Source organism: Ambystoma mexicanum, chromosome 12 (assembly GCF_040938575.1).
Source record: "Ambystoma mexicanum isolate Mex_15411 chromosome 12, UKY_AmexF1_1, whole genome shotgun sequence".
Taxonomy (NCBI): Eukaryota; Metazoa; Chordata; class Amphibia; order Caudata; family Ambystomatidae; genus Ambystoma; species Ambystoma mexicanum.
This window is the reverse complement of record NC_090936.1, coordinates 526342552-527495984: the sequence shown is the minus strand read 5'-3', so window position 1 is coordinate 527495984 and position 1153433 is coordinate 526342552. Positions and strand designations below refer to the sequence as shown.

At 44.4% G+C, this 1153433-nt stretch overlaps 6 protein-coding genes across 8 annotated transcripts; 2 read left to right on the top strand and 4 right to left on the bottom strand.

The window, feature by feature from the left end:
- Positions 1 to 161864: 161864 nt before the first annotated feature.
- On the top strand, positions 161865 to 162875 carry LOC138514509 (olfactory receptor 5J3-like). The gene has a single exon (XM_069629982.1). It carries the CDS (start codon positions 161865 to 161867, stop codon positions 162873 to 162875), a length of 1011 nt encoding a protein of 336 aa, XP_069486083.1.
- Positions 162876 to 200899: 38024 nt separating this feature from the next.
- LOC138512986 (olfactory receptor 5I1-like) lies at positions 200900 to 201820 on the bottom strand. Its single transcript, XM_069627702.1, has one exon. It carries the CDS (start codon positions 201818 to 201820, stop codon positions 200900 to 200902), a length of 921 nt encoding a protein of 306 aa, XP_069483803.1.
- Positions 201821 to 429322: 227502 nt separating this feature from the next.
- On the top strand, positions 429323 to 919782 carry LOC138513745 (scavenger receptor cysteine-rich type 1 protein M130-like). Of its 3 annotated transcripts, XR_011281805.1 has the most exons (9): positions 429323 to 429439; positions 430042 to 430245; positions 512615 to 512779; positions 565928 to 566251; positions 570601 to 570915; positions 571611 to 571748; positions 625229 to 625330; positions 907655 to 907697; positions 919452 to 919782. XR_011281805.1 is itself a non-coding variant. In XM_069628827.1 (8 exons), exons 2-7 carry the CDS (start codon positions 430044 to 430046, stop codon positions 625312 to 625314), a joined length of 1230 nt encoding a protein of 409 aa, XP_069484928.1. In that variant the 5' UTR covers positions 429323 to 429439; positions 430042 to 430043; the 3' UTR covers positions 625315 to 625330; positions 919452 to 919782. The 3 variants fall into 3 exon arrangements, 2 of the variants coding, with proteins under 2 accessions (XP_069484928.1, XP_069484929.1); XM_069628827.1 differs by lacking the exon at positions 907655 to 907697; XM_069628828.1 differs by lacking the exons at positions 907655 to 907697; positions 919452 to 919782 and adding an exon at positions 625673 to 625859.
- Positions 778184 to 779119, bottom strand: LOC138514508 (olfactory receptor 5AR1-like). The gene has a single exon (XM_069629981.1). The coding sequence runs from the start codon at positions 779117 to 779119 to the stop codon at positions 778184 to 778186; it is 936 nt and encodes a 311-aa protein (XP_069486082.1).
- On the bottom strand, positions 896715 to 897674 carry LOC138514507 (olfactory receptor 5AR1-like). Its single transcript, XM_069629980.1, has one exon. It carries the CDS (start codon positions 897672 to 897674, stop codon positions 896715 to 896717), a length of 960 nt encoding a protein of 319 aa, XP_069486081.1.
- Positions 919783 to 1037511: 117729 nt separating the features above from the next.
- LOC138514506 (olfactory receptor 5AR1-like) lies at positions 1037512 to 1107289 on the bottom strand. The gene is made up of 3 exons (XM_069629979.1): positions 1107083 to 1107289; positions 1078448 to 1078498; positions 1037512 to 1038706 (listed from the first exon to the last, which is right to left on the bottom strand). Exons 1-3 carry the CDS (start codon positions 1107287 to 1107289, stop codon positions 1037777 to 1037779), a joined length of 1188 nt encoding a protein of 395 aa, XP_069486080.1. The 3' UTR covers positions 1037512 to 1037776.
- Between the last annotated feature and the right edge of the window lie 46144 nt (positions 1107290 to 1153433).

Below are 1153433 nucleotides of genomic sequence, written 5' to 3'. Positions count from 1 at the left end.
CCAGATGTATTCTGGCCATTATTACCTCCCTCCCCATTCCCATTGTGCCCTATCGGGTCTGAAATGGGAATGGGGATGGGTTCCTGCAAGGAGGAATTACCGGGTCCTCCTATGTCAGAGTAACCCGGTAAGTCCCCATTGCAGGAACCCGGTAATGGAGCCCGGAACGGAGGCAGCCATGGAGCTAATAGCTCCATGGCTACCTCAATTCTCGTAATGAGGTCCATAGATTAATTAATACAGATGGACATTTTAGGGACAATAACACAATTTCTGGAGCCTTAACTATAATGATGTGAGGACATTTGTTGGGCTTTGAGGAAAGTGTTCATACAGCTTCACAATGATTCACAAGTAGTAGCAGGCAAATGTGGCATTGGTTGGGTGTAGGGTGAGAACTGATGAATCATCCCTGCATGAATGATAAACTAATGCACATGATAGCAGTGGCCATCCATGACTTTAGCTACCTCCCTCCATGAAATAGCCAAAATGCATAATAATATAACTTTGGGAAAATCATTGCCTCACTTCTTGTAACATTAATTTTCACATATTGTCCTGTCTTCCCAAAATACAAACAACATCGCTACATGATTCACACATTGCATTCTTGTCAACCATCAGTTATGGGATCAATGGTTGCAGTTAAGTAATCGTGCCATATAAAGCAACAGCAGCTTTAAATAATTTTGAAATGCCATTGTCACAAAATGGAAACTGTTGGCTTCTTGTTTTGTGAATGAATTGGTATACTGTAGGTCATGGGGTATTTGTGTATATATTATATTCACTGAAAACACTTTGTTAAAGGGACGTTGTGGTTACAAGTAAAAGCGAAAAACCCCAGAAATTCGCCAGTTATGGTAAGCTAAGCCGCCATAACTCTCACCACCACTGTGCACTGTTAAGACTAACACCCAGGACATCAAAGATGACCTCGTAAAATCCATTCAGACTTTGCACAAACATTCAAGGATGGGTCTATAATCTTTCTGAAAGTTTTTGTGCAGAATCGTCAAATGGCAACAAAGTTGTAAGACATCTAAAAATGTTGACCCCTCTCTAATTTTGCCCCCTGTTGACAAAATCCCACCAAACTTTGCAAATACATTAAAAGTTGTCCAGGGGAGGAGAGAGTTATAAGCTGCCTAAAAAGTGCTAATTCTATGAGTTGAGCAATGTAACCATAACTACAGGGCCACTATCACAGGCCCTGTAATGTATATGGTTAATGTTGGTGCAAAGGTGTATGTGTTCTTATTCTCTGTGGTCCCAGCATCACAGCGAATATGAAATCTTGCATGAATCCATTATAATACATGTAGGATGTTCATTTTGTATATGCGTAGATCCAGTGGCATGCATGGAAAGAGAGGAGCAAGTGTACCCTGTATACAATGGGCCTCATTAGGAATTGACATTATGGGTAAAAACTACAGTAAAATATTGGTAACAGAATTACTCAAACTTCACCGCGCTGCCATAATACGAGTGTAGTGTTGAAGCTGAGGATTTACATCCAACAAAGTGCGGGTGGTAAACCATCCACCTTACCAGTAAAATTTGTGAGAATTAACACTGGTGGATTTACTGCTCATGATAACTCCCCAAAACTCCCCATTTAGTCCTATTGAGCCCAAGAATGGAGATTAACACTGCCTTACTACCACTTGTAATCCTGTGGTCCCAAATCCAATAAAAGAAACATAACTATCACCAAAACCCCTGCTATAGCCACTACCTCGACCCTCCACCTCAAAGGAGCCTTAATAAATGCCAGGTCACTGGTTGCTCACGCCACAGACGTGTCTGACTTGATACTGGCTGACAACCTGGATTTTCTGCCGATTACTGAATCATGGTTACATGAAGTGGCAGGACCCATTCTTGCGTTAGTTGTCCCTGACGGCTACACTATCCTTAGACAGGACAGAGATAAAGCTCGAGGGGGAGGCATCGCCATCATTGCCAAATCCAGCCTTTCCATGAGACTAGCTCCAACCCAACTCACCCACTCTTACGAAGTCCTCACTGTCAAACTCCCTTTGGTTAACTCCCAAACCCTGACTATTCACCTTATTTATAGACCCCCTGGCCATACTGGAGTATTTGAGGAAGACATCTATAACATACTGTCCAACAACCTTAAAACATCTTCCCAACTTCTTCTCTTAGGTGACCTTAACCTGGGCTTCAACGACCCACTAGATAAGCATGCCACAGCCACTGCCAACATCCTGTCTGAACTTGGCCTCTCCCAAAAAATCTGTGCACCTACCCACAACAAAGGGAGAACCCTCGACTGGGTGGCTGACCATAATGGCACTGCCAATATCACCTCTATCATACCTTAATCTAGGACTGACCCCTTCCTCCTGTCATTTACCCTCTTAATCGCAAGACCACTTCCTTTAGCCACACCGGTTGCCCCACCTTGTTTAACAAGGAATAAAAAGAACATTACTGCCGACAAGGTGATCCCTGCCATCCTCACTAGCCTTAATGCGCTTGCAGTCAACTTACACCCAGAAACTCTTGTTAATGAATACAACAAAATCATGTTAACCTCAATAGACTCCATTGCTCCACTTAAACTTAGACGCGGGTAGCCCAAATCGCATCTAAACAAGTGGTTTACCCCACAGCTAAAGAAGCTACGACAAGTAAAGAGGTGTTGTGAACCCGCCTAGAGATTATCCCCATCTGAAACCAACAAAACCAAACTAACCGAAGTCTCATCCCAATACAAAAAAGAAATTTGCCTAGCTAAATGCAACTCTTACAACAAACGCATCTCTAATGCCAATTCCAGTATGAAATAATTATTTACCATCCTCAAGGAACTAGAAACTCCCATCCCCATTCCTGATACCTGCATCAAGGATAAATCTTGGTGCTCAGACATACAACAAGCACTCTCTAACAAAGTATCCAACCTTCAAAACAAAATAGCATTAAAAAAGGCCTCAATAAACTCTCTATCTCACGTGCTTAAAACCTCTCTGGACCAACGCCCCAAGGAACCATCAGCCGACACTCTGGCCCGATTTAATTTTACCAAAACTTCCATTTTGGCGGTAGAAAAAATTATACTCTCCCTTAAACCGTCCAACTGCCAGGGTGACCTCGGCCCAGCCAAGTCGATAAAGGATGACAAAACAGAGCTTATCATCCTGGGCACCCACGCCAATCTCAAGAAATTATACCAGATCTACTCCGCCTTCTCAATTGATGGCAACCACATCAAGGTTGCCAAAGAGGTTAAGAACCTTGGCTTCTACATCGATTCTACCCTCTCTTTTACCAAACAAATGAACACCATGGCATCTGCCACAGTTTACACTTGCAAGCTCATTAGAACTGGCAAACCATTTCTCTCCAACGAAAACTGCATTATCCTGGCCAGAGCCCTTATACTCTCGAGGTTCAATTATTGCAATGCCCTCTATATCGGAGCTAACAAATCGATGATCCAGAGGATACAAAATAACTGGCTATCGACCTTTAACAAAATTCAACTCAAAACCGCATCCCTCACTCACAAAACGCTGAATAACGCAGCCCTCATCTATCTCATGGACAGATTCCACAGGAGAACTTCTACCAGACCCACAAGACTGCCAATTCCAATTGTCTTATTATCCCCAGATACAAGCCCTCAAAGGTTGGCGGCTGTAGCTTCCCTGTCAAAGCTGCCCAACTATGGAACTCCTTGCCACATAACATCAGGGAAGATCAATCTTACCTGAATTTCCGACTCAACTACTTAAATTCGCTCAAGTCCTCTGATCTTTAGCCCCTTCGATGCGAGCACCACGCATGGTAATGTTGTTTTCATCTATTGTATATATTTGATTTTTCCTATTGTAATATCTCCACTTGCAACTATGTATATATTCGACTTGTCTATATCCTGTAATTACTTCATTGTGTAACTGGTGAAACTGAGCTTTGCATATCCTGTAACTGCTGCGCCCTGATACCCTTCGGTCTGGTGTGCATTAGAAATGAATAAACAAACAAACAAACAAACAAACAAACAATTCCACAGGACTGAGTGGTGGTAACAGCAATAATTTTGGCAGTAATTATGCATATTTACTCCCGAATTACCACCAAAATGGTAATGATCCCCAATGCCTGGACCTCACACACAACATTAATTTGATGCTCCATGGAGGAAATGTAGCATGGTTTCTGGGTTGAGTGCGTATGAGACCAACTGATATTTATACTTTCTCATTTTACAAAGGTAACCCTCTGGATTACTTCAATATGTGTGTGCTTTTGAATGAGTGTTACAGCTGCATTAACCAAGAGCCACATTTTCAGTGATGCTTCTTGCAAATGTGAAAGCGTCTTATTCATTATTCGTTATTTATATTGGTTAATCAATGTTGTAAACAGTAATTAATCCCCAAAATTACTGTCAATATGCAAGCATTAATTGACAACATAGTGCAAAAAATGAGACACCTGAAGATCAAGATAAATGGTTAATATGCACTTCTCTTTAAAGAAAACTACACAGTATTACAGACAGAGAATATGTTGCACAATTTGTGTGATAAATGACATAGATACTTCATGGGTCGATTTGCTCAAAATGATGGATTCTACCATAATTTGTATTTATATTTCAAGATCTCTGTATAGAAAAACCTAATCATGTTTGAAAGATAACATGGAACAAAATTTGAAAACGAAAAGGAAATGGTGGAGGGCAGACCCAGATGTTATGATATAATTGTGTTCCTGTATTGTAAAAAGAATGATATTATATGTGTTGACTCAAACTTCGAAGTAAATATAGACTTTTGCTTCATCAGGAGAAGAGCCTCCTGGCATTTCAATGATTTAGTGTAGAGCTCTGACATATGCACATCCATATTAAGTCGAAAAGTGAGATTTAAGAGCACACATGTTTATCTTCAATTATGGAATAACATTTCAAAATGTTTTAAAGTAATCTCATTTGGACATTATACTCCTATCTAGGATAACCTCAATATGCCTAATATTTTCGAAGAACTTAGCAGAGGAACCAGAAGTAGTTTTAGCACTCATGTTGGGAGGGGCATAATGACAAAGTGGGGAACACTATCACTTGATCAAATTAGAGTGAGGTGTTCATCCCTAAAAATAATTACCTACATTTTCATAGAATTATAAAATAAATTTAAGGAATCGCAGGCCATCAGAAACTTATAAACTCAACGTTTTACCAGCAAGAGGAAAGGGGGAAAGCTTTCAAGTGGTGAGAGGGAAGGACTAAGGTAAAACTCTGGTTAGTGGAGGATATCAATGGTGAATATGTGTCTGGACATAGGAAAGAATGAACCGGTAAGAGCTAGCAATCCTCTCTTTTGGCATCCATAGACATTATATGACCTGAAAAGGGGAAGGGGCAAAAGGGTATTCAACCTCCACCCAATTGTTATAAATATTGTATTCGATTAGGAGTAATTGTGCAGCTACAAGGTCAGTTAAGAAAGGGTAAGTGTAAAAAATGATTTCAGTATTTCTTTTGTTGAGCACATTGAGGAAGAAATGGTTATTACATATCCATCAATTTAAAAAAAAATTATTAAAAAAAAAACATTTTAGTTAAAGGCCAATACGTGAGGTCCACATAAAATGAGCAGTGAATGGCCAGGGTGTACTTCCCATTCCCTTCTCTGCAAGTGTATAAGTGATGTCCTGTCATGGGAAAATCATACTAGTACAAGAAAAAAGTACATCGAGGGAAGAGTAGATAGGGAATAACTTTCCAAAGGCGTGTAAGGCCTGTTGTGAAGTGTCCTTCCTATCAATGTCACAAGGACCTTGCAGTGCCATCACTATGCCTTTCAGGGCAGGTACGACCTAATAACCATCCCAAAAGCATGTATTACAGTCCATTTGAAGGACCAAGCAAATAAGGAGTGCATCCCCAGAATCCTCCTCCTTGACAGAGGGAAAGCCCAGAGCAGAGGTGGAAAAATGAACTTCAAAATGTAAGGAAAGGAAGAATATGGCAAAACCATAAACAGCCGACATGAGTAACTTGCCAACCCCGAATAGAATAGATGTGTGACACTCTGACAAATTGGATTCTGTCTCGCAGGAGTACAAGCAGGGATGTCATTTCACCAAACTGCCAGGGGTAGCAGAAGTGACATCAGACTACCCTTGACAACTGATGACATCACAGGAAGTGATGCCATTTGACCCTTCCCCCAAGTGACACCACAGAAAGTGATGGCATACAACCTTCAGATCTGTCTAACACCAGTGTTTTCAGATGCGTTTCAGGTCAGCCAAATATAAGAACCTAGGCGCAGAGCGAGGTGAGATTAGTTCACGATCACACATTTGGGGAATGTCATTTTCTAGATTCAACATGGAGCTATATGCAAACCATACATAATGTAGTACTTTTAACAGGGTTACCAAAATCTCGAACGCAGGCTACAGCTAGCGTATGAAACAGATATAGATCAATGGACACAGAAGTACTCGTTATCTATGGCATTAATGTGTTAAACCGGCCAGAAAAACACTGACCTGGGGAGGCGAGATCTGTCTGTTTACCCAGGAGCAAAATGCTGAACGAGCAAGCACTGAAAATTAAATAATTGACCAGGATTTAGTATCAACAAAATTCCCTGGTTATAAATGTATCTATGAGTTGATACATGACTCTTCTTCAATTTTTTTTTTAACATGGCGAGGTGTGGGGATCAGAGGGGCTTCACTTCCCTCAAGAGTGGGGCTTAATGCATCCATATTTTCAGACCTCTATGTGCGATGTGTGCGAGATGTGTTATTCAATAACCCCCAGCCCCACAGGATCGGTCCATGAATGAAGCTTCCACAAAGCCCTTTCCTAGAAGGAGTTTGAGTGGGGAGGGGTGGGGTGGGTCACTCCATGGCTCTCTCACTTCTGAGACTCCGGGTCCAACACTTATTTTCTTAAACAGTGATGCACCACAGCAGGGTCCCAGACGAGTTTGCGGCCCCTCTCAACCATTCACATCACACTTGAATGCGTTCAAAGGGAGCAGAGCCCAATCAGTGGCATAGCACAACATTTGGGGGCTCCCCTGAGAGCCATGCTGGGCCCCTCCGCCCCCACAAGCTCCTTAACAAAGCACAGGGCACACCACACCCCAGGCCGGCCCGAGCACTGCGTGTGCACAATGTCCATGATGATAATGCCGCTCCAGGGGCATGCACTAGTCCAAGTAAAAGATGTAAATATGTTTTTTAATCAAAGCTTAAATGTTTCACCTAGCGTAGAAAGAAGGGGGTGGTGCATGGACCCAAAATATACCAGCCACCAGTGGTGGCTGGTGAGTTGTTTTATTGAAGGGTGTAAATATTTTCCACAAATATGCGATTGCGACCAAGCATAGCAATGGGGCACAAAATAACGAAAACTGGTTCGGCGGGGCATGAGGGGGATTCTTCCACCTCCCATGAGACAATGTTTTGAATAGTGGGTTAAAATGGTGCATTACACAGCACACTTTCTGAAAAAATATGGGTAGACGGCCAGGCAGTTTGCAATCAGTTTTGTAAGGTGTTTGTTAACTTAAGGTAAAAAAGTACAATAGATGCAAGTCACCAAAAGTGCACAAGCACATTTCCCAATGCATTGTCATGCCGGTTCCTTCAATATATGCCAGTATAAAAAAGATTTGATTTTCAAGCTGGCTGTGCCCATAAATTTCCACGCTGGCTCCACCAACATATGCTAGTGTTCCCATATAAGAACGTACTCATGGTTGCTTCGAGATTTTTTTAATAGTATCAGTACTGGCAATAGGCACAAAGCTGGTTCTTCCAAAATATGCCAGTATTCCTATGTAAGAAAATACTCATGTTGGTTTGACCATTAAAAGTGGCATGTCAAAATGAGAAAACATGTCCAAACTGGTTCCAATGTAAGCCAGTCTAGACCTATCACAACACTTAACATACTTGCTTCATCTTAGATGCTCAGTTTATAAAAAGTAATGCTACATCAAGACATTTTTAAGGCGCTACACCAAAACGTCAGTCTATCGGGGTAGTACTACATATCATGCTTGCTTTCTCAAAGATGTAACGAATGTCATGCCACAGTAAGCAATGGCTAGACTGGCTGTACCAGAATGCCAGTCTAGCCAGGTAATGACACATATGAATTTGACTTTTCCTGAAAATACTAATGAAACATGCAATGTCAATAAAGGATGCGTAAAAAATGCTCTAGTGATCCCCAGTCCCCCAGGGCCTTACACACACTCTCTCACATTCCTACTCAGCCACCCACCTTTCACTCTCACCCATAAACCTCTTGTGTCTACTTGCACTGCATTCTCGAACACAGAAACGCACCCACCCACCCAGAACATTCAAACACACACTATCAAATTCTTACTCATTCACCCACCACTCACTGACCCATACACCTTATCTTACATCCACTCTGACTGCATTCTCTGCACAGGCACCCACCCACACAGAACATTCAAACAAACACTACCACATTCATACTCATTCATCCATCAGTCACTCACTAATAAACCTTCTCTTACATCCACTCTCACTACATTATCTACACAAGCATACACACTATCACATTTCACCTCATTCACCCACCACTCTCTGACCCCCATAGCACATACATACAGGTGACATGCACTTTACACATGCAAAATACACATCACATTTTTTTAAAGCCTTCTTACCTGTTATTCCAGCTTCAGTCCATCACTCAAGGCCACCCTCCGCTCCTGCATGCTGCTCAGAAACTGGAACCGGGAAGCTGCAAGTGCTTCCTGGTTCCTGTATATGAGCCGTGAGGAAGCCGTAGAAGGAGTTAGAGCTGAACATGGCATGTGACATGTGCTACTTGTCACAGTCAGCTCCAACCCCTGCTAAGGCGCTTCCTTCTCGTGCTGCAAGCCCCAGCCCAGCCTTTACCCTGATGGGTGAAGACTGTGCTAGGACACCCTCAAACCTGGTGTGGTGGAGGCATGCACTAAAGTGGCTGCGGGGACTCCCACTACTCCAGGAGCTTCAGTTTAAAAAAAAGAATGTTTTGTTTTTTATGTTTTTTACAGGGGTAGCAAAGGAGATTGCAGAGGTAGCAAGGGAGAACCCAGGAGTTGCTGCTGCGACCCCAGTGATCCCCAAATGACGTCCCTATGTACAAGGATGACTAGGGGTAAAATGGCCCACTCAGCCCCCACACTTCTACAAACCAAAACACAATGCAATCATAAAGGTAAAACAGGGACAATCAAGAGATAAACCTCCTTTGTCTTTTGTGGTAATTGTGGTAATTGGGCCATGGGAAGATTATGCTCTCAAGAGGGGTGTGATGGTGAACCAGTAGTGATCCAAACAAAACAGTATCACAGTCCAAAATAAAGGGAATGTCCAATCATGTTTTCTATAAAAATATAAACACTTTAATAAAACATACCATCTGTAAGTAGAACGGAAATATATTATTATACAAAAACCCACCCCAAAGGAACAAATCTAGCTCCTGGGGTGATAGGTAAGGTACTACCATAAAAAGGATATTGGGTTGAACACAGGAGCGATCATGACCTAACTAGTCTCTAGGGCCCAAGTGGACCATGGGGGCAGTTCTGTGTCAAAGTAGCTGGATTCAGTTCTTGGTGGGCTGATGTATCAGACCCGGGTTTGAACGATGGTGCAAGCTGATCAGGCTCAGTCGGGCATCTAGTATTGTGGAGGTCTTGGCAGCAAGTGGGTGTCGAGTAGGGTTTAATGCTGGTGCTCTGTGCAGTCATATGGCAGCAGTTCAAAGATGCAGGTCGGGTGGGTCCCAAGAACACTTCACATTGGCCAGGATGAGTCAGGCTTTGGCTACTCAGAGAGGTCAACGAGTGACACTCCAGCAGTTTGAGTCGGTGGTGAGTGGTTAGTGAAGTGGTGATGGAGGGTGCGTTAATGTGCTATCAATGAGGTGGTCTGTTCTCAGGCTAACTGGGCTGAGCTGTGGTTTTAACTCCCAGTTAGAGTCTTCCTAATTGTTCACAATGCTGGAAATACAGAGCCACTGGTTCAGTGTGAGGCCCTGTGGTTGCTGTGAGACCTTTGAAAGGAAAAGAGGACATGATACTCCACTTCAGGGTCTGCTCTTCTGGCACAGAAGATCAGTTGCAGAATGGTTGGTCCTGGTTCACATCACTGGGCATCCCAGGTATTCCCTGGGAGTGGTTAGGAAACAGATCTTCATTCTGTCTTGAATGGCTCCTTCTTCACCTCTGGCTGAGAGCTTTAAACAGTGCAACTGCCCCAAAAGAAGTCAAGGTGAGAATGTTCAGAACGTCTCTTCGGCCTTAAACGATCCTTGAGGAACTGAGGGAATTCTACTGAAGGGGTGTGAGACTCATTCCTTTAAAGACACTTGTCCTCAGGTGATTGGTCTAAGGGAACCCATCCCTGCTGTTGGCTGTAGTAGAATTTGCTGTGTTGATCTTGCACCAAAATGCTTTGCTCCAGAGAAAGTGGAAGGTAAGGGAAAGAGAAACAGTAAGAAACAAAATGGTGAAAGGCTTCTTTCAGTGTCCCGAGCACTCTGGCCTCTCCTATTCCCACCCCCTTCCCTCCCACTGACAACAAAGACCCTTGGATATGCAGCAGCCTGGTGTGAAGCTATGCTTCTGAATTGGTGTGTTCCTTTGATACCTGGGCCCAGGACAGCTGCCTGCTGTGCGGCTGTCTCTGGGGAAGGGGATTATCAGCCCTCCTAAAGAGAATTGAAGAGAGGCTGGTTCTTCTGGATGTCTATCCTGCCGTGTAGTAGTATTGGCCCGTCTGACCCGAATAAACATTCTCTTCCACAGCAGAACTGATGCAGAGGAGCTGACACGTGCAATATCAATTGGGATGTGGTGGCCCTGATTATAAGTATCGCAATGAACTTTGTTTGGGTACAGGGGGCAAATCTTAAATGTCGCCCCTGTACTGCAGTGACTTTGCTGTCGCTGTGGCGGTCGTGTGGGCATCTTGGGACCTTTGGACCTGCTCTGCGCCATGTGCAAAGTGGGTGCTGCAGAACAGGATACTGATGCAACAGTCAGAAGTGCAATAAGCTTTTGCCATGGAGTTGTGACAAAGAGTGATCCGGTTAGCAGATTACCCCTATGGAAAAGGAATCACCTGCATCATTTTATGCATCAAATATCAAAAAAGTCACGGCTTTGCGCCCTTGCCAGATGTAAATTCCTCACCTACACCACCCCCTCTCCTCCCGGTTTTCTCCCATTTAACACACAGGGTGACAATAAGAAGCATAGCTGTTCCCTATGCAACAAACTGGACATTCTTCCCAATACTACAGTAACTCTAGCAGAGACGAAATCTCAGGGTGTCCACAAAGCTACAAAACCAGCAGGCCGTCAAAGAGTCTCCTGCAGCCAACACTCCCATTCAAATTGATGGGAGACACAGCCACACCATACAAAATACAGCAGAAATGTTTTTTTCCAAAACCCAAATCCATTAACGGACAATATAATGCACAAAGTAATCTGAGTACAAAGAACAGCCTGATTGTACTTTAAGAATGGGATGTTCTGCAGCCAAAAGGGTAGAGTATTGCCAGTCACTCCATTTGAACAGCTTGCTGGACCATAATCCAAAATAGCATCTGAATTATTGTAAGGCTTCTTTTTCTGACTAAGGACTATAAAACAACTTGGCCACTGAAAATGGCCAGACAGCAAACCTCGCATTTTCAGCCACTCAGGGAGAAGCTTTTTAGTTCAAGCTCTATATATTGGCCTGCTCCCTAGATAAAAAGGAATGGGAAAGGGAGCATTTTAAAAATGCATACGGGACAGGCACAGATTACTTGCCTTTTAGACAACTCGGGTTGGTTGCCTTTACACCTAAAAATGAAAATATGTCAACAACACATGACCAAGGACTAATTCAAATGGACACATACTACTCGGGGAAAATGTGTTCTTTTCTACGAACAATAGCCCTCGTATGGGGATACAGACCTTCCTGTTATATCTACATTGACATATCACACAAAACAAGGACAGGTGCACGGTCATTGATTCTCAAGTCGTTTTTCAAAAAAACTATTATTGTGTTCCCTAATCCTCACCCTCGCCAGAAGAGCACCCTATCCTTCCAGGATGCACTCACCTTAGGTTAGGGTGGTGTGCCGCCTATCTAACAGGATCGAAAGGAGGGTAAACTAGACCTATCACTAGAATGGAAAACACGTTCTCACTAAAAAGCACAATCTGGGAACCAGTCCCATGACTAAAACAGTGGTAGAGCTGTTGACGCAGGAATATTCACTAAATGGTACACTGCCATAAGATTTATTCACCCTCTGCGAAGTGTGCTCTACTTAACCATAAAAATTGCTTAAAAAGGAGAAAGAAACTGAAAACTCTCTTTTGTCAAGGTTTTTCTTTCGATTTTAATAAATTAACTGCTTACTTTACTTTGCCAAAATATTTCTCACAATAACCATTATTGCATTTTTAAGAAGCAATTGGGAAAATTGAACAGATATAACAAAAAACAATCTTGTGTCATCTAGGCACTGGTCGTTCATGAATATTATTTTCAGGCATGTTCTTGCATGATTTAGAGAAATCTGCATAGTTTCTGGTCGACCGGTTTCGATTACATATTTTTGAAGTCATCTTCTTCATGACCGATTTCTTTATCACTTATGCGATCAGTCATCCACCCGTCAGATACGACGGGGCACCCAGCCCAACCTAGGAAATAAAGTCAAAAGATGACCTATTTTTAGCCGGGTTTTGATAAAGGGAACACATTTCTAATATAGGCACGATATGCTAATATCAATATTTTGGTCAAAGACATTTTCTTTTATGCCACTCCCCCACATCTACTAGGTACACACCACAACCCAATATTACATCATTGCGCCAGGGGCATCTCAAAATGGAGAACCCAGTCTCACTTTTGTCAGCAAAAAACGCTTCTTACACATCCTTACTGGCAAGCCCATTAAATATGTATTATACCCATTAGCCAATTACCTTGTTGGCGCCTTGTCCATGTCTATTATGAGCGTCATTTTATAGAAAAGACAAACCACAAATGTACGTCCGTCTGGTTGGCTAAAAGCAGGTGCTCAGTTCTATCCACCGGGGGAACTGAAAGGAACAAAAGGTCATATACCTCTCAGTACACAAACCCCATCTGAGTCAGTTTGCACAAGACCCCGCCTGAATCAGTTTACATATCACATATCCCAGGGTAACTTTGGCGATATACCTCTCAGTACACATGAGTGAGGGAGCGGCTGGCCAACAGCTTCTTCACAAAAACTAACAGGGGGTTAGGGGGGGGAGCCCTGAAATAAAAATAAATCACTATTTTTCATTATTTTGTCATTATAATGTCATTAGTTATTTATTCATTAGTTATAAAGACATGGAACCAACTCAAACAACCATGTGCCCCTCAGCAAAACTGCATAGTGTTCACACATACACATACGCCAATACACATTCGGGATACATGACATGTAACACATGATCAATTCTCTGCATGTCACACCCAAACCAATTACCAAATTAGCACGACACATCATGAGACAACAACATTACAGTCAAACACTCCACAGCGCCGTAACAAAGATAGCACACTGGAAGACTAATGAAACAACATTACCTGAACTGACATGCCATGAGCAATGTGGAGATTAAGCCATCCTCTGGCAGAACATCCGCCACCCTCCTGTCGTCAGGAAGCAAGCAATGGCAAGAAAGTACAATACAACCCTCACTCACAATGCACTTACGTGGAAGGACTAGAGGGACACAGGGACACATTAGAGAACGCAAATGTGGAAATACGCATACCCATTTGGCAAGGATGTGTTGGAAGTATGCACAGCCTGAGCTTCAACTACTATTACATCACAGGTACGCATGGCACACTATTGCTGCACACTACATTAGGCCTGAACTGACAGGACACTACATCCAGTTGGAGCAGGAGTCACAAAGTGCATCCACTGTTGGACTCCCACTCCACCAATCAGTTGAGGTAGGCTGCATAAACAGTGTGTTCTTCAATGTTTCAGATGAGCCTTTCAACCCAAAAGGGAACAAGGCCCCATTCACCTTATCGTCATAGCTGGAAAGTCCAAGGTCAGTGTGTTGTTCCAGGATGTAGTCAGGCAATGACATATGCATACAGGAGTGCATCGTACCGAGCAGCACCCTCACCCATACCATGCACATTGGCCACCCACGTGGGAACGTGCCGGTGCAGAGCGTAGTGTCTCGCCCATGATTGGATGAGATGCAAGAAGATGTGGAATCGATGTATGCACCTATTCAAGGGCAAATGACCTCCAGGCCTGCAAATGTATATCACAGCAGCTGTATAACCAGATGTGCACATTACCAATGGAATGGACAGACAGCCTCCATCACAAGACTACTCCCCTGATATACATGTGGGGAACATGACATGATCCCACTGTTAAGCCATGCGACTTTGCATACATTGTCAAATGAGTATACATGGTACATATGAAAATACCTCAGAATGCCATGCCAAAGTACACACCTGCAGTGAACATGTTCTGGCTCAAGGCCAACATCGTCCTACACACCAAAACCTACAATGACAAAAAGTACACACACACAACAAAATGTACATGAGTCATGTATGGCACAAGTAAAAAGTATATTGTGCAGTGCATGACAGTGTTGCAAACAATGGGGCAAAAGGTGCACAATAACATGATCAATGGTGAGTGCAGGAAAATGAAACATACACGAGGAAGGTGGCATCCTCTGAGGGAGTCAGAGGCACAAGTGGCCAACAGGAAGGTTACAGGAAATAACAATATAGAAAGCACACTGTGCAGGGAGAGTGAAATCAGATGGACACAACAGGGTAAACAACATGCAATTACAGGTCGGCCTCTGACCCCTCAGGATCACTGTCCCCCACCATTATCACCTCAACCTCCTCTTCCTTCACCTTGCCATGCAGGGGCCAGGGGCCTGGCGTGATGGAGGAGAAGGGGAAGGATGGGTCTGCTCAGTGTCCCCGCTGGCCAGTACTTGGCGAAGGAGGAGTGGCAGAGAGCGCAGGGGACCTGTGAGGCAAAAGGGCTGGCTCTATTAGCAACAATGTATTTAGTATCATATGGACAATAATTAATTAACTTTTAATAACACACCAAAGCTTTCTTTCCAAACCCATCCGAATCACATAAAATGATTGCAATAATCCAAATCACATATGCCTACAATCATAAAACCAAGAAAGCCAGGCATTCCGCCCATATATTTCACAAGTTGCTCCTGCTTAGCATCCTCAGATAAAAAAAAATTAACATTTTTAAAATGTTCTTCCGCATTTTGATACCCATGCTTCGTGATACCCATGCATCCAGATCGACCAAAGGCTTTCCTGGGAAATAGAGGCAGGAAGTCCTGCTGCTTGAATGGCGGTGCGACGTGACTCACTCAAGAGAGGACATTAACATACGAGATGGAACACTGTCTCTGTGCCAGATTCTCCACATGACCTACATCTTCTGTCACTTCTCTGTATCTTTTTCCAAGCCCCAGTAATTTTAAAGTGTTTTGGCACAATTAAACTAATCCCAGACGAGTGAGTTCCCAACAAAATAACAGATATACATTGGCAAACTATCTTGCTCCATTACGTATGACATGTATCTACATACATTGTTTTTTGTGGCTAGATTAACCAACATTTGCTCCGCAGTCACATGGCTAATCAGTGCTTTCATTAAACATTTGTACGATGACAAGGACATACCACTTGGGTTTACTGTTGCTCTGCCATTCCATTTATCTGCCACTTCCTTAATTTGCCCTATAAACTAGATGGCATGGATGGAAATCCTCTGCATGATACCTCAGAGAGCCAGCCCATGAGCGAATCCCTGGAAGCTTTAGCCATTTTCCAGTAGAACTTTGAGCAATTCAGTTCCATTCTCTCTTTAATCGGAAGTACATTCAATTCCAACTACGGAATTTTTGTTGATGTATATATAGGCAACCTTAACAATTTCTTCACAATAACCAATTCCAATCTGGTAATTTCGTTTACTAGACCCAAAGCACACATCTCACCAGCATAAAGAACTGGCAGTAATATTCTGCTAAGGTCCAGCTGAATCAGAACACCCATGGAGTATCCTCTCCCTTTGTGAGCCAAGGAACCAATAGCACCAGTTAATTGAGCAGTTCTTATCCTCAGTTTGTCTAAATGTGCCCCACATTTAAAATGACAATCCAAATTCACTCGCAGATAGCTGTAATGTGTAACCTCTTCTACTATGTTTCCATCCATCTCCCATTTGAAGTAACTAGACCTTCTTCCAGGTTTATTAAAAACATGATTTTACTCTTAGTGTTGTTTACTTTCAGTGAATTGGTGGTGGAGTACATGAAGAGGTTACTTAAGGCGCCTGTAAACCTCTGGGGTTCAAATTCAATAAAACAAGTTTGGGTGAGATACATTCCGGACTTGTGAGGGCTCACCCACAGGGACGCCATTTCACCAAAATGCCTGGGGTAGCGGAAGTGACATCCCATGACTCTTGCCCTCTGATGACATCACAGGAAGTTATGTCACCTGACCCCACCCTGAAATGACATCACAGGAAGTGATGCAACACGACCTTTCACCCCTTGACAAAACAACCCCTTGACAAAATAAGAAGTGGCATCACATAGCATTGTTTCTAAGTACACTATGAAAATTATGGTTACAGTATCACTGTAAAGTGATATACATTTCATACAAGAATGGATCACCATATGTATCGTTAATATCAGTCCGTGTAGGTCCATATTACTAAATTACTGTGAATGCAAGTAGACGTCCAATGCCAAATGATAATGATGTGTTAATATATAGCACTTACGCTTAAGCGCTTCTTATAGAACAAGAATACATACAATATCACCCAACTTGTGTTGGTACTCATTTGTCAAACTCAGCAGAAAGAAAGACTGAGTTAACCTTGCCGGGAGTCGACTGGTGATCTCTAAATGACACCCCTGCTTACTCATATCAGATAAGTGTAAATTAAACAACATGGGGGACAAAATACACCCCTTTTTGACCCCCTTGTGTGTCCCAAGTCGCACCTTCACTCTTGTTTTCTCATGCAACATTACCAACATCTTGCTCAGGCCTGGTGGAATGCCCCAGTTGGCTAACTTCCCCCATAATCTGGTTCTCACAACAGTATCAAAAGCTATGCTGTAATCAACGAACGCAATGTACACTGGCCTTTCGCTGATGAACCAGGCTTGTTGGACTGTTGTTACCAGTGCAAGTCCACTAATAATGGTAGAGCAAACTTTATAGTACCCAGTTTGATTCAATGGAATTATACTGCTAATATCAGCCCAGGACCCCAACTTCTCCAGCAGTACCCTCGCAAAGATCGTCGCATGAGCATCTAACATTGCCAATAATCGATAGTTGCGAGGGTCGGCTGGAGGACCTTTTTTTAGCACGGGAACTAGGATATTGTTGCGGCAGGAAGCGGGAATCTCTTGCATAATAGAAATGCAAGTAAACAAAGTAAACAATCCATGAAGTACATCCGCACAGAGACGTGCATTATTTTTAAACAAATGATTGCACATCCCATCAGGGCCTGGTGCCCTTGAGATCTTACTCAGATTGATCAAATTATGGATACAACTTCATCTGAGCAGGCACAAATCCCCCCAAAGTGTGCTTAATGTATTCAAGCCAGGCCTGCTTCGAGACCCGTTTAATGTCCCTATATCGTGGACAGTTGCCATTTATGATGCGCCAAAACTGGTGAATCATTATTTATCGTGGTTTCAGCAAGGCTTCTCCACTGCATGCATTCCAATTTAAAGTTAAATTTAGGCAGTTTCAGCCACTTTGAGTAGGTTTTCCTAATGGCTTTTCGGCCAAGTGCATACTGCCCTGGGTCAGAAACGGATCTTGTCAGGGCACGCAAATCCCTATGAATTCCACTTTTCTTGTCTTTGATTTCCTTATTGTGCTGATGTCGATGGGGTTTATTGACCCCATTAGTCACCCTGTTAGTACCCACACATCTTGGCAGAATGCTTTACATCATTTCCAGATCCCTGAACACTATCCGTGCAACTTATGATTCTACTTGGATTTAGTAGGCTTCCAGTTGAGCCTGTTTAATGCAGGATTAACCTGAAGATTCCCTAGATAAGGTGTAACAAAGGACATATTCTCCATATCCAGAGTAAGGACAATAGGAGAGCGATAACTATTAAGCGTGCTTAAAAGACACATGTCTGTGACCAGGGAATGTGCCATGGTCCCAAATACATAGTCGATGAGGCTTGTGCTATTCACAGAGGTCCTAGTGAATTGTGGAGGATGATCAGAAGGGCGGTCTCCATTGATCATTGAAAAACCTGCGTTATAAAGCAAAGTGGCCCAACCCATTCCCTTCACACAGCCATAGTCCAGAAGTGACTCATGAACCAGTGCAGAGCGGGTGATTCCTGAGTCAACCCCACCAACATTGGTGTCCTTAGGGATCTTAGAATTGAAATCACTGCAAACCAGGATCGGTACATTTCGAGATACAGTCCTTAAAATAGCTTCCATGTCTTCATAAACAGCAGAATATGATTCTCGACAAGCCAGAACATAAACATTAATCACAATAACCCCACTACCTCATCTATATCCAAGTTAGTTCCAGCCCAAACTCTACCAATAGCAATGTTAGGTGAATTACAAGGTATTTCAGTCACGTTCAAGGGTTTCTTTACCCCAACACTAGCCTGCCCTTGGGTTGGCACATGGTCCCCTTGACTGCGAGCCTGTTAACAGTAGTCCACCCATCCACGACTAAAGGTTCTCCTGGAGTGCTAAGATGCTAAAAAAAACAATGCAAACCAGGAGACCATCTTGCTCGGACAGATGTCTGTGCCCTCTTATATTCTGACACATCAAAAAAAATGGGAGGCTAGGAGCTCTGTTGTCTACGCCTCCATACCATTTGTGCTAGCCATTCACAATGGGACTCATCTTCCACTGTACCCGGCACTGTTTTTGTTGGACGTTTTAGTTCAAAACTCCTCTCCATATCAACATTGTCCAGTGCAAGTACCTGTTGCTGTGAGTAAAGGGGATCCCAATTCAGCAAACCAGCAGTAGGATTAGTGTTTCCTGCATTCTCAATGCTGCTGGAATTCTCGGTTTTATCCAACCGAGCCATATAGCAAAACCTCCCTAAACTCAAGGGTGTATGAAACACTGTTCCCTGTCTCAATGGCTTCGACAACGGTGCACTCGTGACCAATTCTTAATAGCTGCATGCTGTGTTGTATTACATAGTCAATCATATTCTCTGCATGAAAAAAAAACACAGATTTAACATGTACCTGCTTCTCGCATATGTAAGCAATCTTGACATCACTACTTCGTACAAATAGCAATGGCACGATCATTTGAAATAGCTCCGTAGGATTTGAGCGATTCAAGTGATCGTACTTCCTTAGGCAGAAAAGACTTTTGACTTTCAGCACCTTCGCTTTGTGCTCGTTTCCCACTAAACTCATTGTTCGTGTAGCATCATTACTAGTGGGACCACCATAATGGCCCTCATCTATCGGCATGCCACCATTTACACAAACATTTCGGGTGTGCAGGGGACGCGAGTGCTCCACTGCCTGTGCATACCGGTTCCTTTCTCCTTGTGAATACACAGCCCAGTTCCAGGGTTGTTTTATCTCTCCCCTGCACCGTCTAACACCCCCAAATTAACTTTTTCACCATATTCCATATACAGCTTAGGAGTGCACCCATAAACTTCTCTTTCTACCATCAGTCTATCTCAGCGTCAACAGACGAGAAGGTGTCTAGAATAGTAGATAACCCTTCTAGATCATATACTTCAGTACAGTATTCATTAGGTGCCTTCTTAGGTGCTTTCTTCCAGGCCACTGGGTTGCTCTGCTACGGCATATTAAGCCCTTTACGTTGAATGTTGTTACTTATTTGGGGCCTGTCCACCTCAGTTCTCAGACACTCTTTTCTCCTCAACTAAGAAAAATGTCTGAACAGCACACTGGTTCCGTAATTTCGCTTCTTTGTTGGAGACGATGATTAAGCCACGTGGCATTGGGTTATTTGTTTATTTAGCACTGGGCCCAGTGGCAACCGGGTGTTTTCTCTGGGGAGCAGGCACAACTGTGGACATCTTTGCGCAGTCTCCCTTGTCAGCATACATAAAAGCCTGCCGAACAAGTTTACCTTTTTTTCGTGAATATCAAGCTACAGGATTATCAGCTTCCAATTCTTTGGGTACTGTCGAAATGTACTGGGGGTCCCCCAGAGAAAAAATGAGCGAGGACCTGCATGACACAATATCTGTCCAGTCGATTTCATGTTGGTTTAGTGTTCCATTAGAATAGTCTGCATTGGGCTAATAATACCCATATTTTGTGTGTGACTTTTGTCTTGTTTAAGATTATTTCAAATATAATCAGTTCTTTTAGACAGTTGGAGCAGTACGTTTTCTAGTACTGTGAACATAGAGGAGGAACACCACTGACCATACTGTCATGTAAGGCATCGTGAAGAGTGAGATGGGAAGAGTCTGAAATGGTGCTCTCAAACAGAGGGCTCCTGATCACTCCAGAAGCAACTGTGTCCGGGCATTGTGGTGTTCTAAGTTTACTGTGTGGAGAAGGTGAATGAATTACCACAGGAACCTCAATGGTATTGGTAGTTCCGAGAGTGTTGTAATGGCTGCGCTGCATAGGAACATCGCCCACCACCCTCTGGGTTTCTTTTAACAGCCCATCTGTCTCCACCCACTGAGCCTGTATGTCCGCCCCCTGACCATAGCTTGTGTATTTTCCACGGGTTCCTCCCTCAGTATGCCACAGACTCAATCAACTTGGTACCTGAACAAGGGACTGAAACTGATAGTTCCTCGTGAAATGCAAGCATGAGTCGGTTTCACATGGAGTGGGCCTGGTTGCAGAGTAGAAATCAGTAATTTTTAGGGTGATTTGACCTTACACATATTTGCTCCAAATCTAAATGTTTTGCTGGGGCATGGTCTAAGATTTCCCCGCTTTGGGGCAGTAATAATGCCGGAGGCAATAGCAGATGGGGAAGTAGTGATTTCAGATCCTTCACTCTGTACGTCCATTTTGTTTTGTCCGTGACTGCTGATTTCTCTGTTTTCTAATAAGACAGTTCCCCGTCTTCTACACCCACAACAACATTCACCTCAGTGTCGTTAGCCTCAGTGACTACTGTAACACTGGTGGAGTTCCCCTCCCCCTCCTCCTCCTCCTCTTCGGTAAGCGGAACCCTGGCGACTCTTTCCGTGTGTCTGTATGAAGCATGGGGCGCCGTGCGTGAGGCCATGTGATTTTCCAAGCAGGCCAATGCAGTTCCTGTGCACTCTTTTTGCACGCTTTGCAACTAGGGCCACTATGGGGTCTGCTGCCCTTCGCTTCAGCGATTTCTAGTCAAATAGATTATGTATGTTCTGCAGAGAAGCTTAATAATTAATTAAAGAATAGATAAAGAATTACCTTTTCTTCCACATTTAGCTTTTAAGCAGGTTAGCCAAACTCGTCAAAGGTACGCTTAATGTACAAATCTTCACCAGACGTGCCTTCACGTGTTTAACTGCTGCCCTGAACTCTTGTGCCTTTGAAATGTCCTGCTCCCTGAACCACGGAAACAGTAGAACACGGATGACATACACACCATCCTTAATTGCGCTCAGTTCCCCTCTGCCTGCCCTCCACTCGGCTCTCATCCCTGCCAAAGTCCTCTGTTCCTGTGACTGTCTCTCCACTGCTTCCCTCACCTCCCTTGCCACCTTATGTACTGCCCACGGCAACAGTCATTGGAAGTACACATTGGCACCTTCAGGTGTGTGGACCTGAGACATACCGACATCTGGCTGGTACCCTTAAGGAGCAGTGGAATCGGTTCCTAGGGCAGTCACAATTGCCTCCATAGGTGGCCAAGCTGCAGCATAGATGGTCTATGTAGCGCAATGGGCAGTGTGGTTCCCTCTCCTGCAGGTGTCACAGGACATGGACATGCCCCAGAAAGGGCAGAAGGAGGGGTTCACTCCCTGCTTCCTCATTCTGGCCCAGGCTCCGGAAGGGGTACAGGTGTCACAGGGGAACAATTGCATGAGACAGTGCAGGTAGGAGAGCTGGCCTCGTGCAGCTGGGCGATACAAGTGCAAGTGCTCGTGGGACAGGTGGATCAGGGGGAGACACATGAGCCATAGCAGACAGGACTACAGTAGTCCCTTGGGGGGCTACATGGCCCTGCATACCCTCCCTGCCGCCGCTCTTGTGCCTCCCCATGCCTCACCTGTGCCTCCACCTCTGATGACTCCACCTCCGCCATTCCCCTCCTTGTGTCCGTCCAGTGGGCGGGACACAGTTCTGACACACAGGTATCATCCTGGGCCATGTGGTCACTGTGGTCACTGACAACGGATGCTGGAAGAGAGGAGAAAGGGACACATGAGACAATGCACACAGCAAGGGATGTACAGCACAAACACGTGTGTTAAACATTATGTCTACACGGGCAACAGACACAAAACAGATTTTCTCAAGCGGACACCAAGCCACCGCTACCCTGCATTGGGTGTTGGGAGAACATGCATATGGCACACACACCCGGGGAAGGATAGGGGCTGGACAATGCACTCAACCCTGTGTTAGTCCTCAGTTCAAATCTGCCATACAACCCAGAGTTGTAGGTGGCTGATGTGGGCCAGAAGCATGGGCCAGGATGGATCCTCTGGCCTCGCCTCCAGCAACTTCCATGCCGTCAATTCAGTGACCCACTTGAGGGCGTACTAGCACCTCTTGACCTCCATCGCATTGTGCTGGTAAACCCCAAGCACGCTGATGTGGCATGTGATCTTAGTCCAAGATTTGGCCCTTGCTGCCACACGGTGGGCAGCGAGCTGCAACTAAGGAGGTTTCCATGTTCTATTTATTTATTAATAGTACAATTTTGCTTATATGGCTTTTTATACAGACTTAACAAGCACACTTTAAAATCAGGCAAAACAAATAAAATAGTTTTTCATTAGAATATCTCTTTGCTTCTTACTAAAATGTCAAGATGTTCAAAATCAAATTTACAATGCACCAAAACCTGGTCATGTGATACATTACTGCCAGATCATTCCCATCAAAATATCTTCCCCACCATCCTTCATTACAACTTTCATTCAAGCCTGCGCAACCACAGGCCTAGTTCATCCTATAGCGCAGTAAAATTAAACTCCCACAATTTATTAAGAGATGTTGAGCAGTCTCAACCGGATGAGACCCCATAGTATTCATGGCAAAAAATGCTGAGGCCGGTAATTCTGAATGTTTAAATGTGCATTTCTATGCAATTATATGTGGACGGGGTGGATTAGGGTAATAAATAATGTATGGAGAGTACGGGGGGCTATGGAAATGTCGATTTGTATGAGAATGCAAAAAGAAAGAATGCATCTGTATTTTCGGGTTCAGTCATTTCTTTTCGAGATAATCACATAGATCCATCTCAAGCAATTTATGGCCACAGAATCTGAATAGCTGTGGGATGTTTTAACCCACTTTCCTCTGCCATGCAGCATCACTGTGTTCTGATGGTGCCAGAAATATCCAAATGGCCGCAAAACCCTTGTGCGCGCCAAAACCTCTGAAAATCGCGCTTTGCAACACCCAAAAAGATGGCTGCCCAATCCGCCACGCATGTTGTCAGTGGTGGAACAGAGATCTCACTCCTGTAATATGTCACGGGGCTCCACAATATGTGAAGATGGAGTACAGAAGGAAAAGCAGTGCTTTGCTAGATGAAACCCAAAATCTTGCTGAAACTGCAGGATGTCGGTACAAAACACCCTCAAACATCCAAAATTCTTGCTGTGTGCTACAATTCACTTAGGGCAAGAAACCATTGTGAACCTACAATGCCCTGAAAAGCTGAAAGCATCAAGGAATTTCCACAGCAAAAGTGGCTCTGTGGATCTCTGGATCTGTCAAAATTTGGGCGCAGTACCCTAGGCCGCCTGAATGACAGCTGTCAGGGGCCTGCAGGATTAAAACTTTAAACATGTATAAACTAAAATCAAATGTTTGCAAGCTAAGAGGCCTGTTTTTGAGAGTTACCCATCTTGTAATTGTTTTGATTCCATGGTTTAAAATCTTGAAGAAGTATTTTGCTGTGATTTGATCCCACAAGTTTGTTGTATGCTAAGGGAAAATTCAACAGAATTAACAGTTAAAATAAGTTGGCTAAAGCTACAAAACTGGAATTACAGCTTTCCTCACAGAGGTAAGGCCTCCCCCTCCAGGTCCCGCCACCAGGAAATCACACCTAAGTGATAATTATAGGGTGGGAAAGAACCTGGGGAAGGAAACAATGAACAGCTGCAAAGCAGGAAAGGTGTGAAGACCGTTGTAAAATGGCCTCTGCCAAGAGAACAGGGAGTAGACTGCTCCTGAACTGAAGGGAGACAAAAAGAGGCGGAGACAAACAGCCATCTGTGGCTGGACACCCACAAAGAACATTTTGTTTAAATACATATAACTTGCCACTTAAAATGGTCAAAAACACAAAAATAGCAGAATTGTAAATCTAATTTTTGGCTGCACATTTCAAGAGGCAGCAAAATCGTGTGACATAATTTGGAGGGAAACGGCAGAAAATGTGATTTTACACCTAATGTATTTCTGCTAGAAGTATGAAACTGTATACACTTATGCCCACGTTATACACGCACACTTGTAGAAATTTGCAGATAAAGGGGACATTGTGTTTCTGATGAAAAGGGCAAAATTCTGGGAAAAGCAGACACAAGATCCCACAGCTACGGGGTTTGGAGGAGTAGCTGCTGTACAAATATGTAATCTATATATGTGGTTGTTATAGAGGTTGCATATGTGCAAATATGTATTGTGTCAAAAGTAGATTTTGTGTTCAAGAGGCTAGGGGTGGACTCTAAGCCTCATAAACCCACACCATAAAGGTGACACCCTGTTTTCTCCTCCTATCAAGGCAGAGAGGTTATTCTGACCAATCCCTGTCAAAGGGGCGAGCTTAGGCTAAACCATCACACACAAACCCTTCTTCATAGCATAAATAGTGACAGCAGAGGGCAGAAAAAGACAGACAGATTCACCCACTATCCCGATGCTGGCGGAGCACCCTGCTGCAGAACTTTCCATCTTCCTTGCTGCAGACTCCAGAAACTTGGCAAAGCAGAATCCATTGCATAGCTGAACCACTTTCAGCTAGGATTCAATTTCCAGAACCAGAACCATCCCCACAAACCTAAGGGGAACTAAAATACAGTCGGGCTGCGCTGGACTGCTTGCCTGCTGAAATAATGATCATCAGAACCAAAAAGGGCAGATCCAATCAGTCCTGTGCTGTGACCAGAGTGCATTCCAGATCTGATCCAGTCCTGTGCCGTGCGGTGTCCAGAGCGCCTTGACACTGCCCAGAGCGCCTTGACACTGCCCAAATCCGATGTGCCCAGCAGTCTGTCCTGACCAGAATCTCAAAAAAACGACCTCCACTAAAACTTCCATAACTTCGCCGGTTTTCGCGCTAGAAACAAAATTTCAACTTCTGCTTGTAGCTAACATCTACAGCATTTAAAACCACATCCCACATCCTTACAGTTATCCCGTTATCCCGATTATCGCGCAGTGAAAAGTTTGCCATGAATTTCATTTGAGGGAAATTCCTACACGTGTAAAACAGCTTATGATTGCTCCCGACCTTAATTTTAAGATTTCAAATTGTTTCTTGGTATTGAATCATAGCTCGTGTTTGTTTGCAACTATCAAAAAGCAGCTCCCATAAGAATTATAACAATTTCAGCAATTTAAACCATATTTAGTGTTTTTTGCCCAATCCATTTTCAAGATAACTTTAAAAGCCATTCAGACAGCTTGACAGTCGATTCTGTTTTCTCTTGTGTTTGCTGGGGGAAAGTGGGATTGTTATTTTGTTTGAATTCTGCCATTCCTGAATACCTGCTCTCACCTCCTATCTCTTTACATTGCCTATTGGGGGGTTGAGGGGCCTGCACACAAACGCAAAAGTATTATTTCTGTGCTGAATTGCTTTTCTCATTATTACTCCTTGTGTATTAAGAGATTATTCTGTGTTACATCACCCCATTGGTGATTATTGTATACCCATTAAAACATAGTGTGATTAAATTGTAAATACGTAAATAAATATTTTAACTTTGCAAACCAGCCTGATTCCTGGTTCAGTGTGACCGGGGGAGTTCCAGGAGAGGGGCATGATATGAGTGGTACATCTTTCAGAATAAAGAACTTTTAGACAAAAATAAATAAGGATTTCAGTTGCGCATTACACGTTAGGCGTTCACTTGGGTGTGTGCCGGATTGAAATCACTTACATAGCTTACTGTTTTTAAGATTTTCTTTTCTCATATTTAAAACCTGAAATGTGTTCATCAAGTTGCATTTTAGGCGATATTATTCCTGAAGTATAAATTGTTAGGAACATTTACAAAATAGCATGGAGTGGTTTTCCTATTTAAATATTGTTTGACATACTGCTAAGCGATTTGCATGCCAAGTCTGTGAGAGTTTGACCTTGGTCAATTACAAAAGCATTTTTTTCTACAGTCATGAATCGATGCAGTGTAGTGCAGGTAGGTACAAGTCTGTTACAAAAGGTGCCAGCACAGCATATTAGCCTAATTAAGCTAGTCAGCCTGATTCCACTAGGATGAAGGACTGCCTGTATGTAGTACAGGAGGGTGCCCGTTAAACCTTTTACCACACAGTACTTTTGAGGCCCAACTCCACGTAGATGTTCTCTAACGGAAGGTGGTGAGGCTGTTTCAGAAGTGACTTAAGGAACCACCCTTCCAACTTCTTTATTTTGTCCACATGGTCATGCCCCCATTCCATCACACCATAGAAAATAATTGGAGGAATTTTTGCTTTATAGACATCCAAGATAGAGGCGATGGAATGGCCACTATGCTCATTGGCAAATCTCTCTATTACCCCAATGTGCTGAAGTAATTTCAGTTCCAGCCTTTGCAATTGGGGATGCCAGTTTATTTTGTCATCTATATTTACTCCTAAATAGTTGAATGTAGGGACAATTTCAAAATCCTGTCTGCCAATTGTCCAGGCAAACGTCTTCACCTTTTTTTTCTTCCATCCATTGAAAATCATGATTTTTCTTTTGTGTGTGTTTATAGTAAGCAGTTGGCAGAGTAGTAACTTAGATTATCTGGTTGTTGCGGTAGAGCTTTTGCAGTGTAGGCCAATAGCACAAGATAATCGGCATTGCCAAGCCATTGTACACGCGTAGGGCCTAGTCTGCTAGGGAAGATGTTTCCAATGTTGAGCGTGTGTTAAATCAGCAAGGTACAGGTTTAATAGATCTGGGGCCAATATACAGTCTTGCTTTAGGCCCACCAATGTTTAGAGGCAATAGTGACACCCAAAGCAGTTAGTCTAACTTTGCCACTAGTATCACTGTAGAGTGATATTATCATTTTTAATAATTCCCATTGAATTGCCCACAGTGTTCATTCATGCCATACAAACTCCACACAGTGTTAGTTTATGCGAAATAACCTACCACTGAAGGGTGTCAAATGCCACACTAAAATCAATGTAAGCTGCATTCACAGTTTGTTCCAATAACTGCCATGCAAATTCAATAATGAACGTTAAAGCCAGCAAGTTAACGTGGGTTCCCATGCCCTTCCTGAAGCTCATCTGGTTAAATGTGGTGATATTATTAGAAGCGATCCAGCTATTTAATTCAGCTAGCAAGACTCTAGCAAATATCTTAGGGGAAATATCTAGCATAGATAGAATCCAGTAGTTTTAGGGATCACATACATCCCCCTTTTTAAACACTGGTATAACAATGCTTTTATGTCATGATGCTGGGATAATGTCACACCTGCGTATTTCATGAAATAGCACATGCAACACCTGTGCCCACTAAGGAGTGTTCATTTTTAGCAAATTGTTACAGAATGCATCTGGGCTCGAGAGTTTTTTTAGAGATGTTATGATGTGGATGAACTGACTAGTATCTCTTGTATAGAACCACCATTCTGAGTTTTCCAATGGCTCATGCTTCATGATAGCTGGGGAGCCAATAGTTTTCCCTATACATTTCTCATGTGCATCTTGGGAAGCACCCCCACATTAATGGAGAAGTGATGGAGGCAGACTTAACCAACATCCAGAAACCCTTTGGGTCTTTAGTTCTAGACAGCATAACCAGATCTCACCATTGATGACATTTTTCTTCCTTGCTATAGGGTCATAGCCATTTTATGTAAGTGGCCTTTTATATGTTTAATCCCATTGCATAGGCTAGCCCCTTGCTTTGGTTTGTATATGAGCAGTCGAAAGTCAATTCTAAGGGTTCTTTTTGGCATTACAAATAACTGTTCCATAGATTTACCATCAATCAGGGAGGTTTTACCATTTGGGGTACACAACAACTGTATATGCAAGTTCTGTCCCCGATGATAACCTATGGTTTGGAAGCTCTCCTTAACAAAGATCTGAAATGGTTACCGGTGATAGAAGGGAAATTCTAGCATTCCTTTCTGGGCCTACCACCTGGCATACTCATGGCGATAATAAGACTGGAACTCTGGCTGATTTCATTAAAAGTGATAGTATTAAAAAAGCGTGGTACACTATATCTGAAAATGATCAGTAAAACAAGTTATGGGTTATTGATAGCAGCCCATCAAAAGATGTCAAAGGCAAATTCTCTGTGTACAACCAAGAAACAAATGACTACATTATTTGCCGATATTGGGTGGCAAATAAGGGTAGGAAGTGACCCACATGAGGCACAGAGGGCATTGGGAAAATGTATAACGCTCTGGGACTGGCTGGAGAACTACGATCATCTTCGAGAGCTAAAAAGCTACCAGTTTGTCCAGTATGACTATACAACTTAGAAAAAAAACAGAGCTATCTGAACCTGTGCCCAGCAGTAAGACTCAGACGTTTTATACTAATACTAAGGCTTGAAAAATTACCTTCACTAATGGTCACTGGCAGACGGGATAAGATTGCAACAGAATTACGGCTATGTCGTCTATGTTAAGAGCAAGAACAGTTGGAGACAGCTAAACATTTGTTGACAGAATGCCATAAAATGACGAGTGTTATTAACCTCCTTCTGGGTAAACATGTACATAGTTACGAATTTATAAAGGAGGAACAATTCTGGCTCCATTGTATTAACTTCAATAGTATGAGCCTATTGATGGCATTGTATACCATCTGGCTGAAGGTTGAAGTCTGCCTAGGCATAACAATATAAGGACTTAATAAAGACAATAAGCTGAAAGAAAACTGCTGGAATCAAAGTGAACCCTCTATACGATTTGGGAACACTCTCATATAAGGTGAATTAGACCCTATTGCAAGCTATTAATGTTCCGTCGTTTAAAGAGCTGGATGTGTACCCCGAGTGGTAGCCCATATACATAGTCTATATGTGGTAGGCTGTATAGCTCTGAAGGTGGGAGCACTGAAGTGCTTAACTGTAAGCTGATAGTATTATTGTTTGTTTATGAAATATTAGTTTTACTGGAGATTCTGATCTAAATATGTATTATATGTTTTTACATGTTAATAACCCTTTTTTATTATAACTGTTTGTGTAAAGTTTCAATGTAACTAAATCACAATAAATATTATTATTATTAAAAATAGCTACATCATAAGCATACTTATGATGGTTATCCCTATGAAGCAGAGTCAGGCTTTTATTTGTTTATCGCTTGGTAACCTAAATAAACTCAGAGATGTATTGGATTTCCTCTTCATAACAGGCAATAACAGGATTGACACAAGCTCTGCATGATAGATATTCCTAAATCTCAGCAGCTACAGAGGCACCTAGACTAATGGTGTCTGAGTCGTTAGTTCGCCCACAGGCTCAATTTTAATTACAATAGGCAATTTGAACATTGTAGGAAGTGTAGACCAATAATTAGTAAGCATGTATTAGCTTTATAAACATCCCTTTCAGTCCAACCAATCTAAAGCAAGACTGTATATTGGCCCCAGATCTATTAAACCTCTACCTTGCCGATTTAACCCACGCATGCAACATTGGAAACATCTTCCCTACCAGACTAGGCCAGTTGTTTCTGTTAGATTTGGGCATCATCACGAGTTGGGCGGTAGCCCTGAAATGCGGCGATAACGCTATTACCGCTGCATTTAAGAGCTAGCGCTATTATGGGTTGGGGCGGAAAGTGTGGAGTTTTATCTCCAGCTTTTTGCTGGAGATAAAAATCCTGCTTTCCACTTGTTTTCAGCGCTATTAGCTCCAGCGTTAAATGCTCCAGCACTAATAGCGCCATGAAGCCCCCATTGTGTCCATCAGTGATTCTGTATTCTATTCCACCTAGGAATCAAATGAGCTTCTCAATGATTTGTTGTCATCCTCTATCCAAAAATTGCATATATCTCTCATTGATATTTGTGTTCTCTTGCACCTAAAAAAAAAATCACATTTGTCTCATTGTGATTCATTGGTCTCCTTCATCTGAAAGTGACTTATGTCTCTCAGTGGTTTGGTGTTTTCCTCCAAGTAAAAACCACACGTGTCACTTTCAGTAGTGTGGTGTTCATGCTACACCTAAAACATTGATGTGTCTTTCAATGCTATTTTTTTTATCTCCAGCTACAATTAAATTGCCTCCCTGTGATTTGGTATTTTCCTTCACCTAAAAATGTGTGTGTGTTTGTGATTTTTTTTTTCCTCCAACTTAAAATCAGCTGTGACTCTTAGTGTCTCCCCCTATAAATCATGTGTGTTTCTCAGTGATGTATTGCTCTTCTTCACCCAACAATCACAAGTCCCTCTGTGATTTGGTCTTCACCACCACAATTCATAAATCACATGCCCCAGCCTAAATTCTACCCTAGTTTCGTAACACTACCTAGACCCTAATGTCTACTCTAAACTAATATATTTCTAATCCTAAAAAATCCCTATGACAAATACATTTCCTTTCCTTACGAGCCCGATACCTGTCACTCATGCCTCTCCAAAAGCCTTCCAAACTTTGATCTGAAGTTTGAAATTACTGCCTTTATATATTGGCACTGTCAAACTCAGTTGAAACTTGACATGAATTAAAAATGTTTGACCCAGTCGAAATTCAAGATATTTGAGGCTTACATAAATCAATTCACCCTTGCTTACTGGGTAAGACTGGCAGACATGCCCCGAGCAGAATGATCCGACCTACAAGAAAGGCCAGAGCAATCCCTCTGATTGGTGCATGGTGTTCAACCTCTGAGCACAGTGACCCTGCCTGCATTGCCTTGAACACAACCTTCAGACATCCCTCAGGAACAATGTCCCTACTTGAAAACTTCTCATCCAAGCTAAATGGCAGTCCATCTTGATGTACCTTCAGAAAGCTTCAAACGTTAATTTAACTTAGAACAAACATTTATTTGTTTTCATTCTTGAATGTGGGCATAGCCTTGCCTTCCCCAGATTCAAGCTATGCACCAATTGCAAACGTTTGGTGCAGTGAGGATCCAAATCCAAGATGGAGGTTGAGAACTGAATTTTCTGCCTTAGTTTAGCGTATTGCCTTGCTGGACTTTTTTACATTTGGGTCTTCAGTTTGTCTTAGGACCAGATAGATTAAAAATCCTTATTCTAAAGGTCGCCATTTTAGATTGTTTGAATTAAAAAAATTACTGAACGAATTTTCACTAAATCAATCGAAGTATGTAAATGTGGCAAATACAGCAGCTCCGCAGGCAGGTTTGATACGTTCAGTGGGTTTTGCTGCAGAGCAGGTGAGAACACGATATCCCTGTATGAATTGCAATGGGAAAAGGAATCTTTGCAACCCCACCTTACAACTTTGGCTCCACATGGGCAGTACTTCACAAACTGATCTAAACATGTCAGAGTAGGCTTTCTATTATTATTTCAACGTATTGTGAAGTTCAGTTTAATCAAAGTGCACCAAAGTTATTAAGGTTTCAAAACGTGCTCTTACTATGTGAGGTCTCAGCTTAACCATTCTTTCAGTGCAGTAGAGTGCTATCTCTGCCCAGGTAATTAACCCCTGTTTGTTTAGAGGACCAGTTTAGGTGTTGCACTGGGTATACCATGATCCTTAAAATTAATATTGATCCTTTTGTTTTTCCACTGTTGAGTCTCGTGACATCAGGTGTGCTGTAACTGCATCTAATTGTGGTCCCCCTGAGATGTCGGGGTATGTCCCAGAAGGTGAAGAGAACAAAAATGAAAGCCTGGCATGGCTCAAGCACAGAAGGCAGCGTAGGAGGTCAGCATCCATCTCGGTAAGAGCTGCATGCCAGGGCATCCTCACCCACATATTCGATTTCACTAGGCATGGTTTATTGCAGTTATACTAACAGTTGATTGGCGCAGCTAGGCCTTTGCCAGATTTGGCAATATGTAGCTTTTTCACTTCTATGTGTCTGTGCGTGCTGAGTGAGGATTCAGACTGTAACTAAGCCTGTTTACTGGTGATTAGCGGGAGCTGATGGAAAAAGATGGCTTGTGTATTTGCAGAACAATATGTATGCTAAAGCAACTTAATGCACGAGGCAGCAATTAAAGAAAGGGACCAAAGGATGAGCTGTATGATTCCTTCCAATAATGCTTGTGGCGGATTATTGATCAGTGTGAGGCAGGACTGAGCTTCTGAATCAAAATCCCTGGAGTGCATGGAAGCATATGAGTCCAATTCATCGCATGTGGGCCTTTCATACCTCGGTTGCTTATAGTAAGGCTGCCATCGTTCACGTGCTTCTTTTTACCAGAGCTAAACGCTACCGCGCCCTGCCATACACATGCTTACACGCTAGATGCACAGGGAGTCCATATGATGCTGTAGGAAGCCCGTATGGCGGGCCCACTAACGGAAAGGTGTGCCTTCTAAGATTAAAGTGAAGATCCATTCCCAGAACAAATCTGCAGGTTTATAAAAATGAGGGGTTTAGAAGGCATCCAACTCATTATGAAGACTGTGAAAAATTGCAATTTTACTGCACGCGCACCTGTATTTAATGACTTGCAGAGGTTACAGCTGGTAAAAAATAAATTAAAAAAAAAACACATGAATAAGCACTACCTAACAAAAAACTGCCTGCATATGAAAGGCTCACATGGTATGTTGGACTCTCTGCAACGCACGCTTGTCTTTTCATATGTAATGAATTCAAAAAGATTGGTCCAATCATAACACGAGTTTACATACTTTGTAATAAACTGATTGATCAATAAATCAGTTTATGGTTTACAATTTAAATCTGCTGCTTAGGAAATTAGCTGCTGCTGCCTGGCTTTTAACACCGAAACCTGCTGATCAATACAGACTAAATGATTATGGTGAATACTCATATTTCTGATGTCTTTGGCAAACGGTTTCCATGTGTAGGCGTTTGATTTTAAGAAGAAGAGCATTTAAATTAAAAAACAGGACTATTAGGAAAAGTGCAGCCACCACTTACAAGCTGCTCATTGTGCCATTTGACCTTCACATGCCCCTCTTGGTATTAAGTGAAAAAGTAGTTTTAGGATAATCGAAGATACAAAGACTGCCCTGTGACCGCACAGACTCTAAATCGAACTGTCATGCCCCTGCCGCACACGAGTGCACGCAGGGGCCGACAAGAGGGGGCAGAAGAAGAAATGAGTCTCGAATAAGGTAAGTGTGTTTAATGTGTTGTGTGTGTGTGTGTATGTGTGTTTAGGGAGAAAGTACGTTTTGGGCCGGGAAGGGGGTGGTGGGTGGCAAAATAAGGGTTTGGAGGGTTAAACCCCCCAATTAACAGGAAAAAAACCAGGAGAGAGTGGGGGTGAGGACAGATCGACGTTCCAAAGGGGGGCGGGAGGGATATGTGACATTTCAGCCATTTAAAAACCACACAAAAAGCCCAAAACATTTTCTTTTGTGTTCTGTGTTCGGCCTTTAAAATGCGGAAATATCACATAGAACTGTCGGCCCGCCCCTCTTTGCAATGACTGAACACACCAAAATGTTCTTCTACCATGGTAAATACTCTCCCTATATCTTTGCAGGTGCACAATACCATATGGGAGCTACCAAAATTGTATGGGGTGTGCCCCATGAAAACGAGGGAATCCCTGTGAAAATGAGGGAATCCCTATTGCTGGCAATAAGCGCATGATGTATGCAGTCTGCATGTGCACTTCCTGGGAGTAAAAATAGCAAGAGTGTGGATTTATTGTAATTGCAGAGGCACTAGAACAGACTTTGCAGCACAAACAACTGATGCTTGGTGACCAAACCTATCCTGCACCTCCAGCAACAGTGGTTGGTTATAGTTTTTGACACTTTCATTAATAATTCAAAGGTGATCTGATTTTTGGTGGTAATTGTGATGAAGTTACATCCGCCCTGCAGTAGTGCAAATATGAGTAGAGGGTAAATCACCTGCTCAGCCCTCACATTTCTACAAAACAAGAGTTATCCCAATCATAAAGGTAAAACAGGCACATTTAAGAGATACACCTCCTCCACCTTTTGTGGTAATGTGGGAGAAGAGCAGGCTATACTCTTAGGAGGCATTTGAATGTGATCCAGAAGCAACCCAATACGCAAAGTATTACAGTCCAAGATAAAGGGAATGCTGAATCAAAGTTCTATGAAAATATATATTTTAATCAAAAACCCACTATATACTATAAGAACTAAATAGAAAAACACAACACAAAACCCACCCTCTGTGGAAATAACACAGAGTATGCAAATATAGAAAGATGCAGAACTCTGGGTACTGGAACAGGGGTGAAAGGCAAGCAAAATCCACAATGTAAAGGAAACAATCTGTTGCGAAAAGGGATTAAAGGTGACCTAGCCAGTCATTAAGACCCAAATATGGACCAAGGGGGCAGTTACTGGTCAATAATACCTTTCGCTTTTCTTAGCAACTCAACAGCTTCGAACCATGCTCTTTAGTACTGTTTGTGAGGTTTGAATCAGTCTCAGATGTGGTGGTCACATTTTTTTACAATGGGAACTGTGTCAAGTCGGGGTCGAGTTGAAGTTCACTGTGGTTTAAAGTGATGCTTTAAGAAGGGCAGATCATGATGGCCAACAGGGTTGGTTCAGAAGTCTGTTTGACGGTGAAGATGCTGGTGACTGGATGTACAGTTCTAGGTAGTCGGTTCTATAAGGAGCTTGAAGAAATGTCAATCGGGAGAACCACAAGGTTTGGTTCGGCAGTAGGTTTGATGGCGAAGATTCTGGTGACTGGATGCACTGTTCTAGGTGATCAATTTCAGAAGGTACTCGAATAAGTGTGGATCATGACGGTCAGCAGCTTCGGTCCGCTAGTAGGTTTGATAGCGAAGATGCTGGTGATTGGATGCTAGTAGAGGCCCCTACAAAGGGCTGTTTGGAGCAAAGCCCACCAAGTATAGTGCGAAATAAATGAACCAGGACTCATAGCCTGAGGGAGACTCCCACATAAGCTGGGAGATTCCATTGTTGAGGGACATAATGTAAATGTGGTTATTACCGATTGATTACACACACACAAGGCAGAGGGTTAGCCCAGCCATGTGTATGCCATCAGAATTGAGAACAGCAGTGTCCGATAATCTGATAATGTTGTACAGTGCTGCAGCAGGGCCTCACTCCAGGCTACCAGGCAGAAAATAATAAATAAATTAGTCAAACTGCCACCGGCACAGCACTGCGTTACCTAGAGCACAATGCTCTTTCTTTCACCTCGGCCAGGGCCTATGGTTGGGGAATTACCTCTGTCTTATCAGTCTATCTGAGGGATTGACACCTCAAAGACAAGACAGTCCAGCCCCACACTGCGGCACACTGTGGAAAAGAACACACTTGCTTAGCCAATCAGAGCTATGCCAGTGTAAAGAATCATAGAGTTATTGTCTGATGACATCCTCATGGTGTGCACCTAACCAGGGCTCCTTTCACAGCACCCCTCTTAAAGAGGCTTGAGCATTGTGGGTGATTCCAGTAAGGAGACTTGAAGTCCCCCCCGCCATCTGGGCTGTGTAGCTCGCATTTCGAACAAGCTTTTTCACTCACGTTGCCTAGTCAATGGACAAAGATAGGATTGATTCATATATTTGACCAAACTGTGCCACTGAGAGCAGCTGAAGGAACGACGGGACACAGAGAGAATTCTAGCAAGGTTAATGATTTTAATATACTGTTGAGTGTCTAAATATATTTATTTGGGCAGTTAATAATAAATCCATGTTCATAGTTTGATTGTGCTAGTGAGTTTTCATGAATTTGTAAAGAAAAGATGAAGGCCTTCTTATTGCAGTTAACGCTAACATTCATTTAGGCTAATCAAGTGATGAATATTAATTGTATCAATATAAAAGGCTTTTATCTTGTCTTTACGGAGTCACAAAAACAGAGACACTGTAAAAACAGATGAACATTCTCCTATAGTCCTTAACAGCCTCTGCCAGCTGACTGCAAACAGCCCCATGACTAAAAGCACTACATCCCTTCTCTATGTGTCTCTCTCTCTTCTCTCACCCCTTCTCCTCCAACTACATCCTTTGCACCCCCTATAGTTCTCTCTGTCTCTCCATCTTCTCTACTACACTATCTCTTACCCTATCCCTCTCACTAAGTCTAGAAGGAGGAAGTTCAAGAGGGACATCATGGTCTCCAATCCAGGCCTCCCAATCGCTGATACCTACACCAGTGCTTCCTCCAGACATACTCTCACTAACATCCTCTTTGCCGTCCCCTCTCGAGATCTATGGACCCATCATTTGGTCTCTGATTTCTCCTCCTTTCCCATTAATGGTGGCACTAGGTAGGAGGTCCTCTTGGCCCCCTTCCACTCCTCTAAGACCATCATTAATGTATATCTGAACGGCACTGTCTTGGTTCAGGGCCCTCAGCCTAATCTCCTCCTTTTTGAGTGGCGTTTCCCGCATCTTATCAACTTCCTCCCTTCTTCTGCTACTCTTCCTACCACCTCTATGGCACCCTCATATTCCTCCTATGCCCACCCTTGGGCCCCTCTACCCTCTACCACCTCCCCAGGGTGTCCATGAAGCCTGCACCCTTCCACAGAAGTCTTTCAAATTTGGAAACCTGCTCCACGTTGCTACTCTAAACTCTTGTTCTGCTGTCAAACACTCCTCTTACAGCTGTAACCTCCTTGAAGAACTCAATCTAGATGTCCTTGCTCTCACCGAGACATGGTTTAAGGCCAGTTCTGTCACGAGTTGTGATACTCTCCTCCCTGTTGGCTACAAGATCCTTGCCGAACCCAGAACCAACCCCCCGGAGGTGAAGGAGCCCTGATATTTCTGAAGTGGGTCTCAGGCCTCTGTCATACCTACGCAGGCCAACTCCTCCTTTAAATCTATCTCTCATGGCCTATCTCTAACTGTGGCCACCACCTATAGGCCACATGGCCAGGTCACCCTCTTCCGCTCTGAATGGGCCGACTTCTCTTCTTCTCTCCTTGCCTCTATGACTGACCACTTTCTACTCTCCTCTCATCTAAAACTCTCTATCCCTCAGGCAAAGCCCCCCCCAAAACTGCCACCTACCATTGCGGTCATTCGGGTCATGAAGGGTGGTTCAGTTGATGCCTTTGTCACTACTTTCTCTGCTCCTCCTACCCCACGGCTGACTCACACCGTGACACAGCCCTTTATAATCTGCATCTTTCTATTTCCAATACCCTGGACATCCTTGCCCCTATCATGAGAATCCGGGTGAAGTCTACCTCCAAGTGCAACTCTTTGGGTGCATCCTCTGACTATCTGGCCTGCCGCCTGCTCCAAAGGCAATGCAGACTCTCTGTCCTGTCCAAGAATAGAGCACACATTCAAACCTGCGTCTCTGCAGCCTCACACAGCATAGCCAAATGCATTAAGATCTGCAAAGAACTGGCCATTGCTGCTGCAATCTCTACCTCTCCTGCTCCCCCCAAGCCCTCTGTACCACTCTGGCCTCTCTGCTAAAACCCAGGACATCCTGTCCTATATCTCCTCTTCCTCCCCTCTTCCTCTCTCGCCCCCCTTTAGCCATCTCTCACTCTCCTCCTCCTTTCTCCTCTTTCTCTCTGACAACACCTGACAAGTTTTTTAGACCAGTTTGATCTATGAAAATGTTGTCCAAACAGGTGCTCCCCTGCTCCTCCAGGACCATCAAGGACCATATTGACACCCTCACTCTAGCCTTGGCCGATTTCTGTAATCACTCTTTCACCATCACTCTTTCACCACTGGAACATTCCCCTCTCCCCTTAAGCACTCCCTTGTACACCCTCTCCTCAAGAAGTCATCTGCTGGTCCTACCTGCCTGGCAAACTATCGCCTAATCTCCATCAACTCTTTCCTGGGCAAACTCTTGGAAAAGCTGGCCATCTCCCAGCTTACTCTCCGCAGTGAATCTGTTGGTTGTCTCCATGACCATCAGTCTGGCTTCAGAGCTGCCAGAGGTACAGAAACCGCTCTCCCGAATACCTGTGAAGATCTGCTCTCTAACCTTGATTCCAGCGTTCCTTCTATCCTCATCCTCTTTGATCTTTCTTCTGCTTTCGAGGCCATCCTGATCAATCGACTCTGTGAGAGCCTGAGCATCATGGATCAGGCCCTGGAGTAGCTGACCTCCTTCCTCTTAGACCGCCCCTCTGATGTCCAACTTGGTCCCTTTCTTTTTTTTTGTATTTTTTTTTATCGGTTTATATAAACCTTTAAAAACAAGACAAGACAAAACAACATATACATATATCCATAATTCCATTTCTTCATCATCTAATCAGTTCGTTCTCAGTTTAATACACAGATTTCAGGTCTGACGTGCATGGATTAGTCCGCGTTGAACTTTAACTATAAATGGGCTTTGGATTTATGGGGGCAGCATCTAACCCGTCCTTTAGCACATGAATAAACGCCACTAAAGCATATAGGGCAGGCCGTTTAGAGCCGTCAAATAGTACTGTCCAGTCATCCGCCATCAGGGCTTGATATTTGCAGATTAATGGGCCAAAAATGTTTGCTCTTTGGTGAACGAACCCAGAGCATGACATCGTCAAATGTTTTAGAGTCTCGATTTCAGTGTGACAAAAGCGGCACTTTACGTCCAGGTCGGCATGTTGTGACCACAAACTTAGACGTTCCTTAGTTGCCAGTGTGTTGAGCCTAAAGTGCATATACAAGGCTCTGGTATGTTGGTCTGGGAAGCACTTTAAATAATTTTGCATCTGCCCATATGCTCTGTTTTCTACAGGGACGTCCTTCATTGTTTTCGATTCGAATCTAGCAGTGCATGTGTTGATCCAGTCCAATCTCCACATCTTTTTTTAGCCTGGTCTGGGTTGTCCATCAGGGTCTGTAACGCAATGTTGTACATTTCTAATACCTCGAGACATAGTTTGTTCCATTGGAATAAAATTGTTTCAGAATTTTCTTTCCCCAATGGCTGTAATATGCGAACTTGAGGAAGAGGATCTTTTTCCCTTGTTTTCCTGAACAGACTTACTAGATTCCAGGCAACGCGTGCTTGGATCGAGATGTAGCCAAGTTCGAATCTTATACAGGCCGTGGAGGTCCCCTTTGGTAGGCGTAACACTTTGCACCAGAAAATATTTCCCAATGAGTTCCACAACTCGTGTCCACATCCAAAGGCATTTTCTCCGCCATATATGAGTGCAGGCACTACTTTTTGTTGAAAAAAGGTGACAGTTGGTTTCAGAGAAAATTTGCCAAATTTTCTATTAATCATGGAAGCCTGACAAGCCAACTGGCGACATTTGTTTTTAGTCACCTCGAACCAAGGTGAGTCATTTCTGTTGGCGTTAATTGTCAGACCTAGATATAAGGTGTTCTTCACAATCTTGATCGGTTCTTTATCAAGGTACCAGTTGAATTTTTTCACTTTCCCATTGTTGCCCATTAGTTTTTCAAGGACCAAGATCTCACATTTGTGTTTATTTATTAGTAAACCATTTGCTAATAAATATTTTTCGAGAATGGTAAGTTTACGCTGGAGACCTATTGGTGTAGAATCCATAAGGATCAGATCATCCGCGTAAGCAAGCTAGTCAATATGCGTACCATTGATTTTCGGTGGGAAGGTGGTTAGATCATTGAAGATCTCCTTAATGTCCGATATGAACAAGTTAAAGATGATGGCTGCTAAAGGGCACCCTTGTTTAACCCCTCTATGTGTGTTTATAGAGGCTGATAGTGAACCTTTTAGATCCAATCTGATTTTAATAGTGGTGTCTGTGTGTAGCTCACAAATAGCCACCAGCAGGCTAGGTGGACAGTTCCACTCGCTCAATTTTTTCCAAAGCAAGTCTCTGTTTATGCTGTCAAAAGCTTGGGATAGATCTATTAGGGCCAGATATACTTTTGCGGTGGATCGATGTGCTTCCATCTTCAACAAGTTTATCAGCAGAAGGTTCACTCCACAACCCACTCCCTTGACAAACTCTGTGTGGTTCTCTCCACCACCTCTCTCTCTACCTGTGGCTTTACAGGGACTCTATCCTCTCACCCTGGTTTTTCAACCTCTACTTGGCCCCTTTGGCATACCTGATCTCTACTTTTTCCTCTAACTTTCAGTGGTATGCCGATGACACTCAGATTTCCTCCAGGCTCCCATCAGTCTCCTCTCCTCTCTCACTCATTCCTTACTGTCTATCTGCGATTCAGGATTGGTGCGCCTCCAACGATCTCTGCCCTAATGCCAGTAAGACGGAGATTCTTCTCATTGGGATCCCTGCCCCTGCTTTCGCTGTCTCACTCTGGCCGCCCGCCTTTGGTCATCTTCCTTCGCCTTCCTGCGAGTGAAAAAACCTTGGTGTCAACTTTGACTCTCTCTTTCTCTCCTCACATCTCGGACATCGCCAAAAAGTCCCACTACTAGCTGCACCTCCTCAAACAAACTCTTCCCTTTTGCACTTGCCCCACAAGCTCACTGTCTCCAGCGCCCTGGTTCTCTCTAGGCTGGACTACTGCAACAGCCTCTTCCTCAATCTGCCTTCCTCTACTCGCCGTCCTCTGCAACTAAGCGAGAACAGGACTGCAAGACTTATCCTTGGCCTCAAGCCCAGGGACCGTATTTCTCCAGACCTGAAATCTCTCCATTGACTCCCAGTAGCTGCAAGTAGCAAGCTCCAGACTCTTTGCATTGTCCACAGGGCATTCTGGGGTTGAGGCTTGGGGACCGCACTACATCCAATGCTCTCTTCCAAAATAACTTCCTTCTCGAGCACTCAGCTACCTCCAACTCTCTAAGGGTTAGAAGCTTCTCCAGGCAGAGAGTGGGGGGGTAGATCTTTCCCCTCTGCAGGTGCTTCCCTCTGGTATGGCCTCCCTGCCCATCTCAAACTTGAGCCGGACCACCTGAAGTGCCGGAAGCAGCTCAAAACCTTCCTCTTCTCTGCTTTCTCTCTTTCCCTCCCTTGCTGAGCTACCTGACCTACCTGTCTGCTGTACCGAGTGGTTGCTTGTCTACCCTCAGGGTCTTACTGAGTACCAGGCTCTTCCTTGATCAGTCACCCTTGCACTGCCTCCGGGCCTACCACTCACTTAGAGGCTGTAACTATAACCCTACAGTCCCTTATTCTCCTTGCACTACCCAAAGCCGCGCTGAACTGGCTGCACTTACTCTGAGCATTGCTGCTCTGTTTTCCCCTTCCCTCTCCTTGCACTCCCCCCTCCCTTTCCCCTTGCACTTCTCATTCTCGCACTTAAACGATCTGAATGACGCAAGGCGTAGTAAGATCGTTTGTCTTGCCCTCTCTCTGTCTTCCCTCCCTTCCCTTGTCATGCCTCGAAACACTTGTGTACAGGCGCATTATAAATGATTTATCATATCACATATTTGTTTGAAGTTGTGTTTAAAATAACACTTTTTCACAGTTGTAAGCAATGCTGGCATAGTGTCTGCATGTAGCAAGAACAAACGACCACCTGTTAGATGCAGGCATAATCCCACCACTTCCCCTCTGAGCACAAGCTGCCCCCACAAATTACACAGCACGTTCTGTGGCCTGCTGCTTCCTACAAGGTTCACCACCATGCCAGTGATCTTGAAATCCTGCAGCTGAACTGTCTCTTTTTGCACTTCTTCCTCTATCTGTGCTTACATGGGGTTCTGTTCAACAGGCCATGTTACAATTGTGTAATGCACAACAAGTTTTCATAAGATCTCCCTTGACAAGCAGCAAATCACCATGCCCTGAAATGCCCTGAAAATGATGATTAGTGCTGTCTCTTTATGCTGTGTTTATCTCTGTGCAGCACTCCTTTATCACTGTTTTTTTGGGAGCCATCTATCCTCTCCTTTTCCTATTAGCGGTCTAACATAATGTAAAAGGGCTCAAGCATGGAGACAGATTAGAAGAAATGAGAAAGGTGCAAATACTACTGCATAGATAGCTCAGCAAGCTTAATGTTTGTTGCTGCGTTTTGTGATCTGCAGGTTGCAGGTTTGAGTCAATAAATGAGTACCAACTTGGGTTGGGTGATATTGTATGTAATATGTTCTATGTACAGTGCCTTGGTGAAAGCACTATCCAAATGGCACATCATTATCATAGGCATATAGAGTAGAAGCTAAATTCCTGCACTTACCTTTTATTGTTTACCATATTGAATACCAGGACATCTCCAAGAAGAAGGTGAGTACCAGTACTCAGGTATGAGTCTAGGTGACAAAAACAGCATCTAATTTAACTGTACCATGATGAAGGAATAACCCCCTGCAGCCTTAGTTATGGAAACCAGAGCCTGCCCCCCCCCCTCCTCTGTCCTCCACCCACTCTACAGAACCAGAAGGAGAACCTAATACACAGCACCGGGACTGCTAGTTTGTTCACTGGGCATGTAACACCATTTGGCTAATTCAACTGTACTTGTTTCTCACCAGACGCTCCAGAGATTTCATATGGATAATGATGATAGAGATAGCGTCTGGGACAGCCCTGTTGCAGGTTGCATCTTAAGAAGAGCCTGGCATTTACTTTTTACATGTTTAATTTTATTAGCAGTGCCTTTTCTAATGTGAACATGTTTAGGTGATTAGAAATGTGGTAGGATGTGTTGGACTAAAAGACCACATGCTACTCCAGTTATGTACCAAATATGGCCCTTCTTTTTAGACCGTGAAAGTGAGAAAAAATGATACTCCTGCTTTTTAATCTTAGTTTATATCTATAATGCTTGCTAGTTTGACATGCAAAAATAAAGGGTTTGCTTTTATGTGGATATTCTAAATTTTAACACCATACATAACAGTGAGCTGCAATTTTGCCTCATACAATTGCTTTGGACAGGTGACCTTATCACAAAATGTATTTTATTGTGTGTCATTGAATGCTGAAAATAAAGTGGTACAAAACAAAGGAGAATGTTTCTGCTCATTTATTTTGCATGCTGTGACTTGTAGCTTTCCCATTAGAATGATTAGAATTAAGCTGCAATGATACTTTTGGCTTGACAAGTTTCTTTACGGATGTATACATTGCTTTACAGGTTGCTTTACTATGTGATTTGTGGACTTTACAAGTAAACTTTATAAGATTATGTTCTTAAAAGCTGAAACCTAAATATTTATCCCAACTAGAGCTCAGAAGTTATGTGGTCTGGTACCAAAATTGCACAGTGTGTTAAAAACTCAGCTTCAATGATTAACAAATGGTGTGATCCTGGACAAAATTATTAATCTCAATGTGCTTTAACTGCAAAATGTGGGTGTTCCCTAAACCTCCAAACATTTGCCAACACAGGGAACAATCAGTCTGTGATTGATCATTAGACTGACAATGAAATTTAAAGTTAATGACTTAGGAGTAAACCATTATACTCAGATTTTGTGTGAAATCACTGAATGAAATGTTTAATCTCATCATGCCCCCCAAAGTCCAGGCTCAGAAAAAACCCAGACAGGACCCTACCGTGAGGGGACATTTTTTAACCCTGCTGAGTCTGTGTCCCAGCCCAGTTAAGGCTTAGATTGATGAGTACCTGCACTTTTTGTTCTCCATTTAAAGCAATGAAGCTATCAGAAAGGTGCATGTGCATAGACTGAGATTAGAAGACAGCTGTGGTTTCTAAGTGGTATTGCTATTAGCAAAAACACAAATAACTTTGTGGTTTGCAAGATATCAATGGGGACTATTATTACATATGAAGCATCAATTTAGATAGTGAATGAGACATTTTTGAGGAGCCATGAGAACTAAATCACTCTTGAGGGTGGACAATTATGAAATGTTTATAGAATCGCAATTTTGACAGATTTGTCACTATAAGATTACATGAGTTGCCCAGGATCAGACTAGTTAAGAGCTGAAGCTGGACTTAAGACCAATCTGCAATTTCTGTTGACCACATTGTTTCCCTGTTCTATCATAGACCAAGGTACAATTATTTTTGGATGTTTAGCTTTCAGGTACTAACATAATATAGTTTTGTGGAACTGACTTGGAAAATAGTCAAATCAAATACATTGAATTGCATATTGATAAGTTTGAGTTCCACCGTGGTGAAGAAGATCGCTCAGTGAATTAAGCACTTGTTGCGGAGATCTGTGTTTGTGTGCAGGGGTTCATATTTGTGTATATACATGCTGTTGATAGGAGCACTTACTGTGCTACTAAACAACATACCTACAATAAAAATAACTATTTATGTAAGCTAAAATAACATCATTATGGTGCTGGTCTAGTAGGTGGTGGTTCATGTCTTTCCTCACACCAATGTTTTGTATACAAGAATAGCATTGCAAGATAAATGATTGCTGCGACATTTTCCAGTGTCACCAATTGCAAAATGTGCAATGGGTAGTGGTGCTAGTGTTTGTCAATTCCCCTTATATTTGCTCTCTTCATCTGTTCTTTAATGTACTTTAATGTGTGCTTGCTTTGAGACGTGTTTTTATGTTTTATGGGCCCCCTTTCATCAATGTCCTGTTTTTTTAATCATTTTCTGAGCATGACATATGTCACATTTTAGAATGTACACAGTGTGAAGAATTGCCATCTGGCAAGGTTGTAAAAGCCATGACTTTTTTTTATTGTTGTTAATACATAAAATGATGCAGGTAATACATCTCCAAAAGGGCAATCTGTCAGCCAGATGTAATTTTCTGGAAGCTTGTAAGCCATTCTGAAAATAGAGAGTAAAATAGAGGGGAGTCATGCTCAATTAAGACATACATTTCACAGAAGGGGCCACTTTTGCTTGCACACATGTGCAAAGGGTCTCCTCTGTGCAGGTGTTTTACTTTTCTACCAGATAGTGCAAAGAATAAGAGTAGAACATAGGCGAAAATGCTTTTTCTCTTCATTTTTCCACTACATTGGTGGAAAAGTGGAAAATCCTCTCACATATAACGATTGTAGTATGCATTTATAATGGATTCCTATGAAATCCACCTCCATTTACCAGGTGGAGATTTCAGCCAGATTCCATAGGAATCAATAGCATCACCATCAGAATAAACATCCCTGATGATTAGAAGGTAGCTGCATTTCTCTGACAGAGCAGAAAATGGAGGCAGACATAGTGTGTTCGCTCCCAAACTCCACCTCACTCCAGCAATGGCTACTAGGTGGCATTGTGGAATGTGTGACTCGGCTCAAATGGGCTATCCTACTTTCACACTTCAAGTGAAAGGTTTATTTCAAGCATTTTACAACCTTCCATATCTTAATTGGTGTTTTGTAAACATGCCCCAATGTCCAACCACAAGGCCGCCAAGACCATACTTCACTGATGATCACTAATAAGGGTGACACCAGGTATTTTGTTGTCTTGCAGTCTTGCAAAATGCCTGTCTTGGGTTGAATAAGCTATGTATAAAGTTTTTATACTTTTTTTACCTTAACGGATAATTAACTAATTCATTGAATAATATATATATATATATAAGTGATCGAGAGAGTGGGCCTCATTACACGGATGGCTGTAAGGATTTACCGGTACCGGTAAAATGCTGGTACCGGTAAATCCTTACCGCCTTACTACGAGGTCCCTTTGCGGGTTGGGGGATTTTAACGCCTGCTTTTTGCAGGCGTTAAAATCCAACCCGCAAAGGGACCTCGGAGCCAATTACGGCACCGCAAAATTGCGGTGCCGTAATTAGCGCCTTCCCCATTCCCATAGAGCCCTATGGGGCAGAAATGGGAATGGGGAAGAGCAATGGTGGAAGGGGGATTTGCCGCCCCTCCAACCTTGGAATGGGGCGGTAAATCCCCTTTCCACCAAGGCGGTGCCGGTATTTTACCCGCATGAGCCATGGCGCTAATAGCGCCATGGCTCACCGCCTACCGTGTAATGAGGCCCAGTGTATCTCAAAGCCAGGTCGAAAGAACAACTACGTCTCATAGCAGGATCTGAGAGGAAGGACTCTACAAAGACTGAAAAGGACAGTACTCGCTTGATTCTAACTTTTAATATTCAGGCACCTGCGATTAGGTGAATTCTCAATAAACACTGTAAAATCCTCATGGTGGACCAAGATCTTCGCAGTAACTTAAAAACCAGCCCTCAGCTAACTTTCAGAAGGAATCGATCTATAAAAGACTCTTTGGTTCAAAGTTACATGATTAAAGAAGAAGACACCAACAAGAAAAGCTGGTTATCAAATCAAAAGAAGGGTTTCTTCAAATGCACTCCATGTAGCATCTGCAAATATGCTAAGAACTGTGGTTCCTTCAAACATCCTATAACAGGCCAAACTGTTTCGATATTGGACAAAATCACATGTGAAACTGAATATGTTGTTTATGTTCTCACATGTTCCTGTCAAAAATGGTATATAGGCAGTACGAAATGCAAATTGAAGATTTGCATTCAACAACACGTACGAGCCATCATCAACAGTGATGTTAACTACCCAATGGCCAAGCATTTTGCAGATTGCAACAATAAAAACATGGAGAGCTTTGGTTTCTTTGGGATTCACAAAATTGACACAGGTCCCAGAGGTGGAAACAAAGAAAAACTCCTACGACAAAAAGAGACTAGGTGCATTTTGGATTTTTAAAGCAAATTTCCGAATGGGCACAATATAGATGAAGAACTGTACACATTTCTGAGACAATAAAGTCTATACTGCCTGGATCTTCTTCCCTCTTTTCAGTCAACAAACATATGAATTAAGATAGAATGTTATAACTTCTGCTATAATATGTCACTTTGTAATATTACTAACCAAGTTAATTTGGACATTACTATTTTAATATTTTTATGTTTTTTTCCTGATTCTTTGGTGATTGTTTTTTAGTTCTATATTTACACATGTGATAGTTGATATTTTTAATGTTGTGGTGCAGAGATTTTGGGAACTGGTGGATTTTACGGATCCCAAAGGAATGTAGTGGACAAAAATTGGTAAAGGTGCAATTTGGCACAAAATTGTATGATTAGGTTCCTGTCATGTAAAACAGACTGGATGTAGTAGTCTAATGCACTCTGCAATGGGCAAATGCGGAAATGATTTGATGGAATAAGTATGCAACTGATAACAATTGCGGCTATTGCACTATGCACTTTATGGACACGTATGCACTTTATGAGTTTAATGCAATTTTGCACAAACCAACTATGCTGCTATCTGAAAGCTTCAGTTGTGATACATTTTAAATGCTGAACGATACTGCTGCTATTGCATTATGCACTTTATACATTTCAGAGCATCAGGGACAGGAACACGATCACAATTGTTGCTACTGTATGATGTGGTTGATGATATGTTTGCACTTAAGGAAGGATTGTAAGGTATCTTTAAGAATAATACCATGCTGCTAAATCAGAAAAGGCTTGGCGCTTGTCGCTATTCGCACTATGTACTTCATGGAAGCGTTATATAATATCATGCTGCAGAATTAGAAAAGGTTTGGCGCTTGTCACAAGTTGCACTATGCACCTTATGAATTTCGGAGTACTGAAGACAGCCACAATACCCAAGTGACTGCCACTGCAGTACGCAGCATTATTATGTTGCTACCTACATACCATAGGATTCCAATGTATTGTGTACAATAAGAATTGTACTGTCGATTGTGAGCCAATGATGGGATAACTGTGCCTCTAACCAACATAGCCATTGGTTTAGTATGCATTTAATCAAATATAAAGGTCTTTGAGAAAGGTAATGCCATGTTGATAAATTAAGCTATTAGGCGTCAATCGTACTTTGGGTTTGTGTGGCCCATAATCCTGTTAGTGCACTGCGCACCTGTTTGGCAGAACACTGTGTCAAAAACTTGAAAATGTCTATGTGGCTGTTTACGATATTGCTGCAAGTCGGGCATCCAACATGACATTAGATTCCAAAAGTCAGACACTGCGTGTTGGCAATGCACGGAGCCCCCTTAACAGATGATATTTGAGTACAATACAAAACGTTCAATGCATGAGGGGTACTGTTTATATGTCATATGTCCTGTGGATAAAAGCAGCATGCAAGAGTTAAAAGTACTACCGTTGTCACACTATAAGATGGCCACCATGCTTCTGCTAGACAAGATGTGCATTTGAAAAGAGAGTCCTTTCTCCATTTCGGCTAAAATAGTCTCCAGTGTTTCCCCTATGCTCTGCACTAATGTATCAAAACTCACTGGTGGTTGGGGACTCGCAGTTGTGAACAAGCGGTGAGATTTACTGCCAAACGCAATAACACCCTGAACGCACATTTTTTTTTGCACTATGGGAGTGCCATATTTTGATGGCCCGCAATTTTAATTTGTACATTTTGCTTGATGAGTTGTAAGGACCTAAATAAAGAAAACTTTTTTTCTACAAATTGACATTTTGGTATCCAAATGTTTCATTGACCAAAATGACTGCGAAGAGTGCCTCTCATTTTGCCTGATGTTAATCAGTGCCCCAAAGAGAGATATATATATATGTATATATATATGTATATCAGTAAAAAAACTTTATTAAAGGGACGTTATGGTTAAGTTGCGCTACTAAAAAACCTATGAAATTTTGTGAAAAAACTTTGTTAAAGGGACCTTATGGTTCCAAGTAAAACCGAAAAAACCCTGAAATTCGCCATTCATGGTAAACTAAGCAACCATAACTCGCACCACCACTGTGCACTGCTAAGACTAACACCCAGGACATCAAAGATGACATCACAAATGTCATTGATGACATCTTACTAGGAGACTCTAACCTAGGATTTAGCGACCCCACAGACGCCAATGCCAGTACAATCAATAACACCCTAGAGGAACTGGGCTTCACCCAGAAGATCACTGAGCCCACCCATATCAAAGGGAGAACTCTGGACTGGCTAGCTGTGCACAACTGCCCAGTCATAGTCTCTGCCATACTCCCCATTACTTGATCTCGTTCACCCGAGAGGTAACCCCAGCACAAGCTAACAGCACAGCTCCAGCTGTCCAATCCCGAAATAAAAAAACATCACCCCCGAAAACTTGATCCCGCTAATCACACCAACCTTGAATGCCATCCCGGATCATACAGATCCATTCACGATGGTGGACATCTATAATAAAATCATGCTCTCATCCCTTGATGCCATAGCCCCTTTGAAGCTAAAAAAGAGCAAGCCCCGGAAACACATCAACTCCTGGTTTTCGCCTCATCTTAAAGCCCTCAGACAGGAAAAGCAACGCTGTGAAAAATCTGGTGAGCTTACCCCTCAGAAAATAACAAAAAAAAACTGAGCAGTCTAGCTTCCCAATATAAAAAAGAAATTATATTGGCCAAACAAACGTCTTATAGTACGCGAATCTCACAAGCTAAATCTAACACTAGAGAGCTTTTGACAATACTTAAAGAGATTGAATCCCCGATCCAAGTGCCCGACTCGTGTATCAAAGATAAAAACTGGTGCACGGGCATACAAAATGCCCTAGCAAACAAAATCTCCTCCCTTAAGACTAAGATAAGCATTAAAAAATAATCTCTGCTCTCCTCTACTAAGTCGAGTACCGCCTCCCATAAAAAGGCTCACCTGACTCAATCATCCCCCCAGCGCACAACCCCCCCTTTAATTTCCATAAAGTATCCACCAAAGAGGTAGAAAATACTATTCTCACCCTCAAACCTTCAAATTGCCACGGAGACCTATGCCCCGCTCAACTGATTAAGGATGCAGCCCGTGATCTCGCACCATTTATTACCAAACTAATAAATGCGTCTTTCACATCAGGCACCGTACCCAATAATTTAAAACAATCCTGGGTCCTCCCTCTGCTTAAAAAAACGAATTTAGACCCATCCACTCCAACTAACTACCGCCCCATTACCACAGTACCGTTCCTTCTTAAAATCATCGACAAAATAGCATACCACCAGATCCAACACTACCTTGAGCACTTCCATCTCCTAGGCGTCCGACAATCGGGCTTCAGGCCACAGCATGGAACCGAAACTGCACTTATAGATCTCAAGGCACAGATAGATGAGCTGAGAGACCAGGGTAAGACAGCACTACTGCTACTCCTTGATCTCTCTGCGGCCTTCGATCTTGTCGACCATGAGATCTTGTGCAACCACCTACAAAAAGCTGCCCACTTCTCTCAAGAAGCAACCAATTGGATCCACTCCTTCCTCAATAACCGCACGATGAGAGTCTTCTCATTGTCAGCAGCAGCCGACCCTACACCTATCACTTGCGCCGTGCCTCAAGGATCTTGCGTCTCCCCTACACTTTATAACATTTTCACAAAGCCCCTTTTCGATGATCTAGACGATCTGGGTATCACCTACACTAATTACGCCGATGATACCCAGATTCTCATCCCGTTGTCGGGGGATTACGACAAGGATTTGGCCTTCGTTAATAAAGTGTACCTCATCATCCAGGCATGGATGGCCTCACACGGTCTATGCCTGAATGATGACAAGATGGAACTCCTTATTCTAGGCTCTACACACTACCTCAACAAGCTGGGCCACAAATACTCATCGCTCATAATTGATGATAACAAGATCAAGGTAGCTAAGGAGGTTAAAACCCTCGGCTTCTATCTAGATTCCGCCCTTACATTCAACAAACAAGTGAATGCAACGGCCTCCGCCACCTCCTACACTTGCAAACACATTAGGGCAGCCAAACCCTTTCTCTCCCCCACCAACTGTACCACCTTGGCCAGGGCGCTGATCCTGTCCAAGTTGGACTACTGCAACGCTCTATAATTAGGTTGTAACAAATATATCTCAAATAAAATCCAAATCCTCCAAAATAACGCCCTTAGAGCGGCCCTCAGTATCCCGAAGAAAGCCCATATCTCAGATTCCAGAAGATCTGTCAACTGGCTATCCACCAAGGATAAGATATTCCTTAAATCGGTATCTCTGATTCATAAATGCCTCCACCAAGCGGCCCCTCAATACCTCATCGCCAGAGTTACTAGACCCACCCTGTCTCGCCCCTCGAGAACGGCCAATTCCAACCTTCTTCTGGTGCCCAGGTTCAAACGTACAATGGCCCTCATTACGACCCTGGCGGAAATCGAAAAACGATGGCGGAAATGCAATACCGCCATCGAATAGCGCTCGGTGCGACTATGACCCGTCACCGCAAAGTACGATGCCATTAGCGACACCGTAGTGAACGCCAACGCTAACTGCACCAAGTACGCGCGCGCGCGTCATGCCAAACCGTAAATACCACCATGGCGCAAGGGTACGCGAATTCCGACCCTAGCGGACATGTACCTAACGCCATCAAGCACGGCGGAAAGTACCATTCTGCCATGGTGAGAAGTACGGCATCGCGAATCAACCGTAAACGGCCCCACTGAGTGCCTGTACACCGCTCCCTGCCCACAAAGTACAACTCCCCGTAGGTGCAATGAAGTCACAATGCAACCAGTGAAATGTACAAGTCACCCATGCATGCCAACGAACAAAAGAATCACAAGAGGGGCCAATGGGAGCTGCAGGGCACAGATGGCACGAATACAGAAGCCATTCCAATGGACATGACCACAGTCCCCCACCAAGAAACGCACGCAAACACAGGCACCTGTGACCAGCAATATTCCGAAAATCACATCATTCCACCAGTCCACCTGGCTGACCGGCATCTGTTACACAAAACCTAATCCCCCGCCCCTGAGCATGACATCATTCAAACAGTCATATTGGCAGCCCTCATCCCTGACCTCACTGGGCTTCGTAGGCAAACGCGCCCAGCACAGTACCACGCAACTAAACTCCGAAGCTGGAACCCAATGCAGATCTCCTCACAATACATCGCTCCCCAAATAGGAATATGCCACATCACTTGCAAAGAAGAACGCTACACGGCCCATATCAGAATAGAAATTTAATGCACAACAAAATCACCAAGCCCATACAGCCATTAGGCCATGAACTCCAAATCACATTTCGCCATTGTGGGCTGCATCCGCAAGAAATGACCAGCTACTACTTGTGTGACGCCCTGTTCCATCATGGTACACAGAGCCACATTCACGTACGAAAAGGCAACATGGAAGCGCACAGAACCGCAGGGCCGTCCCAATGGGGAGGCACTAGTCCAGCTGAAAGGCCGAAATGTTGCTCCGAGCCACTAGTACTGCGTAAGGGCATGTGGCCCATTGGCGATCGTCCCATAAGATCGTAATGCTGCTCCACTGATTAACACGAAGCAGCAGGTGTCGGGAGTAAAAGCCATATGCAGGAGTGGCATACAGATGGCAGTGGCAAAAGGGGAGGAGATACCTGTAAACCAAAAGAAAAGAAAAAGAACAGAATGGCCATCAGAACTACATTCGAACAACTCACTTCAATGATCATACTAAATCCACAGCCATATGCATGCTAGCCCACTCCAAAGGATCATCACCACCCCAAAACCACTTGTGACTCATAACTATCTATATCGAGGTGTAAACACCATCACAAACGAGTGTACCTGTGCATGCGTCTGTGAAAACAGAATCCATCAGATGGGATTGTTAACGTGCATGGACACAAGTGTCTGAAGGCGCGTCGAGACAGGGAGGGCTCAACAAGGCCAGATAGACGATGGTCCCACTATGGCAGCCCTGCATCACATAGCGCAGGGGAGGCGGACAGATTCCAAGAAGCCCTGTACATGGCAAACTCTGTATCAAATCATCTGCCCATGCATCCATTCATCATTCCCTCATCCCGGTATAAAAACGCCTGAATATTTACTCACATAACATTAGAAATATCCATTGAGTCTGTGCGTTATGCAGCCTGCAAAATCCACAGTGCCCCAGCCCGTAATTCCAGTGTTGTGAAGTAACATGTATTTGGGAACGTCCGGCCTCATCGCCCACGTCGCTATTGCGCATCCCAAACTATTCATATCAATCATTGCATCCTCGCCATGGCCCCTGTCTCAAGGACATTGAACAATAGAACGTTATATTTGCAGTCAGACCTGTGGGCATCTCCTCGCCGCTAGCTGATAACCGAAAGCGCCGCCCTTCGAATTCCTCATTTGCAACATCACGTCGAAAAGGCATCTGTGGCCGCTTGAAATCACAAATTAATCCATCTAGTGCGGCTGTGTGTGAAAATGGCAACTGCCTTCACTCACAAATGGGACGCCCCGCCCGTCGGTGCAACTCGGTACAGTGATGCATGAGGGCCCACCGTTACTCGAGTACTACGTTCCACTGACCCTTCACAAGTCTGTTCGCGACAGCAAAGATTGTATGTGAAACAATGGGACCATAGCCGAATGAACATATCAACCAATGTTACACGGCCATCGGGTACAAATACATGATTGCAATAGCAAGATGCCATTCCTCGAATTGCAGCGTTGTGTGCGGGACGTGCACGCCCAAAGGGGATTGCAGCTTGCACAGGTGGAATGAATCACCACAGGTGGAGGCCATACAGCCTGAAAACACATAAATTGCACACCCAGTCTCCTCCCACAACCACACCCACTCCGAAATGCTACCGGCAGGACTCGCGATGTTGGCCCTGGGGGACCTGATAGCACTGCAAGTACTCCAACTCCAAGAAGAAGACGAACACCAACTACAACCGGCCGCACGGAGGAGACGCAGGAGGAGGAGGAGGCCAAGGCAGGGCCAGCAAGGGCCGCCAGCACAGCCACTACCACCACGCAGGCAGCCCGCAATCCCACGCCTCCGAGCACATCCGTTCAACCTCACTGATGAGCAGATCCACACCCTCTACCGTTTGGACCGGGACACCATAGCCGCCATTGTGGACATGACACAGGCTGACCTTGTCAGCATGATAGATAGCCCAACCGCCATCCCACCCCTACTGAAGGTGGTGTCTGTACTCCACTTCCTGGCCACAGGCACCTACCAGCACACAGTCGGACAGTTGCATGGCATTTCTCAGCCACTGTTCTCACGGACACTATTGCAAGTGCTCGATGCCCTCCTGCAGCACGCAGACGACTACATCTCTCTACCACGCTCGGAGCAGGAAATTACCAACACAAAAGTGGGATTCCATGCACTTGCCGGCATACCGGGTTGCCTTGGTGCCATCGACTGCACCCATGTGGAATTGGTCGTCCCACATGCCATGGAGGCCCAGTACCGCAACCGAAAACAATTTCATTCCCTGAATGTACAAATGGTGTGTGACTCCAACAGGATCATTACACATTGTTGTGCCTGATTCCCTGGATCAACCCATGATTCTATGGTCTTGAGGAACTCTACAATACCACGCTACATGGAGCGACACGCAGGGAACAGATCCTGGCTACTCGGTGAGTCTCATTTCATGCATGATGATGTGGGGTATGTGATTCGGCAATGACCTGGCAGGAAGGGGGGGGGGTGTGTGCGTACGTAGCAATGGCATTCCACATCATACATTTATCGTCCACATACAGGTGATGCTGGATATCCACTGAAGAGATGGCTCCTCACACCAGTCCGGAACCCACGGGACCAGCATGAGGAGGACTACAACCATGCCCACTCACGTACCCGTGTAGTCATTGAACAGGCATTCGGCCTACTGAAGACTCGTTTCCGCTGCCTCAGCAGGTCTGGCGGGGCACTCCTGTACCGCCATGAGAAGGTTGCAAAGATGGTCATGGCATGTGTCATGCTCCACAACATGTGCGTACGTAGAAATGTGCCCATGCCCCCTGACGCAGAACTGCAAGCACCTGAAGATGGTCATGATGAGGGTGGGGATGTGGCAGCACCTCAAGGAGTCTGCGAGGCACAGGAGGGCCGTGACATTCGTCAGCATCTCATTGATGCATGCTTCTTGCACTCACGCCTGGTGGCTGATACATGGACACGGTACTTGTGTCACTGTGTGTGTCTGGGTCATGCACAATATGGACTGTACGCCTATGATGGCCTAGTACACAAAGATCATTGTCCACACATCTCATTGGTTGATCGTGCATTGTTTATGGCATATGTGATATCATGTTGAACACCCTATCGACCCGCCACCCAAGTGAGCCCAACACACCCCTTACACCCTCCTACCTCCCCCCCGAACACCAGTGTCCAAAGATGCTCATTGTCAGTGGGCAGTCGCTATTGCAAGCCCCCTCTGCGGGTATCAGGGGCACCCCTGCCTGTGGAGCGCAGGTTCCTCCCAGATCTACGTTGGGGGCTGCCCTGGACGGAACTTGCAACGGATGATGTCTCTGCCTGCTCACGTCCATGCATGTCCCTAAGGGTTTGTGAGAGCTCAGTGAGCACACCGCGCACTGCGGCAAGTTCGGCACATACGTCTTTGGACGTCGCATGCAGTTCCCCCCTCAGGCTCTCGGTGCTTCTCTCCATTTGGACTCTCAGGCTCTCGGTGCTACTCTCCATTTGGACTCTCAGGCTCTCGGTGCTACTCTCCATTTGGACTCTCAGGCACTCGGTGCTACTCTCCATTTGTGCCCTTAGTGTCTCTGTACTTCTCTCCATTTCTGCCCTAAGTGTCTCAGTTGATGTTTCTATGTCTGCCTTAGTGCCCCCACATTCATCGGCATGGTCCTTGAGGAGCGTGGCCAGTTGCTGCTGTTGCACGATTAACTGGTCGAGGGACTGTTGCCTCTGCTGGGCCATGGCCATTTGCGGTGGTGTCACAGAGGGGCTGGTGACCTCATGTTGCCTTGCCACAGGGCTTGTGGGGGATGGCCAGTCGTCGTCTTGTGGGTGCCCCTGCGTGGTATCCTCATGTTGTACGGGATGGGACAGACAGGGGGATTGGGACAGGTCATGGATGGATCTGACTTCGACATCCCCGTCTTCTGTGTCGGAGCATGCTGCCATCAATGGGGTGTCACCTATGGTGCTGCTGCCACCAGAGGCAGTGCCTTCTGTGGCATCCATTGGAGGGACCTGTGGTGCTGCTGTTGTGGGCATGCTGGCTGCTGGGGTGCCTGTTGATGTTCCCTCCTCTGTGCTGCCACCTGATTTGTGCTGCTGCCGTGTCTTGATGCGTGCAGCTGAGGTGGAGGGTCTTTGGCCGTTGTTCTTGGCCCTCTTTGCAGGTGTGCTGGTAGGGGTGTCCTGAAGCTCGTCGTTTGGATCGGACCCTGTGGTGGAGTAAAGGAGGGCGAGGGTTATTAATGGGTCTGTGGGAATTGGAATGGCATTGTATCACATGCATTGGGGTGGTACCTGAGGGTGATTTGGGTCGGGGCCTTGGAGGTGCTTTCATTTGTGTGTGGAGTGAGGGTGCAGTTGTTTGGCAGCCTGCAGTTAGGGTGTGCCTGCTGCACGTGTAGTGGGTGTTTTTGGTGTTTTTAATTATTTATGTATTTATTGTGAGTTTTAAAGTGCGCTATCAGGCCAATGTGTGTGGACGTTCTCCTGGACATGTGTTTCTGTTGCACTATGTGGACACATGGTACTTCACATGATTGGACATTGTGGATTTAGCTTTGTTTCATTTGGGCCACCTACCTGATTCTTCGGATGTCTGCACTCCTTTCTCCATCCCTCCGACTCCCTCTATGCTCTCCATTCCAATGGTGGAGGCACAGATTTCTTCCCAGGGGGTCAACTTGATGGGTGATTCCGATCCTCCCCCGGTGGCTGTGGCATTGTTGCGGTTGGCAGAAAGTATGCTACGGACGCGTATCCGCAGGTCGTCCCATCGCTTTCTGCATTGCTGTGGGTTGCGGGGTGCGGTCCCCACCGCACTTACCCGCTGTGCCACCAGAGCCCATATGGCCTTCTTGTTCGCAAGTGCCGTCCTGGTCATTTGCGTGGAGAAGACGGCGGCAGCATTCTCCTGGAGGGTCTCTGTTAGCACGGTGAGTTCCTCACGGGAGAAGTGGACCTGCCGCTTGCGGTCGCACGCTTTCTTCGCTACTTTTCCCATTTTTCTTGGTTTCGCTAGGGTGGATGACGGGTTGGGGTGTGTCTCAGGGTAGTGTTTTTAGTGGTTGTGTGGATTTTGTGGTTTTATAGGTGTACGGCGGGATGTTTCCCGTTCCGGGCCCATGTTTTTACTTCCGTTTCCGTATATTTACGGTCACCGTACTTTCCGGTTGGCGCTCACTGCGGTGTCCGCTAAGATGGGTGGCGGTATTGCACCTAGGGCGCCGTACGGCGGCGGTGTGGGCCGTTTTGGGGTCATTTCCGCCATCGCGGACTTTGCACTTCCGCCATGCCGTGGTGCTCGTGCCCGATGGGTCGGAATGGGCCGCACTTTGCTCCATCGTGCAATGGCGGAAACGCTATTTACGCTGTGGCGGTCCGGTCAGTCACTTTCCGCCAGGGTCGTAATGAGGGCCAATGTCTGGGGGCGATAGCTTCCCAGTAAAAGCAGCGCAATTCTGGAACTCCCTTCCTCCTACCTGCAGGGAGGACCTACCCTACCACCAGTTCAGAGCCAGGACTATCCACTGGCTCAAATCTCTCGACTCATAATGACCTTCCGATGCCCAGATGCGCCACTACCATGTGGCTCCTTACCTCATTGAATGTAAATATGTATATAGTACTGCCTATAGTGTTTATGTTCTACCCTTCCTATTTGGTGTGATACGTCCGGCACTGTAACCGCAGCCGGACCTCACCCTACTGTATGTAACTAAGTTTTGCAACCCTCTTGCTGCCTTTGCGCCTGGCTACCCCTGGGTTTGGTGTACATTATAAATAAATACAAATACAAATAATACAAATATGTACTAAAATGGAATATACCAAAAGAAGAAAGATAGGCTTCCAACATAATTACCTCACAGAAACTGCACAACTAGGAGCAACAGCAGATCTACAGACCAGTAAGAACACAACTTACCAGACGCTAGTAAGTGTACTGTATTTTTCTTATATATTTCTAATATTTCTGTATTAGATACAATAAAAGTAATATATTTTTTTTCCACAGAAATGACCAGTACTTTGGAGTGGCTTGAGGAGAATTTCCCACGTGAGGAAATGTCTGAAGATAGTGATACTAATGGTAGACACTTCTCTATATAACCAAATTAATAAGCATTACTTTACGTACACTTAACATATATATATATATATATATATATATATATATATATATATATATATATATATATATATATATATATATTTTTTTTTTTTTTTTTTTTTTTTTTTTAACATACCATACAAACATTGAAAATAGTACACCAAAAGATACATTGGAAACGACTCTCCAGCGCATGGAAGAAAAAATGGACATGCTCATGGCAAATTTCAACCATTTGAAAAACTTTGTGGAAAATTAAATACCATTTCCCACATGTACCTGTCCCCTCTCTCGATATCCCAGTCAATTATCCCCAATCCCTCTCCATTAAGAAAAACGAAGAAAAACATTTTGATGAGACTTCCATCCCTTCATCTCCTCCTTTCCATCCTCTTGAAACCCCCAATTGCCCTGTGTTTGTGTCAGTTTCTGCATCCCCTATTCTTTCATAAATTGTACATCTATATATGGTAAAACAAAAATATTATATGTGTTTGAATTCAGTTCTTTTCTGTGTTTTTAAAAAAAAAAGGCAGTTGGGGTGTCCGCGGACAGCGCGGGTGTCTGGGATTTCTGTAATTAACCAAAATGGGGGTGTCCTAAAGACACTATACCTGTCAGTACTGTCCGCAAGCAAAATGGAACAGTTCTTAGAAAACACTAGGTGTCCGGGATGTCCACAATTAACCAAAATGGAGGTGTCCTAAGGACACTATACCTGTCCGTACTGTTTGCAGGCAAGTTGAAACTGTTCTAAGAACACACTAGGTGTCCGGGATGTCCGCAATTAACCAAAATGGAGGTGTCCTAAGGACACTATACCTGTCCGCACTGTATGCAGGCAAGTTGAAACTGTTCTAAGAACACACTCGGTGTCCAGAATGTCCATAATAAGCCAAAATGGAGGTGTCCTAAGGACACTACAACTGTCCGTACTGTTCGCAAACAAAATGGAACCGTTCTTAGAACACACTCGGTGTCCGGGATGTCCGCAATTAACCAATGAAGGTGTCCTAAGGACACTATACCTGTCTGTACTGTTCGCAGGCAAATTGAAACTGTTCTAAGAACACACACAATGTCTGGGATGTCCGTAATAAACCAAAATGGAGGTGTCCTAAGGACACTATAACTGTCTGTACTGTTCGCAGGCAAGTTGAAACTGTTCTAAGAACACACACGGTGTCTGGGATGTCCGTAATAAACCCAAATGGAGGTGTCCTAAGGACACTACAACTGTCTGTACTGTCCGCAAGCAATATGGACCCGTTCTTAGAACACACTTGGTGTCCGGAATGTCCGCAATTAACCAAAATGGAGGTGTCCTAAGGAAACTATACCTGTCCCTACTGTTCACAGGCAAGTTGAAACTGTTCTAAGAACACACTCGGTGTCCAGGATGTCCGTAATAAACCAAAATGGAGGTGTCCTAAGGACACTATACCTGTCCGCTCTGTATGCAGGCAAGTTGAAACCGTTCTTAGAACAAACTCGGTGTCCGGGATGTCCACAATTAACCAAAATGGAGGTGTCCTAAGGACACTATACCTCTCCGTACTGTTTGCAGGCAAGTTGAAACTGTTCTAAGAACAGTCTCGGTGTCCAGGATGTCCGTAATAAACCAAAATGGAGGTGTCCTAAGGACACTATGCCTGTCCATACTGTTTGCAGGCAAGTTGAAGCTGTTCTAAGAACACACTCGGTGTCCAGAATGTCCGTAATAAACCAAAATGGAGGTGTCCTAAGGACACTACACCTGTCCATACTGTCCGCAAGCAAAATGGACCCATTCTTAGAACACACTAGGTGTCCGGAATGTCCACAATTAACCAAAATGGAGGTGTCCTAAGGACACTATACCTGTCAGTACTGTTCGCAGGCAAGTTAAAACTTTTCTAAGAACACACTTGGTGTCCGGGATGTCCGTAATAAACCAAAATGGAGGTGTCCTAAGGACACTATACCTGTCCGTACTGTTTTCAGGCAAGTTGAAACTGTTCTAAGAACACACGCGGTGTCTGGGATGTCCGTAATCAAACGAAAATGGAGGTGTCCTAAGAACACAATACCTGTCCGTACTGTTTTCAGGCAAGTTGCAACTGTTCTAAGAACAAACACGGTGTCTGGGATGTCCGCATATGCAAAATGTGGGTGTTCTAAGGACACTATACCTGTCCGTACTGCCTGAAGAACATCTACGCACATGCACACCACACCCATAAATTCTCCGAACATCGCGCCTGTCCGTAACTGTTCGTCTCACTTGTGTCGCACTTTTAATTAGTTTCAGGACCCGAGCACTGTACGTAGAACACCCGCACACATTTGCACAACCGTTCCCGTGTATTTGGTGTCCTGCAGACACCCTTTCCCTTCGTGGGCATGTTTGAGGCGCCATCATGTGACCGCACCCATGCTGAACGTGTGTTCTGAATTGCGGACCCTGTCCGGGTCCCCAAACATTTTAAAAGTACCTTTTCAGGCAATCCACAGTATTTTATAGTAAAAATCCACCATAGCACATGTCCCAGACAATGACCCTGACTTTCTACATACTTTTTGGAACTTTTAAAGCCTTTTTGGGGTGTTCGATCTGTCCGCGGACAGCGTGTGTGTCCGCGAAGCGTACACCCGCACCCCTATAAAAGGCCACACCCCAGAGGTCATCCTCATTGTGTTTCTGGCTATCTGACAGAACACTGTTTACTTTGATGCCAATCTTCCAGATTTTGCTGAAACCTGATGGCATCCATGGCTCCTCTACTTCCACCTGGTGCAACATCTGCCTCAGCACCACCCTCACCCCCTCCACCACCAGCACCTCCCCAAGGGCCTGAAGAGGGGAACAGGCGTGAAGATGCAGAGGAGGATGAAGAGGATGATGAGGATGAGGTAGTGGAAGTCCCTACTACCAGCACTCACCGTGAGTCTTGGGTGTGGCGGTTATTTACCATTCATGGTAACGTACCCAAGGCGAGTGCAAACAAAGCCACCTGCAACTAGTGCAAAATGGTGCTGTGTCGCGGGAGGCTTGGTTCGTACAGCTTTTGTACGACAACTATGAAGTGACACCTAAGGTCGTTCCACGGTGGGGCCGTTCGCAAGGTTGTACCTTGTGAGGAGCCTAGTAGGTTGAGTTCCTCTACTTCATCCTCCATTTCCACTCCTCTCACCACAAGAGACACTCCTGTGGGAGAGCGCATCCCACCAGCTGCCTCACAGGCCATTCACAATGCTGATGACCCTTACCTTTCGAGGCTCACAGTTTTGTGTATGTACTGCGAAGCAGTACTCTGCAGGGGGGAGAGACTTCGAAGTGCTTTCGAGACTACAGTCTCGGAGCACGAGAAGACCTGCCCACTACCTAAGTAAGGCCCACCCTACATCTTCCTCTCTCCACCTGCCCTTTCTTATCCCCGTGGTTGGTTGGTTGGTGTCCCCCTTACCCTTCTTTCCCCTCCCTCCTAGTGTGTCGTGTGTAAAAAAAAAAAGAAAGAAAATAAAACAACAAAAATAAAAAAAGGCTTTTTCAGAGCCGCCTTTCACAGTCTAAAAATAGAAGTGACAAATAAATGGAACAGGGCCCTGTGCATTTTTTTTTAGAAGTCCGAGGACAGTTCGCGAACATCTAAATGTTGGGGTGCTGCCCTATCAAAATCATTGCACTTTTCTCTGGGAGGAAGTGCTGGCTCTGAAAAGAGCCTTTTGGTTGTGTTTTTTTGTGTTTGAAAAACTTGAAATAGTCAACACCTACTGCAAAATGGATGGCTGTAATTCCACAAAAGGACGCAATGCATTTTGTACATTTCTCAGAAAAATCTGATTACCAGCATAAGTGAGATGGACTCCATCTCTGCGAAAAATGTATGTGCTACGAAACATAATATTTTCCTTGTGAAAAGCGGACATGCCAACATCTCCTAGAAAGGCACAAACAGCCTTATTAACATTCTGCCTTGCTTTCTCCATTTGTGGACCAAATGAAGAAGAAGGCAGCCACATTTGTCTCTGCACAATACGAGAAAATATTACTTGGGAATTCGGAAACATGTCCATGACTTTCCCAAGTCCTTCTTTCATTGCAAATTGCAAAGAAATTCCTGACACATGTCCTAAATTGTTCCCTCCACAATGAATTATAATTATGTCTGGATGAAGCTCTGTCTCCAAACTAGCACAGAGAGGTACCAAGTCCAGCCACTTCATTCCACGCTCTCTATGCCAGTGCACTTCCACATGAGGGAATCCAAGATCTGCAGCTACTTCACAGCGTGTGCATGCACCTCCAACCAATGTATCCATGAGTCTCCCAAAATCCAGACAATCTGTTTCTGAAACACACAGCCATAGCTAACTGTTCTTCTCTCAGAAAAAAGACTTTCTGACAAACTCTCTCCTTACACAACACACCCACTAAACTTTACTGACCAATCAATTGCTCTGCTCATTCTCATTTACATGCCTCTCCACCCCAAAATCCCTGTATGTAATACGCAATGTCCACGGACAACCACCATGTCCGCGGACATATCGTAACTTGGACAGCCCTTCTACCATTTCTACTTTACTCTCAGTGCCATTCCCTCATTGGATACAGCTAACCAGTCACACAACCATCCACCAATCACATCCAAGACCTCTACATCTAACTCCGTCATCGGAGTTTAGCACTTCAAATGTACTGTAGATCACTCCGAGTACAAGTCTCATATCATTGGAAAGCACCTACTACAAAAACTACTGTACTAGTCTTGAAGATTTCTACTTGCAGCTGCATGCCTATCCACATGCATGAATACAAACTACAGGTATGCATATTTTCTGCACAGTACATGTACAACTCTTATAAATTAATATAAACAGACTAACTGCCACTTAACCTGTATAGCCTATAAAATGAACGTATTGTCATTTTTCCATCTGCTAAAATCAACTATCACTTCCAAACCTGTCTGCTATCTAATTTATTTTTGTACACACACACCTATCGAAAAAATTATAATATTAGAAGATGGAAGAAATAACAATATAATTGTGGAAAAACACTTAGTAGTGTATCATAAAATTACACACAGCCAGTAAAATGTCATGCATCTTCATACACTCACACACACAGACACTATCATTGAAATGCTCCCAGCTGTAATAACACCACTACCTGTAAATCACATCCTTCTACTTTATTACCCACAGCTTCAAAAATACATATATTCCATACTTTTCTATACAGTTTCTACCATTTACCTAATAAAAATTGCAAAATAAATATAACATTATTTCTTCTTTCTCCTAACATTCTATAACACAGCTTTAAAAAACCAAGTGAATTTCATACACTTAATATTCTACTCATTTACAAAGCATGTTGAACTAACATAATATAAATAAAATATAAAGGCTGCACATAGTCAAATGAAACTGCATGCATACACTATGTTCAGAAATCAAACAAGAATACTACTACAAAGACATAAAAATGAATCTCTCAATTAACATCACTGCTATAAACACACACAATTACTGACTTCTTTCTTTTACAATTGCAGTGAAGACCACTCTCCTGGAAAACCGCAACATCTGAACTACAATCACAAACTACAAAGAAACCTGCTCATTCCACAAAATAAAGAGTAAGTACAATACTACCTTACTTACTCTGCCTAGTCTTTAAACCTCTCCACAATCTTGCTGCTCCCCCTTATCTCTCCTCTCTCCTCTCTTTCTACACTCCCTCCCACTCCCTACACTTTGCTGACCACGTTCTTCTCACTATTCCTCCTTCCCCTTGTACCACATTCTGTTTCCGCTCCTTCCATCTGCTAGCCCCCCTGCACTGGAACTCCATACCTCGCTCACTCCGTTCTATTTCTACCTTTTCCTCATTCTACACTTTCCTCAAATCTCTCCTTCTCCATTCCCCAACATGAAACACCTCCTACCTTCTTGCCCCCTCCCCCCTTGCCTTATCTCCTTAATCACCTCCCTCCCCTTCCCACTCCCCCCATTCTCACGTTAAACCCCATCCGTTTCCCTCCTCCTCCTCTTCCCCACCCTTCCCTCTCTCTCAATTCTACTGCACTACTCTCTTTCTCCCCTTCAGTTTAATTGGTTTACTTACTGTTTTCTTGGTATTAATTTTAAATTCTTTCCACTGTTACAATGTTAATTGTTTTATGTATCATCTTGTTATTAAAATATATTACTCAAACACACTGTGCGGGTGATTCATGTAATTTGTGTACTATTCTACCCATTTGATTTACTATTAGTGCTTATCCTCACCACTAGCTCACTTTCTACTGTCATCTGAACCGCAGTATAGTAACACACAAATAGAAGAATTGCCTTTCCAACTAATTGTAGCTGCCCAATGGACAATCACACACCACCAGATACATCTTTACCATCATACTCAAACACTCATGCATACAGCACACATACATTGCACAACAGCCCAACCCATACCTTCTATTTTTTTGTTTCAACAGACCCCACAGAATGTCTACCAGAAAGCGAGTCCATAGAAAGCAACGCAGAAATACAGCAAATGAAAATAAAAATTTCCAAAATAAGCATCCATCTCTAGCAGTTTGTACAAAAAGTTCAAACAAAACAACTAATACAGTCATTTAGCAAAACTAAACAATCTTCCTGTACAGAAACTGTACCTCCTCTATCAAAATGTAAAAGAAAACAGAAAATGATTAACAGGAATGCAGCTACCACTACTGCTAAAACTGCTCCTATAAATCTTGATATAGTAGGAAGTAACCATACCAAAAAAAGTATATTAGCAAAAATGTTCCACCACAGAGTCCTTCAGAATCTTATACAAACAGGAGATAAATCATGCACAACCTTAAAAACTACCGTAGAAATGTAATCTTAGAAGCTTTGATAGACAGTGCAATCCTACTCAAAAGAAAGTTATTTATATTAGTGTTAAACAGAATGAAACCACTAACAAAACTAAGTACTAAATTACAAAAAAGGCTTCTCAATAAACGGAATGTCAATAAAAATAACTTCTTAAATACCTTTGGAGGTGAATGGAGTCACACCACAAGCACAGAACCATATTTCAATGAAGAAGCATGCAAACAAAATCAAACAAACACAATTGCCATCCATAGCAGTGGACGAGGTTATGAAAAACTTAATAATACCATATGGAACAAGAAATACTGCTTACAAAAATATCCCCAGAAACCTCAGAATCAATTCTCCATTCGACTGAAGCAGAACGTCCAGTATACAAATGGTCATGCACGTCAATGTGTAACATTGCCAAAAAATGTTTCAAATCTTTACGCCAGTTCCTCAATCAATATGTGAAAGGCAAAGACAAAATCAAAATAAAACTGCTGCAAAATATGGATACCTGTCCAGTGTGCAAATACACAGGACTGCAAGGACATTCATTGGCCAGCATTTCAGGACCTATTTGCAAAAGCTCCTTCCATCATATCAAAATGATATCAACACATCATTCAACTATAAGAAATCTACTCTATAAACAGTACTATGCTAAGAGTCCTGCTTTAGCACTAGCCAATTTAAATAACACTCTTCTACATGGTACAGCCAAAGACCTACTCGAAGAAATCAACCATATCCAGAGTAAATATTTTGGAAGTGAAAACCACTTACAAAATGCAATAGCTTTACAACAGACTAGCAACAATTCTGCACATGCCAACCTTCTACTACACACATACAAAAAATAAATACTAAAATTCAAAAGTCCATCCGCTGAAGTACTAAACCATGTGTGTGTGTGTTGCCGCAGAACTTTTTATAAAAGTAACACAAAAACTATAGACATAACATACAAAATAGAAGACAATGAAGATTCCAAATGGTTTGAATTAGCTCTCTACCTTATATCAGAAAACAAATATGAAATAACTGACCCCTTAACACTTTGCAGTTACTGCACTACAAAACTTGGCAACAATCAAACTCCTTCACGTGCTATCACGTGCTATCACAAATAATTTGGAATTATTCCCTCTACCAAAACCCCTGCAACAACTCAATTTATATGAGAGCATCATAATTCAAACAGTGCACCGATTTCAAGCAATAATACACCTTCAACCAAAAACAGCAAAATTACCTCCCTCTGAATTGGTGAAAGGCATTCACGGCAAAGTAGTAAATTTACCATTAGATGTAAAAGAAAATGTACACACTCTGGGAGTGCAACGTCCAATAGAACAATCTTTAATTGTCTTAGTAAATGGTGTACCTACAAAAGACAATAAAATTTGGTAAAACAACTGGTAGACTTACATAAAGTTAGAAAAGCCTTGCAATATCTAAAAGACAATAATGAATACTATAAAGAAATAAATATTGAAAAAAACTTAAGGGAAACAACTGAAATAATTCAAGAGTCACCAGAAACTGATCAATTCTGCTACAGTATCCAATATTTTAGACCATTATACAATTCATCTATTACACTCTAATGACACCATAGAAGATGCACTAGAAACGTACCAAATGCAACAAATGAAAGGATCCCCAATCAGCATATGGGAAAAAAGTATAGAAGCACATGCTTTTCCTCTACTCTTTCCTACTGGCAAAGGAGAAAGGTACGATGATAGACCCACTCAGATAACAGCATCAGAATACCGCTCATTCCAAATGTATTCTGAAGATCCCAGATTTAGACAAAATTTGGAATACATATTCCACCTACTCTTTGAAAGTGAACTAGCAACCCTATGTTACGGAGTTTCACACACATTAAAATCAGGAACCCACTTTCAAAATATGTCAGCTACGCAATTACTACAAAAAGTGCAAGAAAAAGATGAAGTTTTACAATCAAGCACTACAAATCTGTTAGCAAACATGCGTGGTATGAAAGAGCACTGGTTCCAACATCACGGAGATGTACGTTGTATGACAAGAAACTTTGGCCCACCCACTTGGTTTGTTACATTAAGTTGTGCAGAATATGCATGGGAAGATCTACATGATTTCCTACGCATATCAAACAAAAACAAAACAAACATAGATATACTAACACCTGGAGAAATGTGCTCTCTAGATCCTGTTAATGTATCAAGATATTTCCATCATCCCTTCATTGCTATGCTACACTTTATTTGTAATAAAACTGTTCCTCCCCTCGGAGAAGTGCAACACTTCTTTTGGACAAAAGAATACCAAGCCAGAGGAGCACCACATTTCCACATGCTTTTATGGATTAAAGATGCTCCTAAATTTGGTCAAGACAGTGATGCCACTGTGTTACAGTTTATCAAAAAATATGTCACTTGTGAAATTCCATCAGAAGCAACAAAAAAGTGATCTTCATGCACAAATTATACAATTTCAAAGACACAAATGTGGCAAATATTGTCGTCGCAAATACAAAAAGAATGGGAAATACTACACCAAATGCCGTTTTGGTTTCCCTAGACCGGTTACAGAAACAGGTGAAGTGAACAACTTCATGTCTTCAGTTAGACATAGGGCCTCATTACATGGTAGGCAGAGCACCAAACTGCTATTAGCACCTTGGTCCATGCCAGTAAAATACCGGCACCGCCTTGGTGGAAAGGGGAATTACTGCCCTATTCCAAGGTTGGCGGGGCGGTAATTCCCCCTTCCCCCATTGCCCTTCCCCATTCCCATTTTTGCTCCATAGGGCATAATGGGAATGGGGAAGGTGCTAATTACGGTGCCGCAAATTGCGGTACCATAATTACCACCCTGGTCCCTTTGCGGGTTGGTTTTTAACGCCTGCTAAACAGCAGGCATTAAAGTACCTACCCGCAAAGGGACCTCATAGTAAGGCACCGGTAAACCCTTACTGCCGTCCGTGTAATGAGGCCTATAGTGTTAAAGGTAAATCACCTAAAAACACATATTACATCAAATGAACAGAAGAAGCAAAATATATCAATGATTACAATGCAATCATTGCCCTATTGTGGAATGCAAACATAGATGGGCAGTACATTGCAGACAATTCCACTGCAGTTGCACAATATGTTACAGTCTACTTAACCAAAGCAGAAAAAACAGAGCTTCAAGACCTCTGGAATGACCTGTCATCAGACAAAACACTGTCTCAGAAATTGTACAACTTGGGCAGAAAAAAAAATGCTCTCCCATAGAGAATGTGGCTGCTATGAAGCTGCAGATCGTTTAACCGGTACTGCTTTGTATGGAAAATATGAAAATATAATATGGCTAAGTCTCGGTCCTGCTAAATCTAGAAAAAGAGTTCTCAAATAATACGACGACATAGAAACAATAGCCAAAAATGATCCCAACAGCCAAGACATTTTGAAAAACAATTTACATGACACATACTACCCAAACATAAGTACCACTTTGGAAACCATGTGTCTATACCACATAGCCCAAAACGTCACATACAAAAATAATATAAAACCTGACGAAAAAAAAGGTAGATACAGAGTGACAAATTGTGAAGGCAGCTTAGCAAACCAAGTTTAATTAATCATATCAAATTGTAATTAAAACCTCCTCAACATAAATAACTATATTACATGTCCCTGCTACAACTCTTTAAACCATGGAGAAAAGAAGACGAAATACTAGATAACTATGACTCACATGAAGACGCTTTCAAAGCAAATGAAAGCACGATCACTGATATAAACTTTACACAGTACAAAACAATGGTGCACAATGAACAGCAACACGAAGAAGAACTCCAGCCCAACTAGATAAGGACACTCCTGACAGTAGTCAACCTTCTGTAACAGGAAGCCAAGAACCACTGGGACAGCCACTAATAGCAAATGAGGCAGAATTAGCTATGACAGAAGTAGAAAACACAATGTGTCAGTATGGAGATACAGAAGACTTAAGTACACTACAATCAAAACTAAACAATGAGCAGCATAGCATTTTTCAAGAAGTAACAAAAGAAATTGCACATGGTGTACAACATGAAAATAAAGAATGTAGCTGCTAAAATTACAAACCTATACTATTATACTCAGTGGTGAAGCTGGTCAGGCAAAACATTCTTAATCAAAATCATCAGCAAGTTCCTTCAACAATTGACAAACAACAAACTGTCAGCTGTTGTAACTGCCCCCACTGGTTGTAGTTGCCTACAACATAGGCGGTGTCACTTTACACCGATTACTACTCCTGCCTGTAGAACACCAAAACAAATTAGAATATTACAAACTTTCTACAGAAACTGCAATGAAACTACGCAGAGTGTTAAAACAAACGAAAATGCTACTAATAGATGAAGTGAGAATGGTCTCCAACCTAATGTTGGCTTTGATTCATCTCAGATTACAAGAAGTACTTAAAACAAACTATGAAGAGATCTTTGGAGGAAAACACATTATTGTTTTCGGAGATCTTCTTCAATTGACACCAGTGAAAGGTGAACCAATTTTTAAAACCTTAGGTAACAAACTCTGCCCGAAAACTGTTGGCAGCATAGGAAATGTCGACCTTTGGCAACATTTCCAATACAAAGAATTAACAGAAAACATGCGACAGTCTGCAGACGTCACCTATGCCAACATTTTAAAAAGTATTAGAGTTGGTGTACTATCTCAAGAAGCACAAGCAATATTAAAAACCCAGCACATCCTTGCACTTTATGGCCATAACTCATGTGCTACTGATGTTATGGAACAATTAACACACAAAAATGTCAATTATATGTCCTTAATACCAACTCTTGCAAGCTGTTCCAAATTCAATGAAACAATGTTGAAAAAAGAAATGCAACCAATAATTGAAATATCTGGAACAGACAAACTGGAGGTACATGGTATGACACTACCCATGTGTCAACAACACTAAATACCATAGAAAATTCTATCTCCAACACAGCTGGTTTAGAAAAAATATTAAAATGATCCTTAAACTGTACAGTAATGCTTAAACGTAACCTTGACGTGGAGCAAGTACTAGTTAATGGAGCACTGGGTACAGTTGTTGGCTTTCAAATATACCCACGTGACAACAACATTCAGTTTGTCAATATTCTCTTTGACAAACTTTCAGAAGTAAAAAGGATAGGGTGCTCAACAGCTCGATTCCTTCTCTTCAAAGACATGTATGTACGCAGAGAACAATTTTCTCTAACTCTAGCATACACAGTCACCATTCATAAATCACAAGGTCTTACCCTATACAAAGCGTTGATAGATATTGGTAGCACAGTCTTTAAAGAAGGCATGAGCTACGTAGCACTATCATGCTTACGTACACTTGACAGTCTATTTCTAATAAACTTTGATGCAAGTAAAGTAAACGCTGATATTCCTTGCATTTTAGAATACAATAGACTACGTTAGAACAGTTTCAACTTGCATGCGAACAGTACGGAGAGGTATAGTGTCCTTAGGACACCCCCATTTTGGTTGATTGCGGACGTCGAGGACAGCGCGTCTGTCCGCGGACACAACAAACACAACAGGGGTACCTGCCACCTAAATAGATACAATATTTGACCCATCTCTTACTCCCCCACCCTCCCAAAACAGTCTTATACGCCAACACACTTGCCAAAATTGTATTTCTCCACCATTTGTAACCGTGCTGTCCGCGGACACAAGATGGCGTGCGTTCCCACAAATCTGATGCACTCCATGCTCTTCACCATCCAATCAGCAGACACATCATATGTTCATGACGCAAGCCGATTAGCCAATCAGGACACTGTCTGCGGAGCGAACAGGGAAGTATGTCCGCGGACCGGACATAGATATCACACATTTTTTGTGACCTACTTTTTGGTTGTTTTTTTAAAAAACTACTGGACGGATATTCACCAAATTTACAAAAGCACGCTTTCGGGACCAAGCCGCTGCTCCTGACGCAAATTTGGCGAAAATCCGTACAGTGATTTGGGCTGTAGGCGTCAGCAAAGTTTTTTCCCCATTCAGTCTATGGGAAAAAAATAAATTTTGGAACCCCCCCCATAACTTTGCCCCCCCTGGACCAAACCTCACAAAACTTTGCAAAAAAATTCAGAGTGGGCCATATTTTTTTTTGTGCGAAGTTTTGTGCGGATTCGTCCAGGTAGAGTGAAGTTATAAGCCGCCCATAAAGTGCTCTTCCTATGGGATTAGCAACTTAACCATAACTACACTGACATATATATATATATATATATATATATATATATATATATATATATATATATATATATATATGTATATATATATATTTCCAAACGAAAAGCTCAGCCCGTAGCAGGGCAAAACCAATGGATTGCACTCCACAAAGCAGCTGAATCAGGAAAATCCAGTCGTCAGCAAAATGAAGGGCTCAGACGGCAAAGACAGTTAGCACCAAATGTCCTTTATTTAATCAAAAGTGCATCAGAGAGGAGGACCTGAAGAGCACAACGACGCGTTTCGCGGTCCTCCGACCGCTTGATCACGTAAGTAGGGAGAACATAGAAGGAGGACTCATTTAAGCATCGCTCGAACTCTATGGTAACAATGCATAGAGAGGACCTAGACACACGTTGATACAATGAATAATTCACTAGGCGGCCATATTGGAATGTGCAAATAACAGCATGTGCATTAATGTACCATCAAATAAATAGAATAAAGTACACTGTTTATTAACAGTCAGCAGTCACCAATTTCAAACTGGCAAGTAGCCTGCACAGCCGCAATATTCAATTAAAGTGGGAACTAAAAAAAGAGACGGAAAACTTAACGTATACAGTGCGTGTAAAATACGAACATACAGAGGATAAAACCTCAGCCGGTAGCAAATGCCGCTATCAAATGAAAACCCCTTATGATGGGCCATTAAAGAAAACCTATGCCGTTAAAGTTGGAATACTCGGCAGAGTCATTCCGTCTCAAAAATTAGTCCCACGAATTGAAAAAAAGGAGCGCTAGGTTCAAACATTTGCTAAAATGCAAAAAATCTCATGGTCAATAGTCTCACAATATATATATACACTCAGGTAGTTCATCATACATAAATGGAATTTTAAAAAACGGGAAAATGCAAATCAATAATGGCTGTATGCATGGACAGAATAAAGTGCTTAGTGCAAGAGTTACCAATAAAGTGCAAAGTGCATAGCAGCATGAATACATGGCATGGGAAAGAAGAAAAGAAAAATAAGGGAGAGTAAAAAGTAAAAGGTACTAAAAAGGGAAAGGGGAAAAAAATTATGAAAAAATGTGGAATAAGACTGAAAATCTCAACAGCAAAAATCCTATGCACAGTGCTCTGTGTCCATGATGGCTATAGTTATGAAACTCAATAGACCAGGAGTGTATAGTATGAAACAAAACATCTATTTAAAATATATATTTAGAAAAATTACTAAATATCTAAAATAACATAAAGTTCCAATGATTAAAAACTATCATACTTCCTCAAGTAAAGCAACAGACTTATAGGCCCTAAGAAACAAGCCACCATGGATGGCCGGAGAAAATTCAACAAATATATCCACAAGAAAAGTGCAAAGTGCAATATCCCTTAAAAAACCTTAAAAAACCTCAATTATTGAGGCCAACCTCCCGTCCCCTAGGTAGTACTACAGCCATAGTAAGATAATACATTAAAAAAAGACCCATTAAAATCCATAATAAAAAACCCGAATGCAAGAAATGTATATTCCAAACCCCTATATAAAAATATTAGAGGCGAGACAAGGTTATAAGACCTAGAAAAAGCATAGAGTCCCTCCTTCATAGTGTGACACAATATAATCATCTAAAATACCCAAATAATGAAGTGTAAATCAGCCCTACAAAGATACATGTTAAAAATAATGTGCAAAACGAGCGAACACTAGTACATGAAATCGCAACCTGTAAAAAACCTATCATAAAAACTGTGAAAAAACTGTAAGACAATAGAAAAGCATTGCTAATATTCTCAGGTAGGAGAAAACCTTATGAAACCTTAATAGATGTTAGAGAGGTCATACGGAATACATATTTTAACACCTAGCCTTCAACCATTGTTGAGCCTGGGTAAACAGAAAATTGCATACCTATTAGATCCCTAAAAAAGTATACAACTCTTCGTCAAGGTTATGACCTCTAGGTTTCTTGGTCTCAAGGTCCAAAATGGAATTTGTCTCCAATTGCCTCAGCAGTAACTCTCTGTTACCATCTCTGGGTGACTTGAGCACTGTATGAATCCCAAAGAAGGAAAAACTTTCCATTTTACTGTCATGATGGGACCGAAAATGTAAAGCCATAGGATAATTAGAATCGGTGTTTTTGATGGCTCGAATATGCTGAAGAATTCTCAACTTAAACTTAAGTTTACCTTTTGTACTGCCGACATACCACATATTACAAGGGCAACTCAAGACATAGACCACATAATCTGTGTCGCAAGTAATTCTAGATGCGATCTTGATGTTGTTACCCAAGATAGGATGAATATAATGGGTCTTGTTGACCGCATATGTACATGCTTTACATTTGGAACACTTACTGAAGCCATTAGATTTAGTATTCAGCCAGCCATTGGTCACTGCATTGGTAATTGGCCTCATAATGCTCGGAACCAATGTGTCCTTAAATGAGGTAGACTTCCTAAACGTGATGTTAATATGGTCACCTAGAATTGTTTTCAAATGTTCATCAGATTTAAGGATGTGCCAATGATGCTGCATCACTTTTCGAATGTGATGTGCTTTAGCTCCAAATGTCAAAATGAGTCGTGTTTCATTAGTGTTAGCCCTGGTATGGTCGACAGAATCAGCCAACAATAGCTGAGAACGGTCCATGCTTCTCGCTTTCAAAAAGGCCCTCTCGAGAATTTTCTTGGGGTATCCCCGTTGTTTGAATTTGTTAGCCATATAGGCACATTCATATTCGAAGGTTTCGATCTTTGAACAGTTTCTACGTATTCTAACAAACTCACCATAGGGGATGCTCCATTTAAGGGCGGTGGGATGATTGCTCATGGCATGCAGTGGGATATTAGAGCTTGTGGGATTTCTATAAAGACTGGTGGTGAGTGCACCTTGAGCCACAGTAACAAGAATGTCCAAGTATGTAATAGTAGTCTTGCTGTGGCTCTCGGTGAACTGTAAATTCAAATCATTGGTATTCAGAATGTTAACAAAATCCAACCAATCTGCACTGGTCCCATCCCAAATAACAAACAAATCATCAATATACCTCAACCAAAGGGCAATTTTGGATGTGTGATGAATGTTCTCGGGATGCCACACTACAAACCTTTCCCACCAACCCATAAACAAATTTGCATAGGGTGGGGCAAAGGTGGAACCCATAGCAGTCCCCTGGAGCTGCATGTAGTACTGTTTGTCAAAAAGAAAACAATTATTAGTAAGACAAAGTGAAATCATCTCTAGAATCATCTGCGAGTGTTGAAGATAATTCAAGGAACGTGTATGCAAAAAGTATTCACAAGCTTTCAGACCATCGCTATGTCTTATTGATGTGTACAGTGAAACAACATCAAGTGTTGTAAGTAAGAAAGTAGGTTCCCATGGAATACCATCTATGCAGCTCAAAAAATCTTTGGTGTCCCTTAAATAAGAAGGCAGAGTGGTAACAAACGACACCAAAGTCTCATCTATAAACCTAGAAGTATGTCCTAATAAAGCACAGCATAGGGTTACAATTGGTCTGCCAGGAGGTCTAACAAGACTCTTATGTATTTTTGGCAGGAAATAGATGGTCGGAGTCACAGGGAACCTGGGATGAAGGTAAGAACAGATGTCCTCATCTAGCAAATCTTTTTCCTTCCAGGTCAGCAAAAGATGGTATAATTTATCACTCATCATACCTGATGGATCACCAGGCAATTTAGCATAACAGTCCTTATTCAACAATTGTCTATGTGCCTCTTTAATATAATCTCCACGATTCATGAGGACGATTTTCATGCCTTTATCTGATGGTTTGATAATGTAGTCACTCATAGTGCTCAAACGTTCAATTATGTCAATTTGTGAATTTGTGAGATTCGATTTGTAGGGCACCCGTTGTTTCCTAATTTTCTTTAGGTCATGAACAACCAGATCCTGAAAAGCCTCTATATGGCCACCCGGATTGAAAGCAGGGTTAAAGCCTTTGCCTTGAGTTGAGTTTTCCCCGGCCAGGCGGTGTCTACATACAAAGACACAGATTCTTGATCCAAAGCATCAGTGTCCAGTTCACCTTCAGTGTACAAAAATTCCAAGTCTCTAAGAGTTAATGTGTCTTGTATAGAGACTTCTGTACCACCTTGGAGATTCAATTTAGGTTTGGGTTTTGGAGGATACATGGCAAAGAATTTTTTCAGTCTGACTTTGCGCATGTATTTGTCAAAGTCTATCCTGGTTTCAGCATAATCATATTTGGAAGAGGGGCAGAAGTTAAGGCCCTTTTGTAAGACATTGGTTTCCTCATCGGTAAGGGGGTGCGAGGACAGGTTAATGATGGACATGTCCTGTATATTCTTATCTACTTGCGTTATTTCTTGGCACCAGAGCGTGTTAATCTCTCCGGTTTGTCCACGCTTGGTGTAGATGCTACGCCTCCCCCTCCTTGTTTTTTTTTACCTCTTTGGCCCGAGGTTTTTCCTCTTCCTAGGCCTCTGGTTTTCTTTCCACTGTTCAGCTGACCCTCCATGCCCAATAGTCTCATCTCCTCTAAAAAATTCAACTTTCTAGAGGGCTATTTTTCACCCTCACTCTCTGTGGTGTCCACATCAGAGGAGGATACATCAGTAGGGATATCATCAGTAGTTCCAGTTGCAGGTGCGGTAGGTTTTTGTGAAGGTTATCAAAACGTTTTGCAAAAGTCAATACTCTTCCCTGTTCATAATCCTGCTTATCTTTAATGAACTTCCTTTGTTTCCTTCATTTAATTTCCTCCTCATATGTTTTGTATCCACTCTCAATGCTAGTGCAAAGGCTCTTTCCTTCTTCGCTCTGGTCGAGTTTCTCCAGTTCCTCCTCAATATCCTGGATTTTAGCCAAAATCTTATGGCGATCCATACGAGCATATTTAATGAGAATATTAAGAAATGTGACTGAGCAGGTATTACTGGATTCACCCCATTCCTGTAGCATTCCTGTAGCATGGCTGGATCCTGTTCCTCAAAGGAGGGTGTAGTCAATATTCACAGACCTCTTGGGATGCGTCCAACGTCAATATAATTTTAGAGGGAGTGTTCCTCCCACCATTTGCTGATCTCACGACGCCTTAATTTCTCCAATTCCCTAAGCAATCTTATTTCAATATTTAATTGTGGGTCCAAGGTAGGCACTTGAGATGTATATATATATATATATATATATATAAAACAAAGGGTTACTCTAGTTTGCCTGGCACGTGCCCGCTGGATTTGCAATTTTGCTTGTATTAGCAGCTCATTACCCAGCGATAGCTGCTCTTTTGATGTGGGCCTCATAGCAACGTCACCTTTAGAGTGAAATACTTTCAAGGAGTGACAGTAGCATGGTTGAAAGAAAAAGTAATGTGGATGCCATGTGTTTTATTAGTGAGTTATGAGATATTTTAAACTATTAAAACACACTGCATCCTCGACTGTGGAATGTCTCCCATATGTGCAGTAACCGGGACCAGCCCTGCTTAGCTTCAAAGTGTGGAAGGGGCTGGTCTCCTCAGGCCATGTTGCTCTAAGTGGTCTTGTAACTTGTGCTCATTAATTATACAACATGGCCTGAGAGGGTGGCCCCTTCCTCGCTTTATGATATGATATGATATGGCATTTATAACGTGCCTATACACAAGTGTTTCAAGGCATGACAAGGCAAAGGAGGGGGTACAGAGGGAAGACAAAGACAACGATCTTACTAGGCTAAGTGATATTGAGATCGCACAAGTGCAGGGGAGGGGGAAAGGGAGAGTGTTGGGGGAGCAGGCAGGGGGAGTGCAAAACAGGATCAACAGTAAAGAATAAATAAAAAATAAAAACAATAGGTAACAGGGCAGCCAGCTAGTGGCAAGTGCAGGGGTAAGTGCAGACATCAAGTGTCAAGAGCTGGGGGAACTGTAGGGATACAGAAACAGCTCCCAAGTACAGTGGTTGCCCGGGAGTCAGTGCAGGTGCGCAGTTTGCTGGGGAGGGGACCTGGGCCCAAGATCAGATCAGAGGGTAGCCAGATGACCAGCGCAGTTTCAGTCAGGAGTTCAACAGGGGAGAGGAGGAGAGAAAGCAGAAGCAAAGAGGAAGGTCTTGAGGTGCTTCCGGATCCAGAGATGGTTCTCCTCAAGTTTCAGGGAGGCACAGAGGCTATTCCAGAGGGAGGCCCAGCCGAAGAAAGAGATCTACCACCAACTCGTTGCTTGGAGAAGTGACTGACCCTGGGGGAGTTGGAGGTGGATGAGCGAAGAGCTTGAGAAGAAAGATATTTAGGAAGAGAGAGTTGGAGGTATTGGGGCTCCAGGCCCCAGAAGGCCTTGTGGACAATGCAGAGGGTTTTTTAACTTAATTCTTGCAGCCACTGGGAGCCAGTGCAGAGATTTCATTCCTGGAGAGATACGATCCCTGGGCTTGAGGCCAAAGACAAGACCTACAGTCCTGTTCTAGATGAGTTGCAGAGGTCGGAGAGTAGAAGCAGGCAGATTTAGAAAGAGGATGTTGCAGTAGTCCAGCCTAGAGAGAACCAGAGCTCTGGAGACATTGAGATTCTGGGGGAAGGAGCAAAAAGGAAGAATACCTCTGAGGCGGTGCAGCTGTTAGTGGTACTTCTTAGAAATGTCAGAGATATGAGGAGAGAAGGAGAGAGTGGAGTTGAAGATGACCCCGAGGTTTTAGCCTCACGGTTGGGAGAAGGAAGAGGGCCAAGAGAGGCCAGCCAGAGAGCAACAGGAAAGGAGGGAGGAGGTGTGCTGATGAGGAGAATCCCAGTTTTACTGGCATTAAAGCACAGATCATTGGCGGCACACCACTCCTGGATTGCAGACAGACAGTCAGAGATGAGAGAAGATGAAGAGGTGGCGGAAGGGAGCCTGAAAATGAGCTGAGTATCATCCGCATAGCAGTGAAAGTTGGGGCAGTGTGCGGCAATGCGGTGGGCAAGAAGTCCCAGGTATTGATTGAACAGCCAGGGAAAGAGGGTAGACCCCTGGGGAACACCAAAGGTAGAGATAGAGATAGAGGAGAGGGAGGACCCAAGTTGGACCTGGGAGGGTCGATCGGAGAGGAAAGAGGTCAGCACAGCCAGGGCCTGATCAGTGATACCCAGGTTATCACGGAGACGGTCGAGCAGGATGGCATAGTTGAATGTGTCAAAGGCAGAAGAGAGATCAAGTAAGATGAGAACACAGGGGGTATTGGAGTCAAGGTTGGAAAGTAGGTCTTCATGGATGTTCAGGAGAGCAGTTATTGTGCTTCTGGCAGCTCTAAAGCCAAACTGATGGTCATGGAGACAACCAACAGATTCAGTGTGAAGATTAAGCTTGTAAATGACCAGCTTTTCCAGGAGTTTGCCCAGGAAAGGAGTGATGGAGATTGGGCGGTAGTTACCAGGGCGGGGGGGGGTCAGCTGAGGGTTTCTGAAGAAGAGAGTGCACAAGGGAGTGCTTCAGGGGGGAAGGGGAGACTCTGGTGGCAAAGAAGTGGTGGCAAAAGTCAACCAAATTAGGAGCAAGTGTGTCAATGTGGTCCTTGATGGTTTTAGATGATTCGGGAGAACCTGTTTTCATGAGACTTTCTTAGATCGGACTTGTCTAGCAACCTCACCAGGGGAGAACAGGGGAAAGGCAGAGAAGGAGGGAGGAAAGGTGGCCACAGAGTGGCCAGAGGAAGAAAGGGGAGTAGAGGGAGTAGGAGGAGAGGCAGAGTGAGAGGACATGATGTCCTGAGTTTTAGAGATGAAATGAGAAGCCAGGGCTGTGCAGACGGCCTGAGAGGGTACAGGAGAGGTTGAGACTGCAGCAGAATTGGCCAGCTCCTTGCAGATTTTAAAGAGTTTGGCCGAGTTTTTGGATGCTGCAGAGACACCGGCTTGGATGTGGGCTCTCTTCTTGGTGGGGCCGGTATTGCCTTTGGAGCAGGCGGCAGGCCAGTTGTCAGAGGATGTACAGGAAGCATGTCATTTCCTCTCAGCCACTCTGCACTTGTGTTTAAGGGTGATGAGGTCTGGGTCATACCAGAAGTTGCACTTAGCGTTGGGCTTCAAGCGTGTCCTCATGACAGGGGCAAGAACATCAAGAGTATCAGATATAGCAGAGTGGAGCATAGAAAGGGCTGTGTCAGGGTGTGAGTCAGCCAAAGGAGGAGGGGGTGAGAAAGTGGTGGCAAAAGCCTCAAACTGATGCACGATGCATGGGTCGGATAACCGAGAAGGTAGGTAGCAGTGCTGGAGTTGGCATGGCCTGAGGGGTGGAGGGAACGAGCTGGGGGAAAGGAGAAAGTGATCACTCCAGGAGAGAGGAGTGGTGAGAGGAATATTAAGGGGAAAGTCTGTAGAGATCAGAAAATCCAGAGTGTGCCCCCTTAAGAGTGAGTGCGGACATAGGGGAGGAGAGAGAGTGTAAGAGAGTCACAGAGGTCACGAAAGAGTCCAGAGGAAGGACAGGAAGCATCCAAGAGGATGTTAAAGTCTCCAAGAAGGAGGAGTTGAGTGGTCAAGATGAGGAAGAGGAGAGGTCCGCTCACTCAGAGAGGAAGGAGGAGACCAGACCAGGTGGCCAATAGATGGTAGCCACAGTGCGGGAATGGCTAGGAGAGAGAGAGCCTGCATTGAAAAGTGGAGTAGGCCATGACAGAGGCAGGAATCCACTTAGGGAATATCAGGGCTACACCCCCTCGAGAACAATTGGACATGGGCGCGGAGAGGATCTTGTAGCTGTCAGGGAGGAGAATCTCAAGTCTCTTGACAGCGCTAGCTATGAACCAAGTCTCTGTGAGACCGAGGACATTGAGGTCAAGTTCTTCAAAGAGGCAGCAGATGTCAGAGGAGTCTGTGACAGCTGAGCAAGAGTTGAAAGTGGCAATATGGAGAAGGTTGCCGTCATTGAAAGACTTCCGGGGAGGGGTACAGATCAGAGATACGCCCTGCAGAGGTGTTGAAGAAGCCTGAGAGGGGGTCGGGGGCAGAAGAGGACGGAGGAAGCTGAGAAGGGTTGGTCCCAGTTACTGCATGGATGGGATGGGAGTCCTGGATGCTATGGTCAGTGGTTTTTCACCCTGACGTCACTATAGCTGTAAAAAAATATATATATATAGTTTCTATAACAACAGCTATGAACTACAAATACCCTTGGTTATTATTTTATAGTCCTTATACCCAAGGTTATCGGGAAAAACGGTGACACACATAAATGCTTCCCTGCCCTCACTGACCATAGTCAAGTGCCACCCTTATGTGTGCCTCCTCCCCCCACTCCGATGATATCGTCCTTGCCTCCCCTGCACTCACCTATTCCCCTCACAGCAGTCGCTGTTTCTGTGACACATTTTGCTCTGAAATGTCAGCTATTCACGGCTATTCAGGTTGCAAACTCAGTCCCTATGCCTCTTTCAATTCACAAATGTAACTTTGAGCTTTATTACCTCCTCCCCACCTCTGCCCTTGAAGCATTTCCTTTATTTTTCACCTGGCATTTTACTGCTTTTTAATTTTGGCTAACTGAGGGTATGGCTGCGGCTACCTCTCACACTGAGAAAAAACAAATATGGTGATTGTTTCATTTATATTATATTCTTGGCAATATACCACAGATATAGCTATCTATTTTGGAGAAGGTGGCAAAAAAAGTACTGGATGGATTAACATCAAACCACAAAAGGATTGCAAGTCAACGCTTCATTCCCAAATTGTTTTGGACCTGATCCGAATTTGCCCAGTGGTTTAGGCTGTGCAGTCTGGTAACAATTGGCTTTTTTGTCTATTGGAAAAATAATGAGGACTAGTCTGAAACTGCATTTTTTATATTTTCTTAATAACTTTTTTATTTTCAGAGAATCTTTCTAAAGCTTTCCAGTCTGGAGGTGCCCTTGACAAACTTTCTTTTTGCAAAATTCCAGCCAGATCCACCACACGAGTAAAATGTTATTAGCAATCGTTTTTTTAAGATTATCTATGTAACTCCGTTTTACCTTAACTAAAGGGCATTGACCGCCGCCCTATAAAGATTTTTAAAAAATAAATAAATAAACTCCATGCTAACAGCTGTCATCCGACTCCTTGCAAAAAATCCATCCCTTATGGCGAATTTATTCGATATCGCCGTAACTGTTCCAATATTGCTTGCTTTGATCACTATTGTGCACAGGCAGCCATTGACTTTTTGAAACAAGGTTACCAAAAAAGAACGATTGAAGCGGCATATCTTCGGGCCCGAGGCATGTCTAGGGATGCCTTACTTTATGATACCGGTCCCAAATCTGTGTCCAATGAGGATCCAAGACTCATCATCACGTTTGATACCTCGTCTAATGATATTCGAAAAATTGTGGCAAGACATTGGCATGTTATTACTCTTGATAATGATTTGAAGCCCATTTTGGGCAATCGTCCCACTGTGACTTATAAACGTGTCCCCTCCTTGAGGGATAAACTTGTATCCAGTTTCTTATCCCCTGTGGGTAAGACACAGTGTCCTAATACATGGCTTCCAGCTTCTCATACGGGATTCACCAAGTGCATGAAATGTAAAGCATGTGCCCATGCTACTGCTAAGAAATCTTTTTTGCATCCCATCAACCAAACGCAGCAGCTGATTTGCCATTCAATTAATTGTGACACCACTTTCGTTGTTTATGTACTCTCGTGTCCATGTATGCGTTGGTATGTTGGCAGTACTACCTGTAAACTCAAACTCACAATTTTGCAACATCTAAGGGCCATTAAGAATTCTGATCCAGCATACCCCATGGCCAAACATTTTAAATTTGAACATAACAACGATGTGAAAATGTTAACTTTTTTTGCTGTGGTGCATGTACCCCTGCATCCGAGGAGTGGTGATCGCGTTTTGAGGCTGAGACAACTGGAAACCAGATTCATTTTGGATCTTGACACAAAATTTCCTAGGGGGCACAATGTAGATGAGGAGCTGTATACTTTTTTTGGGTACTTAAGCCTGTGCCCAAGCCCATTTATTTGTATATATTCTCCCTGTCCTTCCTGCCATTTATGCTCTGTTTTTCGCTGCCTGTAGTTATCTTACTTTCCTGATAGGATGCTTTCTCTATTTGGTTTTCTTGCCTCACATTTGTTGGTTTGGTGCAGGTAATTTTTGATTCTAATTTGTTTTTTCCAAAAAAATTGAATTTTTCCCTTTTTTTTCTTCTTCTTTTTTTACCTGCTTGTTTTAGCTGATTATTCTGCAATATAGGGGGAGTGTGGTCCAATCTATGTCTTGCTGACTTTGGTTACTTACATGTGGCCTCTTGTTGTACACATCAGTGTTGTTTCCTTTATAATTGTGATATTGTTCTTAATTATTTTTCCCATATTTGGATCTTACTGGTCTGAGCCGATTTTGTGTTCTGGATTTGTCATATTGCCTTTTAGCTTCTGGCCTTATGTACCTTTTCATTATGGTCTGCTATTATTGCTTTAGCACTTGCACTTTGACGACTAGGCAGCTATTTTTTACTAACTTTGCACAGTCATATTGATGCACTTGCACTTTAAACTATCCTCTTATTCTGAGGTTAGTCCACGCACATCGATGCCTTGCTGCTTCCCCCCCCCTTTTTTCTGCCTATTTGCACTGTACTATTAACATCTTACGATCTAGCTGCTATCCTTGCATTTTGCACATATGACCATGTTGGCTGTATTTTTATGCAGTATTTTTTAACATTTTAATCCAGTTCATTGGCTTTAACCTCTTTTTTTCATCTTATTGTGGCCGACCAGTTTTTATTACCATCTGAGTGTTATTGGGAATAATGTACTTCCTTATGAGGTTCCTTGTTTATTTACATGGGCTGTTCTCCAATGTTGTTTTTCTTTAGTGTGGTCTGTCATTTTTTCTTTTTCTCTATGTTACATGGCCGTTTTACTATAATTGTATGCACTGTGCAAGTATTTCAAGTATGGCCAAGCACATAGAAATGTATTTATTGAAATCAAGTGGTGGGTTTTCATTTGTTCGCCTGACTATTAGCAGAGGTTTTGGTTTTGGCACTGTGCCTCCATTCCTCTGTTATAACATGGACCTACACTCCTTTCCAACATGGCCACTCTTATTCCTACATGTTCTGTATGAAGTGTTGCCATAGACACAGTTAAGGGACTTCATGTTAGTGTGTGTACTTAGCACTGTTTAATCTCCTCCCCCTCACGTGATCAAGCGCTCAGTATAGCGCGAAACGCGTTGTTTGCAGGCTGCCCTGCCTTGGCGTCCTGCTGTTTTGTCCTGTATGTATGTGCTGCTCTATACGTTTTTGTGCCTTGCATTTTGCATTTGGCCTTTTAATAATTTTTTTTGGATCAACATTAAAAGACACCAGTAACTTTCAATGCTGTGTCTCTGGTGTTTTCTTTCGACCCCCCCACAGAACCTGGCACTTGTTTTGCTGTGCCTGCGGCGAGTGCGTTTTCATCTCTTCCTCCTTTTTCCCAAATAAATATATATATACTTATATTCAATGAAAACAACTTTGTTAAAGGGACATTATGGTTAAGTTGCTTACTAAATCCTATGAAATTCAGTGAAAAAAACGTTGTTAAAGGGACGTTATGGTTCCAATTAAAACTGAAAAACTCCAGAAATTTGCAAGTTATGGTAAGATAAGCAACCATAACTTGCGCCACCACCATGCACTGCTAAGACTAACACCCAGGACATCAAAGATGACATCACAAATATCATTGATGACATCAACGTATTTTCATAAAATGAAATTGCATGTTCCTTTCTCCAATATTTGAATGGTGGACATTATCATATTTGAAAGTCTTACATCCCTCCCTTCATGCATTCTGTTCGCAATCCTCCCTTTGTTTCAAGGTCAAAAAACTATTGAACCTTATACTGTGTACCATGCATGGGTCTGCTCAGCTAAAAAACAAAAATTCTACGTTGTTGACCTTCACTCAGAATGGGAGCAGATAGCGCTTCACAGCACAGAGGCATTACAAATATTTTTGAAAAACATATGAATTGTTTGCTACCATTCACCAATGCGGGCGACCCACAGTCACGCCACACCACCTGTCAGCTCAGCCCATCTCCTGTTCACACAGCAACTCAAAACCAACATCATACTAAAGTGAAACAGCCAATAGTGCATTGATTATATCCACGGACAACCACTATGACCGCGGACATGGCGAACACATCAGGGGCACCTGCCACCTAAACAAATACAGTATTTGACCCATCTACTAATTCCCAACCCCCCAAGCACTTCTGCACACCAACACACTCCTCAAAATTGCATTTTGCCTCTGTTCGCCGCCACGCTGTCAGTACACCTTCAACAAAAACACCAAAATTACCTCCCTCTAAATTAATGAAAGGCATTTGTGGCAAAGTAGTTTGTTTGCGATTAGATCTCAAAGAAAATGTACACAATCATACACCACAATCCAAAATATTTACTTCCAAAGGTATCTTTTAACGCAGTCCTATTACAAACTGTACAATCTTAACTACATAGCCTACACAAACTTCACATACAAACTCTACAAATGAAACAGTACACAAACTTTTGCGTTCTGGATATTTGATGGGTGTTTGATTCTATGGGTGTGTTATGCTGCAGTGATTGTGCCCAGGGCGTTGAGTCTTGGGTGCATGGCCTACGGCCTACGGCCTTTGGCCACGCACCCAAGACTCTATGCCCTGCCCACAACCATTGCAGCATAGCACACCTATAATACCAAACATTTTGACTGTGGTATGTGGGCTGCTTATAGGGGATATTGACCGCGGACATGGCAAACACATCAGGGGCATCTGCCACCTAAACAAATACAGTATTTCACCCATCTCTTACTCCCCAAGCACTTCTACACACCAACACACTCCCCAAAATTGCATTTTGCCTCTGTTTGCGGGCACGCTGTCGGCAGATCCAAGATGGCGGGTGCATCGAAACAATGTGACACACCTCACGCCACACCCCAGCCAATCAAAGAACACGTTGCATGTCCGCGGACATGACGCAAGCTGATTAGCCAATCGGTGTCCCATCCGCGGAGCGAACAGGGAAGTGTGTCCGCGGAGCGGACATAGATATCACATATTTTTTTGCCTTACGTTTTGGCCATTTAAAAAAAGAAATACTGCACGGATTTACACCAAATTAACAAAAGCACGCTTTCGGGACTAAGCCGTCACTATGCTGCAAATTTGATGGAAATCCATCCAGCGGTTTGACCTGTAGGCGCGCGCAAAGTTTTTGCCCATTATGCCCATGGGGAAAAAAGAAATTTTGGGACCCCCCTATAACTTTGCCCCCCATGGACCAAACCTCACTAAAATTTGCAAATAAATTCAGAGTGGGCCATATACTTTTTTTTACAGTGTTTGGTGAGGATTCGTCCAGAGGGAGCGAAGTTATAAGCCATCCAAAAAGTTCTCTTCCTATGGGATTAGCAACTTAACCATAACTACACAGCCACTACCGTGACGTCATGGTTAAGTTGCCCTATTAAAAACCTATGCCATTCTGTACAAAAACTTTGTAAAAAGGCCGTTATGATTACAAGTAAAATCTAAAAACCCCTGAAATTCGGGAGTTATGGTAGGCTAATCACCCATTTTTCCAAACAGCACTCTCCACTGCTACCACTACCACCCTGACCATAACAAATGCCACCACTCATGTCATTGATGCCATCACTGACGCCATCACTTCTTTAGCCCTTCTTTTATGTCAGCTAAGCAACCATAACTCGCGCCACCACGATGCACTGCTAAAACTAACACCCAGGATATCAAAGATGACATGACATGGCGACACTTGTGAAGTGTGAAAACACTACCACATGTAAAACACAAAGGTGTTTGTTCGTGCGCAATGACCTTTCCATAAATGTGTTTAACATACAGGGAATATGTTTGGCAAAAATGTGCGTACAGAAGGCAAAGAATTACTGTTCTAATGTGTGGACAAAATCACAACAAACCCTGTAAAGCGAAGTGCACTAATGGTAGAAATATTGCAAACAACACCATTACCACTGACCTGTGCACACATTTTTGTGTAAGTGTCACAAGGTGAGATGGGTGAAGAAAGGTCTACTGAGAAGGTATAAGGAAGCATTGCTTTTGAAACGTTTCTGTACAGCAAACACTTTCACTGCACCTGATCTCATTTTTCCACTTATAGAAAGATACCAAATCTGACAACATAGTGTCTTCATGCAGAACTGATCTCGGTAATTGGGGCATCTAGGTTTCAGAAAGTACCCTAACGGCACAAAAGCATAATAGATGGCCCTGAGCCTAACGTTGCCAAAGCAAGTGGTGTCCAATAGCGCTCTGGATAACGTACCTTGGCAGCGTAAAGAAATGATTCCATAAAGGCTTACATAGCGTGATACGCCACCTATGAAAGAACATACTACGACCCGCAACGTAGCTTGGCAGATTATGAAGGGGAACATGAAATGGTTAAAAAACACACTAACATGTGAGCAGTAGTAAGGGACTTTTATTTCACAATGCACAGTGTTAAATCATCACCCTGTTCTCAGTTGCAAAGAATTTGGAAATGTGTGTCTCTTCTGCACAATTAAAATGTTAGTTTTGACGGTCACCTAGATGTTTTCCCACACAGTCACCATGCGTTGGCGCCACAGTGTTTAACACATACACAGTATGCAGAGGCGACACAGTAGTCGGTTTCCTCTCACATTCATTGTGAAGACGGCGTCAATCGCTGTGATGTAGTCCATCAGAAAGTATAGTATGTTACTTATAATGTTACTGGCAATGGTGACATTGTTGTTTAACCACACTGAATGTATGCGTTGTTGGCACAGAAGGCGTATTCCTGTCACAGTGATTTACAAGGCGACGTGAATGGCTGCGAACTATGACACCAGAAAGGATGGTATGTTGCTTCTTACTGCTACAACCGCATACGGACATAGAGGTCCGATGTGGTCATCCCATTCAATGATGACGCACATACAACCGGTGACGAAAAGCTGCACTTGACGATTAAAGAAACCGTCAGTCGGACGCTGAAGTCCATGACATTCGCAGTATGGAAGGAATTAGCTGAGGATAAAATGACAAAAAAAGGCATAAGTACAAAGCCTTTGCCGAAATGTAAAGGGTAACACATTACATTTCTATGAACAATTATTTTTATATGGCGAAATGTATTGACTCCTTAGAAAAGGCGACAATGTACAATCTGTATAGTAGTTAAAAAAATATGATTGTCACATAAATGTCGTAGGTAATAGTGGAAATTGTAGTGACATTGTACAGACGGCGCTAATGTGCAATATGAAATTTCAACGGCACACAAACTTTCAAAATCATTACTAGTAATAAATATTTTTTTTCAGACTAAGTAAATAATGGCAGGTTGCTGTACAGGGCTCTAAAATAAGCTTACATGATATGCACTGGCTCCATTTCGACCTCCGCAGTCACACAGTAGTTCTTTGCTAGAAGACTTCCACAGGAACTGATATTTCATGTGCCTCACAAACCTTTTTGAAGCATAAGTTATCAAAGCGAATGTTTCACAAACTGTGACTCCCTACATTCTTTCTGTCTCTGTTCCCTGTATGTCAAGGTAGAAAAACAATTGACCCTCATGAGGTTTGGTGCATGCACGACCATACTGAGCACCTACTGAAAAAATGAAATGAGATGAACTGATCTTCACTCCGAACGCAAATAAATTCTCTTTTTGCTGCTACATATCAGCAGTCACTCATGAGAACCGTTACTCCAGACCACGTGCAGACGCGCTCTGTTTATGAAACCGTGCAGGTGGCTGCCTCACATCCCAAAATATAGGACGCCAGTCTAACCGCAGTAATGTTGGTGTTGGCTTCTTACAAAGACGCAGTAAAGAATTGTAGTACATTGTCTACTAAGTTGCAGTGCACGGTACGATAGTGGTAACAAGAACAAAGTACTGTTTCACTTTCTACTGCCACTTATAAGTAATGCTTACCTTTCGATACAAGGTTCCATAAGGGTTTGTTTGCGGTGATTTTGGCATACAGCTCAGAAACTAAGTGACCATGGCGGCCGTATCAAAAGAATGTTACGCACTTGACGCTGTGGCAGACCCAATCGGTGAAAGCGCAACATCTTGACATACAGCATGCCATGGATTAGCCAATAGAAATATTCTCCACTGAGCGAACAGGCAAGTGGGACCGCGGAGCGGACATAGATATCACTAATTCTTAGAGAGCTATTTTTTGATCATTTTAAAGGAAACTACAATACGATTTCGCACAAAATTTACAAAAGCCCGCTTTGGGGAACAAGCCCCTGCCCCTGCCACAAAATTGATGACAATCCGTCCAGTGGTTTGGCCTGTAGCCGTGCGCAAAGTTTTTGCCCCATTCAGTCTATGGGAAAAAAAGACGTTTTGGGACCCCCCTATAACTTTGGGCTCCCCTTGACGAATCCTTACCAAACTTTGGAAAAGGATTCAGAGTGGCCCATACACTTTTTTTGCAAACTTTGGTAAGGATTCGTCCAGGAGGAGCCGAGTTATAAACCGCCCAAAAAGTGCTCTTCCAATGAAAACAGCAATTTAACCATAACTACATGGCCACTACCGTGGCCATGTAATATATATATATATATATATATATATATATTAGAAAATCCAAGTTTAGCCAAAATCTCTGCACACTACCTCTATTAAATAGCTGGTGCTAACGGGCTACAGCTTGGCTAAACTGACAACATTTCATAAATGCATGAAACTACTAACTCCAGCCAAAAGTTATTTACAGACCGAGAGTATCATAGCAAGACAATGCCCAAGTACACTAGGCCACCTTGGTGAAAACAAATATATTTTATTTATTCATTTCATAAATGAGCATCAATATTAAAAGTGCTTACTTTAATTCTTAGCAGACCAGGTAAAAAAGCATGATAAGCATCTCACCGGCTGGAGTTCGCCACGCGTTCCGCTCTGTTCAAAGAGCTTTGTCAGGCTGTTTGTAATCCATTTGGTTGCTTTCCCGCTATTGTTTTTGAAAAGAACTAAGTGGGCGTTGACACATTGCGCGACCGCTCTGTCCCGCTCACATTAGTGGATCATGTGACCCGCTACTAACCATTCTATCCATGCACGTCATGGAGTCATGTGACCCACTATGTACCGCTCTCGAGATATCTCTAAAGCTCTATGGTGCTCGCGGAATTAATATCCACCATCTTAGAATGGTCTAGGTGCCTCTGTATTGGTTATCCTATCCTTACATGTAAACAGCTAAATGCCAGAAGTGCATGTACCGCGAGAAAGGACCTTTAGCAGTCGCGCGGTCAACACCCACTTAGTTAATTATTGTACACATAAAATTTGCGGGAATATTTCACCAGTGTGCTATTTGTTATTGTATTAGACTAGGCAGGACAGAATTAAAATTTCTGTCCTGCCACCTATAAAGCTCCCCGGTGATTTCGGTTACTTGCAGAAGCAAAGGAATGCAATCAGAGTTTCCTCCTTACATACTGTCATGCATCTAGTGGCACTAATATGATAATGTTAAGCATTGCCTAGTCCTATTGGACTCATACATTACTTCATAATTGAATGTTATTTGATAATGAAGTGCTTGTGCTTATGCCTAATTTTACGTTTAATTCCAGCTTATACTAGAATACACCTATATATATTACGAAAATTTAAAATAGTTTATTGATACATATTCAAATATCTATGCATCAAACTGTGCAATTTTGCATTTTAATAAAGTGCTATGAATTTGTGCAAATTAGCTGTTTAAAGTGCTAGTGCATTTTTCATAATAATATATTCAATGTGAAAACGTAATATGCTGACTATATGTTAGGAGTACTCATCCCATTCTCCAAAAAGACAGATACAATGCTATATAGATCACTCTTCATTAAAAAAAATATGTCTATGATACAGTTTAGATGTCCACATATTGAATCATACTTTTCTGGTTGTTACATCTAAAAGAGAAGTCAAGTTCATTAATGTTTTCCAAATGGCTCTAAACAGATTTAAAAGACAAGTGATTTATTTCATCAGTTTCATTATTATTGAATGTTTTCTATTCATATAGGAACACATACATCTCAGAATCAATATTTAACCCGTCTGGTTTTAATGAGTCAAGTTTACAGATTAAGGTGGCTTCAAATTGGCGCAATTTGGGCTCTCTGTTCCCCATTCTTTGGTGCTGCAGAACATGTGCCAGTCCCACAAAAGGGGGCCTATCATGGATCCAATATAATGTAGTCCACAGCTGCATGTATAGCATATACTACATACCTGGTAGTACATGTTATCTTATGTTTATATTTCCAGGATACCCCTTTACTGCTCACAAATGGTACCTTGGTCCACATTTGTTAAAGCCCACCTGAGAGCCCACTTGAGAGCTCTTAGTTTGAACTATGTGAGAACAGAAGTTATAGGGGGGCCCCTTAAAACTGCGTATTCTGCAACATTATCGGGCCATAAAAAACAAAAATCAGACATATTCATTGCCAATACATTTTGAAGAAAAACACAATAGTGATGTTAGAGCAATGTCTTTTGTGGGACTGGCACATGTTCTGCAGCACCAAAGAATGGGGAACAGAGAGCTCAAATTACGCCAATTTGAAGCCACCTTAATCTGTAAACTTGACTCATTAAAACCAGACGGGTTAAATATTGATTCTGAGATGTATGTGTTCCTATATGAATAGAAAACATTCAATAATAATGAAACTGATGAAATAAATCACTTGTCTTTTAAATCTGTTTAGAGCCATTTGGAAAACATTAATGAACTTGACTTCTCTTTTAGATGTAACAACCAGAAAAGTATGATTCAATATGTGGACATCTAAACTGTATCATAGACATATTTTTTTTAATGAAGAGTGATCTATATAGCATTGTATCTGTCTTTTTGGAGAATGGGATGAGTACTCCTAACATATAGTCAGCATTTTACGTTTTCACATTGAATATATTATTATGAAAAATGCACTAGCACTTTAAACAGCTAATTTGCACAAATTCATAGCACTTTATTAAAATGCAAAATTGCACAGTTTGATGCATAGATATTTGAATATGCATCAATAAACTATTTTAAATTTTCGTAATATATATATAGGTGTATTCTAGTATATGCTGGAATTAAACGTAAAATTAGGCATAAGCACAAGCACTTCATTATCATATAACATTCAATTATGAAGTAATGTATGAGTCCAATAGGACTAGGCAATGCTTAACATTATCATATTAGTGCCACTAGATGCATGACAGTATGTAAGGAGGAAACTCTGATTGCATTCCTTTGCTTCTGCATGTAACCAAAATCACCGGGGAGCTTTATAGGTGGCAGGACAGAAATTTTAATTCTGTCCTGCCTAGTCTAATACAATAACAAATACCACACTGGTGAAATATTCCCGCAAATTTTATGTGTACAATAATTAACTAAGTGGGTGTTGACCGCGCGACTGCTAAAGGTCCTTTCTCGCGGTACATGCACTTCTGGCATTTAGCTGTTTACATGTAAGGATAGGATAACCAATTCAGAGGCACCTAGACCATTCTAAGATGGTGGATATTAATTCCGCGAGCACCATAGAGCTTTAGAGATATCTCGAGAGCGGTACATAGTGGGTCACATGACTCCATGCAGTGCATGGACAGAATGGTTAGTAGCGGGTCACATTATCCACTGACGTGAGCGGGACAGAGCGGTCACGCAATGTGTCAACGCCCACTTAGTTCTTTTCAAAAACAATAGCGGGAAAGCAACCAAATAGATTACAAACAGCCTGACGAAGCTCTTTGAACAGAGCGGAATGCGTGGCGAACTCCACCCGGTGAAATGTTTATCATGCTTTTTTAACTGGTCTGCTAAGAATTAAAGTAAGAACTTTTAATATTGATGCTCATTTATGAAATGAATAAATAAAATATATTTGTTTTCACCAAGGTGGTCTAGTGTGCTTGGGCATTGTCTTGCTACGATACTCTCGGCCTGTAAATAACTTTTGGCTGGAGTTAGTAGTTTCATGCATTTTTTAAATATATATATATATATGTATATATATATATATAAAAACACATTAGTTAAGACAGTAAAGTTAGACTAATGTATTGCAACAAACCAATTAATCTGGTGGGTGTGGGGGTATTGACAAGACTCTTATCTCGTGGTCTGCCCCCTAGATGTTACCTCTGATGTGATTTTTGATCTCGTTGTTCATCCCTGCTGGGATCTCATGTATGTGCTTATGGGTTGAGCAATGGGGTGAAATCTGAGTTGAGATTATTTTCCCTTCCCACACCCATGACATTGCATGCGCTTCGTGGTGATAAATCAGTCTATATTAACTGTGTCTTAACAAAGATTCTTTACTGAATGTCAAAGATTTTGTTATGCTATATCTTATCCAGGGCCCACTAGCCATGGTATTCGGAAATGGCCAGTGACTAGTGCAGAGTGGCCACGCTTTAGTCCACTCTGCATCAATCATGATAAAAGACCTAGTCCATTGGGCCTTCGCCATTGCCCATATTCCCCTCCGTAATAATCAGATTGTACTGCCCATGGCTTTAGCCATGTCTATTATTCACGTTGCAACAATTAGGATCAAAGACTATCACCCAGTGGCCATATTTGTGTGGGCAATGGCCGATATCCCCCTCACTAGTAAATTACCAGGTCCCACTGGCCATGGCAAAAGTTAGGCTAAAAGACCCCCTGGCCCCCATTGTGTTGCTCCTTCTTTCATTCCTCTGTATTTTTCCCTGAAAGCTTCCTATGGAAGCATGACTGTGATCACTGAAGCATTGCTGCATTTCCATAGAACTTGTTACCTTGGAAATAAAGCATGTTCTTATTACCACGGTAATGCACAAATCCTTGAAAATTAAAGTCTTCTCCTTCCCAACTGCCCCACTACATGTATACTCCTCGTCTTTTTAAGTCGTCCTCACTTTTCTACCACAATGTAATTCCCTTCCAGCCTTCACCAATTTTCCTTTTCCTTATGCTCTTTCATGTGAAACACTTTTTTCAGATTGCATTTTGCCATATTCCAGCAGGAATCCCTTGGCAATCACGCAGATTCCCATGGTAAAATGGAAATGATCTGATTCAAAACAGGGTCTTCATTCCACACCAAAGTGCCCAACTAACCATTTGGTCCTCTTTCACCTTCCGCACCCCAATCCTGATGTGAAACCACCCCTTTCCCTCCTCCAAATATCATTTTGAACAATTTTCTATTTTGCGCCACTTGCCGGATAACAGCAGGAATCGACTGCATCAAACAACATTTTTTTTGTTATGATAGTACAGCCTACAATAAGGCTTTTTATAAAAACCACAATTTACAATATAGACGCACTTTGCATAAATTCCCACCCACCATCTTTCCATCCCAAAATAAACAGCAGTTTATCATTTCTGAAAAGCCACAGTCCTGCAATGCACCATGAGAGATACACTTGTCTTGGATTAGGAATATTTTAGTGCTCAACTTGTTTCTTATTTGGGGCAAATCTAATCTGCGATTTTGGTGGTGCACATGTTCGATGTAAGCACCTTTTTCTATATGGAAAATTAATGAAAGTAGGCCAAAACCCGATTTATTTTTTGCTTATTAACTTTTAAACTGTTTAAACGTTTTTCCCCGAAATGTCCAGTTTGGAGAACCAGAACCTGGGGGTTTTTGTGGAACGTTTTTATACAGATCGATCCAGCAAGTCAAAAGTCATTAGCAATAGAATTTTGTAAAAATCTATGCAGATCTGTTTTAGCTTAACTGTAGGGTGGCAACTGAAACAACTGGGTAAAATGACTTTATTAAGCTTTAGTGACCCAGGAAAGTGCTGGGGATTAGGTGCCCTAATCCATCCTTCATGGCCCATACTTTGCTCAGCGCTGTTAAATCAGGATTCTAATTTCTCCCATCAGGGGAAAAGGCAGAAGAAGTAAAAGGAAAGCGTTTTCCCACTGTTTACTTGAAAAGTAGGGTTGCCAAGGTGAACCACTCCCTCTGAGGCAAGAAACCCAGAGCGAGAGAAAGAGAGCAGTGTTCTGCAGCCACGCCAGAGCCAACCCACATGGAGGGACTGCGGTGGGATGGGGTGCCTCAATGCTGGTTTTAGGGAGTGGCCATATGCCATATTTCACTTGTATAAGCGACATGCCATAACCTATATGGGAGGTCTATAATGAGACTGCGATAAGCCCCTTCTAAAAGGTTGTATTGCTCAGGCAAATTCGTATTTATTCGGTGAATAAATAGAGGAGAGCATGGGAAAGAAGATGGTTTCAGGGGAGAAGTTAGTGCATGGGAAAGAAGATGGGTTCAAGGGAGAAGTTATTACATGGGAAAGGAGATGGGTTCAGGGGAGAAGTAAGTGCATGGGAAAGAAGATGGTTTCAGGGGAGAAGTTAGTGCATGGGAAAGAAGATGGGTTTAGGGGAGAAGTTAGTGCATGAGAAGGAAGATGGGTTCAGAGGAGAAGTTAGTGCATGGGAAAGAAGATGGTTTCAGGGGAGAAGTTAGTACATAGGAAAGAAGACGGGTTCAGGGGAGATGTTAGTGCATGGAAAAGAAGATGGGTTCGGGGGAGAAGTTAGTGCATGGGGAAAAGATGTGTTCAGGGGAGAAGTTAGTGCATGGGAAAGAAGATGGTTTCAGGGGAGAGGTTAGTACATGGGAAAGAAGATGGGTTCAGGGGAGAAGTTAGTGCATGGGAAAGAGGATGGTTTCAGGGGAGAAGTTAGTGCATGGGAAAGAAGATGGGTTTAGGGGAGAAGTTAGTGCATGAGAAAGAAGATGGGTTTAGTGAAGAAGATAGTGCATGGGAAAGAAGATGGTTTCAGGGGAGAAGTTAGTACATAGGAAAGAAGACGGGTTCAGGGGAGATGTTAGTGCATGGAAAAGAAGATGGGTTCGGGGGAGAAGTTAGTGCATGGGGAAAAGATGGGTTCAGGGGAGAAGTTAGTGCATGGGAAAGAAGATGGTTTCAGGGGAGAGGTTAGTACATGGGAAAGAAGATGGGTTCAGGGGAGAAGTTAGTGCATGGGAAAGAGGATGGTTTCAGGGGAGAAGTTAGTGCATGGGAAAGAAGATGGGTTTAGGGGAGAAGTTAGTGCATGAGAAAGAAGATGGGTTCAGAGGAGAAGTTAGGCATGGGAAAGAAGATGGGTTCAGGGGAGAAGTTAGGCATGGGAAAGTAGATGGTTTCAGGGGAGAAGTTAGTGCATGGGAAAGAAGATGGTTTCAGGGGAGAAGTTAGTACATAGGAAAGAAGACGGGTTCAGGGGAGATGTTAGTGCATGGAAAAGAAGATGGTTTCAGGGGAGAAGTTAGTGCATGGGAAAGAAGACGGGTTTAGGGGAGAAGGTAGTGCATGGGAAAGAAGAAGGGTTCAGGGGAGAAGTTAGTAGAGGAAAATGGTGTTGCCTGCATGGGGAAAGTGCACACTGAAAGAACCTGTAATGGGAGTGGTGCAGGGGAGATCTGAGTATGCAAGTAGAGGGAACGGCGAAATGAGAGATGGGTGCAGTAAAGATGGAGTTTTTGGGAAATAATGATGCAGGAAATTGACAGAGAGGAATGTAGCTGGGCTAAAAAGAGTCCACAAAGTGAGATAATGCCATGCATGAAGAAGAGACAGTAAAAGGTGATAAACCCAGGCGCTGGTATAATAGCCAGAACTGAGACTGTGAATTGAGGGAGGAAAGGTGTGGGTAGGAGAACATTTGCTGGGTGCTTGAAAGGAGGATGGTGTTCTGAGCGGGATAAGGGGGTGCAGAGGAGGGACTGATGCAAGTTCAGGGAACATAGACATTCAGGAAGATACAGTTGCAAGAACAGAAGTGTGACGGGTGGAGGAGACAAGTGGTAAAGCGAGAGAGAGAGACTGAGAGGTGCATGTTGAGGGAACTCGAGGGGTACAGTGGGGAGAAAAAAGGCTCATGAATTGTAAGATGGTCCATAATTGTGACACGTCGCTGCTTGCAGTGGGGACATGTATTGCCTTCATGATAGAGGTGAATAGGAAGTAGAGGAAGCAGGGAGAGAGATCACAGGGAGATGGCAGCACAGTGAAGCGGTTGGTTAAGGTATGGGGACAAGATGGGGCTGGGAGATCAGAGCTGTATGAAGAGAGGTGTTCTGGGTGGAAGGAGTGACACATACGTTTAGAGGAGGGCAGCAGGATGAGTACGGAGTGGAACAGAGAGCGAAAAGGTACAGGAATATAGAAAGGTCCATGAAATAGACAAAAGGCCCACGAGCACATGCTTCCAAACTCAGCAGGTCCAGGGTAAGAGTACAAAACAGTGGTGTGACCGACAGAAGGGCAGGTGAGAGTTCTATGGGTTAATAATGAGAAGCAATGTTGAGAGTGAGTAGGTTAGTGAGAGAGGAAAAAGAGTGGTGTACGAGAGAAATATATGGAGAGGGAGAAGGTATGAAAGAAGCAAGAGGTGCATGGGCAGAGAGGAGTGCAGGGGAAACAATGGGAGTATGTAAGAAGTAGAGAGGTGAGCATGAGGGTTATTTTTTAGGTAAGCACAAAATAGTCAAAAGGAAATATTCTCCATTAGTACCTGGCGCGCTGATGCCACGGGATACACTGAACGTGGATTGGCTCCATTCCGAGCCATATCACAGTTTAATCCTGTGTATGCATTTGCGTGCATCGCGCGCTGGGTCTGCCAGCTTCCACACTCACCTCTCCATTCATTACTACAGATCGACTGGGACCAAAATGGCGCACTGTTCATCCATATTAATGAAGCAGTATGCGCGTTCTAGTCTTTCTAGAACAAACGCGTGCTGCAGCACCGCTTTTCTCAGTCAGCAAAACAAAAGCTGAATGAAAAAAGTAACAACGCTATTAGTATCCCGGGGTTAAAAACCCCGGAATACTAATGGCAATAAGCCCCTCGCCGGCAGGCCATTACCACCCAATGGTTTTGCCCCCGAGGACTCAGTTACAACTATGGGCCCGGGGGCATTACCATAGGTAGTGTAAGTGATTTCAATCTGGCACTTCACCTATGTCAATGCCTAGCATGTATTGCACAACTGAAACCTTTATTTAATTGTGTCTAAAAGTTATTTTATTCTGAACGATGTACCACTCATATCACGCCCCTCTGTTGGAACCCCTCCCCACCGCCCTCCTCCCCCCCCTCCGGTCACACTGAACCAGGAATCAGGCTGGTTTGCAAAGTTCAAATATATATATATATATATATATATATATATATATATATATATATATATATATATATATATATATATATATATATATATATATATATTTTTTTTTTTTTTTTTTTTGTTATTGATTTAGTTGAGTTTAACAACTTTTCAATATACAAAGTTAGGATATAAAACAATTTATCTCTGCTAGCAAAGGCATACAGTAAGGCTTTAGCTAGTCATGAATGGGTAACATTCATGTAAAAGCAAATATATACAATAGTATGATAACCTTAAATTGAGTTTCATAAACATTGAACAAAATAAACAACTTAAGAGCAATAGAACCAGAAACAATTTCAATTTGTCTGCTAAATCAATGAAGGAGCATACATTGTAATCGGCTGAAAATGCTAGTGTTTAGGATGATCCAAACGTAATGAGAGTAAGAAATTAACAGTCGCGATCTGGAGCACCAAAAGAGGAGAACCATATATGCGATCCCAACATTCACTAGCTTCACACAGAGAAAATTCAGAGCAGTACTTATGAAAGTGCAATTGTCTTTGACTAATGAGCTCGAAACATTGGGAAATGAGATGTTCTATGATTTCTGGGGAGTCAGCAGATTGGCAAAAGTGACAGACGTTCAGTGCAGGCAAAATGAGTTTTCTCGTACATAAGAGATCTCTGGTTTCCCATATGTGTAAGCGAAAACGAAGAATTCGATTTTTATATTGAGGTGATGGTGCTTTAGATAGATAATTGTGAGTGGTGCCTTTTGCATGAGGGGGAAAACGTTGGCTAGATGCGTATTTGTATGAGAGGCATTTCTGATGGTTAATAATCCATGATGTTTGATAGATTTTTAGTTTTGCCTTATCGGATTTAGAATTAGGAGCTCAATTGTGACTTCTGCTTGAACCAAAACCTTATATGCCGAAAGTAGCCATTTTCGAGCAAATTAATGGTCTGTGCTGAATAAATATGTCGAAAGTACCTTGAGAAGAGTATCTGTCTGGGTTGATATTAGGCACGCTGCTTCCAATTGAGTATGGCTGATAGCGAGGTGAGTCCTAGTTCATATCATAGCCTGGAGGTTGGAATGCAGTGAGGTAAATGTAACACATTTCTCAAAAATGTTGCTTCCCATCTGTCAAGTGTGGTAAAGGCGATAGGTAGCCCCGTTTCCAGACCATTTACTATGGTGGGAATCACTTTCATTTGCTAAAATGTGATGGCCGGTATTATGGAAAATCTGCCATATTTGGCAAGGAGGATGCGTGTCTGAGAGATAGCAGTAAGAAGTTTAGTATCTATCTGATTTATATGTTTTGACGATTTTAATGTGGCTTCAAATATGTATATACCGGGGCCATAGACAAGTGAGTATTGACACCAATGGCCCAATGTTTCAGGGTATGAAGACCACGGTTGGGATTGTACATCAGCACTTGTGTCTTCGCTGTGTTGATTTTCAGTTCATTCTCCGCAATATAGGTATCCAGAGTGGTTATCAACTTTTGTAGGCCACAAGGAGTCTTAGAAATTAGCACAATGTCATCAGCGTAAAGAAGTGCTTTTATGGGAGAACCATTGATTCTAGGCGAATCAGACAGAATTTTTTCAAAATTGAATTTGATGTCTTGTATATAGTAATTAAATATGGCTGATGCCAATAGGCAGCCTTGCTTGAGGCTGCGTGATGTGGAGATGGGACGTTAGAGTAGGCCATTCAGAGTAAGTCTGATTTGAACTGAGGTACTTGAATGAAAGTGATAGATGAGATCACAGATTGTTGGTGGGCATTTGTCAGTGATGAGTTTGGTCATTATTTTGACTCTTGAAATGGAGTCAAAAGCCGAATGCAGATCTACGAATGCAAAGTACATCTGCTGTTTAAGTGCCTGGCATTGTGACTTTATAACATTCAAAAGAAACAAGTTGATCGCTGTGCCCATAGCGGCCACGTAACCTCTTTGACAGGGGTCACGATGATGATGGTTTAGAGTCCATGTGGTGTATTCATGCAGTAAGAATTTGGCAAAGATTTTGCCCAGGACGTCAAGAAGGGCAATGGGTCTGTAATTCTTGGGAGATGACCGATCCCCTTTTTTGAATATTGGCATGAGAATAGAAGAGGGCCATGAGGAAGGTAGTTTCCTTGTATTTAATAATTGTTGGAATAGTGAGAACAGTATTTGGTCCCAATACTTTAGGTTGTTCTTCAGCATTATGTTGCTTAAACCATCAGGTCCAACTGCTCTAGAGTTTTTGGGCTTTTTGATTTAGTGACTGATGGTATCAATATCACAATTTAGTGTCCACTTAGTGGTTGATTGCATTTGATAAACATATTTTTCGAAGGCCGAGTCGGCATATAACTCAGAGAAGTGTAGTACCCATTGGGCTTCTTGTACTCCATTTGCCTGCGCATCCAATTGGTGTAATCAATTTTTGTGTTTGAGCAGTTTCCATATACTTGCAGAATTTTTTGAGGTCAGAGTGTGCAGCATAGCCTCACTATCCTTTTGAAATAGAAATGCTCTATGTGCACATACCCAATTGGTGTAGCGTGTTTTAGCCTTTCTGGCTGAAACAAAACGAAGACCAGAGGAAGAAGATAGCAAAAGTTTACGTTCCTTCCCATAACTTATTCTCCTAGTATTTAGTACAGTGTCAAAAGTGTGTAAGTGGGACAGGGGCTTCAATTTAATGATTAGGACGTTGTTATGAAACTGTTGTAAAACGTGCGTATATTCTGTATTAGGATTGCTGGTAGACAGGGCAGCAAGAGATTGTTCAAGGGCACAGAGCCTGCTAGGCGTCCAAGATAAACGATTTCTGGATTGTTTGATGATCAGCGGTTGAGAGAAACATTTTCTAAATTTTGAAGTTGACGAAATCAATCTTGCAAAATGTAGAGAAAGAAACTTGTGATCACAGTGCAACTGAGGGGTTATAACAAGAGAGGTAATGTCTTGAAATAAATTTGGGTCAGCCTAAACGTAATCAATTGTGCTGACACTGGAATCTCTTTGCCAGGTGGTGACCAGTGGGCAATCGCCAGTCACTGCTCCATTAACCATATTGAAATTGTGGTCGGACATAAAGGAGGTGGACCTCTTGGGCAGCAACTTCATTTTGCGGGTTCAGGCAATCGATGTTGAGATCGCCAACTAAAAGAGTGGCTGTGATATCGGACGATAGATTAACTAATTCGAGCATGTAAGAGAGCTCACTAAGAAAAGTTTGGAGTGTGAGTTTTGCGGGATTTCTGTATATGTTAAAAAGGGCAATATTGCCCCCACAGCCAATCACTTTAACCAATTGAATAAAGATGTCAAAGGCACACCAAGGTTCAATGTGAAATTGAGAGGTTTGTCGCACTGCTACCAAGAGGCCCGACATTGGCCGACACTTATTTCCTCTCAGCACAGGAGTAATTGTCCCACACAGGCAGGGACATGAGCCAAGTTTCTTGAAAAACTAGAATATCATAGGAAAGATAGAGCACATCCAATGATGTCTGGAGATGAGCATGACCGCTGGTATTCCAGCAGCCTAGGGTCATGGATTTTAACTTGTATGTGACTTGTGGTTATAAGTTTGCGCTTGCTTGTTTGGTGGACAGATACAGATGTGATATGGATTTTGATTTTACAGACTCACTGAAACAACCATTTGTAGGAACAAACAAAGATTGGGTGCGATCCGGATCTTGGGAGATGAGAAATCCCACATCAAAGATTGTTAACTTGGCATTCCAAATCATTTTTTCACAGTTGCAGAGGGTATCCAGAGACGCACAATAGTGAAGTCTGTGACAGCAATGAATTCTACTAGATCTATGTCATGCGAGGAGACATGTTCAAGCGTGACAATAAATATTTATTTATGTATTTACAATATAATCACTTATGTTTAATGGGTATACAATAATCACCAATGGGGTGATGTAACACTAAGCAATCTATTTAATCACAAGGAGTAATAGTGAGCAAAACAATTCAGCACAGAAATAATACTTTTCTGTGTGTGTGTTCAAATCAACTAGCAATGTGGTTACTATTTCCCCCTGCACACCCTCAACCCCCCAACAGGCAATGTAAAGAGATAGGAGGAGAGAGTGCAGATATTCAGGAATGCAGAATTCAAACAAAATGTCAATCCCAATTTCCCCCCAGCAAACACAAGAGAGAAACAGAATTGATTGGCAAACTGTCAAATGGTTTTAAATTTATCTTGAGAATGGATTTGGTAAAACACTAAGAGGCTGATTCATGGAATAATTAGCGCGGCGCAAGTGGACAAAAACGTGCGATTCGCAGTGGAATAGCGAAAATCGCAGTGCAAGTGCGAAAATCGCACGAAAAGCAGCGCACATCGATTCATGGAAGGGCGTTCGCGAAAAAACCATCTGATGTGCGCTAAAAAAGTGCGCGGTGCACGTTGGCGCACAGGCCATCTAACGGCGTGCGCCAGGTCACAGCGAAAATCGCACAGGCCTGTTGGGTATTTTGTTGATATTTGGGGCTTTGCGGTATTTTCTTACCGCCAAAATACCTTTAGCAATAATCACTCTCTGTATTCATATTGGGTCACACATAACAATAATACATTGCATTATTTCAGAATTCAGACCTATTTAGATGATGTGCACGGTAATTTGCGTGGTTGGTTTATTTGTGGCCCCAATATCCAACATCCCTTGTTTTTTATCTAGATTGTTCTTGATCGCTAGAGAGACCTCAGGCCTACATTTTAGGGATACCACATTTTCAGTGTGAGTGTTGTGTTCCACCATGGGCTATTGTGGTATTTTTGTGGTAATTTCCACTACCTTATATACGGTATGGAACTATGTACAGAGAGTCTCTCTTCCCATTGGCTCATGTACCTCCAACAAGCTATGCTACAAACAGTCACTCACAACTGTCCATACTGAATATAATCATGCACACATCTGTTTTAAAATGACAATTGCACTGTTTAAAAATCTACCCACGTTTAAACCTTTTCCCATGCAAAATGAAAGAGAGAAATAATACACACTAGCTATCTGTTTTCAGATATTTTTGTATTATAGAAATTTCTTTTAAACACAGTTTAACTTTTTTTTACAGAAATAAATGAAATGGTACAACATTATTTGTGATAAAATGAACAGAGAGCTGCGAGAATATATTCAATTGGTAACATTAAATATGCTGATAAGGGACTGGGACTCCCTCGAATACACTGACTGAACAGTTTCGCACACTTTCGCACAGCTCCCACACTCTTCTGTAATTACCTTATCTGTTCAGCATGAGTTTTCTCCGGTTATTCTCTTTCTGAATTTGGCTCCCTTGAAGATTAACCCCAGTGAAAACAAGCGTCTGCCGTTCTCAAACCGGGGTTATTGCCTGGAATTCTCAGCTTTTGCAGCAGGAATGCCTCAGCCAGGAAACAGGTCCTTCTCCCATCTCTGCAAGATCTCAATTGATCTCCCCCTCTCCTCAAGCTTCCCCAGCAAAACTCTAATCACAGCCTCTAGCATGATACTTGCTATGACGCTGCTCCAATCAGAATCAATCATGTCATCTCCTCCCTCACTACACAATGGCTCGCTTATACAGTGGCAATTGTAACAAACTGATGTCCTGTTCCTTCGAGCTCTTTGCTTCCTGTAGTTATGTGGACAGAGCAGCAGAGAAAAAAAAACTGAATGTGCGTTTAAAAGTTCACTTTCAGAGTAGGCCTAATTCTGCAATGGAGACACATTTTTATTAGTGGGTTATGTTAAATGAAGTTTTATTAGTCAGGTTAGTTATTAATAAGGTTGGTTATTAATTTTCAAATGTGTCTCTTGCAACATAGGCATTTCAGGTGAAAAATAGTGTGCATTTTGAATGTGCACATGTGTGCTTTTAACTGTAAAAATAGATTTGCATCTTATATGTAAAAATCATTTTTGACTGAATAGCCTGTCTTTACTTATATGTCCATGTTACTCTGGCAACACATATAGCAATGCACCACACCCATGTGGTGGTGCTGCATCAAAAAAAAAAATGCTACCTGTGCAGTAGTGCTGTACTCTGTGCTGTAACACGCCAAATATCCTTACAGGCCACAGCGAAAATCGCACATAGCGCGGCGCACACAACAAAAGTAGGCGGAACACGGGGCGTAACACTCGGAAGTGGGAACAACTTGCCAAAATGTGGGCGTCACGGGGGAAGTACAGGGTGCAAGTGCGCGGAACGCCCACACGCTCGCCTACAACACATATTCATGGAATCGAATAGGGCAAAACAGAGCACGGTCAAATCACCGCACAGGCACAAACACGACCGCCACAAGAAAGCAGGCGGTAGCGTCCCTGCGCCTGTAAAAAATGTGCGCCAAAAGGTGCGCCAAATAGCACCTATATACAGCTATGATGAATGTCCTATACTGTGGCCCTCCAGAACAAATGACGTGCAAAGGGGTACCCACAAACACGGACACCCGCTGACTGAAAAATAACATGTGCGTGTATTTCGGGGTGCGCGGGAAGTTTCACACGCGATTTGGCTGGGTACGTGGATTCCAGGGGTGCGCGGGAAGTTTCACACGCGATTTGGCTGGGTACGTGGATTTCAGGGGTGCGCGGGAAGTTCCACACGCGATTAGGCCGGGTACGTGGATTTCAGGGGTGCGCGGGAAGTTCAACACGTGATTTGGCTGGGTACGTGGATTTCAGGGGTGCGCGCAAAGTTTCACACGCGATTTGGCTGGGTACGTGGATTCCAGGGGTGCGCGGGAAGTTTCACACGCGATTTGGCTGGGTACGTGGATTTCAGGGGTGCGCAGGAAGTTCCACACGCGATTAGGCCGGGTACGTGGATTTCAGGGGTGCGCGGAAGTTCAACACGCGATTTGGCTGGGTACATGGATTTCAGGGGTGCGTGCAAAGTTTCACACGCGATTTGGCTGGGTACGTGGATTCCAGGGGTGCGCGGGAAGTTTCATACGCGATTTGGCTGGGTACGTGGATTTCAGGGGTGCGCGGCAAGTTCCACACGCGATTTGGCCGGGTATGTGGATTTCAGGGGTGCGCGGGAAGTTCCACACGCGATTGGCCTGGGTACGTGTACTACGGGGTGCGCAGGAAGTTCCACACGCGATTTCTGCAGGGTACGTGTATTTCGGTGGTGCCGGGGAATGCTACACGTGATTTGCCTATGTGGGTCCCCCCAGGTGTTCCCTCTACACTCTCCACGGCCCCTGCAGGCAGCCCACACCACAGGGTACTACCCTGCACCCCTGCTCATGTCCCACAGGCAACCCATCCACCATGGCCATGCCCACCAGCCAACCCACATGTCACCTTGCACCACTGATCACAAACACATGTCTCCCACCACCCCCAGCCCCCAGCAGTGCAGGGGCAGCCTCCACCAGGCCCCCACTCATGTCTCCCACCACCCCCACCCTCCAGCCACCAGGGGCAGCCTCCACCAGGCCCCCACTCATGTCACCCACCACCCCCAGCACCCAGCAGTGCAGGGGCAGCCTCCACCAGGCCCCCACTCATGTCTCCCACCACCCCCACCCCCCAGCCACCAGGGGCAGCATCCACCAGGCCCCCACTCATGTCTCCCACCACCCCCTACCCCCCAGCAGTCAGGGGCAGCTTCCACCAGGCCCCCACTCATGTCCCCTATTACCCCCACCCCCCAGCACTGTGGGGCATCTGCCAGCAGGCCCCCACTCATGTCTCCCACCACCCCCACCCCCCAGCAGTGCAGGGGCAGCCTCCACCAGGCCCCCATCCATGTCTACCACCACCCCCACCCCCCAGCCACCAGGGGCAGCCTCCACCAGGCCCCCACTCATGTCTCCCACCACCCCCTACCCCCCAGCAGTCAGGGGCAGCTTCCGCCAGGCCCCCACTCATGTCTCCCACCACCCCCTCCCCCCAGCCACCAGGGGCAGCCTCCACCAGGCCCCCACTCATGTCTCCCACCACCCCCTACCCCCCAGCAGTCAGAGGCAGCCTCCACCAGGCCCCCACTCATATCCCCTATTACCCCCACCCCCCGCATGCAGGGGCAGCCTCCACCAGGCCCCCACTGATGTCTACCACCACCCCCACCCCCCAGCAGTCAGGGGCAGCCTCCGCCAGGCCCCCACTCATGTCTCCCACCACCCCCTCCCCCCAGCCACCAGGGGCAGCCTCCACCAGGCCCCCACTCATGTCTCCCATCACCCCCTACCCCCCAGCAGTCAGAGACAGCCTCCACCAGGCCCCCACTCATATCCCCTATTACCCCCACCCCCCCACATGCAGGGGCAGCCTCCACCAGGCCCCCACTGATGTCTACCACCACCCCCACCCCCCAGCGACCAGGGGCAGCCTCCACCAGGCACCCACTCATGTCTCCCACCACCCCCACCCCCCACCCACCAGGGGCAGCCTCCACCAGGCACCCACTCATGTCTCCCACCACCCCCACCCCCCAGCCACCAGGGGCAGCCTCCACCAGGCACCCACTCATGTCTCCCACCACCCCCACCCCCCAGCACTGTGGGGCACCTGCCAGGAGACCCCCACTCATGTCCAACTCATGTTCCCCTGCACCCCCACCCCCAGCCACCAGGGGCAGCCTCCACCAGGCCCCCACTCATGTCTCCCACCACCCCATACCCCCCAGCAGTCAGGGGCAGCCTCCACCAGGCCCCACTCATGTCTCCCACCACCCCCACCCCCCAGCAGTGCAGGGGCAGCCTCCACCAGGCCCCCACTCATGTCTCCCACCACCCCCACCCCCCACCCACCAGGGGCAGCCTCCACCAGGCCCCCACTCATGTCTCCCACCACCCCCACCCCCCAGCAGTGCAGGGGCAGCCTCCACCAGGCCCCCACTCATGTCTTCCACCACCCCCACCCCCCAGCAGTGCAGGGGCAGCCTCCACCAGGCCCCCATTCATGTCCCCTATTACCCCCACCCCCCAGCACTGTGGGGCACCTGCCAGCAGGCCCCCACTCATGTCTCCCACCACCCCCACCCCCCAGCAGTGCAGGGGCAGCTTCCACCAGGCCCCCACTCATGTCTCCCACCACCCCCTACCCCCCAGCAGTCTGGGGCAGCCTCCACCAGGCCCCCACTCATTTCCCCTATTACCCCAACCCCCCAGCACTGTGGGGCACCAGCCAGCAGGCCCCCACTCATGTCTCCCACCACCCCCCCCAGCAGTGCAGGGGCAGCCTCCACCAGGCCCCAACTCATGTCACCCACCACCCCCACCCCCCAGCAGTGCAGGGGCTGCCTCCACCAGGCCCCCACTCATGTCCCCTATTACCCCCACCCCCCAGCACTGTGGGGCACCTTCCAGCAGGCTCCCACTCATGTCTCCCACCACCCCCACCCCCCAGCAGTGCAGGGGGAGCCTCCACCAGGCCCCCACCCATGTCTACCACCACACCCACCCCGCAGCCACCAGGGGCAGCCTCCACCAGGCCCCCACTCATGTCTCCACCACCCCATACCCCCCAGCAGGCATGGGCAGCCTCCACCAGGCCCCCACTCATGTCTCCCACCACCCCCACCCCCAGCCACCAGGGGCAGCCTCCACCAGGCCCCCACTCATGTCTCCCACCACCCCCACCCCCCAGCACTGTGGGGCACCTGCCAGCAGGCCCCCACTCATGTCTAACTCATGTCCCCCTGCACCCCCACACCCCAGCCACCAGGGGCAGCCTCCACCAGGCACCCACTCATGTCTCCCACCACCACCACCCCCCAGCCACCAGGGGCAGCCTCCACCAGGCCCCCACTCATGTCTCCCACCACCCCCTACCCCCCAGCAGTCAGGGGCAGCCTCCACCAGGCCCCCACTCATGTCCCCTATTATCCCCACCCCCCAGCACGGTGGAGCACCTGCCAGCAGGCCCCCACTCATGTCTCCCACCACCCCCACCCCCCAGCAGTGCAGGGGCAGCCTCCACCAGGCCCCAACTCATGTCACCCACCGCCCCCAGCCCCCAGCAGTGCAGGGGCAGCCTCCACCAGGCCTACACTCATGTCCCCTATTACCCCCACCCCCCAGCACTGTGGGGCACCTGCCAGTAGGCCCCCACTCATGTCTCCCACCACCCCCACCCCCCAGCAGTGCAGGGGCAGCCTCCACCAGGCCCCCACCCATGTCTACCACCACCCCCACCCCCCAGCCACCAGGGGTAGCCTCCACCAGGCCCCCACTCATGTCTCCCACCACCCCCTACCCCCCAGCAGTCAGGGGCAGCCTCCACCAGGCCCCCACTCATGTCTCCCACCACCCCCACCCCCCAGCCACCAGGGGCAGCCTCCACCAGGCCCCCACTCATGTCTCCCACCACCCCACCCCCCAGCACTGTGGGGCACCTGCCAGCATGCCCCCACTCATGTCCAACTCATGTCCCCCTGGACCCCCACCCCTCAGCCACCAGGGGCAGCCTCCACCAGGCCCCCACTCATGTCTCCCACCACCCCCTACCCCCCAGCAGTCAGGGGCAGCCTCCACCAGGCCCCCACTCATGTCTCCCACCACCCCCACCCTCCAGCAGTGCAGGGGCAGCCTCCACCAGGCCCCCACTCATGTCTCCCACCACCCCCACCCCCCAGCCACCAGGGGCAGCCTCCACCAGGCCCCCACTCATGTCTCCCACCACCCCCACCCCCCAGCAGTGCAGGGGCAGCCTCCACCAGGCCCCCACTCATGTCTCCCACCACCCCCACCCCCCAGCAGTGCAGGGACAGCCGCCACCAGGCCCCCACTCATGTCCCCTATTACCCAAACCCCCCAGCACTGTGGGGCACCTGCCAGCAGGCCCCCACTCATGTCTCCCACCACCCCCACCCCCCAGCAGTGCAGTGGCAGCCTCCACCAGGCCCCCACCCATGTCTACCACCACCCCCACCCCCAGCCACCAGGGGCGGCCTCCACCAGGCCCCCACTCATGTCTCCCACCACCCCCTACCCCCCAGCAGTCAGGGGCAGCCTCCACCAGGCCCCCACTCATGTCTCCCACCACCCCCACCCCCCAGCCACCAGGGGCAGCCTCCACCAGGCCCCCACTCATGTCTCCCACCACCCCCTACCCCCCAGCAGTCAGGGGCAGCCTCCACCAGGCCCCCACTCATGTCCCCTATTACCCCCACCCCCCCGCAGTGCAGGGGCAGCCTCCACCAGGCCCCCACCCATGTCTACCACCACCCCCACCCCCCAGCCGTGCAATTTGCCTGGGTACGTGTACTTCGGGGTGCACGGGAAGTTCCACACGCGATTGTACGTGTACTTCGGGGTGTGCGTGAACTTCCACACGTGATTTGCCTGGGTACGTGTACTACGGGGTGCGCGGGAAGTTCCACACACGATTGTACGTGTACTTCAGGGTGCGCGGGAAGTCCCACACGCGATTGGCCTGGGTACGTGTACTTCGGGGTGCGCATGAACTGCCACACGCGATTGGGCCTGTGAGAGTGGGTTACATGTATTCCAGGGGTGGGCGGGAATATTTACCAGCGACTGTGCCTGTGAGAGCGTGCTACGTGTATTCCTAGTGTGGGCGGGAAGATTCACACGTTCGCCTACGACGTGCCGAAAAATGGTCCAAACCTGAGACACGTACGCCAGCATGAAGCAGGCGTACGTCGACCCGCGCAGCATAAAAGTGCGCGCAAACAACAAATAAGCTCATACGCCAGGATGAATATACCATTCCTAGCAGCAGTGGCCGTGGGTTACCAAAGGAGGAGGAGGAGGATAGTGAGGGCCCGAATTTTCACTCCCAGAACCAGCCTTTTTGGCATGCCTGATGACCAGGTGTATGGGAGGTACAGGTTTCCCCCACACATAATACTGGACCTGGTCAGTGAGTGGGAGGATGACCTCACATCACCCACCCTGTGCTCCCAAGCACTCGGCCCCCTGGAGAAGGTCCTCAATGTACTGCACTTCTTGGCCACAGGATCATTTCAGCGGACAAGTGCCATAGTGGGTGGGGTGTCACAGGCCACGCAGTCACGCTGCCTACACCAGGTCTTGAACATCATCAATGCACGCCCATCAGTCCGTAGGCACATATACCTGCCCAGGACACCTGCAGAAAGGCAGGCTGCCACCCTCGATTTCTACGGTGTGGCACAATTTCCAAAAGTGCTAGGTGCCATTGACTGCACCCATGTGGCACTACGTCCCCCCAGGGCATCTGAGCACATCTATAGGAACCGCAAGCACTGGCATTCCATCAACGTGCAGGTAGTATGTAATGCTAAGGGAATCATCACCTCAGTATATGCCTTCAATTCATTTACCGAATGTCTACCCTAAGCCGGGACCTAGAAGCTGGCCGGCATGGCGATACATGGCTGCTTGGTGAGTATGAATGCCACTGCACATGCATGCATGTCAGATGCAGAGTTATGTCACTACCCCACTAATGATACCCATCACCTCCTCACCAAGGGACAGTGCCTACCCTCTGAGCACCCACATGATGACGCCAATTCGGAACCCCATCACGCCTCCAGAGGTAAGATACAACACAGCCCATATTGCAACCCGGGGCAACCCGGGGCATAGTGGAGCGCACATTCGGAGTGCTCAAGTCACGCTTTCGCTCCCTTGACCGGTCTGGCGGGCAGCTGTTATATGCGCCCCCAGTAGTGTGGAGGATCATAGTGGCAGCATGTGTCCTGTGGTGGTGCCCCCACATCCCCAACCACATGCACGCCCGCTGCGCATGGGAGGGGAGAGGGCACGGGTGAGGCAGCCCGTACGCAGCTGGTGGCTAATTACTTCACATAGAAATCACACCCCAGTGGAGTGCACACAGGCCTGGCACATACCCTCTGATAAGCAATGATGACTCGACCTGACAATTAAGACGAACTAAGGGACTGTCAACTGTCAGAACCATAGCAGCCTGAGATTGTTCATGTGAAAGTGTCACAATGTGTGCATCCCTACCTACACAAACACCACCAATGCAGTGTCATGAAAAGACACTTCCATGCTGCAGAAATGAATACCCACTTGCAAAATACTACATGAAAACAGTGCCATGTCACCCACCCCCTCCCCGGCACGGCCACACAACACACCATGGTATGTCATGCAATGTGAGAGGAAAGAAATTAATCCCCACAACATGCCCCAAGTGTCAGCAGCTACAGTGTCCCTAATGGAAACCTGTCCACACATGAAATGCTCACAGTAATGCAGGACCTACAACCCACATTACCAAATACTTACCAAGAATACCAATCACCTACACAACCTCCAACCTACCTTAAACATGCCATTACAGACTTAAAAATTAGCTAGCCTCACCACCTGATGACAGCCCTCCGAACACTTGCAAGTATACAGTGTTAGCGCCACGCAAGAGTGTAGGTGCACTGCTTACAACATGGACTCCAGTTCCAAGGTGGACCGCATTGTGAAGACATGAGGAATGTACCTGCAAATATGGAGGATGAGATGGATGCAGAGGCACATATCAATACACCACGCAGTGTACAATACAACAACAATATGCACTATGAATGTATACACAGTATTGACTACAGACTGCCCACACAGCTCATGGGAGTCCAATGTCACCATGTACGTCAATGTCACTTGGGCACACCCTTTGCAAGCCCATGGAAACGGGAAGCAGGAGGGGTGTGTGTGACAAAAACCCAAGCATCTGAACCAAATCCATGACAAGCCTGCATGTGCCCAGCCACAATGCAGCGTATGCCCACAGGAGCCACACAAGGCAACACACTGTCCCAAAAAAAAGAAAAAAATCAAAAATGGCCATTAATGGGCCCGGGGGGGGTTGGGGAGGCCACCCAGGAGGTCCGAGGACAGGGTGCACACCAAAACCCACGTGTGTGGATCTTGCGAAAAAAAAACACCTCCATGGGCTCATGGCCTACACGGCTACCCTATTGTGGGAGTATCACTGCTGTCGCTATTCTCACCCTCTGCAGCTGCATCCGGAGGTGGTGGCACTATGGGAGGCAGCCCATGCAAAGCCCTAGTCTGTTCCTCCATGGCTGCAAGCATGCGGGTGTGGTAGGTCTTGTTCTGGAGGATGAGTGTGCGGAGGTCCCCATGCAACAACTCACGGGATGCCCGGACCTCCGCCTAGTTGCCTGCATCTCAGCTGAGTGCGTACCTGTGAGACGCTCCAGCTGCTGTTCTGTCCTTCGGTTTGTTGAAGCCTCAAGCTGAACAAGAGTCGTCCTGAGGTGAAGGAGTTCCAGCCTCAGGGCTTCCCTGTGGCCCTGGGACTCCATGGAGATGGCTTCCCGCAGAGTCGCCAGTGCCGCCCGCCTGTCCCTGTCGGACGCCAACATGTCCTCCCTGTGTGACTGGCAGATGGAGTCGGTTGTCTGCTGTAGTCGCTCCATCAGCCTTTCGGGGGGGACAATGGAAGTGGCCACCCTATCCATGGCCTGAACCATCATCTCTGATGTTGCTGCCTGTTGAGTTGCCATACCGTAAATGGATTGCTCCCATGCGGTATTGCCAGGTGGCGTACGGCCACCACGTCGGCGGGCACCACGCCTGTCTGGGGCAAGGCGAACTGCGCCTTGCTGTGCCGGCACTGCCTGAGGCTGCAGGACTGCATTCCCCCTCTGATCTGCTGGCCCAGGAACAGGATCAGATGTCGCGGAGTGTGATCCTGCATCCGTAACCACCAAAGGCGTACCTGCCAACATTGACATCCCCATTGAGGGTTCTAACCCTGGTGCAGGTGGGTCGGACAGAACAGAATCCCTCCCAGGAACACTCACCTGCGACGGCACGTAGGTCTCATCATCCGAATCAACACCTGAGTACAGCTCGGGGGAGGTGCAGCCAGAGACACCCCTTGAGAGCACGACCTGCAGCAGTTGTGGGCTCTCACCCACCACCAAACCACGTCCCTCACTGGTGGTCGGGCGGCCCTCAGACCCCTCCTGGGTCTGCACCATCTCCACAACCCCAGCAGTATCAGGTGCATCTTCCCCTGCAAAGACATAAAAGAAAACAAATGGAAACAGACATTAGCACTGTGGCACACAATGAGGGCTGAGAGGCTACAGAAACAGTACTTGATTGACACATGCCCCACATGACTAAAACACTCCCATGCATGCACCGTCACTGCGTGTGATGGGGAGGCAGATGGCACACATTGATGACACCAAGATGGAAGATGAACACATTTGCTGCATGCTGCCTAGCAGTGGCATCACACATTGGCCAGTGATTGGCAGGTCAAATACACGTGCCATCACACAGATGGCATGTACCCTAGCCATGAAGTGAAGAGGGAGAGGAGGTCACCAATTGTTCATTCAGTCCAGTTTGTTCATATGATTGATTATTTTCATTGTAATGGTTCTAATGTTTAACATGCAGCTGCCAGTCAAAAATGGTCCAATAGCACAGGGACATGTCCAAACTAATCATGTCCACGAAACTGAGCCAGTCCACTGTACCATAGCCATGTCAGACATGTGACAATAGGACTGAGAAATCCCGAGTAAAAGTGGCGGTATGCAAACAATCTGCCTGAATAAACAGAGGTAAACAAGCAACAGTGTAGTGGCAAGATGACACTCCAAGGGCAACTGGCGTGGTGTTGGGCTGGATGTCTAATGTTGGCCGAAGGGATGCTGCTATACCCAAATGCTGTTGTCAAGAATGTTTAGGAAGAGGCACATGGGTGAGCCAAACTACTCAGGCACACACACCCTCCCCTGGCACCCAAACAGAAGCCCTCCCACACACAACATGCACATGGATGACACACACATGCATGTGCACTCACTGGACAATGCCTCGTAATCTGCCACTACTCCCACGCCTTGGATCTGTTCCTCCGTGACGTAGGTCCCAGCAACCTGCTCATGTGGAGTGAGTTCTATGTCATCTGCTGGAGACCCACCTCCAGTCACTAGAGTTGCGGCATGACTTGAGGCCAGCTTATTCTTTGCCCTGCGCTTCAGGTCATTCCAGCGCTTGTACCAATCATTAGCTGTGTGCCTCACGATTCCAAGGGCACTTATGATGTCCGCAATGGTCTGCCAGTGTGCCTGACATTGTGCAGGTGTGGTCTTGGATCCTGCAACAATCACCATTTCGCGGTCATGTGCGGACACATACTCTACAAGTGCATTCAGTTCGGCCTCATTGAAGCTGGGCTTCCTTGACGGGCCGGACTACTGTGTAGCCGTGTCTGGGGCATCAGCCTCTACTGGACGAGCACTCTTCCTCTTCCGCTTGGAAGGTGGTGGGGATCCGGAGTGTCCTGCGCCGCTCTGGACACTAGGGGCAGGAGCGTGGGATTGCACACTCAGCATGGGAGTTGGTGCAGGCATTATCTCAAGTGTGATGGTGTCAGGGGGAATGTCAGCATGATGGACTTGGACCGACACTGTCCTGGATGGGTGTGTGAGAGGTGGGGTGGATGGAGCTGCAGCTGCCCCTGCAGCCTCCCCAGCCTGCCTACGCGGGGCAGCAGATGACCTAGCTGCCCCTGATCCGCGTGGCCTGATGACACCAATGTTCACCGGCGCACATGGCCTAGACCTGCTGACCTGGAAGTCAGCCATGGAGTCACCCTGTGCCAGGTCTGGTTCCAAAGTGGGCTGGTCCAACAAGGGCTGAGCATGGATGGTGACAGCCGCGGTAACCACAACCAGGGAGGGGGGTATGGGTGTCCCTGACTGCTCCTCCACACATGGGGGGCTAGGGGCACCCTGCAAGTCACAGCCACGTCCCCTACAGGATCCACCACGGCCACCACTTGGGGCTCGGCCACCTTTGCCACCCTTACGGCTTGTTCGCCTCCCAGCCATGGCACTGATGTTATTGTGCGTATGGGAGTTGATGTGAACTATTGTCCTGGGCAATTGGGGGTCAAAGGGCTTGGGTACCAGATGGTAATCGTACCCTAGTGCTCTAGCAAGGCTGTATGTCACCCCTGCGGAAAGATGACGAGTCACGCAACGCACAGGCACCCCAAAAAAGTGAAATAAGGTGCACGCAACCCCTCCCAGACCACGTGCGTGGAAAAATAAACCTGCACTACGCTGTGGCACCCAGGAACACAAGAATGAACGTATGCGTGTCACACGCAGCCTAGAATGACCTCTGAAGGGGTACGCGACACACGGGGCAAGCACAGATGTTAGATACGTGCGCGACTCACCGTCCGCCAGGAACAAAAGCGTGAAAAATATGTGCGTGTGCGCGTTGGCAACACCCCTGCCAAAAGAAGAATTGTACGCTGTCTGAGGAGACAGGACAACAGTAGAAGGGAACGCTGTTTGAGGAAACAGGGCCAGGAAAAAGAGGAAAAGAGAAAAAACTGTCAGAGGTAACAGTGAGTACGAACTGGAAACGCCGTGAAGTAAATCGCGTGTGAACTGACAAGAAGTACAGATTTCACCCACTCGCTCTCCACGAAAAGCACGTACAAGGAAATGGCGTTCTACACGTACCTTTTATACACACGTCACAGATGCGCATACGCAATGAGGCCATTTCCACCAATTACGCGCTTTGACACTCGGACGTGTATCTCTTCAATTTTTACACGCGGCATTCTCTACGGCCATGCGCGTGACATCACAGCTGCGCATGGTGGCCTTTGGGCCAATGAAATCGCATATGCGAACACACGTGGTAAAACTGCACGTCCGAGTGTCATCGCGTGTAATCGGAGGGAAGTGTGCGTACACGCGATTGGCCTGGGTACGTGTATTACTGGGGGTGCGCAGGAAGTTCCACACGCGATTGGTGGAAATCCACGTGTGCTCTGTCATCACGTGTAATGAGGGAAACACCCGCACGCCTCACGTCACAGACGCGCTCACGCGCTAAGGGCCTTTGGTCCAATGAAATCGCATATGCGTGCTGACGTGCATACGCGCTTAGGGCCTTTCCTCAATTTACACGCAGACGTGCAGGATTTTCATGTGCCAAATCACTCCGTATCAAGCTGGCCACGCGTAAGCACACGGAAGACCACGCTCCTGCGCAGAAGGCCGAACTACTGCCCCCCAGAGCCCCGAGCACGCTCCCACCTGCCATCTGCTGCTGCCTGACTGCCTGCTGCCCACGTGCCCTGCCATTTACTGCCTGCACATCAGCCAGGGGTGCTGTTGCTGTGACCACCCCTGCTGGAACCGAAGACTCCCGACTGGGATTCCATCGCTCCACAGCCCAGCCCCAGGACCCAGTTGCCCACCCACTCCTTTCTCTGGGGTTGTCATGTCGGGGCAAACACCATCTGAGACCACTGACAACCCCCGGCCAGAGAGGCAGAGGGGCACCAGCTTCAGTGCCACCGAAGTTGGTGTCCTGGTGGAGCAAGTCCTGGGGCAGTATGATGCCCTCTTCGGAAGTTCCCGCGCCGACAAGGAAGGACGGACTCGGATCTGGACTGACATTGTGACTGCCATCAACGTGGAGGGGGTGGCAGTCTGCGACTTCCAACATGTCAAGAAGCGCTGGGAGGACTTCAGGTCCAGGACCCTGAACAAGGCCCAGCGCCTCTTGAAGGCAGCGGATGCCAAGGGGCGCCGGGGCCACTTGTCGGAAGAACAGATGAGGGTCCTGGAACACATATCCCCAGCGCTCCACGTCCAGGTCCTTGAGAGGCTGACCCGTCGGGAGTCGAGCGGTAAGTGTACATGCATCCTGATTGTGAGCTGTGCGTGTGGTGATTTTTCAGTAGTGTGCAGGTTGCACATCTGTTTGTATGGGGTCGAGTATAGGTGGGGGTGTACAGGGCCGTGGGGCTAACACATGCGAGGGCTGGAATGTGTGAGACATGGATGGTGCTTGTGTGTGTAGGCTTGCATGCCAAATGCAGTTGTGTGGGCACACATGTTTGGATGAATGTGTATGTAAGTAGACATGTCCGTGATGTCACGCATGTATGTTGTTTTCAGCTGCATGTATCAGCACTGTGTACATGTGCATGTGTGTGTATTTGACAAGGGTGCAACAGTGATGCAACATGGATGCATGTGACAGCGGTATGTGGAAGCCTGATGGGCAGATGTGACATGGATGTCCATCTGAACACTGCGACACTTGGCAGAGGTGTACACATGCATGCAAGTGTGGTGGTGTGTGTACATGTGTGGTGCACTTCCTGTGTTGCATGTGATGTCTGGCTCACCTTTGCCTGCTCATGCTGTTGTATGTATATGGATGGTGCTGGCAGTTGCGATATGGCTGTGGTATGGCTCATGTGTGCGAGTTGAAATGACATGTGTGTTGGGGATTGTGATGACATGTCTGAGGTTTGCCAATGCCACTCATGTACAACTGTCATGTGTGTATGTGTCCATTGTACAGTGCCCTGATGCCTGTGTTTTATTTCTCCCTGTCTGCAGCGTCAACTGATGAAGAGGGCGGAGAAGGTGCTGTGGAGCACAGCGGCGGGGATTCCACCGCCAGCCGGAGACACAACGGACGGCTCCCCTCCCATGTTGTCATCTCGTCGGGGAGTGAGGAGTCCGGTGCCGCGTCCCAGGCCGCAGCTGCCGGGGGGAGGTCCAAGAGGCAGAGGTTGGAGTTGGACTCCTCGGCAGCAGAAGGGGCAGCTGGGACCCCACAGGGCCCAACGGGGGAAGATGGCACGGAGTCATCCAGGTTGGTGGGGGGTTTGGTGGAGGAGGAGGCCGTGCAAGCAACAGAGACGGGGTCTGGAGTTGGGGATCCCACTAGTGCTAGTGGTGCAGTGAAGGACCAGCGACAGGAGGCAGCACAGGCCGCCGAGGAGGTGCCTGTGTGCAATCCTGTCCCTGATCCTGTCCCTGCATCATCTTGCACCAGCAGGGATGCCTACGTCCAGACCCGTTTTCAGGCAGGGGATGAGCTCACGACAACTGGCCTTCCTCTGCCTGCGGAGGTGGCTATCCGGGTCCGGGTTGAGCCTGTTCTGAGTGGTGTGGTGTTGCGTCAACAGGCCATGCGAGTTGACCTGCAGTCTTTTCATGAGGAGACTGCACGTCATCTCGAATGGCTCGTTGACCACGTCAGCCTGCTGGGACAGGTCACCCAGGCCGGATTCCTCCGTATGATGGGGCTTGCTATGACCCCCTCCTCAACTGAACCCCCTACGCGCCAGTCGTCCTCCGTGCCATCTTCCCACCCATCAGTCACCTGGGTGCCCTGTGGAGCTGCCTCTGACGGTGCGGCCAGGCTGGTGGAGGAGGCATCCCTGCCACAGTCAGGAGTCGGACGTCCAGCAGGGGTGGCCACGTCAACGACTGCACCCCAGCCGGCAGAGGATGTGCAGGCAGCAGGAGGCAGTGCACGGGCAGAGGCACAGCAGCAGCAGCAACGTGGTGGGAGCCATGAAGGCTCAGGGCCTTCAACATCGGAGGGGCAGGCATCGGCCGGAGGGCAGGAGGACCCAGGACAGAGAGTGTCTTCCGTGTGGCAGCGGTTGGGCCACGCCATAGATGCGGAGCGGCAGCGGGCGGAAGAGGCATGGCTCACAATGGTCAGGGCGGAGAACTCCATGCGGAGGGCCCTGAGGCGGGCCGAGTGCCTCGAGGCAATCCGCAGGGGTTTGGAGGTGGACACGTCGACGGCCCTGTGGACCCTCGGGGCCATGGAGGAGGACCGCCTCCGGGACATTGAGCAGGAGTTCGATGATGCCCTGGCCCGGGACATCCACAAGTGAGCCGTCAAACTAGCCCGCTGCCCTTGTACATAGTTATGTAGGTAGTGTTAGGTTTCATTTTTTTTGGGATTTATTTTGGACCTTTCGGACATTGGCCACATTTTTGTATATAGTTTATTTTATTAGTCAGTGTAGTTAGATAGGTTTCCTTTCTTTTGTTGGGATAATGGACCCTGGCTTGTTCGTATGTACATAGTTCACTGTTGGATTGTATTTGTCTTTCACATTTTCACCATGGAGCAATGGCTTTCTATTTTATTTCCCATTGGATTTTGTTTTCTGGACAGTGACTTTGGACACCATTACTTTGGATTTTGATTTTTGGTTTTGCTTTTTTCCACGGACATGCTTCTTTTCATTTTTGTACATTCCCATTTCTGTTTCTTTATTTTTGATTCTATTTATGTTTCCTTCAATACATATTTTTTTATCACACTTCAATGTGTAGTATCATCTCATTGGTTTAATGCATATCATGATATGGCTTTTAAGATTCACTGACACCCATTGGGTGTATGTGAGGGAAATGTGTTTGTTTCGGAACTTGCCATTGGTGTTCTGTCATGTAATTGCCAATTATGAGTGGGTGGATGCAATACTCGGGTGGGTGTTTTGCATTTGGAGGCTGACCATAGGGACCAGGGATCTAGATTGTGATGACATGTTGGCTGGGGAACATGAGTTGGACATGAGTGGGGGCCTGCTGGCAGGTGCCCAACAGTGCTGGGGGGTGGGGGTGCAGGGATACATGAGTTGGACATGAGTGGGGGCCTGCTGGCAGGTGCCCCACAGTGCTGCGGGCGGGGGTGCAGGGGTACATGAGTTGGACATGGTGGGGGCCTGCTGGCAGGTGCCCCACAGTGCTGGGGGGTGGGGGTGCAGGGGTACATGAGTTGGACATGAGTGGGGGCCTGCTGGCAGGTGCCCCACAGTGCTGGGGGGGGTGCAGGGGTACATGAGTTGGACATGAGTGGGGGCCTGCTGGCAGGTGCCCCACAGTGCTGGGGGGTGGGGGTGCAGGGGTACATGAGTTGGACATGGTGGGGGCCTGCTGGCAGGTGCCCCACAGTGCTGGGGGGTGGGGGTGCAGGGGTACATGAGTTGGACATGAGTGGGGGCCTGCTGGCAGGTGCCCCACAGTGCTGGGGGGTGGGGGTGCAGGGGTACATGAGTTGGACATGAGTGGGGGCCTGCTGGCAGGTGCCCCACATTGCTGGGGGGTGGGGGTGCAGGGGTTCATGAGTTGGACATGGTGGGGGCCTGCTGGCAGGTGCCCCACAGTGCTGGGGGGTGGGGGTGCAGGGGTACATGAGTTGGACATGAGTGGGGGCCTGCTGGCAGGTGCCCCACAGTGCTGGGGGGTGGGGGTGCAGGGGGGCATGAGTGGGGGCCTAGTGGAGGCTGCTCCTGGTGGCTGGGGGGTGGGGGTGGTGGGAGACATGAGTGGGGGCCTGGTGGAGGCTGCCCCTGGTGGCTGGGGGGTGGGGGTGGTGGGAGACATGGGTGGGGGCCTGGTGGAGGCTGCCCCTGCACTGCGGGGGGGTGGGGGTAATAGGGGACATGAGTGGGGGCTTGGTGGAGGCTGCCCCTGGTGGCTGGGGGGTGGGGGTAGTGGGAGACATGAGTGGGGGCCTGGTGGAGGCTGCCCCTGCACTGCGGGGGGTGGGGGTAATAGGGGACATGAGTGGGGGCCTGGTGGAGGCTGCCCCTGGTGGCTGGGGGGTGGGGGTGGTGGGAGACATGAGTGGGGGCCTGGTGGAGGCTGCCCCTGGTGACTGGGGGGTGGGGGTGGTGGGAGACATGAGTGTGGGCCTGGTGGAGGCTGCCCCTGACTGCTGGGGGTAGGGGGTGGTGGGAGACATGAGTGGGGGCCTGGTGGAGGCTGCCCCTGGTGGCTGGGGGTGGGGGTGGTGGTAGACATGGGTGGGGCCCTGGTGACGGCTGCCCCTGTACTGCTGGGGGGTGGGGGTGCAGGGGGACATGAGTGGGGGCCTGGTGGAGGCTGCCCCTGGTGGCTGGGGGTTGGGGGTGGTGGGAGACATGGGTGGGGGCCTGGTGGAGGCTGCCCCTGCACTGCGGGGGGGTGGGGGTAATAGGGGACATGAGTGGGGGCTTGGTGGAGGCTGCCCCTGGTGGCTGGGGGGTGGGGGTGGTGGGAGATATGAGTGGGGGCCTGGTGGAGGCTGCCCCTGCACTGCTGGGGGGTGGGGGTGCAGGGGGACATGAGTGGGAGCCTGGTGGAGGCTGCCCCTGGTGGCTGGGGGGTGGTGGTGGTGGGAGACATGAGTGGGGGCCTGGTGGAGGCTGCCCCTGCACTGCGGGGGGTGGGGGTAATAGGGGACATGAGTGGGGGTCTGCTGGAGGCTGCCCCTGCACTGCTGGGGGGTGGGGGTGGTGGGAGACATGAGTGGGGGCCTGGTGGAGGCTGCCCCTGCACTGCTGGGGGGTGGGGGTGGTGGGAGACATGAGTGGGGGCCTGGTGGAGGCTGCCCCTGGTAGCTGGGGGGTGGGGGTGGTGGTAGACATGGGTGGGGGCCTGGTGGAGGCTGCCCCTGCACTGCTGGGGGGTGGGGGTGGTGGGAGACATGAGTGGGGGCCTGGTGGAGGCTGCCCCTGGTGGCTGGGGGGTGGGGGTGGTGGTAGACATGATTGGGGGCCTGGTGGAGGCTGCCCCTGGTGACTGGGGGGTGGGGGTGGTGGGAGACATGAGTGGGGGCCTGGTGGAGGCTGCCCCTGGTGGCTGGGGGTGGGGGTGGTGGTAGACATGGGTGGGGCCCTGGTGACGGCTGCCCCTGCACTGCTGGGGGGTGGGGGTGCAGGGGGACATGAGTGGGGGCCTGGTGGAGGCTGCCCCTGGTGGCTGGGGGTTGGGGGTGGTGGGAGACATGGGTGGGGGCCTGGTGGAGGCTGCCCCTGCACTGCGGGGGGTGGGGGTAATAGGGGACATGAGTGGGGGCTTGGTGGAGGCTGCCCCTGGTGGCTGGGGGGTGGGGGTGGTGGGAGATATGAGTGGGGGCCTGGTGGAGGCTGCCCCTGCACTGCTGGGGGGTGGGGGTGCAGGGGGACATGAGTGGGAGCCTGGTGGAGGCTTCCCCTGGTGGCTGGGGGGTGGTGGTGGTGGGAGACATGAGTGGGGGCCTGGTGGAGGCTGCCCCTGCACTGCGGGGGGTGGGGGTAATAGGGGACATGAGTGGGGGTCTGCTGGAGGCTGCCCCTGCACTGCTGGGGGGTGGGGGTGGTGGGAGACATGAGTGGGGGCCTGGTGGAGGCTGCCCCTGGTAGCTGGGGGGTGGGGGTGGTGGTAGACATGGGTGGGGGCCTGGTGGAGGCTGCCCCTGCACTGCTGGGGGGTGGGGGTGGTGGGAGACATGAGTGGGGGCCTGGTGGAGGCTGCCCCTGGTGGCTGGGGGGTGGGGGTGGTGGTAGACATGATTGGGGGCCTGGTGGAGGCTGCCCCTGGTGACTGGGGGGTGGGGGTGGTGGGAGACATGAGTGGGGGCCTGGTGGAGGCTGCCCCTGACTGCTGGGGGGTAGGGGGTGGTGGGAGACATGAGTGGGGGTCTGGTGGAGGCTGCCCCTGGTGGCTGGGGGTGGGGGTGGTGGTAGACATGGGTGGGGCCCTGGTGGAGGCTGCCCCTGCACTGCTGGGGGGTGGGGGTGCAGGGGGACATGAGTGGGGGCCTGGTGGAGGCTGCCCCTGGTGGCTGGGGGTTGGGGGTGGTGGGAGACATGGGTGGGGGCCTGGTGGAGGCTGCCCCTGCACTGTGGGGGGTGGGGGTAATAGGGGACATGAGTGGGGGCTTGGTGGAGGCTGCCCCTGGTGGCTGGGGGGGTGGGGGTGGTGGGAGATATGAGTGGGGGCCTGGTGGAGGCTGCCCCTGCACTGCTGGGGGGTGGGGGTGCAGGGGGACATGAGTGGGAGCCTGGTGGAGGCTGCCCCTGGTGGCTGGGGGGTGGTGGTGGTGGGAGACATGAGTGGGGGCCTGGTGGAGGCTGCCCCTGCACTGCGGGGGGGTGGGGGTAATAGGGGACATGAGTGGGGGTCTGCTGGAGGCTGCCCCTGCACTGCTGGGGGGTGGGGGTGGTGGGAGACATGAGTGGGGGCCTGGTGGAGGCTGCCCCTGCACTGCTGGGGGGTGGGGGTGGTGGGAGACATGAGTGGGGGCCTGGTGGAGGCTGCCCCTGGTGGCTGGGGGGTGGGGGTGGTGGTAGACATGGGTGGGCGCCTGGTGGAGGCTGCCCCTGCACTGCTGGGGGGTGGGGGTGGTGGGAGACATGAGTGGGGGCCTGGTGGAGGCTGCCCCTGGTGGTTGGGGGGTGGGGGTGGTGGTAGACATGGGTGGGGGCCTGGTGGAGGCTGCCCCTGGTGGCTGGGGGGTAGTGGTAGACATGATTGGGGGCCTGGTGGGGGCTGCCCCTGCACTGCTGGGGGGTGGGGGTGGTGGGAGACATGAGTGGGGGCCTGGTGGAGGCTGCCCCTGGTGGCTGGGGGGTGGGGGTGGTGGGAGACATGAGTGGGGGCCTGGTGGAGGCTGCCCCTGACTGCTGGGGGGTAGGGGGTGGTGGGAGACATGAGTGGGGGCCTGGTGGAGGCTGCCCCTGGTGGCTGGGGGGTGGGGGTGGTGGGAGACATGAGTGGGGGCCTGGTGGAGGCTGCCCCTGGTGGCTGGGGGGTGGGGGTGGTGGGAGTCATGAGTGGGGGCCTGGTGGAGGCTGCCCCTGCACTGCTGGGGGGTGGGGGTGGTGGGTGACATGGGTGGGGGCCTGGTGGAGGGTGCCCCTGGTGGCTGGGGGGTGGGGGTGGTGGGAGACATGCATTGTTGGTCAGTGGTGCAAGGTGACATGTGGGTTGGCTGGGGGGCATGCCCATGGTGGATGGGCTGCCTGCGGGACATGAGCAGGGGTGCAGGGTAGTCCCCTGTGGTGTGGGCTGCCTGCAGGGGCCGTGGAGGTTGTAGAGCGAACACCTGGGAGGACCCACATGGCCAATTCACGTGTTGTACTCCCCAGAACCCCTGAAATACACGTACCCTGCTGAAATCGCTTGTGGAACTTCCCGCGCACCCCTGCAATACAGGTACCCTGCTGAAATCGCGTGTGGAACTTCCCGCGCACCCCTAGAATACACGTACCCTGCTCGCACGGGGCCAATCGCGTGTGGAACTTCCCGCGCACCCCTGAAATACACGTACCCTGATGGAATCGAGTGTGATACTTCCCGCGCACCCCTGATGCACACGTACACAGGACAATCGCGTGTGGAACTTCCCGCGAACCACTGAAATACACGGTCCCCGCTTGGCGTTTGCTGTTTGCCAGCCCTGTGAACTGGTCCAGGGTTGGCGCAGCCCTTTGCGATTATTTGGGGATTTTGAGGGCTTTTCCTTGCCCGAGGGCGTTCTTGGGGGCGTAACTGGCGCTGCTGCAGGGTCGCTGCGCCACGCTGCGCCACGGCTGGTTTTGGATGCGGAAATCCATGAGTACGCTGTGCGCGGAAATCGATTTTAGCGCACGCGGCTGGCGCAGACATTTGCACGGGCATGCTGTGCACCAGTCGCGTGTGCCACTTTTGTGCGAATTTCTATGAATTACCCTGAAAATATGGTTTAAATTGCTGAAATTGTTTAAATTCTTATGGGAGCCGCTTTAGATAGTTACAGGCAAACACTGGCAATGATTTAATATTAAGAAGCAATGTTAACTCTTAAAATTGAGGTCGGGTGCAATCAAAAGCTATTTTACACATGTCAGAAATGTCCTAAAACAAAATTTGCGGCAAACTTTTCTATGCACGGTAATTGCGATTGCGAGAGAACTATATGGATGTGCTTTTAGGCTCTGTGGAATGCTGAGGATGTTAGCTACAAGCAGCAGTTGTAATTTTGTTTCGAGCATAAACATTGAGAAAGTTATGGACGTTTTAGAGGAGGTCGTTTTTCTGAGATAGGCTCAAGAATGGGAAAACAGGGATGCACTTTTAAAGGACAAACAGGATTTCTTTACACTAGGGGATGACTATGAAGAAGCAAATACCACACGGAAGCACAGCCACTGGATCAGGGTGACCACTTGCCTAGGAGCTTGCCTTCTTCAGATAAAATGTATCAGCGCAAAGATATTTTTAATAATACTAGTACAGAAGGAAGATGGTAGGGATAAGTTAGAGAGTTGAGGCAATTCAAAAACATTTCTAACAATGCAGGTACTGAAGACAAGATAGGATGGATTTAAATATAGGGATTGGACTAAGCCAGGTACATATGCTAGTGACACTGTTCTATTCTATAGATACTCACTATATATGTTTTGAACGGAACCGTCAGGAATTCTGGTCCGTCAAGATTTCTGGTTAGGGATTCTGCTCAGGGATTCTGCTCAGGGATTCTGCTGGGCACACCGGACTGGACTGGGTCTGTTCACAGCACGGCACAGGACGAGATCGGGTCTGCAATGGCTCTGGTCACAGCAAAGCACAACTGGATTGGATCTTTTGGTTCTGATGATAATTCTTTTGGCAGGAAAGCAGTTACAGCACAGCCCAGCTGTTTATTTTGTTCCCCTTAGGTTTCTGGCGTGGGTTCTGGAATCTTAAGGCCTAGCTGAAAATGGTTCTGCTATGCAATGAGCCTTTCTGCTTGCCAAGTTTCTGGAGTCTGGAGCAAGGAAGATCGAAGGTTCTCAAGCAGGGTGCTCTGCAGCAATCGGTTAGTGGGTGAATCTGTCTGTCTCTTTTTCAGTCTGAGCTGTCTCAATTTATGCTTATGATAAAGGGTGTGCGTGCTGGTTTATCCTAAGTGCACCCCTTAGGCAGGTGATTGGCTGGAGTCTCTTCTCTCCCTTGATTGGAGGAGAAAACAAGGTGTCACCATGATGATGTGGGTTTATGAGTAAGAGAATCCTCCCCTTGTCCCTTGAACATAAAATCTACTTTGAGTACCATACATATTTACATGTGTGCAATCTCTATAACAATAACATATATAGATTACATATTTCGTGTAGCAGATACTCCTCCAAAACTTGTCGCTGTTAGATCTTGTGTCTGCTTTTTACAGAATGTCACCCTTTTTGTCCGGAACACAATATCCAGTTTATCAGAAAATGTGTACAAATGTGCGCATTGAATATGGGCATAAGTGTATGAAGTTTCATGCTTTTGGCATAAATACATTTGGTATAAAACCATATTTTCTGCTGTTACTTCCCAGAACATCTCACAGAGTTCTGGCGCCTCTTAAAACGTGCCTCCAAAAATTAGATTCACAAATCTCTTGGTTACCTATTTTTCACACTTTTACACAGTAATTTATCAGTCTTTTAAAAATGTGCTTTTTGCCTTTGTTAAACAGCAAATGGTGGTTTGTCTACGCCTCCTTCTTCTCCTGGCAGCTCAGAAGCAGTCTCCTCCCAGTTCCTTCTGGGCCCAGGAATTTATAACTCTTCACACTTCGCATTTCCTTTCAGCCAGAGGATGTCCATTGTCCCCTTCCCCGGCAGCCCAAATTCTCCTCCCCTAATCTTATCATCACTGAGGTGTGATTTCCTGGTGGAGTGAAGCAGAAGGGAGATGCCTGGCCTCTGTGGGGAAGCTGTCAGACTGGTTTGATTGCTTTTAGGCAGGCTTAAATTCAATGTCATTCTGTTACATTTTTTTCTTGGTTTTAAACAAACTTGTAATTTCAAAACAAGCAGCTAGAACACGTATTCCAGATTCTAAACCATGGGATTAAATAGTTACAACCTAGGTTACTCTCAATAGCAGGTCACTTAGTTTGCAGACAATGTCACTTAGTTTGCAGACATTAGATTTCAGTTTTACAAGTTTAAATTCTATGCAGGCTTCTGACAGCTGTCATACAGGCGGCCACGGGTACTGCACCCAGATTTTGACAGATTTCACAGGCACGCACATTTTTGCTGTGAATGTTTGGATGACAAATTCAGCTTTTCAGGACATTGTATGCTCATAATGATTTCTTGAACTAACTGAATTGTAACACCCAGCAAGAATATGGGATGTTTGCGAGTGTTATGTACCGGCATTCTGCAGTTTCAGCAACCAAGAAAAAGATTTAAAAGCAAGATTTTGGATTTCTTTCAGCAAAGCACCGCTTCTCTAGCAAGGTGCTCCATTTTTACTTGTTGGGCAGCCCAGTGAAATGTTTCAGGAGTGCGCTCTCTGTTCCACCACTGACAACATGCATGGCAGATTGGGCAGCTGTCTTTTTGTGTTGCAAAGCACGATTTCCACAGGTTTTGGCACGCATAAGGGTTTTGCGGCCATTTTGGTAATTCTGGCACCACCAGAACACAGTGATGACACAGGGCAGAGCATGAGTGGGTTAATACATCCCACAGTAGTAATAACCCGCTGGCTCGGGGCTTATTGCCACAATCCCCATTGCCTTAGAACGCTGTGGAGACTTTCTCTCTCCTTTGTGAGAAAGGTAATCAGCATGTGTGCTAAGAAAGCCACTGGGCCGCCGGTTCCACTTTACAACTGTTACGTACATTCATTCTTTCCTCCTTCTTTTACTGTGCTATCCCATATTAATCAAGAGACTCTCATTGATACTTATACCAAAATTCTGTCTGGCTATATATTGTGTCCACATCCAGTAAATGTCACTAAGCAATACCCTACTGTTACATGTAACACCATTCTTCCAGTCAAAAATGCTTTATTACTAAATTCCTTAGAAAGGGCTGTTGTCTCTCCTTTACACTAACATTCATATTCCATGTCTGGATCTTTCTTTTTTAATTTCCGCCCTATTTATTTTCTCCCTTTTTCTGATTAAATCGTGGAGAGGACCATATCAACACAACTTTAATCTTTTGTTGAAAGTCATGGAACTCTACCAGGCCCTGGCAAGAATCCAGGTCCTGGCCGGGTTATGGAATCTGTCTATTGGCTGAACTTAATGGCATCAGAATGGCCAATGATGGGTAAGGGGGATATTTATGGTCTTGTTAATTTTGATGAATCCACAGTGTTTGAGACCATTGAGCAAAGCATATATTTTTCATCAGGCTCAGAGCTCAGGGTTTTGTAACTCTACTGGATCTTTTGTTTTCATACAGGTTGCACCCAGTCTATCGCTTGGTGCCCTTGTTTTCTTCCCTTTGTCTTATTACTTGTGAAATTCCATAGGGATTGTCTTCATATTGCATGTTTACATTATATGCCCAGCCACTCACTCAAGTCTTATCTCAGCCTTTAAGTTTTCTTTTTACGCTTATGCCAATGATACCCAAATTCTCATCCAGTTGGACGAGGATTCAGTCTCTAAATCTGCATATTTGTAGTCCTGCATGCCAGCTATTTCGGTGTGGATAGGCAGGAATAAAGTAATCCCCTTTGTAAACTTCTACGCCACCTTATAGAGTTCTCAGTTTCAGCCCTCTAATGTAGGACATTGTCCTGTCCATATGACCACAGTGAAGGAACTTAGCATCACATTTGAGAATTTACTTATATCCTTTGCCAGACTGGGCATTAAAGCTCTTCCTGTTGGTTATATCTTTGTCCCCGGTGGCAGTTCGCCCCTTTCTGTCTATTTCTACTCAATCAGTTACTTGTTCTGCCCAGTGGAGGCTGGTGATTTTTTTTTTATTGCAAGTGGTGTACATATTTCCAAAAAATGTGCAACAGCAACAAAACATAGCGATGGCCAAACCAACCAAGGAGCGTTAGGGGGTTCTACCCTGATAACAAAAACATTGAAAAATTGGCCAAATGGTGTATTATAAAGCACAGTATCTGTGAAATATGTGGTAAAAATCCATACAGTTTGCAATCGGTTTTGTCGGTAACTAGTCCAATATTTTCAAGTGACCAACACTGCATAGGAGTATTTCCCAAAACATTTTCATGTGCCATTCTCCCATATATGTCAGTATAAAAACATTTTCACACTAACTGTGTCCACATATTTCCATGCTGGCTGCACTAATATGTGACATGTCCAAGCTGGCTACGGCAATATATGCCAGTATCCCCATGCAAGAACATACTCCTGTTGGCTTTGCTATCAAAAATGCCATTTCACAATAGGAAAACATGTCCAAACTGACTGCACCAATGTAGGTCAATCTAGGCATGTACTCACAGGGGGTGTGTATGGCCCTCTTTTTTAGTCAGAGGGGCCTCTGTCATGAGGGTTTACAGGCCTGTCTAGCATTAGGGGACAACCCTTCCAGTCCTACAGTACCACTGTCGAGCCAATATGATAGATGTCATGCACACGCTTGGCACCATACACTGCAAGACAAACAAGAGTTATTGACCAAAGGTTTTTTGCATGTGCCATGAATGATAGATGTTCCATCTGTTGATGTAAAGCCACCGTGATAATCATGAGATCCTGATGTGTTACTCTCCATGAGATGTGTGTGATGTACAATACCCATGCCCCGCAACACAGCAATGGGAAGCACGAACTTGAAGCATAACACTCAGCTTCGGTGTTTTCCCCACCCTTTTTGAGCACCCAGTTGTTAAAGGTACTCTTCTCACATCAGAGCACTAGACAAATGCGCATGCGCGATATGCTCGGCGGTTGCCTAGCTACGCGCCACGCGTCCATTAATATCAAAGACGCATGCGCGGGCAAGCACCACTGATCCCGAGTACAGCTATGCACTGCAGGAAGCATACGCAGGTAAGCCCACCACTCCTAACAGAGCGGTGCTGCCCCCAGACCTGCCGTTAGAGTCGCTGTCTCAGCAGGAGGCCCACCCCACCTTTTTGGAACCCAGAGGGGTCAAAACAGATACCACGCATTAAGGAACGCACTGTTTAACTGTTATACGCACGGCCCCGCGGCCATTTGTAAACCGAAGTATCTCGTAATGTGCACGTCACCCGTGTAATTACTGACATGCTGGCTATCCATAAGCAAGGATGATAAGCCCAGCTAGATATGACTCTAAATAGCACGCATTAATTAATGCAGCTTCAACAGTACACAACTAGCCATCTGTTGACAATATTCAAAGGTGATTAATAGCCTCTGTTAACTTTACAGTTTAACCACGCGGCCATTGACCAGGCCACCTTGATTAGGATCAAGACCCAGAAGGCGCACAACAGGCTCCTTTATAGAAGAACAGAACATTTCTTCTACGTACCTGTGACACTACCAATAACTGGCTCAGGTAAGATGTTATCGCAGCACAACATGAAGGTGTGTCGAATCCCTACACACAGACACCAATATCTGATTTTAGTTTTCGCTTACTCCCATAGATGTCACACCAAAAGGGTCTGCAAGAGATACCTCCACGCTCCCATGCCAAGTCCTGAAGATGGCACCAGCACAGCCAACCACCTCGCTCGTGCCAGAAACACCAGAAGTGTCGACTAGATAGATGTGTTATGTAGCTCAACCACATCATAAGTCACTTTGGATACTAACCCTCACAAGTTATTAGCACTACAAATTGTTAGTCATATAAAGATACAATATGATGACTTTTGTATGTAATTCTCCTTGAAAAAGGAGCTGAATATTGGTGACATAGATACAACAGCCCGTATAGGCTGGGTTTTAAAAAATCATTCATTGAAAAATAAATTGTCACATATAAGAATGCATATTGGTGTACTCTGTTTTATGCAAAGACCAATGCCATAGTCTTTACTGCAATATTACACTACCAGCAAGTGTCATACAGGTGGGGTAGCCTATGTCCTTGTGTTACAAAATACGGTCAATCTAGGCATGTAATAACACTTATCATATTTGCTTAACCCTTCATTCCCAGTAAAGAATGTTATGCAACAGTAAGAAATTATAGCTAGTCTAGCTGCACTAACATATGCCAATACAGTCATGTAGTTAAACTTATAATTCTTGATTTGTCATAGATGCCCAGTAAAAAAATGCCATGCCACAGTAACAAATCATAGCTGTAATGGCTGCACCAAGATGTGCCAGTCTAGCCACATATACCCTTATCATGTTTACTTTATCATAGATTGGCAGTAATAATTGCCATGGCAAAATAGGAAATCACAGTTAGACTGGTTGCATCTAAATATGCCAGTCTAGCCACGTAAACACATGTATCATGCTTGCTTTATCAAAGATGGGCATTACAAAATGTCATGCCATATTATCCCTCCCTGCAATGACCCCCCTTCCAAAATCAGCCCCCTGGGCCAGGAATAAATGCAAGTGCACACACATTCACTAACATAACATTTACTCACTTATTCACACGCAAATTCACACAGCATTCACTCGCTCATTCACATGCGCACCCAGCCACCCATACATTATACACTCGCTCATTCACACATTCATAAATGTGCATACATACACACAAAACATACATCATGAATACAAAGTTCTTTTCTTACGTTTCGCCCCCGTCATGGATATGCTTCTTGCCATCTCTGACGAAGACCCTATGTCTCCAATGCACAAGAACGGGACCCAGAAAGCACAGAGTGATTCCTGATGCCTGCATATTCTTGGAAGAGCAAGAGCATTCTTTCTGAAATGCACCATACCATTTGAATGTGCAAGGAGGTGCAGGAGCACCTCCTATGCACATTTAGACATGCAGCTCCCCTGCCTGCATCCCCAATCTGGCATTCAAGGCTTGGGAAGCAAAATGCAAAAAGCTTTGCATGGTCTATTGGACATGAGCAATGGGAAACAGAAACTGTCAAACAGAAACTATGATTCCCATTGCCAGTTAAAGCCAGCCAATGTTTTCACTGGGCTGGCTCGCCTCATCCAGAATAGGTGGTGGTACTGGCGGTTGGCACACCAGAGGATTTTCTAAGGGGTGCTGAGAGGGATATAGCACCGGGTCTTTTGGTTGTAACCCCAGATAGAAACTGAGGGGCAGCAACCAGAAAGTTAGCTAGCTGCGAGTCCAGACAGTCCCGACATTAGCATAACCCAGATCTTTTCCAGAGCAAGCAACACCCCTGTGGCACACCATTGCCCATTATGGATGAGCCAACCCGGGTTCTGCTCTCATTCAAGACAATAATGACTATTTCAATTATTTGTATTTGGGTCTCCCTCCTGCCTAGTTCAGGTGCCTGCAGCTCTTACATAATGCCAGAGCCTAACTTGTTTGTCTGCACACATCACCCAAAGCCTGATCAACCTTAACTTAGTGCCCCTTTCTCTGTGGATTCAGTTCAGAATATGCAGTCTTTCTGGTTCTGCTCCCCTCTACCTTCCATGGCAAATCAAACTAAATGTTCTAATTAGAAACCTATGTTTTTACGATTTGAAACTGCTCAAAATTGTCTTGCAAAGTTGGTTGATCTTTCTCTGTGCTGGTTCACACTCTCTGGAACAACCTTCCACCTGATCTACGTCTCTGCACTTCTGTTTCTGCTTTCTGTCACAATCTGAAAACATAGCATTTGGTCGCTAATCTGTCACAAACTCACCCTACAGCTTAGTCTCAGGAAACCGCTGTTGAAGTAGTAGTCTATGCTTTACATATATAAACAAATGAAAATTAAATGGCAATGGTTAAGAAAGGAGAAGAGAGCCGAGAAGCCGGCACAGAAAGGAGGATAAGAGATAGGCAGATGCAGTGAGAAAGGGGGACTGCAATAGGAGGGTGAGGTAGTAGTGCAGGGTGAGTGAAATGGGGCAGGTAAGGAGAAATGGTGCAGTAGGAGAATAAGGGTTGCCTGCTATGTAAGTCATGTTTACTGTGACTGGCACATGCTGTCCTGTCCAATCCAAACATGATCACAAATAGGAGTACTAGGACTGTACTACGGATTTTTGGCATCAGCTAATCAAGCCTGCCTTGTAAAAACTCACACTCCATGTCCTAAATAGGCCAGGCTGTGTCCGAGGAGAGTGTGCCAGGGAAATCAGGGCCAAAGAGCAACTTGGAAGTCAACCACATGGAATCCATAGGTTCGTTGAGTATCAGAGACACAGTAAGGGCACTCTTTGGATGCTTAATGGCAGTGGTGGAGCATGAGCCCCCTGTCCACCACCTGACAAATCACCTGTTTCCCTACAACACGAAAAGATTAAAGATGTCACCAACAAATCAAGTGCAATTAGCCTGACACTCATCATCATCATTCTACATGAATCAACTCCAGGTAAATGGAAATTTGCGAATATCTCTTCTCTCGGTGGGTTTTCAATAGGTTTTAGGATTCCAGGTGGACATTCTATAAACATAAATGTTTAGTTACAATTTTCCGTCAATAGCTGCATTAAGGCCTGTGCCACATTTGCTAGTAGCAGCAGAAATGCCAACATGATCCATTCCAACAGGGAGATGTTAGACCAATATTGTTTTTTTCTTTGCATTCTGGGTCTCATTGTCCTGGAATACGCCATTATAAATCCAGGACGACAAGTCTGAGAATACGAAGAAAAAAACAGGGCTAGGCTAGCAACTCTGGAATGGAATAGGGCATGTTTAGCGTTTACTTCGTGGTCTAGTTGAGACCTCAAAAAACGCCTGGAATAAGAAAATGTCTCCAGTACAGTACAGTCAGTTATGTTTTACAGTTGAGTTGTGTTGTCAAAAGGCATGCTGGCTGAACAAAGCTAGTCAAAAGTGTTAAAAAGCAGGCTCCTGATCAGAATACTAACCGCAACCTGAACCATTTAAGGGTTGGCTAGCTTTTCAGATCCCTGCTTTCAGAAATGCAAAACGCAATAGCATTATTAATATGATATTTATGGACGTGTGTTTATTTAATAAACACCATAGTGTGAGTGCAGGAGAACAGTCATCTTTTGCAATGTTACCTTTTATCATAAAATCAAAGCTAGTTGGACGACTGGCATATATGTGTTTGCAACACAGCACAATCAAACACTGGTGTTTATTTCTACAGAACGACTTTAAAGATGTATTCTGCATATCTGCCACTAGACTATTTCAGGTTTTAATGTGCGAAAGAGCATATGTTTTGACAGGTGTCAGGTGATGTTGTCAAGGGTGCGGAATAAGCACTCTCTACCATCTGCTGCAGATTATGCAATACATGTTCAATGTGAGGGAATCATGCACTACAGCAGCACGTGATGACCTGTTCCTCGCTTGAGGGAAATTTGCATTGTCTTCTGTGGTCCATGCTGTGCCTCTTTATGTGGGGAAATCTTTGCCAAATATGGCTCATTTTGTGTATTTGCTCTATGTAAGGGAACGGTGCATTGCTGAGGCCAATTCTATTCCTATGCAAGGAAACTTTCCACTGCTGCTGCTTATGCTTACCTGTTCTGTGTTTGAGAGCGGGGTGCCGTACTGCTGCCCAGCGGTATTGCTAGGTTTGGAAAAGATCTGGGGCTACACTAATGTCGGGATTGTGGGGACTCGGGGCTAGCTAGCCTTTTGGTTGTAGTCCCTGAGGTTCCATCCATATAGCCCCCTAAATCCCCCCAGCAACGCCTCTACCGCTGCCCATACAGAACCTGTTCTGTGCGAGGGAAGCTTGCACTGCTGACACCAGACATGCTGGCCTATTTTTTTTAAGGGAATCTTGCATTGCTGCAGCATATACTCGCTATTCCATTTGATTAAATATCGCACTGGGTGAATAAGACTGAATTCAACATCTGATGACAATAGCTGACATGTGAGGGAATTATTGGCGTTCATTCGTAGGAAGTCACTGTACTGGATATCAATGTCAGTTTCTCTGTTTTGGTTGCACCCATGGCATATCAAAGCAGCACCCTAGTTAATATATTGCTTCAAACTGATTTTACAATAACTGTAGGTGTATTTTTAGGTTAGTGATATCACTCCTGTTGATGTCAGTGGGGGCAAAGATCGTGTGATGTCACTTTAGGTGATGTCATCAAGTGTGTGATGTCATTTCTGCTACCCCAGGCATTTTGGTGAATCGCTACACCTCATCAAAGCCTCTTCTGGTTTCTGTGCAATTGCACAGTGATGTTTTGGAATGTGTGTCATAGCAAGGCAGATGGTCATCCTGCCCACTTTTCCTGTTATCACCGTTAGAGGGAGCGGTTGCCTTAAGTTTACAACAATAAGACTTCAAGTTCATCTTTTAGGTGAAAAAAATGCATATTTCATTTCATCACCGCTAGACCGAGCTGTTGCCTTATGCATACAACAATACGATTTCAAGTTCATCTTCCAGGCGAACAAAATGTACATTTAAACAATGATAGCATACAATTAGCTTCAGAAAAGGCCTCTCACAGGGATATCACTTTAACAGCATAATTCAAGTTGCATAAACTGAGAAAATGTATACATTAAAAACATATAAACAGAAAATCATTTAATTAAGCACTATTTCTCTAACAATAAATTACTTTCTTTAATGAACTTATATTATGTAATGATTCATTGTAATATTTCTTGGTATGTATTATTATATCATTAATATTCGTAATGTACATTTTAAACTTTATTTGACTTCAAATTACTTTATTTCATGCTCTCATGTCTACTTCGAATCATGCTGCTCATGAATTGTATTACTCTGACATCCCTCAACATTATATATTTGAGTCCAGAACACATAAGTGGAATCCAAGACAATGAGGAGCATATGCAACAATTGGCCGTATGTACTATGTTGAACTTTCAATGGATTCTGTGAGATTTTGTTTAAGCTTACTACTCTTCAATGTAAAAGGAGCAGGATCCTTTACATGTTTTTTTTCTATTAACATAAATTATGTTAAAATACACCACATAATATATTTACACTCTGAAACATCTTCCTTTACGCACATTAGCCCGCGTACACAGGATTTTCGACTAATACCACATAATGTGTCAAATGTGTGAATGCATCTGTAATCTGTCACAGCATTTTTAATGTTATGTTATGGAGTTATGTAAAGCGAGCGGTCACCCGAAGGCATCATGTCGCTAGAGAGGAGGGTGCACATAGAACCAGGCACGGTAAGAGCCAAGAAGGAGAACGCTGAATCAGAACAGGAGAGTCTTTAAGGCTTTCTGGAAGATCACATTGATGACACTTAATGTAGCACAATCCCACATCATTAATAACAATTACATTTTGTACGTTTTTTTAACCTTGCAGTTTTCCTTTGTCTAGACGGCCAGTCCTCCTCAGTCTGACCAATGGGATGAAAATTCAGTTTCAATACATTTTGCCTCTTATTTTGAATTCTTTAAGGTTAAAAAACAATGTATGTTATTTTTCGAGATGAGAGCATTTATAATAATCATTTGGTAAATTATCTCCTATTAACTTTATCATACATATAGATATTCTCAAAATACGTTTTCTATGATGTTTTATGGATTGCAGTAAATGACCAAAATAGGGAACAAGTTCACATTTTTAAGACTAACCTAATAAAGTCGCTATGGAATACTTAATACCTTTCATACTTTGAAAAACTCTTTGTCTTGTTGGTACCCGGGCCATGGGCAAAAGCTATGATCTAGGCAAGGGGGCACCAGGCATAGCCACAGGGCATGTCAAGTATTAACATTGGGAGGTTTGGAGCGACTTTGTGAAAGGACGAAGGACATGCCACAGTCAAAATGCTGATTTGACATGGCCAAATTAAGGCTGTAGGTCTAATATAGGGAATGGATGGATATGATTGTCCAGGCAAAGAGCCGAGAGGCATGGTGCTGCCCATGCATTTTTAGTTGGTGCCTGTTACGGGCCTCTGCAGAGAACTAAGGGCAAGGCCATGGGCCATGCTTCAGGCCCAGTGTCCACTGCCAATTCAACATAATAGGTGACTGGAAGGTACCTGTAGCCAACACATATGCCTCTTCTCACTTTCTGAGGCTGGGTGATCTGCACCTCAGAGTTTCATCCCCTGGTTGCTTGTAGATCGCTTGCTGCCAAAAGTGCCCAACCCCGCCCCCTGTTGTTAGCCCCCTGCTCCCTTGTTTCTCTGCTTCCCTCATTATTTTCTTTTCCATTTGATTGAAAAGTGCTCCAATGCTTCTCCAAGCTTGGTCTGCGCTCATAAAATACCCACTTGCCATTATCTAGGAATCAAGTCCACTTAGACTGACCACTGTGCCAAAGTGAAAACAACAGCTGACTAGAAGGTTATTCATCCGTACCCCGCAAATGGACCACCTGGCAAGGCTGCAGGTCCAGTATAGTGGGCATACTGGGTGTTTAGGGTTTCCTGGTGAATAGCTGAAGGTCATGCCCCAGTTACATTATCTACTGGACATGGTGAAACTGGGGCTCTGTGAGGAATCTGGGACATGTCTAAAGACTATTGCCCATGCATATTGTGCAAGAGGCATGGATTCAGCATTGCCTAATGCACACAGTGTGTAGCTCGGAGGTTTTGGGGGTATGCATAAAGGCCATGTGACGTGCATATGGCCAATGGGCATAACCAGACACCAGGTCCAGAGACAAAGTGGTACTGGGATGTCCCTGTGGCATATTCACCTGTGTCCACATGGGTACCTCAGAGGGTCAAAGACCGTGCTCCAAACACATCCTCTACTGGGTATGGCTCCTGACTATATCCAATGGACAGACAAGTGGCTAGGAACTGCTCCAGCCAGATGCTGACATTTGGGGTTTTGTGCATCTCCTGAACTGCAAAGACGAAAGCTGCAGTGGTGATTTTCCATCTGCCCTGTGCTCTGCACATTTGTGCCAGTCACCTGTCTCCTGGAGGCTCCACATGTTTCCTCCTGCCTATCCCTTCTTTGCCTCACTGCTCAGCTCTCCCTCTTTCCTTGCTCCTTGTCATATATACCCCCGTTATTTGGGCATTGCCATATGCGCATGGCACGACCTGAACATGCAGGGTAACATCGGTCCATATGATGATTGTGACAGATATAGGATGGCATTATTGGGCCATTTGATGCTGCACCTGGCCTGGCAAACCTATTGGCTTCATCAAGGCTTGTTTATTTGGCAAGGACCTCCCTAGTCTGTGCTTGCTTGAAAATGCCTTCCCTGTGTTTTTTAACTGAAAATGTCCTTACATCTTCCACTGAATGCCCCACGACCCTATCAATGTATGCCACCAATATGTAATGCTCCTTTCACAGGCATTGTCTGCGAGGTAAAAGGTGTGATGGGTGAGAGGTATGGGAGCAGCACACCTTTCAGGTTGCCTTGTCTTGTCATTTCTGCAGGGCTAAGGTCCGCCCCAGAGACAAATCTATTTGTAAGCACATGAAATAAATAATGCATGCTAGTACGGTAAAAAATAAAATATCTATATATAGCTGCTGAGACCCAGACAGCACCGTTTCAGGTGAAACGCTGATTGCATGTTTTGCTTTCAAGTTTCGAACTCCCCAGGTATTAACTGCACATTTCCCCTGAGGTGCAAGCATGCTCATAAGAAGGGCTTCTGTAGAGTGCATGCACTGCCTTCCACACATCCAGAATGCAGAGCGACAAGAGCGAGATGCTTCCATCCTCACACAGGTAGATGCCATGCCAAAGAAGTTCTACACATTAGAAATGACCACCTGGCCGTGGTTGTACCGGTGAACGCCTCAATGAATACGTGAAGCAATACAACTTTTTAGTGCTGTAGAGAAGTGTGTGTGAAAAGTAAGATGAATTTCGAGGTACTCCTTTCTAGCACACGATAGGTGCGCCCAGTGAAAGCTGATACTTCATTGTATCCGTCGAACAGGTAACATTCACACAGTCGCAACGTGTGGTTGTCTGACACCGCCATGTGCACAGCGCTGTGACGCACAGACTAGGTGAAACAAGGTGCAAATATGCATTTTTCTGTATTGTATGCAGTGCTCACTGTAGAGTATCCACTTTGTTGGGCCCCAAGGAAGGCGATGAGAATTGTTGGGGGGAAGAACAAAGTGGGGACAATACAGGCAGTCAGTCCTTAAGAACATTCCAGATCAGATCAGAACTTCCGGGTTCTGGAAAGGAGATATCAGAGGTGTCCAAAAAAGCTTGGTCGGTCACACGCTGGGTGGAATTCTTATCAGCAAAACCGATTTTTGTTTTGTTTTAATAACTGCATTGTGAGGGGCTTTTCTCGCTGAGGCAGTTCTCTTCAAAGAGAGATTGGGAGGAAAACTCCAAGTGCACCTCGTCTTGAGATCCCAAAGCTTAAGATGAATGGATGCAGATGTAAAACCAGGTTATGAGGTAAACAGTGATGATACTGAAATGGGTTCACCACAGTAAAACGGATTAGTCTCAGTGGCCTTCAACTCCACATATGCCAATGCATTTCGCAGACATGGCTCAATCCTAGGCTTGAAATGCTGGAACTCGAGTCAGTGCTGGATGATGATCAGAAAAATGAACGTGAATCCCCTCAACAGGAGAACAATGGTCACTCTAACAGAGGCTTATTTAATGTATTTGTAGCCCAGTGATGCCTGTTAGCCCATTAACGCGTTTGTAATGTGAACTGGATGTACTGATACAAACCCATATTCTGAGCTGTCACTTGACTACTCCTTCTTGCACCCCCATTTATTTGCCACATGTTCCGCTTTATTGTATAGAAAGTATACATACCAGCAGGCACTTTCTTTTTTCCTTAGTCTCTGCTGTCCTGCTTTTCATCGAAGAAGTGGGTGCCTTGTCGGATGTGGAGGTGCATCCAATAGAAATAGAATGGGTACTGTTTTTGTTTTGAAAAAGCCGCCATTTTCTTATACATGGCAGCCATTTTGTTTTCACTTCTGAAAAAATATGTATTCACCAACTGCTCACAACGCGAAGAATGTCTTTAAAAATGAAGCACCTCTCCTGCCACTTGCATCCCAGAAGTTATAAAGGTGTCCTAATTGATAACCATCAACATGATTAAGGAGGTTAAAGGCATGTTTTTTAATTCGCCAGAGTGCTTTCTAGAGCATATTCATTACAGCAGGCCCTTTCCAAACATTATGTTCTGTACAAAGAAATGTTGGTGGACTCTGGTTGAATCTGGGTTGTCAAACTATGCTACATTAGGTGTGAGTGAGGACATGTAATTGGCATAATCCTAAATGGCAAGAGGACAAGTTGGGAATGTTTAAATTTGAATCATACATAAAGCCATTTGATCAGAAGCACATATGTTTTTGCTCAGTTTATAAAGTTAACAATAGGACCAAAGGGCGCAGGGCACAAGATGCCCTTGTTTATTGCGTGCACTGTTTTGTTTTATTGGATTTATTATAGGTGAGAGCATGGCACCGAGACACCCTTGTCCACTATTGACAGGGTGCTATGTACAGTAAGTCTCCCGAATTTCTCAGAAACAACGTGTAATTAGGGCAACAAATTTGGAATGAGGACTTGATATGATTGATATAGATTTTTGGTGCGTTGAAAGAGAAGGGAAGGGAGACTCAGGGGTGTGTACATCACACTAAATGGATTCTCACAACTTTATGCATTTTGTACTAGCACAGTCTACCGATGAATACAAGATATAGGGTGTGGCGGGGTATAGCAGTGAAAACACTAAAGATGAAGGGAACCTGCTCTTTGAAGAACGCGTAGTGTGACATGCAGATTCTTTAACATTATTTTTATTCTGAGGAGCGAGTGAAGAGCCTCAAGGCTGGAGCGATCTAGTTGTATGGATTCGCTGTGTGTGACCAGTTTCATGTGGTACCAGGGAGTATTTTTGGCATGTGAGACTACCACCAGATAGCTGTCAGAAATCCAGTATTCGATTATGTGTTGTGTCGAACAGTAAACATTGACTCTCAGATTAGTAATCATCAGATCAAAGTTAAGTAGGGTGTCCTTCAGTTAGTCTGTCTTTTTTCACAGGAACCTGCACACAGGACCCACATTGGGTGTCATTTAGAGTTTGGTGGTGCAGTAAAAAAGTAGTTGTAACGAAATTATCAGCACTTTTACTGCACTGCCAAACTCAGTTTCAAAATTGAAACTGGCCAAACGGACTGGTTTCTTTGGTGCAGATGTCCTCAGCACAAACCAATCACGGCTGCAGTATTAATGCATGTGGTAAATACTGCTTGTGCTAATACCTATGTGGCCAATGGGGGTCAAGATGCAGAAAAACTGAAACCTGAAGGCACTGCATAACTATAAATCATACAAGGTAGTCCCATTACCACATGCTTACTTCATGCTGTGCCTTTAGCTATGTTTTTACTTCATATTTAGTGTGTTTGTGTTGTATCGTTTATCTGTGTGCCTGTTTGCCCTTAGGCCTAAGACGTGTTAGAAATACATTAAACATACACATAAACATAAGGGTGTGAAAGCCCTAACATATTTTGATTTGTATTCACATACAATGACGAGGGTAGCTCTGTTTTTGAATTTGGGGTCTGCTAATAATAAACCCCTTTCATAAATGCTCCATGACAACATTATAGTGCACACATGTGCCTTTGTTGTAACCAGTCTCCTCACAGCTACATCTCAACTTTGCAGTGGCATATATCAGGTTCAAAGGTCACATGTGCATCACTGATACTTTCTGGGCCTCAAAGTCCCTACAGGAAGAGGTGACTTATTAATCTGATCTAAAAGAAATAGTAATTGTATGCGTTCTGCTGACATAAAAACCTCTAAATATAAATCATGTTTAGTTGTGGCATTGTGATGGATAAGAGAACACAATTATACAGCCACAGCAATTTGATATCACAGTAGTGTCTGCCTTTCGAGCAAGGCTCAGCTATGGCTGGATTGCTATGTATTTCTGTTAAGTAGGGTGTCCTTCAGTTAGTCTGTCTTTTTTCACAGGAACCTGCACACAGGACCCACATTGGGTGTCATTTAGAGTTTGGTGGTGCAGTAAAAAAGTAGTTGTAACGAAATTATCAGCACTTTTACTGCACTGCCAAACTCCAAACTGCCAAACTCAGATGCTCTCCAAGCATCTATGAACTGCATTAACACCAGTTTGGGAACCTTTAACACCATCAAAGCAGCTGCGAAAGGAACCAAAAGAGCCCTCTGCGACCTTGATGCCCAACTGCCTATGCATTATCAAGTTTTGCTCAATGTTGACAACAGAGCTCTGTGGTCTCCGAATCTGAGACCCACCAAGTCTTCTTGCATTCACTACTTGACATTTCTATCTGGTCACCAGCTTCCGCAAGCTCCAAACCGATACCGCTGTAGCACACCAAAACCATATTGAGCCAGCCTAGCCCACTCGCCAACGAAGGCCAGTCCTTATATTTCTGCTCCCGAGGCCACTGTGTCTCCCATTGCCACTGACCCAATGTCACCTGCCAATCCCAGTGTCTTCCATCCACAAGCCATCGCTGCTGCTAAACAGCATTGCATCGCTGGACCCAGCCCTGCCACTCCTCGAGTCGACACTGGCCAGATCCAAAAGCACACAGACTCGAAAGCCTAGCTGCCTGCTGTTCAAACCAAAAGACAAGAACGTAAGGTACTATGAAGAGGCCCTCGCGTCCGGTCCACTTTTGGGACCATGGTACATTTCAGCCCCATTTCTCTATCATGTTTGCAAATATAAATCATTTGAACAATAGATATTGTACCTCAACATCATGTTCATCTAGCCAGAGTGCCCTTTCACAAACGTATGCATTCTCTGTGTTTATTTATAAGGGTGGGCATTCTTTTTAATTGATTGCATTTGTATTATTCGGAAAAAAAGTCTATGGGCCTCATTACGGGTTTGCCGGTAGCCATGCCGCTATTGGCAGCATGGCTGCCTCCAAAACCGGGTCCGGGTTCCCTGAATGGGGAATTACCGGGCCATTCCGAGTTCTGAGGGCCCAGTAATTCCTCCCTCAGGGAACCCGGGACCGGACCTTCCCCATTCCCATTCGAGCCCCCATAGGACTCAATGGGAATGGGAGAGAGAGCTAACAACGGGCCGATTACGACTGGCCCGTTTTTAGCTCCTTTGTCCCCTCGCGGGACCCGGTAACGACGCCTGGTTTTACCAAGCGTCCTTCCCGGGTCCTGCGAGGGGACCTCGTAATCAGGCGGAATGGGAATAACAGGTCAGCACCCATTACTGGACCCCATTAACCCATTCCACCTGACTTGTAATGAGGCCCTTTATTTTTATAGAACCGTGATTCGAGAGTCTTTTATTTTGGACTATCATGCTTGTTTTGGTTTGCTACTGTTATCACCTCAAACCCCTCTTGAAGGGTATATAGCCTGCCCTCGGCCTGCACTGCCACAAAAGGCAAGGCAGGTGGCAGGCTAGGTCTATTTCATCTATCTGATTAGGATACCTGTTGGTGTGATAGTAGTGTGGGGCTAAGTAGGAAGTTTAGCCACTTATCATCCCTGTAATCCTGCAGAGGCACAGTCATTTTGTTACACATACGGTAACAGTATTTGAGTTGTATTTCCAAATTAGGCCCAATATCTCTGTAGATGGTCCTGCAGTCGCAGCACTGTGTCTGCCCTATACCCTTTTCAATTTGTTCACAAATCTTGCCTTTAAATACATTCATTATGGTGTTTTTCAGCGTTTTGCTAATATCGTGCCTGCTTCTTTCAAGAGAATAATTGCCACAAATACTATTTTAATTGGTCAAAGTTATATGAAAGTCTCCATTAAAGATCCCCGTCCACCTGTACCCCATTGCACATTTTAATGATCTTTAGCTTTTGAGCATCACACTTTTGGCTTAATCCATGCAGCATGTTGAGAGTCCATCTGTAGGTTTCCTCCAGTCTGTCTTAACCTCTCTGGAATTGAATGGACCTGGGTGGCAAGACACAAGCGGACACATGAGAAAGTACATGGGTAACCCATGTTTTAATTACCGTTTTCGTTGATAAGCAAAGGACTAGCAGAATTGACAGCCATTCCACGCATCTCTTGATTTATTTCACGCATTGTAAAACCTTAAATTATACAGCCCACATTTCTGCCTCCTCCCTAAATAAATCGATCAACAAGTAATCTGGGCCTGGGGATTTATTAGGTTTTTGCTGTTTTAAAGCACGCTCTACTCTTTATGGTAATCATCAATCCAAAATTATAATCAGGTGATTCTTGTAAATAATAAGAGGTATTTAAAATAGCATGTTTTTACCGGTACGATCATACTCATGATGTTGAAAAAGGCCACTGTCAAGAGATGAGTTTATAGAACTTTCAATAACCGTCTGCCTAAAATGTCCTTGGTCTTGGCAGTGTCTACTTCAAGTACATACACAATATTGTAATATCACACAAATGGCTGTACGCCCACATGTTGCAACGCTGTGCCACCTCTGCATGGGATAATCATTCTCAGAAGTAAATCTTTGTTGTTTGGCTAATCACTGAGTTGCAGCTTCATTCCAAACCACAGAGAGCAACAAGACCACAGGAGGAGAACACCACTTTACCAAGGAAGGCTTACACTGCCACTCTGCTACTTTGGAAATAAACATACATGTGTGGCCTTAGAGGAGCATTTTATCATTTTTAGTTTTAGCTACTAGGCGGCGATTCAGCACCACCACCAATAAGCCAAAACTATTGCATTGGAGTACAGCTAGGAGACAGATGGCAACTGAGGAGGGACACACAACTTGTAGGTGTTACTTCGATATTTAGCCACCCATTGATTGCCCATGGCCATGCTAACTCCTAGTGCTATTTTGCCCAGCACCTGCCCACAGAACACATCATCTCCCTTTGAGCTGTAATTACCAAGAAGCAATATGAAACTTTTCCCTATCAGTATTATTTCTGAGTTGTCTGCTGATAGATAATTACTTAATTACAACTGTAAAATGTGCTGCTGATGAAATAAAAATATTTTAATGAAGCGTGCCTTCAACCCCTTGATTCATGTCTGTTACTTGCACTGAGATCCTATTAAAACGAGCATTGATAAAGTGTAAGGGTATCCCTAATTACTTTCACACCGAATAAATACACCCCTCTAGGGTAATAAGGCAAAAAGTCTATCTTGCAAGGCTAACAAGTTTAATCTTACAAAAATCAGGATGGTAGTAAAGGAATCTGCTGCCTTATCAGTCTTCTCCTGTCCCTCTTCCGTTCCTTCCTGCTAAATTGGTGCCAGGCAGGGGTTTATATAGTCCTGTCTTGCTGTGGTGGTGTCAGTAGATATGGACCATAGCTTCATCCCAAACCGTCCTTCTTCCATAATAGGGATGTTCCAAAGCATTCTTTTCTTTATTGTCAGTGGTTTTTGTCAGGGCATGCTGTTATACATTTTGCTAGTTTATGCAAGAATACCCTGTAGCTCATGTTTTCCTTGATGTTGCTACCTATGAACATTTTCATGTATACAAACATTTTCCAGTCATTCTCTCCATATTCCACTCATTCTACTCATGTTTTTATCTGGTACTGTAATCTCCTCCTCCCTTATTTTTTATAATGTATCCCATTCTGCATTTTGTTACACAGAAGATGTAATTCCTATTCTTAGCCTCCATGGACCCTTGACGGACAGTAGACAGCTGGTGAGTCAGTCTGCTGCCAGTGCTTGGCCATAGTGATGAAACACTGCAAGAACACCTGTGGTCATTTTTAGAATCTCACAGCAGGCTGCATGCTTTCTGGGACGGAGGGGGGAGTTTGACAGCATTAAGATTTTACAATGCCTAGGATCTGACATTACAAATATATCCAGCTAATAGTTAATTGCGCCTTATATTTAAACAATAACTACCTTCTTCAGTGCTTGCCCATGTCTGTGTCTGTGATTATATTTGCTTGAGAGAGCCTACTCAGTGCCCCTCCTCCCTCTAGTCCATTATAGCTTTAAACTTTAAAGCGCTTGGGGGTTTGGGAGGACCCTGGTTCCTTCCCAACATTCCTACCAGTTTCGCTGTGTATGTTATGGCAAGGTGTTTTAGAACCCCTAATTGATACCATCATCTTTGCACTACTAGGTACTACATCAGAGACCCAATGGGCATATGCAGAAGAGGACCAAGAAGAATATGATAATAGGCACTGTAAAGACTGCCGGTGGGGGTGTCTGTACTTCCGCTCTCTATATGGTAGAGGAGAGGCACAGAGGACCCCAGCCAAGATTCTCTATTTGGTAGCTATGGTCGAGCAATCAAGGCCTAGCTTCTCAGGAGGTGATGCGGGCTGGTTCTTAAGTACAATTTAGTCCCCAAGCACCCACAAAGGAATGTCCACACACTGTATCGGTTACAACACAGTCTTTATATAATTAATATTCAAAGGTATATACAATATCACGATAACTCACTTTATACTCTGAAAATCAGCAATGGTAAATATATGCAGTTCTAAAGTGGTACCACTAACGTTATCCGATCTCATTAAAGTGCATACGGTAAGAATGACACACAGATCAAAATAAAGAGGAAACCAGCAGTAGATAGAGGAAGGAAAGTAAGATGGTTGAGCAATTGGCAGAATACTGGCCCTGATACTTAGACACAGTTCTGTGTGGAGATCCCCCCACCTGGGCAACGTGTAGAAAAAAGATACAAGCCCTGTACATTTATTGTTCACACTAGACTTCCCAATATTTCTGCAACCCCAAAGTACCTTGGCGTTGTAGCATTCCTTGTCGGGGAATCGACGGCCCTTCTTGAGTGTCCTCCCTTTCAGGCAGGAGTCAAGGGTCGTCGAACGTCCGACGGAGGACAGGTCAAGCTACGACGGTGAAGTGGCCACGTCATGCCTAGCGGTGCTCATTGACAGGGAAGTGTAAACATCCTGCAAGGAAGAGGCGTGCGGGGCACCTCGGTGTCGATAGTTCTGGACGGCAAAGAGTTTGAAGAACTGTGGCCCAGCAAGGGTGTCGACTCGTCGGTGTCTCTGTGGACTTTGGGTGGTGGGAAACCCACCGGCGGATGCTCCTCGACACGTCAACGGTCAGGCCTTCTCCAGCAGGATACAGCGGCGACGATGCAGACGAGAGCGTCCTTGGATCAATGTGGTTCTTAGGCAAACGGGAGCCCGGCGGCTCCAGTTGGCAATGACGGTCGTCGACAGTGGCGGACAACAGTCTGGGTGCTTCTCTTTGGCGTTCCGCAGCAGTCCCCATATCGGGTCGGCAGCCTGTCGAATGTCTGTCTACCAGGGAGCTTTGGCAAAGATCAGCTGGTGCACGATAGTCCCTCATAGCTCGGGAAGAGGGCGACTTACCAGGTCCTCTCTGGGTCAGTCCTTGGAGACACAGCAGCTTTCAGATTGCGAAGGAGAGCGACAGCAATTCTTCTCTTCAAGCAGGGCTTCAATGTCAAGCGTCAGTTTCACTCCAGTTACTCTTTGTAGTTTGGACTTCAGCTCTGAACACTTCTGAACACGATTCCTAGCAGTGAGAGGTCCCCAGATATACTGTTGGTCTCCCATTCATTCCGCTGGGTCACACTCAAGCGTCCAATCACTACGAAGGGCATTCATGCAGGCAGGCAACCAATCAGGCACACAGTGCATTCAGGCCATTCACTTCTCTCCAGACACTCACAACAGGTTTTGTGTATTGGGACAAGTACTGAGCCATTTAACACTTCATACTGCATTCATACCGGTTTCGGGCAGGGCTGTCTCAGTCATTGTGTCAACCACCAGATACTAGACACCCACAACATAGAATGCGTATTCGTCACACACCACATTCACCCAGGTCCCACCCACAGGCGTACCCACAACATACGGTCGTTGGGAAGACTCCAGCCAGTCTGGTCAGCACTTCCCCACACCACCATATATGGAACTTCCACCCAACAGCCAGTCAGGGGGAAGGGACAGAGTCAGGGCTTCCCAGGACTTCGGGAAGATCAAGGTAACAGGCGATGGAAGGCAAGAGGCCATGGGGGCCATTTTTTCTCCATCAGTAATCTACCGATTCCAATGTCAGGGCCTGGGCATCCCAAAATGGAGGACGCTCAGGGCATCAGTCAATTCAGCACGGAGCTGCCACCAGCCCGTACCCTGCTCTGTGGGTCACACACAGGTGACCAAAAGCATACACTAGGGGCACAGGGTTGCACCCCTACCCATGGGTGCCGTAAGGGTATCCCATGGGTCGGTTCACCAAACCAAGAGAGAGAGCTGCAGCGCCAGGAGTCCCACATGAACTCCTGCGTAGAAAACAAGACAGAACACAATAAAAATCAGTAAAGGACAAGGATACAGAGGCCCTGTCCCTCCGATGCATTTCCAGCATCACAGGCACCACCATTTTTACTGCTGCCCCCAGCCATGATGGGACTCAATCAAAGGCAAGCAATAGCCAGTCTGTGTTCTGAACTCCACCTTCTATCTTCATTTGAAAACCTAGATTGTGCACTACCTTGATGATGTGGGATAGTGACCCATTCTCAACATCCTCTCTGGGGGTACAAAGTGCAGCAGCTGCTTCACAACTTTTTACACACTCCTCCTTCTATGACTGTTAACAGATCCATCATGTATCGGTTTTGCGTCATCATGAGTCTCAATGCACGGAGCTCTGCTTTGATGGCTTTGAACCCATTCTCTGTGTCATTGGCCAGTAGGCCTAGCTCCCATCGGATGATGTGCATCCACTTGGTGTTAGCAGCTGCTTGTACCGTAGGAGCCAAAAAAAATTAAAAGAAAGTCTCTGCTCAGCGAAAAAGTCGATGCCCGTCAGGTATTCTTCTGAGGACTGCGGAAGATTCTTTCGAGACATAGTTTGATCTCTTCTTTCTTCTCGGTTGTTGAAATGGTTCTTATTCTGGCAGCATACACAATTCTTGTGTGATCTGCCAGTCTCTTTCTGCTTCTTTAGGTGCTGGAGTGGCTGTTGGCACCTTGACAGGTATTTCTTTTCCCTTCAGGTTTTCTTCCGGGATTATTAGTAGTACTGAGTGCTGGGTGGCCAGTGAACACTTGCCCTTCCAGGATAATGGGAGCTGAAATTAGGCTTGTCGGCCACAAACCCAGTAGTAATCTATCACCCTGCCATATCTTTTGTCATATCAGGGATCACAAGTCCTTTATCCTACACAGTGCAAGATGTACCAGGCACTGTGCCTCTATAATTGGGACTGGTGTGGAACTAAAACTCTAGGAGCCCCTGACATGTGCAGGATGAGTGCACACATGTAACAGCTTTCATTCATCACATTCTTTCCTGCAGTACGCATATCGGAGTACCAGCTATTAGCTGACTCTGAATGCTGAATGTCAGAAATGGTGTCAAAGCCCAACACCTTATATAAATCATACATCATTCGTACTTCCTGTTTTATTCGTCTAAGAAAACCTGTAGTGGTGGCCGGCAAAAAGTGAGACATTCATTATTTTTTATAATAGACATATTCATAATAACATTATCCTTCATATGTAACTGTCCATCCCCTCCTTGCTATGGCCACATCACATAACATACATACCTTCATACACTACAACAACCACAACCAGTGTCATACAGAACAATATAATACCAAAAAAGCATAATACATAATTCCTAGAACCAATTACATTTATTTTAACCTTATCCCTACATAACAGGAAGGTTTGAACACTTCGGTCAGGCATCCTTCCTTATCCCTGCACAGGAGAAAAAGGTTATCAAGAAAGAGAGAAAGAAAGCGAAAAGAAAGAGAGAGAGAGAGAGAGAGAGAGAAAGAGAGAGAGAGAGAGTAAGAGAGAGAGAAAGAGAGAAAGAAAGAGAGAGGGAGGGAGAGAAAGAGACCCTTTTCCCACCAGGGCTGACCGAGTTCCTGACCTTCAAATAAATAAAAAAAGGTAAGAAATCAGGGGTGTGCCACTGCACACCATCCTGGCATGGATGCTTTACTAAATGTCTCCTTCATCAATTATGTCATAAATCTGTCAATTGAGCTTTGCAATGTCCCTTGTCTCAGGTGCTCTTCGGCCATCCGAGATGCACCCAATATCATAACTCCTTCACGCAGTTGGCGAGAGGTGTACAGAACACAACCTCATATGGACCTTGAAACCTGGGACTGTTCCATTGATGTATGACATTTTTCACGTGGATAAGCTCCCCAGGTAATAATGGTCCGGTTGTCGCAGATATGTTTGCAGTTGCTGTCCCTTCTTGTGTGTCCTGTCCTTCGCTTCTGGGTGGCGCAAATACAGCGGATATGGGGGTTTGCATGAACCTGCCTATGACTATTTCATGTGGTGTCAAATGTTGGTCCTTACTATGCTGTGTGTGTGAAATGAAAAGGGCTAAGGGCAAACTGTGTAACCAGTTTTTCTTCAACATGGAACACAATTTTGACAGTTTACTTTTCAAAAGCCCATTGATCCTCTCCACGATGCCGTTAGCTTTAGCGTGGTAAATTGAGCACATTTGACGTTTTATGCCCAATAGCACTGCAACATGCTGAAATAGCGCATTAAAGAAATGTGTGCCATTATATGATCTCAATACTTTGCACATGCCCCATCGTGGAAACACCTCTCTTACCAGAAACCGTGCTGCACACTTCACATCTGGGTGTGAACATGGTCCTGACTCCACCCACCTTGAAAAGGGGCAAACCAACACAATAAGGTACCTATATCCATTGAACCTTTTCCCCATATCTGCATAATATATATGCAGTTCATGGAACGGTCCCATTGGGCAAGACAGTGTAATGTAACCCCTGTGCAGACACTTTGGCATGTCAGACAGTGTATTTTTATTTTTAAATGCTCTCCTGGAGGTTTGGTACAAACCAGTCCTCCTGAATATCTGCCACAATTGTTTGGAGCTGTGGGAGGGGAAATGTAGTTTCCCAAATGCCACAGAGAGTAGTTCTTGGGGCATCACCACCTTCCCAGAACTCTCCTGCCTCCACAATACATCAGTGGGAGACTGTTTGCATCCCCTATGCAAGCATAGTTCCTTTTCCTCCTCAGGCGCTTTCCCTTCCAACTCTGTAATGTGTGATATGGGCAATGCAGTGTATGGAACTGTGGTCTCGCTTTCTACAGGGGTGGTCACTATATACTGTATCTGGGAGATAGGATGCCAACTTGGCCACCTGGTTTGCAGCTGCGTTGTCCTTGGAGATTTCATCCGTGGCATTTGTATGGGCAGCACATTTGACGACTGCCACATCAGAGGTTCATGATAAGGCTTCAACTGCCCTCCAAAACCCTCTCCTCTTCCACCGAGACAGACCCGCATGTAATGTGGTCATGACATATGCCAAGTCTGAGTAGATGGTAACACACAGCCCTTAAGAGACTCTCAATGCCTCAATGAGAGCAACAAGTTCCACTGCCTGAGATGAATAGTGCATAGGTAACCTTTTCATGATCAGAACTTCATGCTCCCCCATTTACTACGCACCACTGCCACCCCTGTATGCCTCCATCCTGTCTCCTGGTCAATTATTGATGACTCATCAACATATAGTATCTCTCCTTCTGTCAATGCACTGTCTCTAGCTTTAGAGTTACCTTCTTCTTTACCCTCGAATGTAGCACAGACATGCGTTTTCAGGTCATCACCAGTGGATGCCTCTGTCAAAAATGGGGCAGGATTTACCATCCTACACCTTACTATATGAATATGAGGTTTGGATGTTATAATCTCATATGCAGAGGATCAATTTAGACCTTTCCAAAATGGCAAATAGTGAATGTTCCACAAACAAGATAACAGAGCACCCCATGACAATCGTGGAACTTTTCTCTATTTCAAATGCAGCCGCTGTGAGTGCTTGTTTGCCTGCAAACTGCCCCTGCATTACTGAGTCAAGTGTCCCACTATAATATGCCAATGGCCTGTGGCCCATTGTGCTCTTTTTGGTCAATACTGTTGTCATGAGCCATCCATCAGAGTGGGAAAATAAATTAAACTCATATGTATAATCCGGAGTTGCTAAAACAGGAGCTGTGCAAATAGCTTCTTTCAAGCCCTCAAATTGTCTATTCATTTCTTCAGTCCATTCCAATTTACTGTTTTTTGTCTTCTGTCTTTCTCAGAGACTATTTAACAGCAGCCTTGTGTAGGATGCGTAGTCTGGATCCATGCCCTACAATAATTACATAAGCCCAAAAACAGCAGCATTTCCTTGACAGTACTGAGCCTAGGGGTGGCGCGTACTGCCGCTGCCCTATCTGGTCCTATTTTTTTCCTGTTTACAGAAATATGCCATCCCAACTATAGTACCTGCTGTTGGCAGTTTTGTAGCTCATTTTTATCTGCCTTGTACCCTTTGTGAGCCAGCAATTGCAATAATGCAATAGAAACTCTCCTGCACTGATGTTCATTTTCATTACATACCAGCAGATCATCCACATACTGGATGATTATGCTGGGCACCTGAATATTTCCCAAGCCAGCATGCAGCACTCTATTGAAAATACTTGGACTTTCACAGTACCCTTGAGGGAATCTCGTGTGCTTGAAGCACTGTTGACCATGCGTAAATGCAGTGAGATACCATGAATCAAGGTGGAGTGCGATTGAGAAGAACACATTATTCAGATCCACCACTGTGAAGTGCGTTGCTGTCTTGGGAATGCTATATAGGATTGTCTCTGGATTTTGAACTACTGGAAACTCGTTCTGCACCACGTCATTAAGAGGGCCCAGATCCTGGATCCAGATCCTGCCCCTGTTGCTTTCTTGACTTGGTATATGGCCGTATTACACAGGGATGTGGATGGCACAATGATCCCTTGCTGTAATAGGGCCCGAATAGTGCTTTTTATCCCTTGCTCTGCTTCTCGTGACAACGGGTACTGCTGCACCATTGGGAGTACTGCTCCTGACTTCAACGTAATCTGTTCTGGCATCACATCTCTCAGTAACCCAACATCATGTGGATTAACAGTCCATAATTGTGCTGGCACATATCGCATGTCCTCCTCAAAAAATATACATGGGTCACCACTGACTTTAGGGGGAACTGTACCTTCCTATACAGCACCATGATATCACAGGGGATGCAAATTTCCAAAATGATCTCCCCATGTTAGTCACTGTCCTCAAATAACTCCTCATCAGATGTTTCCTTCAGTTGTACTGCTGGGTCTACACATAGTACCGTGCACTACTCGCACCCATCCTGGTCTGTACCAATCAGGACTACTCTTTTGTCATGCAACTACTAGTCCTTGCAAAACTAATGACAATATTGGCCCCAACACCATCTCGGGTGGCAGCATTGGTCGGAAAATAAAATCTGTGGGCACTCAGCAACATTTTGTCGGAATTTGAGGCACTGCTTTTGCTAGTACCTTGATGCCATAGACAAATATGTCTGGGACCATAGGAACCCCACCGACTACTTACTCCCTTGACATTGCATTGATTATAACCATTGCTCGAGCTACACACATCCCCGGAGTGGAACACACTACCCCTTGATCTGTGAATGATATAGTTATATTTAGTTTACTGAGCAGATATTTACCCAACAAGTTAACAGGAGAACTCTCTCAATATAACAAGGGGGCTCGTACTACCTTCCTTCTCACTTGTATATCTAGCTCCTCAGTGTATGGAACCATAGAAATAGCCCCAGAGAATCCCTGTGTGTCAAGAGTTTTACCTGATAATGGAAAGTTCCCCTCCATAATGCATGATTTAGTTGCACCTGAATCTATCATAAATATGAATTGCTTGTTTCCTATTTCCACCTCCACCAAGGGCTCCTCTTCAGGGTGTGTGGTTGTCAATAGGATTGGAAACGTGAGTGCTCTCTCTGGGCTGTCCTAATCAGAATATGTATTTGTCCCGGGGAATGAAAAAGAGATGCCCCCTGCCATTGCAACTCCTTACAACGGGACGCTGTTCCCCTTGCCATCCTTTTAAACTGTATTCTCTCACCCTGCTGCGGTTATTGCCCATGTTGCCCTTGGCCGTCAGCCTCATAAAGGAACTCATTTTGACCCTCTCACCCAAATTACGGGTGTCCCATTCCTTGAGGCCCTTGGAATCCCTGCCCTGGGGGTGATGGCCCATAATTAAATCCCAACCCAGGACTGTTCATTCTCTTGGGAAATGCCCCTATCTCCCGCAATACTATCACTGTGATTTTACCAATCCTCCTCCCCGGTGCCCTATCCCCCCAAAGCCTCCTGCTCTTGCTCCTCGAAATCCTCCTCTTCTCCTTGGTGCTCCTTCATACTGCCACTGTGGGTTGGGGTACTGTCCCTCCCCACTCTATTATCCATTTCCTTCTTTGCCCCCATAGAACCGCAATTGTGGCATTCACAATTTGTTGAGTGTCTCCTGTCCTTTCCCCCTGAGCCGGTGCCATCACCGGGCTTGGACAAAACCCTTATTTAGTTTCTTTTCCACTCATCTATTTGCCACTTATGGGCGGTCTCCGTGTCCTGGTCCTTGAATCTCTTAAAATGGCAGACTATTATACTTTGTATCTCCGCCCACCCTCTGACTTCAACTCCCACAATTTTATTAAGTGCCTTCTGGACCTCTTTTGGTAATCCCCTCTTTACGATACAATAGAAAAATGGTACTGAATGGTCCCATTGCCCTCCTGTCTCAACTCTCTACATTTCCTGTAACTTAAGAATAAACCTAACTGGGTCCTCATCATCATCCAATGTGCGCTGCATTAAAGAATATAAGTCAGGGGTATCTGGGTACATCTTTCGTAGGACACCCCATACACTGGTCTTTACTTCATTAAAGGCTGTTCCATCATGTTCGTTATTTGCAAGAATGATCCCAGGGTACCCAGCCCTTGCCCATATGTCCCCAGCCTGGTCCCCAACTATGGCGACCGGTAAACTCTTATGGTATCCTAGTGCTAAAACTACCCCTGCTGTTTGTTTTTCAAATTCATTGATCCATTTACTGGCTCCAGCTGTAAGTTGGGGTAGAGCTTTAATCACATAGTTTTTGTCCATTTGAGGCCATTGCACATACTGCATTATCCCTACTCCTTTATGTGTAAGAGACATCTGTGTGTCTATTTTGTTTTCAACCCCTTTTTTAGTATTTTTCTGATCTTGTACTACCACCATTAAATGTGGTCTATTTCTTGGTCTATCCCTTCTCACTGGCTCTTTTGGCAGGGCGGGTTTCTCGCCACCTCCTCTCCTTAATCTCTTTCTTGCTCCGTCCCTTGATTATTTCTACCAACTTGATCTTCCCGTTCATTTTCCTTTGGTGGTTCAACTTCTTGTCCCAGGACTGTCCATGCCCTCTCACCGTCATCTTTTGCAACACAAACAGTTCTCAAAGCCCCAGGGTTGAATCTAACCAAAATAAAATCTCCTTACTTCCAATCCCCTATTTTCTGCACTGGTAGCCTTATTTCTGGTGGTCTGCTTCAGGTTCCTGTAACCTGAACAACCATTCCCGCAATGCTCTTAACTCGTTGCTTATATCTGCTTGTGAACCCCCTGAGTACACTGATGCTACGGGCATGTCAGGGCTTGTGGATGGGTTATATGGAGGTGGAGGAGCAAAAGCTTTTGAGTTTCCCCCCCAGTTGCTAATCCTGATAATCCTGTTGCTGACACTTTCTCCACCACTGGAGGCTTATAGACTGGATTTGTATACCCTACTGAAGGTTTAGGCTTTACACGGTATATCCCCTTACATTGGATCTCTTTTTTATCCTTCTGATCTTCCATATCCTCGAATAATCACCAGCGATCTAAAATCTCTTTTCTTTTTTTCAATGTTGTCCCCTTATACGTTGCTGCTAAAGAGATGGACATTTTTTCTAGCCTGCTTCTGTTATGGGAGCCCTGCTCTGGCCAGGAGCAGGACATCCCACCTTCCTTTGTTTCCAATACCCATTGTTTATTAAATGTGTCTATACTGTCAATACAGTGGCAGGGCCCTATGCATGTGTCTTAGTAGAGTTTCTTCGCCCCCTCATGTTGCGCACATTCCTAATGCTTCACTTAGACTTTTATTGCTATACTGCACACACTGCTGCTTGTTACACAGAAATACAGATCAACCCACTTTTCCCCCAGGCCCCTTTATTCTTTTCCACTTTGTTTTCACACACACACACACTGCGACTCATCCACCTTTCTTCCTTTTTAACCACAAAAGACATCAAGAGAAAATATATAAAAATAAGTGACTAAAATCCAAGCTCATTCCTTATACCGAGCTAATACTTATTTTTTCCTTGTAGTACCACCTTCTCAGCTTTTTTATAAAGAACTTGGTATGGGTTCAGGAGGACCCTGGTTTCTTCCCAACAAAAGCCAACCATTTAATTTGACTTTCTCAGACTACTAACCCCTGACATTGGAAGTATGAAGCTGTAAAGTCATGCAATTTCATTTGACTATAATGTAAGGCAGATTACCACATTAAAATCTTCTGTTCCAGACATGTTTTCTGGATACAAACACATGTTCTGACAGTGCCCACTGCGCACCATCATTACATTGTATTCTTTACATCTAACCATTTATTAAGTGGACATCATATTGCCTCTCAATAAATAAGCTTACTCCAATGAAAAATCAAAATGTCTTATTTATTCATGACCAGGAATCTCGTTGGTAATTATTGGTTCAAACAGTTTGTCGATGGGTGGGTAAGAAAAACCACAATATTGAATTTCGAAAGAGAATGATTCATTTGTAACTAGGATTGTTACTGCACTAATTAGGACATTTGCATAGTGGAAACTTTCAAAAGGTAAATACTTTCACACCCATTGTTTCATAGTTCAATGCAAATGTGTTGTGTGCACCATTCCTAGTTTGTCTAAGCCTGCCTAGGTAAACCTTTCTCTGTTACTGATTTTTGAGTGTCCACATGCCATATTGTTACATTTCCCATAACCTTTCCTGAAATATTTACAGCAATCCCTTTTATTTACAGCTTACCCTGTTTTAAGAAAGGAGTTGGGGGCGCGAGGGGAAAAGTGGCTAGGGTAAAATCACAATATGCAACCCTAAGCATTGGTTTGCAGACATAGGCAAATCAAAATGTGTTCTTGAAGTACTTTTGATATAAGTGAGAACATTTCAGTCCAAGCTCAAATATTTTGATATGGCAAGGAGGCAGGAATCAAAGAGCACTCAGGTTTCCTGTGGTCATGTATGAGATGGCAAACCAGACCTGTTTTTTGCTTGAATTCTTGGCTTATAGTTTTCCTAAAGTTCAAATGGGAAAGGAAAAGGTGCATGATCTAAAGGGAAACAACAGAGCTGGAGTGCTTTTCATGCATGGCCACTTGAAACTTGAGATAGCTGGTATCACACATTTAAAAAGTAGCACAAAAGGCAGATAAGGGATTTCGGGTAAGAGTCTCCAAACCAGTGTATGTTTTGGCAGTTAGGAGGCCTTGTAAGTGCTACCTATAAGCCACAACTATAGGCATGGGAAGTGAAGATAGCAGAGAGATGGGATGTGAGGCAGGACACACATACTGAGGGTATTGTTTAGATTTGTATCATTGACCACGCATGACCATTCTAGTCTCTATGACAATGTTCAACTACTATCTGTCCCTCCCCATCTAAAGCACCCTTTCCCCAGGATTTCTTTGAGTTATATCTGTGCTTTTAAGGGGAAGCCTATGTTATTTTTAAGCTTTCTTTTGTAAGTTAATGGTGTATTTACAACTATAAACTAGCTCCTGCTGTAATATAAATGTCTAAACAAAGTGTGCCTTCAGGCACTTGATTTATAATCAATATGTGAGTCCTTGCATTGGTTTCCTGCAATTCCTGTTAATATTAAGAATTGGATAAACCAATAGTTTTGGCTATTTATAGGCATAAGATAGCTATTCAGCAGGCTCTGTCATAATATACAGAAGTGCGAACACAATTTTCTAGCTGTTGCCATCTTATTGCCAGATAGAACAATTATAGCGCTGCCTGGAAATGCCTTTCCCATGCCTGAATAAAAGCCAACACTGTTGGCTTTGTCAGTGCTTGTTTGGTGTGTCATAATCTTTAAAAGTAAGGATAAACCACATACCAATCAGTCACACTAGGCCCCATATGAGGCAGTCCAGCTTGAACGCCTAAGCTATTTCCTCCCCTGCATGAGATAACAAGAAATCTCACGCAAGTGTCTGCCTTACAAGACAACATCACTGAGTTTAGGATCAAATTCAATTTAAGGATGCTTCGTAAAAGAGGGCATACAACACAATATAAATGGTTGAACCTTTGACTATCACCTTTATGCATCTTGACTGCAACATTCCAGAATTACTGGCTGCATCAGCAACTCTGTGAAACTCTACCCAACACAGCAGAAGTGAAATAAAACTGCCAGCCCGCATCTATTCTGCATGTCATGGCCACATGTATGTAGCATATCCCCCTTGTGGGGATTTATCATTGAAATATGGATTAAGCCCATATGGATATACCTTAACCATGCACATTAGTAAGACCTAAGAAAGAACTTGCTGGAGTAAAAATTATTCAGTTGACATTTTCGCCAGGGAAAGTTTCATGCAATCTTTTTCTAGATAATTTGTGCCATTATAAAAGGAACAGCCGTAAGTCAAACAGTCACACTGTGTACAAAATCGCATTGCTCCCTACCAACTTGCATAAACCTGCACTGCCGACCTGCCTGTGATAAAAAAGCACCCCTGGAAATCTGTCTGCCTCCTGAGGTCCATCATTCAAGAAAGTGGACCAGCAGAGGGTCGTACATCCTCTCCAAGACAGGAAGCGTGTTCACAAAAATAATATATAGACAATGAAACAAAAACAACTCCCTTTAGTCATGTGCTATGTTTGACAGAGCGAAATTTAATGACGACTCTATCATTGCCCAAGAATTACCAGAGCAATCTATCTAATAGAATAGGCCCACCATTTTCAGTTTATCTTGTTATCATCAGAAAAATCAGATTTCTTTCTATGTTGTAGCAAATCAATTATAGGACCTACACTTGACAAAGTGGCTTGAGAGATTGGTAAAATTGACCTTATATTTATTGGCCATAGAGAGTGGTTTAATCAGACATTCTTTAGAAGAGGAAAGTAACAATAGTTGTTGCAATCCTTTTGTAGGATGCTTTGCAAGGATTAGGGTAGTTCATTAAACAAAATATGATCCAAGTGCTGGACTGATAAGAATGATAGAAACATAATTTGGGGACAGCATGAGCAGACTGCTAAACATTAACATTATGTACACATCACTGGGTATGGCATATTATACACCAATAACTGAGACTAAAAAATAATTACAGTCAGTGAGGTAACATCAGGGGAGGACATAGACCTCACTAGGCAGAGCAAACTATACATCAAGCATGTAGACTGTACAATCATTACTGTTGGTGGGAGTTGGGGTTGAGGGAATACTGGTGTGTTTGGGCAGTGAACTCTCCAAGGGGAAGGAGGTGGAGTTTGAAGCCATTCGTGAATGCAGGTAGAAAGCTTATTTTTTTCTCAATAGAAAAGGGCAGGAATTCTAGTGGCATGTGCAAGCAATGAGAAGGTGCATAAGTGGGAGATAGTATGAGGTTCCAGAGAAAACAAAAAATCACGTCAGGAACCAGGGCAAAGGGTTTGAGGGAGGTAGTTGCAAGTGATGGAGTTAGAGAAATAGTGAGAAGGAGGATTTAGAGTAAAGATAAATGATGCGTGTTGAGGTAGCATGCATTGATTCAGTGAGTGGAGTGGTGTGGAGATGGAGGAGGAATGGGATGTTGTAAAGGGTGAAGGTTGTAAAGTTAAGAATGTTGTGCAAGGGGAACACAAGAGTAAAGAGGGAGGAACAAAGCTAAAGGTTAAAGGATGGTAAAGAAAAGAAGATGAGGGCTTCATCAGCAAACATATGGTAAGGGAAACCTCTGGAGCAGATGAGATTATTAAGAGAAGAGCTATAGACAGTAAAAAGAAGAGACGCCTACTGGGAGCTGGGTTCTTGTTGAACTATCAGAGTCCAATAAATGTAGAATGGTTCATTGATGCTTAGGAGAAATAGGATATAGCAATATAGGATATAGCGGAAACAGGGGTGGTCTACCATATCAAAGACTGATGAAAGTGGGAGAAGGATGAATAAATGAGAATTGTGGGTGGATGGCAGTGATAAAAAAGTTGGAAAGGTGAGGCTGTGCCACTTTGATGGAGTGACGTTTGCAGGAGCCAGATTTAATTGGGCCAGAGAGAAGATTGACTTCAAGGTAGGTTTTGAACATGACTAGCTCAAGGACTTTGGAAAAGTAAGGAAGGAGGGGAACAGTAGATAGCTGAAAGAGTTATTAAGGTGAGCTGTTGTCCTGTTAATATAGCATAAGCCAAACTACAACTGCTCTGCTTTGTACATTTCTAAATCATTTTCTAATGTCTATTTTAAATTGGACAGTTACATTGTAGTGTTTCCATGTGTTCACCCCAGAAAGGGCTGGGAAACCCACATTGTTTGTGTGCACCTGTGTGTGCGCACTGGCAAGACTGAGTGCATACATAAATGTGTCTTTGTGTATAGTGGGGGTCAGGTGGTTTCGGTGTCAGGAAAGCCACCAGCTATGTGATGAGGCATTGGAGCTGGTAAGTGAAGGACTACCAAGAGCTTCCCCATACACCTCTCAAGGGTCCAATCACTTGCTCTGCAGATGACCATGCAAGGAAAGATCCCCCAATTGGAAATATATCTCATGAGGAATGAGGGAGGGTGCCATGCGCTATCATCATAGAAGGGAACTTATATTGGGGGAGAAAAGCAGACTGAGGAAATGTTTGCTATGTTTACAACATATCTGTGAGTTTGGACAGCCACGGCTCCACCAACAGGGGTGGACTCTGTGATGCGCAGACCTTCGGTACAAAAGCCACAGCAAGCATCATGGGTTGGCGCCATACTAGCTCCACACATATGCTGACAGCAGATGAACAAACTTGATCACGGCATTGGCAGATGCACCACTGACTTACTTAGCCACCATGAAAGCAGTGCCTGATCCAAGAATGGCGGACAAGCTATTTGAGATCTAAGGCCACAGAGACTGTGGAAATGGCTTAATTACATTATTGGAATATTTGCAACACCTGCACATAAGTTAAAATGAAGGGCATTCAAGAGGGAATAGGTGGACCTAATAGGCACACACAAATCGGCCTGCCCCAAAACTGATGGGGAAACAGACCCGACAACAGGCACTCACATTGAAATGATTAATACCTAAGCATAGCTGTAAAAAGAGACAGAAGTCATCAGATTACAAGGACGTTAGGATGGCATTCCAGCGAGATGTTGACATTATTGTGAGAAGAGTATGAGATAGAACAGGAGACAGCCAAGAGAATTAGGTCACACATCGGAAAAACGGACACAATGGAGGTGGCTAAGCCAAATAGCCCATTCCGTAAGAGAGCTCCAGTAGGCAGTAGAGAAAAGTGTTATGTGCCTTCCAGGGACTTTGCCACAGAAGCGTTAGGAGCCAAGAGACACTAAAGAGCAAGAGAGAGAAAGAGTGAGTGAAAGCGAGAGAGAGCAAGAGACACTAATGAGCATGAGAGAGTGAAAGAGAGAGAAAGAGAGAGAGAAAGAGAGAGTGTGAGAGAGAGAGAGATGGAGAGGGAGAGAGGGAGAGAGGGAGAACCTCTATGGGTGTGAGTCCAGATCACAGTGGTATCTGCAAAAGGAATCAGAGCTGAAGAGAAGCTTTAGCCACACAACCCGACCAGATCCTATAATAGTCTCCTGCCTTGGAGGGTTGGCCTTGGCGGAGAGGTGGGGGGCTCATAATGACTTCACCCTAACAAGGACCCAGGTAGGGAGGGAGAATATCCTACCTAAAGAAGGCCTAAGCAAAAAAGAGTGAATTTTACAAGGCTTTACAATTGACAAGTGGGACAACATTCTAAGGTGTTTCCAAGTAGGAGCACGTTACATGGGCATAGAGACAAAGATGATTGTTCATCATTGGGTTCATCTGCCAGCCTGAAAATCTGGATGAATTGAAGAACTCTTTCCTGACAGTGGACACTCTTGAATTGTCTGAACTGGAGTAGGGGCTGAACGTTGGAATTATTGGCACTAAGACATTTAGGGTAAGGACCCTTTTGCAGACATTTAAATTACTCCTCCATCCATACACAGTTGTCCCTAGATACTCCCATTTCTATTTTAGGGGACATACCTTACAACCTGAAGGCATCTATCCGACTCAACCCAGAGAACCGTTGACTCATCAAGCTACAGACCAGGCAGAGATAGACAGAGAGGAAACAAGAAAAGGGGGTTCCCTGAATATTGAGGGACATTTTTCCATGCTCCTTGATCCCACCCTTGAGATAGGCTCTCCTTATGAAGCCAGGGGTCCACCTGCTGAATTGATTCCTGCAAAGGAAAGTGTGGTTTAGGTGAGAGGAAATCTAAGTTGCATCTTTTCACACTTTGGGTCTCTTCTCCATTGTTCCTTCTCCCCTTCCGCTGTATATTGACATGGTGTCTGAGCCTTGACTGAGGTATACATGTGTACGTGTGGAGTGTGTGTGAATGTCTGTATTATTGTGTGCAAGTGTGTGTGTGTGTGTGTGTGATTGTGCACTGAATGGGATAAATCATTCTAAATCAGATATTGCATGTAGGATATTCTAATGTTTCTTGCTATCTACTTTATTCCTAGGCCAGTATGGAAGAACGAGAGTGTCGAGAACGAGACATGGAGGACCGAGTTCATACTATTGGGACTTACAGATCGTGAGGAGCTGCAGCTCCCTCTTTTTCTGATTTTCTTGTTGATTTATCTTATGACGGTATTGGTAAATATCGGCATCATCGCTGTGATCTCAATGAGCCCACAACTTCATAACCCCATGTATATTCTGCTAGCTAACCTTTCATTCTTGGACTTTAGCTATTCCTCCTCCATCTGCCCTAGAACATTATTTGACCTCCTTCATGAGAAAAAAGTGATTTCTTTTCACGGCTGTATCCTTCAACAATATTTCTTTGGTGCATTGGCAACGGTTGAGTTTTTTCTTCTAGCGGCAATGGCCTTCGACCGCTATGTCGCTGTCTGTAACCCATTGCACTATATCACAGTAATGAATCGGATGGTTTGTATCCAACTAGTGGTTTGTTCTTATGCCACTGGTTTTCTTGACTCAACACTCTTCACTTGTTACACATTTCAATTGCCCCTATGCAGCAATAAGTTGAACCATTTCTTCTGTGATGCACCACTATTGTTAAGGCTCTCCTGTGTGGACACATATCCTCAAGAGGCTCTCCTGTTTGTATTTTCTTGCTTGAACCTCATTGGCACTTTTCTGGCGATTCTAATCTCTTATGCAAAAATAGTAGCAGCCATTTTGAGGATCCGCTCAGCTGAAGGCAAACAACGTGCCTTCTCCACATGCTCCTCTCACCTCTCTTGTGTTATCATCCTGTATGGAACACTCCTCTTCATGTACTTCAGACCTTCATCCAGATATTCCCTAGAGCATGAAAAAGTGGTGTCTGTCTTCTACACTATCGTTATTCCCTTGGTGAATCCACTTATCTATTGTCTCAGAAACAAGGAGGTGAAAGGTGCCTTAAATACACTCAGAAAAAGGTGTTTTATTGGGGGCGCTGTTGTGCACCCAAGTGCAATGGCTGCTTAGCCTGCGACCTCTGCAGCACAGCAAACATTTCACAGTGGTAAGGCGGCGAAATATACAACTTGTTAGCAGAAACCTTGCAATCTACCTGATGAAACAACGAGGTGTGTCCCATCCAAAGCACTACCTCCTGGATGCTCCGGATCCAGAAGCCTCCGATAGGAGCAGACATGGCTTTGCTGTGCAGTGACGACACGTGGCGCGGCCTCTCCACCAGAAGAGCCGGTGTTGCCACGTGGCCCAGGGGTCCGCAGCTGCACCTGAGCAAGTGACCAGCCACCAGATAACCAGAAATCATCTCCACTGCACCCCCTGCCCTCCCGGCCGGCGAGTGCGGGTTGCCCGGTTGTCGTGAGGTGCCTTGACCCAGAGAGATCTGGGGACTGCGTGAGGCAGGGGATGCCTCCACCTCCCCCTGGCTATCCTGTATTGGTGGAGACCGGACCCACTGTCCCGCAGCAGGATCGTGTGGCCGCCGCAGACCCCTGACGTCATCTACATGGGGGCCTGGGCTGCCGAGCATGTGAGCCCCCAAGCACCTTTCATCCTTTTTCTGCTGCCCCGTTGGTGAGACACTCAACACCAGGCTGGAAGCCGAAGGTAGGAGGCATCTTTCTCCCCATTCTCCCCTCCCTTGCGGTGCAGCCCCGGGCATGGCTTAAAGAAGACTTCCAAGCCCCCATCACATAAGGGGATGTCTCTCGATCGCTTGCCTTGGCCAGGCTGGCCAAATTTATTCAGCGGTATCACCCCAGACACCCACGGCATAATCATCTATGTCGTGGTAGTTGGAACCACCCACTTGACCCGAGTGCACCATTCTCAGCTTGGGCCCCTGGACCCACCCCTGGATGACTGTGCCCACCTCTCCCTCTCCAACGCTGGACCTGTGCTGTCAGTAGCACCCCGCTCCTGACATCGGAGATAAGGGCAGTCCTTGGGCTCCCCTGTGATTGGATGGGGGAAGCCTAGCCCTGCCCCGCTCGGCCTGACCTCTGAAGCATCCACTGAATTAATTTCAGACCCCTCAACAAGTGATTAACATCCCTGACACTCACTGGTCTGGTGCCCCCGTGGCAGGAAGTCTCAGCCTGCTCCTACCTGTTGTTGTGCATACAACCCTACAGCCACCTCTGGTGGCACAACCTGAGGGTCATTGCTAATCTCATATCAGTGTCCTTCCTGCTGCTGGGAGCTGAGGATCTGTGATGGGGATGTGAACTCTGACTGGAGCCCCTACATGTTGCACCATACACCTTACAGTCAGTGTGAAAGAGGGGAGGCAAAATCAACTGACCACAAGAAGAGCATCAACTGCCGGCACTCGCCAAGGGCGCGGGCAATATGTGTGGATCCGCCCCAACTCTGGCGATACAATCCAACAACTCCTGCGGCATCGCTTCCCATACTGCCCACTGAGACCCAGCGGCACGCGCCCAACCTTGTTCTACCCCACAAGCTCGACGCTCCAGCTGCAGACTTTGGCAAGAGGGGCACAGTGGGGCCTATGCACCAACCATGACCGGAGGTGCCGGGGAAGGGAAAAAAATGGAGCAATGGACAAATTCATAAGGTCAATGCCAAGGACCGAACAAGGTCTCTCAGCACAAGCTCAGGGTGAGTCCTCCATGCCAATCTCTGCTCCAACCCCCGATCTTACCAGCATGATGGAGGCTATGGCAAAAGAATTTGCGGTCATTCATGAACAACTTGATATTAATGCAAATGTGGCATCACTGAGGTCCCAGCTGGCCCCCGAAGGAGCCTGAATCCCGGAGGCTGAGACCAAGATTGGGGACAATGAGGATGGTCTGTATGGCCTACAGTACACAGTGGCAAACCTTACCCGAGACAGGAAGTTTGCGAAAAACAAATGTGATGACCTCGAGTCCCGCTCACGAAGAAATAACATCCGGATAGTCGAGGCCCGAAGATGCACTTACAGGAAATTGGAATTGGCCACTGTGAACCTACTTAAGGACCTCTTGGGCAACCCGGATCTCTCCCCCTTCTTCGCCGCTGAGCTTGGTCACCATGCACCGGCCCCGTGCCCCAAACCTGGAGACTTCACCAGGCCGATAATTGCGAAAATACTGAGCTTTTGGGACAGAAATCATCTTCTCAGGCTAGCTCGGGAAAAAAAAGAGTTAAAGCAGGGTGCAGCGAGAATGGCGCCAATTCATCGGGATGAAAAAGATGCTCAGGGAGAGAAATATATGCCATGTTGTTCCGGGCACGCCGAAAGCTCATATTTCGTGGAAAACTCTTCACTGTCCCGAGCAGAGCAGTGAAATTCATAGAAGCACAGATACCTGTGGACAACCCTGCTGTTGACCTGATGGAGGCCAACCAACCAGATTGAGAACGACTGGTTCACATTGGCCGGTTTGAGCTCACTGATCACTTTACTAACATGAGCTGATAGTGGCGCACTAAAGCAACAGCTGCCTTTCCATGCTACAGATATGGGTGTCTCATCCCAGCTCCAATGTTTGTGGCTGTGCGGCAATAGCGTACACGCTTGAAGTTTCAGTGTTTATTTTATGGGATAAGTTGACCCCTGGTCCCGGTTGGACCGCAGGGGAAGAGATGGGGGGTTGGGCAGTGGCACTGCTAGGTTGGGGTTGGCAGTGGGGGAGGGGGAGATGTTGTGGCAATACCAGGTGGCTGCCTGGTGGGGATATGGGCACAGCCGTTGAAAGTTCAAGGGAGAAATGTCTAAAACAGTTGGCGACTAGGTACTTGAGGGAGTGGGCCTTACTAAACAAAACATACAGGGCTAATACATCTCATCTGGCACACGTTGAACTGACACACAGAATATGGCACAGCAACTAAAGATACAGAGCTGCAACGTCCAGGGGCTTGGTAACTTTGTTAAGATACGCAAGGTCATGTCATATGCTCGGCAGCACAAAGCAAACGTGTTGCTCCTACAAGAAACACATGCCAGAGAGGGGGTTTGTCAGAGTATGGCCCCTAGCTGGGAGCCAAATAGATATTCTCTTCTCAATCTCGGGCCGTTATAACCCTGGTGAGTAAAAACCTAAGATTCGTTGAAAAAAGTCACATATAGACCGCAAAGGGAGATATGTGGTGATCCATTGTATACTAGGAGGTATGGAAGTAATCCTAGTCAACATATACTGCCCAAATGTGAACTCCTCAGAATTTCTTGACGCGTTGGAGAGGCTACTATATGCATATGTTGAGGTGCCTGTGATTTGGGGGGAGGCATTAATCTGATATTAAACTGCACACTTGATAGAACTAACCCTACCCCTAGACCCCAACCAAGAGCCACCCGCAAGCTGCACTCTCTCGTACAATCACTGGACCTTTGAGACCCCTGGTGCATCATACACACACATACAAGGACTATACCTTCTACTCCTCCGTGCATGATATGTCTTCCCGAATTGACATGTTCTTGACATCCGGCCCATTGATGGGGAGACTTACAGATACAGATAACAGACCACGCACACTATCTGACCATTCCCCGATATCCCTGATGCTACGGGTGACATGGCGGCTGTTCCTGGAGGTTTAAGTCGGCGGCACTAGATGACATAGTTTTTCGCGTGGACATTGAAGCAGACATCGATAACTTCTTCGCTAGTAACAGGGCAGGCGACACATCCCACGGGATTAGATGGCAGGCCTTTAAGGTGTTTATTAGAGGGATGATGATATGCAGGGAAGCCGGGGTACTCAAATGCATATGTAAAGATCTTGAGAAATACGAAATGTCCCTTAAGAAACTCGAGATAGAATACGCCCTTCCACCCCGCAAATACTGCTACAAATCAGATCGGAACTAGAACCATTTGAATCACAGGCGACGCGTGAGGTCTGCTAATTCGCCTGACCCGTAGCAGCCAGGAAATATGGGTAAGGAGACAGGCCTGGTAGGACTCTGGCTAGACTGGTACAAGCAGAAAGAGGTCAAGCTCATGTAGATTCCATTCTTAATGTGAAAGGGGAACTTATGTGGGCAAATGCTGAGGTGCGAGGGGTGTTCCGGGATGTCTACAGGGACTTATACACTGCATAAGCACCCCAGGACAACCAGGCCTTACATTCTCTACTGGAGGGCATACTGATGTCACGCCTTAACGCCCAAAGTAGGGAGGCACTTGACTGCCCCATCACACTGGAGAAAATCATGGGGGTAATATCCAAGGCCCGGATGGTCTAACTGCAGAATTCTATCAGGAATATGCAGCGGTAATAGCCCCCATCCTACACTACGTATGGGAGGAATCGTTGCAGGTAGAGCTGCTCCCTGCATTGACGTGGGAGGCTGTGATTACAATACCCCTTTAAACAGGATAAGCCCAGTAACCTATGCAGCTCCTACAGACCCCTATCGCTCATGAACTGCGACACCATAATATTCGCCAAAGTGCTGGCCAACCGCCAACTTTCCGTGATGTCACAATTGATTCACCCCGACCAAGCCAGGTTCATCCCTGGGAGGTCCACTTCGCTCGATATCAGGAGACTATTCATTTCATGTCAAGGTAAGACCCCCATGCACGGGCAGTGGCGGTAAGCATTCTTGCGCAAAAAGCCTTCAATATGGTCTCCTGGGAATACTTATGGGTGGTCCTGGGGAAAATGGGGATAGGCCCGAATATGATACGTTATATCCAATTACTATATACACAGCCAGTATCAAGAGTGGTGGTTAGCTCCTGTTTGTCTGAGCAGTTCCAGTTGGGCAGAGGCACCCATCGGGGTTGCTCCTTCTCCCCCAATTTGTTTGTCCTGTCTATCAAGCCCATGGCAGACTTTATTAGAGAGAGCCATGGGCAGCGTGGGATCTGCCTGCTTGGCCGACCGGAGATAGTGTCCCTGGTCGCTGATGACGTGCTGTTATATGTCTGTGAACCTTACATTAATCGAGATCCCATACTGCTGGACGTAGTTCACATTGGGCAGTTTTCCAGGTTTACAATCAACCTCTCCAAATCTGAAGTATTTCCTTTCCCGGATTGCACCCCTGAACACCAGTGACCCTTCCTCTTGCGCTGGGCACCTGACCATATCAAATACCTGGGGGTGTTGATATCTAGGACGCGGCCCACATTGTTAAAGGACAACTATGACACAGCTGCCACAGTAGTTGAGAACAAAATGCACAAGTGCCAAGCTCTCACATTCTCCATGCCAGCCAAGCTCTCACTAATTAAAATGACAGTACTACCTAAATTAACCTATGTTTTTTCCAATGTCCCAGTCTGGCTCGGGAAATCTTACTTCCCCAAACTGCACTCACTCTTCACTCAATTTCTGTGGCACTCCGGGGTAGTTCGAAAGAAATGGGCTGAATTAACGGCCCCTTACGAGAAGGTGGGGTTCTCTGCACCACATACTGCACTATACCGGATGGCCTCCCAGGCACAATTCACCTCATAATGGTATATAGTGGAGCACCCTCCCCCTCATGTAAGCTTAGAGACACTTGTTGCTGGGTGCACTGACCTTAAAACCCTTGTAATAGACCGTTGGTACAAAGACGAATCCCTGCTGGGCCCAGTTGCCTCCACACTGAGGGCATGGCACTCAATCTATTCCCACATAGGGGCCGAAAACCCATTCTATTGATGGTTTACAATCTGGAACTTCCCAGGGCTACAACCACTGCGGGACAAGGCAACCCAAAATCGGTGGGAGGTACTGGGATGCAGAGCACTGGCCGACTTATTCCCAAATGGGAAATTCATTACGCCATAGACCTGGATGCTGGGTCACGAAGGTACCCGAGGCTTCCCTTTCAATAATATCAAATCCGCTCTGCAGTGGCAACTCGATGGTCCGACTATCCTAGCGAACCGCACAAAACATCTATACTTGCTTACATAGCGAATTCAGGCGATAGCAGGCACATTTTATCCACATTATATAGAATGTTATTAGACAAGATGGCCATCCCTCCCCTCCGCCCTCGAAAGCACAAACCCGCTGGTCTGAGGAACTGGTAATGGATCTCTCTTAACTTTCTGTCTAAATTCATGCAATTTAAAATGCTACATCGATTATATTACACCCCCGCCAGACATTCCAAAATGCCCCACCAATGGAGCACTGCTGACCCAGATGCTATAGCGCAGCAGCAGACCACCTACATGTGTTTTTGGGGTGCCCGCAACTGGAGACCTTTTGGAATAGAATCATAGATGGGCTGTCGGACATAACAGGCACCCCACTGGAGAAACACCCGCTTGGGACACTATTTGATTGTCGTCCAATACACTGAGTAGAGGTAATAGGGCCTTTGTAAATGTGGGATGCATGATTGCTAAAAGAGCTATACTCCTTCACTGGAAAAATAAAAATCCCCCCACAGAGAATGAATGGATGAAAGCGCTGACTTGGGCACAAGAAAACGAGGAACAATATGCCCATCCACTCCCAGCTGCAGCCAGACCCTGAGACATTTGGGGCGACTTTTGCTCTTACCTGGCCCAAGAAGCAGTGAGAGAGTGAAAATACTTATGTATGGTCCCCTCTTCTTACAGTTGATTGAATCTGCCATAGCCTCCATGTGTTGTATATTGCAAGGATGCTAATATTATTGTTGTATACAGCCATTGTTGATGCGATGCCGTAAATTGCCAACTTAAATGAAAAGTTTTAAAAAAAGAAAAGGGAATTTTATTAATGACTAAAGTGTATTTTTGTATTTTCTGTATATTATTTGTCATTAATATAGCGCTTTAAACCAAAGCGCTGTACATAGAACCATAATCAGTATAATAATATGAAGTGCAAGTTACAACAAAAGAATAAACATACATCAGATTGGAGAAGGTAAGTCTTACAGGTAAGTACGGAATTGAGAATATGAAGTAAAAGAACAGAGAGAAAGTGGAAGAGCATTCCAATGAAAAGGAGCTAACAAAGTAAAAGCACAAAAACGTGACGGAGCACACGGTGGGCAAGGAACTAAGAGTAGAAATTGAGATTGAGAATAGAGTGAACGAGCTGGACGATAAAATGAAAAAAGAGAAAGGAGATAGGCACGTGCAAGACAATAAAGAGATTTAAAGACTATTCAAAGAACATTTTATTTAAGTCGAGAGTGAAATTAAAGCCAACCAAAAGCAGAAAGAGAGGAAGCAGTAGAATTGGGAGGGGCAAGAAGATACAGAAGTCGAATAGAAGCATTGAAAACAGATTTAAGAGGCACAAGATGAGAGACAGGAAGGCCAAAAAGAGAAGTTGAACAATAAAAAAGTTGTGAAAAAATAAGTGAAGATATCAGATGTTTCGTAGCATCAAAAGTTAAAAAAGGATGAACTTTCTGACTATGGTACAGATGATAAAGACAGGCATGTGAAGAGACAGAAATATGATGGGAAAAAGATAGATCAGAGTCAAGATAGAGCCCCAAGTTACGAGCCAAAGGAGAAATGGAAAGCTGGGAGGGAGGAAATGGAATAAAGTAGGGTGGAGAAGCAGAAGGAATTGTGTTAGCAGGAAAGAAAAGAACCTCAGTTTTAGCAGCATTTAGAAAAAGATAATGATCAGACATCCAAGAGTTAATAGCTAAGAGACAAGCAGAGAGTTTATCATGCTCAACAGATGTAAAAGAGGAAAAAGACAAGAAAAGTTGAGCGTCATCTGCATGGGAGTGATGGATAGACCAAAGGATGAAATGACTTCAGCCGACAGAGAAGTATAAAGAGAAAAAAGGAAAGGGCCCAGAACAGACCATGTAGGGACTCCATGAAGAAGAGGCAGTGTATCAGAAGAAGACCCAGCTCTAGATACCAAATATGTTAGTTGGGATAAGTAAGACTTAAACCACAAAAGATCAGAACTGGACAACCTAAAAGAAGAGAGAGAAGACAGTAAAAGAAGGTGATCTTCTATGTCAAAGTCTGCAGACAAATCCAAAAGAATAAGAAGAGACAAGTGTTTAGAATAACGAGCAGAGAGTAAAGACTCACAGATGTACAGAAGAGCAGTTTTCGTAGAATGAAAAGACTAGTAATCTGACTGAAAGCGAAGAAGAATAGAATGATCGGAGACAAAAGTAGAAACTTGAGAATAGACTAAGCATTCAAGTAAATTAGAAAGATACAGCAGAAGAGAAATAGGATGAAAGTTAGAGGGAAGGGAAGGATCAATGGAAGGTTTCTTTAGAATAGAATGAATAGAGGCATGCTTAAAGGACGAGGGAAAAATAGAAGAAGAAAGACAAATGTTAAAACGTGAGGTAAGATAAGAGACAAGAGAAGGGTTAACTTTAAGAATAAACGAGGAAGGGATCGGATCAGAAGGAGAAGCAGTGCGGTGGGCTTGAATTAGCAACAGAGAAGTCTCACCATTAGAGATAGGAGAAATGGAAGAAATAGTAGTGTTAGAATACAAAGCAGAGGAAATAGTGGGATAGGAAAAGTGGAAGACTCAATGGCCACCCGGAGAGAGGCCACCTTTGAGGAAAAGTATAAAGCAAGATAGGAAGCAGACAAAGTAGAATTATGTGAGAGGTCAGGAGCAGGAGGAGAAAGAAGGTGTGATATAGTTTGAAATAATCGTATAGGGTGGGTTGATTGAGTCTGCAAATGATCAGAGAAATACAAACTTTTGGCTGAAAGCAGAACTCCATCATACAGTGTGTGATAGGAATAATAGGACAGGGGATACCCCTCTGACCTGGACTTGCACCAGCACCTTTTAAGGCGACGCAGGGCACACCACATAGTGCAAAGATGAGAAGTAAACCAAGGTTGAGGGGGTTTACAAGAATGATTGTGGTTGGATAGAGAGAGTCCATAGAAGAGTGGAGGCAGCATCATCAGCTGAAAGAGCAGCAAATGAAGAGTGGGACAGAAGAGCAGTAATACACGAAGAAACACACAGAGGGGTATTTAAAGCTCGCAAATCAAACCTGAGATATGACGATGTGACCCTTAGTGTGACTATTTGAGGGATTATTCTAGGCTTATGCCTCAATTAATAAGAGCAGGGAATGGCTGCTTCCATCAGATAGAATCTTGATAAAGCCAAATGAAAAATATTCTAATGTTCAAGTACTTTGCTTTGGAGATTAGATTTGGCAAGATGAGTGAAATGCGGTGATGTTTGGAAGGCTTACTTGATCACATAGATAGATGACTGGCTCCCCGGAGCAATGTGTAGGTGATGAAATCATTGAACCATTCAAGGGCTCCATAAATCATGGGAGGGATGGAGAATCCATTAAAGCATCTATAGGCTTGCAGCACAGAGTAATTAACACGTGCTAAGGTAGGGATTTTAAAAAAAAAATAAACAGTCCCAGCCACGACATCCTCTGGCCGGGCAGTCTTCCACACTTGGTCAGAAACCCACCACTAAGTATGTATGACAGAAAGCACTGAAACACGGCCCATACTCACCCTCTTGCCCTAGTCCCTGTCAGGCAGGGCAAGCGGCTAAACCCTCCCAAGTACAAAGAATACATTCTGATTAGGTAGGAATCATTTTGAGAGGTACCCTTAGAGTGAAGAGGAACAAAGTCATAATTCTTGCCGTGACACATTTTCAGGCAGGGCAGGCTGCCTGACACCCAAAAGTATAGGAGAGACATTGTGAAAGTCACATTCTTGGCATCTTCGATTAGGGCAGTCATCAAGCATTGTTATTAGGTTGGCACTCTGCATGCAGTTTGTGTAAAAATTAAGTGCTTTGCAAAGTCCATACCTGCAGATCTTAGCCCTTGTGTTTTTAGTTTGGGCTATTAGGTGGCGCTTCAGTGACACATTTAATCCGAAACTATTGTATTCGAGTACAGCAAAGTGGGAGTTGGCAAGTGAGAAAGGACACATAGCGTGCAGCTGTTTGGTTATTTACACAGCCAGGGCCACACCCACTACCTGCACCTAGGCACCCAAAACACATCCCCCTGAGATCTCTTTGAGATCACTCTAGCAATCTGAAATATCACACTTTTGTCTGCCAGAGTTATTTATAAGCAGTCTGCTGAGAGTGTTTTGCAGAAGTAAATGGCTAATGGTGTAATAAACATGTCTTAACCAAGTGTGCTATTAGCCACTTGATTATTATCTGTTCCTTGTACTGAAGTCCTGTTAAAACAAGCATTGACAAAGCCAGTTGGATTATGTATAGGTATTACATAGGAATTTGCCAAGCACTCCTATCAAATGTCTAGGTAATCACATTATTTTCCCGGCACTGTTGCAAACCTATGGCCAGGTAGTACCACCATAATATCAGTGCCTAGCAAATGCCTACCACATACCTAACCAAAAGCTCAAACCGTTGGTTTTGCCCTTGCCTTTTTAACTAAGCAGGCTATCTGTGTTCTTTCAATTTTTTTTCATTTGTAGAATTCAAACTGCATACATATTTATGATTAATTAGGTTAGACTTAAGGTGTACTCCCCAAAAACAAAAATACTTTGAAAAAAACAATAGAGTAAAAAATGAGCAAGACATTAATTTTTTTCTCCAAAAAACAGTATTATCGACAAATGAGAATAGTCCTTTGACAACTGGTTTAAAGTAAAGGGGTAATTTTCTCTTTAACTTTTGAAACTCCCTTACAAAGACATCCATGCAAATAAACTGTATTCTTGACAAATGAGAATAGTCCTTTGACAACTGGTTTAAAGTAAAGGGGTAATTTTCTCTTTATCTTTGAAAACTCTCTTACAAAGTCATCCATGCAAATATTTTCCGTCAGTTCTTTCTCGTGTGCTGATATGGTCAGATTTTTGTTACAATCAATAAGCATTGAGCGTCGAAAGGCTGTGACTACACGGGACATAGAAGAAAATGAGTTCTCACAGGACGCAGTTGAAATGCCTATGACAAGTGCAGAGACATATATTTCATGCAGTCCTGGAAAGGCGTCTGCATAATTGTTTACCACTTCACAAATTGTGGCAATATTTGAACCTGCTGTGTTTTTTTTGCAGCAATGGTTTTGCCACTACCAGTTCTGCCTCCAAAGTGGATTTGCTGACCTGTTTTAGGTCTAAAAAAGGTGAGCATACACTGACATCCAGAAAATCAAGTAATGAGGGAATCAGAGCAGCAATGGCTTCTATTAGCACAGTGTTTTTCTGGGAGAATCTAGTTTCCATTTCAGCAATTGCTCTGTCAAGAATGTGCAGCAGTGGTTTCCTTAGCATTTGCTGGTCTAAATTGATGAATCATTGTCATTTTCAGATTGTCCAACTGTGGTACATACCACAGAATCTGCAAATCAGCAATTTAGGGTTCTTCGTCTTGTTGGTCCATTGTCTAAATGTGTGACATCACCTGAAATAGTTTCAGCAGTAGAAGGAGAGCAATATTTAATATAAAACATTGGATCAGCGCGCATACATTTTAGAGCCTCAAGTGTAGATTGCACAATCTCTACAGCACCTGAAAGATTTGTTTGCGCTGTTTGGAATGCAGAGTTGGCTGGTTTCAGGATTAACAGCAAGTTTAATAAAAATGTACCAACAATATATACATTTTCTCTTTGTATGTGAGATAATATGCCACGTGACTCAGCACACAATTCAGATGAAGCACTGTCATCATTATATATTTCTGATAAAAGATCAGAAATGTTATCTATGTTTTCAACTACACATTTGGTTACCTCATAATGGCTAGTCCATCTGATTTCAAGCAATCTCTTAAGAGCTGGCCCATTATATCGTTGGCTTACGTAATGGCGATGAAAGAAAGTATGCAAAAGATTACATAAATCAAAGAAACGCTTTGCATTTGGTTCACTCTGAATTGCATGTATAACAACAAGATAGAGCTGATGATTATAGCAGTGAATATAGGGTATACATTGATTTAACCGCCTTTGTATGACAGCCTGAACCCCCCCATTACAGCCACTAATCACTGACGCTCCATCATAGCATTGAGCTATAATGTGCTTGTGTCTAAAATTACATTTTGTCAGGTGGCTTAATATCTGTTCGGCAATGTGTTCCACATCCAGCTTTTCTAACTGTAAAAGGCCGATTAAATGCTCTTCTGGCTTGGCTTTACTTAAAAAACGTACTATAAGTGACACATTTTCAATGTTGCATTTGTCACGAGTACCATCACTTTTGATACAAAACTCTTTGAATCACAATTGTCATACCTTTGCTCAATTTTAGAGAGAACCATGCTTTTTAAAGTATCTATTACTTCATTTTGAATATCTTTTGAGGTATAGCTGGCATTTTTGGGAACGGATTTAGCAATATCAGCCAGATTTTTATCTTTTTTCAAAGTGTACCGAAACAGCTTTAAAAACAAGCCACCCGAGAAATCCAGCACATCTTCTGTGTCACCAGGAAGAGGAAGTTCATTAACAACAAGAAACTGAATCACTTCTCCAATGCTCTTTAAGTAATACCTATTGTTTTCAATTACTTTTGTATCTAATAAAAAGGAAATTGTGTCTCCTTTTTGCATTCTTTTTGCACTTTCTGCCAAAGCAAGAGCAGGATAGGTGTGTGTTTGGCTTAAAACATGTTTCGCAAAACCTTTGCCAGATTCCAAGGCATGTTTCCAATTGCAAAAAAAACAGTTACAGTAAAGACAATGTCCTTGTCATTCTGCCCAGTGTCAAACACACAACAAGGAAAACAAAAGCAAGCATCCTTGCTTACAGAATACTCCAGCCATTTTTGGGTTTTGTACCATTCTGAACTGAATACTCTTTCACGGGTACCAAATTTACTTTTTGGATAGGACTGCAGTAAAGGCTGGGATGGTTTTTCCCTATTCAAATCAATAATATTGTCTGTGTTAGCACATGATTGATGCTGTGCTTGGTCAACAGTGCTTAGATGATCAGGCCGTTTCATCTCTTTTGCACAAAAAGAGGGTGGTACGGACAGAGAACTTGATGGAAACTGTGATGCACTGTGGGTGGCTTCTAAAGAACCTCTTCTAATGACGAATTTGTCAATGATGCTCGGCTCGAGCTAGAGTAAAACACTGCGATACATAAAAAAAACAAAAAAGATAATTAGTTATGAAATAAGCACAGTAAAATGGACTCCAGAGTGACCTGATTAGAAATGTCTGCAGGCCACAGCACCTGCCCTTTTATGGCAATCACTTTGTTTTGTTCCTCAAAAGTAAAAAATGCGTTGCTCTCTTGAGATCCTGGAAAGATCATTGAAAACGAAAGAGAAGGTGCAACTAAAATAGAGCCATGTGTTCCATGAACACATTCCTCCTGCTTACCCAACTAAGAGGCCTGTGTTTTGTTATTAAAATTGATCCCCTCGTAGCATGAATGAAGCTTTGCACTGAATGATTAGACAATGAGGTCTGCAACCTGCAGCTCTCCTGATGTTTAGTAATACAACTCCCATGATTAAACTCTCTGAATACAGGGCCTTAAATGGACTGTGCTCCCAGCAGCATCTTTTACATTGTGCATTGATATTGGGCCATACCCTATCGCCCATTCACAGATACCAGAAGATTTCCATCCTTCTCTCTGGCTCTTTGGAGATGCTGGTGTCTTTAACACCTGGGACTTATTGGAACAATACAAAAAAACAATTGGGAGTGAACACGCATTGGCAAAGCGGCAAACAGTTTTAGCATTTTTGCAGGCATGACATGGGCATTTTGCAGACAATGCCATGATGGTACTGCCTGTTCATAATACGGCACCAGCTGGCAGGTAAATCGCCTTAGTACATGAGCATAGTATGACATCGCCTGGAAAATGCTTATCTAATACCTGTGCCAGGTCCAATGTTGTTGGCTTTGCAAATGCTTGTTTTAACAGGAATCTAATGAAAGGAACAGATGCAAGGAACCTGTGGCCACAGTGTATGCCAATATGTTAACCGTCAACCTGCGCCCAGTAGTCGAAGTGTCCGAAAAGAAGTAGTGGAACTATGTTCCCTGCTGACCTGCCACACCCCATCCCATGTGCAGTCCAAACCCCCAAACAAGCATACCTGCTATTTAAGGGAACATTCATTGCAGTGCACTGAAGTTCCAGTTTCAATTTCTCCCCACACTTTTATTTTAAAACTAAACCATGCTGGAACTGTTTCTTTAAAAAATAAAAGTATAGGAACAGTAAAACATAGAAAAAAGTAGAGAAGCACTGCTCCCAAAGGCTAGCCCCCACGTCGACCATTGATAACAGGTACCAATATGGCATAACAACGTATGGCAAGTCTTAACGCGGCATTCAAGCAGGACTGTGCATAGCATGGCGCAGTTTGATAGAGTAATGAGCATGAAACAGGCGGGCAATGCATAGAAAGCACAACAAAGCATTTAAAGGCATAGTCCCTGTCTCTGTACCCCTCTCACACTAGCACTTTCACTGACAGCATATTCCTCTCTTCCCCTAAGCAACCAACACTGGGTTCACCCTATGTACTGTCACACTCTCACTTCTACAGTGCACAGTTCTCTCCTAAACAGCTGAGCTCTCTCATGCAAACCCTGTCTCCAGGTCCTGCAAGCTATATTTCTCATAGACCACGCTCTCTGAACCTACCTCACTATTACTTAAGCTGCTCATTCTCAGTGTACTTCTCCCTCTTTGACTACAATTGTCCCATGCACCCTACTGTCAAGTGAACCACTCTACCACAGCGCCTCCTACCATTAAAGTGCATGCCTTTAAAATATATTTGTGCAATATTTCCTATTCAATTCCTGACCAGGTGTCAACTAAAGCCGAAATGAAACTGTTCTTTCTTGGATTAAACTTGGAAATGTTCCACACAGCTGTTTTTATTGCGATGAGCATGCATCTCGAAGGCGAGATCTGGTGGTGTTAGGTTTATATATACCCTCAACAGTGTGGTGCCAAGTTATGTGGAGCAGACCCTCCCCTCTCCGAGACCTGGTGGTGTTAGGATTATATATACCCTCAGCAGTGTGGTGCCAGGGTCTGTGGGCAGACCCTGCCCTCTCTGAGTCCTGGTGGTGTTAGGATTATATATACCCTGAGAAGTGTAGTGCCAAGTTCTGTGGATCAAACAAGGCCCTCTCCGAGACCTGGTGGTGTTAGGATTACATATATCCTCAGCAGTGTGGTGCCAGCCAGGGCCTGTGGAAGCAGAGAATGACCCCCTCCAGGGTCTGCTGCTGTGAGCCTCAGCCGCAGTCGCATCCGCATCCATCCTCTCCCAGGACACCCCACCCCCTGCGTTCGGGGAGAGCTGACCTTTCCCTCCAGCGCCCCCTCAATGTGGCTGCCATTGGGTCTGCTCCAATACACAATACACTAGGCCCTCATTCAAAGCTTGGGGTGACCATGGCATCCACAGGCTTCGGGCCGGGAGTGCACACAATAGCCCAGGGAGGGAAAATCCCAAAACCGCAAAGGTTTTAAACAAACTCATGAAATGGGCGCACAACGCCCTGTGCGGCGGTGATTCACGGCGCCACAAAAGATACGAGCAGAGGCACGCGTTTCCAGCAACCCGGGAGCCTGCGTGGTTGCCATGACGAATGCTATCAATGACACAGTGGCCCAGAGAAAGAGGGGGGGGGTTATTGGCACCAGCTGCCCCCAGTGCCCTTTCCAATTTAGCACGACATGAGTTAATGACGTGTTGAGAGCAACTTCCAACAGCAGCATAGCAATGGACACGGCCATAATCTGGCGGGCACCCATGCACACCTGGGAGTAAAACCATACCCAGTACCCAAAGGCAATCACAGGGAACGGATATAAGTGAAACTATCTAAAAAAACACCAGGTCTTGACAAAATGTAAATCCTCTGCCAGTGATAATGGGCACGAAAAGGCAGCTAAGCCCAGCACCGCATTGCACATAACCACCCCAGTAGGCACTTACGGACATTAGCTGCAATGACTTCCAATGGACGTGAACTTATCACTGTGCACAGCCCAGTGCTGGACTGGCCCACCAGGACACCGGGACTTTCCCCGGTAGGCCTTGAGGCATAAGGCCTCTTTTCCTGCTTTGGGGAAGGATCCATAATGGGAAGGAACGGTTTGCTCTTCACAGACTGCTGCATTGCTCCCTGGGATTCGCGGGCTGTGGCTCACGTCTGCGCATGTATGAGGGATACTGCCTGGGGCCCGGCCTTTAGCAAACCGCACGTGTCCTATTGTCCGTGTGACTGACTGCTCCTCATGTGCATGTGTGCAGGTGCAGCACAGACCACTCGTGCTGAGTGCTGACCTTCCTCCGACGTCGAGGCGAGCTTAGCTGCCGCCTGAATCCGGATTCCGTTCCATTACATGTCAACCAAACTCAAAAAGGTATTGGCATGTGCTGCTATGGCTGCCAGGGCAGCCAGTAGCTCACCGCAGGTATGGTACAAACTATCTGTCTGCCAAGTGCTAAGGGTTGCCAGGGCCGAGCCAGCTCACTCCTACAGCTGTGTGCGTCGAGATGGAATCTATGGAGTGAAGAGTGCAGGTTACAAAATGACTATTCATTATTTTGTTTGTGAGTGTGAGTTCACTGCCGCATGCTGTTTTCACTCTAAATAGGGGCGCCCCAACCATCATGTTAAAATGGGCTCCCACACATCTTCAGCCGGCTATGCCCTTGTTCTCTTAAGAATCCAGAAATCTCTTTCTAACCTTTGAGCTTACACCCCCTTCACAAGGCCTTCCTGTGACCTCCTGTGCTGCTATCTGGGGGTTTACACCAAAGATAATAAAGCATATTTTCCTATAGCGCTTTTTACATCCATTTCTGTTGTTTTTTTAGCATTGCAAGCAGCACGCTTTTTTAAAGGGAGGGGGTACTTTCTGTATCGACGTTGGCACAGGGAGTATCGGCGCAGACAGTACTCCAATCAGCGTCCTGCGGATGGCAATTCAGTACATCAGCAAGCGCTTAACTCGCTGTGCAATCCGTGCAGCACGTCCTTGCAAGGTCTTTCAGCTGTTTGACTTCTGATCCTCGCCTTTCTGCAACTGCCATGCTCAATATCCCCAGGGAAGGTTGGAAAGATTTCGCCAGCTGTTTTCAACATTCATCGCTACATACATGGCATCAGTGACACGGTCATCCCGTGCTACAGCCAACAACACTTTACATGTCGGGTCTTGTAATCTCATGTTTAGATTGAGAAAGTCAAACTACAAGTCCCAGAATGCAATATCCATTCAATGGCCAGCGCCAAGTGATGGAGTCCACCATGACACTGGCCATTGGAGTCAGGCTACGGTAATCCAACAGTTGAGGCATGCATCGCTGGTTCAATAGTGTGTGCAGGAGCAGCCCTGCAGGGGGCGCACTGAATGTGGGTGCATTCCTTTTGCCACGCCACTTGCTCGCTGTGCCTGCTTGGATTTTAATATCTCCACCAACCACCCTCGTAAACACCACCAGTTCCCCTCCAGAGTGGATGCCCTTTCCCCTCCTCGTGCCCCATGCAACCCTCCTGAGCCTCACGCTATCATTTACCCCTCACATCAGTGGCGCTCCCTCCTCACTCACCAGGGATGGACTGAACTCTGGAGATTCCCTGGTAGGCCACATCACATTGGGCCCTTTTGTGTGGCATTCCCACATTCTCTCAAAGGAAAACGGGAGGGCTTGCTGAAGATGTGTAATTTGGGGCCACTTTGAACATTATTTCGAGGGCCTCTATAGCTTGCCAGTCCACCCCTTGCACAGCCTATATGAAGTGTGTGCCAACCAAGTGCAAGTGGGCATAGCCATGAATCGATGAGGACTTGTGTGTAATGCAGCAGACCCAGGCTCACCCAATCGCAAAGTGAAGCACGGAAAGCATGTAAGATTAATGACAAGCATTTTTTTTCTCTGATGTACCTGTCAGACTTTCAGTCCTGAGTCCTCTGCCAGTGCCCTGTCTGCCAGTTTTTGGTTAGAACAATCGCAGCGTGAGGTGTCCACCCCTGGGCTAGGCCAACTGCACTGTAGTGCGATTTTGTGCCAGCAAGGGAAGGGTGTTTAGGCTTGGCCCACGCCTGCGCATAGAGAGGGCATGTGAAATTAGAAAGTCACTGCTCAATCAATGTGCAGGCGTGGGCCTGGCCAAGGCAGCCTGTGCGCAGATCCAGCAGCAGCAGCCTTGCAAGTTGCTACCGTGTTTTGCTCTGTGTGCGTGTGGCGAGTGCCCTGTGATTTACTGCTCCAGCCTGGATGCATCTAATAATAGCAGCACCAGCATGCCTGTATGGCTTAAACGTCCTGTGCGCACTGTGTGCATCATCATGTACCATTTTCTTTTCATTCACGTAACGTTTAACGTGAATGAAAATAAAACGGTACATGAAAAGAAAACGGTGGTGCAGGCTGAGCAGAGGCCTCCTTTCTAGGGGGGGCCAGAGCAGGTTCTTGGGGGGGCCTGGTCCCCCTGGCCCCCCGCTGGAGCCGGGCCTGTAAGAGGCTGGCAACAGGAGCAAGGCGGCAGCAGCCAGCCCCCATGTGCGTATATGTAAGTGTTGGGCATGTACCTGGCACGTGTTTTATGCGTATCTGCACATGTGCGTGGGTAGGACGGAGGTGTCCACTCAGCCCACATGGTGCGAGGTGCTCCTGTGATGGCACTTATTCAGACCATGGCTGCAAATGCAGCATGTATCTTCCCACTTCAATTCCGGAGTTGGGAAGCAAAACAATTCATATATATTCACAAATTCTTTACATGGCTATTTCCTTGATGGGCTGTGAAATGCAGGGAGATGTCTGTGCAGATCTCTAAGTGAATGTTGCTTTCCCTGCACCTCTGATGTAAGGGAGGCTAGGCACAATGGTAAACAGATACTTGCTCTACCACATGTTCTTTTAAATCGCGGATATGGTTGACAATGCACCAACCATCCCAATAGCGCACACCCTGCTCTTAAATGTTGTAGGTGGGTAGGGTCCCTTCAAGGCCGCCTGAATAGGCTTGAGTCTAGTTTCTGAATCCTTCCTAATCCCAGAATACAGGATATGTCTCCACTTGCATGGGGCATGTACACATTGACTTTGAAGAAATGCTTTGTATAATGCTTTGTAAATTGTCCCCAGTGCATTTACTGCAATGCATGATACGTTGAAATTGTATGTGTGAGTCTCTGAAATGTAATTCGTTTCATAGTTTGGATGTGTGCAGCACACTAACAGTAGCAAGAAATGCGTTTATGTGGAGTTTAGTTTGACATCAGAGACTGATGGAAAGCAAATTGTGGACATGTTCTTCATAACATATAACCCACTAACTCAAAGCTCAAATCTCTGCATACTTAACTCACACGAAAATCCACACAACCATCCTCTCGCTCAGCAAACCGCACGCACTTCACCACACCGCAACAACAAACAACATATAAATCGCACCAACAGCACACGAGGACTCACATCGATCCAATATTCACACCTAACCTCAGCGCACGGTGAAAACAGAACTGAAGCTGCCAACAGTACACCACTTTTCTCACTTTCCTATTCACTCTTCTCCCGACTAACACACCCCCTTCCTGTTTGCAGATCCGCCTGTGCACCCGGGGACCATTTCCATTGGTGACGGTGCGCGGTACAAATATCTTTAACATTAACATTAACATAACAAACAAAACTGATAGACTGCATTGATCCCTTTTGAAGATCGTTTCCTCAAAATCAGGATCTCAACTTCCTATTTTCAACATTGCATGCGTCATCAGTGTTATCCTTTCTCCAATGTCAAATTATTCACGTAATGATTGATCTATTTTGTTTGAATGTAAATAATTCATAAAGCTCGCTATTTATTTATTAGTTTGGTCAATTAGGTGTCACTTGCAACACCTACAATAGCCCAAACTATTGCATTCAAATACTGATTCATGTTTACACAGGGCTAGCTAAGGGCTCCTGACAAGGGACACACATGAATGACATTTGAGGAGGGATACACAGTGTATTAGGTGTTGTTTCATTATGGATGCCTCCCATTCCCTGCCTCTAGGCATGCTAATCCCTATCGCTAATCCCACCCATTCCTGCCCATCTTGGGGACTTTTTGAGCACTGACCTCTTCCATGAAGGCAGCCTTCTTGGATGACTGTCTCTAAGGAAGGTCTCTCGAAACAAGCAGAAACTACCATACCATGGATCTTCCAAATAAAAAATGATACATTGAAGCATGTAAGTGTAATCTTTTTCTAAAATAGCTAATGTAAATGTATTTTGTTTTTCTTGCTATTGGTATATTTCTGTTTTATTACTGGAGAAGATAATAAGAGTTGCAAAATATACATGTGTCTCAGCACAGAAAAGTGAAGCGTTTTAAATCTCTTCCATCCAGGTGCAGACTCTTTAAACAGAATGTTGTATGAGCTAAATTTGACAAAGCTGAAAAGTCCATAAATAAAGTCCTTCCTTTATTCTGTTGACTTCCAAATGTGCAGCATAATAAGATGAAGATGAGACTACTAGGTCTTTAAAATTTTGCCCAGCACAGACTTGCAGTTTCACGGTAAGAAGCCATGTTTGGAGACAGTATCCCGAAACCTCGAACAACATTTCTCTCTATCACTACAATAGAATCACCACCTTTGGGGTACGGGGTGGAGTGCAGGCATTGGCCAAGCGAGGAAGAGGAAATCCCAAGCAGTATTACAGAGAACACAGTGAAGGTGTGTGCATGACAGAGTGGGAGAATTTGCATTTTATTTTTTGTTTTATTTATAAAGAATGAGAGGCTTAGGCAGATGCGGGCAGAAAGGTGAGCCGTGGAGGCTGGATCGCTTCCATTTCCAAAAAGGTGTTAATATGCTTACATTGTTGACCTTTAATTAGGGCACACAACGCTTGTAATACATTTTCTTCCCTAGGTCTCTTACAGCATTGATAGTAAATTTAAACCCAGGTTGCATTTGTTTAGGCTAAATGTATGCTGATAATTGCAGGTTCCCTTTCAGGATGTAGAAATTAAAGCTAGTAGCATACTCGCTTTGCTCAACATGTTTTGTATATTGTTGGGATAATTTATTATGGGATCTGTGCATACAGACACCTCTTGGAAAAGTCAAGATGTCACCCTTTAGCCGCGCCCTAATCACCCCACCCCACCCATACCACTGAGCCACCGCACCAGGTGAGTCACACTATTTTTCCATTTTCAGAACTATATAGGAGTCGGACGGCCCTGGTGGTATTAGGAAGGTCAAGCTAGGCAAAGCATCCCAATGTAATGCCACTCAATGGGATTCTCAAGAACTTGACATGCTAAATTAACACGTCATCTGCATGCACCAATACACATTTCGTGGTCAAAGGGTGGTTGTAACGGAGTCCATGATTGACACCATCGTACATCACAAACTCATTAAGTAAACACTGCAAACAAATAATTGCTTTCTTCAAAAGCATCCAAGGTTAAATGCACGAAAGCTTAGAAATAAATGTATCCCGTCGCCAAAATGGACCCAAAATACCCAACGAAATGTATGTATGATGTGTACAGTTGGGAAAAATGTATGTATGATGTGTACAGTTGTGGAAAAAAACGATATGATCTGCAAAGGTTGATGTTTTAAATACTACAGGCGAGTTGATGAAACTAAAAAGGCCTTTCGCTTAATTTGTGTCTCGAAAAACACACCTTACAGCATGTTCACAACCAAAGTCGGGTGATGGAGCAGCACACCAGTGCACGTTGCATAGTACAGCCTTAATACAGCCTGTGGCCCAGGTGACCTAGATAGCCACAAAGGCACTCACACTTCATGCGACTCTGCACCGTAACACTGTGATGGATTTCAGTCATTGCTTTCATATCATTGCATCAGAGGCTGCTGAGTTCTCACTTTGTCTTGCCTATTACTTGTAATGCTGCTTACCCAGGAGCTGATTTTACTTCCCGCTCAATAGTTCTTTAGTTTGTTGCCCTGCTTCTGTACATTGCATCTACGTGCATCCCTACAGACGCTTGTGGGCACCACATAGTCATCTATTGCCCTTTTTTCACACGTCCTTTTAGATACAAAATGGGCCTCATTATTCACCATGGTGTGGCTTACACACATCTTTTAGGCTTCTGATTGATACATTTGAGACTAGTCTATGGACGGTTCTGCACTGCTTGCATAACCCCTGGCGACGGTATTTATGCACACACCTCTTTTCTCTCTGATCGACACTCCCAGGTATAACTGGGGTCCTTCCTAACTTTTATCTCCCTCTCCTCACTTGGTGTCCCCCAGGGGTCTATCCTCTCGCCCTGGCTTTTCAACCAATACCTGGCAACTCTCGCTTACTGCACCTCAATGTTCTGCTCAACTATCCAGTGGTATGCTGATGACACCCAACTCATTTTCAGGCTTCCTTCAGCCTCCTCCTCTCCTTCCCTCATATCCGATTGTCTAATCGGCATTCAAAATTGGTGTGCTGCCAATGATCTATGTCTAAATGCCAACAAGACTGAGATCCTCCTTATTGGTACACCATCGCCATCCTTTCCTCTCACTCTGTGGACGGCCTCCCTTGGCCCTCCTACCACCCCTAACTGCGCGGCTAAGAACCTTGGGGTTATCTGTGACTCTACACTTTCCTTCTCCGCACACATCTCTGATGTCTCCAAAAATCCAACTTTTTACTTCACCTCCTTAGAGGTACTCTGCCTTTCCTCGCCTTCCCACAAAAGCTCACTATCTCCCAAGCTCTGGTTCTTTCCAGGCTGGATTACTGTAACAGCCTCTTTCTAAATCTTCTGCCTCCACTTTCCGCCCTCTACAACTAATCTAGAACAGGACTGCGAGACTTGTCCTTGGCCTCAAGCCCTTGGACCGCATCTCTCCAGCCTTGAAATCCCTTCATTCGCTCCCATTGGATGCAAGGATTACATTTAAAACCCTCTGCATTGTCCACAAGGCTTTCTGGGGCCTGGGTCCAAAATACCTTCAACTATCCATCTGTAAATACCTCCCCTATTGAGCTCCGCTCCTCTACTTCTAACTCCCTCAGGGTTAGTCGTTTTGCAAAAGAACGAGCTGGGGGTAGATCTCTGTCTTCGGCTGGTGCCTCCTTTTGGAACAGCCTCCCAGCCACCTTGAAACTTGAGGAAAAACATCTTTGGTTCGGGAAACTTCTCAAGACCTTCCTCTTTGCCTCTGCCTTTGCCCCCCTTCTCCCCTGTTGATCTGTTTCTTCTCTTGGCATTGTGCACCTGGCCACCCTCTGTTCTTTCAGGCCCAGGTACCTGCTCACCGTGCCACCCTCCTGCACTGCCTCCAGGCCACCATCTGCACTAGGTTTCTGTATCTGTACCCATACAGTCCCCCTCCCACTTTTCTCCTGCACTTATCAGATATACCTTTCTGACTAACTTTCACCTGCCACTTGCTGGCTGCACTACCATGGTTTATCGCCCTTATTTATTATTTATTCTATTTAATATATATTTTGTTTTCTCTCCTCTACCTCGCACTTTCCACTCCCCCCCTTTCCATGCACTTTTCCCACATTTTCCCTTTGCATGCACTTGTGCTTTCTTAAATGTCACTGGGCCTAGTAAGATCGCTGTTTTTAATTTGTTTCTCCCTTTTTGCCTGGTCACGCTCTGATATACTTGTGTACAAGCGCGATATAAATAAAATATCATTTCATTTCACCCACAGACTAAAAGGCAATGCATTTACAACTACCTGCAATATGCCCTTATGTGTGTGCGAAATCCAAGTAAGTTCCACTACTGAAAAACATAATCCGTATAATCTTAAAATAATGGAAGAATTATAATTCCTGTTTAGAAACATTGGGCCTCATTACACGGAAGGCGGTAATGGTTAACGGCCACCGTTAATGGTAACGGTGACCGTTAACCATTACCGCCTTACTACGAGGTCCCTTAGCGGGTTGGTGCTTTAACGCCTGCTTTTTGCAGGCGTTAAAAACCAACCCGCTAAGGGACTTTGGAGCTAATTACGGCACCGCAAAATTGCGGTGCCGTAATTAGCACCTTCACCATTCCCATAGAGCCCTATGGGGCAGAAATGGGAATGGGGAAGGGCAATGGCGGAAGGGTGATTTACCGCCCCACCAACCTTGGAATGGGGCGGTAAATCCCCTTTCCGCCAAGGCGGTGCCGGTATTTTGCCTTTGCTAATAGCGCCATGGCTCACCACCTTCCGTGTAATGAGGCCCATTGTCTCTTTCTTTAAAATAAGGCATTAGAGTACACATAAGGAGAAATATGACGTGAGGAGGTACACACAGTTATCCCACCATTGACTGTCCATGCTAATCCCAATGGCCATTCCCACCCCGTTCCTACCCTTCCCCACCCAAAACAACTCCTTGTGGAATGTCTTTGAGCTCACTTTAATCCAGTCTTACCATTAAACCTCGTGCTGGAAGTGCCTGCCAGTGTTTTTTCAAAGCAGTCATCAGAGAGTTAATGGCTTAATTTAAGTTGTAAACCCGCTACTGGTGTAATACAATTTTTTTAACCAGTGCTGCTTCAGCCCCTGGATTTATGAGCACTCTGCATGTCCTTCTCTGGAATTCTGTTAAAAACAAACATTGACAAAGCCAATAGGTTTGGCTTGTGTATAAGTATTAGGCATTTACCAGGCAACAATTATAATAATTATAATGTTTTTATAGCATGCTTAATACCAATGAGTGGTTTCTATGCGCTGTTTCGGGATTCATACCTGTGTTGCGCTGTGTTATCTTGCTTCCAAGACAAACACTTTGGTCCTGAGCTATCCTTCCTCCATAGAAAACAAAAGCCCAACTGTTGGTGTTGCCAATGCTTGTTTTTTAACATTGGCGATGAGTTTATCATGTCTGGTGTACTCATTTCATGACTTCTAGGCTCTTCATTTGTGGCTTCCCTCCATATAATGTATACTGTTAGATATATTTTCTAGAAGAGTTCCACCTGCTCTTGTGGTATTTTATTATTGTGGTAAATAGTGCTATTTTATTGTGGTATAATATCTCTTATGATAGTGTATTGGTGGATTTCCTTTATACTCGTAAAACCCTACTCAGAATACAGTCTAACACATGACCTTTTATCCCAGAGTTATTCACAATACCAGATACTGGACTTATTACACTTAATATGAGACGGTACCTCTACCTCTCAGCACCTTATTTACGATGCTCATGTGTGCCCTGGTGGCTGATCTGCACAACTGTAAACAGGCAAAATTGAATATTGCACGCTCATTCACTTTCTAACTATAGAGTTCACATCAGATTCTTCATTTGGAAACATTTATTATTGTGCACTTGTCTATGTGTGCAGATCAAACAGGATCACCCACTGCCACAAAATGCATCAGAACACAAAGTATTTATGATGTGTCTTTATTGTGATAGATAAACTTACCAATTACACATGGCAACAACTATGGATGGAACAGATTGGTTGGTGGGGGTGTTTTAAAAAGAGCAAAAGGCACATTTCAAAAATAGAATGAGCTGTAAGCAGCCCTACCAACCTGACCTTGAAAGTGAAGAACTTGGCAAGAATTAAGCTTTATGAAAATCAAACTGTAAAGCAATCTTGTAAATTCGAAATTGCATGCTCTTATAACATTGAAACATTACACATGAAATTACCTATTCCTGACTGACTATCAGACAGGCAAATGCAATACCCTCACTTCGACCTATATTTATCTAGAAATTGGCGGGCTTCCTGGCACAGCTGAATGTGGAAATCCCTCTCACTTGATTTGCCCACCGATGAGGATTGTCACAACCTCAGGAAGCCTGCCAGCACTGTCTCGGCAAAGTGTCCCAGCACACCAGGATCTCTCCAGAATGTCTCTCCCTGGATGTCACTGGATTTCTGCCTCGCACACCCACTCACAGTTTCTTTTGATAAGATATATGATATGGCATTTGCAACATGCCAATACACAAGTGTTTCAAGTTTTATAATCTCCCCCTGTCAGTCAAAATAAATTCTTCCCCTTGACCAGATCATACCACGTCATCCGTCTTGCTCGGTGCTTTTCCCTTTGAAAATGACTGTCCTGCTAAACTACAAATGTAACATCTTCTTCCTTTTGCTTCCTGCATAAACACAATGGCCTGTTTAGCAGCACATATTTCACATTCACAGCTTCTGCTATGCTGCAGGTTTAAAACTCTAATTGAATGAAGCCACAAAGCTCCTAACTGCCACCTAAACCTCTTTGCAGAAGAGCATTTTCCAAAATCGTTTTCAAGTTATTTCATCTGAACCAATTTGCACTAATTTATATTAAGGACATGTTATAGGTTACTGGGAAGGGTTTAGCATGTTAATTTATATTAGTATTTATATTAGTGCAAGCCAGCAAATGAAATATTATGAAACACTTTTAAACATGTGCTCTCTGTTCCTGGATGTGTGCATTTCCCATCTGGTGCGTGTGCCGACTGCATTTGCCACTGCTTGCATGTATTTCTATTTGCCTGTTTCTACATAAGCCCACTAACACTACATATGCATAATAAGCTAACAGACCCCTGTAACTAATAGCCCCTAGCAATTCAGATCCTCATCTCTTACAATATTGGTTATTTAATAACTGAAACTCTGCCAGCTTAAATTCTGGGGGAATTTCTTCTTCTCTCCCCGAGTGCTTTAGAGAAGTCCTTCAGCAAGTAGCATCATTTCTAAGATCAAGTGGGATTCATGTCTTGATATATCTGGACAAAATTCTAATCATGGCCTGCGCACAGAGGAGGCATCATATTACCTAGTCTTGACCTTTTACCTTCTACAGTGGTTGGTATTCAGTATCTATTGGGAGGAATCAGATGGTATTTGCAGGAATTTCTATGGCACATAAACTGTTTAGAGATTCATGGTGGGTGCTTTGGGGTCCACAGCTTTATGAAAAACCAGTGCCATTGGGTGATAGGCCTTTTACTGGACAGCATATTGTCAGTTAATTGCATATAATAATTAAGGGTGTAGGAGATCAAAAATCCTCTAAGATCTGGTGGTGAGCTTTCAATCATTTCATCTGTATTTTCATATCAAAATCAGGGCAGTTTAAATTCCAGGGACACGCAATCTGTTGGATGATTTGTGCTCCCACTATTAGATTGAGTCTACCAATTGGTATCTACACAGAAGTGTTTTTTTCTGACTACGGCAATTAAGGGGTTTCTTCTATTTGGACCTTTCTGCAAAATGCCTCACCACCTTTCTGCCATCCATTTTCCCCTGGTAGCCAGACCTGTATACCATGGTGACCAACATATTTTCCCAGTATTGGGCAAAGGGTGTACGCTGTGCGTTTTGCTCCCATTCTCAATGGTGCTGATCACCATGTATTACCATCTCAGGAGTGGTTATGTTTTTGCTGGCACTGACCAGAGACTTCCAGATACAGTTGCCGGATTTCAGAGAACTACTCCTGAACCATCTCAGTGAACCTCATACTTTAATCATGATAAGTTTTTTTACACTCATGGCTTGGTTGATTTTGGGAGTAAATAACCCCAGATGTTTGGAGCAACAAAATGAATCTCACAATCATGGGCACCCAGCACCATCAAGACTTACGAATCTGGCAGGAAGACATCAGTGCATTCTGCATTGAAAAGAGTACGGATCCATTTCAAGCAAATGTGAATCAGGTCATAAGCTTTGCAGCAGAATATACATTTCCATCTGCTTATCGCACTGTGAATTTATATTGATATGATATGATATGGCATTTGTAACGCGCCTATACACAAGTGTTTCAAGGCGCGACGAGGCAGGGGGGGAACAAGGGGAGACAGACAACGATCCTACTAGGCCAGGTGTCATTCAGATCGCGCAAGTGCAAAGGGTAGAGGGAAAGGGAAAAGCGCAAGGGGGAAAGTGCAGTACAGGGTTAATAGCATACAGCAAACAGGATAAATAACAAGGGCCAGCTGGTGGCAACGCACAGTCCAGTAGTGCGAAGTGCAGACAAGTGCTGGGAAGGGGGGTTGTAGGGATACAGACACAGTCCCGTAGTGCAGGGGTTGCCATGGCGGCAGTGCAGGGGAGAGTGGCTGGGCCAAGGACCGAGAACGGTGAGTGGCCCAGTTGCAGATTCAGTGCAGTTTCAGTAGTATTAGCGGAGGAGAGTGGGGAGAGAAAGCGGAGGCAAAGAGGAAGGTTTTGAGGTGCTTCCGGAACCGGAGCTGGTTCTCCTCAAGTTTCAGGGAGGCAGGAAGGCTGTTCCAGAGGGAGGCCCCTGCAGCGGAGAGAGATCTGCCCCCAACTCGTTGTTTGGAGAAGCGGCTGACCCTGAGGGAGTTGGAGGCGGATGAGCGAAGAGCTCGAGAAGGAAGATATTTAGGAAGAGAGAGTTGAAGGTATTTTGGCCCAAGGCCCCAGACGGCCTTGTGGACAATGCAGAGGGTTTTGAACTTTATCCTCGCAGTCACTGGGAGCCAGTGCAGTGATTTCAGTCCTGGAGAGATACGGTCCCTGGGCTTGAGGCCAAGGACAAGTCTCGCAGTCCTGTTCTGGATGAGTTGCAAAGGGCGGAGAGTAGAGGCGGGCAGATTTAGATAGAGGCTGTTACAGTAGTCCAGCTTCGAGAGAACCAGGGCTCTAGAGACAGTGAGCTTCTGGGGGAAGGAGAGGAAAGGAAGGATACCTCTGAGGAGGTGTAGCTGGTAGTGTGACTTCTTAGAGACGTCGGATATGTGAGGAGAGAAGGAGAGTGCGGAGTCGAAGATGACCCCAAGGTTTTTTGCCTTGCAGGTAGGAGCAGGAAGAGGGTCAAGAGAGGCCGGCCAGAGAGCTGCAGGGAAGGAGGGAGTGGGTGTGCCGATGAGTAGAATCTCAGTCTTACTGGCATTAAGGCGGAGGTCGTTGGCGGCACACCATTCCTGGATAGCAGAAAGACAGTCAGAGATGAGGGAAGGAGAAAAGGAGGTCAAGGGTAGCCTGAAAATGAGCTGGGTATCATCCGCATAGCACTGAAAGTTGGGGCAGAGAGCAGCGATGCGGTGGGCGAGAAGTGCCAGATACTGGTTGAACAGCCAGGGAGAGAGGTTATATCCCTGGGGGACACCACAGGTAGAGAAAAAGATGTCAGAGAGGAAAGACCCCAGTTGGACCTGGGAGGGTCGATTGGAGAGGAAAGAGGTCAGCCACGCCAGAGCCTGACCAGTGATACCCAGGTTATCACAGAGACGGTTGAGCAGGATGGTATGGTTGACAGCAGGATTGATTAGCACACTCTTAGTTTCATAGGCTCATGGACAGTTGGATAGTAGGTTTTCATTCATTGATTTGTAAGCTGCTTAAGTTGATTCACATTTCAGTTTCCAGTAGGTTGAATTGTTAATGTGGTTCCCTTGCTGTTTAATAATTGGACAGATAATTAGGGTTTATCTTTACAGGAGCTGTCATTTAAGATGTTTCTGTTGATGTGTCTTTTGCCATCCAGGTAGGTGTCTGACATAAGGTGACTTGACCCACAGGGTAGATATTTCAAACCCCTATAGAGACCATAACTGAGAAAATGAAAAGGGTAGGAGGATTCCTGATGTGGGTGACAAATGTGCCATTTTGTGTTATAGTATCATTATTATTTATTTATATTATTATTATTATTATTATTATTATTGTATTTATTGAGCGCAAACCTAGATTCAGGAAGCAACAGAGCACGTTGCAATCACAGGGGGGATGAACACGGTGGGGGAAGCAAAGAAACAAGGGAGTGAGGAGCTAACGACAGGGGAGAGGGGGAGTGGGAACTTTGTCAGCTAGGCTAGGGATCTGGAAGCAAAATTGGGAGGAGATGTTGGGGATCAGATCACTCAGTCTCAGGTAGGGTGGGGGGTTGTAGGGTGTGTGGACCTAGGTGTTAGGGAGGAGCCATTCCTTGAAGAAGAACGTGTTGAGCTCCTTCCTGAACTGTAGAAGCGAAGGGGTGTGTATGATGTTGACGGGGAGGAGGTGGCAGAGTCTTGGGGGTATAGTCAGAGAAGGCCTGTCTTCTGGTTCTTTCCTTCCTACACTGGCAGAGTGCACGTCTGCACATGTACTCACTTCTGGTGGATTGTAGGCCTCCAGAGATGCTGAGTTTCTCAGTGAGGTAGCTTGGGGATGTCAGGGATACAGCCTTATTGGTGATGCAGCAGGATTTAAAGAAGAAACAGGCTTGGAGTGGCAACCCTTGTGGATCGATAATGGTTGGGGTGATGTGGTTGAATTTGGATTGTCCTTTGATGAGTCATGCTGCAACATGCAGGACCTGTCTCAGGGGTGCAAGGGTAGTAGCTGGAAGACCTTCGAAAAGGGCATTGCTACCATCCATTTGGGAGAGGACCATGGCTTACAGCAGATCTGAAGTTGTTTTCTGGGATGAAGCTCTTGAATTTCCACACGAGGGAAAGTTGGTACCAAACTGTTAGTGTCTTGCTTGTCACGGCTGTTTGAATGCGAAAAGCCTGTCGATGTCGAACCCAAGGTGAAGGTGGCCAGCCGGGGTGTGAAGCCCTTTACCAAGAGTGTGAGTCTTAATAGCTGAAATTCATAGAAGGAATCCTGTCCTGAAACTACCTAACTGGTATTTGGACACATGGTTTGGGATGAGACCTGCTTCCCCTGCTACAGCTCAACCTGAATCCACAGTAAGTAAACAGAGGATGTGAACAGTCTTGAAAGGGCATTTGATGGCACAGACTATGACCATAATTCAGTGTGAAAGACTGCCAGCCTACCTTATTCACACTGAACATCTCCACCGTTGGCCCATCTGTGAAAAGGATGGAAACAAAAAACCTGAATGAGTGCCACAACAGACAGATCTTTGGAGATGCTAAATTCTCACAACTCATGCTCTTTGATTTTCAACTAAAAGCAATTAAACATCCCAAGTACACAGCTAAACGTGCTCAAAGGTATGAACTGTTGAAGGGGAGGACATGGAAGGCAGCAGCACCTCTTATCAACCATTACAAGGAAGAAAGGTCCGCTCTGAGACCTCCTGGGTGCATCGTCAATAGCTAAAGGAGCTAAAACAGAAGGTTCATCAGTTACAGAACAAACTGTTGATTCATGAAAAGAAAGACCCCTACACTGAAAGAGAAAAGTACTTTGCACTAACTTCAAGAGTAAAGGACTTCCAGTAGTTTCACTGACTACAAGAGCCCCGAAAGTGCACTCATGATCAAAAACCTCCACTCCACTCACAGAGATTCTGTCTTCATTGTGGATAAGAAGGAAATCACACAGATCAAGTTAATGTGAATCTGATTATAACAAGGTCACTTCCAGCAATGCTGCTTGATGGACTGCCTGTGCCATATCAGAAAAGACAACAGAGGTCCCAGAAATGGAGTAGCTGCAACCTTCCACATGTGGGACATAGTTGCCAGCTACAAAGGAATTGTTAATGGCTCAGACATCCAGCAAAAATATAGAAAATGTCAGCTACCTCTCCACCAGCTTCCTCTAGCCACCATGCAAATATGACACCATCCAAGACTGCTGCAATCATAGGTGGTGTGATTGAATCTTTTCTCACCAACTCTGTTCCATAGAAAGAAAGGTGCACACAAGCTCTTCTAGATAGTGGTTCACAAGTAACCATTGTATATGAATCATACTACTAATATGTATCGAACCCAACTGTCATTGGAACCACTGACAGGACTAAAAATAAACGCATAGGATATGCCAGCTTCAGGTATCTGGGAAATTACTTTGAAGACCAGTCTCACACAAGAAGTGGCCAGGATTAATACCAGTCTTAGTTTTCAGCTGGTTTGTACCATCTGCAAATTCATCCCGGAAGAACCATTGGTGATTCAAACAAACTGTGTAGTGTTTGAGTTCCTGGCAAGACTGTGCAAGCAGATAGCTAGCCAACAGCATGCCTGTGCTTTGATAATGCATCATGACTGTCAGAAGGAATATCTGAAGAAGAGATGGTCCTGAAAGATATTCCAGAGGGGCCAGTAGGACATGTGGTCTTTTTGCACCAGGCCAAAGTTTGTCTTGGTGCTAATACCATATCATTCCATATTAGCATTAGGAGAAATACTGTGCACAGTATCCATTGCATTTGTCTAACGTTTCTGTAATACCCTCCTTGGAAAGCTTTTGGTCTAGAGAACAGGGATATGGCCCTGTAAAGCATTTAGTCATACAGGTTATAACCAAATATATGCCTCCATAACCCTGTCAAACATGCCGACATATGAGGGAGCATGCCCCTGTAATGTATGCTCACGATGCCTCCATACACATTATATGCCAGCATGGGCCTGTCAATCATTTGCTCATACTGACTATGCCTAAATGTATGCCAACATGGCATGCTTAAAATGGTGCAATGTTGGCTATGCCGAAATATATTCCAGCATATAACTGAAAAGTACATGTTCATGATGACTGTGTCCACAGTATATGCTAGAATGGCACTGTGAAACATATGCCCATACTGGCTGTGCTGAAATATCTGCCAACTTCCTCAGTCATTCAGGAAGGGGGGCATTTATATAAAATATTGTGAAGCAAGAGAGGATGCTTGGCTTTTGAAGGTTGGACAACTTGTAACCAGTGTGAATTATCTGGAGAATAGTGGGCTGGAAGGGATAGAGCTTTACTTATCCTGGATCTATAATCTCCAGTGCAGTGGCTCCAGAAATAAGTTCCCCCGAAACCCTCAAAGTCTTCGGCAATGGTGCACCAGTGCAGAAGGGAAGCAGCATTTCACAAGGGTGGTGCATTATTAAAAATTCTAGACCAACTCAGCAATGGGTCCAAGCTAGGGACGCACTAATTAGGTGGCCGGTCTTCGTTACTCACTGGTGATGCTCCATTACTACAGGATCCATGGGCTCAGAGGCAGGATTCCAATGATGGGGTGAGCCCCAGGATAAGAAAAGGCAACAGGATTTGCACTGTTCTTGTAGCAGCACATATTGTAACTTCAGGGCGATTAAACATTGGTTTTAGAGCAATTTCTGTTAAATATTATAAATGTTGCTTGAACTTTTCTTCCCCCTACCAATTGTGGAATGTAACTTAAGCAACCCCTTTGAACAATAAAATGACCATATTGTAGGTATGACACTGTAGACATAGTCGTGAAATAAGACACACCTAAACCTCAACCCCAAGTATGTATTTTGGCTCAAGAACGACACACCTTATGTACAACCATTTAAAAGTAAAATAATGGACACAAATGTCAATTACTGAAATCAAAGAATGACCAAAATGTATTGTAATACGTGCTTCTCTTTGAAAATGTGTGTGCATCAGTGGTGTGCTTGAATTTCAGCCCACTATTTCATAATCACAGTCACACTCGGGGCTCGGGTGTAAACCTGGCACTTAATAGACAAATATACATTAAGTGCATTGGCCGTACTCTTTAACCATTTGACTTTTTCCAGAACATGTTTTTTATGACAGTGGTTTACATCGGTAAGTAGCGAAATTGCATTTCCGCACATATCTGGGGAATATTACATCAGTCTCTGATATCGGCCCTGTTTCAACTTTCTTGTGATTTATATTAACTAATGGAACTGCTCCTGGGCTGTATGTGCCTGTACTGCACAGAAGCTTTGCATCTTGAAAGGGGCAAAGAAGAAATATCTATAAACAGCAGCTACTGAAGGATTGAGTGTTTTTGCCTATGAGTAGTCTTTTTTTTATTTTCTTTGATCTGTAGTTGAGTAACGTACCATACAATAGTCCACCTCAGTGTGCTAGGAATGAAGAACAGGGAGGAAGCAGGGTACATCTCTTAGTCACTCACAGTTCCAACACTGGAGCACATTCATAATTAAGTCTGTAGTCTACATCGTATTCACAAACAATCAAAAGAAAGCAACATACAACCATTGCCATAGTACTTTCATTATGTATAGGCGCCAAGTGCCTGTTTGATCAACCATTCCTCGGTCATTCACTTGACCCTTAATGCTCCAGTTCCAGTCTGATTTCTATCAGGGGGCTATTCCAGTTTTTGAATCTATTACTGCAAGGGTTCATCCTCCATGTCAAATTCTTCTCACGCTCAGAGCGGAGATTAAATTGATGTTGGCGGGTCACACATTGCTCCTGGGTTGACATCTCTCTAGCGAGGTTTCAGGTAGGATGGTCCTGTTTTAAAGTAGGCTTGTTGACATCACATAGTTTCTTGCAGTGACTTCTTGGTTCAAATAGGAGACAACAAATCGCCATCAGGGCAAGTGCTGTTGCATCGCAAAGTTTCAAGACAATTGCCATTCTCATTACCCTATTCAGCAATAGTTGTAATAGTTTTTATGATATGCTTACTGGGGACCATGTAAATAGTATTGGAATACTCAAACCTTGTAAGCACCAAGGCTTACATTTTCTCAATGTTCTGTGGCACTACATGGTAAGGTAACATGCACAGTTGGTCATAGGTTTTCTGTGTGGCAATATTGGATTGAGGAATACATGAGATGTGACTGTGAAAAAGGGAGGGTCTCCACTGATATGACCGTCTGGAAGGTGGGAATGCTGCATTAGGTACTCCAACACAAAGAACTACTATTTTCTGCTTAAGGAAACACATTATTGTTAGTGGACCAATCGAAAAGCAAGCAGGAAGTGATAGGTGCATTGCTTGAGTCCTAGCTGCAATCCCCAGTAAAATCAAAATCTGTTAGTCATCTACATGCAACTGGAAAGTGTGGGTTACATCTGCTAGCTGTTTGATATAGACAATGAATAATTGATAATAGGTCCAGAGAACCACTGTGGACTTCACTAAAGTGGACGGATCTTGAAGGTAACTAGAAATCAAGTGCAGAGATATCCCCTTTATGTTAGTAGTGGTGCCCAAAATGCCCAGGAATAGGGCCTGATTATCAGTGTAATATGTTGCTGAAAAATCAAATAGAATAAGAACCACTTCTCTATTATGACTTAGTGCCTCTCAGTTAGATTCCCTCATATTAAGCAGGCATACATCAGTACTCCTGTGAGGGTGAAAGCCTGATCGTTTGGCATGCGTGAGTTTATTCGTCTCACAGAACATCATTAGTATGGGTGGAGGCAAGTTTTTCCAGAACTTTGTTCAAGAAAGTGCTATTAGAAAGAAGGGGACCATTATTCACTCTGTGGTCGGAGCACTATTTGTTCTCTTGAGCAGTGGAGTAATCAATGCTGCATTAATGGAGATAAGGGCCAGCTGCTGCATTTAAGGAGACATTAGGTTAGGCTAATATCCAGATTGGCAGTTTCTATAGGATAGTTGACAAAGAGTGGCATTATTTAGAGAATGCAATAATTTCATATGAAACTTAAATAACTGGACTGCAGAATAAGCGACAAAGGTGGTGGACACACTGATCTGGTTTTCTGCTTCAGTGACTCTTGGGTATTTCCCACTTTATCACAGAAAACGACAGCCAACTTATTAGCTAAATCCATTAAAGGCATGCAGAGTGCATCATTTTGATGAGTATTACTAAATTCGGAGTACATTCTAAATGCATTGTGAACACATTTGCTGTTTAATCAAGTGTCCTGACGCGGTTTATGAACAATGATGTTTCTCCTGCTCCTTCATCATGTGATGGGCCCTATTCCTGATCTTGCAAATAAATGAATCTACATTATGTTGGTTCTTACACCAGTTACTCTCCAGATTTCTGATTTCTCTTTTCATTATAGTCAGATCAAAGTCAAACCCTTCAGTTCCCTTTCATTTTAGGCTTGTCACTTTTGACTATTGCTGATGCAATGACACCTACGATCCCAACTAGTTCTGCTTCTAGATTGGTGAGGAGCATTTTATGAAACATTCACTACACTTGTTATTGTGCACTCATGCCTAAAATTGTTCTCAAAGTTTTGTCTAGTCAGGTTTTTTTGCCAGCCTAATAGATAATTTGATATTTTAGCTCTGACCCTGGGTAATTTCTAAAGGTGATGGCTATCTCCAAGCATTAGGTAAAAGAGGTTGGACATTACACGATGAAGAAGTATGACTTACGATGAAGAAGTATGACTTACGGTGCACTTGTGTGGGCTTAGACCGCCATGGGGTAATACACAGATTGTTTGAATGACGGCATCAGCAGAGTTTAAATCAAGTCAGTCACGCCATATATTGATATCCCTCATAACTAATATCCTGTGTTGGCATAGTTGTGTGCATGGCAAACATATCTGCATAATCAGATAGAAACCATGTGCATTGTATCCAGAGACTGAGAGACAGGGATTAAGATCAGGGAGGTATTTCCATCAGTTGGAATTTCCCTATTAAATGTCAGGATGGGACATAAAACATGTGTCACTGTTTTCAGGTTTTTGAGGGCGATTCCACCTCGTTTGTCTCCACCTGTTTCACCCATGGGATTTGCAATCAATTGGTACAATAGTGTTAATGACAGTGGTATAAATGTTTGCAATATCAAGACAGCCTCATTAGGCGGTAGGCAATAAGGGATTACCGGCACCGGTAAGGGCACCGGTGCAGTAATCGCTTACCACCCTATTCCGAGGTCCCTTAGCGGGTCCCTTCCTTAATGCCTGGTTTTACCAGGCATTATGGAAGGGACCCCTTACGGGACTTCAGAGCTAATAAAGGTACCGCAAATTGCGGTACTGTTATTAGCTCCATCCCCATTCCCATTGAGCCCTATGGGGGCTCGAATGGGAATGGGGAATGGTTCCCGGAATGGGGATTTACCGGGTCCTCCAAGGTTGGAATGACCCGGTAAGTCCCTATTTCGGGAACCCGGACCCGGAATTCAGTAAGGGGGTAACCATGGCATTAATAGTGCCATGGCTATCGCCTACCACGTAATGAGGCCCATTGTAACTCAGCTCATTGAGTCAATGAATGCAGTTCCAAAATTCAGGCAGGTTTTCCAAATGACAATTTAGAAGTTGTGATTTCCATTGAAAATTAGATATGTGTATTTTTTCACATTGTGAATATTTAAAGAACCTGGGTTGATTTCAGGTTAACAAGCCCAGGTTATACGTGAAATTGGAAGTTCAAGTATTATTCCAACAATTTACGAGTAGCTGAGGCATAATGTCACAAAAGCAAACTGATAGGAGCAGAGAAACCTACATGTTCTCATATGAATCAGCCTCATAAACCATATCTCACTTAAGAGATGAGCACGTTTCCCTCTGCCATCTCAAGCAATCTGGACAGATGCACAATACATTACTAGGTTACAATCACTTGTGCTAGTATAAGAACATGTGTAATTGTAAAGTAGGCATAAAACAATCATTCACAGAGCCAACATGTTTTCAAAGAATCCATTGCCTCCAATGGTATTGAAATATGGAACTAATTAGGTATGCAGACATTGGAATGTAACCCTAAATGTATAGGGTTCCATGGGGTACAGTTTCATCTGCAACATCACCAATGACCAAGCAAAATGTTTATAGTAAATGATGTACCGCAGTTATAGCTCAAAGTGAGAAACTGGTGCAACTAATAGAATAAGTAAATTAAAGACCATGGGCCTCATTCCGAGGTTGGTGCTAGTCATGGCGCTATTAGCTATTAGCGCCATGACTAGCACCATTATCGGTACCGTGTCCGCCCTCGTTCAATGGGGACTTACCGGTCTAGTCCGACCTTTGCGGACCGGTAAGTCCCCATTGAAAATGTCAATCCCCATTCCCATTTGAACCCCGTAGGGCTCAATGGGAATGGGGAGGGTGCTAATAACGGTACCGTAAATTACGGTACCGTTATTAGCTCTGAAGTCCCTTTGCGGATCCCGCCCATAACGCAGGCGTTAAGGACGGGGCCGCAAAGGGATCTCGTAGGGCGCAAAGGGTTTACCGGCACCGATGTCCTTAACGGTGCCGGTATCCCTTTGTGCCCTACTCGGAATGAGGCCCCATGGCTCCCAGAAGTTCAGTATTGGAGGAATGCAAGTAACAGGTTGAGCGGATATAGACATTGCTTAAGGTATACAATGCCTAGAAATTCTATGCCAAAAGCCATTCATCTTCTGCTGACCATCTAAACACATGTCATATATTAAAGCAAAGCATTAGCAGTGATTTGATACTATTTAGTGTGCTGGGTGCTTCAACTGGTTATACAAAGAGAATGGACGTTTCAAACCCACATTAAAAACATTCACTGGGATAAGCACGAGTTAAACCATTCACTGCTGAACTGCTTTTCGCAGCGCCTGCTTGACATCCTTGTTTCTCAGACTGTAGATCAATGGGTTCAACATGGGTATTACCATAGTGTAAATAACAGAGACCGCTCTCTCCTGTGCCTGGGAGTAGCTGGAAGGTCGAAAATAAACGAAGATCACAGTTCCATAGAAGAGGGTGACAACCGTGAAGTGAGAGGCACAAGTGGAGAAAGTCTTCTGCCGACCCTCTAAGGTGGGAATCTTCAAGATGGCGGAGAGGATGCAGACGTAGGAGATGGTTATGACGAAAAGCGAGGTCCCTTCTGCGAATCCTCCTAGTGTGTATATCAGGATCTCGATGAAGGTGGCGTCCGAGCAAGATAAGTTGAGCAAAGGTGGAACATCACAAAAGAAATGATTGATGAAATTAGAGCGACAAAACTCCAATTGAAATATGCACATGGTAACTATGAGAGACTGCAAGAAACTCACAAGATATGAGCATATAACCAACTGAATGCAAAAACTCTTCTTCATGATGGTGGGGTAGAGGAGCGGGAGGCAGATTGCAATGTAGCGGTCAAAGGCCATGACTGCTAGAATGTAGACTTCTGTTGTGCAGAAGACGGCAAATGAGAACAGCTGCATGGCACAGCCCAGGAACGAGATTGTCTTCCTTTCTGCCAGCAAGTTAGACATTGTCTTGGGTGTCACAGAGGAGGAGTAGCAGAGGTCCAGGAAAGACAAGTTGCTGAGCAAGTAGTACATGGGTGTATGGAGATGGCCGTCTGTATGGACCAGGAAGATAATCCCGAGATTACCGAGCAGGGTGGAAAGATAGAGTAAGAAGAACAGCAAGAAAAGTAAAATCTGAAACTCACGTCGATTGGTGAATCCCAATAAAAGAAACTCAGTTATGGTCGTCAGGTTTCCAAATTCCATCTATTATTTGGTTGGGGAAAGAAAGACAGAAAATACTGAACATGGTGCAATACATTGTTAATTGTATACAGGAACAATAATGCATGTGATTGCATGTGTTTAGGACGCAGCACTGTCTGTCAATCTTGTGTGTGCATTGTCTCACTTGAGAAGTCCTAGACCTGACTCATTTTTGTTGCATTGTTTTATTGTTGTAAGGATTCTATATATCATCTTGCAGCAACTTCACTGTGTTTTGTAGGTTTAGCAGCCATATACTGTAGTGGCAATCTCCGTAGAGTGGAACTGGCCCTGGTTGGGGTTGATAGCTTTACAGTCATTTCATCTTCTGTTTCTGCTAAAGGTTGGGTTGCAAACATTTCAATTCCTGTCTCTCAGGTGTATTAGTGTTAGCGGGTATTCTCAGGCGAACGCTGAGATTAATGGACTGTTCGGACAGAAATGCTCACACAAACTTCTAAAGAGCACGGGATAACTCGAGGAAGCAATTAGTTGATTTTAGAGTTGAATGAACCTTTACAAAAAGGGATAATTCTTATGTAAATCAGTGCAGGCACATCCCAAATAGAGTCTGGCTCAGACTGCTAGCCAAACTGTTCTAATAGCTTTCATATTTAGTCACTGTGCACAGTCTCTCTGGCCTGGCCCAATTAATGATACTAGTGTTCAGTACACATGACAGACAGCATAACACAATAAACTACCAGATTAATTTGGACTAATAAACCACCAAGGGTATGGGAAAGGCCTTGGTTGAAATATGGACTAGTGAAACCCAACATGTAAAGATATATTATGGATGAGCAACTGAAGGCTTCGCTGAATTGGTTCTATGGATCCAAAGACAGATTAGCAAAAACTATGCAATGGGAGGATACAGGTAGGCCCTGGCAACTGGGCTCCTGGGTACAATAGGACTCTCTTTGACTGCTTCATCATTGGCTTCAAGATGGACCAGATAAGCACATCCAGTTATATGTGGAATAGGCCCAAATAAATGTTGAAGTCTTGAAAGGAAGTTTGGGTTATGTGACAAGCCCCAGCGAGGAGATCAAGTTCACAGTTATGTGGCACCCTGAAACCAGACCTTGTTAGGGGGTGGGGTTTCCATATGCAGAGATGGGTGGAGTCTTTGGGCATGGAAATTTACAAATTTGGTTGAATTATGAAACGGCATAGGAAGAAGGTGAATAATTTGTTCTTCTGGTGAAATCTGAACCCATATAGGTCCAGTTGGTTTTATACAAATTCAGTACTCGAGTGAATAATTTTCAGTTTTCATTGATCAGCAACAAAAGTGCTGATTTAACTTTATTGTAACATCAATGTTAGAACTTGTCATCCTTCATTCATTTCTATCTAGATACAAATTCATGATAATCCATGATGGATCCTCCTGATGAACCACTATGAACTAAGTGGGGAAACACGTGTCAGGGACTAAAAAATTAAGACACAGCTTCCATTGAAAAATAACGGATTAAAACGTAATGCATTGAACATAACCACAATCTTGCAAGTCTAATTTGTTGGTGCAATTTGGATTATCCAGCTTTCAATATATACCGTCTATACAATTATGCCTGATATTTGCAACCACGGGTGGAATGAAAAAGGAAACATTGTGGTCAAGCATTCAGGCATGGGAGACAACACACAGGGACCACGCTGAGCCGGTAAGTACAGAAGGAAAGATGTACTATAGTACTTCAAGTTACTTCAGAAGGTCAGACAGGAGAATAGGGAGAATACATTCTTCTGTCCAAGCTCCCATGCTGAAGTCCCCAGCAACAGCCAATCTCAGAACACCCAGCCCCTCACGCTCCACATTCCATCAGGCACTCTCAAGCAGCAGCAGCAAGCACGCAAGCACGCAAGATGCCACATGTGGTGCACATGGTGATGTGTACTAAAGCACGCTTATTCTAGCGAGATATATTGGGTCTTATAAAATCAATCACAGGAACAACCATTCCTGTGGACCATCTTGAACCTTTCGCTAATGTTGATGAGAATGATTTGCTTTTTCTGAGCTCCATTCAGAGAACCTGAGAATGTATCTTCTGCTGGTGACAAGGTTAGCTCTAGACCTTTGTTGATAGAAACTGGACAAGCCCTCTGAGGGATTATGGACCAAAATCTCGAATCTTGTGTCAACAGAAAAGATTGCTGCAATGGTGAAAACTGTTGTCCACAACTACATCAAATGCATCAGTTATTTACATGGTACTCAGTGCCCAAAGATACTGCCTAATTTCCTTTTTTTTTTTTACTTTTATTTTTGTCGGCAGAGGTTCACAAGGCACATACTTCAAGGCAACAAACAATTAAATCAAGCATAGCATAAAACATCGTAGTGATTACAGAATATAGTTCCAACAGTGGGTACAGAGCATCGCCAGATACAGAAGTACATAGCAGAGATCACGGTGCATGGATGGAGACTGGAGACAAGCCAGATCCGGGCGTGTTCTCACTTTGGTTGTTGAGATATGTATTAAATTTGCTCCAGATGTTCCTGGGGCCAGACTGGGCGGGCAGCATAGTCAGGTATTCCTCCTCACAGTTCTGTGACCATGTGAGCATACCCAGCCATTTCTGAGAGGCCGGTGGGGAGGAGCGCTTCAAGTTCTGAAGTATACATTTTTTGGCAATCATGCAACTTATATTCAAAAACTTTTTCAGGCGCTTAGTTTCGTCAGTCCTCCAGACCCCAAACAGAACTGCCAAAGGATCGGGATCAATTACAGTTTCAGTTACCGCACTTAGTGTATGAAGGACACCGTCCCAGAAATCGGACAATTTGTTACAGGTCCAGAACATATGTAAGTGATCAGCGTCCACTGCCCTGCACCGCGGGCAGAGGTGCACCTCAGAGCGAGCAAACTCTGTAGTCCTGCGTGGTGTATAGTAAAGCCTATTGAGAAGCTTATATTGCATGGCACGAAAACAGAAATTGAGGGAAACTTTTTGTGTGTGGCAGCACTTGTCCTCCCACAATTCATCAGGTATTTCTAAACCCAGTTTAGCCGACCATCCGTCGCGCGCCCCAAGAGCCGGAGTGGGGATGATGTCTTGTAGGATTTGATACAGTGAAGAGACGATGCCCCGTGTACCGCCCGAGTTGGCGATGTAGGCTATTGCCGGGTTATCTGGGGGCTCATCCGGAAAGGAGGGCCACATGGTGCGGAACATGGCGCGAAGCCTGTAGTATTGAAGAGTCTCTAGGGGGGATCTGGTGTGCCCCGGTCTCCAAGTTTGGGGATCTATGAATTTGCCTTCGGGATAGAAGTCGGACAGCGCCCGATACCCCAGTGCACCCCAGTGTCGGGCCAAAGCGGTATCAAGCGTGGGCTCCAGGCCAGGAAAGGCCCATACGGGAAGCCATTTGTAATATGGGGGGAGCCCACTTGTCGGGTGTAGCAGACGTGACCAGGCATACAGAGTCGCAGGAATGGGGTCGATGGGGGAATCAGGTGCTTAGTGTCGATGTAGTATCAAGGACATCAAGTTAATACCAGCGGAGGCAAGCCGATCCAGTTTGACATGTGGGCGCACTGGGGAGCCCGTGTACCAATGAGTAGCATGCTGGGCCTGGGCTGCGATCCAGTATAGTGCTAGGTCCGGAGCAGCAATACCACCCCGTTTGTATGAAAGTGCCATGTCAGTCCACTTCCTGCGCACCGGAGTGCCAGAGAAATTGTGCACAAAGCATATGCAATTTAGTGAAGTAAGCCCTCCAAGGCCATATGGGAATGTTGCAAAAGGTGTATAAGAGCTTGGAGAGCAAGATCATTTTAATCAGAGATAGTCAGCCAGCGACGGACAACGGAAGAGTGCACCATTGTGAAATTTTGGTCTCAACGGTTCGTGCTACAGCTGAGTAAATATCGGCAAGCAAGGTGGGCTTAGTGAGGGACATCTGCACCCCAAGATGTCTAACACCCTCAAGGGCCCGGCGCAGGGGATACTCGGTGGTGGGCTGTAGGGTAGCTTTAGTGAGTGGTAAGATCTCCGATTTGGAATAATTAATCGTAAATCCAGAGTGGGTGCCGACCCGGGTGATGTCTCTCAGTATGGGATCTAGGTGGGTTGTGGGATCTCTGACGTATAGTAGGACATCGTCAGCATATAGAGATATTATTTCAGGATCGTCAACCAGTCTTATTCCTTTATGCGAGTGACGTGCACGGATAAAGTCCGCCATCGGTTCTATCACCAAAGCAAAAAGGATTGGGGAGAAGGGACAACCCTGTCTGGTGCCTCTGAATAGCGTGAACATCTTGGATGTTAGTGAGTTGACTCGTGCCCGCGCACCGGGGGAAGTGTATAATAGTTTAATGAACCCTATCATGTCAGGTCCAATGCCCATTGTTTCGAGGACCAGCCACATGTATTTCCAAGAGACCATATCGAAGGCCTTCTGAGCGTCCAGCGTAACCGCCATGGCCTGGACGTCTTGATCAATACGGGACATGACATTGAACAATCTCCTGATGTTATGGGAGGTGGACCTGCCGGGGACAAAGCCTGCTTGGTCCTCTTGTACCAAGTGCGTCATAATAGGCAGAAAGCGGTTAGCAATGATCTTAGCAAAGATCTTTGTGTCTAGGTTCATGAGGGAGAGAGGTCTATAGGACCCGCACTCGTCCACAGGTTTACCTGGTTTGAGCAGCACCGTGATGGCCGCTTGCCGCATGGAAGGGGGAAGGATAGCGGCTCGGAGTGCCTCATTCCAGACCTCCAACAGCCGGGGGGCCAGAATAGCTACGTGCTCTCGGTAGAAGTCTGCAGTGAGGCCGTCAGGTCCTGGCGCCTTGCCTTTAGATAAATCTGAGATAGCCGATACTATCTCGTCTAGCGTAAACGGGGCATCCAACTGGTCCCGGGTCTGTGGGGAAATTTCCATGGTGGGGATCTGGTCGAGGAGTTCTCGCATATGTTGTTCAGTATGCTCTACGGGCTGGGAGTAAAGGGAACTATAGAACTCGGTAAATATATCCAGTATTCGTTGGACCGCCCATTCAGCGTCACCATTTCGATCTTTAATGGAAGTGATCTGCGTACGGCCCAATTCCCCCCTCACAAGTGTCGCAACCGTCTTAACGGGCCTGTCCCCCTCCCCATATTTCCTGGCGGCCTGCGGACGGCTGAAATAATGAACTTCGCTGGTAGCTAAAGTGTTAAATACCTGGAGCTCGTCAGAGATTTGGGCCAGAGTGGTGGGGTCAGTCCCGGAGGAGCAACATTGCTCCAACCTTTTCAGTTTGGCCTCAGATCGTCCAAGAGCGGCTCTAATAGCTTTCAACACCCCAGCCTCCCGGGAGATAGACATACCCCTAATGTAAGCCTTAAAGGCCTCCCATCTGACCGCAGCGGACGTGTCCTGAAGCGAGTTAAGCTCAAAGAATGACTCAATGTCAGCTAGTATCTCAGATTTAAACACAATGGCCCTCATTACGACCCTGGTGGAAATCGAAAAACGATGGCGGAAATGCAATACCGCCATCGAATACCGCCCGTTGCGATTATGACCCGTCACCGTAAAGTACGATGCCATTAGCGACACCGTAGTGAACGCCAACGCTAACTGCACCAAGTACGCGCACGCGCGCACTGCGAAACCGTAATTACCACCATGGCGCAATGGTACGGGAATTCTGACCCTAGCGGACATGTACCTAACGCCATCAAGCATGGCGGAAAGTACCATTCCGCCATGGTGAGAAGTACGGCATCGCAAACCAACCGTAAAAGGCCTTACTGAGTGCCTGTACACCACTCCCTGGCCACATTGCACAACTCCTCATAGGTGCAATGAAGTCAAACAATGCAACCAGTGAAATGTACAAGTCACCCATGCATACCAACGAACAAATGAATGTAGGGGCTCCAAGTGCCTTGTGAGTGGCCATCCATATTAGCCATGGCACCATTGCCGTACTGATGCAGCACAGGCATGTGAAGCTCCAAGTACAGCAACATGAACTGAAAACTGAGACAAACAAAAACAGGCCCCCCATCGCTTGACACCAGTGCAAGGCAACATACAAAGCAGTATCCTGAGTGAGACTGCACCAGCCCTGTACCCCTGCCAGTAAACAAACCAACAAGCAGCATAAGCATGTACCACACAAGTTGGCAGAGTGACTGAGCAGCCAGGCACATCTCAAGAGGGGCCAATGGGAGCAGCAGGGCACAGATGGCACGAATACAGAAGCCATTCCAATGGACATGTCCTCAGTCTCCCTCAAAGAAACGCACGCAAACACAGGCACCTGTGACCAGCCATATTCTGAAAATCACATCATTCCACCAATCCACCTGGCTGACCGGCATCTGTTACACAAAAGCCAATCCCCCTCCCATGAGCATGACATCATTAAAACAGTCATAATGGCAGCCCCTATCCCTGACCTTACTGGCCTTCGTAGGCAAACGCGCCCAGTACAGTACCACGCAACTATGCTCAGAAGGCCGAACCCAAAGCAGATCTCCTCACAATACATCGCTCCACAAATAGGAATATGCTACATAACTTGCAAAGAATAACGCTACAAGGTCAATATCATAATCAAATTTTAATGCACAACAAAATCACCCGGGCCATACAGCTATTAGGTCATGAACTCCAAATCATATCTCATAATTGTGGGCTGCATCCGCAATAATTGACCAGCTTCTTCTTGTGTGACGCCCTGTTCCTCCATGGTACACAGGGGCTACATCCACGTTCAAAAAGGCAACATGGAAGCGCCTAGAACCGCAGGGCCCTCCCATTAGGTAGGCACTAGTCCAGCTGAAAGCTCGAAATGTTGCTCCTAGCCACTAGTACTGCGTAAGGGCATGTGGGCCATTGGCGATCGTCCCATAAAATCGTAATGGTGCTCCACTGATTAACACGAAGCAGCAGGTGTCGGGAGTAAAAGCCATCTGCAGGAGTGGCATACAGATGGCAGCGGCAAAAGGGGAGGAGATACCTGTCACCCAAATGAAACGAAAAAGAATAGTATGGGCATCTGAACTCCATTTGAATTACTCACTTCAAAGATCACACTAAATCCACAGCCATGTGCATGCTAGCCCACTCAAAAGGATTATTCGCACCCAATAATCACTTGCGAATCATAACCATATAAATCGAGGTGAAAACACTATTACAAACGAGTGTTTGTGTGCATGCGTCTGTTAAAACAGAATCCATTAGATGGGATTAGTAACGTGCATAGACACAAGTGTTTGAAGGCGCGTCGAGACAGGGAGGGTTCAACAAGGGCAGATAGACGATGGTCCCACTATGGCAGCCCTGCATCACATAGCGCAGAGGAAGTTGATAGATTCCAAAAAGCCATGTACATGGCAGACTCTCTATCAAATCATCTGTCCATGCATCCATACATCATTCCCTCATCCTGGTATACAAACGCCTGATTAGTTACTCACATAACATTAGAAATTTCCATTGAATCTGTGCTAAATGCAGTCTGCAAAATCCACAGTGCTCCAGGCCGGAATTCTAGTGTTGTGAAGTAACATGTATTAGGGAACGTCCTGCCTTATCCTCCACTACGCTATTGCGCATCCCATACTATTCATATCAAGCATTGCATTCTCGGCATGGCCCCTGTCCCAAGGACATCAAACAATAGAACTTTCTATCTGCAGTCAGACCTGTGGGCGTCTCCTCGCCGCTAGCTGGAAACCGAAAGCGCTGTCCTTCGAATTCCTCATTTGCAACATCACGTCGAAAAGGCATCTGTGACCGCTTGAAATCACAAATCCATCCATTTAGTGCGGCAGTGTGTGAAAATGGCAACTGGCTACACTCACAAATGGGACGCCCCGCCCGTCGGTGAACCGCGGTACAGCGCTGCATGAGGGTCCACCGTTAATCGAGTACTACATTCCACGGACCCTTCACAAGTATGTTCCCGACTGCAAAGATAGTATGTGAAAAAATGGGAGCATAGCAGATTTAACATATGAAGCAAGATCTCACTGCCATCGGGATGAAATACAGGATTGTAATAGCAAGATGCCATGCGTCGATTTGCAGCGTTGTGTGCGGGACGTGCTCGCCCAAAGGGGATTGCAGCTTGCACAGGTGGAATGAATCACCACAGGTGGAGGCTATACAGCTTGGAAACACATAAATTGCACACCCAACCCCCTCCCACAACCACACCCACTCCAAAATGCTACCGGCAGGACTTGCGATGTTGGGCCTGGGGGACCTGATAGCACTGCAAGTACTCCAACTTCAAGAAGAAGACGAACACCAACTACTACAACAACCGGCCGCACAGAGGAGACGCAGGAGGAGGAGGAGGGCAAGGCAGGGCCAGCAAGGCCCACCAGCACAGCCACTACCACCACGCAGGCAGCCCGCAATCCCACGCCTCCGAGCACATCCGTTCAACCTCACTGATGAGCAGATCCACACCCTCTACCGTTTGGACCGGGACACCATAACCGCCATTGTGGACATGACACACGCTGGCCTTGTCAGCATGATAGATAGCCCAACCGCCATCCCACCCCTACTGAAGGTGGTGTCTGTACTCCACTTCCTGGCCACAGGCACCTACCAGCACACAGTCGGACAGTTGCATGGCATTTCACAGCCACTGTTGTCACGGACACTATTGCAAGTGCTCGATGCCCTCCTGAAGCACGCAGACGACTACATCTCTCTACCACGCTCGGACCAGGAAATTACGAACACAAAAGTGGGATTCCATGCACTTGCCGGCATACCGGGTTGCATTGGTGCCATCGACTGCACCCATGTGGAATTGGTTGTCCCACATGCCATGGAGGCCCAGTACCGCAACCGAAAACAATATCATTCTCTTAATGTACAGATGGTGTGTGACTCAAACAGGATCATTACACATTGTTGTGCCCGATTTCCTGGATCAACCCATGATTCCATGGTCTTACGGAACTCTACAATGCCACGCTACATGGAGCGACATGCAGGGAACAGATCCTGGCTACTCGGTGAGTCTCATTTCATGCATGATAATGTGGGGTATGTGATGAGGCAATGACCTGCCAGGAAGGGGGGGGGGTGCTTACGTAGCAATGTCATTCCTCAAACATCCTTTATTGTCCACATACAGGTGATGCCGGGTATCCACTGAAGAGATGGCTCCTTACACCACTCCGGAACCCACAGGACCAGCATGAGGAGGACTACAACCATGCCCACTCACGTACCCGTGTAGTCATAGAACAGGCATTCGGCCTACTGAAGGGTCGTTTCCGCTGCCTAAGCAGGTCTGGCGGGGCACTCCTGTACCGCCATGAGAAGGTTGCTAAGATGGTCATGGCATGTGTCATGCTACACAACATGTGCATACGTAGGAATGTGCCCATGCCCCCTGACGCAGAACTGCAAGCACCAGAATATGGTCATGATGTGGGTGGGGATGTGGCAGAACCTGAAGGAGTCCGCGAGGCACAGGAGGGCCGTGAAATTCGTCAGATTATCATAGAATCATGCTTCTAGCACTCACGCCTGGTAGTTGATACATGGACACGGGAGTTGTGGCACTGTGTGTGTCTGGAACATGCACAATATGAACTGTACGCCTATGATGGCCTCGTACACAAAGATCAATGTCCACACATCTCATTGGATGATTGTGAAATGTTTATAGCAAATGTGAAATTGTGTTACACACCCCATCGACCCGCCACCCAAGTAAGCCCAACACACCCCCTCCACCCTCCTACCTCCCCCCCGAACACCAGTGTCCAAGGATGCTCATTGTCAGTGGGCAGACGCTATTGCAAGCCCCCTCTCCGGGTATCAGGGGCACCCCTGCCTGTGGAGCGCAGGTTCCTCCCAGATCTACGTTGGGGGCTGCCCTGGACGGAACTTGCAACGGATGATGTCTCTGCCTGCTCACGTCCATGCATGTCCCTAAGGGTTTGTGAGAGCTCAGTGAGCACACGGCGCACAGCGGCAAGTTCAGCACATACGTCTTTGGACGTCGCATGCAGTTCCCCCCTCAGGCTCTCGGTGCTTCTCTCCATTTGTACTCTCAGGCTCTCGGTGCTTCTCTCCATTTGTTCTCTCAGGCTCTCGGTGCTTCTCTCCATTTCTGCCCTTAGTGTCTCTGTACATGTTTATATGGCTGCCTTGGTACCCCCACATTCATCAGCATGCTCCTTGAGGAGCGTGGCCAGTTGCTGCTGTTGCTCGATCACCTGGTCGAGGGACTGTTGCCTCTGCTGGGCCATGGCCATTTGCGGTGGTGTCACAGAGGGGCTGATCACCTCATGTTGCCTTGACACAGGGCTTGTGGGGGATGGCCAGTCGTCGTCTTGTGAGTGCCCCTGCGTGGTATCCTCATGTTGTACGGGATGAAACAAACAGGGGGATTGAGACAGGTCATGGATGGATCGTACATCGACATCACCGTTTTCTGTGTCGGAGCATGCTGCCATTAATGCAGTGTCACCTATGGTGCTGCTGCCACCAGAAGCAGTGCCTTCTGTGGCATCCATTGGGGGGGCCTGTGGTGGTGGTGGTGTTGTGGCCATGCTGGCTGCTGGGGTGCCTGTTGAAGTCCCCTCCTGTGTGCTGCCACTTGATTTGTGCTGCTGACGTGTCTTGATGCGTGCAGCTGAGGTGGAGAGTCTTTGGCCGTTGGTCTTGGCCCTCTTTGCAGGTGTGCTGGTAGGGGTGTCCTGGAGCTCGTTGTTTGAATCGGACCCTGTGGTGGAGTAAAGGAGGGCGAGCGTTATTAATGGGTCTGTGGAAATTGGAATGGCAATGTATCACATGCATTGGGGTGGTACCTGAGGGTGATTTGGGTCAGGGCCTTGGAGGTGGTTTCATTTTTGTGTGGAATGAGGGTGCAGTTGTGTTGCAGCCTGCAGTTAGGGGGTGCCTGCTGCACGTGTAGAGGGTGTTTTTAGGAATTTTAATTATTTATTTATTTATTTAAATTGACTTTTAATGTCCGCTATCAGGCCAATGTGAGTGGACGTTCTCCTGGACATGTGTTTGTGTTGCACTATGTGGACACATGGTACTTCACATGATTGAACATTGTGGTTTTAGCATAGTTTTATTTGGGCCACCTACCTGATTCTTCGGATGTCTGCACTCCTTTCTCCATCCCTCCGACTCCCTCTATGGTCTCCATTCCAATGGTGGAGGCACAGATTTCTTCCCAGGGGGTCAGCTTGATGGGTGATTCCGATCCTCCCCCGGTAGCTGTGGCAATGTTTCGGTTGGCAGAAAGTATGCTACGGACACGGATCCGCAGGTCGTCCCATCGCTTTCTGCATTGCTGTGGGTTGCGGGGTGCGGTCCCCACCGCACTTACCCGCTGTGCCACCAGGGCCCATATGGCCTTCTCGTTCGCAAGTGCCGTCCTGGTCATTTGCGTCGAGAAGACGACGGCAGCATTCTCCTGGAGGGTCTCTGTGAGCACCGTGAGTTCCTCACGTGAGAAGTGGACCTGCCGCTTGCGGTCGCACGCTTTTTTCGCTACTGTTCCCATTGTTTTGGTTTCACTAGGGTGGATGACGGGTTGGGATGTCTCTCAGGGTAGTGTTTTTAATGGTTGTGTGAATGTTCTGATTTTATAGGTGTACGGCGTGCTGTTTCCCGTTCCGGGACCATGTTTTTGCTTCCATTTCCGTATATTTACGGTCACCGTATTTTCCGATTGCCGCTCTCTACGGTGACCGCTATGTCCGGTGGCGGAATTGCACCTAGGTCGCCGTACGACGGCGGTGAGGGGAGTTTTGGGGACATTTCCGCCATCGCGGACTTTGCACTTCCGCCAAGGCATAGTGCTCGTGCCCGATGGGTCAGAATTAGCCGCACTTTACTCTGTCGTGCAATGGCGGAAACGCTATTTACGCTATGGCGGTCAGGTCAGTTGCTTTCCGCCAGGGTCGTAATGAGGGCCAATGTCTTTTAGAGCTTCGGACTTAAAGCGCCAGGTGCAGAGTGTTGGGATGGGAATTCCCAGTCCTAAGGACAATGTGATTGGAGCGTGATCCGAGAATGTGCGGGGCAAAATGCATGTATCTTCCACCCTGCCCATGACCTCTCTAGAGACCAAGAACAGATCTATCCTGGACGAACTATCGGGTACAGAAGAGTAATAGGTGTAATCCCGCTGCTGGGGGTGAAGTGTTCTCCAGGCATCACAGATGTTGAGCGACTGCATGTGGCCATGCAGCCTGCGTGCCGCACCAGACAGAACTCTGGGTGCCGTGGCAGTTCTGTCCAGGGCAGTGTCCAGTATAAGGTTCAGATCCCCCCCCATATGATCTGCACCCCCACGAAGCCCAGCAGTATGGTAGTTACATTGTCAAAGAATTCCGGAGAATCTACGTTGGGACAGTAAGTGTTAACCAGCAAGTATTCTTTATTGACCAGTGTGCAGTGTAATATAACATAACAACTCTCAGGGTCGACGTAGCTTTTATGCAGCACAAACTTGATTGATTTGTGGATCATTGTGAGAACGCCCCTAGATTGTGTGGAGTAAGAGGTAAAGAACCTGGCAGAACCCACATCGGAATGTGTCTCTTGTAGAAGCAATATCTTGCAATTGTGTCTATTGGCATATGCCACGATCTTACGGGCCTTAGTGTGGTTGCTCAACCCCCGAATATTCCAGGACATTATGACAGTAGCCATTTCAGAGGTAGGCATCTACACATACAGTACCCACATATCAGTGAACATCCCAGCTCCAGCGATGGTATGAGCTCCCAGAGTTGGAACAGCAAGTGGACATGTGGCCCTTCAGCATGCGCGCCGCGAAACCTTGTGTGCCTTTTTTGTAAAACAACCCCTTTCCCACCACCCACCCTCACCACTAACCGTAGATCAGCAGTGTAAACATCACCCACCCTTAACTGCGCGCAGTTGGGCCGTCCCCAACCTGGCCCAATCTGCCCCGAGGCCCAACTGGGGCCAACACATACCAAAGGTTTGGAAAAAAACAGTGCAATCGCAATGGGGTGCGCCGTCGCCGTGCACTACCATGCTTGGAGCCAAATGGCTCTGTTGCAATACGAACAGTGGTGGTGGACACATGACACAGGCCCCGCCCGCGGAGCGAGTAATCAGGGACTGCGCACGAGCCCCTGCGGTTCCAAAACAAACCAAAACAGTTTCGACAGTCAAATATCGTACATCCCTACATCCCGTATACGGGGAGCGGGGCATATCGCTGAGATATTAAAGACCTGCATTTGAACAACAGGAAGACAGGAATTGAGGTAGGACAACAAAACAATGCGAGACTAGCTCTGTGGAGTGCGTCGCAGACACGCCAATAAGGTTGTGCACATTAACGCTGCAGCTCGTAAGGACTGCAGGGGCCTGGGTCAACGCAGGCGCAGAACGTTACAATGAACAGAGCAGCCTTACCAGTAACGCAGTGCAGATTAAGTAAACAAGTTCAATAAATGTCGACAATCCGTGCCATTCAGAATTAATTAGCGTCCACACAGCCGTCTCCAGAACCCTGAACCGGTATTTGCATCTCGATGAATTTCACCGCCTCATCAGTGACGGTGAAAAAGTACAGTTTTGCCATTATGAGTGAGTTTAAGCCGAGCCGGGAATAAGATGGCATATGGTACATTGCGTTCCCTGAGCATTTTCTTGACGCCGAGGAATTGACGTCTCTCTTGCTGCACCGCCACCGAAAAGTCTGGGAAGATTCTGATGGTGTGAAACTCCATTCGCAGCTCCCCTTTCTCCCGTGACAGGCGAAGGATGAGGTCCCTGTCATGATAATTAAGAATCTTAGCTATAATGGGTCGGGGGCTGTCGCCAGGTCTGGGTCGCAGGGCAAGGGCCCAGTGAGCCTGCTCCACCGGGAAATAAGGGGAGAGGTCTGGATCCCAGCAAGTCCTTGATTAGTTGTTCGACTGCGTCTTCCATGTGCCCCTTCAGGGCAGTTTCAGGGACCCCAATGATGCGAAGGTTGTTTCTGCTGGAGCGGGACTCCAAGTCATCGCATTTTGCTTTAACGCTCTTCATGTCGCGCGATAAGGTGGCCACAGTGTCCTGAAGTACGTGTATCGCATCTTCATTAGTGGAGATCCGGTTTTCAGCTTCAGTAATTCTAGATCCAGCATGGTCTGCACGAGTCTTGAGCGAGGCGACATTCGCATTAATATCGTCAAGCTTCTAATGAAAGGAGGCAACGTTTTTAGCCATTGATTCCATCATAGCACTGAGGTCCGGCGCCACCACCCCCGGATTAGGGTCGTTGTCAAGTTCTTCCTGCGGAGGCGAGGTGTGGCCCACCCCCGGCCGAGGGACCGTCTTAGTAAATTTGTCCATGGCACCCCCTTTAGCAGATCCTTTGGAACGACTCGACATTGCCGGAACCAGAGGGGGAGGTAGTAGGATGAAGGGAGCGGGCTCCGGCGGTGTAACGGGCTGCCATAGGCTCGATAAAAGCAGCCCGGCTAGTTGAGAACCCAGCCCTCCTTGGTCAGTCCAGCCAGTGAATCAGGTATTGAAGAATCCCTGTGAGGGCGCGACAGCAGTCCCCGCCGGCTCGCGCCAGGCAGCTCAGCCCAGGCCCCCCGCGGCCGTAGACGGGCCGCCGACGTGCCTTGGATGTCAGCGGCTTAGGCCCCCAGCGGAAAGGATTGTCTGGTGGGGCCGGGACAGGAGCGGACCGGCCCACGCGTGTAGTGTGTGCCCCAAGGTGCCAGGGGCAGAGCAGTCAGCAGGGAATCCGAGGGAGGCACCCGGTCAGGCCACGATGAGAACAGGGCCCAGCGAAGGCCCAATGGTGGCGAGGCAGGGCGCGACGGAGATCTCCGGTTCCGAGGGTCCGATTTCTCCCAAAACTCGACGTGCGGATAGAGCTCGTTGGCCACAGTGCAGGGATCGTATCAGGGACACAGGATCCAAAGCAGAACCGCAGATGTCAACGGATAAAAGGCGGAAAGGCACAGAGCTCTTGCACTAGGCAGCCATCTTGCAGGCTGCTCAACAGCGCCCCCCGACACTGCCTAATTTTCTAATGTGATAGTAGTATGTGAAAGGTCAAGCAATGTAATAAATATGGGTGTTCTGTTCCAAAATCAGTTTACACGCAAAAATAATCTTATATTTTGAGTATGTGTTCAATGCTGTTTTTGATGTTTTTTTCAGATATATTGCAGCAGCATCTAAGCATGGAGGAATAAGATCAGCCGGACACTGAATCACCTGAACTTCCACTGCCTTTTGGATTCAACAAGCTATTCAAACGTTTAAGACATCCAGGTAATCATGTCTGGACACCCAGATTGACCTGTCTGTAGATGGGACTTGCTTGCGGAGCTTCAGCCATCACAGAGAATATGAAGAGGGTGATGTTTGTTGCTGTTTCAGAACTGCAGCATTTTACTTGAGGCAGGGCACTTAAACACTGATTTCAGGGGGTGATTTTGGGCAGTGCTGAACAGAAAATAATTGTAGATTTTATTTTTACAAACATCCTCAAAACTTGCAGCTCACCTCTCTAGTCACCATGCTCACATATGAGGTCTCTTCTCTGCTCACATGAATGTCTCTTAAAGATTCTTTGCCTCTCCCCTGCTTCTCTGGCTCCACCTCACCATATTGTGGTCCTTTAACCAGGCGCTTGGGACGAGAAAGTTTTTCCTTTTCTGTGTGACAGCCACGCATCATCACGAAATGGAATTCTTTGAGAACCCTGGAAAGTGATAGAGCTTCCTCCCCAACCCACCATTCAAAGCTACTAAATCAGTCTACAGAGAGGGTGAGGGCAGAAAGGCACGAAGGAGGCGCTGAGGAGCCACCGGGAGCCAAAAAGAAGAATGGGGACAATATCTTCACCTACTCACTGACTGGTTCACAGCCACCCATTCCTAGGACCACTCCTACCTGGAGGTAGATGTATATTTTCGAAAACAGGAAGAAGCCAATAATATCCATAGAACAGGTTACTTGTCCCCATTAAGGAAAAAAGAAGAAAACACAGCAAGGGGCCTCACCCAAACGGCACAAGGACAATATCTGTTTGAAGATGGTCCCAGAGAGGAAGGTCGGAAAAAGGTAATCCACAAAGGTAGTGCCCCAAAAGTTCCAGACTAAGGCAGTTGCTCCACAAGAGGAGTAGTTGGAGAGCTGTGAGGACCCATAAAAAGTTCAAAAATATAAACAAACAAAATAAACACAAACAAAAATCCAAATGCCATAGCAAAATGCCAGCAGCCAAGAAGGGGAAAGCCAGAGACAGTCCAGTAAACAAACCTTAGTTTGGTATGGTGGAGGAGAGTGAGGCAGAAGAAAAGCAAATGACAGGCAAAGGTCAAAAAACAAGAAGTAAGGTATTCAGAAGCACAACAAGGACACAACATCGTCCTCGGTTAAAGAGACCGTTGAGCAGCATTGATACAATGCTGAACGTGGGTACTTACTTCAGCTTCGGGTCCACGTCGGGTAGGTTGGGTGTGCGCGCATGATGACATTGCATGGCACGTAGTCACAACGATTGCTGGGCCACATAGTTCACACAGCACTGGTTCAACCACCAGGGAAGTTTCCAGGTATGTGTGTGGATCCATTTATTACAGAGCACTGTGATAAAAGCAACACACATCCAGTTGGATGAGGGGGCTGCCTGGCTGAAGATGGTTCCGGCAGAATAATTTGTCTACTCACCAAGGAGTTGATGCTGAGAAGCTGATGGCTGGTAGTGGTGCATGGAAGAGTCTGGTGCAGCATCAGATGGAGCTAAAGGGTTCTTCTCATGGAGGTTTTGGGCATGACCTAGGAACTCTGCAGGAGGGATGGAAATGTGGAGGTAGGTGGAGCACGACACCATGTGCACTGATGCTCTCAGAAGTGCACAGGGATGTCAGCACATACTGGAAGCCCACAAACTGGTTGTGACAGTGACATGGGGAGCAGGTAAGTAGGAACATGTGATCCTCTATGAAGTCTGATTGCTTCCATAAATGTCTGTGGGGAAGCACAGCTCTGTGCAATGAGTAACAGATACTTTAACCTGGAAGCCTCGGATAGCTTAAGATCCCCATCACCTAAGTGCCAAAGGTGATCAACAGAATCTCCCAGAAGGTGCAGAGATGGGGAGTGAGCACACCAAAGGACCTGAACGTGGTCTCAAGACCATAGGTGGCATGCCACTGGATCTGCTTCTCCCAGAACCACCCCAAATGACAGGGGATTGTATGAACGTTGGAAACAACGTAGTTCCTCTCCAGTGCTCCCACAATCTGAGGAGAAGTTAGAAATCCTCATGGAGACTGCTAAAGCAGAAGCTCTTCAAAAAGAAAGGAGTTTAAAAAAAGATGAGAAGGGTGCAGAAGATTCTGACCTGGATGCCAAGGGCTGGATATATCTAAAAGAGTCTCCTGACACTACTTCAGCAGATATGCTTTCCCAGCAAAGGACCTAGCTGAGGAGCAAGAGAAGGATTTACTCAGGATGTATGATATCTTGGAGTATCAAAGGTTTCAGTTAGTAAAACCATCTGGAAAGCAATAAGTAGAGAATGAGCACACATGAAAAAATGTATAGTGCCAAAATGTTTGTCTAAATGAAATCCAGTGAAAGGCAGTAAATCAAAATTTAGAAGAGCAAATGGTAGTGGATTCTTCAACCCCCAACTTGTCAGGAAGACCGTCCATACCCACCGAAAACATGGCGCTTCAGCATTAGCAAGGGATATGCAGTGGTGATAAAGTCAGGTATCCGCCAGGTATATATAACCCATGCCTTTCTGAAAGATCTGCACTCTATGTATAACACAATGGAGGCAAAGGAGTACTGCAGTGAAGAGTTTTATGTTATTGAACAGCAGATACAGCTGATGTCTGACACAGCCATGGGCACCATCTTAGCATCAGCACTCACTGGGAGTGCTATCGTTGATGAAAGAATTTAAATAGAGTGCAGGTGTGCCATGTGTGAAAGAGAGTGATACCACTTGTGTTTGGGTAATGTAGTGTAGTATGTTTGGGGAAGAACCAGGGTCCTCTGGGCGCTGGATAACTGATAATATACGTTGTATAGTTTGTTACAAGTTTTGACGCATTAAATGAGAAGTCTTGTCACTTGTTTGTTTGTAAGAAAACAGTGATTTAAATACACACTTAGAACCGACACGTGTTTTGACCCAAAATGGGTCTTTTCCAAGATGTGTGTGATATGCATAAGGTATTGGTGTAGAGTTTGAAACCAAATGTAGGCAGAATAGCATGGCTGCAAAAGCATGCCTTTGAAGCCTCCCTCAATCGTTCCTTATCCAAAGTCTCAGACAATCCTACGGCTTCTTGTTGTGGAATGTTAGTATATAGTGATTCAATGCCCATGGTTACATGAAAAAGGTCTTGTGTGTCAATTTGTAACCTCTCAAACCCATTGATCATTTGAGTAGTATCTGTTACATATGATGGTAATCTGGGTATGAGTGGTATTAAGAAAAAGGTAACATATGAAGATAGTGGCTCAAATAATGATCCAAAACAGGAAACAATTGTATGGCATGGTACTTATTAAGTGCAATATTTGCCCGAAGGCATCTTGACGCTCCTTGCTGGGCAGAGAAAGGAACTGATCTAAAAGGGCATTGTGAAAAACCTGGGGAGCAGACTTAGCCCTGACGGACAGTGGAAGGGATTTACAAAGAACTGCCGCAGCCACTGAGAAACAGTGGCCACCAATGCGACTGTACCTAGCAGATGGAACGGTCAGTAAACAAGCGTTAGCTGACCGCAGGACTCAACTCAGGATTTAACATTTAAATTTGGCCACAAGGTATTCTTCTCCCTGGCCATGAGAAACCTGATGAACCAGACAGAGTGCCTTAAAATGAATGTGTTTGGTCACTGGCAGCCAATGGAGTTTACGAAGCACAGGGGAATTGTGAAAGCAGCGAGGGGTAGAGATCACCAATTGGGTAGCAGAGGTTTGAAGGACTTGCAGTCAATGGAGAACATAGGCGGTCTGACCTGGTAAAGAGAATTACAGTAGTCCAGCGAGGACGTGACCAGAGCTGAGATAACTGGGGCACGGAGTTGCTCAGGGATATATGGAATAACTCGTCAATGGAGTTTAAGCTGAAAGTGGCCCCGATGGCAGACCATACTCACCTGTGGCCCCATGGATACGGATGAATTGAGTTTTTCCCCTAAGTCCTTAAATGTGGAAACTGGCAGGGGAATAGGACCAAAAGAGGTCGGCCAAAAATCAGTCATCCAAAGGCAAGAAGCCGAGGAGGGGCCCACCACCAACACCTTGGTCTTGTCACCATTCAAGTTGAGCCAGTTGTTATACATCCATTCCCCACCGCCTCCAGACAAGGACAGAATCTGGCCGCTGACTCAGGAGAGGAAAGGGCCAAGCATACCAGGATTTGCATGTAGTCAGCATAAGAATAGCAAAGGAAGCCGTGGGAGGATATCAATTTAGTCTGAGGTTGAATGTAGCTGTTAAATACGGCCCAGCAGGACTCCATGATAAATGATGTCAAAGGCGTCTTAGCGGTCCAGCAAAATCAGAGCACTGATGCCACCCCTGTCATGGGGTCCGTGCCATGTCATCCATGACCGAAACCAAAACACTCTTGGTCCCAGGGTCTGCATGGAATCCAGACTGAGAACAGTGGAAGAAGGAAGATTCCTCAGGAAAAGTAGTGAGTAGAGGACAGACCAAAGATTCAAGGAATTATGTAGGAAAGGGGAGTAGAGAACTATAATAAAAATTGGAGGGGACCTGTGGGTCAAGTGAAGGTTTCTTTATAAGTGGAATAACAGTGGCCAGTTTAAGAGAGGCAGGACTCACTACAGTAGAAAGGGAGGTGCTAACCGCTTCTCTCAGTAAGTGGATGAAGTGTGGAAGAATATCCTCAATAAGGTGGAGAGGGATAGGATCGAGAGGAGATGAGGACACGAGTTTAGTGACTGCTGCGGCCAACTCTGGTGTGGAAAAAGCGGGGAATACAGAACAGGAGGCAACGGGTGAAGGTTAGGATAACACGGCACCAGCTTTAGGGGTTGAGGGATAGCAGCAATGTTAGATCGAATGTTGCTGATTTTGGCCATAGAAAATAAGGATAAAGAGTCACAAAGAGCTTCAGAGGAAAGAACTGGGACTGGTGGTGAGGTAGAAAGATGGCAAACCACTTAAACAGTTCTTTGGAATGGTTAGGAGACGTTTCAATAAGAGAAGCAAAATAGACTCATTTAGCACCAATGATGGTGAGGTGGTACTGAGAGTACTTGTCCCTGGGGGTATAGGAGCACCGCCACTTTGCTCCATCTGTCTGCGTTGCAGACGTAGGATGCGCAGCTCAGACACAAACTATGGTTGGGAACGGAGCGGGTCGACAGCCTGGATTTATAAAGGGGGGCTAAGTTGTCTGCAACTGCGGCCAGAGTTTTAGTTAGTGAACTCAAATCCACAGGAGAGAGCCCCAAGTGGTGGCATGGATGAGGGAGACATGTCAGTTTGGGAAACTGAGCACCATCCACACCGCATAATCGATTTGGCCTGAGGGAAGTATGCAGGGGCTTTAATGTCCCAGATAAAAGGAACAACAAAGTAATCAGACCACAGGACTTGAAAAGTCCGAAAAACTGTGACTTCGGTGTGTAATGAAAAAAACAGGTCCGGGGTATTACCTAAAGTGTGGGTCTGATCAGTGACATGCTGTACTAGAGAGAGCTCTTTCATGGAGGGCAAGAAGGTTTGAACCTTGGAGTTCTCTATATCATTAACTTTAAGATTAAAATTGCCCAAGATAACAAGATACGCATGCCTTAGCTGAATATCCGTGGCAAAATCAAGAAAGGCACCTAAAAATAGTGGATCACGCGCAGTGGGGGGGGGCAGTAAACAACCAGTAAATGCATACAAATAGTGGTGGAGAGAGAGAAGCATAAAAAACATGGCTTCCATTTTAACATTATGACTAATGTCGAGAAAGGAGCAGTCATAACAAGACTTATAAATAATAGCAATGCCACTGCCCCTTTTGTGGGGAGGGCGGTCTAAGGGCAGCATGATGTAGGACATGCATGAGAACAGAGTCTGCTGAATCATCAAGACATGTCTCAGTTATACAGGTGAAATCAGGTGTAAAATCACTTACCAAATCAAAACAATGTAGGTGGTGTGCAACCACTGAGCGGGCGTAGAGAAGTAAGCAGTTTAAAGAGGCTGACTGAGAGCCCCCTGTACTGGGAGCACCATTGTGTGTTGCAAATCCTGCAGGGAGCACCACTGACAGTGGAGCAAGCTCCAACAGCTGGATCCGTGTGTGGTCCAATAGTGTATGCTCCGATGGCATGATCCACGGAAAGGTGCCCATCGTGCCAGCCAGGCACAAACAGGCTTAACTTGTGACTCCGGTGCGCAAGGTGTGAGCCTGCTGAGCCCATCCGCTGCGCCTTCTGCCGAGCCATTGATTATCAATGCACATGCTATCACAGAGGCCAATCCCCCAAGGCCCAGGCTAGCAGCAACTAAAGACAGACTGCTGCTTGGTGCATGCAAGGAAGAAAGGAAAGAAAGGCAGACCGCTGGAACGAGCTCTGGGCTGAAGCGACGGCCAGAGAACCTTCCCCCACAATTGCGTTTACAAAGCACACAACTGAAATGAATAAAAATATGCAAGCAGGGAAAAGTAAAATTGATTAAAAGAATGCGGGTGGAGGAAAAGAGTGCCCAGTCACATGCTGTGGTCATGGACCGTAAAAGGAAATTTAAAAACACAATGAAACAGAAAAAAGCAGATAGCAAACTATCTTAATATCACTATAAAATATGAACACAACAGTGCTTAAAGTGCACCTGCAAGGTGAATCCCCCAGTGTTTGACTAACTAAAGAGTCTACCTTGAGGGGAATCCACATTTATTTGTAGGTATTTTGGGTAGAGTATAGACGACAGGCATACGAGGTGCTGTAGGTATCAGACATTATTTTTCTTATTTACTGATCAGACCTTAATGATATTACTAATCCCATTTTACACATCACTCTCGGCCTCACACTGACACGCACTAGAGGTCAGTACATTGCCATTTTTCATGTTTGATTTTCTAAATTTGACAATAGGACGTTTTAAAACATAGGGCCTCATTATGAGACCGGCGGTAACCCTGCCGGTGCTACCGGTGTGTTTCCACTGGACTCGTACAATTTTACTGATGCCTGACTCCCCAGTGCCACTGGGAAATTCCAAGTCTGGTGACCCGGGAAGTCAGGAGCTGGAAAAATGTAATTCCCCATTCCCATATAGTCCCATAGGACTCTATGGCAGTGGGAACACGAAAGCACCAGCACCGTTGCTAGACTCAGAATTTGCCTATCCATGAGCTTCCCGGCACCCTTGTTTCCAGACTGGCATACTTATAATGAGTCCCATAGTTGTTCTTCTGGTGTCCATAGATGGTGTTCCTCTCATTAAATGAACAAGGTCTCCAAAGATCAACCCCTTACTTCCTGACTAATACAGGACTTTGGATTCACACAAACATAATTGATTCATGACAGGCAGGATGCATTTATAGTCCTATTCAGTACTCTTTTAATCTTTTACATAAACTTTCTGCTACTTTTTATTCTGCAGCCCTGGTCCCTACACACTAGTCATTTGATGAAGTTCCTTCAATGCCTATAAGGAATAAAACATGTTGGTTTGTTGATAATACACACTGAGATGCTCTACAGAAGTAGGAAACAGTATACATCGATAGACTACTACTCTTTCAGAGCAACAATGGAAACCTGAACTACTGCCTCAAGTTTTATGAATTAGGAGACAACACTATCAGTAGGCTAAAAAACATCTGTCTGTGTTTTGGATTTTCGTGCTATGATTACTTTGAAAATGTGTTATGCAACAATAATATTCATGCATTTTTGTACAAACTTTTTTGTTATGTTCTAATCTTGGTTTAATTCATTTGGGAAATATGTTGCTGTAAGCGTTATAGGATTGTGTACTATTAAATATGACTGTAAATTACTTTGTTTACAGGGTTCCTTTATATGTTCTTCTTTGGTAGACTGTGACCTTATGTAGCAGTTTGTTAAGCATGTATTGAGAGTATGTTTTACTGATCTCATACCAGATGGCTCTTTGTGGTTAATGATACAGTGTCCAGTGTCGTCATCTGTTATGCAGTTTCCTTCTAAATTGATAAGGAATTTCTGGACAGATTGTCATTTAGATTACCTCTGTGTTGTAGACAAGTCCCTTCTTGCACCAGAAAAGCATTGGGGACCATCAGAAGTAGCTTACTGCCAATAATCTCTCACCACCAAACATACTTGGCAGTACACGTTTTGGACTTCCATGGCATGATGGAGGCAGTAGCAAAGAGCATATGAAGGTCTGCGGCAGCACTATGCACCGGAGAGACCTGCGTAAAACAAAAACAGGAGGAGTTTTTAATATCAATCTGCGTTGATTTCATTTAATGCAGATGTGTGAACTAATCTTTCCAGAAATTATAGTTACATTGTAGTTCATTTACTTTTTAGGAAATGCATGATTCTTCACAGGAACATGTACATAATGCAGCACAGCACAATCACAACAAAAGAAGACTAACTACCTAATGAACATCTTCCTTCAATCTGAAGTTTTAAGGAAGACTTGTATACTGTACATTGAACAGATATGTTTATGAATAAGGTTGATAGGTGTATTTTCCTCAAACAGTCTCTAAAAATGTGCTCTGCAGCCTCTATTTAGTTCCAGAACATTGCAGTGATTCCAACGCAACTGCTACGAGTTCCTAGCTGGTTTACAATGTGACACTTGAAAATATAGAGGCTGCAGGCCTCATCACGAGTTGGCCAGAGCAGGAAAATGTGGCGATAACGATATTATCGCCTCATTTACCACTCCGATGTTAAGTTCCTCCCTGCCGGTGCAGCCGGCGGAGGGAGAGAGAGGCAGGGCCTGCATGCAGGCCGGGTTGGGGAACTGAATAAAGACACGACACGCTTCATGTAGCTCGTGCCCGGAACTGCCTGCCTTCCGGAAGGGCGGGCCCTTTATTCGGATGCACCTTATGTCACCGCGCTTGCGGGACATAAGGCGTACATAACATTCCTCCTTTTTTTCAACCAAACACACAACACACGTGACTATGTCAACAAACAGATTAACTCTCCTGTGCACTCTAGTCCAGCACAGTACCGCACTCCCCACATTGTCACTTTACCACTCAGTCTGTTAACCTCTCCTGAGCCCTCGGTGCTGCCCTTAGGGCATAACAGCCAGGCCTTGACCAAAGGGCTGTCCCCGGGCCAGTTCCCCCTTCTGGCTCACCTTCATCATCTGGAAATGCCTCATCAGGTCTTTCAGGTTGGTCGTCGGACTCATAACTGGGGGTCGCCTCTATCTCGTTTTGACGGCATGAACCGTCCGGTGGCGACTCTGCCTCCGCTGGCGACTGCCTGTCTCCATCAGTCCACATCTGTCGAGGGAACCCTTTTGAAGCACAACAAGTTGCTGGTGATCGACTGGTGCCCTTGTGCCACTGTCACCATCGATCGTCCCTTCCATTCGGGTCACTGTCTAGGGTACACTGTCGTACCGTGTTTCAAGCTTGGTCTTTATGGGGTTTCGCACCACCAAAACATGGTCTCTGGCCTGGTGTCCTGACTTCCATGCGTGCCTCCTTGGAACTCATGTGTTAATTCGCTGCCACTCTCCTTCGTTGGGTACGATCGCTGCCGTAGGTGTCTATGCCCCTGCTTGGGTGATGTGGTATTGACGAGTTTACCAATGTTCCGTACATGAGGTCTGCCGGTGGTAGACCTGTGGAGCTGCGTGGCGTCACTCAATAATTCTGTAGGAATCTGTTTAGATCCACCCTCCAGGGGCTGGATTTGGCCCTGGATATTCGAAGCACCGTGTTGATGGTCCACATGACCTCTCCACATCGCCGTTTGCCTGTGGCCACCTGGGCATGATGTGGTGATGTTTGATGTGCAGATCATCCAGATATTTCTTGAGCTATGTCCCCTGGAATGGCGGTCCATTTTCACTCTTGATGCGTCTTGGTAGGCCATGTGGCGAACATCTTCCCGGGTGCAGGTATCACCATTTCTGCTGCAGTCGAGGATACAATCTCCACCTCCAGGTAACTTGAGTGGTCGTCAATGGCCACCAGTAGATATGTCCCTTCCTGAACCGTGCAAAAATCGATACTGATCGCGTCCCATCTTGACGACCCATACTCTGCAGACTGTATGGGTTCAGGTTTTGGGGGTGCTCCTGTGACCTGGCAAGGGAGGCAGGATGCAATGATTTGCTCCACCTTGGTGTCAATGTGAGGGAACCACACTCAGTGTCGAATACTGGCTTTTGTCCTGACCATTCCTTGATGGCCTTCGTGTGCCAGCGCCACGATTCTGTCCTGCAGAGTGCTGGGGATCACGATGGGGCTCCACTCAGGATCAACCCTTCGCTGGTGACAGACAGATCCTGTCGTACTGGGAACATACCAGTCAGGAAGTCTCTGGCCGCCGGCGTGCGGTTGTGCACATTGCGGAGGAAAGATTTCCACTCACCCGATATGATAGTGTTCTTGAAGTCGCAACAGGGGTCAGTGTGCGTGGCTTCCACAATGTCATTAATACTGACTGCCTTGGGCTTCATGGTGTGGATGATCTGGCATATGTGCTCTTCTGTCTCCTCTGCCTCACTTACTTCTCCTATGGTGGCAGCCCTATGGTGCATGGATAGGAAGTACACTGGATTGTCCGTGACCGCTTGGTAGGCCCGTTCAAACTCATATTGCTGCAGATGAAGCAGCCACCTCCCAATTCTGGCCGGGGAGTGTGACAATGACCCAGTGAAAATCAGGATGAGAGGCTTGTGATCCGTGTAGGCCCTGAATGCTCATCCATAGAGGTAGATGTTGAAGTGGCAGCATCCCCACAACACTGCTATGGCCTCCTTCTCGATGTGCGAGTATCACTGAATAGTCGGTGTGAGGGCACGGAATGCGATGGGCTTTATCTCCGTTGTCCGAGATATTTGAACGAGGATGGCCATGAGACAACAGGGCTGGCATCGACATACAGTTCAGTTGGTAGTGTTGGGACATAGTATGCCATTGTTGTCTTGGCTGAGAGGGATGTCTTGATCCCCTCGAACGCCTCCTGGCAGTCGGGGCTCCAGTTCCATTTGGTACTCAATCTGGTGAGTTCCCTGAGTGGCGGGGACATCTTTGCCAGGTTGGGGATGAACATCCCGTAGTATGTCACCATTCCCAAAAGACTGCGTGTCTCTGTGGGTATTGTCGGGGGAGGGAGGCCTCCTTTATGTCCGCAACTTTTTGTGGGTCAGCCGACACTCCCGCACTGTTGAACACGTACCCGGAAATTTGTATTTCCTCTTTCAGGAACTCACACTTTTCCCGGTGGATGGTCAAACCTGCGATCTCCAACCTGCTGAGCACCATCTCGAGGCGACGCATGTGTTCCTGCCTGTCGCTGGCCTGGATGAGGATGTCATCACTGACATTTAGCACTCCTGGGATGCCCTGTATTACCCCCTGAATGGCCTGCTGGAAAACCTCTGCCACTGAAGAGATGCCGAAACTCAGTCTCTTGTATCGGCATAGGCCCAGGTGCGTGGAGAAGGTAGTAATGTATCTTGAGTCGCGATGTAGTTTCAACTGGTGGTACCCAGCGTTCAAGTCAATTTTCAAAAACACTTTTGACCCTGTAAGGTTCGTAATGATTTCATCCAGGGTGGGGTTGATGTGCCATTCTCTTTTGATTGCCGCATTTGGAAGGCGCATGTCAATGCAGAATCTTACTTTTCCCGGCTGCTTCAGCTTCTTTGTCACCACCATGGGTGACACCCAAGGCGTCGGCCCTGTGACCTGTTCAATGATTGCGGCCTTTTCGAGTTCTCGTAGTTCCTTTTCGACTAGGTCCCTCATATGGAATGGGGTCCTTCTGTGGCATACTGCACGGGGCTGTACTGTCTGGTCATTGTGAAGCTTTATGAGTTTTCCTTTTAAGCATCTGATGCCCTTTAGGATGCCCGGGTACTTCCCCAGGAGACTGGAGATGTCCGTTGAATCTGTGACGTCGTAGATGAAACTGATCAATCCTAGGTCTTCCGCAGAATCCCCACTGAGTAGGCATTCTATTCCTGCATTAATGACATATATCTTTGATTGGAGATCATCCCTGCTTAGTGTTGTTCTGAAACGTCCTTCCACTGGTAGTGGGGTCTTGCATCCGTAGGCAAATAATGGTGTGTCAGTTGGCCTGAGGCCAGGTCGGGGACGCAGCGTTTGGAACATTGTTGCCGGCATTACGTTTACTGATGCTCCAGTGTCGATCATCATTTGCATCTCCTGGCCTTGTATAGACACAAGGCATTTCAGTCTTCTCTGTCTCTTCGTCGACTCTGCGCCTCTGTGTTCAAGTGCCAAGACCAAGTAGACTTTCCTTCTTCTTCTCGTCCGCCACCTCCCGCATCCGTCACTGGGTTGCCATCGTCATCAACGGATTCGTTGGTTGACGAATTAGCAGTCTCTACGCGGCTAGTGTTTGCTTGCTTCTTCTTCTTGGGGAGGCCTTTGTCTTGTTGCGGTTGGGGTTGAGGTTGTGGGCGTTGCGGCTGCCCTGATGACCTGCAGACTCGCGCGTAGGTGTCCTTCCGGCCACATGCCCCGCACATGGTTCTTTGCGCTGGGTAGTTTCCCAGACTGCATACCGTTGGTGATCTGGCGCTTTATCTAATTCGCGACGTTGTCGAAATCACACGAGAGTGCACATTTCCTGAGTCTTGTGTTTCGTCCTCCAACTGAACTGTGGTGCAGAAGATGAAGCTTTCGTAGTACGGGTTCAACTGTGGCATGAAATGTGCTGTGAGAGCGTCTTTGGCCAGTTGGTAGATGTCTGCACCATCGCCGATGACCAGCGTGTAGAAGATGCATAGGATGTTGTCACCCCCGTTGAGTAGAAGGTGTGACTTCATCTTCCTGTGCGTTGTGATGTCCTTGCAGTCCATTGCCATCTCAAACGTCTGGATCCACAGCATCCAGCGGGGTCCTACTGAGGATGGGTCGGTGTAGGGGTCGAAAGGCCCCAACACAGCTGTGGTCCCACCATGACGTCGAGGGGACGGTGCCATGAATGTCAGCAACGCTGCAATTCTTGACGGTGTACCAGGCCTAGGTGTGGAAAGGCCAGTTGCCATGATGTCCCGGTGCTGGTGTTACCACGGTCGGTGTGTGGGAACGATGGGTCTCCCCTCACCTTTATCACCTTTTCATTGACGATCCAGCCAGCTCCACTTCGCTGTTACAGGTGCTGCAGTGGTGCTTCTTGTGTGACCTGGCTAGATGATTGATGAGCAGGTGAGCCAAAAACAAAATTCTCAGCTATCTCCACTGTCTCTGAGTGTGCTCTGTGGATGGTAGAGCATTGTAGTCCATCACCGTGTCTCCAAAAATATGCCCTTGCCGTGGGCTTATGGGCAGAGTTATGGCTTAGGAAGCTGCTGTGTAAGTCATCCGTCCTTCGTCACCAGTGTTAAGCCCCACCCTGCCGGTGCAGCCGGCGGAGGCAAAGGGAGTCAGGGCCTGCATGCAGCCCGGGCTGGGGAGCTGAATAAAGACATGACACGCTTCGTGTAGCTTGTGCCTGGAACTGCCTGCCTTCCGGCAGAGCGGGCCCTTTATTCGGATGCACCTTACATCACCGCGCTTGCGGGACATAAGGCGTACATAATATCCGTCCAATCTTGAATTTGGCAGAAAGTGGGAGTTTTACCTCCAGCTTTTTGCTGGAGGTAAAAATCTACCCTTCCGCCCATTTTCAGCACTATTAGCACAAGCGCTTATAGCGCCAAGAAACCCCCATTGGGTGCAATGGACCAATGGGAATGGGGATTTATCTCCCCATTACAACTTAGGATCTGGCGCCGGACCGAGTTTCAGTAATGCTAATAGCGTTGGGCGATATCCCAGGGAAATTAGTGCCGGGATACCGCCCTACCCCTAATGAGGCCCTGTGTAAGGAAAATACAATAGTGACCCTGTTTCCTTATTATGTTTTTAAACCTCTCTTATTTCGATATACCTTTTAAAATAACATGAGTGGTTTTTGGAAACCACAGGGCCTACTTTAATACTGCCTGTGCTTTACTCAACAGTTATTTGTTAAAAGGATTTGTTTTTCCTTTTTTGGTTCAATGTAACTTTCAGCATAGAAAGGTGTATGCTTCCAAGCCACTATGTGTTCCGTGATTCCATGTGTTTTTATGGTCTTTTCATATAAGACAGCAGTTTTCAGACCCACATGCTTTTCCTTCAGCCAATGAAGTTTGAAATGTTTTTTATTTCTTAATTTTGTGAATAAACTGCACTGTGGCTTTCTTTTTACAAATTTCACCCTGCACCGTCTGACGAAGAAGTCTGTGGAACTTCGCAAGTTAATGCTTTTTTACATCTCTGCATATTATTTTCAGTTAGCCAAACAAAAGGTATCAAAAACGGCATCTCATGTGATTTTAAAGTAAGTTAAAAAGTAAATGAGCTACAGATTTCTCAATGAACTTGCTCTCACTTACCTCTGCATTCAACTGTTGTTGCAGGTCTATGGTTCACTTTCACAGCTTCCTGTTCTCAATCATGCACACTTTGGACCACAATGCCTTCCTAACTGTAAGAAGGTATGCCCTCCCACTCACTCCATCATAAGTGGCATGTACTGTGCAACTCATCACTGAATTTGGAGTTCCACTGAGAGGCTGTCTCACTAACCAAACTTCCAGGGGATAGTCATAAGGGAGAACTCAGTTCTCTTTCTGAAAGTTGTGTGTTTTCTGGGCGCATACGTGGACTTGATTCCGCCATGTGCACTATGCCTGGATAAGCATTCTCAAACACAGCTGTGCATCTTTATTTACCTCTGAATGTACTTATCCAGAATGTGGTTAAGGATTGCTCATGTTCTACTAACCGTGCTTTTTGTTCAGCACAACTGGATTTTTGATAACTACCTCACTCACATAAAGCAGCCACCAACAGATGCTGCATCCAGCCCTGCCTGGGCACCCCATCATCTTCACGGCACCCCTGGCCCCCAATATTACCCTAAGACTGCACGCGCCGACATTTACCTTCTCCAAAATGTCAGGCGCGATGCGGCACGGAAACCAGGCTGAGACGCCTCCACGTTGCTAGGCAACGCGTGTTCGTATTCATATTAAAATACAAACATCCGCCGGCAGGCGGAAGAGCCGGCGGCCATCCGAAGGCCGCTTAAGGCCAGTCGAGCCTGTTTGCTCCTGTTAGGGAGAATTCTCTGTTTAGGCTGAATTTCCTAACCTAGTGAGTCCCCCAGCAGCTTTGCTGGATTTCTGGAGTTTGTTTTTTCCATCCTGCCAAGAGTCTGACCCTTTTCTCTCACTCTTGGACATGTATGTGTGTAATTCCTTTGATATGTCAATGTGTTCGAAGGGCTATGGGGTCTTTTACTCCATAGGGTCTCATAAGTTTTTCTATGTGTGTCACACTGCACCCTACGTGTCGTGACACGGGGGCGCCCTAGCAGGTCCCCCACCATAGACTCCATACCCGGGGACTGACTACTGTCTCCCCGGGCATGTAGAGTCACCATTGGCTTTACTAGACCCAAATTTGCTAACAGAACTAGTACCAACCATCTTATTGTGGACGTGCTAGTAGGGGTAATTCGATTACTCCTGGATCTGTTACTCGAGGGGGCACTGTCCCGTCCCCCCTCGTCGAGTTTTGGCTGGTGGCAGTGGAAACTACTTGTTATGTTCGACCCCGAGCATAACCCTATGAGATTCGTCCCATTGTTGAAGATTGATACTGTTTTTCGTTAATATACTGTTTTTCGTTAATCTCCAACGTACCACCGATCTACTTATCTTAAATAGGTTTATCGAGTGGTATTTTCTGCCAGAACTCGGTTTGTAAAATGGCGTCTGTGTTTATCTCTGTGACTCCTAAACCAAAGGTTGAGCCCTTTGTTCCACTTTTGGCGGGCCTCTGGACAGAGACCCTCCAAAGTGGCGCCATTCTGTCTGGGTTACCTCAGAGGTGTGGGAGGGGGTTTAGGCACCCTGGACCGAGTTGCCTTGCCAACTCAGGTCGCACTCTGGAGTGATTGGCCCAGGTGGTGAGCCTTCCCGCTCACCACTTAGCATGTGTTGATTGACAGCTAGGCTGAATGAATGGGGGGCGTCTGCATAAAAGCAGGGCTTTTGGGACTGGATCTTCAGAAGTCGCCACAGGACCTAAAGAATCCGACGAGGGTAACGCTGAGCCGACCTGCACGACGACACCTCCGGTGGAGCCCTGCGGAATCGTCTCACAATCTCCCGACGACAGAAGAGATCTCCCTGCCGGAGAGTCTCTTCCCCTGGCTGGTGGGAACAACCAGTCTTCTTCTTTGTGCTTTTTGTTCGCCCAGGACGCAGTGGTCGAATTGCCCGTGCAGAGCACCCGGCAACCGGATAGCCACTACTCCTGTACCATGACCGAAAGGTGGTGCCTTGTGAGGGAACATTCCGCGGCTGGTTTCTTCCCTGGTGGTGCACCGGACATCTTCTCTTCGACGACGAGAGCATCTCTTCTCTTGGCCAAGACCCGTCGTGCATCCACCACCAGGAACAACTGCCCCCGCCGGAGCTGCCCTCCACAACAAGGTACCGTAACCGCCTGGCTTCCCTTTTCGATCGGTTCGTGTGAGGTATCTGATTCCTCTCCGTTCCGTTGGGTTGCCTCCAAGCTTTATTCACTCTTTGTTATGAACTGGTTCAACCTGTCGCTAAACAATTTGCTAACCAAGACTTGAGTGCATCGTCAGTAGAGACTTCCTAGGACATCATGCCTTGCCTCTCACCGAGTGGGCCTGGCCGCTGAACTTTGTGATCTATTGTGATTATTACCTCCTGCCTTGCATTTTTACCCGCTTCAGTACGAACCGTGTTGACTTCATTACCTGCCTATCTCTTCTCTCCCTTCCTCACTAAATATTCGAGTGTCATCTGGGTTGAGGTATACACCTCTGTCTGAAAATAAGTGGTGCCGTTAGAACCTAGAGTAGTCGATATTGTGTTTCGGGGGATTGAGCTTTTATTCCATTCTGCAGAGTAATTGTATTTTGATTTGTTTGCCGTGATTTGCTTTAGTATTTTTCATAGACGTTCTGTTATAAATAAATAACTTACTATCTTTATACTAAGCCTTGTTGCGTGCTTACTTGTTTTGCTGCGAAGAATTGCCCTATCTTGTATACTCCCTATACTGACCAACTTTTCTTGAGAGAAGTCTGACTGCTCAGCCACAGCTACCAATTGAATCTGTGTGGTACAGACTGCTACCAAGTGGGTTCATCGCAACACCTGTAGTCCTAAATCTTTTGCAGTGGTCCCAGAGGGAACTGCACAGGTTTCCGCCTAACACTGGTGTACAGCGGTGGGATTAGTATCGAGTATACAGTTTAGAGTGCTTTTCGACGCTGTAGGACAACTAACCACAAAACTTTACAAAAGCAACTTTCAAAAAACATGTCTACGATGGAAATTTACAGCCAAGAGTCTTTGTCAGATAAAAATACTGAGAGTCTGCGAGCTCTCTGTAGACAAGAGAATCTTTCTGTAAAAGGCAAGAAGTTAGAACTGATAGAGAGATTGCTGGCGAACCAAAGTCTGGGTACTGGTTCAGAGGAACCAAACTCTCCAGCAACTGTAGATAACAGTGATGGTGTTGATCTGAATCGTAATTCTGATTATAGCGATGAAGAGGCTGACGAGGACAGCGAGGCTAACGAAACTGTCTCCCCCGCTCCTCTACCTGCCTTACCAACTGTGCCTACGGGGCCCATACCAGGTCCCACATGTAACCCTGCTTATTTTGAACTTGAAAAAATGAAGCTCGAATTAGAATATAAACGGTTCTTGGCTCAATCTGAACGAAACCAAGAGCTCGAGTTCAGACGAATGAATGCCCAGGCTGAGCAGAAACAAGCTGAGTTAAGACTCAGAGAAATAGAGCTTAATCATGAGTTACAAATGAAAAAGTTGTCTATGGAAAATGCTTCTCTCTCCTCTGGTTCCTCTAGGAGCTCCAGTCCCAAAAGACTCCGGATGCCGAAGGAATTAGTGGGTATGTACGAACCGAGATTGGATTTGTTGGATTGGTTGAAACTGTTTGAATACAATCATGGGCTCCAGGACATCACCTGGAATGCGTTGCTTCCCAGGTTGTTCTCTAGGCTTCCTCCTGTTGCGACTGATGTGGTAATGGAGTTGGGGGAGGTGGATAAGACGGATTACGAAAGTGTGAAACTAGCTTTGATAGCTAGATTCGGGAAGACCCCTTCCCAGTATCTTAAGAGGTTTAGAACCCTCAAAAAGCATGATGGTACCCCTTGGGCTACCTGGGTGAGTGAAGGGTTGAAAAACTTAGAGGGATGGATTAGGGTTACAAAGTTGACACTTACGAGGGTATGCGAAATCTTTTTATGTTGGAGTCGATTTATGATGCCTGTTCTCCTGAGCTCAGACAGCACTTGGCTGATTCGAAGGAATTAGATTCCAGGGCTCTAGCTAAGGCTGCTGACTTGTGGGTTGCCAACAGGGCTACTCACAAGGATTCTGGGGCAACTCAGAAAAAGGACGAGGGAAAACAGCCTAAAAAAGACTCAAAGGAGAATTCAAATAACTCACATTCCAAAGAGGGCCCCAAACAAAACCAGAAGGGTAAGCCACCGGGAAAACCACAGCAGAATAGTGTGTCTTCTGATGCCAAACCAGAAGGAGGTCAGAACAAGCCACCATTCCAGAAAGCATTCGGGAAATGCTTTGTTTGCGGCTCGACTGATCATGTGAAAGGAGATCCCAGATGTAAGGGTAAACCGTTAGGGGTCCAGCTTGTCTCCTTAGCCTTCGCTCCAGAGGAGGAAGTCCAAATGGCAAGTGGAAACTTTCTACTGCTAGCTGACGAACCCATTGGAGTCTCAGCCAGCGTTTCTTTAGTATCTCTGGGGTTGTGGGAACAACAGAATTTAGATGTCTATAATTCTATCCCCGATAATACTAAAGAGTATTATAAGGACAGTGTCCAGGTGAATGGTCAGGAGACGCCTGCCATTAGGGACACTGGGGCCAGCATAACTGTGGTGGATAAATCGTTTTTTCAGGCTGAGGATGTTGCTAAGGCACCCAAATGCCTCACCAAGTTAGCTGGAGGGCCTGTGCAGATGCTTCCCCAATTACCAGTTCTCATCCAGTGTAACGACATGACTGTAAAGATACCTGTCAGCATACAGAGTGAGGTACCAGGACGCGTACTGTTGGGTAACGATTTGAAAACTCTCGGAGTTGTATCGCATACTCCCAGACCTCCTAGTAAACGGTTACAGGAGCTAACCAGACCTGCAAGAGAGAGGACCATGCGCGGTACTCTCGGGGAGATGATGAAGAAAGAAATCACTCCTGCTCCATTGGAAATGGCGGCCGCTGTCTCTAGGAACACAGAAGCAAAAGGGAAACCTAAAACTTCTAAACCGAAACCAACAGCCCACATTCCAATGCAGCCGACACGGACTTCCCCGCGGTTGTCCAACGTCACACCCGTAACTCCACCTCCAGCTGAGGCTGAGAGGGAGGTACAACCCTGTATGGTAGAATTAGACTCTGAAGAAGAGCTAATGGAAGGCCAGGAACTCCTTGGAGATCTGGATCCTGTTGACCATCCTGAGCTGTAGTCGTTACTGGCAGAAGGTGGACCAGCAGGGCAGACTTCAGTAAGGGACAGAGAGAATGTCCAACTCTGGAAGGTCTTCGCCATCAGGCAGAAGCTCAGGCTGAAGGGCAAGAGCCTGGGAAACATAGGTTGCACTGGGAAGATGGCCTCTTCTATAGTGAACCGACCGAGTCTGCACCTGGAGACTACAAACGCCTTGTAGTACCCCAAGAGAACAGACCACAGTTCTTGCAGTTAGCCCACGAGATTCCTTTGGCTGGTCACTTGAGTTTCAAGAAGACTAAGGAAAGGCTCTCGCTCTACTTCTATTGGCCAAAGATGGGGGCCGAAGTAGAAAAACACTGCAGAAGCTGCCATACCTGCCAGATCTCTGGTAAGGTTGGGTCCAAGAATGTGGCACCGTTAGTGCCTCTCCCCGTTGTGGGAGTCCCATTTGAGAGAGTAGGGATTGATATCGTTGGTCCCCTTGATCCTCCAACCTCCTCAGGCAACAGGTTTATACTTGTTGTAGTAGACCATGCTACTAGGTATCCTGAGGCAATTCCTATGAGGACTGTTACAGCTCCGGCTGTGGCTAAGGCCCTCCTTGGTATTTTTACTAGGGTCGGATTTCCTAAGGAAGTAATCTCTGACAGGGGGTCAAACTTTATGTCCCACTACATGGAAGCCATGTGGAAAACCTGCGGGGTAACTTACAAGTTCTCAACGGCTTACCACCCACAAACCAATGGGTTGGTAGAACGGTTCAACCGAACCATGAAGAGCATGATAGGTGCTCTAGAAGAACCCCTTAAGCGTAAGTGGGACCTTCTATTGCCATGCCTTCTCTTTGCTTATAGAGAAGTCCCTCAGGAGGGAGTAGGTTACTCTCTCTTCAAACTGCTCTATGGTCATCCCGTCAGAGGTCCATTGGCCCTGATTAAGGAGGGGTTGGAGAGTGCTCCTTCCCCCAAGCCAGTCCGAGTGACTGACTACGTGATAGGTCTCCGGAGGAGAATGTCGCACCTGATGACAGAAGCAAGCGATAACTTGAAAGCTGGACAAGCATTGGTCAAGCACTGGCACGATCAAAAGGCTAACATGGTTGAGTTCGCTCAAGACCAGCTTGTTCTTGTTATGATCCCCACAAGGCAGAGGGCCTTGCAAGATAAATGGATGGGACCCTACCGAGTAGTGGGTAAGCTCGGTGAGGTTAACTATCTGGTGGACTTGGGCAACCCCAAGGAGGCTCCGACAGTCTTTCACACCAACCGACTTAAAGCGTATGTCTCACGACCTGATGTAGGAGCGTTGCTTCTAGCATCAGCCGAGGAAGAAGAAGAGAGTGAAGCTCTTCCGGATCTCCTCAGAGGCTTACCTTTAGATGAAAAAATTGAAGGAGTAAATCTCTCCTCCAATCTGACACCCGAGCAACAAGAAGAGTGCAAGTCTATGTTGAATCAGTTTGCCTCTCTGTTCTCGCTCTAACCAGGCTTGACCCCTTGGGGCCAGCACGAGATACTCACTGGTGACTGTCTGCCTGTCAAAAGCAGAGGATATCGCATGTCAGAAAACGTAAGAACTCACATCAAAGGTGAGGTCAGCAAGATGCTTGATCTCGGGGTAATAGAGCCCTCTACTAGTCCATGGTCTAGCCCAGTTGTGTTAGTACCAAAGGCCGGATCTAAAGAACTTAGATTCTGCGTGGATTATAGAGCTCTTAACGCAGTCACCATGACTGATGCCCACCCTTTGCCAAGAACAGATGAGTTGGTGGATAAACTTGGCGCCAAGTTCCTCAGCACATTTGACTTGACGTCAGGCTATTGGCAAATAGCCCTGACCGACCATGCCAAGGAGGAAACTGCATTTTCTACCCCCGTTGGTTTATACCAGTTTACGGTAATGCCTTTCGGACTAAAAAATGCACCTGCTACGTTTCAACGGATGGTAAACCAGGTTCTAACCGGGATGGAGGACTTCTGCATGGCATACTTGGATGACATAGCAGTGTTCAGCAATTCCTGGGACGAACATGTAACCCACCTGAGAGATGTTTTGCAGGCTCTTGGACGAGCCAATCTGACCATAAAGGCGAGTAAATGCCAAATTGGACAGAGTAAGGTAGTCTACCTTGGGCATGAGGTAGGCGGTGGAGAAATAAGGCCTTTGCTCAGTAAGATTGAAGCTGTGCAAAATTGGACAACACCGACTACTCAGACTCAGGTGAGAGCCTTCCTAGGCCTCACCGGGTATTACAGGAATTTCATAGAGAACTATGGGACCATAGCTTCTCCACTGAATGTCATTTCCTCGCCCAAATTCCCTAAAAAGGTTAAATGGAACGAGGAGTGCAATCAGGCTTTTGAAAACCTGAAAAAGGCTCTTTGCCAAGCCCCAGTACTCAGAGCTCCTGATTACCGCCAACACTTCATTGTGCAGACAGACGCTTCCAATGTAGGGATAGGTGCCGTACTCAGTCAACTGGATGGGAAAGGTAGGGAGCACCCCATTTGCTACATCAGCCGCAAGCTGAAGGATCCTGAAACAAGGTGGGCAGCAATCGAAAGAGAGTGCTTTGCTATCGTGTGGGCTCTGAAGAAGTTTAGGCCGTACTTGTATGGTTCTACTTTTGTTATTCAGACTGACCACCAACCCTTGAGATGGTTAATGCAAATGAAAGGGGAAAACTCGAAACTACTGAGATGGTCGATCTGCCTGCAAGGGTTCGATTTCACCATTGAGCACAGGTCAGGGTGTCACCACCAAAATGCTGATGGTCTCTCTAGGATGTATGTCATCGACTAGAGGTATGAGATTCATCCAGGAGTGGATTAAATCCTCCTGTCCCTTAGTCTGGGGGGGGCGAGTGTTAGGGAGAATTCTCTGTTTAGGCTGAATTTCCTAACCTAGTGAGTCCCCCAGCAGCTTTGCTGGATTTCTGGAGTTTGTTTTTTCCATCCTGCCAAGAGTGTGACCCTTTTCTCTCACTCTTGGACATGTATGTGTGTAATTCCTTTGATATGTCAATGTGTTCGATGGGCTATGGGGTCTTTTACTCCATAGGGTCTCATAAGTTTTTCTATGTGTGTCACACTGCACCCTACGTGTCGTGACACGGGGGCGCCCTAGCAGGTCCCCCACCATAGACTCCATAACCGGGGACTGACTACTGTCTCCCCGGGCATGTAAAGTCACCATTGGCTTTACTAGACCCAAATTTGCTAACAGAACTAGTACCAACCATCTTATTGTGGACGTGCTAGTAGGGGTAATTTGATTACTCCTGGATCTGTTACTCGAGGGGGCACTGTCCCGTCCCCCCTCGTCGAGTTTTGGCTGGTGGCAGTGGAAACTACTTGTTATGTTCGACCCCGAGCATAACCCTATGGGATTCGTCCCATTGTTGAAGATTGATACTGTTTTTCGTTAATATACTGTTTTTCGTTAATCTCCAACGTACCACCGATCTACTTATCTTAAATAGGTTTATCGAGTGGTATTTTCTGCCAGAACTCGGTTTGTAAAATGGCGTCTGTGTTTATCTCTGTGACTCCTAAACCAAAGGTTGAGCCCTTTGTTCCACTTTTGGCGGGCCTCTGGACAGAGACCCTCCAAAGTGGCGCCATTCTGTCTGGGTTACCTCAGGGGTGTGGGAGGGGGTTTAGGCACCCTGGACCGAGTTGCCTTGCCAACTCAGGTCGCACTCTGGAGTGATTGGCCCAGGTGGTGAGCCTTCCCGCTCACCACTTAGCATGTGTTGATTGACAGCTAGGCTTAATGAATGGGGGGCGTCTGCATAAAAGCAGGGCTTTTGGGACTGGATCTTCGGAAGTCGCCACAGGACCTAAAGAATCCGACGAGGGTAACGCTGAGCCGACCTGCATGACGACACCTCCGGTGGAGCCCTGCGGAATTGTCTCACAATCTCCCGACGACAGAAGAGATCTCCCTGCCGGAGAGTCTCTTCCCCTGGCTGGTGGGAACAACCAGTCTTCTTCTTTGTGCTTTTTGTTCGCCCAGGACGCAGTGGTCGAATTGCCCGTGCAGAGCACCCGGCAACCGGATAGCCACTACTCCTGTACCGTGACCGAAAGGTGGTGCCTTGTGACGGAGCATTCCGTGGCTGATTTCTTTCCTGGTGGTGCACCGGACATCTTCTCTTCGACGACGAGAGCATCTCTTCTCTTGGCCAAGACCTGTCGTGCATCCACCACCAGGAACAACTGCCCCCGCCGGAGCTGCCCTCCACAACAAGGTACCGTAACCGCCTGGCTTCCCTTTTCGATCGGTTCGTGTGAGGTATCTGATTCCTCTCCGTTCCGTTGGGTTGCCTCCAAGCTTTATTCACTCTTTGTTCTGAACTGGTTCAACCTGTCGCTAAACAATTTGCTAACCAAGACTTGAGTGCATCGTCAGTAGAGACTTCCTAGGACATCGTGCCTTGCCTCTCGCCGAGTGGGCCTGGCCGCTGAACTTTGTGATCTATTGTGATTATTACCTCCTGCCTTGCATTTTTACCCGCTTCAGTACGAACCGTGTTGACTTCATTACCTACCTATCTCTTCTCTCCCTTCCTCACTAAATATTCGAGTGTCATCTGGGTTGAGGTATACACCTCTGTCTGAAAATAAGTGGTGCCGTTAGAACCTAGAGTTGTCGATATTGTGTTTCGGGGGATTGAGCTTTTATTCCATTCTGCAGAGTAATTGTATTTTGATTTGTTTGCCGTGATTTGCTTTAGTATTTTTCATAGACGTTCTGTTATAAATAAATAACTTACTATCTTTATACTAAGCCTTGTTGCGTGCTTACTTGTTTTGCTGCGAAGAATTGCCCTATCTTGTATACTCCCTATACTGACCAACTTTTCTTGAGAGAAGTCTGACTGCTCAGCCACAGCTACCAATTGAATCTGTGTGGTACAGACCGCTACCAAGTGGGTTCATCGCAACACCTGTAGTCCTAAATCTTTTGCAGTGGTCCCAGAGGGAACTGCACAGGTTTCCGCCTAACAGCTCCCCATCTACTTCCCCACCAGTGGAGAGGGCAGGAGCCCCCACACCCACCCACCAGGAACGAGGACCCAGCGAGGAGGACCCAGCGAGGAGGTCCCCGCACGGAGCACGCTGCACCCACGCAGCAGCCTGCCCTCCCCGCTTGCAGCCCCCAACAGATGCTGCATCCAGCCCTGCCTGGGCACCCCATCATCTCCACGGCACCCCTGGCCCCCAATATCTCCCTAAGACCGCACGCGCCGACATTTACCTTCTCCAAAATGTCGGGCGCGATGCGGCACGGAAACGAAGCTGAGACGCCTCCACGTTGCTAGGCAACGCATGTTCGTATTCATATTAAAATACAAACATCCGCCGGCAGGCGGAAGAGCCGGCGGCCATCCGAAGGCCTCTTAAGGCCAGCCGAGCCTGTTTGCTCCTGTTTGCGCTCTGTGGCGCTCCTGGAACCAGCCCCACTCCCGACAGTGTGGAAAATCAGCCTTGGATCAGCACAAAAGGAGCATGGGACCCGCACCTCTACCCTCCCCGCTCTAGGTAAGCTACTACTGCTACCGTGCCGCATAATCGACTATTATTTGGAACTCTATACCTCCATGTTCCCACACACAACCCCTCCTCTAGCAAAGCACAATCCCCAGTTTGCTATATAATGCAACTCCTCACTATACTAACTAAATTCGACTCTAGGTTACTCATTCACCCCCTGTGCATTCTGCTAGTGACCCATTGACTGTGTACCTTGCTATGCTAGTACGCCCTGAATTACTAAAATCAAATCTAGGTGACCCACTGCCTGTGCACCCTGCTATGTTTTGTGCCTTGAATCGCCAATATCGAATTTAGGTGACCCACTGCCTGTGCACCCTGCATGTTTTGGGCCTTGAATCGCCAATATCGAATTTAGGTGACCCACTGCCTGTGCACCCTGCTATGTTTTGTGCCTTGAACCGCCAATATCGAATTTAGGTGACCCACTGCCTGTGCACCCTGCTATGTTTTGTGCCTTGAATCGCCAATATCGAATTTAGGTGACCCACTGCCTGTGCACCCTGCTATGTTTTGTGCCTTGAATCGCCAATATCGAATTTAGGTGACCCACTGCCTGTGCACCCTGCTATGTTTTGTGCCTTGAATCGCCAATATCGAATTTAGGTGACCCACTGCCTGTGCACCCAGCCATATTTTGTGCCTTGAATTGCTAAAATCGATTTTAGGCGACCCATTGCCTGTGCACCCTGTGAGTGACCTATGCTCCTCTGTTCTGATTGCCAATATTGAATCTGGGTGACCCATTGCCGGTGCACCCTGCTATGCTTTGTGCCTTGAATTGCTAAAATCGAATTTAGGTGTCCCATTGCCTGTACACCCTGCTAGCTACCTGTACATTGTGCCCTGAATTGCTAAAATCGAACTTAGGCGACCCATTGCCTGTGCATACTGCTGCTAGTGACCTATGCTTCTCTGCCTGATTGCCAATATCAATTTTAGGTGACCCACTGCCTGTCCACCCCGCTAGCGACCTTTACTCTTGCGCCCTGATTACTATAATCAAATTTAGCTGACCCACTGCCCGTGCACCCTACTAGCTACCCAGGCTGATGCTGTGTTTGCATTAGAGCACTGCCTGCCTGCACTGGATTATTCCTCCCAGTCCAGATGCCTAGACAGCTCACTGAACTCTAGCTCTACCCACCCAGCACCCACTAATATAATGCTAGCACTCCTCACCATCATCATGTTCCCTTTTTGTATAGTCCCTAATGTTACACCATGCACCAGAGGACACTTCATCAAGGTTGGCGATGGATTAGTTAGACCAGGTTGTCCACGCCACTTCCCCATCCCCTGCCCCACCCCTTTCCTTCCCACACTCCCCCCTTTCCCCATACCATCTCCTCAGGCCCACACTATGCCCATTACCATCAAGAAGGTAGCAACCTCAGACATCCCGTGCCTTAGTCCCAACCCGCCTACATACAATCACACCATACCCATCTGCATTAATGACACAACCACACCCATCCTGGGCATTGAAGGACTCAAAAGACTCATGTCTAGAACCAAAATGTCCCTACGAGCTACCTCACTCACCACTTCACCCAATACACTGACCAAACTAAACACCACGCCCACTAATTTCCAACACAAAAGATTCCACAACGCACCACTCAAACACCAAACCAATAACAAAACCACTGACTCTTCCCCCATCAAAGGTAACACACCACCCCCTGCCCCTACCTCCACCCTCAAAACTACAATCATCAATGCCCGCTCACTAGGTGCCCATGCTATAGATATCCATGACTTCATTGAAGACCAACACCTTGATATGCTGGTGGTCACTGAAACCTGGCTTCACCCAGCGGCAGGACCACTTCTAGCCCTTGCTATTCCCCCAGGATTCAGCATCCTGAGAACAGACAGGACAAATACCCAAGGAGGCGGAGTTGCCATAATAGCCAAAACCACCCTGGAAATCAGAGCATGCCCAATAGAACAGATACAAGGTTATGAACTCCTACTTGTCAAGTATACCTCCAACCCCAAAAGCACCACCAACCTACTAGTGGTGTACAGATCACCCAACAAAAACACACACCCTGACTTGGACATCCCACTACTCCTAACGCCCCTCATCAAGCCTAAAACCAAATGCATAGTCCTCAGTGACTTTAACCTAGGATACAATGACCCCCTCGACTCAGAAGCATCTACATTTTATACAGCCATGTCAGAGATGAACTTCATACAACTGGTAGATAAACCCACCCACTCAAAAGGAAGAACCTTAGACTGGCTTCTCACTCTTAACTCTCTAGTCACCATTGACTCCATCCTCCCAGTCAATTGGTCAGACCACTATGCAATTAACTTAACCATAGACAATGCCAGTACCGAACACATCACCCCTAAAAAACCAGAAACATTTGAGACTAGAAATATCAAAAAGCTCACTTCCGACAAACTCACTCCAGCCCTGAGTGCCTCCTTTGCCCATATGGTTCTAGGCACCAACAACCCCTCCTATCCAGCAGAACAATACCAACAATGCCTCACCCAAACTATCAACCTACTTGCACCCATCACCACTAAAACCCGTAGACCTGATAAACGCTCCTGCTTTTGGTTTAATGAAGAACTTATAGCCTTAAGACGCACTAAAAGATCACTTGAACACCTCCATAAGAAAAACAACACCCCAGAATCGGCATCAGCCTTCGCTGAAGCCAACAAAACTTACAAATCAGCAATAATCACTCAAAAAGCCAATGCCTTCAACCTCTGCATTGCTAACGCGTCCTCAGACAGCAAAGAACTCTTTATCAGTCTTAGAGAGCTCGAAAACCCCTGTCAAATCTCAGCACCTTCAAACGCTAGCAAAGACTGGTGCACCACCATTCAAAACGCACTCTCATCCAAAATCCTCCTACTACAAAATAAAATCGATAGTAAAAAAACACTCCTTGCTGACAAAACTCCACCCACCATATCAACGACCATCTCAAACGCCACTACTGGTCCCCCATTCCAATTCTCACCAGTGACTAACAAAGAAGTTTTCGACACTATAATGAAACTCAAAGCCTCCAACTGCAAGGAAGACCAATTCCCATCCCATCTAGTGAAACTATGCGCCCCCACTCTCACACCTATCATCACTGAATTCATTAACGCCTCCTTCCTCACAAACACAGTCCCCACCAGTATCAAAAAAGCTTGGGTGACACCACTTCTAAAAAAACCTTCCCTGGACCCCACAATACCCACTAACTACCAACCCATTACAACGGTCCCATTTCTCCTAAAAATAATCGACAAAATAGCCTACTGCCAAATTCAGAACCACTTGGAACAACATCACCTACTAGGAGACCGCCAGTCAGGTTTCCGTCCCAACCATAGCACAGAGACAGCCCTCCTTGATCTGAAGATCCAAATGGATGCCACCAGAGAAGCAGGTAAACTCTGCCTTCTGATGCTCTTGGACCTCTCAGCGGCCTTCGATCTGGTTGACCACGACAAACTCTGTAACACTATAGCAAACAACTTCAACCTAGCTCAGAACGCTACCAACTTGATCAAATCCTTCTTGGCTGACAGGACTTCCAGAGTATCCATCGGCAAAGAATCAGCAGGCCCAGTGTCTGTCCCTGCAGGTGTGCCGCAAGGCTCCTGCCTATCCCCCACTCTGTATAATGCCTACACCAAGCTATTATTTGCAGCCTTGGATGCCCTGGGTGTCATCTATACTAACTTCGCCGATGACACCCAAATCCTCATTCCTCTCTCAGGCAACCATGAACAAGACTCCCTCCTGGTTAACCAAATCTACTCACTCATCCAAAACTGGATGGCTAACAACAGCCTCTGTCTCAACGACGACAAAACCGAGCTCCTCATACTAGGCTCCTCCAGCAAAATCAACACCCTTGAGCCCGCCTTTAAATCATTCACCATCGATGGAACCATAATCCCTGTTCTTAAACAAGTCAAGACCCTCGGCGTGTACTTAGATGCCACACTATCCATGTCTAAACAAGTAAACACATTAGCCTCATCCACTTCCTACACCTCTAAACTCATCTCCCTCAACCGTAAATTCCTCTCTACCAACAACTGTGTTACTCTAGCCAGAGCACTCATACTGTCTAAGCTAGACTATTGTAATATCCTATTCCTTGGCACCTCCAAAGCCAACATAGCTAAACTTCAACTCATGCAAAACAAAGCCCTCAGAGCAGCTCTAGGCATCAAATAATCTGAACATATATCCAACACCAGAAGAGACCACCACTGGCTCCCCATACAAGTCAGAATTCTATTTAAAACCCTGAGCATCACCCACAAATGTAGGGCTAACAAAGCGCCCAAATACCTCAACAACACAGTCATGATGAAGCCCCAGACTAGACTCCTCAGGTCCAACAAAAACGCATTCCTTGAAACCCCCAGATACAAAAGAGAGAAAGCAGGGGGCAGCAGCTTCAAAACACTGGCCCCCAGACATTGGAATGCGCTACCTACCCACATTATGAATGAAACCTCATTCCCCAAATTCAAAAGCCTTTTAAAGACTTGGCTCTTCAACAAGTTCTAACTGAACCAGTGCACTAATCCCCTCCAATCAACTATTTTACCTGACTGCTTTGTATATTAGTGTATATTATTGATTCCTATTATTGTACATTTTTGATTGTTATACCTTTACACCTCTATGTTCATTCTAAGATTGCATTATCCCATTGTCTGTAACTACGCCGTGATACCCCCGGGTCTGGGCGTATAACAAATGTAATAAAATAAAAATAAAAATAAAATAAAGGTTTGATTTTTGGCGTTGAGACAATTTGCTTGGAATTTCTTACGCTAAATGAATGGTGCAGACAGAAAATCTTTCCACCGACATAGGTAAAAATGATGGAAAACCTCACACCTTTAAACTAGAGCAAAATCCTGGAACTTCAGAAATTACAATTGTAAAAAATAATTTTGCATACCTATACTCAGAACCTAACTGCGAGATGCTATGTTTGGAGGGACTCCTTGCAGTCCAGGGAGACTCACAGAGTGGGAACAAGTGTGCTCCTTCTGAACCCCATATGGACACCTGGAGTGGGTGGCTGCTACTTGCTGACACTCAATTATACAAGTGAAGATCAAATGTGAGTAATGCTATAAGGCCTTGCCTGACACCTCTGAGCAGTGCATATGTGCAAGGGACAGTCCTGATTTTGTGAGCTGCTTGCTTAATTCTTTTGGATTTTCTTTTATTATACTAGGCTCGCCTAGCCACACTAATTCAAATTCGAGCTGAATATAAGTACAATTTCCAGTCACATTGGCGTACATCTCCACTACAAACGGATCCATATGTATGTTGATTGACAAACCCCAGGGTATTGTCACTGCTCCCATGGGGTGAGCCCCTTCTCATGAGTCCATAGCGGTGAGGTCGCTACCCAATATTCCCCCTGGAGGTGGTACTCAGCTGGTGAATCTCAGGGGGGGAGCCCTCCATGAGACCAGTGATGATAGCCGTGGGAGACTGCAGTATTCACCCACTTCATTACTGTCCCCATTGTCCTTGTGCCCCACTCATTCCCCTTTGGTCCCCCACACTTGTATGCATTTCATTAGAGTGGAGGACTTCATTAATCCTACTGAGATGAGGAACAGTTAGGCTTACACACTTAGAGTACAGAGCATCACTGGCACGAAGAAGATTAGGCAAGGAAGCCCACCCTGGAACCAACATACACGGTACAGCTTACTAGAGACAACCACAATGATACAATGCAAGGAAGGACTGCATATTTTGTCAAGCCAGTCCTGGAGGAGGAACCAGGCACTAGTTCTCTGGCAAGGGACCAGAACGAAAGAAGTAGAGATGCTGTTGTGGAGTGTGGAGGGACATGTCTCTCCAAGAGGTCCATGCAACAGGGACTTGGGCGGTGACAATGAGAGAGAAAACCTGACTGGCGAAGCCAAAGCGAAAACGAAAAGGCACGCAGCTGTAGACGCCAGATAGAGCCCAATGCTGTGGAGCTACCGAAGACAGGATGCTGTATGCGGAAGCAGCTCAGAGACCCCGCTCTGCTCTTAGCATAGACCAGAGCTGAGAACAACAATTCCCAAAGGTAGGGAAAGGGTTGGGATGGCAACTTGGTCACAGGGGGAGCTAAATAGATCAAAAGGGCATACAATAACATCCTGAGGGGCGTAAAACAATAATGGAAGAATTATACAGTTTGAAACTTGTGAAATATCCTATGTGGAACAGTACCTGGCAGGAGAGTACACCAGGCCTGAACAAATGACAGTGAGTGAAGAAGATGCAGAGGTCTCACAGACCAGGGTCTTTTTGGAACTCAAACTTTTACAAACAAATCTGGTAGAATAGTGAGCCAGACGTTATGCCACATTGGTGATCTGGGAATATTTGGAAATTGTGCTTTATGAAAAGGAGGTCCACAGTCAAGTCTGGCAGGATAGGGAACCAGACTTGATGCTACATTAGTAACCTGGAGATATTTAAACATTGTGCGTTTATGAGCTAAAGAAAGAACAGGGAAAGAGGATTCCCCCCTTGACATTTGGAAATTGTATTTTGCATATATGTGGAAGGACATTTGAAAATAATAACGTTTAAGTTAAAGATTCATTCACAAAGTTTTCCGATCAAAACTTGAACATTTGAGTTTGTATCCAGAACGAGAATCCCCCTCCTTCTGGATCAAGAAAAGATGCAGTTTTTCCTTAGTAAGTTTAGAGTGTGAGAGACAGAAAAGGTTTTGAACACAGGACGGTGTACATTTTACTTAACGGACATCCTGACCGAGTCCTTAGTATTTTTGTTGAGGTAGGGCAACCCCTCATAGTAGTTGGGCAAGCCCTCACATTCATAGGGCAAGATAGGTTTTTCCTTTTCTTTTCTTTTTATAAATAAAGGTTTTTGCCAACAAACATGCCGCCACTGTGTCAGATTCATACTTCTGCACCCTTACAGCTGAAATACACATGAGACGAAGCACCTGTACACCTGTCAATAAAATAAAAACTCTATTCAACAGCAAAAGTGACATGACACATATAAGCAAAGGTGGACCAGCACATAGGTGCAATTTTAGTGTAACATCTAAATCTAATGGGGCACCCAGGAACTGATTACTTATAATCAGATTACTGGTGGGTCTCTATCTGGGCAAATAATATACACAACCTGTGGATATCTACCTGGGAAAATAATATACACAAGAAAGGAAGGATAGGACAACTATGGCACACCCTAGTGACGAAAAATGTTTTAAATATTAATAGTCAGCTTGGATACTAGGTGTTTAGACAAAATGCTTATCAAGTATGAGGTGCAGAGGAGAGAGGGGCAACCATGACACCTTGGTTGCACAATACAATGAAGAGAATTTAAGTTCCCAAACCGGGAACTCACGTCCCCTGCACACTATCTAATATCTGGAATACCAGACCAACAAGTAGATATATTTAACAATTGATTTTTCTTAATAAATTCAGGAAAGTCTGTAAATGATAATGCATAAAAAGCGGTAATATGTTCAAAACAATGACTTTGAATCAGGTAAGGTTACAAGAAACATTCTTGATTGTTTATTCTTGATGTTGAAGCTGTGGAAGGCCCAACGCGTTTCGAGTGCTACAACACTCTTCATCAGGGGCAATAACAAGGGTTTCTAGGAAAAAATATATATATAATATGTACATTAGGAATATATTTACACTAACAACATTTGTTCAACAACATTTCCAAATAACTCATTTTAGATCAGGATATGTATCACAATAACACATGGCATTCAAGGATTACCTATGTAACAGGACGTGTATCACAATAACACATGGCATTCAGGGATTACCTATGTAACAGGACGTATGACATTTTTGAATGTACTGACTATATATTAACCCTCAAGGGGACAACCTATCCTCCATTAATACCTGTAGAAACTAATGGACAATTCACTAGGTAAGTAGTATCTTCACTGCTATGATCGAATGAGGGAATATATAGAAAAAATATATAGAGAATAACTTCTGAAAGTCAATGCATTGAAGTTTAAATAAGATAGAGTGAGCAACTGTGTAATTATATAAAGAGTCTAACCTTGTGTTTTTTATAAAAATGAGAGAGGTACTTCAAGAGAACGGAGGTGGTCTGGGGCGGGAAAACCAGGCCTTCGTCCAAACAAGACAGCGGATCTTAAATGGTAAATCCTTATCTGTAGAGATGAACATCAAAAACGTCTATTTAGACCATTGTATGTGACATAGTTGCAATAGAATAAGTTAAACCAGTAATGAGTCACTTACACCGGTAACGCGGTTGACCAATATCAACGAAAGCTGAGGGGAAGTGGTACGCAATAACCGCAAAAGGTATGGAAGTTGTTCAGGGCCGGAGCGCTGCGAAAAAGTAAGTAGGGTCTCAGTAATGGACACAAGAAGTGAACAGGGTGTTCGAATGCTTTGTTGTGAAAGAAAGGGGTGAGCCAGTATTGGAAGCTTAAAATTCTTACCTAGTGTAAACCAGTGTGGCACACATGGAGACCAGCTGCCGAAGTGTTGCTCGACTCCATGGGAAGTGCCGCCACTGTTTATCAAATAGTTAGTAGTGTGACGTAATCACGTGCTTGCGTGTAATGCGTCATACTGTGCGCTGAGCTCTAGGCTTGGATCGATGAAAGTTAGCCACAATTAAATCTAATTAGTCTCCTCTGGAAGGATGCTTTACAGGGGCAAGTATGGCTCTAAGAGCTTAATCAGTTGAGTGAGAAGAGAAAAAAGAAAAAAACAGACCGCGGCGTGTTTACCATGTGACGTCATTACGCAAAGGCGTCCATGATGCAACATGTAAACAAACCTAGTGACGGGGTGAAGGAAATGATATCATGTGTTCTTAAAGTTAATGACAATGCCCAAAATGTGCATAATCCTTGATGGTTGAAATTAATATAATTTGTGCGAGGATCTGGACTCTAAATGGCTAAGCTTATAAAAATCATATGGATCAACATCCACGCATTTAAAGTATCATGAATAAAATACAATTAGAAAACTGGAGTTGTAGTTGTAATTATAGTAAAAAATAGTTGATACTAATGGTTAGGTACATTATCATAATGCTACCAACCAATGCCATCCTGCCCACCCTTTTGGTTCAAGCACACCCCCGTAACTTATTACTTAACAAACAACTGAAACAAACTCAGTCAAACCTCATTTACACATTGAAGTACTCTGCCCAGAGCTTTCAAGTCAAAAAAATCATCACGAAGAATTGGGATCTTATAAAATCGGATCCTAACCTCAACCGTCTCTTTCCAGTCCCCCCAATGCTAGCATACAAAAGAGGACGGAATTTCAGAGACATGCTAATCAAAGCTGAAAGACCTAAAAAATCTACCCAAAGGACTTTGAAGCCATCAAGTAATGGTACTTTTCCTTGCCTTAATTGTCAACACTGCTCGAACATCATCAAAGGTAATTACATCAGACATCCGAACAATGGTAAAAAGATTTTCCTAAAAAACTTCGCTACCTGTGATTCCAAAAATGTCATCTACACCATTAGATGCCCCTGTGGGAAATACTATGTTGGGAAAACCAGTAGAAAAGCTAAAGAAAGATGGACTGAACATAAGTCTCAGATTCGCACAAAAAATGTGAAGTCACCTGTATTCCGGCATTTCAGAGACAATAAGCATAATATCTCGCAAATGAGATTTGCCATACTAGAGGTATTACACCCCCTCCAACGAGGAGGTGACCTACCCAAACTCTTGGCACAAAAAGAATTGTACTGGATTCATAGACTAGATGCAATGACCCCACTTGGTCTAAATGAAGAGTACTATTTAGGACCATTCATTTAAACTAATGCTCTCTTTCCATGCATCTCCAACAACGTCTCTTTAAAACACTTGCTATGATTGTTGGTTAGAATTTTCATAACCACATTATAAGACTGTGAACCAACCAACTTGGACAGCTAAATAGAAATGTTATAATGTTTTCAAAGTTTATTCATATCCAGACATTTTGTTTACTCCATCCCGGTATTATACAATCTGTACAATTGATATTCCTCTTACTAGACTGTGAACCAAAAGGGTGGGCAGGATGGCATTGGTTGGTAGCATTATGATAATGTACCTAACCATTAGTATCAACTATTTTTTACTATAATTACAACTACAACTCCAGTTTTCTAATTGTATTTTATTCATGATACTTTAAATGCGTGGATGTTGATCCATATGATTTTTATAAGCTTAGCCATTTAGAGTCCAGATCCTCGCACGAATTATATTAATTTCAACCATCAAGGATTATGCACATTTTGGGCATTGTCATTAACTTTAAGAACACATGATATCATTTCCTTCACCCCGTCACTAGGTTTGTTTACATGTTGCATCATGGACGCCTTTGCGTAATGACGTCACATGGTAAACACGCCGCGGTCTGTTTTTTTCTTTTTTCTCTTCTCACTCAACTGATTAAGCTCTTAGAGCCATACTTGCCCCTGTAAAGCATCCTTCCAGAGGAGACTAATTAGATTTAATTGTGGCTAACTTTCATCGATCCAAGCCTAGAGCTCAGCGCACAGTATGACGCATTACACGCAAGCACGTGATTACGTCACACTACTAACTATTTGATAAACAGTGGCGGCACTTCCCATGGAGTCGAGCAACCCTTCGGCAGCTGGTCTCCATGTGTGCCACACTGGTTTACACTAGGTAAGAATTTTAAGCTTCCAATACTGGCTCACCCCTTTCTTTCACAACAAAGCATTCGAACACCCTGTTCACTTCTTGTGTCCATTACTGAGACCCTACTTACTTTTTCGCAGCGCTCCGGCCCTGAACAACTTCCATACCTTTTGCGGTTATTGCGTACCACTTCCCCTCAGCTTTCGTTGATATTGGTCAACCGCGTTACCGGTGTAAGTGACTCATTACTGGCTTAACTTATTCTATTGCAACTATGTCACATACAATGGTCTAAATAGACGTTTTTGATGTTCATCTCTACAGATAAGGATTTACCATTTAAGATCCGCTGTCTTGTTTGGACGAAGGCCTGGTTTTCCCGCCCCAGACCACCTCCGTTCTCTTGAAGTACCTCTCTCATTTTTATAAAAAACACAAGGTTAGACTCTTTATATAATTACACAGTTGCTCACTCTATCTTATTTAAACTTCAATGCATTGACTTTCAGAAGTTATTCTCTATATATTTTTTCTATATATTCCCTCATTCGATCATAGCAGTGAAGATACTACTTACCTAGTGAATTGTCCATTAGTTTCTACAGGTATTAATGGAGGATAGGTTGTCCCCTTGAGGGTTAATATATAGTCAGTATATTCAAAAATGTCATACGTCCTGTTACATAGGTAATCCCTGAATGCCATGTGTTATTGTGATACACGTCCTGTTACATAGGTAATCCTTGAATGCCATGTGTTATTGTGATACATATCCTGATCTAAAATGAGTTATTTGGAAATGTTGTTGAACAAATGTTGTTAGTGTAAATATATTCCTAATGTACATATTATATATATATTTTTTCCTAGAAACCCTTGTTATTGCCCCTGATGAAGAGTGTTGTAGCACTCGAAACGCGTTGGGCCTTCCACAGCTTCAACATCAAGAATAAACAATCAAGAATGTTTCTTGTAACCTTACCTGATTCAAAGTCATTGTTTTGAACATATTACCGCTTTTTATGCATTACCATTTACAGACTTTCCTGAATTTATTAAGAAAAATCAATTGTTAAATATATCTACTTGTTGGTCTGGTATTCCAGATATTAGATAGTGTGCAGGGGACGTGAGTTCCCGGTTTGCGAACTTAAATTCTCTTCAAAATAATATACACAACCACAAACTGATCCTTCACTGCAATGTAATGCCTTCCCATGGTTTATAGGTGAAAGTTTCGAATGCATAGGATCGAATGCCAAAAGGGTCGAATCAAAAGGACCTAAAACCAAAGGGTCGAATTTATTTATTTTTGAATTTTTTTTGTTGGGGGGGTCCCCCCCACAAACTCCCTTTTTTGTGGTAAAAAATATATTAAAAAAAAAAATGTGACCCTTTGATTTTAGGTCAAATTGTGTCGACCCTTTGGCATTCGATCCTTTTGTATTAGGTACTTTAACTGGACACCCTTCCCATGTCGTTCAACTCCCTGGAGGATGGGTTTGGATAAGTAGATTGAAGAGTTGGAAACAAAACAGTCTTCTTTTAGTATTAAAGTACATAAAGATGCATAGTCCATAAACTAACAACATAAAGCCCAAAGTGTGGCAAATATAGTTCAATGGTCTCCATACATTCACTGAGAAGAGCCTTCACATTTTTGAAACAATTTTTTTCAGTAAGCCAATAGGGAACAGAGAAATGCCAGGCATGAGTTGACAGCAACCTTGAGGAACCTTACGCCACAATACAAATGATTAAAGTTCAGAATGTTGGTATGAATTTTAAAATTCCTAACATTTGGAAAGTTCACCTCAGGAGTGGTGCACCTAATGAGGTTGATACAATTGGCTAAGCAAGCAAAAATACTGATCACCAAGACAGGATCAACTTACACTAGTAAAACAAGGAAGGGACTAAGGCACAGTTAACATGTTATGTTTTTGTTTAAAAATTGTCTTGGGATCATTGTAGTCCCATTAATGTCATTGTCCATATTACTCTTTGATTACATCTTTGACCTCATCTTTTGTCCAGTGACACGGTTTTGCTTTATTCATTTCTGCTCCAGAGCCTTATATTTTTCAGAAAGGGTTGACCAGCCACGCCTGGATGCAATCCATTTCACACCTTTTCAGAAAAAGCAGAAACTTGGTATGATGTTTGAACATACCTGACATACGACTGTGACCTTCAAGAAAACTTTGTAAGGAGATAGATACATTCATAGTGTGTGCATTAAATATGTCCTAATTAATACATATTTAAATAACTAAATGAGAAATGTGCATGAGGAACTTCTTGGTGATATCAATTCAAATTACCTCTGCGACCTTGTTCCCATTTGGTTTAAAACTTATCGCATTGGTGTGTGAGCCACACGGAGACCTAGAGTTCCTCTGCTCCGCTGGAAAGCAAAACCAATGATTGTGTTTCTTCCACACCACTTATTGCACCACAAGAAAGTCAAGGAATCCAAAGAGATATTTTACAGTGATCAATGGTTCTTTTAATTTTGGCCCTATGTGATAACACGTGTTTCGGCAACTGGCTGTGCCTTTCTCAAATCAGGGCAAATCTATTCAATGATGTTATAGCCAAAATGCAAATAAAGATGCAAATAAAATTCAGAATTAAGAGATCATGTTATATCCACATGTCCATCAACAAAAACATAAATACCCGTTGATTTGGAAAAATAATAAATGTAAATAAAAGCAAAAAGGACAGAGATTTAGGAGGGTTAAAAGGGAGGTTCATAGGGATTAGAGAAACAAATAAGGCAGAAGCAGGGAAAAGAACACAAAAAAATATCAGTACATCTTATTACTCACTCTGTTACATTGTTACTTCAGTTACAATCTGTATTACTCTCACGATAGTTATGGGTACAATTCAGATTCAAAATGTATTTTACATATTTCAAAGGTCTTGGACAGACTCTTCTGAAAATGGATTCAATTCGAAAAAATAACAATAATAGCTTGTTGGTTTATCCAAAGCAATCCATATGTTTCTGAATGATGTAATATTTCGGTTAGTAACCAGGCAAATTGTACTTCTTACCCTCAGTTTGTGTCCATAAATAATCTGCTGTGATCGCCGTATTGGCAAAGTCATGGGTTTAATCCCTCCTAGATGAAGTAAGAAAGAAGAAAAGAAAGAATAGGTAACTGCCTTGTGTTCTTCTATAGTTTAACTTGTGTACGAAGAACAGTACTATTGACAAATTGTCTGAAAAATTATACTGATTCTCTAGTCTATCCGGTGTATGAAAAACAGTACGGACAACTAGCTGTCATGTGGATACAACATGATCTCTTTATTCTGAATTTTATTTGTATCTTTATTTGTGTTTTGGCTATAACATCATTTAATAGATTTGCCCTGATTTCAGAAAGGCACAGACAGTTGCCGAAACAATTGTTATCACATAGGGCCGAGATTAAAAGAACCATTGATCACTGTAAAAATATCTCTTTAGATTCCTTGACCTTCTTGTGGCACAATAAGTGTTGTGGAAGAAACACAATCATCATATTTAAATAGCATCTTAGACCTATCAATGAAGTACACCTATAAACCTTAAAAAAAGACAATTATTCACAGTAGTTCAAAATGTTTAGTTTGGCAACACAGAATACATACATTGTAACAGTTTCCAAATACAATTTATATTTGATGACCGTGACAAAATGGCTACTGCTCTGCGGGATTGCAAGGATGAGTAGTGTCTAAACCTCCTTTGTAGCCCTCACACTACTAGAAACCAACAGTGATGGCAGTCATAAAGGTGAAAAGGCAAACGCAAGAGATATACCTGATTCACCTTTTGTGGTAAAGTGGGCTAGGTATAGGCTACACTCTTAAGAGGGATCTGAATGTGATAAGTACAAGAGTCATTTACTCTTATACATCATTGAGCTAAAATTACATACACTAATTTGTATTCATGCAATCAGAATCCTCTGTTTCAGTTTCTTCATTTTCTCAAATATCCACACTATATATTCTCAAGGATGTGGGGTTTTTAAGGTTAAGGTCCCTGCTCCAAATAAAGGATCCTTATTTGTTGTGGTCTATAATTGTTCACAGCCTCTTAAAATACTACAAAACATTTCTTATTATCGATTGCTAGCAGAAGAGGCTTTCTTAAATGTATGTCCCAGACACAGGAGACAAGAAAATGTTCTGGAGTTTCTATCATATCTAACTCTTCAATTAACAGCAACAACGCATTTGTACATTTAATTAATAAAACCACTACCCTTCTAATGTTCTGAGTGTGAGTTGTCCAAACCAATTCCTTGGTAGTCGCAGTAGATATTTCTCAGTGGTGACAATATCTAGAGAAGGTGTTCCATAGTCTGTTGTCATTGCACAAAGTTAAAACGATATCTGAACAGGTGATCCAAGTTCAATCTTTCTTGGAGTCTAGGAATTATTCTCTGATGCCTTCTTTTAGAATTATGATCAAATTATCAGACCAGACGTCAAGCTGCCATATTCCCTAGCAACATTAGTAATCTTGTGAGTTTAAGAGCAAAAGTGAAATTAAATAACTCATAGAGTAGCCATTTCGTAAACTGATAGATTTTGTGTTTTGAGTACTCATTACAGTAATACAATGGCCTAGAAGAAAGCTCATTTGCTAAAAAGGGCAACCCCTGTCTCCAGTGAGTAACAATTACAGGGGTAGCTTTTGAATTCCCCAAATATCACCTCAAGCTAAAGAATCTATTTTTGGAATTGTAGAGGCCTTCAGCTTGATTAAAGCCCCTTAATTTAGATTTGCATACAGCGGTGGAAGGGTAATTTGTATGGTGAGCTACCAGCAGGTTTTTATCTTACTCTGAGATAAGAATAATAGTTTACTATCCCTAGTGTGACATTCGTTACAGAAATGTGTTTGTCATGAGACTGCAATATAGATTAAAATACAATATTGTTTGCCTTTGAAAAAGAGAAAATAAAGAGATACATTAGTACCAATGCGAGATTAAATAACATGGCAAAAATGTCAACGAGATATAATTAAGCAATAGTACCCGAGCAGGGGGGATTAACAGGCCAGGTAATGCCCCTGGCCAGTTAATGATAGACTGGGCCATTATGGCCCTGGTAATACACCCCTAGTAGGGTAATATTGCTAGTAGTACCCCGAACGTTGTACCGGGCTACTAAAAGTCTTTTTTTTTTATTGAGAAACTACATGTTCGCCGTTTCTCAACTTAAATAATAATACAAATAAACAAGAGCAGCCAAGCGCAATCTCCTCTGGCTGCGCCAAAGATATTATAGTAAATCCAATAAATCCGACCGGCTTCTGGCCAGATTGCTAAGGAAGGAGATAGGGGACAAAACCATTCTAAAAATTAAGGGGGAGGGAGGGCATTTGTACACCAACAATTCAGACATAGAAAGCGGATTCTGCAAATTTTCCGCGGATCTTTACAGCTCCGATAACCCACCTCTCCCTGAGCAGGAGGCCTATCTAAACATGATTGACCTTCCTCAGAACTCGTCGGAAGATAGGGAGTTCCTGGAAGGTGAGATAATTTCCGATGAAGTCAGAAGGGTAATCAACAACCTACCTTCCAACAAAGCCCCAGGCCCATGGACGAAGCCAAAGTGATTCTAATTCATAGGAAGGGTAAAGATCCGATTGATTGTGGGTCCTACCGCCCTATAGCCTTAATAAATGTGGATGCCAAAATTCATACCAAAGTACTAGCTACCCGCCTCGACACAATCCTCCCCAAATTAATTCACACAGACCAGTCAGGATTTATTAGCGGCAGGCAAATATCAGACAATGTAAGAAGATTAGCCCATCTTGTTGAAAAGACCCAGAAAAGGAAAATACCGGCCCTTCTGCTAGCAATCGATGCTGAGAAGGCATTTGATCGGGTCGAGTGGGGATTCCTTTTCGCCGCTATGGTCAAGGTGGGCTTCGGACCCAACTATATCAATTGGGTCAGGGCTAATTACCAAAACCCACTCATCCGACTAGCAATTAATGGTCAAATCTCAGCCCCGATTCCGGTAGGAAGGGGCACAAAACAGGGCTGTCCAATGTCCCCCCATCTATATACTCTTCACATGGAACCATTTCTGCAAGCAGTAAGGGCAGCCAAGGATATAGAGGGAATGCCATTCAGAGGCCACTTCCACAAGGTAGGTGCCTTTGCGGATGACATGATTCTGTCTTTGACTCAGCCCGACACCTCTTTACGTGCAGTGGCCAGGGAGCTGGACCGGTTTGGCCAAGTGGCGGGGTTAAAAATTAACATCCATAAATCCGAAGTCCTCTCCCTCTCATTGTCAGTCAGCGCAGAGCAAGACCTCCGAAGGGCGTATAAGTATAGATGGGTCGACAAATCTTTAAAGTACCTGGGAATATACCTAACCAAAACAGTGGAGGACCTTTACAAGGCAAATTATCCTCCTCTCCTTTAAGAGCTCAAAACCAAAATGGTTGATTGGGGGCCCCTGGCGATATCCTGGCTGGGACGTATTAACGTCTTAAAGATGGCGATCTTACCTCTGCTGATTTACTACTTTTCGGCCCTCCCTGCACCCGTCCAAGCGTCCTTCTTCAGAGCCATCCAGAAAATAACCAACCGTTTTGTCTGGAACCAGAAACACCCGAGAGTAGCGGCAAAACTAATGAAAGCTTAGTCAGCCCGGGGAGGCATGGGCGAGCCGGACTTCAGGGTATATTACTTGGCGGCTCAGATTCGTGTTATCAGGTATTGGCAAAGGGATGACAGAGGGAATGTTTGGAGGCAGATGGATAGAGCGGGGGTGGGAGGAACCTAGAGGGGATAGTGTGGTTGCTGAGGCCTGACAGACCTAACCAAATGTACTACAGTGCAATAACTGAAACAACGGGAGAGGCATGGGACCGAGCGGTAAAAAGGGCACATATCACCTCCTGCCTCTCGCCCTACACACCCCTGCTCGGCAACCCGCAGTTCACCCCAGCGTATACTCAAGCGTCACCTTTTAACCCCTGGCACCAAGGGGGCTGTCGGATGGTGCGAGACATGTTTGTCGGAGACAAGGTCAAACAATTTGAGCAGTGTAAAAGGGACTTTGGTATAGGGGAGAGGCAGAGGTTTTCCTATCTCCAGATGAGGCACTGGCTCTCTCATCCGTTGGTTAAGCAGGCGGGGTCCCATCCCCTCACCCCTTTCAAAAAGTACCTAGATACAGACACGGAGGACAAGGGGGTTCTGGCTTCCATTTCTAATCATACAAACAGGGAGAAGCCCTGCCGAGCAGAAACTATATGAAGAAATGGGAAGAGGACACGGGGACAGAGATAGGGGAACCGGTCTGGGAAAAGTTGTGGGCACAGATCCCCAAACTTACAAGATCGATTCAGATTCGTGAGATGTGGCTGAAACTGATGCTCCAGTGGCACCTAACCCCGGTCAGGCTAAATAAAATATTCCCCAATATGTCACGTCTATGTTGGAGGGAGTGCAGGGGAGTGGGCTCCTGGGCTCATATCTAGTGGGAATGTCCAAAGATTGACCTGTTCTGGGTCCAGGTACAGCGGGCGGTTACCAAAGTCCTGGGCATCATGGTTGGCCGGAACAGAGGCCTGGACTTAGTAGGTCATAATGGGGTCCTGGAAACCTTCACAACGAGGGCAGACCATAAGCTCTACGTGATGTTGATGATGTCGGCAGCTTTGGTCTTGGCTCGAAAATGGAAAGCGAAAGAACCTCCACAAGAACATGAATGGATAGCTAAAATCTGATCGTTAATAGCCTTGGAATGGCTCACCTACTCTATCCAAGGGGATCACATGCGGTTCATTTCAGATTGGTCCAACTTACTGTCATACCTAAAAGAGGGTGCTCGCCAAGCCTGGTGCCCTAAGGCCATGGAACTCCTTTGAATAATTCAGCCGCAAGACGAATCTGATTTGTGAAGGACTGACACAGTGGGACCTACTGAGCGGTTGACCCAAGGAAGTAGGTCAATGATCACATATAGTAGTTCGGTATGGACTACCAAACGTGGTCACAAGCAAGGTGTGCTCTTGGATCAGGGGAGGGAGGGAAGGGGGTTTACGGGCCGGTCATATTGGGGGGAGGGTTTTGTGTTCATGTAATCTTGCTAAAATTGTTAATAAAAACTTATTTGAAAAAAAAAATAATAACACAAAATAAGATGCGCCCCGTTCTGACCCTCCTCAGTGGCTGGGAAGCCGAAACCACTTCCCACCAGGTACTAATTCATGAGACTGAAAACACAGGAACAGAAAGTAATAATTGCTTATAAAGATTGTATAAAAACATTAATGATAAGTCTCAGCCGGTCTCCTGGGAGAGAAGACCTTTCCAGGAGACCCCTGCCCCCCACTGCACTCACTCACCATCCAGCTCTGTGCAGCGCTGAGGAAGCATACCATGGCTGAGGAAAGGAGCCCCCACCCGGGAGGTGCAGAAGGGCTGCAATCAATGCTGGCATGTAAGGCCACTGTTAGTCTCAGCCGGTCTCCACCAGAATTTCTGACCCCGACACGCTTCGTCGGAGATGCAACATGTGCCACTGTTCAGCACCCTAAGAGAGTCAGATGTCCAAGGTAAGGCCTTGCCCACACCTATTAATACTTCACTTGGTTTGCCGCATGAGCTCACACCTATAATCTGTCTCTGCACAACCCGCCACATCCCACTGCCAGCATCCAGTACCTTCCTTGCTTCGTTCGATACAGCTCGAAAAGGCAGTCAGGCTCAGGCATCACTACGCCCACAGCGCTATTCTCAACTATTCTCAACTTGCTCCCCGTCACCTGCATCACCTCACGTGATACACCCAGGGTCACACAAACATAAGCGCAGGGCAGTCCCAACCCCACGGAGCCCTGCCGGCTCGCAACAACATCTGCGGCTCTAGTGGGAGGAACTGACACTGCAGGGTGTACCGCCGTGAATGTAAGTGGGGTGGGGTGTCGGGTAGCGGTATGACGGGTGGGGGAGGTGGGTAAAGGGATCTATTTGATCACTGTGCAGCACCGTAATTGGCATGAAAATTTTCACCGGCGCAGTTACAGGCAGCTCAGTGATCACATGGATTCTTTCCCACACCACTCCACCAATTTTCACAAGAAACAAGACCTTGCACTATAGAACCCACCATGTCAGCACCAATATTACAATTTGCGCTAGATCTTTAGCACTTTGATGATCCTCTGAAGTCTCATCCCATCGTCCTGCATATTCACTGCCCATACGGCAGCTTACCTTAAGCCATTGTCTCACCCCCAACGGCAGAGACCCACGAGCCACAAGAACTTGGCAAATAGCAGCACCCTCCTGTACCCAACAAAGGGCTCCCTGCTGCAAGGGTACCCACAATTGCCTCTTCTCTCAAAACAAAGGTACCTGCAACTGCCGTTGCTGACTTTGCATATGACATAATTTTACCTGCACCCATGATTGCCCACCTTCCCTCCGTGTGTACTGGGCCTGTACCTATGAATGCCCATGCTGCCTTTATGTGTGTTAGGACTGTACCTATGAATGCCCTTGATGCCTCTTGCTGTGTTAGGACTGTACCCATGAATGCCCTTGATGCCTCTACGTATGTTAAGACTTTACCCATGAATGCCATTGATGCCTCCACATGTGTTAGGACTGTACCCATGAATGCCTTTGATGCCTCTACATGTGTTAGGACTGTACTCATCAATTCCTATGCTGCCACCTCTCGTGTTAGAACTGTACCTGTAAATGCCTACCTAAATGTACAAGTACCTATGAATGCCCATGCTGCCACCACTTGTGTTTGGACTGTACCTGACAATACCCACGTTACCATACCTCATGCTACTGTTCAACAGGATGTCACCACAGTACTCACCAGATCCCCACTAGGCCCAGCATCAATGTGCTCTCTGTCCAACTCCCACACATGACACTCAACCCCTTGCCAGCCCAAACCCTGACTAGCCCGGCTCCCATGGACCTTGCCACCTCGAACATCATAGTAAGCACACCCAAACCAAGTAACCCTCCGCTTAACATAGATCTAGTCAACGGCCACTCACTCTCGGGCCACGCCTTGGATATACACGATCTCCTAACGACCTTGATGCCTTACCCATCACGGAGACCTGGCTCAACGCAGCATCCGGCCCAGCTCTCTCAATAGCCTTCCCTCCAGGCTGCACTATTTTTAGTAGTGACAGACTTATCTCTAGAGGTGGTGGAGTAGCTCTTATCTCCAGAGACCATATTCACATCATGCAACTCAGCCCCCCCCCATTGAAAACTATAATATCCTATCACTCCAAATCACCACCTTCCCAACCAACACTATCACAACCCACCTGATATATCGCCTTCCTAGACCCATGCACTCCTTTGAAGAAAACCTACTTCCATACTAGGAGACAAGTTAAAGCCCACATCCAAAATAGTCCTCCTAGGAGATCTAAATATCGGCCTCAATGACGGCACCGACCTACATGTTACCTCGCAAGCAAAATCCCTGATCGCCCTGGGTTTTAGACAGCACATTATTATTATTATTTATTATTATTTATCTGCAACCCTACACACATCAAAGGGTGCTCTCCGGATTGACTAGCAGACCTTAAATTCCACATAGCCATCAACTCCGACTCTCCCTGTCCTTAGTGAGATCATTACATCATTGCATTCACCACCCCCCTCAACACATCGCCCAAACCCCCCATCAAGCTCATACCGCCCACCCTAGTGTGCAGCACCCACAAGTTAACTAAAGACAGCCTCCTACCATTCCTCGATGCCCTCAAACCTAACGGTTTGGTCAATCCTGACCCTCAGAGCTTAGCCGAGCTATATACTAAAACCTTAACCGACACCATCAACACTATTGCCCCATTAACGATAAAAAAAGCAAAACCTGTATCACACCTCAATTCCTGGGACACTCAAGAGCTCTCAGACCTCAGAACCAAAAAAAGACTTGCTGAAACTCATTGGAAGAAAACTCTCACTGAGGACACCAAAAAGGAATTCACTATCTTATCTAAACAATATAAACAAGCTATCACCCAAGTCAAAGCCTCCACATTCAATTCCAGAATAACCAATGCCCATGCCTCCACCACTTGTGTTAGACCCATACCTGCAAATGCCCATGCTGCCTCCACTTGTGTTAGGACTGTACCTGACAATACCCACGTTACCATACCTCATGCTACCTTTCAACAGGATGCCACCACAGTACTCACCAGATCCCCATTAGGCCCAGCATCAATGTGCTCTCTGTCCAATTCGTACACATGACACTCAACCCCTTGCCAGCCCAAACCCTGATTTGCCCGGCTCCCATTTACCTTGCCACCTCGAACATCATAGTAAGCGCACCCAAACCAAGTAACCCTCCCCTTAACATAGCTCTAGTCAGCAGCCACTCACTTTCGGGCCACGCCTTGGATATACATGATCTCCTAATGACCTTGATGCCTTAGCCATCACGGAGACCTGGCTCAACGCAGCATCCGGCCCAGCTCTCTCCCTAGCCATCCCTTCAGGCTGCACTATTTTTAGTAGTGACAGACTGAGCTCTAGAGGTGATGGAGTAGCTCTTATCGACAGAGACCATATTCACATCATGCAACTCAGCTCCTCCGCCATTGAAAACTGTAATATCCTATCACTCCAAATCACCATCTTCCCAACCAACACTATCACAACCCACCTGTTATACCGCCTTCCTGGACCCATGCTCTCCTCCTTTGAAGACAACCTTCTTCCATACTAGGAGACAAGTTAAAGCCCACATCCAAAATAGTCCTCCTAGGAGATCTAAATATTGGCCTCAATTACGGCACCGACCTACATGTTACCTCGCAAGCAAATTCCCTGACCGCCCTGGGTTTCAGACAGCACATCTGCAATCCTACACACATCAAAGGGTGCTCTCCGGATTGGCTAGCAGACCTTAAATTCCACATAGCCATCAACTCCAACTCTCCCTGTCCTTGGTGAGATCATTACATCATTGCATTCACCACCCCCTCGACACACCGCCCAAACCCCCATCAAGCTCATACTGCCCACCCTAGTGTGCAGCACCCATGAGCTAACTAAAGACAGCCTCCTACCATTCCTCAATGCCCTCAAACCTGACGGTTTGGTCAATCCTGACCCTCAGAGCTTAGCCGAGCTATATACTAAAACCTTAACCGACACCATCAACACTATTGCCCCATTAACGATAAAAAAAGTGAAACCTGTATCGCACCTCAACTCCTGGGACACTCAAGAGCTCTCAGACCTCAGAACCAAAAAAGACTTGCCGAAACTCATTGGAAGAAAATTCTCACTGAGGACACCAAAAAGGAATTCCCTATCTTATCTAAACAATATAAACAAGCTATCACCCAAGTCAAAGCCTCCACATTCAATTCGAGAATAACCAATGCCAAATCCAACACAAGAGAAATATTCTGAATCCTTGGGGAACTAGAAACCCCAGCACCACCGGCCACTACGATCTCCAAAGACACAGCTTGGTGCATGAGCATAAAAAACGCTATGCTGAACAAAATTGACCTGCTCCACAACAAAATCTGTGCTAAACGAGCTAGTATAAAACCCTCCTGCCCATTTACGGAAGCCTCCCCTTCCCAAAATACTCTCGTAGCCGCCTCCATTCAGCTTCAGTCAAATCACTGAACCGGAAACCCTCCACATCCTAAAAGGTTTGAAACCTTCCGAATGTAAAGGAGACATCTGTCCGGCACCGCTTATTAAGGAATGTGCAGAAACTCTAGCCCCATTCATAGATACCTTCATCAACTCCTCCTTCATGACCGGTACAGTGCCTGGTTGCGTCAAGGGTCCTTGCCCTTCCCTTGACCCGGTGATCTAAACAATTACCAGCCTATCACCACAGTGCCTTTCTTATTGAAGATTCTTGACAGAGCTGCATACGTACAAATCCAACATCACCTAGAAAATACCCACATTTTAGGAGCCCGCCAATCAGGCTTTCGACATGACACTGCACTGAGTCAGCACTCCCGCACCTAAAAAACAAATAGATGAGATCAGGAACATGGGAAAACCTGCACTCCTACTCCTCCTGGACCTCTCTGCTGCATTCGACCTGGTTGATCACAATATACTTTGCCAACACCTTATATCAGCAGCTTCCTTCACTCCAGAAGCAGCTTCATGGATTGCCTCTTTCCTATAAGGCAGAACTATGAAAGTCTTCTCAGAAACTGCCAGTGCTGAACCCGCCCCCACCAGCTGTGGGATACATAAAGGATCTTGTGTCTCACTGACGCTCTACAATATTGTAACAAAGCCACTCTTCTACTTTCTGGACTCTCTCGGCATAATATATACCAACTATGCCGACAACACTCAGATCCTCCTCCCTCTCTATGGCACCTACACCATCAATGCAGCTGCCCTCAACACCACTTAAGCCAACATCAACGCTTGGATGGAGACCCACAGTCTTTGTCTTAACGATGAGAAGACAGAACTTCTTCTCGTGGGGTCCGCGTCCATGCTAAAAAAACTAGATCCCAACTTTGCTGCCTGTCAACATTGATGGCTCCATGATCATGATCTCACCTGCGGTCAAGACTCTAGGAGTCTACTTGGATGCAACACTATCACTAACCGGGCAAGTTAACGCCATAGCGTTAACTAAACTGCTAAACGCGGCTATAAACCTTCCTCTTCACAGAAAGCTGCCTAACCATCGCCCGAGCAGTAATCAGTGCAGGACTGGATTGCTGTAATGTTCTCTTCGATGGAACTATGGCTCACAACGTAAAAAAAACTCTAGATTCTCCAAATAATGCCCTACGAGCTGCTATAAACACCCCCAAAACAGAACACATTTCCGCTGCTCGCAAAGCAGTGCACTGGCTCCCGTTCAGAGAAAGAATTGCTTTCAAGACCCTAACCATTACTCACAGCTGTATCTCCAAAATTGCCCCGCCTTACCTATCACAAAAAATCACCATGATCCACCCTTCTTGACCTACGAGGACCCCCTTAAACCCTTAGAGTCTCTCAGCAAAGTACAGTTTCCCAATTGCAATCAAGACATGGAACGCTGTTGATAAGAAGAGCAATCCTATTGGGCATTCCGAAAGGATCACAAAATATGGCTGTTTATCTAATCGAACATTTTTCTACTCCTGCAACCCACCTGTATCTGTGTCACCTATGGACTTCCATTCCTGCATGTCGATCCTCTACAGCGCCCTGATGCCTCAGGGTTTGTGTGCGCTATAGAAATGTAAACAAATAAAAATAAAGATAGTACATTTTTGAAATTGCAAAAAGAAAGTAAGAACACCTCACATACAAAAATGCATTTTTCACTTATTTATTTGAATCAGCCAAGGTGACTTTGCAAAGTAGGATGCACTCAAGCAAACATTGCTAAATTGAAAGAGAATAAAATAGCCCATTAATATAGAGGTTTTTATAGGATATGGGGTATCCACTGGACAAGAGCAAAGAAGAGACTGCATTTGCTTATCACTAGACACTATTTTTTATCAAAAAAACGGCTAATATATAATCCTGAACAGAAAAGCATAATAAAAGATTACCATATTTCAAAAGTCAATAAGGAAATACCGTCATTTATTTGACAGCACATTTATACTATACTTTGCAAGATTTTCCATGTACTGAAAACAATACATTTGGACATTTTCTAACTGCCCACTCCTATCACCTTTGATTTAGTATAGTTGATTTATCATATCTTTAGCTGGGCTGTTTACAGGTAGCTAGTGTCTATACTGAGGTTAGTGCAATGCTTGAAGAGCAATCATGATGCCCTGTTAGCCCAAATCAGCATTCTCTCTGGGATTGGAACTGTGACTGTGTGGTGGTGTGAGTCTGTAAAGAATAACATCCATGTTGGTGTGAACGGCTGTGCCTTAAGTGTAGTATGTTTGACACATAAGCATGTCTAATGTTTGCTGAGGAGGAAGTGGGCCATTACATTTGACATACTTAAAAGAGGGATGAGATCCTGGCAGAGGTTGGGAAGCTAAGGTCCATAGGTGGCTTATCATGCCTTCAGCGGGGACACGTAGCAGATCTCTGTGATACCAGCGTAAAGACATATGAAACAAGCCCCAGTCTGCTCTTTACTTCCATGACCATTACACGCCTGCAGGTGCATGCATTAACTTCCATCCCGCGTCGGTCGGTAAGCAGCATTCAGATGGGTGCGGAAGGAAGCAAAGTCGCTTGGTCCCGTTTAGCCTCGGAAAGAACAGGTGAGTGTAATCGCTTAGCCTTTATATTGTTTCCCTGTCTGTCGTACCTCAACACTGGGCTCTATTATTGGGCCCCCATGTAGACAGAATAAAATTAACTGCCGTTTTGTACATGTTTAAAATGTACAATGCGGTTATATCCATGCGTTAGACTGGCTTAGCCTTGTATACATTGGTACACATAAACGATCCAATGATCCACGTACCGTTTCGGGCCCTATATGAGATGGGCTTTATGATAAAACAGCATTGTAGTACATACATATGTTTTCTGGGCATTGTTCGGTGCCTACCCCTGTGGGACACATCAACCACCCAGCAGAACTCCCCTACTTCACCAAACCACATCTCAGCAGTCACCGGCAAAATGGCTGCGCTGGCGCTGTTGAGCACTATCGCCTTGCCTTAAAAACGCTGTTTTGCTGTCACCAAAATAATGGCTGCGCTGTCTTTGCCAAGCACATATGGGGCAAGATGGAACATGGAACACACAGAAAAAAGGCTGCTAGTGTGTTCCTTATGTGCACCAAATAAAAGAATTGAAAAGCAGCGCTGCTCTGCTGCTAGGTCAAAATTTCCCATTGAAAAAGGAAATATTTAGCATTTAAAATTATGGCGCCCTGATGCCTTTTTCCACCGTTTCAGCAGTACACAGTTGATTCCAGAGAGACTCAGCTATGCCCAACCATATTCAGGTTGTGCTCCAGCAAAAAAAAGCATTTCTCACTGAATGATAGGCCGTGTCAGGCAAGATCTGTGAAATCACAAAGAACTTTAATCCCAGCCATACGGAAAAATGTTTTACCTTGCAACAAAATATATCAGCTGAACTCATCACAAGAAGCCCTATTTTTCTGTGCTTATGTTAGTGTCAGTGGACCTTTGCCTTGAACAGTTTTCTGTGTATGAGAAATTGACTAAGGCTGCAAATAATGTTAGAATCTAAATGTAAGAGAAAACCGCATTTGAAAGTGACATCCCAGCTGAATTAACCCACGTGTAAAATGGTGCTTTTACTAACAAGAAAAAAATCTGTGTAAAAGTGAAATGAGGAGATAGGGCCCTATATGTGTTTAGAAATGTGACGGGGGTTTTGTTTGAAAACATATATAGGATGTTTTATTTCAACAGACTTGCTTCTAATTCAGAAAATATCAATAAGTAAATAAATAAGTGCATTTACTGTGGAGCCACAGAACAGGTTTTCCTCCCCTGGCTTCAAAGGACATTTGCTTTCTGGGAACAGGATTTGCCTTCCCCCAAAGGGCCAGCCCCTTGGAAACTATGAATGGACCAAGAGGAAACTTCTCGCATGCTCGTCAGACTTTGTGACTGGGCTCTAGCCTGGTACAAAAGATTTCTGGGACACCTAGGTGTGACGTGCGGGTAACACCTCTCCTCTGCTGCAACTGCCAGGATCAAAGAAATCATCATGACAACCTCTGTGCTAGTGGGCCAGGGGAAGACATTTGGCTTAGAGGATTGGAAGACTGCCCCTCTTTGGGGGTAGAGCCGGCCCACTTGGTTTTAAAGACATTTCTTTTTAAAACTTGTATTTTTGTAACCTGAGCATGTAGGAATGTGACATTTTTACAGTATGAATGTAGATTGTATGCTTTTAAAATAAGACAATGTAGACCTTTCTGACAGGTTGTAGACTCAAATGCCAGAAAAATGACATTTCTGGGAAAAGTACAAAGGACCAGGTTATGAAAGTTAAATGAAAATATGACACACATTAATGTGCTTCAGTGTACCGAATTGTAGAATTATAGGTGAACTATTTTCCATGGAAATGGCGAAAGATTGCTAGAATGACTAAATAATATTGCAGCGTCTTGGGATTTGGATCAGCATGTGCATTATAAGATATGTAGTATGCCCATATAAGTTTCCTGATGATGACATGTATGAATATGAGTGTTTTGCTCCATAACCGATTTTGGGCAAAACGTAACTTTGATAGAATAAAGCACGTTGTAAAAATACCCCACAAACTGAGTCATCTCCTTCAAGTCCAATCTGCTTCCAGGGAGGAGGCAACATATATTGTCTGACCTATCCGATTCTTGGGGGTAGATCTAGCCAAAGCCTGCCCCCATTGTATAATCTTGTGAGGTCACCCGCCTTGGGGAACTCACAGAGCAAAAAGGACACACTCTTCTGAATTTTCCAGCTCCTGCGTATCCTGATATTCCATATACATCCTGTCAGATTCCATATTCTACTGCCAGGCCAGAGCGTAGCGGATCCTATCCAGGCAGAACCACCGTTCAGAAAAAAACATAACCAAAATCCCACTAACCTAGGGAGAAAGGGAGAAAAGCTGTGGTTACCTTTTTGAGAGTATCCTGTGACCAGACCAGCTTTTTGCCCCACCACCTGCATGCCGCTGTGCCGTAACCAGACAGCCCCAGCTGTTTTCTGCTAGGAGAGCCCCGCTGTGGAGCCGTGACTAGATCCCTTGAGTCCAGAAACCCGGTTGGCTGTCCCAAATCCAAAACTCCAGCGCTGATTGTGAGTATCTCCCCAATCCATAGCAACACATAGGGCCTCATTACACAGTAGGCGGTGAGACATGGCGCTATTAGCGCCCTGGCTCATGCCGGTAAAATACCGGCACCGCCTTGGTGGAAAGGGGATTTACCGCCCCATTCCAAGGTTGGAGGGGCGGTAAATCCCCCTTCCACCATTGCCCTTCCCCATTCCCATTTCTGCCCCATAGGGCTCTATGGGAATTGGGAAGGCGCTAATTACGGCACCGCAATTTTGCGGTGCCGTAATTAGCTCTGAGGTCCCTTTGCAGGTTGGATTTTAACGGCATCCGTGTAATGAGGCCCTATTAGTATACCCCAATTTGATACATTGGGCCTCATTACGACCGTGGCGGTCCGGAAATAGCGGTGGCGGTAAACCCGCCGCCACCGTTGTTTCCGGACCGCCTGATCACGACCCCTGCAGGCGGGAGGTGATGTTCCCGCCAGGTCTGACCTGGCGGGTTTAACACCGCCCGCCTGCAGGCGGACGAGGAAACACCGGCAGCATTACAAGATGCTGCCGGTGTTTCCATGATCCCGATTCCCATTGAGTCCCATAGGACTCAATGGGAATGGGGATTTACACCATTCCGCCTCCGTGATTCCCGGAAAACCGGGGTTGTGATGCCCCGGTAATTCCGGGAATCACGGAGGCGGAATGGTAATACGAGTCCGGCGTTAACCAGGCGGTTTTACCGCCTCGGTTAACGCCGGACTCGTAATGAGGCCCATTGTCTTGGTTCCACCTTCTAAGTAATCCCATCCATATCCTGATAACTTGTTTAAGATAGCCTGAATCCTCTTTGCATTCTGTCCCTTGATTTGCTTGTGTTAGCGCTATTCTTCCACTAATTTCTGTAATTTTTAAGTCCTTAGTCCTATTTTGATTAAATAAATTAATTTTCCCTGAAAAGAGACACACTACATGAAGGGTTAGAACTGCAGCGTAACTTTTCTATTCACGGGTGGCATTTCTCTTTACTAGCCACTAAATCTAGTTTAAGTGAAACTTGTCCTTTCTTTTCCAAACCGATTTTCACTGTTAACTGCTTTTATTTTTAAAACCAAATTTACTTTCCCCTTGAGAATCTCATCCTGTCATTAATATAGAGTCACTCTTTCACATCCGTATTATCCCTGTGATGTGCATCTATCATCCAGCCTAAAAACTGCATTCCGATTCTGTCTATTTCACCTGTTTTTCAAACCGTTTTGACAATTAAACCCGTAAAAGTAAGAAAGTGCAAATTCTGTTCGTGTGATTTTGGCTGCACTGTGTTGTCACTTGAAAGATGATTTTTGAACTGTATGCTTTTGTTGGTATCTTTCCTTGTAGTTGTTAGTGTTATGACATCCCTGATACTGCTATAACTCCTATTTACCTCATTCATTCAACCGCCCGTGTAATTGAATTATTTACTAATTCCGAGTGTTATTTATTCAATTGCAAAGGTTTTGAATCTGATTTTGCCTCGCACTTCATGGGGAAAGGTCGTATTTTACTTCTGTTTGTGGCCTAGTATACCTGACTCCTTGCTGCTCCTTTCTATCCACTCAAAATTCGATAAAAGGGGGTTTGAGGGAGCATTGCAGGGCATAATCTTAACTCGGGTGCTATCTACCCGAACAGTAAAATTGCTCCCATTCATCTGTGCTTTGGATATGTTATAGTAGAAGATCAAACAAGTGTATTTCATCATTTTACATTGTAATGATCACCCCATTGGTGATTGCCGCCCAATATTAAAATTGTGTGATTTTCTTTGAATTAAAAATAAATAAATATTGTATTTCCACCCAACGGCCTGGTTCATTGTCAATTTTGACCCAGGGTATTTGTAAAAGGGGGTGTGAGACGGGCTGGGTGCCAGCTCAATCCGAATTCTAGGAAATAAAGAAAAAGTATTTTAATTGTGCGCTACATCCTAGGCTAAGGGCAAGAGTCCTAGTTTAGTGGGTGACGCCCGATTGGAATCCTTAGCACCCCGGCCCAATTTGGCTGTTGACGCCCCACTCTCTATAGACCACCTAGATGTTTTAGGTGTCTCTTCGCCTTTCCATTACATGATAATACACGGCACTGGAATAGATATCACCAGTGCCCCCTCAACTGTTCTTCCACTCAATGTTTCTTCTCTTTCTCTTGTTCCTTTCTTTTCTTCTTTATGTCTCAATTTATGAGCCCTGACGAGACTGTGTCCATAATAGAACATATGGGCACCATCTATAATTGAAGCTTGCTAGATTTATACTTCTTTACTTGAATCTGATGCATTAAGATTTCACTGATCTGCCTAGATAGGTGAGTCCTACATTTTATATTCTATTTTCACTTGCTCTTTTCAGCCTGACGCTGGAGGGGAGGTCAGCTATTTGGTTTCTAAATTTCTGAACTAGGGGTTGTATTCATCCCAGTTCCCTTTGTCTTTTTTGTCTCCACAGATAAATTCAATGATGTCTGTCGTTGGATTGAACTTGGTACTTAGAAGAAATTGTTTCCAAGTTTCCATTTGGTAGAGACAATGGTATATATTGTTCTCCCTATTTACTTACTATATTAAACTTCAGACTGATTAAGTTGGGCGGTTGGCCCTGTTGGGGGTTTTAGATTCCTAATTCTTTGTTTTTTAATTTTTTTGTAGAATGTGTCGATTATCAACTTGAATGTGATATTGTTTTATGAATGATCTTCAGTGCTTCGTCCTGAGGAAGACGACCATCAGTCTTTAACGACTAGATCCAGCTAATCATCAAAACTACTTATTTGAGGATATTTGGGTGGCATGTTTGAGAGTTCTTTCCTGTCCCCTAATCCCGTAGTTGACACATAGCACTTTAATCTTGATTAACTCTTCTTGCAATTGTCTTGCACTTTACTTTATGCCTTACTCTTCGTGAACCTCTGATCACGTGGAGAGAGTTCTGTCCTTCTCATTATACGTTGGTGTTGATTGATTAGCTTATTTGCACTGCAAGCCCTAGGTAATACATGTTTTTCATGTTGCCTTGTGTTTTTTTTAAATACCTGATTTTTAACAGGAATTGCATAATGAACATTCGGGTATATTTTTATGACAATTGTGTTAATAAAAATTGAATATACAATGGTTCTCTTCTTTTCCTGACCTGGCCTGCCTTCCTATTAACCAGTAGAAGCCAGTTATATAAACCAAAAATGTTTTTGTTTCCATGAGCCATAATCCCCCCTTGCATTTCTTGTCCATAGGAGGCTTGGGCCAGGATGCAGGCAGAGCTTATTCAAGGAGACCTAATCCCAGGATACAAAAGCAGCCCCAAAGTGTTGGGAGAGGTTACTTGTGGAATCTAGGCTGGTTTGTTGGAGACTGCTTGGAAGAGAGGGGGCAACTGGCCAGTGGAGTAACTTTGGTGAAAATGTTAAGGAGGGGACACATGACATTTGAAGGAAAGGGCCGAGGTGGAGAAAGAACAAAGTGTGGCTATGAGAAATAACACTTTGCCACTAGAACTAGACAACACGCAACCCTTGCTGATGCTCTGTTATAATTTTCATAAGACTAGCATAAAAGGGACACCCCAGTCTTATGAAAGTTATAACAATGTCGTACCTTTATAGTTAAATTCTAAAGACACAGCAAAATGCCCTGTTTAGCTGAATGTAAGTTCAAATTCACCTAGACATGACAAACAAGTCCTGTATTGCTGAATTTCTACTTCCATTCAGCTAACAGGACGTGTTTGCAGATAACAGGAGATGGGAGTTGTACTGAATTGTTTAGTCTTTCCATGTGACTCAAAGCTCAGGTCACAAGAATAGGTAATCTAAGAAAAGCAATTTAGAATGCATGTTCTAACAAAATTAACCCCAATGTGGACTAAAATCTGCTGCACACTTTTGTGAAATATGGAAAATGGCAACCATCACTATCTGGTGAAAAAGATCACTGTCTCTGGCGAGCAGTGCAGCACAAGAAAACATAAAATAACTACTCTTTAAACTACTACTTACAAAGAAGAAACTGAACTGGAAGGAACATGCAGTGTGCAGCCAGTCAGTGTACCCCTTGATTATGATCTGAACAGGATTAATTTTCATCAACAAAACATTGCTTAAAGTAATGCTTCCAATTATGAGGATGATATTTTAACAATCCATGAGTGAGCTGCCTTGCTGAGGTATTTTAAGTAGTGACTGATGATGTGCCACCAATCCAGCACTTTAAGGCAGCTCCTAGCCCTCTGGAGTTGGTGACTGATGATGTCCAGTACAAAATGACGTCATGGCAGACAGTGACTGATGTCCAGTACAAAATGTCATTGCAGACAGTGACACAGTACGAGATGGCTAGACTGGGTGCATCAAAATGCCAGTCTAGTCACATAATAACACTTGTTTTGCTTTATGATATATGCCCATTAAAAATGGTCATGCCACAGTAAACATTGCAAGACTGGCTGCACCAAAATGCCAATCTAGACAGATAATAATACGTATCATGATTGCTTTACCATAGATGCACAGTATAAAAGTCATCAAGCCAAAGTAAGAATGGCTAGAGACTGGCTGCACCAAAATGCCAGTATAGCCACATAATTACATGTATCATGCTTGCTTTATCATAGATGGGCAGTATAAAATGATATGATAGGTCACTTATAACGCACCGGTACACAAAAGTTTGTGGGCGTGACAAGAAAAGGGAGGGAAGACAGGGGGAGGACAGGACAATGATCTTACAGGACTTGTGTCATTCAGAACATGCAAGTGCAACAACTCATAGTGCAGTGGAAAGGGAGAGGGGGAAGTGCAAGTGAGAGGGAAGGGGGGAGTGGATTCATGGCAAAAATGCTCTGACTAAGTGCAGCAAGGGCAGCTCAGCTCTGCGTAAGGGCATGGAGGCAGGGGGCTGTAGGGGCTATAGTTACATCCCCTATGTGCACCATAGATCCAGAAGCTCTGTAAGGGGAGACTGATCATGTGGCGCGGTACCCAATGAGACTCTTTGGGTAGCCAAGCAGCCAGTCGGCAAAGAAGGCAGGTAGGTCAACAGGGGAGGGAGAGAGAGAAAGCAGGGGCGAAAGGAAGGTCTTGAGCTGCTTCCGGATCCTCGGGTGGTCCAGCTCAAGTTTGAGATGAGCAGGGAGGCCATTCCAGAGGGAGGCACCTGCAGAGGAGAAAGATCTACGCCCCACTCTCTGCCTGGACAAGCATCTGACCCGCAGAGAGTTGGAGGTGGCTGAGTGAAGTGCTCGAGAAGGAAGGTATTTTGGAAGAGAGAGTTGTATGTTGATCAGACCCTAACCCCAGAAAGCCTTGTGGATGATGCCGAGGGTACTGAATTTGATCCTTGCAGCCACCGGGAGCCAATGGAGAGATGCAGGGCTGGAGAGATGTGGTCCCTGGGCTTGAGGCCAAGGCTAAGTCTCACAGCCCTATTCTGAATTAATTGCAGAGGGCAGAGAGTAGAGGATGGCAGATTGAGAAAGAGGCTGCTGCAGTATTCCAGAATAGAGATAACCAGGGCTCTCGAGACAGTGAGCTTCTGGGGGAAAGTAAGAAAAGGACGAATACCTATGAGGAGGTGCTCATGGTAGTGGGCCTTCTTGGCAAGGTACTTGATGTGAGGAGAGAAGGAGAGAGTGGAGTTGAAGATGACTAGTTTATCTGCCTCACAGGAAGGCAAAGAAAGATGGCCCAAGGAAGGCAGCCAGAGTGAGAGAGGGAAGGCTGGAGCAGGGGTCCCAATGAGAAGGATCTCAGTCTTACTGGCATTAAGGCAGAGATCCTTGGAGGTGCACCAATTGTGAATCGCAGATATGAGCAAGAGAGGGGAGGGGGCTGAGGGGAGCTTGAAAGAGAGCTAAGTGTCATCCACATAACGCTGAATGTTAGAACAGAAGAGGACAAGTAGACATTGATGAGCCAGGGTAAGAGGATAAAGCCCTAAGGAACACCACAAGTATAAATAGAGAGAAAGGACCACCTGGGAAGGTCAGTCCAGGAGGAAGGATGTCAACCACTGAAGGGCCTGATCTATGATGCCCAGGTTCTCACAGAGTCGATTGATCAGAATGGCATGATTGACCATGTCAAAAGCAGCAGAAGGTAGAGATCAGGTGGGGCAAAGGGGCCAAGTAGACATTGAAGAGCCAGGGTTTTAGGATAGAGCCCTTGGGGCTGTCATGCTGTCACAGTAAGACTGGCTAGAGACTGGCTGCACCAAAATGCCAGTCTAGCAATGCAATAACAATGATCATGCTTGCTTTATCATAGATGCCCAGAAGAAATGTCATGCCTTCAGCCTGCCACCTGAGCCACAAGCACTGCTTGCATACGCATACATACACACATACACAAACACACACACATAATTACCATTCATACCCATTCACCCGGTCACACCTGGGTATGACCTTCTCTGACCTTCACATGCGCACTCAGAAGTCACAATATAACATTCACACAGTTAATTTTCCATGCACTGACTGCACACCCAGAAAATACACACACACACACAATGCATTGTCATTCATTCACATAGACACAACACACATATTTGCCACACACTCACACCCATACACACCATTCACATGCAGTGTGAACACAACACATGCATATTTATATACATGCACATGAACATATTACAAAAACACACACACCTTTTCACAAATTTAAATAACAAAAGTACCTGTATTTCCAGTGCCAGCATCTCGATCCTCCGTCTTTCTTCATCTGCTCTCCCCAGTTCCTCCGCATGCGCGCTCCATGCAGACAGAAATCAAAAAGCTCTGCTTAAGAGCTTCCTGGTTTTGATGCACAAGCGCTGCTTCAGCAGAGAACGTCAGGCTACCCGAGCCTGCCAGGCAGGCAGCAGTGCAGCAGCAGTCAGCTGCAGTCGGCCCCACCACCACCAAGTCCAGCACCCTGGTTTCTGTCTTTAGTCAGGTAAGCCAGGGTGAGGACAAGACGCAGAGCCTGAACATGCTCGAGCTGCACTGCAGGCTGGGTATTGAAGCCTGGGCACTGGGCCGGTGCTCGGCCCCCATCCCTGCCTCATAAAATTAGGGGGATAAATTGGTGTGCCAGCAAAGTTGGGGGACAAACACTCTTTTTTTTTTATTTTTTTATTTTTTTTTTTATTAAAAGTTGTTTTTTAAGTTTGATTAACAAACATTTACAACGTCATCAAATTCAGTTAATAAAATCAATTCATAGTAAACAAACACTCTTGTCACCCCTACAATTATGCCCATGCAACTGGCTAGACCAGCGAAGAGAGCTCAAAACATGGGTCTGCAGAGCCCCTCAGACATCAATGTTTAAAGTATAAGCAGTTCACGAAACACAGTAAGTGAGAAGCACAGGTGAACACTTGGGAGATACTCGACAGGGCTAAGGTTTAAATGACATAAAGGCCTCCTGGGCCCTGGTCAACTCGATCTGATGAAGTTTGTCCCAGAAGTCGCTAATAAAATCATGAGTGCTGGTTGGGAAAGGCCATCAGTGTGCTATACAGGTTATCTGAGGTAAAGATTGCCCCTAGAGTCAACCGTACTCAGTTCTGACCACACAATGGGCCTTGCTTTTGTGTCTCTGAGTCCAACCTGGGGGAAGTCGACTTGGTCACTATGAGCTTGAAAGGGAGAAAGGCACCCAGTGTTAATATGGTCCCGGGCAAGTTTTCTTACTATCCTGGAAATATTGGCTGATTGCCTGTTTGCTATTTTAACTTGACTTTGAGACTGAGAGTGATCCTAGTAATGTGGCTTCTTTCGGGACTAGTTCCTATCTTTAAGAAGGAAAGTAGGAAGTACACTAACAGCTGCCGTCACATTTCCCAGTAGTGTCTCAAACTCTTTTTCAAGAGCCTGTTTGGTAGTCTGGATGGCTTTTTGTAAAAAGTAAAGGTGATTCCAGTGATGCAGAGTGCAATTGGGAAAGGTTCTGAAACAGTTGAGCAGTCTCTGAAGTTATTTCTCTTAGGTGTTGTAGGGAATCCTATGGATCCCTCACCAAACCCTGCCTAAAGTCTCCTCCCAGGTGGCCAGGATAGGGCACATGATTCCTGATCCTAATCCTTGGGGTGGTGTGCTGCGGGAGGATCACCTGGGTGAAGACAAGGCACAAGGTGGTGGGGAGATTCCATGGGTGAGGCACAGCACTTCTATTATGATAGGCATACTCTTGCCACTGGGGTAAAGAACGAACTGGCTTACTGTCACTTTGATGTATCCCGAACTCCTAGTGAGGCTGAAAGGGTAAACTCCAAGACTGTAACCCTGCAAAGTATTCTAACAAGAGAATAGGCCTTTTGAATCCCTACAATTAAACATCCCCCTCAATATCGAGGGTACACTACAGGAGATAGTGAAAGGGTTGCTTTCTCTGTAAATTCTATCTCTAATAAGATTAAAGCCCACAACCCCCTGCTAAAAATATTAAGGGAATTAAAACCACCCTTAAAAGGGTAAAATAACTGGAAACCCTAATTTCTTTAAAATGAACTACGTGTCCCAGGATCCCTCAGGGACTGTGACAAAGAAGAGGGCTGAGGAGGCATGCAGAAGTAAAGGACAGGCAAATAGGCCTAACAGCCTTTGCCAGGGTTAGTAAATTAACATTAAGGGCCTGCACCTGAATTAAATTGCCTCACCTGATAGGCATAAATGGCTACAGCAGGAAGGAGCAGTAGGAAGGAGTTGGAGCAGGAGCTGGAGCTGGAAGGTTGGTAGTAGTAGAAGAAGAAGAGCATGAGGATGGTAGTTCATGAGGCAGTGTGACCACTTAAGAGACGCCAGGGTGAGAGAAGAGCAGATTTAACCTGCAGGTTCTGAGTTGGTCCTGTGTTCACAAACCCTATCTGGCTGTGGCTGCACTGAGAGAGACTTGGAGAAGTTAAAGGTTTCCCCAGGGGCACCTAAGAGCTGTAACTGCAGAGCTGAGTTTGTGGCGCTACTCGAGGTCAGTATCAGGTAATAATGTCCCCATACATAATGTCTCCATGCATAATGTCGCCGGGAAAAGCCATTAGCAATATTATATATGGTGACATTATGTATGGGGACAGGTTGCGGGGATGTCCCCTGCTTCCCTTGTAAAACAAAACAATGTGGGGGTTGCGGGGATATCCCCCACATGTTCAATATAATAAAGTAACCGCAAAAAACTGTAACTTTTTAGTCAGGAGACATTTGTTTGGACACATTATTACACGGAACTTCGAGGCTTGTGTGCAGAAGGGAAGTAGGAGAGAAGGAGACTCTCTGAGGTCGAGGGCCCGATCAGAGACACCAGTGCGGCAGATGGGTGGGGGTCCCAAGAGTGCCAGAAGTATTAGTAGCAGAGAGAAAAGTCTGGAAGTGGAAGCTGACTACAACTGCAGTTTTTTTGCAGCCAGTGAGTGAAGCTCCATACTCCAATTCACCGGAAACTCCTTGCTGGTAACTGTAACCAGCTCAATTAGAACCCACAGAGAAGTAGGAGCAATTGACATTTGTTCCTTGCTGTGAGAAGTCTTGACAACAAAGGAAATGTATCATGCACATGTTTAACAAAACTTAAAGTGCTCGCGTATAAGAAAAGCCTTTTATTTTCCAATTGTTGTATTAACTAACTTTACCGGAGTGGTCACGTGTTTATAATTAAGAGGAAGAACGCTGTTTGTAATCACTTGAAAGGTAGCAGCTGACATTCCTGAGTTGTTAGAAGAATACTTACATCAAAGAAAGATTGCGTATGATGATTGTGATTCCCAATCCACATTAAAGCAGCATGCTGTACGAATAAAACGGAACGCACGTCTTGACAGTTATTTGAAGTTAAAATTCTCCATCAAAGAGTGGTCGGTGTACCTAATTATGTTTCCCTTGTGAAACCTAAATCTTGTAACATTCAGAACAAGTACTTTGTAATTGTAGAAGTTGCTGAAGTAATGAGAAGAGCAAGCATTACCCAAGCCAGTAGGTAAATCCTTTCTAAAGAGAAATCAGCCCTATTAATATCTAACCACCTATATTTTGAAGCTGTCAAAGTTGTTACAAATCCAGTGTCCTCTGATACAAGGGTGAAAAGGTTATCAAAGGCTGGGAAAGTGGCAATACTGCTTTGGAGTGACTGCTGGAAACAAGAAGGTGTGCATATGCTGGGGAAGGGGGCTAGCCGCTTGCTAGAAGAACTAATCAACAATCTGTAGAGCTGAGACTGTTGAAGCTGAGAGAGAGAGAAGCAGTCTAGAAGCCAAGCCGGATTCTGGTGGTAGCTGTGAGACATACAGAAGAGGCAAAGAGGCTGCCCCTTTCTTATGGCATAGGAAGGAGCAGTGCCTTGCCTACATGTGGCGGTCGAAGAGTTGTGTCTTTAAGTTACCTAATAGAGTAGGCGTAGTTAGATTTTCTTTCATTAACAAAATGTCAAATATTGATGAAACTACAAGCAGTTGTCTGTCTCTCATTACTGACCCCTCACAGTATGAAATATGTTAACCATAAGAGGGTCTAGCTATTAATGGACTTTTTCGACTATTGGGAAGCTTGTGACACCATTGACAGGGTCCTACTGTGGGATACCCTGAGGAGAGTTGTGGTTGAGCTAGGGTTCATTGCCCTCCTTAGGGCACTTAATGATGGTTCTCAGGGAAAGGTAGGTTTTGGATGGTATGGGAGGTGACAGGCAGTTTCCCAATTGGGAAGGGCTTTAGGCATGCCTTCTTTTCTTAATCTGAACTCTTCAACATCACATTAATGATGTTGAGTAGTGGTTTGTGGCTGCAAGCTGATGCTCATAGTATGGGTTCCCGGGAGGTGGTGGTTTTGCTTTTTCCTGATGATGCCTCTCTGCTAGCATGGACACAGAATAGCATCATGAAGCAGCTGAGAACCTTTGAATGTTAGTGCAAGACTAAAAGGTCATCAGCACTACACAAACCAAATTGATGACTTGGAGAGCAAGGAGCGCACCGACACGTAATATATGTTTAGCTGTGGAGAGGGTCAATGCGGTTTCTGAATTTGGCAAGGTTGCAGTTATGTTTTCCTCTGCTGTGCGCTGGCACCATAGAATACAAATACCAACATGTTGACCAAAAAGGCTGGGTGAATTTGTAGATTTTAAATGCAAATGAGAACTAGACCACCACTTATATCAGGCCATGGTGACCTTTAATGCTTTAAGAATCCCTTCATCTTCGCACCAAACTCTGACATTGTTAGAATTGTAAAATACCACAACACATTCCAACAGACCACATTCTACCATTGCAATCGAGGAGAAGAACTCAGATTTTGGGAAATGAGACACTAACAATATAATTTTGACTATCTGTTTTCTGTGCAGGAATTGCATATATTAAATATGAAAATAGCCCACAGTAAAGTGTTTTTTCATATCTTTTCCTACTATCATACTAGCAAATTAAACTACCACCAGAAAAATTAAATCTGCATACCCAACAAAAACAAGATGACTAACCCCTGGAAGACTAAGACGTTACTAAATGAATCAAGATAAAAATATTTCTTATTATCGATATGTACACATAAATCACAAAATCCTCAGTTAATAATAGTATCATTATTTAATTAATCCAGGAATACAGTAACATATAGAAATGTCCATCCATCTCCTCCTGATGAGCTATTTACATAGTAAAACATGTGTTGAGGACAAATACATTAATTAAGAGTAACTGGATTCATAGAAGATAAATTGAATCATTGAAGATTCACTGGATTCATAATGAGGATAAAATGTATCAATGAAATTTAAGAGGACAAATTGTATTAATGAAGATTCATTCAATTGTTAATGAGTATAATTGAATCAATGAATAATTAATCATTCATAAAAACTAAATGCATATTGAAAAATCAAATTGGATTTATGAGAGAACATATTTGATGTGTGAAGGATGATAACTCATCAAGCAATTGAACTAAATTCATGAAAACTACAGATTTGCGAGAATAAATTGGACATATTGCATATTGGACATATCGCATAAGAGAATAATTTCAATAACATATTTAAATACATCAAAGAAGATTCATGATTTTAAACTGTCTTTTATCATCCACATCATAAGAAATCACATTCCCGACCTACTTCATCGGTAATAGACCACAGCTCATTTCAGTCCGTAGTACCAAAAGTGCTGTAATGGTTGCTACAAATGCGAGATGGGTAGGAGATTGATTGATGAATTTAGATGTTTCTAACATAAAGTATTTATTTATTTATTTCGCATTTGTAAGGCACTTATACATCAAGTAAATTGTGTTTCAAAGTGCCCACAGGGCAATGGAGGGGAACAAGGGAAAACATCAAGATAATAGTAAATGCGAAATACAGAGATGAAAGGTGGTCCTACTAGGCCTTGTGAACATTTGGATTGTGCAGGTGCAGAGAGAGGGAAGGGAGAGGGGAGGAGGGTAAGTGCATGGGATCTACAGAGGGGTGAAGTGCTAGGGAGTCCATAACAAGGCAACTGGTTAGTGCGGAAGTCAGTTGCAAAGTGCCAGGCAGTGACCCGAAGAAGGAAGGTGTCACCAGCACATAGAGCGAGTGCAGTCCCGTGCGGCGTGAGGCAGCACTAGTCATAAGGTGCCCGAGGGCAAAGTACAAGTTGAAGCCCTGGTTAACAGTGCATTATTTTTTCTTGAAAACCCTTTTTACAGGGTAATATAACATGTACGATCCGCTTAATCATGCAGTTATAAATTACCCTGCTCTTCATTTTTTATTAGCATCTATTAACAAGAAAGACATAGAGCATTTTGTGTCTAATTGAGACTTGTTTTATTTAAAAAGGGACCATTATAGCTTATCACTGGGAGAGTTGAAACCTGTGGGTTGCTATTACTGAATTTAATAACGAAAAACTGCTGACGGTCCGAATTTCAACAAATGTTTTAGGTTTACTAGTATCAATCCAGTCCACTCCCCTTATTGCTTTTTTGGGCCAGGGTAGTTCGCCCAAGGCTAGTTCCCCTTGGTTAAATCTGTCATGCCATAGGAGTCCTATTTGTTTCCCCAATTCTTTAACATTTATACCAAGGCCCTCCATGACCTGCTCCTTCACCATGATATAACTATGCCATTAACACCCATATCCTCTTCAGCCTAAACAGGGAGATCACCATTTCTAACCAAGCAAAGGTGAAGGATTTTATACTCATTGAAGCATGAAAGAATAATTTGCTCACTCTGACTCAAATTAAATTGAGCTCCACCTGCTCTATTGCATACAGGCATCATTAAAACCATTCTTTCCCAATAGCAACCACCATCATCTCGCTGTCCAGGTTAAAGCTAATTCCCTTGGTGTTATCTTTGACTCTATTTTGCCATGCTTCTGCAATTCACCTCCCTCATAAGTGATAACAACTACTAGCTGATAATACTGTGTTACATAAGACGACATTTGTCTGAACATCATTACACTAAAATTATAGCAAGAGCTATAATATAGGCCAGTTTATACTGCTGTGATGTCCGGTTCTTGGACTCTCGCTAAGGATTCTAAATTATTTTCAAGCTCTGATGCAGGTTCTGGCCAGGATTATAACTAGTACTCCTAGATGTGATTTTCTCGTGCCAGTCCTCCGCAGAATTCATTGACTCCTGGTGTAAGCCCAATTCCCAATTAAGATGCTCACTTTCACCCATGAGGCCTTTCATGGATTAGTCCCTAAATATCTGAGGGACAAATTCACCTAGTGCACTGCCTCCCACCAGCTCCTTTCCAGTAACCATGGCATTACAGAGCCGAGATCCTTCTAGGTTCAGGCAGCCAGGTCCTGGAACTCTTTTCCAGAAGATATATGCATGACCACTAACTTTATGATTTGGATTTTTAGACATAAATCAAAACAACTGTTGACCTAGCTGCTTGTGGCCTTATCTTTATCTATAACGCCCATATTGCTAATAAATGAAAATAAATTAAAATAGTCTATTTAACCTCTCCTATAAAAAAACAGTGGGATCCTTCAATTATCAAACTGCACTTCTTCATTGTGGCATCCAAAGCAATAATATTAGCCATTCTTGGAGTTCTTCCATGGATTCATAAGGGGTTTATATATATATATATGAGTAGAAAATGGACACTCCAGGCTGTATCATCAATTTGGGCCTACTGCGCCCTACCAGTCCCCTGTATGCTGTTTCTCAAAAGGACATGATGTCCTTGCAATCCATGGCCAAAAGTAATAATTCCCAATGATTGACAATTTAGGCAGATTTCAAACCCATCATTACCAGAGCCATTTCTGCTACATTATGAGACATATGCCAGTGCAGCGGTTACAGAAGCAGATTTTCAGAAATACTGCATGAGGTATTTCCAAATAGATGCATGCATTGTAATTATTTTTTTATCCATTTCCACAGAAATTAATTCATTATGGGAGTGGATCATAACACCACTATACAATTTTTAATAACGCACAGACAGGTCAACATTGACCCTTCTGTGCATTACAGCGAATAAAGGGTGAAAAAGTTGAACACACTTCATCTAGTATTTACAAAAGACCCCTTTCCTCTCAACCATTTGGTTGAGCATGTGCTTTGGTCTGATCACTTCCTAGTATCCTTCTCACTTAAGCTTCCCTGTCCTCTTCTTAGGTCCTGTCTTGCTAAAATTCCTTGCTGGAATTTGGTGCCGAGCGAACCTTGCATCTTTGACGGCCAAAGTGTTGGAAGACTGTCTACAGGCTTCTCATGTTGATCTTGAGTCCCTTATCAAATCCTTCTTGACATCAGTCGGCATTGTTGCTCCTTCCATTCCTACCACCCAGCATAATCGACCATCAGAACCTTGGTTTTCTGACGATCTTAGGGCTGCCTGTCTTCAGCTCCATCAGGCCTAATGAGGCTGGTGTTGCTCTCATGGGACTGAGGAAACCCTTTCCTATAAGAACTGTGCGAACCTTTACCATCCCTTGATTAAGGAGGCAAAATGTTGTTTCTTCACTCAAAAAGTTGATCAGGCTGCCAATCAACCTAGGGAGCTTTTCTCTATCGTGAAGTCACTATCTTCGAGTGCTGAGCGCTCTGCATCAGTAGTACCAACTCAAGAGCTCTATGATTCGCTCTCACTCTTTTTTATCACAAAAATTGAAACTTTTCGTTTAAAGATAAGCTCAGTTGCCTCCTTGTACCCTGCACAGGAGTCTGCTACTACAGAACCCGGACAGGTGTGGTCTTTGTAATAACGGAAGATTCAGGTAGGTGTTCAACTTCCTTTTTATTCTTCAACCTTATGCCGTGACCATCAATCTCCTCCCAGCTCCCTGCTCCTTCAAAACCCAACCGTCTCCACGAGCATAGAACGCGGAGCCGTTCTACGCACACGAGACAACAAGGGCACGCGAAAGCGCGAGCCACTTACAACACTTCTCCCCCCGTAAACCACAAAAACATGTAAGCACAATTTCCACAAGGAAAACAAATTGAAGAAAAAACGGAAAAATAACACAAAAATGATGAAGAAAGAGCCATCAGGAAGGAAAACAAAATAAGGTTAAGTATCAGTAAACTCTAATACAAAGTCCTTGTATTTCGCTGGAAACTGCTTCCTTCTGTTAGGGCGGTTATTCATGTCATTGGAACCCTGCACAGGAGAAAAAGCCTCACATTGTTCAGCCTCGGCTGGAATTGAAACAGAATTGTCCGGAACAGACACTGGACATTCATCAGCATCCTCATGCCCTACCTCATCCGGGATAAGAGCAAAATTATCAGAATCACATTCGGAATACTCATCCGCCTCCCCACCAAATGGCGCAACACCTTCACTCCCCAGGGAAGACACCTCAACACTTTCATGACTTGCCACATTGGCCTGCCCAGATATTACCACATCACTACTGGCATCTGGAGAGCTTGGTATAGGAACCACACACTCAGCCGCACACTCGAGACCGTCCCCACTTGTGCTCTCACTCCCCTCACAACCCTGGTCCTGAGTACCCGCAACGTTTCCCTTAACAGGCACCACCCTCCTCAAACTCCACCTGGTACCATCCTGTAGTTTAACATAACCACGACCGACCTTGGTCACGATACACGGCTGCATAAACTTGGAAAATGCCCTTAGACACGAACCTAGGATTTTTCACGACAACCAAATCACCAACTTGCACACGCAAGGGCTTCCTTTTGCAAAGCTGAGATTCCCACAACCGGGATTGTTTAATACGTACCCTGTCAAGAACCTCCTGCATGTTGACGCAACTTTGTACACCACCCCCAAGAGCAACTATCCTGAGTTTGGACCCCGGTTTCCTACCCCTCATTAACTCAAACGGAGACAAACCAGTAAAAGACGAAGGGGTAAGCCTATAAGCCTTCAATGCCTCAGACACCACACTGCACCACGGCAAACCATTGGCGATGGCCAACTGAACAGCCCCTTTCACGAACCGGTTCATCCGCTCCACTAACCCGTTGGCCTCTGGGTTGTACAAAGCCACTCTATGGTGACGAATCCCTAGTTTAGAGAAGAACTCTTGCATGGCACCCGATACAAACTGGGGACCATTGTCAGTGACGATCCCAGCAGGATCTCCCTCCCTGTCGAACACCGATGACAAGAAATCAATCACCTTTTCCGTGGTCACTGAGGATAAAGTCGTGGCCTCCACCCACCTGGAGGTGTAATCGACCAACACCACAAAATACTTCAAACCTCCACCCAGAGCTTCTATAGGACCCATAATGTCAACGGCCACTTTTGACCACACATCTTGGGCCACTTCCACAGGTTGAATGGGTTGGGGCAAGGTTGTTTTGCTCTTATCGCTGATGGAACAGGCCACACAATCTTTAACTACCCTCTCAACCTCCTCATCCATCTTGGGCCACCAATACCCTTCTCTAAGCCTCCTTTTCACCATGGATCTGCCGATGTGCCCATCATGAGCCAACTCAACCAACTTACTCTTTAGACACTCAGGCGGTATTAATCTGGCACCCCTAGCAATGCCCCACGGACCATCCGACAACTCCGACCACACCTGACCAAACGATTTATTCAAATCGTCCTTGCCCACACCAGTTGCGAGAGCTGTTTTAATGCTCTTTAATACTGGATCTCGACCACACTCTGTACACCACTCCTGTTCACTAACGGCCGGAAACACCTTGGCCACCAACACATACTCGTCACCCGCCACGCACTGTGTTGGATCTCCCACGCATATATCGTGATGGGGGAAACGAGAGAGACAGTCCGCAACAATATTTTTAGTGCCAGCTATATATTCCACTCTAAAATTATACTCCCTCATGTCGGCCATCCAACGCATCACCCTAGAGGATGCCTGGGACAATCCCTTAGTTGTCAAGACATGCACCAGGGGCTTGTGATCAGTGCGTATTGTGTATTCCATCCCCCACAAGAATGTTCTGAAATGTTTGGATGCCCAAACGGCGGCCAAGGCCTCCCTCTCTATGACAGCGTATCTGCACTCAGTCTCACTAAGAACCCTGGAGGCAAATGCAATGGGGCGATACGACCCGTCAAAACACTGCTCAAGAACAGCCCCTACACCATACTCACTAGCATCCACTGTTAAAACTGTCTTCCTTGAAGGAGAAAAGGACGCTAAAGATGGAGCCTGGTCTACCAGAATCTTCAAACCTTCAAACTCAAGCTGGCACAACTCTGACCATTCAAACCGTACACCCTTTTTGAGCAAAGCTCTCATGGCAACTGTCTTGTCGGAGTACGTGGGAATGAACCTGCTGTAATATTCGGCCAACCCCAAAAACGACCTTAACTGGTCCTTACTGGTGGGTGGAGACACCTCACACAATGCCTTCACTAATTCAGCCTTGGGATGTGTCCCTTTGGCATCAAGAGTGTGTCCCAGATACGTTACACTCTCCACCCCTATTTTACACTTACTCAGTTTGACCGTCAGACCAATCCTCTCCAAAATGCCAAAGACTTGTAGAACCCTCTCATCATGTTCCTTACGTGACCTGCCCCACACCAAGATATCGTCCTGAAAATACTCCACCCCATCCACTCCACAAAACAACTTCTACATAACTCGCTGAAAAACAGCAGAAGCAGAGGCCAAGCCAAAAGGCATCCGCCGGAAACGAAAAGCTCCAAATGGTGTAATGAATGAGGTGAGAGAGCGTGATTCGACGTGCAGATCCACCTAGTGGTAGGCAGAGGACAAATCTAGCGTGGAGAAACAAGACGCCCCTTCCACAAGCGAAAGCATTTCGTTTATATTAGGCAAAGGATGTCTGTCGATCCAGATATTGGAATTTAAATCTCTGAGATCGACACACATCCTCATGCCTCCATCGGATTTGCGCGCCAAGACAATAGGCGCTAACCACTCTGAGGACTCTACCTCCTCAATTACACCGGATTCCATGAGTTTGTTAAGCTCCGTCCTCAGTGCATCACGTGCTATGATAGGTACTCGCCTGACCCTGTGCACAACGGGGATGGCACCCCTTTTAAGCACAATTTTGTGTGAAAAACCTTGCAACTTGCCCAGGACAGGAGAGAAAAATGACGGGAATTTCTCTTGAAGACCCTCAGGTGTCAACAAGCTACCATGACCTAAACTATCTTTCCTTCCTTTGCTCACACACAAAACAGGAACATTTTTACCTGGGCGAACCTCTATATCGAGGGCAGCCTGCTCATCCCAACCAATAACCGGATCACCCTTATGAGCTACATAAAGCTTTCCTCTAGTTTTCCGGCCATGAAATTCTATATTAACCCAGTCATATCCAAATACTTTAATTGGAACACGTCCATACGCACATGGATTGATGTCAGGCGGACTCAAGTCAGATACTTCTTTATGGAACTTGGCCTTGTACAGCTCAGGAGAAATCATGGTGTAAGGAGAACCCGTGTGGACTAACACACTAAGGGGAACTCCATTCACACTAAGGGTAGCCCATGCACTCTTTTTGGTTGGTCCCACACTTAACAGCGCACCTTCCTTGGGAAGAACACCCGCCGCAGGGGAGGGGCTGACATATCCTACAACCGTTACATTTCTATCATCCTCATCAGGATCTACCATACGTACAACTTCCTTCTGTGGAGCAGCCTTGCACATGCGGGCAAAATGTCCCCTTCCCTTACATTTTCTGCACACTACTGCAGAAGCAGGACACTCCTTTGCTCCCGCAACATGACCCCTCCACCCACATTTCTTGCAAAGATCTCTGCTACTTGACGTCGCCCTTTGATCCCTGTCCCTGGCACGACTATCCTCAGGCTTGCGTGGCTGAACCATGTGTACGATGTCCGCCTTCTCTGTCACTTCCTTGACGCTCTTCCTTGATTCCTCCAGGGCACGGGCTATTTCAATCACTTTTTCCAATGGAGGGTCCTTTTCTGTCCATAACCTCTCCCTGACCTTTGAGTCACTCGTCCTCATCATGATCTGGTCACGAATGTATTCATCCGTAAGCCCCGTGAACTTACAGGTAGAAATGAGGGCGCGCAGAGCCGTCACATATGAGTCGATGTTCTCGCCAGGACCCTGTGCCCTCGAGAAAAAATGATACCTCTCCAGCACAATGTTGGCTCTCTTGCCGAAGCGTGTCTCTAACTTTTTAAGAGCAGTTTCAAATGTCAAAACCACTGCCTGCCCTCCCTCTTCCTCACCATCGCCAGAAGGTAAAGCCACTACATCCTGGCCTGGAAGATGTCTGAAGATCCTCAAACCCTACGTGCCAAGGCAATTAAGTAGGGTTGCTTCCTTGTCGTCATCAGACATCCTGGAACCCCCTGACGCTCTCAGATATACCTTGAAAGTGTCCACCCAAAGCTCCCATGCAATGGGGGGCTCTCCTGGATTGGGAAGAAAAGCTGGGGGAGGGCGAGCATTACTGTGCTGCATGGCTTATAGAAACAGAGATCCTCACGAACCGCAGATGGGAATAATGGAAAAGTCTGTACGTGACCAGATCAGGTCGATCTCATCCAAATCCCTCTTCAGGAAGCAGATTCGCTGAATGTGAATGCCACAAATAGTGGGCGGTTGCAGAATGCCAGCCAATATAATTTACCTACTAGCAAATCCGCAGGCGCAAGTCACTTCCCTCCTAGCTGAAAAGGAAGTGGCCAACCATGGAACTGCAGTCACAGGACCTTCCACTCTCAAGGGGTTAACCTTCCTCTCCTCGCCGCCGAAGAAACCACTCCCACCGACGCCCAGGAAACCCCTGGTCTATCTTCCTCACGGGAAGAGGGCGGAGCCGAACACACGCGGAAAACCGTGGTCTCTGCAGGAGCCCTCCCGGGCTATTAAGATCCACTGGACCATGCCCCCACCCAGGGTCCACCTCTCACCTGCGGAAGTTCGCTGTCTGCAACGCGCGAGGAGCCAAAACGCGGCAGCTGCACACCGTTTAGAGCCGCGCTCGACCTCGTCCGGGAGTGCGGCTTGGGTCACGACCCCTGATTAAGCCAGGAGCCAGCGGCCGTATACACTGCCGTGAGCCGCGCTCGACCTCGTCCGGGAGCGCGGCACAGAAGACCAGCAGAGAACACCAGACAATGATGGTACACGGCTTCGTGAGGCGCGTGGGTTGAAGGTTGAAGAAATCCTCGTCGCCAGTGTAATAACGGAAGATTCAGGTAGGTGTTCAACTTCCTTTTTATTCTTCAACCTTATGCCGTGACCATCAATCTCCTCCCAGCTCCCTGCTCCTTCAAAACCCAACCGTCTCCACGAGCATAGAACGCGGAGCCGTTCTACGCACACGAGACAACAAGGGCACGCGAAAGCGCGAGCCACTTACAACAGTCTTCCTTCCCGGTGTTTACCACTGACGTGGTTGCCAAGGCCATTGCCCAGCTAAAATCTACAGCTCCATCTGATCCCATTCCCTTATCCATTATTTGTTTTTAAAAACTTGTTTATTTTAAACCAGCACACAGATGACAGTTAAATTAGCAGACATCAAACGACAAATTGCCTCCAGTTCAATACATGAGCATGCACATGGCTTCTCCCTCCTCCCCCCTCAACTGTCGTCGGGGTCTGGAGGGGCATGGGCTGGTGCCAGCCCTTTGCAATCCGGCTAAAGGGCCCTTGCGACCAGGAGCAGTTTATAAGTTAATACGGGGAAGTTCTGGTCATTGTCTAACACATGCGCCTGGATGTCCGAGAAGCGGTGAAGAAGGCCAGGGTTGGCCGCAGTGATTTTCTCTGCTATCAGAATGTCCCAAAGTTTTAGCCACCATAGGGCCATCAGGGGGCCCTCAGCGGACTTCCAAGTACGCGGCACTGTGATCTTTGCAGCAAGCAAAAGTTGTGTTACGAGGGTAGCTCTCCTGCCGGTTCTTGGGTAGATACTTGGAATTGGGACTCGCAGGAGGATTGGTTCGGCTCCAATGGGTTCGCCACCTGAGTGATGTCTGTAATTGTGGCAATGGATTGGGACCAAAACTCTTTTACCACTAGGCATGTCCACCACATATGTATGTAGGACCCTGGACGGCCACAACGGTGCCAGCAAAGTGGGTCTAGGGGCCGGTTGAAGTGGTGCAGGCGGAGCGGGGGGTAGTACCATGGTAGGAGTAACTTATGAATGCACTCCCAGTTGGTGACACACAAGGAGGAAGGGTGGGTCCTTGACCAGATGTCTACCCAGTTCTGGTCCTCTACAGGGTGCCCCAGGTCTGCTTCCCACTGTGACATATAGGAGGCCTTAGCAGTGAGGAAGTCCGCTTGCAATAGCTTATAAAGAGTTGAGATTTTCCCTCGAGCTGGCAGGTCTTTGATGGTGAGTTCAAGAGGGCTAGGGCCGCGTAGTGCGCCGAGGAGGGGCATAGGCCCCTCGGGATGCCTTTATGTTTCAGAGCCCAATCCCATGCTTTCAAGCTATGTTTAGTGGAGGACAAAGTGCCTGGCCGGTGCGGGAGCTGGGGGGGAATGTGTGGAAGGAAGTGTAGGGGGAGGGGCAGGCGAGACTGCTCTATCTCTACCCATTTCGGGCAGCCCGAGGAGATAGCCCAAGCCTGAATATGGGCTAACTCTGCCGCTACCTGATACTTCTAGAGGTCGGGGACCCGCAAGCCTCCAAGACTGGCACTACTCATCATGGTCTTCCTGGGGATTCATGATTTCTTACCCCTCCAAATGAAGCGTAATATTTTTTCCTTTGTAGGCGTTGAAGCGGGGGCCGTGGGACGTGGGATTGTAGTGGGGAGGGATGCGCAAGCATAGAGAAACCGTGGAAGGAGATTCAGGCGGTGAGACGGCCAAGGAGCGAGATCTCCTGTGGGAGCCATCGGTCGAGATCTTTGAAAAGTGAAGGGAATTTTGCCAGATAGACGTCTCCTGGGCGGTCGGGAATCTGGAACCCTAGATAGGGAATAGTCTTTTCACTCAATCGAATTGGGCATAGGGTTCTAAAGTACTCTTGCTCCCCCCGCTCCAACCCAATCCCCACGGCCACCAATTTTCCGAAGTTAATGGTAAAGCCAGATACCCTCCCAAACACCAATCAATCTCAGCCAGGGCTGGCTCCAATGAGGCCGAGATATCTGTTGTAGATAGCAACACATCGTCAGCGTAAAGTGCAATCTTGTGTTGGGAGGGGCCCACTTGGAGGCGCTTGATCTGAGTATTTAGATGGATTTGTTGGGCGAGGGGCTCCATGGCCAGGGCAAAAAGTAGGGGAGAAAGGGGGCACCCCTGTCTGGTTCCACAGGTCAAAGGAATCGGGTCGGATCCCTTATCCATTATTAAGGATATATCCCCGACCGTTATCGCCTGGATTATGCAAGCTGTTAATGTGTCTTGCCAGACGGGCTATATACCTGCTGAATTGAAACATGCAAATGTCATCCCTTGTTGAAAAAGCTGTCCCTTGATCCTGTCTTCTGGCTAATTTTCACCCCATCTCACTCCTCCCTTTCTTTGTGAAATTGTTGGAGGCTCTGATCTCTCCTCTTTTGTCCTCCTTTTTGGAGGCTGCCATTGTTCTCAAACCTTTTTCAGTCCGGCTTCCGTCCTGGGCGGGGGAGTGAGAGTGTGCTGGTCTTGGTTCAGGGTGATATGACCAGGCTGGTTGACAGTGGTGGGATGGGGGGCTGATTATATTGGATCTCTCTGTGGCCTTCGACACTGTGTTCCTAATTTATATGGATCCCTGGCAGAGGCCTTGTGCAGGAGTCAACAACCCACTACCGAGTGGGAGCAGCATTCTGAAAACCACAGCTTTCCAGGACAAGCATTGCTTGAAGAGACTAACTCCTCAAGGCTTACTAGACCCTGTGGTTTTAAAAGGTCTGAAGGCTTCTCTTTACATCACGGCATGGCTCCATCTAAAACTGTCAGCGCGGTTATTACAGCACTCACAACAATGCATTTTTATAAAAAGTACATAAATATGTATAGCAAAAACCCAGAATGTCAGACACCTACCTTCTCTACAGTCAGGAAGCGTTTCTGTAGATCGTTTGATTTCAACAATTTAAATACTCTTTCCTTGGCTCTTGGGATCGAAGCAACAACATAGTATTCAGCTCTTTAACAGGGAAACATTGCAGCAATAATAGAATGCCCATGGGCCCTTGAGGTTTTCTGTGAGCCACAGCTGTATACGTATATTTGTAATTAGTGGTAGGGAGTGACTACTCCCCTATGAATATTAAATGAGACATATAGTGGAAACAAAATATCTAGTCTTTTTTATCCAGTCATAGGCCATCAACAATCACCAATGCTATGAATTCCATTGTCCCTTTACGTGAGGATGTCTGGCTGGGTTTTCAGACATTTTGTGTTATTGTTCGCAAGATGACCCCTGTATGTTGTGTGAGTGGTGGACACAAAGTTGTAATGTTTTCAACATCAGACATCTTTATTAAACAAAAAGGGTTGGATAAAGGCTTTTCTGTCCCTCTCCTTGAGAGAGTTTCCCTACCTAGAAAACGAAAAACTAAAGATCAGTTTGTGTCTCATCGTCAAACATATAAATTATCCTTGCGTCCAAAAGCATACTACTCTGACCCTCACCCTAAAAATGAATGCTGAAAGTGCAAGGAAATGTATCTGGCTAATGTTTGGCAAAATGTATTCACAACTAAGGCAAGAAGACAAATCCAACAGAAAAAGTATTTTCCAAGGAGGAGCACTTGAATCCAGAGGGTGATTTCCCTTCCCCTGGATTATTTAAATATGATACAAAATGTATCTTTCAAATAACAGTTCGTTAAGGATAACAAAAGTGTCTCTTTCAAACAGAAGTGTCTTAAGGATCACAAAGTGTCTCTTTCAAATAATAGTTCCTTTAAGATGGCAAAATATCTCCAATGGACTTCTTTACCATATGCTGCGCAGCCGGAAACAGCATCTCAGCTTAAGGGTTGCTTGGGGCGGTGGGTAGTTGGATAGGCAGCAACTGGCTTAAGTTGAACAGAGACAAGATGGAGGTAAAGGTGGTGGCTCCTTCCCCTGGTTCCCATCTTGCATCCGCCCTCCTTCCTCTTTTTGGTCCCTACTGGCTGCAGAAACGTGGCCCCTGTCCCTCTCCTTCTGTGCAAGTGAGGAACCTTGGATTTATGTTCAACTGCTCCTTGTCTACCTCAGCCCAGGTTTATTCGATCTGCATTTTTTTTTTCAACTAAGGGTCCTGCTACCTTTTCTTCCTGTTCAACTTCGTGCACAGGTGGTCTCCTTCTTGATCCCAAGCCACCTGGATTATTGCAATTCCATCTTTCTGGCTCAACCTCTTTATATCCTGCATCGTCTGCAGTTACTTCAAAATCTAGCAACCTGTGTTGCCACTGCAACCCCCAATGGTGCTCACATTCCCATGGTCCATCAGGCTTTCTGCGGATTGGGAGCAGAGTACTTACAAGAAAAATGTCAACGATATATGCCTAACCGTTCCCTCCATTTCTCTGGTGCATTCATCTTAGTGGTTCTCTGATACCAACTTAGCAGGATGGGCGGTCGCTCTTTTTCTACTGCAGCAGCCAAATTATGGAATGCCCTCCCCCTCTCTTTTCATGCTACTGAAGACCACTTTTCATCTCGAGGTGCACTGATAACCCATCTGTTTTAGACTGCTCCTGGCTGGCTCTCCCTTTGTGCTATGATGCCCCTGGCGACTGCATGCTTTATAAGGATTTGTAATATAACACAGTCTGTGTAACAAACAAGCTTTTCTATACAACTCCAATGGACCTCCTGGTGTACTCCTCTGCCAGAACTCCCTTTCTGGGTCTTACAGATCTCCTGTTATACTCCCCTTTTTCCCATTATTTTGAATCATTACTTATACATCACCTCTATAGTCATGGTCTATAAGACTGGCCAATACGTCTAAGCCATATCGCCAAGCCAAACCTGTCTTAGAGGCAAGTCTAATCTAAGTACCCAGAGGGGGAATAAGGACTAAATCAGTGGGTATCAAAGTTCGATCCCCCGGTTGGAGTAAGCCTCTAGTACTGTATAAGTTGAATCCAATAGAATGTTCAGTGGAAATGGTAAGATCGGAGGCTCTCTGACTAAGTTTTTAAATATAAGGGTCCCCCAATTTGTATCAACTGAGTCCGATCCCACCTCTGACACCATATATGAGGGGTCAGAAATGAGAGGCGGACACAACGTTGTAATGTTTTCAACATAAGACTCTTTTTTAAACAAGAAAGGTTTGGATAAAGGCACTTCTGCCCCTATTCAAAACAGTTTTCCTACCTAGAAAACTAAAACTATTGATCAGTCTGTGTCTCATCGTCAAACATATAAACTCTCCATGTGTCCAAAAACATACTACACTGTCATGGTCGTGTAGTCAGGGGCACAGGCATGCAGGGGTCGCATGCACATGAGACCTGGGTGGACACTGTCCTGGCACCTTTGGCACCAGGCTCATGAACAAAAAGTAAACAAGAACATCCATTTAACACCAACATGTTTTTATTATGGACATAGCACTTCAGATGCATTAACCTTGAACATTCCATCCATTAAGCAGGATGCATTAACCTTGAACATTCCATCCATTAAGCAGCCCCAAGTGTATTCTTGGGTGTGGCTGCTAATGGATTGCATTCGCACATGCTCACTCTCTAGGAGTGGCAGGGTGTGGTTGGTAAGCCGGCCCTGATGGGCATTCCCACGATCTCAGCTATGTAAGCTGCCCCAATCCTCAAGACAGACGCTTCATGTTATTCTGCACTTGCAAGCAGCGTAACACTCACTGTCGCCTGAGGTCAGACTTACCTTTGAACATCCTACTTCCTGGACATCCTGCTTCCTGCCAGCATACTTACCAACTGGGGGAAGCTGTTCTTACCTGTACATCTCTTCGGCGAACCAAGTATGCATCTTTACACTTTCCGGAAGGCCAAAATCTTCATCTTGGCACCGCAGCATGACACGCTCCATCGTCGACAGCAGCACCTGCAAGGAAAAACAGAAGACAAGGTTAGACATAAAAAAAACAGTCAGTTTAAGGTTGCGCTTTGACATACTTTGCGCTTTTCCTTAAACCATCACTTACCTGCTGTCGAACATTGCAGTAGCATCCATCTTCCATCCGGCTGAGTCTCGCATTTCACGGCTGCATTGATGCCGCATTTCCATCTAAGGAAAGAAAACGAAGGGAGACATTATTGCAGGCATACATAGGAGCAACATATAAAGACATTAAACAGAATGAACAGCATCACAAGAGCTCAAGAAAGACTTACCAATCATAAGGAGAAGCATAGTCGCAGCTGGACTGGACAAATCCTTATCAGGGATCAGTGAAGGAACTAGATCGCATTCAACGCCCCCTTGCCATAAGTAGCAGGACGGAGAGTTTATCTTCCATAATTCACAGGTGAGCTATATTGGCCGGTGTATGCTCACAGAAACCGTACTTTGGCATGAAATGGTCGAGAGGTACAACAATCACAGATTGGCACACTCAAACACTCTTATCTCCAAACAGGAGAAGTATCACGACGTACCACCGCTCACAGCTTTTCTACTGAAGAGGGTGATTCAAGTTCAGGGAGGGCTGCAACCATGCCCCAAAACCTCCGCAGAGACCAGGTGAGCGTAACAGAACGCAAAGTCTCTAATAGGCGTTATGGAAACATCAGAAACAGATCAGTTAGCCCTCTTACTAGGGAAATTACGGGCTGAAGTACATGCTTCAAGAGAGGAAACCAATGCATTACAGAGGGATCTTATTGTAACCCGAGAAAGAACTGACGAATTGGCAGTACAAATGCTAAAAGCAGGACAGGTTCCATTGCCTGGAGTGACCCATTCTTCTCATTCTTCCACACCACAATAATCAACACCGGTTCAGGTGGTTCGTCCAGGAGCAGTGCCTTTAGCCCCTCCCAAACGCTTCATCAGCGACCCAAACAAGTTCACTGTATTTATGAACCAATGTCGCCTTGATTTCTTGTGCAGACCAAGAGCCTTTCCAAATGACCAAGCCAAAGAGGCGTTTGTACTCTCATATTTAGGAGGTAGTGTGGCGGACTAGTCTATACCTTTGGTAAATCAAGATGACCCTTTACTCCGGAACTTTGGGAATTTCCAACATGAGATGGAGAAATTGTTTGACCGTCATACTCGAGGACAAGCTCTGGACAACTAGTTGTTGTCACTCAGACAAGGGAGTCAAGATCTATTAACCTACATTGGAACCTTGAATCATCTCGTAGCCCACATCAACTGGCCAGAAGAAAAGAGCACTACACTCTTTTACCAAGGGTTACGTGGAGAATTTAAGGATGTGTTGGCGCAAGTGGTGAATCCCCCTGAGAGGTGTGCGGACTACATGGACCTGACAGTGCAGCTCGATCATAGGTTGCAGAATCGGAAAATGGATTGAGCTAGATCAGAGGGACGGTCAGTTTATGTACAACCTCATGAGAATCAGACTAAACCAAATGAACAGGCTGAGCCAATGCAAATTGGTGATTACAAATTCCCCTTACCAAAGCAGAAAGGGAAAAAAGACAACAACAACAGCTTTGCTTATATTGTGGACAAGCAGGTCACTTCCTCCGTGACTGTCTGGTAAAACCACCCAAGAAAACAGTTGGGACAACAGACAAAACTGATGAAGAAGAAGAACAGAACTCGGGAAACGCCAAGGCCCGGCAAGTGTAGGGTTCCGCTTGTCGAGCAGGAAAAAGGAATCCGTACAAACCTCACATCTAGTCCTTCCAGTGCTTTTGGTGAATCACAAGCAACCATCAAAAATACATGCCTTGGAGGCATATATTGATAGGGGAGCTGTGGGTAACTAAATTGACCAAGATTTGGCTCTCCGAATAGGCCTTCCTCTCCGACAGAAGCAGAAATCAGAAAACATCACTGCTGTGGATGGTTCTCAGTTATCATCCGGCCCGGTGACACAATACACAGAGAAAGTCAAGCTTCTGTGTCAGGACGGGAATCAAGAGGACATTACTTTCGATCTCATCGGTGCTCCTCAGTTCCAGATGATATTGGGAATGCCCTGGCTGGAGACCTACAATCCTAGGATCGACTGTTGAAAATGAGTTCTGACACGTTACAAAAAAGATGACACCAATCTGAAACCGAGGAAAGGAATCATGTTGGGCCTCATCAGCTCCTTACCGCTTGAATACCAAGATTACCAGGATGTCTTCAAAAAAGAGCAAGCCAACGTTCTGCCCCTGCACAGACCCTAAAATTGTCAAATAGATCTTGTACCCAGAGCCCAGATCCCTTGCAACCGAATTTATGCTCTTACAGAACAGGAAAATCAGCATCTTAGAACTTACCTGGATCAGTACCTGGCGAACGGTTTCATTTGCCCGTCCAAGTCACCTGCCTCCTCGCCCTTATTCTTCATGCCTAAAAAGGAGAGGGACTTAAGAACTTGCATCGACTATAGAGCCATCAATCAGATCACAGTAAAAAATCAATATCCTTTACCACTTATACCAGAGCTCCTGGACCAAGTGAATCATGCTCAAATCTACACAAAACTGGATTTAAGAAGAGCATACCATCTTGTAAAAGTAAAAGAGGGAGACGAGTGGAAAACAGCCTTCCGCACGAAGTACGGCCTCTTTGAATACCAGTTCATGCCCTTTGGGCTATTCAATACCCCAGCGGCTTTCCAATTCTTTCTGAATGATGTACTCCGTGAATTACTGGACGTTTGTGCTCTTGTTTACATTGACGACATTCTTATCTCCTCAAATTCCATGGAAGAACATGTAGGCCATGTCCGGGCAGTCTTGGAGAAGCTTTGACAACACCAATTGTATGCCAAGTTGGAAAAATGTTTTCCATGTAACTGAGGTCGAGTCTCTCGGTTTCATGCTCACACCACAAGGCGTACATATGGATACACGAAAGGCAGATGCAATCCTCCAATGGCCCTCACCAACATCCACAAAAGGAGTGCAAAGCGTGCTCGGATTCGCCAACTTTTACCGTTGGTTTATAACTGGGTTTTCACAAATTGTACATCCAATTACCTCCCTGTTAAAGAAAAATCAAAAGTTCCATTGGGCGACAGAAGCTGAAGAAGCCTTCCAGAAGTTGAAACTAGCATTCACTACAGCACCAGTCCTTCGACACCCACGACCAGACCTACCTTACATAGTTGAGACAGATGCTTCAAAAATAGCCATGGGAGCAGTATTGTCACAACGAGACCCTGAAACAGGACAACTACACCCCATTGCATTCTGGTCCCACAAATGTTCAGCCCCCGAGTTGAACTATGCAATCACAGATAACGAATTACTGGCTATTAAAGCAGCCTTTAAGGCCTGGAGACATTACCTTCGTTTGGTGAGACATATGGTCACTGTCATCACGGACCACCGTAACAATACTTGAAAAACGCCAAAGCATAATCCTCGCGTCAACTTCGCTGGGCTCACTTTTTTGCGGAATACGATTTTATTATCACTTATAGACCTGGAGTATGCAATGGGAAAGCAGACACTCTATCACGCATGAGTGAAGAAAAAGAGGCTTTTACAGCATCCAACCCTGTGGCCATAATTCCTGAGGAAAGGATTCAAACCAGAATAGCTGCCACCACGTGTGTGGATGACCAAAGAACCAGTTTGTAATCCCCAATGGATCAATCAGCACAACAGGAATGGCTTTAAAAGGTGACCAGTACACCATCCAAGACTATTTACCATATTTCCAAGGACGATTATATGTCCAAGACCAAGAACTGCAAAAGCAAATCATCACAAATTGCCACGATTCATTAGTGGAAGGACACCCAGGAATAGCCAAAACTCAGGCTAAGGTAAAACAGAACTACTGGTGGTCAACCTGGTGAAAAGACATTGCCCAATTTATTGAAACCTGCGGTGTCTGGGCACTACACAAGTCTCAGAAACAGAACCCCGCTGGCTTACTACATCCCCTAACAGTACCGGCAGAACCTTGGTATACCCTGTCGATGGACTTCATCACGGATCTTACAACCTGCAATGAACAACACAATGTAAGTCGTTGTGGATTTATTCTCCAAAATGGCCCATTTCATCCATCTGAAGGGACTCCCAACTGTGTCAACTCACGCTTCTGTGTTCCTAGAGCAAATTGTTCGATTGCATGGATTTCCATCAATATTAGTATCTGATCGCGGAACGCAATTTGTTTCTGCCTTTTGGAGAAAGTTTTGTACGATTGCCAAAATCTGTGGTTGTCCACAAGCCATCACCCTCAAACTGATGGGCAAACTGAATGAACCAACCAAACTTTAGAGCAATATATCAGGTGTATGTTGCAACAGTCCAAGGATTCTTGGAAAAAATATACTCTGGATAGCTCAGTATGTATACAACAACTCAGTTCACACAAGCACAGAGCAAACTCCATTCTACACTGTGCACAGAAGACATCCGAGGACATTAGTATTTGATCCACCCGATACCCTGGAAATGCCAGCCATAAAAAACTTGCATAAAACCATCACTCAGGTTCTTAAGGAGGCGACAGCGCATCTGACCAAGACTAAAGAAAGACAAAAACAGTTTGCTGATCGACATCGGAAGGAAGCTCCCGCCTACCAGATTGGAGAAAAGGTGTGGTTAGAATCCAAATATATTCCCCTGAAGGGGCCAAGAGCTTTCCGCCCAAGATACCTGGGCCCCTATACTATAAAGTCTATAATCAATCGTGTCGCCATGAAATTGGAGTTACCATCTCACATGAAAATTCACCCCGTACTTCATGTCTCTCTCCTCAAACAAATGCCGTCCAATACACGGCTTAGTTCTCCGCCAGAGCCCGAATTAATAGATGGAGAACCAGAATATGAAGTCTAATCCATCCTGAACTCCAAGGTGGTTCGATCAAAATTGTATAACCTAATTGACTGGAAAGGTTACGGACCTCAAGACCGTACTTGTGAACCCAGTGAACAGGTCCATGCTCCGCGTTTAATCAGACAGTTACATCGCAATAATCCCACCAAACCAGGACCAAGAGGAGAACCACCCTTGAGAGGGTCCTTGAGGGGGAGTGCTGTCATGGTCGTGAAGTCAGGGGCACAGGCATGCAGGGGTTGCATGCACAGGAGACCTGGGTGGACACTGTCCTGGCGCCTTTGGCACCATGCTCATGAACAAAAAGTAAACAAGAACATCCATTTAACACCAAAATGTTTTTATTATGGACATAGCACTTCAGATGCATTAACCTTGAACACTCCATCCATTAATCAGGATGCATTAACCTTGAACATTCCATCCATTAAGCAGCCCCAAGTGTATTCTTCAGTGTGGCTGCTAATGGATTGCATTTGCATGTGTCTGACTCTCTAGGAGTGGCAGGGTGTGGTTGGTAAGCCAGCCCTAATGGGCGTGCCCACGATCTTAGCTATATAAAGTGCCCCGATCTTCAAGACAGACGATTTGCGTTATTCTGCACTTGCAAGCAGCGTAGCGCTCACCATCGCCTAGGGCAGACTTACCTTTGAAGATCCTGCTTCCTGGACATCCTGCTTCCTGCCAGCATACTTACCAACTGGGGGAAGCTGTTCTTACCTGTACATCTCTTCGGCGAACCAAGTATTCATCTTTACACTTTCCGGAACGCCAAAATCTTCATCTTGGCACCGCAGCACGACACGCTCCATCGTCGACAGCAGCCCCTGCAAGGAAAAACAGAAGACAAGGTTAGACATCGAAAAAACAGTCAGTTTAAGGTTGCACTTTGCCATACTTCATGCTTTTCCTTAAACCATCACTTACCTGCTGTCGAAAATTGCGGTAGTATCCATCTTCCATCCGGCCGAGTCTCACGTAGGTATGGGAGGAAGGGTCTCCGGGACCCCCCGCCCCCACATCTCTCCCCCGCCGGCAGCTATCTATGCACCTGGGCCCGGGCTGTGGGATGGCTGCGGGCCGACGCATGAAACTGCACGACTCACCCTGCAGCATGATGTAGACTCAATTTTGTAATACACCTAGATTCCCATATGAACATAACAATCTGGGCCTCAGTGGCACTCGAGGCCTGCAGGGCTGCAGCTCTCCCCCACCCGACCGCACACAGCGAGCCAGCACTCCCTTCACCCTCCTCCCCATGGCGGCTCAGTTAGAAGCCTGTTCTCACGAGAGACTAGGCGCGAACAAGTAACAGTACAAACACTGTATGTTTCACCTTCCGCAGTACATCATTGACCTGACAATGACCAAACCATAAGCTGGGGTCTCAGAAAAACAAAGCTGCCTCTATAAAATGTGTTCTTTCTCCTCACAGACCCCTGTATCTATAAAATATGTTGTGAATAACCCCCAACTCTGATCCCCGTTTGAAGTGTCGAACATGAATGTTAAGCCCGTGTGCCACCGAACCTTATCTGTGCTGCTAAACCCTTCGTATGAAATAGCGTCAAACCCATAAGGCTGCTTGCTCATATTAAAATGGGATAACCTCTGCCCATCCCAGAGCACCCGCGTGGAAAGTTATCAAACATATGTAATTCCAAACTTGCCTTTACTAATCAAAGGTTAGCGTTGCTGCACAATATTCTAAAAGCAATGTGTAAGATCCCTATGCACAACATGATTTCCCATGAATACGCAAGGTTGCAAACGTACAAATAGGTGTTGCAATATGCACAAGTCTTTTTAACGTAATGAGCATCGTCCTTATTAACGAAATGCCAGTTGAAGTAATTGTCTAACCTCTTAGCATGTACACAAGTCTGGTTATAAGCAGAATGTTGCAGATTGCCACTGATGCTGATGTATACACCAACCTGGTTCTACCTCGCATTTTATGCTAGCTTTTTCCATGTGTCCCCGCACCCAGAGACAACACTATAGCCCAGCGAATGATGTGATGTTAATGAAATCTTTGAGTCTGTAAATAACAAAATCCATGAACTACGAAAAAGTGTAATACAAATAGTGTTAATAAGCTCACATGATCGTTGATATATTACATGACCACGCTAGTGGCCATGTAGTTATGGTTAAGTTGCTATTTCCATAGGAAGAGCACTTTTTGGGTGGCTTATAACTTTGCTCCCCCTGGACGAATCATCACCAAAGTTTGCAAAAAAATTATATGGGCCACTCTGAATTGTTTTGCAAAGTTAGGAGATGTGTGGGCCAGGGGGGACAAAGTTATAGGGGGGGTCCCAAAACCTCTTTTTTCCCATAGACTGAATGGGGAAAAACTTTGCGCACGGCTACAGGTGAAACCGCTGGACGGATTTTGACGAAATCTGCGGCAGGTACAGGTGCTTGGTCCAGAAAGCGTGCTTTTGTAAATTTGGTCACCATCCGTGCGGTATGTTTCTTTATAATTAGCAAAAAGTAGGTTGGAAATAATTAGTGATATCTATTTTCGCTCCGCGGTCACACTTCCCTGTTCGGTCGATGAACTAGCTACCGATTGGCTAAGGGGCTAGCGTCATGACGCGGACACGAAATGCCTCTGCCCATTGGCTGCTGCGAGACGTGTTGTGCGTCAGATGGTTTGGATGCGCCCGACATCTTGGATCCGCGGAAAGCAGAGCAACAACCAGCATACACATGCTTTTTTCATGAAACTATTTTGCTGTGTCACAGAGCATTGGGAAAGGTTCAGACAGTAAGACATGGGTGATCAATGCATTTCTTCTTCGGTCGTCATGATGTAATTTTTATGGACACCTTGTACGCACAGTAAATGTGGGGTGTAATAACAATAGCACTTCAGTCCATGTAGTGGGCAGGAAATTTGTAACACTTCAGTCCATATAGTGGACAGGAAATTTGTAACTGTTGAAAGCACACGCGTATTGGTAGGCAACATTGAAATTGACAACATGCCGCAAATGCATTAATTTTTTCCCATGGCTATTATTATATTCATTAGTACGCCGCCATGGGTGACACATGCTACGGTGGTTGTGGCCAGGCCCTAGAGTCTTGGATGCATGGCCGTCGGCCGAAGGCCGAAGGCCTTACTTCCAAGACTGTAGGCCCTGGCCACAACCACCGCGCATGTGCCACCCATGCATACACCCGTAGTGTTGAGTTTTGATTGGCAAGTTGTGGGAAGTGCGTGCAGTCTTGGGTGAATGGCCGAAGGCCATGCAACCAAGAACAAAGTGGTAAGTACTAGACTTGGAAGACACTGCACACCCATCCCATGTTAGATCTAGACATACAGCTAGGAGGGAAGCCTCTGGGCAGAGGTGCTGTAGGATAACACACGTATAGAATAAACCCCACTACCACACATGCCCGATGCGGTTGTGGGGAGACACTACACTCTTGGGTACATGGCTAAAGCCCATGCACACAAGAATTAAGTCATAAGCACTGGAGTCAATATGGGTGTGGTGGAATGTGCTAGTTTTGTTGATGCCCTAGTGTCTTACCTTCATGGCTGTAGACGATGGTCCGAAAAGTAAATTTATAAGCAGCTAATATACAAGGGCCATGGTTTCCATATGCAGCGATTGTTGTGGATAGGAACTGTACTTCTTGTACCTTGGTTGTAAGGCGTAGGTGGTAGGTTACTCACCAAAGATGGAAGGGCAGCCTACAGACACTGCAGCATATTAGTACCATAGATTAGACGTGTAGATTCCCAAGTGTACAAAATGCCTGTCAATATACTTACTCCTTCCTTTGTTCAGATTCCATATACTTTTTTTTAATTGGCTATCGTACTTGGTGGATGTATCACTTTTTCCATTTCTGTGATGAAAGAAAAAGGTGTGTTAGCGTTTGCATTTTTTTTTTAATTTACTACATTGCATAATAGACCGTTAACTTTTTTTTTTGATCCTCATATTTAGTTTACAAACCAGTGTACTGTGCATTGAGCAAAGTTTCTGTGTTTGCTTTTCTAATACTTGGGTCTGGGGAAAAAAATCCTTGTCGGATTAAAAAAAACCTTAATTTCATATGGCACTAACTACTTCATTTTTTCCTTTCAGTGTTTTCTTCATGTTTCTGATCAATGTTATGTTTGTTGCCTTCCCGCCCATTTTTAACAACAGTTAGATACCTGTCGGCGTATTCTAACTGTACATTTGTTCCTACAGATTTGTGATACTCATTCATTTGTGTCGTTGTCATATCATGTTTCCTTTATCTTTCCCATTAATATTTGCTTGGTTGCCTTCCTGCCGATTTTTAACAACAGTTAGATAACAATAGGCGTATTCTACCTGTGCATTGTTTCCAACAGTCTGTGATAATCATTTTTTTGTGTCATTCTTCCATCCTGTTGGTTAGTTAGATACCTGTGGGCGTATTCTAACTGTTTGTAGTCTTTCACATACTTTGTTGACACTTTTGAAGTACACATTCATTCGTAAAGTTTGGCTTCAAGAACATTAAATACGCATGTGTTAGGTTAGCTGGCAACCTCTGCTTTAGAGTAATGGTGCTATCATTACATTCAAACCATCCAGAATTCTTTTTAATGTATGAAGTGTAGTGACCTGCATTGGTTGTAGCTCCTGCATGGTAGATTATTCCTACTGTTGTAAAGGTTTTCTTTCCAAGTGACACTTGACAGTGCGTGAATCCAGTCAATTTGCATTTTTTTTTTGGTGCCATCTGCATTATAACATAGAAGCATAAGTATTATGTAGGCACTATGTGATTGTATCAGTAAGGTAGAGCGATTGTCTGAATTGCAAATACTACATAATCTGCCATGGTTTGCATTTTGTACAAGTTGCTGAAATGGAATGCTCTCACTATTTGGTATGGAAACATAAACAAATCGCTCATTTGTGATTTCTTCCTGTATCACTTTGTTACAGAGAGTGCATGTATGTTTCCACATGTACGAAATTTGGAAGATTTCATTTACAGGTATGCTTTTGTTTTCCAATACTAATAGTATGTACATTAGAAATTCTTGTGGAACTTCTTGTGAGTTCATAGTGAATCTCAACCATTCCAGTGCAGTCGTGCAATTGTTGCCTTACTCCATGAACACTGTATGTGTTGTCAGGATTGCTTGTTGCATTTCTATGCAGCACTAACATTTGCAAACACAATTGGTCTGTGCTGTGCAGGTAAATATTGTTAACAATCGGGGGCAATTGAAATAGAATATTCATTGCTACATTTGCATAGCAACTTACCCCACTTTCATTTGTAAATTTGAATGGGCCAGCAAGTTCTGTATCTGAGTGCATTTTTCAGTTTTTCTGTTGCTTCTTTGCCGACGTTCCTGGTTTACATTCCCTAATAGGTTCTTCTATGTTTGCGGCAATTGATGAAACTTTACCTTCTTCTGTTTTCTTTGCAGAATTTGCTGTTTCATTCTGTTGCATTTCTGTTTCATTTACTTTACTTTTACCACGTTTCACTTTATCTGGAACAGGGTATTGTTTGAGATGAGGGGTGTACAGTGAACGCAATCTATTGTATTCTAGAATGCAAGGAATATCTTGAATCAAAGTTTATTAGCAATAGACTGTCAAGTGTACGTAAGCGTGATAATGCTACGTAGCTCATGCCTTCCTTAAACACTGTCTTTCCTATATCTATCAATGCTTTCTCTAGGGAAAGACCTTGGGATTTCTGAATGGTAACTGCATATGCAAGAGTGAGAGAAAATTGCTCTCTACGTACACACATGTCTATGAAGAGAAGGAATCGAGCAATTGAGCGCCCTATCCTTTTCACTTCTGAAACTTTATCAAAGCGAATATTTACAAACTGAATGTTGCTATCACGTGGGTAGGATTTAAAGCCAACAATTGTGCCCAGTGCTCCATTAACTAGCCCTTGCTCTACGTCAAGGTTACGTTTAAGCATTACTCTACGATGTAATGATAATTTCAATATTTTTTCCAACCCAGCTGTGTTGGAGATTGAATTTTCTAAACTATTTAGTCTTGTGGTGGCTTGCTCACACATGGGTACTGTCATACCATGTACGTCTAGTTTGACTGTGGTGCTAATTTCTATTATTGCTTGCATTTCTTTCTTTAACATTGTATCATTGAATTTGAAACAGCTAGCAAGAGTTGTCATTAAGGCCTACAATTGGCATTTTTCTGCGCTATTTGTTCCATAACATCAGTTGCACATGCATTATCGCCATAAAGTGCATGTACATGCCGCTTTTTCAATACAGCTTGTGCTTCTTGCGATAATACACCAACTCCAAATTTTTTAAGATGTTTTTAAGATAAGTGAGAGCTGCAGATTGCAGCATGTTCTCAGTTAATTCTCTGTATTGGAAATGTTGCCAAAGGTTAACATTACCTATGCTACCAACAGTTTTCCGGCAGAATTTGTGGCTTAAGGTTTTAAAAATCGGTTCACTTTTCACTAGTGTCAATTTTAGAAGATCTCCAAAAACGATAATTTGTTTCCCTGCAAAGAGTTCTTCATTATTACTTTTAAGTACTTCTTGCAATCTGAGATGAATCAAAGCCAACAATAGGTTGGAGACCATGCTCACTTCATCTATTAGTAGCATTTTCATTTGTTTCAATACTCTACGTAATTCCATTGCAGCTTCTGCAGAAAGTTTGTAGTAGTCTAATTTATTTTGATGCTCTACTGGAAGCAGTAGTAATCGGTGTAAAGTCACACCGCCTATGTTGTAGGCAGCTAAACCTGTGGGGGCTGTTACAACAGCTGACAGTTTGTTATTTGTCAATTGTTGAAGGAACTTGCTGATAATTTTAATTAAGAATGTTTTCCCTGATCCAGCTTCACCACTGACGTACAGCAGTATAGGTTTGTAATTTTGGCAGGTACATTCTTTATTTTCGTGTTGTACACCATGTACAATTTGTTTTGTTACGTCTTCAGAAATGGTGTGCTGATTGTTGTTAAGTTTTGCTTGTTGTACAGTTAAGTTTTCTGTATCTTCTTGATACTGATACGTGGTGTTTTCTACTTCTGCCATAGCAGCTTCAGCCTCATTTGCTATTAGTGGTTGTCCTAATGGTTCTTGACTTCCTGTTACAGAAGGTTGACTACTGTCGGATGAGGCTTTATCTAGTTGGGCCTGAATTCCTTCTTCCTGTTGCTGCTCATTGTGTAACATTGTTTTGTACTGCGTAAAGTTCACATCAGTGATAGTGCTTTCATTTGCTTTGAAAGCATCTTCATAGCACTCATAATTATCTAGTATGTCTTCCTCTTTTCTCCATGGTTTGAAAAGTTGTAACAGAGACATGTCATATAGTTCTTTCTGTTGAGGAGTTTTTAATGACAATTTCACATGATTAATTAAGATTTGTTTGTTAGGTTTCACTAAGCTCCCTTCACAATCGGTCACTCTATATCTACGTTTGCTTTCATCGGGTTTTACATTATTTTTGTATGCAAAGTTTTGCGCTATGTGGTATAGACACATGCTTTCCAGAGTGGTACTCCTGTTTGGATAGTATGTGTCCAGTAAATTGTTTTTTAGAATGTCTTGGCTGTTGGGATCATTTCTGGCAATTGTTTCTATGTCCTCATATGATTTTAGCACTCTTTTTCTAGATTTTGCAGGACCAAGACTCAGCCATACTATGTTGTCTGATTTTCCATACAAATCAGTGCCGGTTAAATGATCTGCTGCTTCATATGCCCCAGATTCTCTATGAGAGAGCATTTTTATGCCTAGGCTGTACAATTTCTGTGATAATGTTTTGTCTGATGCTAGGTATCCCAGAGGTCTTGAAGCTCTGTTTTTTCTGCTTTTGATAAGTAGGCTGTAACATATCGTGCAACAGCAGTTGAATTGTCTGCAATGTACTGCACATCTATGTTTGCATTCCATAATAGGGCAATGATTGCATTGTAATCATTGATATATTTTGATTCTTCCCTTCTTTTTATGTAATACGTGTTTTTAGGTGATTTACCTATAACACTATGTCGAACTGAAGACATGAAGTTGTTTACTTCACCTGTTCTTGTAACTGGTCTAGGGAAACTAAAGCGGCATTTGGTGTAGTATTTATCTTTTTTTTTGTATTTATGGCGACAATATTTGCCACATTTGTGTCTTTGAAATTGTAAAATCTGCCCATGCAGCTCACTATGTGTCTGTTGTGAAGGGATTTCACATGCGACATATTTTTAGATAAACTGCAAAACAGTGCTATCACTGTTGTGCCCAAATTTCGGTGCACCTTTGATCCATTGTAAATAAAGTGTAGCGTTGCAATGAAACGATGATGGAAATATCTTGAGACATTAACTGGATCTAGAGAGGAAAGTTCTCCAGGTGTTAATATAGCTATGTTGTTTTTGTTGCTGTTTGCTATGCGTAGGAACTCATGTAAATCTTCCCATGCATATTCTGTGCAACTTAGCGTAACAAACCAAGTTGGTGGTCCAAGGTTTCTGATCATGCAACGCACGTCTCCGTGCCATCTGAACCAGTATCCCTTCGTACCACGCATGTTTGCAAACAAATTTGTATACTTGATTGTAAAACCTCATCTTTTTCTTGTACTTTTTGTATTAACTGCGTAGCTGACATATTTTAAAAGTGTGTTCCAGATTTAAGAATGTGTGCAACTCCATAACATAGTAGGAAATAGCAATGCAAAAGGATGTGCTTCTATACTTTTTTCCCAAATACTCATTGGTGACCCTTTGGTTTGTTGCATTTGGTAAGTTTCTAGTGCATCATCGATGCTTTCATTGGAATGCAATGGATGAATTGTGTAATGGTCCAAAAGAGTGGATACTGTAGCTGGATCCAGAAGTTTCTGATGGCTCTTGAATTATCTCAGTTGTTTGCCTTAAGCTTTCATCAATATTTTCCTTGTAGTACTCATTATTGTCTTTTAGATATTGCAATGCTTGTCTAACTTTGTGTAAGTCCAATAATTGTTGCCAAATTTTTTTGTCCTTTGTTGGTACTCCATTTACCAAGACTATTAAAGAATGCTCTACTGAATGTTCCACTCCTAGAGTGTGTACATTTTTCGTTAGATCTAATAGCAAGTAAACTACTTTGCCACAAATGCCTTTCACCAATTCAGAGGAAGGTAATTTTGCTGTTTTTGGATGAAGGCGTATAATTGCTCGAAATGGGTGAATTGTTTGAATTATTATGCTCTCATACAAATTGAGCTGTTGCAGGATTTTTGGTAATGGAAACGATTCAAAATTATTTGTAATAGCACGTGAAGGAGTGTGGTTGTCTAATTTTGCAGTAGAGTAACTGCAACATATTAGGCGTTCAGCTATTTCATATTTGTTTTCAGCTAAAAGGTACAAAGCTAATTCAAACCATTTAGAGTCTTCATTGTTTTCTATTTTGTATGCTATGTCCACAATTTTTGTGTTCCTTTTGTAAAATGTTCTGCGGCAACACAAACACACATGGTTTGGTACTTCAGCCGATGACCTTTTAACTTTTACTATTTCTTTTCTGTATGTGTGTAGTAGAAGTTTGCTATGCGTAGAATTGTCGCTACTATGTTCTAAAACTGTTGCATTTTCTACGTGGCTCTCACTTCCAAAATTCTTTTTCTGGATACAGGTCCATTTCTTCTTGTAAGTATTTGGGTGTACCATGCAGAAGAGCGGTATTTAAATTGCCTAATTCTGAAGCTGGACTTTTTGCAGAGTATATTTTATACACTAAATTTCTTACATTGGAATGATGTACTGATATTCTTTTGATATCATGGAAGGTACTTTTAAAAATAGGCCCAGAAATGCAGGCTAATGAATGTCCTTTTAGTCCTGTCTCTTTCTGCACTGCACAAATATCCATATTTTGCAGCACTTTCATTTTACTTTTGTCTTTACCTTTTACATATTGATTGAGAAACTGACGTAAAGATTTGAAAGCTTTCTTTGGAATGGCACACATTGATGTGCATGGCAATTTGTATACTGGATGGTGTGGTTCTACTGAATCGAGAGGTAATTCTGAGTTTTCAGGAGATAGTTTTGTAAGCAGTGTTTCTTGTTCCATGATGGTAGTATTGATTTTCTCATACCCTCGCCCACTGCTATGGATGGCAATTATGTTTGTTGGATTTTGTTTGTATGCTTCTTCATTATAAATGGCTCTGTGGTTGTTGTGTGACTCCATTCACCACCACAAACATGCAAGAAATTATTTTTGTTCACATCCCGTTTATTGCTGAGTTTCTTTTGTAGTTTGGTACTTAGTTTTGTTAGTGCTTTCCTCCTATTTAACCCTAATATGAACAACTTCCTTTTGAGAAGGATTGCACTGTCCACGAGAGCCTGTAGGATTAACTTTCTACGGTAGGTTTTAAGGGGTGAGGATGGTTTTGGTCCTCTTCTTAGTAGATTCTGAAGGACTCTGTGACGAAACATTTTTGCTAAAATACTTTTTTACTATGGGTTCTTCTTACACTATCAGGATTATTAGCAACATTGTTAGCTGTACTGGCAGCCGTTTTTTTGACAACATTTCTGTGTTTTGTGACACTTTTTTATGGAGGAGGTACAGTTTTGGTAGTTGAGACTTCCTTTATTATGTTACCCAACTGCATTAGCTGGTTTGTACCAAGATTCTCTACACACTCTACAACAGGTGGATGCTTACATTGGGCACCTTTATTTTTCTTTGCTTTAATTCTGTGTTCCTTTCTACGCAGTTGCTTTCTGGTAGGCATTCTTTGGTGTCTTTGAGAAAAAATATATACTTTGGTCTGTTGTTTAATGTATGTGTGTAGTGTGAATGTGTGCATACGTCTGATGGGGAAGCTCTTTGTCATGGTGTGTCAACGTACAGTTAACTCTAACAATCATTTGGTAAGGCTACTTTACTGTTTGTATACTACTATAATGTGCTTCAGATGAGAGTACAAAGTGGCCTACTTGTGACGAGAACCATTATTAATAACCGAAATACCAAAAACTTGCTACAGCAACTTATTTTTACAATCTACCCTTCTAAGGATTACCTATGTTATTTCAGTACCAAACACACAGAGATTTGTCAGCCATTCTGCCTGTTATTCATTGTTCAATAAATGGATATTTGTAGGTAGAATGGTTTACAAATCAATGCTTGCTTTGGTGCCCAAAATAAACAAATAAACCACGCAGCCTCTCTAACGAGTAGTTACAATATAAAGGTTGTACTGTACTTACTTTTTATTGCAAGATGACCAGGTTTCTTCGGATATGTTGTCTGCAGGGTAGATACTGTTGATTCTCAGGAGAGTAGTCTTCACTGCGAATTAAAAAAACAAAATCAATTACTTTGTGTATTTGCAGCAGTGATGATACTGCAGACATTACTTTCGCTTCTTTCGTCAGACGATTGAACTTTCATATTTAAACCCAGTGCGCGTGCACATTTAACTTCACTCTGTGAAGTTTTGGCATAGTACTTGCAATATGGTACTTGTAATTCCTTCAAAATAACTAAATCTTTTGAGGGTATGGAAATGCCTTGTTCTTTACAAAGTGTACTATGCATAGCAGAGAGGTTTGTAAGCGATAGGGCAAAGTACTAGATGGGGAAACATTTTTTACTTGTTAATGAAAAGCAGAATATCGAAAAAACGGGAGACCCTCAGAAGGAAATGTCAGCACTACAATCGGGAGCGCTTACTATTCTCATACGATCACATTGCAAGTAGCATTACTGTAGGCCGTACAGAGTACAGAACTCGAACATTCTCACATAAAAAATTGTGGTCTGCCCTAAATAGGCATGCTTGCAATGTATGTACAGGTTATGCGGAAGACAGTAAGCAGTCGTGCAATTTGTGAATGACAAATCGGCAAACTTGCACTTTAAAGGGGAGCGTTTAGCGGCATTATTTTGTCTGATTTAAATCATGAGGCTTCCACATGTTCTCTGATTAAAATATACATACCTGTGCTATATACTGATGCATGTGGACATGCATTGAGGTGTACGTAGAAATTCGCAATCCTTGCACAGTAGCTTGTGAAGTAGGTACTTTGCAATGTTATGTGACTTCCATTCAGAATAATCGACAGTAAATTTGAAGTGCGCATTGTTGATGACGGATTTAAAATTAGCGATGTTCTATGTGATTGGTGGATGATTGTGCGACCGATTAGTTGTGTCCAATGAGGGACTCGCTTTGGTAACGCTGTAGAAAGGGTGGAAGGACTGGGTAAGAGTTACGTGCCGCACGAAGGCAACGCCTGTCCGCTGGTAGGGTGTGTCACATACGGGTTTCTACAGCAAATCCTGCATGGAAAGGCAACTGTAGGCATCAGCCAATCAGATGTTCACATTACTCTTTTGTGTGGAAAGACGGTGCGCACACTCAAGATGGCAGAGGTGGAGAGGGTCAGGGTTTTGATACTTGGAGACATTTTTTGCAAGGCTTACAACACTATGCCGAGAGTAGGCATGTGGCACACCATTTCGATGCGCGAGGAGTGGAGGTGGTGTGGAGCGCTGACACTGATGCCAATGCTGAGGCAATTCTGCAAGTTTGTAGAGACATGCGTGGAATGACCACTCCTCATGTGGTAATTTTGCACTACGGCGCTTGCCATTTGGGATACCTGACTTCACGTACTTTGTTGGCAGATTTGGCACAGTTGGTTGAAGCACTCAAGACCATCTTCCCAACAACTAAATAATTTTTTCTTCTTTACTCCCGAGTGTACAATGGAACAACACTTCTGTTTTCTGTCCAGATCAAAGCATCGGGAGGTGTATCATCAATCGTGGCATGCATGCATTCATGCTACGAGTTGGTATGTTTTTTTGCAGCCACGAAAACATTGCTCCAACCAATGCGCATTACTTTGAAGGAAATGGTGTTGCGCTATCTTCTTTAGGAAATGCAATGTTCTTTTGGAACGTAAGGCTTGCTTTAGAGAAGGTTCTGTAATGTTTGCAAGAGTAAAAGCAAGGACAAAAAATACAAAAAAATACATAAAATACCAGATGTCTGTATGGTATCTGGACAAAAGAATAAAAAACGGCTATTTTCAGAGCCTACCTTAAAGGGGAAAAAGGGGAATAGTACTTTACTGTACCGTTGTCACGCTCTGATCCTGTACATGTACGCGAACATCATGGTGGTAGTTTGCAGCCAGCACATATCACCACCCGGGATTCAAGGGTGGGGCCGCATGTAAATGAGAATGAGCGGCGCTAGGGATTGGTCCATAAAGTTCAGTAGGTGTGTTCTGACTGACGTACTTTATTAAGACCGTCTTCTCCCTTACAGAGATCACACAGCCATGGCTTTCCATGCTCGAAAACAGATTTTATGGATTTTGGGAGACTCATGGATACATTGGTTGAAGGTGCATGCAGAAAGCTGCAGTTTATCTACAAATCTCGGATTTCCACATGCGGAAGTGCACTGGCATGGCGTGCGTGGCATGAGATAGCTGGACTTGGTACCTCTTTGTGTTACTTTACTGACAGAGCGTCCTCCAGATATACTGATCATTCATTGTGGAGGAAACAGTTTAGGCCATGTATCTGGAATTTCTTTGCAATTTGCAATGAAGGAAGGACTCGCGAAGCTCATGGACATGTTTCCAAATTGTCAAATACTTTTTTCCCATATTGCCCAAAGAGAAATATGGCTGCGTTCTTCTGCGTTAGGTCCACAAATGGAGAAAGCGAGACGCAATGTGAATAAGGCTGTGTGTGCATTTTTAAGAGATGTTGGCATTTCCTCTTTTCAAAATGAAAACATTTTGTTTCGCAGCACTTTCATTTTCCGCAGAGAGTCCACCTCACATATGCTGGCAATCAGATTTGTCTTCGCAGTGTACAAAATGCATTGCAACCTATTTTGCAATCACACTAACCTATCTGACAATCCGTTTTCCCCAATCCACTGTTTTTGACCCACACAACACACCACCGAAAGGCTCTTTTCAGAGCCGCCACTTACTCTAAATGTACACTTTATTGCGTTTGCTCCGCATGCACCCTCCCTTTTTTCCTGTACCACTGTCTGTGAACTTTTTCAGACCTCCGTAGGGGTCTACGGCCGTCACTTCATAGTTCTATCGTTATACTGAAAAAGGCGGCTCTGAAAAGAGCCTTTTCTGTAATTTTTGTTGTTTTTACGTTCATTTCTTAACAGCACAAGACACACTAGGAGAAGAGGCGAAAGGAGGGTAAGGAAGGGACACCAGCCACGGGGATAAAAAAGGGCAATTAAACAGAGAAAGATTTAGGGTGAGCTTTATTTAGGTAAGGAGCAGATCTTCTGGTGCTCGGTGACTGCAGCCTCAAAAGCACTTTGAAAACTCTCCCCCCTGCAGAGTACTGCGTCACAATACGTGCACACTACTGTCACCTTTGAAAGGTAAGGGTCAACAGCATTGCAAATGGCTTTTGAGGCAGCTGGAGGAAGGCACTCCCCCACAGGAGTGTCTCTTGTGGTGGGAGAATTGGATACCAAGGATGATGTAGAGGAACTCAAACGACTACGCTCTTCACATGGCACCACCTCGCGAATGTCCGCAGTGTGGAACTAAGTGAGGTGTTGCGTCATGGTTGTCGTACCAAAACTGTACACTCCAAATCTCCCGCGACTCAACACCACCTTGCACTGGTTACAGTTCACCAGGTTCGCACGTGCTTTTGGTACATTTCCATAAAAGGACAAAAACCGCACACCCATGACTCCCGCCGAGAGCTCCTAGTGCGGAGTTCCTCCACTTCATTCTCTTCCTTCTCTTCTTCCTCGATCTCTACATCCTCACCTATATATTTCTCAACAGGCCCTTGGTGAGGTGGTGGTGGTGGCGGGTTTGGGGGTGGTACAGAGGCTAATGAGATAGCAGCCATGGAAGCCATACCGATTAGTTTCCTTTTGGTCACTACAGCAGTAAAGGCGCTCGCGGGTGTGGTCTTTTGTAGGGGTGCAGGGGTGTGCCTCGTGACCATCTTCATCCCTACAAAGCAGTACACAAATTTTACGCAGCAAGTCCTGAGGTGGCCTATTGTTTGGAATGTGTGAAATTACATTTTTACACTCTACAATACTTTGCCTTGTGTCTACAAGGTTATTTGTATTGTTGCGGAAGCACACCAACCGCAGAAATGAGTCCCCACGCTCAGCGTAGGTGCGGTCACATGATGCCCCATCCGCCCCAGTAATTCAAGTCTCCTGGACAGCAAATGCAAAGATTCAAAAGTGTGCATACGCACAAGTGTCCTACGGACAGTGTTCGGGTTCTCAAACGACTTTAAAGTGCGACACAAGTGAGACGGACAGTTAGGAACAGGCGCACTGTTTGCAATACTTACGTTTCTCCTGCGCATGTGCACGCATGCTATGTTTACTGTACGACAGTTCCTATGTCCTTAGGACAACTCCATATTGTTTGCCTACGACCTTGCCGGCAACCGTGCCTGTTCTACGGACGGCACCATTTTGGCTGCACCCGATACGGACCGCTATACTGTCCTTCACACACTCCCATTTTCCTCATTTACACCCATTGCGCACATCAGGTGTGTTCTACCAACATGTATTATCTTGTTTACAAGCGGTACGCCGAGGTATTATATCATTTGAACACCCCTTTCTGTTTATGTACGCACAATTTCACCAGATAGTGCAGTCACACTACACATTCGTCTTACTTGACATTACACAGCACCCACATTCCATTCCTTGCGGATAGGTCGAACAGGCGCGCTGTTCGCGAACATTTTACGTCTTTTTAAAAAAAAAATCTACACACAAACACTTTCTCTACAACTACTGTACAAAAACATTTCAGACACATACACACATATCAATCTAAAGAAATAGCGGGGGAAGCAGACACTGAAACAAATATGGGGGAATTATGATTTAACACGGGCTGGTTATGAGGAGAAGATTTGTGAGGGGAAGAAGGGATGGATATTTCATCAAAACGTCTATTTTCCTGTTCAAGGTTTGGGGATGGTTCACTAGGGAATGGAGAAGCAGGGCAGGAGCAGATAGGGCAATGATACCGAACTTTTCCTCTCTCACAGTCCTGCACAAACTCCCGTAACCTTTGAACATTTTATTTTAATATATCAATTTTCTGCCCTATCCTTTTTATCCTGTCTTTTTCTTTGTCGTTTGTTGCGTTTCCTTCTTTTCTTTCCTGGTCTGTTAAAAAAAAATACATAAGTTGAATGCCTCCAAAATACTGGTCACTATTTTGCATATGCAGAGCACTGTGTACCATTATGGTCGCTGTCTTCAGACATTTCCTCATGTGGCAAATACTCCTCCAGCCACTCCAAAGTATAGCCATTTCTGAGTCAAAACAACAGAAAGCAATTATTATTTCTGCACCACATACCACAAAAAAACCTCACCCATATGAAAAAATGACCTGCACTCACTCTTTTGCTGTGATGTCCCTTCGTCCTACTGTGTCCGTCCACTGTCTTTCCAGGCTGCCGAGTTTTTGTGAAGTGATTACACTGGAGGCATCCTTTCTTTTTTATGGTACCATCCACTTCATTCTACATGGTTATTAAATGTGTTGTTTTCTTTTCCAAGCTTCAGGTTTCTATATTTACGTATTACTACTGATAATATCTTTATGTCCTTCTTCTACATTGCACATTTTTTGTGTAAGACAATATTACATTTTCAGCTATCCCCCGCCTCTTTGGGTAATGTTGATCCTGTCCAACCCTGTCCGCAAGCAGGCGCTCAGTCCGTCCCTTTCCAATATCAATAGGGAGGGGGTTCTGTGTGTTCTATGTTAAATGTATTTCAAGTACATAGATTATACTACATATCTCTCAAAATCACAAGATTACAGTGTATATTCTGTTCAACCACTTCATTGCCACAATTTCATACTTAAGTTCCACCTTCCAAAAACCTATACAATTCCAAACAAAAAGAACTTTGTTAAGGGGACGCTATGGTTCAGTTGCCCTCCCAAAAACCTGTGAAATTCACTACAAAATAAACTTTGTTGAGGGGACGTTAGGGTTAAGTTGCCCTAACAAAAACCTGTACACTTCACTAAAAAAAAACTTTCCTCCTCCCCTTTATGCTTCAAATTAAAACCGAAAAACCCCTCCTGAAATTCGACAGTTATGGTAAAGTAAGCCCCCAACCCTGCACCACCCCTGTGCACTGCTAACACTAACACCCAGACCATAAACAATGTCATCTCAAATGTCAATGCTGACATCAATGCCGACACCACTTTTCTAGCCTCTTTCTTTTCCGTCCCTGCCATACATATATATGTGCATTCAGTAAAATAAAATCACTAAAGGAATCTTATACTTCACAGTGCAACCAAACACCACTGCACATTCCCCCATTATAGTAAACTAAGCAACCATAACTCACACCATCTACGTGCATTGCTAAGACTAACACCCAGGACATCAAAGATGACATCACAAATATCATCGAATCCTCACCAAACTTTGCGAAAAAAAAGTATATGGCCCACTCTGAATTTTTCTGTAAGGTTTGTTGAGGTTTGGTCCAGGGGGGGCATAGTATAGGGGGGGGAGTCCCAAAATGCCTTTTTTTCGCATAGACTGAATGGGGAAAAACCTTTGTTCACGCCTACTGCCCAAACCGCTGGATGGATTTTCACCAAATTTGCGGCAGGAGCAGCGGCTTGGTCCCGAAAGCGTGCTTTTGTAAATTTGGTGAACATCCGTCCAGTAGTTTTTCTTTAAAATGACCAAAAAGTAGGTCACAAAAAATGTGTGATATCTATGTCCGCTCTGCGGACACACTTCCCTGTTTGCTCTGCGGCCAGTGTCCTGATTGGCTAATCGGCTTGCGTCATGTCCGCGGACATGCAACGTGTTCACTGATTGGATGGTGAAGAGTGTGAGGTGCGTCAGATTTTTGGAAACGCCCACCATCTTGGATTCGCGGACATCTGCCTGTGTCCGTGAACATCGTGGTAAAGACATGTTAAAAAACACAACATTGCACTTGTCAAATTTATCAAATAATCTCTGGGGAGGTGAGGGGTGATGAGGATGGGATGTGATATGGCTGCAAGAAGCAAAAAAACTGGCGTTTTTTGCCGCCGAAAGTCCGCGAACAGTTTGGATGTTCTCGAACAGTCCTGAGAAGTTCACGAACACCTCAGCATTACATGGTTGGTGAAATTAAGTTCTTGGATGGCTCATAACTTTGGCGCCACTTAATGGAACTGCATGAAATTGTGCATGTATATTTCTGAGCTGATTCTGAGTTTGCAATGTTTGGTGGGATTCTGTCATGCAGGGGCAGAATTAGAGGGGGGTCCCAAAATAATGTAAAGGCTTATAAAGGAGGTGCCATTTGACAAATCTACACTTAATTTTTTGAAGAGGGGGCAAAATTATAGGGGGGTTCCAAAATAATGTAAAGGCTTATAAATGAGGTGCCATTTGACGAATCTACACTTCGTTTGGCAAACTGATAATAGATCAAGATATATATGTTTTTGCGACGTTTGGTGGGATTCTGTCAAGAGGGAGCAAAATTAGAAGGGGGTCCCAAAATATTGTAAAGGGTTATAAATGTGGTGCCATTTGACAAATCTACACAAAGGTTTACAAAAAGATTATCGATCTAGATTTAGATGTTTTCGTAAAGTCTGAATGGATTTTGTCAAGTGGGGGCTAGGTTACATGACGATTGTATGTGCATATATTTCACACTTTTGAAAAAATAAAACATGGGTAGATTTCCAGCAAACTTGCGTAAGGAGAATTGGCAAGAACCCACAAGCATGGTTTTGCAAATGTGCCAGTGTTTTATTATTTGACAAGTGTCATAATGTAGCTACTAAAAAATAGCGGTATGCCTTTAGTGACTGAGCGGTAGCCTGTGGCCATGATATCAAAGATAACATGACAAATGTCATTGATGACATCACATGTCGGGCTTACTTACATTGTATCATTGAAAAATGTAGGCCAGGTGGTTTTCTGCACTAACAATGACAATATCAAAATTGACAAGGTGCTATACTTGAAAAGGTTAACCTTCTCATATGTTCTTAAATTACATGCCTTAGGGTATGCTTGCAGATCATGGTACACATGCATGGGACAATAGGAGGCATCCAACACAGACTTACTTTGCATACAGGAAGATAAACTTTAATGGCATTAACATTTTGTGACGAGACTGTTTATTTCTTCCTTCATTTGACAGGCATGTGTGTGCCGCTAATTTGTATGAATTGTGGGTTCTCGTATGTATTGTTTCTACTACCACAAGTATATATGCAGTTTTGCATTGTTACCTAGTTAATACATGTTTACCATTACATAAACACCCCTCACATCTGGCTACCAACATATGACACACAACCCCATTGCAGGTAGGCATTGTAAAGTGGCATTATTTTCACATGTGATGTCATCAGTGATGTCATCAATGACATTTGTCATGTTATCTCTGATATCGTGGGTGTTAGTCTTAACAGTGCACGGTGGTGGTGCGAGTTATGGTTGCTTACTGACATAAAAGAAAGAGGCTAAAGATGTGATGGTGTCAGTGATGGCATCAATGACGTGTTGTGGCATCGTTTATGTTTGGGGTGGTAGTGGTAGCTGTGGAGAGTGTTGATGGGAAAAATGGGTGATAAGCCTACCATAACTCCCGAATTTCAGGGGTTTTTAGATTTTACTTGTAATCATAACGTCCTTTTGTACAAAGTTTTTGTGCAGAATGGCATAGGCTGTTAATAGGGCAACTTAACCATAACGTCCCTTTAACAAAGTTTTTTTTGTAGTGAATTTTGGACGTTTTTAGTAGGGCAACGTAACCGTAATGTTCCTTTGAGAAATGTTTTTTGAATGATTTGCATAAGGTGTCAGTACTGTAAGCGATCAATAACATTAGTTAATCAAAATTTTTATTGAACATTTAGAAGGGTTCCAATAGTAACACATAAGCATACTGCAAAGCAACATTCAACTTCACTGCCCGTCTGTTCACGAATTGCACAGTAGCATATGCAGTTGCACAGCAGCGCGACATGGTACAGAACTCATACACACTCCACAATGGTACGGGTGAGTCGTTCACAGTGCGAAGGACATAGTATATTGTTGTACAAACTTGTAACTGAAACAATTCCCGTGCACAACTGAACAGAGCAAGTTTACAGGACAATAGAAGCAAGAGTGCATACCAAGGTATTTTATTCAGTTAACCCCACTGCACCCTAAAGAAATGGGGGCTGAATGCCATTGCCAATACAGATTTTGTGACACTAACCCATTGCACCAAAAAAAAGGGATTTTTTATCTTCAACCGGAACGCCTCTGGCATTCCAGAGTGAAGAAAATAAATCCTTTTCCAAGATGGCCACCATTGAAAGGGAAAGCGGCCGTTGCATACAAAGTCTTTTTTTGCTTTCCATTACAACTGTCGGAAAATAAAAAATGGAAACGTGTGACCGTAGTGGGCGAATAACATTTGTATTTGTTCTAAAATGTGTGGTTATGAGCAACACCTGTAACAGCAAGCCAATGCCTGGTGGACATGGCGACTGCAAAGCAATGCTTTATCACAACTAGCAAATGGCAGTATTTACCTCCCCGATATTGTGGTCAGTAAGCATACCTACAGCATACCCTTCAGACACGAAAGGCGTACCGTTCATTTATTTTGTACATGACGACACTTAGGAAATATGAAAACAGTACTACATACATAACACAAAAGGTATTTTTTCGTGCCCAATGACCTTTACATAAATGTGTGCAATATACAGGGATTATGTTTGGCAAACATTCACTAATGGCAGAAATATTGCAAGCAACACCATTAGCACTGACCTGTGCACACATTTTTGTGTAAGTGTCAGAAGGTGAAATGGGTGAACAAAGGTGTACTGAGAAGGTATAAGGAAGAATTGCTTTTGAAGCGTTTCAGTACAGCAAACACTTTCACTGCACCTGATCTCATTTGTCCACTTATGCAAATAGACCAAATCTGACAGCATAGTATCTTCATGCAGAACTGATCTCGGCAATTGAGGCATCTGGGTTTCAAAAAGTACCCTAACGGCACGAACGCATGATAGATGCCCTCAGCCTAACGTTGCAAACGGAAGTGGTGTCCAATACCGCTCTGGATAACATAACTTGGCAGCATAAAGAAATGATTCCATAAAGGCTCATGTAGCGCGATACGCCACCTATGAAAGAACATACTACAACCTCCTACATACCATGGCTGATTATGAAGGGGAACATGAAATGGTCAAAAAACACACTAACATGTGAGCAATAGTAAGGGACTTTTATTTCACAATGCACAGTGTTAAATCATCGCCCTGTTCTCAGTTGCAAAGAAATTGGAAGTTTTTGTCTCTGCTGCACAATTAAAATGTTACTTTTGACGGTCACGTAGATGTTTTCCCACACAGTCACCATGCGTTGGCACCACAGTTTTTAACACACACACAGTATGCAGTGGAAACAGAGTAGTCGGTTTCCTCTCACAGTCATTGTGAAGACGGCGTCAATCGCTGTGATGTAGTCCATCAGAAAGTAAGGTACAGTACTTATGACGTTACTGGCAATGCTGAAGTTGTTTATGGAGACTGAAATTTTGCGTTGTTGACACAGAATGCGTATGCCTGTCACAGTGATTTACAAGGCGACGTGAATGGTTGCAAACTATGACACCAGAAAGGATGGTATGTTGCTTCTTACTGCTACAACCGCGTAAGGACATAGAGGTCCAATGCGGTCATCCCATTCAATGATGATGCTCATACAACCGGTGATGAAAAGCTGCACTTGACGGTTAAAGAAACAGTCAGTCGGACGTTGAAGGCCATGACATTCGCAGAACGGAAGGAAGTAGCTGAGGGTAAAAAGTAAAAAAAAATCTATTAATGGAAAGCCTTTGCGGAAATGTAAAGGGCAACACATTACATTTCTACAAACAATTATTTTTATATGGGGAAATGTATTGACTCCTTAGAAAAGGCGACAATGTACAATTTGCATAGTAGGCAAAAAAAAATTGATTTTCACATAAATGCCGTAGGTAATAATGGAAATGGTAGTGACATTGTACAGACGGCATTAATGTGCGATATGAAATTTGAACGGCATACAAACTCCCAAAAGAGCGCTAAAGTGCAATACGAAATTTCAACGGCACACAAACTTCCAAAAGCATTACTAGTAATAAATTTGTTTTTTTCCATACTCCAAAAGAGGGCTAATGTGCAATACAAAATTTCAACGGCACACAAACTTCCAAAAGCATTAATAGTAATAAATTTGTTTTTTTTCCAGACTAAGTTAATAATGGCAGGTTGGTGTACAGGCCTCTAAAATAAGCTAACATGATATGCACCGCGTCCATTTCGACCTCCTCAGTCACACAGTAGTTTATTGCTAGAAGCCTTCCACGGGAACTGATATTTCATGTGCATCACAAACCTTTTTGAAGCATAACTTATCAAAGGGAATGTTTCATAAACTGTGACTCCCTACATTCTTTCTGTCTCTATTCCCTGTACGTCAAGGTCGAAAAACAATTGACCCTTATGAGGTTTGGTGCGTGTGCGACCATACTGAGTGCCTACTGAAAAAATGCAATGAGATAAACTGACCTTCACTTTGAACGCAAATAAATTCTCTTTTTGCTACTACATATCAGCAGTCACTCACGAGAACCGTTTCTCCCGACCACGTGTAGACGCGCTCTGTTTATGAAACCGTGCAGGTGGCAGCCTCACATTCCAAAATATAGGATGGCAGGCTAACCGCAGTAATGTTGGAGATGGCTTCGTACATAGACGCAGTAAATAAATGTAGTACATTGTGTACCAAGTTCCAGTGCATGGTACGATAGTGGTAACAAGAATAAAGTACTGTTTCACTTTCTACTGCCATTGCACGTAATGCTTACCTTTCGACACAAGGGTCCATAAGGGTTTGTTTGCGGTGATTTTGGCATACAACTCAAAACTAAGTGACCATGGCGGCTGCATCAAAAGAATGCTACGCACTTCACGCTGTGCAAGACCCAATTGGTGAAAGGATAACATCTTGACGTACAGCATGCCATGGATTACCCAATATTCTCCACTGAGCGAACAGGGAAGTGGGTCCGCGGAGCAGACATAGATATCACTAATTTTTAGAGTGCTATTTTTTGATCATTTTAAAGGAAACGACAATAAGATTTATCAAAACATTTACAAAAGCACGCTTTGGGGAACAAGCCCCTGCCCCTGCTGCAAAATTGATGACAATCCGTCCAGTGGTTTGTCCTGTAGCCGTGCACAAAGTTGTTGCCCCATTCAGTCTATAGGAAAAAAAGACATTTTGGGACCCTCCTATAACTTTGGCCCCCCTTGACAAATCCTTACCAAACTTTGGGAAAATTCAGAGTGGCCCATATATACTTTTTTTGCAAGGTAAGGATTTGTCCAGTGGGAGCCGAGTTATAAGCCGCCCAAAAAGTGCTCTTCCTATGGAAACAGCAACTTAACCATAACTACCATAACTACATGGCCGCTACCGCAGGCCATGCAATATAGATCTATATTACCTGGCCTGTGGTAGCAGCCATGTAGTTATGGTTAAGTTGCTAAATTCACAGGAAGAACACTTTTTGAGCGGCTTATAACTTCGCTCTCCCTAGATGAATCGTCACCAGACTTTGCAAAAAAGGTATATGATCCACTCTGAATTATTTTGCAAAGTTTGGTGAGGTTTGGTCTAGGGGGGGCAAAGTTATAGGGAGGGTCCCAAAATGTCTTTTTTCCCATAGAATGGAGAAAAAAATGTCTGTTGCGACCACAGTCCAAACCGCTCGATGGATTTTCACGAAATTTGCAGTAGGAGCAGCGGCATGGTCCCAAAAGTAGGCTTTTGTAAATTTGGTGAAAATCCGTCCAGTGGTCTTTTTTAAAATGACCAAAAAGTAGGTCTCTAAAAATTAGTGATATCTATGTCTGCTCTGCAGACACACTTCCCTGTTCGCTTCGCGGACAGGACACCGATTGGTTAATCGGCTTGCGTCATGTCCGCGGACATGCAACGTGTTCACTGATTGGCTGGGATGAAGCGTGAGGTGCGTCACATTGTTTTGATGCGCCCACCATATTGGACCCGTGGACATCCACTGACATCCGCATACACACAGCGTGGAAGTGAGCATAATTTTGGGGAGTGTGTTGGTGTGTAGGAGTGCTTGGAGAGGGTGGAGGAGTAAGAGATGGGTCAAATGATGTATTTCTTTAGGTAGGAGAAAGCCGTGATGTGTTCACGGTGTCGGCGGTCAGCGCAGTTGTCCGCGGACATACTAAACATTGGGCGCGCTACTGGCTATTTAACTTCACTATGATGTTGCTTTTGCTTCATTAGTAGAGCATTGGGTGAAGAGGGTATGCATTGAAGAGTTTGTGCATCGGTTGTAATTATTATTTAAGAATGTTAATTGAAGTGGATAGGTTTTGAGGTGGATGTGTTATGTTTTTGGGTTGTGGTCAGTCGGTAGGTGTTTGTTTCTATGGATGTATTATGCTGTGGTGGATGTGTCCAGTCCCTAGAGTCTCGGGTTCATGGCCTTAGCTTTTCTCCAAAAGATGTGTTGCACTTCTCTGAGGGGAGGAACAGTTTTATTACAAATGAAGTGTAGCATAGCAATGAAGCGATGATGGAAATGTCTTGATACATTTACAGGATCTAGAGAGCAGAGTTCTCCTGGGGTTTTTCTATCTATGTTTGTTTTGTTTTTGTTCGCAATGTGTAGGAAATCATGTAAATCTTCCCATGCATATTCTGCACAACTTAATGTCACAAACCAAGTGGGTGGGCCAAGGTTTCTTATCATACAGCGTACATCTCCGTGACTTCGGAACCAGTATTCTTTTGTACTACGCATGTTTGCTAAAACATTTGTAATGCTTGACTGTAAAATCTCATCTTTTTCTTGCACTTTTTGTAGTAATTCTGTAGCTGACATATTTTTAAAATGGGTACCTGATTTCAATGTGTGTGCAACTCCGTAGCAAAGAGTTGCTAGTTCAGTTTCAAAGAGAAGGTGGAATATGTATTCCATGTTTTGTCTGAATCTGGGGTCTTCAGAATACATTCATAAAGAGCGGTATTCTGATGCTGTTATTTGTGTGGGCCTATCATCGTACCTTCCTCTTTTCCAATAGGAAAGAGTCGAGGAAAGGCACGTGCTTCTATACTTTTTTCCCATATGCTGATTGGAGATCCTTTGGCTTGTCGCATTTGGTACGTTTCCAGTGCATCATCTATGGTGTCTTTAGAGTGTAATGGGTGAATTGTATAATGGTCTAAAATATTGGATTCTCTAGCAGGATCTAGAAGTTGGTATTGACCAGTTTCTGATGACTCTTGAATTATTTCAGTGGTTTCCGTCAGGTTTTCTTCAATATTAATTTATTTATAGTATTCATTGTCTTTTAGATATTGCAGAGTTGTTGCCAAATTCTTTTGTCTTTTGTAGGTACGCCATTTAGTAAGATAATGAAAGATTGATCTATTGGACGTTGCACTCCCAGAGTGTGAACATTTTCTTTGAGATCTAATGGCAAATAAACTACTTTGCCACAAATGCCTTTCACTAATTCAGAGGGAAGTAATTTTGCTGTTTTTGTTTGAAGGCGTATTATTGCTTCAAATGGGTGCACTGTTTGAATTATGATGCCCTCATATAAGTTGAGTTGTTGCAGGGGTTTTGGTAGTGGGAATAATTCCAAGTTATTTGTGATAGCACGTGAAGGAGTTTGGTTGTTGTCAACTTTTGCAGTGCAGTAACTGCAAAGTATTAAGGGGTGAGTAATTTCGTATTTGTATTCTGCTATAAGATAGAGAGCTAATTGGAGCCATTTGGAATCTTCATTGTCTTTTATTTTGTACGTTATGTCTACAGTGTTTGTGCTATTTTTATAAAAATCCTGCGGCAACACACACACACGGTTTGGTACTACAGCAGATGTACCTTTAAACTTTAGTATTTCTTTTTTGAATGCGTGTAATAGAAGGTTGCCATCTGTACAGTTGTTGCTAGTCTGTTATAACGCTATTGCATTATGTAAGTGGCTTTCACTTCCAAAATATTTTCTCTGGATATGCTCTATTTCTTCAAGTAGTTCTTTGGCTGTACCATGTAGAAGATTGTTATTTAAATTGGCTAGTGCTAAAGCAGGACTTTTGGCATAATAGTTTATGGACCAGATTTCTTATAGTTGAATAATGTGTTGATATCATTTTGATATGATGGAAGGTGCTTTTGCAAATAGGTCCAGAAATGCAGGCTAATGAATGTCCTTGTAGTCCTATGTATTTGCGCACTAGACAGGAGTCTATATTTTGCAGTAGTTTCATTTTTAATTTGTCTTTGCCTTTCACATACTGATTGAGGAACTGGCGTAAAGATTTGAAAGATTTTTTGGCAATCTTACACATTGATGTGCACGGCCATTTGTAGACTGGACGTATTGGTTCCGTGGAATGGAGAGTTGATACTGAGTTTTCTGGGGATATTTTTGTGAGCAGCGTTTCGTGTTCCATAATGGTATTATTACGTTTTTCATACCCTCGTCCACTACTATGTATGGCAATTGGGTTTATTTGCTTTTGTTTGTATGCTTCTTCATTGAAATATGGTTCTGTGCTCGTGGTGTGACTCCATTCACCTCCACAGATGTTTGTGAAGCTATCGTTGTTGATATTCCATTTATTGATAAGTCTTTCTTGTAGTTTAGTACTTAGTTTTGTTATTGGTTTCATTCTGTTTAAAACTAAAATAAATAATTTCCTTTTGAGAAGGATTGCACTGTCTCTGAGAGCTTCTAGTATTCATTTTCTATGCTAGGTTTTAAGGGTTGCACGTGATTTCTCTCCTGTTTTTATAAGGTTCTGAAGGACTGTGTGGCGGAAAAATGTTTGTAAAATATTTTTTTTGGTATGCTTACTTGCCGCTACATCAAGATTTATAGGTGCAGTGTTAGCACTAATGGTAGCTGCAGTCTTGTCAATCACTTTCTGTTTCGTTTTACATTTTGAAAGAGCAGGCAAAGTTTTTGGACTGGAAGCTTGTTTTGTTTCGCTTAATGACTGTATTAGCTGTCTTGTTTGAACGTTTTGTAAAAATTCTGCTAGAGGTGGATGCTTATTTTAGAGAGTTTTATTTTGATTTTGTTTACTTTTGTGTTGCTTTCTACGGAGTTGCTTTTTGGTAGGCATTCTTTTGGCTCTGTTGGAGAAAAAAAGTGTGTGTTGGGATCTTGTTCAGTGTATGTGTGCTTTGTGCATGAGTGTCTGAGTATGACGGTAAGGATGTATGTAGAGGTGTGTGATTGTGGAATGGGCTGCTACATCAGGTTGGGAAGGCTATTCTTCTATTTGTGTGTTACTATACTGGTGTTCAGATGTCAATACAAAGTATGCAGCTGGTGAGGGGAAGCACTAATACTGAATCTAATGTTACAAGGTTAATACAATTGTTTGTTTTACAATACTAGAATTCTACAGTGTTTGAGTAACAGTTAGAACACTATGGCAGTATTGCACTTACTTTTTTGGATGGAAAGAGTAGGTTTCTTCTGAGTTCTCGTTCGTACTTCAGACACTGCTGCTTTTCAGGAGAGTGGTCTTCACTGCAATTGTGAAGGAAAGAAGTTAGTAAATATGTGTGTTAATAGCATTGTTGTTAATGTAGACATGGATTTATTTGTTCTTGCAGTAGTAGTGCTTTCTGATAACTGTGCATAGCATGTACATGCACTTTCCTTTTCCTATGTGCATTCTTTCTTTATATTTTACTTAGAATCTGTTAGTTGAACGTGCTTTAGAAATGAGTACAATAGTAAGCGCACAGAGCACACTTGGCTTCTTAAGGAGGTGTTATTGGATGTTAGGAGATAGAAGAAATAATTGTATGCTTTTCTTTCTATTTTTACAGGGTAAATGGCAGGAACTGTACGGAAAGCATGCAATGTATGCATTTGTGAAGGTGTGGGAAATAAAGCAGAAGGGTTTGATGGGGTAAGCAGCTTATTACTCACTAGGTGATTACCAAACTACTGGGTGATTCTGTGGTGCTTGGAGATGGGAGAGTCTGAAATAAAGTAAAGGTTGCAAGGAAGGATCTGGTGCTTGAGTTGCAGACTGAAGGGAAGGGGGGAAATGTATGTCTTGCTTTACAACACTGTACATAGTTGTAGATGATGTGATAGACATGACTGCACCTGTGCATAGTTGAATGCTGTTGTAAATTCTAGAATGGAATGGGCAACCAGCTGGAATGAGAGAGCTGTCTAGATTGGAAGAACAGTTTTAGAGGCAGTGGTGTTGTTTCAGCTGGGAGCCTTTCAAATGATATTGGCTATCTGTGTGCATGAATAAAGATGCATGTACTCATCCTGGCTGCGTGTCATTTTATAACACACTAGAAAGCCTTCTTCCATAATTATACTGTCATTTCTCCCATCTTTTAACATGAAATAACACTTTGTTAGATAACTGTGTGTGTTGTGTCTGATTACTATTACAATCATTTCTAAAGGAAGTTCAAATGATAGCATGTATGTTAAATATGCAGAATGTATAGAACGGAAATTGTATGTACATACTATGCACTATAATGCATTAAATGCTATTATGGTTCAAATGTGGATATATAGGTGGCAGTGGAAAATAACAGTTTGCACATTGCAGTTAGTAATATGGGTAAATAAAAATGTGGAGAGCAGACAGCTTTGCAAGTGACATTTGATCATAGCAGATGGGAGACATGACAGTAAGCTTGTTTTACAGGTTATACAGGGTAAGGGGCAGTTACTCTGTTTACATGCATTTATACAGGAGATGTACATGTACTGTGCAGAAAATATTCATACCTGTAGTTTGTGTTCATGCATGTGGATGTGCATGAATCTGCAAGTAGAAATGTTGGAGAGTTTACTAGTAGTTGCTGTAGGTGCTTTGCAGTTACAGCCCAATTGTACTCAGAGTGATCAACAGTACATCTAAAGTGTTGAACTGTGATGATGGAGTTAGATGTAGAGTTATTGGATGTGATTGGTGGATGGTTGTGTGACTGCTTAACAGTAGCCAATGAGGAAATGCAGCAGAGAGTGAAGTGGAAAGGGTAGAAGGGCTGCCCCAGTGTTACGCGCTCCGCGGACACCGCGGCTGTTCACGGACAGGGCGTGGCACATCCAGGGTTTCTCAGCAAATCCAGCATGTAAAGGGGACTGTAGGCATTAGCCAATGAGGTGCTGAGGTTCTGCTTTGTATTGAGAGAGGCTGTGTGTAGTGAAGATTGCAAAGGTGGAGAAAGTCAGGGAGGTGGAGAAAGTCAGGGTGTTGGTGCTTGGAGATATGTTTGTGAATGGTTTGGAGCAGTATGCGAAATGTAGGAATGTGGAAAACAATTTTGACGTAAAAGGAGTGAAGGTGGTGTGGAGCACTGTGCCTGGTTACAATTTGCAGGCAATGGTAGAAGTTTGTCAAGATATGGATAGGGTTAACAGTCCACATTTGGATGTCCTGCACTGTGGTGTTTTGCATTTGGGTTATGTCAGTGCCACTACTTTGTTGGAAGATCTGGAAAACGTGGTTCAGGCAGTAATGAAACTACTTCCAAATGCCAAGGTAATTTTTTCTGGTTTGATATCTAGGGCAATATGGGACAATAGTTCTGTTTTTTGTCCTCAACAAAATGTTGCTAAGTATTTAATCAACCGAGGCATGTTTGCTTTTATGACTAGAGCTGCCATGTTCTTTTACAACAATGACAACATTGACTCTGGTAATGTTGATTACTTTAAAGAAGATGGCATGTCTTTATCTTTTATGGGAAATGTCCAGCCCATTTGATGACGGCTGGGCTTCAATTATGCCCTTAGTAATGTTCAATCTGGGTGCATATGGAACAAGACGCACGCATACGCCCAGAGTGAACATTACTAAGGGTATCATTGAAACCCAGCCGTCATCCAATGGACTACCACTCATCACCACCGTACCCCACTTGGGGCATCTATTCTATACCACCTATCTTGATAAAGACCCACGCGGTCAAAAAACATGTCGGCTGACCACAAATGGAACTATGAGTCCACATGAAACAATGGATAAATGAATAAATAATTGCACGAAAGATGGACTTTTCTACTTTTTAACAAAAAAGTGTGGTAAATCCACTGTTTTGAGAAAACAAATAAAACGTAAGGTATCCAGGATAAACCCCCAAACGAATATAGTAACACACATAATATTTTATTATTGTATAAAAATATAAAATTGATGAAAGAGAGTAGGAAGCAGAAACTGATACAAATACAGGGGAATTAGGGGTTTGTACATGATGGATGGTAGGGGGGGAAGGGATTGAAGTCTCATCATAATGTTTTTCTTGCTGGGGAGTTTTGGGGCTGGTTGGCTGAGACATGGAGAAGGGGTACAGGTACATGTGGGAAAGTGATATTTAATTGTTTCTTTTATATGGTCCTCCACAAAGTTTTTTAAAAGAATTAAATTTGACATTAATAGATCCATGTTTTGCTCCACACGCTGAAGATGATTTTGTAGGGTGTCTGTTTCTGTATTATTTTTAATGTCAGTATGGTCTGTTAAAAAAAATATATATGTTAGTACACATATAGTAATGGTTATTCATTTGTTTATTTAGAGAAGGGTAGTGTCTACCATTAGTATCAATGTTTTCACTCATTTCATCCCGAGGAACATTTTCTTCCAGCAATTCCAAACTACTAGACATTTCTGTGTAAAAAACAAAAAAAATTACTTTTAGTGTACCTAATACAGAAAGTTTATAAATATATAAAATACATGTAGTGCACTTAATAGTTTCTTGCTATGTTTTGCTGTTACTTCTGTGTAGGTGTGCTGTTGCTTTTTGCTGTGCTGTTTCTGTAAGGTAATTCTGTTGGAGGCATATTTATTTTGTTTCGGTATATTCCATTATGTTGGTTATGCTATGTATTTGGACGGTTGGTGTCTTAAATATACAATTTCCACTTCTTATTTATTATTGAATGTAATGTATTTATGTGCCACTTTTTGAACATGTTCAGTGTTTTTATTGCATGATACAACAATGTAAGATACCGCCTGAGTTTTTGGATATTGTTGATGTTGACCGCGTCCGTCCACAAACATGCACACAGTCCGCGAACATCGAAATCACTACCGTGGGTAGGAGGTTCAGTATGTTCTATGTTATATGTATATAAACTAAGGTAATCCTAGTAAACATTTATCACATTTATATTATCTATATCTATATTCAGTGAAAAAACTTTGTTAAAGGGGTGTTATTGTTAGTTTGAGCTACTAAAAACCTGTTACTATACTGGTGTTCAGATGTCAATACAAAGTATGCAGCTGGTGAGGGGAAGCACTAATACTGAATCTAATGTTACAAGGTTAATACAATTGTTTGTTTTACAATACTAGAATTCTACAGTGTTTGAGTAACAGTTAGAACACTATGGCAGTATTGCACTTACTTTTTTGGATGGAAAGAGTAGGTTTCTTCTGAGTTCTCGTTCGTACTTCAGACACTGCTGCTTTTCAGGAGAGTGGTCTTCACTGCAATTGTGAAGGAAAGAAGTTAGTAAATATGTGTGTTAATAGCATTGTTGTTAATGTAGACATGGATTTATTTGTTCTTGCAGTAGTAGTGCTTTCTGATAACTGTGCATAGCATGTACATGCACTTTCCTTTTCCTATGTGCATTCTTTCTTTATATTTTACTTAGAATCTGTTAGTTGAACGTGCTTTAGAAATGAGTACAATAGTAAGCGCACAGAGCACACTTGGCTTCTTAAGGAGGTGTTATTGGATGTTAGGAGATAGAAGAAATAATTGTATGCTTTTCTTTCTATTTTTACAGGGTAAATGGCAGGAACTGTACGGAAAGCATGCAATGTATGCATTTGTGAAGGTGTGGGAAATAAAGCAGAAGGGTTTGATGGGGTAAGCAGCTTATTACTCACTAGGTGATTACCAAACTACTGGGTGATTCTGTGGTGCTTGGAGATGGGAGAGTCTGAAATAAAGTAAAGGTTGCAAGGAAGGATCTGGTGCTTGAGTTGCAGACTGAAGGGAAGGGGGGAAATGTATGTCTTGCTTTACAACACTGTACATAGTTGTAGATGATGTGATAGACATGACTGCACCTGTGCATAGTTGAATGCTGTTGTAAATTCTAGAATGGAATGGGCAACCAGCTGGAATGAGAGAGCTGTCTAGATTGGAAGAACAGTTTTAGAGGCAGTGGTGTTGTTTCAGCTGGGAGCCTTTCAAATGATATTGGCTATCTGTGTGCATGAATAAAGATGCATGTACTCATCCTGGCTGCGTGTCATTTTATAACACACTAGAAAGCCTTCTTCCATAATTATACTGTCATTTCTCCCATCTTTTAACATGAAATGACACTTTGTTAGATAGCTGTGTGTGTTGTGTCTGATTACTATTACAATAATTTCTAAAGGAAGTTCAAATGATAGCATGTATGTTAAATATGCAGAATGTATAGAAAGGAAATTGTATGTACATACTATGCACTATAATGCATTAAATGCTATTATGGTTCAAATGTGGATATATAGGTGGCAGTGGAAAATAACAGTTTGCACATTGCAGTTAGTAATATGGGTAAATAAAAATGTGGAGAGCAGACAGCTTTGCAAGTGACATTTGATCATAGCAGATGGGAGACATGACAGTAAGCTTGTTTTACAGGTTATACAGGGTAAGGGGCAGTTATTCTGTTTACATGCATTTATACAGGAGATGTACATGTACTGTGCAGAAAATATTCATACCTGTAGTTTGTGTTCATGCATGTGGATGTGCATGAATCTGCAAGTAGAAATGTTGGAGAGTTTACTAGTAGTTGCTGTAGGTGCTTTGCAGTTACAGCCCAATTGTACTCAGAGTGATCAACAGTACATCTAAAGTGTTGAACTGTGATGATGGAGTTAGATGTAGAGTTATTGGATGTGATTGGTGGATGGTTGTGTGACTGCTTAACAGTAGCCAATGAGGAAATGCAGCAGAGAGTGAAGTGGAAAGGGTAGAAGGGCTGCCCCAGTGTTACGCGCTCCGCGGACACCGCGGCTGTTCACGGACAGGGCGTGGCACATCCAGGGTTTCTCAGCAAATCCAGCATGTAAAGGGGACTGTAGGCATTAGCCAATGAGGTGCTGAGGTTCTGCTTTGTATTGAGAGAGGCTGTGTGTAGTGAAGATTGCAAAGGTGGAGAAAGTCAGGGAGGTGGAGAAAGTCAGGGTGTTGGTGCTTGGAGATATGTTTGTGAATGGTTTGGAGCAGTATGCGAAATGTAGGAATGTGGAAAACAATTTTGACGTAAAAGGAGTGAAGGTGGTGTGGAGCACTGTGCCTGGTTACAATTTGCAGGCAATGGTAGAAGTTTGTCAAGATATGGATAGGGTTAACAGTCCACATGTGGATGTCCTGCACTGTGGTGTTTTGCATTTGGGTTATGTCAGTGCCACTACTTTGTTGGAAGATCTGGAAAACGTGGTTCAGGCAGTAATGAAACTACTTCCAAATGCCAAGGTAATTTTTTCTGGTTTGATATCTAGGGCAATATGGGACAATAGTTCTGTTTTTTGTCCTCAACAAAATGTTGCTAAGTATTTAATCAACCGAGGCATGTCTGCTTTTATGACTAGAGCTGCCATGTTCTTTTACAACAATGACAACATTGACTCTGGTAATGTTGATTACTTTAAAGAAGATGGCATGTCTTTATCTTTTATGGGAAATGTCCAGCCCATTTGATGACGGCTGGGCTTCAATTATGCCCTTAGTAATGTTCAATCTGGGTGCATATGGAACAAGACGCACGCATACGCCCAGACTGAACATTACTAAGGGTATCATTGAAACCCAGCCGTCATCCAATGGACTACCACTCATCACCACCGTACCCCACTTGGGGCATCTATTCTATACCACCTATCTTGATAAAGACCCACGCGGTCAAAAAACATGTCGGCTGACCACAAATGGAACTATGAGTCCACATGAAACAATGGATAAATGAATAAATAATTGCACGAAAGATGGACTTTTCTACTTTTTAACAAAAAAGTGTGGTAAATCCACTGTTTTGAGAAAACAAATAAAACGTAAGGTATCCAGGATAAACCCCCAAACGAATATAGTAACACACATAATATTTTATTATTGTATAAAAATATAAAATTGATGAAAGAGAGTAGGAAGCAGAAACTGATACAAATACAGGGGAATTAGGGGTTTGTACATGATGGATGGTAGGGGGGGAAGGGTTTGAAGTCTCATCATAATGTTTTTCTTGCTGGGGAGTTTTGGGGCTGGTTGGCTGGGACATGGAGAAGGGGTACAGGTACATGTGGGAAAGTGATATTTAATTGTTTCTTTTATATGGTCCTCCACAAAGTTTTTTAAAAGAATTAAATTTGACATTAATAGATCCATGTTTTGCTCCACACGCTGAAGATGATTTTGTAGGGTGTCTGTTTCTGTATTATTTTTAATGTCTGTATGGTCTGTTAAAAAAAATATATATGTTAGTACACATATAGTAATGGTTATTAATTTGTTTATTTAGAGAAGGGTAGTGTCTACCATTAGTATCAATGTTTTCACTCATTTCATCCCGAGGAACATTTTCTTCCAGCAATTCCAAACTACTAGACATTTCTGTGTAAAAAACAAAAAAAATTACTTTTAGTGTACCTAATACAGAAAGTTTATAAATATATAAAATACATGTAGTGCACTTAATAGTTTCTTGCTATGTTTTGCTGTTACTTCTGTGTAGGTGTGCTGTTGCTTTTTGCTGTGCTGTTTCTGTAAGGTAATTCTGTTGGAGGCATATTTATTTTGTTTCGGTATATTCCATTATGTTGGTTATGCTATGTATTTGGACGGTTGGTGTCTTAAATATACAGTTTCCACTTCTTATTTATTATTGAATGTAATGTATTTATGTGCCACTTTTTGAACATGTTCAGTGTTTTTATTGCATGATACAACAATGTAAGATACCGCCTGAGTTTTTGGATATTGTTGATGTTGACCGCGTCCGTCCACAAACATGCACACAGTCCGCGAACATCGAAATCACTACCATGGGTAGGAGGTTCAGTATGTTCTATGTTATATGTATATAAACTAAGGTAATCCTAGTAAACATTTATCACATTTATATTATCTATATCTATATTCAGTGAAAAAACTTTGTTAAAGGGGTGTTATTGTTAGTTTGAGCTACTAAAAACCTATGAAATTCAGTGAAAAAACTTTGTTAAAGGGACGTTATGGTTCCAAGTAAAACCAAAAACCCCCTGAAATTTGCCAATTATGGTAAGCTAAGAAACCATAACTCGCGCCACCACCATGCAGAAATTAAGGCCAAATCGTAAGACTTTAAGATAGTCATCGGAGAGGTGATAGGATGAAAGATTAATAATGGACATATCTTGTTGCTCCATATTAGTCTCTATAATGTTTTTGTTCCAGAGCGCGTCTTCCTTGCCATTTTGTCCTTGTCTCTGATGTCTGAGGCAGTTGCCCCTCCTTGTTTTTTCCCCCTCTCTGGCCCATCGATTTTCCACGTCCTCTGCCTCTTGGTTTTTTGTTGCTATTGTTTCTCACATGCATGCCAAGCAATTGCATCTCTTCTAAAAAATGCAGCTTCCGTGAAGGCTGCTCGCTCTCACTCTCTGTGGTGTCTGCTTCAGAAGATAAGCAGGCACTGGGAAGTTCTGTCACTTGAAGTTGTGGACCAGTAGGGAGTTTCAATCTTAGAGTATCAAAACGTTTGGCAAAGGTGAACACCCTCCCTTTTTCGTAGTCATCTTTGTCACGTACAAATGTACGTTGTTTTCTTAGCTTGATGTCATCCTCAAATGTTTTGTAGCCATTTTCCATACTGATTCTAATGGCTTTCCCTTCTTCACTGGGATTGATCGACTTTAACTCGTATTCCACTTCCTGTATTTTAGACAGGATCTTCTTCCTGTCAATGCCTGCATATTTAATTAGGATCTTCAAAAAGGTAAGAGAACATAAGCCACTTGCTTCTCCCCATTCATGCAGCATTTCAGGATCTTGTTCATCAAATGTGGGTGTGGTAAGGATGCGTAGACTTCTAGTCTAGCCTGAGGTCCTTTCGGTTTACCAATGCTTGTGGTTGTTTGCTTCTCGCAAAATAGGGAGACAGTGTGTTCCCTTCTGGCACTTTCCTTGTCCATCTGTGATGACATCTTCAATGTGATCAGGATGGTATGGCTTGGGTGTATATCTCTCTTGAAGCAGTGTTCGCTTTTGCAACAGTACACCCTGGATTTCACAGATTCACTGAGCAGCCTTTAACGGAGCACCATAGAAAGGTGAAACATCTATTTTAGAATCCGGGACTAACAGGCATGAGGTGAGGCGCGGCAGTCGGATGTCAACCTCACCCACCGATGTGGAAAACAATCCGACTGTGTCTTCAGCTGTTCCCCCGTCCGCTATTTCACTGCTGTTTCACCACACCTCGTGGTCTGGAAAGCTCCAGAGTGCGAAGCACAGCTCACAGAAGGAAAAAAGTGAGCGCTGTGCCGTGCTTCAAATGGTAGGCGGGTGCAAACTCCAACGCCGTTCTACCCTCGGCATGTAAAATGCTTGAAGAAAAGTGAGTCTTTTGTATGCATACAAAAAGAAAAAATTGGGATCTCTCCCAAAAGCAGCACAGAAACGCTGTGATGACTTCCAGCAAAGAGGCAGGGACACCAGAGGCAATCCAGAGAAACAAATTCCTTTATTTGTAGTTTGTCACATAGCAAGAAAAGTGGCAGAAAAACGACACGTTTTGCGGTGCACACACTGCTTGATCACATTAGGAAATATATATAAGGACTCTTTTCTTTTAGTTTCTTTAGATGCAGCTGCTTAGGCATAAGAATTGTTCAAAGAGAATTTAAAAAATATATATAAAACTGCTGGTGTACTGGGACTGATTCAAGACATATATACAACATTTGATAACTAAAAGACTGTACACCAACATTCCATTGTCCTCCTTTCCTTGTGTTGTGTATTTAGCCTAACCTACTGTTTCTTTATAGGAATTTGGATTATTCCTACACCTAATTATTTGTATTTATTTTATTTATTATTTGCATAGCACCAGCACAACAGGCCCACAGGCATAAGGGCGCTTGCACTCAACCTCAAGACAAACAAAACAGAACCATACAGAAACCATATCCACGGGAGACAAAGTTCTTAGGAGAAAAGCAGGACTGTTAATGGAAGAGATTTGTTTTTAACTTATGCTTAAATGCGTCCAAAGATGATATACTCCTCAGATCAAGTCGCAAGATGTTCCATAACACGGGTGCAGCCGCAAACAATTCTCTTTTACTCACCATGAGAAGTTTTGTGCTAGGATCCAGAGTAGATTTGAGTCGTTCGATATTAATGCCCTTCAACTTAGATACTTAACCGGGTTCTCTGAGAGATATGAGGGACTGAAGCCCAGAAGAAATGTTTGTGTGATCATTAAGATCTGATTTACAATCCTGGCTGCTATAGGAAGCCAGTGTAATTCCTTCCTAGCCTGGGATACATGATCCCGCCTGCCTAAACCCTTCATGGCCCTAACTGCACTATTCTGGAATACTTGAATCTTGGCACAATCTTTTGATAATGCCCAGTAGAAGGCCAATACAATAATCCAGTTTAGATCCTACAATAGGATCCATTGGTCAAGGACGAGCCAATTTGAGTCAGCAAATTGATGTAATAAGCAGAGGATGAGACAAGATGTTAAACTGTGCTTTCATGGTCATGGTTTGATCCAGATAAACTCCCAATGTTTTAACTTTGGGTAGAGTAGCAAGCTCACAGCCAGCGATGGAAACATTCGGAAATTCAGGTCCTAGCTTGCAAAGTCGCCCAGCTGTCCCCACGATCATGAGCTCTGTTTTCTCATCGTTCAAAGCCAGCCCATTCTTGACCAGCCAGAGATGAAACAGGGAGTACACAAGATTAAACTCCTCCAGATCTTTATCAAACACCCCAGACAGGGGGATCAGACAAAGGGTAGCATTTGCATAGCTGGTAAAACGATCCCTCTATCCTCTAGAAGTGGAATAGAGGCAAGGTGAAAATGTTATATAGGGTAGGGGATAAACAAGATCCCTGTGGTACTCCTAACTGAATTTCCACTGGATCTGCTGTTGATTCCTCACTACAGATTCTAGCCTGGCAATTTGCCAAAAAAGACCCAACCCACTCTGCTGCAGATGTGGAAAAAGCAGCAACCTTTTTGCAGTCTCTTAATCAAGATGGAATGATGCACTAATTCAAGCACAGCAGAGAGGTCTGGGGGTATCAACAATACAAAATGACCCATTACCATGTATCTCAGAATGTTCGATTTTACATCCAACAGGGCATTTTATGTCCTGTGAACAGGTCTAAATTCTGATTGCTTACTGTTATGATGTTATTGCAATTTAGATGTTCCAACAGTTGGCTCTTCAACTATGAATGAGATGAAAACGAGCTAACAACATTGTCTCACCATGAAATGAACACATGGTGGAGAAAGACTGGAGAGTATGCAGAACCAGGCTAAAGTGCAGGGAAGACTGGAGCATTCCTACTGTTTTGGAGACCTAGGTTCACCCCTCCCTATAGAGGGTCAAATGGGAAATAGGTAACAGAGATGGGTACGACTTAATTGGACCACTGAAAGAAAGCCTGAGTTGAAAAGGGCAGAGACAGGCACCCAGACCTATACTGATGGACCATAGGACACGGGGAATACATCCCGACCTCGATGAACCTGAGGGGGCTGTAATTGTGGACACACTATTCTGCACAAATCATAGGAGGGGCTAGCGTATCACACCGGAATACATGACAGTGGAAGGGATACGTGCAATAGTCAATCAAAACTGACGCTGTAGGATAAGGCACCGCCACTAACCAGCACTACTAAAAAAAACTCATCCTTCTGCATACACCTCTCAAACTCCTAACTAAACACAACCAGGCCTCTACAGTACAACAAACTGCATGCACTTCACTAAACTACAACCATGAAACAAACCACACATAGCCTCGCACAACAGCACATAATGGCTACCAACAGAAAAATGCTTCCATGCTCAGCAAAAGGGAGTCAACCAAACGGAATCTGCCAACAGCACATCACATTCTCTTGCTCCTTTTTCCTGCTGAATCCTGCTTACTTTTCCCCCCTACCCTCTTGCTATACAGAGCCACCAGAGCACCAAGGGACCAGGCAAGTGGCAACAGTGTGCGATATAAGAACCTTTAACATAACATAACACTTGCAGATAGGCAACCGGACAGGGACGTCATTTAAGGGTTGCCAGGGCTCGCACCTGCGACCCCTGGCGTCTCCCTTGCTACCCCTATGGTATCCCTTGCTACCCCTAAAAAAAAGAAAAAAAACGTTTTGTTTAAACAAATTGAGGCTCCTGGGCTGTAACCAGCATCATCTGGCTCTTTCTTTCTGGAGTGGCTGATTTTCTGATAGTTATAGTGGTAAGATATCTCAGTGGGTTGCGCACTTGCTGCTGCAATATGTGTGTGATCTGCAGGTTGCAGGGTTGACTCCCAGCAAGATCAACTCAGCCTTTCATCCTGCTGAGGTTGATAAATGAGTACCAACACAATTATTGGGTGATATTGTGTGCATATTTGGTCTATATGAAGTGCTACGTAATAACACATAATTATCGTTTGGCCTTGGACTTCTGCTTGCATTCACATTAATTTGGTAATATGGGCCTATACGCATTTTTACTAATAAAACATATGGTGATCCATTCTTGTATGAAATGTATATTACTTTACAGTGATATCATAACCATATTTTTCGTAGTGTACCTAGAAACAATGCTATGTGATACCACTTCCTGTTTTGTCAAGGGGTGAAAGGTCATGTTCCATCCTTTCCCGTGATGTCACTTCAGGGTGTGTTCAAATTACATCACTTCCTGTGATATCATTAGATGTCAGGGGTCATGTGATATCACTTCCGCTAACCCAGGCATTTTGTTGAAATTACGTCCCTACAACCTGATCCAGGGTTTTGAGCAAAAATGTGACGTTTGTTATTGGTCTGTAGTTGGCAGGCTTCAGCGGGTCTAAACCAGGCTTCTTCAATAAAGGGGTGATCCATGCATGCTTCACGCAATCCGGAACCTTGCTCTCAGCAAAGGACAGACTAACAAAATTAGTAATAGTAGAGGTAATGGGCGGTGGGCCTTTAGTTATGGCTTCATTAGTATTAAGTCGATTAGACAACTGCAACTCGCTACTGCTGGCACAACCTTTGTATTTGCTGCATCGGCTACAACTCCTCCAAAACTATGCGGCACGTGTCTGTACGGGATCTCCTTACGGTGCCCATATTTCTCCCATTCTCATATCACTACACTGGTTGCCAGTACATCAGCGTGTGCAGTACAAATCACTGGTGATAGTACACCGGGCCTTTTATGGGTTAGATGCGGAGTATCTCCAGGAAAAGTGCTGTCCCTATGTGCTTTCCCATGATCTACGTTCAAAGGATTCCTGTCTTCTTACCGTTCTCGCTATCGGTTTGTGCGAGTTGGTGGCCGTTCATTCTCGTTGGCCAGAGCCAAATTGTGGAATTTTCTGCCCATTCCTTTAAGATCTATTGATAACCATTTGACTTTTCGTCAGTGATTGAAAATGTATCTGTTCTAAGTTTACCTTCTCTTTTCCCTGTTGATGGTTCTTCCTTCCGGTTTCTTTCAATAGCGCCAAGATGATTCAGCGAGCGTGTGTTTTATAAAACAAATTAACATAACATAACAATGTGGGGCAGACATCTCCCTTGCATTTAGTGGGTTTTAAGTGTGAGATGATATTGGCCATTTCAGTCTCAGAAATTGGCTTCACCTGAAATAGTGTTTGGGAAACTGCCGACCTTTTTGTGCAATCAGACTCCATAACCTCCCCTCTAACACATAAGCTTGCAACTTTAATCACCATTTGTTTCACCTTTATGTTCTCCTTGATCCTATTCAACTTATTAAAAAGGGCTTCCTGAATAGATGTGCACCATTCCTGATCCTTTGTTATGCCGATGCTCTCTCTGGAGCCAGAATTGTCTAGCTCTTTACAGATTTTGACCAGCTCTTATACATCTGATCGAGCATTCCCCTTCCTAAAGTTATAATCAGATTTTTTCGTCTCAATGATAGCACATTTATAATCCTTAGCCACTTTAGAATAGGCCTCTCTATCCTCAATGGAACCTGAGTTTGTCCATTTTGAAAGCATCTCATTTTGGATATTTTAAGCTCATGTAGCTCTGTGGTATACCATTATTTTTTTTTTTTTTGCAAGATAGAGAACTTAACTTCAATGGAGCTACTGCTTCCACTGCCTTGGAAAGTGTATCCTGATACATTATAGCTATATTCATTGCAGATGCTATGTTGACTGTATCTTGAACAGAGAGGCGAGAAATGGCTCCATGGATTTGCCTGTGATTTTTGGAACATTTCTACATAACTTAAGGATTCTACTAACTTTAGGATTTTTCTCTAAATTTGATAATGAAGATCAAATACCACCAAACAGTGGTCAGACCTGGGACAGGCTGACATAATGGCCAGAATAATTTGGGTATTAATAATCTCAACCCAGTCCAGTATGCGTCCTTTAATATGAGTTCACTCGTCTCAAAACAGCTAGTCCCACATGGGGGATTGACAGCCCTCCTACTTTGTGGGTACTGAACATGATACATACAAAGGAAGGATACTAAAGTGTTTCAGCCTATAATCTCAAATATTGACCTTTTCCCAATACTCTTTTATTTTTAAAAACATATATTTCAAATTGTATTATACATATTACACACATAAAACACTATAATTCATGTAAAAAACAATGTAAAATACAATATAAAAAAAGCACACTACACAATAATACACATATGTAAACACAGTTCGTCAATCATGGAGAAGATCTCAATATCTCAATGACCAATAGTTTATAATCACTTCAATGTGTACATTTGTGGACAATTCTATTGAAAAACATAGCCCGACTTGCACAAGTTTCTGTCCTAACAGCAAAGTTAATAAATGGACATTCATCAGGGGCATAGATAACTTCTTCTTGTCTGTTTTGTCTGAAGGGCAACGAGTAGAATTGAACTTTCTGGGCCCTGGTCTTCCTAAACATTCTTGATATGCTTGGACTTAATTTTCCAATTGCTAGGAGCCAGCGGAACACCATTCCGAGATGAAAGCTTCACCACAACAATGTGCAATGAGTCGGAGGCACTGCCAGACACTGATAAATCTGCGCAGATATGTTGGGGACCCTGGGGAATACAGCCAGGCATGTGAGCTGTTAAGAACTTATTTTGGATACCAACCAAATAGAGAGCAAAGACAGAATTTACCCAAATCCTCAAAAGCCAATGAATGCTAATGAAAGAGTTAAAATACAAAACATCTCAATATGGGGAAAGTTGGAGCAGGTGTTACCAAAAGCAGATGAATACTACTAAAGAAGTTAAAAGGTCAAACTTGAACAAGTCTCCATACATGAGATGTCAATATAGGAAAAGTTAGAACAACTAATACCTCAAGCCAAGAACGTATATACAGTGAAGGAATACAATTGAGTTATGCTGAAAAACAGTGAGAACATTAAAAAGAAGTCCTGGTGAAAGAAACACATCAGCCAGTGAGCATTTGGGGAGAAGATACCTGACAGACCCCAGAAAGGGATTCCTGGCAGGGGAGTATACCAAGCAGTCCATTTGAAATGCATAGAGGACACATACATTGTGGGCAGACACCTGGCAGGAGAGTATACCAGTGATCTGTAACAATCAGATGAAAAGAAGTCCTGGCGGACCAAGCACCAGGCACGTTGAAGTTAAATTAATTGTATTCATTTATTTATTTCCATTTGTAGAGCATGCTGAACCCAGAGGTATCTGGGCACTTGTTACAGTACATAGGTGAAAGTCACAGTCCATGACATGGATGAGTAAATATTAATAGGTTGATATTGTGGTCGATACCTGACAAGGGAGTATACCAGGGGATCTGATAAACCTACTAAAGGCTTCCTGGCAGGGAAGTATACCAGGAGGTTCGCCAAAAGAAGATTTTGTTTTAAAAGAGACACTTTGACAATCCTTAAGGAAGTGGTTGTTTGAAAGAAACAATTTTGCTATTCTTAGGAAGTGGCTGCTTGAAAAAGACACTTTTGCCATCCTTGAATAGTGGCTCTTTGAAAGAGATAGTTTTGCCATGATTCAGGAGTCCTTATTTGAAAGAGACACTTGTGCCATCCTACTTGAGACATACAGGGGAAGGTAACCACCCTCTGGATCCAATAATTATTTTGTTGGATTTATTTACTTGCTAACATTTTTTGCCAAGCCTGAATCAGAATCAGAGATGTTTTCATTACACTCTTAGTTGTTCAATTTTAGTGTGAGGGTCAGATTCATGTTTTGACACAAGGACAGTGTATATAATTTTGACGACGAAACACAGACTGATCTTTAATTTAAGTTTCCTAGGTAGGGGGACTCTATTTAGGATAGGGACAGATAAGCCTTCATCCAACCGTTTTATCTTAATAAAGAAGCCTGATGTTGAAAATGCTACAACTTTGTGTCCGCCTCTCATTTCTGACCCCTCAGACCTCACAACTAAGCACTGACTACCAGTCACACACACAGCTGTACAAGCCATGTTACACAACAGGCAGTCCAAAATATGTTATGTTATGTTATGTTATTAGGCATTTGTATAGTGCCTTTTTTACCCTTAGTATGATCTCAAAGCGATGTGGGTTGAACGCCTTTGGGGACCAAGGTCCAGGTCAGTGGAGAGAGTAGGGTGGTAATTAGTGCTTGGGTGCACTTAGTATTGTTCATTTATATAGCGCCTACACACACAGGCAAGTGTTTCAATGCACTCAGGGAGGGTGGGAACATGGGGAAAAAACAAACAGTAGCTCAGAGCCCTTGAAATTCTGAGATGATAATAGTTTACACAGGCAGAGTAAGTGCATAAACAAAATACATTTAACAGTTTGGGAGACAGCAAATAGGCCTGACAGCGATGTAGTTTTAACAATACAATTTAGGAGTGAAGACGAGGGAGAACAGACAGACGATCTTGAGGCGTGGTGCGTACAGATCGTGCAAGTGCAAGGATGGTCTCAGGGAGGAGGAGGATCAAGTGTATCCGGTTGGTTGAGACTGGGGTAAGTGCAGAGAGCACCACTCCCTTGGATTCATTTCTCAAGTGCATTGAGTGTGAGTGGGGTGCAGGGCCCTGAGGCAAGTGTGAGAGAGGACTGGATGGGGGGCCCAGGGACCAGTGAGACTCTGAGGTACACCCGGCGGGCAGTCAGCATGCTGTAAGGAAGATGAGGGAGAGAGGGAAAAAACACAGAACTGAGTTAGGAGGGTAGAGGTAGAGAGAAGGAAGAGGAGAAGAGGAAAGTCTTGAGAAGGTTCTAGAATTTAAGGAGCTCCAGCTCAAGACGTAGGGCAGCAGGAAGGCTATTCCAGATGGAGGCACCTGCTGAGGATATGGATCTCCCTCCAAATCTCTGCTTGGAGAACCGGCTCACTCGCAGAAGGTTGGAGGTAGATGAGCGGAGGGCTCGTGAGGGACAGTATTTAGGTAGGCAGAGTTGCAGGTAGGTAGATCCCAGAAAGCCTTGTGAACAATGCAAAGGGTCTTGAATTTGATCCTTGCAGCCATGGTAGCCAGTGAAGGGATTTCAGTGCCAGAGAGATGCGGTCCCAGGGCTTAAGGGCCACTCTGTATCGGTGCAACCAGGCCACATTTCTGTGGTGGTTAGCTGCATTCTAATGATAGGAGTGGTGTGGAGGTTGTGTGAGATCAGTAGTGTGTGTGCAGCAAGGCTGATTTGACTTGGGGGTAGCTGCATTCTGGCAGAGGTGGTGCTTGTATATGAGAGAATGTGTGCAGCTAGCCTGATTTTTCATGCATTCTAAAGATTATTGAGGTGTTCGTGGTGGTGTATAATTATGTGCGCAGATAGGCCAAATTAATTGAGGGGTATAGCTGCAATCTATTGTTTGTTGGTGCAGGGGAGAGAGTGATCATATTGGTATGTGTGAGTATCTGTGTAATTGGAGGTGGTGCCCTGTTCCTGAATTAACTTCCAGTGCCTGTCGAGATAACTATTTCTTCCTATTTTAGATGTTCAGAGGTTTAGTTCTCCCAGCAAAAGATCTTGGTCTAGTGTGAAGTTAGTTCTGTTTACCAAGTTTGGCCGTATCTTTCCTGCTTAACAGCATCCTCAGTGTTGAGTTGGCTGTTTCCAAACCTTTACTGGGCCAAGTGATTGTGGCTCTATGGTCATCCCTGCGTCTAATTGAGTCTGCAATCACTTATTGATTAATACCTTCTTGATTTGTGTTTGTTTACAGTTTTTAAGATTATATCCTAGATACGAGGACTGCTATTCATTGAACCTGAAGGACCAGCATCAAAGCAGGCCATGTTGTTGGTGTTGTGCCCGACTGACATTATTACATGCATTGGAGGTTAGAGTATTCCAACTGTAGTGTATGGTTTGAGTAATGACATGCCACAGCACATTGTTGTCATTTGCAGTTGCTTGTCTTGCCAGATTCCTCACCTGTTTCAAGAGCGTAGTACAATAATGGTGAAACAAAGCTAGTCCATTTCTAATGCTAGAGTATAAGTGCTAATGGGCCCCTTTTTCCAAGTTCTGGGTAGTTTACAGCGAGTGATTGGGTGTACCCGTACTAGTTTATAGTTTGAGTTGTCCCTGGCGAGAGCTGAACGTGTTAGAGACCTCCCCGATCGGAGAGCGCAGTACATACTCGGTAGGGATAGAGAGCATGCCCAGTCATAGCTTCAGGTCATAAGTGCTGCTAGGCCCGGGGTATTGTGGTACTGGTCATTCATTTCCAGAAAAATATGATGTAGACATCACCTGATTAGGGAGCGTAGTGCATACCTGGTGGAAGACAAAAGATCAAGCCCAAGTAGAGCAGGTTTGTAGTTCTGCACATTAATTTCCCGGCCAATAAAGATAAACATCACCTGATCTGGAAGCATAAGCTTGGATGGGTGCATACCTGGTTGAAGACAAAATATTAAGCCCAGTCATAGCATAAGAGCATAAGTGCTACTGGGTCCCGGGCTTGGAGTTTAGGGTAAACACAATCGACTCCTCGGAGCATGACTACAACTAGGTATTTGCTGCCGAACATGAGACGGGCCAGCAGGTTCATGGCTTCAAACATAGTTGTTACTGGAAACCAGGTTCCGAGTGCCGTTCATTCTTACCTGCCCATAATGATGAATTCCAAGCCATTTCTTGCCATGGGTGGCAGGTCAGGAGGGCTGATTTCATGGGGATCGAAGACCAAACAGTGCTCTGCGCCATTTTATGGGAAGAGCCAGGTTTTGAGTGCTCTCCGGAATACCATGTAATCTTGGATGTGTCAGATGAGTGGAGGCACTAAGTTCCATAATGTTGGTGCCAGGACTGAGTAGGCGGATCCACCGCGCTGGGTGGTATGGCATAATCTTTTCTTGTAGTTATTTGGGGCCGGCTTTGTGCACTGCTCGGTGAGTGATGCAAACGATTTTGAAGGTGGCCCTTTGTTTAATTGGGAGCCAGTGTAGGGTGCGGTGGGAAGGTGAGATGCAGTCCCTTTGTCTGAGTGCAAGGAGCAGTCTGACAGCCAGGTTTTGGAATCTTTGGAGTTTGTTTAGTTGGTAGACCGGTGCACCCAGGTAAAGGGAGTTTGCATAGTCGAGCCTAGACATGACAATGGACATAATTGCTGCTAGTTTATTGGGGTAAGTGATGTAAGGGAAGATGTGTTTCAGAAGCCTAAATTGGAAGTGTCAGGGTTTGGATACATTGTTAATGTGGTGAAACAGAGTTAGGTCAGAGTCCATTGTGCAACCACGTTTTTGACAGTGGTGGAGGTTGGGGGGGGCAATTGAGGGTAGCCAAGGAGACGGTTACATGAATAGCGATGTTTTGCCACACAATGATCTCTATTTTCCCTGGGTTCAGAAGGAGATGGTTACTCGTCATCCAAAGGTCAATGTCTGTAAAACAGGCCGCTAGGTCAGGGTGAGGATCGGACGTTGATTTGGGAATCCTCAGGATGATCCCCCCACCCCTTCTTCCCAGTGGTCAAAGTGGGCAGGAGAGGTCGGGAGCGGTGCTCCTATACTTATTTTAATTAAGTTTTACCGTTCCTATACTTTTATTTTAAAAAGAAACCGTTCCGGAACGGTTTTGTTTTAAAATAAAAGTGTAGGAAGAAGTTGAAACTTGCACTTTTAGTTCACTGCACAGGACGTTTCCTTAAAGAGGTGGCCCATGTTTTTTGGGAATTTTATTGTGCATGGGAGGGGGCGCAGAGATGGGGTCTGTGCGGAGCAGTTCAGGCCAGTAGGGAACATAGTTCCACTACTTCTTTTCGTACACTTCGACCACTGCTTCTTCCTTATCCTCGACGCCATGGGCATCTCTTACACTAACTGCGCTGACGACACTCAGATCCTGCTCACATTAACAGGTGACTATGACACTGACTGCACAACTCTCAACAACATATACAACACAATCCAAATATGGATGGCCATCAACGCCCTTTGCCTTAACTCTGACAAAACTGAGCTCCTACTCGTAGGTTCCCCTGACACCCTCAAGAAACTTGACGTCCAGTTTAGCCACTTTACCATTGACTCAATCAGAATTCCAGTACTGGACACGGTAAAGACTCTAGGGGTCTATCTAGACACCAACTTGTCCATGACCAGACAAGTAAACGCAATCGCCTCCTCTGCGGCTTACCATGCAAAACTCCTCAACGCAATCAGGCCTTTTCTGTCAAAAGACACTTGCACCAACATAGCCAGAGCCATAACTGGTTCCCGGCTAGACTACTGTAATATTCTCTTCCTAGGAACTTCTAACAAAAACCTCGAGAAGCTGCAAGTAACCCAGAACAGCGCCAAGAGTGCTGCTCAAGGCATTGCCAAGAGAGAGCACATCACTGCTGCCAGAAAAGCATCCCACTGGCTCCCCATAAAGGAAAGGATCTTATTCAAAGCGTTAAGCATCACCCACAAATGCATCCACCTCTCAGCCCCAGCATACCTATCCCAGAGAATCCACCCTGCCGCCTCCACAAGACCCACCAGGACACCCTATGCCAATATGCTCTCCGTACCCAGGGTAAAAAGAGCTAGAGCAGGTGGCGCCAGCTTCCCCTACCTTGCTGCTTTACACTGAAACACCCTTCCCACCTCTCTGAGAGCTGAACCCTCATTAATTGCTTTCCGCAAAGCCATGAAAACTACCTTGTTCACCTAACCAACCCACACATGTTTAAACTCTCATGACTAACATGTATGATGTACTATGGTGTATGATGTATTATGGTGTATGATACTCCTGATCGCTTAACACAGTATCCTGCCTTACTGTAACCCATGGCACAACCTGTACCTGTACCTGTAACTAAGTTCCCTTACAAATAACAGCGCCACAATGCCCCTGGGCTGCCTGCGCGCTATATAAATGTAATACATAAATAAATAAATAAATGATTTGGGTGTCATCTTCATACTTATAGTAGGTGAGGTTTTGAGAGCAATTGAACCCGGGCAGAGAGGTCATGTAAAGGATGAAGAGAAGGGGTGAATTGCAGGCGCCTTGGGGTACTCCAGTGTTCACTGGGCATGCAGTGGAGAGGAAAGGGGGAAGATAGGTGATTTGTTCTCTGTTAGTGAGATATGAAGCAATCAGAGAGGTCAAGAAGAACAAATGTTGTGCATCCTTCTGACTCTGCAGTGACTTTGAGTTAATCCCAGATAGAGATCAGTGTGGTTTTTGCTCTGTAGGAGGTTATTGATTTCCACGAAACAGTTGAGCTGGGAGAAAGCAGTGCGGTCAATGAGCTTTGCCAAAAATCGGGTGTTGGAGATGGGCATGTAGCTGACTGGTTGGAGAGGGTTGGTTTCTTTAGAAGGGGTTTGACATGTGTGATTTTGAAGGGTTCTGGGAAGTTCCTGCAAGTGATGGAGTCATTAAGGATGGGCCTCGCCAGTTCTCCTGCCCATTTGGAGGTGAGGATTTCTCTGAGCACAGAGGAGGTGCAAGGGTCAAGGTGGAAGCCAGAAGGTCGGCTATCAGATAGTAGTTTGCTGAACTCCTCACTCGAGATGGGGTTGAAAGAGCAGAATGGAGGGTCTCAGTGGGCAAGAGGGTTTATTCATGAGGAGTAGGTATTGGGCGAGTCGGTGAGGTTGGAAAGTGTGGCGTTGAGGGTGGCCATCCTGTCTAGGGCTGTTTTGTGGACATGTTCAGAGAGTGAGTTGCAGAGCATTTGCGAGGAGGTGGTTAGGGCAGAGGTGCAAGAAGTGTTCAGGAATACTGTGATTATCCTTTGGAGCTCTTTGCTGCTGCAGAAGCTCAGGATTCTTTTATTGTAATAGGGTTTTTTGGCCCTTCAGATCTCTGATTTATAGCTTTGGTGATGGTGAGCGCACACTGATTTGCTTTGAGGGGTTCTGGAGGCTCGCCATTTTTGGACGAGGGAGCAGTTTTGACTTTTGAACAACCTCAGGAAGGGTGTGAACCACTTGGGGGGGTTGGTCCTTTATGGGAGGGAGGGTGTGAGGATGGAGTGAGTTGTTTAGCCAGAAGTCAAACAGCTTGATGCGTTGGGATCTGTCTGTGGCCGGGAGTGAGGGGAGGGTGTTTAGCAGGGCTTCTGCCAGGTCAGTTAGTAACTTCAGCTTGCTCCAGCGCTTGAACTTAGATGGAGGAATAGCGCAAGGCTTGAGCGGTGAGGGTGTGTGGAGAAAGGTATGACTGAGTGGTCCATCCAGATGAGGGGTTTTGGAGAGGATGCAGTAATGAGATCAAAAGAGCTGAAAATGGCATCAAGGGTGTGGCCGGCACTGTGGGTAGGTCCTTTGATCATCTGCGTAAGGTTGAGTGCCTCTAGGCTATCAATCAGAGGTTGAGTCACGGGATTGTTGGGCATGTCAAACCAGATATTGAAGTCCCCCAGTAGGCTGCTAGCAAGTAACACAGGGTGTTGACGAAATGTCTGTCGTATCTGGGGGGCCTGTAGATGAGTAGGAAGCTGTGGGGTAGAGTGGGCAGGCGAGAGAGCTTGACTATAAGGTATTTGCAGTTAGGAGTACAAGACTGTTTCGGTGAAGGTGATGGGTATGTGTGGTTTGTGGAGAATGGATACTCTGCCTCCTGTAGAGGGTCTGTTATGGGTGATGAATGAGTAGTCAGTGGGAATGCTTTGTGTGCGATTGGTGTGAAATCATCTGAGAACCATGGTTTAGTGAAGAAAATGATATCACAATTGTTGGCGGTCATAGATGCTGTGTCTGTTTTTGGCCACAGAGCAGGCATTGATAAGGAGACAGATGAGTTTGTGGGAAGTGGCAGTGGTGGTGCTTCCCCGGGTGTCCAGGGCTGGCAGGACTGGGGTGATCACTGTTGCTGAAGGGATGGTGTTGGTCACGAGGAAGGACGGTGCTATTGGTTGGTCTGGGTCGGTCGGTGTGACTAGAAGGATGGTGTTGGTCGTGTGTGGGTTGTGGATCGAGAGTGGGAAGAGGGAGCGGGCGGTGACAGGCCTTCGTGAGGGCACTGGCGTGGGATGGGAGGTTAGGTTGGTTCCCTTTTATCAGGAATTGAATACCCCCAAGTCTTTTTTGGGATATTTTCAATCCCTTCCATAGTGTGCTAGAAAACCATCTCCCAGTTTTTACCACTCTGGTACAGAGATGAGGAAGGGACTACACAAAAACTTACATTCATTCTTTATTGACTCTGACATGCACACACCACACTCTGGCACTGGGACGAGGAAGAGGGATGCCGAGTACCAAGACCATTGTGAACTCAATGCGAATCGCCTGCACCTGGAGCCAAAGAGGCGGGTTTAAATGGCCCGTTCTGGTGAGGCAAATGAAGGAGAAGGAAGCCAGTTGCCTGCAGATGGAAAAGCCAGCGTAAAAAGCAAGGAAGCACGTGTCTGTGACGCTGAGGTGTTGCAGAGTCGCTGCAGCGAAATCCGAGTGTGGCTGGCATTGTCAGAAGGTCTCCTGAGACAGGGTTTGGCTGCCGACCTCCAGGAGTCAAGAGGACTCCCACTCCGGTAACCTGAATTGTCGGATGCCGAGGACAAAGGGCTTGCCAAGCTGGGAACAGCTGCAGCACCAAAGAACCAACTGAAGTGGAGAAAGGCAAAGGAAGACAGCGTACCCGTTGAGTCAAGTGAGGCTGAGTGACTCCGGGACACAGTGGTGCGAGCCACGTGGTGAAAGAAGGTCAGAGCGCTTGTAAGTGACAGAATGACTGCACAGGTAATGTGATTGCCAGTATTGGATTTGTAAAACGCTGATGTTAAACAGCTAGGAGAACGTGATGAAAGAAACAGTTTGTGAAAACCAAACAGAAACAAAATTGAGAAAGCTGCAGAGAAGGCCAGAAAAAGCAGTAAACTTGAAACTTGAAATTGAATAAGAAGCCTGTGAGCAGCAGGAGAGTGAACTGGGAATTTGCTATTATGTTGTTTTGGAAATGAATGAGATGCAATTTGGAATACCGAATCAAAGGAAAGCAAATTATGAGTGAATGCCAAATGAGTGGAAAGTGGAGAAAATCTTTCCCTGATACAAAGGAACTGTGAATTATAGAAACTGAAGAAAACAAGTATTGGTAATGAATTTAAAGAACTGTGAATTGTACGTGAAAAAGCAAGCATTGGCAAGAGCCATAAGGAAAAGAGGAACTATACAAATTGCAAGTTGAAACTGAGGCAACATTATGACAAGTGAATGGTGGCAAAACTGGTGTTGAAAAGAACTGTTAGAGTCAAAAACCAATACCACTGAGTTGAACCAGTGGTAGTGCAACTGTGGAAAAGAAGCCAATCTGGTGTGTTGGTTGGGTGACCTGCGATACCACTTGACTTATCTATACGTTTATGGTTGAAAATCTTAAAAAGCTTGCATATTGTGTAGAGAAGAATTGAACTTTGTGATATTGTTGAACGAGCCAAAGGCTGAAAGCTTGGAAGAATCCTGAGGAATTGTGTTGTTGTGAAAACAGAGAGAGAGACTTGAAAGATTGGGGAAGGGAACCCCTTCATGATTGAATTGAACTATTTGGAATCCTGGGGAAGGGAGAGCCCCTTTCCAACCAAGATCTGGAAGAAGCTCGGAACGTTTGTTGGAACACTTTTTCATTTGATGCTGACATCCCCACACAGTTTGAACAAATAGATGTGAGGGCAAGTAAAGGTTTTGGACAGAGACAGACATTTACTTTGGACTGCCTGTCACAGACTGTAATTAATTTTAGTTAGGTAGGGAAATCCCACCTTAGCATAGGGCAAAGTAGGCACTACCCCAACCTTTTTGTGGTTTCTAATAAAATGTTATAGCCCAAACTGTGCTCTGTTGTTTGTGCCTACTTCCTGATGCCTTCACACGCCGGGATTACTTGGAGGGGGGATGGAGAGGGTGTGGGACAGGTTAGAAGTGAACCGGATAGTGGGTATAAGGTTGGAAGGAGGAGGAGGTGAGGGGGATCTTATGGAATATGACAACTGAATCAAGCACTAACCTGAAAGTGTAATAGGACTGTCAAACAGCAGCTCTTGTGACACTAGCACCCTACAGACCTAGTCGCTAACTAGCACGAATCAGCCCAAGCATGCCAGTGCTAATGTGCTGCCAATCAAAATATAAAGGCGACAGCAGAGCCTAACGGGACATATAGGTCCCAGTTCTAACACTAAAACTTTAAAGGTTGTGTGCAAGTCAATTTAAGAGTAATATAATTTAAAACAAAACAGCAATTCAACACTATCTAAAATAGTAGCAGCAACAGAACTACAACACAATGAAATAAGAATACAAATGAAAATGTTAGACCATAAGCTTGGCTCCTTATGTAGACAGTGTCAACAAGCCCAAACGCACTGGTGGTGTAACGCTCACCTGATTCCCACGGAGGCGCCGACCTGTTCTGGTCTGCTATGACCTCTTCTAAGGTGATGCGCAGGACTCGGAAGACGGACTGGACCAGACCCCCAAACATCGCCTGTCTGGCCCGTAGAAGAATCCTTCTGTAGATGGAAAAGGGGATTAACTGTCTGCTGGATAATGAGCCGGATTACCCCCCTTCCCCTCTCACACTCCTTGAACCCCCTCCGCGATTCCCCGTAGAGTCTCACCTTAGAGTCTGAAAGGACGAGCTCTCCATCCTGCTTCCGATGCAGGGGCGCATTGATTTCCAGTTACTTCACTGGATCTCGGGTTTGGTGAGTATTCAACTCCGCTTGACTTTTCCGATATGAGGCCGTAAGTATTCAGTTGCAAAAGTTCAAGCCTTAATTGTCCGTTGTCCTTTTCTCTATTTCAGATGTAGGATGAAGAATCCGCGTAGAGGAATGGATTCGCCGAAGGTAAACTCTGGTGAGTCTTTTTGATGGATGGTTCCCTTAGTGATCTTGCTTTCACCAACTAATGCGTGTTTCTTTTTCCCCTTAGGGGCAGGGGTACGGAAGTGCCAAAGAAGCGGCGCCGACCCGAGGTGAGGAAAGATTGTCCCAACAATAATCAGGTAAGTCTTAAGGTGGAAGAATCAGGCCTTCCTCGATCTGTTCCTTCGCTCACCATTGTTTTGTCTCTTTTTTTCCCCTTAGGGGCCGGGGTACGGCAGTGCCAAAGAAGCGGCACCGACCCGAGGTGTGGAAAGATTGTCCCAACAAAAATCAGGTAAGTCTTAAGGTGGAAGAATCAGGCCTTCCTCAATCTGTTCCTTCGCTCACCTTTGTTTTGTCTCTTTTTCTCCTTAGGCGCTGAAAGGCGACGGATGGTGCCAATGGTCGCTGAAGAGCCCGAGGGCGCCTCGTGAAGGTGAGTGGAACGCGGCGCTGCAGCGAGCGATGCAATGCGCTTCAAAAATAATGTCTTTTCTCAGGATCGTCGGAGTGATGGTTCCGGACTCCGGATGGAGGTAGTTAAAGTTCAATTATTCACCTTTCTCTCCTTTCCTTCCTTTTCAGGTGTTCCAGGTTGCAGGCGGGCGTGGCTGGAGCTAGGATGCAGGAGCAGACACGGTGAGCGTTCAGCTGCTAGATGCAGAACAACGCGAAGCGTGAGCTGCTGTCTGGGCGTGGTTTAAATAGCCCCCAAAGTAGTTCCAGTTAAGTATTCTTCCTCAGCCACGCCCGAGTGGTAAAATAGTCCCATAGGTAAAATAGTCCCTTTCAGACCTGAAGGAGGTCTGGATCCGGCAGCATGGTCTGCATCAGGTAAGTCCATCCAAGCACTCCCATAATGAGCCTGGCGCCTATGGTGCCAGGACTGATGCCTTCTATGAGCCTGGTGCCAAAGGCGCCAGGACAATGTCCAAAGAGCCCCTATAAGGGGTTGCTGGATCCCTCCCTGGGGACATGATGTCTGCTTTCGGGGACGCTGGGCCTGATCTGGCTTCCCGGGAGTAGGCATCATGACAGCACTCTCCCCCAAGGCCCCTCCCAAGATTGTTCCCTCCGGGGGTTTTGGTTTGTTTGGGAAGATCCGGTGGAATTTCTTAATTAATCGAAGTGCATGTACATGGTCACTGGGTTCCCACGACCTCTCCTGAGGCCCGTATCCCTTCCAATCGATTAGATAGAAAAGTTTTGACCTTAACATCTTTGAATCTAAAATGTTCTTCACCTCGAATTCAGGTTCTCCATCTATTTGGATGGGTTCAGGAGGCTTGATTAGTCTGGTTCCAGGTTGCACTGGTTTCAAAAGTGACACATGAAAAACAGGGTGAATTTGCATGTTAGCTGGTAAATCAAGTTTAACGGCCGCTGGATTGATTATGGCCGTAATGGAGTAAGGCCCCAGATATTTTGGATTAAAAGTTCGAGGTCCCTTGAGCGATAATTGCCTGGTAGCCAGCCATGCTTGGTCCCCAATCTGGTACTGAGGTGCTTCACTCCAATGCAGGTTAGCATTCTTCTTGTATTTTCTCTTGGCTTGTTGTAAATGTGTAGTTGCTTCTTTGAAGGCTTGGGTAATTGTAGAATGCAGATGGTCCACTGCGGGCATTCCGAGGCCTTGAGGCGAGTCGAGGTCTGAGGTTCGAGGGTGATGCCCATATAAATTATAAAAAGGACTTTGCCCAGTTCCAGAGTGTACCGAATTATTATATGCATATTCGGCTATCCAAAGAATGTCTTTCCAGTTACTTTCAGATTGCTGCAACATACACCGTAAATATTGCTCGAGGGTCTGATTCGTCCTCTCTGTTTGACCATCGGTCTGAGGGTGGTGACTAGTCAATAATCTTACTTCGATTTGTGCCAATTGACAACATCTTCGCCAAAAGTGGGAAATGAATTGGCTTCCCCGGTCTGAGATTAGTACAGACGGGAATCCATGTAAACGAACAATATTTTCAAGGAATTCTTTGGCTAGAACTGAAGCTGAAGGTAAACCTTTCAATGGAATGAAGTGGGCCAAGAATAGTGTTATATCCTGAACAAGGAGGTAAGTCCGTAATAAAATCCAATGACAGGGTGTGCCAAGGTGCTGGCGGGAATGTCTAAAGGTTGAAGGAGACCGGCTGGTCTTTTCTTTTGGCCTTTATTTTAGGGCGGCAAACACCACAAGACATCAGAAATGATTTAGCATCTTTTCGCCAAGAAGGCCACCAGAATTGTCGTTTCACCTTTTCTTCCGTCTTGGCAATACCGGGGTGCCCCTCTATTAGTGTATCATGATAACGAGAAATAACAAGCTCTTGTAATTCCTTGTGTGGCAGAAATAAGCGCCCTTGGAAATAAGGTAAATCATTATTTATAGTAAAGTCAGATCCCTTTTGTATCCAATCCTGTAAGTCTGTAGGGTCCAGGAGTTGTTTAACTCTGGCTTGAATGTCTTCAATCGTTTGTAAAGAAGTCATGCCCAAAATTCTCTGTTCGGGAATTATCGGTACAGGTTCTGAGTTAGTATCAGTTTCTCCCATTCCTATTCGGGATAAAGCGTCCGCTTTGCCATTCTTACAGCCAGGACGGTAGGTGATTACAAAATCGAATTCCGCAAAAAACAAAGCCCAACGGAGCTGTCGAGATGACTGAGCCTTGGCGGTTTTTAAATACTGTAAGTTCCGGTGGTCGGTGATCACCGTGATGGTATGTCTAGCGCCAAGTAGATAATGCCGCCAGGCTTTAAAGGCGGATTTAATGGCTAACAGTTCTTTGTCAGTGATTGCGTAGTTAACCTCGGGTGCCGAGAATTTTCTGGACCAAAATGCAACGGGATGCAGTTGGTTAGTTTCGGGATCTCTTTGAGACAGGACAGCTCCCATGGCTAGGCTGGATGCGTCAGTTTCGACGACATAAGTGAGATCTGGGCGCGGGTGCTTCAATACAGGTGCGGAGGTAAATTTAGCTTTTAGTTCCTGAAAGGCCTGCTCGGCTTCTTCAGACCATTCGAAACGTTTATTTTTCCTTAAGAGCGCAGTGATGGGTTGAACCACACAAGAAAATTCCAGGATAAACCTGCGATAAAAATTGGCAAAGCCAAGAATGCTTTGAACACCTTTCACGGAGCTAGGCGATGGCCATTTGAGGATAGCATCCACTTTTCGTGAGTCCATGCGGACTCCTTTTGGTGTCAGGATGAAACCAAGAAACTCGACTTCCGTGGCATGGAAAACACATTTTTCAAGTTTAGCAAATAGTTTGTGTTGGCGCAATTTCTCGAGAACTGCCCTGACATGTTTTCTATGATCAGATTCCGAAGAGGAGTACACAAGAATGTCATCGATATATACGACAACACAAACGTAGATGAGTTCCCGAAAGACATTGTTCATGAAGTATTGGAAGGCAGCCGGTGCATTGCACAATCCGAAAGGCATCACCTGGTACTCGAATAGCCCATTTTTGGTGCAGAAGGCAGTTTTCCATTCATCGCCTTCCTTTATTCGCACCAGATGGTACGCCCCCCGGATATCTAACTTGGTGTATATGCAGGCATCCTTCACCTGGTCAAGGAGTTCAGGGATCAGAGGCAAAGGGTATCGGTTTTTAACAGTTATCTGGTTCAATGCGCGGTAGTCAATACAAGTTCTGAGGTTGCCTTCTTTTTTAGGCACGAAGAATAAAGCCGAGGATGCAGGAGACTTAGACGGGCGAATAAAACCATTGGCTAGGTACTGATCTAGATATTGTCGTAAATGAAGATTCTCGGGTTCGGTAAGGGCATAGATCCTGCTGCAAGGGGGTTGTGCACCGGGCAATAGATCGATCTGGCAATCGTACGACCTGTGAGGTGGTAGAGTGTTGGCCTGTTCCTTTTGGAAGACGTCTTGAAATTCTTGGTATTCTGGCGGTATTTGCAAAATGACAGGGGTTACTGTAGCTAGGCCAATATTTGGATTTCTTGGATAACAGGTTTGTGCACAACCTGGAAAGGTTATCCTCTTTGCTCGCCAGTCAATTCGAGGATTATGTGTTTCCAACCAAGGGATTCCTAGAATTACTTGAAATTGCAGAGCCTTGATTACATCAAACACAATTGCCTCCCGATGTCCGTCTTGACCCAACAATGTCACTTCAGTAGTGGAGTGTGTTACCGGCCCAGAGGCGATTTCGGTTCCATCCACTGTGGTGATGACATCCTTACTGGTTTTAGGGCAAAGAGGGAGGTTGATCCTGGAAGCCAATTCACGATCCACATAGTTTCCTATAGCCCCACTATCGATGTATGCCTTAATGGCATGTAACCGCCCAGGCTGCTTCGGATTTACGAGGACCATTGGCATGATGAAATGCGAGGTCAGAGAGTTAGTTTTTAAGCTCGGCAAGCAGACCCCTACGCTTGTCGGGCGTGGTTGTTTCCCGGCTCAGATTCCATCAGGTTCTTATCAGCGACTCCTACCGCCTTCTTAGATGGTTTTATAGGGCAATCTCGTAAAAAGTGTCCAGAAGCCCCACAATAAAGGCATAATTGCATTTGCCGTCTTCGTTCACGCTCTTTTTGAGTTAAAGGTCCTTTAACCCCTCCAATTTGCATAGGTTCAGTAACATCGGCACCCTTGGGGTTAACATGGGTTTTGACCAAAACCCGGGTCTCAAACTTGGACCAATCTGCCTTTCTGTTTTGAAGCCTGTGATCTAATTGGACCACCAAGTCTATATATTCAGAGCAGTCTTGGGGTGGATTTACGACCTGGGCCAGGACATCCTTAAGTTCTCCACGTCTACCTTGATGGAATAACGTGATTCTTTTATCCTCCGGCCATCCAGTCTCCACAATTAACCTATTGAAGTTCGCAATATAGGCTAAGAGGTCCTGGTTACCCTGTCGTAGGGATAGAAGCTCGTTGTCCAGGGCCTGTCCCTGAGAACGCAGCGCAAAAAGTCTTTCCATGCTTGTCTGGAAGGCTTGAAAGTTCCGAAGAATTGGGTCATCTTGAGTAACCAGTGGAACTGACCAATCCACAGCACAGCCGCTGAGATATGATAGTACAAAAGCGACCTTGGTTTGGTCGTTAGGGAAGGCCCCAGGTCTGCAGAGGAAGTGCAATCGGCATTGATTCATGAATACGGCAAACCTTTTGGGGTCCCCGGCAAAACGTTCCGGTGGGGCCAGTGGCATATTTCCAGGTAGATTAATTTGCACGGGGTTATTTGAAACCACTAGGGCGGAATTACCCCCAGAACCTGGTAAAGGAGTTTGACCAGCCTGACCTTGTAATAGCTGTCTGGCAAGATCATCAGTTCGTTCTTTAGATACAATTAACTCTCTCCTGAGCGCATTCGTCTCCTGGCGAGCGGAAGGAACTTCAGCCCGTAATTCCCCCAATAGCTGGGCCAGCTGGTCTGTCTCGGAAGTCTCCATAGCGCCCGGGTGGGAAATTGTAGGTAGGCTTCGCGTTCTGTAACGCTCACCTGATTCCCATGGAGGCGCCGACCTCGATCTGTTCCTTTGCACACCTTTGTTTTGTCTCTTTTTTTCCCCTTAGGGGCCGGGGTACGGCAGTGTCAAAGAAGCGGCGCAGACCCGAGGTGTGGAAAGATTGTCCCAACAAAAATCAGGTAAGTCTTAAGGTGGAAGAATCAGGCCTTCCTCAATCTGTTCCTTCGCTCACCTTTGTTTTGTCGCCTTTTCTCCTTAGGTGCTGAAAGGCGACGGATGGTGCCAATGGTCGCTGAAGAGCCCAAGGGCGCCTCGTGAAGGTGAGTGGAACGCGGCGCTGCAGCGAGCGATGCGATGCGCTTCTAAAAATAATGTCTTTTCTCAGGATCGTCGGAGTGATGGTTCCGGACTCCGGAGGGAGGTAGGTAAAGTTCAATTAGTCACCTTTCTCTCCTTTCCTTCCTTTTCAGGTGTTCCAGGTTGCAGGCGGGCGTGGCCGGAGCCAGGATGCAGGAGCAGACACGGTGAGCGTCCAGCTGCTAGATGCAGAACAACACGAAGCATGAGCTGCTGTCTGGGCGTGGTTTAAATAGCCCCCAAAGTAGTTCCAGGTAAGTATTCTTCCTCAGCCACGCCCGAGTGGTAAAATAGTCCCATAGGTAAAATAGTCCCTTTCAGACCTCAAGGAGGTCTGGATCCGGCAGCATGGTCTGCATCAGGTAAGTCCATCCAAGCACTCCCATAATGAGCCTGGCGCCTATGGTACCAGGACTGATGCCTTCTATGAGCCTGGCGCCAAAGGCGCCAGGACAATGTCCAAAGAGCCCCTATAAGGGGTTGCTGGGTCCCTCCCTGGGGACATGATGTCTGCTTTCGGGGACGCTGGGCCTGAACTGGCTTCCCGGGAGTAGGCATCATGACAGATGGTAACCCACCGCCAATTAAAATATAAAGGCGACAGTAATGACTAATGGGACATGCAGTTCCCAATGCTGACACTAAAACTTTAAAAGTCGTGTGCAAGTCAATTTAAGAGATATATATATATATTTTTTTAACCAACTTTATTTATTCAAACACCAACATATTCAGGTATTGTGTTGGCCAAAAATGTGAGTAATTTAACACACAGCATTTGCTAAGGCCACATCTTAACCATTGGTGTTACAGTTTTTAGGTGTAAATTTGAACATTAGCTAAACTTTGACTACAATCGTTCAACAACTTTTCCCTTTTCCCCCTCCCATCTCCCGGTTCCCCGATGGCACGGATTGGTCCATCTGAGTTCCGAAGGGATTGTAGTGTTCTAGCTAGTTAGCTTCGGTATGGAAGCAGAGTTTCTGGACTTGGCTGTCAGCATTCAGTTTTCGATCGCTCTTAACAGGTTTGGCCTAAAAAAATATGCTTCTCTGTCTCTGACGTAGTCAAAGAAGGGGTCCCAGATTGCCCGAAATTTGTGATACTTGCCGTCTTTCAGGGCCCCTATCTTTTGCATGGCCATTACGTTCCATGTTTTCACCCACCAGCATGCTGTTATTGGGCCGTCTGGGTTTTTCCATGTTTGTGCCAGGGTCATTTTAGCTGCCATTAGCAGGTGGGTGATAAGTGTTGCGTTGTTTCCTGTTGCCGCGTATACATCTTCGACCGTAGTGCCCAGGAATATGACTTTTGGCTCTGCTGGCAGTTGTTTTCCTGCGATTTCCTTTATGTGGCCCAGAACTTTCCAGGACATGGCCGCCTTGGGGCATGACCACCACATATGGTACAAGTCACCCTTGCCTCCACTTTTCCTCCAGCATGTGGGTGGGTAATTGGCGTTCATCTTATGCAACCTTAGGGGGGTCAGATACCATCTAAAGCATATCTTATGTGCAGTCTCTCTAATGGCTGTGCATCTGGAGGATTTCTGTGCTCTCCTCCAGATTTGGGTCCACTCCACCTCGGTGATGGAGTCGCCTATGTCTTTTTCCCAGTTGTCCATGTATGGGAAGGTGTCACTCTCTTGTGCACTGTCCAACAGCTTGTATATTTTTGAGACAGCTCCTGCTTCATCCCCTTCATGTAGCGTTAGTTCCAAGCCTACCGGTACTCTATTAGCTGCTTTCTTAATTTCTTTGTGTGTTATCCAGTGCCTGATCTGAATGTAGGTATATCTATCTGTCTCCCTTACCCCAAAATCTGTTTGCACTCTTCGAACTGTAAAGGATTTCCCTCCTGAAAGAAGTCCTTCAAGTATAGTGTTTGTTCCTGTCCCCAGTTCTTCCAGAAGCTGGGCCGTTTGCCTGGTGAGAAGTTTTGGTTATGTGCCATTGGGGTAAAGGGACCGAACCCCGGAGTGATATTCCGTTTTATGAGTGCTCAATCCCAGCCTTTCAGTGTGATCTTGGTTGCTTCGAGCAGCCGACCCTCAGCTTCCCCATCGCTCACCCGCAGCCCATGTAAAGTTCCCAGTGCGATTTTGGTTACCCCCTGTTCGATTCCCACCCATCTTTTTGACTTGTCTGTTCCCTCCCAGGCTAGCATTGGTGCTATTTGTGCAGCAAAGATATATCTCTCCACATCTGGGATCCCCAGACACCCCAAGCATGGGGGCCTGGTCAGAATTCTTTGTTGTATTATAGCTTTCCCTTTGTGCCACATGAAGGTAATCAGGTCACCTTGTAGTGCTTTGCTTATTTTTGGGGGAACCTCTATTGGGAGCGAGCTTACGGCATATAGCAGGCGTGGTTGCAGGGTCATTTTGAGTGCCGCAATGCGTGTGAACCAGGATAGTTCCTGGGTGTCCCACCTATGTAGGTCTTCCCTCAGTTGTTTCATCAATGGGGTTGTGTTTGCTCCATAGAGGTTTTTATGATTCTTTGTTAGTTCGATCCCCAGGTATTCTATTGATTCCCTTTCCCATGTTAGCGGATATCTTAATCTCAGTACTTTAGTTACCTCTTCCCTCTCTGTGATATTCAGGGCCTTAGATTTAGTGAAGTTTATGGTGAATCCTGATGTCTGCTCAAATTCTTGTAGGGTGTCGAGTGCTTTTGGAAGTGTGTTCTTGGGGTCCCTGAGGAACAGCATTATGTCATCTGCATATAGTGCTATCTTAAGTGTGGTCCCCTCGCATTTATCCCCTTGTATGGCGGGATCTTGCTGTATTGTTTCCGCTACAGGCTCCATAGCCATGGCGAAGATTAGGGGCGAAAGTGGGCCTCCGTGTATTCTGATTTTTGACGTGGGATTCCCATTGACCATAAATGTCGTGCTTCGGAGGCGGACGTTTGCTAGAACCATTCTACTAAAGTTGGGGTCGCATCCAAATTTCTGCAGCACCAGTTCCAGATATCTCCAGTCCAGGCTGTCAAATGCTCTCCTGGCATCTAAGGCAGCTATGGAGAACCTTTGTCCTGTCCTGCTTCCCAGATCTAATATATCCGCTGCCCGTCTAATATTGTCTTGGGTATGTCTCCCTTTTATGAACCCAGCTTGGTCGGAGTGGATTATTGTGGGCAGGACCTCGGCGAGTCAAGTTGCGAGGACTTTGGCATAGAGCTTGCCGTCTGTGTTGAGTAGGGAAATCGGCCGATAACTAGTGCAGTCCGTGGGATCTTTACCCGGTTTGAGTATGAGAATAGTGGCGGAGTTTCCCATGTCTGATGTGACTAAGCCGCTATCTCTTATATGATTGAACAATTTTGTTAGAGGGCATAGCAGTTGGTTACGGAATGTTTTGTAATAACCGCTCCCGAGGCCATCCGGGCCTGGGGCTTTATTGGGGGGCATTGCTGTAATAGCATCACTAATTTCTTGTACCGATATGGGGGTTTGCAGAGCTTTATTATCTTCCTCTGTAATCTGGGGGAGGGAGATCCTCGTGAGATACTCTCTCTGTGCGTGGTGATTTAAGTGTTCGCTTTCTAGCAGTCCCTGGTGGAATCTTTCCATTATCTCAAGTTTCCTTTTCTCCATTGCGCATAACCCCCCTTTGTCGTCTTTTAGTTGGACTATGTAATTACGGGAGTTTTGTTTGTGCAGTTTGGCTGCTAGGATCCTGTTTGCTTTACTACCCTCGGCATAGTATGACTGTTTAGTTTAATCAGTGCTTGTGCTGTTCGTTCTACCACATGTGCTTCTAACTGGGCTCTTGCTCTCCGGACCGCTCTGAGTGTTTTTTTGGGATTGCCTAGCTTTGTGTTGGGTTTCTGCATCATTTAGTACTGCTTCCAGCTTCTTTTTAATGAGTTCTCTCTCCATCAGGTACGCTGTCGTTTGTGAGATAAGTTCACCCCGGATCACTGCTTTCCCGGCATCCCATATTACCCCCCAGTTTGTCTCCCCATTATCGTTTTCTTGGAAGTAATTCTGGATCGACTCTTCTATATTCGACCTGAGGGCCAGGTCCTTCAAGATCATCTCATTGAGTCTCCAGGGCCAACAGGTTTTGTAGATGGTTCGAGCCATTTCCATTTGAGCCAGTACTGGGGCGTGGTCCGACACATATTGGACCTCTATTTCGACTTTGCTAATACACGGGATCAGGGTGGATGAGACCAGCACCATGTCGATTCTGGAGTACCCCCTATGGACAGCAGAGAAGTGGGTGAATTTTCTCTGTTGACCGTGAAAAAATATCCATGTCTCTATCACCCCACGGTCTCTGAAGAGTTTGCCCAACGCCTGCCTGTTTCTTGCGTCTGCTGCCATGGGTGGGAGAGTTTTGTCCAGTGCGGGGTCCATGACACAGTTAAAGTTGGCTCCGATTATTATCTGGCCCTCACACCAGCCCGCCAGAGTTTTTAGCATGTCTCTCAGAAATAAGTCATGTCTCTCATTCGGGGCATAGATTGCAATTAGTGTGCATAGTTGTTCCTGTATAATCCCCTTTAGTATTACATACCTCCCTTCCGGGTCCCTGTATATTTCCTAGTTTTTAAATATCAGATTGGCTCCAATCAATATGGCTACTCCTTTGGTCTTTCTCCCACCCGAGGCCAGGTATTGTCGGGGGAACGCTCTATGTTTCAGTCTTCCTTTGTCCTCAGGGAGGAGGTGTGTTTCTTGTAAAAAGGCGATTGAGGTTTGCAAGTCTATGAGTATCGTCAGGATGGAGCGTCATTTGGCTGGTGAATTTAGGCCTTGTACATTGAGCAAAACCAGGTTCAGATCAGCCATATATTCTGTGTTTGTTTACCTTTGTCTTCCAGTGTGCTTCCTTTGGTCGTTTCATCCTTTCTTCCGTGCCATCCCCCCAACTTGCTGAACTTCATGAATCTCCTTGTCCCCCTCCCAGTCCATTCTCCCTCCTCCCCAGTACCCTTCAGATCAAAGTTCCATAGAACTTCCTCTGCGCCCCTACTTGGGCCGTGGGTATCACCTTTCCTCCAATGTGTGCGCCGCCAGGACTTGTGTCTGTCCTGCATTGATTCCAAGGTGGTTTGTCCCTTCCCTCCGTCCGAGGATAATGTTGTCCTTTGACATGCGTCGTTTTTGGTCTTTTCTTTGTTCCGTGGTCGTTCTCGGCATTTCTTGGTTGTCCCCTCCAGGGGGCCGAGGTCATTTTGGTTGATGGCATCTCCCTTTGCCCTCCGCGCCATGCCTCTTAGTTGGAGCAGCAGACCATTCCCACTGCCTGCAGTTTCCACTTCTAAGAGTAATATGATTTACAACAAGACAGCAATTGAACACTATCTAAAATAGTAGCAGCAACTGTACTACAACACAATAAAATACGAGTGTGAATGAAAGGGTTGCCTATACTGATGCAGTCTTCATCCCAGTGCAGCACACCCATGGTGTTCTAAGAACTCAGGTAACCATGGGATGCGGGGGCAGGTAAGAGGCGGGATCAAGTACTAATAAACCTGAAAGGTGTGTTACTATGCCCACCTAATCCTGAATCCCTCCAAGTGCAAGGAGAACCACAGACATAGTTTGCCCTCCAAAAGGACAGTATGTTGAGTTATCTATGGCTCTCACTGATATTGTTGTTATTGTTATTTTGCATTTATATAGCGCCTTATATACCATTGGTATGGTCTGAAGGCGCTGGTAGGCTAAACGCCCTTGGGAACCGAAGTTCAGATCATTAGAGAGAGTAGAGAGAGTCAAAAGGTGCATGTGAGCACCGGGTATGTGTGCACCTGGTGGGTATTCGTGTAATAGCTGCTTCTTAGCGGTAGGTGTGGTGGTTGAGAGATCAGGAGTATGTGTTTGTTCTGGCAGGATTTATCCAGACCGGATGTGGCTGCGTTAGGACTGAGGAGAACGCCTGGCTGGGGGGGGGGGTGTAACCAGCAGTGTTTACTTAGAATGATGTGGAGTGTGCAGCGGATGTTGGTATGAGAACAGTTATACCCAATGGTGTCATAGTATCTCTGTGTTCTAGTTGAGTGGTGATGTAAAGGAGAGAGTAAGCATGGTGGTATGATATGATGGGTTATATGATCTTTCAAACGTTCTCTGCATTCCAAACCATACTATATACGTCACGCAATTCTATGCGCTCCAGTCCGTTCTGTACACTCCTATCCTCTCCGTGCACCCCAGTCTGCTCCACACACTCTGGTCCGCTCCACGCACTCATGCATTCCAGCCCGCACCGCACGCTCCAGTCCGTCCCGCATGCTCAAGTCTGCCCTGTGTACTCCAGTCTGCCCCAGGCATGCACTCTTGTCTGCTCCACGCATGCGCTCTTGTCTGCCCCACGCATGCACTCTTGTCTACCCCACGTATGCACTCTTGTCTGCCTCACGCAAGCACTCCTGTTTGCCACATGGTCTATGCATTCAGTAGCTCTACGTACTCATCCATTCTACGCACCCGTCAGTACTGGATGAAATCTGTGCTCGTTCGTTCTATGTACTCGTCCACTCTACGCAACATGTCCATTCACTCTAGGCACTCGTTCGCTCCAGGCACTCGTTCATTCCAGGCACTCCTCCGCTTTTTGCCCTCACACGTACTATGCATTCACCTGTTTTACGCACTCACCCCCTCTACGCACTCACCCCCTCTACGCACTCACTCCATTCACCTGTTTTATGCATTCACCCCCTCTACGCACTCACCCCTTCTACGCACTCATCTCCTCTATGCACTCACCCCCTCTACGCACTCAACCCCTCTACGCACTCATCCCCTCTACGTACTCACCCCCTCTGCGCACTCATCCCCTCTACGCACTCATCCCTTCTACACAGTCATCCCCTCTACGCACTCATCCCCTCTATGCACTCATCCCCTCTATGCACTCATCCCCTCTACGCACCCCTTTTTTCATAAGCACTCATTTGCTCATATGCGCTCGTCTGTTCTATATATTTGCTGGCCCTACCCACTAGTCTGTCCTATGTAGTCCTCCACTCTACACATTCTTCCACTCAGCTCATCCATCCCACTCCACTCGTTCATCCGTTCCCCGCACTCTGCATGCATTCCCCATTCATCCATTCTACATGCTTATCGGTTCTATGCACTCACCCAGTATGTGTAACTCATCCGCTCTAGGTGTTTGTCCGCTTTATCCCCTTGCATGCAATACACCTTCATCTGCTCTACGCAATCACCCACCCTACATAATCACCTGCTCCCCGCACTCACCTGCTCCCTGAACTCAACCGTTCCCTGTGCGCATTCGCTCTCCACACACATCCGCTCTCCACCCTCATCCGCTCTCTGCACTCATCCGCTCCCCGCACTCATCCGCTCCTCGCACTCATCCGCTCCTCACACTCCTCCGCTCCCCGCACTCATCCGCTCCCTGCACTCATCCGCTTTATGCACTTGTGCATAACTCATCCACACTCATCTGTTCTATACCATCATCTGCTCTGTACACTCATCCTCTCTGTACACTCATCCGCTCTATATACTGACCCGCTCTATACACTAATCCACTCTATACGCTCATACGCTCAATACACTCATCCACTCTATACACCCATCCATTCTATTCACTCATCCGCTCTATCCATTCATCCGCTCTATACGCTCATCCGTTCTATACACTCATTGGTTCTATACACTCAACCACTCTATAAATTCGCCCGGTCTGTACATTCATCTGCTCCAGCGGTCTACACACTCTCCGCACTTCCGAACAAATCCGCTATCCACACTCATGCACTCTACATAATCATCCGCTCTACATACTCATCTGTTCTACACACGCAACCGGTTTACGCTCATCCGTTCTGCACATTCATCTGTTTTACGCACTCCTGCGTTCTACTCGCTTCTCTGTAGTTACGCATTCATCTGTTCTACACGCTCGTCCGCTCTACACACCCAGCCGCTCTACACACTCATCCGCTCAACATGTTCATCCATTCTATATACTCATCCCATCTACATACACCTTTGATTTCCACACTCATTCGAACTATATAGTCATCTGTTCTTCCACTCATGCATTCTTCCACTCAGCGCATTCATCTGTTCCGCCTGCTTCATCCATTCTAACTATTTCATCCACGCCATTCACTTCGTTCACTCCTCATGCATTATGTCCATTTCGGAGTTAAAATCGCTTTACTGTATCTGTATGATTTACTCTTATTAACCATTTCACTGCTTTGATCTACTTTATTTGTTTGATTCTGTTTGTCCTTCTAATTTATATCAGTGGTTGTTATCTATCCATTTCTCGCATCAGGCAGTTTGTTGGATTGGTGTCATTGAGATGCTGTTAGTCTGTTTGGGTTGAAAAACAGGGTGAATTTGCATGTTAGCTGGTAAATCAAGTTTAACGGCCGCTGGATTGATTATGGCCGTAATGGAGTAAGGCCCCAGATATTTTGGATTAAAAGTTCGAGGTCCCTTGAGCGATAATTGCCTGGTAGCCAGCCATGCTTGGTCCCCAATCTGGTACTGAGGTGCTTCACTCCGATGCAGGTTAGCATTCTTCTTGTATTTTCTCTTGGCTTGTTGTAAATGTGTAGTTGCTTCTTTGAAGGCTTGGGTAATTGTAGAATGCAGATGGTCCACTGCGGGCATTCCGAGGCCTTGAGGCGAGTCGAGGTCTGAGGTTCGAGGGTGATGCCCATATAAATTATAAAAAGGACTTTGCCCAGTTCCAGAGTGTACCGAATTATTATATGCATATTCGGCTATCCAAAGAATGTCTTTCCAGTTACTTTCAGATTGCTGCAACATACACCGTAAATATTGCTCGAGGGTCTGATTCGTCCTCTCTGTTTAACCATCGGTCTGAGGGTGGTGACTAGTCGATAATCTTACTTCGATTTGTGCCAATTGACAACATCTTCGCCAAAAGTGGGAAATGAATTGGCTTCCCCGGTCTGAGATTAGTACAGACGGGAATCCATGTAAACGAACAATATTTTCAAGGAATTCTTTGGCTAGAACTGAAGCTGAAGGTAAACCTTTCAATGGAATGAAGTGGGCCAAGAATAGTGTTATATCCTGAACAAGGAGGTAAGTCCGTAATAAAATCCAATGACAGGGTGTGCCAAGGTGCTGGCGGCAATGTCTAAAGGTTGAAGGAGACCGGCTGGTCTTTTCTTTTGGCCTTTATTTTAGGGCGGCAAACACCACAAGACATCAGAAATGATTTAGCATCTTTTCGCCAAGAAGGCCACCAGGATTGTCGTTTCACCTTTTCTTCCGTCTTGGCAATACCGGGGTGCCCCTCTATTAGTGTATCATGATAACGAGAAATAACGAGCTCTTGTAATTCCTTGTGTGGCAGAAATAAGCGCCCTTGGAAATAAGGTAAATCATTATTTATAGTAAAGTCAGATCCCTTTTGTATCCAATCCTGTAAGTCTGTAGGGTCCAGGAGTTGTTTAACTCTGGCTTGAATGTCTTCAAGCGTTTGTAAAGAAGTCATGCCCAAAATTCTCTGTTCGGGAATTATCGGTACAGGTTCTGAGTTAGTATCAGTTTCTCCCATTCCTATTCGGGATAAAGCGTCCGCTTTGCCATTCTTACAGCCAGGACGGTAGGTGATTACAAAATCGAATTCCGCAAAAAACAAAGCCCAACGGAGCTGTCGAGATGACTGAGCCTTGGCGGTTTTTAAATACTGTAAGTTCCGGTGGTCGGTGATCACCGTGATGGTATGTCTAGCGCCAAGTAGATAATGCCGCCAGGCTTTAAAGGCGGATTTAATGGCTAACAGTTCTTTGTCAGTGATTGCGTAGTTAACCTCGGGTGCCGAGAATTTTCTGGACCAAAATGCAACGGGATGCAGTTGGTTAGTTTCGGGATCTCTTTGAGACAGGACAGCTCCCATGGCTAGGCTGGATGCGTCAGTTTCGACGACATAAGTGAGATCTGGGCGCGGGTGCTTCAATACAGGTGCGGAGGTAAATTTAGCTTTTAGTTCCTGAAAGGCCTGCTCGGCTTCTTCAGACCATTCGAAATATTTATTTTTCCTTAAGAGCGCAGTGATGGGTTGAACCACACAAGAAAATTCCAGGATAAACCTGCGATAAAAATTGGCAAAGCCAAGAATGCTTTGAACACCTTTCACGGAGCTAGGCGATGGCCATTTGAGGATAGCATCCACTTTTCGTGAGTCCATGCGGACTCCTTTTGGTGTCAGGATGAAACCAAGAAACTCGACTTCCGTGGCATGGAAAACACATTTTTCAAGTTTAGCAAATAGTTTGTGTTGGCGCAATTTCTCGAGAACTGCCCTGACATGTTTTCTATGATCAGATTCCGAAGAGGAGTACACAAGAATGTCATCGATATATACGACAACACAAACGTAGATGAGTTCCTGAAAGACATTGTTCATGAAGTATTGGAAGGCAGCCGGTGCATTGCACAATCCGAAAGGCATCACCTGGTACTCGAATAGCCCATTTTTGGTGCAGAAGGCAGTTTTCCATTCATCGCCTTCCTTTATTCGCACCAGATGGTACGCCCCCCGGATATCTAACTTGGTGTATATGCAGGCATCCTTCACCTGGTCAAGGAGTTCAGGGATCAGAGGCAAAGGGTATCGGTTTTTAACAGTTATCTGGTTCAATGCGCGGTAGTCAATACAAGTTCTGAGGTTGCCTTCTTTTTTAGGCACGAAGAATAAAGCCGAGGATGCAGGAGACTTAGACGGGCGAATAAAACCATTGGCTAGGTACTGATCTAGATATTGTCGTAAATGAAGATTCTCGGGTTCGGTAAGGGCATAGATCCTGCTGCAAGGGGGTTGTGCACCGGGCAATAGATCGATCTGGCAATCGTACGACCTGTGAGGTGGTAGAGTGTTGGCCTGTTCCTTTTGGAAGACGTCTTGAAATTCTTGGTATTCTGGCGGTATTTGCAAAATGACAGGGGTTACTGTAGCTAGGCCAATATTTGGATTTCTTGGATAACAGGTTTGTGCACAATCTGGAAAGGTTATCCTCTTTGCTCGCCAGTCAATTCGAGGATTATGTGTTTCCAACCAAGGGATTCCTAGAATTACTTGAAATTGCGGAGCCTTGATTACATCAAACACAATTGCCTCCCGATGTCCGTCTTGACCCAACAATGTCACTTCAGTAGTGGAGTGTGTTACCGGCCCAGAGGCGATTTCGGTTCCATCCACTGTGGTGATGACATCCTTACTGGTTTTAGGGCAAAGAGGGAGGTTGATCCTGGAAGCCAATTCACGATCCACATAGTTTCCTATAGCCCCACTATCGATGTATGCCTTAATGGCATGTAACCGCCCAGGCTGCTTCGGATTTACGAGGACCATTGGCATGATGAAATGCGAGGTCAGAGAGTTAGTTTTTAAGCTCGGCAAGCAGACCCCTACGCTTGTCGGGCGTGGTTGTTTCCCGGCTCAGATTCCATCAGGTTCTTATCAGCGACTCCTACCGCCTTCTTAGATGGTTTTATAGGGCAATCTCGTAAAAAGTGTCCAGAAGCCCCACAATAAAGGCATAATTGCATTTGCCGTCTTCGTTCACGCTCTTTTTGAGTTAAAGGTCCTTTAACCCCTCCAATTTGCATAGGTTCAGTAACATCGGCACCCTTGGGGTTAACATGGGTTTTGACCAAAACCCGGGTCTCAAACTTGGACCAATCTGCCTTTCTGTTTTGAAGCCTGTGATCTAATTGGACCACCAAGTCTATATATTCAGAGCAGTCTTGGGGTGGATTTACGACCTGGGCCAGGACATCCTTAAGTTCTCCACGTCTACCTTGATGGAATAACGTGATTCTTTTATCCTCCGGCCATCCAGTCTCCACAATTAACCTATTGAAGGTCGCAATATAGGCTAAGAGGTCCTGGTTACCCTGTCGTAGGGATAGAAGCTCGTTGTCCAGGGCCTGTCCCTGAGAACGCAGCGCAAAAAGTCTTTCCATGCTTGTCTGGAAGGCTTGAAAGTTCCGAAGAATTGGGTCATCTTGAGTAACCAGTGGAACTGACCAATCCACAGCACAGCCGCTGAGATATGATAGTACAAAAGCGACCTTGGTTTGGTCGTTAGGGAAGGCCCCAGGTCTGCAGAGGAAGTGCAATCGGCATTGATTCATGAATACGGCAAACCTTTTGGGGTCCCCGGCAAAACGTTCCGGTGGGGCCAGTGGCATATTTCCAGGTAGATTAATTTGCACGGGGTTATTTGAAACCACTGGGGCGGAATTACCCCCAGAACCTGGTAAAGGAGTTTGACCAGCCTGACCTTGTAATAGCTGTCTGGCAAGATCATCAGTTCGTTCTTTAGATACAATTAACTCTCTCCTGAGCGCATTCGTCTCCTGGCGAGCGGAAGGAACTTCAGCCCGTAATTCCCCCAATAGCTGGGCCAGCGGGTCTGTCTCGGAAGTCTCCATAGCGCCCGGGTGGGAAATTGTAGGTAGGCTTCGCTTTCTGTAACGCTCACCTGATTCCCATGGAGGCGCCGACCTGTTCAGGACTGCTATGACCTCTTCTAAGGTGATGCGCAGGACTCTGAAGACGGACTGGACCAGACCCCCAAACCTCGCCTGTCTGGCCCGTAGAAGAATCCTTCTGTAGATGGAAAAGGGGATTAACTGTCCGCTGGATAATGTGTCGGATTCCCCCCCTTCCCCCTCTCACACTCCTCAAACCCCCTCCGCGATTCCCTGTAGAGTCTCACCTTAGAGTCTGAAAGGACGAGCTCTCCATCCTGCTTCCGATGCAGGGGCGCGTTGATTTCCAGTTACTTCACTAGATCTGGGTTTGGTGAGTATTCAACTCCGCTTGACTTTTCCGATATGAGGCCGTAAGTATTCAGTTGCAAAAGTTCAAGCCTTAATTGTCCGTTGACCTTTTCTCTATTTCATATGTAGGATGAGGAATCCGCGTAGAGGAATGGATTCGCCGAAGGTAAACTCTGGTGAGTCTTTTTGATGGATGGTTCCCTTAGTGATCTTGCTTTCACCCACTAATGCGTGTGTCTTTTTCCCCTTAGGGGCCGGGGTACGGAAGTGCCAAAGAAGCGGCGCCGACCCGAGGTGAGGAAAGATTGTCCCAACAATAATCAGGTAAGTCTTAAGGTGGAAGAATCAGGCCTTCCTCGATCTGTTCCTTTGCACACCTTTGTTTTGTCTCTTTTTTTCCCCTTAGGGGCCGGGGTACGGCAGTGCCAAAGAAGCGGCGCCGACCCGAGGTGTGGAAAGATTGTCCCAACAAAAATCAGGTAAGTCTTAAGGTGGAAGAATCAGGCCTTCCTCAATCTGTTCCTTCGCTCACCTTTGTTTTGTCTCCTTTTCTCCTTAGGCGCTGAAAGGCGACGGATGGTGCCAATGGTCGCTGAAGAGCCCAAGGGCGCCTCGTGAAGGTGAGTGGAGCGCGGCGCTGCAGCGAGCGATGCGATGCGCTTCTAAAAATAATGTCTTTTCTCAGGATCGTCGGAGTGATGGTTCCGGACTCCGGAGGGAGGTAGGTAAAGTTCAATTAGTCACCTTTCTCTCCTTTCCTTCCTTTTCAGGTGTTCCAGGTTGCAGGCGGGCGTGGCCGGAGCCAGGATGCAGGAGCAGACACGGTGAGCGTCCAGCTGCTAGATGCAGAACAACACGAAGCGTGAGCTGCTGTCTGGGCGTGGTTTAAATAGCCCCCAAAGTAGTTCCAGGTAAGTATTCTTCCTCAGCCACGCCCGAGTGGTAAAATAGTCCCATAGGTAAAATAGTCCCTTTCAGACCTCAAGGAGGTCTGGATCCGGCAGCATGGTCTGCATCAGGTAAGTCCATCCAAGCACTCCCATAATGAGCCTGGCGCCTATGGTACTAGGACTGATGCCTTCTATGAGCCTGGCGCCAAAGGCGCCAGGACAATGTCCAAAGAGCCCCTATAAGGGGTTGCTGGGTCCCTCCCTGGGGACATGATGTCTGCTTTCGGGGACGCTGGGCCTGAACTGGCTTCCCGGGAGTAGGCATCATGACAGATGGTAACCCACCGCCAATTAAAATATAAAGGCGACAGTAATGACTAATGGGACATGCAGTTCCCAATGCTGACACTAAAACTTTAAAAGTCGTGTGCAAGTCAATTTAAGAGATATATATTTTTTTAACCAACTTTATTTATTCAAACACCAACATATTCAGGTATTGTGTTGGCCAAAAATGTGAGTAATTTAACACACAGCATTTGCTAAGGCCACATCTTAACCATTGGTGTTACAGTTTTTAGGTGTAAATTTGAACATTAGCTAAACTTTGACTACAATCGTTCAACAACTTTTCCCTTTTCCCCCTCCCATCTCCCGGTTCCCCGATGGCACGGATTGGTCCATCTGAGTTCCGAAGGGATTGTAGTGTTCTAGCTAGTTAGCTTCGGTATGGAAGCAGAGTTTCTGGACTTGGCTGTCAGCATTCAGTTTTCGATCGCTCTTAACAGGTTTGGCCTAAAAAAATATGCTTCTCTGTCTCTGACGTAGTCAAAGAAGGGGTCCCAGATTGCCCGAAATTTGTGATACTTGCCGTCTTTCAGGGCCCCTATCTTTTCCATGGCCATTACGTTCCATGTTTTCACCCACCAGCATGCTGTTATTGGGCCGTCTGGGTTTTTCCATGCTTGTGCCAGGGTCATTTTAGCTGCCATTAGCAGGTGGGTGATAAGTGTTGCGTTGTTTCCTGTTGCCGCGTATACATCTTCGACCGTAGCGCCCAGGAATATGACTTTTGGCTCTGCTGGCAGTTGTTTTCCTGCGATTTCCTTTATGTGGCCCAGAACTTTCCAGGACATGGCCGCCTTGGGGCATGACCACCACATATGGTACAAGTCACCCTTGCCTCCACTTTTCCTCCAGCATGTGGGTGGGTAATTGGCGTTCATTTTATGCAACCTTAGGGGGGGTCAGATACCATCTAAAGCATATTTTATGTGCAGTCTCTCTAATGGCTGTGCATCTGGAGGATTTCTGTGCTCTCCTCCAGATTTGGGTCCACTCCTCCTCGGTGATGGAGTCGCCTATGTCTTTTTCCCAGTTGTCCATGTATGGGAAGGGGTCACTCTCTTGTGCACTGTCCAACAGCTTGTATATTTTTGAGACAGCTCCTGCTTCATCCCCTTCATGTAGCGTTAGTTCCAAGCCTACCGGTACTCTATTAGCTGCTTTCTTAATTTCTTTGTGTGTTATCCAGTGCCTGATCTGAATGTAGGTATATCTATCTGTCTCCCTTACCCCAAAATCTGTTTGCACTCTTCGAACTGTAAAGGATTTCCCTCCTGAAAGAAGTCCTTCAAGTATAGTGTTTGTTCCTGTCCCCAGTTCTTCCAGAAGCTGGGCCGTTTGCCCGGTGAGAAGTTTTGGTTATGTGCCATTGGGGTAAAGGGACCGAACCCCGGAGTGATATTCCGTTTACTGAGTGCTCAATCCCAGCCTTTCAGTGTGATCTTGGTTGCTTCGAGCAGCCGACCCTCAGCTTCCCCATCGCTCACCCGCAGCCCATGTAAAGTTCCCAGTGCGATTTTGGTTACCCCCTGTTCGATTCCCACCCATCTTTTTGACTTGTCTGTTCCCTCCCAGGCTAGCATTGGTGCTATTTGTGCAGCAAAGATATATCTCTCCACATCTGGGATCCCCAGACACCCCAAGCATGGGGGCCTGGTCAGAATTCTTTGTTGTATTATAGCTTTCCCTTTGTGCCTTATGAAGGTAATCAGGTCACCTTGTAGTGCTTTGCTTATTTTTGGGGGAACCTCTATTGGGAGCGAGCTTACGGCATATAGCAGGCGCGGTTGCAGGGTCATTTTGAGTGCCGCAATGCGTGTGAACCAGGATAGTTCCTGGGTGTCCCACCTATGTAGGTCTTCCCTCAGTTGTTTCATCAATGGGGTTGTGTTTGCTCCATAGAGGTTTTTATGATTCTTTGTTAGTTCGATCCCCAGGTATTCTATTGATTCCCTTTCCCATGTTAGCGGATATCTTAATCTCAGTACTTTAGTTACCTCTTCCCTCTCTGTGATATTCAGGGCCTTAGATTTAGTGAAGTTTATGGTGAATCCTGATGTCTGCTCAAATTCTTGTAGGGTGTCGAGTGCTTTTGGAAGTGTGTTCTTGGGGTCCCTGAGGAACAGCATTATGTCATCTGCATATAGTGCTATCTTAAGTGTGGTCCCCTCGCATTTATCCCCTTGTATGGCGGGATCTTGCCGTATTGTTTCCGCTACAGGCTCCATAGCCATGGCGAAGATTAGGGGCGAAAGTGGGCCTCCGTGTATTCTGATTTTTGACGTGGGATTCCCATTGACCATAAATGTCGTGCTTCGGAGGCGGACGTTTGCTAGAACCATTCTACTAAAGTTGGGGTCGCATCCAAATTTCTGCAGCACCAGTTCCAGATATCTCCAGTCCAGGCTGTCAAATGCTCTCCTGGCATCTAAGGCAGCTATGGAGAACCTTTGTCCTGTCCTGCTTCCCAGATCTAATATATCCGCTGCCCGTCTAATATTGTCTTGGGTATGTCTCCCTTTTATGAACCCAGCTTGGTCGGAGTGGATTATTTTGGGCAGGACCTCGGCGAGTCAAGTTGCGAGGACTTTGGCATAGAGCTTGCCGTCTGTGTTGAGTAGGGAAATCGGCCGATAACTAGTGCAGTCCGTGGGATCTTTACCCGGTTTGAGTATGAGAATAGTGGTGGAGTTTCCCATGTCTGATGTGACTAAGCCGCTATCTCTTATATGATTGAACAATTTTGTTAGAGGGCATAGCAGTTGGTTACGGAATGTTTTGTAATAACCGCTCCCGAGGCCATCCGGGCCTGGGGCTTTATTGGGGGGCATTGCTGTAATAGCATCACTAATTTCTTGTACCGATATGGGGGTTTGCAGAGCTTTGTTATCTTCCTCTGTAATCTGGGGGAGGGAGATCCTCGTGAGATACTCTCTCTGTGCGTGGTGATTTAAGTGTTCGCTTTCTAGCAGTCCCTGGTGGAATCTTTCCATTATCTCAAGTTTCCTTTTCTCCATTGCGCATAACCCCCCTTTGTCGTCTTTTAGTTGAACTATGTAATTACGGGAGTTTTGTTTGTGCAGTTTGGCTGCTAGGATCCTGTTTGCTTTACTACCCTCGGCATAGTATGACTGTTTAGTTTAATCAGTGCTTGTGCTGTTCGTTCTACCACATGTGCTTCTAACTGGGCTCTTGCTCTCCGGACCGCTCTGAGTGTTTTTTTGGGATTGCCTAGCTTTGTGTTGGGTTTCTGCATCATTTAGTACTGCTTCCAGCTTCTTTTTAATGAGTTCTCTCTCCATCAGGTACGCTGTCGTTTGTGAGATAAGTTCACCCCGGATCACTGCTTTCCCGGCATCCCATATTACCCCCCAGTTTGTCTCCCCATTATCGTTTTCTTGGAAGTAATTCTGGATCGACTCTTCTATATTCGACCTGAGGGCCAGGTCCTTCAAGATCATCTCATTGAGTCTCCAGGGCCAACAGGTTTTGTAGATGGTTCGAGCCATTTCCATTTGAGCCAGTACTGGGGCGTGGTCCGACACATATTGGACCTCTATTTCGACTTTGCTAATACACGGGATCAGGGTGGATGAGACCAGCACCATGTCGATTCTGGAGTACCCCCTATGGACAGCAGAGAAGTGGGTGAATTTTCTCTGTTGACCGTGAAAAAATATCCATGTCTCTATCACCCCACGGTCTCTGAAGAGTTTGCCCAACGCCTGCCTGTTTCTTGCGTCTGCTGCCATGGGTGGGAGAGTTTTGTCCAGTGCGGGGTCCATGACACAGTTAAAGTTGGCTCCGATTATTATCTGGCCCTCACACCAGCCCCCCAGAGTTTTTAGCATGTCTCTCAGAAATAAGTCATGTCTCTCATTCGGGGCATAGATTGCAATTAGTGTGCATAGTTGTTCCTGTATAATCCCCTTTAGTATTACATACCTCCCTTCCGGGTCCCTGTATATTTCCTAGTTTTTAAATATCAGATTGGCTCCAATCAATATGGCTACTCCTTTGGTCTTTCTCCCACCCGAGGCCAGGTATTGTCGGGGGAACGCTCTATGTTTCAGTCTTCCTTTGTCCTCAGGGAGAAGGTGTGTTTCTTGTAAAAAGGCGATTGAGGTTTGCAAGTCTACGAGTATCGTCAGGATGGAGCGTCATTTGGCTGGTGAATTTAGGCCTTGTACATTGAGCAAAACCAGGTTCAGATCAGCCATATATTCTGTGTTTGTTTACCTTTGTCTTCCAGTGTGCTTCCTTTGGTCGTTTCATCCTTTCTTCCGTGCCATCCCCCCAACTTGCTGAACTTCATGAATCTCCTTGTCCCCCTCCCAGTCCATTCTCCCTCCTCCCCAGTACCCTTCAGATCAAAGTTCCATAGAACTTCCTCTGCGCCCCTACTTGGGCCGTGGGTATCACCTTTCCTCCAATGTGTGCGCCGCCAGGACTTGTGTCTGTCCTGCATTGATTCCAAGGTGGTTTGTCCCTTCCCTCCGTCCGAGGATAATGTTGTCCTTTGACATGCGTCGTTTTTGGTCTTTTCTTTGTTCCGTGGTCGTTCTCGGCATTTCTTGGTTGTCCCCTCCAGGGGGCCGAGGTCATTTTGGTTGATGGCATCTCCCTTTGCCCTCCGCGCCATGCCTCTTAGTTGGAGCAGCAGACCATTCCCACTGCCTGGAGTTTCCACTTCTAAGAGTAATATGATTTACAACAAGACAGCAATTGAACACTATCTAAAATAGTAGCAGCAACTGTACTACAACACAATAAAATACGAGTGTGAATGAAAGGGTTGCCTATACTGATGCAGTCTTCATCCCAGTGCAGCACACCCATGGTGTTCTAAGAACTCAGGTAACCATGGGATGCGGGGGCAGGTAAGAGGCGGGATCAAGTACTAATAAACCTGAAAGGTGTGTTACTATGCCCACCTAATCCTGAATCCCTCCAAGTGCAAGGAGAACCACAGACATAGTTTGCCCTCCAAAAGGACAGTATGTTGAGTTATCTATGGATCTCACTGATATTGTTGTTATTGTTATTTTGCATTTATATAGCGCCTTATATACCATTGGTATGGTCTGAGGGCGCTGGTAGGCTAAACGCCCTTGGGAACCGAAGTTCAGATCATTAGAGAGAGTAGAGAGAGTCAAAAGGTGCATGTGAGCACCGGGTATGTGTGCACCTGGTGGGTATTCGTGTAATAGCTGCTTCTTAGCGGTAGGTGTGGTGGTTGAGAGATCAGGAGTATGTGTTTGTTCTGGCAGGATTTATCCAGACCGGATGTGGCTGCGTTAGGACTGAGGAGAACACCTGGCTGGGGGGGGGGGGGGTGTAACGAGCAGTGTTTACTTAGAATGATGTGGAGTGTGCAGCGGATGTTGGTATGAGAACAGTTATACCCAATGGTGTCATAGTATCTCTGTGTTCTAGTTGAGTGGTGATGTAAAGGAGAGAGTAAGCATGGTGGTATGATATGATGGGTTATATGATCTTTCAAACGTTCTCTGCATTCCAAACCATACTATATACGTCACGCAATTCTATGCGCTCCAGTCCGTTCTGTACACTCCTATCCTCTCCGTGCACCCCAGTCTGCTCCACACACTCTGGTCCGCTCCACGCACTCATGCATTCCAGCCCGCACCGCACGCTCCAGTCCGTCCTGCATGCTCAAGTCTGCCCTGTGTACTCCAGTCTGCCCCAGGCATGCACTCTTGTCTGCTCCACGCATGCGCTCTTGTCTGCCCCACGCATGCACTCTTGTCTACCCCACGTATGCACTCTTGTCTGCCTCACGCAAGCACTCCTGTTTGCCACATGGTCTATGCATTCAGTAGCTCTACGTACTCATCCATTCTACGCACCCGTCAGTACTGGATGAAATCTGTGCTCGTTCGTTCTACGTACTCGTCCACTCTACGCAACATGTCCATTCACTCTAGGCACTCGTTCGCTCCAGGCACTCGTTCATTCCAGGCACTCCTCCGCTTTTTGCCCTCACACGTACTATGCATTCACCTGTTTTACGCACTCACCCCCTCTACGCACTCACCCCCTCTACGCACTCACTCCATTCACCTGTTTTACACATTCACCCCCTCTACGCACTCACCCCCTCTATGCACTCACCCCTTCTACGCACTCATCTCCTCTATGCACTCACCCCCTCTACGCACTCAACCCCTCTACGCACTCATCCCCTCTACGTACTCACCCCCTCTGCGCACTCATCCCCTCTACGCACTCCTCCCTTCTACACAGTCATCCCCTCTACGCACTCATCCCCTCTATGCACTCATCCCCTCTATGCACTCATCCCCTCTACGCACCCCTTTTTTCATAAGCACTCATTTGCTCATATGCGCTCGTCTGTTCTATATATTTGCTGGCCCTACCCACTAGTCTGTCCTATGTAGTCCTCCACTCTACACATTCTTCCACTCAGCTCATCCATCCCACTCCACTCGTTCATCCGTTCCCCGCACTCTGCATGCATTCCCCATTCATCCATTCTACATGCTTATCGGTTCTATGCACTCACCCAGTATGTGTAACTCATCCGCTCTAGGTGTTTGTCCGCTTTATCCCCTTGCATGCAATACACCTTCATCTGCTCTACGCAATCACCCACCCTACATAATCACCTGCTCCCTGAACTCAACCGTTCCCCGTGCGCATTCGCTCTCCACACACATCCGCTCTCCACCCTCATCCGCTCTCCGCACTCATCCGCTCCCCGCACTCATCCGCTCCTCGCACTCATCCGCTCCTCGCACTCATCCGCTCCCCGCACTCATCCGCTCCCTGCACTCATCCGCTTTATGCACTTGTGCATAACTCATCCACACTCATCTGTTCTATACCATCATCTGCTCTGTACACTCATCCTCTCTGTACACTCATCCGCTCTATATACTGACCCGCTCTATACACTAATCCACTCTATACGCTCATACGCTCAATACACTCATCCACTCTATACACCCATCCACTCTATTCACTCATCCGCTCTATCCACTCATCCGCTCTATACGCTCATCCGTTCTATACACTCATTGGTTCTATACACTCAACCACTCTATAAATTCGCCCGGTCTGTACATTCATCTGCTCCAGCGGTCTACACACTCTCCGCACTTCCGAACAAATCCGCTATCCACACTCATGCACTCTACATAATCATCCGCTCTACATACTCATCTGTTCTACACACGCAACCGGTTTACGCTCATCCGTTCTGCACATTCATCTGTTTTACGCACTCCTGCGTTCTACTCGCTTCTCTGTAGTTACGCATTCATCTGTGCTACACGCTCGTCCGCTCTACACACCCAGCCGCTCTACACACTCATCCGCTCAACATGTTCATCCATTCTATATACTCATCCCATCTACATACACCTTTGATTTCCACACTCATTCGAACTATATAGTCATCTGTTCTTCCACTCATGCATTCTTCCACTCAGCGCATTCATCTGTTCCGCCTGCTTCATCCATTCTAACTATTTCATCCACGCCATTCACTTCGTTCACTCCTCATGCATTATGTCCATTTCGGAGTTAAAATCGCTTTACTGTATCTGTATGATTTACTCTTATTAACCATTTCACTGCTTTGATCTACTTTATTTGTTTGATTCTGTTTGTCCTTCTAATTTATATCAGTGGTTGTTATCTATCAATTTCTCGCATCAGGTAGTTTGTTGGATTGGTGTCATTGAGATGCTGTTAGTCTGTTTGGGTTAGTTTGGTACGGGTTGGTTTTAGGGGAAGAGCCAGGTTTTCAGTAGTTTGCGGAAAGACGTTAAATCCTCAGTTAGGCGGATGTGGGGTGGGAGTGAGTTCCATAGCATGGGGGCCTAAGCTGAGAATGATGATCTGCCTAACCTGACTGAGTTTGTCTTTGGTATGACTAGGAGGCCGGCTGAGCTTGTACTTAGGGTGCGTGGGGGTGATAGGGTTTTAGCTTGTCTTGAGGATATTGAGGTCTGGTTTTATGCAGTGCTCGATGGGAGATGCATAAGGTTTTGAAAGACACTCTTCGGGCTACTGGAAGCCAGTGCAGCGTCTTAAGGGCTGGGGAGATGTGGTCTCTTGGCTGCTGCGTTTTCTGCCCTTTGGAGTTTATTCAGTTGGTACGCGTGGACTCTGAGATATACGGGGTTTGCATAGTCCAGTCTTGATATAACGATTGATTGGACTGCGGGGAGTCTGTTGGGCAAGGAGAGATATGGAAAAATGCACCTAAGGGTTTTAAGGTGGTAGTGGCAGGACTTAGAGATGTTGCTGACTTGGCGCGAGAGTGTTAGGTCAGAGTCAAGGGTTCATCCAAGATTTTTAACTGAGTTGGAGGGGGTCGGTGAGTTGCCCATGGCGGATGGCCATGGTAGTGGGTGCGGAAGAAGTTTGGAGTTGCAACATACCATGATTTCCGTTTTGGAGGGGTTTAACAAGAGGTGGCTTTGGGTCATCCAGAGTTCTATGTCAAGGAGGCAGGAGGCCAGGTCAGGCCGGGAGTTGGGTTTTGAGTTCAGTTTTAGAATTAGTTGAGTGTTGTCGGCGTAGTTGTAACACAGGATGTTGTGTGAACGAATTATTGGTGGGAGGGTGATCAAGTAGAGATTGAACAGGAGGGCGGATAGGCATGCTCCTTGTGGGACTCCCGTGTCGACTGGTCGGGCTTGGGAGGTATAGGTGGAGAGTATCGTTATTTGGTTGTCACGCTCACCTGATTCCCACGGAGGCGCAGGTCTGGCTTCGAGTGCTGATGCTTCTTCAATGGTGAAGCGCAGGACTCTGAAGATGGACTCTCTGGCGCGTTGAAACCCAGTTACTTCACTGGATTGAGGTTTGATGGGAGTTCAAATAAGCTTGACTATTCAGGTAAGGCGCTGTAAGAGTTCTGTAGCAAGTTCAAAAGTTCAAGCTTAATAATAATGTTCATTGTCTTATTGCAACAAGCGCTAACGCTTATGTCTTTTTCCCCTTAGGGGCCGGGGTTCGGAATGCCGGAGATATGGCGCCGACCCGAAGTGAAACGTGCAGTTCCAGTAAATGACAGGTAAGTTCTGGATGAGCGTTCGGGTAATGTCTTTGCATTCGCTCATTCAATGTCTTTGTCTTTTTTCCCCATAGGGGCCGGGGTCCGGAATGCCAGGAAGCGGCAGGACTCGAAATGAAATGGGAATGACCCAACAGGTAAGTCTTAGAAGGAAACTGAGCTTTTCCTATTCCCTTCCTTCTCTCACCTTGTGTTCTTGTCTTTTTCTCTCTAGGCTCTGCGAAGTGGCTGCGGATCCGGATGATCTCTGCTGAAGATGGAGGTGCCCAGGAAAGGTGAGTGAAATGCAGCGCTGCAGCGATCGAAGCGAAATGCTTTTAAAATGATGTCTTCCCTTTCAGGATTGTCGGTGTGATGTCTCTGTGATGCAGCTTTAGCAGGTAAGGTCTTCTTTCTCTCCAATTCTCTCTTAGCAGGTGACCCAGGATACTGACAGGCATGGCTGAAGTCCAGATGCAGGAGCTGACACGGTGAGCGTCCAGCTGCGAGGAGCAGAACAACACGAAGCGTGAGTTGCTGATCGGGCGTGGTTTAAATAGCTTTGGAAGAAGTTCCAGGTATGTATCCTTCCACCGATCAGGTATGTATCCTTCCCCGACCACACCCAGGGGAAAGTAGTCCCACAGGTAAAGTAGTTCCATTCAGGCCTCAAGAGGGCCTGGATATAGCAGCATGGTCTGCATCAGGTAAGTGCACATTAAAACACTTGAACACTTGTCTAGCTTTATGAGCCAGACGCCTAAGGCGCCAGGACAGGGGTCCAACATGAGCCTGGTGCCTAAGGCGCCAGGACTGTGTCCAAAGGGCCCCAGCTTGGGCCCGCTGGCACTTCCCTGGGGGGAATGATGCCTGCCTCTGGGGTTGCTGGGTCGGACCTGGCTCCTTGGAGGTAGGCATCATGACATTGGTACCTATCTTTGAGGAATGAAGCTATCCATTTAAGAGTGGTTCCACAAATTCCTAGGGAGGCGAGGCGGTCTAGGAGGATTGAGTGGTTGATTGTGTCGAAGGTGGCGGATAGGTCAAGAAGGATTAGTGCGGCGCATCCCGCGGAGTCTGCGGTCATTTTGAGGTCATCCCAGATTGAGGTTAGGGTGGTTTCAGTTCCGTGACGGGCTCTGAAACCTGATTGGGCGGGTTCTAGGAGATTGTTGGTTTCGGCAAAGGCATTTAGTTAGGAGTAGGCAGTTCGGTCGATGAGTTTGGCAAGGAACCTGGTGTTTGACATGGGGCGGTAGTTTTTGGGCTCGAGAGGGTCGAGCAAAGGTTTTTTAATTAGAGGTTTGACATGAACCGTTTAGAATGAGTCAGGAAAGATGCCAGAGGAAAGGGAGGCATTTATGATGGATCTTGCGTGTTCTCCTGCGCAAGTGGAAGCAAACATTTCTTTGAGGGTTGTGGCTGGGCAAGGGTCCAGCGGCGAGCAAGATGGTTTGCAGGCAGATAGAAGTTTGAGAAATTGCTCTGGTGATATTGGACTAAAGGATTCGAACGTTGGTTGCGTAGTGGTCACAGCTGGTGGGCTGGCCGGTATGGGGGAAAAATTGCCTGGTGGATGTGGGAGAGCCAGTTTGGTGGCTAGAGTATTTGTTCTTTCGAGAGCCGTGGTGTAAAAGTGGAGGGAGAATGAGTCGCACAGTGATTGTGAGGGTGTCGGAACGGTCGTGGTGCAAGCCAGATTGGTGAATTCGGAGATGATTTTGTGGAGTTCTTTGCTTGGGTTTTTGCAGTTTACGATTCGGGAGTTGTAGTGGGCTTTTTTTGCTTTCCCGATTTCGGCCTTGTACTGATAAAGGTGTCGGGCCAAGGTGGCCCTGCTCTCCTGGGTTTTGTGTTTCTGCCATTTGCGTTCTAGGAATTTATATAGTTGTTTAGTGATCTTCAACTCAGGAGTGAACCATCTGGGGAAGAGTCCACGGCGGGTTGATGGTTTGCAAGGGGGTCTGAGCCGCATCAGAGATGTGTTGAGCCATGAGTCAAAGGCGTCAGGGGTTAGTTGTTTGTTGAGTTAGCAGGTAGGTGGTGGAGACTGGAGGAGTGCGTCGGCTCAGTATGGGACGATTATTCATTTTTTCCAGCATTTGCATAGATTTGGAGGTTCGGATTCGAGTATGGGAAGGGGGTCGGGTGAGCGAATGGTGAACGAGAGAATGAAGTGATCGGACCAGATGATAGGGGTGGGGGGCTTTAAATTAATCAGGGTGTTGGAAGTAAAGATGGCATCAAGAGTGTGTCCTTTACAGTGAGTCAGGCCATTTATGTGGGGTTGGAGGTTAATTGCGTCTAAACCGTCAACCAGAAAGTGTGTCATAGGGTTGGTGGGGATATGGAGCCATATGTTGAAGTCTCCAAGAAGGGTGAGGTTGGGATGGTTTAGTAGAAGGGTGGCAATAGAGTTGCAGAGGTTGTTTGCGAATTGTCTATCGTAGCCAGGGGGCCTGTAGATTATTAGGAAGCTGTGTGAGAGCGACGGGGAGAGGGATAGTTTAACGAGGAGAGATTCACAGGAAGGAATGGAGGGTTGGTTGTCGATGATTGAGGCGTGGAAGAGAGATTTGAAGACGAATGCTACTCCCCCTCCTCTGGAGGGACGGTTCAGTGGGATGAGGGAGTAGTCAGGGCGGAAGGCTTCATTAGCGATTGGGGCGAAGTCGTCAGAGAACCAAGTTTCGGTGATGAAAGCCAGGTCTGGTTTGTTAGAGGTGAGGAGGTCAAAGATGCAGTGTCTGTTTTTTGCTACGGATCAGGCATTAAATAGGATGCAGTTCACATCGGCAGGCGAGGTTGGTCTCGGAGCTGGAGCGGAAGGGGGTGGTGGTGGAGAGAGTGGAGACTGAGGAGGGAGAGGGGTAGGGTGGGGGACGATAGAAGGGAATAGTGGGCGAGCAGAAAAATTGGTGGGCTTCGGGCGGGATTGGGTGGCTGCATGTGTTAGGATGATCGGGTTTGGTTCGAGGGATTTGAAGGTGGGGTGTGGGCGGTTAGGAGTTTCAGTTGGAGTTGATGAGAAATCGAGGGAGAGGGGTTTCAGGAAGGGTGAGGCCACGGGGGAAGGAGGTGATTGCGGGAATCAGGTGGTGGTTCGAGACAGGGGAGGCGAAGAGTGCTGAGAGATTGAGGGGGACCAGGTACGTTTCCTCTTTAGTTTCATTGTTGCAATTGGAGTGTGAGAGAGGGTAGGGGGTGAGAGGGAGAGAGGGATGTGGCTTTGGTTCTTGCTAGGGCTAGGAGTGCAGTTTTTAGGGAGGGGAACGGTGCGGTCGGGGGGAAGGTGGCGGGGGTTTGTGGGCAAGGTGGGGGGTGGATGATTGCAGGGCGGGGTGTGCCTGGTATGGTAGTGAGGGGAGCGGGCGTGGTTAACATTGGCTGGTCAGTGGTGGGGTTCAGGGGAGGAGTGGTCTTAGGGTGGTTGGCTCACCATCGTGCCCCTCTTGCTGGGTGTTTGGAGAGGGGAATGGTAGGGAATGCGGAGGAGGGTGGGATGATTTGGGCAGGGGGGGACTGGAGGGAAGGGAGATCGTGGATTGGGGGCGGTGCACGGTGATCATTTCCGACAAACTCTGTTGGAGTGGGTGTACTCATGCTTGGTACGAGCTTTTAGGTGGAATTTAGGGGGACTTTCTAATTGTAGTTCTGAATTCAGTGGGGGCACGCTTTTAGGTACAATTCCAAGTTCAATTTGCATAGAGATATTAGACTATTAGGCGCACTTCTAAATTCAGCTGTACACAGGACTACCTCTAGATTCAATTTTGTATAGAGATGATATTAGGTCTATCTCTAGATTCCATTTTTTGCAGAGGGTTTATTAGACTATTAGGCACACTTCTCTCAATTTGACTCTGTATAGAGATGATATTAGGTCTACCTCTAGATTCAATTTTGTAAAGAGATGATATTAGGTCTATCTCTAGATTCAATTTTTGTGTAGAGGGGGTATCAGACTATTAGGCACACTTCTCTCAATTCGACTTTATACAGGGAGGGTATAAGGCATGATTCTAAAAACATCTTTGTACAGAGAGGTTATTAGGGTGATTAGTCGGTTCAACCGGGTACGGTATTAGACTATTAGGATATTGGGCACACTTTTAAATACAACTTCTAAATGCACAGGTATTAGACTATTAGGATATTGGGCACACTTCTAAATTCAACTTCTAAATGGACAGGTGTTAGACTATTAGGATATTGGGCACACTTCTAAATTCAGCTTCTGATGCATTTCTAAATTCAACTTCTAGATGTACTTCTAATTCAACTTTCACATAGAGTCTATTTAGCACACTTCTAAATTCAACTTTCACAGAGAGGCTATTGGGCACACTTCTAGATTCGACTTTCACAGAGATGCTATTGGGTACATTTCTAAATTCGACTTCTAAATGCACTTCGAATCCAACTTTCACCTGGAAGCTATTGGGCACACTTCTAAAATAAACTTCTAAATGCATCTAGATTCAGTGCTTCTGGGAGTACTCTGGGAGTACTCCAGAGAAGGGTAGTGCTTAGCTTACTAAAGCTATTTGTCATGCTGCATCATGAGGAAGAATCCTTTATAGACCTGGAAACAGATTACAAGCATAGCCAATCAAAAGAGCCACAAATAGCAAAACACAATCACATTTCTTTGATTCAAGAACTAAAGGAAATTTAAAGGGCCTAAAGGTTACCAGGCCAAATGAAGGAAAAAAGAACCTCATCATAAGTTGGGTGGTGTGGTTAAAATACAGCGGTAATAGCGTTACTGCCGCATTAACGCACCAGCTAACTAAGAGTTAGGCAGAAAGTTGAAGGATTCACCTGCAGCTTTGGGCTGGAGGTAAACCCACTTACTTTCTGCACATTTCCAGCACAATTACCTTGGAGCAATTACTGCCACAGTAATTGCGCTGAAAATGCTCCATTGAGTCCAATGGACTAAAAATAAATGGGTACTTATACCGCCACTGTCACTTGTGATCTGGCGGTAATACTGCCAGACCAAGTGACTGTAACAGTAATTGCGTTGGGCAGTATTCCAGCAGATTTACCGCTGGGATACCGGCCAACTCCTGATGAGGCCCAAGAGAAATGCATGGCACATTATGTGATGCATTATCAACCTAAAATTTTAGGAGAATATCCATTAAGTTTACACATAGGGCCTCACCAGGGTTTGGGCGGAGCAGTGAAAATGCAGTAGTAACGCTACTACCACTGCATTACCGCTCTGCCCAATCCCAAGTTTGGGTGGAAAGTTTGAGGTTTACCTAAGCTTTTTGCTGGAGGTAAAACTCTCCACTTTCCGCCCATTTGCGGCGCTACTAATGCAGGGCTAATACTGCTGGTGGTAATAGTGCCATTACTGCCCCCTAGAATCCTACAGACTCCACAAAAAATAGGGAGTAACAGCTTTACCACAACTTGGGATCCAGCGCTAATAGCGCGAGACCAATTTACAGTAATGCTATTTGCATTGGTGGTATCCTGGTGGATTTAACGGTGGGATCCTGCCATGGTTGTGATGAGGCCCATACTCTTCCTATTATTGAAATGCGGTGATTCACCCAAGGTTTTAGGTTTTTCTTTTTTTTTATGATCTTTTTTTATTTTCCCATCACAAATACACATAACAAAGAAAAGAAAGCAGAACATCAGTGGTTGGCAGGGAGCACACATCAGGTTACAATAAGAAAAAAAAAAAAGAGCAGCATTTGGCATTCAAAATCATCGAGATTGCAAAATACATCTCCATCCAAAGGCAATGAACAGAACTCAAACCAAAAAAGTGATGGGTGGAAGGTTTTGAATTAATCTGAACCACTGGCATTGCTCTGGGCAACCTTCCACACCACCGTTTTTTAGCCGTCTGCACCATTGCAAAAGGGGTCCAGCCATATGCAAATCAGTCAGGTACTGCCACTCACGGGAGCAGCCCTGCCCGAACTGCTATGCCAGGTCCCCTCTGCACGGAAACACAAGCAACCCCAGAAATGTTTCGGTCTTGTTGGGCCTCCTCAGTGAGGTTCAGCTTGGTTCCCTATGACACAGCGAACAGAACTCAAGCAGTGAAGAATCCTATAAGGGGCCAAATCCTCCATCTCCCATTTGCTCACTATAACCAAACTTGCAAGGGTTCCGAACAACGCTAAATGTTTATGTAATTGGGGCTTTATCGTCCAACCCGGAAACCTATTGCAAAAATCATGAAATGGAAACCACTCTCAAATGTATCTGGAGAGTCGACCCTTTTTAAAAGCAAAAATCCTTTCTGCGGATGCTATGTCGCATAACCTATACCACTACATGTTAATCTGTGAGCCATCTGCCGCCTTCCAGTGTCTGGCTTGGGACAACCTGGCAGCGATGAGCAGGTGAGTGATCAGGGAGAAATGAGTTCCCAGAAGAGTATATACCTCCTCTGAGGCATCCCCCAACAGAACAAACCAAGAGATCCAACTGCAATAGTGCCCCCAATATGTCCCTAATAAGCACCAGGACATCCTTCCAAAATATCTGTAATGTTCCACAGGTAATAGATCTACACAGGATCCACAGTTCCACCAATAGAGGGAGGGTAATTCAGGACCCACCACATAAAGACGGAGCACAGTCATGTATTATCTAAACAACATTTTATAAATTGAGGCGAATAATCTTATTGAAGAAACAGAAATACTCTTGCAGACCTTAGAGCCACACCTTTGTCAGATGGAGTGAAAGTATTTTCTTATCCCTCTTGGTTAAGAAGTGCTGTACTAAGAGATGGGTTACCTGTAGATGGGTTACCTGCATGTAATGATGTGAAGATGGATTCTAAAACCAAAGGAAGGTGTATCGATGTGTGTCCAATGTAAATACATCCAAAGGAACACAGGGAATCCAGAGAATCTTGAACAATATGAGACCCTCAGTTCGCTAACTCTACATAAACCAATTTAATACAAATCAATATAAAGAAATAATACACCTCAAATGTTTATACAAACATATAATATTTACAACATAGACAATGAGTTTACATATATTAAAAACCATAAAAGCATGAAAACAATTATCACAACACAGTGCATTGTTCCTATAAGTGATCTCCTAAACTTGGTGGATATATTTATACTCGTAGCCCAACGTGTACAGGTTTCTTTCCTATCAGCTCCAATATGACAGACATTCATCTGGGGCACTTAGAACATCATTGGTGTGGCATATGGCGAATTCCTTTTCTTAGTTAATTCTCTCTCCCTGGTTTCTTGGAGGGATTCCCTATTAGGGATAAAAAGACACACATGTCTAAAATTAGAGAATTTGCTTCACTTAGTCTTAAAATTAGACCTCTCCTATGAACCCTTTCCCCATGGGTTCCATAGTACAGCTATATTAAGTGTACCTTGGAAGGACTCTTCAGTTTCCTCGCTAGTGTGGCCAAACAACTATATATGTTGTACTCTGCTGTCCTCATTCGTACTGAGGTAATCGTCAGTTATCCCTCTTGTTTCCCTGCAAGAAATGAAAAGAAAACAACTTAGCTGAAGTTGTGTTCATTTTCCTACTACTCTTCTCCGCTGTACCAGAGTCTTACCTCATGAAAAAACACTGTCATGTCCTTTTCTCATAGTATGATTCTGGGTCAGGAAGCTCTTTCTTTCCTGGTGCCGGATCTCACTACAACACATAAAAACTATTCCTAAATCTTGAGATCTAATGTATAGTAGCCATTTACCAATAGGCTAATATCAAGACAATAGTTCTACTCACATTCAAGATTACCAATGCCCACTTTTCTGAAGGGAGGTTCTCTGTTTGTGTGTTTGTTTGTTTGTTTATTTGGTAATGCGCACCAAAACCTCGGGTAGCTGGGCGTAACAGTTACAAGAATACTTTAGACTTAGTTACAGCATACATGTCATTACATAAGAGTAGAACAATTTACAGTGCATAAGAAACAATTTACAATGCATACAAATTGGGTATGGGGTACATAATACACAATGGAACGATGGTGGGGCAGTGGTATGGTACACGCAGGGTCATGCACATAGTTCAAAGATAGATTCACAGGTGGGTAAACAATATCTAGGTGTCTGTAGTTCGGAGGGGTCCTGGTTCTACAGGTGGACTCCTCAAGGCACTCATTCTGATGACCAGCCCCTAACGCTGACATCACTAGATGCTCCGGATGAGCTCTATCTCTAACCAAACATACCTTGTCATCACCAATGTGATTCATATTACGGAAAGGTATTGTGATTTTAATAGAGCTGTTTCACCTCATTAGCTGTTTTATGAAGAGTTGATGGAAACAGTGGACCTCAATACGAGGTTGACAGTAACCCTGTAATACTGAATCCAGTGCCTGCCTTCCAGGTGCACCAGGACATTACAGGTCCCGGCGGCGTGGGAAGTCAGGCACCGGATTTTGTAAGTCCCCATTCCTGTGGAGTCCCATAGGACTCCATGGGAATGACGACATGGAATCACCGGCACCGTTGCTAATGGTGCCAGTGCTTCCGTGACAAGTCTGCCTGCAGGGGCCAGTGCGCTCCTGCAGGGTCAGCCCTGCCAGGCGCTACACCCGCTGCAGGAAGACTTGTAGTGTGGCGGTCGTGAAACAAGGGTGCCAGTAAGCTCACCGGCACCCTTGTTTCCGTACCACCACACTCGTAATGTGGCCCAGTGTATCCATTGTTAACCTTGTCATGAGTAGAGGTAGGCAGGCTAATCAACAAAGGAACTCACGGTTTGACCAAGAAGGACAGAAGCTATTGACCCTTGCCAAAGCATATATCTTTTCAGACCCCAAACAGGTAATGGATGACAATCTTGCTTATGAAAACCCTTAGAAAGACAGAGCACAGAAGAGCAAGAGAAAAAAGGGGAGAGTTTAAAGGAGGCAGTGAGAACATGTAACTCTCAAAGCTACTGGCATGAGGTGAACAAAACATCTGTGTGGTCCATGATATATGGGTAACGGAATGAGGGCCTCCATTTAGTGTACATTTTTAAAATGTAGATGATAAAGTGATATTCCTGGAGGAGGTCAAGAAAGGAATTCTGTCTCAGAACTTAGGCAAAGGCCTGGGCCCAGATAGAATCTCTGTGTCTTCTTTTTGAGATGCAGCTTGCAAGCTGGATTTCAATATAGCACTTTTTAATAGAATTTTGAATTACCATAAGTTGCTGCAAAGCCAACCCAAAGGCTGTAATTACTCGGCTGTATAATGAAGAGGATGAACACACAAACTACAGACATATTTACCTCCTTGGTAATATTGCAAAGATCTTCAGAAAATTATTGCAGATGAGGTTGGAAAGTTGGGTAGAAGAAAATAATTCTGGCTTCGATGTGTGTCTCACTTTTAATTAATACACTAGCTTTACGTTTAATTGAGTTGCAGAAAGATGCGCCACAATTGGGTAATGTATTATATGCGGATGACGCCATCTTCATTGCAAAGACACCATGAGAGCTTAAAAGAAATAATGTAAAATAAAAGAATTAGACATAAAATTAAGGAAAACAAAGAGTATGGCTTGCTTGGTGACTAGGTAGAAGAAGATGAAAATAACGCTTGGACGGGAGTGAATGGAACAAGTGAATGTTTTTGATTATGTTGAAACTTCGCATGAAGTGGGGCCGGCAACCTCAAATTGCACAAAGTGAAACTACATTGTCAAGGAAAGAAGGAGCTGTGATTACTTTTCAAAGCAGTTCAGAGGTTGTGCCATTTCATCCTTGTTGCAGATTTACCGAGCACAGGCCTGCTCCCTGTCTTTGTTTCGAGAAGTTCTAGTTAAAAAAAGAACACTTTTTAAATATATGTCATCTCTACCTAACTGTACACCTATAGCAGATCTGAATTTAGAACTTGAAAAAGTTGAAATAAAATATTAAGCACAAATAAGACCAATATTGTATTGCTGCATGCTATGGTTGTCTCCCTATCTCGCACATTGACGAATAGGCATCTTAGATCTTGTAACATGTAGAGAAGGGTGCTAGAGTCTTAATATAGGCCCCAGGAGAAGTGTATTGCTATTAATACCCCGGCATGGTCTATGGGGTGCTAATAGTGTTTTAAAGAGGGGCAAACGGTGCAGTTTCAGTTTCTCCACTTAAAGGGCTTGTTCGGTCAGAAATGTTATTGGCCTAATGTATCAGGCATGTATTTCAGAGCATACATCGATTGTACTTAAATACATTTCCAATTCAATTACCTGAATTTTTCTCACTTCAACATATGCGAAAACGACGGCTCGGGTACCGCCATCTTGTGCTATTCTTATCCGTTGATCTATCGCCCTAAGTTCAAGTGCCCTCACGGCATCACCAATGTCATAATCTTAGCTAATGCAGAACCAGGAACTTAAACGCACACATCCTCAAAAAACACAAAACTTTTGTTTCTTTTTACAAAACTGATAGAAACATTTTATTTTGAAGAAAACAGCAATAGTCGGGAGTGTAACAAGTATTTTTCATTTCGACACAACAATAAAAATAGTAAAGTCCACAAAACGTTTACTTTTTTTAACACAGTTCATAGCTAGTGAACTTCACATTGTTCTTATTTTTGGTGTAACTGTGAACGGTGATCTTCTAATGCTGAATCCGATCATCGATCGATTAATCCAAGTCTTTCAGTTCTTCACAGAAAGTTATGTTCCATGACTGACGAGTAATCTACGCACAAGGTGCTCCACTACTGAGGAGAAATTAGAGCTTTCAAATTGATATAAATGCAACACTTTCACATCTGCACGTTTCTAGAACCTATAGGGCTGCCATGTTGCTCCTTGTTACTGCAACCGCGAAAGGGCAGATTGTTGGCCGGCGATCGTCCCAGATGATAATTATAACATATTCATAGTTAGTGATTATTGTTCAAATATTAATGAAGAAGCTGTCAGCCGGCAGGCTGTGCCCATGACTGGTACACATGTGGATCAGATAACTATGTAAAATCGAGAATGCAAAAACACATTTCTGTACCCACTTTATAATTGAATATACACATTACATTCTTATGTTGGCTATAAATTTAAGTAACAATTAACATGCACAAAGTCTATTCTTTGCATCAAATTGAACATTCATCTGTCACGATGTTCATCATGTAGCACACAGCACCCTTTCCATCCACACTTGGAAAAATATTGTTTAAAATGTTCCTTATATTGTGTTTTGAGATTCCATTCTTCCGATGTGATGGAGGACCAACCACTTCGAAAGACATTTTTCAGAAATAGAAACTTAATTTTCTGGCATAAGTTTTCAATACGGTGAATATTATCATTTCTTTGTGGATTTTCAACACATTTGGCCCTTCAAATTCTTAGTGTGGTGGATTAAAGGACACATAACAATGGAACCCTTCATCTAGCGTTCACAGCGTGCCCGAGTCAGTTTTGTTTTTGGTAACACATGCCACAAAAATGAACAATACTAGTGGCGATCAGTGTACTGAAAAACAACAAAATATTTAAAGAAAAATACATATGATAATATTAACTTCCATTTTAACTGTATCAACGCGCCTGTTCCCACTACATAGTTTGTCCGGCAGAATGGCTGGTGTATGAAGGGATAATAGTGAAGGAGAGAGAGGTACAGGGATCATGGAAGAGTGTACAGGCACGAACAGTGCATTCCAGGCATATGTTGAATTCAACAAGAAGGATTATTTTGAAGACAGAAGTCACCGGAGAGGGTGGGAAGTCATCCCTTTCAGAAAGGAAGGCAGACACAGGGACAGGGGGTATGCACATAGTAGAAAGGGTGAGAGAGAGAGTCAGAGAGACACCCATCTTGCAGACAAGACTTTCAAAGGAGGAATAGCGCTGGGTGGGTATGAGAGAGGTAGGGAAACAACTCAGGGGAGATCAGGGCTACTCCACCGCCAGATCGGTTGTTCGGAGGCTTGGAGAGGATCTAGTAGACATCATTGAGGAGGGAGCCAAAAGCAGTGACAAAGCTGGCATTGAACCACATCTCGTTGAGAGCGAGGACGTCGGGATAAATGTTTTAAAGAAAGAGGCAGATGGCAGTAGAGGCTTACTATCTTCTCTGTAGATCTATTCCCGCAATCATATTGATTTCTGGATTTCCGCATTGATGCAGCCGTGCCTGGGTGTCATCCACATGTGGGCCTCCACAGTAAGATGTAAATGTTCAAAGGCCACATATTCCTTCAACCTTTATTTAAATGCTGTACACAGGTGTTTCTAGGTGCAACAAGACAAGGCAGGTGAAGACAAAAGGGGACCAGAACAAACAATCTTACTCGATCTTGTGTTATTCAGATGGCGAAAGTGCAAGGTGGATGGAGAGGAGAAATGCCAGGGGGAGGGAAAGGGAGAGTGCAAAATGCTAGCTCGAGTAAGTGCCATTGGGGGGCCATCCTCTAAGTAAGTACAAGTAGGCAGGGGACTGTGGGGATGGCAGATACAGTCCACAGGGCACCGTAGGCCCACAGGCAGTGCATGGGGCTACTGGTCATGAGGGAGCCTGGTCCCCATAAACTGTGGAACCACTAGCCCTATTGGGCATACATTCTATACAGTGATTACATAACACAATATGCAGAAACTTGTTTTGGGTTGGCAATAAAAAGGCTCTGGCTTTTTATTAAACATAATACTACTAAAAACATAACTTAGTATTATGGGTATTCCCCAACAACAGGTGTGCAGTGTTTTCTTAGTTCTGCACTTTTAAGCACTTGGGCCAGGAAATAGTAGCTGCCCTTCTTTGCTCACAGGGTGTACCCAGCGTGAGCTCCCAGATCTGTGTATTTGGCGCCTGTAATTTGTAAATTGGCTGGTGAGCAGTCCTGTGCCTGATGGCAGTTTCCTTCCAGGCCCATGCTGTCTTTCCTGATCTTCTTTTCCATGACTTTCAGACAATGACTGTTGTCCTGTGCTTGCCCAAATGTACCTTTTCCAAGGGTGGGTGGAATCTGGGCAAACGAGAAGCTGATACTTAGGTCAGAGTGTGCTTTCTGCAAGTCTACTCCAGCAGCTCTGCCTATATAGGGAAAATATGCCGTGGGGCCATGCCAGCATATTTTTACTGCCCCCCAATGGCTGGCCTGTGGGGACAGCCACTTTGCACCTGTATGCGTGGCTTCCTGCCTTTCCCCTCTCGTATTGTTAGAGTATTCTCTCCCCCTTCGAAGAGAGGGTGAGACACTCAGGGATTCTGTGTAAGTTCAACCTGACTGATAGCACCTTTTGTTGTTTCCTGAGTCCCCTCCCTATCAGGCTCTTCCTGTGAGTCCTGCATCAGGAGAGAATGGGGGTCAGTGGAGGTGGCGTGCCTTATGGTTGTCTTCCCCCCCGTTCCCTCCCTTGGTACCCCATGGGCTGATCCCCAGCTTAAGGGCCTGTGCCCTTGGCTCCATGGGGGGTGCTCCCTAATTCTGCGGCACTGGAGTAAAGGAAGGTCTTCAGTTGCTTCCAAAACCTGAGGTGGTCCTGCTTAAGTTTGAGAGAGGCAGGGTGGATGTTCCAGAGGGAGGCACCAGCCAAGGAGAGAGATTTACCCCACTCTCTGTCTGGAGAACCGTCTGACCCCCAGAGTTGGAGGTGGATGAGTGGCCTGCTCGAGAGGCAAAGTGTTTAGGAAGAGAGAGCTGGCTGCAGAAAGCACCGTGGACAATACAGAGGGTCTTGAATGTGATACTTGCAACCACTGGGAGCAACTGGAGATATTTCAGGGCTGTAGAGATATGATCCCTTGGCTTGAGGCCAAGGACAATTCTTGCAGTCCTGTTCTGGATAAGTTGCAGAGGGGGAAGAGTAGAGGCAGGAAGATTTATAAAGAGCCTGTTGCAATAGTCCAGCCTTTAGAGAATTAGAGCTCTGGAGACAGTGAGCTTCTGGAGGAAAGTGAGAATATCTATAAATAGGTGAATCTGGTAGGGAGACCTCTTAGCAACGTCTGTGATGTGAGGAGAGAAGGAGCGGTTTGAGTCGAACATGACTCCAAGGTTTCTGGCTTGAGTGGAAGGGGAGCGAGGAGAGCCCAGGGAAGGTGGCCAGAGTTAATTGAGGAAAGGTCGAACAGCAGTCCTAATTGAAAGGATCTCAGTCTTGCTAGAATTGAGACAGAGTACATTCGAGTGAAACACTTTAAATAATCATACCAGCATTTATTGTTGAAAAATAAATAATTTACTTCACAAACAGTAATTCATTAAAAAGCACTGTTTTTTATCAATTACTTCACATACCATTTCATTTTGTGTACATTGAAAAATGCTGGTAGGCACAGTGCAGAAACTTGAAACTGCCTTTGTTAAACATTGTATAGAGAGTCAAACATCATTTAAATCTCGTATTCAACCCCCACAGCCTGGGCCCCAGAAACAAAAGTGTCTTCAATAACATGCGTTTGCATGGCTAGCACATTCAATGTAAGATCTTTCATGAATTCAAAATCCATCTGCTTGTAGATTGGCTTTGCCACCCACTGTTTGCTTCTTTTTGTATACTCCTTGATGTAACAAGGCATACTGAACTTTCCTGCAGGTTTTGCTTGTTCCCTTTCACTGTTCTCTTTGTGTGTAAGTACAGCCAGTCTTGTTCTGGCCTCCATACCGTCTATGCTGAAATGCACATTTTTAGACCAGTAATTTAGGCACATATCGTGGAATACCTCTAAATCTCCAGTGTGGCAGAATTGGGTGAGTCCCCTCATGTATTTTGGAAGTGTTTCGTCGCAAACAATCTTGAGAAGTGCTGTGTGAGGTGGGGAGCCTTGCACCAACCACCTATTCTTACTTTTCTCCTCCTTGCTCAATGATCCATGTGCACATCCATGGAAATGTGTTTTTTCTTGCCAAGAGTGTACGTTAGAACTACAATATTACTGTACACCATTTTTCAAGTAGAATATCAACAGAACCTTGACACGTTTTTGAGTTCCTCCAAAAGTGCTTACTTACAGACTGTGACTAATTTAAAATGTTTTCTAAAGCCTTTTTTTCCAGCAGTTGTATTTTATTAATGGATTTTGCTACGTGCCATACATCATATTGATGCGCTATGTCTGGGAACGGCTCCCACATGGCCTTGGCAATTGAAACATGCCCGTCAGTGGCTAGCAGGTCTATGCGCAGTCCTCTTGATTGTAGAAATTGAATGTATTTGATGAAACCATATGTGGCGTTGTCTGCGTATCTGCCCTCTGAAAATCATAACTAGAGCAACCACAATTTTAAGAGCGTGAAAAATTACTTCATATGTCCCTACAGTAGATGCCTTGGATAAGATTGATGAAGAAAATGCTGCACATGAGATTGTTGCAAACCATAATAGCTTGTTAGGGTGTTTGGACTCCAAGTTAATAGAATGTTTCGTCTCTGGGCCTGTTCAATCTATCCCTGATGTAGAGGAGATGACAGTATCCTTGAATGCTGTTGGGCTCACTCCTGCAATATCTAATAGTTCTAGTATTGTTGATACCCAGTCTGCCGATGCTAATGCCACCGTCATAGAAGCAACCACGACAGAAAAAGTAATTGAAATTGTTTCCCGTTGGTGCCGCTAGCCAAGGAGATAATCACTGTTATGATCCATAATACCGCCCAGGATGGGCATGTGTGCCCTTTTGATACTAATACTGAATTAGACATCCTTACAGATGTCCCTGAGGCGGAAAATGTGGGTGACTTAATGGATATAACATGCACTCCTTGTCCCTCAACCATCGACCCTCAAACCTTCTTTGAAACTAGCACTACCCTAAAACATATGTAGATACTTTACCTGTTGGTCACTTGAGTTCTGAAGACTTTTCAGCAATATATATTGATAGTGCGAGTGTCGAACGAGCAAACCCTACTCATGTAATGATAGAACACAGCCTGAACGATGTTAGTGTAACAAGCATGTCCTCGCTTGACATGTTCATGGCCTTTGAATGTTTGCTGAGAACCCTTATTGAGAAATGCGAGAAAATAGAGAATAAATTTAACATCCAATCTTTACTTCACCATAAGAGCATTAACCGGGCTCAGAAAAATGCAAGAGACCAGAGCGGGAATACTGTGATATCCGGATGTGCTACTAGTGCAATTCCACAAACGATCAGAACATTTATAATAGCACTAGGTCTACTGCTACTTGTCTTGGGGCTGCTATACCTACTAAATGGGAAACAGCCAAATGGAAAGCCAAGACTGCATAACAGGCTTTCATGTATGCAAAAAGAGCAAAAACATGTAAGAACGCATGTATCACACTTGCAAATAGTATGCCTGGATTTACTTCCCTCTCTGTTGACTCCATGAGCAGTAATTACATCAATACCTCTGAAGAAGTTATCCTAGTTGTACCTGGGTCAAACAACAGCGCCCGAGTAGCTACCACTGCTGTGGATGCAGTTCTTCCGTCATCCACCATTGATAATAACCATCCAAATGTTTCCTTTGGAACCTGTACAAGCGATAACCATACTATGCCCCATGCTGTACAGCCTCCAAGTTTTACCCCTTCCTCAGGGCAACTTGGACAACCTAAACTAACTGACCTCTGGGCAATTCCGTCCCAGTTGCTCCCTTCAGCCATAACTACTCCCAATTCTACATTGGACACACATAAGAAAGCTTTTCAACTTCAGCCCGTGTCCACACAGGAATATATCTCCCCCCGCTCAACTGATCAGCTGTTCTTAGTATCTTTCATGCTGTGGCTAGACTACGAGTGATTCAGTTGGATGACATCAAAATAGTTTACCAGATTGAACACATTGCTACTAGCATTTCTAACATATGGTTCAAATCTGACACTACGTTGGATTATATTCTGAAGTATGAGGCCAAGGTCTATAGAATTGGATATATCTGCAACATAGTGTATATCCGCCTGCCAAACGTCGGCCACGTAAATCTAATTCCATCTCTCTGAATAGTAAGAAAGGTACACCATGCTCTTATACTTTTGTAACTTCCGCAATAGGTGTGGGGAACCTGGTGGTGGGTTCATCTGGTAGCAATTCTACCTCCACTTCTATAAATGCAGCTATTAGCGAACGTTTGACTACTCCGGGAACCTGCCTTGAACCCTCTTACGATATCTCGAACAGCAGGAAGTTAGACCGGAGTGAAGGTTATTGGCAATGGCTGCCTGTTACATTTAAATCCCATTTTGCATCGACGTTGCGATGTCAGTAATATTCTATGTTCTTGGAACACACAGGGCTTTTCTCAGCTATTTGGAGTAGATGGCCTATGGTCCGCTATGGACCTGTTCTCAGTTATTGTTTTACAGGAAACGTGTCTTACTGATATCATTCATTTGGATGGCTATATCACCTTGCAGAAATTATCCACGAAAGGCCCACTCGGCCGTCCAAAGGGTGGCGTGTTGATTTCGGTTAGACACCCATGGCGCATATTCCAGATGCCTGGCTCTACAGCCTCGGTCCAAATTGTAAAAATCTATTATGCCCAGATTACCTTTATTTTGATTAACATCTGCGATCCACCCAATTGTATCACCACAAATAGCAATGCACTATCAGTGAAAATTATCCGGGAAGCAAGCAAAATTCACAGATATGGATAATGGGAGATTTTAATGCAGGAATTGATGTTAGTGATATTGATTTCAATGTGAGGCCTGAAACCTCACCTGTGAGACAAACTGCTCTTAAGCATCATGGTTGGGCATAGGCTTCTCTCTTGAAAACCTTTCTGCTGGTGATGCCGAGCGAGTATATACTCAAGTTAGCAGAAAGAGTGCCTCCACAATTGACTATGTTTTAGTAAACCATGATGGTTTGTCACTGGTGGAGGACATGGCAATTTTAGCACGCAAAGAAAGTGATCATCTTCCGTTGTGTGTCCTCTTTCAGCCTCTTCAGATGATTCTTTCATCCAGTCAATATGATCTAAATGGTGATATATTTGTCAATAACAGTGGAAATCGTATCCAATGGAACCCCCACAATTTGGACAAAGGAATGGAGGATCTGATTGTCTCTTACTAATCTTCATTGAGCAATTTTCTGGGCCATCTATTATCCCCCTGATAACCATTACAGAATCCTTCTTGTCATTGATTATCTGTGTAAAAGAGTTCATAAAGAAACAAAGACAGTATAAAAGCCTGTACAAAGTGTTCATTATGACCCTGCGTTCTCAGTCGCCAAAAATCAACTGCAGGACGATATCCAGGCTTTAATATATCCTTCAGCGGGTATTTATTTTGCTTATGAAATTAACCACCAAATCAAAATAGCCAATAAAACTATGGGCGATGGTTGAAAGAACATAACGACAATGTGATAAAGATAGATGGTTACGTATAGCCGCCCTGGCAATGTCCAAAGATAATACTGACATTTGGAAAATAATGAGAGCAAGTTCAAAAAGAGAACTACCAACTGTGTGCCTGAGTCAGTATGGGTGGCCCACATCAAATCCACTTTGGGAGATGTTGAGCATGAGGATAAGGAGATGGGCATTCTGCATGCAACATGGATCTGCAAAGCATTGATTCTTGATATGATTGTTATCATAGAGCATTTAAACCAATCTCATGCTACGATCCCTGATGGCATAGGCAATGGCTTACTAAAAACGTCTCCCAACTTGTGGGCACATGCATTATTCCTTTTATTTATCGATATTGGTAGAACAGGCACACTCCCGGCCTCATGGCACGATATCCACATTGTCCCAATCTATAAGAAAGTTTCTTGTATGTGTCCTTCTAATTATCACCTGCTGGCAATGCTGGATATTCCAGCAAAGATTTTTGAAAGGGTTTTTCAGATTGACTAAAATAGATGAATAAATTATAAAGCTATTCTGAGTCCCAATCAAGCTGGCTTTCATTCCAAATCTTCAACATCTCACAATATTCTCACCTTGGTGTCTGCTGTTGAATATGCGAGGCTGAGAACAGAGACGGCTGTATACTGTGCATTCATAGAGTTTAGTGCCACCTTTGAAACTGTGATGAGGAGCAGATTATGGCGGAAATTGGCTGCCTGGGACATTCCGCTTGGGTTATTAAAAATTATTATGTTGCTTCATAATGACACAAATATTAGGGTGCGCCTCAATGGGTTGGGAAAATTGTCGACAGTTACACCTACTAGTAGAGGTGTGAAGCAGGGTTGTATTGTTGCTGCCACGCTATTTAATTTATATTTAGCTGACTTGAATGTAGCATTAAACAACCTAAACCACTGCTCAGTTAAAGTAAGTACACAATCCATAAGCTGGCTTGCTTATGCCGATGATCTCATACTGCTTGACCACACCCCTAAAGGATGACAATCTATGATTGGGTTCTCGGCTGGTACGCATCTCAAAATGGGCTAAAAGTAAATAAAGCAAAAAGCAACATCATGATATTCTCAGTGAAAAGGAGCTTGAAATCTAGTTCTGTATGGGCATTGGATGGTACCAAATTCTAACATGTAAATACTTACAAATATCTTGGGCTATTTATTGATGATTCCTTAAAGTGGAATACGCACTGCATGAAACTAAAGCTAAATGTATCTTAATGGCAAGCACAATAAGCACATTTATCGGCATGAATGGCGGCTACTCGATCCACACCATCCTGCTGCTGTACACCTCGAGAATTCTACCTATCCTGACATATGGCATTGAAATCTGGGGTCCCGCTTATGGAGCTGAACTAACTAGATTTGAGGCGAAACTGTTCAGAATGCCACAAGCACTGTCTATCAAATTCTTATATCTAGAATTTGATTTAATAGGAATAGTGTCTACATTTATCTCAAGAACATTTATGTGGTTGGTAAATCTACGTGCACTTAGCGGAACGATGACTGTGCAATATTTTCAGGCCTTGTATGTCTTGAGAAATGTAATATGTTGGGGACTTTGGGTAAGATATTAACTCTCTACAACAAATGGCAGGTGGGCCTGGACCTTGTTTCTGCGCCTCGTTTCATCCAGGCGATAAAACGCTGCTTGAAAGAGAATTTAATTATCTACAGTTATGACACTCATACTGTACAGTTATCCACGCAGTCCAACAGTGGTTCATTTATTAGACATAGAAATGACGTAATAGTAGCACATCATGCATAGCTGCATTTCTTAGCAGTAGTATTATCAGACATTATCTTCTCATAAAATGTAACATCTTTGAAGTTTTAGAATTAAAGGTTGGGAAAATTGGAATCCCACGTGCAGAATTTATGTGTAGACTGTGCAGTGATAACATAATAGAATAACTAGTACACTAAGTGTGTGAGTCTCGACCTGTTAAGAGCAAAGTACAGAAAATCATACTATAATCAAGCAGACTGCACTGATCTATGCTTGATATGGCCTAAATGTATGCACGCAAATTACCTTAATTTTATATATTTTATTGCCAAATTTTATTGGAAGTCTAAAGAGAGTTTAGATATATTTTGAAACGTCAGATTTAAGAGTGATTTTATCTGTAATTTATGGAATTGTTGCTTGATGTATTTTTTTTTTATTATTTACTTGATTCAATCAAATTAATGATTTTTACAAGGAAGAAAAGTCATAAAATAATACGATCAAAAGAGTCAGAGATCGGGTTCCAGTCGGGAGCTGAAGTTGTTTACAGGTTGATGGGGGGTCCCAAGGATCTGGTTCAGGGTCTGTGCTGTGGCGATGGTCCAATCAGTCCTTTCGCCACTGATTAGTCTACCCCACCACAGCTCTTCCTCTTGGGTGTAGGATGCCGACAGATGTGGCAGCAGACACTTTCCACTGATTGACTCGGTTCCCGGACAGTTCAGGAGCAGATGCCGAATTGTTTCAATCTCCTCGTTAGTGCAGAAGCGACATTTGTTGGAGCTGGATTGGCGCTTACAGCCAATATTTCGTGGGTTTCAAGAATGTTTAGACAAGCCCTCAAGAAGAGATTTCTTACTGGTTTGCTAGGGAATTTTGCCAAGTAATTCGGAATGGAGTTCAATTTGCTCGGCTGTAGGGGAAGATGACTGGTTGATTTGAACTCGGCTGCACGATCCAGTCTTTATCCAGTCGAGCTCCTGAATTCTCTTTTTTATTTTCATCGGGTTTTGTATTAGCTCCTCTTCCGATACCGAAATTTCGTTCAGCTTTGTCTTGCAGGCCGTTTCCCAGGTTTTCAGCATTGTGCATTGCGTGCCTCGTGTTTCTTCCCTGATTATGTCTAAAATAGTTGGACAGTTAGGCAGCAGGGTTTTTCTGTAGAGCATCATGTTGTTTATTTCAATGATCGCTGCCAGCGAGAGACCTAGTTCTCTTCTAATCAAAAACATGGATGTGCATTTAGGGAGGCCCAGAACAGAGCGCCAGAAATAACCTTCTAACCGGATCCAAAGCTTCGCCGGTGTTTGTAGCAGAGCCTCTGCAGCATATGTCAGAGAGGGTACCACCTTTGCTCGATAGAATCTTATCGTTGGAACCAGGGAGAAACGGCCATATTTGTTGTCTAATGCACGAGCTTGGGCAGATAATTTCCTAACCAAGAGGGATTCTTGTTTGCTGAGTTTGTTTCGGAGCAGTCAAGTGTCATTCCCAGCTATTTAAGGTGTTGCACCTTTTCAAGGGCTACTCCTTCGAGAAACCAGTTCAGTTGTTCCTTGCTTTCTTAGATTTTTCCAGGACTAAGATCTTTGTTTTTGCCACATTGATTTGTATGAATACTGCCAAGTTGTCGAGTTGGCGTTGAACGCTGATTGGAGTAAGATCCATCAGAATCATATCGTCTGCATACAACAGGCGTGTTGTTTTCTTTCAGCCATTGCAGGCTGAAAAGATCGAACGGTGGATTCTGATGCCTTGAAATCGCCCATGGACGCTATGCAAAGGGCCGGGGCTAATGGGCAGCCCTGCTTGACTCCTCTTCCTGACGGAATTTCCTCGGATAGCAGACCAGCTTGGTTTAGTCTGACTCTCAGTTTCGTGTTCTTGTGGAGGGCGCGGATAGGATGTAGAATATCGCATGGACAATTCCACTCTCTAAGTTTCCTCCATAAGGTCTCTCTATTGACCTGGTCAAAGGCTTGAGCCAGGTTAATGAAGGCCACGAAGACTCGGGGTGCCCTGTCGATGATTTTACTTTTCAGCGCAATCAATGATGTATGCAGTGGTCCCAAATTTTTTAGTGAATCCAGTTTGGAAAGGATCTGCGCACTTGGCATTTTTGGCCCATCGCTGGAACTGTTTTAAGAGGAGGGCCACGAAAACCTTGCTGATTATATCGAGGAGTGCAATGGGGCGGTAGTTGCAAGGCTCCTCTTTACTGCCCTTCTTAAATACTGACACCATGATGGAGGAGGTCCAGGAAGATGGAATTGACTTTTTATCCTTACAGCGCTTAAAGATCGCACTGATCAGCTTCGACCATTCCTACAGGTGTTTTTTGAGGTCCACGTTTGTGATACCGTCTGGGCCGGGAGCTCTCGAGGATTTGAGACTCCGTTTCACCTCTATTATGTCCTCTTTATTGCTTAAGTCGATCCATGATTCCGTTTCGATGTTTTCCTCTGTGGCAGGCGGTGCTGGGGGAGGTTTGAAGAGTTGTTTGAAAAAGTTCATCCAGGTCTCCTCGCCAATGTTGTTAAACAGAGGTTCCTCCGCTGGTGCGACAGCAGATCTCACTAACGTCCAGAATTCACAGGGGTTGTGGCCGCACACATGCTTTAACATAAGTTCCGCGTTCTGTTGGTAAAGTGTTAAACAGTGATGCTTGGCCCAAGACTTATAGGCAATTGATGCTTTGCGGAGCAGATCGAGGTTAGCTTGTGAGGGCTGTGTGCGGGCTAGCCGCTTCAGGTTCCTTAAATCTCGGCATTTACCCACTAGAGTCTTGCAGTATGTGTGGTTAGGGGGTCTGAGCGTGGGTCTGATCTTGTTAACCGACAATGTAAATGGGACCAAGAGAGGCTGATAGTCAGGTGCTCCAAGGCCGTCCTTTGCTGGCTGTGGTTCGGATCCCTTTAGATATTGTGATGTTATGGTCACCAGGAATCTGGCAGAGAGTTTCAGGTGGTTTATTTGTTGATCGCACTCGACTTGGTGTAACATGAAGAGCTTTTCAGCCGTGCGTGATTTCCACTTGAAGGCCAGTATGTTATGATCGCTAGCGTTTGATGTAATTACTTCAAAAGAAGCAGCTTGTGCGGCTAGAAGTCTGCTCACAAAGATATGGTCAATATCTGCAAAAGAGCTTCCTCTCGACCAAGAAGGTGCTCGATTTGTCCTCAGCAAGAGGTCGCCTGCATTAAGAAGTGTTCTTGATGACATAAGAGCATTCCGCTTGTTGCCTCTGGCTTCTCTTTGTTGGTACAGGCGTTTGTTGGGGGCCTGTGTCGTTGAGTGGGTGGCATGTGGCATTTAAATCGCCGCATATTATCACATTGGCCGCTGGATACTCCACGAGGGTTGCGTCAATGGCTTGTTGAATCATCAGGAGGAAAGTTTTATCGTCCATAATCAAAGGGTTCCAGTAAGCGTTCATGGCGATCACCAGTGATGTCAGAGGCCTCGTGGTTGGGCCTGTTGGTTGATCCCATCGGAGTAATGTGACGAGGAGGTACGCAGATGTCAACAGCGTTTCCTGAAGTTGCAGCCCTCTGCCTGAGCGAATCGCGGTTAGAAGCTCTGAGAATGGGCGTCCCAGGGCCCCTTTTTAGCAGGGGCGAAGGCTATGATGTATCCATCCATTGTTGGTTTCTCCATCATCCAGAATTCCTGGATACAGAGACTGTCGAGGAATCCTAAGTTTAGGACACCCTCTTTAGTCAGATGGAGAAAGCCCCTTGTATTCCAGGACCCCAGTACCAGCTCCTCTTTCACCATGGTCGATCTAAGTGTTGGAGAATCTAGAGGGAGCCTGGCGCATTGCTATTGCTTCCTGTTGGTTATTAAGGCCTTTGGAATCCAGGAGTTGCACAAGAGGAACCTACTTTGTTTTTGATTGGGACGAGGTTTCATCAAGGTTTGGAGCTTGTGAGATTGTTCGCTGGATAGTGTCAAGGGGGCCCTTCGGAAAGCGACCTATTCCCAGTGGATCTTTGTAGTCGGCTTTGCCCACAGGCTTGCCCTGCACCTCTGGGTGGCTTGGTTGAGTAGGACACAGACTATGGTGATCACTGGGTCTCAGATCGCCAGAAGAGTTGGCTCTTGTTTCTTTCAATTGGTTATCTTTGGATGAGTGTTCCTTGGACGTCCATGAGGAGGACTTTGAGGAAACGAGCTCGTAATGGACCAGACTTTTGGTGTTTGAAGGTCTGGCAGGTTCAACACACATCCTTTTAGGCGGAGATAGACCCTTATCTGCAAGTTCAAAGAGGTCAAATCCCAGTTTCAAAAGGTTATCAGCGGCGTCTGAAATCATATTTTTTACCGAGGTGGAATCGCTTGTTTGCCTTCATTGATCGGTTCAACCAATGCAATGTCGTCGGTCCTCAAGCGCCTCAGAGATGGGATGCATCTGAATAGGTTGAGCACAAAGCCGCGATTGAGAATTATGTATTTCTTATTGTCGAGAAGTTGTTCTAACTTAAATGAGCGTTCCATCTTTGCTCGTAGGGGCGATTTCCAGTTTCCTGACTTTGAATTACGTATTTGTCGGCGCGCAGTTGCTTTTTCTGCGTGATAGTCTTCGGGGTCTTCAGGATCCCCCTTCGATTTATGGTGCGAGCTATCTCTGGTGGCGTGTACCCAACTGATCTTGCTGGGTTTTGGAGTAAGAGACGGGGAGCGCGTTCTCGCTTCCTCACCTCTGTTGCGTATCGCAGCTGGTCGCGAGTTCCCTGCTCTATTTGTTTGAATAGCGCAGCGTGTTTGTTCATACAATGAGCTCCTCATTTCCACTGGGCCCCAGGTGGGTTTCGCAATGAGTTTCTTGCAGCGATTTTCGAGAGTCTGGAATTGTAGTTCATTAGCTTCGGTAATTCTTGGTGAAGAATTATCTTCTTTCACTTCTGAGACCGAGTAGACACTTAGATTTATTAACTCTGCGTCAATGTCGGACTCCGCCGGCCTGCTTGAAGATGAGAGACAAGGAGTAGTTGCTTCTCCTGTGGGCTTATGGTTAGTTGACCAGTCTCTTATTGCACTGGATTTAGCACTCAAAGTTGTGCCTGCGTGCACTGGATTCGGGGGCCAGATAGAAGTTCCCCCCTCGTTGTTTAAAGAAGCCACTACTTGAGGCGGTTGCTGCATGCGTATTGGCAAGTTTTTTGCTTTCTGCCCGACAAGGATAGGAAAATCTTTATTTGAAGAGGCCTTTGCTGGCAAGTCGGTTTTGGTTAGGGCATCCAGGTCGGGCTGAATCAAGATCACCTCGTTGTTAATAGAGCCATTGGAGCTCTGGCTCGAGGGCTTACTCTTGTTGTTTATGGTTGTATTTGCTATTGTAGTTGGTGCCTTCTGTAGTGGGAGAGCCTCCCGTTTACTACCATCCATGACAGAGGCATCTGGGAGCTGATTTCAGCAGTTGTTGTTAGGCTTACGGGCGGAGAGGGTAAAGCAACCACTGGAGTTGAGTAGGAAGGGTCTGCTGCTGAGTCACTTGGGCCCCACGGCCCCTTGTCTGCTCGGTTTTTTAGTGCATTAATATACCCTTCAAGAAAAATCAGTCGGCTGTTCATCATGGCTGAGATTGATGTGTGATCTTTTAGAGTATCATTAATGGACTCGTACAATTTACAAAACGGGGCAAGACATGATTGACATCAGGTCGGGCTTCTTCCCCGGAGAGTCTTTGGGAGTGTTTGCTGGTTGTTCACTTAGTCGTTGATTTCTAGGGGGACTGTGCTGAGTGCGTGGGCCTCTGGGTTGATCCAGGGCAAAAATGGGTTTTGAGCCCAGTATAGCCTCTAACTGTGGAGGAAAGTTTACACCAAATGGCGGGGATGAGCTTGAAGCAGAAGCGGTCAATGGAACTTCGAGAGGAGGGTCCGATCCTAAGCTCACGTCAGGCAGTACCGCGCCACTCTCGCTCGCCGAGCTCGTGGCGGGGCGGTTCTCCTTCTCTGGAAAAAAGGTCTCAGCCTTCAAACTGTGAATAGCGGCGCCAGACTGCGGTAGAGGGGCAGTAATTGCTGGCAGGTCAATGGAGGGCGTTAATGCAAGAGGTGGGGATTTCTGGGGACAAGGGTTGTCTACTTCCACGGGCCAGGGCAGCGTCCCTACATGGGCCACAGGCCCACCCTCCACCACTGTACGCGGAGTTGGTTCAAAGGGCCGCGGCCGGGGGGAGCAGGGGGACCTGGCGACCCAAAGTGCCATCTGACAGAAGGAGAATGAGGGGTCAAGATCTATGTCGACCCATCAAGCCCATCGCAGGGCCCCCCACTGAGCGTTGATGGTCGACCAGCGATTTTGAGGGGAGTGCCTGATAAGTGACCGCTTTCAAAATGTCGGCGTCAGAGAGTTCTTCTGATGCAGTGTCTTTCCGTTTTCAAAGTTTGGCGAAGAAATTCTTTACAGATGATCTCGCTGCCGCAGTTTTTGTCATGCCATTCATAGAGGCCCTCGTGGGGCTAGAGGGCAGATTAGGGGGTCTTGAGCGTACACTTAGCAGCGCTTTTTGCGCCACTCTCGCTCGCCGAGCTCGTGGCTGGGCGGTTCTCCTTCTCTGGAAAAAAGGTCTCAGCGTTCAAACTGTGAATAGCGGCGGCAGGCAGCGGTAGAGGGGCAGTAATTACTAGCAGGTCAATGGAGGGTGTTGATGCAAGAGATGGGACTTTCTGGGGACCAGGGTTGTCTACTTCCACGGGCCGGGGCAGCGTCCCTACATGGGCCACAGGCCCACCCTCCACCACCGTCCACCGAGTTGGTTTAAATGGCCGCGGCCGGGTGGGAGCAGGGGGACCTGGCGACCCAAAGTGCCATCTGACAGAAGGGGAATGCGGGGTCAAGATCTTATGTCCACCCGCCAAGCCCATCGCGGGGCCCCCCACTGAGCGTTGATGGTTGACCAGCGCTTTTGAGGGGAGTGCCTGATCAGTGACCGCTTTCAAAATGTTGGCGTCAGAGAGTTCTTCTGATGCAGTGCCTTTCCGTTTTCGAAATTTGGCAAAGACATTCTTTACAGATGAACTCGCTGCCGCAGTTTTTGTCACGCCATTCATAGAGGCCCTCGTGGGGCTAGAGGGCGGATTAGGGGGTCTTGAGCGTACACTTAGCAGCGCTTTTTTGCCAGATTTTTGGCAAAGATGGGCGCAGCGCTTTCTTCGAGCAGGGACGGTCTTTATTTTCTGTAGGCTCTGGTTCATAGAAATGTAATGGGCTTTCAGTTGGCAACGAAGGCCTGACCCGTTAGATGGACTGTTTGGGGCCGAGGTTGGTGAAGGCAGGCCGGCCGACACGCCCAGAAGCTCCCGCGCCCCAGCTAGAGGCGGGCGGGAGTGCTGCTGAATGTGGACCACAGATTGATTTTGCAGTGGCAGGCAAGACATTCTCCATTGCGTCGGGGCGGCCCCTACCCCCCCGGTGGCCACATAGCCGGGGGACAATGTCACTGGAGGAGCTGCTCCTCCCTGGGGGGCACCCGCAGGTGGATGTAAAGAAGGCGACGCAGGGCCGGCACCACCACTGCCCGCTCCCACCCGACCCCGCCTCCTTACCTGGATCAGCCGGGCGAGCCTCTCCTCCGAGATGCGCTACAGGGTTTTCCACAGGCTGCGGAGGGTTCGCATACGGGGAGAAGGGCAGAAGGATATGGGAGGGGCGCGGAGTCCTGGAGCGCCATCCACTGCAGCCCGCTCTGGGATTGAGACCAAATCGATGTTTTCTTAGGGCCCTGCCTCCCGGCCAGGGCCGTAGGACATAGATTTATCCATTTGCTTTTTTGCGCTCCTCAGTCGACGGCCCTCTGCCTCTGAAGGGGGACTTGCAGGAGGGGAGCGGGGCCGCGGGTTGCTGATACCTCTGCTTCGTGCTGCCCACGCTGCCATAAACTGCAGAGAAAGCTACTATGCAGAGCTCACAGCACCGCATATACCGCAGACTACCGCTGACTGCAATTTTCACCGCCATTCGCATTGCGGTCCGCTACGCGGGCGAAAGAGTCTTTGAGGCTGGAAACAGGAAGTGGGTCCTCCCCCTAGGGTAGCAGTAGACAGAGAAAAGGTTGTGTTGATATATGTCTTATGTATTCTCTTCTTTTTCCTTCCTTCTTGTGTTTTAACGTTGTATATACAAAATGTATCGCTATAATAAATAAATAAATAAATACATTTCATCAACTACCAATTTTGGGGAGATGGCCTTCAGTGCCAGAAAGGATGTTTCAAATTGAAATACTGCAACATAGAGGTCCGTTTAGGACTTCACGTCTTCCTTTTATATGCCGGGTACAAGAAGGCAGATATTTCACTGAAACTATATAGACACAGATTGTAGTTCAATGCACCTGACAGTTTACTTTCTGCTATTTTAATGTACACGCGTTAACTTTGACTGCAGCTTATCTCTTGAATAAAGTCGTGCGCTTAAATGTAAACACATACAAGAAATAAGACGAATAACATAATGAATACAAAAAAGCAAAAATAAAAATAATATGCGTTTTCAGCAAGTAAAACATAAAATAAATACTGTATGTGTTCCAGGAGAATGCGACATTTGCCACTTCATGGTTGGTACACAACGTGGTCAAAATGTTTGCAATCTCGCTTCCGCCATGATGTCCACAAGTGCAGAAATGGACTTGATGGATGAAGTTGCGCTTTCTGACTCAGCAACATCCGTGCTGTTGCCAAAAAGGCATCAGAAGGGGCCACAGTGCAGCAAAAAACAAGCACTGACAACACCAATCGTGTTGTCGTTTGTAGTTGTTTATTGCATTTTACATTTATAGTCAAGAATAAAGTGAATACTTTCTTATTATAAAACATGCTGCTAGTTAGTATTGGCAGGCACATAACAGTTTTCAGATGTTTCCAGAACTTAAGGAAGTGCAGCTCAAAATCTAAAAAGGGCAGGGATACTGTTCCAAGGAAAAGCAACAGCTAACCAGAGATTTGCCTCCAACTCTCTGTTTGGAGAACCGTTTTACAAACAGACAAATGGAGTTGAAAAACGGCGGGCTACAACAGGAGAGTATTTAGGGGCAAAAATTACAAATAGCGAGCTCCCAGGCCCAAGACAGCATTGTGGATGATGCAGAGGGTCTTCAATTTCATTCTTACAGACATGACAAGCCAGTGTAGAAATGTTTAGACTGCAGAGATACAATCCCTAGTCTTCAGGCCAAGCAAAACATTTGCAGCCCTATTTTGGATTAGCTAAAGGGCCCATATGGAACAAAGGGGGAGGTTGACGAAGAGGCTGTTGCAGTAGTGCAGCCTACAGAGGACCACGGCCTTCGAAACATTTAGCTTCTGGCAGAATGTAAGGAACCATAGAATTCTTGTGAAGAGGTGAAGCTCAAAATAGACCTTCTTCAAAAGGTCCAACAAGAGAGGAGTGAAAGATAACCCCAAAGTTTTTTCCCTCACAGCATGGTGAGGATAAAGAGCCCAAGGACGACGGCCAGAAAGTAGGAAGAAAACAGGGCACAAGTGTCCCAATGAAAAAATTCCCTATCTTACTAGCATTCACACAGCGATCTTTAGCCGCACACCATGCCTGGATGGCAGTCAGGTAATCGAGGATCAAAGAGGCAGATAAGAAAGTAGTAGAAGAAAGTTTTAAGCAATGCTGAATATCATCACCATAACACTTGAAATTAGGAGACAAAGAGCAGATAAGGGGAGCCAGAGGCACGAGATACATATTGAACAGCCACAGCGATAGGACAGAACCAGAGGACACGCACCATATAGAAAGTGAGGTAATGGAGGACAAACGGCCCAGTTGCAGCTGGAAAGGGTGGTTAGTGAGGAAAGAGGTCAGCCAGTTCACAGCCCAGTCTGTAATGCCAAAGCTATCACAGCGGCATTTAATAATGATAGAATGGTTCACTGTGTCAAAGGCGGGAGAGACATGAAGGAGTACTATCCCCTATTGTACTACAATCATAAATACCATATACACTTCAATTATATCATTCCACCATATTACAAATACAGTATTCTCATCTTATACTACCTATAATAACCATAAACATATTACTATAGTCTATCTGGCCACAACCACAACAATAGAATTGAACCATATAACAATTATGTGCAATACACCTTCAAATATCAGGACTCACCCAGACCCCACGCACCCCCAAGGCAAATAACGTGCACAGACACAAAAATTCATAGCACACACACATCACCTACACTTCTTTTTTTCACCTCTAAATACAGCTCCATATAATCTTCTTCCACTCCCCCACCCTTTAAAGCCCTCTTTCAGGAACAAAATAACCCCAAATATTGTTCCCAGACTTCTTTTCCTCACCTCGCTATCTGCAGACACCCACTGTGATCCACCCATCCAATATGACTGTTTGAAAAATGATGACAGACCTCATGTTTTCAAACATCCAATCAGCATGCGCCTCTCTGCAAAGTTTAGTGACCATTCATTCAACTGCGCAAATGTTATTAGCTGCCAAAAAGTGCTCTTTCTAAAAGTGATGCAGAGGAGAATGACGGAGAACACAAAGAAAAGGTAGAGGTAGTGCCTACCTCCAGCGCCCGGACACAATCATGGGTGTGGCAGTTCTTTAAGACCGTAGGGGGAGAGTCCCAAAGGCTCAAACTGCCTGTGTTTAATGCATTGAGTGTTGGGTCATACTCCTTCGGGACCACCTCCATACACTGCCACATCAGATCAAACCACCAGTGTGCTCCCAAAAAGGCTGTTGCTTTCTCAGTAAGAATCACCGCTCCTGACATCAAACAGCATACTCCTGTGGGGCAGAGGATCCCGCCAGCTCCCTCGCAGCCCATACAGGAGGCTGGCAATCCTTACCTTTCAAAGGTCACAGTTCTCTACATGTACTGCGACACACCACTTCACAGGGGGAGCACTTTTAAAGAACTTTCGAGGCGAGGAGCATGAGAAAGACTGCCTCCTACCTTACATTTAAACCCCTCTCAACATTTTGCACTGTCCACCTGCACCTCTATATCTCTGTTTGATACCCCTTCGTTCCCTTCCCTCCACCACCTTACCCACTCACCTCTCCCACTTAAAAACAAAATAAAAAATATATAAAAGCAAGAAACACAAACAAAAAGGTTTCTTTAAGAGCCACCTTTTCCAGTAAAAAAATAGAACTATAAAAAAAATCACACCACTGTTTGCAGCCCGTGTGGTCCACAGACAGAACAATAGTCGCGTGGACACCTGCAAAAATTCCAAGAGTGGGGTGGAGGAATTAAAATTAGTTTAACCACTTAAATGCCATGGACGAGCTATCTCGTCCTTCACATTACCTCCGTAGTGCCAGGCATTCTGTTTTGTGCAATCCCTACAAAGCAGGGATTGCACAAAACTGTAATCCAACCACTGGGCTATGTGAGGGGGAGGTCCCCCCTCACAGCCCGGGGGTTGGATTACCTTCAGTTTCACGTCAGCGTGCGTAATGCATGCCGACATGAAACCAAAAGTAGTTTTCACTGCAGCAGCCGAATTTCTGGGCCGATTTGTGCAAGTATGACCTTTGTGGATTCTCACGGGTGTCTTCTTTTCAGAAATACATGGGGTTCCCTGTTTTCCTTGGTAGCTGCGACACCCCAAGACCAAATCTGTAGGTTGTCCACAAGAGCAAACTTCCTCAAAATCTGCTCTGCGAAAGACTTTGGGTTACGAGTGGTTTAGCCTTTTCCCTTTGCGCCCAGGTAGGTGCACCCACACATGTGAGGTACCATTTTTGTTGGGACACCTGTGGGAATGCGGGAAGGTAGGACATGTGGTGTTGGAGGCATGTTTCGGTGGATGGCTAGAGTGAAATGTCTGGATTCCTTGGTGGCGTTACGACCGCCTACATGTGGGAAAATAAGGGGCCAAATGTGGCCACGATATCTCTTGTAACAAAAAAGTTACCAGGGATTGAATGGTGACATATCGAAATCACCAAAAAGGGCCTTGGCACTGGGGGGAAATACCCATGGCAGTTAAGTGGTTAATAGTTTTTGTTTCACAAATGGTGGCTCTTAAAGTAACCTTTTTTGTATATTTTAGGGGGTTTTATATTCTGAACTAACAAATGTTTGACTGATCTTATTTATTGTTTCCAAAAAATGGCTCTAATTTTGTTTCTGTTTTCGTTTCTTATGTACTACAACTACTAAAAAATACTTCAAAACATATTTCACGTATTTCCCAAAAATATTTCAGGAAATTTTCGATATTCAAAAGAAAAATGTGATTTCCGACATCAGTTAAATGCACCCCATCTCCTTGAAAATTATAAAAATGCCATTCCTAAAGCATATAAAAAAGCACATAGACCTTTATTCACAAGCTTTCTACCTTCTACCATCTCAGAACAAAACAAATTTAGACGTCTCCATATTTGTCTTCCATTGATTTTTTAGAAAGAATTATCTTCGCAGTTGGAAACAGTTCCATTAGGCTTCTCAGCTTATCCTTTAGGGCAACATGCACATTTCCTGGAGTCACATAGCCAAAGATGTTGCCTCCACAATGCAAAACAATAATATCTGGACTTTTAAAGTGAGCCATCCTCTCACAGAATGCTAATAAGGTTACCCAGTAAAACCCACAATCTGCATACCACAAAGCTTCCACTTTGTCCAATCCAATAGTACCAGAGATGCCACGAGATTCTCTATAAACCTTCAGTGAATGGATCCAGGAATCTCCCACCAATCACACACTCTGCTTCCTCATAGCCATATCCATCTTCACTACACACAACAAAGAAAGCACTTCCTACCCTGTACTCCTGTACACTTCAACTCCTCCTCCAGACCCACAAAATCTGATTGGCTTGTCCCCGTTAAGAAACCTGAATAGCACGTGCAGATTCTGATACAAAAGCAAAAGAATTTTTCAAGGCAATAGTAGAGCATCAGTCTCAAACCAAAAAGAAAAATTACTTATAGCATCATCATTTGCATGGTAAGGTTCTTTTACCAACAACAACAGGGTAACACTTGTTTTGGTTACAAATAAGGTTTAACAGATTGTTTAACAAATTGTGTTCCCAATTAGGGAGCTCTGTAACACCAAGTAAAGCAGGACAGAGTGGTGAATGTTAGTAAAGTTGTGTATATTTACATTTACATATAGGAGGGCCACAGTTTGCCTCACAGTATTAATGGTGAAACCTATATAGTTGTACACTAGTATGTAGATCTACAAGTGACCAATCCTCAGTCGGTCATTTTCCAGTTCAATCTTAATTTTCAGGTGAATTCGTTGGGCCGTGGTGATTGTTAGCACCATTAGATCCCGGCTATATTTTGTAGCAATTTGGCTAAAGCCCAGCATGTATTCCTGATCATCCAAGAACAGTGCAGGCTCATTCCGAATTGTTAGTCCCAGCGGCACCATGTTGGATTTCAAATATTCCCTCAAAAAGAGACCGTGTACTTCCATCCGGAAGCACTTTTTCTTTAGTTTGAGGAGTTCATCTCCTGACGCTGTGGATGACGTCATCAGTAGGGCTCCCGGCATGTTGAAAAGGGAGGGACCTCTGATGATTTCATTTGTTTCGTCCTCTGAGAAGCTAAGTACCTGTTCCATTGTGCACAGAAAGTAAAGTGTGAGGGTTTTGGGGGGGGAGAAGGGGTGATCCCCAAGGGTTTCAGGTTGGCGTGAAAAACAAGTCAATACTGTATTTTTAAATAATGTTGAGCCCTACGTACAAGCAGCAGACTTCAATGCAAATAATTCAGAGGAACCCCTAGTACAGTAAAAACTGTATCAAAGGTAGGTACACTAGAGGGGCAGCCCATAATGGCGGAACCAAAGGCTGAAGTAAACAGTGTGTCACATAAGGGGGTAGCCGCCTAACAAAGTTACAACATACTCTAACTTGTGTATGTGGTGGGTATTATAAAATAGATGGTCTATGCAGAAGTTAACCTATGATTCATCCTAGTGATGTAATCTAACATCCCCTGGGGGTTGAAAACAAGACAATATACTTTGTGTTGTATAGGCAATTTCTATTACAAGCAACCAGTTTTATACGGTGCAGTTTATTTTACTGCACTCAATATTCTTTAACAAAACAACAAAAGCGAAAATGCAGTGTTCTGATACAAAAGCAAAATAATTTTTCAAGGCAATAGTAGAGCATCAGTCTCAAACCAAAAAGAAAAATTACTTATAGCATCATCATTTGCATGGTAAGGTTCTTTTACCAACAACAACAGGGTAACACTTGTTTTGGTTACAAATAAGGTTTAACAGATTGTTTATCAAATTGTGTTCCCAATTAGGGAGCTCTGTAACACCAAGTTAAGCAGGACAGAGTGGTGAATGTTAGTAAAGTTGTGTACATTTTGTGGTAGAATTAGGCGTGTTCTCCGTCCTGCCTTCTTTGCAGGGGCACGTTGTCTTTCATGGGCGAGTGCGGTCCAGTTACTTCACTGACGCCGGCCCGTTTGATATTGTTCAGGTAGGTCTTATTTCTGTTCTTTAGTTTTGTTGCTATCCTGCATGCCTTTCTTTGTTTAAAATGTCTCTTTTTTCTCCCTTAGGAATGCGGAGCTTCAGCGCAGCGAACTGGCTTGGTTGAGCCCTGCTGGTGAATGATGGGGCATTAAGAGCGCTGTGATGCGGTAAGTAAGCGCTATGCGCAGCGCTGCAAAGTCTTGCCTTTGCTAACCTGTGTTTTCCTTCCTTGTAGGTTGTGGTGTTGTTCAGCGCAAGTGGAATGTCCGGAGTGGTGCCAGCTGAGAGGCGACCAACCAGGTAAGCCTTTTGAGCAGTTCGTAATTTGTAAATGTCTCTACTGCTTTCTTTAATGTTGCCTCTATCTTCCTCTTTCAGGTCGTTCGGTCCAGGAGGCGTGCAGATTCAAGGAAGCTATTCTCAGTAGCTGCGAGTGTTTAAAGATGAAGACTGCAGGTAAAATGCTGCTGCTAATGATGTTCCTTTTGTCTCCTTGCATGTTCTGCTTCTCCGAGGTTCAAGGGAATAGCTGAACACGGTGAGCGTCACGTTGCAAGCTGCAAAGTAACGCGAAGCGTGTTGTCTTGCTCGGGTGTGGTTTAAATAGCCCCGGGTCCAGTAGTCCCTAGGCTACCACACCCAAAACACTAGGCTGCATAGCTTGATTCTTAGGAACCAAGCTATGTGGATGCCTCCATGTTGGCTGAAAATACAATAAAGTAGTTCCCAAGCACATTGTTTTTCATGGTGTATGAGCCTGGCCCCATAGGCACCAGGACTGGCCCCATGAGGGCTTTTGAAGAGGATGCCAGGCTCTAGAGGCCCGAGTCCTGACTCCACCTGGCCAATGGGTTTGCCAGAGGGGGTTTTGGGCGAGGGTTGTGACACAAAGTGTATGCGATGAAGAAGGGACACCCTTCCTTATTGAGCTCAACACATCAAAGGAAGCTCAAAGTAAAATTGCATCCCAATGCTGAGGAGTCAGTACCCACTATAGGAAATCTCAACAGTAAAGCGAAAATAGTCAATGAGCTATTTCAAGATGAAATAGGCTGTCTACATGGATTTGTACACAAAATAAAAATGAAAAAGGCGCAGCATCCCTCTGTCAATGAGAGAAGTCAAATTAGAATTGAAGAAACTGGAGAGTCAAGGCATCATAGAGAGCATAGATGCAGCGGAATGGGTTTCTCCTCTAATAGTCTTGATGAAGAAAACTGGTAAACTCAGAATTTGTATCGACATGAGAGAATTCAATACATGTGTAGTTCCAGCAAGGCACCCACTTCCCAACATACAGGAAATCATATCAACAATAGACCCAGCTAAAAACTCTGGACTATCCACTGCCTCAGTATTCCAAAAAGTCATGCACAAATTATTCAGTAGAGACGAGGGAATACTATGCTTTCAAGATCACATTTTATTTTATGGAGACAGTTTAACATTTCACAATGAAAGATTGGACAGTGTATTCAAGAAATGATATGCTGCAGGAATTACCTTAAGTAAGGAAAAGTGTAAAATCAATAGACAAGAAATTGAATATCTAGGACACATTATATCTTCAGAGGGCATACGTACCAAAAGACAACTTGCAGAAGCAATTGAAAACATGCCTAGACCAGTTTCTTGCAAAAAAGTTCGAACATTTCTGGCTATGACAGAGTACTACTCTTTGCGAAACACACTACATTCATGCATGAACTTACCAAGGGGAAAAGCGTATTTATTTGGAGCAAGATATGTGAAGAAGAATTTGGATTCATCAAAGAGGCCCTGGTGAGACCTCATGCATTACAGAACTTCAGGAGTAGCAGTTAGACAATCATAACAACTGATGCCAGCAACGTTGGTCAGGGGTGGTGGTAACGCAGGAAGAGAACAGTAAAGAATTTCTCATAGCATTTGCCTCTAGACTGCTGAAGGCAGCAGAGAATCCGTATGCCACTATTGAAAAAGAACCATTGGCAATCAAATGGGCTGCAGACAAATTTAGGAATGTCATCTGTGGCATGAACTTTGAATTCCGCACTGAACACAGGCCTCTGGTAGAATTCATTATGTCAAAGGGTCTGGATAAAGTATCAGGCCTTATCAGAAGGTGGGTATCCCAACTGCAAGAATGTTATTTCACAGTAAAATATTTACTTAGAGTCAAGAATGTTGCAGCACACTGTTTGTCTAGACTGACACCCATAGTAGAGTCGAATAATGAAGAGAAAGATCAGGAAGTGGTTTTGTCCATAACATCAGTACCAGTGACACGAGAAGAATGAGATGAAGACATTAACCTGAACAGACTCAAACTAGAATTGGAGGAAAGCAATTCTTGTAGAAAGAAGAAATGTTTTGAGGAATCTGGCCATTTATCTTTCTGGAATGTGATAGACGAACTATGTGTCCAAGGAGATATGATAATGAGTGGTGACAAAATAATTCCACCATTTAAAATTTGTGAATGGTGCATAAGCCTTGCCCACGAAGGTCACCAATGGAGTATTAAAACCAAACAGAGAATATGAAATGACTACTGGTGGCCGGGCTGCGACATACAGATTGAAAGAACTGTCAGAGATTGTATCCTTTGCAGTAATAGTGACAAAGTATGTGTGAGTTCTAACTATCCCATGGTCATCACAGATATTCCAGAACGGCCATGGGACAAAATTGGAATGTATGTTTTGGGTCCTGTGTGGAGTAATGGAGTGCAATCCATTTGCCTAGTAGTTATTGATCTGTTAACTAGGTGTGTTGAAATTGTAATCAAACCTAATATAACAGTGCAATCTGTTATTGAGTTTTTAGAAGAAATTAGTGAAGGGGAGGGATTCCCCAGGGTCATTGTGACTGACAACAGATCACAATTTAGGTCGAAGGAAATGGTAGAATATTGTCAAAAGAATTCCACTGAACATAGGAAAAGCGCCATATACCATCCCCAAACCAATGGAGTTGTAGAACCCTTGAATAAGGTTCTGAAAGAAGCTATCAGATAGGCTTGGGCCAATGGTAGGAAATGGGAGAAGGCAGTGAGAGAAGTGATTGTTGCTCACAGATTCACTCCTCATTGCACAACAGGAGTTTCTCTTTTTGGAATTAGCAGAGGTAGGAAAGCCAATACAAAACGGGTACCAGCCTGCATGGGAAAATAAACCACAATGGGGAGAAAGTTAAAGCATGTGGTTGATAACATCGGGTGGAGTCAGTTAATAAATAAAGAAGTGCATGATCGGACACGGATTAGGAGAGACAGCACTTTCCCCACTATAGGAGATCAAGTAAGAATCAAACTTCCCCCTGCCCCCAGAGATGGAAAATATAGGTGGGGCAAGCCAAATGTGGTGACAGAAGTGTTTAAACATGCTGTCAGATTGGATCATGAGAGAGTATGGAAAATTGAGAGAGTGTCTTTGGTGAGAAGAGGGGAGAGTAGAAATGAGTATGCTGATGTGAGAGAGAATGTTGCTGGAAAATCTCAAGTGATAAAGGATTTGTCAAAGGAGTGACGTGAAAGTATTAGAAAAATGCAAAAGTGAATTTTCCTTGCCTGATCACCAGCTGGGGTTTCTTGCCAGTCAAGGTCGGGGAGAATCTACTGGAGACAAAAAGATTTTACAGAATATGTGTAGGAGCTGAACTGTATATAGTTTTGTAAAATGTCCCTGTGAAGAGAAGGGGATGTGTAGTATGACACTTACAGCAACACCAGCATCGCGTGACAGGGAAGTTTAGCTGTGGAGGCGTGCTGGTGGTTCGAGACGGAGCACATGAGGGGTTGGGCGGTTGGAGTTAGAGAGTGAAGGGCAACACTAGCGGAGCTACACATGGCTATACTTTTCTTAATTCCATTTATGAAATATAATATTATTCTCCCCAATGTCTCCACAATTACCTCCAGCCACCACGCTACAATAAAGCACACAGATTATTTTCCAGACTTCAATGTGTGTGTGTTGCTAAAGGATTATGATACCTGGAATATCAGGCTGTGCACAAGGTACCCCATATTTCTTTGGGAAATCGAACCCTGCACCAGCAGAAAGATGCCCAGTAAACACCAGCAGAAGCTATCCCTATTATCCTTTTGTGGATCTCTATAGGTCTGATCTACACGTGAATGTTTATTTCACAGAATGGTCCCATAAGGAAGGGGTTTAGGCAATACCTCAATATGCACTCTGTGTTAAATGATTTCACACTGATGTCTGATGTGTGACCAGTCATAATTATTCCTGTAATTTAGGTGTACAAGGTTAATAAAGCCTCAAAACATTTTCATCAAAAACACTGAACAAATTTGATACCCTAAACTGAAAATAACAACTAATCAAAAAGGAGCCAATGAGTCCCTGTTGATGCACACCTTTACTTAGTGTTAAAATCTGACATATGTAACCTTCAAGAGATCTGGGTTCTAGAAACTTCATTAAAACAATGACGTACAAATAACCAGCTAAATGCAGCAAAGGGCAAACAAGGGGGGCTTGATAGCATATATTCAGTAACCTAACTATACAAGTTAATATGATAGATTCAAGGCCAAGTCTAATCTACAAATCCTGCAGATAAGATGATGCACAGGGGAACAGATTGTACTTTTTAGATATTTAGAATTGCCCTACAAAAGCAAACCAACTTTGTCATTACTATTTTACTATGAGCTCATATACTTTGACATTGTTGACTGCCCTTAGAGTACAGCAAGATGTGTAGAATTCTAGGAAACTACTGATTGTGATGAACTACTGTTGCCGAGCAACTAAGAAAGCAATGAACCAGCCGATCAGATTACTGTACCTTAATGATATTGATAATTCTCTTAGTATACTAAATGGGTTTTCCCTATTACGACCCACATTACGTAGTGTCCAGGAGATATTTGTGTTATTTTAGCAGATCAATTCCCAAGAAGAAAGATCAAAGCTGGCAAAGGAGGTTCGGTACGACCCAGAGACAAGGAACCTCAGGGCATCCAACCTTTGCCCAGGGAGCAAAGAGGACGGGAAGGTGGTTCCTGTTTGTACCACTACAGGTAAAACACTAAGACACCAGTGATGCTAGAGTAAAGACCACTGTAGATTCACATATTGGCCATTACATGTTCGCTGTACATGACTGCAGGTACAAATTGCTGCACTGGCCTGTCCATTATGGTTAGCCAAAAATGTTCAGACTAGCCACAAATCCTCATTTAGATTGAATATGTTTAGGAAAAAGACAAACCACCTCAATTTAGAAGATTTCAACTGCTTTGCCAAGTGTTGAAATGCATTTGCAAAGTCAACAGTTGTGTCTCTGCTAAAGGTAAGACCTTGAGTGTTGCAGGCCTCTCACAGACAGAGGCAATGGGGAAGTAGCTTGCATAGACGAAGGAGCACCTCCATGAGGCGGGAGTTGCACGTCAACGCACTCCCTCTGCTCCATCCAACTGCCTGGTCTTGGTGATTCTTAGTGCTCACTGTCTGTTGCATGCCATGTCCCACATACCATTAACAACTGGCTCCCTCTGTCTAATGTTAAAGTGTCATCCAGCAGCTAAACCCTATGGTGCCGCTAAAGCTCCACCTATGAGACAAACATTAATGATGGTTCTCTAGCCCCATCAATGAGCAAAACAAAGGGTGTGGTTAAAGCACCACATGTGAACAAAAATGATGTTGCTTCACTAGGAGCTAATAAAGCACTATGGGCCTGATTTGTTTGTTGGTGTGGGAAAAAAGTGACAGTAATTCCGTTACCACCCCTTTTCCCACACTGCCAAATTATAATTTCTAGTGGATTTAACACCAGAAGAATTACTACATGGTAGATCTGCCAATATTTGGAGAAAAGTGGAATATTCACCTCCAGCTTGTTGCTGGAGGAAAATCCTCCACTTTACCGCCAGAAATCGGACAATTTACTGTGCGGAAATTTCATGGGTGGTAAATCCACCAAATATCCCCACAGAGGTTCTATGGACTCCATAAATTGGGAATTACTGTCACTTAGATTCCTGTGGTAACTCCACGTGACCAAGACGCTGAAACAGTAATTGAGTTTGGTGGTATTTTGGTGGATTTACAGCCAGAATACAGCCAAACTCGTAATGAGACCCTGTGTATGTGTCAAAACCAATGGTGGCACTAAAATGTCACATATAAACTGAACATTTTGCTGACATAAAAGTGTTGTCTCTAAATAAAAACCAAGTAACCTAACTAGGTGATGTTATAGCACCACATGAGCCAAAGCGAATGGATCTAAAAGCTCCACAGTGTCAAAACTATGTAATCGCACTAACTGGTGCTAAAATGCTACCTATAAACCAAAACGAACAATGCCATTACTGAGCCCTCTGATCCAAAACTAAGAAGCCAATAGACATATACATATTTTTTTCCAAAATGACACCTCTCTACACATTCCTACCAATACCTTTGCCTCACTATGGGCCTCATAATAAGTATGCCGGTATCCCGCTGGTAATTCCGGCATGATACCGGCAAACTGACCTATCGTTTCCGCCACCTGATAGCCCGGAATTTCTGGGATATTACAGGCAGAGTAAAGGGCGGTAAATCTCTATTCCATAGGAATCCATGAAGGAGATTGCAAATATTACCAGCATCGGTAGTACCAGTGTTGGTATTACCAGTGTTTTTTTCTTTTTCATTGGGGGCCTGGTGTACCTCTAGCTCTTGGCTGGAGGTAAATCAGTGACCCCCACTGGCAAACTTGTAGTTTTGCGGTGTGGTAAAAGTGCCGGTCACAGAATTACCAACACTTTTACCTGCACTTTTCCTGCACCGCAAAACCTATAATGAGGCCCATATGTGTGCTAAAGTACCACTTGTGAGACAAAACTAAATATGGGTATACCTACACTATTGTTACTCTTTTAATTACAGTGCTCAGTTGTTTCGAAGTGTGAACACCCATAAAAACAATGTTTCTATCAGTTTCACCACATCTGCACAATTTTTAATCAGATTCCCACGTAAGTAGTGAGTACCACAGTGGGAACAATTCCTGTGTTCTGTGCAGGACATCGAAAACATTACCACCCGCATCTGTATAGTGCGATTCAGGTGGAATGGCAGGGATCTGCATGGACTTTTAATAAATGTTTTAAGTGTACATGTAAGAAACATAGGGCCTCATTACGAGTCTGGCGGTAGCCGTGCCGGTAAAACTGGCAGGCTGCCGCCAGACTCGTGGGGATTTACTGGCTCCGGACTTGCCGGCATCACCGGGACATTACAGCCCTGGTGGTCCGGTAATTCCAGAGCCGGCATTCCGTTACTCCCCATTCCCACGGAGTCCCATGCAGTAATGGTGCCAGTGTTCCACGACCATGTGCGGCCGGTGCTCTTCCAGCTCCAACTCTCTGCTGATTAAACATTTCTCCAAGCAGAGAGCTGGAGGCAGATCTCTCTCCTCGGCTGGTGCCTCCCTCTGGAACAGCCTCCCTCCCCCTCTCCGTCTGGAACTGGACCACCTCAAGTTCCAGAAACTTCTCAAAATGTTTCTTTTCTCTACCTCCTTCCTTCTCCCCCTCCCCTGCTAACCTACCCACCGCCGCTGAGTCTGGCGGCCTGGTCGTTCATGAGCCTTACAGGTTACCAGGCCCTCTGCCCAGTCACCAGCAGCACCTCCCTCAGCACTGCTGTCAGGGCCCACCCTTTACTGCCCTTAACACGTGGCCTCCTCCACGTGCACCCATTTGGCACTACCACTCTGGGGGCCCGTCAGCACTTACCCTATCCTGCCCTACCCCGTCCCATCTCTCCTGCACACCCCCCACAACCTCCCCCGCCCTCCACTGCACTTGCACATTCCGAAAGTCACATGGCCTAGCAGGACCATTATTGTTTTGTTTTATTATTTATTCATTTGCATTGTTATTGTTATTGATATGATAGTTCATTTATATAGTGCCTATACACAATGTGTTTCAAAGTGCTTCATGACAGGGGAGGGAACAAGGGAGAATACAATGACATTCTTACAAAGTCATGAACAATAGGAATGTGAAATTAACTATCATACTCGGCCTGGCGACATTTCGATTATTCAAGAGCTAAGACACAGATAAGGAGTCGAGGGGGTGATTGGGAAGGAAATGGGAAACAGACAGCCATCTACCATACTAGGCCTGACGACATTTCTGGTAGAGCCGGAGAATGACAAGAGGGTGGGGAGAAGGGGAGCAGAAATGAGGGAGAGGAACAAAAACAAGCGACTATCGTACTAGGGCTGATGACATTTCAGATAGTGCTGGAGTGGGAGGGGTGCAAGAGAACATAAGTAAGGGAAGGGGGATGAGACAAACATGGTAGCTATCATACTAGGTCCAAGCACAACTCTGAAAGCGTCAGTGCATAAGAAAGTAAGGGGAGGGGGAAGGAGTCAGGGAGAAGGGAGAAAGGAGAGGAGGTGAGAGCAGAGAGTAGTAGGGAAAAAGACTGGAGAAGCAAGGGGGAGAGCGAGAACGGTTGCAGAGGTCAATAATAGCGCATGATGTTGCAAGAGAACAGCAATGCAAACCAGGATTCAAGATGACGGTGAGCGTACCATGATCGAGGGCCACCCTGAGTACGAGAAGCAGGGAGAAGTCCATCATGAGAAATCAGAAGGGTAAAGCACTGTGAGTCAATGGGTCCATAAAGTCAATCCAAGCATTACCCACAAGGCGGTGATGGTAACCATATGTATCACAACAAACTCCTGCAATGGTTTGATGTGGGGGAGGAGGGTAGAAGAGAGGGTTGAGACAGGCAACAGGAGGGGGCTGGGGGACACAAAGGAGCATAACGGGCAACAGGAGGGTGTGGGAGACACAACGGAGCATACCGGGCAACAGGAGGGAGGTGAAGGACACAAAGGAGCATAATGGGCAACAGGAGGGGGTGGGGGACACACCGGAGCATAATGGGCAACAGGAGGGGGTGGGGAGACAACGAGGCATACAAGCCAACAGGAGGAGGGTGGGGGACACAACGCGGCATCATGGGCGACAGAAGGGGCGTGGGGGACGGGGACACAATGGGGCATCATGGGCAACAGGAAGGGGTGAAGGACACAACGGAGCATAACGGGCAACAGGAGGGGGTGGGAGACACAACGGAGCATAACGGGCAACAGGAGGGGGGTGAAGGACACAACGGAGCATAATGGGCAACAGGTGTGGGAAACAACGGAGCATAACGGGCAACAGGAAGGGTGTGGGGTGACAAGGGGGCATACAAGCCAACACGAGGGGGGTGGGGGACACAACGGAGCATCATGGGCAACAGAAGGGGTGGGGGGACGGGGACACAATGGGGCATCATGGGCAACAGGAGGAGGTGGGGGACACAACGGTGCATAACAGGCAACAGGAAGGGGGTGGGGAGACAACGGGGCATACAAGCCAACAGGAGGGGGGTGGGGGACACAAGGGGGCATCATGGGCAACAGAAGGGGTGTGGGGGACGGGGACACAATGAGGCATCATGGGCAACAGGAGGGGGTGGGGGACACAACGGAGCATAACAGGCAACAGGAGGGGGGTGAAGGACACAACTGAGCATAATGGGCAACAGGAGGGGGTGGGGGAAACAACGGAGCATAACAGGCAACAGGAGGGGTTGTGGGGGACACAACGGGGCATCATGGGCAACAGGAGGGGGTGACGGACACAACGGAGCATAACGGGCAACAGGAGGGGGTGTGGGGGACACAGCAGGGCATACAAGGCAACAGGAGGGGAGTGGGCATGTGGATTTTTAATGGCTCTGCAACCATCACTGCCACATGTGATCGCCCTCTCCTGTTTTTACTATTACCGCCGACCTCTAATGAGGCCTAATGTTGTGAAATGTGTGCCTTCATTTAAAACCAACATTTTCCAAATATGACAACTGGGGACATTTTATTTACTACACCAGAATACAATCTTAAACACACGTCATGAGCATGCTATTTTCAGGGAATACACTTTTTAGCTTCAGTGAACACAAGCAATGGATTCTTATAACTTAAGTTTTATATTAATATATTGGGATCTTTGGGATTTCGCCAAACCTAGAATTATTTAGTTTTTAGAAATGTTTTTTTAATTGTGTTTTTAATCACAAACAATGTGCAATACACTTATGGGAAGGAAATGACTTCTCGACATGAAAATCTCTAGGCAGGGAACGCAATCATTCACTGTTCAGCAAAGCTATGTTTTGTCTTTTCAATGCTATGCAATAATTTAGAACTCGAGAGGAAGGAGGCTCTGTTGGGGGCGATAAATTAGGGTTGGGCCTTTCTGAATTCCGGCCTTTTCCAGCAGACGGATGGGGTGAGCGTCTGCTGTGCAGATGCAGGAAGAGCGACAGCCTCGGAAGCCAGCACAGCATAAGTGTCAGGGAACGCCAACAGGAGAAAGAGGGGCACAGGGGCAGCGGTTGGAGGCGGTGATCAATAAAAGGTGGGGTAAGCGCGTGGGACGGGGTCAGCTAGATAAAAGGAGCCGATGGAGGGCACGAAAGAACGAAGGGAGCGAGAGAAGGGGGCGCACAAGAAGTGGAGAAGAGATTGTGGCTAAGGAAACACGAACGCGGGGACAAGAGGCAACATAGAGTGTGAAGCAGGATCGAGAACAGATGGGAGGTGGAAACCCTATGGCAACACAGAGGGACGTAGAGAATAGAGGTGAGGGAGAAGGAACATGTATATGGAGGCCGAGAGAAAATTAGGAAGACATTGAGAGCAAAAGGAAGATGGCAATATAGAAGGGGAAACGAGGGGGCGAAGAGTAAGCAAAGCCTATATACAACAGGGAAAGAGAGTGAAAGGGGAGGGAAAAAAAGAAAAATAGAGGTTAACGCTGCAGACAGAGCAGGAAAGGAGAACAATGGACATGGGTAGCGACAGACTAAGAGCAACAGAGACAGAAAGGGAGACGAGGTACAGCAGTATAGAGAGAGAGTAAGACAGAGGAGGGGGCTGCCAGGCAGAGGGGCTATCCAGGTCTATGTACATCTGTGACTGTGTATCCCGCGCGGATTCTCATGATCCCCTCTCTCCTAGGTATGCTCTCGTCCCTTCTCGTCGTCACCCTTTTATGGATGGTGCGGGGCCCCCGGAATGCTGCTGCCTGTGTCTTTCCCTTTGTCTACGAGGGAAAGTCCTTCTCCAACTGCATCGCCAATGGAAGGGGAGACCGAATGTACTGGTGCGCAACCACCGACAACTATGACCGGGACCGCGCCTGGGAGTACTGCCCGGTTGCAGGTAACGCGCCTACTCTTCATCACCCTCCCCCCTCCATGAATGGCCTGATTTGAATGGCGAGGTGTGCTATGGTACGATATCGTGTGGTATGTTCCGGTTTGGTATGGCTTGTAATGCTCCAGGGTTTTGTGAAGGGCGTTGCGACCTCAGGCGAGGTCGCGTGGCAGTGGTCCAGAACTAGATTATTTCATACATGTTAAGCAGCTGAGATGTTATGCAACCCCTTTGCAGCCTGTGAAACCCGAAGCCATTTTAGAGCAGCCACATATAAAGGGACCAAGTTATTCCAGAGCCTGGCGAATTCTTCCAAAAAGGCCCTGTCACGGTCGTTAGCATACCTGGCCCAGGGACTTACTGGGCGCCTCTGATGGCCAAATGCAAGAGCCTGTTCTAAAATGTAGGGTACATGTTTCCAGAAAAGGCAGGCACATATAAACTATAGCCCTGTGCACTACTCATCGAGCCATACATTGTGGCCTTGGGAGCTGCTACCCACCATTCGAGGGCCTGACACTTTAAAGTACAGCATTGGCTGACGTTTTCTGATTAGTTGCTTTCAAATTAGCACGTGACTGGCACGCTTTAATGAGGCGTTTGACGTGATTGTTCACATCAACATAATGACCATAGCCTGTTTAAATCGAACTTGATTTTAGTTTCGTAATTTGTGAAAAAAAACATGTATTGATTGATTAATTTTCTTTATGATCGTCAAAGCGGTTGCCTTTTTTTTGCCTTACACACTTTCCTATTTCTTTACCTCTCTTCCCATCTTCTGTTTGACTGCTCCTCTCATCCCCTCGCTGTTCAGTGCAGTGCCAGGCAATAATGCATTTTGTGTTGTGTCCTATACAAACATTGCATACATGAATACAAACATTTATACATTGGACGGAGGCCTCTGTTACGTTATGGGTTTGGGGTTATAAATAACCACTCAGGAGCCTTGTTAGATTTAGGTATCTTTAGTAAGTCCACAGGAACACAGGTAAGTACATTAGGAATAACACAGGATAAGTTCATAGGATAGAAGCATCCACCGGTCCCCCTGTGCCAAGCTTAAGTTTCCAACTGGCAATCAAGGAACACAGGCACTCACATCCAAACATTCCAACCAGAACACTCCATACCAAACATTCCAGACTCAGGCACACATACATACAGGGAATAGCCACATAGTCAGGATAGGTAAAACACAAAACATCTCCCCCCATACATAACCATGCAATCAAAGGAAGAAACAGAAGGAACAGTGTTACTAACATGTATGTATATAAAAAAACGATCCTTCTAAACAACCATCCGGCAAACTGCTCCGAGCATAAAGCTATCCCCTACCAAGTCCTTAGAGTACCTGCCAATTAGCTAACACACTTCCAAAACAATCACTAGAACCATAACAGGCCTATTATGGAACTCGCTACAAGGGAACCAGCCCGCAATCTCATTCACAACCATTACCACCTACATCACAACAATAACCCTGCATCATCATTCACCAACAACAAGATGTGCTAACACAATCTACAGGGGTAACCCCACTATCTGCCTAAAGCATAATATTTCAAATCCACTATGGGCGTCCTCAAACACCCTCTAGAGAAACAAATGCTCACAACTGAGCACAATACCATTTCCTCCACTCCACCACTCCAGGCACCATGCCTGAGCTAATGAATGCTCACCATTGAGCATCCCATGCTCACCATAGAGCAACCAAAACTCGCACTGCTCCACCACTCCAGGCGCATGCCTGAGCTAATAAATGCTCGCCATTTAGCATCCCATGCTCAACATAGAGCAACCAATAACCTCCACTCCACCACTCCAGGCACCATGCCTGAGCTAATAAATGCTCACCATTGAGCATCCCATGCTCACCATTGAGCAACCAATACTCACACTCACAACCGCCCCGGGCACCATGCCTGAGCTACTACATGCTCACCATTGAGCAACACATTCTCACAACTGTCCTTACATCACTGCCCAGAGACATTCCCTCAAACACACCAGTCAGGAAAATTGAGCATTTAATATGATAAACAAGGGTTAAGCACCACACTTGAGTCCAATAATAAAGCTTACAAAGTCCTTATGGTTGTTTTCCTGTGGAAGAATAATGGGTTAATACAGTGCAAAACATAAACACAACTCACATTAGGTTTTGAATTTCAGTACATAGCTTTTGAATTTCAGTACATAGCTTTTGAATTTCAGTACATAGCCAAGACATCAGAACTTCCCAAAGACGCACCCATTCGCAACCTCTTTAGGCGCCTCAACACCGGGAACTACATCCCCAAACACAATATGCCCTTAGAATGCCATATAGCATAATAACCAACACCACAACTGCCACAATATACATTTGAAGTCAACACATCTTCTCACTGCAAGATCTGTAATGTTGAAATCATTTGTCATTGACCCACCAATATCCAGCATTGCGATAAACTGCCCCTAAAGCACACACTTTTGCCTCACTACTTGTTTTTACACTCACAGCACTATCACTGTGACAGCGTCCACACACATACGTTAAAGCAGAACTGAGCATCACCACCATATGGCAGCCAAAAATAAATATGTGAACCTCCAAACTTTAATTGTAATAGATATCAGTGTTGACTGCCAAAATATGTGAACTGCCAAGACTACCTTGCTCAAGATATCAAGAATGCATATTATGCACTATGGAATGTGAATATTATCACATTTCTCAGAAACATTACAGAAAACGTTGTTACATTGCATTTAAGTCACCGTTAAGTCACATCCACACAAAAAATCTTCCTGTACTTGGTATCAGGTAACAGTTCCTCTTGAATAATACGGCAGACTCTAATTACTTATGACCAAGTCCACCTTGAAAGATCCTATGACACGGCAACATCCTCTTGACTAAACTGTCCAATTGACAACATGACAGTCCACGTAGCGCGCTTCGTGAAATAAAAGCGAATGCGTCACGCTCCGTATCTCTTCACCCAACCATGAACATACGATGAAAAAGCAAGGTGACATCTTTGAAATTAGCCACTTCACCGACAATATGAGAGTGCCGTAAACAACGTTCTTCTTTTTCCTCTGAATACGCCGTCACGTACAGTCATTTGCACAGTAGGTCGCTGGAAGCACGTTCGGACACGTTGGGAAGGTCCTTTTTTCCAATGCAGCACACTTCGTCATGACACGAAGCAGGCTGCTGCTCACTCCAGGAACGTTCGCTCCAACGTTCTAATACAGCGGACCTTCGCCGATACCACCAGTATTCTGATGACATCACCATTAATGTCGGGAACGCCGACCCGTACAGAGCTCCTCGCACCAACCGTCGTCGGTGCAGCCAAAGCAGGCATCCCTCAAGGATGCTGACAGAGTCTAACCCTCACACGCCACTTTAAAGCTGCTCCAAAGGTAAAGTCATCAGCATCACTACCGCTAGTATACGTTGCAGTCTCTGCTCATTGATGCAATGTTATAATGCTGGCCACATTAATCCTCGATATCTCCCCGGCCCCTTTCACGCTGTCTAAATCGGCCGCTGCTAACTTCAAAGGCCAATTTTATACACGCTGACAGCCGTGCAGCGCTGTCCTGCAGTGTCACTGAGCTGAGCCTTCCTCTCACTCATCCATGCAGGCACAGCATGCTTACCTTGGGGGCAGGGGGGGGGGCGGTGGATGCCTCTGTGGTTACTGCTCCTTGCTGATGGGCAACTTCCTTGCCCCTTTTGTGTCCTGGTAACAGTCCTTGTGTGAACTGATTCGTTCCTTGTTCCTTTTCTGTTGCTGCACCCTTCAGTTTCCAACCATCCTCGTCGCCAATGTTACGTTATGGGTTTGGGGTTATAAATAACCACTCAGGAGCCTTGTTAGATTTAGGTATCTTTAGTAAGTCCACAGGAACACAGGTAAGTACATTAGGAATAATACAGGATAAGTTCATAGGATAGAAGCATCCACCGGTCCCCCTGTGCCAAGCTTAAGTTTCCAACTGGCAATCAAGGAACACAGGCACTCACATCCAAACATTCCAACCAGAACACTCCATACCAAACATTCCAGACTCAGGCACACATACATACAGGGAATAGCCACATAGTCAGGATAGGTAAAACACAACAGCGTCACATTTCCTTGCTATCCCAGTCAAACCTGAACAGTCAGAATGCTGGGAATGCGCTCTATCCTGTGATGCACTTCGCAGGAGGATAGCTCAGCGGCAGCGTGCTCGACTTGGAAACAAGATGACACGGAGCAACACAGGTTCGATCCCTGGGTCCGCGCTTAAAAACCTCTGGGTATTAAGCGCGTTATAAATAACCTATCATATAATATCAAAGAAGATGTCAATCACGTAACGGCCCTTAGTGTACCCACCTTAATGGGTAAATGGGTGTGTTGGCCCTGTTGCTGGAATTACACGGATATTGCAGAAGCTTGTGATTAAACGGCCGAGCCCGTTGAGCTACCGTCCAAATGGACACATTATGCAACCAATGAAACGCACAGTGTGACGCACTTAGCATTCTAAGAGGCAATGCTCCATGCTTGTTGAGATGAAGCCCCTCCCCTATATCCTTCAAAAGAGGCACTTGCAAAAGATTTTGAGTTTGATTTTCTCAATTGTTTGGTCTTTACCCCATAATCAGTGGTATTCCAATTTTTGTTATACAGGACCCCCAACCCTCCGCCCCAAGTTGTAACTTTTTCTATTTTCTATTAGATGCAGTAATTGTAAACCATTTTCAAAGTTCCTCGCCCTCTACCCCCAGACATCCGTTTAACCCCCTCCGGGTGGCCGCCCCACTGTGTGAAGACCACTGCTCTAAATCCAGGCAGGTTGAGTTCCCTCCATGTGTCCAACTATCGTTATGTAATGTCTGCATGACTTAGCACATGAAAGTAATGTACAAATAAAACAGGGCTTTTAAATAAAAAAAAAAATCCCTGAGACAGATTCAAATGAACATTTATCCAAATTGGGTGCCTCCCTAGCTCCTCCTCCACATCGCATTCTATAGTGTTTAACTGTCACTTACATGGTGGGCATTCACCCGTTTTTTAAAACGAACATATGTTTCAAACAAGGCAGAAAAAAAACAGGCAACGACGTATTATTAATATTTGTATCGATTTCGGATCCAATTTCAAAAGCAAATTATGAGTGTTCCTTTCATAAAATAGGTTTTAAATGAGTTGGTTTGGGTCCAATGGATCAAAACATGGAAGGGTTTATCACAAGCAAATGAAGAGACTATACGAATATTGCTCCATGTCAGCACACGCATCTTCCAAAATCACCCGTGCAATGATCCCATTTAGGCCCTCATTTCCTTTTGATTCATGGGGCCGGTGAATATAAACATCTGGTGACTGACTACATCTCCACGTGTTTAGCTGCCCACAGCCATTTCAACAGGGTGCCCCAGACAGACTGGGGCACGCGGTGGGAAAATACATGTTTCACCAGCTCATGCAAGGAAACTCACAGTCTCTGCCCTCATGGCATTTTTAATTTCTGTCAAATATTTCTATTTATGAAATTCAACCACCACAGGTGCAGTTTCATGCACTTGAAACAACTACAGTTTCATGATATGGATACCGATTCAACAGATAGCTAGGAACCCAAGAAGACAAAGACAAGGAATGTATTATAACATTGTTGTCTCTCCCATGAACCAACCAGTGCATAACCAGTATTGTGTGGAGCAACGACGTTCATATATTAGCTAACCACCAAAGGGATGGGGGTTTATTTGTTGTTCCTGCGACTCATTCCGCATAATCCAGAAATGGGGTCTATATATTCCTGAATTTATCTATTAATCCAAGACCAGAGCCGTGATTTTCTCGGTCCTAAGTGAAAAGATCTTTTTAAAAAGATCTTTTCACTAAAATACCTATTTAGAAAGACTGCTTCGTGACCGCACAGGGAAGTCTTTCTAAATCAAACTGTTATGCCCTAGCCGCACGGAATGACAGGCAGGTCTGAATCCGGAAGCGCAGGACCAGGAGAACAGATAATTGTCTGGGTGTGTATGTGTTGGTGTGTGTGTGTTGTGTGTAAGTATGTGTTTTGGTTTGGGGGAGTGGAGGTTTGGGGGTGGGGGCTGGGGCTGTGAGATGGGAGTTTGTCGGTGCGTGTGTGTTGGTGCGTGTGTTGTGTGTATGCATGTGTTTTGGTTTGGGGGATTGGTGGGTGGATTATGGAACAATGGGGGTCTCAGGGGGTGAAACCATCCCGAATATTTTTTTAAAAAGAAAACCACATTTTAAAGGTCTCAAGAGGAAAAGACCTTTACAATACTGGTTTTCCGATCAAAATAAAATCGGTCAATGTAAATCGGTCTTTTTCTCTTGAGACATTTTTAAAAAGATCTTTTCACATAGAACCAATTTTCTCAGCTACAACAATCCCCCAACACTTTACCCACCACATCAATATCATTGGCCCTTGAGGAGCTTTGAATTGACGGCCAATCATAATTTTGGTCGCAGTCAAAAGGAGAGTTATCAGTGTTGCTACGGAGCCCGACATCGGGAAGCCTCCGTGCCCAGTATCCCCTAATAGTACAATTCTGGGGTCTATCGGGAGGTGCAACCCTTTAATGTTCTTAACTTGCGCTAGTACCTCCTTCCAGAACATTTGGGCTTTGTCACATGACCATAATAAGTGGAGGAGGGAATCATTGCTGAACAGCCTCTCCAACATAGTTGAGAATCAGAGGGGTTGATTTTGTGCAGCTTCTCTGGAGTCATATACCATCCATAGCATAGTTTTACTGTACGTTCTTTATTTGTCACACATCTGGAGCTACCAGAAGTTTGTGTCCAGATACGGTTCTACACCTCAACAACCATTACTTCCCTAGGTCCTTTTCACATTGTTTCATATAATCCTCTTTAATTGATGGGTCGTGTTTGTCCAACAACTTGTAGAGAGTCGACATTTTACATGAGTGCGTTTTAGACTCTAATGTTAATTCAAGTGCCGTAGGCTCCATACCCCCGTGTTTTCATGTGTCTGGGGGATTTGGCCAATGTTTCAGTTGGACATATTGAAATCGTTCTGCCTCTTGTATGTGAAAATTAGTTTTGCATTCCCCAAAAGTTAAGGGAATCCCATTTACATAGAGATCGCAGAGGAGTAAGAGGCCACCCTCTTTCCATTTCCTAAATGTAGCTGTATTTTTTCCCGGGAAGAAATCCAGATTGGGGAGAAAGGTCCCAAAGTGGATTTAATTCCCCATTCACGTGTCGCCCCTCACCAATAGTAAATGGTGCTTGCTGTGGAGGTTAATAATTTGATATCTGAATTCTGTTGTACAATTCTTAAGTGAGGGACATGTGGGAGGGGTGTTGAGGACTAAGCTTCCTCAATCAGCTTCCATTTGGGAGCCTCCTCAACTGCATTCAGGTAAACATGTGGGATATTTGTGCAGAGATGTTGTATCTGAAAATGACCCATAAGCCCCCATTTTTGACTGCACTAAGCATAACCCTTTTTTGAAATACTGGGTCCTTTCTTTCCTTATATGAATGCCATTAGCTTCCTTTGACTTTTTTCCAGTTCTATGTCAGGGATCTGAACCGGTAAGGCAAGGCACTGATAAATGAGTGTAGGGATTAGGTCCATTTTCATTGAAGTGATCCTTCCAAAACCATTATATTTCCAGCTTATATCAGTGATCTAAGTCATTAAATATCTTTGGGAAGTTAGATTGGTAAGTTTGCAAGGTTCTATTTGGAATCCGGACCCCTAGATAATTTACAGAAGAGCTAACCCGGCCAATTGGACTAATTCTGAAGAACTCTTTTGGTACCAGGACCCCTATGGTGTTAGAATTAGCATAATTTACTGCAAAACCCGACACACAGCCAAATTGTTCAATTTCTGCCATCAGGGCTTTTAGCGAGGTGTCAACCGTCCTTAACATGAGCATCACATCTTCCACATATAACAATATTTTATAGATTTTAGCTTTAACTTGTATGCCATGTATGTCATTATTTGTCTGAATTCTTGAGGCAAAGGGTTCCATGGTTAAGGCAAATATCAGGGAAGAGAGGGGGACACCTTGTCTGGTTCCCCGCAATATCATTATTTTTGGTGCTAATATCCCATTGACTCTTATTACAGTTAATGGCTGTTGGTAGTTGGCGAGAATCTGTTTCCGGAAGGCAGGACCCAGTCCATAATGATTCATCACTCTCTCAATATTTCCCCCAATCAACCATATCAAATGCATTATGAGAATCTAGGGAAATGATACCCAATTCAACATTAGCAATGGTGGCAATTTCAATGAGGTTCAGCACTCTCTGTTATCGTGGGTGCTTCTGTTGGTTATAAAGCCAGTGTGGTCTGGGTCTGTGATTATCCTTAATACTCCCATTAGTCTTTGGGCTAAATTTTGGAGTACATTTTTGCATCATTATTCATGATAGTGATGAATCTGTAAGCACTACAGTCCATGTGGTATTTCCCTGGCTTGTGAATGAGGACTATGAGCGAATCGATCATTGATGGGGTAACGTAGCCTGTGACGAGGAATGAGCTAAACAATTATGTCATGTGGGGAATCATAATGTGTGAATATGTTTTGTTGAATAGGGCAGTGAAATCGTCCGGGCCTGGGGATGTATTCTTTACGGTTTTAATTGCCCCCTTAACCTCTTCCGCAGAGATGGGGTCCTTTAGGGTGTCCATTAGACCTGTGGTCACTCTGGGGTAAGCAATGTTAGCCAAATAATCTAATTGCTGTTCACTATCTCTGGGAGGTCTTGTCATTACACCCCGGAAATGTTCACATATCGTATCTAATTTCCCCTGTTCATCAAAGTGTAGTTTTCCAACTTTCCCTTTGAGTGCTTGGAGGATGTTTTTGGGAGTGGATTTTCTTAAACTTATATACTAGCAATCAATTAGCTTTATTGCAATGTGCATAATAGTATTGTTTAGCCTTGGCTAGGGCATGTGCCGATTTGTTGGCAAGTGTAACTGCAATTGGGACCCGGGTCATTTTAGTTTCTGCCAAATTTTCCATGATTGCTTGGCTTCATGTTCCCTTTCCAGTTCTTTGACTGCATCTTCCAATAGGGTCTGTTATTGTTTATTGGTCATAATAAAGGATGCCATGCAGGCCATGATCTCTCCCCTAATTACCTCTTTCATTGCATCCCAGTTTGTGGCCTGGGAGCAGTCTGGTGTTGCATTTTCATTAAAATAGTTTGTTAGTGCGACTGAGATTTCATGATTGGCAACTGCCTCCCTCAGGATTGGACCATATAATTTCCATGGGTGTTTAGGCAGCTTTGGCCTATTCTATGGTCAGAGATGACCCATGGTGTAATATACACTTCTTCAAGGCATGGGAACAATGGGCCAGACATTAGTTGCAAGTCTATCATCAAGAGGCATCCATGGACATGAGAATAAAAGGTAAAATCATGTACACTTTGTTTGATAGTCTTCAAACATCAACCACCCCCAGTTCCCTTCGAAATCTGTCAAATTCCACTGAATTATTGTAGTCAGCTATATGGCGGGGAGAGTTTTGTCAATATCTGTATCTGGCACCAAATTAAAATCCCCCCAATCATTATCTGGCCTTAGCTAAAGGAGACAATTTGTGCGTTGATTGATTTTAGGAATTGGTCTTGCTCGCTATTGCGATCTTATATAGACATAAGAGTATCTAGCCACCCAAACATCTGCCCCTTTTCCAGTATATACCTTCGCTGTGGATCGTTTCTAACCGAGATCTCAGCAATTGGCACTTCTCTAATCAACAGAGGTGCAACCCTCCTTTTCTTCTCTCCAATGGTGGCAAACAATTTCTTTTGGTATCTTTTGTGCAGAAGCCCCACTTCATCCTTTCCCAGTAAATGATTCTCTTGCAAGCAAACTGTGTCAGCCGACAAATCTAACAGACCGTGCATACCAGATTGCCTCTTTGTTTGTGAGTTCAGGCCCTGCACATTCCAGGTGATCATACACAACTCTTTTGCGCTCTCATCTGCCATCAGGTCACAAATACAATTCACTGTTTTGTTCAGCTCAGTGACCTTAGCTTATCTATAGCATTCAACATAATGCTCTAAAACTCAGCTGTTGCAACTTGATTGCCCTGTAGTGGTGTAAGATTGTGCAACTTCTATGATGTTTCTTTCCCCCAATATTTCCTCCTCCCAACATCCCATAATTATGAGTGAGGATTAGAATCACTCCAGGGACTCCCAGCGAGACTCCAACAACAAAGCCCAAACAATTAGGAATTTAACATAAACCTCTGTTCTCAATTAGCTTTTGCAATTCTTCATGAGTGCACCCCTGATTTCAAATGTCCTTTATAGTGAAACCCATTACCAACGGAAGGAATAGAAAGAAAACTGATCATATAATTGAATCAGCTGGGACAATGCTAAGACAACCGGATCCACCTCATACATCTTTGCGAGCCAACCTCCCTAGGCCTCCTCTGTCTCCGAGCACAAGACCAAGTTGTGGGAGCACCGGAGAGGGAAGCACCAGCAGACCCCCCCCACTCCCACCTCACCATACTCCCCACCCCTCATCTCTGTGTTAAGCAGGTGGTTGCCCTCCTTCATTGAACCAATTACCCAGTTGTAAGAACTGCCAGCGTGAACCTGTTTCTCTCATGACAATGCAAAGTGAATCCCTTTTTATAATCCAACAGCCCCAATGCGGGGGCTTCAGCCAGTAGTCGTTTAAACTTAACAAAAACATGTTTGGCTTCAGATGTCCATTGCAGCAGCTCGACCGTATTTTGTTGTGTATAGTTCTGGAGTGGTTTCATTATTTCTACAAATCAATGTATCCATTGCCAGCAGTAGCCAACAGCACATACAAATGCTTGCACCTGTGTTATAGACGGAGGCTTCTCTATGTCATATACAGCCTCTTTTCATTAACTGGATGTCAGCCGACATCCTTTCATAATTTCATGTCCTAAGTAGTGTACCATATGGGAACAAAACAGTGGCCTCTTCTTTGAAGCTTAGTGCCCTTTCTCTGTCAGCGCAGTCAACACTACTTTAGTGTCTTCCTTGCAAGCCTAATATGAAGGTGAGGCAATCAATAGATCATCAGCATACTGCACCAGTACTGATTTTCCTGGCAATCATCCAAATCTTTCTTTAAGTACTGTGAAAAAAGGGTTGTGGACTCTTTATACCCCTTGGGCAAACATGTCCACCTGTATTGGGCCCCCCTATTTGAAAATGCAAACAAATACTGCCTATTCTTGTGAATAGGTACTGTGAAAAATGCTGAACACAAATCAACTACCGTAAAGTGTTTAGCATCTGGTGGTATGCAGGACAAGATAGTTGCCAGATTTGGTACTACAGGGAAAGAGGGTATCACCACGGCATTGATCGCTCTCTGGTCTTGCACAAAGAGATACATCCTCATCCGGCTTTTCACAGGATAAATTGGGATATTACACACACCACTGTTCGATACCGTTAGGTATTGCCTGACACTTCTCTTTTCCCCACAATTTTGTTATATTACAGGTTCTAAACACCAGCAGGCTTTGTACTGTGCCAGTCACACACTATGTTCTTGTAACACTGGAAATTATGAATTGAACAGGCTGCACAATAAAAACCAGACACAATAACAGCCGCCACACGTGTTCACCCTTCTATGCTTAGACGTTTTTATATTTATTCATCAGAGAGAAAGAGTGCACATGTAGACAATCAAACTATCTCAAAATTGGTACAGTGGCGAGCATGAAAAACATTGGATGTAGCATTGGCAATGAACTCATTACAATAAAAAAAGGAAAGCACATTGTATTGATTAAGCACAACTCTTGGACTCCCTCAGATATTACTTTGGTTATGAAAGCAAATGAATTATAGATATAGCTTCAATTCTCATTTTATTTCCCCTGTCCTTAGCTAACATTGGGTTACTTGCCAAACTAAGAGTTTGCGAGATTATGGATTATGGAGACAGTGACCCTTTCTGCAGGAAAGAAACCAACCCCAGTTACAAAATTTATAAAACAGGCTACTTCATCAGTCACTCTATACCTCAGCGACAAATGAAGATATGCCTTCTGTGTATGTTTGACACTGGGCCAAATTGCATGTTATGCTCACCTGGTATCCACGGGGGCGCCACACGATACTGGATGGAAGGTTGTGCGCTATCCTGGACCCCTCTCTGCCTGGTTTGTATGTCAGCCATTGGGAAGCGCCTAAGACAGGAGAACGGAGGGTTTAGATACTGGGCCCTTGATAGGCAGACTCCCACCTCCCTCTGATCCAAGTCCCTTCCCTTGGGGTTATGTCTCATCTTGGTTTTTTGTGCGTTGAGCTCTCCGTCCTTCGTTTCTGTGCAGGGGCGGATGATGGATGCAGGCGTTTCGAGGACCTAGTTGCTTCACTGGTCCATGTATCCTTGTGTCGGATCCAGACTGGCTGTGTGTGACTCTGACTCGGCTTGTTGTGTTCAGGTGAGTCTTTCAGTCTCTGTTCTGTCTCTTTTCTTCCCTTCGCTCTCTGTGTCTTCTCAGTGTTACTTTTCTCTACTATGCTCTTTGATAATGAATCTTTCTGTCTCCACAGGGATGGTTGTGGTTGAGGAGCTGCAGCGCCGGATGGAGAAAACTATGGTAAGTTGTTGAGCGCGGAGTGCAGCGCTGTTTATTTAGAATCAGTTGCTAACCTGTATTCCTTTCTCTTCTTCATGCAGGTTGCGGTGCGGTGATGTTCCAGAGTGATGGTTGATCGAAGCGCTGCTTTTCCAGATAAGTGTTTTATTGATGTTTGCTTGTTTCTTCCTCTGGAGTTGGGGCGAGGGTAACGAAGCGCATGGTGATGTCAGGATCCGCTGCTTGCCAGGTAAGGGTTATTGTTAATGCTGTCCTTATTTTCTTTACCTTTACAGGTTGCGTGCAACTCGGAGATGGGCGATGCAAAACGAGCACTGGATGGATGCAGGGCCTGCTACTCACAGGTAAGTGTGTCCGCTTGCTAATGATGTTCTTGTTCTTCCAGGTAGCCAGTGAAATTCTGGTCGATGGCTTCAGGTCCAGGTCGCCGGGAGAAGCAGATGAGCTGGAGCTGGACACGATGAGCGTTGCGCTGCAGGAGTGCAGAATAACGCAAAGCGTGGATTCCAGTTTGTTCGTGACTTATATAGCAAGCCACACCTGAAGACCCGGCCACAGCCAAAACACTAGTCTGCAGAGCTTGGTTCTGGGAACAGAGTTGTGTAACAGGCCTCCATGCTGAATTAAGATCCAAAGTGGGTACTTGCCTTACTCCTGATAATGAGCCTGGCACCAAAGGCTCCAGGACTGACTCTATGTATTCCGATGATGGAGTTTTAGGGCTCTTGGAGCCACTGTGGAGGGCTGTAGCCCCACTGTTGTCAGGGGGCTGCTGTACCTGAGGGGGTCAGAAGTATGGATTGTGACAGCGCAATACCATGCAGAAAGGTTTCAAGCTGATTAATTGATTGATTGAATGATTGTTGACATATTTATACTTACAATAGGCTATGTCGTTTGGCTGCTAAGAATGCTCTTCTCTGCCAGCACTGTCCCCGGCTTGATACAGCCGTCCAAACTCCCTTTGGCAGCTATACCAGTCTCCATAGATGCAGGTCTGCAGCGTTCTCCCTCCATTCTCCATGCCCAGGAAACCCGCAGAGGCTCAGAAAGCACCCATCAGCTCCGACTCTCTTTAGGAAAACTCTGAAGAAGCCAAAAACCACCAACAGAGTCCGGCAGCTCTCTATTTCATCAGTTAGCTTGACTGCAGGACCCTGGAAGTCAGCCCAGGAAAGAAACACCAACCGTCTGCTTTTCACTCCCTTTTTAAACTCTTTCAGTGAGCTCTGCCTCTTATACTATATTCCCTTAACCATTTTCCAGCCTCTGTGACATCAGCTGTCACCACCCCTAATGAAGTCACTTATTTTTACATCACATGTTAGAACCTTTGAGATCTTTCCAGTTTGCCTCCCTCTTGTGTCCCAGCCCTGAGAGACCTTTGGACAGTATTCGGCACACACATCCCAATAATATAACGTATTATTCCTTCCTCTTTTCTGCTCGGAACAATGAACTTTAATTTCGAAGGCCCTTTTTTCTACACTATACATACTCTGCCTCACAAAGGACTGGTGTCAGCTCTCAATTTTACATTATTTTTTAAACTCTTGAGGATCAGCCAGCATGTTGTTCGTGCACCTGCTGCTTTGTTAGTACACACAGGGCCTACACCCTACAACTCTAGCCCCCTTGGTTTACCCCAATACCACATGTAAGTAGCAATAGTCACCCCCTTTATTCTCTCTAATGTTACTGTTGTGATCTTGATGGTCGTGTAGATGAAGATACCTCCGTCCCCAAGTACCACACTGGTAAGAATAATATCACTACCAGTGCAATTCTTGAGGCCACAGGTGTGGAGTGCTGTCAAGCTGGAACCAGGAACACCGGAAGGACCCCCTGACCGCTGTAAGGCAATAAATGATTAGGGCAGACAGTCACAATGATCACAATGATCACAATGCAATATGGTGGAAGAAGCTAAAGGGCTTACCCAAATGTGCTGGTCAGGATGCCTCAAAGGGTTAGGGGAACAGAAGGGTCCTTGTGGGCACTCTTGATGGAATACACCTGTAGGTCAGGTAGCCAGTGGATGATCCGTAAACAATCCGTTAACAGTCCAGGGTCGAAAACCAAGAAAAAAATAACCAAGGTCCAATATCCAAAGTTCAAAAGTTTGTGCAAAGCCAAAGGTCGTGAAGTCTGAAGATTAAAGTTCACCTGAGCCTGAGGAAGAGACCAAAAGCAATCCGTGAAACGCTCTGTGGTCAAAGAAATCCGAATTCTAAGCGGGATCCAAAAACGCAGTGCAGCACTCCGAAAAGCAGCTGTGAAGCGTTTGTTCCGCGTTTCCCCTGTCCTTTTGACTGTGTTGAATTGATCACGTGATACAGTCACGAGGGAAACGTGGGTCCACGTCATGTGACCCTCGACGCTGCATGGGGAGTCTGCCGGCAATTGGCCGTCTGTTGCCGGCGTTTGGTCACCTGATCGGAAGCACTTCGTGCGTTGGATCGTAGTCTCCGGGCGCCCGTGGATGGGTGCCGTCCTGGAGAGAAGCGCCATGCAGATTCCAATGTATGAAGCGTGCATGGTTAGGGGTGGTGGACGTGAATCTGGAAGGTTGTCTAGCAATGGTGTGGCAGGGAGGAGGCGTGACAGTTACACAGCACACAGTTTATGCTACACAAATTCTTTAGCACATAGCTCTTCCAACAGTGTAATGATCCCCTGACTCAGTAAGGATCCAATTATAATTATAATTTATTTATTTATTATAATTGGTTATTTATAACACGCTTAGCAATTAGAGGTTTCTAAGCGCAGGCCCGGTGATTGAACCTGTGTTGCTCCATGTCGTCTTGCTTCCAAGATGTACGCATTGCCCGTGTGCTATCCTCCCTGTAATGCAACGACTCGAGTGATACCCCCTTGCCCCTCTGGCTTTGAAGGGATTCTGTGGTGTATGGGGTAATCTCTTGAACATGCATACCTTTATCTTCTCTGGTTCAGCAGTATGAATGCAACCCACCTCATTATCATGGGTGGCCCATAAACATATTAGTATAGAATACATTAATTCCTGTAAATCCTCTGGCCATCGCTCCTCTCTCTCTCCTACCTTCTCTCTCTGATTTCCACCCTTAGTGCAGCCATCACTGCCCCAATGTTATCCGAGGGCACACTCAGGAACACTCCACCCAGCCTACAATAAATAGTGCACCTCATTTTGCACAACAAATCTCTCCCCAGAAGATTCACAGGAGATGTATGCCTCAAGAGGAATGCATGGTCCTCAGTAATGGGTCCCAAGGTAATAGTCAAAGGGTCTGTTACTGGGTGAACGACAGTGGTATTCGAAACACCCACCTTACAATCTGTACTTTTTTTTATCACAATTACTCTTTGTACGCATATATATTATAAATATATGAAGCATATCCAGTACAATTATTATTATTTGCATATTGATAATTGTGCTTTTCTCTTTCACTGTTATAAATGCAAGGCTAGAAGTCTCAGAAAGCATAGGAAAAACAGAAATGTGTGCTAGTGTTTGTGTGTGTGTTATTTCACCATTTGGAATCCACATTGGAGCATCTGCATCCCTTTCTGGTGGCAAAGCACCTTACCCATGCTCTCCTATAGGTGGGCAATGGATGATGAGTGGGTGGTGATGCATTCCAGGACATCTACTGGAGAGCGAAGTGTTGCTCGAGACATTAGTGGTGAATGCCCACTTACTTCATCCCCAAAGCGTCAATGGCATATCTCCTATTGCGCAGCTCACAAGGGGATACTGCGCCAAGCCACGGGGGCCTACCATAAAGCTATCTCCGAGGCTAAACACCCTTTCTTTTCTCATCGTATTGAAATGACATTGCTTCAGCCTAAACCTTTTCAGGTTGTTAAATCATCGCCTTCAAAATCTGTTCCACAAACATCTGTACCTCCATCTCAGATGCTATGTGATTCTCTGGTGAATTTCTTTACCCAGAAAATTGCTGATAATCGGGACAAGATCTCTCAGTCAGGTCTGAAAACCAGCAAGTATGTGACAGCCACCACTACTTCCCTGTCTAACTTCGCTTGGCTATTGTTTTGTTAAGGAGAACATGCCCACTATTGCTTTGGAAGTAGCCCGTGCTGTAAATTTCTCTTGCTCTATGAGTGAGATCCCTCGTAGTTTGAAACACGCCCTTGTTATCGCTCTTCTGAAAAAAACACCTCTCAACCCGCTGTTCTTGCTAACTTTCATCCCATTTCCCTTCTCCCCTTTCTGATGAAGCTCCTAGAGTTATTGTTTTCATCTCTGCTCAGCATATTTCTGGAAGAGGTTCACTGTTTTTGTACCCCTTTCAGTCAGGTTTCTGTCCCAGGCGGGGACTTAGAGTGTGCTCATCTCAGTTGTAGATGACTTGGCCCATCTCTCTGATCAGGGTGGTGTGGGTGCACTGATTTTGTTAGATCTATCACCCGAATTTGATACCATCGGTCATGCCACCCTGGTTGATCATCGCGCAGGAGCTGGCCTTGGGGGGATTGTGTTGACTTGGTTTTGATCTTTTCTTACTGATCGCACCCAATCTCTCTCCGTGATGCCTTTTTGCTCAGGACCTGTTCCCTTGACCTGCGGAGTTCCTCAGGTATCGGCAATGTCCAATGTTCTGTTCAAAATCTACATTCAGCCACTTGTCACGCTCATTCACTGCCACGGCTTCCACTGCTACTTCTATGCTGATGATACGCAAATCATTGTCCAAACTAATCTTGCTAATCAGGATACTGCGTTTAGGGGTTGCTTGGAGGCGGTGGGTGGTTGTATGAGTAACAATTGGCTCAAGGCATAAGACCGAAGTGATAGTTGTCGGCCCTTCATCTGCGCCTGCCCTTTGGTCTTTGGCTTTTTAACCCATGACTTTCAGTCCTCTGCCTGCCCCAGTGTCTGTGGTCAAAGACTTGGATTTAAAGTTATCTTCATCTTTGTGTCTGTCTGGTCATTTTCAACTGATGATCTTGCGGAAGGTAGTTTGTTTTCTTCCCTTGTATCTGTGGGCCCCTGTGGTGGCAGGCTGGTGCTTGGTATTGTGGACTATTGTAATTCTCTGTACCTAGTCCAACCTGTTTTTTTAAATTGGCCGCCTACAAATCCTGCAGCACTCAGCACCCATATTTTTTCTATTTTGTGGTATTTACACTGGCAGCCAGTCACGAAGCAGATCCGTTTAAATTTCTATCTATTGTACACTGAGCCTTTTATGGCATTGGTGCAGAATATCTATGGCTTAACATTTCGTTCTTATGTTCCAGCCCAAGCCCTGCATTCACAAAATGAAGCTCTTATCCAGGTACCTTCCTAAAAGCTCTCTTGGGTAGGAGGACGTGCTTTTTCTGTGACTGCAGTGAAATTATGGAATTCCCTCATCACTCTATGAGCCACTGTTAATCATCTGGTATTTCGAAGGGTACTAAAAACATTTATTTTCTAGATTCATGGTCCTGGCTCTGCCTTCCTGTTGCTCATATTGCCAAGATGCCCTTGGGTGTATGTTGTGCTTTATAAAATGATAGCATAACATAAAGCATCAATAACAACACCATTTAGAGAGCACTGCCACAACCCCAAATGGCCTGAACAGGGCAGGACAGAGAATTGTCTGCACATGATGAGATGAGGCAAGTCATTTGCTATATTCCGAAATATTAATAATGTGTTGAATGTGTCAAGTTGGGTATTCCTCTAGATCACAAGAGTGTCAAGGTAACTTCTTCTCTGAGATGGGATTTGTTTCTTCCCAAGGGTTACATGCAATGCATGATCAGACATTTTTTCCATGGGGCTCTGGTCATCAACGAAAGCAGGTGCTTGCACTACTAAGCACTATTTTGTTTTTGTCACTGGCAGCGCACATCATACAAAAACTCCTCATTCCAGCCAATTTGTCCCACATGTGGAAATAATTGTTGATCTTGATCCTCATAGGGAATTGACTCTGAGCCACCACAGTGCAGCACCTCATAAATGCCACATCACTTTGATGTTTCTGGGCCACAATGGATCCCAATCTTGTAAACGCCCAGTATTATCCTTCTACAACTATAAATGTAGGCTTCCATGGTTTACCTGCATGCGTAGCTCACATGTAAAGTGCTGGTGTGAAACATGAGTGCAGCCTACCCTAAAAAGGTGTGACTACTACAGCAAGGCAGATTTTAGCCTTCCATCATTCTGAGTCCATAAATTGACTAGGATGAAATTGTTCGATAATATCTTTTATTGCATAGTTGGAATTCAGGATTAAGTACCAGATAAGAACACAAACTATGATTATTCTAATAGAATGGTGGCGTGTGAACGCCCAATCACTTTTCTATCAGGAATTTAATATAAACCACATTGAAGCAATCTCTCTTTCATGCTCTTATTCCAGCAGTGAAGCTTGAACCTGAGTCACATGGTACCAATGCCCTGAAAATCCTATATCACGTTTCTGCCCCTTGAACCACTGTTACCTCAGAAAAGCTCTACTAAATGCCCCATCACTTTTATGAAACTTCAGCCCGCCACTTCGGGACAGAATCTTATTAAAGTCCTATTTAATGTGTACCCAGGCAATGGCAAAAGGGCAGCTAGTGTTTCCGCCATTGAATCCAGTTGGAACGGTGTCTTTTAACAAGTGTTATTAGGGACCTCTCAATGGCACTGCCTGTTTGTTGGAAAATGTTAGTGTGTATCTCCATGTATCTTTTTCAGTGCTTGCAGTGAATAGGCCCTGCTACAATTGGTCAAGTGTGGATGGAGATGAAAGCGTGGGGACTGTATCCCAAGAAAACACTTATGGGGTATGGGGTCACTGGGCTCTAACAAGCAATAAACAATTATGTGATGCACCCATAATCCTTCAATGACATAGTGCTATCCTCATTTACAAGCGGCAGGGCGAAAGTCCTAAAATATAAAGTGGGGGAGCTCATTAACATATTCAATTCGAAGTGATGTCACAGCAATTGAACATAAACATTCATAATGAAAAAGTGCACAAGACAAATGAGCATTTGGTATTCAAAAAATGTATCCACACGCATAAAATAACTTGAGTGATATTTCCCTACAATTAGGTTGGACAATTAAGTAAGGTGTCCGCCTCTTTTAAACCTGCAAATCCATGTTGAAAAATGTGCTGCAGAGAAAAACCGCAATATGAGACATTTCACAGTGTTTCAATCGCCCTTCCACCTGGTCTCACTAATCACTTTCTGTCCGGGGACATTGATGAACCGAGTTTGAATCCTGACTTCACAGCTAAACACAAACTGTTGAATACATTTGATAGAAGCAAACTATGTTTTTTACGCCTGGCCTGGAAAAATACCCAAGGGGTCCACAATGTGCTCCCAACTTGTGCCCTGCAGCAGGAATGTTTAGCACAGGTGGAACAGTTTCACTGCAGATATGGGCCGATGCTCAACAACCTCTATAAAGAGAGGAGCAGGAAGCATACAATGTAGGGACAAGTGCAGGAGCCAAGCATAAACATGGCAGAGGGGATATAACTTTGTAGAGCGGTACAGTGACTGAGCAGTGCATTGTGAATAATGGGAGGCAGCAGAGCAACAAACATTTTCTAATGATGCCTTCCATTAGTATTCCACCATGGTAAATTTTGAACACAGGACCAATTTGCACAGAAAATGTGTACTAATATCACAACACAAGTGCAGGAAAAACATGGGCATGGTGGCTCATTGATATGATATGATATGATAGTTTATTTATATAGCGCCTATACACAATGTCCTTCAAAGTGCTTCAAGGCAAGGGAGGGATCAAGGGAAAATACAATGACATTCTTACAGTCCATGAACAACATGCCCAATGGGCAGTGACTCATTGCAATTTAACATATCTAAAGTGGAATATGGACATTTAATCCAATTGCCCTTTCCCACATTAAGAAAGTATACATATTAAATGAGCTATCAATATATGAAAAATAACATCACACAGATAATTTTCCTTTAGCATTGCTGGCAAAGAATAAAAAGTGTGCGCCTTTTAACTCCAAGAGCCTGATTTACAAAGTGTTTTTGAATGGGACTTTCCCGTTGCAAATCAGGTCCTAAGAATCTGTACTACTACTGACATGGTCCCTTCAAACCAAAATCTTAATATGAAATATTTTATGCAGTTTAGTAAGGCTTTCAAGTTGTCTTGTCAGGCTATTACCACGCATGTGAACCAGACAGCTTAGTTTCAAATACCGGCTTTGGAACATGCATTAAGCCATTCATTAAAAGTATCAAAGCACCACCCTTAAGCACCTGCAATAAATACACAGTGTACGTAGACACTCCTACCTGATTGTGCCCTGCGTGGGTATAATTGTTGAAAATCTACTCTTTCCTCCCTCCTTCCATGCCAGAGGTACCATCACAATCACTAACATGCTACTGCACTCCTCCCACACAGATTAGTAAACTACTAAATCTGAACGTTTAGAGGACAAATTTCCACAGGGAGTAGACTTTTTACCTTTTTGTTCTTCTCCCAATTCTCCTGCATGTGTGCGCATGCCCAGCCATCAGCACGAGAGCAGGAAAATAAACAGTAACCATCTAATAGGCTTTGACATTTGAGACGAACATCCCAGGCAACCCACTTCTTGTTACATCCATATCAAGGACCAAAGTGTAATTAATATTGTAAAGTGCATGAAGGGTCAAACCCATTATTAATTGCAAGCTGAACACATTGCACAAAACTGCTTTTGGAGCAATATGCTGCATGCATAGTTGAAAAATAGAAATGGCCCACTCGTTAACTGTAAAACCGACCCATCTTCATGGAGAGACCTTTTGGCCCAGGGCCAAATGCATGCCTGTGCAATCTGACCCTGAATGCAGCACTATTGTCTAGATTAATTGATGCACTGAAATGCCGTAGAAGAGTGGACATTGTAAAATGTACCGCCCATACTCAGGGAATAGACACTATTTCCTGAGGGAACGCAGCTGCAAATGCAGCCGCCAAACAAGCAGCATACTTGCCATTTCAAGAAATACATGATTCGCCAATAATTGCCCTACAACAAGAACAACTGACAGAGCTGTACATTTCATTGTCTTTGGCCCACATAGTAGACGTGCAGGAAGGAGCCCCTCCAGAAGAAAATGCTTTATGGGTCAAGATAGGTTGTGCATTGTCACCCACAGACCTGGTATGGAGACAAAGCATTAGAGGTAAAGAAATGATGCATCTGAAATTATTTGATGATGCCTTGGAACAGCTGCATCATCCCACCCATGCAATGCATTCAACCAGCATATTGCTGCCGACATCAGTAAAGATTGGTTCATTCCCAATCTGCCAGAGCATGTTGATACATTTTATGGGCAATTGCACAACATGTCACCTGTTCCACACAGGGCACACCGGAAGACTCTGTAAATGACTCTGCCCAACCCATTAGGGTCCTTCATGGAGCTCCATATCGACTTTGTCGATATGATTAAAAGGTGTAGTAATTTTCATTATATGATTGTTGTTGTTTGCCCATTTTCTCGATGGCTTGAGGTTGGTCCCTGTGTCAATCCTGATGCCAAATCAGCTGAAAAATTCTTGGTCTGGGAGGTGCTTCCGAGATGGGGAATATGTGACGTCCTGAGGTCAGATAATGGGCCTCATTTTGTAAATGAACTCTTTCAAGAGGTAACCAAATTACTGAGCATTAGACATACGCTCTGCTCAGTGTACCACCCGCAAGCCAATGGAATTGTGGAAAAATGAATGGTCTCCTAAAAAGCTTGCTGTATTGTTTGCCTTTGGCACTGTTCATTTTGCGCAATCAGACCGGCAAGGATCACTCCTCATGAGGTGGTGACAGTTGGGCAGATGCATATGCCAGTCCTTCCAGCACCAATAGTATCAGATGCTCACAAAAGTGCTGAAATTCTGGGTGAAGAGTTTTGGGGGTATCTGAGGGATTCAGCAACATGTGCAAGACTTATATCTCAACAGATAGCTTCACAAGTGCACCAACCAGCTGCAACAAACCCCAGCCATGAAACACACCTTCATCAGCCCCCTTTGTATCAGGGTGGCAGAGTATATATCTGAACATACAACAAGAAATGGAACAAGCCCAAGTTTGCCAGTCCATATGAAGTCACCTATTCAACACAGTCAGCTTCAAAAGTAAAGGGACACCACCCCTGGATCCATCTATCTGAAATTCGCAGGGATATTTGGGCAAACAGGAGGAAGAGCATCACAACAAATCTTTAAGGCACAGATAGGGATTGGAAAAGGACCAAAAATATCTTTTTGTGCATTTGTTGTTAATTCTTTTCTCTCTTTCTCTCTTATCTTTTGATGAGAATGATGTAAATTGAAAATGGAATTAGGGGGCGAAAGGGGACCAATGTTGACAACGTAGTAGAGAAAACATGACAAGACATAAAAGAGATGTTTCAATGCAAGAAATGCAATTTGAGGTATGACACAATGAAGAAAGTAGGAAGAACGCAGTATAACGACTCATGTTATGTGTATGCACTCATTCTGCATGAAGTTGCCCCAGATTATTCTTACCCCAGGAAGTGTCACCCTTAGAGGCAGAGTGCTTGGCACACCTAGTTCTCTGTAAGAGACAAGGGCAGTTCCAGGGACACATGGTAGAGGTAATATTTGAAAAGTAGGATGTGAAGGAAAGAAGGGACAGGAACATATAAAATGTACGGCCAGGTCACAGATGAATATACGAGCAAAGCTCTGGAAAAACAAATGGGTGAAGGAGCAGGCTGTGTTTAAAGTAGAAGGGCTGGTCAGATATACAGAAGAAGTAATAAGGAATGCAAACACATATTGTGGGAACATCTTGAAATCTCATGTGAAAAGTTTGAAGTTTGCAGCATCATGAACAACCTGTTGAGGCACAGAAACTCACTTGATCTTCCATCTGTTTCAGAGGTAAAGTAACAGTAGCATTGGGCTAGAGCATAAACTCAAATAGAACAATTCATGTGCCAGATCTACAAGATCAGACATCAACAATAATGGACCTATTCTGACATTGCTAGCCCTGAAACCCACACCACCTCCTCCCCTGTCTGTGCCGCACCGGCCCTTTTCTCACGGAAGCCAAGGCGTGAATTGTTGCAAACAGATACAGTATTCTTTCTCTTCCTCTGAGCCCATTGCCCTGTGTGTGACCGGGGTGAATCTTGGCTTGTGTACTCATCCATCTCCACAAACCCGCATGTGCCCTCTCAACCCCCACCTTCACACCTACCACTCACCAAATCCAGACCCCTCTGCCCCTTTGATTCTGATACACATCTCATCCCTGCAATGACCAGAGCAAGCAGCCACCAAAGTCTTAAGTCTCCCCTGCACCATATATCCAATGAAGAGACAACACAACATATCAATCTGTGTCTTGAGGCACCAAGTAGATCAAACCCTTTCATGGTGGGCACTGGGATTAAGGCACTATGTTTTATTGTTCCTTGAGGGCAAAGTATAAACTGGATATATAGTTGTTAGCTGAACTTTATAATGTGCTATTTCTGTATTATTGGCAGAGCGCTCTCAGAGCAGTAGAGTCCCCTCAGTCCATATTTTACCTGATGTAAACTTTGTTCAACTTGCAATGTATCTCCTGGGATGTGTCGATTTATACTGAGTTTGGGATCTGCATTTGGGGAATGATCACCTTCAAAGGCGGGGGGATTTGAGAAATATCAGCAAAATATGTGTCCACAAAGATGTATATAATTGGGCAAGAGAGCAAGAATTGAGGGACAAAGAGTTGATGACAGAGGTCGAAAGAGGAGTAACGAAAGGGAGGAAAGATGTGATGCAATTCCAACACACAAACGTGCAATGAAGTACAAATTAAGGAACTCCCTATCAAATGGATTATAGGCCTATTGAAATACCAGTGGTCTTAGTTACAGGTAAACCCTTCCTACTCTATGTGAGTATCTAGGGTGAGATATACGTTTCTGAGAGCATTCAATGAAGACATGTAGGGCAGCAACATATAGTAGAAATGCACATTGAGATGTTGGAACATGTAACATAATGCAGCGGGCAAATATTGTGCAGTAGTGCATTAGGTTTGACGCACAAGTATAAGCAGGGAAAGATGAAAGGGTACCACTAGTAGTGGAAAATCTATCTTTCAGTAATGTCACAGGTAGTCGCTGGAAAGCACTGTACAAATCTGTTTTGCCGCCTTTAATTGCACAAAAAGTTAGACTGCATATACATAAATATAGGCCCCATCATTGAAGTAACTTCCTAGGCCATTTGGAATTATTAGGCCACAGACGTGCATGAATCTTTCCACACAGTAAATTACACTTAATTGATGTACATTTAGACAGTGCACGAACAAGGCCAGTGCCCTTGGCAGACAGTGTGTAAAGCTGCACAGGGATTGGCCAGGAAGGAAGGGCAGAGCTAACTCTCATGCCTCGAGCAAGGAATAATAATACTATTAAATGTTGAAACTTAGAGCAAAAGATTAGGCAAGCGAAGGATGCAGGTTAGTGAGAACAAGCTAATGCTGAATTATGGCCAGTGAGAACAGATCTGATTGGTCACACACTGCCCTATGGTTGAAAATGGTCACTTAGACTGGGGTAGTCGAGAACATAGTTAACCAATAAACAGTGGAACTAGCAAACATGATTGCAGAACGAAATAAATATATGAGCAAGGAAGAGGATGAAATAATGGGGTATGAAGAGGTGGGGAGGGAAACACTCCTGCCCCACCCCAATTAATGCTGTCCAGAAAATCCAAAGCAAACTAAAAGCACATACACACACATCAAATAACCTATTCCCAGAACAAGCAGTGTTGATAAGTGTTAATCATGAAGACATTGATTCCCATGGGAAGGAGGAAGATGGTGCAACATGTGTCCAGTGAGAAGTCGTTAATTAAACTGCTAGTTGTGTAGTTGTACGGTTGAGAACCACCAGGGATGCCAACAATTCTGGTCACGTGGAAAAGGATTAATTAATTTCTTAAATGACACACTGTCAGCACCTCACTGAGATTGGTCAAGAATAAGGGGTGAAGCACACCACGAGAAGCCATAACCAATGGAGAAAGGGTTTGTGAGTAACAAATTGTCTCACCAGATTCAACCAATGAAAAACATGCGACTCCACCTAATTTGGACATTAGGTCATGATTAGAGGGAAGGTACTGGTCTGGTCACAAGGGGAAGGTTTAAGCCAATGGGGCACATTCATGTAAAAATGTATGTAGGGGATTTCAATTGTGAACCAATCAATGTGCAAGGATTTACATGTGGTTGAAACAATGTCAAAAACATGTCCTGTCTTCGTATATATATATTGTATAGGTTACATGTGATTTTACCGACCACAATTACAGAGTGGTACATTTCGTCGTGGTCAAAACACTGGAAAACACTGATTTGTTTATTTATTATTTGGGGACCCCCTAAACCCTCTGATTTTCAACCCTTACAACGCCACCCCAACCCCAGCTCTACCTGTTTTAACACCTTACCCCACTACCCTTTATATATTTATTTAATATTTTCAGTGTTTTTCAGTGTTATAGTCCCCTCTGTTATGTACCACTCTGTAAAGCAACCATGTAGTTATGGTTAAGTTGCTCAACTCATTGGAAGAGCACTTTTTGGGCAGCTTATAACTTTGTCCCTCCCAGACGAATCCACACAAAACTTTGCAAAAACAATATATGGCCCCATCAGATTGATTCTGCAATGTTTGGTGAGGTTTTGTACAGGAGGGGCCAAAGTTATGGGGGTCCCAACATTTTTCTCACACCTACAACGTAAACTGCTGGACGGATTTTCACCCAATGTGCACCAGGAGCGGCGGCTTGGTCCCGAAAGCGTGCTTTTGTACATTTGGTATAAATCCGTCCAGTCGTTTGTTTTAAAACGGCTAAAAAGAAGGTTAAAAAAATGTGTGATATCTGGGTTTGGTCCGCAGACTCATTTCCCTGTTCAGTTCGCGGACAGGCCTCCGATTGGCCCAGATGGCGGCATGAGGTCCGTCGACATCTGACGCCCGCTGATTGGATGGTGAAAATCGTGAGGTGCGTCATATTTATGGGAAACGCCCATCAAGTTGGATTCACGGACAGCGCCCGTTGTCCGCAAACATCGCAGTAAAAACATATTCAAAAACACAACATTGCACTTGTCATGTTAATGGTATTTATATTGCGCACCGTCACCAACGGAGTTGGTGCCCAGGCGCTCTGGCGGATCTGTAAAAAAAGAGCCGGGCGGGTAGGTTAGTCGGGAGGAGGGGGATTAGGAGAGTGGGTGAAGTGGTGTGCTGTTGGCAGCTTCAGTTAAGTATATACTGTCCGCTGAGATTTGGTGTGAGTATCGGACCAGGCAAGACCTTGTGTGCTGTTGGTGCTGTTTATGTGTTGTTTGTTTGTTGTTGATGCGGTGTGGTAAAGTGTGTGTGGTTTGCTGGGAGAGAGATGGTTGTGTGAGTTTTTTCGGGTGGGTTAGGTTTGCAGAGATTTGGATGTTGGGTTAGTGGGATGTGTATCCTGGTTCTGGTACATTTTATTCCATTTAAGTTTTATTCCTATGGGTGGGATTATTGCTGCTGTCCTTTATTGGACATCTAGCTGTTGTGTGTGGTGGCGCGGCATGCTACCAGTTGTATTCTAATGAGCTTTGTATTCTGTGATTGGGTATGTCTATTCTCCCCATATGGTGTAGGAGCTGGGGATAGGATGCTCCTTATTCCCTTGCTATCTATTGTGACATAGGTCTGTTTGGCATAGGTGTGGTTCAGACCAGGGTGCTATTGATGGATCGTCTTGGTCTGCCTATGTATTCAGTTTTTGTGTTCTCCCATCATGGTTGTCTCTCTGTTATTCGTTTTGTGTGTCGTGGAGTGTCTTCCTTCGGTTCTGTTTTTATATGTTTGTTTGTTGCGGATCTGGATCCGTGTCTTTATTCATCATTGTTTTAGCTATGTGGGTGTCCCTGTGGGGGGTCTTCTAGTTATGAAGTGAAGAGCCAGGATTTGAGCAGTTTCCTGAATAGTAGGTGGTTACTTGTGTTGCGTATGTTCTTTGGTAGGTCGTTCCAAGTTTTCGGTGCCTGGTGGCAGAAAGAAGATCCTCTGAGTTTTCTTTTATTGTAGGGTTTCCGTTTCAGCCAGATGTCGTTGCTTGATGTGAGCGTTCTTGTTGGTTGGTGTAGGTGTAATTTTTCTCTCAGGAACTCTGCGCCTTGCTTGTGTATTGCTCTTTGCGCGATGCACATTGTTTTGAATTTTATGTGTTGTTTTATTGGTAGCCAATGTAGTGTTTTTAGCGCAGGTGTGATGTGTTCTCTTCGGGGTAATTTGAGAAGCAAACTGACTCCCGCATTTTGTATGCATTGTAGTTTTTCTAGAAGTCCTTCAGGCATAGCCAGGTATAGGCTATTGTCATGATGCCTACCCCCGGGGAACCAGACCAGGTCCAGCAACCCCAGAAGCAGGCATTAAGTTGTTTTGAGCAAGCCCAAAAGCCCCTGTTTGTATTGTCATATATCAGCGGCAGTGCAGCTGATTGGTCAATTCCACTTGTCACTCAGGATGACCCAATTCTTCGGAATTTTCAGGGCTTTCAAACTAGCATGGAAAGACTATTTGCCCGGCACTCCCAAGGACAGGCCCTGGATAACAAACTTTTGTCCCTACGACAGGGTAACCAGGACCTTCTATCCTACATCGCGACCTTTAATAGGTTGATAGTGGAAACTGGATGGCCTGAGGAAAAAGGAATCACGTTATTTCATTGAGGGCTTCGAGGAGAACTAAAGGATGTCTTGGCTCAAGTCGTGAACCCACCTCAAGACTGCGCTGAATATATAGACTTAGTGGTCCAGTTAGATCACAGACTTCAGAACAGAAAGGCTGATCGAGCCAAGTTTGAGAATCGGGTATTGGTCAAAACTCACACTAACCCCAAAGGAGCAGATGCTTCAGAACCCATGCAAATCGGAGGGGTTAATGGACCCTTAACCCAGAAGGAAAGAGAAAGGAGACGACAAATGTACTCGGTAACTCGGTTTACATCTGTAAACACATTCCTATGCTTGTGTTCATGACTAAGTCTGCTGTAACAGCGCCACGATGCCCCAGGGCAGTTCTGTGCGCTTTATAAATGCAAATAAATAAAAAAATAAAATAAATGCAATTGTGTCTATATTGTGGAACTTCTGGGCATTTTCTACGGGATTGCCCTGTAAAACCACCCAAGAAGGTGGTAGGAGCTGCTGATAAAAGCCATATGGAGTCAGACTTGGGAAACGACCACGCCCGACAAGCGTAGAGGTCCGCTTGCTGAGCTTGAAGAAGGATACTCAGACCTCGCATTTCATCATACCAATGGTCCTCGTAGATCCAGGGCAGCCATCGCATACGCACGCAGTAAGGGCATACATTGATAGCGGGGTCATAGGAAACTATGTGGACTATGAATTGGCTTCCAGGATGAATCTACCTCTCTGCCAAAAAACCACTTCAGATGTCATCACCACAGTCGATGGAACTGAAATTGCCTCTGGGCCTGTAACTCATTCCACCGCAGAGATGACACTATTGGGTCAGGATGAGCATTGAGAGACTATTGTGTTTGATCTAATCGAAGCCCCACAGTTCCAAATAATACAGGGGATACCTTGGTTGGAAACACATAATCCTTGTATTGATTGGCGAGAGAAGAGAATAACCTTCCCGGATTGTGCACAAACCTGTTATCCACAGAAAAATCAAAACGTAGGCCTGACCACAGTAACCACAGCAGTCATGCAACTACCTCCAGATTACCAAGAATTCCAGGATGTCTTCCCAAAGGAACAGGCAAACACCTTACCTCCTCACAGATCGTACGATTGTCAAATCGATCTCATACCCGGTGCACAACCCCCTTGTAGCAGGATCTATGCCCTTACAGAACCTGAAAACCTTCACCTACGACAATATTTAGACCAGTACCTTGCCAATGGCTTTATTCACCCATCCAAGTCCCCTGCATCTTCAGCTTTGTTCTTCGTGCCCAAAAAGGAAGGTGACCTCAGAACGTGCATAGACTACCGCACATTGAACCAGTTAACTGTTAAGAACCGATACCCATTGCCTCTGATCCCTGAACTATTAGACCAAGTGAAGGATGCCTGTATATACACCAAGTTAGATCTCCGTGGGGCATACCATCTGGTACGTGTAAAAGAGCGCGACGAATGGAATACTGCTTTCCGCACTAAGTATGGGTTATTCGAGTACCAGGTGATGCCTTTCGGGTTGTGCAATGCACCAGCATTCTTCCAATACTTCATGAACGATGTCCTTCGTGAACTCATTGACGTTTGTGTTGTCGTGTATATCGATGATATTCTAGTATACTCCTCTTCAGAATCTGACCATGTGAAGCACGTCCGAGCAGTCCTTGAGAAATTACGTCAGCACAAACTATACGCAAAACTAGAAAAATGCGTTTTTCATGCCACAGAAGTTGAATTCCTTGGGTTTATCCTGACCCCAAAGGGAGTCCGAATGGACTCACGAAAGGTGGACGCAATCCGTAAATGGCCATCACCAAGTTCAGTTAAGGGAGTACAAAGCATGCTCGGCTTTGCCAATTTCTACCGCAGGTTCATCCCAGATTTTTCACACGTCGTACATCCCATCACAGCACTCTTGGAAAAAATAAACGCTTTATATGGACTGAAGAAGCTGAAAAGGCCTTCCAAGAGCTGAAAGCGAAATTCACGTCTGCACCTGTGTTAAAGCACCCACGCCCTGAACTTCCATACATAGTGGAAACTGATGCATCCAGTCTAGCCATGGGAGCTGTCCTGTCTCAAAAGGACCCTGAAACTGGCCAGCTTCACCCAGTAGCATTTTGGTCCAGAAAGTTCTCGGCACCCGAGTTAAACTATGTGGTTACCGACAAGGAGTTATTAGCCATTAAATCCGCCTTTAAGACTTGGCGGCATTACCTTCTCGGTGCCAGGCATACCATTACTGTGATCACCGATCACCGGAACTTACAGTATTTAAAAACAGCCAAGGCCCAATCGTCACGTCAACTCCGATGGGCATTGTTCTTTGCCGAGTTTGAATTCGTGATAACCTATCGACCAGTTTGTAAGAATGGTAAAGCAGACGCCTTATCCCGAATTGGGATGGGAGAGGCAGAAGTGAACCCAGAACCAGTACCGATAATTTCCGAACAAAGGATCCTTGCCATGACTACTCTACAGACACTAGAGGACATTCAGGTAAAGATCCAGCAACTCTTTGATCCTACAGCCCTGCAGGCTGGGTAAAGAAAGGCCCGGACTACTCTGTCACCAATGATCTGCATTATTACCAAGGGCGACTGTTTCTGCCACACAAGGAACTACAAGAGCAAGTCATTTCCCGTTATCATGATACCCTGATGCAGGGGCACCCAGGTATTGCAAAAACTGAAGCTAAGATTAAAAGACAATTCTGGTGGCCCACCTGGTGAAAGGATATTAAATCATTTGTGATGTCTTGTGGCATTTACGCCCAAAACAAAAGTCAAAAGAAAAAACCAGCTGGACTCTTACAACCCTTAGACATTCCGCCTACACCATGGCACACCTTATCGTTAGACTTTATTACTGATCTACCTCCTTGTAATGGGTTTAACACCATTCTAGTTATTGTGGATCTTTTTCCAAGATGGCCCACTTTATTCCTTTAAAAGGACTACCTTCAGCCTTAATCCTGGCCAAAGAATTCCCTGAAAACATTGTTCGCTTACATGGATTTCCGTCCGTGTTGGTCTCTGACCGGGGCAGTCAATTTGTTTAACATTTTTGGAAGAAATGTTGTCAATTGGCGCAAGTCGACGTGAGATTATCGACCAGTCACCACCCCCAGACCGATGGTCATACGGAGAGGACCAACCAGACTCTTGAACAATACCTGCGTTGTATGTTACATTAACTGAGAGTAATTGGAAGGACATCCTTTGGATCGCTGAATATGCATACAATAATTCAGTACATTCTGGAACTGGACAAAGTCCCTTTTATACCCTATATGGGCACCACCCTCGAACCTCAGACCTTGACTCACCCCAACACTTAGAAATGCCCGCAGTGGACCATCTACACGCTACGATTACTCAAGCCTTTAAGCAGGCAACTACACATTTGAAACAGGCGAAGGAGAAATATAAGAAAGATGCTGATTGGCATAGAAGTGATACTCCACAATACCAGATAGGGGACCAAGTATGGTTGGCCACAAAACACATACCTCTCAAGGGAACGCGGACCTTTAACCCTAGGTATTTGGGACCTTACTCTATTAAGGCCATTATCAAACCGGTGGCCGTCAAGTTGGATTTACCTGCTAATATGCAAATTCATCCCGTCTTTCATGTGTCACTTTTGAAGCCAGTGCAACCAGGGACAAGACTAACCAAGCCACTAGACCCTGTCCTTATAGACGGGGAACCCAAATTTGAAGTTAAGAATATCCTGGACTCCAAGATGGTGAAGTCAAAACTTTTTTATTTAATCGACTGGAAAGGATACGAACCACAGGAAAGGTCTTGGGAACCCAGTGACCACGTGCATGCACCTCGATTGGTGAAAAGATTCCACCGAAATTTCCCAGGCAAACCGAAACCACGGGGAAGAACGACTTTATGAGGGGCCTTGGGGGGGAGTGCTGTCATGATGCCTACCCCCGGGGAACCAGACCAGGTCCAGCAACCCCGGAAGCAGGTATCAAGTTGTTTTGAGCAAGCCCAAAAGCCCCTGTTAAGGGCTGTTTGGGTGCGGTCCTGGCGCCTATGGCGCCAGGCTCATATGGAAAGTCAGTCCTGGTGCCATAGGCACCAGGCTCATAGAGTAAACTTACCTGATGCAGACCATGCTGCAGAGCTCCAAGCCAAATGAGGCTTGGAAGTGACTATTTTACCTAGGGACTATTTTTTTACTCGAGTGGAGCTGGGGAAGAATACTCACCTGGGACTACTTTGGAGGCTATTTAAACCACGCCCGAAGAGCAGCACACGATTCGCGTTATTCTGCATCCAGCAGCGTAACGCTCACCGTGTCTGCAAGCCTGCATCCAGTCTTCTGCCAGGCCCGCCTCGAGTCTGCAGCTCCTAGAAAAAGGGAGGAACAGAAGGAGAAAGGTTAGAATAAGAGCAAACCTTTGATCCTTACCTGGATTTCGGATCGACCGCATCTTCGAACTGGAAGAAAGAAGCATTTACGCATGCAGCCTCGCCTGCTGCAGCACCGCGCTGAACTCACCGGCCCTTGCAGCATCCTCACGGTCCACCGCATCCTTCTGCACGTTCTGCTGCATTCTGGCACCTAAGGGGAACACAAGAACAGCAAAGGTGAGCCAAGGAAATAAACAGAGGCAATAGTAACTACCCCCATAAACTTACCTGATTACCGCCGAGGGTACTATTCCTCTTCACGGTTCGGCGCAGTCTCCATTGCATCCTCGCCGCACCCCAGCCCCTAAGGGGAACAAAAGGACGACAAGGTGAGACAACGGAACAATAAGGGGAACTCTTCTCACCACAATAGACTTACCTAATTTTACCGCCGGAGGCATAATTCCTCGAACTTCATATTTTCTCGCCACACCTGAATAAGGGAACAGGCAGCTTACATCCTGGCCTTATTTTATTGAACTGTGTAGGATAAGCCAAATCCTTACCTGAACTTCGTCAGCTACCACGAGGAACTCTTCGCTGGGGTCAAGCTGCAAACTGCAAGGAATCGGACAAGAGTGAAAGTCAGACATGTGAACTCTTACGAACTACATATTTTTTGGAGTCATTATTGTTCTGGAACTCACCGATTCCTTCGAGCCAGTGAAGCAACTGGTTATCAATGCGCCCCTGCGCTCAATGCAGGATGGAGAGCTCATCTTTTCAAACCATCAGGTGAGACTATAGGAGGGGACATCAAAGGTGATCTGTGGGGAGAACAGCAGGGGCATGGGGGGAACTTACACTCGACTCCACGGGTGGTTAATTCCCTTTCTCCATTTGCAGAAGGATATTCCTATGGGCCAAGCAAACAAAGCTAGGTGGGCCAGTCCAGTCCGTCATCTCGGCCCTACGCGTCACATTGGTGGAGACCGCAGCTGTCCAGATCAGATCGACGCCTCTGTGGGAGCCAGGTGAGCGTAACAGCTATTGCCGTAATCTACTCCGGACATGATGAGAGCAATGTTGGTGTTTGTCTTGTTGGCAAATGACAAGAACGGAAGGATCCTTTTTGCCGCTCGCATAGAATGAAGCATTTCTTGAGTAGAGCGTTTACTTGTGGCTCTAGAGTCAGATTGTTGTCCATCAGGACCCCCAGGTTTTTTACAATCGACGATGGTGATGGGGTTGTGCCGAGTTTCCCTGGCCAAGGTATGTAGTAGTTGTCTCCTCCGTTTTTTGTGACAATCATTATTCTTGTTTTGCCTCGGTTGATTTTGAGGTAGTTCGAGTTCATCCAGTTGAATACATCACAAAGGCAGTTCTCTAGTGCTGCGTTTTCTTCTTGAGTGTCTTGTATTTTGAAGATTTTTTGTGGGTCATCGGCGTAGTTGTAGCAGGTGAGGCCGTGTCTTTTGATGATTTTGATTAGTAGAGATAGGTAGATGTTGAATAATAGCGGGGAGAAGGATAATCCTTGTGGTACTCCGCATGTAGAAACTGTCAAACTAATTAAACAATCTCTGGGGAGGTGAGGGTGATGTGGATGGGATGGAACATGGGCATAAAAAGCCCCAAAAGAGGCGGTTTTCCACATTCAAAGTAGCAAACAGTTCGGGACATCCCTGAAATGTTCGCAAACATCTCAAATGATCAGGGGCATCGATATGTATTTTTGCATTACAGAGTTGTTGAAAAGCAGTTTTTGGATGGCGTGTAAATTTGGCGCTACTCAATGAAACTGTATGAAATGTGGTGATATTATCCTAGAAGTGGACTTGAATGGTTCTACAAAGTTTGGTGCTGTTGTGCCAAGAGGGAACAAAATTAGAGGGGGTCCCAAGATATTTGAAAGGCTTATACGTTTGGCACCGTTTCACAAATCTTCACAAAGGTTTCCAAAAAGATTTAAGACCTAGATTTGAATGTTTTTGCAAAGGTTGGTGAGATTATGTGAAGAAGGGGCAAAATTACAGGGGTGGAGTTCAAAATTTTAGATGGGTTATAACTTCGTTGCCGTTTGACGAATGTGCACAAAAGATTTTAGAAAGATTATAGACCCAGCCTTGAATCTTTCTGCAAACTCTGCATGGATTTTGTCAACTAGGAGCTAAATTATATGACTATTTTATGTACGCACATTTTGACACTTTAAAAAAATAAAACAGGGGTGGATTTGCAAGGAGCATTGACAAGGACCTGAAGGCATGGTTTTGCAAATGTTGCTGTCTTATTTTTTGACAAGTGTCATAATGTAGGTACAACAAATAGTGATATACAATTGGTGACTGGGTTATAGCCGGTGGCCATGGGCAGTGGCCAGATTGTCAGAGTCATGGCCTGTGGCCATGGTCACTGGCCAGATTGTCCGAGCCATGACTCCGATAATCTTGCTACTGGTCATGACCACAAGAGACTGGCAATGGGGTTAAAGTGGGCAAGGCCACCAGGGATTGGCTATGTGGTGAAGTTTTTGAAAACCGGGATAGTTTTGAAAGGGAAAATAAGTTCTTCCCATAGCTACAGCCTGAAGTACTGTACAGGATTGCATAAACAGATCGCTGTGACTATCGCTGCATAGACTCTGAGACAATGCTAATCAGCAGATAATTACCGAGCGCGCCGAACCAAGGGCCCACATGGTCACCAGGCCACCCCTTGAAATCATTACCCACCCTTATTTGCGACCATACTCGAACAAGATATTGGGATTGGATGCTGGACTCTTTCCACAACCTTGCAGCAACAACTGGCCCACAATCCATATGCCTTAAGAAAGACTGTAGAGAGTCGAATTACATGTTGGCTGAGTTATAACAATAAAAATAGCATTAAGAATGGTTTTGATGACCTTCATTACGACAACAGTTACTTATTGAATAACCAAGTACTGATGTGAACAGGGGTCACTCTCCTATTCGAAAGCTAATACTGGAAGAAGGAAGGGCACCTTCAAAAAAGAATCCCATCACCAGCAGCAGGGTAATCTGTTTAAAGTACTAGATGGAGTGCAGTGATCTACCCATTCTAAGGCCCTACAGTTACTTGATAATTGTGTACTCTGATTTCATTATTGGGACATGCAGCATGGCTGAACCCTAGATTTGAATGGGAAGAAATATTTTGCTTCCGGCTACAACCTGAAGTGCTATACTGAAGGACAACAAACCTGCGCGAGGAGCATCAGCAAGGACCTGAAAGCATGGTTTTGCAAATCCGTTTTGTGTTTTATTTTTCCAAAGTGCCCAAATGTAAGCACAACAAATCTTCTTGTGGCTGCAGCCTAGAGTGCTGGACAGGATTGCAGCAAAGTTGTACAAGGATCATCAGCAAGGACCTGAAAGGAAGCTTTTGGAAATCTGCCCAGTGCTTTACTGAAATTGTCAAAATGTAAGCACAAAGAATAGTGATATAACTTTTCTGCCGTGGGCAGAGGGCCTGGCCTTCAGCAAGTACAAATGTCTACTCTAATTTGCATATTGGGGTATACTCTGCCAATAACGACTCACATAAGTATGAATTGCAAAAAATATATTTGTTAAAGGAGGTTTGTAGTTCTTTCATATATGTTAAAGAGGAACTATTAATAACTTATATACAGTGATGTAACATTATGAAACATTTTCACTTATAAAACTCCATTCAATTGACAGAAAATACACAGGGATGTTACGGTTAGGATGTACCCACCAGTGGGACTCATCTGCCCCAGCAGTTAGCTAGTGGCCTCCCATCTTGGGATCCTTTGGCACTTCCCTCCTGGGCTCCCATGAGCACTTGTCCATCCGTACTGCCCCTTTTTATTTATGCACTTCTGTCACTGCACAATGCATATGTGCATTTATAGGAGCACTATGTATAATTTGTTGGTATATGTATGGAAATATAGTGCAAAAGATGTGTAGAATATTGTTAAGTGACAGTTGGTGGGTGGACATTTAATATGTTGAGAGGCTATATGTGGAGTTTTTTAAAGTTATTGGTGGATATATGTGTGAATGGTTTAAAATAGGTAATGAAGGAGTGTTGCAAACATAACAGTAAAAAGAGTAGAAGGGCTGTTTTGTGTGATGGTGTGCATGTGCAATCCAGGTTTTCTAAAAAGGCATGGGCTAGACAGGGGAATGCGGAGACTGTGGTTAATTATAAATAGCAATGGATTATGGTGTTTATTGTATACTAGAGAGAAGAATTTCAGACAAAAATTTGTTTTTGTGCTTTTTTCTTTTTCTCTAGTATACAATTGTCATTAGCACAGTAGAAATGCTAATGGGAATGTTGGAGAATCTTATTGAATCTAACTACTTTACTGAAAAATATAAAGTAGAGGCAGTCTATATGCTTATTCTTTTTGTTCTATGTTTTCACTTGGAAAGGTGGTCCCTAAATGAACCTTTTTGAATTTTCTTTTGTTTGTTTGTTTGTATTTTTTGCAGGAGAGGCCAGAAAGTAAGGTGGGGAGGGAAATGAGGGAAGGGGAACCAATCACACATATGGAGGGACAGGGGAAGATTTTGCACGTGTGTTAAATCTAAGGTAGAAGGCAGTTTTTCTTATTCCCCTTGATTACAGCTTCAAGAGCACTTCAAAATGTCTCCCTCCTGCAGAGTGGTGTTGCAGTTTATACAGAGTACTGTTGTTTTCGAAAGATACGGATCAACAGCCTCTTTTATCGTTTGCAAGGTAGCTGGTGGTGTTTTGTGCCCCACAGAAGTAGGCTGTGTGGTTACAACATTGGTTGAGGAAGATGAGGTAGAGGAACACAGTTTACTACTTCCTAACAAAGGAACAGCCTTTCTGAGAGCATTGCGGTAGTTGTATATGGTGGGGCGCCGCATGGAGGTGGTCCCATAGGAGTACAATGTTGCACTCAGTGCATTTCACTTTGGTAGCTTTCGCCTTTGGTACATTTCCAACAGTGCTAAAGAACTGACACACCCATGATTCTCTCTGGGTATTGGAGGTAGGTACTTCTTCTACCTCATCTTCCTGGTCCTCTTGACTGTCTTTTGGAGTATTGCTCTTCTTTCGCTGTGTAGGTCCTCCAGCTGGTGATGGTGGTGGCTCTTGGGAGGAGGGATGGCAATAGCTGATGCCATTTTTAAGATAAATAGTTTTCTAATATTCTTCCAATTATGTTCTGTATGCTGGATTGTTAATGGATAATGAGTATGATTAGGTGTAGGAGCTGTGCGAGGGTAGATTTTCAGTTTAAAACTTCCTAGATCAGATGGAAATGCAAAGCAAAGACCGGTTCAAGGAGTGCAGACTCGTTCTTGAACACGTCATCATGTCGCACGTGAGCCCGTTCTTCGGTGACACTGTCCGAAAAGTCAGCGATGATGTCAGATGTTCGCTAACGTCAACAAACACAAAAACGGTGGAAAAAGTTGCAAAAAGCGTATAGGAGTGTTAAAATGATGGTAGAAGGTGGGCAATGGCAGAGTTTTAAGATGAAACTTTCTAAATTGGAGAAAAATGCTGCCATATTGGGGTTAGTATGATATTAGTAAATTGTAGCAAATTAGAGTGCATTGGTAAAAACCCATGAAATACACTGAAAATTACATTTTTCAGTGAATATATATATATATATTACTGATCACACGATTGGGCTGGCAGCGTGCAAATATTTTTTGGACACTCCATCTTTGAATTTTTTGGGACACAGTGTTATGATTTTGGACATGTTATTGTTTTGTCTAACCAACAATGTTTTCTTGTTTGAGGGCTTTTTTCATCATCAAGTTAGAGGTACTGCTATGGGCAGTACCTTTGCTCCGCCCTATTCAAATTTGACCATGGGGTGGTGGGAGGACACTTTTCTATCTGATTTACTTTTATTAAGTTTTCCAACACAGACCATTGGTTGGTGGCGTTATATTGATGATGTTTTTATAATTTGGAAGGGCAGTGACAGTGACTGGTTGTCTTTTGTGGATAGTATCAACAACAATACTGTGAATTTGAGATTTACTGAATGCCACAGTTCCACAGAGATAGTATATATGGATGTTACTGTGAAGCTTGACAGTTTAGGTATTCATACATCTCTATATAAAAAAAACCAAAAATACAGGCCTTCCGTTGCATGCCACAAGTTGCCATCCGCCATCTTGAAAGAAAAGTATCCCATATGGCAAATTTATTCGTTTTCGGCAGAACTGCACAGACCTTTTTGAGTTTGACCGGTGTTGCAGTACAGCCGCTGCCGGCTTTCTACAACAGGGCTATGGTAAAATGACTTTAGAAACGGCCTTCCTCAAAGCACGCGCACTTTCAAGAGAAAAGCTCTTGCATGGACCCACTAACAAGAAAAACAGTAACCATGATGACCCCGCCTGATTGTCACATTTAACAATGCTTCACATGATGTTCGGAAGATTATTATGAGACATTGGCGCATTCTTATGCTTGACAAAGATCTTGGTCCAGTATTGCCTAAATTCCCTTTATTGACTTACAAACAAGCACCGTCTTTAAAGGACACACTGGTCTCTAGCTATTTATCCCGTCGAGAAACATTCTTCTATGACTAATTGGTTACCAGGTTTACTTAAAGGTTTTACTAAGTGCCAAAAATGCAAGGCCTGTCCACCTGCTACTGTATGCAAATCATTTGTACATGCCATTACAGGCCTTGAATTTAAGATCAGGCATGTTATTAATTGTGATACTCCATTTGTTGTGTATGTCCTTGCATAGCCCTGCTCGAAATGCTACGTAGGGTCCACTACATGTAAACTAAAGCTCAGAATTCTGCAGCATCTTAGAGCCATCAAGAACTTTGACCCTACGTACCCGATGGCCAAACATTTCAGGCAGGAGCATGATAGTGACTTTCATTTACTCACGTTTTTTGCTGTGGCCCATGTCCCGACTCACCAGAGAGGAGGAGACCGAAACTTGAAATTGAGACAATTGGAAACTAGGTTAATTTTAGATTTTGATACTAAACATCCTAATGGTCACAACGTGGATGAGGAGCTACACACGTTTATGGGTATCTGATAGTATTGTTTTTTTGCTCCACTCCCTCTTCCTTTTATCTTCTTTTTTTGATTCTGGCTATTTAATACTGTTTCTCCCAGGGACTAATATGGTACACTGCCTTGGCCTGGTAATGCCTCTCTTATTTTAATTTTATTATTTGTGTAATTTCACAATAGACCCTTTTTCCTTTTGGTTCTAGAGCTGCCTTGTTTCCGTAAACATTTGGGGAACGTAACTTTATGATTTATGCAGGACAATTTTTCCTAATCTGTCTTGCATTTAACCTCCCTCCTTTTTTGCCCTCTCTTCATTTTGTTATCACATAGGTCCATTATTACCAACGTAATTTGTCTTTGTTAGGCATTTGCACTTTATTACTCAGCTTTAAGTGCTGTAGACTGAAGGTTATGTATTAATTGAATGCACTTGCATTTTAGTTTTTGACTATATGTATTTTATACTGGTATGTATTATAGATAGGAAGATATCGGTTTACATATGCACTCGCACTTTATGGCTAACGATATTTCTGATTGTATATTGCTGCTATGTGAATATATCTGCACTGAAATACATTTGCACTTTATGCCAAAATTATGGTCTGTAGAATGAATGAGATCTTCAATGAATGCACTTGCACTTCGTGGTTTCTCAGAAAAATGTTTAATACTATTGCATTTGTCTTTGGTATCAATATGTGTTATATACTTACAATGCAACCATATCTATGGATTTGCTCTAGCACTTTATGACTTTTATTATTGGATTTGATGTTTTCCATTTTGGGTACATTTTATCTGTTTTAATTCTAGTCATGTTCCTTAAACTGCTTTTCTTTGCAGTTTAGGAAACCACTGTGCTCAATCCATTCCATCATTGGATTGTACCTGGTTCCACTCCAGCCTAATATGGCCACCCTGGTTTCATGGCATATTGTAGGACCTAATGGAGATGGGCAAAATGGTAAAGGGACTACATTCTAATATCTATGGTAATTGTTTGCCTTGTTCCCCTAACGTGACCAAGTGCTAAGGGAAGCGCGAAACGCGTTGTTCAGGATTCCCCCTTGGCGTCCTTTTTTGTTTATTGTGTGTGTTTGCCCTAATTTTTTTGTTTACAATAAAACTTGTTTCTTTATTTTGATTTGAGTTTTTCTTTCGCATCTTTGGGATTGTGCAGTGCCTCATTTTTGGAGTGCGTTTTTTTTTTCCTCTGCTGTTTTTCAGGATATATATATATTCAGTTAAAAAACTTTGTTAAAGGGGCGTTATGGTTCAAAGTAAAACCAAAAAACCCCTGAAATTCGCTAGTTATGGTAAGCTAAGGAACCATAACTCACGCCACCACCGTGCATTGCTAAGACTAACACTCAGGATATCAAAGATGACATCACAAATGTCATTGATGACATCACTGATGACATCACATGTCTGGCTCTTTCTTTTTTCCTTTACTGATATATCTAGGGCAGTAATAGTCAGGAATTAAAAATTCAAAAAGTACTATATGTCATGAATCGCCACTTTCGCCCCCTATGGATTTCATGGTCCATAAGGCACTGCATCATTGGGACAATCATCCTTTCAACATGTCCGCCTGCACAGGAGCGCTACTCTCTAGCGTTTATGTCGGACGCGCTGCCTTCTAGAAAATAGGCACGCCCTGCGGCTCTGCGTGTCTCAACGCTACTGTCCGTGTTGCTAGCGATTGCTACTGTTCCCTTCGTCAGCTCCTTCCAGCTTCTTCTATCCTTTCCTTCCAGGCTGCCCCCCTGTTTAAAACTGCTCCCGCTATTCTTGGCTCCTTCCTCCTTTATCCCAGACCGCGTATGCGGTCCCGTGCTAGCGGGTCTTCCGCTCGCTTTGAACTCTGAATCTACGCCGCTGCTCCTCTCCTGGAATCCGCTGTAGTGCTTCCATCCTGGATACTGAACCTCAACCAGCTTTCTGAGGCATACAGCAAACCTCACACTGGACCCAGACCCAGAGGACACGTGCCCTTACCTGTACAAGTCCAGAACAACCCAGAAGAAAGAAAAGTCTCCAAAGAAGACTCAACCCCGAGAAAAACAGGTGAGAAAAAGAGCAGGGTGTGACACTATATCTGTAGATTTATACTTCAAATATGTTCTTGCAGTAATTCACTTAGGGTTCACTCACATCATATGAAATATATACAAAGGGGAAAACACAGACTTGGAAGACAGCAATGCTTTCTATGTATGAAGATGAATAGTAAGGTTATCAACACTGTCTTACAGTTCTGTTGTTTTTTTAGTACTGTACTTTCCCTGGATATGGTCATATTTGTGCACATTGCACTTACACTACTTTTCTTAGGGCCTAGTCACAATATGTGATAGTTATACATAGGGAAATAGTTGGTTTGAAGCAGAGCAATCCTTTCTGTGCATGAAGATAATCAGTTAGGTTACTTTACTTTCCCTGTATATGCTCACATTTGTATGTGTTCTTGTCTGTTTGTGTTTTGTGTGTAGTAATGTAATAATGTAGTAAGTGGGTTTTATTAGGTGCTTATTACATTTTTCACAATGTGCAAAACTCTAATAAGAAAGCATTTATAATTTTTGTATTTAACATGGCAAGATTATTAATATTGCATCTCCATCTTGTGTGCTGCACACTATGCCTATGTTACTACATGTGTACTTTAGTATATTGGAAAAAACTTCATAATACAATGCTATTTGGATTAATTAATTGCTTAATGCACTACGTACCTCATGATATTTATTCCAATGATCCTTGACACTTTTTTGTCAATATTATCATAAGAATCCCTTGTACAGACTTTCATGAAAAGTAAATGAACATGTGATGTCATCAGTGATGTCATCAATGACATTTGTGATGTCATCTTTGATGTCCTGGGTGCTAGTCTTAGCAATGCACGGTGGTGGCGCGAGTTATGGTTCCTTGGCTTACCATAACTAGCAAATTTCAGGGGTTTTCCGGTTTTACTTTGAACCATAACGTCCCTTTAACAAAGTTTTTTAACTGAATTTCGTAGATTTTTAGTAGCACAACTTAACCATAATGTCCCTTTAACAAAGTTTTTTAACTGAATTTCGTAGATTTTTAGTAGCGCAACTTAACCATAATGTCCACGAACATCTGACTTCATTGAACACCTTCCGGAAAATACCACATGACCATATCCTGGCGCACAGCATGATGACGTGTCCGAGAACCCATACGCACTTAACAATAGCATCTATGCTTCATGCACAGTTTGGAACTACATTTTCTACTAATGTAGGAACTTGCAACTTCATCATTTCCCTTGCACAGCTCCAACACCTATTCGTACTCATCCATTAACAATCTAGTACATAGTACATACTTTTGGCAAAACGGCTATTTACGTTAAAATGACATCAGCTAACGCCATCCCTCCTCCCCATGAGACACCACCACTGCTGTAATCAAGGAGCATGAGAAACACTGCCCCCTAGGGTGGCCAACTCTTTGATATTCTATCGCGGGACACTTGGCCACAAGGCGGTGATGACGTCACGTCATTCACGTTTGGGCCGCCTCTTTTTAAAAACAATTTTTTGATGGCTCTAAATTCCTGGCTTAATTTAAATACAAATGGTTTGTCCTGGGGAGGTGATGTTCACGTTTTCTAACTGCAAACATGACCATCACGACCCCAGGAGCAAAGCATCAGCAGTTGAATTAAGGCACGTGTCTGAGCGTTACACTTCGACCTGTAGGCTCAAAAGGAGCCTGGGCTGCAGAGCCGCCCAGAGAACGAAAGCAGCATGCGGCAGCGCCGTGCTGAGTAGAGGGCCACTTCAGTTTGCAGAGTGGCTGTGCTGGAGGCAGGTTGTCTGACACAAGTCGGGACAACCTACGTCCCGCACAGCCACTCTGCAAACCGCGGGACGGAGTCCCTAATTGCGGGACAATCCCGTGAAATCCGGGACACTGGACCACCCTAATTTCTCCTTTTTGACAAACATACGAAATGTGGCAACAGGGCGCGTCCATCTTGTACTATTGTTAACCATTGCTGCATCGGCCTACAGGAAACTGGCCTGTCATCACTAAATCATATGCCCCGCCCATGACCCTCACATAACCAACCCTAGTGATAATGAACACCTTTCTCGGTGACGTTCCTCTTCAGCGTAGCAAAATGCGCCCATAATCACCTACGTGATGTGACGCAGAACCCAAAAATCAACACGCATCGACTAACAACATACCACATCACAATTCAAATTATTAAACCGGTCTTTAAAAGAAATGAATAACAGTTTACAATTTTTAAAGTACTTTTATTTACCAATGAACTCTCCGAGAACATCTGACAGTTCCCATATTCAATCAAATTGCAAATTATTTTTTTCTTCGCTCATGATTGAAAATGTTAATCGTGAGGCACACGTTCTTCTTTTTTCATACACAAAGTGTTCGTTTTCGATAAAGGAACCGCTTGGGTCCCACAGTGAATTCCAGGGCGTCTCCATCAACTTGCGCCTACACCACTATAAAAGATGTTATGTTACTCCTAATCGCTAGGGCAGCGTACAGACAAATGGGCCCTGGGCGATCGTCCCACAAAACAGTCACGGTGATGCAGCCGTTCACGACAACGTGCACCTGCTTATTGAAGAACCCATCAGTTGGCATCTGGAATCGATGGCAATCACAGTAAGGCAGCATGTAGCTATTTGGAAAACATTACAGAAAATATGTATCAATACCCTACCTTTATTACAATATATGTATACTTTTCATAATTCGGCATAGAGTTTAAACTAACGATTAGCATACACATCAAACAATCTCAAAAAAGACAAAAAGAACTTAGAAACTGATACACAATTCCATATGGTCATACATGACATTTTAAAGAAATATTAGCGTTGAACCTGGGTGAATATAGTTCTAGTCGACAAACACCTACATTTTGCACTCCCCATAACCACATAAAAAAGACAACCACACACAGAAATAGTACTTGAGTTACATTGCCAAAATTAATCTGCAGATATAACAATAGGTTAAAGCTCGTTCCGGTATACAGTCGTCAAAAACAAACTTACATAATATTCACCGTCTCCATTCTCTTCCCGTAATTCAGTCCGAAATGCTCAATCGGCTCGCATCAAAGAATCTTCATGAACTGAATTTACATGTTCCGTACACACTTTTGGAATGCATAACCTTATCAAATGTTCATTATCACAAACCTTGTCCCACTGACTCTTCACGGAAAAATCCCTTTCTCTCAAGGTCAAAAAACAATTGACCATTCTACTTTCTGTCCTATGCGTGGGCTGCCTTAGCTCGCAACCAAAAAATCAGTTAGTGACCTTCACTCAGAATCTAAATACATTCTCACTTTGCAACAACACGGCTCAATGCACCCATGAGAACTCGTATTGTTATACACGTGCACGGCCGCTGTTTCCATCAAAGACTGCAGGTGGCTGCCTCAGATGCCAAACTCTAGGGGGTGCCAATCTGACTCCAATATTATTTTAAATGCATTGTAACACAGACACATTACTCCTTTGCCGGTACTTTACCCACAATATATGGAGGAATACCTCTAAATATGGTGGGCAACTTTGTCACATCCCTTTGCGGGACAAAAGGTGGTGATGACGTCACAGCGTCATTCACCTGGCACAATCAATGCATTGCACCCGAAGCTACTGACATGACCGGCCTGCAAGCCTTTCACGTCAGTAGCTGCGGTTGCAATGCTATGCAATGGGACTCTTATTTACAGATTAGCTGCCACTTGCCAGCTACTGTTATTCCCATTCGTGGGAAATGTATGTATATGACCCCCTCCCCGCTCGGCCCCATCCCACAGCATGACCAATTGTGACTCCTGACTTACTCTGTTAGATCACAAATTGTGCTTGAACAGAGTAAGTCGGGACAACCCGCGTCCCGCAGAGCCACTCGGCAAACTGCAGGACACAGGCGCCAATTGCGGGACAATCCTGCAAATTAAGGGACAGTTGCCCACCCTACCTCCAAATATACCGCATGACTTTTGTGACAAAAAAACACCACTTTTTTGCTTCTTGCTGCCACATCCCGTCCCATCCTCATCAACCCTCACCTCCCCAGACAGTATTTGATAACTTTAATAAGTGCAATGTTGTATTTTTTTGTATGTTTTTGCAGCGATGTCCGCGGACACCAAAACACGGATCAAAGATGGCAGGCGCAGCGGAACAATCTGACGCACTTCACGCTCCACACCATCCAATGAGCGAATGCATCCCATGTCCGTGGACATGACGCGCCCGATTACCCAATCGGTGTCCTGCCCGCGGAGCGAACAGGGAAGTGTGTCCGCAGAGCAGACATTGCTATCACACATTTTTTTAGACCTACTTTTTGATTGTTTAAAAAAAACTACTGGACAGATTTTCACCAAATTTACAAAATTTACAAGCCCCGCTCCTGCCGCAAATTTGGTGAAAATCCGTCCAGCGGTTTGGGCAGTAGGCATGCGCAAAGTTTTTCCCCCATTCAGTCTATGGGAAAAAAAGAAGTTTTGGGACCCGCCCTATAACTTTTCCCCCCCTGGACCAAACCTCACCAAACTTTGCAAAAAAATCTGTCCAGGAGGAGCATAGTTATAAGCCCAAAAAGTGCTCTTCCTATGGAAACAGCAACTTAACCATATACATATATATGGTTTGTGTTTTATGGCAACTGGATGTGATTTTACTTTGAGACTCATGCATTTGAACTGCAACTACCAGCTTTCCTCAGCGGTGACTGCTGGGGTTGGACTGCCCCTTTGTACCGCTTCCTGCTGGGGAAATACACCTAGTACCTCACTCTGAAGTGGTGCTTGTGTTTTATGGTGTTTTGCAACTGGATGTGATTTTACTTTGAGACCCATGCATTTGAACTGCTACCAATAGCTGTCCTCTGCGGTGACTGCTTCAGCAGTGAGGCAGCAACGCGCACGAGGCACGCAAAGCGATGTGCCATCATGCCGTCAAACGGACTGACTATGATGGTGGAGCCTGACACTGTGCAGTCTGTTTCTCGTGTCGATGGTGCAGCCAAGTTATTAGGTGAGATCGCTGATGATTAATTAATAGACATGATGGCGAAGCAAAAGTTGAAGCTCCAAAAAGGGCATACCATATGAGACATCCTAGGATGAGTACAACTAAGATGATCTGTATGCCCAATCCTCAAAACAACGGAAAGTCTACTGGTAAAATCACTAGATTTTTCACAAGAAGAGAAGGGCAGTCTACACCTGTGGCTGTCCCTAAATATGACTTGATTGTAAACCAACTTACATGCACTCTTATAGGAACCAGTCCTTTAAAATTATGTCTGAGGGGGCGTGGCTTCGAGTCATGGCAGTCGGTTTGACTCTGTGAGAGCTCCCGGCTGGCGCCACGCTACCAGCCATAATGCCCGGTGTATACTGAGTTCTGAACTTCAGAAAGACGAGGCAGTGCAGCGTAGATGAAGGAGCACATTTTGAGAGTCTCCCGACTCAAATCCGTCATGTTTAGCGGCTGATCCTCCTGGTCCGGAGTCACAAGTAGCCCACCCAGAGAGCGAGCACAAAATGGCAGACTTGACTTCATCCCGATGGAGCCGTTGGAGGAGCAGCCTGAGCGGAGCTTGTGATCTGTGTGGGGCGCTGAGGTGTGCCGGGGCTTGGCCACGGCCCAGTGGATAATCCGCTGACCCCAACAGACCGACTGAGGAGCCCCTGCCGAGCTGCGCTCTCCACCTTTCCTGTGCCTTGCTCTCTCCCCCCTTTCCCACTGAACTGTTCGTCTGAGGGCTGTCGGAGGACACAAGGCATCGCACCTCGGATGCAGGCAGCAGAGGATGCCCTCCAGCATTGAGATCCCGGCGAACCCCAGCTGCGCTCTCCACCTTTCCTGCGCCTTGCTCTCTCCCCCCCTTCCCGCTGAACTGTTCGTCTGAGGGCTGTCGGAGGACGTGAGGCATCGCACCTCGGATGCAGGCAACAGAGGATGCCCTCCAGCATTGAGCTCCCCGGCGAACCCCAGCGGTCCCTGGGTGGCAGCCTCAGATGTGGGGCCACCGCTGAATCAGCTCTCCTCCGCCCGTGGTGGGCCTGCTGCCCCCCGCCAGGAACCTACGATACTCCGCCGGAGCACCGCGGAGGGAATCCCGCTTCGGAGAACTCCATCTGGGATACTGCAGGCCCACGAGTCCGCTTGCGGGAGGGGGCCCCTCCGGATCTCAACGTGGGACACAATCCTCCCTCCCTCCGGGACACAGCATCGGAGGGGGGCCGGCGGCCGGAGTCGCTTGGGTCTGAACGGCCCTTTCTAAATTCCGGATCGGGTCCCGGGGGTCGGCTGCTGTGAAGGCTCTGGCGCTCTCTCCGGCAGGCAAGACTTCCTGGGAGAGTGCCAACATCCTTAGTGGGCCGAGCGGGCCCCACCCCGGCAGCGCTCTCCATATTCCCGTGCCTTCCCATCTGGTGGAGGTGGTCCTCTGGTGGGGGCCTAGTGGAGCATGGCCCGCTCACCCAGCAACTCAGCCCTTTGGCAGGCAGTATAATCCGCCCTCCGTAGTCCCTGCGAGCCAAGGCGGACTCTGCGGGGTCCCCCCCGAGCACTTCTCCTAGCAACTGGACACTCCTGCCAGACCAGGACACAGCAAATAGGATAATCTACGGCCTCTAACGTGCCTGCCTCTGGGGCCGCTGCCTTCCTCTCGGCCCCCAGACTGAGACACTGCAGACTTGTGGGACCGTGACTGAAGAGGTCTCAGTCATTGGCGCCCCGGGGCCCTCCACGGCACCCAAACCAGCCACACCTACACTGCAGGTGTGGTGGACCGAGGTGGACTGGGCTTTGGACTGCGCTAGAGGGGAGCCTTCCTGGAGGCTTCCTGCCCAGGGCCGACAACAAACTGAAACTGTGACACCTTACATAACCCTTCCCTGGGGCGGGCTTTGGCTCCCACCACCAACCTAGAATAAGGTAAGGCGGCACCTGCCGCACTGTACTCAATGGGACACCAAACCAGAAGGCTAAGAACTGGAATTCCAGAAGGTCACTGAAGAAGTAAAGAGTCAAATTGCACGACTGGATAAGAGAGTGGAGGAGATCGAATAAAGAACCGAGGAAATTGAAACTACACTGTGTGAACAGAACTTTGAGATCGGAGAAGGAGCGGACAGAATTAGGGCCCTGGAGTGCAGATGCGAGGCACTTGAAGCCAAACAAGAAGACGCAGAAAACCGCTCGAGGCGGAATAATATCAGGATACGGGGAATTCCAATGGCGATCTCGGAGAAAGACCTCCCATCCTACGTATCCGACCTCTTCCGCTTTATTATCACCCTTCCAGATGACGCCCCCCTGGAGCTTGACAGAGTGCATAGAGCGAGACCCAGACAAAGTTCCACTGGTGCAGCAGACGTACTGGTGAGAGTCCACTTCTACAAGCGCAAGGAGGAGATAATGCAAGAAGCCAGGGCCATGGAACACATTCACTTCTGTGATTCAGCGATATCCCTTTTCCAAGACTTAGCAGCATCGACACTAGCAAAACGAAGAGCTATCAAGCCCATGGCTGACTGGCTGCGCGAATGTAAGATAATCTACAGTTGGAGCTTTCCTACAGGCCTCGCCTTCACTTGGGAGGGAAAAACACAGCAAATCCCTTCCCCGAGAGAAGCTGAACTATTCATGAACCCGGACACAGAGAAGGAGGAGGTCCCTGGGAGCTCGAACCACTCTCCCGAGGGGGCTAGCGGGGAGTCCCTCCGTGCCTGGTCCCGGGTGGCGGGCCAACGTAGGGTACGCGGCCCGTCCTCCAGGGGGAAGAACATCAACAACCGCTGAATGCCCCCTCCCCCCACACCCTGGAAACTCCCCCTCGGTGGGTGGTATTCATCGAACTAAGCCGCCCGGGACTCCCTGGGTGAGAGCTCCCGAACGGACGACCAATTTCCTTTGGATCACTGGCATGGAGTCCAGAACTACCCAAACGAACTGGCCCCCCAGGGCCCAGCCGGAATAATCCTAAAGCAATAATCTCATTCGCCAGAGTAACCAACTGCGCTCTACCCGCACTGCAATAATTTCACCGATACAGCACGAGACCCTAGGGTCTCCTACCTAGCTGATAGCTACAGCCCAGCCGACAGCCCCGTTGGTAGAAGGCTGGTCTGGATACCGATATTTGTTTTTTGTTTCAGGTTCTGTTCCATTTGTTTGTTTACCATAGTCAGAGAGAGGGGGAGAGTTGGAGCCAAGGAGTTGGCCCGAAAGAGGGGTGGAACCGGGTAACAGGGTGCACTCCGCAGGGGGGCACGTCCCTCTACATGGAACCGCCACAACAATGGAAGCTCAGCCCACCGTGGAAGGGGAGACTACAGTCTTGCAGTCGGATAAAGGCAGGATTGCCCCTCGGAAAAGGAAGTCCGTAGAGCATAGGTTCTCCCAACTGGCGCCCAATATCATCTGCTTGCAGGAGAACTCCTCCTCGGGACAGACGAGCACCGCATCTCTTTCCAACGCTACCCAAAACGCTACTTTGCCTCTGCGGGCCTCAAGAATAGGCGGGTTGCCATCTTGATAAGCCGAGACTTACCGCTAACGAACATCACTACCAAAAGAGATCCAGAGGGGCGGTACATACTGCTGAAAGGCCTACGAGTGGAGCTCCCCATTACCGTAGCCGCCATATATTGCCCAAATATAGCACAAAGCCTATTCCTTCGTAACCTCCTTCCCATACCCATAACCTTCATTGAAGGTCAGCTGATCATAGGGGGCGATTTCAACTTGACACCAGACCCAAACCTGGATAAAACGCTCCCTCCATCTAAGGAGGACTTTGGCAAGGCTCTCGCCATGGCAGAATTCCTGAGGGAAACCGACACCATAGATGTATGGAGATTGGCCAACATGAGGGCAAGAGATTACACATTTTTCTCCCATGCCCACCTGGGGCACTCGAGGATCGACTTGCTGCTTCTCTCCAGTGCTCTCATTCCCTGTGTTGAAACCATCCAAATAGGACACAGAGCCCTGTCAGACCACGCACCGGTCATAATGAAACTGAGGGTACAAGACTTTCCTGAACCGATTCAGCGACAATGGAAACTACAAGACCATATCTTGACGGACATAGCTATCAGAATGGAAATGGCAGACGCCCTCAAGATCTACTTCAGGGAGAACACCACCAAGGACACATCAATATCTACTATATGGGACGCCATGAAACCTGTCATCAGGGGTACGGCAAACAACTGCACCATCCGGCTCCGACGTCTACACAAGCTACAACAGGATAAACTCGAGGTGGAGGTGACGGAAGCGGAACGCATCCTCAAACAAGGCCAGAACAGGAAAGCGAGCAGCGCGCTTCAAAAAGCGAAAAGATCTCTAGAAATGCACTTAGCAGACAAGGCAGCCAGAGCACTAACATACACTACACAGTTCTACTATGTGCACAGCAACAAAGCAAACCGGCTTCTGGTCCACAAACTTAAAAAGCTGCACTCGAGGAATACTATCCAATGTCTCAGAGACGCACAAGGGACTCTTCGCTACTTTAACACAGAGAAAATAGAATTCATGGCAGCACACCACAAGGGAATCATGTCGGGTTCCCCTACGGCCACACTCGCACACTCTAAATACCTAGCAGGAGAAGAGCCGGACAACCCACGTCCTCAACTGACAGCCCTAGAAGAACCTATCTCGGCAGAAGAAGTGATCGAGGTCATAGCAAAACTGAAAAACTCAACTCCAGGTCCGGACGGGTTCACGGCCCAATTTTACAAGAAGTTCTCATATATACTCGCGCCCCATCTGGCGACCCTCTTCAACTCTTTCCTATCATCCGGAACTACCACCCCCTCGATAGACGAGTCACTAACTGTGTTGCTGCTGAAACCTGGAAGGGAGCGGAGCCACTGTGCCTCTTACAGACCCATCACTCTCATGAAGAATGACGCCAAAATCTTTGCCAAAATCCTAGCGAACAGGTTGGCCCCCTTACTACCAGATATCATACACCTGGACCAAACCGGAATCATTCCTGGCCGTAGTACTCATGACAATATAAGGAGAACCATACACATTATCGAATCGGCCAACAGGAAGGGTTTGGAATTGATGGTGCTATCGCTCGACGCTCATAAAGCTTTTGACATGCTAGATTGGGTCTATATCCAAAAAACATTAAGGCACTATGGATTCGGTCCTAATTTCATAAAATGGACACTAGCCAACTACCAGCACCCATCCACCAGACTTAGAATGCATGCAATCAGGTCGACATAATTAACATTTCAAGAGGCACAAGGCAAGGATGCCCCCTTTCCCCCCTTATCTTTGCCCTCTCCATGGAGCCGTTTGCAAACAGGGTTCGTCAGAATGCAGCGATCCAAGGCCTGGCAATCAAAGACCAAATATATAAAGCCGCCCTGTATGCCGATGATGTCCTCTTAACACTGACCAAGCCCAGGGAATCGATGAAAGCTCTGTGGATGGAACTGAAGGAATTTGGGGAGGCATCGGGGTTCAAGGTTAACCTTTCCAAGTCGACAGCGCTGAGCATCAACCTGCCTCGATCTCTAACTACAGATTTGGAAAACTAATATCTTATACCCTGGGCAAAAAAGCAATTGTCGTACTTAGCGGTCCAGCTGCCAGACACACCCAATAGACTATATAAAGCTAACTTCCCGCCGCTTCTCAAAGAACTCAAGAGTGATCTGCGACGTTGGCAGAAACAGGAAATCTCCTGGTTCGGGAGAATTACGGCCTTGAAAATGAACCTAATTCCTAGACTACTTTACCACTGCTCAGCCTTACCAACTACCAACCCGAAGCAAGCTGTACAGAAACTGCAAAGGAACATTATGAAATATATTTGGGAAGGAAAACAGCCACGAATCCCAAGGAAACTCATGCTCCGAGGACGGGCGGTGGGAGGATTGGGAGCACCTGATGCTGCCAGGTATATCCTGGCTGCGCAGCTCTCGCATGCGTTCCCCTGGCCACCCACCACTCCGAAACCCCGCTGGCTGGAGCTGGAGGAGGCCTGGAGTCCGGTTCCTATAAACTCACAACCACACATGAAATGCCCCAGCGACCGTGCGGGCATGGGGCCTCTGATGGTGACCGAAAACACGGTGGCGAGCTGGAGCAAGGCGGCGCGACTGTGGAAAGTCCGCAGTACAACAGGCCCACTCACCCTGGTCTGGATGAATCCGGAATTTTCACCGGGCAACAACCCCAAGAACTTCATGAGGTGGAAAGAAGGAGGACTGGAGAGGGTACAAGACTTCTTCGAGGATGGAAACCTCCTGGACTTCGAGGCCTGCAAAGCGAAATTCAAAGTTCCGGAAAATGAGAGATTCAGATACACGCAGCTAAGGCACTGGCTCTCAAGCAGGGTCATAAAAAATCTTGGAAGCAGAGACCTTAGAGCCCTGGAGCAAACCCTCACAGCGACTCCCCCAAAGGGCAGAATATCAAACCTCTGCAAGATCCTCGACAGAACTGACCCTACCCGCAAGGAGCCATACATGCTCAAATGGGAGAAAGACATTGGGAGGCCCATTGAACCGGAGGAATGGGACCACATCTGGACGAGAGCACATAGAAGCTCTAAATGCGTATCCAACAAGGAAGGGGCATTCAAGGTATGCTACAGGTGGTACCGAACCCGAGAAACGCTCAATAAATGCAATCCGGCAATTCCACCTTCGTGCTGGAGAGGATGCCCAGACAAAGGCATACTATACCATCTGTTATGGACATGTCCCAAGGCCACCCAATTTTGGAAAACCGTGCTAGATCAAGTCAACGCGATAACGGGCTTGACAATCCCATGGGATCCAGGTATTGTCCTACTAGGAGCGAGCGGTGAGGGCCAATTCCCCCTATCAGGTCACATAGCAGATCTATGTGCCCACTTGCTGACGGCTGCTAAAATCTCAGTGGCAAGGCTTTGGAAAAACCCAGAGAACTGGCAGTCCAAATGTGGTGGACTAAATGTTGGGACATAATAGCGGCTGAAAAAATAACTGCCCTCCGGTTTGGAAACAGGGACAAATTCTTCCAGACTTGGGCCCCTTTCCTAGACTACAAACAGAAATACCCAGGCCTGGCCCGACAACCTCCCTCTCTACGATGGATGGGCAAATATGACTGAAAAGGAGGGTGGAAGAGCAAAACAGGAGGTATGGACCTGGGGAGTTCCTCTCCCGCTCGCAAGAGCAGATACGAAATAACAAAGGCCTAGGACTCTGTAGATCCCCCCCCCCCCAATACGAACTTGAAGCATGAACAGCCTCCCTGAGCTCGTACCCCAACCATGTGTTTCTATCTGCTCACTCCTCCCCCGCCCTGCCTTTCCCATGGACATTTCTCTGACCTATTGTGGTTGTTCATGTTTTTTTAAATTTTGTTTATCACCTGTATTAACAAGCATCGTAACGCTGCTCGCAGCGCTCGCAACTTAAAGCCACAATGTATAATTCGCTTGTATAAAATCAATAAAAAGATGTTTGAAAATAAAATTATGTCTGAACCTTATTAACAAAGTCAGTATACCTATTTACAAAACAAAGTTTAATTGCATATTCACAAATAATAGTTACATGATAGCTCAATCCTCGGGCGATAACAAGTTTTGTGTTCAAAGTACAAATAATATTCAGAAACGAAAACAAGTGTTCAAAGATCATAACATCTTTCAATACCTCATTAGAGATACAACTTAAACAATTGGTACTGCTTAATGGTACAAATCAACTAAATGACGTTCCATAAATGCCAACGCATGTCGGATACATCAGGGTATCCATCTTCAGGGCATCAAACTGTCCTTCTCTGTTGAAGTGTTAACTTACATTTTCTTCTGTCTTCCTACAACAAGTAGTATCCTGTTATTAACGTAGGTCTACTAAAATATTTTTTAGAACACTAATCAGTTAGCTACAGTAGTAAGACTAATCTGTTATTGTCCACAAAATGTTGTGCTGAAGTGTGACCTGTACCAAAATACGAGCTATTACTAAACAAATAACTGACAATGGGCCTCATTACACGGTAGGCGGTAAGTTACAGCCCTTACCTGCATGGCGCTAATAACGTGTCGTGTAGGAAGCAGGCCGCTAATAGCGTGGCATCACGAGTACGCGGGCACGAGTTTAGCGCCATGCCGGTAAGGACCCTACCGCCATGCCGCTAAAGGCCCTGTAAAGGCCCTTAGCGCCACCGAGGAAAGCGCTGATAGCACTTCCACCCTCCCACAACACAGCATTAGCAGTGACCGCTATTAGCGGTCGCCGTAAATAAGCGGAACCGGAAGTAGCGCCATCGCACAGGAACATGAAATAGCACGGCGGCCATCTTAAAAAAAAACACAATCCATTGCCATCCTCTGCCCCCAGGACCTGCAGTCACACCAGAGCCTTCCAAAATCTTCCACAGACCCACTGAGAATGCCCAAGGCAATAAAAGAAGGAGCAGAGCGGCAGCGCAAGGAGCGCTTTTCAAATGAAGAGCTCACAATGCTAACTGACACGCTTGCTGCCAACGCAGAGGTGGTGTTTGCCAATGACATGCAGCGTCCCACCCTAATCAAGAAGAAGGAGATCTGGGCAGAGGTGGCCCGTAAAAACAGTGCAGTCGGCTCGACCCCCCGCACTGTGAAGGATGTCAGGAAGCAGAGGGACGATCTACGCCTCCGTGTACGCAGCATCCTGGCTGCCAACCGGAGCCTGGCCATGGGCACAGGAGGCGGTGGAAGATCCCCAATAAAACTAATGGAGTGGGAGATGACCTCTGCAAGCACCATTGGGGTCGAATCAATCGAGGGAGTAGGCGAAATGGAGCGCAGTGTGCCGACATCGTCAGATGGAGGTGAGTGTCCGCACAAAACACTGCACTGTGAAACATGAGGTAATTCCTCAAATGTGACCCTTAAATCATCTCATTGATGTGGCCATCAAACATACATGCACACAACCCTGCCCATATGCGGTTCACATCCCAACACACACACATGCATGCAGCACCACAGACACGTGTCACCCAGACTCATGCATGAATGACCCACCCAACAGTCTTACGACCTGTATGGCCAAACATGAAGTCCGAAGGCATAGAACAGCATGAGCAACATCTCCATGAAGCACGTTGACGAATCACCAATGCCATCCCTCTCTTTGTCGCCCACAGGCTCACAAACTGACAGCGATGAGCAGGACACTGCGACGCAGGCCCCACCCTCTAAGAAACAACCCAGGGGAAAGGAATCAGGCAACATGGCCAGCACGTCGAGGGGCACAGGAAAGAGTGCACTCCCGCAGAGGGCCAAACCCACAAAGCCACCCACGTCACCAAGACGTGAACGTACGACTGAACCAATTGCAGCACCCACTCCACAAATCCCCCCCACGCACGATCCACTGTCTGCTGCCAATATTTCCATCGGCGAGGCAGCTGCCACGGCACCCATGTCCGATGTGGAGGACACTTGTAACTCGCCCATTCAACAACATACACCAAGCCCCCAGCAGTCAAAAAAACCGAGCCCAGGCCCCACATCACATTCCAGCAGCCGTGGCCAGTCTGGGGATGAAATTGTGGCAGGGTGCTGGAGTCCACCGGTGTCATCACCTGATGCTGGACCAATACAACAAGGTGCGGCAACCACCGCACAACGCAGACACAGAGGCCATGACATGGCCATCATCAGACAGTGGCAGGAGGACATCACTGCGCTGGTTGGCCAGCATGTGGATGAGGCTGCACTTGCGAGAGAGGAGTGCAGGAAGCATGCAAGGGACATCAGACAAGCCATAGAAGCCAGCACCAACAGACTATGTGAGGAAATGTCACTTGTGAGGCAGGTCCTCACACGCATAGCAGACGCGATAGACAGGCAGAAACCCCCACTGGCCCCGGACCAACCGTGCACCTCCTCCTCTGCCAGCTCAAGGCAGACCAGCCCCCAGCGCAGGTCCTTGCGGGCTATGCGGCGCACAACCTCTCAACCCCCCAATGGTGGCAGTGGGGATGGGAACTAGGGCCAGCAAGATGTTGCTGACACATGTACAGCTATGCAGCACTGATGTACAAGCCATTTATGGGAGTGTTGTTGGGGGAGGAGGGAAAGGGTGTTTTGGAAGTGTTGTGGGGGAGAGGGGAAAGGGTGTTTTGGGAGTGTTGTGGGGGGGGGGGAAGTGTGTTTTAGGAGTGTTGTGGGGGGAAGGGGGAAAGGGTGTTTTAGGAGTGTTGTGGGGGGAGGGGGTAAAGGGTGTTTGTGTAGTTGGGTCCATGCACTTCTTTTACTTAAAATACATAATACACACTGGTGACATGAGAAATCACAGGAGTGGACAATTTCATTGTGTATGTGTGCTTTACTGGTGGACAGGGCACAGTGTACATTTCACCACAAAACCCAGCACCCAAATACCCACATCCATTGAACAATGTTCATCCATGTGTATTAGAAATTTTGGTCGATCAGATGCTGGCGCACAGCACGTCCCTCCTGGGCATCGCCACCTGCATGACCTGCAGCCCTGTCTCCTCCCTCCTCCTCCCCATCATCATCCTCAGCAGGTAGTTGCAGTTCAATGTCAGGGGGCATTGGCACATTCCGTCTGATACACGTATTGTGCAACATGACACATGCCATGGTGATCTTGGCCACCTTCTCATGCCCGTACAGGAGTGCCCCACCCGACCTGCTGAGGCACCGGAACCGTGTCTTCAAAAGGCCAAATGTCTGCTCAATTACCACGCGGGTACGGGTATGTGCACGATTGTATTCCTCTTCGTGCCTGTTCTGTGGTTTCCGTACAGGGGTAAGGAGCCACCTCTTCAGGGGATAGCCAGCATCACCTGCATGGGTGCAACAATCGGTATGTGTAAGTGTTTACATCAAGTGGAACCTGTACATATCACACAAATCAACTTTGCATTGTGAATGACATCCATAAATCCCTGCATGCATGGAGGCAATCAAAGTAACTGCAATGTGGGAAGGTGAAGTAGTCCTTGCAAGTGGACATGCACCGTGCATGCCTACGGCAGTTATTGCCATGTACTGGGTGAGGTCAAGTCATTCGTGTCTTTTGGTCCTGGCAGCGTTTGTACCACACTGCTAGTGTACTGGCATTCCGAAGTTGATGTCCCCATGCTGTCATGCAGCACTTCAGTAGTGGTGTACAGGTGTGGATCACTATAATGGCTACAGGAGATCCCTTTGTATGCACTCAAGGGCGCATATCCGTTGTGATGCTGTTCAGCGTACATTTCCAATGTCCATTTTGGCTGCATGTAGCTGTATTGTGTTATAGAGGGTATGGTCTGATGTGCAATGTGCATGTGGATGGATATGGCATGTTTGAGGTAATGGATTCATTTCATTGTTGTGCAGCTCACTACTTGCATGTGGTTTTAATGTGTCATGTCCATTGTGGGCCGCCTCGGTGGACAGTGGTGTAAATCTGTATGTCCATTGTTTATCCTGACAACTATTCACACCCAGTTGGAGTATGCATCTCTCCACCCCCCCAATCACACCCAGTTGGAGTATGCATCCCCCCCCCAAATCACACCCACTTGTGTGCTTCAGGAGGGCATCAAGCACCTGGTTCAGCGTGCGTGAGAATACTGGTTGTGATATGCCATGCATCTGCCCTTCCGTATGCTGGTAGGTGCCTGTGGCCAGGAAGTGGAGCACAATAACCACCTTCAATAGAGGGGGGATGGCAGTACGGATGTCTATGAGGCTGATGATGTCGTTGTGTATCATGTCCACAATGGTGGTGATGGTATCCCGGTCCAGACGGTACAGGGTGTGTATCTGCTCAGGGGTTAGGTTGAATGGACTGGCTCTGATCCTGGGGATTGGTGGGTGCCTCTGTGGTATGACTAGGTGCACTGGTGGGGCTTGCTGGGCCTGTCTCGCCCTCCTCCTCCTCCTGCGTCTCCTCTGTGCTGACTGTTGTTGTTGCTGCTGCAATGCAATCATGTCCTCCAGCCCATGTAATGCTGCTAGTATTGGAATCATTTTGGTGTGTGAATGGGTGTGGGAAGGGGTGTGGTGTGCTCCTTTTGTGCTGGCCCAGTCTCCATTGCCTCCACCTGTGCTGATTGTGGCCACCTGTGGCAGTTGGGAACACTGCACATGACCCTTAACGGGTGGTTCGCGATGCCGGTATTTCCGCCATGACGGTATGGGCTTTTTGGGCCTGCTGCATGCCGCTATTAGCATGTCGGCACATCTTGTGATGGACTTCTATTTCAACCATGCCGCTATTGCCAACATGACGGGTTGTGCGCCCGCGAGCTTGCTGCTATTAGAGGCACCGTTCTTAGCAGTGCCGCTAATAGCGGGTAGGCTGGTCGTAATTAACAGGAGCGGTTAGCGATGCCGGTAATCCTTTACCGGCATCGTTTTTCCCATACCGCCTACCATGTAATGAGGCCCAAGTCTAGCTAATGTGCAAATAATCATCACATCCTTATGTCAAATCATGGTGAGACACTCACCCAGCTCCTAGGTATACAGTCCCACTGGGTACTCATACTTTTTCACTCCTCCACTGGAAGATTGGTTTTGGACACTCTCTGATATTAAGAAAAAAGGGAGATTGTGATCTGTCAATCATGTGGCCTGATGTCGTGTGCCAACATCACCCATATGTAAGAAATAAGACCCAATGGAAAGGAGGTCTACAATGTTCTTATACCAAATACTGCCTCCATTTAAGGGTTACATTGGACATGAGCATTCATTAGGATTGGAACGCTAATCAAAAAGAAAATGTATAATTCTAGCAATCATTGTATGGATGTGCCTACTCAATAGTAATCTCCTTCTTCGGTAACTGAATGACTCACTGTTTGGTATATGTCATGTCCACGGAATGCAGGGCAGAAAACTGGCCAATCTGGTTGGGTGCCCCACGTCCCTGTATATAATTTAGGTTGTCATGGCAATGCTAGCAGAGCCCTCACAGCAGTGAAGCGCCAACATAATCCTCGAAGTAAACATACCTCATTCTTACTAACACTGTAAGGGTATTCCTGTCCTATGTGGACCCCCCCTTCAGTGCTTACTTACTTGAGTTCTGGTGTTTCTATGGGCTGCGGGGCAGCAGACCGGCACCACCGGTGGGTGCCCAACATCCGTATAATTAAAACAGGTCACTATGGCAACACTTCCTGGATGCTCGCAGCCGCGAAGCGCCAACGCGGCGGCCAAATTAATGTATATTACCAATCATTACACTAGTTGTGTTCTGGCACCATTTAATGTCTCTAATGCGGTAAGGCATACAGCAAGGTTTAGGACCATTCCAAATACAACACTCCAAATTCCCATATGACAAGGGCTGCCCAGTGTACATTCATCTTCGCCCTTCAGCATATCTAGGTTACTTTCATCATGGAGGTATGGTTCTCCTATTGGGCTCCGTAATCATATACCATGGTGTAATTATGCAACATGCCTCAATCATAGGGCTGTGCTTTGTGGATATTGTAACATTAATACATTAATCCATAAGGTATACTGCCCTTCTTCATAACTCTCAGGTAAACCCTGCTCACATTCTAGAGGACTCTTTAGGCAGCACTGTACTTCTTCAGTCAATGTGACCACCATATCGGTACTGCCAGGTCAAGTCTCTCAGGACCACTCTGCTCGCAGTCTTTATCCTTCTGTTAAAATGCCTCAATCATCTTAATAATAGTCTACATCAGGCTGGAGAGCCTACCACTCTAATGACCCAACAAGACACATGATATCACTTCTTCCTCTCAGGTTGACCCAGTTCACAATCTAGAAGAAACACATGAGGTCCCATTCACAATTGATTCTCCTAAGTGTCAGTGAGTCCAACAGATTGATCCATGCTATCTCTCTTTGTAGTAGTTTCCTGTGAAGGTCCCCCCCTCTATTGAGCAAAGTGACTTGTTGCAGTATTAAGCATTCCAGTTGTGCAACATGTCTGGCCTCCACAAAGTGGGTTGCTACTGGGGACTTGAGGTTTTTCGTTCTAATATTGGACTTATGCTCGGTCCATCAGATCTTTGCTTTGCCACTTAGTAGTATTCACATGGGCATTTCAGTGCATATACCACATTTATCGAATCACATGTACAGGAGTGTCTCAGTCCGATTTTCTTACCTGAATGTGGATGTGTGATCTTATTCCCTTTAATGATGTTCCCACAATGCTGAAAATTACAACAATGCTGTATTCCTGTTTAACGCATGTCGGATCATTTAGACAGCGCAGAGTCCACTCTCACAAGTGTGCTCTGAAGAGCCTGACTGTTCCTATAAGCGAAGGTCAGTAATTCAGGAAAAAGTCTCTGCAAGGTTGGGTCTATTTGTATCATGGCCCAATGTTGCTTTATCACCTTATTGATTCTACCACTCTTTGTCAAGTGTGTTGTACATAAACCAAGTATGGACTTGTCTTAGGCGGTTTAGATGTCAGTGGAGACTCTCTCGGTGTGCTCTCCACTTTTTCTGATATATCTTTAATCAGAGCTTTATGATTGAAGACTTTACAATCTCATGGGTGTGTTTGGGATCGAAATCAATTGAACAGGTTAGTAATGTAATACAACCGGGGTGAATGTGCTCACGTTCTAAGAGAGTATACACAATGAAAATTGAGGAATTAATGAGGATGTGAGAGTGGATTTTCTACTGGTGAATAGTACAACAGTGCCCGCTTTGGTTTTAAATGAGGGCGATGGTGCTAGAAAACAGTCACAGGTGGTTTTGTAGACTCTATTGCTAGACATCGAGCTCCGGTGCTAAGTAATTACCCCTGCTCCAGTGCAATTTTATTTGTTGAAAACCAGGTGGGTTTAAGTGGGTTTACCTACATTGGGGGGGCGGAGGGGCGAGGCACATTTGAAAATATGAATGAATTTCTGACTAGCGTGGCCAGTTGTTCAGCAACGACGAAGTTCACTGTATTGGGAAACCTACTAACAACATTGGTGAAAAAACTTTCTGGAAAAGAAAGTAGATCCGCAATCTCTGTTGTTAAAGCAACTTATAGGCATTATAGAATTTTAGTAAATGGCTTGGATGAAAGTGACGGGAGGGCAAATAAGGTCGAGGGGGTATGAAAGATCTTTTGGTTGTGCAGGATGAAAAAGACTTTAATACGGACCATCTATGAAACCCTGAAATAATGAATGTCTGTGAAGTGAATAATGGGCCAAGCAAAGAGGTGGAAGTAGTGCCCTCAATGCAGGAAGATGGATTGGAGAGTATGATACAAGGGAGATGAAAGAAAAAAGTATATCGCCAAGCGGTCATATATGGAAGGAGTAAGATACACAAGTCATTGAAGGAAACTCCCACATCAGAAAGTCGTGTAGGGTGATTGTGATAATAAGGGTGCAATTAAAGAAAAGGCAGAGACAATAACATTGTGGATTTTGGCAACGGAGCACCAGGAGTGTGTCATTTTATCCTGAACTTACTCTCTATTCTCAGCCAGCTCCCCCCTCCAAGCAGCATTGCAAGCATTCGGCTCATTCGGAGCCGCTGAGGAACACGTGACGCGGTCACGTGACTACGCCGGCATCTTTAAATTGACCGCACTGACACCCGAGCGGCCTAAGCCCTGGTGGCAGAAGGGCTGGTGCTGTTAGGCTGTTTGGCGGCTTTGGCGGAATATAAAGTGGTTGAACATCAGACACACCCCTAAGTGAAAGAACTTACACCGATCACCATAAAGTGGAGACTGCGGGCCACAGGCCTTTGATCCACCCAGTCAGTGTTGCTGGTGGAGCGGCGGGCGCGGATTTGAACGAAATCTGCTAGCCGAGATAATCTTACCCGCCTGCACTTAATATCCAGAGAGGAGCTGCACGTCGATGGGTCGCCTCAAAAGCGACTCCTCGGAACCGGGGGCGGAAGAAAGAGTGAAAACAAGACACCAGGTAAGGCAGGCACATAGCCTCCTACCCGCCTCCTGCCCGGGGCCTGTCACCGGCCAGGGGAGGTATCAACAAAGGCTTAGTGCCTTTGAAACAAAGCCGCCTTGCCTTCCTCTCCAAAGCCCAGGAGAAGGGCTTGCCATTAACATCTATGCCAGATACGGGAGAAAGCCCATCCACAGACTCACTGGGCAGGGGGGATGAGCCGGAAAAAACAATCATACAGGTCTCACCTGGACCTGTAAAACTTATATATCAGTGGCTGCGATGACTTTGGGGGATACAAGCCAGCACACCCCACAGAACGATATGGGGGACAGGGTACCCCACTCGAAGTTGACAGAGAGGTGCCCGAATCCGGTTGACCCTACCAGTTTGCAGATGCATGGTTGGGACAATCTGGTAGATGAGGCAAGTGAGAGCTGTCCTATGCTGGAGCTACACTTGGAGACCCTGACTTTCGAGTATCCAAGCAAGGAGGTCCCAGCAGGCCAGGTTATGAAAGGAAAGCCACTAGGGTTGGAATCACAAGAACAAGTTCCACTCATGGACCCTGAAGTGCGGAGTGATCCAGTAAGGCTAGAAGAATCACCAATACAAGCAAAGGGAATGATGGACAATCTCGATGTAAATACTAATCTGAAGGGGTTGGTAAAAGAAGCATTAACCGCAGTGAAAGATCTGCCCCAGTTGCAATCTGCTTCCGGAGATAAATCCATCAGCCCGGCAGGACATCTGCATCCCCAAGAGGAGCAGAAGAAGCCGGGGGAAAATCATGCCGGGACTTTTACACCAGTGATGGGTGCACGACTGAGCTACTCAGGCACTCCCGATATCTTCAATACTACGGAGCTAAGTGGGGATTATAGCATGAAGCAGAGGAGCGGATCCCAGTTGGACATTGCCTCCCAATTAGGCCTCAGTGACGAGGCCTATGAAACCCCTAGCAACTCTAGCCTTGCTTCCAAACTAATTCAGGACATCTCTAACCTTACAGGCAAAATAGTAAGGGAAAAAAGGAGAAGCCTCTCTTTTATTAAGGACAAATTGGCTGCGCTTGATGATGTCGAAGACCCAATGAACGAACCTGACTCAACCCCCTCACAATTATGGAGCAAAGTACATCAAACTTTAAGCCTCAGACAGATGGATCATGGAGGCCAACTCCCCCAGGGGGACTTCAACAAGACCAAGACAATGGGGATCAATGACATCCCCCTGGGGAAAATAAGTGTTCTGTGCTACAAGGGGAGGATGGATGATCTCGCCCATACTCAGAATGTGGTGATGGCAGCATTGAATATCACGCTTGCCCCATTTCTGAAACTCTATGAATCTATCAATGAAACTCTGCAGTACACTACATACCTTAACTCTGAAAACTGATGAGGGGGTGGGTAATATAGTTTCTTTTACGAAGCATTTGGAAGCGAGACTGCAGAATGAGTCAGACTTGTCACACCAGTGGGAAAATCGCCTGTGTGATCTGGCGCGTCAGGAATCAAATGACAAGCAACTCTTGATGGAAGCAATCCTAGAAGATCATAAGTGGATAAGAAAGCGCAATCAGCAATCCTCACTGATCATGGATCCAAAACAGAGTCTAACAAGAAAGCAGGATCAGATAGATCCGAGGACGAAACATCCTGAAACAGACAAATCAAAGCAAAAGGTCGTTGGACCCCTAGTTCTAGGGAAGGGCCTAAAAGCACCTAAGCCGATTAACTCAGATTGTCTGTTGATATTGGATGATGAGGCGATTAAATCGAGCTATGAGATTTTCAAGGAACCCACACAGCCACAGGACAAAAAGAACACTGGCTTAGAAGACCCAGCACAAAAAGAACCTGAAGGACTAAACCAAAAGAAAACCAAAAAACAGGCTACCAAACGCAAAGCTAACGGCTCGAGAGCCTTCCTAAGAAACATTAAATTGCCTACAGAGGAGTTTGTAGAGCCTTTACCCAAAAAAGTCTAGGAGAGAAATAAACCTGTTGAGCGGATCGAAGGAGAAAGCTGTAAACAAACACAACATGCCCCAAGCCGGGGAATGGAACACACAGAATGAAAACGATTTGGATACAAGTGACTGTTTGAGTGACCTCATAAAAACAATCGAGGAAATCAAAGAGGACGAACAGTGGGACAATATTAGCTTATCTGAGTGGCAAGCAATAGATAAGCAGCTAGATCGTGTTCCAATAGGAAAAAAACAAAAAACAAAAACAAAGGAACAATTACATTTAAAAAATCTAAGGAAAAAAACAACGAAAAACGAAGGGGCAAAACAGGGTCAGGATCGGTCCGAGCACCTGAAAGAGGAACGTTGGAATGCCAAAAAGAATCCAAGGGACAGGTACCAAGATAAAAGACTCCACTGGAGAGCAAAATCTCGGGACCACCTGCCAAAAGATCTTAAAGAAAAAAAGAAAGATGTCAAAAACCAAGACATAAGAACAACGTCTTTGGATTGCAGAAGAAGCACCCACAAGAGTCTAGATCTATTAAAACAGCTGGAAGCCAGACGGAGATCACGACTCCAGATGAGTGTAGACAGCCAGTCGAGCAAGCAAGGGAGTAAGCACTCAAGACACAGGAACTCGGAAAAGCCTACGACAAAACATCAGAAAGGGGAGAGCTGAGGTGTAATGGGGCTGCCCGTAGGCCTCCACACACTAAAAATGGAACGAATCTGGAGAGACAAAAAAAGAATAGTGCTGAACAGGACTAGACTGATGGCGATACTTAACGATCTACCTCGAACCTTAAGAATCTACAGTGACGATGTGGTAATCGTTGAGTTCATTGATGAACAAAAGCCGGATGTGATCTTGTTACATCTGAGAACAAGCAAGCTCAAAGAAAGATTGTGGGGCGCAAGGAGCAGGCTGGAGGCCTGGGGCTATAGACTTATGGATCCCGAGCGCAAAAGAGATTGGCGCGAGGCCAAGGCCCCCAGACCCATAGAAGAGAGGGTTGAAAAAAATCATGAAAACATTTGAAAGGAAATCTATTAAGGCCCGACAGGACGAGAGGCCAAACGAAAATGTAAGAACCTTACAATACCAAGACGACACAGTAGACCCCAGCGTAGGTCAATCGAACAAAGCAAATGGATATCGAAAATCGGCAGATAACCTGCTAGCAAAGCTGAGATTTACGATTGATAATTCCAGCCAGAAGGCCAAAGGGGCAGGAGATATCGATGTGACACAGAAGAAAGATGAAATGCGACCACGTACCCCAAGTATTAGAATGGAGAAAAAGAGACAATAGGCCATTTACAGTGGAGAGGGGAATAAACCTCTCCTGGCCTCATGGAATACACAGGGATTTGGCCACCTATACTCAGGAGAAAGTAATTTTCTAGGAAAATATGAACTAATCTGCCTAGAAGAGAGCTGGATTAGAACAACTCCTGTGTGCGAAGGTTATCAGGTCTATATAAATCTGGCACAGAAAGGACCCTTAGGGAGACCCTGTGCGGGGCTCATAACCCTAGTGAAAGATGACTGCCAACTCCAAGTCTTAGAACATCTGACACCGAACCCTCTTCTACAGGTTATTAGAATCGTGAAAAATAGAGGATGGCATGAAAAGAGACTACTCCTATTAAATACATACTGGAGTACCCCAGAATCAGAAACAAGTAAATATCTAGCGGATATTTTGGCAGCTATTGATGCATCAATGCTAGAGGATGATGACCAATTCATCATCATATGTGGTGATTTGAACATCAAACTGCTGGATAAACAGGGCCTGCTAAAAAGAAGAAATACTCTGGAATCTAATGAAAAACGCTGACTAGTTGAAATGGACATTAGAGAGCTGTCAATGTTAAATGGCCAAACAACAGGTGATATCCCAGGGTCCGACACTTGGTCTGCAAACTCAACAAGTGCTTGCCTGGATTACTGTTTCGTTGCTAGAAACACCCTGCCATGGACCATTTCCTTTAAAGTAACCCCTCAGAAAGCAAGCAATCATGCTTTTCTAGAAATAGAACTCCTTTGGAAGACAGATGAGTTGAAATGTACTGTCCCCGAAATGGAAGTATCATGTGGAAGAAATAGGCTAAAAATAAAAGCACAGGTAATTCCAGAATTGGCAGAGCGGCTATCTCACAACTTTGAAGAGAATCATGAAACAGCAGAATATGGCTGACTACTGAAGGAGTTCGAAACCAAGCGAGGAACAAACAAAAATAATGTCCTTGTAAGGAAACATTCATATAGCAAAGCCCTGGTGGAAAAGCGAAGGGAATATCGTTTAGCGCTGAGACGCCTTCAGAAAAGCACCCACCCTAATAAAGAGTCATCCATAAAACAGTGCAAGCAGACCTACAAAAACTGGTTAAAATCCTCTAGGGTGTGGAGAATACAAGCAGACGCCGAAAAAATGATGGCAGCAATAAGTACATCAAATTCAAGGTCCCTATGGGAGATAAACAACAAGGGTGATGACTTCCAGACAGCCCTAAAATCTAGTAATGTGTCAAAGACGCAATGGGTAAAATTTTACACTGACCTCTTCCAGGAGAAAGAGGCAATTAAGACCAAGCAAAGACCTGGGAATGAGTGGTGTATTGACATTGATAAGGAAGACATATTATTAAGGATACAAAAGCTGAGCTCATCAAGAGCTGCCGGTCCGGATAGTATTTCGAACTGCATGTTAAAGGTAAATAAGGAGGAATGGGCAGATTTTATTCTAGTATTATTCCATCAGATACTAAAAACCAGAACAATTCCACAGTCCTGGTAAGAGGCGCTAATCGTGACGATATACAAAAAAAGGGGACCGGAATAATCCGAGGAATTATAGGCCAATTGCCCTCCTAGATTCCATAGGAAAACTGTTCTGTTCCATCTTACTGAGATACTTAAAGAGCTGGGCAATAAAGTCTGGAATCCTAGATAAGCGGCAAACATCATTCATGAGTGGTGTCAGAACCTCTTTGAATTTATTCATCCTGAATATGTTAAAACTACGGGCATTAAAGCAGAAAAAGAACATATACCTGGGCTTCATCGACCTCGAACAGGCCTTTGATGGGATCTGTAGGGAACTACTCTGGGCCAAATTAAGAAAATGGAACTGTCCGGGGGATTTGCTTGAGGCTATCCAAGAACTCTATACAAACACCTCAGTTCAAATACTGGTCTCCAAAGGTGGTGACCTGACAGAAAAGATCCAGACGTCCAAAGGCATAAAGCAAGGGTGTGCCATGGCACCGTTTCTGTTTGTTCTGTATTTAGCAGACATGAAGGAATCCCAGAAACAAATCCGAGCATTTCCCCCAGTTTTTCAGGATGAGGAGCTCTCATGGATCTTATATGCGGATGACGTCGTATTTATATACCAAACCCCAATAGGTCTACAAAGACGAATGACGGAATTCAAGACCTATTTAAGTAAAAATCACTTGAAAGTCAACGTAAAAAAATCTATGGTCCTAATAATGCAGTCAGCTCGAAGATCCAAAACTACAACAAAAAAAAAGATTCACCTGGTCACTGGACAAGCAACCTCTTGAAATAGTTGACGCAACAGTTTATCTCAGAGCCCAAATTAACAAAAATATCAATGAGCAGGCTCAACTGAATTGTATCAAAGAAAAACGTACTAAACTATCCAACCAAGCTTGTGCTCTCCATCGACGCTACGGAACCTTTTCAATGATGCCGCTAATTCTATTCTACAAACAAAAGGTTGTGGCAATATTGACTTACGGAGCGGAATCCCTGCTAAATCTACATTGAAAGACGTGGGGGGTCCTCGAGGCACTTTTCTGGAGGAAGGTACTTAGGCTTCCAAACTGCCTCTCTGTATCCATAATAAGGCATGAACTGCGACTGCAATCAATGGAGTCAATAGTGCTGTGGAAAACACTCTCGTTGTTTCGAAAGTGTATCTTAGACAAACCCCCTATTTCATTTGAAGTGTTGGCAAATAAAGAGGTAACAAATGCAGATCCCAATCTCAACACTTGGAAACAGAATTGCCTTGAAATTCTAGAGCACTACAATATCAAAATTGACACGCTTAAAGATAACCCAGATAAAGCAAAGAAAACTCTACGGGAAAAAGACTGGGAAGTAACAGATAATCTAAAGAGGCAAAATACCAACTTTCATAACATCATCTGGGAATGAAAGGCCTTGAATGACCCCCCACCGTACTTGCAAAGGTTTCTCTCATTGAAATACAGGGACCCCCTGATGAGATGTAGGCTAAACATCTTGCCAACTAGGGAGGTTCAATATTTAAGGAAACAAATCCCACTGGAAGAGGCTACTTGTCGATTTTGCAAGGAACCAGAGACGAGGGAATCGATTAAACATTGGTTGTTTTCTTGTCCTGTATTAAACACCCAAAGGAACCTATATTTAGGAGAGTGGGTGGTAAATATAAATACGTCAATGGATGAGAAATACTGGGAAAGAATTTTGACGGTTCAAAAATTGGACCCACCCTGGAAGCTCTAAGATTCATAGAATCGATTCTAAAAGAACTAAAAGAGGACAACAACGAATCCTGAGAGCAGGCCGTGGTCCCGAAGGAAGGGTGGGGAAGGGAACTGGGAAGGTTACTGACGGATTTGTTAAAGGTTGAAAATGTGTATTTAACCAATAAAACAAATAGAAAAAAATTTAAAATTATAGAAAAAGTGTAGTACAGAGAAAAAAGAAGACTCAAGTGGGAAGTGGTTTATTGGATGAGGTACTTGGGGATGTTGAAGTTTTATTTTGAGCAATCAGGACTAAGGCAGGAAACAAACAGAAAGATGTTACAATACAGTTAGATGATAGCATTATGAGGAACAGGAACATATGTAAGGAAGAAACTGATCCCCTTTACAGTGCATTACAAATCCAGGTTGTCCCGGGAGAATAGCTCAGCAGCAACATGCTTGCCTTGGAAGCAAGACGACACGGAGCAACACAGGTTCGATCCCCAGGTCTGCGCTTAGAAACCTCTGGGTTTTAAGCATGTTATAAATAACCTATCATATCATTTCATACCAGGTTGTTTTGGATATGGATAGTCATCCTGTGTTAAATAGATCTACCATTTTGAAAGTATTAAACAGTGTGGTACCCTTACGGGTAATTACAGCTGAAGATATCAAAATTGTGGGCTAAGTTGATGATGAAATATTACCTATATCCAACTTACAGTTTAATACAGAGAGAATATTATAGTTTATTCTGAACTTTGAGGTGGAATTATTTAAGCGTGGTTATCGCTGCACACCTGTAAGGCTACTTGAGGTTAAATTTAGGGTTGCAGATCAGAAGAAGTTCCAAAGTAGGGTGAAAAATACTTGGGGGCTGGAGGTGAAAAGTAAACCGTGCGATCCCAATAGAATACCTCAGGGACCTATGTCCGAGGAAGTCAGGAAATATCCCCTTAAGCATTCAGAAAAAGGTGTGATGGGATTAGAACCGCATAATGGAAATCAGAAGGGAGGCGTATGGGAAAATGTAGAACTATTTGGAATAATGTTGCTTCAAGAAAACCAGGTTGGTCGATCCTTTCAAGTGTTTGCTATGAAGGGCTCTAAAGGAAGACCTAAGAAAGGGTTAATGTTAACTGTGCAACCACCATGGGATATATCAAAGATTGTTAAGAATATGGATACACCACAGGCAGCTATGATTTCTAAATTAAATGCATTCTATCAGGAATTATTCAATGTATATGACCCACTCAATGCAATATACCATATAGTTAACATAAAGTGGGTGACTAGTATATTAGCAGAAGTAGCTAGAAATACTACAGTATTGGTGGCCGGAGATTTTAATGCAAAAATACCAGGAGGGTTAACTTGTTGAACTCATAAGAAGTCATCGGCAACTCTAGACATTGTGGCGGTTAATCAGAAAGGAATAGATTGGGCAAAGGCATTGTACTTAACCTTATAATGTTAAATGGTCATTGTGGCGGGGACGAATATAAATCCTTTAGAAGTTGCCCATAATAGGGCTGAGGTTGCGTTGGAAATTTGTCTTGCTATAAAAGGAATTGGTGGCCCAGGGGCTGAAGGTAAACAAATTGGAGATTATGAATAAATGTTTGAATATATAATGTTGGATGTTTCACCGAATAGGAAGTATAGATCCTGTGATGAAAGATGCAATAGAGATATGAGGAAAAATTGAGGTTCTGATGGAAAAATGTCAACTGCGAAAGAAAAGAGAATTGCGGCACAAGATTAAAAGCATTCTCAATATTTTGTGTCTAGACCCCGATTACCATTTTGTAATGGAAAATATTAAAAAATATAAAAGTGATTTTAGGAAATGGTTGAGGCGGTACAAGAATGAGAAAGCATTTGAGATATGGGAAAAGTGGTGCTGGCAGCAAGGCAAAAGGATACAAGAGAGGGATGGAACTTAATTAATGGGACCAAAAGGAGGAATATTCCAGTAAATAGTGTACCTGACAGGGAATAGATCATTTATATTGAATCGAAATTAGGTGCTCTCTTTAGACATGTGCCTTTTGAATGAGAGCAGTCTACAACTTGGAGTTCCAAGATCGCAATATCGGGGCTCATGAAAATAATATCTAGTTTAAACTCTTCTAGAGCAGCAGGCCTGGACGGGACTTTTAATGCCCTTTTAAAATGTAATAGGCTTAAATGGGTGACCATTTTAGGGGTAATTTTCGATAGTATTGGTAAGGTAGGGGAAATGCCCAAGTCTTGGAGGGATAGTAATAGTCTGCCTGTGTATAAAAAGGGTTGCTGTAATAACGCGGGCAACTATCGTATGTTGGCTATGTTGGATATTCCTGCCAAACTGTTTGCCCAGGTTTTAATAGATGAGTCAAATATATGGATTGAAAACAATAATATCTTAAACCCAAATCTAACTGGATTTCGGAGGCAGACCAGTACTGTACACAACTTAAATACCTAGGTGACATTGGTGGAGCATGCATGGGACAAGGGCCAGCTACCTGTATACTGTGCTTTTATTGATTTTTCTGCCGCCTTCGATACGATTATAAGAACCCAGTTATGGAATAAATTGGTCTCTTGAGGCATTCCCAATGGGTTGCTAGCCATGATTATAAAATTGTATTCAAATACGAGGGTGAGAGTTTTTCTGTATGGGCAGGGGTATGTTATGGAGTGGGTTCCCACTCTAAGGGCCATAAAACAAGGATGCATATTTGCCCCAACCCTTTTAAATCTATATCTGGCAGTCCTTGATAGTTCCTTTAACATTTCTAAGACGTGTCCACCTAAATATGGTGGTTTGAGAGATGGATGGCTGGGAAACACAGACAATCTGGTGTTCCTGGATTATACCCCAAAGGGATTATAAACACAATTAACAGGTCTGAAAATTAATAGTGAGAAGATCAAACATGTGTTTTTTGAAGGTGGGCAAAAAAACCTTGTAAATGTCTAATGAGTATCAAAATGAAACCAACAGAGCAAGTGTCTACCTATAAGTACCTAGGGGTACCTGTTGATGATAAGTTAAAATGGGCTAAACATTAGGAGTATGTGAAAGGGCGAACATTGCAATTGGTGAAAGCAATTAATAGCTTTATAAGCAAACAAGGGGGTATTCCTATGAGCACAATACTCTTCTTGTATAGATTGAAAATTGTCTGAGTTTGCTTTATGGGGCTGAAGTCTGGGCAAGTACGTCTGAAAAGGAACTAAATACACTGGAAGGTAAGATCCTAAGAACATTATTAAGAATGCCCAAAATAGGATTTATTCAATTGGAACATGAGCTGATGGGTGTACCTACCGTAGTGTCACGTAAAAGGATAATGTGCAACGTGAAACTCTCAGAGATGTAAGGCCATATTATTAAAGCACAAGTATTTTCTACATGTTTTGAGAGAGGAGATAGTGATAAGAAAGGGCTCTTAGGCAGGTTATGTTCTTTGTATAATGTTTGGGCTTCACATGTGGATATCAGCTCTTTGGAGACCACAGTGCAAAATCAAGAAAGCTATGAAAAATATGTTGCGAACGGTTGACAAGGAAAACGCAGTGATTACTGTTGCAACTACTGTGAATAGTGGCAGCTTTATCCATTACATGGTTAATAGTGTAAAACTGGCCAAATATATTTAAATATATACCACCATTTAATGATGATGCGTTGAATGAAGCTTGTCTTTTATTCCCGTCCAAAACTGTATGTAATAAACGTTGTTATTCTTGCAACCTTGTGCACTACTTTTTGCTCTTTGGATTAATTTTTACTCATTGCAGGTTTTGGGCCTACCTTACACTACCATTCTCAGCCTTTCTTCAGGGACTCTTAATAGAGTTTGGTGGGTCCTGGTTCTGAGCTTGACTGATATTGGATGATAGTTTGAAGATCTCACCATGCCTTAAAGAACCACAGCTAAAATTACATTTGTTTAGTTAGTCTATACAGGGAGGCACACAGGGTTGAAAGTGTTAAGCCCTATGGCCTAGTCCATGGCAAACTTACTTCTACCAGGATATTACCCTTCCGGGCTATCTGCCTTCTTTGTGTCCCCTCCCCACTAACTCAATGTAAACGTGTGCCTAGCAGAACCTCCTCTACCATCCATTCAGAGATCTGGCTCCCTGAAGGCTCCTCAAACACCACCTTGACAACTCGCCACAAGCTTGTGCCTCTTCCCACCATTCACACACGCTTTGTAGTCTGGGTGGGCATTGTTCTTCCTCCAAACTCCTGGCCACTTCTTGTCCTCTTTACCACCTTCTTCTTCTGCTCCCCTGGTCCTCCATTCACACAACCACCTCGTGTGTGTCATTTTCAGGCTACCCTCTACCTCCTCCTCTCCTTCCCTCATCTCTGACTGTCTGCTATGCAGGAGTGGTGTGCCATCAATGACCTCTGCCTTAATGCCAGTAACACTGATATTCTCCTCATCGGAACACCCGCTCCCTCCTTTTCTGCTGCTCTTAGGCCGGCCTCTCTTGGTCCTCTCCCCGCTCCCACCTGCAAAGTCAAAAACCTCTGGGTCATCTTCGACTCCACACTCTCCTTCTCTCCTCACATCTCTGACGTCTCCACAAAGTCACACTACCAGCTACACCTCCTCAGAGGTATTCTGCCTTTCCTCTCCTTCCCCAGAAGCTCACTGCCTCCAGAGATCTGGTTCTCACTAGGCTGGACTATAGCAACAGCCTCTTTCCTAATCTGCCTGCCTCTACTCTCCGCCCTCTGCAACTCATCCAGAACAGGACTGCGAGACTTGTCCTTGGCCTCAAGCCCAGGGATCGTATCTCTCAAGGACTGAAATCTCTGCATTGGCTCCCAGTGGCTGCGAGGATTAAGTTCAAAACCCTCTGCATCGTCCACAAGGCCTTCTGTGGCCTGGGTCCTCAATACCTCCAACTCGCTCTTCCTAAATATCTTCCTTCTCGAGCTCTTCGCTCATCCGCCTCCAACTCGCTCATGCTCAGTCGCTTCTCCAAGCAACGAGTTGGTGGTAGATCTCTCTCCTCGGCTGGCGCCTCCCTCTGGAACAGCCTCCCTGCCTCCCTTAAACTTGAGGAGAACCATCTCCAGTTCCGGAAGGACCACAAAACCTTTCTCTTTGCTTCTGCCATCTCTCCTCCTCTCCTCTGCTCTGCTGACCTCTTGGCTGAATCTGGTACTTCACTGGCTACCTGGACACCCTTCTGATCCCGGGCTCAGGTCTCTCGCCTGCCAGCGTCACACACCTGCACTGCCCACCTGGCAACCCGCGCACTCTGGGACTGTTCTGTATCCCTTGCACTTGCCGCTTTCTGGCCTCTATTTATTTTATTTATTGTTATTATCTACTCCGATGTACTGCACTTTCCTTTCCTCCCTTCCCATGCACTTCCGCGATCTGAATGACACCTGTCCTAGTAGGATCGTTGTTTGTCCCCTTGTTCCCCTCCCATGCCTTATTGCACCTTGAAACACTTGTGTATAGGCGTGTTATAAATGCCATATCATATCATGTAGGTCTTACTCTCTGTTCCTGCTCATCTGTCACTTGTTTCCCGACCACCTCATCCTTGGATTTTACCTCCTCCTCATGCTCCTGTAATCCTTCTTTCACAATCACCTCATCCTCAGATCTCACTCACACTCCCTCCTTCTCTTTTTATTCTGCCAATTCCTCTCCCTTCCTCCTTCTCTTTTTATTCTGCCAATTCCAGTCTCCTTTGCTCCATCTGCCTCTCCCCTTTTCAAACAATTCCCAAACTCACTCCTTCTCCACCTCCAAACTCCCACACCTCTACTCATGTGTGGCTTCCTTCTGTGTGCGTGTATGCCCTCACCCTGCGGTGGACTCTATCTGAGGGTTGGCACATTTAAATGGTTTACTTTCCTGGTGCAGGTTTGGCTGATTTCAAATATATGGTTAATTCTTGGTGTTTTGCTTATGGAACGCAGGTATTTTGTATTCTCCAAAGCCGGTCTACCATGTTGGAGTCTCATGCATGAGCAGAAACAGTGAGGCATTGCAGTGTTCACGCCAGGTTAGGGCTTCTCCGCCAGTTAAGAACTCGCTGTATTTCAGTGCCGATAAGAGGCTATGCCACCAGGTGTGAACTGCACCTGCTATAGAACAAATATCGTCTGACTACAGGGCTTGAATGAAAGGCCCCACAGAGCTGTTACCATCAGCACCACTCATCATCTCATTCAAAGTATTTTTTTGAATCAGTTGTCTTGATTTAACAAATGTGACAAAATCCTGACCCTTGTCTCAGTTGTTTGGGGCGGGACCAGAGTTTTTAGCTAAACAACCGCTGGGCACTGCATCAGGAGCAATTGGCAGCAGTGTGGCACCCAGCCCCCATGGTCATCCTTCATGACACCCTTTCTGACAGACATGGGACATCATCACATCTTGGTCTGACAACAAATCTGGAAGCATAATTGATCTTGTTTCTTGATTTATTGCTACTCCATTCTTAAGGGTCAAGTTAACTTGAGGGATGCTATTAGCTGATCTGTCTGTTAGCATTTTCATTAATGCTCATATATAGACAATATTGCTTTGGTATCTCTTCTTTATGCCATTCCTGAGTTGAAAACGTGTGCAGAAAACTACAAGGATGTTTAGGGTCTCCTACATCAAAGACAGCTGGTACCTGTTAGTGAGAATTGGCATGTTGCTGTTTTTTTTAGTCACTTGACAAAGTTTGTGCTTTTCCAATAGCTCCTCACCCACTTTTCTATCAGAAAACGCATTCTATATATTTCTACTTAATCCTCTCTATACTCCTCTTCATCCATTACTTAACACAGTTTTCACAACACCAAAGCCACTATATTATATCTTTATGGTTATCCCTGATCACATGACACATTCCCTACAACCACATCTGTACAGGGTGGTACTCAAGTAGTGGGTTCAGGGATGTCATTTCACCAAAATGCCAGTGCTATTTGAATTGACATCACACAGCCCTTAACCCCCTGATGACATCACAGCAAGTGATGTATTTTGACCCCACACAGAACGTGGCATCACAGGAAGTGATGGCAAACGACCTTCAGATTTTTCAGATGTGTCTAGCACCCGTGTTTCCAGGCGCTCTCATTTCAGCCAGTTGTAAGAACCGAGGCACAGGGGGAGGCATGATTTGTCCATGATCATACATTTGGGGAATGTCATTTTCCAGTTCAACGTGAGGTCTTTATGTAAAACATACATAATGCAGTATTTGTAACAGGGTAACCGAAATCTCTAACGCAGGCTACAGCTAGTGTATGAAACATCTATAGATCAATGGATACAGAAGTACACGTTATCTGTGATGTTGCTGTGTTAAACAAGCCAAAAAAAGCACTGACCCGGGAGGCGTGCACTGCTGTTTATCCAGGAGATAAATGCTGCACGAGCAAGGCTTGAAAATTAAATCATTGACCAGGATTTAGTATCAACAAAATTCCCTGGTTATAAATGTATCTATGAGTCAGCTACCACTACGATAGAAGAAACCTATTAGACTGGTCTGCGTGCACACAGAGGAACGGACCAGATAATGTTATCTTTGCTGGAGTATAATACCTCAAAAAGGTTCTTTCAATATACCCAAGACCTCCCATAGTTTTTATTATCTAAGCGTAATACTGGTTGTCAGAGGACTTCAAACACCCCCACCATGTAATGTAATATAATTTCTGCGTACATAAATCCATGTCAGCACACAGTTTTTTTAAAATTGAGAATGAGTTGCTTCTCACCCGGGGACTCACTGGCAGACTTCAAGGTGTGCACTGCACATTACACATTTGTCAGACTCAGTGGTGCACAATGGCTTAGTAAAGAATTCGGCAGCTTGCCTGCAAGCCATGCTTTGGGGGCCCCGTAGGATCCTTAACAAAGCACAGGGCATGCCACACCCCGTGCCGGTCCGGACCACCACGTGTGAGCAATGTCCATGATGATTATGCTGCGCAGGTGCATGCACTACTGCAAGTGAAAGAAGTAAATCTAATGATCAAAGCGTAATATAAAAAGAAGGGGGCGGTGCCGGTCCACAAATATACCAGCCACCAGTGGTGGCTGGTGAGATTTTGTTTTTGGAGGGTGTAAATATTTGCCACAAGTATGTGATCGCGACAAAGCATAGCGAGGGAGCCCGTATTAACAAAAATTGGGTTGGGGGGTTAAGAAGCTTTCTTCTCCCACCCCTGAGAAAATATTTTGAATGATGTGTTAAAATGGTGCATTGCACATCACACTTTCTGTGAAAATGTGGGTAAAAGACCAACAATTTGGGTAAAAGGACAACAATTGGTTTTGTAGGGTGTATGGTTAATCATGAAAAAAGTACAATAGATGCAAGTCACCAAAAGTGCACAGGGCATTACCCAAAGCATTATCATTCCAGTCTGTGCAATATGTGCCAGAATAAAAAACATTTTCATTCTGGCTGTGCCCATACATTTCCAGGCTGGCTCCACCAACATATGCTAGTATTGCTATATAATACCATAATCATGTCCACGTTAAGATTTTCTTTTATAGTATGATTACTGGCACTCGCCACAAAACTGGCTCTACCAATTATGCCAGTACTCCTATGTAAGAATATACTCCTGTTGGTTTGGCCATTAAAAGTGACATGTCACAATATGAATACCATTCCAAACTGGTTCCAATGTAAGCCAGTCTAGATCCATAAGAACACCTAGCATGCTTGATTCATCATAGATGCTCAGTTAATAAAATGTCATGCTATAGTCAAAAATATACAGGCCGCTACACCAAAACATCAGTCTAGTGAGGTAACGCTACTTATCATGCTTGCTTTTTTAAAGATGCTGAGTAATAATTGCCATGCCACAGTAAGCAATGGCTTAACCCACCAATCACTCACCCGTACATCCTCCCTCACATTCACTCACACTGGATTCACCACACAGGCACACACCAAACCCCACCTAGAACATTCAAACCCACACTACCACACTCATACACATTTACCCACCAGTCTCTCACTCACACCTGCTCCTACATCCACTCATTGTATTCTCTACACAGGCACACACCCACCCACCCAGAACATCCTGTGCCCCCCCTAGCCTGCAGGATCTCTACCTTTACCTCTAACATTCCGTGTTATGTGGATGACACACAGCTCTCTTTCAGGCTACACTCCTCCTCGCTCATTCCTGACTGTCTATCCACGATTCAGACTGGGTGTGCTACTAATGATCTATGCCTGAATGCCAGTAAAACAGATCGTCCTCATTGGAACCCCTGCTCGACCTTCCCACTTTTTCACTGGCCTGCCTCCGTTGGCCCTGTGCCCTCACCTAACAATGAGGCAACAAATCTTGGGGTCCTCTTCGACTCTTTCCTTCTCTTTTCTCATCTCAGACATCTCCAAAAAGTCCAACTACCAAATGCACCTCCTCAGAGGTATTCTACCTTTTCTAACTTTCCCCCAGAGGCTCATCACCTCGAGAGCCCTGGTTCTCTCTACGCTGGACTATTGAAACAGCATCTTTCTTTTCTCAATCTTCCTACTTCTACTCTCCGTCCTCTACAACTCGTCCAGAACAGAGCCGCAAGACTTATCCCTGGCCTCAAGCCATGTTACTGTATCTCTCCATCGCTGAAATCCCTGTGCTGGCTACCCGTGGCTGCACGGATCAAGTTCAAGACCCTCTGCATAATACACAAGGCTTTCTGGGGCCAGGGCCCGCACTACAATGCTCTCTTCCTAAATACTCTCCCTCTAGAGCCCTCCGCTTGTCCTCCTCCTACTCTCTGCAGGTTAGCTGCTTCCACAAACAGAGATTTGGGGGTAGATCTTTATCCTCTACAGGTGCTTCCCTCTTGAACAGCCTACCTGCCTCTCTACATATTGAGCCGGTGCACCTTAAGTTTTGCAAACTCCTCAAGACCTTCTTTTTCTCTTCCTCCTTCTTTCTCCCTCTCCCCTGCTAACCTACTTTCTTTTCTCTCCCCCTCCTTCTCCTCCCAAACTCTGTTCAGTTTTTTTTTGCTGACTGGTTGCCTGGTTCTCCTCCAGAGCCTACAGGTACCAGGCTCCCCCACCAGTCTCTTGCACTTGCTTCCGGGCCGCTGCACATTGTTCAATATTACTGCACTTTCAGCTTACGCTGCTTCAGCAGGGCAACCTGTCTGCACTTAACCCAGGGTCCTGCTGGACCGGATCCTCTGATCCTCCCACCCTCCCTCCCGTCTCTGCACCTCCGTCTGTATATATGCATGACCGAAAGGTACTGGGAACAGTTACTTCATTTGCCCTCCCCCACTGGTTTTACACCCCCCCTTCCGAGGTTGGTCTCAACTGTACCATTTCATGCACTTGCACTAAGAGAAATGTCATCAGGCATTGTATGCTAGTTTTTCTGTTTGTATCATTCGGAATCTTCAAGGCCTAGGAATGATTACTGCATTCCCTTGTTCCCTTCCCGCCTTGAATCGCTTTGAAGCACTTCACCTGTGTATAAGCAGTATATAAATAAAAAATAAATAAACATTCAAAACACACCATCAAATTCATACTCATTCACACCTTCTCTTACATCCACTAACTGGTTCTCTACACAGGTACACACCCACCCAGAACATTCATTCAAAAACACAAATCACATCACAGCACTTCTCATTCACCCATCAGTCACTCACACCTTCTCTTACATCCACTGATTGCATTCTCTACACAGGCACACACCCACCCACCCAGAACATTCAAAAACACATCACTTCTCATTCACCCACCAATCACTCACACCTTCTCTTACATCCACGTATTGCATTCTCCACACAGGCACACACCCACCAGAACATTCAAACACACATCACATCACTTCTCATTCACCCACCAATCACTCACGCCTTCTCTTACATCCACTGATTGCATTCTCTACACAGGCACACACCCACCCACCCAGAACATTCAAACACACATCACATCACTTCTCATTCACCCACCAATCACTCACACCTTCTCCTACATCCACGTATTGCATTCTCCACACAGGCACACACCCACCCAGAACATTCAAACACACATCACATCACTTCTCATTCACCCACCAGTCACTCACACCTTCTCTTACATCCTCAAATTGCATTCTCTACACATACATACATCTGACACGCATTTCACACAAGCAAGATACACATCATATTTTTTTAAAAAAAGCTTTATTACCTTTTTATTGCAGCTTCGGTCCATCCTTCTAGGCCACCGTGGGCTCCTCCGTGCTGCTCACAAACAGGAACCAGGAAGCTGTGAGAGGGTCCAGGTTCCTGTATGCGAGCTGCAACAAAGCCGAGGGAGAAGGGGTTGAAGCTGAATGTGACATGTGCCACATGTCACGGTCAGCTCCAGCCCCTTCTGAGTGCCTCCCCGGCCCAGCCTTCACCTTGATAGGTGAGGACCGGGCCGGGAACCCACCACCCCTGGAGTGACGGTGTCCCTGCACTGCGACAGGCCCTGCCAAACCAGGAGCTTCAATTGTTTGTTAAAAAAATGTGGGGTTGCAAGGGGGTTCCCAGGGGTTGCAACTGTGGCCCCCATGGGCCGCAGCTGCGACCCCTGGTGATCCCCAAATTACGTCTCTGGTCAGGAATCAAATAAAAGCATGGGGAATGTAATACAAAAAATATAATGAGTGAGAATGTGAGTGGCAGAGTGTGTGAGATAAGAAGGAATGCGTGTGACTGTCTGATACAGATTATGTGAATTGGATGAGTGAGAGAGTGCAAGTAAAATCATTGATGCAATACAATAATTTAGGTAAATTATATAAGTGAATGATTTTGCTGCTAATACTGGCCCAGATTACATGAACTGCCCACGTGTTAAAGAATTTTGTGCTGGTCCCAAGTTATTTGACGCTGGCATCTGAAAAGACTGACTGGTGCTACATGTTATCTTTGCACTGATCTGTTGAAGCAAGTATAATTTTTGCACAGCTCAGTTTGTGCAAATGCTATTTCAAGACCTCTTTTCGTTGGTGCAGAGTTTTACGATCTGCTGAAAAACTGCCGAGCACTGTGTCACTCGATATAATCTGACACCCAAGGACCTCGCAGTTATTCATAAAGTGCCTTATTTTCGTATTTTCTTCTGCGTTGGGACGACTTGTATACCCAACTGGAAGTTTATTGCTTTTTCTACTTTTGTATCTCTGAGCGGATTGTTTCTGTTCTTGTTCCTTTTCCTTTCTTATATGCTTCTTTGTTTTTCTTTGGGGCTCATTACAAGACCAGTGGTAACCGTGCCGGTAAAACCAGCAGGTTGCTGCCGGACTTGTAAAATCTACCGGCGCCTGCCCTGCCGGAAACACCGAGGGATTACAACCTCAGCGTTCCGGGAAGTCAGGTGCCTGGAATTTTAAGTCCCAATTCCCATCTGAGTCCCATTGGAATCAGTGGGAATGGGTATCACGGTAGCACCGGCACTGTTAATAACGCTGTCAGTGATTCTGTGAAACTCGGAGGGCGGGTGCAGATCCGCATGCCAGGTCAGACCCTGGCGGGTGGAGCGGCACCCGTCCGCAGAGTCTTACTATGCCATTCAGGTAACAACTATGCCGGTAGGTTTACCAGCACCGTTGTTACCGGACCGGCATGGTTGTAATGTGTTTGTGTGTGTAATGCTTAATGATTGTATTTTTATTTATTTGTTTATGTTCATTATTTATTCACGCGACTTGGATTTTATTTAGGTGAGCGCGCTGATGCCTTAAGGGCTTGTTTGCGCTATATAAAAATAAACAATACAATACAATTAAGCGTTTTCTTTCCTTCATTTTTTCTCTAAAGAGTCTTCATGCACTATTGTAATGGTACTCATTACTGGGTACTATTGTGCCTTCCTTACCCAGTAACGCTTGATCGATGTTTCTTCCATACAATAAAGAAGAAGGTATAGAATTAATCAAAATCAAAAAGTGGCTGTATCTTTAAATTAATACATATATATCACTGCCTGTGACAGCAACTACGTGTGCATCTGGACCAGTTTCATGCTTTCCTTGCAACAAAATGCCAACATGCATTCATTTTCTTACAGTGCTCCCAGAGAATTCTGTTGTGGCTTTTTGTGCCTTTCCTTTCACCTTTAACGAGAAGAAGTATTACTCTTGCACCACAGATGGGAGGACTGATGGAAGGTACTGGTGTGCCACAACTAACGATTACGATGCTGATAGCCAGTGGGCTCTATGTACAGGCTCAGGTGAGTTTCATATTCAGTGTTGCCAATCTCACGTAACGTATTAGGTTGTGTCATCATATGTCTACAGGTAGATCTGTGGATCAGTGGATTCATGCATCCAGTACATGGATCTGAGCTTGACTGCATGTTCACAATTTTGAATCCGAGTAGGTCGACTAAGCCCTGTATCCATATAATTAGTGCAATTGAAATGGGTAACGTTTTCTCTGTTTATAGGGTCAAGATACCCAATTAGGGGTAAAAGTATGTTCTTCAAATGCACATTGTGTTATTTCATCTCATTGGACTTTATACCATGCTGCGCTAACATTTGCGTAGCCAGTTAGAGCTATAGGGCCTGACAATGAGGGGCTGGGTCTGGGTAGTGGAGACAAAGGAAGCATGCAAGATAGCTTTGCTGCTGTGCTATTGCATGCTGCTTGGAAATTCCCACTGTGTGGGGTCTATTTCTAGGTGGCTTGTGTTGAGAGAACCTGGAGTATATGTGTCAAGAGATGAGCCATGTACATCTATTGAGTAAGGATGCATTCTTTGGGGCAGTGATTTAGACACTGTTGGGTTACATGTGATGGCTAATGTATTTAGGAGGGGATGGCCAATTGCTGTGAAGCTGTGGTCTAGTTGGTATGCAAATTATGTGGTGGAAACTACCATTTGTACCAAGGGCAGTCAGTGGAGAGCATTTAGAGCATCTTTTAAGGTATAGCAGTGGCAACCTCCTCCTAGAAGTGGACCTTGTGGTAGGGCCACTGTGAGGACAAATCTTGGAGCGCCCTAGAGTGGGCTGGATTCTGTGACAGCAGACAGCTTGTAGCACCTGGTCCTAAACCAATGTTTAGCAAAATAGGTGAATCCAAACAAGGTCAGTCAACAGCGGGAACCAGAGGGAGGGAGATAGTGCCAGGTGAAACCCTGGGGTAGCCAACACTTGGGAAAATCACAGTTTAGCAAACAAATGTTGATATATCCCAGAACCTTCAACAGTGGGGACCCCATGAACGAACGCAGCTTAATCACAGGGGAATACCCCTGAGCAGATCAGTGGGGCACCTAGGAACATAATAGTGTACAATAGACCAAAGAAAGGAGCAAACTATTCTGGGTCATCTGTGAGCTAAGATACGGTGGGGCATGTAGGAGTTAAAGAGCTGTGGAGCACCCAACAATGCAACTGCAGTGTGATGCTTATTGTGCGAATTCAAGCAATACTGGGTCCATAATACGGTGGCTCATCCTCTTACAGAAGGTCAGAGTGTGACACCCACTAATAAAATGCCCTGTGGTCAGGCCATAATGGTGGTAAGCTATCGACAGTTCCCTTGGGGCATGACAGTGCCATGTCTGGTCCTTTGATGATTGTTTGATCGGGTTGGTTGCAGTAAAGCTGTTCGAAGGGCCTTCAAGCTGCAGTTTAGTGTGGGTTCTGAGTCTGAGGTCAATTCTTTTCTGAGCTCTTGGAAGTTGACCTGCCCTAAATTCAATATTTGAGCCATCCCTTAACCTCAGCCTTCTTGGTGGTAATCCATATCAATATGTAGGAGGGTTGCATTGGTTTGGTGCCCATAAGCTGCATTGGATCTCAGTTGCAAGGGACTGTAAGGGCCTATGGCAGTGATTTCAATAAAAGCAGCCAGTAAAATGGGTGTAAATGGCAAAGCAGATTAGTGTTAGTGTAAATGCAGAAAAGAGACAGTAAATTATGTAGTGCAGGTGGAATGCCACATTGAGTCATAATAGCAGTGAATTAGGCCTTCAATGGTTAAGCAAAATGATTGCAAAAAGACTGTGGATTCAAATTGAACTGTGCACACATATAAAGTTATAAGAATTCCATCTGTGTGAGGTTGCACTGAAGGAAATAACCCAGATTAACTAACTAACTACCCTGATTAAGTGATACCCGAGTAACTAATTAGTCCTCCTGATTAACATTGCAATGCAATGTCCGTGAACACGGATGGACATTTTGTCTTATTTTTTTTCTCTCTTGTCGTTCCATGGAAAAGAAATATGCGCTGTAAAATAAATGAATGGACTGTCTTTTTGCATTTTGAGGCTTCTTTGTCAGTGCAGGAAGGAGGAAGAGATACATACTAACTCCCGTAGGTGATTGGATAGTGGGATCAGGAGTCTAGAAGTTGTTAAAATACGTCAGAAACAGAGCAGTTTTAGTTTTGAGTGACAGGCAGGGTAAATAAATAGGGATGAGCTGAAGGGTGTGGGTTCTTCTTCTTTCTGCCGGCTACTGAAAGGGAAGGAGTGCAGAAGCTATGTTGACCTGGTATTGAAGTCTGCTGGCAACCCAAGGCTGCCTTTTGGGAGCTCAAAAGGGCCATGCAGAGTTTGCAACACTTCAGCGCAGATAAGCAGAGCTGAGGGGAGCCACATAGATAAAGCACAGATACTTCAGAATTCCATGTAAGTGACGGTAAAGTTGAGGAGAGCCTTGAATGAAAGTGAATTATCTCTGTGACCAGATAGACAGGAATAGCTCATTAATATCAACTGAGTCATTGTTTTTCTTTCGCAAACTGTGAACCAACGGGAAAAGAAATGTTCTGCAATGCATGTTTATATTTTGCGTCTTAGATAACCGCGGCGGTGTCAATGCTTTGGTAAGCGTCACCAGATGTATTATTATGAAATGTAATATTTTTGTTTCCTTTTTACAAGTGACATGGTCATAAATAATAATTGCAGCCACGAAAACAAAGTTGGTGTCACCATTTTTTTAATGTCTCTGAGGGTTATTCTTTAGGTGGGGGAAGGTAACTAGGAAGCACCGTAGTGCCCACGCCACGGTGGTAAAAAGTATTTACTGCCAGAGGTAAATAAGAAATAAAAGGGGAAGTATAAAAGCAAGCTAGAAAGTTGGTGTGTTGTGTGAGTGTGTTCAGATATGCATGGAAGCTGAACAGGATCTTTCAATAATATACGCTGATGTCGTAGATAAGTCATTGACACAATCTATACACAATTTACAGCAATATTTGTTTCCTTCTAAATGTGCTAAGACTGGGTGTGCATGCCTACAATTAACCCAGGAGTACGACGTAGTTATAAAAAAGGGGAATGTTTGTTTTATCATATAGGGCAGTGTTATGAATATGATCACCACTAATTTACCACCACAATAAGATATTGCCATTTTACTGCCAATTTACCACCATACTAAAATACTGCCAAGTTAGGAAATAGCCCAAAGAAAAAAAAACCTACAGGACTGATTAGTTATAGATTCATGAACAGCCATGTTTTCTGTGTTTTGTGAAAGGTAAGGTGATCCTGCGCTGTTCAAATTCTTCTACAAGTTAGTTCCAGAGTTTGGCTATTAAAATTTGGGGAGCCACCATGCCCCTTTCTGAGTTATCATATGGTTGTTTAGAGTATGTTGCTGCTGAATACAAGAGGCCTTCTCATGTGTTATGGGATGATCTTTCTTCAGATTAATTTGGCTCCAGAAGGGCACTGTGTGCGATGCAGAACACTTTGAAGTATGACATGATATGATATTTTATTTGTATTTCACTCATACACAAATGCATTTTTCTTTGGACTGGTGGTACAGTGGGCATTCGCAGTGATGCTCTGATGTGGTCTAGTCTGTTGTGTCTCAGCTGGGCAGTCTTTCCACTGTGTTCTATATGTGATAAAGGTTACTTAGCAAATAATCCAGAATGCCATGGTTTATGCTGTTTGCAATTAGTTCTTGATAGAACCAGTGATATGACTGTGAGAATTTTGTGTGGGAATGTGAGAAAGGGTCTGATTGATCACAGGTGGAAAAACACTTCCTGAACATGGCATTGATTCATGGTTCTAGAGTTCTCTGTCCATCAGCTCCTCTTTCCATACATTATTGACCGTGTTCAATGTCGCCAGGCAAGTTCTCATCTCTGTAGACTGATTGTTGGGAAAGGTCTGGTGTTGGCAGTGAAATTCATGATATTCATTGTGGTCTGGTTGCGTTTCAAGTTGTCTCTAATAATTCATGAGTTCCCTTGTGCACAGTACCTTGTGAATTTGACATTTGTGTCCATGAATTTGGGCACCATTTGGGTGTTGTCTGCATAGGTGTAGCAAGTGAGTTTGTGTCTCTTGGCGAGCCCACCGAGTAGGGTCACAAATATGTTGAAGAGCAGGGACTTCATCCCTGCGGTGCTCCCCAAGTTGAAGTAGCCAATTTGTTGAATGTTCTACCCTTAAGGAGGGAAGTCATCAATAGTAGTACCAATTTGCCCAGTATTGTTTCCTGCATCATTTTATTAGTGAGGAGTGGTTCACTGTGTCAAACACTTCTGAGACATCTAGGAGCCTAGGGGCCAGTGTGAGTTGTCATCCACATTGGTCTTAAGGTGGTCCCATAAGGATGGGAGGGCTGATTCTGTTACTCCTATGAGTCTGAATCCAACTTGGACATTGTCCAGCATGCTGTCTGGCTCCATATGTTCCAGGATATTATTATATACATAGCTCTCAACTCTTTTTTATTGAGAATTGTATTTTGGCTATCTGTCAGTACTTTGTGTTGATTGGGAACTAGGTGAATTAGGGATGAATCTTACTCTGATACCGTTACACCCCTCAGAGAGTGTACAGAGAGTGACAGATTCATTGACACCAGATCAGAAATGTGCCCAAATTAGCAAAGAGACAAATAAATAATTGCCCATATCTCATATGGATGCCTATTATGATCGGAGGAAGTCTATGACGTCTAATGGAAAGTCACAAACTATAAGTTGAGTAATGCAGCATAGTGTTTCATTTTACATAATTTCATAGATGTGAAATTCACCAATAAGTTGAAACATAAAGTAATCGAATATTCATTCTAGGTTAAATAACTGGGAGTGGCTGTTTATCAGCACATGGGTTTGCAGAAATCCCTGCATTAATATGCATTAATAGAAGAACTGGATAGGACACACCCATTTGGAAATGTGCTTCTCCCCGCAACGCTGATAGAGAGAGTGACTAATAATTCATGGGAATTATATTTATAGTATTTGAAAAATACACAATTAATGCACAGTCGGGAGAGTGCTGTCAGGTGAGTTCTGTCTTCGCTGTCCCTCACTATGTTGACATTCCACCCTGACCTCTATTCTACATCGCAAGAACCTCCAGTTGCCTTAAACTCTGCTGCTGGTAAAAACTACAGCCGTGATAGGCCGATTAACAAAGTTCATTCTTTCACCTGCCGCCTTACCCGGAAGAGTACAAAAAAGGTGGGCCCGTGCAGTCGGCACACGCGCAGTCGGGAGAGTGCTGTCAGGCGAGTGCTGTCTTTGCTGTTCCTCGCTCTGTTGGCATTCCGCCCTGAACACTAATCTACATCACAAGAACCTCTAGTTGCCTTCAACTCTCCTGCTGGTAAAAACTACGACCCATTATAGGCCCAACGAATGAAGTTCATTCATTCTATTGGCTGCCTCAGGAAGGCCGGCCTCCTCACACAGAAGAGTACAAAAAAGGTGGGCTGCATGCAGTTGGTGCATGCACAGTCGGGAGAGTGCTGTCATGCAAGTGCTGTCTTCGCTGTCCCTCGCTGTGTTGGCATTCCACCCCAACCTCTATTCTACATCGCAAGAACCTCCAGTTGCCTTAAAATCTCCTGCCGGTAAAAACTACAGCCCGTTATAGGCCCAACGAACAAAGTTCATTAATTCTATTGGCTGCTTCAGGAAGACCTGCCCCCTTACCCGGAAGAGTAAAAAAAAGGTGGACTGAGCGCAGTCGACGCGCTCGCAGTTGGGAGAGTGCTGACAGGCAAGTGCTGTCTTAGCTGTCTGCACGTCGGCGCGAAGAGTGAAGGAGGTTCGGGACAGGAAGTAAGTTTATTCAGCATACATAGCTGTGACTCTGTTCTGCTGCCAGTCACTTCCCCCGAGCTTGCGTACTGGGGCCGGGGCATGCTGTTACCAACCGTTGCACAGGTACTTCTCACACTGGTGCACAGTAAACTATAACCAGCAACCACATAAACGTGGTATATTGACCACCTGACACTTATCCCATTTACCCTCGAGAAACTTGCGCTAAGTGCATCCTGCGCAATATCATCAACATGAAGACTAAGCCCATATGCAGGGCGGGGCTACCCAGTGAATCAGTTAGAATGGGAAAACGAGCCCGCAGCCCTATAAACACATGAAAAACACAGAAGGATGCACCCAAAACCAAAAAGGGTGAGAAAGATCACAGGGCTAGCGGTGGGGCCCTCTTTAACGCACAGCCTAATATTATGGGATTATTTATAGCTGTGGACCAACCTACTACTCAGCTGACACACAAAAGTGCCTCAACCATTCTTGCTCAACTTGATGAACTAAACAAGCAGTGCAAGCCGAAGTCTTGTTCCACTACAGTAAATAACCATCATGCAGATACGATTGCTGAACCCGGCAAGCAATTGTATTGTTTGCTGCAGTCCTTCGACAACAACGGCTCATTGCTAAACCTATGCAGGACCCTAAGCGTAACTCCCTCAGGTCCACCATCCCTGCTAGTGACAATAACATAGGGGGTGAACTTGTCAAGCAGCCCTAACTAGGAAGCACTGGCCGCTGACCTAAAGGCCTCTGCTGAAGCAAACTATGAGGCAACGTGTAAGTCGCATGGCAATCAACATTGTCCTGAGATGGATTCATTAACCCCCCTGCTGAAAGCTTTGCTATCTAAAATTGAATCTTTGTTTGCCCTTTGCACAGTCATGGCAACAGACCAACACAAATTGAAATTGCCAATGACTAAAATAGCTCATATCATCACTAACAAACTTGCAGTGTCTAAACCCTACCTACTGGGAAATCATACTGGAGATGATCAACGGCGGGTCCGGCACTACACTTGTCTGGAGCTTCGGAAGTCCTACCTGATATACTGGTTGAGGGGGTAATGCCAGGGTGCGAAGTGTAGCCGGAGTGAGAATTTTGGTTTCCTCAGATGAATCAAAAGTATCACTGATGTCTCAAGATTCAGTAAATATTGCAGCAGGGAATGAAGAGGATGCTTTAGAAGCGCTGTGCACCGAGATTTCAATGATGAAAAATGCCCCCTCTGTCTCCAAGTCTAGAAAATGCAGGAGGGAGCAGACCAGGAACAATCTCTAAAGCACAACACTATCTATGCCTTCGAACAAGCCTAGTGGCCCAGCAAGGCCCCCATGGGCAGCCGGAAGTACATCCCTTAAATAATCAAAAATGTTTTCAAAAGTACAGACCGATAACTCAAGGTGCACTGTGGCCTTGCAAGGGCCTATGGATAAATGGACATACCTAAGGTCTGCGCCCAGTTTGCCTACTGACGTGGATGATAATGGGCACAGTAACTTTCAAGTAGGCTGTAATGACCGACCGAGAGTCCAGACACCAAGCCAAGGATGCACCCTGCCCATTAGCCCAACTAACATACGTGGCTATGATTTCACTGAAGGCTACCATGGTCAAAGCTCTTATGGTAGACTTACCACTCGACCGCCAACCAGGAGGCCCCTAGACAGAGGCCCCCAAAAGCCTTTTTTGCTTGTACCCTTGATAGTGCCCAGGGTCAGTGGCCCCTACAGTTCCCTCTCCGGTAACATGGTAAACGGCCCCATAAGGTTGGGTTCACTAGCACAACTATAAGTGATACATATAACTGCACTTAGCCTGTTCTTAAACTGACTGAACCTCCTGTGGATGTGGGCTACGATACCTTGGCTGTCCTCGATTACCTCAGTTGACATGTTGCAATTGGAGATTCCTAAATGGGACAGTCAGACAAACTGGGTCTTGATACGGTTTGCATCACCTATAGTGGTATCACTGCTATGTGCAAATGTGGATGTTTTGCTCAACTTGGGTCTAAAATTATCTGTCTGCCGTGAATCGCAACCGGGAGTTTGGACCAGTGACCCACACAGTGCTGGGCCACCCATTGTGGAGGCCTCTCGTCAAGGTATGCACCATCCAGCTGTAAACTCCAATCAACCCAAAAATAACCTGGATAGCCCACGGATAAACGCAGCCAGGGCACAAAGTGGTGTAGTGGACATTGCCACGCTGTGAGGGGGAGACCTCCAGTGACCGATATACCAGGAGGGAATGAAGACTCAGGATAGCAATTTGGAACACCAGGGGGCACAGTCACCTCTTGCAGGCTGAGGGGTTGATGCACACACTTGCCAATTGTGATGTATTCCTATTACAGGAAACTTGGCTAGACTGCCCACTATATGTTGACGGATACCATCTACACCAAATCATGTCTAACCTGGTCCCCAAGGGAAGACCCTTTGGGGGGCTCATTATTGGAGTGAGTCAAGTCCCCGAAGGCAGACCCTTTGGGGTGCTCATTATTGGAGTGTTTCAAAAAATGACCTTGCGCCAAGTGGTGCTGCACCCTGTTGGAGATAATGTCCATGTGGTTAAACTGTTGCTTGATGCTAAGGCAGATGGTGTAAGGATGCGGATCATAAACGTTTACATCACCCCCCTAATGAAATGCATGGACGAAATACAATCACATATGAAAGAGGTATGTGTAGCATGTGAGGGGAGTTACACTAACCACCTGATCCGCTTGGGTGAGGACTTTAATGCCAGATTCCTGGATCATCAGAATACGCTCAAAATTGTAATGTTGCAAGAAAGTGTGAGATGCTACAGAAAAAAAATAACAGCAAAGGAACACAATAGGTTAATTACCTGAGACATTGGGATCTTACTATGCTGAATGGTAGAGCTGGGGGGCCACACTGGGACAATACATATCGGCCGGGAATAATAGTCGATCCACCCTAGGCTAATTCTTTGGGAATAATGTCTACCTCATGGCCACCGAGGACCTAAGGGTGATACCTAATGATTACCTAAATATTACAGCAACCATGATATCTTGGCCCTCACTATTAACGCCAATTGAGGAACTCTAACCCCTACAGCTGTTCTGGCATCCAGCGAACCATGCTGGTAATCGTATATACTGGACTCTCAGTCACATCCACAACGTGGGAGTACTACTATCTGAGCTCTGAGGCGTTGGGTGGCCTTAACTGTAACGAAGTTGAAGAATGGCTTAAAGATTTCACCACCATTACTGGCTCCAGTACAGAAGAGTGCCTCTCAATTGCTGATAAACATATCAACACATTTGACAGCACCATTTCAGATGCCAAAAGAGCGATGAGACAGAAGCTGAGAATTGTACGTGGGTGAGGATGACCTGAACACGAGGTGACCAGATTTGATAAGAAGCACACATTGGCATAGCATAATTACTGTGCTCAGAAGTGATAATATCAGAAACATTTAGGTGACTTTAACCAAGGCCAAAAGGGAGAGTAGGAAAAACTCCCGAAACCCTATCCAGGAAAAATAAAGTAGATTAGCCATATAAGAAGGAAAGGAGGTACCTTCACAGGGCACTAGTCCCCGTAATTTATAATTGGGGGCTGGACCCTGGAGATCGGTGAGGATATATTGAAACAGTAATTGTGAATCTTAAGAATTCAGGGACCCTAGCCCGTATGGCATTGTCAATGAAGTCCTCAAGCAGGATCCCTCTAAGTGAGCTACAACACTCAAAATCCTGTCTGATACGGTGTGTACTACACAGGAAATCCCAACCTCATGGCAAAAGTCTACACCTATACCGGTTTATAAAATAGGAGATAGGCCCTTGTCTGAAAATTATAGACTGTTGTCATTATTAGATGTTACGGGTAAATTCTTTTCAACATTCATCCTTGGGGCACTACAGAGGTGGCTAGATGATATGCAATTATTACCATTTATGCAGAATTGGTTTCGCACGGGGAGCTCCACAATGCATAATCTGAGGATTATGGACACATTGTTTAGAGGGGCCATGGCGCCGTGGGGGTCTGCTTGTATACTATTTTTGTTGATTTCCGGGCAACCTTTGATGGGGTTAACTGCAATAAGTTATGGTATAAAATGGAAAGTTGGGGCTGCCCTAAATGGCTGATGAGTGTCCTTAAGGGGCTGCACTATAATACACAGCCGCGAGTGAGACTACACGACTATAGGGGGGTAAAGCAGTTTGTACTCTGGCGCCCCTACTTTATAATAGATATATGTCTGACCTTCCCTCGTGCTTTCCCCCGGCTTTGCTGTCTAAGAACAGTAGATTGGCCAATCCCATGTATGCTGTACGCCGACAACCTGGTGATGTTTAACCATACTTACAGTGGCGCGAGGGAAGTTTTTTCTATATTGGTAAAATACGCTACAGAAAATGATTTCAATATCAACATGGGGAAAACAAAGGTTATGCTAGTTGCGCTCAAGATGGTTAAACAACCATGTTTTACCACCAGCCTAGGGACATTGGAATATGTGGTAAAATATCCATACTTGGGACTGGAAATGAGTGCCAATAGAACATACACCCAGATAAAAGAGGATAAGGATACAAATGGGTGAGCTGAATTTGCTGGATAAAATTGAGTGATATTTTTTGGAAAAAGATATTAAAATTTAGCCCCTCGACTGCTGTTGAGTATCTTAGAGTGGTGCTGGGGTTAATATCGCTAAGAGGCCAAATGCTGACAAGGCAGGGACTGCTACACTACTTGCAGTGTTGGGGTCTGGTAACAGACCTAGCTATAATTATGTTGAGGAATTCAACCGATTAAACGCAACCCTCTATCAGAATATGGGTTGGCATCCCGATTTCACACATGGCACAAGGTTTGAGGTATTAAAACACCTATTTAAAAGAGAATTGGCCCAATAATTATGTACATCTCTCGACCCTACGCACTTACAAATACGTCTCAAACATTACACACAGATTCCTGCAAACACAAAGATATTTGAGACAGTGCCCAAGTCCGGCAGCCCAGAACTTATACTGAGATTACGCATAAACCAACTGCCACTCTTAATTTTTCGTGGTGCACAATTTAAGATCCCCCTAATACATAGGGTTTGTCATATATGTAATGTCCCTGGTAACCTTGAAAAGGTAAAACACCTATTCACTGAATGAAAATCATTGGGCCAGCATATATGACCATCATGGGTAGTTACGTGCTCAATCTCGATTCGATAAAACATGACACATTTTGGGACTATTGTCTTAATACAGAGTCGTAAAATAAATGTAATCATAGCTTTGTATCGGCTATGGTGTATCACTGTAAAAGCCTTGCCCAGTGACAACTGACAGATGAAAAGTTAACGAGGTCTTTCACGATGTATTTCAAGACTGAATTGTTTTAAACTCGAATTCTGAGACAACTGAATAATTGTTCTGACATATTCATTTTCGTCTCATTCGTTTCGTTTTAATAGTTGAAATATCAATGAAGAATAAGGATTTATTAATGTTTTAATATTTTATTGCATGAGTAAACTATGGTTTTAAATAGATGGAATTTTTAAAATAGTTACCCGATGAATTTTACCTATGATATATATGATTTGACTGGATTTGTATTAACATTTAGTGAAATTAACTGTGAAACAAATTGTTATATTCTTGTATTTTGTGTTTTAGGAGTTATTATTCTGTTTTTCTTTTGTAAAAAATATTTTAGCACTAAATACAAATACACATAAATAAAATAAAATAAAATAATAATGCACTCAAAAAGTACATTGAAACTGGTTTTCTGGATCGTATGAATGGTAAAGTAACTCATGTACATATTTGAATCAAGGATGCATTATCAATCTAAGGGTCTACATGAAAAATAGATGATTCACAAAGGTGTTGTGAATGTTTGCAACTCTGATGTGCACGTTCACAGGGATGGTATCATAGCAATTTTGTACCAGTGCAAGTACAATTGGCACAAGGGCAAACAATCCCCCACTGCAAAAAAAATCATTCTTTCAATCCATTTTTGCACCAGTGCAATGTTTGCTCTAGTCATAGTGCTTAGTTCTGGTGCAAGAATGCATGTGCTTTTTTTTATTAATTAGTGCTTTTTACTCTTGCAATGCACCAGTGAAAGGTTTTTGCAATAGAACCCTATATTTCTGAATAGATGTACACGTTAGTGCAAATGTAGAGGTAAGTAGCACTGGGCCTGTTAGAAACAGAAACAGGGCAGTGCACAACAAATAAAAAAGTAATTTCTGAGCCAGCTGTTTATTTTCTGGGATACTCAGCAGTACTCAGTAGTTGGGACCATTGTGATCACTGCTGTTTGTGATGGCGATTTCATTTGTTGGCAACCGTGCTTCGAGAGATTCTCTGGTCTTTGTCACAAATCCAGTATTTAATATTTAATATTCCTATACGTTCAGGAGCTTCTCCGTTCCATAAACAAACTTCAGGAAATCTGAGATGTTTCCACTCAGGGACGCCACAGTCTGGAAGGTTGGATTTTCTGACCTGCAATGGCGCCTCAGCACTTTAAGATACCTCTCCAATAAAGTGGACTAATTACTAAGACTAGGTTATGATATGATATGATATGGCATTTGTAACGCGCTTATAAACAAGTCTTTCAAGTGGGGAAGAGTAGAGATATGCAGTAAATCTATTGGACTAAATTTGGGGAAACATCTGAAGCAGTGTGAAAATCAGCGTGTTCGATTTGCATCTGCATTACTGTATGCAAGGAGTCCAATTTCACCATTTCAGTACGCTGGTGAAAATGGGCAGGCTATCCTTGATTGACTCTGATACTTGCTGGTCCAGAAGGAACTACACTGGGTGAATTGTTTTGTAAATGTGCAATGACCAAAGAATTCTGGTGTGTGGTTTTTGATAGTATCTTCTTGGTGAGAACAGCTCCTTTGCTGGAAATGGAAGGGGCTCTATTACTTACCAAATATTATCATTAGTTTGAGCATTGGTCTTCCTCATCCTTACGTATGAGAGGCGTAGGCTCCCAAGTCAAACACTCCAACCTTTCCAAACCAGTGAAGAGCCATCTAGTTCTGTCCTAGTCCTTCCTTCATGTTGTCTGCTCTTTTCTTTTTTACTGTCACTCATCATATGACCTATAAGAACCACAACCTACCTCAACACCAGAGGCGTTGCTAGGGGTGGGGCTTAGGGGGATATAGCCCCGGGTCTTTTTGTGGTAGCCCCGAATAGAAGCTCAGGGGATACAACCAAAAGGCTAGCTAGCCCCGGGTCCCGCAGTCCGGACATTAGCGTAGCCCTGGATCTTTTCCAGACCTAGCAACACTGGTGCTCAACACAATCTGTTTGTATACCAACCTGGCAACACTACAGAGTCGAAGGGCAGGAACGTCAAACTGTGATGAGGAAGGTCAGGACTCCGAGTAATGAAGTTTACTGTTAAGTATTCCAGCTATTACCTTCTAATGTGTCTTCTGCACCAAGTGAGAGAGCAGCCTACATTATGAACTTGTAAGATTTATGCAGAGATACTGGGTTAACTGGCATCACTGTTGCCTTCCCAGATCCAATAAAATAGGGTCTCCCATGTACTGTTGTAACTTTCTGATAGTTGCAGTGGAGACCACACTTCGTATAAATAGACAAAGCTCCTGGATTCACCATAACATGGCCCCAGCAGCCATCCTCCCCTGAGTAAATGTCTACAAAGAAAGTAAGAAAAAAGGGGTGGGGCCACGAAAACCGTTAAGTCAAAAGCAATGACCAACAAAAAAGTGCCACATGCTGCTGCAGGAAATGGTTGTGCCTGTGAAAGGAGTTGCCATCTACCAATAAACAAATCCATGCCTCATAAGGCACAGGATCGCTGTAAACATAATGTGAGGAAGAACAGCATATCCAGTAGTGGAGGAAGAGAATTCCCAGTAGACAGGAGGAGAAGGCTTTGAAATTGAGCAACAGAGGCCATGGTCCTTAAATGTAAAGACGGAGAGGAATTCAAATTCAGATCCATCACATAGGCTTGTTCAAAACCTATTAAGGACACCCAATAAAGGAGCTATTAGCTCTGAAATTCAGTACCACCTAGAACACGAGGTAACTGACAGCCAGTATAAGGAGAAATGCAGCAGTAGCCTCAATCAGGCTCTGTCAAGTCTGGGGTACGATCACAAGAAACCAGCGAATGGGTCTAACGCCTACCTTAACCTATAGCTATGGTGGGGATTGCCCTACCTAAAGAAACTAAAGAAAGTGTATGTCCATATGTCGAAATCAAGGGTCTGTTTGTATCAAAACCTATGATTGCCCTCATGCCTAACACAGAAATGTAGTGTATGGTTATTCTAACTCAAATAGTGTTTAAAAGAAAGTCTGGAGCAGCCTCTAGCTCCCTTCGCAAGTTCAAGATACAGTTCCAACAATGTTAAGTTTCAAATGTTCCTTCAGGACTTAGGGTTCCCTTCACCAAGCTTAAAGTACTGGTTCACACAACAATGTTCCAAAAGAGCTCAGGGGCCTTCCGCAAGCTTCATGCATGGATTCACAAAACAATTTATTTTCCAAAGGGCTCAGGGTTCCCTTCCCCAAACTTCAATCACTGGTTCATAAAACAAGCCCACACTCTTCAGCTTTATCTTGTTTCGGGGTGGCCTTCACACTTCTCTTGGATTTGTTGGAGCTTCCTGGTCTAGGCGCAGTTCTCAGGTCGCACGGCCCACCCATTAAAGGTCACACAAACAGTTGCTCTTGTTCCTCTTTCTGCACCCTTAGCGGTTTACAAAGAGTTGCACGTTCTTAGATAATTGGCTTCTTGCTACTTGTTTAGATCTCTTTTCCAAAATGTACTTTGTTGGCTTTTAGCTTAGTTTTGCCCATTCAGCATTTTGTTCACACTTCACAGGCTCCTCTCAGCTGCTCATCCACAGCTTTCATTCACTTATTCATACTAGTCCACTTTGGGTTACTTTCCAAATGTTCTTGGTTAATCAGCGACTTTTGAACACATACTGCTCTATGGTGATCACTCGAATATAGTGTTTCTATGAAAACCCCTTTCAAACATTTCATTCCCTTTGAGAACGTGCCGATTGTATGCGACCACTCGGATAGAATGTAATTCAGTCTTTCTCATAAGCGCACAAGGTTTCTCGCATTCCATTGAAACACATCAGTTGAGGTGTTCTTTTCCTCTGTTTCCACGTTACAATGATTTCTGGGACTTGATGTCAGGGTCTCACCGCCTGCCCTTCGGACACCTGTGAATTGATACTTCCATTCAGGGGAACAAGCATTTCTTGGCCATAGCGAAGGGACCATGACTTTCCACGGCTCCCTTCTCCCACCTCTCCGGCCTCACCACACAATGACACTCTGTTGGGCTCTGCAGTCCTTCAGCGTTTCAGTGCCCTGTTCTCCTCTGGCTTCTCGCAGGTTGGTCTGGCCTTCCTGCTGCTCCCTCGTCCCCTCTGCTCGCCACCTTTTTATAAACCTGAAACCCATCACGGGTGTTCATGTGTGCTTCTCTTGCCGATTTTGCTTGACTCCAAGTAAGCCAATTACTGGGACATGCCTAACCTTTAGGTCTGTGTTGTTAAGGCTCCCTCGTCTCCGTCCCAGTACTTTACTGGTGTTTCCAATAGGAAGTGTGCATTACTCTTAGTTGTCTCTTCCTCGTCTCAGTACTTGAAGTAAGATTACAGGGAAGAGCTGGAAAGGACTGATACTATCCCATAAAGGCTGAGGAAGGTTTAGATAGGTAGATAGGTCAGTTTTAGGAAGGGGGATACCATGTCTCACCCCAGGTCCTCTCTCCCCACTCCCCAAGGACCCTCCACCCAGGTGGTCCTCCCTCGCTTGTCCACCCCCACGGTCGGGATCCAGTTATCTCAAAACAGACACCAACACACCTTAACAATTGGTGTGCATAAAGTTGCCATAATAATAAACATATGCACACCTACAATTATCAATCATTTCTCTGTCCACTGCAACTGCCACCAGGCATCTATATCTTCATTTGCCAAACTCAGGTCACCCACTGTGAGTTTATGCTTTTTTATATTCAACTTCATTGTATGTGCATCCTGAATTTTCAGGGGATACTCTATATTAGGATCCATATGAAAAGTGGTTCTTTTGAATAACTCTATTGTTTCTACTCTTCCTTCCCATAAATTACCATCTCCATAGAACAATGTTAGTCCTCCAGCTGTTATCACAGCTTCCTTTGCTATAAGCCAAACATGGGGCCCTTGCCATACAATCTTTTAATTTAGCTAAAGCTACCTGCTGTTCCTGTTCCCATTTCCAGGTCACACCTTGTCTCAGTAGCTTAGTCAATGGTTATGTGTTTTCGGCATTAGCATGTTTGTTCAGATATATTTGGCCCCATGGTACACTTGACCGAATTTGGCCTGAATATATTCAAATATATTCAAACAAATTGGCTAATAGATACCAAACATGTGGAGCGGGGGTGTCAGGGGTGTCTCCAGGTCCCCATGATCGTTGTGTTTTAACCTTTGGGGTTGCTGGGGGGTCCCCCACTTCCTCGTTATTGGAGGTGGCAGACCGGGAAAAAAAAAGAAAAAGGGACCCTGCGGCATCGGATCTGACAGCGTTAGAGGGATGGATCTGATGCTGCAGGGTTGAAGTGGACCAGGCGGCGAGCAAGCAGGTAAGTAGGGAGGGGGGGTGGGGGGTGTGGTTGGTGGTGTCTGATCATTTGAGAATTGATTGCATGCGGCCGGCTGTTTTATTTCGAACAGTTTGTCGCAATCAATTCTCATACGATCCAACACTCCTAAACCGCTTTTTCTGCATACTCTGCAATACATTTTCTTTTGGAACATTTCAAACCCTTCAGATTGGTGTGATCCTTCAATCTTTAAATAGCGTTCACTTTTTTCTTCTTTGTGTTCAATCCATGTTCCATGATTTAATGTCCCAAGAAACTGAAACTTTTTCTGCACCACTGTGCCTTCTGGAATGATATTTTTTCCCCAGTGTTTGTAATTGACTGAGTACATTTCCTTTTTCACTGACATGGCCTTTTATGTCCTCATTCTTAATCAGGACATCAATCACATAGACTATGGTTCCTCTCTCCGCTGCATCCAGAATTGCCTTATTCAGACAAATTCCAAACTCACTCCTGCTACTGATATAGTCAAAGGGAATTCTTTGCCATACATATTGGGCCCCATTACGACCCTGCGCTAATGGGTTAACGGTGCCGTAAAAGGCTGCAGCGGCGTTAACCCATTAGCGCCTTACTACGAGGTCCCTTTGCAGGACCCGACCTGAACGGCTGGTCTAGACCAGCCGTTAAAGTAGGGACCCGCAAAGGGACCTTGGTGCTAAGTACGGTACCGCAATTTGCAGTACCGCACTTAGCGCCTTCCCCAGTCCATTTGAGCCCTATGGGGCAGGAATGGGGAAGGGCCAATGTTCCATGGGGAATTACCGCCCGCCAACCTTGGAATGGGGTGGTAATTCCCCATTGAACATTGGCAGACTCGTTACGATACCGGCACCAACCATGGCCCTAATAGCGCCATGGTTTAGCGCCAGTATCATAATGTGGGCCATTGTTTTCCTTGGAAGGTGAAAGAGAATAGATTTTTTATGTACCTTGCTAATGATAGGCACCAATATCCAACTGTGAAATTCAAAGTGGTAAAAACATTTTTGACACCTGTATCTGTGTAAGGCCTTGATCAATGAATGAAAGTGGCCACCTTGACACAGTTACCCTCTGATTAAGTTCTCTCAGCACATAATCACCACTGACCATTGGGCTTCAACAAACTTAATATAGGTGTATTTGTAGTACTGTTTATATTGACTCTTGATTTTGAATGATTCCAGTCAATGACTTCAAAAATATTAAAGGCAGTGTGAGGACCCAGGAATGAGACTCAGACACAAGGAGGTAATGGTTTTGGTCAAATACTTTTATTATAATGAAAGGTGGTAGGGAAATGCCTCTCTGTCACTGCTCTAAGAGGTGTTTCCCTACCTAAAACCAAAACTAATTGTCTGTCAATGTCAGAATGTCCAAAGCAAAACCGTCCTGTGTCCAAAGTACTACTCTAGCCCTCACATTCTAACAAAATTAACTCTAAGGTGCAAAGGGTAATGTCTTTGACCTTGAGTGGTTTATACATGTTCAAAAAGGAAAACTCCAGCACAAAAGTTCTAGAAGTATATAGATCTTTGTTCCAGGGGGTAGTTTCCTTCCCCTGGATTTCACTTAATTCTCTTGTATATTCAAAGATATCAGTTCCTTGAGTTTCTCTTGATCAACAACACAACTGGTACACAAAACAGCTTAGCTCTTTGTCTTTATCTTGTTAGGATACCTAGTGTACTCTCCTGCCAGGTTTTCACTCCTCTTGTCTTGATCAGCAGAGCCTTTTGCTACTCTTGATATATCCTTCTCAGGACCTCTTCAGGTGATTTATTTCGTATACACTGTTCAGCTGGTCCCTGCCTGGTTTGCTTCCCTACCAGGGCTTTCTTACATGAACACACTTGCAACTGCCTGGTATACTCTCCTGCCAGGACATTCTTGTATGCACACACTCGCAACTGTCTGGTATAATCTCCTTTTATAACACATCACAGACAGAATAACATTATTCAAAAGTTATTCCTGCATCTACAGTCCCTACAGATAACTAAATGTCCCTAAAAAGATTCTCACTATCCCTTGTGTAAATTCACCCTAGTCAAGCGCTGATGTGTCACCTATCTAAGTGAGAGGATAAAAAAGAAACTCGCCCTATCCTATCTCACTATTTTCCTAAACCACTAAAACATAGAGCACACTGTTTGGAAGTCAAAAACCTCTAATTTTATTTGTATTGCTCCCATCCTGTGTGACTTATTTAATTACAAGGTTGTAATCAGTATTATATTAAAACTCAGTCATGTGAGCTGATATATATATATATATATATGTTTTTCAAGTTTCTTGTTTCTTATCAAATGATGTAATTATACCAAGCTCACTATTCGTTCTGTGAGTCTTGGGGATCAGGATATCACCCTGAACCTCTCTATATAGCGGTTCAGTGTGTTATAATATGAGTGGGTTGGGACAGAATATGCAAACCCTGTGACTTTAGTTGTGTTTAACTGGTCTGCTCTCCTGCCAGGAATTTCTTATGTGTATTTTTCTTGCAGCTTTCATTTGCCTGGTGCACTCTCCTGCCAGGGCTTTTTTCATGTGTGCTCTGCACACACTTGCAAACTTGATATTCTCTTATGTTTGCTTTATCTGATATTGTATCTGCTAGGTATACAATCTTGCCAGGTCTTTTCAGCTTTTCATATATGTGTATTGTATACAATAAAACTACATACATCACACTACATACACTAACACACTTTTATTATGTTTTCCCTTTTAAAGAAATGCTCGCATGCTCTTTCTCTTTCATGTACTTCATTCGCTTCATTAACAGTTATTTGGGTCTGGCATGGCTACCAACATGCCCCGGTGTACCCGCTGCCCTTGGGTGGACTCACCGGCTCTTGCTGGTGTACTCAGATTCTTCCCCGACAAGCCGGTGGCAGTCGTTCATTGTTTCCTTCCGTCTCACCACCTCTGTTCCTTGGCTTCTCTACCTCTCACAGTTCCTGCTGGGCTCTTCTGCTTAATTTCAGGCTTCGATAAGGCAAACAATGCCACTTAAAACTGGCAAACACCCAGGAGCCCTGTGTCGGCTTTAGGAATTCCTGCAGCGTGTTCTCTCTCATGGTCAACTTTTCTTTTCCTGGATCCTCGTGCCGGTTGGCTCCACAGAACTCTCTGCAGGCCCACGGTCTCTCAGTCCATACTGAGAGGATAAGATTTCTCCCGCCAGCAGTGGACCTCACTCAGGTGTTTCTGATGTTTACATTTACCAGCCACAGGTATGCGCTTGCAACAGCTAGGGTGTAGCTTGGGGTCGTGGCCTTCTTTGCACTGCGCTACTCGGTTCATCTTCCTCATTCCAGTATTCTTGAAGTTGTGGGAATGGAAGTCCATTCTTGAAGATTTGCATGTAAAATCTGGATTAGTGTTTTAAGTGGTATTTAAGGGAAAGTTAGCTCTGGATGACTTGTAGGTAGAGTCTAAGAAGGTGTTTTCATGAGTCTTAAAATGCAAGCCATTTTGACGGCTTGCATACAGATCTTATGTGAAGGTCTTCAGTCCCCTTCCTAGGTGGATGAGGGGAGGTATAACAATATGCAATTAAGGCAATGGGTGTGGATGGGGTATCCTCAAGAGAAGAAGCAGAATACCATGTCTTGTCCATTAGTGCCCTGATTCTCTCTGAGAGGCTGTCTCCCCATGTGCTCCTCCCTCATATAGTCACCCCCAGTGTCAGGATCAGGTAGTGCCTGCCATCCCCATGCCACATGGAGAGAGGTCACTGAGGGGGAAAGGAATGATGCCACCATTGGATTCATCACAGTAGCCTATATTGTCGCACAAAAGCAGATTCCCTTCCATAGCAATCTGGTAATGTAGCGACATGCAGATCACCATGCCCACAATCATATGCATCTCTGGTAAATACATCCTTGAATTCTAAAAATATTTTCCTAAATTGGTCCCTCTCTAAGTCATTTGTACATGCATCTGCAGCCTGAATGTGTTCCTCTATCATTGTAGAAAACTCTTAAAAATCCTCCAGAGGAGACATTTCTGTGCTTTCCTCTAATTGTGTGGCAGTAGTTTTTTGGACTACCACCACTCGCAAATACCTTGGCATGTCAGCCTCCATCTCAAGTCACTGTTTTTCTTCTGGCTCATTGTAATCCAACTGAGACAGAATGCAATCATCGCGGTAATAACAAATCTCATCCTTTCGTTCTTAAGAATATACTGACAACATCCTGAAAACCCCTATGGGTTTGGAGTCTGAAAACTCAGGCAGCTCATCTCGTAAAGGGACATAACTTTCAGGAATATTTCCAATGATTACATTTTTCAAATCTGCAGTGTGGTATGATTTTTGCATTGCCATCGCTAATGGGTACCTTCTTCCAAGTGAATCTCCTGACATCCTTTGTTATCTACAAGTATCCATATGGGACTATCCCCAAATTCTACCAGTGGTGTGTATTCACATTCTATTCCTTGTTGTCTCATGATTTCATTGATACACACAAATGTATTAGACTCCATAATCTTTTCCACCCACTAATACACCCTACCCTTCCCCCACTTACCTTTTACAAGTCTGCTTCCTTCTGACCCTGCAGCATCAGCTCCATACCCAATATGCCTACTGACCCCTGCTTCCCATGTTCGGTAGTGATTAACCAATTTGATCGATTTTAATCAATCAAATGGTACTGGCCGAATTCGGCGAGATGCATCATTCGATCAATTAAAATCAATCAAATTATGTAACACCCTGTGGCTCCTCCCTCATTTCCTGCCTTCCCAGACACACTGGAGCCTGGGGGGGCTTCAGGGCTGAAGCCTGCCAAAGGCAAAACACACAAAGGACTCGAACATGACCTAAACGACAGAGTAAAAGCCCAGAAGGAAAGAACAAATGAGAGATTGTGAAAAAAGAAGACTGGGGCCATTTTGGTAAAATGGTCACACTTGAGTGCTGTACTGCAGCTGATAAATCAGCCTGCAGATACATTGCACAAAGGGTAGTAAAAAGAAACCACTGTCACCAGCCATTCAAGTTAGTTAGTGTAACAAAAGTTACATGAGCAGTGGGATAAGAAGTTTCTAATAAGTCCTCGTGATGCTGATACTGCAGGGTTACCTGACCACCCATCTGATCTCGGGCCCAAGCCCTGCCAGTGCACACCTGCACTGCCTCCCCGGCAACCCCTGCACCTGGAGACTGTTTTCTGTATCCCTACAGTCCCCCCAACCTGCACTTATGTCTGCACTCACCCTGCACTTGCCACCAGCTGGCCGTTCGTTTATTTATCTTGTTATTTTTTATCCCAGGTACTACACTCCCCCCCCGCACCTTCCTTTTCCCCCCTTCCCCTGCACTTGCGTGATCTGAATGACACCTGGCCTAGTAAGATCGTTGCCTGCCTTCCCTCTGTTCCCCCTCCCTTGCCTCGTCTCACCTTGAAACACTTGTGTATAGGTGCGTTATAAATGCCATATCATATCATATCTACAATTCTGTGTCCTTTAATTGTCGAATCTGAATATTTGTTAATTTCTTTATGGTAAAATGTGGTATTTATTTTCTGTCAAGCACTTGTTTAAACACTTTCTCAAAGATAAAAACACATTTCGTGTTCTAGGGCCAGTAGTACCGCAATCATCTCCAGGTGCCCATCCATGCCCACTGGTATATATATGCATGACCTTTATTCATGTGGATCTCAGCAATGACTGAAATATATTTTTCCTGATCTGACACAGAAGCGTCACAGGGTTTTCTGTCTTCCTCATTTAAATAGAATCTCAACGTGTCTTCATCCGCTTGTGTTTGCCAGTTTTTCCTTGAATCTGAATGAGTCTCCAATGATGGTTTTATTTTATCCTGCATTTCATCCAGGCACATGAGAATGACAGTAAAACTAGGGACGCAGCCATTCTGAAAATAGACCTCTATCTCTCTTTCTTATTTGGGAATGGTGTGGAATTATGTTGCATTACTACGCTGGCTTGCTACGTTTAGAGGCTTCAGGTGGCTTTTTAGCCAATGACCAGAGAACAGAGTTTACCCCATCAATTAGCTTTGAGAGATGCTTCAGACAATTTGTTCCTAACAGGAATGGCATCTCTTCAATCCTGTTTTCAACTTTGTGCCTCATGGTTCATGTCAGATTCGAGACAAGGTATGAATGATGGAAGTGAACAGGGAGTTAATTTACTGTAGCAAATTGAAGATCGGTTACTAAGTTAGTGATTTTTTGTAGGTTTTGTTAAATACCTGGATATGTTGGTGCTGCAAACCCTTAAGATAGAAGGGCATGTGAGTGGGGTAAGTGTTACGCCTTTACTGGTTAGGGATTACTTTGTATAAGTATATATGTTGGAGCATTGAGTTGGGGTCTGAACCTCTATATGTGTCTAATCTTACTTTGGATATAAAGGAATTGATGTCAGAGTTCAGTTGAGTTAATTGAAGGTATTTTTTGATTGATTGTAGGGATTCATCATATGGTGTATATTGAGTCCGATAACAACATTTGTGTTCCCTTGAACAAGGATGGCTTGTTCTATCCGAAATGCATTGGGCAAATCAGACAAATGGACATGAGAGGATAATCTGGTCTATTTTTCCACTGAGGTTGATAAGTGGAGTAAAGAGTGCCTGTTCATATTGTTTACATTTTGATGTATGTTAATTCTTGTGAATGTCAAATTCTTTCATGTTCATTGTAATGAAAATTATCAGACTGTAGTCTGATACTTGCCATATATTTAATTTGAAGACTGCTATATAAAAGCCTTTTTTTCAAAACAATCTTTTGGGAATTTCTTTAATATTTGTTTTTTTGATGTGATTTAAATTTACCTTTTCTATGTACCTATTTAAGAAGGGATATTGTCCCATTAGGAGTGCACCTGGGTTGCTCATAACATTGATGAGCCTTGATTTGGTAATTGTTCTTGTACACCTCCGTAGTCGGGGTATTACCCGTCTGTACGTGAAACAATTGTTTCCTAATGATATGTGAGCTGCTGAAATTGAGTTAGATCAGCAGTTCACCCCGGCTTTTAGTTTTTTTGTTTTTGTCACCTCAATTGTGGTCAACACTACTTCTTGTCTTAACTTATGTTTCCCTACCTTAATGATAACCTCAGTAGCACCTTCCATAGGTATCTCCTCACCATTGGAATTATACACATGGTTCTCTATTTGTCTTAACTTTAAAGTGATTTGTTGGTGTTTTCCACCATTTATGCCATCTAGCAGTTTCCTTGACATCACAGTAGCCTTTGCTCCTATGTCAACCATTGCAAACACATTGCATCGTTCTTCTACTATGATAGGGGTATAATATTCGATATTCACATTCTTAAAATATGCATACAAAATGTGAGTTCTTACTGATCTCAGGACTGATTCTCCTTAAGCCCTCTTGACTTCTTGCTAATCAAAGGTGCATGTGGAATGATACCTTACCCCCCTTTCTGACTGTTTAATTTCCAACATTCCCATCTTCATGTTTACTTTTCTGTCCTACGAGTCCATCTAAAGCTTTGCTATGAACTTGCCTCCCTGCCTAATGGGCCCGCTTGTGTTCACACCCAACTTCTTATCTGCTTTCCTCAAATTATTTTCGATATTGTCATTTATCGTCACTATTTTACATGATTTGCCTATATTTTCAGTAGTTTCTTCTTCATGCTGTAAAACAGGATTATTTTGTGTATGGAACTTACCTGGACTTGTACTTTACCTGTTAACTGCACCTCATTGAACATCTGTGGTACCTGTATTTGCACTTTGATGAGTTTCTACTTCTGTGGAAATGTATTTTTTATTTATTTATTTTATTGTTCATTTATAACGTGCTTAATACCAGCAAGTAGTTTCTAAGTGTTTCTAAGTGGTTTCTAACATTAGATTCCTTGGGCAATGGAACCTCATCAATTTTCTTTCCTTGTGCTCTCTACTCACTGGTTACTTAATTTATTTCTGTTTCATTTATTTCTGATGTAATCTGTATTCTCATTTGTATCTTTTGAACTGGATCATCCAAGGCACTACGTGCGCTATGACCCTTGGCCTCATCACCTATTTGTACACTCTTTCTTTCACCATGTGTGCTGTGAGTGTAACATCCTGCACCTTTACCACTGTTTTGTATTTGTTTATTCGTATTCTCATTATCTCCATTTGAAGTATATTTTCCTTTCATTTGTTTTCTTTCTTGCTGTTCTTCGGGCTCAACAATTAAGCTCGTGCAATCATGCTTATTTTTCCTTTGTCTTTCACTGTCCTCCCACTCCTGAATGGAATCAATAGTATGATTTAGATCTAGGTTAAACCACACCAATTTCTTGTGTGTGTTTCCATTTCCAATGTCATTGTATACCTTATTCTCAAAATCTAAGTTACTGTACATCTCTGTATGTTTATCTGATGCTTTGTTATTTTGCATCTGCTCTCCAGGTTGGGGTATTCGTATGACTAGTCACTTTCTAGTCCCTGCTGCAATCTCACTCTTATCCTCCTCAATTCTGATTTGTCTTTTGTTGGGGATTTCTTTGGTTAGCACACAGTCTCCCTCCATGCTCATCAACCATCCTCATGTGTGTCTCTAAACTCTGAAATCTTTCTCACCAAAGTCAATTCTCTGTGCTCTAGGCCTATATTGATTCCATTCAAATAGCTGAAGCCTGTTCTGGTTACCATGGTTACCTTCTGGTGACTGGATTTGGCTGGCATTTCCCCTAAATTCCTGTGATAATAGATGGAGAGAGCGTGCTGTTGTTCCTTGTCCATAACCCCCTTTCCAATGAATCTATCTTTGTGGCTTGGTTCCATTTGATTTCTGTGCCCATGTGTCACTGTCGTAGGATTAAACCTACTTTGGGTTCCCAATGCCTGGTATGATCCATGAGGTGATTGACCTGTGGTGCTATTTGCTTCTGTTAGACTCTGCTGAAAGGCTATCTTGGGAGATTTCCCTCAGTATCTTACAGAAATGCATCTCTTGGATTGGTAGACTGAAACATTGGCAATGGTGATACTGCACCCTCTGCCTGGATCCTTACTTGTGTTGCCAATTCCTTCTGATTTTGAGACATGCCATTCTTTGGCTTTCCTGTCTCCAATGCCATACTCTTGCCTGACTTAATTTCTTTGACTTTAGGGCTACATAAGGCATCTTTCCCTTTGATTTTGTGCTCCTTACTTGTATTCTCTGTGTTGTCTATGACTTCCCATACCTTCATGTCTTGATATAGTACCAAATGAATAGTTATCTCTTTGAAGGTGTGCATGCTAACTGTGCTAATCGACTGATGTAAGCCATAAAAAAATGTTGTCTTGAAGTAATGAAGTTAATATTGCACTCTGTGTCAAATCTTAAGAATGCCCTTCTTAGTGTCTGTAGAAACTGCCTGGGGGACTCGTCTGGGCCTGTGGCAACACATAAGCTGCCCAGTTTTATTCTTATATTGAACTGGATGGCGAGAAGTACTTCTTAACTTCCTCTTGATATTTCTCCCATGACACAACATGCTGTTCAGTTAGACGACACAAAAACCCAGCATGTTTTGTGTCGACTGTCCAATGGAAAAATCATATATACCGCTCTTTTGGAACATTCAGGGTTTGATCAATCTGTATGACCTAGTCAAAAAGTTCCTCAATGTACCCATCAGAATCCTTTGTAAATGGCTTTATAATCTCTTTAAGCTATTTTACAACTTTAACTGGATCTACATGTGATGTGCTTCTTTGTCTATAGCTGTGGGGTTCTTGCGATGGTTCCTCTGTTTCTTTTCCACAGTTTACTTTTTCTGTGCACTCCACAGTTAGATGTGCGTCATTTTTCCTTCCAATTTGCCCTATTATACACCCCTCTTTCCCCCAGGGAAAATCATGCCCTCCTCCTGAGCAGGAGAACCTCTCTCCCTCTCTTTGCGAGTCTGCGGCGCTGTGAATTCCTTCCATGATCATCCTGACTTCCAGCCATTTGTTGGCTGGTCACTGCTGGCTGTCCTGGAAAGACACAGGGCCTCATTACAACTTGTGCAGAATGGGTTTAACGACGCTGATAATGGTGCCAGTGCCGTTAAACCCACTCCAAACTATTATGAGGTCCCCTCACGGGACCCGCTCTCGACGTCTGTTTTTTCCAGACGTCCATAGCGGGTCCCGCGAGGGGACCAGGGAGCTAACAACGGGCCCATTCGTAATGGGCCCGTTGTTAGCTCTCTCCCCATTCCCATTGAGCCCTATGAGGGCTCGAATGGGAATGGGGAAGGAGCGGGCCCGGGTTCCTTGAAGGAGGAAATACCAGGCCCTCCATACTCGGGATGGCCCGGTATTTCCCCATTCAGGGAACCCGGACCCGGACAGGATTTTGGAGGCAGCCATGCCCTTAGTAAGGGCATGGCTACATCCAAAGTCGTAATGAGGCCCACAAACTCACTTATTGCAATATTTTGCAGCTCATTGTAACGCAAATGTAACACTCATCCTTTTAATTAGCTATTTTACCATTTTAATTGCCTTATATGTAATTTCAAAGTGTCTGTTTCATCCTGTTTCATCCTGAATTGCACTCATTCTACTTTGTTCTCGGTTCAACCTCATGATTAATGTATTAATGATTAATGTATTCATTTCTGTGACTTGCTCCTTATAATCGGAAGCTATCTTTCGGCTTGTTTCACTCTCTGCCATAGAATTAGTGATTTTGTCTTCTAAGCACTGAACATCATGTGACAATTGTTTATTCTTTTGATGTAATGATTGCATTTCTGCTAGGACCTAATTTCTATCATCCTGTATCTGACCCAATGACTCTTTCGACTGGTCAGTACGTTCTGAATATTCCTTTATTTGTTATTTTTTTATCTCCAATTCACTTTGTACAGCCGAATTACACTGTCTTTTTGCGACCTTCTATTGCTGCAGTCAAACAGCTTAATAAAACATGAGTGCAAGACAGTACTCTTTTCAAATAAATGATCTGGAGATTCTTTTTCAATCTCTGAAATTAAACGTTCACACCATAAATTCATAGTATCCGATGACCACGTTCCTAAACCAAAAAACATGGCTTCTGCACAATCCTGCAAATCTGACATGCTCACCTGGGACACGTTTCTCCTGATTGCTTATCTAACAATGCATAAAACGACTTTATTGCAACTAAGTTTTCACTTCACTTCAGATACAGCACACTACTGACAACACAATGTTATTCCTTCTAACATAAGCATACTAGCTGAGCATTGCCTGCATTCTACAGCAAATAATATGTTGAAAGAAGTAGTTTATCTCTCCCACTTTGCTAATCTAATTGTTTTATGCTGGATCTTCAACAATGCACCATCAGTACTGTACATTAGATTATTTTAATTGATTCCCTTCCAAAGGCAAATAAAGACTGCTGCACACTTTCATAATTATGCATTTTATGCAAGCAATCTCATCAGCATGAATCAGTCAATTTTGTTACATAACTTGTTGTGTACAGACACAACAAACATGAAACAGCTCTTTTAAGGGACACATGCAAATCAACATTTACTTTGTCATGGCATAATATATGTAATTTGTTAGATTCCTGCATTCATTGGTTACTGTAACAATATATAAACAAAATCTGGTTTATTCTTTTGATGTAATGATTGCATTTCTGCTATGACCTCATTTCTATCAACTTGAATCCGACCCAATGCCTTTTCGACTGGTCAGTACGTTCTGAATATTCCTGTATTTGTTTTTTTTAAATCTCCAATTCACTTTGTATTGTATCACATCGCTGAGAACTCATTTGTAAATGTGACAACTCTTCCATTAAGTCATCACATCTGGCTTGCACCTGTAACAACTGTTCATCATCATTGCCTGTACTGTTTTCAAGTTGGCTCACTTTTTCCTGTATATCTGTCAATTCATTCTGATACATCACAATCGTTTGCAATTCATGACTTTGAATATTCAACACCCTGTTTAGGATGAACTATAATTTGGCACCCAGCCGAATTACACTGTCTTTTTGTGACTTTCTATCGCTGCAGTCAAACAGCTTAATTAGACATGAGTGCCAGACAGTACTATTTTCAAAGAAATGATCTGGAGATTCTTTTGCAATCTCTGAAATTAAATGTTCACGCCATGAATTCATAGTATCCAATGACCAGGTTCCTAAACCAAAAAACTTGGCTTCTGCACAATCCTGCAAATCCTACATGCTTACCTCGGACATGTTTCTCCTGATTGCTTATCTAACAATGCATAAAACTACTTTATTACAACTAAGCTTACACTTTACTTCAGATAAAGCACACTACTGACAACACAATGTTATTCCATCCAACGAAAGCATGCTAGCTTAGCATTGCTTGCATTCTACAGCAGATAATATGTAGGAAGAAGTAGCTTATCTCTTCCACTTTGCTAAGCGTATTGTTTTATTCTGTATCTATAGCTATGCACCATCAGACTTAGTAGTGTAAATTGTATTATTTTAATTGATTCCTTTCCAAAGGCAAATAAAGGCTTCTGCACACTTTCATAATTATCCACTTTATACAAGCAATCTCTTCAGCAGGAATCAGTCAATTGTGTTACATAACTTGTTGTGCACAGACACAACACACCTGAAACAGCTCTTTTAAGGTACACGTGCAAATCAACATTTACTTTGGCATGGCATAATATATGCAATTTGTTAGATTCCTGAATTCATTGGATACTGTAACAACATATAAACAAAATGTTGCTTTCAGCTTCTGTGACTTCCCCTTGATCATCTATCGGTGGAAGGCTTGTTATATTTTAACCCTCTGTGATAAAGGGAATATCTTCAAAACACAAAATATAGATGCAGCTTTTCCTTAACCTTTCGGTATTGTAAAGGCTAACAAAATGCTTTTTTGTATCAAATCTGACACCTTGCCAATTATTCTGCAGGAGGGATTTTATTTATTTATTTATCTATTTATTATACACACCACCCAAATGATTTTGTTACCTCCCTGTATTTGCATGGGTCGTCTCGCCCTTGGGGTTTCTTCTGCCACTCCCACAGTCAGCAAGTTCCTTTCCTGCAACTCGGTAAGCCACAGCTCGCCCTTGTCAGACCAACACCCCTGAGCCGAACATTGAATCCTCCCTAGTCACAGTCTTCAGCAAAATGTCAACTCACAGTCCACAACTAACCCTCCTTCCTCCTTTCTTCCTCTATTTCAACTCCCCCCATTCATCTACGCTCCTCTGAACATTTTCTTTAAATTTCCCCACCTTCTTCTTGTAACATCCCCTCTTACCATATCATGTTCCCACACATGTAATTTTCCAATTTTACATCCCTTTCCTTCCCTTTCCTTCCCTCCTGCTTTAACTTCCACAAACAATGATTGGTTACTTTCAAGGCCAAGCTCACTTCTGCTACATGCTCGGCATGCCACAGATACTTTTCTTCATGAAGCACTGTTGTTCACATTTGATTTTACTGGGGTTTTTCGAAACCCTGATACTATGCTGGCACTCTCTACTCACCTCCCAATTCTAAACGTTAATGCAAAATGATCACGTGCCTACTCTATAAACTCTTCATCTCATAAATTCTCTAGCAGGATTGTCTTGTGATGACACTGACTCTACTGGCAGGTGATACATGCAACGCATGTGAGGTGAGGTTGTATTGTTATTAGTTATGAAAGCAAGCGTCCCCAACCAGCACGATCCTCCCCGCAATGAGAGACAATGAAGGACTCTCCCAAAATGGGAATAAGGCCAAGACAGAGTGCGGGTGAGCGTAAATGGGAGTTTATCAATCAGAATAGGGCATGCAAAGAACTCTGCAAACTCCGAGAGCGCTCTGTCTGACAATAGCAAAGACAGGCATATATATTTACAAAAAACGTCATAAGAACCTATACACTATAGGGGGCACAAGTTCAAGGGGATTGGGTGGCGACGACTAACTATAGGTGCTGCTGCGATGTGGTTGGTTTTGGCTGGAAGACGTCACTGGTCAGCCTCGTGGGTTGGGCTGGGCCTGGCAGGGTGGCAGAGTTCATCCGGGCGGTGTTGTTGTGCCATCGCGGCCAGAGACAGAGATGAATGTCTTTTCCTGACTTATTTGCCCTAGGCGATGCACACCGCAGTCATTCAACAATTTCAATATTATCTTCTTTAGTAAATCTTCCAATAGGTTATACTACGGGTTAATGCAACACAGGAGGAATGCACCTTGTGAGGGGTCTGGAGGTAATACGTCAGGACATGGTTACCAGTGTCCTGTTGACCGGGGCCATAGGTCGAGGGGCTAAGCTTCAGGGCCTGGGACGGGCGGTACATGTCTTTCTGCCTTGTTAGAAGTTGTTATGGATGTTCCGCTGTGTGTTGTCAAAGTGTTGGGTGTCCTGATTGCACAGGGCCATAAGTCTGAGATGGTCCGGTGGGTTGCGAGGTTTACGAGGGGGCGCGTGTGTTCAGGCAGAGGTTTACTGCTGTGCTGTAAATAATGCAGGTGGCGGGTGGCGGCCTTGGGTGCTACAGAGGGGGTTACAAGTCTTTGAAGCGGCTCCAGTCTGGTTGGGGGAGGTAAAGCAGCGCGGCGCGGTCTCTGCTCTCATGCCTTGGCAGCCTTCGCAGGGTGGGAGGGGGAACTGCACGTATTTCACAAAGGTATCTCCCTCGTGTGTTGCCGATTTAGGTAAAAACATCACAAACATTCGAACACTCTATAATACTTATTGTAAGCAATACAAAACATGCATTTAAGCTTTGCTGGATGTGTCTCGATTATACCCAGTCTGAGCACCTTATTCATACATTATATTTTAATAAGTACAGCTTTTAGTTATATGTATATATATATTTGCAATAAGTGAGGTAGAATTAGGATTGGTGGAGAACATAGAAAGTAACCCGCCACTATTCGTGGCGGTGGTGGTACATATGGGGCCTGGACATGCACACATGACATGCGCCTTCTCGTGCATCCTTCACATGGGCCCTCAGTATGGTTACATTCATCTTTCGTGTGTCCTCTAGCAGCATTAGTTCAGTTATGGCGCGAGCCCATGGGGTGTAAGTTTCCCAGTGATACTCGTAACAAATACATTCCTGGTGCATTTCTTTATCATTAGCACCCAACTGAAATGGGGTGGGCTCGCCATTACTTATATCATGGAAGCATACTTTTTCATATTTTATACATTTTACAGGCTTTTGTATTATAAGGCATTTTGTGGAAGGAAGCATATTTTGCGAGTGGTTTTAACATCAATGTATGGAGATTGTCTGCCACCTGATGTGTATTTTACTGTTCTTTTCATTGCCCAGGCCTGCTGGCCGGGTCATGCTGGGAGCGATGATACACTGCGGGAGGTGAACTGTTACAATGTTAGGGTATTACGCTAGCTCATGTCCGTCTTGTTCGTGGGAACGTGCTCGCAGCGGATCTGCCAGGGTGCTGCGGCAACAAGGATGACTGAAACCCTCCAAGGGTGGGGGCCGCACTACAGTGTGCTGAGCTCACACCATTTTTACCAGACAAAATGGTTTCTGGGCCTAGCTGAATTTTAATACATGTGGGCAATTAATACGTGCGGGCAATGTCTCCAGTGGGTGAACCCTCCACCACCTGGGCCCGGGTGGCGTGAGGGGACGCCCAAGAGAGCCACAGTCCTCACCTGGGGAGAAAGCGCAGGCGAGGGGGGTCCTCATGGACCAGTCCTCCCCTACATTTCCCCCCTTTCGTTACTAAAGTAACGAATTCTTCAATTCTTCTATCCTCCTACATTCTGCCTCGTCCATCACCGCCTCATCCCATGCAGGAGTTCCTTTGATGGGCATCCATGCTCTGCATACCCCCCTTAAGCTCTCACCTCTCCTGGCATATTCATCTGGGGTACACATTAGATATATACACCCACCATCTCCTTCTAAATCTACCCAAACTTCCTCGTACCATTCTAGTATACGGGGCTCTTTCATGGTGGTGTGCCACAACTTATCTACAATATCCTTATCGTGGTACATAGGCACCAGTTGGTACCTGGGTGTGTTATCTATCCCTGTTTGTACTTGTGCTTCTTGCATCGTTTTTATTGTACCGTGTGAGTTGCCCATTGTCACCATCATCATTGCACCATTTGGTACTGCGTTAGCACAAACTCGAAGACCCACCTGGCACAGGCAAAAAAGTAAAAGGAGGAACACAACAGCTGGTATCAAAAATTTCACAGTCGTTCCAAGCCATGAGGGAACCCAGGAGAAGATGTTGTCGAACCATGTACTCTCTTCTGCTCCACCTTCCATTTTCATTTTTTCTCCTAGGTTGTGGACTGCTTCGATCACATGGGACAGGGAGCCATTTTCTGCGTCTTCAGAAGGTACGAAAGTGCAGCAGGCACTTCATATTTTTCGGCAAACACCGCAGTCTATCGCCGTCAACAGGTCCAAGACATACCTGTTTTGCATGGTCATTAGTCGTAAAGCTCTTAGTTCCACTTTTATTATATTAAATCCTTCTTCAGTGTCGTTTGCCAGCTGAATCAATTCCCAGCGGGTTATCTGGAGCCATTTTGCGTTTGCCCTAGCTTGGACGCTTGAGACGAGCGAGGCAAAAAATGTTTCTGCTGAGCTGAACAATCGATATTTGTCTGGGATTTGAGCCAATAGTTCAGATGATGCCTTTGATATGTAATTTGATGCTCGTCTGTTACGGGTCAGCACTTCTCCTTTGTTTCCGGAAGACAGGACATATATTTGTGACTCTGCAGTTGGTTGAGCCACACTCTGTTGCACGTATTCTGGTGTTCTTTTGCTTCCATCGATGTGGCTTTCTGGTATCACCATTAAGGCTGAGTGCAGAGTGGCCATTGAGCAACTGCCACTCCATGACTGGGGGAGGTGTAGGTATGCCTGGTTGCCGCATACCCAGTATGTGTCCATTAGGGCCGCTGTCCCTTTTTTCAGATCTGGGATGGTGAGGGTCTTGTTACAGTTCTTATTTGTTCCCATGGGGGTTTTCCCTTCCCCTTTAAAACACAGTCCATAGTTCATTTCGCTCTGCATTTTGAACGGTTTTTCGATGGCAGTTACCCATGTTAGTTTTGAAATGTGTTCTCTCCATACTGGCGTACATGTCTCTTCTATCCACTGCAATTTCTCCGGTGCCACACCTCTCAGTGCTTCCGCTTTGCACAGTACTTCTTCATCCTTCCGCTTGTTGTCGGAAAAAAGTGTCCCTTCTATTACAAAAAATGGTTCTTTTAAACATACCACCCCTGTCGTTTTTGGGTAACACGTTTTCTCGTTCTGCAGCATTTGAAAAGTCACTTCGTGTGCCTGGAAGGTGTTCTTAATCCTGCACAACGTGAGATGAAGGAGACACTGGGCATCTACAATTGGCAACTCTTTGGGTAACAATACTTTGGGTGTACCTGATGCATGAGGGATGAGGGAACAGACATAACAGCTCTCGTTTGTTGTCTGTTTAGCTGTGGCGCTCATGTCTGCATACCACTTATTTGTTTGATGGGGGTGTCGTGGGTCTTCCATCTTATCTAGACCTAGCCCATAATACTCATCATACTTCCTCCTCACCGCTTCCCTCTTCCGTCTGTTGTTCTTGTTCCTCATGTACTTCCCAATCCCCTGGGCAAGGGACAACCTAGACCCCCCTTTCTCATTCCCGCCCCCCTTGGCCCATTCATCATATAATATTTCGTGCATTGTTAGTAGCTTTTCGTCTTCTTTCCTGATGTTATCTGGCAGGTTGTTTTTTAGTATGGGGGCAGGCTGGCTGGTGGGGGTGTTATACAACCATGACATGGCAGATGGGTTTCGGTCATTTAGACTGTGGGCATTGTAATTAGATACTTCTGGTGAAGACACTGTGTTGTTCTGCATTCCACCTTGTGGCTTTTTTCTTTGTAAGGTGACAACACTGGACGGTGTGGTATGATACCCCCATACAAGTCTAGATCCGTCCCATATCAAAAAATCACCTTCCCTGGTATTGACACCTGTAGTTACATTGGGCTCGGTAGTGCTGTTAATCCGCCCAGTAGTGCTGTTACTCCCTCCCCCCTCTTTCATTTCGATAGAGATGAACGCTATAAACCAATATGTAACCAGGCCAAACATTATCATAAAAAACAATGTGATGCATACAGATAATCCACACTCATACGAATATCTGCATCTCTCATATGCTAATTCTCTCATTCTACTAAATCTATCCGTTGCAGGCCGCCCGTTAGATGCCATGGAAGCTCCTGTTCGAGATATAAAAGTGCATTAAGTTCATCCATGTAAACAGTTTGCTAGCACCATTGGTGCCATTATACATTTGACGGGGAATGGAAGCGGGTGGGGATGCGGGGAGGGGTATTCACAGACAAGGGTGTATACACGCTATAATTTTGTTATTTCATTAATTACATACCACTTAATCAAGATAAAAAGAAAACACATTTCTGTTTTTTTTTTTTTTTTTAAATATCCTTATCAGTCATTATCCCACTTCAGTCCAGTGCTGACACACACACACAAGTTTATCTTTAGACATCCTACTAATTTGCATCGTTTGCTGTTGTCTGTGCCTCCTCATCTATCTCCTCTTGTACATTGCTGTATGCTTTCCGTACGTCGGTCAAGTGCACCCAGTACCTCAAGCCCTTCACCTTCACTGCTGTTGGCGTGCAAAATATTACCTCGTATGGGCCATGGAATCATGGTGCATTCCACCGACGCACAAAGCTTCTTACATAAATTGAGTCACCCGGCATCAGCTGTAGCTGTTGCTCTGGCTTCGCGACAAATTCTGTTACGTTTCCCTCTTCTCTAGTGAAGGGTGGGGAGAGTTGCTTTGAAATTGCGCGCGCTGCTCTTGTCAATTTTCGTAAATAGTCTGTAAACTCATCTCCCAATATTGCGGAACTTCTGTGAGCATCTGAGTGTTCGCGCAGTGGTGAGTGTGCTGTATTCATTCGTCTCCCGGTCACGATCTCGTGCAGGGACAAATGGTGGTCTTTGCTTGGCTGATTTCTCAATTCAAATAGCGCCAGGGGTAGACAGTAAATCCAATTTTTCTTCAAGGAGAAACATAGTTTTGATAACCTGCCCTTCAACAGTCCGTTCATCTTTTCCACTACGCCATTACTTTGGGGATGATAAATCGAACACAATTTATGTTTTATACCCAATAATGTGGTAACTTCCTTGAAAAGTTCATTCACAAAATGAGTGCCGTTGTCTGAGCGAATTACGTCACAAATTCCCCAGCGCGGGAACACTTCCCTTACTAGGAACTTGGTGGCGCTTTTGGCATCAGGTCGCGCACAGGGTCCTGCTTCCACCCACCTTGAAAATGGGCACACAACCACGATCATGTACCGCGCGCCATTACACCTTTCCCCCATGTCTGCGTAATCTATATGCAGTTCTCTGAAGGGGCCAATGGGTTTAGGAATTGTTCCCCGGAGTGTGCGTAATGTCATTCCTGAGTTGTATATTTGGCATGTTGTACATTCCATTGCTAATCGAGACACATGCTCCTGGAGACAGGGCACGAACCATTCTTCCTGTATTTCTGCTGCGATGTGCTGTTTAGTATTATGTGCAGGGAAGTGTAGCTGTTGAAATGCAACTTCTAGTAACTGTAGTGGCATTACCACTTTCCCTGAGTTATTTTGCCGCCATAATAGGTCTGTTCCTGATTGGCTGCATCCCCGTTTTGTCCACGTTAATTTTTCTTCTGCACTAGCTCCTTCCTGCAATTCTAGTATTTGTGATACGGACATCATGTTGTACCCTTCTGACAGTTCTTCGGTTGTTGTGTTCTTAATCATGAACTCACCTGTATCGTATTTCTGAAAATAGGAAGCCTCCTTGGCGGCAGCATCTGCTGCCGCGTTCCCTAAAGACACAACGTCTGTGTTGGATGTATGGGCCTGGCACTTCACTATTGCTACAGCAGTAGGGTTTTGTAGGGCCTCAATTAATTCTTTTAACAATTCTGCATGCTGCACTGGTGTTCCGTCTGCCCGTCTGAATCCCCTACGGCCCCATCTTGCTAGACCTCCATGTACTGTCGTCGTCATGTAAGCTGAGTCTGTGTATATTGTCACTGCACAACCCTTTGCTGCATGTAGTGCTTCTATGAGCGCAATCAGTTCTGCTGCCTGTGCAGAGTAATGTGACGGGAGGCGGTACTGTACTAGTGTTTCAAACTCACCTTCTTCTAGTCTCACTACCGCCATGCCAACGTGTTTTTCTCCCGTGTCCACATCAATTGATGCAGACCCATCCACAAAGTACACTTCCCCCTCGCTTAGAGCGTTCTCACACACCGCTGTGTCCTCCCCTCCTTCTCCTGTGTGGGTTGCGCAATCGTGGTTTTGCATATCCTCTAATGTGCACGCTTCTGTGATGAATGTGGCGGGGTTCACTGTTTTACATCTCACTATATGAATGTTGGCGCTGGACAATATAATCTCGTAGGCTGTTGCCCGCTGTGTGGTCAGTGTGCTTTTTGATCTCTCAAGTATTGCAAATAATGAGTGTTCCACAAACAATGTCACAGGGCAACCCATTACTATTGTGGCACTTTTCTCAATCGCGAATGCGGCTGCTGCGAGTGATTGTTCGCACGCAAAATGACCCTGCATCACGGCATCCAAAGTACCACTATAGTAAGCCAATGGCTTGTGTCCTAAGGATGTTTTTTGTGTCAGTACTGCTGTCATAAGTGTTCCTTTGCAATGTGAAAATAGGTAAAATTCGCGTCCATAATCAGGGTTTGCTAGTACTGGAGCGCTTGAAATTAGCTCTTTCAGTGATTGAAATGATATGCTCATTTCTTCTGACCATTTTATTTTTTCATTCTCCTGTTGTGCTTCTTTGAGTGCTTGTAGGAGGGGCCTTGTGTATGCTGCATAATCTAGTATCCATGCTCGGCAATAGTTGAACATCCCCAAAAATGTCTGCATATCTTTCACTGTCACGGGTTCTCCTACTGATCTTATTGCCTCCACCCTGTCAGGAATTATTCTTTTTCCGTCTTTTGATATGAGCTGTCCCAGGTATAGGACCTCAGTCAGGCAGTACTGTAACTTCTCCTTGTCTACCTTGTATCCCTTGTTGGCTAGTAAAGTCAGGAGCGTTGTTGAATCTCTTCTACATGTTGCCTCGTCTTGTGCACACACTAATAAATCGTCTACGTACTGAATAATTGTACTTTCAACTGATAGGTTTCCCAAGTCTTCATGCAATATGCGATTGAATATGCTCGGGCTCTCACAGTACCCCTGTGGCAGTCTGCAGTGTTCATATCTCTTACCCCCCAGTGTGAAGGCTGTAAGGTATCTACTTTCTTCTGCCAGGGGTATTGAGAAAAATGCATTTTTCAAGTCCACTACTGTGAAATGTGATGCCGCTTTTGGGATGCTGCATAGTATTGATGCAGGGTTCGGGACTAGAGGGAACTCTTTCTGAATTACGTCATTGAGGGGGCGTAAGTCCTGTATCATCCTCCAAGATCCCCCTTTCGCTTTTTTGATTGGATAAATGCATGTGTTACATGGGGAGTTTGAAGGCACTATTATCCCTTGTATTAGTAGTGCATTTATCGTTTCTTTTATCCCTTCTTCAGCTTCACGGGACAATGGATACTGTTTGACTCGGGGTAAGATAGCTCCTTGTTTTAGTTTTATTATCACAGGTTGTACTCCGTGCAACAGCCCTACATCATGGGGGCCTGTTGTCCATAAATTGTTTGGTACGAGTCTCATGTCGTCATCAAAAAATGACGGTGGTGTTCCTACCACTGCCATCAATTGGACGGGGATTTCCCTGGCTTGGATCAGAATATCACAGGGCATCGCTATTTCCATTACTATCTCACCATCTGCTTCTGTGTCTGAAAAGAGGTCCTCATCTGTTACTTCGCGTAGGGCGAGGTTGGCGTTTGTACACAGCACTGTGCGCCACTCACATCCTTCCCTGTCCACTCCAATTACAGCGATCCTTTTTGTTGATACCTGCACAGCGTGCAAATCCAACGATACCACTGATCCTGGTGCTGTGTTTGGACACACTATGGGACGGAAGAGGAACTCTGCTGGAATCCTCCAATCCATGCTTCTTAGCTCTGGAATTATGAGGGCCAAAGTCTTTAGCCCTTCAATAAACATTTCTTCATTTTGTGGCAGCCCTCGTATTTCCTGTGTGGTTGTGTAAGCTTGTACTACCAACATTGCACGCAAGGGGCATATCCTGGGTGTAGAGCACACTATTCCTCCTTCAGTAAATTATATGGTCATGTTAAGTTTACTCATAAGATCCCTCCCCAACAAATTTATCGGGGACTGTTCGTAATACAGTAAGGGTGCCTTTACAGTCTTGCCCCCCACTGTTACATCCAAAACGTCTGTGTAAGGAACTTCAATTACAGCCCCAGAGAACCCCTGCGTCTCTAACTTCCTGTTAGATAACGGGAACCGGCCCTCTCTGACACATGATTTCTCCGCTCCCGAATCAACCATGAATATAAACTGCTTGTCTCCTATCTGCGCCCCTACCAATGGTTCCTCTGCTGCACTGTAGGTGGTAGATAGAACTGGACACGCAAGTGTTCTCTGTGGGCTGTCCTATGCGGGGTGTCTCATCGCCCCCCCCCTCATTAAATACGTTTCCTGAGACCACTGACATGCCGTTGTAAGGTGCTGGTGCGGGAGCCCCGTTTGCTGTTGTTGCGAAAGGGTTACCTGGCGTATATTGCATACTGTCATTGTTTTGTGGGTGGTTCTGTGTTCTATACTGGGGTCCCTGTTGCTGGCTAGCATTACCTTGGCCTGAGTTTCTTAGTTGTTGTTGTCCCATTGGGAGGCCATATGGGCTTCCCGGGTGGGGATGGCCATATTGTTCTACCTCTTGGAACCCGTTATTTGGTCTGCTTCTGCACTCTCTAGAATAGTGCCCCCATCGCCCGCAGTTCCAGCAACTTCCTTGTGCACCTCTAGGACCCTGCCATCCATTTCCTCCCGTTCCCCCGTACCCCGTTCCTCCTCCTCTTCGGCCCCTGTACCCACCTCGTCCCCCTCGAGGGGTCCACTCTTGCCACTGCGGACCTCCACCTTGCTCTTGCTCATTCCACTGCCGCTGTCCTGCTCCCGCCCAATTAGCTGCCATTCTTCCCTGTATTGCTATCAGCCCCTCCTCCTCCTCGTCTCCCTCCCTGCTGTGTGGGAGCGCAGCTACTGCTGCTGCGACCTTCACCAATTTTGTCTGTACTAGCTTCGCTTCGTCTGCCAATCTTTTCTGCGCCACCTCCTTCTCCCTTTCCTTTATTCGTTTACAATGGTGTACTATTATGCTCTGAATTTCTGGCCATCCCTTTGCTTCAATACCTGCTATCTTATCGAGCGCTTTCTGCACTTCCTTTGGGAGCCCTCTTTTTATAATGAAGTAAAATAAAGATGTCGATTGATACCAAGGCGTGCCCGTCTCCGCTCTCCACATCTCTTGGACCCGAAAAATGTAATCCATAGCCTCCTCCCCGTCATTCATTGTACACTGCATCACTGACTGTAAGTCAGGTGTGTCTGGAAATGTTTCGCGTAAGGCGTCCCACACCCTAGCCCGCACTGTATTAAAGGAGGCCCCATCATGGCGGTCACAATCTAACGTTACTCCTGGGAAACCGGCTTTAACCCATACTCTTTCAGCCTGATCGCCCACTGCTGATACGAGCAGACTTTTCACATCTCCCACAGCTAGGGGTACCCCAGCAGTATGTTTTTCAAAGGCGTATATCCACTTACTTGCCCCTCCTGATAATGGGGGCAATAGCTTTAATAAATTGGCTTTATCCATCTGTGCCCATGGGATATAGTTGGGCCTCCCTCCTCCTCTGTGTATCAACGGGAGCTGTAGCTTTCCTTTCGTTATGGCATCCGTACCCAATTTGGATGCTGATGTTTCCAGTGATGCCATTTTCCCCACTCTGTTCCTTAGTCGTCCCGTCCACTCATCGTCCAGTGTTCTCACTGAACAGGTGCCATCCCCCCCTTCGCTTCCCCCTCCCATAGCCATGCTCAACCTGTCACTTTCTTCTAACTCGTCCCTTATGTCGCATAGTAATTCCTCTCTATCCCCCATAGGCCTTTCATCATTGTCAATATCTCCTTCGCGCCCCTCTATCTCAATTATTCGTGTCGGTTCTTCTTCAATTCTGAACAGTATCTCACCTTTTTTCCACCCCTCTTCAGGTTTTCTATTCTCACCTGGTGCTCTAGACGTGCGCCCTGATCTAGCCGCATTAAGGGCTGTCTGTCCACACATGTCTTTTATCCTCGAGAGCTCATCTTTTGCTATTGACAGTCTTGACTGTAAATCATCTGTGAGTTTTTCTATGTCCACCCTTTGTGTGTTCGCCTGGCCTCGCTCCCTTGTACTTTCATATGGTGGGGGTGCAGTGGGCCGAAGGGGTGTGGTGGTTGTCGGGGGAGGCACATACGTCGGATCACTGTACCCTTCTGCGGGCACAGGCTTTTTCAATATCGGGTACAAACTTATTACCTCTACTGGTGGCGCTACACTTGACAATTCTTTGATATCTTTTTGTATCATCAGTGGATTGTCTGTGGTGGATGGGAGATCAGGATTTACTGCTGGTGCTTTAGGCGGTGGTATCTCTTCAAACAACCTCCAAAGATCTATTATTTCCCTCCTATTTTGCAACTGCTTTCCTTTGTACTTCAAGAAAATGCATGTGACCACCATATCCAGGACACTTTTATCAAATGACCCTCCCTCTGGCCATATCTGGGGTAGCCCCTCTCCCTTCAACTCAGTTACCCATTGGTCGTGATATTTCTTAATTCGCTCCGCGTACCCTGGAAGACTTTTACAAATATGTGATAAGGGTGTTTCGGCCCCCATCTCTGTGCCCTCCTAGTGCTCGTGTGTCTCTGTGTGTCTGCAATTACACTGTAAATGTGGTGTCAATATTATTTTTCTTATGCTACTTCACGTTCAATGTTGGGCTCGTTTGGGCTCTCCCCCCGTCCCCTTATTACACAATACAAACCTGGCTATACACAGTGTCTACTCTGTTCTCTTGGGGGGGGCACATACAAGAGCAACCCATCATTTATTTCGACAATATTAATCCGGAAATCAAAAAGGTACACACTTCACACTTCACTGTGTCAACTTTGCCTTCGAAAAAGTTTTATCCGGTCACACTTACCATGACCATTCAACTATTATACATTTATAACCGCTATGCACATTCACAACATCAAATTGTCCCCTGACACATACGAGGTGCACACACCTCTTGGTAACACTCAATTCACCATTCAAGCTGCCCTCCCTTTCCTCCCTAGCCGGCTGTCCCTGTCCGTCTTATTTGGATAGACTGATGCGCATAGGCATATATGTATATGTTTTAACCTGCTCTCCCCCTTCTAGTAGGCCCCCTTTTTCTCTTGCTCTCTTCCCAAGTTCGTGCTGATCTTCGCTTTTTATTCTCCCCCTACCCCTAAAGAAAAAAGAAAAGAAAAGAAGTAATAGCGATCACTAATGTATTCTCAGTGCCCCCTTTTGCTGAACACTTTTATCTTGTATTTCACTTCGTCATATATTCCCAGTACTAGTCAATATAGCACTATGCGGCGCCGCCTTCCACCCCCTTTCGGAGCTAGGTTCCCGTCACTTTTATCTCTTATTCACCTCTTGATCCTAATGGCCATATGCAAAGAAAAAGAAAGGAAATTTTAGAATAATCTTTAGTATATCTTCGTGCCCCCTTCTCGTTCCCTGTCCTACACTTCTCTCCCCGCTCCCTTTACAATCGCTCACACTCAGTACTCACGTGCCCGTCTTGAACCGATAGTCTCCGAAACTGGGTCCGTCCAGGCAGTGCCACCGTCAGCTCAACAGTCAGCCCCGGCTCCGGCGAGCGGTACTCAAAGGGGATTTTTCAACCGGATCCCGTACCCTCTCTCTATTTGAGTGTACCGGTCGCCGTTGGCGGGCAGCCTCCCGGAGCCGGCTCACCGTGCGTATCCCTTTTTGACCGGAGATTCTCGTGCCAAAAGGGGACGGCGATAATGAGTTAGGAAGAGAAATAAATCACGCTATCGGGGTCACCACTGAAAGCAAGCGTCCCCAACCAGCACGATCCTCCCCGCAATGAGAGACAATGAAGGACTCTCCCAAAATGGGAATAAGGCCAAGACAGAGTGCGGGTGAGCGTAAATGGGAGTTTATCAATCAGAATAGGGCATGCAAAGAACTCTGCAAACTCCGAGAGCGCTCTGTCTGACAATAGCAAAGACAGGCGTATATATTTACAAAAAACGTCATAAGAACCTATACACTATAGGGGGCACAAGTTCAAGGGGATTGGGTGGCGACGACTAACTATAGGTGCTGCTGCGATGTGGTTGGTTTTGGCTGGAAGACGTCACTGGTCAGCCTCGTGGGTTGGGCTGGGCCTGGCACGGTGGCAGAGTTCATCCGGGCGGTGTTGTTGTGCCATCGCGGCCAGAGACAGAGATGAATGTCTTTTCCTGACTTATTTGCCCTAGGCCATGCACACCGCAGTCATTCAACAATTTCAATATTATCTTCTTTAGTAAATCTTCCAATAGGTTATACTACGGGTTAATGCAACACAGGAGGAATGCACCTTGTGAGGGGTCTGGAGGTAATACGTCAGGACATGGTTACCAGTGTCCTGTTGACCGGGGCCATAGGTCGAGGGGCTAAGCTTCAGGGCCTGGGACGGGCGGTACATGTCTTTCTGCCTTGTTAGAAGTTGTTATGGATGTTCCGCTGTGTGTTGTCAAAGTGTTGGGTGTCCTGATTGCACAGGGCCATAAGTCTGAGATGGTCCGGTGGGTTGCGAGGTTTACGAGGGGGCGCGTGTGTTCAGGCAGAGGTTTACTGCTGTGCTGTAAATAATGCAGGTGGCGGGTGGCAGCATTGGGTGCTACAGAGGGGTTTACAAGTCTTTGAAGCGGCTCCAGTCTGGTTGGGGGAGGTAAAGCAGCGCGGCGCGGTCTCTGCTCTCATGCCTTGGCAGCCTTCGCAGGGTGGGAGTGGGAATGGCCTTGCACGTATTTCACAAAGGTATCTCCCTCGTGTGTTGCCGATTTAGGTAAAAACATCACAAACATTCGAACACTCTATAATACTTATTGTAAGCAATACAAAACATGCATTTAAGCTTTGCTGGATGTGTCTCGATTATACCCAGTCTGAGCACCTTATTCATACATTATATTTTAATAAGTACAGCATTTAGTTATATGTATATATATATTTGCAATAAGTGAGGTAGAATTAGGATTGGTGGAGAACATAGAAAGTAACCCGCCACTATTCGTGGCGGTGGTGGTACATATGGGGCCTGGACATGCACACATGACATGCGCCTTCTCGTGCATCCTTCACATGGGCCCTCAGTATGGTTACATTCATCTTTCGTGTGTCCTCTAGCAGCATTAGTTCAGTTATGGCGCGAGCCCATGGGGTGTAAGTTTCCCAGTGATACTCGTAACAAATACATTCCTGGTGCATTTCTTTATCATTAGCACCCAACTGAAATGGGGTGGGCTCGCCATTACTTATATCATGGAAGCATACTTTTTCATATTTTATACATTTTACAGGCTTTTGTAATATAAGGCATTTTGTGGAAGGAAGCATATTTTGCGAGTGGTTTTAACATCAATGTATGGAGATTGTCTGCCACCTGATGTCTATTTTACTGTTCTTTTCATTGCCCAGGCCTGCTGGCCGGGTCATGCTGGGAGCGATGATACACTGCGGGAGGTGAACTGTTACAATGTTAGGGTATTACGCTAGCTCATGTCCGTCTTGTTCGTGGGAACGTGCTCGCAGCGGATCTGCCAGGGTGCTGCGGCAACAAGGATGACTGAAACCCTCCAAGGGTGGGGGCCGCACTACAGTGTGCTGAGCTCACACCATTTTTACCAGACAAAATGGTTTCTGGGCCTAGCTGAATTTTAATACATGTGGGCAATTAATACGTGCGGGCAATGTCTCCAGTGGGTGAACCCTCCACCACCTGGGCCCGGGTGGCGTGAGGGGACGCCCAAGAGAGCCATAGTCCTCACCTGGGGAGAAAGCGCAGGCGAGGGGGGTCCTCATGGACCAGTCCTCCCCTACAGTTACTAATAAATAGTTTCACTCCCCCACCATACCCAAATCCCCAAATTATGGTTATGCCTGTCTCAGGCAAACACCCATATCCAAATCATACAGGGGACAAAAACCTTGAGGTTAACCTTTGAGTGGAAAAATCCTCTACCTTGCCCGATAGATATGCCACTGCATGGAAATCATTGGTAAGAAGATGTCCCAAAGCACAGCATTGGATTCAAAGCCAGAGCGAAAGGCAAGGAGGGTACGGAAGGGATGCAGGGAACAGAGTATAGTCCTATTACTACAAGAATGTGTTTCCATAATTATGGGTCCCGCCCCAGGAACACTAGCAATAATGTGTTAGCAATGGGGGAGTCAAACGCTCACTTCAGGCTGACCACCACATACTTGGTGCGCATGATCTGAGCGCACATCCTTATGTGCAGAGTGTCAGTGAACAGAACAGAAATGTGGCCGCAGCTGGCCAAGTCTGCTCTGCAACCATGGGGAGGGTGAGGCTGGGCCCAGGCTCTAACAATATTCTCATTGACCTTGCTTTGCTCAGAGATCTCTGTACAAGATCCTAGTCATTCATCCAACTCCCCACAGTAAGTTTAAACATGAGAGAGGGAACGTGGTCTGAGGGGCAAGGAAATACTTTTGCTGCCATACTGGCTAACCTTGCTATGCCTTATTTGTGAAGACAGGCTAGCGTGCTTGCATTCATCCACTAGCCTGTAACAAACCAGCCACGCAACACATTTTAAAGTGTGCAGCCCCCGATACAATAAACCAATCATGGTGAATCGGTTCCCACATCTCCTCAATTTCTGCTGATAACTCTGGTGCACGATATAGCACGGCGAGGAGACATGAGTGCAGCTCATCAGCAGCCATGACTACCACTGCTATGTCTGATTTGATGAACATCAATTACACAGGTATCAGAATACCAACTTCGTCCACCAGCCTGCCCAACAGTGCACTGAGGGAATATTGCTAATCCAGCCTACCATGCAGTACTGGGAAGGAAATACAAATAAAAAATGGGTTATGCCTGCCAACAGAAAACGCAGCAATGTCTTCTGTTCAATTTCCAGTACAAGCAGACACTTGCAATTCAATACTTACCTGAAGTTTGTAAAAGCTGCAACAGGTCCAAGACCCTACTAAGATAGGGAGATAGACACAAAGAAAGATTTTTGTGGTTGTTCCTATAAGTCACATGATGAGTGACAAGAAAACAAGGAAAAGCGTAAACAACATGGAGGAATGGCAGAGTCAGATTCCCCTTCTCTGTTGGTTTGGAAAGGTAGTTTGGAAGGTTTATTTTTGTAGCTGACTCCTCATGTAGGTAGGCACTATGACAAGGGAGACATACAAGGGGGTCATTTGCAACTGGAGGACTGGATCCCTGGCATGGTCCTCCAATCGAGATATGAAAAAACAATGTTCATCTTTAAACTTCATGTGGACAACTTGCACTCAACTGTCTTTATCCAGAATTCACTATGGGTATATGTCTGCATGCCCTTTTTTCTGTTTGTCCTTGTGTTCTTCTCATTGTTCATTTGTTTTTGGGATCATATGCAAGATCACAAGTGATGGGTGGTGTGCCATGTTCTGCTGTTAGTTTCACAATATAGACGTTTTGATTTCTCAGGAAATGTAACTCATTAAAATCTGTACTTGTATTAGTGTTTGTTGCTATTGAGTGTACAGTAGAAACCCCTACAAAAGAAGTTACCAGTCAATGGGGCAATCATGAGTCAGGTGGCATACATTATCAGGAAAGGTAATGAGCAACTGAACAGTAGCAGGTCGGCGAGATAGAAATAGGAGCAGAAAAGACACATGACAGACAGTAATCGGAGGGGCTTGAAAATAGACAAAGTAGTATATAGAATGAAGGGAGAAAGTAGAGAGTACTTCCTCTTGGTTAAGGAGGAGGAGTTTTAGTTTAGGTTAGAAGGAGGAAGAGAGTTGAGTGATGTGGGGCATGGAGTCAGAAGGAGCGGAAGCAAGACGAAGAGCAGAGTGGTCAGGGAATTTAGGGATTAAGGATGCATGGATGAGTGGTGTTAGTGTGGTAGGGGATTACAAGCTCATTCCAGCATTCAAAAACAAGAAATATCAATTGAAAGATGAATCAGATTTTCATGTAATGCCAATTGGCATGGAGGCAGTGTTGGGAGATGGGAGAAGAGTGGGGACAATTGGGGATGATTTTAGAGGCTGCATGTGGTAAAATTGAGCGTGTTATTAAGTGGGGAGAAGTAGTAGAGTGGGAGGTCAAGGAGGAAGCTAACACAGTTGTCAAGGAGGCTTAGTAGCAAGGACAGTATGAAGGTTTTAGCCGAGTTGTATATGAGGAGAAAGAGGATTTTTCAGATTTTAAACAGGTTAATCCTTGCTGCAGTTGAGGTACAAGGGATAGAGTACGAAAGTTAAAGTTGTTAACAAAATGATCTCAAGGTTGTGTGTCTCCGGGCAAGGAGAGAGTAAGTCAGGTGGATTTGAAATGGGTGACGTAAGGAGAGATGGGCATTGGAGACTGGAAGGTAGATTGCTGTGGTCTTGGAGGAGTTAAGCATAAAACAATGGAATTTCATTGAGTGATGGACTGCAGACAGACCAGCAGATATGCAAGAAGATAGCTCAGGGGTGAAGGTAGGAATAGAACAAATATTTTTGTGTCATCCCAGAAGAGGTGCGTAAAGAACCAAAAAGAGAAGATCAGCTGACAGATGGAGGAAGTTTAGATTGTGACGAATTATTTGTCTGGGGCAGAGCCTTGGAGGTTGCCTACGTGGAGGGAGATAGCAACATAGGTACATTGCTAAATGGAGATGGACTGACAGGATGGGTAGAAGACAAGCCAGCCAAGGGCAGTTTCCTGAATTCTAAGGTCAGTGTGGGTTCAGAGAAGAGAGGAATGCCCCCACCTTATTAAAGGTGACAGACGGCCAGTAGGATTAGGAGAGAGGATAGGTTATAATGGTGACGAAGGTCAGAAAGTTAGAAATGTGAGTGAGGGTCAGTTTATAGAATATGGATGCAAAATCCAAACTGGAGAAGACTTTAGTGTTCAGGAAAGAAGCAATACTGTTGGAGGTAAGTCATTCAAGCGTTTTAGAATCGATATAGGCAGTTAGTTGGCAGGATTATCAGCATCAACCAACGGATTCTTAAGCGTTGTTAGAACAGACGCTACCATGAAGCAGGCTGGAAAGATTCCAAGGGAAAGAAAGATGTTGAAAGGGGAGGAGGAGTTGGAGCAGGCTAGAGGCCCAAGCTCTGTGACCATGGGTGGTACAAACGAGTCAGCAGGAGTGCAGTAGGGGTTGTCAGTCCTTAGGATGAATGCACATTTCTCTGGAGCAGTTGGGAGAAAATAGCTAAAGGAGGAGGTGGTAGCAATATATGGTGGAATGAAGAAGCATCAGGAGAGAGGAATAGGAGCATGTAGAGGGTGCTTCAAATCCTTTCAATTTTAAATGAGAAGTAGTGGGCAAAGTCGTTAACGTATAGGGAATAAGTGAAAGAACAAGGGCTAGATGAAGCTTGCATAGCTTGCAGCAAGAGGGTTTGGGGGGTTTTGATTGAATGAGCAGTCATTAGATTGGATGAGGTAGGATGATTTGACAGAGTCAAGAGCTGTGGTGAAGGAGAGGAGGGGATTATTGCAGAAAAGTTAGGCATTCTGGTACCCAAGTGTACATGTAGAGGTGGAGGGACAATTAATAAAGTTGAGGTGAGAGGATAGAAGGAGTTTAGATGAGATTAGAGTGTGTAAATCAGGCTGCAGGCCTTCTGTGGGTTTTCCAAAGGGCATGGACCTGCTAGGAAGAGGCAGAGGCTAGAGTGGAAGAGATGAGGGGAATTGGCAAGGTGGAGAGAGTCTGTAGGGAGTGCAAGAAACCTACGGAAAAAGTGAATGGCATAAGTTGCAGTGGTTAGGGATGCATTATAGGAGGATGGGTATGAGCTTAGAACAATAAGAAAGTGAAGGTGGAGGATTGTGTGAGGCAGGAATAACACGGTACCGTATGGTGGGAAGGAGTGTTGAAGAGAAAGTTCAGTGGAGGGGTTGTGCAGGAGCAAAGTAGCTCTGTGAGGATGTAGTGCAACAGAGAGCCTAAAGCCCTGATTCATGGAATTATTTGTGTGTAAAACAGGGATTTGCATGCCATTGTGCCTGCAAATCCCCATTCATCAAACACGGATTTGCTGGATTCAAATCCCAGTTTTACACATCAATAATTCCATTAAACAGGACTTTAGAGTTTGACAGAAATTTCAGATTGCACATGTAGCACTCAACAACCTGAGCACTTCATCTGTGGCTCACCCATGAACCCAGACTCCCCAGCACTTACGCCCTCTGACCTCTTCCTTGCTGCACTTGCACGTTCTGAATAGTCACAAGGCATAATAGGTTCGTCTTTCCTCCTTTTCCCTCCTCTGCTCTTATTAAATATTGTATTTTGTAATGTATTTCACTCCCTTGTTCCCTCCACTCACCCTGTGGATGCATGAAATTGTATTTTACTTGCTGCATAAGCGCCTAACAAGCAAACAATAAACAAACAAACAACACAGTTGAAAAGGAAACAGCGGCATGGAGAGTTGGAAACATTTGAAAAATCAGACAGAAACATACATACTTAACCCATAACTTGTAGGGAAATTCAAACATAAAGGTGAGTGTCAGTTGTCATTGGGGTGAGTGTAAAGATTTTAGTATTTTGACCAGAAGAAAATGTAATCAAAATAATTGACGATTGCTTCCCTTATTCCCTGACTGAACCCTCATGGAGGCCATCACTGATGTGGTGGTGCTAGTGGGCTAAGTCATGTTGTGGATGTGTAATGGCTATGAGATGTGCTCAAGAGTTCCTGAGAGTGTTAATCAAATTGTATCCACACCTGCTGATGGCAAATCAGGGTCCTGGTAAATCTGAGCCCACCTGACAGAGGTGTCGGAGCCAGGAATTGGATGTGCACAGAATGATTGCTGGGGCATACAGAAGGAGAGTATGACAAAAAGGATCCTCCCCACCATGAGCAATGCCAGACTGGTCTCAGGTGGAGAAGAGAGAACAAGTATTGCCCTAGTATGTTATATCATGTTACCTGATGTGTGCATATTCACCATTGTTATGGCCACAAAGCCCTGTAGGGTAAACGGCCCTTCACCAGACCTTAGTCTGAACAAACATGAAAATAAAAGAACATTAGATTGCATGCAAATAGTATTTTGCAGACCACCAGGTGCTCACAGACACCCTACATCGGTGCATGGGGATCAGCAACCCTGTCCTAAGCTCGTTCAAGTCCTATCTCGCCAACCACCAGCAGTTTGTTCAGATGGACTGCTCTAGATTGCCAATGCTACCCGTCACCTGTGGAGTTCTGCAGGGTTCCATCCTCTCCCCAGTGATCTTCAAACTATACATGGAGCTGCTGGGAGCCTTCCTAGCCACACTCAACATTCACATCAACCAATATGCCGATGACACAAAGCTATACCTCAAGATCGACTCCATCAAGGACATACACAGACTCATCTGCCTCTTACTGATCCATTCTTGGATGTCCAGTGCATACTTGAAGCTCAACCCCCAAAGACTGAATTCTTACTCCTCACTAACAACACTGAACACCCAGACATACAGACCTGGCAATCAACCATGAACCCTGCATACTTCACACCAGAGCTCACCTCTCGCACCAAATCCCTCGGGTTCCACATCGACAAACACCTCTCCTTCAAGACACACATAACTAAGAAAACTCAGACAGCTTGGTATCAGCTCTCCCTTCTGTGGAAAATCAAACCCTTCATCCCTCCAGATAGCTTTAGATCCACTGTTCAAGCACTGGTCCTATCCCACCTGGATGGGGGCAATGCCTTCCTCGAAGGCCTCACGTTGTCCTCCCTTGTGCCCTTGAGAAGTGTCCTACACGTGGCCACACGCCTCATCAATGGTCTATGCATATTCAACCACATCACCCGAGCCCTCATTGACCTTCACCGGCTCCCACTGCACCCACAAATCACCTTCAAGTCTTGCTGCATCACCTATAAGACAGTCGCCCTCAACTCACCCAACTACCTCATGGTGAAAACTCAGCATATCTGGTGGACAGCGCACCACCAGAAGACAGGACATGTGCAGACTTGAAATCCGCCGCGACAAAAAGGAAAGGACCAGTAAACAAGCCTTCTCTGCTTATGGCCCAGGACTATGGAACCTCCTCCCCATCATCATCAGACACTCCCCCATGCTCCTAGAATTCTGAAAAGAACTCAAGACCCACCTCTTCAAGTAGTCTCTGCACCTCAACACCTAGGCCATCAAGTTGCCCCTGCGCCACTTGACTCCCTCAATGCCGTCTGCCCCTCTCCTCCCTGCCACCCTGTATGTCTGTACTCCTCCTCTGTGCCCCTTTGTATTCTACCCCCTGCTGTATATCTGTTCTGTTGTTACCTCTGAAAGGTGCTCCGTTATGCATCTGTACTGTTGTATACCTCTGTAAAATGCTACGTTGTGTATCTGTATTGTTGTATACCTCTGTAAAGTGCTCCGTTGCTTCTCGATGCTAGGTCCGCACTCAATAAATACAACAATAATAATGATAATATTTGGAATTCAAGCAACTGTTCAATTACTTGCAGAGATGAGTAGTTAAAAGGTATTATACTAGACATACAATGTAATGTTTTCTAGCACAGAGAGTATTTCTATGTGTGTGATTGTGATAACTGGACCGAATTTTTCATGTGTCTCAGCTGTATTGTATGGATTGCAGCGCTAAAGGGGGATCAGGCCCTTGTAAATTAGTCTAGCAACCCAAAGGGCAACTGTCTACAGTTGAAGTCTCTGCTATAGTTTACATGCATAACACATGCACAACATGCAGTCACATGCAATTCACATGCACATTTATCAGATATACATTTACTGCATGTCCACTTGACTGTAACATCAAGTTAATGTAGTAGAAATGTTTTATATTGCACATAGTGTTATTGTATATTGAATACAAATATAGTGCTGCACTGTTGAACATTGGGAAAAACATCTTTAGTATTGGTAGTAGTACATAGCCATTTGTAGAGAGAAAATATCGTCTCAACTACCTATGCTGATTGAGTTAATTAGACTGTGAAAGGAGGAGGTAGATGTGGGACAAAATGGGTAGGTAGGGTGAGAATGGCAGTATGTCTGTCTTTTGCATGCAGTGACATCCTGGCTCCCTTCTGTTGGGTTGGGTTGGGTTGGGCCGGGTTTATTGGGTTGGGTTAGGTTAGGTCACTGTGCTTTGTCTGTTGCCTTAATGCAATGACGTGCTTTATTGCTTTATGTTTTATGCCACAACAAGGCCACCTCACAAGACTGGGGGCCGGGAGGGAATCTTTCAGGTAGCGTGCCATCAACGTGAACAACAGAACACCCAGTGATCAGAAGAAGTCAATGTGCTCCAAAATTGAATCACAGGCAACAGAAAGGATGATCTTTGGGATTGGTTGAGCACTGCCCTCTTCCTACTCGCCCACTGCAGAACATGGACTGTGGACTGGCTGATAGCCGCTTATGGAACATGGTTTCCCATCTTCCACATATCACCATTTTAAATCACTTTAGCAAAAGCAACCGTGCTCGGCTCCTGCTTTCCCACCAACCACTCCCCTGCTACCAGTTGCTTATCTTGGAGGACCCAATGTTCAAAGAGGGCCCGCAAATTTCAGAAGTCACACCATATAGGAACCAATCATAGAATGTAACATCTAAGTGGTCTAGAGGGATTTGTTCTTAACTGAATCCTGTTATATTAATGTATTATCTATTTTGTGTACTCCATGTTCTTGTAGCAACCAATGTCAAATGTCAACACTATAACATATTGATTTGTCTTCATTCCATTGATCTGATATACATCATAGCCATGTGACCAAACGTTTGAGGATATTAGAATCCAACACAAGTATACTGATTAGACACAGCCATACACCAATACTTGTAATAGTAGTTTTATTTCGGTTTAATTTCATTGCAATAGGCACATTGATGGTCTTGCAAACATGGTGAGATATTAAAGCACAAGACCTCTAACGAGTGGGTGCAGGAAATAATCAACTGCTATCTCACTGGAGAAATATTGTGTCTGTCACGAGGACAATTGGTCAATTTTCATTGATATTTATTCTTGTATTTGTTTTGTAAATTACAATAATACCTGTCCAAGGATATCTCTTAAGCAGTCATGAAATCTGTCATTATGTGTAATCCCTATATTTTTATAATGTGTTATACTTCTGTATTCTGCGTGTAACAAACACAATAAAGCAAAAAAGCACAAAAGGACATTTCCCTTAATTGAACTAGGAACACCCCATGCAAATGTGTTCAATGTTCCTGAAAGATATAACTTAAATCTACAATTGCTATGGTTTCTAAGAGGAAAACTTGGTCTTGTTAACTAGATTCTGGACTGAGGCTCATAAATGGAAAAGATCCTTGCGCTGGAAGAGTGGAACTACATTATGCCCGCGGAGGATGGGGTACTATCTGCCATAACGGTTGGGATCTGACAGCCGCCACACTGGTGTGCAAGGAACTAACATGCGGTCATGCAGTGTCAGCTTCACTCAACTCCTACTTCGGAAAAAGCTCTGGACCCATCTGGGCCAATCACATCCACTGTACCGACAATGATAGGCGACTTCAGGATTGCCAAGGATCGTGGGCCAAGAAAGGCGACATCATAAACTGCGATCACTCCACGGAGAGTGGAGTCATATGTTCAGGTACCTGTTCACACCTCTTTGTATTCTGTTGTTAGTGTTTGAAATAATCTTCAAATATATTGTATATTCTAGGGTTTCACGTGAATGATATAATTCTTCAGCTGAATATCGATGTCTCTAACCAATATAAGAAAATATATATGTATGGTTTAACTGTTTATTCAGTAGCTTTACACATCTAACAAGAACAGGGAATTGTTACAGTGTCGCAGACTGGCAAGAGCCAATTCACTAAGGTACAAATTACATTGCAGGATTTACACCATGATCATGCAGAAGATATGCATAGGTGTGGTTGTGAATTATGACTGTACATGCTGAAAATTTGGACAAACCTATGCATGCTCCACACACTGTTTATTATTGAATGCATACTTGTAAAAAAAAGTAATTCTTCTAATGTAATGCTTGCATGATTGTTCACATTTCCTGCATACTTGCTGCCATTTTGAGAACAACTGGTTCAGGCTCCTTCACTTATTGCTAGACCAATCCAGTGTATATTAGTTTTGTGGATAAGCTTGGACAAACATTTGGTAATGTTAGTGAATGCTCATGTAAGTTTAAACTTGATTGGTGTTCACAAACACAAAAGTGGGTATTACAAAGGCTGTAACACAAAGGGTCTGTGGTATCATCACACCTCCAACCCCAAGGGCTAGTTGTGACACACACTTGCTAATCCCCTCTTTTTCAAATCTGCTGCTATGTTACATGCGCCCTTTTTGTGCACTTGTAGATCAAGCGCATGCATCATTACACTTATCCATTGGAGAATCACCATTTCTAAATCAGGTGTCATATGTCATTTACGTATAACCTATTCCTACGTAAATTGCTATTTTTCCAGGCATAATTCAAGGGTCCACTGCTAAAATATGTGAATTGCCCACACAACATTTTATTCGCTGGAGATTTCATTTGAAAACATCTTTGTGTTTGAAATCACCAATTGTCATTTATATTGATTGAATATTAACTTTAAGAATTCAAAATAACCACTGCAATGTAACATCACAAAATGAATCTAAAAGAAAAAACAATTAGACCAGGTTTCTATATAGTGGTTTATGCAGGATTTCTCAGAAATTACGCACGATAATAAGAGCTGTTATTCTTACCCAATTTGATGATGCTCAGTTTATCATCGTAGAAGGATGATAGGCTGCTTCGGTCAGGAAGAGATTTGAACTTGCAAAGTCTAGGCGGACTCCCGTCAGAAGCCAGCGCTTAGCGCATAAGCTATCCATCCAGCTAAATAAATAATCTCAGATCAGGCACATTGCTCGCTGATAAACGTGTAATCCAGTATATTTAATTTCAAAAAGCAATAAACACATCGACCTTCAATCTTAAAATGAATTATTTTGAAGTTTATTTCATTAGGACTGCTTTGTTCAATAGTGAAATGTAGAAATCTTTAGCCATTACAAAGTACAATATACCACGATTTTTACTTACCTAAACATATGACATGGTGCTCTTTATCTTAGAGATAAGGTGCTGTACAAAGCTAACAGAAGTGTAAAAACAATGTAAAACAATAAAGAACACTGAGAGAGCGAGATAAAAAAAAATAGGAAATTGTTTCCAAAAGTACTTTGAACAGATACAAGAAAGCAAGTGGTGAGGAAAAAAGAACAGAGATTGAGGACAGCAGGAAAAGAGGAGGAATAAACAAACTTGGGAACTATTAATATGAGGCTGTAAGGGGAGATGAGGGTGAAGAAAAATCCTTTTACGGCTCTCAAACCTTGAAAAGGTGAGAGGATCAGGAATTTGCTGACGGCAGCAGACAGGTGCGGAAAATCAAAAGGTTTGGCAGTGAATTAAATAGTTGTCTTGGCATAGAATGTCCTGACAACTCAAACATCAGTAGTCACTGGAGACCCTCAATTATCAGCAAATGCAGAGGCACCCTGGACAAGTGCTATGGAGACTATGAAGCACAGCTTGTGTTGGATGGGATAGTGAAGGGGAATGCAGTGTGGTTGAAGAACAGTGGGAGTGATATATTTGAACATGCAAGGCCCATAGAACCAGAGAGAGATAGGATACATAGCTGAGTGAATAATAGGCTTAAGTTGTGCAAGCAAGGAACTTGGTCCCCGAAAGAGCAACATTCCCACTGTCTTGCTTCTAAAGAACTAATGCAATTCCAGGACATGAAAAATAAAGTTCCATGTTTGCGGTAAAAATAGAGTGCAATACTCCAGAGTCCATGTTATTAAATGATGCTGAGAGTTCTAGGAGTGCATGCACGCTGGCATTGCTGCCATCCAACATGCACATGATCTTTATTGGTGCTATAGTGAGGGGGGACCCAATTTTACAAGGCTGAGGCCAAGGATGGAGGTAAAGGTGATGTTACTATGCTACATATTTTTAAAAGGAGTTTGCCCAGGAAACAGAAACCAGTGTTGGCACAATAGTCAGAAGGGTCCCTGAGGTTACCATTTGGATTTTACAATATTGGTGTAACAAACTGTCAGGGAAAATTCCATGAGACAAATAAATATTGAATCCAAGTATTTGGGAATCCAAAGGTAGGTGGCAGCTTCAGGAATGGCCTTGATGAGAGAAGCAGGAATAAGATATTTCACGAATCTAGATGGAATTCTTGGGGTTCTGGACATTTGGAGTTTCTATAGGTGAGATCAAATTGAATTTCATGCAGCGGAGTGTGGCCTGGAATAAAACTTTACATGTATCAGAGATGGAAGTGGTTAAACTGACTGCAATAACAGAGCAAATATTGGCCATCGTATAGTAAGGTGGCTAGGGAACTAGTGGATACGTGCAGAGCAGAGACAGATAAACAGTGGGAATACCAGAGAATGATAGAAGAGGATTAGGGAACTTCTGGACCACACTGAATTGCTATTTTAATTTTTGGAAGAGTTGTCTTCTAAATGAAGAAAAGAAGTGTAGACCCTATAGGATGTTTAGACCATAGAGAGTTCTAGGGCTTCAAGTACAACAGGAATGGCAGCCTAATATCCAGAGAGCTGATATTTTCATGAGAAGGTCATTGCATTGCTATGAGTCAGTAGGACTACTATGCTATGTTCTCAGCCAAAGAGTGCCTATTCATCACCAGCAGAAGTTTCAGTGTTGGAGTAGGTATGAGCAAGGTCATTTCCACTGTATGAACGTAGGGAGTAGGAGGTGGAAGCAGAGTCTAGCACCCAAGACCTAGAGTGACACACTGCTGGAGGATCTAATGGGCACTTTGGGACTTGGCAAGTTAGGCGATACCTGAGAGGGAAAGATAAGAAGTTCAAGAGTGTTACCCAGGTTGCAATATTTCAGATGGGGGGGTCAAGGTAGAAAGTCATAAAGGAACAAGAGTGGCATGGTCAGAAGCGTTACCCCAGTTTAGGTTAAAGTCACCAATAAACACATGAATGGTGTATGAAAGCATAAGATTAAGAAATTAGCTCAGATATAAAATCAAAAGCAGCTGGTTTAGCAATTGGAATGATAATATATGAGGTGACAATTCACAGTATCAGTGAGTGAGTGGCCACAATCATCCAGACCTCAGAGGAAGTAGAAAAACCAGAATGGATCATAAGCATTTCCTGTGGGAAGACCCCTTAACTGCCACCAGGTTAATTCAGAGCAAGAAATAGAAAGAACGGACAAGAAAATCAAGATAAGGGTGGAAGCCGCATTTTAACTAGGACTCATTTATGATGAAAAGGTAAATCGAGAGAATTTGAAAGAGGAAGGACCTCAGTGTTGGCCACAACAGAACAGCAGTTGGGAAACATCAATTGATTAGAAGAGGGTACCATGAGGGGGAAATAGCAACCCCTGCAACAATGGGAATCTTCTGAGAGGAGAAGGAAGGCTGAATCGTACCATATAGTGGGCATGTTGGTGAGCTGACTCAACTGTGTGGTGTTGTAAGGACAGGAATGGGATAGCAGCACATTTTACGTAAGAATAAATGCCTAAGAAAAAATAATGCAAAGGAAAGTCGTGGGGACAATGGGCAGCTTAGAATTGTAGTAATGATAAGCATACCTTGGTGAAATGGAGCACCAGAAAAATATGAAAAGCATGAGAGTCCCGAGAGGCCCAGTACCAACAGGTTCAATCACCTAAATGTGGATTCTCCTTACTCAACAGGAAGTTTAACTTGTCTCTGCTAGGATATTCCTCTTTGTGTCTCTACTCCTCTCCATTTATACATCAGACCTAACCTTCCCCCCACATTTTTCCTCTTTTTCTCTTTGTCTGCCTCCACTCATTTGTTTAAATGTGTGTCTCCCCCATCTCTCCGCAACCCTCCCTACATAAACATTCACCACCCTCTTCCTTACACTCCCCTTCTGTCACAGATTATGGCAAGATAAGACTGGTGAATGGCAGCAACTCCTGCTCTGGGCGAGTGGAAATCTACTTCAGTAGCCGGTGGGGGACCGTGTGCGACAGCATTTGGGGGATCCCCATGGCGGAGGTGGTCTGCAGGCAGATGGAATGTGGACATGCAGTGTCAGCGGTGTCCAGTGCCCATTTTGGAGAAGGAACGGGCCCTGTGTGGCTGGACAGCATCATGTGTTCAGGGACAGAGTCTTTCCTCTGGCAGTGTGTAGCAAAGAGATTGGAGGAGCATAACTGTAGTCACCGGCATGATGCAGGGGTTACTTGTTCAGGTAAAGTAAAATAGGTTGTGTTGTACAAGAATAAAATAGTTAGAATATTGTATGAGTCACAGAGTCTTTTCTTTCGTTTGCTTCATTCACTCTGACTTTAGGCAAGTATCTCCATGGCTAGAGCTACAATACCTATGTAAAGAAAACACTTCTCTTGCACCTAAGCGCCCCAGGCTTGCTCACTTTCATTGACAATGTGGCACAGGGAAATTGACGTATGTTCCTCCATGCATGCTTGCTTACTCGCATCAGGGCTTTCACCTGTGTCTTCTTTGTAACTTTCAAGTCTCCATCTATGCTTTACACTCACAATCACACTCTCTGTGACCCAAGAACATGATTAACCACCTGTCATTGGGTGCTTCCCATAATCTGCAGGACTTCTCTCTGTTTCCACGTAAGACACCTGACTGCGTCTCAGTCTAATCCAGAGGGCCTCCATCTTATTTTTTGTCTAGGTCCTTCTTTATAGTCTTGTCTGTGCCTCCGGTGCAGTGTGTGATCACAGAGGAGTTCTGTACATTCTGTTATCCGTCTACTGTAACACCGACACAGAAACGTACACTCTGCTGGACATTGGGCGAATCTATCTTCTAACACTGTTCTGTGTCTATCACAAAGGCTACCTCTGGTAAATAACAAGGTAAACCAGTTGCAAGGATATGCATGTGTTAACATCCAGTGTTTACCTCTAGGGGCAGCAGAGAGGGACACACAGCAGGATACACACATCCTCGCACCTCTTCTTCCTGTGATCTGTGGTCTGTTGGTTGTTCTCACTGTTGTTGTAACTGGATGGATTGTGAAATGGAAAAGAAATTCCCAACGGCCAGGTGAGCAATGGAAGAAGCTAAGGGTTCAATGTGCATCCTAACTTGTGGTTTTTGCTCAATGCTAGGATGGCTGCTTCATGCAGGCCCAAGTCTGTATAAGTGCCGCAGGAGTATGAATCTTACATCCTCGGATGCAGCAGACACAAACTCTTAAACTTAATGTGTGAGGATCCGTACTGCTTTGAAAAAACACCCTTTGGATTGGTGCATCGTTCACCAGTCTAAATGTTGCTGCTTGCAACCGTGGTTCACTGCTTTGCGACACCTTTGATTTATCAAATCTGATTGCTGAGGTAAATAAAAAGAGATCCTTTCTATTTTAATTTCTTTCTCCAATTGTTGGGCTTTCTGTCTGCTTTGAATCACTCTCATGTAACATACTATAACTTTACATGTTGAATAAAGATTAAGAAAAATAAATTGAATAAAGATTAAGAAAAAGGGTACGGCCCCTCAATTCCTAATACAATAACATTGACGTTACCGATGGATCCTGGCCCATCGGATGTCTCCGTCCATGTAGGGTTAACAAGCGTGCATTAATCCACTACTTCGCATCCTTTGTCAAGAGTTCTACACACTTGCAATGTTGCAATGATCATTTTGCAATGCAAGCCGTTTTATCATTGCTACGGCCTGCATACCTGCTGTACTATCGCCATACCATATCTTGCCTTTGCACTAACCAAAACCACATTCCTATTTTCATTATGATATATTGTACTCAAACAATATTATAGTGCTGCTGATTACATGTAATCCCTTGCGTTATTTTGCCAGCTTGACCGCCATAGCCTATCTTTATGAGATGACCCTTGCTACGCAGCTGTCCTCTCCCTATTCATCTACTTACCCAATGTGGCCTTCGGATCCCAGATTGCGCCTTCCTAAACATGTACCACCTTCAATATCACATCCTGCATGCATATCTGCCCCAACTCCCGCAACAAGAGGTGAGCGTCTCCAAAGTAAGTTCTCTAGTACCTGCCATGTCCCCTATATATACTATGATGTAGTTCCCTGCAACAAGAGGTGAGCGTCTCCAAAGTATGTTCTCTAGTACCTGCCATGTCCCCTATATATACTATGATGTAGTTCCCTGCAACAAGAGGTGAGCGTCTCCAAAGTATGTTCTCTAGTACCTGCCATGTCCCCTATATATACTATGATGTAGTTCCCTGCAACAAGAGGTGAGCGTCTCCAAAGTATGTTCTCTAGTACCTGCCATGTCCCCTATATATACTATGATGTAGTTCCCTGCAACAAGAGGTGAGCGTCTCCAAAGTATGTTCTCTAGTACCTGCCATGTCCCCTATATATACTATGATGTAGTTCCCTGCAACAAGAGGTGAGCGTCTCCAAAGTATGTTCTCTAGTACCTGCCATGTCCCCTATATGTACTATGATGTAGTTCCCTGCAACAAGAGGTGAGCTTCTCCAAAGTATGTTCTCTAGTACCTGCCATGTCCGCTATATGTACTATCTCCAAAGTAGGTTCTCTAGTACCTGCCATGTCCCCTATATATACTATGATGTAGTTCCCTGCAACAAGAGGTGAGCGTCTCCAAAGTATGTTCTCTAGAACCTGCCATGTCCCCTATATGTACTATGATGTAGTTCCCTGCAACAAGAGGTGAGCGTCTCCAAAGTATGTTCTCTAGTACCTGCCATGTCCCCTATATATACTATGATGTAGTTCCCTGCAACAAGAGGTGAGCGTCTCCAAAGTAAGTTCTCTAGTACCTGCCATGTCCCCTATATATACTATGATGTAGTTCCCTGCAACAAGAGGTGAGCGTCTCCAAAGTATGTTCTCTAGTACCTGCCATGTCCCCTATATATACTATGATGTAGTTCCCTGCAACAAGAGGTGAGCGTCTCCAAAGTATGTTCTCTAGTACCTGCCATGTCCCCTATATATACTATGATGTAGTTCCCTGCAACAAGAGGTGAGCGTCTCCAAAGTATGTTCTCTAGTACCTGCCATGTCCCCTATATGTACTATGATGTAGTTCCCTGCAACAAGAGGTGAGCTTCTCCAAAGTATGTTCTCTAGTACCTGGCATGTCCCCTATATGTACTATGATGTAGTTCCCTGCAACAAGAGGTGAGCTTCTCCAAAGTATGTTCTCTAGCACCTGCCATGTCCCCTATATGCACTATGATGTAGTTCCCTGCAACAAGAGGTGAGCTTCTCCAAAGTATGTTCTCTAGTACCTGCCATGTCCCCTATATGTACTATCTCCAAAGTATGTTCTCTAGTACCTGCCATGTCCCCTATATTTACTATGATGTACTTCCCTGCAACAAGAGGTGAGCTTCTCCAAAGTATGTTCTCTATGTACCTGCCATGTCCCCTACTTGTACTATGATGTAGTTCCCTGCAACAAGAAGTGAGATTTCCCAAGTATGTATTCTACCTACCTACTATGTCCATCATATGTACTCTGATGTAGTTCCCCGCAACAAAAGGCAAGCGTTTCCAAGTATGTATTCTACCTACCTACTGTGTCCATCATATGTACTATGATGCAGTTCCCCGCAATAAGAGGCGAACTTTCCTAAGTATGTTTTTTATGCACCTGCCATGTCCCCTATGTGTACTCTGATGTAGTTCCCCTCAACAAGAGGTGAGCTCTCCCAGGTATGTATTTTTCTGCACTATTTAGGCCCTATGTTTGCCTGTTCTATAACTATGTAACCTGTCTGATTCCAGCACTTACTGTAAACATATCCTTAAGTTAAAGCGCCTAGATGCCTCTGGGCTTTGTGCGCTATATACATACCAAAATAAAATAAATGATCTTTCATGGTGTAAACTTTCATGTAATTTCACTTCCTCTGTTGCTAGTGATGGACCAAACGTAATGCGATGTTACATCCGAAACCCCTATGATTTATATATTTATTTATTTTTACATTTATAAAGCGCGTAAGCCCAGGGGCATCAGGGCGCTGTTACAAAACAAATTCCATGCAAAGTGGCTTCCCATGGCATAGATATCAATTACAACACAGCAATGTATGCTGAAAACAGTGTTACTTTTGGGGGCGAGCTAGTGAATTGACGCTTCTGTGTATTTGTCATGTTCTTGACTCCTCCAATTGTCCCATTTTAGTTTTGACTCATATAGGCATTTCTATCCACCTGTATGAGACAAGCCCGTATGATACAGATAATATATGTGGTGGCATGTTAATGGCATCTGTGTAGGGAGGCCAATGTGCCAGTAGCTTCAGCAGTGGCTCATTCTCTGTAATATGCAAATTCTTGACACATGAAGGTGATTTATAACAGCCATTGTGCCTGCAAAATCAGCTGCATGAAATGTAATGGGATAATTCCTGCAATTAAGATGCTCCTGATGTAATAAAAACATCTTAACCAAGTATGCCTTTCAACCACTCAATTATAAGTAGGAGTATCCCAGCATATTTTATGATATTATGGATGCACTTAAACTTTGTTTTCACAGAAATATGCATCAAGGTAAAACGAACGTGTTTGCATGTTTATTTCTGTAAAGTATGTTTTTCTCTCATGTCTATTAGGATGACATTGACATATGGCATGGCATACCTTCCCATGCATTGCAGTACAGACATGTTATCACATAATTGCTGATTCAATCCCAGATGATGCCGTTACATACACAAGTAATCGAAATGAACCCTTTGTATTGCAATGTGGTCTAAAGTAATCGGAAATAACCTAAAAGTAGTTAACAGTTATTTGAAGTAAACCTACGCAAGCTGAAATGCCACAAATAAATCAAACATGTTCCAAAGTAATGAACAGTATTGTTAAGGACAATCCAAATAATATGAAAGGAATCCAAATTAACCTGAAGCACTGCAATATTCATTTAAAGTAATCCAAATGTAATGCAGTGTAATCGTATCTATGTTAAGTAAAACGAAGTTTTCTGGGAGTAATTTGAAGTGAAATTAAGTAACCCTAAAGTAATCTGAAGTAATCCAAAAGTGTGATCGGAATTAATCAGAGAAATACAAAAACAATCAGGAGTAATCACAAAGTACCCTGAAGTGATGTGAAGACATCTGTCTGTATTTATATGGAGCAATGCTTTCCACATGCTAGCCATGCAATGGTCTGACTGGCTGCCAATATGGCAAATGGAACTTAAATTCTCTTTGGTATCTACTGCATGTGCCAGAGGAGGATTCCTATGGTATGCTTGAAAATAGGACAAGACTAAAAGCCCTTGAGCAATTCACTGCAATCTTGGAACGACAAACGCCAATCCCCCCCCTTCTCGCCTGCAATGCAGACGTCCCAAAACTGAAACAAGGTCAGTCTGAACTACCCAGGGAGATGGGGAGACAATCATGGAGAGCCAGGTCCCTGCTTCTTGCTGGAGCGCCTGTAACGACAGGCTTCCTTTAATACTAAAATCTCTCTCTCTGTTGGATTGATCAGTTCCTCAAACCCCAGATCTGTCATCTTAAACGGTGTGGAGTCCCTCGAGGCATAGCTCCACCGGGCCCCGCAAGGTCCCATTGTCAGTGTCCTGGGGACAGCTGCCAAAAAAACCTTCAGACAAAGGGGAAAAGATAGGTTGCTATATTAGAGAGAAATGTGACTTGTACAAACCTGAAGGAAGGGCTAACCATGCCACAGAAGTTCCCAGAAAGTACTGGGAAGGACTCTGGTTTACTGAAGGATGGGGTCTGCAGGTATGCACAGTGATGAAGAGCAGGACAGCGTGGGCTAGGCTGTGGATAAAAGTAGTCACAGAGGAAGGTTAAGCAGGCAAGTGGGAAGAGGGAAAGACCAGAATGGGGGCTCATGGGAGAGCTAGGGATCTCGAACGGAGTAAATACGTGAAGAAGGTTCTGAGAATACTTCAAAAGAACTGGTAACACAAAGGTCATTGAAAAGCATGGTCTTACCATTATTGCCAGCTAATGAATGTAAGATGGGCGCCATGACCTGAAAGCACTTCCTGTGTATTTGTAACCACTTGCCATGATTTTCATCATTTCCACAGCTGAGTGCAATACCAATACCTAAATAACTTAAGCAAAAGACCATGGGCCTCATTACGAGTTTGGATAAGGGCATGGCTGCCTCCAAACTCGGGTCCGGATCCTGGTTTCCTGAATGGGGAAATACCGGCCCATTTCGACCTTGGAGGGCCCGGTATTTCCCCATTCAGGGAACCCGGACCATAGGGCTCAATGGGAATGGGGCTCAATGGGAATGGGGCGCAAGCTAACAACGGGCCCGTTAATGACGGGCCCGTTGTTAGCATGCTGGGCCGCTCGCGGGACCCGCAAAGGACGTTTGATAAAACCAGACCTCGTGGACCTTGTAGGGCGGTAAGGGGTTAACGGCTCCGGCACCTTTACCGGCGCTGTTAACCCCTTACTGCCCACCCCGTAATGAGGCCCCATGGCTTCTAAGGGCAGATAACTAAGAGCTACCTAGAAGCAATCTAAACACTATGGACAAATGATTACAGGTAAAGCATTTTAAATCCCCCTTAAAGGATTGCTCTTTGCCATCTTCTGTACTTTGATGGTTCCACTTACCCTGGTCAAAGAACTAGAAGGGGGAGCACAGGCTGATGTTAGTCACTGTGCCAAATCTGTATACCACAGTAGACTCAGTGTGTCACCAAAAATGAGGTAGTTGAAATTGGCTCATTTCACCCCCAAAATAAGCAAACATAAAAATAAGAATTTGAAAAAATTGGCAAACTGTCAATTCTATGCCCTCAGACAGACCTAATCTCATTGCCCGTGCATTAAATTATCTGTTTGCTTTTGTCAGTGGAGGAAGTCCCTGGGCAGTGATAAGATTCTACATGTGTGATGTCACACGGTGTAGGCCGCCTATAAGTACGTGTACATTAATACAATGAGATAGTGAGCATATCTATTATGGATCAATGTCCTGGATATTGGATACATGCACAATCTCTAGTACTCATGAGAGCCCAAGATTTTTTTTACAATGCAGTGGACCTTTGTTAGGCTATCCCCTCATCTGTTAGCTAAAGGCAATGCTTGCTCCACAAAGTCCAAAAAATGGGTCATGCGCTGTACGGATTGCTAAGATCAGCACTTTCAGAGACTATAAACCGCCTTCTTTGAATCTGGCTGGTTTATGCCAGTTACTTCAATGGAGTATTCTCCCCTAGCAGAACTTCATGAGGGGGTGGTGGACCAATGCTGCTTGCCTGAAAAGTTGGAGGCCGGAAGTCGTCAGATGGAGTTAATCGACTCGGAAAGGGGACCAACACATGACCACCTATGAGGGACTGTAAATAAAAAACAGACTAAGAATGGAGTATATATGAGCCCATTGTTCTGAAGGGGGCTGGAAATGTTAACCGGATGTGTTGTGATAACTTTGGGGTCGGACTGCAGGGATGGTACAAGGGCAGGTGAGGTGGAGGACAGGTAGAGTTGGCTTTAGTGGTGGGCTAGGAAGGGATACTGCTAGGTTTTGCCTTGCAAGCACAATAAATGGGGCGCGATTTGTCCATTCGTATTGAGCTCATTAGTCATCTAATTTCTTTACTTTGATACTTACCCAGTCAGTCAAGTCTTGTTGAATCATCTGGGTCCTACAAACTCTTCCCCATCTGGCGTCTTCAGTGACCTGGCCTCCAGGTGCCTCTGTAGTCTGTGTCCCTTGCTGTCTTCTGAAGCTGGTTATAAAGCTAGAAGCCCACCCGTTCAGTGTGCAATGAATCCCTTAAAAAAAACACATTGGGCATCATTTTGTAGTGAGCGGAGTGGAAAATGCAAGTCTAAAATAGCCATTAACGTCTAGTAACTGCCATTAAGAATGATTTTGGTTTGTCAAGTAATCAGTTACTGTCAATTCACCCTGGGAAATTGGCCGTTGCGATAACAATAACGCGGAAGGATGGAGTCTTGATAAAGGACTTCTTGTAAATCAACATTTATTGAAATCACCATATACTATATGCCCAGGATATAATAGAATATGTGGCTGAGCTTTTACAAGATTGCTTTAGTGCGGGCAGGGCTGACTCTGTGGTCATTGTGGGGGACCTTATCTGTTATTGTGGTGGAAACTTTAGGGGGGCAGATCCATAAAGTGATTCTAGCAACAGATGGGCTAAACTGAATGCCATTAGATGGAGGAATCTGACGAAAGTATGGGAATTGCACTGTCTAAATGATCACTAAGCTCTGGGGAAGGAGTTGGAGAGAACCTGGAAAGCCTTCACTTCTTCTACTATTGACTATGTTTTCGCTTCTCAAGCTATGTTAGCTGTCTGTAAAGGCTTTCATATTTTTTAAACTAGAAATAGTTATCACTTCCTCTTAGGTAGTGCCTTCCTCTTGAATTATCCAATTAGAGGCATCACGCCTGCAATTAACCCATGTCTAAGCAATTTGGGTAATTGTTTAATCTGGAGTCCTAGGGCTATTAATAAATTCAATTGGCAATGGCGTCTCAAAGCTAGTGTGACATTAGGGAGCTTGGATCGGCTCCAAAATGTGCTTATTTAATTAAGTTAAAAATTGAGGAGCTAGAAAAGGGGATGACAACATTTGGCTTTACCGGACACGATGGGAGGAAACACATGTTTGATGGATTTATCCATCCAAGAAAAAGAGTTCAGAGAAAACAATTGCCAGCCCTTAAAAGAGGTAGTAGTAGCCTGGATTACTGGACAAATGTTTAAAACCCTGAAGCAAGGTTTTGAAAATTGGTTAAAGGGGCAAAAAGAGAGAATGTTACAGTTAGATGGAGAAAAGATGCTATGAACTTCATGTGGTTGGGATTAAAGTTCCGTTTGGAAAATATTGAATGAGGACCCTGAGGCCAAGAATTATAGACACATATGGGCCTCATTACGAATACGCCAGTCCGGTAAGCGTACCGGTACTGTTGTTACCAGACCGGCACACTCCAAGTTCTGTGAGCACCTGCCATCCCGCCCACCAGGTCTGACCGGGCGGGCGGGACGGGCGCCGCTCACAGACTTTGACGGAAGCACCGGTACTGTTGCACACGGTACCAGTGCTTCCATCCTCCCATTCCCATTGAGTCCTATGGGATTTTTACCAATAAAAATGAGGATAGCTGACATTTGTTCTGCATGCACTTATTTTGGCATTGAGCATGAAGTAATGTTTTCAGAGAATGTTGTATACATGACACAATATATACATGAACCCTTTCATAGTTCGTTATGCTCTGTGCAGTTTGCAGAGTAAAAAGGTTTTGGAACATAACAGAGCTTTTCTGGCTTTATCAGCTTTTTCCATACTACTTGCAGCAATTAATAATGGATTTGTGTATGTTACTTCTGTTTGCTAGGAAGAGATGTCAAAGCCAACAGGCCTGATTGCACAAAGGGTCCAGGAGTATATAGCTTGCATTGGTTTGTAAGCTGCTCAATTGACAGGTACATTTATGCAACATGTGACACACCGGACTCCATCTTGGAATGGAGCAACCATTAACAGCTTCCTATATATAACCAGTATTCACTATTTCTTAGTCTCAATTTCTCAAAGATCCTCTAGCGTTTCCTCAGTATCCTTTGTCTATACCTGGCAGTGGTCCTGGGAAATCAGGCAGTGAAATATGAAAAGAGAGACTCATCTGTGGAAAGGAGGAAGCATCAGGAAGCGGCTATAGAAGATTAGTTTGGCCGCAAATCTGGGACCGTTAACGGTTAGATCAAAGTGAAGCAGCACCAAACCTCCACAGTCAAGAATGCTTAGCCATGCTGCCTATGGAATCCCTCCTCTTAGATTGATGATGTACCCCGGAACAACTCTATCTTGGCAAACTGAAAAGGCTTGTGACATCTCTGAAGTATCACCTGCATGATAATGCTGATAGACCGATACGTCTCATTGAAGGTTTCCCTTCCAAAGCCATGAGGCTGGTGGAAAACATCTATCAACTGTTTACCTGGTGCATCCTAGAGTTGTGCAAAATCTCTACACCCAGTTGTCCAATGAGTTTAAGAGGTTACAGAGAACCTACCGAAGACACATAACTGACTCTGCAAAGCAAAGTGAAGGAGAGAGTGATGTGACCCTCACAATGTCAAGATAAGAGTGATGTGGAAAAGCCTCAACAGAAGTTTCTTCTTCATAAAGTAGTTAACCTGACACATCATTAAAGAAAGAAATAATGTTTTTGTTTAACTGGGGACTGTGTCATGGTAACATTCTGGTCCTCCAATCTCGTTAGTCAGGTTATTTATGATGAAAGTTGATATTTATTTTCGGTTGGTACTGCTTTGAAACCGCTTAAGTTCTTTTATCCCCGTTTTAAATGTGGCACTGACACAACTGTTTATATTTGCAAATATGTTGAGTTGGGAGGCCTGGGATTGGAATGATCCTGAGGCGAATAAATCAACTAGAATAGTGGGAGTCTTTGGAAGAATTGGATTGATAAGGAAAGGACTTTGGACATATTACAGATAAATCCGGACTGATACTGAGCACAGAATTGGTGCAGGACGGGGAGGAGGGAGTAGACCCTTCTCGTGGATCGGCAGGCAGACCAGTCATGAGGGAAGTTGGAGAACTATTAGCAACCATACCGGTAACTGATGTCAAATCTTTATCTGATTCTGGAAGTGATACCGGAGTTATCCATGTGGATCAATTAGAAGAAAAGTCAACTTCTTTAACTATATTCAGCTGGAGTATAGTAGGGTGGCTTTGCACTTGGAAGATTAGGATTGGCAGCAGTATTTGGAGGAGGCTGATGTTGCAACTCTACAGCTCTATCATCTACAATTGATTTTTATGCTGCAGCAACTCCCTCCAAGAATGTAGAGCTGAAATTAGCTTCTTTTATGAGTTTAAATAAGGCTGGCCCCCATCTGCCATCAAGTGGATTCTGAATCCTTAAATGTTTTTTGTGTAATATCTAGGCTGAACGGGCACCCTGGATTGTTCCTGTCCAACATATGCAACAAGGGCAATGGCAATAAGGGGCCACCAGAGACTTGAAATTCCCTGGCCCATCTTATGGGCAAGTTTGTAGGTCTTTTGATGAGTAGTTCTTTTTCAGTGGGGGGTGATTTCAATAGTTGCATGATGGGAGAATGAGGTTGCCATCAAATTCCATTTAAGAAGGGGAGTTTCTCCCATGTGTTGTCCCAAGTCATTTGAAATGTTTGTCAGTTGGGCGCCATATGAGACAATGGGCTGTCTTGCATGAGAGGAAAATTTGGAAGGGTATGACATAGGACAATATTTCAGCTGCATACATGTTTAGGAACCATCAGGGTTACACCATAGTTGATAACTTTGTTTTATAAAGGTAGAGTTCTCGAGCTGGTTGGAGCATTTCACTTTTGAAACAAAGGTGTAAATTGACCATGATCCACTGCATGTTGAGCTGTTGCTTCCCTCTTCAGTCACATTTATTAAGAGGTCTTATGGTAGCTGTGACAGGGCATGGGGCTGGGAACAGCAAAATCTTAAAGTGGGCATTAGTTGACTTATATGTGGTGATAATGACCGTGTATGTGTCTCTCTTGCCATACCTGGAGGGCTTTTTAGTTTTGACTATTAGGTGGCGCTAAAGTGCCATCTATTATGTGAAACTATGGCATTAGAGTACAGCTAAGGAGAAAAGGGATATGAGGAAATGCGCTACTGAAGCAATACAAATGTATTTTCCTGGTCTGCCTTCAGTCACTTGATTTATAAGAACTTTGCTTATCCTTCACTGAAGTCCTGTTAAAAACAAGCAGCTGGTCAAGTGGCACAGCGAGTAGAGTGCTTGCTTTGACATCCGTGCAGAGCCTGCTAGCACAGGTTCGAATCCCAGAAGGGCCAAACTCAGTCTTTCATCCTTCCAAGGTCGATAAATGAGCACCACACACTGTGGGTAATAATAAGCAGCGCTCAGATACCTGAGGGTTTGTAGCGCTATATAAATGCCAAATTATTATTATTTTTGGCAATGGCAACAGTTTGGGTATTTTTAAGCAGGCACTGCTATTGTATACTAAGGTACTAGCACCATTTTACAGCTGCTACCATGGATGGCGAATTAATACCACTACGGCAGTTCCTGGTAAATGCCATTCCCATGCCTACACAAAAGCCAAAACTGTAGGCATTGCCAATGTTTGTTTAACCTAGAGTGTCCTTTCAGGGACAGCGCTGCAATATTCTCTAACATTATTTCAACCACACATCTTCATCTGATCCCTGGGAGTCCCTTTAACGGGAAGTTGAGTCAAATCCGGACCACCTCAAGTATCCTTAATTTGATTTGGAGTGTAAACAGGGGAAGAAATATCTCTACCAGATGATCAGGAAGCCAGAGTCGGGTGTGGTCCTTATTTCAAGAGCCTCAAATCAATTAGATATCAGTATTGTACCCTAATGGGGAGGAGGAAAGCAGAGGCAAAATGTAGGGCATGGAACAATCTGGAGGATGCTATTCAAACAAATGAAACTACAGCATTCTGGTCTTTGGTGACATTAGGGGCAAATTACTATTCAACTTAAACCAGAAGTAATATTCTCCATTGCATTGGGTTGGCCACTTCTCGTTCCTGTATGGAAGATCCTCTGCTGGTAATACGGCTTCAGCCCGGGCCATTTTTGCATTTGAGGAACCCTATGATAGGGGGTTCTGTTTCCTGCCTATACCCATCAAAGTAGATGAGACCTCAATAGGGAGTAATGCAGTTAAATCAGCAAAGCTCCCATTCCGATCAGATTCTGGCTAATCTCTATAAATCAGAAATTAGATTGCGGGTCCTGTTCTCTGTACCTTTTTAATTCAATTATTAACACTGAGGAAATTCCATCCAGATTCTTGGGGCCTTGCTGAATTAGTCCCATCTTTGAAAAAGAAGACAGGGCTAATCCAGGTAACTATAGCTCCTTGATGCTTCAGGTAAGATTTTTGGCAGCATTATTCTTGCAAGGATACAGAGTTGGATAGACAAAAACTCGGACCTCTCCTCAGTGCAGAGTGGCTTTAAAAAAAAAGGGCAGGAGCCACGAAGTAAGAGCTCAGGTTACCTTTATTGAAGTCAAATATGTGGTTGGTACAAATGCAAGATTTTCCTAGATTTTTTCAATCTGAAGGATCTGAAGGCTACTGTTGATTCAGTGGATAGGGAATATCTATTATCCAAGCTCTGCAGAACAGTGCTATGGTACAAGTGTGGTTCAGGAGGGGTGGGGAGACCACAAAGGCATTTTTATTGCTGATGGGTGTGAGGCAGGATTGTGTCCTCACCCCAATTCTCTGTAATGTCAACCAATACAGGCAAGTCCTGCGTGGGAGCATTTTGTGGATTCTCAATGGCAGGCGTGTAAGGAGCTCTTCCAAAATTATATCTGGATCACTGAGCTGCACACTCTTTGTGTGCTTTTTGGGAATATTACCCATTCATTTATGATGGAACAGTTATCACATTCTGAACCACCCAACCGTGTGTATTCATGTGGGTGGGAGCAAAAAACAGGGGTTAGATTATGCAGTCAGTATACCGAGTTCAGACATGTTTGGCTTAGTGAGACAAGCCAAGGTATTCTATTTGCTAGAGGTTCATGTTTAGACATGTTTGATTGCAAGCACAACTGTGGTTTTTGCAGTTACATCTTTTATCTGGAAAGCATGGAGGAAGCATACTATTTTTGTCACTAACATTGAGCGATTTTAATCACAGCTATACCTTCCTATGCCTATTTTGCATTCAAGATTATTATTTTGCTTTTTGGTACTGGATTTTCCTATTTTCTTATTAGAACTGAGACAAGCAATGATATTGATTAAAGTTGGATTTCATTTTTGTAGCTGTTATTTTTGCATGTTTTAATTGATGTTCACAATGGCTTACGCTGATGTAAATTGACTGATTTATTGAATTAGTTAGGGAAAACATATTGAAAGCTTAAGAAAAGCAAAGACAAGAGTTACAATAAAACAAGCAGAACCACAAACATTTAAAGTAACAAATGCAAAAATAGACTGGCAGTCCAGTGGTGAAACCCATACAAAGCAGAGGTTGACAAGACTTGAAATAGTGGCTCAGCCAACTAGATTGTCGGGTAAAGACCCATAGTTACCAAGTTAACTTGTTGAAAGAGTGTCAAGAAGATGGCAGAGGGCAACATATCTCTAACATTAGCAATTCATCAAACCTCAATCAAGGTTTATGGCAACCACAGTGGGAATTTTCCAAATTAATTTCTGAAGAGCTGTCCCTTCAAAAAAATGGACTGAGAAGTTTTTAGAATGGATATCAATAATGTTTGGGGAAAAGCCCAGAACATTTTAAAAGCCTTTCATCAAAAAGAAACTCTGAATAAAAATCAAATTAGATGTAGACCATGTAAGATACCACATGCCCGTTGGGAAGTGATCAACTCTTAAGTAAGGGTTTGGAAGTATAAGTGAAATCATACAGTGAATAGTCTTCACTGGGAGAGTGTTACGGAGAATTCTCATAAATGTGCTAATTCCCTTCAACTTTGCTGGATTTTGAGGACTTGATTTTTTTACCTGGAGAGAGTGTGAGCCTTTTATCCCACTCTCTCATGTATTTTGATGTGTGTTTTACTCTTGTGTTCTTTGATTATGGAGTTTTAAACAACTCCATAGGCATCATCTTTTCATTTGTGTCACACAGCACCCTCAGTGCAGTGACACAGGGAAGCCTTTTAGGCTGTCCCAAGTTTAAATACCTTCTCTGGGATAAACTACTGTTCCCAGAGAAAGTAAAGTGAAATTGACTTTACTAGTCTTTCCAAATTCCTCGACCCAGCACACCCTATTTTACAATAGAGTGCTGGAGGGGTTACCTAGTATGCCCTGTGTCTACAAACTCATGTAGCAGTCAAATGCTACCCTTCCCTCTCAAAATGGCTGGTGGCAGTGGTTTTACAATGAACTACCATGATTTTTCCTGACAACGAACAACGGTAACGTTAATTCGCAGGAGCCATGTTTTTCAAGATGGCGTCTGAGCCCCCTCTGTTTAAACAGGTCCCGGTCTTTTTTTTCACTATTTCTTTTTGGAAAGGTCCTTCTAGAGTTTGTCTCAGTGCGCCAAATCACTTTTGGTCCCTTTGTTCCTATGCTTTTGGCGGGCTTCAGGACTGAAGACTACCTATGGCGCCTGAGTGTCTGGGGTGGGCAGGAAGTGAGGGAGGCAAGGACAGCCACCCTGATGGATGAGTGGCAGCTTGGCTGGAATGAATGGGAGGAAACTGGATAAAAGGTGAGTCTCTTGGCTTGGAAGGCAGAGTCGACCACTGGAACGAAAGAACCGAAGACGAGCTGGAAGAGGACTGCTGCTGCAACTCCTGGACCAGTGGTTTGTCCGATGAAGCCCTGCTGCAGGTCCGAATCGCCAAGTTCATCTCGACAGAGAAGCCCTGCAAGGACGACTTCTCCCTTTGAGTTGGTGGGGCCAATCAACTCGACACTAAGCCACCTGGATACCATTCTCGGTACTGGTTGTATTTTCCTCAGTGCTGCAGGAAACCGAATAACCAGGGAGAGGGACACCAGTTTGTTTGCTTGACTGCAGCTACCGGAATTGAAGATTGCCATTTTCCAGCTTTTCGACCAGTCCCAGTGCAGTGCAGGAGTCCCTGATGTCCTCCCTCTTGTCCCCACGACTGAGGGTCAGTAACAGTGAGATCTGCAGGAACTGCCAGGAACAGAAGTCTTCAGCTCCATCTTTTTCTTCATTGTAAGGTACTGTGAAAACCTGACCGAGAGAACTTACCTCTCTGCGAAAGTGCTTAACACTTGGGCAACTTGCAGGCCTAGTCAGCTTGTGACCCAACATATGAATCTTTCTTTTACAAACTACTTCTGAGAAATTTGGCAAAGACTTTTCCGTTTAACTACCAGAACTACTCTATCCTATACAAGACTTTAGCCCATTGACTTTGGTCTAACCAATTGCATTGAATTGACTCCTCTGGTGAACTCAAACTATTTGCACTGTTTAAGAGTAATTGTAATCTTCTTTTTATTAACATATGCCTTTTTGCTCCTACTTCAAATGCCCTGGATGCCATTTTGCTCCTCCTTCAAAGTAGTTTAGATGCCTCAGAACCTGATAGTGTGAAGTACTGTAGTATATTTCTGTGTGATATAGATTGCCTCCTTCTAGTTAATGTTTTATAACTGACTGTGAAATAAATGAATAAGTGTTTTACCAAGAAAACTTGAGTGTAAGAGTTTGTTTGGATACCTGTAATTCTAGACCTCTGTGTAACACCATTACAGCTCACATTCCCCTCTTGAGATAAGCCTGGCTGCTCAGCAATGCTACCAAAACTGTGTAGTACAGACTTATACCAAAGGTTGGTTTGCTTACATCTGTAGTCCTAGTTGTGTGTAGTGGTCCCAAAGGGTACTGCATACAAACTTTGCCTAACAGATTGTTGGTGTGCAACATGCATATGGCATTTCTGTATTAATTTTGAGAACATGCATTAGATCTTCAAGTTGGATGCATATGCAATGCCACATATTGACAAACTAATTGCAAAACTGTTGAAATCCAAATTCATCATTACCCTGAATTTGACAAAAAGATATTGGCAGAGTTCATTTCATCCAAATGATAAAGAAAAGACTGATTTCTCCATGACACAAGTGTTATGTCATTCATGGTGTTTCCATTCAGTTTGCATTACTTTCCAGACACCTTTCAAAAATGTATGTATGACTTGTTGTCCACACATAAATACTAAGCAATAGCATAACTCAAAAGCTATTTTATTACGTAACTCAAATTGGGATTCACTCATGAATCGTCAAAACTTTAAGATGGCAGACTTACCACTAATCCAGCCAAATGTGCCCTAGCCAGAATAATTGTCCAGTTGCACCTGGGGTAGGGCTCTCAGCTCATCAAGTGGCATAAAAGGTGAATAAGAACTGGTAGTGTTTCTCCAGTGCCCCATGTGCCAACCAAGCTCCTTCTCCAGATGCAGCAATTGTATTGTGGTACCTCTGCCACTCAGCTCCCGGCCCCTCTGCCAGCCCTCCATGCCCCATCCTTCTGATCCACACACCTTCCCCAAAACCCACTCTACCTTAGGGTTACCTTCTGTCCTGGTGCTCCTGGCTCTAGCTCCAGATCCTCTTCACTGTCAGGCTGCCACTATTCAAGTACACACGTAATCCACCCCCATCCCAAAATAAAAAGCGCTAATATTTGCACCACCGATGGGGCTTGTGAATAGCTGTCACCCCTTTGTCAGTGGTTGTACAGGATCGGTAATGACCCTGAGCCTCTGCCATTGACTTCGCTTCACTCGGGCATATGTAGGCTTTGGCTGGCAGCCCCTTTCCTGCTCAGTAATTATTCTGATTATTCTGGATTCTAGGTAGGAAGTGGGTTAATTAGACAACCAGGCTAAGTCGAGTAAGTCCCTGTTTCAAAAACAAGGACCACAGATCCCTTTTTAATTTAGTAGTGTGCTGCTGACAATTTTTTGCAAACTTTTCCAAAGTAAGTTCCCTTACTTTTATGCTCTTTCTGAAAAACCCAGCAAATCCAAAATGAAACAATGAGTTCCTCGATCTGTAAGAAGTGGTATTGTTTTCTCCAGTTATGACTACGCCAGACTTTTCTGATTAGTGGGCTGTTCCAAATGGATTGATTGATTGGATTGATTTGAGATATTTGTACTATGCTGAACTAATACATATAGGGCAGATTAAACTGAATCTGGGGCAGATGATAGTTAACTAAACAAAAAGAAAGTAATGCGAGATAGGTTACTGCAGTAGACATGGTCTCAAGTGTTTTGGAAAAGGAAACAGAGATCCAACCAACCAAAGTTCCAATGGGAGACTGTTCCATAGATGAGCACCCCAAACAGAGAACAATCTCCTCTATTCTTACAAAGAATTGGAGGAATGAATAACAGATGTTGGTGCTGTGCTCAAAAAGGCCTGGATGGCTGATAAAATGTAATCTTACAGGCAAGGTATTAGAGGCCAAACTATGAATGCACTTAAACATTAAGGAAAGTACCTTAAATAAGATAAGTTGATGAATATGGAGTCAATGCAATACATGTCAGAAAGATGGAATCGTAAAAGATTTGAGTGGTCTCAATATAAGCTTATTGCTGCATTTTTAACACTTTGTAGATGGCTCAGGAGATATTTGCAAATTTCTGCATACAATGCATTATGTAATCTACTTTTCAAAGTGCCCTATTGGGCCTGAAACTGAGGACAATATGTCAATATAAACATGGTTATTTTGATTTCCATCACTAACACACCTTAATCTAATGTTTAGCAAGACAAATATAACCTATACAAATATGCATGAAACATGTAATTCTTTGTGAACATTCATTAATGTCACCCCAACAGGTAAAACTATGACTACAAAATCACAATATAAAGTGTGAAGCCATGCAATTACAGAACTCACAATCAAACAATAAATTGTTAACTTATTCAAGGCCTTTTTTCATGCATAAAGTGCAAAAACAGTACAAACTCTAAATACATAAACAAACATTACATGGGTAATTGATACCGACTGATTGGGACCCTGTATGTAACATCTTCATATATGAGTTTTAATGACCATTAGTCCAAGCCCTAATCTCTAAACAGAGAAAGGCAGTATTTAGTCATTTAATTGCTCTAATGTGCTATGTATAATTCGCCCTAAAAGTGCTTGCTGAAGTGTAGCTCATATATGGCAAATCCTATGGGAATGCAAATTGAATTTTGGGAACAGCAAGATCACATTATGAAAATAAGATGTAATACAAGTTATGGTGGTGGACTGGAGATTCTTTTTTATCAGGAAATGTGTATTAAAAAATGTACTGTTTATCACTTTTCTGTTACATTCTAGAGCGACTTATGTAGGATTGCCATTCGGTTAATTATTTCTACAAAAATATGCGAAAGGCCTCAATCTTGAGTTCATCTAATGTTAGGGGACTCAATATTTGATAAAGAAGTGAAAATAAAAAGAATAATTTTGATCTAGATTGTGAATAGTTCTGGTTTAGTTGGTGATTATGTGTAGATATTTCTGTAAATGTGTTTATGTTTTTTAATGTTTAACACAATAAGTGACTTCATATGCACTAATACTTTACTCCTTCTCTGGCACTTTCTGTATGTATAATGTTGATGTTTTTCAAACTTTGCCTATGCCTCATGGCATGTCCTTACATCTGTAGGTTGTTTTTCATGAATGTGTATGAATTAAATAAATGACTAAAACATTGGCAGGAACAGCTAAGTGTGTGTATAGTGTTTAGTCCTCCATTTCTTGCCCATTAAAGCAACGCGACTGAGTATAGACATCACACAGTTTTTTCCATATATACATAAGGTGTTGATAATAATTATATATTCAGATTCACAAAAATATTCTGAATCCGGAGACGTCCTTTAGGCTTTTGTAACTGCATGCCTAACGTAAGTATTAAAACATATACATTTTGTAATAATTCATATTTTTGATAATATAATATGTATGTGCATGTGATTCTCCTTTTCACTCTGAACCTGAATGTGTGTGTTTTCTTTTTCTAATTGGACCAATGGTTCCAAAGATAATGCATTTCCCCTGGTCACATTTGAATGTATTTATGTGCACATTCAAATATACAATTCATCTTGAATTACATGGGTTGGTCATCTATCTACATAGACATATGCTTTGTTTAGGGTGAGTATGTTCATCCTGAATTCCCATAAGGTATCATTATAGGTTATGGCTGCTCCCACACCGAAGATGGACTATTTTGATAGACTACCTTAATGGAAAAGACACACATTCTTCATGGGGCCTTAATGCTCTGCCAGGTTGGAGGTCAGGCAGGTAGACATCTGCTTATTTGATGCTACCATTATTGAAAGAAAATGCTTTCATCAATTTCTTTACAGGGTGAGCTTCCAGATATGCTTAAATATAACAGAATGAAGACCCTGAGTTTGGAATTCATTTTTAGCTTGGGGGCTGTACAGCAGCACAAAAGGTGTGCTGGCGAGCCCCCTTATATACATTAGAGTTGGAAGTACGCTCCCAACACTAATGTATGAGATATTTCTGAAATAAACATACAATGATGATGATAAGGTCAGTGAGAGTTGCTGGCTGCATTGAATCTAATCAAAGCATTTTGGGAGCATAAAAATAACCACAGACCTTTATATTTGAAAAATATGTTGATGATAAAAGGGTTGTATACTTGAAACACAAGGCACATAATGAATAATGGCCTTGAGTTGGCGAAAAATGTTTCAGCCCTTCAGATGTAGATGTTTCAGGGGAGGGGCGCTGGCCACTCTTCAGCCACTGAATCTTTTACATAAGCTACTGGGTGGTTCTGCTCTCCTTGGCAGCCTTGACCTTAAGGACCTATTTTAATTTTGTTTTTACTTTTATTGTTTAAAGCGTGGAGCTAGCTTGCGCGCTGTACAGAGTGTGGGTAGCTGGCAATTGGAGTGGCATTTTTTAAAAGCCTTGCAGTACTGTGAGGTCTGTTCGTCCATTGGAATTAGTCCTTGATCAGGTATTGTTGAAAGATTTGCAAAATTGGAGAATTGTGAGGGCATTCTGAGCTGACACCGGGATTGGGTTCCAGAGGGTGGGTGCATGACAAGAGAAGGCTTGTATGTGGGTCCTCTCTTTGCGGACAAGCAGGTTGGTTGATTTTCCTGCACTTGATGCGTGTGCCACCAGATATGAGGAACTCATCCGCTAGGTACGTTGGTGTGCTACTTGTTCCTGCTTTGTCAGAAGATACATGCAGTCTTGAACATGCAGTCTTGAACAGTGTCGTGGCCAGTGTATTTCGCATAGGATGGAGGTATTGCAGTCAAATTTATGTGCTCCCAGAAGAAGACGTGCTGCAGTGTGGTGGACTGCTTTTAGAGGAGCCAAGTGAGCAGCTGGGGGCCCTATAGGAGAGCATTTCCCCCATCGATGTGCAAGATCAAAAGAGCCTGCACTACGGTCCGGAAGTCCTGTGGCAGGATAAAGGGTTTGAATTTTTTCAAAAGGCAGATGTTCGGAGGCAGGCTATTTGGGCCTTCTTGGCTATGCGTTTCTGGAGTAAGTGTGCCTCGCAGCCCCCTGCACCTAATTCATTTTTAAAATATTTACTTGGCGCACACTCCCGCACTTGTTCCACACTCCCCAGTGCCCCCTGCAGACAACTTCTTGTTCTGAGGACCTGCCCGCCTCCCATCCCACCCACATTACATCTTATTGGGCCCCTGCCCACTCTGACGGCAGGGTGGTCAAAGGCCATTCTCCTCTCACCAGAGCCACTTTTGCAGTGCCTGGCTTTGGGAAAGTGTACCTTGCAGCCCTCTGTACCTGATCCATTTTTAATATATTTTGTTTTCCTTTGTGTGCACTCGCGTGCTTGTTCCCCTCTCCCCCATGCAGGCCGCTTCCTGTTCTGAGGATCTGCCTGCCTCCCATCCCGCCCACACAACATCTGATTGGGCCCCAGCCCTTCTTGAGACACCCATCCAGGACAGCCCCTGCCCAGGCAGCCTCCGGTTAGGGGCCGCAAGGCAAATGGCAGCTCCTGAAGAAGCAGCTCCAGTCCATGTTTGCTTGTGTTCACCTGGGAAGCCTGCTGCAGTCAACCAGCAGAGACTGATAAGGTAAGCATGGTCTGAGTGGGTAGTTCAGTCATTACTATACTACAGTAAAACCCCACCACTCTTATTACCTACTATAACATAGCTCATGTGTGTTTGTCAGTGATATCTCGCATTTAGCCTAATTGCATGAGGTAGCCTCGCCTTGCTTTTAGCCCATTTGTCTTAGTCAGCCATGTCTCGCATTTGTCCATCTGTGTTAGTCTGCCACATCCCATATTTAACCTATTTGTATAAAGTAGCCTCACCTTGCATTTAGCCCATTTGTGTTAGTCAGCTGTGTTAGTCAGCCGTATCTCACATTTTGTCCATCTCTGCAACTCAGCCATAGCTCTAATTTTGCCCATCTGTGTTAGTCAGCGATATCCTGCATTTGAACTAATTGTATAAGGTAGCATTGGCTTGCTTTTAGCCCATTTGTGTTAGTCAGCCACATCGCAGCCATACCTCGCATTTAGCCTTACTGTGTAAGGGAGCCTTACCCTGTGTTTTGTCCTTTTCGGTCATTCACCCATATCGCAAACTTAGCCCAATTGGGTGCACTACCCAAATGGAACCCAGGATGTAGGCATTGTTGCTTGCACAACTAACATTTTTCCTACCACACACCGCTCCTTTATAACTTAGTGGAAGGCACAGGCTCATCCCAATCTTCTTGCACTCACATATAACTCAAACACTACTGCACAACACTTCTGCCATTAAAATGAAGCTACCTTTAATGACATACTCGAATTGTAGCTTCGCACATAATTACTTGTCTCCTTAAACAAAACCCACCCCCAGTTGCGTCCATCCACACACCAATCAGACATGGGTGAAAAGCAGGGTCTTGGCCACCCTCACATACCTTTTAATGTCTCAAATGCAAACACGCATAATAGCACCCCCAAGTTTCCCAAACTTTGACTCTGGTCCTTCCGAGGGCGTTCAACCAACAGGATGGGGGCACCATAATTGTGATGAACGGTGCTACACAAATGACAGATGAATTAATGAATTACCCACAGAAGCTGCTAGGTATCTATAATGCACCACTTCAATGGATACTAGCCGCAGGCAGGCTACCCGCACTCATCAGGATACAGCAAGGACTATGACAAAATGCAGTCGTGCTGGTCACTTAATTGTCTGCCTACCTGCACCAGACTGTGCCTCAACACCTCTGACAGCAGCATGCAGCACAGACCTATGACAGAATATGGGCATGCTGAAAACATAATGAGTCTTTAGCACTCACACCATCCCCTGACTCCTCTCCTCAGCACCCATCCAAAATGGGCATGACTACTGGGGAAATACATGATGAATTAACTTTATCAGCTAGTCTCACCATTTAACAAAACATTGACAAACTTGATATTGATATTGATATTTGATTTCTATCGCGCTCGTACACAAGTGTTTCAGAGCGCGACAAGGCAAGGGAGGGGAACAGGGGAGAACAAAACAGCGATCTTACTAGCCCCAGTGACATTGAGAATGCGCAAGTGCATGAGAGAGGGGAGGGGGGAAGTGCATGGAAGGAGGGAGAAGTGGAAAGTGCGAAGCAGAGGAGAAACAGATAAATAACAATAAATAAATAATAAAGGCAACAAACAGTGGTAGCGTAGCCAGAAATTTGCAAGTGCTAGGTTTAAGGCAGCAGACAGGTTTGGTCTGATAAGTGCAGGAAGAAAAAGGGGGGCTGTATGGGTACAGATACAGACCCCAGTGCAAGGGGTGGCCCAAAGGCAGTGCGGGAGAGTGGTGGGGTGAGCAGGTACCTGGGCCCGGAGGACAGCGGGTGGCCAGGTGCACAGTACCAAGAGAGAACAGATCAGCAGGGGAGAGGAGGAGCGAAGGCAGAAGAAAAGAGGAAGGTCTTGAGGTGCTACCGGAACCGGAGATGGTTCTCCTCAAGTTTTAGAGTGGCAGGGAGGCTGTTCCAGTGGGAGGTCCCAGCCGAAGACAGAGATCTACCCCCAGCTCGTTACTTTCAAAAACGACTGACCCTGAGGGAGTTGGAGTTAGAGGAGCGAAGAGGTCAAGAGGGGAGGAATTTGCGGAGGGATAGCTGAAGGTATTTTGGACCCAGGCCCCAGAAAGCCTTGTGGACAATGTAGAGGGTTTTGAAATTAATCCTTGCATCCACTGGGAGCCAATGGAGAGATTTCAGAGATGGAGAGATACGACTCCAGGGCTTGAAGCCAAGGACAAGTCTCACAGTCCTGTTCTGGATTAGTTGCAGAGGGCGGAAAGTAGAGGCGGGTAGATTTAGAAAGATTCTGTTACAATAGTCCAACCTAGAGAGAACCAAAGCTTGGAATACAATGAGCTTCTGGAGGAAGGAGAGGAAAGGCAGAGTACCTCTGAGGAGGTGCAGTAGGAAATTTGACTTTTTAGAGACCTCAGAGATGTGGGTGGAGAAGGAAAGGGTGGAGTAAAAGATGACCCAGAGGTTCTTAGCCTTGCAGGTGGGGGTAGGGGGAGGGCCAAGGAAGGCTGGCCAGAGAGTGAGGGGAAAGGATGGTGAAGGTGTGCCGATGAGGAGGATCTCTGTCTTGATGGCATTCAGACAAAGATCATTGGCGGCACACCAATCTTGAATGGCAGTTAGGTAATCAGAGATGAGAGAGGGAGAGGAGGTGGCAGGTGGCAGCCTGAAAATGAGTTGAGTGTCGTCAGCGTTTCACTGGAAATTTGAGCAGAAAATGCCAATGCAGTGGGCGAGAGTTGCCAGGTATTGGTTGAAAAACCAGGCCGAGAGGTTAGACCCCTGAGGAACACCACAGGTAGAGAGGAATATAGATGAAAGGAAGGACCTAAGTTGGACCTGGGAGGGTCGGTCTGAGAGGAAAGAGGTCAGCCAGGCCAGAGCCTGTTCAGTGATACCCAGGTTTTCACAGAGACATTTGAGCAGGATGGTATGGTTGACCGTGTTGAAGGCAGAAGAGAGATCGAGGAGGATGAGGACAGAGGGAATGTTAGAGTCAAGGTTAGAGAGCAGATCTTCACGGATGTTCAGGAGAGCAGTTTCCGTGCTTCTGGCAGCTCTCAAGCCAGACTGGTGGTTATGGAGACAGCCAACAGAATTGGAATGAAAGTTAAGCTGAGAGATGACCAACTTTTCCAGGAGTTTGCCCAGAAAGGGATTAATGGAAATTGGGCGATAGTTAGCTGGACAAGAAGGATCAGCTGTGGGTTTCTTGAGAAGAGGATGCACACTGGAGTGCTTCAGAGGGGAGGGGAAGGATCCTGAGGCAAAGGAGTGGTTGCAAAAATCAGCAAGGGCCGGAGCAAGGGTGTCAATGTGGTCCTTGATGGTTTTAGAGGAACAGGGATGAACCTGTTTTGACGAGGCTTTCATAGATTGGACTTGTCTAGCAACCTCGTCAGGGGAGAAAAGAGGAGAGGACAAGAAGCATGGTGGGGTGGTGGCTAAAGGAAGGTCAGCAAGCACAGATGGAGAGGAGGGGTGTGGGTAGAGAGGGTGGACAGGATGTCCTGGGTTTTTTAAATGAAGTGAGAGGCAAGGGCATTGCAAAGAGCCTGGGTGACAACAGGAGGGGTAGTGACTGCAGCAGGGTTGGCCAGCTCCTTGCAGATTTTAAAGTGTCTGGCCGAGTTGTTAGATGCCGCAGAGACATTAGCTTGAATGTGGACTCTCTTCTTGGTGCGAACAGAGTCGGGTTTTGCCTTAGTAGCAGGTGACAGGCCAGTTTGTCAGAGGATTAACAGGAACTCCTCCATTTCCTCTCAGCCGCCCCAAACTTACGTTTAAGTGTAGCTAGGTCAGAGTCATACCAGGAATTGCACTTGGCTTTGGACTTCAAATGGATCCTCATGACAGGGGCAAGAGCATCAAGAGTATCAGAAATTGAAGAGTAGAGCAAAGACAGGGCTGTGTCAGGATGTGAGACAGCCAAAGGTGGCAACAAAAGCCTCAACTGACACACGCTTCATGGGCCAGATGTCCGAGAAGGTAGGTGGCAGTGTTGGGGTAGGCTTGGCTTGGGGGGAGGAGAGAAGGGAGTGATTGCTCCAGGAGAGAGGAGTGGTCAGAGGGATGGAGAGGGGGAGGTCAGAGGAGATGAAGACATTGAGTGTGTGCCTTGCAGAGTGAGTCGGGCCAGAGGGGAGGATGGACAGGGAGTGGGAGTTGCGGAGGTCACGGAAGAGTACAGAGGAGGAACACAGAGAGTCTAAATGTATATTAAGGTCACAGAGGAGGAGGAGTTGAGTGGTACAGGCCAGGAGGAAGGAGGAGAAGTCTGGCCACTCCCAGAGAAATGAGGTGATTTGACCAGGAGGCCGGTAGATGGTAGCCACAGTAAGAGAATGGGTAGGCGAGAGAGAAAGCCTAAAGACAAGGCATTCAAAAGAGGAGTAGGTCAGAGCGGGAATGATAGAGGCAGGAATCCACTCAGGAAAGATCAGGGCTACCCCCCAACCGGACCGGGAGGATCTGGGTGCTGAGAGGATCTTGTAGCCATCAGGGAGGTAAGTGTCAAAGCTCATGACAGAGCTGGCCGTGAACCATGTCTCAGTAAGACCAAGGACATAAAGGTCTAGTTCTTCAAGGAGGTGGCAGATGTCAGAGGAGTGTTTGACAGCAGAGCGAGAGTTGAGAGTGGCAATATGAAGAAGGTTGCCAGCTTTAAAGACCTTCTGGGGAGGGCTACAGATCAGAGGTATGCCCTGCAGAGGAGAAAGAGGAGGGGACAGCAGGAAATGAGAGGAACTTGATGAGGCGGGGGAAGCGCCTATCAAAGAGGAGGAGATTGGCCTGAGGACCTTGAACTATGACAGGGCCATTTAGGTAGACATTAATAAAGACTTTAGAGGAGTCGAAGGAAGCCATAAGAACTTCCCAGCGAGTGCCACCATTAATGGGAAAGGAGGAGATAGGGCAGAGCACAGAGACCATATGAGGAGTCCATAGATCTGGCGAAGGAACGACAAAGAGGATGTCAGTGAGGGTCTGTCTGGAGGAAGCATTGGAGTAGGTGTCGGCAATAGGAAGACCAGGGTTAGAGGCCAAGATATCCTTTTTGAACTTCCTAGCCAGTCCTACTATACTTAATGAGAAAGAAAGGATAGTCAATTGAGAAGCAGTTGGAAAAGATAGGAGAAACAGAAAGCGCCATGGGGGTGGAAGCGAGAAGAGGATGGAGATACTGGGGGGGGCTAAGGCAGGTAGGTTTGGGACAAAAGAGAGTGGTGAGGTCACAAGGCTGACAAGTTACAGAGAACCATCAGTATACAAGCAAAATACAGAGAATGTCACAATGGACAGCAAGATTTGACTTTATTAACAAAGCAAAAACAGCAAGATTTGACTTTTTAGCACACAACAAAAACAGCAAGCTTTGACTTTTTAGAACAAAGCAAAAACAGCAAGATTTATCTTTTTAGCACAAAGCAAAAACAGCAAGATTGGACTTTTCAATCTTGGAATCAGATGTTAGCAAAGGGTTTTAGGAAGCACTGCACATCAGGATGACAACATGGGAGTAAAAAGCAGAAAGAAAAGTGATAGTCAAAGGCGGAAGGAGTGAGTCCATAAGGAGGGAACTAACCCATAGTTCTGGAGGAGGCAAAGTCAAGGCAGTTCAGATTTCTTAAAGGAGTGAGGTGGCAGCATCATTGTGGTTAAGGTGCAGGGAGGACCCCAATTAGCATTTCTGAAGCAGACAGGGGGCAGACAGGGGCCTTAGAAGTGGGCCTTTGCTGGGAGGGTCAGCTAAAGCCTGCCGGTCCCTGATTGGATGGAAGAAAACACTCAGCAACCAATGGGAATGCAGCACAGGGAGAGAAGGTGTAGTAGTGCACAGAAAGTGCACCTACATGAGAGATTACAAAAGAAGAAAACATCTAAATGGTGGGAAGCCATGACGTTATAGACCTAGCTAGATGATCAAATATTTCTGAGGGGATTAAGGATCCTAACTCTACCTACATATGAAGAAATGTACTCTTTATTGATCGAAGAATATACAGATCACACAAAAACTTGTTTCTTTAAGATGATGGAGAGCCCGATTAAATTTGTCAAGTCAGACAGAGCCAAAATAATAGAAGATATCGAGTCCATGGAAGAACAAATCTTCACCTCCATGGAAGGAGATGAGTGTTAAAGGCAAATGGCATGACTCAAAGAAAGATTTGAAGGGGAAATCAGAGTATGAAAACAGTTGAAATTCAAAAGAGATAAGATTGACTATCAACAAGGAATAATTTACATGTTTGCTAAGCGTTTTGATGACCAAATTAAAGAACGTCATTACCAACTGGAAGAGAGTGTCAAACCTGAAGAACAGCTGGTAAAAGATCCTAGTAGCTCTGAAATGGAATCCACTGACTTGGAAATTAGACCAACCTGCCTCCATTTTTTAGAGGAATTCAAGCTACTCCACTTAGCAGAATAGAAAGAAGGCATGTGGCAGACCACCAACAAGAGGAAGAGGAGGCAGCATCGATAGAAGAAGATAAGAAGGGGAAGACGATGCCGGAGAAGGAACATCGACCAATCAGATATCATGCTCTGGGAGAGGACCAGGATCGAGAGATCTGGGAAGAGGATTGAGGAATCAACTATGAGGGTCCTCAATATCTCATCTAGACCTCTAACCATTACAGAAGAATTGGTCCTCAAATTAGGACTTTATTTTGTCCCACAAAAACATTTGATTTTGTCAATACCAGAATAGATGTCTTTATATTTCTGAGAAAATTAAAATTATTAAAATGCCATGCTACTAAAATATCCAGTATACATACAGAGAGAAATACACCCATTATCAGTCAAGGACCTCAGTAGTCTTAACTGTTTAGCACATCTGGAAGACGAAAATGCAGAATTGGGTATGCCAGTTACAGAATTTGATAATCAAGCTCTATTAGATTAATGCAGCATACACACCGATTTAAGTACCAGCAGTGGTCGTAAAATCAAAATCTAAATTGTGTCCAAACATCATGAATAGTCAAATTGACTATCAAAATACTGCAGGAAGATGGAGGAATTGTTATCCCCCCGCGCATAAAGGAGTAGGCATTGTAGTGTGGGACAAACAAATGTATTGAGATGAAGCATACCAACAACTTGCAGATAGAAATTGCTACAGTCAAACTACTAAACACACTTTGAAATACACAAACAATTAATATGATCTACTTTTAAAATCTTGGCAAATTAAAGAGCTGCTGGATGAGAAGGAATATTTCTTTCTTAAGAAAAACCATCCAGTTACTCCTATCCTATACCTCTTGCCTAAAATCCACAAGAGTTTGGAGATGCCTCCTGTGTGGCCCACAGTCTCACCCCTTAATATCCTTCTTGAATCTACCTCTACATTTTTTGACTCCTAGCTACAACCATTTGCTAAAAGCCTTAATTCATACATCAGAGACACCTCTGATTTACTACTCAAATTGGGCAGTATCTGTTGGGAACCCACCTACCTACTTGTGTCTTTAGATGTTGTCGCTTTGTACACATCCATTTACCATACTTTTGGTCTTATGGCCTGTAAATATTTTTGGGACTCCAGATCTGTCAGTTATAGACAACACAATGATATGCTTCTCACTATGTTACAGTTCTGTTTAGAGCCCAACTTTTTAAAGTTTGATCACAAACATTATAAGCAAGCATGCAGGACAGCGATGGGGTCCTGCATGGTGCCAACCCATGGCAATTTGTACATGGGTTGGTGCAAGCAAACCACTGACTGGGCAGATCACTTTGACAATTTTGTTGAGCATATAGTAGTATGGTATTGCTTCATCAATTACCTATTCTTTATTTGGAATGGGTCTTATAGCCAGCTGTTAGAATATGTTACTTGTCTGAACAACCACTCTATGGGCCTCATTACACGGACGGCGGTAACCATGGTGCTGTTAGCGCCATGGTTGCCGCCGGTATTTTACCGATTCCACCTTGGTGAATGGGAGAATTACCGCCCCATTCCAAGGTTGGCGGGGTGGTAATTCCCCATTCACCAAGGCCCTTCCCCATTCCCATTTGAGCCCCCGTAGGGCCCTGAAGTCCTTCAGCGGGTCTCTTCCTTAACGTGTGGTCTGGCCACACGTTAAGGACGGGACCCGCTGAGGGACCTCGTAGTATTATGCTAAGGGATTACCGGCACCGGTGCCCTTACCGGTGCCGGTAATCCTGAAACGCCATCCGTGTAATGAGGCCCTATGAATTTGAAATTCATAGGATGTCCGAGTAAAGGATGGAATGCGCAGCTGTATTTTTCTTCACATGGGTGATTATTTGGTCTATTCGCCATGGCTGATGTATTTTCATACAACTCTATTTGTTTTCACTTTTTTCCTGAATTTTTTAAATACATTAAGCACTTGTTTGCACTGCAGCAACATTACCACTGAGTTCCTGGGTTTTTTCTGTATGTGTTGCTGACCCTTTATTATTTTTAAAGGGGAGGTTGCTTACATTACTTTTCTTTATATAGATGGTTTAGAGCAGGTCTATTACACTGGGAAGATACTCTATTTCTCACAAATAACCATCCTGTTACTGCAATTCCGTACCTAGTTCCTAAAGTTCGTAAGGACCCATTAAGACCTGCAGGTCATCCCATAGGTTCCTCTATGGGATCACTAATGAAGAAACTTCAATATTTGTGGACACATTTTTGCAGCACTTTGTGAAAAGTCTCAACTCTTATATAAGTGATATGTCTGACCTTCTCTTTAAGGTGAACAACATCATGTGGGAGCCTCATTACATCATGGCCTCACCTCACTTGATGTTGTATCACTTTATACTAGCATTTTACACAGATCTGCATGCAAGTACTACTTAGACACAAGATCAGTTATAAACAACAAAATGAAATGCTATTTTTTTTTTTTTTTTTATTTTTATTGTTGTTTTTGATAATAGATCTTTACAACATCCAATTTACTTCAAACATAAAATTCAAGTTTCCAAATACATATGAAAACATGTTTCTTCAATGTATAACACAGTTATTCTTAAAATATAAAATATTTCTACCAGCATAATAAAACAGCATTTATAAGTCTAATTCGAGCACTACAAGTCCAAGCAGTATCGGATGAGGCTGACAATATACTTGGGCGTACTTAAATAAAACATTTACAGATTTCACATCTTTTTCTATTCTTTACTATAATCCTCAACCCAATCGAGTTTTTTTTCAATAATTTGTAGGACTTTTACTAGTGCAAGTATAAGTGAAGTCCTGTATCCCCACATACATTCTACCCATAGCGTTTCTGGGGGAATTCCCATGGTGCCAAATAGGAATTTGCCCAAATATTTTTGTCTATCTTCCTCAAAAGAAATACAGTATAATACTAGATGTTTCAAGGATTCATTTACATCACTCATACAAAATCTACAATTCAAGTTATACCCCTCGTTTTTGTTGTGTTTCCAGCATTTACTTATGCAAGAATGTTGTTTAATGCACATCTGTCTATTTGAAACACAGTACTTCAAACACTTAGTTGGAACAGCCATGGGCTCATGCTGAACTATTCATGGAATGATGGGAGGCCACCAGATCCTGGTCTGAAAAATATGACTTATTTTCTTTAACATGTAATGCATTGGTAGCATTTCATAGATGACTTATTCATCATATGGGATGATCCAATGCACAAACTAGTTGAGTATGTTAATTGTTTGAACATCAATGAACATAATATTTGTCTAACCATGACAGTGAGTAGCAAGGAATTGGTCTTCCTTGATGTCAAATTCAAAGTAATCAATAACACATTGGTGTCAGAACTTTACAGGAAGTCAACAGCATCGAGCTCCTTATTACATGCACACAGGCATCATCCCAATCCGTTCATTCTGAGTATCCCATTTGGGGAACTTCTTAGGGTGAAAATCTGCTAAAAGTACACAAATATTTTTTTTAAAAACTGGTCCATACTAAAAAGTGACAAAGATCTTTCTAAAGTTCTGGCCACTAGTCCCCACATGAAATACTCTAGGGCACCACCCCTCAAAGACAACTTAGCACCTAGTATGCTCAAAGAAGAAGTTGAAAAAAACATCTATTATGGTCCAATAATTCCAAGCAAAACAATGGCTTCCAACCATGCTAAAAATGGAAGGATTGTAATGTTGCCTTAAAAGGGAAAAGCGTACTGTAAATATGGCATATTGAACAAAATATAATGTGCAGGACGAACTTTGTGGTTTACTATATAGATTGTCTGTGCAAGGTGAAGTATATAGGTTCTACCACAGTACCTCTTAAACTTAGACTCTTGCAACACTATAGGGCGATCAAAAATATGGATGCTAATTACCCTTTAGCAATACATTTTCAAAACAAACATGACAGTGATGTTTCCCTCATAAGGTTTGGTGCTTTGGCACATGTAAAAGAACATAGGTGCAAAGGAGACAGAGAAAAGCACCCCAGATATTTAGAGTCTAGACTCATTATTAAAATTGAAACACTGAAACCAAAAGGACATAATAGCAAAGAAGAGCGATGTATGTCTTTCTTAGATAATATCATCGTTAGCTTTCCATACCAGTCTCTTAGTATTGGCTGAAGACATTGGGTATCATTTCCCATATAGTGAACTAGAACAGCAAATTGTATTTCTGTTACAACTGCACATACATATATGTGGCTAGTGCTTTGGTAAATGCTAAGGAATAGCTATGCCCAGTGGGGCATAATTGAGCAATTTGAGTAATGTGTTAGTCAAGTAACATGTCTTCCCACTAATTTGCCAACCAATATACCAACTAATAGGGTGGTCAGTTTAATGTAAAAGTGATACAATGAGATTAAATATTGTGATATAGACAATATATACAGTCATATACACACATTTACTTATTATTTTTGGGAGAATCCAATATTAGGTGGGTTCACTGCAAGGTTCAAGAAAAGGTTTGGCATTCATCTGAGTATCCCGTCACTGTCTCCTGAATCGACGCGCAGCATAGTAACGCAGTATGACATTTACTTGAGAACTTATTTGAGAACTCGAGGCATAAACATTTGAAACATCATGCACTAGTCATGAATGTATTGCTAGGGATAATGTGATCAATTGATTCCATCATTGCCAGAATATCTCAATAAGCGTTTTTTGCACACCTAACCATATTGTAAAATTTGCACCATTAGAAGCTGCTCAGCACGTTTGCACTTTTTGTACAATGTAATGCATTGCATTGTAATGTATTTTGAATGAAACAAAAGTATGATGCAATAATTAAACAACATGCACAAGCACTTTGCATGGTTAAATTGGATTTTATAAATTAAGAATGGTGAGCCATACACGTACAGGCAACCATAGAATATAAAGGTAGTGATGATACCCATGACACAGTCCTTAAATTTAGGAAGGGTTTCCTACACTTTACATTAATCTTAGCGTACTATTTAGACACTCTAAAAGGGCAGCACCATTATACTTATATCTTTCATCGAGTCTCGTAACATTAAGTAAGAGACGATCACGTGAGCTGAGCGGTTTTACACTTATCACTAACATGCTCAAGTCTGTAGAAGGACGGAACGCATGGCAATTTTAACCTGTTTTCACAGGTATTTTGTTATTGTTCAGCTCATGGAATTAATGAGTTTTAACCGTAGTTTTAGAATTAGTGGCTAATAAAATATTAGTCTTAGCAGTGCATGGTGGTAGCACGAGTTAATGTTGCTTATCTTACCATAACTGTCGAATTTCGGGGGAGGGAGTTGTTTTATTTGCAACCATAATGTCCCTTTAACAAAGGTTTTTCACTGAATTTCATGGTTTTTTTTCCAGTGCATCCTAATTTGCTATAACTTCCTAATATCATACTTGCCCCCAACATAGCAGCATTTCCGACTGACGTAGAAAGTTTGACCTTAGAACTGCGCCATTTCCCACCTCCTACCAACATTTTATACTCGTCTACAAACTTTTTGCAACTTTTTCCACAATTTTTGTGTTTGCCGACGTTCACGAATGTCTGATGTAATCGCAGACTCTCTGGACAGGGTCACTTGAACACGCGCTTGCACGTGGTATGATAACGTGTTCACCAAGGGTGCTGCGCTTCGCAAATGGGTCAGTGCTTCGCAAACAGTTTAAAACTGCATGTTTAGCTGATCTAGGAAGTTTCCAGCTAAAAATGTACCCTTACATAATGTACCCATTATATTTATATCTATCATAGAGTCTCATAAGATTAAGTACGAGACTATCACATGGTCTGAGCGGTTTTACCCTTATCACTAGCCTGAGGAAGTCCATACAAGGACGGGTACATGTGACAATATTAACCCGTTTTCACAGGTATTTTCTTATTGTTTAGCTCATGGAATAAATGAGTTTTAACCATGGTTTTATAACAGGTAGCAAATAAAATATTAGTCTTTGCAGTGCACAGTGGAAGCGCAAGTTATGGTTGCTTAGGTTACCATAACTGGCGAATGTCTGAGGGGTTTTGGTTTTACTTGTAGCCATAACGTCCCTTTATCAAAGTTTTTTCACTGAATTTCATAGGTCTTTGTTAGTGTAAATTAACCGTAATGTCCATTAAACAAAGTTTTTATATTGAATTTCATTGGTTTTGATTAGTGCAACTTAACCATAATGTCCCTTTAACCAGGTTTTTTCACTGAATTTCATGGATTTTTAATAGTGCACCCTAATTTGCTACAACCTCCTAATAACATACTTACCCCCAATATAGCAGCATTTACGGCCAATGTAGAATGTTTGACCTTAAAACTGTGCCATTCCCCACCTCCTACAAACATTTTTGACACTTCTACAAACCGTTTGCAATTTTTCCCACTGTTTTTGGGTTCACCGATGTTCACGAATGTCTGAGGTCATTGCGGACTCTCCGGACAGTGTCACGTGAACACGCGCTCACTGTGGGATGATGACATGTTTGCGAACGGCTCAGCGCTTCGTGAACAGGTCTGAGCTTTGCGAAAGTTTGAAACTGCATTTTTACCTGAAAATGCACCCTTGCACAGCTCTTAGACCTATTTTTACTCTTTACCCTTTTGCAATCTGGGACAGAGCACACTTGGATGAATATTGCCAGAACTGCTATTTATTGTCAAAAATAACATTAGCTATTGCCATTCCATCTCCCCAGGATCCACCACCAGCACTAGCTGGAGGACCTACACAACGGAAGAAGCGCAATCATGTAGAAAACAATCAAGAGGACCAGGAAGATAAAGTACAGGAAATGGCTACCTCCATCACCCAGAGAGAATCATGGGTATGGCAGTTCTTTAACACTGCTGGGGGTGTACCAAAGGCTAAGGCTACCAAGGTGAAATGCACTGAGTGCAAATAATCGCAGACAACCTGGGCAGTACACCTACGGGACCACCTCAATGTCCCACCATGCTAAATCTAACCACTGGAATGCTCTGAGAAAGGCTATTCCTTTCTCAGGAAGTAGTGTGCTATCTTCCTCTACCTCATCTTCCTCAACTAATACTACCTCCACATAGGCTTCTCCTGTGGGGCAGAAAATCCCACCAGCTTCCTTGCAAGTCATAAAAGAAGCTGTTGATCAATATCTTTCCAAGACAACAGTACTGTGTTTATACGCCAGTGCACCACTGTGCAGGGGGAGCAGTTTCAAAGTGCTTTCAAGGCTGTAATCAAAGAGCATGAGAAACACTGCCACTAACTTAAAATTAATGCACACCCAACATCTTCCCCTGTCTACCTGCCCCTCGATATATGTGGTTGGTATCCCTTCCCTTATTTCCCTCCCCACCTTACTTCCTAACCTCTCCTGCAAAAAAATGAAAAAAAATACAAAATCAAAAAACACAAAAAAGGTTCCTTTAGGAACAACCTTTCACAGTTTAAAAATAGAAGTAAACTAAAAAATAAGCCTATAGAGTCCATCTACTTTACATGTTTCAGTAAAGTAGTTAGACTCAATAAGATTCTCCAACATTCCCATTTGCACAGAAACAAACATCTGACCCAAATACAGTTCTGTAGCATGCGATAAAGACCATAATCCATGGCCCTTTATGATAATCCGCAGTCTCCGCAGCGCCCTCTCTAGGACATGCATTATTTAAAAACCCGGATTGCATGTGCACACCATCGCACACATGTAGCACTCCCGTATTGCCAGCTTTGACACAGTCACACATATATCCACCAAATAAGTTACACACAACTCGACATATAACCCGATCAACATATTAAACTTGCACACAACTGCCACTTATAACTGTTCTACAAATATTTTGCATATGCATTTCCCCTGCTTATCCCAAAAAATTGTACACACTGCTGCTATAAATGCACATATGCATTGTGCAGTACAAGAAGTGCATGAATGGAAAGAAGAGTAGGGATTGTCAAGTGCTCATAAGAGCCCAGAAGTAAAGTGCCAAGGGACACCAAGGTGGGAGGCTACTAGCTACCTGCTGGGGCAGAGGAGTCTCAAGGGCATGGTACACAGCTGCCAGGTGTTAGAACTACAAGGGCAGCGCTGAAGAGGAGGCGGTGTACTGGTGTCAACTAGATATAGGACCTGGAACCTGAGGGACCATGCCACCAGTCTCAGTGGCAGTGGTATGAGTCAGTAGGGAAGTGAGGGAAGGGAAGTCAAGCTCATGGAAGAGGAGCATAAAAGCTGTTAAAAAGAGAGGCACTAGCCGAAGACAGAGACATGCCTGCCACTCTTTGTTTCAAAAAGCGTTTTACAATCAAGGTATGGGAGTTACAGCAGCATAGGGCTCTAGCAGGGCAGTATTTAGGAAAACAAAGTCGGACATATTGTAGTCCTTGCAATTAGCAGGAGCCAAAGTACACATTATAGAGCTGCAGCGATACGATCCCTGGCCTTTAGGCCAAGGTTAAGTCTTGCAGCTGTAATATAGACTAGTCGAAGGGGGCAAAGACAACAAAGGGGTAGGTTAAGGAAGAGGCTGTTGCAGTAGTCTAGCCAACATAGGACCAGGGCTCTGCATACATTCAGCTTCTGGGGGAGGGTGAGGAACAGTAAAATGCCTATAAGGAGGGCAAGCTGAAAGTACAAGCTCAAAAATGTAAGTAGTAAAGGAGAGAAATTACTTAAAGATGACCCCAAGCTTTTTGGCCTCATAGGATGGTGAAATTAGAGGGCCAAAAGGTAGCGGCCAGAGGATAGGAGAATAACAGGGCAAAGGTGTCACAAAAAGAAAGATTTCTGTCTTACTGACACTTGACAATAGACTAGTCAAATAACATAATCTTGTATCTGTAAACTGCTGAAGTGTACATAGTAGTTTTGTCTAAGACAATGAACCCCATATAAAGCATACTGTTTTTTAACAAGTGAGCGAGAATAATATGTTGATGTATTAAGATGAATGTGCGTGTTATTGATTCATTCTCCCTCTCTTTTTTAATTTTTCTAAATTGGTCTTAAACATCTAATAAATTGACATGGACATATTCAAGAAACTGCTATGTTGTGAGTGTATCAATTGAATGGGATGGTTCATTTTTTCTTTGCACTAAGTACGAGATATGTCTTGCATAATTGTGGCTTACCAAAGTTGTAGGTGATAGCCTTTTGTCACAATAATTCTTTAGATCACCACGCCAGCCCTGGTTGGACATAGAGTGGGGTAGCCAGTTTTCTCAATTCTGTACTTTACTGGCATTGAGACAGAGATTTGTTGCTGCACACAATGCCTCGATGGTGTTCAATCAGGGATGAAAACGAGGATAACATATTAATTCAGGGAAGTTTAGGCAAAGCTGTGTGTTATTAACGTAACACTGGACATGGGAAAAAAAGAAAGACATCAGGTGAACCAGAGGGATGAAATAGATATGGAAGAGTCACAATTATAGGATAAAAGCCTGGGGTACTCTGCAGGTACACAGTGAGATAATGCAGTACAAACAGCCCAGTTGCAGATGGGAAGTGTGATTAGTGACGAAAACAAATCAGCCAGTGCAGTGCCCGGTCCATGATGCTGAAGGTATCATATAACCATTTCATGAGGATACAATGGTTCACTGTGTGAAAGACGGAAGAGACATGAAGGAGCACTATCCTCAATTGTACTACAATCATAAATACCATATACCCTTTAATTATATCATTCCACCACATTACAAATACTGTATACTCCCCCTACAGTACCTATACTTACTATACACATATTAATATACTATAGGGCCTCATTACGAGTTTGGCGGTAGCCGTGCCGGTAAATCCGGCGCGGCTGCTGCCAAACTTGTGAATTTACCGGCACCCGGCAATGGGGACAAACGTGGGCATTCTGACCTTGGTGGACCCGGTCGGTCCCCATTGCCGGGTGCCGGTATTCATTACTCCCCATTCGAGCCCCACAGGGCTCAATGGGAATGGGGAGGTCAGATGCACCAGCACCATTCGTGAATGGTGCCGGTGCATCCGATGTGCTCGGCTCACGGGTGCCTTTGCAGCCACCAGTCAGACCTGTTGGCTGCAGAGGCACCCGTGAGCAGAACTCATAGTTTGCTGGTTCGGGAACTACGGTACCAGCATGCTTACTGGTACCCCAGTTCCCGGACCGGCAAATTCGTAATGAGGCACTATGTGTTGCCAGTGAGACATCAGGTGAGCCAGAAGAATAAAATAGATATGGAAGAGCCACAATCAGGATAAAACCCTGGGGTACTCTGCAGGTACACAGTGAGGTGGTGGAGTACAAACAGCCCAGTTGCAGATGTTATGGGTGGTTAGTAAGCAAAATAAATCAGTCAGTCCAGTGTCCGGTCCATGATGCTAATGGCATCATGGAACCGTTTAATGAGGATACAATTGTTGACTGTATGAAAGGCAGAGGAGACATCAAGGAGCACTGTCCACAATTGTACTGCAATCATAAAAACCATATACACTTTAATTATATCATTCCACCATATTTAAAACACTGTGTACTTCCCCTACATTACTTATAATTACTAATCACATATTACTATACCATGCATTGCCAGTGGTCCAACCTTTGGGTAGGCCATGCCCCCACGAATCTGGCCACTGGCCACTGGCCACAATGATCACAATAGAATTAAACCATATAACAAGTATGTACAATGCACCTTCACATAACAAAACTCACCCTGAATGCCCTGCAATTGAAAATATGTCTACGGGCACCGATATTGATCATATACTCCGCCTACATTACCTATAACTACTATGTACACATTTTTATACTATGTCTTGCCAGTAGCCAGATTTCTGGGGTCATGGCTGCCCCCAAGAATCTGGCCACTGGCCACAACCACCACAATAGAATCAAACCATATGACATGAACATACCATACAATATGATATAATATGGTATGATATAGCATTTATAATGCGCCTGTACACAAGTGTTTCTAGGCTCGACAAGACAAGGAGGGGGAAACAGAGGGAGGACAAAACAACTATCTTACTAGGCCTTGAGTCATTCAGATCACACCAGTGCAGGGAAGTGGTAGGGGAGAAGTGCTAGGCAGAATCATATGCAGTACCCTTTGGGAATACCACACACAATTAAGACTACAAGTGCAAATACAAATTCACCTTTGGTACAAGCCTGTACTACACAGTAAAGTGGTAGTGATGGCTGAGCAGCCAGACTTATCTCAAGAGTACAGTGAGCAGTATCAGAAGTTACACAAAGGACAGCAATTACTATGGTTCAAACAAACACTGATTCAAGGTTTCTGAATAAAAGAATATACATTTATTTACACCATCAGTTACAAAACAGTTCACAAATGTAAAGCAGCAGAAAATCACAATCTTAATACACTACACAACACCCAATAAATTCTGGACAAGTTAAGCTCAAAATGAAGTGTGAGCAAAATGGCACTCCAGCAATTTAAATAGGGAGGGAAACAACAAGGTTATCAAAAATCAACAACACCAACACGTGATAGGCAGGGCAATCTAGAAAAGTCTTACTACAACTAGGATTGAAATCAATAGGCCTAACCCAATGTTAATGGTTCAGAGTCTTTGCAGAGGATCACACAGTTCAGAGGAGTTTGCGGTTAAGTCTTTGCCAAGAGTTCAAAACGAAATTGTTTGGAGGAAAAGTTATTCAAAAGAATAGAGAAGGACAAGCCTTCGGAGAGGTGAAAGATTTAAAACACTTTCACTGCGGTCGGACGGAACGAACGACCAGATTTGAACAGTACCTTGGATGAAGAAGAATGCTGTAGCTGAGGCGGTAGTTCCTGACAGTTCTTGCAGGCTCACGGTTCCTGAAGTGACTGTCGTACTGACAAGAAGGAGGAAGAATGGAGGGTCCTGCGCTGCCCCGGGAAGAAGCCAGCAGCAGAGCAAAGCCTTGAATAAAAGGTACGCTCCTTAAAAGCGCAAATGGACTCTCTCACTGGCTATCCAGTTTCCTGTAGCACAGCAAATTTCGACCAGGCTGAAGAGGAGGTCCAGGGGCTTTGTGAGCTGGTTGGTCCCACCAGGCTCAAGGGGAGAAGACTCCTTGCGGATCTTTACTGTCTTCGGAGTGTCAGGCGATTCGGACCTGCAGCAGGGCTTCACTGGGATGTCCAGTAGTTGCAGCAGTCGTCTTCCTTCAGCTCCTTGTTGTTTCTCTCGTTCCAGTGGCGACTCTGCCTTCAAAGTCCCAGAGACCTGCTTTTAAGCAGTTTTCTCACATTCACACAGCCTTGTCAATCACACAGCAGGGTGGCTGTCCTGACTGGACAGCCACCTAGCCAATCAAACTAGAGTGCAACTTGGGTCTCCAAGGAGACCCTGTGCAGGGGGTCTAAAACCCCTCCATCACATCCTGTCCCCCTCAGACATTCAGGCGCCTAAGGAGAATTCTGTGCAGAAGCCTGCCAAAGGACTGTGAACAAAGGAACCAAACCTGGTTTGGCGCGCAAAGTGAAACACGAGAAAGACCTTTACAAAAAGAAATGGAGAATAAACCCAACCGGAACCAAATAAAATTAAAAGGGGTCCAGCGTATTAAAGTTCAAGGCTACCACCATAGCCTCTAACAGTACCGAGGCTATTTTCATAGCTCATGGTAAAATAAAAATGGTAGATACCCCTGCCACCAGCCAAATCTTAGAGAAAGGGGAACGAAATAATGTTCCAATGGGGAACAGACAACAAAGGATAACTATTAACCCTTCCAGTACTCTATGGAAGAATAGTTTGGACTGGGTCTGTAAATTTAAAAAGACTAGTAAAAGTCAATGGCAACTTTACATGTTCTGGGAGACAGTAGACAGTCCCAGAAAATGGAGTTTAATAGTGGGAAGTCTAAAAAGACAACCCTGTGTCACTGCACTAAAGGTGCTGTGTGACACAGTAAACAGATGATGCCTATGGAGTAGGTGAGACTCCATAGTCCATGAGCACAAAATGCACAACACATAGCCAAAAACACATGTAGCAGTGGGGAAAAAAGGCTCACACTCTTACCAGGTGAGAGGTTTAAATCCTAGAAATCCAGCATAGCTGCTGAGGGACTCAGGAGGTAAGGGAAATTAGCCATTCTGGAGAATTCTCCCTAACAAGAAGTGCCGAGGGAAGGGGGGAAAGAAGTGCAGGTAACTCAAAAGTGCAGCCAGCGGGTGGCTCAGTGCAGGTAAATCAGAAAGTACAGCCAACGGATGACTCATAAGTGCAGAGAGAAGGGGCTTGCAGATACAGACCACAAGTGCTGGGGGAGGCAAGAGGCATTGTAATGTGCAACTGGACAAGCAGGAGCCTGGGCCCAAGTCCAGAGGGTGGCCAGGTGACCAGTACATGGAGCAGATAGAGACACCAGCAGGGAAGAGGAATCAACAAAGCAGAAGCAAAGAGGAAAGTCTAGAATTGCTTCTGGAACCAGAGGTGGTTCTGCTCACATTTGAGAGAGGAAGGGAGGTTGTTCCAGAGGGAGGCCCCTTCCGAAGATAGAGATCCGGAAAAGCGACTAGACCCTCAGAGAGTTGGAGGTAGATGATCAGAGAGCTTGAGAAGGGAGATGTTTAGGAAGAGAAAGTTGCATTTAGTGCGATCCCAGGCCCCAGAAAGCCTTTTGGACGATGCAGAGGGTCTTGAACTTGATCCTTGCTGCCACTGGGAGCCAATGAAGAGATTTCAGAGCAGGAGAGATACGATCCCTGGGCTTGAGGCCAAGGACAAGTCTTGCAGTTCTGTTCTGGATAAGTTGTAGAGGTTGGAGAGTAGAGGCAGAACGATTTATAAAGAGGTTGTTGCAGTAGTCCAGCCTAGAGATGACCAGAGCTCTGGAGACAGTTAGCTTCTGGAGGTCAGTGAGGAAAGGAAGAATACCTCTGAGGAGGTGCAGCCTATAGTTTGACATCTTAGAGACATCAGAGATGTGAGGAGAGAAGGAGAGGGTGGAGTTGAAGATGACCCCAAGGTTCTTAGCCTCACAGGTAGGAGCAGGAAGAGGGCCCAGAGCGGGCAGCCAGAAAGAGAGGAAAGGGGGGAGCTGGTGTTCCGATGAGGATGATCTCAGTCTTATTGACATTAAGGCAAAGATCATTGGTGGCACACAATTCCTGAATTGCGGCCAGACAATCTGGAATGAGAGAAGGAGAAGAGGCAGCCGAGGGGAGCCTGAAAGAGAGCTGGGTGTCATCCGCATAACACTGAAAGTTGGAGCAGAAAGCAGCAATTCGGTGGGCAAGAGGTGCCAGGTATTGGTTGTAAAGCCAGGGAGAACGGTTAGAACCCTGGGGAAAACCACAAATAGAGAGAGATAGAAGAGAGGAACGAACCTAGTAGAGCCTGAGATGGTCATCCAGTGAGAAAGGAGGTCAGCCAGACAGAGCAGGATTGCATATTTGACTGTATCAAAAGCAGAAGAAAGGTGAATGAGGACAGAAGGAAGGTTAGAATCAAGATTAGAGAACAGGTTTTCACGGGTGTTCAGGTGTGCAGTTTCCATGCTTCTAGCAGCTCTGAAGCCAGACTGGTGGTTGTGGAGACAACCAACAGATTCCATGTGTGGATTAAGCTGGGAGATGGCCAGCCAATACATCTTCACATTACAAAAACCTCACCCTGAACCCCCTGCAATTGAAATGATGTCCGCTGACACAAACATTGCCCGCTGACTCGAAAGCAACTGCAAAACCTTTTTTACCTATAAACACAGCTCCATATCATCTTTATTCCACTCCCCTACCCTTTCCACACCCTCTTTCAGCCATCATATAACCCCAAATGTGTTGTCCAAACAGCTCGTTCACAACGCTGTACGAAGAATACTGCAGTGTTCGAGGATTCACCTATAAAAACATCCTCATGTTATCTTTATTCCAACCCCACTCTTTCAGCCCCTCTTTCGGCCACCAAATAACCCCAAATGTGTTTTCCAGACTTTTTCCCCAACTCGCTATGTGCGGACACCAGCTGTTTTCCAGGATCCTACATGCCGTTTAAAAAAATATGATGCACCTCATGCTTTTCACCATCCAAACAGGCGCGTACGATGTCTGCGGACATCACATCAGACCCTGATTGGTCTAGAGGGGTGTCCACGGACCAGAAAGGGAAGCGAGTCCGCAGACTGGACCCAGATATCACAAGTGTTTTTTATGAACTTTTTGGTAAAAAGAACACTGAACAGATTTACACCAAATTTACAAAAGCTCCTGCTGCAAATTTGGTGAAAATCTGTCTAGCCATTTGAGCTGTAGGCATGAACAAATTATTGTTTCCATTGCGTCTATGAGGATTTCCAAAAATTTGGGGACCACCCCTATAATTTTGACCCCCCCTGACGGTACCACACCAAACTTCTCAGTATCATTCTAAGGGGGACATATACCTTTTTTGTAAAGTTTTGGGAGGATTCGTCCAGGGGGTTGCAACATAGTGGTCCTGTAGTTATGGTTAAGTTCCTTAACTCATAGAAAGAGCACTTTATGGCAGATTATAACTTTGGTGCCGTTTGATGAATTCTAAACTTTACAAATAAAGTATATGCCACCTCAGAATGATTTTGAGAAGTTTGGTGCAGTTTCGTCCAGGGGGGCAAAGTTATAGGGGGGTTTCAACATTTTTGAAATCCTCACAGACTCAATGGATATGAAAATATCTGCTCCTGCCTACAGTCCAAAAACCGCTGGACGGATTTGCATCAAACTTGCAGGAAGAGTGGTGACTTGTTCCCAAAAGCATGCTTTTGCAAATTTGGTGTAATCTGTCCAGTAGTTTTTGAAAAAAATTACCAGAAAGTAGGTCCAAAGAAATTAGTGATATCTGGGTCCGGTCTGCAGACTAATTTCCTGATTCGGAGTCCGAGGACGCCTATGGAACAATCACAGAGCAGTATGACGTTGCCGGACATCATACACCCTTGCTGATTGGTCAATTAAAAATGTGAGTTGTGTCAAACCTTTGAAATGGATGCCATGTTGGATTTACAAACTGCACCCGTAGTCCATGAACATTGCAATAAAACCATATTGAAAAACACAACATTGAACTTGAGAAACTAATGAAACAATCTCTGGGGAATTGAGGCCTGATGGGGATGGGATGGGATATGGCCGTAAAAAGCCAAAAATTGGGTGTAATTTTCTTCTACGAAGTCCGAAAACATCTTTTTAGGGACATACATGCATATTTTTGCATTACGGGGTAGGTGAAAAGCAGTTATTGGATGGCTTATAACTTTGGCACCACTCAATGAAACTGCATGAAATTCTGTTATTTTAGACCTGACCCTGAATGGTTCTGCAAAGTTTTGTGCTACTTTGCCAAGAGGGGGAAAAATTTGAGGGGGGTCCCAAAATATGTGAACGGCTTATAAATTTGGTACTGTTTGACAAATCTGCAGAAAGGTTTGCAAACATATTTTAGACCAAGATTTGAAAGTTTTTGCAAAGTTTGGTGGGATTTTGTCAAGAGGGAGCAAATTTAGAGGGCGGTCTCAAAATGTTTAGATGGCTCATAACTTTGTCGCTGTTTGACAAGTCTGCACAAATGTTTTCAGAAAAGATTATAGACCCAACCGTGAATGTTTGTGCAAAGTCTGAATAGATTTTGTCAAGCGGGGGCTACGTTATATGACTATTTATTGTATGTGCATTTTGACATTTAAAAAAAAATAAAACATGGGCCATGCCCTAAACAATCTAGTTACTGACCATGGCCACCAGGGACCGGCTACTTCATAACATTTTTTGAAATTGGGATAGGTTTGAATGCGAAAACAAATTCTGCTTGTGGCTACAGCCCGGAGAACTGTACAGGATTTGGGCAAACATTTGCGTGGAGCATCAGCAAGCACCTCAAAGCATGGTTTTACAAATCTGTCTTGTGTTTTATTTTTCCAAAGTGTCAAAATGTAAGTACAAAATATAGTGGTTTAACTTTGGTACATGGTCAGTGGGTCTGGCCCTCAGCAAGGACAAATGCCTACTCTGAGTTACTAATTGGGGCATGCAGTGTAGCCGAAGCACCAGGTTTGAATGGGAAACAAAATTCTGCTTGCGGCTGCAGCCAGAAGTGCTGGACAGGCTTGCAGCAAACTGAAACAACGAGGATCAGCAAGGACCTGAAAGCATGCTTTTGCAAATCTGTCCTCTGTTTTACTTTTTTGAAAGTGTCAAAAATTAAGCACAAAATATAGTGTAAAACCTTGCTGCCTGGGCAGTGGGCCTGGCCTTCATGCAGGAAAAAATGTCTACTCTGATTTGCCTATTGGGGAATGCGGCATGGCCGAAGCCTATACCCCATGGATTGCGGAGACTGGCCATGGCTCTGTAATAAAAATGCAAGTTCTGCGTGGTAAAAAGGTGCGCACATATCAATTGCGAGAGTAGCACTGTAAAAGGGGAGGGGGCTCTTTCTAATCGTTACACAAGTTAAACCCAGAACAAAAGAAATGTACACATAACAGAAATGAAGGGGCACCGGTAAGTATAACCAAACATAGTTGTAGGATAAAATGCAGTAAATAGGCATACTAGCATGCCTTTGTAGCCAACGTGTTAACTTTTATTAATTTGCAATGAAGCCGCAGCGGCTGGTAACACATCACAGGTCTCACGATCCCAAGCAGTTATAGTAAGAAGCAAAAAAAAAAAACAGTTGTTATTTTTCAAGGTCACAGAACCCATGGGTCCCACCGACAGGCAAGGAGGGCATAACCATTTAATAAATCAAAATAATTTGCAAAACATGATTTTTAGATGGAGTTTAAGCGAGCCACGGCGGTTTCAAATTGCCCCTTAGCACATTTTGCCTGGGAAGAAGGACAAAGAGTTCTCTTAATATGCAACATTTGTATAGCAGTACGTCTGTGGTTCAAGGCTCTGGCAATGTCATGGAAGGAAGCGCTTCTCACGAGAACTTAGATGCAATGACAGGGGTAGTTGAATAAGGTTCTGCTGGTCATCTCAAATGTTTAAATGAATTACCATTATGATGTGGGAAGTGGGGGTTGGATTGTGACTTCACATATTACGAGGGTGGTGTGGGAAGGTTTGGTGACCTGATTACAGAGCATAATGTATGTTTTTCTATAATGGTCTGATGTGCCAGCACCAATCATCTTGGTGTGGGCAGAGTTTTTCATCTTGCAAAAATTACTAATATTCATCAGCTCGATTATTATAAAAGTCTTAGATTTAGGGGCGTTTCTTTGACAGTGCCTTTTCCTGCAGTTCTGTTCCACAATCTTTTTGAAAATTGCTGCAATCATCTTGGTGTGGGCAGAGTTTTTCATCTTGCAAAAATTACTAATATTCATCAGCTCGATTATTATAAAAGTCTTAGATTTAGGGGCGTTTCTTTGACAGTGCCTTTTCCTGCAGTTCTGTTCCACAATCTTTTTGAAAATTGCTGCCCCAGCTGCATCTGGGTCCTGAATAAGCCTGCATTACTTCTTGCCTGCGTACACTTCTTTTTTCACTACTTTTATTGGCAAGTTCTGAGGCCGAACCGTGACATAGCTGCAAGCCATAAGCACTGAGCATTGGTCACATAACGAGGATATAGTGAAAACTGAACTAGGATGCAGGGTAGGTGCAGTGGATAACAGGAGTGGTTTGGTGGGGCTGGGGTCATGGTAGCCTCATGCCTTAGGCAATTAAACCATGACTTGCATCTCCAGCATGCGCTGCTGATAACGACACACATCAGTATTTGTTGGAAAAAATATGTTTGTTAAAGGAGGTTTACAGTTTTTTCATATATGTTAATAGTGGAATTATTAATAACTTATATACAGTGATGTAACATCATGACACATTTTCACTCATAAAAACCTATGAAATTCACAGAAAAAAGTATTAAAGGGACGTTATGGTTACGTTGCACTGATAAAAACCTATGCAATTCAGTAAAAAATTAAGTATTATTATTAAAAACGTATGAAATTCAATGAAAAAACTTTGTTAAAGGGACGTTAGGGTTCAGTTGCACTAATAAAAACCTATGAAAATTCAATGAAAAACAGTTTTTAAAGGGATGTTATTGATACAAGTAAAACCGAAAAATCCCAGAATGTGGCCAGTTATGGTAACCTAGGCAACCATTACTCAATCCACCACCGTGCACTGCTAAAACTAACACCCAGGGCATCAAAGATGACATCACAAATGTCATTGATGACGTCACTGATTACATCACTTACTAAATTAATTTTGATGAAAAGTCCCTAGAAGGGGTTGTGTTTATAATGTTGGTAACACAATGTCTGTGTTGATTGGGAAACGATCATGAACTACATAATGTATTAAAGCATGTACACATCCAACCAAAACATTATGGGCCTGATTCATGGAACGTTTTCCTTTGGGATTGCGCCATTATAAAACACTTCCATGAATCAGGCCCTATATTGGAGTGTTGTTGTCAATACAGGAACCTAATCATACACACACATAGGCAATGGCTGCAGCATGCACCATAGAAGTACAATATTTTTAATCTGGTAATTTTGGATAGGAAATATTGAATGCTACCTTATCAGAGTTTTGAGTAATGTTAAACACGGAATAAATAGCTAACTATTCAAGACTTACTATGCACTTGTGTTAGTACAAACAATACATGTGAAGACCCACAATGCACACAAATCAGAATCACATACAGGGAAACTAAAGTGTGGAAGAAAGAAACAACATCCCCAGAAATTGTCAATAACATTAAAGCTCATCTTCATGTTTGCAAATGAATTATGTGTTTGAGGCCTTCTTATTTCTTCGTGTATGTGCACCATGAGCTGAGACCAAACCCTAAGGAAAGTACTTTAATAACATACAACAAGGTTAACATCTAGACCTATAGCACCATTTGAATTCTCATATTCTGACTGTCAGTGAACAAAAACACCTGGTCTAAACATGTCTGAACGAAAACAAGTGGCCTAGATATGTGATGTTATCAGTGATGTCATCAATGACTTTTTCTGTAACGCAGGCGCGTTTTGGACCCCGGAAGATAAAGAGACATGTGGGTGATGAGCAGTAATGGCTGCCACCCTTGCCGCTCGCTGATCCTGCATGCCTGAAAAGATTATACAAAACCTGCAAGTTAAGAGTTAAGTTAAGAGGGCAATGATTGAGCTAGTTGGATGCCCGAGTTAAGAAACTCTTACTGATTTAGGTTACATATACGAATGATGTTGTATTTTGCAGGGCTTTCAAGCAGGAATCTAATGGCGTGAAGCCATTCAAAGTGAAGCACAGGTGCAGCTGACTCTGGAAAGAGTCATAACGAGGTAGTAGATAACAAACAAACATAAGTAATGATGTTTATTATGAAAGAAGTGCTAGGTAACACGCACTAATCACAATTTGTTTTTGGTTTTTCTTTATTATTTTTGAGTCTCTCTCCCCAGTACATATGTGTTATTTTGAAACGCGTTTTGAATTGTTTGATTTTGAATTGTCTGAATTTGAAATGTTTGGTTTTTACAAACACTGTATGAAATCATGACTGTATTTAAAGGTTTGAGCCCTGAAGACGGACTTTTTCCGAAATGCATTGGCCATCATAAACCCAAACACCAGCACTGCTTCATATACTACATTTGTTTTACAAAAATCTATGTTTAACATGGTTATGTAAACAGAAGAAGCAAATGCAAAATTTGAATATGAATGTTTATGAATAGACACTATGTTTATATAAAGGAGAAAACATAAAACCAATAATTTTACTATACCCTTCTATTCAAAAAAGATAAAAGAAAATCCCTGGTATTCCGGCGAACAAGTCTGTAAAAAATAGACTGTAAGCTGTAAAGTAGCAAAAAATTAAGATAAATATTTAACTGAAAACGTGTGAGTACAAAAAATGAAAAATAAAGAATAAAAAACGACCCAACACAAAAACACACTGACATTTGCAGCCCGGTTTAAGGGCAATACGAGAACACGTGGGATTCCAAAGGCAACTTTGGGATTTCTTTTAAACTAGTTACGTCTAAACACAAATCTAAAGAAGCTCTTTGTTAGTTGGAACCACACATGAATGTTCAGGAGTTGGGCTGCCAGGTCAGAAAAAATTCTGCTACTGACACCTTCCTAAGCTAGACAGGCCTGATGGGAAGCCAGGCATTGATGGGAAACTAGTGAAGTAGCTTCAGAAAGGCAGTGCTATGCTGACATTTCCTGGCCCCAGCCAATGGCCTGGATTGAAAAACTAGCTTGGGTAAATAAAGAACAATTTCCCAGAGTCTCATCGAGGGAAAGCAATGGCCTGGACTAATAGGTACAACTCATATGCAGAATACAAGCGTCAATACTATGTGGGAAAGACGTGAACATTCACAGATTTGGTCACACATCTACTGTTTGGGAGAACAGACAATAAAGATAATAAGAGATGTAAAGTGCTGTAGCAGTGGAGACAGCATAAGGGACATCTTTCAACCAATCGATGAGAGAGGGAAAATAGTGTGCATTGGAAAGTAAAAGAAAATTGGTTTTGGAAACATTGACCTTCAGGAAGTGTGAGGCCATCCACATCTCTTTCTTCTGAATGCAGCACTTTAGTAGGTGGATGTTCTAACTATGTACAACTAGGTTCTATCTGTGTGCTAATGCATGCCACTCAACTAGACACCCAAAAGATTAATGCATGGATAAAATAGTATGGGGGTGTTATGATGGATTTCTAAACTCTGGCTTGGTAGACAGAATTTAGGAGGCCGCCCTAGTTGCAGTGAGCAGGGGAAACCTTCGGAGTTCAGTCAAACCAATCAATGTAGCAAAGACAGTGGTCTCTGCTTAGTCTCAGGCGAGGTGAGTGTAGCCAGGAGTCCACAATGAGTACACACAGTGAAGAAGTCAAGGATTACACATAAACAGTAAGTATACATAATATGATATTTATTATTGGCCAAGGAACACACTATAAAAATGAACAGTGCAGGTAATACCATAAGACAACACTGCGAATATACAACATATATACAGTCACCGTTAGTCAATGCAAAGTATGCAAGTCACAACCCCAATACCTGTCAAGGAAGGTAAGTAATTAACAAAGGCACCAACAACCCAGAAAAATAGCAATCCTTACTTATAAAGTCCAACCCTAAGTTGACTGAGGCCATGTGCCCAAAAGTTCACAAAGCTCTCAGATAGTTTTAGAAGTTATGAAAAAGTTTGCGAGTGGGTCCTATGGATGTGAACATTGGTTCAGAAGATTGTCCAAGGAGTTTACTGGTGAGTAAAATGCTTTTCTACCTTTTGGCGGGCTTTTGGAACAAGTGTTGCCAAAGCCAAGAATTGTAAAATAAATCAAAGTTCTTCACAAACATTTAAAGGGTGGAGATAGGGACACCAGTAAGTAGTGTTACTACTCAACACCCATTTTTTCTCAGGCTTCACAGGTCCAATGAGGATCGCTGGGGGTAGGTTTTCCCGCTATTGGATCCAGTAGCAGGTGCCCAAGAGCTGTGGGTGCCATTGAAGTTCTGGTTGGGTCCCGGAGCAGAATGCAACACTCTCCAGTGAATGAATGCAGTAGGCACTGATGCATGACTCCTCTGAATACTCTAACAGACGAGGGATGGCTGGTTCCAGTGATTGTCACTGTGCATGGCGACAGCAGGTGTCTCAGTTGTTGCAGTCAAAGAAAGCTATCTATTTCAGGACCCGTGGATGTTGTGATGCCAAAGCGTTGCAGGAAGGCTACCTGAGGGACAAGCTGAAGACCCCTGAAGTTCTGAGTCAAAACACAGATTGCTAACACTTCTAATGTGGTAGCACAAACTGGAGCTGGTCAGCCCACTGAATGGCCCAGGAACACTTCTGAAGACTCCAAACTGCAGGGCCATTAGAAGAAATTGGGAGTGGTTGTTTCCACCAGGCCAAAGGGTCAAAGAACTAGCAAGAGTCTTCTGAGATCAGGAGCCAGACAGGGCTCTTACAGAACAGTAGCAAGAGTTGTTCACCAGGCCTCTTTAGGACCGATCCACAAGTCTTCTTTCATCTGCACAGCTTCACAGGATGCTTGGCTGATCTTCAGATCTGTTTGAATGGCTGCAGGACTCCTCTTCTTATCCTAAATTCAGGTGAGCGCAGCCCTCCAATAGAAACATCTGCCCCACACACCCCTACAGTGGTCTAATTAGGGATCACTGTGGGCAAGCTCATGCATACACTCAAGACACACCAGAACTAGTTTGTAAATTGGAGCCAGACAGTCCCAGCCCATTTTCTGGCTTCCAACACACATGGCCTGCACTAGCCAGCGAAAAGCATTGCTTTCCTGGCAAATGCATAACAATAAAAGGACATTCCTGACCTGACAAGGCATGAAGAAGGCCAAAGAACAAAATAGCCAAAGAACAAGCGAAAAACACTGTGGCACGACCATGTTAGGACACTAGCCACAGTTAGTAGCCAAATCTGGTAAACACAAGAGAGCTAACTAAAAATACAGTAAAAATGGTAAAAGTGTAACTGCTGTCACTTGCTTGTCTTTATGCATCTTTAAAAGTAACCAAAAATCCTTTGAGTATGGGTATAGGGTGATACAAAAGTATACCTATTGCACTGCATTGGAAGATGCATTGTGCAATATGAAAAAGTTACCCACAATAGATAACATGTAAAAAGACAAAAGGAACCATAGATTCCCAGTACTGACAATGTGAAGGGCTTGCCTGTTTCCCCATAACAAATGAGCAAAAGGCCAGTGGAGTGCTTCATTGCACTGGACAAGGTGTAAAACAAAAGCAAAATACTTGGGGGTCCATAGTATATGGAAGAACAGTTGCTCAAAGGGAAAGCTTTCCTAATAGGTCGACAGGAAGGAACCATATATATGCAAAGCCACCTCCCTGCCCATCTAAGAATGATCAGCCAGATAGGAATCATGTCATCCCTGCACGCATCCAAGCAGACCGATTCAGTTCCACAAGGGTAAATAAAAACCTTGAGGGACAAATCACTGCCCCCGTTAATTAAATCAATAAGTTATATAATAACATGTGCTTCTGGATGGATGGTAAAGCAAAGAAGACAAGGAAGCTGGAAACTGACAAGAGCCCCAAAACAAACCTGAGAAAATGTAAAGAGAATTGCAACTCAAAATATGCAAGGAGTTGCAATTGGGAAAACAAGTGCATCTTTTTAGGAATTTAATTTTCATATAACTATGTTTTTGTTATGTATGCTAGAATGAGATAACCATTACAGAGCAGATCAGCAGTCTTGGGGTCTTTTGGAACTGAGGATCAAGCATTTGACAGGGCACTTTTAATATTGATACTATACTACCTAGTTAAAAATCACAGCTGTAGAGCAGTAGGAATATGTGCATTGGGGACGTTCCCTGCATGGTACAGTTTGCCAATATAGAGACCCCAGAGTATATTTTTCAGCTCTCAGCATGGAAAGGACAAACATAGTGAACTTGATATGTGAATGTCAAGGTCATAGATGGTCAACAAGCATGTTGTGCCTTGTCAATTATCATTAGGATGTTCATCTGAAAATGAATAATTACTAAAGAATGTGCTAAACCTTAACCTACCTGGCACTTACCTCTTCTTGTTTACATATATTAGCATATGTGATAAGGTATATTAGCTACATGTGCTGAACAGTGAACGGCACTCTAATCCTATGTATTAACACAATTGATATAAAATACTGTACTGTATACACTCTTGCGCTGGTGACCTTGTAGACAAACTAAAAAAATATATATATATTTTATCCGACTATTAAGATGCCAAACAATTGTGTTACGATGTGTTCATTTTTATTAACTTTATCACAGTTAGAATTTTCACTGTCTAAATTTGAACCTTATTTTGGTCAGAAATTGATATAATTGAAAATGAATATCGTTGTACCTTCATGGCAGTTTGATGTCTATGTTTGCCCCAAATGGACTGACATATGGACTGCTGGATTCTAAGTCCTCGTTGTTCTTACTGCATGCCATTTAGTAGTTTTAATGTAATTTGAGGACTGATCGCAACCTGATGGTTGTCGGGATGTACTGTTCGTCTTCAGATTTAAATGTTGAAAGCTTTACATTTCTTTCTTTCATCTTCCTTTCTTCATTTGCTTCTTTTCTTGCTCTTGTGTCTATCCTCTTTTGTTTCATTCAATCAGTTTCCCTCCTTCATTTTCCTTCTTCATTTCGTTCTCCCTTACTTATGGTCCTTCTTGCTTACTTTTTTTCTTTCCCTCTTTTATGCAAGGGGACCCCCTGCACCCCATTGCTACCTCCTCACCCACCCCCATGGTACTTTTATTCCTCTCCTCCCCAGGCACTGGTATTCCTCTCCTCTCATACCCATTCTCCCCTTTCTGTGTCCGCTACCCTCTCCTCTGCTGCTTGGCCTTTCTTGCCCCCTTCTCCGACACCAAATTCTTCTGCTCCGCAACCCCAGAATTGCACCATCACTCCTACCTTGCTACCTGCCCTACCAGATGCCAAATTAACCCTCCTCTTTCCCCCTATCATAAACTGGTAGATCAGACTAACAGGTAGAGCACTTTAATCACTCTAGCGGTATGCAGTGATTATATTGAATATAAAATAACTAATGAAATTACAATGAATACAAAAACAACGAAAATGAAAATAACTAATTTGGGGAAAAACTAGAAATGAGGCTGGGAGTGGGAAAAGTGGTTTTGGGGTGGGGGAAAAGTATCAGTAAAAAAAGGCAGGCTTTGGGAGGGAACCCCCCCAAAAACAATGAAAAAGAAATGAATTATTTTGGTATTAGTTGTTTTGTATTCGTTGAAATTTCATTTGTTATTTTGGGATTCGATGAAGTCACATGTAACCACTTAAGCCTGTCGACCAGTTTATGATGAGCAGATTGAACTAACTGCCAGTCGGGAGTCAATCAATAGACCCAATAGTGTGTGCACAACATCTTCAATATCAGTTCAATTGATATGTAAACGTGTCAAATATTTAGAATGTTCTTAGCCTAAACCTATCCAGATATTATCAATTTCTGATCATATTAAGGTTCAAATTTAGACAGCACACATTTTGACCATGATCAAGGTTATTAAAAATGAACGAAAAGTCATACAATTGTTTAGAATCTTAACAGTCACATGCAATACACATTCTGAATTCTCACAGAAGATCACCACAGCACAAGAGTGCATACGGTATTGTATTCCAAATCTGGAAATGAAACATGATCCACCTGGCACATTGGCCCCAAAAGTTTTGCATGAAACAAACAGCTGAAACATACCAACATTTATGTAGCCGGGCATGCTTTATTGTTATTGTGTCCCCCATTTAATTTCAGAGATATGTGTCACACTTTCTTATCTCCTCAAGTTCTGTCAAAATGAATCATCATGATGTAATTTTCCCTTTCTCTGCCCATCCATGGTTCTCTAGAGGTGAGCAACAAGAACAAGGAGCTAGACGAGGTCCCGGAGCCCCTTTATGAAAACATTGATGGGAGGTGGAACGAGGGCCTCTAAATGAGACAGACACACGGTGAGCATTGAACAATGACAGGTTTTTATATTTTCTTTCAGCCTTTTGTACACTAAAATTCAAGGAAGATTTTGCTCAAGTTGGGCCAAATTTAGAAACAGTGATTGCAGATTCACAGTGGGGGAGGGCGTATATCTCACAAGTCAGGCTATCACAGAAATTAAATGTCATCTTCATAAATTGCCAACAATAGCAGGTGTCATCTGTTATTTCAATTAAAACATTCCTCCTCTACTACCAAAAGCATGTTGGTTTTGGGCCATCACATCCATGGTAGCATCTTTTGAATTATCTTCATTATCTGTGGGAGGTCTATGAATAGTAAATGTGGACCTTTTGCAGCCCCTTCTCAAGATCCATGATGGTGTCAGGAAGAAGCAGAAAGGCCTTGAGCTGGCAGGAAGGCCCCTTTCGTATCCTATATTTTATTCTACTTCATCTGTACATGTTTTGAATATACCCACAATAACCAGAAGTGTGCACATGGTTTCTGAAGGCATGTATGTAATGTTTAGTTGTTATTCTTGTAAAGATGTTGTAGAAATATGAAAATAATATTGATGATTTAATAATAGTATCAAGGAGAACATGTATTATTAGCAGTATTTCCATTGTTACTATTGTAAAAATATTTGTAACACTCATACTTAGAATATTTGTATTGTTCATAATAAATATGTGTCTTCTTCATTGTATTATTAGAAGTAGTGATGTTAAAACTAATAATAACAATGATACAATTAATACATATTTGGCTCAAAATCTTAAAGATCAAAGCATCTCAATTAATTTAATTCTACCATTGATTGATTGATTTGTTATTTATTATGCGCCTATACACAAGTGTTTCAAGGCACAAACAAGGCAAGGGAGGGGCAACAAAGGGTGGACAAAACAACGATTTTACTAGGCCTTGTGTCATTGAGATCGTACAAGTGTGTAACAAGAACTGCAGGGGAAGGGTACAGGTAGAAGTGCACCCAGAGCAGCAGGGCGCCAAGTTAAGTGCAGGGAAGGGACTACAGGGGCAGTCCCAGCCCAGTAGTGCAAGGTAAGCCAGGTGGCAGTGCAAGTAGGGCGAGGCAAGTGCAGGGGGAATGACAGGGGGGCCTGGTGTCCTGTAAGACTCAGCGGACAACCGGTTAGCCAGTCAGCAGAACAGAGCAGGAGCAAGGGAAAGGTAGCAGGGGAGTGGGAGCGAGAACAAAGAACTTGAGGAGCTTCCATAACTTAAGGAGGTCCGGCTCAAGGCAGAGAGAGGCTGGGAGGCCATTCCAGAGGGAGTTCTAGCCCCAATAGCTGCTCGGAGAAGCGACTCACCTGCAGAGAGTTAGAAGTAGATGAATGAAAGGCTCTAGGAGTAAGATACTTAGAAAGAGAGAGTTGAGGTACCACTGCCCCAAAAAGCCTTGTGGACAATGCAGAGAGTTTTAAACTTGATCCTTGCAGCCACCAGGAGCCAGTGGAGGGATTTCAGGGCCAGAGAGATGTGGTCCCTGGGCTTGAGGCCAAGAATATGTCTTGCAGCCCTGTTCTGGATAAGTTGAAGAGGGCAAAGAGTAGCGATAGGCAGATTGAGAAAGAGGCTGTTGCAGTAGTTCAGCCTAGCGAGAACCAGAGCTCTTGAGACAGTGAGGTTCTGGGAGAAGGCGAGAAAAGAGAGAATATCTCTGAGGAGGTACAGCTGGAGATGCGCCTTCTAGGCAAGGTCTGTGATGTGTGGCGAGAAGGAGAGAGTGGAGTCGAAGATGACCCCAAGGTTTTTTGCCTCACAAGAGGGTGAGGGCAGAGGGCCCAAGGAAGGCAGCCAGAATGAAAGAGTAAAAGCGGGAGCAGGGGTCCCAATGAGTAGGATCTCAGTCTTGCTGGCATTAAGGCAGAGATCGCTGAAGGCGCACATACCTCAATAGTGGATAGACAGACAGGGATGAGCGAGGAAGAGGAGGAGGCTGAGGGTAGCCTGAAAGAGAGCTACATGTCATCTGCAGATCACTGAAAGTTAGAGGAGAAGGTAGAGATCAGGCGGGCCAAAGGGGCCAGATAGACGTTGAAGAGTCAGGGGGAGAGGATAATACCCTGGGGAACGCCACATGCGGAGAGAGAGGTGGAGGAAGAAAGGACCCAAGCTGAACCTGGGAAGGTAGGTCCAGGCTGAAGGAGGTGAGCCATGCCAGAGCCTGATCCATTATGCCAAGGGTCTCGCAGTGACACGTAATCGGGATGTTGTGGTTGACAGTGTAAAAATCAGAGGAAAGGTCGAGGAGAATGAGGACAGAGGGAGAGCTAGAGTCGAGATTAGAGAGCAGATCTTCATGGATGCTGAGGAGTGCAGTTTCTGTGTCTCTGGCTGCTCTGTGGCCAGACTGATGGTCATGGAGAAAACCAACAGATTCAGTGTGGAGGGTTAGCTGGGAGACAGCCAACTTCTCCAGGAGAAGGGGGTCACCTGTTTGCATGAGACTTTCATAGACCAGACTTGTCTGGAAACATCTTCAGGTGTTACAGGAGAGAGGGGGCCGAGAAGGAAAGTAGGGGGCGGCCAAAGAGGGCCCGAGAGAGGTGGAGGTAGAGAGAAAAGAAGAGGAGGAGAGTGCTGACAGGATGTAGTGGGATTTAGTGGTGAAATGAGAAGCCAGAGCTTTGCTGAGGGCCTGGGTGGGTATAGAAGAGGTAGATACTGCAGTAGGAGTGGCCAGCTCCTTGCAGATTGTAAAATGTGTGGCTGTATTGTTAGAGGCTGCAGAGATGTGGGCTTGAATGTGGACCCTCTTCCTAGGGAAGTTACAGAGTCTGTATTGCCTTTGGAGCCAACAGCAAGCCAGTTTGTCAGAGGATGCACCCAAAGCTCCCCACTTTCTCTCAGGTACCCTGCACTTGCATTTCAGAGCAACCGAATCAGAGTCATACCAATAATTGCACTTGGTGGCATGCTTCAGGTGGATTTTCATAACAGGGGCAAGGTTATCCAGAGTGTTAGAGATAGAAAGGTGAAGGTTGGAAAGGGTTGTCAGGATGGGAGTCAGCCATGGTAGTAGGTGGAGGAAAGTGGAGGCAAAGGCAGCCGCTGACACTCGCTTCGTAGGCCGAATGACCACGATTTAAGGTGGCAGTGCTGGGTGGGCCTTTTTCAAGGGGTCAGGAAGCTTCAAGTGAGAAGAAATAAGAAAGTGGTCAGTCCAGGAGAGGGGAGTAGTGAGGGGATTAGAGAGGGGGATGTCTGAAGAGATGAGAACATCCAAAGTGTGACCAGCAGAGTGAGTCCGAACAGAGGGTAGAATGGAGAGGGAAAGAGAGTTGCATAAGTTGCAAAAAAGCACAGGAGTATTCTGGGGAGTCCAGGTGGATGTTGAGATCCCCAGGAGGAGAAACAGGGAGGAAGAGGAAGTGAGGTCAGTCCATTCAGAGAGGAAGAAGGTGACCAGGCCAGGTGACCTGTAGATGGTGGCCAAGGTCAGAGAGAGGCCAGGAGAGGTGGAGAGCCAGCAGACCCAGCATTCAAATGAGGAATAGATCTGAGTGGGGATGATGGAAGCAGGGATCGAATCAGGAAGGAACAGGGCCACTTCACCTCTGGGCCTATTGGGTACCCCCTCCAGAATGACTTCTTGGGGGCTTACAGTAGAGAGGAGTCCCCGCCGTAAGTGGCAGAGGAGCCAGAGAGGTGGAAGGAGGAGGTAACAGAGGAGCCAGAGAGGTTGGATGGCAAGGGAGCCACAGCAGTAGAGGAAGGAGAAGGCAGCAGAGCCAAAGGAGTGGTGATTGGCACGGGAGCCAGAGCAGTAGAGGAAGGAGGAGGCAGAGGAGCCAGAGAAGTGGTGGAGGGGATAGCAGGAGAAGGAAGGAAGTCGATGAGGCGGGGAGGCACCTACCAGATAGTAGGAGATTGGTCCGAGGGCTCTGGACCATGACAGTGCTGTTAAAATAAACATTAATGATGACTCTGGAAGACTGGCAGGGGGCCATGAGGACCTCCCACCAGCTACCATCATTAATGTTAGAGGAGGAGGAAGGAGAGAAAAGTGCAACCATATGAAAAGTCCATAGGTCGGGCAAAGGAACGACAAAGAGGATGTTGGTGAGAGTCTGTGTGGAGGAAGCACTGACATAGGTGTCAGCAATGGGAAGGCCTGGACTAGAGACCAGGGTGTCCTTCCTGAGCTTCTTCCTTCCAGTTTTAGTGAGAAGAGAAGCATAGGAGACAGAAAAACAGTTCAGGAAGATGGGGACATTGAGAGCACCATAGTGGGTGTGATACAGTGAAGAGAGAGGGCAGACAAGAGGAGGAGAAGAGAATGAAACACAGCAGAGAGCTACGTCCCACACGGTGCACAGCGAGGGGATTCGGGGAAAAAGTGAGTGGGGGTAAACAGAGGGAGCAACGAGCAACAGCAAAAACGTGTGCAATTCTAAAGAAGTGCAAAACACTGAATAATTAATTTGATTCAGCCTAAAAACCTCGGGCATAGTGTTCTTCTAAAGTGATGCTCATCCTGCCTGAATAGGCTAAAGCAACACAAGAAAAAATCATCTACACTTTTTTTAAATACTTAATGGGAGTAGTCTTGAGACCAAGTATTCTGAATAAAATCTGAAAATACATGTAATATCTGGGCCGTAGTTACATACAAACACATGTACAAATGGTGCAGTAAACAGCACATTCACTGCTCTGACCACAAATTCATACTTTGCAGAACAAATGCACAAACTGCACCCATTAGAAAAGATGCCCGATTCACAAAGCTGTGATACAGGCTATTTATTACCAGGCGTAAAAAAAAAAAAAAGCTCCCAGACAACATGCTTCAAGACAATGGGCTTGCCGGCCCATGTTTTATCAACGCAATCACCTCTGGGTGGGGATGCCTCCACCAGATGCTTGACATGCACCACCTCTTTTGAAAAAACCCATACTTTTTACCAGTATTGTAATCGAACACATTCTTATTATGATTCAAGTAAGGCACCAGACTACAAGCCATTTGCAACTAGAGTAAGGCACGCACATGTCAAGCTTTTCTCCCTTATAAATGGATAATCTGCCTCAGTTGTATGAGAACGGCCTTAAAGGAGGAAGCTTTGATGTCGTGAATGCTTTAAAACAAGTGCATATTGCAGCCATAAAAGGGCATCATTGTTATAAAACATGAAAAATGCACATGTAATCCGACTAGATCCGTACTTCCCTCCCTTTTGCCATTTAAAAAGTTATAATCTTGCTCCATACTGATTATTTTGTTTGAGAAAATGTAAAGAATGGAATAATGTGAAATCTCAAAGGAGTTGTATAGATGTATAGTGGCCTGGTTTATGTAATTAATTGTACTTTGTAGGTATTGTTGCTGTCTTTAACGAATAGCTTGTCACTAGTATTTTATGAACCAATATGTTATGTACTTTAGATCTTTCTACCTTTTTATGTTTGTTTGTGGATCCTGTCCTTGTCGAATACTTAGCCTCTTGCACTTGATGGAATAATCTTTCTATAGAAATGATGTCTGGGTAGGTCCTGGGATGCTCGTTTTAGGAAATCTTAGCAGAATGGCTTGCTTCCCAACCACCAATTTATCTTCACAAACTATGAATGTGTCTACATGAAATGTTCAAATAGTGACATGAACACGGCGATGAATTTGAATGCAATCCATGTATTCATACGACATAGAATGAATGTCATAATGAGTTTTAATGGAATGCTTGATTGTATCTATATTTGTGAAATGTTGTGGTGCTTTAATGGCTTTTATGGTATTGTTGCTCCGAAATAAACATTGATTGAATTGATATATATATTTTTTTTTTATTATTTAAAAAATGTTTCAGTTTAAATTTAAACTTTTCATTTTATCTTATCACAGTTGTTATGTTTTAGTAATTCATTTTAGTCAGTTCACGTTTTCAATTCTTTCAATGATCTTCTTCCAAAAATGAAAGATTATATAAATCATTCGTTTCTCAGACCCTGACAATATCCAGGCCCATCTTTGATCAGCGCTCATCGTCTTTTGTGTAGACTCAAAATAAGATCTGCATATAGTTCTTTCTTTACTGAGGGTGGGGCATATCATCATAAGGTGATACAAACTTTCTGTCTCGCCCTGATTTTTGCATATCCGACAAGAAATGTCTTTATTCACTTGCTGTTTAGTTCTTACTAGTCTTTCTCTAGTGGGTAGTAAATTCAACCGTAATTTAATAAAAAACATTCTTATTTCTTTGTCCGGAAATATCACCAGGTACGGTGGGAGGTCGTTGATCGCTCTAATTTCTGCTTTACTTGCTATATTTTCTTTGTATCGAGTTATACATTCATTAGTGCTTAGCCAATCTTGGTACATTAGTCGTTTCTTGGCATGTTGGGGCCTCATTTGTAGCATTTCTTCTGTTATATCTTCATTTCCTAATGCTATTAGTATTTGTTGTTTCCATTTAGACAGGGCCCTAGCGTTTATCGCATCGGGATTTGATATGAAGATTTCTAACGCCGGGATTGTTTTTTCCCCAAGTTATTTTCCGATACAGGTCAAATTTTTTCCAAAGTACCACCATGCCAGTGATTGCACTGCGATTTCTGCTCGGATACAGGTTATCGGGAATGATTTAGGCAACCTCATTATTTTCCGCCAAAACGTCGCTTCCAAAATTGGCCATATCTTTTCCGACAGTTTAATACGTGTTTCACTTCCATATGTCAGGATAGGGATAACTTTACTCCTATAGAATGCAATGATCGGTTGGTACGAAAATTTGCCATATTTTTCGTGGAGTATATATCCTTGTCTCGCCAGAGCCATTACTTTTTTTTTTATCTGTATCTCCCATTCTTTTTCTTCCATTGTTTGACTAATCAATATGCCCAGATATTTATACGATGTTACAATGTCAATAATGGAGGAGTTAATGTGTATCACTGGTTTCTTTTCGTTTGGTTTCGATTTCATAATAGTCATGATTTTGGTTTTTGCTATATTTATTTTCAACTCATTTCTTTCCATATAGTCTACCAGCATTAGGAGACTCTCTTGTAGACCTTTCGGTGTTTTATCCAATAATATGATGTCATCCGCGTACATCATTATCGTTATCTTTATTGAGTTAATTTTCGGTGGAAATATTCTGTCCGAGATCATTTAACATGGGAGATCTGATGTGAACAAATTGAAAAGTGTGGCTGCCAGTGGACACCCCTGTTTCAAACCATTCCAGGTTTCAATGTACGCGGTCATTTGCCCCTCCTCAGTTAGTCTTACTCGTATTTTTGTTGAAAAATAGAGCAGCTTTATTGGTTGTAATATGTGGGGGGGGCAGTTCCACTTTTCCAGTTTGTTCCATAGCAATTGGCGATTCACACAATCAAACGCAAGGTGTAAATCTACTAATGCTATCCAGACCTGTTGCTTGGAACACATTGCTTCATGTTTTAAAAGGTTCAGCAGAAATAGGTTGATGTTGGTACCAACTGCGCAAACAAAGCCCGTTTGTCGAGTAGCAATACGTTTGTTTTCTGTGGCCCAAGCCGTTAGTGACCTTAGTAGGATAGTAGCGAAAATTTTGCCCAACGGGTCTAATAATGCAATGGGCCTATAGTTTATTGGGTTCTCTTTATCTCCTTGCTTAAAGATAGGGATCAGAACCGCTAGCTTCCAGGTTGCAGGAATTTGGTGTAGTTGGTTAATCAATTTGATGATTTGTAATAACATGTCCGCCCATATCTCTGGATCAGCTTTGATTAGAGCATTTGTAAGGCCGTCCGGGCCGGGAGCTCTTGACTTATTCAATTTTGTGATTATGTGTAGGATTTGTTGTCTGGTAGTGGTAATTTCCCATTTATTCATTTTCTGTTGGATTTCGGATTCAGGGGGGTCCTTCTTCTTATATACAGCGGAAAGATGTTCTATCCAACATGCTTTAGTCACATTTTGTATCCTTCGATGTTGGACGCCTTGTGTGGGGTTTAATAGACTCCATAAATCACGCGTATTGCGATTGTTCAGGCATGCTAGCATTTGCTCTGAATCTTGTTGCAACATTTGACTTTTGTGGGATTTTAACCAATTCTGATATTTTTGTTTGGCATTATTAATTGTAGAATATGATTCTCTAGTTCTTTACTTTTTTAGTTCTCTACATAGTTTTCGTAACTCTCTTTTTTTCATTGCAATCATACGATCGTATGTATGGATATGAGGCAAATGTTGTTTTTTCCGCTCTTTTTGGGGTTGATAATATGGCTCAAATAGCCATTCATAATTTATTTTCTCTGCATCTTTTTTCCCTGTTTCCCTAAAATTCTGGTTTATTCCCAATACGTCAGTGGTTTTCAATCTCAGTCTTGTAGTTTTCACATTCAGTTCCATCTCAGGCAGAATAAGTAGCTCTTTATCTAGGTTCTGCCTTTGCCATGTCATTGATATCATGCGATGATCACTGTTGTTATTCTCCGTGATCTCTGTTTTCGTCACTGTGTTCGCAATATTCTCAGAGGTATATACATAGTCCAGAGCTGCTTCCGATGTACCTTGTGACCACGTTGGAATAAGTTGTAGGTCCGCATTCTGATAGCTACCCATCAGGATTAGGTTTCTTGTTTTCATTTCTTTCATCCACGCGTTAGCTCTCGAGGACAGAGCGTTCTTTTCTTTATAATTTCCAATTTTATCAAAAATATGTATGTTTAAGTCTCCACATATTATTATGTCAATTGATGGAAACTTTGTGACAAGTTTATCAAGAGCTGTTAAGAGTGCATCTAGATATACCATTTCGTCAGTCGCTATGGGGTTCCAGTATATATTAAATATGACCATCCAGCGTGACTGATTGCAAGCGGGTTTGTTTTGTTGCCGTACCACCACATATTGGATCCATGGGTTCAGATTTGTTGCTTCCACCGGAATCCAAAAGGAGTTAATTTTTATCATCATAATCTGCCCTGACGACGGTCTTCCCTTTTGTTGTATAATGGCTGGATTAGTACAAATATTATATCCTTCGCACGTGGGAGGATGCGACAACCATGTCTCTTGAAGACAGATTATGTGCGCTTGTTGTAGTTTAGGATGGGTTTGGTGGAATAAATGGCCATGACCTCTGGTATTCCAAGAGGTCAGTAGGGTCTGTACTCTCTGTTTCTCCACTCGTTGTTATGAGGACACAGATAAGCTACTTTCATTTTCTTTTGATTGAAATGTGTATTCTCTTCCGATATATCTAGAAGTAGAAAGTCTTTGATTTGTTTGAATTTCGTCTTCCCCGCTATCTGACGTGATTGTTGATGATGCATCGTTGATTGTTGTTGAAGCAAGGTACATATCTACTTTTTCATATTTTCGGCTAAATGGCATCAGATCATTTTTATTGTACTTCGTGGCATCGGACCTTGGTCTTTTGTTCGTCTCCTTCGTCTTGATACATTTGAAGCCAATATATTGTAGTTGGATGTCGGCTTGCAGGATTTCTTGCATAATTGTTTGAGTCGTAAACTGTATTTCAACTGTATCAAGTTTCTGATCATCAGTGAATTTGACCAGGTATATGTCTTTCGTATTGATGTGCTTCAATTCTGGAATAGCCTGGATAACACGTAGAGTGTTAGTGCGGTTTAATATCACCGCAGGCTTTACTGGTCGTATATGTGTCATTGTAATTACGTATTTCTCTTGTCGTTTTAAGGGATCGACAAATATGGGTGTTTTTAACAATGGGTAAGCAAAACTCTTGTCGTCATAAGTCGACTGACAATGGGTGTCTAGTATCGATTCATTTATTTGTTCTCTTATTGGTTTCTGGTCAGCGAGTCGACATTTTGTTTTTTTCCTTTGTTTTTGATTTTTCCATGGTATGGAAACTTTCAAATTCTTCATCCGATATATCAGTACAAGTAAGCTCTAATCGGCGATTAGCCGTCGAGTTGGAATTAGGGTATTGATCTAGAAGGATCATGTCTTTGATGTTCTGTTCTTGGTTTATAGATGAGATATCTATGGATTTACCATCCGGGTAAGTGGATAGATCTAGTAGTTCAACTTCATCTTTTGCCTCCTCTTGTTGTAATTCTCTTCGTGTCAGTGGAGGCGTCTCTGTCTTTTTTGTTTGTGTTTTCCTTTGGGTATTTACCTGTATATTTTGGTTGCCTAATTTCTGCATGTGGGTTTGCGGTGCCAGTAGCCCTTCCTGGGGCGTGGGTGTGGTCAGATTTCTTAAGAATGCACGGGATCCTGTTTGTCGTTTCTTGTTTTTCCCTTCGTTAGAGGCCTTTCCTTTTATATTTCTTCTGCCATCCGGCTTAAGGAACAGGTCGAAGGGTAAGGGATCTGATCTTTGAGAAGGTAATATCTCAGATTTGGAATGATTTATCTCTCGCCGAGGTGATATCTTGGCATTTGTATTCTCTGATTGTACTTCTTGTTGTATCTGGACATTTTGTTCTATTTTCATCTGTGGGCCACACAGTTCTGTTAATTTTGCCATTATCTTTGTCATCTCATTCATAAGTAACATGATAGCAGAGTTCCCTTGTATTCGTTCCATTCGATCTGCACTGGCAATTTCGGCCAGTCTGTTTTGCCACATATGGCTTGTTTCAGCTTCGGTGTTCAAACGTTGTTGTATTTGGCAGATGAAGTTCTCAATATGAATCTGCTTAGTATGCATCAGCGCAATCAGAGTGGCTTGATCTTTTATTGCATCGACATTTGACTCATGTAATTTCAGGTACGGAATCAGTGACTGTGATGTTGTTGTAATCAAAAGATTTTGTAGTTCCATCATTGTTTTTGGTAGACGGGCCATATTCAGGGTCTCTGTCTGTTGTTCTGCCATTCTATAATCAGATGTACCGGGGTCTGTGAGAGGTTGCTGTTCTACCTTTAATGGCCGGTGTCTATCCTTTGTTACCTCGCGTGTCTTATCATGACATTCTAATGGATTGTCTTTCCAGGGAAAGAAAGAGTGCGCCTCTGTCTGTTTTTGCACCGGGGTTGATGTATGGCATGTTCTTTTCGTAGTTGAATTTTTGTAATTCGGATCTTGTTCAGCTGATAAGTCATGTAATGTCATTAGTGAATTTAATTCCATCATGTCCATTGACAGGCGCGCTGCTCTGAAAGATTTTTGTTGGTCAATTTCATGTGTATGGGAGGTTTTTCCCATGTTTTTCTCCTGTACTTGAACCCATAGTGCTCTTGCGCGGGTTGCCTTCGCTTTCCTTTGGGTTGAAATTTCATTCGAGGACAGCTGTGTTAGGTGTTTCTCAGTTTTGTCTTGGTTTCTCGTTCCATTGACGGGTTCCAAAGGGACCTCTACTTCAAATTTCACTTTCTCATCTTGGGGAAGCGTCTGCAGTTCTTTATCCTGCTTTAGCACTGCAGCAGGAGTAAGCCACTCCTCATCGACAACACCAGGGGGCAGTGTCGGCAGAGCTTCCACGCTCAAGGAATCATTCGATGCAAGAGTCTGAACTTTGCTGCTCGGGGAGAGCAACGCCACGGCACTAGGGCGCAGCCAGTCCTCCGCGTCCTTGTGGCCTCTCCCCTCTCCTTCCCCCCCGACAGGAAGCCCAGCGGCCAGGGCGGGTTGAGCGACCAGGGGCACAGCCACCACCCCCCGGCCTCCACCGTGCTCCCTGCCGGACCCCCGCGGGGACCACGCCCCGCCCCCCGACCCGGCAGCCAGGGCCGGGGCAGGTCCGCCGAGCATCGCAGCCACGCGGGGGGTCCCACGACAGCGGCCAGGCAGGGGAGCGCTCAGAGGGGGGGTCGCCGGTTCTGCACAGGGGTGGTGGGATGGGGAGGGGGAGTGCGAGGTCAATTCCAGTCCGCTGTTGGCTGGGGGTTGTAAAATGCTTGTGTTTTCTGTCTCCATATGCCTACTGTGTGGAGGTGGGTCAAAAACTGCAATAGTAGCATTCAGGTTTCTTACCTTTTTTTCTCGCGCCGTAATGTCAACATTACTCTTAGTACGATGTATTTGTTGGATCGAGTTTTTTTCTTTTGCTGCTGTGGCAAAGGCTTGGGAGATAGATGGTTGATTCTTACTGGATGGTATGACCGAGTGCATACTCAGTTCTGTTTTCCCTCTCAATCGTGTTCTGGGTCTGGGTACAGTAGGTGACAGGGGTGACTTCTTCAGTTCGCCACCATTTTTCTTCTGACTCATGATGTTGGGCAGGGAGCAAAGGTAGTACCTCTATCCAGAGAGCTGTCAGCGCTCGGTCACACGTGTATGCGCACTTCTGTCACAGGGCACGTTCAAGAAACAAGAGTGGTCCAGCAGGGTCGCAGGGTCGCCCCAAGAGCCCAAAGACCCTAAGACTCTGCGAACTGACTCCGCGGCCGCTCCGCGGATAATGGGAGCTTTTAACTTCCTCTCCCAAAAGATGTAGAAAGAGGACTGGAACAACAGTAAAGTTCTTCTGAGTCTGTAACCCTAAGACTCCGCGGCCGCTCCGCGGATAATGGGAGCTTTTAACTTCCTCTCCCAAAAGATGTAGAAAGAGGACTGGAACAACAGTAAAGTTCTTCTGAGTCTGTAACCCTAAAACTCTGCGACCTGACTCCGCGGCCACTCCGCGGCCGCTCCGCGGATAATGGGAGCTTTTAACTTCCTCTCCCAAAAGATGTAGAAAGAGGACTGGAACAACAGTAAAGTTCTTCTGAGTCTGTAACCCTAAGACTCTGCGACCTGACTCCGTATTTATGCACACATTAGTAGGATGTATCCATTAGCCCTTCAAATGACTGACTTTGCTCGTCCATGTATAGAGATGCCCCCAAGACATGGGTTTTCATTGGATGTTTTGGCTGCACTTTACTAGATAGATGCATACTCTTCTAAAATGACATCTTGTTAAAACACAGAAGTACAGCACATTTTGAATTGGGGGGAATCATGCCTGCAAAGTCCTTTCCTGTCTTCATTCAGTGTTTGATGTACAAGACCTGCTTTCCCTTTTTACATCATGGATAATAGTTCAGTACCCTGGACATCCAAAACACACAACATTGCTTTTCTGTATATCAAAAATGCAGGGAAGCACATCACTAAATCTAGAGTTCCTTTATTTCCCTCTGATGTTATATCCCAACCCCACATCCTCAAGTCCGCTTGGACATGTGTAATTGCAAATGACACGCAATCTGGTGTATGAGCGATCCGAGACACAGATGATCAACTATTAAGCGCTCATGAAAAGAATTTAATTTCTCTTCTTTAGCATGAAAAACAATTTAAAGAAAATAAATTACTGTGCTATACTGTATTGTTCAGTATTTGTTCTCCAAAACAAGTTAAGTCTAACTTACATTTCAGTGCACCTTTTCCAACCCATAGTACACAGTAAATTTATTTATTTTATTTATTTAATGAGTTGGGTTCCTAAGCACTGATCCGGTATTCGAACCTCTGTTGTTTTGTGTGGTCTTCTTTCCAAGACCAACACGTTGCCCGTGTGCTATTCTCTGTTCACTGGGCATGACACTGTGCATTTTTTACCACAAACCCATGAACTGAGGACAGTAGATATATTGGCACTCATTCCGAGGTTGGTGCTAGTCATGCCGCTATTAGCACCATAACTAGCACCAATACCGGTACCGCCACCGACTTGGTGGTATGGGGACTTACCGGTCCAGTCCGACCTTGGCGGGACCGGTAAGTCCCCATTTGTAAAGCCATTCCCCATAGGGCTCAATGAGAAGGGGGAAGGCGTCAATAACGGTACCGCAAATTGCGGTACCGTTATTGACCCCGGTATCCCTTTGCGGGTCCCGTCCTTAACGCCTGGTAAAGCAGGCGTTAAGGGAAGGACCCGCAAAGGGACCTCGGAATAGGGCGCAAAGGGATTACCGGCACTGGTGTCATTAGCGGTGCCCGGTATCCCTTTGTGCCCACCTTGTAATGAGGGCCATTATCTGTGACACTGTTCTTTCATCATGTTCTTGAAGATGTGAATCAATGATCTCACGCATGTGTCTTCAAGTACAGTCAAGCGAAATTGAATGTTAGTGTTCATAACCATTACAGTGCACGTCATTTTATTTCCCAAATACTGAACTGCACCCACACTTAATTATCCTCTTCTATGGTGCCCTTTGCCTTTGGCGCGGTAATAGCAGACTGGGTGTGGTCTATTCTACCTGTTAGGAGCTATCGCTTTATTTCTTTAATGGTGTAACCAGTAATACAAATGGGCCTCATTCTGGTGCTCATCTCTGACCCAACCATTATAGTAACTGTGCAGTACCAGAAAAATTGAGATTCCAGGAGGATAGCTCATGAGCTGCTATACACAAATAACGTGTTCCTTAAAAAGGTTTGTTAAAAGACGTGTTGAGATGGAGGAGTAAGTAGTTGTGCGGGTCAGGATCACAACTCACTCTATTGTCGTGAGCGTAATTCTTTCATGGAGCACAGCAAGTATGGCTAGGCACCTCAATAATCATGATTTTGTATCCCAGGTAGAGATGAATCGCCCACCTGAAAGGTACAGATCCACCCCTTGCAAGAGGCCACAGGCCATGCAGCCTCAATGCAGCACCTTGCACTTTTCAGAAGGTTAACACATTATTCCGTCTGAGTGGGAGACCCCAGTCAGAAGTGCAATAGCATATGAGAAAAACATCCACCCATCCACCCGTGAGACATCACATTACACTGACCTTTCACACATGACATGGGCCCATCCTTAGGAAAAGTCAAACATTCGAGCACCATCAGAGAAGTTCATGCCTAGCTGTAAAATCACTGTCACTCCCACATCAATATTTGATTTATGAAACACAATTACATTAGACCACTTTGAGGATACCCATACTATTCTAAAAAATAAATGTCAAGTAAAAATAAATGTAAAACACTGGTGGGGAAGGTCAAACCCAGCTCACAAGGATGCTCATTATTGTAAAATAGAAGGTCTGATCATCTACTCTACCAATGATCTTGGTTGGAAGCACAGACAAGTGTATATAAGCTTCAACACAGCATGGTACATTACAATGCACTGGGTGACCAACACACATTCATTCATGTTGTACTAACTAGGGAGTCTGTTAAAAAATGCTGTTGTACAATTCAATCATCCACTGTGTTTTAATGTTAGTCCATGTTAGGTCAGAAAAGTATACACATCAAAAGAAAATCATAAAGCACTGGCTGAGAAGTTCAAACCCAGTTCAGAAGGCTGCTCCCTGTTTTCAAAGTCTTTTTTAAACACTCTTTATTGGCATTTTGTAATTACAAACCAGAAACAGATAACAATCCCAGTCCCCCCTGAAACATTTTATTAACCTTTTATAACATCATCGAGATCACAACCCCAAAGGTCCCCTTCCACCCTATCTCCTTCACCCCTCCCTCAGGTGTCCAGATTATGTCCTCCAGGCCTCCGTGCCTTCCATAGGTCACCACAAGCAATCCTCCATAGTCTGTAATGGCTCTGAGAATCGGGCGGCTCCACCGCCACTCCCTTGGTTCATGTCCTCCCCATTCGTCCTTATCCCCCCATCTCCCGCCCCTACCTAGTCACTTTTCACGGTGGCCGTAAATCATTAGCCTTTGACAAATCATTCAGCCATTGAGTCCAATCTATCGACATTCCCACCCTTCCATCTCAGTTTCTTCTGCAGAATCATTAGTTCAGCTATGCCCCATCTCCGGACATCCACCCGCCACATATTTATTGCCGGGCCTTGTGGGCACTTCCATGCTATTGTCATTCGGCGTTTAGCCAATATCAACAGGAACCAGCCCATCTTATTCCGTCGGGGTCACCAAATGTAAAGGCTCACTCCCAGTTGTACCAATACAAATTATAATAAATGACACAAGGGAAAAAAGGGATGGCAGCACTAATGGACACTTACTGGTTATGTGGCAAACAAGCATACCACCATCGTGGAGGGGTACCTGTGCCATGGCCACACCGCATTCGGCATTTAGGTGACATTTCTGTCCAATTTAGAAAGTTTCACCTTAAAACTCTGCCATTCCCCACCTTCTAGCATAATTCGTAACCCTTCTATGCACTTTTTCCAACTTTTTCCACCACTTTTGTGTTCGCCGATGTTCGTGAACTTCTAACGTCATCGCGGACTATCCAGACAGTGTCACATGACTACGCACGTGCGTGCGGCATGAGGATCTGTCGGCGAATGCGTCCTGCGAACGTCCGCACTGCGAACGAGTCAGTCATTTGTGAACAGTTCGGAACTGCATTTTTCAGAGCATCTAGAAATTTTAAAGCACAACATGTACCCTTCCACAGCTCCTACACCTATTCTTATTCATTATCTATTAACAATCTAGCACACATCACATACTTGGATGAAAATTAGGAAAACTGCTATTTATCTTAAAAATGGCATCAACTATTGCCATCCCTCCTCCCCAAGTGCCACCACCACCAGCTGAAGGACCTACACAATGGAAAAAAAGCGCATTACTTAAAAAGACAATCAAGAAGACCAGGAAGATGAGGAAGAAGTACCTACCTCTAGCACCCAGAGAGAATCATGGGTCCACACCCACTCTTGGTTCTTTACCACTGTTGTAAATGACCAAAGGCTAAAGCTACCAAAGTGAAATGCACTCAGTCGCAGACGACCTGGGCAGTACTCCTACTGGACCACCTCCATGCGCGGCCACACCAAATCCAACCACTGCAATGCTCTTAGAAAGGCTGTTCCTTTCTTAGGAAGTGGTAGGCTGTCTTCCGCTACTGCATCTTCCTCAGCCAATGCTGTAAACCACACAGCCTACTTGTGTGGGGCACAAAATCCCACCAGCTACCTTCCAAGTGATAAAAGAGGCTCTTGATCCATATTTTTCAAAAACAACAGTACTCTGTATGTACTGCAACACACCACTATGCAGGGGGGAGCAATTTTGAAGTGCTTTTGAAGCTGTAATCAAGGTGCATGAGAAACACTGCCCTCTACCTTAGATTTAACACATGCGCAACATCTTCCCCTGTCCACCTGCACCTCCATATCTGTGGTTGGTGTCCCTTCCCTCATTTCACTCCCCACTTTACTTTCTGGCCTATCCTGCAAAAAATATTAAAAAAAATAAAAAAACATTTTAAAAAGGTTCCTTTAGGAACCACCTGTCGCAGTTAAAAAATAGAACAAAAAGAATAAGCTTATAGACTCCATCTACTTTACATTTTCAGTAAAGTAGTTAGATTCAATAAGATTCTCCAACATTCCCATTAGCATTTTCTACTATGCTAATGGTAATAATGGACAAGTGTGTACTAGAGAAAAAGAAAAAAGCACAGAAACACATTTCTGTCCGAAATTCTTCTCTCTAGCATACAATAAATACCATAATCCATTGACGTTTATAACTGTCCACAGTCTCCGCATTCCCCTGTCCAGCCCATGCCTTATTAGAAAACCCGGATTACACATGCACACCATCACACAAAACATCCCTGCTACTCTTTTTACTGTTGTTTGTAACATTCCCTCATTGTCTGCTTTAAACCATTCAGACATGTACCCACCAATCACTTAGAAATACTCTACATATAACCTATCAATATATTAAACTTCAACCCACCAACTGCCACTTAACAATGTTCTACAAATCTTTTGCATCTCCATTTCCCATACTTATACCAAAACATTTTACATAGTGCTCCTATAAATGCACATATGCATTGTGCAGTGAAAGCAGTGCATAAATAAAAGGGGCAGTACGGATGGACAAGTGTTCATGGGAGCCCAGGAGGGAAGTGCCAATGATATGATAAGTCATTTATAACGCGCCTGTACACAAGTGTTTCTAGGCACAACAAGACAAGGAAGGGGAGGGAAGACAAAACAACAATCTTACTAGGCCTTGTGTCATTCAGATAGCGCAAGTGCAGGGGGAGTGAGGGGGAGAAGTGCAATGGGGGTGAGGGAGAAGGGAAAGTACAAGTAGCTCATACGTGCTGCCGGTGAGTGGCTCATAAGTGCAGAGAGTCAGGGGACCGGAGGCAGTGTAAGGGCAACTGGACATGCAGGAGCCTGGTTCAGTGGGTTGCCAGGTGACCAGTGTGAGGGGAGGTCAGGAACATCAGCAAGGGAGTGGGAGAGAGAAAGCAGAAATGAAAAGAACGGTCTTGAGTGCTTCCAGAACCAGAGGTGGTCCTGCTCAAGTTTGAGAGAGGCAGAGAGGCTGTTCCAGAGGAAGGCCCCAGCAGAAGAAACCGATATAGCCCCCACTCTCTGTCTGTAAAAGTGTCTGACAGAGAATTGGAGGTGGATGAGTGAAGGGCTCGAGAAAGATGATGCTTAACATGAGAAAGTTGGAGGTAGTGCAGTCCCTGGCCCCAGAAAGCCTTGTGGATGATACAATGGTCTTGAACTTGATCCTCGCAGCCACAGGGAGCCAGTGGGGAGATTTCAGAGCTGGAGAGATACGATACCTGGGCCTGAAGCCAAGGACAAGTCTTGCAGTACTGTTCTGGATAAGTCGTAAAGGGCGAAGAGTAGAGGCAGTCAGATTTAGAACTAGGCTGTTGCAGTAGTCCAGCCTAGAGAGCACCAGGGCTCTGGAGACAGTGAGCTTCTGGGGGAAAGTGAGAAAAGGAGGAATACCTCTTAGGAGGTGCAGCTGATAGTGTGACTTCTTAGAGACATCTGGAAATGAGAGGGTGAGTCAAAGATGACACCAAGATTCTTAGCTTCACAGGAAGGAGCATGTAGAGGGCCCAGGGTAGGCGGCCAGAGTGAGAGAGGAAAGGAGGGAGCAGGTGTCCTGATGAGGAGGATCTAAGTCTTACTGGGATTAAGGCAGAGATCATTGGAGGCATACCATTCCTGAATTGCGGGCAGGCAGCCTGGTATGAGAGAAGGAGCAGAAGTGGCTGAGGGGAGCCTGAAGGAGAGCTGGGTGTCATCCTCATAACACTGAATGTTTGAGCAGAATGTAGAGATGCTGTGTGCAAGAGGTGCCAGGTAGTGGTTGAAGAGCCAGGGAGAGAGGTAAGACCCCTGGGGAACACCACAAGTAGAAAGAGAGAGAGAAAAGAGGAAAGACCCAAGTTGTACCTCGGAGGGTCTATCAGTGAGAAAGGAGGTCAACCAGGCCACGGCCTGACCAGAAATACTCAAGTTGTCACAGAGGTGATTGAGCAGGATGGCGTGTTTGACTGCGTCGAAAGCAAAACATAAATCAAGGAAAACGAGGACAGAAGGAAGGTTAGAGTCAAGATTAGAGACCAAGTCTTCACAGGTGTTCAGGAGAGCAATTTCCGTGCTTCTGGCTGCTCTGAAGCCAGACTGGCAGTCGTGGAGACAACCAACAGATTGAGTATATAGATTAAGCTAGGAGATGGCTGGCTTTTCCAAGAGTTTACCCAGGAAAGGAGTGATGGAGATTGGGCGATAGTTTTCCAGAGACGAAAGATCAGAAGAGGGCTTCTCAAGAAAGGGGTACATAAGGGAGTGCTTAAGAGGGGGAGTGAAGGTTGCAGTGGCAAAAGAGTGATTGCGTAAATTGGCTAAGGCTGGAGCAAGAGTATCCATATGGTCCTTGATGGTTCTTGCACAGCAGGGGAGCACCTGCTTTGATGAGACTTTCATAGATGGGACTTGTCTAGAAACATTGTCTGGGGTGAAGAGGAGAAAAGAGGAGGAGAAACAGCCGAGAAGTGGGATCGGATGGTAGAGGGAGAGGAAGAGGAGGTTGAGGAAGAGAGAGTGGAAAAGGATGTCCTGAGTTTTAGTCGTGAAATGAGAAGCCAGAGCTGTGCAAAGGGCCTGGGAGGGAACCGTAGAGGTAAAGACTGCAACAGTATTGGCCAACTCCATGCAGATTTTGAAAAGTTTGTCAGAGTTGTTAGAGGCTGCCGAGATGCAGGTTTGGATGTAGGCTCTCTTCTTTGAGAGGACAGAGAATCTGTAATGCCTTTGGAGCAGACGGAAGGCCAGTTTTTCAGAGGGTGCACCTGATGCCCTCCACTTCCTCCCTGCAACCCTACACTTGCGCTTAAGGGTTGCGAGGTTGGAATCGCACCAAGAGTTGCCCTTAGATGCAGGCTTCAAACGGATCCTCATGACTGGGCCAAGGACATCAAGAGTGATAGAGATAGAGAGATGAATGTTGGAGAGGGCTGTGTCAGAGTGTGAGTCAGTCAAAGGTGTAGGAGGAGGAGAGAAAGTAGCGGTGAAAGACTCCACTGACACGCTTCATGGGCCAGATGACCGAGAAGGTGGGTGGCAGTGCTGGGGTCAGCTTAACCTGAGGGGTAGAGAGAGAAAGTGAAAGGAAACAAGAAAGTGGTCACTCCAAGAGAGAGGAGTGATGAGAGGGTTGGAGCGGGGTGGTCTGATGAGATCAGAACATCCAGGGTGTACCCTGCAGAGTGAGCCAGGCCAGAGAGAAGAATAGAGAATGAGAGAGTTGCAGAGGTTGCTAAAGAGCCAGCCCTGAAGAGGGGTTTGTAGCATTCAGGTGGATGTTCAGGTCTTTGAGGAGAAGTTGAGAGGTAGAGGAAATGAGGGAGGAGGAGAGGTCAGCACACTCAGAGAGGATGAGGGTGACCTGGCCAGGCGGCTTGTAGATGGTGGCCACAGAAAGAGAGAGGCCAGGAGAAATAGAGAGCCTGCAGACCAGTCATTTAAAGGAGTAGTAGTCCTGCATTGGAATGACAAAAGCAGCAATCCACTCTGGTAAATTCAGGGCTACATCCCCGCCGAGACAGTTCTGGGTTCGGAGAGGATCTTGTAGCTATCCAGAAGGAGAGTGTCAAAACTTGTGATGGAGCTGGCCGAGAACCAAGTCTCGGTGAGACTGAGTACATCCAAATCAAGCTTTTCCAGGAGACGGCAGATATCGGAGGAGTGTTTGACAGCAGAGCGAGAGTTAAGAGTAGTGATGTGGAACAGAGTGCCACCTTTGCAGGACTTCCGTGGAGGGGTACAGGCATGAGGTACGCCCTGTGGAAGTGTTAGAGATGCCCGAGAATGGGCAGAGGAGGAAGGAAGAGATGGCAGGGTAGTCAGAGAGGAAGAGAGGAAGAGGAGAGTGTTGGAGAGGTTGCAGAAAGATGAGAAGGCAGAGCGGCAAGAGAAGCAGCAGGGGGTACCAGAGAGGTTGTGGAGGAAGGAGGCAACATGGTGGAGCAGCTGAAGAAGCAGCAGAGGGTGCCAGAGAGGTGGCAGAGGAACCATAGAGGGGTAGATAGGCATGGCAGGAGAAGAAAGGAAGATAAGACACATGAAGAGTCTATCAAAAAGGAGGAGATTGGCCTGAGGGCCCTGGACCAAGACAGTAACATTTAAGTAGACATTAATGATGGTCTTAGAGGAGTGGAAGGGGGCTAGGAAGGCCTCCCACCAGGCACCACCATTAACAGGAGAGGAGGAAAAAGGAGGGAGAACAGAGACCATATGGGTGGTCCATAGGCCTGAAGAGGGAACGACAAAGAGGATGTTGGTAAGGGTCTGTCTGGAGGAAGCACTAAAAAGACAACAGTAAAAAGAGTTGGAGGGTTGTTTTGTGTGATGGTGTGCATGTGCAATCTGGGTTTTCTAATAAGGTATGGGCTACACAGGGGAACGGGTAGACTGTGGATATTTATAAACAGCAAGGAATTATGTTGTTTATTGTATCCTAGAGAGAAGAATTTCAGACAGAAATGTGTTTCTGTGCTTTTTTTCTTTTTCTCTAGTACACAATTGTCCATTATTTCTGTTAGCATAATAGAACATGCTAATGGGAATGTTGGAGAATCTTGATGAATCTAACTACTTTACTGAAAAATGTAAAGTAGATGGAATCTATAAGCTTATTTTTTTAGTTCTATTTTTGAACTGTGAAAAGTGGTTCCTAGAGGAAACTTGTTTTATGTTTTTTATTTTAATTAAAACATTTTTGCAGGAGAGGCCAGAAAGTAAGGTGGGGAGGGAAATGAGGGAAGGGACATCAACCACAGAAATGGAGGGGAAGGCAGACAGGGGAAGATGATGCACATGTGTTAAAGCTAAGGCAGAGGGCAGTGTTTCTAATGCGCCTTGATTACAGCTCCAAAGCACTTCGAAATTGCTCCCCCCTGCAGAGTGGTGTGTTGCAGCGTATACAGAGTACTGTTGTTTTTGAAAGATATGGGTCAACAGACTCTTTTATCGCTTGCAAGGTAGCTGGTGGGATTTTGTGTCCCACAGAAGTAGGCTGTGTGGTTACAGCATTGGCTGAGGAAGATGCAGTAGCGGAAGACAGCCTACCACTTCCTAAGACAGGAACAGCCTTTCTGAGAGCATTGCAGTGGTTGGATTTGGTGTGGTGGCACATGGGGCTGGTCCAGTAGGAGTACTGCCCAGGTTGTCTGCGACTGAATCCATTTCACTTTGGTAGCTTTAGCCTTTGGTCATTTCCAACAGTGGTAAAGAACCAAGAGTGGGTGTGGACTCATGATTCTCTCTTGGTGCTAGAGGTAGGTACTTCTTCCTCATCTTCCGGGTCTTCTTGATTGTCTTTTGAAGTATTGCACTTTTTTCATTGTGTAGGTCCTTCAGCTGGTGGTGGTGGTGGCACTTGGGGAGGAGGGAGGGCAATATCTGATGCCATTTTTAAGAGAAATAGCAGTTTTCCTAATTTTCTTCCAAGTATGTGCTGTGTGCTAGATTAATAGATAATGAATAACAATAGGTGTAGGAGCTGACTCATTCGTGAAGTATGGACATGTTCGTAGACACATCCTCATGCCGCACGCAAGCGCGTAGTCATTTGACACTGTCTGGCTAGTCCGCGATGAAGTCATAAGTTGACAAACATCGGCGAACACAAAAGCGGTAGAAAAAGTTGCAAAAAGTGTATAAAAGGGTTAACAATTATGCTAGAAGGTGGGGAATGGCCAGATTTTAAGATGAAACCTTCTAAATTGGACAGAAATGTTGCTATATTGGGGTAGTAGGTATAATATTAGTTAGTTGTAGCAGATTAGGGTGCACTGGTACAAACCTATGAAATTCAATGAAAAAACTTGGTTAAAGGGACATTATGGTTAAGCTTCACTAATGAGAACCCATGCAATTCAATGAAAGAACTTTGTCAAAGAGGTGTTATGGTTACAAGAAAAACCGAAAAACCCCAGAAGTTCCCCAGTTATGGTAAGCTAAGCAAGCATAACTCGTGCCACCACTGTGCACTGCTAAGACAAACACCCAGTACATGAACGATGACATCACAAATGTTATTGCTGACATCACTGATCAAATTACATATCTGGGCCACTTGTTTTTGTTTACTGACGTGTTAGGCTAGTTTTTCTTTTGACTGATAATGAGCATTTTAAAAATTAAGAAGGTGATATATATAAACATTAACCTTCTTATATATTCTTAAAGTACTTTCTATACAGTTTGATTTCACATCATAATGCACATATATGGGGCAATAAGCATGCCTCAAACACACAATTAATTTGTGTACATGATAATCAATTCTAATTTTATTGTCATTTGTTGGTGCTGTTGTTTCTTTCTTCCTTTCTTTAGTTTTCCTATATGTGGCTCCTAATTTGTATGCAATATGGGGTTTTATATGTATTTTCTGTACTAACACAAGTGTCAAGTAAGTTTGAAATGGTTAGATATTTATTCAATGTTTAACACTATGCAAAACTTTGATAAATTAGCATTTATTGTTTTACTATTGGAAATTACCAGATTGAAAATATTGTACTTCTTTGGTACATGCTGCAACCATTGCCTATGTCTATGCATGATTAGGTTCCTGTATTAACAACAACACACAAATAGAATGTTTTCTTTAGATGAGAACATTCTTTAATACATTAAGTAGTTTATGATAGATCTTCCGATCACCCCTGGCATCTTGTTACCAACATCATAAACACTACCACTTATAGGAACTGTTCATCAACATTATTTTAATATGTGATGTCATCAATTATGTCATCAATGATGTTTGTGATGTCATCTTTCATTTACTGGGTGTTTGTCTTAGAGGTGCATGTTGGGGGCGCGAGTTATAGTTGCTCAAATTACCATAACTGGCGAATTTGTGGGGGGTTTCGGTTTTACTTGTAACCATACGTCCCTTTAACAACATTTTTTCTTAAATATATATATATATATATATCTTTCCTTCTAGGATTGTCAGGACATCTTACATAAGATTTAAGTTAAATCAGGTCCCTACACTTGAATGCCTTGGTCCGAGAATTGATTTAAACTGGGAAGAAATAAGGTGTAGATTAAGCAGGGTGGGCAAGGTTCTTTAGACATGAATCTCATAATCCTCTGTCCACAAACCTTGGACCTAAGAATAAAATACTTTGAAAGGTTCAAGGTGTTCCACCCATATTTTAGCTAGATAAAGCTTCGGGTCGAGATTAATGGAAGGTTCAAATATCTCTTTAATAATTGCACTTCATAGGTTTTTATGTCAATTGTATGAATTATTGTAGTTTTAAAGTGTTTACTACTGAACTGTTTTCCATTAACCGTAACTCTAACTTTTCAATGTCATCACAATTAAAAAAATTAAAAAAATAAAAAATAAAAAATAAAAATGGTCAAAATATTGAGTCAATGACCTTTTGTACCTGAAGATTTCATTAAAATGGAATTTGAATTGTGGAGTAGTTAGTGACTTGTTCGCCTGCCATACTTTTAGAATTTCTAAATGTGTTCTTATTCCAGGCGGCGACCCCGGTTAGTCAATGAAGACATGACATAAACAATACCAGTGGCCTTATTCCTCTTCTGATCAACTAGCAATTTTTGACTCTGCTCTTGACATATAATGGAGTTAAAGGGACACCTCTGTAATAAAGTTTATTTGGATGTAGTAAAGCTGAGACTCGAGACACAGACCTGCTGTGGAGTCATTGTTGTTTGATCCAGGCAGCTTTATTTACATAGTTGCAAATGTAACTATGTAAATGTATCATCCAGTTTCTCTTGAGGGTATTTACAGTGGACAGGGGCAAAGACATAACTGCATAGCAGGAAACCCACCGGCCATCCTTCACACTCCATCTCAGGCCCCCAACTGACACTCACAGAACATTCACTCACAGATACACCCAACATTCTCCTGAGCTGCATTCATGCATCAACATTCTAACCTCAAGCACTCCAGGCCAGTGACATAAGACAGGACTACATTATAACATCTCCCTTTCATACCCTGACACACCATCATAACATCTCCCTTTCATACCAGACTCAACCGCAAAATCTTCCTTTCTCACAACAACAATCCTTCTGATACAAAAACATCCTTCCATCCAGACACGCCACATCCGGACACAGAGTCTGCCACACTCTGGCACAAATCAAACCAAACCAATGGGGAATATTCCAACCATACAGGTGGGGAACAGGAGGGGGGGGGCGCGGGTTGGCACACTACGGACCTGGATGCAACACAAACAGTGAGCAGAGCCAACGGAACTTAGTCCTGGGAATCCACAGACTAACATGCAGGAGAGGGGTGTTGCCATACCCAGCCAACTTTTACAGGAGGGATGCATTGATCGCACTCATTCCACTCTCACAACCAATATTCAATCAACTACAACCAGCTCCCACTTATCACCCCCCACACCTCCCACAGATCACAACCATATCAAAAGCAAACCAACTTCCAACCAATCCAGCATCAAACAAATGCACACTGCACCATTCTCTGAGTGCAAACATACGTATACAGGGATGGTGGAACGAAGCAGACAAATACATTGAAACCTCTATACAACAGGCAAGCACATACATCTCACCCGCGCCACGTACATCCTTACCAGTATACTCATGCATGCGTCAACCAAACCACAACACTACAAGACTCGTTCACTATGAAACAACATTTAAACATATATTGTGCTCCTGGTAATACTGCAAACTTTAAAATATGAGCTAAACTTTGAAAACCTAACAAAATACAATATGCAGGAATTGACACGTATGTGTACATTTTCTTTTGCACACCAATATATTCACTAGCCATACAATAAGCTTTTTTTTCCTGTTTGCCATGAAACCCCAAACCTTTATGTTTGGTATTTTTTTCCTTTATCCTTGAATCCCCAAACCTTTTTGTTTGGTAACTTACTAATTTTTCAAATAAATTCCACTTGCCGTACTTTCACTGTACTGTACCTCAGTTTTGAGCGTACAAGTTCACTCAATCAAAATGTACCTCCTATAAGAGTGTACCAATTACCCATTATACCAGAAACCCTGACTTCAAGCATAAACATTGATGCACAAGTTATACTTGGGATGACAAATATTTGCTCCACATTGGGCCACAACACATCACCCACCATAACGAGACAACGGCCCAACAAATTCTCAGGTTCTTCACTTTACCTCAATAAAATGCCCACAAATGTCCATTGGACATCAATTATTTAACTCAAACATAACCTTATAACTTGTTCCCCTCAATAATTCTCAATTGCATCCTAAATTTGCATTTTTCACCAAAAGAATCTGCTTTATCTTTGAAAAACGACATAAATAATTTAGCAAAATCCACTTCGGAAATGACCTTTTAAAAAAACAATTGTCCTTTAAAATCCCCAAAAAACTGCATCTTTTAAAATCCCCAAAAGCTGCATTATCATAGTTGTAAAAATCTGGTAATAGTCCCATATAAGTGGTGGCTTGATCCGGGCCACAAATCAAAATATATGCTAAAATCTGTATGTGCTAGCTCGATCAGGGCTAACACACTCTTAATGTACCTCAAAATATGCAGAATATACCTTAAAAAAAACGTTGCATAAAACCATAATTGTATGCCTCATTCTATTGGCATGCTTCATCACATTTCGGTGCAGTGACGCTCATATTACCTCACCAAAACACTGATAAAAGTTTGCAATAAAGACATTATATTTCCTTAATTGTCACCTGAACTCCATACAATTTAAAACTGCTGCATTGCAAGAAGGCAATTCACTAATGTCAATAGCCAAATGAGGCACGTCTTACAGTTATCTGGTAATGTTCTTCCATATTGAAAGTACTCCTTTTTTCATCGCTAGTAGAAACATTCCTGCATCGTTATGATTTACTTTCAGTTTATAGCGCACAAGACAAACACTGGAAAACAGTTCCTTTCCAACGGAGCTCTTTACGGCTGAAAAGAATGTACGCTGTGCATCACGCTGCACGTTCAAATCTCCAGCAACACCATGGAAGTTCCACAAGATGTCATCATTCACACGAAGGGCTGAAAGGGGACAGCCCTCGCTGGGTCTCTGATGCCAACTGTCATTTCAGGCAGCATTTTTTAAAACAGGCAGGTTCATTTCTGCAATAATGCCCCAATTTTTCCAAGGTGCATCAGCATATTTGAAATCACTCCTTTATCGTGGCACACGGCATTTTCTATATCTATTTTCCCTATTCTTGGTAGACAAAACGTAGCTATGGCGCCATCTCCTGGGTTACTGCAGGTACTGAGTAGCTAATAGATATTCATTTCAACTGTACAACTGGTGCTGTTCTATTTACAGACGCTGCTCTATCTTCCCTTTTTCTGTTTCATTTTCTCTCCCTTGCCCGAACTGGTTATAATCACAAATGTCATATCAGAAGACAAGTCTTTTTTATTTTTTCTACTGGCGCCGGAACAAAGTCAATGCTCATAATTGATTGAAAGCATAACATCCTATTATTTTTCTCTCAATGGGAGCGGGCTCTCCCTTGGTGGGATTCTCTGGGTAGTTTCATTTGTGATGGGGACCTCCCTCCCAGAGAGTCCAAATGTCACTTTTTTATCTTTATGCTGGGGAGGATGGATATACAAACACATGGGGGAATGGTGGGTCTCTCATTACAACTGCTGCTTCCCCCCACCCCACAGCTCTCCTTTCTGACATTGGTTTTGCTGAAGCTCCTCTTGTTGTTTTTCTGTCCTTTTTCCTTCCTCTTTACTTCATTCCTCCTTCCTTTTAATGCAGGTTCTTTCTTCCTCGTCGCCATTGTAATAAAGTATATTTGGATGCAGTAAGGCTGAGACTCGAGACACAGACCTGCTGTGGAGTCATTGTTGTTTGATCCAGGCAGCTTTATTTACATAGTTACAAATGTGCATCATCCAGTTTCTCTTGAGGGTATTTACAGTGGACAGGAGACAAGACATAACTGTATAGCAGGAAACCCATCGGCCATCCTTTACACTCAAGCTCAGGCCCCCAACTGACACTCACAGAACATGCACTCACAGATACAGCCAACATTCTCCTGAGCTGCATTCATGCATCAACATTCTAACATGAAGCACTCCAGGACAGTGACATAAGACAGGACTACATTATAACTACCTCCTTTGTTCTTTGGTTGGGGTCAGAGTATTCAAAATAGTCATCATGGCTTGGCACAGGAGATAGAATGTAGTGTCTTCTTGTGGATGAACTGTGTTCAAAGATAAACAGGGACTAATGGAAGTTGGTAGTTGGTGCAGTATTGTTTCCTATATACAGTCTAGGGAGTATTCATGCAATAATCAATCAGTGCAGGGGTGTAAACACTCTCCTCAAATAGATATGAGCAACCAAGCATGGAGTTGGAGCATAAAACAACCAAAAGGGTTTGGGTACTCTCTCCCTAAGAACTTATTTTTTACTGCTGGGTTGAAATAGTGAATTTTACAGCACAACTTTTGTAAAACATTGTGTTAAACAAACATTCAATTTAAAATAGTTTTTGTATGGTAACCCATGAGCACATCCAATAGATGGCAAATACCTAACGATATAGAGAAGAGTAATTAACACCCTATGCTTCCTCTCTTCTTAATCGTGGCTCTCCCTTACCTTACTTCCCCAACTCTTACTCCGGTCCCCTTCCCCATGACCAAAGGCGATGTGGTCCCTTTTATACGCCTACTCCTTGCACAGGCTGCTTACCCCCAGCACCGCAGTCGCCTTGTCCCTAACAACTGCTTGTTCCTTAAAGTGCCTGCCTGAGGTACTCCTGTTGGCCGGGCATGCCACTGGCCACTGACACCAACAATGGACTATGGAGGTTGGTAAATAAAATTACAATAACCAGCTAAAACAAAACAGTGGTTGTGGAGCGCACGTCTTAACACTGAAGTGCATTTTCCAGCACAATTTCATGAAGGCTTTTACCACGATATGTGCCAGTATTCTGCCAATGCAAGAAGACATTTTCATCCTGGCTGTGCTCAATAATTCCAGTATTGTCACTGTAATAAGATATGTCTGTGCTGGCTCTGCCAATACTATATACCTCTGTGTACCCCCCACAAGAACACACGCATGTTAGTATCTCTGAAGCTGGATCAAAAGTGTCATTCATTGCACCAAAGGTTGATCAATTAACAACTTCGAACTAGGAGCTATGAATGGATGCCTTAACAATATATTAATACTGAGGGTTTAACCATAAATGCTCACCCCATACAGAGTAGCAAGTGTTAAATAAGCAATTATTGTATCTATTAGTGGAACCAAAATGATGCCTCAACATTAATTCCCCTGAACTGATTTACATTTTAATTCAATGAACCACTAAATGCAGCAATCATCTCTGAAATACCTTTTGACATGCAGGCGCAACATATTTTACACCTCAAGGCACCTTATCAAGTCAAAATATTCTGCTTAACATTACACTTGCAAATCCAAATGCAGTTATTTAGAACTGCAAATTATTCCACCCACATTCTCTTGGAATGTTTCACCTTTTTTCCTGGAGGGCTCTTAGATTCAATTACTTTCGTTGAGTGCAAGCCATCCATTAATGGGCTGATACAAGCTTCGAATGATACCCTTCCTTCAGTTAAACCTCAGTGGTGGCATGGTCGCCCGCTTGCTAGCAAAAAAAAAAGGAAAATCCAGAGGTTTGTCAGCTCTCATTCTCAAACACTATGTGGCAACACAAATAGTGCTTTACAAATGGATTGCACACTTTGACGAATAAACCTTGATCACATCTGAATGTCTGAATGAACCCTCTCCTTGACTCCAGACTCCAGTACTTCAAACCCAGCTATCCGATATTATATATATATATATATATATATATATATATATATATATATATATATTCAGTGAAAAAACTTTGTTAAAAGGGACGTTATGGTTAAGTTGCGCTACTAAAAACCTATCAAATTCAGTAAAAAAAACTTTATTAAAGGGACGTTATGGTTCAAAGTAAAACTGAAAAACCCCTGAAATTTGGCAGTTATGGTAAGATAAGCAACCATAACTCGCGCCACCGTGCACTGCTAACACTAACACCCATGACATCAAAGATGACATCACAAATGGAAAGCACCATAGTGCAAAACTACCACATGGGGACTGTTGATCATGCCCATATCGTCACAAACTTGTACAATTCCCTGTACATTGCAATCAGGCACAGTGCTCCACACCACCTCCACTCCTTTAACATCAAAATTCTTTGCAACATGCCTGCATTGAGCATACTGTTGTAAACCATGCCAAAACAGATCTCCAAGCACCAAAACCCTGACTTTCTCCACTTCTGCCACCTTCACTACACACAGTCTCTTTGAACACAAATCCACAACCTCAACATCTGATTGGCTGATCCCTACAGTCTTCTTTCCATGCTGGATTTGCTGGAAAACCCCGGATGTAGCACGCCCTCTCCGCAGCCCGCATAACTCTTAGACAGCCCTTCTACCATTTCCACTTCATTCCCTCATTTGATACAGCTAAGCAGGCACACAATACGGAGAACGTCCTCAGAACACCCTCATTTTGTTTATTTTTGAACATTTCAAGACACCGCGAGTGTTCTTAGAACACATTCAACTTGCCAGCGAACAATACGGACAACATCCTCAGAACACCCCCATTTTCTTTATGTACGAACATTTCAGGACACCGCGAGTGTTCTTAGAACACATTCAGCTTGACAACGAACAATACAGACAACTTCTTCAGCACACCCCCTGCGAACATTCCAGGACCCCACGAGTCTTCTTAGAACACTTTCAACTTGACACCGAATCCATTCTGTTTATTTACGAACATTTCAGAACAGCCGTGTTGTTCGCAGAAAAATCGGACATAACAAAAGTGTCTAGCACATAAAAAAAACAGAACATTGAACCTATCTCATACTCCCCCACCCTCCCCAAACACTCTTACACACCAAAACACTCCACTAAATACAATTTTTAATCCAAGTTTCACCGCACTGTCCGCGGTCGTCCGCGAATGCAAGATGGCAGGCGCCACAGAAAATCTGGTGCGCTTCACGCACCACGCTGTCGAGTCAGCGAACACGTCGCATGTCCGCGGACATCACGCAAGCCGCTCGGCCAATCAGGGCACTGTCCGCGGAGCGAACCGGGAAGTCCATCTGCGGAGCGAACAGAGATATCACTAATTTTTTTGCCTTACATTTTGGTCATTTTAAAAAATACTACTGGACCGATTTACACCAAATTTGCAAAAGCACGCTTTTGGGACCAAGCCCCCGCTCCTGCCGCAAATTGGGTGTAAATCCGTCCAGCGGTTTGGGCTGTAGGCATGCGCAAACTTTTTTCCCCATTATGTCTATGGGAAAACACAAAAGTTTTGGGACCCCCCTATAACTTTGCCCCCCTGGACCAAACCTCTCCAAACTTTGCAGAGTGGGCCATATACTTTTTTTGCAAAGTTTGGTGAGGATTTGTCCAGAGGGAAAGAAGTTATAAGACACTCAAAAAATGCTCTTCCTATGGAAACACATACTTAACCATGACTACATGGACGCTACCGCGTCCATGTAATTATATATATATATATAAATTATAGGGTGGCAAAAGCCACTCTATAGTTAAGGTGAGTCGGAGACATATAGGAACCCCTCAAAATTCTTTGGCTAATAACATTTGATTTGAGTAATGGATATGACCGAACTTTCGAAAGTGATTAAAAGTCTGCAAGGCCCCTCAGACTGCAAAGTTTTGTAAAGATTTGTTAAAAAATAAAAAATAGTTATCAAGCATCAAAAAGAAACTTTTTTTTCTCCAAAAGTATGGCCTACTTCCCATTCATTTTACCATAGACAAAATATTTCAATTATTGCAAAAGCGCACAGCACAAAATGCCGGACGGATTTGGATCAAGTCTGAAACAACCTGGGCACAAAGCATTGACTCACACTCCATGCATGGTTTGGGATTATTCTATGTAGTAGTTATTTAAATATTTGACAGTGAAGGGAGTGCTCCCTTACCTCCCAAAAATAGAGATATCTCCCATTGTGCATTGCAAGATCATGGTTTTCAGAAATGAAACGACCACCATCTTGTTTTTCTCTCGATGCGAGAGATATTCATGGCTATACCCGAGGTTATGGGAAAATGAAACACAGTAAAACTTTCTAGACAGGTCAAAAATCATACAAATACCCTTAGGGTAGAGGTGGGGGGATGGCTAGAGGGCACTGAGTGAAATTTGGGAGTTGGAGGGGGTTCAGGGACTGAGTTTGCAACACAAAGTTTTCTGTTGCATCGGCTATAGCCGTGAATGGTCGACATCTGAAAGCAAACTGGTTACAGAAGTAGCTGGTTGAAAGGGAGAGGAGGTGAGGAGGCATCTGGGGAGTTGGCAAAGATGAGGGGGGCACTTGGTGATGGCCTGGGGGGCAGAGAAGCATTTTTATCTCTGTCATTTTGCCTATATTCGTGGTTATATCCGAGGCTACGAAGGACTGCAGATACCAGCGGGTAAGAGTAGTTCTGTATTTGAAGCTATATTTTTATAGTGGTGTCTGTGTTTCATTTATTTCCAAAAGTTATTTGTATAGGTATAGTGATGTCGGGGGTGAAAAATGGCCAGTGACCTGGTAGGTATTAGAGAGTTTTTTTTATTTTCGAAATGTGTATTCAGACTTTTGAGCATGTGCGACTTTGTAGAAAAATAGAAGAAAATAGTTTAACAAAATTAATATAAAAAGGAGCAATTGTAGTCTAGTTTTAGATGCGCCATACAATGTATTTTAGGTTATGTATACTCACTTATGGTATTATATTGTGTGGGTGTGAAATGTTTGCCTATCTAGTTTATTCTTATGTATTTGTCTATGCTTTCTTATTTTTCAGTTACTTTACATAAGTACATGAGTAGTGTTGTACTGTATTGATCATTTAAGTTGGAATGTAGTATAAAACTTGAAGTCAGTCTCCCTTTTAACTGACTTTTTGTAACCGCGGTTATGGTAAAAGTCAATGAACTGTAGCCGAGGGTATAATAAAAAATCTTTTTTGTTATTATTTATTGTATTTGTGTATTTATTTATGATGGAGTAATGTTTTGATGTTATGAAGGAACACTGCATTCCTTCATCGGCTAGGTGTACTCTGTCATGTCTATAGAAATTGGACATGTAGAACTGTACGTTGTTGTTCGAAATCCATAATTGATTGTGGTCTATCATTAATGCTGAAACTGCTTTATTAACATTTATCCGGGATTTCTCAATTTTACCATTAGATCTTGTGGTCTTTCTCCATTTTTGCCTTTGAGTCAGATTGGAAAAGATAAAGATGGTGTGGTGAAATAGTTCAATTTGTTTTTCCATGTCTTGTTTTATCATTAAAGTAAGGGACACCTCCTGTACATTCCCCAAATCATTGCCTCCACAATGAATCAGTATGACGTCTGGGTGCCCTCTACTACTTAGATTTAACAATTTTGGAAACACTTGGAACCAAATCATTCCCCGTAATCCAAACCATTTAATAGTAAAATCTCTCAAACCTAGGTCCATGTTAATATTTAGTTTCTCACAAAAAACCAGCAACCAAAACAGCCAACTGTCTCTAATCAGCCACACAGTTTTCAAACCAGCCATGATATCTGTACTATTTCTCTGTTTCCAGGAAAATGATTCCTAGTTTGAATTTCTAGTAGTTTCTATGAGCAGGGTATGTATGATGTGTTTGTGCGTGTGTGTTTTGTAGTTTGTAACTGGTCGATGGTGCTGTTGATTTCCACCCAGCATTCAACATTGCTATTCATGGGTAGATACGCCCATACCCCAACTCCTATATTCAGGCAAATGACACATTGTATATTTGTGGATGTGCGGATGTGTGGTAGCTGCGGCTATCCGAAATGTTGGGTGAATTGAGTGGGGGATTGTAAGAGACTAGGGGAGTGGAGGAGGACTATGAGGAGTGGTGGGGGAGCTGGTAGGCATGTTGGTGACAGTTTTTGGAGTTTGGTGGAGTGGAAATGCAATTTGAATCCATAGTTTTTGCGATTAGCCGCGATTATCAGAAAATGTTCAGGAGGGGATTTTCGCATAACCGCATCTATGAAAAGCATTTGTGTAGGTGCATCGATATTATTCTGCATTTTATTTGTTGTGGCTGGAAGCGCAGGTATACTTAAAGTCACGTCTATAAATATACATTTTCAGTGCAATATTCATATTTTTAGGTGGATGATTCATTACAGAATTTTATTTCTGTGTGTTATTTTTTGTACTTAGTTGTTCACTTATTTGATTTGAAGGTTAGAAGGCCACTTTAGTTTGATTTGGGGCTTGCAGAGAAATGTGTATGTAGCCCCGGAAAGAAACCAAGATCAGTAGCCGTGTCGAATAGCCGTGGCTATAAAAGATGCTTGGTTGGGAAAAAATAGATTTCTGTCAGTTTCATTGTTTTATATTGGTTATTATTACTTTTGTTTTGTGTAGCTGACTGGGATATGTTGTGGGGAAAATATGTCATCCATTTTAGTAGTTTTATTGGTATATAGTCCTCTTTTTTCGTATACATTTCAGAAAGTATAAAAACCAAATTTTCAGCAGTTTTATCCTTTGATTGCAGAATTCTGCCTGTGTACATGGCAAAATTGTGGGTAATGTGAAAGTAAGTGTTATTAAATGTTTATATGGTGCAATGTTTATTTGAAGTGTTGTGTGTGTTAGTTATAATAGTTACTGCTAGTAGATGATGTTTATTATCATTTGTTTCATCTTCTCTGATTGTGTGGCAAGTATTTTTTAAAGTATTTTTATGTATTTTTTTTCACTAACATGGTCCTACAAAATTAGATTTGTGAATCACGGTAGGCATTTCGTTTTTTTATTCATGTTAGTGATGTTGAAGGTTTAGTTTATTGTATTTGTTGTAATTTTAGTGCAGTTTCATCTATGCAGTACTCTTAGCTGTTTTGAGTTTTCTGTGAGGTAGCAACATTTTTGACATTGGAGCTGACTCTGTGAAGGTATGATGTGCCAACTAGCCCTTTGGTTTGTTATAAAGATTGTTTCCACATTATATATGCAACCACGAAATCACACCCCTCAGCCTTCCCCCAAACCTCCCGTCCCTCCCTGCATTGCCTCAATAATTCTCGCATATAACAGAGAAGTTAGTTGGCTATGTCCAGCTGCCCGATCATTTCCTGAATGATGTCAGATGAACGTGCTTGTTCTCAAAGATTAAACAAATATCAAGGCTTAATACTACTTAATACAAATACGCCAATCACGAGTACAATGGTACAAGTACACTTTTATTTCTATGCAGAACAGCTGTCTGGTCTCTCAACACCTCGCAATGTGTGGTAGCGGACACCGTGAGATAAGAGAGAGCTGCACATCCCAAAAACATCAGTATTTATACATTTTCTCATAATCTCAGACACATCGTCCAGCCCCTCTTCGTGTTACACATTCACTAGGGTTCGTAGCCAGTTTACATAACTAACAGAGATTCAAACAACTATACATTGTTCAATATTTTCCTCAAACACTAGACATGTTTTTCTGTACATAAAACACAATGGTAACATTCTTTGTTTTACTCATTCATGTTTGTCTATCGTTTGTTCTTGAGTTTGAAGTCAGCTTAGTTTCAAGGAGCGAAAACAAAGGTTTCTGCAAAAGCACATATTCAGCTATTCAATATTCTGTTTTTCTGTTTGAGCGGGGAAGACACTATTGATACAGATGGTCTCTAGATTACTGTTTAAATATGGCTCTTGTTTAGCTCCAAGGTTTCTTAGTGTAGGACAAACAATCCATTTTAGCATCTTCAACATGCTTATCTACGTTGAAATAATACAAAGTTAATTTTGCTCTGCTTGAGCCGAAAACACAGATTCTAGCATAGGACAGAAAACAGGAGTTAATCAAAATGGTGGATAACTTAAGATGGCGGTGTAGTCAGCCTGTTTTCAGGTTCATTCAAATGCGGTTTACAGTAAGATGTGAATGTGCTTAGGCCAATGTACTTTATCAGACGTATTATGCGAAATATACTTTTACAAACCCTCCTTTTGCCCTAAGCAAAGAGCATTACTCAAGCATTTACATCATTCGAAGACCATGTATCATCGTCAGAACATCCTGCAGAAGGTCTAATAAAAGCAACATTCGGTTTACTCATATTTGCAAACAAAGAACCTCCTAAAGGTGTTAAGATTTGTTTTACGAATTCGTTGAGATTAGTCCCATCAAAATTCCCAGTGACACTGTCATTCCATCGGCCAAAGAATAATGCCCTAAGCAAAGCATAACAAGCAGTAGTTAAAGGAAGAGGATGTATATACCAGCCCAGTCCCTTTTCCCCATGTTTTGGCAGATATGAACATATCCAGCAATTGGTCTTATTTAAAATGGCATGGGTGGCATTCATGATCATTAAGAGAGTGTTGTTATGATAACCCCCTCTATGTTGGAGGTCTCGAGGATGTAGAGTGTGCAAATGCACATAAGGTGGAGAAACAGTGGAGATACTTGCAGTTGGTAACAATACATCAAGCGGATGTGCATTTTCCAGATACCAAATGTCAATGCAATTATAATACATGCTGCTATTGTAACCAGTATCCATTTGGTCCTAGGGGACCATGGCCCTTGATGGGCAGACTCATCATCAGAAAAGTGACCAGTATCCTTTTTAGTACGAGTGGCCTCTAAAATAGCATAGTTTCTCAGCATCCGTTAAGAAGCCTCACTGGTAGGCTTTTTTAGTTCATCTGTGGGTGGCACTTGACCGCGTGGCCTATGTTGATTGAAGATAACTTTGCCAGTCCCTGCCTCATATTGTATATAGAAGAGGAATGATGAGGGAATGGCTCAAAAGTGGTTTCTTGTGGGTTTCTTGTGGGCACAGCTTAGCTGTACTTTTCTATTCTATTTGCATTAATGTAATGTCAGCAAAATCTAAATCCTGTTACATGGTCGCAGATCATACCTTACAACTCCGGGTACGGAATGATCAGTGATCAAAGCATCATTGTGTACTGAACAAGATGAAGAAGCAGAAACAAGATCGATCGATGGTGAAGAAGAAATTGAAGAAGAAGCAACAATCTGCCCAGGACCCATGGGCTCAGGAAGGACTTTCGTGACACTCTCGGTGTCGATCAAAGCAGACTCGTTGGGATCACCAATTCCCTTCTCCTCCCCTTTGTCATAGGGGAGATGAAAATTCATCTTCTTCACATGTGTCGCATGGATCCAGTGCTTCTTTCCAGTCACTCGTACAGCGGTTTGCAAAGGCAAAAGGATCTGATGTGGTCCTCTCCAACGAGGTTTAAGGCAGGTGCCCATCTCAAAATTCTTCAGAAGGACCCACTGGCCAGGTCAAAGTCGACCTGGATCCTCATATTTTACAGGGAGGGCTGCTTGTACCTGTTGATGAATCAAATACAATTTTTGAGTCAACTGGTCACAATAATGAGATAAAAGCGGGTACTCCTTTTCTTTCAACTGCTTGGACCTCAGTGCATTCCATACATTTGCTGGTCTCTCCATGACAATCTAATACGGGGAAAGCCTGGTCTTTGATTGTGCAGTCGTCCACATCGATAGTAAGACTATTGGTAATGTTATGTTGCAAGCATATCGTGCAACTCTGGACCAGACGCTCAGCAGTTTTCTGAATATTAGTGTTATACCAGACAGGATCTAACTGTTTGACAAATCTTTTTGGCATATGTGTGTTGGGCCATGGGCCGTGGTAACCTGAGCAGTGACATAGGCATTGGGTAGCATCCATCTTTGCTTTTCACTATCCACCCAACAACCCTTATCCTCTAGACCCGCTGGACCCTCAGCCCACTGTTTGATTTCTTCTGGAGTAGCTTCAGCCTGAATTTCTTTTATACAGCTAATCCCTTTGTCCATCAGACAAGTGTCAGTGACTCCTCTTGCTGGATCTAACAGGTACATTTTTGAATGCAGATCAGTCGCAGTCTGTTTGGCTATTCTGTCAGCAAAAGGTTTTCCTTTTCCCAAATCGTCCGTCACTTTCTGGTGTGCGGCACACTTCATTATTGCTAACTGTGTAGGAAGCGCAAGTGCTGAAAGCAACTGGACTATTAGAGTGTCATGTTGAATTTTTGTTCCATGTGAGGTCAAGAATCCTCTCTCAGCCCACAGTCGGCCAAAGTTATGAACTACCCCGAAGGTGTACTGGCTGTCTGTATATATATTTACACTAAGCCCTTCTGAAATTTCACAAGCTCTGGTTAACGCAATAATCTCTGCAGCCTGCGCAGAATTATGCGGAATTCGTTTAGTTTCCACAATAGTGCTCAATGTGGTGATTGCATAAGCAGCAGTGGATGTACCATCCAGAAGTTTAAAGCAAGAGCCATCACAGAACAGCTCCCCTTGCAAATTCTTTAAAGGTGTATCAATTAAATCAATTCTGCCTTTCGTTTCTTGCTCTGTAGTATGGAGGCAGTCATGTGATATCTTGTCACTACAGTCTGTTTCTTTTGGGAGAGGCGATAGTTCAGCCGGATTTAATGAGCAACATCTTTTAATTTGGATATGCATAGCAAATAGAATCAGCTCGTACCTTGTTAATCAAGCTGATGATAGATGTTGCGTCTGCGTTCTGTTCAATAGAACGTCTACAGAGTGGGGTACCATCACGGTTAAAGAATTACCTAAAATCATACCCTCACTTTGTTTTACGGATGCGCAACAGCAGCTACAGCTCTCAAACATCTTGGCAAAGTACATGCAACAGGGTCTAAGGTGGAGCAAAAATTGCCGCATGGCCTATTCTTTCCCCTATGTTCCTGTGTTAAAACTGTTAAAACGGTCAAAGCACATCCATCACATACATGCACATACAACACAAAGCCTTTTTGTAATTTGGTGTGCCCAAACTGGTGTTGAACACAGCGCAGCCTTAAGCAGATCAAAAGCATTCTGGCAATCCATGTTCCACGCTAAAGGCAAAGAAATACCCTTCTTTGTCAGTCCCAACATAGGTTTTATCAACAAAGACAAATTTGGGATTCACTATCTACAATATGAAGCCATGCCTATTAAAGCCCTGCCCTCTTTCTGTGTTTTGGGACAGAGATATCAGAGATGCTTTGTATCCGTTCAGGTGTCAGTCTTCTTCCCTCCTTTGACAGGAGATAGCCTAAATAGGCGACCTCCTGTTGACAATATTGAAATTTCTTCAACGAAGCCTTACACCCATGTTCTGCTAAATGAATAAGCAGCAACACGGTGCAAGCAGCTTCAGAATCAGCAGCTAGAAGTAGATCATTGACATACTGCAGAAACGTGCAAGTGAAAGGCAACTCAAACGTATCAAGCTGTTCTTTCAATGCTCTACTATAAATGTTTTGACTCTCAGTGTACCCTTGCGGTACACAAGTGAATGTAAACAAGCGTCTCCCTAGGTTGAACGCGAACAAAGATCTGCTTTCAACATGTAAAGGAATACTGAAAAAAGCGTTTTTTAAATCCACAACACTAAAAAGTGTAGCCGTAGCTGGAATGATAGTCAATATTGTAGTAACATCAGGTACAATCGGAAAGTGTTTAATAGTAAGGGGTTTGAACCATATATTCTTGCGCTTGGCACTGTCACCAAAAGAAAAGAATGTCTCTTCATGAGTTTTCTATGTATAATGCAGCAGTACTTTATTGTTTCAAAGGGGTTGGGAGTTTTGGTGTCGGGGCAGCCCGTCCCCTGCGCACCTTTTATTGGTGGTTGTAGTTTTGTCTGCAGCCTAGCACCTGGTTTGTCAGGGAACCAATTCCTGGGTTCCCAGGTGATTTGATGCATGGTGGGGTGACAAACCCTTGATAGGTGTGGGCGCTGGCTGGATTTGAGGATCCAATGTTACACATTCTTGCTGATTATAACAATCTAGTAATAGTCCAGACTTCGAATTATAAGCATGGTGTTTTATTGGTGTTCAAATACAGCATAGCGAAATGGCATGTTTTGCCAGAATTAGTGAAACAAAAAGCCGAAGTGCGTTTCAACCGTAGTCTTTCTGAAGTCAGAGGTGAGGTGGCAGCAGGCTTGTGGTAGAGCTGTTAGCTGGTCAGCCCAGGTTGGGGTGCCAGGTAGAGGCTTGTAGGCCTTGTCTATTGCCGGGATCGGCGTTGTGTTCCGGATAATTTCAGGAACGCAACACTGATCCCAGCAATATACAAGGCCTACAACCTCGAACTAGCCGCGTGTTGAGGTCATTCCTAATCTCAGCACAAAGGTCTAACGTTCTGTCCAACCAACATCTGACTATTTTGAAACAATCACCGATCTGTATCGTTTCTGTAGAAAAATGAAACTTAAAAAATATTTTCTAAACATCACTACATGAAAAAGACATAGCATCCAATAATACAGTTTGGATCTCTCTACAACACATGTAGAAAACACCATCAATTTACTAAACATACCGGAAGCCAAGGATATACATACTACAGAAACATTTGTACAAGAACAACAAATTCCAGTGGGACACTCAGAATCGACCAAATTCAAACCAAAATCTCAGTTCTCCCCAACTTTAGCAGCGGACAATACAATTGATATATTCTTCAGGGCAGTCCAACAGGAATTAAGACACATATATCTATGAAACAAAAAACATAGGATCGAAGAAAACCTAAGCTACAAACAAAAACAAGCCATTATAAAACTCAAGGATAATCATGACATCACAGTCAAAATAGCAGACAAAGGTGGTAAAATAGTCCTGCTTCAAACAGAAGACTATATATCTATAGCAAAGCAACAACTGAACAATACAAACTGTTACCAACCTCTTGCAACAAACCCAATCAAAGAACTCCAAAAAGACTGGTAACTCATGAGCACGCACTGGAAGGATCTAAGCCTTATTACAGAAGAGGAATACCTATACATGAGTGTGACCCATCCAATACCTCCAACTATATATTTTATACCAGAGATACACAAAACATTTCAGGACCTACCTCAATGCTGACCAATCATAAATAGCATAGGCTCATTAACAGAGCGGATCTCAGAATATATAGACCACTTTCTGCAACCATTGGCAGCTGGACTCACCTCATATATTAAAGCTACCACCCATACTATTAAGCAATTGGAAAACATACTCTGGCAACCGGACTACTGGTTTGTAACACTGGATGTAACAGCACTCTATACCAGTATAATTCCTGACAAAGGAATATCCACTACAAACCACTTCCTCAAGACTTGATCAATATCCTATCAAGCTCAGAATGAAATGCTCGTAGAAATGTTTCACTTCTCCTTGACAAACAATATTTTTTGCTTTGGAGATCAACTGTATAAACAAACATATGGAACAGCGATGACCATGAAGTTCGCACCACCATACGCAAACCTCTACATGGGACATTTTGAAACACAGTATGCATGAAAAGATCCAGGCTTCACTCAGAACAACAGGATAGCATTTTGGGGAAGGTATAAAGATCATATTATCATTATATGGAAATGAACAGACAACCAACTCATTCAATATTATGAATACCTTGACAAGAATGACTACAACCTGAAACTGACCATCCAGTATGTACATAAAGCCAACGGCAGTCAACAGCATTGTACATGCTTCCAGTAATCACCCTCGCCACATCATAAACAATATACCATATTGTGGAATAAAATGAGATGCCTGGATTGTTATCATTAGAAGAATCATAAGACTCATTGTAGAGAACCATTACCCATTATTAGACTCACTGTTAGAGAATCATTAGAATCACCATTACCCAATCATTACTCTTTGCTATGGAATCATTACATTATTGCTATCCATTATTGCATTCTGTTTAGTTCTGATAGGTACATTGCTGAAGTAGACACTATCCACATTATTAGACTGCCACCTTTGTATGCATTTGCAATTTGCTTATAGATTGACATGTTATGCATTGTCTCAGAGAAATAGGCCCTGTTATATGAAGGGTTTGTTTAGTTATGTTATGACAGAAAGATTTGCTTTTAGAATTATATGTTTGCATATAATGCTTGCCATGAGGAGAGAAACATGCTAGACACTTTGCCATTTTCAATAGAATGACACTTGCACATATTTCAAAGTGCCATGATTGTGCTTTAGAGACACAGTATATTTGCACCATGATATGCTATGTATTTATGTTTGCATTAGAATGTAGCGCTTAGGCTGAGAGAGAAACGTATTGTTTGCACTAGGAGAGCAGAACAAAGTAGGCCTGGAAATGACACACACAGTGCATATTTGAAATGACATGAAGAGCTATTTAGTATATATGTATGCTTTGTAGAGACACATTTAGAGATATGTTTGACACACATGTATGTATGTATGTATGTATTTAGAATGAGTTTGCATTATGTTAGCGCTTGCATTTCAAGAAGAAAGTGTAAACGCTAGGAAGCATTTAACATGAGGCCTATGAAACAGAAGTGTTTTGCACTGGGCTCAGCGCGAAGAATGTTATGGAACAGTGTACCAGGAATTTGTAAACAATTTGGTTGATAAGAAGTCACCCTTGTCCGAGTGGAGAGACGGCCTAGGCTAATCAGCTTGGCTTCTGAGCTTCGCGGAGACAACACGAGGGTTGGGGCCATGAAGGGAGCGACCTGGAGAGATTAGAGAGAGGTGCTTTTCACACAAGGAGTTGCTTTGAAAACGGGGACTAAGAGAGCATTTTGTAATGCAGAGTGAGCCAACGGAGAAATAGGGAATTAGATGGTATTTTTCGCACCTGACACGGAATGCCAAAGCAGAGAGATACGCAGCCTGATTCATGGAATTATTTGCATGAAAAACGCACATTTGCGTGTCTTTCTGCCCGAAAATCCCCATACTTCAAACAGGGATTTTCGGGCAGAAAGCCTAACAAATATGCGTTTTTCACATAAATAATTCCATGAATCAGGCTGACGATGTTCAATGTCACTTTGACACTCTTTGACACAGGACATGCCATGAAAGTACACGCAAGCAGACTGGCAGGCATTGTTAATGCTGACACGAAGGGAATAGACATTCTTAGTGCAGAATGTATGTAACCATAGAGATGTGTGCGTCATTTGAAGAGTATAACCATAAGAGGAGAGGGGACTGTCTAGAGAGTTGCGGCTAGTTCGAGGTAGTTGCTGAGAGTCGCTGATGGAGGATGCAGTTTGAAACTGATGGAGTTTGTTCGAGCTAGCTGCTGATGGAGTTTGGATGGAGAATGCAATCCTGAGAATGAGAGAGAGCTTGGCAACACTTGGCAGAAGCAGTCGTGTGACCAGATCTTGGGGGCCTGCCACGGCTGGCTGACTGATTGAAGAGAGTAGCAGGAAGAGGCTGGCTTGACAAATACAGAGCTGGAGAGGAGAGAGAAGCAAATGGGAAGTATGGTTCATGGCTAGACAAACTGATTGATTACATTTTGAAGGGGTAACTTTGCTGATGGGTTGGAGAGGACATGACATCTGAAGGGGAGGTGCCCGAGACAAATGAGTGGGGACAGAATGGTGTGCCATGAAGATTGGGGGGGACATGCATCCCTGCCCCCTCCCCCCCAGAATTATGCCGATGATTAGAATGTGACACCATCTATTTGTTGGTCAGACACTCACACAAACAGTTTTGAGTTTGGGAAAGGGGAGATCAGACCGGGATTGTCTTAAAGAGAGTGAGTGTGAAGCATGCTGTGGATTGGTGTGGATTGAAGAGAGGTTTGATTCTGTATGAAGGAGAGGATTGTTGGATGTTTGACGCTTGCACGATAGGCTTGTATTTTAGACTGCATTAGAAACACTTGCATTAGGAACCTGAAAGGCTTATAGTTATTGCATGGTAGAATTGCACCAGAAGTATAAAAGTTGCAAATTCGATCTTGGCTAGAGTTTTAGCATTGCCTGAATTATGCTTTGGTGTGCCCAACTAAATGTATTCCATTGTTATAAATGAATCGATTCATGTGTTGCTCTTTGTGTCTTGCTATTTGTGCCCACAGTGGTAAGATAGGAGTATGTTGGTATTGTGTCGGTAGTATTTGTTCTGTACAACATGGGTATGTTCCTAGAAGTAATCTAGGAGTAGCACAGTGCACAATGGGCCTGAGACATGGAGGTTGGGGGGTATAGGCGCCACATACACCTCCCCTAGGGGATTGTCAGAGATTGTCTGAGACCGGATCATGCTTGCCCAGGGGGGGCGAGACGATGATAGAGCTTTATTTAGCAGGCTAACAATATGGGAGTTTCTATGCACAAAAAGAAACTGCACCACAGATGAAGAATACAGAAAACACAGCAAAACAGCAGTCACCAAATTTGAACACAGAGGATACAATACCAATCATCTCAGAAAAACAATAGAAAGAACATACAACAAACCAAGATCTGAACTACTCAAAGACAAACAACGATCACAAACAAATTCGGACAGATCGAAACTTAGATATATCACAACCTACAGGACCAACAATCAAGTGATTCAAAAAATACTACAAAGAAATTGGAACATTCTCAGAACTGACCCGGAGACGACGAACATCCTAGATAACCATCCATGCCTAGGTTTCCGTAGATGCAAAAATCTCAAACAAATACTTTGCCCATCATTCTTCGATAATCTCAAATACCAAAAATCCAAACTACTACAAAAGAAGAACAATCATGGCTAAAAACCCCACACAAGGAAACTACAAGTGTGGACAGTGCTAGATATGCACACATATACAATCTGGCAAAAAGACCATCGAGAAACCAAATGGAACAGAATTCACCATTAGACAACACATCAACTGCAATAGCACGTACGTCATATACTGCATGGAATGCAAATGTGGGGAAAAATACATTGGCAGCACAATCAGGAAGCTGAAAACCAGAATTGATGAAAACTTAACAGCTATAATAAATCAAGACACTAGATCACCACTGGTTTTCACTTTCAGGAAGAACACCACCCATCAGATATAGCACAAATCAAGTGTTTTGGGATTGGAAAAATCCTCACCAAAACTAGAGGTGCAGATTTGGAGAAAAAACTATGTAAGAGAGAAGCATTTTGGATTTGCACTATGGATGTAAATTATACCGGTCTAAATATTGAACCGGAACTACACCACTTTCTATGATACCAACATTGTGTGTTCTTTTCCACAACGTAACTGATGTATTATGAAACCTAATCCTTGTATTTTCCTTTACAGAAGTCCACCACACATAACTTACAAATCATATCGTGCAAATTCACCCATGACTGCTAATAGACTTCTAAACAATAGACAAAATTTGGGGAAAATTCCATAGAATATCTCCAAGAGACTATCTAGCCTCCAAACAATACCCAATCAAATCAATACATACCAGAAAATAATTGCCCCGCAAAAATGTTCAGCAAATTAAATAGGAAGAAGGGGAGCAACAACATCTCCAAATACAAGGCCGCATAATAATGAGCAAAAAACACACTCATTATTTGCCTTTAGTATAACATAAATATCCTCAAATATACGCACATATAGAGACATTAGACAATACAACATAAATACCCAATATAGAAAATACACTGTATCCCATCCCAAAATGGTGGAGGTCTATTTCGGTATCATGTGATAGAGCATATGACCTCAACACGTTCTATAAACATCCAGAATGCGAACATATGCTACACAGCAATCGCACCGCAAAGCAGAAATGCACGATCGTACGAAACAGAAAGTATGTACCACTCAGTTTTGTTTCCTTCTCGACCCGTTAATTTATTATTATTTTTTCTCTCTCGTACAGAAGAATCATAACGCAATTACCAAAAAGTATGTAATGGGACAGCTATTTTTCTATTAGGCGAAACATGATTCATAACATGAATCAATAATAGAAAGTTTCCTGTTTCCTTCTAGAGACCATCGGATCATTGAGTGCCCAAAAACATGAGTGATAGACAAGACAATTAGTGTAATTTGTAATACTAATCTGAACAACAACGGACAACACCTAAGTAAGTGAATGACCACACACATTAAGTAAATCGTCTCCATAAACATATTGTAACCATTAGGGCTAACACGGCTTTCTCCCCTCTCCTTTCTCCCTTCTTCAATAGCAAAATACTTTAACATCAGTCCTGAAAAGACCAGAAACCCCTGAAGGACCGTCAGCAAAAAGACGGGGAAACACGTGTTGGGAAAACATAGGGATACTATACGGAAGTAGACAAACTAAAGCAATAAAAGCAAGGTTATATAGATATTTATATATATAAGAGGAAAGCTCAAAGCAATTAAAACAAGGGGCAATAAACAAACGTAGCAGGAACAAAGAATAAGACACTGAAGCAATACAGAAAATCTGTTTTTCAGATGGGAGAGCTGCTTCAACAATTAAACAGAAACTCTGAGTCTTTTCATAAACTCTGACTTCCGCATTACGCAGCGTGAAACATCACGTTGCGTGAGCTAAGCAAGGTCCTTTACTTAACACTACACACAAAGTCCTGGCGCATCTTCAAAACGGCCTCCGCAGAATGCTGGGAACGTAGCGTTCTGATGCTTCGCCGATACCCCCATTTGGAATGTTACGTCATCACAATTGAATGTGACACAGATGATGAAGGTACCTCTGCACTGTCCCATGAAATAACAGTCGTTCACTAGTGCCGCCTTGGACAATGTCAAACGCTCACTTCAGCCGCAACTGTAAAACTGTTCCTATTAGACATTATATCACGCTTTCTTCAGCACTCACTCCAGCTGCTCATTAAGTGCTCCTATTGCACTTTTAAACACTTTCTTCAGGTGCACATGAAAAATGCTCCTCTTATGTAGTAAAGCACTCCAACTTTGACAAGTCCTTACAAGGCTTTCTCAGAACACATTGGTGCTGCTAAACTGTTTTCGACCCTCTCCACCTTCTGCAAGCATTTATGATGCACGCACGGCCAGACAATCACTTTAAACACATTTCTGAGGCTGCAGCTGCATATATAACACAAACGTGCATATATAACACGAACGTGCAGCTTTTTATAGTCCCAGTCAAACGTAACTTCAGCATCAACTCCCTTAACATATGCCAGTCTCTCCCCTGACACTGCATACCCAAATTATTGAGGGCAGTAGATACGACTGATGTTACCAGGAGCACCCTTCATTAATGGACTGGTTGCAGGTTAATTTCCACATCACAGCACCCCCGAATAAAGGTTGCTGGTCACGTCTGACAATACTGGGCTACACCTCTCACATGGACCTCTTCCTGCTTCTTTTCCAAGGCATAGCACTCCCATGGCTATGGGCTAGGCTGCTGCATTTACCCTTAATGGACCATGTGACCCCTTCCTCCCATGTCCACCCTGGGTGATGGGTTTGCTTACTTGGGGGCGGTGTTATCTTTTTCTTCTCCTGGTCCTGATGTTCACTGCACCCCCCCGCAGCAGTCCTCTTCAGTCTTCTCCTCCCTTTTGCACCATGGGTACTTTTCAGTTGGAAATCCTCGTTGCCAATGTTATAAAGCCCAGTCCAAGCAGCTTTAGGTTACTTCTTAGTAAGTTTACTTCAGTTTCTTAGTTACAGTTACATGTATTAGGACATCAGGAATATAAGACATAAGCAATAAAGAGACACCGGCACCCATCACCCAGGAAGGGAGGGCTCAACTGATTCAACATAGAACACTCACCACAGCATTCTCCCACTCATACATCAACCTTCCAAAGGCACTCAGGTGAGATCATAAATCACCTGACAAACCACTTCAGACTAACCAAGCACTTCACAACAAAAACACCAATGCAACATTATGAATTTGTACAACTGTACGAATGAAACAAAATTCTAATTTATGAATGGACATATGTATGAAAATAACACACTGTCAAGCATTATATTATTTTGGATGGCATTAATACTTTGTGACTACAACAATAAAGTACTGCTGCATTATACATAGAAGACTCATGAAGAGACATTCTTTTCTTTTGGTGACAGTGCCAAGCGCAGGAATATATGGTTTAAACCCTATACTATTAAATACCTATCAATACTATTCCCTGTTCAGCCTCAGGAAGCGAACCACATTTGCAGCCAGCGCTACTTTCATCAGTATCCTATACGATACACACAGAGCTGTTCCAGATCCTGTATAGGCTGAATTACAAGACTTTCCCACAATCAGAAACTTTGGAGCAACAACCTTATTAATTGCGCGTAAGTCAATAATAAAACCAAAAGGAAACGCATTATCCCCTTTATTATAGACCTGAAAACTTAGACTATTACACACTCTCCCCGCAATTTCCTAAATTACTCCTCGGTGTACAAAATCAGAAATAATACTTTTTAAAGCCTGTTCACCTTCAACCGAAATCTAATATTGCGGAATACACTACAATTTAACACCTGGTTTCAACACAATTTTAACTGGTTCAATTTGCAAAATTCCAATGTCATTATCATTAACTGCCCATAAACATGTTCGAACCTTAGTCAATTCAGTAGGTTAAGGCCTAGACAAAAATTGTTGAACAGAAGTTTGTTGGGGTGAAATCGTTAAGTACACTCCATTTGGAGAACAATAAATCACAGCATTCAATTCCTTTAATAAATTAAATCCCAACACATTTTTGCCACCATTTGTCATCAAAATGGACAAGAAACAGTGAATGGTCCCAGTGAAATTGGTACCGGCTGAGAGACCGGACTAAGCACTGGTGTACCAGAGAACCCTACAGAAATGTTACTCTGCCCTGACAGTAGAATATCTGGAACCCGTGAATGATCAATAGGACACGTCTGTGCTCCTGTATCTATCAAGAAGAGATGCTTCCTGTTCCCCACCTTCATTTCAATGTAGGGCCCTTTCTGATGGGAATGGGTACCGGTTCCAGATCTTGCTTCAGGCTGTCCTAACGGAACAGTATATCATCAAAGGAGAGATCTTCAGAAAAATAGACAGTCGAAGTATTATCAAAAATGTTCCCACTATTAACATTCTGTTGCTGATTATTTGGTGATGGTGTCTGTTGATTCTGTGCAAACTGACTTCTACCAGGACCCCCTATCCTAGGACGGCCTCTGGATCGTCTACCCATGGCACCATACGTGCTATTCGATCTCTGCTGAAGGATCGGGCATTGTGCTTGCCAATTACCCACCTGTCTACAATATGCACATTGGTTCATGTGAACAGGATCCAATTGTGTGCTACCCTGTGGTGCAGATTGGCCTCTAAACTGTGTATTCCCATCTCTGGCTCCTCTAGCTATTTGCTGAAACAATACTCTAGTCTTCAGGTCTCCCTCCTTCTTTTCCACCTTCTCCTTCTCTGTATTAACCCTATTCTCATAGTACTGATCCGTATATAATACTTCAGATTGTGACTTTGCTTGCCAAGCACTCTCAGAAGTCATAATCTGTCATTGGATTTCAGGCAAAAATCCAAACACAAACTTGTCGACAAACAGCCTTTTTCCTGGCTCTGTACTTAAATCTTGACCACTAAAATTTTAAAAATCCTGCTCAAACCTATTAAAATACTCTGTTGCACCCTCTGACTTCAATTGTATGCAAGCCGTAAGCTTATCCCATATGATTCTTTTTTCAGGAACCAGTTTTCAATTTAGTCACCATTACTCTGGCAACATTACTATCACCTGTGGTGGTTTTTCACCAGAATTCCTTTCCCTATCTATTCGTAATAAGGTATCCCATGTATCACCCATGCCTGCCTGATCATCTACAGTTCTATACTGCTGCCACAAATCAGCAGGAAGGATCACAGGAAACAACAAATCTATATCACTGAGCCTAAAACTGACGAATGCAAGACAGATTCAATTTCTTCATAAATTCCTTTTAAATTCTTCCTAATATCTGAAATTGATTGCCTAATGGTATTCACTTCCAGTCTAGAAAATGGGAGGACATGAACAAACTGTGAGACATAATGTGCTTCAATAGTAGTGGCAGGTGTTCCTGCTGCGGCATCAGCTGGAATTTCTACTTTCTGAACAAATGTAGGAGGAACCTCCCTCATCGGCAATTGTAAAGTAGGCAAATCTGAACGTTTATTAAGCAACAAAGCATATCAAGTGACAAAGTAGCCAAAGCAGTATCGGGCGAAAATGCTCTCTTATAAATTACCATAAAATCTACGGGACAACAAACCTTTCTCTTCATAAATTCATCTTGTAGATACTCTACCATCATCTGTAACACTTTCCTTTGCATTGCCGGAGCATACTGACTAAATGTGTCATTCACTTCAATGGGAGAAATTGAAACATCCGAAATCCATCTAAGAGCGTCTTTTGTGCAAATGCGCATTTCTTCACTAATTGGTTTCAATGGAGGTCTTCTGCACATATGATGCTTGCCATTCATTTTCATCCTTCTCATCCTTCGGTAACTGATCTAGCTCCCTTTTAAAATCAAATACCTTCTCTACATGCTCATATACTTTTTCCGCAGTTTCCCTTGAGCAGGCAAGGACATTCAAATCCCTCAACCCCTGTGGGACATTAATTTCCATCAAATCACTCCATATATCAACTACATGCGTTCCCATCCGTTCTATCAAAATATTCTGTTCAGGAATACTCCCTTGATCAGAAATCGCAGGTAAAACAGATGATTTATCACCCTCTGATATACTTTTTGGCCCATGTATATAATTCTCTTTTTCTGCCTTTAGACACTGTACCACGAGTCACTATTCTTGAATCAGCTCCCACCCCTTCAACAACTACAATTGGGGCAGAACCACCTGGTAAATAAAGTTAATACAAATCTTGATCAGTAGGTAACAAAGGCAATACTACCAGAGGTGCAGACGGAATTATGGGGACCGCAACTGTCGGTACGGCTGGAGGTTCAGGAAGGGGAACAACAACAGGAAGAGGAACAACAATGGGAAGAGAAGGAACTACAATGGGAGGAGGCACATTAGGAGGTGGTGCAGTTGAAACAGTTCTACGTTCATTCAATAATTTATTAATTAACTCATCTGATGTATGAAAATCCTGAGTTGGATATAACTTTTGCACATCAAGTTGAAAAGCCCTATCCATACCTCTAATAGATTCTGACTGTCTCTGCTGATCATGCAATAATGCTTTCTCAGCATTCGTCATGTGTCTACGTGCATGCTTTTCTTTACTTCTGAGTTGCTGCATAGCTTCCTTTCTCCAATCTTTACCTGCATCAAATACTGCAGGCCTAGCCTTTTTCCTCAACAATACAGATTCTAAAAGCTCTAGGCCGGCAATTTCAAAACTATCATAGACTGGCCACTGAAGGTCAGAAACATGCCTGGTATGTCTGTGCCAAATTTCATTAAATACGATAGTTCCTAGGCCATACTTACATTACATTAAAAAAGCCAGCGACCCATTGGGTGGTGCCGTCTGGCCTTGTTTCAAAGATTGTCTATCTCTGCGGAATAATACCCTGTAACAGGATGACAATTTCCCAGGCATATCAGATCACTAGTGTTACCTGACGTTGTTTGTATTTGCAAATCCAAAACTGCAATCAATATCAGGATTCTTAGGAATCGGGGTACGACTCACCTGATTTCAAACAAAAGGGGTCCGATCAGATTACAAATCGTTGTGGCTGATGTTTTTGCAAAACGGGACCCTCATCGTGATGTGTCACTAAACGCTGCTCACTGTCCAGGGATTGCGTCGTGCAGTACTATGGAGGAATCGCGTCTCACTTTGCAGGGGCCCCCCTCACTCTCCGATCCTGGTCCAGCAACCTCATCTCTGTTTTAGCGATGTGACATCAATCCTGAGGGTCCCTATTTGGGCACCATCTGAAAGATTAAAGAAATATCGAGGCTTAATACCACTTAATAGAAATACGCCCATCACGAATACAATGGTACAAGTACACATTTATTTCTATGCAGAACAGCAGGCTGGTCTCTCAACACCTCACAATGTGTGGTAGTGGACACTGTGAGATGATTGAGAGCTGGACATCCCAAAACCATCAGTATTTATACATTTTCTCATAATCCCAAACACATTGTCCAGCCCCTCTTTGTGTTACCCATTCACCAAAGTTTCATAGCCAGTTCTCATAACTAATACAGATTCAAACAACTATAAATTGTTCAATGATTTCCTCAAACACTAGACATGTTTTTCTGTATATAAGACACAATGGTAACATTCTTTGCTTTACTCATTTGTGTTTGTCTATCGTTTGTTATTGAGTTTGAAGTCAGCTTAGTTTCAAGGAGCGAAAACAAAGATTTCTGCAAAAGCACATATTCAGCTATTCAACATTCTGTTTTGCTGTTTGAGAGGGTAAGACACTATTGATACAGATGGTCTCTAGATTACTATTTAAATACGGCTCTTGTTTAGCTCCAAGGTTTCTTAGTGCAGGACAAACAATCCACCTTAGCAGCTTCAACATGCTTATCTATGTTGACATAGTACAAAGTTCATTTTGCTCTGCTCCAGCCAAAAACACAAATTCTAGCATGGGACATGAAACAGGAGTTAATCAAAATGGCAGATAACTTAAGACGGCGGCGTAGTTAGCCTATTTTCAGGTTCATTCAAATGTGGTTTACAGTAAGATGCAAATGCACTTAGGCCAATGTAATTTATCAGATGTATTATGCGAAATATACTTTTATAGTTCTGGAAACTTTTCCAAAATGCCCATAAATGTAATGCATATCCTAAAATATTAAAATACCTCTAAAGGTGAGGTGCTAGCCAATACATTGTATCCATGCAGGAAGTTTAACTGACTGTCTGGGAAGAAATCAGCAAACGTCAGAAGACACAGTTTACCCACACTCAATATGTAGATCTCCTAGTACAAAGGATAACAATGACAACTTTGGCAGCCATTGAGGACCAAACAACACATGTACAAGAAACAATATTGATTTCTCTGGGTTTGTTCGGGACATCCCTTAGGATAACCGTTATAAGCAGAGATGGGGAAGTCAGTGCCCTCTCGATTTGTACATGTGGTCGATTAGTGTTCAGGCATAGCAATAGGAGAGGAATTGCGCTTGTGCAGCATACTCCTCGAAATCTGGGAGCACTAGCCAAACTCTAATAAGAGTGGCCATCAGCTTGTCCAAGCTCAGTCTGGCCTGTATATTGGCCCAAATAAATCGAGATATAGTGCTCTTTAACCCCTTGAAAAGGGATTGGATTGGGCGAGTACAAGAACACAGTCAAAGAAAGAGGGGAGTGCAACATCTTGATTAGTGAGACTCAACCATATACTGAAAGCGAAGGATTACTCCATTTAGCTACGATGGCTTCTGCCCTTTTCAAAGGGGCCCCATAATTGCCTTGGAATAGTACCTCTGAGCTTTGAGAGATCTCTATTCCCAAATATCTCATCCTCCGGACTCGCCAATGGAATCCCAATCTATTACTCCAGTTGTGTGTTCCCTCTGTACAGGGTAATACTAGCTATTTAGAGGCATTCATTGAAAGTCCAGAAAACTCTCTAAATGCCTGAATGTCTTGAATTACTGGGGAGGTTTCACAAACAATGTCATATCATCCACATAAAGGGAGATAATGAGTTTATGTAAGTATAATTGGTGTCCCCGACGCATGTGTCTTTCCCTCAACAGTACCGGCAAGGGCTCTACTGCAAGCACGAATAAAAGTGGCGGAAGGGGACAGCAATGTTTCGTAACGCTAGCGAAAGGAAAATCTTCAGTAAGACTGCCGTTCTTGTGCAGCCTAGACACCAGCTGTTTATAAAATAGAGCAACCAACGTGGTAAAGACAGGACCAGCTCCCATTCTGCAAAGTATTAAAGATAAAAACTGCCATTTTATTGAAGCAATATGGCCCGAGTGGTGGGGGTATTACCAACTCAGGTAATGCTCCGGGGCCCATAGTTATAGGCCCGAGCGAAGCGAGTGCCTTATCGATGGCCCCAGGGCATTACCTGAGTCATTAATGCCCCCACCGCGAGGGTCATATTGCTTTTAGTACCCCGGCCCGCAAGATTTGTGTGACCGGGGCACTAAAAGCATTTTTTTCTGTCAGGAAAGCTGTCGAGAAAGAAAAATAATGAAAGGACCAAGAAAATGGCCACTGGGAAAGGGAAACAGAGTCCATCTTCCCTTTCCATGGCGGCCATCAGGAGCGGACGTGCTGGAAGCAGAAGTGTTCCCAGCACGTCTGCTCCTGAGAAGAAGGTAAGTGGGGTTGGGAGGGAGGAAGGAAGGAAGGGAACATTTTTTTTAAAAAAAATAATAATAAAATGTACCAGCCTCCCCGGTGAGGGATGATGGAAGCCTCCAGCCATGTGGAGGCGCGCAGCGGGGATAGCCCCGCTCCGAGCCTCCACATGGCCGGAGCTGCCATCGTCCCCCACCAGGGACAAAGGAGGCAGAAGGTAATTGGGGTGGGGAGGGCAGGGAGGAAAAAAAAGCCTTGTCTGAGTCCCTGGTGGGTGGCAAAGGCAGACTCTCAGCCATGGGGAATCTCGGAGCGGGGATGGCCCCGCTTCGAGCCTCCTCATTGGCTGAGGGGCTGCAACACACCCCGCTGGGTGAAATCACTGTGGAATCCTGGCCGAGGCCAATCAGAATGGTTGTTTCATTCTGATTGTGCCCTCGCCGGGTATTAATGAACCAAATGTCTTTTCACCATCCAATAGAGCACCAATTGTAGGTAGATCTGGATCCAAAGCATCTACAAGCCCAAATATAGGCCATAGCCAGTAGATCTCCCAGGGATAAAAAAAAGAATGTTTTATCCACATTTATAAGCTAAATAGGTCTATTGGCTGTTCATTCCGTGGGTCATTTATCTGCCTTGAGTAACAGAGTAATAACCGCCTCTCCCATAGTAACCGGAAGCGTTCCACTTTGGGACGCATTGTTGTATACCTCAAGATAAGGGGGCGGGGGTCAGGTCAAATGCATAAGCTTTATACAATTCTGCTGGCAGGCCATCTGGATCTAGAGCCTTGCCACCTGTTGCGACCTGGATAATCCTGGAGATTGCATGATCAGTTATGGGGTGTTTAAAGCTTCATTCTCATACAGCTGAACCAATATAATTCGATCTGATCCAAGTATTGTTCGATATGTTGGGTGTATTTGCCTAACTTTGTACAAATCGGAGTAGTACTACATAAACACTTTCATGATGTCTCTGTCTGAATGCTATAACTTGCTCCTAGATCCCCGGACTAAATAAATAAGAGTCCTAGGTTTCTCTGCTGGTGCCAACCATGGCAATGTTTCACCTGGCCTCTGACCGGCCCCATATTGCCTAGCCCTAATGTCTGTTCCCAGGTGTTGTACTCCATAAGAATATGGACCAGTAGATCAAGGATGATCAGAAACCTTTTTTTTTCGAACTCTTTACAAAAATAATTTTATTTCATTATCAATTTTTTAAATACACAATAATCTTCACAGTGATCAATATTATAATACCTATATAGACAATCTCAGATTAATTTACTCCACAGCTCATACACAGTTACCCATCCAACCAACGATCGATCTCTCTCTAAATCAATGCATAGTATTTACATTAATATACCCATCTAACAAAACAACTAACACAAAGTTCATACACCCTTTCTTAAATACAGGTGTGACACTAGGGGTGTCACGGTATTGATTTTATGACGGTATGATAACCTTCTTATGAAATGATGGTATACCGTGGTTATCGCGGTATAGCACACACATTTAACTATTGCCTTAAATATTTTGCTAGGAAAAGTCATGATTTCTATATGCTCTAAAATGTTTGTCAGTAAAGTACTAATAGCTTTTTCGCACTACATTCCCCCACATGACTTTTACACCCTATTGGTAAGTCTCCACCATGCTGTATAAATCTGAAATAATAATATCAACAAACTGACTAACCAGACATATTTTGCACAGGCTGCCAGACTTAAGGCCCACTAATAGCTTTATTTAATGTTGCACAATACACTATGCAGCACCGCACCCATGACTCACACTCTTCACAGCATCACCAGGGAAAATGGAGACCTAGGCTGCTCTGAACCCTCGCTGCGACAAAAGAAAGTACTCTTTCTCTCTCTGAGATTAAGTGTACTCTTTGGCAAGCACGTTATTCAGGCATGGGATTGGATCTTTCCTCCTGGCAATCAGTCTCTGATCTTGTAGAAGGGGCCAGTGAAGTGAGCACCCCAACCACGAGTGGCAACGTTTGAGTTTCATTATAGGGGAAGAAATTCCCCTGCCCTACATATAAGCAAGGAACCAAATGAATTGAGGGAGCACGACCCCTATCCGAATCGAAACAGTGCATTTCAAACCTCTTTTTTCTGACCGATTTCGGAGAGTGGGTGGAGAATGCCCAAAAATCTACAGGCAGAACTGAACCTATAACATATCTGTATCAGTTAAATTTACCTGATTTCTGGTTTGCACTTGTCCCTCAAGAGTTACAGAACTCAGTGTGTAGCCCTGATACTGTTCAGAATCACTGCACCACATGCAGTTCATGTATATTACTTCAAAGCCAAAAGCAATTTTTCTCCAGCAACATGTGGACCAAACTCAGCCGTTCATCCTTCCGAAGTCGACAAATGAGCACCACACACCGTGAGTAATAAAATTCAGCGCTCAGATGCCTGAGGGTTTGTAGCGCTATATAAATGTTAAATTATAATTATCTAAATGCACACACAATGCATACATATCACTGTACTGTCAGAAACCGAAAACTGATAAACATCTCGAAAGGGGCAAAGTGAGGTTCCTGCCGCCATTGCTGAAGGGGTTAATTTCCCTCTTTGCCCCCCTGTCCTTGACAACTATGTGCACATTTTAAATATTGTGTGCATGTTCTGGAACAGAACTCGACCTCCCCTTTCAAATTACTAAAATGACATGGGAGGCAAAACCATTTGTCCTGTCACTCTACTTGCGACAGCCATGCAGCCTTCACAGTATTTTGCATTTGTAGCATAGCGCCGCATTTTAATATGATTTTCTGCAATAACCTCACTCTCAAGGTGTGTGGGGTGTATTCCACAGGTATATTTTGCAATTCGTTTTTTTTCAGGTCAAACACTTTCCCAAATGACGCTTCAAAATAGGGAAGTCAAGACCTATTGATCACATTGGCACAGTGCTTATAGTGAAGCTTGAAGCCCCCACCATGGTAACAATGCTGACAATGTCGTCTGTATTTACTAGGTGCTTGACGGATCCCTGGCCACAGCCTGAAGATATTTTGATTCCTAAATGTACTCCCATGGTGTGTACGTTACAATGCACTCTAATTAGCATCGCTTTCAAGTCCACTGTGACCCACCTCACAGTGGCAATGGGTAAATTCACCAGTTGGGAACTTCAATCTACTACTACATGCAATGCAAAATGTTGCCTTGTTAGCCAACTACATGGGTGCAAACTTTTGATTTTTACTGCGAGGGCAAGGAACCAAGCAAATCGAGGGAGCATGACCCCAACCCAGATTAAAATGGTGCATTTTGTAGGACATATTTCATAAGTATTTGGGGGGGGGGTCCCATGAATCTAGAGGAAGCATTAAATATAACATCTCAGCAACAGTAAATTGTTGCTTTAATTTCAGCTTATCTATAAAGCCAACAGTATTTTATAAAAGGACGGAAATGTGAATTGTAAACATATGCAGGGTGACAAAGTGAGGTTCCTGACCCTTTTGCTAAAGAGGTAAGGACAAAGTACCCCTCCCCCTAACCTCCCTCCCCCCAGGTACAATGCATCTTTATAGACTGGCTGCACTAGTTATAAGTGCACTTTAAAAATTAAAGAAAACGTAAGGCACTTGCCAGGGAAAGGCGGACACACTCGAAAAAAGCATCAGATTTAGTACAGACCCAAGCCCACCCTTGAGTTCTCACCATACCTTCTCTGAGTCCAGTCCACAGCTGCAGCCAGGTGGCCCACTATGATCACTGGGCGTCAGACGCCAGCCAGTCTTTTCCTCCACCCAGTTACATCGAGATCACCACTGCACTCGTATTTGCCCAGCCAGCACAGTCCAATCAGCGAAACCCTGCGCGTCCTCGCATAAGCCACTTGAGCTCTTGCAAAGTCTGCAAACCTGCAACTGCAAGCTTTATGTGGCACATGCTCGAACTGGGGAAAAGTGTTACATTTGTCTGGTCTGGGCAAGAGGATTTGGAAGCAACAGGGTTGCCTTCTCTGTCTGACCACCTCCTGCCATCTAATGTGAATGGGCTTGTTGATTAAAATGAAATATAAATGCTCTTGTTTAACTAAGTATCCCTTCCTTGAAATCCAACAAGGCCTCCCATTTCGCCTGCCCTGCTGCAGTTAACTCCAGCCCCTGTGTTAACTCCTCTTGAAATTGTTTTCTCATTTGCAATTGCTGGCAAGGTTTCTGGGCCTTTGCAAGGAGGGATCGTCGGGACTAGAGACTGCTGCAAGCAGGCCCAGTGTTTTAGATAAGAGAAAGGTTACATGAAATTGAACAGGAGCATTTTCTTCTTCGGTACGGCAGAAGAGCACACCGCCAAGTAAAATGTGTGCTTTCTGTGACACTGTTTATTATATTTCCAGCATTAGGTAAAACAGCATACTTTACTGTTTTGTGCCCAGGGAACGAAACAATGCGGGTGTAGCACATGGCTCTGAATCTGATCCCCGCCTGAGTCTCAGAGCCACAACAACTTCCCGTCACTACTTTGGCCTGTTAAAGGATAGTTCCGGGACTTTTTTTTTATTGTCCCTACGGTTCGGCCATGTGTTTTTAAGCATAAATCGGTAGATCGTAGAAAACTTTCCTATGGACCTTACCCGACTTTTCGTCCATTAACGCACTCGAAATCAGCCGCCATTTTGTGATAATCCTATCATTTCCCCCCATCGACCTGGCTCACCTGCGTTTGCGGCACTAAATCATATCCCCCGCCCCTGAAACAGACTTTATCAAAACATTCATATTGCCCGCCTCTATCCGTGACGTGACTGTGCTGCTGCAAACGCGCCCAGGCGTCTTCTACGCGACTCCACACAGAACCCGGAAACCAACACAGATCAGCTCACAACACAGCACGCCACAATTCGGAATATGAAACTGTACTTTTAAATCAAACAGCAACACGGTACATTTGGTAAAGTACATTTATTGGACATCAAATGTTTAGAGAATATTCAGCGATTTGCATTTTTCTTTGCTCTCGATCCAAAATAGTTCGTCTTGAGGCAAGCGATGTTCGTGTGCAGTACACAGGGTGTTGGTTTACGATAAAATAAGCTCTTCGGTCGCACTGATAATCGCATGGCTGTTCCAACAACGAGGCACTAGGCCACCACAACGGTATGTATGTTGCATCTAGCCATTAGTACCGCGTAAGGGCATACTTGTACTTGGCGATCGTCCCATAAAATGGTCAGGGTGGTAACGTTGTTCACGCGGAGAAGCAACTGGCGGTTGTAAAAGCCATCCGCCGGTGTCTGGTACTCGCGACACAGACAATAATGAAGGATGTACCTGTTTTAAAAACATAAAAAATGAAATTAGTCTCACCATCAGATTTTTATTAAAATTATTCATTTTATATATTAGGTCGGGAAATTATTTCATAGCTAGGACAGTGCAACTGGGTATTATACGTCATTTCCAGTAACCCACCCCCTCTCCTCTGCCTTTTTCAGAGCCGCCTGAGCGCCAGTGGACCACTTCGTCACTGATATGATATAATATGGCATTTGCAACGCGCCTATACACAAGTGTTTCAAGGCGTGGCGAGGCAGGGAGGGGGGGGGACAAGGAGAAGACAGACAACGATCCTACTAGGCCAGGTGTCATTCAGATCGCGCAAGTGCAGGGGTAGGGGGAAGGTAAAAGTGCAATGGTAAAGGGAGGGGGGAAGTGGAGTACAAGGTAAGTAGCATAAAATAATAAATACATAGGGCCAGCTGGTGGCGAGTGCAAGGTAAGTGCAGAACAAGTGCTGGGAAGGTGGCGCTGTAGGATACTGAGACAGTCCCCCAGTGCAGGGGTTGACAGGGAGGCAGTGCAGGTGGAGAGTGGAAGGGCCCAGGACCGAGGTCGCAGACAGTGGACCAGTTGTAGCAGGGGAGAGGGAGAGAGAAAGCAGAAGCAAAGAGGAAGGTTTTGAGGTGCTTCTGTAAAAGGAGATGGTTCTCCTCAAGATAGTGCGCGGTACAAAACAATATGCCACATAGAACGAACAAGTACAACTTAACCCGTCTTTAAAGCTACTGTATAGTAATTAAATTGCGGTATAAACTCATCTAAAGAGTTACTTACATTATATTTGCATTTTCCATTGTGTCTGTGCGTAGGGCAGCCCCGAAATACCACTCCTTCTATGCCGACATTATTTCTTCTAATGAACGAACATTAAATGGCTATCGTTTCTGAAATTTTATTCATTATCGTTTCTTACGTTATTGCACCCCACCCCCAAAAAGAAGTCTTTCGGGATGGTCCCGGCCTGTGAAGGTCAAATAACAATAGAACCTTATACTGAGTCGTGGGCCATTCCGGCACCCGAGCAAAAAATCAAAGCAGCTGACCTTCACTTTGAACGAGCACACATTCCTAGTTAGCTACATTCAGTGTAAGGCCATCTCACAGGACTTGAAATTTACACTCCATCTTTGCATTTTGTCTGCGTGCTTTGCAGCCCCAGAGAACCATAAATACGGAGACATTCTATATTTTTTGAAAAATGATTTATATTACTGTTGGTTTAATTTAATGCGCAAATGAACAAGGTTGGATAGACACATTGCATGTACACTGAGCAATCACTTTTATTTACACAATACATAGCTACACATATTCAATGGGCCTGCGACATGAGGAGACTTGAGAGCAAAGTCACAGGTGACACCCGGGTGGTTCGCACTACTGCACGGTGAAGGGAGGGGCAAGGGTGGAGAGACACATTGCATGTACACTGAGCAATCACTTTTATTTACACATTACATAGATACACATATTCAATGGGCCTGCAACATGAGGAGACTCGAGAGAACAGACAATCAAATTACAATCATTTAAACCGTGATGTGTATTTCTCAATGAGCTCTGCTTTAGGTGGACATGGAACAGAGGCAATGTTGGGTGGCAATGCAGTTGTCCCCTGCACAGGTTCGTTCACAACTCCATGTATGTGCCTATCTAGGACATCAACAATAAGTCTCTCAATAAACTCATATTGCATATCCTCAAACACTGGTTTGATCACCCATTGTTTACTTCTTTTAGTGAAGGCCTTATTGTAGCGAAGCGTCCCTAAAGTTCCGGTCGTCCTACTTTGTTGACGGCCAACATTATGGTTATGTGCCAAGACCGCTAGAAGAGTCAGATTTATCATGCCCTCCATGCCAAAATGCAATCGTTTTGGCCTGTACTTTAGGCACATATTGTGGAACACCTCCAAATCTCCTGTGTGGCAGAATTCCGTGAGTCCCCTCAAATCTCTTGTTATAGTTTTATCAAATACAATCTTATCAATGGCTTTGTGAGTGGGTGATGAAGGAATCAACCACTTCTTCTTCCGTGCCTCCTCTGTGGACAAATGGCCATGTTCACAATTGTGGAAATGTTGGTTCGTGGTCCAGCGGTGAACGTTGCTACAGTGTAGCATTACTGACCGCCATTTTTCCAGCAGAATTTCCAACAACCCTTCACATGTTTTTGAGCTCCACCAAAGATGGTTGCTGATTGACTTGGACCACTGTGAAATACCTTGCATATCTTTTTTTTTTACCTGCAGCCGACATTTTTTTATTGATTGTTTTTGCAAGATGCCATACGTCAAATTGGTGATTTATATTTTTGTACTCTTCTCTCATTGTCTTGGCAATTGAAACGTGTCTGTCCGTGGCTATCAGGTCGATCACCATTCCCCGCGATTGTAGTTCTTGCAATGATGCTACAAAGCCAACTTTCTCCATGGCCACTGAGGATGTACTTTGTGACACCTGCACGACCACCGAACTCACAATTTTCTTACTTTCCATGTCCTGAAAGTGGTAGGTGCAGTACTTGGCTGAAAATCCTGGGCTGTCGCACTGTCCATCACCGGCTAGCCTGAACCGTTTGCCCGCGAATGTACTTTCAATAGACATTTTTTCCATTCTCCAAGCTTCGCTAATGGCTGGAAATAGATAATCGGTTTGGTATTTGTAGAACTGAGTTTTCGCAATGAAATGAATTCCCACAAACTGAAAGAAATACTCTAACTTTTTAAAACTTGAACCACTAAAAGGTGCGGCTGCTGCACAAAGTAGATTGCCTGCTGGCAGTTGCCCCAGCATGGGTTGTGCAGACCATGAGAACGGATGATATTGTGTACAGGTGGCATGTATTTTAAGGTTAGTGCCTCGAATTGCACGAGTCACATTAATCAATGGCTCCCCACATACTTCCCCACCAACCGAATGCCCACATTTCATCATAATAATAATATCAATCAAACAACTATCGAATACAATGAATTTGGCCTCCTTCCTTATACTGTCACTCTGCATCCCAGCTGGTTCGGCCTGTAACGTTGAGGACATGTCACTCACATTAAAGGTACAATCTCTGATATCGTCTTCCGCTATGTTCAGTGATATTGATGGTGTTTCATTGTCGTCCATTTCATTCTCTTCCATTGCAACATCTGTTCCTTCTCCGGCGATGGGAGAATATAACAATTTCTTCAACTTTCTCGCGGTCTTAGTTTTTGCGGGTGTGGATTCTGTGAATTGATCTCCGACTGCATCCGAACTACCAGGAGGACATTCACTATCAGTGGTTGGTGGTGGTATAGCTCCGTTGTCAATCACTTCATATTCTTCCCATTGGCACGATGCATCTCCAGTCTCAAGTCCCTGCCAAAAGGTTTGACAAGCAACATCTCTCGTTCGCTTCACTGTCTGTGTAGATCTAGTTTGTACACCCACTCGCAACTAGAGGACAGATTGGAAAAGGGATGTTCAGTTTAAACACAACTTACAGTATTGAACTATTAACAGTGAAAAACAACATAATATAGTGACCAGGACACTAACCTTCTTTTGCTTTCTTTTCTTTGAAACTTTCTTGCCTCGAACTTCAACATCTGGACGCTGTTGCTCCGACTCGTGTGTGCATGTCTCCACTTCCTCTTGCGCTGCAACGACTATATTTTCATGATAAGCACATCCATCACGCACTGACGCTCCATCGACTCCCTAAAACATAGAACTTTCATTAGTATGTATAATAATATTGAAAACACAAAATGTACTTGGGGACCAATACCCACGTACATCTCAATAGCAAAACACGAATGAACGCATTGTGTAGAACATTCAAACGACAATTATTCACGCATTGTTGATCTAGTTAGATGGAACTGTCAAGATCCATACCTCGGGCTCCGCATAGACTTCCATTGATGATATTATTGAAGATGACGCTTCAGCAACTCCCTGAAACACAGTAATTGCATTAGTATGGTTTTCTATTTTGTTAAAAAGAACATAAACTTTGTGCAGGCGTCAACGGCTCATCTAAATAGACCTGCACAAATGATCAGTTGTCTAAAATAAATAATGGATATCTAAATATGATTCGATTTGCTCGATCGTTGGAAGTGTCACCACCCAGAGATCTGCATCAACTACTAGGGGTGATGTTCTTGTAGAAGAAGCTCCGTCATCTCCCTGAAACATAGTACTTGCGTTAATAAAGAAGGAAGTATAGCGGATGTAATCACGTCATATGATCTCGCTTGATAGAACTGTCAGTATCCATACCTCGAAATGCATAAGAACATCAAGGGACGCTGTAACTGTGGTGCACACTTCTGCAAGCTGTTGCGCCGACCCGTAACTGCATGCTCCCCCTTCTTCTTGGACTAATGCTCCATCGACTCCCTGAAACATAGGACTTTCATTAGTAATGAACACAATATTGAAAAAAGAAGACACATAGGAGGGCGACGACAGAAGGACATATCAATGGCTAAAAACGAAAGAAACATTGTGTGTAACAATCACGCTACAAGAATGCAAGATCTGATGATCTCCATCGATGGAACTGTCCGGAAACGTACCTCGAGCATCTGAGTGACATCAACGGTTGTCGTCAATGCGTTGGACTCCTCAGCATCTCCCTGAAAGACGGTACTTGCATTATTTTGGATAACAATAATTATAACTGAAAACAAAGACTAGAGGACGAGTACTAGGGTGTACCATTAGGTAAAATAATTACACGATAAATAAAATCTATTGTTTTACATGCCTAAAACAAGTCAGTGGCAGAATAGCTAAGTAAGATTACCCGATAGGCGCTTGAAGTGGCTGATGACTGCAATAACGACACGGATGGAGAATCTTCCGCCTTCATATTGAGTGGATACATAAATGGGGAAATTATTGTTAGCTAATGCTACACACTACCGCAAGGCCGAGAGCTAAATCCGTAAACTTGACTCACCAGTGGAGGGATGTGGACGAATAGAGTGGGAATAGCGGTTGAGAGCAATTTTCGCGTCGCTCGCAGTGTTTTCTTCTTTATTAGCAATGATGTGGAGTACGTGTCTGAGCTAAAGTGCCTGCTGCAGATGCGGTATCGATCACCCCTCTTGTCCGCAAAGACTTCTAGGACTCTACTTTCAAGCTCAGACGGTGGATATCCGCAATATCGGACCCATTCTCTTATCTGATCTATTGTCTTAGGAAAAACATGCATTATAGTACCTTCAGATTTATTATGGGTCTTCGAAGGGCAACCGCCAATGGAACAGGCAGGCATTGTGGAAAGTTCTGAAAAGTAAAGATCAACAATTCTCAATGAATACCAATGTGTTAAAAAATTAAATGACACATAAAAGGTCCATTGCAAGGTTCGTTTTGGTTCTTGGAACTATACACGTTATTCACATGCGGATAAGTATTTGAATAACTTTAAAAAAATAGAAAAATAATTTGACTAAACTCAGAACATGTGACTAGTTCCTTGCATGCACTGTCTTGAACGAAAAGAAAACATGGATGCAATTTGATGACTACTAGCAAATAGATATAAATTAAAAAATTGGACGCAAAATGATTATGGTACATGGCCTTACCTTGACGAACAAACAGTTAGATGCAGGGATCAGAGTAGTTTCTTGTCGTAGAACAGGGAGCAGTTCACAGGTTGCAAACTGACGAGTTTGCTCGAAGTGGTCACGGAAGTTCACAGAGACGAAGAGCAGATAACCAGCACCTTCACGGGTTGACTAGCAAAGCGCAAAGAAGTTCTCATTCGAAATATGAAGTGGGTTATAAAGAATTCGAAACAGGGGTGTGTTTGTGAATGAATGACGTGTATATGTCGTGGCATTATGCGGTTTGCAGGGGGGCGTCCAGCGTGAGGGGGGATGCTTGGCAGGAGACACGGGGTCTGGAGGTAGACATGGGAACAACAACCCATGCTCTATAGACCACTTTGAAGTGTACATGGTCTTTGGCACCTCTTGGCCTTTATCGCTCCCTGACAGCTCCACTTGCCAGCGCAAGTACCCCGGTGCGAACTGCCTTTGATAGGGCAGGGGGTGGATTGGGGCGGTGGTCGTGCAGACAAGACACAGGAAGACTCGTGAATGGAGACACACTTATGTGGATTGCAGGGGGGCGTCCAGCGTGAGGGGGGATGCTTGGCAGGAGACACGGGGTCTGGAGGTAGACATGGGAACAACAACCCATGCTCTATAGACCACTTTGAAGTGTACATGGTCTTTGGCACCTCTTGGCCTTTATCGCTCCCTGACAGCTCCACTTGCCAGCGCAAGTACCCCGGTGCGAACTGCCTTTGATAGGGCGGGGGGTGGATTGGGGCGGTGGTCGTGCAGACAAGACACAGGAAGACTCGTGAATGGAGACACACTTATGTGGATTGCAGGGGGGCGTCCAGCGTGAGGGGGGATGCTTGGCAGGAGACACGGGGTCTGGAGGTAGACATGGGAACAACAACCCATGCTCTATAGACCACTTTGAAGTGTACATGGTCTTTGGCACCTCTTGGCCTTTATCGCTCCCTGACAGCTCCACTTGCCAGCGCAAGTACCCCGGTGCGAACTGCCTTTGATAGGGCGGGGGGTGGATTGGGGCGGTGGTCGTGCAGACAAGACTCGTTTGCCGCAGGGCCTCACCAAGGAGAGGCCATCTAACTGCATGTAAGAGGCAGGCTGCAGGATCTAGTACATGGAAGGCAGGGGGGTGAGTTTATAAATACCTCACCCTCCCAGGAGAATATATGGGTGCAGTTCACCCTGGAGACCCTGGATGCCTAGGCAGTTAGTCATCAGCAGGCTGGCCTGTGGTGGCAAGGTGGCACGGGCCAGAGGGGGTCATCTCTGTACCCGGTGCCCAAAAGGATGATTTATTATGATCAACCATATTGATTATTTACCTATAACCATGTTTTGTATCAATAAAATCCAACGGCCTTTTATTGCCAACGCTTGAACAAAGTGGTGTGGTAAGTATTTTTGGGGGAGGAGGCAAGGCCGGGAGGCTTGATGCCAACCCGCAAAATAACATATGTATGTCTGCTGCATATGGGTTCAACGGTTATGTGGATTGAAGGTGGGCGGCCAGCGTGAGGGAGGATGCTGGCCGGAGACATGTGGTGTGACAAGACAAGGCACAGGAAGACTATTCAATGGAGACACACTAGATTCATTTAAAAAATCAAAACAACCATTGTTAAAATATATGTTGGGTTTTATTTTAGATCCTAATTTCAATTGAACATAAATAATAAACATTACACATTGTAAAGTTCCGGTTGCAGCACATCCAGGGAAAATCCGCGGTATTGTCCACTGTCGCTGGGGAAATGTTGTCTAATGGCAAGTACCGCACAGGCAGGTATTACTCTCCGAACGCGGTATCCGAGCCTCCCGTGAAGCCACCAAGTGAAGCAACGATAGGCCACCAGCCTGTACCACCAGTAAAAAAGAAAGATGCAAACTGTATTAAAATGACAAAACTTTCTTATCAATGTCGATTCAGGTAAAAAATGTCATTCTGCTTTGAAAAAAATTCTATCTAGAAAATGCACAATATGGAACCAATTTACATGCGTTCGAATGATATGTAGATGTCATTTTATATGTGGGAGACGACCATGAAATAGTAGTGGCATCATTGACATCACAACCAGAGTATACTTACTCGTTACTCGGATTACGCGGACGAACAGTGCCGCGAAGTTCGTGCATAAGCACCATCATCATCCTCAACACGGTCCGTGAGAGGCAGGCTTCCCTGAACTCTGGCAGCTCGGTGATGCATTGCGGACTTGGCTCGCCTTCCGAAATGTAGGCCAAGCACCCGGAATTTTCACGGCAGCAGCAGTTCTCCTCCTCAGTTGGCATTAGCTCGCACCGATTGCACGTGCACCAGGTGGAGACGCCGTCCATGCGACATGGTCCAGGCTCTTCATCCGTTGACTGGTCCTCCCAACTGCCGTCCGAATCCCCATCGTTTTCGCGTGCTTGCCTTTCCAGTAGTTCCTCCTCGGTGTACTCGGGCTCGTACATGTACGGCATTATTGTAGCCATTGTGTGGTAAAGAAAGTAAAATAATTTACAGAGATGGTACAGGTGTTCACAAGGCCTAGAAGCGGCGAAGGTAGCTGACCAGAGCACAGAAACGAGTCACAGAATACTCAAAGTAACACAGAGAGAGTAATGGAATCGAAAATCTGCTGCTGTGTGTTGTGAAACGGTGTGTTTATACTTATTGAGGAAAGAGGCGTCCTGCCATTTCCATGGCGACACTTCATTAGCTGAGGCGCAGCGATTGTTAACACGAAACGTGCTTTGGCGTTGGGAAATGGGCGGATCGCTTGCCTCAAGACGAACTATTTTGGATCGAGAGCAAAGAAAAATGCTAATCGCTGAATATTCTCTAAACATTTGATGTCCAATAAATGTACTTTACCAAATGTACCGTGTTGCTGTTTGATTTAAAAGTACAGTTTCATATTCCGAATTGTGGCACGCTGTGTTGTGAGCTGATCTGTGTTGGTTTCCGGGTTCTGTGTGGAGTCGCGTAGAAGACGCCTGGGCGCGTTTGCCTACGCAGCACAGTCACGTCACGGATAGAGGCGGGGAATATGAATGTTTTGATAAAGTCTGTTTCAGGGGCGGGGGATATGATTAAGTGCCGCAAACGCAGGTGAGCCAGGTCGATGGGGGGAAATTATAGGATTATCACAAAATGGCGGCTGATTTCGAGTGCGTTAATGGACGAAAAGTCGGGTAAGGTCCATAGGAAAGTTTTCTACGATCTACCGATTTATGCTTAAAAACACATGGCCGAACCGTAGGGACAATAAAAAAAAAGTCCCGGAACTATCCTTTAATGTTGTGTGCCTCGCACAGCGCTGGCAATCTGGTAACTGATACACATCTGCAAGACAAGCAGCCTGCCTCCCAGCCTAGGTACAACAGTCTTTACTGGGTGCGCACATGCAGTAAATTACAAAAGCAGGCTGAGGCTTCACTGCCCGCCCCCAATTCGGTAAACCGGTGGAAACAATGCAACGGTTATTGTAGGTAAATGTAAATGCTCACGGTATTCCTACCAGTATACCGGTTTACCGTTACACCCCTAGACTGTATGTACATGCCATAAATGATATACAAAAAGTCAGCACGTGTTTCGGTCGGTTACCTCAGGCCTTAGAACTGTGGCCCTTGTGTTGATCCAACCTTCATCAGGACAAAAGCTTCACAAGTGGGTGGAGTCAGAGACTTCATCCCCAATATATCATTGTCGGAGGAAATAAAAACATCCAGGGCGTTGTCCCTTGTAGACCCTGAGGTTTGGAGGCAAGGATTCAAGGACATCTACTGCAGACTCTGGCATCATAAAGAAGTGTGTCTCGCCTTTCTATGCCATTCAGGTTTTGCTGGGAACATCATTGAGTATTTAAAATGTTCTTAGAGGCTTGGACTCTCACCAAACAGTTTGGAAAGATATGAATATTGGCCCCTTTGTAATTGCAATTACTCCTTCTCCTGAGCCAACTGCAGAATAGTTCCCAGTTCTTGTAATTCAACAGGTAACGACGTGGGATGGACTGCAGCAGTGGTTTCTTGCCTGGAATTTGGTGCATTTGTTCAACCAAGAATACTGCAGAGAGTTGGGCCGGGTCCAGGATTTCTTTCAGCATTTGTTCCTGTTAGGGAGAATTCTCCAGAATGGCTACTTTATCTTACCTACTGAGTCCCTCAGCAGCTTTCCTGGATTTCTAGGATTTATTTTTTCACCTGGTAAGAGTGTGAGCCTTTTTTCCCACTCTTACATGTGTTTTGCTCTGTGTTTTACATTTTGTGTTCATAGACTAAGGAGCCTCACCTACTCCATAGGTATCATCTTTTTACTGTGTGTCACACAGCACCTTTAGTGCAGTGACACAGGGTTGTCTTTTCCAGACTTCCCATTTTAAACTCCATATTCTGGGACTGACTACTGTCTCCCAGAACATGTAAAGTTGCCATTGACTTTATTAGTCTTTTTAAATTCACAGACCCAGTATAACCTATCTAACATAGAGTACTGGAAAGGGTTAATAGTTATCCCTTTTTGTCTGTCTCTCATGGACATTATTTTGTTCCCTTTTGTTAAGATTTGGCTGGTGGCAGTGGTATCTACCATATTTTTCCTACTGCGGGCTATGTAAATACCCTTGGTACTGTTTCAGGCTAAGTTAGTAGCCCCGAGCTTAAATCCGCTCGACCCCATTTACTTTTATTTGGTCCCGGCTGGGTTTATTCACCATTTCTTTTGGTAAAGGTCTTTCCCGTGTTTTACTCTGCGCGCCAAACCAGGTTTGGTTCCTTTGTTCGCTGTCCTTTGGCAGGCTTCTGCACAGAAGCCCTCCTTAGGCACCTGAGAGTCTGGGTAGACAGGATGTGAACGAAGGGTTTTAGGACCCCTGCACAGGGTTCCCTTGGAAACCCAAGTCACACTCTTGTTTGATTGGCTAGATGACTGTCCTGCAAGGACAGCCACCCTGCTGTGTGATTGACAGCCACGCTGTGTGAATGGGGGAAAACTGCATAAAAAGCAGTTCTCTGGGACTTGGAAGGCAGAGTCGCCACTGGATCGAGATCACAGAAGAGAAGCTGAAAGAAGAGGACCACTACCACGACTGAACCTCCCGGTGAGGCCCTGCTGCAGGTCTGAATCTCCAAACTTCGAAGACAGAGAAGATCTACAAGGAATCTTCTTCCCTTGAGCTGGTGGGACCAACCAGTTCCCCAAAACACCACGCAAGGCCTCCCTCCCCTGATCGAATTTGCTGTGCACAGCTGCAGTGAACCGGATAGCCAGGCCTACGGACCCCGTTTGGGTTTTAAGGAGCGCACATTTTATTTGTCGCTTTGCTCTGCTGCTGGTTTCTTCCCTGGGCAGTGCAGGACCATCCAGTCTTCCTTCGTCGTGTCAGTCCAACATTTGCTTCAGGAACCGTGAGCCTGCAGGATCTGCCAGGAACGTATGCCTCAGCTACAGCATCCTTCTTCTTCTAAAGGTACTGTTCAAACCCAGTTGTTCGTTCCATCTGACCGCGGTGAAAGTGTTTTAAATCTTTCGCCAATCCAAGGGCTTGTCCTTCTCTACTCTTTTAAGTAACTTTTCTTCCAACCAACTTAGTTTCGAACTCTTGGCAAAGACTTAACCTCAAACTACTCTGAACTGTGTTATCCTCTGCAAAAACTCTGACCATTAACATTGGCCCAGGCCTATTGATTTGAATCCTCATTGTAGCAAGCCTTTTGTAGATTGCCCTGCCTACTTACTTGTTGGTGCTGCTTAATTTTGTATAACCGTTTCTTTCCCTCCCTTTTTAATTGCTGGAGTGCCATTTTGCTCACACATCATTTTGAGCCTAACATGTCCAGAATTGATAGGGTGTTGCGTAGTATATTAAGAGTTTGATTTTTCTGCTGCTTTCTTTAGTGAACTGTTTTACTTACACGTGCATGGCTTAATCTTTGAGACAAGCATATGCTACTGGCAGGATCAACCAGGTAGCCGCACCTGCTGGAGGGTAGCAACGGGGGAGCCGCGCCCGCCTCAGAGCTGACCTTCCCACCCTGCTGGGGGGGCCGTCTCGTGGAGGACCCGAGCGTCGGGCCCTGGGGCGGACAGGTTGGTCATGCGGGGTGGTTGGGAGGGGAGGCCGGGCCCAGGCACAACTTGGAGCAGTAGGGGGTTCGCCCGCAATACCACCACCGGAGCGGCGATCCAGGGGGTCGGCACCGCGCGGAACATGCGTTCCGAGCTGCTGGAGAAACGTGCTCAGTGGAGCAGGGGCCGCGTCGTGGCTTGCGGTAGGCACACCCACGCTGGGGATAGCTAGCGCCACCTGACCCCGTCCACTCTGATCTGACCACTGGGGAGCTGCCGGGCTGATCGGCCTTTGCTCTGCTCGGAGGGGAGAGCCACCCCCACGCGGGGGAGGGTGCCCTCCCCGAAGACGGGGACATACCCTCGACGCGGTCCTGAGGCGGGTGGAAGCAAATTGCTTGAAACAACAGCCGAGGCTGGCCAAGCAGTCCAACCCTAGACGGACCAAGTGTGCCAAATCGATCCCATGAACTGTTTTACAAATGAATGTGTAAATAAATGTATATTCTTTTACTCACAAACCTTTGAGTCAGTGTTTGTTTGAACCATAGTAATTGCTGTCCTTTGTGTAACTTTAGATACTACTCACTTTAATCTTGAGATACGTCTGGCTGCTCGGCCATCGCTACCACTTTACTGTGTAGTACAGGCGTGTACCAAAGGTGAATTTGTACTTGCACTTGTAGTCTTAATTGTGTGTGGTGTTCCCAAAGGGTACACTGGTGTACAGTGGTGAGGATAATAATTACACTTAGAGTGCTGCTATTACCTTGGATAAACTAACCACAAGGCTAAGCATCACTAAAAAGCTAATTTTAATCATGTCTGACATGGAAAGCTACAGTCAGGAGACCCTCCTTAGTTACAGTGTGGATTATCTGAAAAATCTGTGTAGAGAAAGGAATCTCTCTGTTAAAGGCAAAATGTCAGAATTTATTGAAAGGTTGTTAGAGAAACAAAGTCTGGATAGTGGGTCTGAAATATCTGACCCTCCAGCAAATGTGAAAAATGATGAGGATGATAATGTGTCATTTATTATGGATGAGTTAGATGAGGCAGATGTGTCCCACAATCTAGGCCTTACTTTACTTTACTTTATTACATTTATATCGCGCACCATGACCCAAAGGTGTAAGGGCGCCAACAATACAAACAACATAAAAGACAACATATTATACACATACTAGAGCATAATACTCAGATGGCATAAGCCAAACACAGGTAAACAACATAACAGCTCCTTATAAACAAGATAGGTCAGAGAATCACGTTATAATTCGACAATCCTCTGGGAAAATATTTGCACAATCTTAAAAAAACAGGAAGAGTACTAGCCCGCATCCCACTAAAATACAATCCATATTAGGAAGCGGACACCATTCTCTTATATCCAGCCTGCATAGTATCTTTAGGTCAGATAATCTCACCACACCCGGCCCAGTTCTCTGTCGTAAGCAGGCTAGGACTTTATTCCTCAAGGCTTCCCTGGGCTCCTGACCATCGGCCTTATGAATATTCGTAATAAGGTTCCTCTTATCCATGATGAAGTTATGAATACCCAGGTCATCTATTTTAGTCATTTGCGACTTTTTCAAACGGAAGTTCTGTGAAAGTTTCCCCAACTAGAAGTTGCAGATGAATGATGTTTAGTTCCTTTTTTCCTTGATCGTTTTGGGCACCTTGCTGCAGCAAACAGTTTGGGAGGCTTGATCGCATAGCTTCATTTGTGTGTAAGTTTGAGACACATTGGGCCTGATTACAAGTCAGGCGGAATGGGTTAACGGGGTCCGCTGATGGGTGCAGACCCATTATTCCTATTCCGCCTGATTACCAGGTCCCCTTGCGGGACCCGGTAAAGACGCCAGGTAAAACCAGGCATCGTTACTGGGTCCCGCGAGGGGACCAGGGAGCTAACAACGGGCCGGTTGTAATCGGCCCGTTGTTAACTCCCTCTCCCATTGAGCCCTATGGGGGCTCGAATGGGAATGGGGAAGGTCCGGGCCAGGGTTCCCTGAGGGAGGAATTACCGGGCCCTCCGAACTCAGAATGGCCCGGTAATTCTCCATTCAGGGAACCCGGACCCGGTTTTGGAGGCAGCCATGCCGCCAATAGTGGCATGGCTACAGCCAAACCCGTAATGAGGCCCATTGTCTCGCTTAGATGCCTGAAACCAGCCGCCTAGTCTAACAGCATCATCTGTTTGTGATGCCATGTTCACTCTAGAAGGTCGGGAATCCGACACCAAGTTTCTCAGTGAGTTTACCAGTATGCCCAGGTCAAAGGGGCTGGTACATAGAATTAGCTCTTGCGCTATGCTGGCCATAAGGCCCGGCCATTGAGCAAACGCTGATGACTGTGGTTGGGAATCACCAATACTTATGTTCTTGGCTATAGAATGTTCAGACTCTTCCAAGGCGGAGAAAACAGTTGGAGGGAGGACTGGCTCCATGATGTCTCCAATTCCAAGAGGGCTCTTCCTATATACGGGTAGTGCCTGTTCCAGGCTCAATGGAGGATTATGGCGATCTTGGATTAGGCATTTACTAGCAGCAACAAATGTGTCTACTTTATGCTTTTTTGGCTCTGGGAGACTGCCTTGCAGTCTCTGTCTCCTTCAGGATCTAAGTGCCAGGACCTCTGAGACATGGTCTCTGGTCACCATTGGAGACGAGGCCACTAATCCCACGGGGCCGGTTTCAAATAAACTGTCCCTCACCTCGTCATAGAACCCTGGGGTAGGGTGTTCAGGCTCTCGTTTTTTAACTGGTAGTCTCCGCAACCCCCCCCTTTTTGTTATTGGCCATGGACACAGCAATGAACTTCAGGAGAAGTAATCAGCCACGAGCTTCCAAGGAAGGCTGTCACCTGAAAAAGCCCTAGTGAATCGCTCTCAAGACTCACGTTCAAAAGAACGCCCACCCCACTAGGCTCAAGATCCAACAATCACTGCTGGAATCACAAACAGCAGCAAGCATCCGCTCTCTCTCTCTCAGGGAGCGCCGTCACAGCCTTGTATGCAAGAGGGATAAAGGGAGGACGTTCCTAAAAAATTCGGTGCCTCAGAGAAAAAATATAGATCATTAAGTTTCACGGACAGGTTTCATGGGCAGCAAAGGACGGTGGCCTCACCTCTCTAATAGCCCCAGCCTCCGGCCCAGAGTGAGGTGTTCCGCGAGGTGTCCCGCGGCTTGTAGGTGAAATGAATGGGTCAGCGGAATTCCAATGCTGGGCTCCAAGCTCCACGTTACCGCGCTAGAGACCTAAGAAATCCCTGGAGGTCCCAGGAGCTGCTAGTGTCTGTAGCCAGCACGCGTGGTTTCGAGAAAGGGATCAAACACAATGTCAGGCATGCAGAGCGTCAAGACGCACGGCCACAGGAGGTCACCGCCGCCTCCAACACACGCCACATGCCACACATGCTACACATGATGACACACATCATACTGCTCCTCTACCTGCTCAGCAACCTCAACCTTTGTCCACTGGGACCCCTACAGGTCTTACACTCAGTCCTGAATTCATTGCTATAGAAAAGATGAGGCTTGAATTGGAATTGAAACGTATTAATGCTCAAACTGAACAAAATGATCAAGAACTGAAGCTCAGAGAAATGGAGATGAACCATGCCTTAGAAATGAAAAAGTTGTCTATTGAAAATGCTTCTCTCCCAGAGTCTTCTAGGTCTTCCAGTCCTAAGATACCCTGTATGCCTAAAGAAATTGTTGGTATGTTTGAGGATAAGCTTGATATTTTGGATTGGTTAGCAATGTTTGAATATAACAATGGGATTCAAGACATTACAGGGAATCAGTTGCTTCCTTGGCTCTTCGCTAGGCTACCCAGTGTTGCATTTGATGATGTGATGGGGTTGGGGGAGGCATATAGGATGGATTATGAGTGTGTGAAGCTAGCTTTAATTGCTAGATTTGGGAAGACCCTTTCCCAGTACCTTAAGAATTTTGGGACCCTCAAAAAGCATGACGGTACCCCTTGGGCTACATGGGTATGTGAATGTTTGAAAAACTTAGATGGTTGGGTTGAGGGTTACAGAGTAAACACTTATGAATGTGTGAGAAATCTTGTTATGTTGGAGTCAATTTATGATGCCTGCTCTCCTGCGCTCAGACAGCATTTGGCGGATTCTAAGGAAATGGATCCAAAGAAGTTAGCTAAGGCTGCTGACTTGTGGGTTGCCAACAGGGCTACTCACAAGGATTCTGGGGCAACTCAAAAGAAGGATGAGGGAAAGCAGCCAATGAAAGATAACAAGGAGAATTCTAATACCTCCAATCCAAATGAGGGCCCCAAACAGCAACTGTTACGCTCACCTGGTTCCCACGGGGACGTCGATCTGGACCGGCCTGGTGCCACGTAATAATAATAATAATTTGGCATTTATATAGCGCTACGAACCCTCAGGTATCTGAGCGCTGCTTATTATTACCCACGGTGTGTGGTGCTCATTTATCGACCTCGGAAGGATGAAAGGCTGAGTTTTGGCCCTGCCGGGATTCGAACCTGCGTTAGCAGGCTCTGCACGGATGTCAAAGCGAGCGCTCTACTCGCTGTGCCACTTGACCAGAGTGGTCAAAACGTAGAGCCGAGATGACTGACTGGACACCCCCACTTACTTCGTTTGTCGGCTCGTATGAATATCTTTCTGCAAAGGAGAAAGGGAACTAACCTCCCGTAATTCGAGCGTTAACCCACCTTCCACTCCCGTTGTCTGCCCACTGACCACTCCCAATGTTCCCTCTTGTTCTCACCTGATAGTTTAGAAAGGTGGGCTCTCCATCCTGCATCGAGCGTAGGGGCGCGTAGACGACCAGTTACTTCACTGGCGTGGAGGAATTGGTGAGTTCCAGTATTGACTCTAGGATCCAATAGTTTGTAAGAGTTCAAATGTCTGATCTTCACTCTTTCCGATTCCTTGTAGGTTGCCGACTTAACCACCACGAAGAGTCCAAAGGGCAGTTGGTGAGAGTCAGGTAAGTCTATAGTGGTTTTCCCCTTAGGGGCCGGGGTACGGCGATGATGCAGAGTTAACTGCGCCGACCCGATATGAGGTGAGTACCCCCTGCGGTAAATCAGGTAAGTCTTTGGGGGGTTGCTTGTAATGTCCAGTGGTTTCCCCTTAGGGGCCAGGGTGCGGCGGTGATGCAGAGTTAACTGCGCCGACCCGAGATGAGGTGAGTACCCCCCGTGGTAATCCGGTAAGTCTTTGGGGGTAGTTTGTATTGCCCTTTTACATTCCCGTGCTCACCTGGCTTTTCTTGTCCCCTTAGATATCGAAGAGCGGTGTGGAAATGCAGAGTCTGAGATGGAGTGAGGAAAAGCTGCACTGGATGGTGAGTGCAGCACAGCACTGCGAGGTGCGTGACGATGCGCGTGCGATGACTCCTTCTTCAAGATCGACGGCGTGATGGATCAAGAATTCAGGTAAGGTTTCAAGTTTGAACCTCTTCTCCTTCTTTTCGTTTCCAGGTGGTCCAGGACTGAATGCAGAATAACGCGAAGCACGGGTGGCTGTCCGGGCGTGGTTTAAATAGCCTAGGAAGAAGTCCCAGGTAAGTATTCTTCCACAGCCCCCACCCGAGAAAAAAGTAGTCCCTTAGGTAAAATAGTCCCTCCTAAGCCCCATTTGGCTTGTGGCTTCGTGCAGCATGGTCTGCACCAGGTGAGTATGCAGCATGGTCTGCATTAGGTACATTTTCTGTAATGAGCCTGGCGCCCAGGGCGCCGGGACTGACTTTATCCTTATGAGCCTGGCGCCATAGTCGCAGGTCTGCACCCAAACAGCCCCTAACTGGGGTTTTTGGGCATGCTTCAAATGGCATGATGCCTGCTTCCGGGGTTGCTGGGCCTGGTCTGGCTTCCCGGGGGCAGGCATCATGACAGCACTCCCCTCAAGGCCCCTCCTAAAGTCGTTCTTCCCCCTGGCCTTGGTTTGTTAGGAAATTCTCGGTGGAACCTCTTCACTAATTGAGGTGCATGCACGTGGTCACTAGGTTCCCAAGACCTTTCCTGAGGACCGTAGCCTTTCCAGTCGAATAGATAAAAGATTTTTGATCTCACTTTTTTTGAGTCCAAGATGCTCTTAACCTCAAATTCGGGCTCTCCGTCTATGAGGATGGGGTCTGGAGGTTTGGTTAGTCTTGTTCCAGGTTGTACTGGCTTCAAAAGGGATACGTGAAAAACGGGATAAATCCGCATATGAGCAGGTAGGTCCAACTTGACAGCCACCGGGTTAATGATGGCCTTGATGGAGTAAGGTCCTAAATACATAGGGTTAAAGGTATGTGTTCCCTTGAGTGGGATGTGCTTAGTGGCCAACCATACTTGGTCCCCTATCTGGTATTGCGGTGCTTCACTCCTGTGCAGATCCGCATCTTTCTTGTATTTTTCCTTAGCCTTTCGCAAATGTGCTGTTGCTTCCTTAAAGGCTTGTGTAATAACAGTGTGGAGATGGTCCACCGCAGGCATCTCCAAGAGTTGGGGCGAATCAAGGTCCGAGGTTCGAGGATGGTGTCCATAGATGGTAAAAAAAGGACTTTGTCCGGTTCCCGAGTGTACGGAATTATTGTACGCATACTCGGCAATCCAAAGAATGTCTTTCCAGGTACCCTCAGACTGATGTAGCATACAACGCAAGTACTGCTCAAGAGTCTGGTTGGTCCTCTCTGTTTGACCGTCGGTCTGAGGGTGGTGACTGGTGGAAAGCCTAACATCTATCTGCGCCAATTGGCAACATTTTCTCCAAAAATGCGAAATGAATTGACTGCCCCGGTCCGAAATCAACACGGATGGAAAGCCGTGTAGGTGAACAATGTTTTCAAGGAACTCTTTGGCCAAGACTAAAGCTGAAGGTATCCCTTTTAAAGGAATAAAGTGAGCCATTTTGGAAAAAAGGTCCACAATAACTAAAATGGTGTTAAAGCCATTGCACGGGGGTAGATCTGTTATAAAGTCTAATGACAAGGTATGCCAAGGAGTGGGTGGGATATCCAAAGGTTGCAATAGTCCAACGGGTCTTTTCTTTTGACTTTTATTTTGGGCGCAAATGCCACAAGACATGACAAACAATTTAATGTCTTTGCGCCAGGTGGGCCACCAGAATTGTTTCTTAATTTTGGCTTCAGTTTTTGCAATACCAGGATGTCCTTCCAGTAAGGTATCATGGTACCGGGAAATGACAAGTTCTTGTAGTTCCTTTTGTGGCAGAAATAGCCGGCCTTGGTAATAAGGTAAATCATCGGTGACAGAATACTCTGGACCTTTCCTGTAAGGCAACTGAATCAAAGAGCTGGTGGATCTTTTCTTGAATGTCCTCCAGTGAATGTATGGACGTCAGGCCAAGGATCCTTTGTTCGGGAATTATGGGTACAGGTTCTAAGGCTGTTTCTGTTTCTCCCATTCCAATTCGGGACAAGGCGTCTGCTTTACCATTTTTACAACCTGGTCGATAGGTTATTACAAAATCAAACTCGGCGAAGAATAATGCCCAACGGAGTTGGCGCAAAGATTGGGCCTTAGCTGTCTTTAGGTATTGCAAGTTTCGGTGATCGGTGACGACCGTGATGGTATGTCTGGCACCCAGCAGATAGTGCCGCCAAGCCTTGATGGCTAACAGCTCCTTGTCGGTAATGGCACAGTTTAATTCGGGAGCCGAAAACTTCCTTGACCAGAATGCCACTGGATGAAGCTGGTTAGTTTCGGGATCCCTTTGGGAGAGCACTGCTTCCATGGCTGAACTGGATGCATCCGTTTCCACTATGTATGGAAGCTCAGGGCGCGGGTGTCTTAATACAAGGGCATATGTGAATTTTGCTTTTAACTCTTGGAAGGCGTTTTCGGCTTCCTATGTCCACACAAAGCGTTTATTCTTTCGCAATAGCGTAGTAATGGGATGCACAATGTGTGAGAAGTCCGGGATAAACCTGCGGTAGAAATTGGCAAAGCCAAGCATGCTTTGGACGCCTTTGACTGCAGCTGGCGAAGGCCAATTAAGAATTGCGTCCACCTTACGTGTATCCATCCTGATTCCTCTCGGGGTCAGAATAAATCCAAGGAATTCCACTTCCATAGTGTGAAAGACGCACTTTTCCAGTTTAGCATATAGTTTATGCTAGCGTAACTTCTCTAGGACTGCTCGGACGTGCTTTACATGATCAGATTCTGATAAGGAGTATACTAAGATATCGTCGATGTAAACGACCACACAAACATCGATGAGCTCTCGGAGGACATCATTCATGAAGAATTGGAAGGCTGCTGGTGCATTGCTTAGTCCGAAAGGCATCACCTGGTACTCAAATAATCCGTACTTGGTGCGAAAAGCAGTCTTCCATTCATCGCCCTCTTTGACACGTACCAGATGATATGCCCCCCGAAGGTCTAGTTTAGTGTATATACAAGCGTCCTTCACCTGGTCTAGTAGTTCAGGTATCAAAGGTAATGGGTATCGATTCTTGATGGTTATCTGATTCAGAGCGCGGTAATCTATGCATATTCTAAGGTCGCCTTCCTTTTTTGGTACGAAGAACAAAGCTGAAGATGCAGGGGACTTGGACGGGTGAATGAAACCATTAGCAAGGTACTGGTCAAGGTACTGGCGCAAGTGGAGGTTTTCGGGTTCCGTAAGGGCATAGATTCTGTTGCAAGGTGGTTGTGCTCCCGGTACAATATCTATTTGACAATCATACGATCTGTGAGGTGGTAAAGTGTATGCCTGTTCCTTTTGGAAGACATCCTGAAAGTCTTGGTATTCAGCAGGTAATTGTGTGGCAGCTGGGATTACTGGGGCCAGGACTGAGTTTTGAGTTTTCTTAGGGTAGCAGGTGTGAGCACATTCTGGGAAGGTTAGTCTCTTCTCTCGCCAATCAATGCAGGGATTATGTTTTTCTAACCAAGGTATTCCCAGTATTAGTTGGAACTGTGGGGCCTTGATCAAATCAAACACAATAACATCTCGGTGCCCATCTTGACCCAGCAATGTCATTTCTGCAGTGGAATGAGTTACGGGCCCAGAGACAATTTCCGTTCCATCCGCTGTGGTGACGACATCGGCAGTGGTCTTTCGGATGAGAGATAGATTCATCCTGGAAGCCAATTCACAGTCCAAATACTTTCCTATGGCTCCACTATCAACGTACGCCTTTACTGCGTGCATGCGTGATGGTTGCTCTGGATCTACAAGGACCATGGGTATGGTGAAATGCGAGGTCAGAGTGTCCTTCTTTAGGCTCGGCAAGCGGACCTCTACACTTGCCGGGCTTGATCGTTTCCCGAGTCAGGTTCTAAATGGCTTTCGTCTGCTGCTCCTATAGTTTTCTTGGGTGGTTTTACTGGGCAGTTCCGAAGGAAATGACCGGTAGCTCCGCAATAGAGACATAATTGCAGTTGTCATCTTCTTTCTCTTTCCTTCTGCGTTAGGGGTCCTCTAACCCCCCCAAGTTGCATAGGTTCTGGGGCATCTACTCCCTTGGAGCTTACGTGGGTTTTAATCAACACCCTATTCTCAAACTTGGTTCGGTCAGCCTTTCTGGTTTGAAGTCTGTGATCCAACTGGACCACTAAATCTATATATTCAGCACAGTCCTGAGGCGGGCTCACTATTTGGGCTAAAACATCTTTGAGTTCTCCTCGAAGCCCTCGATGGAATAATGTGATTTGCTTGGCTTCAGGCCATTCGGTTTCCACTACTAATCTGTTAAAGGTTGCAATGTAAGATAAAAGATCCTGATTGCCTTGCCGTAAGGATAAAAGTTCGTTATCCAAAGCCTGTCCTTGGGTTTGTCGGGCGAATAGTCTTTCCATGCTTGTTCGAAAACCCTGGAAATCTCGAAGAATCGGGTCATCCTGATTGACTAGTGGAATGGACCAATCCGCCGCACTGCCGCTGAGATATGACAGCACAAAGGCCACCTTGGCCTGATATTTCGGGAAGGCTCCAGGTCTACATAAAAAGTGCAAGCGGCATTGATTCATGAATATAGCAAACCTTTTTGGGTCTCCGGCAAAGCGTTCAGGCGGAGCCAAGGGAACGGCTCCAGGTAGATTTATCTGCACCGGGTTACTCAGTGGTACTGGAGCTGGACTTGCCCCAAGTCCTGGTAGAGATGTTTGTCCAGCCTGGCTTTGCAATAGGTGTCTGGCCAAATCATCGGTTTGTTCTTTTGATACTATCAGTTCTCTCCTGAGGGCATTAGTTTCTTGACGGGCGGAATGCACTTCGGCCCTTAATTCCCCTAATAATTGGGCCAACTGATCTGTTTCCGAGGTCTCCATGACGCCCAGGTGGGTATTTGTGGGTAGGCTTTGCGTTCTGTTACGCTCACCTGGTTCCCACGGGGACGTCGATCTGGACCGGCCTGGTGCCACGTAAAGCCGAGATGACTGACTGGACACCCCCACTTACTTCGTTTGTCGGCTCGTATGAATATCTTTCTGCAAAGGAGAAAGGGAATTAACCTCCCGTAATTCGAGCGTTACCCCACCTTCCACTCCCGTTGTCTGCCCACTGACCACTCCCGATGTTCCCTCTTGTTCTCACCTGATGCTTTAGAAAGGTGGGCTCTCCATCCTGCATCGAGCGCAGGGGCGCGTAGATGACCAGTTACTTCACTGGCGTGGAGGAATTGGTGAGTTCCAGTATTGACTGCAGGATCCAATAGTTTGTAAGAGTTCAAATGTCTGATCTTCACTCTTTCCGATTCCTTGTAGGTTGCCGAATTAACCACCACGAAGAGTCCAAAGGGCAGTTGGTGAGAGTCAGGTAAGTCTATAGTGGTTTTCCCCTTAGGGGCCGGGGTACGGCGATGATGCAGAGTTAACTGCGCCGACCCGATATGAGGTGAGTACCCCCTGCGGTAAATCAGGTAAGTCTTTGGGGGGTTGCTTGTAATGTCCAGTGGTTTCCCCTTAGGGGCCGGGGTGCGGCGGTGATGCAGAGTTAACTGCGCCGACCCGAGATGAGGTGAGTACCCCCCGTGGTAATCCGGTAAGTCTTTGGGGGTAGTTTGTATTGCCCTTTTGCATTCCCCTGCTCACCTGGCTTTTCTTGTGCCCTTAGATATCGAAGAGCGGTGTGGAAATGCAGAGTCTGCGATGGAGTGAGGAAAAGCTGCACTGGATGGTGAGTGCAGCGCAGCGCTGCGAGGTGCGTGACGATGCGCGTGCGATGACTCCTTCTTCAAGATCGACGGCGTGATGGATCAAGAAATCAGGTAAGGTTTCAAGTTTGAACCTCTTCTCCTTCTTTCTTTTCATTTCCAGGTGGTCCAGGACTGAAGCGGGCGTGGCTGAAGACTGGAAGATGCTGGAGGCATGGTGAGCGTTACGCTGCTGAATGCAGAATAACACGAAGCACGTGTGGCTGTCCGGGCGTGGTTTAAATAGCCTAGGAAGAAGTCCAAGGTAAGTATTCTTCCACAGCCCCCACCCGAGAAAAAAGTAGTCCCTTAGGTAAAATAGTCCCTCCTAAGCCCCATTTGGTTTGTGGCTTCGTGCAGCATTGTCTGCACCAGGTGAGTATGCAGCATGGTCTGCATTAGGTAAGTTTTCTGTAATGAGCCTGGCGCCCATGGCGCCAGGACTGACTTTATCCTTATGAGCCTGGCGCCATAGGCGCTAGGACTGCACCCAAACAGCCCCTAACTGGGGTTTTTGGGCATGCTTCAAATGGCATGATGCCTGCTTCCGGGGTTGCTGGGCCTGGTCTGGATTCCCGGGGGCAGGCATCATGACAGCAACATAAGGGTAAACCACCAGGGAAACCAAATCAGGCTAGTGTACCATCTGGACCCAAACCAGATGGAGGTCAGAACAAGCCCCCATTCATCAAAACATTTGGGAAATGTCATGTTTGTGGGTAAACTGACCATGTGAAAGGGGATCCCAGATGTAAGGGTAAACCTTCAGGGGTCCACACTGTCTCCTTAACCTTCTCCCCAGAGGAAGAAGTACCTATTGCAAGTGGAAACTTTCAACTACAGGTTCATTAACCCATGAGAGTCTCGGCTAGTGTTTCTTTAGTGGCCCTGGGTTTGGGGAACAATAGAATTTAGATGTCTCTAATTCCATCCCAGATAAAACTAAAGAGTATTATAAAGTTAATGTTCTTGTGAATGGCCAGGAGACCCCTGCCATCAGAAACACTGGAGCCAGCATAACTGTGGTTGATTAATCATTTTTCAAGGTGGAGGATGTTGCTAAGGCACCCAAACACCTAACCAAGTTAGCCGGAGGCCCTGTGTAAATGCTTCCCCAGTTACCAGGTCTCATCCAGTGCAATGACATGACTGTCAAGATACCTGTTAGTGTGCAGAGTGAAGTGCCTGGGAGAGTCCTGTTGGGTAATGACCTGAAAACTCTTGGAGTTGTGTCTAGCACCCCCAGGCCTCCCAGTAAAAGGAAACAGGAGCTCACTAGGCCTGCAAGGCAGAGGGCCTTTAAGGACTCTCCAGGGGAATTGATAGAGAAAGCTATCACCCCCGGTCCACAGGAATTGCTCACTGCTATTTCAGGAAAGACAGAGGCAAAGGGAAAACCCAAGACTTCCAAGAAGAAATCAGATAGCACCCCTGTGCTACCAACGAGGACATCCCCAAGATTGTCCAAAGTCACACCTGTGACTCAGCCACCTGCTGAGGCTGAGTGTGAGGTATAACCCTGTGTGGTTGAGCCAGCTTCTGAAGAGTCAGATCTGGAAGAAGACATAACTCACGTTGGAGATCTGGATCCTGTTGACGATCCTGAGTTGCAGTCTTTACTGGCAGAAGGTGGACCCAACAGGGCAGGCTTCAGCAGGGGACAAAGAGAGTGTCCTACTCTTGAAGGTCTTCGCCTACAGCTAGCTTCTCAGCTCGATGGGCAAGAGCCTGGGAAGCATAGGTTGCACTGGGAAGATGGCCTCTTCTACAGTGAACTGACTGAGTCTATCCCTGGGGAGTGCAAAAGACTTGTGGTGCCCTTAGAAAACAGACTCCAGTCCCTACAGTTGGCCCATGAGATACCTTTGGCTGGTCATTTGAGTTTCAAAAAGACCAAGGAAAGGCTCTCTTTATACTTCTACTGGCCTAACATGGGTTCAGAAGTTGACAAATTTTGCAGGAGCTGTCACACTTGCCAAACCTCTGGCAAGAGGTTTGTCAAGTGGCACCCCTGGTGCCTCTCCCAGTGGTGGGAGTTCCTTTTGAGAGGGTGGGCATCAACATTGTTGGTCCCCTTGTATCTCCCACATCTTCAGGAAACAGGTTTATCCTGGTTGTAGTAGACCATGCTACTAGGATTCCTGAGGCAATACCTATGAAAACTGTTACGGCTCAGGCTGTGGCTAAGGCTCTATTGGTATTTTTACCATAGTAGGGTTTCCTAAGGAAGTGATATCCAACAGGGGAGCCAATTTTATGTTCCACTAAATGCAAGCCATGTTGAAAAACTGTGGTGTCACTTACAAGTTCTCTACAGCCTACCATCCACAGACAAATGGATCGGTAGAAAGGTTTAATCGTACTATGAAGAGCATGATAAGTGCTTTAGAGGAACCCCTTAAAAGGTCGTCGGAACTTCTACTGACATGCGTTTTCTTTGCTTATAGAAACGTCCCTCAGGAGGGAGTTGGTTACAGTCCTTTTGAACTTCTCTATACCCATCCAGTCAGAGGTCCATTGGCCCTGATGATTAAGGAGGGGTTGGAGAGTGCTCCTTCCCCCAAGCCAGTCAGATGACTGACTATGTGATAGGTCTACGGAGGAGAATATCACACATAATGGCAGAAGCTAGTGATAAATTGAAAGCAGGTCAGGTTCTGGTCAAACATTGGCATGACCAGAAGGTCAACGTGGTTGAGTTTACTCAAGACCAGCTTGTAGTAGTAACGGTGCCAACAAGGCAGATGTCCTTTACAGGACAAATGGATAGGACCCTTCAAGGTTGTGGGCAAACTTGGAGAGGTGAACTATCTGGCAGACCTAAGAAGGCTCCCAGAGTCTTTCACACCAACCGTTTGAAGGCATATGTCTCGAGACCAGAAGTGGGAGCTTTGCTTCTAGCTTCAGCTCAAGAGGAGGAGGAGAGTGAACCTCTACCTGACCTACTCAGAGGCCAACCTTTGGATGAGAACATAGAAGGAGTTAATCTCTCTTCTAATCTGACATCTGAACAGCGGAATGAGTGCAAGTCTCTGTTAAATCAGTTTGCCTCCCTGTTTTCACTTTCACCAGGCTTGACCCCTTGCGGCCAGCATGATATTCTCACTGGTGACTGTTTAGCTGTGAAAAACAGAGGTTGCAGAATGTCAGAACATGTGAAATCCCACATCAAAGGAGAGGTTAACAAGATGCTTGATCTCAGGGTTATAGAGCCATCTACAAGTCCATGGTCTAGTCCAGTTGTTCTAGTACCAAAGGCAGGATCCAAGGAGTTGAGATTCTGTGTGGACTACAGAGCTCTAAATGCAGTCACTAAGACTGTTGCCCATCCTTTACCAAGGACAGATGAACTGCTGGATAAACTTGGTGCAGCCAAGTACCTCGGTACATTTGATCTGACATCAGGCTATTGGCAAATAGCTCCGACAGACCATGCCAAGGAGAAAACTGCATTTTCAACCCCATCAGGCCTCTACCAGTTTACTTTTATTTGGTTCCGGCTGGGTTTATTCACCATTTCTTTTTGTAAAGGTCTTTCTCGTGTTTTACTCTACACGCCAAACCAGGTTTGGTTCCTTTGTTTGCCGTCCTTTGGCAGGCTTCGGCACAGAAGCCCTCCTTAGGTGCCTGAGAGTCTGGGTAGACAGTATGTGAGGAGGGGTTTTAGGACCCCTGCACAGGGTTCCCTTGGAAACTGAAGTCGCACTCTTGTTTGATTGGCTAGGTGATTGTCCTGCTAGGACAGCCACCCTGCTGTGTGATTGACAGCCAGGCTGTGTGAATGGGGGAAAATTGCATAAAAAGCATGTCTCTGGGACTTGGAAAGCAGAGTCGCCATTGGATCGAGAGAACCGAAGAGAAGCTGAAAGAAGAACACCACTACCACGACTGAACCTCCCGGTGAAGCCCTGCTGTCGGTCCGAATCTCCAAACTTTGACGAGAGAAGAACTGCAAGGAATCTTCTTCCCTTGAGCTGGTGGGACCAACCAGTTTGCCAAACTCCAAGCAAGGCCTCCCTCCCATGGTCGATTTTGCTGTGCACAGCTGCAGTGAACCAGATAGCCAGGAGGACCAGACCCTGTTTGGGTTTTAAGGAGCGTAACTTTTATTCATTGCTTTGCTCTGCTGCTGGTTTCTTCCCTGGACAGTGCAGAACCCTCCAGTCTTCCTTCTTCGTGTCAGTCCGAGTCGCTTCAGGAACTGTGAGCCTGCAGGATCTGCCAGGAACGTCTGCCTCAGCTACAGCATCCTTCTTCTTCTAAAGGTACTGTTCAAACCCGGTTGTTCATTCCGTCCGACCGCGGTGAAAGTGTTTTAAATCTTTTGCCAATCCGAGGGCTTGTCCTTCTCTACTCTTTTAAGTAACTTTTCTTCCGACCAACTTCATTTCAAACTCTTGGCAAAGACTTAACCGCAAACTACTCTGAACTGTGTGATCCTCTACAAAGAATCTGAACCATTAACATTGGCCCAGGCCTATTGATTTGAATCCGCATTGTAACAAGCCTTTTCTAGATTGCCCTGCCTACTTACTTGCTGGTGCTGCTTCATTTTCTATAACCTTGTCTTTCCCTCCCTTTTTAATTGCTGGAGTGCCATTTTGCTCACACTTCATTTTGAGCCTAACTTGTCCAGAATTGATTGGGTGTTGTGTAGTATATTAAGAGTGTGATTTTTCTGCTGCTTTATTTAGTGAACTGTTTTACAAATGAATGTGTAAATACATTTCTTTTACTCAGAAACCTTGGTCAGTGTTTGTTTGAACCATAGTAATTGCTGTCCTTTGTGTAACTTTTGATACTGCTCACTTTACTTTTGAGATAAGTCTGGGTGCTCAGCCATTGCTACCACTTTACTGTGTAGTACAGGCTTGTACCAAACGTGAATTTGTACTTGCACTTGTAGTCTTAATTGTGTGTGGTGTTCCCAAAGGGTACTGCATATGATTCTGCCTAACAGTTCCACAAAACGTTTCATGGAGCATGTCATTGCCAGCTCTGGGACTCGCGTAATTCTAACGTTCCTGCGGAATCTACTTTCAACAATTCATTAGCTATTAAACTCTCGTAGACGTCTTCTTCAAATGGTGGTTACAAAGCACATGAGTAACAAAAAAAACACACATCGAACATTTGTCATAGTAAAAGAAGAGAATGAGAGAGGATGTTCTCTATAAAATGTATTGGATGAAGAAAGATTGTGCTTGGAACGCAGGCCTGAGATCAACGGCAACACAAAGCATATTAAATGCGAACGATTTACCATTCTAGCAGTGCTGGGAATCATACTTCGAGATGGCACACATTATTCATGACAAACATTGGCAATGTTGTCATGAATTAGCAATTAGCAACTCACTCAGGGTCAGTCGCTTTTCTAAGAAACGAGCTGGGGGTAGATTTCTGCCTTCGGCTGGGGCCTCCCTCTGGAACAGCCTCCCTGCCACTCTAAAACTTGAGAAGAACCATCTCTGGTTCCGGAAGCACCTCAAGACCTTCCTCTTTTCTTCTGCCTTCGCTCCCCCTCTGCCCTGCTGATCTGTTCTCTCTTGGCACCATGCACCTGGCCACCCTCTGTCTTTTTGGCCCAGGTACCTGTTCATCCTGTCACCCTCCCGCACTGCCTCCGGGCCACCCCTTGCACTGGGGTCTGTATCTGTACCCATACAGCCCCCCTTTTTCTTCCTGCCCTTATCAGACCTCCCCTGTCTGCTGCCTTAAACCTAGCACTTGCAAATTGCTGGCTGCATTACCACTGTTTGTTGCCTTTATTATTTATTTATTGTTATTTATCTGTTTCTCCTCAGCTTCGCACTTTCCACCTCTCCCCCTTCCATGCACTTTTCCCCTCCCCCCTCTCCCAAGCACTTGCGCGTTCTCAATGTCACTGGGCCTAGTAAGATCGCTGTTTTGTTCTCCCCTGTTCCCCTCCCTTGCCTTGTCGTGCTCTGAAACACTTGTGTACGAGCACGATAGAAATAAAATATCAATCAATCAATCAATGCCAACAGATTTGTCTTTTGTGTAGGCATGGGAAAGGCATTTGCTAGGCACTGCCACAGTTGTATTAACTCACCATGAATTGCAGCAGCTGCAAAATGGTGTGCGTACCTGAGTATATAATAGAAGTGCCTGCCAAATGCCTAATACTTATAAACAAGCCATAATGTTGGCTTTGCCAATGATTCTTCTTAACAGAACTTCAGTGAAGGACATGCATAGAACTTTAAAAACGAGTGGCTGAAGGCAAACCTGGTTAAGACATTTGTATTACACCAGTAGCTCCTTTACAGTTCCAATTAAGTCATTAACTTTCAGAAGACCACTTTAAAAGAACACTGGTAGGCACTTCGAGCTCAAAATGTGATTGTAAGACTTGATAGTCCTAGCTCAAAGAGATCCTAGGAGGATGTGCTTTGGTTGGTTAGGTGGGCAGGACGTTGGTGGGAATGTCCATAGGGATTAACATGGCAATGGGCAGATAAAGGTTGGGTAAATAACCAAACAGCACCTACAAGCTTTGTATCCATCCTCATATGCCATTTCTCCTTAGATGTATTCTAATGAAATAGTTTCAGCTCCACCACCTAAGAGCCAAAAGTAAAAAAAACTGTTGGCAGACCACATGGCTTTTCGGCCCCCTCCTCAATTGTACTTTCTTTTCCTATCTGCCATGTGCTTCAGTGCTACAGTCCATCTCCTCCGTCACCCCCTCTCTCTGCCTACCAATCCCCAGACCGAAGCATATAAGGAATATGTGTCTTTAAGAAAGCAGAAAAACCTTTCGTCATAAAAAACATCAAAACAAATCCTAAACAGTTTGTTCTGTCAATGCACATTTCAAAGGTGCGTGTCGGGAGGCGCAGTGTAGTGAATTCGGGGACATATGAACTGCTGGTTTAAACTGTGGATCATGTTTTCTGCAAAACCTGAAGTTATTTCTTCCTTAAGCGGTTCAGGCTGTGTAATGTGTGTATACTGGCTCACACCGTCAACTAATGTTGCATAAATAAATGTGAGACGAATAGACCTGTTTCCATCACACATCAGAAAACTTCGTCGTTCAGAAATAGGCAAAGAGTGCCATTAGCGAACTCGGCCCTGGGGTTTCATAAAGTCTTGAATTGCTGCCAGGACATCAGTCTGATGAAGATGGCGGGCGCAGAGGGCATTGTTAGGGAGACACTTGAGAGCAACAATTAAAAGAATGAGACATTTGTTTCCATACATTAGTAATGAGCCCCTTTGGGCCAGCCTCCTGAGGACAGAGAGAAAATAAAGTAATACGTGTTTTCTCTGAGGAATTGGCGTTTGTGCAAACTTCAACACTGACAGGGTAACAATAACGAGGCCTTGAACGAGGCACTAAAATGGCCGACTTAGCTTTTCGTATGGTGTACATATGTACAGTTCTTTAATCTCCACACAATATTTACTGCTTCATGGTTTTCCAACCCTGAGAATAATCGCAGCTCCGCAGTACACACACACACACACGGAGGCCTTTACTTAGAGTAAGGGAGCAAAACTCTCTATCACCATTACCTCAAATGTGAAGTAGCGAGTGCATTATTTAGAGTTGTACTCCAATAGCAGGGCTCAATGGGAATGGGGATGGAGGTAACAACGGGCACATTATGAGTGTCCCGTTGTTACCTCCCTCTTCCCCTCGCGGGACCCAGGAAGGACACCTGGTTTTACCAGGCGTCCGATCCGGGTCCTGTTAAGATAGATTTCTGAACTCTGTTCTGGAGGGGCAGAGGTTCAGAAAGCCAGCCTAGTTTCTTGGAACAGGGTAACCTCTGGACAAGCCAGACCAATCAAGGTAGCGATCGCAGCGGTCAAGACTAGGGGCCTCATCACGACTTCGGCGGTAACCCTTAAATCCAGCGGTAGCGCTATTACCGCCGGATTTAAGGGTCCGCCGAATCAGGGCTTCGGCGGATTTCACCCCAGCTCTGAGCTGGGGGGAAATCCACTGAAAATTCACGCTATTACCGCCGGCGGCAAATCCGCCAGCGGTATTAGCGCGAAGATTCCCCATTGAGCCCAATGGGGAATGGAGCATTCCCGAATGGGCTCAGTGGGGAATGGGGACTTACATTACCGCCAAACTCGTGATGAGGCCCTAGCGTTACCGGCCAAGTCGTGATGAGGCTCTAGGTCTCAAGAGGGGTGAGGGTGACTGAAAGCCCGCAATGAACACACAAAGCAAGGACACTTACAAACTACTCCAAGCAGGTGTTATATTAAAAATATAGACACATTTATTACAAGGCCTTTGTAATATTGACCATAGCTAAGAATCACGATAAAACTGAAGTAAACCAACACATCACAATCAAATACAATATATATACAATTACCGAAGGGTCTAAAGAGTTAGAAGCACGAAATATGCAGACCACCTAGATGGGGAGGAAAACAGGCAGTGCAAGTAATCGTTTAGATCCAGTTCGCCTTCAGAGGCCACCTAACTAGAAGGAAGTCCGAGCCCTTTGAAGAGTGGAGCCTTGTGCTCAGAAGTACCTGCACACGCTGGTGCCGATGGGCCAAGGGGAGTCTCTTCAAGGAAGTCAGGCAGTTCAGAGTGGTGAACAAAGGAGGGCAAACAGATCTCTGCTACTCAAGCGCGGCCTCCACTTGCGGGCAGAAGCAGAGCGCGAGTGCGAAAAAGGTGTGCTGTTTAACACAGCGAGGAAAAGCTATGGGCTACTGCAGGAGGGCGACCAGTTCCTAGCGTTGCTACTCACCGGTCCCCGATGCAGGCAGACCCAGGCTTCTCCGTGTCAGTTTCAGTGCTGGCAGGTTCAGATACGAGGAGGGGACGTCTCGGTGTTGTGTAGATTCCGTGGCAGCAGAAGTTAGAGTTGAGGATGTCCCAAACGCAGTGAACCCGCACAGTTTGTTACCACAGCAGGGCAACAAAGCGGCCGTGTGTATTTCAGCCTAATGTACACTTCTCACTTCAGACCTGGGAATGCCAAGTGTACGAATCGTGTGAGAGTGTCAAGGACTCGGAATACAGCAGCAACCTGATGGCGGTTACAGAGCAAGACTCCTGGGTAAGCTGGTCAGTCCACTGGATGGCCCAGAGACGCTTCCGAAGGCTTACGTGCAGGAGATGATGAAGATGCCGAGAATAGTTCCCACTATTCCAAAGGGTCGAAGTACGAGTACAGGCCTTCTCGTTCGATCAGAGGCAGAATGGTTGCACAGAGCGACAGCAGTGCAGAGGAGCAGTCCTTCAGCGGGTCACCAGCGATTCCTCGGTTCAGCCTCGTAGTTGCAGGATACTTGGATCCTGTATCCCTTGTTCGTGAGAACTCAGGAGATCGACCTGGTAGTAGTGTTTCCAGCCTCCTCTTATCCAGAGTTCCCTTCGCGCCAAAACGGAGGGGATCCAGTGGGAGATCTGCTTACAAAACACTCACACCATACGTGCACCAATCACGGACCACAGTGGTCCCAGGCATTCAAGACACACTAGACTGTCTGGCACCCAGGATGTGTATTTGGACCAGACATCAAGCCCACATCCTGGAGGCACACACAAGGCCTGTAGAAGCCCGCAAAAGCATCTGTGTTTCGCGGGAAAGTACATGCCCAAATAAGGAAGGCCCTGGGCGGCTCAACCTGGGGAAGGTGAAGGGGGCAAGACAGTCAGCGGGCAGGACAAAGAGCCTTGTGGTCTGGCCATTTTGGAAGCAAGGCCACCATTTTGGGCTAAGCGCGAGAAACGCGCTTAAACAGCCAAAAGGAGCTAAAAACACAAAGAAACGATTCACTTGCACCGTTCGTTAACAATCCAAAGAGAGTGGCTAGGGCCTGTAGAGTGACTAGACACCCAAGAGAGCAGTAACTTAGCTTACAGTGCCCTCTTGTGTCATGTTGCGCGAAAGCTGCAACATGATAAAAGAACTACGGAAAACAACATTTCCCGGTACTGACTGTCTTAAGGGCACGTCAGTTTCCCAGTAAGAATGGAGCGAAAGCCCAGAGGAGTGCAGCGGAAGGCTGCGCTTCTCTGGCAAAGTCTAGATCAGGGTGAAAACAACAGCAAAAAGTTTAGGGGTTGCCACATGGAAGGAAAATGACCTACAATTAAGAAATCTTTCCTAACAGGTCCCGCGATCGGAACCCTGTGATCAGCCCTGATGGAATGAAGGGGGCTGGTCCCGTACCGGCCCCCTTCATTCCGCGGCCGCAAGCCTCTTAATGAGGCCCTATGAGTGAAAAGCTACCTTATGAAATGAACTAGCTTTCTTATTTCACCTGAGAAGTGAAACTAATTTTGATCATTTATGTAAATTATTTTATTCAAGTGAAACATTAGATAATTAACTTTGTGAATTCTGTGTTTGTTAATATATGTTTTATAAATATGTGTAAAGTTTATATATAAAATGCATCACATTATTATTAAATAAATAGATCAAATAATCACCTTTATAACCATAACCATCTCCTCTAAGCCCCCACATCCAATTTAACAGGGTCCTTCGAAATAGGAATGGTCCTTCCCTACCCAGGATATGTTGTGTGAATATATTTTGGCAACACATTTGAGATTGGCAATAACTTCATATTATACCAATGTATTCATATTTTGGCAGCACCTAGGATACCTTTCATTTAACTCAGCCACCAATGTAAACAATGGTTCTACCCGGCCAGCAGAAATGCATCCATTTGAAGCTGCTGGAAGTTTATGATAAAAAACAGCTTTCCCTTTTCCATCTTCATATGTTTGACAAAAGATAAAACTGAAATTGGTCATAATTGTGTTTCGATACGTACACCAGACACACCCTTTGGACCCAAGCTTGTCAGACGTGTACCCTTTAATATTTATCAGGTTTGCTAAACAGAAACACTGTTAATAAAAACGGCTGGGGCTGCACTTATAAAACTAACGCCATTTTGCTGAAGCGCCTGGTGCTTAGAATTAATTTAAGTCAATAAAATACTCTGCATTGATAGTAGCTTTGGCGCTACCCGTTTCAGGGGCAGCAAGTGACAAGATGTTGTCTTAGGCTTTGAATTTTTTTTAAGGAAACCACTTATTTCTCTTCTGTACAAATTCACATATTTAGCTAATTCTGGCGCCAGCGTAAAGGCCAGGATCTGTAAAAGTGTCACCTCTATGATCAACCTAAAGTCGGGTAAAACTGCAAAGAAGGACCTCTGCACTGGTATAGCCTCAGAAGAAGCCCCCCTGAGGGCCCGTGCCAATCAACAATGGGTCCCCAACCTGCAGCTCAACACAGAGAATGCACATGGCTTACTCTCCTGGAGATGTGGGTCCAGTGTGCACTCAGATATTTTCTCAACCAGAACAACGGGTGAATCTAGCATACTTTCACATGTGTTCAAGGGTGCCCCTCTGTTGTTACCCGTGTGTGTATATGTACATATTAGGCTTGATATAATTTGTGTGTGTCACATGTGGCTCTTTTGTGTCCAACCTATGAGCACTCTAAACACTTGACTGCATGTCAAGTAGACAGCACGTTCCTGAACTGAGAGTCACTTAGAATCGTAAGCAGACAGGTATGCACCAGCCCCACTGAACTGCAGTGCCACTTCCAATGACTGTGACTCAAGACTCAACACACAGGCATGCGGCACCACAGCGGCGATCCGCCAGTCTGGGCTGCAGTATGGTTATCAGTGAAGGAACGGTGCTCCTGATGCAGGGTGGCTGGTGGAGCCATGCTGACATAGTGGCCGTCATTGCACTGTGGAGGTCAGGGAAGTAGTATGGACATCCATATGTGTGGCACTTTGGATCAGCGGAATGAGCGGTGCAGATTGCGTTGTTTAATCATCCAGCGCCCCCAAATTCATGGAAACCCAAGCTGTGATTTGCCACCCACTAACGAGGCACCATCCCTGGACACAGTTTAAGCGTGGTACTCTAGAACCGTAGCGGGAGAGTTCTGCCACAAGCAGCGCAGAGAACCGAATGTGGTCTGCATAGCTCTGCAGTCCCATGAACAGTGTATGAGTAGAAAGGCGTGGCATGGCAGTCAAGTGGGGCAATATATCTAGCAGTACGTTCAAACAGCAAGTGAGTTGCAATATCCAAGTTTATTAGCAACGAACACTCCATTTACTTCCCATTGCATCTCATTTTAACGAGACACGACATGTGCACACATATATGAGCATTGGACTTGAGCTTCAAAGCAACACTGAGTTGCAGGCACGGAAGAACATCCCTTTGTATCTGGTGCATGACCTAGCGAAATGTGGGAGTAAACAGAAGGGCTCAATATATCAGGGATTAAGGCATGGCTGCAGGCACAAGGCGCACCCAAGAAAGAAGTACAGCAAACAGTGGCTCAAGAACACCGCATTGAACTCCAGACCCAAACATGGACGCATTAGCTACTGAAAATGGTTTGGCGCAGATGTTGCAGGAGCTGAAGTGAGACATCAAGGACAATGGTGATACACCGTACAGTTTAATTGTAAACATACCCTCTCTGCGGAAAGGAGACGGATGAAGAATAAAGTATAGAGTGTGACTAAGAGCATGAGCAAGCGGAGAACGAATGCCAAGGAGGTACACCACCAATTCATTTTGCCAAGCAGGAACCTAGTGAGAACCAGTACCAAAGTAATAAAATATGCATTAGGGGTGTGGCCAAGCATACAGAGATCAAGATTTGACAAAGTATGTCCAAGGTTTGTTTCAGAACTTGCTACAGCTTCCAAATGATGCAGATATGATTTCGAATCTCACCATAGAGTATATTCAACCTTCCAGCAGAGGAAAGGCCTACTCTCAAATGCTCTGACAAACGCCCACTTCTAGCAACAAAAAGAGCAAATCTTGGCTGCTGCAAGAGCATTATCCACTATTAAATTCAGAAACAACACCCTCTCCTAATACCAAGATGTAGTCAATCCACATTAGCAAGATTAAGATCCCTTCGGATGGTGACTTCACGATAGCATCATCAAGTATCACTGGGGCTACCCATGCAAGTTGCTGTCTGAGATTAAGTGTCAAGCGCATGCAATGAAGATAGAAGCACCCACAGAACTGATGAATGAGAAGTGTCCAGGAGCTCAAGAAGGGGCCCTTCCAAAAAGCAACTCCAAATCTAGCAGTCGCAAAATTGGAAGTGTGGCTGAAGCTGTCAGAAGAAAGCAAACACTATAACGAGGACGAAATAGGGATGCTGAATTTAACAAAAATGTAAATACGGGAAGTAAGCTTGAAATTTAGATGGGGTAAGCTTCTGCACTGGTTTGTAATTAAGATTTTTGAAAGGTGTGGTGATTGCTAAGCAGTGTATTTCCGAGGGACAGTTGATTTCAGGCATGTCGAGTGCAAGATGTCTTGCGATTTCACTGATGTTGCTGGATTAAGCGGGTTTTGGGCATGCGATGTGATGTCGGGTTTGTGCAATACCCGTACAGTTGTGTTAGATTTCCCATTCCCGCATTTTGTCGAGTTATTGTGAAGCTGAAACTTTACAATTTTCAGATGTCATCAAGGCTGGGCATCTAGTGTTAAACTTTAACAGAATGCTGTTGTTTTTTGTTTTGCGGCACATGTGTTTCTCTTCTCTCAAGGGCAGGAATCCCCATACAATGTTTTCACACTTAAATGGATAAGTTCTCGACGATAGTCAACCTGAATCTGAAGGGCCTCATTTGCGGCCCGTATGCAAATCGATTAGGCTTAGATTGCTAGAGATGAATACCTCTGTAGCTTTCCTTCAGGAAACATCTCACTTCTTGAGACAAGGCTCAATTGAAAAACCAGATTTTTCCACAGCACTTTTTTGCTACTAGTGGTGCCAAGAAGAGAGGTGTGGTGCAATCTTCTTTCATGCTGGGTTTTGCGACGAGGGATGTGCTTAGGGACCGAGAGGGTAGATTTTTGATGTTAATGGAAATGGTTACATTCCTATCAGTATATGCTCCCAATGAGATGCAGGATTTTATTTTAAGAAAACCTTTCCAATGTTATAGTCCCCTTTTCTGGGGGGTGCTGATTGGAGGCTGAATAATGTGATGCTTTGAGACCCAATTATATAATGCCATATTGTTGATGCAGCATCTAATTATAAGAGAACCTACCAGATGAGATGTATATGAACAGTGTGGGATGTAATGGAGACATCAATACATGGGCAAACTATTCATTTAACAGATAACTTCCAGAAATTTTGAGAAATTAGGAGACATGAATTCGAAAATATAGTTGCAAAGCAGAACACAAAAGGAAAGGCACACATACAGCGTTTAGTGCATCGAAGAGTGCAAGAGCTCCTCTGGAAGCACATTTGGCAGATTTAACATCCCCTTCATTGCTTCAAATAAATATCAAATAAATAAACAAACATAAAGCTAGTGCACTTCTATCAGCAAAACTACAACAACTAAAAGCTCAGAACGAAATATCCTGCTTGTAGGATATACAGGGATGAAGAGTGTTATAGAATCATACAATTGAAATCTTTTGGGAGGCAACACTGAAAATTCTGACATTCAGCAGGCATTCTTGGGTTCCATCTCTCTTCCTAATCCCAATATCTACAACATGGAAGACCTTGAAGATGAAGACACCATTTCTCTAGAGGAGACAAGGAAAGCGACACAAGCTTTATCAAGTAATGAAACCCCATGAACCAATGGATACGCAAATCTATCCAATAAGTAATTTCAAAGTGTATTGGTCCCACACCTAATGAATTCATTTTAATTCAAGTAATTCATCTGTCACTATTTCACACTCCTATGGTGGATTACATTATGACCTTAGTGCTAAAACTGGATAAGGATCCTATCATATAGGCTGATAGCATCATTTAATACGGAGGCACACATTTTTGCTAAAATGCAGCCACATGTTTGATGGTTGTCCTTCCCTCCTTGATTGGACCAGATCAAACGAGCTTCATAATCAACCACAATACACGTGGCTATTATCAGGTGAGTTATTAATCTTCTTAGCTGGGGATCCCACTCTTTGCAGAACTTCACGTTGCTTAGCTTAGCTTAGATGCATGCACCGCCTTTGATAGCATCCACTGGTCTTTTATACCAAAAGTACTTGAAGCATTTGGATTTCGTCAAAATTTCACTAGGCATGTTATGGCAAATTTTCAAATCTGATAAAAAAAGGAAAAAAAATGAATTGATATTTGTCTGGAAAAATGTAAATCAAGCAAGGAACTCATCAGGCTTGCCTGCTCTCACTCCTGACCTGTGAATTGTCAATGACCCATCAGCATGTGCTACTCGGGAGAACATGGAGATCCAGGGAGTGCGATGTGGCAACATAGTTCACAAAGTAGTTTTATATGCCACCAAAGTAGTAAAGTGGAAACATCCCTTCCGATAGTGATCAACCTCTTGGGTCAGTTTTGCAAAGCTTCTGGCTCCTCAGTAAATTACATGGAATACAAGCACTTGAATATATCTGAGGCTTCAGATTCGATTCAACTAATAGTGGGCCGAAAGGTCATTGGATTGATTGGGGCTTGAAAGTACTTTTACTTTTGAACGTTTATTTACAGATAATACCCCCATTTCATGAAACAGTGTGAAGAAGATTTAACCTGTTGGCATCTAAAGGAGATCTCCTGGCTTTGTCGTATTATTGCAGTAACATGATATTATTGCCAAAATTGCTTTACTTGTTTCAAGCGCTCCCAATAAAAATCCCCTCCAGGATATTAGATAATTTACAGGGGAAGATCTTTGAATTAATTTGGAGGGATGGTAGAACTAGCCCAGTTAAGTCTTACGACCTCTCCCTACATGGGGAGGCTGGGAGTTCCCTATATATAGAGATAAGTTTTTAGCAGCACAGATTAGTGCATTCATTGATTTTAAAATGATGGCTTATTTGAAACATTGGTAAGATATCGAACAACATGCTACCAGGATTCCATTAGATAGGATGCCCTTTCTCACTACAGAAGCTAAGAAAAATGGAGGCACATTACTTTCAACCACAAAATGCTCATTACATCATTGGGATAGAAGGAATCAATTACTTGGAATAGGTGTTGTAATGAGTTCCCTGATCCCGTCTTGTATAACACAGATGTCTCCCCATGCCTGCATAAAGAGTGTTTCAAAGCATGGGAAGCTTGTAGGAAGCGGGTATTGGGTGACTTGTACAGGGGCGGTTCTCTTCTTACATTTGAAAAATGTAAAAATAAATTTCAAATCACAGAGATGGAATGCTTTTGTTATATGCAAATATGAGATTAGATAACTCAGAAGGAAGTGATCACTGTGGGTAATAGAGATCCCAGGGGCCAGGAAATGGTTTGTGAAAAGGAGTCATCAAGTAAATCACCTTCCCAATGTTATAAGTTGCTGGATTCTTCCATTGTTGAGGAGACACTACCCTATGTGACTAAATGGGAACATGAATTGGGCATAACAATGTCATGGCTTTATATATATATATATATATATATATATATATATATATATATATATATATATATATACACAATGTGGCACGTAAAGCCTCGAAAAGCATTAACATTAACGATTGACTGCATAAAATTCTATTAGGTTGGTATATGACTCTGAAAAGACAACATCAGATTTATCTTGACTTCTCTGCTCTGTGCTGGAGGGCATGTGGAGAAATTGGACGCTTATGCTATGTGTGATAGAAATGCTTGAGGGCCCTAGATCTTCTGGAAAGTGGTGTTGAGTAAGATCAATCAGAGAAATTAGAATTGCCAATGGATCTACGGCGGAATAAACTGGAAGGATGCTATCCAATGCCAGATTCCGCAGGAGGTTTAATTACTAATTTGCTGATATGGCCCACTTAACATTAGCACTGTGCTTGAAGCTCAAACATGGTCCGGTGGTGGCAGAATGGTGGGTTAGAGTAGAGGACACATCATCTATGGACAAACTATAAGCTTTAACATCAGACGTATTTCATGTATATGTTGCAGTGTGGACACCGTTTATAAACTATGAAAACGAAAAGAAGCACATTTAACATAAACCCCATAGTCCTAACAACTTCTCACTGATATGAAATTGGAAATATGTAATTCACGATTTGTAATTTGAAGGAGGTTGGGCAGTTTTTGGGTAGGTTTGGGTGGAAATCAAGACAGCCAATGATGAAATAAAATATCTGTCTATTTTGGGGAATGTGTTGCCTTACACTTTCAACTTGCTCTGTTTGATTTCTATAGTATCGCATTATGAATATCTAATTTAGGTGTTTTAAATGTAGGTGTACTTTCCATCTGTGCAGCCATTTTGATTTGTATTCTTTTTAGTGCTTTTCTGCATAATTCGAATTTAGGTGTACTCTCCATCTGTGCAGCCATTTTGATTTGTATTTTTTTTAGTGCTTTTCTGCATAATTCGAATTTAGGTACATCTACAATCCTTCAATGATCTGTAAATCTGGGCGCTTCCATCATACCCATTGATTTTTCTGCCTGCTTGGCCGCCTGGGGTGATTCTACTGTTGCATAGTGCTGCTGAGTACCCCCCCCCTCTTGTTCCCTGTCCCCATGGTGTTCTCCGTCTCCCCTATCTTTTCTAAATGTTCTCCATCTCCTACCCTCCCTCTCTCACAAAGTCTGAAAGGAAGAAACTAAAAAAGGTGCTCCTAAGATCCAACCCTGGATTGCTCATTGCAGACACCTACATCAATGCATCCTCCAGACAGACTATCACTGATATCCTCATTGCTGTTTCTTCTTCTTATCTATGGACACCACATATGGCCTCTGTCCTCTCCACTTTCTCTACTTCACCCAATGGCACTTTCATGGCCAAGGGCTCTCAGCCCAACCTTCTCCTTCTGGAGAGGCGTCTTCCTTCCCTTTTCAACTTCCCACCTTCTCGTTGCACCCCTCCTTCCCTCCTCATCCCCCATCCACTACCCTCCTGGGGCAGCACCACATCCCTGTATCCCATCCCCCCACACATTCTTTAAAGAGGGGCCCCAGCTTCACTTAGCTACCCTCAACTCTCCCTCTGCTATTAAACACTCCTCTGACATTTGTCATCCAATTGAAGACCTTGACCTTGACGTCCTTGCTCTCACTGAAACATGGTTCAAGGCCAGCTCTGTCACTGCTTTTGACACTCTTCTTCCTGCGGGCTACAATATCATGTCCAAACCAAAATCCTCCCGTTCTGGTGGTGGAATGGCTCTGATCTTCCCAGAGTGGGTCCCTGACTCCATCATCCGCAATCAATCCTATTCTTCCTTTGAAAGCCTAGTCTCCAGGCTGTTTGTCTCCCCTTCTTTCTCTGTTGCTCATGCTACCATCTATAGACCCCCGGTACTTTCCCCTTATTCCTTTCTGAATGGGCCAAAGTCTCCTCCTCTATGCTTGCCTCCTCCACCAAACTTATCTTCCTTGGGGACTTCAACATCCATCTTGACCACCCTGAGGTGGCCACCGTTCTCTTCCGTGACCTCTGCAACACTCTCTCCCTCATTATCCTCCCACTCTGCAGGGCACATCTTGGATGCTCTTATCTCAACTGAGATCCCTATTTCCATCCCCCTCACTATCCCTCTCTCCTGGTATGACCACTCTCTCCTCTCTTCCTTCCTTGACCTTCCCTGCCCCCAGTTTCTTCTCCCCACACTGCCAGTCTCCTTTTCCGTCATTCGGCCGATGAAGCTGGTGTCAGCCGATGCTTTTGCTTCCGCCTTCATCCCTCCCCCGCCCCCTTCTTTTGACTCTTTTCCTGACTCTACCCTTACTTCCCCAGCCAAACTCTGGAATACACTACCCACAGACATCAGAGCAGAAAACTCACTCCTGGCTTTTCGTAGAAAACTCAAGACCCAACTCCATGCGCAGTGAACTGTAACCACATCTGTAAATATGTTAACAACTTATGTAAATATGTAAAAACAACAGATATACTGTAAATGTATGCTCTTTATGTATATGCAACTAAGCTATGTATGTAACTAAGATATGTATGGAACAAGCGCCACGAAGCCCAAGGGCTGATGTGCGCTCTACAAATCTGAATAAATAAATTACTAACCTCCATCTCTCTATCACTAACACCCTGGACATCCTTGCCCCTGTCATGAGGATCAGCACGAAGCCTTCAGACCACCTTTAAACCTTCCTGGACTGCTAATATCGGCAAAGACCACCAGTTTTTACTCCACAAGAACATTTAATGATCATTTCATAAAAACAATTCACTATTCCCCCTTCGAATTTAGCTTAAAGGTTTAGTTACATACTTGACTGTTATACATCAGGAGGATGATCTCACCACGTATCCACTTAAAACATATATATATTCAATAGTGCCAAAGTGACTCAGTGTCCAATGTAAACCTCTAACCAGACATGTGCAGCTGTTACCTAGAGTTCCTTTAGGGTCTATAAAACCATCATGTGCCCAACATGTTTAGTTCCATCACTCGTTTTCAACAATGTCTAGAACTTCTTCAGGGGCTGTGCAGCAACTAAACACTTTACTGTTCAATAAAGAACTAGGGTGGAAAATAACACATAAGTTGCATTAATTCCATCGCACACCATTTGTTTGCTATGCTGCTAGGAGCCGTACAATCTCCCGGTTACTCCCAGCACTGCTATTGGGTGCTCATTTAAAAAACCAACAAAATATGTCCCCACAGGTTATAAACTGGTGATACGGTATATGTATTACCTATACACACCTCATTTTCTCTGACCAAAGAAGAAAAAAGACAAAGATTTGAAATTGTTGCACAGAACTATTTTGCAACCAGAGCACTGCTATCTGGGTATATTACTCCAGGTAGTGTCCTAATAATCTCTATTTGTGCACACTGACATCACATATATGTATTAATGCAATTGATGTTAACAAAAATCATTCACTTTGATTTTGTTACTTGACTAGATATGAAATCTCACCATATACATCAAGAATATTTCTCATTATTTAATAAAGAACATAAAGCAGTCTTTTACACATGAGCCTCAGTGTCAATGCTATTTTACAAACTGTTAAACACTATTTTCTTGAATCGGGATCAAAACATATGACAATAAAATCAACAGTATCTGAATAGATCATGCACTATACGGGACAATAATAATCAACAATAAATGCATCAATAGCAAAAAGCTGAACATTTAGAAAAAACACACGGTTGGAAATAAGAAGAAGAAACTTTCTTTACAATAAAGACGCTAAGTGTCACAGGAATTAAATTCTTCCCCTATGTTAAAGAGGTATTCTAAAATTACTCAGTTACCACCCTATTTCAGTAGTGGAAATCCACAAATCTGTATTTTTCAAGGGTGCCAAAAAAGGAAAATGTCCAATTGTTGTTCCTTGTAGGGTTTGAAAACAAGTGGCTAGTGTCACTTTAATTCATGTATTCACACTTGCCAATCGCTTCTTACAGTACTGCTCAGGTCTACGTATAGGGTCTGGCCTTGCTAATGTAGGCACAGATACCACCTCTATGGGCCAAAGGCGGTCTTTCGGGCAGGTGGATCAAATACGTTTCGGCGTGAAGATCTAAACAGAAAACACCTTCCTCAGGACCAAAGGTCAGATGTGTAAGACATAAACCACTAGGGAGAGAGACAAAAAATGGGAGAGGGATTTAAAAATAAAAATAAAAATAAAAAGCCACTCTCCGATGGCTGAACAAAATTTAAAAGCATTCCAATTCCTATCCCAGGGTTATTGAAAATAGATGATTCAAGAGCGACCAAGAATCAGAGCAGGTAGTTAATACAGCTGCTGAGGTTAGGGAGGAGGAGCAAGAATACACACCCAAACCCACTGTATAATAGTTCAACATGCACTAAAAAATCGTGCTCAGAAACAATGAGAAGGATAATTACTCCTTAGCCGAAGTACAAAAGTGAAGAGATGAAAATGAATAAGAGCGTGAATAATTTAAGGGAAAAGCCACATTGTGGTTTCAGTAGGAAAGCATATGAGAACTAAATCGCCTAGATGGAGTAAAACATGGAAGGCATGGGCACCTCAGTGGTAAAAGGGCAGCAGTTCTCTGAAGGGTACCCAAGGTACAAGGGCAATACTTTACCTCAAATGGGGTTTTGGGTAAAGCACTGTGGGCTCAAGTTCAGCAACCCCAAGTACAAATGCAACAGTGTCGGCTCACTGAATGACACCAAAGAACACTACACCAGGTGTAGTCTGTGTCTACTCCAACGTGCCTGAGAGAAAACAAACAGAAACACAGCCACATATATGGATATTTTCTCTGGTCTCTAACGAGTCTAAGGGGTTTATATAGCATATTAATGTAAGAGGTACAGTATGTAAATAAAGACAAGTACCTGGCTATAGTGGCCATAGGGGGCCCCGTGTTTTCATGTTGGCTCTAGAAATGGCAAAACGAGTGGCATGTTAGAAGCGCTGACCGCAATTGTAGAAAAAGCTTTGATATCTTCTAAAGCAACAGACACATACTTACCAAGCGGTTGGCGAAAGGCGGGGTTGCTATCTCCACAGGAATTAAGCACGCAAGTATTCAAAGGGTATGGCACATGCGATCGCTCTGATTGTCCAAACAGGTCAACCCGTTTTGTAGCGTACTGCACAAGGACCAAACCATTGCCGTGATACAGCGTAAGTGGCGCAGCCTGTCAATAAGTAGAGTGTGCCAAAACATGAGAATGGTTTGTGTTAGATCATAAAGCTGCAAAACGTGCGGCAGAAAGTCCACGTAACCATAGTGTTTGAAAGCTGGTTGCACAAACCGTGTCAGTGGAAGTGTGCCATTGTTTTGATAGTGGCCAACTAGGGAAATTCACCCTGCCACAGGTAGTTTCTCTGTATTAAAGGAAGCCAGTGATACTAGGTAATGCTAACATCAGATGAAATTTAGCATTGCGTTCAGGAATAACTGGCAGCATAAAGAAAAAGCTAAATTAAATATACCCAAGATCATTGTGGGAATTCAAAGCAGGAGATTCTTCATTGAGTCCTCTGTTTGTCAAGAGTTTGCAAACGATGGATCCATCTAGATTCTTTGTTATTCAAAGCTCTCTTCGGGTTGGAGCTGTTTTTCACAACATCTAACACCCACCCTTGGATGTCATCAGGAGTATGGGCAAAAGCAACAAAATGGGACACCGTTGGTGCTTGGTGGTTCTTACATCTAATCCTAGATCGATGTTCATTGATCCTTGTGTGCACTGGTCTTGTGGTTTGGCAAACATACCTCAGTCCACATGGACACTGGATACAGTATATTACATTCGATATTTTGCAATTAGATAAGAAACGTATGTCCCATGTTCTTTCCTGGATTTTGAAATTGAACATTTTCATTGTAAATTTGCAAGCACTGCAATTTTCACTGGGATAATGCCCCAACAATGGTCTGAGAGTTCTATGACTTGTGTTAGGCTTGCCGTGGCTCGTTGAGTGCACCAGTTTGTCTCTCAAATTTCTCGATCTTTTAAACGCAAACAATGGTTTGCCTTTATCTTGTAGACAGTTACTCACCATTGGCCAATACTTCAGAAGTGCCTTCTTGATCGCAAAGGATTGTGTGCTATAGGTTGTAACACATGATATGCGATTCTGGTTTTGTTTCCTCAGGCTAGGCTCCAGCAAATTTTCCCGGGGGGTAAATCTCGCTCTTTTAAGGGAGTGAGATACCAGTTTTTTTGGGTAGCCTCGTTCTGTAAGGTCGCTGGCAATTTTGTTAGCATGTGTATAATAGTCGGCAGTCTCTGTGCAATTTCTGCGAAGTCTGAGAAATTGACTAAACGGCAAGTTCTCTTTAAGAGATCTGGGATGAAAGCTCTAAAAGTGTAAAAAGGTGTTTCTGTCAGTGCTTTTTTTATGCAAAGAACAAGCTAGATGTCCCACTTTAACATTAATGCATAAATCCAGAAAACTGATTGTCGATTTAGAATGTGACATCGTAAATTTGATGGTATTATGTTGGCCATTTAAATAGACAAAAAAATTCCTGTAGAGACTCAATATTGCCCCTCCAAAGGAAAATCACATCATCAATATACCTATACCATTTTCTAATGTATGGTTTATAGATGTTGTTTTCTGAGAAGATATATCTCCCCTCAAAAGCAGCCATAAACAAGATCGCAAGACTGGGAGCAAATGCTGCTCCCATAGCCGTGCCCCTTGTTTGTAGATAGAACTGACCTGAATAGATGAAGAAGTTCCTTTGTAGTGCAATAGTCATCAGTTCGACTATGAAAGGGTGCTCATTTGCCCATATTCATATCAGGACTTTATTGCCCAATATTAAATATCACCAAGCTAGTCTAATTAGATTCTATAGTCTGCGTATCGCCGCCTGTAACTATCTTATGTTCCTGCACGCCCACGTTCATCTGTGTGGGCTTTTCCTGCCCTTGTTTCATAGGTGCTTGAGCTCCGTGTATCTTGCATGCCACATTGTTACATTAATTTGAGTAGCATTCGTATGTTCGTGTCAAACTACCATCACTAAAAGTATCTTGTTCCTTCTAGCAGCAATGCTGCATCGTCACTCAGGCAGAAAGACGTTTTTCGGCATGGATGTTCTCTCGTGGTCGGTCTTGGTTATGTGCATTCCTTGCTGATGGCGTCATGAAGCCTGCCACCAAATGCAACCCTTGGTATGGCTCTGACTTAGCCTCTTTGAAAAAAAAGTGCAAAGCGGCAGAGTGGAAGTGGCTGACATCTAGCTCATCAACTGACAAACTGGCCTGCCGTCTACTCCAAAGGCAATACCGTCTTTGCATCTGCTCCAAGAAAAGAGCTCATGCCTAAGCTTGCATCTCTGGAGCCACCAATAACATGGCTGAACTCTTTAAAATCTACAAGGAACTCACCACTCCTACTGCAGTCTCCTCTTCTCCTCCCTCCCAGGCACTTTGCTCCGCACTGGCCTCCCACTTTTCCACAAAAACTCTTGACATCCTGTCCTCTCTGTCATCTGCCCCCCACCTCCCATCTTCACTCACCTCCTTTGGCCTCCCTATCCCACCCCATAATCTCCTCCCTCACTCCCTTTTGCACCAGATGAGATCTCTGGTTGCCTTCCCCTACCTCTTCCTCATCCTCCTCCTCCCTCATACCTGATTACCTGACTGCTATTCAGGCATTATGCTCTGCCAATGATCTCTGCCTCAATGTCAGCAAGACAGAGAACCTTCTCCTTGGGATGCCTGCTCCTCTTTTACCCCTCACTCTCTGGCCATACTTCTTGGATCCCTTCGCCTCACCCACATGCGAGGCAAAAAACCTTGGGATTATCTTTAACTCCTCTCTCCTTCTCTCCACACATTACGGACCTTGCCAAGAAGTCCAATTTTCAGCATCATCTCCTCAGGGGTGTTCTACCTTTCCTCGCCTTCCTCCAGAAGCTCAATATCTCCAGAGCCCTGGTTCTCTCTAGGCTTCACTACTGCAATACCCTCTTGCTCAACCTTCCTCTTTCCTCCCTTCGACCCCCCCAACTAATCCAGAATAGGACTGCAAGACTTATCCTTGGCCTCAAACCCAGGAACCACATCTCTCCAGCACTAAAATCCCTCCACTGGCTCCCGGTGATTGCAAGGATCAAATTCAACACCCTCTGCATCATCCACAAGGCTGTCTGGGGCCTCGGAACTCTATACATCCAACTTTATCTCCCAAAATACCTCCCAGCCAGAGTCCTTCGGTCTTCTGGCACCAACTCTTTGCAGGTCAAACGCACGCTTCTCCAAGCTGAGAGGGGGAGATAGATCCCTCCCCTCAGCTGGCACTTCCCTCTGCAACAGCCTTCCTATCCCCTCAGACCTGAACGGATCTTCTTAAGTTCCAGAAACTTCTCAACAACTTCCTTTTCTCCTCTTCCTTCCCTTCCCCCTCCCTTGCTAACCTCTCCATCTGCCACTGGACTGGGGCCTGTTTCCCTTCAGAGTCACATAAGGGCCAGGCCACCCCCCACCCCCACCAGCATTCTAAGCTACCACTTGCCCTTGGGCTCCTCTTCATGGACTACCACAACTTGTCCACCTGTCTATTGCACTCTTCCTTCCCTCCCTCCCTCATCCCCCTGGTTCTAGCCACCTACGCCCACCTTGCACTGGCCCATGCCCACCCATGGGGGCACCCCACTTCTGCACTTCTCCCTGTACCCCGTCCCTCTTGCACTTATGACCTCGTAACGCCCTTGCACGGTAGGATTGCCACAAGACCAATATAACCATTTCTTTGTTTCTTTGTTGTTTTATTCCTATGAATCCCTTTTCCCCTCCGCCCTTTTTTGACTTGTGGTGCCTGGAAACACCTGTGTATAGGTGTCATACAAATGTCCAATAAATAAATAAATAAATAAATTGAATATTTTGATTGTAATGGTGTTTTTTTTGTAAATAGTAAGTTGATTTTATCTTAGTTTCAAATCTGGCTTTTGTATCAGGACAAAATAAAATCAAGCTTGGCTTAAAACCTGCACATGACAAGGTGTACTGCAACTTAACTCTGATTTATCATGAACTCATTCATTGACAGATTGACCTATATGTTGGGCCACTGTCACCCTTCAACGCATATGTTCTTGATATTGCTTCAGTGGCATGCATACTCCACCTATTATCACACACGTAGTTGACTCTCACCATTATATAACATCTGATTTGTAATGTATCGCACTGTGATTGCATTATTGGGTCAGCATCCAGTCAATCAAATCCACAGAACAAGGCTGATGAAGACATCCATGTGACCAGTAGGGAGAAAGAACCACTGGCTATTGATAATGAGTTATAGGGTGGTGTGATGGGTAGAGTTGTGCATGTGGCATCTGTGTTTGCTGGGACACTGTGTGTAGAAGGACATAGGTAGTCTGGAACTCCATTCTGGCCTTGTGTGGGGGGAACCTCTGACAGTGTGCCATCAGAACACTGTCATGGCACCTTCAATTTCATCAGTGTTCCGTAAGACGCATGATGCCTCTGGAGTGGCAGCTATCTTAGAATAAGGGGTGTTTACTAACTTATGGAAGGCTCATAGAATACTGTAAGTGTTCACCCGGCACCAGGAATGGGCGGGCATGCATCAATATTTTGCTTTGCAACCAGACCTGACAAGTGATATTTTTGTTGTCCTGATTGATAGCTGCCATGATTCAAACTGTGGTTCCAACCGGGCCTCCTTGATGGCCTCCTTCTGTAGACATTATTGAGTGCATCCACCAACCAACCCCCACTCCTGCTATGCCAATGTCTTCGCAGGAGGAGCCGCCCTGCCCAGCAAATGGGGGACTACAACATAGCTATTGTGGACTTCTGAACCAATTGGGTTCTCTCCATCCTGGTAAATAGAAGATTTTTGGGTGGGATGGGTTACAGGAAAAAATAGTAGATAAAGTGGTGTGAGGGGTACAATAGGGAGGGGAAGGTACGGTGGTGGTGAGAATGAGGAGGGAGCTTAGGAACAGGTAGGAATGAATGAATTTTTGCCACACCCATATATTTTTGTCCATGGGTGGAACTTCATAAAACAACCGAAAGGTATGTAGATTGGGCAGTGTATTCTGTTTGTAAGGTTTCATGCAGTTCCGTCCAAGTATGCCAGAAGTACATGCCTCCTAAGTTTTACTATGGTCCAGGTTCACTCTAGGTTTGTCAGTAGGTGCAAAAATGTGCTTAGCCTGCCTGTAAACTCACAACACCACCCACTTAACTTAGTGACTGCATTTAGCGGTTTCTTTTTCCCCCAAAAGTGGCAACTTAGGTTTTCCGAATTTCATTTACAGCCTTTGGACTCTGATAAAATAACACCACAAGGGCTTCTCCCCTATCTGTGGAAAAGTCAACAAGCAACACAGCAGAACTGTTAATCTGAGGTCCAGCCGCCTGAAGCAGGTTTCCTCCTAACAAGCTATCAGCTAGGATCTGAGGCAGAAGCTGTTTGGATCCATGTAATTTAGGGCCACCTTAGGCCAGTATTTGCTACTTATTTAACAGTGATTTTTTTTATGCTGGGAATTGTATGGCCACACACATGAAAACACAAAACAAAAATTCCCGCCATGCAAAGGTCTGTGGCTAGATAAGGGTATGATGGTGGCCACTATGTACCTTGGGACAATATAGTGTGTGGTATGCTCAATATACACCTTTTAAACTTCTAAAAGGTGAAAGTAATGCTTCCTCAAATTAACTTCCTACAGGACTGTATGGTCTACTACACCAGACTGTAGAAATGGGGGCCTGGGAAGAGCATTTCATAATTGTACTTATCCTAGAGCTTTGTTTGGTACTGGATTACCACTCCTAGTCCTAGGCAAGTCTCATTGCCAACAGCCAAGGTACTCAGCAGTAACCTTGTTCGAAAGAAAAGTCACCTTAGAACAGTTTCTTATTGTAAAAGTTCACTGTGCTGAATATCGCATTATTCCAAGAAACGTTGCACTAGGCCAGTGCATTTATTCTCTTGGAGTCTTTCAAATAAAGTAAAGATGCAGCACAGTAACTTCTCCTACCTTACATCGACTAGTCACACCCAGTGCATCTCGGAATTTCTCTGGCCGTGGGGCCCTGCTGTGAGATTATCCTAAAATCTTCCCATTTTCAGAATATGTTCCTATTCGAAATGTTCTTGGAAATGTATTCTAATAGCATGGCACTACTAACAGTTAAGCACATTAGTACCTACACATAAATGCGCATCTTGCTGTCTATGTGCAGCAATAACGGAATAACGGAAAATGGCTTCCATACGACAAACGTTCATTCATGCACCCACCAATTCCAGGGATTATGATTTAAATATTTGTTGGTAAACTGTCTGTGACATCAGCACAAATATATCATTAGCAATGCGTGGGAATTTGGCAGCATATCATCCAAGTGTGTTGCCAATTCATCCAGCAGTTTTTGCGCAACATGAGAACCTTGTTATAATTGTGCCTACCAGCCCCGCAGTCCTTCACAATACTGTCAAAAAACCTTATGGTAGGGGTCTATATATTTACATAGGTACACCTGCTGAGTCTAGAGTCATCAGAACTAGACTGGCCACTTCAATGAGGTTTAAAGCTAAGGTTCTATCTGCAATATGCTGCTGCGTCCCTTGCCACTCAGACCCAGGACAACTTTGCACTGAGCAGGTTCCATATTTCATCATTGACTGCTTGGAGCACTGATGTATGTGCAGTGGTTAACATCACCATAAGGTAATTTCCTTTTTCCCACCACAAAATGTATATGGACAGAGCATTCGCACTGATTGTGAAGTGGCCACTATTTGCTTTCTCGTTCCCACCAAAGTGGAGCCAGGATAACACACTGAATAGGACAAAAAAAGTCCCTGTACCAAGAATTAGAGCCAGAAGCCCAATCTCATCCTGACCAGGAACAGGTCGCTGAGAGGAGTTCATGTTGCTGCTGAGCAAAGGGGAGGGCTGCATGTAAACAGAGCTTGGCAGAATGGCAGTGCAACCAGATCACTACGCAGACCCTCCCCAGCTGCAAACAAGAAAGCCCCAGGATAATCAATTCTACACTTCTGATTGAGCAAAGTCTAGTAAGACAAGCCCTTAGTTCTTGTTGTTGCCGAGGGTTAGGGGAAATAATGCTCTGTGCTTTTCCTGATGCAACTCAGGAGCATTACTAGTTGCCATGCCAACGACATATTCTCTTCTTGAATACCCCTTTTCTTTCTCTCTGAGTAGCAATTATTTTGGCATGTAGGTGGATTGTGTCACCAAAATGTGACAAAATCAAAAAATTCAAGCTAGGTGCCCCATTTACAAGACAGTTAAGTAACTCTGATGAATGTTAATTATGCAAAAAGTCAATGAGAGACAGGTCAATGTGCCATTTTACTAAAAACCTCACAATGTGACTCATTCAGAATTTGGCAGGAATGCTAGGATTCCTTTCTGCGGAATTACCAAATATGGTTTCTTCCACTCCATCTGGTGGAATAGACCAGTGGATTATGAGTGGGATAATAGCGGAGTTAATCCCCATTTTTGGATTCCATACGACGCCATAGGGATTTCGACAGATTTACAGTGAGCGATAAAGCTGCTTAAGTAAATCTGTTGCTTATTGGAGGTATAGTGGAGGATTTACCTCCAGGTATATGTTGGAGGGAAATCTTCCACTTCACTCTGCACTTGGCAGTGAGGTAAATATGGCAGTAACTGAATTATTACCACGCTGCTGGACTCGAAATGGGGCTGATTGTATATACAAACACACAGTCCTAATGTTGAAGGGGATCTAACAATTTCAGAATAATAGTAATAAAATAGTGTATTGCTTTCCATTAATGTTTATCTTCTGATGATTTCCAATTGCAAAACACTGTTCATATTCATATTGTTAACGTGTGTGGTGCTGCTGTTAGTGGATCTACACACTGCACTTCATCTCGTCCTCTAATGTCACTATCTAGTTCAGTGGTTGAAGGCAGTTCACAAAATGGAGGCCCACCAAATAAGAAATATGCTTACAACATATTTCAGATAAAAGAGATGGAAGGAATGGCTGGTTAGGAAAACGAAGAACAGAAAAAGAAAAAGCATTACTAGAAAAGATATATATTTTTACAAAATGTGAATGTTCCCTTTTTTGGCAACTAATGAAATGTTATATATTAAAGCAGGTGTGTGTGTGTGTGTGTATTTGAATGCTTTAGTGCTTAACTCCATTGGGTATCCAAATACTCAGCTAGCTTGAGGTTTGCATTTAGGGAAAGGGGGATGACAGTGTAGGAGAGGCTTGTGGTGCCCTCACTTCAGTGGGTATTTGAAACAGTGTATGGAGTTTCATGACTTTAACTATGTACCTCCATCCCCCCTTTAGGAGAAAATAAGTGATGGCATGTATTTTGCTATGTCATCATAACTATCATTTCTTAAATGGTCACGCAGCAATCGAGGAAGAAATGTATGACCAGTCTTAATGGGCTGGGAAAATAAAAGTGTGCAAGTGCAGACCCAGACATTTGATAACTGAAATCCTCGATCTCTAAGCTGCTCAGGAATTCCATGTGATACTTCTACATATATTTTGACGATTCTCTTCAAAGTGGCTAGCTTATTATCATCTATTCTGTTGTCATATAGTAAATACTGTTCCAAATTGCTATTTCCAGCATCATTCCAAGGGGTGGGGCATGCATCCAGGCTCCAAGAAATTTTCCAACTTGTAACTAATCATATGATTTGGATAGTCGCAGGGCATTCTGGTCACTCTCTGCAGGTCACAGGCATAATGCTTGTTTCCAAATGTATTTGGTTTGGGCATCTTTGCATGTGTCTGGTAACTCCTCATTGTGCAACAGTGCTATTGCATATATCATTGTAAATCCTCCTCCCCCAAACATATCAGATTGTACATGATTTGAGCTGGTGAGCAATTCTAACACCCTTGGAATCCCCATGCATCCTTGTAAGCACAGTTAACCTTTACATGTGGTGTTACAGCACTCAGAAACACAACACTTCCAAATGTTTGGATGCAGAAAATTCTTTAAACATTAGACATTAAGCACATTACACACACTACTTGTTTTAATTGTGATATGGTTTATTACTCAAATCTATCACAAATTGATTGAACTATAAACAACGTAACAATCAACAATTACTTCAACAATTCAACTTTTACAATCAATATTAATACAATTAGTAAAATGTGTCTAAAAGATTCAATAATTTCTCTAGAAATCTGCACAAAGTAAGCATCAGCGATGTACTATATCCCTCCATTAACCATCTCCATAAAGTACAGTCTACATCAGCAAAAATTTGAAATAATGAAAACATTAAAGAGCAAAAAATGCAAATCAGAATCTATTTCACAATAAAGTGTCAAGTGCTTAATACACTCAATTGTTTCTGGCTTCCTACATATTCGACATAAACGATCGTTGGGAGACATCCTTAGGCGATGACCAATGACCTCGAGAGTAGGTAGCTGGATACATTCAAAACGCATATAAGTCATTCGAGCCTTTGCACCGGGGAACAAGGACATATATGTAGAGAGATGGTTTATTTTCCCGGGAATAGTAGCATATTCTCTATAGAGACTATGGGCCTCATTACGAGTCCGCTTTGCTGGAATGTAGTGATTCCGTGTCGACGGTGACTCCGCTTCCGTGACCGCAACGTTGCAGAAAGAAGGGCCGATTATGGCACGTGGGTCACGCGCAACACACCGAGGCAGAAACGGAGTCACCGCCGTCACGTAAACAACTATGCGCGCGGACTTAGCGCCACAGAAAACGGCACTAGAACCGTGTCCGCCACCGCCGACACGGAAACACCAGAAGCGGAAATACCATGACCGCGGGGAAAAAAACGGAAACAGAGAAGCAGCCATTATATAAACCACAATCCACTGCCATACTCAGACACCACAGGTCAGATCACCTCCCTGAGACTGACAAACCATCCAACACCATCATGGCATCCAGGATACCAGCACACAGACAGGGAAAGCAGCACTTCAGTGAGGCTGAGCTCACAGTACTGGTGGAGCACATTGTTGAGCATGCTGAAATGCTCTTTAGTGCAGATCAGCGGCGCGCTACTCAGCAACGTTGCAAGGAGGTGTGGCCAGAGGCAGCACGCAAGTGCACAGCGGTTGACGTGACCACACGCTCGGTGAAGGAGTGCCACAAGGGGTGGAATGACCTCAAGCTCCGGGTGCGCAACCTCATCACAGCACACCGCCAACACAGCACTGGTACTGGTACTGGTGGAGGCCCTGCATCCCCTCTGAAGCTGCAATCGTGGGAGGAGCAGCAGTGTCATGCATCTCGAAGGCATCCACAGCATAGGAGATGCAGAGGCAGGAGTGAGCCCACCTGCAGATGCTGGTAAGTGCACAGAGTACAAAGCCATACGTGTGATTGGGAGTGACCCAATGGACCCACTCCCAATGCCCCACCCCAAACAGGGCAGGAGTGACCCAATGGACCCATTCCCAATGCCCCCCCCCCAAACAAGGCAGGAGTGACCCAATGGACCCACTCCCAATGCCCCCCCCCAAACAGGGCAGGAGTGACCCAATGGACCCACTCTCAGTGCCCCCCCCCCAAACAGGGCAGGAGTGACCCAATGGACCCTCTCCCAATGCCCCCTCAAACAGGGCAGGAGTGACCCAATGGACCCACTGACTGGCCAAACAAGTATCACATCCCCAAAGCACGATACCTCGAAATTCACACAGTGTGTGCCTGACTGGAAGCAGAGACACACACCTGTGTGTATCAATAGTCAAAAGTGTTGAATTGCAAGTGGACATGGATTGTGATGTTTGATGCATGTGATGGACACATTACGTAACACCACACAACTAACCGCATGCCCTCTGTATCCCCACAGTCGTGACAAGTGACAACGACGACAGGCAAGAGGCTATGCAGCGGCCACCTGCAGGTGCACAACGCAGCACTCATGTCCAGGAGGATGATGCAAGCTGCTCTGGCACACAGGCACCGGCTGCAGCAGGCACACCGGCAACATCAGGCACACCGGCTGCAGCAGGCACACCAGCAGACAACACCATCCCCATGCAGCCACCCACGCTGGCCCCGGATGATGATTCACAACCCATCTGCACAGCTGAGGAGGCTGCATCAAGTGATGGGAGTACCCCGGCCATGCAGGCCGAAGCAGTACAACAGGGTGAGGGGGACAACATGGATGGCCTGTCACCCATCCATGGCCTACAGTTCAGTCCCCCAGAACTGCACAGCCCCATGTGCTCCGCAACTCCATCCATGGGCGAGCTCTGTACACGATTGCAGCACATCGAGCAACAACAGGCCACCCTGACGCAGCTGGTGGAAAGACAGCTGGAGGAGGCCAGGCTGCAGTGTGAGGAGGCCATGCAACAGCGGGAGGAGGCCAGGCTGCAGCGGGAGGAGGCCAGGCTGCAGCGGGAGAGCAATGCCACGTCGGTGCGTCGGCTCACCAGGTCGATTGGACGATTTGCAGCCACAATTCTCACCCTGGCACGCCATGTCAGGGAAGGGAACAGTGTGCAGTCCAGCATTGCTGAGTCAATGTTGGTAGCCCAGCAGGCGTTTCAAGGACGCTTGCCCATAGTTACACCGACAGTCACCTCAGCCAGCACCACCCCATCCAGCTCTGCCACTGGCAGCCCACGGAGGCGTTTAAGTCGGTTGACTGGATCCACCAGCAAGGACACACCGGCGCACAAGCACCCCTGCAAATAGTGGCATGTGGGGATGCCAGTCAACATGACATTTGGGGACACCATGGGTGTTGGAGGGGTGGGAACGTTTGGGTGGTGGGGGTGGTGGGGGTTGCCCATTAGGTGGTTAGTTGTTAGGGGCCTGGTTGGGGGTGGGAACATTTGGGTGGTTTGGGTGGTGGATGGGCATGAGTGTACACCTTCCCTACACAATGCACTTTCTTCCCTGTTTAATTGATCATACAAAACCTTTGAAAACTACCATAATGAGTGGACATCTGTCATTTCATTAGCAGACAAAAATCATTTATTCACTGGCATCGTCATATCCATGCTTTGCTGTCAATGTGCAGTCTCTCAAAAGTAAATTCAAATGAGTGCATCCCGTGCTTGTTGGCCATCTTGCGCACCCCTGAGAGGTTGTGCTGCCACCCCCATCCCCATCCCCATCGCCATCCCCATCTCCATCCCCATCTTCATCTTCTGCGTCTGGGGGCAGCGGAATGTTCCTGCGCAAGCACAGATTGTGCAGCATGGCACACACAAGCACAATTTGACCCATCTTCACTGGGTTGTAGAGCAGTGATCCTCCAGATCTGCTCAAGCAGCGGAACCTGGCCTTCAGTAGGCCAAATGTCCTCTCAATCATGCCACGTGTGCAGACATGTGCCCTGTTGTACGCCTCCTCATGCCTGCTCCTTGGCCTCCGTACAGGTGTCATCAGCCATGGCGTGAGTGCATATCCAGCATCACCTACATGGGATGTAAATGTGTGGGACATGTCAGTGTTTGTGGTTCATCTCACGATCTGATGCAATGCAATATTGTGTCATCATACATTCATCCATATGGGCCTAGCCGTGGTCGGAAGGGCGGGTGATTGCCATCCATGGGTAATTGTTGTAGATGGTGGCATTTGGATATTGCACTATTACTTGCTGTGCATATGAAGTGGACCTTATACACGATAGTGGTTGGTAAGTAAGGCACTGTGCAATGACAAGCACACATGGCAGAGTCATTGCATGGCCTGTGATGATTTGGCTGTTGCAGGATGTCTCATGTGCAGCCGTCATGTTCTTTGGGGGGGAAGTGGTCCTAAGTGTGGGTGGCTGGATTGAGGGGATCAACTTGTATGGCCTGTTGGTAGCTTTGGTCGTATGTCTCCTTAGGCAGGGTGTGTACTGTGGCAACCGGTCATGTGTAGATATGTGATGTGTGGGTTATGCTGACGGTCCATTACATGGGCCAAGGGGTGATGCATGTGCAGTTGTAGCAGCCCACTTACACAGGTCATTGGCATGGGCACTCAACACACTTCAACAGGGCCTATGCATTGGCAGTTGTACTCACCCAATAGCCATGTGCTTTGTCCAGCGTAGCGTTCCATGTAGCGTGGCAATGTGGAATTCCGCAGGACCATTGAGTCATGTGTTGACCCCGGAAAACGTGCACAGCAATGTTTAATCAGCAGTCCGGCATAACATACCATCTGTACATTCAGTGAGTGGTACTGTTTCCTATTGCAGTAAACCATCTCCATTGCACATGGTACTGTCAGCTCTATGTGGGTGCAGTCTAATGCACCTATGCAATTTGGCATGGCTGCAATGGCATGGAATGCAAACTTGGTTGCAATGACCTCTGCAAGTGTACGGGGTAGGGCGATGTGTTCCGACACATGGCGCAGCAGAGCGTCCAGTACCTGTCCCAATATTTTTGAAAAACAGGGTTTTGAGACCCCGTGCAGCTCACCAACTGTGTGCTGATAAGTTCCGCTGCCTAGGAAATGCAGAACTGACACCACCTTCAGGAGGGGGGGGATTGCAGTCGAGATGGCAATGTGGTTGCTGATGTCCTCAATCATGTTGGTGATGTACATGATTGTTGGACGGTCCAGCCGGTATAATGTGTGGATCTGTCCTGGGGTCAGGTTCCAGGGTGAGGCCCTGATGCGGGGTATTGCAGGCTGCCTGCGGGTCATGCCGGCTGCGTAATTGGGTTTGGCATGGGTGCAGGGTTTGCTAACTGACGCCTGCGCCTCCTCCGCCTCCGCCTCCTCCTCCTCTGCACCATTGCTGCAACCATGTGCACTGCTGCCTGTAGGTTCAATAGTCCCAGTCACAATGCTGCTGCTGCTGCTGCCTGCATTGTTGTGTTTGGAGTTGGCCTGGGTGTGGGTGTAGCCTCCCAGTGACCTGCTGGGTCCGGCTGCCCTCATTTGGGGCACCTGTGGCCTGATTCACCTCACCTGGTACTGTTTAACATCATGTTCGCGGTGGCATTGATGCCGCCTCCGTGGCCACGGTTTTTCCGCTATTTTTGTGGTGGTGTTTCCATGTCTGTGGTACTCGTGATGCCCATGGTGTTTCGTGTTGCCGGTAACTGGGTGGTTTCGCCGCTGTCGCATTCTACGGATCCCTTAACTCTGCGGCGGCGATTTGTGGTGGTGGTTTTCACGGGTCCGTGGGTCGTGATTGCACGGTCACGGAAACTACACCAGTATGGTTTTACCGGTGGCGTTAAGTCCGGGTCGGCAGACTCGTAATGAGGCCCTATAAGTTCCCACAAGCCTAGTAGTAAGAGTCCAATCCACCTCAAATAGTTTCCTCTTAACCAAAAGTGGAACACTCTTAAACTCATCTTCAGAAGATATAATGGAATTTAAAGCATTGTCCATCCTGTCAAAAATGTATGAATAGAGCAAATAGAACGTGATTTATAAATATCTGCCAGATTAACATATAAAGATCTAACAGGAGAGCAGAGCAGTTTGGCAAACTGAGACAATTGTTTCCAAATAATTTTCGTCTCAAATGAAATTAGGCCAAACTCATGTCTAATTATGGTTTTGGGAACTACAAGTGAAAGACCGAATTCTCTTTTCCACAGCGTGCCTTCAAAATAATTATAATAGACTCCCAAGTCTGAAGCTAAAAGCTCTAAATCATAGGGCAGAGAAAGTTCTACTTTTGTGACATAAAAACGATTTAGAGGCTAACAGGAAATGTACAAAGTTTAAAATAAACCCTTTTCATTTGGGCAAGTAGAGGTTGTGATTTAAGTCAATGGGCCTCATTACGAGGTTGGAGGTAGCCATGGCGCTATTACCGCCATGGCTGCCTCCAAAACCCTTCCGACTCTGGCCTGGTGAATGGAGCAATTACCGGTCCATTCCGAGGTCGGCGGGACCGCTAATTCCCCCTTCACCAGAGCCATTCCCCATTCCCATTTGAGCCCCCATAGGGCTCATGAGAAGGGGCGAGGCGGCAATAATGGTACTGCAAATTGCGGTACTGTTATTGACCCCGGTATCCCTTTGCGGGTCCCGACCTTAACGCCTGCTGAAACCAGGCGTTCAGGAAGGACTCGCAAAAGGAACTCGTCGTAGGGCGGTAAGGGATTACCGGCACCGGTGCCCTTACCGGTGCCGGTAATCCCTTACCGCCCACCTCGTAATGAAGCCCAAAGACTCTCTCTGTGCTCTCTTTGTGCTGTGACCTTCGACTTAGGTCTATCCCCCGATTGTGATTCACATGTGCATTTGCTATCAGAAGCTGAGGTCCTAGCATTAACCCTTTAATTAGTGGAAGTTTGGGGTTTAGCTGCTGGGGGTTACACATCTTTGATCAAATTAGCATGTTTAGTAGTCAAAGGACTCAATCATACGTCTCAGGCATTAGAAGAGTTACTCCTTGATAGCAAAGTTATTAAAAAAGCAACTTTGCAAAACAGGGCTGCTGTTGATTATCTATTGCTAAAGCATGATTTAGGTTGTAACGCAGTTGAAGGTATGTGTTGTTTCAATCTAAGTGACCATTCACGATCCATTGAAAGTCATATTCGAGGTTTGAGGGATCTCATTTCTCAAGTGTCCTCAGATCATACAGGGAATTGGTGGGATTGGTTATTTTCATGGATTCCTGATATTGGGGGTACACTGCGTTACGCTTTTGCTTGTATTTGCATTATATTAGCTATCATAATAGCTTGTTGTTCTTGTATTCAATGCATTCCCAACTTAGTTTTAATATTTCGTCGGTTTCAGAGACCGGCTCCTCTGCCACTGGGCTATGGAAGATACATATCCAAAGGTGGAATTGTTATGCTTGAGCTAAAACATGGCGCTGCAGCGCAGTGTATTCTGGGAGCACTCAGAGCCATAATGGATATTTACTTCATGCCGCAGTGAAAATCTGTACTCATTTTGCTGAGAGCTAGATTTACTATGCTGAAGAAAACATGCTTTCCAAACCTGGTATGCAGTCAAGGACACTCTGCTGGGAAAGCTGGCTTTGTTATGTTTTGTTATGAGTTATGGGACTGTTTTCCATGGCGCTTGTTTTTAGAGGAGGGAAGCACTTTGCTCCTTGAGGTTACTGTTGGTTGACCCAGCTGGCAACCAACGGCTGCCCATCAATGCGCAAGTGCATTGCCAGAAGGTTCGAGAAATTACCACCCCTTTTTGAGGAGTGCATATATGCGGAACCCCTTAACGGTCAGACGGGACCTCAGTCGGAGGGGGGACGCTTCCGTCCGGCATACCTGTGGGCTGTTGTGCTCTCGGCCTGGCTGTCATCGGGGTCTTCCAGCCGCTTCTGGCGAGATGAGGGATTCAGTTACGCCCACGGTGATGTATTTTCTTTTGAATTCTCTGTTTCTTCTGTGATTTATTTCTATGTTAGCACTTGTTGCTTCCAAGTTTTGAATAAATAGCCGTATAAGTGCTCATTATTTTCTAAGAGTGTGTGTGGTTGCAAGTCATTGCGTTTACCTGCGTTTAAAGTATTGGCTCTGTAATTGCACTGGTGATTAATGACTGTCCGTGCACTCTGGGCGAGCAATACAATCATGGACCACTTCCAAATGATCTTCTATGCAACAATCTCCTCATTTTCTGAATGGTTTAATCCAAGTCTTGATAGATTTCATATTTGTTACAGGACTATATGGTGCATTCTGGTATATACCATTTTGTTGATCATTCCTGTTCTCTTGTGGGCAAGAAGGTGTGTGAGTATTTGCAGGTGATTCAGACCCTAACATTGGGTCATAATCAGGTCTGGCCTTGTGGACAGCTGCTGGTACATGTCCCTGGCTAGGGCTGTGATTAGGTTCTGCTCCAGTGAATGTGGTACACTGTTGCTTTTCCTGAGACGTGAGAATAAATATTTGCTTTTCCAGGTTTGTGCACTGTCCATGAAGCCGTTCTGCTTCATGACAGACAGCAGAATTCTAAGTCCTTTACGTCCTCAGGAGCTCTGTGTTTGTGTGTTACCACAAGGGGTTAACTTTTTTCTACTGGAGGCTGGAGGAGGAGACTTCTACACAAATACCCTGGGAATCGCGGAGCGCGCGGAGTCCAGCTGAGTCCTTTACGTCCTTCGCGTCAGGAGTACAGGAGTACAGGAGTACAAGGTGACGAGTGGGGTGTTTATTTAGAAGCCGCGTGTGTTTCCACAAGCGAGTGAGTTTGCGATCCGTTACGTAAGGGAGCTTCGAGAAAGCTGTGGAACCTTAACGCCTGTCTTCCAGCATAGCAGTTGGGTACGTCTGCTTCTCCAGTTTCGTTTGGGGCTGTTGAGCTGTTGGTTATATTGTACTCTCCTGCCAGTAAAGGTTTGCTGGAGGGCGGGGGGGGGAGGGAGACGGACTCTGGCTGCTCCTCAAGCTGTCGGGCGTTCCCCCACCTTTCCAGCTTCCAGCCCCAGTGAAACTTGTGTTGTTTTTGGTCTGGGTTTCTGGAGGGAGGGAGTGGGCTTTTTTTAAATGTGCCTCCTTTGCAGATTCGGTTAATGGACTCAAGGACTTTAAGACTCTAAGACTATAGGTCCACTGCTATAGTGTCTATCTCGTTTGACTTTGCCCCATAAGGCCCCATAAGGCTAATGTGACAATGGATACTGGATTTTTTAAGTTTTAGTTCTAATATTTAAGAACATATGTCGTAAAAGTTTATTTGATGTATTTTATTGATTTTATTTTTCTGTTTTTTGTTGTTGTTGTAATAGGTGGACATTTTTACCTTTTTTTTTAGCATTTTTAGCATTCTCATCCGCGTTCTAATTTTCTCCTTAGTAAGGAGGCTGCGAGGGGGTTGCGAGATCTTTTCTCTCCCCCTCTCCTCCCTCTCCTCCCTTTCCTCTTAACTTAGTGTCATACCCCTCCTTAGAGTGAGAGGGAGTGAGTTTGTTTCCTCTCCTTTCCTATTCCTCTCCTCTTCATTCACCCCCTTATCCCCTTACACCCTAAAGGTAGAACAACCTAGCGTGATTGGGTCATCGCATTGACGGTACAGGGCATTAATTTGTCAAGTACCTACTGTGAGTTTTCTGCCACGCTTTGTGCGTTGTGATTTTGGTCAAGTCGACCGGATGGAGTTTGGGTTTTGGGGCCGAGAGTATAGCCCCAGAACCCCCATATGGGGAAGAGAAAAGCAGGGGATGGGGGGGAAGAGGGGGTTGTAGGGAAACGGGCAAAAAAGCTTAAAAATGCCCCAACTATAAAAACCGCAAAACCCAAGAAAACTGGGAAATTATCCCCCAACACTGTCCCCAAAGAAGCAAAATTAGCCCCTAATACATCACAAAGATCCCTGGATTCCTATATGGATGTTATGGCCAATAAAATAGTAAACTGCATGAATGCAGCAGGGGCAGCCACAAGAGAGGTAGCACCTCGGGCAGAGGGACCGGGAAATGAGTGTGTGGGGGCAACAGATATCTGTCCTGGCCCCTTGTTGGCTGGGGGGGCTGTATTCGGGGTCATTAATGGAGGGGGGTAGATCAGGCGCCACTGCCTACCCAGCATTCCAGGGAGGGGGTGCCCGGAACTAATACCCTAGCGTATGAGGCTAGGGAAGTTGCAAGTTTGGATAGCTCTGCAGACTGTGAGGGGGATAAAGAATGGCTTGAGGCACTATTAGATAAAAAACTGAGACCCCTGCAACAGTTGCTAACCTCCTTGAGAGGGTTAAAAGAGGGTGTTCTAAATACTCTTGCAATTATGGATGACTCAATCAGGGCAGTTTCTCTCAAACTGTGTGATTTGGTCAGCATTGTTGAGGAAAAGGGAGTAGGTGATAGGCAATGTCAGTGCCCCACAATTATACCCTTAACGGGTGGTGTTTCCTCTGGTGACAGGGCCTCTGATACGCTAGACAGACAAGCTGTTGCTGCAGCCATAGGGGAACCAGAGGTGGTTCCTGTCGAACATGAGGGTACGAGGGGGTCTGGAAGGGATATATAGGGTAGTAACCAGAATGAAAGTGCACCTGCACTGGGGTCAGGGAATGGACAGGGGAACGCTACAACCCTAAATTTACCACCAGAAGCAGTCCCCTTTGTGGGGGTCATTACCGGATTACCTGGGCTTCCTTCGGGGAGTTTTGAATCAACGCTTTCCCTGATTAATAAGGCATCCCACTGGATAAATTCAAACTTGATGGGGCCTAAGATTGACCCTAAAATTATCCGTATGGCAAGGCGAGTGGGTTGGGTGGGGAATAGGCCCAAGCGCCTGAATGGGGATTGTGTGGTGGTAACCTTTTCTGACCCACAAATAACTGACTACCTTCTGAACACAAATCTGGCCCGAGGTCTTAAGCCCAATGGTAATAAATTGGTGAGTAAACTTTTTCCCCTGGATTATTTCTATGTCCAGAGTGTGGGGCAGGTGGTGCATAACCAGTCCATGGATAATAGGACTGGCAGGTGTTTTGTTGAGAGGAACACTGTCCCAGTTCGGCCGGGCCTAATTAACCCACTGTTGGCCGGCTGGAGTACCATCCCCACGAATAAGAGACAACGTAATGCTCTGGAGAGGAATGATATGGCCCCCTTACCAATGGACAATCCCTATGAGATTTTAACGTCCTGTGAGGATGTTGATTGACAAGAGGCTGTGACTGAGGTCAGTGCAGCCCTACAAATGTCATCTGTACCTGAGGGAGGTGCTCTAAATAAGAGCTCGGAGCTAAGTCTACTCTCGTGGAATATTGCGGGGTCAACTAGGAAGATGGAAGATGAACCTGGGGCCAGTTATTGAGCTTTTGCAATTAAATTCAGTGATTCTACTCCAAGAAACTTGGGCTATTGAACCCCCACATCTTGATGGTTTTGTTTCCTTTGGTGTCCCTGCAAAGAAAAAACCGAGAGGTAGATATTATGGTGGCTTGTGTATTTTGATCAAGGCATCCATAGAATGCAGGTTTGAGGTGATTCCGACAGGGCTGGATTTTATGCAGGTGGTGCTATTAATAGCGGAAAAAGAGAAAGAAATATGTATTATCAACTTTTATAACAGCCCCCATATATCTGATCTTGATCGACTAACTAAGGCCAAGAGCTTTATAGAGGACCTACTGCATAAGGGCAGGAACAAAGTCATCTCTTATGTGTGGGGGGGGGGGACTTCAACCTCAAAATGGGTGGGGGGGCAGTAAGGGACATTTTGGACCCTCATGAGGATATGGTGGAGAATATTCCACCCAGGCGTATGAGGGATGAGAGAACTTGTCAAAAAGGCCTACAGTTCGGCCTTTGGCTGTTGGAATGGGGCTTTCGCATAGTAAATGGCCGTTTAGCTCCAGATATTCCTGGGGAAGTGACTTTTAATAGCCATCAAGGCAGTTCTACTATAGACTATTTTTGTATTTCGGTGAACCTTTGGGAACATGCTGCAAGTTTTGAGGTATCAGTAGACTTCAATAGTGATCATTATCCTATTTGCCTGTCACTCAAGGGCTTGCTGGGGGAAGGAGTCTCTAAGGATATAGCCCCCAGTCCATTGTTGGGAGTGCCTTCGGGCTCAAGAAGAATAAAATGGGGAAAAATCCAAAAGGAGGAGCTGCATTACAAAACAATTGGTGAGAATGAGCCCCTTGTGATGGACATTTTGGGTGACCACTTACATGCAGAGAATGTAGTTGAGAAATTTGTAGAACTGTCAGACGCTCTCACTACCAAATTCACCATAGTTGCAAGGGCCACGGGGAAGACACTGAAGAGAGGGTGGTTTGACGACGCATGTAAAAGGGCGAAGAAATCCCTGCTGCGGACACTTAAGGATGTTTTGAGCAGCAGATCTGTGATTGGCATAGCCAGGAAGGCGTACAGCCTTGAGTTAAAGAGGAGGAAACTGGAGTTGGAAGGGTTAGCGTGGGAAGGTTTTCTGAGTGCTGCTTTGAGGGGTGACCAGAAGGCCTTTTGGGCCTATGTAAAAAATGGGCCAGAGAGTTGTTGGTCCGACGTGGGTAGTGGTACCCATGTGGAAGAAGAAGCCTGGTTAACTCATTTTGGGAGCTTGTTTGGGTCAACAAGTATACAGGTGTACCATGACTATGTTAGGCCATGCCTGAAATTTGAGGTGGAGGAGACTGAAAAGGCCATTAGGCTTCAAGCGCACAATAGAGCCCCGGGCCCTGATATGGTCCCCTCTGATCTATTTCAAGATCCTGTTGATTTATGGGCCCCACTCCTAACAGTGGTGTTTAACGCGTGCCTTCGATCAGGGAAGTATCCCCCCTCCTGGAAAAAGGCGATAATTTTCCCAATTTTCAAGAAGGGGGATATGTCAAGCCCAGGTGCGTATAGGCCAATATCATTGTTGGATTCCTCCTTTAAAATCTTTGGAAGAATTCTGTTGGCCCGAATTGAAACCTGGATATGTGAACAGTCCATTCTTTCTGACATCCAATTTGGGTTTCGCCCTGGTGTGGGCACAATGGAACAAAGTCTTAACCTATACCTTTTAGTGGCCAACTCAGTATTTGGCCGGGGTGAGGCAGTTTACCTGGCCTTTATGGACCTGAGCACAGCCTTTGATAAAGTGGACAGAGGTAAACTCTGGGCTGTGCTTTGGTCCTTGGGTTGCCCTGGGGATATTTTGAAGGCGCTGGTCGATCTGCATACAGACAACCAGGCATGTGTTCGTAGTGGTCCAGGGGGACATTGCACAGCCTGCTTTCAGGTGGGGTGTGGAGTAAGACAAGGCTGTGTGTTGGCCCCAATGTGTTTTTGTCTTTATATTAATGGCCTCTCCCAGGACCTTATTGATATTCTGGCAGATTTCCTGGTTCTGGGGGGTAGGGGCTACCCGGTACTGGCCTATGCTGACGATACAGTCCTTTTAGCAAGAACACCTAGGGCTTTACAGGCCCTGATCAATGCTTATGCAATATTTATGAATAGCCTGGGTTTAAAAATAAACACAAAGAAATCAGCAGTCATGGCTTGTGTGGGCAGAAAACGTTCTGCCCCCATGAAGCAAATGCTTTGTGTTGGGGAAATCATACCTAGAGTTAAGGCCTTTGATTATCTGGGAATTAGTTTTTCTGAAGCACTAACCGGTGTCACCCATGTGGCTAAACAATCAGCCAAGATGAGCCAACAACTAGGGGGCATTTTTAGATTTATGACCAAGTGTAGGGGACAACCACTGGATGTGATTACCAAGATCTACGGAGTACAAACCGTAGCCACCACCATGTATGGTGCGTCCATTTGGGGTTTCCAAAATGCAGCCGAGATACAAAGGAAGGAGACAAAATTTTTCAAAAACCTGCTGAGACTCCCGCCCAGTGTCTCTGGAATAGCTGTACACAGAGAACTGGGCGTGGAGTTTTGGGAGGATCAGTGGGCAATGGCTCCACTTCTTTTTTGGGTCCGGTTATGGGCCAATGAACATGCCTCTCTTTGTCACTCCATTATTCATGCTGTGCTGGGCAGAGTTGGATGGAAAAAAATCCCATGGCTTGTATATGTCTGGAAAACTCTGGGGGCAGCCAATCTAAGATCCCTCTTCCCACCCGCCATATTAATTACAAAGAGTGAGGGGGTGCAGCATAAAATAGCATTGGGGGAGATTACTGTGAGGAAAAGAATTCTGGAGGAGTATGGCCACAGTTCTGGCCAATTTCATACCAGTATTAGCAGGCTCACAGGAATACAACCCTATCTGACTTGGAGCCCTCACATAAAGGATAGGTGGTTGATCACGAGGGCACGGTTTGATTCCCTAAGGTTACAAGGGAATACCTACAAATGGAAAGGCTTCCCTGATTCTGCAGGCTGCCCAATTTGTGGTTATCATCTTGAGGATTTAGCCCATTTGTTGTTTTTCTGTACTGGATAAGCCGGCATTCGTAGAGCGACCTTGATCCCTGCCCTTAAGAAGACAGCGATACGTTCGCACAGGGCAGCTCTCGTGTTTCTATTGAGTGCCGACACGCCCTATACAGCGTGGGCACTGCTTATGTTTTTAAAGAGAGCGATGTTCTTTAGAAAGGGCCTATTATTAATGCAGGGAAATGCTAGTTAGTACTTTGGAAAAATTTTAATAGGTATCTAAATTTAGATCTCACCGTTCATTTCTAATTGATACTGCTAGTGCTTCATGGGTTTTAATCATTCATGTAATTATCTGATTAATGTTTATGGCAGGTTATCTAGGTTATGAATGTCTATGATCTTATTATTAGGAAGTGTTCTATGAAATGTAATTTTATTTGTGATTAACCGTGTTTTTTTGTCGTTTAATGGATTTTTTATAATCCGAATAAACTTGTTTGACTTGACTTGAATTCTAATTCCTGACCTTATTGATTATTGCTTGCAATTCTTTGATCTGTGTCGGACATTGATCATTTGCTTTATCTTATCCATTATTTTCATCCAGTAATTTAAATATCGCCTGTTCCATGGCATGGAATCATTTATCTTTCTCTCCCTATTATCGTAGGGTTTGAATTTCAGAAACTGCAACATCTTTATCTTGCCTTATATCGTCCAATATATTTTTAAATGGGTTTAAAAAGTTGCTCGTAAATTGCTGTTCGGCTGGAGGTCCTGCCCAAGATGCTTTGCACCCGTGGAATTACCTGCTACACGCTGTTTATGTATAGCCACGCCCCTTTAACCAGAAACCTTCAAAAAGGGGAGGCAGCGTGCTCCTGCGCACGTGCTCCGAGCAAGTTGCTTGTAAGTTACTGTTCGCTGCTCACAGCACAGCTTGCCAGCGATCTTCTTGGAGTTTAGCAGTAATTTTCGGTCAACATTTAGTCTGCTTTATTCGAATTGTAAAATCCTTTAGTGACTTGAAGGGATTGTGAGCAGGATAAATAAAGTGTTTCCCGCTGCTTTCTTCATGCGACACAGTTTATATACGTTGAAAATTGGAATGCCGGTACGCATGATTATATCACAGGCTTCGGTAACTCTTAAGTCAACTCCTGCAAAAACCATCACCTACCATTGCCAGCAGAAGGAAATTAACAGAGTTATCTTCCTTTATGCTGGACAAAAGAAATGCAGTGAAAGACATACAAGATTTTTGCCATCCCTGTTCGATGACGGTGGGAAACGTACCAGAGAAGTGTACAATTCCGACCGATTTCTCCTGAGAGCATACAGCCTGTGGATCGTGAGGTAATCAAGGTACATATTGTTAACATATCTCTTACTGACACTCAAATCATGACAGGGGCCGGTGCACCACTGGTTGGGCGGTGCATGAATGACCCAACTGTTGATTTAACTAGATGCCCTTCCAATAATGGCTCGATGACAGATGTGCATAGTGTTCACAACTCTGTGTCCTCTAATTCTAATGATGAGTGTTGTATAATAGATCTGCCGGCTGGGGTTAACCTCTCCCCTACTCAGACCGAGGAAAGGGGGATAATGAAGGCCTCCATTGGTGTCCCGGCTTGCTTTTCGCCTATAACTGCTAATCCGGAAAGCCCAAATATCAGTTTACATCAATCTCATTGCAAACCAATCACTCAGCTGCCAATCTCTCCTTGTCTTTTAAGAATCCGACCCGTCGAATACCACTACCTCTTCTTGAGTCTCTGGCGACTGCGCCGATTGCACCCATGGCGGCTCAAAATCATTTCCCTTTATTTTAAACTGCACTAAATGCTATTAATGCTTCCATCTTATCACTGTTTAAAGTATTTGAAACCCTTGATTGCAAGATCTCTTGCCAATCCAAACCGATTGACAATATTATGTTGTGGGTGAATGAGTTTGATAAGAATCAATATGCTAAGCTCAAAACATCTATTTCTGCTAAATCCGAGGAGCTGCGCAGGCAGTCCGCTGAGTTACTCCAGCGGACTGCCGCGTTAGCTCCCATTAAGGATGCGTTACCTATGTTTGCCTCTATAATTTTTCCTGTTATGTTAGGTAATGCGAGGGATGGGGGTGAAGCTGTCACCGATTTGCCTTCTTGTCTGCCTGCGCTCGCACCATTTGAAAATAATGTGGATGAACAAATGAAAATAATGTGGGTGAACTCCCGTCTTCGAGCAAAGTTAAAGTGGTTCATAATATAGGAGTTAAATCACTCAATGTGTTCAACATTTTTCAAGCCAAATCGAATAACAAACCAGGGGAACCGGCAAGCAAAATAAAAAAAATGAAAAATGAAGAATCAAAAGAAAGTTATTTCCCAAACAAAAAAAAGTGTTAAACCATTTGTTAAACAAGTTTTATCATCTTCATTCACACGAAGTGGTGGAAATAACATTGTTCTTAACAATTATAAACAACTCTGTATGTCCTCCAAAATCCACCCCCTTCAATGCCTTGATAGCGGCCATGGCGGGACGGGGGATAAAGATAAGGGCGAACAACGTACTTCTAATTTACCCTCTGGTTCAGCGGAGACTCCATTTAAAATAGCCAACACAGTGGACGTGTTACCCCCACAGAATGTTAAGGGGTCAGTCTCACACTCGGCGGCTAGTAGCATGCCCAAAGTTATTCCAACTCAACCTGGGAATACTCCTCAGATCAAGGACCCGAATATTGCTAGTGAGATTTTTACAGCAGATCAAAGCAGTGATTCAATCGTTGATTGAGGAATTTCTCACATTACAAAAACAGAATATGCTGAGGCCTGAGGAAAGGTTCACACCTAGAGACACCACGGCAATCGCTCCTGTGAATTCAGCATCTCACAATTTAGTGAGAGAGACAACTCCAACCTCCCATTTAAACACCAAACAGTCCCTTGGCATAGAGAGAACTGTTTCGCTACCCAAAGCAGGCCAAAATAATTATTGTTTTAAAAGGAAATTCCAGCCAACTCCATTTCCTGCGTACGATTTAAACAGAGCTTAAGTGCTCACCATTTTTGAAGGAGACCGGTGCCGGTAATCCCTTACCGCCCTATTCCGAGGTCCCTTGGCGGGGACCGTAAGGAACGTGTGGTCTGACCGCTAAGGGACTACCATCCTGCCTGATTCATGGAGGAGCTCTGTTGTAGTACCCATTTCCAAGAAGGGCGATCGTTCTTGTCCTACCAACTATAGACAGATCGCCCTACTTGATGCCCCTGGAAAAATCTTTGTGAGGTTCATACTAAGAGATTTCAACCAATGGGCGATCCAGCATTCTCAACGCGATACATTTCAGACCGGATTCATCACAGGGATGGGAACCGTTATACATTTATTGACCATCAAATCCATCATTTCTCATTACATCCCTTTGAAACAATCATTATACCTTGTTTTTTTCAACCTGCGAGCAGCGTTCGACTCTGTATCAAGACAGCTGCTCGTTGAGAAGTCGGTTAGTGCTGGGTGTCCTGCGTACCTGATAGGTCTGATTAGACATTTGCATACAAACACCAGCATACAAATCAGACTGGATCTAGAAGGTAATTTGTCACCTTGCATCAAAACACAAAGAAGGCTGAGGCAGGGTTGTATCCTTGCCTCAGCCCTATTCAATGTCTTTATTTCAGACATGCAGGGAGCATTTGATGGAATCTACTCTGATGCGGCCAAATTGGCCACTAGAGCAATCTCTGCAGTTCTATATGCGGATGAATTAGTCCTGATATCAAAATCTCCCCAGGGACTACAACGGTTGTTGAATGCATTAGCCACATACATACAGGACAATCTTCTCACCATCAACTTTGAGAAGAAAAAAATTATGATTTGTAAAGGAAACAACAAGCGGGTGAAAAGTAGATATAGGTGGATGCTTCAGAATAAAGAATTATAATGTGTTAACCAATACACATACTTGGGAGTGGCCCTGGCAGATCTTGTAGACGACAGAGTGCATATGTCATGGTTAGAAACCAAGCTGAATAGATCCATATCACAAGCTGCTATAATCCAAAATAAATATGGGAAATGTTCATTGGCACCTACCCTTACATTTTTCTTACAAAAGGTGACTCCCATACTTTTATATGGGGCGGAAACAAAAAATGTGATTTCGGACTGAGTTTGGAATAAGTTGGAGTCCAAATACTGAAAACGCCTCCTGAGACTGCCTGGTTTGGTCCCATGTATGTGGATTAGGTTTGAATTAGGGCTAGTTTCGTTATATGCTACATACCTTTGGCAAGTAATGGCATTATTTAGAAAATGCATTATGGCCATCGAATCAACAATGTTAATGGGTACTTTGGCTAGACATATGTTTCATACTGAAGATTTATTTGTGCAGACATGGAGGTCGCTATTACTGCAGGCGCTAGCTAATGCAGATATTTCTCTTGAGGTTCTGATCCAGAACCCTACAAGGGCCAAAACTAAATTGTTCCAATTTTATTGGATTCAGACGAGAATTAAATGTATGAAATATCGAGACTTTAAGAACCAACCGTTTGGACATAAAAAATGTAGTGAGCCAGAACCATATTTACAGAAATCTCCATCTCTGCAACATAGATCAGACTTCTTGTGATTGGGATTTAACCTATGGTCCACCAAAGAAGTTCAGGCTAAGCGCAAATTGATCTTGCGCCACGTTAACGTATGTCGATTCTGTAGCAACATAGACAAGGAAGAAACACTGCAACATCTGCTAGTAAACTGTGAAGCTTTAACATCAATGTGTATACAATATTTAAAAGTGTATGTTAAAGATCTTAGAGATATATCAGCATATCAGCTATGGCAAATAATATTTTGTTGGCATATGACATCACTTAGAATTGGTATAGTTAGGTTGTTACACGCATTGAAGATGGATGATAATAACTCAAGTAGTTAATCGAAAGGCAAAATGATACAGGAGGGTCGATCTTCCTTTTTTATTTTTTATTTTTAGATGGTGTTCTTGCTTGATACATCATTTAGATGAAGGTTTTTATTTGTATAGATAGGCATGTTTATCAATTTACTGTATGTAAGAGTACATGTCATGCCCATTTTTATGTGGTTTTTTTTTTAATGTAGAAAAATGTTTCTATCTGACTTTATTTTCTTGTGTTTTGATGAGCAAAATGTGATAATATATTGTAAAGTTGATTAATTCAGCTATAACAATAAAAAAATGGGTTAATTCTTGCTCACTCTCATTAAGTTGTTTCTCTCTCTGAGCCAATTGAGCAGCAAGGTCGCTACATTTGGCTTGCAGTTCCGTGTCTGGCTACGTGTGTTTTAATTCTGCTTTCAATTGCTGCACCTGATCAAATTCATTCATCAAATTCATTGTCCAAATTGCAACAAAACTTCCTAATGACCTCACTATTTTTACCTTGCATCTTTATGGATCTGTGTAGCAGAAACCAAAGTTTCACGCACAGATGATGCAATTCTTCTCCGTACATTCTGGCGCTCAGAACAGTCTATGGAGACTAAGGAGACACATGTGCACAATACTTCCTTCATCAAAAAGACCTTCAAAAGCCTCTTTTGACACTTCTGTGCTAATCCTATTTTTCTGTTTTGTCAGATTTTCAGATCACCAGTTTGAGTGAGTATAAAGCTTTGCCTCAAGGTAATCTGATAATTCAGAAAATTCAGTCTGAATCTGGGACATGGTGGTACTATTGCCAATAACACTATAACAAGAGTCAAATGATTACTGCACTACCTCAAAGCTCAGAGTACGCAATATGGTTATGCTTTATGATGCAAGGCCACACCCAGTAATTACTTTACCATTTCCCAGCCAACGCACCAAGCTGTTAGGGGGTATTTTCTTTTTTGCTGCATTTTTGGTTGGTGGTATCTTTTTAGTATAGTGGTATTTTTGTGGTATAGTTGTATTGTTGTGGTGAGCCTAATTTAAGAGTACTACCTGATAATTGTTCTTATACTGGGATCACTAACGGTAAGCAAATACTGGATTTAGTACACTATAAACAATTAACCTATCCCCTTTGCAGGGATTACACAGAATTATGGAACACCTGCACCCTGGCCGACCTCCCTTGGCCCTCTTCCTCTTCCCACCTGTGAGGCTAAGATCCTCAAGGTCATCTTCGACTCCACACTCTCCTTTTCTCCTCACATCACTGACATCTCTAAGAAGTCAAACTACCAATTGCACCTTCTCAGAGGTATTCTTCCTTTCCTCTCCTTTTCCCAGAAGCTCACTGTCTCTAGAGCTCTGGTTCTCTTTCGGCTGGACTACTGCAACAGCCTCTTTCTAAATCTGCCTGCTTCTACTCTCTGTCCTCTGCAGCTCATCCAGAACAGGACTGCAAGATTTGTCCTTGGCCTCAAGCCCAGGGATCATATCTCTCCATCACTGAAATCTCGGCATTGGCTCCCAGTGGCTGCAATGATTAGGTTCAACACCCTCTGCATTGTCCAAAAGGCCTTCTGGGGTCTGGATCCTCAATACCTCCAACTCTCTGTTCGTAAATACCTTCCTACTCAAGCTCTTTGCTCCTCCAACTCCAACTCCCTCAGGGTCAGTCGTTTCTCCAAGCAACAAGTTGGTGATTTACCCACTCTACACTATCTAATATCAAGCATTCACTCAGTAGTTTTAGATTGGAGTTGCCATTGTATTTCGGTGCTGGACTGCCCCTGGGCAGGACAAAGACTGATATGCAAATGGATATATCCCATCTGTGAAAGGCACAGTGAGTAAAAGCAGTGGCTGCGAACTCTCAAGTGGTTAATAACCACTGAACAGGTTATCATGTCTGTTCTTGCGAGAGAGGGGCGCCCGCTACCTTTATAAAACCATTCACTCAGTAGCACACTCCTCAAATTAACTGAATTTACCAAAATAGTCTTTAATCGTGTGTATGTCTTCAACTGCTTGTGACCCCAATATACTTGTCAGACAGAAGAACTCTTTATCTGGTCCACTCCCTTTTTGCCTGGAACAAACCCTCTATCAGTCACCTGCAGCAAACTCTCCTATGCTAGCTTCCGAGCCAGTGAGTGAGAGAAAAAGCCCAGCCCTTTCCTTCTGCAAGCCTTTTTAAGCCTTTTTCTGAGACCTCATGTGTCATTCAAAACCACCTCCCTTTTTGTCAATCAGCCAATCAAAGAATGTTCTGACCATGTTCATCCTGATCACTTAGAAACAGAAGCAATAGCTACATCTTAGTCCTGTTTTCCTGCTCTGAAAGTTTTTTAAACAATGCAATGTCTTTAGCAGAACAGATCTCATATTGCACAATTCTGATTTGGCACGTCCCCATTCAGACACAGAGCAGCTTTAAGCCTGCACATTTCATTTATTTCATTTCCATAAATCTGCACCAGGTCGATAACCAGCATGAACTGATTTGCACTGATTGTTAGTATGGGAATCGGTTATATGTTAAATGGATAAGGTTAAAATTTCATATTAGTTTTTCTTTCAATTCAACTCAGCCCACAACACCGATATTGTGGTGCAACGTGATAACACCCTGTTCCTTTATATTTCTCGCATGTGTTCTGTGCATTCCCAATATTAGCATCTATTATGCTCAGCCTGAGTCTCACACATGAGTCTCACACCCTTGGCCCTAGTTAAAATTCAGTCCTTTGATGTTGAAATGTAGAGCTAATCTTGTGAGAATTCAGTATACATTTCCATACACACTTTAGAACGCAAACCACATATTCCATTAGGCATGTTACATATAACGTTAAATGAATTTGTTTGCCAGGGCATGGATGTTTGATGACACCCCCTTATTTTGTTATATCACTGCACACACTACACACAAGAGACAATGGAAAATGTCTTTTTTGGGAGTCATTAAGTACCTTGGAGGATCCCTTTGTAGAACAATATCAGCTCGAATGAACATATCGCGTATATATTTCTGACTTTTAAAGGAAAAATTGGCTGTGTTTTGAAGATGTTTTTACCATCTGATAAATAGACCCAAAAACTAGACTGGGAAAAGAAATAATTTCATGACACATAAGGTGTCGCAAGTTACCTTAAGGTTACAGATTTTACATCATCTCCCTCACTATTGAAAGAGTGGTATGAATACTACCATCAACAACTGCCAGCGACCAAAAAATGCCTATGGTAAAATCATCTATGTGTCCTTACTACCTGTGATAAAATGATCACTAACAGTTAAAGCATTACCACCACAGGTAATTGTATTTTCATCAGCTATCTTCTTGGCCAAGGTGAGTAAGAACTTTCAGGAATTACTTTTACCTTTTAGTGTTACCAGTTCCACTACATACCACCCTCGCCGTCTCTTCCAATCCCTCTCTCTCCTATTGTCTCCACCTTTGCCAGATGACTCCCTTCTCTTCACACTTACTTCCTCTGACTTTGCCAATTTCTTCACTTCTTCACTTCTAAAGTGAATTCCACTAAAGTGCATTCTCTCTGTTCTGCCATTCCCCATGTTTCCCTGGCTTCATCTTGTTCTGTTTCTCCTTCCTTTCCTGCTGCAGTTCTTTCTTCTTTATCGCTAATTTCTACCTCTGACACTTCTTTACTCATCTCTCGGGCACAACACTTCTGCTTCTCCTAAGGATCCTGTTCCATCTGCTCTTATTTCTAAAATCTATCCTTCTCTTAATTCTTACATTACTAGTCTTCTTAATATCTCTCTCACTACTTCTATTTTCCATCTTTTATTCAAACATGCTATTATTCTTCCTGTTTTGAAAAAAACTTCCTTGGATCTTACCATTACTTTAAATATCTGTCCTATTTCTCTTCTTCCTTATCTTTCTAAATTACTGGAATGTCTTGTTTACTCCCAGGTTTCTTCCTTTGTTAGTCTTAATTCTATTTTACCACGTTCTCAGTCTGGTTTTTTACCTCTTCATTCTACGGAAACTGCTCTTTTATCTGTCTGTGACTCTCTCCTTTCTGCCATTATGCTAAACACTCTTCTATTCTTATACTCTTGGACGTATCTGCTGCTTTGGATACAGTGGGTCATACAATACTTCTTCTCTCCCTCTCTTCATTTGGATTTTATGGTTCTGTAATCACATGGCTCCAATCCTATCTCTCTAATCGCACCAACTCAGTATCCTGAGCTGGTGTTAATTCTGATCCCCTCCGTCTTCTACACAGTGTTCCACAAGGGTCTGTTCTTGGCCCATTTCTCTTCTCTCTGTCTACCTCTCCTTTAGCCAAGATGATCTCTTCATTTGGGCTGTCTCATTACTTTTATGCCGATGACACCCAACTATTCCTTTTCCTCCTTCATGCCTAATATACACTTGAACCTTTCTGCCTGTCTTTCCGCAATCAAAACTTCAATGTCGGACCATTTTCTTGTCCTTAATCCATTTAAGACTGAAGTCCTCTTTGTTCCCGCTAATACCATCCCTCCTCCTGTCACTCCTCCTTTTGTCCTCTTTTCTCCTTCTCATCGCTCACTTTCTCTGACTGCCCGCAACCTTGGTCTTCATGTTGATACTAATCTTTCCTTTGCTCATCATATCTCGATCACATCTCGTTCTTGTTGTTTTAATCTTTTTAACATCTGAAAAGTTAGACCTCTTCTTGCCTTTAGTGCCACAAAGCTGCTAATCTCTTCTTTAATTTTCTCTCGATTATTCTACTGTTCTCTTCTTCTCTTTGGGCTTCCTGTTTCTCGTCTAGCTCCCCTTAAATCTATTTTCAATTCCTCTGTCTTCTCTATTACCTACCTATTTGCAAATCTATGTTTCCTTCTCTGCCCTCTCTTCAATGGCTACCCTTTCACTCTCAACTTAAATTCAATTTTTTCTGCATAGTATTTCAATCTCTTTACAGACTTGCTCCAATCTACCTTGCCTCTCTTGTTTCTTTTTATGTCCCTTCTTGTACTCACTTTCTTTTAGCTGTGCCTTGTCACACATGTGCTGCCTCTCGCTTCCATTCTTTTTCTCTTCTTGCTCCTCTTTACTGGAATGCTCTCCCTGCGGTCTATTCATTCTTACTCTACCTACGGTACTGCTCTAAAAGCCTTCTTACTTCAGCCTTAATTATATTTTAAGTACTGCTGTAGGTTATATTGTTTTATTGTATCCACCTTTTATTATACTGTACAGTGGTTTTGTGAAGGTGCTATATAAATAACAAATAAATAGAAATACAAAAAAATACATTGTACATCCATTTTCACCATTCAATAGCTCTTCTTTTGAAGTTAACCACAAAATAAAATGTTGTCTTGGAAAAATCCTTCTATCTCTGAACTCTCAAATTATGGTGTTGAGGAATTGAAATACTCAAAATCTAAATATAAATTAATTAGATTATTGTCAATTACATATCAGAAATTATATCAAGACGATACAGTGTAATAATAAATAGTTAAATCATAGAAACATGTTTTACAGAAAACATTTTAAAATAGCACTGTTTCAGCTGAAAAATGCGGGCACTCCTGAAGATGGGCTCTTGACCCCAAACACATAGGGGCATGTTTTAGGGCATCAAATTTGAATTAAATTAAAATTTAGAACCATTTACATGAACTAAACTCCAAAGGAACGTGGTCAGAACTACTCTGTTTCAATATGTTGAATTGATATGTAACTATGATTTGTGTGTAATTTAACATATTATTACACTGTGCAGCCTTGATATATGTTTTTGCTACATAATTGATAACCTAATAAATATGTATTCGTTTTCAGTATACTGGGCACGATAATTGAGATTGAAGAAGTAGTGACTTTGGATGTTTTTCCAGGGCAACATTTAATTTTGTGTTTCATCTTGTTTCCCAGGAACCACTGCAGTTTCAACATTTTAAAAAACGTAGTACCTTCAAGTGAAATAGCTGTTGAGCTCTTCCTAAAATATGCTCTTTCTTTTTTAAGTTGAAACTAAACTCCTAACTTTGCCACCCTACAGCAGTCATAGCTAAACTGAAATTTGATAAGTGAAGCTTGGATCACCTCTCAGCCTGGATGCACTCTAGTTGGCTTCATTTTAGCAAAGGGGAGATGGAGAAGATCCTGTTAACACTAAGAAGGAATCTCTGCTTGCAACCCATCTTTGCCTGATTTTTGGAAAGCATGTTAAATCATTATCGTAGGTTAAATGGTTAGATGTAATAGTTGATCAAAATACAGGGCATACACAAGGGATGCTATTTTAATATTAGGTGGATACGTGAGATGTGTCCCTTCTCGTCACAGGACAAGTGTGGATTTGTAGTAGAAGCCTTGGCACTTGTCACTTTGAAACATTTGAGCAGACTCCATTTGGCTCAAAATGGGTTGATTAATTTCTGGGCAGAAGAAATGTGATCATGTTCAAGCTGCTTGCAGGCACCTGCTGTGGCTTTAAGTGGAGTATAGAATTCAGCCTAATATACTCTGAATCTACTTTAAATGCAACCATGGGGCTGCTCCTCCCTATCTAGTATTTAATCGCATGATATTACAGGGACTGCAGTTGCTCATCTCGTAGGAAAAACACTTTTTGGGCAGCTTCTAACTTTGCCCCACCCCGCCCCCCCAACATATACTCACTGAACTTTGCAAAAACGGTCGCTCAGAATGATTTTCCACAGTTTGGTGCGTATCGTCCATGGGGATATGTTATAGAGAGGTCTCGAAATGTGTGAAAATTCTCATAGAAGCAATGGAAATAATGTTTTGCTCACACCTATAGCCAAAACGCTGGACGGACTCTCACCAAATTTGTGCCAGGAGCAGTGGCTTGGTCCTGGAAACGTGCCTTTGGAAGTTTGGTGTAAATCCGTCCAGTAGTTTTTTTTTTTAAAAACAGACAAAAAGTAGGTAAAAATAAATTTGTGATATCTGGGTTTGGTCCGCAGACTCACTTCCCTATTCGGTCCACAGACATCGTACGCCCACGCTGATTGGTCACTTAAAAACATGAGGTGCGTCAAAACGTTTGAAAAAGACAGCATGTTGGATTCACAAACAGTGCCCGTAGTCCACGGACATTACAGTAAAGGGATGGGAAATGGCCAAAAAAAGCCAAAAATCAGATGTTTTTTCTTCTGCAATGCCCACAAACATCTCAGATGTTCAGGGACATCCATGCATATTTCTGCATAACAGGGTCGGTGAAAAGTAGTTTTTAGATGGTTTATAAATTTAGCGCCACTCAATGAAACTGCATGAAAATTTGCAATATCATTTTAGACCTGCAAAGTTGGGTGCTGTTTCACCAAGAGGAGGCAAAATTAGAGGGGGCTCCCAAAAAATGTCAAAGGCTTATAAATTTGGCGGCATTTGACAGATCTGCACAAAGGCTTGGAAAAAGAGTTTAGACCCAGATTTGAATGGTTTTGCAAAGTTTGGTGGGATTTTGTCAAGAGCGAGCAAAATTAGGGGGTATCATCATTTTTAGATGGCTTATAACTGTGTTGCCATTTGACGGATCTGCACAAAAGTTTTTAGAAAGATTATAGACACAACTTTGGATGTTTGTGAAACGTCTGAATGGATTTTGTCAACTGGGGGCTAACTTATATGATTATTTTTTGTATGTACATTTTGACACTTTTCCAAAAATAAAAACATGGATGTATTTGCAGCAAACTCGTGCAAAGAGCATTGGCAAGGACCCCAAACCATGCTTTTGCAAATGTGTCTGTGTTTTATTTTTCGGAAAGTGTCATAATGTAGGTACAACAAATAATGTTATACCTTTGGTGACTTAGGTATAGCCTGTGGCCATGGGCTGGCCATGACCCGGACAATTTCGCTACTGGCCATGACCACGAGGGACTAACAATGGGGTTAAAGTGGGCATGGCCAACAGGGACCGGTTATGTGGTCAAGTTTTTCAAAATCGGGATAGGGTTGAATGGGAAAATAAATTCTGCTCATGGCTACAGCCCGAAGTGCTGGACAGGATTGCAGCAAGCATTCGAGAGGAGCATCAGCAAGGACCTCAAAGCATGGTTTTGCAAATCTGTCCTGTGTTTTATTTTTTCTAAAGTGTCAAAATGTAAGTACAACAATTCTGATATAACTCTGCTGCATGGGCAATGGGCCTGGCCCTGAGCATGGACAAATGTGTATTCTGATTTGCTTATTGGGGCGTGCGTCATGACCGAAGCTCTAGGTTTGAATGGAAAAATATTCTGCTTGCGGCTACAGCCTGAAGTGCTGGATTGGATTACTACACCCTGCTTGAGGAGCATCAGCAAGGACCTGAAAGCATGCTTTTGCAAATCTGTCTTGTGTTTTATTTTTCCAAAGTACCAAAATATAAGTACAAAAAAAAGTGATATAACTTTGCCGCCTGGGCAGTGGGCCTGGCCCACGCCAAGGACAAATGTCTACTCTGATTTGCCTTTTGGGGAATGCGGCATGGCCGAAGCCCATGCCCCATGGATTGTGGAGACTAGCCATGGCTGCAAGCCATGAGCACTGGCCATTGGTCACATTATGAGATTATAGTGGACATTGAGCTAGGATGCAGGGTAGGTTCAGTGGATAACAGGGGTGGTTTGGTGGGGGTGGGGTCATGGTTGAGCCTCATGCCCTAGGCAATTCAACCATGACTTGCATCCCCAGCCTATGCTGCTGATAATGACACACATCAGTATGCGTTGTAAAAAATAGGTTTCATTAAGGAGATTTACAGTTCTTTGATATATGTTGAAAGAGGAATTATTAATAATCTATATACAGTGATGTAACATCATAAAACATTGTTATTCATAAAAACCTGTGAAATTCAGTGAAAAAAACTTTGTTAAAGGGAAGAAATGGCTACAAGTAAAAATGAAAACCCCCAGAAATTCACCAGTTATGGTAAGCTAAGCAACCATAACTCGCACTACCACCATGCACTACTAAGAGGAATACCCAGGATATAAAAGATGACATGACAAATGTCATTGATGACATCACTGATGACATCACATATGAAATAAATGTTGATGTCAGGGATGATCGGGAGACCTGTCATAAACTATTTAATGTATTCAAGAATGTACTCATCTAAACAAAACATTATATTGGAGTGTTGTTGTTAATACAGGAACCTATTCATACATACAGATATGTAATGGCTGCAGCATGCACCATGCACCATGAAAGGACAATATTTTTAATCTGGTAATTTTGGATAGTAAAATACTGAATGCTACCTTAATTCAAGACTTACTACATACTTGTGTTATTACAAACAATAAATATGAAGAGCCACAATGCATACACATCAGAGGCACATACAGGAAAACTAAAGTAAGGAAGAAAGAATAACATTAAAGTTCATCATCAAGTACACAAAGGAATTATGTGTTTGATGCCTCCTTATTGTCCCATATATGTGCTCATATATGTGCTCCATGAGCTGAGACAAAACCGTAAGGGAAGTACTTTAAGAAGATACAAGAAGGTTAACATCTAGATATATAGCACCTTTTCAGTTTTCATATTTTGACTGTCAGAAAACAAAACCGCCTGGCTTAGATATGTCTGTGAACCGAAGCAAGTTGCCCCTATATATGTCATCAGTGAGGTCATCTATGACATTTTTGATTTAATCTTTGATGTCCTGGGTGTTAGTCTTAGCAAGGCACGGTGGTGGGCGAGTTATGGTTGCTTAGCTTACCATAATTGGAGAATTTCTGCTTTTTTGGGGGGGTTTTACTTGTGCCCATAACATCCCTTTGACAAAGTTTTTGCACTGAATTTCATAGGTTTTTATTAGTGCAACTTTACCATAACGCCCCTTTAACAAAGTTTGTTCGCTGAATTTCATAGGTTTTTTCTGTGAAAATATATATAGATATAGATTTATTCTCAGTGAAAAAATGTTGGTTAAGGGTCTGTTTAGGTGCATATATTCAGTGCAACAAAACCCTTGAAATTCAGTAAAAAAAACTTTAGTTGAAGTGATGTTAAGGTGCCAATTTAATCCACAAAATGACATCACTGATGGCATCAGATATGATATAACTTATGGCATATTCAGTGGCATCACTGGTACAGCAGATCATGCGTGCAAGTGAGGGAGATGCCACATTTAATATGTGAATTTCGGTATATAAGTGTGGATTCAAGTGCAAGCTTAATTGAAGTTTGCATGTAAAAATACTGTCCATTTACAACCACAGCATTCTTTCCCATCAGAGTTACTCTGTAATGAGCATTTACCATGATGAAATTCTCTACTAACTGTATTACTCTGTTCTAAAAACAGTCCCCTATGCAAAGTAGACATTTGGTTAGTACAATTACGACTTTGCTCCAGCCCACCAAAGAATACAACATACATGAGAAAGGACAGTTTCCACAATGAACGTATCTACATATGACAGAAAATACTGTCAGTGTCACAAATTAAATGGTAAAGGTTAGGACAGGTGGCATGCAAAGGTCAACAATGTTGAAAAATACTTTCATGTTGCGAAGACACAGTGTTATCAGGACAAAAGTAACTCATGTACTGAACGGACTAAAGTTATAATCATTTTAGTGCTGAGGTTTTAACTTTGCATTTCATTACATGTTTTGGGCTATGACTCCTATGATCCCTAACCTTTGCCCAACAGTTGCAGACTCCTGCTAAGACCTATAATTTCAAATACAGTAAAAAAAAATCCCCCAGGGATTGTAATTATCAGTAAGGTCATTGAGGACGTCATAGGTGGTGTCCTAACTAATTTCTCATTTGATGTCATCATTGATGGCATCTGACATATCCAAAGTGATGTCATATGTGACGTCATCAATGATGTCACTTGTGATGTCATCAATGTACTTAGGTGATGTGCAATGGGGCCATCACAGTTAAAATGGTGTACCTTCGAACACCTGCCACATTTCAGGGGTCTTATTGCATTAAATTGTAACCTTAATATCACATCAACTAAAGTTTCTTCCACTGAATTTCAATGGTTTTGTTGCACTGAATTAGTTCACCTTATCTGTCTTTTAACTAAAAATAATTCACTGAATTTCAAGTTGTTTTAATGCTTTATCTCCCACCACCTGCAAATGAGCCTTTTTCTCTTCGGATAACAAAAGATGTGACATCAGCTATGTTATCAATATGTGTTTCTCAGCTAGGAAAAATGCTGTTTATCCAGTATTTCATCTTCATTTGTCCACTGGATAAGAATGGATTTCTAATGGGGTACTGGGACAGCAAGAAGGATGTGGGTGTAACGAAAAGGACTTGTAATGGTGTGGATTAGAATTGTTGTACTGGGATGAGGAAAAGAGGTGTGGGGTTAATGGCATGGATTACTATTGGGGTACTGGCAAGAGGAAGAGGGTTGTGGGGTTAATGGCATGGATTACTCTGTGGGTTCTGGGAGGAGGAAAATGGATGTGGGGGTAATGCCATGGATACTCTTTGGGTACTGGGATGACGATGTGGGTGGGGGTAATGACATGAATTACTATTGGGGTACTGGGATAAGAAAGAGGGATGTGGGGGTAATGACAGGAACAAGAAAGATGCGTACAAGAGTAGTGACATGGATTGCTATTGAGGTACTGGGATGAGGAAGATAGATGATAAAGTCAGAAATAGGAAAGAGATGATGTGCGGATAATGACATGGATTGCTATTAGGGGTAGAGGGAAATTGTGATGAGGAAAAGTCAGGTGCTGCTAGCGGGGTACTGTGAAGGGTAACATTTAGGTGGGGTAGTGGGGTACTGTGACCAGAAAGAGTGAGGTGGGGGTAATGGCTTGATTTCTGTTGGGGAACTGGGACAAGTAAGAGGCATGTGGAGTGATGACATTGACTCACTATTGGAGTACTCGGACAAGGAAGACGCATATGGTGTAATGACAGGTACGAGAAAGAGGGATTTGGGGTAATGTGATAGATTACTAGTGGGCTACAAGGATGAGGAAGAAGGATGTGGGGGTGATTACACAGATAATTATTGGAGTACTGGGACGAGGGAGAAGGATGTAGGGGAATGATGTGGATTACTATTGGAGTACTGGGAAGAGGATGAGGGATGTGGGGTTAATGACATGGATTACTATTGGGGTACTGGGCTGAGGAAGAGGGCTGAGGGGGTAATATCATGGATTACCTTTGGAGTACTGTGATGAGGAAGAGGGATGTGGGGGTAACTACATGGGGTATTATGGCGGTACTGAAAAGAGGAAGAGGGCTTTGGGGGTAATGACATGGTTTAATATACAGGCACTGGGACGAGGAAGAGAGGTGTGCGGGTAATGCCCTGAATTGCCATTGGTGTACTGGGACAAGGAAGAGGGATTTTGGGTAATGGCATGTATTACTATTGGGGCACTGAGAAGAGGAAGATGGATGTGGGTGTAATGACAAGAATGAGAAAGAGGTGATATGAGGGTAATGACATAGATTACTATTAGAGTACTAGGATGAAGAAGACAGATGTTAAAGACAGGAACAAGAAAGAGATGATGTGGGGGTAATGACATGGATTGCTATTAGGGGTAGCAGGGAACTGTGAAGAGTAACATTGAGGTGGGGTACTGGGGTACTGTGATGGGAAAGAGTGAGGTTGGGGTAATGACGTGTTTTCCTATTGGGGAACTGGGACAAGGAAGAGGCATGTGGAAGTGATGACATGGATTACTATTGGGGTACTGGGAAGAGGGGTTGGGGTAATGACATGGGTCACAATTGGATTACTGGGAAGAGGACGAGGGATGTATGGGTAATGACATGGAGTAATATACAGGCAATGGGACGAGGAAGAGAGCTGTGTGGTTAATTACATGAATTGCCATTGGGGTCCTGGGACAAGGAAGAGGGATGTAGGGGTAATGCCATGTATGACTATTGGGGTACTGGGAAGAGAAAGAGGGATGTGGGGGTAATGACATGAATGAGAAAGAGATGATATGAGGATAATGACAGATTATTATTAGGGTACTAGGATGAAGAAGATGGATGTTAAATACAGGAACAGGAAAGAGATGATGTGGGGGTAATGAAATGGTTTGCTATGAGGGGTACCAGGGAACTGTGATAAGAGTGAGGTGCGCTAGTGGGGTACTGTGAAGAGTAAGATTGAGGTGGGGTACAGTGAGGAGAAAGAGTGCAGTGGGGTTAAAGACATGGATTCCTATTAGGGAATTGGGACGAGTAAGAGGTATGTGGAAGTGATGACATGGATTACTATTGGGATGCTGAGAAGAGGGATGTGGGAGCAATGACATTGGCTCACTATTGGGGTACTGGGACACGGAAGAAGCATATGTTGTAATGACAGGTAAGAGGAAGAGGAATGTGCAGGCAATGACATTGGCTCACTGTTGGGGTACTGGCATAAGGAAGAAGCATATGGTGTAATGACAGGAAAGAAGAACAGGGATTTGGGGTAATGTGATGGATTACTAGTGGGCTACAGCGATGAGGAAGAAGGATGTGGGGGTGATAACACAGATTACTATTGGGGTACTGGGAAGAGGACGAGGGATGTGGGGTTGATGACATATATTACTATTGGGGTACTGGCTGAGGAAGAGGGCTGTGGGGGTAATAACATGGATTACCTTTGGAGTACTGTGATGAGGAAGAGGGATGTGGGGGTAACTACATGGGATATTATGGCGGTACTGAAAAGAGGAAGAGGGATGTAGGTTAATGACATGGCTTAATATACAGGTACTGGGACGAGGAAGAGAGGTGTTCGGGTAATGACCTGAATTGCCATTGGTGTACTGGGACAAGGAAGAGGGATGTTGGGTAATGGAATGTATTACTATTGGGGTACTGTGATGAGGAAGAGGGATGTGGGTGCAATGACATGGGTTACTATTGGGGTACTGCAAAGAGGAAGAGGGATGTGGGTTAATTACATGGATTGATATACAGGCAATGGGACGAGGAAGAGAGCTGTGTGGGTAATGGCATGAATTGCCATTAGGGTAATGGAACAAGCAAGAGGGATCTAGGGGTAATGACATGTATTACTATTGGGGTACAGGGAAGGGAAAGAGGGATGTGGGGGTAATTACAAGAATGAGAAAGAGGTGATGTGAGGGTAATGACATAGATTACTATTGGGCTACTAGGTGAAGAAGACGGATATTAAAGACAGGAACAAGAAACAGATGATGTGGGGGTAATGACATGGATTGCTACTGGGGGTAGCAGGAAACTGTGATGAGGAAGAGTAAAGTGTGCTAGTGGGGTACAGTGAAGAGTAAGATTGAGGTGGGATAGTGGGGTTTTGTGACGAGAAAGAGTGAGGTGGGGGTAATGATGTGGATTCCTATTGGGGAACTCGGACGAGTAAGAGGTATGTGGAAGTGATGACATGGATTACTTAATTTCATGAATTTATATACTCACAGCCGATTGGCTTTGAATATAAAACACTTTACAGTATCAGAGTTACAAAAACAAAACAGGTACACAGACATGGCACAGCAAAGGAGAGTAGGGCATAACAAGGTAGTCATAAAACCAGTTAAAACCTATAAAACAGATACAATATAAAGATCAGCTAAAATCAATTACATAAGAGTTTCAAAATATCAACACATTTCCAATCAAATGCTACCATATATAATATCAGTTTATGGTCATTGCCTTCAAAGAAGATAGACCAAAGCTGAGGCATGTCTGTACAATCAAAACAATTATTATAAGATTTAATTTAGCTTTGCCTGATTAACGATAAACTCTCACATTCAGTTAAAAGATGGACCAGAGTTTCTAAGACAGGTGTACCACATAAGTGACATTGGCGCTTAGATCTAGCAATGCCATAAAATGCACCTTTAGTTGCCAGCGCATCACTGATAATAAACTTGAGTAACAAATATTATTGCATTATTGCACTGTTGGGATAGGCATCAATATAGGTTGGTTTTGATGGACGGGCAGTTCTGTACTCACAATTGGGGCCACTGTTACTTTTAGCATAAAGGTTCATCAGGTTTTGTTCATAGCTGAACCTAGTCAGCACAGTTTTCAGCCATGTTTTAACTAAGTACGTGTCACTCGACACTGAGAAGTTGTCATGAATGGAGCAAATCCCATACCGATAATTTCTAAAGACATACTTGGAGGTTATCCAAACACTCAGAACAGCCCTAAACAACACCCTGTCCTGCTACTTCACCTTATTTCTTCTCTTCGCTCTCATTCTCAAAAACTCAGCTTTACCCTTCAAGCTATCCTGGCAACCCTCCTCTCCCCTGAACGATTACCCTCCTACATCTCAGCCAATGACGTGTCTATATTTTTCATCTAAGATACTGAAGATCTGTGAAAACCTCACTACCCTCATCATTCTCCTCTTCCTCCTCCTCCCTCCCAAAAACTCTAATTATTCCACCATCTCTAACCTCCAGCCCATTCTGCCCCCCACCTTCTAACCTATCTCCCCCTATGAATGTGCTCCAATTATCTGGAAGCCCAGCCTCTTCTGTGCCCAGTAGACCCAAATGTTCCACAAATTGTAAAAGAAAGAACTCTTCTATTCTTAATCCGCTCTCAAAGTATCCTCTTTTTTCACCCTCGTCTTGTCAGCAGGTACTTCTCTGCATGCTACAAAGTGGCCACTATGTTCCCTATTCTTACTTATCCCTCGACTGAATTCTTCCTTCTGCCTTCCCACTCTAACATACAGTACTGGAACAGGTGGTCTTAAACAGGATCAACAGCTACTTGGAATTTAATGATCTTGTTGACCTTCTCCAGTCTCGATTCTGTAACTGTCAGCCACTAAAATGACCTTAATTCACGTCTCCAATTTTCCTAGCTCTGCCTAGCATAGACAATTCTCCTCCAATCCTGTTCTTCTGAACCTATCTGCACCCTTTGGCAAATTCAATCACCCTGATCCCCTTCAGACCCTCTCTAATTACAAGACTCATGATACTGCACTTTCCTATATTGCCTCTCAGCTTGTTGATTTCCTGTCTCCTGTCTCCTGTAACAAGAACACCTCTAACCCTACTCCTCTCCATGTGGAAGTCCACCACGGCTCTATTCCCAGCCTCCTTCTCTTCACCATCTACACATCTTCCTTCAGTAAATCCAGTGCCTTTTTTGTCTTCTGTGATCACCTCTTTGTCAATGACACGCAAATCTTCTTCTGCTGTTCTGCACTCACCACTGTGCCCTTCACAGATCTTTGGAAATGTGTATTCCATCCGTTACTGAGTGACAGTGTGCTATTTCATGATCAACTCTTTCGAAGGCAAAAGTTATCTATCTCCCAGCACTTCACGGTCCTCTTATATTACCCTTACCAAATGTATACCCTTCCTAACCTCCTTACCCCCTCCCTTGAAGCTCAAATCCCTGAGGTCCTTTGGGAAAAAGACCATTAACTCGAATTGTTCATCACCTTTACAGTCACTGCTGCTCGCATCAACCTGCAAAATGTCAAAACTATCTTCCCATCCAATCTCTATGTTTTGCCAAATTCAAATTTTCACAAGCATCTTACTAAGCAATTACTTAGGTATCCGGACTCTTTTCTAGGTTCTACAACCCTTGCTCTTCCAAAGTCACAAGTGCCATGTATGGCATCATCTGTATTCCACTCACCCTGGCAGGACACAATTTAGGGTTTCTAGGTGCAGCACTGGGTTGTACATAGCTGTCCCGAATAGGTGCACTTATGAGTGCAGCAGGCTGCCACCACTACCATGATAGTCTATCAACCAGTACAGCCCACATAACCCAGTGTTAAGGAACAGGGTACATCATGGGCTCCCTATCCCTGAGAGGACAGGGGACTCACAGGAGTAAGTAGATTGTATACGCCCTTGATGAGGCCTTGACACTCAGCTTGGAAAAGTAATTATACCCAATCTAGTTAAATGCAAACATACGGAGACCACTTGCGAAAGGTGCAGCTTTGGACTTTCAACCTGACAGATTGCATCAGCATTTATTGTATTTATTTATTGTTTGCTTGTTAGGTGCTTATACGATAAGAATATACTGTTTCAAAGTGTCCACAGGGAGGGAGAGAGGGAATACATTACAACAATTGCAATACAAAATTTAAGAGCAGAGGGGAGAAGAGCGGGGGCGACCCTACTATGCCTTGTGAGTATTCAGAACGTGCAAGTGCAGAAGGAAGAGGGAAGAGGGGTAAGTGCTGTGGAGTCCAAGCCCTAGGGGGAGCCATGGACGAAGTACTAGAAAATGTTGAGTGCTGCACAGCTTGGGCCATGGGAGGTGTAAGTGCGAGTCTCCAGAGTGGAGTGAGTGCAGAGGCAAGTGTTGTAAAAAGACAGGAGGTGGGAGAATTGGTGTGGGAGATCAAGGCCCTGAAGATGCATTAAGGCCAAGGACACTGATTCAGCAACTGAGGGATTAGCAGCAGAAAGTAGGAGGGAAGAAGGATGAAAAGAGGACAGTCTTAAGGAGCTTTCAGAATTTGAGAAGATCCTGCTCAAGTCACATGGGGAGGTGGAGGCAGTTCCAGAGGAGGGAGCCCACAAAGGATAGTGAGCGACCCCCTGCCCTCTGTTTAGTAAAACGCTTCATGCACAAAGAGTTGGTGCCAGAGGACCGAAGTGGTCTTGAGGGAGAGTATTTAGTAAGATAGAGCTGAAGGTAGTGTGGTCCCCGGGCCCAGACAGCCTTGTGGATGATGCAGAGGGATTTGAATTTTATCCGTGCAACAACCAGGAGCCAGTGAAGACTTTTTAGTGCAGGAGAGATGCAGTCCCTGGGCTTAAGGCCAAGGATAAGTCTTGCTGCCCTATTCTGGATAAGCTGCAGATGTCACAGAGCGGAAGAAGGAAGATTCAGGAGAAAGCTGTTACAGTAGTAAAGTCTAGAGAGAACCAGGGCTTGAGTCACATTGAGCCTTTGAGGGAAAGTGAGAAAAGGAAGAATTCTTTGACGAAGGAAGAGCTGATAGTTGGACTTCTTGGCAATTTTCTACGTGTGAGGGAGGAAGGAGAGAGAGGAGTCAAAGATGACTCCAAGGTTCCTGGCTTCCGTTGAAGGTGCAGAGGGGGTGCCCAAGGAGGAGGGCTAGAGAGAAGGGAAGAAGGAGGGAGCAGGGGTCCCAATGGGAAGGATCTCGGTTTTACAGGCGTTGAGGCAGAGATCATTGGAGGTGCACCAGGACTGGATGGCAGATAGGCAGTCATGGATGATGGATGGTGCAAGAGGGTCAGAAGGGAGTCTGAAGATGAGCTGTGTGCCGTCTGTGTAGCACTGGAAGTTGGAGGAGAAAGAGGAGATGAGGCGGGCAAGGAGAGAAAGGTAGATGTTAAAGACCCAGGGGGGAGAGTATAGAGCCCTGGGGGACCCCACAGCATTAAAAGGCTATTGAATGAGGAATTACTTACCATTTATTTATTTCTTTTATTTTATTTTAGCATTTATTTACAGCGCACATAACCCGTAGGTATCTAGGTGCTAGTTTAATTGCAGATTATTTATAACACGCCCTTTTTTTTTTCTTCAAGCGCAGGTCCGGGGTTCCAACCTGCGTTTGCTCAGCATGCGTGTTGCCACAGAGCTACCCTCCCGTCCGATATAGTGGACTACCCCTTACCCATACTCACCATCAATTTAAAGCTGTGAGTTGCAACTTGCAAACCACAATTGACATAGTGGTTGTGTATGTCACTTTTTAGCACCGTATGCGGGTACAGCAAGTTGTGGTGTGATCCTGTTGGAGAGTACATGGTTCTCCAGATTGTTATGTCCATGAGTTTTGGTGGGCATGGTAGGGGGCCCAGTCCACTTGAGAACATCTGTGGTCACTGCGTGTGTATGCATAGATATATTTAGATCTTTGGCTGTGCAGATGCATCATAAGAGTAATGCAAGAGAGATACAGTCGAACATCACACAACGAAATCAGCCCATGTACACATACACATGTATATGCATTTCAACAAATAATTGTTTGCTTTCTGTAGGTATTATCAAGCCATTGCACGAGAAATTGCATAACCTAGCACACACGTAGTACTGTCTCCCTTACTGATACCCGGAGCAGAGGTATGCTTCTGGATGCAATGTTCATGGTTGCTGAGTGTGTGTCATTGGATATATCATTTGCTAGTCCTGGATGGGTGTCCATGTAAGCAATTATTTGTAACCTTAATAACAAAAGTTTCAAACAAAACTAGACATTGGACGGAACAGATACATCATTTTAGATCTGTCCAAAAGGTTTATAAATGGTTGGTCTCATAGGTAAGAGATCCAAGGAGTGAATCTGGAAGCAATACCCACTCACAGTATCTGTGTATTGAAATATTAGGAAACAATTATTTATTTTCTAATCATATTTGACATGTGATGAACAATAAGACATACTAAGTGTTAAAACATAAATAAAAAATAACAACTTGTAGTGACATCATAAAAATACAATAAGAAAACATAACATACAATACAAAATTAAGTGTATCAATTATCATTTCATTGACAGAACATATTGTAATACAAAAATTGAGTGTAAATATCAATTATTATTACATTGACACAGGTGGTATGCATGAAATGCAAAATAATTTCAATTGAACAGTGAATGTCCTCTAGGGATGTCATTTCAGTTGAACAGTGAATGTTTCAGGGTCATAGGATAAAAGATATAAGGATGGGTGTGCAGCCAAGTAGTGTTGTGACCTGGTGAGAGGTTGCTTGCTGCTGCTGCAGTGAGGCATGTTTGGGAGTGTTCATTAGGCAATGATAAGGAGCTGTGGTACACTTAACTACGAATGCGTTCTATAGATATGCACACAAGTATACATTGTTATGCTTTAGAGGTATACCTGGCATCATGGCTGGTATGAGCAACAACAAAGGTGCATTTACCTTGTCCAGCAAAGCAGAAAACATTGAATTGGGATTGAACATCGAACATCATCAGATCACCCTAAAGAAGGTCCAGTGAATTGTTGGCAAATCAGTGCCAAAACCAGGAGAGGGTCCATTAAGAGGGGATAGCCTGTTGGCCGAGGATGAGTTAGTACAGTATTATTGTGTGCAACCCTCAGCAGTAAGTGTGATAATATGTAGAGGAAAGCATTTTGAGGGTGTTGCGTTTGTCCAGAAGTACACGAGTACGTGATTAAGAGCATTGCAAGATCACTCTATGGGGAACAGCTTCTCCTAACAGGATAGCTACCAGTGCCATATTGTTGGCTAACTGATGTAAGTTGCTGCTCTTGTATTTTTATACTCAGTAAATAAGTGGTATGTCATTGCATGGATCACTTGAATGCAAATATAATTTTATTAAGTCCTCATATGATGTGGGCAGCGGTAAAAAGCACTCTGCATATTTGTCAGGCGGCATGAAGCGAATGGAGGCACACAATAACTGGCTATTGCACGCCACATTTCAATGTTTATCGCCTTAGAATCCCACTTCAAGGCACTAAAGGACCACCCGGGAGCCAAACCTGAAGCAAAACATTGGGTAATGGAAGAAAGACGATGGAGCCGAAATAGTAAACATCCACAAAGGGCACCTGTTTTTTTTTATCAAGCTGTTTGCATTAGTGCAAGAGCAGGCACACTTTTAGTTAGTTGAAACTGTCTAATATTCACAGTGATTATGTATATACCCTTTGTATCTGTTTCTTCAAATGGCAGTGAGTAGATCCATGCATTGATATGATCTGCGAGGTTATTTATAACGCCCTTAATACCTAGAGGTTTTAAGCGCGGTCCCGGGGATCGAACCTGTGGTGCTCCGTGTGGTCTTGCTTCCAAGGCCGAGCACGTTGCCCCTGGGCTATCCTTCCGAGACATTGACCTGCTTCACTTTATATTGCGTGCACTGGCTGATGTGCCCAGGAAATAAGCCACACTGTGGATTCTTTATGAACTCTTATGTGGCTGAACCCTACAGCTGGCAGGAGACTGAGAAACAGCTGCTGCTCCAGAATACATTAGATCCTCTTCACAGTTGAGTGTCCTGCATTCTAGGGAATGCTGCTGGAAAACGCAAAGAAAGCTTCGCCTGCAGCTCAACATGTGTGGCACATGCATGGTTTCGAGTTAACCATATCATGAACTTTTGCTTTTGTGAGTGACGCTTTCTTGAAACTAATATGCACTGCCAAACAGTGTGTTAAAAGGTTTATAAGGCATTCAACAATGTTTTGCTGTTCGGACCATGATTTGCCGCAGGGCCTCCTTCACGTCCTGGTTCCGCAGGCTGTAGATCAAGGGGTTCAGCATCGGGATCACCGCAGTGTAAAATAGGGTCACAGCCTTGTCCTGGTCCAAGGAGTAGCTGGATGACGGCCGGAGATAAGTGAAGAGGATTGTCCCAAAGTATAAGAGCACTCCTGTGAAGTGAGAGAAACATGTCGAGAAGACCCGGAGTCTCGCCGCCGAGGAGTGCATCCGGAGGACAGCCAGGATGATGGTACCATAGGAGAGGAGGACACCCAGAACCGAAGTGATAACAAGGGAGCCCCCAAATATGAACATGGCTATCTCATTGGACAGGGTACCTGAGCATGAAAGCTTGAGCAATGGAGGAACATCGCAACAGAAATGATTAATTTCCCAGCGACAAAATGGCAATCGAGATGTGCACGTGACCTCTACCAGTGAGTGCAGAATTCCACCAATATATGCTGCAGCCACGAGGCGTGCACACAGTCGCTCGGTCATGATGGTCATGTAGTGCAGTGGCTGGCAAACTGCGACGTAGCGGTCATAAGCCATGACGGCCAGTAGGATTGCCTCCACACTGGCAAAGCCGCATAAAAAGAAGAGCTGCACCATGCAACTAATAAGGGAAATCACCAGCCCCTTGGATACCAAATCAGCCAGCATTCTGGGAGCAATGGCAGAAGAATAGCAGAGATCCACAAAGGACAGGTGGTACAGGAAAAAGTACATTGGGGTATGGAGACGAGAGGCCAGCCAGATTAACACAATGATTCCGATGTTGCCGACCATGGTGAAGGTATAGACCAATGTAAAGAGAGTAAAGAGTAAGACCTTCAGGTGGGGTTCATGGGTCAATCCCAGGAAAGTGAATCCTATATGGAGGGTTTGATTTCCAACTTCCATCTGTCAACATTGGGATTTCTAGTCCATATGGGAGTGGGGGGATAACAAAACAAAATAAGGTTAGTGAGGATTTGGGGTACGACTCATTTGATTTGCACAAATACAACCTGTATATCACTTGCGATATTTACATTCTTATATACCAACCACCAACTGAAATTTGCCAGAGCCATGGTTCACTGCAGATCACATTGGAAAGTGGCCCTGTATGTAACCCACTGTTTCCCAATAACATACAGGATTATATTTAAAACCCCTGGAGCATGCACACAGCCTTCTAATGGAAATGCCAAGAGTCTCTTCATAGGCTAGTTTCCCACCACGTGCCAATAATAACCCGAACTCCTCCAATGACTTCATGACAAAGTTCTCAGACAATGCTCACCCAACTCGTTTTGCCAACCAACTACCCTGGAGGGATTAACTTCTGGGAAGTAGACAACAACTCCATTGGTTCTCAAAAAGCGTCCCGTCATTTGCAGAATCCTGAACATGGAGATTGTATCTAGAAAAGACAGCGTTATTAAGCTGCGTCTCTCATCCCAAAATTGTGTCTAAATATTGAAGATACTGGAAAAAAGTGGTACAAGGTAGTGTTCACCTGGAAAATAATGCGTGTCTATAATATCCCGTCTCTCTTCACTATTCATTTATGTTTGTACATTTGTTGTCGAGCGATGTATAATCACACAAATCTAGAGGCAGATCTAGTAACAAAACTAAGAAAGTGGTAAACTTCGTCATTGAAGATGCTCAATGCAAAACCCAGGGAAAGAAAATATGTCAATAATAGCATACGACACTAGGGTTCGAATTCGGCAGGACCTGGGAGCTCTTCAGCTAGTGCTTGTAGACTAGAAGAGCCTGGTTAGCTTGACACCCAGAGCTACCAGGAACTACTTTCGACTCCCCATGCCAACTTGTGCCATTCAAACATACCTTTGTGCAATTAACGTTGGATGTTTCGCAATGTGTCTAAAGGAGCAATAGGATACATCTAGAAGATATTTAAACCACAATGAGCCATGTATAATGGACATAAGGTTGTAGTTTGCTTCTCATGTGAAAGTTAGATTTGCAATTCTCCACCACGTTCTAGCTCCTGGTTCCCCAAAAGTAGCTCCTAATTAGTGGGTGATGCTGCATACCCCGGAGCTGCTTTTAGCTCCTGCTCAACACGTCTTGTGTAAAAGAGTACCCCTCTCAAGAACACCAGAAAATAGAAGAAAAATATAAGTTTGAAACAATACATTTTTTTGATTTCTTGCAGCTTATGTTAATTGTTTCTCATAAAGCACACTTACACTTATTGTTTCTTGTATAAACCCACATACACCAGCATATTAGCTTCCTGGCACTGACTGTAACTAACTACACAAGGCCTACCGTTGGTATGCTGAGAGAACAAAACCCTTTGTGCATGCCTACAAAAGGTTAGTAGGTTGTAACCTGTACAACGTGCTCCAGCAGCCAGTGGCTGCCAAAGAGTCGGCTTTCCCACCCAGCCTCGCCTGCCCAACCAGCAGATGGAGACTGATTCTTCATGAGGAGTGATGCAGAGCAAAAAAGTCCACTAGGCAGATAGAAGATGCACATAAAGGACAGCAAGGTGAACCTCTGTCATAAAAGCCATGATTTGCTTATGGAAAGAAGGACCAGAGATCAGCCTAGCCATTGCTTTCACACTGCGCTGAGGCTAATGCATCCATTAGTCAGGGATGCCTCTGTGATGCTGCTGCCAAAGTCCAGTCTAGATTTGATGAGTGCAATGACTACCTCTATTCTCTGTGGGTATTCCAAATACAGAAGAAAACATCTCACATACTTCAGTTGATGAAACCCTGTCTTAACCGCCTGGGAGACTTGAGATCCCTGTCCGAGGACTGAGTCAAGTGTGTCCCCTGGTTCTTCCCTACTAGGGTGGCGACTGTGCAGTTGCTAAACGAGGGAGTCCCATTCGTGGCTAGGCCCATTGCAGTTTTGCCTGTCAACAAATTCTCTTTTAACAGACTTGTGTTTGAAATAGTTCGAACTCATCCATGTGTTTAGGGCTAACATACAGTGAAAGAAAGTGTTGTCAGAGAGTGCATCAGAGATGGAATGAAGTTTCAGAGAGATGTGTGTGCGTCACAGATGTGCATTTACTCGGTTACACAGAATTGGGAAGGCACTAGAACACAAACAAAAAAAGAAAGACACTTAGCCGCTGAGACACATCAGCTAAGTGTCCACTAAAGGCCAGTCTAGTTTACAGCTTAATGTAATTCCACGGATGGATGGTTTCAAATGTGCATGATACAACTCTGCGTTTAAACTGAAACGTCTCAAATGCTTCCAGAGCACCCAGATCTGACAACCAGTCCTCTGTGCAAAGAAGGCTTAAGCTCTTCCAAATGTTCAAACTTCCTTTCTTAGTGCCTAAAACTGCACATATAGAAAGATCAACACACCCCAGTGTGACATTTAGACACATTAATCAGGGCTACATGTTATTAACTCGACTTTTATCACCTGAAAAGTTATGGCACAAAGAAGGCACCCTATTGCATTGATATAACAAATGTTAAGCAGTCGCACTCGTAATTTGTACCAATCACAAGCAATAACATTTATATATGAAAATGCTGTTATTATTTGAAGTTTAGGGGTATAATTTGGTTATGATCCAATATATCTAGGCATTTTATTAGCAAATGTAAAGGATTACAAACTGTATTTATAAATCAAATTGCATGTCACAGAAAATCAATATTTAACACAACTGTCTGTAATAAATAAGGTTAAGTATGTTCATCCAAGTAACATAGGAATAAAGAATAGTTAAGCATTTAAGGGGGTACGTTTGTGTATAGAGGAAGGTAACAGTAGTTTACGGCTGTGATTCACACACAGCAATATCCAGAGCAAAGATATAAGGCAAACTAATTGCTTTTCCATTTAAAAAACAAAGAAGTCATCCTGATCAAGAAAGGGGTCTGAAAAGAGTAATACCACAGCATGTCATTTAGATTGATGGACATACACAAGCTTACCGGCACCGTTGTGCCAGTGCTTCCATGGTCCCCATTCCCAGAGGACTCTATGGGAAACATGAAAATTGCTGACACCTGACTGCCCGGACCGCCGGGGTTGTAATCTCCCGGTGTTACTGGGAAGTCAGGCACCAGTAATTCATTCCAAGTCCGACGGCAACCCGCCGGTATCACCGGCAGGGTTACCGCCGGATTAGGAATGAGGCCACATGTCTACTGAAACAAAAGCAAATCTGGATATTTGCAGAGTTAGGAAATCTGGCATAATAGAAGAATTGATGCATATTTTAGTGCCACCTATTTCAACCTGAGTTATGTTATGTTACATTTTGTTTGTAGAGCTCACGGTCGCCAATGAAGGCATCATGGCGGTAAGAAAGGGAGTGAAGTTCAACATTAGAAAATATAGGTTTTCAATAACCGGCGTAATGTGAAGTGATCTGTGAGAGGAATGGAAAAGGAGCGGCCGCCAATGCGAGGTACAGAAATCAAACATGCCACAGCCGAGCGAAGGATGCGCGCTGGGACATACAGGCACAATTTAGCTTGTAGATATTTGGGATCATTACCATAAAAAGCCAGATGAACCAGACAGAGCGACTTAAATTGCACTCGTTTAACCACGGGGAGCCAGTGAAGATGGGGAAGCGCAGGAGAAATGTGAGAGTGCCTAGACGTAGAAGTCGCAACTCTGGCTGCCGCATTTTGCAGCACCTGCAGGTGCGGCAAAAGGTATTCAGGCTGTGCCAATAATAGGGTGTTGCAATAATCCATAGTAGATAACATGAGAGAGGAAACAACTGGAGCACAATAGTGAGAGGGTAGGTAGGGCAACATTTTGCGCATAGTTTTAAGCTGAACATATCCTCTTTGAAAGATAGCGCCAATTTGAAGGTCAGAGGATAGAGAAGAGAATATTTTAAAGCCCACATTCTTCACAGAGAAGACAGGGATAGGGCAGGGTCCTACAGTAGGGGGCCAGAAGGGTACAGGAGGCTTTAGCAGAAGGGCGCCCGCCACCAACACCTCAGGTTTGTCCCCGTTCATCTTAAGCCAAATGGCTGAAATCCATTCCCTCACAGCTTCAAGACAACCCCAAAATCTGGTGGCAGTATCATGGACAGTGAGATCCAAACGAACCAAGATTTGGGTGTCGTCTGCGTAAGAGTAACAACTGAAGCCGTGGGTGGAAATTAGTTCCATCAGGAGCTGGATATAGGTATTAAACAGAACAGGGGAGAGGGCACAGCCCTGAGGAACACCACATAGAAGTGAGGCGGGTTTAGAACAGATAGGTGGCAAAGAAAAAGATTGAGTTCTATCAGACAGAAAGGAGAAGAACCAAGAGAGAACAGTGCCAGAAATGCTTGCCATGGCTAGGCTATCAAGTAAAACCGTGTGGTCAAGTACTTATTCTTGCAGTGCCTTTTTGTTTAAGTAGTCTTTGAATTTGTGCTTTCCCACTTCATTGCAAGAACTACTATATTCAAGAAACCAGTGAAACGTGTGCCTCTTTGTTCAGGATTTTTTTTTTATTCTTTAGAACAGGATACCATCAATATAAGGAATCTCAGGTTTCAGGAGGCATGGTATTTTTCTAGATGTGACCATACATCTAAATGATCAAGATGGCTTCTTTGTTTTTCAAATGGAGAAGCAAATAGTTTGCCTGATATAACCCCTGGTCTGGTTATTACTGTATGCAGAATCACAACAATAAACTACTGTAAACCTTCTGTTCCCAAACTTAACTCCTTAAGCTCTGATCTGGTTCCATAAGGTTAATGTTTGGGTCCCTGTTCCGTTTTCAAGTGCTTTACTCAATATTGCATGTGCATACAAATGGACGTGTAGGAGGTGTTCCTCCAATTGTATTGTAGGTTCTATGAGCTGTTCAAGGGTCATAGCTTTACATTCAATTTGCCTTGCTGAACCTTAGATCAGGTGTAGAACCTTGTCAGAAATATATATTTTTTTATTGTGTTTGGTTGAAACAACCTTTTAAAAAAACAATTCACAACTGAATATTTCCTTTAAACGAGCAAGAGAAGAAGAATTTAAAAAAAGAAACAGGAAAAAGCAACATATTACCATCAACAAACACATTCCAAAATATGACTAGTTGTCACATGTAAAACCATTTGTTGTAAAACACCATTTTAAAATTAAACAGCAATAAAAACTAAAACAAAAACATTTTTAAAAAATAGAAACATTTCTTATAAAATTTCCCATTAATTCTAAACACTATTATGATCACTATATCGTTACCCTAACTTTAGAAGCAACATCCTAAACAATAGTTTGACTTTTTAAAGGACAAGAGAAAAGAGGTGAGACATACATAACATTTAGGCATGTTGAGAGAATAGTTAATCAACAATATTGCAGCTAGCAAGCACCTGCACCACTGCGACTGTTAAAGGATTGTGGACACCAGCAATTAAATGGTCCCAGACCATTTCTGGTATGAAGTTAGCACTCTTAGAACCAAATCTAGGGAAAAGTCAAGATCTGGCTTCTCCGGTTCCTTGACAATCCATTAGGAGATGTTTCAAAGTTTGGGCTTTCGGATTCGAACATCTATCACATAACTTTAAGACCAGATCACCTTGACCTCTATGTGACAAGACTTCACCAGTTCTTGCTACATTTAATCTGATTCTGAGGAAATTGTTCCTTATTTTCCAATCCGGAAATTTAACCAAGTAGATTGGAATAAAGCCCAGATTCTTTTCTTCTACTATGAATTGATTGGATCTTGCTTTAGCCTTCATCAAGTCATTTGTTGTGATCAATCCATTTCTGCCAGCTTTATTTTGACCTTGCAGGGATTATGTAGCAGAGTATCCAAATCCGTACTTGCCTCCGATAATTCATCCTGAGCCCATACTTCCAATTTTCTCAATCTCTCCGAACCACCCCTCTCAGAATACTCTCTAATATCCCCAGATAGAGAGTTCTCCTGTGCAACTGAAATTAGCCTGAAGAGAGACATTAGTTTCCATTCTGCAAAAGATTTTAAGGAGCTTAACCCAAGCTCGAATCTGAGGAGAACCATTGAGGCACTCATGGGAAGAGTGAGCACTTTCTTCCATACCAAACCCTCCCATTTCTGCCAGTCTGTATGCCACAGGAGGGGTTTGGTTTCGAGCCCATAAAGTATAACTGGTATAACTTTTGGTTTGTAAAATCGAACCAGTGGAAGTACGGAGAATTTACAATATGTTTTTCATCTGGGCCAATAATAGCACAATTTTATTTTGCAAATCCTTTTTCACCTTACAAATAGCAGGAGAGGCATATATTTTAAAGCCCAGATATAACAGCTCTTCTACTCTCTCGATTTGCTGACCTCCTATCACCCAATGACTGTAGGGAATTTTTTTACGCCTATGTCTAAACACCAGAATCTTTGATTTTTTTTGGGTTGAGGGCTAGACCATTCTCCCTGGTGTAGCTGTCCAGTCCATTAAGTAATCTTTGGAGTCCCACAGGAGAACAATCTAGAAGGACTCCATCATCCACGTAAGCCAGCCAGTGAACCCTTGATCTACCGATCACTGGACTGGCCAACCCACATGGCTTCAAGCAGTCCCCCGCCTCTGCCAAATATAAATTGAAAAACAGCGGGGCACCCAAACAACCCTGCCGAACCCCTTTTTCCACTTTGATAGACTCAGACAAATTACCTTCCTCATCGAGTCAAATTCTTATGGTATTATCTTTATGGAACTCGATCAGCATGGCGAGCAACCCCTCAGGAATGTCCTAAGCTCTTAACTTTGCCCACAGTCTGCTCATGTCGACCTGATCAAAAGCTCTAGAGAAGTCCACCCAGGCCCCGTACAACAAATTTCCTCCAGGCTTACCAGTCTTCTCTGACATGACATTGAGAGCGACACCATTTAAAGCTGTTGAGAGGCCCTTACGAAAGCCAGTCTGGTACTTAGAGAGGATCTTGTGATCTTTTACCCATTTCTCCACCTCACCCAAGAGGATCTTCATGAAAAGTTTTCTCTCAGACATGTCATCAAACTCAAGAATAGGTCAGGTCGCCCCACTGCAAGAAAGAGCATGGCATGATAACCTGTTGTGTGGGAATGTACCCAGTCAGAGTCGGCAGCCACATGTTTTAGCTCTCTGTACCTTTCACAAAGGAGGAATATCTATTTGCATATCCCCTTGATTGAATGAAATAACATATCAGTGACATGAGAACTATAGTCTTCTTATTTACTAATTTTTCCGAAACTTAACATTGTAAAGAGAGTGGTGATGGTTACACTGGTCCGGAAGATATATTTGTGGCAGGCTTTTCTGATGTGTAGAGGAAAGGATAAAGGTGGACACTACCAAAATTTTAAAATAATTGTATTCAATAGTTAAATCAATTCTGTATGAAAGGTAAATGCAAGTGTCTGGAGCAGACAGGAAAAGAAATTCTTAGCACAAGGACAAAAACGATATCCATAAAGAGGATCAGGGATCAACCTGGTCCAACCTGATACTCAAAGTCAGTCAGTACTTAAATGTTCATCGTATTTCAGGTGTTGTGATACATTCTTGTATAAATTACAATGGGTTAACTCAGTAAATGTTTTTTCCATCCCTTCAGAATGCAGTATGCAGTGCAGAAGCCAATGCATTGCGGAGCAGTCCCCGTCTTCGGGGCTAACAACTGCAGTCAAAGCCTAAACTCAGGTGGAACGGAGTGATGTCTTGCCATCCAATGGTGGTTGTTGAAAGAACGTCGGCTATCTTTCATCCGGACTCAATATGGAGTCAGTGGTTTTTAGGTGAAATAACATACCCAGGCTCCTTGAGGGGGGAGGGGTGCCAGACGATTGACTAACTACACAGAAACATACCAGAGAATGCTATAGAATTTGGGGGCTAACACTAGAGATACCATGCTACCTTGGCAAAACCACGTTTACCAGCAATATCTGTCGTACGTGAGGAAAGGTGATGCCAATCAATATATCCTCAGCTGCCAAACATTAGCAGGGAAAGGAAGTTGTGGACAAGTTACAGTTTTCTACAGAAGCAGATGCTGCTGCAATTGTTGGAAATGCACAAACCGTGCACGATACTGTTCCATACCGGCCAGTAACCCCAAATAGCATGTTGACCACAGCTACAACCACAATGAGCTTTGAAACACAGATCACGGTGGCAAGTAAATCTATATTGAATATCATAGCTACACTGGTTGTGCTATACCTATAATTTCTCTGTATCCTATGCAAACATGACCAGCCATACGATTGTATTATTTCGGTTTTGTATGTATTTGAGAGAGGGTAGGGTGCTTCAAACAGAAGCACATTACAACAGGGTCAATACAGAATATGTTGCAATTCCATAAATCAGTGCCTTATAACAGAACAATGCAATGGTGAAGGAAGTCTGGGCTGCTAAGAGGGTCAGTAATTGGCATACAATGAGTACAAGTCAGAGGTAAAGCAGCTGAGATATGTACAATCATTGGGGAGGTGCTTGAGACAGGTTATGGGTCGGGATTAGATGGCGCAAGTTGTGCTGGGATCTGCCATGCATTTCTTCTAGGAGACAGGATGGTGCATGAAAGTGATTACAAATGACTTGAGTGATGATAGTTTATTGATGGCAGATAGTAAAGAGTTCATGTGCACGGGACTGAGGGGGTAAAGGAGCAGAAACGCGAGGCAGTACAGGAGCGTTGCCAAAATGGTGTCAGGATAACAGCTTAGGACCAGTACTCCTCCACTATATAGTCTGCAATATCTTTGACCGATAGTCAATTGCTTGCTCACAATTACCTTGGCTCTGCTAAGTCTTGCTGTGGCCGCTGGTCGGTGTGTGTGTGTGGTGTGCAGGCTAAGAGGGGACTTCAACCAGTTGTGCCCTGCCAGACTCAGATGTTGCACTGCGGTGGACCGGAGTGTAGCGGCTTTATCTACTTGGTTCTGCTACTTAGATTAGTGGCCCTTCTCCCCATCCTGCTCAGGTGTGGTTCAGAATGATCCATGGAGGTGCTTTCCTTTGAGGTGTGGCCGTCAACGTTGTGTGCTGCAAGACACTTGCCCGAATCCTCTGTGTGATACTGGGACGTTAGCCTCCTCTTGCCTAAGCTGACTATCGATGCGGGTTGCTCTCCACAGACACACTACTAGCCATAAAAAGGGGACTTTGGCTACTGATGGTTGTCATCTTACATTGGATGTTTTATTTTCATGGAATAAGGGTGCACAGTGATTATCCTAGGGCAGCAGTTTTAGTAGACTGCCTTTCACTGTAGGCGCTTCTTTACCCTTGCAAACTGGTGGGTATCAATCTCTTCCATCGATGCAGCTCCAGGAAGGTGCTGGAACTCAATGCTTCCATCACACCCCATCTACATGATGTGCTTTCAGGACCACGAAAATCGGCAGTGAGTAGCATTGGTGTGCTTTCCATAGGTACTTTCGAGCACTTGCTTCCTTCGAAAATGTCCTGCCTGGCCCCAGCCCAGTACCCCACAAACCCACCAGCATGTACTTTGGCCTGTGTTTGGGCGTCGGCTCAGCCTATACCAGGGCTCTCAGCTCGCTGGCACCCTTCTAAGTCCTGTTATGCCTGCCTGTGCCTGTCTGCAGCGAATTGGGCAATATTTATTTTTTGATGAAGGTACATATCCGTATCCATTTAGCCTGGTCCACTCCCTAATTAGTGTTGCCGGACTTTGTCCATCTTGCATCTGTTGTAGCCCCTAGTATATTGGATGTGGCTCTCTCAAGATCAATGCTGTTTATTACTACCAAAAAATGAGTGAGGTGCTCCACAGGCATTACTTGTAGCCATAGAGATGAGTGGAGAATCAAAGACAACACAAAAATGTGATCTCATCAGCCATATTAATACTCATTTGTGTGTCAGTAAACACAGCTCCATAGTAAATTACAAAAATATGTGTTTATTTGTGCTAACGATAAAATATGTGCAAAACCAGACAAAAATTAACAGAGATGACTGAAATGACCACCAACACAAATATGAAATGTTTTGAATTTTCATATCATCATAACGGAATCCATACTCTTTCATTCACATATATAACTTAAACCAGTCTAACAGCTCGTCCAAACACATCACCAAAAGGCATACAACCGTGGTGTCACAGAGAAAAAGCAATTCACTGGCAGGATATGATTCTTGATACAGATCTTGAAATATTGCAACCTATTGCCTAATATAATAACTTCAAAACATGCCATTTTTACAGAACAAGCTGCCACATTCTGGCCGCCAGTTGATGCTGGCTCTTCTTTTATTAACAGAACCTGGTTGTAGAACAGCCTACTCGAGTTTCGGCTGTGGTGGCTTGATCTATTTGGATGAGCCCAGCCTTCTTCAGGGCCAAGGTTATTGCTTGTGTGGTAGATGAACTACCTATATTGGAAAACAAATATGAAAGTGTTGTAGAGAAGCCACTTTAAAAGTCCCTCAACTCACAAAAATAAAGATACAGAGAGAATTTAGAGTACCTTTTAAAATTCAAGGGTGGTCATATTCAAGGGACAGACCTTGTGCAGACCAGATACTGTTGGGGGCCGGAAACGTACAGGAAACCTCCTATATGTAACAAGTATAATAATCACATACATGGTGGGCATTCAGCACGATTTGACAAATCCATTCACTGTTGAGATTTCCAAAAGCCATTTGATCCTGAAAGTGAGCCCGAAGGCATCTACGTCAAAATTATGCCGGAGGTCTAGCGTGGGTACTATTCACCTCTCAGACAAATCTTTAATGCCACGATGTACAGGGGGCGGCAGAGTGCATGATCCTCTGTCCTAAATGGTCCACAATACTGTAAGGACCTCCTGGTGCTGGAAACCAGGAGAGCAAAAGAAACCAGGCACAGCCTGCATCAATCATAACACATAAAAGGCGGTCACCTGCCTATCCAATAAGCCCTCTGAGGGTTTGTGGTATGACAAATATATGATAAGAGTAGTGTGCTGAGCAGTATAGACATTCAGGGAGAATTTACTCCCATTGTCCAGTTCCTGCAAGCGCCAGCCTTGTAGAGCATATCCGCAATCAATCCACTGTGGTCCAAAATTGACCTGCTTTATTCAGTAAGGAAGACCTAACAATACAATGCTATGCTGCTTATTACACCTGCTTGCTCCCCAGATGTAGCCCCCAGCATCATATATATATTTACTAATGTGTGTGTATCCTGCCTGACCAGACCTGCAGTCTAATGCTGATTATGTATCTTACTTGTCTGCAACGTACCTGATTTTGTCCCTTGCATATTTGTATACTTGATGTAGCCCCCCACACTTTGAGGCATGCCTTTGTCAGACTATGCTTGTGAAAAACCAACTGTATGTTTTAATCAGTTTGCGTGTTTTTGCATTTTGAAGATTGTCATTTGCACGTACTGTAACTAGCGCCCTGATGTCTGAGGGTTTGGCACGCTTGTATAAATGGAAAAATAAATAAATAAACATCACATCCTACAGATGCCAGGGCAGAGAGAGTAGGCAAAAATCGACAGATGTCCTTTCTACAACAGGATATGAATAAACTGAGGTAGAAGACTATAGAAGTATAGTAACAGGAACCAATGGTCGAGAATATTCTTGACACCACTTTGCCGAATGTCACTATACTTTAAGCCAGCTTTCCTGAACTCCGGCAGGAACTTACACATTTGGAAAATCTGAAGGGCGTTATCAAAACATTTCTTGAAAGTTTAATTTCAAGCCTTGCTCCTGTTGCTGGTGACCTACATGATCTGTGACCGACAGAGCACACCATACTCCTTCCAATAAACCCATTCCTGGTGCACCTGCAATAGTGATTATATATAGAATTATAGATGTGAAGCTAGCAATTAAGGGCCATATTCCACCAAGGGGTGCCTTCTGCAAGACAAAGAGAGCGAAGCTCAAGTGGTCTATGATGTCACTCAGAAACCAGATATGAAAGGAGTCCATTGTGGAAAGGTACTCATTTATAATTTTAGGTTGTGTATGACCCACTGCTACTCTTATCCAACCCCTGCGCATTTCCTTATGCACCAGCATTGCAGAGGGTAGTGAGTGAAGGCATGATGGACCATATACAGCATATAAAATGCAAACAGCTCCATAATGAGTTTGGTGGTGTGCAAAAATGATGACAAAGTTGCAGTAATACGATAACCACCGAGTTTGGGGCAAAGGAGAAACCCTTCATCTCTTGATTTAGGATTGTTCCTACACGTATCTTCCAAAACATTTAGAATTTACCATGAGCAGAATTGCAGCCTGTATTAAATTTTTCCCAAACTACCAAAGGAGTTCAAATTTTAAAATTGTGGGTGATCATTTGCGCTCAATCACTTGTTATGTTTGGTATAAAATTATAAATGTGAATCGACTTTACCAGTGAATGTACCATCCTATCACAAAGGTTTCGTGATAGAGGCTATAGAGCAAAAATCATCAATGAAGCGCATGCCAAATTCTTGGACAAAACACAAACCGATCTCCAGGCTGATCAAACCAAATCAAAGGATTTACCACAACATGTGTCAATTATTACTCAATTCTCCAATGATTCTTCTATTCTATATAAAATGGTACAGAAACACTTGTACTTGTTAAGGCTGGACAAGGATATTCTACCTTACTTGACTCCTAAACCAAAATTCACTTTTACTAAATCCCCATCCATCAACCAACGGGTCAGTCCATCTTTTTAGAGACTGTAGAAAAAAAGACTAATACTTCTTGGCTTGCAAATCAGAAAGGTTTCTTTAAATGTGGTCACTGTAATTTTTGCCAATATGCACATGTGAATTGTTCCTCATTCACTGATTCATTTGGTACAATGATTCAAATCCGGGATTTTATAAATTGTAAGACAAGTTATGTTGTTTATGCAGTCATTTGTATCTGTGGTAAACTATATATTGGAAGTACCATCCGCCAATTAAGGATCAGAATTAGAGAACATTTTGCCAGCCTTAGAATGACCGAGTCTAAATCACCATTGGCTCTTCATTGGCAACTTGAACACCAACTTGATAATAAAGCAGACTTAAGATTTATTGGGCTTATGAAAGCCTCCCGAGGCATTGGAGGAGGCAATGTGCAACTAAGACTTAGAGAAATGTAAGCTAAACTAATATGCTTCCTTTGTTGTACTACACGGGGTCTCAATACGGTTCATGAGATGCATGTGTTTCTCTAATATTAATTTGTGGACTTTGCAGCTTGGGTCACCCTGTTTTCCTACATGCAAAATATGAAATTATATTTGTATCACTGGGCATTTTCTGTTCACAAACTCTTCATGTAATTATTTTGAGGATAAAAGCACTTAGAGTTCCTGCTTTGCTTCATTTTACTATTTGTACAATGAGTACTTCAACATTTTTCGTTTCAAATGATTTTATATTATGCAGGATTAATTAGATCTATGCATCTATTTCAATTTCAATCATAATGAGCCTTTTTGACTAGCCGCTCGTAATTATGGCTTCATATTATGCAGTATCATTTAGGTCTTTCCATGCATTTCATTTCGAGTAACGACAACATAATTTCTGCATTAGTAACAAGATATGTCACGCTTAGTACGCGTGACGTCATCAAGTCGCTAGCGTCACTTTCGTAACGCCCGCGCACTTTGTAATGTAACATCGGTATGCGGACGAGTTGGGCGAGCATTTTCCGATACTGGGATTTAACCCATTTAAACTTTTCTATCCCATTTAGGGTAAGTGTAATTTCTGATCATTATTATTGGTATACTTTTACAAGCGGCTGCGGGTACTGGCCCATTCACACTACACTTGTTTTTCAGGCATCTGATTTGTTCAAGTAAAGTACGGTGTTCATCACGTAAACTAATCCGCAACGATATTGTTCTGGGATTTCCTTGTTCTCCATTACAGGGCTTAAGGTATCTCATATATCTTTTATTTTTCCAATGGGGGTTCACTTTGCCATTTTACCAACCAGTTCAATTTACGTCAGTGTTTTAATTTTTCGGTACAGAATTGCCCGTGATCTCAGGAACACACTGCTTTGTTCCATGCATTTCAGGAACATAATTTTCAAGTATACCTTCAGCACAACCAGGTACCTATTCGGTCAATACACTTTCTTTCTTCATCTCACATTAACAGATTCTTCTTCTGTTTTAAGGTAGATCACTAGTTTAGCAATAAGTCATGACCAACTTCTGTTCCTATTACCTTTCAGTCTATCATCCCATCTTAGGGACTACTTGTCACGGTAAGACAGGTTATTTTCTCCTCGTTTTTCTTTCTTCACTGCTTCACTCTTTCAGCTTCAGCTTATCACCCACCCAAATCTACTAATCACGTGGAGTGTTCATATTACAACTCTCTGCAGGACTTCCTCTTCCCCATGGTTATTTAATTTATAATAACTCAATGTTGCATCTCACAGTACCTGTGTGTACTCTGTGGGAGAACAGGGTGTTCTTTTCAGCAGTCTCCTATTCTGTCATTTAATGAACCTGTTCATCCTTATTTCAGACTTCGATACTGCAGCATTACAATTTTGTCATCATTTTTCTAAATAATTGCTTTCTTTTTTCATGCAATATTGCCCTGAATCGAATGACAATCAAATTCATGCTCCAATTGAATCTCTTGTATGGTTTTGTTTTTTGATGTTGTTTTGTTCTCTTTGCACTATTTGCATTTGTGGGGATTTTCGCACTTTATTGTTTAACTCACCAATTAATGCATTGATAATTTTTTCAAAATACTGATCATATTTGTTCTTTGACTTCCTGGTTTGCTTTCTCTATAACATTTGTTCAATGATTTCATGTTCTTTTGTGATGGTTTTTATATGTTATGTATGACACACAGCCTTGAGAACGACCATCGTGTCGAAACACGTGTCGGCTGTCCTTCAATTTGATTAAAATAACTAATTGTCTATGGCAATTTATTCCTGTATTCACATTTGTAATTTTATATCAAATATAACAAGTGATTGAGGGCAAACGATCACCCCCAATTTTCAAATTTTAATTCTTATTTATCCAACCCAGGTGGATGGGCTGGAGGGTGTGGTCAGTTCGCTGCCATCGAATACTTCTTAACAACAAAAAATTATTTTTCAATATACTTATGAGTATTTACTAGCGCACAGGAACTCATTATCGAATCCACTAATTATGCTTTCAGTACCAAAGTAGTTCTATGGACTCCAGGAAAACACTGCCATTTTGCCCCTCGTAATCAGGTGGATATTCTGTGATTGCAATTGGTGGAAACAGTAAACAAGTTCCCTTTACCCCACAGAACCCCAAAAAAGGAAAAACAAATACCTGTCAGAGAAAATGCTGTATCCCTCTACTTTGACATAGTAGCAGTTCATTCTGATTTTTAGAATCCTCTGCTATGAAGTCACAGGAGGAAGATACAGCATTTGCAAATTGAAATAGTTGCTAGTACCTTTCTATAAAAACCCTAGCGCAAATTGCTGTGCTATCAAGATGAGGGCCAAGTTCTTGCTGCATCAAGTAATCATGGCGATATCGTGTCAAGGGAGCCTGTGTGTCATTTTACCCTGATAATAAAGTCGCAAATTCAGGGACAAAGTCACACATTTGATGGAGTTAAGAAGATCCTTCACAAACAGAATCTAAAATCCACTTTGTTACCATTTGCACATTTGTGAAAAGTCTTCAGGGGTAAGAGTCATTTTCTTGAAGGATCTAAATTTTCCGCACATTATGTAAAATTTCGAACAAAATTATTTTTCACTCTGTCTTAGTTATAAAAGTGATATTGAATGATGCTGTGGAGCCTTCCAGGTTGCCATTCTCTGACAATATTTTATCAATATACTCTGAATGTAGCAGTATTGCAGATATATTACCTGGTGAATGGGATATGGTTCCACCCTAGGGACTTGATGACTGGTCCATGCACCTCAAATCCCATCCTTCATGGTTTGCTCAACTGCTGCTCTTCTTGTTTTTTGGGCGGGCAATGGGTGGGAGGTTCCTTTTTGTGGGTTATTAAGGCAACTGAGCGAACCTCTACCACCTTTCACAATTCTGCTTGTATTAGTGATACTCGGATGCACCAATTTATGGTGAATTATTCATGGTCCAAGACTTAAAGTAGTAGTTGTGCTGGAACCTACGGGTCATTATTGGAGTGGTGAAGAGACATAGAGTAGGTTCATATTTGTGTTGATGTCGCTTTGGGCTGGCCATATCACAAGAAACACAACGGTTGTGTGCCAAACATATTACATTAAAACTAAATGAAACATTCAACAGGTTTTTCATCCTTTTCCTCTGCATCTATAAGTGTAGCAATGTGTGTGACCCCTGCAGTACAGTTTGAGCTAAATAGACAGCATTCACAGATATGAATGTTTGAGGGAACTACAATGTGTGAAGATGTTTTTAAATTAAGCAAATACACACCACGGGCCTCATTACGAGGTTGGAGGTAACCATGGTGCTATTAGCGCCATGGCTGCCTCCAAAACCTTACCGACTCCGCCCTGGTGAATGGAGCTATTACCGGCCCATTCCAAGGTTGGCGGGACCAGTAATTCCCCATTCACCAGGGCCCTTCCCCATTCCCATTTGGGCCCCCATAGGGCTCAATGGGAATGGGGAAGGCGCTAATAACGGTACCGCAAATTGCGGTACCGTTATGAGCTCCAGAGTCCCTTTGCGGGTCCCGTCCTTAACGCCTGGAAAAACCAGGCATTAAGGGAGGACCCGCAAAGGGAACTCGTAGTAGGGCGGTAAGGGATTACCTGCACCGGTGCCCTTACCGGTGCTGGTAATCCCTTACCGCCCACCTCGTAATGAGGCCCCACATGTTGATGATGTCCTTTTTTTAACAAAATTACACAAAACCAGAGGACAAACTTGTTCCTCTGTGCAGGGCACTCAACTCTGGACTCCCTCCGCATTCGTTCAAGACCCATCTGTATTCTTGAGCCCGCAGTTCTGTCTGTTTGGCCTATGTTCAGGTGGCCAGAGGCAATTAACTGTTCTAGATTTTCTGTACATCAGCATTACGCAAAAGCCCGAAACATTCAATCAAAACAACTGCTCCTAAATCAAGGTGACTGCTTTATCATTTGGAGTGGTGGGTTTAATTGTATTTGAAAACAATGTTAAATAGTTCTAGGAGGAGTGGTCTCCCTTTGAGCAAAGGTGTCAAGACCATATTGACTGTTCTAACTTGCTTCCATTTATGTGATGTCTGGAGGGACAACATTCTGATGGTTTGGGATTATCTTATTGGTCACAGGTTGACAATTCATTTTGGGCAACCCTCCAGACCATCGTTCTTCACATGCCAAGCCATTACAAAAGGGGAAAGGCCATATGCAAATCAGGCTTGGTCCAACCCCAAAAGAGCCAGTCCAGCCCGAACTGCTTGATCACAGCCCTTCTGCATGAGACCACAAGCATCCCCAAATATGTTTCGGCCGCATTGAACCTCATCAGTGAGGAGTAGCTTGGGTCTTTAGGCACAACAGGCACAGGACCCATTTCTGGGCATACCCGTCCCACTCAGGGTGACTATAGCAGGGGGAAAAGTTGAAGGGGAGGCGAATGTTAGGTACGTTTTTCTATGATCCAATGGGTTTTGGACTCTACAAGACTTATCCTTTGATGTCAAGGCACCAACTTCTAATATAGGCCTGTACTACCCAAAGTTGGTAGAGTGGCAGAGCAGCCAGGCTTATCTTAGGAGGAGGAATATGAGCTGTAAATCTGTACAAGGAAATCAGACCATAGATAGATCCAAGGAAACACTTACACACTTGCAGTCAAAAATAGTGATTTTATATATACACAATGCACTTAAAAACTCAAAGAAATATTGTATCAACTAGCAACATCTAACGTTCATTTAGAATATTAAAGGAATAAGGCAGGTGAGTAAATTGTTATATATTTTTCTTATCCACACAGGGAGTGACTGCAGTTAAGGTCAGTAAAAGTACTTATTTTAAATCAACTCTGCAGTATTCAAGTTTAGTTAAGTTCATGAATGTAAAGAGCAACAATCACAGGTAAGCAATACTAGTGGCAACTGTGGGATAATTTTGACCCATTCCAATGTGCCCCACTGCATCACTTTACAAATGGGGAAAGAAACAGCCCAAAATGGATGCGCTGACTCCTGTGAACGCCAAAATCTGCAAAACTGCGTTTGGGTCACAACCACAAAAAGCGGCACACCCTGCCACACACAGTCAAGGGGGGGGGGGTGAAAAACAGTTCTTACCACAGGAGCATGCCAGTGGGTTCTGTTACATTCAACATGGAGCAAAAAAGCAGGAATGTGCTGAAAACCGGAAAAATCCTTTTAAAATGTAGCTCTGCAAGCTTCAAAAGTGCTGTTTTTGGCGCTAGATCCATTTATTTTCCATTGAATCACTGAGATTAAACAGGTACTGAAATGTCAGGATCATTTAGTGTGGCCAGAGGAACTGGGCCTCATTGATTGACAGCAGTTCTGAAATGTATCTAAGGAAAAGGCAGTCCAGGAGCGTTTGTTTGTTTTCAGTTCCACAGGAAAAATGCAGCTAAAATTGCAACATGTAACAATTTCAGCTGTGCAGACAGAAACTTTAAACTCAAGGGAAGAACTGGTGCTGAATAAAATGTATGTGCTGCATAGGAAAAGCAGATTTAAAAGAACTCAGTTTAATGTGTTTTTCCAGGAAGAAAGTGCAAAATCACCTATCTTGAAAGCATGTTTTTGTTGAAAGGCCTAATTCTTGAAGAAATGTCAAAGGATTGCTAATGTAAGAATTCCCTATAAATTGTGTTAATTTTATATGTTTTAATGAAAGATGTAGGTAATTTAAAGTTAAAACCCAGTCTTGAGTTAATTAACTATTACAATTCCGCTTTGACAGTCCTCAGCCTGGGAAAGGTGGACACTTCAGATTGACACTTCACTGCTGGCAGGAAGGACTAATTGCTGGGGGGAGGCCTTGCATACTCATGACAAAGGACCTCATCAGACTTTCGTCTGGGCCCCAGGCAAAGACAATGGCAGGCTTGAACACTCATCCCTACAGGTGAGGGGCAGGATGTTTCATTCTCCGGGAGGAGCCTTCTCATTGAACTTCAAAGGACTTGCCAGTTGCTCACACTTGTGAAGCAAGAAAAAAAACCTGACATGGATTTTGAATTTAATTTGCCTCAGAACTTCATGGCATTCAACTTGGTGGCACGAATAAAGAAATGAGTGAAAAGTGCATGCATATAAATTTGAACTCATGCTAGCCAGTGGAAACTAGGATCTCTTACTGCATAAGGAACAAAAGTTATGCAAAAACACTAATTGTGCAGAGACTATTAATGCTGCAAATCTAATATTGTGTACCCATGTTCTAGGGGTGATTGCACATATATGTACTGAGTTAGGAATTTTTAGGCCAAACCTTTATGATTAAGAATTGACAAAATTCCACAGAAACACAAAGCCAGGTCCCACCAACATGGGAGTTGGATGTAAAGATAACCCACAAAATATGTAATGTATGTGTCTGATTTTATTATAGGGCATAATTATAGAAATAAGTATTTATGGGAAAGTTAAATTGTGGTCCAAATAACTGTGGGAAGTTCCCAAGTCACATCATAAAACATGACAACACTTTCTGTCATCCTACCAGCAAAGAGCAAGGCGGAGCTCTGCCTTTGACCAACCATAGCCTTGTGGGTGTGGGTAGTAAGTCTGCCCCTACCATAAACTTTGTGATGTCACTTCCAGGATACATAGTTGGAACATCACAACACACAGACACACACTGATTCCTGACTCCATCCTGATTTCCGCGTGACACTCTGTTCCTGAATTCTTCATCTTGACCAAGCCAAGGCCTCAGCATTTGCTGAACTCTTTTCAGCTAGGCCCAAATCCTGAAAGCATCCCAAAACTCACTATTAAGTAAGGGAAATAATTTTGATCCAGCCTGGCTTGCTACCATTCCTGCTTGCATGCTGAACTCGCCATCCCACTGATCTACAGTGTCCAGCAACCAGAAGAACCAATCCAATCCAGTCCAGTTTGAGGTGCCAGTCCGTTGACCAGAACCACCCAGCTGATCCAATTCCACCAGAAGTGCCCTGCTGTCTGTAGACCCAATCCGTGATGACCAGAACCCTGACGGTCCAATCTTAAATTACAGTGGACTGTAAGTATCAATAGGAATCATACTAACCCATAGTATATTTGCCTTGTCCTATCCCAATCTATAACACATCCTCTCTTTAACTTAAGAACTTGTAATATTGTCACCCCAGTCTAGAAACCTTGTTTTAATTCCTTGTGCTAGTGATAATTTCTTTAAAATGCTTTTGTTTTGTTAAATCCCAAACCCTTAAAATCATCCATGGGTAATCCGACTGAGTCCTCCAAGGCGAACACGGAGGTGCTGGGGTTGGTTTCCGCGGACCACTCTGGAGCTTACAGTGTTTCAAACTGGTAACCTTTATTTTCAAAAACACCTCTCATTCAAACTTGCATAACTTCCTCAATTGTATAGCTAGAGACTTAATTTCAACTATGACTTAAACCTAAGACCTGTAGTTACACCCACAACCAAAAGCAGTATCTTTGACCCGTTTTTATTAAAAATCGCATAGGGAAAATTAGGCGGGAATTCGTAATTTTGCAAAAGTTTTACACGTGTGTTTTCCCATTCAAAGTATTTCCAAACTTCCATTCTGATTTAAAGTGTGTACTGTTGCTCATATTATAGCCTATGTTTGTTAGGATCTTTTTAGTGTTGCTCCCATAAGAATGTAAATAAATGTAAGGATTTTGCACACTTTTCATTGTTTTCTAATCCATTTTTCAACTGTCATTTTAAAAGTGTAAAAGTTACAAAAATATTTTCTCGCTTGTTTGGGGAGGGAAGATTGTATTCAAACCCTATACACTGTTCTACATTCCTGAATACCTGCTGCTTACTCACATCTGTGTAGAATTGCTCATTTGTGAATTGAGAACTTTGCAGAGGGAATCTTAATTTAAACGCTATCTTTTCAACAAGCCAAAACTGTTTTTCCCTGTGTTTTATATTCTATGTTGCTACAAGTGAATTCAACTGCCTTACTTAATTTCTTATTTGTGTTGTCACCACATTGGTGATTGCTGCCCCATATATCAAAATATGTGTTTGATTTGAATTTTAAATAAATAAATATTACATTCGCCAACCAGTCTGATTCCTGGTCCATTGTGATCTGGGGGTATTTTGAGAAGGGGTGTGATATGAGTGGTATATCACTCAGAATATTGAACCTATAGACACAATAAATAAGTATTTCATTTGTGCACTGCATGCTAGGCTGAGACCCGGGTGTATTGCCTGATTGAAATCCTTAACAGATTTGGGGGCTCGTGCCGTGATTTTGAGTTCGAGTTACCACCCGTGTCAGTCTAACACAGCAGACTAGCTTGCAGGGTACAGACACCTTGTTTGGTTGGTGTACTGTGCTAAAACCACATAGAATCCTTGAAAGAGGAAAATAATAAATAAATTATTAAATAACTCCACTCTCAAGAGGAATTTGATGAGGAGCGCCATAAATCCAGTGCATTTAAAAAACAAAGGGACGACCTGGCTGAACAGAGGGGCACCCTGAGTCAGGAGAGGGACACTTGGGCCAGGAAGTAAACCAATTAAAAACCAAGCTAGAGGAAAGAAAGCTGGCCCTCCAGGAACTCAAGGAAGTAAAAACAGAATATGAGAAGCTACTAGAGCACACCAGGTAGGTGGAGACCAACGACTCCTACAGTACCATGAACTCTGCCCCCTTCATGTCCACTGGCGCATATGAACCAGGGGCCATGGGGATGGTCGATTTCAACAAAATGGGTAAAATGGGTCTGACAGATCAGGGCCTCCCAGAAATTGATGGACGGGCGTCTCTGTACAGATCCCCAAATGTTAAGGCTAATATCTCTGACCAGGAGGACTCAGATGATGGAAGAGTCAGGGAATTGGATCTTCAAAAATACCGCCTACCAAAAGATCAGTTTATTAAATTTGGTGGGGAACTCCAGGAAATAAAACCCCAAAAGAGTATCCTAAAGACCTCTTCCCAGGTGGGGTAGGGGGGGGTACTCTGTCAATCCTGGGAGCAGGGGAGGGTTAGAAGACTCTTCTGAGCGCCACAGGCATCAAGAAACTAGTCCCCCACATTCTGCAAGCCCCTCTCAAGCTTGCAGAATCAGGGAGTGCCTAGAAGATTAGATAGCCACCTCCAGTAGTAGTGCCTCTGAGTCAGAGGATGAGTGGACACCTGTGACTAAGACCAAAAAGGCCAACAAAATCAAGAAGGCTATCCAAAAATATCCCCTGAAGCAGATCAAGGCCATTAGGAGTGTTATCACTCCCTATCACAAAAATGCCAAGTATTCAGTCTGGGAACACCTTGAATTATACAGATGATGGATACTTTTCATCTGAAAGATAGAGTTGCATCCAATATGTGAAATGAACGTTCTCCCCCGAGTACTCCAGCTTCTTTGCGGGGCTGGAGGATCAGAACCACTCAAGATGGTCCACCTACAGGGCGGCCATCTTAAAACACTTGTCTGCTCTTAGAAACCCCCAAGAGGCCCGCAAGGTGGCCTACAATCTGCAGTGTGGAGAAGACCAGGCCCCACAAGAATTTGTGCAGGAACTCAAACGTGCCTTTGCGCAGACCACCAGGAGGGTGCGCACAGACAGTAGAGAGTTCATTAACACCTTTTTCCATGCACTCCCCAAATACATCATGACCCAGCTGGTGAGGGACTTTCAGGAGAAGAGATCACTGGACTGGGTCATAGAACAGGCAACCCGTATATATGAGGTGCAGAAACTGTAGAGAACAAGAACACCAATAAAAAAAACCAAGCCAGCCAACACCCCTGCTGCTGCCAAGGTGGCGGAGGTAAAGGTTGCCCCCATCTTAGATCTGGAGATGGGGGGGCCTAAAAATATATCTGTACAGAATCCTTCCAGCCAAAGAACCAGAAGGCCCTCGGGCAAATCCCAAACAGGTAGTCAGGGAGGTAATCCCACAAATGGGACCCCTAATTCCCGGACTACATAAGCCCCTGATACAAGGGCAACAAATCCATCCTGGGGTATGTGTAGACTCCCCCAGCCCAAGGGGGGGGTCCAACCAGGTAGGTACCAACCCAGGAAACTTCCCTCCTAACTTTCCCCAGGAGGGCAGTAATCCCCCAAATGCCGAGTTGAGCTTCTTTCCCTGGTACCCGCAAAACTTCAACCCACAAAACAACCCACTTTCCTGAGCCCAGACAGCCCAATCCAGGAGAGGGGAGGCCGAGGGGGGAGGGTTACCCAAACTATCCATACCCAGTGTATTATGGGAGAAGGGATAGCTACCCTTCCCGTGATCCACCTAGGATGGACCAGAGACCCCCGTACCAGACAGAGCAGGTGTCCCAACTGGAGCGCCAGGTCCAGAACTTGTCCCAGGATCTGGGTCACATATTGAGCAGAAACCTCAGATGAACATGGCGGCTCAGAACTCCACAAACCAAGGGTCTGGTACTCCAGAGCAATGACGGGGAGAGAACCCTGTCAACTCAACAGTTCCAAAGGAGGAGGCACGGGGGGAAGGGGGGTGTAAAGCCTTAGAGGAAGCTTCCTTCTCCACTTGTGAAAAGCCCCTGGAAACCCAGGAACCGGAACCAAAATCCCCTGCCCCCGAACGTCTGCAACCTAAGGAACAGAGGGTGGGTAGGAGAAACACAGCACCTAAAAAGACCCATTTTTTGGAGGAGGTAAGTGTCCTCCAATTTGAATGAGAGGCGTCCTCAGAGGACTCAGGGAAAAAGATCTTCTCCTTCAGGGATGGGGGAACTCCACTCAAAGAAAAATGGGTCCCGAGAGATCCTAATGAAGACTGGGTGAATGTGGGGACTGAGTTAGGATCGCCCACCATTGAACCCCAGAATAATAATCCAGAAATCCACATTGCCCAAACTTATTCTGGGGACTGCCTCCAAAACTCCCCCAATATCCAACTGCCATACCTTTCTTACAGATCCCCAAGCTCCCACACAGAATCCTGCCCAAACTACCCCTGTGTCGGAATCAAGAATCAAGAAACTAACCCACCAACTGGCCCAAAATGCACATCATCTTTGCCCTCTTGAGGAGAAGGAGGGAAGATTTTATGTCCTGATCCAAGTACAAGGGTAATGTACATTTTTGACACTGGTGAACACTGGATCCCAAGCCGCTCTTCTGTCAAAGAGAGCCTTTGATCAGCTGAATTTATGGAGGGGGGAGAGATACCAGATCCCTTTCACCCCCTTTCCTGGACAACTTCAGAACTTTGATGGGAATGAAATTCCTGTCGAGGGGACTGCGGATTTGGAAATTAAAATAGGGCGACACAAGGTGAAACACCCGGTCATAGTCGTGACTCCGGAGGGCACACCATGTTTACTGGGGAATGACATCCTGCGCATATTGTCTACCCTAATAGACTGTGTAAACAAGGTCCTCTGGACCCAGACGAACTGACCAATAAAATTAAAACATAGTGTCAACCATGTTAGTTTAAATGGCACCTGCCACATGGTTGAACAAAAACAGGATCACATTGAGTTCCATTTTCAAAACAACCAAATCCCTGATGTGACAGTAACTGCAGTAGGACGACAAACTGGTGATGGGAATTCCTCTCTATTTCTGAAAATCAACCTTCCTTCCAGTTTCAAGTGGCATTACACACTGAAAGGAAACACTCTGAAGTTCTATACTAATTCACAATCAGAAAATCCCACATCCAAAGTCCAAAATGATGAGAAACCAGCTCAAGGTTTACCTGACATTCAGAAGATTAGAGAACAGTTGTTTATCCCTATTCAGTTAAATGAGGGGAAGGACTCTGTTCTCACCCGAGTGTGCGTGAACAACAGAAGAGCTTCATCAGCGAAGCCATGTTCCGAAAACACCCAAAAAACCAGCCATTCCCACATTTAAATGATAGACAAATGGGAAATGGACCTGGAAACTCCCAATTCCAAACATCTCCTGCCTAGCAGGTGTTTGCTCAAAATTTCCATAGGCAACAAGAGCATAGTACATAACTGTTGGGTCGTGAGAGATGTACCTGATGCATTCTATTTAGGCAGTGACATTCTCAATCGCTTTGCCATTAGTTTGGGCCTGATAAACTTCAAAGCCTGGTCCCAATTAGGGAGTAATCACATGGATTTTGATGATCCAGAAAAAGCATTTCAGTCAGCCCAATTGCTGCCGTATGCAGTTGAAGTTCAAATTGGAGAGGAAGTCACCATCCCAGGACGGACACGACTAGCCCCACTTGAAGTAAAAGTTAAAAGAGGACAGAAACTGCAAAATCCTGACGCATATGTTCACCTCAATGCCCATATCCAACAGCAAGGGTTGGGGTTAAACCCAACACCATTAGTCAATACAGAACACAACACCATTCCAATATGGTGGATACCAGCAACCTTAGGAGTATCACTCTGGGCGCAGGCACCATTATTATTGGAATGGCGGTTGATGGCCAACATTTCTCCATAGATTTAGGTAATGAACTGATAGGACCAATCCCCAATGACTGTTTTGACAGTGATAGCGACAATGACACAACACCAGGCAGGATATTCACCCGGCATGGGGAGAATTTCCTGGTGTACTCTTCCTTCCCTTATGGTAAGGAAGAGGTGACCTGTGACTTCAGGAGGGATGAGGTGATCTTCCAAGTCCACAAGGACTGCTTTCCCTGCCTGAAACCCTCAGTCCAGGTAATACTTTAACCAGGGACTTCTACACCCAGCTGGAGGAGGCCGCTGAGATAGCCAAGCCAGAAGTCTTTCCGGGCTTCAGGCAAATGGTTGAAGAGAGAGTCAACCTAGCTGATGCCTGCAAGACCCAGGAGCAAATGCAAAAGTTGAAACAAGTTTTCTTAGATTTTCAGGAACTCTTTGCGGTGGACTCATATGACTGTGGTCGCACCGAAATCCATACAACAACAATTCCCATGGACCCTGGCATGACTCCAGTGTTTGTGAAGCAATATCGCTTGCCTCTCTTATCCATGGAGTCCCTCACAGAAATAATTAAAAACCTTGAGTCCCGTGGAATAATTTGTCCAGGCTACAGCACCTTTAATAATCCGGTGCTGGGGATTTTAAAACCAAACGGCCAGTGGAGACTCTGTGCTGACCTGAGGGAGCTAAACAAATGGTCCACACGTCCCGATGGCCTCGTCCCTACATTGACCAAGGGCTGGCCCAGATCCAGGGGTCAAAGGTATACACTGCCATTGACCTGACCAATGGGCACTGGACCGTACCTGTCAGTAGGGAGGACCAATAAGGCCTTTACCTTCGGGGGGCAGCAGTACACCTGGACCCAGACTCCCTTCAGATACATCAACTCCGGCAATGAATTTAATATCTTCTTACACAAGGCCATGCCCGACTTGGGTGAAAGGGGTACCATGGCCTATGTAGAAAATGTTCTGATCAAAAGCTCAACTGTGGAGGAACACATTGCGGAGATCCTTTATGTTCTGACACAGTTGAGGGTTGCCGGAGCAAAACTATCTTTCCAAAAGGCACAGTGGTGCAGGACCTGAGTCAATTTCTTGGGGCATGAGATAACTCCTGAGGATCTCTGTCCCCAGGAAAAGAAAGTGGAAGCACTCCTGAAACTAAAAGACCCCACAACTCTGCGTGAGCTACGGAGCCTCCTTGGACTGACTAATTACAGCAGAAAGTTCATTGAGGATTACACAGAGATCACAAGACCCCTGATCCATCTGTTGAAGGGGGGGTCAAGTGGGAGTGGGGTCCAGAACAAGCCGAGGCAGTAAAGCAACTCAAAAGAAGCCTCTCACAAGCGCCTTGCCTAGCTTACCCTGTCAAAAACAAGGAGTTGTTCTTGGAGACAGGGTTCTCAAATACATCCTTGACTGCAGTATTATACCAAAAGCATGACAAGGTCAATAAAGTAATCTCCTATGCAAGCAAGACTTTATCTTCTGTGGAGGAAAAATTCAACGATTGTGAGAAGGCACTCCTGGCAACGGTGTGGGCATTGAAAAATTATTGCCCCTACATCCAGGGGGAACACATCATAGTGGAGACTCCACACCAGCCCCTGCAATATCTTCAAAGTGACAGAATCCGGGCAGGAAATGTGAGTAATTCCCGAATTACTTCCTGGATTCTGTCAATGCAAGGCTTTCCTGTGGAGATCAGATATAGCCAAAACAAGAAGAGTCCCCTCGCACAAGGTCTGGCTGACTTGCATGATTGTGCCGGAGAAAACTGTTTCGAGGACGAAAGTCTTAAAATCCAGGACAACATGGAGGCGTGTCTGAATTCCCCGCAAAAAGTCCATGAAGAAGACAAGTTTGAGGGAATGCCCACTGTCTATGTGGATGGGTGCTCCTACCATGTTGACAACAACGGGGAAAAGAAACTAGTGGCCGGCGTGGGGAATGCCTGGGTGAAGGATGCCCTGGAACCCTCCACTGGGTACAAAATTGATCCCCGTAGTAGTCAGGTGGCAGAACTGATGGCAGTTCATCAAGCCATCCTCACTGCTGTCCAACACCAACTCCACAAACTGGTCATAATCACTGATTCAGATTATGTCCTGAACGGGTTAGTGGAGCACCTGGTTAACTGGAAAACCAGAGGCATGCTATGTGCTAACAACAAACCACTAAAACATGGCAAGCTAATGCAAAATATTGATGATCTGGTCACCTCTAGTGGGATGACCATCTACTGGAAAAAGATCAAGGGTCATTCCAAAGTAGAGGGACCAGACAAAACTGGAAATGACCTAGCTGATCAACTGACCAAAACCGGAGCCATCCAAGGGGATATCCTTGAGATCGAGTCCCTGTTGGGGGGTATCCAGGTCACTGCTATCACTAGGTCCCAGACAAATGCTCACAATGAACTCTCAACTGCCCAGTGGAGTAAGGAGACCCCAGATGCTAATTTAATCACGGCTCAAAAAGGGGATGCTATCATTGGTAAGTTTTATCAACACATTGAGGACCCTGAGAACTTTCCCCTGATGGATACCGATCGCATTGGGAAAGAGGACCTCAGAGTGTTGATGAAATGTCCAAAAATGTTCCAAATCCAAGACGGTTTGTTGGTGAGGAGATCCATATCTGGCTGTGACCAGTGGGTGGTCCCTACCTCATTCCGAAGCCTGATGCTAAGTTACGCCCATGATGCGGCCACAGCCAGTCATCGGGTTTCATACTACATTAGAAATCTTGCGAGAGGTTGCATACTGCCCACACATGGGGCAGGACCTCAACCAATACTTGAAGGGTGTTTTGTGTGTGCACAATTTCAGCCAACATCACTCACACACCGTGCTCCCCTCCAAAAGAGGGGGATGACACTGCCTTGGTAAGATTTACAAGTATATTTCATTGGGCCTGTGATTCGCTCCTCTAGGGGGAACAAGTACATGTTAACTGTAACATGCTTGTTTACTAATTGGGTGGAATGTCTCCCGGCCCCAAATTGCAAGGCAGAAACAGCAGCTGCCCTGCTGATCAATCACATCTTCTCACGTTTTGGACTACCCCAAAGGATTGAGTCAGACTGAGGTAGTCACTTCAACAGCGAAGTGATGACAAAGATGTGGGAGATACTTTGGGTGAAAAGGAAACTTCACATTGCATACCGCAGTCCTCTAGTGGTGGAGTTGAGAAGTACAATAAAACCATTGTGAGCATATTAAAAAGATGTGTGGCAGTCTCTGGGCCAAGTTGGATATTCAATTATCCCTTGTCCTGATGGCCATCAGATCTATCCCTTCTTCTGCTACTAAAATGTCTCCATTTGAGCTGATGACTGGACGAAGGATGGTGCTACCCCAGCATCTGCTCTATAGAACCCAAGAGCAGACATTGATAAATGCCTCCACAACTCATGAGTATGTTGAGAATCTGAGAAAACACCTTCAACATGCTTTTGTATATGCTCAGCAGAATCTAGAAAGATCTGCAGACAGTATGAAGACCCACTATGACCTTGAAACAACCAAAAAGGAATATCAAGTAGGAGACAGGGTCTACTTGTACAATTTCCAAAGGAACCAAGCCAAGTAGTGCACATTTTTGCCCAGCTGGCACGGACCTTTTGAAATTGATGACAAAATCTCACCAGTCACCTACAGAATCTGCATCCCCAAGGGTGATTTGACAGGAGAAGACAAGTGGGTCCACATCAACCAGCTAAAGAGTTGCCACACCAGGCATACTTTGCAGCAAATAGAAGAGCCTAGAGAAAACCCAGAGGGAGAGAATGATGAAACCTAGGAAAATTTGAGATTGTCATTAAATACATGCAGGGAATATTGCAAATTGTCAATGAATGCATATATATATCCCACAGCTGCCATCCCTATTGGAGGCAGTAGTGGGAACATTTTCATAACTGGGTTGTGTTCTGTTTTATAGTTGCATGAATCATACCTAACAACTAAGGAGGAACTCCTCGGGGACCTGGGAGGAAAAACCAAAGAGATCCAGAGTGTCGCTCCACAAACCAGAAAAGAAAGCATGAGAGAAGATGGGGGTATTGTTCCTATTCCAACAAGAGCCGGAGAGGACAGCGTGTTGCATCATTCGCGGAGGGAAGAAGAAATTACACCAGAAGAAACCTGTGTTCTTCATGAGAAGAAAGGAAAATCCCAAGTGCCCGACTTCCCCATGACTGGAAGTCAAGCCGAAGTCTGGGGGGAGATCTGTGGGATATTTTGACCCATTCCAATGTGCCCCACTGCATCACTTTACAAATGGGGAAAGAAACAACCCAAAATGGATGCGCCGACTCCTGTGCGTGCCAAAATCTGCAAAACTGCGTTTGGGTCAAACCACAAAAAGCAGTACACCCTGCCACACACAGTCAATGGGGGGATAAAAAACAGAGTTCTCACTGCAGGAGCATGCCAGTGGGTTCTGTTACATTCAGTATGGAGCAAAACAGCAGGATTGTGCTGAAAACCAGAAATGCCTTTTAAAATGTATCTCTGCAAGCTTCAAAAGTGCTGTTTTTGACACTAGATCCATTTATTTCTCCATTGAATCAGTGAGATTAAAAGGGTACTGAAATGTCAGGATCATTTAGTGTGGCCAGAGGAACCAGGCCTCATTGATTGACAGCAGTTCTGAAATGTATCTAAGGAAAAGGGAGTACAGGAGCGTTTGTTTTCAGTTCCACTGGAAAAATGCGGCTAAAATTGCAACATGTAACAATTTCAGCTGTGCAGACAGAAACTTTAAACAAAGGCCGGATACATGTATCCAGACTGCAAAGAAATCCCAGCACTCAAGGGAAGAACTGGTGCTGAATAAAATGTATGTGCTGCATAGGAAAAGCAGATTTAAAAGAACTCAGTTTAATGTGTTTTTCCAGGAAGAAAGTGCAAAATCGCCTATCTTGAAAGCATGTTTTTGTTGAAATGCCTAATTCTTGAAGAAATGGATTGCTAATGTAAGAATGCCCTATAAAATGTGTTCATTTTATATGTTTTAATGAAAGATGTAGGTAATTTAAAGGTAAAACCCAGTCTTGAGTTAATTAACTATTACAATTCTGCTTTGATAGTCCTCAGCCTGGGAAAGGTTGACACTTCAGATTGACACTTCACTGCTGGCAGGAAGGACTAATTGCTGGGGGGGAGGCCTCGCATACTCATGACAAATGACCTCATCAGACTTTCGTCTGGGCCCCAGGCAAAGAAAATGGCAGGCTTGAACACTGATCCCTACAGGGGAGGGACAGGATGTTCCATTCTCCGGGAGGAGCCTTCTCATTGAACTTCAAAGGACTTGCCAGTTGCTCACACTTGTGAAGCAAGAAAAAAAACCTGACAAAGGTTTTGAATTTAATTTGCTTATTTTGCCACAGAACTTCATGACATTTAACTTGGTGGCAAGAATAAGTGAATGAGTGAAAAGTGCATGCATATAAATTTGAACTCATGCTATCCAGTTGAAAACTTGGTAGGATTTCTTACTGCATAGGGAACAAAAGTTATGCAAAAACACTAATTGCGCAGAGACTATTAATGCTCTAAATCTATTGCGTACCCATGTTCTAGGGGTGATTGCACATATATGTACCGAGTTAGGAATTGTTAGGCCAAACGTGTATGATTAAAATTGACAAAATTCCACAGAAACCCAAAACCGGGTCCCAACGACATGGGAGTTGGATGTAAAGGTAACCCACAAAATATGTAATGTATGTGTCCGATTTTATTATAGGGCATAATTATAGAAATATGTATTTGTGGGAAAGTTAAATTGTGGTCCAAATAACTGTGGGAAAGTTCCCAAGTCACATCATAAAACATGACAACACTTTCTATCATCCTACCAACAAAGAGCAAGGCGGAGCTCTGCCTTTGACCAACCATAGCCTTGTGGTTGTGGGTAGTAAGTCTGCCAATACCATAAACTTAGTGATGTCACTTGGCAGGATAAAGAGGGGAACCTGACAATACACACTGATTCCTGACTCCATACTGATTTCCGTGTGAAGCTCTGTTCCTGAATTCTTCATCTTGACCAAGCCAAGGCATCAGTATTTGCTGAACTCTTTTCAGCTAGGCCCAGATCCTGAAACCATCCCAAAACTCACTCATAAGTAACGGAAATAATTTTGATCCAGTCTGGCTTGCTATCATTCCTGCTTGCCTGCTGAATTCGCCATCCCACTGATCTACAACCAGCAACCAGAAGGGCCAATCCAATCCAGTCCAGTTTGAGGTGCCTGTCCGTTGACAAGAACCGCCCAGCTGATCCAATTCTGCCAGATGTGCACTGCTGTCTGTAGACCTGATCCATGATGACCAGAACCCTGACGGTCCAATCTTAAATTACAGTGGACTGTAAGTATCAATAGGAATCATAGTATCCCATAGTATATTTGCCTTGTCCTATCCCAATCTAAAACCCATCCTCTCTTTAATTTAAGAACTTGTGATATTGTCACCCCAGTCTTGAAACCTTGTGTTTTAATTCCTTGTGCTAGTGATAATGTCTTTAAAATCCTTTTGTCTTGTGAAATCCCAAACCCTTAAAATCATCCCACGGGTAATCCGACTGAGTACTCCAAGGCAGACCAGCCTGAATACCCCAGTTTAGAGCATAATTGTCATTGTAAAAACTGATTTCTGTTTTAATTTTCGAGCCTTTATTTTCAAAAACACCTCTCATTCAAACTCACATAACTTCCTTTTATAGCAAGAGACTTAATTTAAGCTCAACCTGCAGCTACATCTACAACCAAAAACCGCATCCAGAAACGGTATCTTTGACCCATTTTTAGTAAAATTCGCATAGGGAAAATTAGGCGGTAATTCGGGATTTTGCTAAAGTTTTACACGTGTGTTTTCCCATTCAAAGTATTTCCAAACTACCATTCTGATTTAAAGTGTGTACTGTTGCTCATATTATAGCTTATGTTTGTTAGGATATTTTTAGTGTTGCTCCCATAAGAATTTTTATCAATTTAAGGATATTTGCACGCGTTTCATTGTTTTCTAATCCATTTTTCAACTGTCATTTTAAAAGTGTAAAAGTTCCAAAAACGTTTTCTCTCTTGTTTTGGGGAGGGAAGGTTGTATTCAAACCCTATACACTGTTCTACATTCCTTAATACCTGAATACCTGCTGCTTACTTACATCTGTGTAGAATTGCTCATTTGTGAATTGAGAACTTTGCAGGGGGAATATTAACTTAAACGCTATCTTTTCAACAAGCCAAAACTGTTTTTTCCCTGTGTTTTATATTCTGTGTTGCTATAAGTGAATTCAATTGCCTTACTTAATTTCTTATTTGTGTTGTCACCACATTCGTGATTGCTGTCCCATATATTTAAATATGTGTTTGATTTGAATTTTAAATAAATTAATATTCCCTTTACCAACCAGCCTGATTCCTGGTCCATTGTGACCTAGGGGTGTGATATGAGTGGTATATCACTCCGAATATTGAACCTATAGACACAATAAATAAGTATTTCATGTGTGCACTGCATGCTAGGCTGAGACCCAGGTGTATACCTGATTGAAATCCTTAACACAACTCTTATAAGGGTTACGCAGTGTCTTCTCTAACAAAAAAGGAGGTATTCAGTTCAGGGCTTGAGGGAAACAAGACCTGAACTGAATACCGAACTAACACAAAAATGGTAAAAAGGTATCCACTGGCACCAGCCATTTAGGTTTGTCTGTCACTGTAACTATACAAAGTTACAGGAGCAGTGGGAAAGGAGTTACAAGGTAGCCCCTCAGCACTCCAAAGAAGGAAGTATGTGCTGATCCCACAAAAAGAAAGGTAAGTAAGATAACATTACCTTACTATCCTTGAGAACAGTAGTTCTAAGGAAAAAGTAATAAAAAAACAGAAAGGGAAGCCCAAGGGACTCCCCAGCAGCACTGCACATAGGGTGTTAAGACTGCAATCATTTATTACAGATGCTGTGTTCAAATATATTGAGCAAAGCATGACTCCAATAAAAGTAAAAACAAATCATAGTAGCAGAAAAATAGGGTTCCCATCTCAGAGAAAAAGAATGAGTGAGTGGTAAAAAGTTCCACTCAATCAGGAGAGTTAAGTAAAAAAATCCCATAGGTCCAGCAAAAGTGCTAGTTGTCTCTAAGGTTGAGGAGAATTGGCGCATGAGAATTGATAATTCACCCTAACAGCAAGGTGTGAGGAACCAAAAGGTGTTTCGCCCGCTAGTCCTCAGGGTCTTATCATCCAGGTGGCCAGGACATGGCCATCGCTTTTGGATCCAGCTCCTGGGGGCGGACAAGTGTGGGAAGATCACCTGGGTGAGGGGTCTTCGGGGAGCCGAGGTGGGGCAACTGATGGTGAAACGCGGTATTCCCCCCCTCTTTTGTTCATCCAAACCCTCCTATTCATTGGGATTCTCTGAGGTCCCAACTCCCACAAACAAACAATGGACAGAGGATGAGGGTGACAGAGTAACAAGACTAACTCTCACACATCGTACTGGACACGTCCTGTTAATCGAGTCAGGCAAAACCATGCACTTGACTTTAAGTGCATGCACATAATACCAAAGAGCTCTCCTCACACGTATAAAAGGCAGAACCTAGAGACACACTCTGAGCAAGGCGGAACACTAGTATGAGCAGAACTCCTGGGGTGAAGGCAAACCTACTGGAGTAGAGCAACAGACCAAGGGACAAGAGCAGCAGCTCAAAAACCCCAAAGAGTTCCCTATTAGAGGTTGTTGCCTCCGATAGGCCAGGAAAGACATGTGGAGAAGGCCAGATCCCACATCAGAAGGCTGCATTGTGTTTCAAAGATGCCAGCGCACCTCCTCGGTGAACAGCAGAGTTTGGGAGGTGAGGCAAGCCTGTGGTACTAACATTGACTTGTGAATTGAAAATAGTAACACCAAGAAAGAAACGCACACAGCTGGTGAGTTGGCAAATGGCCTGAAAGACAGGTGTGTGTTAAAGTTTGAAATTAGCAACTTTTTATCGCAAGTGAAAGCTGCACGCATCTAGATGGGACGCGAGGAAAGGCAGACCTGTGAATGAACTTTGAAGTGAGGACAGCTGTAGAATCAGCGATACTGAGTAACGGAGTGCTCTGGCGAAAGGAGGTAGCCCACTGGAAAGTCTTTGTGAAAGGTGCATTGTTTGTAACGATAAAGCGAATAAACAGCAAAACCGAAGTAAGCAAAATTGACTCCTAGAGAAGGGGAGAGTGAAAGTTGAATTTGAAACTTTGAGTCAAAGTGGTCCTGCAGAGGTCTGTAAAGAAAGCCACGCACATTCAAAAGTCTTCGACATCCGAAAGCGGTCTGAGCCTGACTGAGGGAGACCCAAAGTGTAATAAGCTTGGGGAAGGGAGCCCCCTTGCGAGTTTTTGTTGAACTCTGTACTGAAGAGGTCTGAGCCCGACACAGGGGGACCTATGTGAACTTTGTTCTGAAAGGTCTGAGCCTGACAGAGGGGAACCTACATGAACTGTGTTTTGGGGAGGTCTGAGCCCGACAGATGGGGACCTATGTGAATTTTGTTGAAACATTATTTGGAACTCAAGAAAGAGAGACTTTAACGTGGAAGGCCAGGCTGACCTCAATCCACGTTTTGGAACTATCTATTGTGTTGAGAACTGAGCCATAGTGTGTCATCCTGCCTACAGGGACTGCCCTACTCTGTGTCATCTAACGTGGGGAGGAGAGCCGATTCAGCCACATTAATTTTTTTGAACACTGATTTTTCCTTTACATACATTTCTCCTTTATTCACTCTTTGTGCAAGAAATAGGGCAGGCATTAGGTTTTTGTTAGCATGGGCCATTTTGATTTGATGGACTCCACTAGAACTGTTTTATTTATCGTTCGATGGCCGAGACTACTCCCATCTTAGTTACAGGGCAGAATAGGAGTTTATCCAACCCCAGAATCTGCAATAAAGGTTTTTCAAATTGTACCTATTGTGTCAGTATCATACTTGTGATACCATGCTTCCCTTACAAAGGATAGGTAAAATGCTGGGAGTTGGAAGGCATATGACTTTAATCTTGGAGGAGTTAAGCATCAGACACAGGAGGGCCACCCAGTTCCGGTTTGTGGAAAGGCAATTTGACAAAGAGATCAGGTGTTCAAGGAGGGAAAAAAGAAGACAATTAGGGTATGATCAGTAAAAATTTGGTATTAGAAGTCACAAAGGAGGAGATTATATTGGTAAGAGAGGGGGAGTAGTGTGACTAGAAAAGCCTTGTGCGACAACATCTGAGAGGGGATAGTATTGGAAGTATTCTTGTCTAAGAAGGTGGAGAATGGTAGGAGGTAATCCAAGTGGTAAAGTCATATATCCTGAGGGTGAGAAGGATCCTAGGGTGGTTGACAGTGTCAAAGCATGCCGAGAGCTCTTCATGCAAGAAAGCCCATAGCCTCTGTGCTGTATACATTCCACCCAGTGGGGCCACGGTAGCTTGAGTGGGGATTCACACCCTCGGTATAGCACATATCTGCTTTTAAATTATGAGTGGACAGATTTCCATCACAATCCTTGTGCATCCCACTTCTGATACAATCTATAAGGAAGGTCCCGCAGGATGCACAAAAGACTAAACACAGACAATTTAGTTCCAGACGTTTATTTGCAGGAAAACCAAAGTATAATACTGGGTCAAGCAACAGAAACAGATGAAAGCCAATTGGTCCACATTGGGTGTGATTGCTCCTCACCTCCCCATGGCTTCAGTATCTCCACTACCTTACAATGTGTTTCTTCTAGATCCTGACTCAGAGCCAGTGCTTGCTTCTTTTCCTTTTCTCCAAATCCTTTCATCCTCCTCTGTCTGGTGATTGTGGCTCTTCCTATTGTCCTTCATGACTTTCTGGTTCAGCTCCCTACCTTTTGTATTTTTCTATATTAAGGGATTCTGTGCCTCTGAACCTGCGGGGCTGCTGGTTCTACTCCTCCCTGGGCTAGTGAGGTGGTTAGTGGAGCATCAATATTGCCTGAGATTTTGCTTTGTGCCACACTACTGAGACTTTGTTTTTCTTTTGCAGACACTGGGATCCGGTGTCTAAGTTTTCTTTGTTTGCCCACTCCTACTTTCCCTCGCCCATATCCGTTGATGAGCAAAGGATTTCCTCTGGCTGTTAGCTCATCTGCTGGCAAGGACTATGTGGTTTAGCATCTGGACATTCCTTCTCACCTCACCATAAAAGCAGACCTTGAAAGTTTGTCAGGCCTATTCTGGGTGAAAGATGAATCCGAATATGAATCCCTTAGTTAGCACATGGCAGCCATTTCAAGAAATTCAATCCAAGCTTAAACTTTCTTGGCAGAACAGTCTATGTTAATGGAACACATACATCAAATGCAGATGTGTGGTAATGTGGCCCACCAAATGACAGTAGATTATCCCATTATCACCCCCAGAAAGGTGTTCAGGAACCCTACAGAAGGTTTCAAGCATTCCTAATACAATGCTGATTACATTGTTTTACAAACCAACCCCAACAATTCAACAAAAGATATGGCCAAAGCTATTGGCATCTTATTACATTTGAACAACCACAACTTCAAATGGCCCACTCCATTGATTTAGAAAGAAAGTTCCTGGTGCACGAGTTACGACTCATGTTTGGAAAATGTTAGAGTTACGCTTGAGAGAAAGCAAAAGTCTCAAGCTGCCCATGCTGAATTATTGAGCCTATTACAAGGCAACTAGAAAATAAAGCCATATATTCCAGCTGTTTTAAAAGCACAGTGGACTGATGAATCAGATGCTGTGCAGGGGCGGTTGGCCCATTAGGGCGGTGTGTTCGGTACCCCACCAAACTATCGTGCTGTTATGAGCGTGTGACCCACTCACTAATAACTGTGCTTTCATGTTTTATTAATGCAACTCGCATCAATGAAAATGAAACTTGTGCAGCAGAGGCAGAAGCTTGGCATGAGTCAGTGACTCCGTGCCCAAGGCTGCTTGATTTATTTGCCAGGACCGGCTGGCTGCACTCTAAGTGCAGTGGGGAGAGCGCTCTTAAGAGCCATCCCCACTGCACATGCTCAGTGCAGTTTGAGCCCAGAGAGACATCAAAGGGTCCCCAAGCCGGGCTCAAACAGAGGCCTGGGGGCATTAACATTAAAACAGCCCCCAAGGCATATATTGTGCACTTCACCCTGCCCTCTCTCCTGTCTCTCTTACAGGCTGGGGTGGGGTTACAGTTTACTGACCCCACCCCAGCCTATGTTAGAGATTGCATAGGGGGTGGAGTAAAGTGATGCTGTCATGATGTCACAAGCTGGGGGAGGCACTAGGCCCTCACTCAGCTCGAGACTGACATGCGGTTTCCAAGAGGCTCGTGGAGGAAAAATCCCATCCCACTGCACGTGCCAGGACAGGCCTGCAGCAGAAGCCCACACGTTTTCGGAGGAGAACTGGGCTGCCTACTCTGATAAGGTAAGCATCACCTGTCTGTGATACTTATTTTGAGTGAACTACTGGCTCAAAAACTTTAAATTATGTGACTCAGTCACATAATTTCAATTATTTTGGGTCAGACACCATTTGTGTGAAGTAAATGCACATTACATCTTCAGTGACAGATACATGCCACCTCTTTACGCGTCTGGCGGTAACCCTGTCGGTGCTACCAGTGGGTTGCCACCAGACGCATAATATTTTACTGGCGCCTGACTTCCCGGTGCCATCATAACTCCCCATTGTGTGGGGAGACGGAAGCGCCGGCACCGTTGCTAACTGCTCCTTTTCCACAGGTCTGACCCTGCACAGCGGCCACAATAGGCACACTCTTCACGGAACACAAGGAGACCTTCTCACCAAGATAGCGAGTTTCATGCCTGCACAATGAGCAAGTGACCAAACTCTAGTGGCGATGGTCTGAGGTGCTGGTGGGAGGCAGCCTACTCCTTGATGTCTCAATGCACCTCAGTTACCCAAAGTAGGGCTTGCTAGATCAGGCTGAGAGAGTGGTTGAGACATACAATGGGAGGCAACCGACACAGGCGCATACCGAAAACATGGTTACAGGCAATAATACTTCCGGTATACAAAAAAGGGGCACGTGGGCTACCTGAAAATTATAGATTTCTGTCTATGCTCGATGTGTCAGGTAAATTATTCTCAACTTTTGTTTGCCAAAGACTCTGGGCCAACGAAAAAAATATATTACACTTTACACGGGAGCAGGCACTATTCATAATCTAAGAGTACTAGACTAATTTATTGATGATACACGACATGCAAGAGGAATAACATTATATGCGGTTTTTGTTGACTTCGCTGCCGCATTTGATAGCGTAGATCGGAAAAGACTGTGGGGGCAAACTATGGAAGTGGGGATGCCTGAACTGGCTGGTAACGATTCTGGAACAACTACCTCAAGCACGGGTATGTTTAGATACAGACGGTAGCTCCACAGTTCCTATGGACATATACTGTGGGGTGCGACGAGGTTGCCCGTTGGCAGCGCTGCTTTATAATCTGTATATGGCAGACCTCCCAGAGTGGTTGGTACCAGAGCATGGTTGTTGCCTGAAACGAGGAGGGAAATCTATACCTTGTTTAATTTATGCAGACGACCTTGTGTTAATGAACTATACATATCGCAGAATTAAGGAAATGTTCACATCATTAATTAAATACGCGAAAGAGAATAAATTAAATACATTCGGAAAAAAACAAAATAATGGTTTTCTCCACAAAAAAAGCTCCTCATCCCAATTTGGTTACGGAGTTAGGAAAGATAGAATATGTGAACACCTATCCGTACCTTGGTTTAAATGGGAGCAATGATAGAGAATGAAAAAACATAATTGAAAATAAGAAACTAAAAGCAATAAGATTAATAGAGCAAGAGAAACGGCCGGGTTCACAAGAGAAGGCATCAAAGTATAGTATAAACAATGCTTTAGTCCGATGATTTTATACGGGTTGGAAGCTCTTGCTATGAAAAATTTAGAATGGCTAGATGTATTGGAGGGTCGGTTTTGGAGAAGAATTCTCAAACTGAACCCATCCACACCAATACAATATATAATAATAATAATTTAGCATTTATATAGCGCTACGAACCCTCAGGTATCTGAGCGCTGCTTATTATTACCCATGGTGGGTGGTGCACATTTATTGACCTCGGAAGGATGAAAGGCTGAGTTTGGCCCTGCTGGGATTCAAACCTGCAACAGCAGGCTTTGCACAGATGTCAAAGCGAGCACTCTACTCGCTGTGCTATCTGACCGGCTATACGCCTAGAATTAGGATTAACATCATTAAAAGGTATGGTAGGGGAAAAAAAGTGGAATATTACATCTGAAAATCCACTCATCCCCTCAATGTAATTTGCTGGGCCTATTAGACGATAGAACCAGCAAGAATGATAGCTGTGAAAATTTAGGTGAAACTGTATTTAATACAATACAATGGTATCCGTTGTATTATAAAAAGACCTCTTATGAAACAGATATACTCAAATAAAATCAAAGCTTGGGACTGGATCAGTAATTACGAACATATTGAACAACTAAAACATTATATGTATATCTCTGATATAGTAAACAAGTATTAGCAATCAGAACATACTTAGTAAGATGCCCAAGCCTGGCAGTTAGATACTTTCGACTAAGGATGACAACTAACCAGCTTCCTTTATTGACATTGATGGGGGCGCAATTAAAAATACCACGAGACGAAAGAACATGTAGCATATGTAAAAAACAAAATAATTTGCAAACACCACAACATGTTCCACTACAATGTCCTGGGTTGGGGACTGAATATATAAGAAACTTAGGTCATCTAGTACACGATTATGATTATATTAAAAGTGACGCTTTTTGGGCATACTGCTTGAACATGGAGTCACAAGCAGTACATATAAGTTTGTACCAAATGTGGAAGTATATCAAAAAAAGTTTGAAAATAAAAAGTCTGACAACAATGTTGAGAATAAGAGTGATAACTAGATAGTTTAGTATAAAAGAAAAGAAAATATGTTGAAAACTGATACAGAGAAAACTTGGGTACATTTTAAATATAATTAAATTAACAAAATGTAAGATGTAAAGTTTAAAGGATTTCAAAATAGGGTATTGTAATAATGCAACCAATGATGTTTTATGATGTTGTGTAAGTATGTAAATGTGATTTCAGACATCATTTTAACTTTTAGAAATGTATGATGTGTTTTATTAAGATATTTTAATATATGAAATTTACTGACAATTAAACAAATACATACATTTAAAAAAAAATTATAATAAATAAGATGGCCAGGTCTGTGTCTGTTGATTGGGCAAGTGTAATGGAGATGATGTGGGGTGGTGGAGAACTTGAGACAGCTGTTTTACAACTAACTGCATGTTATCCTGGCTGCTTCACAGACCGAGTTGCCCTAAGTAGGATTCACAATCTTGTAGAACTTGAAATATATCCCATCCATTCATGTTGTGACAGTCTGCAGTGCAGGTCCATGATCTGCAAGGCTCTTCTCAGATGAAAGCCAAGGATCCATCCACTGAATCTATGGCAGACCAAGTTGTGCTTGAGGGCTTTGCAGTGCAGCTCTCAGCAGTAAGTCTGAAGCATGGTTTAGATCGATCACCTGTTTTATAGAAACAGGTTGCCCCACACTCCTGCACATCCATTGCATTTTCCATGCTATACAGTTCAATAGAGCATGATTTGGATAATGACGACAGTGATGGCAATGATCGAGACATTACGTTGCCCTCTACTTGTCAAAAGAGAACACTGGAAGAGGTCCTTTTTGATACAGCCACTGAGTTGAAGTCCAGCATGAGCAGTGCATGTGGTATAGAGCAGGGCTGGATGGGGGAACACATGCACAATGAAGTGTTACCAATCACCACAATAACTAACATATACGATGACTAAAATATGTGTTCTAATTGCTGCACTATAGAAAAGTATATTTCTAATGTACTCACTTTTTGACCTAACTCAGTGATCCCAAATAGACATTGTGCTATGCCATCAAATACGGATAGCATCCACAGACCCTGAAAGCAACTGGTTTGTAGCCCATCTATAGCACCTCTGTGCCTTTCTCTGCACCATGTTACCTCTTATTCTGTTCAAAAGTCAATGGCCCATAGTGTTTCACAGTCCACATCATCTGTTTGGAATTTCTTTGTGCAGGATGAAGAGCTGTGCCTTTGCACGGGCCTTCTGTGTGGCAGAACACTGCCCCCATTTTAAGCCTGCCAGCATTCTTTGTAACTTATCAATGATTGGGCACATAAAGCATCATTATTTCCCTCATTAGGACTGTCATTCATAGCCGCCCTTCGGAAAGCAGAGAATACTTACCAGCAAAATGGCACATGACATTGTGATCACACCTGAATATGTCCCACTCTTAATGAATCATTTTAGCATATCCAGAATTATAACAGTAAGCTTCATGCAGTATGCCTGATTAATGCTAAACTGGTTAAGATTGGCAGCAGACTTTCATTCACACTACTCTGTAGTAAACAAAGGATATATATATGCAGCTGATGGTAAGCACTGATACCCACAGGCAAATTCACACGGAGTTTATATTTTTCATAGTGATGTACCTCAGTGCTCTGATGAATTTGATCTTGTGCTAAGAAAGCAGTTGAGTAGGAAAGTCACCTTCCTCATGAACATGTTGATTAGTAGAAAATGTGAAGGCATCATGAGTCAGACACAGACAACATGTTCAAGGTTCTCAACAAATGTTTATTTTAACTTAAAAAGGCATGGTGGATGAATGCGTTACTTGCCCAATGCTAAGGTGGAATTTCCCTACCTAGAGAGGATGTCAGAATCATAAAGGAACGGTGTACAAAGTAAAGTTCAGGGCCTCTTCTAGCTTTTTGGCTTGTGATCAACTACCCTTCCCCAAATTCAAAATAGTTAATCAAATACAGGCTTCCCGTCCCCAAGTTCAAAGTAGTTCATAAATACAGGGGTTCCCTTCCCCAAGGTACGAAGTGGTTTATCAAAACAACACTTGACGTCAATATCACAACAAGGTCTTTGCACAACACAAGCTTCATGATGGATGTTTTTAGTGGTTTTTCCATTCAGGGTTACCCGGTCTAGGCGCAGTTGTCGGACCACACACACTCCACCCATTACAGGTCACACAAACAGTGCCCTTCCTTGACTGCTGTCCTTGGACACCAGTCCACTGCTTCTCCTCAGAAGTGAAATTTGCCTCAGTCAAATGTGTCACACTCTTCTGCTGACAACGTATTATGGCTGGTTTAACTGCTTAAGTGCCAGGCTATTATGCAAGTCTATGCAAAAAGGACGAGCATACTCGTCCTTGGCACTTAACACCTTGTGCTTGTTACATCTCCTTATCTTTCCTTGGCTCTTGCCAATGCGTGTTTCCTTACAATGCACAGTTCCTTGCACCTGCTTGGCTCTGGCCAGTATTAGATCTCTCATATCTTGCATTCAACTCTTCACCCTCTTGGCTTTGCTCGCACTTGTTTCACTTTGTGCTGTACATTATTTCCATGCAGTTCACAACTTTCGTTTCAGTAAAGTTCACACTCTTTCTCTAACTCCTTTCAGGATCCCAGATAGTTTTCAACTGGTTCTCAATTCATTTGATATTAAAAATACTTTTCCTTTACTTTAATTGGCTTTCAATTCATTTAGGATTGAAGGTATATTTTATCTGCTTGTATTGCTTTTATTGTGTTTGGTATTCAAAATATGCTTCATCTGCTTTCACTGCGCTCATTATTAAAAATACGTTTCATCCTCCACTTCGCTTTAACTGGCTTTCAATGAATTTATTATTCAAAAATATGTTTCATCCGCTTTCATTGAACTCGGTCCCCAAAATACGTTTGATCTGCTTTCATTGCGTTCGGTATTCAAAATACGTTTATCTGTTCCATTGCCTTCATTGTGTTTGGTATTCAAAATACATTTCATCTGTTTCATTGCTTTCATTGCATTCAGTATTCAAAATATGTTGCATTCACTTTTTTTCTGTCACCGTCTGCCAGCCCAGTGTTCCCCCTTTTCTGGTTTCACTCACAGGTCGGTCTTACGGCCCCTCGCAAGTCCTTCCGCCACCACAAGTTCCTGGTCTGCCATGCGGTCACTCGCATCTTCTCCCGGCGGTCTTCTTGTGGCTCGCGCACATCCAAAAATGGAAGCAGGATACATGCAACCGCTACCTTCGGTCCTGCTGGCCTCCATCTCACAGCTTGCTACCGGGCTCGAGCTTCTTCTGTCACTGCGTCCTGCTGCATACACCCTGCACTGCTTCACAGGCTTCCATCGCTCCTCCTGCCACGTCACCACATCAGAGAGGTCTTGCAATCAGCTGACTGTGCTCATGCAGCTCGCAGTGCTTCCACAGCCAACCTGCTCGCTGCAATCCCAGATTTTAAAACTGCTGCCTTCAGTTTCATTACAAAAAGGACTAGATCGCCCACCAGCAAACCAGTAGTCCTGTCTTGATCTTGTTGTCCTCTTCCTCGTCCCAGTATCTGGTTTGTGGCTGACTATTGTTCGTTTTCATACAATGAATTGGTCCAGTTGTCCTCTTCTTCATCCCAGTACCATATTGATGCATTTTGTGGAATATTTTAGGGTAATCACAGGGAAAAGGCTGACAAAAGCCTATGAAGGCTTGAGGGGTTTGTGGTCAAAGGAAAATAGGGGATACCATGTCTCACCTAAGGATGTCCTCTCCCTACTCCCCAAGTCTCCTCAACCCAGGTGATCCTCCCTCGCATATCCACCCCCAGGATTGGGATCCAAAAGCGATGGCCTTTCCGCGGCCACCTGAACAGAGGATACTGGGGGAAATGAGTAAGGACGCCCTCAGGTTCCTCCCAAAAAGCACTAACTCCATAGCCATAAAAAAGCATTCAGTATTCTCCTCTATTGGCGAACAAGAAGAGTCGCCTCAGCCGGTGAATGCTGTTCACAAACAAACAATGTTGTGCTTTGCATTGGACATTTTTGATGGCTTTATCTGCAATGGACCAGCCATAATGAAGGTAGTGGACCAGTTAATGGTGGAGCTTCTGGTAGCTCTATGGTTGAGGAACACAATGCACATTCCATGCATTGAAAATGGTGTCCACATTATGGTGCCCCGTTTTGTTAGTGAATGCCCTGCTGTCCGTGATATGGTTGCTGTGGCACACAAGACCTGCTCATAATTCAAGCTAGTTGAACAGTGCTGGAAATACTTTGTGAAGACTGGAGGTACACCACAAGCTACCACATACCAGCTGGAAATATCTGTGCTGGTCTGCTTGAATGTAACATTATATGTGTTTAATTGCTCATGTGAGCAAATCAATGCTGTAGGCATCTAAAGATACAGTCACAGTGAAGCACTGGATGGGGCCTTCTTGATATTGACTTAGCAGTACATTATTTTTGGACTTTTTTCGGTGCTATTAGCGCCACGCCAACCCCCATTGGGTCCAATGGGGAATGGGTACTTACCGTCCCTCCCTGCAACTCGAGATCCAGTGAAAATTGCGCCCGACCGAGTTGCGGTAATGCAAATAGCGTTAGGCGGTATCCAGGCGCAATTAGCCAGGATACCGACCATTTAGTGATGAGGCCAAAACTAGTGTGAGCCATAAATGTGTGTCACCCACAATGTACTGCTATTGATATTCGTAGACCTGTCCAGAATGGAGATGAAACTCAAAATCCTTGGGGAGCCAGACTTTGTGCAGCTGATCAAATAATTAGTATTAATCATTCACAATGATACACCCATAATATGCATTAAATAAACCATTGAATATATTTTGGAACCTTTGCGTTTACCAAGCTACAAGGTGGAAGTGGCTATATGTCAGATTGTGGGCAGGGGGAGGACACATGAAGAAACGGAACCAATGTGCAATTTTGCACAGGGTAGACACTTACCAAGAACACTTGTGTGTAAAGCAGAAGCAGGGAGTATAGGCAGTACCTAAGCATTGCCAGCAGCAGAATAATGCTGTCATCTGGCACTTCCTCCACTCATACACTGGCAGGTTCAGGGTAAATGATCAATAACTGTTGTATAACACTACTCAGGTCTGGACTGTTCAGTATATCTGCACTTGAGTATACAATAGCATGTGTGCCTCCAGCTGCAGAGATAATTGATGCATATTTTAATTATTAATATTGCCCCTGAAAGAACGATGATCTTCTGCAGCGTGGTTCTCAAAGCAGTCTGTGTGGCCAGCACCACTTGTTGTATAACGATTGCAACCCCAATGTAGCCCCGATGGTGTGCAATCAATGCAGAGTTTAAGAGATGTTGGGGCTATTGTCTCTCGCCATAGGACAATTCCTTGATGCTCATGTAGAACATGTGCATCAAAGGTAATGACTACCATATCCCAGCAGACCTTGCCAAAACACCATTGCTTGCACACACAATGCAAAAGGATTCTTGCATCTTGGCTTTGAATTACCTATTAAGGAAGAATAGGCATAGCAGTGGTGCATTTCGCCAGGGACTGGTGTCTCCATGGATGCTAATAGCTCCGGCGGTAAAGACGAAATTATATTGTGGTGGTGAAGTGAGAAAACATTTTGAGCATTAGACTGAGTCTTGCGGGATCCGGTCATTTTTTCAAATGCATTTTTTCTAATTGCAATTATCTCGAAAACATTTCGTCTAAAACATTTTTTTCGTATGGATTATTTTTTTATTTAATACTTTTTTGGGGTTTTGTAGGTAAAAAAAGTGTTAAAAAACGGGGATTTGGGGGGAACCCCCCCATTTAAAAAAAAAAATAATAATAAACATTTGAAACATTTTTTCGACTAAATGTTTTCGAGATAATGGCATTCGAAAAAATGTCATTGGAAAAAATCAGTCTTGCAATACTAAACATGCCATGCCACATTATGTGTGTTTATGGTCAAAATGTAACAACTAACAAGGGTTCATTAGCAGTTTCCGTTTGATCCATCACCGAGTCTCAAACACTAACAATTTTCAGATACTCCAATTAGGATGCAGGTACACACCCATAACAGTTAGCCCTACCCACACAACTTCACAAACTTGCACACATTATTTATTTATTTATATTTATATAGCGCGCAAGCAGCCCAAGGGCATTGAGGCGCTCTTACTTGGATGAGCTTAGTTACAGAGGTACAGGCGTGGTAGCAGTAAATGGCACATTATATATAAACACAGATATAGATATCATTACAGCTTATTTGATTGGTCATTACAGCTTAAGCAGTTGGTCCTATGGCTAGTATTCGTGCCGCTACGATGGACCTTATGAGAAGAGGATGGTTTTCATTGCTTTACGGAAAGCGAGAAGGGAGGCCTCACTTCGGATAGTGGGAGGTAAGGCATTTCAGTGAGTAGGTGCGAGATATGGGAAGCTGGATCCGCCCGCTCTAGCTCTTTTTACTAGTGGCACACAGAGCATGTTGGTATAGGGTGATCTGGTTGGTCTTGTAGAGGTGACGGGGTGGATTCTTTGTAAGAGGTAGTCAGGAGCAGTGAGATGGATGCACTTGTGTGTCAGTGTCAGAGCTTTGAACACGATTCTCTCCTTTATTGGGAGCCAGTGGGCTAGTTTTCTGGCCTCCGAGATGTGGTCCCTTTTAGCAATGCCTTGGCCTGCACGGAGAGCACTGTTCTGGATGGCTTGCAGCCTCTCCAAGTTTTTTTTTGATGTTCCTAGGAAGAGTACATTGCAATAGTCTAGCCTGGAGCCGGTGATGGCTCTGGCTATGTTAGAGCAGTTCTCTTTGGAGAGAAAAGGCCTGACTGCGTTGATAAGTTTAGCATGATATGCAGCCGAGGAGGCAATTGCGTTGACTTGTCTGTCCATGGATAGGTTGGAGTCCAGATAGACTCCAAGTGTTTTGACTGAGTCTGAGACAGGTATTTTGATGGTGTCGATGGTGAAGTGACTAAATTGGGAGTCAAGATTTTTTAGCGTGTCGGGGGAACCTACCAGTAGGAGTTCGGTCTTGTCCGAGTTGAGGCATAGTCCATTGTCTGCCATCCAGGCTTGGATGGTGTTGTAGAGGTTGTTAAGGGTCAGTGTCATAGTTGCCGGTGAGGGTGAGGAGGATCTGGGGTCGTCCGCATAGTTAGTGTAGGAGATACCCATAGCGTCGAGGATAAGGAAGAGGGGTCGTGTGAAGATGTTGTAGAGGGTGGGGGAGAGGCATGAGCCTTGGGGCACACCACAGAGTATGATGGTGGGTGAGGCAGAAGCTAAGTCAGAGAATACTTGCATGGTTCTGTCTTGTAGGAAGGAGGTGATCCATGCTGTGGCGTCAGGGGAGAACTTAGCATTGGAGGAGAGGTGGTGGCATAGGACGTCATGATCTATGAGATCGAACGCTGCAGATAGGTCAAGAAGTAAGAGAAGTGCTGGTTTGCCCATGTCTCTAGCATCGTCCAACTGGTTTTTCAGATCAAATAGGGCGGTTTCAGTCCCATGTCTGGGGCGGAAGCCAGATTGGCGGAGTCCCAGGAGTTTGTTCTCTTCGATGAAGTGCTGAACCTGCAGGTAGGCTGCTTTGTCCAATATTTTGAGGAGGAAAGGGGCAGTGGTGATGGGTCTGTAGTTGTTCCCAATATTTATAGTCTTAACAGTGGTGTCACAGCACTCTGGTCCTAGGCGCAGGAGCGACGCAGTACCAACCACCCCCACTATGGTCGTGGAGCCTGCAAGTCGAAGCTTACGCAGGCTACCCGGACCAGAGCAGGGAAGGAGGGTTAGGGTCTCGTTGATTGGATAGGTTGGGGGGATTTAGGAAAACCGGATTGAGGATTGGGTAGTGGTTGTGGATAGGACAGGGAATTTAGGGGAAAGGGTTGATTGTTGCACGCCTTCAATTGTACTTGGTACCAAGTAACTATTTACACTCCACTTCCACTTAGTCAGACTGAGGCCCACTGATTAATTCTACATACAAGTCAAAACCATGCACCTAGTTCAGTGCACAACTAATTAGCATTTTCAGCATGCACACTTAGCTCTGGTTTTCAGTGTCCTGTCCGTGATGAAGCCGTCAAGTCTTGTGGCAGGTCCGTAGTGTTCAGTGCTGGTCCAAGAAGCTAAAAGAAATAACACGAGTTAGGGTTTTGCCTCTGCATTCCCATAACCTTCTCATTCATTCCTCACACACATACAAGCACACAACATTCCTTGTTGCCACCCGAGCTCAAAACACGGGCTTCTCAGTGTGCCCAAGTTTGCCACTTTTCTGAGGCTTCTGCACTAGTTCCTGATGTGGAAAAAATGCCGTTATTTAACTTCCACAGGGGTCTTTTTTCAGACCGCCGCGGAAACTTTTGCCACGTGTGTTTTCGCCTCCCGTGCGCCCTGTTCTCCCTGGTCCCAGGAGGCGGGAACACACGTTCAAGCCTTTCGTATGCTTCGCTTCCCCACAACAGATTGGCGGCGCATCTAAGATACACGCCCACTTATCTTTTCGGTAGGCGCAGGGGCTAGAAATGGGCGGGCTAAAGCCCCCTGCGCTTCTCCCCCGATCCCTCTGATTCCCAAGATGGGTTTAAGAACTTATCTTGCAGGAGCGAGGGGCCGAACTGCTTCTCCGGCGGGGCGGGGCCCCTCGCGAGTGATTCTGGAGGAGCTGGGCTCTGCACGTCCTCTCCTTCCGAAGTCTCAAGCGCAAGCCCCGTGCCTCGGGGCTTGCGCATGCGCGTTGATGAGCCACACCCTGCTGGACTCCTGATTGGCCCGCGGCGCCCCCGAGCATGCTGGGAACTGTAGTCTTTGAAGGCTGCTTTTCTGCAGAAGGGGCACAGCAGCCTTTTAAATGGATACACTTTTCTGGGAATAACTCGTACACTCATCACAGCCCCCACCATGCCCCTCTGCACCCCCTGCCTAGGTCTGGTCTTGGCTTTGGCCCTGACAAGTGGAGAGGGATGTGCACACGTTTTTGAAAATCTGCACTTCAATGAGAACAGGGGGAGGGGCGAAATCGCAATATGAAACTGTATTCCTAAAGGGGATGGCACAAATAGAAAATATTTTGGAACTACTCTGACAGGCGTACGGGATGCACACCCAAAGTTTTTTTGCCAAACTGCCACTTACGAAGGGGCTCATACTCAAAATGGGTAGTTACAGTCACACTCCAAGCAAAAACAGACACACCATCCTAAATGTTTAGGGGCACTCCTATATGCATGGAAAATTGAACAAATTGACAATTTTTAGCCTTATTTGTAAAGAGGATAACTTCTTACACCCAAAGTAATAAGCCAAAAACCCACAGGAAAGAAGAGTGCATAAACAAAATATTTTGCTGCACGCTTTGTTCAGTGCCATGTTTGAGGTTGGGAACTGGGGAGAGAGGGACCATGAGGGATGTGGTATAGCACCCACTCTGCGATGTCAACCAAAAGTTGGCACGTGAGGGATCACAAAGGGACATTACCCCATTTCCAGACTGTCGTGTTAAAAGGTATCCCCCTGAAGAGACGGAAAGACAGTATTGGCCCCAGGAACACAGGCACATGGGTAGTTCAGGAGCACAGACAGCAAACAGAAACAACCAACAAGCACATGAATTGCAGCCTGAAACTGCTACTTGCCCAAGCTTGAGGAAAGGGCAAGCCTCGCTTTGCTTGCAAACATAAGGCATCGCAGAGGGAGGAAAGGCCCTCTGGAAATTAAGGAGACCATTTCAGTATCAGGGGGCTGCAATGATAGGACTGTCTGATTCCAATATACCAGTCTGGACATTTATGCGCATGCGACCACAGAGCTGCTCGCAGATCAATAACAATTAGAAATGTCATCTTTCCACCAGGGTCAGGAATGGGGCCAAAGCAGACCAGCCAATCCGAGAAAAGGATTTATGAGTCCTTGCAGGGGCACACACTCAAACAATTAATGAACCTAATTACACACAACCTCAAGCATAAAAGAGGGTTGTAGACATAGTTATTATGAGGGTTTGACGCTGATTGGGTGACGGAGCGGAAAGTTTAAGAGGAGGGCGAAGATCAGCAGGAAGTAAGAGCAAGTTAGGAGGAATGGAGGGAGCAAGACACCACTAGGAAGAAGGAGGGAAACAAGAATAGAAGTACCATCATGAAGGAGGGAGAAAATAACAGGGAAAGGGATGCTTTAAAGAACGGAAAAACAGGAGGAGGAAGAAGGAATCACATCAGCTGCAGAGAGGAATGGAAGATATATATCAAAGAAGAGGGAGTTCCATCGTGAGGCAGTGGGGAGGAGAAAGTGGTGGAAAGTGAGATCCAAAAACCAGCCCAGCACTGGACTAGCCAAGATGGCCAACAAGTAGAACCAGGAGGTACAATGTTGAGCCTTGGGTGATTAAAGGGGCGGGGGGCCGCCCATGCGGGTAGATGCTAGACCCAGAGGAGGCATATGGTGGATCCCCAGACCATCCAACTTGATCCCTTCACGAAGGCTGGGGACAGTAAGAGGAGCATATGTCCTCTTCACAACCCCTACGGACATCTACAACCTCCTAAGGGGCAGTTGCAGGAATCTTTTGCAACCTCAACAACATACAGACAGCCTATGGAGCTAGTCAAAAGAGCATTTACCACATCACTCATGTGGATATGCAGGATCCCAAAGCTGGTGGTTACAATAATGTTCAACCCCCCACCTCTACAGGTATGCAGGGCCACTGATGGACTAATGGGAAGGACATTCATCCATTCCCTGTATGCTAATTGGCAACCCCAGCAATTATTCCCCCTACCAGTGACCAACACAGGGAGAGGGGAATGGATCTTACACTTAGAGAGACTTCTTTCTATAGGTGGAACACACTTAGGGAGCCATACAAGGCCTCTAGCCAACCCCAAACATTGAGCACAGGAAAGTAAACCTCTCCTTAAGTGCCAGGGACGAGTATGTTTTTCCTTTTTGCATAGACTTGCATAATAGCCTGGCACTGAGGAGGTTAAAGGAACAATGTTGTAACATTTCAAAGTCAAGCGAGGAAATGTATTTTTTCTTCAGACTAATGCAGGAGTGCCCAATTTCACAATATAAGTAACACTCGCGCAACCCGAAGAAGCCAATCGGTTATAAAGTTGTGCTCGAACAAAGAAGAGGTGATTTGTCTCAAATGCATAAACAAAAAAACAAATATGAGGAACCAGGAATGAGACACTGACACAGAGGACTTGTGGCGATTGGTATAAACATTTATTAAATAATAAAGGAGTTGGAAAATGCCTCACTGTCCCTAATAAAGGACGTATTTCCCTACCTCATCCAAAAACTAAGGGCCTGTCCTTTGTCAAGATGTCCAAAGCAGAAATGTCCATAATCCTATCCTAGCCCTCTCATTCTAAAAGTAACTCTAAGGTGTTAAGGGTATTGTCTTTCGTTTGAAAAGTGCACAAATATTCAAGTTCAACAAAAAGGTATAAATCCAACAAAAGTTCCAAATGGATAGTGTTCATAGTTCCATGGAGTTTCTCCCTTCCCCAGGTTTCTCTCCCCCAAAACAAAAGTTCAAAAGAATAACCAAGTTCCTTGTAGCCCAAGATGATACCCCCTCCTCTTGGTGATGTCATTAACTCCAGGGGAAATGTCTTCCTTCCCCAGGTGTTTTCTACCTTCAATGTGATTCAAAATCCATAAATCTTCCATGGTATTCTCTGACTCGCAAAACACCTGGTATACTCTCCTGCCAGGTTCTCTCATATAGTTCCTTGATACAATTTGGGTGCAGGTCCCAGACTCACAAAACACCTGGTATACACTCCTGCCAGGTTCTCTCACATGTTCATTCAATTTCAAGATCTGGGGACATATGCTTTTCCCCCCCAAGTTCCTCTTATTACTAGTGTATTTGTATCTCCCAAATACAGGGACTAGGAAACTCAGTTTGTGATGTAAGCTGTAGGAAATTTGCCTTCCGTTCCAGTTAGGGACCAGGAATGCCTTCTCCAGTTCCCTTCTGGGGCCCTACCTTCCATTGTGGGCTCACTGGCTTTAGGATAGCTCCCTTGGCTCCATATTTGAACTCCTGCGTTACTAAAGGGAGCTATTTGAAGCCAATCGGAATTCTCCTATAGCTAGACCGCTCACTTCAGTCTAGCTGAGCAATCTTCATCCCAGTTGCTCACTTCCTCATGCCAGTCTTTGTTACCGATGTAACTACATGATGTTTAAAAGTTCTATGAATAAGTATTGGAGAATATTGAGGGGTGCTGCCACAATATGCCATGAGGGCCTGAAGGTGTGTCCCTAAAAGGGAATGGGGGATACCAGGTCTCGCCGAATGATGTCTATCCCTCCCCCTGAGGGTCGCCTCCCCGCAAGCAATCCTCCATCAAATAGCCACCCCTACGGCCAGGATTAGGATCAAGTAGTGGCTGCCGTCCCTGGCCACATAAGGAAAGGCAACCTCAGGGAAAGGAGTGATGACATCATCAGATTCATCACACAAACAACCCCATTCTCCCAGCATCCCAGGGGGTAGGGAAGGAGACATCACACCTGTCTATGGCCTTTCTGAAATCCAATATGATGGTAGTCCTTCATTAACCTCAGGGCAGTCCCATCCAAGCCACGTACCCACCAATTCCTGGCCCATTCATAAGAAAGCACATCATTCAGTAAACAAGTGGATCATTAAGCACCACCAAAGGGGAGGTGAGGTCCTACTATAAAAAGCAGCCAGTTCAGTCAACTGTGTCATATGTTTGTGTAGGATTGGAGGAAGGGGCATGGTGAAGACTGTCCAGAGAGAGGAGTACTGGGAGGAGAACAGAAAGAAAGAGTTGGCGTTTGAAGGGAGAGTTTGGAGGGATTTGGAGGACAACAAAATGTTTATCAGAGGTAGGAGAGTTGTTGGGGAGGGGAGGAAGCAGACCATCTTAGGAAGAGAAAGTGTTTGGAGGAGTTTAGAAGAAGAGAAAATGTCATCCCCAGGGTTGAATTGGTGACTCAAGGAAGCAAATCAAGGAGATTGGAGGGAGAAGTGTACATCAAGGAGAAGAGGGTTGTCATCAGGATGAGAAGAAATGTATGGCAGCTTGAAGAGCATTAGGATAACAGGCGTTATTACGCGGGCACCACATAATACTAACTGTAACATAATAAATGTAAAAATATATTTGAAACCACATGTTGCCAAGATCCGTGCATCAGGTTGCTGGGTCAATAAGCAGTTAGGCCACTTACGTCCCTATCTATCTGTGAAAAATATGTCCAGGAAAGCCTCTGCTTTAATCAATTTGAGGCTGGATTATTGCAGCCTGTTAGCTGGTACTGCACACTCCAACTTGGCCGCCCTTCAGGTTGCGCAAAACGGGGCAGTAAGGGCGGTACTGGGCATGTCTATTAGGCAATCCATTACTGTAGCCAGATAAAATCTGCACTGGTTACCAGTCAAGCACTGCGTGCGTTCTAAGATTCTGACGCTTACTTTTAAGTGCCTGACTCAGGCTGCACCCAGCTATCTCACTGAGCGCATCCAGCGGTATGCGCCTAGGCGATCCCTGCGCTCCTTTGATCAGGCTAAACTTGACCAGCCCAGATTTTGTCTAGCTAAATTTGGTAAACAATCTTCGATACTGTGGCTGCTGCAATTTGGAATCCTATTCCTTTGGATCTCAAAAATACCACATCTCTGGTCGAGTTAAAAAAGAAGGTTAAAACCTTCCTCTTTATTGCTCCGTAGTTTGTATTTCCTAGTACTGTAGCACTGTAACATCTGGACACTGCATTGTTTTGTCTTGTCCGTTTGTCCTTTTTGTGCGCCTTGAGGCCTGCTGGCAATTTGGTGCATTTACAAAAATTTAAATAATTAAATGAATAAGTGGTAGTTTCTAAACTCTTACCAGCCCCACATAACTTCTAAACCAGCAGTGAACTCAATCAAAGTTGAAGCAGGCACAACATGAATGGTATTCCTCCTTCACCTCTTTAAGGTAGCATGGGCCGAGGGCAAGCTATAGTCTTCAAGAGGAGCGAGAGCCAGCAAGGGAGCATCCAAATAACAATAGTCCTGTGGTACCAAAGTAAAAGGAATATCCAATCAAGGTTCTATAAAACAATACAACACTTTAATCATACAAAAAGGACAGATAAAGTAATAAAAACGATGCCAGCCCACCCCTGTAATGAAAAACACAGAATATGCAGGCTTCTGTTTGAAAGGTGCACTCAGGATTTGAAGACAGGGATTTGCAGGCAATTGTCTTGTAGCATTGTTCAATTTTAGTTATATGTCTTGTAAAAGGGTAAGGAGTGGGGCCTTATTTCTCGCAATAGTCCAAAGAACAAGGCCAGGGGAAATAACTACTATAGATACCTTAATATGATCTTTCTGGGGCTCGACAGCATCACAATGGGCTTATGGGTGTTTCCCATTCATCACATCGGGTTCCAGGTCGTGGAGGTGGTGCAACAAGATTCAGCAACACGGGGCAATTCAACAAGCAGCAACAGCACTCAGCTCGAAGAAGATTTGGACAGGCAAGCAATGTTTGGATCGGCAGAGCTCGCAAGTGCTCAAAGTGCTTCAAAATTGCAGAGAGAGTCTTTTGTTCCTGGGATACTACGAGACCCTGTAATGGGTCTCTGATGAAAGACAGGCTATCTAAAATTAGGTTCTTTATGTGCTCTGAGACCTGCTCTCAGACCCTGAGGAAAGGTGAGTCCTTCTTCTCCCCTTCCCAAGCAGGATGTTTGCTATGGACACTTGCAAGTTTGCATATTCAGCAGGCAGAGTCCTGGGCGCCAGTGTGCAAGCAGCAGCAGGCCTTTTCCAACATAAGGTTACTGCAAATGTTCCCTTGAAGTGGGTAGGGGGTGGGACTCACTCCCTCCTTGGAAATCTTTACATTCACCCTGATGGCTAATGACCTTGAGCTGAGCATAGTTAACCCCAACAAGGTTTCAGCGAAATATTCAAGTTGGTTCAGTATAAGTGTTCAATATTATTAAATTAAGGGGGTCACACCCCCTTATACAGTCAATTTGCTACAGCCGATTTGTTCCATTTCAAACCTTCTGAAAGGGACCAATGTCGGCTGATGTAACAAGTATTTTGCCATCTGGTATCAGCTTCCAGAGTGCCTTGTCTGCAGAAGGTTGGCAAAGGGTCACATGAAGGAGTGGAGCCTGAATATTTCCAAGACGGTGGGACCCTTCCTCTGGGGGCACATGTTCTCCTAAATTCCCCTATAATTCCCTCTCCTCCTGTCTGCCTAAGATAAAAGGAACTTTAGAAATGATCCCTGGTACGGCTTCCCCATTGTGCTGGCAGTGTTCCCTTTGAAGAAATGGCTCCAACCCTAATCCCTGTGGGTATGTCCTGTTACTCTGACAATGGCCCTCATTCCGAGGTCAGCGGTAATCTGCTGGTGCCATCGGCGGGTTTCCGCCAACACGGAAACACCAAATCCGCTGCCTGACTTCCCGGTGCCACTGGGACATTACAAGTCCTGATGGCGTAGGAAGTCAGTCCATGGGTTTCGTAACTCCCCATTGGGGAGATGGAAGCACTGGCACTGATGCTTCCGTGAAAATTCTGCCTGCAGCGGCACTGTGCCCGGCAGGTCTGACCGTGCCGGGTGCAACGGCCCTTGCAGGCAGACTCGTAGTGTGGTGGTCCAGAAACAAGGGTGCCAGTAAGCTTACCGGCACTTTTGTTTCCGGACAGACACACTTGGAATGAGGCCCAATGTGTCAAAACTTCCCATCAGGGTACAAAGGAAGGATCTATGGCTGGGCTCAACAGCTTGCCACACAGAAAACGCCCCATCAACTCACTAGCCCAGTGTGTACATCGAGCCAATATAAAATCTCTTGGCAAAACGCAATTCCATCCTTTCACTCCTCCAACCGTAGGAAGAGTTTTGTTAATAAGAGTAGAGCACGCCCGGTGTGTCTTTCTGGGGGGTACTCACATCCAGTGGGGTGGTGTATGGTGGAAAGTTAATTGACATATTATTGCTTTTATTTAATGTTGCCAATTGAGGTCTCCTGGTTGCGTTACTAGATGTAGCTTTATCTTCTATCAATGGGAGTAGTTGTGGAATGATTTTGTCATGCCAGGTTGCAGCTTGAATTTAGATTGCTGTATCATCACAAAAAAAAGGCCCACCAGATACTTGAACTGATTGTTTTTAAGTTCCGTGTGGACTTTTAAGTCTGGTTCAATTGGGGGACAGCCAACTGTTTGATCGCTGTTTCCAATTTAATAATACTTGACTTTAGACCATGAGGGTGGATTTTAAAAAGGTAGGAGATTTGTAAATAGCAGTTTCATGGAGCACTGCTTTGGGTGTTCATTTCATTAGTATACCTGCAGTGGCACATTCAAGTGTGTGCTAATAAGGGCAACTCTGTGTCCTTTACGAGATTTTTTGAATGCAATCATATAAACAATATTGGTAATTTATATAGCTAACCCACAAACAGAAATTTTTTGTATATGTGGTGTTTTTTTTTTTTAATTAAAACTTCAGCACAGTGAACCCTGAAAGCAAGCTGACAGGACGCCAAACTTTTGTTACTACAAATTCTCTCGACCTTTTTCCTCTTTCACAAAAAGAATGGTCAGCAAATCATAAAAAACATCAGCCTCATTTATGAAGCTTGGAAAAGAAGACAGCATTTCCATGGAATAGATTAGAGTAAGAAAATTCGATGCAAGGCAACATTTTAGTTGTAAGGAATCCGGAGTTCACGATAGTAGTCATTTTGAGACAACAGTTCCATTTAGTTGTAAAGAATCCAGGGAGTCCACTATTGCACAAGTTAATTTAACGTTGTGACCCGCAACAGCGTATGACCACCAGCTCTGATCGTCGGATTCCACGGGTCGGAAACCTCCTAGGTGGCGTGTTCGCCGTGAGGTTAACGCAGGACATCCAGTTACTAAGTGTTCTAAGGTTTCAGTTTCGACGTTGCAGAAGCAACAGAGATCGTCATTTACTTCCTTGAAATGCCGGAGAAATTGCCTCTCCCTGGTCTTCAAAGCGTTTAGACATAGCCTCAAAAATTGGTTGCAATGGTGTCGTGATGGACAGTTTGTTAAATAGCGACACTGAACATTGAGCTTGTGATCACTGATGCCCGATTTCAATGTAGTTGGCATCATCTGTCACAAATCACAATTCTGGATCCAGCTCCAGGACTCAAATTTCCTTTTGACATATTGGGGTTGTGAAATCAAGTTGGCTAGATTTAAGTCAGCATTGGCTAAAACAGCTTCCAACGACGATCGCCAATCGTCTAGGAGACTTGATCTCTCACAACCTGGAATTTGTTCAAAGATTTGATATGGCGGGGTCAAGGGATTCAGCTTCATCTTTCGCAGCACCATCAATGATTTCAACATAATACAGTTATGCATGGTATTTAATGAGAGTTCATATCGAAGTGAGGTCATCGAGATATAAAGTGGCAGCCTCAGTACCCGGCGCCAGAATATACCTTCTAGCTTCTGCCAAAACTGGGGTTCGATGTTCCAACCCGATTCGGACCCAAACGTAATTGCTGGAAGAACCTTTTGGGCATAAAAGATTCGAACTGGGGCAAGCGTGAATTTCCCATAAGACTTGTTTATTTTCAGGCCTTGGATACTAAATTGCGTCATTCGATTGACGAGGTCAAGCTTCCAGTGGTATTCTCTGAGAGATGTATTGAACTTGATGCCAAGATATCTGATGGAATTAACCAACCTTGGCAGAGTACCATTGATTTTCCACTGGAAGGTGTTTAACTTTTTGGTTCCTGCTGCCCCAATGGTCATGATCTCAGTCTTTTCTTTATTTAGTTCAAGATCATTTGTGTTAAGGTATTCGTATAGTTTGGTTAAGAGCTGTTGGAGGCCAATCTGCGTAAGGTCTATTAAGACAAGATCATCGGCATAAGTTATGCAATTAATTTCCGTGTTAATTTTTGGCGGAAAACAACGAACAGATTTCAGTTGTATCGGGAAATCAGAGATGAACAATTCGAAAAGTTCAGCAGCCAACGGGCAACCTTGCTTCACTCCTTTTTCCGTTGGTATTTTTTCTGATAGGTCGCCCTGATTATTTTGGCGTATCCGTATGACGGTATTGGAGTGTAAGGCTTTTATTGGTTGCAGCAGGTTTTGAGGGCAGTTCCAGTTTGACATTTTCTGCTAAAGCTTACCCCGGTTGACGCTGTCAAAGGCCCCCGTAGGTCGATGAATGCCAAATATAGTTTTCTTTTTGCCTTCAAGGTTTCAATTTTCAATGAGTTCAGTATCAGTAGGTTGACTTCTACTCCGACTCCCTTGGTAAATCTGGTTTGGCCTCACCACATAATGGAACTAGCATCAACTGTGATCAAATAGAACCAATGAAGGACAATTAAGAAAGAAATGTGGTAATGTAACTCAGTGTTGGCTGAAACTGTTCTGTAAATATGCAGTAAACTGACAGGAAAAATTCAGCAGAATTTCCACTTTCAAGTAAAGGTGTATCAGACGCTGCAGATGCAGAAGACACTGTCAGTACACATTGGTCAGAGAGTCCTACATTAGTGGACTTACTGAGGACGGTCTGCCATAGCTGTTGATACTTTGTGTCAATGGAAGGAATGTTTAAACATTTTCTGATGAATTAGTATTTTTCAAATGACTATTTATGGTTATATGCTGCTTCTAAGTATTTTCACAATCTATTTTCTGGGAGGCATTAAGCAGACCTAACTGAAAATGACCAGGAGTTTATGGATTATGTGATTTTAGGAGCTACACCTATTCGCAGTCTTGGGCAAAACAAGTGTCTCATTATATTTCCATTAATGCATATTCATTATCTGTTCAATCTAGGTTTCTCTGGCAGAGGGGGAGAGGGGAGAGGAGTCTGGAAGGCGACCTGCACACATTTAGACATTCTTGCAATACGGAGACCTAACAGTAATGCATGTTACCATAACATGAGCATGCACACCCACCACTAGAGTTCACAAATCAAACCAGTAGTCATTTCCAACTAATGATTGGAAAATGGTTTGGTGGTCCGTGGCCACTATGAATTGGGCCGATCGCAACTTAATTAAAGTAACCATCCTTAGACATAAATTGGTACCTGGAGAGAGAATCCTTGTAGAGAAACACCACAAACAACAAATGCAATAATTGACTGAAGATAGAGGCTAGCTTCCCATCCCAACATCTGCAAGTAGTAAATTTGAAAGATTTTATTTTTGCCCATGGTGTGTTGAATATTGGTGTGCCCTAGAGGTGACGAGTATATAGAGAGTGTGTTCATTGTCAGGGACCTGTAGCAAAGTTGAGAGAGATGATCCAGATGTGAGTATCAGACCTACTCAGGTCTTTAAGTACACTGAATAGGAAACACAATTTTAGAAACACAGCAAAAAATGGAATTCGGGGGTAGGGAAACTGATTCTGGAACCCTGCACTAGAGAATCAGCAAAGTAAAAAAAACAGACTAGGAATGAGGAGGGTAAGGACCTCCCCTCCAAGGGTAGGACACTCAGTGGGCACTCAGTGAATGATGCTAAGTGCAAAAACGGGATCTTGTGAGATCTGCAGTGGAATATGAACGAGGAGGCAGCGGAGGAAAGTAGAAAGTGCAACCACTGGTAGGATGATCGGGTAGGAAACAGAGCAAAGCCGGAGAAACTTCAGAGGTTAGGGTCTGTGACCCGAGGTAGATCTGCCTAACTTCCAGTGGACATTTACAGAAAAAGAAGTGGCTGCAATTTTTAGGTTACTGAGGCCAACCACTGAAAAGGTATCTGCGCCCCGACACTGATCTGTAGCCGAACCCATGGACATCACAGTTAACATGTCATTTCCAAACGCGACTAACCCAATGGGCAGTAGATGCGTTGCCTGCCAACCATCGAAGCAAAGAGGATTGAGATGCCCGATGTAAGTGTCCAGAATGCATGACATTTTTTTAAACACAATGTGTCTTTTTCCATCAGTAATTATGCATCCACGAAAGGAAAGGGACTCATCAGAAGTTAGATCAAAGTGATTGTGGAGTCTAGGACGTTGGAGTCTAGCTCAGCCACACCCAACCCCAAAGACAGGTTCAGATTGGTCCTGCATGAACTGAACAATATCACATATTTCTGGAGTAACCTTAGCTTGGAAATTCTACAAATTCAATTCTCAGAAAAGCACAAAGTACCTTTGGTAAAAATGTCCACAAGAAACTCTGGAGTTGTGGATTTATTGAACGTGAAAAATTGAAAGAACTCAGTTTATGATAAAAAAAAAAAGATGGCAGTTGCTGTAGTGGTGAACGATGGGTCTGCTACACAACCAAGAAGGAATCGCACAAAGATAGTGAGTTGCCATGTTATTCTCTCAAATGATCAAGTGACTCCCTGGCACCGAGGAAGGGTTACTACCTGCCTCAAAGTAGTCAAAGTTCAATTTTTAATGCTTGTGGATCCTAAGCTGTCATGACTCTAAAAAGAAAGGAAGAGTCCTTCTGTGTGGCAAAATATACATCAGGAATGGCTACCAACCTATTAGATTGAAATCTTTAAGGCATTATCATATAGTCGGCTGTGAAGTGCTTTGAATTGCCTGGCAGAACCTACAGAAAAGGGTCATCTTTGGCAAAACCATGATTTCTCTGAGCTTGGGATGCTGATTGCTGTAATATGGTGAGGCTGTTGATTAGAGAGTGTGCAAAGTCTGCTGTTCAGCAGAATAGCAAATGGCAACTCACACATGGTATTTTCGATTTGGGATGAAGGTTCTCTGTGAAGCCTCTCCCTCAGCTTGCCTGCTTGCCTCTTGATATCCCTGGGGATCCTGCTTGAAGTTGGCTGCTACCTTCCCTGCAAGGTTCTACTCATTGAGCCTTCTGGGTCTCCAGTGATCTCTTAAAAGGTGCTTTTACCCAGCTCCTGAAAATTATGAAGAGTACAGCGCTTACAAAACCTGAAATCTTTCATGAGGAAATGGAGCGATTGATCGGATACCAATGGATGCACCCTAATTAACCAAATCAAGCATTCCTTACATTGAAAGATTAAAACAAAGAGTATGGAGGGATGAAAGTGTGGCACAGTGGTATGTAAAAGATGCTCAAAGTACCAAAGAAGAGGAAGCACACAGACTCTTATTAAAGACCCTATTTTGTATCTTCACTGTATTGTCATATGCAGTGCATCCAGATGGCTGATGCAAGTCTGCGACCAATGGCCACAGTTCCCCATGTGCCTCGAATGATATTGTAGTGGGGATACTTGAAAAGGAATGACTTTCTTAGTTCCCATTGCAAAAAGAAGTGCAAAGCTGATGCTTGTTCTCCTCCTGTGAAGAAATGTAATATATAAAGTAAACAAGAGAGTGTTGATGGGTGCGTTTTTAAACACCGAGATATCGGGCCTGATTCATGGAAGTGTTTTATAATGGTGCAAACCCATAGGAAAACATTCCATGAATCAGGACCTCTGTCTTTTCCTCTGAGAAATATTTCAGAAAATGCCTAAGCCCACAGAGAATTGTGCTTACCTGTACACCGAGCAATCATTTTCTTTCTACTACTGCATGTCAAGTGCGTTTATAAATCGTTGTTGGTGGCCCTAGAGAGATGATGTACTAGGAACACGCCAATCCCAAAGGCTGAGAAAAGTAACTGCTAAAGTAAGTAATGAGTAAATGTATAATTAGAAACTCAAATCCTTTCTCATTTTAATTATGCTAGCGTAGGGTCTAGAGGTGGCGGCGACTGAAACATTTTCCTTCCCACCTATCCTGTCGGCCATGAGGACATTTTAGGCTCTGTGGAGTTTAGCAGAGTACCAAATCTACTTCTTATTCTCCCATGGCACACCAGACGTCCCCACTCTTCACTTGGCTAACAGGGAAAAACATCCTTACTTCCTTGTTTTCCATGGAAGTAGAACCAGATAAAGTTCTACTGAGGCGGCGACCATTCAGTGGCAACTATGCTCTTCCCTCTAGTTCCTAGCCAAAACAAAACCCAAGATGACCTTTGTGTTTGAAAGCAAACGCTAAACTCATTGGGCACTTTTGCAAATTTCATATGACCAATTAAAATTATTTATACTAGATCCAATTTCAGTGTATCATTTTTCATTTGTTTTATGGACTAAACCCGGAGGCGTCAAGGTGCTGGTTACATATTGCGTTGAAAGGAAGTTAAATGCATATAGAGGGTGCTTAGGGAAAGAAAGGCTCATGGTAAAGGCATTTAGACGTTTCAAGGGAGCTTAGGTATTCGAAAAAGGTCACACGTGCAGCAAGTACAAGGAAAACAGTAGTCTTGAGCTGTTTCCTGAAGGTCCAATATGATTGGTAGATGTCCTACCACTGAAATAAAGTTACCAAAAAACACCACTGGATATTGTTAGCCATTTCTGAGATACAAATGGAATCAACTGAAAAGTTCGACATAGCAGTTAAACTCACATGCCAGTAACCTAATTTAGTAAAAACTCGTGTGTAACTTCTCAAACAGAATTGTCCCCAGGTTGGGCCATTCAGCCATTCAGCAATGCCAGTGTACATATATGCTTCCTTGGGCCTGATTATGAGTTTGGTGGTAGTGTTATAAGCAGGTAGTAATATTGTCTGTTTACCTGTCGGCCAGATTATGGGTTTTGCACAGAGGCATTGATAGGGGGCAGGGAGAGGGGAGGTGGTTAAGGTGCTATAGTCCCAGGTCTTTTGGTTGTAGCCCCGGATAGAAGCTCAGGGGCTACAACCAAAATGCTAGCTGGCCCGTAGTCCCGACAGTCCCAACATAGCATAGCCCCAGATCTTTTCCAGACCTAGCAACACCCCTGGTTTTGAAACCCATGGGCAAGAAAGCCGCCTGCTTGTGAGTCAGGGTGGTATCTCTGGTATTTCCAGTAATGCTGCTGGCGATATGGCAACATGTGTTCACTCCCAAATGTGTATATAATGAACGGTGTGCATGCTCAACAGCACTAGCACCCATGCAATGTGTGATTTTTGAAAGAAATCACAATAACTGTATGTATTGATCAGTAAAAATATTAGGGAGTGCGGACATCGATAACATGTGGTAATACCACCACTCCCAAATGAAGTTTGATGGATCTCAGGATAGGGATTAGCAAACACCAATAATAAGGTGGAGAATTACCACTACCACTGGCTAAATAATAATTCTGTTTGGCAACAAACTCGTAATAAGCCCCTTATATGGACTCTGTTCAGACTGTTGCATGAAGCATAACTATCCATACTTGTACTAATATTGAAATATAGATTAAACCACTAAGGACGAGACTAAAGCAATGGGCTAACTAAGAAGAGACCATTCAGGGGACATCAGTAGAAACAAGACATTCTTGTGGGATGGAAAAGGTTGTGGTTTGGAGGACACAGTTTCAGGTTATTCATTGCATTTTTCCAGATTCATAGTTGAATAGACTGATATTAGGAAAGTTATGCTAGATCTGGCTAGAACAATCATCCAATTAAGATATTTATTGACATGCTTAGGGGTCTTATCACTTGCAATCAGATGGCAGGTATTCTGCTATGGACTCGAATTTACCAAAATGTGTCCCACTGAAAAGATGAGCGTACTGGATGTGTGCAATCCGCCTTTTGGGATTTCCACGGGTGTTTGCAAAGGGTCGAACTACGCCTCAGGGAGAGGTCTGGTCCAAGACTCAGGAGGGGAGTTCAAGTAGCCAGTCAAAGTCCCTGAGCCATTCTTAAACAGGTTCGATGGCTATCAGGTGGACAGGACAGGCTCTGATATTGGTGCTTTTTGAAGTTTTTGATGGGGGTCTGGAGTGATGTTGATGAGTTTAGGAGAACTTTGGTGGAATGTATTAGTTGTTTCGGAGACTGGGGCCACGACAGCATTGCCAGCCGATGCAGAGTGCGAAGGCAGGCTCAGGCTTTCCTCAAATGGGTGAAGCCAGGTCAAACGAAGTCCCCACCATGACATCACCTCAAATATGGTCATATGCGTGGGACTTCGTCAGTTTAGGGGAGGGTATGATGGTTAGAGGCGAGGCACTCACTGTAATATGCAACTTCTGCCAAAAGACAGTTCATTTGGGTAACACAAGTAAGAGAGCCTTGGGCCCCTTATCGATGTGTTAAAGGAATGAATATCGTACGCCAACCTGCTCCATCAGGGACGGCGGCTAGAAGGTAGTCTCAGCTCATCACTGGAAGTGCTCTGGCAAGCGACCACCCATCTCGGGAAGATAGAGGATAGCTCAACGGCAACGTGCTTTTCTTTTGAAAGCAAGACGACATGGAGCAACACAGGTTCGATTCCCGGGGTCCGCACTTAGAAACCTCTGGGTTGTAAGCATTTTATAAATAACCTATCATATCATAATCCCCCTGACTCTGGGCCAGCTCAATTGTCACACTGACTCCCTTGTGACAGACCCAGTGCACTAACTATCAATTCCGCTTTACCACCTGTTGGTGGTGGTAGAGTTCAGTGTGTGGTGCCATTTGGGCAGGACATGCGAGGCAGCGTGATGAGGAATGCAGACACCTACTGCCTGAACTGCCCGTCATCTATAAGCTGGTGGGAGTTGGATCCTGTGGCAGCAGTGGGTGCCACTGGAGAAGCACATGCTCTACCTGGATGTACATCTTTACCTCTGTATTCACATCGCCATAAATTCTCTTTGTTACATTTATGTCCTTGTACCTTTACTTCCTCTTTTTTTCACTTGTAACATTCACTTGAGGGGAGGGGTAGCATGGGAGGGTGGTGTTGCAGTGGGGTGAGGTGGGGCGAGAGGGTGTGGTAGAGATGAGTGAGGAAGGTGAATTATTGTTATTATTATTATTATGGTATTTATTGAGTGCAGGCCTGACCAGAGTGCTTTTCAGAGGTATGCAACTATACATATACACAATGGAGCGCTTTACAGAGGTATGCTGCAATACAGATGAATAACGGAGCGCTTTGCAGAAGTAAACACAGAACAGATACACAGCAGGGTCAGGATATACAGGGGCACAGAGTAGGGGTAAAGCTGTACAGGGTAGCGTGGTGGATCCTGTCCAGCGAGTCAGGTGGCGCAGGGGGCAACATGATGGCCAAGTGTTGAGGAAGAGAGACTCCTCGAAGCGGTGGTTCTTGAGTTATTTTCTGAATTGTACTAAGTGTTTGGTAGTAGAGAGGGATGAGGTAGGGTGGCTGGTTATCCTACGAATGCACAGGAGAAACCTGGTCAACAACGATGTCTGCTAGAAATGCAGGAACTACAGGGGGTACAGTTGGCCACTGGATTTGCTTCTACCCGAAAACTACGAATTTCTAGAAAGCAGTTTTGGAGAGGATTAGACTGGTGCTGGAAAGGGCATTCAGATGAGGGTCACAATGATCGCACTAATGGGGGACAAAGCAGCATTCAAACTGTCTAAACCAAGAAAGACCTGGCTTATTAGGAACACAATGCTGGCTAAATGAATTATTCTAAGTAACTTGAAGTCACCAGCTGACCTAAATGTAAACGAGTGAATAAATAAACTGCTGATTCTTCAGATGATAAAGCAGGCTACGTAAACATGCAAAGGGGGTCTGGGGGTATATAAAGCCATCTCAGGCGCCTTCTTGGAGATGTACAAATGAGGTTTGGAATTGAAACCTTATAGGGCATGCCTGGGAGATACTGTACTCCATCAGCCCTTGATGTGCCTGGCTTGTGGGCGTGGACCTACTGGCACCCGTCCCCAATACCTGTCCTACCCAATTGTTTTTCCCATGTAACAATGAATAGGGAACTGCTTATGCCTTGTTCTTGGCACTAAAGGTGGGCTTGTGTCATCTTGACCACCCCGGTTGGGTGGCGCTATGTCCCCATGATTGACAGAGAGTACTTGGCCTGCCTAGTATGTGTGACTTATGAATGGTTGATGCTACTCTGTTTAAACCCACTGAACCCACCTTGTTCTAAATGAGTACATATCTGAATGTGCATCCTCAAGCTAATATCGGTGTGTGCCATTAGACACAGATTCACTTTCTCCACCTTAAGACAAGTTCTGGAAAGGGTGGGCCTTGCTGGCTTTTTGCAGGGATTAACCCCATGCTTGGGGCACTTTCCATGTGTGAGAAAGAGAGAGAAACATGGGCATGATGTAGCCTTGGGGTGCCAGAAAAACCTAGCTCCCGCCCTAGGCTTTGGCATGAATCCTGAGGGACAGGTAAGCTTGAACCCTTTGTGTGAGCATATAGGTTATGCAACAAACTCCTGAACCACTGCACAATGCGTGCAGAATCTAGGGTTCAAAATCTAGGTTCAGACCTAGATTGTGCATTTGTGCCATGTGTTTGACAGGCCCCCATTCAATGCAATTACTGACAAAACATGCAGTGTGTACCCACTTTGTGTTAAATGGTGGCCCACTGATGCTTGAACACAATTAAAGGACATATCGGATGAATGGCATATATAAAAGTATTTATAACGAACTATGGTAAACCAGTCACTGACAAGAACACTTAGGTTAGCTTGTGTTACAGCATGGAGACTGAACTCCAAAGTCATTAGTTTGTGGGTACCAAGTGCAACCCATTTAACGTTCATCATTGGGTCACAAAGTGCTATATTGTGTGGTACCAACTACCAGATTGCTGAAGCTCTCCACCATATCCTTTCTCGTCACAACCATTGTCAGGCATTTATTTATTTATTTATGTATGTATTTTACTTCTTGGAAACCTGCCACATCGCCCATAGGCCTCAAGGCACACATAAAAGACAAAACAACAAATAATCAGGAAAGAATGAGACGGAGATAGAGCAGAATCACAAGAAGGGCCTATGTAGCCCTAAAGGTTTTATAGTGATAATGTTGAAATACATTATGTCGAAAGTCATAATGTCGAAAAAAAATGTCGAAAAAAAAAATGTTGAATGTCTATTTTTGTTTGTTTTTTGTTCGAAATGGGGGGGTTCCCCGCAACCCCCTTTTTTTGTAATTTTTGTTTGTTTTACCCCTTTTTTTTTACTTGCGGAACCCAAAAAAAACATGTAAATAAAAAAATAAAACATTTGAAGAAAAAAAATGTCCACATTTTTTTTTCGACATAATGTTTTTGACTTTTTAACTGCACACCGCCCTAAAGAGGAAGATGTTTAACTTCTTTTTAAAATCAACCAGTGATGTGACGGTTTTGATATCCAAGGGGATTGGATTCCAATTGGCAGGAGCCAAGAGGTCAAAGTTTATTTTCCCAAATTTGACGGATCGAAACCTGGATTGGCAAAGTTTGGCCTGATCCAGTGACCTTAGGGATTGTGTAGGAACATACCTGTGGATGCGTTCACAGAGGTAGCTGGGCGCAACCTGAGCCAAGCACTTGAAGGTTAGTGTACTTGTAAAGTTCAATTGTGCTTACGGGGAGGGGGGACATCCATCCATACACAAGCAATATCAAATTAGTTAAAATGCCACTGGAATCTGTTTGCTTATAACATTTTATTGATTAACAATCCAGATGATTTATCAGCTTTTTTATCATTATTTTCAATGCCACATGAAGGTATTGCTATCAACAATATAAAATAATAAATATAAACCATCCCTTTTGTGTGTGTGTGTATGTGTGTGTATGTGTGTACGTGCACAATTGCAAAGATCATAGGATTACTGATATGAAAAATGTAGGTGCAAGAAAGAGCACTGTTTAGATAACCTCACCCGAGAAGTAAACCTATAGCATAAAGTGCATGCATGGATTGAGAAACTGGTACACCTGGTTGCAGAGCATCTGGGAAAGGGCTGCCAGAGCAAACCCTGATCATGGAACCAGGAAAGAACAGGAGCCAGCTTTCTGAGTACAGATGCAGAGCAGACAAATTGCGATGGGGAGCCATAAGCACGCTGAAACAAGGGCAGGACTTCTGCCTTAATTCAAAATGGCTGACGGGAAATCCCAGGCACAGCAAATACCTGCAGTTATTCTGAATTAGAAAAAGTGTCCATAAAGACTGTACAATCATACAGAGAAAAGCAAGCAAGGATCTTGAAGCTGATGGGCAAGGAAGCAAGGCAAAAAGCACAGGCGGCAGTGGTGTTGCTAGGTCTGGAAAAGATCCGGGGCTACACTAATGTTGGGACTTTCAGGACTCAGGGCTAGCTAATCTTTTGGTTGTAGCCCCTGAGCTTCTATCCAGGGCCCAACCAAAAGACCCAGGGCTATAGCGCCCCAGCCTCCTCCTAGGAACGCCTCTAGCAGGCGGACTGCAGGTGGAGAAAGGAAGATGCAGAGGTGACACTAAGCCATGAGAGCAGAAAGATGATTTAGCATACTGAGAGGAGCCACTACTGTAGAGTCAGCTGGGCACCATATCCTTGATTACACTGAGAGCGGGATAGCGAGCCTGGTGCCATATCCTTGGAAACCACAGAGCCTGGTGCTATATCCTTGGAAGCCACAGTGCAAGAAACCATAGTGTCCTGGATGTTACATCACTCACATAAATAGGGAATCCCACATTTCACTAAGTGGTGTGTAGGGTGTTCTGACCCACGTTTAAGCTACCCTGCTACAACATTTGGTGCTGTGGGCTTAGGAAATTCAAGATGGCGGAAAACCCACATGTGCGCCGAAATCCAGGAAAGCTGCGCAGTTGTGCGCACACCAAAATGGTTACCTAACTTGCCACCCACCAGGGTAAAGAAAGGTCTTTGTTAACAAAATCCACTTTTACTGATGTCAAAAAGTTGCTGAAATCGTGACTCATTGGACCACTTTAAAGATTCAACCCTATTTGTGGGGTTCCACATAACCATCTTACTGTAAGGAGCCCCATCAAAACAATGTTAAGCAAGGATTTACTACCATGTAAGAACCATTCCTGTTTAGAATGCATTAATCCAAGAAAATCCCAAAAATGGGTGCAGTACCAGTACTCACCACTATCCAAAAGCCGGCGTTTTAAAACCCACTGTGTGTTTTTCTGAAGGCAAGCAAAATGCCTATTTCAAACCTTGCAACATGTGCAAAATATTCACTGAACACCAGCAGACATTTGGCAGAATGGAGTTTTGTGTGCCTACAAAATCTGGGAAATGAAGAGCCCAAAAACAATGCTTATAACAAAAATGCTATGGAGTCAGCAGCTTAAGCCTAACTGCAACTGGATTTAAAACCACCAAAATCGAAAATGTTAAATTAAATGAGTGACCTATGTTTGGTGTCACATGCCTTTGTAACTGTTGAAATGTCATAGTTTTGCACTTAGAATCAGCATTCTAGCTGCATGTGTAAAATTACAAGTTATTTTAAAAGCAACAAAAAGTTAGCTGAAGGTCTGGCTTAAGGAACTTGATTTTGCCTAGCAACGGATCCCATCAGGAGTGAAACTTGAGTCACAACTATGTTCCCAGGCCAATGTTCCTTTTGCTGCCCATACTAAGGATATGCCATCTATCTGATAATTGAATTTCCTGTGCTCTGCCAGAGAGTGAACAAAGCCCTCTCCACTCAGGCAAAGGTTTTTATTACAGACGTCGTAAAAAGTGGCTTCCTCCTGGAGAAGCTGGGAGGGGCACTGCCTGTGAGAAGCAAGCTGGCTTGGCAGAAACTGGAAAGACTGGTTTCTGTACCATGTGACCTGAAAAGACACACCCCTGCAGCAAGGATATGGTTTTATAAAAAGGGGGATAATTCATAGTGCGGACATGTGAAAATTTTATAAATGATACCATAATTCTTGTGATTTTTCTGCCCACAGTTTAAGACGTGGTAGGAACCGGTGGTATGTTCAGGGGGGTTTTAGCGGAAAAGTGGATATTACTCTAAATGTGTGCATGTTAAAAATCTGAAACTTCATCAGTTAATGTCCCTACCCCCTGCACACATGTATGTAAAGTTGGGTCCATGTCGGAAATTGAAAAAGCAGTTAAAAAGTCAATTATGTACACTCTTTGAATGCAAGCTCCGAGAATGAGCAGATTTGGACATAGACATGGCTAAATTCAGCCACACCATGTATATGTAATTTCAAACAACTGTGTAACTCTGAAGTATGGATTTTGATCACATATATATTTGGGTGCACAGATGATAAGGGAGGTTGTTTCAAGAGATCATAAAATGACATCAATCTGACTCACAGTTCAGTTTGCCAATCAAGCGGAGGAATGGAAGCCTGACCAATGACGAATGAGAGGGGCAAGTCTAGTGATGCAACACACACACCCATTCTCAAGAAACAGATAAAAGCAGAGAGTCAGGACACATAGAGAGATTCAATTTCATCTGCCGCTGGAAGCCCTGCCGGAAAAATCCATACTTACCTCCATCAAACTCCAGAAAGCCAAACTAGAGACTTCAATCTATCCAGAGCAGAGACCAGACCAGAGAGAAAGCAGTGCTGTGCCTAGCAGAGACCAGACCAGAGAGAAAGCAGTGCTGTGCCTAGCAGAGACCAGACCAGAGAGAAAGCAGTGCTGTGCCTAGCAGAGACCAGACCAGAGAGAAAGCAGTGCTGTACCCAGAGAGACCTGACCAGACTGAAGTCCGTGACCAAGTCGCTTTCCTGTTTAAAATCTCTTGTGAGTACCGCCAAACTGTACCAAACCAATCTCTTAGTTTAAATTCATCTAATTCAATCTATTTAACCTAAGTAGAACTGCCTCCTAGCTGTCACCTGTCAATTCTAGTAAAATTTGTCACTTGTCAAAGTGTGCGTTTAAAATTGGCAAAACCAAAAACGACCTTTACTAAATTGCTCATATCTCCGCACCCGTTTGGGCTAGAGACTTGCAATAACTTTCATTTGGAACCTGAGATCCTAGGCTTTCCTAGGACCCCAAAACGGTAGAGATAGTCCTTGCGGTTCCTTTGTAATAGCGCTCGGCGCATCCGCGAATTTTGCCGCGATTTGCAATTTCTTCACATGTAAAAAAACTGCTGCTGCCTGATTTCATTTGCCAGAAATTTGTTTAACCTGCTAACTATCCCTGCATCATTGCTAGTGTGAGCCTGGACTAATATTAACTAGATACCACTCATCCTGAACCTCTAAAAGGGAATTAAGAGCGTTTCCAGCATATTTCTCATTCATTGCTAGCACCTATCAAAGCATTTGCCTGTGTTTTCAAACTTCTGTTTAAGCTTGCTGGAGTGAACTGAATTACAGTTGATTGCATTTCTGAGAACTGTGTGTTTTCCTTCCATTTCCTTGCCTTGCATCAAGGGGGGGAGGGGAGTAGCCAGAGAAAAGTGATTACATTGTTTGGTTGAAATCATATTGCGTATTTTCTGTACTGCATTCATTGAATATTGCATCCACCTGAGCCTACATAAAGCATCCTCTACCACATTACACTTTTGTTCCTATTTACCAGTGTGCTACCTTATCCATTTCATGTCAACTCATTAGTGATTAAAGAAGTGTGCTAGTGCCAGATTCTCCGTTGTTAATATTTACCATATCAGATTAAGTGTGATATTCAATTATTAATTTATTAAAAAGTGTGATATATATTTTAATTTATCAAATAAACCTTTTAAACTTGCAAAACAGAATTACTTCTTGGCTCAGTGGGGTCAGGGGGATTCCAAGAGAGGGGTGTTATACAAGGGTAGTCATCCAGAACGCATGAACTGGACCTAAAGATATATCAATAAGGGTTTTCATTCAGTATTCTAGACTAGGCGTTAACTTGGCTGTAGTGCTGAATTGAATCCTCTTACAAAGTGGGGGCTCGAGCCGAGACGTTGGGTTAGATTTACCAGTTGTGCAGCTTAATACAGTGTGCTAACTGACGGGATACATACACCCGGTCGGATCACCACGCTGCATTACGCTGTGAAGCATTCCTCAAAAGGGACACTCCAAGAAAAGTTCTGTTCTGCAAAAATAAAATACTAACTTCTGTAAGTCAGGACAGAGACCAATCTCTAGAATGACGACCTTAGTAGACATGAAAATAGCCAGAGAGCACCTCTTGCATAAGCTATTTGTGAGAGGTGAATGGACAGAACAGGGCCAGGATGTGTGGTTGCAGGCCATCACACAACAGGTCACTGAAACAGGGTCAGATATATATAGAGATCAGGGTCCCTTACATGTGGCCCTGAGTGAACTATATATGGCTCCTAAAGCCAAAGAGGAACACAATAAGATCGCCAGGATAGCAGCATACCTGTACCTATATATGGGAGACATGCAGGATAGATGTGCTGAAAGCCAAAATCTGGCAAATAGGCAACAGATGGCATTACAGAAGGTCCAATCTGATCTGGACTCTTCTGAGCAGAGGCTGCAGAGGAGCCAGGAGTCAGAAAATGACAGCAGACTGTACATTACTAAAATAAAGGAGGATATGGATGTGCTGCAAAAGGAAAAGTCAGAACAGGATACTAGATTTCTGGCCCTGCAGAAGGAGCACCAAGACAGTTTGGACTCCTTACTGCAGAGCCAGAAAAAGCTGGAGCAACAGATCAATTTCAACAGGGCATGCACAGAGCAGGTAGCCACCCTGCAAATCCAACTAGACAGAGAGAAAGAGGAGAGCAATAAACTGATCCTGAAAGACCTGGATACCCAGGCAGAGTTTGATCAGGAGCGCCAGAAAGCTGGTGCCTTCCAAAGGCAAAGGGACGACCTGGCGGCACAAATGCAGGCTCTTAGTCAGGAAAGAGACGCCTTAGGCCAGGAAGTCTGCCATTTAAAAAGGAAAATGGAAGAAAATCACCTGGCCCACCAGGGACTGGGTGACCTCCAAAAAGAAAACCAGAACTTGCTAGAGCACACCAGGAGGGTGGAGGATGCTCTAGCAAGAAAGGAGCAGGCCAATAGGGACACAGCTCAGGAGGTAACCCTCCTGCAGCAAAGACTGGCCCAGTTCTCCAGGACCAACCAGGAAGCACAGAGGGAAAATGAGGCCCTCTGTCAACACAATGATAGGCTCCAACAGCAGGTAGCGATGCAGGAGAGACTGATAGAGTCGAGTAAGGCCTTAACTGAGGAACTGAAGGCACAAATGCAGGCTCTTGCATTGCAACAGGGAGCAGGGGCGGATAGAGATGAGGTTCGCTGGGAAATGGAAACTCCGGAGCATAACCTCAGGAGCCCTAGTACCAGAGGCCCTCATACCTCTCAGTCCCTGGACTCTGCCACCCCCTTGTCCCCTGGCGCACATGAGCACAGGGCCACAGGGATGGCAGATTACTATCCAGCCAGAAGCATGGGGCTCATAGGCCAGTACCATCCAGGAATGGAGGGGTGGGCATCCGGGTATGGGCACCCAAGTACAATACAGTTCAGTGGGGAACCCCAGGAGAGTAGGCCCATTAAGGGCATCCTGAAAACCTCTGCCCAGTTAGGTCAGTGGAGGGGGTACCCATCAAATCCTGACAGCAAGGAGGAATCTGAAGAGTCCTCTGAACTGCGCAGGACACAGGAGACCAGGTCCCCACATTCTGCCAGCCATTCCCAGGCTCGCAGAATCCGGGAAAACCTGGAAGAACAGACGGGAACCTCTGGGAGCAGTGCCTCTGAGTCCGACGAAGAATGGACAAGGGTTACCCGAACCAAAAAGGCCAATAAGGCAAAAAGGGCCTTGCTCAAGGACCCCTTAAAGCAGATTAAGGCGATCAGGAGCGTCATCACGCCTTACCATAAGAACGCTAAGTATTCTGTTTGGGAGCACTTAGAGTTGTTTGAACAAATGATGGAGACTTTCCATTTGAAGGACAGCCAAAGCTGCATTCAATATGTAAAGTGGACCTTCTCCCCGGAATACTCCAGTTTCTTTGCGGGGCTGGAGGACCAAAATCATTTAAGATGGTCCACCTATAAGGCGGCCATCCTGAAACATTTTTCTGTTCACAGAAATCCTCAAGAGGCTCGCAAGGCAGCCTACAATTTGCAATGTGGGGAGGATCAGGCCCCACAAGAATTTGTGCAGGAGTTAAAGCGGGCTTTTGCACAGACCACAAGAAGGGTGCGCACGGATAGCCGTGAATTTATAAACACATTTTTCCATGCCTTGCCCAAATATATCATGACCCAGCTCGTGAGGGATTTTCACGAGAAAAGATCTTTAGACTGGGTCATTGAACAGGCTACCCGCATCTATGAGGTGCAGAAGCCCATAGAAAATAAAAGCAATGCCCAGAAAAACCCCAAAGCCAACAGCACCCCTGCTGCTGCCAAGGTGGCAGAGGTAAAGGTCACCCCCGTTTTGGATTTGGAGATGGGGGGGCCTAAAAACCTACCTGCACCTAATAATGCTAGGCCCAGAAGGTCCTCGGGCCAGTCGCAGACAGGGAGCCAGGGAGGCAGCCCCACAAATGGGGTCCCTCGCTCTCCTGACTATGTAAGTCCTCGCTACAAAGGTAACAGACCCATCCTGGGTTATGTGTGGACTCCTCCAGCCCAAGGGGGGGGATCCAGCCAAGCACCTAACCCAGGGAACTTCCCTCCAAACTTCCCACAGGAGGGCAGAAATTTACCAAACCCTGGGCAGAACTTTTTCCCCAGATATACACCCGACTTCCAACCCCAAAATCATCCATCCTTCTTTCCTCAATTCCCTGAGCCCAGACCACTGAATCCGGGAGAGGGGAGGCCAAGGGTGGAGGGGTACCAAAATCTTCCCAACCAGGGGTACTACCAGAGGAGGGACAGCTACCCTTCCCGGGATCAGCCCAGGGGAGAAAACAGGGCCCCGTATCAGCCTGAGCGGGTTTCCCAGTTAGAGCGCCAGGTTCAAAACATGGCGCGGGATATGGGTCATATACTGAGGGCACAGCAGAACCCTCAGATCAGCATGCCGGCGCAGAACGCACCCAACTCTGGACCTGGTGCTCCAGAACAATGACGGGGGCAGCACCCCGATAAATCACCGGTTCCCAGGGAGGAGGCACAAAGGGAAGGGGGGTGTAAAGCCTTGGAGGAAGCTTCCTTCCTCACTTGTAAACAGCCCCTGGAAACCCAGGAACCGGAAACAAAATCTCTTGCCCCTGAAAGTCTGCCTCCTAAGGAGCAGAGGGGGGGTAGGAGAAACAAAAGACCCAAACAGACTCAGTTTGAGGAGGAGGTACAGATCTTCCAATTTGAGGGAGAGGGATCCTCAGAGGATCCTGGGAAAAGGATCTTCTCCTTCAGAGAGGGGGGAACTCCTCCCAAAGAAAAATGGGTCCCTAGGGATGCAAATCCAGACTGGGGAGATGTGGAGACTGAGCTACCGCCGCCCACCATCTCATCCCAGAACCAACAGCAAGAAAATCCCCTGGTTCAAACCCATCCTGGCGACTGCCTCCAAAAAGGGGGGGGCGGCCCAGAAACGGAGCCAGGGGAACCCACAATGGCTCTGATCTCCAGTTGCAAATTTTTTCTTTCAGATTCCCAAGACTCTCCACAGAATTCTGCCCAAATCTCCTCGCTAGCGATGTCCAAAACCAGAAAATTAGCCCACCAGTTGTCCAAAAATGTACATTATCTGTGCCCCCTTGAGGAGAAGGAGGGAAGATATTATGCCCCGGTACAAGTACAGGGGCAGGGTACAATCTCAGCACTGGTGGACACTGGATCTCAAGCTACCCTTCTGTCCAGAAGGGCCTTTGACGAACTGAATGCAGGAAGGGGAGAGAATTACCAAATTCCTCTCACCTCTCTTCCTGGACAACTGCAGAACTTTGACGGGAAGGAAATTCCCGTCGAGGGGACGGCAGACTTGGACATTAAGATCGGGCGACATAAGTTGAAACACCCGGTCATAGTTGTGACCCCAGAGGGCACCCCTTGTTTACTAGGGAATGACCTCCTGAGAAGGTTGTCACCCCTAATAGATTGCGTAAACAAGGTCCTCTGGACTCAGACTAGCCGACCCATAAAATTAAAACAGAGTGTCAACCATGTTAGTTTAAACGGCACATGCCACATGGTTGAACAAAAATCTGACCAAGTAGAATTTCACTTCCAGAACAACCAAATTCCAGACGTGACGGTAATAGCAGTAGGACAACAGACTGGTGATGGGGGGTCCTCTCTATTTCTGAAAATCAACCTTCCTTCCAGTCTAAAGTGGTATTCCACGCTGGAAGGAAACACTCTGAAATTCTATACTAATCCACAATCAGAAAACCCCACTCCTATAGTCCAGAAAGATGTGAAATCAGCTCAAAGCCTGGCTGATATTCAGCAAATTGGAGAGCAGTTGTTCATCCCTGTTCAGTTAAATGATGGGAAGGACTCTGTTCTCGCTCGAGTGTGTGTGAACAACGGTAAGAGCTTCATCAGCGAAGCCATGTTCCGCCAACTCCCAAAAGATCCAGCCATTCCCGCCGTCAAACTGATAGACAAATGGGAAACGGACCTGGAAGCACCTAATTCCAAACATCTCCTGCCAAGCAGGTGTATGCTCAAAATCTCCATTGGCAACAAGAGCATAGTCCATAATTGTTGGGTCGTGCGAGACGTCACTGCCGCCTTTTACTTAGGCAGTGACATTCTCAATCGCTTTGCCATTAGTTTGGACCTAATAAACTTCAAAGCGTGGTCCCGATTAGCGGATAATCCCATGGGCTTTGACGATCCAGAAAAAGCATTTAGGTCAGCTCAATTGCTACCTTATGCAGTTGAAATTCAGGTAAAAGAGGAAGTCACCATCCCAGAAAGGACTCGACAATTCTCCCTGGAAGTGAAAGTTAAAAGGGGACAAGAGTTGAAAAACCCTGATGCTTACATACATCTAAATGCTTCTCTCCAACAGCAAGGGTTGGGGGTAAACCCGACTCCATTAGTCAACATAGAACATGACCCCATTCTAATAGAGGTGGATAACAGCGACTTAAAGAGTATTACTCTAGCCGCAGGCACCATTATTGGAATGGCGGTTGATGACCGACATTTCTCCATTGATCTTGTAAATGAACTGTTAGGACCCATCCCCAAGGACTGTTTTGACAGTGACAGTGATGACAACGCAACACCAGACAGGATTTTTACCCGGCATGGGGGGAACTTCCTGGTGTACACTTCCTGCCCCTATGGTAAGGAAGATGTGACCTGTGACTTCAGGAGGGATGAGGTGATTTTCCAGGTCCATGAGGGCTGCCTTTCCCACCTGAAGCCTCCGGTCCAAATCAGCACTCTGACCAGGGACTTCTCCACCCAGCTGGAGGAGGCCGCGGAGATAGCCAAACCAGAAGTCTTTCCAGGCTTCAGGCAGATGGTGGAAGAGAGAGTCAACCTAGCTGATGCCTGTGTGACTCTGGAACAAAAGCAAAAGTTGAAACAAGTTTTCTTGGATTTCCAAGATCTCTTTGCGGTAGACTCATATGACTGTGGTCGCACCGACATCCACACCACAACAATCCCCACGGACCCTGGCATGACTCCAGTGTTTGTGAAGCAATATCGCTTGCCTCTCGCATCAATGGAGTCCCTTACGGAAATAATTAAGAACCTTGAGTCCCGGGGAATAATCCGTCCAGTCCACAGCACCTTCAATAATCCGGTGCTGGGGATATTAAAGCCAAACGGCCAGTGGAGACTCTGCGCTGACCTCAGGGAGCTCAACAAACGGGTCCATACTTCCCGATGGCCTCTGCCCTACATTGACCAAGGGCTGGCCCAGATTCAGGGGTCACAGGTATTCACTGCAATAGACCTGACCAATGGATACTGGACCGTGCCTGTCAGTAGGGAGGACCAATACAAGCTGGCTTTTACCTTTGGGGGCCAGCAGTACACATGGACCCGGACTCCCTTCGGATACCTTAACTCCGGTAATGAGTTCAATATTTTCCTACATAAGGCCATGCCCGACCTGGGTACGAGGGGTAACCTGGCTTATGTAGATGATGTCCTCATCAAAAGTTCATCTGTGGAGGAACACATAGCAGAGATCTGTTATGTTCTGACACAGTTGAGGGCCGCCGGAGCAAAACTTTCCTTTCAGAAAGCACAGTGGTGTAGAACCCGTGTTAATTTCTTGGGGCATGAGATTACTCCTCAGGGTCTCTGTCCCCAGGAAAAGAAAGTGGAAGCACTTCAGAAACTGAAAGACCCCACAACTCTGCGGGAACTAAGGAGCCTCCTTGGACTGACTAATTACAGCAGAAAGTTCATTGAGGGCTACGCAGAGATCACCAGAGCCCTGATTCATCTCCTGAAGGGGGGGGTCAAGTGGGAATGGGGTCCAGAACAAGCCGAGGCAGTAAAACAACTCAAAAGAAGCCTCTCACAAGCGCCTTGCCTAGCTTACCCTGTCAGAAACAAGGAGTTCTTCCTGGAGACGGGGTTCTCTAATACGTGCTTGACGGCAGTATTATATCAAAAGCATGACAAGGTCAATAAAGTAATCTCCTATGCGAGCAAAACTTTATCCTCTGTGGAGGAAAAATTCAACGATTGTGAGAAGGCACTCCTGGCAACGGTGTGGGCATTGAAGAATTACCGCCCGTTTATCCAGGGGGAACACATCATAGTGGAGACTCCACACCAGCCTCTGCAATATCTCCAAAGTGACAGAATCCGGGCCGGAAATGTGAGTAATTCCCGAATTACCTCCTGGATTCTGTCAATGCAAGGCTTTCCTGTGGAGGTCCGATATGGCCAAAACAAGAAGAGTCCCCTCGCGCAAGGTCTGGCTGACTTGCATGATTGTGCCAGAGAAAACTGTCTCGAGGACGAAAGTCTAAAAATAAAGGACAACATGGAGGCATACCTTAATTCCCCCCACAAAGTCTTTGAAGAAGACAAGTGTGAGGGAATGCCCACTGTCTATGTGGATGGATGCTCTTACCATGTTGACAACAACGGGGAGAAAGAACTGGTGGCCGGCGTAGGGAATGCATGGGTGAATGAGTCCCCAGAACCCTCCGCTGGATACAAAATTGGTCCCCGAAGTAGTCAGGTGGCAGAATTGATGTCTGTGCATCAGGCCATCCTCACTGCTGTCCAACATCAACTCCACGAACTGGTCATAATCACAGATTCGGATTATGTACGGAACGGGTTCGTGGAGCACCTGGTTAATTGGAAAACCAGAGGCATGTTATGTGCTAACAACAAACCCTTGAAACATGGGAAGTTGATCCAAAACATTGATGATCTGGTCACCTCGAATGGGATGACCATCTATTGGAAGAAGATCAAGGGTCATTCCAAAGTAGAGGGACCAGACAAAACTGGAAATGACTTAGCTGATCAGCTGGCCAAAACCGGGGCCATCCAAGGGGATCTAATTGAGATTGAGTCCCTGTTGGGGGAAATCCAGGTCACTGCCATCACTAGGTCCCAGACAAATGCTCACAACGACCTCTCAATTGCACAATGGAGTAAGGAGACCCCTGATGCTGATTTGATTACTGCTCAGAAGGGGGATCCAATAATTGGTAAATTTTACCAGCACCTTGAGGACCCTGAGAACTTTCCCCTGACGGATACCGATTACATTGGGAAAGAGGACCTAAGAGTGTTGATGAAATGTCCCAAAATGTTCCGGATCCAAGACGGTTTGTTGGTAAGGAAATCCAAAGCTGGCCACGATCAGTGGGTGGTTCCTACCTCATTCCGAAGCCTGATGTTAAGTCACGCCCATGATGCGGCCACTGCCGGTCATAGGGGGTTTCACACAACATTGGAAATCTTAAGAGAGGTTGCATACTGGCCACACATGGGGCAGGACCTCGACCAGTACCTGAAGGGGTGTCTTGTGTGTGCACAATTTCAGCCGACATCCCTCACACACCGTGCGCCTCTACAAAAGAGGGGAATGACACTGCCATGGTCAGATTTACAAATCGACTTTGTAGGCCCTGTGATTCGCTCGGCTAGGGGGAATAAGTACATGTTGACTGTGACATGCTTGTTTACCAAGTGGGTGGAATGTCTCCCTGCCCCAAATTGCAAGGCAGAAACTGCAGCTGCCTTGATGATTAACCACATCTTTTCCCGTTTTGGCCTACCTCAAAGGATTGAGTCAGACAGAGGTAGCCACTTCACCAGTGAAGTAATGACAAAGATGTGGGAGATACTGGGGGTCAAGAGAAAGCTGCATATTGCTTACCGGCCAGCTTCTTCTGGGGCAGTAGAGAGATATAACCGGACAATTGTGAGCATATTAAAGAAGTTTGTGGCAGATTCTGGGCCAAGTTGGGATATCCGATTACCTCTGGTCCTAATGGCCGTCAGATCTACCCCTTCATCTGCAACCAAAATGTCACCATTTGAGTTGATGACTGGGCGCAAGATGGTGCTTCCGCAGCATTTGCTCTACAGGACCCAAGAGCAGACACTGATAAATGCCTCCACTACTCATGAGTATGTAGAGAATTTAAGGAAACACCTCCAACATGCTTTTGCTTATGCTCAGCGGAATCTAGAAAGATCGACTGATAGCATGAAGACCCATTATGACCTGAAAACTTCCAGGAAGGAATATCAGGTGGGAGACCGGGTCTATCTATACAACTTCCAAAGGAACCAGGCCAAGCAGCGCAAATTTTTGCCTACATGGAAGGGACCCTTTGAGATCGTCGATAAGATCTCCCCTGTGGCCTACAAGATCCGCATCCCCAAAGGTGGTTTGGCAGAGGGGGAAGACAAGTGGGTCCACATAAACCAGTTGAAATGTTGCCATCCCAGGCACACTCTGCAACAACTGGAGGAATCCTCTGGAATCCTAGCGGGTACTGTATCAGACTAATTCAGTTCCAATCATAAAACATACCACATCTAGTCTCTAAAATATGTGATTTGCATGAAACTGTCTCTTAGTTATACTGTTTTTTTTATCAAAGTAAGAATGTAATGTTTCGTCATGATGAAATGCATATGCTGTCCCACCATCTCAACAGTGGTGGGAAAAAAAAAATCGTCTATGAGTAGATATTGCCGCTCTTCCTTTATCATCCTAGGAGAGATGAAACCATGAAGGATGACCAAGAAGGACGATCCGGAGACCGGGAGCAAAGACACAACGGGCCCGGGGTACCGCCCAATCTTCCCATCAGGACCGGCGAGGAGGACTGATCGATCTGACCGGATGGAGAAGAAGATGCTGAACTGTGCCATCTACAGAAGAGGAAGAAGATTATGCGGACAGACCGGTGCGTGGGTCAAAACCCTTGGGGACGCGACTCCCCATCGACCCAAACTCAAAGTGCAGTCACGTGGGGGGGCTTGTAGGGTGTCCTGACCCACGTTTAAGCTACCCTGCTACAACATTTGGTGCTGTGGGCTTAGGAAATTCAAGATGGCGGAAAACCCACATGTGCGCCGAAATCCAGGAAAGCTGCGCAGTTGTGCGCACACCAAAATGGTTACCTAACTTGCCACCCACCAGGGTAAAGAAAGGTCTTTGTTAACAAAATCCACTTTTACTGATGTCAAAAAGTTGCTGAAATCGTGACTCATTGGACCACTTTAAAGATTCAACCCTTTTTGTGGGGTTCCACATAACCATCTTACTGTAAGGAGCCCCATCAAAACAATGTTAAGCAAGGATTTACTACCATGTAAGAACCATTCCTGTTTAGAATGCATTAATCCAAGAAAATCCCAAAAATGGGTGCAGTACCAGTACTCACCACTATCCAAAAGCCGGCGTTTTAAAACCCACTGTGTGTTTTTCTGAAGGCAAGCAAAATGCCTATTTCAAACCTTGCAACATGTGCAAAATATTCACTGAACACCAGCAGACATTTGGCAGAATGGAGTTTTGTGTGCCTACAAAATCTGGGAAATGAAGAGCCCAAAAACAATGCTTATAACAAAAATGCTATGGAGTCAGCAGCTTAAGCCTAACTGCAACTGGATTTAAAACCACCAAAATCGAAAATGTTAAATTAAATGAGTGACCTATGTTTGGTGTCACATGCCTTTGTAACTGTTGAAATGTCATAGTTTTGCACTTAGAATCAGCATTCTAGCTGCATGTGTAAAATTACAAGTTATTTTAAAAGCAACAAAAAGTTAGCTGAAGGTCTGGCTTAAGGAACTTGATTTTGCCTAGCAACGGATCCCATCAGGAGTGAAACTTGAGTCACAACTATGTTCCCAGGCCAATGTTCCTTTTGCTGCCCATACTAAGGATATGCCATCTATCTGATAATTGAATTTCCTGTGCTCTGCCAGAGAGTGAACAAAGCCCTCTCCACTCAGGCAAAGGTTTTTATTACAGACGTCGTAAAAAGTGGCTTCCTCCTGGAGAAGCTACCAGTGTGCTACCTTATCCATTTCATTTCAACTCATTAGTGATTAAAGAAGTGTGCTAGTGCCAGATTCTCCGTTGTTAATATTTACCATATCAGATTAAGTGTGATATTCAATTATTAATTTATTAAAAAGTGTGATATATATTTTAATTTATCAAATAAACCTTTTAAACTTGCAAAACAGAATTACTTCTTGGCTCAGTGGGGTCAGGGGGATTCCAAGAGAGGGGTGTTATACAAGGGTAGTCATCCAGAACGCATGAACTGGACCTAAAGATATATCAATAAGGGTTTTCATTCAGTATTCTAGACTAGGCGTTAACTTGGCTGTAGTGCTGAATTGAATCCTCTTACAGGTGATATCCCTACCTTTATTTGGGGAGGGTGTTATGGCAAGATATAAGAAAGGTAGTTGGATTTAGCAACAGTTTGACCAAAACTACAGTTAATATACAAAAGTGTATCAAATTTTATTAAAGCTTATTAGGTAAAAAAATCAATACTGAAATGATAAGTGCATACATGTTAAAAACTATTATAAAACAATAGTCTTGTGACAATTTTCTTTAACAATAGAGTTATAAATAAACTCAGTCAATTATGAAAACAACATCAGAGTACATATCTTCATTCCGCTGGTAACAAGCTCAGTTTTGTTCAAATAGGATTCTAGTTATACAAATACTATGACCGGTCGAAGTATAAGCAGAGACATTTATTCTTCTACTGAAAACAGAAGGATTCCATTTGACGGATGACTTGTCCCCTTATGGGTTAACCAAAGACCTCAGGAAGGCTAACTACATACTAACGAAGCAAAGTCAGGACTAGGCTAATATTAGCCTCACTGTGTCATCTACTATACTATAAAAGGCCCGATAGTTTTCAGATTCAATTTGGATAGGAACAAAGATTAACTCTTTGGAAGATGTCCTAAATATTAGGACACCCTTTTCCCAAGGACCGCATCCACTCAATGGAGCAGTTCCTCCAGCTGCAAATTGAAAAAGCCTTCACTAAGAGAAGATAATTTTTTTTTTTAAAGGTTTACTTATTATGTAGTCAATGTGACCTATCTCCTGAAGAATGTTCCTTACCCATCACGAGAACAGAAACATGTTGAGTCCAAAATTTTAGTATTTGTATAACTAGAATCCTATTTGAACAAAACTGAGCTTGTTACCAGCGGAATGAAGATATGTACTCTGATGTTGTTTTCATAATTGACTGAGTTTATTTATCACTCAGATATCTATTGTTAAAGAAAATTGTCACAAGACTATTGTTTTATAATAGTTTTTAACATGTATGCACTTTAGATTTCAGTATTGATTTTTTACCTAATAAGCTTTAATGAAATTTGATACACTTTTGTTTGCTAACTGTGGCTGGATGTTATATCGCCAGAAGCTATGGTGCACGCTGTACAGCGAAAATTGCTTTATTGCCCTGATGGCAGTCTGTGTGCCATTGGAAGCTGCATACTGAGATGGATGTTATATCACTGGAAGTTACAGAGTGAGCTGGGTTCTATAGCCTTGATGGCACAACGAGAGCTGCGTGGAGAGCTTAGTGTGTTATCCCTAGATGCCACGGTGCAACCTACAGAGCGAGCTGGGCAGTATATTCCTGATGGCACTGTGAAAGGTGCATTGTGAACTCGGAGCTATATCAGTAGAAGCCACAGTGCCAGCTCGCCAGTGAGCTGTGGGCTATATCCCCGATGGCACTGAGCGCACAATGAAATCTGAATAGTGAACTTGCTGCTACATCCCAGGAAACACAGTATGCAGTGAAGAGTAAGCAAAGCGCCACTTCCCAGCAGGCACTGCGTGAAATCCTGCATAGCATGAGCTGTGCACTGTGTGCCTGCATGCTGGGGATTGAGGGTGAGCTGAGCACTACATCCATGGAGGCAGTATGTGCCGGGCACATTCTCCTTGAAGCAGAGTGAGCGGGGCATTATATTCTTGCATGCAGAGGAAATAAGCATGTTGGGCACTGGATGTCTGAAACTGAGCATGCAAAACGTGCGCTGGGCTCTACATTCTTGAAACGCAGGAGGCAAGTAGTGTGCTGGGCGCTACATCCCTGAGATTGGCAAGTAAAGAAGCATTCCGGTCATTATAACCCTGAGTGTGATAGGGAGCTACTGGGAGTTGGATGTCAGGGAGGAGGGAACATTCCCAGTCGTTTATGATCCTAGCACCAAATGAAGGGCCATGCTGGGTGGTGTATCCATGAGATTGATATGAAAGATAGCACAGTGCAGGATCTCTGGGAGAAGTGCGGTTCCCCAGGCTCTTAGTTCCCCGACTTCCCTATATGCTAGGATGGTAACATTGAGCGGAGTACCATGTTTACTGATTTGAGGGACACTGCAAGGTCCCAAGTATAATTAATTGAAAGCCATCATGATAAAACCAACAAATACAGGTAGAACAATAACTTTTTGTAATCAAGAGTCCTTGTTGATCGCCACAGCCCTCAAGAAAATGGTATATAATCCTAAGTGTAATGTAATGTGGTCTTAAATAGCTCCCCTTCTGCCAATAATGTTGGCACCGCTGCACATGGCTCTGTAAGGAAGCAGTACAGGGTGTGTAAGTCGGGTAGTGGCAGGGGGTAGGGGAGAAACTCTGTAAATGTGGCGATGATGTATGCATTGGGGAAACACTCTCCCAGTAAAGGTTATATTTTGCAATTGGGATAATATCCACATGCTATTTCTGAATTAGCTTAAGTGCCTTGAAGAGATGTGTGGACAACATCATTTGATTATAGAAAATCAAATGGGGTAATGGACCAAAATAGCTTTCCTGGCACTTGTAAATATGTACTATTATATTGTTGAAACTATTTGTATTGTATGTTGACTTGCAAATAAAGAATACAATTAACACCAAATCTAGAGCATTGCATTCAATATTTATAAAACAGAATTATCAAGAAAGGCCTCAGAGCCAGAGCAGCAAGACCCATATGTTATGTTATGTTGACCGCACACTGCGACTACCCAGGGGCAGTCTCCAGGTGCTCAGGTGGCTCTGCAAGAAAGAGGACAGGGTTGCTTAGTGAGGTTAGAGTGATGGGATAGGTCCAGAACCAGGGTAAACTGGTGTCTGTGTGTGTTGGGTTGCAGATGTGTTGATTGTGTGCACTGGCTTGTTGTATCCAAAGGGGTGAGGCCCAATGCCTGGGCTGCTTGTGGTAGGTGAATGTGTGTTATGTTGGGTGTGTGTCTGTGTGTTTTATGTGCAGATTGGCTGGTATTTAAGGTTGTGGTTGTGTGTGTTGGCTTGTTGAATCCGTAGGAGTAAGGTCCAGTGCCTGGGATTTTTTGTAAAATGCAAGTGTTATTTATGTTGGGGGTGTGTGTCTGTGTGTAGTTTGGCTAGCTCAATATGGCATGTATAGTCCATGGAGGTGTGTTAGAGGGGAGCAGGAGCAGGGTGGTTAGTACATTGGGTACCCTCAAAGTTCTTCTAGGTGGCCAATCTTCACAGATCTATCTAGTGATGCACATGGCTAATATTCACAATGTACAGATTTAAAAGTCCCTAGTATATCAGGGGAAGTCTCCAAAGGTCCGGAGTTTGGTGAGAAGCTCCAAGGATCTTAGGAGGACCCTTGGAAAATGTCACAGTACATATGAGTACCTTACAGTGTCAGTTTTACGAGTTCCAGTGTTGAGAAGAGTGCCCCACATGAGACAATAGGAAAAAGCCAGGTAAGTTTCTTTCTTTTCACAGGTACCAAAAAGACAGCAATCGACCCCAGAGGATACCCGTGGAGACCCAGACGAAAAGATCCAGTGGAGGATTCAAGACCCAACAGCCCCAGGAGCAGAAAAGCAGAGTAGGATTCATGTCCCAATGATATCCAATGGATAAATGCATAGAAGGAGACCTGCAGAACCCAACGACCACAGACTAGGGGGATTTCTGAGAGGGAGTATCTGTAATAACCCACCAACCCAGGGCCCACATGTAAGTACTTACAGTGGTTGGCTCATGAAATTCGGTTCCCAGAAGGAGAAACACAGCAAGTAACAGCTTCTTTTTAAAGTGCAAAATGGGGGTTCCGTCACGCAGGGATTGGCACCCCAAGCAAACGATGACCCCAATGGGCCAAAAGAAGAACAGTGGAGTGGGACCCACCATCCAGAGTGGAATGCACAACTGAGATGGCTCCAGGAGGATAGAGTAACCTGCACACGGCAGAACCCATCGCCTCGCCAGGATAACGTGGTCAGCACAGGCACACAGAGGAAGAAGCACAGATGAAATTCTCATGCGGCCAATAACGGAGAGTGTGGACCAGTGGATCAGCAGTGGCGCCAGCAGAAAGCTGAGATGGACGTATGGAACAGTCCTGAGAGTGAGAGCTGTGTGCAAGGGTTACCAGACTCGAAAAGCCCAGAAGGAAATCAGGACTGACAGATGGGACAAGTTACTAGAGCCGGCAAGGGGGATTGTGAACTGGAGACATGCATGACCGGCCTTAGCTCTGGTAGAGGCCCAGTGAAACAGAAGTTGCACCCCATTCCCTGGCCTACTAGAAAAAAAGGGGAAAAAGATCTTCAAACACCTGTGCAACACTATCACTTTATGGCACCATTACACATTGCAGTGTATCGGGCTTTGCCTCCCTGTACTGCATGTTGTAAAAAAATATGTTTTTTTAAAACGTGGCTTAATTTAAGAACGCAGGAAAAAGGTACTAAAAAAACATGAAAGCGCTACAAAGTTGCTCAGAGTAGCATGACCTTGAAACACCCATCATTGTGAAAGGAAGAAATACATGTATGGTGTTGAAATGCAAATGTGACAGCAGCGTTTTATGCCACTGCTGTTACACTAAAAATACTTATGACACGGCTATAATTGACAGTGTCATGAATTGTGCGCACCCCTGCGTCTGTTCCAAGCAGGCACAGGGGATGTTTGTTTTCTGCACAATTTTAAGGGCATCCAGTTTCTGAATATGTGATATGATTTACAAAGCCCAGAACACGCTTGTTGATTGTTGCTATTGCCAGTGGTGAACAGGGGGCGCCTGAAAGTGCGCACCATATGGATATTGTTCATATATCTCACCACGTATTACAGTACAACTAATGTTACTATCAACCCAACAAAAATGACTTCTTGAATACAATTACTACTAATGTAACACAAACATGGATGTTGTACAAATTGAGTTTTTGCTGACGCATTACTTATAGAAACCATGCTGTAATACTTCTATACACTGGTAGAGTGGTGGAGCTGTGACCCTAGCAGAGGACAGAGTAGGCAGAAAGTCAAAAAAGTGTAAAACATTTTTCAGGGGTTGCAGCCATGCCGGTTTACAGCCAATTGAGTTGTAAAAGATCTAACTTTAACTGGAACTGCTATTCGGCGTTAAAGTTGAGAAGTGTGAAAAAAGTAGTGGAACTGTTAACAGTAAAAATAAAAGTAGCGGAACACTGCTCCTGACCGTTCCCGCTCACTTCGACCACTGCTTGTATATACTTAGTTGGATGGGCCATATCCACAGATTCTATTAATATGCACCCACATGTCTGTAATAATATTTTCAAACTTTGGTGCAGGATAATCAGGACTAAAAAAGAGAAGGCAGTCCTTTGAGCTGGTGCATTCTGGGGAACCGAGCTCAGTCCTAGAAACTAACCCGAACCACAGAAGGAAATCAAGTAGGCTATCACACTCTGGGAAATGGAGCTAAAACCAATAAACGACAGGGAGAAGACCACAAGCCAACTGCTTCATTGTGGAAAGCAAAATAGAACCCCAAACTATGACCAGGACAGAGACTGAACTAATTACCAGAGAGGGTACAGAGAGATGGGCAAGTATTGTAAAGCAGGAAAGACTTTCAAACTCGCTCACCTAACTTCTGATATAAAATCCATTTTTTACATACGATATTTACCCCCACACTGTTAATTGGAGGTTTTGCCATTGTTTGAAGTCTTACATCACCCCCTCCATAACCTTTTTTTTATATTAACAGAAAGGAGCTGAGGCACTTCCCTCATTATTATAATTCCTAAATTAATTCCTAAATAGCTAATACCTGCCTCAGCCTATTTTACAAAACATCTTCCTGATTTCGCTGAAAGCAATTGTCTGACAGCATGTAGAATAGCAATTATCTGACAGTGAACGAGGCTGGCCTTGGCAGCAAAACCACGCAGAGCAACAGAGATTCAAACCGCAGATCCGTGATTAGAAACAGAACTCAGGTATGGTATTACGTGTTATAAAAAAAACAATTAAATAAATGACCTTTCCGAATTTTACCATGTATTATTGTAATCCAATATTTCTGAATATGTTCAAAGTAAATAAAAGAGTGGGGGGTGGTATGATTCAGACTAGCCACCCTATAGCCTTTTCTTAATCCCATGCACCGAGTTTGACCTCCAAACATTTGGCTCGTGCTAAATAGCAGCCAAGACCAATTCCATACCCACATTTAAAGGGAAAGTTTTATCGAGACAATCCAGCAGAGTGCCTCCCTGTGAGGGAAATGCATTAAACCTTAAAAGCATTGCAGGGCAATGCTGCCTTCGCATCTGTATTCAAGGTCCCTAACATTCTGAACATGGGACCAAAACTATATTTCTCCAAATGTGATCTATAATGTGCCAATTGATTCAAAGTATATCTCAGTGTTAATAGAGGAAACATATTAAACTACTTCACTTGGAGCATAACACAAAGTGTTACCCTTATGTGTTGCTCATGCGCCCAAGTTGTTTTTACTCCATACAGATGGAGAAGGAAATAAGGTACCACACAAGATTTGTGTTTTGATTCACCAATATTTATATAGAAAACTGTTGCCCTTTAGTGATGACACGTGTTTCAACGTAACCAACGTCTTTCTCAAATCAGGGCCAATGTAACCGTCCTCTTAAATGTTCTCAAAAGCTTGAATCCAGTCATGGGTTAAATCCCGTGTCCTTAATGTGCTTCTCCAACCGGTGTTGACGTCAGACAGTTAATTGATGCCATGTCTTCATCAGGGAGTAATAACAAGATATGAGCGGCTGGCTGACGCGTTTCGCTACACTCATGTGGCTTGATCACAAGATCTGCACAGAGCTATGCTACTGCCAAGCTAGGTTTGGGCTATAAACAATATGTAATCATAAGAATGGTAAATTTTTCATAACTGCATTTCCAAGCCACTACCAACACTTGTAACTAGTCAATTTCTTGTGTCATTCACACAACTCTTTCTTTTCTGTGATTTCAATGTTTTCATTTATTATTGTGTGTTGCTCCTTGTAGTGTATGTGTAGCACATAATGGCCCTCATTACAGGGCTCTTGGTAGGCCATCGGTGCGGCCGGTGGTCTACCGGCAAACTCTGCTTACTTCGCAAGGTGTTTCCTTGTATGAGAACTGAAGGAGGAAGCAAACACCTGATGTCATTTAGAACCGCGCCCCAGACCCCTACCCCAGCAACCACTGAAAAGTTATACATCTCTGGAAAGCAGGAGGAGGCCCAGTGGTGCCTGTCACAGCAGCGCAGGCAGGACACCAGCACCTATATTGAAAAAAACGGTCATAAAAATGGAAGCTTGGAGATTCCGTTTTTAAGTCCATTTCTTTCGATATGGTAGGAGTGGCAAAGGCCCAGGCATCATGCAATGAATCAGACGGTGCTCTCTGACTGAGTATGATTTCAAATTTGATTGGCACTTTTTTGTTTACATAGATAAAATTACCTCTGTACACGGTTTAAGTACTACTTTATAAAATTAAATGATGCAAAAGAATGTGTGTGTTGATCTTCTCGGCGCTGTGAGGAACTCATGGTGGCAACAGTAAAGACAGACACAAGTGATCACAGTTCAAGGGTGTTTATTTAACAATGTTTGCAGGGTGGAAAAACGAAGATGGGAGCAAGCGTCGACCATCAAATGAAAATAAGGCAGTCCTAGTGGCGTTGTGTCAAAATAAAAAAGGGCCTATCCTAAGAAACCTATTGCCAAACCTCACAGGTAATACAAAATGGGGTGCAGGATAGTTTTCAAGAAAAGAAAGAATTGTTCTCAAATAATATGTCAGGAAGCAGCAACTTGGGTCTCCCTGCCCCACGTTTTAAGTATGGGGTAAGGTGGGATCTTGGAGCACAGCACACACTTGAGCTTCCTCGGCACAAGTCGACAGTTCTGTTCCAGTTTATCAGGAGCCTTGATGGCCAAGTCTTGTTTACCTAGAAAGTCTCTTGCCTTGGAGGGCCTGATGTGATCAAATAACAAAACAAAAGGTCCTTCATCGAAATCAAAGTTTGTTTCTTGGTTTCACTTAGGATGAGGATTCTTCACCCCTGGACCCCCCCCTCTTTTGGGCGTAGATTCCTCTTTCACAAATATTAATGTATTTTTTAAACAGTTCCAGTGAACACCCCTCAGCCGGGTTCACTCTTGTCAACACACTGTTTCTTGGGACTTTAGACATGCCCCCTTCTCATCAGCATCCCTCGATCAGGTTCCCTCTTACCAACTTCACATTCACAAATGGTTATGGGATTTGCTTCCCTTGCTTTCTCATGTGGCGGGATTCACTTCCCTTGCTTTCTTTATAGTTCGTAGATCAAAGACTTTCGACTGTACAGGGATTTTGCTATGACCACTTTGACCTACATTGGTGGCTTTCCTACAGCATTCTGGCAGCCATAGTTTCGCTCTGTTGGGGATCAACCAGGGTCTCTCGTGTCAGCACCCACATGGTGCCGGTTTACCTCTGTAGCTGGTCTCCCCTTAACACTTTTCACAGTTTGTTCACAGTTCATTGAACTTGGTTCCAAATTGCAACTTTGCGCTTCTCATTCAACACAGCCAGGTTCTTACTGGTTCTCCTCGACTCACTGGCTGTGATGAACCACTTGGCTTTCAGCTTCACTGGAGTCAAGGCAGGTACCATGGTCGCAGGAGCTTCCCTCGCTCCTGCTTATTGGTGTAGGCTTGCCCTGTGTACCATTGACATCTGTTGCAGCACACTTGGGCCATTGTCCTCGGTCGTAAGATTCCCTCTGCCAAGGTTTCAGATATCTGCGTCGGAAAGGGCAAGGTCATGTCTCTCCTTGTCAGCCTCTCGATATTCGCTGCCTTTCTCCTCCTCTTGAACTGCCGTACCTGATAGCTGTCTCATCATGCGGACTGCCTTGCTCGCCCTCTCATTTCTTGCTCCACCTTTTATCCCTGTGGGGAAAAGGAAGGGCCGTCAGATGTGTGTAGCTTGAGTCAATTGCCTGACCTTGCCTGACCCTTGTATTGGGACATGTCAGGTAAACAGTTTAATTACAAGTCCGTCGTAAACCAGTATTCATGTCGGAAAGGGGAAACGTGTGAGTATCGGAAATTATAGTTTTGGTATTGGAAAGGGGAGGGGTTGAAGTGTTAGAGTATCCTACTGGACGGGATAGGGAAGGTTTGCGAAATGGACGGGAATGACCGGGATGGAGAACAGAACATAAGGGATTGTGGGAACTGTAGTAATTTATCTGAGCAGGTTGGGAGTGCGTAAAAAATAATAATCAGAGGGACGGGAAGAATGATTGAGAGTATTTGGATATGGAACAAGAAAACTGGGATTCTGAGAGAGATGGTTTCTGAATACAACGGGGTACGGTATCCTAGGGGATTTGTTACATACATAGGGGATGGCAGGTTCGGGTAAGATAGATTCAATGGGAGAAAGGTTGGTAAACGTATTATAGCCTACAAAGGACCCAGGTATATCGTCGTCCTCTCCATCTTCCCTGGTTAAATACTGCATGTCACCTGGGGCAATTCCCCAAGCATAACCTCGGGTTCCTTTACCCAGGTGATCCCCCCCTCACTCATCCACCCCCAGGGTTGGGATCTGAGAGCCACCTGAATAAGGGTTTCCAAGGTCCACTTGGGGGGGATACCCTCAGGTTTCTCACAGCACCCCCTAGAGTCTGGCATGTCAGGCAGCCACCAGGACAGGGCCTTATGTGAAGAGGGGCCCTGTGGCATTCTCTGCCTGCCTTCTTTTCTTTGCTAATTAAGTAATTGGAAGGTGTAGCATGGCAGGAGGCCTTAAATGCAGCAGCTGTCATTTTCAGGTCAGTGAATGCCTTGCGGTTCTGCAGTCTGGTTCCCTGAAACTTTAGCATGGGTCATGCCACGGTTCTATTCTGTTTGTGCACAACCTTCAGCTTGCAGTGAGCATCTCAAATTAAATATTCACAGATTCAATAGCTTCTCGCCCACTCTGTGATCTGCCTCCTGCTTCCTTGTATAATGCCATGGGAGAGTATGGGCCACTCACTTTGTCCCCACATGTGATCTGGCACGTGACTATGGTTCCTCTACACATCATGCTGGGAGGGGAGAGACGCCCTAAGGGATCTATCCTATATTCATTCCAGGGATATCTTCAGACAGTTATGGGCTTTCCCGGGCCCCCCAGCCTCCTCGTTCTCAACCTGCCCCTCAGAAATGATTTTATCATAGTAGTCACCATCACCCTTGTCCCCATTAACAAGGGGAGATAAATAATGTTATGCTACAAAGAATGCCCTGAAGAAAAGGACATTAATGATCTTCCATGTAAAATCTCACTTGAATGTGCTCTGAGACAAATTCACATTTTAATAACCAATTTTGGGAAACTGGTGATCACTGGGGGACATAGAAAGCCGCAAGTTAATAGGTATGACCACTGGATGTAGAACAATGGAAATTAACCAGAACTCCCCCGTCTATGCTCCGGATCCCTGTAACAAGCACTGCAGCCAGGAAAGACTCATCAGGAAATATGTCTCATGGGTTGTGAGGGAGAGAGCCAATTACTGTGTCCGAAATGATGGCAGGGTGAGGAAACTCACAAAAAATCAGTCTCATGAAAGTTTTATTGTGAATACAGCTCATGCAGGGAAAAGAAACAACAACAACCCGTTATGAGATTCCACACTTGGAGCAAGGCTCTGTGTTGAGCACAGTTTGGATGCACAAAGCCCGACATGGACCATGGGGCAGAGCACGATGAAAAACATATTGTGACAGAGGAAAAGACAGTCAGGGTCATCACGAGTTGGGCGGTAACCCTTAAATGCAGCAGCAACGCTATTACCGCAGCATTTAAGGGTCCACCAAATAAGGGGTTTGGCAGTATTTACCCCCAGCTCTGAGCTGGGGGAAAATCTGCCATGAATTTGTTGATTTTCAGCTTTATTCCCGCGCGTTAATACTGCTGATGGTAATTGCCCCGAAAATTCCCCATTGGGTCCAATGGGGAATGGGGAATTCCCGAAGAGGCCCAATGGGGAATGGGGAAGGACTGTTCCGCCAAACCCGTGACCGGGCGCTAATAGCGTCGAACCGTGTGGTGGTAGCGCTATTAGCTCAGGCGGTATCCCAGTGGGAATACCACCGGGATACCGCCCAACTTGTGATGAAGCCCAGTGTCTCTGCATGCAGACACTAAGAGTGTACAATCTCACATTCAGTGCTGCCAGTAGGAACGCTAGGTCACTCCTGCTGGAAATGCTTTGCAGGAACAGGGCCTCCTCGTGCTCAACTCACTACTTCACTGTATGTGTTTTTCTGTATGTTTGTCTTCCACAGGAGTCTAGTCTGGACCTCTAGCAGTGCAGCTCTTCATTTTTATTATTGTTGAGCAAGACCCATGGGTTATCCCTATGGCACCCATGGGTAGGGCGTACTCCTTGGTACCCCTACTGTGTGTTTTTGTGCACCTGTGTGTGCCCTCAGAGCAGGGTATGGGCTGGTGGCAGCTACATGCTGACTCTGCAGTGGCTCTGGGGCTCCTCAATTTTTGGATACCCAGGCCCTGCTATAGGAGTCAATGGATTCCTGAACAAAGGCAAAATGTCCACCAAAGGCCTCGTGACTTTCTGCCTTTCCCTTCTTGTTTCTCAAAGTCCTGAAAAGCCCTGGCTCTGTCCCCTTTCCCCTGATTGTATGTTGGGTGGAAGGACCATATTTGGCCCTGGCCCACCCCTAGTAGACTAATAGGAGCCTTCCCAGGGACTGCTTGTTTTGGGTACACCCAAAGGGTGGGACCTGAATGAATGGAGAGAGGAGTCAATTCACATTCTGTGTTGTGGGTGTCTGGAATTGGTTGTGTGGCACAATGCCTGTTGTCTGCGTGAGCCAGCCCTGTCTGAAACTGGAGTTAATGCAGTGTGTGCGCCAAAAGGCTGTGCATTACCCCCAAAACACATCCACGGTTTTGAGTGTCTAGTTTGGGGTGAATGACCTGAATGCCTGTCAGCCTGATTGGATGCTGCATGATGAATGCTCTAGTGTGTGATTACATTGGCTGACCGAGCCTAGCTCAGCCTGAGTGAATGGGGGGATTTGTGTATGACAGAAGATCCCTAACTTACAATTGTGTCACAAGCTGCAAGTCAAAATCAGAAGTCAGAAGCTTGGAAGCTTGTATCTTGATTCCAGCTGGAGGAAGAACTCTGCGGCTGTAACTCTTCAAGAAATCCAAAGGCTGCTACGCTGATTCAAGGACTGATCAAGAGAGGACCTGGACAGGTGACCTCTTCCAGTAGCTACAAGGGGACATCATGCAACTGCTGTTCTTCACCCAAAGTGTCCTGGAAGCCAGTCCTGAGTGCCTGCCATCCTGCAGAGATATCTTCGTGGGTCCAGAAGGAGAGTGTCTGGACATCTTTTGCCCAAGAAGACCATCAGTGTCATCCTTTGTCCGGAGGCTACCTGTGATCAGAAGAAAGCCAGACTACTGTGTATGACCCGTGAGAGGGGGTAGCCTGGCATATTGCTACTCGATGCCCAGAGCTTGCCAAGTTCCAGCGACTGAAGAAATCTTCAAGTGGCACTGCAGCCACGACATCTGTCTACTTTCCCATGGCTGAGGAAGTCCAGTGTCGTCACCTGTGGAGAAGTGCCTGCCAGTGGGTTGCCTGCCATTCCGAACCGAAGAACAAGTCCTGAGCGTCTAAACTTGTCAGTAGCCTGCAGAGAAGTCCAGTGCTCAAGTCCAAGTCACTAGAAGCCATCTTGTCATCCATGCAGCGGCTGTAGCACCGAAGAACTGAACGGTGGCCAACTGCGAATTACCAAAACCTGACACTTATTTCTGTCACTGCACTGATCGCCAATGAAGGTCATCAATGAAAATCAAAAGAATCACCTCCCAAGCCTTGTCGAGGTCTACAGTGAGTTTAAACATCCTGGGACATTCACAGCTCAGTGTATCCACCCTACAAAGACGACCACTGTGACAGACCATCACTGCTGCCTTTCTGACACTGCTTGGTTCCCTTCTCCTGCTCGAAAGCAACAACCCAGTGACTTCTTCCCAAGGGGGTCCATCCTCGTGGGGCAGTGTCAAGTACAGCTGAGAGACTTTGCCACTTTCCCTTCCAAGGCACCCAAGGTAATATGACAAGGAAGAGGGGCTTCCTCCCCTCAGGGTCCATCCAGGGGTCTCAGATCCGTCTTTTGGCTGGCTCCCCTGTTGCTTCCCAGGCACTTTGGGGTGGTAGGATCTGTAAAGATAAAAGCAGACAATTTCTGAACATTTAAGGACTGAGCTTTGATATAAGAGCAATGGATATCTTACCTTTTATTGCAGGTTGCCCTGGGGGGGGGGGGTCTTCACACAGAATTGCATATTGTGTTGACTATTGAAGTAGAGTGTCTGGAGTACACATTGAGTGTTATTTATACATATATATGTATTTAAACATAATTTCATATATAAAAGAACTGTGTTTGCAGATAACAGTGTGTGGACATTCCTTTGTGGGGGCTTGGGGATTCACAGTACCGAAGAACCAGCCTGCACCACCTCCCTTGAGTCTCAGGCTTGGCTGCTGCTACCACTTGAGAGCCTTGGAATTATTTAGAACCCTCATAATGATAACGGTAAGACAAGACCACCATTTAACATCAATGAATTGGGATCTTGCTCAACTTGAGAAATTCCACACATGTTAATTCACTACCCAATGTAAACAATGGGCTGATCTTGTAATGAACATATAAAATAGGGCTTGTAACAAAAAACACTTACACTTGGATATAACTGATATGACTCATGAAATTAATACTTATATATGAGCTTTAATAGCCAAAGACTAATCAGAATAATAATAGGATTTTATGTCACTAATATGGGTCCAGGACCAGGGAATCTTTATAATGGCTGAACAGTTACATTATTCCCATTTTCCACTCAAAGTAGTGCCACGTACGACAAATTACATTTGCAGTTTATACCAATGATGTCATCACGTGGGTGCATGGGACGTCTTCGCACCTAGCGTATTTAATTGCTTTCCATGATGGCGCATTCACAAGAAGACGCGGAACGCCGCCATCTGGGAAAAAAGGTAAAACAAAGGTGAGTAACATTCAAATAATACAGAATATACATTATGATATGATTATACAGCTAGATTAATGCCATATATGGAACAATAATCACAAATATACATATCAAGTTAAGAAACTGAAGTGCAAATATATATTAATATACTCAAAGAAATGTATACTGGTAGAGAACTCCACTCCTATATATTTCAATGTTGAAAGGCAGGTTTATCTTGTAGTGGAGACTCATCCGACAAAGGCAAAAATAAATAATTTCACTTTTATATACATGAGTACTGAAAGGTTGTTTTTTACTTTGTAGTGGATAATTATCCTACAAATTAAATAATAAGAAATAGATGGAAAAGTGACCTTAACAAAAATGTTATAAAGAACAGAAACACACTTCACAACTAAAGGACATCCATAAACAGGTATTAATCTGATTTGTATGGAGTAGTACCAAATAACTCTGAATCTTTTAAATTGGAAGGTACATCACTAGACACCTGTTATTTGCTCAGAGACTGGAATGCAATTGTTATAAAGAAAAAAGGAAAGAATAACAATTACAAGTAGAATTGCCCATACAGTGAATGACCAATCTCTTTGGTAAAATATGACACTACCATCATTTTTTAACACTTATCTCTTAATGTTCATTTATTAGACACAGACTTTTGAAAAATGTCTTCTACTTTTTCCTTTTGATTCCCTCCCTTTGAACCACCGGATAAACATAAGGATACTGCAAAGCAATGGAAATGTTCTAGTTCACTCTGGAAAATCCCTAAAGTATCATACAATGTATAGGCAGTAATGATGATGTACAACTGCCAATATCTCTTTGCAGGAGGACCATTATGGTCTATTTGAAAAATGTGACATAAGTGAAACACTTTGAATGTACATGACCACAAGGAATTTATTGATATGAACATTCTGCTCTGTCCTTGAGAATAAGGGTCATGTTTGCCTTGAGAAAGTCCATAACGGGTAACACATATGCACTTGCCCCATTAGGTTAAAGTTGGCATTCTGGTGAAAGACATGTTAGACATGACATATAAGGCATATTGGAGAATGATAGGTTAAATATGGCATATGATGTGCTAAATATGACAAATTGGAGAGTGACGTGTTAAACAGAATTCACTTCATCCTATTTTCTAATTTTCTTATGTTCTGTCCTAAATTAATTCATAATAAAGAGGAATTCATTCCTTTTCAAATCAATTGATTCTATTTCAATACTCAGAAGCAAAATTCTGTTTCCCTTTGAGCACTTTGAATATATGTTTGAATCATAATATTAGACTGAGCCCAAAACACATGAGTGTATTTAATCCTTTATATGTTTTGATAGGACTGTCTGTGAATAAAAAGTCCATGTTAGGTGACTGCAGCTTTAATCTAACGAATTAGATCCGTTTGACTATATTAACACAAATCAATAAGAGGGTTTGGCGTTGTGCTTATTATTCACTCCCTTTTTTGCTGACTAAGGCTAGCCTGCTTTAAGGGTACAATCCATGTTTATGGAACAAGCAGACTTTGCCATCTGACATCACACCCAAAGTGCTTTGTGATACGGCAAGTGGAGCGAACAGGAAGAAAAGATAGAGGCAGAGAGAAATAATGTGTTGCAAACTTTCTCCAGCTCTAAAGAGCTCTCTCTGTCTACACTAACCCATCCCCTTTCCTTCTCAATAAACTCAAAGGCCTTTGGATATGCAGCACCCTGGTTTGAAGCTACTCCTTTTGAGGATGGCTGTAACCTTTGATTCCTGTTCCCAGTAAAGTTTCCTGTGGAATGGCTGTCTCTCTGGGGAGGGAGTTACTAGCGCTCACAAAGAAACAAAGAGAGGCAACCCCCAAGGCTGCAGCCTTGCTAGGAGCAACAAAGACAGTGTGTGTGGTGGGGAATACACAAAACCCTTTCACAGCTACACTGAGCTCACATGGCTGATGCATGTGTGATATCAATTTGATGTGGCTTTGCCAACTATAAGAAATGTTGGATACCATACCCTAAACTCAGGCATGGCTTATATTTACAGTTCTGGGCACCATCTTAAATGCATCCCCTACATTGCAGAGTCTTAGCTGTTACTAAAGCTGTCAAATGGTCCCCTGTGACCTCTGAACCTGCTCTCTGCCACTCCAGAGCAGGTGCTGCAGCTCAGACTACTGATGTAGCAGGGCACAAGTGTACACTATGCTTTTGGCATGGAACTTAAGAAAAGGAAATCTGATCAGCAGAATTGTTTCTACACATTTGCCAGATGGCAATTCCTCACAGTCTCTCACTCTTGAGAAGTCCAGAGGTTCCCCTAAAAGGAAGTGAAAATGGTGCACAAAGAAAAATCTCTAGTTCTCCCAGAATTCCATACCACTGAGTTCCTTAAGGCAGAGGTAATCGCTGGGTTCACAGGGATACCTACTCTTTACTTCTTCTCCATCCCTCTTTGCTGGTTCGCTATGGGGAAGGCTCAACAATGATGACCTTTTCTGGGGTCCTCAAGTTCATCTCCCACTTGGGAGTCCTCACTCTCCCACACCAGAGGAAGCATGGGCATGGGTAGCAATCTTGACACTTCCCAAAGTCTTGATGACAGTCAGAAAAAAAAACTAGATAGAGTTAGGGAGTAGCCAACTTCCTTTCCTGAATTCTATCCTTTTCTAATGTATCCATAATCCCCCTCTTTAGTCTCTTGGTCACTCTCTTCACCCCTATGGGCTGTGCTTGTCTCCCACTCAGAAACTTGATTTTCTCTTTCTTCTTCTTCACCTCTTTGGTCTGAGCTCTCTCCCCTCTCTAAGTCTATCCCACTATCACCTTCCTCACTATCCCAGAACAGCTATGTCCATTCTCAAGATCTCTTGGACACACCTTTCCCCACTCTCTCCAACTATCACTTTTTTCATCCTTTGGGCACAACTGTCCCAGTATGCCAAATGATCCTCTCTATTTCCTTCTTTACTCTTTGATTACACCTTTCACCACTCACCAAATCTCCCCCACTATCAACTGTATCACCACTTTGGTCAGGTCTGTCCCGGTGATGACACAAGGGCCCCGGGCCATTACCGGCTGGTGAAGCCCACTGAACATGTGATTATCATTATAGTATCATCTGATTGGGCACTTCTGTCTCCTAAGTCACCTTTTGCTCTCTTAGACCACCACTCCCAATCCCACTCTGCTTACCAGCATGTCCCTGGATGTACGCTAAAATAATGAATTTAAAAAAACAAGGCTGAAAGTGCCAAATTTATTTTAATTAAATTCTTTTTTCTGGCACTTTATATCGATATTTTATTTGGGGGGATAGCCCCATTTAGTCCCGCCCATGCCCCAGCCTTTTGTATTCTCTTACCATCTATTAATTGTGCAAAATGTACAACAATACTGAAAAATGAGATCCAAAAAATTCAGCATTTTCATCCTTGTTATTTTGTCATTAGTTTTTTCGAGGTGATACCTCCCACCTCTGATGGCTCTTCAGTTTGTTCTTCTGGGTCTCTTACCAGATCCCTGGTTATAGCATTGTGCAGCCTACTGGATCTCTGTTCCCCCTTCCGGGCCTCATGCTCTCCCCTCCAGCTTTCTCTAAAACAGCTCCTGTCTTCTGTATACTGTAGGGAGAGGGTCAGGGGGGACCAAGTGCAGGGGTAGACTGGACGCGGTGGGCCTGGTGCCTTGTAAGAATCAGAAGGAACCAGGCAGCCAGTCAAGAGGCAGACAGGGGTGGAAGGATCAGCATGGGGGGGGGTGGGGGAGGGAGGGAGAGAGAGAGAGAGAGAGAGAGAGAGAGAGAGAGAGAGAGAGAGAGAGAGAGAGAGAGAGAAAGCGAAGGTCGAGAAGCTTCCGGAACTTAAGGATATCCGGCTCAAGTCTGAGAGGAGCAGGAGGCTGTTCCAGAGGGAGGCACCTGCAGAGGAGAGAGATCTACAGCCCACCCCCCACTCCCTGCTTGGAGAAGCGTCTGATCTGCAGAGAGTTGGAGCTAGGGGACCGAAGGGATCTAGCAGGAAGGTATTTAGGAAGAGAGAGTTGGATGTAGTAGGGTCCAAGGCCCCAGAAAGCCTTGTGGATGATGCAGAGGGTCTTGAACTTGATCCTTGTAGCAACCGGGAGCCTGTGAAGAGATTTTAGGGCTGCAGAGATGCAGTCCCTGGGCTGAGGCCAAAGATAAGTCTTGCAGTCCTATTCTGGATCAGCGGAAGGGGCGAATGGAGGAGTTAGGCAGATTTAGGAAGAGGCTGTTGCAGTAGTCCAGCCTGGAGAGGACCAGAGCTCTGGAGACATTGATTCATGGAAAAGAGTGCATTGAACTTGCAAATCTTGTGTGCTGAGAACAACTCTGCACTGCCATACGCGCAAAGTTTCCTCTGTGTATTCATGGATTAAAACAAGCATTTCAACCGGATCCGCAAAGTAAACCAAGCTGCGTGAGGAACGCCCATAACACACCCCCCACAAATCAAAAACATAGCCAGAGACCAACCATTCCACAAAACCTCTGGGTCCACCACTGACCCAACATCCAGCACTCTGGCGACACTGCGCAAGGTCCCATGTAACTAACGGCTGCACCCCTGCAATCCTGAGCAAGCACCCCCACAAGCAACGGCTGCACCCCTGCCAATTTGCGTGAGGTCCCACTTAACTAACAGCTGCACCAGTGGCAATCTGTGCATGGTCCCAAATAACTAATGGCTGCACCCCTATGATCCTGCACGAGCACCCCCGTCAGTAACGGCTGCACCCCTGCCAATCTGCCAAGGCCCCACTTAACTAACAGCTGCACCCCTGCGATCCTGTGTAACTTCCACCCTACTCCCAATGCACCCAAATTCCTGCCATATATCCCAACTGCACAGCAGCCTCTTCAAGGCCAGACACCACCCACCTGCCCCCTCACCTGACACCACCCCTAGGCAGCCCCTCAGGTCCTGACACCACCCACCAGCCCCCCTCACCTCCGACACCTCACCCAGTCTGCCCCTCAGGTCCTGACAGCACCCAATAGCCCCCCTCACCTCAGACACCACCCCCAGGTAGCACCTCAGGTCCTGACACCACCCACAAGCCCCCTTCACCCCGATACCACCCCAGCTGGCCCAGCCCGGCCACATAACACCACTACCAGTCCAAGGTAGACCAGCAACTTAGCTCAGCTCCACTGGCCTGCCACCAAGATGAAGCACACCGGCCGCATATCCACCCCTCGACAGAACAACTGGGGGCACTGATGCAGAATCTCTGTGTGTAGCTCATCACAAGACTCCCTGGTACGTCACAACCAGTTGCACAGCAACAGAACAGCTGAATGCAGCACCAGCTACACGGTGAACGCACCATGTACATGTGACAAAGTAAATCAATGTACTGCAATGTCACGTATCATTGTGCCCATGTGCCATTGCAATGGCCACAAAGTGCTGTAGGTGAAGGACATCTGGTTTTGTGTGTCATTTTTTGATGGTGGTAATATCTGTGGACTTGGGTGGCTGACTGATGCCATGTGATGGCCTTCACCATTACACTGCCCCATGTGCAGTACTTGTCCCTGGGTTGTGTGCTGACATGACAGTTGCATGGACCATCAGTCAATGTGTATGCCACTTATGTACGTCAATGTGTCCACTGACCGCATGGACAGGACCCGGGGGGTCAGGGGGTGGATGTTGCCGCATGTCAGCAAATGCCATACATCCTTGGTTTAGTGTTCATAGTGTGGTACGTCACATTGTTAGATGCTTGCATGTCATGCCATTTTGTGTCTGTGTGCACTTTGATGAACATGTGCATTTGTGTCAGGAGGAACATGTCTCAATATATATAATTCTCCGCCCATGTGCAAGTAAGGCTGCATCAGATGCAGAGGAGGAGGAGAAGGAGGAGGAGGATGAGGAAGAGCCGTTGGTATGTCAGATCACCAGTGGAGCCCATGGTGTCGTTCGCCATGAAAACCCACTGGTGCTACAGACCATCATCAGTCGTGCTGCGGCCTCTTCGGGCTCGTCTGACTCAGCTGATTTGGATACAGAACCAGAAGTGTCTGCCTCACAGAGGAAGAAGGCGAGTGCCCCAACAGGCAGATCAGATGGGGCCATTGAGTCTGCAGCTGTGCAGCTAGCTTCACAAGGCCAGTCAGTGGTGGTTCCTACTTCCGCTATGGTTACAGCTACAAGGTTACCATCCTATGAGTTGGCATCGGGTTCTGGGTCTGATATCCAACAGAGGGTTGCAGACCTGCAGCCAATGACAGGGGCACCGCAGCAACGGGCATGGACACTTGAATGAGGCAGCCATGGGCTCCGCACACATGGTGGGCGTGTGCAGGCTGGAGAGACAGTGTGGGAGAAGCAAATGTTGCGTGCCGCCATCCAACATGGCAATGTGTTGGACAGAAGCAGGGGGCATGGATAAAATGGCCAGGAACAAGACCCCACCAGCAGCCTGGGTAGAGCAACGGCTTGAGGTCATGCATTCCACAGACTTGGCATGGAGGCCAACATCAAGGGCCGGCAGGCTGATCTGAGGTGTCTGAAGGAGTCCCTGCATGCAGATGCTCGGGCACAAAGAGAGGGCAACAGGCATGAGATGGAGGCATATTGTAGTCTGCATCACCATAAAATGGAGAGATTGAGAACTGCCCTGCATGATGAACTCTTGGCCACAAGGACATTGCTCCACGAGGCGATGGATGCCTTGAGGCAGACACTGTCTCAGCAACTTGATGCGCCATAAGTGAGTGCGCATACAGACTCTGTTGCCATTCGTGAGGAAGGGCATCGAGATCTCACCACCACAGGTCTGCTGGTGCATGTATCTGTGTCACGGCTGGCCGTGGCCAGTGGAGACGGCACTGCATGGATTGGATCCACCACCATATCCACCAGCAGGCCAAATGCAGGATGGGGGCCCAGCGCACCCACGCCTCCTGAACCACAGTTGCTGTGACGTACATGAGCCCATTGAGGGATTTTTTCTTTGAATTTTTTTTTGGAGTGGATATTGACATGCACTCTTCCCCTTCCCCTGTATTTTCACCCATCCAACATGGACTAATTTTCATTTATTTGTTATTTCCTTGAGAGACAATGATAATAATTTAGCATTTATATAGCGATACGAACCCTCAAGCATCTGAGCGCTGCTTATTATTACCCACAGTGTGTGGTGCTCATTTATCGACCTCAGAAGGATGAAAGGTTGAGTTTGGCCCTGCCGGGATTCGAACCTTCATCAGCAGGCTCTGCACAGATGTCAAAGCGAGCGCTCTATTCGCAGAGCTAGTGGACCAGCTACCAGAAGTGTCTTGTTGTACCAGAAGATGTTCTGTTGTCCTCTCAAAGGAATGATGAGTGCAGTAGTGGACATGCAGCCATGCCCAGTGGTGTCAACTGCCATGGTTGCCTTGAGGACAACAGGATGGCATGTGCAGGTAACAATGGGTTTATTGAATTTTAACACATATGTGCTGTATGCATTCTTAGCAACTATGGATGGTGAAATACAATGTCCTATGTTGTTGCAGTGAACCTGATTTATCCGGTGACTGCACTCCATGGGAGGACCAGCCTGTACCCTTTCACTTCTCTAGTCCCCATGCCCTCTGCCAGGCACTGGCCCTGCTTTTACGATTTTGGAGGTACTGTTTCCGGTGGAGTTGATGAGGGAATCACATCATGCCAGCTCTGTCAACAGGTAAGTATGTGCACTATCGCTCGTGTTATGGCTGCATTATTGGTCTCCATGGTCTTTGCATGCATACCACATATTTGCTAGCTAGGGGTGTAATCCTTGAGTCGTGGTTAATGTCACTTCAGATGTGTGTCTATCCGCAAGCATGTGTGTATGTGCACTTACACTTCGATGACTGTGCTTTGTTTTGGAGGATGCACTTTCACAATTGACTCGTAAAATGGAAGAGATTCTGCAGCACTTGTCACACTGTAGCCTATGACAGTATTTCTAACATTGTGGGTGTACATGCCAATTGACGGCACGCATTCTCTGTGCACCTGTACTCTGTGTATTTTGGTTCTCCAACACTTGCCTCACTGACTGTGTCGATGTCTCCTTACTGCCACCCTTCTACTCTCCGGGCCCCATGTTTCCTATGGGGCCCTGTCCACTCTACTCTTTGGCCTGTGCCACTGCCCACTCCACTCCCTTATCCACTCACATTACCTGCCTTGCCACTATTCCACATGTAACACACACGTCCTTTGTCTGGTCTACTCATCCTCAGCTGCTCTGCTTCATGAGGTTTCCTCTGGTGCCACAGTTCTGGGCATTTGTGTACATTGACTCCACCGGACAGGTTTGTCACACTTGCTGCATGTAGGCTTGTACAGATATGCACATGTGTACCCCTAACAGACTGCTCCTGTGTTCCCAAGAAAGGTCACTTCTACATTGTTCATTTCTGTACATTCTCTACATCTGAATGTATTGCATGATTTATTTTTTACATTACTTGTTGATCTAATCCAGCAATGTGAGTGACTCCACAGTGTGTGTGCGCACATTGTGGGCCCATGCATGTTATACATCGTCCACTCCCCTCAGCTTGTCTTCATCTGTTATCCCTGTAGGCGTTTCCAGTGCACCGTCGGATCCATGCACACTTACTGGGACTGTCTCACAGAGGGTATGTGGTCTGTTGGAGGGTGAGTGGACAGCTGCATCTTGTCTTGAGGTCAATTTACATTGGTGTCCAACAGGGGGGGTTGGTACAGGGTCTGGGTATGTGGTTGTAGGCACTTCTTTGCAGAGATGTTGCGTACATGGGTCTCTTTCTGCTTTGCATGCCATGGTGAGTTGTGCATGTTAATTCTTTGATGTGAAGCTGCTGATTGACCTTTCACAAGTGGCCTATCTTTGCCAGTCTGCCCTTCTCCATCACTCACTTTTGTCCTTCATTGCCCAATATATGTGCTACTTTTCCATGCATGTGCCTTTCAGGTTCTCTCACCAGGCTGCTTCTTTCACAAGTGTTCATGTCTCTGTCTTCCTCTGTTGGCCACCTTCTCTCTGCCCTCACCCACTGTGATGTCAGACACATCTATCCTCATCTCCCCACCAGCCAGTCTCCTCCTTGCACCGTTTTTCCCCCATCTTTCTCTCTCTCTCTCTCTCCCTCTCTTCACTCCACTGCTAGGCAATCATCACTCCTGCCCTCTGTCATCCTTCTCATAAGCTACCACACTTGTACTTCCACTCGTAGGACATTGCCTCTTCACTTGGTTTCGTTTTCCTACCCTGCATCCATTGTTGACCCAAAGGCACACATGAGACCTGACAGTGGGTGTGCAGGACTTGTATGCCTGCAATCAATGTCCCCACTTGGGCACGCCTCCCAGGGCTGAGTGACATCTGTTTATAGGGTGCATGTTGTGCTGTGTTTGTAATCTGTTTGCTTTGCTGCATGTGATTTCTCTGTTGGTCAGTTTTGCTGTTTTGATATTGATGGTTGCTCAGACTTGGTTGTTTGCAGTGGTCGAAGTGGGCGGGAGCGGTCGGGAGCGATGCTCCTATACTTCTTTTAAATAGGTTTTACCGTTCCTATACTTTTATTTTAAAAAGAAACCGTTCCGGAACGGTTTCGTTTTAAAATAAAGGTGTAGGAACACATTGAAACGTGCACTTTCAGTGGACTGCACTGGACGTTCCCTTAAACAGCAGGTGCATGTGTTTGTGGGTTTGTATTGTGCATGGGAGGGGGTGCATCAATGGGGTTTGTGGGGAGCGGTGCAGGCCAGTAGGGAACATAGTTCCACTACTTCTTTTCGTACACTTCAACCACTGGTTGTTTGTCATTCCAGATGTTGACACTGGTTGGTCCATGCCTACTTACTTGTTCCATACAGGAGTTGTCATGGAAGTCCAGTATCTTTACGTTGATGCAATGCATGTCTTTGCGGGTTCCAAATGTTTTTCCAGACTGGATGCAGTGGATACGAGCCAGGTGGGTACCTTTTGCAGGTAAGTCAAAGGCACTCAGTGTGGCAATTCTTTTGTCATTGGTGGCAGGGAGTCTGCCACTGTGTGGGGTTATTGTTCTTTCACTTGTACTGAGGTGAGCGGGTCAAGCTTCATGGGTGCATGTTACACGTGGTGATGGTAGGCTGGTGTGTCTATGCTTTCTATTTTATCAAGACAATCAGGGTGGCACTCGTTGCGGGGTGATTGTTGTGAGGAAAGCTGTCACTGTCGAGCCTTTGTTGGCGAGTTGTCATGAGGGTGGCAGGTCCGGCTGTATGTGTGCTTGGACACATGGTGATAGGAGTGATGGCCAGTGTTTCCTTGCAGTTTTTGCATGTGTCTTGCCTGCCATATGGCATCCCATTCACTGAGCTTTTCTAGTCATGTCTACCCATGCAGGCAGTCCACTCTTGGTCCTTCTGCCCCTTCTGGAGGTGCTGTCCTAAGACAAATCCACACACAGCACGGCATTAACAGAAGATATTTTGCAGCCTGTTGACAGATGTTCAGTGCATCTCCACGCTACTTTCAGTTCCAAGCACATTGGTCCCCGTTCAATCCAGTCCTTGTGAAGTCTGCCTTCCCTTCCACTTGCGTGTTGCCTGCTCCCTTTTGTGTGGCAGGATCCTTGGCCTCGGTTTTGCATTCATTTCTCATGTTTGCTTGTCCCTTTCATGCCAGTTGCCTGTGTGCCCTGCCTTCCTGTATGACTGCTGCCTTTGTGAACAACTACCTTCTGCCGGATCCTGTCTTCGAGGCAATTGCTGATATGTTTTCATCCCATCATCTAGGGCTTTGCACCATCAGCTCCCTTGCCAATGTTTAATGCACTGTCCCGCTGCCATGTTAATCAGGGGATGCCCTATAGTGGCTTTGAGAGTACTTCCAAGGAGATCCTGAGTTTCCAACCTCTCATTGTCATTCTGACTGTGGTTCGATCTGAGTGTTCGCAATGTCTCATCACCATGACAAGGGGTAAGTGTTACCTGATCCTTCAATGCATGGCTATATGGAGGGCTGGCAGTGTAGGTGTTGTGGGTGGGTAAGGTGTCCCTGTGTGTTTTTATTTCATTGAATTGGCATGAGGTGGGTGGATCTGGCTGCATTGGTGCAGGGACACATGGTGATGCGTGGCTGGTGAGTTCTTGTTTGCCCTTGTTGCATAGCATTCAGGGGGGCACATATTGCTGTGTAATTGGGTGCATGGATGTGTTGCCTGCCCTGACCTTGTGTTGTTTTTCTCTACGGAGGCATTCTGCTGGGGAGATATGGTTGCTGCAATTGAAAGGGACGTTGCTGTTGTATGCGTGTACTGGACACATCTTCAGAGTTGGGTGGTTTGCAGGCCTACAGAGGGAGACATCCATGCATTCCAGGGTGCAGCTGGTGCAGGCTCACAAGGTAAAAGGTTTGAGGTGAGATGTGCATCTTTACTGCAGTGCAGTTGCATTTCTCAAAGTCTGCATGACTATTTTGATGTGAATGTGTATTGTCCACATACTTGTCAGGGAATGGGTTGGCCACTTGACCTGTATATTGTTGTGGAACATGCATAGGGGATCCAGGGCACTCCTCACATGTGTTGCTTGCTAATTTACATTTTGTACCGTACCTCCCTACTTGTGTTCTCGTGTATGTAGTTTGAGGGTTTGGGGGCTATGTACAGAATAGTGGTTGGTGTCCATGTGACAGTGGTCAAGGACTTTATTGCTTGTGTTTTCTGTTTTTGGATGTAATACATGGACATTGCTGTTTCCAGTTGCTATGACTGTGTTGGTGATTTGTGCACAGCCCTCTAGATTAGTGGTGTATCAGCCACTTCCACTCCATACAAATTGGCACATAGTCACGTCAAATAAGAATAGGGAGTGTAAATATTCCCCAAAAAGATTATTTATGCAACAAGGCATGTGGAATCGTGCGCCCATGTTTTCACCCTGAAAACTAAATGGATATGTTTGGCCCAGTGGTGCACATAGTACCACAGGTGTCCATTGATATTTACACTTCCTGAATGGAAGAAGTAAAGACTAGATGCAGAGGAATGTATCTTTCCCCAAATATTTGCAGATTTTCAGTTAGAGCATATTTGTACTCGCTTCTGCATTTCTCTCATTGTGAATTGGACTTACATGTTTACTCCCTATGAAATCATTTTACTCCCTAATTTTGAAATTGGGAGTACAATACTCCCACTTCCAATTCTTATCTGTAGCACTGTTTGTACATGTTATTTTATGTCTCTCCCAGACACACATTATCAGGGTGTTGTGGGCACAGAGGAAAGGCCCCAATTCATCATGGAATGGTGCATGTGTTGTGGCCTTGCTGTGTGTGCTCCACAGGGGCTGGTTTTTAGGTGAAGTAGGTTTGCACCAGCTGGGTGTGTGCAGCCTCTCCACGTGCCCATTGGCCAGCCAAGGGCAGGGGTGGTGCCTGTCACACCTGGTACGCCACACTGTGCGACAACATTGTGCAGTACACATGCTGGCACTATAATTTTACATACTACTGGTGGGGCATACAGCAATACCCCACCAGAGTGGTCATGGGAGCGGAAACGTGACTTTAGCACCCAAAATGTGCGCTCCACTATGGCCTTAGTGGCTACAGATCACCGTATACCAACATGCTCTCTGTGCAACTAGTAAAAAGAGCCAGAGCGGGCGGATCCAGCTTCCCTTATCTCGCACCCACTCACTGGAATGCCCTACCTCCCACTATCCGAGGTGAGGCCTCCCTCACAACCTTCCGCAAAGCTTTGAAAACCATCCTCTTCACATAAGGCCCTTCACATCAGCATGAATACTTATCATATGACCCGTTGCATAAATTGTAATATAATGACCATGTGCAATATCTGTAACAACAGTATGATGTTTTGTAGTATTCATAATGTGTCAACGACCGCTACCATGCCTGTACCTGAGTAACTAAGTTCTTGCAAGTAACAGCGCCTCAATGCCCCTGGGCTGCTTTCGCGCTATATGAATATAAATAAATAAATAATAATAATAAATACATGTGCTGAATTGTATTTTACCTCATCTGGTGTGGCATGATTCCGAAACAGTGTCATCATGAATGGTGACAGCAGGTAGTCACAGTCCCCTGCAATTGTGAACATGGTAGTTATTGGCATTTATTGTCATGGGCCCTCATTACAACCCTGGCGTTAAGGGGTTAACGGCGCTGTAAAAGGTGGCGGCGCCGTTAACCCCTTAACGCCTGATTATGAGGTCCCTTTGCGGGTAGGCGATTTTAACGCCTGCTTTTTGCAGGCATTAAAAATCCAACCCGCAAAGGGACCTTGGTGCTAAATACGGAGCCGCAATTTGCGGCACCATAGTTAGCGCCTTCCCTATTCCCATTGAGCCCTATGGGGCAAAAATGGGAATGGGGAGGGCCATGGCGGCATGGGGAATTACCGCCCCGCCAACCTCGGAATGGGGCGGTAATTCCCCATTCGGCCATGGCAGAGTTGGTAAGTTACCGCCATGGACCATGGTGCTATTAGCACCATCGTCCAACGCCAGGGTCGTAATGAGGGCCATGGTCTGTTGTTCAGTGTGTCACAGCAAAACAAAAGAGGTGATGGCTGGAAGGTTTAGAATGAATCGTAACCTCTGGCACATGGCATGCATTTGTGTGACAGTTCATGCTCACTGATAAGCCATGTGTTGCCATATTTTCCAGATGCCGGGGCCCGGTGAAGTGGTGACTGGTGCTAGATGTAGCTATCATGTGTGCTGTCAGGGAAATTGGCATACACTTCCATGATCAGTCCATTAGTGTCACACACTACCTGCACATTAATAGAGTGCCAGTGCTTGCTATTGCGGTAGATGTGTTCCATCAATCGGGGGGGGGGGCATAGCGCTACATGTGTACAGTCAATTGCACCTAGTACACGTGGGAAGTGTGCTACTGTGTAGAATTCCTGGCACACTCTCTGCCTTTCATCCAGTGTTCGGGGCATATATATGTGCCTGTGCACATAAGCACACGTGCTGTTATGCATGCCAATACCTAGTGGAGAGAGCGGGATTGTGTAGCCTGCGATATCCCATCAACTATTGCTGTGGTTCTCTGAAGGAACCAGTTGCAATGAAATGGAGTGCAGTATGCACTTTCTCAAGGGGGCTAAAGGCCTGGGAGCAGTTGGTGGGTGATGCTAGGTCATGTTCCCACTCCCAAACAAGGTCCAGGAGTACATGAGGGGGGGAACCAGTACCAAGCATATACCTGGTCATCAGGCATCCCAAAAAGCATGGTACGTTGTGCAGGAATTGGGGCCATCTCCTCCTCCAATGTCTGTGGATGATAGCTCCTCCTATTGTTGGGTTCATTGTAGCTGAGGACATTGGTTTGATGTGTATTGTGTGCTTTGTATGCATTGGTTCCTATGCACGTTCAACTTTATGCCTGCTATCATATGGCAGATGGATAACAGGGTTTGCGTGTGCCTTTTCCCGACGCAAGGGTCCATGTTGGAATCCATTAATCAGTTGGGTTTGCAGTGGAATGGTCGTGCAATTGCTTGCCGTGAACCATCCCTCAACACTCACACATTTTCCCTTGTTCCTCCTCATTCTGCATGTTCCGCCCCCTATTTGGGTCTCCGCATAGGCCCGGCCCACACTCTGCAAAGAGTCGCACACAAGGCGCTTGTCTGCTCCCAGAAATGTGCCGGACCTGCGCAGAGTCCCTGCAAGTCCCAGAAAAGTCCTGCAAAGTCGATTCCATTATGGCACGCAAAGTTCTGATACTCCCCACAAATTATTCCATGAATCGGGGCCATTGAGTTTCTGGTGGGAGGTGAGGAAAGGGAAAATGCCTCTTAGGAGGTCCAGTTGAAAGTGGGCCTTCTTGGCAAGGTCCGTCTTGGTAAGGATGGGGAATATGGGGGGCTACAGAGGGTCCCTTGGCAAGTGGGCCTTCTTGGCAAGCTGGTATTCAGCTCGCTCTTCTACCACTTCCACTCTCAGAATTAATCCATGGCTTTGTATAGGGCTTTTGCACCACTTCCCAGTCTCTCTCTCTGTTAAAAAAGGATTCAGGTGTTTCAGCTGGGATAAGGATTGACTGTTGCCCTCCATCCCAGAGAATTATCACAGCCCTGCTTGGTTTGGGGTCATCCCTACATTTGGGTGGTCCTCCCTCTTTCAGCCATGTCCTAGTTCTGCCTGCCAGACTCTCCCTTGGTAAATAGAATAAGGGTATCTGACTTCAAGCTGGTGGTGTAGGGATGGATAATGGGGCCGGACTGTGAGAAAGGCTGATAGTGCTGATGTAGGACTTGGGGCTGGTATTCTCTCTGGCTGTTAACCCCTAACCCTTCTGCTTGGATGGTTTCCCTCAGTCTATCTGATTCTAATGGTATGAGAGTGGAAGCATTGCACAATGGTTTGCTCGTTGATTGGCGAGTATTCCTTCCTCATTGAGGTTCCTCTCATTCTCAGTGAGTGACATTTCTGCACTTGAGCGAGGAGAGACAAGCATTAGAAGCAAAGGTATGCATGGTCTCCACTTCCCAGGTGTAATGGCTGTGCCTCATAAAGGGACACTGTCCCTAGTTGGTGCATTGACTGCCCCGTACACTACAAAAGTGATCAAGTGAGGATGACCAGGGGATCATCTAGACGCCACCCCAGGGCCATTGGCCTGCTAGCTTTGAGAGACATCTCATCCCCTTTGTGCATCCACTGCATGTCCCGAGAGTGAACAGGGGACTTTGCACATTGAGTAAATCCGAGGAGCTTGTGATTTAGCATAGGGACTGGAGTTTGGATTGAGGTCAGTAGGAACCTCTTAGAATAGGTTCTTCACTGGATCTGATTTATATATCCTTCCCCACTCTGTTGTCTTAGAATCTACCTTTAGAATTGGTTTCCTGCCCAGTAAGTTTTCTGCTAACCCGTTCATGTGAAGAGTAAAAGAGTGTTGAAGTACCCTTATTTATTATGTTTTCCATGTAATTCACCCAGTTACAGCTCTAAAACTCCACAAGGTCCATTACGTTTGAGATATAAATAAATTACATGAAGGAGCAATGCAACTGAATTATCTTAAAGGTCTGGTCTTCACAGTGGCACTACCAAGCAGGTAAGACTGGACATGGAAGTGAGTGTGGGGGAATGTTTGAAATTGAATATTTTATATACTTCCATTGCACATTACTGCATTATAACATTGAAGAGATACTGCAAACTGCCATGTTTGAACAGCTGTTTCTTGCTTATTCGAGGTGAGGCTTCAGGCTTTACTGCACATGTCTTTGTGATGAAGGCTCTTTACCTAGAGTGTAGCTATGCTCGCCTTCACATCTTTAGCTTCTGGCGTGTTTCCCTTTTGGTATAACACCCCTTATAGTGCTCTCCTTCATAGCTTCATAAAAAGATTACTCACTGTTGTCTTACATTTTAAATCAGGTGAGGAAGTGTTTGCTAGCTATATTATCAAATCTTCATCAATCCAGAGGAAGTTCCTCAAGCTAGCCCTCTAGTGCCATATAGGGCAAGCCTTTCTGTCTCTGGTTCTTCCGGTGAATCAGTGACATTAGCAAAACTGGCCATGTATGGGGAATTGGAATATTTATTCACTGGCCACAAGGCAAGAATGTCTGTCATTATATGTTTTAATTATTGGGTTGTGGAATGGTGTGTGTCCCTATTATCAATGTCCATCCCTCGTAGAGATGATACATGTTTGGGCCTTCTCAAGAGCCAAAAAAGTGGTATTTTATTAATGTTTGTGTGTTCTAGATTGTTTATCGTGAATTTGCTTTGATGATATGTAACTATGTGATTTGAAAATGTATTCTATGATGGAGGAATTTAGGGAAGGATACCCGAAATAAATAGATGTTTAAGTGATTGATACGTTTGAAATCAGTGCTACTTTGGCAAACCTGCTATGTATTTTATTTTTGTTGTTGTTATTTATTACTCGTTATGCGCAACACAAAGTTCTCAGTGAGCACATAAAACATAAAGAAACATCAAAGCTTGTACCACCAACATTTTTTTATTTAAATGCGCCTGGAATAGCTTATTGCCATCGTTAGATCACAGTAGTCTCAGTCTAGGCGCATTTTATAGCCGATCAGACAGATAGCGCAGGACTTTGCCACCCTGACATCTGTGTGTCTTTCTGAGAATGTTATGTGAAATTCTCTGTAGAACAGGCAACCAGTGAAACAATCTTCTTGCTTAAGATACAAGAAGATCGTTTCACTGGTTGCCTGTTCTACAGAAAATTTCACATAACATTCTCAGAAAGACACACAGATGTCAGGGTGGCTAAGTCCTGCACTATCTGTCTGATCGGCTATAAAATGCGCCTAGACTGAGACTACTGTGATCTAACGATGGCAATAAGCTATTCCAGGCGCTTTTAAATAAAAAAATGTTGGTGGTACAAGCTTTGATGTTTCTTTATGTTTGCTCTGACTTGCTCAGCCCTCGGACGGCCCTTGCAGCACTGGTTTGGATGACCTGGAGAGTGTTCAGGTTGGTTTACAATGTACCTGCCAACAAACCATTGCACTAATCTAGTTTGGCACAAGCCAAAAAGGATCTATTTTCCACTGATAGGTATGGACTAATCTGCCCCAATATTTTGGTGGAATATGCGCATGAGGATCACATATGTGCAATATGCCTTTTCATCTACAGCTCAGAGCATAAGTATGCTCCAAGAGTTTTTACAAACAGAGCTACAGTTATAATGCAGTCAGCTATCTTAAATTGACAGTTCCATGACTCCAACTTCTTAAATCACGGACCTGACCCCACAATCTGCAACGCAGTCTTATTGTCATTGAGGGCCAAGGAGTTCATGGCCATCCAGGACTAAATCAGGATTTATGGGTTTCAATCTGGATTAAAATTGCCCAAGAGTTCAAAAATAATCTGGGTGTCACCAGCGTAGTTCATGTACTTGACCCTAGAACTATCCAGAAGGTCAAACAATGGGAGTGTGTATATGTTAAACAGTGTCAGAGAAAGGCAGGAACCCCGTGGAACACCACACAACAATGGGAGAGGGGAGGCCTTGATTTCTCCGATCGTGACCTTGGCCGACCAAGGGCCCAGAAAGGTTCTAATCCAAGCTACTGTACTATATGAACAATTCATGATTTCAATAACCCTGTTCAGCAGTACAGTATGGTCCACAAGGTCGAAGCCAGCAGAGAGATCAAGTAACATCAATAAGGCCATGTGGCCATTCTCGACAATTTGACAATTCCTAAAAGAGTATCCTTTAGATCGAGCAGGGCAGTCTAAGTACCATCATGTCTCCAGACTAAGGTTTTACTTTCAATATGTTACTGAAGCTGCAGGTATGCTATACTGTCCAAAATCTTCAAAATACAGGGGACATTAATGATGGGATGATAGTTACCAGCAACATCAAGATCTAAGGTTTTGTTTTATAGAAATTGGGTAATCCAAGCTTCAATTAAAAAATTAGGTATGCATGAGGTCAAGAAAGTGGAGTTAACAATTTTTGTAATCCAAGGCGTGAGACACTTTAATGAATCCTTGATTACGCTAGCTGGACAAATATCCCCCTACAAGAAGTGGGTTTCAGGCCTGACACAAATTTTATAAACTTCACTTACAGAGACCTACTAAAATGAAACTTAGGGGGAGGAGTATTAGATGTAACAAAAGAGTTACAATCTTATGTCATACAAGAACGAGTACATTGCAAGCGTTTTTCTAACTCTTTGATGGCTAGATGGTGCTTATCGATTTTCTTTATTGATTCATTCTTAATATTCTGGCACAACATATCACTTTTTATGTGATCGGAATCAGGGGTCTTTCTCCCTTCTAATTCCTTTAGTATAGAAAATTGTTCCCGCAAACTTGATTGGCGCTTGCAATTCTGATGTTATAATATTCCTGTTTAGCCGAAAAATGGCTTATTTTTAACCTGCTGCCACCTGTTTGTAAGCAATCTTGCTTTTACGACACTGGACCCTGCCGCAATTCTTTTCACAGGTTCTCTTGATTTTCCTGTACAAGATCACTTTGCTACTGAAACAAGCGTTCTTTTTGGTCTTGGTTTTTATAATCCTATGTTTGTCCTGAGCCAACGTATTGACAGTCATCGATGTTACCTGCTGAAACTGAGTGACTAAACCGATCTGTGTCCCAGGTTGAGGTCAAGTTAGCAAACCTAGGTTTATTCAAACTGATAAATGCTGTGGGAGTGACTTTATTAAAGTTTCTCACCTTCTTCTTCAGCCTGGGGTTGTCATCCATCCATTTTAATATAGCTGGAAGTTGCAAGTCAGATGAGATCAAGAAATGGACAGACCATCGGCATGGAGTTGAAAGGAGTGAGCAGATCATAATGTTGTAAGAAAAAAGTAATTACCTATCATTTTGGCTTTTTACACCTCTATGGCCACCCCCTTCCTTCACCCAACCAACAGATGTTTTACATATGCAGAAAGGGGTCTTTTGGTATAGTTTCAAAATTGTGAAACCCACATTTGTAAGGGGCAAAACTGACATTACAACATACAACAGCCTTTACAAACTGCAGTGTCCATTGTGTGACCACATATGAGTCACAAGAGTTGGGAAATGGGTGTTCCTGTGTCCATGCCAGTGACAATTGGAATTCAATATTTTCCCAGGCGTATTTATTTTTTGGTGTACCTTTCCTTCTTATAGTTGCTAACTGTATGTCACGTATTTTTTTTAATTTTATTATCAAAATTATCAAGAGATAATATCTTAACTGTATTTCTGATATGAAAGCAAATATTTAAAAAATATGCTATCCATAGATATCTTATTAAAATTATCAAGAGATAATATCTTAATTGTATTCCTGATATCAAAGCAAAAAGTATGTAAACGAAAAGCAGGACCGCACTGTTCCTTGAAATTCACTGAATGTTACCTTAATATGATCATTCTCACACACACAAGAACAATTGAAATACAATGCATTCACATTATTTGTGCCGCTGCTGCATTTTCAAATTCCTAAAGCACTAAAGTTGAAAGTATATGAAATACATAACAAGTGATCACCATAAACACGACATTACATATTTCTAGAAGTAAAGTTTCATATGTTTTAAGGAATGCAACTGAATACAACAAAAATATTGAATTCCCTGAACATTAATGTGTTCATTCAATGCACAGCATTCTTTGTTCCATGAATAGCAACGTGTTTGCAATTATACTTTTTAATAATTGTGACATGAACAACATTTTAATAGTGCAGTCACCGAAGTAAGAGCTAACCATCCTCTAGATGAAGTTCATAATTAATAGCAATGGGTGCATGTTTCTTCACATTCCCAAATAGCACTCAGATTCTAATGCCTCGAGCTCAATCCAAGATGAGCGTTGCCTAAATGATCAAAAAACTCCCAGCAGTAAACATTGAAGATATTTTTAATTTGACCATATATGTTGACAGATTAACAATTAAACTGTTTGAGGAAAAAGTACTGCATTTTTTTAATTGTAATTTTGTTCCTCAACGCCGCCTTCACATCCTTGTTCCTTAGACTATAGATCAGGGGATTTAGCATTGGGATCACAACAGTGTAAAATAAAGTCACGGCCTTGTCCTGATCTAGGGAATAGCTGGATGAGGGACGAATATAGGTAAATATGATAGTGCCATAGTACAATGTCACACCAGTGAAGTGGGAGCTACATGTGGAGAAGACCTTGAGTCGAGCCGCCACGGACTGCATCCGGAGGACCGCTGAGATAATGGCTGCATAGGAAATGAGGACAGACAGGAGTGAAACAATGGCCAGACTTCCTCCAAATATGAATATGACCACCTCATTGATGATGGTTTCTGTGCATGACAATTTGAGTAACGGAGGTATGTCACAACAAAAATGATGAATTTCCCAGTGGCAAAATGGCAGATGAAATGTGCAGCCCGTCTCGATCATTGAGTGCAGAATTCCAACAGTGTATACAGCTGTCAGCAGTTGGACACAAAGCCTTCTAGTCATGATGGTTGTGTAGTGCAAAGGCTGACATACTGCAACATAGCGGTCGTAAGCCATAGCCGCCAGAAGTAAAGCTTCAATAGTACCAAAAGCAAAGTGAAAGAACAGCTGCACCACACAGCTGGCAAAAGAAATCCGCCTACTTTGGGAAAGCAGGTCAACCAACATTCTAGGGGCAATGGTAGAACAATAACTGAGATCGACAAAGGACAGATGTCGGAGGAAGAAATACATGGGGGTGTGAAGACTGGGGGTCAGCTGGACTAGTGAAATGATGCCAACATTGCCAACCACAGTGAAAGCATAGACCACTGAAAATACTGCAAAGAGAATCTTCTTCAACTTTGGGTTATCGGTCAATCCCAAGAGAATGAACTCATACTGTAGGGTTTCATTTCCTTCGTCCATCTTAAAAACAAAAAAAACAGTTAAATTAGTCAGGAAAAGAAAATACTTTGATGGGAGACTCATTAGTTGCACACAACAAATAGGAATTATATGCCTAAAGGCATCTAACTTGAGTCTAGGTTGGTAAGGATGGAAAAGCATTCACATATGAATGTTTTTGAGCCTGTTGATGTGTTTTCAGTAAACAGATCTCCACAATGCACATAAACTGCCTGTCTGCCATCCACTTCTGGATGACAGCCCTTCATTATCCACACTCCACCTACACTGAAAAGATGTATCTTTCCAAAATCAAACAGCTCTTTAGAACATTATTTCTGGAATCACATTTCCTCAACATATTCTCCATTCCCCCTAAAGTAAGATCCTCAGTGTTCTCTCTGCTATCAGACTCTACATTCTTTACATCACACTTTCCCACTGTCACTATGGCCGGCCTCCCTTGACCCTGCGCCCTCACCCACCAGTGAGGCACAAACTCTAGGGGTCATCTTCGATTGCACTCTCTCCTTCTGCTCTCACATCTCGGACACCTCTAAAAAATCCCACTACCAGCTGCACCTCCTCAGAGGTATTCAACCTTTCCTCACCTTCCCCCAGAGGCTTACCGTCTCCAGAGAACTGGTTCTCTCTAGTCTGGACTATTGCAACATTCTCTTTCCCAATCTTCCTACCTCCACTCTCCGACCCCTACAACTCATCAAGAACAGAACCGCCACACTTACCCTGGGCCTCAAGCCCAGGGACTACATACCTCTGGCACTGAAATCACTCCACTAGCTCTCTGGGGCTGCAAGGATCAAGTTCAAGACACTCTGCATAGTCCACAAGGCCTTTTTGGGGCCAGGGCCCGCACTACCTTCAACTCTGTCTCCCTAAATACTCTCCTTCTAGAGCCCTCCGCTCGTCTGGCTCCAAGTCCCTCCGGGTGAGCCGCTTTTCAAAACAGAGATTTGTGGGCAGATCTCTTTCCTCTTCAGGCACTTCCCTCTGGAACAGCCTCCCTGCCTCTCTCTGTCTTGAGCCTAATCACCTTAAGTTCCAGAAACTCCTCAAGATCTTCCTCTTCTCTTCCCCTTTCTCTCTCCCCCACTACGATCGCCTACTTCCCTCTCCCTTTCTCAGCTCTGTTTGACGACTGGTCACCTGCTGCACCTCCAGAACCACACAGGTTTCAGGCTCCCCGTCAGTCCTCGCACTTTCCCCTAGGCCTCTGCACTCCACCCACCACTTATGCACTTCTTTACTCATTTCTTGCGAATTGTAACCTCTCTGTACTTAACCCTGGACTGGGCGCACTTGTTCCCTTCCCCCCCTCCCTTTCATTCCAGGTCTGGCACTTACGTTACCTAGCATGTACTGGGTCTGGTCAGACAGACTTAGTACGGTAGCTTTTTTTGTTCTGTATGTCCTTCTCCCCTCCCCCCCCCTTATTACCTTACCATCTGTTGGACTACTTGAAACGTTGTTGGCCGAGTACGGTATCTTAAAGAATGTGGGCCTCATCACGAGTCTGGCGGTAACTGTGCTGGTAAAACTGGCAGGTAGCCTCCGGACCCATAATGAATGACCACCGCCTGACTTGCTGGAATTACCGGGCATTACAGCCCCGGCGATCCGGTAAGTCAGGCGGCGGCAATTGTTAATCCCCATTCCCATATGAGTCCCAGAAGACTCAATGGGAATGGGGACCATGGAAGCACCAGCACCATTAATAGTAGTGCTGGTGATTCCGTGAACAGTGCCGGTGCTTCCATGAACAGGGCCAGGTGCTGTTCCGCACGCCAGGGCAGACCAGGCATGCGGAACGGCACCAGGCCACAGACTTGTACATTGCCGGTCTGGTGACAACGGCACCGTTGTTACCGGACCGGCAAACTCGCTATGAGACCCTATATGTTCTTCTGCCTCTCCTTCCCCTTCGCTCCTTCCTTTTGTCTTACACCTGCCTGTACTTTTAGTAAGGCCATCGGGCCAGGTTTAGCTAGACATTTTGCAAGATCATTTGGAAATTTCAAGGCCTAAGAATGACTCTGTGTTCCCATGTTCCTGTCCCGCCTTGAAGCGCTTTGAAGCAATTCACCTGTGTATAAGCGCTCTATAAATAAACAATTGCAATTACAACAGCAAACGCTGCCTGACACCTAGTACCAAACATTTCCAAAATCTGATTACATTTTACCTTTCACTCCACAAATACATTAGGCCTAAACAAATTCAATCAATGCAAAAGGCACTTCCCTGCTCCCCACCAATGCGCCTGCAAATGAGAAAACCCATGTTCCCCACTCTATTTCAGTTTTATAAACAAATAGTTAATTGGTCTCTTCAACAGTAAGTCATCCTTGCCTTCACATCTTTTCATGACTTCTCACCATCCTTTCCAGCACAGGCTGTGCCACACTACCCTGAACAACACCATCTTCCTATTTGATGACACTTTCTACAGACAAATAAAGGGTGTAGCCATGGGGGCAGTGTACACACCATCTCTGCCCAATTTGTTCATGAACCACTTTGAACGAACACATGTATTCTCCAACCAGGACTTCATAGCATACATACAGAGTTGGCACAGATTTATTGACAATGTTCTAATGATCTGGTCAGCAACGGAACAGCAACTAATGGAGCTTCAAGGAATATCTCAACAAGAACCGGTTCGGTTTAGAGTTCATGGGAACACACAGCCCACACCAAATTGAATGCCTGGATCTTAGCATTAGTGTCAACAATGGGGAAATGCTAACCAGCACATACAGAAAACCAACGGAAGTAAACTCGGTACTGCATGCCTCTAGCTGCCATCGGAAGACCACAATCAACAATATTCCCAAGGGGGAATACATCAGAGCGAGAAGAAACTGTAACAATGAAGCAGCATTCACAGCGGAATGCTAACTACCCCAGGAGCGCTTCACACAAAGAGGATACAGACAAGAGGCAATAACAACCGTGAGCAATAAAGCCAGGCATTCTCAAGAAAGACCCTACTCAAGCTTAAAGTAAGGGGGGAGAGCATGGATAGTAAACTAAGATATGTAATGCAATACCAACAAGACAGTCACAAAATACAAAGGATACTGGCTAAACATTGGCACATACTCCAGATTAATGATGATATAAAAACATGGATAGCGGAGAGACCGCTCATGGCTTACAGTAAAGCCCCCACTCTAAGAACAATACTTAGCCCATCATTTATGACAACAGACGAACCGACAAAAGACAATTGGTTAACAACAGCTAAACCTAAAGGGTTCTTCAGATGTGGCGCTTGCTCAATGTGGAAATATGCACTGGAGACCAAGACTCACCTTTCGGGACAGCCTATACCACACGATCACTGGTTTTTTGAACTGTAGAACAAAGTATGTAATTTATGTGATTGTATGTACATGCAAACTAATGTATATAGGCAGCACCATCAGGGAGCTACGAATCAGAATATGGGAGTACCTGGGGACACTCAAGTCACAAGAGGCCAAATATCCCCTTGCACAACATTGGCAAGAAAAGCATCAATTGGAACAAAAACAAGACATTAAATTCATCGGTCTGGAAACCGTTGGAACGGAACCAAGAGGTGGGGATCGAGAACTAAGTCTACGACAAAAGGAAGCCAGGCTAATCTGCAAATACAGAAATGTGCTGCTGGGCCTCAACACAACATGAAATGAATGTATTTCTGTAATGCACGTTACCAATAACAATTGTCTTCTACCAGACGTAACAGTTTGTAGATTCTAACAACAGTTGGGTATTTGTAACTGCATAACCCCTCTGGCTATGTATTCATTTCACTATTCAGAAACATACCACTGCCCACACATACACAGGCATTGGTCGCTCAAACTAAATCCAGAACAACAATAGGTTCAGCCTTTGCAACAATTCTGATTTTAAACACGGCACGCAGCTGTTACGCCATTCACCTTGCTGCCATGCCCTTTACACATAATGTAGACCATTTGTCACTTTCCTACCCCGATCCATGCAATTTTTGGCATATCCATCAAAGTTGCTCAACCATTGGTAATATTCAGCACACAGAAAGAGCCTAGTCAGGCAATGGTTAAACGCCAACGGGACTGCTTTCCGGGGAACCTCACTTGACCACACTTCATCATAGCGCTGCCACCAATCACTGGCCCTCACGCATGGACCAATCAAGGGACCTCTCTCTCTCTTTCTCCTTTAATGGCTCCCCGATAGTTACACAGGATCGCTTCATCGAGCAGATCACCGCGGGACCACGTACGGCACGCACATCCAACCGGGACTAGGTAAGAAGGCCAACTGCCCCCTTGTCAAGGTATTTTACAACTCTGACTATAGATATTTGAACTTGGGAGCACTGCAATCCTTAGGGGCTACCTATGGCACTCTGAGACCCGCATTAAGCAGAGAATATTTACACAGAGACGCCGCTCGGGCAGTCTGTTCTCACACACCATTTCTGTGGGAGGGGTGCCTCGCCTTCATGTGAATATGCAAGTCAAGTCGAATTCATCGGATTCCAACACGCAGAATCACAAAACTGAACATCAAATGAAATTCTAGGTTCGTAACATTACGGCAGCATACACCAGCAGTGATATTTTAAACACTATTGTTTGTGGTGGCACTGTTGTGCCTTATTGACGTTCAAGAAAAGATGACACTCCCACAAGGGAGACCGTAATGATAATCAGTTTCCGTAATGTTATGAAATAGAAACCAACTACCTAACACTGGCATTGCATTGGATACAAACTAAATTTATCAACATGCACGGCGGGTATGTGGTCACCAGTACCTCTACTCAGCCTCTACACATATAGTGAAATAAGCGATTCAACATAATCAGATTTGGACTTAACTCTTGCTATCACAACGCACGGTTCACCCGAATATGGAGAGCATATTTGCAACTAACGCTGTATTCACCTAGGAGAGACACCCAACACAATGTGAGGAGTTACGCAACCTAGATCCAGCCAGCATACTACTATTATTATACAGTCAATTCCAATGACTGGATCATGATATTAATCAACTAGCACAGGTGACGCATGCAGCACAGCCAATCGGGTAATTTTTTAAGGGTGAAAAAACTACCACGACCTAATCACCACTCAAGGGCCTTAACTTTTGAACACTCGCGTTAACCTTAGCTAGCTGCAGCTAACTCATCTATTAATCATCATGCTCACTTAACCCAACAGAGACTAACCAGTACAAACATTGAAAGTGACTGAAGCCCTCACTAACCAGAACCAAGATATTGACATTACTGGTAAGCTTGCCCTTCTTAGCAATTACCAAGCCAGGAAACAGACGCATTAATGATGGATGCTAACAAGATCTCACTTCTGTTTCTGTTTCCTCCTTATTTTTCTCACACCAATCGACATATTCACTTCATTACCCTGCTCATAAAATGTGTTCATTACCGAATTAACTTTAACTGTAACTCATCTGATTCATATGGGCAATGTGACACTGTACAAATACTAACATACCACTGGGAACTAAATGTGAACTATGCACACACCTGGCACTTGTCACGGATTTGTCATGCAATTATATATGCAAAATGTACGCTGTGGTCTCGTTCGCTTATGAACAATTATACAAAAATTTAATTGACTTTAACTTTTCCATAAAATATTACCACAACTGCAAATAGCACTATTCACTGGGCACTCTGTCACGATAAATCATCACTTGCACTATAAACATCCTTGAGAAAAACTTTAAGGTTGAAACACGTGTTGGCACCAGTTAAACCTAGGCAATTACCTATTCGGTACACTATGGAGGTCTGAAATTACTAGAATGTATGTCACAAGAATGACAATTGGTGTTTGAAACACTAGATAAATAATAAAGCAATACGTATTGCAAACACTTACCAAGTGTGGAAATTAAAACTTATTTAAACCAAGAACCACTTGGTCAGCGCCAGAGTAGGACGTTTGGATCTCAGGTACCACAGCATCGTCCCACGCTACCCCTCCATCCTAACCTTTGTTTCAAAACCCTGAGCTATCTCATAATCCCTAAATGCCCATGCATAAAGGTTCAGTTAGTTTCCATGGCCTCACTGCAGTATGGCAACACACCCTGTTAATTGAATACTGTTTAATATTCCCATTGACTGCCTAGTTCTGTTCCTATATATCCCCTGATGCTGGGGATCCATTCTCAATGAGGCTTTCAACCTTTATTATTGGGAGTTTAGCACCTAAATACAATCAAATACTGCACAATATAAGCTAAATCCTTGATCACTTCCTGATAGCTTTGGTATATATTTAGTTAGTTAGTTAGTCAGTTAGTGTTTCGTAACATGCTACATTAAAGTAAAGTCTCCTCAAGTGTAAGTGATGCAGATTAAGTGGGAAGAATTAGAGAAAGCTAACAGCTAACCTGAAGATGACATTCTGAAACCTGATTGACCGAGGTTGGGATAAAGCAGGGGGTAGAGGCAGACTAAGGATGGGGTAAAGGTCAGGGGTGGTGACAGTTAAGGCTGCATTCTGTGTCCAGACTGAGGGAACAGAGACAATACAAAGGTCATGAAGGATGAACAGGCAGACAGTGAAGTCCAGCAGCTGCATTTCTGAAGAAGAGCTAGCGAGAAAGGAGAAGACTGATGTGGACTCAGTAATGTAGAGTAAGTAGCAAGACTAGGTCACATTAACTATGCAAATGCAAAATAAAACAGACATGTTATCATCATATCATAGGAAAAGTTGTGTGATGGGGCCTACCGGTTCATGACTGTGTCTCTAGCCTCAAGGTGTTTGGGAGCATTGGTCAGGATGTAAAAGGGCATGTCTTGACTCACCAAGACACTGTGGAAGGCTCACAGGTCTGATCACTGCTGAGGCAAACAAAGGTTTTGTGTCCTTAAGCACTCTGCCCAGAAGCACAAGCCTAGGGTTTGGTCAAGAATATAAATAGAATCATTATAGTAACCATAACATAAATGAGGAAATGAAGATCTGAGGTTGTTTTTGCTCGCTTTTCAGGAGCTTTTGCCAACTTGGCAAATTCGGATATCTGACATACAACCTCTCCCAGATGTTGTGGAGGGCCTAGGGAAGTAAGCAGAAAGGTTTTGCAATATGTGTTTTTTTAGGCATGGCTTCAACATGCTCAGGCTCACCACACGGTGAGTAAATTCCAGACATACCCTGGCACTGCGACCACCTCTGTCCAGCGATCCCTCCTTTCGGCACTGTGCCCCATACAATACAGACAAGTCCCAGGATAAATTGGGTCCAATTGTACACATAGCTCCTCTAGCTTTTCCTTCTCATGACTTCCTGAGTATCTTACCTATCCTCCGTCCTCATTCCGAGCTACTCTACTCTTCGATAGCGTTACTGAATGTTTTACCATATTCCACCTTTGCCGCGCTGATAGGCAAAGCGCTTCAATGCCATAACCTAGCCAAACTATGCACACTAAAAGTCACAATAAACCTGCTGGGGAAAGAGGTTGTTCTTAGAACCTTTATGTTATTAGATTGTTTTTGGTCAGTGAACCAACAAGCAGGTGCTGTCCTTAACCAACCTCCCAGGTTCTGGCTGCTCATTATTTTAGGTTACATAGGCTACAGGTCTGGTCATGCCAGAAGCTGGTGGCCAATCCCTTGTTCCTACCTGGTTGCCAGTTGGGTCTCAGTGAGCTGTAGTGCCTTCTTCCAGTTGTGGTTCCCAACGAAAGGGGGGCCTCAGGTAACCGGCATAGCTGCATCCTTGCAGCCCTAAGTAGTTGCTGTAATTGAATGAGGCATTTGTAAATTTCACCCTTTTTTAAATTCCCATGAAGCCATCTCGCTAGAAAATCTCAGCACTATTTCTGACCCATTTTATTTCTATTAGGCAGCCAATATAGCAGCGCGAGAAACTGTCTATGATTTTGCCACTTTAAGTTAATTTGTCATTTTAAATGGGTCGTAGGTAATGGGCATGCATACCATGTCCACAACAAGCATGATTGTACCATTTTCAGGCACATGGGTGTTCAGGCATGCCTCATTTCCCACAGACCTGGTGGAATAGAATTTAGCTACTCTTGTGGTGAACCCCTCAATCAAATGAGAGCCCAGCTTTGATCAAGAGAACCCCTCAACCCACTGGGAAATAAGGTTTGAATGTCCCCAGCAAAGTTATTTTCCGAGTACAGATACTACCAAGCATCTTTTCTTTTCATTTATAGCATTTATTTATGTCAGGAAAATGTACCATAAATGTGATGATAGGATGACTGTGGAACTTCCCAGGGCAACTGTCCATGCCATTGATTTTAAGCCCAACACATATCAGTAGTTTCTTGTGGTCCCATACAGTGGGGTTTAATCAAGCTGTTTGGGCTGGACTGGCCCATTTGGGGTGGGATCCAGCCGTATTTGCTTATTGACTTTCCTCTTCCGTAATGTTTGGCAGGCTGTAAAACAATGCGCAGGAGGGTTACCCAGAGCCATGCATGTGTTTATGATTAATTCAAAACCTTCCAGCCATCACCCTTATTTTTGCTTAGGTCGATTTACTGGTCATATAAAAGCATGCAGAGCAGCATTTCAAATTGATCAGTTGAGTTGTTTTTGTTCAATCTAAAGTTTTCTTTTCACACAGATGTATTTTGGGTGCACTCAACTCCTGCCACTTTGCGGGATATAAACAAGGAGCTCCATTCCAGTGATAGCATATACAGTGAATATAAAGACACGGAATCATTGAGGCAGGCAGGATCTGGGTAGTGGAGAGGAATTGCTTGGCTGTGAGTTATTTGCTTATTTAGCTACTACCCTGTTTGATCCCACTGTCTGTGGAACTGGAAAAGTTCATCAATATAATCCCTCCATATATCAAAATGTCCCTCCTCCAGATGGGCAAAGCACTTTTACTTTGATTTTGCTTAACTCTCCGCCCATTACAAATATTAATAATTATTTGTGAATGAGCCATTTCCTTTTTACTGGATCCTGTTGAAGAATCCCTTCCACCTCCCGGAATGCTGCCTTTCTCAGTGAACCCCCCATTTCCCCAACACCTGTCACTGGACGAATGACCACAGCAGCTTGTGTAAAATCACAGCTCAGCTTAATCTCCCCACTCCCACTAATTCACAGCAGAATGGCTGTCCTGAGCTTCAATTCTGGGTTGATCAAGGGTTCCTGGTGCTACTTTACTTCCCAAGTAGATAGCAATACCTTCCTGCATAGTGTAACCAATGCCCTCAAAAAGTCAATTTCCCGTAGAATAGTGACACTTACAAAAAGAATAATAGAACTTCTGCTGACCAGACTATGGTCCTTGAAGTTTTTAAGGTCAAGGGAGAGATTGCAAATGCTACCATTAATGCTAGTTCAGTTCTTACCATAATTTTATCCAAGGCTCAACCTGTTAACAATTGCAGATTTCCAAATGGAGACTCAGCTGTTCCACAACTGTCTGACCATTTCACACACACAGCTCATGTTGTCAAAAGATCAGTGTTGGATCCTGAGGTGCCTGCTATAAAAAGGAAAATACCTCAAAGGAGAAAAGCATTTGCCAAAAGGACAGTAAAGTTTCAGTGCCTTTAAGAATGAACAAAGACATCTTCACGACCAAGGGTAAATTGCTGTGCTGTACAGTGTCTCTCTTTCCTGTATCTTCCCCAAATTTAAACTAGTACATTTTTCATTGGAAGAGTTTTGTGTGGGGAAAGATGAATGAGCGTTGTGTTCTTCCCTTTTTCGAGGGGGTCTCATTTTCTATTGTCATTGGAAGAGTTTCATCTGGGGTTACAGCACTCTGTATTGTGTATTGTTTTCTTCCTATTTGTGAGGGCATCATTAATTTGCTATTGCTATTGGAAGAGTATGAACAGAGCCACAGTGTTGCATGCTGTGTGATTCCCATTTGCGAGGATTTATGACATTAACAGGATGTTTGTTTTCTTTAATGGCAACGCCTCTACCACTGCTGCAAATCGTCTAGGAGAAGGCATTGCCACTGGATGACAACATCAAGTTTGAGAAGGGTAAGGGGCTAGAGCATCTTTCTTACAAACTTGATGAAGGAGTGGAGGTGCAAGAAGTGTGAAAGAGGAAGCATTGCGCAATAGGTCGGCAAACCACACCATTGGGTGAGAAAAGGAGCTGGGACCAGATCCAGTCTATGATCTTTGTGATGAAGTTGATGATGTATAGGAATTTTCCTCTAATGACAAATAAGGACTTTTTGGTGCCCACAAAAGAGCCTGCACCTTGATGCAGAGGATTTTACTGACATGTACAGGGATGTGCACAGGTCAAGAGGCAGGGATATTCACAGGTAGTACTGGCAGGGGTCATCACTTTTTATATTCAGTATATAACCGAGGAAGAACCACGGTAGGAACCCCTGAATTCTTCTCTGGCCTTCCATGTCTTCCACCCCAGCAGCCCATCCCCCTCAAATATCGCTGCCAGGCCTCCATGGACTGTCTTCACCTCCACACCTTTAGCTATCCACCCAATGACCCACCTCTGCCCCTTGACACTGTACCCACTTGAATTGACTGTTGAATGCCATACCATTTCGCCCTTGATGGCAACACTGAATTGATGACAGCTACTCCCACACCACCAATCCCATGTACACTGGTCATGGTCACCCCAGTAACCCTGATCCCTATCTACAACCCCCTGCCCTCGTTTCTCTGCATGCTAGCATAGATTTGTGGCCCATGCCGGATCGTTCCAAGAAAGAATATCAAAAGGTACACCTATGCCCAACTATCTATTGACAGCCAGAGGATGAACGGGGCATCTTTAGGAACAACAAACACTCTCGAAGTGAAAGGGTCCACATTCTGTTCAAGCAGTTGGTCAGTTTCAAACAGTGTCAGCAATGGGTTAAAACGTTACCTTCCATGGTTCAGTCAACAAGGCATCCCTACATCCTAGCCGTATGAGCATAATCCTGTCCTTTCAAGGTTCATATGATCTAACACCCAGCACTTCAATCACAGATCAATACATTCTTGAGGGTACAACACTGCATCACGTCTTTATTGACACACTAAACCACCACACGGGAATTACTGAGACTATCCTCCATTGGTTAACCTAATTCTGACAAGACTAGCATCAGTTCATCCAGATGCATACCTCAATATCAACCCCACTACCGTTCACTTACTGAGGATCCATCCTTCCACCCTTGATCTTCAACCTCTAGATGGAGACCCTGGGATCCCTCCTTCCCAATCACAAAATCCATAGTCACCACTAAGCAGATGCTACACAAATCAACCTCAAAATATCGTCCATCAAATTATACCAGCCCAATGCCTGCCTCCTGCTGTTACAAATCTGGATATCTAGCACATATCTAACTGAACCGCACTAAAATAGAATTCCCCCATCTCTCCAATAACACCAAACATACCCAGATCTAGAGCTTGATTTCCCCCCACTGATGATACCATGTTCCAAGTCCTTGGGATTCCACAATAACAGTTACCTGTCCTTCATAACATGCATTGCAAAGAGAAACCTGAGAGCTCAGTACCAGCTAGCTTGTTTTTGGAAAATCAAGCTCTTCCTTCAGACAATAACTTCCAATCCATGGTATAGACATTCCACATTTCTCTCCTACATGGTGGGACCTCCCTGCTCACAGGCCTACCCACCTCCACTCTGGTACCAATGTGAAGCATCCTCCACATCAGAGCCTGCCACATCAGACGCTTCTGCAAATTTGACCACATTGCACCCATACTCATTGAACTACATTGGTTGCCCCTACAAGCACCCATCACATCCAAGACCGGCTGCATCATTGACAAAGCTGTCACCTTGCTTGCTCCATCACACCTGGCCGATAAGGTCACTGTCTCTAGCAGCCAATACTCCACAAGAAGCCAGAACATGTTCAGATTACAGTTGTCAAATTGTAAAAATGAAAAAACAGGAACTAGGCTTTCTTGATCTGTCCCTACAGGCTTTGGAACCTCAGACCCATTAATATTAGACTCGCAGTCACCCGCATGTATCTCACAAATGGGCACAAGACCCAGCTCTTCAAAGAGCATGTTCTCCATAACCATAAAAGCCCTGATCCCACCCCCAGCCGACCCCACCTCATCCCCAATAACTGCCCTTGTTGCTCAACTATAATTTAACACAACCCTGTTGTATGTTTGCTCCTAACATGTAATCCTATTAACCAATAATGCACACTGCTCTGCTGCATCTCGAAGCAAGGTTTGCATTCAATAAATACCCTAAATTAATAAAAAATAAAAACGTGTGTAACGCCTTGCATAGCCCCTAGCCATCACCCCTTCCCGCTCATTTAGGCAAGTCTCTTTCCCATCCACCTCTGGCCAACACATAACATGCCTCAAACCTTCAAAGACTTTCCCTGAAGCACTACAAAACGGGGCCACCTAACTGATCAACAATCTTTTGAATATGTTCCAATTGATGTATGCACTTATTTAATTTTTGAAATTGCTATTTAGGAGGGTTTACCTCCTGAGCCCCTGACCAGCTCCTATCCTCTACTTCTCCCACACTAGCAGTATTTGCTTTTAATCAGGGGTTTCATCCCTTGTGCTCCCTTTTTGCTCCCTCTCCCTTCCGCAAACATTGCACCCCTCACACCTCACATACAAAAACATACACAGGCGCACACACACCCACTTATCTTTTCTCCACGCCAGGGTCTTTCCTCTTACGAGCTGCTCTGAGGCTGATACTGTCAGCTCCTGTGCACACTCATGTGTGGTGTGAGGCTCAGCCTGCTTGCAGCCTTCTGCTGCAGCCTTCGGTATGTTGTCCTTGTTGCCCGCGATCAATAGATCACAAGCAAAAGGCTGCATACCATTGAACACATTATTCAGATTCCTGCAAAGGTGCAGAAACTTGGTTTGAGGACATAATCTGGACAATTAAGGTTTATGGGATGCTCTACTATTCAGTCACCTCCTACGTTGTTAAAGGTAATTCCTGATTCTCTCCATTTCACAAATTTTTAGCAAGACCAAACCTCAGCCATTAACAAGGGCTCAGAATGGCCTTCGGTTCAGACCTCTGCATCCCTCATTCAAGATATCATACACATGGAATAACCTTTAAAAGGTGTTCAGCAGCACTGAGCACAGAATACATGCCACCTGTTGGTGTTCCAAGTTTCCACACCATAGCAGAAACAGAGAATTTTGTCAAACTACATACTCTAGCATCAACGTTATGTTAACAATGCCATTATTAAATGTCTCTTTCAAGTATAGATTACTCACTATGTATATTCTCAAAGCATGGCCTATTATTCTTCTTTTGTCAGAACTTTTACCATATGGACACATGAGTGAGTGTTCTCTGCACACAGAGAGCAACACACATATGCACACCGACTCAGGGCAGGTGGCATTCCCACCCAACACATGTTCATAGACATTCACCATAACCCTCAAAAGGTTATCTGACTAAATGACTACAATCATCAACAACCAGGTAAAGTCACCTTTACTAAACACGCTGTATGAGCAGAGATGTGTAATGAGCAGAGAGCACATTCTCCTGTTGGCTTTACTAGTACAAAATGCCATGCCACAGTAGGAAAATATGTCCAGGTTGGCTACACCAATGTAGACAAGTCTAGCCAGGTAATAAACACGTATGTTTGATTTACCCTTAATGTTAAGTAATACATGCCAGGCCACAATAACAAAATAAATCCAGACTGGCTTCAGATATGAAGGCAAGTCTAGCCAAGCAGGAATACTCATGTTGGTTTCACCCTTCGTGCCCAGTAACACATTCCAAGTCGCAGGAAAATAATGTGCCCACACTGTGTCCCTTAATGCTCCGTACAAAATATTATGCCACAATAAAGAAATAGATGTAGGGGGTCCACACCAATGTGAGCCCGTACCACACAGGAATACTCATCATACTACCTTCACCCATGATTCCCAATAAAACATGCCATGTCACAGTAACACCAATCCAATGTGGGTCAGGACCTGTGAGGAATTGCCATTTGGCAGGAGTGTGAAAGACCTGGCTTTTTTAAAAATGAATTAATAAAATCGTGCAGGTAATTAGATCGCAGAAAGGTTTTCCTGCTAACCATGTCTCCCCTTTTATAAGCTCCACGCCAAAAGCATAATGTACACCTGTGAGGTCACGGGTGCCCTCTTGAGACCTGCAGTGACAGCCAAGTCACTTCCTCACAGTGGTTGCATTTAAGATATGCACATATGTTCCCAAACCACATAACTATGTGAGTTACTATTCTGGTGGCAGTCGTAAACTTTAAATATAAGCCATACCTGAGTTTGAGGTATGGTGCCTAGTATCTCTCATATGCATTAAAGTCACAACACATTGATATCATAGATGTGTCCACTGTGAACCTAGCCCAGATATGGAAGGGTTAAATGTATTCTGGTCAGGCAGCATGGCTCTGCCAAAAAGACTGAATGGCTGTGTCTCTCCTTTTTGGGGAATACATTTAGCCGCAGAATGACATGCTCTAAAAGGGCCAAGCTAGGCCTCCAATGCAGGATTTAAGCTGGCTGATAGAAGAGACCCATTGAAACATGCAGGACAGCCTAAACCCACAATATATAACTGAGGCCCAGCGAATGCGAAAATTGGCCCTCACTGAACCTTGCTAAAATGGAGAGGCACCCAGTTGAAGGAAAGTGTTCCTTTGAACTTTAATACTGCTGCATGTGCCCAATGGATTCCAAAACACATGTGTTTCTGCAAATGCTGACTTCATGTATAATGGGAAAAGGCACATTATGACTGAGAAAGACAAACAGCAGCATTATACATGAAACACCGTACATGAAAATTCAGTGTATTTGGAAATAAAAAGAAGGAACTGTGCCATACAACTAAAGGCGAAGCCAAGTGACATATTTCATTTGAAATGAATAAAACACTTACTTTCCAACATACAAATTGACATTATTTAAATGGAAAGGCCTACCTTGTTGTTAAGTGGACACCGCCTTCACATGTAAGCAGGAATCCATGTGTGGATAATTCTGAATGAACAGTCATGTCCTTTCAACTGTCAGATTAAAGAAATATGCTTCCACATGGACAGAAGGCCAAGATGCAATATATTGAAATAAAGTGCTTTACATGTAAAATACATCGGGCCTCATTACACGGTAGGTGGTATGGGAAAAACGATGCCGGTAAAGGATTACGGGCATCGCTAACCGCCCCTACCAATTACGACCAGCCTAACCGCTATTAACGGCACCGCTAAGAACGGTGCCTCTAATAGCGGCAAGCTCACGGGCGCGCAACCCGTCATGTCGGCAATAGCGACATGGCGGAAATAGGAGTCCATCACAAGACATGCGGACATGCTAATAGCGGCATGGAGCAGGCCCAAAAAGCCCATAACGTCATGGCGGAAATACCGGCATCGCGAACCACCCGTTAAGGGTCATGTGCAGTGTTCCCAACTGCCACAGGTGGCCACAATCAGCACAGGTGGAGGCAATGGAGACTGGGCCAGCACAAAAGGAGCAAACCACACCCCTTCCCACACCCATTCACACACCAAAATGATTCCAATACTAGCAGCATTACATGGGCTGGAGGACATGATTGCATTGCAGCAGCAGCAGCAACAACAGGCAGCACAGAGGAGACGCAGGAGGAGGAGGGCGAGACAGTCCCAGCAAGCCCCACCAGTGCACCTAGTCATACCACAGAGGCAGCCACCAATCCCCAGGATCAGAGCCAGTCCATTCAACCTAACCCCTGAGCAGATACACACCCTGTACCGTCTGGACCGGGATACCATCACCACCATTGTGGACATGATACACAGCAACATTGTCAGCCTCATAGACATCCATACTGCCATCCCCCCTCTACTGAAGGTGGTTACTGTGCTCCACTTCCTGGCCACAGGCGCCTACCAGCATACGGTAGGGCAGATGCATGGCATATCACAACCAGTATTCTCACGCACGCTGAACCAGGTGCTCGATGCCCTCCTGAAGCACACAACTGAACACATATCCCTGCCACGGACTGCCCAGGAGATCTCCAACACCAAAGTTGGCTTCCATTCACTGGCAGGCATCCCAAGTTGCATCGGGCCATCGACTGTACCCATGTGGAATTGGGGGTCCCACATGCCAATGAGGCAGTCTACCGTAGCAGAAAGCAATACTACTCCATAACCGTCCAAATGGTATGTGACTCTAACAAGATAATCACACATTGTTGTGCCCGATATCCTGGATCAACCCATGATTCAATGGTCCTGCGGAACTCAACGATACCACACTACATGGAGCGACATGCGGGACAACGTTTGTGACTACTTGTAGAGTAGCAGGGCAAGCAAATGGCAGAGTGATGTGGGGTGTGATTGGGGGGGGAAATGCATACTCCAACTGGGTGTGATTGGGGGGGAGAGATGCATACTCCAACTGGGTGTGATTGGGGGGGGGGAGATGCATACTCCAACTGGGTGTGAATAGTTGTCAAGATAAACAATGGACATACAGATTTACACCACTGTCCACCGAGGCAGCCCACAATGGACCTGACGCATTAATGAATCCATTACCTCAAACATGCCATATCCATCCACATGCACATTGCACATCAGAACATAACCTCTATAACACAATGCAGCTACATGCAGCCAAAATGGACATTGGAAATGTACGCTGAACAGCCTCACAACGGATATGTGCCCTTGAGTGCATACAGGTTTCTGCCTAATACTGGTGGCAGGGGTGGGATTTGTATTGAGTATACATTTTAGCGTGCTTATAGATACCTAGGTGCAACTAACCACAAAGCTTAGCACTAAAAAAGTTATTTTCTAATCCTGTCAACTATGGAAAGTTATAGTCAAGAGTCCCTTGCTACAAAAACTGCTGATTGTTTAAGAGTTCTCTGTAAGCATAAGAATCTCCTGACTAAAGGCAAGAAAATGGAGCTAATAGAAAGGTTGTCAGCAAACCAAAGTCTGGATGGTGGTTCAGAGGAACCTACCACTCCAGCAACTGTAGATAACAGCAATGATATTGATATGAATGTTAGTATTGATAACTTTGAGTCAGAAGCAGAAGAGGAGGGTGAAGATAATAGAGTTGTCTCCCCTGGGCCTCTACCAGCCATGCCAGCTGTACCTACTGGACCTTTACCAGGTCCCACACTTAATTCCCAATATATGGAACTAGAAAAAATGAAGCTTGAATTAGAATTCAAAAGAATTAGTGCTCAAACAGAACAACGGCACCAAGAACTAAGGCTCAGAGAAATGGAGCTCAACCATGAGCTAGAAATGAAAAGAATTGTCTGTGGAAAGTGCTTCTCTCTCCAAATCCTCTAGGAGTTCCAGTCCCAAAAGACCCCGGATGCCTAAGGAGTTGGTGGGTATGTATGAGCCTAAGTTGGATGTGTTGGATTGGTTGAGTTTGTTTGAATATAATCATGGGCTCCAGAACATTACAGGAAATGAGTTACTTTCCTGGTTGTTCTCTAGGCTCCCCCTTGTTGCAACTGATGTGGTAATGGAGTTGGGGGAGAGGATAAGAAGGATTATGGATGTGTGAAGCTAACTTTGATAGCTAGATTTGGGAAGACCCCTTCCCAGTACCTTAAGAGGTTTAGGACCCTCAAAAAGCATGATGGTACCCCTTGGGCTACCTGGGTGAGTGAAAGTTTGAAGAACTTAGAAGGATGGATTAAGGGTTACAAGGTGAACACTTATGAGGGAATAAAGAATCTTGTGATGTTGGAGTCAATTTATGATGCCTGCTCTCCTGAGCTCAGACAGCACTTGGCTGATTCAAAGGAATTAGATTCCAGGAAGCTAGCTAAGGCTGCTGACTTGTGGGTTGCCAACAGGGCCACTCAAAAGGATTCAGGGGTCACTCAGAAAAAGGATGAGGGAAAGCAGCCACAAAAAGGGAACCAAGAGACTTCTAATACCTCCCAACCCAAAGAGGGCCCCAAACAACAAAATAACCAGGGTAAGCCCCAGGGTAAACCACAACAGGCTAGTGTACCCTCTGGTCACAAACCAGAAGGAGGTCAGAGCCACCCTTTCAGAGAGCATTTGGAACATGCTATCTCTGTGGGGCAATTGACCACATCAAAGGAGATCCCAGATGTAAGGGTAAACCTGCAGGGATCAGCACAGTCTCCTTAGCCTTCACTCCTGAGGAGGAAGCCCAAATGGCTAGTGCTCACTTTGAAGTCTTTGCTGAAGAACCTTTGGGTCTTCAAGCAAGTGTAACAGTAGAGTCCATGGATCTGGTTAGTGATCAGAATAGGAGTGTGTACAACTCCATACCAGAAAACTCTAAAGTTTATTATGTGGACAGTGTTCTTGTCAATGGCCAGGATACTCCTGCCAGGCGAGACTCTGGGGCCAGCAAAACAGTAGTGGATGAAAGCTTTTTCAGTCCTGAGGATGTTGCTAAGGCACCCAAAGGTCCCACTAAGATGTCTGGAGGCCCTGTCCAAATAGTTCCAATTCTACCAGCCCTCATTCAGTGTAATAACATGACAGCGAGGATTCCTGTCAGTGTTCAGACTGAGGTGCCTGGGAGAGTCCTGGTAGGGAATGATCTAAGAACTCTAGGAGTAGTATCCAGTACCCCCAGGCCTCCCAGTATGGAGACCCAGAACCAAACCAAATTGGCTAGAGAGGCCACCTTAAGGAACCACTGTAAGCCTGTGGGAACCTCTACTGAGAACCCCACTCCAAGCCCTTGTGTTGGTAAGTTGACCTCTGACCCAGGCAAATTTCAGGCTAAATGTTAGGGAAATGGGAGCCCGAACCAAGCTCCATCATTATTCCCCCAGTTTTAGAGTCTGACTCCCCTGCTTCTGAGGAAGAGGTGGATAGACCAACTGGACCCCTAACTAGGCCTAAGAGAACTGGTAATTCTCAGTGCTGGTGGAAAACCAGAAAAGAAAAGTCTAAGGCTAAAAACCCTCAGACTGTTGGACCTTCCACAGAAGACTCCAACTCAATTCATAGTCTTAAGGGGGAAATTCCTAAAGTAGGTAAAGGTAGATCTAAGAGGAAGGAGAAGCATGTACCTTGCTTGTCTCCATCACCTCCAACCAAGAGCCCTAAAACCCAACCTTCTCCCAAAAGAGAGGTGGTGCAGACCTCTGGAGGCCCCTCTAGATCTAAGGGAAATCCTTTATAAGAACCCCTTGAAAAAGCCTAACACAGGTTTAGAAGTTGTACCAACTTCTGAGGGACTGGTCAACCAGATCCCCTATAACTTTAAAAATACTAATGTTCCTCAAAGGGTTTGTAGGTCATATAGCTTACAAAGGAAAACATTTGACTCTACCATTGAACATAAGTTAGGGTGTCTACACCAAAATGCTGATGGTCTCTCTAGGATGTATGTCATCGACTAGAGGTATGAGATTCATCCAGGAGTGGATTAAATCCTCCTGTCCCTTAGTCCGGGGGGGCGAGTGTTAGGGAGAATTCTCTGTAAATTTCCCAAACCTAGTGAGTCCCCCAGCAGCTTTGTGGGATTTTTGGGGTTTATTTTTTTCTCCTGCTAAGAGTGAGACTCGTTTTCTCCCACTCTTAGACATGATTTGAGGTGTTCCTTTGACTTTGTATGTGTTTTATGGGCTATGGGGTCCTTTACCCCATAGGGTTTCATGTGTTTTTGGTAAGTGGATTACACAGCACCCTCCGTGCAGTAACCCAGGGGTGTCGTAGCGACCCCCATACATAGACTCCATACCCTGGGACTGACTACCGTCTCCCAGGGCATGTAAAGTCACCATTTACATTACTAGTCTTAAATTGTGAACAGAACCAGTACAAACCATCATATTGTGGATGTACAGGTCGGGGCAATTCGATTGCCCCGGGGTCTGTTATTTGAGGGGGCACTGTCCAGTCCCCCCAGACCGAGTTTTGTTTGGTAGCAGTGGATACTACCTTTTTATATTCGACCGCGAATATATTCCTATGGGAATTTCCCATTGTTCGAGGCTACCACTTTTTAATATAGCCTCGAACATACAGCCGGTTTATTACATTAATTTAAATTCACTGGTTGGTATTTTTCGCCAAAACTCGGTTCCAAAATGGCGTTTGTGTTCGCTTCTGTGACTCCAACCCAAGTCGAGCCCTTTGTTCCACTTTTTGGCGGGCTTCTCCACAGAAGCCTCCAAAAGTGGTGCCACTCTGTCTGGGCACCACAGGGGATGTGGGAGGGGGTTTAGGCACCCTGGACTGAGTTGCCTTGGCAACTCAAGTCGCACTCTGGTGTGATTGGCCCAGTGGAGAGCCGCCCGGCTCACCACTTAGCATGTTTGAGTGACAGCTAGGACTGATGATTGGGGGTTTTCTGCATAAAAGCAGGGCTTTGGGGACTGGAACTTCAGAAGTCGCCACAGGACCTTAAGAATCCGAGGAGGGAGAAGCCGAGCTGACCTGCAATGACGACACCACTGGTGGAGCCCTGCTGAACCGTCTCACCACTTTTCCCGACGACAGAGGAGATCTCCAGCCCGGAGAGTCTTCTTCCTTTGACTGGTGGGGATAACCAGTTTGCCCGTCTTTTCGCCTTCCTGGATCATCTCGTGGCTGCCTTGCCTGTGCCAAGCACCCCGGCAACCGGGATACCATGGGTTACCACTTCCGCGAATAAAAGGGTAGCACCTTGTTAACGGAGAACTCAGCGGCTGGTTTCTTCCCTGGCAGTGCAACGACCATCATCTTTCCTCCACGTCGAGACCTCCTCTTCCTCTGGACGAAACACCGACTTGCACCCGCTGCCAGGAACAACTGCCCCCGTTGGAGCGTTCTTCCCATTTCAGGTACTGTGTCCCGCCTGGCTTCCCTTGCGACAGATCGTTTATGGTGACAGTAAATCCTCGACTTTCTAACCTGGGTTAGCCTGGGGCCTGTTAACTAACTTTTCCTGACTTGATCTCATCCTTTTTTTTTAATCTATCTACAAAGACTCTTTTGGGCATAACCCCACTGTGTGATCCTGGACACATTTCACTTGCTCTCTCTAAGAGTGGGCCTGGCATTTGAACTTCCTTGCTCTCCAGTAGACTTTGCCTAACCTGCCTCACTGTGGTTCTTTTAAGAGTATTGAAATTGTGTGCTTTCATAACTCTGCCTTTTCCCTCCCTTTTTTTTATAACTTATTAGAGTGCCATCTTAGGTTAAGCGCTCACCTCTGTCTGAAAATAAGTGGTGTTTCTCACTAAGACTTGTCTAATAAGTAATCAGGGTTGTATATCTATAATAGTGACTTGTGTGTTGAATTTACTTACCTCTTTTTGTGCTAGTGTAATTTACAAGTGTGTCTTTAAATAAATAATTATATACTTTTACACCAAAGCTCTGGTCAGTGTTTGCTTGTGCTACTGTATCTCTGTACCTATTGTGTATACTCTATATACTGTCTTGAGAGAAGTCTGGCTGCTCAGCCACAGCTACCAGGTAAATCTGGGTGGTACAGGCTTCTACCAATTAGGTTTACTGCCAACACCTGTAGTCTTAAGCCTTTTGCAGTGGTCCCTAAGGGAACTGCACAGGTTTCTGCCTAACACTGCCATAGGCAAACACGGTGCATGTACACTTGCAAGGACTACCTCACTTTCCCACATTGCAGTTACTTTGATTGCCTCCATGCATGCAGGGATTTGTGGATGTCATTCACAATGTAAAGTTGATTTGTGTGATATGTACAGGTTCCACTTGATGTAAACACTTACACATACCCATTGTTGCACCCATGCAGGTGATGCTGGCTATACCCTGAAGAGGTGGCTCTTTACCCCTGTACGAAACCCACAGAACAGGAACGATGAGGAATACAATCGTGCACATACCCGTACCCGCGTGGTAATTGAGCAGACATTTGGCCTTTTGAGGGCATGGTTCCGGTGCCTCAGCAGGTCGGGTGGGGCACTCCTGTACAGGCATGAGAAGGTGGCCAAGATCACCATGGCATGTGTCATGCTGCACAATATGTGTATCAGACGGAATGTGCCAATGCCCCCTGACATTGAACTGCAACCACCTGCTGAGGATGATGATGGGGATGAGGAGGGAGGAGACAGGGCTGCAGGCAATGCAGGTGGTGATGCCCAGGAGGGACGTGCTAAAATTTCTAATACACATGGATGAACATTGTTCAATGGATGTGGGTATTTGGGCACTGGGTTTTGTGGTGAAATGTACACTGTGGCCTGTCCACCAGTAAAGCACACATACACAATGAAATTGTCCACTCCTGTGATTTCTCATGTCACCAGTGCGTATTATGTATTTTAAGTAAAAGAAGTGCATGGACCCAACTACGCAAATACCCTTTCCCCTCTACCCCCACAACACTCCCAAAACCCCCTTTCCCCCCTGCCCCACAACACTCCCAAAACACAATTTCCCCCCTCCCCCCACAACACTCCCATAAATGGCTTGTACATCAGTTCTGCATAGCTGTACATGTGTCAGCAACATCTTGCTGGCCCTAGTTTCCATCCCCACTGCCACTATTGGGGGGTTGAGAGGTTGTGTGTCACATAGCCCGCAAGGACCTGCACCGGGGGCTGGTCTGCCTTGAGCTGGCAGAGGAGGTGGTGCACGGTTGGTCCGGTGCCGGTGGGGGGTTCTGCCTGTCCATCGCCTCTGCTATGCGTGTGAGGACCTGCCTCACAAGTGAAATTTCCTCACATAGCCTGTTGGTGCTGGCTTCTATGGCTAGTCTGATGTCCCTTGCATGCTCCCTGCACTCCTCCCTCGCAAGTGCAGCCTCATCCACATGCTGGCCAACCAGCTCAGTGATGTCCTCCTGCCGCTGTCTGATGATGGCCATGTCATGGCCTCTATGTCTGCGTTGTGCGGTGGGTGCCGCACGTTGTTGTATTGGTCCAGCATCAGGTGATGACACCGGTGGACTCCAGCACCCTGCCACGATTTCACCCCCAGAATGACCATGGCTGCTGGAATGTGATGTGGGGAGTGGGCTCGGTTGTTTTGACTGCTGGGGGCTGGGTGTATGTTGTTGAATGGGCGAGTTACAAGTGTCCTCCACATCGGACATGGGTGCCGTGGCAGCTGCCTCGCCGATGGAGCTATTGGCAGCAGGCAGTGTCCCTTCTGCGGATGGATCGTGCGCGGGGTGGGGATTTCTGGAGTGGGTGCTGCAATTGGTTCAGGCGTGCGTTTACGTCTGGGTGACGTGGGTGTTCTTATGGGTTTGGCCCTCTCCGGGAGTGCACGCTTTCCTGTGCCCCTCGACGTACTGGCAATGTTGCATGATTCCTTTCCCCTCGGTTGTTTCTTAGCGGGTGGGGCCTGCGTCGCAGTGTCCTGCTCATCGCTGTCAGTTTGTGAGCCTGTGGGGGACAAAGAAAGGGATGGCACTGGTGATTGGTCAACGTGCTTCATGCAGATGTTGTTGTTCATGCTGTTCTACGCCTTTGCACTTCATGTTTGGCCATACAGGTTGTACGACTGTTGGATGGGTCATTCATGCATGAGTCTGGGTGACACGTGTCTGTGGTGCTGCATGCATGCATGTGTGTGTGTTGGGATGTGAACCGCATATGGGCAGGATTGTGTGCATGTATGTTTGATGGCCACATCCATGAGATGATTTAAGGGTCACAATTGGGGAATTACCTCATGTTTCACAGTGCAGTGTTTTGTGTGGACACTCACCTCCATCTGACGATGTCGGCACACCGTGCTCCATTTCGCCTACTCCAACGATTGATTCGACCCCAATGGTGCTTGCAGAGGTCTCCTCCCACTCCATTAGTTTTATTGGGGATCCTCCACCGCCTCCTGTGCCCATGGCCAGGCTCCGGTTGGCAGCCAGGATGCTGCGTACACGGAGGTGTAGATAGTCCCACCGCTTCCTGACATCCTTCACAGTGCGGGGGGTGGAGCACTGACTTTACGGGCCACTCTGCCCAGGTCTCCTTCTTCTTGATTAGGGTGGGACCCCGCATGTCATTGGCAAACACCACCTATGCGTTGCCAGCAAGCGTGTCAGTTAGCATTGTGAGCTATTCATTAGAAAAGCGCTCCTTCCGCTGCCGCTCTGCTCCTTTTTTTATTGCCTTGGGCATTCTCAGTGGGTCTCTGGAAGATTTTGGAAGGCTCTGGTGTGACGACTGCAGGTCCTGGGGGCAGAGGATGGCAATGGATTGTGTTTTTAAAGATGGCCGCCGTGCTATTTCCCGTTCCTGTGCGATGACGCTACTTCCGGCTCTGCTTATTTACGGTGACCGCTAATATCGGTCACCGCTAATGCCATGTTGTGGGAGGGCGGTAGTGCTATCAGCGCTTTCCTCAGTGCCGCTAAGGGTCTTTACAGGGCCTTTAGCGGCATGGCGGTAGGGTCCTTACCGGCATGGCGCTAAGCTCATGCCCGCGTACTCCTGATGCCACGTTATTAGCGGCCTGCTTCCTACACGGACACGTTATTAGCGCCATGCCGGTAAGGGCCGTAACTTACCGCCTACCGTGTAATGAGGCCCATCCTCTCGATTTAAAAAGCCATTGCCTTCAAATTGCAAATATGGCTTCTTTTGCAGCATTCCCCATTGAACCGCTGGACTGTGTCATTTGGATCTCTGACCCCCAGAGACCTTTAGTCAATGCATACAAGGAATGTATGTCTGTTTCAGAAAAATGCAATAAAATATAAATTTGAGATCAAATTCATGGAGGGGTCAGATAAGGAAATACAGGTCTGAATATCTAAGACTGTTTTACAGTCCCATTAAACTGTGGCTTAGCTTCAAACAGAGACCTTATAATGCACTGAATTGCAGCGCTGAAACAACATTGAAGCAAGCACACACCCATGTCATGAGACCTTTGAGAATTAAACTCACTGAGCTTGCTGGATGTGAAAACAAGAATTTCCATATTAATGCATTACTATTAATTAACATTGGGCACATTATTCTTTCATAAAAAAGGGAACAAAACAACGCACACAGTTGGGACCTATACCATGGTAAAGCGTGGAACAAGTCTGTCAGTTCTAAGTAAATATCAACTCCATGGAAGGTGTGAAATTTGAGCTTTAGATCTAAATGTGTTTCCGATTTTCCTATAAATTATAGAAATCTGACAATTGGACAGAAGATACAACATGAAATTAATGGTTGGATTTGAAAGTTTCATAGTCCCCACTATGTTAGTTTTTGTACAAATGGCGAAAAATTATAATGCTTTCCAGGAAGGTCTTGCCGGGACCAAATTAGTTTCTCGCTTGGAAGACTGGGAGTACCATCTGAGGGAGAAAGCCTAAAACCGGACTGGGCCCTGCTATGAAGAGCTGAGCAATCCTTTCCTGAGGTGTGAGCTGACACATATCCCAATGATATTAAATGTGTGGGGAAACTACCTGCCTTAATCCTTTCCCTTAACTGAGGGCGTGGGGAGGGGGATCTGTGTAGATCATTAGCACATGATCAAAAATAATGAATTAATTCCCCTATAGAAAAGATCACTGGATGATTCTTGTTAAAATTCGAAATTCACAAATCTCATTCACAGTGTATTTTAACCATCAGAGTGTATAAAGTAATTGGGTAACCATATTTTCCTGTATCCCCAGACTTCTTGACAGATGAGGGGAGTCCCTAGTCCCAAAGCCATTTCCCATAACCCTGCCTTTCTTTTGAATGTGCCATTAACCCAAACCGAAAAGTCTTATCCATTCCAAAATCCCCTAACCCTGCCTTTTATTCTTCCAAAACACATTTTCCATTAATTCCATTTCCCATAGCCATGCCTTTCATTTGAATGTGCCATTGTCCCAAATCAAAAATCCCATCCATTCCCTGGGCAATGTAACATCGGCCCAATCAAATGGCATGCTGAATGCTGTACGCTTTGTCTGGACACAAATTCTCACAGAATTGAACATTAATTGGAACTCCAATTAAGCTGTGTTAGTGATTTAAAAGTTCTGCAGAGTGCTGAATCTGATAGTATAAATTGATGAATTGTTGTCTTTTTTATAGATTACATGGTTTTGAATTTACTTTGTATCAACATGTTAGGGTTTTTAGTATGTAGTTATAAATAGGTATGAATTTAATTGCCTGATGTATTATTTTGTTTCCATCTTCTTTTTTGTACGCTTACTATATTTTATCTCTTGATGTTTAATAGTGTTAAAGTTTATAATGAACGCATACACTTAATAAACATTAAAACAAAGAAAATCTGTGGCAACTGTATACCAATCAGATGATGCACTTTGATTTTAAGTTCTTGACAATCATAGGGCCTCATTACGAGAAGTGCGCTAAAAACAGGGTCATTACCGGCATGGAGGAACCAGCGGGTCCGTGATCGTGTGACGCCGCTAATAGCGGCTGATCACGAGTGCACAAGCACGCGCGAACCCCCATGCCGATAATGGCCATACCGCCATGTCGCTAAAGGCCCTCCAACCCCCCGATAGCGCCATCACGGGACCAGCCAATACCGCCTCCACCTAGGAGGCACTGCTTAATACAGACCCGGTAATAACCGGGCTCGTAATACTGGACCGGGAAGTAACGTCATCACGTTGGAATGGGAAATGCACCGGCGCTCATCTTTAAAAACAAAATCCTTTGCAATCCTCCCAAACCACCACTGTTGCACAGGAGAGACCAGGGCCTTCTGAATCAACATGTCCAAGGCAAGCAGAAAATCTAACCCCCCACCTGCACAAGAAGCGTTTTTCTGATGAAGAACTCAACATGTTGGCAGACACCCTTGCTGCCCATGCTGAGGAGATAAACACGCACAACCTCAAAAGGAAGGTTCAGCAGAAGAAAAAGGAGATTTGGGAGGAGGTAGCCCGCAAGGTAACGGCAGTCGGCACCACCCCACGAACAGTCAAAGACTGTAAGAAAAGGTGGAATGACCTCCGCCTTAGGGTACAGAACATCCTGGCCAGCAATAGGAGGGAGGCCATGGCCACAGGCGGGGGTGCCCACTCCCCGACAAAACTAATGTGCTGGGAGGAGACATGCAGTACCTTCATCCAGATGGAGTCTATTGAGGGCTTCGGGGAGATCGAGATGGGTGCCGCAACATCTGGAGAAGGAGGTGAGTGACCCTGCAGACCACAGTAGGGGAAACCATGACGTAGCACAAGTGATCTTGAATAGAGTCTAGGCAAGGCAAAGCATGTCCCAACACACACACACACCAACATATCCATGTCCAGATGGAGGCCCAAACCCTGCCACACTGAAATGGATGCTGAGTGCCAATCCTATTACCAACAGACAGCCAACACACACGGACCGTGCCCTTGTTATACATCACACAAACCCCAATACAACGGCATGCCACCTGCCATGCAGCATTCCTGAATTGAGACGTCACAGCAAATGCCAAAATGCCCCCTTCAAACTGCTCTGTGTGACACACCTGTAAGATATGAATGCATGATAAATGAAATTTTCCACAGCACCATATAATGCATCTTGCTTGTAACACCATCACTGATGCCCTGTATCTCTTCTACCCGCCCAGGCACCGATGGAGAAGATGCCAGTGAAGCAACACCAACAAGGGCATCCACGTCCCGGCCCAAGACAACTGCCACAGCCAAACCCATTTCCGGGGCAGCCCTCGCTGCCCACACCAAAACGCAGGGAAAGTGCCCAGGCCATGGCCGCACATGAGGGCCCCACAGCTACGCCTGAGAGCGGAACAACAGAGCTGGCAACACCAGCGGAAGGCGAGGCCAGTGGCACCCATTTGGCAGAAACCAGTTCCGTGGGTGAGACAGCAGCGACTGCCCCACAGAGCGACATTGAAATTGGAGCAGAGGAGTATGTGGAGTATGTGGAAGAGGAAGGGCTGATCCATGCGGCATGTCCACACTCCCCAAGCCCCTTGTCCACCCCCCAACCTCACACTCAGGAAACACCCACCAGCACCATTGCGGATCCTGTCCTGCACTACATAGCTCAGACCTCAGCACCCCACCCCCCCCCGAGGCCAGTCCTGCCAATACACGCCCGGTCGCAGCACCCTCAACCACTGCTGCTCCCACCAACCTTGAGGCACGGCTAGCAAGGGTGGAGGCAAGACAGGACTCCATGCTGGAACTTGTCTGACAATATGTTGCGGAGGGTGAGGACACAAGTCTGGGGGCCGCCACGCAGGTCCTGACCGCAGCAAGAACCCGTGCCAGCCGTGCCAACCACTATGGCAACCACCTCATCCACCACACCCCCATCCTCCACAGCCGCTTCCTCTGCACCCTCCAGCCCTGTGCGTCTGACAAAGTGGAGTGCGAGGCAGTCAGAAATGCTGCCCCCGGACACCAAGAAAGGACGGAAATAGTGTTGGACAACAGTGGGAGTAGGTCAGATGGTGTCGGTGGTGTTCATTGGGGGTATGGGGTGTTCATTGGGGGCAATTGGGTGTTCATTGGGGGTATGGGGTGTTTTGGTGTAGTGGGGGGGAGGGGGTAGAACTTTTCTGTAGTTTATATTAATATACCCGTTGTGTACAAAATCATTCAATGCCTGGACATTTTTCATTTTGTGTGTATTCTTTTCATTCATGTCAGTGCACAGTGCCCGCCTCCCACATTCCCTGTGTGCATGCCACATGGACCCAGTGTTCAGTGTAGTAGTGACACACATCCATCAATGTCCCTGTGAGTCAGAAGTATTCGTCAATCAGTGATTGGCGTACAGCACGTCCATCTTGTGACAAGGGTGCTGCTTCTCCTCCATCGTCATCCTCATCATCCTCACCCAGTGCATGCATGTCAATGTCAGGTGGCAGTGGTACATTTCTCCGGACGCACATGTTGTGCAGCATGACACAGGCCATGGTGATGCTTGCCACCTTCTCAGGCCTATAAAAGTGTGATCCGCCAGATCTGCTTAGGCAGCGGAATCGCGCCTTCAACAGGCCAAAGGTCTGCTCAATCACAACACGGGTACGGTTATCTACCAGATTTTACTCCTCTTCATGGATTTTACGCGGGTTCCGCACAGGGGTTAGTAGCCACGGGTTCAAGGGATATCCTCCATCACCTGCATGGGAGTACAGAGAGGTCTGTGTGAGTCATTCTGAGCTGCCAGCTTCCGGATTCACAGCTATGGCCGCAGCTATTTGCTGTTGACATGCACGTGTCCCTGTACGTATGCACTGAAAATATTTGGATGCATTGTGTGCTGCAATATGGTCTGCTAGTCTGGATGGCGTTGTACAGATGATGCAGGGTGTAAACTTGCATGCTGACACAGATGTACTGTGGATACGGAACGATGTTTCGCCTCCCATGATTGCAGTGTATGCTACACTGTGCCTGATCACACTGGCCACATTGGCACAGTTGTAATCATGTTCAGTCATGCATCGCTTGACAGACCCATGGTGGCCTGGTTGGGCATTTTACATGTTGTCATTGATGAACGGCATTGGTCCAATGTATGGCAGTGATGTGTCATGTTCGGGTTGGGAGGTTCAGGTCAGAAGTGTTTAGCTCTGAGTGCATTGTCCACTCACGACCCAGTTCCACCCAGGTGGAGTATGCATCCCCCCACCCATTCCCACCCAGTTGGGGTATGCATCCCCCCACCCATTCCCACCCAGGTGGAGTAAGCATCCCCCCCATTCCCACCCAGGTGGAATATGCATCCCACCATATCACAACCCCGATGCACTGGCATGGGCCAGTCAGGCAACTCACCAAGCAGCCAGGCACGTCGTCCAGCATGTCGCTCCATGTTACAGGGTAGCGTGGAGTTACGCAGCACCATGGAATCATGTGTGGATCCGGGATATCGGACACAACAATGTGTGATGATCTTGCTGGAGTCACATACCATCTGCACATTGATGAGTGGTATTGCTTGCGATTGCGGTACACCGCCTCTATGGCATGAGGGACTACCAATTCGACATGGGTGCAGTCGAGGGCACCGACGCAATTGGGCATGCCTGCCAGTGCATGGAAGCCTACTTTGGTGTCGGCAATCTCCTGGGCAGTCCGTGGTAGGGATATGTGGGTGCTAGCGTGCTTCAGGAGGGCATCCAGCACTTGGGTCAGCATGCGTGAAAAGAGTGGTTCTGATATACCATGCAGCTGGCCCACTGTGTGCTGGTAGGTTCCTGTGGCCAGGAAGTGGAGCACAGACACCGCCTTTAGTAGCGGGGGGATGGCAGTGCGAATTTCAATGAGGCTGACGATGTCGTCATGTATCATGTCCACAATGGTGGTGATGGTGTCCCGGTCCAACCGGTACAGGGTGTGGATCTGCACAGGGGTTAGATTGAATGGACTAGGCCTGATGCGAGGGATTGGTGGCTGCCTACAAGGTACTACTAGCTGCACTGGTGGTAATTGCTGGGCCTGTCTCACCCTCCTTCTCCTCCTGTGTCTCTTCTGTGCTGCCTGTTGTTGCTGCTGTAGTTGTTGTAGTTGCTGTAGTTGTAGCAGTACAGGCATGTCCTCCAGCCCCATGATTGCAACAGCTAGTGGTATTCATTTGGTGTAAGAAGGGGTGTGGTGTGTGGGAGTACTCCTTTTATGCTGGGACAGGCTCCATTGACTCCACATGTGGTGACTGTGTGCACCTGTGGCAGTTGCCTTGACTGCAGGTTGCTATTTACGGGTGGTCCGCAATGCCTGTATGGCCGCCATCGTGCAGGCCCTAATTACTGCCTTCGGAATGCTGGTAATTGCATGCCTGCGTAAGTTGTGATGTCCTCCAATTACCGGCATCCCGGTATTTACTCCGCGAAGGGGCGCGTGTACGCACGCAAGCCGGTATGAAGGGGCACGGTACGGACGGTGGCGGTATTGGTGGGTTGTCAGGTCATAATGGACCGGACCCATTAACAATGCCGGTAATACCATTCCGCCTTCCTATTTTCATTACCTCGATTCTCGTAATGAGGCCCATAGTGCTGAAGCAATTACAACGAATACTGCTAAAGCTGATTGAGGCGGGCCAATGTTGATTTGTCAAGAATAGAAAAGTGACAATGTGAGGATGCCTCTGCTAATGAAATGCAAGGGTCAAGGCCATCCTGAGAGGGTGTAGATCATTTCACTGGATGCTTAGAAGACCTTTGATAGGATCACAAGGAAAAAGATTTTCAAGGTCATTGAAACTGTTAGTCTTGGTCCGATATTCTTGGATTTCATGAAGCTGCTCTACATGTCTCCAGCGGCGTCAGTACTGTCTAATGGCGTCCATAGCAGACCATTCACGCTGGGGGGATGAGGCAGGTGCATCACCCTCTGTCTCTCCTATTTGTACTCAAAGGCAAACCATTGGCAGTTCTGATAAGAGCCTCCAACTCCGTAGTCGGTGAGATCTGTAATGGAGCATTATAATAATAAATATTGTGATTTAGTCCAAATATTAGAACTTTACACAAAATCATTCCAGAGTTCCAGATTAAGAAAGTAAATAGTCCAAATATTAGAACTTTACACAAAATCATTACAGAGTTCCAAATTAAGAAAGTAAATAAAAGACGTCTTTCATAATTATACAAAATTACAAAAGCTACAAAAGACTTCATAATTCTTCACACTGAAAAGAACCTAAAATTACATATATAATAAGAATATCTCTAATAAAAATAAACAAGTGTACATACAACTAACGTGTAGCTCAAAGCATTGTCTGAGAATCCTGTGCAAATCGGTTTCCGACAACTGTAAAACAGGGTCCATAGCAGTGTAGTCGATTCAGCAATGCTAAGTTAAATTGGTAGCAGTCATTTTCTAACCTGTGTCCACACTCTAAACAGAGCAAGTTGGGATGATATTGTATATGAATTGAGACAGTAGACCCAAAAGGATTCTCCAACAATACTCTCATAGCTATGCATCAGTCTTCCAAACAAATTCATATATAATGGTCCCAATTTAGGGCAAGAGGTAAGAACGTGTCTGGCAGTTTCCGGGGTGTTTGGGCTCTTACAAATACGACAGGACCTATCACTTAAAGCTAATCCCTGATAGACACCCGTGGTAGCAAGGACCTTGCAGTTGGTTTGTTCATAGCCTTAGCAAGAAATCTCTCACTGCCGGGTTGGGGCATAGTAATAAATAGGGCTGCGTTCTCCTGTATCTGTGTATTACATTACACACAGTCTCATGCCCTTTCAGCCTTTCAAGGTAGGAGTAATTTTAACACCAGTCCCAGTGATTTAGTTTACGCAAGAATGATTTTTTCAAATGGATAAATGGTCGCATTTTCTTTTCTGCGTGAATCCAACCAATCTCTAGGAAAAGTGATTCATTAAGTTTTTTAAAATTATCTCCCCGCAAAACCTTCTCAGCATCATAGTTGGTTCCCACTATCGCAAGCAGCTCACATTTCGGTGCAGTACAAGATTTTAAGTAGAACACTCCCTCAGCATGCAAGGCTATGCCCCTCAAAGAGGTTAGACCTAGCTCAAACCTCAGGTATTGCATGGAGAAAGATGGCCCCAAACCTAACACTGCTCACCAATACTTCTAGGCCATAGAGTATAGCTGGGACAAAGCACTGCTGGTATAACTTTATAGTACCCGCCAAGCATTCCCTCTTGAAAATTTGCAAGCCTCTAGTGTCAATAATTTGGCTCGTCTTTTTTTGCCAAGCTCAAATAAGGATAAGAGTCAGCAAACTCTATCAGGCCCAAACCAGATTCAATACCCAACCTAATGGGGCCCTTTCTGCTGATCAGCATTATCTTTTTTTTTATTATTATTTATTGAATATAGTTGAAATTACATCAACTTTTTCAATTTATATAGATTAGAAAAATTCATAAACATAAAATCCACATAAGAAAAACCATATAAATTCATAGCATACTGTAAAATCATCATTCTAAGTTCAAGGCCTGTAGAAAATTAATCGTTGCAATTCTTATACTCATACATTCAGTGGCAGCCAAGGCGACCCATCTATTTTTCGGATCAAGTTGTGCAAAATATGCAAAGTGATTAACAAAGTGCAATTTTCTTAAAGTGCTAAGTGATGGACACTCCAATATTAGGTGTTGAAGAGTTTCTACAATCAGAACATTTTTACAGAACCTACACCAGTTGAGGTCAGAAGAGATTTGTTTTCTACTTGTTTTAACCTCACGGGTGGGCCAGATGTTAAGCCTCAAGCGAAGAATGGCAGTTCTTAAGGCAGCAGATGGTGCCAAGCATAGATAGGAGGCAATGTTTTTAAAACGCTTTGGACCAAAGATTGTAGAATCAAAGTCTTTATAAGTTAAACACTGAGTTCTGGTATCAATCCAGTCCATCATATACACCTTTTTCTTTGCTTGCTCCGGATGAACCGTAAGAAGATCAAGTGATATGTCCGCATGCACCATGATTGTTAATATTTTAGTAGACCAATATTTCGGAAATACTTCTGTAGAGTTGAGCAAGTAACTTGAGATGGTAGATAATATAGAATTATCATGTGTAGATAATAAGCATTTGCAAAATAAGGCACATAGGCGCCAGTTATATAATGCAGTTAAAGAAATTATTCCCAATTCATATCGTATTAACACACCGGTAATACATTGGGGTAAATTTAAAATTGCACGCCAAAACTTGGCTTCTAGTAAATTAAGAAACCCTGGGGGGACAATTAGTGTTTCCAAACCATAAAGAATGGTTGCTACAACATTCTGGTCCCAATAGGTGATGCCAGCTTTGATGGAGAATTTGCCATATTTAGAAACAATTACTCGTGCCTGACAGATTGCCGTGGTTAACTTCTGCTTAATTTTATTTAGATGTGAGTCTAACGTTGGACCACCCTCAAAGATAAGGCCCAAATAGACGTAATTTGGTACCATCTTCAGCGGTGTCCCCTCGATCTGCCAGTTTAACAAGTGTTTGCGTAAACCTTTAGGAACATACGAGACAATTTGTGTTTTACCTGTGTTTACTACCAATTCATTTTCTTTGAAATAAGAGCATAATGCTGACAAGAGATTGCGTAGACCACTGGGAGTTTTTGATACTAAAACAAGATCGTCCGCATACCATAAGGCACACATTTTTACATCGTTCAGTTTAGGAGCATCAGCGATTACTTTGCTAAAAATGCAACGCACATCATTAATGAAAAAATTGAACAAGGCAGATGCTAAAATGCACCCCTGTTCCAGCCCTCTAAACGTTGGAATTGGGGTTGATGTAAGACCCTCAGAGTTTAGTCTTACATAGACCTTGGTTTGTGAATGGAGGGCAAAAATGATGTCAATAAGAGTGGATGGGCAGTCCGCTTTGATTAAGTTATCTATAAGTTTTGGTCTTGAGACCGAATCAAAGGCGGAGTGAAGATCCACGAACGCAAAGTATCTAGCTTGTTTCTCATGAATTGCTTATTGTTTTATAGCATTTAAAGCAATTAAATTAACGCTGGTACCTAGACCTGCCACAAATCCAGTTTGTGCTGGGTCACGTTGATTTACTTTATTTGACCAAGCATTAAAATCTCTTAGCACCAACCTTGAGAAAATTTTTCCTGGCACGTCTAATAACGTTATTGGACGGTAATTTTTTGGATTCATTCGATCACCTTTTTTATAGATCGGGATGATTACAGAAGAACGCCATGATTGCGGAATATTTTTAGTTTGTAATATGTGGTGAAAAGTGTTGTTCAAGATTAGTGCCCATTCTGTTATGTTTTGTTTGAGCATTACATTGGTCAGCCCATCCAAGCCTGCCGCTCTAGGTGATGAAGAAGCTTTAATAAAGGCTTGAATAGCAAATCTTGTACAATGCAAAGTCCAACTGTTTACAGAGTTGCTACTGTAATTATAGTAATTCATCATAGGATCGTCGTATAGGGACGAAAAATGTGTAACCCACACTGATTCAGGTACGCTATTGAGCCGCGCATGATCTTGGGGTGAGATGTTACATTTATTCAACAGCTTCCAGACCATGGCAGAATTTTTACTGCGGCAAGCTGACAGGAAGTATTCGCCATCTAGTTGGAACAAGGTAGCTCTCCTCGCTCGAACCCAATTGCGATATCTCGAGGAAGCAACTTTAACTGCTTTAATTCGATCAATCATGGGCAATTTCTGATAGTTTCTGATCTCTCTTCTGTAAGCTTTCTTTCTTTCACAAAGAGCTAGATCGAACCCATGAACATGTCTTTTAACTGGTTTACTGAAAACAGGATTAAGATTCGCGAAGGTGCTTAAGACATCTATATAGGAACCAGCCTTATGTAAACTTTGATTTTTTAGAATAGCATCATTCAGAGCTAGTAATTTATTGACAGACCATTTGAAGCGGTTTCTGCCGTTATTGACAGATACACTATGTTTATAGTAAAGTGCAGTTTTCAAGTGATCACCAATTTCAACCGCCCAAAATAAGGCTAAAAGGTGGTGATCACTAGATGTCTGTTTAATTATAACAAATTTGCTGGTATTCATGAAGCATGATCTTTGTCTTCCTTAAATTAATGGCCAAGCCCAGCTCGGAGGAGTACTGTGCAAGTTCCTCTAGCATACTCTTGATGCCCGATAATGTTCTGTCGAACAGTATCAGGTCATCTGCATAGAGCATACCTGCCATAGGAATTGTCCCTATTTTAGGGGGGAAGTTTGACTTTGATCCCATATGTTGGAGTAAGTCAGAGATGTAAAGATTATGTAGCGTAGGTGCTGCTACACATCCCTGCTTTACTCCCATGTTAATACTAATGGGTTCAGTCACTGCACCTTCGTTGTTGAGTCTAACCTTGGCACTGTTACCGCTATGTAATGCTTTTAAGATCTGAACTAACCAACAGGGACAATTTAAGCTAGTCAGCTTGGACCAAAGTTTCTCTCTTATAACCTGGTCCAAGGCACTAGTGAAGTCTACAAATAGCATATATAAATTAGCATCTTTGTTACTCATTGTGGCATTTATCAATGAGTCCAGCACTCTGATGTTATGGTGGTACCTGGTCTAGATCCTGTCTGGGCAAGATGGAGAACTTGTTCTGCAACTATCTAGGACTCCAGCTCCCTAAGCACCAGTGTCGCAAAAACCTTGCCCGTAGCGTCCAACATGGACAAAAGTCGGTAACTTGTTACCTCCCTACGATCTCCTTTCTTATGGACTGTGATGCTGGAAATGCATCGGAGGGACAGGGCCTCCGTATCCTTGTTCTTTACTGCCTTTTTATCGTGTGTTCTGTTGTGTTTTCCATGCAGGAGTTCATGTGGGACTCCTGGCGGTGCAGCTCTCTCTTGGTTTGGTGAACAGACTCATGGGATACCCTACGGCACCCATGGGTGGGGGTACAACCCTGTGCCCCTAGTGTATGTTTTTGGGCACCTGTGGGTGGCCCGCAGAGCAGGGTATGGGCTGGTGGCAGCTCCATGCTGAATTTGACAGGTGCGCTGAGTATCCTCCATTTTGGGATGCCCAGGCCCTGCCATTGGAATCAGTCTATTCCTGATGGCAAACAAGATGGCCCCTGTGGCCTCTTGCTTTCTATTGCCTATTACCTTGTTTTCCCAAAGTCCTGGGAAGCCCTGACTCTGTCCCTTCCCCCTGACTGGCTGTTGGGTGGAAGTACCATATATGGTGTTGTTGTGAAGTTCAGTCCAGACTGGCTGGAGCCTTCCCAGTGACTGTATGTTGTGGGTACGCCCTGTGGGTGGGACCTGGGTGAATGGAGTGTGTGACCAATATGCACTTCTTGTTGTGGCTGTCTGGTTTCTGGTATGAGAGACAAAGACTGAGACAGCCCTGCCTGAAACTGGCCTGAATGCAGTGTGTAGTGTTGAATGGCTGGGTACTTGTCCCAATCCACATTCCTTGTTGTGAGTGTCTGAGAGGGAGGAGGATGGCCTGAATGCACTGTGTGCCTGATTAGCTGAATGACTGCATGAATGTCCTTCTGTATGATTGGCTGCTGTGTGTGACCCAGCAGTGTGGATGAGAGACAGGATAGTATATCTGGTGACCTCTCACCACTGGAAATTATTCAGAAGCTGTGTCTACACTTGAAGAGTAACTGGAACTGCTGATACTCAACGCCCAGCTGGAAGAAGAAGACTTACGGCTGCATTTGCTTCGACCTGATCTGAAAGCTGGCGAATTCGTTGAAGGCTGATCCGAGAGAGGACCTGGTAAGGCGCCCTCTTCCCGTGCTCCAAGGGACCATCGAGCACCGCTAACCTTCGCCGAAGCTCCCTGGAAGACAGACCCTCAAAAGGCTGCCGACCCGAGACAGGACTGCCAAGGAGAACGAAGCAAAGCACCCGGACTTCGCCGCTGTCGAAGTCCATTGCCGTCGACCAAGGTTCGCAGGTTTGTGTAACCGCTGGAGGCCCGTCGAAGTTGTGTTGCCCAGCCGTGGGGACCGCTGGATGCTGTGCCGCCGACGACCGGAGCCGCCCGCTCCTTTGCCTAAAAACATTTGAATCGAAGGACTCCCTTGTCAGCAACCTCGACTGCTTTGTCCCGCCGGAGAAAGTCGAGGACGACCAACGCGCCGAGGAGAATCCGCTGGTGCGTTTCCCGCCACCTGAAGGCCACAAAGACTTCGACGACTGGACACCCCTGCTGGGCCACAGTTCTTCTGAAACTCTTTGCGGTCCTGAACAATCAATCGCCGAGGTGCCCCGCACACCTCATCCTCGCAGGACGTCGCTGACGAGCACCGCCTGGATAGACGTCGTGGTCTCGGCACCCTCAAACTTCTCATCACCACCGTCGACGACAAGTTCATCATCTTCGACGCCTCTCGACGATCCGTGGCTCCTGCTTTAAAGGGAGTCACTCAAGAAGGATCTTTCGACGAGTCTTCGAAGAACTCTACACCACCATGTACATTGGGGGGGGAAACCTTAATAGGAGGAAATAAGACTAGTGAACAATATATGGACTGGGCGTGTGCTATAAATCTTTATTTTACAGGTTGCCCAGGTGGCGGGATCTCCACACAGAACTGTGTCTAGTGGTAGGGGCCAGAAATCTGCCTATTGTTTCAACCATCTTGCGTTCCTTCCTATCTCTATTGCTGGTTTCCTTGTTATTGATCTGTGTGACATTTTAACCATACAGTTGATGCACTTTAATGAGATTTGATAACATTGGTGGTACCACTTTAGAATTGTATATATTTATCATTGTTGATTTCCGAGTACAAAGTGCGTTATTGTGATCGTGCACATACCTTTGAATATTAATTATATAAAGATGTTTTCAGTAATATAGTGTGTGGACATTCCTTTGTGGGGGTTCGGGGACTACACTGTACTTAAGAACCAGCCTGCATCACCTCTTGAGAAGCTAGGCCTTGATTGCTCGTCCATTGCTACCGAATAGAGTATCTTGGCTGGGCTCCTCTGTGCCTCTCCTCTACCATATAGAGAGCAGAAGTACAGGCACCCCCCACCAGTATCTTTACATGGACCATGAGTAACGCTGATTTTTGCCATGTCGAGGGCACGGTGCAAGTGCGGCAAACCCGGACAAAGAGAGTCAGGAGAATCTGGGCCCAATTATCTGGATCTTTTTTCAGGACAGAGTTTGCTAAACCATTCGGACCAAGTGCATTAGACCTCTTTGAATTTATGATGACTTGTTTTACACTTTTAAAATTCATAGGAAGTGGCCATAGTTCTGCATGTCCAGTGTTACGATGAGAGAGGGTGTTAGGATTATAAAACTTACTCTTAACATATTGTACCCACTGATCAGAGGAGATTGGATTTATTATTTTCTGAGACAGGTCACCTCCAGTCCCAGTCAGAGTTTGCCAAATTTGACATGTATCTCTACTACCAAGGATCTGGATGAATTTTTCCCATCCCCCTCTTTGTTGTGATTTTCGGTAATGGTAAAGCCAGGTATGGTACTGTCGTTTAGAGAACTTTATGCAACAGCTATCTCATGAGGGTTACCCATGGGATAACCTACCCCTCTACAAGCCCTAAGTTCACCTCTCAATTGGCGTTTACGGTCCCGGATGTTTATGTCAAATATCGATCTACTCTTACTCCCCCAATTTATCAAAGGAGCTGTTTTCCCCCTGGCAAACATCAGGATCAATCCCCCTATCCAATCTTCAATAGCCTCAGGGTTTTTGCTACAAAGGAGCTGCTTTATACAACAGCTCTTTGGGAAAGCAAATATATTCAACCTCTCAATGTTCTTTTCAGACAATGGACATGGAGCATTATAAAAACTGTAGTTCTATGATGAATATTTATTACTTGTCTTGAGGAACTTGTCAACAACCATGAGTGCACTGTTGAATATCGTTGGAGAATTTGGGAAGGTATTGGGCCACAGAATCATTTGCACAAAGTCAGAGGTTATACTGGGCTCCCTGAACTCTAACAGACATCCCCTTGATTGGGCTTCACTTCAAATGATGCAGAAAAAAAATCCAATATCTGGGCATATGGCTACAGGAAACCATAGCCAGTATCAGGAGAATTCATATATGTGAGGTAATGGAACAGATAAAGGAGCTTCTGTAACAGTAGATGCAATCAAATTGTCAGTTTAGGGCAAGGTTAAGTCTATAAAAATGGTGTTGACCCAAAGTAAATTATGCTCTATTAATGAACCCTCTTACTGTCCCGGGTGGCACATTTAAAACATTGAACAGGCACATGAGGGAATTTGTCTTATACAAAGAATTGGCATGCATTACCCCGTGAAAATACAGTTACCAGTGCACGAATGGAAGAGCCCACCTGATTTCAAGAAACAGCAAACCAAACACTAGCTTGAAGAACCTGGGAAGGTGGATTGTAGGTGAAGTGGAGCTGGATGAAATCTGTGTCTGGTCTGAAACATGTGATGGTGGCCTGCTTGTGCTATCCCCATCACTGTCAGCTGAACTAGGAGAAAGAGGAAGGTCCTCAGAAAATGTGTGAGGTCATGCTAATGCTAGAAGACGGTGTGCAAAATTTGAGGATACAAACCATACCTGTGCAAAGTTTCCTCAGATTTGGTGGAACCCTCAAATTCATATTGATGAGAAAGAACTGCTCTGAATTCACTTGTCCTGAGGGGCCTGCAGTACATAGGAGAAATATGTATTGGAGTTAAATGGCTTTTGTTTTTAAAAACTGAGGGAGGAGGGAAGACTGGAGGATTGCATGTGCGGTTAATACAGAAAAATGCATAGAGTAATATCACCACTAGTCACTGAACAGTGTTACCAGTGAACTCTGGGCCTCAGCCAAGTCTGTATCTGGCTTACCGCATAGTATCTTCCTAGTTCACCCAATGCTATCAGCAGAAGATTAAACAGAAGTGAGATTAATTGGGGCCTGGCCGGGTTACTTGGGCCGTGAAGTAAATGGGGGGAATGAGTGCCTTGTTGTGCCAATTACAAAATGCTATGGTTCTATGTGATATTTTCATTATTTTTATAGGTTGCTTAACTTAAAGACCGATTTGTTTTGGACCGATTTTAGGCGACCTATAAAAAAGCAAAAAACCACATTTTCACCACCAACCATCAATCCGAACACTGCCCCCTCCCCCTATGGCAAGATAAACCCGAAATAGGTGGGTTTCAGCCACCCCGAACTCCCCTCCCTCAGCCCCTGCACCCCGACTCCCCACCCAAGACTCCCCTATCCCCAATCCAACACAAACACCTAACACACACACACAAAAACACAGACACGTACCTACTCTCCCTCGACACTGCTTCCGGGTCCTGGAGCGCCTGTCAGCCCCTGCGCGCATTTGTAAACAGGTAGAATATTTTAAAACTTTTCCACGTAATACCAGCGCCTTGCCCTCTCACTTCTCAAGACATAGAATATGTAAGCTCCCCAGAGGATACCCATACTGATTTGGTGGAATCATCCCTAAAATCTCCATTTGTTGCAAAATTATTGCTGGAGGAGGCAGATGCTGTTCAACGATTGGACTGTGCAATCTATTGGGAGAGGAAGAAAGTGATGTTTTTGGAGTCTAGGGTGAAAGGTCAGCCCGATCCCTACATGACCAATGACATTGGAGAACCATTAAGGAACGTCTGGAATGAGATGTAGAATAAGAACAAAGGGGTTGATTTAGAAAATTGGAATAGTAAAAGTAATCAGAAGGAGCAAGAAGATTGTTCATGGCTGTTGGGAATTTTACATTGCGAATTTAAAAAGGGGGAAATGGGAACAGACCTTTAACCACTTGTAATGCGTCTTTGTTGGTGTGCAATTCCCAGGGTTTCCGTTGTTTCATGAATGAAGAATCCATAACTCATATTTCTAACAACCAGGACATAATTTTGTTTCAAGAGGCATGGCTTACTTCGAAAGTTCAGATGGATGGGTTCCTGATTGCAAAGCAGCTGGCCTCTATTCCGAATGAAGGTCGTTCTTCAGGTGGCCTGGTGATAGCGACTAGTAACTTAATTATTAAGAATGTACAGATTGTATCTGAGGAAATACCTGCAATCTTAGCTCTAATGATTTATGTTCATCAGGGGGGAAAAGATTTAAAAATATTGCTGGTTAATTTTTATTGAATCCCCACGTCTTCCAACCTGGATGTCTTTTTATTGAATATTACTGAACTTTTGGCTGAGCTGAGGATCTCTAATGACTACACAAATATCATAATGGCTCGATATTTGAACTCCCATTATCTCCCGAGGACTTCTAGTTGAGTGAAAAACACATGTAGTATTCAAAACGGTCCAAAGTGGAAAGAATTCTTTCAAGAATGGCATTTGGTCATTAGCTAACGCGAATATAGAAGGACACATAAAAGTGGGGGTCACATGCAAGAACGGTAGAAGTGTGTCTGTCAACAAAAGATTGCGTGATTCATTCTCATACCATGTGGAAAGCATGTACTTTGTTTAGGGTAGTAGAGACAACTTTAAGCGACCACAGCATGTTAGTCGCAACCTTCAATAGCCCATGCAGGTTTGATAGTAAATCCATAAAGAAGTTTAGAGGCGGAGGTAGTAGACTCAATATAGAATTTTAAAACTTCATGAGCTATGCTCCAAATGGTCAACTGGAGAGAGCGTGTGAGGTTCAAACCTTCAAGGATTTCTTCTGGGAAAGAGACATGTTATGTTATGTTACTTTGCATTTATATAGCGCCTTATGTACCATTGGTATGGTCTGAAGGCGCTGGTAGGTTGAACGCCCTTGGGAACCGAAGTTCAAGTCAGTAGAGAGAGAGTAGAGAGAGTCAAAGGTGCTTGTGAGCACCGGATATGTGTGCAGCTGGTGTGGCATTCGTGTAATGGCTGCTTCATAGTGGTAGGTGTGGTGGTTGAGAGATCAGGGGTATGTGTTCGTTCTGGCAGGTTTTATCCAGACCGGTTCTGGCTGTGTTAGGCCTGACGAGAACGCCTGACTGGGGTGTGTGAAACCAGCAGTGATTAGTTAGAGTGATGTGAAGTATGAGGCAGATGTTGTTATGAGAACAGCTATACCGAATGGTGTCATAGTATCTCTGTGTTCTAGTTGAATGGTGGTGTAAAGAGGAGAGTAGACATGGTGATGTGATAAGATGGTTTACATGCTCTTTCAAACGTTACATGCATTCCAAACCATTCATGTATGTCGCGCAATTCTATGCGCTCCAGTCAGTTCAATGCGCACCAGTCCGCTCCGCGCACTCCGAACCGTTCCACGCACTCCAGCCTGTTCCATGCACTCCAGCCCATTCCGTGCTCTCGGATCTGTTCCATGCACTCAGATCTGTTCATGTACTCCGATCAATTCCGTGAATTCTAAGTTGTTTTATGCACCCCGTCCACATTTTTCATCTGTACTTTCCACATATTTCACCCATACCTTTCACCTGTTACATCAGTACCTTGAACTTACTTCATCCGCTCAATCCACATACGTCCCGATTACATCCAAATGTCCCCATTTGATCCACATACATCCTCATTCCATCCACATACTTTGCCCGCTCCATCCGTTCTACGCACTCGTCCATCCACCTACGTCACCCGTTCTATCCACATACGTCACCCGTTCTATCCACAAACGGCACCCGTTCTATCCACATACGGCACCCGTTCTATCCACATACATCACTCATTCTATCCATATACGTCACCCATTACATCCACTTACTTCATCCTTTCTGTCCGCTCTAGGCACTCAGCGGCTCTACTTACTCATCCGCTCTATACACTCGGCACGCATCCGCTCTACACACTCGGCACGCATCCACTCTACACACTCCTCCGTTCTGCTCTATACACTCCTCCGTTCTGCTCTATACACTCCTCCGTTCTGCGCTCTGCACACCCTTCCGCTCTGCGCACCCTTCCGCTCTGCGCACCCTTCCGCTCTGTGCAGCCATCTGCTCTGTGCATGCCGAAATGTCCAAGAGTGGGCTTGAAGGTGGATCACATACTGTATTTGAACAGGTGGCATGGGAAAGGAAAAGGACCCAAAGAAAGCAACTTCAAGTCCTGAGAAAAACTAGTGCCACTGAAGAAAGTTATTTGAAGAAGAAGAAATTGATGAGAGGCCATACAAATTGGTTGAAAGGTCAGATATTTGATGGTGCAGAAGGATGGGAGAGAATGTTGGCCACATTGATCAATATAAATACCCATAATTTTCAGACGTTGAGAAACAATGAATTAAAACCCTAGAGTCACATGCAAAGTAATGCAGTGACTGAGTTAAGCTGGATGGTACATTTTGAGAAAACATATAAAAATACAGATAAAGATATAAGGAGGATAACGGAACATCCAATACAGGAACTTAACTTTGATAAGGAGGACATTGAGCAACTGATTACCAAGGCATCTAGCTCTAGAGCTGCCGGTCCTGATGGTTTAACAAACCAATATTGAAGGCAGATAAACAGCTTTGGTCCCATATTCTCCTCTTACTTTTCAAGGATATCATTCACCGTAGACAAATGGCAGATTCATGGAAGTTATCGATAATTGCACCTATTTTCAAGAAGGGCTATCGGTCTGATCCCATTAAATATAAGCTGATTGGCCTTCTTGATACTGACAATAAAATCTTTGCTGCCTTGATGTTATAAAGTTTAGAGGTTTGGGTAACCCGGAAAGGAATGTTACCGAAGCAGCATATAGTCTTCAGGAAAGGGATGTCTACAAATCTGAATGGCCTGCTGTTGACCACCATGCAAGAGTGCGTGTAGTCCAATAAGAATGCTACCTTGTATGCAGCACTAATAGACTTCTCAAAAGCTTTTTATACAGTGAATCGTGGTACTTATGATAAAAGTTAAAAACATGGGGTATACCACTTCCCCGTAGTAGCCATAATCGAGTATATGCATGATAATACACAGGTCTTATTCAAATTAGATGAATTGGACAGCTTGTCGAGTATACCGAATACGGAAAGAGGTTTAAACCAGGGGTGCATTTTAGCCCCCTGCCTTTTTCACCTATGTCTGGCAGATTTTTTTGTCCCAAAGATGGATGGCAGACGATCTGCTGGATGGCCTATGCAGATTAGATTGTATTATTACATTCAACTCCAATAGGCCTCCAGCGGCTCATAACTGCTCTCGGTACATATGCCTCAATCAATGATTTGGAATTACATTTGAAAAAATCTGGTTTTAAATGGTGTGTGGACAGGGAAGAAATAGCTTTGGCAAAAGAGGTAACCTATCTAGATTTTAACGTAACAGCGCAACCAAATGTTGCTATAACCCAAACAACACTGGAGAGGGAAATGTATCAATTAGTATTTCAGATGCGAAGGATCTATCGAAAGTATTGTACATTTTCAATTTTACTGTTGATCATTTTTTATAAAGGAAATGTTATCCCAACCATCCTATATGGCATATAAATCAAGCCACATGCATGTGAGTTGCCATAGGAATGACTTGAGGACAGAATTTGGAAAAAGGTGTTAAACCTCCCGCTCTCTCTTTCTATGGCATCTCTATGTTTCAAGCTTGGTTTAGTGTCGCTGAATACCTTGTTCCAGTGGCAGGTAGTTTCATTGTATTGGAGGATAGCATTTCCCTTATAGAAATCTTTGTATGAAGAGTTGAAGGTAGCAATGATTATAGTCCGCTTCCTCGTTAGTCAAGTTAAAATCAGTGGCTGAATTGATATTGGAAAAATGTGGTAGGTCAAAATCTGACTTATTGGAAAATCCAGTTTGGGTTTGAAAATCTATAATGCGAGCACACTGGAAAGTAGCGATTTATAGGATGCAAAGCTATCACTTGCATTCTACTTTTTCTAAATTAGATAAATCGTTTGGAATTCCCCCAAAAAATTGATGAACATTTCCTAATGTTCTTTGCCGAGATCCATTTTTGAGATGTTGCTTAAACTTATTGTGCACAGAAGAGATCCTGGAAGCTCGTCAGATTGTACTCAGTCATAATGGATTTTGACAAATATGTTTAAAACAGGATTTGAATCAAACATTAAAAAATATCATGGTAGAATGCTAGGGCCGGCAAGATCTGTGTCAGAAATGTTTCGGTCAATTTGCTCATGAGATAGAAGGGCTTGATTTGGATGAGTTCTGGGTTAGGATTATGGAGGGTAATGTAACTTTTTTAACAATACAAGTTTTAAGGATGTTAAAGGAAGTAGGATTGGTGAAGTTTTGGCAGTCTTAGGGATTATGTTTCATGTTTTATGGATCAATTAAGTGTAATTGGATTTTAAGTGGTTTTGTTGGTGAATAATTTTGTATAAATTGTGTATACATTTTGTGTGTAAATGTTCTAGGTATTATGTGAAAGGTCAAATTAATGTGGCTAATACACAATAAAAGAAAGTTAAAAAACTACCTGAAGATCATGCATAAATTTGCATTAATTCACAAAGCTTTCTATTCTCCTGAAACAGACTAGATTGAAGATGTGGAAAAGAGCTTTCTATGTACTATGCACATACCTACTTTGAGTAATCTTGATAGGCCAGCACTGGCTGACCCCATATCTGAATTGGATATTAGGCAAATGCTACAGAATATGTCCATGAGAAAATCTGTAGAGTAGGAAGGAGCAGCAAAGAGGAGAATCTCTGCTTCATTTCCAGGTGGCAATTACAGCTTCTCCCGGTGCCCGTCTTCCTGATGACATAGCTGGATATGAAGCGACGAGCAACATTGTTGCTCTTATTCCCCGCCGCCCTGTCAACCAGTGACTCCTCAGCCTAATTTATATGACCGACTGAAGACCGCCCTGGTGAAAGGGAGAAGGTAGTGAAGAGATGCAGTGACCAAGTAGTGATGGGCACCTATTCACCAATTCTTCGGCAACAGGTCCAATGTCACAGTCAAGGCACCACCAGTTATTCACTTGTTGGCTTCCCGCTAAAGAGCAGAGATAGTTCCTGAGACATAGAGGGAAATATACTCCGGATTATGGGGCATAAGGCATACCAGAGCAGACATACGTGGGGGAATTAAAGGGAGTCGCCCAGACACATTGGTGGATGTAATCATCTTCAATGACTGCAAGCCACGCCCTCCCCATGGCTATTGTAAAGATAAAGTTACCACAGGAATAGCAGTTTTTGGGCAGCTTGTAACTTTGGCACCATTCAACAAAAATGTGGAATAATACAAACAAAAATATATAGATATGACAGTCATTTATTGGGAACATTTTATGCAGTTTCTTAGGTTATAGATAGTCCCAAAACATTTGTTTTCCCATACATTCTCCACATTTTTGATTGCACCTACAGCCAGAACGGATGAACTGGTTAGTGTCAAACCTTCATGAGGACGCCAAGTCCAGTCCGATTTATAAGCCTTGTATCGTTTGACACAAAACATTTCAGCAGTTTCTTTCAAAAGTGCCCAAAAGTAGCAAGACATTGATTGTAGTTTGTGAACCCACCTAGAGAAAGTTCTGCTTCTCAGACATCCTTCTGGGAGACGCAAACCCAGATTTGTGGACCTACGAAGGAGGTACCAGCTTGGCACTCTAAATGAGAGACAATCTTTGGGTAGCCAGGGAGAAACATGTTTGAGGGGACTGCCATTGTATTTCATAGTTTGTAAGGTACTATGGACCCCACAATGGACAACATTTAAAAAGAGAAATATTATAACTGATTTGGCTGACCCTGCCAAAGACATTCCCTGTCAATACATGGTCATGGGGCCGTACATGGTCTAGTGCCATCGCCATAGTGTCAACAGCATGGGCGATGTCAGTGCATGGGCAAACACATGATGAATGATGCTGCACACACTGTGAATGATTACAAGTGCACTCTGTAGGCCAATGCCCCCCCCCAACACAACTGATGCAAGGTGATTTATCCACATACACAGACGAGCACACATAGTCCACCAGCACAATAGGACAACATACATGTACCTCAACAGGCAAACAGCCATGTTTAACACTGTAAATTAAATTTAGTGTAGATGACTCAGGCTATCCTCAGTTACCCTGGTTGATGACACTTGTGAGGTACCCTGGTACGGTATCCCTACATATTATCCCCACCAAAAATATCGCCGTACATATGGTCGTTTGTCGCGCCATAAGCAATATTTTGGGGGGGGGGGTAATTTGTGGGAGTGGGTGTTGCGGGGGTGTCTCCCTGCACATTTTAAAATAATGCTGGGGTTGCGGGGGTGTCCCCCGCAGGGTCCTTGGCTCAATATCGCCACAAAAATATGGCAATATTTTGGTATCGCAATATTTTTGCGGGGAAATGAACACATGGAACCCCTGGTACTCTGCAGAAGATTGCCTATAATGCGGCCCACAGGAGGACCAGGACACGCATTGAGCGCTCCCTCAGACTACTGAAGGCTAGATTGAGGTGCATACCCCCGGACATGTGGTGCACTTAGGTCCTGCCCTGAGAAAGTTGGTAAAAATGTTTTGATATGTGCTATGCTGCACGGCTGCATGGAACATTCAAATGTCTCCAAATGAGGACTAGTCCCCCCAGGCTCTGATAATGAAAACTTTGCAGGGGAAAATAGGGCACCACAGGACATACGTGGGGAGGTGACGGAATGACACATTGTCTGCCAGGACCTCATGAACAACTATTTTTGAATCAGCACATATGCACCTCTCACGCTACTGTGACACTTCACTGAATGCACATTCATCATTACCATTGAATAAACACTGTAAACATGGACTTGACTCGGCAGTGATTTAATCTGAATTGATAGCCCCTCATCCCCAAAACCACCACCCACCCCACACCCTCATTCCCAACAGCATCACCCAACCTCATCACAAATGCCATCTCCCACCCTGCACCCTCATCCCAACGCCAACACCCAACCCACACCCTCATTCCCAATGCCATCACCCACCCCACACCCTCATCCACAACATCATCACCCACCCCAAACCCTCATCCTCAATGACATCAACCACCCCACACCCTCATTCGCAACGCCATCACCGACTCCCACACACCCGTGGTCTACAGTCTGCCCCATGTGTGAGTTTGCCATCTCTTTCTCTTGTCCACTTTTTGCATGGGCATAGGCGCATAAGTCATCCAGCACTGTGAGCGCCTTGGCCACTGATCCTTCGGTAGGGGTGGCTGACACAGATCTCACATTCTCACTGCCCCGGAGAGGTGCATTGTCAAATTATTGCCCCTGACCATGGGATTTGTTCAGATTGCTTCCTTGCCCTCTGACTGGCAAGGGTGTTAATGGCAGTTGGCTCGACTGCATGCCGGCACAGACGGTCAAGGGAAGTGGCCACCTGCCTGGAGGCTCCTTGTATCGCATTGCACATCGCCTGTGAATGGCACAATTGGTCCTGGGGATGATTGAATGCATTTCTGCCTGCTGTTGCTCTACCATGTCGAGGGACTCCCATATGGCATGCAATCTGGGGATCTGCAATGGCCCACGAGATGGTTGGGAGCCCATTCCCTCATTGCCAGATGCCCGGCCTGCTTGGTACCTGTGGTCATCCGTGTCCTCAGAGTGGTCAAAACGGAGGCCACAGCAAGATAACAAGTGGGAGGGTGAGGGCTGCATTGGTGAGACACGGAGAATGGGGGAGTATCCAGTGAGAACTGTCTCGCAGGGGAAGCAGCAGTAATTGAGTCAGTGGAGGCTGACTCAGCCTGCATGGTGGCAGTGGGTGCAGTGCGATGGGCCCGTGCCTGGGTGTCTTCGTCACTTGGGTGGTTTTGTTTGTCCCCTGAGTCCCCAGCAGTGATGGAAGGTGCCTCTGTTGCAGGTTGGAGCCTACATCATGGCCAGAGAAAGCTGTGGAATTGTGGCCGGTGGGCCAGTGCCCATGGAGCTGGCTGATCCTCTGCCCTTGGACTGGTGTGTTTTGGGAAGCTACCCTTCCTGGCTGATGCATGGCCTGTGGCCTTTTTACTGCTTGATAGTGCAGGTGTGCCGGAGGTACTGGCACCTTCCAAGGGTTCCTGGGTGTCTTGTGTGCCTGTTGGGAGGCATGAAAGTTTGTGTCAATACCTTGATGGACATATGTAAGGTGTGTTGACATGTATTGTTTTGTGTACTGCTGCCACATGGTGCTAGGCCTCCAGGGAGGCATACTTCATGTGGCAGACAGTATGGAGGGTTACTGCCTTGGTTGATGTGCATGCATATGGTCAGTGTGCCTTGCTTGGACCGTGTAGTCATGGAGTACAGGATCACGTCTGCCCATGTATGTCGGATGAATGTTGCTTGCGCATCCCATTGTACTGTCAGCTGAGGGGTGCCCTGCTAGTTGTGGTGGTGTGACAGCGACATTAGGTGGGACTCAGTTTTCATGGGGTTCTTGCAGCTTCTGGTCTGTTGCAGTGGTTGTTAGTCTGAGACACACGTCTAGTGGTGTTCATTGCTTGAACTTTGGCTGGGTGATCGGTGTGCTGGCAAGGGGTGGTGGTGCTGTGTCATGCAAATGTTCGACAGTCATTGTTACTTACAGTTCAATGGTAGTTGTGTCCTACCTCATGCCCTCATCATCCTACTTGATGGGTGTTTAAGGGAGTTCACGCCTTGCATGACTCATGATCTTATGGCCTATGGTGTCGTATATGGGCCATGCATTGTCGGGGTTACTGTCACCTGGATCTATGGAAGTTTGTGTTTGTCAACATGCTTTCGGGTTATTCTGCAATGGGCATATCATTCACTCATGTACTCACTGGGTTCTCCCTGGCTGCTGGCTCCGACCTCCACCAAACCCACACCCTCTAGGCACGCCATGTGGAGGACATTGCTGACCAACTCCTCCCACAGGGTCAGCTGCAGCGAGTCAACTGTTCCTCCACTTGTGACAGCTGTCGCCTGGAGATGAATGGAAATTAAGGTGCAGATGCGTGCCTTGAGGCAGTTCACTCTCTCCCTCATGTCCTCGCAGTCCTGTGGGACATGGCCTACAGCCATCACCTTGTCCCTTATTACCACCCAGATGGCATTCTTCTGCTGCTGGGTGGTCTTGCGGTGTTGTGGCCCATACAACTTCTCAGAATGGGCCACCAGCTTCTCTGCTAGGACAGTACGCTCCTGGTCCAAAAATGTTGGTTTCCTCATGCGCAGTTCTGGGACCTTCCCCTTGCCTTTCCCTCCAGATATGATTGGCCTTTCCTCTGGTGAGGAGGGCACTGCTTTGAAGTACATTTAGAATTGATTCTGTTTTTAAAGATGGCAGCTGCAGTGCTTCCCGTTCCAGCGATGATGTGATTTCAACCAGTGGTAATTCCGCCGACCCTGATTCTGCTAGCAGATTTAGTGCCAAATGTATGGCGATAATGGTAATTCCATCGATTTCCAACGGAATCAACTTTAGCATTGTGTTATTCGACAGGAATTGATGTGCACATGCGCCTACTTAGGATTCGATTGACATACCGCCGTACACCACAGCGTCAATGGTAATAAACGTAATGAGGACCAATATATTCACCAGGGAAATGTCCTTCATAGCAATTCAGGAGATTTACAAAAACCCATATGATAGCAACTGGATCCAGTAGACACGATTGGGAACATTTATCTTGAGCTCTAGCTCCTGGCAAGTAGGTTTTAATTAGTCAATTAGTTAACCTATAGAAATGGTATCACAGCGCTAGAATTACCTAGGTGAGAGTACATAGGCAAGTACATGGTTACATGGCATGAAAGTGTTGGTAACAGCTGGTACAAAGAATCATGCAAATTTGTTGAAGAGAACCATTTTGATTTGTTTGCAGAAGGTCAGATAGGAAGTTCATCTCTGATGGGGGCGGAGGGTCGTTACAGTGCAGGCGCGATGGCGGTGAAGCTAAATCCTCCTGCTCTCTTTCTGGTGAATCTAGGGGTGATTGGAGAGGTGGAGGAGTAATGCAGGCTGCGTAGAGTGGACTTTCTGGTGATGCAGTGGGAGAGGTAATGTGGGGCGGTGTTGTGGAGGCATCGATGAGTGATGGACAGGATTTGAAATTCAATGTGAGCCCTGATAGGTAGCCAGTGTGCTTTGCTTCTGATTAGGGAGATGTGGTCTGATCGTTTGAGGCCCCACGCTGCTCTGAGCACGTTGTTTTGGGTCAATGGAAGCTGGTTGAGATTTTTGGAGGAGGTCCCTGCGAGGATGCCATTGCAATAGTCTAGTTTGCTGCCGATGATGGCGCTGGCTAGGGTAAGGCAATTGTTTGGGGTGAGAAACGGCCTGGAAACAATGTAGAGCAATCGCACTTGTATGGCCCGAGAGCCTGAGGGGAAGGGCGGCACTGTTATTCGAAAAGTCCACCTATTGGGGGGTAGAATGTTCAGTTTCCAACATTCTAATGTTCTAAGCTTGTCAATTAAGCTGGTTTGAGGGTCATGCTAGGCATTATTGGCCCTGAAAACTGAATTAAAGGCCCAAGGACGGTGAGGGAATTTAACGAAGTTTACAGGCATAACACGGCCAGTATGGTCTGAGGACACGGTCTGAAAACATTCCCCCCCCCCCCCACCCCCCCCCAAGAAGTTTAGCAAAGAGACCTTAGGGCATAAACAGTGTATGCAGGCAATGCTTTTATATGCCTGTGTAAGAGGTGGAATAGTGTCTGTACTTCCTGTGGTTAATACCTACTCCTCTTTTGGTATGTGCATCAACATAGTATGCACAAGCCGTTTGATAGTATAAAATCCACCTGGCCCATTGTGGGGAATTGGCTGCACGTTAAGCACAAGCTAGTTGATAGTAAATGTGTCCCTGGGCGATCGTGAGTAATTGGATGAGGGTATGCTCCATGCTGCTAGTAGTTTTGGAATGTGGCCTCCTTAATCTGCAGGCTATACCGGTTTGTATGGCCCACCGATTGTCCAATGAGAATGCTTCTGGAAAATTCCAATGGTTATAATTATTATTTACAGACTTGTGGGTCTGCTCCCCCACCAAGGTATATCCAGCTATTAGCAACCTGAGTATGCTAATGGTGATCTATAAGGGAGTTCATCAAGGTTGACCCGCACACCGAATTCACTTAAAAAAAATCAGAAATGGCCACCATGCACACCGAAAAGGTTTTTCTTGTCCATATCCATGGCGGAGACAGTGCTCCAACGAGGGACCTGTGGCGGAGGTAGGTGTGACCCAGTAGGTGGAGGAGCTGGGGAGATGGGGGCAGAGGGACAAGGAGGTTAGGGCAGTGTGTACTTCAAGGTCAATGCAGGAGAGAGTGCGCACTGCGCAGGCCGAAATATATATCGAACATTCAGCTGTGTGAGGGGCGGTGGTGGGCTTCGTGGAACACAGGATTTACCATATAGTAAATACCACATTTCTGGCCACCTGATTGGCTGTCCCTCTTCGGGGGGGGGGTCTAATATAAAGAAGCGCTCTTCGCATTCACCTTTAAATACAATGTTTGGAAGATATAAGAATTTACAGACGTCTACGTGCATTTTATTTAATCGCAGACAACAAAATAAAGCGGTTGGGTCAACTAATGTCATGCCCCTTCGTGACAAATAGGGCTTTGCTTTAATGATAAATTAGGCTCATTTGTATTCCATGTAAGGGTGTCAAAAAACAAAAAAATACAATATAAACTCTGCATGTTAAAATAAGTTATTTAATCAACATCAGAAATAATGGAAACTGTCATAACATGATAAAAAAGCCACTGTTTACCAAACGGAAATATTTGCATTCTATGTCCATAAGCACGTTGTGTTATCACTAAACACTGTCTAGAATTTGAGGGTAAACCCATCTGAAAGGCCAAATAAAGTGAATTATCTACAGGCATGCATTTAAAATCAGGCTCATTACTTCCGAGTCAAATCACCAAAGTAAAGTCATGTTTACATGTGTTGCAGATCATTAGCTTGACACAAAGCTTTCTCCATTGGCTTTCACTTGCAGTATCGCAATGACAGCATGAGGGGACCAATGTCAGGTGGTGCACGTGTCCTATTGTGAGGGAGGCCACCAATGTCTGCAAGTCAGGCGTGTGGAGAGGGTGGGAACATGGAGCGAGTACTGACATATGTATCTAACCACTAATCCATTATTCCCCTAGTCACACTCAGAGACTACACTAGATGTCAATAAGGTGACACCTATGAGCCAAAACCTAAAATTAAAACCATGGGAGGGCCATGCAATTGAAATATAAGCGCTATTATCAGTTTGTGGTGTGAAAATGAGGTTTGCAGCTCCTACCGTGGTATAGTGAGTGAGTAATAGTGACAGATAGCTAAAGGTGTTTCTTTGACACCATTTGAACCCCCCTAACCCCCCACCAAACCCCCCCAGACACACACACTCATGTCCCCAATTCCTTCACTGGTATAAACTGCAACTCCTCGGCACATAAAGAGGACGAACTGTGCCCAAACCTTCCTCAAAAATAAAACGGCATGAAAAGCTTACATGTTCCTGCCCTCTCCCTTATAAGTACAGAATTAAACACACTTCGTTTTACAGATTTGTGTTTGTAAGCCTGAACTCTGTCACATAAAGAAAAAATGAAATGCCCACCTGCTCAGGGCAGTAAGAAAGAGGTCTGTGGCCACGAAGCTCAGAATAGGGTGAGTGTGGAAACAATCAGTAAGTGCCCAAACTACCTATGTTGCTTTGATGCCGGCCATTGACATTTGAGCCGATCCGCCAGCACAAGAATTACATTTTCAACACCTCACTGTTATGTCTTGTCTTTCCCTGCTCCTTGCCCTTGGAATGCTGTGAGTGATAATGTTATGTTCTGAATGGTTCTATGAAGGTCAGTTGAGACGGTGGGTTGACAGAGAGGATGCCAGTGGATGTTCTGTCAAAGTAACTTACCTGATGCGGCTTAACTGTATTCCTGTACCCTGTAGCCTGAGCTGGGACTCAGTAAAGATGTTTTCTTTTCCTACCATGAGGTCAGTGTCATACTTGTCCAGAACGCAGCTCATCAATGGCGACGAGGAAGCTAGCTGTGCTGGGGGTAAAGCACCTGGAGGGTACATCAGTAGAAGGACATCCACCACCCTTACCAGCCCAGCCCCAAGTAAAGAGAAGTTTGTCTCTCGAGTTGGGACCAGTGGGGCCTATGAGGTCCAGCCAGTGCTGTAGGAGTCGGCAGCAAGGGCCAGGGTCCATTGCGTCTGCTAGGGGCAGACAGGTGCTCTGCAGGGATTAGAGCCCGCCGTGTCTGCAAGGGGCAGACGGACTGGAGCAGAGAGGGCCAGTTGAGCAACAGTTGTGCCTGTTGGAATTGCCAGGCCCTGTGGGCCCACCATCAGTTCAAAGAGGGCATTTTGCACCAATCGATTTGTGCGAATGGCAAACTGTTTCACTGCCCTACCCAGAGGCAAGGACACAAAGTTAAGAGGTCGACAAGTAACACTCTCCAACTTCAGGTAGAACTGTACATTGGTTTGTTTGGCCCACCGCTACCTTCCCTCTTCCAGGTTGCACCTATCGCTTTTAGGATGTCGAGTTATGCTTAGACTCTCACATTAGACCAATTTTCCTCTAATTTTTGTCTGGCATTTGCTTGAGCGCATCAGACAGTCACTTTGCTCAATAGGGACTCTACACATTTCCCAGAGCTAGGTGTGTTCGCATGCATTTCTTTGCTCTTTCTTTGAACATTTAGGAATAATTGGCAAGGTGAAATTCATTTGTTTTATTACAATGCCATTCAGTTGATGTATTTTGCACTTTTTTGAATATCCCACCATCTGGTATCATCTTCTTCATATTGCAAAAAAGGACATAAAAATGATTAATTTCTTAGTATAGGCACTCGCATTCCCCAAATAAGCCATACTTCTTATTAGCACATGGAGATCTTTATTGATCTCTCAACCAATAAGAATGTTCAGAGCACAGTCAATAACTACGGGTATTGACTGCATTCTGAACATTTCAACTTTAAATGCAGACAGGGAAACCACAATGCAATTTCCAGGCAAGCTTTATTCAACAATCGTTTTGAATTAATTGGTATAGTTTTATCGGTAATTTATATTTTGTGATAATAAATCGATATTTGTATGTTAATAAAGTAGTAGATGTGGACGTGTCATCATAATATGTGAATAGAGAGAGAGGCCCATAAAGTGATATCGAGTCACCTGCAGTGGCTTTATTTGTCCTATGGTGGAGTTTTAGTCTATACATTATTTCAACAAGAAGACACTTCCTTTCTGGGAGGACCATTGGTTCACGACACCACCCTATTTCACACCCCAGAGTGAAAACTAAATGTTGCAACTATGCATTCACGTTCTTATAAACTGTTTACTTTACTTGACGCCTCATGTTAAACCCAGTTTAGTTTGTTTGCAATTAAAGTACTTAATTTATGTAGGCAAACTTGTTATTTAAGCTCTACAAAATAAAACCACACTTAATGTACTAACCAAGTTGGTCTATTTACTTTACTCAAAATTAAAACGACTTTTTTACTTCACCACCAAAACTCTAAAACATACATGGCTGCTACTGCAATGTGCCAAGAGCCTTGTGGATCTCAGGAGGGGTCATGACCCTTCCCCAATTTATGGCCCGAATCGAAACCCAGAGATCTGATATTATGTTTTGCTCCGTCATGGTGTGTTAGGTTACTTGGGCATTTGTGTGGCATTACGGCACCTAACTGGTGTCCTAGTAGACAGCAGTCTGCCATAGACCAGATAGCAGACGCAATGACAGAGTACGTAAAAACTAGAGACAGTCATGCAACTTTGCCTTAGATTAAGTGATAGATAAGAGGGAGGTTTCCTAGCAAGTGTTTTCAAAGGCTTTCTTTCAAAAGGCTTACCTTTGATTGTGCGGTGTCCATTTTCGGGAGATCCATGGACGCAAAGAGGATGCCGATTAGCCTTGTGGACTATCTGTACAGTAAAATCCAGCCAGTTATCTAGAGTGAATATATCAAGAGAATTGACCTCTTTGTCGGCAACTGTGAAAAGCAAACGATAGGTCCATGCATCCAGTCCCACTCTTCTTGCATCCCTGGAGACGATACCACACAAAAGGTAAAGCAGTAAATGCAGAAAGAGGCTACAATCCCATTGTACATTCCAGAAACGTGGATCACCCTGCAAAGTCCATGGATTACTTAAGGGGAAGCTAACCCCCCGGTACTGTTGATTCTTACTGACAGAGAATTGAATGGGTGTACCCACTGGCCAATAGGAATCTAAACGTACCTCTGATCATTCCACCCCTAACAATGATGAGACCTCTAAAAGAGAAAGATGCTACAGGAAGTGGGCTTTAGAAGCTTCTAGCTGGAGCAAAATCACACATTTTCTGTTCAAGTCACACTTATAATGTCGATAAATGATGCCTTTCTCCTCCCATCCCAACAGCACCAAATGCCTTTCAAATGTCATTCCTTCAACATTGTGCACCTCATCTTAATGCAAGGAATGCCCTAAAAGAAAGTACGCAGCTGAAACTTGACAGGAACTGCATGAGTAAACCTACACAGATATAGCATTAAACAGAAGCATTAAACAGAAACCTCACTGGGCAGCACTTCCTGCAAGATCGAGACACACGAAAGAATGTGCTCGCTTTGGCATTGAAAAGAGATCTTAGAAATACACGACATAGAAAAACTTTGAAACTCACGTTTTTTTTGAAGATACGTGTAACAAAAGAACAGGAGGGGTGTGAAGTCATGGTTTTCAAATCTCGCTATGGTGAATTTTGAAGCCTAGCCCATTTGACAACATATCATGAGGATACTGGTAATGTATTCCTTTACCAAGACCTAGAAGTCACACATAATGTGCCAGTTCATTGGCCATGGCAATATGAAGCCCCTCTTGCAAAGTGGCATTATAGGTAAGAATCACTGCAGTCAGTGTTGGGCCTTCAGAATAAGCAGCCAGGATTTAAACATGTACATTTTTACTGCAGATGTTTTTAGCACTGCAATTGCATCTATGCCAGCAATACACTATGCCTCATGCTTCCTCTGCCTTTTAAAAACAATCTGCACTTTGAGAGATGCTTCCCATCAACAGAAACATACATACTTTCAATATCTCTACGCACTGTTTGTTTTTATTACAAAAAAAAACATGTCTTTCATGTTTGGAAATTGAGAAAAACTGCGCTGCTTTAAAACTGTAAATGAAGACATTTTTAAACAGTGAAACCTACCTAATTGCTCTGTCTGCAAGCAAAGTGTTGTGTATCATAGATGCACACTTATAATGCCGATAAATGAGTTTGCCGGCAACACTGCATTCCTTGCATGCCAGCCTTAGATGGAAAACTCGACTTTGTCTGTAGCCGTGCACTAAGCAAAGGCTTATATATATTTATTTTTTGTACTTAAGGGACGAGATGCACCTGGGACACCTCGAGCCCCACACTCCCAGTGGTGGAAAGTAAAAGTAATTGGAAAATGTGTGTGGAGGATTTCTGGCAAAAGAAAAAGTAAAGTCAATGGAACTTTAAACATGCTAATTTGTGGAATTGTGGGTGCCTCAGCTGGGCCAGCCCTAAAAGGTCCCTCTGGTGTTACACTTGTTCCCGCCAGGAAAAGGGATGTCTTGTTCTCGGACCCTTTGTGTGACCCGTGCATGGTCGAGCCTTTTCTGGGCTCACACTGGGGGATATATCAACACACTCTAACATAGCACAAAGCGGCAGCCCGGTCTAAAGCTACAGGTGAATAAAGAAAGCTACTTTCAGCCTATTTTACAACCCGATTTACAAATGTGCGGGATTTCACCATCACATGCAAATAAAAGCCCAGTGAGGGAAATCCTGTGGCAGATCCCTGTCACCTTCCCACAATCACAGACTTCTAAAGAATGTAAGGCTCATTTCATGATTTTTACATATTGATTCTGTCAACCTCAAATGATTCTCTTGTCCCTTCCATTCCTTGGCCCAAGCACCCGTACTGTTATTGCAAGCGTAGTGCACGGTTTTATGGGCAACCAAATGGAATCTAAACGAGGCATTCGAAGAGGCACAGGAGTACAGAAGTGTACCCTATGACTGGCAGACAGTGCCCCTCAATCTTGGTCTATTTCTCGTCTTGCTATTTCATTTCCAGCCCTAGCCAACGCTCTGCCCAAGGCTTTAAGAACTGCCCTGCTGCAGTACTCTCAGCCGTTTCGTTGCTGACACCCATGCCTAACTAACAATGCACCACATTTCTATTATGCAGTACTCCCACACTTTTAATTCTGGAACCCACACACAGCTGTGTTCTTTCACCTCAACTGTGGCCTACTAAAATCTAACGTTCAGATGGGCCTGTCCGAAGCGGCCAGTCGAGAGACTAGAGTTGGAGGCGTTTCTCATTGGTGCAGCTTGACAGTCCTGTAGGTCCTTTCCTCTTGTCTGTTCCGGGTTGAGAGTTGGCAGGGAGCAACGTGCGGCGTGCTGTGGAACGCGGATTGCTGATTGCTGGCTGAGTGCTGCGGGCGGAGGACAATGGGCTGTCACTGAGTGGGCTGCTGAGTGGGACGAGCAGCTGAACGATTCTTTCGACGCCCCCAACGCTGTGCGAGGCTACCGTGGTACACGTCTGCCGGAGCTCCCGACCTGGGCGAATCCGGTTGGTTTCATTTCATTAGGTCGCCGCTGGCTGGCACGCGGAGCCTTTGTGGCTCGGGCTGGCTCACTGTTGATGCGGGCATGGGCGGGCCCAGCTGCGGGAGTCTTCTGCGCGTTGGAGCTCCGGGGTGCCTGTTGGAGATAGAGTGGTGTTGCTAACAGGGCACATTGCTTGCTGAATAAGTGTGTTAAGGCAGATGCCGGTATAAGTAATACACGGCAGGAAGCCCTTTGGGTTGGGCACTAGTGTCTTGATTGACAAAGGGACTAGCAATTAGCCCTATTTTAGAGCGGGATATATTATTCCTTTCATCCTGAATATCGTCTGAGGGGCACAATCCCACCTGTAAGATTGGCTCCAGAAGGTGATTCTTAGCACCAAGTAAAACTATAGTTCCTGTCCCCAGTAAGTAGGGGAAAGTGGTGGGTAAAAGAACAAAATGTCTCAGAAAAGAAGAGGGGCGCAGAACAATTATAATCTGTGCAAGAGTTGTGCTAAAACATCTATAGACAGATCTGCAAAAGCATGAGCTAAAAACAAAAAAACTCCCTGCTGGAGTTATGCCTATCTGTCCAAAGGTCTATGACCCCTGCTCCACTCAATTCTACTACAGAGAAAGAAAAAGGAGGAACTGCGAAAGAAGCTCTACAATCGACTACATCTCCGAAGAGATTATCAATGTCCCCTCATTTAATAATACACTCTGACATTTCAGAACCAGAGCCTAACATGAGTTCCTTCCCCAGTATGAAATGCAATCTTCAATGGCTTCCTTGCAGTTTGCATTGAAAATTCTATTAAAAATGTGTGGCCGTATTTTAGAAAACACAATTAATCTGGCCACTTTGAACTCTGGGGATAAAGGTGCTATCGAGGACACTGAGCATAATTTATCTGTGGCTATACGGTTGATGAAAGATTCTGCTCCGCCTCTGGAGGTAGACTTGAATGTGTCCAATAACTCTGAGGTATATTTCTCCCGGAAGCAATGGAGATTAGCTAGGAGAGCAATAATGAAGAAGAGGCCATCCAAGGCAGCTCTGTCACTTTCAGTGTCCACCCCAGAGACAAAAAACACAAAAAAGTCTAGGAAAAAGGCTGCCTGCGCTAGGAAGAGAAAGTCAGAAAGAGAAGGTTGTCTCAATAGCTGGCTAATTCCTGATAAAGACAAAGTCCTGCGACAATTCTGGTAACTGAGCATCCTGTAGGAAATATTTCATCTACGCCAAATACTGCAAGACAAATCTCTCATCTAGAGACAGTACAGAAGTCAGTACGCAAGAACGCAGTGCAACAGCCAGCAATAAGTACTAATCGTATGTGTTTGATTAAGAACCTGTATGAAAATAACGATCAGGATTGGTTGTCACGAACAGAATTCTTGACCCGGTTGCACTCAATCCCACAATTAAGAGTTCTTACATCTGATGACTTTGAGTACATTGAGCCATTAAAAATCCAAAAAACAAATGTTTCGGCAGTCCACTGTAAATTCCTGGCTACCGCAAATCTGCTGCGCACATATAAACTCTAACCTTTTTGAGGCTGATGTGGAAATAGATGCAGATCCGGGAAAAGAAGATCTGAAATGCCCTAAGTAAGTGTTGGAGGAACCAAAGAATAAGATCAATATTACACGACTCCCTGCTAGCAATGTGGTACAAATGTCAGACGTACAGAATATCTTAAAATGGCTGGCGGAATCTCTTCCAATGGTTTTAAAAAAAGACTGAGGGAACCTGATCTCGTCCTGGAACAGCAGGAGATTCGGCCATTTAATTAATCAGAAAGGATCATTGCCCTACATAAGCAAGTTTACCTGTATATGCTTGCAGGAGGTCTGGCTGACTACCACGGTTGTATTTGATGGATATACAGTGTATCAATCCCACACCAAAAAAGGTGAACGGGGAAGACCCTTTGGGGGTCTGATAGTAGGCATACAACATAATGTCAAGTCTTGCCGTCTCGCAACTAAATCAAACGAATTTGTGATTGAGATTGAACTGGTGCTGTACATTGAGAATAAGCCACAAAATATCCTACTGATAAATCTTTACAATCCACATGGAGAAATCCAAACTGAAACTATTCAAGAAACCCTGCATGATATTATGATCAAGTGGACGTTGAGGCAGGGAAACAGATCTGTAATTATAATGGGGGATTTCAATTGCCATATGTCTGGGGGGAGGGCAATACAAGTAATTCATATTTAAGATCTATGAGTACAATGTCTCACAAGAAAGTGGATTCAGAAGGCCAGTATTGGTTGAGTTTTTCGAACACTGGGATATGGATATGATTAATGGTAGGACCACTAGCAATTGGCCATGTCGCTTCACTTGGGAAGGTGGCGACGCCAAGAGTACGTTGGACTATATTTTTGTGACAGAGTTTATAGCTGGCCAGGTGAAGGACATGAAGGTAGAAAAAAATATATGAAGTGATCATGCCTCGCTCGAGCTAACTATAAATGCGGATGTAGTAGATCATTTAATAAAATCTCTGGGGGACATAAGGGTCAATCATGCTGGTACACGTATCTCGTGGTCTGAGAAGAATATAGCTAAAGTGGTAACTTCCTTGTCAGCAGACTGTTATGGGGATACCAATCTATTCCAATATATGTCGATAGAGGGGATTGAACACTGGATATCTACTTTTGGGACATCGCATGCTTCAGTTGTAACTGGAGGGGCAGTAATTGATCTCACTAACAGAAAGCCTTATGAGCGTGAAGTGAGAGATGCTAAAAGATGTCTGAGAGCGGACCCTAGGAGGGCAAAGAAAACGTCTGTTGACTAAAAGTTTTGTTTCTATATGTAAAACACTTAAGGGAAAGCATCAGTCTTGGTTGAGACAAAAAAAACATCAAAAAAACTAAACCAATGGCAAGAGACTTTAAGGCTTCTGTGTACTAAGAACACTTGTAACATCTGGTATTTACTAGAAGAAGTGAGAGGAAATAAGACCAACTCAATTCTGAACCCTATTGGGGCCCATAGATGGGAAGGTTTCCTGGGAGAGCGTAATATGTTGATCATTGGTAAGGATAAGGAGGTTGTCAACAATTTTCCCTCTGGGCCTCCATTTAGAGTAACGGTCGTTGCACTCATAGAGAAGATAAATAAGTTAAAATCTTCTAAGGCACCTGTCCCTTATGTCCTGTCCCTGATGGTCCAGCCAACATTACACTGAAATGTAACCCTAGCTTCTGGGCTGAAGTATTAAAGATTCTCTTTGACAAAATTATGTCTGAAGGAAGAATAGCCCCCTCATGGCAACCTGCCACTCTCATCCCGGTACATAAAAAAGGTGATAAGAGCAAACCTAACAATTATAGATTGCTTTCGATGCTTGATTGCACCACTAAACTCTTGGTGGGTTTAATCCTATATAAACTGTAAACAATGGGCGGAGATGGAACAGATATTTAACTGTTTTCAAAGTGGCTTTCGTAGGGGCTATTCAACAGCACATAACCTGATTATTCTTGACACTCTGCATACAGCTGCTAGGAAAAAGGGAGTCCACCATTGTATGGGCTATACGTAGACTTTAAAACAGCCTTAGATATGGTTCACAGAGATATCCTGTGGACTAAATTAGAAGTACTTGGTTGCACCGAAAGCCTGCTATAATATCTAAGGCTCCTCCATCAGAATAACACAGTGTCCCTTAAAATGGACGTGCATGGCAATATGACCACCAAAATTGCACAAAACAGAGGAGTCAAGCAGGGGTGTGTGACAGCCCCAACTCTCTATAATTTGTTAACTTATGATTTACCTGCGGCGTCTGGAAAGGTAGATAATTGTCCCCCAAAAATTGGTGATAAACATTGTGCTGTGCTGGCATACGCGGAAGACTTAGTGATACTAGATCATACACTTAGTGGCCTGCAGAGATCTGCAGAAGCCTTATGGCGCTACGCCAATAGTAATGGATTGACAATAAATCTACAGAAAACCCAATTGATGCTATTTACTAATAAAAAGGTTGCAGGTACCAGCTTAAAAAGTACAAGATATGGAGATTTCATATATCCCGAATTATAGATATCTGGGAATTTATATTGAAACAAAGGGGGGATTATCTCCAGTGTAAGTATAATAGAAAGATCAGGCTTCACCATATGGGTTGCATGCTTGTTATATCAACAGGTTTTAGTCCCGATGATGACGTATGGCCTTGAAGCCCTACAAAATATGGACCTGAATTGGTTGCAGGTTGTGGAAGGTAAATACTGGCGAAAGATTCTTGGCCTCCCAACCTGCATACCGATGGCCATTATTAGGCTTGAATTAGGACTGACCTCATTAAAATCTCAGGTACTTAAGAAAAGGGCTGAATTATATCTGTTGATGCTAAGTAAATCAGCCAATCCATTAGTTGAAACCCTGAAGATTGAATCTGCTAAACAGTCTGAGAATCTTCTCCTAAAAATCAAGGTTGATTTAGATCTAAAAGAAATTGGCTGAAATACTAGAGCTGAGGGGTTTACCCAAAGGGATAGAATTGCTCTCTCTAAAAAAGCAGACCTTTGGGACTGGATTGAAAATTATGTACATTTAGAAAGCCTAAAGAACTATCACTTTGTCCAGTATATTTTATACTCAAATAAAGAAACTCAGTTTTGTCTTAATCTGTGCCCTGCAGTCAGAGTAAGGTGCTTTATCTTGTTATTTAGGGTGAACTTTGTTCCGGTGCTGGCCTGCAGACTAATAAATCAGAGACCTTATGCAGAACGCTACTGCCAACTATGTAAGAACAAGTCAATTGCAGAAACAGGGAAACATTTGCTGACAAACTGCCCTAAACTATCCATGACATATCAGACCCAATACGGCAGATACATCCACGGTTTTGACTCTATAGCAGAATCTTCCTTTTGGTGGAGTAGTATTAATACATTGAACCTTAGGTTTTTGATCGCAATGTACAATGTTTGGCTAGTGACAGAGAGCCTATTTGGAATTTCCATCTGAAAAAACTTTGTTATTTATGAGTTGTTAATTCTCTTTGTTTTCCTTTTGCGTTTACTTTCCTTCTTAAAACCACTGGTTTATTGATAGGTAGAAGGATTATGCGATTGATATAATTTGAGATACACTCCTCTTGAACCATGGACATTCGTAAGGTTATAATGGTACTGGTTGTATTAAAATATATCCTATTAGGTTAGCTTATGTTATTTGATCTAAGGATGGTAAATATCAGGTTTTATTATTCTTCTGTATTTTTTGCATTGAGAAATTGAGTTATAAGTATGTTTTATCTTATCTTATATGTTTTATTTGTAAGTTGTATTTAAGTATATACATATATATTTTATGTGTAAAGTTTATTAACTATATCACATAAAAAAAAATCTTTGTTAGTCCATTGATGAGTCTCACAACATTCTGGAAAAACATGAAACTTCTGATGTACTTCACCATGTGCTATGTAACCACTAGAAATATTAGAGAGATCCACTGACTCACTTTGCAGATATGCCAGTACTGGGTCATCAACACAGCTCCTCCAAAGCCACCACTATCTGAGCCTACAAGTAGAGTGTTTAGACTAACACCTCAATATCCAACTGCATCATTGAGTTAACGGGCCAATTTGGCACTCTTACATAATACAGTGTAGAAACGTATCTTATTTTGATCACGCAGCCATTCGAACTACAGTTCCCGACAGCACTGTAGTTCTGTCGGCATACTTATTTGCATAACAGGCGCGCCAGCGCAAAAGGGACCAGCCACTTTGTGGCTGTTCTTAAAAGGAAGCCTTGCCCTAATTCAGTTTCTGCCTTTCCTCACATAATCAGACTACTTTTCAGTGAGTGATTGTTTTAATTTGAATTGCAAACAATTTATCTGATTTTTAAGTAAAGTTGCTTAGGTCCTCTTTTAAAAAAATATAGTGTGCTTTTTCATAATAATTATTGCATCTAAGTGTGTAGTTCTTTCATCAGTGAGTTTACAGGCCACTTTGGCACTCTTAGCTAATACGGTGCAGGAAGGTATCTCATTTTGATCACGCTGCCGTTCCAACTACTGTAGTTCTGTCGACATACTTATTTACAGAACGGGTGCGAGAGCGCTGGCGTGAGAGGGACCAGCCGGTCCGTGGTGCTACATGATATTGTCTGTAAGTAGATTGGTATCTTCTCTAAATTATCAGAGGCTTTGAGCTACTTCATGATATGAAGGGGGGGCAAATACTGCTTAGTGCATGGCCATCTGCAATAGTGAAGTGCTATTTGAATGTGGCAATAACAAGTTTTAGGTGCTCAACTGATCGTGTTATAGCACCATTGATTGAGAGTCTAAGTTGTAGGGAATGCAGACATTTAATCCTCTATATTAGCACCAGTAGGAATAGGGAGAAGTATTCCACAGGAAATTAATGTAGAGAATGTTGAGCAAGAAGGGATAACAACTGCATTGGATGTCAGCCCTACGTTAATTTAGGTGGATCCCAATATATCTAATGTGACTGACATTGTATCATCAGAGAGTAATAATGAATATCTTGAAGTTACTAGTAGCAGACAAAGAGAATACCACAAAAACAGCTACCCGCCTACACACGTGCCAGGTGTGTCTAGTTGCACAACGTGCTACCTTTCATGTCGGTCAATTATTTGCGACAGAAAACATAGAGAAATACATATTTTAATTCATGGATACAAAACACTTAGAAAAATTTATATTAAAACAAGAGGGACAAAAATGCATTTTGTTTACACATAACATTTCATAAAAGAACCTATACTGAAAATCAATTATCTTGACCAGTTGGTTTGAACTGAACACATTCGTCAGATACTGGTGATGTAGTGAGGTTAGTAAACATATAAGGTGACATCCTATTATTAAATGAAACCGTGATACAATTCACTATCCTTGACTTTGTCAGTTTTCTAGGATAGTGAATTGTATCAAGGTTTCATTTAATAATAGGATGTCACCTTATATGTTTACTAACCTCACTACATCACCAGTATCTGACGAATGTGTTCAGTTCAAACCAACTGGTCAAGATAATTGATTTTCAGTATAGGTTCTTTTATGGAATGTTATGTGTAAACAAAATGCATTTTTGTCCCTCTTGTTTTAATATAAATTTTTCTAAGTGTTTTGTATCCATGAATGAAAATATGTATTTCTCTATGTTTTCTGTCGCAAATAATTGACCGACATGAAAGGTAGCATGTTGTGCAACTAGACACACCTGGTACGTGTGTAGGCGGGTAGCTGTTTTTGTGGTATTCTCTTTGTCTTATAGATTTATAGTAATCCTTTGCCACACAGCCCCTAAAAAAGAGGACTCCGCAGCTCTAACTGCTTCATTTCACAGTTACTAGTAGCAGCCATTTTAAGATACTACTACTCAACGCAAGGTCTTTATTAAAGCATGGCCTGGATATGGCAACATATATAGCACTTCATGAAATTGATGTTTGTGCACTTACAGAAAAATGATGTAATTCTGCAGCTGGCCCCTCGTTGGCACGTGCAACCCCCCCTGGTTATGACATTTGATGTCAGGATAGATTGGAAGGAAAATGAGGTGGGGTCGCTTTTATTTTTAAAAGCACGTTTAACATTTGGAGAACAGAGAGTCCAGACATTGAGGGTAGTGAACTGTTATATGTTAAAATAAGAACTAATGCTGAAACTACATATAATTCAATTTTAGTTTATAGATCGCCATCCTCCTTGCCAGGTTTCTCAAGCCAACTGTGTAACCTCATGCCCCCTATCCTTAAAACTAACACTAAGGCGCTGGTTATGGAATTTTTTAACTTCTGGTTGGGCAATGTGAATGATCCACAGGCAACACAGCTTGAGGATGCGATGGGTGACCTGGGTTTTAAACAACTTGTTAAAGTACCCACAAATATTAAAGGGAATATGCTGGATTGGGTGTCCCTACATACTATTGATACCAAGGATCTGCCGATTTCCCCCTGTCCCTGGTCAGATCACTTTTTAATACATTTTTCAATCACATGTGCTAAGATTTTTAAGAATAGTGAGGGAAAGAAAATTGCCATTAATTCAAGGCATATTAGGAAACTTAACCCAGAGGCTTTAGGACCATGGCTTAAACCCCTGACTGAAAAAGTTAATGATCTGGTATTGGGGGACCATATTATTGATGTCTTTCAGCAAACTATGCAGAAGGCCACTGATACTTTGGTGCCATTCAGAACTAAGTAGGTGGTGGAGAGACAGACCAATGTTTGGTTCACTCCAGACCTACACATCCTTAAAAGCTCTAAAATTAAGAGCCTTTATTATCTGGAAATCATCACAGGATGAGTATGACAAGGAGGCTTATAAGTGGGTAGCAAAGACATTTAAAGAAGCAGTTATTACAGTAAAAAGTAACTGTTTTTGATGAAAGGATCAATAAAGCCCAATCAGAATCGAAAGAACTTTTAAAAAGAATTGTAACATCTGTGTAAGAATAAACCAGACATTATCAAAGATGCTGCCTGGTGTACATCTATACAGGAAGCAATATTTGGTAAGCTTAATCAGATTAAGTTTAACATTGAAACTGTTAAGAAGATCATTGATCCTATTATGGAGGGATCAACAGCAGTAATGGTTATGTCTGTAGCATCAGAAAAACAGTTGTTCTTTAAGCCTATTTTGGAAACTGAGTTGACTTTAATTTAAAACAAATCTTAAACCCACATCCTGTTAGGGGGATGTGTGCCCTGCAATGGTGGTCAAATCATGTTCTCCCCTATTGATAGTCACGTTATGTACATTTGTAAATGCCTAGTTTAGAGAAAAGCCTGTGCTTTTGTGCATCAAGAGTGCTTGGATTATGCCTTTGCTTAAAAAACCTAGTTTATGCCCATTGACACCTCTGAACTGAAGGTATTTCACCAAACACCTTTTCTATTGAAAATCCTGGATCGTGTAGCGTATACGCAAGTTGTGACACATCTCAAGACCAACAGGATACTGAATAAATGGCAATCGTGCTTCAGGGAGAATCATGGTACGGAAACAGCTCTACTTGATCTGAAGTCCAGATTGTTACAGCTCATGGATAGGCAGCTGGCACTGCTTAGTTTGCTAGAACTTTCTGCCACCTTTGACCTGGTGCACCACTCCTTGTTGGTCTCCAGGTTGAAGGAGGTGGCTGGTTTCTCTGGTTTTCTGCCCTCTGGATCGAGTTGTTTTTGAGTAATCGTTGGAGTTTGGTCAGAAGTGAGGCTGCAGAAGCAGAACCGGTCCTTGTGACTGATGAATGGTGTGAATGCTGAACATAGCTATGCTAGGTTGGCTATTAATCATGATATTCCCCTTCTGCATCATTCAAGATAGCACGCCATGTACAGGCAGCCACTTCCTTGCGCTCATAAATGGTCTATCTTGACTAGCATGCCCTAGACACCACCCCATACCTTGGCCCACACCATTCTTGCCCTCCACTCCACCATTCCGTTATCCATGATAATGATCATAGCCCTAGCCTAACCTCTAGAAGCTATACTCAAGAGCACATCCTTACGGATTACAAAGTAGACCCCTCTTTCAACGCTACCTTAGCATTAGGTGCCAAAACCAACCCCATTGAAGGTTTCAATAGGATCCTCCGCCTAAGATCCCAGAACCAAATTACTACACCACGGCCATACTCCTATTCCGATGACCCCTAACCTACCCAAACCCGCTGACCCCCTACACAAAAAAAGTACAAACCTCCCACTAAGATGATCTCCATAGCACTCCCAATGCCTCCCAACCTCAGTCACCCATGATCGCCACCATAGAAGCCAAGCCACTCACCTGCTCCAAAGGCGCTCTCATCAACGCCCGATCTCTAGGAGCTCATGCTATTGAAATCCATGACCTAATTACTGAACAAATCCTAGATCTACTCGTAATCATAGAATCCTGGCTTCATCAAGCTTCTGGACCTCTCTTAGCTCTTGCCATCCCTCCCAACTATTTTATCCTTAGGACCGATAGAACCCACACCACAGGAGGTGGTGTAGCCATCATAGCCAAGACAAACTTACAATTACGACAGTGCGCTATCGAAGACACCACAGGGTACGAACTTCTGCTAAGCAAACTGGCCATAAATGGTAAAACCACGATCGACATTATTGTGATTAACAGAACACCCTGCTCTAATAGTCACCCCGAAATAGACATTCCTTTACTTCTTGCCCCACTCATCAAACCCAATACAAAATGTATTATCCTTGGAGACCTGAATCTAGGCTTCAACGATGACCAAGACCACAAAGCTGAAGCCCTACATTCAGCACTCAGTGATATGAAATTCACCCAACTGGTTAATGCTCCTAGAACACTTGATTGGATCCTCTCACTCAATACCAGACTCTCCGTCGATACTATTACCCCTCTCAACTGGACAGGCCACCACTGCATAGAATTCAACTTCTTGAGCGATGAACCGAGCCCTCCCAAGACTAATGCAGTTGACACCTAGGAAGATAGAAACCCCCGCAAACTCACTGCCGAGCACTTTGACCCCATCCTTAACAAAACACTAGAAATGAACCCAATCACCAGCAAGGACCCTTTCACCATCGCCGACTACTACCAAAAATGCCTCACCCTTACCATCAACGAAGTAGCGCCAATAACAACCAAAACACATCGAACTGACAAAAAGACACATTTCTGGTTCAATGAAGAATTAGTCCTGCTTAGAAGAACAACATGTGCCCTTGAACATGCCCATAATAAACATCCTACCTCTGAATCTGCCAAAGCATACAAGGAGGCCAACAAAACCTATAAAACAGCCATCATCACCCATAAAGCCGATGCCTATAACAATCGCACCAGCAATGCCTCTCTGGATTCTAAAGAACTCTTCTCAATCCTTAGAGAACCCCACCCGAGCTACGACCTCGGCCGGACCTAGTAAGGAATGGTGCACCACCATTCAAAATGCCCGAGCCGCCAAAATTGCACTGCTACAAAACAAAATAACCACCAGAAGACTTGCACTAGCAGATAAAAACACAATAATCACCAACCCCTGCTTTACCCTTGAAATGATTCCTAACACGCTATTCCACTTTGCCCCAGTCACTGAAGAACTAGTACTGGATACCATATCTAAGCTTAAAGCCTCCAATTGCAAAGCTGATAACGTCCCAGCAAAAATAATGAAAGCATGTGCCTCCACCGAGCCCCCACCATCACCAACTTTGTCAACGCCTCTTTCAACACTAACACAGTCCCAGCTAGTATCAAAGAAGCCTGGATCACCCCACTTCTAAAAAAAAAAACAGCATTGGATCCCACTGTTCCTACCAATTATCACCCAATAACAACGGTCCCGTTCTTACTTAAAATCATCGACAAAATAGCATACACTCAAATCCAAACTCACCTCGAACAAAACCAGTTACTTGGAACCAGACAATCTGGCTTCAGACCTAATCATAGCACGGAAACTGCCCTCCTGGATCTTAAAATCCAGATGGACATTATCAGAGATCAAGGGAAACTCTGTATACTTTTGCTTTTAGACCTATCTGCAGCATTTGACCTGGTGGATCACGATAAACTGTGTAATTCTCTAGCTAACGACTTCAACTTCTCCTAAAACGCCACCAAGTGGGTGAAATCCTTCCTAGCGGAACGTACCTCTAGAGTCTCTATAAGCAAAGAAGCCGCTGATCCCATCCCAGTCCCTATAGGGGTTTCCCAAGGATCATGCCTCTCTCCAACTCTTTACAATGCCTACACGAAGCTACTCTTCTCGGCATTAGATGATATGGGTGTCATCTACACCAACTTTGCAGGTGACACCCAGATCCTAATACCTCTATCAGGCAACTATGATCAGGACACAGCAACCATAAACAAAATTTACGCCATCATCCAAAATTGGATGTCGTTAAATAGTCTGCCTTAACGATGAGAAGACAGAACTTCTTATCGTGGGATATCAACCCCAAATAGCCGCCCTCCACCAGGACTACTCCTCTATTAATATAGACGGTACATTGATCCCAGTGCTCAAGCAAGTAAAAACACTAGGCGTATACGTAGATGCCAACCTTACCATGACCAAACACATCAGCACCCTCTCTTCATCCACGGCGTATACCTCCAAATTAATCTCACTAAGCAGACAATACCTGACTCCGACCAATTGTCTCACACTGGCTAGGGCCCTGGTGCTATCCAAGCTGGATTACTGTAATGCACTCCTACTAGGCACCTCCAACACCAATCTCAGCAAATTGCAATTTATGTAAAATAAAGTCCTACGAGCAGCTCTAGGTATAAAAAAATCCGAACACATCTCCCAGATTAGAAAATATGCTCACTGGCTTCCTGTTAAAGCCAGAATCATCTTTAAAACTCAATGCATTGCCTCACCAAAAAAGCCCCGATCTACCTCAATAACGCAATATAGAAAAAAGAAGCTACCAGATCACTTAGATCCAATGACAATCAACTCACAGTTATCCCTCGTTACAAAAGCACCAGAGCAGGTGGCAGCAGCTTCCCGGTCCTCGCACCTAGACACTGGAATTCCCTCCCCATCAGCATCAAAAAAGAGACTTCTTTCACAGGATTTAAAAAACTACTAAAAACCTGGCTATTTACCCAATTTTAGTAACATATCCTTCGACTGTACCTGTAAATACAATCAGAATGTTTTATCCCTGCCTGTAAATAACTTATGAATTTTATTGTTCCTTGTACAATGTAAAACTAATTACTAAGCTGTCTGTAACCACACCGTGATACCCAAGAGTCTGGGCATGTAACAAATGCAAAAAATAAAATAAATAAATAAATAATAAAATACATGGTGTGCCTAAGGGAGCGTCTTTATCACCCCTCCCCCCTTTTAGAACATTTTTTACTGTGCCCTTTCTTAATTTATTGGAAGAAAATGGGGTGTTTTTTTACTAACTATGCAGGTGACACACAATGTGCCATCCTCTTGTTTGGTAATTATCAAGAAGATGCCAAGACTATCAATAAAACCTAAGGATTGATCCAATCATAGATGGCTAATAATGGCCTTGCTCTTAATACAGAGGAAACAGAGCTAATTGTGCTTGGTACAGAGGCAGAATTACGCAAAATGGGAACAGATTACTTTCATTTTGGTATGGCAGGATGCAATATCAAAACGAGAGATAAAGCAAAAACTTTGGCAGTGTATCTTGATTTAAATATGCTGGCTTATGTGAGCAGCTTGGTATCATCTACTGCATATTATATCAAGCTACTGGTTCAGCTACGTCCTTTTATTTCTAGAGTCAGCTGTGAGATGGTAGCAAATGGACTATTGTAGCAGTTTATTGGTGGGCATAGCTAAATGTGATTGCAATGGGCTCCAGATCATACAGAATAGTGTGGTAATAGTGATCAGTGGCCTTAATAGGAGAGACCACATGACTGAGGCCAGGCACAGTGTACATTAGGTCCATATAGATGCAAGAATCGATTTTTCGGCTCCTGCTTATAGTAAATAAATGCTTGACGGGGACTAGCCTACTATTTTTGAGTGAAGCGCTGATGACCAAATCAAGTATTCGTACCCTTAGGTCAAATAACACCAACCAACTCAAAACTCCCATCTACAATCTGATCCGAGTGAAGAATTGTGCCTTCTCAGTGGCTGCCTTGAATACCAGTCCACCTGATCTTAGGGAGTTAAAATCCACTGCTATCTTCAGAAAGAAGTTGAAGACGAAGCTGTTTAGATAACATGCGTCAATTTTCCTGATTTAAAGCTGGGTTTTTTTTGCCTCCCTTTTAATGTTAATGAATGTTTGTTTGATGTGTTTGTTGTCTGCGCACTTAAGCCTCCGGGTCAGTGGTGCGCAATATAAATTATTAAAGTCAAGTTAAGTAAATCAAGTATTCAAAAATTGCATCTGTGCAGTCCTGAGAAACGTTGGCATTGTCCCATTCAAAATATTGCAACTAGGTGAAGAAGCCACTGTACTATCATTAAAAGCAATCAAGTTGTGGTAAGACATTTCAGTACTATCCCATGGGCTTGCGCCTTCGCTTGGGCAAGGAGGAACCGAAGGAAAGAACAGTGCTCATAGCGTGTCTTATCAGGGATGCTGTCACACAGGAGTCGGACACATCTAAGAAGAAAGTAGAGAGAAACCAGGGAATGTCTGTGCACTCACGGCCAAGGTTCGGAAAATTACCTCGGTCCCATTTCTTGCAGTCATCATCTCATGCATATGGACAGGGTAGTTTCTAGACACTTTTGCACCCAGGGCAAAACACCAGATCGCCCCCTTGCCCCTCCCAACGTTGCTCCTCTGCTGCTACCCAGCACTGCCTCTCCAAAATCATTACATTATTGCAAGGTATATATTGTTTTTTTGACTTAATATGTAGATAACATATAGAACAATAGTACAAACAGGAATTCCTATTTATTATCCCATGTTAATGTTCATTGTCTGAATGATGGGAACTCTCCTAGATGTTGCTGCTGCAAAAGCGTCTACTGCTGCTGCGTAATATATAGTTCCAACAATTGAAAGTATAGTAATGGCCAATAGCTGTGAACGCAGCTCTCGGAGGCTGTCCCAAATATGCCGGTAGAAGAATGGAAGATGAGTTTGAAATAATGGGCAAGAGTTTGGGTGATTGTGAAAAAAGGAGGCAGCCATCATCTATGTTAAGAAGGCCAGGATAGGAAGAGTGCCTCAAGCTTCTTCAAAGTGCTACAGGGGAAGACCAAATAAGTAGGTGGGGTATGAGGCAGTCATGTTGCCATATGATCCGTGTATGATCTGTGTACCTAGACACATTACAGCAATTTTTGCCAAATGGTGTGAGTGTAGGAGCATTTAATGGGAAAACCTGGTATATGGTGAGAGTACCCAAGTATGGCTTGGGGATTTAGGCATGTGATGGCAATGCCTGCCTAAAGGTGTAGATATGTGGGCATATAATGCTAGCCAGCCATAGCTCGCATTTACCCCAATTGTGCTAGCCATCCATATCTCGCATTTATCCCAATTTTCTTAGTAAGTCACACCTCAAATTTAGCATAATTGTGCTTGTTACCCATATCTCGCATTTACCCAAATGTGTTGGTCAGTCATATCTTACTTTTTTGCCCAATGGTGCTAGTCAGCCATATCTCAAATTTAGCCCAATTGTACTAGTCATCCATATTTTACATTTATCCCAATTGTCTTAATCAGTCATTCCTCGCATTTAGGCCAATTGTCCTAGTCAGCCATATCTTGCATTTAGCCAATTTGTGTTGGTCAGCCATATCTTGCATTTAGCCAAATTGTGTTGGTCAGACATATCTTGCATTTAGCCAAATTGTGTTGGTCAGCCATATCTTGCATTTAGCCAAATTGTGTTGGTCAGCCATATCTTGCATTTAGTCCAATTGTGCAAGTCAGTCATATCTCCCATTTAGCCCACCTGTGTTAGTCAGCCATATTTCACTTTGAACCCATTTTCCCAAACTCTATGAGGTAGTCAAATTCTGCATTTACTCTAATTGTTTGAGGTAATCGCTTTTCACAACTATCCCAAATGTATGAGATTGTGATATTTTGCTTTTCCCCTAGTTGTGTGAGATGGTCATCCTTCACATCATGCATAGGAAATGTACTGACACCAGCAAGTTGTACTAAAAACTCCCCCTTCTGCATACACCTCTCAAACTATAAACTAAACACGACCATACCTCTACAGCACCACAATCCGCACGTACTTCACAGCACCACAACAATGAAACAAACCACACATAATCGCACCCAACACCACTTGGTGACCACCAACTGAAAAACACACTTACGCTCAGTGACCAGTGTATTTGAACAGAAGAGGCCAACAGCACATCACAGTTCTCTTGCTCTTTTTTTTGTGCTCAATCCTACTAAGATACCCGCCGCCCTCCTTGCATTAGAGATCCATCAGATCACCAAGAGACCATGCAGGTAGCAACAGTGTGTGGCTTAAGAATCTTTAACATAACATATACGGTTAACTTCTGGTAAACAGGTGCATTCTGGATGGAAAGCTCCTGTGCAATGTGCTTGCTCTGAGATTGGAACAATGCCACGCAAATGGTTGAAATCTGGTTTGGCCTACTGGGCCATTCATCATTCCGAGGATCGTGAATCAAGGACCATTACTGGGTAATAATATCACTCATTAAGGCAGAGCTTAGAAGTGGTCCATCTACATGAAGAACTATATATATGACCAAATTATAATGATAGGATGCACCTGCAATGTCCACATATTGAAATTCCTAGTAAACTTGACTAGTTGCGGTTGTCTGGTGGCAACACCTGCCTATCTTTGTGAGCACTTGCCAATGATTTGAGCACCTTACAATATGACGAGAGTACATGTTATAGGTTGTATATTAACATATCCTGGCAAAATGTATCAAATGATGGCAACTTAGATGTGTGTGTGTAACACTAGGCAAATCGTGAAGGTTCATGGGCAATTGATGGCAGTACCTTCAATAGCAAAACAGAAAACATTTTCACTATTGCACATGCAATTTCTTCAAGGTAAAAAACACATACAGACACTAACCTACACACAAAACTGCTCCCAGACGCATATAACACTAAACAAAGGAAGAAATCCCCTTATGTGCAACCCCCTCAGCCTTCAAACCATCAATTTTTCCAACTCTGTGCCCCTTTGCTAAACCTTAAAGGGCAGCAACTGTAATGGGTAACAATATTGCATTTTCCCTACTTACTGAGCCTTGTTTTGCCTCCCTGTAAACCGCATAATTTAACAAGGTGACTCCATGTCACATCAACATGTGTTCCCCAGTCCTGGGCTTTCGTGTAACACTCAATGCATTCTGGGAGCTGGAGTTGTGTTGTTTCAACTGAATTAAAGGCATGGTCTAGTAAATTTTTTTATTGTCCCTACGGGTCGGCCATGTTTTTTTAAGCCTAAGTGGCTCGATTTTAGAAAACTTTCCTATGGACCTTACCCGAGTTTTCGTCCATTAAACGCACGCGAAAACAAGCACCAGGGAGCCGCCATTTTCTGATAATCCTATCCTTTCCCCCATCGCCCTGGCTGACCTGCTTTTGCGGCACTAAATAAATTCCCCCGCCCCTGAACCTGTCATCAGCAGACTCGTACCGCCCATTTCCCAACGCCAAAGCACGTCGTGTCAACATTCGCTGCGCTTCAGCTAATGACGTGTCGCCATGGAAATGGCAGGACGCCTCTTTCCTCAATAAGTATAAACAGACCGTTTCACAACACACAGCAGCAGATTTTCGATTCCATTCCTCTCTCTGTGTTACTTTGAGTATTCTGTGACTTGTTTCAGTGCTCTGGTCAGCTACCTTCGCCGCTTGTAGCCCGTGTGAAAAGATACCAGTACCACCGCTATAAATTATTTTAGTTTGTTTAACACACAATGGCTACAATAATGCCCTACATGTACGAGCCCGAGTCCGAGAATACCGAGGAGGAACTACTGGAAAGGGAAGCACGCGAAAACGATGGGGATTCGGACGGCAGTTGGCAGGACGAATCAACAGATGAAGAGCCTGGGCCTAGTCGAATGGACGGCCTGGTGCACATGCAATCGGTGCGAGCTAATTCCAACTGAGGACGAGAACTGCTGCTGCCGAGAAAACTCGGGATGCCTGGCCTACATTTCGGAAGGCGAGCCACGACCGCAATGCATCACCGAGATGCCAGACTTCAGGGCAGCCTGCCTCACACGGGCCGTGTTGAGAATAATGATGGTGCTTATGCACGAACTTCACGCAACTGTTCGTCCTCGTAATCCGAGTAACGAGTTAGTATACTCTGCTTGTCATGCCACTCTTATTTCATGTTCTTCTACTATATCCAAAATTACATCTACATATCATTGTAACGCATGTAAGTCGTTCAATAGTGTGCATTGTCTAGATAGCATTTGTCCGTGCAGAATGCCATTAGTTACAAGAATTGTCATTGACAACAAACGTTTAGTAAACTTATCTTGGTCATTTAAAAACAGTTTGTTTCATTCCTTTTCACAGGTGGTACAGGCTGGTGGCCTATCGTTCCTTTACATGGTGGCTCCACGGGAGGCTTGGGCACCGCGTTCGAAGAGTGATACCCGCCTGTGCCGTTCGTGCCATTAGAGAAACGTTCCCGAGTGACAGCGGTCAGTACAGGGGATTTTCTCTCGCTGTGCTGCAACCTGAACTGTACAATGTTTAAAGTCTTGTATTTTTGTGTCATCAAAATAAGATACAAAATAAAACACCACATATATTTTAACAATGGTTGTTTCGATTTTTTAAATGAATCAAGTGAGTCTCCATCAAGGATGGACGTCAGACATCTGTGCTCCGAATGGGTGAAGGTCTGGTCGCTGTGAAGCAGGGTGGTCACTATCTATCTAAGCTAACATAACATATTCTCGATAATGCATGCACTAAATAACACTTGTTCAAAGTCTTTCAGTGGGTTATGTCTCTATAAAAGTCACACATATGTCTATACTAACAATTACCATTGGATTATACAGGCCTTGGGTCTTGACCACTATAATACACCAGTTGAAGTGTGGGTCTGTGCTCACAAGAATCTCTGGTATGTGGCATTTGTTATTGATAAGCAACGATATACTATCATTGATTTAAAGACGATATACTATATATTGATATAAAGGCGGTTCGCGCCGGTGGATGCGCGCTGGCATGGGGGGGTTGTCAGGGGCGCGAAAGGCCAAGGTGCCAAACTACATGTACACTTCAAAAGGTATCCGACGCCAAGGGGCCATCGGTCACATGGCCTCCTCAGACCCCGTGTCTCCAGCCAGGCCGCCCCTTGAAGCAGGCCGCCCCCCTGCAATCCACATAAGTGTGTCTCCATTCAGCAGTCTTCCTGTGCCTTATCTGCACGCCCCAGGCCCATCCATCCCACCCCCCTGTATCAAAGGCGGCTCGCGCCGGTGGATGCGCGCTGGCATGGGGGGCTATCAGGGGCGCGAAAGGCCAAGGTGCCAAACTACATGTATACTTCAAAAGGTATCCGACGCCAAGGGGCCATCGGTCACATGGCCTCCTCAGACCCCGTGTCTCCAGCCAGGCCTCCCCTTGAAGCAGGCCGCCCCCCTGCAATCCACATAAGTGTGTCTCCATTCAGCAGTCTTCCTGTGCCTTATCTGCACGCCCCAGGCCCATCCATCCCACCCCCCTGTATCAAAGGCGGCTCGCGCCGGTGGATGCGCGCTGGCATGGGGGGCTGTCAGGGGCGCGAAAGGCCAAGGTGCCAAACTACATGTATACTTCAAAAGGTATCCGACGCCAAGGGGCCATCGGTCACATGGCCTCCTCAGACCCCGTGTCTCCAGTCAGGCCTCCCCTTGAAGCAGGCCACCCCCCTAAGACCACGACATACATACGTCATTCATTCACAAACACACCCCTGTTTCTAATACTTTATAAACCACTTGATATGTCTCATGAGAACATCTTTGTGCTTTGCAAGTCAACTCTTGAACGTTTTACCTGGCAACCACTGAGATCTACGCTAATCTGCTCATCGTCGTGCTATCCGTGAACTTCTGTGACCGCTTAGAGCAAACCCATCAGTGTGCTACCTGTGGCCATCCACCTATTCTCCTGCAACATACTGCTCTGCTTGCTGAATCCAACTGTTTGTTGGCCAAGGTAAGGCCATGTATCCTAGTCATATTTCGCAGATTTTTAAATTTCTATCTATTTGCGAGTTGAGTACACAATAGTGCTAGGTTCATTGGTCTCATTGCTATTGACTTGAGTTTCCATTGCTATGCTATCAATAGATCTATTTATTTTCATCTGTGTCTACTGTCATCGAATTGCACCCTTCGGGGGTCCAGTCTATAATGTAAGCATGTTTCCTTCTCGTGCAATACAGAACATCCAAGGGATGAGTCACATGTTCAGTTTTTAGTCACATCATTTATACATTTCTGCAACTTATGCAAATACTAAGCCGCACATAATGAACTGGTATAGTTCCTGCAAACAAAACAAACCTTGCATTGATCATTGTATGATTCATTTACTTTTGTATCAAATCTTTATTCTTGAAGATTGTATAATAATGTCGATATTTACTTTTCAGATTTATCAACAATGCCTACCTGTTCGATTAGCGGTTGCCCTTTGAAGACCCATGCGAAATCTGAAGGCACTGAAATGCATGTATTCCCGAAAACTGTTGATCGAATAAGAGAATGGGTCAGACATTGCGGATATCCACTGGATGAGCTGGAAAGTAGAGTCCTACAAGTCTTACAGGACAAGAGGGGTGATCGATACCGCATCTGCAGCCGGCACTTTTCCTTGGACATGTACACAACATCTTGGGTAACAAACAAGAATAAACGGCGAACGACACGGAAATTGCTCGAAAACGCTATTCTCATTCTATTCGTCCACATTCCGCCACCGGTGAGTCAAGTGTCCGGATTTAGCTTTAGGCCTTGCGGTAGTGTGTAGGTATCCAAACGGATTAATTGATATTGTAGGTGTTCTATCCCTTGTTATAATTTCGATATTGATATGAGTGTATAGTTTTTTGAATAATGACATTTACCAATATATTCTTTTTCGATTTCATAACCCACAAACGCAATGTATATATATAGGAACAGGGAACTGTGCTGTATTGAGCATTTTACAAGTATTCTGTCGCCTTACATGGCTATTTTTAATATTGGCATTTCATTATCAATCATTAATTTACCTTTACAACTTCTTGACTATCCCTTGAATCTGAAGCAAGAAAATTCTACATCCTTGATGTGGTCGCAGTTATCAACCACTTCTAGCGCGTATCAGGTAATCTTACTAGGCTAATCCGCTACAGACTTGTTTTATGCATGTCAAGTAATATTTTTATTTTATCGTGTAATCATTTTACCGAATGTTTGGTTAGTGCTTTCCAATTGATATACACCTTAGTTATCGTCCACTGGTGTTTGTTTTCAGTTATAATTCGTGTTATCCATACTAATGCAAGTACTGTCTTTCAGGGAGCTGCTGAAGCATCCGCCACATCTACAACATTTCTAGATGTTCTTCAACAGCAGGAGGTATGGATACTGACAGCTCCATCGAGCGTCATCATCAGAGCTGGAATTCTTGTCGTTTGATTGTTCTACACAATGTTTCATTCGTGGTTAGCCGTTGATATGTACCTGTGCTGTCGACCCCAGGTGTGTGTTATGTTTTCACTATTGTAATCCTCACTAATGCAAGTACTATGTTTCAGGCAGTTGATGGAGCGTCAACCCCTGCACTTGATGCAGAGCCTGACATTCAAGTGATTCCAGGGGAAGTGGAAGCGGGACCATGCGTATACGAATCGGCGCAACAGCTTTCGGAAGTGCGCACTACATTTGCAACATCCATAGATATTCTTCAGCAGCACGAGGTATGGATAATGACAGCTCCATCATGCGTGATCATATAACGTGATTCCATTTGCTATACTTTCTTCCCTATTAACGCAAGTGCTGTGTTTCAGGGAGACGACGAAGCTTCCACTACAATCTCAACATCCAATTTAGATGATGCAGATGTAAATAAATCGGAGAAATAAGTCGATGAAATGTGATCATATTTGGATTTTCCTTGATTCTTTTGGACAATGCATCATTTGCGGTTATCTCTTTATATGTACCTGTGCGTTCGACCCCAGTATGTGTTATGTTTCCAATATTGAAAACCATACTAATCCAAGTACTGTGTTTCAGGGAGACCACAGAGCTTCCACCACAATCACAACATCTCATTTAGATGATGCAGATGTAAAGGAATCGTTGAAATAAGTCGATGAAATGTGATCATATTTGGATTTTCCTTGATTCTTTTGGACAATGCATCATTTGTGGTCATCTCTTTATATGTACCTGTGCCGTAGACCCCAAGTGTGTGTTGTGTTTCCAATATTGAAAAGCATACTAATGCAATTACTGTGTTTCAGGGAGATGCGGATGCCTCCTCTCCAATACAACCATTCATGGCAGTCCATGCTGAGCCAGAGGTATGGATACTGACAGTTCCCTCGAAATAGATCATCACTGGTCGAATACTTGTCGTTTGATTGTTGCACACAATGTTTAAATCGTGTTTGGCTATTGAGATGTACCTGTGTGTTCGTCCTCACGTGTGTTTTATGCTAACAATATTTTGATACATAGTAATGAAAGTACTATGTTTCAGGGAGACGATGGAGCCTCATTCCGTGCTGTCTATGTGGATACAGAAAATATAGTCGTTGCAGCGCAAGAGGAAGGGAGGACATGCAGAAACGAATCGGAGCTACAGCGTGCAGATGTTGAAGGTCGAGTCAAAAAAGTTGCAAAGAAAAAAAAACAAAAAAGGTTAGTTACAAACAGTTCATAACTTTAAAAAAATGTTTGTGCTGGGGACTATTTTATGTTTTTTTCCAGTCAATTCTACTACACTCCATCTTGTGTTTAAACTGAACATCCCTTTTCCAATCTCTCCTCCAGTTACCCGTGGGTGTCAGAACTATAAACACACAGACAGTGAAGCAAATGAGAGATGTGGCTTGCCAGACCGTGTACACTATGGAGGAACTATTAATTGAGGCGAGGCGTGTTCAGGCTCGAGATGCTCATGTCCAATGGCCAGAACATGAATTAACTGTGTTTGGATACTACAGCAAAGTTGCATTGGACCATAGCTACAGTGCGACCGCACCACCACAAGAAGATGTTATTGAATGTATTGAAGATAGCTCTGAAGTAGTTGCAGATCAATTTACACAATCTACACCCGCCAAAAATTTGCCACCAAAAAACCTGTCGACATTGTTGTGTTCTCCCATCAATGTTGAAGTAATAGATGTCGAAATGACAGAGAATGAACCAGCCGCAGCATCCATAGACGCATCAGAACTTGATATCAGCGATATTACTTTCCAATGTGTTGAAATCTCCACAACGTCACAGGCCGAAACAACGTTGACGCAGGATGACAGTCTAATGGAAGAGAGCAAATACATTGTATTCGACAGTTGTTTGATGGAAATTATAAGTATGCTGAAATGTGTGCATTCCATTAGAGGGAAAGTATGTGGGAAGCCATTGATTAATGTGACTTGTCAAATAAAAGGCAGTAACGTCAAAATAAATGCCGCCTGTAGATTAAATCATAGGTTCTCATGGTCTGCACAACCGATGCTGGGGAAACTGCCAGCAGGCAATCTACTGTATGCAGCTGCATCACTTTTTAGTGGCTCCAGTTTTAGAAAGTTAGAGGCTTTCTTTCAGTTTGTGGGACTCCATTTCATTTCTAAAGCGCTGTACTACATATATCAACGTGATTATCTGTTTCCGGCCATTAGTGATGCTTGGAAAATTGAACAATTGTCTCTAGCAAGTAAATTCAAAGGCAAACGATTCAGGCTAGCCGGCGATGGACAGTGCAACAGCCCTGGATTTTCTGCCAAGTACTGCACCTACCACTTTCAGGACATGGATAGTAAGAAAATTGTGAGTTCGGTGGTCGTGCAGGTAACACAATGTACATCGTCAGTGGCCGTGGAGAAACTAGGATTTATAAAATCAGTGGAATATCTACAATCAAGGGGAATGCACATCGACCTCGTAGCCACGGATAGACACGTTTCAATTGCCAAGACAATGAGAGAGCAGTTCCCACATATTAAACATCAATTTGACGTATGGCATCTTGCTAAATCAATCAATAAGAAAATCTCGACTGCAGGGAAAAAAAAAGGTTTTGAAAGTATTTTGCAGTGGTCACATTCTATCACCAACCATCTTTGGTGGAGCTCAAAAACTTGTGAGGGGTCAGTGGAAATACTACTTGAAAAATGGCGGTCACTGATGCACCACTGTACCAACGTTCACCGCTGGACAGCAAATCAACATTTCCACCAATGTGAACATGGCCCTTTGTCCCCAGAGGAGGCACGGAAAAAGAAGTGGTTGATTCTATCTTCACCGACACACAAAGCCATTGAAAAGATTGTTTTCGACAAAACTCTATCAAGAGATTTGAGAGGACTGACAGAATTCTGTCACACAGGAGATTTGGAGGTGTTCCACAATATGTGCCTTAAGTACAGGCCAAAGCGCTTGCATTTTAGCTTTCGGGGCATGAAACATCGCACTCTACTAGCGGTCTTGGCCCATAACAGCAATGTCGGACGTGAATAATCTAGGACTAGGGGTAAAGTAGGGATGCCTCGCTACACTAAGGTGTTTTCAAAATGAAGTAAGCAATGGGTGATCAAACCAGTCTATGATGAAATGCAGTTCGACTTTGTGAAAGGCCTTATTGTTGCTGTGTTAGAGAAGCACAGATATGGAATTTTGGACGTTTCTGTGCAGAGCAGTGATCCATTGCCACCGAACATTGCGACTGTGCCATGCCCACCCGAAGCACAGCTGATTGTGAAGTACAAATCCCGGTTTAAATAATTGCAATACGATTGTCTTTTTGTAAATAAATGTTATTGTACAGTGTACCTGTAAACCTAACCCCTACCTTCACCATCATGGGTGGCGGACAAGCTGGGTGTCATCTTTGAATTCTCTCTATTCACCTCACATATGTGTATGTATATATTTTTCTCATGTCTCATCTCATGTAAATGTAAATGCTGCGCACTGTTAACGGAGGGGAGGCTTGTGTATTGCAAATAATAAAACAAACAATAAATCTCACTTTTAACTCAACTCCTGTGGTACTTTATACTTTCCCTGACCTTCCGCCAAAATTAAATGTCTCAATTTGGGCTGCAAAGCTCGCAGACAACAGGGACAAAATTGGGGCACTTAGAACGCGCCAGCCAAGCGGGCCGTGGCATTTGGGAGAGAAGCCAGTTCGCATTTGCACATTGAGGCGCACTACATAAACGGATTCTAAACTTCAAGTTCTCACAGATGCCTATACTACGTGATGTTGCAAATAAAGAATGCGAAGGACAGCGCCCAGATGAGGCCCACAAGTCGCACGAAGTATAAGGGTCTATTGTTTTTTGACCTTGAGACAGGGACCATGCCGAAAGAACTACATTTGAAGGGGGTGCGCAATAACGTAAGAGACGATAAGGCAGAAAATTCAGAAACTAGACCGAGTTTCATTTTAGTTCAGTATACGAAAAATCGTTGTCAAGAGCACGGTCCGTTTTACAGACTGCATTACGAAGAGACACAATGGGGGTCATTACAACCCAGGCGCTAATTGCGCCAACTTTACCACCATGGTGTAAACTACGTTTACACCATGGTGGATGGCGGATTTACCGCCCCATTCCAAGGTGAGTGGGGCGGTAAATCCCCATTTTCCATTTTCCCTTCCCCATTCCCATTTTTGCCCCATAGGGCATAATGGGAGTGGGGAAGGCGCTAATTACGGTGGCGTAATTAGCATCATGGCAGGTTAGCGCCATGGATTTTAACGGCTGCTAAAAGCAGCCGTTAAAATCAGAATAGGCGTTAAGGCTTAACGACGGAATTAACCCTTAACGCCTGGGTCGTAATGAGGCCCAATGGAAATTTCAAATATAATGTAAGTAAATCTTTACACGCTTTTATACCGGAATGAAGATTTAATGAATGGATGTATGAATAAATTAATGAATGAAGAGCTAGGAAAAGCAAGTAAAACGTGTTCGTAGTGGGCACATGGGCATGCAGGTCCACTGGTCTCACCGATCTCAGTTCTTGGCCCAGCCACTTTTCCCTGCACTGCCTACCTGCACTACGGGACTGTCTCTGTATCCTTCAGCCCCTTCTCCCGGTATTTACCTTGCACTTGCCACCAGCTGGCCCTATTATTTAATTTGTATTCAACTAACCATGTACAGCCCTTCCCCATGCGCGATCAGAAAGACACCTGGCCTAGTAGGATCGTTGTCTGTCTGCCCTTGTTCCCCACCTGCCTCATCACGCCTAGAAACACTTGAGTATAGGCGCGTTACAAATGCCATATCATATATCATATCATTCCTCACGCATGTAGACTAACTGTCGTTTATCATTGTGTGTTGGCCTCGATTTATTTCGTTACTTTTCGCATTGATTTTAGAGCCGAACATACTCCATTGAACTATCCTTGCAAGCAAATAGTTTCTGATCGGCTGTAATAAATAAAATAAGTAATATTAATGAAGATCGACTGGCGAGACTAATTATAATTTTGTTGTTTTCATAACAGGTATTTGCTCCCCTTCTGCTACTGCCATCGGTTTGAGACACCAGCAGATGGCTTTTACAGTAGACACCTGCAGCTTTGTGTGAACAACTGGAGCACACTGACAATTTTATGGGACGATCGCCAAGGGCCCACATGCCCTTACACTGTACTAGTGGCTAGAAGCAACATATCAACCTTTACGATGGACTAGTGCCTAGTTGATGGAACAGCCTTGCGGTTCACCGTGCTTCCAAAGTGCTTCTTTTAACGAAAAGCAACACCCTGTGTACCATGGCGGATACAGATAAAATAAATGGCTTTCGGATTTCATATGGCAATTGCTGAATATTCTCTAAACATTTAATGTAAAATAAATGTACTTTACCAAATGTACCATGTTGCTGTTTGATTTTAAAGTACAGTTTCATATTCCGAATTGTGGTGCGCTGTGTTGTGAGATGGTCTGTGTTGGTTTCCGGGTTCTGTGTGGAGTCGCATAGAAGATGACTGGGCGCGTTTGCCTATGCAGCACAGTAACGTCACGGAGAGAGGCGGGGAATATGAATGTTTTGATAATGTCAGGCTCAGGGGCGGGGGAATCGATTTAGTGCCGCAAAAGCAGGTCAGCCAGGGCGATCGGGGAAAAGATAGGATTATCAGAAAATGGCGGCTCCCTGGTGCTTGTTTTCGAGTGCGTTTAATGGACGAAAACTCGGGTAAGGTCCATAGGAAAGTTTTCTAAAATCGAACCACTATGGCTTAAAAAAACATGGCCGACCCTTAGGGACAGTAAAAAATGTTACTAGACCATGCCTTTAATATACCATAAAACATTGATTTTCAAAAGAAATCCAGTGGTGTTCAGATGACACAGAATCACTAATTTGATAACTCTAAACATCCCATAAACAAGAAAATGAACCTATTCATCCGCTACACGACCATAGAGAAACACCAATTCCTTCTTCCTCATACAGTTAGCCTTCCTTTGGTCATTTACCTAATTATTCCATTCCTGCTCCCACAACCTCTTGCTCCTGCAGGCAGTCGCTGCCCCTTTTGATAAAGGCAGCAAAAAAGGCCTTTTAGTTCACCATGAGCCCCCAACTGTCATGCTAGTGCCATGTAACAATTATCACACTGTCCAAGAGTGTAGGGTATTTTTTTATTTTTTTATTATTTGTATGTGGTTTATTTAAACCTTTACAAAAAACATCAAAAAACAATCATTTAAACAATCATTAAAACAAAAAATAACACAGCGAAAGGGAATGTACTCACATTATACATAAACAACTCTACCGACAGAGAAAGATGAGATATAAAATGAAATATGTAATATTCGTTGTGCTCAGACATTACATAAACAATTTCATAGACAATTTCATAGTCCTGGCATAATACATTTAGCTATATGGGGTTATGAATTTACAGATTTAAGCTTTTAATAAATCCAGATAGGGCCAAGCCCTCATGGGTGGTTTGGATATTTAAACATCTTTTCCATGCCCACTCGTCCTCAAACATAATAAAGTTGAGTTTTAGGGATTCCAGATATTTTACCCTAAGTGGGTGAAGGATCACACATTCCATAAGCAAATGTTTTAAAGACTCCTCCTTGGCCAAGCAGAACCTACATCCAACCATATCCATGGGGATCACCCCTCTTTTGACCAAGATGTCTCTAGTGGGAAGGACATTCCATCTAGCTCTAAGGACAATGCCTCGATATAATCTATCTGGAAATTGTAAAATAACCTTCGAGGCAGATCCCCGGGCTCTATGTTCGTGGTTCAAGTGAACCAGTGAAGGATAAAAATGGAATGTATCTACAGTTTCACACCAATCAAAATTGAATAGTGCCTGTTTTACATACATAGGATTGCAGATCAAAGACTTGGTTGTCATTCCAATATTTTCTGTAGTGTAGGGTAGTTTAAGGATGCTTAGCTGCATACAGAGTTGGTAATTTTGAGGCGGGAGACTTCCTTCAACAAGGCAGTGCCAATAGTTTTGGCGTTTACTGCTGTTCTTTGCATTTATAGGCAACATGGTGCAAGGAGGAGAGTGAAACATTTCAAAGGAGGTACGTGATAATGGTTGCAGGTGTACAATAGAATGAGAAGGTGGATAAAACCATGGAGGAAGCCATTGATAGAGGGGGCAATTGATAATGAGCAAGAGGAAATATGAGTGAAAAAGAGTGAGTGAGCGGGTAAGAAAATAAAGCGAGAGCGTGAGAGGAAGGATGAGAGGGTGTAGGGTAGGTGGGGCTAAAGACATAAGGGAGAGGGAGAGACCTGGAAGGGTCCCATCATTAACAAGTGATTCACGTTGCAAGCAACTGCTACAACATTAGCTTACACGTGCGCAGAATGATAAATGATCAAATCTACCAAATGTAAAAACATACATGCACCTTATTATAGACATGGGAAATTCATTAATTTCAATATAAATACCCTTTTCACAATGAATCAGAACATACTGGTTATGGCTCTCTTGTAAAACACACTGACTTCTAAACAAGTTTTCAGATGACAGAAGGCAGGTAAATGAGTAATCTCAACCTTTGCAGTCAGCATCTGCAGAAATAGCCTTGAGTAGTTTATGGGCTGATAAGTCTTGTAGATAGTAGATATAATCTCCTGATGTTTGAGTGCATGATCCAAAGATTTTCATTGTTTATTCTGGTCAGTAGTACAACACGGGATAAGCTAAATGCTTAAAGCTAATTAGGAGTTTCAATTGTGCAATAAAGTAGGAGCCTTGTATATTGGGAAGTTGCAAGGGAACAGATGTCATTTTGCCAATTGTATTAAATTCTTTAGAGGGGGTTAGCCATTTGTTCGGTTAAGTGTTTTTCCAGGTCATCAGAGGCTGTATGTAGCCGCATAACTTAGGTCTTTTAGAGATGACAGTAGTCTGAGGAATGGAGATCGCAATCTATGGTTCAAGCAAAATTATGGTTATGCAGACGTTCCTCTATTTGCTAAAATACATCAGCGAGACAATCTGCAATCAGACTTAAAGTTAAAGGTTTTAGCGCAGTTATTGCTAGCAACGAATTATGTTTTCAATACCAATTTTTAACCATGTACTGACATCAGGACCTACTACAACGAATCCCAAGAAGATGTGTTTTCAATATGATCTTAAGATAATAATGAAGATAAGTCTGAGCAATGAAAATGGAAGAATTGGGAAAAGATGGATTTCTTAGAAGAGGTTTTGTCCTATCAGATTTGGTGGGTGGAGAGTAATACAGGTATCTCGGAGTGTTTAAAATTGTTGCAAAAGGTATATAAACTGCCAACTGATGTGGTATTGTTGAGACTTTAGTTGGTTTTGTCCTGCAACACCATCTAACTACTCCCAGGAGCATTTGTAGAATAAACTTGCTTTATGTACAACCATGTACTCGCTTCTTATGTGGTGGGCCGTTTTGGGTTAAGGTCATTAAAGGTCCACCCCCATATTTGGCAAGCTAAGGTGATATGCCACGCCTTCTGAGATGTTTGGGTTCTTCTGTCCACACCTCTCAGCTACGGCACCTCACAAGAGGGACTAGTCTTCCGTGCCCGGTGAAAAAGAGGTCTATGGACACCATATTGGTTGAAAGTCTGTCTGCTCCCAAGAGACATGGTGCCACGGCTTAGTTTGCGGAACGATTTGATGAAGCACGACATCGGAGCACCTCGGGTTCACTTGAGTACACATTTGGGGGTATAAAGCAAGAGGGGAAATAGGGGTAGAAAAGGGGATGTTTTCTTGATGAAAATGATTTTTTTTTTCGGGGGATTTCTTTTGGGGTGTAACGGTAGACTTGAAGTGTGGGTGTGAAATTAGTTGAGGTTGCTGGGTTTGGAAAAGTGAATGTTTTTTGATTGAGTGATTGAACTGTTTTGTGTTCCAAGTCCTTTGGATATATTTTTTACTTAGTTTGTTATTTTAGAGGTGTGAGGGGGTATTTTCCCCCACACTCCCAGTGTGAAGCTTGTCCCGATACCCTTAGTTTGCTTGTCTGGTTGGCTGGAGCCGTCAGTTGAAGGTGGGGGTTGTATTTTAGGGTAAGTCCAACCGTATATACCTTTCTGAAGAAGGCTTTGACATTCTATTGTATTTGCTGTGCGAGCAGAGCCCCTTACCTGGTTGTTCTTGGTTAATCAAAGTAGTGAAGGGGAAACTACCTGTAGTCAGGAAAAGAGGGTTTTATAGTAGAGAAGGCCATACTAGTAAAAGAAGAGAGCGAGAGCAGCGGTGCTGTAGTGGAAAGCATTTCGCTCCCCCTATTCTCAAGTGATGGGTAGATCTCGGAAATATTGTCCAGCAAGTGTTTTTGATGAAATGCTGACTTCTGTCCATGAGTGAGAAGTAGAATTGAAGTAAACAGTGAAGTGTGGTAATTGTGGTATAGGCAAGTATGGTGAATGAGTGTGAAGTAAGACTAAGGAATTGGGTAAGGGTAAAAAGGGAGCTCTTGGGCGAACATTTTTTTCGTGCCGCAGATTTGGTTTAACATCAGATTTTTTGTGAAAGTATTGTTTGAAAGGAGTATGGAGACTCTGTTAAATCATTTGTGCCATGTGTTGCCCGGCTGTAAGGCAAACAGTTTAAAATATCATAGGGAATGGATTCAGGAGAGTATGCAGAAAATTATAAATTCGTGGCCTACCGAGGGATCCTACGATACATGAATATTGGAGAACCTGCATACCTTTTTTAACTACAAAGCACAAGGGCTCGTAGTTAGAAAAGTGGTTAAAAATCTTGGAATTATGGAGGATGCATGAAAAAAGCTGGAAGAGCCATAATGTCGAAATTGTGCTGGGAGGGTCGAAAAAAGGAGGGTGCAGGAATTTCTTCTGCACCACCCCCCATATGGGTGCTATCCTTTATCGCCCACATAGGGGTACACAGACCCTGAGTTTGTAGCACCATGTTCCCCACCAGCTACTCCAGTGGTTGCAAGACAGACACGGGTAATGCCTCCATCAGTTACAATTTATAAGAACTGGGATTTTGAGGAAAGTGGAAGAGTCACTCCTTCAATGGTTAGGGATGCAGAGAGGTTAAAAACAGAGAGCAGGAAGGGGATAACCCCCCCCCCAACTGCTAGGTTAGCAGATGGATTAAGGATGGAGGAGCAAGAAAGAGTAAGACCAATAAGTAGAAGAGCAGATGAAGGATTGGAAATGAGAGAGAAAGAAGAGGTTAGGCCTCTTCCTGCAAGGATAGAGAATAGATTCCAAAGATGTGTAGATGTGCAGAAATGGGAAAAAGATGAAGGAATCGCTATAGTTAGCGGAGGAAAAGATAATGCTGTTGCGGCGGAAGAGAGATGAAGAGTGGAAGGAAGTGAAACAACATGAAAGGGCAGTAGAAAAAGGAAGGTGGAGACATGGGCAGGTTCTTGTTAGATTGGATAACTTGGTTATCAGAACGGTTGAGGTGGACAAGGAGAACAAGACTGCTGCCATGAGTACAGAGGCAGAGCAGGGAGGACGGAAGATGACATCTTATGGTAGTGCTGATTTTGCTTCGGTGCCTGAAGAAGGGTTGGGGTATGTAGCAGCCGGAATAGACGATGAAAAAGGAGAGGCATGGGATGATGAGCAAGGAGAGCAGGGCGTAGGCACCCTGCCTCCCCCCTCCAGTACCAGTGATAGAAAGCACACCATGGAACCAAAGGACACGCTAGGGTATTCACATGGCTGTAGTTAGTGATAGGGGAGAGATGAGGGAAGCCCCAGTAAAAACAGGTATAACTCAGTTTCAATTTCGACAGGGAAGTGGGTCATTTGATGGGTTTGGAGGAATGGGTTCCCGGTTTAATGGGCCAACAGGAAATAATTATGGAGTATTTTATGGGATTCAGTGTTGGTCATGTAGAAGGTTGGGGCATGTGTCACAGGATTGTCGTGAACAGCCACAGTACTTTAACATGGGAGCTCAACAGATGCAGGCCCTGACCCTGCCATATGTCCTGGGTCCTGTGCAATTGCAGCAGGCACAAGTTGAACATAGCCCAGTAACTGGGGCTGGACAGACCTTTGGGATCCCACCGACCATGCCAGCACAATCATCAGTGCAGACTTGGGACAAGAATCCTTTACCCCAAGGAACAGTTGTGCACTACACTGGAGCAAGTGTTTTCGGGGGAAATCCCTTTTCTCTCCTATGTGCTAATATGTACGACGAGTAGGACAGCCCACAGGGATCTCTGATGTGTCCAATCATGTCCATTACCACTGATCCAGAAGAGGAACCCTAGATAGGTGTGCAGGTAGGTGACCAAAGGTTTTCATTTATGGTTGGTACAGGAGCTACCAAGTTTTGTATTAAGGAAGGCGAGTTCCCCTTGTCAGGTAAAACAATGGACACAGAAATTCTCTGGGGCTGTCCTGTCAATTCCTTATACTAAAGATCCTCGTATCAAGGTGGGTAATCAAAATTTATCAGCTCCTTTGTTGTATTGTACAGGTACCCTAGCAAATCTTTTGGAAATTGACATTCTGAGAAAGTTGCAGATATCGGTTGATTTCACAGACGAAAGTATTGCATGCTGAACCCCAGCAGGGATGTCATTTAGGGGTCGCAACTGCGACCTCTGTGGTATCCCTTCCGACCTCTTTAACAAAAAAACTTTTTTTTTTTTTTAGTAATGCAAGCTCCTGAGCTGTGCTCAGCACCATGTGGCTCTTTACTTTTGGAGTGGCTGGCTTTCTTGTTCAGGCCCCTTAAAAAAAAAGAAAAATAAGAACAGGAGTGCAACAAGTCTAACACTTTCAGCACTGACCCTAAATAAGAAAGAATAGAAATACCAAATAATGTGTCTTTCTAGAATTCTATACAATAATTGCTAGTCTCATTAAATGTCTATTTAAGGCACACTTCACGGGCTGAGTCACTGATTTAGTCTGTTCTTAAACGCCTCAACTCATCCTTTCATCCTTCTGAGGTCGTTAAATGAGTACCAACACAGGTTGGGTGATATTGGGTGTATATTTATTTCTATATAAAGCGCTTAAGCGTAAGTGCTATATAATAACACATCATTATCATTTGGTCATGGACGTCTGCTTGCATTCACAGTTATTTGGTAATATGGGTCTATACACACTAATCTTAACAATACATATGGCGATCCATTCTTGTATGAAATGTACATCACATTATACTGATATCGTAACCATATTTTTCGTAGTGTGCAATGCTATGTGATGCCACTTCCTGTTTTGTCAACGGGTGAAAGGTTGTGTTCCATCGCTACCCGCGATATCACTTTGGGGTGGGGTCAAATTACATCATTTCCTGTGATGTCATCAGGGGTCAAGGGTCACATGATGTCACTTCCGCTACCCCTGGCATTTTGGTGAAATGACGTCCCTGAACCCCAGGCTTCTATCCGTTAAAAGGAAGTAGCGCATTTTCAGACCTATTGTAGTGACAGTTTGTTTAAGGGGGTTCCCGTGCATACAACATTGTTTCTTTAGGAGTTGTTGGCTTTGCTGAGTTGGCTCCAGGGGATTAGAGATCAGACATAGCAAGTATCGATTTCGTTTTTTCTTCGTCCTGAAGTGCTGCAGGAAGGAAGGAATTACCAGAGAGAGTTACCGCAGTTCAAGGTACACCTCAGCCAGTCACAGTGAAACCAAGGATATTGCTCACACTTGCACCTTATATGAGGAAGAAGAAGAGAGGGTACATGTGAAAGAGGATGGCTTGAAGTTGGGTGAGGTGATTTTTGTTGATGGGTCTTCGACCAATAACTGAGCGATGAGAGAGAAGCATACAGGCGCAGCTGTCGGGGGTCTTGTGGATGGGGAGTACCGGGTCGGACAGAAGAAACTGCTACTTGTGAAGCAACCTGATATGTTACCCCAACTATACACAAAAACATGTTGCTCGATGTGTCTGATTGGTTAATTGTGCATCTACCGATTGTTCCATCTTCATTCACTGTTTATGATGTGATTTGAGATTTATTTTTCACCCATAACACCTGCATTGGATTTATAAGACGAGTTTAGTGCTTTACAAAACATGCAAAAGTGATTACTGTGTTATTTCTGTGATCGTATGCAGTCGAGTAATAGGGAATTTGAACCTCTCCTTTACATTAATCTGTCCCTCTTTTTGAAATTACGTGCACATGACTGTAATTAGAGTAGCATCTCTAATGATCGACATCAATAGGATTTCGCATAAGTATTCGATAATATGCACATTGGATTGGACCAACAATTCCATAAAATAAAAGAAATTTCACTTCATAGTAATTTCACTTCATAGTGTTAGCTAGTCCACACTTATTTATCCAAAGTAATTGAATCATCTTGCCATTCAATAGTCAGCATTGTATTAAATGCATCGTCAAATTTACTTTCAAGATGGTGGTCAGCAAACGCCATGCGAGTTTAAGAATATACTTTAATAAAGAACTGAGCAACACGATTCCGAGGCCAACGAAGCGCAGAAAAACAGAAAATGTTTTCAGTAGAGGGCGCTGCGCGTCGACGTCCCTTGAGTTGGTGTCCCTCGACAGCCTCTGTATCGGCGCCGATGTAATCGTGCATATAAATAGACTCGCGCAGCATCCGTTGCTCAGATCCGTTTTGAAGCTTAAGAGTAGCTGTGCATGAATTGGTTATGGACCTTGAAGGAGCGTAAGCTGTAACCACAAGTGAAGTTTTACTGTGGGGATGGATGGTAGAGGCGATAAGGAATACGTCGGAGGAACATCCCAGCGAAAGAAGGTTACAAGGTAAGAAGTAACTCGTTCTTCGAAAGGATTGTGTCCTCCAACGTATTCCTTATCTTGCGAGATTACTTCCAGCTTGCTGGCCTCCCCCTTTTCTTCCTGCACTTATCAGACCTACCCTGTCTGCTGCCTTAAACCTAGCACTTGCAAATTGCTGGCTGCACTCCCTCTGTTTGTTGCCTTTTTATTTATTAATTTATTATTAATTATGTTTTTTTTCCTCCTCGCTCCGCACTCTCCTTTTGTTCACCCTTCCATGCACTTCTCCCATTCACCCTCTACCATGCACTTGCGCGTTCTCAATTGATATTGATATTTTATTTCTATTGCGCTCGTACACAAGTGTTTCAGAGCTTGACAAGGCAAGGGAGGGGAACAGGGGAGAACAAAACAGCGATCTTACTAGTCCCAGTGACATTGAGAACGGGCAAGTGCATGGGAGAGGGAGAGGGGAAAAGTGCATGGAAGGGGGGAGAAGTGGAAAGTGCGAAGCAGAGGAGAAACAGATAAATAATAATAAATAAACAAATAAATAATAAAGGCAACAAACAGTGGTAGTGCAGCAAGCAATTTGCAAGTGCTAGGTTTAAGGCAGCAGACAGGGTAGGTCTGAAAAGTGCAGGAAAAAAAGGGGGGGGCTGTATGGGTACGGATACAGACCCCAGGACAAGGGGTGGCCCGGAGGCAGTGCTGTTGGGTGGCAGGGTGAGCAGGTACCTGGGCCCGGAGGACAGAGGGTGGCCAGGTGCACGGTGCCAAGAGAGAACAGATCAGCAGGGGAGAGAGGGAGCGAAGGCAGAAGAAAAGAGGAAGGTCTTGAGGTGCTTCCGGAACCGGAGATGGTTCTCCTCAAGTTTTAGAGTGGCATGGAGGCTGTTTCATAGGGAGGGCCCAGAGATCTACCCCAGCACGTTTCTTTGAAAAACGACTGACCCGGAGGGAGGTAGAGGAGCAAAGAGCTCAAGAGGGGTGGTATTTGCGGAGGGATAGCTGAAGGTATTTTGGACCAAGGCCCCAGAAAGCCTTGTGGACAATGCAGAGGGTTTTAAATTTAATCCTGCATCCACTGGGAGCCAATGGAGAGATTTCAGAGCTGGAGATACGATCCCAGGGCTTGAGGCCAAGGACAAGTCTCACAGTCCTGTTCTGGATTAGTTGCAGAGGGTGGAGAGTAGAGGCAGGTAGATTTAGAAAGAGGCTGTTATAATAGTCCAACCTAGAGAGAACCAGAGCTTGGGATACCATAAGCTTCTGGGGGAAGGAGAGGAAAGGCAGAGTACCTCTGAGAAGGTTCAGTAGGGAGTTTGACTTTTTAGAGACCTCAGATATGTGGGCGGAGAAGGAAAGGGTGGAGTCAAAGATGACCCCAAGGTTCTTAGCCTCGCAGGTGGGGGTAGGAGGGGGGCCAAGGGAAGCCGGCCAGAGAGTGAGGGGAAAGGATGGTGAAGGTGTGCCGATGAGGAGGATCTCAGTCTTGCTGGCATTCAGACAAAGATCATTGGCGGCACACCAATCTTGAATGGCAGTTGGGCAATCAGAGATGAGAGAGGGGAGGAGGTGGCCGAGGGCAGCCTGAAAATGAATTGAGTGTCGTCAGCATAGCACTGGAAATATGAGCAGGAAATTGCCAAGCCAGTGGGTGAGAGTTGCCAGGTATTGGTTGAAAAGTCAGGGCAAGAGGTTAGACCCCTGGGGAACACCACAGGTAGAGAGGAAGATAGATGATAGGAAGGACCCAAGTTGGAACTGGGATGGTCGATCAGAGAGGAAAGAGGTCAGCCAGGCCAGAGCCTGATCAGTGATACCCAGGTTTTCAAGGAGACGGATGAGCAGGATGGTAGGTTGACCGTGTCGAGGGCAGAAGAGAGATCGAGGAGGATGAGGACAGAGGGAATGTTAGAGTCAAGGTTGGAGAGCAGATCTTCAAGGATGTTCAGGAGAGCAGTTTCCATGCTTCTGGCAGCTCTGAAGCCAGACTGGTGGTCATGGAGACAGCCAACAGAATTGGAATGAAGGTTAAGCTGAGAGATGGCCAACTTTTTCAGGAGTTTGCCCAGAAAGGGAGTAATGGAAATTGGGCGATAGTTAGCTGGACAAGAAGGATCAGCTGTGGGTTTCCTGAAAAGAGGATGCACAAGGGAGTGCTTCAGAGGGGAGGGGAAGGATCCTGAGGCAAAGGAGTGGTTGCAAAAATCAGCAAGGGCCGGAGTGAAGGTGTCAATGTGGTCCTTGATGGTTTTAGAGGAACAGGGATGAACCAGTTTTGACGAGGCTTTCATAGATCGGACTTGTCTAGTGACTTTGTCAGGGGATATAAGAGGAAAGGACGAGAAGGATGGTGGGGGGTGGCTAAAGGAGGGTCAGCAAGCACAAATGGAGAGGGGAGAGGAGGGGTGTGAGTGGACAGGATGTCCTGGGTTGTTGAAATGAACTGAGAGGCAAGGGCATTGCAAAGAGCCTGGGAGGCAACAGGAGGGGTAGAGACTGCAGCAGGGTTGGCCAGCTCCTTGCAGATTTTCAAGAGTTTGGCTGAGTTGTTAGATGCCGCAGAGACATGAGCTTAAATGTGGACTCTCTTCTTGGTGAGGACACAGAGTCGGTATTGCCTTTGTAGCAGGCGACTGGCCAGATTGTCAGAGGATGAATAGGAAGCCCTCCATTTCCTCTCAGCCGCCCTACAATTACGTTTAAGTGTAGCTAGGTCAGAGTTATACCAGGAATTGCACTTGGCTTTGGACTTCAAACGGATCCTCATGACAGGGGCAAGATCACCAAGAGTATCAGATTTTTTAGAGCAGAGACAGGGCTGTGTCAGGATGTTAGACAGCCAGAGGTATAGGGAGGGGAGAGAAAGTGGCAGCAAAAGCCTCAACTGACACACGCTTCATGGGCCAGATGTCTGTAAAGGTAGGTGGCAGTGTTGGGGTAGGCTTGGCTTGGGGGGAAAAGAGATGAGGAGAGGAGGGATTGATTGCTCCAGGAGAGAGGAGTGGTCAGAGGGATAGAGAGGGGGAGGTCAGAGGCGATCAAGACATTGAGTGTGTGCCCTGCAGAGTGAGTCGGGCCAGAGGGGGGGGATGGACAAGGAAAGGAAGTCGCAGAGGTCACGTAAGAGTACAGAGGAGGAACAAGGAGAATCTAAATGTATATTGAGGTCACTGAGGAGGAGGAGTGGAGTAGTAGAGGCCAGGAGTGAGGAAGAAAGGTTCGCCCACTCAGAGAGAAATTAGGTGATTTGACAAGGAGGCTGGTAGATGGTAGCCAAAGTAAAAGAATGGGTAGGCGAGACAGAAAGCCTACAGACAAGGCATTCAAAAGAGGAGTAGGTCTGCGTGGGAATGATAGAGGCAGGAATCCATTCAGGAAAGATCAAGGCTACTCCCCCACCGGGCCGGGAGGATCTGGGTGCGGAGAGGATCTTGTAGCCATCAGGGAGGAGAGTGTAAAAGCTTGTGACAGAGCTGGCCGTGAACCATGTCTCAGTAAGACCAAGGACATCAAGGTCTAGTTCTTCAAAGAGGTGGCAGATGTCAGAGGGGTGTTTGACAGCAGAGCGAGAGTTGAGAGTGGCAATATGAAGATGGTTGCTAGCCTTAAAGACCTTCCGAGGAGGGGTACAGATCAGAGGTACGCCCTGTGGAGGAGAAAGAGCCCTAGGAGGTGCAGAGGAGGTGGAGGAGAGAGAGAGGGCAAGGTAGCCAAGGGGGAAGAGGAGGGGACAGCAGGAGATGAGAGGAAATTGATGAGCGAGGGAAGCATCTATCAAAGAGGAGGAGATTGGCCTGAGGGCCTTGGACCATGACAGTGCCATTAGGTAGACATTTATGATGCCTTTAGAGGAGTCGCAGGAAGCCATGAGAACTTCCCAGTGAGTGCCACCATTAATGGGAGAGGAGGAGATAGGACAGAGCACAGAGATCATATGAGGAGTCCATAGATCTGGCGAAGGAACGACAAAGAGGATGTCGGTGAGGGTCTGTCTGGAGGAAGCATTGGAGTAGGTGTTGGCGATAGGTAGACCAGGGTTAGAGGCTAAGATATCCTTTTTGAACTTCTTCCTACCAGACTTAGTGAGAAGGGAAGGATAGTCAATGGAGAAGCAGTTGGAAAAGATAGGAGAAACAGAAAGCGCCATGGGGGTGGTTGTGAGGAGAGGATGGAGAAACTGTGGGGCTAAGGCAGGTAGGTGTGAAACAAAAGAGTGGTAAGGTCACTGGGCTGGCAAGTTACAGAGAAGCATCACTATACAAGCAAAATACAGAGAATTTCGCAATGGGCAGCAAGATTTGACTTTTTAGCACAAAGCAAAAACAGCAAGATTTGACTTTTTCGCACAAAGCAAAAACAGCAAGATTTGACTTTTTAGTACAAAGCAAAATCAGCAAGATTTGACTTTTTCGCACAAAGCAAACAGCAAGATTTGACTTTTTAGCACAAGGCAAACACAGCAAGAGATGACTTTTCAATCTTTGATTCAGATGTTAGCAAAGGGTTTTAGGAAGCACTGCGCATCAGGATGACAACATGGGAGAAACAAGCAGAAAGAACAGTGATAGTCAAAGGTGGTAGGATTGAGTTCATAAGGAGGGAACTAACCCATAGTTCTGGAGGAGGCAAAGTCAAGGCAGTCCTGATTTCTTAGAGGAGTGAGGTGGCAGCATCATTGTGGTTAAGTTGCAGGAAGGACCCCAAATAGCGTTCCGGAAGCGGACGGGGGCCTTTGAAGTGTGCCTCAGAAGTGTGCCTTTGCTGAGAGGGCCGGCCTGATTGGATGCAATAAAACACTCAGCAACCAATGGGAGTGCTGCACAGGGAGAGGTGGTTCAGCACAGCCTCCGTACTCAACAAAGAAAACCATGACGGCCGTCTTGGAAGGGCCAAAAAACAGTCAAATAAGCAGGCAATAGTGGGAATACTTGTGCTTTCAAAATAGCAAGGCAGTTCCAGGTATTAAAAAGCTCAACAAATGGCAGCACAATGAAAATTCAAAAAAAATAAACACTCCTTTCCAACAATTTTATGCAAATTTCGTTTTTTTTCTTCTTTTTTTCTTCAAATTTCGATTTTTCAGGTTCATTAATTCCCCTGGAGGTGCAGTAATGCACAGAAAGTGCACCTACCTAATGGAATGGTCAGCAGCCAGCCACAAACAACACATGTGCAGGAAAACAACAGATGGCCAGGAGGGTGGAAACAGGACCTCACTCTCAGTGAAAAGCAGATGAAAGGCCGTCACTGGGCCTAGTAAGATTTGTTTCCCTCCTGTTCGCCTTCCCTTCCCTTCCCTTGTCGTGCTCTGAAAGACTTGTGTATGAGCGCAATAGAAATAAAATATCAATCAATCAATCAATGAAGACGCTAGGAAATTATCCAATCCTTTTCCAGGACACAATACCTCACCCTTATAGTGGGTGAGTTTATTTCAAGTTAATCAGGTAGCTAAGACTCTATCATAACAGGTTGGTCTCTCAGCGGGACACAGCGCTTTTTTCAGCGACTTGTCCCGATGAAGACCAACATTTTAATTTCATGTTTTGAGACATTTTAGTAATCTCAGGCATTTGCCTTTTTATCTACAGAGGTCGTATTCTTTTTGAAGCAGAATGAATGAAGGATTTACTCCTGTAAGAGTCTTTCCACAGGTTAGTCCAGTGGCACCTACAGACATCTATCAAGATATCTGGACATTTTCATTTTTGAGAACTCAATTTTATGTTTCAAATTTGTATAAATATGTAACGGATTGTGTAACTCCTCTTATGGAAATGAGGAAATTCTTGTGTTTCTTTATTGTTTATTGAATTATTAGAAGGAACAAATATCTTATGTTGTTTGTATTCTGATGTAAAATGAAAGAAGGATAAATAATACCCTTGTTTCCTTAAACCGTTCTTAAAAGTGTATCTGAGTTTCTTTTTTGAATTTCAAATTAATAACCTTACAACTGTTAAATTGTTTATGCTGTGCCCTTGTTTGTACCCCGTGGTGTTCGAGGAACCAAATCTCTATCCATTCAGCGAGTTTCACATCGATTTAGTTGTCATGATAGTGAGGTACAGTAACTTCAAATATTTCATTGTCATGGCTTGTCCATTCTCCCAGTGGCTTAAGGTTGGTCCCTGTGTGTACGAAAGATTATATCTTCACAAGTCGTGACTTCTCACCAATAGACAACAGGACAAAATGGTGAGACTACCAACAATCAGCACAAGACACAGCTTCTCCCTGTGGACCTCATCTATATCCATGCCTTCATGCATCACTGGAACGAAAAGCGATTCCATGGTCACACACAGTGATCTGCGTAACTCAGACTGCCATGAAGGTGAGGGCAAAAAGTTTTGGATCCACCTAAAAGATACTTGAAGGGATCCCGGCAGCCCTCCACCTGTACAGAAGCAGGAGCAGGCAAAGAAGTTAAGAGTGCCCTAGGGATTCACCATTCATTTCATTGTAAAACGGGCTGTGAATATTGATCTGGAATTCAAATCGTTTTTTGTAGAGGGAAAATAATGTCTAAGGTTGTAAATTGTGTAAAAATGAAATATTTTGTGATTTTCTTGGTCCGGTCCTTGAGTAGTCATGTCTGAAGATGACAATTATTATAAAAAGGGGGAAATTTGGCTCATTTTATGTGGTCCAAGGAGCAAATACTAAGAGTGAAAAGGAATGCCAATAATCCTTTTGATAATGATATGATGAATTGGCTCCTACAATGAATGCACATGGTTCCGCAGTGGATAAGATGTGGTATAGCCATATGAGGAGGGTGGGTAGAGAGATATCCATACGATAATTCCACATCTGCTTTCTCATCCCCCATATTTTCTGCCATTTCTAGGATATTTATTCCAAATGAAATGGAGGTAGCAGATGCACTATGTCTAGTACACTTAGCCCTATGCAGGGTTCGAGGGCAGCTTAAAGGGCAGTCAATTACAGCATCAGTTATACCAAGTGATGAGGACTGTTCAATGGCTGGCGTGCAGAGCACAAAAATATTAGGTGTACTCAAAGAGTTCAATTGATTTTGGAAGGTGCTATTATTTCTAAATATTGATGGGAGCAAGGGGTGAAGAGTTGCAGAGCTGGAGAAATGAGGGGATTCTCAGAAGAAAGGGTGGCACAAATAAACAGAGTGTGGGACAGTATGGAAAAAATCATTTGCACTATCTGACATAGCTCAAAGAACCAAAAAAACCTGTTATGATATAGACACTTACCTATTTTGTCTACGTTTTAAGGGCGATGACATGGTGCCCGTTGGCACAAATGGGAACTGCAGTAACACTCTGCACATTGCGGATTTGGCTGGAGGCACAGCTGCCCTTCTCAACAACTTTTGGATCTGTAGACAGCGTGCATACAGGCAATTGCATCCAGCCTGGCAAGGTGTGTGCTATCTGTCATGATCTCTGCTTCCAAAAGGTCAGGGTTTTCCCAACTCCCTTGGAAGCAGATCCATAACCCAGGTTCCGAGTGCCAACCAGTCCCAATTGGGACCTTTTGGACCCAGTCCTGGCGCCAGTGGCACCAGGCTCATAAGTATGCCCAGTCCCAGCGCTGGAAGCGCCGGGCTCATAATGCTTGGGTGGACTTACCTTCAGCAGACCATGCTGCTTACTTGCCTGCCAGTTGAGCCTCTGATCCTCTTCTGTTTGGAACTACTTTTCCTGTTGGGTGGGGCTGGAGCCACTCCCTAGATTCAGAACACTGGAACTCTTCTGGAAGGCAGGAACTCTTTTCTTACCAGGAACTCTTTTCTTACTTAGGCGTGGCTGTGGAAGGAGACACCTAAGCACTACAGGAGGCTATTTAAACCACACCCGGTGGATGAATCTTGCTTTGCGTTATTCTGCAACCTCTGCAGCAGAACGCTCATCGTGTCTTCTGCATCCGGTCCTGGGCCTAAGGAAAAAGGCTTACCATCCTGAATCCAGTCTTCAGCAACACCTATAAAGACAAGAAAGAACAGGTTAGCATTCCGGCATCTGAAAGGCAAAGGCTTACCATCCTGAATCCAGTCTTCAGCAACACCTATAAAGACAAGAAAGAACAGGTTAGCATTCCGGCATCTGAAAGGCAAAGGCTTACCTACTCTTCGTGCGCTCCGGAGGTCTTCACACTGCATTCCGGCATCTGAAAGACAAAAGTTTACCAACTCTTCGCACGCTCCGGAGGCCTTCGGCGCTGCATCCCGCATCTGAAAGACAAAACAAGGTGCGTTTAAAGACATTGGGGAACTTTAATACTCACGTGCCATTACTCCTTTCCACATCTAATCCAGTGGGTATTCCGGTACCCTGCAGCCGCTCCGAACTCGTACCTGCAAAATAAAAAGACAGTTAGAGCGCATAGTGAAGCAGGCAACAAGCGCTTACTTACGTGCTTCCAGGCGCTTCTATTCATCACACGGGCTCCATCTTCAACTCACTTCAGCCCGTCATCCGCCATCGCCGGAACCCTGCAAAACAAGAGACATCATTACTAAAGACTTTAAAGACATTTGAATGACTCGAAACTTACCGTTCGTGCAGTAAACGACGGACAGCAGTCCTCTGAAGTCAAGAGGCCTGCGCTACCTATCCAGTGAAGAAACTGGTTACAGCACCCTGCCCCGAGGCAGATGGAGAGCTCGGCATTCACTTACCTAAGGTGAGAGCGTTAACCTTTGGGGGTCTACAGGAGAGGAGAAGAGGAAAGAGATAGGGACACCCCAATAACCCCAGTTCATTAACCCCATATTTTCTATCTGCAGACATCTTACTCTACACGTCAGGCATACAGTGCACAGAGGTCCAGCCCAAAGAGCCAACCGGGTGCTACACATCACCTTTGAAGATACGGTAGTCGCCCAGTCAAGACCGGCGCCTCTGCGAGAATCAGGTGAGCGTTACACTATCCTTGTAATCCCTGAAAAGCACTTGATTTTGGACCATCCAATGCCTGAAATTACATCTGTGCCCCCTTTGTCCGCTGTGCCCCTTGCATCATCTTTATCACCATATAAAGACAAATCGGAGATTGCATTTGATGGCAAAAAAAACTGACAATTATTACGAAGGAAAAGGTCTAACTACCTCTTAGAAGCAGCATCACAGGCCTTAGCAGACATTCCTTATCGATATCGGCTGTTTAGCCACACAAAAATCTTTTTTACCTGGCACCTGGCATTCAAGCAGCTGCAAATACCAAATGGCTCCAGGTGACCAGGTATGAACTCTTGCTCTTTGTGAACACTTCCAAGTCAGTATTTCATGCCATTTAGGAAGAATTGCGGGCACTGAGGCTCATAAATTTGCAATACCGGTACATACTCGACCTCTTAACTGCAATTAAGGGCAGAGTATGCCAGAAAATAGGGAGTTCCTGCTGTACATGTGAGCCTCCGAATGACACTGAGAATGGCACGCTTACCAGAACTATCTTTGCTCTGCATGAACTGAAATAAGTAAAAGAAATTGAGGCTGGGATCACCAACAACTCGTGGATAGACTCTTTGTTTGCATGGGTACCTCCCTGGTTGAGCCTTGGTGTGAAGATTTTGATGCCTTTATTTGTCTTTTTACTTATTCTTTTTTTGTTCCTGCCATTTGGTTTTACGTTGTTGCTCTGCCCTGGTACCAACAGGTGTGGCCATGATGATCGTAACCCTGTCCAAGACTAGGGCCAACACTACTTCATCCCATACGAGTACTCAAACTGAAGCTGTTTTGTGTCCTCCACCAAACTGGCATGCTTGTGAGGAGCAGCGGGTAGATTGCAGGAATGGACAATGGTGGGCGAGTTGGGTTTGATCAGCAGAGGAGTGTGCCCATATTGGGACCAGGTTCACAGATGGTTGTAGGGATGTTTCCCAAAAGGATGATTATGATTTAATAGTTAAAATATTAACTAAAGGAGGAATGTTGGGGTGGCCAGGAAGGTTCCCATAATTAATGAGGAATTCATGTTGCAAGCACCATATTGATTACAGGGGTGCAGCTAGCTGAGCGCGGTTAACATTTTGTTCAGAACTGATACAATATTAGCTTGCAAGTGCGCAGAAAGATTAAGTATAAAATCTACAAAATGTAAAAACATACATGAACCTTAATATAAATACATGGTAAATTCATGAATCTCAATATAAAAGCCGTTTTCACAATTAATCAGAACATAGTGGTTAGGGCTCTCATGCAAAACGCACTTTGACTTCTAAACAACTTTTCAGATGACAGAAGGCAGATAAATGAGTATTCTCAACCTTTGCAGTCAGCATCTGCAAAAATAGCATTGAATTTATAGTCCGATAAGTCTTGTAGATAGTAGTGTGAGACACCAGAGGGTGTCTCACACGCTAGTCCCCGGGGATCTCTTTCTCAGGTGGCAAGGGCACAGCCATTGCCTTTGGATCCAGACCCTGGGGGTGGACCAGTGCAGGAGGACCATCTGTGTGAGTGGTCTTCAGGTGAGATAGCCGATGGTAAGATGCGGTATCCGCCCCTCTTTTGTTCATTTAACCCATCCTATTTTTAAGGATTTACCGAAGTCCCAACTCCCCCCCCACACTTTTTACACAAACACTGGGCCGAGGAAGATGGGGACTAAGAGTAACAAGAGTAATTCTCTCACATTGTACTGGACATGTCCCGTTAATCGGGTCAGGAAAAGTTAGACACTTTACCCCAAGTGCATACACCTGATACCAGTTAGCTCTTTTCACATAAATAAAAGGCAACACCTAAAGAGACACTCTGAGCAATGTGGAACAAGAGAACAAGCAGAACTTCTGGGACGAAAGCCCACCTACTGGAGCAGAGCGACAGACCAAGGTACGAGAGCAGCAGGCTGAAAACCCCAAGGCTTCCCTACTGGAGGTCGTTACATCTGACAGACCATGAAAGACAGGTGAAGAAGGCCAGATCCCACAAGTAAAGATTGCTTTGTATTTCAAGGATGCCAGTGACCCTCCCGGGTGAACGGCAGAGTTGGGGAGGTGAGGCCAAGCCTGTGAAAATAACCTTAACTCAAAAATTGGAAACCGCTAAACAAGAAAGAAGCGCACAGAGCCAGTGAGTTGACAAGCAACCGGGGAGACTGTTGTGTGTTAAAGTGAATAAAGTAGCAACATCATATTACAACTGAAGGCTGCATGCGTGGGGATGAAACGCGAAGAGAGGCAGACCCGTGAATGAACTTTAAAGTAAAATGCAGCTGCAAAATCAGTGATACTCAGTAACGGATTGGTCCGGTGAAAGGAAGTAGCCCATTCGAAAGTCTCTGTGAAAGATATATTGTTTGAAGCTAAAAAGCAAATATACAGCAAGAGTGAAAGTGAAAAAGTGAACATTGAGTCGAAGTAGTCCTGCGGTGGTCTGTAAGAAAACCACCCACATTCGAAAGACTTCGACATCCGAAAGGGGTCTGAGCCTGATTGAGGGACACCCAAAGTAGATTAAGCTTGGGTAAGGGAGCCCCCCCCTTGCAACTTTGTTTTGAACTTTATCGTGAGAGGTGTGAGCCCGGCAGAGGGGTACCGATGAGAAATTGTGTAGTCAAAAGTATGGGCCCAGCAGAGGGAGACCGTTGTGAACGTTTTGGTTGAAACATTAATTCTGAAGTCAGAGAAAGAAACTTTAACATGGAAGGCCAGGCGAGCCTCGATCCACGTTTACGAACTGTGTTGGAAACTGATCCAGAGTGTGTCATTCTGCCTACAAGGATCGCCTTACCCCGTGGCAGAGGGTAGAGAGAGTGGGAGTTGATAAGGCGGGCAGGGGGTAGAGAGAGTGGGGGTTGGGCGGGCGGGTTGGGGTAGAGAGAGTGAGGGTCGGTGGGGAGGGTAGAGAGGTGTACAGTTAATAATGGAAAATAAATAAAGACAATTATTTTCAGTGACACCTGAATAACGAAACAAAAATGTCAACATTCTTAATAAAAGTATATGTGGGGGTGGGGTAAGGGATAACAAAGGGTGGGGGGATTGGGTTAGTGAAGCGAGGAAAATGGGGTGTTTGGGGGGAACCCCCAAATTAAAAGTGTATGCTGTTATTTATGGTTAACACATGGAACCGGGTAGAGAGAGTGGGGGTTGGGTGGGTGGGGGTAGAGAGTGTGGGCTTTTGGGTAGGGATAGTGGTCTTTCTTGGGTGTAGAGAGAATGGGGTTTGGGTGGGTGGATGGGTAACACGGCTCCTGCCGCCACTACTGTCACTGCAACTTCTTCGACCAACACAACCACTGCTACTGCTACTACTGCCTGTGTTAAAGGAACAACCACTAGAATGTTGGTAGCATTTTGATGTCCTCTCCATGTGTCCTCCTCGTTGCATTTCCAATTGCACCTGTAGGTAGTGTTATTATTTTAGAGTATGTCGTTTGGTATGGCCTTTTAATGTCATGATCTGGCCCTCTGGAACTCCATCCAGGTGGTACTGTGGATTGCTCTTAGTCTCCTTCAGTTTAGGAAAGAAGTGAAGACCTGGCTCTTCTAACAATACCTTTGTTTAACCTACATCCCGGCCAACTTGTAGTCTCCCCCATGTGTATGTTGTACTGTGATAATTATTGCTAATGTTTACTTGATGAATTGTTAAATCATTGATACCAATGTTTTGTTCTAAGATCTGCACAGAACTCTGCGATTCCCAAGCTAGGTTTGTACCATAAACATTATGTACAAATAATTGTAAATGTTTCATTAAGCATTTATAAGCTATTACCAACACTTGCAACTAGCCAATTTCTTGTTTCATTCACACAACTCTTTCTTTTCTGTGATTTCAATTTTTTCATTTATCGTTGTTTGTTGCCCCTTGCAGTGTACCTAATCGTTCTGTATGTATACCGCACAATGTGTGCCTGTTGGGATTTAGGGTTTGGCAGGGGGCGGGGGGGTGTGAGGGTATACACCTATATACACACCTGAAATTGGCATATTGTCAGAATGGATTGTGGAGTTGCATGGTGAGTAATGACAAGTGAGGCCCTGCTTTGCCAGGTGTAGTGCAAAGTGTATTGCGCCTGGAGCAAAAATTAGGCCCTCTAGACTTATGTTGATGGACATCAAGTTAAAGCTATAGAAGGAAATGGGAAATACGAATTAAGAACCTACTGGACCAAAAATTAAGTCATTTATGACAGAAGATAATGAAAGTGAGAAGGTCAGCAGGAAAAATGTGGTTTTTCTAAATCGATGTAATTTAAAGTGAGCTCCTGCTACAGTGGGCAAAGATCTATAGGAGATGGAGAGAAGACTAGGTAGGGGCTCATGTCAGACAAATTACATGTTTCCTAACAGTCAGGGAGCTTAATAATGATGCAGAAAACAATAAAATAAGTATCTTTTAAAATGTCCCATTCTAATACATCCAGTAACAGCCGGCATGAATAGGGTAAGTGTCAGGGGCAGTTCCCTGGTTTCTGATGATCTATGAGGATATCATATTTTCGGTAGTGTACTGGTGAGGGGAAAAAACACACTGAGTACAGCATGTGTGTAGCATGACTTGATCTTTCAGAATATGGGTTGCGTGAACTCCTACAGGATCTGCCGCCTGTAACTAAACCACAGGAAGGATATAACTTACTCTAACAGTATCAGGAGAGACGAATAACAAAAACAAGTGGGAGGACCTGATTCAGGGTTGTGCAACTCTAGGCCTCGGGTGCTAGAAACACGTTAGAGTTTCAGGATACCCCTCATAAATATTCATGAGTTAAATTTGCATACACTGTAAATGTATGCACATTTTTTTTCTCATTAATATTAATGGAGGATAGCCTGAAAACCCACCTGTATTCCGGCCTTCAAGGCATGGAGATGCACAACCCTGGCCTAATGTAAGAGGACGTATTGTTCAAGTCCAAGTTCAGTTCTGTATGCTACAAATGTGACATAGCTGCAGGATATCACCTGGGCACTCACAGTTGCATGGTGTTCATTGAACTAGAGGACGCTTTCTTATCCACATCATTGATTGCTCCTTGGCTCAAAGGTTGCTTCCTGGGCTCCTGGGATGGAGACTCAGTACACACCTGTCATGAAACAACATGCGTCCCCCTGGTCTTATGGGATGCCCAAAATGATAAGCAGCAGAAATGTCTCCCTTCCCGATGCTTTTCACGCTGAAGTTATACTCAACCCTCTGTCAAGGGTCCTCCTCCTGTACTGTGGCTGTAGTATAAAGATGTCCGTGACGGACCCACAGAGGGTCTCTGGTGTCTGGGTCAGAGTCACCTGTATTCCCAGTGTGAGAACTGCCTGTCGATGACGGCCAAAGCGTTGAGAGAGCATAGAGGGAAGTTGGCGGCAGGCAAGCCTCAAAAATCTCCCTCTACACTGTCCAAAAATAAAATTTCAGATGAGTCGAGAACTTCTTCCCCTCATCGGAAAAGGTCTAAGCGTTCCCATTCAAAAAGCAGTTCACACCACTCCTCGACTTCGAGGCATGGCAAAAAGAGGCGCCATAGATCGCCTTCTTCCTCGTCGTCCAGTTCACCTGAATGGGTCATTTGCCCTTCCAAGTCCAGTAGACTGGCTCAGTGGGAGGATTTTAGACTCTGTATGATGAAGGTGTTCGAGAACGTGGCCTTGCCCCCCTCAACAACACCTAGAGGTGATGCTCCAGTCAAAAGATCTAAGAAGCACAAAAGCAGTTCGTCTTCGGACCCGGCCGCCGAATCTCCTCGAGGGCGATTTCATACCTCAAGTCGAGAGAAAGTATCTTCGAAGACAAAGAAACAGACGCCATTGACGGCGACGGTAACCTTGCTTACAGAGCCAAAACATGCATCATCGACGCCAGCGGCGCCGTCACTGAGGGAAAAAACACTGACGCCTCCAGTGTCGACCTCTTCAGCGCTTTTGTCAATCCCCTCGACTATCGTCAGGCAACTCTCTGGCATCAAGAACTGTTTTGCTGCACTAATGAGTTTGGCTATATTAGCTGCAGAAGAGACCACTGCACTTACTTGTTTGGTGAGGGAGAGGGAGGCATTTGCCATCCTGCGGAAAGTATTAGACAAAGGAGACATTTATATTGCTTTTCAGAGACTGGTCTTGACACAGAACATTATGAGCAATTTGCCTGAAATAATCCAGGGTAAAGGAACCAACCCCTGGACACAAGGATTGTTTCCGTTGAAGTTATATGTTTGAGTTATATGTTTGGGTTTGTGCACATTTTTTTTGCGTTGAACTTTGAAACACGTACCTTGCACCTTTTGCTTGTTTATGTTAGTGTAAGGATCAGATTTAGTTTGTATGCAAGCTCAGCCTGTTTTAGTCTTAGTTTCATTGGGAAGGGACATTCATATTAGGATAGGGAAGGTTTGGCCTTTATCCATCCCATTTCAGTTAATAAAACTGCTACTGTTGAAAATAGTACCACTTTGTGTCAGCCTCTCATTTCCGACCCCTTACACTTAGCTGTTACTAAAGCTCTCAAATGTGAGCCCCTGTGTCCTCTGAACCTGCTCTCTGCCACTGGAGAGCCAACACTTCAGCTCAGTTTACTGATGCAGCAGGGCTCAAATGTACACTATGCTTGTTGCATGGAACATATTAAAGGGAAATCTGATCAGCAGAATTGTTTCTACACCTTTGCCAGATGGCAATTCCTCACAGTGTCTCACTCTTGTAAAGTACAGAGGATCCCCTCACCATTGGCGTAATTATATGGGGGCTTGGGGGGACAGGTCCCCCCAACTTTTGTGGCATGCCTTTTTGTCCCCCCCATCTTTTGGTGGGATGGCCGGGGGGTGGGGGGGGCACATTTTGACCGCCACATTTATTGATCATGTAATGTGACAGCTTGAGCCTGGCTGAGGTGCCCAGCCGGGCTTGCGCTGTCTCATTACATAATGCCAAGCTGAGCTCAGCTGCGTGTATATTTGTTGGAGGGCTGGGATGCGGGTTGACCCTAGTGAGAGGGCACATTTGGACAATCCCATTTGGTGTCATGGGAGAATCCAGCATTGCAATAGTGAGGGGTGAGGTAAGTCACGGAATGCAGTGCGTGTAATAGTTTCATTCACACCCCCAAACCGCCCAACCCTGCCTCAATCTACTTTTTTGGTAACATTAGTGGCAGATGGCATTTTTACACATAATAAATATAAAACTGCAGGATCATTGCAGATGCAGGAGAGCCATCTATTAGAGCTCTGTCCAGCCCCTATGTGGCAAAATGCATGCAAACCTCCTAATTTGCATATGGATTGCACCAACAGTAGTGACTTCACAGAAAAGGACATTGAAAGGAGCATCATTAGTGTTTGATACGTGGAGGCACCATGGAAGTGACTTTAGAATAAGTCGCCATAAGTAAGACAAGTGGCAAATAACTTTGTGGTGCACAATACCTACATTGCACTATTGTTATATATGGAGCAACTCTATACTCGTTAGGCTTTTTTGTTATAATAGCTTAAATTGTTATTTCTGGCAATGCCTTGGAAGCAAACCGCATTACATAACAAGCTAGCCTTTCATAGTAAACTAACTATACACTACATACATTTTCATAGTAATCTGTTGAGGAATGAAAGGATGGCTTTAGTTTATTCTCCGCATCCTGAAAGAAAGGTCACAATAGCATCATGTAGATTAACGTGAGCCTCACAAATCCCCCTTGGGTTTTAAAGCCATAGGGCCTCATTACGAGGTTGGCGGTCCAGTAATAACGCATCCGGTAAGGCAATACCGACATCCATTACCGGGCCATAGTATTACGACCCTAGACGCCGGTCGTACCGGCATCGACAAGGACCTGCCGTGGCCATGCACCACCGTACCGGCATGTGCGTGCGGATGTCGTACCCGGAATACCGGCATGCCGCAAGGAAGAGGACATCACGAGTCGCACGTATATGAACATACCGGCATCCAGATGCTGGTAAGAAGGGCCACTATGCCGCCGCCAATACTGGCATTGCGCATCACCCGTTAATCGGAAACTGCTGTGCTCCCAACTGCCACAGGTGCACACAATCAGCAAAGGTGGAGGCAATGGAGCCAGGCCCTGCACAAAAGGAGCACACCCACACACCACACCCCTTCCAAGACTAAAATGATACCACTTGCACTTGCCATACTGGAGCTGGAGGACATGCCTGCACGGCTACTCCTTGAGCAGGCAGTACAACAGGCAACACAGAGGAGACGCAGGAGGAGAAGGAGGGTGAGACTGGGCCAGCAAATCCCACCAGTGCAGGCAGTTGTTCCCCGCAGACAGCCATCAATTCCACGTATAAGTGCCAATCCATTCAACTTAAACCCAGCACAGATCCACACCCTGTACCGCCTGGACAGGGACACCATCACACCATAGTGGAATACATACAGGAAGACTAGGTCAGCCTGATCAACATCCACACTGCCACCCCCCCTCTGCTGAAGGTGGCATCTGTGCTCCACTTCCTGGCCACAGGCACCTACCAGCACACAGTGGGCCAAATGCATGCCATGTCACAACCATGCTGCTCTGTTGTGCTAAACCAAGTGCTGGATGCACTCCTAAAGCACACAAGGGCCTACATATCCCTACCACGGACACCACAGGAGGCGAATGACACCAAAAAAGCATTTAATGCACTGGCAGGCATGCCCAATGTAATTGGTGCCCTCGACTGCACCCACACAGAGTTGGTAGTCCCACGTGCCGTGGAGGTGGTGTACCGCAATCGGAAGCTATACCACTCATCAATGTGCAGATGTGATGCCCACAAGATGATAACAAATTGTTGTGCCAGATACCCAGGATACACGCATGATGCCATGGTGCTGCGGAACTCCTCACTACCCCGCTACATGGAAGGAGACGTCGTATGACGTGTCTGGCTGTTGGGTGAGTCTGCCCTCTGGGCCATGGGAGGAGAGGGTTGGGGGGGCTTCATGCATACGCAAGGGGAATGCCCTCTGGGCCATGGGAGGAGAGGGTGGGGGGACCTACATTCATACACAAGGGGAATGCCCTCTGGGCCATGGGAGGAGAGGGTTGGGGGGCCTACATGCATCCGTAAGGGGAATGCCCTCTGGGCCATGGGAGTGGGCTCAATGGGGTGTCTGGACACTGTCCATGCTGCCAAAGACCGTTCCCATAATCAACCAAATATGATGCATGACACAGACAATGGAGTCTGATGCACGCTGCCCTCACACCAATGTGTAAATGTCACACACACAATCAGCACACACCCTTGAACATGTCCACCGGACATCACCTGACCATGCCCTCAGCACCACAACGCACCATCACATGTCCACAAACCTGAAAACACATGACCGCATTGAAGTACCTCGCAGTACAAGCATCAATGAGTGCGGAGTATGAATTCCACCTCCGGTATTTCTGCTGCCACTGCCCCTCCCCAACAGCAACACTGCATAACACCATGGCAACATGTGCAGATGTAAATTAATGCCAGTACACATGCAACAAGGATGCATCTAATTACACACATCAAGTAGCAAACAACACCTACATTGGTGCGATAGGCGTGGTCATTGCCCACAGCACATGAGTACCAGCATGCAAGTTGGCACCATGCGTCACCTACAGAACTGTACCCAACACTGGCGGACACTACGAAGATTCACATTGTGCTATTTGATGTGACAAGTGTGTAGACGTGTAGGGTCACGTGCTTGGTGTCTACAATGACCCATATGCATCATAGTCTGAACAAGCAGTATCATGTAGTACAGCTGCCTAATGCATCACACTTTGGCCAACATGCACATGGAGTCGTCCCCGGCCACACAGCCCTGACATGTGTGTACATCATGGACCTTATCAATCCATCTGGGTGGCTGGTGGTTCCAATGTCAAGGCCCCTAAGTCATGTACATCACCCAAGGCGAATACCATGGATTGGCAAGTACTGTACAGGGCAGATAGTTGTGTAGATGTGAAGTCAATGGCTGCCATCAACGGGATAGTGCATGTGAACATGAACGATGTACAGGCCGAGCACATATGGTAACTGAGCAGTATCCTTACACATACCTCCTTCTGCTCCCATGCAGGTGATGCTGGCTATCCCCTGAAGGTGTGGCTCCTCACCCCTGTCAGGAATCCGCAGAAATGACACGAAGAGTACTTCAATCGTGCCCATGCAGGCACGCATGTGTTCATTGAGCAGACCTTTGGACTGTTAAAGGCACGGTTTCGCTGCCTCAGCAGGTTGGGTGGCGCCCTCATTTACAGGCCTGAGAAGGTGGACAAGATCATCATGGTATGTGCCATGCTGCATAACATGTGCATCCGGCGGAACGTACCCCTGCCACCTGACATGGAGCTGCCACCACCAGGTGAAGTTGAAGGAGAGGAAGGAGTAGATGTCATACATCGGCCAGGACGCGATACACTTGAGGGACGTGCAGTGCGCCAATCGGTCATAGAACAATTATTCTGATGTACTAGGATGCAGAGGGTGCCATGTATGTGGGACTCTGGGCACTGGGTGTGGGGGTATATGGGCACAGTGAACTATAAAGCAATACATTGACATACACCAAAGAAGCAATGTCCACTCGTGAGGTTTTTTACACAACGGGTGTATACAAGTGATGGTTTGTACAATGTGAATTAACCCTCTATGCCCCCAACCACCCCTCCCCCTTCCCCAACACCCCCAGTACTATACCACCCCTCCACCCTCCCCAAAGACCCCCCCACACTCCCACACACCCACCATCCCCTCAACACACCCCCAGTACTACACCACCCTCCATCCTCCCCCTAACACCCCAAGACATCAATGGAACAACATGTGTCCGGATGCGGTGCAACTCAAAATGTGCAGGGTGGCCCTGCTACTGTGGACCCCCCTTCGGAGGAGGGGGTTGCATCTCTGAGCGCCGCGCGCTGTGCAGGGACTGCGCACGGGGCTGGTCTGTGTGGAACTTGCTGGCGTGGTAGATGCAGATGAGGTTGATGGTTGTGTCCCCCAAGCCGCTATTTGCCGCTGCTCCATACTGTTTGCCATGCTGGTGAGGATCTGGCCCACAGAAGCGAATCCATCGTGGAGGCGCTTAGTCTTACGGTTGATGGCCTTGATAATGGCCGCAGTGGTGTCACGCATTACACAGCGTGTTGCCTCGCCTTCTGCAAGGTACTGTTTCACATAGCCATACATCTCCTCCTGCCGGCCCTCCATCCTGGACAGATGTCCTTTGAGGTCCCGTATTGCAGTGGTGGTGGTTTAGTGGTGTGTCTACAGCCAATACGGGGCTGTGCAATGTTGAAGACCACTCTCCATGGCTGCCCTGTCCTACTGATTCCTGATGAGGGGTGCCCTGTGGGGTGACCTGCAGGCTTGGGGTTCGACCAACATCCTCTGATTGGAGGACTCCTGCATTGGTGTTGTCGTCATGGACCCCTTCCTCGTCGCCACTATGCTGTGTCGATGCAGCCGTATCCCCTGTTGAGCTTGTGGCAGCGGACTGTGGGCCCTCATGTTCTATATCAGCATATGTGGCCTCACCCTGTGTGGGTTGTGTCTCCAGGGGTGCAGGGGCAGGTGTCTGCTGGTCCTGTGTAGGTGGCTGCGTGGCTAGTTGGGCACTTGTTGCTGTCTTGCGTGACAATTGGACCATCCTTGGTCCCCTCGATATAGATGGCCTGGTAACATCATCTTGGCCCCTGGGCCTTTTGGCTGGTGTTGTGGCTTGTGCACTTCCATCACGTTCTTCCGGGTCTGCATCTGTACCTGTGGGGGACAGAGAGTAGCAGGGCATCAGTGATGGTGGTGCTTGCATCATGCATACATTGGTCTTTGTGCATTTGGTGCCCTGTGATCAGCTGCATGCCTGTTTTTGCGGCAGGCTGAGTATGTTCAAGGTTGGGGGGTGAGTATTGCAATCCCTCAGGTGTTCACATGTTCACCATGGTGTCTGCTGTGGGGCCTACGGGTGTGTTGTGTCTTGCGTGCTGTGTGACACGTGCATGTCATCTGTGTGTCAGGTGTGTATTTGTGAATGGAAGCGGCATGCAGCATGCATTTGGATGTGATAGTGGTGGGGCCAGCATGTGGACAGGGATATGGGTACGTGTGTATGATGGGCCATGTCTTGGCTCGCATCGCTGTCACATTCGATGGTCAACTGTGATGATTGGTTGTCAGGTGTTTGTAGGGACAATCACCTTCATCTGCCGATTATGGCACTCCAAACTACGCTCCACCGACTCCTTCAATGGACTCCACATCCGTCAATGTGCTGCAAGTTTCCTCCCATGTTGCCAATTTGATAGGTGAGTAGGGTCCGCCACCTGTTGCCAGCCCCTGGCTCCGATTGGCCGACAGGATATTCCTCACTCTTAACGTCAGGTCATCCCTGCGCTTTTTGCAACCGTGCACTGTGTGCGCGGTGGTGCCAATTGCACTTACTTTCCTTGCCACTTCCTTCCAGATCTCATTCTTTCTGAGCTGTGCTGGATGCCTGAGGTCAGCACAGAAGACCACATCCGCATTTTCTACAAGGGTATCTGCTAGCATGTTGAGCACCTCGTCCTAAAATCTTGATTTCCGCAGGCGGGCAGTGCCTTTCTTGGTAGCTTTTGACATTTTGTCCGTGGTGTGTTTGGAGTTTTGCCTGAGAAGGTCCAGTCTGTGGAGGATGGCAATGGACTGTGTTTTTAAAGATGGCCGCCAACGCATTTCCCGTTACGGCGCAATGACGTTACTTCCGGGTCCGATAATAACGCGCCCGTTCATACCACTATGTTAATACCGGTACCGCTATTTGGGGGTTGCCGATGGCGGAGGTGTTATGTGCGCATTTGATGATGCCGCTATCTGGGGGTTTGAGGGTCATTACTGGCATGCCGGTACGACCGTTACCGGCATGCAGGTGTGCGTGTGCTCGCACACTGGTGATCAGCTGCTGTTTGCGGGATCAAGCCTACACGGACATGTTACCGGCATGCCGGTAATGAGGGATTTTTAGGGCCATTCTCGTAATGAGGCCCATAGTCATTATTTCATAAAAAAAGCAACATTATGCACCCTTCTCACTTCTGATCACTTCCTCCCATACACATTTCTACAGGGACAAAAGTCCCTGCTAATAGTTGCCCCCCTCCCTCTCATCAGTGACTAGTGGCTCACAGTGTAATGCTCTGTTGACACAGAGCAATGTGAGGACCCTCTGCTTGCCAGAGCTCCTTGGAACATTGTCCTGGCAGCGGGCGACCTGTACCGTTCGGAAAGGATAGGGGGCCTGTTGCCTGGACAATAAGTATGCTGAGCAGGAATGGCTTGGCACAAATTGTCCTACCAGATGGCCACTTTTCCGTTGGGCACCCCCTTTGAGGTGCCGAACTGGAGTGGTATCCCACTGACAAATGTCCCGGTCTGACCTCCTGCTCTGTACGCTAATGCTTGGGGTCATTTCAACACAGGAAAATATACCTTAATTGTAATGAGTCAGACTGTTGCAAGTAATTAATGAAATCAGAATAAGCAACCTAATGTGCTGTTTTAAAATCTTGCAGGCATCCATTTTGTATTATGTCTATATGCTTGTTTGAGTCGGTGCCCTGGTGCCAATAATCAAACCCCAGATCCCTTCAGGCTGCTTGCAGGCCCTCTTTTAGGTAGGGTGGGGGGCACATGCTTTTGTACTGTTGTCAATGTAGTGAATTCTAAAGACTAACTGTACTGTTATATGTTTCAGAAGACTGAATTGTCTTTAGAATTGAAGTTTAAAGATATACCAACAGTGTTATGAAAATGTTAACCGAATGTCGGCAATCGACTCCTGTGGTGTAGTAGTTTAGTGTACTCCCTCAGAGCCACTGTTCTCCCTTCCTCCAACCTGCCCCTTCTTTTCAGTTGTCATGCCCCCCCCCAACATTTTCAGCCAAGTTACTCCACTGCCCCTCACAGAAAGTAAAAATGGTGCACAAAGAAAAATCTCTAGTTCTCTCAGAATTGCCTTTTGCCGAGTTCCTGGGGTAATCACTGGTTTCACAGGGATACCTACTCTTTACTTCTCCTCCATCCCTCTTCTTTGCTGGTTTGCTGTGGGGAAGGCTCGACAATGATGCCCTTTTCATGGGTCTTCAAGTCCATCTCCCAATTGGGAGTCCTTGCTCTAACACACCAGAGGAAGTATGGGCATGAGCGGTAATCTTGGCACTAACCAGAGTCCAGGAGTCAGCCATAAAAAAGTAGGTATGGTTAGGGAGTGGCCAACCTCCTTTACTGAATTCTATCCTCATCTAGTGTATTCATACCCCTTCTTTATGCTCTTGGTCACTTTCTTCACCTAGGGCAGCGTTTGTCTCCCACTGAGAGATTTCGCTTTCTTCTTCCTCACCTCCAAGTTTGTCCGACTATCACCTTCTGCACATCTGAGCACAGCCATCTCCATTCTCAAGATCTCTTTGGGCACACCTTTCCCCACTCTCCACTTCTCTCCAACTATCACGTTCTTCATCCTCTGGGCCCAAGTGTCTCTGCTTGCCAAATTCTACTCTCTATTTCCTTCTTCACTCCTTTGGGCACACCTTTCCCCACTCACCAAATCTCCCCCATTATCAACTTTTTCACTACTTTGGCCAGGTCTGTTACCACTTTCTTATCCTCTACTCTTCTGGTCTTCCTCACCTCTTTTAGCACATATTTCTTTACTCTTATTATCGTTTCCATTATCAGGTTGCTCCAAACCTGGCAGAATCTAATGATCCAAGTCTGGTTTTGGAGCATACCCAAGGCCACCTGTTCTCCCCTCCTCCTGTGCTTCCTGTCCCCATCTCAAGCCCATCAACACCCCCCCCCTTCCTCTCCTTACTTTAGCACAGCTCCTCCACCACGGCCGCACCACTTATCTTCCACTTACCACCATGGAAATGGGACCGGGTCTCTGAGACAAGCTCGCCTTCCATTTCCATGACAACCATGAATCTACCCCCGGGCCACTGTGAATGAAAGAGCACAGCAAGGTTTTTTAAACATTGCAAATTGCTGTTAGCAGCTTGAGGGTTTTCCTTGGGGTACTAATGGCAATAATCACGTGTTCTGTGGGCTTCACCGGCCCGGTAATGACACAGAGGCCCGGTGTGAAGGCCCACTCTTCGATGGGGCCTATAACTGGGGCCTTGTGCCATTACCAGCCAGTGAATCTCACTGAACGTGTGATTATTGCAATAGTATCATCACCTTGTGCACTTCTGTCTCCCAGGTCACCTTTTGCTCTCTTAGGCCACCAGCATGTCCCAGCTCTGATGGCTCTTCAGTTTGGTCTTCTGGGTCTCTCCACCAGCTCCATGGTTCCAGTAGGGCACAGCCTACTAGATCTCTGGTTCCCCTCCCGGACCTCATGTTCTCCCTTCCAGCTTTCTCTGAAAGAGTTCCTGTCGTCCGTATCCTGTATCCAGCTCTCTCTTCTACCACTTCCCAGTCTATCTCTGGTGAAAGCAAATTCAGGTGTTTCAGCTGGGATAAAGATTGACTGTTCAGCTCCATCTCTGAGAAATACTTACAGCCCTGCCGAGAGACTTGGAATGGTCACATCCCTACATTTGAATGGTCCTCCCTCTTTCAGCCATGTCCTGGTTCTGCCTTCCAGTCTCTCCTTTGGTAAAGAGAATAAGGGTCTGTGACTTCAAGCTGGTGGTGTAGGGAAGGATAATGAGGCTGGACTGCAAGAAAGGCTAATTGTGCCAATGTAGAACTTGGGGCAGGTGTCTTCCCTCTGGCTGTTACCCTCTAACCCTTCCTCTTGGATGGATTCCCTCAGCCCATCTGGTTCTAATGGTATGAGGGTAGAAGCCTTGCGCAAGGGTTTTCTCGTTGATTGGTGATTAGCCCTTCCTAATTCAGGTTCCTCTTTTTTTCTCAGTGGGTGATATTCCTGCACTCATGCGAGTAGAGCCAAGCAGTAGAAGCAAATGTATGGTGCTTTAGGGTTGGGGCAAGCCCAATTTTCCTGATCCCACATGGTCTCCATGTCCCGGGTGTAATGTCTGGGCCTCTTTAAGGGACGCTTTCCCTAGTTGGCACCATGAATGCCCCTACCCTACAAGGAATCATACCATAATGTCACCATGATTGTGGCGACATTACTAAAATTGTACCGGAGCGCAGTACGAAAATCCCGACCCCCATCACTGCGCCCAAGCAGAGCAGGGGTTGCAGGGGTGTCCCCTGCTCTCCTTGGATGCATTAACAGGAGTCTCAGTTGTGGGGGTGCCCCCCGCTTACCATTACGCTAAGCGGGGGATAAGATATTTATTTTAAAAAAAGGACCCAGCAGCGTCAGGTGGGCAGAAGTGATCCATCTGATCTCTGCACCGCACCATAATTGCAGTCAACATTTTTGTCGGCGGAATTACAGGCGACGCAGTGATCACATAGATTCTCCTACAAAGCTGATCAAATGAGGGTGACCAAGGGATCCTCCAGACACTGTCCCAGAACCATTCATCTGCTCGCTTTGGGAGACATCTCATCCCATTTGTTACTCAACTGCATGTCCCAAGAGGGAGCAGGGGACTTCACCACAGTGAGCATGTCCAAGGAGCTTGTGATTTAGCATAGAGACTGGAGCTTGAACTGAGGACAGTAAGTCCTCTTAGAATAGGTTCTTCACTGGACCCGAATTATTTATCCTTCCCCCCTCTGCTGTCTTAGAATTTCCCTTTAGAATTGGTTTCCTGCTCAGTAGGTTTTCTCTCTAACCCCTTCCAGCAAACAGTAAAAAAGTTTTGAAATGCCCTTACGTATTATGTTTTCCATCTTATCCACCCAGGTACAGCTCTAAAACTCTGGTAGGTCCATTGTGTTTTTAGATTTAAGTAAATGACATGAATGAGCAACACACCTGAATTACCTTAAATGCTTGGTCTTCACAGTGGCACAACCATACAGGTAATACTGGACATGGAATGGAGTGTGGGGGAAAGTTTGGGCTTGAAAATTGTATGTACTCCCCTTGCCCATTACTGCATTATAACATTGAGGAGATAGTGCAAACTGCCATTTTAAACAGCTGTTTGTTGCTTATGTGAGGTGAAGCTTTACTGCACATGTCTTTGTGATGAAGGCTCTTTGCCTAGAGTGTAACTATGCTTGCATTCACATCTTTCACTTCTGCCGTGTTTACCTTTTGGTATATGTAAGTGTTTTAGGCTACCGATTTCTTAGGAAAAGGGACATTAGCAGATAGAAGTCATCATACTGTAAGCATTCTCGGCTGTCTCAGAGTGGGTGTGAATCTTGTTGTTTGATACCTTTATTCAGCGTAAGCAATATCGGTAGAGACACAACAATGTCATTATATTTAACCAATAAACAAGATACAAGGTAAAAGGAAGAACGATGTTAAAACAGTATTAAAAAGCACAATTCATATGTTACTAAAGTAAAAACCACAGGGAGCAACAATAAAAAACATGTTGAAAAACAAGTCACCTTCTATCAAGATATGCAATACCAGAATCATTCATTGAAAGCAACCTTATACTAATGGTATAATTCATTTCCACAGGCGACATAATATGGCACCGTAAGATCCATGGAGTTCTTGCAAAGGTAAATAGCTCCACTGACGGTACAGACCCCATGCAATCTAAAAAGGGGTTTCAGATAGGTGATTCTAAGGTCTTTCAATTTATCACAAAATAGTAAAAAATGCCCTGTCATTTCATCCCCATTTTCACACATCGGGCAAACATTGCTAAGTGATCTAGACCAGTCTTTGGTGGTGTCTCGCAAAGGCAGGGATTCTAAGTGTAGCCTCATATGCAATGCCTTTGCATAAGCCAGTTTGATGATGTTCAAATAGCTCTCAAATACCTGTGACTCTTTATTTCCCAGGTAGGCCGGCCTGTGGCAAGGGCAAGTGTTAACACCATTGCCCTTATCTCATTGTACCTGGTAAGGGTTTTTTTCATTATCATTTTTTTGTTACGGTCCATCTGCCGGGGGTTTTGCCAATAGGCAGAAAGACCCAGCTCGGGCAACCACTTTAAAGGATAGTTCCGGGACTTTTTTTTTTATTGTCCCTACGGTTCGGCCATGTGTTTTTAAGCATAAATCGGTAGATCGTAGAAAACTTTCCTATGGACCTTACCCGACTTTTCGTCCATTAACGCACTCGAAATCAGCCGCCATTTTGTCATAATCCTATCATTTCCCCCCATCGACCTGGCTCACCTGCGTTTGCGGCACTAAATCAAATCCCCCGCCCCCGAGCCGGACATCAGCAGACGTGTACCGCCCATTTCCCAACGCCAAAGCACGTTTCGTGTCAACAATCGCTGCGCCTCAGCTAATGAAGTGTCGCCATGGAAATGGCAGGACGCCTCTTTCCTCAATAAGTATAAACACACCGTTCACAACACACAGCAGCAGATTTTCGATTCCATTACTCTCTCTGTGTTACTTTGAGTATTCTGTGACTCGTTTCTGTGCTCTGGTCAGCTACCTTCGCCGCTTCTAGGCCTTGTGAACACCTGTACCATCTCTGTAAATTATTTTACTTTCTTTACCACACAATGGCTACAATAATGCCGTATATGTACGAGCCTGAGTACACCGAGGAGGAACTACTGGAAAGGCAAGCACGCGAAAACGATGGGGATTCGGACGGCAGTTGGGAGGACCAGTCAACGGATGAAGAGCCTGGACCATGTCGCATGGACGGCGTCTCCACCTGGTGCACGTGCAATCGGTGCTAGCTAATGCCAACTGAGGAGGAGAACTGCTGCTGCCGTGAAAATTCCGGGTGCTTGGCCTACATTTCGGAAGGCGAGCCAAGTCCGCAATGCATCACCGAGCTGCCAGAGTTCAGGGAAGCCTGCCTCTCACGGACCTTGTTGAGGATGATGATGGTGCTTATGCACGAACTTCGCGGCACTGTTCGTCCGCGTAATCCGAGTAACGAGTAAGTATACTCTGGTTGTGATGTCAGTGATGCCACTACTATTTCATGGTCGTCTCCCACATATAAAATTACATCTACATATCATTCGAACGCATGTAAATTGGTTCCATATTGTGCATTTTCTAGATAGAATTTTTTTCAAAGCAGAATGACATTTTTTACCTGAATCGACATTGATAAGAAAGTTTTGTCATTTTAATACAGTTTGCATCTTTCATTTTCACAGGTGGTACAGGCTGGTGGCCTATCGTTGCTTCACTTGGTGGCTTCACGGGGGGCTCGGACACCGCGTTCGGAGAGTAATACCTGCCTGTGCAGTACTTGCCATTAGACATTTCCCCAGCGACAGTGGACAGTACCGCGGATTTTCCCTGGATGTGCTGCAACCGGAACTTTACAATGTGTAATGTTTATTATTTATGTTCAATTGAAATTAAGATCTAAAATAAAACCCAACATATTTTAACAATGGTTGTTTTGATTTTTTAAATGAATCTAGTGTGTCTCCATTGAATAGTCTTCCTGTGCCTTGTCTTGTCACACCACATGTCTCCGGGCCAGCATCCTCCCTCACGCTGGCCGCCCACCTTCAATCCACATAACCGTTGAACCCATATGCAGCAGACATACATATGTTATTTTGCGGGTTGGCATCAAGCCTCCCGGCCTTGCCTCCTCCCCCAAAAATACTTACCACACCACTTTGTTCAAGCGTTGGCAATAAAAGGCCGTTGGATTTTATTGATACAAAACATGGTTATAGGTAAATAATCAATATGGTTGATCATAATAAATCATCCTTTTGGGCACCGGGTACAGAGATGACCCCCTCTGGCCCGTGCCGCCTTGCCACCACTGGCCTGCCTAGGCATCCAGGGTCTCCAGGGTGAACTGCACCCATATATACTCCTGGGAGGGTGAGGTATTTATAAACTCACCCCCCTGCCTTCCAAGTATTAGATCCTGCAGCCTGCCTCTTACATGCAGTTAGATGGCCTCTCCTTGGTGAGGCCCTGCGGCAGACGAGTCTTGTCTGCACGACCACCGCCCCAATCCACCCCCCGCCCTATCAAAGGCAGTTCGCACCGGGGTACTTGTGCTGGCAAGTGGAGCTGTCAGGGAGCGATAAAGGCCAAGAGGTGCCAAAGACCATGTACACTTCAAAGTGGTCTATAGAGCATGGGTTGTTGTTCCCATGTCTACCTCCAGACCCCGTGTCTCCTGCCAAGCATCCCCCCTCACGCTGGACGCCCCCCTGCAAACCGCATAATGCCACGACATATACACGTCATTCATTCACAAACACACCCCTGTTTCGAATTCTTTATAACCCACTTCATATTTCTAATGAGAACTTCTTTGCGCTTTGCTAGTCAACCCGTGAAGGTGCTGGTTATCTGCTCTTCGTCTCTGTGAACTTCCGTGACCACTTCGAGCAAACTCGTCAGTTTGCAACCTGTGAACTGCTCCCTGTTCTACGACAAGAAACTACTGTGATCCCTGCATCTAACTGTTTGTTCGTCAAGGTAAGGCCATGTACCATAATCATTTTGCGTCCAATATTTTAATTTATATCTATTTGCTAGTAGTCATCAAATTGCATCCATGTTTTCTTTTCGTTCAAGACAGTACATGCAAGGAACTAGTCACATGTTCTGAGTTTAGTCAAATTATTTTTCTATTTTTTTAAACTTATTCAAATACTTATCCGCATGTGAATAACGTGTATAGTTCCAAGAACCAAAACGAACCTTGCATTGAACCTTTTATGTGTCATTTAATTTTTTAACACATTGGTATTCATAGAGAATTGTTGATCTTTACTTTTCAGAACTTTCCACAATGCCTGCCTGTTCCATTGGCGGTTGCCCTTCGAAGACCCATAAAAAATCTGAAGGTACTATAATGCATGTTTTCCCTAAGACAATAGATCAGATAAGAGAATGGGTCCGATATTGCGGATATCCACCGTCTGAGCTTGAAAGTAGAGTCCTAGAAGTCTTTGCGGACAAGAGGGGTGATCGATACCGCATCTGCAGCAGGCACTTTAGCTCAGACATGTACTCCACATCATTGCTAATAAAGAAGAACACACCGCGAGCGAAGCGAAAATTGCTCTCAACCGCTATTCCCACTCTATTCGTCCACATCCCTCCACTGGTGAGTCAAGTTTACGGATTTAGCTCTCGGCCTTGCGGTAGTGTGTAGCATTAGCTAACAATAATTTCCCCATTTATGTATCCACTCAATATGAAGGCGGAAGATTCTCCATCCGTGTCGTTATTGCAGTCATCGGCCACTTCAAGCGCCTATCGGGTAATCTTACTTAGCTATTCTGCCACTGACTTGTTTTAGGCATGTAAATCAATAGTTTTAATTTATCGTGTAATTATTTTACCTAATGGTACACCCTAGTACTCGTCCTCTAGTCTTTGTTTTCAGTTATAATTATTGTTATCCAAAATAATGCAAGTACTGTCTTTCAGGGAGATGCTGAGGAGTCCAACGCATTGACGACAACCGTTGGTCACTCAGATGCTCGAGGTACGTTTCCGGACAGTTCCATCGATGGAGATCATCAGATCTTGCATTCTTGTAGCGTGATTGTTACACACAATGTTTCTTTCGTTTTTAGCCATTGATATGTCCTTCTGTCGTCGCCCTCCTATGTGTCTTCTTTTTTCAATATTGTGTTCATTACTAATGAAAGTCCTATGTTTCAGGGAGTCGATGGAGCATTAGTCCAAGAAGAAGGGGGAGCATGCAGTTACGGGTCGGCGCAACAGCTTGCAGAAGTGTGCTCCGCAGTTACAGCGTCCCTTGATGTTCTTATGCATTTCGAGGTATGGATACTGACAGTTCGATCAAGCGAGATCATATGACGTGATTACATCCGCTATACTTCCTTCTTTATTAACGCAAGTACTATGTTTCAGGGAGATGACGGAGCTTCTTCTACAAGAACATCACCCCTAGTAGTTGATGCAGATCTCTGGGTGGTGACACTTCCAACAATCGAGCAAATCGAATCATATTTAGATATCCATTATTTATTTTAGACAACTGATCATTTGTGCAGGTCTATTTAGATGAGCCGTTGACGCCTGCACAAAGTTTATGTTCTTTTTAACAAAATAGAAAACCATACTAATGCAATTACTGTGTTTCAGGGAGTTGATGAAGCGTCATCTTCAATAATATCATCAATGGAAGTCTATGCGGAGCCCGAGGTATGGATCTTGACAGTTCCATCTAACTAGATCAACAATGCGTGAAAAATTGTCGTTTGAATGTCCTACACAATGCGTTCATTCGTGTTTTGCTATTGAGATGTACGTGGGTATTGGTCCCCAAGTACATTTTGTGTTTTCAATATTATTATACATACTAATGAAAGTTCTATGTTTCAGGGAGTCGAGGGAGCGTCAGTGCGTGATGGATGTGCTTATCATGAAAATATAGTCGTTGCAGTCGAGTCGGAGCAACAGCGTCCTGATGTTGAAGTTCGAGGCAAGAAAGTTTCAAAGAAAAGAAAGCAAAAGAAGGTTAGTGTCCTGGTCACTATATTATGTTGTTTTTCACTGTTAATAGTTCAATACTGTAAGTTGTGTTTAAACTGAACATCCCTTTTCCAATCTGTCCTCTAGTTGCGAGTGGGTGTACGAACTAGATCTACACAGACAGTGAAGCGAACGAGAGATGTTGCTTGTCAATTCTTTTGGCAGGGACTTGAGACTGGAGATGCATCGTGCCAATGGGAAGAATATGAAGTGATTGACAACGGAGCTATACCACCACCAGCCATTGATAGTGAATGTCCTCCTGGTAGTTCGGATGCAGTCGGAGATCAATTCACAGAATCCACACCCGCAAAAACTAAGACCGCGAGAAAGTTGAAGAAATTGTTTTATTCACCCATCGCCGGAGAAGGAACAGATGTTGCAATGGAAGAGAATGAAGTGGACGACAATGAAACACCATCAATATCACTGAACATAGCGGAAGACGATATCAGAGATTCTACCTTTCATGTGAGTGACATGTCCTCAACGTTACAGGCCGAACCAGCTGGGATGCAGAGTGACAGTATAAGGAAAGAGGCCAAATTCATTGTATTCGATAGTTGTTTGATTGATATTATTATTAGGATGAAATGTGGGCATTCGGTTGGTGGGGAAGTATGTGGGGAGCCATTGATTAATGTGACTCGTGCAATTCGAGGCACTAACCTTAAAATACATGCCACCTGTACAAAATATCCTTTCTCATGGTCTGCACAACCCATGCTGGGGCAACTGCCAGCAGGCAATCTACTTTGTGCAGCGGCCACACTTTTTAGTGGTTCAAGTTTTAAAAAGTTAGAGTATTTCTTTCAGTTTGTGGGAATCCATTTCATTGCGAAAACTCAGTTCTACAAATACCAAACCGATTATCTATTTCCAGCCATTAGCGAAGCTTGGAGAATGGAAAAAATGTCTATTGATAGTACATTCGCGGGCAAACGGTTCAGGCTAGCCGGTGATGGACAGTGCGACAGCCCAGGATTTTCAGCCAAGTACTGCACCTACCACTTTCAGGACATGGAAAGTAAGAAAATTGTGAGTTCGGTGGTCATGCAGGTGTCACAAAGTACATCCTCAGTGGCCATGGAGAAAGTTGGCTTTGTAGCATCATTGCAAGAACTACAATCGCGGGGAATGGTGATCGACCTGATAGCCACGGACAGACACGTTTCAATTGCCAAGACAATGAGAGAAGAGTACAAAAATATAAATCACCAATTTGACGTATGGCATCTTGCAAAAACAATCAATAAAAAAATGTCGGCTGCAGGTAAAAAAAAAGATATGCAAGGTATTTCACAGTGGTCCAAGTCAATCAGCAACCATCTTTGGTGGAGCTCAAAAACATGTGGAGGGTCGTTGGAAATTCTACTGGAAAAATGGCGGTCAGTAATGCTACACTGTAGCAACGTTCACCGCTGGACCACAAACCAACATTTCCACAATTGTGAACATGGCCATTTGTCCACAGAGGAGGCACGGAAGAAGAAGTGGTTGATTCCTTCATCGCCCACTCACAAAGCCATTGAAAAGATTGTATTTGATAAAACTATAACAAGACATTTGAGGGGACTCACGGAATTCTGCCACACAGGAGATTTGGAGGTGTTCCACAATATGTGCCTAAAGTACAGGCCAAAACGATTGCATTTTGGCATGGAGGGCATGATAAATCGGACTCTTCTAGCGGTCTTGGCACATAACCATAATGTTGGCCGTCAACAAAGTAGGACGACCGGAACTTTAGGGACGCTTCACTAAAAGAAGTAAACAATGGGTGATCAAACCAGTGTTTGAGGATATGCAATATGAGTTTATTGAGAGACTTATTGTTGATGTCCTAGATAGGCACATACATGGAGTTGTGAACGAACCTGTGCAGGGGACAACTGCATTGCCACCCAACATTGCCTCTGTTCCATGTCCACCTAAAGCAGAGCTCATTGAGAAATACACATCACGGTTTAAATGATTGTAATTTGATTGTCTGTTCTCTCGAGTCTCCTCATGTTGCAGGCCCATTGAATATGTGTATCTATGTAATGTGTAAATAAAAGTGATTGCTCAGTGTACATGCAATGTGTCTCTCCACCCTTGCCCCTCCCTTCTCCGTGCAGTAGTGCGAACCACCCGGGTGTCACCTGTGACTTTGCTCTGGAGTCTCCTCATGTCGCAGGCCCATTGAATATGTGTAGCTATGTATTGTGTAAATAAAAGTGATTGCTCAGTGTACATGCAATGTGTCTATCCAACCTTGTTCATTTGTGCATTAAATTAAACCAAACAGTAATATAAATCATTTTTCAAAAAATATTGAATGTCTCCGTATTTATGGTTCTCTGGGGCTGCAAATGCACGCAGACAAAATGCAAAGATGGAGTGTAAATTTCAAGTCCTGTGAGATGGCCTTACACTGAATGTAGCTAACTAGGAATGTGTGCTCGTTCAAAGTGAAGGTCAGCTGCTTTGATTTTTTGCTCGGGTGCCGGAATGGCCCACGACTCAGTATAAGGTTCTATTGTTATTTGACCTTGACAGGCCGGGACCATCCCGAAAGACTTCTTTTTGGGGGTGTGGTGCAATAACGTAAGAAACGATAATGAATATAATTTCAGAAACGAAAGCCATTTAATGTTCGTTCATTAGAAGAAATAACGTCGGCATAGAAGGAGTGGTATTTCGGGGCTGCCCTACGCACAGACACAATGGAAAATGCAAATATAATGTAAGTAACTCTTTAGATGAGTTTATACCGCAATTTAATTACTATACAGTAGCTTTAAAGACGGGTTAAGTTGTACTTGTTCGTTCTATGTGGCATATTGTTTTGTACCGCGCACTATCTTGAGGAGAACCATCTCCTTTTACGGAAGCACCTCAAAACCTTCCTCTTTGCTTCTGGTTTCTCTCTCCCTCTCCCCAGCTACAACTGGTCCACTGTCTGCGACCTCGGTCCTGGGCCCTTCCACTCTCCACCTGCACTGCCTCCCTGTCAACCCCTGCACTGGGGGACTGTCTCAGTATCCTACAGCCCCCCCCTTCCCAGCACTTGTTCTGCACTTACCTTGCACTCGCCACCAGCTGGCCCTATGTATTTATTATTTTATGCTACTTACCTTGTACTCCACTTCCCCCCTCCCCTTGCACTTTTACCTTCCCCCTACCCCTGCACTTGCGTGATCTGAATGACACCTGGCCTAGTAGGATCGTTGTCTGTCTTCTTGTTCCCCCCCCTCGCCACGCCTTGAAACACTTGTGTATAGGCGCGTTGCAAATGCCATATTATATCATATCAGTGACGAAGTGGTCCACTGGCGCTCAGGCGGCTCTGAAAAAGGCGGAGGAGAGGGGGTGGGTTACTGGAAATGACGTATAATACCCAGTTGCACTGTCCTAGCTATGAAATAATTTCCCGACCTAATATATAAAATGAATAATTTTAATAAAGATCTGATGGTGAGACTAATTTCATTTTTTATGTTTTTAAAACAGGTACATCCTTCATTATTGTATGTGTCACGAGTACCAGACACCGGCGGATGGCTTTTACAACCGCCAGTTGCTTCTCCGCGTGAACAACGTTACCACCCTGACCATTTTATGGGACGATCGCCAAGTACAAGTATGCCCTTACGCGGTACTAATGGCTAGATGCAACATACATACCGTTGTGGTGGCCTAGTGCCTCGTTGTTGGAACAGCCATGCGATTATCAGTGCGACCGAAGAGCTTATTTTATCGTAAACCAACACCCTGTGTACTGCACACGAACATCGCTTGCCTCAAGACGAACTATTTTGGATCGAGAGCAAAGAAAAATGCAAATCGCTGAATATTCTCTAAACATTTGATGTCAAATAAATTTACTTTACCAAATTTACAATCTTGCGGTTTGATTTAAAAGTACAGTTTCATATTCCGAATTGTGGCGCGCTGTGTTGTGAGCTGATCTGTGTTGGTTTCCGGGTTCTGTGTGGAGTCGCGTAGAAGACGCCTGGGCGCGTTTGCCTACGCAGCACAGTCACGTCACGGATAGAGGCGGGGAATATGAATGTTTAGATAAAGTCTGTTTCAGGGGCGGGGGATATGATTTAGTGCCGCAAACGCAGGTGAGCCAGGTCGATGGGGGGAAATGATAGGATTATGACAAAATGGCGGCTGATTTCGAGTGCGTTAATGGGCGAAAAGTCGGGTAAGGTCCATAGGAAAGTTTTCTACGATCTACCGATTTATGCTTAAAAACACATGGCCGAACCGTAGGGACAATAAAAAAAAAGTCCCGGAACTATCCTTTAAGTGCACCAGCAAGGGAATCTTCCGCCAGCCCCTCAGCGACAGGACGTGCTCCAGTGTCAGGCGATATGCCTCTAAATCAGGACTACCTCAGATCCGGGCCCAATAAAAAAACATCTGGATAGATATTTCCTCATCAATTGGGGGGGGGTTACACTCCATGCGGGCATAACTGGTGCGGGTGCTCTGTGGGAGCAGCAGGATTGACTTTAGAAACTTGAGGGTTTGCCTTGGGGTACACTAATGGCAATAATAACGCGTTCTGTGGACTTCACCGGCCCAGTAATGACACAGGGGCATCCGCATGTTATGGAGAATTCTCACCCAAGTGCTAAATTCCCTCTACCTTAGAGCCCTCCAGCTCTTTTGCTATATTTTGGGACTTTGAACCTTTCATTTTCAATGTGTTTTACATTTGTGTTCTTTGGATATGGAGTTTTAAAACAACTTCATATGCATCATTTTTTTTCTTGTGTGTCACACAGCACCTTCAGTGCAGTGGCACAGGGGTGTCTTTCAGACTCCCCAAGGTTTAGATACCTTCTCTGGGACTGACTACTGTCTCCCAGAGCATGTAAAGTTAAATTGACTTTACTAGTCTTTTTAAATTTACAGACCCAGCACACACTATCTTCCTATAGAGGGCTGGAGGGGTTGCTTAGCATCCCTCCAAGTCTAAAAACTCATAACAGTCAAATGTTACCCTTTTCTACTTGAAAAGGCTGGTGGCAGTGGTTTTTAACAAACTACCATGATTTTTCCCGACCGCGAACACAGGTAGCAAAAAATCGGGTCAGCCATGTTTTTCAATATGGCGCCCAAGACCTATCTGTAAAAACAGACTCCGGTCGACTTTTTTCGCTGTTTCTTTTAGGAAAGGTCCTTCTTGTGTTTAACTCTGCCGCCAAACCAGGTTTGGTCCTTTTGTTCGTTGGCCTTTGGCGTGCTTCAGCGCTGAAGCCCTCCTCTGGCGCCTGAGTGTCTGGGGTGGACAGGATGTGAGGGAGGTGCCTGAAACTCCCTGTGCTTAGTCTCCTAGAAGACCTGAAAGCACTCTGGCATGATCGGCTGGCTGTCTGTCTGGCAAGGACAGCCACCCTGCTGTGTGAGTGATAGCCGGGCTGGAATTAATGGGGGAAAACTGTTTAAAAGCATGCCTCTGGGACTTGGAAAGCAGAGTCGACCACTGGAACGAAAGAACCGAAGATGTGCTGAAGGAAGACCACTGCTGCAACTCCTGGTCCACCGGTGAAGCCCTGCTGTAGGTCTGAATTGCCTGAAACGCCATCGACAGAGAAGCCCTTCAAGGTTAACTTCTTCCCTTGAGTTTGGTGGGAACAACCAACTCGCAAGTCACCTGGACACCGTCTCTATACTGGTCGAATTTTCTTCAGAATGCTGTTGAAAACCGGATAGCCAGTGAGAAGGATACCAGTTTGTGGTTTTTAAGGCACTTGCACCTTAAACTGACGTTTTGCCAAGCTCGTGGCCACTTCCCTGGGCAGTGCAGGAACCTCCCGACATCCTCCTTGTCCCCACGACTGAAGCTCAGGAACAGCGAGATCTGCAGGAACTGCCAGGAACAACTGCCTCAGCTACAGCTCTTCTTCATTTAAAAGGTACTGTGAAAACGTGGTCAGGAAATCCTTTCTGCCGTGGTGAAAGTTTGTGAAACTTTCCCAACTTTGAAGGCTTGTCCTTCCCTAAACTGACAAATTACTTCTAAAAACCATGGCAAAGACTTTTTACTACCAGAACTGTGCTATCCTATTCAAGACTCTGAACAATTGACATTGGCCCAGGCCTATTGAATTGAATTGCTGGTTGTAGTTAACTGAAACTATTTGCCCTACCTCTGAAAGTATTTGTGCTTTGATTCTGTTAACCTTGACTTTTTACCCCTCTTTTAAAGTAACTGAAGTGCCAATTTGCTCCCACTTCAGGGGAGCTGAACTTGTTCGGAAACTGATTGGTTGTTTTGCAAATCTCTTCCGAAGGTGGACTTGTCTGGCCCAATGAGGGAGCTGGATAATTCTAAAGCATCTCCCCAGCAGGCCGGGCGGGCTCCTCCTGAGCTGGGTATCAATCGTCCTAGTACCTATGCGAATTCAAACTCAGGGGATAAGGTTGTAGATGCTTTCTCCTTCCCTGTGGTGTCAGGCATCCTTAACTCAATGGACAGGGGTTATGATTCCCTATAGTATGAAATGTGAGATGCAAGGTCAGTGCTAAAAGATTTAAGCTCCAAAAGGAATTTCTTGGAGGGCTTTATAATGGCTTGTGTTAGACCGCAGTGATATTCAGGAGACTCACAGTTGCTGCATATAGCCACCACAGGGGCTGCTTTGAGGAGCGAAGTATGTACGAAGGGCCCTTTGCTTGTTACTAGGGCCAAACTGGAGTGGGGGAGTTGCTTGTGGAAGAGAAGTTTGGTGCCACAGGTGGCTTGTTAGTGGCTTATACTTTCAAAGCTGTGAGGGGGGGGGGGTTCAAGTGGGCCATTTAAAATGTTCCTCACGTTAAACCACTGTAAGTGTTGCGTTGCGTCAGAGTGTGAGAGGCTTACCACAGAGTCAAGTCAGAAATATGAGGTTTTGCATAAAGGCAGGTGTAAAAAAAAGCCTAACATTTTAAAAAAATATCCCTAAACAAGGTTTGAAAGGGTCTCGCAGGTTTTTGTGCTCTCTGAAGACCCAGTTAACTAAACCTTGGTAAGAGCAGGATGTGGAGATATGATATGATAGTTTATTTATCTAGCGCCTATACACAATGTGTTTCAAAGAGCTTCAAGGCAAGGGAGGGAACAAGGGAAAATACAATGACATTCTTACAGGCCATGAACAGTAAGGATGTGAAATTAACTATCGTACTCGGCCTGACGACATTTCAGATAGCGCAAGAGCTGAGACATAGATAAGAAATGGAGGGGGAGAGTGGGAAGGAAATGGAAACAGACAGGCAACTACCTACTAGACCTGACGACATTTCTGGTAGAGCCAGAGAAAAACTAAAGGTGAGGGAGAGGGGTGCAGAAAGGGAGGGGAGGAACAAAACAAGCGAATATCATACTAGGCCTGATAACATTTCAGATAGTGCTGTAGGGGGTGTGGGGAGGAAAAAAACAGTAATGGCAGGGTGGAGGAAACAGACGAGGATACCCACAATAAGTGGGGAAGTTGTAAAAGTGGGCACAAGTAAGTCTCAAATGCAAGAGGATATGTGCCTCCCGACTGTTACTGTCAGGCAGCTCCACCCATAGCAAAACAGACTAAAAACAAAGGGTTGAAATAAAATAAAATCTCTCCTCTAAAGGGTAAAGGAGCAATTACCAACTTCTAAGAAATTACTGTAGAGTTGATTAGCTCCTTGGACCTAAGTATTTTGACCTTCTACATGGATGGTACATAATGTGACATGTCCAACACATTGACTCCAACCACAAACTGCTGAAGAGGGTGAGAGAGGTGAATGATATACAGCCAATTCCTACATCTGAGTCAAGAACATTGGTGGTGGTTGTGTCTAGTCTAGCGCCAACAGTTCCAAATGTTGTCCCAGCAGTACAGATCGTTCCAGTAAAGGATAGGGTCTTGCCTATCTTCCTGTCATTGAAAGAAAGAATGTTTTGGCCCAAGAGTGTGCTCCAGAGGTGTCCACACAAAAATGTACACAAAAGTCTACCGTAGTTCCTCTCACTAAATCGAAGCTGCCATTTAGATTACCTAAATTGGGAGACAACCCAGTAAAGGATTTCTCCGGCACTAGTCCGCTTAAAGGTTTTCAAGCGAGTAGTGACTTATTTCCTGCCTACCTGCTGTGTGCATTTGCTGTGAGTGGTGTTTTTCCCCTGAATAGGCAATACATATTAATGCTATTCGGGGAATTAGCCAGACTGAGCCTGATAACATCCTCAGACTTGACACAAGTTGAATTTATTGATCAATCTAGAGTTGATGTTGTGAGACTAGGTTTTTCTTCACAACTTGTCAGAAATGTAATATTGGAGAAACATTGGTCTTGAAGCAGTTGGGGTATGAGATAGCAGTCACTAGACCAGAACCCAGTCAAGCTATGCAATTGAAAAGGTTAGTGGGGGGACCATGTGCCAACTCCACATGGCCTGTTGGTCATTAATGTTAAAACAGTTTGGAGATGGGATCAAGGAGGAGGGGAGGGGAGTACAATGGTACAGCATAAAGATTGGTGGTGTATGATTGGACTCATATCTTAAATTCATTGCATGTTAATGGTAACTTGAGAAAAAATATGAATTGAAGTCCCAACTTAAAGGCCGGGAACAAGCGGGTTTTATGCATTTAGCTGCCAGCTGTGAATTGTGGACAAACTGATTTCATTTCCTTGTAAGAGACTTGGATATTAGATACCCCAGTGTTCAATGGCTTTATAGTTTGTCACAAGCTCGCTCAGAAGGGTGCTAGAGGTAGACCATTCGGCTGGCTTTTGTATGCACGGTGTATGGATACGATGATGTCCATGCGCAAACTCCCATTAGACAGAAGTGGCATCCTGGGGGTCTTAGTGAAAGGGAGGGCTGCAGGTGGCTCCTCAAATGTTAGATGCCTTATATGCAATGTTTAGTTTAACTCTCTGGCTGGGAATTTGACAGTCTTATTGAATGTGATCTCAAATGCGTTAGGGAGATATGTACCGGAGGAGGGTATGAGCTATATTGTTATGGATTATCTAAATAGTGAGTGCCTTGATGAGACATTATACTGCCTCAAAAGGGCAGAAAGTCTAACACATTCTAAGAGAAAGAGGACTAAAAATCAGGGAGGAGCTTGATGCCTGGGAGATGGTCCTTCTTAATGGTAACATCATGGGTGATGTTCCCCCAAAGTTCACGTGGTAAAAATAATGTTTACACATTTACTTTGGATTATATTTTTGTCTCAAATGATCTGTTACACTCTTGTAGAAGTTTGAGTGCGCTTGACCACGTGGGTAGTGATCATAGTTCCCTTTTACTCATAATGGATTGGAATAGGGATTGGGCATTGTCGGTACCTCATTTAAGGGTTGAAATGAGAGAGAGATCACGCTGTTATTAGGAGACGTTTTATGACAGACCGGTTTAATTGTATAATTGAACAGTATTATCAAGGTGGTTGGTTTTCGGAGGCCTCCCCTAGAGGCATTGTACCCTTACTACAACATACATATCCTTAAAGGGGTCTCATCGGTTATACAATTTAATTGTGACGCATTTAGACTACTGCACAGTCATAAATTCGAAGAGCAGACTAACATGAAAAAAAGGCACTGAGGAGACAGTTGTGGGCCGCAAAGAAGCCGAGTCTGTTTGGCCCAGCCCTAATGAGAAATTTGCAAAATTAATTTTCTAAATGGTCAAAAGCCCATAGATATCAAATATCAAAAGCATGATGTATTGCCTTCGGCAGAGCAAAAGGGTTTTGTTCATTAATCAAGTCTACAGGCCAGCAGAATTTAATGCAGGCACAATTGATTAATGATAGTGTGTTTGAAACATATTTTTCCAGTTTGTACTCTAATACTAACAATGTGGATACAATGAATAAAGTAGTTGATACGCTTTCTCAAGCACATTTTGGTATTGGTATTGTTTATTTATAGTGCGCACCTAACCCAAAGGGTAGCAAGGCACTGAAGTATCAAGAGGTTGTGAAGCTTAGTTACATAGCAGCAGGAGGTGTGTCCAGCAGAGGTTACATTGCTGGTGACACCTGTACAATAATGGACAATCAATCAAGTATCACACAGGATGTACAGTATATACAAATATTCTAGCATTTATCCTCTAATAGGCAAAAATAGACAAAGTATGTAAAATTCACAGGAGTTATGGTGAAGCACAACCTGGAGAGATTAAGTATCGTGTTCCTTAAGCCATTTAAGCTGATGCACTCTGAGAAAAGATTCTGAAGATGTTCTAATTGCAATAAAGAAGTGTAAGATAACCAATGCTCTGGCCCCAGAGGGGATGAATAACCTCACTTTGAAATCAGCTCCTCGGCTCTGGGCGGAAGTTTTGTTGGACTTCTGCTCCAGTATATTTCACTTACAAGTGTGTCCACCCTCGTGGAGGGATGCACTTATTTTTTGATCTACAAAAAAGGGGACAGGATAAATCCCAGTAATTATAATCCTATCTCCCTTATAGATGTGCCTCCTTCATTTTGAGAAACCTTCAGAAATGTGCCACTCTGTCATCCTGTTTGGACGTATATCAATCAGGTTTCAAGTGGGGGACAAGTATTTAGTTAAATTGTTTAGCCATTACGCTACTCATAAATTAGGTACGCTATGCCAAAAGACAATTATTTGTGGGATTTCTCAATATCACCAAAGCCTTTGTCCATTGTCTGTGTAAGAAGCAGCACTCTGTGGGCTAAACGTAGAGAGAAAGGTTGCCCTGGGGCCCTGGTGTGTATGCTAGAGTCCCTTGCACTCTGACACCAGTCTGAAAATTAGGCTAGACCAGGCTGGTACTTGGTCAGATTGGATTAAGAGCGAGCGGGGCCTGTGCGACGGGTGCGTTCTGGACGTGTTCCTCTTTAATATATATATTTCCAATCTGGGAGGCTGCCTCCATGGGGTTAGATCTAACTGTCCTAAACTAGGGTCCTTGTCAATACCTTATCTGCTCTATGCGGATGGCATAGCTCTGTTTGATTACATGCCAGTGGGGCTGCAATAGTCTTTGATAGCAGTGAACGATTATTTTAAGAAATTTGAATTGGAACTAATTATTAACAAATCCAAAGTTTCAATTTTGAATTCATGTAAGAAAAAAACTGTAATAGGTTTTTTAATTGGGGCATGCAGAGTCAAAAACTTGAGGTTGTGAAATCTTTTAAATAGCTGGATGTTTTTATGTGTTCCAATAAAGCAACTTATGCAACAAGTTCACCCTTACAAAACCACGGTCCTTACCTCTGGAGCTCAAATTTGTCAACTTGACAAAAGGTTTGGGCACTTTTCTTTAGCTCCAGTTCTACAGTGCTATCATCGAAAGATTATTCCAAAAGTTATTCATGGAGCAGACACTATTGAAAGTGGAGGTGATTGGTCTAAGTTTGAAGCAAAAATATGAACAAACGTATTGGCTTTGCCCCAGGGTACCCCTCTGGATTCCATTAGGCATGTTTTGGCTCTCACTTCGTTAGAGGCCGCTATTGACTGAAGACGCTTGCAGCTCTTTAGTGGACTGATTATGCCACCGGCCAGTACTCTGTTAAATTGAGGGATGTGATGGTCTCTGGGAGGTGTAAACCATTGTCTGACTGGCCAGGTGTTTGTTTAGCTTCTTTGTCAAGCATCAGTGTAACTGAAGATGATCTAATTAACTGCCCACTCAAAGTAAAGAAGCACATACATGAACATGATTGGACTGCTAACAGAGATAGGCAATCTACTTATAAGCTTAATAGTCATTTTATTTATGACGTGAAATGTTATTATTCTGTATCAGCTCTTATGCAAAAACATCCTTCTAGACAAAGGGAATGCAATGTTGCGTGTATAATTCAATTAGTACCCCACAAAGGAGGTTTTAGGATCTAGACTTCAAGTCCCAACGTCGGAAAGATTATGTTATTTTGTAACTTGAGAATGTAATCTCTTCATCATTTATTTGTTGAATGCAGGGTACCTTGCAGTGTATTGGGAATTGTTGGGGAAATTCATGTCTTTCCAAGGGGAAGCTTCCTGGGAAAGGCTCTGGCACAGTCTTTTATGGGAACCTACGGCTGCTTTAGCAAGTGCAGTGGTGAGAATTTAAAAAGTACTATTTAATGATGTTTGTTAAGTGCTGTTTTATACTCGCCTTTATATTGATTATGAGATTATTTTAGAGTAATTTGCTAATTATCTATGTTGATGTATAATATGTATTTGTAGGAGTTTTAAAAACGGTGTTGTTGCTTTGTTTGTATTTTACTGAATAGCGATCACTTATGTTTAATATGTATAAAACATGTGTGAAAAGTTTAACTAAGACACAATAATAAAATAAAAAAGTTCAAAACATTTTTTATTCTCAGAAGACATTTGGTTATTGTTTTGCAACAAACATAAGCTGATCATTGCACTAAAGCACTTTATAAAGATTACTTACAATGAGTGGGGAGAGAGGTGGCTGTCCCCCCCCTGACTGCATTGAGGGTAAATCGAGTTTTTATTGCATAAGACTTGAATCCTGAGTAGGATGCATCAAATGAAATTTATTTGAGAGCCTTCTCTTCTTCGCTCCGCCTTTTCTTTGTTCTTCTCTTCGCTCTCCTTTGGATGTACTCTACTGTCATATTTAATGTATGTATTGCTCCTTTTTCTTTTTTTGTATAAATGTTTTAAAAAACCAGCGATACCAAATAATAAAAAGAAATGTCAGGTCTCCATTAATTTTCTTTGTGGAAGATCAACATATTGAGGTCATTTTCTGTGACAAAATAAGGATTTTCTTTTTCATTAATCATATTCAGGTTTTTAAGTGCTTCACCTTTGCAAAATTAATGTATAGTGGATCGGTGTATTTGTGTGCATAGTTGTGCATGAAGCATGTTAAATGTCTCTACAATGAATAACATCTCATTTATTTTTATTTTTATTTTAAAAATATGTATATTTAGTATCGACCGAATGCTGCTTAAAATGGGATATCTTTACTGCAGACCTCTTTACAAATGTTGCTTTATATCTACATCAACGCCCCTTATAGTGCTCCTTCGTTAATGGCTTCAAAAAAAGATTACTCACTGTTTTCTTGCATTTTAAATAAGGTGAGGTAGTGTTTGCTAGATATATTATGAAAGCCTCCTCAATCCAGATAAGTTCTTCAAGTTAGCCCTCTCATGCCATATAGGGCAAGCCTTTCTGTCTTTGGTTCTTCCGGTGAATCAGCAACATTAGCAAAACTGACCATGTATCGGGAATTAGTATATTTATTCACTGGCCACTAGGGAAGAATTTCTTTTACTACACCTTTAAATTATTGGGTTCTAGAATGTTGTGTGCCCCTATTATCAATTGCCAGCCCAGGTAGAGATTATACGTGTTTGGGCCTTCCCTAGAGCCATAATAGTGGTATTCTATGAATGCTTTTGTGTTCTAGATTGTTCATCGTGAATTTGTTTTTTATGAAATTTAACTATGTGATTTGAAAATATATTCCATGAGGTAGGTTTTTAGGGGAGGTTACCTAAAAAAGTGATTGATACATTTGAAATCAGTGCCACTTTGGCAACCCTATTTAATTGTGTTAATATTTTTATTATGTATTACTTGCTATGCGCAACATGCCCAAAGGCCTCAATGGATGAGGTTAGAGCAGTGGCTTCTTCGTCCAAGTCATTACCTGTCATTGTGGCTTATTGCACCTTTCTGGCCACCCCTTTCCTTCACCCAACCATCAGATGTTTTACATATGCAGAAAGGGGTCTTTTGGTATTGTTTCAAGTTTGTGAAACCCACACATGTAAAGGGCAAAACTGGCATTACACTATACACTGGCCTTTACGAACTGCAGTGTCCATTGTGTGACCACATAGGAGTCACACAAGTTGCGGACTGGATGTTCTCGTGTCCATGCCAGTGACCATTGAAATTCAATATTGCTCCAGGGTGTATTTATTTTTGTTGTTGTACTTTTCCTTCTTATAGTTGGTAACTGTGTGTCATGTATCTTTTTTTGAATATTGTAAAATCAATAATCTTATCAAAATTATCAAGGGATAATATCTTAATGTATTCCTGATATCAAAGCAAACAGTAAAAAAAAATGTTATCAATAGATATCTTATTAAAATTATCAAGATATATCTTTATTGTATTCTGATATAAAAGCAAAAAGTATGTGTAAACAAAAAGCATGAAAACAGTGTTCCTTGAAATTCACTGAATGTTACCTTAATATGATATTACTCACCCACATAAGAAACATTGAAATACAATACGTTCACATTATTTGTGCTGCTGCTGAATTTTCAACTTCCTAAAGCACTAAGGTTGAAAGTATATACAAGACATAAAAATTGATCAAAATAAACAGGATATTAAATATTTCTAGAAGTAGAGTTTCATGTATTAGGGACTATAACTGGAGACAAAAAAATAGAATTCCCTCAAAAAGATGCACATTAATTTCTACAGTCAATGTACAGTATTCTGTATTCCATGAATAGCAACGGGTTTGCAATTACACTTTTTAATAATTGTGATAAGAACAACTTTTGAATAATACAGTCACCAGAAGTGAGTGTTCACTATCTTCTAGATGAAGGTCATAATTAATAACCATGGGTGCATGTTGCTTCACATTCACTTGTTCATATCAAAAGAACATTGCATAAATAATCAAAAAAACTCCCAGCAGTAAACATTGAAGATCGTTTAATTTGACAGTATATGTTGACAGATTAACAATTAGATTGTTTGAGGTGTTTGAGGAAAAAGTACTACATGTCTTTTATTATAATTTTGTTCCTCAACGCTGCCTTCACATCCTTGTTCCTTAGACTATAAATCAGGGGATTTAGCATTGGGATCACAACAGTGTAAAATAAAGTCAGAGCCTTGTCTTGGTCTAGGGAATAGCTGGATGAGGGCCGAATATAGATGAAGATGATAGTGCCATAGTACAATGTCACACCAGTAAAGTGGGAGCTACATGTGGAGAAGACCTTGAGTCTGGCAGCCACGGACTGCATCCGGAGGACAACTGAGATAATGGCTGCATATGAAATGAGGATAGCCAGGAGTGTAGCCATGGTCAGACTTCCTCCAAATATGAATATTACCACCTCATTGATGATGGTTTCTGTGCATGACAATTTGAGTAACGGAGGTATGTCACAAATAAAATGATGAATTTCCCAGTGGCAAAATGGCAGATGAAATGTGCAGCCCGTCTCGATCATTGAATGCAGAATTCCAACAGTGTATACGGCTGTCAGCAGTTGGACACAAAGCCTTCTAGTCATGATGGTTGTGTAGTGCAGCGGCTGACACACTGCAACATAACGGTCATAAGCCATAGTCGCCAGAAGTGAAGCTTCAATAGTACCAAAAGCAAAGTGAAAGAACAGCTGCACCACACAGCTGGCAAAAGAAATCCGCCTACTTTGGGAAAGCAGATCAACCAACATTCTAGGGGCAATGGTAGAACAATAACTGAGATCGACAAAGGACAGATGTCGGAGGAAGAAATACATGGGGGTGTGAAGACTGGGGGTCAGCTGGACTAGTAAAATGATGCCAACATTGCCAACCACAGTGAAGGCATAGACCACTGAAAATACTGCAAAGAGAATCTTCTTCAACTTTGGGTTATCGGTCAATCCCAAGAGAATGAACTCATACTGGAGGGTTTCATTTCCTTCATCCACCTTAAACACAAAAATAACAGTGAAATTAGTCAGGAAAATACTTTAATGGGAGACTCATTAGTTTGGCACAATAAACAAGAATCATATGCCTAAAGGCATCTAACTTGAGTTTAGGTTGGTAAGGATGGAAAAGCATTCACATATGACTGTTTTTGAGCCTCTTGATGTATTTTCAGTAAACGGATCTCAACGACTGTACATAAACTGCCTGTCTGCCATCCACTATTGGACAGCAGCCCTTCATTATCCACACTCCACCTACACCGAAAAGATGTATCTTTCCAAAATCAAACGGCTCTTTAGACCATTCTTTCAGGAATCAAATGTCCTCAACATATTCTCCATTCCCCCTGAAGTAAGATCCTCAGTGTTCTCTTTGAAATAATACTCTCTACATTCTTTATATCTATATCAAACGCTCCCGGACACCAAGTACCAAGCATTTCCAAAACTGGTTTAAATTTTACCTTTCACTCCACAAATACATTAGGCCTAGACAATTTCAGCCAATGCAAAAGGAAGCATCCTTCTCCCCCACTAATGCTTACACAACTGAGAAAACCCATGTTCCCCACTCTATTTCAATTTTATAAACAAATAAATAGTTAATTGGTCTCTTCTGCAGTAAGTCATCCTTGCCTTCCCATCTTTTCATGACTTCTCACTATCCTTCCCAGCACTTGCTGTCCCATCCTGCCCTTTGTTTCAAAACCATGAACTATCTCATAATCCCTATATGCCCCTGCATCACCTAAAGGTTCAGTTAGTTACCATGGCCTCACTGCAGTGTGGTAACACACCCTGTTAATTGAATACTGTTTAATGTTCCTACATACAATCAAATACTGCACAATATAAGCTAAATCCTTGATCACTTCCTGATAACTTTGGTATATATTTAGTTAGTTAGTGTTTTGTAACATTCTACATTAAAGTACAGTCTCCTCAAGTGTAGGTGATGCAGAGTAAGTGGGAAGAATTATGGAAAGCCAACGGCTAACCTGAAAACCACATTCTGAAACCTGATTGACCGGGGTTGGGAGAAAGCAGGGGGTAGAGGCAGACTGAAGATGGAGTAAATGTCAGGGGTGGTCACAGTTAAGGCTGCATTCTGGGTCCAGACTGAGGGAGCGTAGCCAAGACAAAGGTCGTAAAGGGTGAGCAGGCAGAAAGTGAAGTCCAGCAGCTGCATTTCTTAAGCAGAGCTAACGAGAAAGGAGGGACTTCTGGGGACTCAGTAATGTAGAGTAAGTAGCAAGACTCAATGATTCTGTGTCTTTATCCTGCAAAGTGGCAGGAGTTGAGTGCACCAAAGATACGTCTGTGTGGAAAAAAAATATTAGATTGAGAAAAAACTCAACTGATCAAGTTGAACTGCTGCTCTGCATTATTTTAATGTGACCAGTAAATTGACCTAAGCAAACCAGAAGACTTGAATCCTTTGGAAGGTTTTGAATTAATCATAAACACATGCATTGTTCTGGGTAACCCTTCTGCGCATTGTTTTTCAGCCTGCCAAGCATTACAGAAGAGGAAAGTCAGTATGCAAATACAGCTTGATCCCACCCCAAATGGACCAGCCCAGCCTGAACTGCTTGGTCACACCCCTCTGTATGGGACCACTAGCAACTACTGATATGTTTCGGGCTTAAAATCAATGGCACGGCCTGTTGCCCTGGGAAGTTCCATCGTCATCCTATCAGCACATGTATGGTAAATTATTCTGACTGAAATAAATGGTATAAATGAAAAGAAAATATGCGTGGTTGTGTCTGTACTCAGAAAATAACTTTGCTGGGGATGCTCGAACCTTATGTCCCAGTGGATTGAGGAGTTCTTCTTGATCAAAGCTGGGTTCTCATCTGATCGAGGGGTTCTGCACAAGAGTAGCTAAGTTCTATTCCACCAGGTCAATGGGAAATGATGCATGCATGAACACCTATGTGCCTGAAAATGGTACAATCATGCTTATTGTGGACATAGTATCAGTACCTGTGACCCATTTTAAATGTCAAATTAACATCAAGTGGCAAAATGATAGTTTCTCACACTGCTATATTGGCTGCGTAATAGAAATAAAATAGGGCAGAAATAGTGTTGAGATTTGCTAGCGAGATGTCTTCACTGGAATTAAAATGCCTCATTCAAGTACAGCAACTACATAGGGCTGCAATGATGCAGCTATGCCAGTTACCTGAGGCTCCCCTTCTGTTGGGAAACCACAACTGGAAGAAGGCACCACAGCACCCTAAGACCCTACTGGCGCCCAGGTAGAAACAATGGGTTTGGCCATGGAATAATGAGCATCCAGAACCTGGGAGGTTGGTTAAGGTCAGCACCTGCTTGTTGGTTCACTGACGCAAAAAACAACCTAATAACATAAATGTTTTGGGAACAACCTCCCTCTCTAGCGGGATTATTATGACTTTTAGTGTGCATAGTTTGGCTAGGATACCGCATTGAAGCGCTTTGCCCATCTGCGAGGCAAAGGTGGAATATCGTACAACAATCAGTAACGGTAGGGAGGAGTAGAGTAGGTCAGAATGAAGACAGAGGATAGGTAAGATACTCAGGAAGGCATGAGAAGGAAAAGGTAGAGGAGCTATGTATACAATTGGACCACATTTTTCGTGGGACTTGTCTATATTCTATGGGGCACAGTGCCAAAAAAAAGGATAGCTGGAGAGAGGTTTTCCAGTGTCAGTGTATGTCTGGAATTTATTCACCACATGGCGAGCCTGAGCATGTTGAAGCTATGCCTAAAAAACACATATTGCAAAGCCTTTCTGCTTACTTCCCTAGGGTCTGAACAACATCTGGGAGAGGCTCTATGTCAGAAATCCGAATTTGAAAAAATTGGCAAAAGCTCTGGAAAAGCAAGCAAAAACAACCTCAGATCTTCTTCATTTTCTCATTTATGTCATAGTTACTGCCAGTATTCTTTTTATATTCTTTTTTTTTTGCTGATATCTTTTTTTTTAATTTCTTTATTCAAAATACAAACATGCAAAGGAATCCAACATTACAACAATGTAGTAACCACACATTGAACGAAACTGTACAATTGATTGCATCACATATACATTTCATACAATCTTAAAGCTATAAATAACATCTCTAAAGAAAACAGAACCTCTTTTTATGTACATCAGTAATCTTCTCCATATTTTATCAAAAAGTTGCAATTTCTTTTGTCTCCTGAAAATGTCATCTTCCATACCTGCAAGAGAGTGCATCTCTGAGATCCAATCTGACGGTAGCGGAACTGTTTGAGTCTTCCAATTATGAAGTATCATCTTTTTACCTATTAAAGCCCTCTAAACAAGAATTTCTTTTGTGAGTTCGTAAGCTCACCCAATAAATCATTGCTTCCTAAAATCATTGTTTTAAAGTCTAAAACAATTACAGTTCCCAAGACACATAGACACATATTACATACAACTGTCCAAAACCCTTGAATTCTTGAGCAATGCCAGAACATATGTTCAATTGTACCCACATCACTCAAGCATTTCCAGCAATCATCAGTGTCAGTCATTTACCCACTTCATCATTCTTTCAGCGCTCCAATATACCCTGTTTAGAATTTTAATTTGTCTCTATCTTTCACTCAAGTTTAATCGAACAAAATTTCACATTCATGCAAATATCCATCCATGAATCTTCCGAAAACATCGCAACCCAACCGTAGACTCCATCCTTCCCTTAATTTCTTGTTTTCTTTGTATCTAGACATGATTTGCCTGTATATTCTACTTGCAACCCCTCCTTCTCCTGGACTGCTCGCATCAGACCAGATGTCTAGATTTACATCATCTTCCCACCTCACCATGCCAATACATTTTCTCAGACGTCTGTAATCACACTCAGAAAAATTCTCAATGTTCCATTTCTTACAAATGTCCGCCCTTGAAATCCATTTTCCATATTGCCATAAATCACCAATCCAGCACACACCAGCCAAAAACCGATCTGCCCAAAACAATACATTTCCTTTGTCCTTAATTGCTGTATTCAGCCAAATTGAAGCATTGGGCGAATGTAGTGCATCCGACCCTTAATATATGATACAGGTTATTCCAACATTTCCTCAGAAACTCAGTAATGGGATTCCTTTTGCTCACAATGTTTGTAGTAGTTAGGACAGCTCTTGGGAGCAGTGGACCAACCAAACTTGCCTCTGCAATAACCCATTTATCATCCTTTAGAAATGGTACAATAAATTGACATGTAAATGCAAGATGTTAGGCTGGAAAGTCCACCCTTTTCCAATGGAAGCTGAAGTTTCCAAAGCTGCATTCTCTGAGGTTTCTTATCCCAAATGAATGATTGTATCAAATATTCAATCTCTTTCCAATAAGATGATTTAATTTCTAGGGGTAGCATACGAAGTATATAATTAATTATTGGTGTAGCTGTCATTTTCAAAGCATTTGTTTTACCCCACATAGACACATTTAACAGTGACCATCTTTCCAAAGATAGTTCAAGATCTCTACACACCTCTTTCATGTTTTCCTCAACCATGTTCTCTAAGTGTGGAGTCAGCCATACCCCAAGATATGCAACCCTCCTTGCACACCATTTGAAACCCCACAATACAATATAAGTTCTATAACAAGAGTAGGTCAATGGCATAACTTCCGATTTTGAGTAGTTAATTTTGTACCCAGAAATCTTATAAAAAGTACTCAATATTTCCATCAGAGCTGGTAAAGAGCTGTTCATTCCTTTAATTATTAACAAAAGGTAATCTGCGTAAAACCAGATTTTCTGTGCCGCCCCTTGAAATCTAATCCCACTCAAATTTTGATCCTGCCATAATGCGATTGCTAATGGTTCAATCGCCAAAACAAAAGCAAAGGTGACAAGGGACACCCTTGCCTGGTACCCCTCTGTAAAGCAAACAAACTAGATCTTCAGCCATTAGTCCTGATATCAGCTGTTGGAAGTGTATAGAATAGGCGTATCCACGAAACAAAATCCTCCCCAAAGTTCATCTTTCTTAAAACTGAAAAAAGATAAACCCAATTTATTCGATCAAATGCCTTTTCTGCGTCCAGGGAAAAGGCAGCTAAATCCTCCGAAAGGATTGAGCCTTAACCATTGTCAGCAGTAGTCTTCGCATGTTACTAGAAGTCTTGCGATTCTAAATGAAACCGGATTGATCATCATGGACTAGATGTTCCATCATGTGGGTAATTCTCAAAGCTAATACTTTTGCCCGAATTTTGTTATCAGTATTTATTAGGCTTATTGGACGATAGTTTGCTAGTAGATTGCAATCTTTTACTTTTTTAAAAAAAAATGATAGTTGCATGTACTGTGGAAGACGGCAATAGACCTTCTTGTCTGGACGCTGTGTAAGTATCTTTCAACAGTTCTAATGCAGACTCTTGTAAAATTTTGTACAATTCCACCGGTAGCCCATCGGTGCCCGGGGATCTACCAACATTCAATTTTTGGATCTCTAATTTGATCTCATCTAAAGTTATCGTGTTTTCAAGGGCTTTCTTATCCTTATCAGACAGTAATGGAATCACTAGAGAGTAAAGAAAAGATCCACCTTGACCAGTAATGTCAGGCTCATTTCGATATAATTTTGTGAAGTAGTTTTAAATGTTTAATTAATTTCCACTGGGTGAAATGTTGTTCGACCATCCGAACCACAAATTGAGGTAATAGCTCCTTCTGAGTTCTGATGACGGAGCCTATAGACCAGCCAATGGTCACTCTTTTTGCCTTGCTCAAAGTAGGGGCATCTGAGACAAAATAGCTGTTTATCAACCCTCTCATTAATTAATCTGTTCATTTCTCTTTTTAAATCACCTAAATCTTTCTTCTTACTCTGATTTGTCGGATCAGCCACCGAAATACTAGTCGCATCCTTGATGCACCTCTCCGAATCCAAATTTTGAAACTCCATCTTTTTCCTCCTCCCAACAGATAGACCCAGGATTAGGCCCCTCATTGTGCATTTAAATGTTTCCCAGATACTTTTAATATTCAATTCATCAGTTCTATTTCACAAAATGGTCAGCTTCACTTCTTATTTTATCAACTATTCTTTCATCCTGTAAGATAGAGGTATTCATCCGCCAAGTGAAAGATTTATGATCTGAAACTATAATATTTACTATTTCCCCCCTCTTAAAGTTTTCAGTAATTTTACCACTGGTGAAAAACATATCAATGCGAGAGTATGTGCATTGAGAGTGTGAATAAAAACTGAATTCTTTCATGTTCGGATGTGTTAAACGCCAACAATCTTTTAAGTCATTTTCCTCTATCAACGCCTGGAAAGATCTAAAATGAGGATCACTTCTAATGTCCTCCCTACCATTACTTCGGTCTAGCCTTGAGTCTATCACCAAATTGAAGTCCCCTCCCAAAATAACATTCTGGGAGTCAAAATCTTGTATCATTTGCGACACTGTCCTGAAAAAGGAGCCATCATCAACTGATGGCGTGTAAATGTTACATAACGTCAGCTTGCATCCTTGAAGGTCCAATAAAAGGATTAAAATTCTTCCTTCTCTATCTGATTTTTGTTTTAAAATCTTAACCAGTGCTTTTTTACAAAATAGTATTGCCACTCCCCTAGATCTAGAAGTAGAACTTGAGCCATACACACTACCAACCCATTGCTTTTGCACATTTTTGACCTCATCTCCAAGCAAATGTGTCTCTTGCAAGAAGTAAACATCATATAACATATCACCCATATAATTGTAAATTCCCTGTCTCTTGTTAATATTGTTCAGTCCATTAACATTCCAACACATCACCTTCAAATCCTGCTTTATAGATGTTGCCATCACTCTGACAGAATCTCGAGAGAAACTAGCTATTTGAAAATCTACTAAAATAAAAAATACATAAAAATAATAACAAAGAACACCCCCAACCCCCTACCGACAGGATGCTAGTAGCCAATACTACAGAGCAAAGAAGCCCAGACCAACCCTAGCACTCCTCCCAATAATAAAATAAGAACTCTTACCTCCTACTTTCATATAACTAAACATCTAATGTTAGTCAAAGTCCTTATATGAATAAACTAACATACTTGCATCTACAAATGCAAGCCCATTCATAAATTTGCCTCAATAAAAGAATACTCTCATGAAAGAACAGGAACAGTGTTCATATATTACACAGCCACAGTAGTGGCTGTGTAGTTATGGATAAGTTGCTGTTTCCATAGGAAGAGCACCTTTTGGGCAGCCTATAACTCTGCTCCCCCTGGACGAATCCTCACCAAACTTTGCAAAAAAAGTATGTGAGCCACTCTGAATTTTATTGCAAAGTTAGGTGAGGATTCGTCTAGGGGGGAAAAGTTATAGAGGGCGTCCCAAAACGTCTTTTTTTCCCCATAGACTGAATGGGGGAAAAACCTTGCGCACGGCTACAGGCCAAACCGCTGGATGGATTTTCACCAGATTTGCAGCAGGGGCAGGGGCTTGGTCCCGAAAGCGTGCTTTTGTAAATTTGGTGACAATCCGTCCAGTAGTTTCCTTAAAAACGATCAAAAGTATGTCTCTAAAAATTAGTGATATCTATGTCCGCTCTGCGGTCACACTTCCATGTTCGCTCCGTAGAGAAGATTTCAATTGGCTATACTGTGGCGTGCTGCCCGCGACCATGTTGTGCTTTCACCGATTGGTTGTGCCACAGCGTGAAGTGCGTCATAATCTTTCGATACGGCCGCCATGTTTACTTCGTTTTCTGTTCTACACGCTCATCGCCGCTAACATACATAAACGAAGAAGACACCAATGCACTTGTTACACTTAAGGAACACTGTTTCGAAAGGTGAGCGTTAATGAGATGTGGCAGTACAAAGTCAAACAGTCAATAGATCACAAGCAAAAGGTTGGATACCCTTGCACACATTATTCATATTCTATTCCTACAAAGGTGCAGAAAGTCCTCCATTTCACACATTTTTAGCAAGACCAAACCTCAACCATTAACAAGGGCTCAGAATTGCCTTCAGTTCAGACCTTGCATCCCTCGTTCAAGATATCATACACAATGACTAACCTTTAAAGCTGTTTTGCAGCAGTGAGAACAAAACGCATGCCACGTGTTGGTGTTCCCAGTTTCCACACCTTAGCAGAAACATAGATAATTTTGTCAAACTATATGCTCTAGCATAAACATTATGTTAACAATGCCATTATTAAATGTCTCTCTCAAGTATAGAGCAATCACTATGTATATTCTCACAGCATGGCCTATTATTTTATGGTCAACGTTTCACCAAATGGGCACAGGAGTGAGTGTTCCCTGCACACAGTGGGCAACACACATATGTACACTGACTCAGAGCATGTGGCATTCCCACCCAACACATATTCACAGACATTCACCATTACCCTCAAAACGTTAGCTGACAAAACGACTACAATCATCAACCACCAGGTAAAACCACCTTTACAAAACACTCTGTGTGAGCAAAAATGTGCAATGAGCAGGGATCACATTCTCCTGTTGGTTTTACCAGTACGAAATTCCATGTCACAGTATGTAAATATGTCCAGTTTGGCTACACCAATGTAGCCGTGTCTAGTCAGGTAATAACACTTATCATGTTTGATTTACCCTTAATGTTTAGTAATAAATGCCAGGCCATAATAAGAAAATAAATCCAGACTGGATTCAGAAATGAAGGCAAGTCTAGCCATGCAGTAATACTCATGTTGGCTTCACCCTTCGTGCCCAGTAACAAATTCCAAGTCTCCGGAAAAGAATGTGTCCATACGGGAGCCACCAATGTTGGCGAGAAACATGAAAGAATAGTCACCATGCTGCCTTTAGCCTTAATGCTCTGTACAAAATACTATGCCACAATAAAGAAATAAATCTAGGGTGTCCCCACCAATGTGAGCCAGTACCATATAGGAATACTCATGCTACCTTCACCTATGATTCCCAATAAAAAGGCTGTGTCACAGTAACAAAAAACAATGTGGGCCAGTACCTGTGGGGAATTGCCATTTGGCATGCGTGTGAAAGCCCTGGCTTTTTAAAAATTAATTAATTAAATCATGCAGGTAATTACATCTCAGAAAGGTTTTCCTGCTTACCTTGTGTCCCCTTTTATAAGCTCCACGCCAAAAGCATAATGTGCAACTGTGAGGTCACGCATAGAGGTTGCATTTAAGATATGATATATGTTATGTTCCCAAACCACCTAACTATGAGAGTTACTATTTAGGTGGCAGTTGTAAACTTTAAATATAAGCCATACCTGAGTTTAAGTTATGGTGGATGGTATCTCTCAAATATTTTAAATCACAACAAATTGATATCATACATGTGTCATCACTGTGAACCCAGCCCAGCTATAGAAGGGTTACATGTATTCCGGTCAGACAGCCTGGCCCTGCCAACAAGACTGAATGGCTATGTCTCTCCTTTGTGGGGTATCCATTAGCCCCAGAATGACATGAACTAAAAGGGCCACGCTATGCCTCCAATGCAAGATTTAAGCGGGCTGATGGAAGAAACCCATTGGAACATGCAGGCCAACCTAAACTCATAATATATAACTGAAACCCAGCAAATCCGAAATGTGGCTCTCATTGAACCTTGCGAAAATGGAAAGCAACTCAGGTGAAGGAAAGTGTTCCTCAGAACTTTAATACTTCTGAATGTACCCAATGGATTCCAAAAGACATGTGTTTCTGCAAATGCTGACTTCATGTATAATGGGAAAAGGCACATTATGACTGAGAAAGACAAACAGTAGCATTATACATGAAACACCGTACATGAACATGCTGTGTAATTGGGAAATAAAAAGAAGGAACTGTGCCTTACATCTAAAGGCAAAGGCAAGCAACATATTTCATTTGAAATAAATAAAACACTTAATTTCTAACATACAAACTGACATTATTGAAATGGAAAGGCCTACTTTATTTTAAAGTGGACACTGGGTTCACATGTTAAACAGAAATCCGTGGGTGAACAATTCAGAATGAACAATCATGTCCTTACTGTCAGATTAAAGAAATATGCTTACACGTGGACAGAAGGCCAAGATGCAGTGTATTGAAATAAAATGCTTTAAATGTAAAATACATCCTCTCGATTTAAAAAGCCATTGCCTTCAAATTGTAAATATGGTTTCTTTTGTGGCATCCCTTATTGAACCGCTGGACTGTGTCATCTGGATCTCTGACCTCCAGAGATCTTTGGTCAATACATACAAGGAATGTAGGTCTATTTCAGCAAAATGCAAGAAAATACAGCGGCTTAGCTTCAAACAAAGAGACCTTATGAAACACTAATTGCTGCACTGAAACAACATTGAGCCAAGCACACACCCACATCATGTGACGTTTGAGAAATGAAACTTACTGAGCTTGCTGGACGTAAAAACAATAATTTCCATATTAATGCATTACTATTGATTAACATTGGACTTATTTTTCCTTTATAAAAAAGGGACTGAAGCGACGCACAGAGTCGGGACCTATATCATGGTAAAGCGTGGAACAAGTCGGTCCGTTCTATGTAAATATGAACTCCATGGAAGGTGTGGAATTTGAGCTTTAGATCTAAATGTGTTTCTGATTTTCCCATAAATGATAGAAATCTGACAGTTGGACAGATGATACAACATGAAATTAATGGTTGGATTTTAAAGTTTCATAGTCCTAGTATTTGTACAAAGGATGAAAAATGATGATGAGCGCCAGTAAGGTTGTGCCGGGACCAAATTAGTTTCTCGGGGCCCAGCAAAAATAGCTGAATCCGAAAATATATATATTATTGCGTTTAGTTGTAGGGTACAAAAAGTTGTCAAGTTGTGACTTTTTGGAGTTGCTAAAGTGTACTTCTCTCTCATCCCCTCATTATCCATAATCTAGATCTAGATCGCATAAACCCCTTGCCCTATCGGCTGACAGAGGCCAGACTTCTGGAGAGCGGGGAAAATGAATGTCCAATACAAGGTGTGGGAAAATGGGTTGGCATTGCAAAATAATTCATAATATAAATGGTGTCATAGGTGCTCTATATGATCAATACCCTATTACACTGGGCACTTGGACACTTGCTGGAGTTTGCTGAAGTCTTATTCATGGAGATTTTCACAAAATAATTTGTCTTTCTGGAATTCGATACAATAATTGCTGGACTCCCTCAAATTCACAATGCAGTCAGAAACTTCCAAAAAGCAATCAGAGTAGAATAAGCATCAATTTTGGACTATGTATTTTGCTTGTCGCAAGTTGCAGTTCTAGCATGTTATTTCTACCATTGTCTCAGTTACGATAATCACAAGACATTCCATCTCAGTGTCCTCTGTCACTTGACAAAATCATTGTGCCTATAAACTTGTGTACAGTGCAGAAATATTTGACCATAGCACATCAAGTGGCCATTCATTTAATTGTGCCACAATTCATGCTTTGTTGTAATGTGTCTATCTTTCCCATCTCCCAGGCATGCTGTTCAGGATGTTTGTTTGCATGTATGAGGTAACGAGTGCCCATAGTATGGGATGTTGTGTGAGTATGATGCTTTTCCTATTTTGCCAACCTTTGACAAAATAGGGAAAGCAAGCCTGAAAAGTAGATACACGCCGGCTTGACATGCGGCCAACTTTGCACCAGACCTGCAGATGAACTGGCCTGCTGTTAAATCTCAGTTACCAGTGTAATTTGCTTTCTGACTTTCAGAACATTCAGACATGTAATTGCGCATTTTACTATGGCCGGGTACATAGCTTAGTGGGTTGAATGCTTGCTGCAGTGTAAGTGTGGTCAATAAATGCGTACCAACAAATGTTGGATGATATTGAATGTATATTTGTTCTTTATGAAACACGCTTAAGTGCTATATAATAACATATCATTATCATTTGGCCTTGGATTTCTGCTTGCAATCACAGTAATTTGGTAATATGGGCCTATGCACACTGATATTAATGATACATCTGGTGATCCATTCTTGTACGAAATGTAAATCACATTAGTAATATTGTAAGCATATATTTCATAGTGTACTTAGGAACAATGCTATGTGATGCCACTTCATGTTTTGTCAAGGGGTGAAAGGTCATGTTTCATAGCTTCCTGTGATATCACTTCGAGGTGGGGTCTAACACACATTACTGATACGGTCATAGTAATTCCTCCATTTCGGTTAAGGACAAGCGGATCAATAACACTCAGGTATGTGCATTGAGATCCACACAAGCCAAGACTATCAGCAACGTGTGTCTACAGTAGGCAACGTTGATCAGACAGCAACAATACCATTTGATTAGGCACATTTCATTAGCCTCACATACACAAACCCTCCCAAGATGGCTGCTGCTCTCCCAGTGTGACGGCCATCTTGTAAGGCAGCATGGCCATGATTGCAGACCACAACTCATATCAGACCGTCAGCACGCGTTTCACTTCCACATGATTGTGCTCTATATTGATTGCACAATGGAGATCTGGTAAGGTGATCCACAATTATTAACTAACATCTACATGAAAAGAATGGTTTATTTTTATGAGGGACAGTTTCTAAACCACCCGCTTACATTTTACATTTTTCAGAGTGCTTGGTGCAGCGACTGAATGCGAACGGCGTCCACAAGCAAGGTAGCCCCCCTACTTCAACACTTACTTCACTTTAACGGCGTAGAGAGTAGACACATATCCACAGGGAAATATGGTCAATACTAATATTAGATATTACATACCAACATTTTGAGTAGCATACTAATAAAATCATAATTATTTATACGTACAGAGATATACGTATATCTCTCGGTCCGATATACATTGGTCAGACAGGCACAATTGATTAATTGCGATTTTTTAAAGAAATTAAAAAGACATTTCTGCAGCAAAAGGAGAAGAGTTATTATTATCATAATAATTTTTCTTTACAAGATAAGTATCTTTTTGTCAATTAGTCTTTGTTTCACGTTCATTATTGTGCCCTGCATGGTGGCGCATACTTGTGGGCTGCACCCCACAAAAGCAGAGATTTACCTGTTTGAAATTATAAATACTATAAAGACAATAAGAAAGGAAGCAGTGCCCACTCAACTACCCTTCACTGTATCACTTCCTGCGATGTCATCAGAGGTCAAGGGACGTGTGATGTCACTTCTGCTACCCCTGGCATTTTGGGGAAATGACGTCCCTGGCTGTTTCCCGAAATGAATTTTACCATTAATTCCATTTTCCATAACCCCGCCTTTCATTTGAATGTGCCATTGTCCCAAAAAGAAAATCCCATCCATTCCATGGACCCAAACCCTGACTTTCAAAATAAAAAGGTCTATCTTGTTTAGGAATGTCTGTGAACTTAAGAACGTATTAACGGCAGCGCACAGTAACACTGTTTTCTGTAGCAAAAATGTTGTTATGTTACAAGAGACTATGGCCACTAAACGTGTTGATATTGTAAGAATTTGTGTCATTTTCTAAAGCTGCAAGGAGAGGCAACAAAGGGGATAGCAATAAACGTGAATATGAAAGGAGAGTGATCTGAAATGGAGACATTTTGAGACAATGTTTTGGCAGTTCGCTTAGATGGGGGTTCTCAGGAAAGGTTGTTCCTGTTTATCAACATCTACTGGCACTGAGTCTCCTCCACCAATGCAAGGTCATTTAATGTGATGACTCAGTCATAGCCTATTGGCTGGAAGCAGGTCTCCAACACAACATAATTGTTGGGGTAGACTTTAACTCGATTGTCTTTTGGGCCTCACTCAGGAAAGTTGAGTGGGAGTAGTTATCTTGAGAGGTTTGCAGGCGACTACATCTGGGTTAAAGTGGGACTCAACCCTAATTCACTGGGGCTTGAACCTCTGTCTACCAGAAGGCCCACTTGAGGAAGGCTCCAGCTACAGTTGGCGGAGGAGCGAAACAAGATTGTGGATAGATTACATCTATATATCTCAGGAATTGGAAGGCCACAGTTCCCCTCTATTCTTAACAGATGTGGGAATTAGTGACCACTTGACCCTACATATCAACTGTAACTTGCTCTTGGGAGTCCTTGACCGACACATTCCGTCAGCTTTTCTGGAACCGGGAAGAGTGGACTTAACCATAAAATGGAACATCTCAAACTGCTCTGCTTTAAATAAAAAAAAGCTCTCCAGGGTATGATGGATAAGGAAGCATTTCTGAAGGGTGGTGATTGTATAGAAAAATTCAGTTAGCTGATTCGAGAGTGTCTCAGGGCAGTTTCGTGGAGAACCAGGTTCTTTCAGTCTGGCAAAAGACTGCATGTTCTAGATGCTGGGATAGCTTTGGCCAAGCGTGAAGGAAGAAAACAACTAAGGAACCTCAGAAATGGCTGCCTTACGAAAGAACTTTACATAGAGGGCAAAAAACGTGTCCAATACAGATATAAACAATATCTTAAAAGCACTCCGACCAGATTAAACACAGATAACTTGGCCATGCTTGAAATATTGAAATCTCCTAATGCAGCTGCTTTCTGGTGTACTATCAACACAAATATCGAGGTCGTAGTGCCAATGGAAGTGGAACCAGAGGAAGCAAGAGAAGATAGAAGAGAGACGAGAGGGTCCAGCCAGATCCCAAGCACTTCGAAACCTCCCGCAGACATCACACCTGTCACATATTCTTTTTTAGATGGAATAAGACACGAAGAGGGAAAAAGAAAAAAAAACGGCCAGGAAAGTGAATCATCCAATAAAGAAAACTTAGTGGTTAACATTTCAAAATATAGACTGTCCACTTTTGAATGTGAAACACTACAAAAGAGTGTTTCATTTGTACCTCAAACAAAACTACCTTATTGAAAGAAAACATTGCTTTTTTCAAATTGATGAGAAAAATGGAGTTGAAATTGTTCTTTGATGTTATTGATATTCCGGAGAATACCCAACCATCAAAAAATTTGGAAATGAAACCTAAAAGCACATTTACACCACCTGTACAGAATTCGACTCTTGAGTCTTTTCAAAAATTGGTGCTTAAAGACCTTAAACTCAAATTCCAGGGCAGAAGAAAAGGGAATTTCACCCATAGAGAAAAACAGGCATTAGAACAACTTTGGCAAAATCCAGACATCATTCTGAAACCCCGCTGACAAAGGGGGAGCCCTTGTCATTATGGACACCGAGAAATAAAAATGGAAGTGTTACGTCAATTGGAAGACCACGATACGTACCTTGAGATCTTTGAAGATCCAACGGAAAGAGCGAGAACAATAATTAACAGAACTTTGGATGAAGCTATGGAATCAGACATCATTACAGAAAAAACGAAAAGATTCTTGAATAGTCTATATCCGATCATGCCGGTGATTTATATATTACCAAAGATTCACAAGAACCTTTTAAACCCACCGGGACGGCCTATCATTGCAGCAAACAACAGTCTTCTAGAACCGATTGTATAATACATAGACAAGGTTATTCAGCCACTGACCCGTATCTGTAGCACTTATATTCAAGACACCAATTATTTCCTAAGAAAATTGGAAACTGTTACCTTTAATCCAGAAACAGATTTTTTGTTTACAATGGGTGTCACTAGTTTATATACCAACATCACACATCAAGGAGGACTAGAAGCAATGGAATGGATGCAAGGAGGACTAGAAGCAATGGAATGGATGTTATTGAAAAGTGGAGAACTGGTGAAGAGTGATCCCTTATTCAGTCTTAAATTACTAAGCATAGTATTGGAGAATAACTTTTTTTGCTTTGAAAAGAGGTACTTTATTCAAATCTCTGGGACTTCAATGGGTGCAGCGATGGCACCAAGTTATGCCAACATATATATGGCATATTTGGAAGAAACTAAGGTTATCAATATTCCAAGATGGAACAACAAGCTCAAATGCCTTACTAGGTTTATTGATGACCTATTTGAAATTTGGCAAGGGACTTGTCTTGATATTGGGCAAAATCTTCCTCGGGGCCAGCCCTTTGAGAGCAAAAATACCCAATTCAGCCCAAAATACAGGTTCTATTGTGCTGAGCAGTGATCTCATGCTAGTGACAAATGACACCCTCAAAGATAAAGCATATTTATTCTAAGCAGTGAATTTCATATACATTTGGGATTCAAGTTAGAGAGTATTACAAAGCATAAAACAAAGAGCAATGCAAAATATAGTGAAACATGGAACTTAGATAAACATAGAGAAACATAGAGAAATATAGAGAAACATAGAGAAACACAGTCTTACGTCCCTTAATCTCAGCCCTGGGAGACCTGGGTTTCTCATAGAAAAACAAGGCTGGAGGACACCGTGAGAGCCAATTCCGGGCACCTGACTGTACACGAATCAAGTCCACAGGCGATCTCCCCCTGATCCATGTGTGCATGGATATTTTATAACTTCTTGCTGTCAGTCACCATGACGCACAGTTCCAGAACTTTCCCTGTGCAACTGGCTCATGGAAAAAACCCAGCTCTCTCTGAGATGCTCCCTGCTCGCTCCTACCCCCTCCCTTGTTCCCATCTGCGCTGGCTGAGGAATGTCTTATCAGTACCTTCCCAGAGAAAAGGAAGATTAGCTTGGAGCCAGGGCTAACGTTAGTGAGGCTGAATATTCTAAGGGAAGCAGGGATGTATTAACCCCATCTGCAAGCTCTAAAAGGCATGCACTCATAGCTTAGTGTTTATAGCGCTTAAGACTGGCTATCTAAGCGCTATATAGGTGCCATGATGTTCCAAACACTCCAAAAACCTATTAGCTACATAGCTGGGGGCCCTCCCTGCCTGTCATATTCCTTGTAGCTCACTACTGCATAATGGAAGTGCTACAACAGACTACTGTCAGCATTTTTAGCACATACTTTGAATACACTATTGGCTTTCAGCGGCTAATGCTGTCATCTAAAGCCCTGATTGGCAAGGTTGCAATTTCGTGTATCACTACATTCCACCCCTATTCAACGTGTGTGCGACAAAATGCTGACTAATACCTATCAATATAGTATTTAGTGCAGCGATAAAGACCTTGGGGCTTTGCAAGAGGTTTAAGCAAACTATCTTATAGCGGTTAGTTAGCGTGGCATGCAAGGTAAAACACTACCTAAACAAAAATGTACACAAAGTGAACAGTGACATATACCCTTGCCAAAACCTGGCCTACACAAAAATACCTACACAAAGTGAACATGGACATTTACTCTAGCCAAAACCTGGCCTACACAAAAATACCTACACAAAGTGAACATGGACATTTACTCTAGCCAAAACCTGGCCTACACAAAAATACCTAAATCAATTTTGTATAACTGATTGTCAGTTAAAAAGCAGCATGCAGTTAAAATGTCAAGGCAATCCAGTGTAGTCTAATCTACAATGCACTATTGCATTTATGTATGGTTACCAATTCTAAAACCTGGCAGCCTTTCACCCTAAGGGCCTACCCTCCCCCTGATCCCAGGGCATTCAAGCGTGACTATGGGCTGTGTGACTAGACACTTCCCCCAGGTAGGTGGAACCCAACCAGAAACCATCTAATTTCGTGAACAAGGTGAACCCATGGGCACCAGGTTGTCTAAATAAAAACAATTCTACTAATTTACATCAAAGCATGGCATGTGTTATTCATGCAATCAAAAAGCAAGCAATTCAATCCATATGTATGCTGGTAACTGTAGCTCTGCGTGCCAGTGTGTGGAGGATGGTTGCCCCCACCCAGTAAAAAGCCAACACCTGCTGATTTAACAATGTTTGCCATACAATGCATTGTGTGTATTTAGCAGTCTTGTTGACCTGCCCTATGGCAGACAAAAATGTCTACATGTCTAAAATTCTGTCATCTTCAATTGGCTGTCAATACTTGTAGCAGTGCTGGGCATATCAATGGGCCCCACTAGGCCAGAAGTTCTATAGCAGAGCTGGCATCAGAACCCATAGTGGCTAGCTTATTGTGCACAGTTTCTATGTCACAAGCATATAAAGCACCTGCAATTAATGAATCTAGCTCCCTAGCTACGCGCACTCTAGTGATGGGCCATAGAAATGGACTCCATTTGTAGCAGCTTGGTAGTACTAAGGAAACATTGCCTCATGATAAATCTATGTCTAAGTGTAGCACTGTAATAATGAAGGTGTGCATTACCAGCCTACAATTTACATGTTGTCATACTACTGGAAAATCTAACAGGTTCACAGTGTCTACCTTCTGTGACTTGGAGAATACCCTTCTTCAAGTGGGATATCTACCATATACAATAATAACTTTAGCCACAAACACCATACTACTATCCGGCAGTGGCTGTTTCATCACACCATGGAAAAAATTCATTTAGTCAAGTTATAGTTCATTAAATCTTGGCGAGAACACTCGCTGCAGTTCTTGGTCAGAAAAACATCACATTAGACAAATTAAACAAATGGTATCCATTCAGTGACAAAAGATGCCTGACAATGTGCCAGGCCAGTACACTAGCAATTCCATGTGGATACTCATTTGTAGCGCTTTTCCAAAGAATTATTCCAAATGTCTACAATCAAAAGGTGACTCTTTGCATTAGTGTGCTGGAGACAGCTGTCCTCACAAAAACATGAAACTGGTTGGTTTAACAAAAAACCGTGTCACACTCTGTGTCATAAAATCAAACATCAAGTCAGTCATGGTTTCATTTACCTGCCTTAAGCTGGCTGTAAAAGTATCCAGTGTTTCAAAGATTACCATTTCAAATTATAGCTCATACACTTGGCAGCATTACTTCAATTAAGAATCTTAACCTACGCACAGGTGACTTTGATGTGCGCACTCATCTTATCTCAAAATAAATTACGCTCCTGCTTGCATAATTCTGCTGCCCCAACAGTTCATAAATCATTCTCCTGCCTACGTGCAATGTAGAATATTTTTTTTTTTCAAAAAAAAACAAAACATCTCTGGTTAAAGCCATTCAGTTGGAAGAGTAAAACCATTTGGTTTTTTCAGATTCATCTCAACAGTGCATTTAAAAACCATTTTTCAATGTGTTAGCATTCAATTGCTGTGTCACACAGCTGTATGTGGTGCCTGATGTTACAGTCCACAATTCATTGTCCATAGTCCTTTAAACAAGAAAGGGCAAAACATGTCATTTAAATGTGTAGCATCAAATACTTGATAATTAGCCAAGTCTGCATCGTGCCAGTTCAGCAAAAGTTATTACTCTGTTGGACACTATTCGCAGGTTACAGCATTGAGTGCGGTGCAGGGCACGTTAAAGTTGAAATAGCATGTCGCAGTGGCTCGCTTTCTCTGAGAATGCGTCTGACCCTTCTTTGATCAGTGTCACCCACAAACTGCATATTAATTTTTGATATTATGAAATGTCTTGTCGTGCTTTGCCTAGGCAAAATACAAACAGAAATGTTAGGATTTCATCAAAACTTCAATATCAGCGTTATCCACCCCTTCCCATAATACCACCCCCATCTTCAAAAAGTCTCATCAGGTAACTACACACTTTGTCATTGCTACTGCAATTATTTATCACCTTTCTGCATGTTTCTGGGGGCTTATTTACACTCAACCATACGGGGTGTAACTGCCTAATCACAAACTCATTTGTGCAATGCAATCATAGCTGGTCAATGGTACCTCAGACTGATCTGTGCTTTTACAAAGCCATATAGTAAGTACCCAGGTCGCACAATGCTTTTCTTTTTTCACCAAAGCGATCACCAATGCCAGGCGCCAACTTGCTTCCAGTGTCCCATGATCTTGGTTTAGGTTGCCCTGCTGGCATCACTCCATTTTTCAAAGGTAAAGTCTTTAAGTCCAATACCGCTTGCAGTTGTACGAGCAGCTTTGTTTATTTATCTTTCTTTTCTTAGCAGTGTCTTTTCAAGCCTCTGGTTTTTTCACTTGTCATTTTTTCAAAGGGCGTTTGCTGTTTTTGAACCACCCCTTTGAGTGCGATAGTCTAAGCCAGTTTCTTTTGTTGCTTCAACAAATCATTCATTCTTGCACTAAGCCGTGTGGCTTCTGGATCATGGCTAATGTGCAGTGTTCATGTTGTACTTCAAAGCCCCGCTCTGCATGTTGTCTCTTGCAAAACGGCTAAGCACTTTTGTCAGTTTTGCTTCCATCTGGAATGCCATAATGTCTTTGTCAGTTACTCCATCCCCTGGCAATGTAGCTTGCAGTTTGCCAGATGTGTATTTTCTCTTCTCAAAGCGCCTAGAGGTTTCTTCTCCAGTGCACAGCGCTTTACTTCAGTTCACATCACATGGAGCATTGGAATGCAGCTTGCACAGCAATAGCGCTTTACTTCACTTCACATCACATCACATGGGAATGCGGTTTGCACAGTAATGTCTGTTGGAATGGGCAGCTGTCTTTTCTTGGCCCATTCACAGATGCATAGGTAAATGTTCAGATGTGATGTGCCCGTCTGCCATCCTGCATGAAGCCTTTGCTCCGTACCACAGTTTACTGGGCAAATTCTTTACTTTTTGAACAGCTCTCTGTTTTTGCTCCCCCTTCCTCAGGAATGCAGGCATGTTTATCTTTCGTGTGCACCTGGCAGCGCCATTAGCACGCAGCTTATCTCTTTTGCCTATAACTCTTATACTGTGGCGGCTTCACTCGTTTCAGACAATTCATCCAGATTAACTCTTTCTTGTACTGTTTCTGCTTTTGTTTGCCTTCACGCACCTCGCCCAAGACAGCTTCAAGGCACAAGCTCTGCACACACAGCAAGACTCTTGTTTTCAAAAGCGGCACTTTTCTTGTCATGTGCGATCTTTCAAGAGAACTCGCAACCCATTAAATCTTTGTGCTATCTTATCACACACAGATGTTTCATTCTGTTGTACCATTGCCAAACTATAACCACTCAGTTCAGTGCATTTAAAAAAAATAAAAATGCCATATTTAGTGCAGCTCCCTGCACGTTTTTTTTTTCTGCAAGAACAACCCACACTCTATTGCTTGTGGGCTGTTTAATGTGTCAACAACATTTTTCCCCATGTATCACAGTCAACAGGTCACTATTTCCAAAGCATACATCACTTTTATAAGGCAACAGCACAAATCCATGGCATAGCATGGGATCAAAAAATACTCCAGGGGCAATTTAGAAAAATATAAATTGTTTTTCCCCCCAACCATTGCAAACTGATTCTGCAATTTCAAATCAGTACACAAAAATCGAAAATCCAAATAACATTCACTCACTTTCCTTTTAAGTGAGTCTCTCACCCAATATAAGCATGGCACAGCCTAAAATGCAATATAACCATTTTAGTGTGTTTCCTTTAAACAGAATTTGCCACCATTAGCACATGGAATTTTACAGTTGCCAAAAGAAAGAAAAAACTCTTTAGGCTCTCAGCACAGATGTTACTCATTCTCCTAAGCATGGCTCATTCCCCTTCCTCATTATTCAGGAATGCCAACCCTTCAAAAGCATATATCAAAAAAGACGAACCTTCGCCTCCGAACATTACAGCCCCCACTCGCTAGCACACTGGGGCTGAGTCAATGGTTAAATCACTATTCACAATTTGCATGTCAAATTCTTGCAATTATTTTTCCTGCCCTCATGACAGAATAGAGATGAGAACTCCGTCTCATTATGCATTCCAAATTACAACTTTAAACTGGGAAACCACATGATAAAATTCTTTTTCTAATTGAGCATACATCTTTCTTAACCATTCATCGGAGTGCTTTAAACAAAGCCATTTCCCGCTCGTTTATTGCCTTGTACTCCCTGGCACCAATCCCATGCAATAAGTCAGTCACGACTGATTTACTGAAGGGAGTCTTAACCACACAAGCTATCGGCCACGGCAAGCCGACACAACATTGCTGCCTTTTGAAGTCTCAGAGCTGCAGTGAGACCATCAAGGAAATGCGACAGCCTGCTCCCCACTCTACACTGTGTTCTCTCACACCATTTGTCATGTCAGCATGGCACTGCTCTTCACAATCCCACAAAGCTGCCACCAAATGTCTTGATATTGGGCAAAATCTTCCTCGGGGCCAGCCCTTTGAGAGCAAAAATACCCAATTCAGCCCAAAATACAGGTTCTATTGTGCTGAGCAGTGATCTCATGCTAGTGACAAATGACACCCTCAAAGATAAAGCATATTTATTCTAAGCAGTGAATTTCATATACATTTGGGATTCAAGTTAGAGAGTATTACAAAGCATAAAACAAAGAGCAATGCAAAATATAGTGAAACATGGAACTTAGATAAACATAGAGAAACATAGAGAAATATAGAGAAACATAGAGAAACACAGTCTTACGTCCCTTAATCTCAGCCCTGGGAGACCTGGGTTTCTCATAGAAAAACAAGGCTGGAGGACACCGTGAGAGCCAATTCCGGGCACCTGACTGTACACGAATCAAGTCCACAGGCGATCTCCCCCTGATCCATGTGTGCATGGATATTTTATAACTTCTTGCTGTCAGTCACCATGACGCACAGTTCCAGAACTTTCCCTGTGCAACTGGCTCATGGAAAAAACCCAGCTCTCTCTGAGATGCTCCCTGCTCGCTCCTACCCCCTCCCTTGTTCCCATCTGCGCTGGCTGAGGAATGTCTTATCAGTACCTTCCCAGAGAAAAGGAAGATTAGCTTGGAGCCAGGGCTAACGTTAGTGAGGCTGAATATTCTAAGGGAAGCAGGGATGTATTAACCCCATCTGCAAGCTCTAAAAGGCATGCACTCATAGCTTAGTGTTTATAGCGCTTAAGACTGGCTATCTAAGCGCTATATAGGTGCCATGATGTTCCAAACACTCCAAAAACCTATTAGCTACATAGCTGGGGGCCCTCCCTGCCTGTCATATTCCTTGTAGCTCACTACTGCATAATGGAAGTGCTACAACAGACTACTGTCAGCATTTTTAGCACATACTTTGAATACACTATTGGCTTTCAGCGGCTAATGCTGTCATCTAAAGCCCTGATTGGCAAGGTTGCAATTTCGTGTATCACTACAGGACTGAAGATGAAATCCAGGAAATCTTTGTATACATGAACGGATTGGCACCAAGAATCAAGTTCACACATAAGATCAGCAAGACTGACATTGACTTCTTGGATGTTAAGATATATTGGAAAATTGACAAATTGTCTCCAACAATCTATACGAAAGAAACACACAGGAACAGTTTACTTTTGGCTACAAGTTTCCATCCAAGGAAAACTACTACTAGTATACCCTTGAGTCAATTTTTACGCTATAGGCGGATCATTTCTGAGGAAGAAGATTTTGAGACTAAATCAATGGAGCTAAAAGGTAAATTCATAAAAAGAGGATACAGTGAGCAAGTTCTGTCTGAGCATTATTCGACAGTGAAGGAGACTCCAAGAACAGTGGCCTTAAAGCTCAAAGTAAAATCAAAAGAATATGAGATAGTGCATGTTACCACTTATTCACAACAAAGCAGCAAAATAAAAAATATCATTAAAAAAATTGGGATGTGCTGGCGTTGGATCCAGCACTAGAAAAACTATTCCCAACCCCTCCATTATTCGCTTACAGCAAAAGTAGGTCATTGAAAGACCACCTAATCAAATCTGATTTCACACAAAAAACAAAAGCGAAAAAGACATATAGGGGTACACTAACGTGCAATAATTGTAATTGCTTCAATAATGTATTGAAAGGTGATTCCATCTGCCAATGACAAAAAATTCCACTACTGCACACATCAACTTGTGACACAAGAAATGTAATATATGGAATAAAATACCCCTGTGGCATGTACTATGTTGGACTTACCAGTAGAAAAGCCAAAGTGAGATGGGTGGAACATAGGTCAAATGTAAGGAAGTGTTCTACCAAATCACCTGTTGCACAACATTTCATCGCAAAAAGACATACCATTGCACAAATGAAATGTGTCATCCTTGAATCTGTGAAACTCCAGAGAAGAGGGGGGAATTTGATGAAACTGTTACAACAGAGGGAGGTCTTTTGGATCGAGAAACCTGATACCATGTATCCTCGTGGAATGAATATTGATTGGGATTTGAATTGTTTTCTGTGAGATTTTAAATTATGTGGGAACTGATATGACAGTAGTATTTTATTTTAACTTGGTGAATGTGGTTCAAACAACCTGTGATGTAATTGTGTACGTAATCCACACTACTGTGCCCTTTGTATGAATTCATCAACATCAAGAATGCGGGTTCTACACCGTTTACATTCTGAGTTTAACGACCGTGCTTAAGAGTATGATTCCTGAAATAAGTTACCTGAGATCATACACACAGTGTTAATGTGTATTTCTTTTTTTAATTGATTTACTATATACAAATTCAGATGTAGAAGTTTGAGCTTTAAGGTGTCAACAACATGTCAAATTCACCTTTAATTTGAGTACCTTCAGAAGTACTAATATACCAAATATGATAGCGGACCTCATATAATGAATAGCACTTTAGACCATTCTAAGATGGCGGCCGAGATCGAGCTGCCATTGAAACAATAGAAGGACATTTATAGAGGAGCAGTCTCGTGGAATCCGCGTTTTCTTTACCGAGACGGCGGTGGAAAGCTGGCGGAGGAGGCGTTCATTGAGGAGGGTATCGATCGGAAGAGCAATACTGAGGTACATAGATGTTAAGGGCTCCATACGAACAATTTATGTTTAAGGTTACACACAGAGTGCTTATGAACCTGATACTCCACTTTGTTATTGTCAACAGAGAATTTCATATAATGCACGCTCACGTGTGATTTAAGTGAGCAAGCTGAAAAACACACCGGGTTAGAACGGGGGCACGCTGACTACAAGACAGGTAGGCTGTATCCCCTTCAACTACCTATGTCTGATGAATCTAACACTATGAACAACCCCTGAATTATACATATAATATATGTTACAGGAAAGGAATGGCATAACTACTCAGTACATCGCGAATTTACTGAATTTACCGAGCATTCACTACTGATTTAATCAGACTGAATACTGTCACGTAATTTTAGGTAAGCAACAGGTTATTTTCTTTGAGTTACTTGCTATATAATTGAATTCCGTGTGGCGACAGGGGGACCCAGCGCTAGGTTTTGGCGCTTGCTCCCCCTGAGCTACACGACTTTTGACTTTTTGTCTGACACTAATATACACATATTTTTCAGTGACTTCGTAATCCACATGAATGTAAACATTTGGACTACACTCCAGGTCCAACACCAAGGTTAGTGTCACTATATACCTTTAAGTCATCCAGTACTGATATCCACGTAATTGTAATTACCACACTCATTGAATTTTTCTCTATAATTAATTGCAGGAGAGTTAGAAAAAATGATCACCCAATATTTATAACCTGAAGAAGGGTGTTTATCACCTGAAAACGCATAGTTGAGAGAGGGGACAATTGTCACATTAACAGCGAACAATTTATGTCAACTCTAATATTGGGACACATTTCATGAATTTCGTTATGAATTTGTTTTTCCATTGAAAAATATGTTGTTGAAGTTTGTATCTCTCATCTTTCACAGAGTTTGTTGAATCAATTCAACTTGTGTATGGTGTAAAATACACATATATGTTTTTCACATAAATTGAGAAAGTGAAAGATTACTCTACTTTGTTTGAATTATTTGAATGATCTCAGTAGGAATACATACAACATATGTTTTTTGACATTGAATCTAATTAGTGCAACTGCATTGCCTATTGCTGAACCCCAGTTCATTCACTGTGTGATTGCAGTGAATCTTCCCAGCACTAGTATTTTTCAGTAAAGGTAGCACTTTACTCTCTGGGAGCACCTAAAGTCGGTTTATGATTAGACTAACTATATTGTGAATTGAACAAAAAGGTGAAAACTGCTAATTTCAATAGGTGTGCATCTCTACTTTCTACTTATCTGTAGTGCCTGAGATGGCATCCTTTATTTCAGAGGAAACCTCGGTTGAGTTCTTATCTCTGAAGGTCTTGGCCCCAACTGGGTCCCCCAAGTGGGTTCCCGACACAACAGGGGAAGTGTCTGCCACCTATTGACAGAATCTGGGCTATCAACAAGGCGAAGGCCTCTCGTGCGCCGGCCCCGGATGGCCTAGCGCTGGTAGTACTTAAAGCCAATCCATACCTTTGGGCTACTATTCTGTGCCCTCTATTTGATGCCATCTGGGATACCTGTATTATACCAACTTCTTGGCAAGAATCGCTTATTTTCCCAATTCACAAGAAGGGTGAAGTTGGAAAACCTAATAACTATCTTCCTATCGCCCTGTTGGACGCTTCTAGTAAAATCTGTGCAACACTCTTACTGGGGGAGGTCAACAAGGTCTTCATAAAATGTGGGGTGCTTTCTCACTACCAAGTGGGCTTCCAACCTCGAATAAACAACTCTCTAAATGCAACAGTTTTGGCATATCCAAGGGCGCTCTCAAAGGGAGGCCATGTGGGTCTGGCCTATATGGCTTCTCTTGACATGTGCTCTGCGTTTTACAGAGTCGATTGTAATGTATTGTGGACAAAGCTAGCGAACAAGCAAGTACCTCTCCATTTTATCAAATTGTTAGAGTGCCTCTACAATAATAAATCCCTTAAAGTAAGGCTCTCTAAGGATGGTTCGTACTCAAGGTCAATCAGGTCCTTGGTTGGGGTGAAGCATGGGTGTGTTTTGGCCCGCTTCTTTTCAACGCATATATCGCAGACATTGATAAATTGTGGGCGACAGAAACCACTTTTCTGCTTAGTATAGGCCACTTGAAACTCAATTGGTTAGCCTTTGCCAACAATGTGGTCTTTTTTGATCACACAACGGTAGGTCTACAACGTAAGCTTGACCTATTTTCTATATATGCGGACAAAAACAATCTCTTGGTGAGTGGCGCTAAATCAAAGGTGGTGGTACTCTCAAACCACTTGAACCTTAAAACTATGTACTGGGTGGTGGGGAAGCAACGACTGGAGAGAGTTGGGTCCGCTCGCAACCTGGGCTGTAGTCGATCTAATTCTTCTTCTAAGATGGAAATGGGTGCTTATCTAAACAAGGCGGCAAAGCCATTGATCTTTCAACTTACAAGAATCCACTCATCTCTGTGCAGATTCTCACGTATACCCTTAATTGAATTCTATATAGCAAAGGTGAGCCAAAACTTCTTTATGGGTTGGACTTACCATTGTTGAACATGCGCCAAATATGTTCTCCAAGGGACAATCTAGAAGAAGTCCTTAAAATTGTCCCAGGCCTTGCCTAATTCGATCATAAGGTACAAACTGGGTCTTACCTCATTAAGTTCTAGATACCTGTGGAGGCAACTGAGCTCCAATGCTAAAATTCTCCAACACCCTTGCTGTATGAAGATCTGGGGATAATGTTTCAGCGGGAATCGGTGCCGTCTTTGGTTTTGTTTAAAAACACTATGAACGGTCTCTTCAGGAAATCGCCTCGTCAGAAGAGGACCTGGTCAATAGGCCGTCTAAGACCAAGTACAAACTGTTTACACATGACTGGTGCCAAACTGTTGAGCAGTTAGCCTCTTATACACTCCATAGTGAATACGCTGACTTCCTGAGACAGAGAAGTAATTTGCTGAGGTATCCTACGCTATTTTCCTTCGGTTGGGGATAGGGGTGTATATCTGCGATTTAAGTTGAACATTCTCCACACACTATATCGTAACAGTAAATGGAAGCATAATACTGGGGAGTCACTAAACCGTCATCTTTGCAAAAAGGTATCTTCTACAGAAACATTGAAACATCTTTTTCTCATTTGCCCTGGCCTGAGAGAGCCCAGAAGCTTATACTTCAGAAAGTATCTGGGTGAAGACCATGAGGCAGACGAGTTTTAGTTTAGGCTCATGTGGGGTGACACCGTATCTCTTGTTTTAGCACTTTGTAGTTTTCTGAAAGACATCTTAACTAAACTTCATATGTGCACTAAGGTTTAGTCTTGTTTGGTTGCAACCCATTTGAGGAGGACATAACGAAAGAGAAAAACGTTTGTGGTATATAATGTTTTTTTCTTTTATCTCATACTTTGTGTTTGATATTCTGTTGTATTTTTTTTGTTTTATCTTTTTTATCCTCTTTCTTTTATGACTTTATGAAAGGCATGTACCATTCTTGTGAATGTGACTAAGCCAAAACACAATACAAAATAAAAATTAAAAAAAATAAATAAAAAGGAATTTCCCGCTCCCTAAACATTGACTTTAAACCAAGGGGTGTCACATATAACTGATGTGCTGAAGTTATTGCGTTGTTCCACGGGGTTCGTGGCTTGTGTTGTTTTCAGTGTAATGTGTATTAATCCCACAATTTAAAAAAAATCTCTACATATTCCTCTATACACTGGCCTCGTTCCTGGCTCATTGGTGGTACAGAGGGAAGGAGCTGAGTTACATTATACAGGTCGGTAAATGACCCAAATAGGAATCGGTTCAGCAGTTTGTTGAGTGACACCTTGAGTGGGGAGGGAAGGAACTCTGTGTTGAGGGCAGTCATCCAATAAATCTTTACACCTTTGATCCATTGTGAAGCCTGGTAACACCTCTCTCCAGCAGGACAGCCACCCAGCAGAGCAGTGGCTGGCATGGGAAACAGGCATCAAAGAGCTCACCCACCCCAAAAGAACTAACCTCACATCATGGTGCTGCATATCAAAAGGGCCTTGTCGCTATAGATAGGGAAATGGGGAGGGGTTAATGTAGATACAGAGAGCTCAGCCTATCTGGAGGAGCATTCCACCATCTTGATTCTTTCTGTATCTCTCTTCCCTTCCCTTCCCTTCCCTTCTCTTCCACTTCCTTTAACGCAAAGCACTTTGGGTATGATTTCAGAAGGCAAAGACCAATTGTCTCACGAACAGGGATTCAACACCTTAAAGCAGTTTCATGGTCTTTTGACTTGTCTCTCGTTCCTTCACCGATTCAAATCTGGACTTCAGACCTTGAAGAAGAATTCATGTGGACCCTGTTGGGGGAGCAGTCCTTTCCAAATTCCGCCATTTGTGAGGTAAAGACAGGTACTCCAAGGCAGAGGCAAGCTCTGCTCCATAACCATCCCCAGGGCACATTGGGAGTGACCAGATGCTGGAACAAGACCTCTCTACCTCTCTGACAGCCACACTGGTGCTTAGGACCTTTGCATGCTGAAGGACCCCTGGAGGAATGTGCCAGCATCCCCTCTGTTTGGGAACCCGAGAATAAGTACTACGCTTGCCCCTGAGACTTTGGAGTGGGACGCACAGAACCTCAGAGCCAAAACAGCCAGGATTCCTGTGCTACGCTGAACCAGGATTCAAGCTCTATTGACCCTGTTTGATCCCGGTTTGATCCAACAGGACCCTCCAGACATGCCTATGGCACTCACCAACCTTTGCACTGCCATCCTGCATGTTCAAACTGGTTCACTGCTGTATCATGTCAGCTTAACCGTGGCTTGAGAAAAGCATTGCTACTCCTGCAATTTTCAAACCACCATTCAAGCCATCAACCTCTTCATTGCTAATGTAGTCGCCGGTCTGCCCGGTCCTGGTGTGTTCCCCGGACGACACCCTTTGAGCACTGCATTGAAGCAGTGTGCTTTGCGAATCCTGACATCAGACCGTCTCGTCTGCCATCAAACCCTGACTGTCGCACCGAATATGGTGATCTCCAAAATGGCCATCGCTCCAGCATCGCTTCAAATCACTGCAACCTTCAGCTTGACCACTACACAGCATCTGCTTGCCATCTGGACTACCACAACAACAAAATTTGAGCTTGAATCAAACCATCAGCACATCGCTAAGAAGCCTGGTTCACTATTGTAAAACCGCAACAGCAAAGGTATTTTTGACTGATAACTGCTCTTCTGGTCCATGTCTGGGCATTAGATTGGCTGGGTCACTTTAACCGCATTTGCATTCAATAACATATCCTTTCTTTTGAGTTGAAATTTTAAGAACACTGTAGTTTTTATTGCTTTTCTCCCGCTGTCTCATTACCCAGATTGCTGCATTATGGTATCTTTGCATAATCAGTTTTCTTTCCTCAGAGGGTTTTGTAATATTTATTATTTAATTATAATTGAATACAGTGTTTTTAATTAAATTATGTATGTTTTATAGAACGTCTATAGGACAATGTTTTATGTTGGACTGTTGTACTTTGCTATTTGGGGTGATACTGTTTCACAATAACACCCCTCTTGAGAATATAGCCTTCCCTTGGCCCATGTTACCACAAAGGCAAAGAAGGTATATCTCGTAACTGTACCAAGTTTACATGTATGAGTGGGTTCAGTCTTGTTTTGTACAAGTGTGAGGCCTGAGTAGGCAGTTTAAGCTCTACTCATCCTTGTACTCCTGTTGGGCACAAGTCATTTTATCACAGTACCACAGTAAGAAAACATGTCCTCTCGGCTGTTGTCCCTCCCCCCAGTCAGAGGCATACTTTCTGGCCCAGCACACAAGAATCAGCATGTATACAGCATCATTCATTCTTCATTCACTCACACATTCACACACAAATCAACATTCATTCTTCATTCACTTTCAAATTCACCCACACAAAATTCATACCCTCTCACATTCACACCCAAACAACATGCATTCAAAAACACAAACTCTTGCATACATGCACACAAATACTATACTTATATACGTATTTTTATTTTCTTACCTGCAGCCATGCCCCAGTCAACTCAGCCTTATTTTGTATGTTCCAATAAAGGCCCTCCGGTTCCCGCACAGAATACAACACGAGCCAGAAACCAAAGACTGCTTGCGGGTTCCTGTATATGCGTGGTGGAGCTGCACCGCCTCCATCATACCACTCCTTGGGTCCAGGATGTGCAGGGATGGGCCCCTCGCACATTCAGCCCTGCAGTACACCAGCCTGTATCCCAAATGGGCCATGCAAGGCAGGCAGAAAAACCACCCCGTCCTTGCATGCCTTCTTGGACAAGTATGTTGAGGTACTACTGACCTGTCAAAGTACTACTGAACTGTTTCCCTTTGACAGTTCAGTGAAATCCAGCCCAGGAGTGTTCTGAGAGGAGTCAGGAATGAAACTCGGACACAAGTTTGCCATGTTTTTGGTTAAAAACTTATTAAAATGAAAAGGGCTTTGGAAAAGGTCTCTCTGTCCCTGCTCTAAGAGGAATTTCCCTACCTAAATTAAAACTAAGGACATGCCCATTTAAGGATGTTGTGATGAATTCCGTGAAGTCATCACTGGTCTGCAGCCTAAGATCTCCTCCCATGTGGTCAGGGAAAGGCAGCCCCTACCTGATCCTAACTCTGGGGTTGGTATCAGGAGCGAGGATCACATTGGAGAAGATGTTGATCAGAGAGAAGTGGTGACTTCTTTAGAAGAGATGCAGTATTCATCTTCTACTGAGGATGAGGATCTTCTAGTTCCCATATACCTGCATGTTGTCATTGTTCAATTCACTCATTAAAATATCCAGAGAAGAGGTTGTCACAAGTCTTGCAATCAGACTTGCATGCCCCCTTTGGGGGTTCAGGACTTAAATACAGCTCCTCTTATTATCATGAAACTAACTCAGATAGAGGCCCTACTCCAAAGTAGGAAACAAACCTGTATTCCATTTGTTAAATGTGACAACTCTCAATTGGTTAAACAGTCTGAATAAAATTAGTTTAAAAGGGTTACTACCACTAAGGACTTCAAGGTCCAGAATGCCTGTCGTACTGAATGAGAAGGATGGGCTAGGAGGGAGTGAAGATTCAAAGTGCAATTTATCTGAATGAGCGGACTAGCTGCTGCAAAGGAAAACACTTGAGCGGGGCATTAAAATGGAGAAATGAAAGGCAGCTGAAGGAAGAAGTTGGGAATGACCTGGCTATAGCATACCAGTGGGCAGAGGTTGCCATGAGCGTAGAAGCAAGCCCAGCTGCTGCCGATGTGAACGGGTAGTAGGACAATGCAGAGTGTTCGCAGTGGGAAGCGGCATGAGAAGAGGGAAGCCGACTGACAGGGAAACGTGCTACCTTTCAGGCAGACGATATTCTGAAGTGTGCGGCGGAGCAGAGAAACTCCAGAGCTTCAGCAGCAGAAGGAGTGGTCCAGTAAAGTAGATGCTGCCTAATTGGAAAATAATTCTAAAGAGAATATTTTTCTTAAGTCATAAACTGCTGTTGGTAAGAAAAGCATTGAGATAAAGGATATTGTGGAAGATATAAAATATTTTGAAGTGGGAGAAGTTTGTTATGGAACGACAGTTGCCTTCACCAAAAGGAAGGTGGGAAGAAAAACAAGAACTTTTGGAAAAAAAGTGTTCATGAAAAACATTTTTCATTACCCAAGTCAAAGTTCTATTCGGTGACAAGGAACTTTTGTGTTGGGGGAACACAAGAACTTTGTTGAATCAAAACTGGTCTTTGAGTGTTCTTGCATTGGCCCATGGGATGGGATCACAACTCTGGTCACAAGGAATGATCTTTGAAACGTATATGTTTGGTCTTTTGCCCTCAGTGTTAAAATGAAGATTGCCAATTACTCCTTGTATTAATTTGTTGTTTGCATAAGTGTGAGGGTCAGAGACCTTTGACACTAGGTCATCTTTTTTTAGTTTAGCTGGCTAGGTAGGGACATTCTTGTTACAATAGGAAAAGATAGGAGTTTATTGCACCCTTTATTGTTTAATAAAATGGCAAAATCTGAGAAAACTGTACTTTTCTGTCCGCCTCACATTTACCACCCCTCACAATGTTAAAAACAAAACTGTCCTGTGTACAAAGTTCTATTCTGACCCTCCACTAAAACTAAAGTATAAAGGTCACCTGCAAAATGTCTTTAACCTTGGAAGGTTCAGAAAAGTGTTCATAAAAGAAGAATAAATGGTTCAAACAAAAGTTCTTCAATGAAGAAAGCCTTGTCTCCATACGGTAGTACCCTTCCCCTGGATTTTTCTTTACTCGTTGAGGTTTTTATACACAAAGTTATTTTGGCCTCTCTTGGCCAGCAACCACACTTGCACAAAAAACTATGTGGCTTTACCATTTCGGTTTCTTTCAGAACACGTGATATTTCTCTCTCTCAGCTGATGTGGGTTTTTCTTCTATCTTGTTTAGCACAATCCTTTTCAATTGCCTGGTATACACCCGTGCCATGACTTTTGTTTCACACACTTGAAATCGTCTGGTATACTCTTCTGCCAGGGCTTTTGGGTTTCACACACTTGTAATTACCTGGTATATTCTCCTGCCAGGGCTTCTGGTTTTCACACACTTGTGAGTGTCTATTAGACTCTCCTGCCAGGACTTCTAGTGTCCACACTTGTGACTATCTGGTATAGTCTTCTGCTAGGATGTCTGTGCATTCAGGGTCTTTACCTGCTTTAAAAGATGTCTATAAATAATTTTGGATAATACATCCCTCTAATATGTTATCTTTTTTCTGGTTCTCAAGCATTTTCACTGTGTACATTCACACATTCTAACAGGGGGTGAGGAGTGTGTTTTAAACACCCCTTTTTCAATATGTCCATTCTTTATCTCCTTTTCAATTAGATGGTTCTCATATTTTCACACTCATTGAGCTTGTTGATATGCCCCAGTCTCCTTGCTGTTTATGGTGGACTCACCAGTCTTCCTTGGCGTTGTAGTGTTCTCCCATGGTCTCCAGATCGAGGATTCCGGTCTGCCTCCTCCTCGCGGCTGCCTTTCCTTCTTTTTTTTTTTTTTTAAGACACTATCCGTTTTAATGCCATCATTCAACCCATCAACTCACAAAATGCAATCATTATCATATTTGTAGATTACACAGTTAAAATAAAATATGTAATTCCTCGGTCAAGTATGTTTTAGTGTACAAATGTAACATTACCATTGTATTTCTCAGTATTCAATGGACAACATAAGGAAAACAAGGAAAACTTGAAGATCTGTGCCAATGCGCATATTTTGGTGGCATACTGAGTTACAAGTACTTTGAGATTTCTTAAACCATGTAGCTTGGTTTACAACAGAAATTTGAACATTATATCCATTTACATTCTTATAGTCAAATTGTTGACATTTTAGTGATGGCATGCAAGCTGTTTCAATATTTTCAGCCTTTGCCATCCCATATTTTCTCTGCATTTTAAATCCTACTTACCATTCAACAATGAAAAAGTATAGGTTTAAGTACACAGAACATTAATATTTGTAACCCTTAATTTAGAAAAGCGTAATACGATATAGTGTATTAAAGAGTGGTATGTTCTTTACTTGGAAAGAAAACATAAATAAACCTTCGTTTTGCAAATTAAATATGTAATGACAAATTAACCGTAGATCAACTTGAACATTAAACAAGTGTCACTGTCCGTCCCCCGTTCGTCACTGCTGTATATTTTCGTGTAGCCTTCAGCGTTGAAAATCTCTCATTCAAAGTGCCTTTCCTTTGTTGACTGGTCCTCCGCAGCTTCCACTGTAGAGACCTGCTTTCCTCGGGCTTCAGTAAGGAGAATGCTGCTTTCCTTTGTCTGGGAACCCCCATGGTCCCCTCACTGTCTCCTGGCTTTCCTGCAGCCTATCTCGGCTCAGCAGCTTCTTGCTCTGACGACAATGAGTCTCCTGGCTCCACCACACCAGTCCCTGCTCTTCGGTTCTACGCTCCTCATAGATTTATCTCGCCAGTTGCCACAGCAGCTATCATTGATTCTTGGTTCGGGCTACTTAAATTTCCCAGGCACAGGTTGCGTGCCAGAAAACACTAGAGCACTCGCTGAGCTTGCAGTCTCTTCTTCTCCACATTGCATGATCCCTCTTCCTCGTCCCAGTATTTCAGGGATTCTGGGAACCAAAGTCCATTGTTGTCAATTGACTTGTGGAATTGAAATAAGCATTTTTAAAAAGGTTTTGTTGGCAAGTCAGTTTTGATTGATTGACAAGTGGAATTTAAAAAGGTGATTCTAGCAGATTAACAAGTTTGGTTCACAGATTCAGTTCTTCATAGGAAAAGGGGTAGATGCATGACAATGGGCCATGAGGGTTTCCCACATGGGGATTTTATTTTCAAAGGAAAATGGGGGATAACATGTCACACCCGATGGAGCCATGCCATCTTCGCCGAGGCTGTCTCCTCCCATGTGATCCTCCCTCATACAGCAACCCCGAGGGTCAGGATCAAGTAGCGGCTGCCGTCCCCTGGCCACATGGGAGGTGGTTACCACCGGGAGATCAGTGATGACTCCATCGGATTCATCACAGCTCCCTCAGCTGAAAAAGACAAAGGCCCAATTCAGGGTGCTTCAGACAGCCAAGAGAAAATGTACATTGGAAAAGAAGAAATTCAAACTATACAGAAGGTTTTCAGACTAGGTGGAATAGGCCCCATTCTGTTTAAGAGCAAACTACTTCAAGCAAGGTGAGCAAAGTGGGAGATTACTGGCCCATAGACAGATGTGCATGGAAAGCAAGCAAGTAATTTCAGTGATCCAACTATGGTATATTTGAGGAATCCATGCCATGTTTGAAGAATTTCTCATGAGGAAATCCCTCCCTGAAAATCTCAGGCCCGCAACTATAGATTTGCTCTTCAGAAAATACAAGGACATTACCATCTGTGGCAGCTAAAATATCTAGCTGGGATATTTACTGCCTGGAGTTGGCACCACCCTCACAGTGAAATAATAGTATGCAGAGATTTTAATGCTTATTGTGATCCTGCTGCTTGCTCCCTGAAAGGGCGAGAGATTGCACAACAGAGGATCCAAAAATAAGATCCCTCAAATGCATGGAAAGGAATGGTTGAGCTTTTTACAAACTTTCAATCTTGTGTACCTAAATGAATTTGGTGAAAAGGGGCCTGGCTTGAAGTATACTTGGTCTGAGGGTCACTCATCTAGCAGAACTGATTATATCTTCATAAACCTCAACAGCAAATTAGACCTTGAAGCCTTCCAGGTTTTTCCATCTGATATTAGTGATCATAACATTCTGGCACTTACAATTAATTCTCCAGCGGCCCAAGGTCATCTATTTCTCAAGGGACACCACAAGGGAGCCCTCAGAGACCGGCTTTTATGGACCGAATATCACATTGAAAGAACAGTAGGATGCACTGTGACCAAATGGTGGCATTAGAGTTGGATATGGGAAGACTTGACTCTGCCAATGATTTAATAACAGGCTATGCTAAGCAGTATGGGGTATATTGGAACAAGAGGCATAACCATGGGAGCCACTATCACAATGGCTAGTACGACACGGTCATTGCTGGAAAAAAGAAAAACTATCAACATGGGTTGCATCAACTTAATAGGTTGCATACATTGGGATATTTTATCTGACCCCTTCGTGGCAGGGTAAAATTTTAAATCTGCGCACCAGATATACAAATTGGTTGAAGACCCATTGTTACTCCTCTCGCACCACTAACTGGCAAGTTTTGTATAGCGTTCTCAGGAAAAATGACAGTAAAGCCTTCTGGCAGCTTTTTAGACGTTTCTCTCAAACAATCTCAGCCCAAATTGAATCCCATGGGAGAAAGAGATTGGGGGAAACATGTGAGAAAGTCATATGGCTCTCCCCTTGGTACTGAAAGTATGGACAAACCAGTAGTTCGTTTCTGCCCCTATTCTAAACTTGAAATTGAGCAACTGGATTTACATGTGAGAATTCTTACACTGAAATCATCTGGAGCACCTGTGCCTGATGGCTTCTCGAACTTGGTCTTGAAACGGGATCCTGTATTCTGATATTTCTTACTTTCTAAATTATTCCATCGTATTCTTGTAAATATGTCTATTCCTGTTTCAGGAACGTTGTCTATACTTATCCCAGTACTCAAGAAGGGTATTGCCACTAACTACAGGATGCTTGCCATGCTTGATGCCCCACGCAAATTGTTCTGTAACCTTTTGCTGAAGGGGGTCACCAAATGGGCCCTTGAAAGAGAGTTGCTTTCTGCTCTGGCTATTTTATACAAATACTGCAGTTGCTGTTAGATTGAATGAACAGGGTTACTGACTAAATACATCTCTGCTGCTGTTGGACTAAAGCAGGGGTGCATCTTGGCTCCCTTCTTTATAACCTATATGTGGCAGACATGGGACCAGTGTTGGGGAGTACTCGCAACTTCCCTCTTAAGCTGGGGAGCCATAGAATATCTTGGCCGGCATACGCTGATAACAACTTTCTCTTTGATAAGACTCCGATTGGCCTGGAGCAATCATTGTTGGCTATATCTGAATACTTTTCCCGGAACAACCAAAAAATAAGTGCATCCAAGACAAAGATCATGGTGGTTGGCAGAAGACGCCTTGCTCAGAATTTCGTTTGGAACCTCGACGGTCTGTCCATAGAAGTAGTGGAATTTTATCTCTATCTTGGCATATTACTTACTTCCACCTACTCCACCCTGCCTTTCAAGCATCGCATTGCCCCTAAAGCGTTGAGCAAATTTGTTATAATCAAGTCATTTGTTCAGGTAAATGTTTTTCTTTCAGTGGAGTGTGCTGAATATCTAAAAAATGAGTATTGTCCCAGGTATTACATACAGATTAGAAATCTTCCAAATAAAGACCTTAGTTGACTGAAACCACTTAAGGGAAAGCTGGGGAGACGTAGTCTGAGTATCCTACAGTCCCTGCCTGTGGAAGCCAGTGAAATTGAGTTGGGATTGGTGTCACTTCTAACCATGGTTAAGATTAAAAGGAGTCTGCTCATGTTCAAAATGTTGACGGAGAAGAGTGACCCGCTGTACCAGTAGATGCAATCAAATTGTCAGTTTAGGGCAGGGATAAGTCAATAAAAATGGTGTTGGCCCAAGGTAAATTATGCTCCATCATAAACCCTCTTACTGTCGCGGGTGGCACATTTAAAACATTCAACAGACATGCAAGGGAATTTGTCTCATACAAAGAATCAGCATGCATTCCCCAGTGAAAATATAGGTACCAGTGCACGGATGGAAGAGCCCACCTGATTTCGAAAAACACCAAACCAAACACCAGCTTGTAGAACCTGGGAAGGTGGATCGTAGGTGAAGAGGAGCTGGATGAAATCTGTGCCTGGTCTGAAATAAATGATGGTGGCCTGCTTGTGCTATCCCAATCACTGTCAGCTGAACTAGGAGAAAGAGGAAGTGTCAGTCTAGAAAAATAGATACCTCTCACGACCAATGGCAATGTATCATATTGGCCGACGACCAACCTTCTCATGCACTAAACGTCAGAAATACAGACTTGTAAATTTGACAAATGTGTGGCCATTTTGATGTAGCTAGAATCGCCATTTTGTTCTCTAACGTTTGCTCATTGCTTTTTGTTCAAAACTGCTTAGCCGAAAGCTTATTCTGCTTATTCTGCTTCACTGAATACTTTGTTGTTCAAAGCGAAAGAGCAAGGCCGCGAGGATGGGAGTTATTCGTTGAAACATAACGTAGGCAGCCCCAGAGAGGAATGCCCAATCCCCTCCCGCATATAGCCTTGGAGGAGAGCAACACGGCATTTAATGATTTCACTGATGCCAGCCAGTCTCGTTAATATGGTAGAAATGCTAGAAAGAAACAGCTAAAGGCTTGAATTATGCTTTTCTTACGGCCCCCCTTTCCTAAGCCCAGCAGAGCGTGCTGACTCCCAGGTCACAAATAGCAAATAGGAGATAGCAAGGCCTGGAATGCGACTCTTCCCCCGTACGCAGCTTGCCTGCAAGAACAGAAGCACTGTGTTCTGTTCAACAAAGAAATAGGTCTATAGACTCGCAATGTTGCATATTGTTGCTAAAATAGATGTTTGAAGGTGTCATATTCGTTGAAATTGTCAATCGGACCCAGTTCAAAGAAACTGTACAATGGGCGTAGTGAACATGTCATGACTGATTGCAGGATGTCCATTTTGTATATTTGTAACTGATGTACGTTATTTGCTCTCTTGCGTCCCTCGAGGTCTGGAGACACACGTCGCGGGGCGTGAGACCGAGTTGGCCAACTGAGACTATTTGCTTTGCAATAAACCCTAGCTTTTGGGAATACAACCTCGTGTCTGGCGTGTCAGTTCGTGTCTGGTGATTTGCCTTGTTTCCACTACGCGAGGGTCCCCTAGGGGCCCCTTCAGAAGGTCCTCAGAAAATGTGTGAGGTCATGGTGGTAGACGGAGTGCAAAATATGAGGATACAGATCATACCTGTTCAAATAATCCTCGGATTTGGTGGAACCCCCAAATTCATATTGATGAGAAATGACTGCTCTGAATTCGCTTGTCCTGAGGGGCCTGCAGTGCATAGGAGATATATGTATTGGAGTTAAATGGCTTTTGTTTTTAAAAGCTGAGGGAGGAGGAAAGACTGGAGGATTGTACATACGGTTGGTACGGGAAACTGCAGAGAGTGATATCACCACGGTCACTAAACAATGTAACCAGGGAACTCTGGGGCTCAGCCAAGTCTGTATCTGGCTTACCGCATATTATCTTTCAAGTTCACCCAATGATATCAGCAGAAGATGAGACAGAAGAGAGATTAATTGGGGCCTGGCCGAGTAACTTGGGCCAGGAAGTAAATGGGGGGAATGGGTGCCTTGGTGTGCCAATTATAACATGATGTGGTTCTGTGTGATATTTTCGTTTTTTTATAGGTCGCCTAAGTAAAAGACCAATTTGTTTTCGGACGATTTTAGGTGACCAATAAAAAAGCGATAAATCACATTTCCCCCTCCCCCATCAATCCTAACACTGCCCCCTCTCCCTCTGGTGAGAGTAACCTGAAATAGGGGGGTTTCACCACCAAATCCCCCTCACTCAGCCCCCGCAAGTCCCCTCCCCATCCAAGACTCTCCTATCCCCAATCCAACACAAACACGTAACACACACAAACACACAAGGACACACACAAAAACGTACCTGATCTCCCTCAAAGCTGCTGCTTCCGGGTCCTGGAGTGACTGTCAGCCCCTGTGAGGCAGGGCAGGGGCATGACAGTGTGTTTTAGAAAGACCACTCTGTGCGGTCACGAAGCAGTCTTTCTAAATCGATCTTTTGTGTAGTCTTTTTTTAAAACGACTACTTCACTTAGGACCGATGATGTCATTAGATTGGTACCTGAAAGCCTGCCAGACCAAGATCTTGCACCAAGATCTAGTGGTCCCCAGATGAAATGTTCAGGAAGGGTATCTCAGAAACGCAGACATGCTGGGGGTGTTGGAATGCAATGGGTATGTTGGTTCATGATTTGAAGGAGTGCAAATGTTGGGGCACCTTGAGTAAGGTGAGGTAGCGTATTGAAGAAATCCTCAGTTTGTGCATTCCGGACTGCTGTGAGGACCTAGTATTAGATGAGCATGAGGGTCTGGTTGATATTGGGTGTTAAAATAAGGTTTGGCCGGGACACGTGATCATGCTGGCCTATGAAGTTAGTTATCAGGGTCCTGTTGTAGGGGGTAATACTGGTATTCATGCTTGATGCTTTGTCATTGTCAGGATGAATGTGAGTTAAATGTTTTTCTTCACACCGCCCACTGCACAAACATGATAATTGTATGATACCTGATTTTTGTAAAATATTTTAATGCAAAAAATGAAATTGGACATCACTCCCAGACAAACAAAAGCATTCTTTAAAGAGCAGACCCGGCACAGAATTTACCCATACTCTGCAAATATAAATTCACTGAATTCATCTCCACTGAATAACATTCCCCAGGTCTCTGCCAGCCAATGTGTCTGACTGTGGCAGAAGGGCCAGGACTCCACCCCCCCATCGAGATATGCGATGCGAGGGTGAAGGTGGTATGGAGGGCAGAGCCCACAGGAAGGCGGAAAGGAGGAGGTGCGGGAGAAGTAGCTAAATCACTTAAAGCGATTCAGTGAAGATGGAATCAGAGGGAGGGTCAGTGGGCAGGTTTCAGTGAGTCAGGTTTGGCGGGGACCCAATTTGGCAAGTCTTCTTTGTTACAAACATAGAGAGTGTTAGGCAAGATTGCATGCAGTACCTTTTGGGTGCACTACAATAACCTTGACCTCCTGGCAATAGGGACCCAACCTTTGGTATACGTCTGAACTACACGGGTTGGTAGTGTGGCTGAGCAGCCAGGCTTATCTCACAAGGGGTCAATGTGAGCAGTAACGGTGTAACACAGAGTATCACAATAGCAGTTATTTAAATAAAGACTTACACTCAAGGTTTCTCGATACAACTATTCATTTATTTCACAGTCAGTTGTATAAGCCTTCTTCAGAAGGGAGCAATATACATAACACTTATAATAAACTTCAAAACACACTTGGTTTCTCTAAATCAGATGATACCCATTGGGGATGGCACACAGGCACTTCCTACTCCTTCAAGTGACTTTAATGACTAGGACACTGTGGATATTATCACTGGTACATATAGAGCAATACAGAGTTTGGTGTGAAAGATAGAATAGAGGAATAAAACAAAAATTAAAAAATAATTCATACCTTCCAATGTCAAATAAGTTTAACCCTTTCCTGGGGTAAAGGAAAAAGCACACAGTCAAAGGCACAGAGGATTCTCTCAGGGAGCCAGGACAGCCAATGTTAGTTGCACAATGTCTAGGGGAACTGAAGATCTTCTTTGCAGGCAGGTAGGTAGGTAACACGTCTTGCAAAGTTTTTAGAAATGTTTGTTGAAAATAGAATACTTGAAGGGCCACAAGCTGGGAGGCTTGTGAAGGGCAAAGCTTTAGCAACTCTGCAAGGTAACCAAGACAGGTCTCAACTGAGAGCAAGTAAGGCTACACAAGAGGTAAGTTCTCTTAGATTTTACAGTACCTCTGGTTAGAAGAAATGGTTCCAGATGGTTTCTATTCTTGTACAACTCTGGAGATCCAAGACAATACTCCTCGCCTTTTATGCAGGTTTCTTCCATTCGTTCCAGCCTAGCTGTCAATCACACAGCAGGGTAGCTGTCCTTTCCAGACAGCCAGCCGGCCAATCACCTTTGGGTGCATTCCTGTAACCAAGGGGATTAAGCATAGAGAGTTTCGGGCACCTCCCTCACTTCCTACCCCTGCCAGACATACTGGAGCCAGAGGCGGGCTTCACTCGTGAATCCCGCCAAAGACAAAATAAACAAAGGGACCAAACCTGGTTTGGCGCACAGAGTAATTCTCAAGACGGACCTTTCCAGCAAGAAATGGCAAAAAAAGCAGACCGGGGCCATTTTGACGAAATGGGCAACAATGGGTTCTTTACCGTGGCTGCGAACGCAGCCCGCAGTAAAAACACCTAATGGTAGTAAAAAGTAAACCACTGCCACCCGCCATTAATTGTAGAAAGGGTAACATACAAATGTTACATGAGAAACTAGACAAAGGGGATACTAAATACCCCTCCAGCACCCTATGGTGAGATAGTGTGTGCTGGGTCTAGAAAGTTACAAAATATAAGTAAAGTCAATTTCACTTCACTGCTCTTGGAAACAGTAGTTTCACCAAGAGAAGGTATTCAAACCTTTGGGAAATCTAAGACTTCCCTGTGCCACTGCACTGATGGTGCTGTGTGCCACAATGTGAAAGATGATGCCTATGGAGTTTGTCAGACTCCAGAGTTAAAAGAAATACAGAAAATACATAGAATCAAAAGTAAAAAGTCCCAAAGTTCAGCAAAAGAGCTGATGGTCTCTAAGGTGGGAGGAATCTAGCACTAAACTGAGAATTCTGAAGTTATACAGCAATACAGGTTTGAGCGAGTTGTCATAGCCCTTTTCTGGGTTGATGTTTGATGCAACTCAGTGGGTGGGCTGCCTTGCCACTAACCACTAGAACATAACTCAACGGCTACATTTCAATAATTTGCACAATGCCCAAACACTTGACAGTAACCTTTAAACAATGCTCAATTTTTAGTGACATGGTGGGCACAATACAGGTATAGGTCGCTCAGTGACACAGCACACCGTGGGACACACCGAAGAAAAATGTAACTTTCATTAATTGAACACTACATCTTAGAGACTGCATCACACCAAGACACTCAGAAATTTACAGCGCAATCTTGTGGTCACAACTCATTGATCTGTCACTTTATGCAACCCAGAAGTTTTCTGAAATTCTGTCTGTGGTCCTCTAGATCTGCAGACATTTATTGTCGCAAACATTATATAAGACTTTCACCAAATCTCACTGACACTGATGTTTGCAGAGTCCTACAGCAGATGTTTAGCTAGAGTGCCTGTTTGGTGTGACATAGCAGGGCTTGCATATGGCTTTTGAATCAGGTGCTTTTAATACAGCACTAGGTTCCAACTCATTGCTTTACTTTACATGGCCACCTGCCAATGCCATTGAGTAACACAAGATATCAGCATAAGGGGGACATGTCAGGTGTATGTTGTGTCACCCAGCTTGGTAGAATGCTCTGCACATGCTCTGGAATACAGTGCTATAGTTTAGAAAGCGCTCCAAATCACTCTCAACCTTGCCACCAACACTGCCAACACTGAAGAAATGCTTAAATGTGAAGTTGGAGTAGAGAGAACAGCTTGCTGTGATATAGTACAGATTTCCCGATGCTTGTGTGGCAGATGCTGTAAATGCAGGGGTACAGTAAAAGCCATTCCCCCACATTCCCACTCACATGCCACAAAGCAAGGTCGAACCAGTGCAATCACAAGTGAAACCAGGTGGAACTATCAGAATTTAACGGATGTTTGAGACACAGCGCGAGACGCTTCAATAGTCACAAACGTTGCATACAAGCAGTGAAAAAGTCAGCAGAGCTCTGACAAAATAAACAATACCAATTTCCGGCTAATTTCCGGCTCGCCCGTAGGCCTCAGAACACTCACAGACACATACAGCAGAAAACAAAGAGAAAGAGGCATGGAGAGTGAAACGCAGATCATTCCACAGTTGCTGTGGAATCCATCCGATGAGCAGGAGCTCATCTCACGAGGCCCGACACTGCAGGAGCAGCGGGCCTGGCCAGGAAACCATCCGGATCAGCTGCTGCTACCCGGTAAGCGCTGCCACATTGCGCTCATCTTTTTTGGTCATCCAAGTTCGAATTTGCAAAATTGCTGCTTAAATGCACACAAGTGCTCCGAGTTGCCCCATTAAGGACCCAGGCAACCTGCACCTGCCCCGCACCCGCAAGAGCACGCTTTGCCCCGTATCCTGCACTGAGGTACACGAGGTACCCCCTTCCAAGATGGCCGCCGCATTTAGGCTTGGTTCTCTCTGTGCCCTACCAGGCACACAGCAGTAGCCTTGCCTTGCCTGATTGGCTACAGCGACCATAACCCCTGGCATTGGGCGCCGGCAGGCGAAGCCGGCCCTCTCCTTCCAAGGCCCACGGGAACAAGGCTGGAGCCTGTTCTCTGCCTGTTTACTGCCGACTCTGCCGTCTGCCAGACCCCCTGGACCACCACATTCACCTGTTAAGGTAACACTGCGCCTGCAATATCAACGCTCCGCTGAGCCTATAACCCATCTGCCCCTCACATATCACATTGGAACGTCATCTCCCTCTGACATTTGTTGTGCATCATCATCTTGTCCCTAACCTAAGACACACTACTCTCCCAACCCATTGGCAGCGTCTACACATGACCTCGGTCCCGGCGCCCTGATGCACCCCACTCATTGTATGAACTCAATACATGTCGGACCTGTACTGTAACTTCAGGGGTAATCTCGAACCTAGGCACCCTAATGCACCCTTTCTCAGTACATGTGTGCCCCCATTGTGATCTCGTACCTAGGTGCTTTGATGTTCTACAGTCAATGTGTGATCTTAGTGCATGTGAGGTGTGTTGTGCCTTATGGTCACCTCTAGACCACATTTGCATTGTATTGCGCCCTATGGTCGCTTCCTGTCCACACTTGAATTGTATTGTGCCTACCTTATGTCACCAATGCCCCCTAGGCGCCATTCCTCTGCACGTCACCCTAGCCTTAGCATGCTACTCTGCCTTACCGTGATTATGTTCCCCTTCTGTGTCATGCAAAGTTACATACCCTGCATTGGCAATAGTTACATAGCCTACAACAATGGTCTAGTCAGACCTGCCTGCCCAAGACATTACCCTATCACCTGCCCCACACCATTCCTGCCTACCACACCGGCCTTCCTCCCGGTATCACAATCCGTCTATCCCACCCTTAGCCATGCACATTCTTCTGATGCCCCAGCTATTATGCACTCAGCTATCTCCAAGTGGAACCCCACTGACACGAGAGTATCATGCCCCACCCTCGACCACAGCACCTCCATAACTACTAACCCAACTGTCTCTCGAACCATTACCCTCATCCCTACCGATCGGAACATTAGACTTGGTGCCAGAACCCACCACAGATCCAGCAAATGCCCAGCCAAAACACCTAATAAGACTAACACTCATACTGTAACACCCATCAACTCCACCCCTCCTATTCCTAAAGGAGCTCTTCTAAATGTTAGATCATTAGTCGCCCACTCCATAGAAGTCGCAGACATTATTCTAACCAACAACCTGGACTTCCTTGCTGTAACCGAAACTTGGTTGCATGATGCTGCAGGACCATCTCTCACCCTAGCCATACCTGATAACTACACCATCCTCAGAGCAGATAGACCTAACGCTCGAGGAGGTGTTGTAGCTATTATTTTTAAGTCCTCGCTTGATATCAGTCTAGCCTCCTCTCCTCCACTTAAATCATGTGAGCATCTCACAGTCAAATTACAAACGTCCCCTAAAAGCACCATCACGCTGCATTTAATTTACAGACCCCCGGGCCCACCTGGCTCATTTGAGGAAGACATCACCTCACTAATTGCCGAAAGCTCCAAACCATCAGCACAAATGATTATACTTGGAGACTTCAACCTTGGGTTTAATGACCCTCTCGGCACCCCAGCCATTGCCCTGGCCACGGCATTAGAGGAGTATGGCCTCCAACAACTCTGCTCCAAACCCACCCACTCGAAGGGCAGAATCCTTGACTGGATTACCGCCCTTAACTGCAACATTACCTTGAAAGATCCCACACAGCTCATTTGGACCGACCACTACTTCCTCCCATTTGACATTAATACCAGCAACTGAGCGCATAAAAGACCTATTATTGCACCTGCCTGTTCAACTAGGAAAAAGAGCAACATCACAGCAGAAGCCTTAATACCCTTGGTGATCCCTACTCTGAACGCATTACCAGCCACAACTGACTTGAACCAATTGGTCAACGTCTACAACGATTCCATGGCCAAAGCCATCGACATCATTGCCCCACTGAAATTGCGCAAAGGGAAACCTAAAGCGCACCTGAATACATGGTACACCCCGGAGCTTAAAACTCTCCGTCAACAAAAAAGTAAACTCGAAGCACTATGGAAATCAGTGCCGTCAGTAAATAACAGAACTAATCTCACCAATATCTCCACTCTCTACAAAAATGAGATCATACGCGCTAAGAAAGAATCTCTCAACGCCAGGATTTCCCAGGCAAGCTCCAGCACAAAGGAGCTCTTTAACATACTAAAGGAATTAGAAAACCCCACTCCTCCCACTGACTTTTGCACTAAGGATAAACCTTGGTGCACAGGGATCCAGAATGCCCTTGCTAACAAAATCTCAGGGCTCCAAACTAAAATTGACAACAAACGACAACAACTCACTCCTGGTCCTACTTCCAGTCCCACCCCTCTTCCACCTACCGCCACTAGCTCAGGCTTTACCTTCAAAAAGGTATCCATACAGGAGGTACAGAAAATTATAGCATCCTTGAAACCCTCGAACTGCAAGGGTGATAGTTGCCCCGCACAGATCATAAAAGATGCAGCTAGGGATCTCTCCCCTTCATTACTAAATTAATAAACCTGTCTTTCTCCAATAACTTGGTCCCCAGTAATCTGAAACAATCCTGGGTCCTACCACTACTAAAAAAAAACACTCCCGACCCTGACATACCCACGAATTATAGACCCATTACCACCGTCCCATTCTTACTAAAAATTCTTGATAGAGTGGCCTATTTACAAATCCAGGATTACCTCGAGACAAATCATTTACTAGGAACTCGCCAATCTGGCTTTCGACCACAACACGGGGCAGAAAGGGCCCTTGTTGATCTCAAATGCCAGATAGACGAACTCAAAGATAAAGGTAAGGCTGCCATCCTTCTTCTCCTCGACCTCTCTGCTGCCTTTGACCTGGTCGACCACAAAATTCTGTGCAACCATTTGTCATCGGCAGCACACTTCTCCCACTCTGCGGTCACATGGATCCAATCCTTCCTGGACAATAGGACCATGCGGGTCTTCTCACCCCTAGCAGCGGCTGACCCTATCGCCATTACCTGCGGTGTCCCACAAGGATCCTGTGTCTCACCTACTTTGTACAATATATTTACAAAGCCCCTATTTGACAAGCTGGACAATATGGGTGTCACCTACACGAATTACGCAGATGACACCCAGATACTCCTCACTCTATCCGGTAATTACAAAGTGGACGCCAAATGGATCAATTAAGTCTTCTCCATCATTCAGGCATGGATGGCCACACATGGCCTCTGCCTGAACGATGATAAGACCGAACTGCTTCTTGTCGGCTCACCCAATACCATCCGTAAACTCTGTCCCGGTTACACCAGCTTTACCATTGACGGTAACACCATACCCATCGCGAAAAGTGTAAAAACCCTCGGTTTCTGTTTAGACACGAATACCAACTTAGCCAAACAAATCAATATGACTGCCTCAGCCACTGCCTGCACTGGTAAATTAATTAGGGCCTGCAGACCATTGATCTCCCCCAACAACTGCCTCACTTTAGCCAGAGCACTCATTCAATCCAAACTGGACTACTGTAATAGCCTCTATGTAGGTGCCAATAAAACAGTAATCAATAAATTGCAAGTCTTACAAAATAACGCACTCCGTGCAGCCCTAAATCTTCCCAGAAGAGATCATATCTCCGCTACAAGAATTGCATGCAAATGGCTCTCCATCCAACAAAAAATAGACTTAAAAACCATATGCCTTACATGCAAAGCTCTTAACCACCTAGCCTCGCCCTATCTCACTAACAAATTTACATTAAGACAGAACACTAGAACCACTAGATCGTCTAACACACTACAACTGACGGTGCCCAAATACTCCCTCAAAAGTGCTGGTGGATCCAGCTTCCCAGCTCTGGCCTCACAACTTTGGAACACCATTCCACTGGATATCAAATCCACACCTACCTTCCAACCCTTCAGAACTAAGGTCATCACCTGGTTACTCAACAAATAACCAACCATGTATGTATGCATACCCAATGTTCAAATGCTTCTTATTGTGTTTGCCTATTATTATCTATGCACTAACTGCCTTCTTGTCAACCTTTATATGCCACATTACTGTTGTACTATTGTTCTCTACTGTTGCCTGTAACCAGATGCTCAAAGCGCACATATACCCCTGGGTCAAGAGCGCTATACAAATAAACAAACAAACAAATCAGTCAGCTCCTTTGTCAAAGAGAAACGTTTTTAGACTCTTTTTAAATTGTGCCATTGATGGAACAGATCTATGTGGGCACGGCAAGACATTCCAAATGCTGGGCGCCCATGGATCAAACCTGGACCCTCTGATCTTCAAGGAGAAACGGGGTTGAGCCCAGAATGTGTCTTTATTTGAGCGCAAAGTGCGCCTAATCGGTGCTCTCCTAATTCCAGAACAGAGATATGAGGGAGCATCCCCGGCCAAACATGTATATACTAAGCAAGCTGCTTTAAATGTAATTCTCTGATTAACAGGGAGCCAGTGCAGATTGCGGCGGGCCGTAGAAATATGAGCCCGTCGCTCCACACTTTTAAAAGGCCTGCTGCAGACAATTTCAATTATTTTCGTAAAAAAAATGCCCATGACCATTTAATGTTCATGAGCACAAAATAAGATTTTTTTTATCCTTTCTTATTTTTATATAGCTATAAATCATTGTATATAGATTGTATTTTAGATAAGAATAGTATCAAAAGTGTAATAAACCGTAACACAATGTAATAACTAAATAAATAAGAAATGTTTGTCCTTGCTTATACTAGCTTTGAAATAGAATACCTGCATGTAAATAGCCTGGGGATGACATTGCCTAGATAAGCCTAAGGCCTCAAAAGAAATCAGAGTTACATTGTAGAACATTCAGGTGCTACATTCAGTCAGGCTACAAATCAATCCTGAACTCCCACTATACCCCTATCCTATTTAAAAACAATCACGTTAACTATTAGGTAGCTGATATACATACTATAGTTTAAAGGAGTCCTGAAATGAGTGGTGTAGCGTGAGTGAACCTATGATGTGGTATGCATCTCATTGTTGGGTTTATAAATAACATAATGATTGGGTGCACTGCATGTTGTCGCTATGAAGGTACACTAATTGTGTATTCGCTTTGCAGAATGAGCTAACGTGTGGTTGCAACGTTTTGTATTTTCACGTACAAAAATGGAGGGACACTTATCTGGGAGTGTGTCTCTCTGGGCATGGGAGTGTGTCTGTCTGTGGCAGTTTTGAGTATGTGTGTTGATGCGTGCGTGGTTTATTAGTGGGATGGGAGTACGAGGGTGTATGCATACATGCCATGCATGTATGTATTGTCCAGGGATGCTATCTGACTCTTGCAGGTGCATATATTCATTCTGTGCATGTTTTTTGTGACAACATGCAGGTGTGCCCTGTCTTCACATATTGCAGGTTGTCGCATATGAATGTTATGGGCATACTTTTGGGCTCCTAGTAGTCCATGTGGTGTGTGTGTGTGCATATAATTGTTCATTCATTGTGCCTTATTTGTGCCTAATTGGTCCGTAATATTCCATGAGCATGGTGCGTGCATATGTTCATTCTGCGAATGTTGCTGTTGGTGTCTGTATACAGATGCCTAAACCGCAAACATGCCTATTGGTGGATACCCCGTGCAAGTCCCAAATTTAAAAAGTAAACGTATCGAGATTGGCTGCTAAAACTTTTGATTTCTTTTACGAGTGTGCAAGTTAGAGGTAAAGACGAGCTGCATGGTGCAGATCTTAAAAAATCAAAGTATACAATTTCGTGATATGCATCCTGACAGGCTGATTATTTTAGGGTCCACTGAAACCCCAATGCAAAAACACCTAATGTACAATATTCTGTTTCTACATTAAAATGGACATGGACCTTTACCATGTATGGCTTGTGTGCTTGGATGGGGCCGTTATTATTCCTAATGGCAATAGATAAAAGTTACATGGTCAACAAGAATAATAGGGTGCCATGTGCATCCTTGCAAATTCCCCTACGAATCTGGAAAGAAACCAATATATGTCCAGTAGAGATGGGCCTGGCATTATTATATAGAAACGTTATTGATAACACGTTGATAAAGAAAAAGCCAAACCAACTGGTGTGTAGAATTCCAAAATAAGTAATCTCACTCAACTATGTTGAATGCTTTTTCAGCATCAAGGGCAAGCGAGAGTGTCGGGGAGGAGGGTGTGCGCAAGCCTTTTCCACTTTTCTGAGGCAAGCCCCACCCAAGATTGACGTATCCCAGAGGGGACAGTGGCAACATGTCCCAAGAATTGTTGCATATATTTTCATATCCGGATATATTAAGGAAATGGGGTGAACGTTGGGACAAATTCTAAGCACCCTTCCTGGTTTGGGGGTGGGGGGTATTGAAGTGATTGGAACCCTATTCAATTCCACCAGGAAAGATTGTGATTCTGATGCTTCCCTATAGAACTGGCAAGCAAAGGAACAATTTCATCAATGCATATCATATACAATTCCAGAGGGAATCCATCTTACCCTGGAGATTTGCCCATGGACATATTCTGCATAATTTGTCTAACGCTCAATTCAGATATGGGGTCGGCCAGTGCTGGCCTATCAAGGAGACTCAAAGTAGGTAGGTGCATCGTACATACAACGCTATTTTCCACATCTTCTGTGTAGTGTGTTTCAGGAGAATGCAAACCTTAGCAAACTTTTGCAATGTGATGCGTGATTTTCAGGTAATCAGAAATGAGGGTGTTTCAGGAGAATGTAAAGCTTAGCAAACGTTTGCAAATTGATGCATGATCTTCAGGTAATCAGAAGCGAGGGAGTAATTTACATCTCTGGGAAAGAGCAGTTCCTCGCTTCACTCTTGTTTCTTGCGTGTCCCTTTCAAGCAGTCTGCCTTGCCTTTTCACCTTGTTCATATGGTATGGATCGAAGGGGGAAGAGTACATATATTGCCCTCCTAGAGGATAGTCATATTTTGCCCCATTCAATTGTTTCAGTATTGCCAGTGTAGGGGTTGTCAAAAACTGTTGTGTAGGTTTACTAATTGTGTCTCAGTCTAGAATGGGCCACTATATTGTCTTTCTTGTGAGATAAGGCATATTTTAGCATTATGACTCCCATAAATTCCTTAACTGATGCCCACAGTACATTGGACCATTGAACTGAGTTTGTTTGAAGATATGTGGTCTGTGACTGTGTCCTGCAAGTTAGATGTGTGTGCAGGATCTTCATAGAGGCTCACATTCATTCACCACCTAAATGTTCTGAGCTTACCAGGGTAAATGGAATGCTTTAGGGTGACAGGGCGATGACTGGTACTCCTTCATGACAAGATGGCAGGAGCAAGTGTGAATGCAGGAAATCATCTAGTATGGGCAACGTATGTGGAAGTTAAACATATGTGTGCATCCCGTAGCCGTAGGGTGTAATACATATCATGGTTCAATTAAAACATGCTCCAACATAATGGCATCTTGGAACAGGTTACTGTGCTCATCTATACCGATTCGGACAGTACCCATTTCCTTTAAGATCATGTTTGGCTATGAGGTAAACCCACCTTTTTTTCTTGAAGGTGCATAAATGAGCCCTATCATAATCGTACCCTCCCGATTCCTGACTGCGACAGGGCACAATCTCCTGCCCCCATTAGAACACATCTCCAGGTCCCTACAAATGAATGATTTGTACATCAGTATCGCTGCTTCATATTTTCTACCTAAAGCTAGACATCTGTTAGTCACCTTGTCCACCCAGAGTAAAGACGCGACTCGTACAATAGAAAAAGGCATTCAAATACAGATACACTACTGCTACAAATGTTAGAATCAGAATGCACTGAGAAAATGACAATCACGCCATGAAGAGTGATGTTTGGCATGAACCATCCTAGAGAGCCTTATATCTAGATACCAGTAAACCATCTCAATCAGTGTGGCCGCCGCCATAGAGACCCCAATCCACCACTGCATTCTCCACTCAGCACGAGCCTCCCAAGGATGCAGTAGGTAGTATGTGCTGTCCTTAGATGGCTGCAGTTAGGATAGTCATATTCTTTGGCTAGTGTTAAATATGAACAAATCTAAGAAACATATCAAGCCATGCATGGATGCTGAAGGCGCTCATCTCAGTAATAATATAGAAAGGGCAAACGATTCAATGATTATCCATCCACGAAGTACTTCAAAATGCCATCTACCTGATTAAAAAGTGCATATGTCCTAGCCTTAGGACAATTTTCTTGGGTCTCTTGGCCAGCGGTTCACTCATCACCATCATCAGAGAGGACAATTCCAAGAGCGGCACAGGCCAATAAATCACCCAGCAAGAAAGATCAGCTTATCCCATCCAAGCAAGCTGCTGGGCCTGGAGTATGGAAGTGAATACACTACAGAGAATGAATTGCTTGTTGCCTTAATTTATTATCTTTATTTATCCCTGGATGGTCCTTCAACATGGGAGTGGTAGACATAATAAAAGAATGAGTGCATGGGAGATACAGCATTTAGTTGACTTGTGTTGGAACCACTTCCATTGATCTTCTTTATTCTTGAACCAGTGAGTTTAAGCAATGAATACACATTGAGGGCTGTGATATTTAATATGCCCAGTCCATATCTTCTTCCTTTAAGAGGTTCAGAAGATCCTAAGGCTATAGAAATTCCTTGCCCTGCCATCCTGCAGGGTGGCACCCAACCATATCACAGGTCCCAATTTAAAAGGGTTGGTCAAAGTACCAAGGACAGGTTCTGTTTTTCCATAGTCCATATGAAGTAATCCTGTGAAATAGATATTTTCTGACACAATAGTGAAGGGACTTTTCTTTTTTGCTTCTTGTAAAATTATCTGCCTGTATTTATGTCAGAATAGGCAAAGGTCGAATGGGTGAAGGAGGAGTGAATTGCCAGGATTTCAAAATGGATTTGGTGTGCTCTCTGTAATTGAAGCAGAGGATTGAATCTCAAGCCATTTAACTTGGTGATAAAGGTTTTCATGAATGTAACACTTGTGCATCTTCCTTCCCCTCTGAAATTCCAAACAAGGATATTTTCTTCCTTCTGCAGAGCTCTATATCCATTGTCATAGCTGTCAGTTCCGCTATTTTATAGTGCAGCTATTACAAGATGTCGAGTTTGTATTGAGCTGATGCCACTCTCCTCCACATCATCCAGCCATCCATTTTTGATCCCTATAGCTTCCCTGGGTATATGTATATTGGCATGCATTCCTGAAGTTCTATTATTAATGGACGCTATGATCACTCACATGGCAGGATTTTTTTTTTTTAACGAAGATCCAGGGTGGACTGAGGAATATGTTTAATGAGTTCTGATGTGGTCTGTGCCGTGGGATGGGGCACTTTCAACAAGGGATCTACAGAAGGGAAAAGTTCTCACTTAGCCCCTCGAGTGGACCAAGCCATAGTAAAGCCAAATCTTTTTGCGAGCACCAGCTGAGGTACAGTGTAGAGAACAGAATTGACAGTGCAGTTCCAAAATCAATAATACTCTCGTGCAATTATGAAGTTTTCAATTGCACCAAATCACAGTCTATGATTTTGACAATGACATTGTAATTTTGCACCATGGAGTCCATTACCAGACATATGCAGTACTATATAAAACAATATCTTAAATTGATCTCTGTAATTCACTGAGCAGCTCAAACACACATATGACCGCGGTTGATTTTGCTGTGGCCGGAAAGTTTGCATGAGAAAGGTGCAAACTACCAAAAGTTTGCACCTTTCTCATGCAAACACACGTACATACCCACACCCCCAACACACCCATGACACACCCCATATCCACACCCTCAACACACCACAACCCACACCCCCAACATAAAAAAACTCCACTTACCTTCTTCTTCAAGCTGGATCCCTGTGGCGGCAGTTCCCTTTCACTTCCGTGATCGGGAACCGGCGCCGCAGGGTTCTTTTCTTTTTTTTTTTTTTTACAGAAGGCTGCAGGGGTGTCCCCCGCAACTCCAGCTCAATATACTATAAAGTATAGTGAGCGGGGCGATGCCGGGGACACCCCCGCAGCCCATTTCTTTTTTTTACAATGCTTTTTTTTTACAATGCTACCACCAGAGGATCAAACTTTTAGTGTTCGAACCTTTGGGGTAGGATTTGATTCGGTAAAAAAGTACAAACCCGAAAGATTATGTAATAGTGGTAATTTAGATTAGAAGTAAGCAACAACATACACTGCTAAGAAGATATGGGAGAATGAGAATATGTGAAGCTTTCCAAGAGTTTGTTAAGCACCACTGTAAAATGACCGCCAGCAAAGAATGTTATCTTGTTTAATTTATAATGTGGTATTGTCATGGTAGCCCACCCATAATGCATAGTCCTATTTCTATGTCAATACCCACCTGGGGAAAGCACAGACAGGCCTTTCTCAGGAGATGCAAATTACTTTCCGATTACCTGAAGCTCATGCATCAATTTGCAAATATTCACAAAGCTGTGTATTCACCTGAAACAGACTACACTGAAGATGTGGAAAATGTATTTCTATGTACTCTACCTACTTTGAGTGAACTTGATAGGCCAGCACTGGCTGACCTCATATCTGAATTGGATGTTAGACAGATGATACAGAATATGTCCATGGGCAAATCTGCAGAGTACAAAGGAGCTGCAAAGAGGAGAATCTCTGCTTCATTTACAGGTGGCAAGCACAGCTTCCCCCGGGCCTGTCTTCCTGATGATAGCTGGATATGAAGAGCAGCAACATCACTGCTCCCATTCACCACCACCTTGACAACCAGGTGACTACTCCCCATAATTTACATGACAGACCGAAGATTGCCCCGGTGAAAGTGAGAAGGCAGTGAAGAAATGCAGTGACCAAGTAGTGATGGGCACCTATTTAACAATCCTTCGTCAACAGGCCCAATGTCGCAGTCAAGGCACCCCCAGTTATTCACTTGCCGGCATCCTGCTAAAGAGCACAGATAGTTCGTGAGACAGGGAGAGGAACAATGCTCTGGATTATGGGACATAAGGCATAGCAGAGCAGACATAAGTGGAGGAATTAAAGGGAGTCAGCCAGACACATTGGTAGATGCGACCATCTTCAATGGATGCCAGCCACGCCCTACCCATGGCTACTGTTAAGATAGACGTACCACGGAAAGAGCAGTTTTTGGGCAGCTTCTAACTTTGATGCCATTTGACAAATCTGTGGAACAATTAAACAAAAATATATAGACCCGACAGACATTTTTTGGGAACATTTTATGCAGTTTATTCAGCAAGGGGCAGAGTTATAGGCAGTCCCAAATCGTTTGTTTTCGCATATATTCTCCAACTATTTGGTTGCACCTACAGCCATTACGGCTGAAATGATTTGTGTCAAACCTTCATGAGGACATTAAGTCCAGTCAGGTTTATGAGCCTTGTATTGTTTGGCACAAAACATTTCAGCAGTTTCCGTCAAAAGTGCACAAAATAAGTAAGAAATCAATTGCAGTCTGTGGACCCATGTAGAGAACGTTCTGGTTCTCAGACACCCTTCTTCGGGCGTCAAACCAAGGTTTGGGCACCTCCTAAGGAGGTACAAGCTTAGCTCACTAAATGAGAGACAATCTTCGGGTAGCCAGGGAGAAGCATTTATCAGGGGACAGCCAATGTTTTTCATAGTCATTTTGTAGGGCACTGTGGACCACACAATGCACATTTAAAAGGAGAAATATTATAGCTGAACAAGGGGGCAGTAGTCAAAGGATCTCATTACAAGGTATACAGTAGAGGGATAAGGGGGACGGTAGGGATGCCGGTCCCGTTATCCCTCTACCGCCCCATTACGCGGTCTCCCCGCGGGACCCGCTGTGGACGCCTGGTTTTACCAGGCGTCCACAGCGGGTCCCGCAAGGAGATCAGGATGGTAACAACGGGCCCGTCATTAATGGGCCCGTTGTTATCATCCTCCCCATTCCCATTGAGCCCTATGGGGCTCGAATGGGTATGGGTATGTACCGGGTCCGGGTTCCCTGAATGGGGAAATACCGGGGCCGCAAAGGTCGGAATGGCCCGGTATTTCCCCATTCAGGGAACCCGGACCCGGTACCCGGTATGGAGGTAGCCATGCCGCAAAAAGTTACCTCCATCCTCGTAATGAGGCCCAAAGTGTACGAAAAGAAGTAGTGGAACTTTGGTCCCTGCTGGCCTGGCCCACTCCCCACAAACCCCATCACCAGGCCCCCTAACAAGCCCAATCTAAACCCCCCAAACAAACGCACCTGCTGTTTAAGGGAATGTTCTGTGCACTGCACTGAAGTGCAAGTTTCAACTTCTTCCTACACTTTTATTTTAAAACTAAAACATTCTGGAATGCTTTCTTTTGAACATAAAAGTATGGGAACAGCAAAACTTCATTTAAAAAAGTAAGGAGAGTGGCAAAAATGTAAGTTCAGCGCAGTAAAAAGGTGTGAACATAGCAGCTGCAGGATTAGCCCACTAAAAGGGGAGGGGGCTTCATTGATACCCACACAGTTTTATGCAATAGGCTGGAGAATGCCCTAAATAATTGTGTTTCGAGCAGATAACATAGGTGATGAACTTGGGTTACAGTTAAGTATATCAGGCTTTACGTTAGACATAGGCACTGCAAACAAGCCTCAGAGCAGGCTTTTCACCAGAAACAAATTCTAATTTTATTAACTTGCTTAGTAGCCGCAGAGGCTGGCAGCACATTGCAAATTACACCCTCCCAGGATCATACTGTAAGAAATTAACAGCCTTTGATACTTTCGAGGTCAGGAAGCAAAGCTCATGGGCACTGGAGAAAGGCAGTGAATGCACAATCATCTTATAATTCGGCATATTAGTTTATGAAACTGATCTACTGGAGGTTTCAAAATGTCCCACAGTGGTTTCAAATTGCCCCTTTGCACATGTGAGCATGGGAAGAGGTCCGGAAAGTTCCTAAAATGCAACATTAAAACAGTAATTTGTCAGTGGTTCAAGGCTCCTGCAGTACCATGATCGGTTGTATTCCCATGAGAAACTGATGGAGATGACTAGTGACAGATGAATAAAGATCCGCTGGTCATCGCAACTGTCTTTATATTTTGGAACTATGATGTGGTGATTGGGGGTTGGACTGTGACATCACAGAGGTGGTTGAGGGTCGTCTGGCAATGTTTGCAGGACCCAATCATTTCAGGATAATGTATGTCTCACTATAGGGGAATGACGCAGCTCTACCAATTAGCCTCACATGGAGGACTAACCTAATGTTGCAATGTGGTTTGATACCAATTAGTTTGTAGGATTATAAATGCTTTTGTTTCAGGGACATATCTTTGACAGCACCTTCCATGCAGTTCTGTTCTGCATTCTGTGAGAATTTTGCTCACCCAGCTGCGCCTGGGCCCAGAATAAATAGCATTACCTCTTGCTTGGTGTACACTCCTTTTTGGATTACTTTTGTCATTTATATTGGTGAGTTCGGAGGCAACCCGCTGTACATTTTGGTGGCCAGAACGGGGATGTCCGCTTTCCTGACTAGACGTGGGAATTCTAGCCGTACTCCTAGAGGAATGCGGAACAGCACTTGCAGACCAGTCCTAAAAGCTCAACACGAGGAGGCTGTGCAGACGTCGAGTTCGTGAAGATCTGCCTGGTGAATTACCTATTTATTGAATGTTTTATTTATAGAAATATTATATCTTGAGAATCTATAACTATGCTTTGAAAATCTATTAATATGCTAACATTTTATCTTTAAAACCTAATAATATACTAACATTTCAACTTATGTAAATACATAAATGTTTCTTTTGTTGCAATATCTTTTATGTCCACTTGGTGTCATTGTTTCATCCATTTTTTTCATTAGGATGTATTGGATCCATCGAGGCAAATTTGGATTTCATCCTTCGAAGACCAAGGAGCCTTTCTCTGGAGTTCCTGCTTTTTTTATGGCTGTTGGTTTTGATTTTTTTGTTCCTTTCCATTGATGGTTTGCACCTTTTTTGGATGGATGAATTTCAGTTTTTTTGTTATTAACGGGTTTCCCAGATTGTGTCCTTGATCTGTTATGTTTTTTTTTTTTTTACTTTTTTGTACTTTCTACCTTTTTCAGATGGAGTTCCGTTTTTTTGTGTGGATTTCATGGATTATTTTATGGTTTTTCGATGGTTTCTCCGGATTGTGTTCTGGATCTGTTATGTTTTTTTTTTTTTTTAACTTTTTCCGTACTTTCTGGCTTTTTTATGTATTCAGCTTTTTGTTTTTTTTGTTCCTTATAGATGGATTGCACTCTTTCGGATTTGCCTGTGGATTTTTGGCTCTCCCGTTTTCCAGTTAGCAATGTAAGTGTTTTTTATAGTTTTCTAATAGTTTATGTTAAAAGCAATACTGCTTAAGTATGCCATTTCTTTTGTTTCTGAAATGACTGCACACATTCCTTTAATCTTTGTTGGTTGTCGCGAAAATGTTTTCTCTGTATTTGGGTCTTTTCTCGTGATATTATTTGTGCAATTTGCATTTCTTGATGAGATTGCTCCTTTTTAAGATGTTTTATAAAGCAGCATAAGTTTGGATTTCAGGTTTTGAATTATTGCTTTATGCCATTGTGCCAACCTTCGAGTGTATTGTTTGTTTTTGCATATTCCTGTAGTACAGTTGAGGGTTCTTTTCTCAGCTGTTTTTATGTGCTTTCGATATTGTTGTTTTTTGTTAGACATGATTCGGTATATGAACGGTTTTCATTTTGTTAATAGCACTTCGATAAATGTTTTCAGTATACACATTTCGGTAAATAATAAACACAGGTGATAAGATATTTTATAAAAACCTCATCAGGAAGTGGAAAGAAAAACGTTTTACTGGCCTGCATACTGCGATATATTTAACACCAACAGCGGTAAAGGTTGAAGGTCGGCGAGGATGGGTTCATCTGACCGATGTGCACAGGGACAAAAGCCCCAGCTCCCCCGAGAAGAAGGGCAGAGCGCAACATAGTGGGGATTATACATCAGCTCTCATTGACTTTATTCTCAGCAATAAGGTTGTATAGAAGACCAACGAGGGAGGAGGAGAGGGTGTTTTGCAGGACAATGTTATTCTAAAACGATGGCAAAAAATGTCAATTCTATGGAGTGTAATAATATTGACATGCATTAATATAGGATTAATGTTATTATGTCTTTTCCCTAAAGAAAGAAGTGGTATACGTTCAACCATTAGTGTGCATAGAACAAAAAGAAATGTGTTACATGAAGAGGAGTTCCAATAGGACACTGAAAGGGGGCAGGAGATAACATCCAGAAACGTCAGGTGCGATGAAATGTTACATGTGGGAAGAGAACGGGCCAACGGCACATGTTACTTCTGATCACTCATACGACACATAATAGGGGCACCCAAGCTTTTCCTGCCTCAGTCTGAATCAAATGAGGAAGCAGGATGTCCAATGCACCTATCCATCTGCAAAACTAAGGGTTTATTTAGAGGAACAATAGTTTCTGTCCAGTGGGTGGATGAAGGAGAAGAAGTTAAACACACATAATTAAGTGCAACTTGACAGAATAGCCGAAAAAGGAGAAACCAAAAAGACGATAGTAGAATATATAACAGAAGGCTATAAAAAGGGGGGGGGCAAAGGATTATTGAACACAAATGACTTCAGTGTGTAGATAAAGAGGGATGTAGCATTGCATGTTGTCACACAAGACCATTAATGAAAATTAAAGGGGCAGTGTGATATGGTGGCCAATGGGAAGGGGGAATAATGCAATGTCGTGTTGAAGGGTTGGTGGGATTTGAACAAAATGTGGTGTCCAAATTAAACAATAGCTGCAAGGCAGTATGGGGGAAGTACGTACATGCATTGCCTTGGATAGGTGAAACTCATCAAACAATTTACATAAAGAGCTTTACATGATTCCCTCTGTGTTTCAGGTCCAGTGGGTCAATCCATTTGGGAACTAACATCGGTTGTGCTAAAGTGATGAGGAGTGTGTGGCTGATGCTGGCGCAGCTGTCATAATGGACCTGTGGTGGGCATGTGGATCGAAGGCCTACACCCACCTTCCTCCTGATTGGAGTGGGGTTTGTGTGATTGTTACACTTCACAAACCTGACCTGGTTGTGCCCTGAAGCAACAACAACATGGGGCTTTCATTAAAGGAGCAGTCAATCATGCTGAAGGAAAAAGTGGTGCAGCAAGACAAGGAGTAAATAATGCGAGGAGTGCTAAGCAGAAAAAGGATAGCAAATAACTATTGGTCCAAGAAGAGTGCAGAAAATCGGGCAGCAATTCCTGCTGAGCTCACCAGGTACAAGTTACTGCGACTGGCCAATTCAACAGCAAAGGGCCTAAATGAAGTAAAGGAAGAGCTGAGGGTACAAGGTTTGTTGGTACTCCAGAATAGGTACGTGTTGGACCTTCTCACTACCATAAAGGGTGGAGTTTGTGCCAAGATAGGGAGCAGCTGTTGTACCATAGAGCCTGATGGAGAAGCATTGAATGGAACATTGAGAGCAGCTATAAATGAAATACCGATGCTCCATGAGAAGATGACAAATTAAGCTAATGGAGTTCAATCGAACAATTGGTTGGACACCCTTTTCGCCTGGGTGCCCGCTTGGCTCTCAGGAGTATTTAAAATGACTGTCCCCTTGCTGGTCCTCATGCTCGTCACCTTCTGCATTGGCAAAACTATTTTGAGACTCTATACTAACAAAAGGGAGAGGAAATGTATGTTGCCACTGAATGTTGACAGGGTAAACGATAAAAATAAGCCCATTAACAAACTAACTAAGGGTGAAAAAGTTGATGATGAAGTTGAATGGATTACAATACCACCCAGAGATATAGAGAACTATTATGCCTTTTTGGATTTCCTGCGATCAGGATGGGCAGGGGTGTGTGCTGATAGAGGGATCATGGAAGACTGGGAAGCAGATAGAGGTGACATGAGCAGACTAAAATAGTATGGATCTCTAAAAAGAGAGCAGCGGAGTGGTGACTGGGAGAAGGAAAGAGTTATTGATAGATCAATCAAAGGGGGGAATAATGTGTTAAAAATGCAAGTTCAGTGCAGTAAAAAGGCGCAGATATATCAGCTTTGGGATTGGCATACTGAAAGGGGGGGGCTTCATTGATAGCCACACAGTTCTATGCACTAGGCTGGAGAATGCCCTAAATAATTGTGTTTTGAGCCAATGACATATAGGCGATAAAGTTGGGTTACAGGTAAGTATACAGGGCTTAACATTAGACCGAGACACTGTAAACAAGCCTCACAGCATGCTTTTCACTAGAAACAAATTCAAATTTTATTAACTTGCTTAATAGCCGTAGAGGCTGGAAGCACATTGCTAATTGCACGTTCCCAGAATCATACAGTAAGAAATTAACAGCCTTGGATACTTTTGAGGTCAGGAAGCGAAGCTTATGGGTGCTGAAGAAAGGCAGTGAATGCACAATCATTTTATAATTCGGCATATTTGTTTATGAAACTGGTCTATTGAGAGTTTCAAAATGTCCCACAGCACTTTCAAATTGCCCCTTTGAGCATGTGAGCCTGGGAAGAGATGCAACATTAAAACAGTAACTTGTCAGTGGTTCAAGGATCCTGCAGTGTCATGATCGATTGTATTCCCATGAGAAATGGATGGAGATGACCGGCAGCAAATGAATAAAGATCCGCTGGTCATCTCAAATGTCTCAATATTTTGGCACTGTAATGTGGGAATTGGGGATTGGACTGTGATGTTACAGAGATGGTCGAGGATGGTGTGGTAATATTCGCAGGACCCAATAATTTCAGGATAATGTCTATTCCACTACAGGGGAATGACGTAGCTCTACCAATAAGCCTCACATGGAGGACTAACCTTATGTTGCAATGTGGTTTGATGCTAATTAGTTAGTATGATTATAAAAGCTCTTGTTTTAGAGGCGTATCTGTTACAGCGCCTTGCATGCAGTTCTATTCTGCATTCAGTGTGAATTCCGCTCTCCCAGCTGCACCTGGGCCCAGAATAAATGGTGTTAATACTTGCTTTGTGTACACTCCTTTTTGGATTACTTTTGTAATTTTTATTGGTGAGTTCAGAGGCAACCCGCTTTACGGGAGCACCGCTCCCGCACACTTAGACCACTGATGTGTGTCTGAGGGTCAACCCAACGAGTAGGCTAAGACCAAAAGACAGGGCATCCAGGAGTTAAAAATAACTCTTGGCCTGAAATTCTGTAAAAGTGGTTCCTTAATCTGGGTGTATGAGAGTCAAGGTAGGCACAGTGGTTGGCCCTCAGAACTGCAATGTGTATTGCAGGCCAGGCCCAGTGATCAATTTTGGTGGTGGGGCTGGGGAAATCGCCAAAAGCCATGCACTACATAAAGTGATCACTGTATAGGTTTTTAAGCCATGGCCAGTTTTTCATTGAGCTGCAATGGAGGTAAAGTGGCAACTGGGCTTGGTGACAGTCATGGCCCAGTTGCCACTTATTGGGGATTAGTGGGTCTGAGGCACAGCTGAAGGCCATAACCAGGAAAATGTGGCCTATGGCTGTGGGCCGTGGCCATTAGCTCACAGACATTCAATGGAGATCAAAAAAGCCAATGGATAGTGTCTCAAGTCTCATGCCCCAGGCAAAGGGGCCCATAGAGCACATGCCTGCAATTGGGGTTAAATGCCCACATACCCAAGGGGAAAGGGCGGTATTAAGAAGCTACCTCGAAACAATCAGAATAGAGACCAAAGACCTGATGAATAGGCTAGTCAACTGCATTTGCCTTCGCCGCCTTCTTTGGAAACTCCCATTAGGTCATCAATGCGGAAGGGGTGCAAATTGGATTTGCATAGGGAGGTTGTTTTAGACAGGAGTTTACATTGAATTAATAAATGGCAAACAAAAAAAGATTGCATTTCTGAGAAGTTGTGTCAGTCAAACAATCTAGATGAATTTCTATTTTTGTTGGAGTCTCTAGTTGGAGGGGGCAGTAAGACTTGCCAAAACCCTATCGATAAGGGCTGTCAAACTCATCCTGTTGGAATTAGCCTTTTTTCTTCAGAGTGAGGAAATCTGTGTTAATAAGCAATGTGTCTTATTACAAGATGAAGTCCAGCTTCTGGCATTGCCTGTTGTAATGGACTCCTTAGGGTGGTCAGTACAGTCGAGTTCAGGCTCTCCCACCCATGTTGGCTCTATAAGAAACTCCAGTGACTTTGTGGGTTTGGAAAAATCAGTTGCCTGAGATCCAGGATGATAATCTTAGGAGGCTTGTTTTGGACAAGAGAAATAATATTATTTCTGACATAGAGAGACCAACATGTTTCGAAACAAGGGAAGCCCTCAGGAACAAACTTCTGGCGTTGCTATGTCAGAACACCAGGCCTGGAGTCATAAGGACTTCAGACTTAAAGTTTGTTCAGAGGATTCGTGTAGATAAATGGCATTCCCAGCTAAAAAGAGATGGTGCTTTGGTGGGCTGTGGCAGAGGCATAGACAGGGTAGGACCTGAGCGGGCAGGCCCACCCAAAATCTGTAAATGCCCACTCAGTAGCACTGCGTGGGCATTTACAGGTGTTAATGTCACTGCTGTGGGCCCAACTACATTACCTTCAGGCCACACTTATTAGACAATCTTAGCTACGCTGCTGGGCTGTAGTAGTAGCAACTTGCCACACTTCTTAAGCATCTGCAAAGACTTTCCTAATTTGTTCCTCCAATCTCAAATTAATAGTTGACGGGGCAGAGGACTGACGTTAATTTTGTGAATGTTCAGCAGAGGTTTTTTGCTTTCTATCGCTTTGTTATTTTAATGTGGATGGATTTTCCTTGCAATGGATTTGTTACAGTGTAGGTTGGCAATGTTGTAGTGTGTACCTGCTGCATTTAAAAGTTATTTTATTGTATATGTGTTATTATTATATGTATTGATTATTGTATTGGTTTGTTATTTTATGCTAGCACCCCGATGCCTACGGGCTAGTTTGGCGCTATATATATAAATAATAAAACAAACATAAACATGACACAGGTAAGGTGGTTTGGGCCCCACAGAGTTTCAGTGGGGTAAACTTGGGCTTGGGCCTTGATGAAGGCCAGGCACAGTGATCTCTTTGCTTTTTGAGTATCATATCGTATCGCAATCCACCTGTAGTGGGCTAAGAGGGCCGGCTGAAGTGCTACAACTTGCTTGGTAGCGAGTAGCTTGGTAGGGCTGTGTATGGCCCAAGGCCAAGCCCTAGGCAACTTTGCTAATCACCCACAGACTTGCAATGGGGGTAAATTTGTCAAATGGCCACTGTATGTGGTTTGATGGGACCTGGGGCATGACTGAAATTCATGCACCAGGCCACCAGGTGGACCTTGGCCGTGGCTGTGGCTATTGCCACTAGCCCAAGTACCTACAATGGGGATAATGTGGCCACTGGGCTTGGCGCCAAACCTGGCCCTGTGTCCATTTTTTGTGGCTTAGTGGGGTTTGAGACAAGGCTGAAAATTAAGCATTAGCTAAGAGTGAATGCCATGTCAAGAGGTCCTTTGACCTGTTATCAGGCTAAAGTGGCCACTTGGAATGGCCACATGCTAGGCCCAATGGTATGTTTACGTGCCCTGTTGGGGGCCTAGGGCACGGCTGAAGGCCATGTCCTGGGATAAGTGACAACTGGCTATAGCCTGCAGCTCTGACCAGCTGCCATCAAACCCCAAATGGGGCAGTATATCCACTTGGCCTGCATATAGGCCAAGCCTGATTGCCTCTGTGTGGCTTGATTGGGTGATGGCCATTTGCCCACAAACCCACAATAGGGGTGAAGTTGCTAATGGTAACGCTGAACGGCATGTTAGGGTCTGGGGCATTTTGCCAAAGCCCTTGCCATAACCTAAGTAGCCAATGGGCAAGGGCTCAGACCACGACCAGTAGCTCATAGACCTCCAATGGGGGTAGAGTAGCCAATTGTACTAGCCCCTGGCCAAGCCCTGCGACCACTTTGGGTGGCTTGCTGGGCCTTAGGGCATGTCCAAGGGCCATGCAACAGGCAAAATGACTAGTCACATCCAATCCCCCACAGAACTGCAATGGGAGTAAAGTGTAGACTGGGTCTTGTCACACTATAGGTGCAGTGGCTACTTTGGTTGATTTAGTGGGTCTTGGGGCATGTCTGAAGTCCCAGTTCCAGACAATGCAGCACTGTGTGTCCACTGGGTTACTTGGAGGGTTCCCGGTAGCACTGTGTCCAATGGGTGGCCTGGAGGGTTCCCAGGGCAGGATGAAGGCTCTGTCCCAGAAAAGGTACACACTGGGCATGCCCCTAGGCCAAGCCTAGCGGGCTGTTCAGGTGGATTGGGAGTTTCTTTGGCAGGGTCAAAGACCATGCATAGCAATTTCGAATGGCCAAGGGCTTAAACATCTTTCACTAAAATAAAATTGAACTTCATACAAAAAAACGTTCTTGAAGGGATGTTATGGATGCAGCACAAGAAAAACAAAACCCATCACATGTATAAAACAACCAAAACAGTGCCACCACCTTTGTAAAAACAACCATAATGTAGCTGTTGCCAACCACTGCTTACGAACCTACATATGTCAGCACAAATGAAATGCCACTACGCCACTTGCTAGCTTCAGCAAATCCCCCATCCCGGTCCGACCTATTTAATGGTAAACTTCTGATTGTTTCAAGGAGATCTATTCCTCTTCGCCGAGCAGGGAATCTCTCCCTAATGACATTCTCCAAGACCTGATTAAAGAAGTCACCAAAATCCTGGATGTCTTGCAGGCCACTTTCCTCAACTCGGTAGCCCCCTACCAAATGGAAAAACGGACTGCTTCACAGGAGCTTGCCTTCCTCAAAAGGGCAAACGGGGTCCTTGAAATGAAATTGTAAGAATCCAAATTTGTGGCCCCTAAGACATTATCATTACTCCATCATCAGTAAGAAGTCAGCCTTCTGACAGAACCGCATTGTTCAGGCCAGCAACAAATCGGCAGAAACGTTCGAGATCACAAAAGAAATACAAGCACCAACCAAATGCTTCTCAACTACCTTTCCTTCACAACGCCTCCCTGACAAGCTAGCCACCTTCTTTCCAGATAAGGTCACAGTCATTGCCAATTCCATCCCAGTCTATATCAAACAAACCCAAGAGCACTGGCAGGGTGTGCCCCAGCTCTTTCACTACTTTTAAACCTATCTCTTTAGTGAACCTTTTCAAGACGATAACAAGCATTAGGGCCCCCTCTGAACAGATTTACTCATGTCCTGATACACCAATCAAGAAAAACATCTCTATGTTTGCTCCGGCTCTCCTTGCTCTGGTCAACAGCTTGCTTGCACATAGGGATCTCCCTACTGACCTCAAGACCTCCATTTTCTCCCCATTTCTGGAAAAAACGTCTACTGATCCTTATGTGATGGCCAACATCTGCCCCATTACAAACAATCACTTCATGAGTAAGGTCCTTGAGAAAATAGCTGAGCAAAACTCTTAGAATATACAGAATCTAATAAAGAATTACATAAAAACCAGGCTGATTTCCATCCCTCTCACTGAGCTTCACAAGGAGGTGGTGTTTCGGTTCCCAATGGTTAACAAAATGTCCAACTGCTCTCTTCCTGATTGAAATCTTAGCAGCATTTGGCACTGTTCACCACCAAATCCTGCTGCAGAGATTCCTACACTCTTTTGGCATCAAAGGCATGGCTCTGAAATGAAACACCTCCTTACTTCAAGACAGAAGTGTCAATGTGCGATCCAGTACTTTCTGCTACCAACCATTGAGTTCAGTCATGGTGCCCCTCAAGATTCAGACATGTGCCTCTGTCTGTTTATTTTGCTTTATGAAATCATTGGCTGATATTCCTCAATCCTTCAATGTTCTTTTTCAACTATGGGGGGCAATACACAAATTGCCTACAGGCCGACTAACCATGCTGATAATGGCCAGATCCTCTCTTCCCATCTTGTGACCCTCCAGGGTTGGATAATCAACTGTGCTAAAACAGAGTTCATTGTCATCGGGTAGAACAGACCTAGTTCCCTACCTTTTAATTGGTCCAACAATGTAATCCCCCGCCCATCTGTGTTAATGAAGGCAAGAGCATGGGCGTTTTCTTCAACCATATAAACTCCTTTAAGAGATAGATCAGAGAGGTAATCAAATCATCTACACATGCTGAAATGCATTCTACTCTACCTCAATATGCGATAGAAGGTGAAGAATACTAGAGTGTTACTGTTGTCGAAGTTTTATTACTGAAACAGTCTGCACTTGGGCCTCCATAAGTACCTGGTTTACAGTCAGCAACATATCCAAAACAAGGCAGGGTGTCTTATTTTCAGAATTATACCCATTCAGCACATCTGCCCAACTCGGAAGGCCCTACACCAGCTCCCTTTGAAGGAGAGTATTGATTTCAATATGTTACAAAATGCTATAAATAATGGTTTTTCTTCCTGTATCAGACCATATTAAAAAAATACAACCCTTCCCATGAACTGAGATCTGCTATAGCCAGAGGGTTATTGTCCACCACTTTCGAGAAAAATAAATTCGGCTTGCAGTTTATCTACTCAGATGTATCTACACTTTAAAACACACTATTTGCAGTGGTCGAATTGGGTGGAAGTGGTTGGGATTGGTGCTCCTCTACTTTTTTTTAATTAAGTTTTACTGTTCCTATACTTTTATTTTAAATTTGGCTTAAAAAAGAAAGCGTTCTGGAATGGTTTCGTTTTAAAATAAATGTGTAGGAAGCAGTTGAAACCTGCACTTCAGTGCACTGCACTGAACACCCCCTTAAACAGCAGATGCATTTGTTTGGGGGTTTGTATTGGGCGTGTGGGGGGTGTGGTGATGGGATTTGTGGGGAGCAGGGCAGCGGGGAACATAGTTCCACTACTTCTTTTCATGCACTTCGATCACTGCCTATATGTTAGCATCAAAGCTCCGTTCTATAAATAGACTCACCCTTCAGTTGTGATCCTCTGTGATAGCTTGCATTTGCCATCTGCCTGTCCTGCCTTTCTCACCCTTTTTGTCAGCCTCTTGCACTTAGTCATTTAGCTGCACTTACTCCTGAACTATAGGCTTTTTTTCCCGACAACATGAAGCAACTGCTTATTACGGCTGTCCCCATATAAATCAACAATACATAAATATAAAAATATTGTTTACATTTCATGTGAGGACCCAAGAAGAAGCTACACTTACCAGATAGAGAGATGTCATGAGCTGTGCATTCCTCCTACCCTCTGGTCACCCTCCTTGGGCCCTCTACCCCCACCATACTGCGAGGCCAAAAACCTTGGGGTCATCTTCGATTCTGCTTTCTCCTTCACCCTTCACATCATGGACCTTACTAAGAAGTCCCACTTCCAGCTTCACATCCTGAGGGGCATTCTTCCTTACCTCGCCTTCCCCCAGAAGCTCAATGTCTCCAGGGCTCTGGTCTTCTCTAGGCTGGATTACTGCAACAGTCTTTTTTTCAATCTCCATCTTTCCTCACTACGCCCCTTCCAGCTAATCCAGAATAGGGCTGCAGGATTTATCCTTGGCCTCAAACCCAGGGACTGTATCTCTCCAGCCCTAACATCTCTGAACTGGCTCCCGGTGGCTGCAAGGATACAATTTAAGACCCTCTGAATCATCCATGTGGCCTTCTGGGACCTGTGACCACGATATATCCAACTTTACCTCCCGAAATATTCCCCTGTTAGAGCCCTATGCTCCTCTAACACCACACTGTCAAACGCTTCTCCAAGCAGAGAGAGGGCGGGGGGGCAGGTATCTCGCCTAGGCTAGCGCCTCCCTTTAGAACAGCGTCCCTGCCCCTCTAAGACTTGAGCCGGACCTCCTCAAGTTCCGGAAACTGCTCAAAACCCTGCTGTTCACTACGTCTCTCCCTCTTTCCCTTCCCTTTTAATCATCCCACTGCCACTGTGACTGGTGGCCTGATCCTCATGAATCTCACAGGATCCCAGGCCCTTCTTCCCAGTCAATACCAGTACCCTCCCCCTACTGCACTGCCCTTGCGAGGCCCGGTTTGGCAGCTCTCCATCCCACCCTTGGGAGTCGCCTGCACTTGCACTTAGCCTGAGGTTCTTCTCCTTGGCTCCCCTTAGCACTTCCCTCCCTGCCCTACACCAGCACTTGTCCACTCCTGTGCCCAGTCCCCTTCTCCCTGCCTATCTCCTGCACTTCTCCTCACTGCACTTGCATGTCCGAATGCCACATGGTCTAGTAGGACCATGACTTATTTTACTGTTTTTGCCATTGTGTTTTTTTTCCCCCTGTTCCCGTCCCATTTCGCCATGTGGCGCTTTGAAACACAATTCTGTTGTATAAGGCACCTAACAAATGCTCAATAAATAAAATAAATAAATACAATGGTGGGGGCCAGGTTATGATTATTTTATGGTGATGCTGATACAGTTATGGTTCCTTTAGAAATCATAAGAGTTTATTTTTTTTTACCCATACTGCCTCCATAATGTTCCTTTTGGAAATGCAAGAACTGAATAAGTATAGACGCAGTTAAACAAAAATTATATATATATATATACACAATGAGCCTCATTACAAATTTGTCAGTAAGTGGATAAAGTGGCAGTAACTGAATTAACGCCACTTTTAACGCTCCACCGAATTATGCTTTCCCGAAAATTGGTGCTAATTCCACTGGTGAAATTACCACCAGTGGGATTACCACAAAGATATGGCGGAATTAGCACCACAGCCAATTCCGTCTGTGGAATTACCACCAGAAACATAAATGGTATTTCCACTTATTAGAAGTGGAAATACAGCTTAATTACTGCTGAACATCGGCAGTAATTCAGCCAAAAACACGGTGCAGTTACATTTTACCAAAAACTTCTTTTTGATTATATAAGATTTATACCAACAAATCCATGGACCAAGCATGGGCGCAACATTCGCCTGAGACATCACCAATTTAAACATGGGCTATGTTGAGTCATACTTCATTTTTTCAGGGAACAACCCATTCAAGACATATATTTCATCTTGGCACAGATATATCGATGACATCCTGGTGATCTGGTGTGGCACGGAAGACCTCCTGATGAGTTTTAAAGATTGGTTGAACTCACGAAACCAGTATCTAAAGTATACCATGAGCTAGGACAAAGATGCAAAACCGTTCCTGGACCGCGCTCTTTTAAAAAGCAACAAAGGGTGAATCAAATCTAGCTTATACCGTAAACCGACAGACAAGAACATGCTACTACATTATCGAAGCTTTCCCCTGCAGGCCCTTAAAACAATTTGCCTTATGGGCAATTTTTACAGATTAAAAGAAACTTTTCCTCCAAGATAGACTTCGACAAACACAGTGCCGATTTGACCGCAAGACTGGGTGCGAGACGGTATCCTACATCTGTGATATTAGATGCAAATAGGAGAGTGAAACATCAAAACGTAGATATATGTCTCCCAACACAAATGAGAACTATACAAGAAGACAAAATAACTTCTGTCACAATTTATAGCCCCATCAGTAATGGACTGGGAAAAGTGATTCTTAAACACTGAAATATTCTGGTAACAAAGGACTTCAACCACAACAAACCCAGGTTTGCTTTCAAGAAACCCAAAAATATAAAGCAGTCCATAAGTGCACATTTATGAATTTTCACCCAAAAAAGTTAATCTCTACCCCCGCTATCTGGATACCATAAATGTGGTAAGTGCTCAGTCTGTCCCCTGACTAAAAACATGACAAGCATTCAATGATATGACCTCCAGTGGGAACTGAAAGAATTCACTAACTGCAAAACAACATGAGCAGTATACTGCATCAAATGTCCCTGTGAACTGCCCCTATTCACGTAGGTAGGTAAAACGAAAAGAGAGATAAGACAAATAATCTGTGAACATCGGCCATGCCTCAAAAACAAGAAGCCCAATAGTGGACCATTTCACACTAAAAAACCATAAACACACGGAGTTAATCAGGTTTGTAATTCAATCCATCAAACATCATCCGATAGGTGGGAACTGAGTCACATTTTTAAGGCAAAAATGGATTAAAAAAACTGGACACTGTGTGACACGGTTTAAACACCAGCATTGAGTTGGCACTGTTTCTTTAACATACCTTTCCATGAGTGGTAGCCTGTCACTGGGGCTTACTATACCAAAATAACTAATCATGTGTCAGATGGTCCGTATGTTATGATCCAGTCGTGCTGTATGAATATGCACACTCCGAGCTATGTAAGCATTCAATGTGATCTTCCTGGACAGCACAATTATCAATATCATTGACTTTACCTCTTTAAATGACTATTTCACAATATGGAATGATCCACATGCACTGTATGATAATGCGCACTCCAAGTTTAGCAAGCATCCATTGCTTTTGTCCCAAACATCAGAATTATCCATATAAATTGTTTGATAAGTCGAAACAGATTTAATTGAGACCAAAACATTTTTGGTAACCACCATTGAATTATTCAGAGCAATTTCACATGACATGCAATAAACGAAATTTGTAAATGTGCGGACCTTCACGGGGAAGAATTTCATGCTTCCTTGTAAGCCACTACATCCAGCCTCTTCAAAGATGGCCGAGCACATTGAACAGTATCTAGTTTTTGTGCGCATGTACATAGTCACATGGCAGACTACGGAGGGTTGATAGATCATAACATGCGTCGGCTTGGGTTCAGCTTCCATCAACAATGACGCAGCATGCCTAGATGGCGCGAATCAGGGACCGTGGTATGAGAGGTGAGTGCAGTCTACTTACCTGTCAAAAGCATCAGTTACTCGGGCATCAGTTCCCCTGAGTTAGCACGCACTGGCTTTATAACCAGTTAAAATAATAATAATGAGTGCATTTACTAGCCTCCATGTGTGAGTTAACAACGGACGTTTCACTGTGTCTCCCACAGATTTGAGTCACCCCCCTGCCCAGCCATCAAATAAATGTTGAAGTGCACACTGCCATTGCTGGTCAGGTCAGTAAACATAAATCAATTTCATAATAATAAAACAGGTGATTGTGCACAACAGAGACGTTGCACAGCAAATAAATGCCCCTTTATTGTACAAATAAACCTGTATTCTTGCAGGGCCATGGTCAACAAATACATTTCCCAGACTACATGAGCGATTGTGAAATCAGAGGTTAATTTACACTTCAAGATGCAGGCTCGAGCACCATTCAATGTAAGGTTAGTAACACCATAGAGATGCCAATGGGTCAGTAAATGGAGTGGACCGCTCATTAAGCCTCATTTCAATTTTTATTTCGTTATTTTCCAACACACTGGATCTGTACATTCACCAGGGGTTACGTATTGAATCCAACATATATCAGTTCTTGTCCTGATGAAGGCCCAGCATAAACCTCTTTGTAGAATAGCATTGGATGCTTTACACCAGGGGCAGACACACAAGATGTCGACCAGAGACTCTTTGATTAACTCCAGTAGATGCTGAAGGGAGTGGAAGTTGGATGTCACCCATATTTTGTCGAGTTCTTTTTCTGTCTCTGTGTCTGTGTCTGTGACACTTATCTCCCGTTAACAATAAATTGGGAAAGAATCATTTCGTATACAACATGAAAGGTAGCAGACACACAATTAGTGACACCAAGCAAGGCTCCTGTCAAAGCCATTCCCTGCCAATGCATGGTCATAGGGCTGTGCATGGCCTTTTGCCAATGCCATAGTGTCAACAGCATGGGTGATGTCAGTGCATAGATGAATGATGCTGCACACACTGTAAATGACTGCAAGTGCACTCTGTAGGCCAATTCCCCCCACTACAATCGATGCAATGTGAGTCATCCACATGCACAGATGAGCGCACATAGGCCACCAGCACAATAGGACAACATACATGTACCTCCACAGACAAACGGCCATGTCTAACACTGTACATCCTATTTCTTGTAGGTGACTCAGGCTATCCGCAGTTGCCCTGTTTGACGACACCTGTGAGGAACCCTGGTACACCGCAAGAGATGGCCTATAATGAGGCCCACAGGAGGAACAAGACCTGCATTGAGCACTCTTTCGGACTGCTTAAGGCTAGATTGAAGTACATCCACCAAACAGGTGGTGCACTCATGTACAGCCCTGAGAAAGTTGGTAAAATCATTTTGATATGTGCTATGCTGCCCAACATGTGCATACGACAGGACATTCAAATGCCTGGCTCTGATGATGAAGACATTTCAGGTGAAAACAGGCCACCTCAGGACATACGTTGGGAGGTGAGGGAAGGTTGCATTGTCCGCCAGGAACTCATGGACAACTATTTTTGAATCTGCACATATGCACCACTCATGCTACTTTGACACTTCACTGAATTCACATTCATCACTACCATTCAATAAACACTGTAAACATTGACTTGACTCAACAGTGCTTTAATCTGAATTGAAAACCCCTCCCCCCAAAGAAACCACCCACCCCTCACCCTCATCCCCAACGCCCTGACCCACCCCACAACCTCATCCCCAATCATATCACCCAAGCCCTCATCCCTGATGCCAGGACCCATCCCACATCCTTATCCCCAATGCCGTAACCCTCCCCACACCCTCACCCCAACGCCATCACCCACCCCACACACTCATCCTGAACTCCATCACCCACCCCACATCCTCATCCCCAAATCCATCACCCACCCCAAACCCTCATACCCATTTCCATCACCCACCCCAAACCCTCACACCCATTTCCACCACCCACCCCACACCCCACACCCTCACCCCCAATGCCATCACCCACCTCACACACCCACGGTCTGTCCCATGTGTGAGTCTGCCATCTCTTTCTTTCTCTTGTCCCCCTTTTGCGTGGGCATGGGAGCACGAGTCGTGCTGTGCTTTGAACGCCTTGGCGGTGTGCTAGCCACTGATCTTCAGGTAGGGGTGGCTGACTGTGAGAAACCTGAGGATATTCTCCCCAGCAACCTCGAGAATCCCCTTTTCAGGTGGCCAGGGAAGGGCTGGCACTCTCAGATCCCAACCCTGCGGGTGGGCGAGCGAGGGAGGATCTCCTGGGTAGGGGAACCCTGGGGTTATGCTCAAGGGAATGCCCCAGGTGAGACGTGGTACTATACCAGCGAAAGGGACAAGAAAGACAAGGTCCTTGAGGCTTTTATTGGCTTTATCAACTAAACCTCCCTTCCACCCAATGAACCTCCTTTTCGAGCATCCACCATCGCCTCCGCATCTGGTGAATCCATAAGACACACTGTTCCACTTAGAAACCACATCCCCCAGCATGCCTGCTTCCCTGTTTTCTACCTGAATACTCCCAGTCATTCTTCTTCACGTCTCTCCGATTATTCTTTCCCAAAACCCCAGTATACTGCATTGACAAAACATTACCATTCCCACAATCCCCCCTGTTCAGGTCACGATAAAAACTCTGGTCATTTTCGTTCATTCCATAACCCCTATCAATCTCACTCTTCTGAATTTACCCAACCCCCTAGTATGAGGGCTATAATCCTGCATAACACCTTTTCCCCAACCTACCACGTAGGATGCTCAAACACTCTACCCTCAACCCCCTTTTCCGACACAAACACTTCTACATATCATGAAGGACGACAGACTAACACTCGAGCCATTTAGGACTGCACTCAGTGTAGGCAGACTCGGGCTGCACGGTAGAAGCGGGTGCAGTGGGATAGGCCCTTGCCTGTGTGTCTTCGGCACTTGGGCGGTTTTGTTTGTCTTCTGAGTCCCCAGCAGTGGTAGGAGGTGCCTCTTTGCAGGTGGAGCAGCAGCCTCCATCATGGCCGAAGTAGGTTGTGCAATTGTGGCCAGTGTGCTAGTGCCCATGGAGGTAGCTACTAATCTGCCCTTGGACTGGTGTGTTTTTGGTACACTCTCCTTTCTGGCCGATGCTTACCCTGTGACCTTTTACCGCTTGATGGTGCAGGTGTGCTGGAGGTACTGGCACCTTCCAAGGGTTCCTGGAGTCTTGTGTACCTGTTGGGAGACATGAAAGCGTATATCAATACCTTGATGGACATGTGCAAGGTGTGTTGACATGTATTGTGTGTACCATGGTGTCACATGGTACTAGGCCTCCAGGGAGATATAATTCCAGTATGGAGGTTTACTGCCTTGGTTAATGTGCCTGCACATGGTCAGTGTGGGAGTTGTGCCTTGCTTGGACTTTGGAGTCATGCCCATCACTCACATACAGGGTCTTGTGTGCCCATGTATGGTGGGATGAATGTTGCTTGTGTGTCCCATTGCACTGAACGCTGCCTTTCCCTACCAACATGATTGGCCTTTTCTCTGGGGATGGATGGCACTCCTTTCAAATAGATTTTGAATGGATTATGTTTCTAAAGATGGCAGCCGCAGTGCTTCCTTTTCCAGCAATCATGCTATTTCCATGTAGCAGTAATTCTGCCGACTGTAATTCCGCTGGCGGATTTAGCACCAAACGTATGGCGGTAACCGTAATTCTGTTGATTTTCAACAGAATCAACTTTGACATTGTGTTTTTCTGCAGTAATGGTTGCGCACCTGCCTGCTCATTATTCGGTGGACATACCGCCATACACCACGGTGGAAACGGTAATAGACGTAATTAACCGCCATCTTTACTGCCAAACTCATAATGATAATATAATAATATATACACCATGGAAATGTCCTTCATAGCAATTTGGGAGATTTACAAAAACCCATATTTTAGCAACTGGATCCAATAGAAACTATTGGAAACATTTTTCATGGGCTCCTGTTCCTGACAAGTAGGTTGTAATTGGACAACTATGTAACCTATACAAATGTCAGAAAATACTGTAAATGAGCACCCTTTTAGCTGCCATTGCCAATTAATGTTGTACCATATATAACATCATGCTTTTTCTATTAAACACTTATGATCATATCCTTAAAACATATTTCCACACAAAATGATTGTGTTCCTGTACTTAATATAGTATTAAATCCCACTGATAAGGACTGTATTGGCTGCCAATTTCCTCCATACAAGTAATAGGCCTGGCCCGAGGTGAGGAGAGCAATAACAATGTGTAGAGCAATAGCAGCTTGTATGGCCCGAGAGCCTGAGGGTAAGGGCTGCACTGTTATTCGAACATTCCACCTATTGGGGGGTAGAATGTTCAGTTTTAAACAAGGAGAGGTTAAGGATAAGGTCAAGGATAGACATCGGCATGTTGGTAGAGAAGATTTATAAAAGCCATTATTGCAATCCGACATAGTATTTGCCTGCAATGGATTTGCCAAAATTCGAATTTTATAATTAAGCTGGATAACTAAGCTGGTTTCTGGGCCATGCTAGGCATTATTGGTCCTGAAGACTGAATTAAAGGCCCAGGCACAGAGAATTGAACTACGTTTATAGGCGTAAAACGGCCAGTATGGCCCGAGCACACGGTCTGAAAAGCTGTGATTACCCCCTCTCTTTCAAGAAAATGAACAAAGACCTTAGGGCATTAACAGTGTATGCAGGATATGCTTTTATGGATAAGTGTTCGTACTTCCGGGTGTTGATACCCACTCCTCTTTTGGTATTTGCCATAACATAGTATGCACAAGCCTTTTGATAGTATATATATCCGCCTGTGCCATTGTGGGGAATTGGCTGCAGGTACGAAGCACAAGCCAGTTGATAGTACATGTGCTGCTGGGCGCTCGTTAGTAATTGGTTGCAGGCTTGGAATGTGGCCTCCTTAATCTACAGGCTATATCGGTTTGTATGTCCCACAGATTGTCCGATGAGAATGCTTCTGGAAAATTCCAAAGGTTAAAATTGAGTGTTATTTACCGAGGTGGTGGTATGGCTGGTAAAAAAAAAAATAAAAAGGACGAACGGTGTCCAATCCTTCCTCAAAATAAAACTACATGGAAAGCCAGGGATGAAAAACTTACATTTGCCTGCTATGTCCCTTATAATTACAGAAACGACAATAAAATACACTTGATTTGTGGTTGTACACCTTGAACTCTGTCACGTAAAAAACACATGAAATGCCCACCTGCTGAGAGCGGTAAGAACGAGAGGTCTGTGGCCACGGGGCTCGCAGCAGCGTCGGTCTGGGAGCAACCAGTAAGTGGCCAAACTAGCTATGTTGCTTTGATGCCAGCTAATGACATTTGAACTGATCCACCAGCACACGAATTACATTTTCGACAACTCACGAGTTCAAAGATGGCATTTTGCACTAGTGGATTTGTGCAAATGCCGAACTGGTTCACGTCCCTGTAAGGACACAAAGTTAAGGGGACTACAAGTAACGCTCTCCAACTTCAGGTAGTCACGTACGTTGGTTCTTCTGGCCCACCCCTACCTTCCCTCTTCCACTTCGCACCTATTCCTGGCAGGCGCTCGAGCGCATCAAACTGTCACTTTCCTCAACTGTTCAGGGACGCTAGCTAAGGTGTGTTCGTAGGCATTTCTTTGCTGTTTTTTGCAATGCCATTTAGTCGTTGTTTTTTGCACTTTTGAATTTCCCACCAGTTGGGTATATGTCTTCTTCAAACTGTGAAAAAGCACAAACATGATTCATTTCTTGGGGAGCGTAGCCAGCAGGGATGTGAGCAAGACGTGTCTCGCTCCGTGCTCCCATATGAATCTGAACTAGATAAACTACGCTGCGTCTAACCGAGATAATCCAATGCTGAAACGGAAAGTGAGGCATCACGGGCGTCAGAAGCAGGCTTTCTGAAACTGGAAAGCAGAACGGAGAGTCAGTTAGGCAGGCTGAATAGAGAAGTGGTGAAGAGGCCTGCCCAAACCAAGATGGCGGGCGCCACATGGACAATGTAAGGAGTAATGCAGAGATCCATTGTGGGGATACCGCAGAGGACACCTACACAGCACTTGCCCTGCTCGCGCATCCAGCTGCAAAAGGAAATACATTTATTGAAAATATGCTGTTCCAAGAGATCGGAACAGGGAACCTCTTACAAGTGTTTATAGTAGAGAGAGCCCATAGAGCACAGGTCAGAAGACCCGAAACCCCCGGGACACCACCCCGGCCGATCATCGACAAAATATTGAACTTCAGAGACCAGGAAAAGATTGTTGCCTTTTCTAGACAGGGGGGTGAGATACAGAGAGGCTCAGCCACGTCGGCAGTATATTCAAACTATACCCTACAAGTTCAGAGGAGAATGGGGCAAACAAGGAAAACGGGGAATCAAATATATGGTCTTGTATCCAGAAAAGCTGAACGTGATCTACAACAGAGAGAGTCTTTTTTCCGACACTCCTGAGGACGTCAATGCCTCATAGGGAATGTCCCCCTTCTCTCATGTGTAATAATATTCCCAGATCAAGTGATAGGGCTGTTTCTCCTGTCACTCGCTCTAGTGCTCTCTTATATACTGCCATTATTTCGGGTGGGCTGGCCTTGCCGTTTTTTATATCTTTGTCTATTAAATGTTCAGCCATCAACTGCAGTGCTTTTCTTTTCATGGGCATGGAATATTCATCAAATATCTCATGTATCTCCATTGTGGGGATACTGGGATCCGACATCATTCTGAAGGCCTCTCGTATACATACTTTCAATTTGTCGCCCCTCTGTACTGATGACATTGAATGTCGTCTCTGTATATATGGCTCTACCGCTTCCTTCCTATCTCTCCCGATATCCTTACCTACCCAGGTGCAGTAAACATTTCAGCATAATCATTATCCAATTTGTTTTTAAGCTCAAAAAGTCCATACACATGTTCCCTCACTTCTTCATCTCTTTGTCTACAGCGTACTAATGTATTTAAGTCTAACAATCGCTGCGGTGGTAATTTCCCAATTAACTGTTTCCATCTCTCCACCAAATATTCACCCATGCATTCCAACACTACCTGTCTTTCGTTGCTTCTTCGGAAGTCATACATCAAAGCCAATGCTGCCGTCCCATCATTCCCGTATATATGCATTTCTGCCTGTTGCTGCAATTCCACCTTCCTTTCTTTGCTGATCGCACTGCGAGTTACCCTTGTGCATCCACTTTGTTCAGTCCCGCCTCTTGCCCCCGTGGTTTCAACTTCAACCCCTGGAGGGATGGACGGTACCGAGTCTGTATCTAAATCGGGAGGTGCGGATGGGACAATAGGAACGGGGAGTGTCTGCTGTGGGCCTGCTTGGCTAATAGGAAGTGTTATGTGTGTGGCCTGTGGCTGTGGGAGGGCTTGAGCTACGGGAGGGAGAGTTTGAGCTACGGGAGGGGCTTGAGCAATAGTTACTGACGTGTTTGGCCTCGCTTCTGATCTCGGGCCTTGTTTTGTATGGATCAGTATGTTTTCCATCACTTCATCTGCTATGTTCAATTCTCGTTGTGGGTATATTTTTTCTGTATTCAACTGGTCACGTCTACCTGACCTCCTTAGACTCTCAGTCCACTCCGTCTCCTCCTTTTCTTCCGCTACTTCACCTTTCGATTTATGCCTGCGCGCATGCTTCGCTCTACTTCTAAATCGGAGCATTGCTTCCTTTCTCCAGTCCTTAACGATATCAAATGCTGCGGGACACGCTTTCTTTCTTATCAACACCCTTTCCAAATTATCTATTCTCGCTATCTCAAAACTACCATTTATCGGCCACTGATGGTCTTGTTGCTTTCTGGTTTGCCTATGCCAAGTCTCACAGAATATTATCGCTCCCACACCATACTTCACATACATCTCATACGCCGGCGTTCCCCCAGGTGGTGCAATTTGGCCATCTTCCAAAGATTGTCTACCGCAGCGGAAAACCCCCGCTAGGGTGGACAATACCCCAGGCATGTTTCAACCTTCCCCCTGCTTAATCAACCTTACCTAGGGCATTTGATTTTGCAAAGTCAACTCTCAACCAATATCAGGATTATTTTGAAACGGGGTATGACTCACCTGATAAATCAATGTGTCCTCCAGGACACAATTCGTCTGTATACTGACGCAGCCAATGACATTGTGTCTGCGTTTCTTGGCTTCTGCCTTGTTTCGGGACCCTCGCCTCCTTGTTCTCTAGCCAGATACGTCGATCAGGGATCAGATGTGTGCAGATCTGCAAAGGAATCTCTCATCACTTCTACAGGGCGCCCCGAACACCTCTTGATCCCAGCTCGATCGTCCCGTCCTTGTCGTTCTCCGTCTTTATCAATTACAACGTGCACAATGGAACAAGTAGGGGAGGGTCCCTATTCGGGCGCCATCTTGAAAGGGGCCCCTAGGGGTCCCTCGTGTTATGGAAAGTCACCACACGATAGATGCACCAGACACAAGGTTGTATTCCCAAAGCTAGAGTTTATTGCAAAGCAAATAGTCTCAGTTTGCCAACTCGGTCTCACGCCCCGCGACGTGCATCTCTAGACCTCGAGGGACGCAAGAGAGCGAATTACGTACATCAGTTATATATATACAAAATGCATTTCATACAATCAGCTGTGACATGTTTAACACCCCCCTTTATTGGGTTTCTTTGAACTCGGTTTGATGATGGACACTTCCGACGAATATGACACCTTCAAATATCTATTCTAGTAACAATATGCAACCTTGCAAGTGCAGAGACATCTTTTCTTTGTTGAACAGAGCACAGTGCTTCTGTTCTTGTAAGCGAGCTACATACGGGGGAAGAGTCACATTCCAGAACTTGCTATCTATGAGGTGCTATTCGTGTCCTGGGAGCCGACACGCTCTACAGGGCTCGGAAAAGGGAGGCCGTAAGAAGAGCATAATTCAAGCCTTTAGCTGCTTTATTCTAGCATATTCTACCATATAACGAGACTGGCTGGCAGCTGTGAAATGATTAAATGCCCTGTGGCTCTGCTTTAAGGCTACATTCGGGAGGGAGCCGGGCATTCCTCTCCGGAGCTGCCTACGTTGTGTTTCAACAAACTCTTATTAGCCTTGCAGCCTTGTCCTTTCACGTTCAGACAACAATGTTAACAGTCGAGCAGTGTAAGCAGAAATGTGCTGCGAAGCAATTTGAACAGAAAGCAAAAAGCAATCGTTAGAAAACAAAATGGCGATCCTTGTTAGATCAAAATGGCCGTTCATTGGTCAAACTCAGAAACCTGTATTTCTATCGTTTCGTACATGAGACGGTTGGCCTTCGGCCACCAAAATGCGTTTGCCGTCCATCGTGAGAGGTGTCCATTTTTCCTAGACCGACAGTTGGAGGAGCTATTACTGCAGAAGGGCTGGCGGTGGATAATGGGGGTCCACAGAGAATTTTCCTATTGCACAGTGTTCACACATGGACAGATTTATTTTTTACGGGGGGGTCGACCACCTGGGAGAATTTGTTGGAGCCTCGTATGAGGGTTGGACCCTATCGGACCATTCACCCTTGACTATAGAATGGGTGCTGAATGATAAGCTGGCCCAATAGCCACGTGAAGACTGTGAGCTGAGGCCCTATGCGATAGGCCCTTCTGGGATGGAATGGCACAGCAGATAGAAGACTACTTTGGCATCGATGAGGGGAGTGTAAGAGGTGATGGGACCTTGTGGGAGGCCTTTATGGTTGTGATCCGGGGAGCTGCAATAGCAAAATCAGGATGGATACAGAGAGAGTTGGAGAGGGGTCTGGCAGGCATCAAAGAGAAAATCAGAGGAGAAGACACACCCAGGGGTTGGGAAGACTGAGGATACACTTACCAAGCTTAGAGAGGAATGTCTGGAGCATTGGGAGAGATTGGGCAGATAAAGTCATGCAAGGTACACAGAGAAGCTACATGGACAAGGGAACAAGCCGGGTAGGCTGCAAGCGTGGTTGTGTAAGAGAGGGGACAGCAGAGTGGGGATCACTGAAATCACGGATAAGTGTGGAGAACTATGGAGATCACAGGGAGAGATTAATGAGGCCTTCAAAAGATTTTACCAGGGACTGTACAAGGAAGTGGAGGAGAGTAGGCAGAGGGAGATCGGTGAAACTCTATCGGATATAGTGTTCGTGTAGTTTGGGCACTATGCTTAGACTCGACTTGCGCTTTCCTCAATGTTTTTCTTAGTTGCTTTCATTTTGGGCTTGCGCTGTGAGCTTGCCGGTGGTGGAGGTGTTGCCCACACCTCATGTCTTCAGTTGAAATTGTATTTGTCCCGTTCACCTTGCGCTTAGAATCATTAAAGACACTTGATATTTGAAGGTTTTATGATATTCTTAAGTTTTAATTTTTTGTGTCATGGTTATTGTTTTGTCAGCCGACATGTGTTTCGACACCTCCGGGTCTTTATCAAAGCTGGGAGTATTAAACATTAACATTTGTGCAGTGAAATTGACAATATATTGTGGCATTGGTGATCATAATTACATGGGCATACCAAGTAAGGTGATCAAATGTTATTCATGCAACATAGAAGGTACATCATTTGGTGACAATTGGACATATTCATACAGGTAAAAGAAAGTAGAGGGGATAAAGAGGAGGTCAAGTGTTGTATATGAGTATGAAATCAGTATTATTGATGATGGGATTTAGCCTTACTTGTAGGCTCAGAGATAAATGGCTCAAGTGCCATGTCTTACCTAATGTTCCTTAAATTGTGCCCACGTTTGTGGGTTGCAGGGGCTCAGTTTCCGATTGTCGCCCGTGGGTGGCCCCTTGCGGGGTCTATCTGTAGGGAATTGAGCATAACCATCCTGGTTAATCCATTGTTGGGCCTTGCTGGGCGTAGCTTGCTAAGTACTAATGCAACGAGGGGGCCCAGGGATTTTGTTGCCGGACGAGATTGACCTGGTGTGGTGGAGATTGGTGCTGTCTGCTGAGCACGGTTAACATACTGTGTTGTGCTCACGGTTAAGGTGGGCAGACTGGGGGGAGAACTGATTTCTGTTGGGCTGGTGCTAGGCTGAATGAGAAGTCCACTGGGCTGTGTCTCCAGGTTGGCCATTGAGCCAGGTCTATGCTTAGTGCATTATTCGATGGTGCTTTCTGGAGCGTGGTGGCAGTGTGATGTGTTGCTCGCTGTGCTCAGAGGGACACATCGCGATTGGCGCTCGTGGTATGGCCAGAAACTGTGAGGGAGCTGTTGTTCCCGGTGATTTGAAGTGCCCCCTCTCTCATGCGATTTCGGCGGCTAGTGGTGAATGGGTGCTAGCGAACATATTCCTATGAGACGGGTCTATGGCAGACCAGACCCGGCTTGTTTTACCTGTTCTTTGGCAAGTCTCTGCTCCTTTCAGGTACCTTTCGGTGTGTTGCCTACGCTAGTGAAGTGTAGGGTTTATACGATGAAGGCCCCAGATGGGGAGGGAGACACTAATTTCATGACCATGTGCATTGTGTGTGTGCAAGTCAGCTAGTTCCGTGGAGACGGGGGCTCTTATGCACGTAGGATGGGCTGAGTATTGATCGTACGGTGGGCGCTCTGCTATATTGTTGAGTACATTTTAAGGTCTTTTTTGAAATCTTCATCCATCAGCAGAATCGCCATTTTTTTTTTACAATCATATGCAGATCGGAGCTATCCGAATTACATCTCGTTCTGAATCTTAATGTAGTGTCATTCCCCATAGTTTTCTTTTTTGTTTTGGTCTCTAGACTTGATGCTGCACTGGCTGTGTATTACACAAACATCATTTCATACCCACGATCCTTGAATCTATGTTTGAGTACGTTGCATTCCTTGATGAAAGCCTCCTCAATTTTACTGTACAAATTTTAATGTTTAATACTCTCAGCCTTGATAAAGACCTTGGAGGGGTCGAAACACGTGTTGGCTGATAAAACAATTAGCATGACATAAAAGAATAAAACCTTAAACTATCAAGGGTCTTTAATGATTCTAAGCGCAAGGTATACCGGGCAAATACAATTTCTATCGGATATAGGCCTGCCCACCCTTAGTGCAGAACAGGCGGAGGAATGTGGGGCACTGCTCACAATAGAAGAGGTGCGAGCGGTGAGCACTGTACCCCCTACGTGTAAGACACCAGGGGGAGATTGTCTGCCGGCCGAATTTAATAAAGAATTTGTGGATGAAATGGCTCCAAGGCTGTTGCAGACCTTTGAGGAGGCATACGAGAGAGGTAAATTGCCCACCAGTTTGGAAGAAACTATTATAATCCTGGTCCTGAAGCCAGGGAAAGAGGCCAGACATTGCGAGTCGTACCGCCCGATATCACTGATTAACCAGGATAGTAAGATCCTTGCATCAGTACTGACAGAGAGTGAAAAAGGTGATTGGGACGCTTACCCACCCAGATCAAATGGGATATGTTCTGGGGGACTGACCTCTGGGAACTTACAGAAGTTGCATGCCATAATAGATGCGACACGTGGCTGGGGAGAGGGGTGTGCAGTGGTGGCATTGGATGCAATCAAGACTTTCAAATCGGTTAGATGGGAATGGTTGTTCGACTCCCTAGAAAACTTTAAAATGGGCAAGGGGTTCATGAGGTGGATCAGAATGCTCTACTCCACACAGAGAGGAAGGGTAAGGATGGGACAATACGTGTCGGAACAGTTCTCATTTCTCAGAGGCACCAAACAAGAATGCCTGCTGTCCCCATGCTATATATTTTGGCCCTGGAGCCATCAGCAGTGTTTCTGAGAAGGGAATTAAAGGATATGGGACTCTTAGGAATGGTACGCACCATGAGGACTCGCTGTATGCAGACATGTTATTGTATTTGCGCAGCCCTGAAGATAACCTGGGGTCCTACCTAGAATTTCTCGATAATTTCGCAATGTTGTCAGTATAGCAATCAGCAGGACAGAATCATATATATTCCCACTAGCAGGATGGCCGGGAGCAGCAGAGTTAGAGCTTCCGAACCTAGGGCTGCAGTGGAAGACGAGAACGTTCAGGTACCTGGGAGTCAACATATATCATGAGGTAAGCGTATATCCTGAGCAGCATTGCTTACACAACTCCAGTTAAGTCCAGTGTGGCTCTCTATCATCAGGAGACTTTGTGCTTTATTTTACTGAAAGATCGCAACTGAGTGCGCGACACACGCTGAAATTTAACCATATGAAGCGCAACCAACAAGGCACCAAAATGCTCTTACTTTGGGGCATCCGACTTGTTTATTAAAGCACAAAGTGAGCAAAATCCTATTTTCAGCATATATTGTTGGTGCTTGTGATCACTGTCCAAGATGGCCACCCTTGCGTAGGGCAGAGGAGCTATCCACTTCTTGCAAGCTAGCTCCCTTCTACAATTTGCTGCCTCACTACTTTAAGCCAATCAGAGGTATCGCAGACCCACATCGAAGGCCCTGTCCTGGCCTAACGGGCTCGGATGGGCCCCCACCTTATTGCTGCTCCAGCCTCCTGTGCACATCTTGCTCCTGCATGAACTTGGAACACAGCACCCCAGGCCCCCCGTTTCTGCGGAAATGTGAGTGATGGCTGAACCATCCTATTGACTCCTCCCGCTATCTCCTTAACCTTAACTCTGCCTATCCTATTCCGTCTTCCCCCATGACCACCTCTTTTCGTCACATCACTCTGTGTTCTACAATTGGTAAATTCATTTCACATTGTCTTCCCCTTTCTTCTCGCATCCATGTGTGCGCCGCATTGTGATTTTCCTTGTCATTTTGCATTCTTGTTGTGCATTTCATTGTATTCCTTTCTTTAAAAAAATGTAATCTAGGTGGGTGTGCTTTACATCGTGCCGCTATTGTGTGCAGTGTATTGTATTCCTTTTTAAACAAAATATAAACTAGGTGGGTGTGCTTTACATTGTGTATCCACTTTGTGCACTGCACTGTATTCCTTTTCATAAAAATATAATCTAGTGGGGGTGCTTTACATCTTGCAGCCATTGTGTGCACTGCATTGCATTCCTTTTTCAAACATCAAATCTAGGTGTGTGTGCTTTACATCTTGCATCCTTTTTGTGCACAGCATTGTATTCCTTTTTAATAATCAAATCTAGGCGGGTGTGCTTTTCATCTTGCATCCATTCTGTACACAGTATTGTAATTCTTTTTTTAAAAAAAAAAATGAATCCCGCACCCCAACCTTTGCTCTGCATTTTTGTTTGTTCCCTCCTTAATGACTAGGCCGCCTGTGAGTAAGGGCAAGGATTGGCAGTGCAGCCCCAAATTTTTCTTTTTCCTTCTCTCATCTATCATCTGTTACTGAGATGGCACTCACCATCTCTCCAATCTTTTTTAACTGCTTCACTATCACCTATCCTCCCTCTCCCACGAAATCTGGATGAAAAAAGCCCAAGAAAGACATCCTAGGTGCAAATCCAGGCCTCCCCAGCTCAGACACCTATTTCAGAGTATCCTCTAGAGAGATCTTCACTGACATCCTCTTCTCTGTTTCCTCTCCAGACCTGTGGACTTCTCATCTCATCTATACTTTCTCCCCTTCACGTCCTCTCCCATTTATGGTGGCGCCAAGTGGGAAGTTCTCTTGGCAGGCTTCTTCTCATCACGCTGCATCATTAATATCTACCACACTGGCACTATCCTGGTTCTGGGTCCTCAGGCCAACCTCCTTCTCTTTGACCAGATCCTGCATCCCTCATTAACTTTCTTCCTTCTCCTGCCTCTCCCCCTACTCCCCCCCCTCTGACTGAATTACCACGCCCCTGTACTCCACATCAGAAACCCTTCAAAGGCAGAGACCGCCTCCACCTGGCGACTCTTAACGCCCACTCAGCCAACAAACACTCTGCTGACATCTGTCTTCTTCTTACAGACACTGACCTTGATATTCTCGCTCTTACTGAGACATGGTTCAATGCCAGCTCGGTCACTGCTTTTGGCTCCCTCCTCCCTGATGGCTTTGATATAATTTCCAAGCCACAACCTCGCTGTGCTGGTGGTGGGGTTGCCTTAATCTTCACTGAGTGGGTTCCTTCTTCCATCTTACCCACTCAGCTCTACTCTTTCTTTGAGAGCCTGGTATGCAAGTTGGTTGTCTCTCCTTCCTGCACACTGATCACTGCTACCATATCCCGGCCTCCTGGCACTACCTCCCTGTTCCTCTCTGAATGGGCTGATTTCTGTTCCTCAAGTCCAGGAACTGCATCTCTCCTGCCCTAAACTAGTTCCCAGTTGCTTCACAGATTAAATTAAAATCCCTCTGTATCATCCTCAAGGCTGTCTGGGGTCGGGGACCACACTTTCTGCAGATCTCTCTCATAAAATGTTCTCTCTCTAGACCTCTGCGTTCCTCTGGCACCAACTCTTTGTGTGCAAAGCATTTCGCAAAACAGAAGGCAGTAGGTTGATTGCTTTCCTCAGCTGACACCCTTCTTTGGAACAGCCTCCCCCCTCCCTCTTTGTCGTGAGCAGGACTTTCTTAAATTCTGGAAGCTCCTCAAGACTTTCCTCTTTTCCTCCTCCTTCGCCCCCTTGCTCCTTTGCTAATCTCACAGTTGCTCGTTTGGTGTTCAGGGCCCTTATGCATCCTCAGGACTCGGACCTCCCACACCGAATCGCCCCCAGCTTCTGTCCATCCTCAGCACTTGCCTCAGCTCACCCTCCACCCTGGAGGCTTGCACTTACCTTACATAGCACTTCACTGTTGCTCACTCATGAGCACCCCATCACCTATCCCATTCCCCCTCCCTTCTGCACTTGCACGTTCTGAACACCCACAAGGCATAGTAGGTGCGTCACCCCCCACCATTGTATTTAATATTTTTTTATGTATTTTAATTCTTACACATCCCATTGTCCCCTCCCTGATGCCCTGTGGGTGATTTGAAACAGAATGTACTTCCTGTATAACCGCCTAACAAGCAAACAATAAATAAATGAATAAATAAAGCGTGACTCGCCAAGAAAACACGTTGAAGGCAAGAAGTGGTCTGGAGAACACGATTAAGTTCTGGACAACATTACCCCTCTTGGTGATGGGTAGAATTGCACTACTGAAGATGGTCGCCATCCCCAATTTGCTTTATTACTTTCTGAATGTCCCTTACTTGATTCTAAGATCCTTCTTCATGGAGCTAAATACAGTAATAGGAGTTTTTATTTGGGGAGTGGGGAGGCGACAGGTAGCCCTAGATGCTTTGCACAGGTAATATGAGGCTGGCAGAGTGTGGCTCGCCCATTTTGAAGTATATTATCTGGCAGGACAGCTACAGCACCTGTCTGCTACAGCACGTGGTTGGATGGCTTGCGGAACTAGAGACGGTGGAACAAGAGCAGCTCCCTATTTCTTGAGGGAGGTATTGTGGCTAGGAGGGGCTAAATTGGAGGATCCCCCACAGCTTATGAAGTTAGGCAGGAACATCTGGTACAGGACCAAAAAACTATTAGGACTGGGAGAACCTTACTCTCCCCATATTCCCCTAGCAGCAATATATGGGACGAAGGTAGATGATCTAGCCCAGATTAGGACGAGCTGGGAAACTAGAGGACTGGTGACAGTGGGAGACTAGTTTTCATCAGAAGGACTCCTGTCATTCTGAGACATTGAGGAAAGTTGTGGTGTGGGTACGGGTCAATTCCAAACATATGCTAGGATAATGCATGAGGCGAAGAGTAGATGGCAAGTGGTACTGACTGCTCCAAAAGAAGACAATATGCTTGACCTCCTATTCATTGTCTCGGAGGGAGGAGATGGGATAGCTAGGTTGTATCGGGGGCTACTAGAGGCCATCTCTAAGCAGGACCTAAGAAGAAATAATAAGTGGGAGTTGGATATAGGCAGAGAGCTTGTGGAATCGGAGTGGGCTAGGAAATTGAGATACCTGAAGAAAGTCTCAAGGAATGCAAGGTTAAAACTGATGCAGCTTTACGTATTACTTATCTATTTATTTATTTAATTGATATGCTTACAACAGTAAACGTTTTGCATATTAAGGCACATAAAAACTGAATACATTTTCTTCATAAAATCAGCTCATAAAATCAACTCATCACATTATACCACAAACATTTCATTTGGTAACTCTTTTAAAATAGCCAATATTATCGCCAAAAATGTCATCATATAAAAAATTAGGTTCAAATCATTCCCGTCAATTAGTTTTTTCAATATGTAATCCATGTTGCAGCTATACATTGTATTATCATACGCCATAGATATTTACTGCGTAGCTTCCCAATACTTTCACAGTCACATATAATGTGGAATGTGGATTCCAAAATATTTACTCCACAAACTCTACAAAACCTGAATTCTTTCTGGATACCAATTTTGGCACCAAATATTTTCCATGATATCGCATATGTTAAATTTAAACATCAAATACCAAAGTATGATGGAGCAATCGAGATACGCTAATTTATATTTTGGTTTGGTCTCTCTCCACCAAATGACCTATAAATACTCTACTATTAGCCTTTGTTGGTAGGTTAACTATCCACTGCTCTCTAATTCATAGATCAGATTTTTCAACTTTCGTTTGATCTGGGCAGTAGAATATAACAACCAACAGAAGGTATTGTTATTAATCCATTTGTGATATGCCTATCTCCATCTATATAGAGTTACAAGGCTGCTTTTGTTGTCAACCAATCCATATTGTTCCATAAGCTTCACCATGAAAGTTCCATTAGATAATCTTGTCAATTTAACATACAGCATAGCCGTCATAAATTGTACTCTGCTAGTTGCACTAAAAGAATGTATTCATATGAGAGATTTTTTGGCCTTAGCATCAATAGCCTCAGCAATTTTGCTTCAAATTTAGCTAATTCATTTTTGAGATATATCCCCAAATTTCAGCTCCATATACCAAACAAGATACAATTTTAGCAGAGTACAATTTTAATACCGTATTTACTGAGAAGTTGCCCTGACTTCCCATAAATGTACTTAATGCCATGTTCGCAATCAGGCATTTTCTCTTAGTTTCGCTCCAATGCTTTTTCCAGGTAAGCTTGTCAATTATTAACCCCAAATATTTATTTTCATTTACAACTTCAATCTGCTGTTTATCAATCGTCCATCTGTATTTTTCCTATTCAAGTTTTTAGACTCAAACTTCATTATTTTAGTTTTCCCTATATTGATAACAAGGTTATTTATCGTAGCCAACTTTTCTAATTCATCCAACTTTGCTTGTAAACCTTTGGTGTATAATCTAATAAAAGGAGATCATCAGCATATCCTAACCATCTTAAAATGAGTTTGCCAATCTTAATATCATTCATTTGGGCACTTAGCACATTTCATAGGAGATCTGCCAGGAATAAATTAAAAAGTGTGGCTGCTAATGTGCAACCTTGCTTAAATCCACGCAAAGTCGGCATACCTTCTGACATTCTCCCCTCTATATCTAGATGAATTCTGACAGATGTATCCTGATAAAGCAATTGTATCATGTATAACAACCCACCAGGAATTCCCCAATGTTCAAGTTTTGTCCATAATTTGCTTTGTGCAATAGTATCGAAGGCTGCCGAAAAATCGATGTACGCAACATATACTGGCAGCCCCCGATTCTTCCATGAGTACTCAACAACACTTACCAAAATAGCTATGTTGTGGGATGTCGAGGACCCAACTCTAAATCCTGATTGACATTCTGGCAATATCCTGCTGCTTGATATCCACTGATTAAGTTAACTTAGCAAGACTTTAGACATTTTTTGCAGGGATATCTAACATGGCCAGCATCCTGTAATTAGCAGGATCTTCCCGAGCAACTTTTTTTTATATATGGGGAGTATAATGCTTTTCTTCCACGTTTCAGGTACCTTCCCATTAGCTCCAATCCACCGAAAGATAATGTTTAGGGTCTTGGCCCATTTTTCAGGACACTGATGTAAAAGTGCATTACAGCTGCTATCTGGCCGGACCTCTAGACTTTGGTAGTTTTCTAATCAAGTTTGTTAGAGAGTCCACCATATAGGTACCTTCCACTTCATTTGTTTGTAGTTATAGTCTTTTTCATCACTCCCAAGAGATCGTAATGTATTCTTAACATGAATAGTCCAGCTACTCTCTACCACACAATTAATAGGAAGCGGCCTTTCTTTTTTATTATTTATATTATAATAACTATTATTTATAGGCCATATTTCCTCTTTTTTCTTTTTCAAATGGTTTTTTAGCCATCTTCTATAATGTATTTTACATCGGTGTATACTGTCGACAGCATTTATATCATTCTCTTTCATACATTTACAGATATTCAACCTAAGTATTTTTTTTTCAATTGTATTTCTTAATCAAATTTCTTATGATGTTCCAGATTCAATCTTTCATACACAGATTTATAACCTCGTTTTATATTTACAACAGCTTTAATTCTCTAAGTCAGTCATTCCTGGGATTCAATTTTATTCTGTTCTCTTCAGAGTTTACACCAATCTTGCCGTTCTTTTGATATTCATCACCCGCTATCATCTTGGTAATCAGCCAAAGATATAGTGGGAGATGATCACTTTCATCCCTGCAACCAACTTCGATATCAAGTACGAACGATTGCGCCCTTTTGTTCACAATCATATAATCTAAAGTACTCATACTGAGGCCACACACCCTGGTCACATTATTCTCACAATCTCCAGGTGTGTTTCCCTTCAATACTATCAACTGGAATTTATTTAACAGTGAACTCCAAACCTTGGCCTCCCTATTATTGTGGCCTTTGATAAATGGTTCATATTTATATTCCTCTGTTGTGACCTCGGACTTATAATTGATTTTGGCATTGAAGTCATCCACCATAATTAACGGCATACTATTACCAATTTCTACGAGAAATGTAGTTATTGTGGCTATAATTTCTTTACAAAACCGACCGTTAGGTGGATTGTATATATTGATAAGGAGAAATGTATCTATTGTTGACATCGTACATGTTATATTCACAGCTACTTACATGGTTGCTACGCCCATCTATTTCACATTCATCAATAAGCCAAGTTTCCTGTAGGGCTATAACTCTCAATTTCATAATATTATTTATAAACCCATCATCACTGATATAATGTGAATTACCTTGAGTATTCTAGGAAAGTATTATGTCAGAGACATCAGGAGCGCGCTTCAAAGTGGGATTTAAAAGCTGTAGGCAGCCACTGCCAATATACATCTAAGATATCTTTATCAATTGGTCGCTCAGGAATCACATCACAAGATTTCTTATTTTTCATATGGATCTCCTTTTTAATCTTGATCTCCTGAGCATTCTTACTATCTACTTCATTTGTCACTTTCAAATCATACTTATTTTTCAACATACTTATTTCTTTACATGTCTAGCCCAATTTCTCAAACAGATTTCTATAACTCAGTATGAATTCATGTATCATCAGTTCACTGCAATCCTCAATGGAGCAATAGACGCACATATTTGTAGAATGTGACTTCTATTAAGCACCAAAATATTAGTCACATCTACTTTTTCAATTTGCAGGGCCCTTATCATATCACTCATTGCAGGCATGTCTTTATTGTTACTGTCTATGTTGTTTACATTAGCTTTCACCACCTCCCGTGGAATTTCATTGATATTCTCACTATTCTTTACCAATTTGTTATGGATTATTTTTTCTATATGGGCACCTTCTCCAGGCAAACCCAATGTATTTGCATACAATTTGCGGACATCAGACAATATTTCATCCGTAGTTGGAAAGTTATTTTTATTTTTCTTACGGCGCTTTAAAAAGTTTTCTTAGATGGGCCCTGCCTCTTCACTAATCTCACCTAAATTCATCTGGGCTGGATTAATTAGGAAATCTCTAATATAAGAGTCATTAGTCACTTAGTTTTTTGACTTTCTTTTTACTGCCGTCTTTTACCTGTGGCTCATGTATTACTGCAGTATGACCTCCAAAATAGTTTGCTTCTTTATACATTGACAAGCTTTTAGATTTGTTGCTCATCTTTTGCTCACTTATTCCTAGCTCAGTCTTTCCTATCACATTAATATCTGACGTACATTTTACATCCACTATGCAGCCATTACTATTTGCTTTACTCTTACTTGTATTGTACATGGCTGCTTGGCCATATCCTCTTTTCTTGTTATACTTTTTCTGTTCCGTTAGTTTTTTAGCATTCCTACTCTCCACATTCTCTTTCACACTACAATTTTTTCTTCTTGGTCAGTGGGTATTCTGAGATAGTATATTCGTTATCTCTCACTTCCGACCCACTCAGCTTACTCAAATCTTTGGTTGCAGAGTAGGCATTCACGTTGGCGTTTGAAAATTCTGACTCAATGTTTGTACTATGATCAGTATTAGTGCCACTCTCGCAAAACATTTGCTTACTTCTTTTACTAATATCACATAGTATAAGAGAATGGATTGCTAATTTATTTTCTATGGATTCCCATTTTTCCACAAGATTGACTAATACGTTTTCAAGCGCCTGGAATAATTCTTCAGTATTCATACTCATAAAACTTGTGTCGTCTAGACTATCAAATATAGGTGCGTTGGGTTTCTGAACTGGCGGTGACACTAACAAGTTGTCCGACATGCTGTTATCAATTGCCAAGCGAGCTTTCCTTATTACTATTAATTCAGATGAGGGATCAATTTCAAAGCTCTCTCCTGGATTAAGCAGTTCCTCTTTATCGCATTCTTTCATCTTACTCATTATCTCAGTCTGAATGTTAGCAGTCAGACTCATTGCTGCACCATTGCTGGGTAATGAATTTCTATCATTTTTCTGACAAGCCATTCTATTGTTTGCTTTCATCTCTTCCCTCCTTTCGAAGTCAGATATTTTTATATCTAGCAGTTCACTTAGGTCTCTATCTGCATCATTGTCCCGTTCTAATGGTGTAGATTTTAACACTTGTGCCAACAGTTTGCAACTAATACAGGGAAAGGCAGACTATAATTCATCATTATTTCTATCACACTACATTCAACCTCATTAATAGTCATAGTGGGCTCCTCAACTGGTATAGATTTAATGTCAGTAATCTCAATTTTACTAAAAAAAATATGTCGTTTTAGCTAGTTTACCCTCGTTCATAACCCGGGTTGTGCAATTATCTTTCTTTTACATGCTCGGCTAGCCCTTCCATTATGGACATTCTTGGTATCACTGGTCTCCCTCTGTACTACCTCGTAGACAGCTGGGTCGCTCATTTCTATTTGGGGATTTCTAGTAGATCGTAATTCCATTTTGTTGGTTACCCAACCTTTTCTTCGCACTTACCAATCACTTTACACAGTACCCGGTTAATAAGAAATTGCTAAAATCACTATAAAGAATAACATTATATTTAAAACTAAGCAGAAATTCTTACCACACACAGCACACCATGCCCAGTGAACAGTCAACAGTCCACTTTCTTGCACGCGCCGGTGTGCTGTTTTGTGGGTATTTCTGGAGTTCCGGGGGGAAGGCGTGGGGGCGGAATCACATTTACGTGTCCAATTACAGGACGCTATAACAAAAGTTAAAAAACCGTCAGCCACCAGCCATCAGCTTTAAAACCTAATAGATAATCTCAACGGCAGGCAAAAACAGTCTAGGGGACACCAGGACTCGGAGGTACAACACGTTAAAACACGTGGGTTGGATAGGGACTATGTAAAAATAGTTACTTGTTCTCATGAGTTATCAAGCACAGTCCGTGTTCCACGAAACACTGTCCTCCTGTTCTCTTTTTCTAAGGGTGCTAATCTGCTCGTGAGACACCAAAGCAGATCAGCAGGCAAGCAGTTTGTCCAGTCAATAGTCCACTTTCTTGCGCTTCCTGGTGCGTGCGCTGTCTTGTGGGTATTTCTGCAGTTCCGGGGGGGAAGGCGTGGGGGAGGGAGTCATATTCACATGTACAATCACAGGACGTTTTTCTCATGAGTCATCAAGCAAATTCGGTCTTCCACGAAACAATGTCCTCCTGTTCTCTTTCTCTCAGGGTGCTAATCCGCTCGTGAAACACCAAAGCAGATCATCAGATCAGCAGGCAAGCGGTTCGCCCAGTCAACAGTCCACTTTCTTGTACTTCCTGGTGTGCGCGGTACATATTACACAGGGCCTGCTTGACGCCACACCTTATATCATGATTTCCGTGCTCGAGGGAGGTGAACTTTCCCAGATGTGGGAGAGACAACGCAGACATGATACACGTGTTCTGGCAGTGTCACGTGGTCCAGGGATTCTGGCGAGAAATGGAAGTACGGCTCGAGATGGGAGGGCTGACAAAATCTAACTTGACCCTACAAGCTTGTCTGTAAGAAATATTTAAGCACACTAAGGGCCTCATAACGAGTTTGGAGGCAGCCATGCCCTCCAAACTCGGGTCTGGGTTCCCTGAATGGGGAATTACCGGGCCATTCCGACCTAGGAGGGCCCGGTATTTCCCCATTCAGGGAACCAGGACCCGAGTTTGGAGGCAGCCAGGCCCTCCAAACTCGGGTCCGGGTTCCCTGAATGGGGAATTACCGGGCCATTCCGACCTAGGAGGGCCCGGTATTTCCCCATTCAGGGAACCCGGACCCGCACCATCCCACTGGAGCCCCTATAGGGCTCAATTGGAATGGGGATGATGCTAACAACAGGCCCGTTAGCATGCTGGTCCCCTCACGGGACCCGCAAAGGACGTCTGGTCTGACCAGACATCCAGAGCGGGTCCCATGAGGGAACCTTGTAATGAGGCGGTATGGGTTTAACGGCGCCGGCACCTTTACCGACCCCATTAATCCCATACCACCAGGGTCGTAATGAGGCCCTAAGAGCGCGAAACCTGAAAACAAACTGATAGATCTGGCCTGGGTGTTGGTAAAAAGGTGGATAGGAATGGAAATCACAGGAGGGCCTGTATGTAGAAAGATGTTGGAAAGACCCTGAGATGCTGGTTCATGGCAGAAGGGGCAGTGTGGTATGAAGCTATGCTGATAGGGAGGGGTGAGAATTTTGAGTGTGTTGAGACCTGGAAAACCTTGGTGTATGCCATGTCTAGTTCCCCTGACGATAGACCCTGTTGAACACCTATACACGAGACGTGAGATGGTGGTTGGGAAATCAGAGGTGAGAAATCGATCATGGCCAAAAAGGACGAACAAGACCTGTGAAAGAGATTGAATTGACTTGGGGAACTCCCCGTGAAACGCAAACTGTGAATGTTGTTGTGGTTTTAATTAGGTGGATTGTTGAGGGGCTAGAAAAGGGAGGGAGCGAGGGAGGGTGCAGGGTTTTTTATTGAATGGAGGATATGGTGCATTGACCGAATTATAGCACTTTGATGTATCAAGTGTAAACTGAAGCAAAATGAAAAACAATAAAAGCTGTTTTAAAAAAAAGGAGTATATGTGCTCACATCCCACAACTAAGCCATGCTCCTTATTAGCACATGCAGATCATTATTGACCTCTCAACCAGAATGTTCAGAGCGCAGTCAATAACTATGGGTATTGACTGCAGTCTGAACATTTTAACTTCAACAGCAGACAGGGAAGCCACAATGCAATTTCCAGGCAAGCTTTATTACAACAATAATTTATTGGTATAGTTTTATCATTAATTTATATTTTGTAAATCGATATTTGTACGTTAATAAAGTAGTAGATGTGAACGTGTCATCATAATATGTGAATAGAGAGAGAGGCCCATAAAGTGATATCAAGTCACCTGCAGTGGCTTTATTTGTCCTATGGTGGAGGTTTAGTCTATACATTATTTCAACAAGAAGACACTTCCTTTCTGGGAGGACCATTGTTTCACGACACCACCCTATTTCACACCCCAGAGTGAAAACTAAATGTTGCAACTATGCGTTCACATTCTTATAAACTGTTTACTTTACTTGACGCCTCATGTTAAACCCACTTTAGTTTAAGTTTGCAATTAAAGTACTTAATTTATGAAGACAAACTTGTTATGTAAGCGCTATAAAATAAAACCGCATTTAATGTACTAACCGAGTTTGTCAATTTACTTTACTCAAAATTAAAACTTTTTTACTTCGCCTCCAAAACGTGTATTGCTACTACCCCAATGTGCCAATAGATCTCAGGAGGGATCATTATCGTTTGGGATAATGACCCTTGCCCAACTTATGGCCCGAATTGAAACTAAGAGATCTGATATTATGTTTTGCTACGTCATGGGGCCTCATTAGGACCCAGGCGGATTTCGCGGTGCTAAATGCACCGCGAAGCATGGCGGAAAGCCGCCGATAGCGCCATGGGGGTTGGCGGATTTACCGCCCCATTCCGACCTCGGCGGAGCGGTAAATCCCCAATCCCCATTCTGCCCTTCCCCATTCCCATTCTTGCCCCATAGGGTATAATGGGAGTGGGGAAGGAGTTAATTACGCCACCGTAAAATACGGTGGCGTAATTAACAACGAGGTCCCGTAGCGCCATGGTTTTCTCCGGCTGGTAAAACCAGGCGGAGAAAACCTCCATGGCGCTACGGGAACTCGTAGTATGGCGGAGAGGTACGCCATGCACTACGCTGGCGTAACACCCTCTCCGCCAGGGTCCTAATGAGGCCCATGGTGTGTTAGGTTACTTGGGCATTTGTGTGGCATTACGGCACCTAATTGGTGTCCTAGTAGACAGCAGTCTGCCATAGGCCAGATAGCAGACGCAATGACAGAGTACGTAAAAACTAGAGACAGTCATGCAACTTTGCCTTAGATTAAGTTATAGATAAGAGCGAGGTGCCCTAATAAGATTTTTAAAATACTTCATTTTGAAAGGCTTACCTTCGATTGTGCAATTTCGGAGGTGTCCATGAACAGTAAAATCCAGCCGGGTCTCCAAGTTATCTAGAGTGAATATATGGAGACAATTGACCTTTTTGTTGGTAACTGTGGAAAGCATATGGTAGGTCCATGCATCCAGCCCCACTCTCCTTGCATCCCTGGAGACGATACCACAAAAAGGTAAAGCAGTAAACGTAGAAAGATACCAAAATAATAATAATGTATTTTTTATATAGCGCTACACACCCATAGGTCTCAGAGCACTGAAATAATAGAAGACATTATTATCCCACAGAGTGGTACTCAATGAATCGTCCTCGGAAAGATGAAAGGCTGAATTGATGCTGCTGGGATTTCAAACTGCCACAGCAGTCTGTGCACAGATATCAGGGGCAAGCGCTTAGCTCAGTGTGCTATCTGACCGGTTTACTGTTATAATCCCATTATAAATACTAGAAAAATGGACCTCCCTGAAAAGTCTATAGATTGCTTAAGGGGTCTGACCCCTCTGCCCCCCCCCCAGTACTGCTGCTTCTTACGAACAGAGAATTTAATGGGTATATGCATCGGCCAATGGGAATCTAAGTGTACCTCTCATCATTCTACCCCTAACAATGATGAGACGGCTAAAAGAGTAAGAGGCTACAGGAAGTGGACTTTAGAAGCTTATAGCTGGAGCTAAATCACACATTTTCTGTTCAAGTCACACTTATAATGCTGATAAAAGGTATGCAGTGATTTAAACAAATAGAAAATAAGGAATACCATTAATATCTAAACATTTATAACGAAAACAATAACAATGTATTTAAAATATATATATGGGGGTTGGGTAAGGGGTTAAGATGGGTGGAGAGGGGTTTGGGGTGGGATTATAAATGAAGGGAAATGGGAAGATGGGGTGGGGACACCCCCAATCATTTTTTTTTGTTAAAAGTTTAGATAAAAATGTTATTTGTTATTTTCTATTTGTTAAAATCATATGTAACCACTGATAAATTATGTCTTTCCCTTCCCATCCCAACACAACCAAATGCCTTTCAAATGTGAATCCTTCAACATTGTGCACCTCATCCAATGCAAGGAATGCCCTAAAAGAAAGTATGCAGCTGAAACTTGCCAGGAACCGCATGAATGAACCTACACAGATATACCATCAAACAGAAACATCACTGGGCAGCACTTCCTGCAAGATGGAGACACATGAAATAATGTGCTCGCTTTGGCATTGAAAGGATATCTTAGAAATACAGGACACAGCACAACTGTGAAACTCGCCGTTTTGAAGATGCTTGTGACAAAATACACATGTGAAAACGTCATGGTTTTCAAATAGCACTATTGTGAACTTTGAAGCCTATACCATTGGGCAAAATACCATGTGGACACTGGTAATGTACCCTTAGTTTTATGGAGGTGCTGGGAATTATACTCCTTTGCCAAGACCTAGAAGTCACACAGAATGTGCCAGCTCATTGGGCATGGCAATATAAAGTCCCTCTTGTAAAGTGGCATTAAGAGTTAGAATCACTACTGTCAGTCAGCATTGAGCCTTCAGAATAAGCATCCCGATTTGAACCTGGCGACTTCAACCTTCACCTCCCTACTTCCCCTCAACCCTCCCCTCTTCTTTGCATCCTCGACTCCTACTTCCTCTCCCCTCTCCCTTCTTCTCCTACTCATTCTTCTGGCTCCACTCTTGACCTCCTTTTTAATTCAACCTATTCCTCCTCTCCCGTCTCTATCTTACCCAACTATCTCTCTGACCATGCCTTACTCTCCTTCTCTCTCACTCCCCCTCACCCTCCTACTGCTCCTGTACCTTCATCCACTTCCTTCCTTCAAAGAGACCTACGCAACTTTAGCCCTTCCCTCTTTTTCGACACCTGCTCCTCCTCTCTTCCTTCCCTTTCTGACCTCTCTTCTCTCTCGGTCAATGATGCCCTACCATCTCTATCCTCCTCTATTTCTTCAACTCTTGATCAACTTTAACCCCTCTCTTCCTTTCGTCTCACTTGTAAATCCTCTCAACCATGGCTTTCCCCTCACCTTCTGTCTATGTGTCGTCTCCTCCGCCGCCTCGAGCGGCGCTGCCTCAAACTTCCCTCTCTAGCCAATCAAACCTCCTATTTCTCTTACCACTCTCTCTAGGACTCCTGCCTTAGCTCTGCTAAACGTTCCTACTTGTCTAACCTCCTCCACCTCCAAGCCTCTCATCCTCGCCTTATCTTTCAAACCCTATCTCGTCTTTTCTCCCTGCCCACCTCTGACCTCTCAGCTACATCTGCACTATCTCCTTCTGACTTCGCTGAATTCTTCTCTTCTAAAATTCTCTCTCTTCACTGAAACATTAACTCCTCTCCCTCTTACTCCTCCCCTCCCTCTTCTTCGCACTCCCCTTCAGCTTACATGTCTGACTTCTCGCCTGTCACCCCTTCTGACGTCTCCCTCCACCTTTCCAAATCCCATCCTATTGCTGCCCCTTCTGATCCTCTCCCCACCATCCTTATTCTGAAGATCTACCCCCTTCTTATTCCTTACCTAACCTCCTTTTTCAATATCTCTCTCTCCTCTGCTATTTTCCCGGCCGCTTTCAAGCATGCCACCATCATCCCCATTCTGAAGAAACCTTCTGCTGATCCCTTTCTTCCCTCAAACTTCCGTCCAATCTTGCTTCTCCCTTTCCTTTCTAAAATACTTTAACGCCTACTCTACTCCCAGCTCTCTGGTTTTGTCACCAACCTTTCTCTCCTTCCCTCCTCTCAATCTCGCTTCCGCCCTAAACACTCCCCTGAAACTGCTCTCGCTTATGTTCTCAATTCCCTCCTCACTGCTCGCTACTCTAAGCAATCCTCGGTCCTCATTCTTCTTAACCTCTCTGCTGCCTTTGATACCGTCGATCACCCCTTACTTCCCAACACTCTTTCCGTTTCAAACGTTCTGTTCTCAACTGGCTCTCCTCTTACCTTTCCTCCCGCTCTTTTGCTGTCTCTTCAGGCGGTCACACCTCCTCTACTCTTCCCCTAAAGTATGGTGTACCCCAAGGCTCTGTTCTTGGCCCTTTTCTATTCTCTCTCTACACCTCCCTTCTTGCCCTTATCATCTCTTCCTTTGGAATTTGCCACCATTTTTATGCTGATGACACCCATCTCTTCCTTTCCTTCTCTTCCTTCACTTCTGATCTATACCTTAATCTCTCTTCCTATCTTAGTGCTATTAAAAACTGGATGTCTTCCCATGTTCTCTCTCTCAACACTGATAAGACTGAAGTCCTATTCTTTCCCTCCAACACTCTTCCCCCCCTCCCTCTCCTCCTCCTTTTATTCACTTTCCCCCCTCTCATCTCCCATCTCTGACCACGCTCACAATCTAGGCATCCACTTTGACTCCTCCCTCTCCCTTGCCCACCATATCTCTCTTACCTCTCGTGCCTGTCGCTACCACCTCTTTAACATTCATAAAGTAAGCTCCTCTCTCACCTTCCACGCCACTAAACTTTGAATTTCCTCCCTCATCTTCTCTCCTCTCTTATTTTGCTCTTCTATCCTCTTTGGACTCCTTGCCTTTCATCTCACCCCCCTCAAATCCCTATACCACTCTGCAATCTGTATCCTCTGTCTACTTGCTCCTCATGACTCCATTTCCTCCTCGCTCTCTTACCTTGGCGGTCTTCCCTTTCATTCCCAACTCAAATTTAATTTCCTCTCTCTTGTCTTTAAATCTCTTTATGACCTTGCTCCCCCTTATCTCTTTTCTCTCCTATCATTCTACACCCTTCCCGCTCCCTCCGTTCTGCTGACCTTTTCCCCCATGTGCCTCTTCTCGCTTTCGCTCCTTTCAGCTCCTAGCCCCCCTACATTGGAACTCCCTACCTCTCTCTATCCGCTCCATCCCCACCTTTTCCTCCTTTCGTGCTTCCTTGAAATCCCTTCTTCCCCATTTCCCCACCCTGAAACCGCTCTTTCTCTCTCCCACATGGCTCTCCCCTACTTACCTCTCCCTACCTACTTCCTCTCCTCGTACACTCTTCTGCCGTTTTCTTTACAGGCTAATTGCTCTAGTCACTGTTTTGTTGGTTTGACTCATATTTTATAATTGCTTCTACTGTTATAATCTATGTATCTCGTTGTTATAATGTGAAGCGCTTTGGAGTAAAACGCTATATAAATACAATAAATACAAACATGTTCCGTTTTTACTGCAGATGTTTTCAGCACTGCAATTGCATCTGTAAAACGAATGCACTATAAATCTTGCTTCCTCTACCGTTTTTTTAAATCTGCATTTTGAGACATTTTTACCATCAACAGAAATATACTTTCTTTAATTAGCTCTACGCGCTGTTGGTTTTTATTACAAAAAAACATGTCTTTTATGTTTGGAAATTCAGAAAAGACTGGACTGATTTAAATATGCAAATGCGGCCATTTTAAAACAGTGAAACCTACCCAATTCCTCTGCCTGCAAACAAAGTGTTCTGTATTATAGATTGACAGCTGTTAGATTAGACGGTCACAGCACTGCATTCCTTGCACGCCAGCCTTGGATGGAAAACTCGACAGTTGTAGTCCCCTCGGTTTTGCTTTTTACCACCTGCGTGTTCTTTTCAGTTATTCCAACAAACGGTCTCAAAGCTCGAACGTTTGTGAATTTTTAAAAACGGGACTAAAATCGTGTCTAACTTGTTTTGCACTACACCAACAGCAAAGGTGTCACACAAACAATATGAGGTCACACGGAATTAATCCTACCCTTGCCCGATGCAAGCATTGATGGCAGCTGTGCACTAAGCAAAGGCGTATAAATGTATTCTTTTAATTAAGGGACGAGATGCACCTGGGACACCTCGAGCCCCACACTCCCAATGGTGGAAAGGATAAGTAATTGGAAAATGTGTGGAGGATTTCTGGCAAAAGAAAAAGTAAAGTCACTGGAACTTTAAACATGCTAAATTGTGGAATTGTGGGTGCCTCAGCTGGGCCAGGCCTAAAAGGTCCCTCTGGCATTACACTGGTTCCCGCCAGGCACAGGGATGTCTTGTGCTGTGACCCTTTGTGTCACCAGTCCATGGTCCAGCCTTTTCTGGGCTCACACTTTGGGGAAATGTCAACACACTCTAACATAGCACATAGTGGCAGCCATGTCTAAAGCTACAGGCACATCAATATATCTACTTTCAGCCTGTTTTGCAACCTGATTTACAAATGCAAGGGATTTCACCATTACATCCAAATAATAGCTCAGTGAGGGAAATCCTGCAGCACATCCCTTCCCACAATTACAGACTGAGAAAGAACGTAAGGCTCATATCATATGTTTGTTTGTTTAATGTATTTATATAGCGCTCCTGACCCAGAGGTATCTCTGCAATGTTATACCAATACACAGTCAGAAGAAAACCCAAATCCCATGTTAAAAGATGATGAAAAATGGATCATTCCAAGATGGCCGCCGGGACAGGGAGTCGCACAAAAATGTCTCCCCGCCTGAGCCACCTACAAAACCGCAATAAAGCAGGACAGAAACGCATGAATCGCTACGAAAACCTACCCGAATATTAAGGACACCATCCGACAGGCGAGTCCCAACCCTACATATGTGAGGACCGGGAGATGCGGAACCACAGACGCGACGAGGAGCGGCTGCCCCTCCCCCATCGGTCGCGGCCATAACCATCAGCGAGAGCGGAGATCCAGCGGGAGACGCGGGAGGCCGCGGCTCCTCTCCGCAAGCAGTGCAGAACACCCGAGGAGGCGGGGGCCGTTCCGTGGCGCCATCGGAGCGTCTCCGCATCCGTGCGGGGCAAGCGAGCTCCGACGAGGCGGAGAGGGCACCAGAGAAGCGCGGGGCCCTGAGCGGAGGAGGGGAGCCCAGCAGCCCAAGCAACACCGCGCATGCCATCGGTCGCCCGGAGGCGCATAAGGTGAGCGCCTCCCCCCACGCCAGTGATTACCGGTGGACACTCACTGAGTCCCCACCACTCGGAGGCCTAAGCAGGGCTCGAGGGGGGTGCAGAGCGGCAGGAGGGGGCACCAAGGAAGGACTATACCGCGGACGGCCGCCCCCTCTAGGGTAACTGCCCCCCACCACACAGGAAGACCAACACCCCCCCCCCCGGGGACACGCATTTTAAGGGGGAAAGCCACGAGGCGACATCCAAAAAGCGCAAAGGGCCTCCCGATAACCTCAGGAGAACGTTATACAACAGGGAAGGAATGTCGAAAGCAAAGGGGAGAGGGAACTCGACTCTCCCGAACCCACAACCAGCTAAACAAGACGCTAACCTGGTACAAATGTGGTCGGCGGAATCACAAGTCCAAACAAGAGGAAGGGCACGGGACGACTCCCCAGAGGGCCGCATCCACTCCAACGCCTCCTCTCTACCTCCGTCACGGGAGGAAATGCAGACGTGGTTCGCGGAGCTACAGGATAAATTCATGTCAACTGTCCAGGACCAGTTCTCATCCTTGAGAAACAAAATAAAACAAGTGGTGCAGGAAGTCAACAGGGATGTAGCCAAACTAGAAGAGAGGACCGATATAATGAAGAGAATCGTCCAAAACCTCGAAGATGAAACCCGCCAATACAGCGAGACCCAGGAACAATTGGCGCGCCTAACCCAAAACCTTGATATCCAATGCGAAGACTTAGAGAATCGCTCTAGGAGATCAAACATTCGAATCAAAAATATCACGGAGACGGTTCTCGATAAGGACCTCAAAAAAGCGGTCCAAGAAGTGTTCAGAGACATTCTGGAGGAACAGGAAGCGGACCTCATAGGGATAGACAAGGTTCACAGAGTGGGCCCAAAACGAACAGGGGCGCCCGGAGAAAGACCTAGAGATGTCCTAGCAGCCCTCTCCTCATACCCACAAAAGGAACAAATTCTGAGGAGGGCGCAACAACTGGAACACATCAGGATGAATGGGATGGACATCCACTTATATCAAGATCTGGCAGCGGTCACTCTGCAAAAAAGGAGAGATGTGGCACCACTTGTAAAGGAACTGGTGGCGAAAGAAATTCGTTACAAATGGACTTTCCCGTTCGGCCTCCTATTCACCTGGGAAGGTAAACAAAGAAGAGTAACCACATGCGACAAAGGCCTACAGGTGATGGACATACGAAAGGAGGACCCGTCGGGATGCCCAACGGAACAGGTTATGGGTACAACAAAAGGCCGAGGGGATGGGAAGAGATACGGCAAAAGAAGAAGCAAAATGGGTAATTAGGTTGTCAAAGCAAAATGTCCATGGCAAGCACAGGCAGGCGGCCCGGTGAGGAGCCCTTGGAACTGTAACTCAGGAAGATCTGAGGAAATGCGGGGTATAGGATCCCCCGCGAAGTTAATACCGAGCACATTGAGGGCCGGGAGCGATAGACCCAACACCCTAGCAACCCTAGGTACCCGGGCCCTCCTCGGGAAGTTAATCGTTTCAAAGTTTGTAATGGGGGGGGAAGTTGGGGAGTCAGAGAGGGAGGGGGGGGGGAGAAACGCACCGGAAGAAGCAATAAGATCTCAATGCACAGAAAAACAGGAAATGACCCACACCGTAATTCTCAATGGGGAGACTTAGAATCCTAACATACAATATAAGAGGCCTGAACTCCCCGATAAAGAGGAAAAAAGTTGAGTCCCTGCTAAAGAGAGAAAAGGCAAGCATTCTCCTACTACAAGAAACACACATCAAAGCCCAGGACAAACAGAAAATACACCTCAGGGGATATCGCATATGGGCGCAATCTAATGCCAAAGACGAAAAAGCAGGAGTCCTGATTGCTATAAAAGAAGGAGTGAATGTAGTCCTCACAGACAGGCTAACGGATAAGGAAGGGAGGCTCGTGATCATTAATGCCCAACTCGACGGATGCCGCCTGACCCTGGCTTCCATATACGCACCTAACACGGGGCAGGACAGCTTCATCAGGGACGCTCTAGAGAAGCTCGAGGGCTTTGCGAAAGGGGAAGTAATTTTGGGGGGAGACCTAAATCTTGCATGGCATCCACAAACAGATAGAAGTATGGGGGGACCCACTACCCAAGGCGCCCCATCCAAACTTCTCAAACAGAAGATGGAACAATTGGCACTCTGATGTATGGACACAACTAAAGAGCCAACAGCGAGGCTACACGTACTATTCACACGTATACAACACAATGTCAAGGATTGATTATTTCTGGGTATCGGTGGGCCTCATGGGGAACATCCAGGACATAGAAAAGGGATCGATTTCTCTTTCAGATCACGCTCTGCTCTGGCTAGAAATAAAGACCCCAGAAAAGGGGGGAGGTCTGTCGCGCTGGCGGCTCCCTCTAGATATTCTCCAAGACCCGGTTTTGGGGGAAACGGTCAGGGACAAGATAACAGAATACTTCTTACAGAATGACACAAGTGAGGTCCCAATAAACACAATCTGGGAGGCATTCAAAGCGGTAACCCGCGGCCACTTCATAGCACTAAAAGCCACTAAAGAAATTCAGAGACATTACTGGGAAAAAGAACTCAAAAAAAAAAATATCGGACACAAAAAGAACTGATATCCCACCCTTCTAGATCCCTAAAGAAAGCCTTAAAACACACAGAGGGACAATTAGAAATGCTCCGCTCTAAAGTGGCAGATAGATCCCTCCAATTCCTTAAACAACGGCTATACATAAAAGCCAATAAGGCAGACAGACTCTTAGCAAGACAGCTGCGAGAAAAACAAAAGAATACGAACATAATGAACATTCGGGACTCGCAGGGGGAACTTCATACACAGACCCAGAACATAGGCAAAGTCTTTAGCGAATTCTACCGAACATTATATACCACAGAGCACCCAAATGAAACCGAACAAGACACATATCTGCAATCCCTCCCCATTACGACAATCCCAGAGGCTGACAGAGAGGCACTAGAGAACCCGGTCACAGAAGAGGAAGTAAAAAAGGCAATAGCGGCACTCCCAAACGACAAGGCACCAGGCCCGGATGGCTTTACTGCACCCTTTTACAAAAAATATGCAGATATACTTATCCCGGTCTTGACTAGACTCCTAAACTCCTTCAAAGAAACCGGCAATGTGACACACACTATGAATGAAGCAAAGGTCCTGGTGTTCCACAAATCGGGAAAAGACCCCTCCCTCCACTCCTCATATCGCCCCATTGCGCAAATCAATCTAGACGCCAAAATATACACCAAAATCCTGGCAAACAGACTATCCCCACTCCTCCCATCCCTAATAACTCCAGACCAATCAAGATTTATCCCAGGGAGGACGACACACGATAACCTGAGAAGAATAATACATCTAGTGGAGAAAACTGAGATTACTCACACACCGGCAGTCCTGCTCTCACTGGACGCCGAAAAGGCTTTCGATAGGGTGGAGTGGTCAATATTGTTCAAAACCTTAAAACGTATGGGATTTGGGGACCAGTTTATAAAAATGGTGAAAGCTAACTACACCTCCCCTACAATTAGGATAGCTATAAACGGGATGGTCACTGACAAAATAGATATAACACGGGGTACCAAACAAGGACGCCCCTTGTCCCCCCCTCTTATACGCCATCTTCCTGGAACCTCTCCTGACTAGAATAAGGGAATCCGGCGACATAACGGGGATAGAAATGGGAGGTATACATCATAAGGTAATTGCATACGCGGATGATATGCTCCTAGCCCTAACGAACCCAAGGACGGCCTTACCCCACGCTATTAGAGAACTTGAAACCTTTGGGGCACTCTCGGGCCTCAAAATAAACAAGAAGAAATCAGAACTGTTACTCTTAACAGGGGACAGGCCGGAAATGGAAAGAATAGCAGCAACACTAGACTTCGCTATAGCTGAAAAGGGAATTAAATATCTGGGGATTACCCTGACACACAAGATAGAAGCACTTTACAATGGGAACTACCCCCCCTATTAGAACGGGTTAAGAGGGACCTAGAGCGCTGGAACCCTCTGATGGTGTCATGGTGGGGTAGAATACAAGCAGTAAAGATGAATGTCCTTCCTAAAACGCTCTATTACTTCAAGGCTCTCCCGATCAAAGTGCCTAATTCATTCTTTAAAGCACTCTCCAAAGCAACCTCATCCTATATATGGAATTAAAAAAAACAAGGATAGCCAGAGTGACCCTTACAGCTCCAACAAAGAAAGGGGGAATGTCCCTGCCACACTTTCGCAAATATTATCAGGCAGCAAAACTCTGGATTCTGAGAGAATGGCTGGGGGATAATCAACAAACAGTATGGGTGTCACAGGACCGGGCGGTGGTTAGATCCCCCTTAGAGGGTACCCTCTGGCTAGCCAAACAACATAGACACCCCAATCTCCGAATTAGCGAGATCATGAAAACCACCCTAGAGGCATGGGACGAACAAACAAGGAGAGGCATCATGACTACAGTGGAGGGCCCTTTCATATGCCGGAACCCCCAGTTCCCACCGGGAATGGAGCAGGGCGCCTATGAGAAATGGGAGGCGGCAGGATTAACAAAAATAGGCGAAATGTACCAAAATGAAGAAATAAGACCGTTCAAAGATTGTAAATCATTATTGAGCTTAACAGACGCAGACAGATATAAATATGAATAGCTACGGCACTGGCTGGCAACCCCGGACATCGAAGCAGCAGCCACACGAGAACTAGATTCACCTTCAAAAACGTAACCGCACTAGAAGTGCAAAAAATCATAACTTCCCTCAAACCATCAAACTGCAAAGGGGACAGCTGCCCTGCACAGATCATAAAAGATGCTGCTAGAGACCTCGCCCCCTTCATTTCCAAGCTCATAAACGCATCCTTCTCCACTAATTCGGTACCCAACAATCTGAAACAATCATGGGTCCTCCCGCTACTAAAAAAACAGACTCTGGATCCCTCCATCCCCACAAATTACAGGCCCATTACAACTGTTCCCTTCTTGCTAAAAATACTCGATAGAGTTGCTTACCTGCAAATTCAGCATTACCTAGAGTCTAACCAATTACTCGGATTGCGTCAGTCTGGCTTCCGGCCTCAGCATGGAACCGAAACTGCTCTTGTCGACCTTAAAAGCCAGATTGACGAAATCAAAGATAAGGGTAAGGCTGCCATCCTACTCCTATTAGATCTCTCAGCGGCCTTCGACCTGGTTGACCATAAAATACTCTGTAACCACCTCTCCTCTGCCGCCCACTTCTCCCCCTCTGCTGTCTCATGGATACAGTCCTTCCTAGCCAACAGAACTATGAGGGTCTTCTCTCTGGAGGCAGCAGCAGACCCTATCCCCATATCCTGTGGTGTCCCACAAGGATCATGTGTCTCACCCACCCTCTACAATATCTTTACAAAGCCCCTCTTCGATAAACTAGACCGCCTGGGTGTCATTTATACAAATTACGCGGATGACACCCAGATACTCCTCACTATCTCGGGCAACTACGATACTGATGTAGCTAGGATCAATGAAATCTTCTCTGTCATCCAGGCATGGATGGCCACACATGGCCTCTGCCTCAATGACGAGAAGACCGAACTGCTCATTGTTGGCTCACCGAATAACCTACAAAAATTAAGTCCTAACTACTCGAACATCATAATCGATGGCAACACCATCCCGGTCGCCAAAAATGTGAAAACACTTGGCTTCTATCTCGATGCCAACGTTAACTTCACCAAACAAATTAATGCTACTGCCTCTGCCACGGCATATACCGGAAAACTCATTAGAGCCTGTAGACCATTTCTCTCCCCTAATAGTTGCCTCATACTATCCAGAGGCCTTATACAATCTAAACTAGACTATTGCAATAGTCTCTACCTAGGTGCCAATCAAGTGTCAATTAACAAGCTCCAAGTCCTTCAAAACAATGCACTTCGGGCAGCGCTAAATATCCCTAGACGTGAGCACATCTCAGCCACCAGAACGGCATGCAGATGGCTCACTATCCAACATAAAATCGACCTAAAAACACTTTGCCTGACGTATAAAGCTCTCAACAATCTAGCACCCCCATACCTGACCGACAAACTCACCATGAAACCGTCCGTTAGAACCACGAGATCTTCTAACACCTTATGCCTTGCAGTGCCTAGATTTAACTCCAAAAGAGCCGGAGGCTCGAGTTTTACTGTCCTCGCCCCCCAACTCTGGAACTCCTTGCCACTGAGCATTAAAGCATCCAACTCCTTCCAGTCATTTAGGAAACTGGTCATTGGGTGGCTACTGACAAATAGCCAACTTTGAAGTCAGACCTAGCTCTAGAATGTATTGACTGTTTATTCCTCACTTATGTCACTACCGCGTGCTTTCACCCTCACTGCCTGTATATAACTGTTATTTAAATTGTTCTAGCTTCACTGTTTATTACCCTGTACCGTGCCTTGTAACCTTGTACTAAGCGCCCCTATACTCCTGGGTCCGGAGCGCTATAGAAATAAATAAACAAACAAACAAACAAACTCAAACCATTTGAGAAATTCCTAATAACCAACCCCAGATCAAGGAAACTGGTCTCCTCGCTCTACTATTACATCAACTCTCAGGAGGAGGAACTCAAATGGGCATACATGGTCAAGTGGACGAAGACATTGGGGGAGGAAATCCACAAAAAGCAGTGGGAAGATCTATGGAGCACCATACCAAAAATGACCCGATCAGTCCAAAAAAGGGTAATGTGGCTAAAAGTGGTGACCCAATGGCACCTTACACCAGACAGGCTACACGCCATGTACCCCCAAACTCCGAACACATGCTGGAGAGGCTGCTCAGAGGTGGGCACGTGGAGACATATCTGGTGGGACTGCGGGGGGATCAAGGCTTTCTGGTCGGAAATAAAGAAGGAAATTATCAAGATATTCCCCGATGCCAATCAACTAGACGAGAAAGTATGGCTATGCGGAATAAAAGACCAGGCAGCAAGGAAATTCAGGAAACCACAATGGAGAGGCTTCATGGGGCTTCTCATAGCAGCCTGGGCGTCAATAGCCCAAAACTGGAAAAAAACAAGAACCCCCACTGATCTATACTTGGCTCCAGAAAGTATGGGCACAACTAACCATGGAAAAGCTCACACACACAATACAAGGAACAAAAGAACTGTTCACAAAGGAATGGGGAGAGATCCTGAACTACCTACAATCAGACTATATGGAGCAATGGTGCCCGCACAATATAAGAATTTCGGACATATTCTCATCATAGACAATCACACGTGCAACAGAGACATTTGGAAATCTTCCGGGCGGGGAGGTGGGAGGGTAAGGGGAAGTTGGGAGAGGCTCATGCTCTCCGAGTTGTATTTGAAAACAATAAAAATATGTTTTTTAAAAAAAAGATGATGAAAAACCAGCTCAAAGTTTGACTGACATCCAGAGAAAGGATGAACATCTGTTTTTCCCCGTTCAGGTAAATGAGGGGGAGGAGCCTGTCCTCGCCAGAGTATGCCTGAATAATGGAAGAAGCTTCATCAGCAAAGCACTATTCAGGAAACCCCCAAAAGATCAGACCATTCCCACGTTTAAATTGATTGAGAAGTGGGAAATGGGCATGGAAACACCAAATTCCAAACATCTCCTGCCTAGCAGGTGCATGCTAAAAAGTTCCATTGGCAACAAAAGCATATAACATAATTGTTGGGTTGTGAGAGATGCCCCCTCCGCCTTTTACCTAGGCAGTGACATTCTTAATCGATTCTCAAGTAATTTGGACCTAATTAATTACAAAGCCTGGTCCCGACTGGGGGGGGGGGGTAACCCCATGGGCTTTGACAACACAGAGAAAGCATTTAGGTCAGCTGAATTGCTGCCGTATGCGGTTGAAGTTCAAATGGGAGAAGCGGTCACCATCCCAGGACAGGTGCGACAATTTACAATTCCCCTAAAAATTAAGCAAGGACCGAACCTCAAAAACAAGGATGCTTATATAAATTTGAATTATCACTCCAACAGCAAGGTTTGTATTTACATCCGACACCTCTCGCTGACCTAGAACATGACACCATTTGCATATTGGTGGATAACAGCGACCCTAGAAGTATCACATTGGGTGCAGACACCTTTATTGGAATGGCGGTTGGTGCCCAACATTATTCTATTGATTTAGGTAATGAGATCATTGGACCAATTCCAAATGACTGCTACAATTCTGACAATGATATCCCTCCAGAAAAGATTTTCAACCGGCAAGGAGGGAATTTCTTGCTGTACTCTTCCTGCCCTTACGGTTTGGAAGAGGTGACCGGTGCCATCCGGAAGGATGAAGTGGTATTTCGAGTCAACAGTGACTACCTCCCATCCTTGAAACCTCATGTCCAGGCCAACACCATAACAAGAGATATCTCCACCCAGCTGGAGGATACTGCCGAAATTGCCAAACCCGAGGTCTTTCCAGGCTTTAAGCAGATGGTCGAAGAACAAATCAGTCTCGCTGATGCCTGTGAGACCGAGGAGCAAAAGCACAAGCTGAAACAGGTGTTTTGGGATTTTCGGGATATCTTTGCTGTGGATTTGTACAATTCTGGACGCACAGAGATACATTCAACCTCCATATCTACGGACCCTGAGATGGATCCAGTGTTTGTGAGGCAATACCGGTTGCCTCTCGTGTCCATCGAGTCACTCACAGAGATTATTAAAAACTTAGAATCTCATGGGATAATTCATCCAGTCCACAGTACCTCTAACAACCCAGTACTGGGGATACACAAACCCAATGGCGACTTTGCGCAGACCTTACGGAGTTAAAGAAATGGGTCAAGATAGCCCCTTCTCTACATCAATCAGGGACTGGCCCAGATCCAAGGGTCAAAGGTGTATACCGCCCTTCACCTGACCAACGGTTACTGGACAGTACCCATGAGTAGGGAAGACCAGTACACGCTTGCCTTTACCTTCGGGGGGCAGCAGTACACATGGACCTGAATCCCCTTTGGATACATAAACTCTGGCAACAAATGTAATATCTTCCTAAATAAGAATATACCCGACCTGGGCGAAAGGTGAAACCTAGCCTATGTAGATGATGTCTCAATCAAGAGCTCAACTGTGGAGGAACATATAGCTAAAATACACTATGTTCTGACCCAGTTGCAGAAAGCCTGCGCAAAACTGTCTTTTCAGAAGGCACAGTGGTGTAATACCCGCGTGAACTACTTAGGGCATGAAATCATCCTGCAGGGTCCCATTCTCCGTCCCCAGGCTATGAACTAAAAAGCCTTCTTGGACTCACTAATTATAGTAAAAAGTTCATTGAAAACTATGCAGAGGTCACACAACCTTTGGTCCATTTATTAAAGGCCGGGGTTAAGTGGGAGCGGGGTCCTGAACAATCTGAGGCAGTAAAACAACTAAAGAGAGGCCTTTCCCAAGTGCCTTGTTTGGCTTACCTCATAAAGAACAAGGAATTCTTCTTGCAGTCGGGTTTCTCAAATACTTGCTTAACAGCAGTGTTATACCAAAAGCACAACAAGGTCAACAAAGTAATCTCGTATGTGAGGAAGACCTAGTCCTCTGTGGAGGAAAAATTCAATGATTGCGAAAAGGCACTCCTGGCAACGGTGTAGTTGTTGAAGAATTACCGCCCGTTCATCCAGGGGAAACACATCATTGTCGAGACTCCTCACCAGCACTTGCAATATCTCCAAAGTGCCCAAATCCGAACAGTGAACGTGAGTAATTCTGGAATTACCTCCTGGATTCTGTCCATGCAAGGGTTTTCTATGGAGGTCAGATGTGGCCAAAATAAGAAGAGTCCCCTAGCGCAAGGTTTGGCTCACTTCCATGACTGTGCTCAAGAAAACTGTCTCAAGGGCGAAAGTCTAAAGATCAAAGACAATATGGAGGCATACCTTACTTCCCCGTACACAGTCTATGAGGAATACACGTGCCAGGGTATACCCACAGTTTATTTAGATGGGTGTTCCTATCATGTTGATAATCACAGGGAAAATAAACTAGTGGCTTGCATTGGGACTGCCTGGGTGAATGATGCCCCAGAGCCCTCTGTTGAGTACAAAATAGGTCCCTCCCCAAAGTAGTCAGGTGGCAGAGTTGATGGTGGTACATCAAGCCATCCTCACTGCCATTCAACACCAACCCAAACAACTGGTCATAATCACCGATTCAGATTATGTCAGGAATGGGTTGGTGGAGCACCTGATGAATTGTAAAAATCCAGGGATGCTGTGTGCAAATAACAAACCGTTCAAGCATGGGAAATTAATCCAATCCATTGATGATCTGGTCACCTCTAATGAGATGACCATCTATTGCAAAAGATCAGAGGTCACTCCAATATAGAGGGACCAGACAAAACTGGAAATTATTTGGCTGACCAGTTGGCCAAAACTAGAGCCATCCACAGGGATTTCATAGAAACCAAATCCCTGTTGGGGGAAATCCAGGTCGCTGCTGTCACCAGATCCCAAACACATGCCCAAAATGAATTCTCAACTGCCAAGTGGAGTAAAGAAACCCCAAGTTCATATTTCTCTTTTTTAACTTAAAGATCAATGCTGAAGGATAAATTGTAGTTCTAACTGATGAATGAAAGTGAATGAACTGTGTAAGGTGAAATGTGAAAAATTGTATTGTTCCTCTTTTTAAAATGTTGTAATAAACTAGAGAAAAATAAAAATGAAATAAAAAGAAACCCGAGATGCTGATTTGATTACGGCACAAAAAGAGGACCCGATTATTGGGAAGTTTGATCAACATATTGAAGACCCCGTGAATTTTCCTATGACAAAATCCAATTATATCGTAAAGAGGATCTCCGGGTGTTGATGAATTTTTCCAAAATGTTCTGAATCGAAAACGGTTTGTTGGTACGAAGATCCATATCTGGATGTGACCAGTGGGTGGTACCTACGTCATTCCGAAGCTTGATGTTAAGTCACACCCATGGCACAGCCACTGCCGGTCATAGGGGGTTTCATACAACCTTAGAAATCTTGCAAGAGATTGCATACTGGCCACACATGGGTCAGGACCTCAACCTATACTTAAAGGGGTTTCTTGTGTGTGCTCAGTTTCAGCCAAGTTCCCTCACACACAGAGTTCCCCTACAGAAAAGGGGAATGAGACTGCCTTGGTTGGATTTGCAAGTCGATTTCACTGGGCCAGTTATTCGCTCCTCTA

Excerpts from the sequence above, each read along its gene's own strand:
- LOC138514508 (XM_069629981.1), bottom strand. The coding sequence starts at position 779,119 with ATGGAAGTTGGAAATCAAACCCTCCATATAGGATTCACTTTCCTGGGA.
- LOC138513745 (XM_069628827.1), top strand. The coding sequence starts at position 430,044 with ATGCTCTCGTCCCTTCTCGTCGTCACCCTTTTATGGATGGTGCGGGGC. Across the intron at positions 570,916-571,610 it reads TGCAGGGGTTACTTGTTCAG|GGGCAGCAGAGAGGGACACA; the intron begins GTAAAGTAAAAT and ends GTTTACCTCTAG. Across the intron at positions 571,749-625,228 it reads AAGAAATTCCCAACGGCCAG|AGGTGAGCAACAAGAACAAG; the intron begins GTGAGCAATGGA and ends ATGGTTCTCTAG.
- LOC138514506 (XM_069629979.1), bottom strand. The coding sequence starts at position 1,107,289 with ATGGAGATTGAAAAAAAGACTGTTGCAGTAATCCAGCCTAGAGAAGAC. Across the intron at positions 1,078,499-1,107,082 it reads CCAAGGTTTTTGGCCTCGCA|GGGCTGACAGTCACTCCAGG; the intron begins GTATGGTGGGGG and ends CCTGCCTCACAG. Across the intron at positions 1,038,707-1,078,447 it reads GCAGCTTTGAGGGAGATCAG|GTGGATGAAGGAAATGAAAC; the intron begins GTACGTTTTTGT and ends TTTGTGTTTAAG.
- LOC138514507 (XM_069629980.1), bottom strand. The coding sequence starts at position 897,674 with ATGGACGAAGGAAATGAAACCCTACAGTATGAGTTCATTCTCTTGGGA.
- LOC138512986 (XM_069627702.1), bottom strand. The coding sequence starts at position 201,820 with ATGGAATTTGGAAACCTGACGACCATAACTGAGTTTCTTTTATTGGGA.
- LOC138514509 (XM_069629982.1), top strand. The coding sequence starts at position 161,865 with ATGTTTCTTGCTATCTACTTTATTCCTAGGCCAGTATGGAAGAACGAG.